The 1,007,292-nt window shown below is 40.7% G+C and overlaps 30 protein-coding genes, 3 long non-coding RNA genes and 2 pseudogenes across 49 annotated transcripts; 17 read left to right on the top strand and 18 right to left on the bottom strand.

The window, feature by feature from the left end:
- Positions 1–2,266: 2,266 nt before the first annotated feature.
- On the bottom strand, positions 2,267–26,135 carry kcnq2b (potassium voltage-gated channel, KQT-like subfamily, member 2b). Its single transcript, XM_088337490.1, has 19 exons — positions 25,851–26,135; positions 24,807–24,954; positions 23,971–24,061; positions 21,616–21,742; positions 20,551–20,726; positions 18,737–18,862; positions 18,543–18,653; positions 16,554–16,649; positions 16,351–16,445; positions 15,095–15,163; positions 14,950–14,979; positions 12,061–12,140; positions 11,803–11,982; positions 8,760–8,807; positions 8,568–8,676; positions 7,050–7,181; positions 6,846–6,966; positions 6,591–6,766; positions 2,267–4,939 (listed from the first exon to the last, which is right to left on the bottom strand). The coding sequence occupies exons 1-19, from the start codon at positions 25,981–25,983 to the stop codon at positions 4,300–4,302; spliced, it is 2,688 nt and encodes an 895-aa protein (XP_088193616.1). The 5' UTR covers positions 25,984–26,135; the 3' UTR covers positions 2,267–4,299.
- Positions 26,136–34,821: 8,686 nt separating this feature from the next.
- Positions 34,822–97,428, bottom strand: LOC148363561 (recombining binding protein suppressor of hairless-like protein). 3 transcript variants are annotated; one of them, XM_088337494.1, is made up of 12 exons: positions 97,308–97,428; positions 92,216–92,282; positions 83,938–84,075; positions 74,783–74,853; positions 74,584–74,696; positions 72,641–72,851; positions 70,150–70,287; positions 51,105–51,220; positions 47,984–48,124; positions 39,135–39,293; positions 37,056–37,159; positions 34,822–35,326 (listed from the first exon to the last, which is right to left on the bottom strand). In XM_088337494.1, exons 1-12 carry the CDS (start codon positions 97,363–97,365, stop codon positions 34,975–34,977), a joined length of 1,668 nt encoding a protein of 555 aa, XP_088193620.1. In that variant the 5' UTR covers positions 97,366–97,428; the 3' UTR covers positions 34,822–34,974. The 3 variants fall into 3 exon arrangements, with proteins under 3 accessions (XP_088193620.1, XP_088193621.1, XP_088193622.1); XM_088337495.1 differs by lacking the exon at positions 47,984–48,124; XM_088337496.1 differs by lacking the exons at positions 83,938–84,075; positions 92,216–92,282; positions 97,308–97,428 and adding an exon at positions 77,129–77,227.
- Positions 92,104–125,203, top strand: matn4 (matrilin 4). 2 transcript variants are annotated; one of them, XM_088337492.1, is made up of 16 exons: positions 92,104–92,181; positions 103,495–103,584; positions 105,222–105,397; positions 106,976–107,134; positions 107,202–107,433; positions 109,762–109,884; positions 113,668–113,790; positions 113,864–113,986; positions 114,064–114,186; positions 117,303–117,425; positions 118,470–118,567; positions 119,226–119,357; positions 120,952–121,135; positions 122,727–122,879; positions 123,783–123,886; positions 124,656–125,203. In XM_088337492.1, exons 2-16 carry the CDS (start codon positions 103,515–103,517, stop codon positions 124,713–124,715), a joined length of 1,983 nt encoding a protein of 660 aa, XP_088193618.1. In that variant the 5' UTR covers positions 92,104–92,181; positions 103,495–103,514; the 3' UTR covers positions 124,716–125,203. The 2 variants fall into 2 exon arrangements, with proteins under 2 accessions (XP_088193618.1, XP_088193617.1); XM_088337491.1 differs by having other exon boundaries at positions 92,165–92,244.
- An 8,960-nt stretch (positions 125,204–134,163) lies between these two features.
- On the bottom strand, positions 134,164–138,802 carry LOC148363563 (odorant receptor 131-2-like). The gene is made up of 3 exons (XM_088337318.1): positions 138,767–138,802; positions 136,447–136,563; positions 134,164–135,015 (listed from the first exon to the last, which is right to left on the bottom strand). Exons 1-3 carry the CDS (start codon positions 138,800–138,802, stop codon positions 134,164–134,166), a joined length of 1,005 nt encoding a protein of 334 aa, XP_088193444.1.
- An 11,746-nt stretch (positions 138,803–150,548) lies between these two features.
- Positions 150,549–151,961, bottom strand: LOC148363564 (odorant receptor 131-2-like; annotated as a pseudogene).
- A 16,574-nt stretch (positions 151,962–168,535) lies between these two features.
- Positions 168,536–174,360, top strand: LOC148363565 (odorant receptor 131-2-like). Its single transcript, XM_088337319.1, has 2 exons — positions 168,536–168,892; positions 173,581–174,360. The coding sequence occupies exons 1-2, from the start codon at positions 168,740–168,742 to the stop codon at positions 174,358–174,360; spliced, it is 933 nt and encodes a 310-aa protein (XP_088193445.1). The 5' UTR covers positions 168,536–168,739.
- A 2,813-nt stretch (positions 174,361–177,173) lies between these two features.
- ddx27 (DEAD (Asp-Glu-Ala-Asp) box polypeptide 27) lies at positions 177,174–221,515 on the top strand. The gene is made up of 21 exons (XM_088337497.1): positions 177,174–177,377; positions 178,976–179,131; positions 181,857–181,916; positions 181,994–182,159; positions 182,219–182,271; positions 183,135–183,218; positions 193,594–193,699; positions 193,843–194,016; positions 195,627–195,777; positions 197,955–198,054; positions 203,301–203,442; positions 204,787–204,940; positions 206,218–206,299; positions 206,379–206,556; positions 206,635–206,741; positions 212,478–212,571; positions 214,405–214,496; positions 215,903–216,032; positions 219,877–219,961; positions 221,235–221,294; positions 221,416–221,515. Exons 1-21 carry the CDS (start codon positions 177,294–177,296, stop codon positions 221,429–221,431), a joined length of 2,274 nt encoding a protein of 757 aa, XP_088193623.1. The 5' UTR covers positions 177,174–177,293; the 3' UTR covers positions 221,432–221,515.
- A 2,726-nt stretch (positions 221,516–224,241) lies between these two features.
- On the top strand, positions 224,242–239,022 carry pltp (phospholipid transfer protein). The gene is made up of 15 exons (XM_088337498.1): positions 224,242–224,437; positions 226,913–227,055; positions 227,128–227,227; positions 227,294–227,422; positions 230,357–230,512; positions 230,575–230,638; positions 231,095–231,250; positions 231,313–231,489; positions 231,555–231,614; positions 232,992–233,156; positions 234,479–234,546; positions 234,621–234,663; positions 234,807–234,870; positions 238,556–238,632; positions 238,704–239,022. Exons 1-15 carry the CDS (start codon positions 224,400–224,402, stop codon positions 238,776–238,778), a joined length of 1,515 nt encoding a protein of 504 aa, XP_088193624.1. The 5' UTR covers positions 224,242–224,399; the 3' UTR covers positions 238,779–239,022.
- Positions 239,023–240,801: 1,779 nt separating this feature from the next.
- Positions 240,802–258,123, bottom strand: khk (ketohexokinase). Of its 6 annotated transcripts, none has more exons than XM_088337500.1 (9): positions 257,865–258,123; positions 256,589–256,705; positions 251,747–251,857; positions 251,445–251,579; positions 245,215–245,287; positions 245,007–245,153; positions 244,482–244,570; positions 241,067–241,224; positions 240,802–240,996 (listed from the first exon to the last, which is right to left on the bottom strand). In XM_088337500.1, exons 1-9 carry the CDS (start codon positions 257,975–257,977, stop codon positions 240,893–240,895), a joined length of 1,047 nt encoding a protein of 348 aa, XP_088193626.1. In that variant the 5' UTR covers positions 257,978–258,123; the 3' UTR covers positions 240,802–240,892. The 6 variants fall into 6 exon arrangements, with proteins under 6 accessions (XP_088193626.1, XP_088193625.1, XP_088193630.1 ...); XM_088337499.1 differs by having other exon boundaries at positions 251,747–251,881; XM_088337504.1 differs by lacking the exon at positions 251,445–251,579.
- A 5,904-nt stretch (positions 258,124–264,027) lies between these two features.
- ctsa (cathepsin A) lies at positions 264,028–282,396 on the bottom strand. Its single transcript, XM_088337506.1, has 14 exons — positions 282,259–282,396; positions 281,093–281,244; positions 279,805–279,916; positions 277,294–277,344; positions 274,319–274,405; positions 274,087–274,242; positions 273,244–273,420; positions 273,088–273,179; positions 272,138–272,216; positions 271,325–271,473; positions 267,733–267,808; positions 267,561–267,650; positions 265,820–265,921; positions 264,028–264,240 (listed from the first exon to the last, which is right to left on the bottom strand). The coding sequence occupies exons 1-14, from the start codon at positions 282,283–282,285 to the stop codon at positions 264,157–264,159; spliced, it is 1,434 nt and encodes a 477-aa protein (XP_088193632.1). The 5' UTR covers positions 282,286–282,396; the 3' UTR covers positions 264,028–264,156.
- A 3,608-nt stretch (positions 282,397–286,004) lies between these two features.
- On the bottom strand, positions 286,005–291,305 carry snrpb (small nuclear ribonucleoprotein polypeptides B and B1). The gene is made up of 7 exons (XM_088337508.1): positions 291,160–291,305; positions 288,861–289,012; positions 288,112–288,223; positions 287,424–287,576; positions 287,233–287,362; positions 286,213–286,338; positions 286,005–286,152 (listed from the first exon to the last, which is right to left on the bottom strand). The coding sequence occupies exons 1-7, from the start codon at positions 291,160–291,162 to the stop codon at positions 286,112–286,114; spliced, it is 717 nt and encodes a 238-aa protein (XP_088193634.1). The 5' UTR covers positions 291,163–291,305; the 3' UTR covers positions 286,005–286,111.
- Positions 291,306–295,219: 3,914 nt separating this feature from the next.
- On the top strand, positions 295,220–304,365 carry LOC148363571 (E3 ubiquitin-protein ligase RNF182). 2 transcript variants are annotated; one of them, XM_088337510.1, is made up of 6 exons: positions 295,220–295,608; positions 295,679–295,832; positions 296,650–296,717; positions 297,870–297,996; positions 300,909–301,132; positions 302,142–304,365. In XM_088337510.1, exons 1-6 carry the CDS (start codon positions 295,408–295,410, stop codon positions 302,352–302,354), a joined length of 987 nt encoding a protein of 328 aa, XP_088193636.1. In that variant the 5' UTR covers positions 295,220–295,407; the 3' UTR covers positions 302,355–304,365. The 2 variants fall into 2 exon arrangements, with proteins under 2 accessions (XP_088193636.1, XP_088193635.1); XM_088337509.1 differs by having other exon boundaries at positions 295,223–295,608; positions 295,670–295,832.
- Positions 304,366–322,225: 17,860 nt separating this feature from the next.
- On the top strand, positions 322,226–324,902 carry LOC148363572 (regulator of G protein signaling 9-binding protein). The gene is made up of 4 exons (XM_088337321.1): positions 322,226–322,421; positions 323,535–323,747; positions 324,068–324,219; positions 324,738–324,902. The coding sequence occupies exons 1-4, from the start codon at positions 322,226–322,228 to the stop codon at positions 324,900–324,902; spliced, it is 726 nt and encodes a 241-aa protein (XP_088193447.1).
- A 4,596-nt stretch (positions 324,903–329,498) lies between these two features.
- On the top strand, positions 329,499–349,247 carry LOC148363573 (RNA-binding protein 39-like). The gene is made up of 15 exons (XM_088337511.1): positions 329,499–329,645; positions 331,007–331,061; positions 335,806–335,852; positions 340,698–340,865; positions 341,959–342,054; positions 342,153–342,270; positions 342,350–342,502; positions 342,999–343,145; positions 344,144–344,209; positions 344,284–344,488; positions 345,603–345,689; positions 345,776–345,887; positions 345,978–346,083; positions 347,950–348,028; positions 348,931–349,247. Exons 2-15 carry the CDS (start codon positions 331,011–331,013, stop codon positions 349,032–349,034), a joined length of 1,539 nt encoding a protein of 512 aa, XP_088193637.1. The 5' UTR covers positions 329,499–329,645; positions 331,007–331,010; the 3' UTR covers positions 349,035–349,247.
- Positions 349,248–357,058: 7,811 nt separating this feature from the next.
- Positions 357,059–371,206, top strand: isy1 (ISY1 spliceosome associated protein). The gene is made up of 11 exons (XM_088337513.1): positions 357,059–357,205; positions 358,882–358,904; positions 359,284–359,335; positions 359,413–359,478; positions 359,560–359,602; positions 359,694–359,806; positions 359,892–360,009; positions 362,462–362,584; positions 365,819–365,934; positions 367,180–367,272; positions 369,918–371,206. Exons 1-11 carry the CDS (start codon positions 357,203–357,205, stop codon positions 370,023–370,025), a joined length of 858 nt encoding a protein of 285 aa, XP_088193639.1. The 5' UTR covers positions 357,059–357,202; the 3' UTR covers positions 370,026–371,206.
- Positions 371,207–380,179: 8,973 nt separating this feature from the next.
- Positions 380,180–400,208, top strand: LOC148363575 (haloacid dehalogenase-like hydrolase domain-containing 5). The gene is made up of 9 exons (XM_088337076.1): positions 380,180–380,248; positions 380,804–381,010; positions 386,065–386,177; positions 386,274–386,367; positions 390,753–390,786; positions 390,912–391,083; positions 391,352–391,528; positions 394,903–395,080; positions 397,853–400,208. Exons 1-9 carry the CDS (start codon positions 380,186–380,188, stop codon positions 398,012–398,014), a joined length of 1,200 nt encoding a protein of 399 aa, XP_088193202.1. The 5' UTR covers positions 380,180–380,185; the 3' UTR covers positions 398,015–400,208.
- A 4,438-nt stretch (positions 400,209–404,646) lies between these two features.
- Positions 404,647–461,222, top strand: pcif1 (phosphorylated CTD interacting factor 1). Of its 2 annotated transcripts, XM_088337514.1 has the most exons (17): positions 404,647–404,748; positions 416,108–416,227; positions 416,342–416,503; positions 418,479–418,603; positions 424,107–424,232; positions 424,301–424,443; positions 425,812–425,966; positions 426,381–426,528; positions 426,604–426,687; positions 427,637–427,736; positions 442,036–442,195; positions 450,115–450,299; positions 450,668–450,754; positions 450,828–451,012; positions 451,086–451,179; positions 455,004–455,179; positions 456,428–461,222. In XM_088337514.1, the coding sequence occupies exons 3-17, from the start codon at positions 416,380–416,382 to the stop codon at positions 456,750–456,752; spliced, it is 2,217 nt and encodes a 738-aa protein (XP_088193640.1). In that variant the 5' UTR covers positions 404,647–404,748; positions 416,108–416,227; positions 416,342–416,379; the 3' UTR covers positions 456,753–461,222. The 2 variants fall into 2 exon arrangements, with proteins under 2 accessions (XP_088193640.1, XP_088193641.1); XM_088337515.1 differs by lacking the exon at positions 416,108–416,227 and having other exon boundaries at positions 404,653–404,748.
- Positions 461,223–467,297: 6,075 nt separating this feature from the next.
- On the top strand, positions 467,298–495,186 carry dnttip1 (deoxynucleotidyltransferase terminal interacting protein 1). The gene is made up of 13 exons (XM_088337516.1): positions 467,298–467,574; positions 477,531–477,601; positions 479,847–479,943; positions 480,007–480,105; positions 482,127–482,186; positions 482,252–482,308; positions 486,969–487,027; positions 487,096–487,138; positions 487,223–487,281; positions 488,288–488,348; positions 488,437–488,508; positions 488,577–488,632; positions 494,607–495,186. Exons 1-13 carry the CDS (start codon positions 467,524–467,526, stop codon positions 494,713–494,715), a joined length of 894 nt encoding a protein of 297 aa, XP_088193642.1. The 5' UTR covers positions 467,298–467,523; the 3' UTR covers positions 494,716–495,186.
- Positions 495,187–502,149: 6,963 nt separating this feature from the next.
- Positions 502,150–515,258, bottom strand: tacc3 (transforming, acidic coiled-coil containing protein 3). The gene is made up of 17 exons (XM_088337517.1): positions 515,155–515,258; positions 512,417–512,579; positions 512,193–512,320; positions 512,068–512,114; positions 510,068–511,010; positions 509,941–509,983; positions 509,603–509,717; positions 509,462–509,520; positions 509,193–509,323; positions 507,334–507,376; positions 507,038–507,163; positions 504,486–504,532; positions 504,372–504,415; positions 503,744–503,904; positions 503,558–503,664; positions 503,366–503,486; positions 502,150–502,337 (listed from the first exon to the last, which is right to left on the bottom strand). Exons 2-17 carry the CDS (start codon positions 512,576–512,578, stop codon positions 502,275–502,277), a joined length of 2,340 nt encoding a protein of 779 aa, XP_088193643.1. The 5' UTR covers position 512,579; positions 515,155–515,258; the 3' UTR covers positions 502,150–502,274.
- A 758-nt stretch (positions 515,259–516,016) lies between these two features.
- On the top strand, positions 516,017–516,966 carry LOC148363579 (uncharacterized). Its single transcript, XR_015850607.1, has 2 exons — positions 516,017–516,058; positions 516,189–516,966. It is a non-coding gene; the product is annotated as an uncharacterized LOC148363579 (long non-coding RNA).
- A 1,813-nt stretch (positions 516,967–518,779) lies between these two features.
- Positions 518,780–526,210, bottom strand: polr2j (RNA polymerase II subunit J). The gene is made up of 3 exons (XM_088337077.1): positions 525,967–526,210; positions 521,624–521,732; positions 518,780–518,980 (listed from the first exon to the last, which is right to left on the bottom strand). Exons 1-3 carry the CDS (start codon positions 526,107–526,109, stop codon positions 518,879–518,881), a joined length of 354 nt encoding a protein of 117 aa, XP_088193203.1. The 5' UTR covers positions 526,110–526,210; the 3' UTR covers positions 518,780–518,878.
- LOC148363581 (uncharacterized) lies at positions 526,069–539,240 on the top strand. The gene is made up of 4 exons (XR_015850608.1): positions 526,069–526,246; positions 528,653–528,866; positions 537,091–537,306; positions 539,136–539,240. It is a non-coding gene; the product is annotated as an uncharacterized LOC148363581 (long non-coding RNA).
- Positions 539,241–543,473: 4,233 nt separating this feature from the next.
- ube2c (ubiquitin-conjugating enzyme E2C) lies at positions 543,474–551,260 on the top strand. The gene is made up of 7 exons (XM_088337522.1): positions 543,474–543,630; positions 546,761–546,881; positions 547,001–547,028; positions 548,479–548,565; positions 550,251–550,455; positions 550,536–550,595; positions 550,969–551,260. Exons 2-7 carry the CDS (start codon positions 546,781–546,783, stop codon positions 551,004–551,006), a joined length of 519 nt encoding a protein of 172 aa, XP_088193648.1. The 5' UTR covers positions 543,474–543,630; positions 546,761–546,780; the 3' UTR covers positions 551,007–551,260.
- Positions 551,261–552,236: 976 nt separating this feature from the next.
- tsen2 (TSEN2 tRNA splicing endonuclease subunit) lies at positions 552,237–571,482 on the bottom strand. The gene is made up of 11 exons (XM_088337518.1): positions 571,209–571,482; positions 564,499–564,565; positions 564,378–564,417; positions 562,251–562,602; positions 562,080–562,154; positions 561,922–561,972; positions 557,916–558,060; positions 556,566–556,602; positions 556,385–556,496; positions 556,215–556,304; positions 552,237–552,536 (listed from the first exon to the last, which is right to left on the bottom strand). The coding sequence occupies exons 1-11, from the start codon at positions 571,419–571,421 to the stop codon at positions 552,477–552,479; spliced, it is 1,242 nt and encodes a 413-aa protein (XP_088193644.1). The 5' UTR covers positions 571,422–571,482; the 3' UTR covers positions 552,237–552,476.
- Positions 571,483–578,734: 7,252 nt separating this feature from the next.
- On the bottom strand, positions 578,735–584,756 carry LOC148363584 (uncharacterized). 3 transcript variants are annotated; one of them, XR_015850665.1, is made up of 5 exons: positions 584,642–584,751; positions 584,095–584,150; positions 583,376–583,496; positions 582,006–582,428; positions 578,735–579,089 (listed from the first exon to the last, which is right to left on the bottom strand). It is a non-coding gene; the product is annotated as an uncharacterized LOC148363584 (long non-coding RNA). The 3 variants fall into 3 exon arrangements; XR_015850664.1 differs by lacking the exon at positions 578,735–579,089 and having other exon boundaries at positions 579,685–582,428; XR_015850666.1 differs by lacking the exons at positions 578,735–579,089; positions 584,095–584,150 and having other exon boundaries at positions 579,685–582,428; positions 584,642–584,756.
- tomm34 (translocase of outer mitochondrial membrane 34) lies at positions 584,524–603,605 on the top strand. Of its 2 annotated transcripts, none has more exons than XM_088337519.1 (7): positions 584,524–584,692; positions 585,130–585,263; positions 587,290–587,389; positions 588,854–589,006; positions 592,800–593,099; positions 593,160–593,286; positions 601,936–603,605. In XM_088337519.1, exons 2-7 carry the CDS (start codon positions 585,140–585,142, stop codon positions 602,089–602,091), a joined length of 960 nt encoding a protein of 319 aa, XP_088193645.1. In that variant the 5' UTR covers positions 584,524–584,692; positions 585,130–585,139; the 3' UTR covers positions 602,092–603,605. The 2 variants fall into 2 exon arrangements, with proteins under 2 accessions (XP_088193645.1, XP_088193647.1); XM_088337521.1 differs by lacking the exon at positions 601,936–603,605 and adding an exon at positions 598,111–598,473.
- Positions 603,606–613,525: 9,920 nt separating this feature from the next.
- Positions 613,526–637,694, bottom strand: LOC148363586 (14-3-3 protein beta/alpha-1-like). 2 transcript variants are annotated; one of them, XM_088337523.1, is made up of 7 exons: positions 637,526–637,694; positions 624,328–624,487; positions 620,601–620,741; positions 619,109–619,232; positions 616,115–616,278; positions 615,953–616,048; positions 613,526–613,962 (listed from the first exon to the last, which is right to left on the bottom strand). In XM_088337523.1, exons 2-7 carry the CDS (start codon positions 624,478–624,480, stop codon positions 613,906–613,908), a joined length of 735 nt encoding a protein of 244 aa, XP_088193649.1. In that variant the 5' UTR covers positions 624,481–624,487; positions 637,526–637,694; the 3' UTR covers positions 613,526–613,905. The 2 variants fall into 2 exon arrangements, with proteins under 2 accessions (XP_088193649.1, XP_088193650.1); XM_088337524.1 differs by lacking the exon at positions 637,526–637,694 and adding an exon at positions 636,262–636,419.
- Positions 637,695–643,524: 5,830 nt separating this feature from the next.
- fer1l4 (fer-1 like family member 4) lies at positions 643,525–744,522 on the top strand. Its single transcript, XM_088337525.1, has 49 exons — positions 643,525–643,603; positions 644,943–644,998; positions 653,160–653,248; positions 657,064–657,163; positions 657,279–657,373; positions 657,958–658,008; positions 658,097–658,270; positions 660,253–660,313; positions 666,996–667,127; positions 667,557–667,619; positions 667,692–667,776; positions 667,837–668,002; positions 677,348–677,528; positions 678,395–678,581; positions 678,646–678,725; positions 678,845–678,964; positions 681,100–681,169; positions 684,920–685,014; positions 687,459–687,567; positions 689,335–689,563; positions 700,188–700,320; positions 700,398–700,498; positions 700,584–700,671; positions 704,203–704,319; positions 704,400–704,552; positions 706,645–706,846; positions 708,662–708,786; positions 712,423–712,557; positions 712,627–712,800; positions 716,420–716,530; positions 717,663–717,824; positions 717,887–718,058; positions 719,187–719,320; positions 719,397–719,516; positions 721,971–722,025; positions 722,089–722,186; positions 723,092–723,226; positions 723,300–723,419; positions 725,872–725,999; positions 728,280–728,450; positions 730,248–730,402; positions 730,479–730,660; positions 730,719–730,804; positions 733,445–733,543; positions 733,624–733,741; positions 733,883–734,006; positions 735,984–736,252; positions 739,685–739,785; positions 743,632–744,522. The coding sequence occupies exons 1-49, from the start codon at positions 643,525–643,527 to the stop codon at positions 743,810–743,812; spliced, it is 6,171 nt and encodes a 2,056-aa protein (XP_088193651.1). The 3' UTR covers positions 743,813–744,522.
- A 2,971-nt stretch (positions 744,523–747,493) lies between these two features.
- unm_sa1614 (un-named sa1614) lies at positions 747,494–799,515 on the top strand. Its single transcript, XM_088337526.1, has 28 exons — positions 747,494–747,939; positions 751,259–751,331; positions 751,404–751,549; positions 752,141–752,215; positions 752,303–752,352; positions 753,733–753,862; positions 753,942–754,027; positions 756,916–756,991; positions 757,480–757,560; positions 757,841–757,938; positions 759,232–759,301; positions 760,873–760,960; positions 765,001–765,049; positions 768,573–768,739; positions 773,525–773,658; positions 773,736–773,827; positions 774,785–774,968; positions 779,301–779,386; positions 779,457–779,572; positions 781,834–781,901; positions 783,418–783,525; positions 783,590–783,839; positions 785,487–785,627; positions 785,689–785,752; positions 794,047–794,084; positions 794,153–794,304; positions 796,050–796,181; positions 798,252–799,515. Exons 1-28 carry the CDS (start codon positions 747,811–747,813, stop codon positions 798,324–798,326), a joined length of 2,958 nt encoding a protein of 985 aa, XP_088193652.1. The 5' UTR covers positions 747,494–747,810; the 3' UTR covers positions 798,327–799,515.
- Positions 798,531–835,796, bottom strand: st3gal8 (ST3 beta-galactoside alpha-2,3-sialyltransferase 8). Of its 2 annotated transcripts, none has more exons than XM_088337527.1 (9): positions 835,661–835,796; positions 816,326–816,631; positions 813,317–813,410; positions 813,117–813,255; positions 809,575–809,768; positions 808,743–808,922; positions 803,081–803,126; positions 802,904–803,023; positions 798,531–800,844 (listed from the first exon to the last, which is right to left on the bottom strand). In XM_088337527.1, exons 2-9 carry the CDS (start codon positions 816,468–816,470, stop codon positions 800,677–800,679), a joined length of 1,086 nt encoding a protein of 361 aa, XP_088193653.1. In that variant the 5' UTR covers positions 816,471–816,631; positions 835,661–835,796; the 3' UTR covers positions 798,531–800,676. The 2 variants fall into 2 exon arrangements, with proteins under 2 accessions (XP_088193653.1, XP_088193654.1); XM_088337528.1 differs by lacking the exon at positions 835,661–835,796 and adding an exon at positions 820,591–820,640.
- Positions 835,797–847,339: 11,543 nt separating this feature from the next.
- On the bottom strand, positions 847,340–848,629 carry LOC148363590 (uncharacterized; annotated as a pseudogene).
- Positions 848,630–855,789: 7,160 nt separating this feature from the next.
- Positions 855,790–886,967, bottom strand: LOC148363591 (protein SSUH2 homolog). The gene is made up of 12 exons (XM_088337078.1): positions 886,819–886,967; positions 874,101–874,178; positions 873,952–874,024; positions 871,761–871,890; positions 870,966–871,026; positions 870,771–870,892; positions 865,258–865,320; positions 863,974–864,053; positions 863,334–863,426; positions 859,953–860,058; positions 858,660–858,767; positions 855,790–856,157 (listed from the first exon to the last, which is right to left on the bottom strand). The coding sequence occupies exons 1-12, from the start codon at positions 886,829–886,831 to the stop codon at positions 856,020–856,022; spliced, it is 1,065 nt and encodes a 354-aa protein (XP_088193204.1). The 5' UTR covers positions 886,832–886,967; the 3' UTR covers positions 855,790–856,019.
- A 12,790-nt stretch (positions 886,968–899,757) lies between these two features.
- LOC148363592 (GTP-binding protein REM 1-like) lies at positions 899,758–921,546 on the bottom strand. Its single transcript, XM_088337530.1, has 5 exons — positions 921,390–921,546; positions 915,536–915,873; positions 912,802–912,884; positions 906,819–907,026; positions 899,758–901,457 (listed from the first exon to the last, which is right to left on the bottom strand). Exons 2-5 carry the CDS (start codon positions 915,837–915,839, stop codon positions 901,168–901,170), a joined length of 885 nt encoding a protein of 294 aa, XP_088193656.1. The 5' UTR covers positions 915,840–915,873; positions 921,390–921,546; the 3' UTR covers positions 899,758–901,167.
- A 5,591-nt stretch (positions 921,547–927,137) lies between these two features.
- Positions 927,138–959,852, bottom strand: LOC148363593 (choline/ethanolaminephosphotransferase 1-like). The gene is made up of 10 exons (XM_088337531.1): positions 959,622–959,852; positions 950,828–951,058; positions 947,155–947,329; positions 946,920–947,067; positions 945,137–945,278; positions 944,958–945,042; positions 941,282–941,413; positions 938,795–938,953; positions 930,099–930,224; positions 927,138–927,797 (listed from the first exon to the last, which is right to left on the bottom strand). Exons 2-10 carry the CDS (start codon positions 951,016–951,018, stop codon positions 927,690–927,692), a joined length of 1,266 nt encoding a protein of 421 aa, XP_088193657.1. The 5' UTR covers positions 951,019–951,058; positions 959,622–959,852; the 3' UTR covers positions 927,138–927,689.
- An 8,967-nt stretch (positions 959,853–968,819) lies between these two features.
- On the bottom strand, positions 968,820–978,728 carry pth4 (parathyroid hormone 4). Of its 2 annotated transcripts, XM_088337533.1 has the most exons (4): positions 975,234–975,320; positions 974,985–975,085; positions 974,646–974,737; positions 968,820–969,999 (listed from the first exon to the last, which is right to left on the bottom strand). In XM_088337533.1, exons 3-4 carry the CDS (start codon positions 974,732–974,734, stop codon positions 969,762–969,764), a joined length of 327 nt encoding a protein of 108 aa, XP_088193659.1. In that variant the 5' UTR covers positions 974,735–974,737; positions 974,985–975,085; positions 975,234–975,320; the 3' UTR covers positions 968,820–969,761. The 2 variants fall into 2 exon arrangements, with proteins under 2 accessions (XP_088193659.1, XP_088193658.1); XM_088337532.1 differs by lacking the exons at positions 974,985–975,085; positions 975,234–975,320 and adding an exon at positions 978,490–978,728.
- Positions 978,729–1,007,292: the final 28,564 nt, after the last annotated feature.

The following is a 1,007,292-nucleotide window of genomic DNA, read 5'->3' on the forward strand; positions in this document are numbered from 1 at the left end:
GACGAACTGGCTGTGCTGGTGAAAAACATCAAAGAGTACAGGGAATGCAGTTTGCTGTGTTTTACGGAAATGTGGCTCACGTCTAGCATCCCGGACGCTAACGTGGAGCTACCTGGCTTCAGCCCTGTTAGGGCAGACAGAGACACAAAACCTTGCGGGAAGCGGAGAGGAGGCGGACTCGCTATCTACGTGAACACAAGGTGGTGTAACCCTGGGTATGCAGACACAAAGATTTCCATCTGCTGCAGGGACGTCGAACTTTTGGCCTGGCGTGTGACGTCATCCACTCTGCAGTTGCTAAACTACAAACACAGCACACGGAGGCCATCCTGTTAATCTCTAGGGACTTCAATCACGTGACTCTGGATACAACACCGCCTGCTTTCTTTATTATTTTATTTTTCAACACACTGGAAGTGTGAATTTCCCTACAGCGATGAATAAAGTATCTATCTATCTATCTATCTATCTATCTATCTATCTATCTATCTATCTATCTATCTATCTATCTATCTATCTATCTATCTATCTATCTATCTATCTATCTATCTATCTATCTATCTATCTATCTATCTATCTATCTATCTATCTATCTATCTGATTCAAAAATGTTACTAGCTTTTCTTGTTTTAGATCTTATTTGACGATCAGCTACCTCTGCTATAAATACCCCAGGCTCCCACGTAACTTTACTTAACTGTTTTGATTTCTGAAGACTTTCACTCACCAAAACGACAAGTTACGCCTCCTACAACCTCCTTTTTAAAATTCTCTCCACGTTTCAGTTTCGCCACTCCAAGACCCGCCATACTGATATTCTGCTCCGGTTTATTTATTGTCCAACCAAGCCACCTTCCCCTTAAGATTTGTCTTCACCCCAAGACCTTTTTTCTAGTTTCCCTCGGAGGTTTCCCTTTCAAGATCTCCTTCTCTGTAATCCCGGTCCCACAACCCCTTCTTTCCAGAAAATACTTTTTGTTGCTGTTTAGATAAACGTCCCCCCTTGTGGGTTTGACCAGATCCCTTGTGCCCCGTGTTTGGGTCTGTCCAACACCTCGTGACAGGTGCAGCTTATGGTCAGGTTCGGGTTATGAACAACCCCTTTGCTATAAGTTTGAAATGACCTGTCTTGGGCAAGCCCTCGCTCAGACATTTTATTCTGTAGAAAAAACTCAGATCACAAACATGAAACAATCGTAAGGTCATTTCAAAGTGCAACATATTCGCATTCAGAAACACTAAAATAAAATAATCAAAAACATTGCAATGGTCAGTAAATGCTACCTTTTTAGAGCAAGAGCAGGGAAATAAATATTGAATCACTCAATTCTGAGGAAAATAATGAATCAGTTCATTTTGAGTAGAAAATAAAGGACATATCCAGTCAATTTCCATTCCCTAATTGGGCACCTGTCTTAGATTAAGTCTGCTCGTTAGTCAGCACTTAAAAACAGTGCAGTTATCACACATTGGAGGGCTCCTGGACTAAGTGAGTTCGCAAGAATTTTGGCTCCAACGAGAGGGATGCCTCTAGAGACCAAAGACGGAATCGTCAAACTTCTTATAGAAAGTAATTCTATTCGTATGGTTGCAAAAGATGTGGGCCGTTCACGGTCAGCTGTATCGAAGATTTGGACCAAGTACTGCAAGCTGTTGTAAAAAGCCAAAGGTGGTGCAACTATATACTACTGATATGTTTTGATTGTCATTTCTTTGTCTGTTTTTCATGATTCAATATTTTTTTCCCTCAAAATGGAGTGATTCATGTTTGTGATCTGAGTTGTTGATACAGAATAAAATGTCTGAGTGAGGGCTTGCTCAAGACTACCTTTTGCTAGGGGTTGTGGGTACAAGATGTTATTTCTTTTTAGAATGGATTGGGTGCAGGCTCAAAGTCTAGTGCGTGCTATTGTCAAGAAATTACAGTGTATGAATCTTCTGGGAGTGGAAAAAACGGCCAAACATCTATGAAGATATAAACTGAAGAGCACGAGTGCACTCATACACATGAAAAGGGCCTATGATACATTAATAAACAATCACAGGTCATAAAAACAGAGCTCCCTTACAATGAAAACAAATGTAAATGTAAATGATTGTCCTCATAATAAATTCTATACAAACGTCTGTGTGTGTGGTGGGAGAGTGAAATAGTGAATTAGAGTAAGTCCAGTCCGGGATTTGAACCTTGATCGCCTGTATTGAAAACAAGCCATCACCGAGATACAGAAATAAAATCCTACATCCTTTTACTCATTACCTCAAACGAGGCACTTTCTTTTTATTCAATCAGGGCATACATTAGTTAGGTTACTCTTCTTGATCAATAATACCACAAGAATAGATGACTCAACAAGAGCTTTTTGTCTTTATCACCCATGTGTACATGGAGTCCAGTAAACTATTAAGTTGGAAACAGGTTCTTTCATTGTCCTATTGAACAAGTCAGGCGTGCGGCAACAAACATAACACGATTGATTGTGTCCTTTCAGTAACATATCAGATGTTTTTCTTCCCAGATTTTCAGTGAACCATTCAAGAGTGTCCCAGCAGTGATCATTCCTGAGCGAGCATCTACTTGCAGTGAACCAATCAGGTGAAGCGTGTCTTCAGTAGTGCAGTGGTCAAAATAGGGCAGTGGTCCACAACCTTTTCCTGTACCACGGACCAGTTTAATGTCTGTCTATATCCTCACGGCCTTGTAATGACAATAAAATTAATAAATATAACAAAACTAAGCCTAATTCAAAACTAAGCCTAATTCCATGGTGTAATCACTAGACCATGAGGGATATTGACCCTTTGCACGTGACGTCACGTTTCCTTACTTGGCAGTGTAAGAGCAATGAAGGATAGCAAGAAGCACCCTAGCGGACAGCACTTGAAAAAGCATTTGAGTTGAAACAAGTATTTCAGGATTTGCAGTTAGTTTCCTACTGTTGCCATTTCTCACTGCAAAAACAAGCTTCTTTTATTACAATTAACCAGGGATCAAAGACAGAAATGTTCCGAATATTGCATGCATTCAAAACTGTTATTTGCTCTACCATAAAGCCGAAATGAACAGTCAAATTATCTATGGATAGTACGGGAGATGAATAAAACGTTATTTTGCTAAAGTAATTATTTTTAACATGCTCAAAACTTGTTTATATTCGGGGTGCAAAAAGCACCATGCTTTACTGTTTTACATTCCCCTCTAAATTTAGATGCAAAGACGTTTTAGTAACGTTTGCGCAAGGGGGAAATTTCCTCCCGAAAGTGCGTTTTTCAGCACAACGAAGCACAGCAATGTGTACCAGCTACAAAGAACTAGTAAGCATCCAGACCTTTACAAGCTTTAAGATCAATACAGTATAGTGGCCCAGATGGTGTTGACTGAAGACAGGCAGGATTTGGTAAGATCTGTGAATATGTCAGGAGGAAGAATGTTTGGGTCGGTAGCTTGCCCTGCTATCTTAAGTTTCTCTAAATAGCGCTATTTATGCTTTCCGACAAGATGAGCCACCTCATCGGACAGCTGCACAATATTTGTTTTACTAGTCATCGCCAAAGATGGTGAATAGTATAGCTTTTTGTTGTTGTTGTCTTTATTTTCTGCCCTCACCCATTGTTTACTGCCGTCCGTCATGGTGTCGTCACGTGGGTAGGTCACATGAGCGAAAAGAGTGAAGTGATGTCATAAAAAAGGCTTTAGATTTTATTTCATTATCAGAATGTTTTACTGACAGTAGCAAGATGTACAACGTTGTTTTGGATGATCTCTTTTCCATGGTGCTCCATTACAACATTCTACAATGTGGCACTGCGAGTAAAAAATACAATGAGATAAAATGTAACCCATTTCCATTTGTCATGTATAACCCTAGAGGGCTAGTGGTTAGGACTCAACGCATGATCCAGGATTAATTTCTTCTTCTTTAGCGATATCTGCGACTGATCAATAGCTGCTCAATTACGGTGATACACTACCGAAAAAAATCCGTTATAGCACGCAACCAATTTTTGAGTCGATTTGGGGTAAAAAATAATGCATGTATGTTTGCATGAAACAACAATGTATAAGGAAAAAGTTATCATTTTTTCCTTTCTGCACGGCCACCGGGTATCAAATCACTCACGGTGCAATACCAGTCCGCCCGGTGGTTGCCAACCACTGGAATAGACATCTCTTAAGTTGCATATTTCCTTTAATTCCCATGCTCCTGCACTGTATTCCAGCTGGTGTTTTATTCACATTTCTGTTGTTACTACTTATCTGTGTGTTTGTTTAAGAATTCTGCTGGTTCTACCTGGTTTTCACTCTGCTTGGTTCCGGTCCAGGCACGGTCCGAGTGAGGGTGCACGTAGCTCTGAGTCAGAGTCTGACTCACCCTCTGCAATAAAAGGTCTCATTGTGGTACAGCAAGAGGGCCCTGTGGCTCCCTCAAACGCCAAACTGGACGCCAGTTTGGCGTTTGAGTAGAAACCATTGTTGAGGAAGTCCAGGTTCTCCCTGGACTGTGAAATAGAGAACCCACTGAAGGACTTCTCCAATTCATCATGGTCTACAGACGGGATGGACAGGGAGCGGTCAATTTCAGGCTTCACCTCCTCTTCCCCACCAGTCGATCCAACTTCTTCACCTCCTTTCTCGGCCTTCTCAACACCTCCTCTCTCCCCAGTACTATGGCGGTTAGCCCGATTCCCACCATGCCTTTCTCCAGCTGGCGGAGGTGGGAGTCGAACCAAGGACCCATCTCCTGCCGGACTTGGGGTGTTGCCGTGGCTACGGTGTCGGGGAGGCAGGGCCTGCTGATGGTATTGGGAACTGATTGGCTGCCAGGAAGTGGAAGGGGGACAAGTGGCTGCATTGTAGTTCCGGGGGCCAGTTGAACTGCTGGACCTGATCATCTTGGTGCCAAAAGGATTCTTTTCGACATTGTCACCTGGCAGTACTCTGAAATAACATAAAGAGAAATGAAATGATCTGCATTTATATAGCGCTTTTCAAGTCAATGACTTCCCAAAGCGCTTTACATTGTGCTTCACATTTCCCAATAGCGGCCGTGATCTGTGCAGCCATGTAAGGCGCTAACCTGCTTATTGGGGGTATTGGGGGTTCAGTGTCTTACCCAAGGACACTTCGGCATGTAACACGTACAAGCCGGGATTCGAACTGGGATCCCTTAATCCTAAAACGATCGCTCTACCTCCTGAGCTACTGCCGCCCCGAGCAATATTTATCTGGGCTTGTACACCTTTTTCATGCCCAAATTCAATTACTTTTTAAGGACTTTTAAAGCCGTATTATTTTCTTCTTTTTGTATAATAATTATCTGTTTATGAAGTAGTACAGTGAAATATTTGACAAAACTTCATTTGAAACATTTTCGACGGACGGTGTGCCTCGGAACTTTTTATAAATAAAAGTGTACCGTGGTTCAAAAAGGGTTGAAAAACACTGCCATAGAGGATGATGACGCTTTGAAGAACAACGCCCCCAAAAAATGGCAATTTTTTAAAAGATCCGAACTTCTGAAGGCATTTTTTTGCAAAGATAAACAAGGACATTTTTCCATTTTTTTCAGGTTTGGCTAAATATTTGCCAGACAAATTGCACAGGACACCAGTTCATGATTTTAACTAATATACCTGACTGTTGTTTGTTGTTTTGACTATTAAGCATCATTTTTATCATTGTCACTATTGGCCAATCATGTTGCTGTTCTCTGATTACCACACCCTTTGGGATGGAACTGCTTAAGTAAACCTAGGAGCTCAGGTTGGAAATTCTTATTGAGGTTCGGCTTCTCTGCCTATTCTTCTTGAAAGTTCAAAATCAGTTGATGTCTTAATTCCTTATTTTGAGTGTCTACTAAACTTTGAACGTATCAGTCAAACAATTCTTGAATATAACCACACCTTGTACAGACATTCAAAAGATTTTTGTTGTTTTGTGGTACATTAATAAACAATTAGAATTATCATATATTGTAACTTGTTTAGCCAATCAGTGTAAAATAAGTATTTAGATTTTTCTTTTCTTTTTTTTCGGTGTTTCATTTTTGTTTTTCAAACTTGGCAGCCCCCATTTTGTTAATCAGACCAGGTTAGTCCCCCAAGGGCGGCTTCGTGTATTCATTTTGCAGGTTTTCCCCTTTTTGGCTGCTCACCCATTGTTTTACCATTAATGCATGCACCTGCAAAACGACGCCCAGGCATTCTCTACAAACTACTAAAACCTTGCCTGAAACACTAGAAACCTCTCAACTAATATGGCAACTGGCTTGCTAAGGTGCTTGTGCTCTTTTAATGACGTTACTACTCATGATGACAAACACAAGACCTGCTGTCTTCAAAATACATTATCTCTGAAAACAGAAATTTATATATATATATATATATATATATATATATATATATATATATATATATATATATATATATATATTTATATATTTACATATGTATGGAAAAAAGTACTATATTCTAACATTTTGCATCTTTATGACAATGCTATTAATTCACATCTTAAATAGACCGTACCACACAATTCGAGACGCATGTTAAAGACTGATGGATTCATATGACCAGAATTAAATACTAACTGAGAAATCTTGTGAATAGACTGGCTCTTCTCGACTTGGTCCACTGGACTATGGTATGGTGGCGCTGGGTCTGGTTCCTTTGATCCAAAGTAGGCGTCCGTTTCCGTCTGTGGGATTCCCATTCGCTGGATGTATATATTGACTAAGAAGTCCAACTTTCTCTCCATAGACACAACCTAAGGGACAAAGACCGGGAGCATAAAAACACAAAAATAACCAAACAAATCATGCCAGTCTTCTATAGATGTGGTTTACCTGCTTTTCGACCTTTCCTAAACGTCCCATCATACTAGGATCATCAGGGAGTTCTTCCCCAGCAGCTTTGGGTCGGTCCTTGTCTGCAATTGGTGTTCCTCTGCCCACAATCTGGTCAACCCTAGAATAAGAAGGACAAACTAAAGACTGGTGCATTTTCATAATTAACTACTACCAGGATCAAGGCAAGGGCAGACAAAATACCTTGACTGAAGATTCTTAATGCGTGCAAGCATGTCCAAGTGTCCTGCTGAATATTGTTCAATCACATCCATGACATCATAGGGGCGAAGACTCTCCTTGAACTTCCTCTTAGACACCATGAAGCGCATTATACTGGGAGACAGGAAGTAGCAAGTCAACACCATCTAATATCATCCATTGGCTGGCCTTTTAGACAAATCAATTACCCCAAACTTCGGACTACATAGCGCACCTGATTAAAAGCTGCATGGGCAAGTTTAAGGAAGAAACTCAATTATGTTTTTGTAAAAGTCACACTCAGTTTTAAGCCACAGCCCTAAACTGTGATAAAAATGAAGTCATTCACTTCCACAAAAATCAGGGTTTGAAAGGTCCAGTACAGCAAAGTAATACATTTTGCCGCAATTAAGACACTGTGCCCGGAGCTGTCAATCGCAATCAACTAGCGCAGCCATTAGTATTAATTCGATTGGCATTAACATATACGTGGAAGTACGCATTCTCCAAACAAAACGTTATGCACTGTACTGACTAAAACTCAGAAGCCCCTACAAACACCACAGCCTCTAGACTAGGGGTCTCCGATGGGATGCCCCCAAAAGACACCTGAGGAGCCAGCAGACCTCTTTTGAATCGAAAGTACCTCACCAGTGCTGGGTCATTGTAAAATTATTTTTTAAGTGGTTGACCGAGTCTATTCAACCTTGCTTCGAATAAATAACCTAGTAATAACATAGTATCAAAGTTATGCCCGAACACATCAAATTTACTTGATTTGAGGGACCTGGCCCAAAGCAAATGAATCCTTTACGAAAAAAAGGGACATAGAACAAATGACGAGTAGATAATTAAAAATAAAAGTCATCAAAGGAGAAATCCACCCAGCCCGAACCAGAACTAATGATTGACATTTTTGGCCAAGTTCATGCTTAAGCCCAAAATATTACCTCTAAGCCACAACGTATTCTAAGCTACAGTGTATAAACGCAGTAAAAAAATAGCGGCTTGTAGTCCCGAATTTACGGTAACTGTATTCACTTCTTTAATGGACAAAATAATACAGTTCGTTACAAGAGTCCTGTTTAAATCATGAAATTATATAATAGCTCAAGTCTTTAGTCACATTTGAAAGATGTAGTCACTTGATTAAGTATGTTTGTTGGGGGGGGGGGATCTCCCGAGATGTTGGCGGATTTTCAAATAAGGAATCAGTCAGTGACATGTGAAGTGCAAAGGATCAAATACACCACTAATGATGACAACAAAACAGTACGAACACAGTGGAATGAGACAGAACAAAACAGAAAAGAACACAAGAAGAGAACATGGAAGCTAATCTGTGTCTGTCTGTCTCTTACCCTACAGCTGATGGTGACTTTGGTCCTGGAGTAAGCAAATAAACCAAAATGTGAACCTAAATATAAATCAAACAGCAAAAAAAAAATGGCGAGCAAAGCAATGAGTGAATTCGACAAAATGATGTAAATGGCCACTATTCTAGAAGGATAATCTTTGTACCAGATGGCCCGGATGGTGACCTTGATGCCGGGTGTCAAATCCTGCGGAACAAATTCGCAGTGGCAGCTCTTGTTGTCATCAGCTATGTCTTCTCCTGGCAGGCTAGCATCTACAGTGGTCAACGACATGGAGGTGTTACGGAAGCTAAGAAAGTCAGTGGTCACGTGTAATGTGTTGGATGTGTGAGCTTACCTGGTGAGCTCTTCTGTCTGAACTCTTCATCCTGCATCTCAATGAGCACTATACAAGAAGAACATCAAATGTTTCAAAGTCTGTATTAGACACCAAAGAAGAAACACCGGAAGAGCATGCACACAACAGTGCCCAAACCCTGATTTGCATCGTACATTCCAATTGATTAAATAGTCTCTCCAATTCTTCACCAGTGCGTCAATAACCTCTCAGTTAAGTATGTATGCCGACTTAGAAGAGTGAGCATTAAATTTTGTTGTAAGACTTTCTGTTTTCTCCATTCTTTAACATAGATTAAACAGTCCACTTCCTCACCAATGAATGTTAGAGAATACGTATGGATATATACTAAAACCAAGAGGTTTTTGACGCGCAGTTGAAAAAGTGGAGGGACTGTAAAGCCAATCAGAATGCACTGTACAAAGGGTTGTGGCACCGTGAGTAAAAATAGTGTGTAATGAGATAAGGTCTAATGCCTTTTCAGATGTTATCTGCACTATAGTTGCACGATTTTTGAAAAAGAAATGCGATTTTTCAGACCAGAGTTGCAATTTTGATGCAATTTTCGATTTTAAAAGAAAAATGCATTTTTGTGCTGGGTTTTGTGTGTGTGTATGTGATTACGTAATCATAGTGACCATAACATTTTTGTGAGACCCCAGTGGGTGGACAGTACTGGGCATGGGTCACAAACATGCAGCCCAAAGGGGCAATTGCGGGTGATTGTTTGACGCTGTAATATGAAAGTTTAAAGGGACAATTGTAATATTTAGTGCCTCCTAGTCGTAAAATAAAGTCATTCATTAAAAAGATAAATATTGAGTTAAAAAATAATCCAAAATACACAATCTATGAAATACCGTAAACGCGCATTTTTAAAAATACTCGTTGCGTGAGAAATTTGCATTTATTTTACCTAACATGTGCTAATTGTCAGCCATCTTGCTGCTTCGGGTCACAAAAACCTCACAAAGGATAGGCAACAACATAGGAAGTAAAATTGTGCATTTTGGTCAATTGAGTCTCCATAGTTTGGATTGTTCCTTGTACTCGTTTTTGGTTGCACTACACAATACAGTAGTATCTAGTGGTCAAAGGATAAACATTGTCCTTTTAATGTGAGTAAAGCCCATGCAAATTATGGATTCATTCAGACTTTTTCACTTTTTTCATTTGTAGTTTTATATTAACCCCCTAATGTGTTTTATTAGATCTTATTTTGTGTGGCAAAACATATTTGAGAACAGTGGAAAGTTTTTATTCAGAGCTTTTCTTGTGGGAAACCTGATTTGGCCCAGTTTCACCTGGACCCTAGCTCCATAGCAGTGCTAGGAATCAAATGAACTGAATAAGGCAGTGGAATATTTCTGACACGGTGTTGTTGTTGTTGTTTTTCCTTTTTTATTTTATTTTATCATTATATTTAAATCAAGTCAAGTCATGTTTATTCGTATAGCCCTTAATCACAGACCATAGATCATTGCAAATTACATATTATTATTACATCATCCCCTGATCTAAAACCTACATGAGGGCAAGGAAAAATGCAAAACCCTCAACATAAGGAAAATGAAGAAACCTTGAGATGTGACCGCACATGAGGTCATCCCCTTCCAGGATGACCAGGCTGCAATGGATGTTGTAATAACAATAATACACAATAATTTAAGCCTATTGTTTCCCTTTTTAAGGAAAATAGAGTTTTTAAAATGCTATAATTTTTGGGGTTTCTTGGGTTGAATTTAGGGGTGCTTGAGCACACTCAATAAAGGGCTGGCTACACCCATGGGTCAAAGTTAAAGATAATGTGATTGGATTGCATCATTCAACAAACCAAAACACACCCTTCCAGGGCACCAAGGAGTGAAACGGAAGGAAGAAAACATGTTTATCATCCAATCAACCAGTTGACAGAAAAAAAACTTGCGAAAGCACAAAAAGAAGCACATTGTGATTATTTGTTCATTTTTGGGGTTTCTTGGGTTGAATTTAGGGGTGCTTGAGCACACTCAATAAAGGGCTGGCTACACCCATGGGTCAAAGTTAAAGATAATGTGATTGGATTGCATCATTCAACAAACCAAAACACACCCTTCCAGGGCACCAAGGAGTGAAACGGAAGGAAGAAAACATGTTTATCATCCAATCAACCAGTTGACAGAAAAAAAACTTGCGAAAGCACAAAAAGAAGCACATTGTGATTATTTGTATGATGACAGTTCAAGAAATGTTTCTTGTAATGCTTGGATTTTCTGACTTAGTTGGGAAAATCAAATTTTTCTTGTCAAATCACGATCCTTTCCCTTCAAATCAATGGCTGGCAATTTTGTCGGCGCTTGTTCTGTAAGGGATTTTTAGTTTTTTTGTCTTTTTTTGTTAAATTCCAATAAAATTCCTCAACAAAATTGCTCACAGGTGTTGATTTGCGCACACGACGGGACACAAAGCTTCTATCGCCTACAGGACTCAAGATTGTAAGTATGCCTGTATTAAAAATCTTTAACCTTTACTTGTCTGAATATTGTTATGAAACCAATGGATTTTAACGAGGAGAACAGGGGAGCCTAAACCTCCAATAAGAATTGCCAACCGGTTCTAAAGGCCTTTTCCTGAGCTCTAAATTTTTTTGTCTAGTGTCTCCCTAAATCTCTGTAGTTAATTTATCGCGTTTTGAAAAGATTCTAATTGAAATGAAAGGAGAAAGAAAAATGAAATGTCAAAACACAAACAAACCACAACAAACATGATTGACAATTGGCTTTAACCATAAGATGACACGAGGTAAGCAGTGAAAGCTCATTAGGTCTTTTCCTGCATCAATTCCTTGTCAGCCTTTATGGATTCCTAGCCGCTTTGATGCTGAATTACAAAAAACAAAATACGCTTAGTTTATGGATCTTACTTTAGGACATACCTAATATTGTTACTGATGTGCATAGAATTAATTGTGAGAGAATTTTGGTATTTGATCTTTATGCATGTACTTTACAATGTGACTGGACACATGAGTGGACTTGAAAGAGACAAGCATATGATGTTCTACCTTCAGAGTTCTGACGGGATGCAGCTCCTCGGATCCTGAAGGCTTGCCTAGTTCTACTGCGTTCACCAAAACTCCAGCTCTTAGGAACCTTGCTAGGACTGTCTTCTAGATTGGGATCTATGCTGGGAGAGCGGCGCAGGGCCTGAACACCACTAGCCACCCCAGGAACTACACCAACCACTAGAGATAGGAAGTAATTAGTTGAAGCTTATTGGTGACTTGTCAGTGAGTAAAGGTGAACTTCTGGACTGGACTCACCATGCTGAGGAGAACCCTTTCCTTTGATTCCTGAACTGCGTGGAGATGAAAAGACTCTCTCCTTTAAACTCACCTTCTGACTGTTGAGACAGGGTAAAGTCAAAAGGCCGCAATCTCGAAAAGTGAATTGGTACAATATAAAGATCCTCCTGGGTTCACCTTCCCCCCTTCTTCCCGTGCGCCCAGAGCAGGAGACACTGCAAAGACTCCAAACCCGCCTCATGTCTCCTAAAGTTCTGGTCACTCAACTTTGACTCCTCTTAACCTTAATGCAGTGGTCGGCAACCTTTTGTTTTCGGACCGGTTTCATACCTGACTATATTCCCACGGCCCGGCCCAATATTAACATTAGTAATAACAATAATGATAATAATACAAAGATAATAATCATGACAATTATTATTATCATTATTATTATTTTATCAGTAATGATTTTATTAATAATGATCTCACATCCACTATGTAAACACTAGACAACTAGAAGTCTAGATAAGTGGCTCTCAATTGGTCTGACTTGATCCACGTATGTAAACAAATGACCCTCAAATTTTTCTTTTTATTATTTTGCCTGGGCAGCACGGCGGCTCAGTGGTTAGCGCATGTGCGGCACAGTTCATGTCTTGGGAACCTCTTGCGTGGGTTCAAATCCAGCTCCAGACTTCCTGTGCGGAGTTTGTATGTTCTCCCCGTGCTTGCATGGGTTTCCTCCGGGCACTCCGGTTTCCTCCCACATTCCAAAAACATGCATTTCAGGTGAATTGGCCGGTCCAAATTGTCCCTAGGTGTGAATGAGCGAGTGAGTTGTCTGTCCCTGTGTGCCCTGCGATTGGCTGGCAACCAGTTCAGGGTGTCCCCTGATGATTGCTGGGATGGGCTCCAGCACCCCCGCGACCCTACTGAGGATAAGCGGTGTAGCTAATGAGATGAGATGAGATTATTTTGCCAATGCAACGGCCAGTGACACACTTTTGGGTCTGACCCATCTGCCAAGAACCACTGATCTGGATGACTAAGGAAAAGGCATTCAATTTTATTTCATCATCACACCAATCTTATTCACCGTACCAGTATGTACAACGCTGTTTTGGCTAAACTGTTTCCTTAATGCTTCATTACAACGTTGTAAAACATGGCATATTGAGTAAAAATAGTGTAATAATGAGATAAAGTCTAATACGTTTTCCTTTTGAAATCTAAAGTCCCAGTTGCTTAGTGGTTACAGGGTTTGTACACTTTTTTTCATAACCAAATTTAAGTACTTTTTAAACACCGCAAAGACAATTTTTACTCTACTATTAATTGAAGAAATCTGGTGTGAAAATTTTGCAGAGTGCCTAAAATATCTGAGATTTACATATGTGATTTTTAATATGCGTTTGCGTTTATCAAGACTTCGAGTTTTTAAATCTGTAAATCATGAATATATTTGTGGATCTGAACAATACCTGAGTAAATATTTTTTAGACAAATCTTTCCTCATATACATGTTGGGTAAAAATGTATAAAAGTTACATTTTCAGTTGCAGAAAGTTATTTCTATTACAATTCATAACTAGGATTTTTACGATATATTATATTTGCACTAATACACATTTCGTAGTGCCCAATTAGGTGTAGCATGCACCTGTTCTCTTGGGTGCGACCAGAAGGGGACGATGACACCTTCAAACTAAATTTAAGCACATTTCTAACCTTTAAAACATCCATCCATCCATCCATCCATTTCTGCAGCCATTATACTCACTAGGGCATCTTTGGGCAGTGGGCAGGAGACACCCTGAACTGGTTTCCAGCCCGTTGCAGGGCACACTGAGACATACAAAGTGTCGCTAATTTACACCCAGGGACAATTCGGACTGGCCAATTACCCGACATGCATGTTTTTGGAATGTGGGAGGAAACTGGAGTGCCCGGAGGAAAGCCCCTCAGGCAGGGGTTGAATATGCAAACTCCACAAGGGTAGGCTGCAGTAGCCAGAATTGAACCCTGAACCTCCGCAGCCTACCCAGCCTCCCCCTTGAAAAAACATGAATATTTATGTTTTTTCAAGGTGTTCAAGGAATTCAAGCACTTGTACAAACTGTTGTTAAGATTTTGAGCTCTCACTACTGTGAAGAGGGTGTTCAATTCCTTTTGCTGCGCAGATGAGATCTGCCACATTTGTCAACAGATCATTTGCTTGATAAAGGACTTGTACGACCGTTCAAACTCGGTATCACGCACACCCAACGTTTAAGTCTTTTTCAAGTAAAAGAAATGTGCGTATACACAAATAAATGCAGTATAAGCAAACACGAAGTTCTTTTTTTATTCTTTCTGTGCGGCCTGATATGAAACAACCCACAGTCCCATTCAGGTCCGCGCGCCTGTGCAGTGGCTGCTGACCACTGCTTTAGAGCGTCAGAGTACTACAGGGTGTGTTTAGATTCTCTTTGCCGTCCCGGCCGAGACAAGACCCCTTCTGGGTGGATAACCTGGCTGGCCTACAGGCCGTACAACGACAGGTCACAATAGCAGACAGTAGGTTGGAGCCCAAACCAGCTCAGCCCTAAAGTTAACTGTGAATTAACAGCTTCCCCTGCTGGATCATTTCGAAGATGCACCTAGTTTGTCCTGCATGCATAATTAGGGATTTGATCTTTGTTAATGTTAAATATTGTTTCTGATGAAACTCCAATTAATGAGAATCAATTTTATACAATAAAGTTTTGAAATATTGTATTATTTGAAAAATACCCCAAAGTATTTGGATGCCGTGTAGTTTCTGGATTTACTTTGCAATTCTACAGTTCACCAATTTTGTTGATGCACAACATAAGTAAATAAGGACCATATTGTTTCAATGAGTTCGATTCTCAAACTTCAGAAGGTCAAACCGTGGGCTCTGACCTTGGAGAAGGTTCTGGTTGGGCATCCTTTCTGCAGAGGCAAGAGAAGTGGGCATGTTAGTTTTAATTATAACGCAAGTTAAGCTAAACATAATCATACATCCCAAAATAGAGCACTGAAAGAAAGCCTCGATAAAGGTTTTGACCTGAATGAGAGTCCTGATTTGTTCTTGAGATTCCTCAGCAGGTCCAACTGGTTGAGGGGCGGAATTAACCTGAAAACACACCACAATGTAGCAGCCTATGTTTGTCTCAGTGGTTCTTTCCATACGTGATGATGTCCTATCATCTGTCAAGATGTTTATATTAATACTCAAAACGTAATTAATAACCCACACATTGAATGTAAAAAACCTTTTGTCCAGGCATATTCTGGTCTGTTCTTTTGCAATTCTCTCCTACCCCATACTTCGTCTGTCTTGTGACAATGTGAAAATGTTGCTGTCCAGATTTCGCTATGGTGGGCCGTCAGGGCTTGCATGGCCTTTTTGCTGGCCTAAAAATATCTGTATCAAGTTATGTAAATTATATTTTGTTCATCGATACTTCCAAATTTGTCAGGTTCCTTTTACTGCTTCTGTGCTACTTCCAGATGTGTACTTTCATTTTTAAGCATTTAACCAATCACATTTCAGCCATTTGTTGTTGTAGACTCAGAAATCTACCCGCGGCCTTTGCAAAAAATCCCGAAGGCTGGGTCCCTTAACATCAGTCTTTGAGAAAACTGTTGGTTTAGCAAATCATATTCCAAAATGGCGTCTAAGCGCCTTCTAGCAGGCGTTGACAAATGTCACTGGTTTTACAAACAATGATTGTCTAGGGGGCGAAAATCCACCAAAACCATTGCGCCAACAGCCGTTACTCTTTAAGAGAAAGAGCTGCACAAGGAAATATATTTGTGTGTTGATTCAACAGCAGAGTCATGGCGGGGGCTGGGGTCGACCCAAATCACTGATGCTCCACCTGATTCCTAAAATAGGAAATCTCACTTCCAAGAGTCCAATAATTCAGACTGCAGCTGAGGGCCCAAGTGTAAAATGCACAGCCCTCTGCTGGGATTTCGTACTAACCAAAGGAGATGTGATCTGAAGCAGTCCACTTTTCGGAGGCGCTGATGTGGGTGATTCAGCAGCAATCGACAGGGATAACTCTTTCTATCCGTATCTCAAGTTGACCAACTACACTGGTGTTCATCCTGATAAACTTTGCCTCGAAGATATCGCAATTTTGTCATCATGGAAGGGGAGAACTTAGTTTGTGGTCCTCTGTCTTTTTTTCCCCTCATTGATCATATAATTTTCCACATCTTTGTTAACCGTGCCTTTAAAGCACTTTGAGAGCCTCCACTTAGAAATTCGTCTAGAAATGTAATCATATGTTTACCTGAACGCTTTGGACTGACCTATACATTGGAACGGATACGGTTCTCTCGTAGTAGTCCCAGGTTGATGTCAGGTCAGATCGACTCAGATTGGTGGCATAAACCCTCCATGCAGCCTGTACACACGGCAGGAGAATAACCTAATCTACTATCTTGTTTTACTCTACTACATTCTGATTTATTCTGGTCTACTCCAGCCCTGTCCATAGCCAACTTTGTGCTACCTGAATGAGTCCAGCGGCTGGATTCCGTCTTTTTTCAAAATGTTTTTGCCTGTGCTGTTCTTGGACCTTGAGAGCAAAACCAGAACCCAAAATACCCTGAAAAGCAGAAAAAAGAGACAGTATCATTAGATATTAGTATGGTCAAATACACAAGCATAGTTTTGGGACTGACAGATTACAAAGGAACGCATTGATTTTTCCATATAACGAGTATTGTAACGTGTTATTAATGACATTTTGTAACCCTACTGTTTTTACTACATTTTTACGTTTTTCTTCCTAACCCCTTACCGTTCCTGTGAAATCCGACTAAAATCCAAGGCATACCCAAAGTAAATTAAATAATGTTCTGTTTGGAGAATATGGACAGTTTTGGTCTCTTTTCAAAGGTAACACTGATGTTTTGTCCCAACTTGAAATAATCACTGCAAGTGCTACTAACATTGAATAATCTGAGTTGGAACACACATAAATAGAAGGTTTTTATCCTTGAATTATTATCTTTTTTTACAATCAAAATCCTGCAAATAGTGTAGCATGGGCATCTTAACTGGAAAAAGGGTAGGAAAATAGCATGAAACCTTACCTAGTACCTTGTCAAATTTGATCCAAATCTGAAAAACTAAACATTGTATTTTACACATTTTTCTAATGGTAGGTCTAGGCGTTTCCATTTGGAGACGTTCAGTTTACAACCTTAAAAACTTTGCAACCGTGAATTTTACTTTGGGCAATTTGTAGACATTGTGAAATGTTTTAAATGTTTGATTTATTTTTTTGAGAAGTCAAACCATGATGCACTTGCGCGTGATAATTGCAGGTAAAAATGGATGCTGATTTGCATTCACGCACGTTTATTTTTGACTCTGATTTCAATACAGCACATAAAATTGCGTAAAATTAGGTTGGAAATGTTATTGGCTGACCATTGAGTCAATCCACATTTGAAAAGGTCGCTTTTGGCTTAAGATCTTTAAGGTCATGATGTTGTTTTCAAAACAGACCCTTACAGGTTGTCGCAAGCTAAGGACCGTGAAAAAAAGTTTGCAATTGACTGGGAGGTGTCAATCAAAAGGACATAGGCTAACAAATCATCCAACAAGACTAGTTTATTTTTTTTATTTTTGAAGGGGGAGGAGCAAAACAGACGGATTACAACAAGGATCGCCAAACAATGCAGGAATGACCTTAGGTGTATTTTTTTTTAATCTGTTAACATTATTATGTGTTTTGGAGTAAATTCTATACATGGATATATTGACTGGACTCTCCTGAATGCAACCACACCATATTTGCAGGGAATCGTGTCATTAATAGAATTTCACTGCACTTTTGGGTGAGTCATACCAGCTTTATAATTTTTGGGTATCTTGTTTCAGATTGATAGCCATGTTTCTGTGACGAATATATTTTAAAACTGTCATCATATCTTGAATCCCAAGAGTTTAAGTTTTATGCACATTTTTTGTTGTGTGTCACCAGTAGCGAATAGTAGGCGGCGTGGTTTATACTGGAACAACAAAAAATAGGAAATTCATGGTGCAATCATTAGCACAAAATTTATAGTATAGGTGTGCTGAATGGTGGCATTTCTATTTGTTGAAGTATTTTTGCATCACACCATGCCAGGAGATGAAAAAAAACATCTTGGCAAAAAATGGCAAAGGAGATCTTCGAGTGGTTTAAAGCCCACGGACAAAATGGTCATGGGGTGTTGGCTTCGTGTTTGTTTGCAAGCTCTTAGGATTGCACAAACCATGAAATGTGAAGGCTTCACTGCTTTGACAGGTGGGAGTACACGTTTTATTTCTTCTTCAATGTGGCTATTTAAAAGCAGTTGAGTATGTACAGTAATTTGTAACTAGATAGTTGGAACAAGCTACTTTTTGGTGTCAGTAATTGAATTACTTTTAAAATCAAGTAACTAGTAACTGTAACTGATTACTATTTTTCAGTAACACGTCCAACGCTGCGAATGCATGCACTTACAGCTGGCAGAGCGAAGAAAGACACGCCAATTAGGGTGAATGTGGCTGCTAGCAGGCGACCATTCCAGGTGATGGGAAACTTATCTCCATAGCCAATAGTGGTCAGTGTTATCTGAAAGAACACAAGGAAGTGGCAAATCGGACGGCATTCAACACTTCATGGGTTGGTTGCTAGAGAATTTAAACAGCTCTTACCAGTCCCCACCAGAGGGCGTCAGCGTAGGTCTCAAACTGTTCATTGTCCTCTTTCTCAGCAAGATAAACCAGGAAACTGGCCAGTATCAGACACAGGAAGCCAATGTACCAGGCTGTGATCAGTTCCTGGACACACACACAAAGTCCGTGAAGCTAAGATTCACTCTGCAAAGCAGATCTTGAAGGTAGGAATAAATAGGTTGTATCAATCATGTCCACAAGCAATAACATAGATAACATGATACCACTTGCTGTGTCACCACTGCAAACGAAAATACTCACACAAAGCTACATACATCTACAATAAGCTGCAAGAAAGCAAGGAGACCCTGAGGACCAAAAATTGAATAGTGAGATAAGTCAAGTCAAGTCATCTTTATTTGTATAGCCCTAAATCACGAAGAGTCTCAAAGGGCATAAAAGAATGGATGTCACTCAACTTCTTGCGCCTTAACTCTGAAAATACAGAAATGTTAGATATTGGTCCATCTAAATGCTGTTCTCAAAAACAGCTCTAAACATTGACAAATATCATATCACCCAGAGTGACTCAGTCAAAAATGTAGTTCCTTTCAAACATACGTTAAGAATATTACTAGAACAGCTTTTTTCCATCTTCGCAAACTTGCTAAAATTCGCCCTATGCTGTCTCAGTCGGATGCTGAGATTATAATTCATGAGTTTGTTACCTCCCGTCTCGATTACTGTAATGCGCTACTCTCCGGTCTCCCGAAGACCAAAAGAGCCTTCAGCTGGTACAAAATGCTGCAGCGAGGCTTTTAACTAAGATAAGAAAGTTTGATCACATTACCCCGATTTTAGCTAACCTGCATTGGCTCCCTGTAAACTTAAGAAGTGATTTTAAGGTTCTGTTGGTATTATACAAAATCATGCATGGACTTGCTCCCTTATATCTTTCAGATTTAATTTCCCCCTATGTTCCAGTCCGGAGCCTTCACTCTGAAAATGCTGGTCTACTAGTGATCCCAAGAGCCAAGAAGAGATCCGCAGGTTTGAGATCGTTCTCCATTCGTAAAATGCTCTTCCCCCTGAGATTCGATCTGCAACCTCAGTGGAAATGTTTAAATATAAGCTTAAAACACACTTCTATTCTATAGCATATGAATAACTTATATTTTCTGTTGACACTATCTGTGTATTATTTGCCTTCTATGTAGGTTTTCGATCAGGGGATGGTGTCATATAAGTCTGTGGTTTGCAATAATCTGTGGTCTGTGCAGCCCCTTGAGACTCTTTGTGATTAAGGGCTATACAAATAAACATGCCCTTGCTTTATGCTTATACTGTATTTATTTGTGTATTCACGCAATTGTTTTTTTTTTACCAAATAAAACCTCAAAGATTGTGAGTTTCTTTGGTGGTAAATGATCTGAGGACAAATACCACCGACACCATTTACATAACATTGAATGCAACAGGACTCGACCCAGAATTACGGCAGTGAGAGCACCGTAAATTACAGAGGAAAAGGCATTCAATTTTATTTCATCATCACACTATTTTACCCATGGTGCCAAATTGTCTCACCTTTCTTATCTTGAAGGTGCACATTATTGGTCAATCATTGCACAACATTGTTTTGTCTGAAGTCATTCCCATAATGTTCCATTTCAACTTTGTACGACGTGGCATCCTAAGTGAGCCCCCTCAAATAATGACCAGTCACAAATAGCGTTGAGCCATAATTTGGACACAGCTGTGATGGACAAAGACTAGTCTATTTTTCCTATTTCCCCTAAGATCACCTAACTGTTCCATTGTTCGTACATATGCGCTTGGAAATTGGCTGTCACCTTGCTGTGGGCATAGACGACTGATCCCAGGAGCTTCCAGGTTCCTCCACGTCGGTCCATTCGGATCATTCGTAGAATCTGGAGGAAGCGCAGCGAGCGGATTGCCGAAGTAGCAAACACGTTGCCCTGAGTCCCTGCCGCCAGTACCGAAATCGATGCAATCAGCACCATAATGTCTGTAGAAAATACATGTGCGCATAGAGGTTGAAAAGTGAACTTCTGGAAACTAGAAAGCATATGTTAGCCTTTAACAGTCAAACAAAACTTAATTGCATTAGGAACAATATTAAGGTTTCCATAAAACAGGCCACATACCAGCCGAAATTTACTACAGTATTTTTTGGTAGAAAAGCGAAAGTGACGATAAGTCTGACATAAGCAATGTAGAACTGAAAGATGGAAGTGACAGATTAATTACTGTGACAGTGACACCGAGGATGAAAATTTCATTGGAATCAGTGATTTGGAGTGAAGCTGATAGTTTGGTGAGCATGTTCTTTATTCTAGAGTTATCTGAATAACCCTTTATATGGTATGTTGTTCCTGAAATTAAAAAGCATGTCAATCATGTAACGTTTGTATACTGTACTAACTAACTCAGCTCGTAGCTCTTTTTTATTTTAAATTGCCTTTTGAGATGACATGTATGTTTTTAGTGTTGGGTTTTATCAAATACATTTCCCCCCAAAATGAGATTTCTACTTCGGGTGTAACTTATATACGTTTTTTCCTTCTTAATCATGCATTGTTTTGCTAGTGCGATTTATACTCCAGTGGGCCTTATAGTCCGAAAAATACTGTAAATAGATATTCTTTGCAATGACACTGAACATAATAAAAATGTTTCAAATTCAGGACAGCACATTTATGGATTAAATAACTGCTTGTTTTCCTTAAAAAATAGTTAATTTTCAGTATTTGCAAAGAATATATTAAGATTCATGTTATTGCATGCCCTGGCCAAATTGACTACCTGAAAGATGAAAAACTGGTCAAAAGGCTTTGAAAGGTCAAGGACAATTGCAAAGTAAAAAAAAGGCGTATGTCCTGTCACGTTTCACTCACCAATGACACAGAAAGGCTTCCTAGCAAACTTGAGTCTTCCTCGCCATCCCCGATATCGGCAGCAGCAGCCTGCCGCCCAGATGCGGACCATGTACTCTACACCGAACACGACGATGGTGACCACTTCCTGTCCGCACAAATGCAAACACATCAACCAGGCTTATTTTTTCTAGGGTTTTACTTGGTTTTCAAAATGGCAAGGAAACTTATTTTGTCTTGCCGTCCAGCAAGATGAGAGATATGAGCGCTTTTCCCACTTTAAGATTAAATATTGAAAACATTAAATATTTGACATTTTTTGAGTGATGGTTACCATGCTAAAATGGAACAAAATAGTAAGAATTACCCACAAATGAGAGTTGGGCAAAAGCACTGACCGGTAATCGTAAAACTTTGTAAAAACATTCAGAGAGAGAGAGCGCCTGTGGAGAACTTAGCACTTTGTAAGTAAAATCTTAAATGTGCAATATTTCATCCATTTGGGTAAATAGTTTAACCATAGAGTAATCATTGTTTTTTTGTGGGGGTTGCATTCCAAAAACTTTCCGCGACAGTCAAAACCCTATCTATTGATTAGAATCCAAGAAGCAGGGGAGTAGAAGACAGCGCTTAAGACCCTTTTGCCATTTGGTCTTACGAACGCCCCCTGCGGTATTTAAATGCCATATCAATGATGTGCTTAAAGACAAGTTCAATGTTTTTTGATTTGTGTATCTTGATGATATTCTAATTTTTCACAAAATTTGCAATACCATCTTAAACATGTATGCATGGTGCTTCAGAGCCTTCTGGAGAACAGATTGTATGTTAAAGCAAATTTTTTTTTTTGTTCTTGTTGACTTTGATGACTAAAATAAAACTGCTATCTTGCTGCTAGCACATACTTTGTGCTATTTTGAGCTGTTCCTATCTATCATCGATGATCTTTTAGTGGCAATGGGCTGCTATAAACTGACATGAATTCTGCCATTCTTCTTCAACATTGCATGCGCAGCTGGGCTACGTCACAATTGTTTACAAACACGGAGGCTCCATCAGGGGTGGGTTCGGGAATGTTTGACTTTAGGGAACTTTCTTTTTTAACTTTCCCAGAATAAAGTGCAATTGGACCTCCACAACACTAGAGCGCAGTGGCATTCTCATTGACAGAGTGTTATTGACATTTAGCCTCCACGAAATACATTAAGCACGGTGTACGAACAATTAGTATGAAGTGTAGACACAAAGCATAGCCGACCCTCAAGTAACCACAATGACAAAAATATTCAACATGCATACAGAGACAAGTGAAGAGAGGTGGGTTAAAGAGAGAAACAAAAGTCTCCTCTTGAAAGATAAGACGAGGAAGTTTGATGAAGTGTACGTAGCACCTCACTGCGGCCACAGAGGGAGACGAGCAAAGATCGGTGTGCTTGCCATGTTAAAAATGTTGGCAGTGGACAGCACAGAACCAAATAAATTAAGCTGTCACTCAAAGACATTAAAATCCAATCACGCTGATAAAACACTTGAGTTGAGTTGAAATGTGCAAAAAAGTGTGGATTGGGTATGGACAGAGGGTAAGTGTAACCACCAATATTGAGAAATCGTTGTTTTGTCCCCACCACTATTATGTGATCAATTAAAAAAAAGATGGGGGGTGCAAGCGGATTTCTTCCGAAGGGGGGCATGACAGAAAACAATTGAGAAGCACTGGGTTGGAGAGCGAAGGAGAGATTCAAAGTATTCACTGATCACATGAATTTGGCATACATACTAAGCGACTGAACCCTCGACAGACACGTTGGGCACTACTATTCCCCAGATATGTCAAGACTACACATCTACCATAAAGGTAACTAAACCTATCCTGCTGGAACATTGTACCGTAGGAACTCTACAATGGGAGGTTCAAAGAAAAGTGGCAAAAGAGACGTTGGATAGAATTTATCTATTTATATAATACTCCATAATACATTGAAAGAATATGCGTATGTGTAACCTTTTAAACATAATTTAATTCATGTCTTCACAAAAATTATATTAAAACATTTTCTTCAGCATCCATAAAAGATGATAGGCGACACTTTCCTATTTTCTGATTTGTGATTCTGAGATCAATCGCATGGTGTGTTTGAGGATACCATGAACGCGCAGTTATCTATAGCTGGTGTGAGATAGACGCTCATTTTCATCCTGGCCTGGCAAATGTGAAATTGATTAAGACAAAAAGTGCAAGCCAGACAAGATCAGGTTGTGCTTATTCAGTCAGGTAGCCTTGATTTCTTTATTCCACTTCCTGCAATACACCCTAGTTTTCACTTGCATCAGGGGCTGTTGTTAGTATTTACTGTTGACCAGGCCCATATGTCTTACCAAGATATAGAGCGCATCCTCGGAGCTCTTCTCGTACTCTCGAATGGTGGAGAAGACAGAAAGAACCAGGCAAGAGAAAACCAGCAAAAACCTGAGAAGAGAAACCCCCATAAACAGACACATAAAAGTATGAACAGGAAACAGCGGCACAAGTGTTTTTTAGGGGCTTTATCAGCAGTCTACGCCAGTGCTTCTCAATTATTTGCGGTCAGAACGTCCAACCCCCAGCCCCACTCCGTTGGAAGGAGCAATTGTTTTAGTGCTCAATATTAATGGTAACACGTCACCTCTGCCAAGCCAAATCTATGCCTTATCAGTGTGATTGGGTTGTAATGTCTTGAAGTGATAGTTTAATTTATTTGCCTTTGTGCTGTCCACTGCCAACATTTTTAACAAAGCATGCACACCACTCTTTGCTCGTCTCCCTCTGCGGTCGCAGTGAAGTTCTATGTACGCTTAATTAAAACTAACTTTGTTTGTCTCTTTATTATGTCTCTCTTCACCTGTTTCCTCATCTGTGTTAAATATTTTTGTATTGGGTCACCAGAGGGTCTGCTCGACTTTGCATCTGCACTTCATACTCAATGCTTAAACTCTGTGCCATATGAAATGTGTGGAGGCTAAATGTAAACAAAACACTGCGCCAATGAGAACGCCACTGCACCCTAGTGTAGTGGAAAAACAATTGCACGTTATTCTGAGAAAGTTAAGAAAAAAATTCCCCCCTTGACAGAGCCCATGGGAGGCAACCGCATCGTTGAGAGCCCCTGGTCTACACAAAGGTGATCTGTTATTGATCAGTTACTGTATGTGTATGTGTAGGTGTATGTTCTTACACGTAAGCATGGTATATAAAGGCCCATCCCCGGGGCCTTTCGAGGACGTTGTAAAGGAAGTTCTGCAACCGCCTGTAGACGGCGTTCCTCTTGGGAGCTTTCTTGCCTCCAGACACACTGCTGCGCTGACACCGTGGACCTTCGTCCGCTGTAAGAGAAAACAAAGACACCCGGTTGGTTTGTGCCACACAGCAAAAAAAAAAAAAGATAATTAAAAGAGTTGTCAATGTTCACTGTGGCCCCTGAAATGGCTGCTTTCGCTCAAAATGGACAACTTTCTGTGGGATTTCAGGCGCACTGTGAGACTAAAAACCGCTATCCCTGCAGGAGGCTTTATGTACCTCTATACGAGATGCTGCTAAGCCTAATTCTACTTCCTACACTGTTAGTTTTTGGTTGAAATAATGGTTGGCCATGTTAGTTGTGTTGAAATTCTGATTTATTTACTGTAAATGGTTTCAGAGAGCTATCAAAGTTTTAGCTGAATTTGGATGGCACAGCAACTCCCCCCTTGTTGTGCTGTTGGCTTAATGTTTGGTGTCAGGTTGGGAACCGCGAAGGGGAATGAATGTTTGGTAAATGTGTGTTTTTGACTCTAGCCACCTCCCACTAAGGGGATATGGTTTCAGTATATTATTGATTGATTGATAAGAAATATTCTTTGTTTCTTTTTGCAATATCAAAAATTCTTCATTGAACTCTAATAATCGGTATCGGCCCTAAAACCCATATTGGTTTATCTTTAATACGCATGGATCGGTACTTGTCCGCACCCGCTAGTTGCTGACTACTGCATTATAGGACGGGGTCATAAAAAAACAAACATTAAAATGAAACACAAATTTGAATACATCAAGAGACAAGATATGAAAAGCTAAATTGTTAAAATAAATATTTTCTTTGTGTATTTTCATCTGATATAGTGAGTTTTTTTTAAGTATTTAATTAACATTTCTTAAAAAAAACCTCAAACCGACCATTTTAGATCAGAACACCTTAAAACAAAGCTGACTCTTGTCACTTAAGTGTTATTGAAGATTCTACCTGCAATAAGCAGCGCTCCGTCCCTGCTGGAGTCCGTCCCGCCGGCCTCCAAACCAACGAAGCCGACTTTCAGCTTCTTCTGGTCGGCTTGCGCTCCGGGGAACACGCCACCGTTGCGAGACTTCTGCACCATAATAGATGTAAGACAGACGAGCGCTAGTTGTCAGCGCGACGGGCGGTGAAAAGAGCAGCTGAGGCGGCCTGGTCCGTGCGAAGCATCGCTGGCGGGATGGGGGTCGCTGAGAGGAAAGGGGAGGATGCTGACAAAAACAAGCAGCTTCTGATCTGAAAATTGCTTGGCTTCCTCCGAGGTGACTTCCTGTACAGACCGGAAGCGCAAATTTGTCACTGGCAGCTATTACATATAACAAAGGGGGTGAACGCAGGTGAAATGAAAACTATCCAGAACGCAATATGCGCGCGCATTATTGGGATTTATGTCAAACCCTCCGTTGCCATAGCAACCTCATGTTACTTATGTGGACGGGATGCGCGGTAGTGGGAGAGACATGAGATAAATAAAAGCAGATAAAGCAGGGGTCTCAACAGGCCCTGATATACGTTTACTCACCTGGGTGGGCATTGGAAAATCTTAAAGGGTCTATCTGTTTGCCTATCTATCTGTCATTTTGTTTATCATGTTCATTTCTTTCTGTCTCTCTGGTAATATGAATGAATGAACGAATGAAAACTTTATTCGAAAATTAAAATCAAAACAGAACAAAAACAATAACTCAACAACAAAAAAATATTCCATATGTTCAAAAAGGGGTAGTCAGAAGCAAATGCTTATATTCCCTACCCCTTCATCTTCCCTGCTAAACACAGCAATTATATCATTTATATAACAACAATTGTAATACTATTAATAATAACAGTTATGGTGTAACAACAGCAACAATAACACAAAGTTGATCATAGTTCTAGACATACTCGTATCACTCATACGCGATTTTCTTCATCCCTGTATTCCGCCAGGAATGTTTTTTTGTATTTAAATTTAAACAAGTGAATAGATGGACATCGTTTGATCTTGTCTTGCAAACCGTTCCAGAGCTTGACTCCACACACAGACACACATATATTTCTCCTGGTGGTTCTCACCTTTGGGATCATAAATTCACTTCAGCCCCTTAAGTTATAATTTCCTTCTTTTCGAATGGAAAATCTATGGATGTTTTCTGGCACTATGTTTTTGTTGACCTTAAATAGCAGTATATATGATATACCTATGTCTGTGTGTCTGTCTATGCCTGTCTATTTCACACCTGTAACATGTCAATCACATTCTTTCACCATCTATCTATCACATTATGTCAATCACTGTCTATTAAGTACACTTTTATGGCCTCATCAGGGACGACAACGACCTGGCCTACAGAGAGGAGGTGGAGCAGTTGGTGGGATGGTGCAGGGACAACAGCCTGGTCCTGAATGTTGACAAAACTAAAGAGATCATTATCGACTTCAGGAAAAACCAGCCCAACCATGCCCCACTTCTCATCAACAACAAGGCTGTGGAGGTTGTCAGCAGCATCAAGTTCCTAGGGGTGCACATCACAAACAAACTCACCTGGTCCGTGAACACTGCATCACTGGTGAAGAGGGCACAGCAGCGCCTGTACTTCCTGCGGAAGATGAAGAGAGCCCACCTGCCCCCACCCTCCCCCATCACATTCTACAGGGGCACCATAGAGAGTATCCTGACCAGCTGTATCTCTGTGTGGTGTGGAGGCTGCAGCGCTTCCGACTGGGGTAGTGTAAGGAGGGTGACGAGGACAGCAGAGAAAATCATCGGGACTTCTCTTCCCTCCATTCAGGACATTGGCCAGAAGCGCTGCCTATCCCAAGCCAAGAACATTATCAGGGACCCCTCTCACCCCCATCATGGACTGTTCACTCTGCTAGCCTCTGGGAACAGGTACTGCAGTGTGCGGTGCAGGACCACCAGGTTCCACAATAGTCTTGTCCTCTTGGCCATTAGACTGTTAAATGGTCAATCAAACACATAGTAAGTCTACACTGCTGCTAATCTGTACATCTGTTGGTTTTGTTTGACTTTTTTGCACTACTGGCAGTTCTTTATAGCTAGCCACTCCTTGCACATCTGTTCTCCTCTGCACTATTGTATTACAGTGTTATTGTTACTGTTTACCTGACCTGTTTACCTGACTGCCCATTTTGCACATCTGGTTAGCTGCTCCTCTTGCACTCTTTGCACTACTGTAAAATACTATACATAGCCATAATTATTTAGTATATTATTAGTACTTCAATACTCCATCTAAATACAACATTTTATTTATATCTGTACATTCACGGAAACTGCGGGTCAGATGTATCGACATTTCGTTCTGTATACACGTGTACTAGAATGACAATAAAGTATATCTAAATCTGAATCATCTGTCAGTCACTTTCTGTCAAGCACACATCTATATTCTCCAACATCAGCCTTTTGCTCACCATCTATAGCATGAGTCTTCTATTTGACTTGGCAAGAAATTGAAAAAAATCCATCCATGTCTAATTCATTTGTTAATGATTTATTATGAAGGGCGGCACGGCGGCTGAGATGTCAGCGCGTCCGCGGCAGAGTTCTGAGGTCATGGGATTAAACCTTCCTGTGTGGAGTTTTCATGTTCTCCATGTGCTCGCGTGGATTTCCTCTGGGCACTCCAGTTTCCTCCCACATTCCATAAACATGCATTTCAGGTTTATTGGCCGGTTCAAATGGTCCTTATGTGTGAATGAGTGATTGAGTTGTCTGTCTCTGTGTGCCCTGCGACGGGCCGGCACCCAGTACAGAGTGTCTCCTACCTACTGCTCGAGGACAACTGAGATGGGCTCCAGCACCCCAGCGACCCTACTGAGGATAAGCGGTGCAGACAATGGATAGATGGATGATTTGTTTATGAGCCAAAGTTATATTTTGCAACCAGGACACTTTTCAATGTTCCATTGGGTGTGAAAAGGCTGCCCTGATAATATGGTAATGGTACAGATATTGTGGTAATTGCTTTTTATGTGAATTAATTATTAAAATGTACCGTTTACCAAATTGTTAGAATTAGTTATCTGACTCCATTAACCAAACAAAACCTACATTCACCTAACAATGCGCGCTCGTTTCTTGATGGAAAATTGAACAAGTGACTAGCATTTCCACACGGGGGTAGATTTAATTTCTTAAACAATTTAACTAAGTGAACTCCATCGAATATATGGCCGAATTAGCCGAATTACTGTCGCTTGAGTCTCTGTCAAGCCTCCTCTCCCGATCTTCTGCTTCCTTCTCTCGGCCCACGTTTTTTCCGCAAGCTGGTGTGCTGGCTCCTCCCATGGGCGTGCCAGGAAAGCCCCCACGTGAGGTCCACCCCCTCGCCTTGATGTCTGGGAAAACTCAAAACAGTAGAGCGTTTATATAAACAATGCCTGCTGTCCTTCGTCAGATTCCTGTTATCAAAATTCCCCAGCCAAAACATTCCGCATTTGGAACAGCGTGACCTGAAGCCCACTCAGTGAAAATCTTCATTGCACTCAATAAATGTAACTTGTATTCAATCGTATAAAATCCCTTATAGTCAAATGTATAAAATCCTTCACTTCCTACCCCTCAAGTCGTACTACCAATGACCAGTGCGCACGCACAATGCTGATAGCCATTTATGCCTTTGAAAAATGTACTTACAATTTTCATTTAAATTTAGTTTTATTTGACTCTTTCACTGCTTCAAAATATTGTTTTCTAATGTAGTTTTAAGCCTGGCCTGTTTTTTCTGTGGTAGCTTTTTAGCATGGTATTTTTTAGCTACAGTTATCACGCAGTTTACATGCATGCATGCCAATCTTTGTTTTTTATAATCAACAAAAGTTTTGTTTGAAATCATTCTGAGTTTCAGTGTTGCTGGTTTTACAAAATTGCTGCCTTCAGGTTAACCTTTGGTAGGACGTCCTGACTAGGTAGGCAGGAATTTCAGAACACCGTCACTGAACGCCTTGGGTAGGAGCTGGGGCGAGCATGAGTATGAGTGTGGAGGATGCGCATCGCGGATAACAAGAGGTTGGAAACACTGCCTGTGTTGGTGATGGCTCAATTGGAGTGATTGCAGGCAACAGTAACTGTTCAACTTGCAATGAAAAAGTAGGTGAGACCAATTCTCCGTCGACGGTTTTCTTTATACAGTTCCAAAGTACAAAATATCTCCGATATTTTGAATGGTTGGGCATGACTTACATCTTTAAAGGGACAGCATATATTATTTAGCGCCTCCTATTGTTAAAAACAACTTTCATTAAAAAAAAAAACAACAACAAAAATGCATGGACTATCATTTAAACGTGCATTTTTTTGAATATTCTCGTAATAATGCGGCTCACATAGGGAGCTTACATAATTGTCAACCATCTTGCCAGGTCGGGCTGGATTTACTGGGCACAATCTCATTTCTATCCTGGGGCAGTGTTGGCCACATTAATAAAAAACAGTAACAATTACAGTTACTAGTTACTTATTTTTAAAAGCAATTCAGTTTGAGACTCCTTTTGATAAAGGGCTATACAAATAAACATGACCTAACTTGACTTGACTTCAGTTACACCCCAGATTCAAGCTTCATGGATCCCTTAACCACCTATGTCTTCAGGTCAGCATATACTGCGGTGTGTCTTGGGCAAGTACAGCCTAGTGGCATCCATCCTTCTCCAGGCCGCTTTTTGGGGTGGGGTTTGCTAACTCGCGCGAAAAAGAGATGACTGGTTTCCATGGTTACCAGTAACAGGAAAAGCCTTCGGATGTGGTTTAGCTACAGCACCTTCATTATCTGGTTGCTGTTCTTGTCGGTAAAGCGTCCTTCTTGCACGCTAAAGACAATACTGATACCAAAACCAAAATCACGGGGAAAACTCTTTTTTGTGTGTTTTTGGGACCATCTTGAAGAGAAAAAAGTTTAATTCTGTTTTCGAAAATTTGATTCAGTCTGTTTTGTTTATATTCACATCGTACAATACTGTTGAGACCAGAAGGTAGTGTATTACTCTGAAAGTACCTATCTAGTCGCAAACTACCCAATATCTTTGCATAGAGGCCGGTCCCTGAAAGTGCTTTACTGTATAATAGCCACATAAGAAAATGTGTACAGAACACCAACCTGTGGAATCGATCAACCCTTCATTATTATTTGCTTGTGCAATCTTGAGAGCTTGTAAGCCAACACTTATCCGAGACACTCCATATCCATTTTGTCTCTAAGATTTCCTACAAGATGAAGATTTTCTTCTCCGTTTCCGGGTACTGTTCAAGACATTTTATTTTTTTCTCCAGGGACGACCCCTTCCCACCTTCAATCTCAGTATTTTAGTTAATAGTTGTAAATTCGGCTTGGATGCAAGTATATACGGTAGGAGGAATATCTGCAGAAGGAGAAATTATGCATGCTTGTACTTTTTGCTTCAAATGGGGGCTCCATAACTTTATTCAGCTGTACTTTGAGGTAAATTTTAAAACATCTGTCCATCTATCTATCTACCGTGGTCACATCCCTCGAGAGAGGTGACCGACAGCAAGACAAACACATACACAAAAACAAAGAAAAGAGAATAGGAAAAAAGTAGCCAAAAACACACAAAACCATTGACCGTTGACCACGGCCAACCCAAATGCCCAAACACCCAAGTTAAGCACCTCGGCACCCAGGTTGGTCATGCTTTCGGCCCTCCAGATGAAATGGAACACACAAATTTAAACATACCCACCCTTTAATGAATGTTGCTGGCGGAGCGAGGCCTGTATGAGAGAACGTGGAAGATTCAGGAGTACTGTATTCAGCAATCAGAAGAATATGTGTTCAGCATTTAACTAGTAGCGGAATAACGCAGTAATAAAAACGTAATTGCATTCCAAAAACATATTTCTTTTCAACGCATTCAACGCACACTGTCTGGGGCCGACTCCAGTAGTCATTCTAATCATGCATTTCCATCAGCTTTTAAACAGAATATAACACACAAGTAATTATTTAACAAAACACAATAAAAAATAGTCAATACAATAGTCAATAATATCCAGTGATAGAAAATACTGATACAATCTACCGGTAAATAATACACATACTCCATTTTGTTTATGATTATTTTAAATTTTCCAATTTGTGTTCTGGCCATGAAACACATTAGGATCAAGAAAAAGGGACAGGTGGGGGGTTGGAGAGTGATTTAATGCTTGTGCTTGCGGTTTTTGTTTGTGTAGGCAGAAAGTGGTGATATTAAGAAAAAGACTGATTCAAATACAGTTCAAACACCAACTCAAACCTTAAAACAATAATAAAAGAAGTGTTTATCTGTGCGCGTCTAAGATATGTACGTATTTGCACGCGCCACACAAGCAGCCTGACAATCCACTTTTCTGACCACCACCTCTTTGACCTGCTGCCTGGGGTGCCACAACCAATTTCGTTGTCACAATATGTTCAACCCATTTTGTAACAATGACAATAAAGGTATATTCTATTCTCATCTCATCTCATCTCATCTCATCTCATCTCATCTCATCTCATCTCATGTCATGTCATGTCATGTCATGTCATGTCATGTCATGTCATGTCATCTCATCTCATCTCATCTCATTAGCTGCACCGCTTATCCTCAGTAGGGTCGCGGGGGTGCTGGAGCCCATCTTAGTAATCATCGGGCAGTGGGCAGGGGACACCCTGAACTGGTTGCCAGCCTATCGCAGGGCACACAGGGACAGACACCTTTCTCGCACATTCACACCTAGGGACAATTTGGACCGGCCAATCCACCTGAAATGCATATCTTTGGAATGTGGGAGGAAACTGGAGTGCCCGGGGGAAACCCACGCAAGCACGGGGAGAACATACAAACTCCGCACAAGAAGTCCGGTAGCTGGATTTAAACCCACACAGGAGGTTCCCAAGACCTTAGAACTGTGCCTGCACACGCGCTAACCACTGCGCCGCCGTGCCGCGTAGTATGTGACATGACAGTAGTAATTTAGCAGATGTGATGTGGTAGATGATGCGGTAGATGTGGTATAAGTCGATATGGCTTATTAAAAATAAACATGAGACTGATTCAAGATGTGTAAACCCAAAGATGAGCTTGCAAAATCTAAAATTCAGTGTCATTCTCACTAGCTCACTTGTGAATCTTTGCTCTGGCATTACTTGAAAATCTATGACCACAAACTGAGCAGGAAAAAGGTTTCTTAACCGTGTGGCCTCTTGTGTTCCCTTCATGCAAATCTTTGACCACAGACAGTGCAAGCAAATGGTTTCCTACCATTGTGGCTTCCAGTGTGTGCTTTTAAGCTGCTGCTCTCAGTACATTTTTTTTTACCACAAACTGAGCAGGCAGAAGGTGCAGCACCTGCGTAAGTATAATATAGACTTTTTAAGAATAAATGTCTTACTTTTATATTTGACAAATGCCGCACATGTTATCAACGATAATACATTTAAATATAAAATCTAAATTTGATTGTGAAATAGTTTAAGTCTTCTTTGAATACCTGATGAAGTTAGCCAATAATGCACCCGATTATTCAAATATTTCATTCAATTATACAAATGCAAATATTCAAACTAATAAAATCATGCTTTCATACAATGACACTCTTGCATTTCTCCCAGGAGAGTCTTTAAGGAGCTGTACGGAATTTGGAAATTTTCTTGGGGCCGCCATATCCTGGTCTGTGTCATCATTGTGTCATCAGCCTCTGTCAATCTCCTTATGTTGTACATGCTTTGACTGTACTTGAAACAGGCCTTTTCCTATTTTCACCATATTCATGTTACACTAACAACTATAAACAAAAAAGCACGATGTTACTTTAAAATGCCATCCCCAGGCCCGCACCCCTAAAATTTTCCTCCTAATGTGTTCCATCCCGATCAGCTTTGCTAAAAGTAAGATGATAGCAGATACATGTCTTGGAAAAATATTAGGGCTCTTTGAACTCAGTTGGACATTGATAACACATACTTAAAAGAAAATATTCTACTTTCAACTTTTTAAAGCCATTATGTGTAATATTTGACCACTAGATGAAAATGTGTTGTCTGGTAACAACGAGGGCCAGTGATACATGGCACACCCTGGCAGCAGGATGCCAGACGACCATGTCAAGTCAAGTCAAATTTATTTATATATCCCTTAATCACAAAAATGTCTCAAAGGACTGCACAGGATTACAGTTACAAAATTACACAATTACCTGATCTTAAACCATGTGGGGATTCCACGGTGAGAAAGAAATACACATTTCCTGACCTAGGATTTTTTTTTTAACATTGGTATGATGAATTTGTGCCTAGTACTCAAATCAATGTTTCAGATAATTTGGTTTTAATGACAAATTACCAAAAATAATGAAACATTATGCAACAATTTAATCAATTTTGAAAATGTATAATGCTGTTATGTCACAATATTCTTTATTGTTTCAACATACACTGCATTTTTCCCCAACTTAAACTTTAAAAGTTGTTTATAAGAAGCAAACAACACAGAGATGATGCCACTCATATTGACAAATCACAGGTATCTTAGAGAGAGAGAAAAAGAGAGAAACAGAGAAACAGAGAGAGACAGAGAGAGAAGAAAGACGGAAAATGAGTGTAACAGAGGGATAGAAATATAGCTATAGAAAGAGAAAGTGCGAAAGAGAGTAAGAGAGAAAGAATGTAAGAGAAAGAGAAGGAGCAAAATATAGAGATTTTCAATATTTAATTGAAAGAAAGACAGAAAAGAGTGAGAGATAAACAAAGAAAAAGAGAGACGGAGAGATAGAAAGAGACAAAGAAGAGAGAGGGACAAAGAAGAGAGGGAGAGAAAGAGAGAAGAAGACAGATATGGAGAGAGAGAGAGAGAGAGAGAGAGAGAGAGAGAGAGAGAGAGAGAGAGAGAGAGAGAGAGAGAGAGAGAGAGAGAGAGAGAGAGAGAGAGAGAGAGAGAGAGAGAGAGAGAGAGAGAGAGAGAGAGAGAGAGAGGTTCTCAAAGAGTGTTGGCTCCTTGTTAGTGAGGAGCCCCGTTTATTCAGGTCAAACAAGGGTTGGATTGTAAAATGCTGCAGTATTAACATATCAAAACTTCACATGGGAAGCTTTCAAGGCTGCATGAAGAGGTGGAAGTTGGTCCTAGTGAATTCGTGATGGATGCTATCGAGCAGGGTGTCGTTGTGGCGTGCGTTTGCGGCCGAAGTGCCGCTGGAATGAGAGTAGTGGTGGAAGAAGGCGGCCCCTGCAGGCGGTGACAGGTGATGCACACGCGCTAGCTCCGGTGTGTATGTAAGACTGAAGGCCGTACAATAGACGACGCCGTCGTCCTGCCGCCGCAGGGAAATCGGAACTGTCAGTGCGCCGCCGCGTCCACTCCTGCAGTGACAACCGTCATTGCTGTGGTGACCGCACTGCAACATGCAGACGTCCGGGACCACGCACACCAAGCACTTGTTGGACCTATGCACCGGATTGAGAAAATGACAGTTTCAAATGAGGATTTCAAGCGAGTAAATTCTTTAAAATGGGTGGGAAATCCTGCATTATTGGCCCCTCTCTATCAATCTCTCTCCTATCTATCTCAACCTTACTTTATTTGGTGACTGACTTCCTGGTTTCATTTTTTTCCTCACACCTGCGGTCGCTTGTCTTGATTTCCCTCCTACCACCACTCTCTCTTGTCACAATTTAAATACTCTGTCTCCTTAAAAGGATTGCAAAATACCATTTTCTTCAATTAGCCAACAATCATGCAAATATGTTTCAAAATATTCCATGTGCCAGGGATCTTGAGAAATCATTTTTCAAAGTAGAGTTTGACCTCTTATACCCTAGAGCTGTGACGACACCGGATGTCAACAATAACTCAAAACAATGGTGCACCTCTTTGAAAAACGGGCAGCGATTGCAGCAATCAGCGAATGCATGGCGCTCATTTCCTCTTGGGGTAATTGGAACTTTGGTTACCGAGTCACTGGGGGACTTCTTACTGTTTTGTCTGAGTTGTGTGCTTTGGTCATCTAAAGCTGTGTGGGGTCAGTTTACATGCCGCCGAGTACAGCGTGCGTTCCTTTTTTGTGTGATATTTTCCAGATAGCTCCCTGTTAGGGTACGGGCTCCCGAAGACTTCCAATTTAGCAGTCAGCTGGCCGGCTTGTCTGACGTGCTCATTGTTTTTTTCTCCCGGCTGGCTTTGTGTTCGTTGCCGAGGTAGTTTTGTTGTCGGCTCGCGGTTTTCCTGCCTGCTTACTGCATATTTTCCGTCAGTTGGCCTCCCATTTTTTCTGCCGATCAGTCCTGCTTTGTACTCTATAGAATCCGCCTAGCCTACCGTGATCATTTGTGATGTTTAGGGCTAGGTTTCTTGTCATGGACTTCCTCTTTTCCCTCACAAGATTTCTATTCCTTTTTTTTCCCTGGTATCTTTTGTCGCATAATACTAACATTTTTGGGGGCTTATTTAGTCGGTTGCACGATACAGAACTGTATTTAATCACATTTTTTTGAGGAAATACAATGTTGGCAACAAGATTGACACAAACGTTTTCTTCTTTTTCCCTGTTTTTTCTATTTTTTTAAATTCCTTTATGTTTCCCTAGATGTTCCTTTTTTCCTTTTGATCTCGATTTACTTTTTTTCCTTCGTTTCTTTCTTTTCTTTTTTCTGGCTTTTTCTGATTTTTTTCCTTCTTTTTACTTTTCCTTTTGTTTCATTTTTTTCTCAGCTTTTCACTACTTTTTCATTTTGGTATTTTTTTTCTTTTTTGTTCTATCCGCCTCTTTTGTACTCAGCATGTTTCGATTGGCATGGCCTCTTGATATTGCTTTAGAAACAGCCACATTCTCTGTTTCAGATTTCGGTTAAAAAATACTTAAATTTCACTTAATTATCCTGGAAGTGGTGGTCCTCACAGTAAACTTTCCCTTTTTTATTTACAGTCATCATGTCAGAATTGGGTTGGGATAAAATTCCCACGGAAAGCCAAGTGGCCCCCTGGCCAGACTTTGGACATGGCTGCTTTAGAACAAAGGCAACATTTTCATTATCGCACAAAAAGAATCTGGTGCTAGACCTGCACATCGATATTGATACTCACGCAAGGCTATAATGCTGATTTCCTAAAAATTGGTCTTTTTTTGACAATCACACAATCACATGCGCAAAACTGTGCACATATCCTTTAACCTACTTGAAGATGATGTCAGCTTCACTGTTGCCAAAACAGACCCGAAGGTGAGGCCCTAGGTTTTCTCCACGCAGTTCCAATGTGGCCGCTTGACCACCACCGCTGACCTTTTACAAAATAAAGGGTATTGAGAATGAATGGGTGGTAGGATGGGCAGATGGAAAGATAGATGGAAGGAAGAAAGGTGTAAAGGTAGGTAGATGGATAGATGGATAGATTCGAAGAATTATGGATCGATAGATGGATGCATAGAGTAATAGCTGGATAGAATGTTGGATAGCTGGATAGGATGGATGCATTCGTATATGAGTACTCCTCATTAGTATATTGGAAAGTATTTCCACCTGTCTACGATGGGGATACATTGGATTTCGGTTAACCAATCAATTTTTGTTAACGCAGAAGAGCGGCCTTTGGTGGCCAGCAGGTGCTAGACAAGTCTGTGTTGTCCATTAGTACGTATAGTGAATAGTATCCCCGCCTATGGCACAGGAAGACCAGGTTTTGATTTCCTAACAAAGGTAAACAGAATTTTGGTTAAATAATTGGAAAACTTCTTTGTCTATTCACTTTCCGTTAACGCAAAAGAGCGCCCTTCGATGGTATACGCCCAAGTGTGTCTTGTTAATATAGTGGAGAGTATTTCTGCCTGTCATGTGGAAGACCAGGGATTGATATCTTGATGGGGCAAAGATCGTTCTCAGTTTAGTCTTAGGAAAACTTCTCTGTCTATTTACATACCGTTAATGCAGAAAAGCAGCCTTCGCTTGCCAGCAGGGGAAAGCATTTAGTAGTACTCCTTGTTAGTACAATGGACATTTCCTGTCACGTGAAAAAACGGGGTTTGATTTTACGATTAGAAGATACTTCTATTCAGAAACCAACTTTATTCGTTTTCTGTGAACACATAGAGCAGCCTTAAGTTTCCAACAGCGGGAGTCATCGCAAGTTCTCCACGTTAGTTTAATGGGCAGTATTACTACCTGTTAAACAGATGTCTGGGGTTCGCTTCCCCAATGGGGAGGAGCAGAATTTTGGGTAACTAATCGAATAACGACTTTGTCTATTCTCCCGTTAACACAGGAGAGCGCCTTTCGCTTGCCAGCAGAGACAAACTTTGAGAAGTACCGGTACTCTTTGTTAGTATAGTGGACTGAATCTCTTCCTATTACGCCAACAGCTGAGGTTCGATTCCCCGATGGGGGGAAGCAGAATATTGGTTACCTGATCAGAAAAGTACATTTTCAGTTAATGCAGAGGAGTGGCCTTCGGTTGTCAGCAAGGGGAAAATTCTACAAGTTTTCCTTGATAGTTTAGTGGACAGTATCTCCACCTTACATGTGGAGGACGAGTGTTCGATTTTCCAACGGGAAGTAACAGAGCCTTGGTTAACTAATTGGAAAACTACTTTGTCTATTCTCCTTCCGTTAACCCAGAAGAGTGGCCTTTGCTTGCCAGCTAGGGGAAACATTGATAAGTATAGCAAGTGTTCTATGTCATTGGGGATTGATACCGCAGCGGTGGGACTGTGACTCTTTGGGACAGTGTCTGTGACTCCAAAAATAAAGAAGCAAACCTTTCAATAGAGTTTTTAGCAAAGCTGATCTGGTCAGAAACAGACGACCAAGATTTTGACGGTTGTGTTATGGATTACCGGTAAAAAATATGAGTGCCAAACATTGTTTTGCACCAGCTCTTTTTTAAAAGTGTTGTTTAATCTGTGTGTTTTACTTTGTTATAACTAAATAAACCACAACTAAGTTTTACCTCCGTTGTATTTTCAGACACGCACACTTGTATGCTTGTCTGTGTTGTTAGCACGCGGCCGAAAGCAGAGAGCTAGCGCGCCCTATCATGTGTACAGAAATAGAACCAGCTATGGAGACTGCAACTTTTCACACGGTGCGCTCTTTGGTCGGGAAAATACGGTCTTATGCATTTCCAATCTTATCTGCCGTATTTCAGATTTGTGGGAGGATTGGGGTTTTTAGGTGTGCCTTATAGTCCAGAGATTACGCTATTCAAATCTTGTTATTCAATATTTCAGTGTAAATATTGAATGAGGGAATGAGCTTGACTGACCTCCAGGCCACTGACATTGGGAAAAGGTGTGACAGGCATCTGGAGGCGGGCACCGTCAGCCACCCAGAAGCCAAAATCCACAACCTCCACGCCGATAACAGTCCAGCACGAACCGTCATTCAGGAGCACTCGGCCGGCTTCCGTTGAGCTGGCCGTGGCCTGGATGCAACGGCAAAAGAAGGACCATCTTAAGAATTATTCTCTCCTTTCTTATTCCCAATTTTAACAACCGACCGTATAGGACTGATTCAAACTCTTAGATGATGCTTAAAGGTATTCCCAAATTCTTAAAAATGAAAAACGTGAGTGAGTAGTACATAGTTTTAAAATAAAATGTGTACATTTTCCATGTGTATATTCCAATTTTATTTTGAGATAATGCATTTTGAAGACAGCATGTCTTGTCTTGTCATCCCGAGCTGTGACGTCATCGGAGGAACACGAGAACCCTAGCAAGCCAGTTGCTTTATTGTTTAACGTGTTTATTAGTCTAATAGGTTAAGAGTGCTTTAAGTGAAGTTTTGGTCGTTTTTGTGGACAATGCCTAGGCCGTGTGTCGCAGGTGAATGTAGTAATACATAGGTGTCAAACATGCGGACAGGCAGGATCAGGATAGCCAAGGGTTTTAATCTGGCCAACGATGCAACAACTTTCTACTTCTCTTCTCTCTCTCTTTTGTTCACAAAAGAGAGCTGTCAATGGGGGACTAAATGGGACTGCCTGATCCACGAAAGACGGCCACAACGTCAGAGGAAAAAAGAGGCTAGCCGACCAAAAACACGCAGTGAGCAGCCAGCCTAACCGGGGACCAACAACGAAAAGCGGCTACAGCGATAAATACGAAATCTAGATTGGAATAAACCAAGAGTCTCGGAAAAACGGCACTAATGTTAGGCTAGCTGATAAAAACACACACAGTGAGCAGCCAAGCTTACAAGGGATCAACATCGTAAAGCAACTTTGCCGATAAATGCGGGATTCGGCTGGGAATAAAACAAAGGGAAATGGCAAAACTGGCACTAACGCTAGGTTAGCAGATCAAATAACATGCAGCCAACAAGCGCCAACCGCAAGCAAATACAACAAGAAAGACCTTGGCAGCCCTGAGGCCAACAGGGAGAGAGTCAGATAAAATTATATCACCCGGGACACACACGGCAAAAAACACAAACCAAAAGCAACAATCGCCAACCTTCAAGCAGAAATGAGCGGTATGCAAACGCTGTTTACTACAATCGATGTCTGTTTTGGAGCGTTTGGGATTCACCATTTTGAAAGTCTAAGTTCCTTCAATGACGTCTCAGTGAGTTTAAATTTCTCAAGTCCCCCGGGAAGTGGAACATATTTGCATACTTGTAGGGAGGAACACTACACGTTAAATTCCTAATTGAAAAAAAAAAAGAACTGTTATGGGATACCTTTGATGGACCCCTGATATTAAGAAAGCGACTAGGCCAGGCTGAAAAATTACTCTATGATGTAACATTATTTGGTATGAATGATCACACTACTAAAAGACTGAACAATTCATCATCAAAGGGCACAATACAGAGTTAATGCTCATTTCTAATAGGGGTGGGGGATACTGGAAATTTCAGAATGGATCGAATCTTTATGTTAGCATCGATTGATACCGATGTGATAAAGATACTTTTTGGTTGGAAATAATTGAAAAATTTAGTTTAGCTGATAATTACCATAAACACAGCACTAACATTTTAGGCATTGAATAATTTCAATGCAAACTAAAGCAGTATAAAAAAATAAATATAAACATTTCAAGTGCAGGGCAGCACAGCAGCGCAGCGGTTAGCGTGTGTGCGGCACAGTTCTGAGGTCGTGAGATTGAACCTTCCTGTGTGGAGTTTGCATGTTCTCCCTGTGCTTCCGTAGGTTTTCTTCCACATTCCCAAAACATGCATGTCAGGTTAATTGACCGGTTCAAATTGTCCCTAGGTGTGAAAGAGCGAGTGAGTTGTCTGACTTTGTGTGCCATGCGACTGGCTGGCAACCAGTTCAGGGTGTCTCTTGCCCACTGCCCAAAGGTAGCTGGGATGGGCTCCAGCACCCCCGTGACCCTACTGAGGATAAGTGGTACAGATAATGGACGGATGGATGGATTTCTAGTGACAAAGATAGCTGGGATGGGCTCCAGCACCCCCGTGACCCTACTGAGGATAAGTGGTGCAGATAATGGACGGATGGATGGATTTCTAGTAAAATTATTTCAGAGCAAAAGTCAATAAAGTCCAATGTAACTAAAATATAATAAAGTCAACTAGCCAAACTAAATAACTTCCATTGCACAATATTTAGTCAGATTGTGCAAATAGTGTAAACACAATTTTATGTATGTATGTATGTATGTATGTATGTATGTATGTATGTATGTATGTATGTATGTATGTATGTATGTATGTATGTATGTATGTATGTATGTATGTATGTATGTATGTATGTATGTATGTATGTATGTATGTATGTATGTGCCCCGACGGATCACCACCTTATCGTGGTGGGGCACTTTGTGCGTCTCAATGACCCCTAGAGCTATGTCGGCGGGAGTCTCGTACTCCTGGCAGGGTTACCCAAGCCGAACAGGTCGAAGGGTAGAGTCCAGACTAAGAGTGATCCCAAAAGCTGGTGGCGGCACGCTTTGAGGCGGTTTCCCACAGACCTGGATCCCGGCAGCCGCCTGCAGTTGTGGGAAGATGCCGGTCGTCTAGGGTCTCCCTTGCCACTGGAACCATCTTCTCTACAATCAAGATAGTGGCGTTGGGGAAAGCGCACCCCTTACGCCACTTTAAAAACCATCATTGCGCAGGTATCTTCTTTTACCTGAGTCCCCGACCACAAAAGTCTGGCGGCGATGGAGTAACCAGTGACGGGAGCAGGTTTGAATGAGCTGGAAGCTCTTAGCTGGACCTCTGCACGTCATCGGCACAGGGCAAGGGTCGTTAGCAGCTGGGATTGAGTGGCAGCTGTTTCCGGCAGACCCCTGTGCGTCTGAGCAGCACTATTTAGTGGCCGCACTGCTCACCCCAATTGGGGAAAGGCCTAGAAAAGGTGGCCTAAAGATTGCCCACTCAGCACAGTACCCGGACAGGAAACCGCGCCTGTCGGGGCATTCCACTATGCGGTCGAAAAACAATAGCATTTAGAATTGCAGCATGGAACATAAGGACACTCCTGGATACCAGTCTGGACAGACCACAGCGCAGAACAGCACTCATTGCCAACGAGCTGAAGCGATATAATGTGGATGTGGCAGCGCTCAGCGAGACCAGACTCCTTGAGGAAGGCTCACTCAATGAAGAGGGGGAGGGTTATACATTCTTTTGGAAGGGATACCCCATGGGCGGACACCATCTTCACGGAGTTGGTTTTGCAATTAAGAACACCCTACTGCTGAAGCTCACAGAGTCACCAGTGGGTGTCAGTGAAAGACTAATGACTCTTCGCATCCCACTTGCAAAATGCAGACATGTCACATTAGTTAGTGCCTATGCACCAACACTGCCATCGAATGATGAAGAGAAGGATCGCTTCTACCAGGCACTCGATGACATCCTCAGTCACATCCCGAGGAATGACAAAATCTTGCTGCTTGGTGATTTCAATGCAAGAGTCGGAAAAAACTTGCAAAACTGGGATGGTGTGATTGGTGGAAAAGTTAATTCCAATGGCATGAGACTTCTTAGTCTGTGCGCGGAACATAACCTTACCATCACAAACACCATCTTCCAACAAAAGAATAAATATAAGGCATCCTGGATGCATCCCAGGTCCAAACACTGGCATCTGATCGACTACGCGATCGTGAGGAGGGCTGACCTGAAGGACGTGCTCATTACAAGAGCTATGCGTGGGGCAGACTGTTGGACCGACCACCGCATGATTCTGACAAAGGTCAGAATGCATGTCCGGCCCCTAGCACGTCAGGGTGGTTCAAAGAGGAAGACACTCAACTGTGCCAAACTCTCCAGTAGCGACACCCTTGACAACTTCCGTTGCTCTTTAGCTGAGAGGCTGGCAAACATTGAGCAGCTGGTCATGTCAGAGGCTGGGATGGATGAGAAGTGGACCTATATATCTACCACCCTCTTTGACACTGCAGCCCAAACCGTTGGTTTTAAAACTAAAAAACACCAGGACTGGTTTGACCAGAATGCCGGAGAGATCTCAACCCTCCTGGACAGAATGCACAAGGCACACAGAGCCACCCTGAACAACCCACAATCTCAATTCCATAAAAAGCTATGGCAAGCCCTTCGTTCCGAGGCCCAGAGAACTCTGAGAAAACTGCAAAATGAGTGGTGGATCTCAAAAGCCAATGAAATCCAGTCTCACGCTGATAGAAGCGATATGCACAGTTTCTATGATGCAGTAAAAAACATCTATGGCCCCAGACACTGCTCACTGGCACCTGTTAGATCTGCTAATGGAACATCTTTAATCAAGGATCAGGCTATGATAGTGGAGCGGTGGGCTGAGCATTTCAACACCCTGCTCAACCAGCCCACCCCAGTGGACCCAACTGTCCTTTCAGAGCTCCCTGAACATCCTACATTGCCAGACCTCGACCTCCCGCCAACTTTCAATGAAATCCTGCATGCAGTCAAAACCCTGAAAAACAATAAATCCCCTGGACCTGACAACATCCCAGCTGAACTTCTCAAGGTAGGAGGCTACCTCTGTACACGGACACTGTTTCAATATATTTCAGAGGTGTGGAGACGAGAGTGTGTCCCGCAACTGTGGAAAGATGCGAACATTGTGACCATCTTTAAGAATAAAGGAAATAAATACCAATCTAAATAAATCCATCTGCTCCAACAGTAGGGGTCTCTTTGTTGGCCACTGCTGTAAAGGTCCTTGCCAAGGTCATGCTCCGCAGACTCATCTCCAAAATATCGGAACGCGTCATCCCAGAGTCACAGTGTGGTTTTCGAAAGGACAGGGGAACAGTCGACATGATCTTTGTGACACGTCAGCTCCAAGAGAAATGCCGGGAGCAGCACAAGGACTTGTTCATCGCCTTTGTCGATCTTTCAAAGGCATTTGACACAGTGAACAGGGACCTACTGTGGCAAGTCCTGAAGAGATTTGGGTGTCCACCCAAGTTTCTCACCATTCTTGCACAGTTCCATTCAGGGATGACGGCCAGAGTGGTAGTTGGAAGACACAGCTCAGAGCCCTTTGGCGTCGAAACTGGAGTGAGGCAAGGCTGTGTGCTGGCTCCAGTTCTCTTCAACATCTTCCTCGTCTGTGTTACAACACTGCTACGTAGAAGGATGGAGGAGCAGGCTGGAGTTACCATCAACTTCAGGGCTGATGGTAACCTGTTTAACATCAGGAGGCTACAGGCAACTACCAAACTGACTTCAGAGACCATCATTGAGCTACAGTATGCTGATGACTGTGCCCTGGTTGCCCATACACCGGAGGCTCTGCAAAACATTCTCTCGGCAGCTGTAACTGCATACACCAGAATGGGACTGACGATCAACACCCAGAAGACAGAGGTACTCTGTCAGTCCAGTGCTGACCTCTTACCAAACCCAATAACCCTCACAGCAGCAGGGCAACACCTGCTCATGGTGCCCACCTTCAAATATCTGGGGAGCATAGTGTCTGACACCTGCTCATTGGATGATGAGATCCAGAGCCGTCTCAAGCAAGCATCAGCATCTTTCGGTCGACTAAGGATAAGGGTCTTTCAAAACAACAACCTTAGACTCCACACCAAAATGCTGGTCTACAGAGCTGTATGCATCACGACATTACTGTATGGATGTGAGGCATGGACTATCTACAGCCGCCATCTGAAGAGCCTCGAGACCTTCCATGTACGATGTCTTCAGAAGATCCTTGGCATCACATGGAGGGACAGAGTGCCGCACACAGAGGTGTTGGAGAGGGCAGGCAGCTGCAGCATGGAATCCATTATGGCCCAACGCCAACTTAGGTGGCTGGGGCATGTTGTTCGAATGCCCAGCCACAGACTGCCACGCCGTATCCTCTATGGTCAGTTACATCTAGGCCAACGCAGTGCTGGTGGGCAGAAGAAGCGGTTCAAAGACCAAATGAAGAACATCCTGAAGAGATGTCGGATAAACCCCTCCTCACTGGAGGAACTTGCTTCCTGCCGAGACCTCTGGCGCTCCCACTGCTCACATGGAGTGGATTACATGGAGGAACAGCGCATGCAACACCGTGCAGCAAAGCGTGCAAAGAGACATGCTCGCCAGGCCACCCCTGCTCCCCCCAGCACCCCCTTCACATGCTCTGTCTGTAACCGCATCTGTGGATCCAGGATCGGACTCTTCAAACATCAGCAGACTCACAATTAAAAGAAGATGGTCATCATCGTATCGATGGACAACCCCAAGCATGTATGTATGTATGTATGTATGTATGTATGTATGTATGTATGTATGTATGTATGTATGTATGTATGTATGTAATGTATGTTTGTATAATCTTACAATCCATTAAAGGGACCATGTGGATTATTTAGCTCCTTCTAGTTGTAAAAATAACCTTCATTTTAAAAAACAGAAACAATATTGATTTAATTTATAAACAAAATAACCTGTGTTTGTATTCTTCATTTTGCTTTTTAGCACTGGTTTTTGGTTGCACTACACAATACAACAACATCTAGTGGATAAATGATACACACTGTTCCTTTAGCACAATTATTGTAGTGCTTGTTCAAATAAGAAGATATTATCGATGCCAGGACAATAGTATTGCTCTGATCCAAGTATATGCTAAGTATCGATTAAATTAATATGGATCGATCCGCCCACCCTTAATTTCTCAAACGGCAGTTAAATGTATTGATTGTGCCACAGCGAAATTGCCAGTGTTAGGTCTTTTAACTATTAAAGAGTTCATACATGACCAAGCTCATGAGTGGTAGTCTTACACTTTTCAAGCAGTCACTTTTTTCAGCACTGAAACATCTAAAACAAGAAAAGCTAGCAACATTTTTGAATCAGACAGACAGACCGACCGACCGACCGACCGACCGACCGACCGACCGACCGACCGACCGACCGACCGACCGACCGACCGACAGACAGACAGACAGACAGACAGACAGACAGACAGACAGACAGACAGACAGACAGACAGACAGACAGACAGACAGACAGACAGACAGACAGATAGATAGATAGATAGATAGATAGATAGATAGATAGATAGATAGATAGATAGATAGATAGATAGATAGATAGATAGATAGATAGATAGATAGATAGATAGATAGATTGAAACATCAGAATGGGCTAGGGGTGGGTGGATATTATCATTCCTGAGCAAGTACTTGGATCAGATAGATTATATTGGCCGGAGATCTATACTTCACTTCGCCTCGAGCAATTTCCTCAAAGCGCCACTTCTCTATGTGTTGTAGATAGTTCATCTCTCTATAACCCAGTGCCCTCGGCCCCTTTTTAAGTTTATGCTTGAGTGTGTGGTACTGACAGGCATTCTTTTAGCACCTCCCCTTATCTGGCCTGCTACTGGGCCAAATCCACGGATCTACTCTTAGTGCAGTGTGGTGTGGACTAAAGTGGTACACTACTGAGAAAAAACAAATGACAAAAGTTCTCCTTACAGAGCCAACAAGCTGCTACCTAAAATGTAAATGTAAACCTGTAAATCTGTTGTCACTTTGGCAGTGTTTAAATAGTGGCCCCCCACTTATCCAGAATAAAGCACAAATGCACCTCCACTACACTAGAGGGCAGTGGCACTCTCAGTGGTAGAGTGTTTTGTTTACATTGAGTCTCCACGCAGTGCATTAAGGAGAGTATAAGCATTGAGTATGAAGTGTAGACACGAACTGTAGCAGGCCCTTAAGTGACCCCATGAAAAAAATATTTTACACGGATCCGGAGACAGGCAAAGAGCGACAGGGTAGAGAGACAAACAAAAGTTTCCTCCCTATGTCTAAGACGTTTTTATGCATATGTAGCACTTCACTGTGACCACGGAGGGAGACAGGTAAAGATTGGTGTGCTTGCTATGTTAAACATGTTGGCAGCAGACAGCCAAATAAATTAAATTGTCAAATAAAATAAACTGTCGCTTAAAGACATTACAACACAATCACGCTGATAAGACCCATGAGTTTTTCTTCAGCGAAAATTTGCCAAAAGGCATAGCTTGGGTATGGACAGAGTAGACAAATTACTATCAATATCGAGCAATCTTTGTTTTGTCCCCTTCAATAGTATGTGATAACTTAAAAAAAATGAAGATTTATCTTGGGGGCATGGGGGGTGCAAGAGGATTTCTTCTTCCGAGGGGGGAGTGACAGAAAATAATTGAGAAGTACTGTACTATGCCAACAGAGCCAAAACAGCTTGTTTATTACATTGCTTATTTTTTCAGTGTGACTCTCTTGACTTTTGCTCTGTAAGAGTGGTTGTTCTATTTTTTTATACTGTTAAACATTTTCAGATTGTATTGTTCACACTTTTTGCCCTTTCTGACTTTTTTTTTTTAAATATCGTACCATAAAAAGCTATATCTGTATTTTCGTTACATGGCTGCTTTTTATTTACATCTATTTTTCAATATTGTTAAACTATAATATTTGTGCTGTGTTTATCGTAAATACAAACTAACTCAAGGGAAGAGGGTTCAATTCTTCAATGATCATGATATTTCCAAGGAAAAAGTATTGGTATCAGATCGGGATCGATACTACGATTTATTTAATTCGATCGGATGGATACTGAAATATCGTGTACCACCCACCCATAGTATCGGCTTGGTTAGCCTTCAATCAAAGTAGTATCTTGCCAAAAAATGAAAAGTATCGGGCGAACCTGGTGTAGCACGACTGCATCACTGGCGACGGTCAAAAATGCTTGCGGCACATCTCGCATTTCGAGGGCGCATTTGTGCAGCTGCGATACAGGTTCATCCACTGAAAAGACGGCGTGCTGCTTGTTAACCTTGCGCAATACCTTAAAGGGACAGTGTGTAATATTTAGTGCATCACAGTGGTACAAAAAATCAGATTCAGATTCAGATTCAGATTCAGATCTACTTTATTGTCATTCTAGTACACGTGTATACAGAACGAAATGTCGATGCATCTGACCCCCACAGTTTCCTTGAATGTACAGATATAAATAATGTTGTATTGTATTTTGGCTACGTGTAGTATTTTACCATAGTGCCGTTCATTCATTGAAAAAAACATTGATTTGAATAGACATACTGTCAGGACCAGAACGGAGACAGGACCCACTTGCATTACGTTTTTGTCAGTCTTATTGGAAGAAAGGAAAGGGTTGCCCTTACGATCCGTTAATCGCTGGGCGCGGGAAGCCGGTCGCTCTGAACGCTGAAGTAAGACTTCCGTGGCGAGCGATGGCGATGTCGGGAACGGAAAAACGGGTCAGTAGTCGGGACAGGAGAGCAAAAACGTGGTCGTAAGCGAGTCGTAAGCCAGGGAAGGAGAGTAGACGTGGTCGGGGACAAAAAGGTCGAAAGCCGGGACGTGAGAATAGACGTGGTCAGGATCAAAAACGGGTTGAAGCCGGGGGACGGATAGAAGCAAAAAACAGGTTGGAGTCAGGGTCGAAAAAAAAGCTTGCCTAGTGTAATAAAAGGTTCACAGACGGACTGACAACCGGAGACAGATAGGAGTGGGTTTAAATACTGACAGGGAGCCAATCAGAGTCCGAGGCAGTTGGCGCCAAAGAAGCGGGCACAGGTGAAGCATATCGGTAATAATGACACATACATGAACTATCATACCAATGTTAATTTTTTTATAAAAAAAATCATAGGTCGAGAATTTTTTATTTCTTTTACACCGTGGAAACCACACTTAAGTTGGGGCCATGTTCGTCTGGCATGCTGTGGCGTTTTCTACCACTCTACTACTACTCAAAGTAAGATCTAAAAATTAGACAAAACATCAAGTATTAAAATGAAAATCAATGAATCCATAATGAATGAATCCCTAATTTGTGTCGGATGCACTAATATGAAAGGGACGATGTGGGATGTATGTCGTTGTTGTAGCGCAATTGTAAACGAGTGCTAAAAAACACGAGGAAGAAAATCAGCTATGGAGACTCAATGTGACCAAAAAGCACCATTTTGCTTCTCTTCAAAAAGTACAATAGTATGAAAAATTACCACACAGTATGAAAATATAAAACAAGTAGTTAAAAGTTCAACAACAAGTGAAATTAAAAAAAAAAAGAAAGAAAAAAAAAACTGGCGTGACAGTGAAAATGCAAATGACCTCACCCCAGTGTACTGTCCGAGCAGTCAATATGAAAGCACAATCAGTTGTTCTTGTTTAGATCAGGGCTGTGGTTCTTAACACTTTTGAATCTATTAAACCCCACTAATTTTCATATTATTTGAACAGTACTCCGGTGTTAAGTAAAATATTAATATATTTTTAGAATTGATTACATTTCTTTACTGGTGCAAAAAATGAATCGTGCAGAACAAAACCAACATACTGCATGAACTCAAAATAGCCAACAGAACTGCAAATTGGTGTGACTTCTGCTGTTGCCTTTGAGAGAACAGTTCAGGTATGCATGGCTTCACTTTGGTAAGTGCCACTCTAATGTAATTTTCTAAGCAAAGTCTGTTCCTTTTTGTTGTTTCTATGTTGATCATTGTCGAAAAAGATTGCACGCAAATTTCAGTTGAAATTTTTTTTTTTAAATACTTCAATAGCTGGATACTTTTCTATTTGTTGACACCGAAACGTTGAGAGCGTTGTTATTAACAACTGCTTTTTTACCAGTCTCTTTTGAATTTAAATGATTTCATCAAAGAATTCAACTTTGACTTATGCTGCCTCATCATCAAACGTGAAAGGCCGTCTCACCCATGCTGGATATAAATCAAAGTATCCATCAAAATACTTATCTTATACAAGTGTGTGCCAATTACTTGTTTCAATTCCATGGGTACAGAAATCTACTTTTGCGGATTCACCGAATCCTTGAGACTGACTCACCGTACCCAAAGAGCAGGGATTGGGAATACATGGCCATATATGGCTCTTTTCATGAGTACAAATGTTTGCTCATGCATATTCCATCTATTTTGCTCTGATCCTGAGTTGCCCTAGAATAGGACACATGATAGAGAAGTTGGTTTGTTTCAGTCTATAAAGGGCACAGTTTCTACTAAAGTTTACAGTCAAGGTGTCACACCAACAGACCCTGTTTTGGATGTATGTCGCTGAGGAATCTTTTAAATAGAATCTCATTTAATAATGTATTTACGCTTTTGAGACACTTTATGATTGGAAAACCCACAGAACAAACTGTAAACTCACAAAAAAGCAAGACAAGTACACAGTGCAATTTGATTGGGTGAGCGGTAGGAGTGGACGGATTTGACTGGGTGAGCGATAGGGGTGGGCAGATCTCTGCACACACAGCTTGCTTTCTTCTCTCTTGCGCACACGCACTGCGCTAAAGGGAAATACTGTAAAGCCGCCAACTTTTCGTTTGCAGTATTTTGCGACATTTTCGCAAAAAAACACTTGCACCTTGTTCTGAAACCATTATTTACAAAAAATAAAGTTCAAAATGAGCTTCAACAATCTTTAATAACTGCGGGAGGGAGACAAGTTTAAAGTGGTATATTTTTGGATACGGGACACAGGGTCTGGCTTTATTATTACGTATTTCATACATTTTATCAAATCATCTAATGTCTCACACACAGTGAAATAAAATCCATGGCGGTTTTAATTAATTTTGTCTTAAAATGTATGCTGTGACTTTCTCTCTCAAAAAAATCCAAATATTTTGATATTATGGCTCCATTGGTAAAAAAAAGTTCCTGGCCCCTGCCCTAGGGATTGATCAAACCCAGGTTAAGAACCAATGGGATAGGGAAAGAGGGTACAAATGTCTAAAGTAAAACGAAATGCGTGTGCATGTGTATGTATGTTACCATAGGGGGCAGAGCAAGTCCAGACTCTGTGCACACAAGTTGGACGACAGAACCGTAACAGACGAATCCTTCACCAAGCACAAAGTCACCTTGATGCTCAGCACGTTGGTCCTCCACTAGTCACGCACAAAAACACACAGACACAAAAATACACACACACCTTTGTAAACTGAATATGCACAGTCAGCTGGCTCATGTATGATCCCAAGTTAGCAGAGCGTGCTGCCAATGGAAGCGACGGATAAGCTGAGTATGGAGGTTTGGTGGTGCCGGGTGGTCTAATGTTTGAGTTAAACAAATATACACATGCAGACACATGGAGGCCGGGTGGTCATCCTTCCCTTATACACCATAATTCCCTTCATTTTCTTTCTTCTATTTCACCCACACTTCTTCTCAAAAAAAGAGAACCCCTGATACACACTATAACAAGTGAGTGTATTTAAAAGTGCTCCTAAAGTGAATAGACTAAGTAGTTTTTTCGACTAATTACCGAAAGTCATTTTCTTCCCGTCAGGATTTTGGAATACCGCCTTGTGCATAACACATGGAGATACTCTGCACTATACTAAATACATGTACCTGTGAAATTTCCCCTGCAGGCAACCGAAAATCACCTGGCTGCTTTAAAAAAGTAGATAAAGTAGCTTTCAGATAAATTCTTCCCCCTGCAAGAGACTAGAGACGGCTCATGTGCGTTAACAGAAAAGAAATAGTCAATGCAGTTTTTCGATTAGTTAACCAAAATTCTGTTTCTGTTTCTCACCGATGGGTAGAATTACCCGATCTTTGAGGCAACAGCAGAGATACTACCCACTTTACTCATTTAAAGTACTTCTGAATTTCCTTCTGTTGGCAACCGAAGGCCGCACATCTGCGTTAACGGAAAGTGAAAGGACAAAGCAGTTTTTCAATTAATTAACAAAAATTCAGTTACTCTCGTTAGGGAATCTCCTACGTGACAGGCAGAGATACTGTCCAATATACTAACCAAAGTTACATGTACATTTTTCACCTGCTGGCAGCTGAACCCTATCTTTAACCCTAACCCTAACTCTAACCCTAAACTTAACCCTAACCCTAACCCTTTCAATTAGCTAACAACAAACAGATAGTTATTAAACCAGCGGACAAGGGTAGTGCAATAGTTATCCTAGACAGAACACAATATATATATGAAGCACACAGACAATTAAACAATACGTCACATTATAAGAAATTAACAAAACCAATATACCCAGAAACAGCCCAGAAAATAGAAGATATCCTACAAACACTTCTAGAAAATGAATATATAACTAAAAAACAAAAACGCTACCTAATAGGGGAAGAGGAAGCCAGACCCCGTAGATTTTACCTGCTACCTAAAATACACAAATCACCACTAACGTGGACTATTCCGTATGAAGTGCCGACAGGAAGACCTATCGTCTCAGACTGTGGCAGCGAATCCTACAGGATCGCCGAATACATAGACCACTTTCTCACTCCACTATCCACAAAACATAATAGCTACATTAAAGATACATATGATTTCGTAAACAAAATAAAACAGATTAAAATAACGCAGGAAACAATCTTATTTACCATAGACATAGATAGCCTCTACACAAACATAAACACGGTCGCAGGGTTAACAGCAGTAAAGCGCTGGATGGAAAAATACCCGGACGACAAACGCCCAGACACAGTACTAATACAACTCCTAGAAATTAACCTCACTAGGAACGACTTTGAATTCAACAAGGAATTCTACTTACAGATCAGTGGCACAGCCATGGGTAAAAAGTTTGCACCTGCCTATGCTGACATTTACATGGCGCATTGGGAGGAAACAGCTTTTGAAAAATGCGACAAACTACCCACCAATTATTTTAGGTACTTAGATGACATTTGGGGAACGTGGACACATAGCAAAAAAGAATTTCAAAAATTCATAGAAATGCTCAACACACACCATAGTACAATTACGGTCAAACACTCCACAAATGACCACCAGATAGATTTTCTAGACACAACTACTTATAAGGGACCCTCATTCACTCAAACACAAACTTTAGACACAAAGGTCTTCTTTAAAGACACAGACACACATGCACTCTTACACAAAAACAGCCTTCATCCAAAGCACACCTACAGAGGCTTAATAAAATCACAGTTGCTCAGATTCCACAGAATCTGCTCGCAACGTACGGACTTTGAAAAGGCCACCCAAACCCTTTTCAAGGCACTGCGACCAAGAGGATACTCAAGGTCCTTCCTCAGACAAGTCCGTAAAACATTTTTAACCACAGGGCTACGAGACACGCAGAAAATCATTCCGCTAATTACCACGTACTCAGAATTTAGCCAAATTGCTAATAGAAAAATTAGACAAAATATCAATCAGACACTACAGAACACAGGCATAATTCAAGATTACAAAATCATCCCAGCCTTTAAAAGGAACAAAAACCTCAAAGATTACTTAGTAAAAAGCAAACTACCTGAAATTAACACAATACAAACACAGGCGCCCACATTTTACAAACAAGCCACCACAGTTAGGAACACCATTACAAAAACAAACTACCTGATTAAACAAAGAATCACTCCTACCACAGAAAACTGTATTTATGTCATAAAATGTAAACACTGTGACATTAAATATATAGGAGAGACAGGAAATTCTATCAGATGTAGACTAGCACAACACATTTACAACATTAGGAACCTTAGACAAATTAATACACATCTTGTTGCACACTTCATTCATCATGGGATACAAGCTTTAGAAATATCGGGCCTTCAAACAAATAGCAATTGGACACAAAAAGAAAGACGCTTAGCAGAAAAAGACTGGATAAAAAAACTAAACACTCTCTTTCCTAATGGACTAAACGAACGCAGGTAAGACACACAAAAAAACACTATATTTTCCTGTATGGCGAGTGCCAAAAAATTGGTTTCCCAGGGACCCCCAGAAAAATTTTTTTTTGGGGGACCTTGAGAAAGCAATATTGTTTCAAAAACCTAACCCTAACCCTCTAACCCTAACCCTCTAACTCTAACCCTAACCCTCTAACCCTAACCCTAACCCTCTAACTCTAACCCTAACCCTCTAACCCTAACCCTCTAACCCTAACCCTCTAACCCTAACCCTCTAACCCTAACCCTCTAACCCTAACCCTAATGGACTAAACGAACGCAGGTAAGACACACAAAAAAACGCTATATTCTCCTGTATGGCGAGTGCTAAAAAATTGGTTTCCCAAGGACCCCCAGAAAAATTTTTTTTGGGGGACCTTGGGAAAGCAATATTGTTTCAAAAACCTAACCCCTAATACTAACCCACTAACCCAAATTAACTAGTTGCACATTTCAAAATCTTTGGAAAACTAAACATTTGAACTTTTTTTTAACAAATCTCTGCTTAAAATACACAATTAAGATGATTTCCAGCAACCGAATTCCACTTTTCAGCGTTAACAAAGTCAAAGTGGCATTCTTCCCCCTGAAGGTGACTGGAAACCACTCCTATGCGCTAACAGAAAGTGACAACGTAGTTTTCCTAATAGTGAACTAAAATACTGTTTCTTCCCGTTGGGGAATAAAAACCCAGTCTTTTTGTGATAGGCGGAGATACTGTCCGTTATACTAACAAGTAGGGCTTGTGGATTCCTCCGAAACCGAAGGCCGTTCCTCTGCATAAACAAAAGGTAAGTAAAAAAAGTAGTTTTTTGATTAGTTAGTGATTAGTTAAAAATCAGTTACTCCCCGTCAGTGAATAAAACCCCGGTCTTTTGCATGACAGACGGAAATACTGTCAACTATACTAACGAGGAGTACTTGTGAAATGTTCCCTCTGCTGGGAACGGAAGGCCTAACCTCTGACGCTTAACCCTAACCCCTAACCCGAATTCACCTGTTTTGACAGCCAGTCACATATTTTCAGATGATTTCCAGTCCTTGTGATTAAGGGTTGTACAAATAAACATGACTTGACTTAAAAGCTGCCTGTCAACATTAACAAAGACAAAGTATCATTCCGATAAATTCTTTCCCCTGCAGGCGACTGGAAGGCGCTCATCTGTAACAATGGATAGTGACGACGTAGTTTTTGATTAGTCAAGCAAGATTCAGTTTCCCCCCTTCGAGGAATCACACCCTCGTCTTCTTCGTAATGGACAGAGATACTGTCCGCTATACTAATAAGAGACGATTATGATATTGTCCCTCTGCTGGAAACCAAAGGCTGTTTCTCTGCATTAAGGGAAAGTGAATAAACAAAGCAGCTCCCCGATAAATGCTTCCCTCTGCAGGCAACTGGAGGCCCGCTCCTATGCATTAACAAAAAGTGACAAGGTAGTTTTCGAAATAGTAAATCTCAATTTTATTACACCCCATCAGGGAATCAGATCACGATTTGTCCCATTAAAGGCAGGTCCACTGTCCACTATTCAATCTATCTAACCGTCTATCCTGGTCATATCCCTCGAGAGGGGTGACCGACAGCAAGATAAACATATACACAAAAACGAAGAAAATAAAAAAGGAAAAAAGTAGCAAAAAACACACATACATTTTTTTCTCACCATGGCCAACCCTAGTGCCCAAACATCCAAACAAGTTAAGCACCTCGGCACCCAAGTTGGTCATGCTTTGATCCCTCCAGATGAAACGAGACAAAAGAAAGCGGCCGTATCACTAGGGTCAGGCTGACACAACACACTCTTCTGTTCAACAGCAAGGCCCGACAGCTTTCACTGGTTTACCGCTGCCGTATCATATAGGTGCCCTGCCCATCCATTAGAACGCGTCCAAACATCCCACTATCCTTTCACAACACCTCTCCACTCATTCCTTTCACCAACAAGAGCTCTAGCTTCCACTACATTTAGACCTCTTTCCTTCAGTGCACTCATAACGCCATCCAATTACGTCAAACGCGGCCTTCATCTTGGTCTCCTGTCATTTACTTCTGCTCTGTAGGTCCTCTTCAACATTCGCTCCTCATCCATCCTTTCCATGTGTTCAAACCAACCGAGCACTCTCTTATCCACAGGCTTGCTCAGTTCCACTACTACTCCAGTTCTGTCTCTCGCAATTTCATTTCTCAATCTATACAATCTTTTCACTCCTAACATACTTCTGAAACACTTCATCTCAAAAACATTTAATTTCTGGGTGAGCGATAGGGGTGGGCAGATCTCTGCACAATACAACACAGTCGGCACAGTCAAACTCTCATACAGTTCCCTCTTAACATCCACACTCATACTCTTGTTGCTCATCACTTCCTTGATTCACTCTGTGCAATACCTCGCACTCCATTTCAGCAACTGCAGCCACATCAAAACAAAGTACCTAAAGCTTTCAACTTCTTCCATCACCTGTCCATGCAACCTTATTTCCAACGCCATGCCCACTCCATCACTGTTCTATCAATACAAATATTCCTTGTTGATATAGTGGACAGTGTATGCAGGGAATCAAAGGCCGTTCCTATGAGTAAGGGAAAAGTAACAAAGTTGTTTTTCAATTAATTAACCAAAATAAAATTACTCAGCATCAATAAATTGAACCCTGTTCTTTCACTTGACAGGCAGAGATATTGTCCATTATACTAACAAGACATAACAGTGAACTTTTCCATCTGCTGGAAACCAAACACTAAGCCTAAACCTCTAACCCCAGTCGCACATTTTTAAATCTTTGCATAACTAAAAAATGTGAACTTTTTTCAACAAATATCTGCTTGATATACAAAATTCAGATTAATTCCACCAATTAAACGCCGATCGTGTGCGTTAACAAAGACAAAGTGGATTTCCGATAAAAGCTTCCACCTGCGGGCTACTGGAGGCCCCTCCAATGCTGTAACAGAAAGTAAAAATTAAGTTTTGCAATTAATTAATTGAAATTCGGTTTCTCCCCGTTGCGGAATCGAACTCTGGTCATCCTTGTGATGGGCAGGGATACTCTCCAGTATACTAACAAGTAGATTTTCTATGAGTTAACCAAACCGTCAGGTAATCAAACGCTAGTCACCCGCATGACAGACGGAGATACTGCCAAAAAACTTACAAGGAATACTTGTACGCTGTTCCTAATGCTGGCAACCAAACGCAAACCCTACCCTACTGCTACATTACCCATCACCTAACCCTAAAACTAACCCTAACACTTACCTTACCCTACCCAAACACTACACTACTCTACTCCTAAGCATAATCCCCTGTTCCATAACCCTACCCTATCCTCCAAACCCTAACGTGAGTTCCTATGAAGTACCTATGAAATGTTCCCCCTGCTGGCAACCAAAGACCGCTCCACTGCGTTAACAAAAGGTTAATAGAAAAAGTAATTTTCTGATTAGTTAACCAAAATTCAGATGCTCCCCATCATGGAATTGGATTCCAATCTTCTGTGTGACTGGTAGACGTACTGGCGATTACACTAACAAGGAATACTTGAGAATATTACCATCTGCTGGAGACTATACCCTAACCTTACTTCCTAATCCGTAACTCCTAACCCAAACCCCCTAAACCCCGAAGCCCCAATCCCCAATCCTAACCCTAACCCCCGAACATTAACACTAACACTAACCCTCATCCTACTCTACTCTAACTCTAACCCTACCCTAAGCGTTCTTTACCCCAACCCCTAACCCTACCGTACCCTTACTTCTTTCCTTACTACTAACCTCTAACCTATAACCCGAACCCCTAACCCCCATGTAATCTTCAAGACTAACATAAAAAATGTAGTTTTGATTAGTTAACAAAAAAAAACTATCTTCCGGATATACTGTCCACCATAGTAACAAGTTGTTTGCATTAACAAAAGGTAAGACAAAGAAGTATTTCCACTAATTAACGAAAAAGAATCTTTTACCAGTAGGGGAATCAAACCCCAGTCACCCGCATGATAAACAGCAATAATGTTCAATATACTAACAAGATATACTTGCAAATGTTTCCATCTGCTAGCAACCGAACCCAAATACCTAAGGCCTACCACCAACCCTAACAAAAACTTAACCCAAACCCCTGACCCTAATTTTAACCCCTAAACCTAACACTAACCTCAAACCCTTACCCTTACCCAAACCCAAACCCTACCCTAGCCTTCTCTACCCTACCCTACCCTAACCCCAAACCAAACCCCTACCAGAAACCTAACACCAGCCCTAACCGTTACCCTAACACTAACCCCAAACCCTAACTATAAACTCTAACCCTAACAAAAAGAGTAGCTTCAACACTAGCCCTAATCCCTAACCCTAGCACCAACCTCTAGCCCTAACGCCTAACCCTACCCCTAAAAAGTATTTTTTTGATAAGTCAACCAAGTTTCAGTGACTCCCCATTGAAGAATTGAATCCCAGGCTTCCCTGTGAGAGGCGGAGATTCTGTCCACTATACTAACAAGGAGTACCTCTGCTGGGAAACTAACGCTGCTCCTTTGCTATACCAAATTGAAAAAGTAGTATTTTAATTAATTAATTAAAATAAAAGATTACCTGTGGAGTTATCAAACACAAGTCACCCATATGACAGACAGAGATACTGCCCAATATACTAAAAAATGAATACTTGCAAACAAACCTTAACCCCCTAAGCCCCTCAACCACAACCCTACAAGCGCTACAGGTCACACAAAGCAAAAACAAACAGACTCAGAGACAGTTTCTTCCCCACAGCCATTACCACCCTCAACAGACACCGCACAAAAAAAACTGAAAACTCTTGCAAAAAACTACCTCACACGAATGTAAAAAAGTACTCACGTACATGCTGACTGCACTGTTTGTTCACTGTAAACAGACACCGCACAAAAAAACTGAAAACCCTTGCCAACACTACCTCATATGAATATAATGGTACTCATGTCTATGTTCTTGCACATGTCGACTGCACTATGTTTACTGCTCACCTTGCACAATGTCTGACCATTACTTTTGTCTGCGCTATGATGACTATGTTTGCACCAATGCATATGCTGACTATTTTTTTGCACTATGATGACTTCTGCACCAAATGCAATATTGCACACCCTTTACGATACCAACGGTATCACGATAACAACTGTATGTAACATCCCACATGCCGACATTTCTTGTGTAAATACCATGTAAATTTATAACTACAGCCATATCCCCCTTGTTTTATAATCTTATCTTCTCTGTTCCTTTATCTTCTTGGCTCATACCTCACTGTTAATGTGTAAAACTGGAGTGTCATGCCCAATTTCGTTGTCACAATATGTTAACCCATTTTGTAACAATGACAATAAAGGTATATTCTATTCTATTCTATTCTATTCTATTCTATTCTATTCTATTCTAATCCTAACCCCTAACATTGACCTAACTTTATCCCTGCCCCTTACTGCTAACTCTTAACCCTTGACCCTAACTCTTAATCATAACTCTAACCCTAAACCTAACCCTCACCTTCACCCTAACCCAACCCTAACCACAGGGCAACTGGACACACAGAAAACCATCCCCTAATAAGCACCTACTCAGCATTTAGCCAAACTGCTAATGGAAAAATTAAACAAAATATAAACCAGACACTACAGAACACAGACATAATCCAAGATTACAAAATCATCTCAGCCTTTAAAAGAAACAAAAACCTCAAAGATTACTTAGTAAAAAGTAAATTACCGGAAATCAACATAACACGAACACAGGGCCCCACATTCTACAAACAAGCCACCACAGTTAGGAACACCGTCACCAACACAAACTACCTAATTAAACAAACACTCACACCTAATACGGAAAACAGTATATATGTCATAAAGTGTAAACACTGTGACATTAAATATATAGGAGAGACAGGAAATTCAATCAGATGTAGATTAGCACAACACATTTACAACATCAGAAACAGCAGGGAAACTAACACACACTTAGTAGCCCACTTCATACAACATGGGCTACAGGCACTAGAAATATGGGGCCTACAAACAAACAGCAATTGGACGCAAGAAGAAAGACACAAGGCAGAAAAACACTGGATAATAAAACTCAACACTCTCTTTCCAGATGGACTAAACAAACACAGGTAAAACAAGAAAAGCTCCAGTTTCCTGAATGGCCAGTGCAAAAACTTACTTTCCCAAGGGCCTCAGATTTAGGGGACCTTGGGAAAGAAAGATTGCTTCCTAACCTAACCGGACTCTTCCCTAACCCTTACACTAGCACTAACCCCTAACCCTAAAAAATTGTGTTTTTATTAGAAAACTGGGAATTAATTACTCCCCATTGGGGACTCGAGCCCTGATCTTGCGCCGGAGGGGCGGAGATACTGTCCAGTATATTGACAAGGAGCACCTAACAGTACTTTAAACCCCTATATCTAAAACAAAAAAAGAGTAGTTTAAACGCTAATTCCCTAACCGTAACACTAGCATTAACCCCTTATCCCAAGCCAAATGCCTAATGCCTAGCCCTAACCAATCACTTCTATCCCTAACTCCCTAACCCTAACCTCCTGAAACTGATCCTAGCTTTAACCCCTAACACTGACCATAACCCTTGCCTGAAAAGTAGTTTTTGATTAGTTAATAACATTTAAGTGGCTCCTCATCAGGAAATTGAACCCTGATATTAAAAACAAAGAGTACTTATAAGAAGTTCCTTCTGTTGGGAACTAAAGTCACCCCTCTGTGTTACAAGACAAAAGTTTTCGATTTGTTGAACAAAACACAGGCAAGACCTGTTGAGGAATGAAGCCCCAGTCACTCACATGACAGACAGAGAGAGTGCCCAACATGCAAACAAGGAACACTTGCAAATAGTTTCACCTGCTGGTAACCAAACGCCTAACTTAAACCTAGCCCTAACCCTACCATACCCCAGCCCTAATCCAAATTCTGACCTGTATCATAAACCTAACCCTAATCTTACCCTAACCTTAACGGCAACCCTAACCCTTATCCTAACCCACTTTACCCTAACCCCAAGATTAACCTGACCGTAACCCCTAACCCATCCATCCATACATCCATCCATTGTCTTCCGCTTATCCGAGGTTGGGTTGCGGGGGCAGCAGCCTTAAGAGGGAAGCCCAGCAGTCCTTATCCCCAGCCACCTCCTCCAGCTCATCCGACGGGACCCCGAGGCATTCCCAAGCCAGCCGAGAGACATAGTCTCTCCAACGTGTCCTGGGTCGCCCCCGGGGCCTCCTGCCGGTGGGACATGCCCGGAACACCTCCCGAGGGAGGCGTCCAGGAAGCATCCTTTTCAGATCCCCGAGCCACCTCATCTGGCTCTTCTCAAGCGGAGGAGCAGTGGCTCTCCCGGATGACTGAGCTTCTCACCTTATCTCTAAGGGAGAACCCAGCCACCCTGCGGAGGAAACTCATTTCGGCCACTTGTATCCGGGATCGTGTTCTTTCGGTCATGACCTAAAGTTCATGATCATAGGTGAGGGTAGTAACGTAGATCGACCGGTAGATCGAGAGCTTTGCCTTTCGGCATAGCTCCCTCTTCACCACGACGGACCGGTACAGGTTCCGAATGACGGCAGACGCTGCACCGACCCGTCTGTCGATCTCCCGTTCCACCCTTCCCTCACTCGTGAACAAGACCCCAAGATATTTGAACTCCTCCAAATGGGGCAAGACCTCCTCGCCGACCCGGAGGGAGCATATCACCCTCTTCCAACTGAGTATCATGGCCTCGGACTTGGAGGTGATGATCCTCATCCCGTCCACTTCACACTCGGCTGCGAATCGCTCCAGCGAGCGCTAAAGATCACGGCCTGAGGAAGCCAACTGCAAAAAGCAGTGACGCAATGCTGAGGCCCCCAAACCGGACTCCATCCCCACCAAGGCTGCGCCTAGAAATTCTGTCCATAAAAGTTATGAACAGAATTGGTGACAAAGCGCAACCCTGGCAGAGCCCAACCCTCACCGGGAACGAATCCGACTTACTGCCGGCAATGCGGACCAGACTCTGGCACCGGGCATACGGATAAGACTGTGCGGTACCCCATACTCCCTAAGCACCCCCCACAGGGCCTCCCAAGGAACACGGTCAAATGCCTTCTCCAAGTCCACAAAACACATGTAGACCGGACAGGAACTCCTATGCACCCTCAAAGACCCTGCAGAGTGTATAGAGCTGGTACAGAGTTCCACGGCCAGGGCGAAAACCACACTGTTCTTCCTGAATCCGAGATTCGACTTCCTGGCGGACCCTCCTCTCCAGTACCAGAATAGGCCTTACCAGGGAGGCTGAGAAGTGTGATTCCCCTGTAGTCGGAACACACTCTCCGGTCCCCCTTCTTAAAGACGGGAACCACCACCCCAGTCTGCTAGTCCAGAGGCACTGTCCCCGATGTCCACGCGATGTTGCAGAGGCTAGTCAACCATGACACGCCCACTACATCCAGAGCCTTAATGAATTCTGGGCGGATCTCATCGACCCCCGGGGACCTGCCACCGAGGAGTTTTTTGACCACCTCAGTGACTTCAACCCCAGAGATACGAGAGCCCAACCCAGAGTCCCCAGGCTCTGCTTCCCCAGAGGAAGATGTGTCGGTCGGATTGAGGAGGTCTTCGAAGTACTCTGCCCACCAATTCACAACGTCCCGGGTCGAGGTCTGCAGCGCCCCATCGGCACTATGCACAGTGTCGATGGCACACCGCTTCCCACCCCTAAGACGCTGGATGGTGGACCAGAATTTCCTCTAAGCCGTTTGGAAGACGGCTACCATGGCCTCGCCAAACTCCTCCCATGCCCGAGTTTTTGCCTCGGCAACCGCCGAAGCCGCATTCTGCTTGGCCGGCTGATAACTGCCAGCTGCTTCCAGAGTCCCACAGGCCAGGAAGGCCCGATAAGACTCCTTCTTCAGCTTGACGGCATCCCTCACCGCCGGTGACCACCAACGGGTCTGAGGGTTGCCGTCGCGGCAGGCACCGACTACCTTACAGCCACAGGTCCGATCAGCCGCTTCGACAATGGAGGCGCGGAACATGGTCCACTCGGACTCAATGTCCCCCCCCTCCCTCGGGACATGGGCAAAGTTCTGCCGGAGGTGTGAATTGAAACTTCTTCTGACAGGAGATCCTGCCAGCCGTTCCCAACAGACCCGCACAACACGCTTGGGTCTCCCGGGTCGGGCCGGAATCTTCCCCCACCATCGAAGCCATCTCACCACCAGGAGGTGATCAGTTGACAGCTCCGCCCCTCTCTTCACCCGAGTGTCCAGAACATGTGGCCGCAGGTTCGACAAAATGACGACAAAGTCGATCATCGAAGTGCGGCCTAGGGTGTGCTGGTGCCAAGTGCACATATGGACACCCTTATGTCTGAACATAGTGTTCATTATGGACAAACCATGACGGGCACAGAAGTCCAATAACGAAACACCACTCGGGTTCAGGTCAGGGGTGCCGTTCTTCCCAATCACGCCCCTTCAGGTCTCACTGTCATTGCCCACGTGAGCGTTGAAGTCTCCCAGCAGTACGAGGGAGTCCCCAGGGGGCGCGCTCTCAAGCACACCCTCTAAGAACTCCAAGAAGGGTGGGTACTCCGAACTGCTATTTGGTGCATAAGCACAAACAACAGTCAGGACTCGTCCCCCCACCCAAAGACTGAGGGAGGCTACCCTCTCGTCTACTGGGGTGAACCCCAATGTACAGGCGCCGAGCCGTGGAGCAACTAATGCCCACACCGGCTCTGCGCCTCTCACCACGGGCAACTCCAGAGTGGAAGAGAGTCCAACCCCTCTCGAGAGGACTGGTACCAGAGCCCAAGCCGTGCGTGGAGGTGAGTCCGACTATATCTAGTCGGAATTTCTCAACCTCACGCACCAACTCGGGCTCCTTCCCTGCCAGAAAGGTAACGTTCCATGTCCCAAAAGCCAGTTTTTGTAGCCGGGGATCGTCGCGCCAAGAACCCCTCCCTTGGCCGCTACCCAGCTCTCTGCGCACCCGACCCCTTTGGCCCCTCCTACAGGTGGTGAGCCCATGGGAAGAGGGTCCCACGTCGTCCCTTCAGGCTGTGCCCGGCCGGCCCCCGTGGGTAAGGGTCCGGCCACTAGGCACTCGCCAGCGGACTCCACCTCCAGGCCTGGCTCCGGACGCGGGTTACCGGGGCGGTAACCCGCGTCCGGGCAAGGGAAATTGAAGACCATTGTTTTTGCTCATCATAAGGGGTCATCTGATCTGCATTTTGTCTGGCCACTCACCTAGAACCTGTTTGCCATGGGTGACCCTACCAGGGGCTTAAAGCTCCCGACAACATAGCTCCGGATCATTGGGACACACAAACTCCTCCACCACAATAAGGTAGCAGATCAAGGAGGAGTTATGTGTAACCCCTAACCACTTACACTTACCCCAAACTTCAACCCCTGACCTAAACCCCTAACCCTGACCCGAACCCTAAAACGTATTTTTGGATGAATTAACCAAACTGCACCACCTTCCCATAAGGTTAATGAACCTAAGTCATCCACGTGACAGGCAGAGATACACCCACTATAGTATCGAGGTGTATTCATAAAATTGTCCTTTTGTTGGGGACTTAAGGCCCGTCCTCTGCGTTAAGACAAAATAGGTTTTCGATTAGTTAACTAAAACCGGGTATAGCCTGTCGGGGAACCAAACCCCCTGTCAACCATATGACTGGAGGAGAAACTGCCTAACACAAAAATGAGGACTACTTGCAAATAGTTCCATGTACTGGTAACCAAACCCTTACGCCTAACGTATACGTAACTCTAACCCTACTCTTCCCTAACCCTTACCCCACCCAAACCTTAACCTTAACGACCCGCACCTTAACCTTAACCTTAACAACCCACACCTTAACCTTAACCTTAGTCTTAGCTTTAGCTTTAGCCTTAGCCTTAGCCTTAGCCTTAGCCGTAACCATAACTGTAACCTTAACCTTAACCTTAACAACCCACACCTTAACCTTAACCTTAACCTTAAGCTTAGCTTAACCTTAACTCTACCCTAACAATAACACCCTAATCCTAACCCCAACTGAAGTCCTAACCCTAACCTTAACCTTATTATTAATCATAATCATGAGGGCGGCAGTGGCTCAGGAAGTAGAGCGCTCGTCTTGGGATCAAGAGATTGCAGTTCGAATCCCGGCTCTTCTGTGTTACATGTCGAAGTGTCCTTGGGTAAGACACTGAACCCCTAATGCCCCAATAAGCAGGTTAGTGCCTTACATGGCTGCACGGCTGCTATTGGGAAATGTGAAGCACACTGCTTTGGGAAGTCTTGACTTAAAAAGCGCTATATAAATGCAGATCATTTCATTTCATTTCATAACCCATAAGCACATACAGATTAAAAAGTATTGTGCCTTGTGGAACCCCACTCGTAAGTTCTTGGGTTCTGGAGGCGCATGCATCCATCCTACAAAGAAATGTCGGTCTGTGTGATACCGACAATGTAGGATGTTTGTGATACGATCCAAACCAGTTTAAAAAAGTACCAGTTATGCCCACCAGGTTTCTAAATCTGTTAAAAAAAATCTGGTTTTCATCTGTTTCACTAAGATCCAATAGCACCAGAACTGTGTGTTTATTTAAATCCATATCATACCTGATATAATTATTATTATTATTTTTATTTTTATTTTTCAAAAGAGCAGTCTCTGTAATGTGGTTGCTCCTAAAACCAGACTGAAATTTCTCTAAAATGCTGTTTTCTTCTAAAAAAGAATTCAGCTGAATGAAAAACAATTTTCTAAAAACTTTGCTTAAGAACGGTAGATTGGTCACTGGACAGTAATTATCAAAAAGGCTTGAGTCTAAATTGCTCTTCCTTAGATGGGGCCTCACTACCGCCATTTTAAAGGCTTCAGGGAAAACAGCCGTCTGGAGAGAAAAGTTGACTATGTTTAAAATGTGTTCCTCGAAGAATCCATAGAATGTCATTAAAAGAGATGTGGCAATTGGATCTAAAAGGAAGGTTGTGGGGTTGACTTGGGAGAAAACTCGAACAAAGAGTCCTTACATCTACCAAGGCAAAACTTTCCAGTATTTCCTCAGGTAAAATTAATTGTCCAGCTATTGTAGACCTTAGAGTCTGATGGGCTTGAAGGCTGGACCTGATTTTAGTAATTTCAATTCTGAAATATTCTGGAAAGTCCTCACAAAGAGCATTTGTCAGCTTCCATGGGAACTTTTTAAAATCAGCTTTCGTTAAAAGTTCGAAGTAGGAGAAAATAAATTAGGCATTATTTTTATTTTCCAAGATAAGATTTTAGAAGTACGTTATTCTAGCCTGTTTATGTGTTTTATTGTAGGTTTTGATTTGTTGAGAGAATATTTCTCTGTGCACTGGATCATAATATTTTTCTCCACCCTCTTTCAGCAATCCTGCATTTTCTTTTGGGTTTTGATCGTATTGCTTCCCCATGGAGGTTTGGATTTCCTAGTTGATGTTTTAATAACCAGTGGAGCTACGTGATCAAGCCCTGATTTTAGATTTTTATTAAAATGATCAAAATCACAGCGTGCAGGTAAGATGTGGGCGGGAGTGCCCTTTAAAAACCCGATAAAATTTGCAGCAACTTCAGTTAGGAATCGTTTCCTCACCGTTCTTACTGAGGCCACCTGGTGATCTGATGTTAAAAAAGACACAGTAATGATCGGACACAGCCAACAACAGAGGACACACTCGCGCTCAAGCCATACCTAACCACGAGATCAAGAGTGTGTCCTCTGTTCTGAGTTGGCTGTGTGGCATGCTGTTTAAAACCTAGGTCAAATAAATCTCTGGAAAGTGTCTCTGAGATGTTGTGTACATGTACATTAAAATAACCAGTATTTAAAATTCGATCATAGGAAGAGTATAAAATTGTCAAGAACTCAGCGAATTAATTGATGAAAGAAGTAGATGTGTGAGGGGGTCTGTAAAGATTTACGTAGAGAATGGCAGGACTGCTAAACAAAAATTAGTGGTGCTCGACATGGGAGGAGTTTGGCAAGGCCATGAAAGGCGACTTCCGAATGGCTTCGATTTGCAGATTGGGGTGGTGGTTCCCCCTTTCAAGAAGGTGGGCCGAAGAGTGTTTTCCAAATACAGTGGAATCACACTTCTCAGCCTCCCCGGTAAGGTTTATTCGGTGGCACTGGAGAGGAGGGTCCGTCAGGAAATCGAATCTCAGATTCAAGAGGAGCAGTGTGGTCTTCATCCCGGCCGTGGGAAAGTGGACCAGCTATACACACTCTGCAGGGTCCTTGAGGGTGCATGGGAGTTTGCCCATCCTGTCTACATGTGTTTTGTGGACTTGGAGAAGGCATTCGACCGTGATCCTCGGGAAGCCCTGTGGGGGGTGCTTCGGGAGTATGGAGTACTGCATAGTCTTATCCGGGCTGTGCTGTCCCTGTATGCCTGGTGCCAGAGTCCACATTGCCAGCAGTGGGTCAGATTTGTTTCCGGTGAGAGTTGCACTCCGCCAATGCTGCCCTTTGTCACCAATTCTGTTCATAACTTTTATGGACAGAATTTCTAGGCGCGGCCTTGGTGGGGAAGGGGTCCGGTTTGGGGGCCTCAGCATTGCATCTCTGCTTTTTGCAGATTATGTGGTGCTGTTTTCTTCCTCAGGCCATGATCTTCAGCTCTAACTGTGAGTGTGAAGCGGCCGGAATGAAGATCAGCACCTCCAAGTCCAAGACCATGGTACTCAGCCGGAAAAGGGTGGCAAGCTCCTTCAGGGTTGGGGATGACATCGTGCTCCAAGTTAGGTATCTCGGGGTCTTTTTCACGGGTCAGGGTAGGATGGAACGGGGGATCGACAGACAAGTTGTTGCAACGTCCACCCTCATGCGGACCCTGTGCCGACCCGTCGTAGTGAAAAGGGAGCTGAGCCGAAAGGCAAAGCTCTCGATTTACCGGTCGATCTACATTCCTACACTCACTTATGGTCATGAACTGTGGGTCATGACCGAAAGAACACAATCCGGGATACAAGTGGCTGAAATTAGTTTCCTCCACTGGGTGGTCAGGCTCTCCCTTAGTGTTAAGGTGAGAAGCTCAGTCATCCAGGAAGGACTCTATGTAGAGCCACTGCTCCTCCGCATGGAGAAGAGCCAGTTGAAGTGGCTCGGGCATCTGATAAGGATGCCTCCTGGACGTCTCTCTAGGGTGTTCCTGGCATGTCCCACCGGCATGAGGGCCCGGGGACGACTTAGGACACGCTGGAGAGACTATGATCCAGACTGGCCTGGGAATGCCTCGGAATCCATTTGGATGAGCTGGAAGAAGTGGCTGGAGATAGGGAGGTCTGTGCATCCCTGTTGAGGCTGCTGACCCTGCGATCCGACCCCGGAAAGAGAAAGATAATAGATGGGTGGATGGATGGATGACAAAAAGTCTGTATTTCCCCGTCAGAGAATCAAGCCCCAGTTTTCCGCGTGACACCAGCGTCTCCCAGACAGCAGCAAAGATACATGATAGACTGAGACTTTTGTATGGGGAAAACATAGTAGCCAAAATTCTGTTTCTCTTCGTCAGGGAATCAAAACCCCAGTGTTCCATGTGATAGGCAGAGATACTATTCATTATACTATACTTAACGAGCAATTGTAACATTACTCCCCTGCTGGTAACAGAATGACTCTCCTCTGCGTTATTGTTAAGTACGTAGACAAAAGAATTTTCCGATTAATTTACCAAAAATCAGCCGCTCCCGTCATTCAAATTAAATCCTGCCAACTGCGCAACAAGCAGAGATACTGTCCACTATACTGACAATGAGTATTTGTAATTGCTACCCCCTGCAGGCAACCGGAGGCCTCTCCTCTGCATTTACTGAATGTATATAGAAAAGTAGTTTTCTAATTAATTAACCAGAAATCAGTCTCGACCCGTTAGGGAACAGGATCCCAGTCTTCCAATTGACAAATGCACATGCTGTCCACTACACGAACAAGGAGTGCTTTTTAAAACTTTTTTAAACTTTTTAAAACAGAGGACCAGAGGCTGCTCCTCTGCGTTAATAGTGTCAATAGAAAACATAGTTTTCTGATTAGTTAAGCAAAATTAAGTTGACGGAGTAACCCAGGAATTTATAACGATTGGCAAGTTATCAAGAATGTGTAACCCTACTCGTTACAGAGAAAAGTAATTGAGTAAATGTGGAGTGGCCCACCCATTTATAACGACCGACGGGTTACAATATTTTCTTGATAAAGCATTACAGTACAGTACTTGGTACGGAAAAAATAATTGTGTTACATGAATGCGTTCATTTGAAACTTGTTACTCCTAATACTGCTAATGACAACAATAAACTGGCAGATTTAACAATGAGTATAGCAATATTACCATTATAAATGATTCTGCCTTTTGATAAAAATATAGAGTGATGTTGAGCACCCTCAACTGTTCAACCTAGTAAATTGTTTAAAGGGCAAGCTAAGCAGGCAGAAACATGGTAAATGAAATGAAATTAAATGATCTGCATTTATATAGCGCTTTTCAAGTCAATGACTTCCCAAAGCGCTTTACAATGTGCTCCACATTTCCCAATAGCGGCCTTGCAGCCATGTAAGGCGCTAACCTGCTTATTGGGGGTATCAGGGGTTCAGTGTCTTACCCAAGGACACTTCGACATGTAACACGGACCAGCCGGGATTCGAACTGGGATCCCTTGATCCCAAGACGAGCTCTCTACCTCCTGAGCTATTGCCGCCCTGTAATGCAACACTGCACCCGCTTGTGAAAATCCTCATTCGTTGTTCCATTAGGCAATTATTGTCCTTAAGTATGGAATGCTTTTTCATGACTTTCGGAGATATTTTTTTAGTAGTAATTTTTTTTTCACTATGACTTACTTTCGTGTGAATGTTATTGGCATGTGTTAGCCTAGCTCAGAATGTTTGTGTATCATCAGCAAACTCAAGGCACTTGTACTTTATTTTATTTTTCCGACCAACTTATAAGGGTAGTGTTCGAGGCCATTGCCCGAATAAACAGCTGTATTGTTATTCAGGATGTCGTCTACTCGCTGTCTAGTTTAAAATCGGCGAAACTTTGGAGCGGGGACAGCAGTTGGTGGCTAACTCACCAAGCGTGATTGTGAATGCAGTCCATTGTCTGGCGCTCGCTACGAAGGCTCCGCTTTCCACGGCAAGGTAGCGCGTGCTGACTGTCTGAGAACGGAGGCGGTTGAACAATGCAATACGCGAACACGCTGAAATACACACTGAAAAACACATCAACACGCAAAACATTTTGCACACTGACATGGCATTTGTACAATGACTTGAAAATAAGCTAACACATACACCTACACATCCCAGTCTTACATTGCTTTGCTAGGAGCTAAGTTCTCGTGACTGAGGTTCAAGTGTTGTTCTTATGTCTTCAGTTCATCATCTTATTTCTACTTTTCTCATAGCTTTCTTTTACTTATCAGCCTTTGCTAGTTATTAGTGTCATACAGAAACACCTCGCTACTTCGTGCTTCGGTTATTGCTGATTCACTGCTTCGTGGATTTTGTATTGAAATGTCATTGATGTCAACGCATCGTGCATTGCGTTCTGCAGCAGACAGCATACAGCAAATGCTATCACAGGGGAAGGTTGTATGTGTGTGTGTTGGGTGGGCGTGACTGTGTTTGTGCGTGCCTGTGATAGACTAAAGTATGCGGTCAAACAGCAGGGCAGGCGCAAGAGTCAATGTGTCCACCAAAACAAACTGCGAAGCATGGCTACAGCTATAGCTATTTCAGCAACTCGTATCATAAAAAACAAATTCATCAGTTAAAATGGACTTAGAGGAATGTCAGAAGAGCGCAAAGAAATGGTGATCGTCAGCGGGTGCTACGTGGATTGTTATCGGGTCCAGTAAGAGACTGAGGCAGCGTTGGCTTACGGCCTACTGAGGTTAGGCTATGTAACAACTGTCACAAGCTACCCCTGCCGGGCCTGTATATTGTGTATACCATAAACACTAGATGCATTACCCAATAAACTAATGACCTGGAACTACAACTCGTGGGAAACTGCTACATTCGGTAAGGTTGTATTTTGATCATCACAGACACCTGGCTCAATCAGGGTTTACCCAATACTAGAATGCAGAAAGCCAGCCGGTCTCTAAATCGCTTTCTTACTCTGAAAGGACAAGCTTTCCAGTTTTGTTCTATTTTTGTATAATGGCGATAAAGAGCATTTATTTAACTGCAGTTCTGTGTTCTATTTACCATATTTTACGGACTATAATTCTTTTTTTTTTCAAAGTTTGGCCGGGGGTGTTCTCATACTTCGTGAGACTTATAAGTAAAATTATATCCTGATATTATATTATTGAGTTTTCAAATGTTACCGCTACTGTATATCACTTCACATATTATTTTCACAATAAACAGCAAGAGGGCGTTCTAGGCCTGTGTTGATCATTTCAAACCCGACCGTGACATAAAAGTGGAAGGAGGTAGCATCATCAACCTCAAGAAGTTGTTAACCCGTAAAAGTCACATCGAGGATAAATATTTGATTTGATTTAGTTATTTGGAGTGAAGATAATAGTTTGTTCCAACTTATAGTCTGTAACATAACATTGATATTCTGTTACAGTCGTATACTCTCAGTCGGTAAGGACATCATCTCGATTTAAGTTTGACCTTTAGGGGTCTTTATGAAGGTGCATCTCTACTTTGCGGATTTTCATGTTTTGCGGAAGTTTACTATTGGAATAACCAATCTGCAATAACCAAATTGACCACAAAATTTTCTATGTACAAATGCACTCCAGCTCGGTGGCCTTGGGGTATGGCGCCCGCCCCGAGACTGGGAGGTTGTGGTTCAAGCCTCGGCCGAGTCATACCTAAGACTTAAACATTGGTACCCATTGCCTCCCTGCTTGGCGTTCAGCATTAGGGGTTGGGGGGTTTGGTCACCTAATGACTCCCAACACCTCAGTTGGGTTGAGCGAGGAGGATGGGAATCCCTTCCTCTGTATCAATCTCCCAAAAAGAGTCAGAAATGACTCTAGCCACCTCCCACTAGGGGGATATGGCTGTGGTATATATATATATATATATATATATATATATATATATATATATATATATATATATATATATATATATATATATGTATACAAATGCACTCACGGATACATCTGTAATACTCAGTTGTCTGATAACACACCACACAAACAAGCATGTAAATGCGGACAGACACAAATACAGAAAATGCAATGACACATTTTTAGAGGAAGATGGACCCTTGTGGGTGAGGCAGGAACAGGAGGCTGCAACAATGGGAGTTGAAGGTTCTTTGCTACTTTGCTCCTTGTATTTTCAATTCCAGTTTTATACTTTGTTTCTGGTTTAGGCATTATCCTGTTCTTGAAAACCCATGTTTGTTTGCTACTTGTTAACTTATTTTGGCATTAAATACAATCTCCTGTTTTGAGCACATCTGACTGCAGTTTCTGTCAACAACCGACCCCCCCCCCATCTGGGTCCATCACTTCAGAGTAACATTTGATTTAGAACATCCACAAAAAGGTAACAGTTGACAATAAATGGAGTGTTATTTGTTCTTACAGTCAGCATTCTTTATAGTTTGTCTCTTCTGTGATGGTTTTGAAATGACTTTGATGAAGCTGCTGTGAAAGGAGCCTACTTCTTGTCTGATGGAGACCATTTCTTGTCTACCAGCGCCCACTTCCAGGAAGAGCCTCAGTAGCAAGCGGAAGTGTTTCCTTTTGTCCTGGTCTGAGATGAACAAAGACTTTGCACACGCCAACATTCCCGTCTGGCACATGACACATACAACCACAACAACACTCAGTAAATTTACATGAAGGGAAACAATTCGATTAAGTTAAGAATAAAGCCACGAAAACGCGTGCAGTAATCTGATTATGGTCTTGTTCCTATTGCTAGTACTGTAATAGACTTAGAGCGTTGAGTTAGTTCATTCATAGTCTGATTACTCTTTAATAAAAACTTGGTTGGTTCATCCGATAATCTGTGTGCATTCAAAAAACGTTGGGTTTGTAGTAGAGAAACAAACTACATGTTAGGATCTGGCACGCCACCTTCCTTCACAGGGCGCCCGCCGGGTGTGGAGCAGGACAGACCTGAGCCAAGTAGCCACACACTTGTCCCCAATTATCCTGACCTTTCATAATGATTGTTTGGACAGCACACAGGGTAGGGTTATTGCATTTCCAACATTTATCATGTTTTCTGTCACCATGTTAGGTTTGGTTTTGGTTTCTAATTCGGATTGTTTTGTTGAGTTTTTGACTATTTGTACAAACAAATGACTTTGTTCCATGCATTTTCACTTCAGGTTTGGTCTTTGTTTCTGGTTCAGAAATGTTTAGGTTGGATTTTGTTTGGACATGATGTTATTTGTTTTGTACTCCCTTGTTGTTAGTTTGTCCATCGTCCTTATTATGAGCACCCTTGCCTCCGTTCCTGCTTTCCCATACTTGGATCAACACAAAACAATGTAACAGAATGACTTGACCACCAAAGGACCCAGGAGTAAGCTTCTACATCCCCGTTTCGGCAGCGAGGAGAATGCCCCTGTGACACTTTTATTCACGGTCCAGGCAGCAAGGAGAAAGTCCCTCGGCCGCCTCTGTTCCCTGTTTCTGCGACGAGGAGAAAATACCTCGGCCGTCTAGGGTTCCTGTCTCGGCAGCGAGGAGAAACACCTCAGCTGCTTCTGGTTCCTATCTCTGAGGAGAAGAGAAAGCCTCTCAGGCACTTCTGGTTTCTGTCTCAGCAGCGAGGAGAAAGCCCCCCCGGATCTCTTCAAGGGCTACTACAAGTTCATCTGTCGTAAACCAGCGTTTCATCGTTCATCAGGGGGCTCTAGAGAATCACCACACTTGCTGCCTAATATCCACACCTGCTGCTCAAATTAACTGAGTTGACATCTAAAACGTAAGATTGTTCCGCTTCAAGTCATTCCTGCCTGCCAATGTCCCTATTCATTGTCGCCTGTGCCGTGAACTCCAAAGACTGTTATTATTCCTCCAGCCGTGAGTTATTCATACTGTGCTTTTTATGATTTTTCCTACCTCTCTGTGTGGAGCTCCTTTTATTTTGATCCTCTTTCTCCACCAAATAAAACTGTCAATACTGCTCGTGTTTCTGCGATTGGTTTCAACTGCCAAACAACATTGATACTGGATCAAGAGAATGTCGCACAACAAAGTGTGATCTCGAGTCACCTTCTCCTGTATCGAAGTGTTTGTCCCCTCATCAGCCCAGCTACAGTACAAGGTCACAACGAAATTCAATGCATTCTTGTTTGCATTGAATTGATGTTCTGAGTGACGCATACATCGTGCGTCACAACCAATTGATGATGAAATTTATTGCCAACGCTTTTGATAATCAATTTTTGATTTGTTGTTGCAGCCCTACATTGATCAACACAACCCTTGATTTACTTGGATCGATACCAAAATTCCCAGTATCGCCCACCCCTAGCCATTGCACACAACAATGTACGAGAAGTGTTCAACCATGTCAGGAAGTGTTTCAAAGTTGAGCTTGTGCGCGTCAGTGCGTGTCAGCACGGCACTATCCACGCACAAGTAACCACGGACGCCGTCCCCGCCGCCAGCACACACGTCCACTGAATATGACACAGGAAACCAGACAGAAAGTCAAACCACAGCCATGACTGAGTATGATAAGAAAACAAACTGACTACACATTCACCTTGGAGGAGATCCTGCATGAGCTTCCAGATGTTGCCCCCAATGTAAACGCACGGAGGGGGACAGAAGAACCTGAAATTGCAGAAGCATGAATGCACTTATAGAAACGAGCACATGAGTAGATGTAGACCAGTGGTTTTGAACTGGTCTGACTTAAGAACCCACAATCCCACTTCTCAAATTTATACTACGAAATGAATGTGCAGAGATAGGAGAATATATTCATGGGTTCTGAAAACTAAATCACTAGCTAAACCATAATGACTTCAATCAATATATTCCCTTAAAGCTGTGCTTCTCAGTTGTTTTCAGTCATGTGCCCCCTAAGAAGAGAAAAACCTCTCACGTGAAGGTGCAATTGTACTTTATTCCAGGATAGTTCAAATATTAAAAAAAAACTTCTTCCCCATTGACTGAGCCTCGCACCCCCACAGGGGGGGGCAGGAAAACTATTTAAAAACCACTGCCTTAAAGGGACAGTGTGTATAAATGTCTCAAATGATGAAGCACTGTTTTCTAATTGGTTTTAGGCATTTTTTCCATACAAATTCAAGTCAAGTCAAGTCATGTTTATTTGTATAGCCCTTAATCACAAAGAGTCTCATATGTCAACTCATATTGTCAACATAAAATATAGATCATTCATATGCTATAGAATAGAAGTGTGTTTAAGCTTAGATTTAAACATTTCCACTGAGGTTGCAGATCGAATCTCGGGGGGGAGAGCATTCCACAGCACCGGGTCCAAATGGAGAACTCTCTCGAACCTGCTGATCACTTCTTGGCTCTTGGGATCACTAGTAGACCGGCATTTTCAGAGCGAAGGCTCCGGCCCAGAACATAGGGGGGAATAATATCTGAAAGACATGAGGGAGCAAGTCCATGCATTTTTTTGTGTACTGCCGCAAAACCTTAAAATCACGCAGGGAGCCAATGCAGGTTAGCAAAAATCGGGGTAATGTGATCAAACTTTTTTGTCTTAATTTTGTACCAGCTGAAGGCTCTTGATTTTGGACTACAGGAGACCGGAGAGGAGTGCATTACAGTAATCGAGACGGAAGGTAACAAACGTATGAATTATAATCCCCGCATCCAACTGAGGCAGCATAGGGCGAATTTTAGTAATGCTGCGAAGATGGAAAAAAGCTGTTCTAGTAATATTCTTAACGTGTGTTTGAAAGGACAGATCAGGGTCAAATATGACACCTAATTTTTTGACTGAGTCACTCTGGGTGATGTTACATTTGTCAATGTTTAGAGCAGTTTTTGAGAACAAGTCACGGCATTTAGATGGACTAATAACCAGCATTTCGTTTTTTTTGAGAGTTAGGGCGCCAAGAAGTTGAGTGACATCCATTCTTTATTTCAGTGAGGCAGGCCTCCAAATTTCCACAGTTTTGTGGGGCAGATTCCTCCATCGGAAGACATAGTTGAGTGTCATCTGCGTAGCAATGAAAACTGATATTATATTTGCGAATAATATCACCTAATGGAAGCATGTAAATGCTGAAAAGAAGGGGGCCAAGTACTGAACCCTGCGGAAAACCACAGGTAACACTAAAGGGCTGAGATGTCATCTCATCTCATCAGCTACACCGCTTATCCTCATTGGGGTCGCGGGGGGGCTGGAGCCCATCCCAGCCATCTCCGGGCAGTGGGCAGAGGACACCCTGAACTGGTTGCCAGCCAATCGCAGGGCACACAGGGACAGACAACTCATTCGCTCATTCACACCTAGGGACAATTTGGACCGGCCAATTCACCTGAAATGCATGTTTTTGGAACGTGGGAGGAAACCGGAGTGCCCCGAGGAAACCCATGCAAGCATGGGGAGAACATACAAACTCCGCACAGTAAGTCTGGAGCTGGATTTGAACCCACGACAGGTTCCCATGACATGAACTGTGCCGCACAAGCGCTAACCACTGCGCCGCCGTGCTGCCCGGCTGAGATGTCATTTCACCATATTTAACACCATATTTAACACCATATTTAACGGTAGTATCTGAGCCATAAAAGGACAGTTCCTGAGAGACCAATCCATTTTTCCAACCGTTCTAGTAAGATATTATGGTCCACAGTGTCAAAGGCAGCACTAAGGTCCAGCAGCAGCAAGAGTGATGAAGCGCCGGAGTCCATTGCCAGTAGAAGATCATTGATTACCTTAATCAGTGTTGTCTCAGTAGAGTGTTTAGCCCTGAATCCTGATTGCATAGATTCGAAAAGATTGTTCTCGGTTTAATAAAACATGTATTTTTCATCGTACCCAGTCTTCTTGTGTTGTTTTATCATTTTCCGCATAACCAAATCAACTTCATGTTGGTTTAAGAATTTTTTTTATAATTACCTAGTTATTTGATTGACCTCCTCCCGCGTTCGTAAACTCGTGTGATGTGGCCGAGAAGCGAATTACTGTCAGCTAAGACAGGCCAATTGACAAAAAAAATATTGTTGATCGTAGATAGTAACATCTAAAATAAGAACAAAGTATGTGCAAGCTGTATGATAGTGACTTTATTTTAGTGATCAAAGTTCAAAAGAAAAAGAAAACCCTATGGTCCTTCTATAAAGGCCTTTTTCCTCTGAGGATTGCAAAAACATTTTGTTCCTCAAAATTGTACAGCCGTACACATAACGGCTGGGCATGTTGTTTATGTAAATTGTGACTCTAAAATGCAACTCAACATACATCACTCTATTCAAACTTATATTGCTACCAGCACTGGTCTGGGTAAACAACGCGCATGCGATGATGACGTAGGAAGGAAAGGAGGAAAGTCTATAGTCCGTAACTTTTGAATTAGTCGTTACTTGCGGCGTTATTATTAATGTTTGATCTATATAATATGCCATATCTGTATAGTTAACAAACTAAGAGGTCTTTGTTGTACTTTTTTTTTAGATTTACAAGGGTAATGGTTGAAGCTATTGCCTGAATATACACCAACAAAAGAAAATAAGTCTAGTTATTCGATATGTCATTCGCAAGGTGTCTAGCTGGCAAAAAAGGAGATACTTTGGAGTGAGGAAAACACCTTTTATGAATGAATGAATTAATATTAGTGGTGAAACCAGATGGCATAATGTTCATTTGTGTTCTATGAAATACAATAAATTATCTTAATTCAAATACATTGGGTATTTATGTATTATATTCCTTTCCTTTATTATTGTTTTATTTTCAACACAAGGATACTGCTGGAAGTGTGGATTTCCCTACGGGGATGAATAAAGTATCTATCTATTTATCTATCTATTTATTAAGAGTGGTACCTCTACATACACACTTAATTTGTTCAAGGATCCTGGTTGTAACTTGTGTAATGAGTGAATTTTCCTGATATGAAATATTTAAAAACATAATGGCCCATTGCCGGCAGCCCAAAAATATCCCATGAAAAATACAGTAATAATACAAATAAGATTCTAATAACGAAAAAAAAGCGAGTTTATCATGAGCACTTACCATGGGGGAACTTGAGTTGCTGTAATGAAGTGGTACGGAGCGGGTGAAGTGACGGTGCACGACATTTGATGATACATTAGCACTTACTGTAGACTCAAAATTAAAGTTAGTGTAATTTTAAAGGAACGTGACCCCAGATTTTTTTTTGCCTGTTTAAGTTTTCATTCATCACTTTCTTTTGCCCTTTCTTGTCTGGACTCGCAACACTGTCACTTTCTACAGGTCGTATGACAAATAAATATATCAAAGGAGAATTGTTCCTGGCCCCCCGTAATAATGTTACGGAAATGTATAAGGCAAGTGTCAATAAAGAGAGCTTTCGCACAACCAGTTGCCACTTTTTTGGGATGTTTTTCTTTTTTCAACAGAGGAAGCAACATACTCCCATTTAACCCAGCTCTTCTCTATTTTCCTGTGTAGATTTCAAATTCTCTATGACATCTTGTTCACAGTTTTATTTCAATTTTTGCAACAAAAATGTAACCTCCCTCAAAAATTATTGCAGCGAAGCGCTGCTTGAATTATTTGCCTTTGTGATTGGCACTCGCTGCTTCCCGATTATACTCCTAGTCCTGGTCACCCACCCGAACAGCATGTTTGTGTTTTTCTTAATTTTTTTTAATTTGTTGCTTCTTTTTAATTGTCATCATTGTCCTTCTCTTTTTAGAGACCTTAATGATTCTCTTTCTGGAACTCAAGGCAAAAAGTCCCAAACAGGGGATGTTATAAAATGTGATTAAAAAGATGCGATCAAAACGACCTTTCTGTGAAATACAGGTACTCTACAGCAGTGTTTTTCAACCTTTTTTGAGCAAGGGCACAATTTTTACCATGGAAAAATTTTGCGGCACACCACTTACCAAAAATGTTATAAAATGACACTGAACAGTGTCATGATTACCCAAGTGGAGCCACCTGGGGTAATCATCTGACGCGCGGGAATGCGCTCCCTGATTGGTTTATGTTCCCTTTTTAAGCTCGCTACGCCGAGACCTGTTGGTCTGAGGATTACTTCTGTACCCCGTAAGACTCTCCCGATTACATGTGCCTTCTTGTTTACCTGATTCTGCCTGCCTGCCTCCGATCCGACCTGCCTCCGATTCGACCTGCTTTCGTCCCACGCTACGATCTTCTCTTCAGTCCTGGTAAACTCGACCTGCCTTCGTCCCACGTTACGATTGATCACGTCTCCCGCTAGCCCTTACGCTTCCCCAAATAAAGAACTGTACGAACGCTCTGGGGTCTCCTGCTCTGTTCTGGTCTTCCCTGACAGAATCCTCAGACCAGAATGGACCCCGCGTCCGTACATGTGCCCCCTGACGACTATGAAAGCCAGAACCAGCAGCCCAATCCCCCTTTAGAAGGTGCAGTTCGGCAAGTAATTTCCGACGTGGCGGAATTGGCTAAGCAAGTGAGTCAGTTACGGCTCGAGTGGGATCTGTTAGGTCGGGACTGGTCCTATCTCTCCAAAGTAATGACCCATCAAGCCACTTCATCGGCGCCCAACACTGACAGGCCACCTTCGGCCTTTCCCAGTTCATTCAGCGCAGGATTCGCTGAGCCGCGAGTGGGCTCGCCAGAAAAGTTTGGGGGAGATCCCGCTCAGATCCGCCCATTCATAGTAAATTGTAGATTAATATTTGATCTCCAGCCCCGCAATTTTGCTACGGAGGCAGCTAAGGTAGCGTTTGCCATTAATCACCTCACGGGAAGAGCGCGTCTTTGGGGAACGGCCGCCTACGAGAGAGGTGCTACGGCGTGCAAATCATTCAACCTCTTGGCTCAAGAGCTGATTAAGGTCTTTGACTCTGGTTCCTCATCGGTCGACGCGGCCCGCTCGATCATGAACATCCGCCAGGGGAGACGTTCCATTGCCGACTATGCTGTCGACTTTCGTACGCTAGCAGCACAAAGTGATTGGAATGAAGAGGTGCTGGTCGACGCCTACCTCCACAGTTTGTCCGGTTATCTCAAGGATGAATTAGTCTCCCACGCTCCGCCGGCAACACTTGACGAAGCTATTGACTTGACCTCCCGGATCGACCGTAGGGTTCAGGCGAGACGCCGAGAGAGGGAGGGTCCCAGCCAATCCGTCACTAGGCAAGTTCAAGAAGCTAATAATGTACCAAACCCCCGGGTTCCGTTCAGCCCCATCGTAGAAAGGATGGAGGTGGACCAGGTCCCGGTCATCCCCAACGAAGAAAGGATGGAGGTGGACCGGGTCTCTCTTTCCCCCGAGGAACGCTGGCGAAGATTTGTCAATCAATTATGTTTATACTGCGGTGGTAAGGGACATCGCGTCGCCACCTGTCCGGTAAAAGGCCAACGCTCGTCGGACGTAAGGGGCGTCCGATTGAACTCAGTCCTTGTATCTGCTCCCAAAGACGCTAGACCCGTTATCCAGGCTTCTCTCTTCCTCCCCGATTCTACGCAGACATTCCCAGCCCTGATTGACTCTGGCGCTGAGGTAAATATCCTTGATCTGTCCCTCGCACGCAGAATGGGGATACCTGTTAAACCCCTTCCTAATCCGATATCTGCTCGGGCTTTAGATGGTCACCTGTTAGGCACCGTGTCTCAAATAACTGAACCCATAGAATTACAGTTGTCTGGGAATCACCAAGAGAGGATCCGATTCCATTTGCTTCACTCCCCGAGCCAACCCCTCGTTCTGGGTCATCCATGGTTGGTCCAACACAACCCCCATTTCGACTGGCGCACTGGGTCAATACTAGAATGGGGCATGGACTGTCACCAAACCTGTCTGCGAGCCGCTCCTGACCCGGGTCACTCTACTTCCACAAGAGCTTCACCCAATCTGTCCAAGGTCCCATTTCGTTACAACCACCTACGGGAAGTCTTCAGTAAAGCTAAGGCCTCTTCCCTGCCACCCAATCGGCCTTATGACTCCCATGCCTGCCTGTTAGACTCCCTTGCCTGCCTGTCCGACTCCGCGGCCTGCCAGTCCCACTCCGACTCCGACTCTCCGGCCTGCCTGTCCGACTCCGCTGCCTGCCAGTCCGACTTCGACTCTCCGGCCTGCCACTCCGACTCCGCTGCCGGCCCTGATTCTGCCTGTTCTGATTCTGTCCTTTGTGCCTGCTCTGTTCGCCGGTTCTGACTCTGCCTGTCCTGTCTCCGCCTCTGTCTTGCCTGATCTGATTCTGCCTGTCCTGTCTGAATCGCCGGTCCTGATTCTTCCTGTTTGCCCTCCGGACCCACCCTCTGCCGCCCCTTCGGATGCTGTTGAGGGGGCTTCCCTCCATTCAGAGAGATTCTGAGTGGTACTGTGCTGTTACATAGTTTCCCTGTGACGTGTCTTGGATTAATTTTTTTTTTTTCCTGGGGGACTTCTGGAGCCGTCCCTTGCGGGGGGGGTTCTGTCATGATTACCCAAGTGGAGCCACCTGGGGTAATCATCTGACGCGCGGGAATGCGCTCCCTGATTGGTTTATGTTCCCTTTTTAAGCTCGCTACGCCGAGACCTGTTGGTCTGAGGATTACTTCTGTACCCCGTAAGACTCTCCCGATTACATGTGCCTTCTTGTTTACCTGATTCTGCCTGCCTGCCTCCGATCCGACCTGCCTCCGATTCGACCTGCTTTCGTCCCACGCTACGATCTTCTCTTCAGTCCTGGTAAACGCGACCTGCCTTCGTCCCACGCTACGATTGATCACGTCTCCCGCTAACCCTTACGCTTCCCCAAATAAAGAACTGTACGAACGCTCTGGGGTCTCCTGCTATGTTCTGGTCTTCCCTGACAGAACAGTATGTTTAATTACAATATAATTTATTATACCCCCAGTTTTTACAGCACAGACACTTGACAATGACATAATATTTGCAGAAAATGATTCATAAATGTTTTCTAAAACTTAAAATTTTAAAAATTTACATTGGATAATTTCTCACGGCACATCTGACGATCTCTCACTAGTGTGCCGTGGCACAGTGGTTGAAAATCACTGCTCTACAGGTATAACCATGGGTGCGGAGTCAGGTGCCTGAATGCAGGAGGCGAATTCGCAAACTAGACTGATGGCTGTTAGCGGTTACGAGCGGTAATCGGTTTAGAGCAGTATCTGGTGGTAGCCTCTGGGATTGCTTGTGAACTATATTTTCCATATTTTTTTCATTAAAAAAGAAACCTTGTGTATCTCGTCTTGATTACTGTAATGTTTTGCTTTCTGGTGTCCTGATGTCTAGCATCAAAAGTTTGCAACGGGTTCAAAATGTGGCAGCGAGACTTTTGACGAATACAAAAAAGTTTAACCAATTTTAGCTAATTTGCATTGGCTCCAGTCGGTTTAAGATGTGACTCTAATATTCTGTTTCGAACATACAAATCATTGCAGGGACTTGCCTCTTCTTCGTCCTTTAAATTTAATTTTCCCCTATTCTATTGCACCGAGCCTCCGCTTGGAAAATGGTGGTTTACTTGTAACTCCAAGAACCAAGAAGAAATTGGCATGCTTGAGAGCATTCTCCACCCAGGCACCGGTGCTGTGGAATGCTCTGCCTCCTGAAATAAGATTTGCAACATCAGAGGGTGTAATCAAATCTAGACTGATACCGACCTCATACTGTTATTTTCCTGTCCTTTCCGTCTGCCTGGTAAATGGGGAAATAAGGCAGAAGGACGAACCAGGTTGACTTTGCGGATTAGCAGCTGGACCTGAAGCATGTCATCATTTGCATCGACCAGCCGGCTGAGAAGAGAAGCTGTTTTGTCGCTGTCGCTTCTTGAACAATTTTACATATTACCCATGCAGTATCGATAGATAGATAGATTCATAGATAGATTTTTTGTATTTGAATGGTTAATTGATGTTGACTACGTCATGTGCATTGTTATCCAATGCAACATCTATTGTAGCCTGATGACCTAGTGTATGTCCCTTTCTAAAGAATTCTTATTTTCCTCATCCTAAGGTTTTTGAGTTTTTCTTTGCCCGCATGCTGGTTTCAGATCAGTGGATGGTGTCATTGTAGCCTGTGCAGTCCTTTGAGACATTTTGTGATTAAGGGGTATTCAAATAAATGTGAGTTGACCAGTGACTTCATGTGTATTAAAATTATCATGTGTAGAGATGCCCGTTTATTTTATTTATTTTCTGTACAATTGTAGCTCTTACTGTAGTTTTACAATAATCCCTCGGTTATCGCGATTAATGGGGACCAAAACCACCCGCGATAAGTGAAAATCCGCGAAGTAGCGACGCCCCTTCAAAAATGCTTAAAAAAAATATATATTTTTTTAAATTTGATTTTATTATTATTTTTTAGACCCGGTTAATGGGGACCAAAACCATCCGCGAAAAGTGAAAATCTGCGAAGTAGCGATGCCCCTTCAAAAATGCTTATATATATATATATATTTTTTTTTTATTTTATTTTATGAATTTTATTTTTGGGACCCGCAAAGCTCTGAACCCGCGAAGTAGCGAGGTCCCACTGTAATTCCATGCACCTTATAGTCCAGTGCACCTTATATATGAAAAATCTATCACAAAAGACATATATGGCATATATCTTATAATGCAGACAATGCGGTACATTAACTTGCCATAAATGGACCGATGAATTAAAATGGTAAACACATGACTGAAACAAACACGGAAAATACATGAAAAATGAACACATTGAGCACTTGAATGGACAGGACAGGAACTGATACGTGTGGGCTCACCTCTTCTCATTGCCATAAGACTTCTGAGCGACTTTTGCATGCAATATTACGACGCTCTGGTCGTTAAGCGCACCATATCCAAATGATTGGCATACTGTTTCAGGTCGTCCGATTGGATAGAAAGAGTTATCTTTCACACTAAAAAAAGGGGGGAGAGTATCAGGAATTGTTGAAGACATGAATGCATCCATTTGTTTGTTTGCATGTCGCCTGTCATCCATCCCTCCATCTACGCCTGAAAAACTCTGCCTTGGCTGGCGTGTGAGGTAAAATTAACCCATAGTGGTGTATTTCTCCATGCCAAACTCATCCAAGCGTAAATTTTTTGAATCGCTCCGTACCCAAACGCTGGAAGCAGGAAACATGGAAAGATGCTCAAAAATATGGTATTTAATTAAAAGGTCATCAACAATGTCACAAAAAAGACAATAAAACTGTCTCAACTAAATAACTAAAAACAAACCTCAGAAAGTAGGATGGACTGGAATAAGTTGATGGTGGAAAACAAGGTGGAAATGGAAAACTGACCAAACAAAGGGCTCTGTCCAAAGTGTACCCATGAACGGTCAGGCTAATCAGGGACAGGTTTAGGGCGATTCGACACACCTGTCCCAATGACAAACCCATTCGGCGCCCTCTTGTTGACAAAAGAACGCCAGACCCTTACAGTGAATTTATGACTAGTCCTATGCAGTGTTGGGAGTAACATGTTACAAAGGAACACATTCCTGGAACACAATTACTTTTCTCTGTAATGAATTGCGTTAATCATAGCATTTTTTCACTTAACCGTCGTTTTAACATGTTGAGTAACTCCACTAATTTTGAAAATCAAATGATAAATTACTATGTCTTCTGTTATTTGACGATACCTACTTTGCTCACAAAGTAATGTACAACCCTCAACATGCCAGCAACAGAACGCAGAGCTAAACATACGCGAGGGGTGGGAATGTTTATATCCACTTACAAAATACAACTGAATACTGAAAAGGAGTACAAAGGGGCATAAATCCTCCCCAATAATAATCTGATATTTTTCTTACCGTATATCCTCACATCCAAGCCATATTTCACATTAGGTTCACCGAGCCGTAGTGCCATCACTTCCTGTTGTGTGTCTTGGGCAATTACCCTTCCCAGGCCATTTCTTTGGGGCAGAGGTTTGCTCCCCCAGATGAAACAGAACACTACGTGTTTCCACAGTTACCCGTAGCAGGAAAAGCCTCCTGATCCGACTTAGATACAGCACCTCCATCATCTGGTCACGGTTGTTTTTATTGTATAAAGCGTCACTCTGAGATGAGCTAAATTTGGGCATTGACGAGCAGCAGCGAATGCGTGACAATACAGCGACAATACCGATACTAGATTCTAAATCACCAAGGAGAAAATATTTTGTTCCAAAATTTACAGTAGGTCTGTTTTGTTCCTATTCACATTGTACAATACGCATTGCATCACTTGTCGCTTTCATATTTTCTTGAAAAAAATCAACTGTGTGAGCAACAAAATCCATGACGCAATCATCATGGACTTCGTGTCAAATAATTTTTTCAATGCACCATGCCTGGATTAAAAAAGAAAATGTATTGGACATTATCCAGAGATGGAGAAGGAAATCTTCCAGTGGTTTGAAGACAGAATACAAATCCGATATGGAGTGTCTCTGCTGTGTTTGTTTGCAACCTTTCAAGATTGCACAAATCAAGAAATATGAAGGGTTCACTGCTTCCACAGGTTGGTGTTCACCTTTGCTTCTATTTTTTTTTTTTCAATCATGTGGCTATTTTTAAACTGTTTTAGGGGTCGGTTTCAGTGTGAGTATATACGGTAATTTGTGACTAGCAGAGTTGGGAATGCTACTTTAAAAAAGTGATTAGTTATTTTAGTTACTCACTACGTCTTCCGAAAAGTAATTGAGTTAGTAACTGGAATACTCTAGAGTAAATATAACTAGTTACCAGGGAAAGTAACTATTTCCGTTGCTTTATTTCATACAATTATTTGTATGTCAAATAATTTGAAATTTTATGAGCAGTGTTCGAGTTAGTTGAATAGAGAATAACAGACAGGTAGTCATGAAATGAAATGAAACGATCTGCATTTATATAGCGCTTTTCAAGTCAATGAAGACTTCCCAAAGCGCTTTACAATGTGCTTCACATTTTACCCATTCACACACAGACTCACACACCAATAGCGGCCGTGCAGCCGTGCAAGGCACCAACCTGCTTATTGGGGGCATTAGTCATTTAGTGTCTTGCCCAAGGACACTTCGACATGTAACACGGAGGAGCCGGGATTCGAACTGCGATCTCCTGATCCCTTGACAAGCGTTCTACCTCCTGAGCTACTCAGGTTGTGTTATAGAACCTTTTAATTTTGTCTGCACCTTGCCAACAACAGATTTATTCTACATTTGAAGTGCAACAAATATAACCAGTACACAATATAATAAAATAACGATCAGCATGTACACAAATGCCAAAAAACATACAAAAACATGTACAAAAACATACATAAACATATAAAACGCTTGTAAACTGTCAAGAAACGGGCCAGGAAGCAGGAAGTGTGAACTCAAAAGCGTAGACAATCTGTCACTTTAATTGGAAAATAAAAGTCGTTCAACACACAGGGACCACAGGCACAACAAAACAGGCTTAAAGGCAATCAAAATTACAAACAAGGCATTTACTCAAAACAAACAGGCATGAACAGGTTTTCCTCAAAGTTAAGCAATGGTCTGGCAACGGGCAGTCCCAAAAGGAGCGTTTTAGTACTCCACAAGCAATCAATTCAATTCGTCTCAGCCGGTGTCAAGGGGCGGGGCCAGTGGGTGCCATGACGACCGTGCAGGACATGACAGAACTCCCCCTTCAAGGGACAGCTCCTGAGGTCCCAAAAGGTAACAAATACCTCACCCCCCAGAATGGGTCGACGCTCCCGATGAGGGCAACCCCACTCCCTCTTCCGAAAATGCAGGAACGGGGAGAGGCTGGGGCGGGAGGCGGACAAGTCGGGCTGGCAAGCAGGGGAGTCGGACTGGCAAGCAGGGGAGTCGGGCTGGCAAACAGGGGAGTCGGGCTGGCAAGCAGGGGAGTCGGGCTGGCGAACAGGGGAGTCGGACTGGCGAGCAGGGGAGTCGGACTGGCAAGCAGGGGAGTCGGACTGGCAAGCAGGGGAGTCGGACTGGCAAGCAGGGGAGTCGGACTGGCGAACAGGGGAGTCGGACTGGCAAACCTGGGAGTCGGACTGGCAAACCGGGGAGTTGGACTGGCAACCAGGGGAGTCGGACTGGCAACCAGGGGAGTCGGACTGGCAAACAGGTCAGTCGGACAGGCAAGCAGGGGAGTCAGACCGATAGTTAAGCACGGAACGTTGGCCGACAGGCGAGGCGTTGAGGCCGACAGGCGAGGCGTTGAGGCCGACAGGCGCCTCGGACAGCTCATTCAGATGACGCGACAGGAACTCAGCCCGCTGAGCTAATTACTCCATCCGGCGATGTATGCGTTGAGCTTGCTCGACCTGCAGCTGAAGGGCGGTGACTTCACTGGGCGTTAGCCAAGCGGCGTACTTCAGTATTACCAGAAGAAACGGGCCAGGAAGCAGGAAGTGTGAACTCAAAAGCGTAGACGATCTGTCACTTTAATTGGAAAATAAAAGTTGTCCAACACACAGGGACCAAAGACAAAACAAAACAGGCTTAAAGGCAATCAAAATTACAAACAAGGCATTTACTCAGAACAAACAGGCATGAAAAGGTTTTCCTCAAAGTTAAGCAATGGTCTGGTAACGGGCAGTCCCAAAAGGAGCGTTTTAATACTCCACAAGCAATCAATTTAATTCGTCTCAGCCGGTGTCAAGGGGCGGGGCCAGCTGGGTGCATTGACGACCGTGCAGGACATGACAGAGGTCAGAGTGTTCTATCAGGAGACCAGAACAGACCAGGAAACCCCAGAGCATTCGTTTCAGTGCTTAATTTAAGGAAGCGTACAGGGCTTGCGGGAGACGTGATAGCCATCAGACGTCAGCAGTGGAGCCGGAGAGATAGCTTCGGATCAAGTGGCCAATCGAAGTGCGGAAGTCAGGCAGGTCGAGTTTACCGGGGCTGGGGAGGAGATCGAAGCGTGGGACGGAAAACAGATCGGGTCGGAGGCAGGCAGAAACAGGTAAGCAGAGTTTTAAATACACGGGACATCAGGAGAGTCACACAGAGTTACAGATTGTACACTCTGACGAGGAGGTCTGGGTGCAGCGTGCTTAAGAGCGAAGTGCCAGCCAATCAGAAGGCGCCCACATGATTGCTCCAGGTGATCAGAGTTAGTAATCATGACAGTAAACAAACGCACCAAACCATCCGCTTAAAACGCACGTAAAACACAGAAAATAAAACCAACCATGCAAAAGAGTGTAAGTTAACACATACAACGTATATAAACATATAAAAGGTATGTTTCATTGATGTTGAAAATGTCAGGAAAAAATGTTAAAACGTCATATCGTCACGTCATATTGTCAAATATAAAAAAATGTGAATATGCTTGATGGCTGTGTTTTGCTGCTGTTGGTGTCAGTGGATTTGTTCAGACCGAGGACAATCGACTTTGGCCTGGACGGATCTATTGACACTAACAAAGATGTTATATAATGAAATTGTGAATATGTTTGATTTTCGAGAAGGTTTGTTCAAACCTCACTTTGTGTTTGCTGTTTAAAGCGTAATATTGGAATATAATATTGTGAATGTGCTTAATTGCTGTTGAGATTGTCATGATTGTTTTCTGTTTTTAGTGTCAATAAATTTGTTCAAACCAAAAAAAATGTAAAACACAGAAAAACAAAAGTAAACCTACACAAAAACATACGTTAACACAAAAAAACGTATGTAAATACATACAAAAAAAAATCAACTGTGTGGCAATGATGAGCAACAAAATCCATGACGCAATCATCAAGGACTTTGTGTAATCCTATGGAGTCCTTTGAGACTTTTTTGTGATTAAGGACTATATAAATAAATTTGACTTGATTTGCCAAATACATACAGCAACACGAAAAAAAAATGTACGTGAACCTGCACAAAAAAGCACATAACGCACCACCCCACCGTAACAAGCAGTAACGGTATTGTAACGGTGGAAAAAATGATCTATTAGTTTCCCCCGTTACTAAAATAATAACGGTGTTATTCCCAACACTGGCAACTAGAAAGTTACTTTTAGAGTAACATGCTACTTTTGGAGGTCAGTAATCTGGGGGGTAAGGCAATTACATTTTCAACGAAGTAACTAGTAGCCTTAACTAATGACTTCTATTCAGTACCGCGCCCGACTTTGGTACCTAATCTCCAAACATGAACATTTTGTCACTTGAGTAGACAGGCTTTAGTCGGTGTCCACTTGGGACCCTGAGAACATTCCCATACTCCCGCAGGTTTCCGAGTGACCTTTGCATTCTTAACAGGAGCAAAACACACTGGGATGGAGGAGATTATTTCTGTTTAGGCGTGTACAGTGTCTTGTGTGTGTTGCGTTGTGTGTGTGCGCAGTCAATCACCAGGGTGCCAGAACTTGCCCAAATTAGGGTTAAAGGTTAACTATTTCACGGTAGGACACTCAACAAAGAAAGGGGACAGGTGCGAATGGCAAGAATCCAAGCAAAGTTTGCTAGTGTAGCCAATGTTTCGACTCACGCAATACAAAAGAATGTTCCTGGAAAGCAATTACCGTATTTTCTTAACTATGATTTGCACAGGATAATAAAACACACACCCCAAAAAATTGTCCTATGTCATATTTTCTGACATTAGGCGCACCGGACTATGACATTGAGACTGAGACCTAAGTGTTCATGCATGTATAACCAGCATATAATAGTGAAGTGTTTTTATACTGATTTATACTGCCTTTTAATAAAACATTATGGGTGCGCCTTATAAGCGAGTGCGTTATGGATAATTAACAATGTAATTACGTAGTTTATATGTTCGATTTTTTATATGGCATATATCTATAGGTGTTTATTTATTTATACATTTATTTGTACATATGGCAGGATTTCTCCTCCATACAAAACAACCTAAAGAGAAGTATAAAATTGACTCGATTTGGTGATTTTTTTTCACCAATTCGGGTTATTTTTGACCGAAGCGTTATCAAGAGCAGGGGTCTCCAACATGGTCCCCCCTGAGGACAGTTGGGGTGCCTGCGCAACTGAAAATCGCTCCCCCGTGATGGGTCGTTGTAATTTTCGTGTAAAAAATGTTTGGGTGGTTGACTGAATCTATTTATATCCCTACTTCCGATAACTAACCTGGTTATAACAACATAATAAAACATCGAAATAACATGATAGGTTGTTATTTTGGAATTTCATTTCAAAACGAATGCATTTTATTTTCACTATCATTGCTATATCAGATTCATTTTTTGTTTTCTGTTTTGGACAGTCTAGTTCCCACTTGTTTGTTAGTGTCACGGTTGCCATGGCGCCCAATTGGCCCCCGCCGTGTGGCACCAGCTTCTGTCACGGTTGTCATGGCGCCCATTTGGCCCTGGCGTGGGCGCTAGCTGGAACTTGTTGACAGACAGTATTTAAACTCTGTCATGTGAGCCACCTTTTGTTGGTCCGTCTGCGAATCTCGTATTTTGATCTTGACCACGTCTGCTCTGCAGTCCTGGTTTTTTACTTTTTCCGCCCCTGACACCGCCATCACTCTCCACGGAAGTCCCACTTCCGCGTCTGAGCAACCTACTCCCCGCGACCATCGATTTCCGGATCGTGTGTGCGCTCCTTTCCCTTCTCCCCAATAAAACTGTGAGTAAAGTTACGCAAGTGGGTCCTGTTTTCTGTTCTGATCCTGACAGTACGGACCGACCACAAAATGGACCAAGTGAACGCTCACACAAGTGGGGATTAGGGAGAGCCTGAAACTCCCTACGCTCTGCAGCATTTGCTCCGGACAGAGGGGAGGTCTGGCGATTGTCCAGTGACGTCACCGCCCTTCAACTGCTGTTCCATCCAAATCTACAGAGCATGCCGCGTCAGCAGGAGCAAGTAGCTCAGCTCACTGAGCTCCTGAGGTGTCAGCTGTCGGCAATGGCCCTGCCTCCCAGGGGCTCTCCTCCTGCCGTGCTGTCGCGGTTCCCGCCCATTTGGCCCCTGGACTCGCCCGCCATGGGAATTACTGTGCCTCGAATGGGTTTTCCGGGAAAATTTGGCACCGCTCTGTCCAGGGTCCCCGTCGGCTTTTCTGCCGCGCACGTCGGCCCCACTGCCGCGCACGTCGGCCTCCCCGCCACGCAGGTCGAACCCCCTGCTGCGCACGTCGGCCTCTCTGTCACGTCTGGTGGCCGGCCTGATTCGCCTGTCTGCCTGCCTAACTCGTCCGTTTGACTGCCTGACTCTTTCGTTCGCCTGCCTGACTCGTCCGTTCAGCTGCCTGACTCGTCCGTTCGCCTGCCTGACCCGTTCATTTGCCTGCCTGACTCTTCCGTCCGCTTGCCCGACTCTTCCTTCTGCCTGCCCAACTCGTCCATCTGCCTACCAAAATCGTCCATCCGCCTGCCTGCCAGACCCAGGGTGCTTTCTGTCACGGATGCCATGGCGTCCAATTTTTTTTTGTTTATTTGTTATTTTGTTCCCAGTTGTTATTAAGTACCACCCTTTTTTTGACCACGCTTTCCTCAGTTCCTGCTTCCACCGGATTTTGGTCCTTTCCCTGCAAAAATAGTTTAGCTATACCCACTTGTTTATGACTTTGTTCCTTGCATCCACGGTTCAGCCGTTGTTTCTGGTTTGAATCATGTCGGGCTTTGTTTTGTTTTTAACATTTTGTTGTTTGGTGACCCCTTGTTTGTTTGTTACTTTGTTCCTGATATTAATGATCATCCCTTTTTCGAGCACTACTGCTTTAGTTCCTGCTTCCTCCGCATTTGGATCGTTTCCCCGCCATACCTTAACTGTTTAGCTTTACAGAATAATACCTGGATTATTTGATTTACCTCAAAACGGTGAAAACAAAACCTCAGTTATTTTGAAAGGTGGGGCAAGCATATGAGTGCAGAGGAGGGGGCTGCTCTTATAAGCGAATGTCTGCCCCATTCTTGGGCCACATTCCAGCACGCGCGCTGCTGCAGCACACTCGGATACATTATCAGCACCCTATTTTTCAAAGGCGGGGATACATCATCAGCGCCTTATTTCTCAAAGACGGACCTCGTGTACGTCCACAAACACGTGAGTGAAATAGGACAATCTACGTACATCCCACCTGTCACAACCCACCCGTCCATCCATCAGGTGAGTGAGGGGCTCTCCTTGGAGTTGCAGGGAAACTGCTGCAACACAGTGGGAAGACAAAACTTTGTTTGTGGCTAAACAAGCACACCAAAAAACATTAACCACTAATTAACAAAAGGAAACAACAAAATATTTGCACAAAATAAGAGCTGTTCGAGTATTAGTGTAATCATGTAAAAAATAAACCTTTTCCCTCATACCTACAATTAGAAATAGCTGTGGAGTTAGCGGCTGCAGCACTAATCATTTCCATTGATTCTTAATTAATGTAGTTTCGCTTGGATTCCACAAATACTAAAATAGTGTATTACAATTTACTTCTAAAGAAGATGTGCTTTGTTCTCAATTTTGAATTGACATTTCCTATTATGACGATTTGCCGTTTATCTGAATAGTTGCTGGTGGATTCTTCTATTTGTTTTTTTATGAGACAAAGCAAGTTTTTATATTTGGCCGAAAAAGTCATGAATATGTACAGTATGTCGAACTTAACACTAAAAAAACAAGTTTTTGTAAGACCCTTTTTGTTAACTCTGATTAGAAGTTATGGAAATTTATAGAAAGAGGTCAACCCTTATACCTGTTTGAAAAGTTTATAATGTATTTCAAAACTGGTTTGAACCAATTGACATCCACCAAGTACAGGGGTCGGCAACAAGTGGCTCTGAAGCCTCTTTGGCGCTCCCTGGTGGATCCCTGGGTACTTAAAAAAAATTGATAATGGAAATTTCTAAGGTTTAGGTAGGAGGACAAACATGACACAGATATTACTAAAAATGTTGCAATGAATATATGTATATATATATATATATATATATATATATATATATATATATATACCCATCATGGCTGTTTGAGTGACAGCTTACAACAGCCTATCACAGTCGCGTATGCAAACAGTCAAACATACCGAAATTAACCACGTGACGACACCATGACGGACGGTAGTAACCCGTAGTAAACCACGAGGCCACAAAACAGTACACAACAACAACAGAAACAGCAATACTAGTCAACAACATTGACAATGACTCGTCAACCCAATATTGTGCAGCTGTCGGATGAGGTGGGTCACCTTCTCAGAAAGCATAATTTAGAGAAAATTAAGGATAGCATTAGCAATACTAGCTACCAAGCCATACAGTCGTCCTCCTGACTAATCACACATCTATACAAAATGTACAGTACAGTATGCCTGACTTCAGTCCACACAATCTGTACCACTAAATTGTAAATGTAGTATCCCCATACACCGTTGCTGATCTTAAAGCTTATAAAAGTCTGAATGCTTACCAGCTCTTTTCGGTGTTGTGCCGAAAAATGCACTTCCGGCAGGAAATGTCGCCCATTTCGCAAACGTTACCAAAATTACTGTTTGTCTAATTATTGGGGGGATTGTAATACAACATTAAAGCACGGGGCATTTGCACTTTGTATAGAAACCCCTCTTAAGCATGTTGAAAATATTTATTTTGGCAAAATGACGTTGTTTTTTCTGAACGTTTGTCAGTCACTTTATCTGTTGGTAATCTAGCCATTCATTCCGGAGTGAACTGCTTTATGCTAGACCACATAACAGTTTTCGATACACGTGATACGAGAAAAATTTATCAGGTTAATCACAATAAAAGCAGTTTGTTTACATAGTAAGAAAAAGCAACGGTAAGACACTAATGTAGCTAGTTAGCACTGACTAAATCATTAAATTGAGAGTCTTTGACTAGATTTGTACATCCTTAACATAGAATTACTCGGGAGTACATCAAACGTACTTTGGAAATAATGTTCACTGCAAATGCTGGAATACTTGAGGACTACCAGCCTCCCAGTATTGTGCCTTGGCTCAACACCTGTCCCTGAGTTTTACTGCAGATGAACATTGCTGTCCTCTGTCTTTATCAAAAGGTATAAAATTCAAAATCGGGCTTAGAAGCTTTCCCACCGCACAGGAACTATTCTCCATGGTACAAAGTGGTGGTTATAGTCTTCTGTCGTGGTTATTGGTATTTGTTTCAACTCAACTGCCTATTCAACTGCCATGCACTAATCTGTGCTCTCTATGAGAACAATAAACGATACATTGATATAAAGACAATTCAATTGAAAATCCTTAATGAGTAACCCAGCGATAACCAAATCGCGAAGTAGCGAGGGTTCTATACACTTTATTAAATCCGATGACTGAAAAAAACACAGGGAAATCATTTTTTGCTATTTTGAAAGATATGACATTTGAAAACACTTTCTGCGAATTTTATATTTCACATAAATGGGGAAAGTAAGTAAAACAGCAATTAAAGTTCAATATTTCCGATTTTAACAAACAAAGTTAAAGTTCTTTTAATGTGTATTAAATAAATGTGTGTTAATATGTCTTTCAGTCTAGTTGAATTATTTTTTTCGTCTGTATTCAAATGCCTTTGTTACAATTAAACTTTAAACTTGGATTATCCCTTCAAGCATTAAAAAAATTGAAAAAAAACTAACTGTGATTTTTCTTGGTTTTTTTGATTAGAAAAAGGTGGATGGAAGGCCGTAATTTAAATGCCATATTTTGAAAATGATGGATAACAGTGGAACAGTGTGGCAGGTAAGTTAGTTGTTGTTTGCAGATGTGGCTGATTCTGAGGAAACATTGAGAAGATTGGTAATGGAGTTTGGAAGAGTGTGTGACAGGCGTAAGTTACAGTAAGTGTGAATGTTGGGAAGAGTAAGGTGATGAAGTGTTCACGTGATGGAGTGGGCATGGCGTTTGAAATCAGGTTGCATGGACAGTTGAAAGCTTTAGGTACTGGGGTTGTGATGTGGCTCCAGTTTGTGGAATGGAGTGCGATGTATTGCACAGAGTGAATTAAGGAAGCAAGGTTTTGGGTGCTCTGAGGAGAGTGATGAGCAACAAGAGTATGGATGTTAAAAGGGGACTGTTATGAGCGTCTGATTGTGCCGACTGTGTTGTATGGTGTAGAGGCCGAACGCAGATTTGAGAAGGAAATTAAATGTTTTTGAGATGAAGTTTTTGAGGAGTATGTTCAGAGTGACAAGTTTGGATAGATTGAGAAATGAAATTGTGAGAGCCAGAACTGGAGTACTAGTGGAACTGAGCAAGCGTGTGCATAAGAGAGTACTCAGTTGGTTTGGACACATGGAGAGGATGGATGAGGAGCGAATGTTGAAGAGGATCTACAGTGCAGAAGTAAATGGAAAGAGACCAAGAGGAAGGCCGCGATTGATGTGGAATGATGGCGTTATGAGTGCACTGCAGGAAAGACGTCTAAGTATAGTGCAAGCTAGAGCTCTTGTTGGTGATAGGAATGAGTGGAGAGGTGTTGTAAAAGGATATTGGGATGTTTAGAGGCGTTCTAAGGGATGGGAAGGGCACCTGTATGATGCGGCAGGGGTAAACCAGTGAAAGCTGTCGGGCCCTGCTGTTGAACAAAAGACTGTTGTGTCACCCTCACGAGAATGACATGGCTGCTTTTTTGTGTCCCGTTTCTTCTGGAGGGACGAAAGCATGACCAACTTGGGTGCCAAGGTGCTTAACTTGTTCGGGCATTTGGGTTGGCCATGGTCCAAAACATTTTGTGTGTGTTTTTGCTACTTTTCCTCTTTTTTGTTTTCTTTGTTTTTGTATGTGTTTGTCTTGCTGTCCGTCACCCCTCTTAAGGGATATGACCAGGGTTGTTTGATAGATATATTCAAAGTAGTTCTTCATAAGGCATGTTTTATATTTCTTTCGATCTGTCGGCATTATCGTGTGTTTTGGAGTAAATATTTTACACGGTTGGATTTACTCGACTGTTGTGAATGTAACAAGACCATGTTTGCGGGGAATCGTTTAATCAGCTGGCAACAAGAGCATGTTATTGGTGAGATACACCGGCTTTATAGTTTTTTGGTATGTTGTTTGTGAGGTTTCTGTGATGAGTGCATTACAAATGAATACAACTATAGCACACCATATTTAAAAAAATGTGTTTGTTGCGTACATTTTCAAATGATTTGGAATCAGAATTGCTATAAAGTCATGTTGAACGGGTTTGCTTGTCAGGCAGTTCTATGGCGCTACTCGGTGTCAAAAGGGTAACACTTAGTTCATCACGGATTTAGAAATTATTTTCTTTTTTGGGTCATTTCTCATTCTATTGTGTGATTATAGTAGGCATCATAAATTGTATACTTTCTCAAATATTGTTGCCTGCATTTTGAACTTTTTTTATTCGCTGTCGCCATCTCCTGGCTTCATCGTCATCTTTGCGGCCTCTGTCAGCTTGTCCATCTTCAGCGTCCAAGTACCTGCATCTCTTAGACTTGCACTGTTAAACTTTTTTTTATCTATCTTGAGGTTTGGGTTCCAGTTTGGACTCTCCTTGATGCAGGCCATTTTTACTTTCACCATTTGAATGCTACACTAACAAATAGAAACTAAAATTATGCGGAAACAAACATGACGTCACTCTCCAGCACCTGCACCCCCCCCCCATTCCGCATACCTCATGTGTTACGCCTCAAACAGCTTTGCTAAAAGTAAGATAAAAGCAGATAAGCGCAGTGGAAAATGAAGCTCTTTGAATGATCCACATAAAGTGAGTTTCATGCCTATATCCTGGGATTTAAGTCAACAGTCGTTCAAATAACTCCAAACAATCAAAAGTGACATGCACTTATGAATATCTAGGTGGTGTTACAGCTCCTATTCATCTGCCCTCTCTCTGAAATTAATGACACATGGTCTCTAAGAAATTTCTATAACAACACGTCAACATTCTAAAACTGTTTATTTATTTGTGAATCGTACGCTTTTATGAGGAACTGTGCATCTATGCATTTACAGTGGACTAGCAGAAATATACATTTCAACCATTTCAAATAGAGGTCTCTGAATGAATTATCGATTCTCGAAAACATTTATCGATCATCAAGGTAATCGATTAGTTGTAAATACTTCACCGCTTAGCAGTAAGATTTGTCTTAAGACAAAGCTAGAGGGAGGCAAGCTTTACAGCCAAGAAAACCTTTTGGCAAGCCAGCTCATAAATAATCATGAATATGAGTTTATTTCCGACCTTGGGGTCCGTCCTCCATGGCGTCCACCAGATGATCCATCATGGTTGCTTTGTCCATTTGAGGTGTATCGTGTCACTTGACTACAAGCAACCCGAACTTTACGAAGGTGGTGCTTCCTACTTCTCCTTTCACTTCGTCATCTTCTTTGCTTGCTCCATCGTTGATCATTTACTTACATGTGTGTGTGTATGTGTGTATGTATGTTTATTCAAACTCTTGGAAACTTATATTTGATAGTCAGCTGGCAATATCCCACACAGATCCCTCTGGTCAAACAAAATCTATATATGTACCAAGCATGGGATAGGTCTTTACATAAATGTAATGGAAGTTAGGTTTAACACTTTACTAAGCAACACTTGAAAAGATTGCAATTGAAAGTTGGTACTGAGTAGTGAATAATAAATCAAATCACATAACATAATTTTTACGGATTTATTCTTTTCAATTAGGCACAGAACGTGAAGTGTTTCTCCCCACAATTAAGCAAATATGTTGCATAACATTACACTCACCAGGGGACTCAAGAAATTTAGTCCCAAAATTGACCCACATGGCTTGTTTGCTATAAAGCTGTGAGGTCATTGAAGTAACACAAAGATTTTAGCAGACATGGGACCAAGTCACACATGTGCAAGTCTCAAGTAAGTCTCAAGTCTTCACCTTCAAGTCCCAAGTAAGTCCCAAGTATTTTTTTCTTGGGCAAGTCAAGTCACAAGTCAAGTCCCGAGTCTTAGATTGCCAAGTCCAAGTCAAGTCACAAGTCATAAAAACAGCGACTCGAGTCGACTCGAGTCCAAGTCACTAAGTCTCAAGTCCCCATGTCTGGATTTTAGTATGGCAAATCCCATTAAAACATCATATGAGGCGACCTCCGAAACAGACAGCGATTTCAGTGAACAGTAATTGCACACTGCTCATTTCTGCATGGAGGTAGGAAATTGGTATAATTTTGTCAAGTTAGCTCCCCGCATCAGGGAACTGAGGGCTTTCCTGTTTTGTTTGCTCCCGGTTGGTGCTTGTCGGCTGCCCAATGTGTGCTGTTTCGGTTGCAAGACTGGTGTTAGCGGCTGTTTTGCGGTGTCCCTTGGCTTATTCTTTGCCGGCTTTGTGTTTACTGTTGTAGACCAAAAACATAACATTAGAAAAAGCTGAAAAGCGGTTTCATCATCTATAAAAGGGTGCCCCTTAAATTATCAATAAATTGGATGACCATCTGCCATGGCCACTGCTGGCTGCTCTGGAGGCCCCCAGGCCCCTGTTGTCAAGGAACAGGTTTGGGTATCCATGGCAACCATGTCCAGGCTTCAATGGGAGAATGCAAAAGGTTGTTGTTAGCGCGCGGATGTCAGGCAGACGCTTGTGCCTAAGTCAACAAACGGTGCTAACCTTTGACCCCGCTGAGAACACATTGTCCCATCCTTCTCCTGGTCTTGCTACTTTAACGTTGATGATGTTATTAGCAACCAAGTAAGTATTTTAGAAATACTCCCACATATGTAAAATGTGTAATTCCATTAACCCTTAAATAACAGACACCCAAAAGTAGAATGTTAAGGTGAAATACATATATACTCAACTTTAAGCCAATCCCCAGACAAAATAAATAGAAGAGAATGTATAGACCAGGAGTGGCTAACCCGGTCCTGGAGAGCCGCACGTCCTGCATGTTTTGGAGGTTTCTCTGCTCCAACATAGGTGATGTCAATTTTTAGCTTGATAGCAGGCTTTGTGAGAGCTTGATAACAATCCAGGTGATTGGAATCACCTGTATTGGAACAGAGAAACCTCCAAAATATGCAGGACGTGCGGCTCTCCAGGACTGGGTTAACCAACCCTGCTATATACCAACCTGTGGAAGCAGTGAACACTTCATATTTATCGTCTTGTGTAATATTAGGCTCTTGCAAACAAACACCTAACTGAGAAACGCCATATCCATGTACACATACCTTTTGGTTCAAGATCTGTATGTTACAACGTCAGTGATTCGGGTGTATTCAGCAATTAGGAGCCACTGTAATTACCAACCTGCATGTATTAAGTTGCTAAAATAACACCGCAACACGCAATGAAGTAACGACAGATAAGGCACAAATATTTGGTAATAACGCGTAACAGTACTTGTTACGGAGAAAAGCCATTTATTTGTGAGGATTCGGGAGGAAGAGAAGCAATTTGGGCCGGTCATTGCTGTGCGACTCAAAAAACACACACTCACAAACAAAAACGGGACTTAATAAAGTAGTTTGGATTAAATAGATTAGGATTAGATATCTAATTTTTTGTTTTGGGGGTGTTCTTTTTCCTAAATAAAGGACAGGATTGGCCCAAATATGATGAAAAATGCTATATATTTTTTTTTAAATGGTCCAGTCCATTGGACTCCTGGCACTGCTGTCACCTCCTCCCCTCCTCTTTCGGATATTGTCACTTGCGGAGTGGCGAAGTCTGTGGAGGCTCCGATGTATTACGGTCAAAGTATGTTAGAAAGTGGTTGTTGTAGAGGCCAAAATCTATGTATGCCATTGAATGTTATTTTAGTTAATTTGTTTTAATTAACTTGCAGACGGTTCCCAGCGTCATTACTTCAGATCACTTTAAATCAACTATAGCCCCAGTCACTATAGGTAAAATTTAACATGTGAGCCTAGCTCCACCAGGCGCACGGATATCTTAGTAGTTCTGTATAAGGCAGAACTCCTTTCACAGTTAGGTTGAACAACTATTTTACCACGCAATACTAGACCAAGGGTAATTTAGTCCTCATTTTAGCTGCATTAAATTGAATGTCTCATTGTTTAATAAATGTCATGCTTCTTCTCCTGAATGTGTACAAGTGTGTGTGTGTGTGTGTGTGTGTGTGTGTGTGTGTGTGTGTGTGTGTGTGTGTGTGTGTGTGTGTGTGTGTGTGTGTGTGTGTGTGTGTGTGTGTGTGTGTGTGTGTGTGTGTGTGTACTCTGTTATAAATGAAGTAGTAAAAATCGAGCATGGCGTAGGAATGATTTCTGCCAACCACAAGTTGTAGTGATGTTCACATGACACTCCTGAACAATGTGGAATGATCCTGAGTCACTCGCAGTGAAATGACATTTTTTTATAACCAGCCAGCCACTCTTGGTGCTCAGCACCCTCAAAGCTCTGAACCTAAAATCGCCCCTAACTCAAGGGCTGAAATGCTGAGTTGTATACTATGATATTGTACCTCCCATCAAACATTCCAAGGCTAACAAACTTCAGGCAGGGTGAGCAATTCCCACCACAGCTCCCCAATTTTTATTTTTTTCTCCCAAACTGAAAGATTGTCTTTGATAATAAATGAATGTGCGAGTGTACTCTGCACGTTGGCGTGTGGTATGGTGGTGGGGGCTGGAGGAGCAGACAGGAAGGGTTTACCAAGAGGGGTTCTTTCTAAGGCTTCTTTGTGCTCCCCACACACACACACGTGTGGCCTTTTATGATGAATGAAAGGAGCTAAGACAAGTTTTGTTGTCACACGTGGATATGTTGATGCTAGCCAAAATGTTCTTTTTTTGACACATTTGTCGTTCAAATGTGACAGGGCTGGCAATACTGTGAATTTTGGTAACGATTTGATCCAAATAAATACAAGCTAGTATCAATTAATGTATGATATATGATTCGATATGATACTTTTTGCTTAGAAATGCCATGATCAATGTTCCCTCTAAGCTTCCACGGATCTGAGCAATCACACAATGCCAGTAAGCATCGTTTGTAACAACGATGAGCAACATCAATCCAAATTAGGGCAACCAAATCACTGTCAAATATGTCCAAAACCTGAGATGAAATCAAGTAACATTTTGTTGAGTTTCCCGCAATGGTAACATTTAACATTAAACAACACAACAGTAGCAAAAAATAGTCAAGGTGTTTTATAACCATTGTCAAGCAGAAATAAACATGTTTAACACTCTGCACAAAGGCAGAAACTTGTTGAAAGTTACATACAAGGTACATCCAACATCTTAACAGTGGGGACGATCTCCCATACTCAGGCCTCTCCAGTACAGCCACCTTGACCCCCCTTAATTGGCGCCAACAGCCCGGACAGCTGATTGGCTGATGTACTCTTTTTAAACCCCCGGCTTCCAAGAGGAAGCCGTCTGATCATTATGCGAACCGTTGCCCCCAACTCGGTAAGCCCTTACGTCAGACTCTGTTCCTGCCCTGCTTTTCTCTGCCTGATCCTCGTTGCCAACCTGTTTCCGGACCTGACCCTGCCCCGTTCTGCCTGCCTGTTATCCGATCTGTTTTGCCCCGTTACCTGCCTGCCTCCTGTTGCCGACCTCGTTTCCGAACTTGACACTGCCCTTGCTCTCCAGTCCCGGCTAGCGACTTGTAATTTCCGCCTGTCTTCGACCCTCCTCGCTAGACACGGAAGTGCTAATTCCGCATCTCCTGCTCCTCTTGTCCGTCAACCATCGGATCGTGGAAGCAAGCCCTGCTCTCCCTCTTTACAAATAAAAACTGAGAAAACGAGCGCTATTGGGTCCTGTGTCTGCTTCTGGTCCGTGACGCGTTTACTTTTGTCAAACTACTGCGGTTAAAACACACAGAAGGAACTTGTGTTGTTTTTACCCACATGCACTGTAATTCTGGCCGAATTTGCAAGGGAATTCATTTTGCAATTTTGAGCCCTGATTTTTATGAGCTGGATAGATTTTCTTGTACGCTGAGAAGGTCTGGGCAGTGCGCATCTAGAACAGTGGTTCCCAAAGTGGGGTCTCCGGACCATCAAGGGGTAAAAAACGTCCTTCCAGGGGTCCGCAACACGATGTCTGAGACAGAGTAATAATAACATATTTTTTAAAAGAAAAGAAAAAATTGTTTTCTTCTGTCTAACGATGCCTCACATCTTATCAACCCTATTTTGAGCCCATCCCCGATGAGCCATTCAGGCAGCGCCAGGGCCCAGCCCTGCATTGCCGGTAGCTTAGCGGATATAGGGAGAGAATGGAGAGAATGGAAAGAATGGAGAGAGAAGATGTGAGAGAAGAAGGTGTGGCATAGGAGGCAGGAGTGGACTCAACTTTGAATTGTTTGAATTATCAAATAAGCTCAACCTTTCGCTGCAAGCCTCAAGAGTTTTAATACTTTATTTTTTGCGGTGAATTATGTTTAATAGTTTTCAATGTTTTTAATTTAGAAGATTGATTGATGCTAGAAGCCACCTCGGCGACGTTAACCGCTATTATTCTGGCGCAATCTGTAGCCTATACTTTCTCTTTTAGCACATGTGGGCTAAATTGGACGCCAAGAAAAATATTATAATAGCACTCAACAAAAATACTTTTAAAAATATACAGTATTCTTTGCACTATGAAGCTCACCAGATTATAGGGCTGTTCAGACACATTTGTTACCATAAACAAAAAATTTCATTCAAGTAATCACAATACATTTCGTACATACTGACAATTATTGTCCAAAGCAACAGCAAAAGAGCATTTGCAATGGGCCCGTTAACCACAACAGGGCACTCGAAGACAACTCCATATGTTTCTCCAAGGCACTAAACTCATCGTATGCAATATAGTTTAATTGTTAGTAAGTATTTCCTATTTTTAACTCCGTATTTCCGGTATGTAAGGCGCACTGGATCATTAAGAACGTTTTCAATTTCCTGCCAATTTGGGGTTTTTAGGTGCGCCTCAATACGATCCCAAAACTGTATGTAAACACCCAATGTAAATATCTTATGTATCTCTATATGCCCACACTTTCTTGTGTAAATATTGTGTAAATTATCTTTTATCTTTTTTTTTTTTTTTCTCAGTAAAATGTGACACTGGAGTGCCACGTCCAATTTCGTTGTCACAATATGTTCAACCCATTTTGTAACAATGATAATAAAGATATATTTTATTCTATTCTATTCTAAATGGATTGAAATACAATAAAACAAAGGACAAACATATTTTAGAATAGAACAACACTTTCTTCAAAGAGAAATTGCATACAGTGAAAAAATATAATTTCTTGTTTATGATACAATAACAGATCATCTCATGGCCGAAGAAAGCCTTTGCAGGGGCTGGATGCGGCACGCGGGACATGAATATGACAGAAGTGCTCTAAAAAGAGCTGGAATTCCCATCACTGATACAGATGTCCCAATACTCTTTCACATATATTTTCCAATGACGCTTTGTGTTCCAGTTACCTCTGTCTGCCCGACAATGAGACGAGCAGCTGTCGCCTTGGTGGTGCTCAACATGGCCGCCATTGCCATTGGCAGGCCAAAAGCTGGTAAACATTCAAGTTATCTAATTAAAATGAGTGAACCAAACAAACAAAAACATACAACAAAATAAAACACAAAAACCAGTTTATCATCAATGTTAGGTTGAATGCCTCAACCTTTATCAGAGTATAGAAAAGCCAAAAAATATGTGTGTGTGTGTGTGTGTGTGTGTGTGTGTGTGTGTGTGTGTGTGTGTGTGTGTGTGTGTGTGTGTGTGTGTGTGTGTGTGTGTGTGTGTGTGTGTGTTTGAGGATACAGTACAGTTAAAAAATATGTTCCTAACCCTGCTCACAAGTGTCACCTAAATTAAAAAAAACTGACTCACTTGTGAGGGCCAGGTGAGAATCTTGCGTGAGAGGATTTAAGTAATGGATTCAATGTAACCGGATCAAAAATTTGACTACCAACCAGGGCCAAACTGATAGAAAGTTGTCTAATGCCGCATATTGTATAGGGAAGCTGATTAAAGCTACTAAAGAAAACACAGATACAGATAAATAAAGCAATATTTCAAATTTTCAACAAGCACGAAAAGACAAATTTCCTTGATTTCAAAATCCACATAAAATTAACACCAATTGAAAGAAGCACCTAATGCTAGCAGCTAACGACCCCTAAGGCTAGTAAGAGTGTCTGAGATGACACCTGTTTAAAGCAACGCTAGTTGCTAATGTTGTCCTTGTCAACCCCCTGAGTGAGGGGTCACCAAACTACAGCCTGTGGGCTGTATTAGGCCCGCAACAGATTTAATCTGCCTCCGAGACGCTTCTGAGAGAAGCATATGGAAAAAAACAATCTGCTTTTACTCAAACCTTCTTGACTTTGACATATGTGACTTATATAATCAATAACTCAAGAATACTGATATTATATGATACTGTAAGTGTTTCATAATTTCTGTATAATACACGGTTTTTAATGCCTTCCAAAAATCTAACCACCTTACTCCCCCAAAGCACTTGTCAGAATATTGGCCTTTTATGAGAACTGATTTCTTGTTTTACTAAAATTTTAACTGTTTTTTAATAAGACAATAACCAAATAGGCAAACGTATTTAATAATTAATAATTGCTTGTATAAATGCTTATTTTAAATATTTGTATTGTTATCTCAAAATGAGTTTGAAATTATTTCTGCCCCAAATTACATTTTGGCCAGAATCTTACCCTGTGTGGAGTAGTTGTAAGATTGGGCCTTGAAAATCCAACCCGACTCAGGTCCGCTGGAATTAAAGCCCAACCTAACCCGAGCCCAACCAATTGGCTTTATTTGAGGGACTGAGCCGGAAAATACCCAAATTTTCATATTTTGAGGACACCGGATCAGGAGGGTGAGGTCCGGCTCTAAATTCCCGGTTGGGCTCAGGCTTAAGATCTTACCTCTAAAATGTGAAGGCAGCCTGTTTAAATCGAGGTGCAGCCAATGTGAAAATCAATCAATCAATTAAAAACCAAAACAGAAAAATAGAAAGTTTATATCAAATCACTTTGTCATTGATAGTCTTATTAATAAAATGAAATGAGGCTCTGCTACACCAAAGTCACTAATACTGACCCATTCATTTCATGAGTCGTGTATCATCACAAGGGTCTCAATCCCAGGTTTCAAAAATGCATCATTTGGTCATCACTTCTTGTGCAGGTTCTGAACAAAGGTGCCAACCCGGCCCGGTGGACCTGGTATTTTTGATTGACAGTTCTCGCAGTGTCAGACCTCATGAGTTTGAGACGATGCGCAAATTCATGATTGACATCCTGGACACGCTGAATGTTGCACTTGATGCCACCCGAGTGGGCGTGGTCCAGTATTCCAGTCAGGTAGGCATTCCTAAAAATGTTAATTCTTTTTACTGTTCTCAAAGGGCCCGATATAACTTACTGTGAAAATGTAAAGTAAATCTGAATTCATTCATTATTCAATCGCAAAATTACTGTTCCTAAAAAAATGTCACTACACATACATAATGTGTCTGAAATTAAATGCAGTAATACATATACAAACTAGCTACGAGAAATTTGAGATATGAAATGTCTTTTGGGCAAAAATGTTGCCTGACATGTGAGAGAAAAGCACGGCGGCGCAGTGGTTAGCGCGTGTGCGGCACAGTTCTAAGGTCTTGGGAACCTCCTGTGTGGGTTCAAATCCAGCTACCGGAGTAGCGGAGTTTGTATGTTCTCCCCGAGCTTGTGTGGGTTTCCTCCGGGCACTCTGGTTTTCCTCCCACATTCCATAGACCTGCATTTCAGGTGGATTGGCCAAAATTGTCCCTAGGTGTGAATGAGCGAGCGAGTTATCTGTCCCAGTGTGCCCTGCGATTGGCTGGCAACCAGTTCAGAGTGTCCCCTGCCCACTGCCCGATGATTGCTGGGATGGGCTCTAGCACCCCCTCGATCCTACTGAGGATAAGAGGTGCAGCTAATGAGATGAGATGTATTTTAAAGTTCAATTACTATTTGAAGGTGTTTTAAGTGATAAAGGAGGTGTTTTGTCGCTATTGTGAGGAGTATTTTAGTTTATTAACTTTTGTGGACCTCTGGGCTGGCAACTTGCTGGTTTTGCAGGGAACGCCAGAGGTCTACCACAAGTAAATCGGTCCCAAATCTTAAATCTTGCTGAAGGGTGACACCCGATGCATGAGTTTAATTTTACTTTCAAGTTATCAATTTTGCAGTTCATTCATTTTTATATGAACCGGGCAATGGTTGCTGCATGAAAAAGAAAATAAAGTTTTTTTTTTTTGCTTGTACCATATTTACATGTGTACACACACACACACACACACACACACACACTTTTTTTTACCCCCAATCCCCAAAATTTAAAGTGTCGGTATGCGATATACGCGATTGTATATTACCGTATTCAAGCAATGATTGATCAGTGAACGTATGCCGCTGACAGAACATGATCAGTATTGGAGGCAACAGAAATCGATCCCAGATCACGGCAATGACAGCGCAGAGTCCTAATCTTTAAACCTTTAGGATTGGAGATAACATAAGAAATGGCATACAATATTATCTCATTGTTACACTATTTTTACTCACGATGCAACGTTGTTCAACATTGTAATGAGAAAAAATGGAATGCCTTTTATCATGTTATCTAGATCCCTAGTGCTCTAATGATTACACATTGGTTTTAGGCTGTTATTGTTATCGTTATTATTACCAATGTTATTATTACCAATGTTATTATTTTCAGATACTATACCAGTCCACGGCACAGAAAAGGTTGCGAACCACTGGCCTAAAAAGTCTAATTGACTCAACGACGGATGTCACATGACAAGCTTATTTCCTGCCATGCCACCATTGTGCAGACTACAAATGACTTTTAGATAAATAACCATGCCCCATTCAGATAGCACAAAATAAATCTTCCTGGTCTTCCAGGTCCGCAGTGAGTTCTCGTTGAACTCTTATGGCAACATGTCCACCATGGTAGATGCGATCAATCGCATTGTCCCGCTGGCACAGGGCACCATGACGGGTATGGCTATCCGCTACATCATCAATAGTGCCTTCAGTCAAGACCAAGGTGACAGGCCCGAGGTAATATATCTTGGAATAAACACACGCTGCCCGCCGCCTTTTTGATACCGATTTTATCCCCTGGCAGGTGCCTAACGTAGCAGTGATTGTGACAGACGGCCGCCCTCAGGACCGTGTGGCAGAGGTGGCGGCCGAAGCTCGCCAGAAAGGCATTGAAATCTTTGCAGTGGGTGTGGCCAGAGCTGACATGGCATCTCTTAGGGCCATGGCATCTCCACCCTTTGAGGACCATGTCTTCCTGGTAGAGACCTTTGACCTCATCCACCAGTTTGGACGTCAATTTCAGGATAAACTCTGCGGTGAGACATTGGCACACACACACACACACACACACACACACACACACACACACACACACACACACACACATATTTTTTGGCTTCTCTATACTCTGATAAAGGTTGAGGCATTCAACCTAACATTGATGATAAACTGGTTTTTGTGTTTTATTTTGTTGTATGTTTTTGTTTGTTTGGTTCACTCATTTTAGTATTTTAATTAGATAACTTGAATGTTTACCAGCTGCGGCGCCGATGGGGCACTGACAATCTTGACAGTGTTTGCAGTCATGCTCATTTGAGATTTTTCTTACCAAATGTTGTACTATTGTCTCTGAATGGTATCCATGTACTAGGGAATACCTGTCAATCCTGAGGGACAAAAATGTATACAGGTCGAGCAAAACAATAGGAATTTTCCTGAAAAGAAATCAGATAATTTTTTAGAGGATCTAAAATGGTAATAATATTGTAAGTGTAAAAAGACTATAGAACCGAGAGTGTTGAGAAGTCCTTCACTTGTTGACGATCCTTGATTTGGTCCCATTATTTGTGTTAAAGGTTTTACCAGGCCTGCAAGGCATTTGTTACACTTTGTCATTTAAATGACTTAATTACCCCTTTGTAATTGTTAATCCATTTCTCAGGATACTTCTGTTTTTGTAAGACGTAGATGTAATTGTTTTCTTTCTCATTTTAGATGCTAATTATTTAAACTTTACACTCATAATTTTTTGTACCACAAGGTTCAAATTCAGCGTTAGCAGGATTTTGTAAACAATGGGCAAATAAAATGCCATTTTAATTAAATATTTTTCCCTTTAGGCAAAAATGTGTGTTGAATAAAATGTTTTAATCTGAAGATCATTGTTTTCAAATATTTCTGCCAAAATTTGTAAAATTTTGAATATGAAATGCAATAGAATTCTATAATTTGACATGTATGCTATTATTTCAGGCCTCACAATTAGGAACCTGGTCTAGGAAAATGGTTTGTCTAATGTTTTGTCATGGAAAAGAAGACAGGAGTCACTTTCTCTGCTTACAACTGCAGATATTAATTGTTGTGTTATCTAACAGAATATCACATAAACAACTGACTAAAACGTGTCAAAGTACTCATAAAACTCAGCATTTGTCATAAACTGTCAGAACCAGAACAAACAGGAGACTCAAACGCGTAACGTTTCACACCAAGCTTTATTGCTAAAGCGGAGAGGTCGGGCGCGGGAATACAAACGCTTGTGATTCGGTGATTGCTGGGCAGGAGAAGCAGGAAGCCCACGAGGTCGGAGGGCGGAAACGAGTCGAGCAGCCGGGGTGGGAGATCGGAGCGTGGTCGGTGAACAGAAACAAGTCAAAAAACCAGGACGGTAGATCCGAGCGTGGTCGGTCGACAGAAACAAGTCGGGCAGCCGGGACGGGATATCGGAGCATGGTCGGAGGAAGGAATCAAGTCGGGTAGCGGGAACTGGAGATCGGAGGGTTGTCGGAGGAAGGAATCAAGTCCTCAACAAATATTTAGCAGTCCTAATGACTGAATTGTGGTCGGGTAAAGACACTTTACTAGGCTGCTTTGTCATTGGAAAGAGGGGACAGTAGTTTTGCCTCCGTTCACAGGAGCAGCTGGCAAGTGTTTGAGAACCTCATCCCACGTGGCAGGCGACGTGCTTCTACTAGCAGTCAGATTTTCAACCTGCACCCTCAAACACATCAAATTGGCCTGTCTCATACACCCATACATTATCTGCACCGCTCATCTTCAGTAGTGTCGTGGGAAGCCCATCTCAGCTGTCCTCGGGCATTGGGCAGGGGACACCCTGGACTGGTTGCCAGCCAGTTGCAGGGCACACAGAGACAGACAACGCACTTGCTCATTCACACCTGGGGACAATTTGGACCTGCCAATCAACCTGCCAGGTATGTCTTTGGAATGTGGGGGGAAACCGTAGTGCCCGGAGAAAACTCACGCAGCCACGGGGAAAATGTGCAAACTCCAAACGGGGAGGCTGCGGGTAGCTGGACTTGAACCCTGAACCTCAAAAATGTGCTGCGGACGTGCTAACCATTCAGCTGCCATGTATCCCGTGTCTCGTAAAGACAACAGAAAAAATAGTACATTTAAACTTGTGACCATAAATATCAAGCATTTTTAGGCGTCACTTCTGACTTCTGAAATAGGCACTCCATTATGTGTTTTTTACAGTGGCTGTGCACTTACTTGGGTGACACTTCTCTAAGTTGATCCAAATAATTGAAATATGCTATCCTGAAAATGGAAAAACAGTTTCTTATTTCAGGGTTGAGGTTGTTGTTGATATTCTTGATTAATGGTTGTTGTTGCTGCAGGCATGAATCTGTGTTTGGAGTCTAAGCATGGCTGTGAGCACATTTGTGAAAATACTCCAGGTTCTTTCCACTGCCTCTGCCTGCCTGGATACAAACTCAACAGTGATGGCAAGACTTGTACAGGTAAGCATTACATACCTGTCAACCTCCACGGCTCCATGCCCTTACAAACTGTCATATTTTCCCTTACAAAATGCAAAATAATCTTACACCATATTTTTTTTCAAACAACGTGTTTATTTATGTAGTTTAACATGTTATATTGTACATGGGGCAGCAGTGGCTCAGGAGGTAGAGCGCTCGTCTTGGGATCAAGAGATCGCAGTTCGAATCCCGGCTCCTTCGTGTTACATGTCGAAGTGTCCTTGGGTAAGACACTGAACCTCTAATGCCCCCGGATGGTACCCATAATTGAAAAATTTGCGTTTTTCCGTACAGATTTTCTTGTACGTCGTACACGTCTTAAAATGCATAATAAATGTACTTTGTACGCCAAAACCGTACAGGTTGACAGGTATGGCATTATGATCAAGATAGGAAGAAAAAAGTAATAATACTGATGTTAATGGTGTACACAATACCATAACCATGATTCTTAGGTACCGTATAATATTTTTGTTTTCAATCATGTTGTGTTTGTATGTATGGTAATCCAGGTTGTCTAAAACAGAAACAAAAACTGGGAGGTCGCTGGTTCAAGCCTCGGCCGAGTCATACCTAAGACTTACAACATTGGTACCCATTGCCTCCCTGCTTGGCGCTCGGCATTAAGGGTTGGAATTGGGGGGTTTGGTCACCAAATGTGAATTTCCCTTCGGGGATGAATAAAGTATCTATCTATCTATCTATCGATCTATCTATCTAATGACTCCCAACACAGCAGTTGGGTCTAAAAACCCGGCGCCGATCGAAGGCAACGAGTCACTTCGCGTGACAAAATGATTTCTGGTAGATATCATGTTGATGGTTGATACTGGCTGAATAATAATAAAAATACAAAAAAAAATTATATTGAATGGGTATTTTGTTGCTCCTAAATATTATTGCAATAATGTTTACTGCACTATTTGTATAATGCTGTCAAGGACCCACTCGGGCTGGTGCAGAAGAACAGTGGAGAAACACAGATCAGTGTAGTAACAGAGGTCTTTATTTGAACATGGTTCGGAACACAGGAACTCTGGTAGCAAGGTAATAATCATGGTCCAGGGTGCAGGCGATGGGGGTCGCTGGTCCAGTGAGGGGGACAGACCAAGAGTTCGTCAGGTAGTACAGTACTTGTGATTCGTAAGGGCAGGGAAGATTTCGGTACACCGAATATACAAAACGGCTGAAACAAAAGGGCTTGGGACATGACAAAGAAGGCAACAAACTAGCCGAGAGCCAAGGGAACAGTGTGTAATGTATAATAGTGAAGAGATAGAGCCTTGATAGGAGGGAAATTAGGACAAGTGACCACAGCTGTGAGAATGGAGGAGGTAACCAAATAAGGTAAGGTCACGAGATATTAAGAGGAAAAAGAGCAAGAAAGGAAGAGATGGTGTAAAAATAGTCTATTACAGTATGTATTTTGATAATGATAATAATAATAATATTAATGATCATATACTACTTTCATAGAATCTAAGTTGCTCTTTTGGGGTGAATTAATGCAAAAGAAAATGGTAAAATGTGGATATTGTAAGTTATTTAGATGTTAAATCTGTTTTATTGGTTAACAAGCAAATGGCCCGGCGGCCGATAGAAGATTGGAGTCGATCTAAGGTTAGGAGCTGCATTATCAAATTTGGCCGCCAAAGGGCGCTAGAGATCCTAGGAAGGCAGAATACAGTAAAGCAGATGATTTTGATGGTATTTATTTGGGAGGCATTGACACGTAACTTAGATAAAGACAGTCCAGGAGGCCTTAAGTACGAGTGTAAAAAAATTTCAGCCGTCTGCGCGCACACGCACACACGCACAGATTAAAGTTTTTGTTCTTTTTATACACTCTTTAACTGCTCATGTGATAGTACAGGGAAATATATTTAATAACATATTCAGTTTGTTAATTCTGTTCATGACTGTGCTCCAAAAACAATAAAACAAATCAAATAAAGTAAATATATTTTCGAAATTCTAGTTATTTTCTAATTTTACCAAAATTAACTAAATGTTTTTTGGCAGATCACTTTGAGTATTATGTTTTTTGTATTTTTCAAGTTAAAAAAAAGATAGTTCTATCTATCTACCTTGGTCATATCCCTTAAGAGGGGTGACCGACAGCAAGACAAACACATACAATAACAAAGAAAATAAAAGGGGGAAAAATTGCAAAAAAAAAAAAAAACCACACAAACATTTTTGGACCATTACCAACCCAATTGCCCAAACACCCAAACAAGTTAGGCACCTCGGCACCTAAGTTGGTCATGCTTTTGTCCCTCCAAATGAAATGGGACACCAGAAAGCGGCCATGTCACTCGGGTCAGGGTGACACAACACACTCTTTTGTTCAACAGCAGGGCCCGACAGCTTTCACTGGTTTACCCTTGCCGCATCATACAGGTGCCCAGCCCATACTTAAGAACGCGTCCACAATCCCACTATCCTTTCACAACACCTCTCCACTCCTTCTTATCACCAACAAAAATTCCCTGTGGTGAGGGGCCTTTCCTCGTGAGAGGTAAGAGAATTCTCCCACCGTGGTCCGCTATGTGTCGTAAGAGGCGAATAAAGTGGAGAGAGCGAGGGGACTGGGGATCCTCTCCTCTCTATCTCTACTCCCTAAGAGACAGCAAGGCAAAGAAAGGGGGGCGGGAGACCGAAAGGCCTCGCAAACCCTAGTTATAGGGTTATAGGGTAAAAAAGATAGTAAACCTTAAAAACTGTTTTAAATCATGGTAAAATCTTAATTACAGCAAAATTATTCAACTACATTACCTCCCGAGTCTCAGTGACCAAATGACTGACCAAAATAAAATAAAAAAAATTAAAAAAATTAATACTGTTGGTTTTGACAACATAATAATATCAAAGGTGGGGTTAGTTATTTGAGCTTGTCCTTAAAAATTTGAAAGTAAGGAAAGTATCCTGGATTCTCACAAAGAAAAGATTTCCATCTGCCGCAGGAATGTCGAACTTTTGGACTGGCGTGACGTCATCCACTCCGCTACAAGCACCCTCGGGCATCATGTTAATCTGTTAATAAACAACGGGGTAGACTGCTGGAAGTGTGAATTTCCCTACGGGGATGAATAAAGTATATATCTATCTATCTATCTATCTAACAATGCCCAACGGGGTTCAAAGAGCCTTTATAATTGTTATTCCACTACACCTATGTGCTTTTATATTACAATAAACAACGCAATTCCGGTACACACAACACATGAGTTTGAAGTAAAGAAGGCGAGGTTGGAGAGTGACTTTCTGCTTGTCATTGCAGTTTTTTGTTAGTGTACCATGAAAATGATAACAGTAAGAAAAGGCGTGTTTCAAGGACAGAAGATAAGCCAACCCAGACCCCCAAAAAGATGAAAAATAAGACAACATGAGCTTTCTTCCAGTGATCAGTCGAACAACTAAGATTGACAGAAGCTGCAATGATCACACAAACCATAAGATGGCGTTAGCAAGTAGAAAAGTTCCAAATGCTGCCTTTAAGCTTAAAAAAATAGAAAACATAAACTGAAAAATTTAATAAATGAAAGTGGCTTCTGGATTAATTTTCAAACATTTGACGGCCCATGCATCTTGATATTTTTTAATAAAAAAAAGTGTGCCTTGGCTCAGGAAAGGTTGGGAAACACTGGTTTCGTTTAAATTAGATTAGATGAATTGGTTACTTTTCAAATAATAGAAAATTTGAATGTAAAATGTTCCTTCAAACCAAAGTGCGTTTGTGTGTTCATGTGTGCGTGGCAGCCATCGACCTGTGCGCAGAAGGCAGACATGACTGTGAGCAGATCTGCGTGAGTTCGCCCGGCGCTTTTACGTGCGACTGCAAGGCAGGCTTCGCCCTCAACCAGAACAAGAGGACTTGCTCAAGTATGTCCCTTTTTCCCATATGCAGAGTTGCATCAACCAGGTGATTTATAAGGTTTTTGTTTGTGTCACTCAGTTTTGGACTACTGTTCCTTTGGTAATCACACTTGCGAACACAAGTGTGTAAGTGTGCTCGACGGATTCCAGTGTCATTGCATGGAAGGATACTGGCTGATGGAAGATGGCTTTTCCTGCCGGGGTGAGGACACCACACACATGCATGCATGCAAAATTTTGACAGGACTTTTTGAGAAAGGGATTTTCCCTGGTTTTCAGCCATCGACTTGTGCGCCGAAGGCAAACACGATTGTGCTCAGATCTGCATAAGCTCTCCTGGAATCTACACGTGCGACTGCAATGAAGGCTTTATGCTCAATCAGGACAAGAGGACGTGCACATGTACGCAAACACACACAATAGCATACCTTATACATTCACAATAAACCAGTTTCATGTTTCCTAATAATTGTGACTTTATAACATAGCTACCCAATGGTTAGGAAATGTCATAAGATGTCAGACAGACTCTAATGCAGGACACAAGGATATGTAAAAAAGGAGTTGTGATGAAACCCCAACAGGGGCCATTCATTCGACAACAAACTATTTCACTAGATTGAAGGGAGTGTGGAACCAGGACGGCTGAGGAAGGAAAACTTAAAAAGGTGATTTTGAGTATGTTCAGGAAGATGGAGGGAATGTGGAACCAAGACTGCTGAGGAGGGAAAAACCTGGGAGGGAGACTTGAAAGGGAAGCTTGAAAATGGGTTTTGGGGTGGAGAAAATTTTAAAAAGTAGATTACAGACTACCTTTAGGGATGGTCAGAGTGGAAGATCCTGGGGACAAGGAGGGCATTGAAGAAGATATATGAATGAAAGGTGGGAGCCCAGAGTATTTATGGCAGAGGTCGGCTTATTGGTTGATGGGATGCACCTGGATAGGATAGTTGAGAGGGAGATTTGAAAATGGGGTGATGCTGTTATCTCTTGAAGAAGGGGTAGGGCTGCAAGTGCTGAATTTTGAGGTTTTTACTACTTAAAATAATTATTTTTGTAGTGTATTACGTGTAATTTTTTTAATTGTTCACTTTTCTAAATTGAAAAGATCGATTAATGGTAGAAGGTTCTGCAGGCGCTGGTGTTGCTAGCTCAAGCATGAACAGGCTGCCAAACAATTTATGGTAAAAGTGTGCCAAGTTTTGCTAATTTTATTTGAAAAATTATTTTTGCAATACACAATGCCTTGAAAAAAAAGAAAACCTATGGTCTATACTGCTGACTAAAATCAAGCAACCAGGAATAAGCCAGAAAGTTTTGTGTAGATGAAAACCGATGTGAGGCGATTGAAAAAGAACACATTACTGAAAATTGCACCTCAGGCCAAACGTGCGAACAAGGGATGTACACATTGATAGTACCCAGCATTGGAGAAGACTTTCCAGTGATTTGAAGCCCAGAGACAAAACAGTGTTTTTTGCTAGATTACACAAGCAAATTAGGTTCCACTGTTCCATGGACACGTATTCTTTTATTTCTTGTAGTATGTGTCTTTTTAAAGAAGTTTCAGGGGGTCGGCTTACATGCGATTTTATACGGTATATAAATAGTGGCAGCTGTGTAGACCAGTGCTTTTTAACCAATGTGCCCTTGACTAGACCTTGTCTAGTGTTCTGCAGGAAATTGCCCAATGTTATCTTTGCAAAATCATGATATTGGTCAATATCTCTCCTAAATAACATTCATCCATATCGGTCAGTGGCAGAAGACTACTGTTATATGATTTTATATATATATATATATATATATATATATATAAGTACAGTATATTTAATAACTGATTTTGTTTAATGTAGCTGTTTAAGGTAGCAGTGCAAAAAATAATAAAATATATCAAATAAAGTAAAGATCTTGCACATATTTTGCACAATAAGTTAGAAAAAGTTAGAACGTGGTAGAGGAAATATTAATTTGTGGATCATTTGTGCTCATTTTAAGTGTTAAAAAATATGTAATAAAACTTCAAAAACAAGGTAAAAATATAGTCAAATCCAAAATTACAGCAAAAAATGAACCAAAATGAATAACCTGTATTACCTCCGGAGCCATGGTAACCACAAATTGGATATTAAAAAACCTGTATCAATTTAGCAACAGGATAATTTAAGTTAAAGAAGAATATGAATAAATTGATTCATTTTTAAACATTTTCGAAGGATGGGTTGTCTCAAGATTTTTGAATGAAGAAAGGATGCCTTGGCTCCAAAAAGGTAGGGAAACACTGGTGTAGACGAAAGGTTATGCTGTGATTTTCTCGCCACCAATGTCAAGACCAAACCTATGTTCTTGTATTCATATGTTCAGTTGCATATATACGGACTATAGAGCGCACCTGATTATAAGCCGCACCCACCACATTTCGGGAGGAAAACCGATTTTGTACATACACAAGCCGCACCCGTATATTAGCCGCATGCGCCCACATTGAAGAAGCGCAATACAAACACAAAATCAACCCATACCCGATACAGTCCAAAAAACACATCCGGCAAAATGAACGGAAAATTATATCGGTACTTAAGATTTAATGAAGACCTGCAGAGTCCGGGTGCCCGTTGAAAGTAATCCAAGGAAAAAAGTGTATATTTCCAAAGGTAAGGGTGGGAAAAATATATATCCACTATTGTCGGCCGCGTCCACAAACACGTCTCACCTTTACTCCACTTCCCGTCAGCCCGCGTTTGCCCCGCCCCTTCTTTCTCATTTGCTCATACAAAACATATCAGAATAAGTTTCTAAAATAAATACATTACAAAAATATACAGTTGCAAATACATATTATACATGGTTACACATATTTACAAAAAAAGACGGTACACCGAGAGAGTTTTCAATGCTTTAATAATAATATTGTAACTTTCATCTCAAACCGTGCCTGTGAAGGGTAGCAAAATGCTACTAGCAACACGCTCGCAATACGGTAAACAGCTCTGTTAAAAAAACACCGTTTGTAGTGAGCACGTTTAATCCGTCCTCATGTTTCTCCCTTTAATTGACGTCATCAAAGTCGTCTTCCTTCAGTATGGGAAAGAGGCTTTGTCATGTAGATGTCGTCCCACGCTCCCTTATTCAAAAACACGCTAGCATCACGCTGGCAAAGTAAAGATTACGTGCGGTAGCTCTGTTTCCTTCTATATCAGACTGCTCAATTGCTGCTGCGTCATGTGCCTTTCTGTTTGCAATTTGCATGATGAGGATATGTCTACGCTAATTTAATTTGAGCACAAGCTAAGCAGTTGCAGTCTAAATCTTACCTTTTGTACTCGAACACCGCTGGCGGCCGTTAGAAAAATTACATAAATTGGCCGCATCACTGAATAAGCCGCAGGGTTGAAAGTTTGGGAAAAAAGTAGCGGCATATAGTCCGGAATTTACGGTAATTTTTTTTAAAACAACTAATGTTGACTGACACAGAATTTGCTTTGTGTGTATCTATATTTGGTTATCTGCACATATAGTGTTGGACATGTGTAGTTCGCTGGATCACGGATGCGGGCATCTTTGCATTAGCACGCCGGGCTCGTATTTCTGTACATGTCCTGATGGACAACTCCTGCAAGAAGATGGCAAGAGCTGTGGAAGTAAGTGCAAGTACACACATGCATTGAGGCAAGGAAACACAGTTAACGAACATACAGTGCATGCACAAAACCCATGGGTCCCTAAGCAAAATTAAATTTTGGGTCCCCCTATTATTTGATCATTTGCATACCCACTACTGAATATCTCGGTCCATGTTCTGCTCCAAGGGGTCAGGAACCTTTTTGACTCAAAGAGCCATAATAGCAAAATATTTTGATTACTTTTTTAAAGAGAGCCGTAACATATATTTTGAGACCAATTACTGCAAAACCGCCAAACCCACTGTAGCCATCTAGTGTATTTTATCACTCAACATCACTGCTGTTAACAACAGCAAAGGTATCTTCTAGTGGTAGTTAGCAATATTTACATTCAAATCACACCACACAGACAACATTCAATGGGTGGAAAGTGAGCTTACATTTAATTAATATTTTGGGGGGGACATCTCTCCGCTGTCAACATCCATGAGTATTTCCGCAAACACTGAGTGCACTGCGTGTGACGTCACATGTCCTCTTCTGTAAATGCTGACTAGTTGTGGCGTTCACACAGGAGGATCAAATCGCATACATGTTGCATTTAGTTGGAAATTTGAACAATCTCGAAAAAACATTGGATTTTACCAAAAAATCTGAATAAGCATCAAGCTATGAAGTGTGAACCTAGCCTTAGTCAGCTTCAATTTAATGACCATGACCCTGACCCAAAAATAAAATAAAAAATCATAACGTCTGAGGAAGTTTTCCCAATTTTTTCTAGAGTTTTTGACCCATCAGCAAAGAGGGTCAAATGTTGGGTCAAACATGCCCTGGGTTCGAATTCATTGCAGACAAGGGAAATACATTGTTCTGGTTAGCTCTGATGAAAGAAAAACTATGACGCCACATTTTACTCTGTACAAGATTTTAGATGCTGTAGAATGCTCAGCTTCTGAAACTGCCTGATACTCATTAGGTTTCATAACACAACACTTGACTCAATGCTTACGTTTGTTTTGTTTTATTGTACTTTCATATGGTGTATTGAATTTTTAATTTTAGCTTGTAAGACGGCTATTATCGACCTGGTCCTGTTGATTGACGGTTCCAAGAGTGTACGTCCCCACAACTTTGAGCTGGTCAAGAAGTTTGTCAATGAGGTTAGTCTTCATGGTTGTGTGCTCATAAACTTTATTCTTTGATCGTAAAGATGGCTAAAGTTATATTCTGAATTCCCTTGATATCCTGAATTATGACCCAAGTACAGTGGGACCTCGCTACTTCGTGCTTGGACGTTCGTGGATTCAGAGCATTTTTGAAGGGGCGTCGCTGCTTCGTGGTTCCATGATCGCGGGTTCAGAGCTTCGCAGGTCTAAAAAATAATAATAATAATAAAATAAAATAATAATAAAAAATAATAATATATATATATATATCTTTATTTTATTTTTTTTAAGCATTCTTGAAGGAGCGTCGCTACTTCGTGGTTCCACTGCCGCGGGTTTAGAGCTTCGCAGGTCTAAAAAATAACAGAATAAAATAATTAAAAAAAAAAAAAAAAAAATTAAATTTTAAGCATTTTTGGAGGGGATTTCCGCAGATTTTTACTTTTCGCGGGTGGTTTTGGTCCCCATTATCCGGGTCTAAAAAATAATAATAATGAAAAAAAAAATGTCTTTTTTTTTTTTTTTTTTTTAAAGGTGCGCCGCTACTTCGCGGATTTTCACTTATCGCGGGTGGTTTTGGTCCCCATTAACCGCGATAACCGAGGTCCCACTGTATAGTGATATTGAAACAGTCCATCGATCCTTCTGACAGGTGGTGGACACGCTAGACGTGTCTGAGCACGGCACTCGGGTGGGTCTGGTCCAGTATTCCAGTCGCGTCAGGACAGAGTTCACACTGAACCAGTTCCACAGCGCCAAGGAGATCCAAGCTGCTGTCATGAAGGTCGTCTTTAACTCCCTAACTACGGCGGGCTCTTAGACTGTTGATGAACAAAGTCGGGTTTTCACTATGTAACGAGTCACTGAAATATGTCATGCCACATATCATTGGAAAGCTTAAACTCTTGGGATTCAAGATATTTTATGTATTCATAGCAGAAACATCACAATCAGTCTGAAGAAAGATACCTGAAAACTATAACGCAGTTACAACTCACCCAAAAGTGCTGTGAAATTCCACTAATGAAGTCTCTGACCTTTTGATTGTCACCACTTTGGGCCGATTGCAAGCTTGTTTTCATGGTCCTAAGCCTGTGACTACCTATGAGCGCCTGTATTGAAAATAAAACAACATCACCTAATACAGTGTCATAAAAAGTGAGTACACCCCTCACATTTCTGAGTTTATTAGAACATCACTGAAGATACATCGCTTTGACACAATGAAAATAAGTATGTAATAAAGGTCTTGGGTTACTGGAAAGATATCCTGTGGTCTAATGAGACAAATATTAATTTATTTGGCTCGGATGGTGTGAAGCATGTGTGGCATCGATCAAGTGAGGAGTACAAACATGTTTGCGTTTTGCCTAAAGGTAAGCATGGTGTTGGGAATATCATGGTTTGGGGATGCACGAGTGCAACTGGAATTGGGGAGTTGCATTTTATAAAAGGAAACACAAACTCAAGAATTAACTTGACGTCAAATACACTTCTAAAATAAATTAGGCTTTTCTAAAGGGACATAGGGTAAAGGGGATGGGCTGGCCAAGCATGTCTCTGGATCTAAATCCAATAGAATATCTTAGGGGCATCCTCAAAAGGAAGGTGAAAAGCACAAGATCTTGAATATCCCCCAACTCGGTGATGTTGTCATAGAGGAGTGAAAGAGAATCCTAGTGGCAATTTGTGAGTCTCTGGTAAAATCCATGGCCAGGAGGATTAAAGTGGTTCTGCAAAATCATGGTGGCCATCCAAAGTATTGAACTTTAGGAACTGTTACCTAAGGGCGATCTCACTTTTTTTTTAGCAGGGGATTCACTACTAATGGCTAATGGAGCTTTTTGAGAGGAAACATAAATTTACTCTGCTATATAAGCTTTACACAGACTACCTTTCATTTTGTCAACACAATGTTTCCTCAGTGTTCTCCAAATCTCTGCAGAAATGTGAGGGAAGTCAAGTATCAAAGTACTTGGTGAAAAAACTACTCATTTACCGAGTAACTGTAGCAATCTATTATTTATTGATTATATTTTATTCAAACAACCATTCAATCAGTTTATTAAATCATCCAAATCATACAAAGTCCATCCAATTAACAATGCATTCAATTTTATTTAAACTTAGATTAAAATAATCAAGGTAAACTCAAGTATTTTAATAAACAATAAAATTATAATAGTATGAATCAAAAATATGAATTAAGCAGAAGTAGCACATTTAAAATCCCAGTACTTTTTAACAGGCTCTGTGTGTTATGTAATGGAGTAACAGATTAAATATAGCTGGTTACTACCCACTTCTGGTTGCATGTACTCCAGAGTGTCTACAAACTCATGACATGTATTGTTTTGTTGCATTTTTCCCGGGCACAGATGGCGTACATGCAGAAGGGTACAATGACAGGTTTGGCCCTGCAACACATGTTGGAGAAAAGCTTCTCAGAGGCGGAAGGTGCAAGACCGCAAGCCCGTGGAATTCCCCGAATCGGCCTTGTGTTCACAGATGGACGCTCTCAGGACGACATCAGCGAGTTCGCCAAGGCAGCCAAACAAGCTGGTCAGAGCTGAATAGTCAATTATTGTCATTATTTGTCATTACTTTCCTGCTATGTAAAATTTTCCTTGATTGCCCTGAGTACACTTCTTGTTTCTCTCTGTTTTTTTCACAAAAGCAAACTGGTAATGGGAACATGGGAATTTCAAAATAGAACGCAGTAATTCTTCAGTTTTTGTTGTTGCGGGGTTTGTGTTCCAGGAAGGATCCACGATAGTCAAAATCTGCTAAGTAGAAACCTTTATTTATTGATGACAAACATTATTAACAGGCTCAAGCATGTGTTTAACAGATAAAATTACTGTACGATATTTTTTACAAATAACTTCACTCCTGTCAAATTACAATTTTAAAATAAACTTGATGTCCGGTCACTACTTTTTTAATACATACAATATTTTGTCGCCGTCATTTAGAAATCATTGGGGGAAAAAAATGTGGCATAAAACTGTTAACGTAATTATAACATTCCAAACTACAAATTAAGGCACTATCCTCTTTCAATTTACTTCTTTACAGTCAATTTATAATTTTAAGAATAATCTATTTGCTATACTCCACTATTGAGTGGCAATGATTCCAGCACACTACTTTTTTTACATTAGATGATATTTTGTCGCCATTATGTGGACGTTTTTGTGAAACAATATGTGGCGTAAAATGCTTTTACCTTCCTTTAACGTGGCGAGAAGTCCAAATTTTGTTGGCAATAGAACCGACAAAAGGCAAAGAAAAGTTCCTTTGTCTTTTGTCGGTTCAGAGTGTCTTGTTGTCACGATGACTTTCAGAGAAACTCGAAATTGAAAAACCTTTGCACATTGTCATCTTGTCTCAGCCAGATACAAATGCAGGACACAAGGAAACGTAACGCAAGGGATGTGATCAAACGCCGAGAAGGGCCGTTTATTCAAGAGAAGACTTCACTAATGATAAGGGGGAGTAGGCCTTAACCTGCTGAGAAGGGAGACTTAAGAGGGAAACTTGAGGGGTTCTTGGCGTTGGGAAATTCTTAAAAGGGAGATTTGGGAGAACCTTTAAAAAGATAGCAGGAGTGGAAGATCTTTGAACAAAGAGGAAACTGAAGAGTAAAGTGTGAGAGGAGAATATTTAAATCTTGTAGGGGATATTTGGGAGGACCTTTAAGAAGAAGGTTGAGGTAGCAGGTCTTGGAGTCGATGAACTTGGAATGAGGAGGGGACTGGAGAAGAAAGTCGTGTCAGGAGAATCACCTGGCAAGATGAAAAGGTGACTGGAGGTGCCAAACCAGGACACACGTATGCGTCAAGCTGTTTTACCGACGACCTAGAATGCAACTTTATTGATGCACAGGCAGACACAGGCAGAAAGGGTGTGCGGCGACTGTTTTGCTAATCAGAATGCAGAACACAATGCACAACGAAAATCTGTTAAACCTCAAAAAGTAAACTGTGATAGAGCCAGTGATCATTTATTACTGTACTCTCAAATATTGCAAGATTTTGCTCTTTCCTATAATTGGTTGGGACGTTAAAAATGACATTTTTCGCAAGGTTTATGTTACACTTTTTTTCATCCCCAAGTGGACGCTCACTTCACGATGTTGGCTTTTATCCAGGCATTACCATGTACGCGGTCGGCGTAGGCAAAGCATTGGAGGAGGAGCTTCGTGAGATCGCTTCAGAGCCTTTGGAGAAACATTTCTACTACGCGTCGGACTTCAGTGCCATCAGCACCATCGCAAGCAACCTCAAGCTAGACGTGTGTCCTGGTAAGCAGTGTTCGTCGCATTACTGAAAAAGAGTGACAAGGTACAGTTCAGATTCAGATTCAGATTCAGATCTACTTTATTGTCATTCTAGTACACGTGTATACAGAACGAAATGTCGATGCATCTGACCCCCACAGTTTCCTTGAATGTACAGATATAAATAATGTTGTATTGTATTTTGGCTACGTATAGTATTTTACCATAGTGCCGATAGTGCAAGAAGAGTAGCTAACCAGATGTGCAAAATGGGCAGTCAGGTTAACAAGTCAGGTACACAGTAACATTAACACTGTAACAATAACGCTGTAATTACAATAGTGCAGAGAGCAATGTGCAAGGAGTGGCAAGCTATAAAAACAGTTATTAATTACTTTATTTAAAAAGTAATTCACTTACCTCCTAGATTACCTTACAACAAAAAGTAGTGCGTTACTCTGAAAATAACGATCTAGTTAGAAATTACTGTATAATAATTGCATAGAAGCCTACCTGTACAACTGCTTTAAATTAGCCACATAATGAAACAAATGACCGAGTAGGGAGAATATCTCCTTGAGGAGATATTCAGCCTCCTTGTAATTTGTGCTTGATACTCCTGAGATTGGTAATGCGGATCAATGGTGGTATGTGACAATGTGAGTGATGTTGGACTTTGCAACAATTAATGATGATCTGCATTTAATGAGTAACACAGTGTAAGCCCCATGTAATATGTACACTGGGGTCAAAAAATTTTGTTGATACGTTATAGTACTCGTTACCGGAAAAAGTAACGCGTTAGTCCCAATACTGCTGTAAAGCGAGGGGGATGCAAACATGAACACACTTTAAATTCTATTTATTATTTATTTATTGTTTGGTAAAAACCCCGTTTTTTTTCCTTTGGCTGATATGCGTTCACAGAGGAAAGTCAAGGGGAGATTGAGATTAAAGACCCTTGTGCGTGTGAGAATCTAGTGGAGTTCCAGCAGGCAACCATGAGCAATCTGGACCGCATAACGCAGTCGCATATCCTTTTCTGGCTGCTTTTAGGTGGAGTGGTCCCTCTGGTACTCACAGGGTTGAGGAGGGCAGATTTTGATTTGAAAAAAAACCCAGAATGTTTTTGTTGAGAGTGAACTTACAACTTCAATCTCAAATTTTGGCTGCATTGAAACTGGAGTTCAGGCACCTGGACTCAAGTCAAATCAAGACACATTTATTTATACAGCCCTTAATCACAAAAAAAAATTCTCAAAAGACTGCACAGGATTCTAATTACAAAGAGTCATTTTTAAGATTTTCCTTTATAAATCATCAGTTATTAGGATCGAGTTTTTAGGATTCACGGAAAGTGTGCAATAATACTTAAACAAATGTAGGCATTTAAGCACTCCAACGAAAAAATTACATCAATATTTAGTCGATTTAGCAGAAATAACAGGATCTAAACACTTCCTATAGCTTCCAGTGAGGGTCTCGATTCTGGTTGAAGGTTGTTTAGGCCATTCTTAACAAAACATCTCCAGGTCTGAGATGTTCTGACTGAGATGGAGTTTGACACCCCTGGTCTATATGATATATTTACCTGAAAATGCTGACATGAACAACCAATGATTTTAAAGAAAAGTCTTGAAAATGCTCTTTTCAAATGACTGTTACAGTTGGCTGAATTTTGATGGAGGCTGTAAAAGAGGTGTCGGTGTTCTCCTATCACTTGAATATGTGTTACATCAAGGCCTCATTCGGGCTCTCCAATTGTCCTAAGTTTTTCTCCTTAATGTCTTCTTGTGTCCACTGACGACCATGAGCGCTCGTTTGGAGAAGCTTGAGCAGCACCTGCTTAACAGGAAGTAATGCATGGAAAGCGAAGACATGTCCCACCACCTTACACCTACGGAAACATCAAAGGATAATCAACGTAACAACAGTGACACAAAGGACAACAGTGACCAGAAAAATAGCGGCAAAAATAGCAACAGACCTGGACTACAACAAGAATAAGATGAAGCAGAAAGACATCGACAATGACAAGGACAAAAAGATAAACCGAAAGATAAGGCAATATTGACAACAAAGAACAACACTCAATGAAAAACAATAAGCTATAAGAGCTTCCCTGCTTGCATATTTACTTTTGGGAAAAGATGAACGCACCAAAATCTTTAGATTTTTTTTTTTTGCAACACTTTGGCGTTTGAAAGTTGTTATGGCGATGACCACTCAATGTTTGACTCCTCGAAATATGACCGAGGTGGATATAAAACCGAGGCTCTATGATAAAAAGTGATCTGAATTGACCTTTTAATTTGAGTTTGTTTTTTGAATATTTGTATTTGCTGGACCCCAATAAATGGCTTACAAATACTTAGGTCTATTGCCAGACGACACTGAAAAGCAGTGCTATGAAGTGTCATATTTTTGGAATTTGACGTTTGTCTGCAACAAAAGGTTGTTGACTCTACAAGTCAATTAGTCTGTTTCCGTTCCCACTGCAATACAACATTTGCACTTCTTTCCGACTTTGCCAAGCCTCTCTTTGTCCTTAAATAAACAAATATATATAGTTGTTTTTTTTTTTCGGAATGATGCATGATGGGAAATCGCCAGGCGGCAGAAGCATGGGCAAAGTAGCATCAAACCGCTCGCTTCGTTTGCAACGAAAAAAACGATAGAGATAGAGGCTTCCGCGGCGAACTCCTCTGACTTGATTGATTTGCCGTTTTGTGATAGTCGGTGTTTACCGGATGGTACCCACAATTGACAAATTTGCGTTTTTCCGTACAGATTTTCTTGTACAACGTACACGTCTTAAAATGCATAGTAAACATGCTTTGTACGGCAAAAACGTACAGGTTGACAGGTATGCAATAACCTCTTTCTCTGTAAAGCTTGTATTAAGTGACACTTAGATCAACGTTAGAGGGATACTTTGCCTGAATAACGTCTGTGTGTGAAGTAATAATCACCACACCAAAGAATTTGATTTCTATTTTATCAATATTTTATTTTTGTACCATTGATCAGTACCACACTGTTGGCATTGGCGTACAGCTATTCAACGGTCTGAACTACTTTCATGCTGTACTTGCGCATGCTGGCCCACAGAAAGAGATCTGGTCAATTGCCTGGACAAAAGATCAACCCAGTATGGGATAGTTATCAGCATTAAAAAGAAAGTCGTGATCAACAACCCCCAAGGTATCACCACAAATATCATCATCAACCACCAGGAGCTGAGACCTGTCACCAAATTTAAGTATATTAGAGCTGTCATGTCATGTCATATTTATTTGTATAGCCCTTTATCACAAGGTGTCTCAAAGGGCTGCACAGATTATTGCAAACTACTGACTATTATTACACCATCCCCTTATCTAAAATTTACATGAGGGCAAGGAAAAACTCAAAAACCTAACATTTTAAAGTCATGTTTATTTGTGTAGCCCTTAATCACAATGAGTCCCAAGAAGGGTCAAAACCAGAAATCAGGGCCAGGATAGCTCGACTAGGGCTGCACTTGCCAGAGTTAAACCCATTATGAGGGACAAGAAAATCGCAGTCAAGTCAAAGATCAGACTCATGCAAGCGATGGTTACAGGAATGCTACAGGAAACTTGTAAGCATCAGCTACTGTTCAAGGCGAATGTGACAAACAAAAGAGTGTGCAACACCATAAGAGGACGCATTGGACCCTACAAAAAACTGTTGTCAACTGCGCAGTCGTAAACTGCAGTGGTATAGTCATGTCACAAGATTTTCAAGTCTGGCCAAGATCGTTCTCCAGGGCACAATCCAAGAAGAGGATGACAGAAAAAGAACTGGGCCAACAACATCAAGGAATGGACAGGTGCAAAGTTTGCCACAACCCAAACCCAGGCCAGGAACAGACAGCATCGGAGAGAGTTGTTCAGAGTTGCACCCTCAGGGGTGCCCCAATACTTTGCCTGAGTAATGTCTGTGTGTGATGTGTTAATGTTGCGGTGACACACCAAAGAATGTTTAAATGTATTCATATTGTATTTCAAAAATCTCAGTATGATTTCAGGATGATGGTTTGCGTCCCATGCCTTAATGTAAAAGTTAAAGGGACAGTGTGTATTATTTTACCACTACCGTAAATTCCGGACTATAAGCCGCTACTTTTTTCCCAAACGTTCAACCCTGCGGCTTATTCAGTGATGCGGCCAATTTATGTAATTTTTCTAACGGCCGCCAGCGGCGCTCGAGTACAAAAGGTAAGTTTTAGACCGGTGGAATATATGCGCCGAGGAAGACTGCAACTTCTTGGCTTGACTAGCGGCGAGAAATCTTTCACCAAAACTTGCCGCATGCTAAAAGCAACTTTTTCGCAAATCTGCCAGTGGATCCTGACAGCGTGGGGCAGCATCAAGAAAATCCACCATCACCAACGGTTTCCGAAAAGCCGGTTTGCTGCGTGACGGAGAGGAGCGCACAGAATCAGGAGTGGATTAGAGTTCAAGCAAAAGTGACAGCACGAGTCCGGTTGCCAGAGCGTGGGACAACGTCTATATGACAAAGTTTCTTTCCGACACTGAGGAAGATGACTTTGATGGCTTCACTTCTAATGAGGAAGATGAGGAAGGTTTACCGTGATTTTTACAAGTATGGTATGTTTTTTTAACAGACCCGTTTACTGTGTTGCGAGCGTGTTGCTAGCGTGTTGCTACCTGTCACAGGCACCGTTTGGGATGATTATTATTATTAAAGCTTTGAAAACTCTCTCGGTGTACCGTCTTTCTTTGTAAATATGTGTGACCATGTATAATATGTATTTGCAACTGTATATTTCTGTAATGTATGGACTTATTCTGATATGTTTTGCACGGGCGAATCAAAAAGAAGGGGCGAAAACAACGGGGGGCTGACGGAAGTCGGAGTAAAGGTGAGATGCGTTTGTGGACGCGGTTGACAATAGTGGATATATACTTTTCCCACCCTTACCTATGGAAATATACACTTTTTTCCTTGGATTACTTTCAACGGGACCCGGAATCTGCAGGTCTGCATCAAACCTTAAGTACCGGTGTCATTTTCCTTTCATTTTGCCGGCTGTGAATTTTTGGACTGTGCACTTTAATGATGGACATTCAGTTTCGATCGCGGGACTTAAAGTCGAGTTTGGGTTAATTTTGTGTTTGTGTTACATGTTATAATGTGGGCGCATGCAGCTTATATACAGGTGCGGCTTGTGTAAGTACAAAATCGGTTTTCCTCTTAAAATGTGGTGGTTGCGGCTTATATTCAGGTGCGCTCTATAGTCCGGAATTTATGGGCAGATGTATTCGGTTGTGCAACCAAAACAAGTGCTAAAAATCAATTAAAAATTTTTTTTTTTATATGAATGACATTTTTTAGAAGGCACTGAACATCACACTCTGTCCCTTTAAGTCAGACCTGGGCACTCCGGTCCTGGAGGGCCATACGTCCTGCCAGATTTTGAAGTTTGCTCTTCTTTAACTCAGGTGATACAAATTATAACCTCGTTAGCAAGCTAGCAAGTGCTCGTTAACGATACTGGTGATTGGAATCACCTGTATTGGATCAGAGAAACCTCAAAAATCATGCAGAACTTACGGCCCTCCAGGACCGGAGCGCCCAGGTCTGCTTTAAGTGCAGCTCTAGCGAATCATGGACACATTTATTACCGCTAGATTTGTTTTTATGCGAATTCTTCTTATTTTTTTATTTTTGGATCTTATTTTGTGTAAGGAATTTCCCCCAAAAAGTTTTTTGTGAAAAAGTGGAATGTTATTTTGTTTTTTGGGGTGAAAAACCTCACCCAGACCCTAGTTCTTGCGCCCCCCAAATAAATCGAGTTTGAGACCACTGACATAAGAAAAACTTTATTTGTCACATTGACTTTCAAATAAGAATAAATGTAAATAAATTAAATTGATGTTGCCCAAATGGTAAATGACATTTTAAAACACCATTAAAAATATGCATGTTGAAAATGGTTCAAGAGAAAACAGATACAGATAAAAACATGATTTTTATGTATAGAATTTGGTGCACTCAAAAAACAAAACATATAAATGGACAAAATATACTCATTGAAAAGTAATAAAAATGTTGCATTTTTAATAATCAGCAAAAGAGGTCAAAGGGGTGTGTAGTTTGGGGTGTTCTTTAAAAGTTTCTCTATTAGGTATGTGGTTACAAGGCCCAACTAATTTCTAAGAGCCTTTACAGTATTTCTGCGCATGCGCCAATTTGCTTTACTCTTACTTAAAGCCATGGTTTTTCAGAACGCGCAAAACAGTAGGTAGAAGAAAAGTGGGCAGAGATAGGGAGAATGGAGAATGACTTTATGCTCGTCATCGTCGTTTTGTTACTGTAGCATTAAAATGCATTACCACTTTCCACCCTTCATTTGCACTTGCCACACATTCGGACAAATCCTTCCAGAACTCCTCTCTCCTCAGCCAGAACCAGGTCCATATGCACTTATAAACATCCATATTTCTACACCCCACTTTAACCTCACCCACATCAATCTGGAAGATATCTATTTCCACTCCACCAGTTTTTCCTTTGCTTTCTCGCTCACAAGCACAGCCACTCCTTATCTAACATGTCCACCCTTAACTACAGACTTTCTACCATACATACCTCCAAGCTGTAATTCACCCTTTCCTTTCATCTTTGTTTCACTCAAGGCTAACACATCAACCTTCATTTGAGTCATCATCCTTCCGATCTCGTCTTTCTTCCACTCAGTCGCTTTACTTCCATATCCTCACACATTAAGTGACCCTATAAATAGGGTTTGCGAGGCATTTCGGCCTTCCTCAAAAGTCCCTCCATAAAATTCAGCTGGTTCAAAACGCCTCTGCTCGCATCATCACAAAAACATCTTCCCAGCAGCACATCACCCCCGTTCTCCAACAGCTACACTGGCTTCCTGTTCAACATCGCATCAGCTACAAACTGATCCTATATACCAGTACATATATGGCCATTCACAACCTGGCCCCGCCTTACCTGTCCGACCTTCTCCACGTGCACGTCCCCACTCGCTCCCTCAGATCCTCGTCCTCCCTCCGACTGTCAGTGCCCCCTGCCCACCTGAGCACCATGGTAAACAGAGCCTTCAGTCGCGCTGCTCCAAAGCTTTGGAACAATCTACCTCCGGACCTCCAAAACTGCACACCTCTCTCCACTTTTAAGTCCCGTCTAAAAACACACCTGTTCAGGACTGCCTACAACACATAGCTTCTCCATTTCCTATGTTTTTATGATTTTATGTCTTGTTTTTATTTATTATCTCGCTTACAACGTTTTTAAATTGTATTTTTTTCATTGTCTGTACAGTGTCCTTGGGTGGCCTGAAAGGCGCTTTTTAAATAAAATGCATTATTATTATTATTATTATTATTATTATTATTACATTTCGGTCCCTCACCCTCCTTTCTTTGCCTTGCTGTCTCTTAGGAAGTAGAGATAGAGAGGAGAGGATCCCCAGTCCCTTCGCTCCCTCCACTTTAGTCGCCTCTTACGACACGTAGTGGACCACAGTGGGAGAATTCTCACACCTCCAAAGGGACAGGGTACCTCACCACAGGATCATATGTGATTGGTAGATATGGAGTACCAGTAAGAAATGAGAGTAGGAAGAAATTGAGTTGTGTGTGGAAAATGAGTTGGTGATTGCAAATACGTTGTTTGAAAAGAGGAACGTAAATAAGTATACCTTTGTCAGAGTGGATGGCGGTGAGATGGTGGACAGAGCACTGATGGATTATGTAGTGGTTACGAAAGGGATGTTAAGTAGATTGTTGGATGTGCATGTTTACAGAGGTAAAATGAGTGGTATGTATGATCATTATTATGTGGAAGGAAAACTGAGAATAGATGGATCGTGGAGCGCTAGTTATAAGAAGAGTGTGAGGGAAGAGGTGAAAATGTCAGAGTTGAATAAGGCAGAAAAGGAAAGACAGTTTAAAGAGAGAATAGGGTAAGAGTATGAACGGATTAGTAGAAGAGAAGTGGAGAGTGTGGAATTGAAATGAAAGTGGTTTAAAGAGGCAGCGTTGAGGACTGCGAAAGAAGTGTGTGGCATGAAAAAAGTTGGTCTGTCATGATTACCTAAATTGAGCCACCTGTGGTAATCATCTGACGCGCTGGAATGCGATCCATGATTGGTTTATGTTCCCTTTTTAAGCACGCTACGCGGAGACCTCTTCGTCTGAGGATACTTCTGTACCCCGTATGACTCTCCCGATTACCTGTGCCTTCTTGTTTACCTGATTCTGCCTGCCTGCCTCCGATCCGACCTGCTTCCGTCCCACGCTACGATCTTCTCTCCAGTCCCGGTAAACTCGACCTGCTTCCGTCCCACGCTACGAATGGCTACGTGTTCCGAAGTTGTCTTCACGGCGTTGCTGCTGACGTTCGACGGTCATCGCGTCTCCCGCTAACCCTGTACGCTTCCCCAAATAAAAGAATTGTACGAACGCTCCGGGGTCTCCTGCTCTGTTCTGGTCCGCCTGACATGGTCGAGGTATTAGGAAAGGAAGTGAATGGTGGAATGATGAGGCTGTGACAGAAAAGAGACGTGCCTTTGAGGAGTGGCTGCAAGATAAGAGTGGTGATGCCTATGAAAGGTATAAAGTGAAGAAAAGGTTGTTAAAAGCAGTCGTGGAAGCAGTGAAAAGGAAAGCAATCGATGATTGTTGTCGAAAGATAGGAGTGAACTTTGAGGAAAGGAGAAAAATGTTCTGGAGAAGTGAAAAGAGTAAGACAGAGCGAGACTGGAAAGGAAGAGAAAGTGAAAGATAAGGACGGACGGTAGACTGCTTGTTAGCGGTAATGCAGTCAGGACGAGATGGGCAGAGTATTTTGAGTAGTTGCTTAATGTGGAGGAAAGTGAGAGTTGAGGCGATCAGTAGTATGGGAAGAATGCCCGTTTTGGGTGATTTAAATGTGAAGCCTGTCGAAACATGGGAGGTACAAGAGGCAGTGAAAGAAATGAAAGGGGGGAAGGCGCCTAGTTTGAATGGTTGTACTGCTGAATGCTTGAAAAAAGGTGGCAAGGCTATGATTGACTGGTTAGTACCCTTGTTGAATGTATGCTTTTTAAGTGGTGTGGTTCCTTTTGATTGGTGTAGTGCATGTGTGGTGCCATTGTATCAGGGTTAAGGTGATAAGTATGAATGTAGCAATTTGAGAGGTATCAGTTTGTTGTTTTATTAAGAGAGTGAGAGGAAGAATGGATGAGTTGGTGATGGAGGAGCAGAGTGGTGTAAGGAAAGGAAGAGGATGTGTGGATCAGGTGTTTACAGTACGACAGGTGTGTGAGAAATATTTTGCAAAAGATAAGGATGTTTATTTGGCTTTTGCAGACTTGGAAAAGTCGTAAGACAGAGTTGATAGAGAAGCATTGTGACAGGTGATGGTAATGTATGGAGTGGGTGAAAAGTTGTTGGAACCATTGAAGAGTTTATGTGAACAGCAGAGCATGTGTAAGAGTAGGGAGTGAGACAAGTGAGTGGTTCCCTGTGTTGACTGGTGTGAGACAGGGGTGTGTGATGTCACCATGGCTGTTTATGTGTCCATGGATGGTGTGGTGAGAGAGGTGAATTCAAGAGTGTTTGGAAGAGATGTAGAGATGATGGATAACAGTGGAACAGCGTGGCAGGTAAGTCAGTTGTTGTTTGCAGATGGCAGCGCTTGTGGCTGATTCTGAGGAAACATTGAGAAGGTTGGTAATGGAGTTTGGAAGAGTGTGTGATAGGCGTAAGTTATGTGTGAATGTTGGAAGAGTAAGGTGATGAAGTGTTGACGTGATGGAGTGGGCATGGTTTTAGAAATAAGGTTGCATGGACAGTTGCTGGAAGAAGTTGAAAGGTACTTGGGTTGTGATGCGGCTGCAGTTGGGGGAATGGAGTGTGAGGTATTGCATAGAGTGAATCAAGGAAGCAAGGTTTTAAGTGATGAGCAACAAGAGTATGAGTATGGATGTTAAAAGGGGACTGTATGAGTGTCTGATTGTGCCAACTGTGTTGTATGGTGCAGAGACTTGGAACCTGAAGGCAGATTTGAGAAGGAAATTAAATGTTGTTGAGATGAAATGTTTGAGGAGTATGTTAGGAGTGACAAGATTAGATAGATTGAGAAATGAAATTGTCAGAGATAAAACTGGAGTAGTAGTGGGACTGAGCAAACCTGTGGATAAGAGAGTACTCGGTTGGTTTGGACACATGGAGAGGAGGGATGAGAAGAGAATGTTGAAGAGGATCTACAGAGCAGAAGTAAAGGTAAAGAAACCAAGAGGAAGACCGCGATTGACGTCGATGGATGGTGTTATGAGTGCACTGCAGGAAAGAGGTCTAAATATAATGGAAGCTAGATCCCTTGTTGGTCATAGGAATGAGTGGGGAGGGGTTGTGAAAGGATAGTGGGATGTTTGGACGTGTTCTAAGGGATGGGCAGGGTACCTATATGATGCGGCAGGGGTAAACCAATGAAAGCTGTCGGGCCCTGCTGCTGAACATATCAGGTTAAAAGGTTCAATTGTGTCAAGACAGGTTTAATAAATGCATGTCCAGTTTTCTCTGTAAACTTTATATAATGATTTCAATTTCACAATCACCAACACTACCGTTTTATGGATTGGACTACCGCTTTTCTCCCCTTAAAGACCCATACTATTTAAAAATAATAATCTACTGCTTTTTCTAATACAAACAACAAAAATCTGAATTCAAGACGAGTATTTTAGTCTACGGCTGCTTTATTTTGAAGTGAGACAAAGTCCTTGTTCATTAATAAACCGCTCCAGTGTCAGGCCCTGCTGTTGAACAGAAGAGTGTGTTGTGTCACCCTGACCCGACTGACATGGCCGCTTTCTTGGGTACCGTTTCATCTGGAGTGACAAAAGCATGACCAACTTGGGTGCACAGGTGCTTAACTTGTTTGGGTGTTTTAGCATTTGGGTTGGCCATGGTCCAAAAAGTTTTGTGTGTGATTTTTGCTACTTTTTGCCTTTTTTTTTTTTTTTTTTTTATGTGTTTGTCTTGCTCTCGGTCACCCCTTTCGAGGGATATGGCCAGGGTAGATAGATAGAAAGATAGCATTAAAATGGTAGAGGTAATAAAAAGCCTGTTTCAAATACAGTCCAAATGCAAACCTAAACACACAAAAAAAGAAAAAAAATGTTTGTGTGTGTCTAAGAAATGCAGATACTTTGCAATAAGCTTACTGAAGCTGTGATCATGACTTTATGCCAGGAGATGGCAGCAGAAAGTAGAAGTTTCAAACACCGTACAGCGCATTTAAATTATTGATTTGGATGAAAGCAGGTCATATCATAACAACTTAAAGTGTTTTTGAGGCCTCTTTTTGGAGGCCTGTTTTTGTGTAACTGGAAGCAGGACCTCTGTGTCTGGTCGAGGTACCTGCGGAACTTGTCATCGCGCAGGCCATATACAACGGGGCTAAGAAAGCGAGGTAAAATGCGGACCAGCAGATAGCACACATAACGAATTTGCCTAGTGTGGCCTGGGAACACCAGAAGAAACAGCAACTCCATGCCAGGTGACACATAAGCCAGCAGGCACATGGCCAGCTGGACGCCATGCAGCAGTACGGTGGTGCGGGCTCTCTCAGCTAGTCCCTTTTGGGCTGAGGCAGAGCGTGCCGCTTTTAGGATCTTGACGTAAGTGAACACTAGAGTGAATAGGACGCAGAGGAAATAGAAGCAATCGACAGCGGTGCGCTTGTGCGTCATGACGGGATCCGGAAAGACGTTGGCTCGCAGGCAGAAGACATACCTCAGGAAGTAGCCTGGGGGTTGGGCAGCCAGTATGACAAAGAGGTCGGCGATTTCGGGGGCCACGGTTAAGAACCAGATTAGCAGAACGGTCTGGTACGTCTTTCGGGTTGTGCACAACTGATGATGCCTCAGAGGCCTGCAGATGGCCACGTAGCGTTCCACTGCCATGGCGGCCAGGTTGAGCGGCGTGTTCCTTGTGCTGAAGACTGTCAGAAGGAGGAATACGCAGCACAGGTACACACGAATGCGAAACACGATGTAGCTGAGCAGGAACATAGTGACGCTGAAGCTCAGCTGAACACTGTCGTTGATCACCATGTGGATGAACAGGATATAGCGGGGTTCATCGTGGAATGTCTGCACCGCCAACAATCAGGGGATAATCACACATACAACAAAATTAATAGCAACATCACCAATGTCAGGAATGACATGAGCACCAGAACTGGAACGGAAATACAGTAATCCCTTGGTACTTCACACTTTGGTTTTTGTTGGTTCACGGCCTTGCAGATTTTGGATTGAATCAAATCGGCTCCATTGGCATTTATATCACCCGCGATAACCCAGGGATTTCTGTATTGCTTATAAACATAGGAACATAAGAATGGTCAACAAAGTGATCTTACCTGAGAACAAACCATGAACACATAAGAAAAGACGGGCAACGGTCTATTTGTAATCTGTGTCCTACAGAAAGACTCTGCAGCGCATTGTAAGAACAGTAGAAAAGGTCGTTGGTGTCCCCCTCACGTCCCTCTGGGACATCCACAACTCCACACCCACCCAGCTCACAGCCTCTTCAACCAGCTGCCATCAGCAAAAAGACTGCAGAGTCCCAGAGCCAAAACTAGCAAGTTTAAGGACAGCTTCTTCCATCAAGCTGTCAGGACTCTGAACTCTCACCCTGCCTTACTCCCTCCTACCCCCTCAGCTTTTTGCTCTATTTAGTTTCCGGCTATATTTTGCTTTTTGCTTTTTTATTCTAACCATATATATTTTCATACGCCTACTTTTTCTTTTTTTATTTTGTCATTATCTGTTATTTTTATTGTGTCTTAAGAAGTAATTTCATCTGTGCTGTATGTTGTGGATATAGCATATTTGACAATAAAGTTGAAGGTTAAGTTGATCGATGCTAACAATCAAACAAAGTTGCACGTGTATGTTTTTTGTTGATTCAACCATGTTTTAACCTCTTCCTGCTTTTCCTGTGTTTAGGAGCCTTGGGGTTTGAGAGTTTTTGAACTCTACATTGCGAGATAGATGGTTTGGACAGTCTGTACAGAATTATCTTAATCTTATGTCCTGGCCACCCATATCTCCAGATCTCACACCATGCAATTTTTGTAGCGATTTATGAAAGGAATGATCTATGTTCCCCATATTACAAGAAACGTTGATGTGCGGAAGGCAAAAATATCAGACACTGTAACAACCATTGACAATGCAATGCTGGGACGCGTTTGGCAAGAATTTGACTATCAGCTTGATGTGTCATGTGACCAATGGTGCTCACATTGAGAAAAAACCCGATAACAAGCTTTATAAATTTACCAGATGTGTTTTAGTTTCAGAGATATTCAATGTCAAAATGTGCCTAAGACTTTTGGAACACCCTGTATTATAAGACTTGAACGTATTTAAATAAGGCAACGGATTCAGTTTGTAAAAGATGACCCCTCAGTATTCCCACCCCCTAAACTTTCTTTGAGCTTTTGTGTGTTTAGATTGAGTTTGAGCAAAATAATACCTGAGTTTTGGGTAAGTAAATAAATGTGTCAATACCTGGTGTTTGAAGAAAGTCGTGAGCAAGACAGCATTAATGTAGGTGAGCAATAACCAGAGAAAAACCACCAGGAAGTTTTTCACCACTGCAGAAACAAAGCTGTCTCTCAGGAGCACCTACACACATAATTAGAGTAACATAATTAAATAAAATAATAAACTACTAACTATTTTACTTACTTTGCTTGTCAATATCTAAGAAGACTATATTACAGTAATTTGTATAATACAGTAATATTCGTACTACAAGCCGCTACTTTATTTCTACACTTGAAACTGCGACCAACAATACACAATGCGGCTTATTCTTTACCTATCTATTTCATTGTGAGGCGAAAAGCAAAACTCAATGTACTCTACTGACTAAAATCCAGACGCCCATACTATCACAACAGCCTGCACATATGCTGAACCATGCGACTGATCTTAAGCTCTTACATCCCTTGCGCACATGACAAAGTGATATAGAGGAGACCAAGTATTGCCACTACTACTTTTTCATGCTTATGTTATTTTTTTTTCTCGTGTATCGCATGCAACAAGATGGCAGACAAACAGCGGCAACTAAGCAAGGATTCCACTATGTAAAAGAATTCCAAATATCTCGACCTAGATTTTTTTTCAATAAAAATCAATATTGGTATGATAGATAGATAGATAGATAGATAGATAGATAGATACTTTGTTCATCCCCGAAGGGAAATTCACATTTCCAGCAGCATCCCTGAGCTGAGAACAATCGAGAACAATCGAAAATAACACGGGAGCTGCTGGAGTGGCTGCCATTCGTGATAGTTCATGTATTTGGGTCCAGCATTTAAATAATTGTTTTTTTACTGAATGAACGTTCTTTTGTACCACTAGGAGGGACTAAATATCACACACTGTCCCTTTAAATAAAGTTTAGTTGACAGCAACAATAATCAACAACTCAGCATGTAAACTATTCCTTCAAATCAGAAAGGCTGTTGCAAACACTTGTTAATTCCCAATTTCCCAACATTAAATATATTCTATGAGAAGTATAATTCTTTCACAAAAAGTGTTTTTTCTGTACCAAAATATTAGTCTTGAATTCAGATGTTTATTCTTTGGATTTGAAAAAGCAGTAGATTATTTTTTTAAACAGTATGGGTCTTTAAGGGGAGAAAAGCGGTAGTCCAACCCATAACACGGTAGTGATGTGAGTATGAAATTGTTAATCATTATGTAGAGTTTACAGAGAAAACAGGACATGCATTTATTTAACCTAAAATGTCTTGACACGATTGAACCTTTTTAACCTGATATGATGAATGTTGAACATACTAAACCAGAATAATTTGGCCTGGCTGAATGTGTCAGTTCCACTTTTTTGGAACAACCGCTAAAAAGAGAACATGGAGAAAAATAGAAACAAAACAAAAACAAAATAATCCTGACCAGGGGTCTCGAACATGGTACCCCGGGGAACGAGGTAGCCACCTAAAACCACCTGAGTAGCCTGCAGACTACAGTACTTCTAAAAATATATCATGGGTCATTGTGATTTTCTTGGAAGTTTGTTTTATAACTGGCACGACTGAGCCTATTTTATCCTCTACTAATTACAACCTGGTAATTACATAGTAATAATAACATTTACACAAAATAGTATTAACATGTTAATTTAGAAATGCATATCAAAATGGAAGCTCTTTAAACTAATTAGTTTTAAAAAGTAGCTCTTAGCTTCAAAAAGGTTTGCAACAGTGATCTATACAATACAATTAAAGTCCTACCCTTCACACACAGAGAAGAGTTAAAAGCTAAACAAAAATGAATGAGCAAATCAACTAACTAAGTAAATTTCTAACCCAAAATAAATCAAACGGCAACAAAGAAGCAAAAACAGGGGGGAAACAGACAGGCGAGGCGAGACGAGACGAGACGAGACGAGAAGAATTTGTATTGTCATTTATATCAACATTTTGAAACCAAGTAAGCAACGAGATGAGACATGGCAATCCAGGGTAAAACATGTAATAAAGATTTAAAGGAAAAAATATAGGACTATCAGGATATATAAATAGGTAAAAAAATAATTGCAACTTATTGTTTAGGGACTGGCCTAGTGCAATGAAAAAGAATAGTGCATTGTAACAACAGTGCAATGAAAATAAGTGCAATAACATTTAGCAGCAGTAATTTAACAAAAAACTATCCAACTCCCGAGGTATATACATATAAATACAATTTCACAGTTTCGTGCAAAAGTATTTTTTTCAAAGGTTTATAGAGCAACAACAAAGGGGCAAAAAACTAATTGTCGCAAGATATGAATGTTTGAGCATGAGTGTACCTGTTGTGGTAAAGTTACGTTGTCTGAAGAGTTCATATTGCTGGAAAAGAAAAAAGTGGAATTATTATTTCAGAGGTGAGATTTATAAAGAGTTATGATCATCATCATCAAAAAATGCAGGCAGGTCGGCTAAGAAACAATTGTGGCGCACGTTTATAAACTGGAGGGAGAAACGAGTAAACATGAGCTTGTGTGATGTCACATGTTGGGCAGTTCTTAGCAAGAGTATATGCTTCCATTCACAGGAACATGTGATGAAATATTTGCTGTAAATGTGCAATAAGCTGTGTATTTATACGTTTCTTTCACTACTATACTATGAGCATATAAACCAAATTATCAAAATAAAATAATTGTGCTGAAAGAGAAAAACAGGACATGTGACAGTCAAAAAATGAAAAATCACTAATTCGGGTTTTTTATTTTTTGTTCCTAAATGTTATTGCACTTTTTTTCGTTGGAGTATTGTTACGATGCGCTATAATTTTAAGTCAAGTCATGTTTATTTGTATATCCCTTAAGCATTATTATTATGACTTAGGCCAGTTTTCTAAGCACTACGTTGTCATTGTTTTTTGGGCTATTTATCCTGATAGTCCTTTATCTTTTTTCTCTCCAGCATCTTTATATCTCTTACATATTTAACTGTGGAGTGCCATGTCTAACCTCGTTTCATACAATGTTGATATCAATTTGTGAATTTATATATATATATATATATATATATATATATATATATATATATATATATATATATATATATATATATATATATATATATATATATATACAGGACTGTCTCAGAAAATTAGAATATTGTGATAAAGTTCTTTATTTTCTGTAATGCAATTAAAAAAACAAAAATGTCATACATTCTGGATTCATTACACATCAACTGAACTATTTCAAGCCTTTTATTATTTTAATATTGCTGAATTTGGCTTACAGCTTAAGAAAACTCAAAAATCCTATCTCAAAATATTAGAATATCATGAAAAAGTATACAAGTAGGCTATTCAACTAATCACCTGAATCATCTAATTAACTCGAAACACCTTGCGAGGTTTCCTGAGCCTTAAAAACACTCAGCTTGGTTCAGTAAACTAAATCACAAGTATGGGGAAGACTGCTGATCTGACTGCTGTCCAGAGGACCATCATTGATACCCTCCTGATGGAGGGTAAGACACAAAAAGAAATTTCTCAAAGAGCAGGCTGTTCACAGAGTGCAGTTTCAAAGCATATCCACAAAAAGTCTGTTGGAAGGGAAAAATGTGGCCGGAAACGCTGCACAACCAAGAGAGATGACCGCAGCCTTAACAAAATTGTGAAGAAGAGCCGCTTCCAGAATTTGGGGGAGCTTCAAAGACAGTGGGCTGAAGCTGGAGTCCAGGTATCAAAAGCCACAGTTCACAGACGTGTCCGGGAAATGGGCTACAATAGCCGTATTCCCATGGTCAAGCCACTTCTGAACTCAAGACAACGGAAGAAGCGTCTGACTTGGGCTATGGAGAAGAAGCACTGGACAGTTGCAGAGTGGTCCAAAGTCCTCTTTTCAGACAAAAGCAAGTTTTGCATTTCATTTGGAAGTCAAGGCGCCAGAGTCTGGAGAAAGGCTGGAGAGGAGCAAAATCCAAGTTGCTTGAAATCCATTGTGAAGTTCCCACAGTCAGCAATGGTTTGGGGAGCCATGTCAGCTGCTGGTGTTGGTCCACTGTGTTTCACCAAGTCCAGAGTAAATGCAACTGTGTACCAAAAGATTTTAGAGCACTACATGCTTCCATCTGCTGAAAAGCTCTATGGAGATGAGGATTTCATTTTCCAGCATGATCTGGCACCTGCCCACAATGCCAAAACCACCAGTAACTGGTGCACTGACCATGGCATCACTGTCCTTGATTGGCCTGTTAATTCCCCTGACCTGAACCCCATCGAGAATTTGTGGGGTATAGTTAAGAAGAAGACGAAAGACACCAGACCTGCAAATGCAAATGAGCTGAAGGCCACTATCGAAGCATCCTGGGCATCAATAACACTTCAGCAATGCCACAGGCTGATTGCCTCCATGCCACGCCGGATTGATGCAGTAATCCGTGCAAAAGGATTCCCAACCAAGTACTGAGTGCATCAATGGACATTTTCAAATGTTTGATTTAGTTTTGCTGTTATAAAATTATTTTTTTTACTTGGTCTGGAGAAGTATTCTAATATTTTGAGATAGGATTTTTGAGTTTTTTTCAGCTGTAAGCCAAAACCAGCAATATTAAAATAATAAAAGGCTTGAAATAGTTCAGTTGATGTGTAATGAATCCAGAATGTATGACATTTTTGTTTTTTTAATTGCATTACAGAAAATAAAGAACTTTATCACATATATATATATATATATATATATATATATATATATATATATATATATATATATATATATATATATATATATATATATATATATATATATACTGGACTGTCTCAGAAAATTAGAATATTGTGATAAAGTTCTTTATTTTCTGTAATGCAATTAAAAAAACAAAAATGTCATACATTCTGGATTCATTACACATCAACTGAACTATTTCAAGCCTTTTATTATTTGAATATTGCTGATTTTGGCTTACAGCTGAAAAAAACTCAAAAATCCTATCTCAAAATATTAGAATACTTCCTCAGACCAAGTAAAAAAAATAATTTTATAACAGCAAAACTAAATCAAACATTTGAAAATGTCCATTGATGCACTCAGTACTTGGTTGGGAATCCTTTTGCACGGATTACTGCATCAATCCGGCGTGGCATGGAGGCAATCAGCCTGTGGCATTGCTGAAGTGTTATTGATGCCCAGGATGCTTCGATAGCGGCCTTCAGCTCATTTGCATTTGCAGGTCTGGTGTCTTTCATCTTCTTCTTAACTATACCCCACAAATTCTCGATGGGGTTCAGGTCAGGGGAATTAACAGGCCAATCAAGGACAGTGATGCCATGGTCAGTGCACCAGTTACTGGTGGTTTTGGCATTGTGGGCAGGTGCCAGATCATGCTGGAAAATGAAATCCTCATCTCCATAGAGCTTTTCAGCAGATGGAAGCATGTAGTGCTCTAAAATCTTTTGGTACACAGTTGCATTTACTCTGGACTTGGTGAAACACAGTGGACCAACACCAGCAGCTGACATGGCTCCCCAAACCATTGCTGACTGTGGGAACTTCACAATGGATTTCAAGCAACTTGGATTTTGCTCCTCTCCAGCCTTTCTCCAGACTCTGGCGCCTTGACTTCCAAATGAAATGCAAAACTTGCTTTTGTCTGAAAAGAGGACTTTGGACCACTCTGCAACTGTCCAGTGCTTCTTCTCCATAGCCCAAGTCAGACGCTTCTTCCGTTGTCTTGAGTTCAGAAGTGGCTTGACCATGGGAATACGGCTATTGTAGCCCATTTCCCGGACACGTCTGTGAACTGTGGCTTTTGATACCTGGACTCCAGCTTCAGCCCACTGTCTTTGAAGCTCCCCCAAATTCTGGAAGCGGCTCTTCTTCACAATTTTGTTAAGGCTGCGGTCATCTCTCTTGGTTGTGCAGCGTTTCCGGCCACATTTTTCCCTTCCAACAGACTTTTTGTGGATATGCTTTGAAACTGCACTCTGTGAACAGCCTGCTCTTTGAGAAATTTCTTTTTGTGTCTTACCCTCCATCAGGAGGGTATCAATGATGGTCCTCTGGACAGCAGTCAGATCAGCAGTCTTCCCCATACTTGTGATTTAGTTTACTGAACCAAGCTGAGTGTTTTTAAGGCTCAGGAAACCTCGCAAGGTGTTTCGAGTTAATTAGATGATTCAGGTGATTAGTTGAATAGCCTACTTGTATACTTTTTCATGATATTCTAATATTTTGAGATAGGATTTTTGAGTTTTCTTAAGCTGTAAGCCAAATTCAGCAATATTAAAATAATAAAAGGCTTGAAATAGTTCAGTTGATGTGTAATGAATCCAGAATGTAGGACATTTTTGTTTTTTTTAATTGCATTACAGAAAATAAAGAACTTTATCACAATATTCTAATTTTCTGAGACAGTCCTGTATATATATGTGATAAAGTTCTTTATTTTCTGTAATGCAATTAAAAAAACAAAAATGTCATACATTCTGGATTCATTACACATCAACTGAACTATTTCAAGCCTTTTATTATTTTAATATTGCTGGTTTTGGCTTACAGCTGAAAAAAACTCAAAAATCCTATCTCAAAATATTAGAATACTTCTCCAGACCAAGTAAAAAAAATAATTTTATAACAGCAAAACTAAATCAAACATTTGAAAATGTCCATTGATGCACTCAGTACTTGGTTGGGAATCCTTTTGCACGGATTACTGCATCAATCCGGCGTGGCATGGAGGCAATCAGCCTGTGGCATTGCTGAGGTGTTATTGATGCCCAGGATGCTTCGATAGCGGCCTTCAGCTCATTTGCATTTGTAGGTCTGGTGTCTTTCATCTTCTTCTTAACTATACCCCACAAATTCTCGATGGGGTTCAGGTCAGGGGAATTAGCAGGCCAATCAAGGACAGTGATGCCATGGTCAGTGCACCAGTTACTGGTGGTTTTGGCACTGTGGGCAGGTGCCAGATCATGCTGGAAAATGAAATCCTCATCTCCATAGAGCTTTTCAGCAGATGGAAGCATGTAGTGCTCTAAAATCTTTTGGTACACAGTTGCATTTACTCTGGACTTGGTGAAACACAGTGGACCAACACCAGCAGCTGACATGGCTCCCCAAACCATTGCTGACTGTGGGAACTTCACACTGGATTTCAAGCAACTTGGATTTTGCTCCTCTCCAGCCTTTTTCCAGACTCTGGCGCCTTGACTTCCAAATGAAATGCAAAACTTGCTTTCGTCTGAAAAGAGGACTTTGGACCACTCTGCAACTGTCCAGTGCTTCTTCTCCATAGCCCAAGTCAGACGCTTCTTCCGTTGTCTTGAGTTCAGAAGTGGCTTGACCATGGGAATACGGCTATTGTAGCCCATTTCCCGGACACGTCTGTGAACTGTGGCTTTTGATACCTGGACTCCAGCTTCAGCCCACTGTCTTTGAAGCTCCCTCAAATTCTGGAAGCGGCTCTTCTTCACAATTTTGTTAAGGCTGCGGTCATCTCTCTTGGTTGTGCAGCGTTTCCGGCCACATTTTTCCCTTCCAACAGACTTTTTGTGCATATGCTTTGAAACTGCACTCTGTGAACAGCCTGCTCTTTGAGAAATTTCTTTTTGTGTCTTACCCTCCTGATGGAGGGTATCAATGATGGTCCTCTGGACAGCAGTCAGATCAGCAGTGATTTAGTTTACTGAACCAAGCTGAGTGTTTTTAAGGCTCAGGAAACCCTCGCAAGGTGTTTCAAGTTAATTAGATGATTCAGGTGATTAGTTGAATAGCCTACTTGTATACTTTTTCATGATATTCTAATATTTTGAAATAGGATTTTTGAGTTTTCTTAAGCTGTAAGCCAAATTCAGCAATATTAAAATAATAAAAGGCTTGAAATAGTTCAGTTGATGTGTAATGAATCCAGAATGTATGACATTTTTGTTTTTTTAATTGCATTACAGAAAATAAAGAACTTTATCACAATATTCTAATTTTCTGAGACAGTCCAGTATATATATATATATATATATATATATATATATATATATATATATATATATATATATATATATATATATACTGTCAGCCTGTGGCATTGCTGAGGTGTTATTGATGCCCAGGATGCTTCGATAGCGGCCTTCAGCTCATTTGCATTTGTAGGTCTGGTGTCTTTCATCTTCTTCTTAACTATACCCCACAAATTCTCGATGGGGTTCAGGTCAGGGGAATTAGCAGGCCAATCAAGGACAGTGATGCCATGGTCAGTGCACCAGTTACTGGTGGTTTTGGCACTGTGGGCAGGTGCCAGATCATGCTGGAAAATGAAATTCTCATCTCCATAGAGCTTTTCAGCAGATGGAACATGTAGTGCTCTAAAATCTCTTGGTACACAGTTGCATTTACTCTGGACTTGATGAAACACAGTGGACCAACAACAGCAGCTGACATGGCTCCCCAAACCATTGCTGACTGTGGGAACTTCACACTGGATTTCAAGCAACTTGGATTTTGCTCCTCTCCAGCCTTTCTCCAGACTCTGGCGCCTTGACTTCCAAATGAAATGCAAAACTTGCTTTCGTCTGAAAAGAGGACTTTGGACCACTCTGCAACTTTCCAGTGCTTCTTCTCCATAGCCCAAGTCAGACGCTTCTTCCGTTGTCTTGAGTTCAGAAGTGGCTTGACCATGGGAATACGGCTATTGTAGCCCATTTCCCGGACACGTCTGTGAACTGTGGCTTTTGATACCTGGACTCCAGCTTCAGCCCACTGTCTTTGAAGCTCCCCCAAACTCTGGAAGCGGCTCTTCTTCACAATTTTGTTAAGGCTGCGGTCATCTCTCTTGGTTGTGCAGCGTTTCCGGCCACATTTTTCCCTTCCAACAGACTTTATGTGGATATGCTTTGAAACTGCACTCTGTGAACAGCCTGCTCTTTGAGAAATTTCTTTTTGTGTCTTACCCTCCTGATGGAGGGTATCAATGATGGTCCTCTGGACAGCAGTCAGATCAGCAGTCTTCCCCATACTTGTGATTTAGTTTACTGAACCAAGCTGAGTGTTTTTAAGGCTCAGGAAACCTCGCAAGGTGTTTCGAGTTAATTAGATGATTCAGGTGATTAGTTGAATAGCCTACTTGTATACTTTTTCATGATATTCTAATATTTTGAGATAGGATTTTTGAGTTTTCTTAAGCTGTAGGCCAAATTCAGCAATATTAAAATAATAAAAGGCTTGAAATAGTTCAGTTGATGTGTAATGAATTCAGAATGTATGACATTTTTGTTTTTTTAATTGCATTACAGAAAATAAAGAACTTTATCACAATATTCTAATTTTCTGAGACAGTCCAGTATATCTCATCTCATCTCATCTCATCTCATTAGCTGCACCGCTTATCCTCAGTAGGGTCGCGGGGGTGCTGGAGCCCATCCCAGCAATCATCGCTCCTGTCCCGTTTTTGCACCTGTTTTTCCACCTGTACGTTCCTGATCTCCTGGCTCCAACCTCTTTTTGATCCAGACCACGTTTTTGCTCTCCTGTCCCGGCTATCGACCTGTATTTTCCATCCTTGACACCGCCATCTCCCGCCACGGAAGATCCACTTTCGTATTCGGATCAAAATCTGATTGCATGAGCGGCTTGCTTCCCACGCCCAGCGAGCACCGGATCACGGGCGCTGCCGTTCCTCTTTGTAGTCAAGTCAAGTCATTTTTATTTGTATAGCCCTTAATCACAAAGAGTCTCAAAGGGCTGCACAGGTTATTGCAAACCTCATCTCATCTCATTAGCTGCACCGCTTATCCTAAGTAGGGTCGCGGGGGTGCTGGAGCCCATCCCAGCAATCATCGGGCAGTGGGTAGGGGACACGCTTTGGTCCTGACATATCTATCTATCTTTCTATCGATCTACCCTGGTCATATCCCTCGAGAGGGGTGACCGAAAGCAAGACAAACACATACACAATAAACAAAGGAAATGAAAAAGGGAAAAAGTAGCAAAACACACACACAAATTTTGGGGGACAATTGCACCCAAACAAGTTAAGCACCTCGGCACCCATGTTGTTCATGCTTTCATCCCTCCTGATGAAACGGTACACAAGAAAGCCGCCATCTCACTCGGGTCAGAGTGACACAACACACTCTTCTGTTCAACAGCAGGGCCCGACATTGGGGCGGTTTATTAATGAACGAGGACTTTGTCTCACTTCAAAATAAAGCAGCCGTAGACTAAAATACTCGTCTTGAATTCATCTTTTTGTTGTTTGTATTAGAAAAAGCAGTAGATTATTCTTTTTAAATAGTATGGGCCTTTAAGGGGAGAAAAGCGGTAGTCCAATCCATAAAATAGTGTTGGTGAGTGTGAAATTGAAATCATTATATAAAGTTTACAGAGAAAACAGGACATGCATTTATTAAACCTGTCTTGACACAATTTAACCTTTTAACCTGATATGTTGAAAGTTGAATATACTAAACCAGAATAATTTAATATAATTTAATAATTATCAATTATAATAAAGACAATTCCCCCTGAGATTTGATCAGCAAACTCAGTGGAAATGTTTAAATCCAAGCTTAAAACACACTTCTATTCTATAGCACATGAATAACCTATATTTTATGTTGACAATATCTGTGTATTATTTGTTATTGCAACATCCATTGCAGCCTGGTCATCCTTGGAAGGGGGATTACCTCATGTTCTAGATGGGGTATTTTGAAGTCAATGTCGAAGTAGAACGAAGTTGAGTAAAGTCAGTAGAGTTTTTCGAGAACCGGCTTCTTCGGCTCGGTCCCAAACGGCTCTTCAGGTTGTTTTTGCTTCTTTAATCCTTACACGACCAAATATTATGTAAAATTGTGCACAAAATGATTCGAAGGAAGGGGGGAATAGAACAAAAAAGAAAAAAATACCAAATTAAAAAAGTAGTGAAAAGCTGAGAAAAAAGAAACAAAAGGAAGAGAAAAAATTCAGAAAAAATTCAGAAAAAAGCCAGAAAAAAAGAAAAAAGAAACAAAGGGAAAAAGCAAATAGAGAACAAAAATAAAAAATAAAAGCTAGGAAAAAATAAACACACTGAGATTTTTTAAAGGAATTTAAAAAATAGAAAAGAAAAACAGAGAAAAAGAAGAAAACGTTTGTGTTGCATTCAAATAATTTCCAATTGTACTAAGTCAATCTTGTTGCCAACATTGTACTTTCACGAAAAAATGTGATTAAATACAGTTCTGTATCATGCAACCGACTAAATAAGCCTCCAGCAAAATGTAACTTGATGTCAAGTTTTGGACATGTTTGATAATGACTTAGTTGCCACACTTGGGATTGCTGTTGCTCACTGTTGTTTCAAGCGTTGCTCACGGATTTTGTGTGAATGCTCAGACCCCTGGAAAATTAGAGGGAACATTGCTCGCAGGCAGCGGAACACTTCTTGGCTCTTGGGATCACCAGAAGACCGGCGCTCTCAGAACGAAGGCTTTGGACCAGAACATAGGGGGAAATCAGATCTGAAAAATATCAGTGAGCAAGTCTCCATTCTCTTCCTTTTGTTTCTTTTTTTCTCAGCTTTTCACTACTTTTTCATTTTGATATTTTTTTCTTTTTTGTTCTATTCCCCCCTTCCTTTAAGTCATGTTGTGCATAATTTTACATAATATTTGGTCATGTTGGGATTAAAGAAGCAAAAACAACCTGAAGAGCCGGTTCCTTTTAGTGAGCCGAGCCGAAGAAGCCGGTTTCCCAAAAACTTTACTCAACTTCGTTCTACTTCGACTCGACTTCAATATACCCCATTTAGGACACAACGTCAGGGGAACCCGTGTATTTTTACCTTCATGCACTGTAACTTTGACTTAAGTCGCTTCTTAATTACCGGTAGTAATTTTGAGCCCTCATTTTTGTGCGCTGGCTAGATTTTCTTGTGCGCTAAAAATGTGTGAGCAGTGCGCAATTGCGCACGCTCGGAGCTTAGAGGGAGCACTGCCTGCGAGTCGTATTTTTTGGCATCCCTGTTTAAAAATGTATTGCGCAGAATGCAGGCAGCACGTCTTGCAAACCATTTTCTGTCAGGACCAGAACGGAAACAGGACCCACTTGCGTAACGTTTACCACAAGTTTTATTGAATAAACGAGGAAGGGCTGCGCCCACGATCCGATGTTCGCTGGACGCGGGAACCGGGTCGCTCTTGTACTCGGCTTGTGATCCGAACACGGAAGTGGATCTTCTGTAGCGAGTGTCAGGGACAGGAAAACTGGTCGGTAGCCGGGACTGGAGAGCAAAAACGTGGTCAGGGTCGGAAACGAGTCGTAAGCCAGAACTGGAGAGTAGACGTTGTCCAGATTAAAAAATGAGTCATAAGCCAGACCGGGAGAGCAGACGTGGTCGAGATCAAAACGGGTCATAGCCGGAGACAAACGGGAGCAAAAACAGGCGGGAGTCAGGGGTCGAAAAAAGGCTTGCCTTGAAAAACAGAGGTTCGCAGACGGACTGACCACAGGGGCTTGACAGGACAGGGTTTAAATCGTGGGGAAGCCAATCTGTCAACAGGCTGAAGCTGGCGCCAAACGGGCGGGGCCAATTGGACGTCATGGCAACCGTGACATTTTCTAATATCGAGGACAACACGTGCATATCAGTTTCAAACTTTATTTGTTCCAAGTACAATAAATGACCCTCATATTAGCTCACTACCATATCTCATGCCACAAAATGAGGGCAGAACACAAAGGGAGGTAGATTTATTTATTCAGTGCAAGAAGCTGAAGGGTGTTGGGACGTATCAGCGATGTATGAGTAGATGTAGTCCAAAGACAAATATATGGTAGGTACACAAAAAAACACTAAATGGCAAAGCCACGAACGGTTGCGCCAGACCTCAGACTTTTGTTATAATGGTAATGTATTCCTACCTTCCCTGGGAGATCAAAAGTACTTATATTATGTTATATATATATATATATATATATATATATATATATATATATATATATATATATATATATATATATATATATATATAATATATGGTTGGATGGATGGGGTGAAATGTGTTCTGGATTTGAGGTAGGTTAATTAAATGGATGCAAGAGCGTGTGCGAGGGATAGGTGTGAATGGGAAAGGATAGTTAAGAATGGCTGATGTCAAAACATATGTTGCGCAGGGGGGTAAATCAGTGTATGCTGTCTGGGCTCTCTGCTGATGAAGGGTTGCCTGGTAGAGCAACTCAACCCTTGTTGTGCTGTGGGCTTGAAGTGAAGTGGAATGATTTTTTTGGTGAATGCGTGTGTGTTCTCGACTCTAGCAATGTGGCGTACTTATCAAAGTGTTGTGAATTGTTACAGCGTTATTGTTACAGTGTTAATGTTACTGTGTACCTCACTTGTTAACCTGACTGCCCATTTTGCACATCTGGTTAGCTACTCTTCTTGCACTATCGGCACTATGGTAAAATACTATACGTAGCCATAATACAATACAACTTTATTTATATCTGTACATTCAAGGAAACTGTGGGGGTCAGATGCATCGACATTTCGTTCTGTATACACGTGTACTAGAATGACAATAAAGTAGATCTGAATCTGAATCTGAATCTGAATCTGAATTACAATTAACTGTGTTAAATGTATTTGCAACAAAAATCAAGTCTTCATGTTAAAGTGACCGAAAGACAGTAAACCTTTTCAAAGGCAAGTGAACTGAAACTGACAGCAAAGTTCCCTTGGACTCTGATCAATTCATTCTGTTTTTTATATTGACACCTGTAAGGAAAAATGTATTGGATGCCGCCTGGAAATGTTGACTATTGTTGCACTCTGTTCTATATTTTAACTATTATGAACAGTTTACATCATTGTAAGCCAATCATGTTCCCTGTGCAACCTAAGAGATTTAATAAAATGAAAGGGCTCAGGGGAGGACCTTTAGAACAGGTTGTAATTTTTCATATGAAGTTTGAGCTCTTTCCTTTTCTCCTTGCCAGTCCAAAATCCATTGACATCTTCTCACCTTAATTTGAGCGGCTACTAAATTTAAAGCAGATTAGGTTTACTTTATGACTCCTGTACTGTAGAGTTCTCCCCTGAAAGTTTTTACCCCTGAGTTTTACAGCATCGTTGTCTCCTCTGTGAGCCGAAAGCGGGGCTTTACGGTAGTCGCTGTTGGCCACTTTTCATGTGGTTAGCGAGTTTGTTGCTACTACTCTTTCTTATATTTTTTTCTTTGGGGCCACCCTTGCACAGTAGATACTCTTTAAGGTACTTCCTGAAACACTTGTCCATCACTCCATATAAAATGGGGCTCAATGCACGAGGGATGATCTGAAAGAGGATGTAACAGGCAAAAAGCGTGTCCAAGTATTTCTCTGGGAACAAGCGGAGCAAGGCTTCCTTGAGCATTGGAATCACATAGGTTGCCATACAGAGCAGAACCTGAAAGCCATGCAGAACCACCGTCCTTCTAGCCTTCTTGGCGTCCTAGCTGGCGGCCTGGGCCGCAAATAGGATTTTGAAGTATGTGAAGAAAATGACTGACCAGGCAAGCAACTGGAAAATGATGTACAAGATCTTCCTTTTTCAGTCAGCAACTGGTTAGGGAAGACAGTTGTCGTCGTCGTCGTCGTCGTTGAGTCACTCAAGGCGCCTAAGGTAATCCATAGTAGCGCCAGACTCGCTCATAGGAGGCTCCGTAGTTCTCCGAAGGAGAGGGGGCTGCGACTGTCCTGTGTCGCCAGGCCTGACGGGGTGCGACCCAAGCAAACCAAGCAGACGAAGCCTCTAAAGTCCTTAGTACGTTCGGACAGGCCGGTGCATGATTTATGGAAGCCCCGTGGGCAGGTAGTACAGGTGATTGGGGTGTGGTCGCAGCGAATGGTTCGAAAGCACCACTGGCATTTGGACTGAGGGCCAGGGTTGCTCTCGAAGTCGCCCTCCCTAAGAAGAACAGAGAGAGGAGAGTAGAAGAGAGAGAAAGAGAGGGACAGATAGAAAGAGAGAAAGACAGACAGACAGAGTAAAATGCAAAAAGGGGGGAAAGAGAGTGAGAGAGGTGGGGAGAGAGTAGGAAAGAGAGGGATAGAGAAAATGAGAGACAAGAGTGTAAAGGGGAAAGAGAGAAAAGGAGAGACAAAGAAGAAGAGAGGACCAAGAAAGAAAGAAAGAGCGAGTCTGAGTGGACTGAGTTGGATTCGTAAGGCTCCCTTCGCAGGACACCACGGGAAGGTTCCTAGTCTTTGTCCTGCGAAGACAGTTGTTCTGAGGCAAAAGATTGGAGTGGAGAAGAACTCTGATGGCTCTGTGGCCAGTGTGAGAAAGAGGTCAGGGAGGATGGAGACTAAACTTGTAGTCCAGATTAAGGCAATGACGACCTTAGTCGTCCTTACAGTGCAAATGCGAGCATGGTGAAACGGAAGAGTTGGGAGGCGTGTTCTCAGTGGTGATCAGGGCCATCATGATGATGGAGGCAAATATGGAAACGCTGATTTTGTAGAGAGTGTAACTGACCACAAAAAGAATGATGGTTGAACTCATCTGGATCATGTCGGATAGAAAGTCGGAATAGGTTCACAATTATGGGTCTCACGATTGTTTTCAGTCTTGTTTTCTCATTTATTTTCACTCCAACGGGGGTGCAAGGGGCTAGCAATGAAGAATGGAATTGTTAGAAGATATCTGCGAATCAATCCTTTGACCCGCTCTTTTTAAATGCATGATTCTGAATTTTTTGTAACATAAAAAACATTTTTAAACAAAACCATACCACAAGTATTTTGCTGTTATACTGCAGTCTACTCATTTGTTTGTCCTGGAAAACGTAATTCATACAATACATGAAACATGATCAGAATTTTCGTCTTATTTGTAAAATTACTCTGCAAAATACTGTGCCTGGAGAAAGAAAAAGTCAAGCCAAGTCAAGTCATTTTTATTTGTATAGCCCTAAATCACGAAGAGTCTCAAAGGGCTTCACAGATTATTACACTATATTACACAGACTATTTTTCAGCCGACGAGAAGAGTAGGTTATTCATATGCTATGGAGTAGAAGTGAGTTTTAAGCTTAGATTTAAACATTTCCACTGAGGTTGCAGATCGGATAAAACCAAATGCATCAATTAGAGACCTAAACGCAATAGTAAGTGAACTGAGTGGGGAGTTCATATGAATGTTAAAGTCCCCCATAATTATAATTTTAATTTTAATTAAGGAAACTACCCAGAAATAGAGGAAAAGATCTTTGACTGGTTAGAAAGCCAGACACAAAATTGATGTGGAGTGTCTTGGCTAAATGTTTGTTTGCAATATTAAGATTGTTTGAGCCACTAGTATTAAGATTTCCCTGCTTCCCTTTTGTTTCATCCACCACTCACCCCACTACACCCCAACACTGTTACTTTAGCAACTGCTTACCTTATCCATGGTATTTGCGCATATTAAACTCACATTTTAGTTTGTTAATATCATCTTATTACTGTTTGAACGTAATGCCAAGAATTATAGAAGCAAACAAATGTGCACCAAGAGTATGTAAACAATGGGAAAGGAAATGATGATTAATGATGTTTAATTAATCTTTTTTTAAAAGTCACTGAAGGTAGACAAAAAATGTTTTTTTAAATGAAAATCATATTTTGTATTGAAACATTTAGCAAAAAAACATAAAATTAAATATGTTGAGAGGTATGATAAATTTACAGATGATTGAATTTAGTGCATTTTATGGGGGGTGTTTTCTTAAATATAGAAAACACCAAATTGAGACATTTGACTTTTTTTTTTATTATCTATATTTCAGTTTAGTTGAAACAACTTGGAGGGCGGCACGGTAAATGAGTGGTTAGTGCGTTCGCAGCACAGTTCTGAGGTCATGTGTTCAAATCCAGCTACCAGCCTTCTGCAGAGTTTGCATGTTCTCCCTAATAATTGGTCACCCCGAAATTGTCCCTAAGTATGAGTGTTAAATGAATGGTTGTCTGTCTCTGTGTGCCCTGTGACTGGCTAGCAGTCAGTTAAGGGTGTCCCCTGCCCACTTCAAGAATGATGGCTGGGATAAGCGGTGCAGATGATGGATGGATGGACGGATGAAACTTGTGGTTCATCCAATAGTTAATTTTACACAGAAGGACCACATGGTTTGCTGCATAATCCTGTATTATATGTATTTGGGCCAAATCTACAAGTACCAGTAATGGGTTCAAGGACTGATCTTTGAGGATTTCAAAATTTCCAAAGGTTACAAAGAAATTCCAAAGTATATTCTGGACTTTCGTGGACGTAGCGGTCAGGAAATTCTTCAAGAAAATTGTCTGACAATTAAACTGCCAGATGTTGCTCTACAAATCTACTGAAAAAGATTTTAAACCAGGGGTCTCAAACTCAATTGACTTGGAGCTCAGGTCTGTGTAAGATTTGGCCAAATCAGGTTTTCCACAAAAAAGTTCAGACATTCCGCAGTTCTCAATCTTGTTTTCTTTTAAATTCCTTTCAGAAAACAAGAGCTTTTTTTAAAAAAAACAATAGTTACGGGAATAAATCACTCAATCAGTAAAAAAGAAAATCCATAAATCACTAGGGCTGCACTTAAATGCCTCCTGGTGGTAAAAAAAAATATTGTGTTTATATAAAAAAGGATATTCATTGTAATCTCATCTCATCTCATCTCATTGGCTGCACCGCTTATCCTCAGTAGGGTCGCGGGGTATTAATTGTAATAATTAACAAAAATACATGAACTATCATATAAATGTGCATTTTTTTCAAATACTGGAAGGTCAAGAATTTTATATTTATTTGACATAACATGAAGCTCCCCTTGACGAAAATGACATAATTGTCCTTCATCTTGCTGCTGCGGGAACCCAAAAATTCCCAAAACCTTGCAAAAGGCTGGGGAATAAAACCTAGTGTTCAAATAATAAACTGTCCCTATAACAACATTCTTGATCATATTTATGGAAAAAAATCATTAAAAGAGTGTTACGGCCACTTCTCGTTATCAAAATAATACATACTGTCCCTTTACCTTTCATATTAAGACAGGGGCCTCAAACTATCATCCTAAGGAGCGTTGGCCGCCTTTTGAATCCCAGGTTCAAAAGTATACCTATCTAATCAGCAGGTTAGTGTCTTACTAGTCCCATTGACGACTTAGTGTATCAATTCATTAAAACTTTTTTTGGGAGTTTATTGAAAATTAAATCTCATTTCATTTTCAATCGTCATGCTGAATTAGGTCGTGCAGATGTCAATCCCCAAAGGAAATCAAATCGCTTGCATCATCCTGATCATCAACATTTATCGTTTCAAGTTTGCAAAGCGATGTAAACAGAAATAGTCCTCAGGTGCCGCTTGACATTTCTGGTGGTTTTTCCTTTGAGGATTGTCAAATGCATGTTCAAATTCTCAGAGGAATGTCAATTAAATGATAATGATGAATCCGTAGAGGATAAAAAAAGGTCAAGATCCTCTTACACTAATTAGAGAAGAGAAAACACAAGATGTTTCCACAAACTATTTTGTTCAGTTCAGTGGAGTTTTGTTATTTATTCATATCTATGTGTATTTTATTTATATTTTGTTATTATTTTGTTTTGTGTTCCAATGGATATGTATGCATTGTTACTTTGTTTTTTTGTTTTTTTCATTTGTCGAAGGAGGTTTAGTGAAAACACAGAGTGGTCTGTTTCTCAAAGTAGAAGTACCCCAAACCAAAGAATAATGCATAACTGTACAGGATTTACAAAGATCAGTTATTTATTATTTCCAAAGAGTTTGGTCTGGTGAACTTGATACTGTTACTTCGATTTCTGACGATCAATGTACCGAACCCTGTTCGAATAAAGACATCAATTGCTGCACAAATTTATGTTTCTTCACTGTGCATCCACGCCACCCCGAGCGGGTGTCCCAGTACATCAAAAACTCCCTGCCACTCACACTGGACCCCCACCAGTTTGCCTACAGGGCAAACCGCTCCACTGACGACGCCATAAACACAGCACTTCACACCGTGCTGAAACACGCTACGTCAGAATGCTCTTTCTGGACTTCAGCTCAGCCTTCAACCCCATTATCCCGGAGATCCTGGTGGAGAAACTCTCACACCTAGGACTCTCTCCCTCCATCTGCCACTGGATAATGGACACCGCCCACAGTCCGTGAAATTCGGTAACCACGTCTCTCCCACCCTAACACTGAGCACTGGCGCCCCCCAAGGTTGTGCACTGAGCCCCCTGCGTTTCACCCTCTACACCTCCGACTGCTCACCGACCCACCTCACAAACACTCATTAAGTTCGCCCAACGATACCACCTTGATCGGCCTCATCTCTGAAGGGGACGAGGCGACGTACAGGGATGAGGTGGAGTCACTGTTAACGTGGTGTTCGAAAAACCACCTCATACTGAACACCACAAAAACAAAAGACCTGATACTGGACTTCAGAAGGGATGGCAGGAATCCAGCACCACTCATCATAAAAGGAGACTGTGTAGAGAGAGTCCACTCTTTCAAATTCCTGGGTGTGCACATCTCCGACGACCTCTCCTGGTCTGCAAACACCCGAGCGGTGGTAGGGAAGGCCCAGCAGCGAATACATTTCCTGAGAGTGCTCAGGAAAAATCATCTTATACAGCAGCTGCAGGTGTCCTTTTACAAAACCACAGTGGAGAGCATTCTAACATACTGCATTACGGTGTGGTATGCTGAGGGCACAGCAGCAGACTGGAAAACGCTCCAGAGGGTCATCAAATCAGCCCAGAAAATCGTCGGTTGCTCTCTGCCCAGTATGGAGGACATTGCCTGCTCTCGCTACCTTAACAGAGCAGAAAACATCATCAATGATTTTTCTCACCCCGGCCACCACCTCTTTGACCTGCTGCCTTTCGGCCTTCCCCAGAGCCATTACCACGCTAAACACACACCGCACAAAAAACTGAAAACTCCCATTACCTGATACGAAAGTAAAATGGTACTCATGCCTATGTTTCTTGCACAATGTTGACTGCACTATGTTTACTGCTCACCTTACACAATGTGACTATTTTTTGCACTATGTTGACTATTTTAGCACCAAATGCATATTGCACAACCCTTTCGATACCAAACTGTATTACGATACCAACTGTATGTAACAGCCTACATGCCGACATTTCTTTGTGTAAATATTGTGTAAATTATAACTATAACCTTATCCTCCTTGTTTTATAACCTTATCTTCTCTGTTCCTTTATCTTCTTGGTTTCTTTTATCCTCACTGTGTATATGTGAACTGGAGTGCCATGCCCAATATGTTAACCCATTTTGTAACAATGACAATAAAGGTATATTCTATACTATTCTATATTCTATTCCTTGAAAGTATCGATGTCTTTATTCAGAATCTAAAAAATAACTAAGATTTGAATTAACTGGGACAGGAAAACTGCCTCTATCAAATATATAATCATAAAGGGTTTAGTTTCCTGAAATATTTTTAGATGCTGATGTGATGGATGGGCCAAGCATTAGGTTGAGGGGCTTTCCACCAAGGCCCGATTGTACCTAACCCACCCCACTGACTTAATCCTGGGGACAAACTGCACCCAGGAATCGAGTCCATTCGCTAGGCTGCCTCCCTGCGGAGGCACCCAAGCCACCCCCATGTCTAACCCTGTGGAGTTGAAATTCCGATGGAGGGATAATAAGAAAGCGCAGCACCCCCAAACCTTCAGGCCCAGCCAGAAGATCCTATTTGGATCCGCCACAACAACATTAAAGTAAATGAAAACAACAATGACTCATTAATATCATCAGTCAACCCAGTTAGGAAATGTAATCCTCTCCAGAGTTTTTTCCTCTAACAAGCCACTTGACCTTTGACTTATTCACTGAGGATCTGTTCTTAGGGGATCCCTTAGGTCGGTCTTCTTTTCAGAATGAATGTGTGCTACAGGGCAAACATGTGACTGGAAAGTATAGTTCAAAGTAAACTTTGCCCGTCCTTCCAAGATCTTAGCCCCGTGCCCAAGCCCTACCTGATAGGAATTTTGAGCCGATTGTGCTTAAAATGTGAATCATTACTGTTCGATCGGGGTGAGCTTCTCTCTCGCTGACTTTTTAAAAAAATATTATCCACCCGTCACAATTGTTCTGTTCATAGGGTATTGTTAAACTTAGATTTCAGCACAAAAGAAAAGCTCTACTTGTCACTCGTAGGTGCCGTGTGGGGCCCTTCGCATCACCAAAGAACTGTTTGAATGGCTGGGGGAGGGGTTGGTCCAAATTTGTTCTCCAGGGTACTTAGAAGAGTTACAGTATCTTTAGAGCAGGGGTCGGGAACCTATGGCTTGCGAGCCATATATGGCTCTTTCTATGAGTACCTGTGGCTCAGAGACAAATTTGATTGCATGCAAATTTTCTCCATCTCGTCCAAAACATAAGCTACAAATCCTGTTCAGATACACGCAGAGCCAAACCAAAGCTAATAACGGAGCAGTACTTCGCAGTATATATAGGGCACGTTTTTCACTAAAATTTAAAGTCAAGGTGTCACCAAAAAAGAAAAAAAACTCGTTCTGGCTGTACAACGCTAAATAATCCGGTATATAAAACATCACTATATTATCTGTCTTCAGTGTTCAGATACCTTATGATGAATCCACAGAACAAACTGTAAATACGCCAAAACACCGGAAGAGAACTTAAAGTTTTTTGATTGGGTGAGTGGGAGGGATGGGTGGAGCTATGCAAAAAGTGCAAGCACTCCCTCCCATCTCTTGCCCTACGCCGTCTGCGCCATAGATAAGCACATTAGGCTCCCTGTTTGCAGAATGTTGTGACGTTTTTACAAAATAACTGCTTACATCTGGTTTTGAAACCAATATGTATGAAAAAAAGGGTCAAAATGAGTTTAACCGATCTTGAGTAATTGCAAGAAAGAGACAAGTTTAAAGTGGTATGATTGTTGATTTTGTGACACGGGCTCTGGCATTATTCTCTTTTCATAATTTTTATCAAATCATCAAAAATAAATGTGCTGAAGACTAAGCTTTTGTCTGGGGCGCGGGTTTAGCAATTTAGTAAATTTGCCTCATAATATATGGTGTGGCTCTTTCCCAAAATAAAATTGATATATTTTGCTTTTATGGCTCTTTGAGTCAAAAAGGTTCCCGACCCCTGCTTTAGAGTATAACGTGCACTTGTGTATAATTTGAACCCCTAATTATTTATCAAAAATTGGCACAAAACCTACTTTTACTTTTTCTAAGCTATTTAAGCATTGTGACAAATATGTTGAATACGTTCAGCCATTATTCATATCATTTATTTACAACGTAAACTGTGAAAACAATACAAACATGATCTTTACAATGTATTTTTATGTCCTTCAAAGTCCGGTTCAATATCACAGACACCGAAGAGTTGTTTCCCTTGTTGTGCTTTTTTTCGTTTATATCTTTCAGGACGACTTTCTGTTTTTTTTTTTGTCTCTGGTACCGTTAGTAAAAATAGTCTAATGATGAAAATCTAATACTTTTCCATAAGTCATCAATATTGTTAGGGGTCTAGGGATTACACTCTCACGACTTGGGTTTGATTCTTGTTGCATTCAATGTCTTGCAAATGTGGTTAGCAATATTTTTCGACTGATTTCATTGCTCATATGCGGTAATGTACTACCGTAGTACCTTTTGTATAATGCGTACCCAAACTATGACTACCTTTTAGGTTAAAAAAATGGCTGTTAAACACAAATACAAATTTGTGTTCATGTGAAATGTTTCTCATTATCATCAACTTTATTATAACCGAAGTCATAGAGAAAGAAAATTACATTTGATACTATTTGTTTGCTTTTTGCCCTTGGAGGCCTGCGGTTTTTATTTTGTGAGGCAGCACAAGCATCTTTCCAAACGCTCCAGGCACTGTGCAACTACATCAAAAATGAGAGGCCGTTTGAGAAGTAAATCATACTTTCTCTCACATTTAACATTGTACTCTTACAACAATACCCTCATACCCATGCACAAACACTACTATACTCTTTAAAACAAACTACTATACTCTCATAAACACTACTATAATCACTCACACATACTACTTTACTCTTTCATATATACTACCATACTTTAGACACTACAGTGGGACCTCGCTACTTCGTGGTTCGACGTTCGCGGCTTCAGAGCTTCGCGGTCTGTAATGGTTAAATTTTTATTTTTTTTATTTTTTTTAAGGAGCGTCGCTACTTTGCAGTTTTTCACTTTTTGCGGCCGCCGACCCTAGCACTGCGCGCCGTTCTCGTGTCCCGGCGTGCGGTTTCGGTGCGGCTTCCGCTTCACCCCCCTCCCCTAACCTCACAGGTCCCCCCAGCTACCCCTTTCCCCATCGAGGGCCATGTAGTGCCATGTAGAGTCATCGTGGCCCGGGCTGGAGCCTCCGTGCCGAGCGCCCGACCCAGATCGGATTGTCGCGGTGTCGTGCGTATCGCGCCCGAAAGTACCCGCGCCGCGGGTTAGGGGCTCTTTCGCGGTGCGGCATAAGTAAAAACCCTGTCGTGAATTTGTCTTCGATCGTCCCGGGCGGACGTAAAATCGCCGAGCTGTACGACTCTTAGCGGTGGATCACTCAGCTCGTGCGTCGATGTAGAACGCAGCTAGCTGCGAGAACTAATGTGATTTGCAGCTGCGATTGGCTGGCAACCAGTTCAGGGTGTCCCCTGCCCACTGCCCGGAGATGGCTGGGATGGGCTCCAGCCCCCCCGCGACCCTAATAAGGATAAGCGGTGCAGATAATGAGATGAGATGAGATTTTTTTTTTTTTTATTGTTTTCTTTGAAGGGGCGTCGCTACTTCGCAGATTCGCACTTTTTGTGGGCGGTTTTTCTCCCCATTAACCGGGTCTAAAAAATAATAATAATAATAAAAAAACTTTTTGTTTTACTTTCTTTTCTTCTTGAAGGGGCGTCGCTACTTCGCAGATTTTCACTTTTTGCGGGTGATTTTGCTCCCCATTAACCGTGTCTAAAAAAAATGATAATTAAAAATTAAAAAATAATAAAAATAAAAACAATGTTTTTTTTTTGAAGGTGCGCCGCTACTTCGCGGATTTTCACTTATCGCGGGTTGTTTTGGTCCCCATTAACCGCGATAACCGAGGTCTTACTGTTCTATACTCCCTCACTACCACCATTCTCTCATACACACAATACTGTACTCTCACACATACTACTATACTACTATACTCTCATACACACACACTACTGCACTCTCTTGCACATAGTACTATACACACACTACTGTTCTCTCTCATAGGTACCACTTGCCTGCTTGGGGTTGTCCATCGATTCGATGATGACCATCTTCTTTTATTTGTGAGTCTGCTGATGTTTGAACAGTCCGATCCTGGATCCACAGATCCGGTTACAGACAGAGCATGTGAAGGGGGTGCTGGGGGGAGCAGGGGTGGCCTGGCGTGCATGTCTCTTTGCACGCTTTGCTGCATGGTGTTGCATGCGCTGTTCCTCCATATAATCCACTCCCTGTGAGCAGTGGGAGCGCCATAGGTCTCGGCAGGAAGCAAGTTCCTCCAGTGAGGAGGGGTTTATCCGACACCTCTTCAGGATGTTCTTCATTTGGTCTTTGAACCGCTTCTTCTGCCCACCAGCACTGCGTTGGCCTAGATGTAACTGACCATAGAGGATACGGCGTGGCAGTCTGTGGCTGGCCATTCGAACAACATGCCCCAGCCACCTGAGTTGGCGTTGGGCCGTAATGGACTCCATGCTGCAGCTGCCTGCCCTCTCAAACACCTCTGTGTGCGGCACTCTGTCCCTCCATGTGATGCCAAGGATCCTCTGAAGACATCTTACATGGAAGGTCTCCAGGCTCTTCAGATGTCGGCTGTAGATAGTCCATGCCTCACATCCATACAGTAATGTAGTGATGCATACAGCTCTGTAGACCAGCATTTTGGTGTGGAGTCTAAGGTTGTTGTTTTGAAAGACCCTTCTCCTTAGTAGACCGAAAGATGCTGATGCTTGCTTGAGACGGCTCTGGATCTCATCATCCAATGAGCAGGTGTCACTATGCTCCCCAAATAGGTGGTGTTGCCCTGCTGCTGTGAGGATTATTGGGTTTGGTGGGAGGTCAGCACTGGACTGACAGAGTACCTCTGTCTTCTGGGTGTTGATCGTCGGTCCCATTCTGGTGTATGCAGTTACAGCTGCCGAAAGAATGTTTTGTAGAGCCTCTGGTGTATGGGCAACCAGGGCACAGTCATCAGCATACTGTAGCTCAATGATGGTCTCTGAGGTCAGCTTGGTAGTTGTCTGCAGCCTCCTGATGTTAAACAGGTTACTATCAACCCTGAAGTTGATGGTAAATCCAGCCTGCTTCTCCATCCTTCTACGTAGCAGTGTTGTAACACAGACAAGGAAGATGTTGAAGAGAACTGGAGCCAGCACACAGCCTTGCCTCATTCCAGTTTCCACACCACAGGGTTCTGAGCTGTGTCTTCCAACTACCACTCTGGCCGTCATCCCTGAATGGAACTGTGCAAGAATGGAGAGAACTTGGGTGGACACCCAAATCTCTTCAGGACTTGGCACAGTAGGTCCCTGTTCACTGTCTCAAATGCCTTTGAAAGATCGACAAAGGCGATGAACAAGTCCTTGTGCTGCTCCCAGCATTTCTCTTGGAGCTGACGTGTCACAAAGATCATGTCGACTGTTCCCCTGTCCTTTCGAAAACCACACTGTGACTCTGGGATGACGCGTTCCGATATTGTCTCTCTCATAGGTACCACTATACACTCGCACACACACAACTATATTCTCTCAGACGTAGTACTGTACTCTCAGACACACCCTACTATGCTACTACTACTATACTCTCACATGTACTAATTTACTATCTCACACGTACGACTATAATGGGTGAAACTCCAGTTTGACGTCAAACTGTGTAACATATACACACAAATCAGTGTGCATTGCTTTCATACACACACTACAATGCTGTCACATCCATATTACTAGACTCTTTCACATATCCTACTATACTTTCTCACATACTACGATACTGGAAGTAACGACAGTACGACGTCAAACTACCCAACACATATACACAGATCAGTGTGCATCTCCATGGTTACCAAAATTATTCAAAGTAAAACGAGACTTAGAGGTGAGGTTATCATTGCAGTATGTGTGAGAACTACCTATAGTAATTGCAGTTTTAATGGTATGTGAAAAAGAAAAGTAGTGTGTAAAGGAGAACATACTAGTGTTTGTACATGGGTATGACTGTGTTTGTATGAGAGTAAAGTTGTACATGTGTGAGAGTCTGATGTTATATCTAAGACCAAGCATGATTTACTTCTGAAATGGCCTCTCATAGTCGTACATTTATTCACTACGATCAAATTTGTTGCAATGTCAATCACGCCAAAAGAGGCACAAACAAGGTGGCGGATGACCAAACAAAACAACCGGCCTATAAATCTCACTGGAGAACACATCATTCTTTTTGTCGGCACGGAGACGACAACATGCATGCGCATGCGCCACTTTTGTTTATAAAAAGTGGCTGGCTGGCGGGCGTGGGGTCAGAGGTGCGTCCGGCTACACCCGGTGAGTATAAGCTCTTGGCCAACTTTCAAACACACATTCACACCTCTATATATTAAACATCCATGCATAACGTATAGCACATAATGTTGATTTGCTGCATAAACATCCACAGTAGAAATTTACTGGTAAGGTTCCATTTGATTATTACTTGTTTGTAGTTTTAACACACAGTGATCGTGTGAGTTCCTGGAAATAGACAATTTTGTTGATTGTTTTTCACACTAAAGGATTATTATCTGCTCTTTCTTGTGTTTGAAACATGCTGGGGTCCAAATATTCATGCTGTTTTAACAATATCTTAAATTTAAAATATCATAATTATAATAGTAACAAGTAATACTTGTTGTGTGAAAGCATGGTTGAGAATAGTGTTGTTCACTATAAACTAAGGATGGGCTGATAGATTCAAATATCTGTATTATCCATTTTTATTTTGTTTTTTTTTTTACTTATTGCTTCTCTGTTATTACTGCAGAGAGTTACCGAAGTACACCGAAAGGATAGTTGTAAAGGGCTGTATAAATAAAGTACATTTCATCTGGAGGGACAAAAGCATGACCAACTTAGGTGCCGAGGTGCCTAACTTGTTTGGGTGTCTGGGCAATTGGGTTGGCCATGGTCCCAAAAATTTTGTGTGTGTTTTTTTGCTATTTTTTTCCCCCTTTTATTTTCTTTGTTATTGTATGTGATTGTCTTGCTGTCGGTCACCCCTCTTGAGGGATATGACCAAGGTAGATAGAACTTGGATCCGATCAGTACTATTGTCTTGGGTTCGATAAGGGGTTGTTAGATTGTAGAAACAATATAACTTTCAAAAACATTGATCCATTTATGTTAACACTTTATTTGCACTGCTTACTTTATTTTCAAAATGTTGTGCAAATAGTTATTTTATTGACATTTTTATACAGTGTTACAGTGTTACATTACCAATTTTTGGTTTGACTTTCTTGACCCATGTTGTGAATCAGTTGTTTTATTTTTCAAACTATTAAAGGTTTTTTTATATTGTATTGCTGACACTATTTGCACTTTATCACTTTATGTTAAAAACATCGTGCCATGGAAGGTATTTTAGTTTTTTGTTGGTATTGTTATGCAATGTTTGTATTTTGTTACATTAATGCTTTCTGTAGTTTGACTCTCTTGACTCATGTGCTGAATCAGTTGTTTTATAAAAAGTAATGCATTTCTCAAATTAGGAAATGTTTTTTACATTGTAATGTTCCCACTATTTTCACTTTCTGACTTGATTTTAAAAATCACATGCAATAGAAGGTGTCATAGTTGTCATGTTGACATTATTATATTTGTATTTTATTTATGCTGCTGCTTTTTTGTTTTTTTGTTCTGAAACTGTTGTAATGGAAATATTTTCATTATTTTTTTATACAACTAAAGCTTTAGTCATTGAATAAAAGTTCCAGTGTTTATCATAATTATAAGATAACACAAATGATAAGATGACATATCCAAGCAAAAAGTACGGGATCCGGATTGATATTGATTGATACTGCCCTGTATTTTGGAACAGAATTCCCAGTATCTCCAACCCCCACTACACACAGACATAAAGTGTAGTTAACATTTGGCAGGTTAGTTGCTTTCCTATTTGTTGGCAATATTTATTTTCTTGACAATATTTAGGAATGGCTTTTTCCTAGTCGTGTTTGTCGGTCCCGGATACTAAATGTGGGTGGATCGATCCAAATATTATCGATATTATCTATAATGAACGGGCACTTGTTTCGGATCAAAACTATTGCAATAGGATCGATACTGTTTGACCTTTTAACTATCACTACAATAATGTTGTTAGTGGGTCGTATTATTATACATACAATTGTGTTTACAGTTTATTTGAACTACTTTATTTTTAAAATACTGTTCAATAGAAGGTGTTGGGGTTTTTTTGACATTTTTAGACAGTGTGCCTGTTTTATTTACATTACTGCTTTTTTCTGGTTTACTCTTTTGACTTTTGTTTTGAAACAATTGTAATAAAAAGATTTGCATTCATTTATTATACTGTTGAAGTTTTCATCGTAATTATTTGATAGAAAAAATTGAGACATTTGGGTGCCAAAGACTTTTGTGATGTGTAAAATTATAAAGTAACTCATAGGGGATCGGGAAGTTATTCAATGATCATGATTTATAAGCAAAAGGTATCGTACCGGATGAGAATTGATTAATTACTCTTCTGCATTTACTTGGATTGGATCGATACCAGAATTCTCAGTATCGTCTACCACTACTGGATACCGAGAAGCCAGGTTTCCAATTAGAGGCTAAAAACAGATGAGCAGTTGCTTCGAAGGTTTTATTTACAGAATATATTCTAGACATAGGCAGCACGGCGGCGCAGTGGTTAGCGCGTGTGCAGCACAGTTCTAAGGTCATGGGAACCTCCTGTGTGGGTTCAAATCGAGCTACTGGACTTCCTGTGCGGAGTTTGTATGTTCTCCCCGTGCTTGCGTGGGTTTCCTCCGGGCACTCCGGTTTCCTTTCACATTCCAAATACATGCATTTCAGGTGGATTGCCCGGTCCAAATTGTCCCTAGGTGTGAATGTGCGAGCGAGTTGTCTGTCCCTGTGTGCAACCAGTTCAGGGTGTCCCCTGCCCACTGCCCCTATGATTGCTGGGATGGGCTCCCTACTGAGGATAAGCGGTGCAGCTAATGAAATGAAATAATGAGATTTTGGACATAAATGAGCTAGTAGACAAAGGCTCTAGCGATTAATGTATGCAAATACTGACTTTTTTAACCCTCATTCTTATACAAAAAGGGCAGTATATAAGTTGTTTTAAAATTTATTATATAAGTTAAACATACAGTTGAAATAATGACTTCTTCTGATGACCACCTCATCATTTTCGGGGAAATTTCACTGAAGCCCCTTAACCTTTAATGAGGAAATCTTTTTTTTTTAAAACAGACAAAAGCTGAACTTGATTTAGAGTGATCTCCTAGGGAATATGTATGTTTAGACATCTCATGAACTAAAATAGCTGTTTCCTGTCTGTCATTGTGTATTCCACTTAAATTATTAAGTTGATCTAATAGAATAAAACACAACTGAAGTTACATAATGACGACTAAATAAATGAAGGGGTTACCAGTGAACAAATTATATAATTATGACTAACGAAGGCCTGTGATATACTTCAATATCACAACATGCTTTGCAGCTTATTTTATTTCATCTTTTGTTTTCCCTTGATAATCTCAAAACTGATTTGATTGTTGTGAATTTTATTGAATATTTCTGTCAACATAATCTTTAACAATATGTTTATAAATATGAGTTTATTTGGGAATTTTTGTTGCTGCTAAAGTTATTGGACTACTCTGAGATCATTGCACTATTGTTACAGTGCATTATTTTTTTCCATTGCACTATTAATATGACTTGGGCCAGTGGGCCTTCAACGAGATGCCCCCGAAGAGGATCTTACTAGCCCACAGACTGGTTCTGAAAATAGTTCACCAGTGACCAGGTATTTTCTAAGAAATTTGATTTGTTATTGGCAGAGAAATCAATGACACTATCATTGTATTTAAAAAAAACAATGTTGTAGTGGTCGACTGTGCTTATTTAAACCCTACTTCTAATATTGATAACATTGTAACTACATAGTAATAACATAAGTTGCTATTCTATAAATACATTTCAAACTGGTAATCACTAACAAAAAAGTTGCTTTCAGGTTCAAAGAGGTTGGCAACCCCTGTAAGTACTACATTGAAAATATTTTTTGCCTTTTTAATTGGACTTTTTACCCTTCAAAGTCTTAATTACATTTGTACCCACGAGTGCTATATCTAATCATGTTGCATACAATGTATTACCACATTGATATCAATGACAATAAAGACCATTCTTTTTTGTCCAATTTTGTTATCAAGTTTTTGTTATCTTCCCCAACACAAACAGGCAACATTTTCAATGCACGGAGATGTTCAAGAACAGGGGTCACCAACCTTTTTGAAGATGTAAGCCACTATTTTTAACTAATTGGTGTGAAAGGATACCATTTTGATATCCTTTTCCACAAGAAAACAACTTATATTATTAATATGTTATTACCAGAGGTGGGTGGAGTAGAAAATTGTCATCGTAGGTGCATGTCCACTGTAAGAGAGATAAACTAAAAAGAAAAATCAAGAAATCACAATGCATGATTTTTTAACGATTTATTTGTGTGATATAGCTGCAAAAAAGTATTTGAACACCTGAGAAAATGAATGTTATATTTGAATAATTAATATTTGGTACAGTAGCCTTTGTTTGCGATTACAGAGGTCAAACGTTTCCTGTAGTCTTTCACAAGGTTTGCACACACTGCAGAAGGGATCTTGGCCCACTCATTCACACAGATTTTCTCTAGATCAGTCAGGTATCTGGGCTGTTGCTGAGAAACACTAAGTATGAGTTCCCTCCAATGATTTTCGATTGGGTTCAGGTCTGGAGACTTGCTGGGCCATGCTAGAACCTTGATATGCTTTTTACAGAGCCACTGCTTGGTTTTCCTGGCTGTGTGATTCGGGTCATTGTCGTGTTGGAAGACCCAGCCACGACCCATCTTCAATGCTCTGACTGAGGGAAGGAGGTTGTTCCCCAAAATTTCACATCACACGGCCCCTGTCATCCTCTCTTTAATGCAGTGCACTTGTCCTGTCCCATGTGCAGAAAAACACCCCCTTTCTTCACGGTAGGGATGGTGTTCTTCTGATTATACTCTTCATTCCTCCTTTATTCCTCCAAACATGCTTCGTGGAATTATGACCAAGTAGTTATATTTTGGTCTCATCTGATCACAAAACTTTCTCCCAAGACTCATCTGTATCATCCTAATGGTCATATGCAAACTTAAGAGGGGGTTTGAAATGTGCAGGTTTAAGCAGGGGAACCTTTCGTCCCATGCATGATTTGAAACCATGACGTCTTAGTGTGTTACCTATAGTTACCTTGGAAGAGATGGTCCCAACTCTTTTCAGGTCATTGACCAACTCCTTCATGTAGTTCCGGGCTGATTCCTCATGTTTTTTAGAATCATTGAGACCCCACAAGGTGATATCTTGTATGGTGCTCCACTCCGATTGAGATTGACCATGTTTAGCTTCTTCCATTTTCTAATGATTGCTCCAACAGTGGACCTTTTTCACCAAGCTGCTTGGCAATTGCTCCGTAGCCCTTCCCAGCTTTGTGTAGGTGTACACTTTTGTCTCTGGTGTCTTTGGACAGCTCTTTGGTATTTGCCTTGTTACAAGTTAAAGTCTTACTGATTGTATGTGGTGGAGAGGTGTCTTTATGCAGATAATGACCTCAAACAGGTGCATCTGATTCAGGATGATACATGGAGTACAGGTGGACTTCTAATGCGCGCACTAACAGGTCTTTCAGGGTCAGAATTGTAGATGATACACAGGTGTTAAAATACTTATTTGCAGCTGTATCAGATAAATAAATTGTTAAAAAAGCATGCGTATGTTGGAGACCGCTGGTTTAGCAATTCCAGCAACATTCATGAAACGCTTCATTTATCAGATTTTTGTCATGAATATGTGATATTATGTTTCACAATAGTAGCCATTGGCTTAATATAAATATATAATCATCTAAGTCAAGGTTTTAACTGCAGTTCATTAAACTTGTGTCAGGCTGACTTGAAAATCAACTCTGTTGTTTTTTTTTTGTTTGTTTATTGTTGTTAGTGTGCGGCAAGATGGGTGACGCCGCCGTGGCCAACGCAAGCATAGTCATCAACTACCGAGACTCGCTCAGCAAAGCAGTGGTAAAAAATGTGTTGGTGCTCGCTATCGGCCTGACAATCAACTACATCAACGCCAGCCTCCTGTACACCTTCTGCAGGCACCAGGTAGGAAAAATCGCCAAATCGATACCAAAACCTGTGGATAATCATATTATATTGTTTGTAATTTTTTTTTATATTTATTTCCAAAAACTCTTACATACTACACCCAACTACAACTTGTTGCAGAAATTCATAGTAAAACAAGGGGTTTTGCTCAAGCTGCCTGAGAGGATCAATTGTATTGTAGAGTTCGAGTTTTGCTTTATGTGATCTTCAATTCAAAGAAGTAAGATGATAGGCCTACAAATGGCGTTCAAGGCCAATTCTGGCTACAAACTAAATTAATTAGGAAGTTATAAAAAAAGAAATTATATAATCGCGACTAAATAAAGACAGTAAAATCTTTGAATATTAAACAATGAGCTTATGTTTGTTACCCGCATGTAATGTAATTATGGCATTTGCAGGTGAATCCGTCTCAATTTCAAACCCTGCCAAACTAATTAGCACAGAGATAGCATCCTTATCAAACTAGTGTGGGTTGCTGTAACAATAAACTTTGATTCTATGTCAGGGGCCTCGAAGCATCACAGGGAGTTTGACACCCCTCAGCACCCACTGAATTTTAGTGTTTTTTTTTATCTCTTTTGAATGTCAAAATCTGTTTTATGGAGCTTAGTTCTTTTAGACAGACAGACAGACAGACAGACAGACAGACAGACAGACAGACAGACAGACAGACAGACAGACAGACAGACAGACAGACAGACAGACAGACAGATAGATAGATAGATAGATAGATAGATAGATAGATAGATAGATAGATAGATAGATAGATAGATAGATAGATAGATAGATAGATAGATAGATAGATAGATAGATAGATAGATAGATAGATAGATAGATAGATAGATACTTTATTCATCCCCAGAGGGAAATTCACATTTCCAGCAGCATCCCTGAGCTGAGAACAATACAATAATAAAGCAAAAAGAATACAACATACAAATACCCAGTGTGACGTGCAAATGCCCACTGTAGCGTGTTATATAGAATATCTAAATAGTGCTACACAGAATAAATATTGCAATAAAATTCGGTAATATGCAATGTAGGTGGTGTGGTATAAATGTGAGGTTTCTTACTGTGCATTCAGAAAGAAAATTATTGGAGGGAGCTGAGGTCCTCAATAGGGTTAAACCAACAACAGTTTTTCTTTTCTCATTAAGAAAAAAAGGACAAGACTGAGAACACAGCAATGAGGAACACCTGTTGGGCCACCTGTGTCGAACTCATGGCCCGTGGGCCAAATATGGCCTATTACTTCACTTTTTGTGTCCCGTAGTACAATGCACGGAAAAGTACAAGAGAAAAAATGTCAAAATGAAACAAAGAATGGCGTGTGGTTTTAAATATGGCTGTTTACTTTGAGACATACAAGGTTTATAAAATAGCACCTAAGTGTCTGTGCAGAAGTTTAGAGAAGCCTTAGCTTTTTTATGACAGATCTGAATCCAACAGAAAAGTTCCTGGTATTCAGGTAAACATTTTCATTAACGAAATAAAAATAAAAAGCAAAAGACTTTTAAATCATTAAATCAACAATTTAATTAAAATGTGTGTAGTGTTTTTATGCATTTTTATTACTTACCAGTCAGCATGAATTAACCTAAATTAATTAAACTGTAGTTGAAATGAAATGTTGTTTATTTTATTTTTTAAAGAAACACTAAACGCTAAAAGAAAAGAAAATCTTAGTGAAGGAAAAAATTAAAGAAAACAACCTGCCCTTTAAATATCATCTTACATCACTGAATCATAATTTATTCATGAGCAATGTTCCCTCTAATTTTCCACAGGTCTGAGCGTTCACACAAGTCGGTGAGCAACGCTTGAAACAACAGTGAGCAACAACAATTCCAAGTGTGGCAACTAAGTCATTATCAAACATGTCCAAAACTTGACATCCAGTTACATTTTGCTGAGTTTCCGGCAATGCAAAAAAAAATTCACTTTTGATTGAATTGATTAATGTATTTTTGCATAGGTTGTACGGCCTACAAACGTCATTTGTTTTTACAACAATTCTTTCACAAGATTTCCATTTCTTTTTTTTCCTGGTATCTCTTGTCGCATAATACTAACATTTTTGGGGGCTTATTTAGTAGGTTTCACGATACAGAACTGTATTTAATCACATTTTTAGTGGAAGTACAATGTTGGCAACAAGATTGACTTGGTATTATTGGAAAATATTTGAATGCAACACAAACCTTTTCTTCTTTTTCCCTGTTTTTTTTTTTTTTTTTTAATTCCTTTAAATAAATCTCATTGTGTTTATTTTTCCTAGCTGTTACTTTTACTGATTTTTCCTTCTTTTTTCTCTTCCTCTTATTTCTTTTTCATTTTGGTATTTTTTTCCTTTTTTTGTCTATTTTTCACTTTTCCTTTAAGTCATTTTGTGCACAACTTTACATAATATTTGGTTGTGTAGGGATTAAAGAAGCAAAAACAATCTGAAGAGCCGCTTGGGACCCGAAAGAGCCGGTTCTTTATTAGTGAGCCGAGCCGAAGAAGCCGGTTCTCGAAAAACTCTACTGACATTACTCAACTTCGTTCTCCTCAACCCATGAATTTTTACCTTCATGCACTGTAACTTTGACTTAATTTGCTTCTTAATTAGCAATTTCGAGCCCTGATTTTTGCGAGCTTGGCTAGATTTTCTTGTGCGCGGAAAAGCTCTGGGTAGTGCGCAATTGCTCACACACGCAGTTTAAAGGGAACACTGCGCTGGATAGATTTTCTTGTGCGCTGAGAATGTGCGGGCAGTGCGCTATGCACACCCGCGCAGCTTAGAGGGAACATTGTTCACGAGCCTTTCGAAAGGACCCCCAGACATCAAGCTGTGTCATTAATTGACTAGTCTGGCCTCTGTGAAAATGTTTTGTTGACCATGCGGACCCAAGCTAAAATGAGTTTGACACACCTGTGTTAAGCCAGTGCTTCTCAATTATTTTCTGCCACGCCCGCCTCGGAAGAAAAAATCCTCTTGCGCCCAACCTACTTACAGCCCCCCTTACACAAGTATAATTAAGATAAAATATATAAAATGTTTTAATTTACATCTCTGCACACTATATCCTCATTAAAGTATAAGATAATAAAAAATGAATATTGACCAATTTACTTTATTAACTGTAACAAAGAAGAATTAAAGTTCGTCTGAAATTCAAAAATAAAAATCCTTAAACTATAAACATCTTGATTGACCTTGTCCAACCATTTGATGCTGAAAAATAAAATTAAATGAAATTGCAAAATAATCATGCATTCAAACTGATTGCCAATATTAACTCAAGAGCACAATCCAAAAAACTGCAAAACAAAAAAATATTAGTGCTGATCATTTTTAATCAAAGATGATATGAATATTTTTTGAAGCAGGAGCAAGCAACTCTATGGCTTTTGCTCAGTTGTTATGATGCCAACAACGCTCGCTGGTTTACTGATGGAGGAGTCTCAAAAGTGGATGATTCTTGGCACCAAGGTTGAGGTTTGGCATTAGTGAGGACCAAATCATAAGAAAAGTCTCACGTGAAATAAGGCAAAGGAACCGCCAATACATTTGTCTTTTGCGTCTGTGTTTCAGGAGAGAATGTGATTTCAGCCTTTCTGCACTGTTCTAAACCATCGCCCTTTTTCTTCGGCACACTAAAAATACATGTCATCCATCCATTATCTTTACCGCTTATCTTTTGTAGGGTTGCGGGGGTGCTGGATCCCATCCCAGTTATCTTGGGGCAGTGGGCAGGGGATACCCTGAATTGGTTGCCAGCCAGTCGCAGGGCACCCAGGGACAGACAACTCACTCGCTCATTCACACCTAGGGACAACTTGGACCGGCCAATTAACCTGACATGCATGTTTTTGGAATGTTTGGAGGAAACCGAAGTGCCGGGAGAAAACCCATGAAAGCACAGGGAGAACATGCAAACTCCGCACAAAAAGGCTGGTAGCTGGATTTGAACCCATGACCTAAGAACTTCGCCGCAGACGCGCTAACTACTCAGCCGCCGTGCCGCCCCCAAAAACCTTATCACTGAAAGCTTTATTTATTTAGCTTCATGCAGTTCCCTGACCAAAAATGTATTGTGGCAACCCAACGGTCTTTGCTCATCTCCCACCGTGGAGCCACCGTGGTTGCAGGGAAGCTTAGCACTACATCTGCTTTGTCAAACTTCCTCAAACTAGTTTTTGGGAGGAGACATTCTGTCTCTTGAGCCCATCCTGTCTTCACCTGTTCCCTCATCTGTGGTAAATATTTTTTCACCGTGTCACATGAGGGTCTGTTCGACTTCGTGTTTACACTATGCACTACGTAGAGACGGAATGCAAAATGCGCCACTGCTCCCCTAGTATAGTGGAGATGGAGTTTAACATATCAAGGGGACACCATTGTAAAACAAGGAACATAAAAAAAACGAAGTAAAACAAACATGACAACGCAGCTGTCACATGCCCAAAAGGGTGACACAAGCAAGGGGGAAAAAAAACTCAACTGTAAGGGTCTCTGTGATGCTCAATATTTGTAGTAATGCATTATGAATTCACAATAATCCTATCAGGAAGTTAAAAAACAAAAAAGGTTCCCGAGTTTGAACACGCCTATGTATATCTATTTTGACTAAGTAGAAATGTAAAAAGCCTAAAAAGCGTTGAGTGTGATCTGGTTTTTACTCAATCTCTTCCAGATTTTCTACTCCAACCCCCGCTACATTCTTTTTTTCACTCTGGTTGTGAATGACATGATCCAGATGAGCGTGGGCATCACCCTGTTTGTCATCAGCTATGCCCTATACAGGATCACCGCATTGTCGTGCGCCCCCTTCATCCTGATGGCCATCATCACAACCGAAAACACACCCCTCATTCTGGCATGCATGGCGGGCGAGTGCTACGTGGCCGTGCGTCTTCCACTTCATCATGCTCGAATCTGCACAGTCAAGAGAACTTTGCTCCTCATCGCTTTGATTTTTACCATCAGTGTCATCTCCGCCTTCCCAGACCTCTTTGTCACCCTGGCCGTTGAACGTCAGGACTTCTTTTGGACCAAAATTTTCTGCCTTCGAGAGACAGCCTTCCCCAGCCGAATGTTGATCCAAAAGCGGGACATTACTTATATCCTGTATCTGGTCCTGGTTTGGTCAGTCATTTTCTTCACGTACTTCAAAATCCTGTTTGCGGCACAAACGGCCAGCAAGGATTCAAAGAAAGCTCGCAAGACCATTGTCCTGCACGGTGTTCAGGTTCTGCTCTGCATGACCACGTACGCCGTGCCTCTGGTCAAGGATGCATTATTGCTCGCCTTTCCCGAAAACTACTCTGACTCATTGTTTGCCTGTTACATCATCGTGCAGGTGTGGCCCCGATCCATCAGCCCCATCATTTACGGTGTGAGGGACAAGTGCTTCAGGAAGTATCTCAAGCATTATCTCATCTGTAGGACACCACCACATGGGATATCCTCTTGATCAGGCAAATAAACGGACAAACAAAAAGTATATTTGTGGTGATCAAAATAAATATATATGGATGGTTTCATCAAGAAAATCTGAAAACCTGTTTAATTCATTGAATTAAAGTAAGAACACAATACTTATACAGCATATTGAATTTATTTGCCAATCCTGTGAAAAGAACAATTTCAGGCTGTGCATTTCCCACCTCGGCCTTCAGCAGAGAAGATCTTTAGCCCAAGCCCGACCCGACTTAAATTTCAGCTCGGGTCGGGCCTAAAAATGTCAAACATTACGTTCAGGTCTAGGCGGGCTTTTCTCTCACTGACTTTTTTTTCAAAGTATCCAACCATTTTTGTTCTTCTTTGTCCCTCCGCCTCTCTCTCTCTGTTGTGCATCTTAAACATGTACTGCTGCTGTAATTCAGAGTTCAGTTTCCAAAACGTCAACTCTGGGGAAAGAAAAATGGTAAATGGTGGAGAATTGCTGGTTGATATAACCTTTGCAGACTCCGAAATATAAAATATGAAGATGTTAATGAAGTCTTGTTTAACTAAGATTTCGTTAAAAAAAGACAGGATTTACATGCCACCCATCCGCGCGCAGCAGCATCCTTAACGTCTCCGCACCCCTCACACAGTCCGTTTTGTTGGGTCTTTGCGTGGACCGTGCTCAGCGGACCCAGAGAACCGGGCGTGCAGAAGGGTCCTGGGTTGGCTCAATTCACCTATCTTCCTCCTGAGTCCTCACAAATAAAGTATGACATTTTGGGTTTGCTTCAGACTCCATCCTGCAAATCAAGTTAATTTTGTTGGCCTTCGGAGTAGTCCGACTTTTCTAAATAATGCCCATCTTTTCTTAATAATCAGAGACCAAATACATTTCTTCTCTTATTTTAGCCATTGTGGGTTCACCAGAACCCTATTAAATAACACAACAAAATATTTGCTTGTGCAGCTCAACTTCCAGTTAAATTTGGTTGGCGCGATTACTTTGGTACATTAGAGCCCCCTATCTGACATTGCCTTATGCCTTGTAGCAGGCATTTTTGTCCGATTGGTTAAACCCAGAGTCACCGTCACTTATGTTATGCCTAAGGGCAGGGGTCTCCAATGTGGTGCCCCCTGGCACCAGGGTGCCCCTAAGGACAGCTGAGGTGCCCGCAGACCTGTTCTGAAAATAGCTCACCAGTGATGGGTCATTGGGATTTTTTTTTTTACCCTACTTCTAACAATTAACCTGGTAATAAAATAGTATTAACATAAGTTGTAATTTTAGAAATGTATTAAAACTGGTACCCTTTATGCTAAGTAGTAACAACAAGTAGTTCTTAGCTTGAAAAAGCTTAAAGACATCTTGGGGCCTTCAGATCTGCTTGTGAAGCCCTCTGGGCAGATTTCTGACCCTGGCAACAAGCAATGGGTGCAATTTTATTGCTTACCCAGGAAAAAAACGATGAAAGGAAGCAGACAGACAATGTGTTATTATTTAACAAGTATTTATGAACTAAATATAACTAACATCAAGTGATTCAAATATGATTGAAGTGGCTTGATGGTTTTGATTGTGTGAAGGCTGTCAGGAGATAGGATTAGTTGCGCATCAGCAGAATAGAGCACTAAAGTGCAGGAGGTATGACATTTATGAAATTGTATACAATGGTAAATAAAAGGTATAACATGCAGAGGGTGAAGATGAGGAAGCATCTGGTAAAAAAAGGGAATTTCACAAAAATGATTGTTAGACAGACATAAGTCACAGGCCGCAACAAAGATACTTTTACAATGTTTAAGGATTATGCAGCTTTTTAAAATTAAATCAAATCATTTTTTTGTAAAGCCCTTTTTAGACAATGAATTGCCACTCAACAAGAGTTGGTCTTGAACCAAGAGTTGGTCTCCTCTTAATAATATCAAGAGTCCCCACAGAACTCCTCTGACAGACTGTTCCATGGGTAAGGACCAAAGTGGCTGAATGCTGCTTCTCCATAGGTTTTGGTACGCACCCTAGGAATGGTCAACAAACCCTGCCAGATGACCTGAGGGACCGTGAGGGCTGATATAATAAAACCAAATCAGACAGATAGGATGGCCCAAGGGCATTTTGAAAATAGAGCACCTTAAAATCGATCCTAAAACGCAACCAATGCCGCAATTTTAAAACTAGTGTGATATGATGCCTCCCCAGCCCCAGGAAACACGCGTACTGCCTTTTTTTGTAGCAGCTGCGAGCTGGCAATATTTTTTAGGGGGGAAAGACCGGAAAGCAGGGCATTACAATAATCTAAATGAGAAGTTATAAAAGCATGCATCAGCCCCTACATTTCAATGTTTTGGGGGGATAAGACCACAGAGCAAGGCATCACAATTATCTAAACGAGAAGATATAAAAGCATTCATCAGCACCTCCGTGTATTTTCTGAGAGAGAAATAGGCCGACTCTGGCTACTTTCTTAAGATTATAACACCTATGTTTTTGTAAAAGCTGCAAGCTGACAACGTTTTTTTGGGGGGGAAGACCGGAGGGCAGGGCATTACAATAATCTAAATGAGAAGATTAAAAAAGCATACACCAGCACCTATTGCCTAAGAAATAGGCTGACTCTGGTTATTTTCATGAGACGATAACACTCAACATTTGTATAATTTGAGCATTTTGAGAAGTCGGGTGGAGGAGGATGAGTCATTTGGTGCAAATTAGTGGAATATGGGTGCATGCGTTTCTATGAGTAGAACAGAAACTAAAATATCCGTAATGATAGAGGGCGGTAATGCACCACAGTGATAAATGAAAACCGCCCTTCACTTCAAGAAGGAGAAAGGCCCGGAACTACATTAGGTTAAAACTTCCTGTTTCCTCTACACACGTGTGTTTGTGGCGACTATTTTTTTCTAACTAACACATCCAAAATAAGCGCCACTTGCGACAAATTTATTGTTGAATTCATCATGTTTGAACAACTGGGGCTTATAGGAACTATCCTTGACGACGAGCAGAGTCCGGTTGAAAATGACAGCGAGTCTGAGCAGGAGGTAAGAGAGACCGCCTCTGAGCAAAGTTCTGCCTCGGGAAGTTGCACTTCCGGGCGGATCAAGGCAGAGCGGACCTCGGGCACATTGGTGTTAGAATAGTGTCCCAAAGAAATTTAGAATTTATTTAAACGGAGACGTAGCTTGCCCATAGAATTACGGATACAATTGATTGAAACGAATGTAGAACCCTCCTGTTGTCTTCGGATCAAAATGACCTGCCACTGTGTGTTCTTCTGATAAAATATTTACCTAAGAGAAACTTGCAAATTAATTTGTTACATGACATTACTGCACAAACTGAGGAAAATTGTATCAATTTTATTAAAAGCAGCAGAAGCCAATCCAGTCAGTTCATGCTTTTTTAAAGAAGAAATGTCATGTTGTTTTGTAGTTTCTCGTTGAATATTAGCACAAGGCTGAAACTAATCGAAAGTTTTGTCCACAATGCATCCTCTGTCCTTTTTTCTCTCCATTTGAGGAACGATGACTATCTACTTCTCTGCTGCCCTCTTATCACGTTTAAATGACTGTTTAAATCAAACATTTTGCGATTGTGTTGGAAAAGAATAAGTGGTTCATTAATCTCTTACAATTGCTTTCATTCAAAAATAATTAACCAATAAGAACAAAGTGATCATAATAAAATAAGTCCAACCATTAGATTTGTTACAAAAGTTAAATGTGCACAACTGAACTTCAGTGCCAACAAAATTTGATAATGCATAAACCATAAGCAGGCGTTTAAGTAAAACTCGGGCGTAGAGAAAAAAAATCCTTTTGAATTCTTAGTTATTAAATGATCTTAAAAATATTTCATTTGAATTAAGAAAAGATCAAGAAACTCTTTTTGTATCTTTTTGGAACATATCTGATTCCTTATTTGTATGCCTTTAGGCCAAGTGAGTTAAATGTTTTATCTGGTTGACTTTGGTTATAAAACGACTTAACCATTTAACTTCTGTCGTATATGCATAAGTCACAGGCATCTGACTTGCGTGATGGCTGTTTTTTGCTGCTATGAAGTCACTTAAGATTCGTTAAACCAAATAAAATTGGTTACCTTTTTTCTTGACATTGAAGGTTGCAGAGGAATTTGTTAGAATTAAATAATTTGAAAATATACCATGTAACAATTGATCTTTTATCATTCAAAGCTCTATCATACAGTTATGCTGTACCTAGAAGCCAAAAGTAAATCGATAAAATACCATTTTAAAAGCGCACCCAAGTCCTGTGCCATGTGACCACTAAAAAAGATGCTTGCACCAGTGACACTACTGGAACAGTTGGTGTAGATCCCTGCTATGGCAGTGCTGCATAGAAATCACATAATATTCTTCTGATTACTTATTAGTACTATATTAGTGTTATTGATAATGGAACAGAATGTGTCAGGACAATAATGCAGTCCCCAACTTTTATCAATCTCAATGATGGGTCTTTCTTGAGCCGACACTGTATTACATTTTTTGCAATTGTGCGCATTAACAATGACTGAGATATGGTCTCCTCCATGAAAAGATTGCTTATAGCTGTTTATGAATTATTTTTCTAAACACACCAGAAATAGTAATTATAATTGTTGTTGTACTTCGCAGGAAGAGCCCATCATTCTCAACCGGAAGAAAAAGTTCGGGAGCCAAGGTAGCAGGTCAGCAGACTTCAATAGTAATTTCTTGTTCGGAGAACAAGATTCGTTGGACCTCGGAGATGAATGGGTCATGGATGACGTCATGAAGCAGCTAAAGAAAAAGGTACAACTTGGGAATGTGGCTACATTGGTCTAGGTCTTTTTGTAAAAGCCGTTCATCAGGAGCGGAAAAACAAAATGATATTCACACATAATCCTAAATGCGTTGACAAAAAACAAACTGGTAAACCGCACAAAATATCAGTTCAACCTAGAGTACTTTTTTTAGTACTTTAGTAGAGCGGATGGATGAGGAGCGAATGTTGAAGAGGATCTACAAAGCGGAAGTATAAATGTTATTATATGTGTCTGTCTTGCTGTCGGTCACCCCTCTTGAGGGATATTTTTGTGACATTTTTGTGATTAAGGGCTATATAAATAAATTTGACTTGACTTGACTTGGATATGACCAAGATAGATAGATAGTATATGTTTGTACTGTATATGATTTTGGGGGTTGGGCAATAAATCCAAAAAATTTGAATGATTCATCATTGAAAAAATCGAGAATTAAAAAAAATTGCAAAATTGGCAATAATTGAAAGTGCATTCACACTGGGGCCCTCGTACTTTGCTCTTGCATGCTTACTGCTCAAGTCCGAATATAGTAGTGTGAGCGCATTTGTTCCAAACCTAGGCACAAAACGTTCCTCCAGTTGGTCATGCTTGGTAAAGCTAGAAAGCGTGATTACTGTGGTTCGCAGACACTTAAAATTGTATGAATCAGCTATGCTTGTGCACTGACACAAAATAGAAGGAAGAAATACAGTCAGTGAAGCAGTTTGCCCCCATCCTTTGAGCTTGTCTTTTAAACCTTGTGAACTGTGGTTGCTAGTTACCAATGATCAACCCGAGAACCTTTGGGCACCGCATAAAAACCTCTATGCTTCATTAGAAAGCAGGATCCTAGATAGATTCCAACCTGACAATATTTTACTTAAAAGTCCCGGATGTGCTTTTGTTGACAAAAAGCTTTTGCAAATGGTCGCCCAGGTAAGGTGGCTCACGTCTGAAGGCTTCCCAGGACACCAACTTTCTCATCCTCTGTGCTGGCATTTCATCTGATTTGCCTTCAAGGGGCTGCCATGGCTAATCCAGATGCCTGCTTTCAGCTTTTTGCTTAGCCCTCTGTTGTTCAACTTTTTGACGTAAGATGCAGTCCGTGGACGGAAAGGCGTTGCCACACTTTGACAAGTGGCTTGTCTGCACGCAGTCTCGATTAGGTGGTCCAGGACATCTCAGATCTCCTCTTTCACCAACTCGCTTTGGAATTTGGGTCACTCTGTCTGAGTTTTGGCTCATCGTCTTTTATGCGACCAATTTTATTGGGGTTGCATCGGACGCAGTGCCATTGACAGACTGGCCATCTGCTCACAAGTTGGTCGGCATTCTATGCCTTGTCGCTCTATTTCAAGGCATTAAGATGTTATGCCTTTTCGTGGCTTTTAGGCACCCTGACCTTGCTAGCAGTTGTGAGCAGCTAACAGCAGTCTTAGGCCTACAGCACTTTTTATAATTTGAAGCTCGGTCGCCAAATTCTTCAAATAGGAATACGGCAAGATGCCCTTTTCCACAACGCATGCGCTCTCAATACAAAACACCGCGAGATGTCTGAAAACATTTGTGCAACCCTTCTAGAGGAGAAATGAGTCTTTTTGTCTACATTATTCATCTAATACATAACACTAGGTTTGGCTACTTTTTTCAATGTTTACTACATACTCACTATATTTAAACTTTTTCTCACACAAATCAAGTGCTCAATTCATACATCCACTATGAACAGTCGTGGAAGTTATCTATCAAAAACGCTATACTTATCTTTTGGTATCATCTAAATCATTGTCGGAGTTTCCTTTTAATCTTGAAGAACAATGACAAATTAATGCAATTTGGTCCGCTACCATAGCAGTGTTCTCGTTTGCCCGCGTCCCTGCGTCCTAGACGCATAATTTTTGCTGGGGACGCATCGTCTCTAATCAACGTGCCCCTGGGACCTTTTTTGGCTCAACTCATTAAAAGAGCTCTCAAACGGCTCACTTGCTTTGATGATTGATATTACGAATTATGTTGTATAAAGAAGTTAAGAACAAAAGGAAGTATAAAAGGAGAAAATGAAAAAAGACAGGTTTTTGGTTATCCCTTTAATCGGTATATTACCAACAATAATTTGATGCAGAAAATGAATTAAGAATTTGATGATTAAAACTGAATGACTATAAAGATTTATATTATATATTTGTCGCCGATTTACGATTTCAACCTCGATAACACTAAATTTTGGGGACCCATAGATCTATGTTGGGACTCATAATTTTTTGAGCATGCGAGTCCCCGGGACACATCACTTTTCAGAGGTACAATGAACACTGCCATAGTCACCACCACTTACAACAACACAAAAAGCTGACGTTAGGTCTGTGTTACAATCTGGCACCATTGATCACTTTATGGTTGCCCTGGTGTTTCAGTCTAGAAATATTGGGCTCACATTTTACACATCACAGCTATCATTCGCATTTCCTTTTTGTGTAATGGTAAATATTTGCTTGTCTTCGTAATTGCTATCTGTGTTTATGGTAGTCGCTATTTTGAATATTCTGGTGATCCAAGAACATGTGATGTAAGCAAGTTGAAAACCGCACAGCTAAAAATTGCTTCACTTGTGCGCGGGTTTGGCGCCATTGACATTGATATATTTAATTCCCCACAGTTTGATCCTATATATATATATATATAACTTTACATTGTTTAGCAACTTAATTTTCCCACTGGACTGTTGTTTGCAGAGAAGTCTTACTACTCTCGACCAGAAGATTGACAAGGTCCGAAAGAAGAGGAAAGCAGAGGTGCGTTTCCAAATTCTTTGCCCGCTGCTGGGCTTCTGTAGTACTCGCTGAGTGAGTACTCCCTGTCCAATGTGCAGGAGAAAGCATCTGCTGGTGAAGATGATTCTGCAGTAAAGACAAAAACGGACGAGGATCACATGACAACTGAAGACACTGACAATGAGGAGGAGGCTGAAGATGATGAGGATGATGAGGACGTGGATGAATTCAACTCTGACGACGAGCAGGTTCTCACCAAAGCAGGTAAGGATTTTATTTTTAAAGACCCTTTTTGTGGCTGAATTCCTGTGCTCTTTTGGCAGACACGTTAAGAGAGAAGCAGCGTCGTGGGAAGAAGAGGAAATCAGAACAAGAGGTAAGGAAAACAAACGGGCTCAAAGCAAAACTTTTAATGGAGTAATATATATAATGAGAAAGGATTTTAAAGCACTGTATGTAATTTATGTAGTATATGTATTGATATTAACTGTTGCAATATATTGTAGACCAGTGTTCCTCAGGAGGTTAGACCCGTTTTCAGTGGGTCACTGGCATTTGCGTTTACAAAATAATGCAAAGAAAACAAAAAATGTACTTGAAGGTCTATAGATTACGATAATTCCCTGCAAATGCAAATTGTCACATGCCTTTACACACTACAGAAAGAGACTGATTAAATTTGTTTACACATATTGAGCAACAGATAAAGCAAAGAATATACGAGACATGGATTTTATTATCTTAAGAACGAAACCACAGAAGCAAATTATTTGGGATTTTATTTTAAAAAAATGCACCTAATTGAACTTTAAAGGGAATTTGTTACTTGAAGTTGTTTTTGTATTGCTGGTCTTTTTATGTGAATACATCAAACTAGCTCTGGTTTGAACTGCCTAATCGTTCTATTCAATAAATTCAATACTTGGAATTATTTTATTGATTTGGGTCGCGGCTTGTAAATAGTAAAGAATGATGGGTCCTTAAATCAGACCAGTTAAGAATCACTATTCTCGACTACATTCTCTCTGCAGTATAAATTTCACTTGGGCAACAATGCATAAATTGTTTAGGAGCGTCAATTCCATGTAGACTGGAGTGGCTGTTTAACAATAAGCTTGGCCGATAATTGATCTATTGTAATTGGAATTTATCTTTTGCAAATTTATTTTTGTATTTGTAATGTTTCATTTGTACAAGTGTGTATGAAACCTCTGCCCTAACGTACTGGTGTGTGCTCAGGAACCGTCGTTCCAAGAGGACGCGTCAGAATTTGATGACACTCTTACCTTTGATGACATGAACCTGTCCAGACCCATCCTTAAGGTAAGCAGACCCACCGGCAACCCCACTCAAAATAGTCTTTTGTCTTTGTTAGGTTCACGTTTCCAACATTTATAATAAAACGCTCTGCAATATAGGACAAAGAGAATCGGTTCTTTATAATTAGTTACTTTATTAATCATCATATTGAGAGCCGCCGAGATTCTGCTGTTAGACATCTTTTCGCTCGCTCTGCCCTGCTTGCTGCGCTCTGGCTCGGCTCTGGCTCTGAGGATCTCCTCGAAAAACCTCCCTTCTAATATTCAGTTTTTGCCTTTGCTACGTAGAGTTGATTAGTCTTCTTTCGAAGGCCTGCTTTCCATCCAATGATGACAGGTGACCTTGGTCCTGGGAAACTCCTTTTTCCCAGGCTCTTTGGTGAAGAACAATCTTGAGTTATGGGATGCCAGGTCAGGATGTATTTCGTTGGTATGTGAGAACAAAAACACAGTCTGTACATAAAAAAACAACTCATGGCCTTGGAGTTTAGTTTACGGGCTGAGAACTCTTCAAAATGGCTGAGAACACATATAACATATTAAATGTCAACTGTAGGATAAATACAACCCCATCATTCCCTCCTCTTTATCCTATTGGTGATTTAATACTTCATTCAACTGTCACTTCGCAATACGATTTTCAACAGAGAAATCATGAATACAACACAGTTGTTACACATAGAGGTTGTCGTCATAATGACCAGGATCTGAGTAAATATAAGGAAAATGCAGAGACAGGCAATCATCATCAACATTTGTGTCATTACAATTTTCACCATCGTCATTTTTATGGTAATTGCCAGAGTCATCGTCAGCATTGGTGTCCGAGGGCAACAGAGCATACAAAGGTACCATCTTTGCCTGCATTGGGGCAAGAGCTGTTGTAATTAGTCTCGTTAGCAATGTTCTTATGCACGGAATACAACAACATCCACACAATGTGAGAATTGCCGCAAAAACGGCTATCGCCATCATAGCTGATATATTATTTTTTATATTTTCCAAACGTATCTCCAAAACCATCCCACATTGATGTGTCAACTCCTGAGTGGTCTTTCATCTTGTTGTTAAGTGACCTGAGGCCTTCCAGGGCCTTTGTCAGACTTCCGTCTGCTGCCGTGTTGTTCGGTATGAACGTGCAACATTGGTCACCAAAGATAGAACAGACCCCTCCCTTTTCAGCCAGTAGCATATCAACAGCAATCCGGTTCTGGAAAGCCATGAGGGAGGTAGCAGAGAGTTGCTCGTGTATGGCGGAGAAACCTTGTTCTGTTTTGTTTCCTAACTTCTGCACATTGAAATGGATATAGTTTATTCTGTCAACATTTTTATTAATTGTACACCAATAACAAATCAAAGATTCAAAACCCGCTGCTACTTGATCTGCTAATTTGTATTCATCTGGTACGCCTCTTGGAACACCGATGCTGTCGATGTATGTAGGATCATTGTCACTCCAGGCATAGGTAGACCTTTACTTTTCCATGCATGTGGTAACAAGCTCTTCACAGATGTTAGCAATTCAGGGATTGTGGTGGCGGTTATAGACACAGGTAAAATAAGAGACACAGATGCACACAATCCTGTGGTATTGTACGGTAGTCTATCATACAACTTGTCTCCTCCACACCACCACCAGATGTCACTCCGGGAGAGTGGTTTAAATGTTATATTGACTGTCAACATTTGGTGACATTGTATACCCTTCAGACTACACACAACACAATCAGTCATGACAGCATGTGCCGCCTGCTCAGCCATTAGCAACCAGTTGTTATCTATCCTTGAAATTCCTGTGGTAACTTTGAACCACCCATCAATGTCTTCGACTGACATGCTTACTGATGTGATATTTGTCGTTACAGAGTAGTTACTTAATTTTGGCTGATCAGTCGATTTCATGCTGTCATTTACACACACTACGACCGGGAAAAAGGGGTCCATGCCCGAGGACCAGGCCCATAACGTGAAACCCCAGCACGTGCTGTTAAACAAAAATCTGATCCCGGAGGTCGAATTGTCTGGTTTGTAACGGTTATAGTCAGTTGTAAATTGCTTCCTTGATGCTGCAATTTAACCCGATTTTTTGAAATACTGGGCCTCAGAGCTGTCCCCTGGGGTCCAGTACTCCCCTGCTTCCGTTATAACCAAATACTCCCACCCTTGGAACGCTCCGTGTCCAAACACGTACCACCAGTACTCCTCCCACCCTTGCCCAGTAATATGTGTTGGCTGTCCCCCTAGACTGCCTCACTGGAACCCTTTTAAAGAGGTTGGTGGCATTTGGTGGCACAGTCACTGTCACAGAGTTGTTATAGGTCCACGATATTAACCAATGAGTGCATGTTGTGGCGTGTTTACTGGAGAGTCGGCACATTCCACTAACACCCCTGCTTTTATTAAATTTTCAATCACTGGTTGTATCCCAGCCATAGCATCTGGCTTGAGTGGATATTGTTTTATTCTAGGGCGATGCTCTGTTTTTGGTCTGACTACTACAGGGGATGCCCCTTTTACAAGGCCCACGTCTGTAGGCCCCTGAGACCATAATTTCTCGGGAATCTGCGTCAACAATTCCTCGTCCTCTCCGGTTAAAAAGATTTGTCATTCTTGTTCTTCTATTAAGTGTACTTCTGACTGCACTGTCACCGACCAGAAAAGAGCCTTTCTCCTTTGTACACTAATTTTTCCAAGTCTTGCCATTTGATGCTCTTCTTTTTGCACAACGAGATATGCGGTACGCATCTATCCATAAGCCAGTTATGCTGTTTAAACAGTGACTTGAGTGGGTCAGGTAAGAATACTGCTGCTATGGCGTTTGACTTTATGTCTGAATACTATCTTGGCCTAGTCACGCTGTTTGGTGTTGCTCAGCAGAGCTTTCTTCTTCACATTCAAAGGACATGTGACCTTTTGACCGCAGGCCCAACACTTTACGTCTCGCCGTGTGTGTTACCCCCACACTCCCTTGAGCTCGTTGTTTATGAGCGTAGCTGGGATGTGCTCCATATCACTCCCTTGGCCTCGCTGTTGATAAGCGGCGCAGACAATGGATGACTGATGTCTTTGGCTCTTTCAGCAGATTAGTCCATGGCCTCTTTTTGACAGATTTATATGTCCTTTGGAGACTTAGAAAGAGTCTTTTTGCGGAATTCACTGGCACTTGAGAGTCTCGTTAATTCCACTGTGCTTACGTAGTGGGATTTTTTTTAGTAAATTGGCCGGATTACTCTATGTCTTAAATTTTTCTCTAAATTTAAGTACTAGTAGACATTATCTTAGTTTAATCAATTTCTACCCATTTATTTCCCATGCAATTATTTTTAAATTAGCATGATATGTCTCAAAATCAATTAATCCGTTATTTTCATTTCTTATGAACCTCTTCAAGATTGTTCAATCTATTTCTCATTGTCTTCTAAAAATTCTCTTCCATAGAAACCGTTCCCTTTTTAACTTAACCAAACCATAAGTCAGTATTTGTTACACATTTGCTTATCACTTGTCAATCGTAACATTCATTCTAAAAAAAAAATTTCAGTGTGTAATCATTGTCCTCCCAATTGTCCTTTGGGCTAAACTTGTCAAAATTCCAAACCCACACACTATCTAAACATCTAAATTCTGAAAAGATCAACAAAAAATTCTCAAAAAATGCCAAATCGAACTCATGTCATAACTTTTCTTATGTATTTTCTTATCTCTGTAATCATAATCAATCTTTTGTTATTGATTCAATATAGAACAATACATACTTGTCACTTATGAATTATCTTGTTGAGTGTATCTATTTTGTTTATTCATTATCTTTTATTCTGCGCAACAATCTTTGCTTCTACGCACCAGTCTTTGTTCTATGCAGCCCTTCGAGATCCCTTGTGATCAAGGCTATACAGATCAACATGATCTGGTCCGACTATTAATACTTTTCTCTTTTTTTTTTCCTTTGTTTAAAGGAAACATTTCATTCATTGACTGAAATAGCTTCAGCTACGTTATTAATGATTTCTAATCTCGAATTTTCTTTTCTGTGTTAGCTTGTCATCATTTTCAAACTTCTTTCAAAATTTTGATTATTTGAAATAGTTCATTTTATTGAGAGTAATGTATTATTGAATACGAGAACAACTAAGGAAACAATCTTTTTACGTATTACGCCTCTTTTGAATTTGTCCATTTACGAACGAGAAGATTGACACTAAAATTATGGACCGTTTTTAGTCATCTTCATTGCCTTAATCGTCCTTGCTTTATTAGGAGCAAATCTACACGTCTTAAAGTTATTACCCTTTGCTATTCGCATTTTCAACGAAAAATGATTAGTTGTTTACTCAATATTCTTTCTTTTTAAACTATTCTGTATAATTATCTTGTATTATACTCTCAGTGTTTTCATTTTTTCACTTACCTGTCTTAAACGCATCATTTATGCTGGGTACGCAACCTTTTTTTTCCTTTAAATTTTCATTATCATTTAGTTTACTCTTTAACAAAGATTTTTATTTTCCTGCACGCCGATCTTAGCTAATGAGATCTCGTCGCTTCGAGATTACGTCATTGTTGTTGGTAATTCTTGTCGAGCGAAGGTCAGTCTTTTTATTAGACAAACGGCTTTTTTCCTTGTTCAATTCATCAAAGAGAGCTTGCTTTCAAACGGCTCATTTGCTTTGATGATTGATATCACGAATTATGTTGTACTAAGATGTTAAAGAAAAGTACAGTAAGTAGAAAAATGGAAAAAGACAAGCCTGTTATTCGCAATTACCATCAACAAATGCAGAAAATAAATTAATAATTCGATGATCAAAACTGAATGAATACGCAGATATCTACTATATTTGTCACCGATTTATAAGTTCGATCTTTGTATCACTAAATTTCAGGGGTTCTGCCAAGATCTATAGATCTTTTAGCAAGCTAGTACACGGAATTCAAAATTCCTATCATATTATCATTATTGATAGTTCAGTTTAAAAAAAATCATATATATCAGGGTGTCCCCTGCCCACTGCCTGATGATTGCTGGGATGGGCTCCAGCACCCCCGCGACCCTACTGAGGATAAGCGGTGCAGCTGCTGAGATGAGATGAGATATATATTATATATGTGTGTGCAGCACGGTGGCGCAGTGGCCAGCACGTGTGCGGCATTACTAAGGACCTGGGAACAGGTGTGTGTGTTCCAAGCCAGCCTGCATGCTCTCATTGTTACGGTTTACTTACCTCTTTCAAAAAAAACCATGCATTTCAAGTGGACTGACTGGTCCAAATTGTCCCTATGTGTGAATGAGCTAGTGAATTGTCTATCTTTGTGTGCCCTGCAATTGGCTTGCAACCAGTTCAGGGTGTCCTCCAATCGCTGCTCGATGATCGCTGTGATGGATTCCAACAAGATGAGATCTACTTATCATAGTTATGGTTCATACCGGCCGAATATGAACACAAAACTTTTCTGGTTCTCACCTGTAACGCCTTTATTGTTGACATATTCCTTTAATATCATAAAAATTGGTTTTTCACTTACCATCGTTCATCCCATTCAAATATCTTCATCATCGTTAGTAATGCTACTTTTTTCCCTCACCGTTCTTCCATTTTCTCCTCAGCGGATTGTTGAGTCCAAATGAGACAAGAACCAAAATTCTGAAACTCAAAAACATCGTTAGAGCAACACTTTTGCTTAAAATCAAACTTTTCCTTCCTTTATATATATATATATATATATATATATATTTTTTTTTTTTTTTTTAGTCTATAATATTTCTCATTATGGCAACAAAATAGTGTAGTTTTTGTATCACTACAGTATTTTTGTAGTCGAATTTATTATTGTAATACTTTGCAATTCTCTCATTTCTTGTTCTAAAGCAAAACAATATGTTATGTCTATGTTCATTTGCCTTAAAATAGATTTTCATCCTTTATATAGTTCTCTTTTATTTTTATAGCTTATCTATAAAATTACTGTCACATGTTTTGCACAATGCTGACAACCCTTTTTTTTTTTTTTTTTTTTTTTGAAGATCTTCAAAAGCACTCTATAATGTGCTCCACTCTACCCATTTACTTACTCTAGATTTAAAACAGTTCAATGTTGAAAAAGTAAGGGTTTTTTTTCCAATCTATTGTATTAAGGTTAGTCTCACTTAATTTTCACCAAATTATCTCTCTTAATATTTAATTAACTTTCCCCTTTGTTTCTCTCTCTTTTTTTTTTTTTTCTTTAAACCAATTAAATCTACTATTTTAGCTTCACCTATTTAATGTGAAAATGGCATCTATTTATTTATGAGTTATCTTACTCATTTGAATTTCACTCAATCCATTTTTTCCATTTTAATTGAAAGAGAAAAAAAAAAGTATTTATAAACAATTTTTTCAATATTTTTTGGTATAAAAATGCCCTTATCTCAAATTAGTGTATTTCAATTCACTCAATTAGATTTTTCCTATTCTTCCCAGTCCTTTTTTACCAATTTTTTGAACTGAAAACAGGAATATTTTATCTTTTTCGGTATTATTCTGGCATTATTTTGATTTAACGCATCTAAATAGCTCATTTATATTTTTCCCAAATTTCTCACTTTTATCCAGTAACACAGAGGCTCGATTGCGGTCGGGTCTTCCCTATAAATGACTCTTCACCTATGGGTTCATCGAGTATTTATTATTATTATTATTATTTTTTTTTTTTATAAAATACAATTGCCCAGGGGCAACTTTATATTTCATTCGCTCTTTCTCAATCACACAGACGTCTTGTTTTTTATCGTGATCACGTTCTTACATCGCTTGTTCTTTTTCCACTTATTTTCAGTTGACAGAGGACTCCGCACATCCTTGTGAAATTTAACTAACTTTAAAGCGCTGGGTTAGGGGAGTCCACGCCTCCCGCGGAATTTTAACTGTCTGAAAACTATTTACCTGATAGAGTCTAGAATTGTCAGGGTTTTTCTGTTAAGAATGTGCCCACCGTAATTTTTCCTTTTCTACAGAGAATTCTTAATCTTTTCGACGGAGGATCCTTAAACCTTAAGAATCTACCCCCCGCGCTCGCGAGTCAATTTACTTTTATCGGTTATCTACATGCACACAATGTTACGAATAAATTTTACTCACGATTCTCTAAGTCCTTGGCTTTCCGTCAACCGTCAGATCCCAGCCCGCGAGGGAAGGTCCAGTCCCGGAAAAAGGGTCTTTATGCTGTGGCCACAGTCTTTCCTGGATTTTCCTCTCGCGTCCTGGAATCATCTGGTATCTTGGAATCCGGTTTCGAAGGACCAATTAAATGTTAGGTTCACGTTTCCAACATTTATAATAAAACGCTCTGCAATATAGGACAAAGAGAATCGGTTCTTTATAATTAGTTACTTTATTAATCATCATATTGAGAGCCGCCGAGATTCTGCTGTTAGACATCTTTTCGCTCGCTCTGCCCTGCTTGCTGCGCTCTGGCTCGGCTCGGCTCTGGCTCTGAGGATCTCCTCGAAAAACCTCCCTTCTAATATTCAGTTTTTGCCTTTGCTACGTAGAGTTGATTAGTCTTCTTTCGAAGGCCTGCTTTCCATCCAATGATGACAGGTGACCTTGGTCCTGGGAAACTCCTTTTTCCCAGGCTCTTTGGTGAAGAACAATCTTGAGTTATGGGATGCCAGGTCAGGATGTATTTCGTTGGTATGTGAGAACAAAAACACAGTCTGTACATAAAAAAACAACTCATGGCCTTGGAGTTTAGTTTACGGGCTGAGAACTCTTCAAAATGGCTGAGAACACATATAACATATTAAATGTCAACTGTAGGATAAATACAACCCCATCAGTCTTTAAAAAGTATCTCTGATAAGCGGGTGTGAAAAATCCAACATGACCTGGCACGGGTTCCCACCAAAAACGATGAAAAGTCTCCGTAATTAACATGTTAAAGCTCTTTTGTGGAATACGTCTTAAAGTGTCTTACATTGTTAACGAATGGAAATAGCACGCTGCTAAAAGTGCCCTGTTGAGCGTTTGTTGGTGTTTGGGCTCAACACTCAATGGCCCGGTGCTGGGCCCGCTATTACTTGTTTAGGGTTGAATTGGTTTTAATTCAGTATATTCTAGCATCTTTTTTGCTCATTTTAAATGTGTTAGTGTTATTTCCGTTTCATTCTGAGGCATGTTATCGCCATTCCGGCAAAACGATTAACTGGTCCCCATTCTTCGTCTATTGGGATGTATCAGAAGTGGGCAGGAGGAGGAGTACAGGAAATTTTGTCCAATGGAGCGACGCTAACCACCTGCACCTGAACACCCCCAAGACCAGGGAGATGGTGGTGGACTTCAGGAGAACTAGAACTCACCCGGTTCCTGTAACTATCAAAGGAGAATGTGTAGAATTTGTCCACACCTACAAATACCTGGGTGTGCAGCTGGACAATTAACCAGACTGGACTGCCAACACAGAAGCTCTATGCAGGAAAGGTCAAAGCCGACTGTAATTCCTCAGAAGGCTGGCGTCCTTCAACATCTGCAAAAAGCTCCTGCAAATGTTCTATGAGACTGTTGTGGCAAGCGCCCTCTTCTATGCGGTAGTGTGTTGGGGAGGCAGCGCTAAGAAGAAGGATGCCTCTCGTCTTGATAAACTGGTGAGAAAAGCGGGCTCTGTTGTGGGCACAGAGCTGGACAGCCTGACAACAGTAGTTGCGAGAAGGGCACTGAAAAAGCTGAAGTCAATCATGGACAATTCATCACATCCACTACACAGCATCATCTCCAAACGGAAGAGCAGCTTCAGCGACAGACTGCTGTCAGTCTTGTCTACGGACAGACTGAGGAGATCATTTCTTCCCCATGCCATGAGGCTCTTTAACTCCACCCGGGGGGGTAAAAGCCCACATTAAACCCCACCCCCACATTTGCATATTACCCTATTTTTATTACAGTGTGTATTTTCCATAGCACTATTTAAATACTCTGTAGCAAAACATTATATTGGCTTTTTTTGTATTCTATATCTATTTTATCATTTTATTTTTCAACACAAGGATACTGCTGGAAGTGTGAATTTCCCTACGGGGATGAATAAAGTATCTATCTATTAAATGTTGGTCTGGAATTTGGGTGGTGTAATTACAATTCAAATATATCAACTTTTATTGAATATTAGATCATCATCGGTTGTTTCAGCGCCCAGGTTTAACCACAAATCAAGGCCTTGAAATTGTTTAAAATTTTGTTTACAAGTCTTACATTTATCTCTCAAATGTCTTTGTCTTTCCCTGTCCTGCCTATGTGATGGAGGTAATACCTGTATAAAAAGTAAACTAGTATGGGATGTCATAAAAAAAAAAAATTTTTCTTCGACTTTTTCGACCTCTGACTCTATAAATGTAATGTGTCAGTCAAAAAAAAAAACAGACTTCCGCGTTTTTCGAAAATGTAGCTTTAGGTTGGAGCTTAACGTATAGTCGGTCCCTAACCCGCTGTCGTCGTCAGAATAACTTTGAGATGGGATAGTGTAGCTTTGCGGTCTTGCTCATGGCCGTTCTGTCCCAGGCTTTGCTGCGGCCGGGTCAGTGCCAGTGCCGGCGCAGCCGGGTGGCGTCAGGAGCAGGGATCCGTCATGACTTGGTGCCCACCTCCTAGGTCTGTATGCCACAATAGATGTGAGATGGGTTCTAAATTTAATTGGACGTGGTCTAGAAAAAGTCTTAAGAAGTCTTAAATTTGAATTTTAAAACATCCTGGGGAAAACCTGTATTAAAGCCCGACCCAGCTTGACCATGACCAATTAACTTGATTTGCAGGACTGGGCCAAAAGCAAACCTATACTTTTTTTGTGGGTTTTTGGGAGGTAAGTGATTTATTATTAAAAAAAATAGTCTTTTGTAACAAAATTTAAGTTAAACAAGACTGTATAAACGTTAACAGCTTCATATTTTTCTGTCGGCAGAGCCTACATTTACGGACACTTTAGCATCATTTATGGAAGAGTCAGCGGGAAGATTGTAAGGCCGTTTGATGGATTGAAAATTGAGCCATAAACCACAGCGGAAGTAGTCTTTAAGAAACTAGCATGGCACTTGGAGAGAGGGAGAGGCAGAGAGACAAAGAAATTTAACGATGAGTAGATGATAAACAGAAACATTTAAAAGAGTTTAGTGCAGTAAGTGTTGTGGTTAGGCGACTTCAGTTTTTTTGCGGACCACAGTCACTCGTGACCAAAACTACTCACGCCCTCAAACGGCTCAGTGAAGGAGAAGCCTGGCTCAAACCATACGTAATAATTGACATTTTAGGCATGACCCAGGCTGAAATTCGGGTTGGGCTTGGGTTTAAGATCTTAATTTTGCTGGGGTATCAGTTGGCATTGATACTTTGTGGTTGTGGTTCCTTCCGCAGGCCATCACAGCGTTGGGGTTCAAGCAGCCCACTCCCATCCAAAAGGCGTGCGTTCCTGTGGGGCTCCTTGGCCGAGATCTCTGTGCCTGCGCCGCTACAGGCACTGGTAGGCACTCTCCAAAATACTTTTCTTCCATATTCATATTTATTTGTATAGGCCTTAATCACAATACGTCTCAAAAGGGTTGCACTTTGTATTTGAAAAAACAAATCCCATCTCTAACTTTTGGGGGGGTTTGTCACTTACAGGAAAGACTGCCGCCTTCATGTTACCTGTATTGGAGCGCTTGGTTTATAAGCCTAGGACAGGCCAGGTGACACGAGTGCTGGTTTTGGTCCCAACTAGAGAGCTCGGCATCCAAGTTCACTCCGTGGCGCGACAACTGGCCCAGTTCACCTCAATCACAACATGCTTAGCTGTTGGTATGAACGTCGTTATGTCACACCTTAACGTATCTGACTTCTTGGGTTTTGTATGTTGTTAAGCAAGAGCAGATTATTGCTGAAGCAGTTAATAGTTTTGCTGTTTGCTTCATAATTGAACTTGCTGTTTCAAGTTTCAATTATGAGGCATGGCGAACAAAACCAATTACTGTAATGACTATCTGTAAAGAGGCGAAGATATGAATGTTATGCACCTTTTATGAATGATTTAATTTAATTAACCATTAGCATGTAATTCTTCTCACAGTCATATGTTGCATTTCAATAGAGACAATAATTTGGAAACCAATGGTACAAATCATTAGTTTCCCCACTATGGGGATAGTTAGGTGTTATCGTAAGATGGCTGTTTGCTTCACTTCTCACCACACGGAAAGTTAGTTGGATGTCGTTCCTACAAACGACATCTCTGTGCTATTCCTCTATTGTTTACTTGCGTTAAATGTGAAACGTAGATGAACTGCTAGCCGAACTTTCTCCATGAGCCAGGGAACAAGCTTGCTTGCCCCCTAAATGATTCCTTTAAAGTATCATTTCATAATAAATGACAGAGTGAAAAGCCATTGCTTTCTGAAGGATTCAAAAGAGGATCGTTATAGATTGTATAAAGGCACGCTTTTTACATATTTTCTGTAACTGAGAATGATCTACTTTTTTGTTATCTTTGTCCTAAATAATGGTTTCAAAAAAAAATTGTGAGCAAAGTTATTTTGTAAAAAGAAGGAAGAGTGCACGCGCCCTGTCTATAGTTATGCCCATTCCTACCGCTCACCCTATTAAATTGCTCTAGTCTAGGTGTTTTGCTAGAGTTTCTGGGTGTTTAAAGTTTGTGGCTTTTCATCTTAAATTGTCTTAACAAGTAACATTGGTTGTTTAAGTAGCTTCCATGAAAGGATGATCTTGCAATTTACAGCCAAAGCAGGGTCTGTTGGTGCGACACATTGACTGTAGCTGTAGTCAAAATTGTGTCCTGTATATACTGTACTGAACCCCCAGTATGGTTTTAGTACGTGCAACAAACTGCCAAGTATGTAACGATACAGTAAATAAATTCTGTATTGTCTCTGAGCCATATGTAATCATGAAAAGGACTGTATCTTCCCTACCACTGGGTTGGGAAAATAGTAACTTTAAAAAAAAAAATGTGGAATTTGGACAATTTCTCCTTTGCTTGTGATGCCTCAGCACTAAAAAGTGAACTAAACTTATTCAATTGATCTACCACAAACCGCTTTTGTGAAAGCTCAACTCAGGGCCTACTTAGATTTTTTTCAGCTTAAATTGTTGGCAGTGTTTGTCTTGTTTTTCCAAGTGCTGTTGGTCAACTTGTGTTTTTTTAAAAGGTCTGGCGACTGTTTAATAGAAAGTACAATTGCTGCAGCGGTTAAATTAATCAATTACACCTTGTGGGTATATTGCACTGAATCACAAAATCTGACGATGTAAAAATTTCATTTGCAAAACCTTATTTTTGAAAATAAATTTTAAAAACTCGCAAAGATTCACTTTTATCAGTGCAAATAACAACAACATTGTTTACTTTAAGATGTTTGCACAAACCTGAACTTCCATTCGGGCTTCTCCTTTAGGTGGCCTGGACCTAAAGTCTCAGGAAGCAGCATTAAGGGCGTGTCCGGACGTCCTCATCGCCACCCCAGGTCGACTCATTGACCATCTTCATAACACACCCAGCTTTGAGCTCACACAAGTCGAGATTCTAATCCTGGATGAAGCAGACAGGTACCATGCGCATACCCAAAATTAGGTGGTCCTAATTTTGAGTTTTATTTTCCTGTTTTGTCACGTTTATTTCGGACATTTACTAAGTATATCGTATTGTACGCACAATAACGTGCACCCCCAAATTAGTCTTTTGTGTGTGTCCTTTTTCATATAGAGTGCATGGAATTAAAACTCCTGTAAGGCGCATCTTCACATTTCTGGGCACTATGAAATGAGTATTAGTGCATGGATTTTGTATAAATTTTGGACATTTATTATGACGCATGCAAAAATTAAGGTAGCGTTTCTTAGTGGTAACAACAACTATATGTGGAGAGATTTGTCTCTAAAACGAGTACAATATATTCGTGATTTTATCACAATCTGCAAAATGTCTCTTGCTAAATGCCCATGCAAGATTAAAAATTGGATAGGTAATTTGCAGATATACAGTGGTTTGCGAAACTATTTGGCCCCCCTTGAACTCTGTGACCTGTTGCCACATTTCAGACTTCAAACATAAAAAGATAAAACTGTAATTTCTTGTAAAGCATCAACAATAAAGTGAGACACAATCGTGAAGTGGAACACACTTTATTGGATATTTTAAACTTTTTTAACAAATAAATTATTCAGCCCCTCTACTTTCAGTGTAGCAAACTCTGTCCAGAAGTTCAGTGAGGATCTCTGAATGATTCAATGTTGATCTAAATGACTAATTATGATTAATGGAATCCACCTGTGTGTAAACAAGTCTCTATAAATGCACTTCCACTGTGATAGTCTCAAAGGTCTGTTTAAAGCACAGAGAGCATCATGAAGAACGAGGAACACAGCAGGCAGGTCTGAGATACTGTTGTGGAGAAGTTTAAAGCTGGATTTGTATACAAAAAGATGTCCCAAGCTTTAAACATCCCAAGGAGCACTCTGCAAGCAATAATATTTAAATCAAAGTAGTATCAGACCTCTGCAAATCTACCATGATCGGGTCGTTCCCCTAAACTTTCAGCTCATACAAGGAGGAAACTGATCAGAGATGCAGCCAAGAGGCCAATGATCACTCTGGATGAACTGCAGAGGTCTACAGCTGAGGTGGGAGAATCTGTCCATAGGACAACAATCAGTCGTATACTGCACAAATCTGGCCTTTATGGAACAGTGGCAACAAGGAAGCCATTTCTTAAAGATATGCATAAAAAGTGTTGTTTAAAATTTGCCACAAGCCACCTAGGAGACGCACCAAACATGTGGAAGAAGGTGCTCTGGTCAGATGAGACCAAAATCGAACTTTTTGGCAACAATGCAAGACGTTATGTTTGGCGTACAAGCGGCAAAGCTCATCACCCTCAACACACCATCCCTACAGTCAAATCTACAATGGAATAGTTCACCAAAAAGCATATCAAGGTGTTAGAATGGCCAAATCAAAGTCCAGACCTCAGTCCAATTGAGAATCTCTGGAAAGAACTGAAAACTGCTGTTCAAAAACGCTTTCCATCCAACCTTACTGAGCTCAAAGAGGAATGGGCAAAAATATCAGTTTCTCGATGTGCAAAACTGATACATACCCCAAGCGACTTGCTGCTGTAATCGCTGCAAAAGGTGGCACTACAAAGTATAACTCAACGGGGCTGAATAATTTTGCACACCCACTTTTTCGTTTTTTATTTGTTAAAAAAGATTAAAATATCCAATAGTGTGTTCCACTTCATGATTGTGTCCCACCCTTTTTTTTTTTTTTCACAAGAAATTAGTTTAATATATTTACGTTTTGAAGTTTTAAATGTGGCAAAAGGTCAAGTTCAAGGGGGCCAAATAGTTTCGCAAGCTAATGTATTTGTGACGCCGCAAAATACATGATTCACATGAGATGTTTTCTATTAATGGTGCTAGAGAAATTGGAAAATTTGGCTTTGAAAGTCCTTAAGGTGACAGTATGTCATATTTAGTGCCTCATCGTTCGCGTTAGACAATACAGTTCCATTTAGTGGTCAGTTACTCAATATACATCTAAAAAGTTCTTGAATCTGGCCATGAAAAAGTTGTACAAACCAAAAGTATTTCTTTGCCCACTTGGTTGGACAATGGCTGAATCAATAAGTACATTTTTTATTAAAAAAAAAAACCTTTTTGGGTAGGACTCAATGTGTATTTATATTACATCGAGAGGCTCAAAGGTTTTGTTTGGTCCCCAGGATGCTGGATGAATACTTTGAGGAGCAGATGAAGGAGATCATCAGGCTGTGTTCTCATAACAGACAAACCATGTTATTCTCTGCCACCATGACCGAGGAGGTACCAAACACTCATCACCACTGGAGCCTCCGCATACAACTTAAACCACTTAGAAGTCTTTCAGGCCAGTTTTGGGTTAAGATCAGGCATGTAAATTTTCGTTTGGCCCGGGGGCCAGATCAGTAGATGTCAACGCCAAATACCAAGCTTTGTTTTTTCAGTACTGTTTTATTATTGAGCCTACATTTGTTAGCTTGGCATTCAAATTATAATCACAGATGAGCCATCTTCTAGATAGATCAATAGATACTTTATTCATCCCCGTAGAGAAATTCAGACTTCCAGCAGTATCCTTGTGTTGAAAATAAAATCATAAAAAAATAAAAGAAATAGAATGTGTCATAATAGTCTGTAATAATAGTTTGCAATAGTCTTTGATCTGCGCTGCCCTTTGAGACTCTTGTGATTAAGAGCTATACAAATAAGCATGACTTGACTGACTTGAATACATAAATACCCAATATAACGTGTTGATATGGAGTATTTAAATAGTGCTGCATAAAATACACGCAGTAATAAAAATCGGGTAATATGCAAATGTGGGGGTGGGGTTTAATGTGGTCTTTTACTCCCCTGGGTGGAGTTAAAGAGTCTCGTGTCATGAGGAAGAAATCATCATTTGTTCCGAAACAGTGTGGGGGGGGGTCTATTTTCTTGTTTGGCATTGAATGTGTTAACAATTATTTTTTTTTTAACCATTGAGTAAATGCAGATTTAAATCTAGATCAACTGAGTGGGCGATATTATTGAAACATAATTAATTCAATTGTAATAATGCTTTGAAAAATAAAAAAGAAATACAAAATAAGAGTTTTGGCAGTGAACAGGTATTAACATTAAATCAAACTAGGCTGGGCCTACTGAAGCTGAGAAAATACTGCACAATATTGTCTTGAACATAAACCATACTGGACATCAGCTCTTTTAAACCATTGCTGCCCTCTAGCAGTGGGTAGAAGCATTTGGTTTGTATTCATAAATTGAAAAAAATCACAACTTTTGATAAAAATGTTGGGGTTTTTTTACGGCAGGCCAAATTATATTGTCCAATGGACTGGATTTCTGCTCACCGGATATTTGACGTGCATTGGATAGATTTTCTGGGGATGAGTATTAGAAACAAATGAAGCAGGCAACTGTTTATTCTGTAGAAGACAAATAATTTCCTTCACTGCCTAAACTACAAATTGTTTAATTTTGAAATGGTTTTAATGGGGCAATCTGCATATCGTAATAAATCGTAATAAAAAAATTAAACAATATTAATTTGAATAATAATCAAATCTTTTATAAAAAAACTTTTTTTATAGAAAAAGGTCAAAGGTCTAGAAAAAAAAATATTTTGCATAACATGAGGTTCTGCTAAAAGAAGCTTACTTGATTATAGGCCAGTGGTCTGGAACCTTTTTGACTCAAAGAGCCATAAAAGCAAAATATATTAATTTTGTTTTGGGAAAGAGCCACACCATGTATTATGAGACAAATTTACTAAATTGCTAAACCCGCGCCCCAGAAGGTTAGTCTTCAGCACATTTATTTTTGATGATTTGATAAAAAAATATGAAAAGAGAATGTCAGAGCCCATGTCCCAAAATCAACAAACATACCACTTTAAACTTGTCTCTTTCTTGCAATTACTCAAGATCGGTTAAACTCATTTTGACCCTTTTTTTCATGCATATTGGTTTCAAAACCAGATGCAAGCAGTTATTTTGTAAAAATCTCACAACATTCAGCAAACAGGGAGCCTGATGTGCTTGCCTTTGGCGCGGCGTAGGGCGAGAGATGGGAGGGAGTGCTTGCACGTTTTGCATAGCTCCACCCATCCTTCCCACTCACCCAATCAAATAACATTAAGTTTGTTTCCGTTGTTTTGGCGTTTTTACATTTTTTTCCGTGGATTCATCATAAGGTATCTAAACACTGAACACAGATTATATAGTGAGCTTTTACTGTATATAAAGGATTCTTTAGTGTTGTACAGCCAAAACGAGGTTTTGTTTTGTTTTTTGTTTTTGTGACACCTTGACTGTAAATTGTAGTGAAAAACGTGCCCTATATATTTTGCGAAGTACTGCCTAGCAATTCAGCTTTGGTTGGCTTTGCGTGTATCTGAACAGGATTAATGGCTCAAGCATTCAACAAGATGGAGAAAATTTGCATGCAATCAAATTTGTCTCTGAGCCACAGGTACTCATAGAAAGAGCCATATATACATTGTTACAAAGAATGACAATACAAAGGAAATTATTATTATTATATGGCTCGCGAGCCATAGGTTCCCGACCTCTGTTATAGGCCATCTTGCTGCTACTGGTACCCCCAAAAGCCTTGTCAAAGGCTGATCAAAAATGCTGCAGTTGGGTCACATAGTTAATGTACGTAGTTTGTATTCTCTCTTGTGGTTATTTAGCACCCATTTTATCTTCCACTGCACATTATAGTGCCATCTAGTGGTCAGATATTACACAGTGCCACTTTTAAAATTCACTACTGCAATTGGGCACTCATTGCAAACTTTTACAATGAGCCATTGCAATGTCATTGCAACTGTCTGAATATGATAAATCAATTCCTTTTTAGATAAGTCTGACTAAACACAAGTGACATTGCTGTAAGAATATTACATTCGGTAATATTTACAGATTAAAAAAAATATCTAAATGTATTCACTTGGTCATTCAAAGGATTTAGTGGTAATATTTAACGTATTGGGAATGCCAATTCTTTTTGCGGTGGGGTCCCGCTATTGTGGCTGAATATTAAGTTCAGAGTCCCAAAACCACAGCCGGTAAATAAACGGAAAATGATACCGGTACTTAATGTTTGATGCAGACCTGCAGAGTCCGGGTCCCATTCAAAGTAATCCAAGGAAAAAAAGTCTATATTTCCAAAGGTAAGGGTGGGAAAAATATATATCCACTATTGTCCGCTGCGTCCAAAAATACGTCTCACCTGTACTCCACTTCCCGTTGTTTTTTCCTCCTTCTTTTTGATTCCCCCGTGGAAAACATATCAGAATAAGTCTCTAAAATAAATACATTACAAAAAAATACAGTTGCAAATATATACTATACATGGTTACACATATTTACAAAGAAATACGTTACACTGAGAGAGTTTTCAAAGCTTTAATATTAATAATATAACTTTCATCCCAAACCGTGACTGTGACAGGTAGCAACACGCAGCTCGCAATACCATAAACAGGTCTGTTAAGAAAATATACCATACTTTATTTTTAAAAATCTCCGCAAACCATCCTCATCTTCCTCAGTATAAATGACGCCATCAAAATCGTCTTCCTCTGTATCGGAAAGAAACTTTGTCACGTAGACGTCGTCCCACGCCCCCGTATTCCAAGACCCGCTAGCAACACGCTCGCAAAGTAAAGTTTACGTGCAATAGCTCTCTTTCCTTCTTTATCGGATTGCTCGATTGCTTTAGGCCTGAAAGCTGCGTCATGTGCCTTTCTCGTTGCAATTGGCATGATGAGGGTAAGTTCACGCTAATTTAATTTGTGCACAAGCTAAGAAGTTGCAGTCTTCCTTAATTTTTAATTTTGGTTTCACTACTCAATACGGCGACGTCTAATGGTCGAATTAACCAAAATTAAATCTTACCTCTTATACTCGAGCGCCGCTGGCGGCCGTTAGAAAGATTACATAAATTGGCCGCATCACTGAATAAGCCGCAAGGTTGAAAGTTTGGGGGAAAAGTGGCGGCTTATAGTCCGGAATTTACGGTAGTTACTCGGCTAGTAAGGTACCAAGTAGGAACAGATGGTTAGATGGTTATGCTGGCATGACAATTGAATTTTATTTTACATAGGTCTCTCTCTTTTTCGCTTCTATGTGGGGATGCAAATGCATTTTAGGTATACAGGTACTGTGGCTTTAAAAGTAAAATACAGAGACAGCATTAATCTCTTTACAGCCCGCCGGCGGACTGTTTTAAAGCAAATACATGTCTGTAAAATGTCACCACTCATTGAAATATGTCATGCCACATATCATTAGAAAGCTTAAACTCTGGGAATTCAAGATATTTCAAAATGTTCTCATCGCAAAAACATCACAGTTTAAAACAAGATATCCGAAAACTATAAAGCCGGGATACCTCACAAATAACGTCCCCTGGTAGTTGGCTCATGAGATAATTTTCTGCAAACATGGACTCGTTACATACACCCTCTGTGAATCCAACCGTGTAAAATATTTTCTCCAAAACACCCGATAATGCCGACAGAAAAAAAAAAAATCAGCCTAAAAGCCTTTCTGCATCAGTCTGTTTCGCCCCATTCTTCCCTTTTACAAATGAACAGACTCTTAAAATTATTTCCAATATGACCGACTTTTGGTTGTCTTGACAGGCTATTTTAACAGGTCCACAGTCCGCATAATCCTTGCGAGGCCTGTATTGATAAAACCAACACTGTCTCCTTTTAGCTTCCAAATATGTAAATAGTAGTAACTGAATCAGATGATGTTTGACACATTGGTTTTCAAATGAACTGCTGAAAAATGATACGCAGTTGTACATAGTGTATTCAAATAAGACCCCAAAATAAACATGCGTAATGTCTTACCTGATTCCTTTTTTACGTACCATTATTATGCGAAAGTATGTACAATTGTGATAATCGCTGAAAGGGTAGTCAAAACATTTACATCTCTTTCTAAATGTCTGAAAAATTGCCCAAAGTTAAATACAGTCGTCTCCAAATGGCCCCTTTTGAAAAGCCTAGACCTACCCTCAGAAAAGTGTGTAAAAGACGATGTTAAGTTTTTCAGATTTTGATAAAATATGGCAATGTCCCATGTAAGCCTTCAAGCTATTGTCTCACCTGTTTTCCAGCTAAAATGCTTATGCTCCACTCATCTGCAGGCATTTGATTGCAAAAAAAATTCAGGCGAGAACAAAACCTTTTATTTCTGTGTGTTCCAACTTAGATTACTCAATGTTAGTAGCACTTGCAGTGATTATTTTTAGTTTGAGACAAAACCTCAATGTGATACCTTTAAAAGAGACCAAAACCATCTACATTCTCCAAGCGGTTAAGACCAGCATTTAATTTATTTTGGGTACGTCTTGCATTGGGATTTTACAGGAATGTTAAGGGGTTAAAATGCACTCCATTTATTGGTCGTTATGTGCCAAATCTCAAAATTTGTAAAATTCATAGTACTGTTTTTTTAAATGGCATATATGCTCTGCCATGCTAATGTAATGTTGGCATCCCTCAGGTCAAGGACCTTGCAGCAGTATCTCTGAAGGAGCCTGTCAGGATTTTTGTAAACAGCAACACGGATGTGGCTCCATACCTGCGCCAGGAATTTGTGCGTATTCGGCCCAATCGTGAGGGAGACCGCGAGGCGGTGGTAGCGGGTGAGCATTCGCCAATGTCACATATGAAGATGCAAAATTGTTTTTATTATTACCATAAAATGCTAATGAAATTTTGTTTGATACCTCGGTGTACAGTACAGTAAGTTTCAAGCTGTATACAATCAAATCAAATATGTATATACAAAAAGGAAAAGACTATGAACGTATATTCTGTGTTGTATATGTACATCAAGGCATACTATCAAAATGTCTAGGTGTAATGCAGCGCATCCTCTGGATAATGATGCTACTCTACACTACTCAATTTTAGGATACCTCCTCGTGTTTAAGGTCATTACACTATTATTGAATTACAGTATGTTTAATTTGTTTGATACAATTAAAGAAATTCAATAAAGAAATTAAATTTTTGATGTCATTTTCGTTTTAAGGATTTTAAATAAAACAATCGTGCTCAACGTGCCCCTTAAATGGGCAACAAAAAGAGTTCAATACATGGTAGCATACATGGAGAGGAAAAAAAAATAATTAGGTAAATAAAATCACTAATGCAGTTTAAGTTTGATTTTTGTGCCAATGTCAAACAAGTCAGTGCATGGGTAAATCGCAGCACCATTCTCTACTCTCTCTTTTTTTGCTAAAAGCAGCCATCCTTGAGCCTGAGCAACAAAACAAAACTCCTAACTGTCATTCAAAATATATACAGACAAAAATCAGAAATCACTCAATAAAAACAGCTACTTTGTTACAAAAAGGTGTTTATGACAGCATTGTGCTCTTACCTGTTTAATGTGACTTCTGTGTTGCAATTAAGAAAGCAGCATTAAATTGTGATGTCACTTTAAAACCAGCGGCGTCGCTCGGCAAGCTCCAAGAAGACCAGAGAGGAAAACAAGTGAAGGAGCTGATTTCCCTCTTGTCTTATAGTTGCGTAGTGACACCCGTAGTTGAAATGTAATATTTATTCTACACATTTTTACAGCGTTGTTAGTTTGTGTCACGTTACTTCTCCTACAGAAACCAGATTAAAAGAACAATATTTCCCTTTTTATCAATTGGTAAACATTTTTGAAAAAGTGCTAGGCCGCCACTCTGCAGCGTTAATAGGCCGCATGAGCTTTGGGTTTACTCCGGGCTAAGTCCCTCAAATCTAGCTAATTGGCCGGTTTCGGGCTTATATATTTGCGGGTCGGGCTGGGATTTTTTGGCCAGATCTTACCTCTATTTCAGTGCAATATTTCATTTACATATACCTGAGAGTTCAAAAAAATGTTTTGTGATACTTGTGCCACGCGCACTCAATACTTGATTGAGCCTTTGCTTCGAAAGCAACATTACAGCATCTGACGGGTCCATGCCCTGACTGTCGCATTTGTGTTATAGCTCTGCTCACCAGAACCTTCCAGGACCATGTGATAGTCTTCACGCAAACCAGGAAACAAGCACATCGACTGCACATCCTGTTGGGCCTAATGGGCCTCAAGGTTGGAGAGCTGCACGGAGAACTCAGCCAGAACCAGCGACTTGAAAATCTCAGGTACCTTGCATATGGCACAGGGGGGAACAGTGCAGGGTATTCTCAAGCATGATTACAGACACTGTTGTAATCTATATCAAATTTTAGAATAGGGTTTTAAACTCAATTTACTTGGACAGACGGATTTAGGGTTTGGTTGAGGTTGGGCTTTACTGGGTGTTCCACAAGAAAAGCCCTGACAATCATTCCATTTAGATCAAGTCATGATTATTCGACTAGCCCTTAATCACAAGTGTCAAAGGGCTGTACAGACTATTATTACAGCGACCCCTGTTCTAAAACCTACAAGAAAAACTCAAAACCTCAGCGTGAGGAAATTAAGAAACCTTGATAAGGAGCCTCACAAAAGGTAGTCCCCCTTTCAGGATAACCAGGCTGCAATGGATGTTGCAAGGGCATCAACAAACAATACACAGACATCATCAACACCAAATAAGGGCCATTCACAAGCTATACTGTAGACTGTTTTAAGCCTAAATTTAAGCAAATCCACGGAGGTTGCTGATCAAATTTCAGAGGACATAGCATTCCACAGCACCAGGGCCCAAATGGAGAACGCCGTAAATCCTGCGGATCATCAACCAATCGTAAATATAAAAACAGTAGTTAAAGGGATTATAAAAGACCCTTTTCTTTTCAATTAGGAACAGAACGTGGAATGTTCCTACTCACAATCATGCAGATATGTTACAAAAGATTTCAAGTCCTGTGGATCTCGAGAAATTAATTTTCAAAGTAGACAGTTTCCCCTCATATACCCGACAGCTATGACATCATGGGATGGACTATGAGAACCAAAACAAACTGCACTTACCATTGAGAAACATGATTGTAGAGATCAGGGAATGCACAGTGCACGTTTCAGCTTGGTGTAATTGAAACTTTGCTTACCGTATTGCTGGGGGACTTTTTAAAAAAGATACTGTTAGAAAAACGGTTTTAAGGCATCTTCTGCCGGACCAACGAGGTACTACAACTCGACAAATTCCCAACAAGATCCCATGCACTTATTTGCATTGATTTAACGTGCTTAGTGACTCATACATTGCGCAACATGACGATTCGACGAGGTGATTATTTGCTGGCGCTTTTATTAATCAACTTTATCTATTCTTACTTGCAACCCCAATCTGCTCTTAACCTCTTTCAATAGACAAACCTCATGTACCACGAGAAATGTGCATACTCCCATTTGTAAATAACTGGACAAAACAAAAGACTGTCGACGAATGACTATTGAACTTTTAAGGAAAGATGACAAAGCAAACTTATCACAGGCGTTTCAAGGATGACCAGGTCGATATCCTAGTGGCAACAGATGTGGCAGCCAGAGGGTTGGACATAGAAGGCGTCAAAACGGTAATAGGCTGCACTAGGGTCTTCGGGCTGGATATGTTAATGGTCAGTTACTAAACACACATTCCACTATCCTCTTCAGGTCATCAATTTCACAATGCCATCCACAATCAAACATTACGTCCACCGTGTGGGACGCACAGCCAGGGCGGGTCGCTCAGGACGATCAGTGTCGCTAGTCGGTGAATCGGAGAGGAAAACACTAAAAGAAGTCGTCAAGTCAGCCAAGAAAACCGTGAAAGCCCGAGTTCTTCCCCCAGGTAATGGCACAGGCAGATGTGCACCACTTTGATTCATATATTCCGTTAACAACTTGGGTGGCGATGCATATGTTCTAGATGTCATCCTCAAATTCAGAGACCTCATTTCCAAACTGGAGAAAGATGTAGAGGCTGTGGTGAAGCTCGAGCGGGAAGAAAAAGAGATGGCTGCAACAGAGGCCAAGGTTTGCATGCATGCTCAATTGCACATGTGCCACCCTTTAGTAAATATAGGTGGACAGACTTGAGTGTTTGATTCCATTGATGGGAAGTGACTTACAGCTACAGCCCTTGTTGCAAATGAAAAAAAAAGCTTTTGAGGTAACCTGCTAAAAGATGTTTCAAGAAATTGTTTCAATTGTTATGGTCCCATGTCTCGTATTCCTGCAAATGAATATCAGCCTCAAGTATAAGTCACCAACCACTTTGATCAATAATTATCCTTACCAGCCAATGTCCGGTGCATCACTATAAAACAGGTATTAGTTTCAGTTCCTAGTTACTTCATTTAAAATGTAGTTCACTTGCCCCCTTTAGATTACTCACACCATAAAGTAGTGCGTTATTCTGGAAGTAACTAGTTAAAAGTTGCTGTTTAAACTTACTTTGAAGCCGACCCCCACTTCTGCATTAAAATGACCACATAAAGAAGTAGATAGAATAAAATGTGTACACCAACCCAAGGAAGAAGTGAAGCCTTCATATTCATCGACTTGTGCAATCTTGAGAGCTTGCAAACCAATACTTGTCTAAGACACTCCATTTTGTCTATTTTTAGGATAGTTTTTATACGGGGGTGCCAAAAAATGAAAGTCATATCAAATTACCGCATTTTTTTTGTGTGTAATGTCTTTTTTTTTTTTCCCGAAAAAAAAAAGACCTCAAAGGTAGGGTTCGGTAATACACAAGGTATTTGTGCAGTGCATTATCACTGATTTGGGTTTGGGTTTTTCGGGACTGATACAGATTATTAGTATTAAGAGCAACAGATATTTTCAGCCGATATTCATTTGCTGTAAAAGCTCAAAGATTGGCACAATACATTTTTAGTAACGCAAAAAGACACAAAGAATTTTTGTTATTAATTCAAATAATAGCGCTCTGAAACTTTACTGTTAATTGAATAGAATTTCAACACAACTAACAGCTGTATTCCATAATCACACAACTCAATATAGAATAGAATAGAATATACCTTTATTGTCATTGTTACAAAATGGGTTAACATATTGTGACAACGAAATTGGGCATGACACTCCAGTTTTACACATTCACAGTGAGGTATGAGCCAAGAAGATAAGGTTATGAAACAAGGGGGATAAGGCTATAGTTATAATTTACATGGTATTTACACAAGAAATGTCGGCATGTGGGATGTTACATACAAAGTTATCGTAATACCGTTGGTATCGTAAGGGTTGTGTAATATTGCATTTGGTGCAAAGTCATCATAGTGCAAAAAAAAAGTCAGCATATGTTTGAAGTGTGTCTTACTTTGCAAACGGTCGTCCGATTTGAAATTAAATTCAAACATTTGTTTAGACTGCGAAATCCAATAAAACCAGGGTCTCATTCACAATGATTCTCTGGTTATAGCAATAAGTGAACAACTATGTACAATAAGGCAACTATAGCGCGCTTTATAAAGCCTACCTGTGTACAACTAGTCGTGGTCATAAATATTATAGCGTTTAGCTACATTGGGTAACCTCCAGTGTTAGTGATGCTATAAACTCATTATTTTGACAACAATATTTTTTTGTTTTAATCACGTTAATCAACATTGTATAGACCACAATTGTGACACTCGTTCTATTTGAAGCGAAGCGCTAAGAAGCATATCAAAATATAATATAAAATAGTTTGCAGTCACACGAAGAGGAGTCTGCTTTCGTGTGTGCGTTGTTGCATCGTGACAACTTTTTCTCAACATTTCATGCAAGTGTAGTCTCAAAGGGTTTTCGGTAGAAAAGGACAGTGAATTCAAATGTAAAAATTTGACAAAAATATGACAACCCTAACTCTCGCTGCGGCCTGTGACTGCGCACAGTGTGGAGTGGGCTTCCTGCTGCCTGCTTTAGTTGCTCTGCCCCCAGTCACTTATCGGGTGGGTAGTGTCCGAGACAGAAGGCAGGAGAGGAAAGGTTTGTCTTGGCATTAGCTCAGGAGGTAGAGCGTTCGATTCCTGGTTCCTCCGTGTTATATGTCAAAGTGTCCTTGGGCAAGACACTGAATCCTTCAAGGACACTGACATGTACATTAATGCCCCCCAATAGCAAATACCGTAAATTTCGGACTATAGAGCGCACCTGATTATAAGCCGCACCCACCACTTTTTAAGAGGATAACCGCTTTTGTACTTACACAAGCCGCACCTGTATATAAGCCGCATGCGCCCACACTAAAACATGTATCACAATCACAAAATTAACCTAAACCCCACTTTGTGTCCCGCGATTTTAACTGATTTTTGGTTTGAACAAATTTATTTAAGGGTTATTGTTCTATTTTCTTTATTAATTATCCATTATCCGTCAGTTCATAATACGCTACAAAGCCAAGGAGCTGGGACTCTTACTCTCAGCCAAAAGGCCAAGCTAAGGTCCTAGCCTAAAAGCATTGCTGCGATTAAGTATGCACCGGGGGTTTTGGGGTTTTTAAGGGTTATTGTTCTATCTTTGTTATTCATTATCCATTATCCGTTATCAGCCAGTTCATAATACGCTACAAAGTCTAGGAGCCGGGCCACTTACTCTCAGCCAAAAGGCCAAGCTAAGGTCCTAGCCCTAAAGCCTTGCTGCGATCATTGCGAATGCACCGTTCCCGGAGGTACTGCAATACCGGGCCAATGCGTGGAGTGGACAGAGCAAGCTCCGACACATATTGACACAGTTCAAAAACCACAGCCGACAAAACAACGAAAAATTTTTCGGTACTTAATATTTGATGCAGACCTGCAGAGTCCTGGTCTCGTTAAAGGAATCCAAGGAAAAAAAGTGTATATTTCCAAAGGTAAGGGTGGGAAAAATATATATCCACTATTGTCTGCCGTGTCCACAAACACTCACCTTTACCGGTCCCCACTTCCCATCATCCCCCGCATCTGTTACGCCCCTTCTTTTTAATTGGTCAGTGCAAGACTCAGAATAAGTGTCCAAAATAAATACAAATAAATACATTACAAAAATATACAGTTGCAAATACATATTATACATGGTTACACATATTCACAAAGAAAGACGGTACACCGTTAGAGTTTTCAAAGCTTTAATAATAATATAACTTTCATCCCAAACCGTGCCTGTGAAGGGTAGCAAAACGCTACTAACAACACGCTCCCAATACTGTTAACGGGTCTGTTAAGAAAAACATATCGTACATGTAAAAATCACGGTAAACCATTCTTATTTTCCTCCCTATAACTGACGTCATCAAAGTTGTCCTCCTTATGTATGGGAAAGAGACTTTGACATGTAGACTTCGTCCCACGCTCCCTTATCCAAAAACACGCTAGCAACACGCTCGCTAGGTAAAGTTTGCGTGCAGTAGCTCTGTTTCCTTTATCGGACTGCTCGATTGCATGTAGCTTGTAAGCTGCGTCATGTGCCTTGGACTCGAGCGCCGCTGGCGGCTGTTAGACAAATTACATAAATTGGCCGCATCACTGAATAAGCCGCAGGGTTGAACGTTTGGGGAAAAAAGTAGAGGCTTATAGTCCGGAATTTACGGTAGTTGCCTTGCATGGTTAACGCTGCTACCGGTTAGTTGGTGTGTAAAAGGATGAAGGTTGAAGCATATTGTAAAGCACTTTGGGAGGTCTTCATTGACTTGAAAAGCACTATATAAATGCAGGCCATTTACAGTAAACTTTTAATCAGCTTTATCGGTCTAATATGCCGATACCAACATTAGGCAAATTCCCAAATACCAGTGCTGAAAATTGGCTCACCCAATAATCAGTTGACCTCTAGTCACAGGGGTGGGAGTGCTGAATCCAGACCACTAGACCAGTGTTTTTTAACCTTTTTTAGGCCAGGGCTTGTTTTATACCACACACCACTAACCAAAAATGTTATAAAATGACACTGAACAATATGTTTAATTATAATATAATGTATAATACCCCCAGTTTTTACTGCATAGACACTTGACAATGACATAATATTTGCAGAAAATGATTCATAAATGTTTTATAAAATTTAAAAATTTTAAAAAGTGGCATTGGATCATTTCTTACGACACACCTGACGATCTCTCACTGCACACTAGTGTGCCGCGGCACAGTGGTTGAAAATCACTGCACTAGACCACCAGTGATATAGATGACACATGAAAAGGCACTGATTAAATTTTTTATCACACATTATTTACTGTATCTGAGATAAATGAGAGAATGGAGAATACAAAATCATCCTGAAAGATAAATAAATGCAAAAAACACATGGGAAACAAACTCATTGATGTGCTGTACCTGATGATGAATCTGACTTACACAGAATGTTAGACCAATTTTTAAAATTTCTTTTATTAAAATGTAGGGGTGCGTGTTATAGACTTGTGCATGTTTTACCGTAAGTAATAGTCATTTTGAGTTTTGCAAAAATATCTCATTGTGGGTTCGCAGAGCACCATTTTTAGGTGGCTATGTGGTTCTAAAAAATGTTCTTCGATTTGTGCTATTGATTTATTCCCATAGATTAGGTTTCAAGGAACACTTTGACCCAAAAAGCAATGAAAAACTTTTTTTTTTTTTTTTTTGGTGTCAGGGAGAGAGGCACACCATAAATTTTATGACAAAATTCAACAAAACCTCCATACATGCACCACAGACAAAAAAGCCAATATTTCAGCACAATTTATTTCACTGTTTAATGATTTGATCAATTTTATAAAATACTAATGCTAAAGCTTGTGTCCCATATCTATATAGATATACCTCTTAAAATGTCTTTCTCCCCCTGTTACTTAAGAGTTTTAAGCCTCATTTTGACTGTCTATTTTGTCCTAAATAATGGTTTCAGAAAAAGGTGCAAGTAAAGGTTTTTGTAAAAATGTCAAAAATACAGCAAATTATAAGGATTTTGTCATCTTTAACTTCGGTGCAGACCGCACTGAGCAAGTGTTGTGTGCAGAGATAGCTTACCCAATCAAACTGCTCCGAGTCGTTTGCTGGTGTTCTGGGGTGTTTACAAATAGTTTCGTTTTCATCATAAAGTATATCTACAGTAAATATTCCTTATATAATGCGTTTTCATTTAAAGGGTTTCTTAGTGACCTACTGTCAAAACTGGGTATGTCTGTGTTACACGGATTGTATACGGTAGTTGAAAATATGCCCTATATATACTAGACTGAACTTAGTATTATCTCAATGATTCTTCGGCTTTGCATGTACCAAAATCAGGATCTGATCACTTAACTTTGAAACGTTGCAGAGAGTTGTGCAACTATCGTCTTTTAGCTCCTTGCCAGATTTACTCATGAAAAGAGCTATTTATGGCTCGCAAGCCTTAGGTTCCTGACCCATGCTCTAGTTGGCAGTCTTTGTTCAAAAAGGCTCTCAAAATTTATTGATCTAGCCTTTGTATTTAAACCAAGAGCACCATCTAGAAGAGTAAAGTTAACATTGCTTTCTTTTCCTCATTTTTGTAGTTTTCATAATTTCTTAATTTGTTATAAACTGCCGTCGTAAACTACAGAACATTCATAGTTTTTTGTAGTCCTGTTTGTATCTTAGTTAATACGGCGCGCAACTCTGAGTCTCTTACACCATTGCTTCTTCATCCAATAAGATAGGCAAAACTGTCTTCATAAAATACTGATACGGATTGACTTCATGGTCTGAGAATTGACAAGTTAAACTTAACTGTGTCTTTTACCACATGGCTTTCTGGGAATTTTTTTTTTTTTTTTTTGCGTAGTTGAGCGTGGCCCAGAAACGTCTCGAAGGCTCTGCTTCTGACGACACTCGCCGAGGTTGGTTCCAGACGCAGCAGGAAAGAAAGCAGAGTCGCAGTGAGTACTAATCCAAACAATGCAGCAGAGAAATATATTTGAATGGAAAGCTGATTCCTATATGAGTCTCTAGTAGAAATGTGGGAATAAATGTATGAAGGACTGTAAATATATGCCAAGTAATACCTATATATATATATATATACACACACACACACAAATGCATTTTTTTCACATTTAGTAATTAATGTTAGCTTTTTTTATCTTTTTGTTTTTTTTGTCACAACAAAATGTTATTCAATTGAGTTGCCAGAGCTTTTTCCTCTTGTTGGTCAATTAGTGACGAACTAATCAGCTTCCATCCCAATCAACCAATAGGTGAAAAACTCAGTTATGCCGCTTTTCCACAAAACGGTTCTTGTCTTCCTCATCTTAACCAGTCTTGCGGGATCCCTTTTCCATAACAGGTCTTGCTGTGTCTTAGGGTTATTTTATCGTCATTTTAGCATCATATTTGGCGCAAATCTTCGTCGCCAACGAGAAGCACACTCACACTCAGACAAGACGAAAGATGAATGGGCAGCGGAGCTGTTAATGTACCTGGTAGTCTGTGTGTGTCTGGTTTTTGTAAAGAGACATAAGAGGCGTACTCATTTGAAAGCAGCAGGGGAAAAACAAACTTTCTTTTCTCTAATACCCTCTCTACTGTAAACAATCAGTGGTCAGCAGCGCGCTAACATAGCGCACCAATCAGTGGTCGGCAGTGACGTTTTGAGTCTCAGGTCCGGGGTATAGAACCTGAACAGAAGGGTACATAAGGCCAGGTCCCAGGGACTAAGAACCGGTTACTTTTTCATCATGGAAAACCAAAAAAGGCTGGGCGAGGTAGGCAGAACCGTGAATTGGAAAAGGGGCTTTAGTTTGACTCGGCTATCATTGGTTAATGTTAACATGCTCACGGCTAGCAAAAACACAAGATAGTGACACAAGAACTTGGAGGAAAATGTCCATTTTGACAGCGTCCTCCCTGTAGGTGGAAAAATAAGCAGCCTCGTCGTGCACAAACTTCCCTGAGTTAAAGATGGCTTTTTCTTGCACGAAAATGTCCGGTGCTGAACATTTGGTGCATCCCTAGAAAAAACTTTAGGGGTGATACCATGGCACATTCCCACATTCTTTGGCACTAATTACAATCATAAATCCCCAAACTTCTGAAATTGATCATAATAAGTTTAAAGGTTAGTAGACACTCAAAACAAAGACAGAATACATCAATGGATTTTAAAATTGCAAAGAGGATAAGGAGAGATGGCAAGAGAGTTGCTTATAATCTGCCCGCCCGATAATATCTCGACCTCTACTAAAAGCCCTTCCCTCAGCCCTTTTTTTAATCAAATCTATTTTACAAAAGCAGATCCGCCCTAATGGACGTGATTATCAAACAACAATAATGAAAATAATGCATTGTTAACAGTTCAAAATGATCAAAACAATGAACAACAATGGGCAATAGTCAAAATAACAAACTGACATCCAATGCAACCTTTTCAGGTGTCCAATGTTAAAAACAGAATAAACTTATCAGATAGGACAGTCATATTCGTGTTTGGAATTTATAAAAGCTCAGGCTCTTAAAATAATTTCAAATATTCATTTTCAATAATCCTGCAGTTTGACAGCACCCTGAAACGGCAATGTGGTTTCTATGTAACAGGTGTTGTGTATCTAACGTGTGTGTGTGTGTGTGTGTGTGTGTGTGTGTGTGTGTGTGTGTGTGTGTGTGTGTGTGTGTGTGTGTGTGTGTGTGTGTGTGTGTGTGTGTGTGTGTGTGTGTGTGTGTGTGTGTGTGTGTGTGTGTGTGTGTGTGTGTGTGTGTGTGTGTGATCCATGCAGTGAACAAAGCACTGCAGGACTTTGACTTGGCTCTGCGAGGGAAGAAGAAACGGGAGAAATTTTTGAAGGACAGCAAGAAGAAAACCATGACGGTCGTAGCATTTTAATTTACCAATGCTTTGTTATTATTTGCCTTTATTGACCAACATTTACAAATGAACACTAAAAGAATGGTAAATATTTTTTATTGAGTGCAAATTAAATAATGTGTCATATTTTGGGGTAGAATATAACAAGTGGTATCAGTCACAATTTATGAGTTGAGTACTGTTTAGGGGTGAGGGAAATTTCCCATTCTTGGCTGCATCGCCACTCCTGACCTAAACACATCTTGTTCAACTCCAACTTTCGATTACAGTGATACCTTTACATACGAGCTTAAATTGGTCCATGATTGTAGTCATATCTTGAATTCCTCGCAGAACGAGCACATTTTCCTGATATAAAACAATTCAAAACTAATTGATCTGCTCCCAACCTCCTGAACGCATCCAAGTGAACCCTCATTGGCTATTGTTCTTCCTGATTATCTAAAACTCAATTCAAATTGCAATTGAACATAAAAATACAGTATCAGGATATTAATGAAATAAAATGGGAGTTTATTATGAGCACTTAACATGGAGGAAGTTGGGTGTTACTGATGTAATGGAAGATAATGCGTGTGATTACAAAGATAAGCACATATTTAGAAGAAAACGCTTATGAGGGAGGGCTGCGTCGTGTAAATTGTGAGCCCTATATTTATAGACCACAGCTTTAGCGCAACAGTACTTTGAAGAATAGTGCTAGACTGCAACACAGACGTCTTTTTGTGGTGTCATTAGTGGTTGTTGCTTTTATGGAAAAAATACATACCCTTGTCATCGTTCCTCTAGGATTAAAGGAAACTTCAGCGCTCTGACATTGACGCTATTAATACAATAAGAGAAGTTAGGCGTTTTTGATAACTTACACTGGTGTTCAATTCAGTTATATAAATTAAGGTCTGGATCTGTGGGTGAAAAATTAGAATTATTCTGGGTTTGTTGTAAATATTAAATACTGTCAAACCTCCCGTTTTGCTCCTATATGTATGTATTATTAGGATTAATGGTGGCTAAGGCATCATAAATGTTTTTAGACCTTATTGCGGTGTTTTGTATTTAAAGCACCTCGCTGTTTTTCTCGGTGCTACCACAAACGCAAAAGGATAAGCCCATCGCATTAAAAGCTGCTGTGTTTAAAATGTAGGGAAAAAGTAGCGAATAGTAGTCCAGAATTTACAGTATGTAGTAACTTGTATAAAGGTCAAACGTACGTATGTGTATGTTAGAGGTAAGATCTTGGGCCTGGGTCCGAAATTTGGGCTGTATTTCTTTAGACACAATCTAGTGTATGTGCCATTTGTCTGTTTCCTCTGTTTTGGCCGGGTTCATAAACATGTGCCTGGCGTGTATGAGTGTTTGCCAATGAGTCAATGTTTGTGTAAACACTGACTGATGTTTGCCCTCAACAGCCGGAGGAGCGCAGTCAGTTTGAGATCCTGAAGGCTCAAATGTATGCTGAGCGAGCCGCCAAGCGCGGCCGCCGGCCCCAGAGAGCCCGAGCCATGGCCGTGGAGGACGAGGTTCTGACGCCTGCTAAAGGTCAGAAAACAAAAACAGTCATCACCAGTATAGGCGCGTTAGTGAAAAAAAGTAATTTATAATTAATAACAGCTGCTAGTTTCTACATTTAAAAAGTCATTCCTGCATCGTTTGATGATCCTTGTAATCCGTCTGGCCAATTGCACGATTTTTTCAAGGTCCCTAGCCTGTATTGAAAAAAAAAGTCATGATGTACATTGACTTCAAAAATCTTCAGCCAATAGTGAAATTTGGATTTACATATCTGTCAGCTAATGAAAATCCCAACGTGATTCTACGCAAGTTTACAAGCTGTATTAAAATCTGAGCCGTAAATAAACGTGAAACCCGGGATACATTTTTATGTGCGATTATAACTCCGTGTTCATTTTACCTCTGAAAAGTGATGAGTCCCGGGGACTCGCATGCTCAAAAATCTATGGGTCCCAACAGAGGTCTATGGGTCCCCAAAATTTAGTTCTATCGAGGTTGAAATTGTAAATCGGTGAAAAATATATAATAAAAATCTATATATTCATTCAGTTTTAATCATCAAATTATTAATTCATTTTCTGCATCAAGTTATAGTTGGTAATATAGCGATTAAAGGGATAACCACAAACCTGTCTTTTTTTTCATTATCTCCTTTTATACTTCCTTTTTTTCTTAACTTCTTTATACGACATAATAATTTGTAATATAATGCATTAAAGCAAGTGAGCCGTTTGAATGAGTTGAGCCAAAAAAGCCGATTCTCTAAAAAGAGACGGACTTTTCATCAACAACTCGAGATCGGCATGCAGACGAAAACTCGAACCGCGAGACCAAAACAACATCTGCCGGATCTGCCTGACGAAAAGTTTGGAGTGCGGTAAATCTTTGTTTAAAAAAAATGTAATCGGGTAATAATGACAACTTTTTGGCAGAAAAGTTGTGTCCCGGGAACGCACGTTGATTTGAGACTGCGTCCCCAGCAAAAATGATGCGTCTAGGATGCAGGGACGCGGGCAAACGAGACCACTGCACTCACAAGTGTGTACTATCATGGATTGATTTCTGGAAAGAGAAGTCAAACATCTAAAACTCTTTCACAATGTATACAAATTGGGCCATGGTAAATGGTCCGCATTTATATAGCGCTTTTCAAGTCAATGAAGACCTCCCAATGCACTTTACAATGTGCTTCACACTTACCCATTCACACACACCAATAGCGGCCATGCAGCCATGCAAGGCGCAGACCTGCTTACTGGGGGCATTAGGGATTCAGTGTCTTTGCCCAAGGACACTTCGACATATAACAGGGAGGAGCCGGGATTCGAACCTGCAATCTCTTGATCCCAAGACAGTAAATTACACGACTGCAAAGTTTTAGGAATGTAAAAAGGCCATCTCAAAATGGCCACTTAAGGAAACTCCTAAACTTACAATTTAAAAAAATGTGTAAAATACAATGTTTAGTCTTTCAGATTGAAAATTTGACAAGGTACCAGAGAAGGCTTCAAGTATTGTTTCACCAGTTTTCCAGCCAAGATGCTGAATGCTACTTATCTCCAGGCATTTGACTGCAAAAAGGTTTTAGGCGAGAATAAAAATCTTAAATATATGTGTGCACCAACTTGGATTACTCGATGTTAGTAGCACCTGCAGTGATTATTTCAGTCTAAGACAAAAAAAATCAGATTGATACCTTTCAAGAGAGACCAAAGCTGTCCATATTCTCCAAACTGCTCAAGAACAGCATTCAATTTACTTTGGGTGCGTCTTGGATTATCATTTTAGGTGAATTTTACAAGAACGTAAGGGATTAAAATAGCCACATAATAATAGAAATGAAAAGTAACGTGTACACCAACCTGCGGAAGAAGTAAATCTCTAATATTTATTTGGCTGGCTTGTGCGGTATCACTTAGCCGAGACACTCAATATCCATATCGCTCTTGGCTTGAGACCACTTGAAGATTTCCCGCCCAAAATGTTTCCTTTTTTTTCCTTCAAGCATGGTGTGTTGCAAAAATAATTGACCAATAAAAATAAAAAATCATCACACTTTTACTGTATATTCAGTGGTCGTGTTTGCCTCATTGAGTTGATTTGATTTGTTGTTCCTGTATAAGTCACGCTCTCCTCCTGAGGCTCCTTTATGATTGGCTACTGGCGCCACAACCAAATAATGCTCATATAATTTGACCCCTGATTTCAGTACTTTAATAGTTGTAAATACTGCTTGCATGCCCGTATGCAGGTTTAAAATGCTATCTACATGAAGAACAATTCAGTGTCCTAATATTCTTTGCTTTAGACAGAGCCACTGTAACTGTTATCATGTGTACTTTGGAGATATAGTTTAACTTCTTGGTGATGTGTTCTTAAATTGTGTGCTAAGGAGTGACTGCAAAATAGGACATAGTCACTAAGGATTGACTGATAAGGATTTTTCACGGCCGATACCATTATTGTTATTAAGAAAAGGCTAGTAACCAGTATTTGTAGCCCATGATTATTTTCTTTAAAAGCTTGAAAATTGGTGAAATTATTTGTTATAGTTTTATAATATGTCTCTGAAACCTTTTTACGGTAAATGCATTTGAATTTAAACATAATTAGCATGATCTTTTACTTAAACCAATACATTGTACATTACAAAGTACAAACTGAGTTAAGCAGATTTTCAGGGAGGGTATTTACGTTAGACTTTCAGTACTCCTCAATAATTTATGACAGCCAATGAAAAATGTGCATTTCCTCTATGCATCTTTGTGAAGTGGAAGATGACTTATTTAATCATTTTGATCAATATCAAATATTTCAGTCGGACTTCTGTCTATATTCTTGTGTATGGAGTACCAATCCTGCCATTTGTAGAAATAAATACCTACAAATATATACCATGAAAATAAATGAACACATAAATTTGACCTAACATTATACATGATATATATCTAATTTTTATATTTAAGCATTTTGTCATGTATTTTGTAATTTGTCGTTTGGTTGTTTTTTTGTTGTTTTTTTTTTACATATTTTAGTGTTGATTATGTGAATTTGTCAATGTATTTCAAAATCAAAATTAATACAAATTTCAACATGACATAAAATAACTTAAAAAAATGTACATTGAAAAGTTTGAGCGCTCCTGTTTTAGAGGAGGAGTGACAAACTAATGTTATAATAACAGCTAATCACTTATACTTAAGCATACTTTTTATGCTCTCTCAATCACCCAACACACATGATTGATGAACTAATGTGATAAGAGCTAATATATCAGTCTCCGTGAACATGCCTCCTTAAAAATTGGTAACTACACTTTTTACGCTATCTATTTATCATACATAGACGTTTTTAACACAGGCTCAATATACTCAAAAATCTAAATATTTTCAGCAGTCTTTATTTACAGGCATCTTGGGACTCGGAAATTAAGAGATGCCGTTGTTACTCTGCTCTAATTCTATTCTTTCTGCTTCAGTGGCTCCTCCACTAGTCGCTCATTCAATCGGAAGGTGCATGGTGGGTAGTTTCCGAGATGGAGGGAGGAAAAGGCTTGGCTGCATCTAAACCTAAATAAAAATGCCCATAATCGTAGAATTCCAAGGTATTGGTGCCGATCACTGGCCTGTACCAATAATATGTCAACCTCTAGTTGTCACTAATGAGCTCACTTTGTAAGTAAGGGTAACACACCATAAAGTAACGGTTTTGGAGTTATATTTTACTGGTAACTTATTACAGTATTGGTTACCAAGAAAAGTAATTGCATTCCAGGGTGGCGTCCTTTAGTTTAGTTTGTCCCAACACTGGGCGTCACCAACTAGCCAGGTGCTCGCATCTTAAGTGTGTGTGTGTGTGTGTGTGTTTGCAGGCACTAAGAAGGCAGAAAAACAGTCTGCCTTCGACAAAGAACTCACCAACGTCAGCAAGAAAGCCATCAAACAGTACAGAGCAGGGTGAGGATTACCTCAATTTTGGATCCGAGCAATTTCTTTTCATGTGGAACTTTTCATTTTTAAGTGGTTTCAATTACCATAATTTCTCACTCATTAGGCGCGCACTGTCTTATGGGAGCACTCTTCTTGGTTCGAATTATTTTTTGACGGTTCATTTGGCGCACTGGCCTATTCATCTCCGTGACCGCCTTTAATACCACAAGTGTGTGCATCGAACAAAAGCACCAAGAACAAAACTGAGTTTGATTGAAACGCCAGCGCACTCGTCCACAATCCATTCCCAATTTGTGGCGTAACCCGCCCGGCTTTGCCTCCTACTTTTTGTGAAATTGTGCACAGCTTCAGTCACCCATTGCTCCCACGCCGCACCTTGAACGGCCGGTTGACACGGATGTTTCGCGCTTCAAGTTCCTTCGTCATTTCTTCAGTCTTGACTCAACATACCCCGCATTAAACAAAGAACATTTTCAAATAATGAAGTAGACACGACACGGCAGCTTCGATTGCATGGAGTGGTCATGTGAAGCGTCATCGCTCCTTGCAATTGTATTAGGAGAAATGTGTCTCTTCAAATTGGGAGAGGCAGCGCTTTCCCGTCATATGAACGTTAACTCATGGAGTTAGCTTGACTATTTTTGCTAATGGTTTGCTACATGTTACACCTAAACAGGCCACTATGAAATGTGTAGTGGTGTAAGGATTATTTATCAAGGGCCATGCAAATTATTTGGATTGTATTTCCCATTGATAAATTGTTATGGGAAGGACTTCCTGCAACTGAAAATGTACGCTACATATGACTTAAGGTCAGAAAAAAATTGAGTTGCGGGCCACATTGAGTTAAAATCTTTCTCTAATGCCTTTTCGTATATTATCTATACAGCTGGTGGACTAGTGGTAATATGTATGCGCTCTCAACCACCTGGTTCAATTCCCATTGCATGCCATGTGTTGCGAATTGGGTTAGCGATACATATTAATGCAATGCATTTTGGCGCATACAAATGTAATGCATTATTATGTACCTGTATGCATGCAAGCTCTTACTGTAGGCTCAATCTCACGTGCCTTGTAGTCTGTGCACAATATCTATATTAAATATATGACACATTTCATTTTCATTTTTACAAGACGATTTTTGAGGGGTAAGCTCTATAGTGTGTAAAATACAGGACACGTGATATGCGGTTAAGTTGAAGTTATTATTTTGGTATCTTTACCTTAATGGGATTTTAGAGTCACGATGCTTTAATGAAGAGAATTTGTCTTTCAGGCCGTCTTTCGCAGATCGTAAACGTCTTGGTATGGACAAGAAGCGCTCTGGAGGCTCCCGGTACTTCCTTCTTCTCTTTTGCATTATTGTCTGCTTTTCCTGTCCTGTTTCACTTTTTGATAACGGTTTCTCATTGTTTTTCTCATTGTTTTTGTCTGTGTCGATAATGTGTGTCATTCAGGTTCAAAAGGAAATGAGAAGCGCTTTCTGGCACCTGTCTTTTCTGTTCTAGTGTTTAAACGCTCGTTTAGTTTTAAAATAAAAAACAAATCCATTTTTGCCTTTTGTTTCCATTTTTGTTATTTGTGGTAATAGTAGTACACGTTGAGGAGGGGAAGGTGTAGGAAATTTATCAAAAGCTGCAGGAAATGTGTCTCAATTCCAGTGAAAAGTGTATCCCAAGTCTCAATTTGGGAATAAATAACATTGAGGTTCTGAAATGCCATTAGGCAAAAAAAAAAAAAACTTAAGTTAACCAGAAAGCAGCGCAACACACTATTAGGGTTAAGTTTAAAAAATGGATACCGTAAATAACTTTTTTTGGAAACACTTTTTTTTATAGTTGGGAAATTCCTAGATAGACTCTGGGATACAAATAAAGATAGATAGACATTTTCCAGGGTGATTATTGGCATTAATATTAACTGGATACCCCATATAAATAGTACACAATCCAACTTACTTAAGGCCATTGCAGTGATGTGTGAATGCAGACGTATATTTGACCAAGACCCTTTCATATTATATATAGTATAGTATATTTAAGCTTATATATAGAGAGATTTAGGGAACTTCATTAGGAAGCAATATAGAAATGCTTATTCGACTACAGCAGAAAGCTTTTGGGATTGTGCATAATGCTGGGTATAAAGAACTGGTTTTAAAATCCAGCATGTTAAAACTAAAAGTTATTATCAAACTTAAATTGCTCTTATCGGTAAACAAAGCAAGTACAGATCCTGCCCTACTTACGAACGAGATAGGAGCGTCTGTAAGCGTCAACTCTCAACAAAAATTCAACAGGAGTTTCTCTACAGAGCACACACTCATCATCTATGGGGAATCGGTAGCCTCAGGGTCCAATATTCTCGTACAACATTGAAAAGACATTTTGCCACCCGAAAGAGTATTCATTTATGTAATGAATTAGATGATGACCCTAAAAATGTCGCTAATTTATATCGATTTCAATAATTATACACCATCCTTGGTTCATTTTCAGCTCCCGCAGCCTCCCGTACAGACATTGCATGTTCTTTTTGTGCCTGTGTGGGTTTCCTCCGGGCACTCCTGTTTCTTCCCAAGTTCCAAAAACATGCATGTCAGGTTAATTGCCCGGTCCAAATTGTCCCTAGGTGTGAATGAGCGAGCGAGCGAGTGAGTTGTCTGTCAGTGTTCTCTGCGACTGGCTGGCAACCAGTTTAGGGTGTCCACTAGCCCAAATATGCCTGGGACAGGCTCCATCACCTCTGCGATCTTTGTGAGGATAAGCGGTGCAGAAAATGGATGAATTGATGGATACTGCAAGTATTTTAGATAACTATGTTGAGATAACTGCCAAAGTTTATTTTGGTGTTTTATGTTTCTAGGGGTGGGCGGCAAGGCGGCTGAGTGGTTGGCGTGTTTGCGGCACAGTTCTGAGGTCATGGGCTCAAATACAGCTACCAGCCTTCCTTTCTGGAGTTTGGATAGTCTCCCCCTTGCCTAACCTGGGTCTCCACCCACATTCCAAAAACATGCGTGGCAGGTTAATTGGTCACTCCAAATTGTCCTTCCGTATGAGTGAGCATATGAATGGTTGTCCGTGTTATTGTGCCCTGCGACTGGCTGGCAACCAATTCAGGGTGTCCCCCGCCTACTGTCTGATGATAGCTAAGATGGGCTCTAGAACCCCCGCGACCTTAGTGAGGATAAGCGGTGCAGAAAACTGATTGATGGGTATGTCAGGTCAGGCATTTCAGGTTAATTGGCCAGTCCATCTTGTCCCTAAGTATGAATGAGCAAGTGAGTTGTCCGTCTGTGTGTGCCCTGCGATTTGCTGGCAACCAGTTCAAGATGCCCACTTCCCGAAGACGGCTGGGCTCCAGAACCCCCGTGACCCTACTGAAGCTAAGCGGTGCAGAAAATAGATGAATGGATGTTGACATAACTACCAGAGAGGATAAATAAATGAAGAGTTTATATTGGTACTATATGATATAGGATTGGGTGGCTGAGTGGTTGCCGTGTCTCTGGCACTGTTCTGAGGTAATGAGCTCAAATCCAGCTACCAGCCTTCCTGTGTGTAGTTTGCATATTCTCCGTGTCTAGGTGGGTCTCTTCCCACATTCCCCTAAAAAAATGCGTAGCTGGTAAATTGGTGACCGCAAAATGTCCCTAGGTCAGAGCGACTGAGCGTATGAATGGTTGTGTCTCTGGTTGTGCCCTGTGACTAGCTGGCAACCAATCAAGGTGTCTCCTGCCCAAATATAGCTAAGCTGGGCTCGAGCAAACCCACGATCCAAGTTTGGAAAAGCGGTGCAAATGATTGATGGATGGATGTTTGGAGTCACTAGCAGCAAAATTGTTGGGTTGAATTGTCATTTCCTTGACTCCTAATTTCCCTTTTGTGGGGTCAGATTCTGTTTTGTTGATTTGATTTTAAAATGTCTTTCCTGCAATGAAAAAAAAAGTAAGGTTAGGCAGTAAAAGCTTCAGCCTACTCCTTGGAACATGTTTATGTATTACTGTATTGCCTTGCACAGCTGATCTTGTATAAATATGTTGTTTCCTTTAGTTACTAGTGGTTAAATATTTTTGTGCTGTGCCAAGTAAAAAGCTACAAACAAACATTACCCAAACTGCTGAAAAGTGGGTTGTAGGACTTTTTAATTGTCCCTGGGCTGTAGTTTGGAAGCCCCTTGCTGACTAAGTCACACACATAAACAAGACAGGCATGATCACACGCAGAGTTTGAGATCAGAAATTCTTGGAAGGTTTTTACTGTTCTAGGAGATAAACCCCCCCTTAAAACGTTCCTTAGTCAGGGTTGTAAATTGTCCTCATTAAGGAGCGCGCACACACATACACCTCCTTATCTCCCCTCCCTCTCCCTGCCCCAACGGAGGAGGGTCACAAGTTATCCCCTCTGGATAAAAGTGAACGAGCGGGCAGTAGTCAAGACTTATGGAAGAATCTGAAGCTGTTTGGTGTGTTTCTCGACTGTAAGTACTTGCAAAATTTCTGCCCATCAGCACACATTACACACAAATGATTGACTGCTCTTCACACATGATGCTCCCTCAGGTGGGTGTGTTGAAGCTAATGCTAAGTGTTTTTATTTAAGCCTTGGTGTTAGGAATACCTACACTCAAGGTTTTTTGATTGTCAAATGTCCACACCTTAGCATTGTCATAACTTGTCATTTCTAGAAAAAAAAAATCAAAATTCCAACCGCTTAACATGTTCAGGGGGACCTTACCTATACATACATGTATTGGTCATTCTTACTATTCAATACCATTTCAGCATAATAACCTTTATTCAAACTATTTAAACTATTCAATGTTTTCAACATTTCATCTGAAAGAGGGACTTTCAAACTATAGAAATGTTTTGGTCCAGCTCAGGATATAAATCTGTAACAGTTTATTTACAAATTACTTAACCCATGATGTGCCAGATGTGTCCCGTTACCGTGTAAAAGCAGTAACGGGGGAACAATTTTATGCTTAAGTTAGCAATTACTACTAATGTAATGAGAATGTTTAATTAACCGTATTACCAAAATTACCGCAAATAAATAAGTGTAACCGGGTAGACATGTTTTGCTTTTATTAAACATATGTATGATCCAAATGACCTAGTGGTTAAAAATCAGCGCCGTGATCCGGGTCTGATTCCTTCTGCACCCAAAGCTGAGCAAATAAAGTCAGCAATGTTTGTTGACTGATCGATCACTGCTCTTTTACGTTTATATCTTGCTCAGTTTAAGGCTCACCCAAGGCTTTGTTTTTTATTTAGGTTGGAAAAAATGCGTTTTTACACAAATGAATACAGTAAAAGCAAAAAAATAAGCAACCTTTCACTCACGTCAAAGTTACAGTGCATGAAGGTAAAATTCACGGGTTCCCCTGACGTGTCCTAAATGCGGTATTTTGAAGTCGAGTCGAAGGAGAACGAAGTTGAGTAAAGTTTGTAGAGTTTGTCGGGGAACCTGCTTCTTCGGCTCGGCTCACCAAAAGGAACCGGCTCCTTCGGTCTTAAACGGCTCTTCGGGTTGTTTTTGCTTCTTTAATCCCAACATGACCAAATATTATGTAAAATTATGCACAAAATGACTTAAAAGAAGGGGGAATAGAAAACAGAATAAAATACCAAAATGAAAAAGTAGTGAAAAGCTGAGAAAAAAAGGAAGAGAAAAAAGAAGGAAAAATTTAGAAAAAAGCCAGAAAAAAAGAAATGTAAGAAAAAAGTAAGTAGAGAACAAAAAGAAAAAAGTAACAGCTCGGAAAAAATAAACACAATGAGATTTTTTTAAAGGAATTTATAAAAAAAAGTAGAAAAAATAAAACAGAAAAAAGAAGAAAAAGTTTGTGTTGCATTCAAATAATTTCCAATTATATCAAGTGAATCTTGTTGCCAACATTGTACTTCCACTAAAAAATGTGATTAAGTACAGTTCTGTATCTTACAACCGACTAAATAAGCCCCCAAAAATGTAAATATTATGCAACAAAATATATCAGGAAATAAAAAGAAATGATATCTTGTGAAATAATTGTAAGAACAAACGACGTAGGCCGTACAACCTTTGCAATAGTACATGAGTCAATTCATTCAAAAGTGAAAAATAATTTTGCCGGAAACTCAGCAAAATGTAACTTGATGTCAAGTTTTGGACATGTTTGATAATTAATTATCTTGCCACACTTGGGATTATGGTTGCTCACTGTTGTTTCAAGTGCTGCTCACCGACTTTGTGTGAACGCTCAGACCCGTGGAAAATTAAAGGGAACATTGCTTGAGAACCGCACATGAGGAAATCCCCCCTTCCAGGATGACCAGGATGCAATGGATGTTGCAATAACAAACGATACACAGATATTGTCAACATGAAATCTAGGTCATTCATAAGCAATAGAATATACTGTAAGTGTGTTTTAAGCCGAGATTTAAACAGTTAATAGTTTATAGCCCACTTGTTTGTATGTTACTTTGTTCTTTGCGTTTCCTGTTTGTTCGTTGTTTCTGGTTTGAATATCGTCAGGTTTCGTTTCTGTCCAAAAGAACATTGCATTGTTGTGTGACCAATTGTTTTTTTTTTTTGGTACTTTGTACCCATTTATGTTAATAAATACCATCCTTTTTGAGAACCCCTGCCTCTAGTTCCTTATTCCCCACTTGGGTCCATAAACCTAAAAAACTTAAGTCTCAACTTAAAAGTGTGAAAAAACTAATAGGGTTTTGAAAGGCTTCTCGGATGGTACCAAGCACAGCAAATAGAAACAGATGGAGAGTGAAGAAAAGAAAACGGGACAAATGTTTGGAAAGGCTTTACGACACCTCCAACTGAGCATTTGCGTGATTGGAGAAGGAATGTATTGAAAGCAAGGTTACTCAAGTTCAACATCAACACCCTCAGTATTTGTGTTGCTGCTTGAACGCTCTCAAGCAGAGTGGAATGTTCTGCACTCTAGGTTTGCTCTGGCTTTTGGCATGGCGCTGACTTCCCGAATCTGGCATTGTCCTTTTATTGTTGCGTGCGCGCTTACCTGGTCCATGGTGGGCGCCGAGCTGGCCGGATGCAAAATCCGCATTACGGACAAAGGCCTGGACATGCGTAAGGTCTTGTGGCATCAAATTTTCCTTTAGAAGTCGTTTGCGCTGCCAATGAGCTCTATTCTGTGTTCAGTCAAGTGGGAGACGCAGAAGTTTGTGGAGCAGGAGCTGAGTAACATCAGCATGCCCGAGATGAGCGGCAAGGAGGGAAACTTCCAATACACCATCACGGAGTGGGTAATGCATAGCAAGGGCGCTGTGTTACAGCCAGCTAATGTATACTATGTTGTGCGGTCTAGCGTGAAGATCGAGGAGCTGAACCTAACCTATACCGACTTGAGCTTCCTGCCCGAGGTGGGCTTGATGTTCCATGTTCAGAACTCGTCCATCACACTGAGTTTCTACCGCAAGCTCCTTTACTGGTTCTTGTAAGTAGTGCCGCCCCACCCGCCAGCTGAAAGACTGAATAGTAGGGATGGGGGATACTTGGCCTTTTGGTATTGATCCCACCCAAGTAAATACAGGGTAGTATTGATTGATGCAGTGCTGTTCAAAATGATAGCAGTTCAATGTGACTAACTAGATTATCCCTGGTTTTTAGTATAGTTTTTTTATTGTTACATGCCAGACAAGTTACCAGTAGGTGCAGTAGGTTCTCAGAAAACAAACAAGACCCAGCATTCATAATAGGCACACTCCAAAGGCTGTGCAATTGGGCAAGTAGTTCAAAGGGGTGTGTTAAAAAGAGCATTCTCTGCTGTTCCATTCCACAATTCATTTAAATTTTTTGGTTTTGCTTCAAGTCAAGTCATTTTTATTTGTATAGCCCTCAATCACAAAGAGTCTCAAAGGGCTGCACAGGTTATTGCACAGATTATTATTACACCATCCCCTGATCTGAAATCAACATGAGGGCAAGGAAAAACTCAAACCTCAACATGAGGAAAATTAAGAAACCTTGAGAAGGGACAGCATATGTGGTAATCCCCCTTTCAGGATGACCAGGCTGCGATAGATGTTGCAATTACAAATACTAGAGATATTGTCAACAAAAATATAGGTTTTTCATATGCTATAGAGTAGAAGTGTGTTTGAAGCTTAGATTTTAACATTTCCACTGAGGTTGCAGATAGGATCTCAGGGGTAAGAGCATTCCACAGCACCGGTGCCCGGATGGAGAACACTCTCGAACTTGCGGAACACTTCTTGGCTCTTGGAATCACCTTTAGACCAGCGCTTTTAGAACAAAGGCTTCGGACCAGAACATAGGGGGAAATCAAATCTGAAAGATATGAGGGAGCAAGTCCACAAACAGCATTTTTGATATCACCCTTCAAGTTCTCGGTTAGATTGAGATCTGGGGCTTGGGCTGGCTACTCCATCACATTAATTTTATTGGTTTGGAACCAAGACTTTGCTCATCTGCTGGTGTGTTTGGGGTCATAGTTTTGTTGAAACACCCATTTCAAGGGCATGTCCTCTTTAATGTAAGGCAACATAACCTCTTCAAGTATATTGACATACACAAACTGATCCATGATCACTTATCCATGATAAATGGGCCCAACATCAAAGTAGGAGAAAGATGCCCAGACCATGCTACTTGCACCACCATGCTTCACTGCCTTCAATGCATACTTAGTTTTTTATTCGGAGTTTGGTGGGTCGTCGCACGCAAAGTCTGTGGCCCCTGAACCCTAAAAGGACAATTTTACTTTCATCAGTCCACAGTATTTTCCTCCATTTTTCTTTAGGCCTGTTGATTTGTTTTTTGGCAAACTAACCTCTTCTGCACATGCCTATTTTTCTTAATAGAGAAACTTTGTGTTGGGTTCTTGAAAATAAATTTGCTTCACAGAGACAGACGTCTTCTGTCACTGCACATACAGGTTAAAGCAGATCCTGTTTGATCGTCCTGGGGATGACCATTGGCTGGGCATTTGTCATTCTTGTTATTCTCCGGTCCATTTTTATAGTTGTCTTCCGTTTTCTTCAACATGTCCCTGTATTTTCTACCCACTTAAAGCATTCAAGATCATTTTAGATGAATAGCCAACATTTTTTTGCTCCTCTTTATTGGTTCTTCCCTCTCCTTTTAACTTTTTAATCGAAGAACGCCATTCCGGAGCAGTGTCTTGAACGACCTGTTTCCCTTAAATGCATGTACAACCTGTGCTGGCTTCATCATCCTGATTCATACCCGTTTTTTGTCTTTTTCTTTCCCAAAATTGATGAACTCAGAGATTGGTGGCCACACTATTTTTTTTTTACCAGACCCCTTTGAACTATTTGCCCAATTGTACAGCCTTCAGAGTGTGCCTATAGTAAATGCCGGGTCTTTTTTGTGTACTGAGAATGTACTGCACCCACTTGTGACTTGTCTGGCATGTAACCAATATAAATATACTTAAAACGGGAATATTCTGGTTAGTCACATTACACTGCTAGCATTTTGAACATCAATGTACCTACCGGTTTACTTGTTTGAAAATGTCATTGTCTGAATAATTTGCTCCCACTTTTGTTAGTTTATGATTATTACAAGGCACAAAGATAATAAGCACTAAAATGGGTAATCCTTTATTAAATTACTACAATGCAAACTTAAACAGTATGAAAATATTTTCTTTTTAGTTTTTTTAAACGTTTTAGAGCAAATGTCGAGAGTTAAAATGAAATACAAATACTACATGCTAAGGTCAACAACACAACTGAACTGCTTGTTAGTACACAACATTTTGAAAGTAGTGTCAGTAGTGCAAATAAAATGTCATTTGACTCTCATTCCTTTAGCTCTTTGTTCCAATGAAGAAGCCCTCTGTTGCTACAGTGACAATGGATTTGCAGGTTTTTGTTCAGGAGCAGTAACATCATGTTGGTAACATGGTTACATCTTTTGTACCTTTGTAAGATAAGCTTTTGTGTTATTGTCAATTTGTGGTGCCACAGTAGCACAACACTTTACGACCATTTGATACCTGTTATTGTCCTTTTCCTGTTGTTAAAAAAATCAAACCGTGCTTCCTGTTTGCCACAAACATTTTAAGTTTCTGGTAACGGGGGGGAGGATTGCTGCTCTCTCATTGCTCTTCCATTGCCCTCTCCTCTTCCTGGCAGGCAGGATCTAGCATGCCACTTAGATACCAGTTAGAGAGAGTTGCTAAAAGTTTGCCTGTCAGTCACTCACTCTGGCATTGACTCAGAGCAAGAGAGAAGGATGCGCTATCTGCAGTGTTTTTTGAATTACTGGATTGAGCACAGGACAATTCTATCAATCCATTCCAATTATGTGTTTAGTATCGATTACATCGATATTTGGATCGATTCGCCCACCCCCACTGAATAGGTCGCATGGGCATCAGTTACGACACAGGACGAATTGAAGCGTCAGCGGATGGAGTTCGCATTACTACAGCGCTTGGCCTGGGCAGGGATGCGCTGGGACGTTTGCAAATCAACAATGTTTCCTGCGAAGCCAAAATCCGGACGATGAAGGCAAAGTTCAGCGGGACACTTGGGTAACGTGGTTGTCCGTTTTATAATGTCAGTTCGATCGTCATCAGCCTTTTTCCAATTGCAGGAGAGTTTACGACTTCTTGGGCAAGTTCCTCACCACTGGCATGCGCTTTGTCCTCAACAAGCAGGTCTGTCTTTCCCTCAGCTGTATTTGTCTGCCTGTCCATCTTTTTTTTTTTTTTTTTTTAAACCAAGGAGCCCAGTGTTTCTGATCCGAGCCTGTTCATAATCGTATCATTGCTCCTTTTTTATTGATTTTTTTTGGGGGGGGTTGTTCATGTCTGTGTAGGAGTTTGTGTAAGTAAGTATATTCTTGTTCCTCAGTTTAAATCTTTATAAGACTTTGTCCCTTCCTGCGTTTTTTTCGACTCGTACAGCAACACCTGGCCACGTCCGGCAACCTAGCCAACCACATCTCCAGCCCCCCTTTTCACTATTCATCCGTCCCCCTTTCACCACACGGTCTTCAGTGTGTCTGTTTGACAGAAGCTTGTATCGCAGCTCTCGTTCTACGACCAGCGCATGTTGACGATCCGTGTCTGTCTCAAGTTTACCTTGTCTTCCTGCCACCTGTCTCTGTGTAGATCTGCCCAGCACTGCAGCATGCATCTCTGGTGCATGTCAACTCCATGCTGGAGAGCATCCCGGTGAGGACGGAGGTGGACAGTTATATTGGAATTGACTACTCACTGACCGACCACCCAGTGGTGTCGTCTCGGAGCCTAGACATGAACTTCAGAGTAAGATGCTAGCATTTGTGTTGAATGGCATTATGCAGTTGACTCCTGACTCCGATTGGCAGGGGATGTTCTTCTACTTGCGCGACGAGCGTGACACACTGGTCAACTACGCAGCGGAGCCTGTGATTCGAGAGCATAACAGGATGGTCTACTTGGCATTGTCAGAGTTCTTCTTTGACAGCGGCCTCTTCTCCTACTACAAGGCGGAAATCTTCCAGTTCAACGTCACCAACGTCAACGTTAGCTGTCATGTCTGTGACACTGGTGAAATGGAATAATCTTTGATGCTTTTTGCCTTCCACAGATGCCCAAAGATTTGGAAATGCTGCTAAGGACTACCTTCTTTGGAACCATCATGATGCTGGCAAGTGGTGTCATGTATTTCTTGTCTTTATGTTTAAAAGTTAGCAACTCCTTGTTTAGCCACGTCTTTGGTCTAGGTTTGTTTCTTGCAAAAGGAAACAACCAAATATTTGCACTTAAACAGTTGTATAATATAATACAAAAGCATGTGCCCTAAAGGGTGTAGGCTAACGCTTTTAACCACCTACATCATTCCATCTATTTCCCTGCAAGGGAAGGCATATTCAAAATCCATCTTTCTATCTTCTGATCCGCTTATTCTCACTAAGGGTCGCGGGGATATTCAAAATGAAAACAAGAAAATCAACCTCACCTCAGAAAAGGGAAACACAAACAAGGAACAGAGAAATGACATTTCAAACCTACAAACATACCACTAACGACTCCTATAACATATAATACGTATGTTGTACCTGCTCTATAGCATAATTACAATCGGTATAATGTATGATTGTTTTAATTGGTCTAAATTTGGAAAACTAGCTTTGTGGCATTAGGGTAGGGTGCCTGCCCCGTGACTGGGAGGTTGCTGGTTTAAGCCTTGGCAGAGTCATCTATAAGACTTGCAACATAGGTACTAATTGCCTCCTTGCATGGTGCTCAACATTAGGGGTTGGAATTGAGGGGGTTTTGATGTTGCAACATATCGGTTGGGTAAAACTATTGTCTCATCATTTACCGTGCACAGTCGTACAAATGTGTATGGGAGTCGACCCCTGGTAAGCTGGGATAAGAAGAGGAAGATCTAAATCTGGGAAAATGTCCACATTATCCACTTTTTTTTAAATTCAGATGCTATTTCTCTCGATGTATAAATGACTATATCTTGTAAAAGTTTGGACAGATTTAAAGCTTTACACTTTATTTTTGCAAACAAATTGGGACAAGGTCTCAAGCATTGTATTGTATTGTTGTAGTTTTCACCATCCGTAGAAGGAAATTAAAGCTTCAATAACACATTCCCTATGGTCATGGTCCTTCTTTGGTGGTTTAGCTCAGTGTCATATCAATGACACTACAGTTGGCAATAAAACATGTCATAGATTTACCGTTTTCAGACGTCATTGCGGTGTTTTGTACTTGGAGCACCTGCATTGTGGAAATATCCAGCACGTCGTTTTCCTCTGTAACCCGCATACTTTAAAAAATTGCGACCGAATGCCAAAATTATTAAACATGTTTGATACTCGATGTCAATGACGCCGTATTCCTCCAGAAAGTGTCACCTGACGCCTAAAACAAAATGCAAATCGCCAGTGCTGTTGCACGCGGTTGATGCCAGGTGTGCACGGGGATTTAGTGTGAGTTGTGTCACTAATGTCTGTCATTGACTTGAGTTCAACCAGCATAGTCGCCTTACTTTGCCATTGGTTGCCAGGATCCAGCGCTGATGGACTCGCCTGTATCAATGGAAATAGCAGTCAACGCACCACCAAAATCCACGATTAAGACATCTGGCGCCACTGTTGTCATGACGGCTATCGTCAAGGTGATGATGGAGCCCGCAGGACGGCCGCGGGTGCAGCTCAGTAGCATGACCATGGTATGTTCACATGTGCGCGCACACACACACACACACACACACACATGTACAGCGGTACCTCTTCTTACAAGCTTAACTCGTTTCAGGATAGTGATCCTTCAGCTCACCTCTAAAATGCCTAGGTCACATGTTTCGGAATCATCTAAACATTCAAAATAGCGACTATCACGATTACGAATATTTATACATATCGACTACTGCGCCAAAAGAAAACGTGAATGAGGGCTGTGTCGAGTAAAATGTGAGCCCTATATTTCTAGAAGACGCCGCCTGTGTTGTTTTCATTGGCTGATGCTGTGGTAACGGACCAAATTGCATTTGCTTGTCATTGGTCCTGGAGGTTTAAATGAAACTCCAGCAAACTGACAATGATTCTGATTATACAGAAAGAGAACTGTAGTGTTTTTAAAAGTACTTCCTCAGCTGTTTAATTCGGGTGTATGAACTGAAAACTTGATTTGTGGGTGAGAAAGTTGAAGTATTGTGAGTATGTAGTAAATGGAAGTGGTACCTCTTCATGGGAGCTTAATTAGTTCCAGGATCATGCTCGAAGCTCCAATTGCCCGTGTAACAAGCTTATTTTTTGAAATAATTGAACAAATTGGTCCTCTCCTGTCCTTCCAAAAGCATACAAGTGAACCCTAAACATCTATAAAACACATTTTTTTGATCACTAAAAACACATACAAATAGTTTTTAAAAATAAAAAGTACAATCATAAGATAAATAAGATAGTGATGAAATTTCAGGTTATGAGCGCTGTAACAAATGTATATGCTTACTGCAGAGGAAGAGAAGGGTGGTGTTGCGAGAACGAGTCACGGATATTGCACGCCTGTCAACTACGCTTTCCCCTTTTTTTACACATGTTTTGGATCTTTTCAAATTGTGTACGCCGTGTAACAATTTTTATCAGGGAAAATAAAAAAAAGACCGATATACTCTTGCCCCTTTCGGCTCTAATCCTGACGTCTTTATCACTGGTAGCAGGCGACAACTTCATCGTAAATTGCTGGTATTGTCGCAGTATTTCACATCTTGCTGTCAGTAGGTACCCTGTTGTGTTGTTTTTCTAAGGTGTATTTTTGCTTAATATGGAGGTTTTGCACAATATTTGATTTTTTTTATGCCTGTAGTGGTTTGCATGTGCAAGGGGTCTCTAGTGGTAGCCTCTGGGACTGCTTGTGAACTGGATTTTCCTTCGTATAGCGAGGTGGATTTGTCAAAATAAAAACTTGTGTACAAGAATTCTGTTTAGAGGTGCCACTGTATTGCCTTGAGTCCTCAAGATGTCAGGATATTGTGTTATGCGTGTTGTCCAGGAATGCTTATTTAACACGAAGGTTTTCATCCGAGGAAAACGTCTGGCTGTGGAAGCCGACTTGCGCAAGTAAGTGCACATTGACATAAACACACAAGCACACCGGCGTGGATCTGTTCCTAACATGTCATTGACACTTGCAGGTTCAAAATTTTCTCCAACAAATCAGCATTGGAATCTTTGGCAGTAAGAAAGTCTATTTTCTGTTTTATGACATGACATTGACGTGTTGGGTTTATCTGTGCAATCCTTGGAGTGTTTAACACACATCTGACTTATTTATCTGTTGTACAAAGATCTCAATTTTAACTGTTTTTGATGTCCTTCAGCTAATTCCTCTGCAGGCTCCCCTGAAGACGACGTTGCAGATGTCAGTGGTGCCTCTTATCAACAGTAAGATGACTATTTTCTTCCAACAGGCGGGGTTTAAAGCTGAAGTTTTTTATGGAAAGATAGTTAAAATGTGCGCCGATTCTAATAGTTTTGGATTGTGCAAAACAGAGAATCTATTATTCACTGGCCCCACCGATTTTTAGTTATGGAAGCAGACACGAATGCTAGAGAAAACAAAGCCATTCTGAAAGCGCAAAAAAAAGCACGACAAGGGAAACAAGTCTTTAGTGTATTATAATGTTTATTTTGGTATTGTGTTCATAGCTTCATATCATATCAATAAATGGTTTTAATCATGGCCCCACGTACTCAATGTGGTACCGATAGTAAAAATAGTGTGATGATGAGATCAAATCTAGAGGCTTTTCTCATGTCATCATTGCCCAATGTCTAGTGGTTTGGCGCTCTCACTGGATTCGATATCCGTTACATCCAATGTTGTGTGTATGTGGTCAGTGATAATTTTGACTGTTTAATCATTGTTCAAATACGGTAATACAGTAATGCCTGTTTTTAGTGGGTGTTTGCGGTTAAAACCCCCTAAGTTGAAACATTTATTCATTAGATATCACAATAACATATAATATAGATGACTGTAGCAAAATAACGGCTATAGTTTAAAAAAAATAAATACAAAACACACAATTGCAGTTGAATGAATGTTCTTTGTTGTCATACAATAGTACAACGAAATTGGAGGGCTTCTCCTTTCAATGTAAGGAAGCAAAGTAGAGAGCAGGCTACCAGCTGCAAAATACATAAGTCATCAATGTAGCGGTTTTACAAAAGTTGTAGTTCCAGGTCATGCATTTCATGGGTAATCGATCTGCTGTTAGTGAGATATAGGCTTGGCAGGGGTGCCTTTTTACGCAGCCAAAGCAGTAGGTTGGACTTGTAGCCCCCTATTGCCTTCTCCCCCAGTGCCAGCTCAGTCTCTTCCTTGACTCGATAACAATACACGGAGCACCCGCTTGTGACCAACATTTATTTTCACTCTTCTGACTTTCCTAAGAGTCTGATTTAATTAATAAATTTATTTTAAATTCAAAGAACCACTATAATTCTTCCTGAAGCCGTGCTTAAAGACTGGGTGGATGCATTGATTTGTGCGTCTGGATAGCTGTTTGGTTGTTGTATGCTCTCACTCAATCACTGTTGCGCACACAGATGGTCACGCCCACACAACACACACTAAGCCCTTACCCATCTTGCCCTGTGAAAGCATTGTCTGTCTTCTGCAGAACACAATTCACAATGAAAATCAGCGGTAAGTATCGAAACCGCAAAAAGTAAACCTCGATACAGCGAGGGATTACTGTATTCAACCGTAAAACCTCGTGTGTAACACACACCCAAATGTTGAGTTATTTTGTGGGTAAAAAAATGCCCATTCCATACGGTATAAACAAAAAATAAGGCAACTTTTATTCTTTCTGTGCGGCCCGGTACTACTCCCCCGGCCCGGTGGTTGGACCACTGTCTTAGTCCCTGCATATGACTATAGATGGGTAGAGTATTTAAACATTTTATTTAAGTAAAATCACTGTTATTTCAGGATAAAGACTCGAGTAGAAGAAAATGTAATGATCAAAATAATTACTCCAGTAAATGTAAAAAAGTACTTGTTGAAAAAAACTATTTAAATACTGAGTAATTGCAGCAAGAGCTCTAAATCTAAGCTCAGTCCATCCAATCAACAATAAATTACAAGTATATATAATGTTGTAAGTCTGTGTGTGGTAGTTTATATACACTGCGCATACAGTTCACAAATCGCTTAACCACCAGGGCATGTGAAAATACTGATGTGGGTGGGGTGGATCCAAGATACGAGACAACTACAGTAATATTGCAAAAATACTAAATAAATATGACAAAATGTTACAAATATTCGACAAAAGTACTACTAAAATACTGCTTTGGAAGTACATCAATTATACTTCGACTGAAAAAATACCATTACATTAAAACATTAAAACTATAACATAATAAAACTACTACAGAAATTTTACTACAGAAACACTACTACAAGAGGATTACAACAGAAATTGCAAATTACCCCTTCAGTGATACTACAAAAATTCTAAGGAAATATCATCAAAGTACTTCAAAATATAACTACAGTAACACTGTACTACAAATATACTCCAGATATACAACAAACGTTCTAATACCGAAATACTATAAAATACAACAGAGATAGTACAAAAATACTAAAAATAATACTAAAGTAATAATACGAAAATCCTACCTACTAATTATTGGGAAAAACTAGTTCCAAAATGTTAAGTATCACATAATACAATTTGCATTGCATCACTTTCTTTCAAACGTTTGTTGAAATATAAACTTTGTGGCGATGGCGTTACGTCCTTATGTTTTTGTGACACATTAAAGGCTCTTTGTATTGTATATTTTGTATTTCAAATATATATTCAAATGATTCATGTACAGTATTTCAATTAATAAATTCCGAGATGGAAAAATAGAATGATTTCATCAAAAGACAACGGAATATATTTTTTAAAATGAGTTCCATATAATTAAATAAGTAAGGGGGGCAGCACGGTGGTGCAGTGGTTAGCGCTTGTGCGGTCATGGGAACCTGTCGTGGGTTCAAATCCAGCTCCAGACTTCCTGTGTGGAGTTTGTATGTTCTCCCTGTGCTTGCGTGGGTTTCCTCCGGGCACTCCGGTTTCCTCCCACATTCCAAAAACATGCATTTCAGGTGAATTGGCCGGTCCAAATTGTCCATAGGTGTGAATGTGCGAATGAGTTGTCTGTCCCTGTGTGCCCTGCAATTGGCTGGCAACCAGTTCAGGGTGTCCCCTGCCCACTGCCCGGAGATGGCTGGGATGGGCTCCAGCCCCCCCGCGACCCTAATGAGGATAAGCGGTACGGCTAATGAGATGAGATTTTGTAAGGTTTATTGTTCTATCTTCTTTATCAATTATCCATTATCTGTTAACGGTCAAATCATAATGCGCTACAAAGCCAAGGGGCCGAGACACTTGCTCTCAGCCAAGAGGCCGAGTCAAGGTCCTAGCCACAGAGCCATGCAGCGATCAGTGCGAATGCACCGTTCCCGGAACCACAGTAAACAGTGAACAACCCCAGCGTACATTTTTAAATAAAATGGCTCAACTAAAAATACATTAATAAATATCTAGATAAATAGACGTGAAAAGAAAATGTAAACCAGGGGTGGCGAACAAGTTTGACACAAAGAGCCGAAATTTAACTGTGAGAGTCAAGGAGCCACACCACGCACTGACTTGCCATGACAGACACACACAATTAAAAACATTATTTCCCATAACACCCTCCTCTCCTTAAATTACAACAAGTATTGTGGGGAAACAAAAATGTACTAAACCTACCCACAAGTGCCACCTGGTGGTCATTTGGGTCATTGGTCAAATCTAAAATGAAACGACGCCTCTGACAAAATGAATGCACCTTTGCAGAGACAAATGAGTATGTGGCAGGATTTAAATAACGGGTTCAAAGTAGCCTAATGTGGCAGTACAGTTTTACACTTTCTTCTACTCAAGTAAAAGTAAAAAGTATAGTGATTTGAAAACACTCATAGAAGTTCAAACTGTCCCAAAACTTACTCAAGTCAATGTAAATCATTATCAGAAACCTCTGCAAATTGAGTACCCTAATTGAAGCTCGTTTTCAGATTGGATCAAGCAAGGCGTTCGGATTCCTCTGGCTGAAGGAATGGACCTCATCGAGGAAGTGGTTGAGTATCACAATGTAAGTGTGATCGTGCAAGCGACAATTTTTGCCTTTGAGACACGTCGACGCTAACTGGCAACCTCCAGCAGGGTTTCATCATGATCGGAGCAAACCTTCACTTCAGCAAAGGCCTGAGGGAGATGGTGGCTGCCGCCGCCAATTAAACGTGACCACACGTGCAGACTCTCGCATGCACTTTTCTCTCTCAATCAAAGACACAGGAGGATGCTGTGTGTAAACTGATGTGTTGCAGTCTAATTATTGACAATAACTAAACATGTGCATTATTTTGGTAACTGTTGAATCATTTAATTAAAATGTTCAAACATTTTCAACAGTCATTCTGATTTATGTAGTTGTCACTGGATGAAAATGGTTTTTGAGAATAAAATCAAATCACAATATGTATATTTTTTAACTTTTTCTTCACCTTCGGGTTTATCAGGGTACGGGCCTTTCGTTGTGGGTTTCCGGTTAGCCTGGCCGCTTGCTGCTGGTTTTTGGTCTGCCAGCATCACATTTTCAGGGTTCATACACCTTTTTCATGGCCAAATTCAAGCACTTAAGTACTTTAAAAGCCAATTTTCCAATTACATCAGTACCCGACATCTTGGTCTCTACCTGTCCTTGTGGGCACGACCCATAAGGGGAAAAGACGCTTCACAGGACAACGGCATACAAACTAATGTCAGTTGTCGTAAGTTATGAGGGAAAAATAAATGCAATGGCAAATAGAAGCCACCAAAACAGGTGTGTCATTGTAATTGTCAAGCAGACCTCCATCCATCTATCTATTATCTGCACCGCTTATCCTCAGTAGGGTCGCTGGAGCCCATCCCAGCTATCTTCGGGCAGTGGCCAGGGGACACCCTGAAGTGATTGCCAGACAGTCAGAGCACACAGGGACAGACAGTTTGCTCGCTCATTCACACCTAGGGACAATTTGGACCGGCCAATTAACCTGACATGCATGTTTTGGGAAAGTGGGAGGAAACCGGAGTGCCCGGAGGAAACCCACGCAAGCACGGGGAGAACATGCAAACTCCACACAAGAGGTTCGGTCTCACGACCTCAGAACTGTGCCGAACACGCGCTAACCACTACGCTGCCGTGCTGCCCTCAAGCAGACATAATTTTCTTAATCTAATGCAAGGGTGATCAACCCGGTCCTTGAGACCTGCACATCCTGCATGTTTTGGAGGTTTCACTGCTTCATTACAGGTGATACCAATCACCAGGATTGTTATCGAGCTCCCACACAACTAAATAACGTGCTGATAATTTTCATCAGCTGAGTCTGAGAAGAGAAATCTCAAACAGGCAGGATATGCGGCTCTCGGGTACCGGGTTGGCCACCCTGATCTTATGCGTGGTTGATCGAGTCAGGCTCCTGAAAAACATGACAATAATTTCAAGCATTTACATGCACTACACCCATAATTCAAGCACTTTTCAGACCTTGCAACCACAATATTAGAATACAAGAAATTTTAAGTATTTCAAGCACCCGAACGAACCCTGATTTTTTTCACCAAAGCTGCGGCCACTTTTCTTTGAACGTTCCTTGTTAGCCCCATGTTGGTTCCCCCGTATCTTTTTTGCTAGTTGGCCCCTTTTTGTCTGCTCGCCCTTTGTTGTACCATTACTGCATCAACTTACAAAACAACACCGAGGCATTCTCCACAAAAACATCGCTTTAAACACTCATAACCTCTTTGACTAATTATCACGGCGACTCGCTTACATGCGTACTGGTGGTCCTCACGTGACGTCACTGCTCAAGAAGTCAGGCTGTCGAGTCATGGTTATTTGTATTGCCCTTAAACTCATATTGGGGAGGGGCTCTAGCACCAACCAGTGTCTATTTGTACATCCCACTTAGAGTAACATTTGTTTGTGGTAACAAATGCATGGAACAGCTGTATTTGTATATCAGAGGGGCTGATCACACTGGGCTGTGAGAAAATAGAAACACAAAATTCAGAAAAAGTAAATCAGAACTTCAAACAATGTATAGATGGCATAACTACAAAATCGATCTTGGAAAATAATCTAAATATACAGATGAAATATATCTAGATTTTATGCAAAAATAATTCCTCACATTTTGCACGTTTCAGCATTTGGGAATACTGTACCTTTAAACCAAAACCTAGGCATATCAAAGAATACAAAAGAGAAAGAAAGGCAAGGAAGCATCACATCAATTTATTGAACATGATATCAGTTGTTCCTCGTCATCAATTGATCTTGTTAGCCGCTTAATAAAGATGGTTTGTCACTTTTGCTTCAGTATGTCCGCAATGGCGTCATAACCGTGGAAACCACATTTGGCCCCTGCCACCTTGCAGCCAAATACCAGTGCATCTTGCAATTGGCAACCTGCCACAATGTTTTGTTTCATTTTAATTGAATTGAATGCTCTTTGATCATGTTTGATAACATTTGTTACCGTTAGCCAGTTTGTGTATGACAGCGGCGTTAAATGTGTCTCCAGCTCCGAGCGTGTCGAGCAGGCGTGGGGGTGGGAAGGCGTCGGAATGCAACAGTTTTCCGTCGGCGTCCACAGCGTCCGCTCCTTCCTCAGCCCAAGCACAGATCATAATGGCACTGAAAAACACATGACAAACACAGTGAGGGGCCGTCAAGGCCTGCAGTGCCCCTTCAGCTGGCCTAAAAAATATCTCAACCATGTGATGTTATTTGTATTTTGTCCATCAATTCATATCAAAGAATAACAAACTGATTATCAGCTTACTTTCATTACTTCTGCATGGTTGCGCTGCTTTCATAACAGCATTTAACTAATCAAATTTCAGTTGTAGCCCAGGTCAGTAATCTGCCCGGAGGACTTCACAACTATTTCTGATGTCCCTAACTCCTAAAATAAGTAAATATGTGGTTTAGCCAGCAGGGCCCAGGCCTTCTAGCTGGCCTAAGGAAATGTCAGCGGTTTCACAAACTATTATTGGCTAGGGGAACGAAAGTATTACAACGAAAAAGTACAGAAACATTTTTCACTGTGTCCACAGCTTCTGTCAAACTGACACTTCTTTTAGCCCTAGATACAATAAAAACGAATGTCAGAAATAGGACAGGATAGGCTCGGCCTTTCAGCATTAGCTTTGGTGGAGATAAAGAATTTCTTGATGGAACTGAAACACGAATATTTCGTACGGCAGAGTGATTGAAATCTTCTTGAGGATGGTTTTTGTGAGCAAATGAAAAATGTTGGTCAATAAAATGTGACTATATTCCTAAATAATGGTGCAATTGGTTGAGGTTATTATTGATGTTTATATCCGCCACAGCAGTAAATGCTGCAGTTAATTTTTTAAAGCCATAAGATAGTTATTGAGGTTTGGATTTAAACGTAGCACTAATAAAGGCCTCTGTGTGAAATGCACAGCCTGCCACTGAACAAACCACATTGAGATCAAAGCATTCCTTTCCCCTTGAAGGATGTCCTTCACATATTATCAATATCAGGATTATATGTACACTACAGTCATTTAAACACTTAGTGGAGGAAATTTGATTTGCTTATGTGTTGTATTCTATTTTTGACCCTCCTATCTTGCCATAGCCATATTAGGTTGTGTCTTTCGTATAGCAAGAAACTGTATAAAAGCACATGGCAAAAAACAATTCACAATAAGGGCTGTCTATACTGAGATTTTTCTGTAGTTAACACAAGTAAATACAGGGTAGTATCAATGGATACCGATCCGATACATTGTGCTTGTGCTTTTTGACTACTTTAGTGGGGTACCTTGTTTATTGTTGAATATATAGATATATTCTGAATACAAACTGTGTTTCCAGTTTTACAAAGAATGCTAAGTTATTATTCACTAAAAAGCGAAAAACCACACTAAAGTTTCTTCAGTCTTTTTTCAGCAAGTATTAAATCATGTTCGTTATCTGCTAAAGCTAACCGTAATTGAGCACAACCAGGATAACTAATGTTCGAAAGTTAGGGATCGCTTAGCAATATTCTTATTTTAGAAGGAAAAGCACTGCTGTTTTTCTTTTTCTTTAAATAAAGATAACATAAAAAAATGAGAAATAAAACCCATAAATTGTTAACATGATAAATTATTATTTTAGCGGCAAATTTCAGTTTTAATGTAATATCTACACAGGTGCCCATTTCCAGCATCAGGCACTCATGGATTTTAGTAGAACATTGTTTTTGCTAATCGTGTTAGAAGGCCAGTGTTGGGCACGTTACTTTAAAAAAGTAAATAGTTACTCACTACTTCTTCCAAAAAGTAACTGAGTTATTAAATGAATTACCCTATGGTCAAAGTAACCAGGGAAAGGACCTATCTCTGTTACTTTTAAAAGGAGTTGGATGTCAAAGAATTTTCTGACTAGTATTTGCGACCGTTGAAAAAAGGACAGGTAGCTGTGTTATAGAACTTTGTAATATTTATTGTACCTCGGGTACAACAGATTTATCCTACACTTGAAGTGCAACAAAAATATACAGAAAGCAATTCCATAAAATAACAATTAGCAGTAAACAATATAAAGTGAGTTTAGTAAATTAAATCTAACTCCCTCTCAACCTAAGACAACTCGTCAAGTAGACACATGCTAATGTATTTCAAGTATTTTGTTTACAACAGAAGTCAATTGTAAAATTATATGAAGTGAGTTTCCTTCTATAGAATAAATCACAATCTCTAGTCAAGACAACTGCTCTAAGTAGACATATGCTACTGTACTTCAAGTATTTTCAGACAACAAAAGTAAACAGTTTAACAATATAAAGTGTGTTTAATACTGCAGAGTAAAAATAAATCAAATTTTCTTAACCTGAAACACTGGTCAAGTAGAAATAAGGATCTGCACTTTAAATATTTGTTCAAAAGTCAACAGTAAAACAATATGAAGTTACTATCAATAAAATAAGGACTACATTAACCACAATGCAACATTGTTACTGAGAATGCAGTGTGTCCCCTAGAGTTTACAGTTGTATGCTATCGTTTACTCAATTTATTCAAAATAACACCGCTTTAATTTGTCAGTAATGGTTACAAAATTGTAATGGTGGAAAAAAATGATCATTTATATTACCACCTTGCTTGAAAATAACGCTGTTACTAGTGCGGCAGTAGGCAGGAGGTAAAGCGCTCATCTTGGGATCAAGATGTCACAGGTTCGTTTCCCGGCCCTTTCGAGTTATATGTAGAAGTGTCTTTGGGCAAGCCACTGAATTCCTAATGCCCCCGATAGCAGGTAGTTGCCTTGCATGGCTGACGCTACTATTGGTTAGTTAGTGTGTAAAAGGGAAAGTGTAAAGCACGTTGTAAAGCGCTTTGAGAGCTCTTCATTAACTTAAAGTGTTATAAAAATGCAGAACATTTTACTTGACAACGTTATTTAAAACTGTTATTACCACCATTATAGATGGCTAATGATTAGAAAACCCTTTTGCAACGATGATAGCACATCAAAAATCAATAAAAGCTGGTTAGCAAAGCTATAAAACTGACCTTCCTTTGAGCTGAAAGAGTATCTGGAGCATCTAATTTGTGGGTGAGATTAAACTTTCAGAATGGAAATTTAGCAGTCTATTCTTGTTCTAAGAAATGGAAGCGATACTGTGCCAGAAATGGCCAAGAATCACATTTTACTGGGTCAGCTTGATACTATATTCCCAGTATTGCCCACCCTTACTGACCACAGAATGGTGCAATTGGAGCTGATGATGATGTACTCAAAAAAATTATCATCTGACGTAACTACCTTTGAAATTGAAAATAAGGGGGACCAATCAAAATATACATTTCGCTCTCTATTTTGACAGCAAAAAGGCAAGAGTTATTTATGTTGCATTTGGGAAAAGAACCCACCCTTCTCTGAGACGACCTTGAAGTCCTTTGAGAGCACTTTGAGCCGTGTGGAAGCCGAGTTGGCGGGCCACGTCTTTGCTCACAAATACCTGAGAGACACACCGACACAAACAAACTCATCAGCACGGAGATAGCATCCATACCAAAATCGTGATGTCCGCAATAACATTAAGGGACCTGTACAGAATTTAGAAATGTTTTACCCGTGGCCGCCACCTATGGTTTGTGTCAGTATTGCAGTCTCAGTAAACTTGTTCATGACGTGCAATTACTGTGGTACTTCCTAATACGAGCGCATCTGAACACAATAATTTTGGTATAAGTTTTATTTGCAACAAAAATCTTGCTAGCTATATGAAGGAAAATCCAGTTCACGAGCGGTCCCAGAGGCTACCACTAAGGCCCCTTCTTGACCAGGGCAAACTACTATATGCAAAAAAAAAAAGTCATTTTTTGTGTGCAGATACCGCAGGCCGAGGTGTAAAATGCAAGGTCCGCCATTGGTGTATTGTAAAGATAACTGACCACGTCAGCATGCGGGAAGAGCTGATATAGCTTCTCTCTGGGCTTTTCGATTTCCACAGACGTGATGATCTTGTCTTGCTGTTCTTCCTTAACATTGTATTGCGCCACTGCGGTCATCATCTTCAACTGCTCGTCCGCATTGCGCCCCTGACGGATGCATTAGGAAAGTCCTATCAATTGCTTTCGGTTACTGCCCCTTATTGCTCACCTCCCAGTGGATCCACTTAAAGGCGCTAAGGTCCAAGTTATTGAAATCTTCCCATCTCACATCTGGAATGTTGCTGTGGGAATTACATCAGAAAAATTGACACCATCATTGAAGACACAAAAGTGAGTGGACGCCTGCAGATTTGCCCATTCGCCGATATCAATTGTTGGTGTTTTGAAAGGTCCTGGTGAACTATTTTCAGAACCTGTCTGCAGGCTACTCTGGTGTTCTTAAGGTTCTATGGGCACCATATTGAAGACCCAATTTGTGATTTTTAGTCACTTTGAGTCTGCATAGTTAGTATTCTTCCTTGTACTTTTTAGTAAACATTTTCGGTTGCACTACACTATACAGCAATATCTAGTTATTAAATAACACACATTGTCCCTTTAAGAAAAAAAGCTAAAAAAATATACAAATACAATTTTGAACTGGCCGCAGCCTGGGCAAATAGCACATGTCCACGATTCAATTATGTTCAGTTATTGGCATGCAATTAAGCAGGAGACAACACATCTAAAATTGTTCGATACTTTCATTTAAATCAATTACACCAATACACACACACAATTAAACTGACCCACAGTCAATTAAAATGTTTGCACACCACTTAGCTATAATTTTGCAAAACAAAGAGCTAAACCTCAAACGAGACATAGTAACAAATACAAAGAACGAAAATAATTGAATCATTTGTTAAGGTCAAAAGTTCTCTCATTATTAATTTGGGGGTGATGGGTGGGTTTGGGGATTCTACAAAATGTATATGTCACATGGGGCAGCACGGCGGCGCACTGGTTAGTGCGTGTGCGGCACAGTTCTATGGTCTTGGGAACCTCCTTTGTGGGTTCAAATCCAGCTACCAGACTTCCTGTGCGGAGTTTGTATGTTCTCCCTGTGCTTGCGTGGTGCAGTTCTTCATTTCTACTTGGGCACTCCGGTTTCCTCCCACATTCCAAAGACATGCATTTCAGGTGGATTGGCCGGTCTAAATTGTCCCTAGGTGTGAGCGAGCGAGTTGTCTGTCCCTGTGTGCCCTGCGATTGGCTGGCAACCAGTTTAGGGTGTCCCCTGCACACTGCCCGATGATTGTTGGGATGGGCTGCAGCACCCCAGCGACCCTACTGAGGATAAGCGGTGCAGCTAATAAGATGAGATATGTCACATGTTTGTGAGCTCATAAGACAACAAGCTAGTGCAATGCTAAGCTAACCACTGCGCCTGCAGTGGGGGTTGACACTTTTAGCCGGTGGTGTTAGCCCCCGCCATTTTTCTTATAAGTGGTGTCTGCTAAATTAAGGGGGGGGGGGACTAGGGATGTCGTATATTTATTTCTATCGGGTCCTGATTCAGCTCTGCTGAGTATTAGAGATAGAAGTTTTTGCCAGTGTGCTATGGGGGTCATGTAAAATGTATATTTTTTAGTATATGGAGGAAGATGCCCAAACAAACAACAAGATTGAAAAGGTTGCTTCTCTGACTAGTTTTCTTCTTGTTTGGGCCGAACGTTTACAGGGACGGCCTGGTCTTAGTGCGTTAGCAATGGTTTTATGTTATTTCCATTCTGATATGATAGCTCGCACGGTGCTCCGGGAGATGTATAAATGCTGCAAAATATTATTATAACCCATTTCTGCTTTAAACTTTTCCATAACTTTATCCCGCACCTGCCCGGTGTGTTCTTTGGTCTTCAAAATTGCTGTCTGTTCTCCAAGGTCTCTTTTCACAGACCATTGATCCCATCGCAGAGCAGGTGCATTTAAATTGAGGCCTGGGCGATAAAACAATAACGATAAATATTTTCATATATTTTTCGGCAAATTAAATGATAAAAACGTTCAATTAAAGTCGCTCATTTAAATTGTAATTGCACCACCTGAACACTGGATAAAATGGGGGCGCAAATGCAATGAAAATGCAAATTTCAGACCAATATTAAGGAGGTGGAGGTGGCAAAGACCAGCCAATCTTTTCACAGGTATTGGTGGAGCGGCTCACACTGAGTAAAAGGCTAAGGACTACAAGACGGTCAAAATGAACGATTAAGAGACTAAGGATAATAGCCAGCATACCCACTCAAAGCATGCTAAAAGAGTTGTAGACAGGAGAGGACCCCCATATTTAGTTGTTTGGATGTACTTTGGCTACTTACAGGTTTCATAATAAAAAAAGAAAAAAAACAGGGCGCAACGTGCACTGCAAACTTTGCCGAAGTATGCCAACCAAGACAAGACAAACTTATTTCGCCATTTAAAACAGCATTGCCCGCTGTTTACGGCCATACCACTCTGAAAACGCCCAATCTCAGGAAGCTAAGTAGGGTCAGGCCTGGTTAGTACTCTGATACCAAGTTCCGTAAATAGATCATTTGGTGCACGCTCTGCTGCGACAGCACTGACTGTGCCTTCCCCCAATGGTAAATAAAATGAATTTCCCTAGGGGGACCAAATAAATGGAATTATAGAAAACACTGAAGAAAAACAATTCAGTCCCAAACAAGTGCTACCGGACATTCAGCAAGCATAAGGCCAGAGAGTGTTGAACCCAAGCAGAAACAAATGGCTAGCTAGCATGAAGTTACCCGTGCATCCCTTCGAGCAGCTTCCCCTGAAACATGGGTCTGTTATCTAAGATTGGTAAAAGCAGGCATCTGGTTTTGTCAACTTTCTGTGTCTTAAAATGTGAAAGAAAAAAAGAATGTAATATTTGTTGTGCTAATGATCAATAATAAGTAATGTTCTATCGTGATGAATTTTCGTCATATCGCCTAGGCCTATTCAAAAGTCACCAGAGAACCTCTGTAGTCATATGACTGAACTGGTAGAGCAGGGGTGCAATATTTTTAAAATACTTTCCTATAATATAAAACTATAAAATTAAATGTTGATATGGTTCAACTTCACAATTGTGTCATACATGTTGTTGATTCTTAGAAAAATTATTATATATATATATATATATATATATATATATATAATATTTATTTATTTTTTGTCTTATGTGACAAAATGACAAAAGGTTTTTGGGGGACGATACTTTCGTTAGCCACTATGATCTTTGTGAATCCAAGGCATTAATTCCCTTTCCCAAAAAGATAAGAGATGATGACACAAAACAATCCTTTTAATCATCATATAATCCTTTCAATTTTGGGGGGAACAAACAAAAAAGGGATCCGATATATATCAAAAGGAGCACACCTTGAAAAAAAAAAGATCAGAAGCAAAAACTTTGATTTTATAAGTAGAGAACCGGAAAAAAAAGGTCAGCGGTGTATCGAACTATCCAAAACCAGCAGAATTAATAAAGATTAATAAAATTGAAAATGAAACCTGATGGAATGTTTAGATTGCTACGCTTTCAGATTGCAGTAAAAATATTTAAGATGGATAATGAGAATGAATTAAGCATTTCAATTACGAAAAATTTATTAAAATTGTTCAAGTGAAAACAATGACGATTTATGGAAAGCCGTTTTCAATCATCAGTTGATACGGAATGATCGATAGGAAGTGAATAGTTTCCCTCATTTATTGCGAGGTTAAATATGAAAAACTACCCACAACAGCTGAAAGCTGCCCAAGTTTATTTTTTGTCCTTTTTAGTTGTTTAGATGGTAAATAACAATAAACTTTACATAATAGTAGTTATGTTTGCATGCATGGAAAAGCCTGATTGAGATCAGAATATTACAAAGCCATGTAAATGCGGACAGTTGATTGCTTTTTAAGATCTTCTGTTCAGTCTGATGGCTAACTCATGTGAACTTGTCTTGTTGACCTTAAATAACAGTTGTGAAGTGAAACATTTTATTAAATCATCCAATTTTAATAATTTGGACTGCATGAATAAAATATTGGTATGATCCAGATATCCTGCCCTGTGTATGGTTCTTATTGCACGTTTTTGAAGGATAAAATGGGGCTGTAGTGAACTTTTGTAACTATTGCCCCAGACTTCTGCACAATATGTTAAATATGGCAGAACTAGAGAACAATATAATAAATACAATGCATTATAATTAAAAAAAAAATTGGCTTTATTAATTATTTAAATGCTTTTAGATACCTTAGTTTGTATGTGTCTGATGTGTTTTCCAACTTAATTTATTGTCTATTATGACCCCTAAAAACGTAATTTCTGATACAATGTCTATTGCAACATTATCCATTTTTACTTCTAAATCTTGATTTGCCTTCCCGTTACCAAAGAATATTACTTTGGTTTTATTTAAATTTAAAGATAATTTATTTATATCCATCTATACTTTTAGGTTAATTATTTTCTCTATAGTGAAAATACCACAGTTGTTCCTTAACCACCGAGGTTATTGGGCACTCCTGAGGACGCAACTCTGGACAGCTTTCTCAACTACTGACGGTTCCTGGCAAAGTTTCCACCAGTCCATTCCTTTAAATTGTTGCCAAGTTCTTATTCTGTCTACCTCTCCTTCTGCCCCTTTTGATTGTGCCCTGGAAATAATCTTGGTCAGTCCTTTTGGTCATGTGATGTGACTAATGTGCCCTCTGATGACTGTTTCATTTGTCACATTGGCTTTATAGCTTATGCCTAGACGTTTCATGTAGCATCGCATCTCCATGCAACTGGTTTCAGCTATCCTGGCCATGATTTCTGGTTCTAATCCCTCTTTGAATGACAGTTCCAGGATACTAACATTTGGTGACGGTTTCAATCCTTTGTTGGTTGAAGCTTATGTTTGTGGTGATACCTTTGGGGTTGATGGTCATTACTTTATTTTTTCTGTGCTGATTTCCTTCCCATACTAGGTTGATGCTTTGTCCAGGCGATTGACCAGATCGCGTTGTTGTTGTTCTCCTGCCAGTCCGACAATATAATCAGTGAAACAGAGGTTAGTCACGGTTGTGGAACAGAATCTCCTCAAAGCCGTTCGAAGTCACCTTCCATGTCCTCGCCAAAACCTCCCATGCCTGAGTTTTTTCCTCGAGCTGCATTACTCTTGGCAAGCCAATACCTCCCAAGTGCTTGTAGAGTCCGACAGGCCAGGACGGCCCGATAGGACTCCTTCAGATTGACGGCATCCCTCACCGCCGTTGACCACCAACGGGTCTGAGGGTTGCCAACACAGTAGGCACCAACTACCTTACAGCCACAGCTCCGATCAGCCGCCTTGACAATGGGGGCACGGAACATGGTCCACTCGAACTCAATGTCCCCCGCCCCACTCGAGACATGGGCAAAGTTCTGACGGAGGTGTGAATTGAAATTATTTTTGACAGGAGATTCTGCTAGCCGTTCGCAACAGACCCTCACAACACGCTTGGTTCTGCCAGATCGGACAGGCATTTTCCTCCACCATGGGAACCAACACACCACCAGATGGTGATCAGTTGACAGCCCTGCCCCTCTCCTCACCCGAGTGTCCAAAGTATCGGGCCACGGGTCCGATGAAACGACTACAAAGTCGATTATCGAACTACGGCCTGGGCACATATGGACAGCCTTATGTCTGAACATGGTGTTTGTTATGGACAAACCATGACGGGCAGAGAAGTCCATTCACGATATACCACTCGGGTTTGGATCAGGGGGGCCGTTCTTCCTAACCACGTCCCTCCAGTTCTTACTTTCATTGCCCACGTGAGCGTTGAAGTCCCCCAGCAGTACAAGGGAGTCCCCAGGGGGCGCGCTCTTAAGCACACCATCCAAGGACCCCAAGAAGGGTGGGTACTCTGACCTGATATTTGGTGTATAAGCACAAACAAGAGTCAGGACTTCTCCCCCCACCAAAAGGCGGAGAGAGGCTACCCTCTCGTCTTCTGGGGTGAACCCCTACGTACATGCGCTAAGCCGTGGCGCAACTAATATGCCAACACGGGCAACTGTAGAGTGGAGGAGAGTCCAACCCCAAATAAACAAAAAAATGGGACTTGACTTAAATATATTGGTAAAGTCATTGGTTAAATGAAAATAGATCTATTCGCTTCATAACATTACTCATGCTTGGCCATCCCAATTGGGATAAATTTAAAAAAAAAGCATCAATACTAATGATATAAAATGGATTATTCTGATTGCTCTAAATCTGACTATCCCATGCATGTTAACTATACCAAGTAAAAACAACTATTTATTGTCCAAATATGTAAACCACAAAAAGCGAGGGAATTGTAATTATAAGTGAGAATTATTGCGAAGGCCCAGCTAATAAAGCCAGGGCCTCTGGAGGACCGGTCGAGGACTAGTCTTACGTGTCGGCCAGTAAGACAGTACGAGAACCGTTGGACGGACAAACCACGCAACACGCACTGGGAGTTTGGCCCGTTGCCTGCCAAACCAGCGGCGAGGTGTCGATGGCCAGACGTGCAAAGTCATCAATGATGAAACTGACACACACACGCACACACAGAAAATCTGATCCATATGCATAACCAAAATAAGAGCACTGGGAACCTGGACACTGATGACTCTCCGGCCTATGAAGAGCGCATTGGTCTCTGCGACGAGGTCCTGAAACAAAACATGAGATCCGCATGCGCCCACATGCACAAACCTGTTCATATGCAGGATGGTGCGACTTCCTGTAGTGGCGTTGCTGATGACCAGCGAGGTCGGTGTGACGCAGGCCACGCGCTGATGTGACAAAGTCACGTCCACCTGGAACCTTGCAAAATCTTCCAAAATATAACTACAAACAGGAGACAAACTTCTTCAAGCCTCATCTGCCTTACAAAGTACAAAGTACCTGCACAGGACACCTTTGCAGTTTGTTTGATGCATGTGCACGCATGCGTGCGTGGGTGTGTTTGTGTGTGTGTAGCTAGTACCAAATCAGGAGGGTATTGCATGAGACCAAGATAAGGGATTAAGTCGGGATATGTATATTATCTTGGCTGAATGTAGTCTCAAGTCGGTTGCATGACAGGAGGTTAAATTTGGCGCAGCTCAGTTTATGTAAGGACATATTATGATATACAGTGGAACCTCGGTTCTCGACCATAATCCGTTCCAGAACCCGGTTCGAAAACCGATTTGTTCAATCACCAAAATCGTTTTTCCTATTAAAATTTATGTAAATAGTTGTAATCCGTTCCAACACCCTGAATGTTTATCATGAATGTTTAACGTAAACATGAAGCTAACCCAGGCGAACGTACGATTAGCTAACATGAAAAAAATCAGGTCGTTTACAAGTCATTTAGCACCCGGGTCTCCACAACAAGTTGTGAGCGGTTCATTGGAAAAGGGGCTCAGTTACAACACCCTGAATTTTGGGGTCCGTTCAAACACCCTGAATGGTTAACCTGAATGATTAACGTAAACAAAGCTAACCCAGGCTAATCGTACGTTCGCGTTATCGTAATCTTCCATACGAAAGATTACGCTAACATGAACGTGTGAAAAAAAAAAAAAAGGATAAACAAAATAATTATGAATAGGATTTCTTACCTTTGTGGTGGTCAGCAGAAGGCGCAGGTTGACGGTGGGGAGAGGGATGGAGGAGGAAGGAAAATTATTGTTTGGAAGGATGTTCTTTTCTCTTAAAATACCGATCTAATGACACTTGCTTCTGCCTTCTTTTTAGCACTTTTCTAAAGTGACTCATGACATTGTCATTAAAGTCATCGTACTATCGTACTGATCGTAGATTTAGCCATGCTGTATTCCCTAGCAAGATCGGAAACTCGCACACCTCTTTCATATTTAGCTATTATGTCTTTCTTAAAGGCAATAGTTGTACAAACAACTTTTCCTTTTTCACCCGTAGCAACTTTGCTGCTTGCACCGACCTTCTTCGGAGGCATAATTAGGGGCTAAAACACTTCGTTCACCGATATTAAAAGCGAAAGCAAAAAGAAGCAAGTGCGAGCGTGATAACAGTTGGTCACGAGGGGTGGGGGCGATCTACACCCGTACGCCGCTCAGTATCGCATCCTAGCGTACGCACTCACGCATTACCGACGTTCGAGCTCCGATTTTTTGACCCAACAGCGAAGCAAGAATTTCTCTAAATTTTTGGTCGAACCCAGATTTGTTTGAACGGAGAGGCGTTCGAAAACCGAGGTTCCACTGTAGTCATCATAGCCGCCGTCGCGAGTGGCAGCCTTTCCAGCAGCTCCCGTGTTATTATCGCTGTTTTTATGATTTATTGGTTTAATGTTGCTTCTATCCTCAGTTTGTTTGCTTCCCGTTTGACAACTACACTTTGGATTACTTTCTATCGTTATGGGTATTATCAAAGGAGAATGTGTAGAATTTGTCCTGACCTACAAATACCTGGGTGTGGAGCTGGACAATAAACTGGACTGGACTGCCAACACAGAAGTTCTAAGCAGGAAAGGTCAAAGCTGACTCTACTTCCTCAGAAGGCTGGCATCCTTCAACATCTGTCAAAAGCTCCTACAAATGTTCTATGAGACTGTTGTGGCAAACGCCCTCTTCTATGCGGCAGCGAGTTGGGGGGCCAACGCCAAGAAGAAGGATGCCTCTCGTCTTAATAAACTGGTGAGGAAAGCGGGCTCTGTTGTGGGCACAGAGCTGGACAGCCTGGCAACTGTAGCTGAGAGACGGGCACTGAAAAAGCTGCGGTCAATCATGGACAATTCATCACATCCACTACACAGCATCATCTCCAAACGGAAGAGCAGTTTCAGCGACAGACTTCTGTCACAGTCTTGTTCCACGGACAGACTGAGATCATTTCTTCCACATGCCACGAGACTCTTTAACTCCACCCGAGGGAGTAAAATCCCACATTAAACCACATTCCCACCTTGCATATTACCCCGTTTTTATTACTGTGTGTATTTCATGTAGCACTATTTAAATACAGTATATCAACACGTTACATTGGGTATTTATGTATTATGATCCTTTTACTTATTATTGTTTTATTTTCAACACAAGGATATTGCTGGAAGTGTAAATTTCCCTACGGGGATGAATAAAGTATCCATCTATTCTGTACAGTAGGGGTCGCCAACCTTTTTGAAGTTGAGATGCTGGCTAGGGCTACTAGTATGACGTGCATTTCTAAAATGAAACGTTATTACTATTGTTACAATGTTATTACCAGGTTTTTAATCATTGGAGGTTAATTTAGGCTGAGTCAACTTCGATACATCATGCCAGTTAGAAATCAAAATTCCTGGAAAATGACAATGACTCATGATATATTTTCAGAACACGTCCAGGGCAACTCAGGTGGTCTTCATGTTGAAAATGAATGGGTTTTATACCATTTCCGTGGACTTTTTTCATATGATGCAATACATTAATCATCCTGCAGTTTGTTTATGGACGTGTGTTGCAGTGTTCTTGTTTGCCCGCATCCCTGCGTCTTAGACGCATCATTTTTACTGGGGACGATAAGTGTCAAATCAACGTGCGTCCCTGGGACGCAACTTTTTTGACCCAAAATTGTCATTACTACCCGATAATTTTTTTTAACAAAGATTTACCGCACTCAACTTTTCGTCAAGCAGATATGCCATTGTTGTTTTGGTCTCGCGGTTCGAGATTTCGTCTGCACGCCGATCTCGGCAAACGAGATCTCGTTGCTTCGAGAAATCATTCACATCATTGTTGTGGTGGTTGTTGTCGAGTGAAAGAGAAGTAAGCCTCCGAAAAAACAGTTAGCATTAGGTGAAAATCAACACAAAATTGATAATTTCTTCAGTGTCAATAATAAGTCGAAACGTAATACAGAAAGTGATAAAAACGGCCTATAATTCCGGCACGAAAAAACGGCGGAGAAATTCTTTGGTTTGAACAATTTTATTGACACTTTTAACAGCAAATAAACAATGTGAGGTTTGAACAATTTTTCTCGACACTTTTAACAGCAATTAAGCATATTCACAATTTTATTACTGTATATCATTTTCTAACAATATGACATTTGAACAATTTTTGTAGACATTTTTAACAGCAATTAAACACATTCACAATTTCATTATATCATCTTCTAACAATATGAGGTTTTATCGACACTTTTAACAGCAATTAAATACACTCACAATTTCATCATATCATATTCTAAAAATATGAGGTTTGAACATTTTTTATCGACACTTTTAACAGCAGTTAACCAATGTGTAAAGGGGAATACTATTGTGTAAGGGCATAGTTCTGTCTTCTCAAGTGGCATTTCTTCCCACCCTCACAAGCAAGATCCTCCAGTCCTCTGCCCGGGATGCTCAGATGGGTCCTCTCCCTTCTGGCTTCTAGTTTCCACAACCACCCGAATAGCCAGGCCGTTGCTGCCGGGCCCCCACAGTGGAATTCCGGTTCCCTCCTCCGGGTGGGTGCAGACGATTCTTTTTTATGGCTGCGTCCTAAGCTTGCCGCTCGCAGATTGTATTGTATCTGCCGCCACGGGGGGGATCTGCCTGTACCTCCTTACCAGCAGGTTTCTGGAGGTCCAGATGGCGTCTTTGATGGCAGCGAAAGTGAGCCAGTCCTTGGGCAAGGTGTTCTGTGACCTTTTCGACCGACTCACCCCGTAAAGCACGTACTGTGCGTCAGGGACCTCCCCTGCTGGCATGTCCGGGAATTTTCCTAGGTGTATTGCCCACAGGTCCTCGGCAGCGCTGCACTCCCAAAAAAGGTGCCTCACCGACTTCTGGGCGCCACAGCCAGGTCGAGGGCAGGTCGAAATCGCTGACATTCCTCTGTGGTGCATGACGGCTCTGCCTTAGAGAACCTCATGAGCCACCATCCATGACAGGTCCCGTAGTCTATTTGGGAGGGCAGGATGATTTACGTTGCTCCAGACCGTCGTAGGCTCGCCAAACGCAAAGCGAACGATTCGACAAGAGAAAAACAAAAGAATACTCCTGGCAAAAAAAGGACTAAATTATGTTCCTGGCTACGCTATGAGGAGGATGATAATGGATTGGACCTTGAGAAGGCATTACAACTGTGGCAGGACAGCAAACAACGAAAAATATACGGAGTGAAAAATCTGAAGTGATAACTGCTTTGTATTACCAATTAACTGTGATAATTAACACTGCATGAATATACAGACAAATATTTCAGCAATTTTATTTTGTATAATGTACAATATTGTTGTGAATTGAAAAATCTTGAAGTGATAACTGATTTGTATTACCAATAAACTGTGATGATTAAAACTTAATAAACATATAGATTTATATTAAATATTTGTCGCCGATTTACAATTTCAACCTCGACAACACTAAATTTTGGGGACCCATAGATCTCTGTTGGGACCCATAGATTTTTGAGCATGCGAGTCACCGGGACCCATCACTTTTCAGAGGTAAAATGAACACTGGTGTTAGTTAGTAGCTAATCAGCTGAAGTCGATGTGTGTTTTGTATGTGTGCATGTTTACAGAAATTTTTGTATATGTGTGTCACAGTGTTACCTTGCCACAGGCCCAGCACAAAGCGATCCCATGAACGTGCACGGCGATCCCAGCAATGACAAAACTGTACACGAATTTGAAGCGTTTCCACCTCGTTGCCATCGCTGTGACACAACCCTGCCACACAAACACATAGAATAGGCAAAGATTAAAGTAGCGATTTAAAAAAAAAATTGAATTTCTTTGAGTTAATTTGGATTCTTGTTTAATACATACAGAATTTGTTAGTTTTAGTGGGACAAAATGAGTTTACTTTGGGGAAAATGTTTCATTTCGAAAGACAGACCAACAATAGAAGAATAAAAAAAATTAAAAATCGTAACATTCTGTATATGGCACAACGCCACAGAGGGGTACCTCTTTATTGAAATTCTAAATATCAAAGATGAACATCTTGCCTTTTCTGATCATTTATGGTCACCGTAGTCTGGAGGTAATACAGGTTATTATGTTAAATAATTTTGGATTTTATTGTATTTTTAACCTGTTTACTATATTTAAATTTTGTTTTTGTAGAACAAAAATAATACTTAAAATGAGTTGAAATAATTGGATTTATTTTATTATTTTGTAGTTCAATCTTAACTTTTTCAATGCCATAACGTACATTTACATTTTCAGAAGCATTGTTCCAGAGCGCCAAAAAGTAAAAATAAGGTTTGCCAAAAGCCGGCAAAAGCATAAATCATTTGACCAGTTTTTAAAGAAACACGAGGCAAAAGGTTAATGAATATTTTTTATTATTTCCTTTATTATTTGTTTTTTTACATTATGTGTCTTTCGTTTTATGTTTATTGTGCGGTAATCTAATTAAAACGTGAATTTGTTTCGTGTTCTAATGCACATTGATGATCTATTAAAAATATATCATACTTGTACTTTTGCAGAGCTTGTAACGTATTAGAGCATTTTCATTCAAAATGCGTCTCCCTTTTCAGGTGACGAAGCTACTCCCTACCTTGATTGGGCAATAGAGGTACCACTGGATTATATATTCAAATGTGACTTGACAGATAAGACGTTATATAAAAAAAAAATCCTACCGGATATAAATTGGTAAAGTACTCTTATCCGTTAAACTAACTCTTGAGCCTGTCAATTGGGATTGCTATTTGGTTTCTATGCGCAAAAAATAAATGTTTCTACTTCACGGGTTTTTACAATTCCATGACTTTAATAAAACACAACACCCGCGGAAAACAAGGGATTACTCTAAAGTAAAAAACGGATGTGGCCGTTTTGATGGAAGTTAGCTTTAGCATCCCAATCAGCTCACCTGCTGTCCGAATCTTCTTCCGGGAATTTGTCCACCACGCTGATGATGTCCAGACAAACAAGACCGATACACAGAATCTTCTTTGGGTACTTATGCTCTTTTTGTCCCTCCATCTTGCTCGTCAACCTTCGTTTTGTTTGCTCAACTTGGGTTTGTGCACTTTGTCCTCACTAACTCATTGACGTAAAGCTTTTGCGCTCGCCGCTCGATCTGCGTGCGCATGCGCAAAACGGCCGTACAGATTCCTCTCCAGCTTTACGTTTTGTGGGTTGAATTGCGTTTATAAAGTCTCAATTTACAAAAAAAACACAACATGCCCAACTGTTGCATTCACAGTCAAGTCAAGACATTTATTTGTATAGCCCTGCACAAATCAAAATTTTAAGGAATACCGTGTTGTTTTTTGCAATTCCCAGAGCAAACAGGCCTATTTAAAAGCACCATAGGATCCTCTAGCTGCAAACCATTAAAATAACTGACTGGACTGAGGACATTATTAGGAAGGCCCCTGTTTGCGATGCCCATTTCATATCTGGTAAGTTATCGTTGTGATCTGATTTGAATTCACTTCAATGCCAAATCCTGAAACTTTCATCGTAGGTACACGTCCACTGTGAGAGAGATAAACTAAAAAATCCAGAGATCACAATGCATGATTTCTTAACAGTCTATATGTGTGATTCATATCAACCAAAACTGCCAATGAAAAGCTAACATAGAAATCTGAAGTGTAGCTAGGTTATAGTGAGAGAGAGATACAACAAAAAAATCATGACAGCAAAATTAGTTATACTAATGTCAAAAAGCAAAATGTATCAATGATGGATTTAAACTGTAAATAATTTATTCTACCGTTGCTTATCTTCTTTGCATACTGTGTGCCATTCTTGCTTGTGTTTGTAGAAGGAAGAAACAGTATGTTCACTTAACAGCTGACACCTAGCTGCAGCCAGATAAGGGACACTCAGCCCCTCTCTGACCGCAGGCACGCCTAGTTCCCTTTACTATAGAATATGCTTACGATAACATGTTGTTGTGTAAACAGGTCTCAATGAAACATGAATATTTTGTTTGTTTGTTTGTTTGTACATGATTCAATTGTTTGTTTGTTTGTACATGATTCAAATTGAATCTTTTCTTCCGGCGCCGTCACGAATGGCAGCCACTCCAGCAGCTCCCGTGTTATTTTCGATTGTTCTCAGCTCAGGGATGCTGCTGGAAATGTGAATTTCCCTTCGGGGATGAACAAAGTATCTATCTATCTATCTATCTATCTATCTATTTTGTCACTCCCCCTCCCTTTAGCAGAAGAGACCTTATGTAAACTAGGGCATTCAGAACACAATAAAAAAGTCTCCTTCGTTCTTGGCTTTTTAGAGTTTCTAGTATACTGTAAAAGGCAGCCTATGGTCATCTCTCCTTGCAAGTAAGAAAGTCATATTCACATCTCTGTGTCTTCTTTAAGTGCAGGTTTTTATTACAAGAGCTGGGGTTAACCTAACAATCAGGTCAAGAGTGTTACTTAAGGGTTTTCACCTATAAAAAAGCGTTCACAAGCAGGTATGGACACAGTGTCAAGTCAGAGTTAAAGTAAGCTTTATTGTCAATTATGCAGCATAAACAGAGAATCAAAATTACGTTATTTTCAACCCTCAGTGTCTAGAACATTAAAAAAAAAACAATATGCTCGGAGACGGAAACACAAGTAGACAGTGCGACAATCAGTGTGAAAAGAAAAGAACCCACAGAGGAGCAGAAAGAAACCAGCATACTGTATCTGCAGGGCCTTGAAACTGAGCATACATGGGACAGACTAGATACTGTATAGATTCTTGTTATAGAGCAATATGTGACCTTCCTCATTCTTACCAAGATGCCACATCATCTACCAAGTCAATGCAGTGGAAAAGGCCATGGACGAGGAGGTACAATCATTGGAAGGAAATACCTTCAGCCTCACCAAATTACAACCAGGCAAACAGACATTGGGGGGCAGATGGTTTTACGCACTAAAATGTGAGACCGATGGATCAAAGGAATATAAAGCGAGATTTGTTGCTTAAGGCCCAACTGAGGATAACCGGTGCAAATAATGGATGGATGGATTTAGTTTTTGGCCCCAGGCGGTTTCTTTTTTTGTCAGATAATTTCACATGCTTTTGAAAAACACTCTTTCACAAGGTACAGATGAAGCAGGGGTGCATACATGCGTGATAGCACGGTAATAGAAATATTTTGCTTTAACACAAGTAAAAAGTAATGAGGAAAATCCAAAAACAATGTCCGAGATGTCCAGTTTATACTTACAGTAGCTTAGGTCACATATAAGATTGATTTTAGAAGAATAGACTTTCCTTGGCTTTCAGCCACCTTAAATACATTGTTTGTTTGGGTGGGTTTAATAATAATAATCATCTCAACGACAATCAATCAATAATTAGTTTTAACAATATAATAATGTATTATGTCTTCTTTGAATGGTTTAGGAGAAATTGGACAATTGGCTTAAACCTCTTTTGAAAAGTGCTTGAATTTGGCAATAAAAAAGGTGCTTGAACCCTGTGGGATATCGCACTCAAAACTGTGGTTTATTGTAACGTTAGCTTTGGGGAAAAACTATCCCTCAGTCTGTTTATTAGGGCCTTGTGAGGTCTGAACTGTTGGCCTGACAATAAAAGTTTAAAAAAGTGGAGGCTGGGGTATAAGGGGTTTTTCAGGATAAATTTAGCTTTGCTGAGGGAGTGAACGCTGACCATTTCCTCCAGGCTGGGCTGGAGCCAGCTGCTGATCTTTTGGGCCGTGTTTTAAATTTTATAATAGGGCTTTTCTGTCCATTGCAGAGCATCCAGCGTACCATGCTTTGACGCAGTATCCTAGGATGCTCTCTATGGTGGCACGATAGAAGTTCACCTGCAGTTTTTCCTTCAGGTTGTTCCTCTTGAGCATTATCAGGAAGTGGAGTCGCTGCTGGGGCTTCCTTATCACCCCCGCGGCGATGGCCCACTAAGAAAGGGCCTTGAAGATCTGCACCACCAGGAATCAGATGAAGTGGAAATTTTCCACGTTGTCCACGTTGATGTGAAACAGGACTGTTCTGCTCTGCCATTCCTAAAGTCCAGGAAGGAAAACCTACAAAATAATGCAAGAGATGTGTCCCTCGAAGACCGGAGTGCCCAGTTCTGTATTAAACATTACTAGGTTACTCGCCCATGCAGACACCTAGCCCATGCCCCCGCCCTCCGTTGAATTAATAATAATATTAATAATACATTGCACTTTTAAGGACACCCTAGGTCGTTGTACATATACAGTAGTAGGACACAACAATGAAGGGAGAGTAAAACAAGAGTATAACAAGCAAGTCATAAATAGCAAATAAAACACGAGTTAAAAGGGGTGGTATGTGAGGCAGTATCCACCCAGCTGCGAGAGCCACAATACACGCGGGCGACCACTCGGCAGTCCAGCCTCTCGGATCCGTAACAGAAAGGATTCGATGAGCTGGGTCCTCCGGCAGTAATCGCGCCACATGACCATAAAAACGCAGCTGGCGCACCCGAATCTGGCATGTTACACGTCCTATCAGAGTTACATGTCTTGTTCAGCAAGGTTCATCACTCCGTGTGCGATACCAAGTCATTGGGCGACCTCTGCCTCGAACAAAGTGGAAAGGTGGACTACGCTGCCGAGGTAGGTGAATTTTTCCACGCTCTCCATGCCCTCACCCGCCACAGACAAAGAATCGAGAGCAGCGTCCAACAAGTCGCCGAAGACCCTGACTTTAGTCTTCCTCCTGGAGACACACAATCCCAGCGGCTCTGCTTCCTCACTCAGCGAGGAGTGCCCCGACCAAGAACGCTTGGGTTTCTACGAAGATCCCTGTGTCATCAGCAAAGTCCAGATCTGTGATCCATTCCTCACCAAACAACACTCTGCAGTCCCCCCGCCCCACCAATTAGGTTCAAGCAAGCGCTGAAGAGGGACGGTGCTAGCACGCAGCCCTGTCTCACCCCGGAGTCAACCGGCAAGTAACAGGAAAGCGTACCCCCAACCCTCACAACACTCTGTGTACCCGAATACAGGGCGGAGATGAGTCGGAGGAGCTGCAGGGGAATCCCACAAAGCTGACCCCTCTGAGAGATCTAACTTACAGCAATATCCGGATATTTTTGACATCCCGAAAAAAAATGTCCGTATTTATTCGTTTTACATAATGGTTGAAAGTATGGGTGCGTCTTTACCCATATCAAATTCACGGAAGCGCTCTGTGAGGATGCGAAGGGCTAGGATTCGGTCCGCCATCAACCGTTTCAGCATGAAACCAGACTGTACATGGCGCTGGTGCGCAAGCGGCTAGCCGCAAACCAAGCCCAGCAGGAACCTGGCGAGAACCTTGCCCGGCACAGAGAGGAGTGTAATACCTCAATAGTTGTTGCACTCACGGGTATCACACGTTCCCTTCCAGATCGGGTCAATGATGCCCTTTCACCAGTCGTAGATATGACCGAGTTCCAAATGGAACAAATGAGTGCATGCAACCGCTCGAGGGCGGTGTCACCAGCAGCTTTCTGTCCTTTAGTTGTTCAACCGCCTTTCTGTTTTTCTCCAGGGAAGGTGGATTACAATCTACAGGGGGATCAGCGACCAGGATCTCACCATCGTGCCCAGAGGTCTCGGCTAGGCAGATCCACAGCATACAGCCCCTCAAAGTACTCGGCCCAGCGGGCCCCAACCCGAGTCTGATCAGATAGGATTTTGCCGCCCGCTGAGAGGACCAGAGGGCTCAGTGCAGGCGACCCTGGAGAACAGAGGGCCTTTATAGCTCTGTAGGAGAGTCTCAAGTTGCCAGTTTGAAGGCCGCTCTTGAGCCGCCCACTGAGGTCACTAACCCTCCTCTCGTAATCGCTGCGCATAGCCCGAATGGCCCTCAGCCTCAGCTCGGTCTTACCATAAAGTCTTGCTCTGCGACACTCCTCGATGATTTCAACAGTTTCCCCGGAGATGCAATTCCGATATTTCCTAGGGGGCTCCGAATGCACTCATCAGCAGCATCCAAAATGCAGGTTTTGAGGGAGTTCCACTCCTGTTCCGGGTCACCAGGGTGAAAATCTCCCGCCAATGTTTCCGAAAGCTTGCTGGCATACGCATGAGCAACGTCAGGATCGCTCAGGCGGGAGCGGTCCGGCCGCAGACGACCGACCAGCCCCCACCTAGGGGTACTGAATCGCAGTCTGTGTTGCAATCAGTGGTCAGTTGTAGAACTGCGCACTTCTGAGGACCCTACAGTTTTGGGTCCATCTCTATTGGCCTTCTATAAGAATGTGATCAATCTTTCCTTGCGATGCCGTCATTGGAATACCAAGACCAGCGTCTAGAATCCAGCAAGCTTCGACCCATGGCTCAACGCAAATTCGAGCAGCATTGAGGAGCTCTGGTCATGCTTTCCGGAACCGTGAGGACCAACACAAGACTCGTATCCAGCTCTGGAAGTGCCAGTGGTTGCATTGAAGTCTGCCAGGACAATAAGGGAATCGCCTCTAGGAACTGCATCCACCACCAATTGGAGTTTGGTGTAGAATGCTTTTTTCACGGAGTCATCGCTCACCCCAGTCGGAGCGTACACTGCAACGAGACATTCCCCACTGAGTGGGCAAGTTCCATTCATTATACGCTCACAGACTGGTAAGACCTCCTGAACCTGGGGGACCAGACCTCGGGCAACCGCCACCCTCTCGTTATGACAACCATCTCCTAGGCCAGACCAGTAATAGGTGTAGCCACAATCCCCGATCTCACTAGAGTACGACCTCCTAACCTCGGAGAGGGCAGCAACACCCAGCCGGGCTAGCTCCCGAGGTAAGAGAGGTACGCGGGAGGCCTCATGAGAGAGGTCCCATTCCAGGCGCCCACCCGGATCGACCGCCTCAGATTCAACCGAGGGGGTGGAGAGCCAGGGGGCGACACCTCAGCACCGCCGCTACGCAGTAGGTCGGAACCCGGCCCGACCCGGTTGCTCAGAGGTTTCCTTCCTTTCAGGTAATGGCGGTCATGCGACACCTTTAACAGGCTTCGGGAGTGCTCCCTCGGAGCGGGTTTCGACTAGGTTTTTGGATATTGGCTGCAGTGAAATTTCAGGAGGGGGATTGAAAAATATATTCTCACATTCATAGTCAACAACAAACTTTTATTCGTTCCCTTTTAAAAAATACAGACAGCAGCAGCAACATAAAACAGGTGGTCAGGGCAGGTATAGTCATCGTGACAGCTGGGTGAAAATCACAAGGTCTGACATTCAAAAGGGTTGCTTGTTGATGAATCTGGAAAAGACTGCAAATGCCGCCACTGGTTTGTCCGTTGGCACCATGTGACCAGAGCCCTGGAGGAGATAGAAGGTGGGGTGGTGGTTATTTGGAATACAAAAGTGACAGAAGCAGAAGGCAACAAGCACTACCTTTACATGCAGGGAATAGTCTGATGGGGATCATAATTTGGATTTTTGGAGCAATGGATATGAATCATGTACATAAATAGTGACAAAGTAACATATTACGATTACAAGAGCAAAAGCGGGAGTGCAAAAAAGCAGTGTTTCCCGCTACATTTTTCCATAGGGGTTCAATGTATCTGAGGGCTTGTATGGGCTTGAGTGTGCTTGACGCCACCGCTACTGTGTCTATCGAAAGTTGTGGGTTATTAAAATGACTGTTTTTAAAATTGCAATTTGAGAGACTTTTGTTATTTTGGATAAGCAACAAGAAGCTAGCGGATAACAGCGACACGGAAAGCAGAAGTCATTGTCTACTTAACAAACTCCTTACAACTTGAGGCAGCGTCGGGTAAAACTGGAATGGATCTCAATGTCTGCCAGGGCTGGTTTGAGAAATTCTAGAACACGACTGGCTCTGTGACTATGGTTTGGCATGAGGAAGCAGCAAGGGTAGGTAACAAAGCCGCAAAAGAGTTTTTGCAGCACTTCAATTCCTTAAAATAAAATTAATTTAAAAAGTGTGCTGTAAAAATGTTTCTGTGCACGTTTATTTAAAGCTACAGTTACTTTAATTTTATATGCTTTGAGTACATAATGTGTTTTTGTATCATCAAAAGTCGTGTGCAGTTACTGCTTTTGCACTTTCCTTCCTTCAATTCTTGCACCTTCCATTCACACATCTTTGTTACGGCGACTCCCTCATATTAACCTCAAATTTTATTTTGTTGATTTCCTTTATCTTATTACTGTATTTTTTATGTTTAATTACTATTTGAATGTGTTTTGGGGGGGATTATAGCTGTTTATGGTTAACATGGATGCTTTAGGGAGGTTGGGAACATGCTTTTTTGTTTTTAACGATTTCATATTGGAAAGAAATTACATGCATACATGAGGAAGTCGAGCTACGAGCATACGAAATAAGCTCGTGTGAAGATGTACCACTGTAATCGTACGTCTTTCTCAGTGTGGTCTGTGGTTTCAAATTAAGGTTTGGTTTGGGCATGTACGAATGGCAAAATTTTATTTTTTAACATATTTGGTTACGGCAAATTAGTAATATGGAAAATATTATATAATGTGAAAAAGAAATGCAGAAAAGCAGGGCTTATTGTGAAAACATGGCTGGTGACAAGATCAGGCAGGGAAGAAAAAAAATGATGACGGTTATAGTATGATTTTGTATTGTCTTAGCAAGGGAGTGGATAGTGTTGTAATTTTGAAATATGTCCCTGCCCATCAGGTGTAATAATAGCCTGCAGTCTGTGCAGCCCTTTGAGACTCTTTGTGATTAAGGGCTATACAAATAAACATGACTTGACTTGACATTCTTTCACAGATCCAGCCTGTACTAAAACCATTATTTGATTTCTGTGTTCATTCAAATGACGTCACAACAGTAAAATTTCAATCAAATGATTGCCTGCAAGTAAACATACCCAATTTCTGTAGTAATGGATGCGGTTACCTTGACGGTGAGAAAGGCCAAGTTGTTAAATTCTTTGACAAAGCCACCCACTTGACGCCCATCCGCATCCTCGTACAGCCACGGACGTCGGTTCACTTGCACCTGGCATGCAGTCAAAGAGGATTCACAATGAGCTTTACAGCCAGGCTTAGTTTACTTCGCTTAACTTAGAGTATTACATTTGTTAGCATTTTCTAAGGTTTGGGCTTGTTTTAAACTTTGCCTTGAAATTCAAATGTTCTTGCTAGAGTCATATTTGCCTGGTGACCATTTGCAGTTTTTTTTACTGAGGGTATGACACAAAAAATCAAAGAAATCCATACCAAGTGAACAAGCGCAGCTTCATTCAGTCTGGCCGGCCCAGTTGGTCTTATTTGGTTGCACATTTGCCTAGTTCGGATGAAAATGCGCGGCCATGTCAAGCCAACTTTAGAAATTTGAGATAAATGCATGTTCCTCAAACATACTCCCAAGATTAAGTTTGGAATCACAGATCAAAGAATTCACATATTGCCTATGACAACTGAACAAAAGATTATAATAATAATAATAATTTCCTTGTATTGTCATTCTGTGTAACAATGTACACAGAACGAAATGTCGATTGCACCTGACCCGTTGTAGCGAGCCGATGCAGCCGCAGCCAACAGAGGGCGCCGCCGACCACTTTTTAAGTCTTAGGAATGACTCGGCCGGGGCGCGAACCACCGACCTCCCAGTCTCAAAGCGGGCGCCTTACCATCTAGGCTACTGAGCTGGTATATATGGAGTTTTATAAAGATGTGAAAGAATTCTAAGAAAAAAAAGGTTCCACAAGCACTGTTATTGTTGAAAGAGAGAACGCCTAGAAGACAACTGCGCAATGGAAATGTAGGGTCTTTATATAGTATTATGAATGCAATTAGTCCTTTAGAGGTTCCTTCAAAGTAGGAAGCGGGGTCAATTTCCCAAGCCAATAAAACAAAGTCATTTTTTTTATCTTGTCTTTCTCATTTAAGTATTTTATTTAAGTTTTATCCTGGAGTGCCACGTCTGATCTCATTGTACACAATGTTTACAATGTTGTGATCAAAGACAATAAAGACAGGTCTAACTTTAATTGTTATCAATTGAATGTTGTTGGGTTTTTTTGGCGGGGGGACTATTTCATTGAACCTTCATAAAGAACAGATAAGGGAACTGATGAATGGGAGTTGAACCTATATATAATATATTAGACTTGACAAAGACTTCATTGTTACCACCTGAGCAAGCTTTTGCATCACTTTTTAACATCTCAAAAACAGAAATTAGATACATATTTATCAAAGCTATGATGGCAATTTGACAAGCATTCTTAATCGGCATGCAAATAAAATACATGGCCTGACAGCAATACATTTTCTAAATTAACGACTGCTGCAATTATAGAGTGACCCAAGTTTAATGACAATATAGCCTATATGTAAAATTCTATTGCAGGATGATTAAAATGGTGCAACATATCAAGGTAGCTCATGGAAATGCTATAAAACCCATTATTTATTCTAATGGTTGACAGTAGAAGCGACAGGTGTATCACAAAAGGATGATTTTAGCATGGTCTGGAGCAGGGTAGCTGTTGAAAATAATTCAAAAACTGAGCAGGGCTAAATTTAAACTGCTTTCATTCAACCGACTTGAGGCTAAAATCAGCCAGGATAATAAAAATATCCCGGTTCCATATCCTTAGTTTTGTACTATACGCCAAAGTTCTACTAACCTCCTGGTTCAAGGACTCCACAAACCACTCATCTCCCATGAAGTTACAAGCCATGTCCACGTCGCCATTATACACTAGCACGCGGTACTTCTGCATTGAAAAACACAAAAAGATAATGTTAACGTGTCAAATTAAAGGTAGGCAGAATGGAACGTGCATGGTGTGGTCATACCAGTGCAGACAGAAGCTTGAGGTACTGCTTTCTGACATCCATATACAGCCGGCCGTAGTTGAGGTGCACTTCAGAACTAACAAAACCCAAAACAATTGTTGTAGAAGTCAGTCGTTATGGCAGTGTGTAGGGGTAGGTATGATTAACTACCTTACGACTCCATTACGATTTAGAAAGCCCGGTTACAATTATGAAACAATTATTGAAGCTTTTTTCTCCCAAAATTGTTCCCCCTCAACAATGTATAAACATTTGAAGTTTATATATATATATATACAGGGAGTGCAGAATTATTAGGCAAGTTGTATTTTTGAGGATTAATTTTATTATTGAACAACAACAATGTTCTTAATGAACCCAAAAGTCTCATTAATATCAAAGCTGAATATTTTGGAAGTTGGAGTGGGGCTTTTTTAGTTTTAGCTATTTTAGGAGGATATCTGTGTGTGCAGGTGACTATTACTGTGCATAATTATTAGGCAACTTAACAAAAAACAAATGTATACCCATTTCAATTATTTATTTTCATCAGGGAAACCAATATAACAGCTCAACATTCACAAATATACATTTCTGACATTCAAAAACAAAACAAAAACAAATCAGTGACCAATATAGCCACATTTCTTTGCAAGGACACTCAAAAGCCTGCCATCCATGGATTCTGTCAGTGCTTTGATCCGTTCATGATCAACATTGCGTGCAGCAGCAACCACAGCCTCCCAGACACTGTTCAGAGAGGTGTACTGTTTTCCCTCCTTGTAAATCTCACATTTGATGAGGGACCACAGGTTCTCTATGGGGTTCAGATCAGGTGAACAAGGAGGCCATGTCATTAGTTTTTCTTCTTTTAGACCCTTTCTTGCCAGCCACGCTGTGGAGTACTTGGATGCGTGTGATGGAGCGTTGTCCTGCATGAAAATCATGTTTTTCTTGAAGGATGCGGACTTCTTCCTGTACCACTGCTTGAAGAAGGTGTCTTCCAGAAACTGGCAGTAGGACTGGGAGTTGCGCTTGAGTCCATTCTCAACCCGAAAAGGCCCCACAAGCTCATCTTTGATGATACCAGCCCATACCAGTACCCCACCTCCACCTTGCTGGCGTCTGAGGCGGACTGGAGCTCTCTGCCCTTTACCGATCCAGCCACGGGCCCATCCATCTGGCCCATCAAGACTCACTCTCATTTCATCAGTCCATAAAACCTTAGAAAAATCCGTCTTGAGATTTTTCTTGGCCCAGTCTTGACGTTTCAGCTTGTGTGTCTTGTTCAGTGGTGGTCGTTTTTCAGCCTTTCTTACCTTGGCCATGTCTCTGAGTATTGCACACCTTGTGCTTTTGGGCACTCCAGTGATGTTGCAGCTCTGAAATATGGCAAAACTGGTGGCAAGTGGCATCTTGGCAGCTGTACGCTTGACTTTTCTCAGTTAACGGGCAGTTATTTTGCGCCTTGGTTTTTCTACACGCTTCTTGCGACCCTGTTGACTATTTTGAATGTAACGCTTGATTGTTCGATGATCACGCTTCAGAAGCTTGGCAATTTTAAGAGTGCTGCATCCCTCTGCAAGATATCTCACTATTTTTGACTTTTCAGAGCCTGTCAGGTCCCTCTTCTGACCCATTTTGCCAAAGGAAAGGAAGTTGCCTAATAATTATGCACACCTGATATAGGGTGTTGATGTCATTAGACCACACCCCTTCTCATTACAGAGATGCACATCACCTGATATGCTTAATTGGTAGTAGGCTTTCGAGCCTATACAGCTTGGAGTAAGACAACATGCATAAAGAGGATGATGTGGTCAAAATACTCATTTGCCTAATAATTCTGCACTCCCTGTATATATATAAACTGTATTCGTAACAAAACAAGAATTGAATTCATTTTTACGATGGTTAATACCAGGGTTGGGGAACCTGTGGTGCAATTTTTTACTGTATTTTTACTTACATACATATATACATACATATATATACATACATATATATACATACATATATACATACATACATATATATACATACATACATATATATACATACATATATATACATACATACATATATACATACATATATACATATATATATATATATATATATACATACACACACACATATATACATACACAGAATTTCCACTACAGTTTACAGTCAAGGTGTCAAGCCAACAGACCCTGTTTTGACTGTAAATAATCCTTTGTATGGAAGCTAGTTAAACAATCTACGTTCATTGTTCAGACACTTTATTATGAAAAGCCGCTGACCAGTATTTTGAAACACCAAAGGCTTAAGCAAAGTTCCTAGAGCAATTTGATTGGGTGAGTGGTAGGAATGGGCGGAGCTATACACTTCCCCTCGCCCCCACCGCAGTCTGCATTGAAGATAAATTAGTTGGTATCCTAGTTGGCAGCATTTGGTGACATTCTTACAAAAGAACTTTGTTTGCACCATGTTTTGAAACCATTATTTAGTATAGAAATGAGTCAAAATGAGCCTTAACACTTTTAGGGAACTAAGGGAATGAGACAAATTGGTATGTTTATATTGATATGGGACACAGGCTCTGGCATTATTAATATTTCATAGATTTGATCAAATCAGTGAAATAAAATTATGCTGAAGAATTAGCTTTTGTCTGGAGAGAAGGTTTGGTGGTTTTGTTGAATTTTTTCTTAAAATATATTCTTTAAAAAATCCAAATGTTTTGGGCTCTTGGCTTCCTGACGCATGGTTTATACAAACTGCTAAGTTAGAAAATAGCATAAAACAATTATTTAAATTGAAATGACAATTTCAGTATTCAGAGACAATGCCCCCAGCCGACTCCACCCACAGAACAATCCATTTACGGGAAGTGACCAGACTTTTCAAATGAACAATAAAGATTTGAAACCCCAGTGTTCATATGTAATCAAAAGATTAATGATCTGCAACTGTGTTCTATGTTCATGCCAGGAATAAGTTTATTGCATGTCAAAATGAAATTTTGCCTATTTTCAAAAATTATAATTATTTCAAAAGCCACAGCTCGTCTCCCCAGCCAGGAAACCTGGCAAAAGCAAGCCATGTTTGTTGAAAAAAGGAACGATGGATGGGACATAAGACTTTTGTGAGGAAAGGGGGGTTTTTGCCTTGCGACCACCCTAACCCTCTGCAAAAGCACATGTTTTATGGGTTTTTGTTTTGCTTTTAATCCCGGTGCAAACCTTTAGTTTTTAATCTCTGAAGATACAGTAATAAAAAAAGACAAAACAAGAAAGATTAAGACCTCATTATAGGCGCCCTTTTTTGTTGTCTCATTATCCCTTTGGAGACAAATTTGATAACACAGTAGCATATTAAGTGTGGGGAGTCATCCAAAATCACACCTCTTTCCTCCTCATGAGTTCTCACAAATAATATATGAACATGCAGGTTTGCTTCAGGCTTTGTCCCTTATATTAAGTTCATAGGTAGGGCTCAAGCTGGTTCAGGCTTTTATACACGTGGGCCGGGTTGGGTTGGACTGGATTTATAAGGCCCCATCTTACGTCTACTGTACGCATAATGAATCTGATTAAGGAAATAAACATTTGTTCTGTTTTATGATCACCTGCAGATGGTCCAGTCGAGTGCCTTTTGGCTAATATGCAAGGCGCGCCGTACGTGCGGGTCATTGAGGAAGCGGGTGGTGGGCCTGGAATTAGTACAGGGGGGCTCCAGGCGCACATGGGGCTTTGCAGACGCCATGCTTCGCAGCTTCTAAACCATAAAAGGAGAAAATGTGCTTGTCATTACGTCAGTGATGCATATCAGACGTTTTTGTTTACTTGATACTTAAAATTCGGCCTTTCCAACTAATAAAACAAAATCTAGGAATGATGACAGATGTCCAGTCTTGTGTTTTCACAAGTTCCAGACGTTGTAAAAGTTATCTTGATGCATCAAAATCTGTATTTACATCCTGGAATTGGGCACCCATTTTTTTCCCATTCGAGGAAATGCAATCGCCATAGTGCCCGAGATCGTGTAAAAGTTAGGAATTCACTGGGGAGCCAAAGGGGGCCAACCTGCAAAGGTTTGGGAACCATTGGTTTAGAGTTAAGATAGGCCATGTCTGTTATTGTGATGAGGCCCAAAATATCAATCATTAGTTCAGGTTCTCGCTGCCTTTTCAAAATTAGTATTATTACCCAATCATCATTTGTTATGCGTTTCCTTTTATTTTTGTGGAGAATTCACGCAGTGCAGCATGCACGCTTGGGGGCCGTGTTGGCCAAAATTACCCTTGCTTCCTCCTCCTGAGTCCTCACAAATAAAATAGGAAAATTCAGGTCTGCTAATCTACACACAGAATATTTCCTCAGGTCTACTTATTACATATGATTGATTTGCCTCTTCAGATAATTGGATAATTGGGAGTTACCTTGTTCCACATCTGAGTCACTTCATGATGGATGAAGAAGTTCCCCAAGTTCCGTATTACAAGTTCGCCCTGCTCCACACTGAAATAGATGAAATGTATTTTTGATGAAGTCCTCACATAGTAGTATGAACAGGTAAACACCATGTGGTGCTATAGCTCGTACCCTTTTTTGCAGATACCTTTTCCTATAACTTTTTTTGTCACAAAGGAATCTCGCCTGGTTCCTAAAAAACACGCATCTAAGAACCCGTGTTCTGGGATGTGTCCGCAGATCGTTAAATTACCACGTATAGATTCAAGTTTCAGATATACAAAGAACACCTGTGTAGTCAGATTTCCCCTTCCTGATTGTGCTCTAGATGTCTGACAATTGAGCCCTTTTAAAATGAGGTTTCTGGACTAAGAATCACTTGTTAAATGCTAATTGTGTTACTATTGTAAAACAAACGGCTTGTCTAGCTTGGAAAATATTCGAAGCAGTAATACTTTTGACATTTTGAGTAAAGGATCTTGTTTAACTTTTTTCCTGTTCAAATAGTCAATAAAGTCAATAAAGATGTTTCAGGTTAAATCTGAGCCTCAGAGCCCAGTATGTGGAGCGTCCCAAAACTCTGTTCTGGGACTTCCTTTGCCATTATTGTACTGTATATATTGTATTTGAATGGTTACATGATACTTTCATTTTTTTTGTATTTCAGTTAAAGAAGTGTAGGCCAGTTTGTCAATAAATCAAAGAAAAACAGTAAATTCGCATTTCCTGCAATATTTTCAGATCCGATAGATATGCTGTGGTCCACAGGGTGGTTTACAGTGCATTTATAGTCCAGGAGGTTAAATTGCCCTATTTATTACCATATTGATTTGAAGTCATTTTGCCCAGCCTTACATAAAATAGAGCACATTCACGCACAAAAAACGCGTCGAGTGAGTCCGGAAAAGTGCCATCTCACCTGAATTTCGGGAGGGCGCCCCCTGGGCACGGTGCATAAAGGTTGTACATGTTGAGTCCGGAGCTGTAGATGATGTCCTGAACCTCGGCCAGCTGCAAAGCAAAGCAAATGAGGATTCATACAAAAGGGTGAGTTGGAAAGCAAAGGAAGACTCACAGCGTCTGAGCAGTTGATGTTTGAGTTTTGATGAAAGTCACATTTGCTTTGGCGACAGCAAAACGACTGCAGGCGGTTCCAAAGGCGGCTTCCCAGCAAGCCGTGGTAGTACGCAAAGTACACCAGTGAGTTGTCATTGAGTTTATAACTGGACATCCCATTGCCCACTGCCACGCCCTAAACAAAAAAACACTAAATTTTTATAATGATTCATATAATAATATACATAATGCTACTATTGAATATACATATATACACAGTGCTGTGAAAAAGTATTTCCCCCTTCATGATTTCTGTATTTTTGGAATATTTATTACTTACAAACCCCGTATCTCAATTGGATTTAAATTCAGAATTTGACTTGGCCACTCCAGAACCTTCACTTGCTTTGTTTTTGTTTTTTTTACCCAAAGGGATGCGGACTTGCTTGTGTGGTTTGGATCGTTATTCTGCTACATGATCCAAGAGTGCTTGAGTTTGAGGGCATGGACAGTTGGCCGGACGTTTTCCTTCAGGATCTTCTGGTAAACGCCAAAATTCACAATTGTGACAACTACAGCAAATTGTCCAGGTCATGAGGCAGCAAAGAAGCCCCAATTACCCCTAGTTCAGGCTATAAAGTGTAAATACGAAGTGGAACAGAACCTCAAGGGACCCAATGAAAAAATAATTAACCCAGATGAGGAGACATCCCTCTTGGGGGGACGCGAGAGGATTTCTTCTTCTGAGGGGAGGGCGTGACAGAAAATAATCAAGAAGTACAGCATTTTGATCAGAGGAAGCTATTTTAAAAATTAACAACTGCAGCGCCTAATGGAGAAAGCAAACGCGGATGAGGGTCACCTGAAGGTTGAGGGTGTTATCCTCCATGACTCTCTCGGCCAAAGTGGGCACGTAGATGCCAGCGTAGCTTTCTCCTGTCAGGAATAGCGGGTTGGCACTGAACTCAGGAAAAAGCCGGAAGAACTCCTTCAGTGCCAAGTAATTGACCATGGATACCTGAAACGGTGCAGCAGAAAAATGACGACAGACGTCAACATGACAGTGGGACATAAACTGGTCTGAACTCGCTTACCTCTGTGTCGTTGGTGGCGTAGTTGCTGTCGTCTGAGTAAGAGAAGCCCACCCCTGCAGGAGACTCCAGGTACAACATGTTGGCGATCTGGAAGCACCGCAATGCACATCAAAAACATGCCAATTCAAATAATCCCTTCATTGGCTGATTCATTTTTAATTGACCGGATCGAGTGCATCTTTTCAAGAAAAATATTTTTTCTCTTGAGTTGAGTTTGAATGTTGTGACACAATTAACGGATGACTTCTGCGTGTATGTGATATGACGATAACATTTAATTCTGACTTTAAGGCTGTAGTCCCAAAAATATGACCAGTGGGTAAGATATAGCCAGCCTCCATATTTTGGCCTCCTGAACTATATCATAAAGACTTTTGACTGTTTTTCCATATATGTGTATTTGTATTTGATAATAAAGTTGGACTTTCACATCAAAAGGTTCCTTAGTTATGAACTATTTTCATTTTTAACTATTCGTCATAACTATTTTATACACACATGTAACATGAACAATATAGAGAGTGGTATTTGGTTATCATTTATTTCATAAAGAATGTCAGAAATATTTTTAGTTTGACAATCATATTTCTAAAAAGAATCGTGACTATCAAGACTGTGATTTTAAAAATCATGTTGATACTTTTCCGATATACCCAAGCTCAACGACGACTAAATAGTCAACCCAAGCAATTTTGAGAGGAAGAATGAGAGACCTTTATTGATTTAATTTCTTCTGAATATGTCAGAATTTCAGCCTTCTAAACGTTTATGAAAATAAGCGCAACAATATTCATTTACCAATTTCCTAGTACGTTACAAACTAAATAGGGGACAGAATCCCAATAAATCATTCTTTTACGTTTCATCATAGTCTAAAATTAGCGCTTATTTGGAATAAATCCATAAAAATATCAAACGTGTTTTTGTTTAATACTATTCAATAAAAATTGACTGAGTTTGCAACAAGGAAAATTGCTGGGGAGACGAGCTGTGGCTTTTGAAATAATTATAATTTTTGAAAATAGGCAAAATTTCATTTTGACATGCAATAAACTTATTCCTGGCATGAACATAGAACACAGTTGCAGATCATTAATCTTTTGATTACATATGAACACTGGGGTTTCAAATCTTTATTGTTCATTTGAAAAGTCTGGTCACTTCCCGTAAATGGATTGTTCTGTGGGTGGAGTCGGCTGGGGGCATTGTCTCTGAATACTGAAATTGTCATTTCAATTTAAATAATTGTTTTATGCTATTTTCTAACTTAGCAGTTTGTATAAACCATGCGTCAGGAAGCCAAGAGCCCAAAATTGTAGCCGTATTTAAATGTAATTAAGTCCGTACTGAAGTGTACTGTGTTCAGGAGAATCAACAAACATGGGTAAATTGAATATGTCCAGTAGTAATACGTCAAATTAAAAGAAAAAAAGTCAAAGTCGTCTTAAACAAGCATGTCAATCATATGGTGCATGGGCCGGATCCGGTCCGTAGGTTGATTTTATATAAATTTCTGAGTATGTCAAAATAAGATTGAGTCAGTAAAGGATATACGCTCAACTTTATATGGTCCAGCCAACTAGTTTGGTGTGATAAAGACTAATCTTATTGCTCCTGCACTGCAAAAACTTTTCTCTTGTATTTCTTTATTATTAATTTCAAACTAATATGATAATTAAGGCAAAAATGATATTTTTCATAGCTTTCACTTAAGTTTGTATAACATGGGGAGTTAGTTTGGGAATAAAACAACATTCACTCAACTGTTAAAATTAACCAAGTAACGCATTCAATGCCAAACAAGAAAATATTTTCTTTCATTGTTTGTGAATAAATGTGTTTGCCCATGGCAGGGGTCGGGAACCTATGGCTCGCGAGCCATATATGGCTCTTTCTATGAGTACCTGTGGCTCAGAAACAAATTTGATTGCATGCAAATTTTCTCCATCTTGTCCAAAACATGAGCTACTAATCCTGTTCAGATACACGCAGAGCCAAACCAAAGCTAGCAGTGTGGCAGTACTTTGCAGTATATATAGGGCACGTTTTTCACTACAATTTACAGTCAAGGTGTCACAAAAAAAAAAAAAAAAACTCGTTCTGGCTGAACAACGCTAAATAATCCGTTATATAAAACATCACTATATTATCTGTCTTCAGTGTTCAGATACCTTATGATGAATCCACAGAACAAACTGTAAATCCGCCAAAACACCAGAAGAGAACTTAAAGTTTTTTGATTGGGTGAGTGGGAGGGATGGGTGGAGCTATGCAAAAAGTGCAAGCACTCCCTCCCATCTCTCGCCCTACGCCGTCTGCGCCATAGATAAGAACATCAGGCTCCCTGTTTGCAGAATGTTGTGACGTTTTTACAAAATAACTGCTTACATCTGGTTTTGAAACCAATATGTATGAAAAAAAGGGTCAAAATGAGTTTAAACGATCTTGAGTAATTGCAAGAAAGAGACAAGTTTAAAGTGGTATGTTTGTTGATTTTGGGACACGGGCTCTGGCATTATTCTCTTTTCATAATTTTTATCAAATCATCAAAAATAAATGTGCTGAAGACTAAGCTTTTGTCTGGGGCGCGGGTTTAGCAATTTAGTAAATTTGTCTCATAATATATGGTGTGGCTCTTTCCCAAAATAAAATTGATATATTTTGCTTTTATGGCTCTTTGAGTCAAAAAGGTTCCCGACCCCTGGCCTATGGTATGCCTAAAAAAGATCCCTTGTTATCTATGACTATAATATGTAAGGTAAGCTACTAAAGGAAGCTGAATAATAACGCATACTACAGAAGAACTACACTAAGCTAAAAACTTTGGGTTGAAATCCTTTTGGTGATCCAGCCTGCCTGAAAACAGAAAGTCTGGATCTGGCACCAGAGCCAAAATGAGCTTGACACCCCTGGTCTAAAATGACAAGTGGAGACTCAAATCAAGCACACCACCAAGTGAATTGAAGCGTTTTGACCTTGTTCCAAGAGTTTGGGTTTTCTCTCAGCTGGATGCCATCGTCTTCCACCTGCAAAACAAACCACATTATTACGTCAATGAGGGCGCTGCACAGAGACAGACAGTTCAAACTTTGCACAGCCACTGCTGGTGGCCTAGCAAATCCCTGGGGGCCCCAAGCAAAAAAGGACTATGGGCCAGGGTAATTGGGATATGGCTGGGAGTTTGTATAGGGCACGGCAGACAATGATGCAATTGTCAGATGCATGTGGTTGTATTTTGAAATTTAGTGTTTCAACAATAAAGAATGAACAGCATTGGTACAAAACAAAATAGCCTATTCGTATTACTGTGCTTGAGGCGAAGCCACCATAACTGTATTTCATTGTACTTTGTAGGGAATTATGAACATGCCCACCGTTAATAGGGCATTGCTGTCAGCTCGAGAGTTGTATGTAACAATGTGAGTGATACAGGAACATTCATCATCATTCATCAGGTGACACTATACATCAAAATCTGCATTCAACAAGTAGCGGAATAATGCAGTAATCTACCATGTAGTAAGGACAGTGATGCAATGCCTAATGTACATTCTGATACTAACAGTATTGTCACAACCCACTACGCTGCCCGTCAATGCCAAGTAATCTCTGAAGAGCGGGATGATGCTTCACATCAAAAAAAAAAAACGACATCCAGATAATGAAAGTGCTGTATGAGTCGGATCAGGAGGCTTCTCCTGCTACTGTTAACTATGGAAACCAGTACTATTAGTTTCATGTGAGGGAGCGTACACTCACAAAAGAACGGGTACCCGTACGACCAAGGTGACAAAAAGATCTGTAAACCGAGAAGTAAGGACAGTAGAGTTACAAAACTTTATTAATAACGCATAACAGTACACATTACAGAGAGTAGTAATTGCATAATTCCAGGAATTCATACCTGTCAACCTGTATGTTTTTGCTGTACAAAGTACGTTTATTATGCATTTTAACATGTGTACGACGTACAAGAAAATCTGTACGGAAAAACGCAAAGTTGTCAATTATGGGTACCATCCGGTATACACCGACTATCACAAAACGGCAAATCAATCAAGTCAAACGAGTTCACCGCTATCTCAGTATCGTTTTTTTTTCGTTGCAAACGAAGCGAGCGGTTTGATGCTAATGTGCGCATGCGTCTGCAGCCGCGGATTTCGTGTGGTAGTTATGTAGTGAAAGAAAGTCCGTCTATTTTTAGAGAACCGGCTTTTTCAGCTCAACTCATTAAAGACAGCCGGCTCTCCAACGCCTCACTTGCTTTAATGCATTATATTACGAATTATTATGTTGTATAAAGAAGTTAACAAAAAAAAAGGTATAAAAGGAGAAAATGAAAAAAGACAGGTTTGTGGTTATCCGTTTAATTAGTATATTATTATTATTATTATTATTATTATTATATACCATTTTTTAACCTTTTTTATAATTAACCTCATTCATGTCGAGCAACTAAGTATCTCACAACAAAATGTTAATTAACAATATATATGATATAACGAAACCCATGTACATAATACATGTTAAACTACATAAATAAACACGTTTGAAAAAAAATATGGTGTAAGATTATTTTGTATTTTGTAAGGGAAAGTACAGAATTTTGTAAGGGCATGGAGCCGTGAAGGTTGACAGGTATGGGAATGCATTCCTTTATAATGCAATAGTCCCAACACTGGTAATAAAATGTGCTAAATTATGTATTCGTAGTCGGTATCTAATTTTAAATCACATGATCTGATAACAAGTGATTTCCCCCAAATTCGTCCCCCTATTGGTGTGAAGTGTGGGCAGCGCTTTTAAGGGGCTTGTAGACAGTCAATTATAACAACACCTTTGCAGTACAGATCCATCCATCCATTATCTGCATCGCTTATCCTCATTAGGGTCGCGGGAGTGCTGGAACCCATCCCAGCTATCTTCGGGCAGTGGACACCCTGAACTGGTTGCCAGCCAGTCGCAGGGCACACAGAGACAGACAACTCACTTGCACAGTCACACTTAGGGACAATTTGGACCGGCCAATTAACATTAATAGCATGTTTTTGGAAAGTGGGAGGAAACCGGAGTGCCCGGAGGAAACCCACACAAGCACGGGGAGAACATGCAAACTCCACAGAGGAATTTTTGATGTTATGACCTCAGAACTGTGCCGCTGTCGCGCTCACCACTGCGCCACCGTGCTGCCCCCTACAGTACAATTGTGAATGGTCTGCATTTATATAGCGATTTTCAAATCAATGAAGACCTCCCAAGGTGCTTTACAATGTGCTTCACACACACCCATTATCTCACCCACCCCCCCACCCCCCCGCGCACACGCACGCCTATCAGAGGTTCTAGGGGTTCAGTGGCTCGCCCAAGGACACTTCAAGAATTGACGTATTAAACATTAAAGAATGCCCTTTGCTGTCAGCCCCTGATGGGGACCCCAAGCAATTGGCTAATAATCTAAGGCGATGTTTTTGGTTACTGCCAACTACCAGGTAGGGTCCATGCTCCGTCAGCAGTCCATCCAGGGAGCTGCAGCCAGGACCGCCGTTAAGCCACAGCACGACTGGGTCAGATGCTGGAACTTTCTGAGACTCCACAAACCTGCCGGGAGGAAATCAACAGAACGATGCACGCAGTTGTACAGTGCATACTAGAGGTCGGACGTTTATCAGGCCGGCTGATTATCAAGCCGACCGATTATCAGGACCGATATTTGGGAAGTTAATGTATATCGGTATCAGTATTTTTATTTATTCGATGGGCCGATTATTTAGGCTCGGATGCAGCCGGGCCTATCTTTCTCTTCCCTCCCTCTGACTTGGACACTACTCCTTCTGATTAGATAAGCAACCTGGTGGTGAAGCCACTAAAGCAGGAAGAAAAACGTTAGAGCAGACCAAACAGCAGCAGCTCTACTCACTCCTGAGTCCTGATATGTCTGTGAATCAAGGCCGCTGATAATATTGAGATTTTTAAAAATCTGTGATAGGAAAGCATGTGTGTGACTAAAAGATAGGGTAAAAAGTGTAGTTAACTTGTTTAAGGTAAGCACATACAGGTGCAGAATATTATATTAGGTATTAGTTATCAAATGAATTTGTCAATCAAGCGTGTGTGTTTGTGATTGAGTGAAAAAAAGCACACAAAACTGCACATTAGTCCGTCAGCCTGGCTCTAGGAGTGCCCACACTTTTCAATTTGCAAGCTCTGTTAAAATTTTGATGCACTTTTTGTCTTAAGTTAATTTAGGTCATGTTGATTGTATTGACATTTTTGTTTATTAATTGTTTTTGTTTTTTTAAAGGAAACTATTTAGGTTTTTATGTACGATATTTTTATACGAATTGCTGTTAAGCCTAATTTATTTCCTGCACTGTAAATTTTTTGTTTAAGTGAAAGTCTTGATATATAGAGTTGAAATTCTATTTTATTTCCTGTAAAAAGTTTCAGGGAGCTTTTTAAGTTTGTATGTGCGTTTATACGAGTTGTTTCTATGCCTTGGTTTAAGTGAAAGATTAGTCATTTAAGTTGTGTTGAAAGTGTAATGTATTTGCTGTATAAGGTTTCAAAGAGCTATTAGTTGTATTTGAATTTAGAACAAATATTCTCTTTTTGCACTATTAAAAATGTTTTGCGACGATTTTTAAGCTTTTACAGTAAATTAATATTGTCTCCAAATATCGGTTATCGGCCTCCTCTTAATACTGAAAATCGGTATCGGCCGTAAAAACCCATTTCGGTCGATCCTTACTGCATACGCATTGTGCACAATCTCACCAGTAGTGCAGATGCTTCCCGTCAGCAACAGTCAAATATCCAGAATAGTGCCTGAAGCTGGGCTGCTTGGGAAGCCCGGGAATCTCAACCACTTCATCATCGGCTGGCGCTGCTGCCGTACTCGCCAAAAGGAAGTACAACAGCCCCACCATCTGACACATAGTTACATCATTAAAAATAAGACTTGCCTGCTTGCCCTCAACCATTAATGTTGATTCATTTAATAAGAGTAGATTTTCAACAATTAGTAGATATTATCAACGAAAGTCAATAAGAGTAACTGTCGACAATAACATCATTTCCCAACAGAGTGAGGTATCACTCCTTGAATATAATCTCTGCTGAGAGTTGCTTGTGCGCAATAACGTCTCTTGTCTTGAGCAGTAACATAAATATAGTAGTTTGGAGGTGTCAAAATCAAGTATGCATACTAAAACTTCTAAAGTTTGGGGGCATTTTAGCCTGGATAAAAAGACTACTTGCAAAGTTTGCATAGCAAACCTTGTGTATCATGGCAGTAGCAATGTGACGCTTGAACATATAAAGATCAGGTCGGACAGTTCAACAAAACATAGTCTGACTGCCCTCAGTAAGATTCAAGTAACATCAAGCCAATACAAATTGGATGCATTGATTTTACATTTTCTACGCATATATTTCACTATAAAAGAGATATTGAGCATTATGCTAAAAAATACGGTGTCCGACAAATCTAGTGAGTAATAATTAGAAACGATACAAAAAACTTTTTGTGGCACTTGTATTAATCTGTTAAACTTCTCGACCATAAACTGGAAGACGAAAGCAACAAATATAACAGACTGAGGCATATAGTAATGAATAACAATTGGTTGATAACAAGAGCCCTAATTTTCAAATTGAGAGAAAGAAATGTTTTGAAATGGCAGGTTCTTATGACGTCAAGACAAAAAAATGGCTTTTGACACATTAACATTTAGCTCACGTTTGGCTTTGAGTTACGAAATGTTATGCAGCGTCTTTTGAAAGCTTAAGAGTGACTAACTATAACACGCAATAGGTATTCGACCAATTTAGCAGAAAGACTTTACAGTCAACTAGTGACTGTCTCCTGGGAAAAACATTCGAGAGATCGGGTTAAAGGACGAAAAATGAACAAATTTAGATAACTAAATAACACGTCTTGCCTTAGTCGTCTGCATCTGATGTTGCATCCGGATCACATGATTGCCTAACGATCCGCGTGACTGGACTTCTGAGAAGGTCACGTGATTAAGCCAACGCAGTTGTTGGGGCCTAAATTCGACTTCCCCTGCAAAATCAGATTCCCTTACGAATGGACGTCCGCGCACTATGCTTCTCAGCACTGCACCCCCGACCCCATTTGTAGCGAACATAGTCTCCATAATGTGTTTATAAAGGCATATTGATTGGCAAGATTAAAACAAGCAAAAAACTATCGTAGTCTATATAATGAGTTAATAAGACGTACAAACGTCAGCAAAACCGGGGGCGACCCAATGTAGCCAAACGCTATAATATTCACGATCACGGCTGATTGTACACAAGCAGGCTTTATTTGGAGTACTACAATGGCCTTGCTGTAATGTATGTTTATTGTATGCAGTTGTTCACAGATAGTTGTAATGAGAGGACCATTGTGAATGAGACACCTGCCAACATGTTTTGGCGCATGGCAGAGTTGGCACAAGACCATTCCTTAATGTTGTCGACCTAGTTTCGGACTTACCCTCCTCCTTCACCCTTGGACTGTGCCCTGGAAAATTATCCTGGCCAGTCCTGAGGATCTTGTGACGTGACCATTCCTCTGAAGTTTCGGTTCGCGCAAAATTGACAACAGTTCTTAGTTGGGCCGGAATTCTCTGTCTCATTCTCTCCCTATGTTGGGTAATGGGTGTAAAGGATTTTATACATTTGACTATAAAGGATTTTATACGATTGACTCAGTTTAATGCAATAGAGATTCACTGACTGGGCTTTAGTTCAATGCCAGGGCAGGCTGTTCGAAATGCATAATATTTTGTCTAGGAAATTTTGAAAAAAGGACGACAGGCGCTGTTTTGGGAAAACGAGACATCAAGGCGCTGTGTTGTGAGATCGTTGGGCACAAACAACGCCTTGGCACGCCCATGGGAGGAGCCGAGACGCCATCTTGCGGGGAGACGTGGGCCAATAAGAGAAGCTAAAAGGTACATTTTGATAATTAATTCCCAACAGGTGGTTGTAGTGTTTGGAACAGTCTGTCTAATTATGTTTTTTTTTTCTTCAGTTGGCTATTTCCTGCCTCATCGGGAATGCTGCTGATTTTTGTCTGTTTTGTTTGTATGAGGTATTTTACAATCTGAAGGGGTTTCTTTGAATTGTTCTTGGCTTCAATTAATTTCTCCTTTGCTTTCCCAAACTTTTTCCAATTTTCTTGTTTGGTCTATCGATACTTGGCTGCTCCTCCGGGACTGTTTCTTTTCTTATTTAGTTCTCGCCTCGTGTCGCACTGTGGGAGAATTTAATTTGTAACCAATGCCGGAGTGGATAACCGGGAAGGACGGGAGATTGTCGAGGTCGATGTTGGGTTGGCTGGTGAGAAAAATATTTGCTGAGGTTTTTAAGTTTTTCCTTGCCCTCATAGGTTTGGGATCAGGGAATGCTGTAATGGAACTCTGCATAGCTCTTTTAGACTTTTTGTGATGAAAGGCTAAACAAATAAACATTACTTGTTCTTAAAAAATGTTTTTTCCAAACTCCCTAAACAAAATAATAATGTTTTAAAAATCAAATGGACTAAACCATTTACAGGCGGCCAAGTATTGTGTTTCTGATGCTACGGTGTTCACATTTTTGTTTTGTTTTACTTTTTTATATTTCATATTCTAGCTTGCTAGTTTAAGAAGCCGTTGTCTATCAGCTCGGCTCACCAAAAAGAGTCGTCTCTTACGGCTTTCAAATGGCTCTTGAGATTAACATCGCCACATTGTAGCTCGCCTTTGTAGCATTTGCAATTGGCTCGCAGGGTCTCATGAAAAAAAAACGCTGCTGTGCCGTTAAAACAGCTTCCAGTTTCTTCACCTTTTCATAGTGTTCGTTTCCAGTTAGCTTTTTCTAGCCAGCATATTTCGAGTGGCGGTCCTTCTTGAAATCATATTGTTTGAAAACAGACAAGAGTCTCTAAGCAAATTAGGCAGACGCAGTTGTTTCGGATTTCGGGTTTAAAAATACTGCAATTTCCACTCCAATTTCCTCTATTCCTACTATTTTTGTTCAAAATAAAACATTCCTGTACATCTAGTGTTTGGGGCTGTGATGTCATGTTTTATTATTATAATATTTTACCCATTTTTTGTGTGTGAGTGTGTGTATTTGACGATCCATTATGTTAGTTTGGGAGTGATTTTGTTGTATATTTGATGTTTTTATACACAGCACTTTTGTGAAATACAAATGAATTTAGATATCTTTCTTTGTCCAATGGTATTGTCAACATATTTGGGCTTTAAAAATATGCATACCCCCCAAAACGGGAGGGATAGGCTCCAGCTCAAATTAATTGGTCGAAATTAGCAGCCCAAAAATGGATAACTTTGTCATATGACAAATCAATCAATAAACAGCAGATTGTGTCATTTTTTTAAAGGTAAATTGTCATATTTGACCACTAGATGGCACTCTATTGTCCATACCTGTCAACCTCCACGGTTTCATGCCCGTACAAACTGTCATATTTTCCCGTACAAAATAATCTTTCACCATATTTTTTTTTCTGAATGGTGCATGATGGGAAATCCCCATGCGGCAGACGCATGCGCACAGTAGCATCAAACCGCTCGCTTCGAAAAAAAAACGATACCGAGATAGAGGCTTCCGCAGCGAACTCGTTTGACTTGATTGATTTGCCGTTTCGTGATAGTCGATGTATACCGGATGGTACCCATAATTGACAAATTTGCGTTTTTCTGTAGATTTTCTTGAACGCCGTACATGTCTTAAAATGCATAATAAACGTACTTTGTACGGCAAAAACGTACAGGTTGACAGGTATGATTATCTAACGTGAACCAAAACCAGTGCCACAGCCCAACAGCAGGATTAAAGACAAACATGTCAGCAATTCTTATGGATTCCGCTATGTTAAAGATATAATAGTTCAAGTTATGAATATTTAGAAAAATTGACATTGGTATGTATTTCTGCCCATAATTCAATGTTTTTTACTGAAAAAGCTTTGTACCACTAGGAGCCACTAAATATTAGTCCCTATTACAATAACCCAAAATACCTATGTATGTTCTATACCTCCCAATATCTAAGATATTCTTTTCCCCAGTTTTTAATAGAGTTTAAAAATTTTCTGAGGCTGCAACTTAAGAAAATTAAAATTTGTTTGATTAAACTGATATTTTAAAAACATTTTTAGTTTCCACCTCTGTTCAAATTTTTATTTTGACAGATAATGCACAAAACTTAATATCGTATAATACAAAAGTTTTTAAAAATACATGCGTTTTTTAAATAACCTAAAGGTATATTGTGTAATATTTGACCACTAACTGGCACAGTATTGTCTTATGCAAATGAAACCAGTGCTATATGGGCACCAAATAGCAGCAAGATGTCTGACAAACATGACCACTACATATGGATTCCACTATGTAAAAGAACACATTTTTAAAACATATGAATACTTAATAAAACCAACATTGGAATGAGAGTTCATGTATTTTTGTCTATCATAAAAATCAATCTTTTCTCTTTTACTGAAAATATTTTGTACCACTAAGAAGCACTAAATATCACGCACTTTACCTTCAAGTGCTTATCACAATTAAATATATGTTTAAAGACTTTACTAGTCAAGTCTTATTGAAGTTTTTTTAAGATTTAATTGAAATTTAGATCCAAAATCTACAGGCACAAATGGTCACATGGCAAGAGACAAATGTCCACCTTTATTTAAAAATAAATCATTCAGACTCCGCAAGGAAACAAGGGAAAAAAAACTGTACAAAATGTTTCTTGTATTCCATTTCAAGGTCGTGGGGGAGGTCTCAGGCCAGGAGGGGGAGGTCCTGCATGGAAACAATTTAAAGTTGACATCGAGAAATTCAAGTCAACAATGAAAAACTTACCTCTCATGCCGGGGGGAGGAGGCCTCATGCCAGGGGGGGGCATGCCCATAGGGGCTCCTCTGCCCGGGGGCATGCCCATGGGGGGACCCATTGGGGGCCGCATACCAGGAGGCGGACCCATCATACCTGTACGGAGGGAACAATCTACATTTAATGCCACTAATCCCCATAATGTATAGCCCTTAATCACAGAGTCTCAAAGGGCTGCACAAGTTATTGCACAGACTATTATTACATTTACCTTTCAATTCTGAGTTTTCTAAAACCCATTTGGTTAAATTGTGTATTTAAGGAGAACTACAATAAATTAGATTTACACGTTTTTTTAAATATTTATTAATTGAGGGTGCGGCACTGCTTTTATCTTACTTTAAGCAATGTTGTTTGGGACACGCAACGCAACACATTAGGTGCGAGGAGAGGGTTGGGGGTGGGGGGTGCTAGGTTAATAACTTTTCGTGTTGTCGCAGTTTGTTAGTTTAGCAGGAAAACTGTAAAACACCAACCCAAGCCCCCCAAAAGGGTGAAAAGAGCTGATTGGAGCACATCTAAGAAATGCACGTAATTAGAGTTTGACAGAGGATGATAATTTAAGCCAGAAGATGGGGTCCGCAAGTAGAAAAGTTCCAAATTCCTGATAGGACCTTTGATGTTTATTGTCGCTGCTATTCCAAAAAGACTGCTTTCGGGATTTAAAAAAAAAAAAAAAAAAAAAAAAAAAAGTATTTCTTAATGGTTACACTGAAAATTATGCAAAAAAAAAATGGAAACATATCTTTTTGAAAGGGCAGCAAGGATGTAAGGAAAAAGATATAATCTTTTTTCATCATTCATTGCTGAGGTGTCCAATTTGAGACTGGGAAAATAAAAACAAAATTTTCTCCTCCCTACCCCTTGGCCAAATTTAGTCCAATAAAGCTCGCCACTGAAATAGTTTTTGTTATATACAAGTTTGATAGAATGACGGATATACTAAGGCGAATGACCTCCGAAAAGGCTGAAAACAAAAATATTGCGTACCAGGAGGTGGGCCACCGCGGCCCATCGGAGGAGGGGCTCCACGTCCTGGTGGATACTGCGTGGGCGCCCCAGCAATGCTAGCGCCAGCCGCTGCAGCAGCGACAGTGCCTCTTCCTTGTGGTGTCATTACCTTCCCAGAAAGACCAAAATTAGCACATAGGGGAAAATCTGCATGGACGGACATCTTGTACCTGCTGAGAAGGACCGCCAACACCCCTCACAGGCCCAGTCAGCCCTGCGGGGGCTTGTGGCATCGGAGTTCCGGCAGGGACCCCGCGACCTGCTGCCCGTCCAACACCAGGGCCACCAGCCACGCCAGCAAGAGGGACACGAGCTATGCCAGTCTGACGGGACAAAGGAAGCAGACAGTCAAGCTCAAGTATTGTATATTCATAGATTTTGGAAAAGCCTTTGAAACAAATCACAATATACTACTGCAAAAGCAATCCAGCATAAAAGTAATCATCATTGGGTAAACTCTTACCTCTTAAATATTTCTCAATACATACAGATTGGAGACAGCAATTCAAGACTTGTTGCATTAGCTATAGAGTCCCTCAAGGGTCCGTTTTAGGACCCCTTATTATTTTTATTCTACAAAAAATGACTTGTGTAATGCATCATCAAAATAGAATCTAAATTTTAACTACTTTACAAATCCCAATTCAAGACTGTGTTTGTAAGGGACTTTATAGGCCCCAAAACAACCAGACGAATTTTCAGAAAATTACCACTTGTGCTTTAGTACTCTGCGAGTGTCTTTAGCTAGGAACCAGGAAACAAATCGAAATATACAGTATTCAAGCCAAGTACAGGTAGATAGCACTTCCATTGCGTGCCACTGGAGGAAGCTTCCACTGAATTATTTTGCATACTTACGTCCTTGGGAGGTGGGCCCTCTACTGTCATGGAGACCAGGTTTTCCCCCCTCAGCAGGACTAAGCCGAGGACCCTCTTTTCCTCCCGCTCAGGCTGCTTCGAGTTCTTGGGCCTGAATGGGCGTGAAAATATTATTAGACACTTTGCTGCAAAAGTTAGAACAGAGAGGGCAAACTACGGTTTTTAGTTAGTCTTGCTAAATGTTAAAAATCTAAGAAAACTGGTAGAAAAAGAACAATAAAAACTGGATGATTTGGTGACAATTTGGTCCGCAGTGTCCATCATTAAAATAGCTGACTACATTTTCTTAACTTGCTTCTTACAAATCATTACATTTATCATATTACAGGGGGGGAAACATTTGAGCATGCCATATTGGATTTGATCAAATTTATTGCCAAGAAAGGGGACACAATAGATTATTTGACTTTTAAAAAAAACACTCAAACATAAAGCACTTTGGCAAAATGGTCTTTATAGAAAAAAAAAACATGTTCTTTTTAACATATAAAGACTTTAAAGTTTTGGGTTTGTGGCATGAATTGTATGTTTAAGGAAAAGGCCAAATGGAGATACGTCCCTTTGAAATAAGAGCGACAATATGAAAAATTGGATAGGCTTGCATCACCTTTTCCGAGACCATCAGTAGTTACAAAAAAAAAAATTCTCTTTTGCCAATATTTATAACGAAAAGCGGCTTGCGGATCAAAAAGTTTGCCAACCCAGAGTTAGAACATGGTGGCGCTTACTTGATCTTGCGAAATTCATCGCAGTCGCATAAGATGAGGTTCATGTGCTTGTCAAAAGCTTTGAAAGTTCCGATAAAGATGCGACCATCCTGCAGGATGCATCTCATGCGGAAGTCGATGTGCTGCAGCATCTTGCTGCTCTTGCCAACGGTCTGAAAATAAAACACGACACGTAAGGCAAACCACAATATGATTGACGCTAACCATAAAGTACTAAAATTATGGCACCCCTTATCATTTATGATTTTTCTTAAAGGTGCTGTCTGGAATTTTGAAATTCTCTACTTGCAGATGCCATTGTTTGGCTTAAGTCATAAATGCAGCCTCTGTAAAGCTTCTCGTTTGGGGCTTTCAAGTGAGTGCATTTCTTAGACACCCTCTGATAATGTTTCATCCGTCCTTTTGGGGGTTTAGGTTGGTATTAGGACCGTTTTTAAAACCGGCCTTTTCTTACCATCACCATTTTTATGCTACATGAGGGCTGCAGGATTTAAGAGGGAAAAAAAAAGCCAATTGCTACTTTTCCCACTAGTATTGCAATTTTGATGCGTTTATCAATTCTAAAAGATAAGTTGATATTCTGTGCTGGTTTTGTTTTAGTGTGTATACTTAACCCTCCTGTTGTCCTCTGGTCTATACGACCTGACACTTTTTTGTTAAAACACCCAGCAAAAATATCCCCTTGAATTATTTTATCTAACCTTAAATGTTATGACTCTTGCTAGATGTCAAAAAAATGAAATGTTTTTATTTACATTTCCATGTAAGCTTTACAGAGATCAATAAAAACATGGTTCTTAACATTAAAACGACAGGATTAATCATAAACATCCTTTGAAATTAGGATAACAGCACCTTTTTAATTTGTTACCATTGTCGTCTGCTCACACAAGGCTCAATCCGCGGTCTCTTGCAATTACACAAGAGCATTACATCTCGTCACAAATAGATTAGACTTGTTAAATGTGCAGACATTAAAAACAACATTAACAAAACAAATGAAGGGATGAGCACGAAATAACTCCCCACCACCCCTCCCCTGCAACCTAGTCTGTTACGTGTCCCCATTGCTAAAAGATAACAGCAGTTGGGAGCAGTGGGGGAAATTCTTTAAAGGTTCTTTTAACTCAGTTGGGCATTTCTAACTCACACTTAATGAGAAAAGATTCTACATTCAACTTTTTAAGAACACCTCAAATGACAAAAGCCACCTTAAATTAGTTACTTCTTAATTATCCCTTTTTAATTTGAGGAAATTTGTTCCACTGTAGGTTTCCTCCTGGACCATTGTGTCAATTGCAAAACATAAAAAAAAAATACGCTGCTCAATTCATAGTCAATAAAAGGTGTCCAGAAACTACATACACACTTTGAGAATACAGACCAAAAAAAAGCCTTTGTCCATGTCAGATTTGGGAGTAATAATTGCGACTACTGGTCTGAAATTCATTTAAGCTTCGAAAACAATCTGGAAATGTTAAGATAAAGCTCAAGTGATGATACTTCAGCGTTCTATTCACAGAATGTTTTGAAAAAACGTTTTTTTCCATTAGTGTAAGCCCATCATCAACCATTTCTACATGAAATCTGAAATAACATTTTATTGGCTACTCAAAGTCGAAGTTTGAATACATCTTTTTGGGACACCCTGTGCTTAATCTTGATGCCATAGGTTGATTGATGGAGAAGCTTATCGGATAATTCAGTATAAATAACGAGAGTGCAATCACTAGTGGAAACTGTACAGCAAATTAACGGGGAAAGGGTAAGGGAACTGCACATAAATCCTCAGGGAAATGACCATAATGCAACCCATTTATAAATGGGAGAATACGAACGGAGAAAAACATTTGTACGAGATGTCTTCTATAACCACACGTTTGGATTATTGCTTCGGTGTAGCTTTCCTATTGGAATGCTCAGATTTATAACTTAAAAATGAAACGTTGTTGTGTGGCTTATTTTATCGTTTCGACAAAATAACAAGCACTTTGGAAAGCAACGTTTACCTAACGTCGACCGGCTTAGCCGCCATGCTAGCAAGGCACGCTACCTAGCAGCACAAAATTCAAACTAAGTTTATTGAAACACTGACACAAGTATTCCACTGAAAACATTAGGAGTGGCAAATGTTTTAATTCAAACCCCATTCGACTAGTTTCGTTTCGCCTATCTTCGCTTCCCGTGATCAGTCGGCATACATCAATATCCATTCAACGGTAAATTGAGGACAAAATAAAGTAAATCGTAGTTGCGTTGAGACACTCGTTGGGCAACCTAAATGTGCAACAACACTCACCATGTTTGCACCTCTGATGGCTTTGATAGACCACAGATTCGGAGACAAGTTCCAAAGAATGGTCCACGGATGTCCCGCAGAAATTTTCCTTAAGAGACACTTAAACGGAAATGACGTTCCCAAATATCGGCACCGCTGCCCAACCAGTCCCCACTCACACAAGAGCCATCAGCTCATGTTCCGCGGAGGAAAGGTCACACTTTTTTCGGAACAATACATATATCTCATCTTATCTCATCTCATTAGCTGCACCGCATATTTTCAGTAGGGTCGCGGGGTGCTGGAGCCCATCCCAGCAATCATCGGGCAGTGGACAGGGGACACCCTGAACTGGTTGCAATCGCAGGGCACACAGGGACAGACAACTTGCTCGCTCATTCATACCTAGGGACAATTTGGACCGGCCAATCCACCTGAAATGCATGTCTTTGGAACGTGGGAGGAAACCAGAGTGCCCGGAGGAAACCCACGCAAGCACGGGGAGAACATACAAACTCTGCACAGGAAGTCCGGTAGCTGGATTTGAGCCCACACAGGAGGTTCCCAAGACCTTGGATCTGTGCCACACACGCGCTAACCACTGCGCCGCCGTGCTGCCATATATATATATATATATATATATATATATATATATATATATATATATATATAGATATATATAGATATAGATATATATATAGATATATATAGATATAGATATATATATAAATATATATAGATAGATAGATATAGATAGATAGATGGATAGATATATATAGATAGATAGATATATATAGACATATATATATATACTGGACTGTCTCAGAAAATTAGAATATTGTGATAAAGTTCTTTATTTTCTGTAATGCAATTAAAAAAACAAAAATGTCATACATTCTGGATTCATTACACATCAACTGAACTATTTCAAGCCTTTTATTATTTGAATATTGCTGATTTTGGCTTACAGCTGAAAAAAACTCAAAAATCCTATCTCAAAATATTAGAATACTTCCTCAGACCAAGTAAAAAAATAATTTTATAACAGCAAAACTAAATCAAACATTTGAAAATGTCCATTGATGCACTCAGTACTTGGTTGGGAATCCTTTTGCACGGATTACTGCATCAATCCGGCGTGGCATGGAGGCAATCAGCCTGTGGCATTGCTGAGGTGTTATTGATGCCCAGGATGCTTCGATAGCGGCCTTCAGCTCATTTGCATTTGTAGGTCTGGTGTCTTTCATCTTCTTCTTAACTATACCCCACAAATTCTCGATGGGGTTCAGGTCAGGGGAATTAGCAGGCCAATCAAGGACAGTGATGCCATGGTCATTGCACCAGTAACTGGTGGTTTTGACACTGTGGGCAGGTGCCAGATCATGCTGGAAAATGCAATCCTCATCTCCATAGAGCTTTTCAGCAGATGGAAGCATGTAGTGCTCTAAAATCTCTTGGTACACAGTTGCATTTACTCTGGACTTGATGAAACACAGTGGACCAACACCAGCAGCTGACATGGCTCCCCAAACCATTGCTGACTGTGGGAACTTCACACTGGATTTCAAGCAACTTGGATTTTGCTCCTCTCCCGCCTTTCTCCAGACTCTGGCGCCTTGACTTCCAAATGAAATGCAAAACTTGCTTTCGTCTGAAAAGAGGACTTTGGACCACTCTGCAACTGTCCAGTGCTTCTTCTCCATAGCCCAAGTCAGACGCTTCTTCCGTTGTCTTGAGTTCAGAAGTGGCTTGACCATGGGAATACGGCTATTGTAGCCCATTTCCCGGACACGTCTGTGAACTGTGGCTTTTGATACCTGGACTCCAGCTTCAGCCCACTGTCTTTGAAGCTCCCCCAAATTCTGGAAGCGGCTCTTCTTCACAATTTTGTTAAGGCTGCGGTCATCTCTCTTGGTTGTGCAGCGTTTCCGGTCACATTTTTCCCTTCCAACAGACTTTTTGTGGCTATGCTTTGTGAACAGCCTGCTCCTTGAGAAATTTATTTTTGTGTCTTACCCTCCTGATGGAGGGTATCAATGATGGTCCTCTGGACAGCAGTCAGATCAGCAGTCTTCCCCATACTTGTGATTTATTTTACTGAACCAAGCTGAGTGTTTTTAAGGCTCAGGAAACCCTCGCAAGGTGTTTCGAGTTAATTAGATGATTCAGATGATTAGTTGAATAGCCTACTTGTATACTTTTTCATGATATTCTAATATTTTGAGATAGGATTTTTGAGTTTTCTTAAGCTGTAAGCCAAATTCAGCAATATTAAAATAATAAAAGGCTTGAAATAGTTCAGTTGATGTGTAATGAATCCAGAATGTATGACATTTTTGTTTTTTTAATTGCATTACAGAAAATAAAGAACTTTATCACAATATTCTAATTTTCTGAGACAGTCCAGTATATATATATATATATATATATATATATATATATATATATATATATATATATATATATATATATTTATATATTGTTGTAAAAGGATAGTAGGATGTTTGGGCGCGTTCTAAGGGATGGGCAGGGCACCTGTATGATGCGGCAGGGGTAAGCCAGTGAAAGCTGTCGGGCCCTGCTGTTGAACAAAAGAGTGTGTTGTGTCACCCTGACCCGAGTGACATGGCCGCTTTCTTTTGTCCCGTTTCCCGTTTCATCTGGAGGGACAAAAGCATAACCGACTTAGGTGCCGAGGTGCCTAACTTGTTTGGGTGTTGGGCATTTGAGTTGGCCATGGACCCCAAAGATTTTTGTGTGTTTTTTGCTACTTTTTCCCTTTTTTATTTTCTTTGTTTTTGTATGTGTTTGTCTTGCTGTCTGTCAACCCTCTCGAGGGATATGACCAGGGTAGATAGATAGATAGATAGATAGATAGATAGATAGATAGATAGATAGATAGATAGATAGATAGATAGATAGATAGATAGATAGATAGATAGATAGACAGATTACTTAAAAAAGGGGGGGAGGCGGGGCAAAGCAAAATCAACACATAAAGGATAACACCAAAAAACATAAATGAAAATATTTATAAACCTACAAAGAAAAATATAAAATATAAAACAAGTTTAACTTTTTTATCCTCAAATTCTAAATCAACAGTACAGAATCCCTGAAAGTTTTTCATTTTGACCGATCAAAAGAGAAAAATAGTGTCTCTGAGAGAACCGGCTCTCGATTTGTGGGTAGCTGGTTCCCGGTTCCAAGTTCTTTTTCATAAAGCCGTTTCATTCGCAAACTACATGAGTCAGGTGCTCTCAAAATTCAGCCTTCATTTGCCTTTTCTTTCAGCGCATTAGTAAATACTATATTCGTAATCGCTATCCAACTAAATGGTGGCCGATATTTTGAATGGTTAGATGATCCGAAAAGACATTACCAAAGCAACTCGCAGGAAAGCGGAATACCGCTTCATTCAAAGTAACGCACATCTTTTGACCGTAACAATAACGGAGTAGTAAATGCAGAAAAAGTAATTCGTTAGATTACCCCGTCACTGAAAATATAACGCTGTTCTGTAAAGGCATTATTAATACACTGGTTATTTAGCACCTCTTAGTGGTAAAAACAACACAACAAAAAAAACTATATTGATTTGAATAATAAATACAGAAAACTTTCATATAATTGTGTATTTTTGAAAAACTCATAGGTCAAGAAATTTCTATTTGTTTTACTTAGCATGAGACTCACTTAGAAAGAGCCTATATGGTTGTCTGCCATCTTTCTCCTAAGGGTATCCGCCCCCCACCCCACCCCCCCACCCCAAAAAAAGCTTGTGGAAATTGGGCAAAAATGAGAAAAACATTGGTGACATTTGGTCACATTGAGTTTGTATTTTTCCTAGTGCTTTTTACCACTCATTTTCAGTTGCACTACACCTTACAGCGACATCCAGTGGTCAAATAATAAACATTATCCCTTTAAGTTAAACAATGACCTTTTAATATTTGAATTACCATAAATAGTTGGCTGATTGGGGAGTTATTAATGACACATTGGTGATTTTACTGTCTTTTCAGAGGTTAGCATGTATTATATCCCCTCTTCGAGTAATTATGTAGAGGTGCTAGTGGGAATGATTGATAACCAGCTGACACCAAATTGGACTTGTCCTATTGGCTGATCAAGTGAAACTGTTGCTGTGGCAACGTCCCTCATTCCCTTTTAGAGGTGCTTACATAACAACTGCATGCTGCCACTATAAATATTCGTCACTGCCTGGGTGTGTGTGACCAGACGACATTTGCGTGAAAAGAGAGCAAAATGTCCTTGTGTGGATTTGCCCGTCAGGCAATGCTCACAAGGAAGGCTGATTATGTGCGGGCAAATCACCATGATGCCCAAGCATTACTGCATCCGATTGCATCACCAGCAAGTGAAATCGCATGTTTTCTTCCTCAGACAAACCCTGGGATGACCCAACGGCCCGAAGAATCGGAGACTAAAAGGGAACCACCAGGCAAGGTGAGACTGGCCGTCAGAGAAGAAAGTGACGTTCCCTTAGTTATGCGCAGTAATGGGTCAGCATGAGCAGATGGCGACGTCGGCTGAGTCGTTGGCGATGATGCTGGACGAGCTGGAGTGTAAAATCTGCTACAATCGCTTCGACGCTCACGGCCACAAGCTCAAAGTTCTGGCTTGTCTACATCGACTGTGCGCCAAATGTCTCAAGAAGATGTTGGATGTGGGTGAGTCTTCCCCGGACATGGGTCATTGGGATTGGGCATGTTACTTAAAAAAAGGAATCACCGGTAGCTAAGGCAAACAGGCTCTGCATAGGGGGGAAGGTATGAACTGGGCAAAATAAACACAGTCCGAAACTCACGGCTGGATGAATATGAGAAGTCTTTCTGGGGCATGGCGTGGGTGTCAAGAAGTTAGGATATGGGCAGGCAGGAAAGCATGGAAATCAACAATCTGTCAGAGTAGGCAGCCAGTCTAGTCATTTTATACAAGGTCCTTAATAAGTGGAAGGGGGTGGATGATAGGACGCAGGTGTAGGATCCCCCCAGGGCCGCATGTACTGCATATTTTTGGAGGTTTGTTTTCTTGAACTCAAGTGATATAAATTCTCACCTTTTCTGGGGCGGCAGTGGCTCAGGAGGTAGAGTCTTGGGATCAAGAGGTCGCAGTTTGAATCCCGGCTCATGTCGGAGTGTCCCTGGGTAAGACACTGAACCCCTTAAACCCCCAATAAGCAGGTTAGCGCCTCACATGGCTGCATGGCCGCTATTGGGAAATGTGAAGCACCATGTAAAGCGCTTTGGGAAGTCTTGACTTGAAAAGCGCTATATAAATGCAGATCATTTCATTTCATTTCATTTACCAATCCTAAAGATTCGAATCACTGGAGTTGAATAAAATAAAACTTAAAAAACATGCAGGACTTGAGGCCCAGGTTGACACCTCTGAGCAAACACATTGCAACATGAGGAAGGAAAGTAAACAAAGGTTTTTTTGGACAACTGTGCTTTTCATATCAAAATGTTTGCTGTTTTCGTCCAGGCGAGGCATCACAGAACGTCCTCACATGTCCCTTTTGTCGTCACCAGACTCGACTCCCACAAGAGGAGGTGACCAGCACTCTTCTGCTCCCCATTTTAGTTGTCTCTTCTCATGTTTTCCTTGCTTTTTTTTTCTCTTATTTGCTTCTCTTATCTATCTCCATCCTTTTCACTTCCATTCCCATAAACTTAGCGCTTATTCCTTTCCTCTTGCCTCTGTTCTCACCCATCTCATTTTTATCCTTCTGCCTATCTCATTCATTTTTCCTTTACAATTATTCACCTTAAAGGTAATCCCAAAATCTTAAACATACATAATGTTAGGAAATCGCACATGTTTTAACATAAAATCTATTTAAATTTTATTGGTATATTCCAATTATTATACTTTTTGAAGACAGCAAGTCTTGTTTTTGGCATCCCGAGCAGAGACGTTGACGGAGGAACGCCAGCACCCTAGCAGGCCTTTCGTTTTATATATTAATTAGTCGAAAAGGTTACAAGTGTTAGAGCAAAATCTTGATTTTTTATTTTTGTTGTGAAAAATGCCTAAGTGTTGCGTCTCAGGTGGATGTAGTAATGGTACAACACCGGGCGATTGAAAAAAAAAAGGGACTAACTGGCAGAAAACACACAGAGAGCTGCCAACGAGCGGATAACCATGACCAGTCAACAAAACCCAGCAACAGCCTTTTCGGCAAAGTGGCCGACCATATATCATGCAGTTAGCAGCCAGGCTAACCGGGACCCAACAACGAAAAGCGGCACTGTCGACAAATGCAAAGCAGGCTGGGAATAAACTATGGTACATGCCAAAACATGGAGCTGGCCTCACATGTTGTGTTAATTTGGTTCACCGTTTTGGAATTGTGTTCCTCCAATAATGTCACAGCTCCAGAGCAAACAAGCCAGATGCGTCAATTTTGGGACTAAATTTCTCGAGTCCCCCAGCAGGTGGAATATTTTAAAACATTTTTGCATGGTTGGTGAGTGGAACAATGCTCCCTGTGCCTAAATTAAAAAAAAAATCTGTTTGGGAATATCTTTAAATGATGATTAATACAAGTTAAATTCCGATAGCTACATAACACTTTCATTTTCTATGTTCTAAACCTCAGCACATAATAACATGCAAGGCATCACAAGAGAAGTGTCTAACATGCAGACCTTTCTTATTCAGGAAATCCTTGACTCCTATCTGTTCTCCTTGTCCTTATGAAGGTATGGATGATAAAGGACGATCGCCACATCCTCGCAGTTCTTTCAAGTGATGAGCGGACCTGGCAAGGTACAGGAGGAATAGCTGTCCAGCCTGGAGAGCTTGTGCTCAGGCCCAACTCACTGACAGGTGAAATCCTTTGCTTTTAGGACTGGCGTTCCCCCTTAGACAAGGGCGTAGTTTTCGTGTCGACGGAGGGGACGACGTGTCCACACACATATCGAGCAATCATTGGTTTGTCCCTCCTAATATTATGTGATGACTTACAAATATGCAATGTCTCCATCAATGCATAGATAAAACCTACGTCCTTGCCTTCAGATACGAGTTTTGAAATCTTACACCTCAAATATTCCAACTTAAGTGAATTACCATTAACTGTTTAAATTGAATTATGTCTCATCTGCCCTTGCTTCTCTCTGGTTTGTTTAGCAGCTATCAAAAAGGGTATAATCCTTGATGACAAAATACTTCAGAGACCAGAGGTAGTGTATGCCTTTTTAGTGAACAATTAATTGTAATTTGTAAAACTGTGAACACAAACACAAAGTTTGACATTCTGCATAAAGTGGTGGTTCTCTAATAGTTGGGCGGGCCACCCTGGCGAGCCACAAAGCACCGTAAAGGGTGGGGAGGCGCCTTTTTAAAAAATAAATTTACCAGAATAAAGTGCAGTTGCACCTCCACTACACTAGGGGGATGTGGCCTTCTCGTTGGAAGAGTGTTTTGTTTACATTTAGCCTCCACACAGTGCATTTAATATGAAGTTTGGACACAAAGTGTAGCAAGCCCTTAAGTTAGCCCATGGAAAAAATATTTAGAGAGCTGGGGTAAAGAAGCAAAAAAAGGTCTCCTCCCGTAGCACTTCACTCTGACCTTGGAGGGAGACGAGCAAAGACAGGTGTAATTCATATGTTAAAAATGGTGGCAGCAGACAGCACGTCGCCTAATAAATTAAGCTGTCATTTAGAGACATTACAACCCAATCACGCTGACAAGACGCTTGAGTTTGTTTTTTGGTGAAAACATGCCAAAAGGCGTAGATTTGGCATGGATGGAGGTGACATGTTATAATCAATATCGACCAACCTTTGTTTTTTCCTCACCAATATTATGTGATCCCCTTAAAAAAAAGGTTGACCTTGGGAGAATGTGACAGAAAACAATTAAAAAGCCCTGGCATATATTTACATATAACATAAACATGTAACTAGCTATATAAACACAGTAAATATAGAAGTCTATTTTGTGACCAATTTAGCATCCAAATGAACTTAGTGCTGTCAGTAATTTGCAAACAACGAGGGGGTCAAATTGTCAGGAGGTAACACAGGTGATTCATTTTGGTTATTAATTATGCTGTAATTTTAACCTTTTCTATGTTTTAAATTATTTTAAAATATATATTCCATTTTTAAGTTTTAGTTCATTTTCTCTTTTGTTTTGCTACAAAAAAAAGTTAAGATGAGCAAAGGTGCATCATTTTTGTTCTGACTTTTTTCAGATTGTTTTCTATAATGTATGAAAATAATCAAAATTTAAAAAAAAACTTCAGCAAAACAAATTAATTATTTGATATATTTCCCTGTACCACCTCCCAAACAACTAGTAAAAAAGCAATATGCTGACACCTACAAATATGAATGAATGTGAGTTACTCGGTTGATTACTGGAAGAAAGCAAAGATTCTGAACGATGGCATGTGTTAGCAAAGACAATAGTCGGAGATATCCTGAAGCACACTAGACAAGGTCGGCAGCACACCGGTTGAAAAACACTGAAATAGAGTAATGGATGAAATATTCTGGCTGTTAACACCAGTGATCACAAAGCCCTGCTTTAAGCATGGTGCAGCAACATGTTCCTTGATAGAACTACCTGTGTTTATTTAGCATATTTTTTGTCTTTTGTGTAAACAAGAAATACTGTAAAGTGGTACCCCATTTATAAGAGCTTAATTCAATCCAGGATCGTGCTTGTAGCTCAAATATCCCCTGCAAGAATGAATCACAGAGATCGCGTACTTGTAAACTTATGCGTGTTCCCCGTATTTAAATGCTATTTGCTAATTTTAAATTGTGAATTTTCCTTTGTATAGCGAGCACAATTTTTGTAGGAATTAATACCTGTATTCCGAAATTCTCGGGTTCATTTCTTGTGTTTGGAGGTGTCATGGTTTGGTGCCTGCAGTCCTGCTGCTTCTCTAAGAGATGGCAGTAGTACCCTATTTTTCATTCCCTTCACAATTCCTCTCCTTATGTGCTTCCGATCAGACAATTAGCCACCTCTACCATAAATGCTCTCACCGCATGTTGCTGATACGTTTTGATTCTTGAAGACATTCATTAGCCAAGAGGACAAGCTTCTCCTCCCATGACTTTCTTTTCAGTTCCTTCCTCGTTCCAAGTACATCCAAGTTCTTACACTTCGGCCATCTTTTTAAAGGTACCCATATGTCCCCTTCAAGATTTTACCACCCCGAAGCCCCCTCTCAAGTTTCCCTGTCAAGTCTTCCTCCCAATTTTCTATACCAAGTCTTCTCTCCTCGGTAGTCCCCTCCTCATCCCAACACCTTTCCCAACAGCCAACTCCTTAAAGGTACTACCAAATCTCCTTTTTCAGACTTTTGCCACCCCAAGACTCTCAACTTTCCCTCCCTCAGCAATCGCAGTTCTACCCTCCCTGATCCATAGTGAATTATTATTTCTTTTGCTTATTGAATAAGCGCCCCCTATTGAGGTTTGATCACATCCCTGTTTTACGTCTACTTGTATCTTGCATTTGGGTCTGTCTGACATCCTGTGACAAGAGGTCCCTGTATATAAAGGTACAACCTCATTGGAAAAATGCTAGGTGAGGCTTTTGAATTCCACTTGAGTCAGTAAAAAAGATGGTTTGCTCTCACAACCAAGCTGCAAACTTCATGCAATGGCAAAACAATATGTTACAAAAATATATTTTGCAACTGAACCAATATCCATTTAAGTTGGCTAACCATCTTACGTTGTTGTGCTCTCAACATCCGCATGTCATATATTCAGGTGCGGAGCACATCCAGAGTTCTTCAGACTGCCTAGTGATCACTATAATGGAGCTGGCGACTGAGTCCCCATCTTTGAACTCCTTGAGGACCCTGAACGCAACTGCAGTCGCTTTGTACAGGCACTCAAGCCAAGACTCATTGGGTTGCGATCTTTCCAATCGCAAGTGCAGCTCATGGATAGCTCATCCTTTGCCACGCTGCCTGCTGGGTGCGCTGTGTCTGGTTAGTTTGAATTGTATACCGATACCTTCAGTGAGACGTCCATCTGGAGCTAAGACATTTCATTTCTTCCAGGCCAGTGCCAATTTTGATTTTGGCAGGTACCGTATTTTATTAAAAAGTGTATTAGGAAGGAAATACTGGTTTATACAACAATTCCCTTTTATAACATTTTACTCTTCTATAATAAATCCGTCCATCCATTATCCGTGCCGCTTATCCTCAGTAGGGTCGCGGAGGTGCTGGAGCCCATCCCAGCTATCTACGGGCAGTGGGCAGGGGACACCCTGAACTGGTTGCCAGCCAATCGCAGGGCACACAGGAACAGACAACTCGCTCGCTCACTCACACCTAGGGACAATTCTATAATACATTACTCCCTTAATTTATTTGTAGTTAACACGTTCCATAACCACCCAATTAAGTGAATTTCCATAAAGAAAGAACAATATACAGTGTATGTATGTATAATATATATATATAAATATATATATATATATATATATATATATATATATATATATATATATATATATGTATATTTCATCTCATCTCTCATCTCATTAGCCGTACCGCTTATCCTCATTAGAGTCGCGGGGGGGCTGGAGCCCATCCCAGCCATCTCCGGGCAGTGGGCAGGGGACACCCTGAACTGGTTGCCAGCCAATCGCAGGGCACACAGGGACAGACAACTCATTCGCTCATTCACACCTAGGGACAATTTGAACCGGCCAATCCACCTGAAATGCATGTTTTTGGAACGTGGGAGGAAACCGGAGTGCCAATGATACCTCTTTATACCATACACATGAAAATTTTGATGTACGAGTTTTATTTGCAACAACAATTTGCTCGCTATACCAAACAAAATTAAAGTCACGGGCAGTCTAGAAGCTACCACGAGAGACCGACCAAGATAGTTCACAGCATGCAACAAATTACAATGTTGTAAAATAGTCGCAAGATATGTTTTCACAGATAGACCTGCATATGTGTTTGTTTCTGAATGCAGGTATACTTCAGCTCTCTTCCCGTGGGCATCTATCTCCTAATGATGGCTCACAAGTGGGCTGGCGTGCTTCTTGTCAGCCTGGTTCCGTCCACATTGCTTCTCTTGGTCCTGTACGGTTTTTGCCAATGCTTGTGCCATGAACTCCTGGGGGCGCTCACCACACGTTTCCGCCAGGACACTGCCGTTGATATCGCGCCCTTGGAAGATGACTAACACGTTGCAGGACAACACATGGGGTGATTGCAAATCTTCTAATTGCTGCTGCAACATACAGTAGACGCACTATGCTAATAAATAACTCATTGTAGCTATGAATTCAGGAGGGCATTTGCAGAAGTAAAATATTTTAAAATGCTCTTTATTTTTTGGTCACATATTTTGTCTCTTCCAAACTTCCAATGTTTCTTTTTAAAAGTAATCCCAAAATCCTAAACATGGAAAAGGTCAGAAAATAGTACATAGTTTTTGTATAAACTAAGTCTATTTCTATTTCACCAGTATATTCCAATTATTTTCTGAGATAATGCATTTTGTAGACAACATGTCTTGTCTTTGTCAACCTGAACTGTGACGTCGTCAAAAGAACAGCAGCACCCGAGCAAACCAGTCGCCCTATTGTTTTACGTGTTCATTCGTCAAATAGTTTACGAGTGTTTTAAGAAAAATCTTGATCGATTTGTGGAGAATGGGTAGGCGTTGTGTCTCAGGTATGGATACAGTAATGGTAGCACAGAGGGCAAGCGGCAAAAACAACCTCAGAACTGTGCCACATATAAATGCATGCCACTGTTTTAGATGACACAGCAAAGAAAAGGACAGTTTACCAGTTAAACCATAGCTACAGTAGGTCATTAAGTCTATCTTGAATCATGAACTTTTCTGTTCCCTGCAGTTTCGTATCAGGAAAAAGAGGAATCGTTCCATCCTTAGCATTTCATAATATACTGAATTATACGATAAGTAATCCCCCCTTTAAAAAAAATCTAAAAAAAAAATCTTATGCTATGATAGCAAGCCCTAACAAAGTAAAACAAAACGAAAAATGGAGACTACATGACAAATATTTTGTGCCAACGTATTGACTTAAGGGGAGGCTAACCGGGACCGATCAACAAAGGGCGCCCGCAGCCCTGGCAGAAAAACGAGCAGTGAACAGCCAGGCTAACTGGGAACCAACAACGAAAAACGGCAAAGGCTTTGGTGATAAACGCAAAGCCGGCCGGGAACGAACCGAAGGACACGGGAAAAAAGGCGCTATTGCCAGGTTACCCAAAAACATGCAACGAGGCTAACCAGGAACCAACAACCAAAAGCGCCAATGGATATGATCAAGTCAAGTCACATTTATTTGTATAGCCCTTAATCGCGAAATGTCTCAATAGATTGCACGGGGCACTGAAGTGCATTTTCTCGTTTGTAGACGGAAGAATAGTTAGACTCCTTCCTCATAGTAACTAAACGTGTTGGTGAGATGATAAAGGACTCTAAGTTTGTCTTGTTGGAATAAAGGTTTATTGAGTGGTTATCACGCAGGTCAAAAAACGTGACATTGTTCAATGCAGCTGGTGACAAGCACAAAGCCGTCCGGGGATAAACAAACCAAGGAACACGGTAAAACCGGCACTAACACCAGGCTGTTGGGTTCGGAATTAACAGCCAGCCTAACCCAACAAAGAAAAGCGACAGGCGGTAAACGCCAAGCCGGCCCGTAATAAACTAAGGGACACGGCAAAACTGCCATTAATGCCAAGCGAGCCTGCCAAAAAAACATGGTGGGCGGCCAACAATTGCCAACCAGTAATAAAAAAAGCAAAAAACGGAAAAGCCTCAACAGCCCCGACGCGAACAAAGCACTAGCCCGACAAAATTATACCAACATGCGGCAAAAAAAACCCACAATTGCCTATCTCAAGGCAGAAATGAGCGGTATGCAATCGCTGTCTGTTTTGAAGCTGCCGTCAGATGTTGTGTTAATGGTAACAGCCATTTTGAAAATGTATTGTTCCTTCGATGTCGTCACTGTTTTAAAGCAAACGAGCCATATGGGTCAAGTTTGAGACAAAACTTTTCGAGTCCCCCGGCACGTGGAATATTTTTCAAAAGAAATGCATAATTGTGGGGGAGGAACAGTACAAAATATCTGAGCCTTTAAGAAAAATGTGCATCGGGATGATGAATGAAAAATCCACCTATCCATTATCCAATAAATTCTTCTTACAAAGTTTGCAGTCTGTTGCTGCCTGTCCCAGCTGTTTTTTGGCAACAGGTGAGGTTCACAATGAACTAATTCATTTGCAGACAATAAATAATATGATTAAACCAGGGTTGATTTTAGGCTCAGACATTTGGGTGTTTTTTCATTTCAGTTGAACTGACATAACATTTACATTTCAATTATGATAACATTTAAATTAAAATATTTAGCCAAAGGTTTTTTTGGTTAAAAAGTTTTTTTTTAAACAATTGAATGTTCGTTTTAAGGCTGTTTTTATTAATTGAATGTTTGTTTTAAGGCCGTTTTTGTGAATTGAATGTTCCTTAAAAAAAAAAAAAATTGAATTCTCACACTCTTGGCATACTCTCATCGAATTACACCAGGGGCTCCACAGACTCCAACGCTCTGCCGCATGTGACACTGGCCAAACGAAAGGGAGTGGGGAGTGGGGCAAGAGTGGTGCTATGAATGAAATGGGCTGAACTATTTTATACCTTGTGGAGTATTTCAAACGTTGCGTTGTTCACGTTTTTGTTTTTTTGTTTTCCTTTTTTATATTTTAGCTAACTGTTTTCATTATATTTAAGCGTATCCTGCTGTTAAGGAAAAGAGAGTTTTAAAAATGCTACAATTTTTGGGGGTGCTTAGGTTGAATTTGGGGATGCTTGAGGCCCACATACTAAATGGAGTAGAACTTCTGCAGTTCAAGCCAAAGGCATGCTTCACTTGGTTACCATGTTTTTGGGATGTTCACTGAAACAACATGAGAGCACAAAATGTGTTACATATTGATTGTTTTGTCAGGTTTGGGGTTGATAGAAATAATACTGTCCTTTTTTGTTATTTGTGTTTAATGCATGTTAACCCAATATTAAAAGCATATTGCTAGCCTGCTATCTTAACTCGTTATCACAAAACCAGAACAGACCAGTGGACCCCAGAGCATTCGTTTTAGTTCTTTTATTAAGGAAGCGTTCAGGGATTGCTGGAGACATGGTGGCCGTCAGACGTCAGCAGCGGCGCCGGGGAGATAGCTTCGGATCGAGTGGGCAATCGGAGTGCAGAAATCAGGCAGGTCGTGTTTACCAAGGCTGGAGAGGAGATCAAAGCGTGAGACGGAAACAGGTTGGATTGGAGGCAGGCAGAAACGGGTAAGCAGAGTTCTTAAATGAACGGGATATCAGGAGAAACACACAGAGTTACAAATGTACACTCTGACACTGTTCTCTGGACGCAGCGCGCTTAAGAGAGAAGTGCCAGCCAATCAGAAGGCGCCCACCCAGGCGCCACATGATTGCTTCAGGTGATCTGAGTTAGTAATCATGACACACCTATAGGACCAGGACTCCAAATCAAATGGAAAACACCACAATTAATTGCTGCTGTACATCATTAGAAAATAAGGAATGTTTCCATTAATAAGCGTTTGGGATTTGGAAAAAAACTGCATTCATATATACGTATATTCCAGGGTATGGGGTATCTTACACACTGATTTGAGTTTTTCAGTCCCTGTATGACAGGTTGCCATTCCCGTCAAGAAAGTCGGAATTAACCCTCAGACCCCTTTGTGGTCACCGGCGGTGAGGGATGCCGTCAAGCTGACGAAAGAGTCTTATTGGGCCTTCCTGGCCTGTGGGACTCTTTAAGCAGGTGGCAGGTATCGGCAGGCCAAGCGCTTCGGCGGTTGCCGAGGCAAAAACTCAGACATTTGAAGAGTTTGGCGAGGCCATGGAAGGCGACTTGCAAACGGCTTAAAAAAATTTCTGGTCCACCATTCGGCGTCTTAAGTGGGGAAAGCGGTGTGCCATGGCGATGGGGCGCTGCTGAGTACTTCGAAGACCTGCTCAATCCCACAGACACGTCTTCCTCTGGGGAAGCACAGCATATCTCTGGGGTTGAAGTCACTGAGGTAGTCAAAGAGCTCCTCAGTGGCAAGGCCCCAGGGGTCAATGAGATCCACCCGGACTTCATTAAGGCTCTGGATGTTGTGGGCGTGTCATGTTTACTCGCTTATGCAACATCGCGTGGACATCGGGGACAGTGCCTCTGGACTGGCAGACTGGTGTGGTGGTTCCCCTATTTAAGAAGAGGGAACATAGAGTGAGTTCCAACTACAGGGAAATCACACTTCTCAGCCTCCCCGGTAAGGTCTATTCAGGGGTACTGGAGAGGAGGGTCCGTCAGGAAGTCGAATCTCGGATTCAAGAAGAGCAGTGTGGTTTTCGTCCCGGCCGTGCAACAGTGGACCAGCTTTACACGCTCTGCAGGGTCCTTGAGGGTGCATGGGAGTTTGCCTATCCAGTCTATATGTGTTTTGTGGACTTGAAGAAGGCATTCGACGATGTTCCTCGGGAGTACGGGGCTTATCCGGGCTGTGCGGTCTCTGTATGCCCGGTGCCAAAGTCTGGTCCGCATTGCTGGCATTAAGTTGTATTCGTTTCCGGTGAGAGTTGGACTCCGCCAGGACTGCCCTTTGTCATATATTCTGTTCATAACTTTTATGGACCGAATTTCTCGGCGCTGCTTTGGTGCGGAAGTCTTGTTTGGGGGGCCTCAGCATTGCATCACTGCTTTTTGCAGATGATGTGGTGCTGTTGGCCGTGACCTTCACCTTTCACTGGAGCAATTCGCAGCTGATTGTAAACCGGCCAAGATGAGGATCAGCACCTCTATGTCCGAGACCATGGTACTCAGCCGGAAAAGGGTGGCATGCTCCCTCTAGGTTGGGAATGAGATCTTGCCCCAAGTGGAGGAGTTCAAATATCTCGGGGTCTTGTTCACGATTGATGATATGATGGAACGAGATCGACAGACGGGTCGGTGCAGCGTCTACCATCATTCGGACCTTGTACTGGTCCGTCGTTGTGAAGAGGGAGCTGAGCCAAAAGGCAAAGCTCTTGATCTACCAGTCGATCTACGTTCCTAGCCTCACCTATGGTCATGAACTGTGGTTTATGACCGAAAGAACACGATCCCGGATATATTTGGCTGAAAGGAGTTTCCTCCGCAGGGTGGCTGGGCTCTCCCTTAAAGATAAGGTGAGAAGCTCAGTCGTCCGGGAGGGACTCTATGTAGAGCTACTGCTCCCCTGCATTGAGAGGAGCCAGTTGAGGAGGCTCGGGCATCTGATAAGGATGCCGCTGTAAACTCAGACCGTTCCAGAATTTTACACCTCGTACTGACAAACAAAGCTTCATTAAATAAGATTATATTAGACAATGTCCTGAAATTTGAACAACTTAGACTGCAGAAACAGATACCCAGCCTTGTAAATAAAACGCAGTGCTCATTTTTGTACAGTAACCAATGTTCCACGGTATTTTGATAGGTGTAGCCTGTCAATTCACCAAATTATAACAAATATGGAAGGACCAAGGTTCAGTACAAAGTACAGAGTGTGCCCTTTTCAAGGAATGTTTCACTTTGCTCAAAACTGCAAGGCTTTTGGAGATTTAAGATTTTTATTTGGCGGGATAACATACATACATATACAGTGTACATATTGGGGCCCTATCGTGGATGGAGAGCTAGAGCTAGCTATGCGGCCAGCGGCGTTATAAGTCTTCGGTACCGTCCGTAATCATGGTAAATGTGAACTCTCCACCAAATAAGACCGCTGAACTGTGCTGGTGAAAAACATCAAAGCGCTCAAGGAGTGCAGTTGCATCCCGGACGCTAATGTGGAGCCACCCGGAGCTATCCGGAGGTAACCGGCTTCAGTGCTGTAATACAGAGACACGAAAGCCTGCGGGAAGCGGAGAGGAGGTGGACTCGCTAACACGAGGTGGTGTATCCCTGGGCACAAATATTTCCATCTGCTGCAGGGACGTCGAAGTTTTGGACTAGCGTGTGAAGTCATCCACTCCGCTAAACTACAACAAGCACCCCAAGGGCATAATGTTAATATGTGAATAAACAACAAAGGAGACTGCTGGAAGTGTGAAAAGAGTATCTACCTATCTCTCTCTCTCTCCCCCTCTCTCTCTCGCTCTCTCTCTCGCTCTCTCTCTCTCTCTCTCTCTCTCTCTCTCTCTCTCTCTCTCTCTCTCTCTCTCTATATATATATATATATATATATATATATATATATATATATATATATATATATATATATATATATATATATATATATATATATATATGCCATGGTGCCCAATTGGCCACGCCCGTGTGTGTCACCGTTGCTATGGCGCCCAATTGGCCCCGTCGTGTGGTGCCAGCTGCAGCTTGTTGGCAGATTGGCCCCTTCTCAGTATTTAAACTCTGTCCTGTCAGTCCCCTTCGGTCGGTCTGTCTGCGAATCTCTATTTTTACACGACAAGCCCTTTTTCGCCTGTCCTGTTTTTTTGCTCCTGTTGGTCTCCCGTTACGATCTGTTTTGAGCTAGACCACATCTGCTCTCCTGTCCCGAATTACGACCTTTTTTGGTCTCGACCACGTCTGGTTTCCCGTTCCGAATAACGATCCCATTTTTTATCTCGACCACATCTACTCTCCTCCCCTGGCTTTCGATTTGATTCCGATCCCGATCACGTTTTTGCTCTTCTACTGACACCTTTTTTCCGTTACCGACACCGCCATCGCTCGCAATGGAACTTCAGCGTCTGAGCAACCGCGACCAGTGATCTCCGGATCATGTGTGCACTCCTTTCCCTTCTTCCCGATAAAACAGTAAGAAACATTACTGTCGGAGTTTATAAAGATATAAATCCATTGCTGACCAATGTATTCAGGTAAAGGCATAAAAATTAGAGTTTAACTACTGCGCATGTAGGAGATCGGCCCGCCAGCCATCTTGTTTGGCTGCCCAGGCCTTTCTGACCACATCCGGTTCAGTAGGCGTATTTATTGAAAGGTCACGCATGCGCAATAATATAAAATGGAGTTGCGCATGCGTATTACATTACAATGGAAATAGACTGAAAACGTAGATCTTTGAAAATGTGACTGTGTGGGTGTGTGATGATTACTTGTATATTAAAAATAGAAAAACAGGTTAGGTGCAGGTGGTTTGCGTCGCTCCATTGGACAAGACCTCGCCAATGGAGCGACGCAAACCACCTGCACCTGAACCCTGTTCAAAAAACGATTTGTTCGATCACCGAAAATCGTTTTTCCCGTTAAAAGTACCCGCTGGTTTGGCCATGTCCTTCGTCTACCACCAGACCATCCGACACGAGCCATTCTCCAGTTTGACTCAAAGGCCGCAGGCTGGAGACGACCACGAGGGAAACCCCGCACTCGATGGCTCGACGTCGTTGCGGGCGACCTCCAACAACACGGAGTTGCTGTAGAGGATGCAGAACAGCTGGCACAAGACAGCCAGCATTGGAAAAACCTGGTTCATCTGGTCGGCTCAACGCACAGGGACGGGACCCCCCGACCTTCGCTGGAGCAATAATCAATCATTAAAAGTAATGTAAAATCGTTTTAATCCGTTTCAACACCCTGAATGTTTACCATGAACATAAACATGAAGCTAACCCAGGCAAATCGTACGTTCGCGTTCGAGTAATCTTCCGTACGAAAGATTAAGCTAACGTACGAAAGATTACGCTAACATGAACGTGTACAACTAAAAAAATCAGGTCGTTTACACGTCATTTAGCACCCGGGTCTCCACAAGAAGTGGTAAGCGGTTAAAGGATAAAGAAAAGAATTATGAATAGGATTTCTTACCTTTGTGAAGGTCTGCAAAAGCCATGCTTTATTCCCTCGAAAGAAGGGAAACTCGCACACCTTCTTCATATTTTGCTATTATTTCTTTCTTAAATGCAATAGTTGTACGCACTACCCTTCTTTTTTCACCTGTAGCAACTTAGCTGCTTGCACTGACCTTCTTCCGAGACTAAAACACTCCGTTCACCGATATCTAAAGCGAAAGCGAAAAGAAGTGCGCGTGCACGTCATAACAGTTCTTCACGAGGGGTGGGGGCAATCTACACCTGTACGCCGCTCAGCATCGCACCCTAGAGTACCGGCGTTCGAACTCCGATTTTTTGAACGAAAAGCGAAGCAAGAATTTCTCGAAATTTTTGGTCGAGAACAGTTTTGTTCGAACTGAGAGGCGTTCAAAAACCGAGGTTCCACTGTATATATATATATATATATATATATATATATATATATATATATATATATATATATATATATATATAAATCAGGTACTGGTGATGCAATGAGATTGGAGGTGAAATAAATAAATCTATGACCTTTTCTCCAACACACTGCTGTTTTAAGTTTTAAATTATTTTAAAAGCAGAAGAAATCTGTTTCATGGTTTCCCCAAGGTGTAGCAAAGGCAATGCATCAGCATTAAACATGCCGAGGCTTGCCAAACTCAGCTGCCTTCCATCGTCAATGTTGACCCCAGAGACCGGGAAGAAGGATAATGGAACATGTAGAATGTTTTCTACGAGAAGAAGGGGAAGGAAGCTGGACAGGGACGCCCGCGGCACCGCAAACAACAGGTAGCATCTATCTTTTTTCATAAATTTTCTCAACAATTAAGTGCAGGGATCATAATGACCACTCTCGAGGAAAGCCTCCTCAAACATTCAAAAGACAAATCTTTTTCACACAGCTGCTGCAATAGAACAATATTTGTTACTTGGAATATTTTGTCAAATGTTCCCTCTTTTGATAAATGGGAGCAGACTTCTTTCTTACTCTTTGGCAACAGTTGATCGACTGTTCAAATGGGTTTAAGTGACGTCAGATACAGTACTTCAGAAAAATGCATTGTACAGTTTTGGATGTTTAATCAAGTCAAGTCAAATCACATTTTGTTTGTATAGCCCTTAATAATATGAATTCCCAAAGAGCTCTACAGACTACAGCAGACCTGGGCACTCCGGTCCTGGAGGGCCGTATGTTCTGCATGATTTTTGAGGTTTCTCTGATCCAATACAGGTGATTCCAATCACCAGTATCGTTAACGAGCACTTGCTAGCTTGCTAACGAGGTTATAATTTGTATCACCTGAGTTAAAGAAGAGCAAACTTCAAAATCTGGCAGGACGTATGGCCCTCCAGGACCGGAGTGCCCAGGTCTGGACTACAGACTACTATTATACCACCCCCTGATTTAAAACCTACACGAGGAAAAACTCACAAGGAAAAACTCTAATAACACAGGATAGGGAAAATGAAGAGGCCTTCAAAAGCGGCTGCACATGAGGTAACCCCCCTTCGTGGATGACCAGGCTGCAATGGATATTGCAAGGGCATCACAGACATCAACATGAATTATAATTAATAACAGAATGTCCATTTGACAGCTTCCTGAGGGTAACATAATTGATAAGCTGGGAGGATTACAGAAGTTTGCTTTTTAAAAAAAGTATTATTATTGTATTATTTTTTCATCAATGAGACATTATAATATAGAGAGATAAGTGTAGTTTTCTTTGATTATCGCCTGCGCATTTAGACTACGTGTCAGAACCCCACACGCGTAACGCTTTCACACAAGCTTTATTTTACGGGAATGGGGCAGTCATTTGCGTGAACACAAACGCCAGTGATTTGGCGAACGCTGGGCGGAAGAAGTGAAGAAAACAGGAAGCCAGAGGCAGAGGAGATCGAAACCGGACAAGATAGACCCGATCGATACCAGATACAGGATACATGAGCTCATACCGGACAGGACGGAACAGACGGGATCGATAGCTGATACTGGATACGCAAGCAAGTACCGGACAGGACGGGACAGAAGGGATCCATTCCGGATACTGGCGCAAGATACCGGACAGGAAAGGACAGCCGGGATCGATACCGGATACTGGATACACGAGCAAGATACCGGACAGGACGGGACACACAGGATTGGTACCGGATACTGGATACAACAGTAAAATACCGGACCGGAAGGGACAGACGGGATTGATACTGGATACTGGATATGCGAGCAAGGTACTGGGCAGGGCAGGACAGACAGAATCGATACCGGATACTGGATACACGAGCAAGATACTGGACAGAGCAGGACAGATGGAATCGATAACGGATACTGGATACACAAGCAGGAGACTGGGCAAAGTCAAAATACACGTCTTGCAAATGCAGAGGTTCGTTGACGGACTGACAAGGAATGAATGAGAGCACTGAGTTTAAATAGGCGGTGAGCCAATCAGGCAATGAGCACCAGCTGGCGCCAAACGAGCAGGCCCAAGTGAGGGCAAGGGGCAACCGTGACACCACGTAGCTATGCGACCTTTCGTACCCACTTGACTGCGTCAATGTTGTTGTGGGCCGTGCAACTTTTCCAATATTACATTAGCCAATTCATTTAAGTTTGAAAAACTAACTAGTGTTGCCGGAAAGCCAGCAGGATGTAACTTGATTTGTTTTCAGTTTTGGACATGGTTGATAATGATTTGTGGCAACATGCAGGTTTGATGTTGCTCTCCCTTTTTCAAGCGGCGCTCACAGACTTTGTGTGATTGTTCAGACCTGTGGAAGCCAACTGGGAACATTGATCACAGGTAGACATGAATTTTACGAACGAAGGCTCCGAACATTAACATAAGGGGATATTAAATTTTGCATGAAGAAAAAATGTCTAAGGAGGGTCGCTCTTTAATACTCTGTGTCCTCTAACTCAGTGTTCCCCAATGTATCTGAGGGACAATGACACTCCTCAAGAGCTATAATGCCCTTCAATTGTGAGTTGACCCCCGCCATTTCACGCCACTGAAAAAGACTGGTAAAGTTTGTTAATATATGTCATTCATTGCCAAAAGCAGATAAAGCAGAGATATCCATATCTCATGGATTTTATTATATTGAAGACAAAACCACTGAAGTTTGGGTTTCATTAAAGGGACAAAGTGTATTATTTAGCACCTCCTAGTAGTGAAGGAAGATCATCGCCAGAAAACATTGGGTCTCCGGAGACCCTTGATAATTTTAAGAGGCTCATGACCCATTTTTAGTCTGGCTTTTAATTGTACATTTTTGTTGAGTTTTTATCTACAGTAAGACCTCGGTTATCGCGGTTAATGGGGACCAAAACCACTCGCAATAAGTGAAAATCCGCAAAGTAGCGGCGCACCTTCAAAAAAAAAAAACAACAAAAATTTCTTTTTTTTTTTTTTTTTTTAATTTATTTTTTTTAGACCCGTTTAATGGGGAGCAAAACCACCCGCAAAAAGTGAGAATCTGCGAAGTAGTGACGCCCCTTCAAAAAGAAAAAGAAAAATCTCATCTCATCTCATTATCTGCACCGCTTATCCTTATTATTCGCGAGCGAGCCCCTAACCCGCGGCGCGGGTACTTTCGGGCGCGATACGCACGACACCGCGACAAGCAGAGCCTGTCGGAAGCGCAGCAGAATGCGCGTTCACGCGAGGGGGGGGAGGATTCTGTACGGGAGTCGGATTTGGGCACAACACCGGAAAACGAGAACGGCGCGCCGTGCTAGGGGTCGTCGGCCGAGGGGGATTCCCGCAAAAAGTGAAAATCTGCAAAATAGCGACGCCCCTTGAAAAAAAAGAAAAAAAAAGTTTTTATTTCAGTGTTTTCTCATTTGGGAGGCCCACACCGGTAGGGTGCGGTTCAATGACTGAATATCCTAAGGCCATCTGCTGCTATCCCTATCAGTGTGGATAAACCTCGCTCAGGTCTTCTTCCTCACATGGTTAGTCTTTGCCTTTCCATTATTTCTATGACTATTTATTGTACCAATAATGTAATATGTAATGATGTAAAATGTAATACCAGCTCGGTGGCCTTGGGGGTATGGTCCCCGCCCCGAGACTGGGAGGTTGTGGTTCAAGCCTCGGCCAAGTCATACCTAAGGGCCCGGTCACACAGCCGTTTGCGGCTGAATCACGGCCAGAAATTTCTGCCTGTGAGGCGGACGCTATTGGACGCTTTGAGGTCGCCATACAGACGAGATACAGCAGTGCTTAACACGCGGTCGGAAATTCGCGCGCGGTTGGCAACGCAAAACGCTAAAAAGTTTTGCGCTGCTCAATACTTTAGAGCTCGGGTACACAGCCTTTCACGGGCGTATCGAGGCTGAATCACGGCCAGAAATTTCTGGACGTGAGGCAGACGCTGTTGGGCGCTGTTGAACGCTTTGAGACCGCCATGTAGACGAGATACAGCAGTGCTTTACTCGCGGTTGGAAATTCACACGCGGTTGGCCGCGCGAAAAAGTTTTGCGCTGCTCAATACTTTAGAGCTCGGGTACACAGCCTTTCACGGGCGTATCGAGGCTGAATCACGACCAGAAATTTCTGGACGTGAGGCAGACGCTGTTGGGCGCTGTTGAACGCTTTGAGACCGCCATATAGACGAGATACAGCAGTGCTTTACTCGCGGTCGGAAATTCACACGCGGTTGGCCGCGCGAAAAAGTTTTGGGCTGCTCAAAACTATGAGCACGTGTTAACCGCGGGCGGCACACGAGGTAATGACGCGGAAATGACGCGGAACGGCGTGCTCTGGCCGCGGCCAGGGCGTGGTTGGGTAGGACGGGAAATTTCAGCGGGTAATCGTGGGTGGAGCATGGTAATAGCATGTTCTGCGCCTGTATCGCGGTGTTGTTACGTGAAATTAGCGTGTTACGCGTGTGACGGTCAAACGCCTTTCTCCGCGTATATACAGCGCGATTTGCCGAGCTCACGTCAGTTGTGCTCGAGACGTCAAGGGGTGGACATGGATCCCCGTCACCGTGGTGACCTCGTCTTAATCCATTTTTATTTCTTGACATTTATTTTCATTTCATAACAAGATAATAAAATCAAAATGAAAAACTATTACAATAATAACATATTGGCTTCTTCGGTGCCATAGCTTGAAATCTTGATCTTCACAGGACTGTGTCTTGAGCGGTTATGATTTCTACAGCCCGGTGTTATGCCGAGAAATGCATTCCTGCCGAGATTTGCATCCCCTCGCTACTACAACCACTTTTACGTCGTTTTATCTCACTATTATATCACTTTTAGGGAATGTAATGGCGAACATATAACCAAAACCACTTCGTCTTGCATTTGTCGGGAATGTAATACAACTTAAACCATTCTGTCTTTGTTTTTGTTGTGAACGTAATCGAACAGTAATGCACACCGTATATAAAATCCTTCCCCCCTCGCGTGAACGCGCATTCTGCTGCGCTTCCAACAAAAGCGATCACATTCTATATAAAACGCTTATTAAAACAATAAAGCGGGCTAATTATAACAATTGGGAGATCCTAGTCTATATAACGCGTTTATTTAAAGAATAAAGTGCGATCGTATTCTACAAAATGCGTTTGTTAACGCAGATGAAAAAGTCACCAACGTCAATGCACTCTTCCAACAAAAGCGATCGCGGCAGAATGCGCGTTCACGCGAGGGGGTGGAGGGGGGGATGGGTTTGCGTAGGAGTCGGATTTGGGCACAACACCGGCTCGGGAGCTTTTATACCCGTGGTCCACACAAGAAAATGACGCGGAAATGACGCGATGAGGAAGCGGAACAGTCGCCGGCGTCTGTTTTGCGGGCATACCACCGATGAACAGCGGGTTGGCCAATTTTGCGCATTTTCCATCGCGGGCAACCACGGGCAAAAAAAAAACGCAAAATTTTGCCCGCGATACAGATGCAAACGGCTGTGTGACCGGGCCCTAAGACTTAAACATTGGTACCCGTTGCCTCCCTGCTTGGCGTTCAGCATTAGGGGTTGGAATTGGGGGGTTTGGTCACCTAATGACTCCCAACACCTCAGTTGGGTTGAGCGAGGGGGCTGGGAATCCCCTCCTCAATCTCCCAAAAAGAAATTAGCCACCTACCACTAGGGGGGTATGGCTGCGATATATATATACTGGACTGTCTCAGAAAATTAGAATAATGTGATAAAGTTCTTTATTTTCTGTAATGCAATTAAAAAAACAAAAATGTCATACATTCTGGATTCATTACAAATCAACTGAACTATTTCAAGCCTTTCATTATTTTAATATTGCTGAATTTGGCTTACAGCTTAAGAAAACTCAAAAATCCTATCTCAAAATATTAGAATGTCATGAAAAAGTATACAAGTAGGCTATTCAACTAATCACCTGAATCATCTAATTAACTCGAAACACCTTGCGAGGGTTTCCTGAGCCTTGAAAACACTCAGCTTGGTTCAGTAAACTAAATCACAAGTATGGGGAAGACTGCTGATCTGACTGCTGTCCAGAGGACCATCATTGATACCCTCCATCAGGAGGGTAAGACACAAAAAGAAATTTCTCAAAGAGCAGGCTGTTCACAGAGTGCAGTTTCAAAGCATATCCACAAAAAGTCTGTTGGAAGGGAAAAATGTGGCCGGAAACGCTGCACAACCAAGAGAGATGACCGCAGCCTTAACAAAATTGTGAAGAAGAGCCGCTTCCAGAATTTGAGGGAGCTTCAAAGACAGTGGGCTGAAGCTGGAGTCCAGGTATCAAAAGCCACAGTTCACAGACGTGTCCGGGAAATGGGCTACAATAGCCGTATTCCCATGGTCAAGCCACTTCTGAACTCAAGACAACGGAAGAAGCGTCTGACTTGGGCTATGGAGAAGAAGCACTGGACAGTTGCAGAGTGGTCCAAAGTCCTCTTTTCAGACGAAAGCAAGTTTTGCATTTCATTTGGAAGTCAAGGCGCCAGAGTCTGGAGAAAGGCTGGAGAAGAGAAAAAATCCAAGTTGCTTGAAATCCAGTGTGAAGTTCCCACAGTCAGCAATGGTTTGGGGAGCCATGTCAGCTGCTGGTGTTGGTCCACTGTGTTTCATCAAGTCCAGAGTAAATGCAACTGTGTACCAAGAGATTTTAGAGCACTACATGCTTCCATCTGCTGAAAAGCTCTATGGAGATGAGTATTTCATTTTCCAGCATGATCTGGCACCTGCCCACAGTGCCAAAACCACCAGTAACTGGTGCACTGACCATGGCATCACTGTCCTTGATTGGCCTGCTAATTCCCCTGACCTGAACCCCATCGAGAATTTGTGGGGTATAGTTAAGAAGAAGATGAAAGACACCAGACCTACAAATGCAAATGAGCTGAAGGCCGCTATCGAAGCATCCTGGGCATCAATAACACCTCAGCAATGCCACAGGCTGATTGCCTCCATGCCACGCCGGATTGATGCAGTAATCCGTGCAAAAGGATTCCCAACCAAGTACTGAGTGCATCAATGGACATTTTCAATTGTTTGATTTAGTTTTGCTTTTATAAAATTATTTTTCTTACTTGGTCTGAGAAGGTATTCTAATATTTTGAGATAGGATTTTTGAGTTTTTTTCAGCTGTAAGCCAAAATCAGCAATATTCAAATAATAAAAGGCTTGAAATAGTTCAGTTGATGTGTAATGAATCCAGAATGTATGACATTTTTTTTTTTTAATTGCATTACAGAAAATAAAGAACTTTATCACAATATTCTAATTTTCTGAGACAGTCCAGTATATATATATATATATATATATATATATATATATATATATATATGTATATATATATAGGATATATAATGATTTATTGTGCTTTTATTGCATTTTAATCATTGTGTGTGTTTATGTATTCAGTGTTTTAGGTTGTTGGGTGGTAAGGTTAGAGGGGATTTTTATTGTTTTGTTGTACGCTGAACGCTTTTCTACAGTGGGTTTTTATCGCCTGAAAAGTGCTTTATAAATAGATTTGACTTGTTTTGGTTTAAAAACAAAACAATATTGATTGAAGTAATAAGTCAAACGACACAAGCTACGGGTATCTCGAAAAAATGTACTCATTCTTAGAATGACGAGAAAACCTTTATTTAGGAACATAGAGTGAGGTAAAATAGCATCGAATACATGAGACAAATATAATTGAAGAATCATGTTCGCAACTGTTCAAAGTGATGACCATTATTGTCCAGACAACGCTGATAACGCGCACCAAGAGATTCGCAAATGTCGCGAAACATGTCATTAGGAATATCACGACATTGTCTTTCAATTTCCAATTTCAATGCATCAATTATCCTTGGTTTGTTGCCATAAACGTGGTCTTTTATCAACACAAAAAGGTCCATGGGTGTCAGGTCTGGGGAACGCGCAGGGTATTCAGTGGGGCCCCTTCATCCAATCCATCTGTTAGGTAACACTGCATCGAAGTAGGCTCAGACAGCGCGATGGTAGTGGGGAGGTGCTCCATCTTGCTGAAAGTAAATCTCGCCGTCATCACCAAACATCTCTGTAATCTGTGGACCAACAAATTCCTGAAGCATGTTGAGGTAGCTCTCACCATTGACCGTTTTGTTGAAAAAGGAAGGTCCTAAGATGCGCAATGCGGAGATCCCACACCACACTGTTACCCCTGGTAAGTTTACATGGCGTTCAATTGTTACGTGAGGATTTGCAGGACACCAGTACGTGCATTTATGGTTGGTTAATGGTACCGTTTAATTTGAAGGTTGCTTCGTCGCTCCACACAATTTTGTGTGCAAACTCGACATCTTCTGCACATTTTGCCAGGTACCATTCACAAAATTCGACTCTCCTGTCAGGATCATCTTCATTGAAAGTATGACACCGCCTTGGAATGTAGCATTTCCAATGCAGACGCTTCATGATGCGGTTGACGCTATCTTTTGAGATGTGGGTTTCCCGAGCAGTCTGGCGAAGTGATTTCTGTGGTGATCGAAGGAGTGTTTCCTGCACCTGCAGTTCTTTTCCAGGGGACGTAGATGTCCGTGGTCGTCCTGAACGTTTATTGTTGGTATTCTGTACGGTTCCATCTGCTTCAAATTTGTCTCTGATGCGCGCATTGGTCCGGCGCGAGGGTGGCGGTTTTGCGAATTCACTTGTGAACCGGCGTTACACTTGGGTGGCATTTTCGGTCTTCCAATAGCCTTTCAGGACAAACTTTCTCTCTACGAAACTATGTTGATTTCCTGCCATGGCTTCAGTAATTCAGGATATCTGCAACACATAAAAATATTGAGTACATTTTTTTGAGACACCCTGTATGATAAAAACGTGCATTTTTTTTGGAGAAATTTGTTCCTCTTAACGTAACATGAGGCTCACCTAGAGGGTGCTGGCATGATTGTCAGTCATCTTGCTGCTGCGGGTATCCCCAAAATCCTTATTTTATTTTTTTCTGGCTTTTTTCTTGTTAAAATGTCTTAATATTCTTTTTAATGTTTTTCCCTTTCTTTTCTGGTTTCTTCTGTTTCCATGCATTTTTTCTCTTTTTCTTTTCCCTTTTCTTCCTTCCTTTTTTGATTGTCCACCATCTTGCTGCTAAGTGTACTCACAAAATCTTGTTATCTATCTTGTTTCCCTTATTTCTTTTTCATGTTTCCTCACCCTTTCCTCTTTTTTTGCTATTTACCGGTACTCTTTTATTTTGGATTTTCTTTCTTCTTTTCTTTCTTTTGGGTTGTTTTCCAAAGGTTCCTTTAGGTCCCTGTGAAAGGCTAAAAAATGAGTAGCAGAATATTACTGTTTGGTCACTTTGAGGTTCTGTATCCTTCCTTGTGTTCTGTAGCACTTGTTTTCGGTTGCACTACACAATACAGCGAAATCTAGAGATCAAATCTTACAAACTGTCCTTTTAAAAATGCAGCTAATTGAGTGTTAAAGGGTATATTATTACTTGAAGTTGTTTTGGTTATCTTGACCATTTTGAGTTGTTGTTTTTATTGTTGAAGAAACCTGAATGTAGAACACTAACCCTGGTTTGAAATGCACAATCTTTTTATTCAATAAATTTGAGAAGTGGGTCTTTTTTTTTTTGTGTCACGGCTTGCAATTACAGTGGTAGACTGGGCCATCAAGTCAGACCAGTTAAGAACCATTGCTCTAAATTAACCCTGAAGCTTGTGAGGGCTCATATAAAAGCTCACTGGCTTATCTGGGCTCACAAACTGCGAAAAATCAGACGCAGTGATCCAATGGACATGCTTTTCTTTCACATGCCAAAAGTTATATACTTATCAAAAGGACTATTGACACAATTTCATAACACAGCAACAGTGATAAGTTGTTTTAAGTGCTAATATCTATTTTACATACTGTAGGTTGGTCAAATGATTCAAATAGCAGTCTTTTTGAAAACCTTTTGTTCCAATAAAAAAGTCCCAATCAATTGCGTCCCACAACCCCAGCCTATCCAAAATTGTCAAAGCAATTAAAAGCTTTTCTTTTTATTTTGGTTTTATCACTTGTTATATTTTACATTGTTGCAAATATATTATTACCTAATTTTATCATAACCAATGTTCCATATAAGCTTTCACAGGTCTTCAGACACAAAATCGCTTGGAACAACAACGAGCAACATCAAACCTGCGTGTGGGAACCAAATGATTGTCAAACACATCCAAAACCTAAGATCAAATCAAGGTACATTTTGCTGAGTTTCTGGCAATGCAAAAATTGTTTTTCACATTTTAATCCATCGATTAATTTACTACTGAAAATGTTGCATGGCCCACTAACCTGAGTTGTTTTTACAACAACTTTTACATGAGATTTTTACTTTTTAAAAGGTATCTTTTGTTACATACTCTCATCTCATCTCATTAGCTGCACCGCTTATCCTCAGTAGGGTCGTGGGGGTGCTGGAGCCCATCCCAGCAATTAGCGGGCAGGGGACACCCTGAACTGGTTGCCAGCCAATCGCAGGGCACACAAGGACAGACAACTCGCTCGCTCATTCACACCTAGGGACAATTTAGACCGGCCAATCCACCTGAAATGCATGTCTTTGGAATGTGGAGGAAACCGAAGTGTCCGGAGGAAACCCACGAAAGAACAGGGGGAACATACAAACTCCGCACAGTAAGTCCGGTAGCTGAATTTGAACCCACACAGGAGGTTCCCAAGACCTTAGAACTGTGCCGCACACGTGCTAACCCATGCGCCGCCGTGCTGCCCGTTACATACACTGTAATGGATTTATTTAGTTGGTTGCACAATGCATACCTTTATTCAATCACAGTTTTTAGTTGAAGTACAATGTTGGCAGACAGATTGACTTGATATATCTGCAAATTATTTGAATGTAAAACGAGACCAATCAAAGAGACCACAAAAAAGAGTGTTTTGATTTTTTCTTGTTGTTTTTGTTTTGTTCTTTTCTTCCTAATATTTTACTTCTTTTTTCCCGCTTTAACCTTCTTTTGTTTTCTATTTTCCTCTTTTTATTTCTTTTTTTTTCTTTTTCTCGATTTTCACTTCTTTTTTTCTTCTTTTTTTTCTTTTGTCTTCCAGCCTGCATTGCTCACTGTTTTTTCTCTCGGCTGGATTCGTGTTTGTTGTTGTGGTAGTGCTTTGTTGTTGGCTCGCAGTTATTCTGGCTGCTAACTGCATGTTTTCGGTCAGCCAGTCTCCTGTTTTTTTCCGCAGATCTGTCCCAGTTCGTCCTTTTTGGCAACCGGCTACCGTCATGTCCCAGTCTGGTTTGTTAGCTCTATGTGTGTCATTTTTGCCAGTTCGCCCCATTTTGGCTGCTCGCCATTTGTTGTACCATTGCGACACAAGGCCTAGCCATTCTCCACAAAAACTACCAAAACTTGGCCTAAAACACCCAAAACCTTTTCGACTAGATAACATGTAAACAATTAGGGTGACTACCTTCCTAGGGTGCTGGTGTACTCCACATGACATTTCAGATCTCAGGATGTCAAAGACGAGACAGACTGTCTTCGAAATGCATTATCTCGAGAAATAATTGGAATATACCAATCACATAAATATTATGCCAAAAACATGTACTATTACTCACATTTGACATGTTTTGGAATTTGGGAATCCCTTTAAACTTTATTTTGCTTGACAAAGTACAAAGATATTTCACCTTCTACTAAGCCAGACTTTATTCATCTTGATGCTTATTGGGCACAGGGGTCAGAGGTCATGGGCGAGAACTCGGGCGCTGGTGGAGAGCATGGCCAGGAGACACGTGTGCAGGTCACTTCCGGTTTCCAGACGCTTGTGCGAGTCACTTCCTGTTTTCAGCAGTTAGCTGTCTCCCTGGGAAGCTCGGCCGACTGTGGCTTCTTGCGGCAGGAGATCCAACACTCCAGGGAACTCGCAACAAACATTGCCAATGGTGAAACCCAAATACCCGCACTCGTTCACTGTGTTTCGTTTAATACTTTTTCAAAAACTAGCTCATTCGCTTAATCATACATACCACTTTCTCACATTAAATGCCTCAGTAATCTTTTTTATACATCTCTCACTCTCATATAGTATTTTAAAATAAAATTTAACTTTGGCAAACACAGCTTGTCAAAATATTAAAATAGCATATAACATCTACAGTATATTTTATCATCTAAACTACTTAAAAAAAAACCTTATAAAGACAGAAAGACAAAAAGAAAGAGAAAAAAGCGACGACATTTTGTGTTAATTTCACACCTTGTCCCTTTTCCGTCAATCTTGGATTATCTGAAACTCTTATAGAGAACATTTCCAATCTAAAGTAAGAATTCTGCAAACACTCTCCAAAGGAGACATTTGAAAGGACATTTCAACCACTATTGCTTGCTTACCAATTGAACACCGTGAGAAAGACTGGCTTAGAACTTCAATTTTCTGTTGAGTATTAGCAATTTTTTGTTCCACTTGGTTCCTTCTTTAGGGCCATTCCAGTTTCAAAAGGAATAAAGCCAACATTTTATTGCGTGGCATAATAAACTATAAACTTTGGAACTCCCTCTGCGCAACTTTCAAACTATTTCCATTTTGCTTAAACCTTTGTACGGGTTTGTAGTTCATGCTACTGATCCATGGTAAATAAAATGGCAACGTGTTTACTTGTTCAAGGCCGTTCAAAACCGTCATGCAGTTTTGCTTCTTGCTCAAATCTAGCAATATGCTCTTACATTTTTTTTTACTTTTGGTCAGCCTGTAAAGTAACACAACAAGTGCCAATAGACAATATAACCCACATGCTGTACCACACTCTTACAAACTAGCTGAGTAACTCGCTTTGCACCATTCCCTACACAAACATATTGTTTCACTCTTACTCTTTTCTGAAAATAAATTTGTTTACAGATTCACATATACAACTCTCACACGTAAACTCATGTAACCATATTAATCAAATCATTCACAAGTCAACTAATACACACTCCCTTGCCAACAAGCACACAAACATAACTACGTATTTTAGACCAGTAGTAGCTAATTTAATTTTCTGGTACGTGTGGAGGTTTGTCCCAGCATCTCATGCATCTCCTCTCCGACTCCAACTCCGGTCCCACGGGTACTGGCGGTTCGGCCGAGCGCCGAGCGCTGGAGCGCGTTTGGGTCCACTTCCTGACTGCTGCAGAGAACTTCTTGCGGGACCTGGACAAGGCCGTAGACCTGATTGGACGCTTTCCGTTGTGCCAGCAAAGAGATCGCCGCTTGTTGGTTAACACAGGTCAACCGCAGTCGCCTATCCGCCCTTTGTGATCGGTTCAAGTCAAGTTTATTTGTATAGCCCTTAATCACAAAGAGTCTCAAAGGGCTGTACAGACCACAGATTATTGCAAACGACAGACAATTATGACACCATCCCCTGATCTTAAACCTACATGAGAGAAAATACTACACAGATATTGTCAACATAAAATATAGATTATTCATATGCTATAGAATATAAGTGTGTTTAAGCTTAGATTTAAACATTTCTACTGAGGTTGCAGATCGAATCTCAGGGGCAAGTTCACTAAAGACAATGTCGCCCATTGCCACTTTCAGGGTGTCTGGATGGGGTTGTGGGTGTGGCTACAAGGACCACCTCAGTTCAAACGCCCCGGTCGGCAGTCAACAAGGATAATCCAGACCACGATGCGGAACTTCAGCAGTACATCAATGTACTAGAGGCGATGCTACAAGACATGCAGCTCAGGGTGAACACACACACACACAGGAAATCACACTTATACACACACACACCACAGGGGGACCTTTTGTTTGGAAAAACACCAACTTTAATAGACAAAAACGTACATGTAGCAAAACGTACGTGTAGCAAAACGTACCGTATTTTCCCACTATAAGGCACACCCCCAAAAATAGTCTTTTTTCACATATTTTTCATACATAATGCGCACTAGGGTATAAGGCGCATTAAATTGAGAGATGTACTGTGTATATCGCACCTATTAATGCAATGATTTGTTTTGTTGACCTAAATCACAAAATATTGGATCCAATGTGAGTGGAACCAGAGTAGTGGCGGTAAGAACTCTAATATATAACCTACCAGACCACCAGTGGTACAAATGACGCACTTGGTGTGTCTGTAGCATTAGGCTTTAGACCTGTTTGGAAGTAATTGGCCCGAGTGTGAATCCATCTTCTGTTACCTTTGTCAAACTTACACATGGACACACATTCTCTTTCTAAAATGATGTGTTTCCAACAGGTTCCAGTGGCATTTTGGTCAGTTGAAGCCACACAACAGTCATGCATTGAAGTCCAGGAAGAGCCCCAAGACGATCGAGAGGAGGCTCTGGCGACTCCCGCCGCCGAGCCCTCTGCATGCTGCCGGCCAACGACACGCTGTGGCATCGGGTGCATCTGGTTGTAGTTGCTGGTCTGTTTTCGTTTAAAGCACCGTTTTGTTCATCAAATATATATGCCATATGACGGCATCATATCATGAATATAAACACAGCTGATTCCATTTTACAAGGCCCATTGTGGTCGATTAATGCTTTGCCACTCCCCACTTTCACAACCTTAATCCTGGTGACACATCGTCTCTAGGATAAACTATTCTCAATGCGGTCTGAACCCAGCCCACGTCCCCTTTTATTTTTGAGGAATTTTGATTAAATGAAATTAAATGATCTGCATTTATATAGTGCTTTTCAAGTCAAGACTTCCCAAAGCGCTTTACAATGTGCTTCACATTTCCCAATAGCAGCCGTGCAGCCATGTAAGGCGCTAACCTGCTTAATGGTGGCATTAGGGGTTCAGTGTCCTACCCAAGGACACTTCGACATGTAACACGGAGGAGCCAGGATTCGAGCTGCGATCTCTTGATCCCAAGACGAGTGCGCTACCTCCTGAGCCACTGCTTATTAATGATAGGCTTTACCTGTCAGACAGATTTCAGACTACGACAAATCCTGTGCGCCCTTTATGCCATGTTGCTCGGCCTGGTGACTGTGGATTTTGATAGATTATCAAAGGAGGCTGATCTGATTATCCTGGCAACATGTCAACTGTGCAGCAGCAGCCCCTCTAATGGTTCGGCCATTAAAAGTTTTGGTTCCGTGTTAGTGACTGTGTGGTTCCGTAGACGGTACTACCAGTGGGACTTTACTGTGGACTAAGTCAAGGTGCCTATCAACGGCAATGTTTTTTTTGCTCGTTGATAATGCCAACCGGACTTTGATCGCTATATAACTTTCGCTACATTCCTATGTGAAGCTTTGCTACAGTACATTTCTGTGTGAAGCTTGCGGTCTTGGTCTGTCAATGCACGGAATTCTTTCTCTATCCTACGATGCTTATCATCAGTAAAATGCAGGTTTTTGTTGTTACCGACTTCTACTTTTTCCACTTCTGATTCTAAGCATTGGGTAGAGCATTTTTATCTTACTGTTGGACCGGGAGTTTTTGCCAGTGTGCGATGCCTCAACGTGGTAAAATTGGTGAGTGCGAAGGAGGAGTTAGTGATCATGGAGTAGCTTACAAGTGAGAGGCATTGCCGACCTCATACTTTTGTTTTCCTGTCCTTTTCTGCTGCCTGGATGGTGGCTGAGTGAGGGAGAAGGACGAACCCAGATGAGTCAGCGGACCAGCACTTGGACCTGAGACATCATCATCTTCATTGACCGACTATCTTAAATGGGAAGCTACATCATTGTTGTCTTGGACTTTTTGAATAATTTTCAGTTATTACCTATGTTTATTGTTGATGTTGTCTCTGTTTATCTGTTGGTGCCCAAAAAACATCCATCGCAGGATTGTCATCCTGGAAGGGGGATTATATCACATATAGCCCCTTCTCAAGGTTTTGGATTTTCCTCATGTTGGGGTTTTTGAGTGTTTCATATCAGAGGATTTTGTAATTGTGGCCTGCGCAGCTCTTTGAGATTCTCCGTGATTAAGGGCTGTACAAATAAATGTGGTTCGTAATAGCCCATTGGCATGACACTCCTAAATCGGATGGTAGACGGTGACCTTGTGATGATTTTTGTCGGCCTCTAAAAACTCTTCACGATCTTTACCCCATTGTATACATCAAATATAGTTTTGCACGTTTGGAAGGTACGATGGTATTTTTTGTAGGTCAACTTGGTCGATTACAATTGGCAACATCAATTATTAATGCTTTGGCATACGCTCTCTGTGAATGGCTATCAGTTTTGGACAATTTATCAAGCGCCAGCAAAGCTAGAAAAAATGCAGGAAATTTGTTGCAACTAAACATGCAGTTGCTGCTCACGAGTTTGCACTGTTGACATTCTTTATTCATGCTGTCTTCCGCAATTATTAGAATGATTAATTATTGGTTCATACATCAGAATCATATTTTATTTTACTGTACATTTCTTCTCCTTGAAAAAAGTTTTATTTTTGGTTAGTAAACATTTACGCTTAATTTTATTGTATTTCTCTCCAATTCTATTTATAAAATATTTCCGTCGAGCGAATGATACAAAAATGCTTCTATCATTTTTTCTTTGGAGTCAATTCGCCTCATTTTTTGTTCAAAATAGTGCTACTGATGGTGTCTGAGTGATAGCTGTTTTCTTTCTTTTCATGATCCTGTTATATCATGGAAATTAAGCTTTTGCGCCGCTTGAAAACTCAAGATAACCAATAAAGACATAAGAAAATATTGCTTTACTTATCTGATCATTCGCAGAGATGTTAACTTGGCCAAACGCCTCACTGAACAGACAACCATATACTTGAGTGGTCAGGAACCCGTTTAACCCAAAGAGCAATAAAAGCAAAAATATTTGGATTTGTTTTTTTAAGAGAGCCACACCACCAATTTTATGAAAAAAAAAAACAAAAAAAAAAACACCAAACCAGACAAAAGCTTATTCTTTAGCACATTTTATTTCAATGTGTGATATTTGATAAATTGATAAAATCTATTAAATATAATGCCAGAGCCTGTGTCCCATACCAATATAAATGTCACAGTTCACGGATCCCTTGACCGCATGAGTCGTCGGGGCACCAATGAGGACGCAACTCTGGACAGCCTTTTCCACTGTTGATGGTTCCTGGCCTGTTCTTGAGTCGTGGCAAAGTTGGCACCAGTCTACAGTATTCCACAATGTTGTCGGCTCAGTTCTTTGTCGGTCTTACTCTCCTCCTGCACCCTTGGACCACTTAAAATGTGTCTCCCTCCCACCGTTACTTAAGTGTTGAAGCTCATTTTTGTCCTTAATAATGGTTTCAAAACAAGGTGTGAGATTATTTTGTAAAAATGTCACAAAATACTGAAAACTAGGCTTCCAACCTATTTGCTTTCAGTGCACATGGCGCTAGGCGAGGAGGATAAGGAGTGTGTGCACCCTGTGAATAGCCCCACCCATTCCTAACGCTTACCCAATCAAATTGCTCTAGGTGCTTTGCGAGAGCCTCTGGGCGATTAAAGTTTGTTATTCCAAAGACATGCATTTCAGGTGGATTTTGTTGGGATTGTATAATTATATTTATCCTACAGTTGACATTTAATATGTTATATGTGTTCTCAGCCATTTTGAAGAGTTCTCAGCCTGTAAGCTGCTCTTCAAGGCCATGAGTTGTTTTTGATGTACAGCCCGTCTTTTGTCTCACATACCAGTGGGTGCACCCTGACATGTTCATGCCATAACTCAAGTTGTTTTTCTCCAAGAACCTGAATATTAGAAGGGAGGTTTCGGAGACGTCTTCAGAGCCAGAGAGCCAGCGAGCGAGCGAGCGAGGAGGAGATTCTAACAGCTTGGTTTTCGCGGCTCTCATAATGATGATTATTAAAGTAACTAATTCTAAATAACCGATTCTCTATGTCTTCTTTTATTTCAGAGCGTTTTATTAAAAATGTTGGGGACTTGAACCTAACAGATTTGCCGGTCCAAATTGTCCCTAGGTGTGAATGAGCGAGCGAGTTGTCTGTCCCTGCGTGCCCTGCGATTGGCTGGCAACCAGTTCAGAGTGTCCCCTGCCCACTGCCCGATGATTGCTGGGATGGGCTCTAGCACCCCCGCGACCCTACTGAGGATAAGTGGTGCAGTTAATGAGATGAGATGAGATGTTGCTTTTCATAGATAGATAGATAGATAGATAGATAGATAGATAGATAGATAGATAGATAGATAGATAGATAGATAGATAGATAGATAGATAGATAGATAGATAGATAGATAGATAGATAGATAGATAGATAGATAGATAGATAGATACTTTATTCATCCCCGAAGGGAAATTCACATTTCCAGCAGCATCCCTTCGCTGAGAACAATACAATAATAAAACAAAAAGAATACAATATACAAATACCCAGTGTGACGTGCAAATGCCCACTGTAGCGTGTTATATAGAATAACATCACAGATTGTTTCAACAATGAACATAGATTGTTTAGTGAGCTCACATGTAGGGGATTATTTAGCGATTTATAGCCAAAACGGGATCTGTTGTTGTGAAACCTTGACTGCAAACTTTTGTTATAATTGTGTTCAATATATACCAATGTAGACCAAACCCAATGAGCAGTCAGTAATAGCTCAGCCTCGCACCTGCGACAGTTTATTAAGTAAATGCGCAATTTTCATTTCACCTCTGACTCCGAGACAAATTTACTTGTGAAAAAAGCCATATATGGCTCCGGAGCCATAGGTTTCCGACCCCTAAGCTTGAAGCTGACATAACAAGATCAAAGTCAAGAAAGGTAAAAATAGAAAACAATGACTGACAGTCCAGCTCGTCAAGTTTATTGGAGGCAGATTGACTATTTTTCTATTCATTTTTTTTCTCTGGCAGCAAATTTGAGACAAAATTGAGACAGCATCTAAAATGAGGAAAAAATGAAAAAGCAATAAGTAATTGAGAGTGATTGAAAAAAATAAGAATTAAAAATATATCGAAAAAATGAGAATAAACAAATTAACAAAAGAACAGTTTTGTCTTTACTAAATTCATCTGTCAAGACGAATTACGTCATGATCCCGAGCACGTAATCTCGTATCGCGAGATGTCCTCGCGCCATTTCAGCACGAAGTTACCATCTGCGGATGACGGAGGAGCTGACAAAGTCAAGCTTGGAAACGCTTTACACATTTTTGGTGCTGAATCCACCGACGGGAAGCTGAGAGACGAGGTAAAAGCTAGTCGCCTGCTCAACGATTCCAGGAATACGCTCTTAATGCTTGCAGGATACTAGTTAGGGTCTGTGGCTAACGGCTAGGTGCGTGGAAGCCTCGCATACGTTGAAGCGCGCAGAAGGCCAACCAAAATGGGACTCACTCACCTGAATGGACGCCGGGCCGCCATTCCTCAACGGAACGCAACTGTCTTTGTTTCGCTGTTCTTTATTATTGTATCTTTTAACCGTGTTTTAGCAAGCTAACCAACAGCACGTTTGCTGTCGCGCATACTGAAATGTATTGTAAATGGTGACATGTTCTAAACATGTTCCAACTAGTTAAGCGCAATCCTAAGACAAACATTCACTTGAAATGGCGTTTTAACAACACCGACTTCGGTCATGAGCTACATTTGTCCACGCGATGCCGTTTACTCTTGTGTCGCATTAATTTTACCGATCGGGGGTTTTCACTGCGCGTCAGTGTCATCAAACAGGAAGCCACCATCATGGTGGTATTCTGCGCCGCACAACAGTTAAAACGAACTTATAACCATGTTTGGCACGTTCCTTAAAAATAATCGTAGTTATTCATTAATTCATTCAAAAAAAATTAACTGAGTTGTTAACCGATTTCATCTAAGGCAAAAAATTTTGTTATCAGGGAACGTAACCATTTCCGTTTCCTTAAAAAGTTAGATGTCAACGAATGTGAAATTTCCTGAGCCGTATTCGAGCCTGTTAAGTGGAGGAAAGGTAGTTGTCATATAGTATGTCATCGAACCTTGCAATACTGTATTCTATACACTTCACGAGCAACAGATTTATCCTACACTTGTACATAAACGCGTACTAAAACATGGGTAAACGCGCAAAAACGCACGTAAACAGTCGCGAAAACGTATGTAAACTTGTACGATAACTAGGAGCAGGACAAGATAACTGACTCGTGTATGTATCGTGAGTTTATTTTTGGCAAATTTTAAAATCTGCATTTCTCCCCTGAATCGCTTATGTCGCTTCCTTAGTTAAGCACCATGGCCCAAGCGACAGCCCCGCTTTTGTTTGCGAGCCCTACGCCGTCGCCACCGTTTTGTAAGTGGGTTGACCACCCACTGAGATCCCGCAACCCTTTGTATTTGTATTTCTTGCGGGACATCAAAGGTGGCATAAAAAGTGTCCCAAAAAAATTAGACTCTGACCCAGATTTTTAAGTTCCTGGCCACTATAGGTATTATTGGCCAAGCATGTGTCCAGGAAAGAAAGCAAAATAGACAGAATGGACATAAGTAGAAAAATGATCTTTTATTGAACATACCACATTCATGTCAACCAAAGCCCAAAAATGACTTGAAGTCATTTCTTTGTTTGTCTAGCAACATGGCAGACGACCTGGACATCGAGGCGATGCTGGAGGCTCCTTACCGGAAGGTGAGTGTTCTTTTTTTGCATTGATTTTCACAAACACTAATGCCGATCGCTCACTCAGGAAGTGATGGTGCATTAAGATGGTTTTTAGTTTGTTACTTAAAAGGTTTGGTTTCTGTATGTTTGGTCTAAAAATACTGGTTATACTGCAGTTAAAATTCAATAATTAATTCAATTGAATTTACCCAATTTTGTGACTTAATGTTGTCTTATTTCATTATTATGGCTTACATCCTGAGATAAATAAGAATTTTGACAGAGAATGATATCAGTTCCCTCTAGACGACGCGCATGTTTTATAAAATAAATACAAATTTCTCAATTTACAAGAATAAAAAATAAATGTTTAAAAGATAGTTTGTGTAATTTGGCTTTTTTAATCAGTATAGATTTTTTGATAACCACAAGGAAGCACTAAATAATACATAATTCACCCAGACCCTAAATGATTTGTTCAAAACACACAAATAGATTGAGTGGATACAATGGAAAGTGTTTATTAAACCTACTAAAACAACACTTCACTGTTAGGTCTATCCTAAGAGTTATAGAGTTAAATGTAACTAGATGGTTGGAAATTCGAAAGAAGGAAAGAACATTTAATTCTCCAGTGGTTGGAGTAGATACAATTCTTTTTCCCCTGCCACAAATTGCAGCAACCGACAGATTGACTTCACAAATGGTGCCTTGTTCAGAAAGAGATGGGATGACACGGGATGTTTAGGTTTGAAGTTGACGTGTGTTCTAGTCACAAAAGGAAAAAACCTGAGTTTCCTTGGCTTTGTTCAGACGTGGCAAAAAAGTCCTCATTGCTTTCGACTTTTGGTAATGCTGTTAGCCCTTCTGTGACTATAGCCCTCTTAGGAAACGGTTTCTTTTAATGCGGTGAACTTGGAAGGCTAGCTACCAAATGGTTTCCTCCAGAGGTTGCTTGTTGTCTAGTACGCTACAAATGAATAGTAAGACTCAGTAGATAGATAGATAGATTCAGTAGATAGATAGATAGATAGATAGATAGATACTTTATTCATCCCCGAAGGGAAATTCACTTTTCCAGCAGCATCCCTAAGCTGAGAACAATCGAAAATAACTGAGAACAATCGAAAATAACACGGGAGCTGCTGGAGTGGCTGCCAAGCGCAGAGTAATGAAAGCTAACAAAAAATAACAAATTTCTATGAGATGCAAACAAAAATCGTTCGACCATAGATAGGGTGAATAGACGGATCTTGTCCCTGACCTCTAGTGGGCATTCCACCCTTTTCCGGCAGAAGACCATAGTCTTGGAATTTGAGTTGGTGTTCTTCACCGCGGCTGTTCACACTCTGCTGCGACTTGCTTAACAGAGAGTGAAAGATCCTGGCTTGAGGTTGACGACAGCACCACATCATCTGAAAAAAGGACCCCTTCTATGCCTCTGTGGCACCTAGAAAATCTTTCCATAAACCAGACCAGAATATCTCCAAAACAACCAGAAGTTGTCTTCATTTGCCTCACTAATGTTTGTTGCTTTTTGACCATCAATGATGCAAAACCTATAGTCACAAGTCCTAAGAAACTATTACATAAACTGAACTGTGGCCCAGCTGGTCTTGGTTCTGTGTGCACATATAAACATCCTTATGTCTAAACAATGAGTTTACGTACGAGCTGTGACGAGCATCCAGTGGGAGAGAGTCAAACCCATTCCAAAGGGACTGATACCACAGCCCAAGCTTGGCTGGAGTTGAGTTTGACTGCACTACAACCCAAAATCACCAGTCTTGGGCAAGCCCTCACGCTAACATTTTATTCTGTAGAACAAACTCAGATAAAAATCATTAAAAAATAAAGTTTTTCAGTAGAGAAACCTGGAATTCAGAAACACTAAAAGAAATGGATAAAAAATGTTTGGTGGTCAGTAAATGCTACTTTTATAGACCAAGCACAGGGAAAAAATATGGAATCACTTGATTTGGAGGAAAAAAATAGGGAATCATGAAAAACAGACAAAGAAATAAATCAAAACATATCACTAGTATTTGGTTGCACCACCTTTGGCTTTTATGACAGATTCCAGTCTTTGAGGCATGGACTTAATGAGTGTCAAACAGTATTCTTCATCAATCTGGTCCCAACTATTTTTGTTTGCAGTTGCCAGATCATCTATGCAGGTCGGAGCCTTGCTGTGGACATTTTTTTTTCCCAATTTCCACCACAGGTTTTCAATTGGGTTGAAAGCTAGTCTAGTTGCAGGCTATAACATTGACTGGATGTGTCTTTCTCCAAGGAATGCTTTCACAGATTTTGCTCACTGGCATGCTTCATTTTCATCTTGTAAAATGAGTTCATCATCCCCAAACATTTTTTCAATTGAAGGAACAAAAAACCTGTCCAAAATATCAATATCAACTTGTGCATTTATTGCAGATTTGACCACAAGCCATCTCCCCAGTGCCTTAGCCTGACATGCAGACCCATATCATAAAATTCTGTGGGAATTTCGATGTTTTCTTTAGCTGTCCTCTTGGTAAATTTTACCGAAACTGCACCAAAACAAAGTTCCAGCACTTCACTTTGTCCAATGCAAATTTGTGACACATCACTGAAGATAACCTTTATCCAGTCATCCACTGTCCATGATTGCCTCTCCTTAGCCCATTGGAGTCTTGTTCTTTTCTGTTTAAACATCAACAATGGTTTCCTTTTAGCTTTTTATATGAAAATTTTCACTGCGATTTTGCACAATTGTCACATACATTGACTCCAACCTCCTCCCATTTCCTCTTCGTCTTGTTGTGCATTTTCTGTTTTCAACATAGATGGCCTCTAGTTGTTTGTCTTGATGCCTATTATGTTTTCCTTGGCCTACCTGTACGCTTGACTTTAACAACCTTACCGTGCTGTTTGTACTTGGTCAAAATTTTAGATGCAGCTGACTGAACAGCCCACATCTTTGGTAACCATTCGTGTAGAGTTACCTTCTTTAAGAAGTTTGCCGATCCTATCTTTGGTCTCGAGACATCTTTCTTGTTGGAGCCATGATTCATGCCAATCCAGTTAGTCGAGGAGCCCTCCAAGGTGTGATAACTGCAGTTTTTAACTGCTGACAACTACCAGACTTCGTTTAATCCAGGTGCCCAATTAATGAAAGGAAATTGACTGGGTGTATCCTTATGTTCTACTCAAATTTTTATTCCTCAGAATTGAGTGATTCCATATTTATTTCCATGCACCTGCTAAATAAAAGTAACCTTTACTGACCATTGCAATGTTTTTTTCTTAATTTATTTTTGTGTTTCTGAATTTCAATATGTTGCACTTTGGAATGACCTTGCGATTGTTTTCGGTTTGTTATGAGTTTTTTAAAGGATAACATTTCTAGGTAAGGGCTTTCCCAAGAATGGTGATACCATACTTTTTGCTAGGGGTTGGAGCCTCTCAAGTTCACACACCAGCTCGGGCGTTCAACCCCCCCAGAGTTGACTTTGCATGTCCCAAGAGCAAGTTTCTGTAACCAGGGGTAGGTTAGCCAATGTCCTTTTTATTTGGCTTCCACCCAGCTCTTTACAAACCTGACCACTTTGGACCCTCCCACTGGTGGTGAGGCAACGTGAAGGAAGGACCCATGAGGTCCCTTGAAGCTAAACCTGGCTGCAACCTGAGGGCGTAGGCCCGTCCACCAGGTGTTGGTCAGCCTGGCTCTGGAAAGGGGCCTGGGTGACTAGGGTTTAGGTGAGGGAACTTGCGCCAGCATATTATTAAACACCAGAAGGTGTTTAGGAGTTTTATCTGCCGTCTCACCTAGTTATTGTTGACGTGCAACAAGCATATATGAGCATTTGATAGAGACTTATAGATTGCCCACAAAACCTAAATTTTAACTTCAGAACAAAGCATTGTTAGTTCTTTTCTTGAAATATTTGTATTCCTTTGTGTAGTATGTTAGGTTGTCTGTATTTATTAATGAACTTGTGATCCATAAGAAATAAGTCATTGTTTTTTGAAAAATTGCCCTTAAAAATGGTCACAATTATATCAATTGATTTAAGCAAGATTGTCTTCGAGCAAAATCTGTTCTCAAGGGCAGGCCTAGTCGCGATAATTTTCCATTCATTGCTATATCGTGCGCCTCATGAAGTCTATTGTTCCAAGGAATAATATCAGGAAAAATTGCAACATTGAAGTGCCATCAAACAGGTTTTGCTCCCTAAACTGTCATTCAAATTAAGGTGATTACGTATGTCATCATGGAATAAATTATTTTTTCTTCCCTTTTCTTGTGTAAATATTACATATTTGAAACTTTTAGTTGCATTCAAAAATATATAGTTGATTTTGTCCAAATATGATATGGAACGCCCCGACTACAGTTCGTGGCTTTTGGCTGCCTGGACAGTGTGGTGACTCTGGCTGGACTCCTAGAGCCTGTGAGTACAGGTAGACATGACTGAAGGCAGCTGAAGTGCGGCGAATCTACGACTGTAGTGTGCAAGGAAGAAGGACGTTGCCCACGTGAGAGTTGACATGACAAAAGACTCCTGTGTACTGCAGGGCCTTTGAGGCGTCCAGCGCAACACTCTCTGAAGAAGATGAGCTCCTACTGCCAGATTCAGCCGCCTGCCTCAGCTCTGACCCCTACCCGAGCACACAAAAAGTCTGTTTGAATGTCACTCACTCTCCATATTCTCTTTTCCCCCACCCTTCCCCGTCAACTCCCCAATGTTGCGTCTGCCTCCTCACGCTCTTCTCTGTCGACTCCCGCTAGGACAACAAGACGGCCAGCCCCAATGGCGGGGATGAACAAGCCAAAAGGTACCTTTCGCCAAGATTCATCACATCTGTTGTGTGCCTACCGTCTTGTACAGTCTTGTTGTCTCGCCTGTGGCAGCGGTAATGAGGCAGAAATGAGGTTTCTGCAGCAACAACGTATGTCTATGCTGCAATATGCACTAGCTCTTATAGTCAGAACGACCAAATTACTTCCCACAAGGCCCTTATCATAATTCAGTTCAGAGTCTCGTGTGCTTCATAATGATATAGCTAGTCGTTTGTTAATCGAACTAGTTTAATGTCTGACAGTACTATTGTGACCTGGCCCAAAAATATCAAAAATTTGGTACTTGGCTAAAAATAGTGTGTTAATGAGAATACTTCATTCCTTTTCATATAGTTTGTATCCCGACTAGTCTAGTGGATAAAATATGGCACATTCCACGATCTTGGTTGCATTCCCCACGATCTTGGTTGAATTCCCATTGCATCCAATGTTAAGCAGTTGTATGCAATTTCGACGAGTGATATATTCCAGATGACCAATCGATGCGTGAATAAGGCACTGTTTTCATTTTTGTGCAACCCGAGCCCTTGCAGTACTTTTTATAGTGCGGAAATCAAATTTTTTAAAAGTATTCAAGTGCTTTATTTTAATTTTGATAAAATTGTTATAAAAATGATAGTTGAGTATAAAATAGTGATTTTGTAAATTAATTACCCATTACTATTTATTCATTTAAGTCTTATTTTGTAGATGACCTGAAGAGTTTAGAAAATAATGTACGTGGAATGTCCAATTTAACTATATAAATTTGTTTCAAGGCAATGAAATATTGTGTCCATTTCACAAAACAGGTTAATGAGAACCTTGAGTGTGTTAAAATGAGGAAAGCCAAGTTGTCACGTCACAAACTAGATGTGACCAAAAAGGTGTAATGGCTTTTAAAAAGAGAGAACTTGAGATCTCGACCAATAACTTTAGTAACCCTGCCTAAGAAATTTACTTTCTCGGGAGCAAGTATTTCTCAATTATCTCGATCTTTTATCTGTGGGCCACCTTTCATCCCTACACAAGATTGGATTCCATCATTAATTCTGTCAGTTGGCTTGATGGGGTTGATAAGGGGTGAGCGATATGGCAAACATGTATCATTATTTTTAAGAAAAGTAAGTTTTGATTTTTTTGAAAATACCTTTTTCTTACTAACGAGCAATTTTACGTTGAACTGAAAGAAAAAAAAACACTGATCAAGCCGGCATGCCAATTTGCATCAAACGTCTGTCCGAATAGAATGAAAGCATTAATAAACCTTTTTACTCACTTTAGCACACACTGCCTTCAATCTACCAAAAGGTCTTCTATAGGCTTATTTACTTTCTGCAAGTATCACAATTGATAATTCTAATGATTAGGAATGCACCAGAAATTTCGATGAAACCTTTTCTGCCAAAAATTGTTGAAATTGCATTTTATAGTTTAGTCCAAGGACAAAAATAAGATTACCGAAAGAACATTGTTGTAATAAATGTCACCTCATATGCAAAGTTCACTTGGTGGCGAGTCAGTCACAGCTGCTTTTGTTAAGCACACGAGAAGGAAGGAGATTGAGGCCTTTGTCAAACGAGAGTGCCACCAAGTTCTTACAAGACTTATTCTCAAAAGTTTGTTTTCTGCTGCTTTAAAGTTTTTGTTTGCCACTAGCCAGACTGGTTAATGTTCACATGCCTTCACTAGAAGGCTTACTTCATACCATTGAGCTTTTTACATTTGTAAGTACTTTGTGAGTGACATTTAGTCAGTATGTCCCCGAAGTTGATTGGTGTTATGTTAATTTAATTTACTATTATTTGGGGCGGTGTACACATGCGAGTGTGATTCCGATTTTGAATTGCGCTACCACACCGTGATCATCCATTTACCCTTACACCCTGGTTTTTTGTGACGGTTTGTCCTCCTGTCTATTACAGACTAAAAGCCCCCCAAATAGTTTTTATAAAAAGGGGAATCAGAATTCAATCAGAGTGCAATGTTATCAGTATGTGCTATCAACATGTGCATCTGTACAAGAATATGTTGATTGTGTCTCACGTATTATTGCGGAATATAGTTAGTTCACACCATAATTTATGCTTTGCCATCAGGTTGTGGCTATTTGCGCACCCATTCCAAGCATTGCAGGCAACTGATGCATTTTTTATGCCTCTCTTTCTGTTGACGTTTTACATATGAGGTCGTCTTACCCTCTCGAGACGCCCTACCGTAGCCTTACCTGACAGCAGCAATTTTGTTTTCTTTATAATTAAGTAAAGCCAGCAACACTTAAATTCTGAATTATGGCAAACTGAACTTTTCCTGATTATACATAATGAGGGTTGCATGCACACATACATTGCGTATCGTAGTCAACAAACACCATGCTGGAAATTTACCACAGAATTTTACGCTAGGCTGAAAAAAGTTTTTTTTTTGAAGCAGGAAAATATTTGATACAACTAAATAACAACGAGTTCAGGGTGTCCCCTGCCCACTGCCCGAAGATGGCTAGGATGGGCTCCAGCACCCCCGCGACCCTACTGAAGATAAGTGGTGCAGATAATGGATGGACAACTAATTAAAAACAAAAATTGTTTTTACCTCTTTCGAAGGCACAAATCGCTATCAGCGTTGTTTGTACATGCGCTCTTGGCATCGGTAGGATGTTTCGAGGATTATGAAGGAATTTCAGAATACTGGTGTTGCCATCGCGACAATACTTTAGCATCGTATATTTCGCATCAGCATGCTGTCTTTTTATTTCTCACGTACATATCTGCAGAAAGGTTGAAATGATGCCGTGAGATCACAATAATATAACTAACTGATCAATGTCGCCATCTTATATGGTAGCGTGGACCATACACGTTATCAACACAACTTGAAGCATCTCTGAAAATGGCGTGTGGTGTGCGCGGGGCAGTGCCATCTGACTATTGCGCTGATGGCAAACGGCCTCTGGCTAATGGCGTTTCATCTGTGTGAGTCTTCACAGCCAAGTTAAAAAAAACACAATTGAGGCAAATTAACTCTGAGCTTGCTGACATTCCGCAAAGCCTGACAAAGAAACGTAAACTACTGGGCATGTGTGTGAATTGTCAATTTATAGAGTGGCATGGTTGTGGTGTATGATCAATTGAGACAACAGTTTCACCAGACTTTAAGGCAGGGAAGTGGGAAGTAACGCCACAATTTGTGAGTGGATTTGAATTGGTAAAGTTCATATGTCCGCTAGTGCTGTAATCAGAGTATTTGCAAAATCTGGCATCGTTACCAAGACTGACAGAGAAGAAACAGAACCTGGGACGTTTGACAGGAGCAGCAAACCCTCAGAGGAGGTAGACTCTGTAGTTATAACAATAAGAATTCGTGTAAACTGCTAGGATAATCTAAATTCAAAGCTTACAGGAAATTGAGGTATTGGCAGTAATCTTGAGACCCTTCTCTCTCGCTAGGGAGTTTATTGCCTATCATTACTGCTATGAACATGCCACCCAGTGCTAATGCAAAGGGAGTAATATATTTTCTTTAAATGTGAGTAAATGCAGGGTGTTTTCAATGCTGAAAAAAGCATTTTCCTCCTTTCTGAATTCAGTGTTTAATATGTAACATTCAAAAAGGTTTTGGTTTATCAAACCAATTTTAATGTCACACAAAATTGGCAAGCAACATCATTGAACAGCAATTCAAGGACAGTCAGCACCAGAATACTCAAATGCTTGTAATGAGTCGTGTGACTTTTCTTTTGTGGCATTTCTGTAATTTGTCAAAGCAATGAAATCTACCGTTATAAACAATATTGTAATTAAGTGAAACTTGAGGTGGTATCCTACAGCAGAGTAGTCACGTGGTGAATCATTATCCAGAGGATGTCCTGCATTCTACATAGTCACTTTAATAGTAGCCTAATAAAGGTAATATAGATACATACAGCATGTGTTGCATCATTATAAGGCTTATAAAATGCTCTTAATCTTTTGCAGCTCCGGACATGTTTTTAAGTTTATTTTTGTCCATTATGGCTCTTGTAATATTTTGACTTGCCTACCACTTTGATAAAGAAGTAGTATACAACATTTCAAGAACACAATTGACATGCCATGATCCGAAGATATTCCAGAAGAAATAAGAAAAAGTGACTTGAAATCTATCAGTTCACAAAAGGTCACACAGTCCTTTCCAAGGCTGTAGACCCTCAGCCAACCACTGACCGACCCGCTATCCACATTTGGGAACAGTGGCAAACCTTTACAGGAATGGTTGGCCAAACCAAGATTCCTCCAAGAGTGCAATGACGGCTCATTAGCGAGGTTACAAAAGAACCTTGAAACACATCCAAGAAACTGCAGACCTCGCTGGCCTCAGTTAAGGTCAGTGTTCGTGACTCCACCATAAGAAAGAAACTGGTCATGGTAAAGTTCCCAGTGGAAAAAAACACGGCTGTCACAATAGAACAGTCTTTTCACATTTGCCTAAAAATCATTTTGATTAGCCTCAAGAAACATTGGAGAAACATTCTGTGAACTGATGAGTCAAAAATCGAATGTTTTGGAAGCCTGTTACATCCGGCATACAAATGGCACAGCATTTGACAAAAAGAACATAATGCCAACATTAAAGCACCATGGTCGTAGGGTGATTGTATAAAGCTGGTTTGCCTTCTAACAGCGCTAGGTTTTGCTGTCTTTCAACTTTTTGTGGTTTTTGTGATTTTTGTTACCATGTTTTATTTATATTATTTGTATTGTTGTCTTCACTATTTGTTCTGCTGTCTGGCATGGACAACGTCCTGGCCATTTTGCCAGGAAAAGAAATCCTTATTGCCATGTTGTGATTGGCCGCCACTCTAGCAGGAAGAAGCGCAGCCGCAGTCGCGACAGGAAGCGGAGCAAAAGCCGGGAGAGGAAGAAGAGCCGCAGCCGGGAGCGGAAGCGCAGCCGAGAAAAGCGGCGAAGTCGCAGCCGAGAACGGCGGCGTAGTCGTGAGAGAGGAGGTCGATACAGAGACTACCACAAGGGGTGAGTAGCTGTATTGAGTGTGTATGTGTTATAGCTGCAACTGACAATTATTTTAACAGTTGACCGGTCACTGACTATTGAAATGATTAACCAAATGATTGGATTATTTTTTTCTTCAATTAAGTATGAAGTTGATTTAATTATGTTTAAATTCTTAAACACAAGAAGGGGAAAAATATATTGAACATATTGTAGATTCATACAAAACTTGAATAAAAGAGCAGTGAATAGTCAGTGGAGATATAACTCCATATATCTCTGATCATTTTTAGAGACAGGCAAATAGATAATAGTTTAATATCAAGTAAACATTTTTTACCCGTGTAAACCAGCTTAAAGTTCCAGAACAGACTCATTCGCAGCAATAGAACAGTAAATAAAACAAACTATGTGCATTCAGTGGTCAACTGCAGTCTGTTATAAAAGAATAATGATTCTCAACAGTTTGAAATCAATCAATTTTAACAACTGATGTTTGTTTTTCAGACAGCATTCATTTAATTTCAAATACATAGTAGCATAAACCAATTTTCCAGAGAAAGGCTAGGGCACAAAGCAGATTTACCTCCTATCTTCAGGGGTCATAACACCCCATCTCCCAGTGGTATGTTCGATTATGCCTCATTTGCAATTTGGTAAACACCTGTGCGAACATGGCCTCGAAACAGCAACAAGAGTCTGGAGCGGAGGAAAAAAAAAAAGAAGAAATGTTTGCCTGTTGTCAATGTTGAAAATAAAAAAGCTCATTATTGTACCGTATTTTCACAATCATTTGGCGTACAGTGTTTACAGTGGCGCACTCTCCTTCGTTAAAATTATTTTTTTGTTTTCTCATATGGCGCACTGGCCTATTAGATGCGAGTCTCACGCCTTTAATACCAAAACATGTGTGCGTATTAGAGCAACAATAAGTTTGTGGTTTAATCAAGTATTTATCATGATGATAAAACACCAGAATACAACAAAATTGTTAAAAAAAAAAAAAAAAGCATTTGTGCTTAGGGCAATGGCCATGTGCATGCATGTCCAAAAAGAAAGAAGCAGTGCAAATTCTATATTGCCATGTGGTGTGAATGTGTGTGCTTGTGCGCAGGCGCAAGCGTTCAAGAAGCAGGAGTCCTATAAGGAGAGAGAAAAGTCCAATCAGAAGAGAGAAGAGTCCAATCAGGCGGGAAAAGAGTCCCAACAAGTAAGTCCTTCTATTCACAAATGAGAACGCCTGAAACTTATCAGCATGTTGGATTTCAAAAACTCGCGTGAATATTTGGTCGTTTTTGTCCTGTTAAGACCTCCGATTGACAACTTAACTCCAGAGGAGCGGGATGCCAGGACCGTCTTCTGTATGCAGTTGGCTGCCCGCATTCGCCCTCGAGACCTTGAGGACTTTTTCTCTGCCGTGGGGAAGGTACTCGTACTAAAGAGATATTAACTATGAGTTTCTTTTCACCCTGTTTTGTCCACTGATTTGAGGTGTCTTTGTGTAGGTGCGTGACGTAAGAATGATCTCTGACCGGAACTCGCGTCGCTCAAAGGGTATCGCTTACATTGAATTTGTGGAGGCGAGCTCCGTTCCTCTTGCCATTGGGCTGACGGGGCAAAGGTTGCTAGGCGTTCCTATCATTGTCCAAGCGTCACAGGTAAAATTTAACCAACAATTTACCTACCATGTGTGCTGTTAACTGCACAAATGAAGTCAGCATGAGTAAAGTAGGCTGTAAGTTAAAATTATTGAAATAATGGTTTTAGTTTTCTATTCAACAAATTTAAATGTTTATAAAAATCAGTCACAGATTGGATTATAACATTGAACAATACCTTTTTTGTGTTTTAGTGCTGTAAATCTCTGAACAACAGGGTTCAGTACATTGCATAATATTGATAATGATTATTTCCACAATTATTGAACCGCACTTAAAGCTTTCCACGCCATTTCCCTAGAATTGGATTCCAAAGTTTTTAGGTAAAACCTGTTCTTACAGGATGCAATCAATTTATATAATTTGCATTTTTGTAGCCACTTGGCATTAATCATACATTTATAGGTAAGACTTCTTGTAAAGTAGGTTAACAGGACAAACTTTAAAGCAGTGGTGGCCAATCACAGCATTATTTATGTTAGGATTTGCTTTGCAGGCTGAGAAAAACCGAGCAGCCGCTGCAGCCGCTGCTGCCAACAACCTGCAGAAAGGCTCTTCAGGACCTATGAGGCTTTATATCGGCTCGCTTCACTTCAACATCACAGAGGAAATGCTGAGAGGAATATTTGAGCCTTTTGGAAGGGTGAGACACTGTCTAATTGTACAGACAAGAGAATTCTTAGCAGGAATACTTTTGCATTTCTGTTAATGTGGTTTATATTTGACTATATTTCAACTGAAGTTTTCCCATTATACAAAAATAACAAGGAAGTATGTGGAGCACAAATCTAGAAATTAATTAAAGATAACAATCCATGCTGAATGCATTGTTGCTATGCCCAATAGTGCTGTACATTCACATTTCTCGAGTAACTGAACATTCAGAGCAGCCTGCATTTGCATAGTTTCGACAACACTATTCAGAATTTGATAAGTGTCATCTACTGTAGTGTTAAAACGATTCAACCCCGTCAATAGGTAAGTGTTTTTCTGAGTTTGTCGTCACCACATCAAATTATGATGTATCAACTAGATAAATACTGCTGAAATCATTACAAACATGTATATGATGTATAATAAATACCCTCATCACTCCAAGATCTTCAAAGTTTATCCATTGTTTTTTTTCTACTACTACTACTGGACTATTGGAGTCGACTCCTGTGCTTTGTTGTCAACAAGGCGTTTAGGCTGGAAATACCTTCATGGAAGCCATTATTTTGCTCTGTGTCCTATTGTCTTGGCTGAAATCTGAATACCTTCCCCAGGAATGTCCTTAGCTGTCAATTTGCAATTTTCCAAACCTTTCACCTTAGGTATCGCACAGCAGTTGCAGACCTTATCCCCTTTCTACAATGTAATCATTCTTTATTTTAAATAGATTCACAAAAATCTACCAAAACTTCATTGTCAATATGGGTTGTGAGTACAATGTTGAGGTTGAAAAAAATCATTAAATTCTGGAAAAGGCTGTAACACTACACAATGTTGAAATAGAAAAACACTGTGAATGCTTTCCAAGTCTGTTTAAATTTGTGAACTAAGAGACCACCTCATAACATGGTTGACATTTTATATCTGTTCCACAATGTGTTTGTGTGTGTTCAGATCTGCTAAAAAGCATTCTTGTATTGTTGTCAGATTGAAGGCATCCAGCTGATGATGGACAGTGAGACAGGTCGTTCCAAAGGATATGGTTTCATCACAGTGAGACAAATGTCTAATTTAATTTTTCCAGCTTTGGTTTCTGTGTGTAACCTGTTTTTATCGAATGTTACCAGTTTGCAGATGCAGAGTGCGCCAAGAAAGCCCTGGAGCAGCTCAACGGCTTTGAGCTTGCAGGTCGGCCTATGAAAGTGGGTCATGTGACTGAGCGAAGCGATGGGTCCGCTGCGGCCTCATTGCTGGACAGCGACGAGTTAGAACGCACCGGCATCGACTTGGGCACCACTGGGCGGTTGCAGTTGATGGCCCGACTCGCCGAAGGTGAGTCAGAAATTACTTCTCTTTTAAACCAAATTGGCAACTTTACTAATGGGAATACTTTGGTGCATTTTTGCCTTTAACACTTTTAATGCATTTGGCGGGACACAGTCAACTAGCGATGCCAGAACATTGAGTGGCATCATCTGCTATGTGCTGACGAGTAGCTTTTACGATTGGCACAATTGGTTCTTTTAAAGTCGCTTTTTTTATTTATTTATTTATTTATTTATTTTTTTGAGGCATGTTTCACAAGGACCTGCAGCCCAGTGTCCGTCAATGTGTTTTGACCCTGGGTGCATTATTTTGCTTATTTGTTGTGTTTTTGCAAGCTTTTAACAAATTTTCAATTCAGATAGTGTTTCACTGTTTATAAAAAGGTTTACCTGAAGTTTTTTTTAACATTGCTGTGCAAATGCATTAAAACAATCCAGGATAATATGAAATGTGTAAAATCAAATCTATCTGGTTCTTTTTCACCTATCCTGGATTATTAGGAGCGCTGGTCATGCCCTCTCGTGGTAATTTTAATTAGCATAGTTTTAATTACGCTCATGGTGGGGTGGTGTGGCTTAAAAAGTTAAATAGATATTTTCTCTTAATTATGTGTTAACTATGACCATCTGAGCTCAAAGAGCCCTTTTAGTTTTCCACTGAGGCATTGTTTTAATCAGAGCTGTTCTGGACGTAATGGGGGTTGGAGGAGGAGTGCTGAAGAGTGACGTCATGCTCGTCCCCTCAGGTTTTTATTTGATTTCTGTCAATGTAGCATTAAAATAGTGAAAGTAAGAAGAGCCCTTGTTTAAGTAGTCCAAACGCCAACTCAACTCAAAGATGAAAAAAGAAGTCTATTCGAGCACGTCCAAGCAATGCACTCTCATGCATCTGCGTCATGAACGAGCTGACTGAGGCTGCAGAGATGGTGGCAGCGTAACAATGTTCCAAATTCCTTACAGCTCTTTCGTATCTGATTTGTATTATCTACAAAAAGTGATGTAGCAGTTTGCCTTTTATTGGCAAACATTGTATTTGTAAATAAGAAACCTTGATATTACGCCTACCTACTATTGCCAAATTTCAGTACCCAACTCTGGGCTTAATCTTGGTTTGCATTCAGGCACGGGCCTGCAGATTCCACCTGCTGCCCAGCAAGCGCTTCAGATGAGTGGTGCCATCGCTATCGGCGCCATGGCTGCTGTCTCTGGTAAGACCGTCCTGTTTCAATGCTTGCCCCGGCCTCAATTTGACAGCTGGCCTCGCTTAACTGATGTGTGTTTGCTCCATTAAAAGCTGCTATGAATCCATCAATGAACTTAAACATGAACCCACCGGCACTCAACCTTCCTTCTCAGCCTTTAGCTACGCACTGCTTCCAGCTCTCCAATATGTTCAACCCCAGCAGGTGCGTGTAACATAAACACACACTCACACACACTTTACTTTCCAGCGTGTGGCATCAATGGCAATATGTGCATATATGCCTATTTGTCAGTGAGGAGAATCCTGGGTGGGAAGTGGACATCCAGCATGATGTTATTGAGGAGTGCAACAAACATGGCGGTGTTGTTCACATCTATGTTGACAAGAATTCAACAGAGGTAAAAGTGTCAAACTGATTCAGGGATGGTTTCAAATTATCGATGCATTAATATTTATCAAATACAGTAATCCCTTGTTTTTCATGGGGGTTTCGTTCCAAAATGATCCCGCGATAGTCAAAACCTGCAAAGTAGAAACAGTTTTTTTCTTTTTTTATTAAATTTTCTATTGTACATTGAAACCATAGGAACAAACCCAATTTTCAGGCTCAAGCATCTGGTAAACAAATAAAATAAATTGACTTTATGAACTTTTTTTTACCAATAACATTTGAACTTAACATTTTTATTTTTAAAATAATCCTTTGATTTGAGGACGCTGTTTTTACTTAACATGATGATTTGTTTCCATCTTGATGTGATGATAAAAAAACTTGCATTTATATTTCTTAGGCAGGGGCTGCCAAATCCCCAAAAAAGGTCTGGAGCCGCAAGAACATTAAAAGCCTTTAATAGGCCTTAGGCCTTGACTCCAGAGGTAGTTTAGCGCGTCAGAAGTCCAAATTCTTTGGCGTTATAAGGCATCTTTCTCTGCTTTTTTGTATTTTGGTCCAGTACATTTTGTTGACATGATGGCTTTTAGAAAAATTTGAAATTGAAAAATACGCGCATACGCAATGTGGGTTCATCAAGCTATTGGACTATGTGTACTACTATGATTGCAATGTATTTGATGCACAGGTGTACACAGGCAAAAAAGTAGCGGTGCGACTGTTTAACCAATCAAAATGCAGAAGCACAACGTACGATGAAAATCTACGGGGTAGCGAAACCGTGACAAGTAAACTGCAATACAGCAAGGGACTACTAAATTACTAAACGGTGTTGCATCAATATTCTTATGAGAAATCAATGCGAATAAACAAGCTACGCTAGCTAGTTGCCGCCGCTGTGCCATCGAGTTGCATCTAAAGGAAACTGAGCCACTTTCCTTTTTGTTAGCACCATATGGCGTAGCATATCGGATGTTTAAGAAACCTAAGCAATCACTAATATTGCGGCATTACTAAACGTAGCGGAGCTGGCAACAGGAGAGCAAGCCAACGAATAGACGCGCTTTATTTTCCTCGTTTGACGAAAAGCCCGCCAGAAGTTCACGTTCATAGTTTACGCGGAGCTTAATTCAAGCAGATATCTTTTTGTGAGAAGGGACAAGCTTGTATGTTTGGTAGTGGATAATAATCAGTTTAATTATTCGTTTGAAGTCAAACAAATGCAAAGGAATTCGGAACAAATGAATGCTCTCAGCTTGTTTACCTATAACTTTCCTATTTTGAAACCATTATTTTTAAGTAAAACTTTTTTTGTTTTTTTTTTTTGGTAATGAAGAGGTTGTCTTTTTAGGAGATGGTGGGTTTCTTGTGAGATGTGAAAACAATATAGTAATTTGACTCTTATTTTAACCTACCCCGGTCAGTTAGATTGTACCATTGTAGAAATTATTTTGGTGTCAAAACTCTTGATGCAACTCAATGATTACAAAATTTAAAGTAACAAGCGAACATTATTTTATAAATGTTTTATATATATATATATATATAAATGTTCAAACTAACGTTATAAAAAGTAACATTAGTTAAAACGAAGCAAAATAATAACATAATGGTGAGTTTTGAATGTTAATTATTCCTAAATCTGTATGTGGCCTTAGAGTAAACAGCATGGGGGCGTCTTAAGATGTTGCAATCTTAAGGCAAACCGTGTACCTTTTTCTTTATGTATATTTAGGATATAAGCACATTTGTATTTTGTTGAATATTGAATGTTTTTAACAGAAACTAACAAGCACTGGAACCCTACTGTATATTTTTGTACTGTATTGCATTGTGTAAAATTTTGTTTTGTGTCTTCACTTGTGGGTTTCAGGGCAACGTTTACGTCAAGTGTCCATCCATCCCTGCTGCTATGGCAGCCGTCAGTGCTCTTCACGGGCGATACTTTGGTGGTAAGGTTTGTCAGCATGTGACAATGATTACCAATACCAACATCTAGTGGTCAAATATTACCAGGGTTCGTACATGGGCTTGAATTAAAATATTCACAGATCTTCAAAAAAATGTTAACTACAAAACGGTTTTGGAAACTGAACAGACTGTTGGACAACAACACAAAATCCCTGATAATGCAAAACAATAAAATATAAACTAATAATATTGATTCCAATGTGCTATAAATAAATGTGAAAATGCAAAATAATTAACTATTCACAATCCTACTGTAACCACTTTAGACACAAATCCTCAAAAAACGCAAAAAATATAAATTAGAATAAGTAAAACCTAAAGCAAAAGATCAACAGTCTAAGATAGAACAATTGAATGCACTCTGCTTCAGAGCTATCACTGTCATTAAAATAAGTCAAAATTTGGCTCATTTTTCTGCTGTACATATTTACAGTACTTTCTTTTCTTTCTGTCTTCTGTATTTAATTCCATTGTTACCAACACCTATTGAGCCTGTTCCGTGTTTGTCAACAGGTGTGACGTATTGAAGCTGCGCGTGCATTTTTAATATAGCGGCCCATTGACACAAAAAGTTTGTTGATCATAGATAGGAACAGTACAAAATAGCACAACCAATGTGCTAGCTGCATGGTATCGACTTTTTTTCAGTCATCAGAGCCAACAAAAAAAGGTTCTTTTGACGGTTGCTGAAATTCTTTCTTTGAAGGTACTGGAAACATTGACCTTGAAAGTGCTTGAAAAAAGCTTTAATCTGGACATGGAAAAGCCGTACGAACCCTGTAAGACAAACTGATCCTTCAAAGTTATCCCTGTTAGTCTTACCTTGCTACTTCTAAGTAGGACGGATGGTTTTGTAAGTTGCTAACCCTGTGCATGTTTGCAGGTAAGATGATCAAGGCCGCCTACGTGCCACTTCCAGCCTATCACAACCTGTTCCCGGACGCAGCCACCGCCACGCAGCTGCTAGCACCGCCTCCTCGCCGATGATTGCAAATGCTGGATGTTTTGATAACTCGGTTTTTGGATCTTTCACTAAGCGACATTCTGTTGACTTCCTTTCGTGTTCAAAAGTTCAAGTTCGTGGCCTCCATCCAGCATGGGCCTGTGCTGTTCAATGAGTGAGCTCTGTGAGCTGCGAGGAGGCCTGGGCCACTGAAGTCAAACATTTATCTTGATTTTCTAATAAAACCCTTGATTAAATGTTTTTGTTCATTCATAAATTGTTTTGTTTTAATGTGAACTGATACATGCAACAGAGGTAGTCCAAACATGGTCCCTTGATTGTTTTCCGATTTGATGAACCAACTGGTGTTCGTTGAGATGTAGCACTGTTATTATAATGTCGTTGTGGTACCTTCATGGTAGACTACACTTCTTGTAGAGGTGTGATGCAGCCACACATGTTTACCCCATTACATTTAATTGAATAGGTTTTGGGACATTTTGTACTTCAAGGAGTATTTTCACTACTTTCACTAATCACTACTGCTTACTTCAGATTTGTGAAGAACTGTACTGCATTAGGCTACATTGAACGGTGACTTACATCCCTTCCAGTTAAGTACGCATCTGTCTCTGCGAAGGTGGATTTATTTTGTCAGACCTCCACCTTCATCACGTTTCTTTTATTTAGATTTGACCAGTGACCCAAACAACAACCGGAGAGTTCCTGCGGATCATCTAAAAGTCCATAAAGGCATTGATTTTTGATCATTCTAAAAATAAGGCCTTAATTGGCATTAAAATGGAATAAATCCAATTTTTAAAAGTCTTAAAAATGTCAACATATTAATAGGATTTATATTTGTTTAAACTTAATAGAGTAACATTTATTGATTGTCTTTTGTAACAATTCACCGATTTAATTTTGTGGCATCATGCGTGACCACAATTGTGATCAATGTGTACGAAGCACGATTGTGTGCAAGAAATATTTGCTTTTTTTTTGTTTTTCCCAGTTGTGGTTTTCTTCTCTACTTTGTCCTAAATTTGATTTCAAAAGGCATTAAAAAGTCTTGGAATTTAACTTGACTGAAGCTGTCGGGAGTTGAAACTGTATGCGCAGTGTGTATAGCTGTAGCCTCATACATATAGTAGAGAATATTTTTTTAATCCAGAGTTCACTCAAACTTGTCTGACAAGAGTCTCACAGAAAGTGCAAGTCCTCTTCAATTGATAGTCCTGTTAAAAATGCCCAGCTCACAGCTGTTGCTGACCCAGGGCAAGCAACACTTGACAAGCTGATGCTGAATTCTGTTAGTCCAACCAACCTTTTTCTGTGATTGAGGCACCATATTTCAAGGCTTTGAATTAAAGCTTGCAACCTCATCCAGTAATGATGAGAAAATCATTGTGCACAAGCATACAGTACTTAAATGTATGCTGATTATTTAAGCTATCTTTTAAATTTAATATATTGTTGATCGGAAGGACTTCGCTTAAACAAGACTACAGGAAATCTGAAAGAAAATGGCGCGCTGCCAAGCTTGAGGTTTTCAGTCAAACCTGGTGTGACAACTTGTTAAAGCATAAAGCAGCCCTTGCCTCTGCAAAATCAGCCTATTTTCGAAGGTGATTGCGGCACAAAAGAATAGCCCCCAAATCCTTTTCGACACTATAGCATCGTTAACGGGGCACCAGATTTTTCCAGATTGTTCTACTCATTCAGCCCATGACTTTATGGTGTTCTTTAATAAGATTCAATGCATACGGAAAGAAATTTCTAAAGACAATTTTAATCCATCACATATCAAAGGTCTGAAATCTATAGATGCGCGACACGGTGACTGTCCAGGCATTGTTTCCCAATTTAGTGATCTGACACTTGATAATCTAAAACAGGTGGTGAATACGGCCAAACCGACTACTTGCCTGTTTGAGCCGCTTCCGGGTTCGCTGATTAAAGGTCTTTTGGGGTCCTTGGACCTTCAGTTCTAAATATTATAAACATATCATTCTCCTCAGGTGTAGTTCCAGTGGCTTTAAAGTCCGCTGTTATTAAACCTACACTGAAACGACCCAACCTTGATCCAAAAAGCTTATGTAATTATAGACCTGTGTCAAACCTACTGTTTCTAAAGTACTTGAAAAAGTTGTGGCACAGCGGCTGAATGATTTTATATCCCAAAACAATCTTTTTGAATCCATGCAATCAGGATTCAGGGCTAATCACTCTACTGAGACAGCCCTGGTTAAGGTAACCAATGATCTTTTACTGGCAATGGACTCCGGCGCTTCATCACTCTTGCTGCTGCTGGACCTTAGTGCTGCCTTTGACACTGTGGACCATAATATCTTACTAGACCGGTTGGAAAAATGGATTGGTCTCTCAGGAACCATCCTCTTATGGTTCAGATCCTACCTCTCAGATAGGACGCACTGTGGTAAATATAGTGAAATGACATCTAAGCCCTTTAGTGTTACCTGTGGTGTTCCGCAGGGTTCAGTACTTGGCCGCCTTCTTTTTGGCATTTACATGCTTCCATTGGGTGATATTATTCGCAAGTATAATATCAGTTTCCATTGCTACACAGATGACCCTCAACTATATCTTCCGATGGAGGAAGCTGCCATACTAAACTGGAAATTTGGAAGCTTAAAACACACTTCTATTCTATAGCATATGAATAACCTATATTTTATGTTGACAATATCTATTATTTGCCCTCGTGTAAGTTTCAGATCAGGGGCTGGTGTCATAATAGTCTGTGGTTTGCAATAATCTGGTCTGTGCAGCCATTTGAGACTCTTTGTGATTAAGGGCTATACAAATAAATTTGACTTGACTTTGACGATGTGAATGGTTAATTTAAAACACACAAAAAAGTTGCCACAGTTACTCGGTGCTTGAGAAGTTTTCTTCAAGTACTTTTTTACTCAAGTAATTTTTTGGGGATGACTGCATTGTACTTCTACATGAGTTGCATTGTTCTGAAGTACCAGTACTTCAGTAAAATTTTAGTCTACCCACATTTGGGCCTATTGCAGTCCGCAGATGATAACTTGAGACCCTTTGCTATCTATGTGTTTGTATATATATATACAGGACTGTCTCAGAAAATTAGAATATTGTGATAAAGTTCTTTATTTTCTGTAATGCAATTAAAAAAACAAAAATGTCATACATTCTGGATGCATTACACATCAACTGAACTATTTCAAGCCTTTTATTATTTGAATATTGCTGATTTTGGCTTACAGCTGAAAAAAACTCAAAAATCCTATCTCAAAATATTAGAATACTTCCTCAGACCAAGTAAAAAAATAATTTTATAACAGCAAAACTAAATCAAACATTTGAAAATGTCCATTGATGCACTCAGTACTTGGTTGGGAATCCTTTTGCACGGATTACTGCATCAATCCAGCGTGGCATGGAGGCAATCAGCCTGTGGCATTGCTGAGGTGTTATTGATGCCCAGGATGCTTCGATAGCGGCCTTCAGCTCATTTGCATTTGTAGGTCTGGTGTCTTTCATCTTCTTCTTAACTATACCCCACAAATTCTCGATGGGGTTCAGGTCAGGGGAATTAGCAGGCCAATCAAGGACAGTGATGCCATGGTCAGTGCACCAGTTACTGGTGGTTTTGGCACTGTGGGCAGGTGCCAGATCATGCTGGAAAATGAAATCCTCATCTCCATAGAGCTTTTCAGCAGATGGAAGCATGTAGTGCTCTAAAATCTCTTGGTACACAGTTGCATTGACTCTGGACTTGATGAAACACAGTGGACCAACACCAGCAGCTGACATGGCTCCCCAAACCATTGCTGACTGTGGGAACTTCACACTGGATTTCAAGCAACTTGGATTTTGCTCCTCTCCAGCCTTTCTCCAGACTCTGGCGCCTTGACTTCCAAATGAAATGCAAAACTTGCTTTCGTCTGAAAGGAGGACTTTGGACCACTCTGCAACTGTCCAGTACTTCTTCTCCATAGCCCAAGTCAGACGCTTCTTCCGTTGTCTTGAGTTCAGAAGTGGCTTGACCATGGGAATACGGCTATTGTAGCCCATTTCCCGGACACGTCTGTGAACTGTGGCTTTTGATACCTGGAGTCCAGCTTCAGCCCACTGTCTTTGAAGCTCCCCCAAATTCTGGAAGCGGCTGTTCTTCACAATTTTGTTAAGGCTGCGGTCATCTCTCTTGGTTGTGCAGCGTTTCCGGCCACATTTTTCCCTTCCAACAGACTTTTTGTGGATATGCTTTGAAACTGCACTCTGTGAACAGCCTGCTCTTTGAGAAATTTATTTTTGTGTCTTACCCTCCTGATGGAGGGTATCAATGATGGTCCTCTGGACAGCAGTCAGATCAGCAGTCTTCCCCACACTTGTGATTTAGTTTACTGAACCAAGCTGAGTGTTTTTAAGGCTCAGGAAACCCTCGCAAGGTGTTTCGAGTTAATTAGATGATTCAGGTGATTAGTTGAATAGCCTACTTGTATACTTTTTCATGATATTCTAATATTTTGAGATAGGATTTTTGAGTTTTCTTAAGCTGCAAGCCAAATTCAGCAATATTCAAATAATAAAAGGCTTGAAATAGTTCAGTTGATGTGTAATGAATCCAGAATGTATGACATTTTTGTTTTTTTAATTGCATTACAGAAAATAAAGAACTTTATCACAATATTCTAATTTTCTGAGACAGTCCTGTATATATATATATATATATATATATATATATATATATATATATATATATATATATATATGTGTGTGTATATATGTAACGCTTCATCTGCCGGTTCACTGTCATCGTCTGACACTGAACGCCGCCAACTGCACACAGGACCAAAACGGCGCCGTCGAGCACATGCAACTCTCGTTCCACTTCAATGGTGAAGTCCACGTTACACGGTGTGTCAATAATGTTGATGTTGTGATTCTTCCACATAGTGTAGGTGGCTGCAGACTGAATGGTGATGCCCCTCTGCCTCTCCAGCTCCGTGGAATCCATTGTAGCCCCAACGCCATCCTTCCCCTTCACCTCGTGGATCTCAGCTATTCTTCCCGTGTAAAACAGTACGCGTTCGGTCAGGATGGTCTTCCCTGAATCGATGTGCGCAGAGATGCCAATGTTACGGATCCTCTCGTTGGGGGCCACCCCAGAGGAAGACGAACGGCAACTATCGATGAGTATCTTCTTGAGAGTGACGCCCCCCGGGGCAAAAGAGCGACTTTTTGTCAAACATAGGGACGTTTGAATAAGCCTCATTTTGGTGAAGTTCAGGTGGTTGTTCTCTTGCCTTTGCTGATGCAATGTAATCGCGGTGTACCTTTCCCACCAAAGATCCACATTCACGCTGGACTGGATGATGAGGTTTTATTACAGTTTCTGCAGATGAAATGAGTCACAACATTAGCTTCTCTGCTGGCTTTGATCTCTTAGATCTCGTTGGCAGCTCTCTCTGTAGACTGCCCAAAGCATATCAAAGAGCTTTCTTTTCAATTTACATAAAATACATTTTAGAATATCACAAGACATTTTTACATCCATTTTAACAAGATACTTTTAACAAGAGATCGTAGTGTTTTTTTTTTAACGTTTACAATGTATTCCACATATTTTTCTTTAGTCTGAATTTTAACCAACATCATCCTTTTTATATATATGAGAAAATAGAAATAATAACAATAATGAGTATAAAAATGGATACAATTTACCTGCAAATGAAATGAATCACAACATTAGCCTCTATGCTGGCTTTGATCTCTTTGATCTCTACAAGGGGAATTAACATTTTAGTACAACAGAAACAAAACGAAAATAAATCCAAACAGCTTGACAACATCAATCACATTACTGTGCATGTTGATTTGTCAGCTGTGGTTATAATGTTTAAAATTAACTTCTTTTGTGGAGCACCAAAAGATGTGTCTTACCGTTGGCAGCTCTCTCTGTAGACTGCCAACAAACCCTGCCTCCGGGTCACATGTCAGAAGCCAAAACCAAACCCTGCCCCATACCAGCAGGTGGTACTGTTGTACTCATCATTGCAGGACACTTACCAAAAACTATACACATATTTCAGCATAAATTTCAATAAAACAAAAGTTATTATTGCACCCGTTACATATATGTTATATAAAATTGGTGTGTCCACTCAAGTAAAGAGGAAGAAGTTTAAAAATGACCACTATCTTTTGCATGCATTCAAGTAAGTTAACCTCATCTCATCTCATCTCATTAGCTGCACCGCTTATCCTCAGTAGGGTCGCGGGGGTGCTGGAGCCCATCCCAGCAATCATCGGGCAGTGGGCAGGGGACACCCTGAACTGGTTGCCAGCCAATCGCAGGGCACACAGGGACAGACAACTCGCTCGCTCATTCACACCTAGGGACAATTTAGACCGGCCAATCCACCTGAAATGCATGCCTTTGGAATCTGGGAGGAGTAAGTTAACCTAGATGTGGAAAATACAAAAAAGCTGACTCTTAACTTAAAAGTTTTTTTTTGACTCCTCATTTTTTTCAGCAAAATTGAACAAGGAGATACCTTAACTACTTCTTTTCAAGTACCAGTCTCTAGTTTTGTTTTCTTCTTGTATTGTTCGCATTTTGAGATTAATCTTTTCCAAAAGATATATATGTAGACAATTACATATTTGGGCTGTCAATACCCTTATTTCCTGATTCCTGAAATAGTTAGTGCCTTCTAGTGGCACAAAAAACTTCCATCCATCAATTATTTGCACCGCTTATCCTCAGTAGGGTCGCGGGGGTGCTGGGGCCTATCCCAGCTGTCTTCAGGCAGTGAGCAGGGGACATCCTGACCTGGTTGCCAGTTGCTGGGCACACAGAGACAGACAACTCACTCGCTCATTCACACCTGGAGAATTTGCACTGGCCATGTGGGAGGAAACTGGAGTTCCCATAGGAAACATATGCAAGCATGGGGAAAACATGCAAACTCTGCCCACAAATGCTGGTAACAAAAAATACTTGCATTTAGTCAACAAACAAAAAACATTGATTTGAAAATTAAGCAAAATAAACATATCAATGTTGATCCCCCCCAAAAAATCATCTCATCTCATTAGCTGCACCGCTTATCCTCAGTAGGGTCGCGGGGGTGCTGGAGCCCATCCCAGCAATCATCGGGTAGTGGGCAGGGGAAACCCTGAACTGGTTGCCAGCCAATCGCAGGGCACACAGGGACAGACAACTTGCCCGCTCATTCACACCTAGCGACAGTTTGGACCGGCTAATCCACCTGAAATGCATGTCTTTGGAATGTGGGAGGAAACCGGAGTGCCCGGAGGAAACCCACGCAAGCACGGGGAGAACATACAAACTCCGCACAGTAAGTCCGGTAGCTGGATTTGAACCCACACAGGAGGTTCCCAAGACCTTAGAACTGTGCCGCCGTGCGGCCCCTAAAAAATCATAGGTCATAACAATCTGTATTTCTTTTAGATAGTCGGAGCTCTACCCTTGAAGTCGCCACCATGTTTGTCTGCCATCTTGCTGCATTTGTCTTTTGTTCATATAACATAATACAGTGTAGTGGTTAAATATTACACACTCTGCCTTTAAATTAATGATAAACTATTTTTTTGCATAATATTATTGGTATTATACCAATTAAAGCAACTACATGGGCATTCAGAACCTTGCCTCTCCTCATCCTAAGATCATCTTCCTCCCTCCATCTCACCATACCCCCTGCCCGCTTCAGCTCAATGGGGAGCAGAGCTTTCAGCCACTCTGCTCCCGAACGCAAACCAGACTTGCATATTCTTGACCATATGCCTCAGACACCGCCCCTTTTAACTCTAATGTGTTGTATTGGCTGTTTTTTACTATCTTGTTTTACTCTTCGTTTGTTGTTGTGTCCTACTCATATGTACAGCGACCTCGGGTGACCTGAAAGGTGCTTCTTAATCTAATGTATTATTATTATTGTTATTAGTAGTAGAAGTATTAATAGAAAACCGGACCCGTAATTCACATGTAGCGACATTGGGGACGGTAATGCACCAACGTGATAGATACCAACCGCTATTGAACTCGAAGAAGAAGATAAAGTATGGCGACATTGACCCGGAAGTCGTATGCTCAGTCCTTGTTTTTTCGTCGCGCTCGACGTTTAGGCTCATTTTAGAATATCCATTTACAAATTAAACTCATTGGTATCACCAAAAGTCTTCAGCGAATATGGTAAGATTTTCTTAAAGTTTTCTCTTACTTTACACAAACTCAAATGGCTGAATAGCACAAACTTAAATTAGTGTTTTTGACATTTTACTTTTTTTCTGTTCATCCAAATACAATGCGTATCAAACACACTACTTAACATTACAATTTAAATGGAAACAAAGAAAAAAGGACTAAAAGTTAAAAATAAGAGTTAATCTATGTTTAAGTCTCAAACCAAACTAATGCTAATAACTAATGAGTCGAAGCTGGTGTTTTTCGTACTTCTCTTGAAGCATTTGGAACGGAAGTTTCCATTAAGTTGAATCTATGCATAGAATGTAATTGTTCAGTTAGGACGCAGCCTTTTCATAACTAGCTCATAATGTCTACGTTTGAAGCGACAGTGTGTAATATTTAGTGCCTCTTAGTGGGAAAAAAAACCATAGTCAAGTCATGTTTATTTGTATAGCCATCGATATGACTTGTATATAAATACTAAGCAAAAATATATTATTGATAAGGAAATCTTACGTTTCGAAATTTGTATTTCTTTTAAAATGACCTACAGGTCCCCGCCATGTTTGAGTCTTGTTATCGAAACCCAGTGCCACAAAGCTCAGTGGAGCAGCATTCGACAACAGTGCCATTTAGTTGTCAACTATCACACACTGGGGCTTTAACTATTTCAACCAAATAAAACAATTATGGTTATGTGAACACTTATTAACCAATCTACACAATCAAACAATATTATTAAAGTCTTGAATTAACACTGGCAAGTAAACTCATTTATACAAGTTAACAAAGTAAAGCTATTAACATAATTAACCAGTTTGTATGTTATTTGAGTGTTAAAATATCACTGGTTATGTTCGCAAATAACTTAAGTTAACTCACCCAACCAGTATTAGTGTACTCTTTAAAGCCCCAATGTGTAATATTTGACCATTTAATGGCACTGTTGTCTGTTGCGAGCGATGGCCAGTGCTGCCCCCTGTCAGACTTGGTGTGGACTACACTTTGTAAAAAAAAAAAGAAAATTCAAATTTCCCGACCTATAATTAAAAAAAAAATAACATTGTTGTGATGGTTCGGGTTTTTTTTGCCTTATATTCGAATCAAGGATATATTTTTTTCTGAATGTTTTTAGCGTTAGAGGCGCTAAATGTTATAGATATTATATGTCCCTTTTAAGTCTTAGACTTTGTGAGATGAGTTAGTTATGGTTAGGTTGCCGTGAACCTCAACGTTCCTGTCAGCGTTATTTTGCCATCAGTTGCCAGGATTGGTGCTTGACCATTGATCTGCTATTCATCCTTCTCTGTTGAATGTTACGTTTTCATATTTTTTGAGCCAAATAATAAGGGAGGGCAATACCAGGAATTTAGGTATCCAATCCAAATAATTATGATTGATACCAAGCCGATACTGTTACGTTTTGCTTCAAAATGTTATGATGGATAAATTATTGATACCCTCCCGCCCTTAAGTTAGTTTGTAATAACAATAACGATGAACAAAGAACAAATATTTTAGCTACTAAAAGTGTTCCATTTGTATTAAATAACTACAATGCAAACTAAAACAATACAAAATTAAATATCAATCATTTTACTACAAGTGTTTCAAAACAAAAGTCAAGTTGGTTACAGTGATGCTTCTGTGACACATTAAATAATGATGGTATATTTCCACAGGCTCGAAATGCAGAGAAAGCCATGTGAGTATGCACACACATACATGCACATAAACAATGTGTGGTTGTAATCACAATAGCCCTTGCCCCATTTCACCAGATAACAATGCACACTGGATTACAAGATACTTTTTGAATTTTGGGGAATTTTGGTTTGTAGGTGCCCCTTATAGTCCGGTAAATAGGGTACTTTTAGCTAGTGTTCAGTTTTTCCAAAACAAAACTAATTACATTGTATTTTCCGGACTGTAAGGCGTACTTTTGAATTTCTGGAAACTTTGGGGTTTTTAGGTGTGCCTTATATTCTGGACAATTCTGGAGTTAGTAACTTTGTTATTGACATACAAATTAGCAACTAACGTCTATGACAGGCTAATGTCAAATCCTCCCGCTGCTATTACAGGACAGCTCTGGCTCGCTTTAGACAAGCTCAGCTAGAAGAAGGAAAAGTCAAGGTATGGATTCCTATCTTTCATAGATTTTAGGACGTGTCACAGCTCCATTATTTTATTCATTCATTTATTCTCTGCAGGAACGTCGACCATTCCTGGCATCGGAGTGTAATGAGCTTCCTAAAGCTGAGAAATGGAGAAGACAGGTTTTTTTTTTCGTCTTTTCTATCGGCGCATGACACATGGCTTGATGTTGCTCACTTAGAATGTATGTGGGTTTCTTTCAGATAATCAGTGAGGTTTCCAAAAAAGTGGCTCAGATCCAAAATGGTGAGTAGAAACTGACGCAGTCCAAAGGCCATCCGACCCATGCCTGACCTGTCCCTCTCCTTGTTTGGGTGCGGTTGCATCTGCAATGCAGCGGGTCTAGGGGAGTTTAAAATTCGAGATTTAAACGACGAGATCAACAAACTACTCAGGGAAAAACGGCACTGGGAGTTTCGCATACGGGAGCTGGGAGGATGGGACTACAAGGTCAGCTAAAACTACATTTGTACCGTGTCACGTTGAAGCTATCAATCATGTATCAAACCCTCTTGTGTGTGTGCGTGTGTTTCAGCGTTTTGGGCCCAGAATGCTGAACCATGAGGGACGGGCAGTTCCTGGTAACCGTGGCTACAAATACTTTGGGGCGGCGAGAGATCTGCCTGGAGTACGAGAACTATTTGAGAAAGAACGTAAGTTTGCTATGGTCATATTTAAAAGATTTATGAAAAGGTCATGTAATGTACTAGAGGACGACCGATTATCGAGTGGGGAATTATCTGCACAGATATTTGGTAGTTTGACTGGTATTGGTATATTTATTCATTCGACAGGCCCATTATTAAGCGCAACACTGAGCACCCTCTACTGCCTTCTGTCTTCGATGCTATCCACCCAATGCTTTTTGGTTAGATAAGCAACTGGGGCGGAGTGAGTGATGCAGAAAGCTGTCCCCTCAGACTGAAGACTGGGGCGAGTGTTAAAGCCGTCGTCAAAAAGAGATCTTCGTTTAATTGCGAATATTTTTCCCAATTGCAACTAGTCTTTTTTTTTTCCCTCTCATCTTTGTGACAACCCTTGACTGAAATGTCGAGGAAATTACATCAACGTGCCGCAGCGCGCACACACACGTAAAAGCAAACAACACCTGTGTTGTGCCTATTACAACTCCCCCTACAGAATCATACTCCCCTTCACTTGAATGCAGATCATGCTTACATATTGGGATGAACCGGTAAATCAGCGTGGCTATTCAATAGCTCAGATCTTTTCACTAAGTTAAATGACACACTACGTAGAAATTCTTTCAGCGTAATCATTTTTATCCATATTATTTTCCGTGTAGTTATGTCAAATTCTCATGATCAAAATCGATTCATGTGCTAATTTTAAATTCATACGATCTTTTTTAGGATCAATTAATCTGTTCCCCATTGTCTTTTGAAAACACTCTTTCCTTAGGATGGGCAACTGAGTTTTATATTCAACCAAAATACATTTATCAATATTTGTTATGTATTTGTTAAGATTTGTCAACTGTACTGCCCTCCTACTCGAAAAAATTATGGTATGAGTCGTCACGCACATACACTGGCTACTTCCCTCACGCCCGAGGAGAAGGATGAATTTATCACTCTCCCCCTCCTACGCACAATAAGGCAGACTTTTTTTTTCTCTCGAATGTGTAATCCCACGCAGGCACGGGTTGAACATACAAACTCCACACAGGAAGGCTGGTAGCCAGTCATGAACCCATGACCTCAGAACTGTGCCATGAACACTCTAGCCACTTAACCACCGTGCAAATGTTCAAGTGAAATCCAACCCTGCACACTGTCCACCAAAAATCAACAATGCCAAAGCTGAGAGTGTAAAATTGCTTATCAAAATAAAAAATGCCAAAGTTGAACTCAACTTGATTTTTAAATTCCCCCTTTTTTTCAAAATTGTATTTTACTCCTAATACAAGTAGAATCATCTATCTTCTTTCATCGACTCAATATAGAATGACGCATGTCACTAATGAATTGCTTTATCGACTTTTATTATTGTTACTCTTATCCTGTTTTTGAAAAATAAAGCAAATCTCATTCAGTGATTGCAACAGAACAGCCATGTTATTAACGACTTTCAATCTCTTTTTGTGTTAATTGATCATTATTTTAATTTTTGTACTCAAAATTCACTTATATAGTCCTTGTAGTCCTTCCATGTCTCCCTAATCCTTCGTTTATTGATTCACAACTAAAGGGGAAAAAAAATCCGGCCGCTAAAAAAAATAATAAAAAAACAACATGTACCATACTGGGCCCACAAACACATTGAACGAGAATAATCACTTTTTTTAGGAAACACACTTATTTGTTTTATTTTCTCGTTCACTTTCAAGTAATTTTATTTCATATTGCCACTGTAATTTGACTCATCAAAGCAATATCTATTGGGTTAAAAATAATGACCTTTAAAATCTTATAAATCTTGCTCCTCTAATTGCTAATTTATTTTGTTATCGGAATTATTCTCAATCTCATTTGAACGTATAGGTTTTTTTGAAAGTATGGACTAAATTCTATCGCTAGCCCTTTTGTGTGCATTGTTCTTTAGTTTTCCACATTTAAACACCTTTAGGTATCGTCATACCCATTTAATATGATCATAATTTTCCTTTATCATCTGCAAATGAATCTGGCCAATAAATGCTTATTTTGTAATTCAATTTTTCTAAATATTTTGATTAATCTCTGTTTTGCACTCACGGATTTCCAGTCGTTCTAAGAGTAAATTTCTTCTCTTATTTTCCTGTTTTAATTTCTTTTTCACTCTGTCTTTTTTTATGAATTTCCCATCGACCACCCAAACTGCAGAGAAAAACCCCACTTATTAGTCATGTTAGTTGTGTTGAATTTCTAATTTATTTACTGCAAAAGGTTTTTGGCCCTATTAAAGTTCTATTTCAACTTATAACAAATGTTCCTCTTTTCTTTTGGCATCATTAAAATTTCTTACACCAATTTTTAGGCTTTTACAGCAAATGAATACGGCTTCAAATATCTTATTTGGGTATCAGCCAGGATAACCAATACTGGTTGATCTTCACAACGTACCTGCAAATGCTAATTTTGAGGTGTTGTGTGCAACGGCCAGCTGCCCCCGATCAGCGCAAGACTCGTGGCGAGCTGATGAAGGACGTGGACGCCGAATATTACGGCTACCGAGACGAAGATGACGGCGTCCTTATTCCTCTTGAGATGCAACACGAAAAGCAAGGTAGGCAGCAGACAGTGAGGACACTGCACACACCCATTACAGCTCAGCACGTCCAAAGAGCCCCGGGCAGACTTGGCACCATCCGCTTGCAATTACACTGGTGATCTGCATTTTGCTTTTGACTTCAGGTGCATGAGGGAACTTTTTGGAGGAAAGGCACCAGTGCCGTAGAGTATGTAGCATGTTTTATCATCCTGGCGCTTGGTTGCTAAATTCCTCAAGTGTGCGGGGAACAGAGGAAACGGCAAGCTGCCCCTTATGCAACAAATGCGCTCTAATGACGTCTGAAAACATTAATGATGACCTTGTAGAGGAGATATTGGTCGGTTTTCACCATCATATAATAGATAACAGGAGCAAGACGGGCGGTTTAACAGTACTTGATTCTACATTTTCTAAATACGATATTAAAACTTCAACAAATGAAGTCCTCAATTCATACATTTTAATTGAATAGCAGTGGAAGTTATGGGTGGGCGATAGTGAGAATTTTGGTATTGATCCAATCCAGATAATTAAATGCTAGTATTGAATCATACTGATCCGATACCGATACTTTTTGGTTGGCAATGTCATGATCATTGAATAATTGGACCCTCCTCACTTGAGTTAGTTTATAATAACAACATACACAGCACAAAGACTTTTAGCACTAAATTTTTATTTTTATTTTTCATTAGATAACTACATTGCAAACGTTAACAGTATAAGAAAAAAAATAGATTTATTTTTACAATTATTTCACAAAAAAATCCAAAAGAGTCAAACCAGAAAAGTAGCAATGTAACAAAAATAGAAATACTTTTATAACAATGTCAAATACCTTCCATTGCACAACATTTTTAAGTAAAGTCAGTATTGCAGGCCAGGTATGGAGAGGTGCTTAAAGTGTGCCTATCACTAAAGCAAACAGACAAAACTTAGAGAGGCTAAGGCCGCTGGGTGAGAGAGAAAGGCGAAACTATTTACATAGAGCTGTCTACAATACATGCTGTCTTCAAACATGAACACCCAATCTCTCTATGCAGAGTTGGGCCTTGTTAGTACTCTGACTGCAGTCTGGGAATACCAGGTGCTGTAAATAGGTCCTTTGGCACACTGCTGCGTCACCACTGACTGTACTCCCCCGGTACACTCTGTGAAAATGAGTTTTCCTAAGTGGACCAAATAAATTCAATTATTATTTCTATAAAGAAGTGGCGCTTTGAGGAAGTTGGTGAAGGCGTGAAATATCGATTCTCTACATTATCGATATTCTCTACAAGCAGCAGTCAGCAACCTTTTCGGTGCGGCGTGCCACTTTCAAATTTCCTTGTAAATCCGTGTGCCACACCAAGATTAATGACTCGTACAAGATTTTTTTAATAACCAACAGAGCTGTCATTTTACACCAGTCCAAATATACAACATGGATAGACACTTTAATCGTATAACTCAGTGTTTTTTAACCCTTTTTGAACCAAGGTACACTTTTATTTATAAGAAAGTTCCGTGGCACACCGTCCGTCGAAAATGTTTGAAATTTAAGTTATGTCAAAGATTTCACTGTACTACCTCATTAGCAGATAATTAGTATACAAAAAGAAGAAAATAATACTTAATATAAAAAAGAATTATGTGCTTTTGTTTTTTTGTTTTTACAGTACAATCTTAAACCGCCTTGTTAAACAAATTACATTATTAAATGTACTGTGTTACCTCGAGCAATAAAGATAATATTTAAAATCTACTGATATGGATGACTATTACAGTTCCTCGTCTGAAGAGTGCAAAAAATACTGAATACATTTTTGGAAAGATAAAATTCCAGCGGCACACTGGTATAACTGACCTATTTATCTTCCACTATTCTTGTTCATCAATTAACTAAAATATAAATGTGAACAACATGTGGAAAGGCCTGTAGCCATTCTGACTTCAACTTTTTACCACAAGAATTGACCAGAATCAACCATTCTTCATCAACTATAAACTACAATCTTAAAACAAGTAATATGGTCAGCTACTATACCATTCATCAATGATATCTTGTTGCAGAAAATATCAAAACTTGAAATAACTGCAGCAATGCAGAAGGCACGCACACACACGCTTCTTTAAAATATTCGCCATCAGTAAATGGTTTTCCGTGCTTTGCTGTTCAGTGAGCAATTTGTTAGATAGCTTCAGTGATGGTGTTTTTAGCAGTGACAAAGGTTTTTAGGGTCTGTGTTTGTTTGCTACCTGGACACAGCGCGTTTTAATGTCTCCGCCTTGAATTAATGTTCAATTTTTTGTTCATAATGATGTTTAACACTTGATGCGCGAGGTACAACGCTCTCTGGGCATAATCCACAAAGAGCACGGCCATTTTTTGCACAAAGCCCCAGTCATCTGTCCACGCTGGCTGGAGAGAGCGCGATCTTTTCGTTCGAGGAGCCGACATGATTCGTTCATTTATTGCGTGCGTGTGTTTCGTTGGCTGTGTCTCTCTCTCTACACTGAAAAACCTGCGTAAAGCCTAACGTAAATCCTTTACATAACATGGCGCGCAACTGAAGATGTCTAGATTTCAGTTAAATGTGCTTTAAAAAAACATAATTATTATTTGGCCGTGCGCTCGCGTGCCACTGGTTAACCCCTGCTCTACAGTATTGTTGCCTGGCCCTTGTCGTCTAGAAATAAAGGGCTTACAATCCTCTCGACGCAGCCTTCATTCTCGTTGTCTTCCTGCGCGGTAACAAATATGTGCTTGTCTTGGTTATCGCTATCTGACTCTGCGGTAGTCACCATCTTGAATGGTAAAAAGATTCAAAAAAATAACATGTCCATAACTCGGAAGAGAGCTGAAAACGGATGCAGCTGAAAAGGGCGTTGGGTGTGCTGGGGCACGGCACTATTCGTGTTCTGCAGCTAAATTTCCCAAGCTGTTTGCAGCAAATGTGCGCCTGGCTTAAAGATGAGACATTATTGTTCCCAAATAAGCAAGCCTGATGTGTTTTTTTTTTTTTAATGGACGTAACATTGTGGATCTTTGCGTCTGGGTTTAAAACAGACATATTTTGCAGATAACATTTCATTCCTCAAAACAGCTATTATTTTGGCATCTTTTGAAAAACTGGGACATTACAGGCTCGACGTCCCCTTAATTGGCTGATTACTTGGTAAATCTTTTCAGCCAAATATTGTAATCACAATCCGTATTCCCCGGGCTCTACTTTTAATCATGTGTTTGTGCATATGTGTGTATTATAGCAATATTTGAGGCGGTGCAGAAATGGAGAACAGATCGCGAATGTCTTGTTTCCGGAGGCAAGATGATCCCACAAGATGAAGAAGAGCCCAGCATCTACTCTGTCAGCAACCAGCAGGTAAGTTTGCCTTGATACAATTCATGTATTTTATCATGGAAGATACTAAGCAAGTCGAGTTGTTGATTCATGGGTACACCGGGATGTTCATTGTGACGATCGTTTGTGTCTGTTGCTGAATAATATTTTCTTTTTTTCTAGCTGGGTTGTCCCTGCTTGTGTTTTTCATTGCGGTAATATTACTGTGTTAGTTGATGAATCTTTTGAAGTTCTCCACGTTGATCTTGCAGGTTTAGGAAGCCTTTTTGTATTACAATTAGTTTAGAACATTGATTTGACACAGATTAACTTGTCTAATTGGCAATCAAAAACCAGGCCAGGTAGGCTGGATTCCCGTCATGTAAGGTTCTCTCAAATGTCATTGCTAGTCTCGCTGGAATCACAGCATGATGCAACATCCCTCCTCTCTGCACGTTGGACTAAATACATCACTTCAATTGGAAATTGGACAATTTGAAGCCATTTGGGAAGATTGACAGGCAATATATATACTGGGGGTTGCAACAATTAGTCAACGTCAACAAAAAATTATCATCGAAATAGTCAACAATGATTGTTGACATGTTTTTCCAACAGAGTGAGTGATCTTTAGATATAAATATAATATTTGCTTGTGCGCGATAGTGTCTGTTTGACCGGTAAAATACAGATAGATGCCATCACCATGAAATACGTGTACCAAAACGTCTCAACTGTATCTTAGCCTGTTGGTCCTTGTTTTACAGAACCTTTTTGGCACCTACCAAAGAGAAAGAGGTCAAATAAGTGGTGGCCAGGGTGATGGGGGTCCTCTATAACAGGGTTTTCAAACCTTTTTTGAGTTAAACCACATTTTTTTTCGAAAAAAATCTCACGGCGCACCACCAATCGGTCGCCTTGCATCTCTGGTAAAAGTAAATCCAAATTAAATATTTGTTAGACCACAAAGGCACACGTATTGCATAATTCCCCAAGGCATAGTCTGACAATTAATTACTGTGCCACACCAGTGTGCCGCAGCACAGTGGTTGAAAAACACTTCTTTATAATATTGTTGGCTCTAATATGGTATCTATCGCAAGCGGGCAATGTTCTCCAAACTGAGCAGAGAAGAAAGTGTGCAGTTTTATCATTCAGACACAAGTGGCAGTCGTGAGTCAAAATTCAATATCTTGCATTGTAAAGTTCCCAAATCTTTATCACTAAAAGCACAGCTTTATTGTGTCAAGAATGTCTAATGCAGTGTGCTTTTCTTTGCATCTGCAGGCCGATGAGGATGAGCATGATCCAGACATTGACGAGGAGGAGGAGGGGGCCGTGTCCTTCTTTGCCCACGTGCCTGTTCCATCACAAAAAGAGGTGAAATGGAAACTCCCAAAGACATTTAGGCTCTCACCGGCTACCATTATTGCACAACGACCCATTTCCGTGTTTGTTAAAAAGTGTGACGTAGCCATGCTGTGTGCGCAGTTTTGGGCCAGAACGTAGGAATTCGTCTCAGTTTATACCAGCCGACTGACAGAAAAAGATCGGAGATAGTAACATCTCAAGTAAGCACAAAGTATGTGTGAGCAGAAAAATAGCAACTTTGTTATAGTGATCGGCGCTACACATAGATTGTGTGAGCCTCTCTGTGGAGCTTTTGGATGTGACTCTTTGCCTCGTATACAAGGCAGGTTCAAATCAGGTAAGTAACACATAAATTACCTTTTTTGCCAGCAAGGTGGAAAAGGTGGCTCATGCCCAACTTATATTTAGATTAGTTCACATATAAGCTAAACTTCTGAAGAATTGTCTTTCCCTGGCCTTCCACGGCTCAGAAATGTAGAACGTAAAATATTTGCTAGGTCACGTTTTTTTTTCTTGCATAGCCCTTGATCATAAGAAGCCTCAAAGGGCTGTACAGACTGCAGAATACTATTAGAAAATACAAAACCTCAAAGAGGACAAGGTAAAACTAAAAAAACTCTGAAATATAGGCATCAACAGATCGTCCGTTGACAGCTACCTGAGGCCAACATCATTCATAAACTATTGAATACAAGTGTGTTTTAAGTCTAGATTTAAACACTTTCACTGAGGTTACAGATTAAGTCTCATAGGGCAGAGCATTCCATGGCACCAGGGCCCGAATGGAGAGCGCTCTCGAACTTGGGGGTTTCTTCTTGGCTCTTGGAGTACTTGTAGACCAGGGTATTCCCACCGAGGGCTCAAAGCAGGAACATCTCATTTCATTAGCTACACCGCTTATCCTCAGTAGGGTCGCGGGGGTGCTGGAGCCCATCCCAGCAATCAGTGGGCAGGGGACACCCTGAACTGGTTGCTAGCCAATTGCACGGCGCACGGGGCCAGACAACTCACTCGATCTTTCACACATAGGGACAATTTGGACCGGCCAATTCACCTGAAATGCATGTTTTTGGAATGTGGGAGGAAACCAAAGTGCCCGGAGGAAACCCACACAAGCACGGGGAGAACATACAAACTGCGCACAGGAAGTCTGGAGCTGGATTTGAACCCACGCAGGAGGTTCCCAAGACATGAACTGTGCCGCACATGCGCTAACCACTGCGCCGCCGTGCTGCCCAAAGCAGGAACATGTGGGGAAATTAAATCTTGAATATATGAGTCGGCAAGTCTATGCAAAATTTTGTAGAATACCTTAAAATCAAGTAATAAACTGACAGGGAGCCAGTGTTGGTCAGCCAAAAGAGGGTAATGTGATCAAACTTTCTTGTCTGCAGCATTTATTTTTTACCAGCTGCAGGCTTTTAGTGCGAGACTCCGGGAGACGAGAGAGTAGTACATTACAGTTATCTAGACGGGAGGTAACATACGCATGAAATTATAATGTCAACATTGGGCTGGCACAGCATAGAGTGCCAAGTATGTGTTAACGATGCCCAACTGAAAAAAAGGCCTTGTGCTTTTCCCCCGCTGCGCCTGTTTTTCTTTCTTTTAGCAAAGCTGTTCGGAACAGATTAAGTAGGGGGAAATGAAATGATCTGCATTTATATAGCGCTTTTCAAGTCAGGACTTCCCAAAGCGCTTTAGAGTGTGCTTCACATTTCCCAATAGCAGCCGTGCAGCCATGTAAGGCGCTAACCTGCTTATTGGGGGTGTAAGGGGTTCAGTGTCTTACACAGGGACACTCCGACATGTAACACGGAGGAGCCTGGAATCGAACCTGCGATCTCTTGATCCCAAGACGAGCTTTCTACCTCCTGAGCACCGCTGAGGGGTGGAGAGTGATGTCATTTTTAAATTTCTATTATTCAATGTAGCATGAAAATGGTAAAAGTAATAAAAGTCCTGCTTGTAGTTGAATCCAAAAGTCAACCCAACCCCCCAAAATGATAAAAGTTTATTCGAGCATGTCTAAAAAATACACGTACTTTCACGTGCATCTTGAACTAGCTGACAGAGGGCTGCAATGATCACACAGGGCAGCAGATGACAACAGCGAGGAAAAGTTTGGAATTCCATACAGCTCTTTTAAATGTATTGTATAAAATATACATTAATCATGTCAGCATTATTGTTGTAATTATTATTATAAAAGCTCTAGTGATAACAAGTAGTAGAAAAGTTACAGTCTACAGTAGGCATTGGTAGCAAAGGCTTTTGCTGACACTTATTCTACTTCCACTAACTAAGGCATTTTGCATTCGAGTAATCTAAACCAGATAGCCACGATAACTTACCAGTATGAAATGGGCACTGCAAAAGCGGGCATTCCTAATGATGTCCTTGGCCCAGTCAATTCTATTACCTTCTTGCAGCCACAGGATCCTACAGTGCTATTGAAAAGGCCTGTCTCCTCTGAGAATTGCAAAAAAATAGTGTTCCTTGATATTGAGGTCTGCGCACCTGTACACACAACTGGGTTCATAAATGCAACACAAGAAATCTCCCCTTGTTCTATTCAACTCATAGTCCTATGTCTGACTCAGAAAAACGCTCTACTTATGTGTCCTAGTATTGATTACGTAATTCTGTATCAGGTGGAGGAGGCTCTGGTCCGCCGGAAGAAGATGGAGCTATTGCAACGCTACGCCAGTGAAACTCTGCAGCAACAAAGTCAGGAAGCAAGAACGCTGCTGGGAATTTGACATGTGCACATAGATGCACCTGCATGTGGCCAACACCTGCAGCGACTGCCTTCTTTTGTAGAACATTTTCCACATAGTTTTTTTGTTTGTTTTTAACTTTGTGATGGCCTGGCACTGATTATGGAGTTAACGGAACAGAAAAACACAGATTTTGGTGTTTCTTGGTGTTGCTCTCAAAGCAAATTGCTAAATGAAAAAAGACGAATGAATGCAGAGGACTGGACAGTGATAACCTGCTTGTTACAGATTTCCTGAAGTGGGCTGATATTCAAGGAAACCCAAAGCAACATCAAAAACATTCTGCAGACCACCCAGTAGTCTAATGTTAACTGTTTGATAATGTACTATTCCATCCATTTTAAATATGTGAATGATTGAAATAACCCTGACGGATATGTTCTCTGAATAATGCTCATTTCAGTGTGATAAAAATGAAAAAAAAAAGTATATTACTTTTAAAATACTTAAAAAATCATTGAAAACATTTTTGCTTTTATGATCATTTTCAGTTCTTGTTTAAGAGTGTGAAAAGCTTATCAAGTTGTATTCGAGGGGTCTCAAACTCCCTTTACTTGAAGGCTGCTGGACCTAGGGTCTGGGTTGGGCTAAATCCGGATTTCCACAAAATGTTCTGATAAAAGCATTGCAATGATTTCAAATATTGTTTTTTTTTTTTAATTTCCCTACACAAAATAAGATATATGAATGAATACTTTATTTTGAACATTAGAATAAAAAACGGACAAAAACAACTCAACAAAATAATGTTAACATTTTTGAAAAGGGGTAGTAAGAAGCAGATGCTTATTTTCCCTACCCCTTCATCTTCCTTATTAAATACATTTTGCAGATAGCTCCTCTTGTGTCTAATATAACAAAGTCTCACGGAAATACACATTACATAGGTCAGATATCAATAATTATAATAACAATGGTAGGACCCATCTATTAACGTTATCATCCTACTAGTCATTAAATATTGTGACACCAATGATAATAACAATAGCAATAATAACAGTTATGATGTAATAATATTAACAATAACAATGTTAACTATAGTTGTAAACACAGTATTTCCAATCTCTAGTGTCACTCATACCCCACTTTCTTCATCTCTGTATTCTGCCAGTAATGTTTTTTTGATTTTAAATTTGAACACATTAAAGTTGGACATTGTTTGATCTCGTCTTGTAAATTGTTCCAAAGTTTGACTCCACAGACACACACATAGTTTTCCTGGTAGTTCTCACCTTTGGGATTTTGAATTTGCTTCAGCCCCTTAAGTTATAATTTCCCTCTTTCCGAATGAATAATTTTTGGATGTTTTCTGGCTCCATGTTTTTGTTAACCTCAAATTGGAGTTGTGAAGTGAAAAATTTTACTAAATCATCCAATTTTAATATTTTGGACGGCAGGGATAAGATATTAGTATGATCAGGATATCCTACCCTATGTATGGTTCTAATTGCACTTAAAAGGATAAAAAGGGTCTGTAGTGAACTTTTGTAATTATTGCCCCAGACTTTTGCACAGTATGTTAAGTATGGCAGAACTAGAGAAAAATATAATAAATACAATGCATTATAGTTTAAAATGAATTTTGCTTTATCAATTACTGAAATGTTTTTAAATACCTTAGTTTGTATGTGTCTGATGTGTGTTTTCCAGCTTAATTTATTGTAAATGGTAAAAGGTCTGCATTTATGACCCCTAAAAACGTAATTTCTGATACAGTGTCTATTGCAGCACCATGCATTTTTACTTCTAAATCTTGATTTGCCTTGCGATTACCAAATAATATTACTTTGGTTTTATTTAAATTTAAAGATAATTTATTTATATCCATCCATACTTTTAGAAAATTATCTCATGATCAATGCAGGTTATTAAATCCATGTAGATATCATTTGAATAGAAAATGTCAGTGTCGTCTGCAAATATGACATATTTTAATAGTTGTGAAACATTAAAAATATCGTTAATATATAAATTAAATTAAATAACTTTGGTAAAACATATCAGTAATAAATTAATCGACAATCCTTTAAGGCCAGGGACTGTATGAATTATTGCCTCCTGGTAAAACAAGAATATTGATTTGAGTAATTTGCAAATGTACTTTTTTTTTGAATACTCGCAAGTCGGGAAATTTCTATTTTGCTTTCTTTTTTTCCCGTGTTTTGACATTTTTTCTTCATTTATTATTCCTTTTCCTCTTTTGCTCAATTACTTCTTTCTTTCTTCATTCTTTTCTTTCTTTTCTTCCGCTTTTTTCCTTTTTCCATCTTTAACCCTTTTTTCTTTTTGTTTTTTCCTTTGTCTGTTCTTCATTTCTTATTTCTTTACCTCCTTTTCTGCCTTTTATTCTAGCGTTTCTCTCCTTTTTTATTTTTATTTGTGAAAAGCTGGGAAAAAATGTTAGTCGACAAATGTTGCTTTACAGCAGTGCTTCTCATTTTCTGTCAAAGCACAATATCTCCACATCTGTTGACTCCCCCCCTCTATCGCAACACGTCTTATTTTAAAGACCACAACAATAAAAGTAATAGACATAACAATAATTTCCTTTGTATTGTCATTCTTTGTAAGAACGAAATGTCGATACACCTGACCCGTTGTAGCGAGCCGATGCAGCCGCAGCCAACAGAGGGCGCCGCCATTTTACCAATGTTATAAGTCTTAGGTATGACTCGGCCGAGGCACGAACCAGCGACCTCCCAGTCTCAAAGCGGGCGCCCTACCATCTAGGCTACTGAGCTGGTACAACGGGCTGCAATTTCAACACACTCGCTGTAAGGTCTTTTCATCAACCATCAATCCATTATTTGCACCGCTTATCTATCCTCAGTAGGGTCGCGGGATGCTGGGGCCCCATTCCAGCTGTCTTTGGGCAGGGGTGGGCAAACTACAGCCGGCAGGTAACGTGCAGCTTGTCAGACTTGAATCCGGCCCTCTAAACAAAAATGGTCAAAATATCATGACAACAGTTAATAAAGTGCCACGGACAAAAACGTGTATTTTTCTTGCCAAACTTTTTCTCGCTGTCCACAGGAATTGTTGCCCCTATACAACCCTAATGGTTAAGGGATACACGCGCCCACACAAACACACACACGCACACACACACACTATACTGCAGAAATACTACAGAAAAATTAAAACTACTGTAATTACAAAAATACTGATACCCCCAAAAAATCTACTACGGAATGAAGAAAACACTACTATGTAAGAACTATAAAATACGACAAAAATAAAACTACAGTAATTCTACATAAATCCTACTGATATCCAACAAAAATCCACTATGGAATTAAGAAAATACTACTACATGTGTATTACAACAGAAATTATGAAAAAATACAACTACAGTAATACTACAAACAGCTCCTATGTAAATACTACCTAACAAACCTATAGTAAAACTACAAAGATGCAACATAAATACTCCTGAGTAAATACTTCAAATGACTGCAGAAATGCTACGAAAATACTACAGAAATAGAATTACAGTAATACTACTCAACTACATCAATATGCTGACTGGAGAAATACTAAAAAAAATACTAAAAAAAGATACTACCACTATCACAAAACTAAATATCAAAATAAATGCTAAAAACAAGGAAAATACATATATATATATATATATATATATATATATATATATATACTGGACTGTCTCAGAAAATTAGAATATTGTGATAAAGTTCTTTATTTTCTGTAATGCAATTAAAAAAACAAAAATGTCATACATTCTGGATTCATTACACATCAACTGAACTATTTCAAGCCTTTTATTATTTTAATATTGCTGAATTTGGCTTACAGCTTAAGAAAACTCAAAAATCCTATCTCAAAATATTAGAATATCATGAAAAAGTATACAAGTAGGCTATTCAACTAATCACCTGAATTATCTAATTAACTCGAAACACCTTGCAAGGTTTCCTGAGCCTTAAAAACACTCAGCTTGGTTCAGTAAACTAAATCACAAGTATGGGGAAGACTACTGATCTGACTGCTGTCCAGAGGACCATCATTGATACCCTCCATCAGGAGGGTAAGACACAAAAAGAAATTTCTCAAAGAGCAGGCTGTTCACAGAGTGCAGTTTCAAAGCATATCCACAAAAAGTCTGTTGGAAGGGAAAAATGTGGCCGGAAACGCTGCACAACCAAGAGAGATGACCGCAGCCTTAACAAAATTGTGAAGAAGAGCCGCTTCCAGAATTTGGGGGAGCTTCAAAGACAGTGGGCTGAAGCTGGAGTCCAGGTATCAAAAGCCACAGTTCACAGACGTGTCCGGGAAATGGGCTACAATAGCCGTATTCCCATGGTCAAGCCACTTCTGAACTCAAGACAACGGAAGAAGCGTCTGACTTGGGCTATCGAGAAGAAGCACTGGACAGTTGCAGAGTGGTCCAAAATCCTCTTTTCAGACGAAAGCAAGTTTTGCATTTCATTTGGAAGTCAAGGCGCCAGAGTCTGGAGAAAGGCTGGAGAGGAGCAAAATCCAAGTTGCTTGAAATCCAGTGTGAAGTTCCCACAGTCAGCAATGGTTTGGGGAGCCATGTCAGCTGCTGGTGTTGGTCCACTGTGTTTCATCAAGTCCAGAGTAAATGCAACTGTGTACCAAGAGATTTTAGAGCACTACATGCTTCCATCTGCTGAAAAGCTCTATGGAGATGAGGATTTCATTTTCCAGCATGATCTGGCACCTGCCCACAGTGCCAAAACCACCAGTAACTGGTGCACTGACCATGGCATCACTGTCCTTGATTGGCCTGCTAATTCCCCTGACCTGAACCCCATCGAGAATTTGTGGGGTATAGTTAAGAAGAAGATGAAAGACACCAGACCTACAAATGCAAATGAGCTGAAGGCCGCTATCAAAGCATCCTGGGCATCAATAACACCTCAGCAATGCCACAGGCTGATTGCCTCCATGCCACGCCGGATTGATGCAGTAATCCGTGCAAAAGGATTCCCAACCAAGTACTGAGTGCATCAATGGACATTTTCAAATGTTTGATTTAGTTTTGCTGTTATAAAATTATTTTTTACTTGGTCTGAGGAAGTATTATAATATTTTGAGATAGGATTTTTGAGTTTTTTTCAGCTGTAAGCCAAAATCAGCAATATTCAAATAATAAAAGGCTTGAAATAGTTCAGTTGATGTGTAATGAATCCAGAATGTATGACATTTTTGTTTTTTTAATTGCATTACAGAAAATAAAGAACTTTATCACAATATTCTAATTTTCTGAGACAGTCCAGTATATATATATATATATATATATATATATATATATATATATATATATATATATATATATATATATATATATATATATACACACACAGTGGCTTGTGAAACGATTTGTCCCCCTTAAACTTTGTGACCTTTTGCCACATTTCAGACTTCAAACATCAAGATATAAAACTGTAATTTCTTGTGAAGAATCAACAATAAGTGGGACACAATCATGAAGTGGAACACACTTTATTGGATATTTTAAACTTTTTAAACAAATAAAAAATGAAAAAGTGGGTGTGCAAAATGATTCAGCCCCATTGATTTAATACTTTGTATCGCCGCCTTTTGCGGCGATTACAGCTGCAAGTCGCTCGGGGTATGTCTCTATCAGTTTTGCACATCGAGAAACTGATGTTTTTGCCCATATGTCCTTGCAAAACAGCTTGAGCACAGTGCGGTTGGATCGAAAGCGTTTGTGAACAGCAGTTTTCAGTTCTTTCCACAGATTCTCAATTGAAATGAGCTCTGGACTTTGACTTGTCCATTCTAACACCTTGATGTGTTTTTTGGTGAACCATTCCATTGTAGCTTTTGCTTTATGTTTTGGATCGTTGTCTTTTTGGAAGACAAATCTCCGTCCCAGTCTCAGGGCTTTTGCGGACTCCATCAGGTTTTCTTCAGAATGGTCCTGTATTTGGCTCCATCCATCTTCCCATCATTTTTAACCATCTTTCCTGTCCCTGCTGAAAAAAGCAGGCCCGAACCATGATGCTGCCACCACCATGTTTGACTGTGGGGATGGTGTGTTGAGGGTGATGAGCTTTGCCGCTTTTACGCCAAACATAACGTCTTGCATTGTTGCCAAAAAGCTCGATTTTTGGTCTCATCTGACCAAAGCACCTTCTTCCACATGTTTGGTGTGTCTCCCAGGTGGCTTGAGCAAACTTTAAACAACACTTTATATAGACATCTTTAAGAAATGGCTTCCTTCTCGCCACTCTTCCATAAAGGCCAGATTTGTGCAGTACTGTATACGACTGATTGTTGTCCTATAGACAGATTCTCCCATCTCAGCTGTAGACCTCTGCAGTTCATCCAGAGTGATCATGGGCCTCTTGCCTGTATCTCTGATCAGTTTTCTCCTTGTATGATCTGAAAGTTTAGGGGGACCGCCCAATCTTGGTAGATTTGCAGTGGTCTGATACTCCTTCCATTTCAATATTATTGCTTGCACAGTGTTCCTCGGGATGTTTAAAGCTTGGGAAATCTTTTTGTATCCAAATCCAGCTTTAAACTTCTCCACAACAGTATCTTGGACCTGCCTGGTGTGTTCCTCGTTCCTCATGACGTGCTTTAAACAGACCTCTGAGACTATCATTGTGCAGGTGCATTCATGCAGGGACTTGATTACACACAGGTGGATTCCATTTATTATCGTTAGTCATTTAGATCAACATTGAATCATTCAGATATCCTCACTGAATTTCTGGACAGAGTTTGCTGGACTGAAAGCAAAAGGGCTGAATAATTTTCCACACCCACTTTTTCGTTTTTTATTTGTTAAAAAAGTTCAAAATATCCAATGAAGTATGTTCTACTTCATGAATGTGTTGCACTTATTATTGACGCTTCACAAGAAATGACAGTTTTATATTTTGATGTTTGAAGTCTGAAATGTGGCAAAAGGTCACAAAGTTCAAGGGGGCCAAATAGTTTCGCAAGCCACTGTATATATGTGAATCGGCGCCACGGCATCTGAGTGGTTAACGCATGCGCGGCACAGTTCTGAGGTCTTGGGTTCAAATCCAGCTACCAGCCTTTCTGTGCGGGGGTTGCATGTTCTCCCCGTGCTTGCGTTGGTTTCCTTCGGCCATTACGGTTTCCTTCCACATTCCAAAAATGTGAATTTCAGGTTGAACTGTCCCTAGGTGTAAATAAGTGAGAGTTGTCTGTCTATATGGAGAGATTTTTTTAATGCCAGTCCATGTAATTATGAATATGAATAAATGTAATGCAGACATCTACATGTTAGATTTCTTTTCTATATATATATATGGTTAGCGCTTGTGCGGCACAGTTCATGTCATGGGAACCTGTCGTGGGTTCAAATCCAGCTCCAGACTTCCTGTGCGGAGTTTGTATGTTCTCCCCGTGCTTGCGTGGGTTTCCTCCGGACACTCCGGTTTCCTCCCACGTTCCAAAAACATGCATTTCAGGTGAATTGGTCGGTCCAAATTGTCCCTATGTGTGAATGAGCGAATGCGTTGTCTGTCCCTGTGTGCCCTGCGATTGGCTGGCAACCAGTTCAGGGTGTCCCCTGCCCACTGCCCGGAGATGGCTGGGATGGGCTCCAGCCCCCCCGCGACCCTAATGAGGATAAGCGGTACGGCTGATGAGATGAGATGAGATATATATATATATATATATATATATATATATATATATATATATATATATATATATATATATATATATATATATATATATATATATATATTTAACTGTGATCATTTCAAAATAAGTTTGATTAAATGAATTTATTTCAAAAGAAATCTAACATGTAGATGTCTGCATTACATTTATTCATATTCATAATTACATGGACTGGCATTAAAAAAAATCTCTCCAGACCATTTCGACCGCTCAGTCGGCTGGTCCAGACAATTATTGCGTGTCTCATTGTGGTTAAACTGAAAAAAAAAAACATCAAGCCCAAAAGATTTGGCTTGTGCCCATGTGGCTAATTGCCAGTCACGCATTTTGAATCTGCGGCCCCTCGATTGGTCGCAGCGTGCCACGGCATGTGATGGGTCATGCATGTGACGGCACCTAACACAAGTCAGCAGTGTCCAATCACTCACAAGCGGCCCTTTGTTTGCTAAATTTTGACAAACGCTGCTCTTAGCTTTTAGCTTGTAGGCGATTGTCCCTTAAACCAGGCACGTCGAACAAATCCGGTCTGAAAAAGAAGGAAATCTCTAGCTCATTTATGATTTTTTTTTTAATAAATCCAAGCCAAATGTTCCTTTTTACCACTAGAGGGCAGTAAAGGTGTAAAAGAGCTGATGGCCAGCGAGTGAACAACCGGAGCTGGCTCCCCACCAATAAAGAGACAGCTCCATTTGCATTGGAGATGCTTTGTTTTTCTTGTGATTGGTCGATATGCAGTTTTTCTAATAATGTGTCGTTCGCGAACATAACTTCTCTATGAGCTGTCTCTTTTAAGTGAATGGCGGGAGCCTGCTCCCCACAAATCAAAAGACGGTTTCTTTCTGGGATGCTATTTTTTTCTTGTTACTGTCCAATATTCATTGTTTTTCTCATAATTTGTCGTTCATGAACGTAACGGCTCTATGAGCCGGCTGTTTCGAAGTGATTGACAGGATCCGGCTAACCAGTAATCAAGAGATGACTCCCTTCTGGACGTTTTTATTCTTGTTATTGTCCAATATGCATTTTTTTTCTAGTGCTGTGTAGTCCGCAAACATAACGGCTCTATGAGCCAGCTTTTCAAAGTGAGCGATTGGATCCGGCTCCACACCAATCAAGAGACAACTCCCTTCCAGACGTCTTTTTTTTATTGGTACCGGTGGTTGGTCATTTTGCATTTTTTTCTGGTTGATGTGTTGTTCGCAATCATAGCAGCTCTATGAGCTGACTCCACCAGTCAAAAGGCGGCTCCATTTAACAAAAACTAAAGAAAGAACAAAAAAGGAACAAGAAACAAACTAAAAGACAAGCTGTAAAAACAAAATCACTTGTATCTATTAATTTTTTTTAAGAATTTGTAATTTTTTCATATTTAGTAAGACCGGGGCCACACACTGTAAATCGATCAATTGGGGTGGCTATTTCTCACGAGGTAGTGGTTGCAGGTTCAATTCCCTGCTCCTCTGAGTTAAATGTAGAAGTGTTCTTAGGTAGTACACTGAGCCCCAAATGGTCCCGATATGCAGGTAGTCGCCTTGCATGGCTGACTCTCCTTTGGGTGTGTGAGACTGTGTGTGAAGGGATAAGGCGCTTTTTGAGGCCGTCCATGTCACGGTTGCCATGGCGCCCAATTGGCCCGCTCTCGTGGCGCCAGCTGCGCTCGTTGACAGATTGGCTTCCCTTCTACTTAAGCTCAGTGCTCTCACGCATTGTTTGTCAGTCCGTCAACGAACATCTGCCCCGCAGGACGTGGGTTCTGACTCAGTCTTCTTCCCTGTTGGTATTTCCTGTACGGTATTGTTTCCGTTTTGTCCTGTTTAATATCGGTTTTCAGTTTAGTTCTGGTCTATTTTCGTCCTGTTTATTATTCCCTCCAGTTTTCGTTCCTGTCCAGTTTATCCTGTTTATTTTCGATATCCTGTTTCTTTATCTATCCTGTCTGTCCCGTCCTGTCCGGTATCGACCCCATCCGTCCGATATCTGCTCGGTCAATTGCTGTCGATCTCATCGGTCCCTGGCTTCCTGTCTTTCCACGCCAGACCGCTGCCTAACGTGCATCACTCCCCAGTTCCCGTGAAATAGAGGGCTTGTGTGGGAACATCACACGTTTGGGTCCTGATCCTGTTCTGGTTCATGAAAGTCCATGACTGGTTAAAGCGTTATAGAAATGCAGTTTATTTACCATTTACAATTCCACAAACTGCAGTTTTATCGGCCCACGGGCCGTGTCTTTGATGCTCCTGGTTTAAAAGGAACAAAAAAAGTCATTTTGGTCTTTTTAGTGATAGTGAGCCAAGGTCAAAGAGCCAGTTCTGCAAAAACAGCAGGAATTCCTATCATTGATGAATTTGCTGTGTCCTAAATGGCTGGTGAGCATCCTCCTCACCCGCCCAATGCTGATGTCACAACGCAGCACGACTTTAAAAAGTGGAGACAAACGAAAGACAGCTGTGGGTTTTTTTCGTTTCATCATGTGGAGTTTGTGCTTGCAGCATGCACTCAGGAGGACATCTCTCTACACCAAAGCTTGGCAGGTCAGTGCATGTGCGTCACAACAAGAATGGGGGGAAAGAAAAAGTTAAGACTTAACCGATGATAACTAGATTGGATTGGAGTGAGGGTTAGAGTTTATGGTTAGAGGGTTAACTTGTTAGGGTTGTAGGATTAGGTTTAAACGGTTAAGGTTAAAATGTTTATCATTCACGGTGAGGGTTTAAGATTAGGGTTTATGGTTTAGGGTTAACGGTTAGTTTTAAGGTTGGTGGTTATTGGGGAGTACTGGAATAAAGCAACAAGCATTCTATTTTTGTAATGATAAATTTGGGTAATTTCCAACGGCACATGAGAGATGTTGTCATGGTACAGTGATTGAAAAACACTGCTCTAGCATCTCCGGGGTCCTCCTCTAAATCTTTTGATGCTGAATCATGCCCAGAACACCTCCCCCAGGAGGCAGCCACCAGGCATCTTTACCAAATGCAGCGACTCTAGGCTAAACTACTACTTGCTCACGGATCCCTGAAGCACTTCATAGAAATGTTCAATAAGGCAGAAGTCACTCAGACCGGTGTGTCACCCTATGATGGCAGCGGCCGCACTGTGAGGCGGGCATCCTGCTAGACGTGGACGGCGTGCTGGTGCGTGGCGGTTCCGTTATCCCGGCAGCACGGCGAGCATTCCAGAAACTACATGACCACCGTGGCGACTTCTTGCTGCCTGTCGTGTTTGTCACCAACGCCGCTAGCTGTCGTGCCGAACTCAAAGCACAACAGCTCTCTGCGCTGCTCGACGTGCAGGTACGATCAGGCCAGGTTGGGGGTTTGCACATGCCTATACAGCAGGGGTGGGCAACTATTTGGAGTGGGGGGCCACATTGGTTTTTAAAATGTGGCTGAAAGGGCCCAACCTGGAGATCTACCTCACAATTTCATCTATACGTAAATAAACATGGAGACATGTAATATTAAGTTGAATTCAGTTTTAAAAAGATTACTTTCATCAAATTGGCTTTCAAATGCTCGCAATTAAAGCAAAATAATGTAATTGTAATTTTGTAGTCTTTTTTTAGTATTTCTGCAGTCAGATTTTTGGAGTATTTTGTCGTATTACTATAGTTTTGTTTTTTTAGTATTCGTTATAGTATTTCTGCGGTTTCAATAATAGAAAAGAAAGGAAAAAAGAAGGACTTTATTGTCGTTACACAGTGTCATGAAATTCAAAGCTGAACCGTATAGTGCTCATATGCAAATAGAATTTAAAGCAGGGTTCTTCAACTTGCCGTCCACGGGCACCAGGGTGCCCCTTAATGATAGTTGCCCACTGACCTGTTCTGAAATTTGCTCACCAGTGCTGGGTAATTGTGTTTTTCTAGTAAAATATTTTTTTTATTGGTTTACTGAGTTTATTTAACCCTATTTTTAATAAATAAACTGGTAATAACACAGTAACAACATAGTAATAACATAAGGAGTTGTTATTTTAGATATTCAAATAAATAAATTCCAGTTCATTTGCTTCATGGACAAAAAAAAGTTATAAGTTTTGATAACTGTCAGGCAATTAATTTTGAGTGCAGAATAAGAATATACATTTGTGTATTAAACAAATGTATTTAATCATATTTTTATTTATACATTTTACAGGAAATACGACGAGCTAAATTCCAAATTATGGGTTTTTTAAAGCGAATGACCAAAAAAATGTGTTTTTTTTTTAACCAGCAATCCAGCCATATTTTTAGCTTTGTAGCTAGCTAGCTATCTTCCTACCTGTTTAGCTACTTATCAAGCTATCTATCGAGCTTTTTAAAAATATATTTTTTTGTACCTTTTTGGATGCTATCTTGCAAACATTTTGCCTTTTTGCTAGTTATCAAGCAAAATGCTGGCTTCCTTTCTGGCTATCTAGCTTACTGTATTGCGATTTAAAATAGCTTATTTCTCTTTTAGCCAGCTAGCAAACTCCCTTTTAGTTTTTATGCCTGTTTACCTTTCTAGCTAACTAGCAAGCTACCGTTTTAGCTATTTAGCTATTTAGCTATTTAGTTATTTTGGAAATTTATATCAAACTGGGTGCCCTTTGTGCTAATTGGTAACTTAAAAGTAGCTCTGAGCTTGAATTCGGTTTAAAGTAGTGTAAATCTGAAAAGTAACATAGACTTTAAAACTAGTGCAATTACCAATATGCTAAAAATATATCTACATTTACACAATACGGCACAGAACACGACAGGGAAAATCCAGTAGGCAGCAACTGAGATAGCAGCTATGAATGATAATTATTGGTTATTTACAGATTATTGGTTATTTACTGAGCAAATATGGATTACCTGATATGAGAAAGACGTGGCATTGTTGAGGTATATCTGTCACGAGACGGGCGTGGTGGCGTGGAAGGTGACCGGACCAGAACGTAGGCAGGAGGCATGAAGGGAGAACTCAAATGCGTTGACGATCCATAGGTTTTATTTAATAAAATAAAAGTCGCCCGATACTCCGGGGCAAAACAGAACACTACAGAGTTCCTCCGGCACGAACTCAACAGGACAAGGCATAACAGACTAAAACAGGACAAGGCATAACAGACCGGGATTGTGTATAAGAGTAGTAAAGAGTAATGAACCAGCACCCGCCAAACCCAAAATCCAGCCTTAAATAGCAGAACAGCAATATGCTGATCTGCTTCAGCTTGAGTTCGGGGGCGTGGCATACTGGTCGTCATGGCGACCGTGACAGAGCCCCCCTCTTAAGGGACAGCTCCCGAGGTCCCAAAAAAGAAAAAATTACTACCTCGCGCCCCGGAATGTTGACGATCGCGATTGGGGCAACCCTGCTCCCTCCTCCGAACACGCAGGAACGGGGAGAGGCAGGCGCCATCTGCGTCGGGCGGATCGGAATCGGCGCTCGGCAGGGGGGGGGTCTGGTGGCCAACTGGACAGGGGATGACAGACAGGCAGAACCGACGAGAACAGGACGGATAAACAGGACAGGCCGATGCAGAAGAGTCGCACTCAGGACAGGCCGATGCAGAAGAGTCGCACTCAGGACAGGCCGATGCAGAAGAGTCGCACTCAGGACAGGCCGATGCAGAAGAGTCGCACTCAGGACAGGCCGATGCAGAAGAGTCGCACTCAGGACAGGCCGATGCAGAAGAGTCGCACTCAGGTCAGGCCGATGCAGAAGAGTCGCACTCAGGTCAGGCCGATGCAGAAGAGTCGCACTCAGGTCAGGCCGATGCAGAAGAGTCGCACTCAGGTCAGGCCGATGCAGAAGAGTCGCACTCAGGTCAGGCCGATGCAGAAGAGTCGCACTCAGGTCAGGCCGATGCAGAAGAGTCGCACTCAGGTCAGGCCGATGCAGAAGAGTCGCACTCAGGTCAGGCCGATGCAGAAGAGTCGCACTCAGGACGGTCAGATGCAGAAGAGTCGCACTCAGGGGGGTCAGATTCAGAAGAGTCCAGACTCAGGGGGGTCAGATTCAGAAGAGTCGGACTCAGGGGGGTCAGATTCAGAAGAGTCGGACTCAGGGGTTCAGGTTCAGAAGAGTCGGACTCAGGGGTTCAGGTTCAGAAGTGGCGATTCAGACAGGACAGGCGGAATCAGAACAGGCAAGACATGAGAGGGTCAAAATCAAAACAGACAAGACATGAGAGAGTCAAAATCAGAACAGACAAGACATGAGAGAGTCAAAATCAGAACAGACAAGACATGAGAGAGTCAAAATCAGAACAGACAAGACATGAGAGAGTCAAAATCAGAACAGACAAGACATGAGAGAGTCAAAATCAGAACAGACAAAACAGGAGGAGCGGAGTCGGACTGGCAGGCAGCGGAGTCGGAGTCGGCCCGACGGGCAGCGGAGTCGGAGTCGGCCCGACGGGCAGCAGAGTCGGAGTCGGCCCGACGGGCAGCAGAGTCGGAGTCGGGCTGGCACGCAGGGGAGACGGAATAGCAGGCAATCGGCACGGGAGTCGGGCAGGCAGGCATGAGAGTTGAACAGGCAGGCGTCAATTCTTCCCGGGACCCCATTCGAGGCACAGCAAGGGCCACGACGGGCGGGGCCGTGGTTCGAACGGGCAGGGAAGGCCAACTCAGTAGGCGCCTGCCGAACTGCGCTCTCCAGCTCTCCCCAAGTCGCGCTGGGATCGTTCGCTGAGTTCTATTTGTTGGCTGGTTCATTCTGTCACGAGACGGGCGTGGTGGCGTGGAAGGTGACCGGACCAGAACGTAGGCAGGAGGCATGAAGGGAGAACTCAAATGCGTTGACGATCCATAGGTTTTAAAATAAAAGTCGCCCGATACTCCGGGGCAAAACAGAACACTACAGAGTTCCTCCGGCACGAACTCAACAGGACAAGGCATAACAGACTAAAACAGGACAAGGCATAACAGACCGGGATTGTGTATAAGAGTAGTAAAGAGTAATGAACCAGCACCCGCCAAACCCAAAATCCAGCCTTAAATAGCAGAACAGCAATCAGCTGATCTGCTTCAGCTTGAGTTCGGGGGCGTGGCATACTGGTCGTCATGGCGACCGTGACAATATCGGTAGTATCTTTGGAAATCCACGAGACGGACGGTATTTCTGGTTGCACAATTGAGTAATTCTTTCTTTATTGTTTTGTAATAGTGTTATACTAATGAACATGATTTTGCTTGACTTGATTTGCTTATTAATATCTCTGTCATAATATTGTTTGGATATGTTTTTGAAGTATTTCCGTAATAGTATTCTTTTTATATGTCTGTAGAATATTTGTAGTATTTCTTTTGTATTTTTTATAATATTTCTGTAGTTTTATCTTTGCAGTATTTCTGTTCTGACATTTCTGCGCTAGTATTTTGTATTCTAGTATGACTCGTCGTATTTTTGTAGTATGTAGTTCTATGTTTTTTTCCTGAACTAAAAGCAAAATATAATATTAGGTCCCTGTTTTCCAGCATTGAATTTGATAATTAGTTTGGTCGTATTTTTGTTGTAAACACACAAAGGGAAAATGGGGACAAATGTGTCAGCCCCAAAATATTTTTTTATTAGTCGTACTTTATTTAGTGTTATATATATGTATATATATGTATATATGTATATATATATATATATATATATATATATATATATATATATATATATATATATATATATATACACGATAGGGCAAACCTTCCTGTGTGGAGTTTGCATGTTCTCCCCGTGCTTGCGTGGGTTCCCTCCAAGCACTTCGGTTTCCTCCAACATTCCAAAAACATGCATTTCAGGTCAATTGGCCGGTCAGAATTGTCCCTAAGTGTGACTTAGCGAGTGAGTTGTCTGTCTTTGTGTGCCCTGCGACTGACTGGAAACCAGTTTTGGGTGTCCCTTGCCCAATGCCTGAATATAGCTGCGATGGGCTCCAGCACCTCCGCTACCCTACTGAGGATAAGTGGTGAAAATAATTGATGGATGGATATATTGTGTATAGATTTTGACCATTTTTGTTAGGTGGGCCGGAAAAAAAAAAGCCTAAAAGGCTGCATGTGGCCCGCGGGCTGTAGTTTGCCTACACCTGCTATACAGTAACCCCTCGTTGCATCGCGGTTTACTTTTCGTTTCTCTACCTCACCGAATTTCATTGTGCATTGTTTTGCATTGTGATTGGCTAAACAGTTGCGCTGCCCCTAACGTAGCAGTCTAAGCTCTACACGTACATAAAAACAATATCAATATCAATGAATAAAACAATAAAAAGTACAGTTTTTTGACTATCACATGACCTTTTTGGAACGCAAAATGTGAAAAAAGATGGATTACGGTGTACAATTTTATTTGATATGGAAAATGTGTCCTGTTGACTCCTGTCCGTCACGTACAATCAGATCAATCCAGATCAGGTGGTTTTGTCGTACAGTCCTCTGCAAACTTTAACTACTTTCCACGAAAAATGTGTGCTGGTTTCTGGCCAAGGACCAATCATGGACATCGCACGCGCGTATCCTTTCTTGGGTTTGTTTGGTATGCATACCATCACTTCTGCAGCACATTCTCATGTTTAGACTTGAATTGTGCCTTGACCTGCACGAGTCAGCCTCGGTTTTAAGAAGGTGGTGAGCATAGAACAACTCCAGGAGAGGCACCCACTGCTGGACATGGTTGACCATAGTAGGACGCCCCGAAAACAAGTATGTCTTCTGCGCAACATGATCTCTTGTTTCCACTGTTTAGTGCAGTTATTTAAAAGCTAATATCATGTCACCCAATGTGAGTGTTTGTAAAAATTCAAGTCAAGTCACGTTTATTTGTATAGCCCCTAATCACAAAAAGTCTCGAAGGGCTGCGCAGATTACCATTACAACATTCCCTGATGTGAAACATAAAACCTAAAAGTCCACTACACATTCTTTGCAAGAAGTCAGCACTTGCACTTTCTGTCACGCTCCCTCTCAGAAGAAGAAATCCTCTCTATAGATCATTTTTTTAAGTGATCAAGTAACTTTATTGGGTAGTGTGGGGGACAAAAACAGAGATCTCTCTATACGGATGGAAACACGTCACCTAAATCCATGCCAAAACTTTTTCATTTAATACATTTTCGCTGAAGACAAACTCAAGCGTCTTAACAGCATGATTGTGTTGTAATGTTTTTAAGTGACAGCTTACAGTGGCTTGCGAAACTATTTGGCCCCTTTGAACTTTGTGACCTTTTGCCACATTTCACACTCCAAACATCAAGATATAAAAACTGTAATTTCTTGTGAAGCATCAACAATAAGTGGGACACAATCATGAAGTGAAACACACTTTATTGGATATTTTGAACTTTTTTAACAAATAAAAAACAAAAAAGTAGGTGTGTAAAATTATTCACCCCCTTTACTTTCAGTGCAGCAAACTCTGCCCAGAAGTTCAGTGAGGATCTCTGAATGATTCAATGATGATCTAAATGACTATTGATAATAAATGGAATCCACCTGTATGTAATCAAGTCTCTGGATAAATACACCTGCACTGTGATAGACTCAGATATCTGTTTAAAGAGCAGAGAGCATTATGAAGAACGAGGAACACACAAGGCAGGTCCGAGATACTGTTGTGGAGAAGTTTAAAGCTGGATTTGGAAAAAAAAAGATTTCCCAAGCTTTAAACATCCCGAGGAGCACTGTGCAAGCAATGATATTGAAATGGAAGGACTATCAGACCACTGCAAATCTACCAAGATCGGGCCCTCCCCCTAAACTTGCAGCTAATACAAGGAGAAAACTGATCAGAGATGCAGCCAAGAAGCCCATGATCACTCTGGATGAACTGCAGAGGTCTACAGCTGAGGTGGGAGAATCTGTCCATAGGACAACAATCAGTTGTATACTGCACAAATCTGGCCTTTATGGAAGAGTGGCAAGAAGGAAGGCATTTATTAAACATATCCATAAAACGTGTCATTTAAAGTTTGCCACAAGTCGCCTGGGAGACACACCAAACATGTTGAAGAAGGTGCTCTGGTCAGATGAGACCAAAATAGAACTTTTTGGCAACAATGCAAGACGTTATGTTTGGCGCAAAAGCAGCACAGCTCATCACCCTCAACACACCATCCCTACAGTCAAAAATCGTGGTGGCAGCATCATGGTTCGGGCCTGCTTTTCTTCAGCAGTGACAGGGAAGATGGTTAAAATTGATGGGAAGATGGATGGAGCCAAATACAGGACCATTCTGAAAGAGACCCTGATGGAGTCCGCAAAAGACCTGAGACTGCGACAGAGATTTGTCTTCCAACAAGACAATGATGCAAAACATAAAGAAAAAGCTACAATGGAATGGTTTACCAAAAACATATTGAGGTGTTAGAATGGTCAAATCAAAGTCCAGACCTCAATCCAATTGAGAATCTGTGGAAAGAACTGAAAACTGCTCTTCACAAACGCTTTCCATCCAACTTCACGGAGCTCGAGCTCTTTTGCAAGGAGGAATGGGCAAAAATATCAGTTTCTGGATGTGCAAAAGTGATAGAGACATACCCCGAGCGACATGCAGCTGTATTCGCAGCAAAAGGTGGCGCTACAAAGTATTATCTCAATGGGGCAATAGAATTTTGTACTCCACTTTTGTTTTTTTATTTGTTAAAAGAGTTTAAAATATCTAATAAAGTGTGTTCCACTTCATGATTGTGTCCCAATTATTGTTGATTCTTCACAAGAAATTACAGTTTTATATCTTTATGTTTGAAGTCTGAAATGTGTCGAAAAGGCCACAAAATTCAAGTGGGCCAAATAGTTTCGCAAGCCACTGTATTTTATTTGGCTTTGAGCGGTCTGTTGCCAACATTATTAACTTAGCAAGCACACCGGTCTTTGCCCATGTCCCTCCATGATCGCAGTGAATCGCTACTTGCACTTCGGCAAACTTCCTCATCTAAGCTTTTGGGAGGAGACTTTTTTTTGACTCTCTAGCCATCTCTCTTCGCCTGTCTCAGGATCCGTGTTAAATATTTTTTAAGGGCGGCGCTTTAGGGAATGCTACCATTCGTTTCTACACTGCATACTCAATGCTTTTAGTAAGTGATTAATGCAATAAATTAATTGAGCTTTTGGCAACACCACGCCGTAGTGTAGTCGTGGTGCAATCTACTCTATTCTAGGAAAGATTTTTAAAAAGTTCCCTGAAGTCAAACGCGTCTGCACCCCCATTAACGGAGCCTCGCACCTCAACAGGGGGGCCCGCCCCACGATTTGAGAACCACTGCACTACAGTAACAGATAAGGTAGGACAGAATAAAAATGTTGAAATATATTTAGTAGCCTACTAGTTTATAGCTGGTGTAATAATGTTGCCAAAAGACCTTTACAAGGCAATTTGTAGCTGACCATTGATGACTGAATTAGCTTTGTGATTGCCAGAATAACCCTAAAGATTTTATTACTGTACCAGGTCTAGCTACGCCCTGGCCCTTGTTTTAAGATTGTTTTTTCTTATTTTGCAGTAAAAATTCAAAATGTAATAGTGAACGCGGAGAAGCTTCAAAGGAAAACAATTAAAAACACAATAATTGGGAGGCTACTTGTCTGGTACCTGACGGTAATAAGTACCTTCAAGGTATGAAGTAATGTTACAATCATGCAAAATCTGCAGTATTCACTCACAAACAAAATACAAACTATTGTACATTATAAAATTATTTATTTCGGTAGCAAAATTATCCAAAACCCTTCGGAAGTTTCAAAAGTTCATGCATTACGTTAACTGAGCAGGGATGGAGATACTTTATTTTCTGCAATTTTACATTAAAGTTGCACTGTGTAATACATGACCATTAGATGTCACTGTATTGTGCCGTGCAACCTAAAAGGAGTGCTATAAAGCACAAGGTTGAACACAAGCTGAGGAAACTCAAATTGACCATAAAGCACCATCTTTTTTTCCCCTTTTTTCCCCCCATCTTTTCCCAAAGTTTTTGGTTTACGGGACGACAGTAGCTGAGAGTGCTCGTCTTGAGACCGAGAGGTCGCAGGTTTGATTCCAGGCTCCTCCAAGATAATTGTCGAACTATCCTTGGACAAGACACAAAACCCCTAACGCCCCCAATTAGCAGGTAGGTGCATTGCAAAGATAACACCGCTATCAGTGTGTGAGAATGTGTGAATGGGTAAGTGTAAAACACATTATTAAGTGTTTTGAGAGGTCTTCAGTGACTTGAAAAGTGCTATATAAATGCAGTCCATTTACAATTTACGGGGGTACCAGTAGCAGCAAGATGGCGGACATTTATGTCAGCTCCCTCTATTTGAGCCTCATGTTGTGCAAAATAAAAACAAATGTCTTGGCCTGCACTTTTATATCATAGTTTGTATGTATATTTACTTATTATTCAAATGAATTACCCAAAAAAACAAATAACAGGAGATGGTCCCAAGCAGGAAAAATCCCTGGGTTTGTCAGCAAGACCAACCTGAAGGCAACAAATGCATGGAATATTTTTTTTCCTGACTTCTGGTAGCACATAGGAGAGTTTTTATGCTAAACTTTGGCCAAAGGGAACTATGTAAACAGTATGCAGACAGGAAAACTATTAATAGTTAATGTATTATTGCTTATTATTCAAGTGAATATTGTTTTTCTAATGAATGGTAAATGTACTTTATTCATATAGCGCTTAGACCAGTCACTGAAGACCTCTGAAGCACTTTACAATGCACTTCATACTTTTACCCATTCAAACACTCACTCACACACGGATAGGGCAGTCAGCCATGCAAGGCGCTTACCTGCTTATTGGGGGGATTAGGGGCTCAGTGTTGAAAGACACTTCGACATCTATCTTGGAGGAGCCGGGAATCAAACCTGCAACCACCACCTCTCTACTTCCTGAGCGAATGTATGATGGTCTTTAACCACTTGGAGGTGTTGAATAATACTCAATGTCCTCAGCCCATCTCAACAGTTTACCTGTACACAAAATTGTTACAAATATGGGCTTGAATGTCACAAATATGACTTTTGATAAAGGGGGGGGCAGTTGCATTGTCACTAATTTTGAGTTTCACAAAAAGATTTCCCACTTCTTGTATTGCAGTTGAATGACAACCAGCAGTTCCCCCAAATCGAAGGTATGTAATTGATGCCTGAATCTCATTAGCAACTTAACTCGACACGTGTATGCAATGCATGACACGCTGAGTTATGCACTAACTCTACATGATTTTTATGTGTTGTGTGTTGGGCTTGACGGCAGCTGTGTTGCTGTTTGGCGAGCCGGTGCGCTGGGAGACCAATCTCCAGCTAATTGTGGATGTTTTGCTTACCAACGGACGCCCGTCAGAAAGTTATGATTGGTCACCAGCTCAGCTGCCTGTGTTGGCCTGCAATACAGACCTGCTGTGGATGGCCGAAGCGCCATCTCCCCGGTAAGTCAAAAGACCAAAATTGACCACACTTTTACCGTAAATTCTGTGCGGACGTTTGCCCGATTGGTTTGTTGTCCCTGTCTTGTCCCCTAATGAATTAGACCCAACACTGTATCATCAGTAATTCAAAATAACTGACAGATAAATTCAATGGTAAAAAACAGGTCTGCTGCAGCTGTAGCTAGAAGTTTGATTGATTTTGTACACAACCAGCCGCCACTGTATTTGATAAATATGATTCTGTTTGAAATGGGATGTTTGTGAGCAGTTTCGGCCACGGCATGTTCCTGCTTTGCTTGGAATCGGCCTACAAGAAATTGACAGGACAAGATCTGAGCTACCAGGCACTGCTGGGGAAGCCCAGCCTGCTCACCTACCACTTTGCTGAGCACATTCTCACGTGTCAAAACCGTCATCAGAAAGTCCAAACCATCTATGCCATTGGGTAAGCCAGGCAATCAGCTTCTGCCGCACACATTGTCAATTAGGCTCTTTACGTGACGCATGAATGTTAGTGTGCTGTCAACAAAATCTTAAGATTGCCTACCCTTTGAACACACGTGACCAAACCACGACGCAATGACAGACAGCAGTTAACCGCAGTACACAGTACTCCCCGTGGGTGAGACTAGTAAACAGTAGACAACCACAAGAACAAAAAGCTATACTATTTAACACCATTGGCAATGACTAGTCTAACAAATATTGTACAGCTGTCGGATGAGGTGACTCACCTTGTTGGAAAGCACGAAGAGCGGTATTTAAAGAAACTGAGATAAGCAGAGCTAGCTACCGACCCATGCCTTTTTATTCCTGACATTTTCACAGATCTAACCAAATAGTCCAGTTGGCCTGATTTCAGTTCACATGATCTGTACCACTTTATTATAATTGGGGTATTTCAATTCACCAGTGCTGATCTAAAAGCTTATAAAAGTCTGGAAGCTTCCCATTTCTTACCGGTACGTGTTGCTGCGCTGACATGGGGGAATCTTATAATGTCAAAGGTAAGACACCTACGTTAGCTTTGTGTGCTAATATGTTTTATCCAGGATGTCATCAAATCTCAAATTGAGTGTTGATCAAACTGGCTATCGCTTAGAATCTGCCTGGCAACCCAGTGCACATACGTGCTCCCAGCATGCTTTTTGTGTCACGGTCACAGTTTAAAGTTCAGTTTTCCGAGACGACAAGGAGGAGGGGTCCTGGCAAGATAGCGCCATCATTCAATCTGACCAAATTAAAGACATTTTAGCTAAATTCTATTAAGTCTTGGAATTTGTGGATAAGAATCACCCAGAAAAAGTGTTGACAAGTCGGTCTGTCACTCATTATGATGACGTCTGTCTCGTGGATTTCCAACGGATTGTCAAAAGCCGCCAAAGGTAGACATCTTTGGATCAGTTTTTTAAGAATCACGAAACAAAAAGTTGCATGAATATCTTTATTACCACCTTTGATTTTTTTTTTTTACATTTTGTGCTTCTCGTTTAATATTTACTGTGTGGTAATACAATTTTAACATGAATTTGTTTCATGTTCTGATGCTCTTTTATGATTTATTACAAATACACTATACTGAACTTTTGCGAGGCTTGGAGCAGATTAGCACATTTACATTTGAAATGCGTCACTACTTACGAGGCTACTCCCAGGACGAATTCAATTCACAAGTAGAGGTACCGCTGTATTTTTCAGGTCAGTGGTTTAAGAACTTCCACTCCCCATTTTTTTTAAATGCAGCATCAATGCCGCGTCGCTTTTAGCCGGGAGAAGGAGCCATCGCCGAATCCTCAGGAACTCTATTGTGTTTGTTTTTTTCAACACATTAGTGAGGAAAAAACGGTTAGGATTAGGGTGGATTTGGCCAATATATATGTATATTCTATTATATACACTTCTAATCAGTGGAACTTTTGCAGTCACTCAAAAAGTGACTGTAGCCTTCAACCAGGAGAAGATTTCGTCAGGTGGTGTCCAACCGTCACTGGGCGTTTTGACCCTTAACCACAACGTATGTATGTATATACATGTATGTGTATTTACATATATATATATATATATATATATATATATATATATATATATATATATATATATATATATATATATATATATATATATAGTCCATAAATTATAGCATTTTAAAAACTCTTTTCCTTAATAAAAGCCGGATAGGCTTAAGTGTGCTGAAAAATGCCGGATGAAAAAAATAAGTAAGACGGACCTAAACGTGAACAGTGCAACGTTGGAATTTCTCCACTTCCTTGAAATGGTTCAGTCCATTTGATATGAAGCCCATCCAATTAATTGGAGATTGCTTCTGGGAAATTGCTACCTCAACAAAATAATAGCTAGAATGACAAAAATCTGCAATGCTGTAATTGTTGCAAATGAAGCATTCTTTGATGAAAGTGAAGTTTGAAAGATACAATTATTTCTTCAAAAGAAATATCCTATTTCCAACCTTCTCAATGTTGTCGATGATAATTCTTATTTGTTTTGCAACCCATTTAATCCACATAAATGTGACTTATGTATAGCAGTGTAAATTTATTTCCCACCAAAAAAAACTCAAAATATAGCCATTAGTAGCTAAACCCCTGGTAACAAAAGTGAGTACATACTAAAGTAAAAGTTCCTAAAGTTCAGTATTTTGTGTTACCAATATGATTTCACAGAACTATCTTAAGCTTATTGGCCATGGATTTCACCAGAGCCTCACAAACTGCCACTGGAATGCTCTTCCACTCCTCCATTACATGACTGAGCTCGGGGATTTGCAAGACCTTGCTTCTCCACCTTCCGCTTGAAGATGCCCCAAAGATGTTCTTTTGGGTTTAGATCTAGGGACATGCGTAGCCAGTCCATCCATTTTACCCTTAGCTGGTTTTAGAAAAGCCTTGGTTATCTTATCGGGATATTTGGGTTCATTGTCAGGCTGCGAGCCAGTTTCTGGAGGGGTGGGATCATTCTCTGTTCCAGTATTTCACAGTACATAACTGAGTTCATGTTTACCTCAATGAAATGCAACTCCCCAACTCCAGTTACACTCATGCAGCCCCAAACCATGATATTACCAACACCATGCTTGACTTAAGGCACAAAACAAACATGTTTGTTCCCTTCACCTGTTTGCTGCCACACATGCTTCACACATTCTGTGCCAAATACATTATTCTGTGTCTCATCAGACCAGAGGATATCTTTCCAGTAAGCCATGTTTTTTTTTTGACAGACTTCTCTTCGTTTTGTCCAAGCACTGTTTCTTCAGTGATGTTCAATTAAACATAAGAATGAAATACAAAATCTGTAATCAGAAATGTGAGTGGTGTACTCACTTTCGTGAAATACTGTCCTCGGGCCCGGTCTCTCAAATCATGTGTGCACTTCGGCACCGGAGTACGCGCAGCCCTGAAGTGCAGCACTGAAGTGCACACTTCCACCCCAAATTGCGCCTTTGGCGCCGAAGTATGCATGGCGCTGAGGTGGAGCGCCGAACTGTGTGACTTATGAAAAGGTACAGTTATTTCAAAATAATATCACTTAAGTCGAAGGAAAATGTAGCAATCAAAATAATGACTTGGATAAAAGTAAGTGCATGCTGTGCAGATCCTCCACAAAGATTAAATTGATAAAAAAAAACAGTGTGAGAGAGAAACCCGGCTCGGCCCGACTTGAAAATTGACATTTCATGGATTCTGGTCTGGGCCCAGTATCTTACCTCTACTCCTAACCTGAAATCGCCCTGTCAAACAATGAGAACACAAGCATCCAAATGTTAGACATTAAGTGGTTTTCTTTACTGCTGTATTTCAGTGACAACCTGATGACAGATATTTACGGGGCCAACCTTTATGACCGTTACCTAGCTCAACTGGAACATACGCTGCCCACACCTACCAGGATGCTGGCTCAGGGAATAGAAAGTCAGCCTCTGGCGGCTCAGCCTAGTGAGGAACCTGTGTCAACTACCATGCGCTGTCAATCCGTCCTGGTAAGTGGCAATGCAAAGTAAGGAGGCCTTCTTTCGCGTGAAGCAGGGGTGGCCAAAGTTTTTGAGTCGCCGGCCGCAGACCCAAAGAACATTTTACCAAGTGGCGGATCCTGCTGACCTAGCCTACTTTTCTCATTTATGAATACATATACATGCAGACATTTACATCTTATAATTATTTCTACCTCTGGTTTAAACCCTTTTATTCCCATTGGGGCGCTGACACCCCTGTTTTACAAGTGCTATTTAAATTACCTAACTCTGCATCCATTTGACTGATTAGAAAAATTCTTTGCTGTCTCTGGACTTTTGAAACTTCCGAAGGGTTTTGGATACTTTTACTCCCGAAATAAATAATTTTAAAATGTACAATGGATGGTGTTATGAGTGCACTGCAGGAAAGAGGTCTAAATATAATGGTAGCTAGAGCTCTTGTTGGTGATAGAAAGGAGTGGAGAGGTGTTGTGAAAGGATAGTGGGATTGTGGACGCGTTCTTAAAGATGGGCTGGGAACCCATATGATGCGGCGGGGGTAAACCAGTGAAAGCTGTCGGGCCCTGCTGTTGAACAAAAGAGTGTGTTGTGTCACCCTGACCCGAGTGACATGGCCGCTTTCTGGTGTCCCGTTTCATCTGGAGGGACGAAAGCATGACCAACTTGGGTGCCGAGGTGCCTAACTTGTTTGCGTGTTTGGGCAATTGGGTTGGTCATGGTCCAAAACATTTTGTGTGTTTTTTTTTTGTTTTGTTATTTATTTCCCTTTTATTTTCTTTGTTATTGTATGTGTGTGTCTTGCTGTCGGTCACCCCTCTTGAGGGATATGACCAAGGTAGATAGATAGCTAGATAGAAAAATTCTTACGGTTCCTGGAAGATGAGAAGATGGGTTTTGCGGCAATGTAAAAGAAAAAATCAAATTCAATCAAAGTATTTCCTCAAAACACCCACAAAGTGACAGCAACTTCCCACAATGAGATCTCACAGGCGTCCACATGTAGCAACAGACCAATCACGGGAAAGGAATGACAGAGACAGGCTTAGGTAATGCATTTTCTAAAGCATTTATAGTTATCTGTAATAAATAAAAACAACGACATTCAATCATTTTAACATTACTTTATTAGTTTTGACTATAAAGAGGCAATGAATTGGGTTACTGATTGGTCATGTATAATGTGCGTCTCTGTCTCCAGGAATTGCTTCACCATCTACTATGCAGGCCCACAAAACGCCCGGTCATGGTGAAAAATAGTTGACAATATACGGACAAATGAGAGAGCAAGACTCAAAAACTTTTTGGTGTATATTTATAACAGTTCATATTTCCAGTTCATGTTGTCTCTAAATGTGTTCATTTTCAGTTCCAGTCTATACGTCATTACAATCCTGAAAATCCAAGTCAGTTTTTTTGTTTTGCTTTTCGTTTTGAACTGTTATTACATTGTCTTAACACTTAGTTATGCTAAATATTGCCTGATATTGAAAGTTGGAGTTGGTCTGAAAAAAAGGCCCCAAGTAATCACTCATAAAAGGATTTCTGACTCTTTCAAGTCAAATAACAAAAAAATTCCAGGAGGGCTGTATGATACTTAGTCAATAGAGGGTTAATATGATTTACGGTTCACAGACCCCTTTACGGCCTGGGTCGTCGGGGCAACACATTCTGTGGTGTGTCTTAGGCAAGTACAGCCTGGTGGCGCCCATCACTCTTCAAGCTGTTTACTTTTGTGTGGGGTTTATCTTCCTCATATGTAACGGGTGTTTGGGCAATTGGGTTGGCCATAGTCCAAAAAATTTTGTGTGTATTTCTTGCTATTTTTTTTCCCTTTATTTTCTGTGTTATTGTATGTGTTTGTCTTGCTGTCGGTCACCCCTCTTGAGGGATATGACCAAGGTAGATAGATAGATAGATAGATAGATAGATAGATAGATAGATAGATAGATAGATAGATAGATAGATAGATAGATAGATAGATAGATAGATAGATAGATAGATAGATAGATAGATAGATAGATAGATAGATAGATAGATAGATAGATAGATAGATAGATAGATAGATAGATAGATAGATAGATATGTAACGGATAATATTAGTTTCCATGGTTGCCCGTAGCAGAAGAAGCCTCCTCTTCTGACTCAGATACAGCACCTACATCATTTGGTCACTCTTGTTTTTCGGTGAGAGATGAGCCCGAACTCAGCATTGACGGGCAGCAGACTGTGACAATACCAATACGAATACCAGATCCTAACTCACTGGTTAAAAAGTATTTAGTTCCAAAATTTTGAGAATTACATTGTACAATATGCATTGCATCACTTGTGGCTTTTATCTTTCAGTTGAAAACCAAACTTTTTGGCATTGACGTTAGGTACTTTGCTTTTGTGACGGATTAAAGCAGGGGTCAAGAACCTTTTTTGACCCAAAATACAAAAATACATGGACAAATTTCAACCAAACCGCCTAACCTTGTCTTCATTTCACTGGCTAATGTTAAATGATTTGATAAAACTTATGAAATAAGAATAATGCCAGAGCATGTCTCCCAAATCAACAGATACAGTACTTCATACCACTTTAAACTTGTCTTCCTTATGCAGTTATTAAAGAACGTTGAGGCTCATTTTGACCTTTTGGCAAGGTGCGAGCAGAGTTGTTTTGTATGAATGTCACATAAAACTGCAAACAAAAATGCTGTCGAATCCTGGATTTCCACTCTTGGCAGTTTCAACCAGGAAGCCAGAAGCCTTTCCTTCCTTTTTTGTGGTCAGGTATGCACAGGCGTCTACAAACCGGCATCGGTGCCCACCTGGGAGAACTTCTTCCTGCACGGCCATCGGGACATGACTGCTGAGCCCGGCCTGCTGAAGCCTGCCTTTGTGCTGGACGACGTGGAGGCCGCCATCGACCTTGTGCTCCACAAACATCTCTGATGCTGATTACAAGCTATTGCCACAAAGTCACGCAGAGCACAATATGCACTGTAAACCCTTGTCCAAAAACACAATTTTATTTTACGTTCAAACTTTGGTACACACTCAAAATCAGGCGAGAAGACATCAATGCATTTTGAACATGAGAATACGGCCTGGAGGGGAGCTTTCAGATAAAAAAATTTCATCACTTCCTAAAGCCCTCCTCCAAGCACTTTTTTTTAAATTAAATATTCAAGGTACCAAAAAAACAGATTAGCCCTTAAGAATGTGGCAATCACCAAACAATAATACGATTGGCCGATAACGACGATAAGGCAATCGTCAAAACAACAAACAACAGTGAGTCAGACTAAAGAACTGATATTCTATGAAATCTCCTTTGTGATTGTCAAATAGTAACAAGAGAAGAAACTCAATGTTAAACCTGCAACGCAAAGCAGTAGTCAAACAACTATCGTTACAATACAGTAAAATGTGACTACATATGTAGTCATAAGTACGGTATTTTCCGCACTATAAGGCGCACCGGATTATAAGGCCAACCCTCCCAAACAATAGTCATTTATCAGTTGTTTGTCATACATAAGGCGCACAAGACTGTAAAGCACTTGAAATTGAGACAACAATAAGGGCTACTGTACATATTTGTGTAAAATTTTTGGTAATGCAATGATTCATTAGTCAATCAAATGGGTGTCGCTTAACCAAGATTGCACAACATTGCATGAACTGGGAATTTAATCCTAGTGATGGCAGAGGAAATACAAATACTTTACTCCTACGGAATTAGAGCCAATCTCATTACCACACTCCTTTACTCACAGCGCTATAAACATTGATTTGCATAGTTCATTTTGTTCTCCCTCTGAAAAGTTAAACAGTCTCTCCACTTCTTCACAAACTAGTTCTGCCATACTTAACATTTTGTGCAAAAGTCTGGGGCAATAATTACAAAAGTTCACTACAGCCACTTTTTATCCTCCAAAAACTTGCAATTAGAACCATACACAGGGTAGGATATTGAGATCATACTAATATTTTATTCCTGCAGTCCAAATTATTAAAATGAGATAATTTAGTAAAATTTTTCACTGCACAACTTCTATTTAAGGTCAACAAAAACATAGTTCCAGAAAACATCCGGAAATTATTCATTCGGAAAGAGGGAAATTATAATTTAAGGGGCTGTAGTGAATTCACAATCCCAAAGGTGAGTGTTCTGTTTCTATTTTGATGTCCGAATAAAGTTTTCATTCATTCAACTAATGTTAAGGAATTGGGAAAACAGAAAGTCTTTATATATGTATAGTGTTATGTATAGTATAAAAGTGAAGAGACTGTCTAACCTATTGGAATGCAGAACAAAATGCACTATTCAAATCAGTGCACTTCTTCACGTGTGCATCAATATTGTTGTGGTTTAATATGTATATGTATGTAAAAGAGCTTGTTTAGTATTTTGTTGAACGACTATCTGTTTTCTCCATTCTCTAACATTTTTTGGTGAAGAAATAGAGATGTTTGACATATCGGAATGCACTATGCTAATCAGTAATTCTGGCACTGGGTAAAAATGGTGTGATAATAAGATGAGCTTGATTCCCCTTTGTATGTCATTTGTGCCACCGATGGTCTAGTGAAAAAGTGTCGGTGCTCTTGCTGCCACTATTCGGGTTCGATTTCCATTGCGAACAATGTTTTATGATTTAACTCTTATTACCCCACAAAAATCTTTGCACAGCATTTCTGCACCTCAAACATAAGCAACAGTGCATCCAGCAAGAGCTTACAACAGGCTATAGTATATTATTTCAAACAATTGACAGCCGGCTCCATTCCAGAAGCTTTATTTCCTCTTGTGATTGGTCAATATGCTTTTTTTTCCATGGATTCTGTGTTGTTGAATTTACATTTAAAGAGTATTTAACCCAGGAATGTTAGTAAACAAAGATGTGTCTTCACAATGTCACCAGTCACTGAAATGCGTCATGCCACACATCATTGGAAATCTTAAACTATTGGGATTCAAGAAATGATGACCATTTTGAAATATACTCATTACAGAAACATGACAATCATTCTGGAACAAGATACCTGAAATGTATAAAGCCAGCATACAGTAACTCACACAAAAACATTTACTCATGACAGGATTACCCATCCAGTGAATCCAACTGTGTAAAATATTTACTCCAAAATACACGATATTGCCGAAAGATAAATAAAAGAAATCCGCCTGAAAGCATTCCTGCACTGTTTGACGATCTTTTTTGTATCCGGCTGTTTGGCTCGATTTCTCACCCACCCAGAAAAAGACTTGTCAGTTTATTTTTAATGCTTCCGTTAGCCTCTGACCCTTTTGATTGACACCACTCTTGGCCAATTGCAAGTCCTTTGCCTGTGACAACCTATGAGGGCCATTTTGAAAAAACAAAACAAAAACATCAGGACCAATTCGGCTTAAAGAAATCCAAGGCCTATAATGACCGATTCAAATGTGGATTCACACATTTGTAAGCCAATGAAATTCCCAAAGTAATTTTATGCAATTTTACGATCTGTATTGAAATAAGAGCCGAAAATAAACATGCGCATATGCAACCTGGGATCCATTCTTATGCATTGGTTTTATGTGCAAGTGTGCACAAAAATGGATTTATTCTAGGAAAAAAAGTCAAACATTTACAACTCTATCACAATGTCTAAAAATTGGCCAAAGTAAAATACACAGATGCAAGGTCTTAGGGCTGTGAACTGGTCATCTCCAAATGGCCAATTTTAGAAGCACCTAGACCTACCATTAGAAAAATTTTAACAATACAATGTTTAGATTTTCAGATTGTGATCAAATTTGACAAGGTAAGAAGTAAGGATTCAAGCTATTGTTTCACGTGTTTTCCAACCAAGATGCCCATGCTACACCTTTTTGCTGGCATTTGATTGCAAAAACAAAAACAAAACAAAAATTCAGGCGAGAATAAAAACCTTCTATTTCTGTGTGTTCCAACTCAGATTACTCAATGTTAGTAGCACTTGCAGTAATTATTTCAGGTTGCGACAAAACTTCAGAGTATTGCCTTTTGTCATGATGACTGATTTGGATCACCTGTGCCCACTCAGTTGGCGCCAGCCACTGCGGGCTACCTGATTGGTTCCCCGTCCTTTTTAAGCCCAGTTCTTTCACTCGCCTGTTGTCAGTCCGTCAGCGAACCTCTGTTTCGACAAGGCAAGCATTTTGACTCAGACTCCCGTTGGTTCCGCTTTTTGCACCCGTTTCTCCACCCGTCCATTCCTGATTTCCCCGTTTGTCTCCGGCTACGACCTGTTTTTGACCCCGACCACGTTTGCTCCCCCATCCCAGCTTTTGAGCCATTTTTGATACCGACCACGTTTTTGCTCTCGTGTCCTGGCTATCGACCTGTTTTTTTTTTATCCTTGACACCGCCATATCCCGCTCCAGAAGATCCACTTCCGTATTCGGATCACAATTCGATTGTGTGAGTGGCTTGCTTCTTGCGTCCAGCGAGCACCGGATCGCGGGCGCTGCCCTTCCTCTTTCTATCAATGAACTTAACGCTACGTGTTTGGGGCCTGATTACGTTCTGGTCGTGACACCTTTCAAGAGAGACTAAAACTGTCCATATTCTCCAAACGGTTCAAGAACAGCATTAAATTTACTTTGGGTACGTCTTGGATTGGCAAATTTTACAGTAACGGTACGGGGTTAAAAGGTTAATTTGTTTTGGTATTTTATCTCGTTTCTTTTTGTAAAAATTTTAATGTATTTTTCCAGCGTTTTTCAGCTTTTGAAAAAAAATGGTATAGTTTATTATTGTATTTCATAGTTTACTTGTTTTTGTACTTAAGTCAATATTTTTAGTTGACATTTTATTGTGTCATGCCAGGATTCTAGTCGTTAACTTTAAAGTTGCTTTGTATAAAAAAGGCTCAAAGTTTGAATAAGAGTTCACTGTATTGATAAAAATAGATTCTACTATAAACTAGTAGAATAATAGATTTTTTTAAAAATCACATTTTATTTTATGCATAATTTTACATTATTTTTGGCAATATATTGATCCAAAGGATCCCCCCAAATGTCATTTTTTTCTTGTTTATTTCCTGTTCTCTTCCTGTTATTTATTTTTTCTCTTCTTTTTTATTCTTTTGTTTCTTGTTTTCCTAGCTATTTACTTCCCTTTTGCTCACTTTTTACTTCTTTTGTTTTCCTTTTTTTTAGTTTTTTTTCTCCCCCCTCAGCTTTTTACTCATGTTTTCTTGCTTTTTTTGCTATTTCCTTCTCTATTTCCACCTTTTACTATTTGCTTTTTTTGTTTAATTTTTTTCCTAGCTTTTTTTTTATTATTTTCTTATGATTTTCTTTTGTTGATCTTTTTTCTCCTTTTTTAAGACCAAAAAGACGGCTATTTCTAGTCAGCCAAGCCAAAAGATTTGCTTCTCTAACAAGAGACAGAATTTCCATCACTATTACAAAGGAAAATACAGGAAGGGGTTGCTCCATGTGGCCTGACACACGCAAGGTGCTGTAGGGGCCAGGAGAGTCCACACTAGTGTTCGCTGACATCCACAAAATTGTATGAATGAGATAACATATGTACTGCCCAGACTGCCGTCAGTACTACATCCACTTTTCTTCGGGTGGCAGAGCGTATGCACTGGTGGGCTCAAGAACCCTAAACTCTACTCAAGCATCCCCAAACATTTTAAAACTCTCTATTCCTTAAAGCCCCAACTTGTAATATTAGCCCACTAGACAGCACTGAGTTGTCTGGTACGAGTGGGGGCCAGTGATACACAGCACAGCATGGCGGCAGGATGCCGGACAAACATGGCACTGATCTAAGAGGGGATTCTACAGTGTAAAATCAATACCTTTCTTGACTTGTGATTCTCTTTAAATAAAAATTAACATAGGTCCGATAGTTCATTTTTTTCCTAGTCCTCAAATTTATTCATTTTTTGAATGAAACCTTTTGTACCATTAGGAGGCACTAAATATTACACAATGACCCTTTAATAAAGGACAGGGTAGTCTTAAAGATAATGAAAAACGCTAGCTAAAATAAAAAAAAAGAAAACATAACAGACATGACTTGACTTGACTAGATGTGAACAACACCGAGTCGGAAGTACTCTACTGCCTTGAAATGGTTCAGTCTATTTGATTCCTGCTCCCCTTACTGCTCCTCTTTTCCTTGGCTAGTGACCCTTGTGGCATAGCGGCGGAGTGTGTGGAGGCTCAGGTGTATTACGCTGCGATTGTTATTATGGGAGCGCAAGAGTGGCAAAAATCTATTTTAAAAGAGGAACATCGCAAAATGTTCATATTGTATTACCAGTTGATTCTTATCTGTTTATTTATGCTGCATGAGTGCCATCTTCTGGACAATTTAAGTGAACAAAAAAAGCGTCAACTCCCAACAAATATCCATCAGATGTTTCTTTACAGTGCAGAGTGCAAACATTGGCACAAAATTAGAGAGTCATTGTGCCACACGGAGAGCTATTTAAAAATACCAATATATTTCGACGATGACCTTAAAGGTGTCCCCAATACATATAAATTAAGACAAAATGATAAACAATGAGTGTTTTTTATAAATGTGCAAATTAGAATATGTCAAGAGTTTCTTTAAAGACCCCAGTGTGTAATATTTGACCGCTAGATGACACTGTTGTCTAATGGGAACAGCAGCCAGTGCCACAGCAAGCAAGAAATCGGCAGACAAACATGGCGACAAGCTAAGTAGCGATTCCGTTACGCATCTCAACCCATTTTTTAAAATATAAAAATCAACACTGGTATGATAGTTCAAATGTTTTGGCTAGTATTGCAATCAATGTTTTTTGTGTTTTTACTGAATGAAAGTTCCTTGTACCACTAGGAGGCACTGTATTAGATGTAATGAAATGTCTTTTTTGGGATAGGGTTGTGTTTATCTTGTTTTGATTTTGAGTATGTCCACGTGTAATTAAATAGTAAATAAGGGTAGGTACCTAAAAGCTTCCGTTTTGGGCTCACGGTTGTGTATTGTATCATTGTTTTGTACAGCTGATTGTGTGCAAATGCATAAAGATTTTTTTTATTATCTGTTGATGTTATTACTTTGTTGTATGTTTGTATTATTATCACGGCAAGTGTATTTTTGTAGTATTTCTGTAGTGTTTTTTTTAGTATTTCTGCAAATGTATTTCTCTATTAGTATTTTCGTATAATAGTGTTACTGTAGTAATAAGTTCTGCAGTTTTTGTTTTGTTCATTTCAGAAAGAATATATCAGCTACCTGTTATAAGCACTAAATGTGATATTAGGTTTGTAGTAATTGTGTACTAATTCAGTTGTATTTTTGTGTTGGACACACAAAAGGATAATGAGCACAAAGATGGCACAAGAAAAACATTTTTTATTACTCTATTCACAGTAATTTATATTGTCATGATATGTTAACCGTTTTCATTTGGCGGGTCGGACAAAAAGCCTGATGGGCCGCATGTGGCCCGCGGGCTGACATTTGCGCACAGTTGTTTTGACCTGCTCAATGTGGCGGTCACAGCATGACGGGCAGGGACCGGAAACGCGTCACTCTGTACGCATGCGCAGCCGTTTTTTCTTCTCTGTAAAGATGTCTGAGCAGGCGGGGAGGGAGCGGAGCGGAGGACCCCGGACCGACAGGCAGAGCCCGCGTTTCCCAGCTCTTCTAACTATCCAGGTAAGGCAAAACGCATAGTTAGAGCCCATATGAAGCCAAATACACGCGTGGGAAGGTTCCGATATTCAATTGAAACGCACAAAACGGCTGGCTTTGCGGCCGTTGTGACAAGAAAGGATCAAAACGCTGCGCAGGACCTGCTCTGTGTTTTAGGGGCGTGTCCGCCATCTTGTCTGAGCAAAAGTGGCGCCCAAACAGCAGCGGCTTCCGAATGACAAGCTGGCACTCGGTCTCAAATATGCATTTTAGTCTCAATCCCTTATCCAAACACTTCGACTGCAGAATTGGTTCCAGGCGGCTAAACAAGACTATTTGTTTCTCGACCCATTTCCCCGTTTCCCTCTTTGGCCTCCCCCTCTTTAGTTGTTCTTCGTTGACGAAGTGCGCCGTAATACGCATGCGTGTAACCATGGCGCTCATTGCTGCGGCTGTGGAAGGAAAGCAACGTTTGCTTTTCACGTCCGCGCATTTTAACCACTTCGAAAAATGATATTTACCCACCCGATTCATACAATTTAAGTTTAAAGTAATTAATTACGTATCATTAACAGTCAATCTCATACCTGTCAACGTCAGTTAAACTGCTCCCCTTATTTATCTTTGCAATTTCCCTTATTAAGAGATAATAAACTTAACAAATACAACGAGGCATTGATTTACTCACGGCAAGACAATGTAGAGTCAAAACAAATATAACTAATGTAAACAAGTATATTTTATTTCCCAAGCAAATAATATAAACGAAGAGGAGTCCTTTATGACAGTTTTTCTAAACTGGTGGGGCACGACCCATTTTTGCCTTGGAAAATTAATGCTAAGAAGAAGAAAAAATAAGAGTGTCAATTACACGCCTTAACGGTAGATGGCAATGATCCCTGCTTAATCTCCTCTGAGGCTACTACTGACAATTATTACAACCTTTTGGGTTTAGAAATGGCTTCATCTATACTCAAAGTCAAGTCAAAGTCAGCTTTATTGTCAATTCTGCAGCATAAACAGAGAATTGAAATTTTGTTACTTTCAACCCTCAGTGTCTAGACAACCTGGTCCTCAAGAGACTCGTGTCCTGCATGTTTTGGATGTTTCTCTTCCCCAACTCGGGTGATGCAAATTTAAAGCTTGTTAGCAAGCTGTGTGGGAGCTTGATAATGACCCTGGTGATTGGACTTACCTGTAATTGAGCAGAGAAACTCCAAAAACATGCTGGACATGCGGCTCTTGAGGTGTTGGCCATCCCTGCTTTAGGAGATAAAAAACACTATGCTAGGACACACTACACCAAGACACTCAGTAGACGGGTATTTTGACCATGGAATGCCCACGTCAATTCCAATTTTTTTTTTTCACTTCTCACCACTCAAAACATTCAGGGGGACCTGAGCTACACTATGCTTTTTTTATGCCTGCCGTCAAGTGTTTCATTTTTTTGTTTGTTTTTTTTTCTCCTTCAATCTTTGATAACTCCTCAAAACCTTCAAAAATACCAAATATTAAGATTAACTATTTGATTGTTATACATTATAATATATACATTATTATATGTGTTTTGGACAGATGAAAACAAGAACTGCACAAAATAACACAATATTCTATAATTTAAAACAACAAAGAATCCAAGAGTTTGTCAAATGCTTAACAATAAATAGAAATACATACAAATGTATGCCATACACCTGCAAATATGGAATATATAAGTGCAAAAAAAGTGCCAACATCGGAGGGAAAATGCGAGTACTTCCTCTGATGTCATCTTATTGTTCATTGAAGGTTTTTGTACATGACTTTGAGTTAAATGTCAATGTCTGAATATAAATATATAAATGTATATTTAAATATTTAAATATATAAATATTTGAATATTTAATATTTAAATATCTAAATATATAATATATCGATGATGACTCATTTTTATGGTAAGAAAGAGAAAGAGAACAAACAAAATCACAATAAAATGTGATAACTTTAGGACTCACTATCCCACCCTAACTGTAACCCAATCAATAAAAAAAATAAATCAACTTCTATAATTTAAGGAGGATAGGATAGTACTGATTTGTTTAAACATATGTAGTATAATTCATATATATATATATATATATATATATATATATATATATTCCCCAAAACTAAATGAAAAGCAAAACTAAGACCACTTAAAGTAATTAAATAATGTAATGCTCAAAAGCTGCATTTTGAATGAAATCTAAAACGCTTAATAAAATCCTTATCTCATATTTTGAGTTGTGCCTACATTCGGCCATGCTCACCATGCGTAAACAAATTTCAGCTGTCTTTTTGTGGTCAAGTCGTGTTTAATTTTATAGCCCTTAATCACAATGATTATCAAAGGGCTGCACAGACCACAGACATTTGTCAAAGATACCCACAACTTGTAGATAAAGTTTGGGTTTTTTTGTTTGGGGAAAATACAGTACAGACGCTGCCCTACTTACGAACGAGATCGTACAGACGATCGTTCGTAAGTTGCTTCAGTGCTATATTTTGTATGTTTAAGGTTTATATAAGTAACCTATATTGTTTTTTGTACTAGACAAATTCATATTCACATTTCATCAAATAATGCTCTATAAAGATAAATAAAGTTAGGTTTAACTTACTTTTGGAAGATGGGCTTCAAGAGGTCCTCCTCCGTGGTAAAAAGTGGCAGAAAAAAAGCGATCCAACCATTTTCTCAGCAGCATCAAGCTTCCATAATTCACTTTTATTTCAAATGAAACGGCTCGCCTCTTCTGGACACTTTACACCAACCACATTGAATGGATGCACAAGATATTAAACAATAAAAACGTCATAGTTCTTAGCGCACTGGAGACAGTGTAGGCGTAGAATGTGAGATGCGCATAAAGTATGTCAGTAGGGCAACGAATGTCGCAAGATTTGGTACGAGAGTGTAGGGTAGTGCGAGAGTTTAGATTTGGAGAGAGTTCGATGTGTTTACAATAGACGGGTGCTGATTGTTTTCGCTCTTCAAAGAGACCATAAGTGTTTCTGAGTATTTTTTTTCATGTATTAGGAGCAATCTATTACCTACACAAAACGGCACGCTACATTGGTGGATTACGAGCAGGTGAAGGAGAGATGTTTACACACGAACTAGGAAGAGGATGCAGATTTTTATACTTCCGGGTGGATGCTGGGTGACCTCTCACAGCGCTACACGCCGGTAGCAGCGGAAAGAAGCACTACAGTAATGTCCTGTACTCTGAAAAAGGTGGACACTATACAAAATCTAACTTTCATCAATGTCCGGAAATGTTTCGACACCCTGAAAAAAATGTTCGTATGTACCATTTTTCGTAAGTCGAATGGTCATAAGTAGGGCAGCGCCTGTACATGATGATTGAGCAATGCCACAACAATGATGAAAATAACGCAAGTCTAGCTTAATTTACTGACATTATCATAAGATACATAAAAACTTGATTTCATACCGTTCCAAGTTCTTTTGGCCTCATTTGATAACTCGCCTAAATTGAAAAGTAAGAAGCTCGTCTACTTGTAGGTTCTGTGGCATTTCTGATGAGTTAACACGTCTCGTGCTTTGGTGTGAAATGGTTGGGTTCAACTCGCATCTACAGAGTATTATCGCCATCTACTGTTAGAGTATAATCGACCCTCAACTTTTTGTTGTTGTTTTCTTAGAATTATTTTGCTTAGGCAAAGGCCCACGACCCACTTTTGTGTCCTAACCAACTAGTTTAGAAACACTGGTCTACAGGTCACGTAACGCAGAGATCCCCAAACACCAGGCCACAGTCTGGTACCAGGCTGTGGGTCATTTGGTTCCAGGCTGCACAAAAAAAGAAAACATAATTACCATTATGTAGTTCTCATTATTTTATTGACACGGTTAGGTTTACGCAGAACAAAGCTTTAAATTTGAATTAAAGTCTGCAGGGTTTGCACAGGTTTGGGTATAGTTGCCCGTAGTGTGGTGCTACTTTCAAGTTGGAAGCAAGGATCCTTGCCTGTGGAAGATACAGCATGGAATTGATCAAACCTATTTTTTGCGCTTTGGCTTCACCTACAGCCAATCTGTGTGGAGAATGGTCAACTGCAGCCCACTACACCACGTTCCAAAGATTATGCTGGTCGTGTCCTCAATACAGTACACAAGTAAACAAACAAGTGGCCATGAAAAAACTTTATACAGTGGAAGAAAATAAATAATTGAAGGATACATGGAATCCCTAAGTCGATGACACGAAAAGCAGTGAACACAGACCACACAGCACCAGCAAAATTCTCGCAAGGGTATCTTTTTTACAGTTTGTATATTTGGATTGGCCAGTCCAAATTGTCCCTAGGTGTGAATGAGCGAGCGAGTTGTCTGTCCCTGTGTGCCCTGTGTGGCTGGCAACCAGTTCAGGGTGTCCCCTGCCCACTGCCCGATGATTGCTGGGATGGGCTCCAGCACCCCAGCGACCCTACTGAGGATAAGCGGTGCAGCCGATGAGATGAGATGAGATTATTTAGGAATGCAAATAACTATTTTCATAATCGATGAATCGGTCGATCATTTTTTGGATTCATCAATAAATTGGATATTTAAAAATAAATAAAAAATTTCATCTTCATTCAAAATTTGAGATTTTGATGGGTATACAAATAGTGCACTAAACAGAATATTCTATAATAGAAAATAAAAAAAAGTGTTTGTCAAATAATTTACATTAAAATACATTAAAAACAATTTCATACATGTATATGATATACACCTGCAAATATGTACGATACTTTTTCTTAGCCCCTAATTCAAAGATAGCGGTACATTTGGAGCAATACATTTCACTCTATGTGTAGCGAAAAAATATCAAAAATGTAAACCCACTTAAAATGTTGTCAACAATTTTGTTTTTTGGGGTTAAATCTTTGAATATGGTAAACATTCCCAATATATATATGTTTAAAAAGCTCCCCCATGTGTAGCGTTAGGCATGTCATCATCATTTATTTTTTCTTTATTTGTTCATTTTGTTATATATTTTTGCTGTATATTCCTGCAACACTTTCTGTTCCCTGGAAAATTGTTAACTTTGTAGTGTTTGACAGTTCATGTCGATTTGTTTGTAATAATGTTCAATAAAAAGGATTTTGAAAAATGTAAGATGCTTTTTCATAAAAACAGTCTTAAGGCACCCTCTGCCGGACCAAAGTATTACTACAACTCTTAGCGTCACAATGGGGAAGTTGTGTGGACAATCGTGTGAACTCATTTACATTGCATTCACATACTTGGTGGCTCATAAATCATGTGATCCTACGAATCGATCATCTAATTAGTTGGTTCCGCTTTTATTAAGTAATTTTAATCAAATTTATCAATTAGTTTTTGCAGCCCTGGTATTATTATAGAAAAAGTACAAGCATGTTTCGTGCTGACCCCAGGCCGGGTCTAGTAAATATTGTCAGACGGTGACTGGTCCGTGGTACAGATAAGGTTGAGGATCCCTAACGAATAGGACTGCAAATGAACAACCAAATGAGGGCTTACATCAGTATACCGTAAATGACGGACTACAGGAAGCTAGATTTTAAATATTGCGCCTTTAACTACGGTTTCGGTTGTTCTTTTTTTATTTTTTTCCACGTCAGGAAAAAAAAACATTTTGCCCAGCAAATGTCGACCAATGAAATCAATGAATAGTTTACAGGGGTTCAATTAGATTGTATGGTTAATTACAACTTTGTGATTGTAAACCAATCAGATGTGCAGGGGCACGTTTTGGAGGAAGACTGTGCATCTCAAGCATGTTTGATCAGTTTGGAGCTTACAGGGAGTGCAGAATTATTAGGCAAGTTGTATTTTTGAGGATTAATTTTATTATTGAACAACAACCATGTTCTTAATGAACCCAAAAGTCTCATTAATATCAAAGCTGAATATTTTGGAAGTTGGAGTGGGGCTTTTTTAGTTTTAGCTATTTTAGGAGGATATCTGTGTGTGCAGGTGACTATTACCGTGCATAATTATTAGGCAACTTAACAAAAAACAAATGTATACCCATTTCAATTATTTATTTTCATCAGGGAAACCAATATAACAGCTCAACATTCACAAATATACATTTCTGACATTCAAAAACAAAACAAAAACAAATCAGTGACCAATAAAGCCACCTTTCTTTGCAAGGACACTCAAAAGCCTGCCATCCATGGATTCTGTCAGTGCTTTGATCTGTTCACGATCAACATTGCGTGCAGCAGCAACCACAGCCTCCCAGACACTGTTCAGAGAGGTGTACTGTTTTCCGTCCTTGTAAATCTCACATTTGATGAGGGACCACAGGTTCTCTATGGGGTTCAGATCAGGTGAACAAGGAGGCCATGTCATTAGTTTTTCTTCTTTTAGACCCTTTCTTGCCAGCCACGCTGTGGAGTACTTGGATGCGTGTGATGGAGCGTTGTCCTGCATGAAAATCATGTTTTTCTTGAAGGATGCGGACTTCTTCCTGTACCACTGCTTGAAGAAGGTGTCTTCCAGAAACTGGCAGTAGGACTGGGAGTTGAGCTTGAGTCCATCCTCAACCCGAAAAGGCCCCACAAGCTCATCTTTGATGATACCAGTACCCCACCTCCACCTTGCTGGCGTCTGAGGCGGACTGGAGCTCTCTGCCCTTTACCGATCCAGCCACGGGCCCATCCATCTGGCCCATCAAGACTCACTCTCATTTCATCAGTCCATAAAACCTTAGAAAAATCCGTCTTGAGATTTTTCTTGGCCCAGTCTTGACGTTTCAGCTTGTGTGTCTTGTTCAGTGGTGGTCGTTTTTCAGCCTTTCTTACCTTGGCCATGTCTCTGAGTATTGCACACCTTGTGCTTTTGGGCACTCCAGTGATGTTGCAGCTGTGAAATATGGCAAAACTGGTGGCAAGTGGCATCTTGGCAGTTGTACGCTTGACTTTTCTCAGTTCATGGGCAGTTATTTTACGCCTTGGTTTTTCTACACGCTTCTTGCGACCCTGTTGACTATTTTGAATGTAACGCTTAATTGTTCGATGATCACGCTTCAGAAGCTTGGCAATTTTAAGAGTGCTGCATCCCTCTGCAAGATATCTCACTATTTTTGACTTTTCAGAGCCTGTCAAGTCCCTCTTCCGACCCATTTTGCCAAAGGAAAGGAAGTTGCCTAATAATTATGCACACCTGATATAGGGTGTTGATGTCATTAGACCACACCCCTTCTCATTACAGAGATGCACATCACCTGATATGCTTAATTGGTAGTAGGCTTTCGAGCCTATACAGCTTGGAGTAAGACAACATGCATAAAGAGGATGATGTGGTCAAAATACTCATTTGCCTAATAATTCTGCACTCCCTGTAGTTGCCCAATTCCTCAAGTGAGCATGGGACAGTGAAAAACAGTGAGCTGCTATTTTCCACAACGCATGCCCTTACTTAACACAGCGCCAAAATGTGAAAACATTTATGACGCCCTTTTAGAAGAGAAATTAGTTCATGTTTTTGCCAACACTATTCATATAATACATAACAGGAGTAAAATTGGGGGTTTGACACTGTATTCAATATTGTCAGGGTTCCCACAGATCCTTCAAGTCTTAAAAGGCATGGAATTCATTATTCTAAAAATAATCCATTAATTGGCATTCTATTTTCTTAAAATTATTTTTTTAAAGTCTTAGAAATGTGAACTGTTAGGTCTATCGCCTTTCATTTCTGAATAAAACACACAATAAGAGACAAGAGGCATTAATTTGGCTCATGAGGAGATGTAGTCAGTTGTAGGCCTGATTCTTATCCGCCCAAAACTTCCACAACTCCTCTGTTTATTCACAGAAATATTGGGGGAAGGGGCATAGGAACACTCAATTAGTATACAGGGCCACATCAAACAGAAGAATGCAGCTTAACTGCACAGGCAAATGGTCAATATGTCTGCTAACCTCCCCAAAGGGTGATAAAACTCTTTGAAGCAAGGAAAATACTACTCAATTGTAAGGGTCTTCGTAATGCTCAATATTTGGAGTTAATGCATTATAAATCTACAATAATCCTATCAGAGCACATTAATATAATTTATATTTGTTTGAACTAAAAAGGTTTAGCACATTTCTCAATTGTCTTTTTAATAATTTACCGATTTACTTGGCAACACCACGTGACCACAGTAATGGAACTATCCAAACAGTTATGTGGGTTCATGCCTTAGGTCTACCCACACTACACACAGCAACTCTAGACAGACATTTATTTTGGACCATGGGAAAGTTTTAATTTAATGAGAAGTGGCTGTCAGACGAACATTTTTTTGCCATGTCTAAAAGCTGTGCCAGGTAATGTGTGCAATGCACGATTTATTGTGTTCAAGAAATAATTATTTTATTTTTTTGTCAAAGTGGTCTAAAATTTGATTTCAAAAGTCATTAAAAAGTCTTTTAAAGTCTTGAATATAACTTTCTTTAAGCTGTAGGAACCCTGATTTACTACGTACTCACAATATTTCCACCTTTTCACAAATTAAGTCTAAAAAGTTTGTCTACATTTTGGATATTTTTGGGCGGTTAGAAAATAATTGCAATATTTTTTTAAATTATTATTTAATTATTATTATTATTATTATTATTATTTTGATGATAAGTCCAAATGTACTATCATCTGAATATAAGGTGGTAGGATTTTTTTTCTATGTATTTTGGTTTGTCAAGTTGTTTTATTACAGAATATTCTGTTGTTTTGTGCACTATTTTTATATCCGTCCAAAACTTCAATATTTGAATAAAGAAGAGGAAGTTAAAAATTTCTTTGTGAAGTTCCATTCATTGATTAATCATAAAAATAATCGACCGATTCATTGTTTAAGAAAATAATCGTTAATTGCAGCCCCACTATCAATCAAAATTGCTTCTGTTCTCCTTCCATGTCATTGCAGTCATTGTCAGGCCAATTGAGTTTCCTTTAATCCTCGAGGAACAATGACAAGCTAATATAATTTGGTCAGTTGCCGCAGAAACCACCAATGACAACAGCACTAAATTAACGTCCGTGTTGCAATGTGGCACTAATCTCGACAGTATGATTGCCCTGGCGCTGTCATTTAGAAGTATACGGCTTTCATTTTACGTGGCGCAGGTCTCATACGTGTTTTCTTTCAGCATAGTTGTAAATATGTGCTTGTTTTCCTCCTCTATCTGTTAGTCTCCATCCTGAATGGTCAGGTGACGCTAACAGTAGATCGCAGTAGATCTGAAAATGGCGCTTTGTAGCCAAATTCCCGACGCGGTTGGCGCCAGGTGTGCGCCCGGCTTAAGCCTGCGGTTCAAAATATGGTACTGCTTGTACAAAGACAAAATTAAGTTATTACATTTGACAATGCAGCTTTTTATCAGGTGAGCTCTGTAGCCCGAAATGTATGGTATTTTGTGCCGTTGACAAATATGAGAATATCATGACAAGGTATACTTGTAGCCACATAAGCCAGTAGAAAGCCTATATTTCAATTGAATTGAAATGCATCCAGAACCTAAGAGATATGTTTTTAATTGAATAACAGAAAAGAAAAAAAATATCGTAACGTTCCAATATTTCGGGACGATCCTATATTTTCATTTGAATCTTAGAGTATACTGTACTTAAAAACAATTGCATTGTATGCAAGTCATTTATTTGTATAGCCCTTTAGAGCCTCACAGAGTCACAAAGGGCTGCCAAGGCTCACAATTTTTGTAGTTACAGCATCCCCTGATCTCAAACCTATATAAGGGCAAGGAAAACCTCAACTGTTTCATGCGTAATGCATTTGGCATTAGTGAGATACAGGCTCGGCAGGGGTGGCTTGTCAGAGTTGTTAAGTAGCTTAGCTGCAGTAGGCATAATTGCGACCGCACTGTTGCTTTTCCGGCTCAGTCTCTCTCTGGACCAGATAACAATCCATGGAGCGCCGGGTGGTGATTAGCATTGCTTTTTTCTCTTCTGACATTTTTCCGAGTCCGATTAAATTGGTAAATTTATTTTCAATGTAACGTGCTGCCAAAAATAGTAGCTGTCACCGTGTTTCGCAGTTTATTTTGTGGACACATTGACTTGTGCACCCGCCCCGCTGTTTTACTGACACCATACACCACCCTGTCACAAGTCGCGCACACAGTCATGCCAAACACGAACCTGTGCGCGGGCACACACACACACAAAGTACTCCACGACCGGCACCCTTGATTAGCATTTGCTTTGTATTTGGTGCAGAACACCGTGCACGCATGAGGAAAGTCCAAAACTGTGAAAAATAAACCGCAAGGGATAACTGTAGTGGTTCGTTGTGTATGAATACAATATACCCTGAAATACAGTACAAAGAAAAAAAGTAACCGCAGGAACAGCCTCTACAGGTAATAAGAACAAACAATGCCCACTCCCCTTTTCAAATTGTATGTGCTCGTAGTGTTTTGAGTTAATTATCTGTGTTTTGATAGACTGTTTAGGTCGACATTGATTAACACGGTAATAAAAAACAAAAATCCACCTATTATTTGAATTGTTGTTAATGTGTCTTTGGTCACATTCCTTCATATTTTCCCCAGTTTAGATCAGTTGAGTACAGTGGTACCTAATCATACAAGCTTAATTTGTTCCGGCATCATGCTCGTGGCTTAAACTGCCCGTGTAATGAGCAAATGATTAAAAATAATTGCCCCGTTCCCAACCCCCCAAAAGCATTAAAGTGAACCCAAAATACCTATAAAACGCATACATCTGATCACTTAAACACATTCAAACTGATATTGAACATTACAAATAAAGATAAAAAAGTTGATATTAACATGATATTACAATTACAACATCCCCTGATCTTAAACCAGCATGCGGGCAAGGAAAAACTCAAAACCTCAGCCTGAGGAAAATAAGAAACCTTGGGAAGGGGCCTCACAAGTGGTAATCCCCCTTCCAGGAGGACCAGGGTGCAATAGAAGACTGACCGACATCCCATATATGTCAACTTATACGCGTTCCTCTTATTCCATACATTCTGGGGATAATTTCAAATTGTGTTATATGGGAAAATACAAAAAGATCTCTTGCCCATTTCAGTTCTTATCCAGATCTTCTCAGCCACTGGTAGCAGACGACGTTATTGTAAATTGGTAATATTGTCGCAGTAATTTACGTAGGCTATTTTACATTTACATTTTTGTTTGTAAAGTTCACTTCATATGGCGGATTTGCAATCATTATTGAGGGGAGCAAGTATTAGATCGAGAAACTGTTGATGATACCTAAGTATTTACTGTAGACTTAAAATCAAAGTTACTGCAACTTTAAATGAACGTTCACACATAAAAAGTTTCCAGCACAATTTTTGTTTTATTTCTTTGCCTGTAGTCTTTTGCATGCGCAAACTGGACGAGCTAATGCTGGTGGTAAGCCGTCACAAGCCCTGAGCAGTCTCTAGTGGTGTCCTCTGGGACTGCTCGTGAACTGGATTTTTCTTCGTATAGTGAGGTAGATTTTTTTTGTTTAAAGAAAACTCTTATACCGAAATTCTCAAAAGTTGCTCGTATAAGAGGTACCCCTGTAGTTGCTTTGTGTATTTTGATGGTGGTGTCCTTGTTTCAGCATCAGTTTGATCGATGCGCTTCTGACAAGCAGCAGAAATGTCAAATGAGAGCCAGGCACCGCTGAAGGCGGAGGCGGCCGTAGTGCATTCTCCCAGTGCTTCAGCCGCCATGCACGGCCCACCTCTCTCGCCTTCCACCGCTAAACCACCTGAACTGCCAGGTACAACACACAGCCTTCTCACTCACTGTCCTGTTTTTCTGTCAATTTCACATTCCTTCATCAATCTGTCTGTCTTAGCAATGTGTCTCTCTCTTGTGCTCTCTCTTGCTCTCTCTCGCTTTCTCTGTCTTTCTGTCTCTCTCTATCCGTGTGTGTGTGTGTTCGAATTGTTTTCAATGTTAATGCATTTTGAAGACAGCACTTGCCTCTGTCATCATCGAAGGAACACCAGCGCCCTTGCAAGCCAATCGACTTATTAAGTTTTGGTTAGTCACAGAGGTTATGAGTGTATTATGCAAAGTTTTTGCAGTTTTTGTGGAGGATGCAAAGGTGTGGCTGGTGGGTGCGGTAATGGTACAACAAAGGTAAAGCAGCGAAAAAGAGGTAGACCAGCCCTCGATTAGCAGCTCTCCGTGTGTAACGGGACGATCAAAGTTGTCCGCAGCCAGCCGAAAACATGCATTAAGCAGCCAGGCTATCTGGGAACCAACATAGAAAAGCAGCAACGCACTGGGTATCTGTATATTGTATTCTTTTGGCTTTATTATTGTATTGTTCTCAGCTCAGGGATGCTGCTGGAAATGTGAATTTCCCTTAGGGGATGAATAAAGTATCTATCTATCTATCTATCTTATCTATGGAAACAAATGGAGAGACCGCAAGTAATAAACAGACCAAGAAACACTGCAAAACTAGTGCTTACGCCTGTCTAGCTGATCAAAAAACACGCAGTGAGCTGCCAGGCTGACCGGGAACCAACAACGAAAAACTGGCGGGCGATAAACGCGAAGCTAGCTGGGAATAAACCAAGGAACCCAGTACAAGTGGTGCTAACGGCAGGATAGCCAGCCAAACACGCGGTGGGTGGCCAACAAGCGCCAAATGCCAGCAAACAGAACAGGAAAGCCTTCGGCAGTCCCTACGCTAACGGGAAGCTAGCTGGACAAAATTATACCAAGCAAGACACAAACAAAAAGCCACAATCGCCTACCTAAAAGGGGGCGCAGGCAAACGAGGAACACACTATTTGACGACAGGTAAACCTAGCCCACACAGCTTGTGGAGGTCAAAAGGGACCGGGTAACTGTCTGGTTCAACCCAACACTTGTAACAAAAACCTGTATACAAAAAGGACACAGAAAATTGTGTATAGTATACTTGCAAGGGAAGCGAACGGAAAACTGCTTTTGGTTACAGTTCCTCTAACTCACTCCAAAGCAGCCTTCCCTCACCTTGCCTTTTATTCAGAAAAGGAACACCCTAGTTACAAGGTGGTTTCGACTGCTAGACAGAAGAATGCATTTGAAGGTTAAATTTCCAGTTGAAACCAGTTTTTGTACAAACACTTCTTATTTGAATTGTGACTGATTAACTCTCTTTAGCAATACTCAAGAAAAGATCCTTAGCTTTTCGGGTCAAATCTGTAACTTATTCACACCATTGGTTCTCTCTAGAGTGCAGTGGAAAACTTTAGCTTGTGAGAACATCCTATTTCGTAAGCACAATATTTCAAGCAAACATATAACACAAATGAATGATAGTAAAATTGAATAACTTATGTACATTATTCCAACAGTAACCAAAGTCTCAATTTGTCAAAGGAGAAATGAGTGGTATGCAATCGCTGTTCACTACAATAGCTGTCTGTTTCGGAGGTCGCCTCACCTGTTGTGTTAATGGGATTTGCCATTCTGAAAGGGTTGTGTTCCCTAAAATATGTCCCACTGCTCTACAGCAAACAAACCAGATGGGTCAACTCTGAGAGTACATTTCCTTAATCCCCGGATGCGTGCAATTTTTTTCAACAGATTTTGCCTAATCGAAAAAAAATCTGTTAGCGCCTTTAACATCAATCTGTCTTTCAGTTGCTATCTGTTGCACTCGGCTATGCTTCTTTCAGCTGTCACATTCACACCTGTCTGCCCCTTGTCACTGTCAAAGTGTCACCCTTCTAACACCAGTTTACCATCTGCAGATGAGCTGATCCAGGCTGGATGGTCTAAGTGCTGGTCTCGGCGGGAGAACCGTCCGTATTACTTCAACAGGTTTACCAATCAAAGCCTGTGGGAGGTGCCTGTGTTGGGCCAGCATGACGTTATTGTAAGTGGCCATGGTGCTGCCTGTTTATAAGAGCTATTGTCAAAATCTTTGACAATCCTACCTAAGTATTTAGACTATTGCCTATCATAGGTTGACCGTTTATCGGGCGGTCCGATTATCTGCACCAGTGTTTAGGAATTTGACGTTTATCAGCATCAGCTTTTCTTTGCCGTTTATTAAATCACAGATACAGTCGCCCGAGACTTTTTCTCTTGCTCCTACAAACCCTCTCCCTTCCTTCCCTCCTCGCCACCCATCCCGCACCTTTTGATTGGATAAGCCTCTAAGGCCAGAGCCCTTAAAGTCGGAACATTAGAGCAATAGCTCTGCTACCTCGCCCTGACATGCCTGTGTTGGGGATATAAAAGTATGATTGCGATTAAGAGATAACTAACTTGTTGGCTAACTTGTTCCAGAAAGGAACGTTCGTGGAGACTGATATATACCGTATTTTCCGTACTATAAGGCGCACCTTAAAGTCTTAATTTTTTTCAAAAGCTGACCATGCGCCTTATAATACAGTGCGCCTTATTTATGGCTCAACATTAAATCGCAAGGTCTTGCAACTTACGCAACAGCCGCCGTCTCGATTTCCCCCCGAACGTGGAGTAGTCCGCGGTGTATGCTGGGATTTAAATACCGGCGTTTCATTGGCTAACCAATGTGTCAATCATCATTTGAATCGATCACTATTGGCTAAAGTTATTCGGAGCCTCGGATAGGCTAGAGGGCCAAAACAAACCCTGCAATTGGCCAAAAAAGATGTGTCAATCATCCGTTAAATCGATCGCTATTGGCTGAAGTTATACGGAGCCTCGGATTGGCTAGAGGGCCAAAACAAACACTGCAATTGGCCAAAAAAGATGTGTCAATCATCCGTTAAATCGATCGCTATTGGCTGAAGTTATACGGAGCCTCGGATTGGCTAGAGGGCCAAAACAAACACTGCAATTGGCCGAGTTTAGCAATGGCGTAGCAAGCTTAGCAAGCTTGCTAAAGTACGCCATAAAGAAACATGTTTCATTAGTCTGTATTTGAAAATATTTTCCTCTCCTGGATTTACTACACTCACGGTTGTAAGAAGACCATGATTGCGTATCATTATTGAACGTGAGAACTTAGGTGAGCTATGCGGCTTTATATTTTCCCGGTATCTTGTTTTAGAACGATCTTGATGTTGCTGTGATGAGTTGAGTGAGTTAAACTCAATTCCAAGTGTTTATTGTCATATGCACAGTAAAGTTGTGAGCGAAAAAGAAAATAGAAACATAGAAATGTTTGGCATTTCTTGAATCCCAAGACTTCAACCTTCCGAATGATATTTGAAATGACGCATTTAAGTGACATCGTACGGACACCGCATCTGCACGTGTCTACGACACGTATTTGCTTCTTTGCAAGCTTTGGGAATGTTAAGGGGGTAATCAGTTTGACTGAATCATCTGACTGTTTTGTCGACGTTCCCATTGTAGCGCCTTATAATCCGGTGCGCCTTATCTATGGAAGATATAGGACCAAAAACTATTTTTTGGGGGTGCGCCCTATAACCCGGTGCGCCCTATAGTGCGGAAAATACGGTAAGCTTTTATTTTAGAATTAGCTCGTCAATCCGGTGTGTTTGTGACTAAGAGCAGAAGAAGCACACTAAAGTATAAGGGATTAGCTCTCTTACCTTAATATTAGTTTGTCAACCTGACTCTAAAACAGGGGTGCCCACTAGAGGTAAGATCGGGCCAAAAAAAAGAACCCGAGCCCGACGCAGGCCCGAGGGGTATTAAACCCGACCCGGACCGAGCCCGACTAATTAACTGGATTTGCTGGCCCGGCCCGAAAGGGGCCCGAAATTACATATTTTATTTATAAGGAGGGGTGATTTATGATAACAAATTAAACTCTGCCTTTTGTTACAACATCTAGGCCTAAGTTAAATAAAACTGTATAAACATTTACATCTTTTATATTTCTGTGTCTGCACTGCAGATGTTACATTAAGCGACAATCTGTCATTGACGTTTTTTTTTTTTGAGGTAGCGAAAACATTTAAGGGCGTCCGTCATTTTGACGACTTGATCATTGGGCCATAATCCACAGCAGCAGTAGTAGTACGTCCTTAAGATTTTAGCGCAGCACTTTCATTGAGGGGGTGTTGACGTGTTGTGCCCTTTTCCGACTCCTATGCAAATTCCCCCCCCCTGATCGTATTCTATATAAAACGCTTATTAAAACAATAAAGCGAGCTAATTATAATAATTGGGAGATCCTAGTCTATATAACGCGTTTATTTAAACAATAAAGCGTGATTTTATTCTGCAAATTGCGTTTTTTAACGCGGATGAAAATGTCACCAACGTCAATGTACGCTTCCGACAAAAGCGATCGTATTCTATATAAAACGCTTATTAAAACAATAAAGCGAGCTAATTATAACAATTGGGAGATCCTAGTCTATATAACGCGTTTATTTAAACAATAAAGCGCGATCGTATTCTACAAATTGCGTTTTTTAACGCGGATGAAAATGTCACCATGCCAGCATGCTCTGGCTCCGTTAAAAGCAATTACAGCTCCTTCTCCGTTTTATCCAAATTATTTATTTTATAACAAGTATTCCTTGGTCTAGTATCCATACATAGTTTAAGTATATATTTTTAATGAACATATATTTATAATTATTAATTAATTAAAAAAAAAAAAAAAAAAAGCAGGACCGGACCCGACCCGACCCGACCGTATGACTGACATTTCAGGCCCGACCCGGCCCGAAATTGCCTCGGGCTCGGGCCATAAATCTTAGGTCTAGTGCCCACACGTTTTCATTCGACAGCTTCATAAAATTTCCTTGCACTTTTTGTTTTGAGTTAATTTAAGTCATGTTGGTTGTTGACATTTTTGGGGGTTGGTTATTGTACCACCTAACCACTATGGGGCACCATTTACTGTGGTGTGTTATGGGCAAATACAGCCTGTTGGCGCCCATCTATCTCCAGACCAGCAAAATTGTATTTATTGAAAAATAAATAAATCTGAGAGATATTTATTCAAATTGCTGCTAACCCTAATTTTATTTCCTGCATGGTTAATTTTCTATTTCAGTGAAAGATTTGTCATCTAAATGAGTTACTGTAAAAGGTTTCAGGGACTTATTAAAGTATTATTGAAGTTTGTCACAATTACTCTTTATTTCTTTTTCATTATTCAAAATTTCTTGCGCCATTTTAACAGGGTTTTACAGCAGACAAATATCTGCTCCAAAAATCCGTTATCGGCCTCCTCTAATAATCTGTATCTGTATCGGCCCTAAAAAACTCATATCCCTATGTCTGTTGGATGTAGGGGCATTTAATATACCGTCAATTCCGGACGACAAGCGGCTACTATTTTTCTTTATTTATTTTTATTTTATTTTTTTAACGCTTCAGTTTTAACAACAGTGCATCTTATTTATTTTTTTTTTCCATAGTGGCAAAACATTTTGCCCAGTTACAGTAAACTAATAAAACGAGTAAGTAGTTCACCGAAATACAATTTAAATTTCATGATTAATTTCAACTTCAGTCCTTGTAAATCAGTCACTTTACTGACCCTCAGCAACATGGAAAATGCTAAAAAAAAAAAAAAAGTGTATAATGCAGTGTTTAAGTGAAAACCGACAGGGTTGGGTAGGGTTACTTTGACTGGATTACTTTCCATTACTTTTGGATTACTCAAATACCAAATATGCTAATAAAAGACAAAAGAAACTAAATACAGTGGGACCTCGCTACTTCGCGGTTCCACGTTCTCGGGTTCAGAGCTTCGCAGGTCTGAAAAATAATAGTAATAAAATGAAATCATTTTTTTTTTTTAAATAATTCAAAAATGCTTATTTTATTTTATTTTTTTTTTATTTTTTTTTTAGCATTTTTGATGGGGAGTCACTACTTCGTGGTTCCACTTTCGCGGGTTCAGAGCTTCGCAGGTCTAAAAAAATAACAATAATAAAATAAAATAATTTTTAAAAAATGTTTTTTTTTAAGCATTTTTGAAGGAGCGTCGCTACTTCGTGGTTCCTCGTTTGCGGGTTCAGAGCTTCGCAGGTTAAAAAAATAACAATAATAAAATAAAATAGTCCCCCCAAATTTTTTTTCTTTTTTTAAGCATTTTTGAAGGGGCGTCGCTACTTCGTGGTTCCATGTTCGCGGGTTCAGAGCTTTGCAGGTCTAAAAAATAACAATAATAAAATAAAATATGTATATTTTTTTTATTCTTTTTTTTAAGCATTTTTGAAGGGGCGTCACTACTTCTTGGTTCCACGTTCGCGGGTTCAGAGCTTCGCAGGTCTAAAAATTAACAATAATAAAATAAAATTATCCCCCAAAAAGTTTCTTTTTTTAAGCATTTTTGAAGGGGCGTCGCTACTTCGCGGATTTTCACTTTTCGCGGGGGATTTTAGTCCCCATTAACCGCGATAACCGAGGGATTACTGTATGAATAAAATTATGACTCACAACACGTGGTAAGCTTTCTCTCCTGGCTTTGATCACTTTGTCAAAACTAACGTAAAATGCGACAGAAACAAAATGAAAATAAATCCAAACAGCCAGCTTTCCAACATCATTTTTGCCGTTCCATGTAATCCGTTACTCCCCAAGCCTGCAACAAAATTTAGTAATTTTATTCATATTTAGTTTCTTTTGTCTTTTATTAGCATATTTGGTATTGGACTAATCCAAAAGTAATTAAAAGTAATCCAGATAAAGTAACCCTACCCAACCTTGAAAATCGATCACCCTGGCCGTCAAAGAAGGAGCAAAACAGGGTACTTTTTTCAATCTTGACTACGTACTCACAATATTTTAACTGGCAAGTTTCCTTTAATCCTCAAGGAACTATAACCAGCAAATACAACTTGGTCCAGTGCTGTGGCAACCACATATGACAACACAATAATACAACTTTTACGTCTGGGTTGCAGTCGGGTACTATTCTCAGTGGGGTATATTACTCAGGTTTTACAGGATGCAGATCTTATTCGCATTTCCTTCCGGTGCAGTAGTAAAAATATGCTTGTCTTTGTAATCATCATCTGGAATGGTCACATGATTAGAAAACGTATGAACAACTCTGAGCACAACTGAAAATGACGCAGCTCAAAATGGCTTCAAGTGTGCAGGCTCATGGCGCCATTGGTGTTTTGCAGCCAAAAATGTCACCAAATTTCCCACACTGTTGGCTCTGGGCGCGTGCTAGGCTTACAGTGTAAGAAATTGTCTTAAATTAGTTCCTTTTTATTACTGTTCAAGCCTGCAGCCATAAATCAGGTGCTGCTTGTACAAGGACAAAATTGAGTTATGTTTCTAAATTTGAGCATGCATCCTTTAATCATGTCCACTCTGTAGTCCGGAATTTATGATAATTACAAATGATGCACAAGTTTTTTTTATTCATCAATGATTTTTTTGTGTGTGTGCGCATGTGTGGTGTGCCCGTGCGTGATATGCCCGCGTCTGTGATATGCGTGCAGTCAGATCCTTTAGGCCTTAATGCCACTCCAGCAGGGGGTTCTGATGGAAACCTAGGTAACGGACCAAGAAAAAGGCAGAGCTCTGAGGAGCAGGCAGCCGGAACCAACAGCCTTAAAAGGGCCAAGGTTTGTGTAATGCTTTTGTCTTTCGTAGGCAGCAAACCGAGTAAACTGCAACATGTATGTCTCATTAGGCCGAGCCAACCACGCCCATTTCGCCCAACACGCCTGCCACCAAATCTTGGAGCACTACGTCAGACGACAAACAAGGTGCGGCGCCGCCGCCAACCACGCCAGTCACACCAAGCCCTGTGCCTGCTCCCTATAAACCGGCCATGTAAGTCTAATATTCCTTATTATTTTTTTGTTTGTTTGTGGCTTTTTATTTAACAAAAGGAAACAATGAACCATTTGTACAAAAACAGCTGTTCAATACAATATTAAAACACGTGCCCAAGGGGTTGTAAGCTAAAGCCTAAACTTTGAAATTTCCTGTCGTTTTTCCATTCTTTTCCCCGCAGGGAAGACGTATTCAAAGTCAAAACAAGAAAATAACCTTACCCCACAAAGGAAAATTGGAAACATAGAAATGACATTTTGAACGTATAATAGAATTGCTTGTGACTCCTAAGGCATACAATACCCAAATACACTCTTCATATTTTAAACTTATTTGGTATCTAAAATAACGTATTGTTTATTATTATTCTGAAAATATATGTCAATAAGGGACATACTTAAGGCCATAGTCTAAATTGTTCCCAAAATGGTTTCCTTTTTGGCTGGCACAATGGCTTTTCAAAGTTGTGCAATAATATATGACCTTGATTCCATTGACATGATGATTGTCTGCTCTGTAATGAAATAACTTTAGAATATTTTGGGGGAAGTTGGTGCTTACTTGCTTTGTATACTAATAATGGGGATTTAGGTTATATCTTCAAAATTTTCCCTAGGATTTTATAAACGGTTTGTTTTTATGTTCTCTATAGCCAGTGTTATGCATAATCCCAAAAGCTTTCTTCTGTTATGAAATCAGTGATTCTATGTCGCTCCTATATGTATTTCCCCAATTATCTATAAAATAACTTGAATAAAAATAAATTGTTCATTATATCAAGGTTTTTCTGGTCAAATAGGTCTGAGTTTTATTATAACTGTGATGGTCTTTGACAATTTGGAGTGTATTCTATTATCATTGGGTCTTCAGCTAATGACGATCTAATGTTGTCAGATTACCAACCCCTAGTCTAAAGATCTACTCCTAAATCTAATATCCATAAGACTGTGCAATATTGTTATCAAAGGGACTCCCTTCGCTTACTGACACGGACTTCCTGTTTGCTTTGTGTCTTTTATTCAGTTTCATGATAATCCGAAATGTGGGGAAAAACTTGTTTGCACTGCACCAAATCACACACTGCAGGCGTTCTTTGACACAAGTAATAATGTAAATTATTTTTGATTTATTTCGGCAGCGGCTCTAACGATCACTTTAAACTAATCATTGTCATAAATAAAATCCCAGCCATGACTAATGTTATGTTAAGTTTTGAAGGTCACTCACAACCATTTATTGCTATTAGCCGCCTCATAATCACTACGTGGGTAACTGTTATTTTTTGGATTGTCGAATGTGTACATGAGTGTTTATTCTATGATTCACATGTGGGGTTTAATCATTTTTTTTGTTGCAATTCTGCAGCATCTACTGGGATTTGGACATCCAGACTAACGCAGTCATCAGAGAACACCCCCCCTCCAAACACTTGCCCCCTCACCCTGAGATTGAGCTGCAGAGAGCTCAGCATGTCACCAAACTCCGGCAACACTACCACGAGCTTTGTCACCAGAGAGAAGGTACACCAAAACACATGCACAGACGAAAATGGTATTTCCAAATTCTTAACCTCCGTATACCTGGCGTCCACAGTCAGACTAAATTATACTTACCACAACACATGCAGGGAAAAACAAACAAAAAGCTGCAGGCATAAGCAAGCAAGGAACGCAGGCTGTAAATATGCAGCAGGTAAACTTACTCCACACAGCTTGTGGAGGTCGAAGCATGCAACTCTGACTAAACAGTCACAGGGCCCTCAGTGATTGGGTAGGCAAAGTTCTAAGTCCTCCAAGGAGAATGCACTAAAGTAGGGTTCAGTGAATGCGCATATGTAACTTGTTGGGTTCCTGTAGCTCCCACTGGGTTACGAACCACTGTTCTATATGCTGGCGTGAGTTGATGTCTGTATTCATATATGACTGTGTCGCCAGGCATTGACCCGCCTCGGGAGTCATTTAACCGCTGGTTGCTGGAGAGAAAAGTGATGGACAAAGGTTTGGACCCTATGTTGCCAAGCGACTGTGAGCCTGTCATCTCGCCGTCCATGTTCAGAGAAGTCATGAATGACATCCCCATCAGGTTAGTTTGTGTCGGCCTAACAAAAACCATGATAACAATCTAATGTGATGACACTGTGGCTGTGATTTGCTTTAGGCTGTCTCGCATTAAATACAAGGAGGAAGCCCGCAAGCTTCTCTTCAAATATGCTGAAGCAGCAAAGAAAATGATCGACTCTAGGCAAGTGCTGCTTCCTCCTCCCAGCTGCTTTGTTGTTCTATTGTTTTGTTTAACAGGTTAAACGTGCAATAAGGATCGACCATTGTGGGGTTTTCACGGCCAATTCCGATTATTAGTATTAAGTTGAGGCCGATAACCTATATTCTGAGCCGATATTCAATTGTTGTAAAAGTTTAAAAAGTGTCGCAAGAAATGTTTGATATTGTAAAAGAAACAAAGGATATGTTATATATTCTAATATAACCTTAATTGCTTCTTGAAAGTCTTTACAGTAAATTAGTATTTCAACACAACTTACTTGAATAATCTTTCACTTAAAAAAACTAATTATAAATAAATTTAGGCTTAGCAGCAACTCGTACTAACGTAAATAAAAACTTAAATAGCTCTCAGATTTTTTTTGCAATAGATGAAACGTCAGTACAACCAAAATGACTTAAATTAAATTAAAACTAAAAGTGCATCGAAATTTCAAAAGAGCTCGCCAATTGACAAGTGTGGGCACTCCTGTTTTAGAGCCAGATTGATGAACTAATGTGGTAACGGCTTATCACTTGGATTTCCACTTTAGCATGCTTTTTATTCTCTCACTCAATCTCAGACATGCTTGTTTGACGAACTATATCAGTCTCCACCTCAATATGCTTACCTAAAATAAGTAAGCTACACTTTTTACGCTATCTTAATGACACACACGCTTTTCTATCACAGACTTTATCTCAACATTATCAGCGTTCTTGATTCACAGGCATGTCTCAGGAGTTAGCAGAGCTTCTATTGTTTACCCAGCTCTGACAATATTCTTCTTGCTTTAGTGGCCCTGCCCCTGGTCGCTTATACAATCAGAAGGGATGGCGTGGGTAGTGCCCGAGACAGAGGGAGAGCCTCAGCTGCCTCTGAGCTCAAGTAATCGGCTGGCCCAGTAATCTGTCAACATTTTCCTTTGTAGGAACGCCAGCCCTGAGAGCAGGAAAGTGGTCAAGTGGAATGCCGAAGACACCATGAACTGGTTACGGAGGGACCACTCGGCCAGCAAAGAAGACTACATGGTACGTACAAGTGCACACCAGACGCGCTTCTTTTTTTGCTCTTTCTGTCCTTTCTCAACTCTCTTCTCTACCTATCTTGCTCTCACTTACCCTCACCCTTAATAACCCTCTGGCTTGAATTCTCTTTTGAGTTTACTTGCTCCAAATTCTTTATCAATGTTTGTCATGTCATCTCTTTTTCAAGCCTGGTGGCATCTCTCTATGATGAGTATGGCTCCTTTTAGAGCGCCCCCTACAAGGACTTATACTTTTTTAAACTGTTTACGATACAGTGGTACCTCATTATACAAACACCTCTAAACTAGAATATCAGTATGAGTTTTATTTGCAACAAAAACCTTTTCGCTATACAAAGGAAAACTCTGTTCACGAGCAGTCTAAGAGGCTACCACTAGAGACTGCTCGGAATCCCTTGCCTCTCATGAATGCTTACTGCCAGCATCAGCTCGTCCAGTTTGTGCATGTAAACTACTACAGGCAACTAAACAAAAAATAATTGTAGTAAGTGCTTACATATCATCAACAGTCTTGATCTCATTCCTGTCAGCCTCCCCCTAATTGCTCTCTCTATTAATGATTGCAAATGCTCCGTGTTATGAGATAACAAACCTAACAAACACAACGTGGCAACTATTTACTCACACCAAGACACTTAAGTTGAATACTTGGACAATATTTGTAATCTACGATGACGTTGTCGTCTGCTACCAGTAACAAAGACAATCCGGTTTAGAGGCGAAATGGGCAAGATGAGATTGGTCTTTTATGAATTTTAATATTGTTATATGGCGTACACAATTTGAAATGATCGCAAAATGTATCAAATTTAAGAAACTGGGTATATGTTGACAAGTATAAAATCACAGTCACACTTTCTTGCAAAAGTACAACAAAAAACAATCCGGGGTATGTTAACATTCATGATCTAAAGCTATCGATATGATGATACTTGGTAAAACATTAACATCCACCTTGCGGTATTTCTACATCGTGATTCTGTGCACCAAGTCGTACGCTAAAATAAACAGGAAATCCTACATGACTTGGAAAACTTGCATTTTGAGAACTGAATTCACATTTTTGGCCCAGATTCTGACTTCCCATTGCTTGGAGACATCAGAATTTTACCACACTGTTTCGCCATACACACCGATGAAGCACGACGATTCTTCCAATATGCTTCTGATAAATTCTATTATTCAAAGAAGAACTACAGTCAATAATTCACAGAGCTGCTTTTTACTTGACCTTTATTTTGTTTGCATATTTCAGTCCAGATTTTGGTCATGTTGATAAAAAAGATATCTTGTCAGACAAAACATTGAGTGAAAAATCCTTTGAACACAGGTGAATTTCGTTGCCAAAGGATTAAAGTACATTTTGACTAATTATTGACTAAACAATTCCATTAATTTGAATTGATCCCGTAAACTACAAAGTTTTTGATCCGTGTCTGGAATGTTGATTGTAATTGTTCATCAGTATGGGTAAAAAAAAACCTGAAAAATCCAAGTCTCGTACTGTGCGTGTTTTTTTTTTTTTTTTTGTCCTTATGATATTTTGTTGTTTTTGTTATGCCGTGTCATCATTTGTGAAGAATAGGGAAATAATCTGAGGTTTGTGCTGAGGTTTTTGATGATAAACATGATAGGTCCTATCCTTGAACCAAAAAAAAACATGAAAAAAGGAACTACCGTATTTTCCGCACTATAGGGCGCACCGGGTTATAGGGCGCACCCCCAAAAAATAGTTTTTGGTCCTATATCTTCCATAGATAAGGAGCACCGGATTATAAGGCGCTACAATGGGAACGTCGACAAAACAGTCAGATGATTCAGTCAAACTGATTACCCCCTTAACATTCCCAAAGCTTGCAAAGAAGCAAATACGTGTCGTAGACACGTGCAGATGCGGTGTCCGTACGATGTCACTTAAATGCGTCATTTCAAATATCATTCGGAAGGTTGAAGTCTTGGGATTCAAGAAATGCCAAACATTTCTATGTTTCTATTTTCTTTTTCGCTCACAACTTTACTGTGCATATGACAATAAACACTTGGAATTGAGTTTAATTCACTCAACTCATCACAGCAACATCAAGATCGTTCTAAAACAAGATACCGGGAAAATATAAAGCCGCATGACTCACCTAAGTTCTCACGTTCAATAATGATACGCAATCATGGTCTTCTTACAATCGTGAGTGAAGTAAATCCAGGAGAGTAGAATATTTACAAATACAGACTAATGAAACATGTTTCTTTATGGCGTACTTTAGCAAGCTTGCTACGCCATTGCTAAACTCGGCCGATTGCAGGGTTTGTTTTGGCCATCTAGCCAATCCGAGGCTCCGAATAACTTCAGCCAATAGCGATCGATTTAACGGATGATTGACACATTGGTTAGCCAATGAAACGCCGGTATATAAATCCCAGCATACACCGCGGACTTGCTACGCCATTGCTAAACTCGGCCGATTGCAGGGTTTGTTTTGGCCATCTAGCCAATCCGAGGCTCCGAATAACTTCAGCCAATAGTGATCGATTCAAATGATGATTGACACATTGGTTAGCCAATGAAACCCCGGTATATAAATCCCAGCATAAACCGCGGACTACTCCACGTTCGGGGTAAAATCGAGTCGGCGGCTGTTGAGTAAGTTGCGAGACCTTGCGAATTCAATATTGAGCCACATATAAGGCGCACTGTGTTATAAGGCGCATGGTCAGCTTTTGAAAAAAATTCAGACTTTTAGGTGCGCCTTATAGTGCGGAAAATACGGTAATCCAACATGAGAGCAATGTTCAATTGTTTACATTTGCTCAGGTCCTTGATTCTCTGGTGTTTTTACTTGTCAGGTAGAGGTAAATATCTTGAAATTTGCCATCCAGATGCTCTTGGTTCAATTTTTTTATCCCCCCTTTTGTAGTGACTTTTGGGAGGATTTCAGGATTTCCTTTGGTAAGATTCTCTTTAATTTAATTTCTGGAAACCTACCTGGTTAAATTTCATTCAGGCCCTGTCGTCTGCTTTCCTTGCTTGGTACATTTTCGGTTATTAGTTGATATTATAAAGGGAGTGAAGAAAGTAGTTAAATTCAGATCAAGTGTGAGAATTGTCTTTTCTTATGAGCAAAGTTTGTACAGGAGCTTGAAATTCTTGAAAATGCTTGAATTTTAATGTTGCGTTTTCAAGGTTTGAAAAGTGCCTGAATTTTATGCAAAGTTCTTGTAAATGCTTGAAATCGTTGACATGTTTCCAGGCAGTTTGACTTCATAGACCACGTATAAAATGAGGAAAAAAAGAAATCAGGTCTGCTAAGAAAATGACTTTGACACGCCTGCTATGGTGGCTTTGCTTTGCCATTGCATTTCTTCTTCCCTTGTGACTAACGGCAGCTCATATTAGTTTATAGGGCGTTGTCATCTAAAAATTCATTGCCCCCTACGCGTTGCGCCAAAAAGGGCAGGTAAAGGGACTAGATCCCTGAACTGGAAGATTGACTTTGAAAGTGCTTGAATAGTGCTTGAATTTGGCCATGAAAAAGATGCACGAGACTCCAGAAGTAAAATCATTCGCTTTTATTTTAATTCTTGTTCTTTCTCTGTCTCTTACTCCACTGTTTGTCTTGTTTTTATAGTCTCTCATTTTTCTCACTCTCGCTCGCTCTTTACTCTCTCCTCTGCCTGTGTCTTATTCTCTTCTGCATAATGACTGGCTCCTCCCACAGTCTGATAGGTTTGTCATTTTCCAAAAAATCAACAATTTTGGAAGTACATGGATTTTTCTTGTCTCTTTTTCGCTTTGTTTTCTTCTTGTGCATTGTCTTAATCTGCCATCCTCATTAGAGGTTCTGTAAAATTTTGTTGAGAAACTCCAGCTCATCTCTGTAAAAAAATGTTACTTTATACCTACCCATGCAGAAAAAAGAATTGGTAAGTCAATAGACTGTTTCTTTGTGCCCCTGAACCAATAGCAAGGTAGGGAGGGAATCAGATAACCTAATGTCATGGAATTACAAGACACTTGGACTCTAAATGCTCCCCCAACTTTTAAATCCTGTGTGGTATAATTTTCTTTTGCCATTTCTACAAAGGGGAGAAAGTAATATTCCGACGATTCACCAAATGCCAAAACTGATATGCTCAAAATTGGAACATATTACAATACTATTTATATTACATTATAAGGTAATAGTGAGGTCATTTGACAGTTCATCATCTAAAAAAGTATTAGGAACCCAGTAATAATGTCCAATTTGAACAAAAATCTCCACAGCAGGCATATCTGCCAATGCCTCACAACACAGCATGAGGACTCAAGACTCACAAGGGATGGTTAAGTCTCATGAGTGATAGAATAGAGCCTTGTGGTCACCCGGCCTACTTCCCGGTTGACGGAATGCCTAAACTATGTTAATTTACAGTTAGTGAACCTTGAATATTGGCAATATTATTATTTTTTCTAAAATAATGTAGCCCCCATAACTTTCTGTGCTCTTATTCAGGTTTTTAAAAATCAGAATAAGAACCTGGACGGAGGCATTCAACCAAGTACTGTATGTGCATAGTCTTGGGTTGCACCCACTGGAAATGCACAAGCACCAATAAACAAACATGACTCCAAGAAAACGACTACTTTATTAGTGTGGTGAGTGACATTAAAATAAAGTATTTGCTAAGCAAATGGAAGTCAGAGGTGTACTTTGCGTGTTTTTGCGTCATGATGCTGTTCTAGCATTTCTGTTTAGACTGGGATCGGTCACAAGAGCTAGGCTCAATCTCATTACTCCCACTTGCCCTCAATTTTACTACTTACTCTGCAAACAAAGTGGGGTGGAAGAGTGTTAAATACAAACTGTCTTACTTAGTGAGGTTGGGAGCACTATAGCTTCCCCTTAGCCACTCCCCTTTACTGACCAGCTGGAATTAAGCGTGAGAGAAAGTGAACCAATTATGTAGTATTTGCTTTGTGTTATGGAACATAAAATACTACAAAGAGGGCTGCAAGATGAGGAAATGAACAGGATAAATGAGTGAAGTGCAGTACTCGTCTAGCGCCATGCTAATATCTTTTGCAAGTAACACTACTGTTTATGGTTGTAACCAGATCTAATGGTATCTTTTGAGGTGAGTGAAATAAAAAAGAAAAATAAATGAACAATCGCTAAGTTGCATCACAAAAAGATGTGATGCCCGTGGGCACCAGGTACCCTCCTATGAACACCTGAGTAGTAAATTTGATTTTTAACTGACAGGTTTTAGTGGTTGACCGAACCCACCTGCTAAAAACATAGTTACAACATAATAATAACATAGGTTATTTTAGAATATAAAAGATAAAATGGTAGCCATTTGTGCCAATCAGTGACAGAGTAGCTCCTAGCTTCAAAAAGGACGGTGACCCTTTTTTATAGAGAAATTGTCCCCTTGCCCTCACCAAAGAAATTAAAGGTTGAGGAGATAGGTAAACAAGAAGAAAAGTTTTGATATTTGTGTTTCTTTCCTCCACTGCCCATTTGCTTTTATTTTGTGCAAAATGAAGATGAATTGTAACACACCATATGACACGAAATTGAAACAGGAAATGGTAATTTCGTCGCAAGGTCTGCAAATCGAACTAAGGTTTCCTGCTCTGATGAACTACCTTAGTTGCTTGTGCAGCCCCGTAACCAAGTGACTTTATTAACTTGGAAACTAATTTTAACCACAGTTATAATGTTGACAGTTTGTAAATTGGGTAATTTACACACACACACATCCAACATGGCGGCGCGCATGGATGCTGCGGCTAGTTGCTCTCCAGCTGATCTTCTATTTATTACTGTTTTCTTGTCATTTTTGCTCTCTTTTCTGGACACATGCGTGGCCAATAATACTTATAGTCGGAAGGAACTTATTCAATTGGGTGGGCGTCTAAATTTCGAGTTTTCGGGCACTTTTTATACCACCTTTGATATCCCGAACGAGGTACAAAGAGATCCGGGATCTCCGTGGTCGGCAACCCCACTTACGAAGCGACAGACGGCGTAGAGACTGATAACAGAAGCGGGGTAGTCGCGCTGGGAAGTGTGTAAAGCTAAAGGAGCTACATCGGTGAAACGGCAAAGAAGGCACAAAGATGTGCCTAAGTCCACCATTATTCCTTCATCAATCTTGCCGGTCAACCGACGCCTGAGACTCAACCGACGCCTGAGACTCAACACGCCCAATCGGCGACATCTTGTGACGAGCCCTACAAAGACTTTAGCTAAGTTAAACGATTCAGCAAAGCTAAAATTTGGTCTTTTAAATATTAGATCGCTTGCTCCTAAAGCTTTATTTGTTGATGATATTATTCGTGATTACAAACTTAACTTGATTGGTCTATGTGAAAATTGGTTGAGACCGGATGAGTTTTTACTGTTAAATGATACTTCTCCTCAAGACTACGTGAGCAGTCATGTAGCACGCTCTTTGAATAAGGGTGGCGGTGTCGCGCTAATTTCTGAAAAAATACTCAAACTTACTCCTCGTACCTCTAATAATTATAAGGCGTTTGAGGCTCTTGTTATGCGGTCCTCCCTATTGTCAATTTATGTAGTAACTTTATCGCGCACCAGGACCCTACTCGGTTTTCTTGGATGAATTCTCTGAACTGTTGTCTGACCTAGTTACCTACGCAGACAACATAATAATTATGGGGGACTTAAACATTCATATGAACTCCCACTCAGTTCACTTACTGTTGCATTTCGGTCTCTAATTGATAGATTTGGTTTTACTCAACTGGTTGATTTGCCAACTCATAAAGATGGAAACACGCTAGACTTGGTTCTGACTCGAGGAGTTTCAACCTCAAACATGACAGTGTTACCGTGTACTACCGTTATTTCTGATCATTATTTAGTTACATTTGAGGCGCTAGCTAAATGTAGTATTAAAAAAGCTGAAGGATTTAGCGGACGCAATATAAGCACTGGCACTGTTTCTGAGCTCTCTGATCTTTCAGGAGCAGTTGTGTCGTTTCCTTTATATAGTCAAGTCAAGTCAAGTCAAATTTATTTATATAGCCCTTAATCACAAAAATGTCTCAAAGGACTGCACAGGATTACAGTTACAAAATTACCTGATCTTAAACTAGCAAACCAGCATGCGGGCAAGGAAAAACTCAAAAACCTCAGTGTGAGGAGAAAAGAGAAACCTTGAGAAAGGACCTCACATGTGGTAATCCCCCTTCCAGGATTGAACAGGGTGAATTACAATTAGCATTACTGTACACAGAATAGTAAACACTAGGTAAGAAGTTGAAAATGTCCGGAAAGAGCATGACATCAACGACGACGCCAGCTGGTAAATGCAGGGGTTGACATGCTGCAGGTCAGACCCCGGTCCGCTGACCCATCCCAAATCATCCTTCTCCTACGTATCAGCCAGGCAGGCCTCAGAAAAAGACAGGACAAAACAGAATACGAGGTGGGCATCAATCATATGCTTTGGAATAGAAGTGTGTCTTAAGCCTCAATTTAAAAACTTCCGTTGAGGTTGCAGATCTTATCTCCAGAGGCAGGGCATTCCACAACACCGGGGCCCGGATGGAGAACGCTCTCGAGCCCGCAGACTTCTTGGCTCTCGGAATCACAAGTAGACCGGCATTTTCCGAGCGCAGACTCCGTGCAGGAACATAGGGGGAAATCAAATCAGAGAGATAAGAGGGTGCAAGCCCATGCAAACATTTATATGTTAATAAGAGAACCTTAAAGTCACATCTTAAGTGGACTGGGAGCCAGTGCAAGTTGGCCAATACAGGTGTAATATGCTCAAACTTTTTAGTCTTAGTCAAAAGTCTAGCTGCCGCATTCTGAACCAGCTGCAAACTTTTAATGCTAGACATCGGGAGACCAGAAAGCAATACATTACAGTAATCAAGCCGAGAAGTAATAAACGCATGAATTAAAATCTCTGCATCTGATTGGGACAGCATTGAACGAATCTTCGCAATATTACGGAGGTGGTAGAAAGCTATTCTAGTAATATTTTTCACATGTAACTGAAACGACAGATTAGGATCAAATATAACACCTAGATTTTTGACCGAGTCACTATGGGTGATATTACATTTGTCTAGGTTCAGGGTAAATTTTGAAAACAAATGACGACAGTGAGCTGGACCAATAATCAACATTTCAGTTTTTTCTGGGTTAAGGCGTAAAAAATTATTTGACATCCATCTTTGAATCTCAGTAAGGCAATCCTCCAGATTTCTAAAACTTAAATGTCCAGTTTTTTCCAGTGGCACATACAGTTGAGTGTCATCTGCATAGCAATGGAAACTAATATTATACTTGCGGATAATGTCACCAAGCGGGATCATATAAATACTAAAAAGAAGGGGGCCAAGTACAGAGCCTTGAGGAACACCACAAGGGACATTAGATTGTTTAGAGGTCATATTGCCATAGTTAACACATTGCATCCTGTCTGACAGGTAGGACCTAAACCACGAGAGTACAGTTCCTGAGATACCAATGCGTTCTAGACGAATCAATAATATGTTGTGGTCGACCGTATCAAAAGCAGCGCTGAGATCCAGCAGCAGTAACATTGATGAGGCACCAGAATCTATTGTTAAAAGGAGATCATTGGTTACTTTTGCAAGGGCTGTCTCAGTAGAATGATTTGCTCTAAATGCTGACTGGACAGTTTCAAAAAGGTTATTTTCTGACATGAAGTCATTTAGCTGCTGTGCAACGACCTTTTCAAGTAATTTCGCAAGAAATGGCAGATTTGACACTGGCCTATAATTACCTAGGCTTTCTGGGTCAAGGTTAGGTCGCTTAAGCGTGGGTTTAATGACGGCAGACTTGAAGGCTACAGGAACAATACCCGAGGATAGCGATATATTAATAATATTTAAAACTGATGGTCCTAAGATCTCAAACAGATCCTTCACCAGTGAAGCTGGAAACGGATCAAGCAGGCACATAGTTTGTTTGGCCCTACTGACCATCTGTGTTAGATTATCAAGGGACAATTCATTGAAACTGGAGAATGTTTCTAAACAACCGCTGACACAGTCCATACCTAGCACCTCCACATCTTTGATATAGGAGGAGGAAACAGAGCGTTCTTTTAAAATTTCATTCCTGATTAGTTGAATCTTTTTATTAAAAAATTCCATAATGTCATTAGCAGAATGAGTGCAACCATTTGGGTTAAGTTGTTGTCTGGTAAGTTTCGCCACTGTGACAAATAAAAATTTTGGATTATTCTTATGTTCAACAATAATCTTAGAGAAATACGAAGCTTTAGCTGAGGCAAGAGCTACTTTATATTTCAGCAAACTGTCACACCACGCCAGTCGAAAAACCTCCAGCTTAGTAGTGCGCCATTTTCGTTCAATTTTTCTGCAACTTTGTTTGAGTAACCTAGTTTCTTCAGTAAACCAAGGTGTATTCTTCTTGGGTCGGAATTTATACTTTAGGGGCGCCACAGAATCAAGAACATTTACCAAAGCAGTATTGAAGTTGTTTGTAAGTGAGTCAACAGACCCAGTGTACGAAGGGAAGGCTGCAGTTACCGTAGGTAATAATTCTTTTAAGGCTAACACCGTTTTAGGGCGGATATTGCGACTGCTAAAGCCTATATTTTCCTTATCACAGTAAACATTAAACAACACCTCACATTTAACAAAATAGTGATCAGAGATGGCATTAGGATACGGTAACACTGTAACATTTGAGGCTACTACGCCACGGGTCAGGACAAGATCTAGAGTGTTCCCATCTTTATGAGTTGGCACATCAACTATTTGATTGAAACCAAATGTATCCATCAGTGACTTAAATGCAATTGCAAGTGAATTTGATGGGGAGTTTATGTGAACATTAAAATCACCAATAATTACAACATTATCCGCATACGTAACTAAGTCTGTTAACAAATCAGAAAATTCTTCCAAAAAATTTGAGTATGGTCCAGGTGGGCGATACACAACAACTACATAAATTGGTGTTGACATTAAGGACCTCATAACAAGTGCTTCAAACGTTTTAAAACTAGTAAGGGTATTAGAAGTAAATTTCAACCTATTTTCCGATATAAGAGCAACACCTCCACCTTTTTTGCATGGTCGTGCCAAGTGCGCACTCACAAAGTTAGGGGGAGAAGCCTCATTTAACACTACAAACTCATTTGGTTTCAACCAGGTCTCACAAAGGCCAATAAGGTTAAGATTGTGTTCATTAATAAGGTCATTAACAAGTAAAGCTTTGGAGGCTAGTGATCTAATATTAAGAAGGCCAAGCTTCAGCACTGTGGACTGAGCTGAAACCTTTCGCGAGTTTTGCACCTTAGTGGTAACCACCACAGGATTCGACTGCCGGTCCCGGGTCTTGTGCCTTGCATGACGGCAGATGCGGCCCGAATTCCATACCACAGGAATATTGTTGACCGGTGGAGTAGCAGGATGACTATTGGTAGAAAATAATGTTATTTCTTCTCCCTCCTCACCTAACAAGGGAGAAACAGAGGTAAGAGGCACAGAAGAAGATGCTATAGAATAGTATAAATCAGGGTGTATGGTGCAGTCAGTAGAACACTCTAAACTACAAAAACTATGTGAATTGCATGAATCTAGCATAGCGCTAGTTAGCTCTAGCGTTACAGACTCCACACCCATGGTAACAGGTTCACTAATCACCTGTGACCTGGCCTGCACTAGTGTATCCTGTCATGGAAGGCTTAAACAGTAATCTATATTTTTAGAAAGAGTGAGAGCACCTTCCCAGTTAGGGTGAAGGCCGTCTCTCCTTAGCAGGTCAGGTCGGCCCCAGAAAGCAGGCCAGTTATCCACAAACCTAAATCCCTTCTGATTGCAAAAACTTGCCAGCCATCGGTTTAGCGAGACTAGTCTGCTAAACCTCTCATCATTGCCTCTCGCAGGCAAGGGGCCAGAGACAATTACTCGATGCCGACTCATCTTTCTGGCGAGATTACAGGTCCTAGCAATATTTTTCTTTGTAATCTCAGATTGTCTCATTCTAGTATCATTGGAGCCAACGTGAATGACTATATCGGTGTAGCTAGCCCTGTCCTGGTGTCTAGGTTTGCTCGTCAGCTCCCTCAAATTAGCCTCAATGTCGGGTGCTCTGGCCCCAGAAAAACACATAACCGTGGCTGGGGTGCTAAGCTTTATGTTACGGGTGATGGAGTCACCTATAACTTGGGTGCGGGAGCCAGTAGACCGGGGTGGAGTGGGACTAGCTAGGGGGCTGAACTTGTTATGCGTCTGAATTGGCTCACCGCGATTAGCATGCCGTTTAGGGCTAATGCTAACCGGACTAGCAGGTTCGCTACAACCCACGCTAGCAGTGGTGTCCGAGGCACCTAACATTTTCCGTTTAAACTGCTCTAGCTCACGGACACGTCCCTCTAGAAGGGCAACCTGCCTACGGACACGGGAGCAACCTTTACAGCAACCCATACTTACTTGTAAGCGTCGGATACCAAGAGCGTCCTAGCAGCCGTGGGAGGGGATATCCTTCAACAACGATCGGCAGCAGCTTCCGACTGTAAAAACAATTGTGCGCGGCACTTACCTTGCGCCAATCGTCCGAGATACTTACCTGAAACTTTTCAAGATAAAAAGTCTCAATCCAGAATTCTGCTAAAGTAGGAATCTGAAACAATCTCGTAGACGCAACGACGTGAGCAACACAAAATTCCCGCCACTCGATAACCCGGAACCGGAAGTTACAACTATATAAAGGCTATATCAACTCACTCATGAATGAGTTTAACCCTGACTAGTGTCCTGGATTCAGTCGCACCCATACGGCTTTAATCACTACCTAAAAGACGCACGCCTTGGTTTACTGATGAAACTAGATCCCTTAAACAAGAATGCAGGAAATCTGAAAGAAAATGGCGCGCTACTAAGCTTGAGGTTTTTCGTCAAACCTGGAATGACAGCTTGTTAAAGTATAAAGCAGCCCTTGCCTCTGCAAAGTCAGCCAACCTTTCGAAGGTGATTGCATCACAAAAGAATAACCCAAAAATCCTTTTCAACACTGTAGCATCGCTTACAAGGCAACAGATTATCCCAGATAGTTCTACCTATTCAGCCCATGACTTTATGGTCTTCTTTAATAAGAAGATTCAATGCATACAGGAAGAAATTTCTAAAGACAGTGTTAATACAACACATATTAAAGGTCTGAAATCTATAGATGCACGGCATGGTGGCTGTCCAGGGAATTTGTCCCGATTTAGTGATCTGTCACTCGATAATCTTAAACAGGTGGTGAATACGGCCAAACCGACGACTTGCCTGTTCGACCCGCTTCCGGGTTCGCTTATTAAAGGTCTTTTTGGGGTCCTTGGGTTCTAAATATTTTACACATATCACTCTCCTCAGGTGTAGTTCCAGTGGCTTTTAAGTCCGCTGTTATTAAACCTACACTGAAACGACCCAACCTTGATCCAGAAAGCTTATGTAATTATAGACCTGTGTCAAACCTACCGTTTATTTCTAAAGTACTTGAAAAAGTAGTGGCACAGCAGCTGAATGATTTTATATCCGAGAACAATCTTTTTGAATCAATGCAATCAAGATTCAGGCCTAACCACTCTACTGAGACAGCTCTGATTAAGGTAACCAATGATCTTCTACTGGCAATGGACTCTGGCGCTTCATCACTTTTGCTGCTGCTGGACCTTAAGTGCTGCTTTTGACACAGTGGACCATAATATCTTACTAGAACGGATTCTATATCTTTACTAATAAATGGATTGGTCTCTCAGGAACCGTCCTCTCATGATTCAGAACCTACCTCTCAGATAGGACGCACTGTGTTAAATAGGGCGAAATGACATCTGAGCCCTTTAGTGTTACCTGTGGTGTTCCGCAGGGTTCAGTAATTGGCCCCCTTCTTTTCAGCATTTATATGCTTCCATTAGGTGATATTATTCGCATGTATAATATCAGTTTCCATTGCTATGCAGATGACATTCAACTATAACCTCCATTGGAGGAATCTGCCACACTAAATTGTGGAAATTTGGAGGCTTGCCTCACTGAGATAAAAGAGGGGGTGTCACTCAATTTCTTGCGTCTTAACTCTGAAAAGACCGAAATGTTAGTTATTGGTCCATCTAAATGCCGTGACTTATTCTCAAAAACTCCTGTGAACATTGACAAATGTCACATTACACAGAGTGACTCGGTTAAAAATATAGGTGTCATATTTGACTCTGATCTGTCCTTTTAAACACACGTGAAGAAAATCACTAGAACCGCTTTCTTCCATCTTCGCAACATTGCTAAAATTCGTCCTATGCTGTCTCAGTCGGATGCGGAGATTATATTCACGCATTTGCTACTTCCCTTCTCGCTTACTGTAATGCACTACTCTCCGGTCTCCCGAAATCCAGAATCAAGAGTCTTCAGCTGGTACAAAATGCTGCAGCGAGGCTTTTAACTAGCACAAGAAAGTCCGATCACATTACGCCGATTTTAGCTAACCTACATTGGCTCCCTGTTGATGTGATTTCAAGGTTCTCTTGGTATTATACAAAATCATACATGGACTTGCTCCCCCATATCTTTCAAATTTGATTTCCCCCTATGTTCAGGTCCGAAGCCTTCGTTCTGAAAGCGCTGGTCTACTGGTGATCCCAAGAGCCAAGAAGTGTTCCGCTGGTTCGAAAACGTTCTCCATCCGGGCACCGGTGCCGTGGAATGCTCTTCCCCCTGAGATCCGATCTCCAACCTCCGTGGAAATGTTTAAATCTAAGCTTAAAACACACTTCTACTCTATAGCATATGAATAACATATATATTTTTTTGTTGACAATATCTCTGTACTATTTGTATTAGCAACATCCATTGCAGCCTGGTCATCCTGAAAGGGGGATTACCACATGTGCGGTCCCTTCATTTTCCCTCGTGTTGAGGTTTTTCAGTTGTTCCTTGCCCTCATGTTGGTTTCAAATCAGGGGATGGTGTAATAATAGTCTGAAATAATAGTCTGTGCAATAACCTGTGCAGCCCTTTGAGACTCTTTGTGATTAAAGGCTATACAAATAAAAATGACTTGACACACACAAACACATTTTTATCACAGAGGCTACTTGAATTAGTGAGCTGAGCTACCCAAAAAACTGAGTTCAATGCACATTCACCCTCGTGTTTAATATCAAAACATAAAACGGTTGACTTGATATGTTGTAGGTCAAGAATGGTCTTACTACTAACTGCTTCTTCCTAAACTTGCTTGCACACAGACTTTTTTAAGATTCTCATGCCCTTTTTCTTGCAGGACCGTCTGGAGCATCTCCGTCAGCAGTGCGGTCCCCATGTGACAGCTGTGGCCAAAGACTCAGTGGAGGGAATCTGCTCCAAGATCTACCAGCTCTCATCAGAGTATAGCAGGCGACTTCGACACACGCACCTCAGCCTCCTACAAGACCCACTCACAGGTCAGTGCACGCATGTGCCCACAATAAATTTAATCACACATTTGCCAAAATTGACAGTCTCGTTTTTGAAAGAAGTAGATAGATAGATAGATAGATTGATACTTTATTCATCCCCGAAGGGAAATTCACATTTCCAGCAGCATCCCTGAGCTGAGAACAGTACAATAATAAAGCCAAAAGAATGCAATATACAAATACCCAGTGTGACGTGCAAATGCCCACTGTAGCGTGTTATATAGAGTAACTAAATAGTGCTACACAGAATACATATTGCAGTAAGATTCGGTAATATCCAACGTAGGTGGTGTGGTTTACCGTGGGCTTTTACTCTGCCGGGTAGAGTCAAAGAGCCTCATGGCATGAGGAAGAAAAGATCTCTTCAGTCTGTCCGTAGTACAAGACAGTGACAGCAGTCTGTCGCTGAAACTGCTCTTCTGTCTGGAGATAATGCTGTGTAGTGGATGCGATTGATTGTCCATGATTGACCTCAGCTTTTTCAGTGCTCGTCTCTCAGCTACTGTTGTTAGGCTGTCCAGCTCTTTGCCCACAACAGAGATCGCTTTCCTAGCCAGTTTATTGAGACGAGAGGCATCCTTCTTCTTGACGCTGCCTCCCCAACATGCTGCCGCATAGAAGAGGGCGCTTGCCACTACTGTCTCATAGAATATTTTCAGGAGCTTTTTGCAGATGTTGAAGGAGGCCAGCCTTCTGAGGAAGTAAAGTCGGCTTTGCCCTTTCCTACATAGAGCTTCTGTGTTGGCAGTCCAGTCCAGTTTGTTGTCCAGCTGCACACCCAGGTATTTGTAGGTCTGGACAAATTCTACACATTCTCCCTTGATGGTTACAGGAACCGGGTGAGTTCTTGTTCTCCTGAAGTCCACCACCATCTCTCTGGTCTTGGTGGTGTTTAGGTGCAGGTGGTTTGCGTCGCTCCATCGGACAAAGTCCTGAATCAATTTCCTGTACTCCTCCTCCTGCCCGTTTCTGATACATCCCACGATCGCAGTGTCGTCGGCAAACTTTTGCACATGGCAGGACTCAGAGTTGTACTTAAAGTCCTTAAAGTAATACTATCGCTAATTCTGGAGATTAGTAATTTATCCTTAAATGTAGATCTTAATAAATTATCTAACCCAGGAGGTGATGATATGTATGGAACGTTGGAATGATGAAGCTTAAGGAAGTGGCGGTCTTGGAAATGACGAACTAGGCTCGACCAAGGAAGCCCGAGTGTCTGCGATAAGTCATTAAAGCTTGCAAAAGTAGAATCTATGTACATATCCTTAATGTCATGAATGCCTCGTTTCTGCCACAGATTAAATTCCAAATTTTGACTGGCTGGAAGGAAGATGTGAATATTTTGTATGGGTCTTAGAAAAAGGTTTATAAACCCAAAGGTCTGTCTGAGTTGTGCCCATATTTTAAGAGTATTCAGGACAACAGGGTTATTAGTGCATTGTAAAACAGAGAAGGGCAGGCTGGAGGAGACCATGGTTCTTAAAGAAGAGAAGAGGCAAGATGAAGCTTCAAAGCGGCACCAGTCTGCATCAGGGGAACGACGCCAATACACAATTTTTGGGATATTCGAGGCCCAATAATAATGACAAACTTTTGGGATAGCTAAGCCACCCTGAATTTTAGGCCTCTGTATCAGCTTTAACCATATTCCAGACTTTTTCCCATCCCATAGGAAAGCAATTAGAGCCCTGTCAATAGATTTTATAAAATATTAGCGGAGAGAGAGCGGGATACATTTAAACAGGTAAAGAAACTTTAGAATCACATCCATTTTTTTACAATTTACTTTCCCTGCTAAGGATAAATGGAGCCTTCTCCACATCTATAAGTCCAGTTTTACTTTATCAAGTATTGGATAGAACCTTTCTTGTTAGAGATTTTGCATAACCCTTGTAATGTTAATGCGAAATTATTTAAAGCCACTTTTAGAGAAATTTGAAAGGGAGACGATCATCTTGTATTTGAGAGCTTAGTTGTTGATGGGGTAACATTCACTTTTGTTGAAGTTTCGTTTGTACCCACAGATCGCACCAAAGAAACTGGGTCGGATACGTACAATAATAAATCATCAGCAGAAGGGTGATCAATGCCTCAGTCAACGTCTGTGGGAGTAGTCCACGAGACGGAGAATCATTAAACATACCGAGTAGAATTGGCGTAAGTTTACCAGAGAATTTTTTATAAAATTAGATTAGGTATCCATCGGGACCCAGCGTCTGAACATTCAGCATCACCTTTATCGCAGCGACGAGTTCTAACTGACCAAGTGGAAGTTCATTCTTGGTCCTATTAGCCATTGTAACGGAGGGAGTTTGGAGATACAGTGGAACCTCGGTTCTCAACCATAATCCGTTCCAGTACCCTGTTCGAAAACCAATTTGTTCGATCACAGAAATCATTTTTCCCATTAAAAATAATGTATATCGTTTGAATCCGTTCCAACACCCTGAATGTTTACCTTGAATGTTTAACGTAAACATAAAGCTAACCCAGGCTAATCGTACGTTTGCGTTATCGTAATCTTCCGTACGAAAGATTACGCTAACATGAACGTGTAAAAATATTTTTTTTTGTCTGAGGGGCAAATAGGGAATACAAGGTCCAGCAGTAACGGGGCATGAGCTGAGTCATTGTTGAGTATTCAACTTTTTGACAAAGTAAAGAAGGTTCTGGTCTATTCTGCTATATGAGTGAAAAAATAAGAAAAATACTTTCTCTGTGGGAACAAAAAAACAACAGGGGTAGTACTTTCTATTTGTTCCTCAAAAAAACGGATATTATCTTGGCTTTTTTGGGGAGATTATTTGATTTAGTATTTGAACAATCAAGTGTGATCACGCCATTCAAGTCTCCACCAAAAATCAGTTGTTGTGAATTCAAATCTGGAATTAACGACAAAACTTGACCAATAAACTTATCCCAATTTGGGGCATACATATTTACCAAAACCACAGGCTTATTGAATGAGAAGCCCTGAAACCAGCACTAAATGCCCTTTTTGTCTAAAGTAACAGTAGTTGCATAAATTGTATTTTGTGTATTTGTATGGCCACTCAACAAGTTTTATAATTAGATAGATAGATAGATACTTTGTTCATCCCCGCAGGGAAATTCACATTTCCAGCAGCATCCCTTTGCTGAGAACAATACAATAATAAAGCAAAAGGAATACAATATACAAATACCCAATATGACGTGCTAATACCCACTGTAGCGTGTTGTATAGAGTATTTAAATAGTGCTACATAAAATACACATTGCAATAAAAGTACGGTAATATGCAATGTAGACTAGAGTAGATCATGTTCTTCACCTACCGTCTTTAAAGTCTGATTTGTTCCTTCGCTAACAAGTCAGTTTCATGGAGAAATGCAATATCATTTCAAATATTTGAAAATAACAAAGTTAAAAAAAAAAAAGAAATTTTATATATATATATATATATATATATATATATATGTATATATCAAAGCATCCTACTTGTAACATACCTGTACATAAGAAAAAGGAGCAAATATTGTCAAGCATTTGAGTAGTATACAAGATAACAACCTCTGTATTTAAAGCAATCAGTGGTTATATGCAGTATAGATGGATAATTTATTCATCCTCGTCGGGAAATTCACACTTCCAACAGTATCCTTGTGTTGAAAAATAAAATAATAAAATAAAGATATAGAACACAAAAATACACAATATAACAGTTTGCTATAGAGTATTTAAATAGTGCTACGGAAAATACACACTGTAATAAAAATAGGGTAATATGCAATTGTGGGGATGGGGTTTAATGTGGGCTTTTACTCCCCGGGTGGAGTTGAAGAGCCTCATGGCATGAGGAAGAAATGATCTCCTCAGTCTGTCGGTGGAACAAGACTGTGATAGCAGTCTGTCGCTGAAGCTTCTCTTCTCTTTGCAGATGATGCTGTGTAGTAGATGTAATGAATTGTCCATGATTGACCACACGCTTGTTCAGTGCCAGTCCTGCAGCTACAGTATAGGGAGATTCCAAGATACAGAAAAGTTATAATATTGATCGGTCTAGAAATAGTATCAATGTCCATACCCCCAATCCAGTAACGCATGTTGAAGTGGTGAGCTTACACATCGTCTGTTAGGGATGAATCATCATCATGTTGAAAGTTCATTTCACGCTACATCCAAGTCCTTGCAGGACCTCTGGTCAAGAAACTTTTGAGCTAATCAGGCAAGTCAAAAGTAAACACCTTGTCTCCGTGCGGCACTCTCAGCCGGGCCAGGTAAAGCAGGCGGAATCTAATGTTCTTCTAATACAGGGCTTGCTTGATGCCATTAAAAGCAGCTCTCTTTTTGGTGAGCGCTGCGCTTACATCCTGGAAGATCCTAACTGTGGTACCTTGGAACTTAATCTTGTGATTCCTTGCCCAGCACAGTGCAGCCTCCTTTTGTTGAAATCTGGAGAAGCGGACCAAAAACGTGCGGGGCGGAAGATCCCCGGCTGGTCGTGGAAGTTAAGAAACGGTGCACACTCTCCAGCTCAGGCGGTGTAAAAAAAAAAAACTTCGGGCCCCAGCATTTCCATCAAAACCTCTGACATGACCTTTACGGGGTCCTTGTCGACCTAACTGCTCTCAGCAATGTTCAGTATACGGGGATTAGACCCGGAGAGCGATTCTCAAGGTCGTTACAGCGGTCCAGCAGTGATAGATTCTGGCTCTGGAGCTTCTTGATGGCGTCAACTGTTATTTTAGTCGGTCAAAGTTGTCCCCCGCTAAATATCCCACGTAGGTGAGACTTTGTTGGAACAAGGACACTGTTGACTGCATCGAGTCCAGTGAATCCCGCACCGGTCTAATGGCCGCTCGAATTAGGCTGGAGACATCTTCCTTGATTGAGGCTCTCAGCTTGGCATATTCAGCCGACAGTCTATCCATCGCCACCACTACAGCCGCATGTTTTACGGGTGAATCAGTGGCTCCTGCTGCAGTCGGAGGGTTGCTAGCATCGTTATCCTTAAAAGTTGCTAGCTAGTTTGCAGTGCGTGTGGCCGGTGTTTGTAGATTATCTGATTTCGCTGGTTTAGACATGCTAATCGTCACAGAGGCAGTAAACCAAGATAAACAAGCAAATCTGTGTCTCATTTCGAATCAAAATCTTGGTATTAAAGTAGGTAGACAAAAGGTAAACCAGGAGCCCTCATGCGCGCGTCCTCTCTCTACATGTCGTAACCGTCATTGACTACATTTTTACATCATTAGAAAACCTGGTTTGTGTCATATTGGTCCTCCTAAAGAAATCATAGTAAACCAAAATATATTTTCCTTCCCCGTCTTTTTTAATTTGTAAACACTTTAAAAAAAGCGCCATGGCCTCAGTGGGCAGTGCTAAAAAGCCGCATGTGACCTCTCAGCCGCAGCTTGCCGTCCCACATTATACTAATAACCTGTCTTGTCTAACCAGCTCCAATATTCATAAATTGTTGGATATAAGCATCTGCCTTTTTGACTGCTAATAGAATAGAATATACCTTTATAGTCATTGTTACAAAATGGGTTGAACATATTGTGACAATGAAATTGAACGTGGCACTCCAGTTCACATTTAACAGCGAGGATAAAAGAAAACAAAGAAGATAAAGGAGCAAAGAAGATAAGGTTATAATTTACACATTATAAAGTAACAAAGAACATAAAGGTTATAATTTACACAATATTTACACAAGAAATGTGGGCATGTAGGATGTTACATACAGTTTTGGGGTCGTATTAGTGCAATATGCGGTAGTGCAAAAATAGGCATCATTGTGCATATTAAGCATAGGCATGAATACAATTTTACATCTGAGCATCTATAAGAAATTGTGTCATCTGCGTTGAAGCAACAGTAAAGCAGTGCATGTGTCGGTCCGTTTTGGAGGCTAACTCCATCCCTGGGTATGTTTACATGCAGGCAATGCTATATTAGAATATTGCAGATATTTGTGTTGTATTAAGTCATGTAAAACCACACAGAAATCTGATAATGGTCTTAGTCTTGTCATTGAATAGTCCAAAATTGTTGCGTGAGTTCTTTTCGGGTCACTCGTGCAGGTATAGTCCTTTGACTGGGTGAAGAGTTAGAGAGGTGACCCGACCATGGTGCTAACATTCATATAGAAAATCAACAACCCCCCAACCTTTTTTTATTTAGAATCTCCTGGGTGAGTAGATCAGGGGTCAGCAACCTTTTCTGTGTGGAGTGCCATTTTCAAATTTTCTTGTAAATCAGTGTGCCACACCAAGATAATTGACTCGCACAACATTTTTTATATCCAACAGAGCTGTAATTTAACACCAGTCCGGATATACAACATGGATATACATTGAAATCGTATAACTGACCAATTTTTCTTCCACTATTCTTGTTCATCAATAAACTAAAAAATGGATGTGAGCAACACGTGGAAAGGTCTGTAGCCATCCATTACTTCAACTTTTTACCATAAGAATTAACCAGAATCAACCATTCTTTAGCAACAATAAACTAAAATCAAAAACAAGTGACATGGACAGCTACCATACCATTCCTCAATGAAATCTTAGTTCAGAAAATATCAACTTGAAATAACAGCAGCAAAGCAGAATGCTATTCGAAAATAAGTGCAACAGAAATAACAGCTGATTTGGTCCTAGATATTAAATGGTTTTCCGTGCTTTGCTATGCAGTGAGGATTGTGATAACTTGCTTCAGTGGTGGTGATTTTGACAGTGACAAAGGTTTTTAGAGTCTGTTTGTTGGTCGTACCTGGACACAGCATGTTTTAATGTATGCGCCATGTCGGACTTATCCTTGAATTCATGTTCATGTTTTGTCTCGTAATGACGTTTAACACTTGATGTGCGAGGTACATCGCTCCCGAGGCATAATGCACAAACGACACGGTCATTTTTTTGCACAAAGCCCCAGTGATCTGTCCACGCTGGCTGAAAAGAATGAGATTTTTTTCCGCTGAAGCAGCCGTCATGATTCAGTCATTTATTGCGCGCTGGTGTTTCTGTGGCTGCGTTAAAACACAGATCTTTCCTCCTCTGCGAGGCGTGGCGTAGACACGCACTCACGAAGCAGAGGAGGAGGAAGAGGGGCGCTACCGTAAACACGGTGCGCAACTCAAAATGTCTAAATTTCATGTAAAAATGGGCTTTTAAAAAAAAAAAATCATTATTTGTATTATTTTGCCGTCCGGTCGCGTGCCACTGGTTAACCCCTCGCGTGCCACTGCTGGCACATGTGTCATAGGTTGACGACCCCCGGAGTAGATGAACCCTAAAGGGCGTGGAATACCAAAGAACACAGGCTCAGCAAACAAAGACAATGATTACAAATTAAACAATTAGATGTAACATTTGTGGCTTTATAAGCATTCTTCTATGCAAGTGTTTAATAATCAAAATAGACATACTTTGCAATTTTTCAATGATCAACAACCCTGGAATTCTAAGCATTGTTCATTGCATTAAAAAAATGAAACAATAATACTGATTTTGAAAAATCTATAACACACAATTATCATTAGTCAAAACTCTGTAATCACACAGAGGCTATTACAGCCCCCTCCCTTCCCCGATTTGGTTTCAGGTGTTTGACGTTTTCGGCCCTTCAGAACTTTATAAATCAGCTCGTGATATACACTGATTGTGTCAGTACTGTGAGCAAGGTCCATTTTATATTAAAATAAGAAAAAAAAAACATGAAACTTGCTTTTAGGGTCAAAACACTCATGCGTTTGTATTTAAAATTTTTAGACCATCTTGGACTTGAACTCTTTTTAGTGTTCAAGCCCCAGTATAAGGAATGTTTTCTCTTTATTACGTTATAAACTTTGTTCACTACGTTATCACTAACAATAAAGACAATTCTAATTCATATCTGTGTTCTTTGTTAAGATGCGTCCACTTTGTCGTCGTCCTCCCCCTCGTCATCATCCCGCCTGGTGTATTGCTACCCATTGCGTTTGGCACAGCCGTCGCCGCCACTCCCACGTGTGGAACTTCACTTTGAGAACGATGTGGCCTGTCTGAGGTTTCGGGGGGAGATGGTCAAAGTCAACAGGGGACACTTCAGCAAGCTGGTCAGTACTCAAGCCTGATAATATCATGTAGATTCCAAAAGTATTAGTTTAATTGTACTTATACTCTCCTAAAGCAACTGTTAAGTATAGACTTCACACATTAGCCCATTTAGGAGGGGAGTGCATTCTCTTTCCCACCTTCAAGGATGCAAACGTGTTCATTTTACTTGTATGCAGCAAAAAAGTTGCGGCTTGTACTCCGAAATTTTCTTTGATCAAATAACTTGAAAACATTGTTTCCATATTGAAATGTTTGGAGATATAGTCAAGTGAGAATTAATCTATCATAATACAACAATCAGATTTTGACCCTTGTCTTCTTGGGTTGTATGTCTATTTTATTTGTGTGTGAAATTGTGTGTGTATAGGAGCTGCTTTACAGGTACAGCTGCATTGATGACTCGCGCTTTGAGAAGTTTCTGTCCAGAGTTTGGTGCCTGCTGAAACGATACCAGGTCATCTAACATATAACAAGTCACACTTGCTAGCAACCCTGATTTGATTCTTGACTGGATGATGCTTGTTTAGGTGATGTTTGGCAGCAGCTCCAACGAAGGCACAGGCCTGCAGGGGGCGCTGCCGGTGACTGTATTTGAGGCTTTAAATCGTCAGTTTGGAGTTACCTTCGAGTGCTTCGCATCGCCACTAAACTGCTACTACAAGCAGTTCTGCTCCGCCTTCCCTGACACCGACTGCTACTTTGGATCCAGAGGGTGAGAGGCGCTTTGGTGGCCAAGCTGCCTGCAGCCGACGCGGAATGCATTGTAACTATGTGTTTGTTTGTAGGCCCTTTTTGTCCTTCTCTCCTGTCAGCGGCTCTTTTGAAGCTAACCCACCGTTCTGCGAGGAGCTGATGGATGCGATGGTAACACACATAGAGGTAGGGGTGACACGAAAAAAATATATGACGGAGTTTCTTTTCAAATAAATTCACAAATTCAATTTTATTACGATTGTTTTTCATAGGTTTTTAATGCCTTACATTTTGTTTTCATATTTAAAAATAAAAAACAAAAATTCAAAATTGAATGTCATGCACACTATCTATACTAACTGCTACAGGGTTATCGTGGATCATCAAATTCTTAAAAAGCATTGAATTCATTATTTCAAAAATAAGGGCTTAATTGGCATTCAGATAGATAGATACTTTATTCAGTCCCGTAGGGAAATTCACACTTCCAGCAGTCTCCCTTGTTGTTTATTAACATGATTATTATTATTATTATTAACATGATGCCCTCGGGGTGCTTGTTGTAGTCTAACGGAGTGGATGACGTCACACGCTAGTCCAAAAGTTCGACGTCCCTGCGGCAGATGGAAATCTTTGTGCCCAGGGATACACCACCTCGTGTTAGCGAGTCCACCTCCTCTCCACTTCCCGCAGGCTTTCGCGTCTCTGTCTAGCAGCGCTGAAGCCGGTTAGCTCAGGATAGCTTCGGGTGGCTCCACATTAGCGTCCGAGATGCCAGACGTGAGCCAACGTTTCCGTAAAACACAGCAACGGTACTCCCAACACCCAAACAAGTTAGGCACCTCGGCACCTAAGTTGGGTCATGCTTTCGTCCCTCCAGATGATGTCTCAGCAAGACATTAGTAATAACAAGAATAATGATCCACTGCTTAAACCCTAGACCACTGGTGACCACTAAATGGTGTAGGAAAAGCCATCATCACATTATTTTATTAAACATACCATGTTCTACAACATTGTTTTGGCTGAACTCTATTTTTATATTTTTATATTACAACGTTGTACATCATGAAACTGTGGATAAAAGTAGTGTGATAATGAGAAAAGGTCTAATATGTTTTCCCTTGTCATCTACAATCTTAGTGGTCTGATGGTAAGGATTTGGCGCTCTCATTGCCGCAATCCGGGTTCTATTGCCATTGTATCTAATGCTGAGCAAATGCGGTCAGTGAGAGCTGACCAATCATCAAGGTACTACCATCATAAGCAAGTTCTGTTTTGCAAACTTTGCAAGTAGTCTTTCTATCTGCTGTTTTCAGGCTAAAATGCTCCTAAACATGAGCTTTGGGATAAGTACTTGATTTGGGTGCTGTCATTTCTGTATGTTTATGAAATAAATGAAATGAAATGTTTATTGAAGGTATTGTTGGATACATTAATCAAAACATGACACAAAAAAAAACTAATGCTGAGAGTGAGCATGGCCAAATATGGTCACCTTACGCCCCCTCCCCTAAAAAATTTGACAAATTTATTTCTGCCAACCTTTGCTTAAAGGTTTGCACCATATTTGCACTAATAACCCGGTCAGGCAAAAAATTCCAAATTTTTGGTATCCTGAAAGAAATAAAGTTTCCATGCAAGTTGCTGGTAGGTCTAGGCACCCGTAACTTATATCTGTGACCACGTAAACCATCAACACGACAGAACTCAAAAAATTGATCAAAAGGCACATCGATCATTCCATGCAGTACTTTGAACACAAAAATTAAATCAAATCGAATTCTGCGGAGCTCCAAAAAGTCCAAGTTCAGTCTTTGTAGTCTTTTCGGATATGACAAGTTGTGCATCCCAGGTATCCGCTTCGTATACCGACGTTGAACTCCTTCCAGTAGGTTAATGTCCTTGAGTAAGTAAGGGTTCCACACAACGCTATTATATTCTAACCCGGGTCTAACATAAACGCAAAACATTCGAACTAAGAATGCTGGGTTCTTGTTGTAAAAGTGTCTGTAAATGTTTGATGCTATGTTATTGGCTTTGTTGGTAATTTTGGCGATATGCGTGATAAACTTTAGGTTTGAAGTAAGAGTGACACCCAGATCCTTATGTTCAGTAACAACATGCAAATCATGATCATTAATGTTATACAGCGGAACAGAACCATGAAAAAACGACTGTGCTAAGCATTTTTGAGATGACAGTTGCAGTTGCCACTGTTCGGACCAAAGAAAAACTAATTTAATGTCATTTTGGAGAGAATCAATTGTTCCTGCAACCTGGGTTTTTGGTAAGAAAGCCGTCAGTTTAGCATCATCGGCTAAAATTGAGATGTCACTACTTTGAATGGCCTCAGGTAGGTCATTCACAAAAAACAGAAATAATAATGGTCCTAGTACTGAGCCCTGCGGTACCCCACTACAAACTTCCGACCACGCTGAAAGAACATCATCAATTTTTACGCATTGTTTACGATTTGACAAATATGCAGTTATCCATTCAAGCAGTTTTCCACTAATACCATAGCATTTCAGTTTTTGTAAAAGCTTGTCATGAGACACTTTATCAAAAGCCTTGCAAAAGTCTAAGTAAACAACATGACCAGCCATATTGTGAACAAAAAACATACTGGTAATATTATTCAAATGACCTATCAAGTTAGTCATGGTAGAATGTCCGGACCTAAACGTAAAAAGATTGTGCTCCTGTATAAATTTCCATATGGCATCTGAGATAATTTTCTCAAACACTTTACAGACGCAGCTAGTCAAGCTAACTGGTCTATAGTTGGCTGCACTTGTTGTGCTCCCCCCTTTAAAAATGGGTATGACAATAGCACTGAGCCAGTCCTCAGGCAGCTGTGAATCCTCAAAAGATCTAGAAAACAGGTAAAATAATGGTTTTAATGTTACTGCTCGAGACAGCGGCGCTTAAGCGCATGAGTGAATTTCTGCAGAGATTATACTCATATAGAGATGCCTTGCTCTTATAAAATATACGTGTCTAGCGACAATGGTCAGCAATGAACTCCAATGTCGACTATTTGTACTAGCGATTTTTTTCGACAATGTCGCCTAAGTGTTGCCGCTCTAGACTCCGCCGACATTAAGCTTTTGTATAATGGCGGGGGCACGAACTATCATCAAAAGGCCTGGAGGTTGCAAGTTTGTGACCCCTTCTCTAACTCCTAAAAGTACTTAAAAAACTGGGTCATGAACCTTCGAATCCTTTTGAACTAGTCAATTCATGTTAATTTGTATAGCCCTTAATCACAAGGAGTCTTAAAGGGCTGCACGGACCAGATTATTGCAAACTACAGACTATTATTACACCATCCACTGATCTAAAACCTTAACATGAGGAAAATGATAAAATAATATGATTAAACTTTCGTGTCATAGTTAAAAGCCTCGTTGCAGCCTTTTGTACCAGCTCCAGGCTCTTGTTTTTGGACTTTGGGAGACCGGAGAGTAGGGCTTTACAGTTATCAAGACGGGAGGTAACAAACTCATGAATTATAATCTCCGCATCAAACGGGGAGTGCATAGGGCGGATTTTAGCAATTTTCCAAAGATGGAAAAAAGCTGTTTTAATAATGTTCTTAATGTGTGTTTGGAAGGACGGATTGGGGTCAAATATGACGCCTAAATTTTTGACTTCGTCACTCAGGGTGATATTGCATTTGTCAATGTTCAGACCAATGTTTGAGAACAAGTCATGGCATTTAGATGGACCAATAATTCACATTTCGGTGTTTTCAGAGTTGACTCTGAAACCCAACGGAAGATACAGTTGAGTGTCAACTGACAACTAGGGATGTCTCGATCACGTGATTGGAAATGGGGCTCGATCACATGACTTTCAGCTAATTGGCCAAAAATATTTGGGCAAACAAATTTGAATGGTCACAAAGTTGTATAAGAAAAATGTGTAATATTTGATTGTTGAACAGGACAGTATTCCTTTAACTTGCCCGGACACACAGACAAAATTGTGTATCGCCCACCCAGGATCTTCTGGAACAGTCAAGTGAGCCGCTCTCCTTTATCGTCTTTGTGCCCGAGTGGCGAGACCCTGTGACGCCGGCCCTCGGTCGTATGGAGGGAAGTCGCTTCCTCCGTCACCAGATGAGCGTTCCTGCCTACGAACACGAATACCGATCTGGAAGCCAACACATCTGCAAGAGGTTTCAGTCACTAGCAAACATTTTTTTTTACTATTAACCAAAATCTTTTGGGGTGTATTTGCTTTCAGTGCCGCTTTTTCATTATTGCACTTTTGTAATTTTAGTATTCCCTCATTTTTCACAGGGGGTGCATTCCAGAAGGTCCCAGAAATATTCAAAACCCGCAAAGTTTTGTTTATTAAATCTCTTATTACACATTGAACCAAAGAACAAACCCAATTTCAGGCTCAAGTATTCCTTGACGAAACAAAAAGTACTTCATAAACGTTTTATTTTTTTTTCAAATAACATCTCCATTGTCAAATTATAGTTTTAAAAATAATATTTTCGCTTTATTGCTTAACTGTGTTGAGTAAAAACACAATCCACTTTACTTCACATGACACTTTCTCGCCAACATGTGAACGTCGTTGAAAACAGTGATTGCTTTCCGATCTGCAACCCAAAATGTTGAGCCTTATTAGACCCTTGCAAGCTATATTTGGAGAAAAAATAAAAGGCCAAATCCAATTATTTGTATGTGTGCCTTTATTTTTGTTAACCATTACAAGATTACAAAGCTTCAGTAAAACTTATTTTGTCGATAATGACTATAGTAACCAGATGTTTTTATGAGCTCAGATGTACTGACATATCGCAGAAAATGCCTACAGATGTGTTCATTTTTTTGATGATTCATAGTTCACAGCTCACTTAATTGCAGAGGTCTTCGAAGCACCACTTCCTGTGGTGTGTCTTGGGCAACTGCAACCTGCTGGTGTGTGTCTGTCATATGGTGCACACTAAGATTTGGCATCTTTTGACTGGAAGGCAAGATGTGGCAGCAGGCCATTTAGGGAGAGGTACAAAAACTGTACATGTCAGTCATACACACAGGCTTAAACTTAGAAATTGGCCAAGGGTGCTGGATGAGTGAGAGAAGGACTGGCTACATTCGGATGTGGCTCTTTGAGGAAATTTGTGGAGTGGTGAAGTATTGATCTGAGGACAATAGTATTGATCCGATCGAAGTACTTGCTTAGTATCGATATAAAAATATTCTGATTGATCTCCCCTCCCCTGGTTTTTGTCCTCCCAGTCTGAGAAATATGGTAGCTTTCATATCATGGCAGGGGCCACAAGCTTTCATCTTGCAAAATGCCCAGGGTACACGAGAGACCCCAGGTTTAAATGAAAAGTGTACTAAGTCTTCTTCTGCAGAAGGGGTCATTTGAATGAAGTCTGTGTGTGTTTGTGCTCTGTGTGTAGGGAGGAGATGTACTACCGGGCGGTCCATGGAACGGCGGTGCTTTTCCTCCAGAATTCAGCCGGCTTCGCCAAGTGGGCTCCCACACCAGAGCGTCTCACTGAGCTGACAGCGTCCTACCGCCCCTCCCGCTCAATCCCAGCCCCCAGCGGGCCCCCGTTGTTGTCCCCGGGTCCCGCCCAGCCCTCTCCTACTGACCGAGACCCCTCATCTCTTAACAAGACTGCCAATAGGACAGCAAGTGCGCTCATCCCACCCAGTAACCATGACAAGAATAACAACGGTAGTGGTGGCGGCAGTCCGCAGGACAAGCTAGCTGCAGTCTAAACGAACATGCGGATCCCGTGCCGTCCCTGATCCGTGGCTTGGCTATCAGCAATAATGACTTGTGTCGCACAACAAAGGGGATTTGGTTGACAAGGCAGCTATCTTAGACCATCTTGAACTTTGAGTCTGCTGGGCAATTTGATTTTGCAACTAACTGAGACTCAGACCCATGTCGCCCTGTCCTGCTTATAAGGATGAATTCCTACTCTGTTTTAATGCCACTTATGTGCTATGAACTTAACACCCGACAATGGTCCTTTTTTTCCGAACTTAGTCAGCGAAGGCCTGAATATGGTTTGAAACCATGAGGAAACAGTTCCTGTGAAGTTTTACATCGATCAGACATATTTAACCATCATGTTGTGTTAGGAATTGGCACCACTAACTGTTGTTAGCGGGTCAATTTTGGCGCAGGGTCTAACTCAGTCCGTACTACCTAAAAGCAAGGAATACCGCTCAATATAGGTAGTACTACATCCTAACAAACATATGCATCCAAAACCATATATTCCGATTACAATTTGTTTTTTGGGCCCCTGAAATAAATCAGTTACATTTCATAACCTTGAGACCCTAACACATAAGGGTTAAAAGGTGACCCAAAGCCATCTTTTGTACAGTAGTCTGATAGGGTGGTCATTATGTATGGAGAGGTTTCCCAAAATGAATATTTTGACGAGCAAGGGCATAAGTATGGTGTGAAACCATGAGAAAACACATCTAGTTTCAGATTCAAGAGGTGCCCTAAGGGCAATATGGCCCAGGAATATACAATAAGCAATGACAGCTGTGCTTTTCAAGTCTAATCATACTTATTTGTACAGCCCTTTATCACCAAATGTCTCAAAGAACAGCACAGGCCACAATTACAACATCCCCCAATGTGAAACCTGCATGAAGGCTAGTAAAAACTTGAAAACCTCAGTAGCAGAAAGTACATGTTTAGGGCAAATGAAATTATGGCAGGCCTGGCTATTCGCAGTGGAGGTCAGGTGCAGGTGGTTCCCAGCACAGTCTGTAAAGGACGCATTGACAGCACTGGGAACGGGAGAAGGGGAGAAAAAGGCTCGTATTTGGGGGACGCTGCGGAGAGAGCCTCTAGCTGGCTTTGGAATAGGAAGGAGGGGCTTAGTTGATCCATAAGTTTCCGATCCCTATTCTATATCAATAATTTAATTTAGCTCATTCATGTACTTTCTGTGATATTTCCATCCCAATGGATATCTCATATTTGGGAACGTCCTGTATAAGGACCACCCTACCCAACATGCACATCTCTCAAGGTTTGTGGGTAACATCTGAAAACAACAACCCGCAACGGCTGTTTGCGACATTGCGTTTTGGTAGATAACCTTACTTGTTATGCAATATTGCAGTCGGTGCCACATTCAAGGGAGAGTGTAATATCTATTGCCTGCTAGTGGTTGGAAAAAAAACCTAAATTGATTTGAGTACTAGGCAGAAATACATTAACTATCACACCAGCGTTAATTTTAATTTAAAAAAAATCAAAAGTCGAGAAATTTTTATTTTACACTGTGGAATCTCTACTTGGGTCGCCCCCATGTTTGGCTGTCATCCTGTCGGCCACGCTGTGCTCTGTGGCACTGCCTCTTGCCCGCACCAGTTAACATAGTGCCATCTACTGGTCAAATAATACACTTGGGCCCCAAAGGACCATTGTTCCCTACACAAGCAATTTTTCTCATGCTTTCTAGTAGCTTTTATAAATGGACTTCAAATTCATTTATCCATGTAAGGTATTTTCTGCACTACAAGGTGCACCGGATTATAAGGAACACTCCCAAAAATAGTATTTTTGTCATATATTTTTTTATACATAAGGCGCAAAGTATTAAGACGACAGTTAGAGCTACTCTGTTAAATAGTGTGTAACCGTTGGGTTCTTTGTACACTTGCAGCATATTATAGTGCAATGATCAATGATTAGTCAGCCGCTAAGTACCGTTCATTAAAATCGCAAAGGGACTCGCACCTGGATTGCACTGGTCAGGGTACCAACACTTTACCACTTGATCACCGTTAGCATACAATTGGACGGTATCTCATTATCACACTTTTTTTTCAAGAAATACTGGTCTGCATAGTGTATTCTAATTAAACAGTCTCCACTTCACCCGTGCATCAATAAATTCTTGTTTATATATATATATATATATATATATATATAAAGTAAGAGTAAATTAAGTAGTAGTCACCATTATCCCTATGCGTGTCTACGACACTTCTGTAATACTACAAAATTACTACAAAACTAAATATCAAATTTAGTGCTTAAAAGCAGGGGCTTGAACTATTTTTTTTTTTTTTTTGCTTTCATTCTGAAAATAATAAAATACTCCCAAAAAATCTACAGCAATACAATAATAGAGAAATATTACTACATAACTATTACAACAGAAATATTGCAAAAATACTACTATAAAAATACTTTAAAATACTTTTACACAGATACTTCACAAAAATACTATTACATCAATACTATATTACAAGAATACTACTAGATATATATGACTACAGAAATCCTACAAAAATTCAACTATAATATTACAAAACATACTTAAGAAATATTACTATGGAAACACCTCGAAAATACTACTATGGAAATACCTCAGAAATACTCATGAAAAATTACAATGGAAATACTTCAAAAATACCACTACAGAAATAATATGATAAATACTACAGAACTACTACAGATATAGTACAAAAACTCTGCAATGGAAATACAATAAAAATACTACTGCTTAAAAAAAGTACTACAAAACTAAAAATACTGTAATAACTACAGAAATACTTTAAAAATCTGAATGCAGATGTTCTACAGAAATATAAAAAAAAATACAACTACAGTACTACTAAAAATCTAATTTAGTTCTTGGTTAAAAAAATTGTTTGCTTTAATTGTGAGCGTTTTAAATTCAATTTGATAAAAGTAACCTATTTAAAAACCAACATAAAGAAATATAACTTGTAGTTTTCTGCTTCTATATTCATTTCATAAATTAAAAAATTGGATAGGTCTCCTGATCGGCCCTTGGAACACGTTGCCCATCAGAATGCGCTATATAAATCAGTGTAGCTGGCACCCTGACTATAATAGTGTGATAATGAGATATAATCAAATACATTTTGGCTGTCATCTTTACCACTAGACCAGTGGTAAAGTGTGCGCCCTCACCGCCACGGCGCAGGTTTGAATCCTGTTGCATACAATATCTTGCGATTTGGGCCAATGATGATTATCGATTGATTATTCATTGCTCATATGGCGGAAGTACTGTATATTAGAATGAATTTTCAAATTGCGCACCCCACCTTTAAATTAACTTAAAACAAAAATTGCATAGACATTTCAAAGGAGGGGGCGAATTAAAAATAGGGGCACTCCTGTTTTAAGGCCAGATTGACAAACTTATAGTAATAGCAGATCACTCAACCTCCCACTTTTGCGTGCTTTTTATGCTCTTATTCACAAACACACATGCTTGATCAACTTATGTTAACAGCTAAGGTATCCATCTCCACCTGAACGTGCTTCTCTAAAACAAGTCAACTACACTTTTTATGCTATCCTTTATTCACACACACCCTTTTTCTACCACAGACTCGATATACTCAAAAATCTTTCATCAGCATTCTTGATTCGTATGCATGTAGGCACTCGGGAGTTAGCTGAGCTGCCGTAGTTTACTGGACTCTAACGTCAGTCATTCTGCTTCAGGGGCCAAGCCCGCGGTCGCTTATCTAATCACAAATTGCGGGATGGGTAACATCTGAGACTGAGGGAGAGAGTTTGGCTGCACCTGAGCCTAAATAATCATCCTTTCTAATACATGAAAAAAATGCTGATACAGATATACGGCCCTTCCCAAAATCAGTCCACATTATCGTCCCACCCAAATCGGTCAACCTCTCGTCTTCTGCATCATAAGGTTTACACTAATTAGCTCAAAACTAAACCCAAAGTGTACCTAAAAAGAAAAAAAGGTTATTTTGAAATTGTAAAAAGGTTGTGTGATTGTGTGTATTTGTTAATACAGCAAGTTTTTATTTAGTTTTTGATGATTTCTGACTCCGCAGCTTTTCTTGTTAGAAATGTTTTTACATATCAGGACATGAATTGATGGGACTTTGTACAAATCAGATTTCTGTTGATTTGCTCTTTTTACTGCCCCGTTCTTGCTTTTCGTGTGTTTTCTTTCACTATTTGTGTAATGTACTTTGATTTGTGTATTTGTCTATTTTTTTCAGCGTTTCCTCCTAAAATAGAGACTGACTTTTCCCTCGCTTGTAAAAAGGAAAATGAATAATATGTTCAATGAAGGCTAAAAATAATTTTTGCTGCGTTTTCACAAGAAACACAGATGTGACCACGTGGCTATTTGTCTTGTGATCTTTTCGTTATTGTGATGTTTAAATCACATAAACGCCGTTATTTCCAGCTGATTACTTGTGTTTCTTTTCATTTGCTGGTTTGAGCGCACAGAGAAGTTGCTCGCAGGTAAATCGCACTCTTGGGACCGCAGAATGCCATAAGCGTGCTATTGACAGAATCATTTGGCACTTCAGTAAAGATATATTCCCTCATCAACCACTAGTTTTCAGTATATTGATTCAAAGCCACTAAATTAAAATGGTTATCACGGCCCCTAAACCTGGAACGTGCCTGGGGAAAGTACAGCCTGGCTGTGCCCATCCCTCTCCAGGCAGTTTTTTTGATAGGGGTGTGCTCTCCCTCATGAATTTGTACTGGTTTCCATGTTTACCAGAATCTGATTCGTATACAGCACATTCATTATCTGGTCATCATTTTTAGGGTGTGAAGAGTCATCCCACTCTTGAGAGATGAGCTGGACCTCTGCATTGACAGGCAGTGTCATGTGACAATACCAGTTGTAAATCCTAAATCACTGATGAAAAACTTTTGAGTATCATATCATACAATATGCATTGCATGGGTTCTGGATTTCATATTTTTGCTTAAAAACAAAACTTTGTGGTGATGGCGTTTCGTCTTTTTGCTTTTGTGACATAGTAAAAGTGTATTTAACCCCAACATGATATAATTGTAAAGTCAGGATTCAACTCTGGAATAGCATTATCATGACTTTACTTGGCTTACTGTAACTGTCAAGTGATACATATCTCAGCACTGGCAGATAACCTCTAACAAGTAACTGGTAACTAAGGGAGTAGCTCAGCTGAAGAAAATACATCCATATATTACACTCCTTCCCTTTTTGATTAATACTACTTATAAACAAGTCGTAAACTTAAGTATAGCCAGCGCATTGAAAACATAAATTATTCCGTGGACATCTGAAAAATCATTATACATAACTTTCAATACAAAGTCCATAAAGAAACTCAAAAGTTCAGTCCATCTGGTGGTGCCCTAAGTTGTTCATGGTCACGCCTAGGAACTAAAGGAGTGTTCCCTTGAGGGGAAGCCTCTGTAACTGATGGTGTCACTGAAAAAGGGTCAGCGCTGGTTAACGGATCAGAAGGGCGGCCTGGTTGATCTAAGGCCTGTGGTTGAGCATTCACCAGCTGATCGACATGATGTCTCCAGGTGTGTTCAACAGTGTCCATTTCGTACATCAGAGGATAGCTCCTGGGGACAATTTTTCCAGGTATCCACTTGTCCCCCACAATAGACACATCAAAGTTTCTTGCTGTTTCATTTGAAAAGCTGCTGAACTGTTTATTCTGCAATTCTCGGGTTTGGTTTCAGAAGGTCAATGCACGATCTGAGCTGTCTGTTCATAAACAGCATTGCAGGTGTCTGTTGCATGGACAGATTTTGTGGTACACTAGTAGAAAATTGTCAATTTTTTTTTAATGAGAGATATCTTCTTTTGTCATTGTATTGATAGGGCATGACCACACGTGATCCACACATCAAGGTTCCTTGACAAACTGAAAGCTTCTCACGCCTTGCACTGAACTCTGGAAAACAGAAATTTCCATGGGTAGGCCAACATGGCATCAATATGTCATACACCTAGGAAAGTGTTGGGTCATTCCGTGTTTCCTTTCGTATCACCGCATTTGTAACTGGTAACTGATCCACCAATGTCATGTAGAACATTTCACCTGGGTCACCTTTTGATGGTGTTTCTTTTTCAGATGTTGACAGTGGGAGGTGTGACAATCAGTCAGCATTGTAGTGACGCTTAGTCCCTTTAAACTCAATGTCATGAGTGTGCTCCAAAGAACAGGGCCCATCGCTGTAGTCGCGCTGCTGACATCACTGGAACTGCTTCCCGTGGATTGAATATGGACACGAGAGGCTGATGATCTGTTACTAAGATGAATCTTCTGCCATAGAAGTAATGGTGCAACTTTTTGATACCCCATACGAGGTTAAGGGCCTCCCTGTCAACCTGTGCATAATTTCGTAAGGCACTGGTGAGGGACCTTGAAGCAAATGCAATTGGGCTTTCAAGTCCATCTACCATGTGTGTTATAAGACTGCATCGATGCCGTAAGGGGACGCGTCGCACGTTAGCCTGATCGGTTTGTCTGGATCATAATGGGTAAGGACATCGTCAGATGTTATTCGTGGATTTGCCCCTTGAATGCCTTTTTGCATTTATCTGTCCTCAGCCATTCCACCCCTGTCTACAGTAGCACATTCAGTGGATGTAGCACTGATGTCAGGTTAGGTAGAAATTTTTGGTAATAGTTAACGAGACTCAAGTATGACCTCATTTGAGACACATTTTCACGCACTGGAAGTGGACTCTGTGTCTCCTCTGGGAAGCGAAATTTAAGTGAATACTGATAGATTATTATAAAAGACACTTTTATGCCAATTATTTTAAGTTTTAACATTTGCCTTAATTCAACACTAGGTGCCTTAATTTTCTCTTGTGATTTATGTAAGCTACAATCTGAGACACATTTTGCCTTTTTGCAGGTAGGCCATACCCATTCAGCCTGATAAGTACCTTGCTCAAATTCTGGAAGAGTTCTTCGTCATATTTCCCTGTTATGTGTATGTCATCCAGGTAGCATTGTGTTCCAGGTATGCTCAGGAGCACCTTATCCATGGCTCTTTGCCAGATGGCGGTGGCCGAAGCAACACCAAAGACAAGGCAATTTTGTTGGTAAAGTCCTCTATGCGTGTTGACAGTTCCGAACTTTTTGCTTGACAATGCTGAGAGAGTTTGCGCAGTTCGGCCATATACTCGGATATGCTTTCATCTTTTGTTTGATTCTGCTTATGAAATCTGAAACATTCTGCTATTACTAGTGGTGCGAGGTTTAAGCGCTTCTTCAACGTGTCCACAATGTCTTTGTATGTCATACTAGACGGTTTAGCAGGACTCGGGAGATTACGGAAAATATTTTAAGTTTTTGCTCCCATTAGACTGAGGAGCACGGCACTTTTCTTTTCGTTCACAATATCATTAGCTTTGCAGTACAATTCCACTCACTCTATATGTGATTTCCCATGAACTATCAAACTCCTACCTTTCTGATGTAAGCCATTTCGGTTATAAAATCCAGTCACTTTATCCGTTAGCCTTTTTCACTGCTTGTTACTCACGGATCCTTTGCCAGTTTCTTTTCCTGCTTTAGTTTGTCCTTTCTCCTCTCCTCCAGTTTAAGTTTTCATTTCCACTTGGTGGTAGAGGTCCAGATTACGCGTCGCCATTTCTTTTGTGTCTTTAACTCCAACAGGATATAATTATAAAATCAGGATTCAACTCAGAGGTAACATTAACATGACTTTATTTTTCACGCAGATGACCTCTAAAAGGTAACCTAAGGGAGTGGCTCTGCTGAAGAAAATACATCTATATATTACTGTACATTGTATATTTTTATACTTAATATGTATTTAAATGAATAGATAACTATCTAGATAAATATATAAAATGAAAAAAGAAATACATGTTTTAAAGTCCTATAATACTATTTAATGTTCCATACTGTTGAGTCAACCCATACCTATATTGAGCCTGGCATTCTTTGAACAGTTTTTAACAAATTCACCCTCCGTAAAAGGTTTGCAGTGCTTAGCAATAGGCATCGCAAACCCGTAGTTCCCCTTTGTAGCATTTTTATTTCACTTGCAGGGTCTCGTGAAAATGCCCTGATGTGCCATTAAAACAGCTTTTAGTTGCTTCCCCTTTTTACAGTGTTTGTTTCCAGTTAGCTTTTTGTAGTCATCGCAATCCGCTTATATTCTTTGAAAACAGCCTCAGTCTCTTGGCAAATAATGCAGATTCAGTTATTTTGTTCAGTAAAAAAAAATACTCCAATCTCCACTTGTGCTGGAAGTTGAGTGAGTTGAGTGAGTTGAGTTGAGTGAATTGAGTGAATTGAGTGAATTGAGTTGTCACAGTCAAATTTTATTTTTTATTTACGGTAGCCATGTCGGAAACTGGTTGGGCTAAAATGATCACTGAAGGGCAAGGTGGGCAAAGGGCTACTGCCATCATCTGGTGAAATCATTTTTTTCTTTTTTCGTACACATTCGCCTAACACATGAAAAGACCCCGGTTCGAGACCGGGGAGGCATTTGTTGGCCTGGAGAGGGATGGGTTCAATTAGGCTGTACAAGCCTTTCGTCTGTTTCTTTTCCCTTGGTGTCTTTCTTATTTTTTTTTTGGCCTTTTTTTGTTTTCCTTTGTTTTTGCCCTCATCTGTTTCTTTTATTTTAGCTTTTTATTTTTACTTGCGGGCAGCACGGCGGTGCAGTGGTTAGCGCATGTGCGGCACAGTTCATGTCTTCGAAACCTTCTGCGTGGGTTCAAATCCAGCTCCAGACTTCCTGTGCGGAGTTTGTATGTTCTCCCCGTGCTTGCGTGGGTTTCCTCCGGGCACTCTGGTTTCCTCCCACATTCCAAAAACATGCATTTCAGGTGAATTGGCCGGTCCAAATTGTCCCTAGGTGTGAATGAGCGAGTGAGTTGTCTGTCCCCGTGTGGCCTGCGATTGGCTGGCAACCAGTTCAGGGTGTCCCCTGCCCACTGCCAGATGATTGCTGGGATGGGCTCCAGCACCCCCGCAACCCTACTGAGGATAAGCGGTGTAGCTAATGAGATGAGATGAGATTTTTACTTGCTTTTTTTCCCTCTTTAAAAAAAGTTTCCTTTTTCAGTTTATCCTTTTATAGTTTGATTTGTCCTCTTTTAAGACATTCTGTAAATACTTTCAATTATAATTGGTAAAATGTGGATTGTGGCTTAAAGTCAAAAGATTTAGATAGATAGATAGATAGATACTTTATTCATCCCCGAAGGGAAATTCACATTTCCAGCAGCATCCCTGAGCTGAGAACAATACAATAATAAAGCAAAAAGAATACAATATACAAATACCCAGTGTGACGTGCAAATGCCCATTGTAGCGTGTTATATAGAATAACTAAATAGTGCTACACAGAATACATATTGCAATAAGATTCGGTAATATGCAATGTAGGTGTTGTGGTTTACCGTGGGCTTTTACTCTGCCGGGTAGAGTCAAAGAGCCTCATGGCATGAGGAAGAAAAGATCTCTTTAGTCTGTCCGTAGTACAAGACAGTGACAGCAGTCTGTCGCTGAAACTGCTCTTCTGTCTGGAGATAATGCTGTGTAGTGGATGCGATGGATTGTCCATGATTGACCGCAGCTTTTCCAGTGCCCGTCTCTCAGCTACTGTTGTTAGGCTGTCCAGCTCTTTGCCCACAACAGAGCTCGCTTTCCTAGCCAGTTTATTGAGACGAGAGGCATCCTTCTTCTTGACGCTGCCTCCCGAACACGCTGTCGCATAGGAGAGGGCGCTTGCCACTACTGTCTCATAGAATATTTTCAGGAGCTTTTTGCAGATTTTGAAGGAGGCCAGCCTTCTGAGGAAGTAAAGTCGGCTTTGCCCTTTCCTACATAGAGCTTCTGTGTTGGCAGTCCAGTCCAGTTTGTTGTCCAGCTGCACACCCAGGTATTTGTAGGTCTGGACAAATTCTACACATTCTCCTTTGATGGTTACAGGAACCGAGTGAGTTCTGGTTCTCCTGAAGTCCACCACCATCTCCCTGGTCTTGGTGGTGTTCAGGTGCAGGTGGTTTGCGTCGCTCCATCGGACAAAGTCCTGAATCAATTTCCTGTACTCCTCCTCCTGCCCATTTCTGATACATCCCACGATCGCAGTGTCGTCGGCAAACTTTTGCACATGGCAGGACTCAGAGTTGTACTTAAAGTCCGATGTATACAGAGTGAATAGGAACGGAGAGAGCACGGTCCCCTGCGGAGATCCTGTGCTGCTAACCACAGTGTCCGATGTACAGCCCCCCTGTTTCACATACTGGGGTCTGCCTGTCAGGTAGTCAGTAATTTGATGGATTATAAATAGATTTGTTCTTTTTAGTAAGCATGGCCGAAACAGACGTATTTTGAAAAAGCCGGAATATTCACACATCAAACTCAATTCACTCAATTCACTCAACTCACTCAACTCACTCAACTCACTCAACTCACTCAACTCACTCAACTCACTCTATGATAGGAATTTGCAGCACGGAAGTGACGTATGTCTTGCGCAAAGCCGGAAGCGGACTCTGTGTCGCCTCCGGGAAGCAAAATTTAAGTGAATACTGATAGATTATTATAAAATACACTTTTATGCCAATTATTTTAAGTTTTAACATTCGCATTAATTCAACACTAGGTGCAAGTGGAAACTATTTAGTGCATTTATTGTTATTGCTGTTGGTAGCTTAGCATCAAGTTAGCTTCTTGGCGAAGCATTTTGACAATGGAAGACCAGGCGTCAATGCGTACGTTCACGGACGGGAGCCAGCAGACCGTAAGATTTTTCGATTAACTTCAATATCCAACATTTTGCCAAATCTAACTTATTCTTTAGCTTTAAAAAAGTGGCTAACTAGTGAAAACGTCACATCTCAAAACATGAATTTGTGTTGAGGAAGAACACACCACTGATTCCATTGCGTGTGTGAAGGAGATTAAAGGGTCTGCGTGTGTAATATTTAGCACCTCCCAGTAGCATAAAAACCTGATTTATTAAAAAAACAACAAACAAAAAAAACGTTATTTTAAAGCTTCGGTCAAGTGTGTGAATGATAAGATATACGTGTTTTTTTAAATACCAAAAGGTTGATAATTATGCATTTACAGTGTTACCCACACCAAATAAAGCTTCTGGCAGGCTGCCAGGGTTTAATGGTCTCCTACAGTCATAAACTACATAAACTTACATTACCTAAAAATATAATAATAATTTTGAATATACAGAGACCCCTCGCTACTGGTTCACTCCTTTGCGGGGAAAAAAAAAAGAATAATGCCTCCCGCTCACCGGAGGGACGTTTCGGATAGCCAAGATTCCCACCAATTGGCCAGAACCTCTTGACTTGAGATCTTATAGCCGATTGGCCAATTCATATCATAGCGTCTTTCATACAGTACTGTGACCCACACCTGCTCTGCGTTCTTCTACATCTCACTAAGAAGAGTTTGCTCCCCACTCCTTTCGTCATGCCGCCTAAGTGATGCATCCCCTTTCTCTCTCTAGCTCGCTCGCTGTAGGTCAGCAAGGCTTTAAAAACACTCTTGCTCTTTCTCTCTCGCTCTTGATCTCTATCGCTTCCTCCATCGCTCATTTTCTTACTTATTCTCACTTTCTTGCTCTGTCACTTTCTCTCACTTTCTCTCATGTTCCCTCTTGCGCTCTCTCTTGCTCTAAGTCGACAAAGCTTTTAATCAAGGTGCGCCCTAAAAAACAAAAAAACAACTTTAGCCCGCTCTCTTGCATTCTCTCTTTGTCTCTCTCTCCATCTCAGTCTTTCTGTCTGTTTCACACTCACTTTCTTGCTCTCTATTGCTCTATCTATCTCTTACTCTCTCTCACTAACTTTTGCGTTCTCTTGCACTCTTTCTCTCTCTCGCTCTCTCTCAGTTGACAAGGCTTTCAATAAGGGTGCGCCTGAAAAAAAGCCCTCTCTTGCTCTCACTTGCTTTCTTTCTGTCTCTGGCTTTCTCTCTAGCTCTCTCACACTCTTTCTTTCTCTGTCTGTCTGTTTTATTCGCTCTCTTCCTCGCCTGCTCTCTCTCTCTCTCTCTCTCTCTCTTTCTCTCCCTCACTCTTTCTCGCCTGCTTTTTCTCTCTCTCTCTTTCTCGATCGCTCTCGATTTTCCCTCTCTCTTTCTTGGTGCATAAAAGACAACTGTTCTGACAGAAGTTTGGAGTGGCCGGGAGCTGCAATACTCAATCTAGCCGCCAGACCACATTAGAGCAGATGTTGATCGTTTTTGTTGGTATTTATTGGGGGTGACTTGACTCAAAACCAAGTTTAAGGTACCCGCGGAGACTTAAAATACAATTGGGTGGATTTTCACGAAAATTGGTTAAGCTGTTTCCGGTTTTATACGTTACACACACAAACACACACACACACACACACACACACACACACATCGGGATTCATAAAGAAGTTTAGATTTAGACTAAAAAGCTTTGGCTAGATTAGATAACATGAGCCTCACCGAAGGGGAGCTGACGTGATAGTTTTCTATCTTGCTGCTTCTTGCAAGATAGTCAACCCTTATGTCACCTCCCACTAGATGAGGCTTATGTTTTGTAAAATGCAAATTTCTCTACCTAAAACGCAAGTTTGTATAATAATTCATGTATTTTGGGTTGCGTTTTGATTTCATTGATATAAATGTTTTTATGAAGTGTTTTCCTACAACTGGTTCTGGGAGGCCCTAATACACACTATCCCTTTGATGATTTCTTATAGTAATTTGCAAACTGATATTTATATCAGTTTGTAACATTTTCAAATAAATCTGTAGCGCAACAGAGATTGCTCATATGGTCCCTTTTGTAAAAGCACATTAGTGACAACTGAAATAAAGTTTGCGTTGGTCTGAATTGGGGATCGGCCAATATTTCCAGGGCCAATATAGATTATAGGTAACAAGATATTTGGAGACCATATTTATTTACTGTTAAAGCTTAAAACTTGCCGTAAGAAATTTTCAATTATGTAAAAGGTAACAAATACTTGTTATAAATCCAAATAAAACTTAAATAGCTGTCTGAAAACTTTTACAGTAAACAAATTGTAATTTCAACATCACTTATCTTTTCATCTCAACAAAAACTTACCTACCTTATCTACCCTGGTTTTCAATTATGTAAAAGGTGACAAATACTTGTTATAAATCCAAATAAAACTTGAATAGCTGTCTGAAAACTTTTACAGTAAACAAATTGTAATCTCAACATCACTTATCTTTTCATCTCAACAAAAACTTACCTACCTTATCTACTCTGGTCATATCCCTCAAGAGGGGTGACCGACAGCAAGACAAACACATACAAAAATAAAGAAACTTAAAAAAGGAAATATGTAGCAAAAACACACACAAAATGTTTGGACCGTGACCAACCCAAATGCCCAAACAAATTAAGCACCTCAGCACCCAAGTTGGTCATGCTTTCGTCCCTCTAGATGAAACCGGACACCAGAAAGCGGCCATGTCACTCGGGTCAGGGTGACACACCACACTCTTCTGTTCAACAGCAGGGCCCGACAGCTTTCATTGGTTTACCCCTGCTGAATCAAACGTCCCTGTGAATGTGTCCAACATCCCACTATCCTTTCACAACACCTCTCCACTCTTTCCTATCATCAACAATAGCTCTAGCTTCCACTACATTCAGACCTCTTTAATGCAGTGCACTCATAACACTATGCATCCACGTCAATCGCGGCCTTCCTCTTGGTCTCCTTCCATTAAGTTCTGCCCTATAGATCCTCTTCAACATTCGCTCCTCATCCATCCTCTCCATGTGTCCAAACCAACCGAGTACTCTCTTATCCTCACGCTTGCTCAGTTCCACTACATTTCGTTCTGTATACACGTGTACTAGAATGACAATAAAGTAGATCTGAATCTGTCAATCTATCCAATCTTGTCACCCCTAACATACTCCTCAAACACTTCATCTCAAAAACATTGAATTTCCTTCTCAAATCTACATTCAGGCTCCAAGTTTCTGCACCATACAACACAGTCGGCACAATCACACTCTCATACAGTCCCCTCTTAACATCCATACTCATACTCTTGTTGCTCATCACTCTCCTCAGAGCACCCAAAACCTTGCTTCCTTGATTCACTCTGTGCAGTACCTCGCACTCCATTACACCAACTGCAGCTACATCACAACCCAAGTACCTAAAGTTTTCAACTTCTTCCAGCACCTGTCCATGCTACCTTATTTTTAACGCCATGCCCACTCCATCACGTGAACACTTCATCACCTTACTCTTCCCAACATTGACACATAACTTACGCCTATCTCACACTCTTCCAAACTCCATTACCAACCTTCTCAATGTTTCCTCAGAATCAGCCACAAGCGCTGTCATCTGCAAACAACAACTGACTTACCTGCCACACTGTTCCACTGTTATCCATCATCTCTACACCTCTGCCAAATACTCTTGCATTCACCCCTCTCACCACACCATCCATGTACCCATTAAACAGCCATGGTGACATCACTCACCCCTGTCTCACACCAGTCAACACAGGGAACCACTCACATGTCTCACTCCCTACTCTTACACATGCTCTGGTGTTCTCATAGAAACTCTTAAATGCTTCCAACAACTTTCCACCCACTCCAGACATTACCATCACCTGCCACAACGCCTCTCTATCTACTCTGTCATCGCCTTTTCCAAGTCCATGAAAGCCAAATAAACCTTACCTTTTGCAACATATTTCTCACACACCGTTGTACTGCGAACACCTGATCCACACATCCTCTTCCTTTTCTGAAACCACTCTGCTCCTCCACCACCACCTCATTCGTTCTTTTTCCCACTCTCTTAATCAAGCCTCTTCCATACAGCTCACTCGGCACAGACAACAAACTGATACCTCTCGAATTGCTACATTCATGCTCAGCACCTTTACCCTTGTACAATGGCACCACACATGCACTACACCAATCAACAGGAACCACACCACTTAAAAAGCATACATTCAACAAGCGTACTAACCAGTCAATCATAGCCGTGTCACCTTTTTTCAAGCATTCAGCAGTACAACCATCCAACCCAGGCACCTTCCCCCCTTTCACTTCTTTCACTGCCTCTTGCACATCCCATGTTTCCACAGGCTTCACATTTAAATCACCCAACACAGGCATTCTCCCCATACTACCGATCGTCTCGACTCTCACTTCTCTCCCATCCTTTACATTTAGCACTTCCTCAAAATACTCTGCCCATCTCGTCCTGACTGCACGACTGCTAACAAGCAATCTACCGTCCTTTTTTCACTTAGCTCTTTTTTACTCTTTTCACTTCTTTCCAGAACACTTTTCCCCTTTCCTCAAAGATAACTCCTATCTTTTGACACCATTCATCATTTACTTTCCTTTTTGCTGCTTTCACTACCGCTTTTACCAACCTTTTCTTCACTTCATACCTTTCATGCGCATCACCACTCTTATCTTGCAGCCACTCCTCAAAGGCACGTCTCTTCTCAGTCACAGCCTCGGAGACCTCATCATTCCACCATTCAATTCCTTTCTTAATACCTCGACCAACTTTTCTCATTCCAGACACTTTTTTCGCACTCCTCAACACTGCACCTTTAAACCGCTTCCATTCTATTTCCACACTCTCCATTTCTCTTATACTAATCTGTTCATACTCTTCCCCTATCCTCTATTTAAACTCTCTTTCATTTTCTGCCTTATTCAACTCTGACATTTTCACCTCTTCCCTCACATTCTTCTTCTGACTAGCCCTCCACGATTCATCTATTCTCAGTTTTCCTTCCACATAGAAATGATTAGACATGCCACTTATTTCATCTCTGTAAACATGCACATCCAACAATCTACTTAACATCCCTTTCCTAACCACCACATAATCCATCAGTGCTCTGTCCACCATCCCACCGCCATCCACTCTGACAATGGTATACTTATTCACGTTCCTCTTTTTAAACAATGTATCTGCTATCGCCACCTCATTTTCCACACTTAACTCAACCATTTTCTTCTCACTCTCATTTCTTCCTGGTACTCCATATCTACCAATCATATTTTCAACCGGTCCATCACCCCCCTAGCATTCAGGTCACCTAGTATCTAACTCCTTTCTCTCCTCTTCAGCACTTCTTTCTGAACCAGGTCCATATGCACTTATAAACATCCTTACATACTTCTACACCCCACTTTAACCTCACCCACATCAATCTGGAAGATATCTCTTTTCTCTCCCACCAGTTTTTCCTTTGCTTTCTCACAAGCACAGCCACTTCTTCTCTAGCATGTCCACCGGTAACTGCAGACCTTCTACCATACATACCTCCAAGCTGTAATTCACCCCTTGTTTCACTCAAGGCTAACACATCAAACCTTCCTTTTAGTCATCATCCTTTCAATCTCCTCTTTCTTCCACTCAGTCGCTTTACTTCCACATCCTCCCGCAAAACTTACAGGAAAGGAAATAAAATTAGTCTTAGCAGGAACTCGTATAAAGGTATGTAAAAACTTAAATAGCTCCCTGAAACCTTTTACAGTAAATTAGAATTTCAACACAACTAACATGACTTATTTTCACCTCAACAAAAAACTAACAGTTTAGGAAATATGATGGGGCTTAGTAGCAACGCATATAAAGGTACAAATACATTTAAATAGCTCCCTAAAATATTTTACAATAAATACATTAAAATGTCAATACAACTAGACCAGTGGGAAAGTGTCTAGGCCCTCACCACCACGGCACGGGTTTGAATTCTGTTGCATACATCCATCCATTATCTGCACCGCTTATCCTCGGTAGGGTCGCGGGAGTGCTGGAGCCCATCCCAGCCATTCACAGCCAGGGCACACATCCCTGGAGCCCATCCCAGCCAGTCGCAGGGCACACAGAGATAGACAATTCACTCGCACATTCACACCAATTTGGACCGGACAATTAACCTAAAATGCATGTTTTTGGAATGTGGGAGGAAACCGGAATGCCCGGAGGAAACCAACGTAAGCACAGGGAGAACATGCAAACCCCGCACAGGAGTTTTGATCCCATGACCTCAGAACTGTGCCGCACACACGCTAACCACTGCCTCACCGTGCTGCCTGAAAATTCACATAAGAATTAAAAAAAACATCATCCCCACCCGCAGCAACATTGAAATTTTGCTACATGCAATATCTTGCAATTTGGGTCAGCGATGATTATCGATTGATATCTCATTGCTCAAATACGGAAGTACTTTATCCTCACTGTGAAATGTGGAACTGGAGTCGTCCAATTTCGTTGTTACAATATATCCCATGTTGTAACAATGACAATAAAGGCATATTCTATTCTATTCTAAATCAAATTAAATTTTCAAATTGCGCACCACACCTTTCATTTAACTTAAAACAAAAAATGCATAAAAATTTCAACAAAGCGGCTGGATTGAAAGGTGGTGACACGTCTATTTTTGAGCGAGGTTGTCAAATCACTCAGCCTTTCACTTAAGCTTGCTTTTTTATGCTCACTCTCAATCAGAAACAAACACCCTTCACTAACCAACTAATGTTAATATACAGTATCAGTCTATGCCTGAAGGTGCTTCCCTAAAACAAGTACCGTATTTTCCGCACTATAAGGCGCACCAGGTTATAGGGCGCACCCCGAAGAAATAGTTTTTGGTCCTATATTTTCCATACATAAGGCGCACCGGATTATAAGGCGCTACAATGGGAACGTCGACAAAACAGTCAGGTAGTTCAGTCAAACTTATTACTCCCTTAACATTCCGAAAGCTTGCAAAGAAGCAAACACGTGTCTCAGACATGTACGGAAACAGTGTCTGTACGATGTCACCAATCACTCAAATGCATCGTTCCAAATATCATTCGGAAGGTTAAAGTCTTAAGATTCAAGAAATGCCAACCATTCCCTAGTTTCTATTTTCTTTTTCGCTAGCAACTTTACTGTGCATATGACAATAAACACTTGGAATTGAGTTTAATTTTAAAATAGATATCACAGAAACATCGACATCAGTCTGAAACAAGATACTGGGAAAATACTGGACTGTCTCAGAAAATTAGAATATTGTGATAAAGTTCTTTATTTTCTGTAATGCAATTAAAAAAACAAAAATGTCATACATTCTGGATTCATTACACATCAACTGAACTATTTCAAGCCTTTTATTATTTGAATATTGCTGATTTTGGCTTACAGCTGAAAAAAACTCAAAAATCCTATCTCAAAATATTAGAATACTTCCTCAGACCAAGTAAAAAAATAATTTTATAACAGCAAAACTAAATCAAACATTTGAAAATGTCCATTGATGCACTCAGTACTTGGTTGGGAATCCTTTTGCACGGATTACTGCATCAATCCGGCGTGGCATGGAGGCAATCAGCCTGTGGCATTGCTGAGGTGTTATTGATGCCCAGGATGCTTCGATAGCGGCCTTCAGCTCATTTGCATTTGTAGGTCTGGTGTCTTTCATCTTAACTATACCCCACAAATTCTCGATGGGGTTCAGGTCAGGGGAATTAGCAGGCCAATCAAGGACAGTGATTCCATGGTCAGTGCACCAGTTACTGGTGGTTTTGGCACTGTGGGCAGGTGCCAGATCATGCTGGAAAATGAAATACTCATCTCCATAGAGCTTTTCAGCAGATGGAAGCATGTAGTGCTCTAAAATCTCTTGGTACACAGTTGCATTTACTCTGGACTTGATGAAACACAGTGGACCAACGCCAGCAGCTGACATGGCTCCCCAAACCATTGCTGACTATGGGAACTTCACACTGGATTTCAAGCAACTTGGATTTTGCTCTTCTCCAGCCTTTCTCCAGACTTTGGCGCCTTGACTTCCAAATGAAATGCAAAACTTGCTTTCGTCTGAAAAGAGGACTTTGGACCACTCTGCAACTGTCCAGTGCTTCTTCTCCAAAGCCCAAGTCAGACGCTTCTTCCGTTGTCTTGAGTTCAGAAGTGGCTTGACCATGGGAATACGGCTATTGTAGCCCATTTCCCGGACACGTCTGTGAACTGTGGCTTTTGATACCTGGACTCCAGCTTCAGCCCACTGTCTTTGAAGCTCCCTCAAATTCTGGAAGCGGCTCTTCTTCACAATTTTGTTAAGGCTGCGGTCATCTCTCTTGGTTGTGCAGCGTTTCCGGCCACATTTTTCCCTTCCAACAGACTTTTTGTGGATATGCTTTGAAACTGCACTCTGTGAACAGCCTGCTCTTTGAGAAATTTCTTTTTGTGTCTTACCCTCTCTTGATGGAGGGTATCAATGATGGTCCTCTGGACAGCAGTCAGATCAGCAGTCTTCCCCATACTTGTGATTTAGTTTACTGAACCAAGCTGAGTGTTTTTAAGGCTCAGGAAACCCTCGCAAGGTGTTTCGAGTTAATTAGATGATTCAGGTGATTAGTTGAATAGCCTACTTGTATACTTTTTCATGATATTCTAATGTTTTGAGATAGGATTTTTGAGTTTTCTTAAGCTGTAAGCCAAATTCAACAATATTAAAATAATAAAAGGCTTGAAATAGTTCAGTTGATGTGTAATGAATCCAGAATGTATGACATTTTTGTTTTTTTAATTGCATTACAGAAAATAAAGAACTTTATTACAATATTCTAATTTTCTGAGACAGTCCAGTATATAGCCGGAGTAGCTCGCCGAAGTCGTTGTGTTCAATAATAATGTGCAACCATAGTCCTCTTGTATCCGTGAGTAAAATATTTACAAATACAGTACAGAATAGTAAAATACTGTTTTCTCTATGCCGTCAACCCAACATCCAACATGCTATTCACATTCATCTTTTTCGGCCAATTGCAGGCTTTGTTTTGCCCCTTTAGCCTATGCAAGCCTGTAAATGATAAAAAGGATCTGCCCTCTTTACCTCCAAATAACTTTAGCCAATAGTGATCGATTCAACTGATGATTGACACATCTTTTTTGGCCAATTGCAGGCTTTGTTTTGCCCCTTTAGCCTATGCGAGCCAGTAAATAATAAAAAGGATCCGCCCCCTTTACCTCCGAATAAATGCTTTTAATCAGCGATTTTAATCAGCGATTTTAATCAGCGATTTTAATTGATTTTAGCGATTCGTTTTTGCAGCTCTACTCTTAATCACATACACACGCTTTTTAGGAAGGCACATAGACTTTTTAAAATCTCAATATTATCAGCGGCTTCATTACAGTCTGCAGCGTGTGGAGTCTGGAAAGCTTTGGTTTCAGCGGTTTCGCCCCTGGTCGCTTTTTCATTGAAGAGGTGCGGGTGTTGGGGCTAGGAGGAAGGGCGAGGCAGAGAAAATAAGAGAATAACTCCACTTTCAAAGCATAGTTCTTGCCTGCTCCTCCTGTCCCGTTTTAAATGTATTGAATCGGCCGAATTAATTAAACAGCCGATACAGATAACCGTCAAATACCCAGATATCGGTGCCGATAATCTGTTGCCCCTAGTGTGAACCAAATATGACTATAATTGGTGAGTAATCATATTAAAATGTATTTGCACATTACCCTTCAAACAACACAATGCAATTCAAAGTGCTGTACAAAATATTCAATGTACGTTAAGAAAATAAAATCTCCCCATTGGACCTGGAACGCCAGAAACACACACACACACACACACAAGCACACTTTCACAGTGGATAAAGTAATATCAAAAATTAAATAAAAATGTCTGTATGAAATGTTCTTCTGATTTGCTTTTTAGAATCCATGGAACTTTATGATCAAACATCGACACGTTCACAGGAGAGGACGACGCTCGCACATGGCAGTAAGGTAAAAATATTTTAAATTCTGGGCAGTTCTGTGTACATCTGGATATTTTAAATAAACTTTAAAGAAGGATTGGCTAATGGCTACCGTAAAGTGTCATTTAGGTGGCCGGAAGAAGGAACATGCTTCCTTTATCAAGAAAATTTGCATCCAGATTTCTCTTTGAGGACCAGGGTTCCCACACGTGCTTGAAATCCTCAAAAATGCTTGACTTTTAATGTTGTGTTTTCAAGGATTGAAAAGGCGCTTGAATTTTGGGTGAAGTGCTTGAAATATACATGACAACTTTAAAGCTGTTTTATTTTAATACTTGATACAATGCTTACGGAAGGTCCCTAAATCCTTGACTGGTGATGCCCGTGTGTTGATGAATTAAATTTAGGAGAAAGGGGACCTGTAGAGTGTATTTTAGCCAAAATCCGGGTCAGTTTATATCCTTTCGGCTCTCTATGATGGCAAATACTAGAGTCTGAATAAATAGCACACATCAGAACTATATTTTTCATTTCGCTAATGGCCAACCTTCAAATTGATTTTTCTGTAAATGTTTTTTTTCCTCAATACAATTCTATTTATCAAGATTTTACATTTAATGCAATAAAGCCCTTCTTTAGTTGCCCTATTGTAGTATTTCCTTAGTATTTCCAACATATATTTTTGTTGTATTACTGTAGTTGTTTTTTTGCAGTATTTATAGTGTAATACTTCTATTGTAGTTTTTTGTAGTATTTTTTTGTATTATTTATCTAGTAGTGTTTTTCTATTATAGTATTACTGTCGTGGTATTTTTAAAATGTTTTCAAAGTTGGATTTAAGTAATATGACTGTAGAACTTTTGGAGTATTTCCATTGTTTTCCAGTATTTTTGTCATATTTCTATAGTATTTGGTAATGTTACTTTAGTTGTATTTTTGTAGTAGTACTTTTGTATTATAGTATTACTGGAGTGGTATTTTTATAGTATTTCTATAGTATTTGTTTTCTTTTTAGATTGAACGCAAATAAATAAATATGAGGTTCATGTTTTTAAACACTAAATTTGATATTAAGTTGTGTCGTAATTTTAATAATAATAATAATAATAAAAATAATAATAATACAATGTATTTCTGAACGCCTTTTAGGACACCCAATGTCACTGTACATATGAGACACAACAATAAACAAAGAGTAAAACAAAATTAAAACAAGCAAATAATAAATAGTCAATAAAACACATTAGAGTTAAAAGGGGCGGTGTGTGAGGCCTATGTTCAAGAATTGGCAAGTCTGAAGAGGTGAGTTTTGAGTCCAAATTTGAAGTTGGAAAGTCAAGTCAGTCAAGTCACGTTTATTTGTATAGCCCTTAATCACATATTATCAATATAAAGTATAGGTTATTCATATGCTATAGAAGAGAATTATGTTTTAAGCTTAGATTTAAACATTTCCACTGAGGTTGAAGATCAAATCTCAGGAAGAAGAGCATTCCACAGCACCGGGGCCCAGATGGAGAACGCTCTCGAACCTGCGGATCTCTTTTTGGCTCACTAGTAGACCTGTGTTTTCAGAGCAAAGGCTCCAGACCGGAATATAGGGGGAAATTAGGAACACAGAATGTTGGAGGTCAGGCAGCAATGAGTTCCAGAGCTCGAGGGCAGAGCGGCTGAAAGCTCTGCTCCCCATGGAGCTGAGGCGGGCATGGGGTATAGTGAGATGGAGGGAGGAAGATTATCTGAGGGTGCGGGATGGTGTGGCAATGTGATGGAGGTCGGAGAAGTAGGGCGGGGCAAGGTTATGAATGGCCATTTAGATGTAGAGAAGGATTTTGTAGTTGATTCTATAGTAGATTGGGAGCCAGTGGAGTTGCTGAAGGACATGGGTAATGTGACGGCGAAAGGGGGTTTTGGTGATGATGCGTGCATATATTTATTGTATATCTGTAGTACTATTTTGTGGCAGACACACAAACGGTCAACAGGGAAAAGGTTGGCACACAAAAAAAACGTTTTTATTGGTAGCAATTTTATTTACTGTCGTCATGATATTTGGACCAGCTTTGTTTGTAGGTGCAAATTCAGAAGCCTGACCGTCCCAACCCTCTTCCTTCGGCATAAAACAAAAAACAAAAACTTAAACACATCAATCAGCTTTTTTTATGCAACCTGGGCCCTTGGCAAATTTTTTCAAATAAATGCCGCTCGCAATTCATAAAGTTTTGAGACCCCTGCAGTAAGATATTGACAGTGTTACGCCCACATGCTTGTAGTTATACAGATCCGCAGGTGTCCATGGACCTCCTGAGGGCAGTTCTTCAGCCCAGCTTCAATGACGAAATCATAGCGGTGTTCAGGAAATATCACATGGTACGAGCGAGTTTGTGTGCTCACAGGCAAGCCGTGTGTGATTGGATATTTTTTTTGACACAGTTCTTTGAGAAGGCGGCACACAACGTAAAGGAGAACGTCGGAGATGAGGTCCAAACGGATCAGCTTATCAAGGAAGCTTGCAGGAATGTTCTGGAACATGTAAGAAAGCCACAGGTGTATTTTTGTTTGTATGTCGGAGTGTTTACGTCATCTTTTAAATCTCATTAAATTGCAGATGTATTGAATGAGGACATTTCTGGGAGCAATGACCACTAAATGTCGACAGATTATCGGGCAGGCCAATCATCGGCACCAATTTTTGGGAATTTGACTGCATTTTTATTAATTTGACAGGCTGATTAAAGATATTTGAAACTGGGTTATTTATGGCTCAGATGCAGCCGAGCTCTCTTTCTCCTGCCTTCTGGCTCGGTAGCCCCACCCCGTGCCTTCTGATTAGATAAGCAATCGGGGGCAGAGCACTAAAGCAGAAAGAATAATGTTAGAGCCAAAAAAAAAGCAGCAACTAACTCCTGAGTCCCGACAAGCGTTTGAATCAGGTCTGTAGAGTGTAGTTAACCTATTTTAGGGAGGCTCGTTCAGATGGAGACTGAAATATTAGCTTTTACCATAACATTCGTTTGTCAATCGGGCTCTAAAACGAGGGGCCTACACTTTACAATTCGCAAGCTCTTTGATTTTTTTTGTTGTGTTGTTATTCTAATTTACTGGAAAAGGTTTTAGGGACCTATTTAAGTTTCTATGTACCTTTTGATTTTATTTCCTAAACTTTTTGGTTTAAGTGAAAGATTACCGTAAATTCTGGAATATAAAGCGCACCTGATTATAAGTCGCACCCAACACATTTCAGGAGGAAAACCGATTTTGTACATACACAAGCCGCACCTGTATATTAGCTGCATGCACCCACATTGATATGACGCAATACAAACACGAAATTAACCCATACCCGACACGGTCCAAAAAACACAGCTGGCATAATGAACGGAAAATGATACCCGTACTTAACATTTAATGCAGACCTGCAGAGTCCAGGTGCCCGTTGAAAGTAATCCAAGGAAAAAAGTGTATATTTCCAAAGGTAAGGGTGGGAAAAATATATATCCACTATTGTCGGCCGCATCTACAAACACGTCTCACCTTTACTCCACTTCCCGTCAGCCCGCGTTTCCGCCCCTTCTTTCTCATTTGCTCGTACAAAACATATCAGAATAAGTTTCTAAAATAAATATATTACAAAAATATACAGTTGCAAATACATATTATACATGGTTACACATACTTACAAAGAAAGATGTTACACCGAGAGAGTTTTCAAAGCTTTAGTAATAATATTATAACTTTCATCCCAAACCGTGCCTGTGAAGGGTAGCAAAACATTACTAGCAACACGCTCGCAACACAGTAAACAGCTCTGTTAAGAAAACTTATCGTACTTGTAAGAAGCACGGTTAACCGTCCTCATCTTCCTCCTTATGACTGACGTCATCAAAGTTGTCTTCCTTCAGCATGGGAAAGAGACTTTGTCATATAGACTTCGTCCCATGCTACCTTATTAAAAAACACGCTAGCATCACGCTCGCTAAGTAAAGTTTACGTGCGCTAGCCCTGTTTCCTTCTATATCGGACTGCTCGATTGCGTTTAGCTTGAAAGTTGCATCATGTGCCTTTCTTTTTGCAATTTGCATGATGAGGATATGTCTACGCCAATATAATTTGTGCACAAACTAAGAAGTTGCAGTCTAAATCTTACCTTTTGTACTCGAGCGCTGCTGGCGGCCGTTAGAAAAATTACATAAATTGCCCGCATCACTGAATAAGCCGCAGGGTTGAAAGTTTGGGGAAAAAAGTAGCGGCTTATAGTCCGGAATTTACGGTAATCATGTTATAAGTATTTACTGTAAAATGTTTCAGAGAGCTATTAAAGTTTTATTTGAATTCAAAAAAAGTATCCTTTGTTTCTTTTGGCATTATTAAAAAATTCTTATGCCAATTTTTAAGCTTTTACAGCAAATGAATATCGGTTCAAAATATCAGATATCAGCTTCCTCTTAATACTAATGGCCCTGAAAAACCCATGACGGTCGATCCTTAATGACTACAGTTAGTTTTGTTTTGTGTGTGTGTCTTTGTGTCTACGGCTATCATGTCTACCACAGGCCAAAGTTCTGTTTCCACAAAGCGAGGTGAAGAAAACTATCTGCGAGGTCAGCATCAAGGTATGGAACAATTTTAACCACATATGAACCAAGTCGTCTTGAACATTTTTTTGCTATGTCTGCAGCGCCCTCGAGGTATTGAGGAAAGCTGCAGCCTCAGAGGAAGTCCAGTCCTCAAAAAGGTGCGTTCCACAAAAGTCTGACAATAGTCAAAAATCGCAAAGTAGAAACATTTATTCATTAGAAATAATAATATATATGACTGTAACAAAAGAAAAAACTATAGATTTTTTAAATAAAAACACAAAAAAAACGAATTGTGGTTGAATTAATGCTCTTTATAGCCAATTTACAATATAACAACAAAATTAGAGGTGTTCTCCTTTCAGTGCAAGAAGGGGATGTAAAGAGCGGCCATCTAGCTGCACACTAGCATCGGCCATCCTCGAAATGAGCCAGGTCCTCATGACGATTAAAATACTGAAGTCACGAATGCAGCTGTTGTAACTTCAGGTGATCCGTTTTATGGATAATGGATCTGGCATTGGGAGGGCTTGTTACCTAGGCCCGACCTACGGCCTCTTTATTGCTTTCTCGCCCTACTCTGCCTCGTTCGCTCCCTCCCCGGATAACAATCCACAGAGCACGCAGGGGTGATCAGCATTGCTTTGTTCTCATCAGACTACTCTCAGTCAGATTTAATTGATTCATTTGTTTTCAATGTAACGAGCCACTAAAATACTAGCTGTCGCCAATGCTTCGCTTTTTGTTTTTGACTTGTGTGCCTGCCCAGATGTTTGATTAAGGGCAGAGAGAATTACTTTGTTCTTTGTATATATGTGGTTCCATTTTACGCCAAAATGGGACCTTTGTCTGTCCGCAACACAGTTCTGTTTGCAGAAGCAGTAGCCAACTGTGTACAAAAATTAATGTGTGGGTTTTTTTTGCACTTCTGTAATGTTATCAAAGCAATGAAACATACTGACATTTGTTAGTATTGTAAGTTAAACTTGAGGTTGTATCTACAACAGTGTAGTCAAGTGGTGTATGATTCTCCAAAGGATGCGCTGCATCCAACTTAGTTGTTTGCTAGCAGGGTAATATAGACACATACGACATGTGTTGCATTAATTATAGGGCTTATATAAGACTTTTGATTATTTTGCAGCTCCAGACAAAATGTTTTGGGTTTTTTTTTTTTCTCCAATGCGGCTCTTTCAACATTTTGGGTTACCGATCCCTGGACTAGCCTAAATTGAGGAAAAAATTACACAAAATCATGAGCTGCATATTAACGCAATTATTGTTATGAGAGTGCAGCGTTATGTCAGAAACAGTGCACTGCCTTTGCAGGTCAGACACTAGGAACCAAAAGCCAGGTCTCAAACCACAGAGCAAACAGAGCAAAAGGATCCAGTGCTGCTGAAGAAAGGCAGAAGGAGGAAAGGCAGGTTGTGGAGGGGGGCTCCGAGGAGATTGGAACCAGGAACACACCCGGAACATCAACTAGCAAGCAGCCAAAAGCAAGGAGAAAAAAGAACCGGGACGAAGGCAAGCCATCAAGTGGCCAAGAGCCAATGAGTCTATAGTCTGGGAGAAGTTGGACATTGATATAACCGTACTTTTGGAGCATTCTCTCCGTGGCCAGGTAGAGACAAAGCTTAACACCTTAGAAGACATCCTGTACGAGGAATGCAGTAGCCGTTTTGGGGTGGTGGAAGAGAAGCGACGAGAAGCGCCCAAGCAGAAAGGGAGGAGAGAACGAGAGATTGAGCAATTGATGTGGAGGTGGCGCCAACTCCGAAAGCAGTGGAGGAAGGCAAGACGCGAAGAGAAAGAGGGCTTGAAGTCACTGTGAGAGAAGGTGAGGGGCAGCCTTACCAACTTGAGAAGAGCAGAACGGATTTTCCGTAGCAGAAAGGGGAAGGAGAAGGAGAGAATCAACTTTTTCAAGAACCCCTTTAAGCATGCAAAACAACTGCTGACAGACAAAAGGAGTGGAAAGCTGGAGATCTCAAAGACAGAGCTTGAGGAGCATATAAGGGAACAAGTCAGCGACCTAGCAAAAGCCACCCCGCTGGGATCCCCGGGGTATGTTCCCCAGCCAGCTCCCCTAGTCGTCCCCTTCAACACTGCTTCCCCCAAACTGAGCGAGGTTAGGGAGGTGGTTCGGAAATCAAGAGCAGCCTCAGCCGCTGGCCCGAACGGCATATCATACAAGCTGTACAAGTACTTCCCGGGCGTCCTGAAAATCCTGTGGAAACTCCTGCAGGTGAAATGGAAGAAGAACATCATTCCTTCAGAGTGGCAGATAGCAGTTACGATCTTCATCCCAAAAGAACAGAACTCTAACACAATCGGCCAATTCAGGAGCATTGCACTTTTGAATGTGGAAGGAAAGATCTTTTTTTCCATCATGGCCAGGAGGTTGACCAGCTACCTCACAAGTAACGGCTATATTGACACCAGCTGCCAGAAGACTGGTGTCCCAGGATTTTCAGGGGGTGTGGAGCACCTGGCAATAATTTGGGAGCAAATATAAATGGCAAGGATAGAGAAGTGCGGACCTCCATGTTGTGTGGCTGGATCTTGCCAATGTGTACGGGTCCGTCCCGCACCAGCTGAACAGCTCCGCCTTGGACTTCTTCCACACGCCAGACTGCATTAAAGGCATGGTGGCCAAGTACTTTGCAGACTTGCAGATGTGCTGTGCTCACCAGGACTTCACTACAGGATGGCAGCAGCTTAAAGTGGGGATAGCAATGGGATGTTCGATCTCTCCCATACTGTTCATCGCGGCCTTTGAAATCATCCTCATCGGGGCTAGGAAGATGGTCGGCGGAATGAAACTGCCATCTGGCCAAAGGCTACCACCGTTGCGAGGCTCCAGGGATGATGTCATCACCATTCTCCGGACAGCAGCATGCAAATCAAGACTGCTGAAGAGGAATGATGAGTTTTAGGCTGGGCAAGAAAGAAGATCAAGCCATCTAAGTCCCGAAGCCTGTCCCTAAGGGAAGGTATCAGGGACGACCATACCATCTTCACTGCAGGAGGAGAGCAGATCCCGCTACTGTTAAAGCAACCCATCCGTAGCCTAGGGCGCTCCTACACAGCAGACCTTTCAGACAAGCAGATGGCAGAGGCTGTGAAGAAACAGCTTGCGGAAGGCCTAGCCAGGATCAATCACAGCCAGCTCCCAGGCAAATACAAAGTATGGTATTACCAGCACATACTATACCGTCAGGTGATGTGGCCTTTGAAGGTGAGTGAGGTCCCTTCCTCACTGGCAAGCAAGCTGGACAGGCTGGCAAACTCTTATATTAGGAAGTGGCTGGGGCTGCCAAGATGCCTCTCAGACGTTGGCCTCTTTGGTCGGAACATGCTCCAACTGCCGCTGCATTCCATCAGCCTAGGATATAAGAAGGAGAAGGCCCGGATGGTTTTGGAGTTGAGAGAGTCCTCTGATCATCTTGTTGGATCAGCGGGCACCAAAGTTCAAACAGGAAGAAGGTGGAAGGCAGAACAAGAGGTTGCCTAGGCAATCGGCAGGTTAAACATTGCGAAGTGGTCGGCAGGGTCCAAGTAGGGCGAGCAGGTCTTGGTTGGAGCGACATGCCCCTCTTTTGGTCAAAGGCTTCCAGGCGCTAGAGGAAAGAGATGGTGGTGACGGAAGTGATGAGGACTGAGTAGGAACGCCATACCATCAAAGCGGTTTCCCAGAGCAGACAGGGCATCTGGACAACTTGGGAAGGGGTCATGGACAGGCCTTTGTTGTGGCGCGACCTGTGGAAGATCCCTCAAGCCAGGCTCAGCTTTCTGATCCGGGCAACGTACAACATACTACCCTGCCCCCAAAATCTACATCTGTGGTTCGGCACTGATGCGATCTGCCCCCTCTGTACTACCATCAATGCGAGCCTTCAGCATATTCTCTCAAGCTGCAAGATGGCACTTTCCCAAGGCCGCTACAGGTGGCAGCACGATGCCGTCTCAAAGAAGCTGGCAGAGGTAGTCGAAGGTTGCAGACAGAAGGCAAACAGTCAGCCAGCTCCTCCATCAAATCACCTCATCCAGTTTGCAAGGGCTGGCGACAACGTTTGCAAAAACACCAATGCCCCTCGCCCGCTACACTCTGGAAGGCTCCTCTCGCCCGCCAGCGAATGGAGAATGAAAGTTGACCTCAATAGGCAGTTGCAGTCCCCCAGGGAGATCGCAGAAACATCATTGCGGCAAGTCATTGTCCTGTGGTCTGTAGCCAGCAAGGCGGTCCTCCTGGTTGAGATCATTGTCCCTTGGGAGGAGGGAATAGAGGCAGCATACGAGAGGAAACGGGCGAAGTATGAAGACCTGGCAGCCGAGTGCAGGGAGGCGGGCTGGAAAACAACAGTATGCCCAGTGGAAGTGGGGTGCAGGGGCTTTGTGGGCTCCTCAACCTCAAGCTTGCTCAGAGACCTTGAATGCACAGGAGCGGGCAACCGGAGAGCAACTAAAGAGCTGTCAGAAGAGGCGGAAAAGGGCAGCTTCTGGCTGTGGCTGCGGAGGAATGACAGGAACTGGGGGCATTCAAGTAACACCTAGGGCATCAGTGGGGTTGGCAGGGAGATTTCTCAGCCATCGCTCCGCCACGGGGAGATGTCCTGGGGTTAAAGGAGCGAAACATCAATGACCAATGGTCCCCAGCTGATGACCCAGTCAGGCCCGAGTGTTCAGGGCACACAAGCATTCCAAAGGCGCCGGAGAGGCGCGTCAGGCAGAAATACCCAACAGGAAGACTACCATCCTGTATTTCCATCTGTTTATTTGAAGCAAGCACATATTGATGTTCGATTTCGTCCTCAGAGGAAGAGCCGCGGAGGCGGCGCCTTAGCATCCGATCGATCCTTCAACTCCTCCAATCAGTAAGTTTGCCAGCTCGTAATGAAGAAGAGCTCAATTTGACGGAAGCTTGTTGTATGTGTATTTTCAGCGTGAAGGCCAAGTGTGAAGCCATCAAGAAAGAAGGACCTAAGGTGATGTAGTGGTGCACTTTCCCTTCTGACTTTTCTGATCGGCGTCCGTAATCATCATGAAGAATTCTCGTTTGTGCCATTTAGTGGGAGCCGTCCAGACTGAATGAAAGCAGCACTTTTGTTTTGGGATCTAGAGCTAACAAGTAAGTTAATCACCATAAACACTCGCATACTGTATTTTCCGGACTATAAGTCACTCTGGAGTAAGGACGCTGCCCTACTTACGAACGCGATAGGTTCCGGCGATCGTTTATAAGTTGAATTTGTTTGAAAGTTGCTTCAGTGCTATATTTTGTAGGTTTAAGGTTTATAGAAGTATGTTTAAGGCTTGTATAAGAAACCTGTATTATCCATCCATCCAACCATCCATTCATTATCTTCAGCTTATCCGGGGTTGGTCACGGGGGATGCAAGCCTTGACCTGTATTGTTTTGTACAAAAAAAAATAAAACATTTAATAAAATAATATGCTCTATAAAGATAAATAAAGTTAAGTGTAAATTACTTTTGGGAGATAAGCTATTCTAATTCTAATCTGGTGATTCTAATCACCTGGATCATTATCAAGCTCTCACAAAGCGTGCTAACAAGCTGAAAATTGGCATCACCTGTATTGGAGCAGAGAAACCTCCAAAACATGCAGGACATGCGGCTCTTGAGAACCGGGTTGGCCACCCCTGTAATAATGTGTCAATAATTTTACAGATAAGTCTCACCGGAGTATAAATCGGACCCCTGGCCAAACTATGACAAAATACTGCAACCTATAGTCCTCAAAATACGGTAATTGGATTGACTGTTATGAACTGTTAACGTCATTGTCAATTTCAGGCAATCATGTTGCGGTTCTTTGATACCACACCCTTCAGGGCAGATCTGCTTTTGTAACCTAGTAGATTTAATAAAGATAAACTTTTAAAGAGAGGGCTTTTACAACAGGTTGGAATTTATTATCTGAGGTTTTGGCACTTCCCTGTTCTCATTGAAAGTTTAAGATCCATTAATGTCTTCGCTCCTTATTTTGAGTGTCAACTAAACTATAAACTTATCACTTTGGTAAGGTGATAGATGTTTGTGGAAAAGCACGTGATGGGCACCTGTCAATTATTTTCAAAACATACCCTTATAAGTCTTCATTTTATGTCGCAGGGCATTGGGAATGGGCGGGACCAGAGGACGGATCTATATCAAACACTCTGACCTCTTTAAGGTATATACACACTCGTAGAGCCCGGATGTGCCAGTGCATGCATGCCAAACCAGTCGTCTTGGTAACATGATGTATATGCACGTTTCAGTATGCAGCAGATACAAAAGACAAGCAGTGGCTGGCCGAGCGTCACCACATGAGGGCGACGGGTGGCAAGATGGTAAGCCTGAGCTGTTGTGGCGGTCAAGGAACACAAATTGACTATTTCTCATGTGCTTGATGTCTCAGGCTTACCTGCTGATTGAGGAGGATGTCCAAGACCTGGCACGAGGCGACGAATACAAGTAAGGGTGGGATTTTTTGGGTAAATCATGGTGTCATTTTCATTTGGTCCGAGTTTCTGGCGAGGAACCTATGGTAATGACGTCACGAGTTTCATAAATGTTACATACAGGATCACAAATTCCATATCATTTTTATCCCATAATTTATAAATTTTACTTAAATTACGAAACGCCACTTTCGCTTGTATTTGCTATTGCTAACAAGGTCTATCTATCTATCTATCTATCTATCTTGGTCATATCCCTCAAGAGGGGGTGACCGACAGCAAGACACACACATACAATAACAAAGAAAATAAAAGGGAAATAAATAGCAACAAAAAAAAACACACACAAAAAAATTTGGACCATGGCCAACCCCTTTCCCCCATTACCCAAACAAGTTATGCACCTCGGCACACAAGTTGGTCATGCTTTCGTCCCTCCAGATGAAATGGGACACCAGAAAGCGGCCATGTCACTCGAGTCAGGGTGACACAACACACTCTTGTTCAACAGCAGGGCCCGACAGCTTTCACTGGTTTACCCCTGCCGCATCATACGGGTGCCCAGCCCATCCTTAAGAACGCGTCCACAATCCCACTATCCTTTCACAACACTTCTCCACTCCTTTCTATTACCAACAAGAGCTCTAGCTTCCATTATATTTAAACCTCTTTCCTGCAGTGCACTCATAACACCATACATCCACGTCAATCGCGGGCTTACTTTTGGTCTCCTTCCTTTTACTTCTGCTCTGTAGATCCTTTTCAACATTCGCTACTCATCCATCCTTTCCATGTGTCCAAACCAACTGAGTACTCTCTTATCAACATGCTTGCTCAGTTCCACGACTACTCCAGTTCTGTCTCTCACAATTTCATTTCTCAGTCTATCCAATCTTGTCACTCCTAACATAGTCCTCAAACACTTCATCTCAAAAACATTTAACTTCCTTCTTAAATCTGCGTTCAGGCTCCAAGTCTCTGCACCGTACAACACAGTCGGCACAATCACACTCTCATACAGTCCCCTCTTAACATCCATACTCATACTCTTGTTGTTCATCACTCTCCTCAGAGCACCCAAAACCTTGCTTCCTTAATTCACTCTGTGCAATACCTCACACTCCATTCCACCAACTGCAGCCACATCACAACCCAAGTACCGGGGCGGCAGTAGCTCAGGAGGTAGAGCGCTCGTCTTGGGATCAGTTCGAATCCCGGCTCATCCGTGTTACATGTCGAAGTGTCCTTGGGTAAGACACTGAACCCCTAATACCCCCAATAAGCAGGTTAGCGCCTTTCATGGCTGCAAGGCCGCTATTGGGAAATGTGGAGCACATTGTAAAGCGCTTTGGGAAGTCATTGACTTGAAAAGCGCTATATAAATGCAGATCATTTCATTTTATTTTTACCTAAAGCTGGTGGCTTTGGCTCAAAAGGGTAGATCCATGGGCTGATTCTGGGACCAAAGTTGAGGCGTGATCAACCTCGGCTGGGTCACCTGGGCGAGAGTGTCTGATGTTGCGAGACCCGAAACACTCAATGAACCCCCAAGATACATCCCTGGTTGCATCCAGGAGATGTTTCTTTCAAATTTTGTAGATTATTCATTAGGCAATGTGTTTTGAAATATATTTACATGTTCATTTAAATAAGTTTATTAATATGGAGAAAATGCAATATCTGTTGTAGTGTTCTGTTTATTTTGGCCAAGATATACCGTCTGACTGAATCTATCAGTTCTGTCCCTCACAATTTCATTTCTCAATCCATCCAATCTTGTTACTCCTAACATACACCTCAAACACATCATCTCAAAAACATTTAATTTCTTTCTCAAATCTACATTCAGGTTCCAAGTCTCTGCACCATACAAGACAGTCGGCACAACCACACTCTCTTACAGTCCGCTCTTAACATCCATACTCATACTCTTGTTGCTCATCACTCTCCTCAGAGCACCCAAAACCTTGCTTCCTTGATTCACTCTGTGTAATACCTTACACTCCATTCCACCAACTGCAGCCACATCACAACCCAAGTACCTAAAGCTTTCAACTTCTTCCAGCACCTGTCCATGCAACCTGATTTCTAACGCCATGCCCACTCCATCACGTGAACACTTCATCACCTTACTCTTCCCAACATTGACACATAACATACGCCTATCACATACTCTTCCAAACTCTGTTACCAACCTTCTCAATGTTTCCTCAGAATCAGCCACAAGCGCTGTCATCTGCAAACAACAACTGACTTACCTGCCACACTGTTCCACTGTTGTCCATCATGTCTACACCTCTGCCAAATACTCTTGAATTCACCTCTCTCACCACACCATCCATGTACACATTAAGCAGGCATGGTGACATCACACACCCCTGTCTCACACCAGTCAACACAGGGAACCACTCACTTGTCTCACTCCCTACTCTTACACATGCTCTGCTGTTCATATAAAAACTCTTCAATGCTTCCAACAACTTTCCACCCACTCCATACACCACCATCACTTGCCACAACGCCTCTCTATCAACTCTGTCATACGCCTTTTCCAAGTCCATGAAAGCCAAATAAACATCCTTACCTTTTGCAAAATATTTCTCACACACCTGTCGTACTGCAAACACCTGATCCACACATCCTCTTCCTTTCCTGAAACCAGTCTGCTCCTCCATTACCACCTCATTCGTTCTTTTTCCCACTCTCTTAATCAAGACTCTTCCATACAGCAACAAACTGATACCTCTCGAATTGCTACAATCATACTTATCACCTTTACCCTTATACAATGGCACCACACATGCACTACACCAATCAACAGGATCCAGACCACTTAAAAAGCATACATTCAACAAGCGTACTAACCAGTCAATCATAGCTGTGCCACCTTTTTTCAGGCATTCAGCAGTACAACCATCCAACCCAGGTGCCTTCCCCCCTTTCACTTCTTTCACTGCCTCTTGCACCTCCCATGTTTCCACAGGCTTCACATTTAAATCACCCAACATTCTCTCCATACCATCAATCGCCTCGACTCTCACTTCTCTCCCATCCGCCACATTTAGCAACTCCTCAAAGTACTCTGCCCATCTCGTCCTGACTGCACTACCGCTAACCAGCAATCTACCATCCTTATCTTTCACTTTCTCTTCCTTTCCAGACTCACTGTTTCTTACTCTTTTCTTTTCTTTCCAGAACACTTTTCTCCTTTCCTCAAAGTTCACTCCTATCTTTCGACACCATTCATCATTTGCTTTCCTTTTCGCTGCTTCCACTTCCACTTTTATCAACCTTTTCTTCACTTTATATCTTTCATACGCATCGCCACTCTTATCTTGCAGCCACTCCTATATTCAAAGAACGTGCAAGTAAAGCAACCACAGTAACTAACAAACCTCTCTCACTGACAAATAACCTATCCAATAGCAGTGTAATACAAATAAAACACTAACTGTAGAACAAATAACTTTGTTTCGGTTCCCATCGATCTTCTGCAAGTTTATTTGATGGTGAAACCGCTAGCATGCCACTATGTGTGATACAAAAGGGGCCGGGCTGTTTTCTGCCACGCGTTCTGATTGGCTAAAAACGAGGTGTCTCGGATCTATGAATTGGGTGCATCACGATTCAATTGCGATGATTACCTTACTTTCTGCACTACAAGCCATACCCTCAAAAATGACGTTTCTTCCGGCGCCGTCACGAATGGCAGCCACTCCAGCAGCTCCCGTGTTATTTTCGATTGTTCTCGATTGTTCTCAGCTCAGGGATGCTGCTGGAAATGTGAATTTCCCTTCGGGGATGAACAAAGTATCTATCTATCTATCTATCTATCTATCTTTCTGCACTATAAGATGCAGATGACACATGAAAAGGCATTGGGACTTTCTAGTCACAGTGACAAATTGTTGATGTCATTAATGGGGTTTTTGTCAGACATTAAATAGCCCGGTGGTGCAGCGGACTTGCAAAGTCCTTGTGGAGCGCACGTGATTCTGAACTGAAGGACGAGAAGTGCTTTGTTGAGAGTAATTCAGTGTTTCTGAACTGAATGATGAAAATGGCATTTTGGCAAGTAACGTGGTTGTCCTGAAAAATAAGAAATATAAATAAACAGATGGCTGCATGTAATCAAAACATTTGTCACTTACAATGCTTCGTTTGAGTTTAGAAAAAGTGCTCCCTATAATCGGGAAATGACTGTATTCTGTTGTCATATATTTTTCATACATAAAGTCATCAGACTAAAAGGCACATGAAACTGAGACCAACGTATCACGCGAATAATGTTGTCAAAAACCTCATTTAATTTCTCCTCTGAAAGTGTGTCATATATGTTTCCAGACTTCTATGACGTGTTTTGTATTTAAGTCATTCAGTGACAGATGTGTCTCTCAAGTAGGAAGCGCCGGTGCGAGCTAACTTTAGCCATTTTGACTTAGTTCTGAAGGCTTAAGGAAATTGAATAGACAAAGGACACATTGAGAAAAAGCTGGAACCCTCATCTTCATCGGAAAAAAAGTGAACAACAGTTGAACAATGCATTTCTGGGAAATACTCGTTTGCATGAAAACTTCTGACTCTTTATGAAAGACTACATTTTAAGCAGAACAGTCACTTCGGTGCTTTTTTGTTATATATATTAGAAGCATGTGGATAAGAGAGTACTCAGTTGGTTTGGACACATGGATAGGATGGATGAGGAGCGAATGTTGAAGAGGATCTACAGAGCAAAAGTAAATGGAAGGAGTCCAAGAGGAAGGTCGTGATTGATGTGGATGGATGGTGTTATGAGTGCACTGTAGAAAAGAGGTCTGAATGTAGTGGAAGCTAGAGCTCTTGTTGGTGAAAGGAATGAGTGGAGAGGTGTTGTAAAAGGTTAGTGGGATGTTTAGTCGTGTTCTAAGGGGTGTGCAGGGCACCTGTATGATGCGGCAGGGGTAAACCAGTGAAAGCTGTTGGGCCCTGCTGTTGAACAAAAGAGTGTGTTGTGTCACCCTTACCACAGTGACATGGCCGCTTTCTTGTGTCCCGTTTCTTCTGGAGGGACGAAAGCATGACCAACTTGGGTGCCAGGTGCTTAACTCGTTTGGGCAGTTGGGTTGGCCATGGTCCAAAAAAGTTTGTTTGTGTTTTTTTCTACTTTTCCCTTTTTTTATTTTCTTTGTTTTTGTATGTGTTTGTCTTGCTGTCGGTCACCCCTCTCGAGGGATATGACCAGGGTAGATAGATGAATATCTAAACATTGCTTTCCATAAACACTAGGACACTTTGCTTGCAAAATAAAATTGTATTTCAAGAATGCTGACTTTCTGCATGAACCTTACAAGAACTTTTCAGCAACTTGTCAGCCCCCGATGTTTCTGGTGACGTGATCACGATTTGGGTCGTCATAGCAAGTGCAGCAGTGCACTCAACGTCACCCCTTTCCGTTCTGATTGCATAGGCACATCCTTTTTTTGAAAGGATAAAGCTTTGAAGCATTTTTGGCACAACACCGGCGCCTACACACTGCCATACAGGAACGAAACTAGGCACTGTTGACAAAGCTCTGATCAAAGCCACTGCTGCTATCTAGTGGAGATTTATCATACTGCACGTATTTCCAGAGGCTGGATATTGACGGAAGGGCTGCATCAAAGAGTTGTTAAAAAAAGGATAACGCTTCTGAAAACGTATGTTTTTGAAAACATTAGCTCGCCGTTTTTCTCTGCACACTTGAGGAATTATGGTGACCGAGCACTAAAATTATTAAACCTGTTTGATTCGCCGTTGGCGCCATGCTGTTTCCCTCCAAAAATTGCCCCCGCACACATGACGCCAAAAGCAAAATGTTGATTGCCAGTAGCAATGCATGATTCGCAGATGCGGGGTTGAAATTGTGTGACAAAAGTTGTGGCTTATTGCCTGGAAATTATGGTAAATAAGTCAGTGGCTGTTTCTGCAGTCATGCTGACATACTGGATGTTATGTGTGCACTTGTGCAGGGACTGTCCGGACGTCAAGTTGGACGAGATGAAGCCGTTTTCGGTTCCTCCTTGGATGGTGGAGAAGATGCAGAAGGCCATGGAGACGCAAAGAGATGCGGAAGTTTGAAGCAAAAGTTTCAAAGGACTCAAAATGTCAAAGGAAATATTTCAGCTTTGACTCTGAAAGTTTCCATCTTTATGACTTCTATCAAGTGATACAGAGGACTAAACCAAGTCACATTATGTGCAAGTGAAAATTTTTACCGATGATGCTTTAAGGAATTCAAGGCTATTATGTGCGATAGTGCTGGCTTAGGAAGCCACACCCTAACAGAAATGCGTTCCATTTGCTTTTATGGTAGAGTTTAGGGCAGGCAAACATTTTGAGTTGGCAGGAGGAAAAAAAATTGATTGGCAGATACAGAAAATCAGTCTGGTTCTGATACCTGGGCAATTATTCATTTAAATGCTTTGTTTTTTTTTCATCTGTAGATCTTATTTGTTGGGAAAAACGTTAGAGAGTGGAATTTTTTTTAATCAACATTTTTTGGTGGAATATCTAATTTTGCCAATAAAGTGGTTTTGGTACCAAACATTATTTTTTCAGTCTGATTTTTGGGGACATCTGTCCAACACCTTGTCTGCCAACAAGAAACCCTCTTTTACCACACCTGCTTCAGAACATCCAAGCTGGAATAGAGTTGAATGCCCTAGGACAAAGGTCTTTTTCAAGTGCTGAGCCACTTTTTGTTGTCAATTAGCACAAAGGGCACAAAGTTGATATGCATTTCTAAAATAGCCACTTAGCTAAGTGGCTTGCTAAAAATATACCTTGATAGTTAGAAAGTTACACGGGTAATAAATCTGAAAGGGAGCTAGATAGCAAGCTTAAGTAAAATGCCAATTAGATAACCAGATGTCTAGAAAGGCCGAAATTTAGCTACATAAAATGCAAAAAAATGTAAAAAGCTAGATAGCTTGCTAAAAAGGGTAGGAAGGTAGCTAGCTAAAAAAGCTGCACATTTTTGCTCAATTGCTTTATGAATCCCATTAATTGGAATTTAGTTGTATTTCTTGTGAAAAAAATAAATAAAAGCAGACTAAATGTAATACATGAACAGATTCTCATTCTGTTGTCTTAATTGTTTTTGTCCATAAAGCCTATAAACTGAAATGTATTTGAATTTCTAAATTAACATATTATATTGGGGCGGCAGCAGCTCAGGAGGTAAAGCGCTCGTCTTGGGAGAAAGAAGTCGCATGTTCGACACCTGGCCACGAGATGTGTCAAAGTGTCCTTGGGCAAGACACTGAATCCATAATGCCCCCAATGAGCAGGTTGTTGCATGGCTGATGCTGCTATTGGTTAGTTACTGTGTAAAAGGGAAAAGTATAAAGCGCTTTGGGAGGTCTTCATTGACTGTAAAAGTGCTATATAAAGAACATTTACATTATTTAAGTCAGTCATCATATGAAAAAATACATTTTACCAAAAAATAATAATGCCACAGCACCGGTGAGCTATTTCAAAACGGGTCCACAGGCACCTCAACTGACCTTAGAAAGCACACTGGTGTCCGTGGGCACCATGTTGGAGACCCCTGCCCTAGGATCCAAAAAGCAGACCTCACCCAAGGCTCTACAAAACTTTGGTCAACTTAGCCTCATGTTAAGCAAACACCACAGCAATCTTTTTTTGACTTCTGCAACGTGAAAGTGACTATTCACAAGGTAAAAAAAAGTTGTCATAAATGAGTGGCCGTCAAGATCATTCGATGCCTTCCTGTTTGTCTTTGATGGCCACCCTGAAGCGTTCCTCAAGCAAGGAGAGCTCGCTGATCAGGTCAGTGATGGCGTTGTTGAAGGCTTCCTGATAAGAAAAAAAGACAGAAATCATCAATAAAAGACCACCACCCACTGCCAACTCATTGCATGTTTCCACCACAGTTGGGAATAACTCGCCACAAATAAAACTGTCATGCAATTTAAAGCTGGATTCAAATGAATGGTTCCTGGAAGCAATTACTTTTCTCAGTTATTAATAGATTATCAGGACCAATACAATTTGAAAAATGCTGTGATTGTGATTGAGAGAGAGCATAATCCACCTCGAAGAAATCCAGCTTCTACTTCCGAGTTCATGTGTAAACATTCTTTACTGTAGTGTATCTAAAGCGCACTAAAAACGTTTTTTTTTTAGTTTTTTTTTTTTTTTGCTTTATTTTTTTCTTCTTTTTCTCTCCTTTTTTGTCTCTTTTTTTCCCGTAGCTTTTTTATCCTTTCTACCTGCTTTTTCTTCTTTCATTATTTCATTGTCTTTTTTCCAAGCGTTTTACTTATTTTTTTATTCCTTTACTCTTTTTTTTTTTATTTTAGACTTCCCTCACCACTATACCTCGCAGGTTTGCGAACGTACCCAAAGTAAATTACCGTATTTTCCGCACTATAAGGCGCACCTAAAAGTCTTAATTTTTTTCAAAAGCTGACCATGCGCCTTATAACACAGCGCGCCTTATATATGGCTCAATATTAAATTCGCAAGGTCTCGCAACTTACTCAACAGCCGCCGACTCGATTTTACCCCGAACGTGGAGTAGTCCGCGGTGTATGCTGGGATTTATATACCGGCGTTTCATTGGCTAACCAATGTGTCAATCATCATTTGAATCGATCACTATTGGCTGAAGTTATTCGGAGCCTCGGATTGGCTAGATGGCCAAAACAAACCCTGCAATCGGCCGAGTTTAGCAATGGCATAGCAAGCTTGCTAAAGTACACCATAAAGAAACATGTTTCATTAGTCTGTATTTGTAAATATTCTACTCTCCTGGATTTACTTCACTCACGGTTGTAAGAAGACCATGATTGCGTATCATTATTGAACGTGAGAACTTGGGTGAGTTATGCGGCTTTATATTTTCCCGGTATCTTGTTTTAGAAATATCTTGATGTTGCTGTGATGAGTTGAGTGAGTTAAACTCAATTCCAAGTGTTTATTGTCATATGCACAGTAAAGTTGTGAGCGAAAAAGAAAATAGAAACATAGAAATGTTTGGCATTTCTTGAATCCCAAGACTTCAACCTTCCGAATGATATTTGAAATGACGCATTTAAGTGACATCGTACGGACACCGCATCCGCACATGTCTACGACACGTATTTGCTTCTTTGCAAGCTTTGGGAATGTTAAGGGGGTAATCAGTTTGACTGAATCATCTGACTGTTTTGTCGACGTTCCCATTGTAGCGCCTTATAATCCGGTGCGCCTTATCTATGGAAGATATAGGACCAAAATCTATTTTTTGGGGGTGCGCCCTATAACCCGGTGCGCCCTATAGTGCGGAAAATACGGTAAATGTTTTCTTGAACTGTTTGGAGAATATGGATGGTTTTGGTCTCTTTTGAAAGGTAAAACTAAAGTTTTTTTTCTAACCTAAAAAAACAAGACTGCAAGTGCTACCAACATTGAGTAATCGGAGTTGGAACACACAGAAATCGAAGGTTTTTTCTCTCTCCTGATTTTTTTTTAAATTCTTTGCAATTAAATGAATGCAAGTGAGTGTAGCATGGACATCTTAAGCTGGGAAACAGGTGGGTCAATAGCTTGAAGCTTTACCTGGTACCTTGCTGTATCTTAGTCATGTCAGGAGGCTCCTCTTGCGACTTGTAACTAAAGAAACCAGTACTATTAGTTATATGTTGGTAGCAAACCCATACGCAACAAAAACGACCTGAAGAGGGACAGATGCAGCCAGGCTGTATTTGCCCAAGACACACCACAAGAGTTGGTGCTTCGACAACCCAGGCAGTTAAAGGATCCCAGAACCGCAAATACTATACAACCTTACTTTTGACTCGCACTGTGTATCAGAAAGAGGGCCCACACAAACACTTCAAAGCTATTGTACATAAACAAGATATGTCATTAAGCCGGATACGTTTGTTATTTTAGCTGAATTGAGCCTTAAGTCAGTTACATGAAAGCAGGTTTCATTTAGTTTGGACCAGTAACTATAATAACAATAATAATAATAATAATACAATGTAAGCGCTAATCAGGACACCCAATGTAGCTGTACATATGAGTAGGACACAACAATAAAGGAAGAGTAAAACAAGCAAGTAATAAATAGCATATAAAACATTAGATTTAAAAGGTGTGGCGTGTGAGACATATGGTCAAAAATATGCAAGTCTGAAGAGGCGAGTTTTGAGGGATTTGAAGGTGGACAGGGTCGCAGAATTTTTTCGGTCTGGGTAATGAGTTCCAGAGCTGTGGGGCAGACAGCTGAAAGCTCTGCTCCCCATGGGGCTGAGGCAGGCAGGGTGTATAGTGAGATGGTGTGATGAAGATGATCTATGGTGATTTCAATCAATTTGAATAAGCAAAAATGCATGATCATATAAACATGCGTGTTTATTTTATTTACTGCAAGTGGGGAAACAAAAACGAAGATGAATGCTGAACGAATTGTTTTCTTTAGTTAATAAAATACTTTTTTGTGCAGAAATTATCTTTGTCATTATTCGTCCTATTCAGTCTTGCCGTGTTGTGTTTGTAAGGTTTATTATCACTTAATGGGGAAATTGCAATCATTAATGAAGGGAGCCATAAAGTTAGAACTGCTTTGTCTAAAAGACAGCACCTTCAAGTTGAAAAACACTTCATAAAACGTGTTAGGGTTAGACTGAAAGAAATAGAAATAACAACATTGATTTGAATACTAAGCAAACACACATGTACTATTCCTAAGACTTAAAAAGTGGTCGGCGGCGCCCTCTGTTGGCTGCGGCTGCATCGGCTCGCTACAACGGGTCAGGTGCAATCGACATTTCGTTCTGTGTACATTGTTACACAGAATGACAATACAAGGAAATTATTATTATTATTATTATTATAAGAATGTTATTTTCCCCCAAAATCATAGGTTGAGAAATTTTTATATCTTTTACATAGAGGTGGCCGCCATGTTTGTCTGGCGTCTTGCCATTGAAAACCTGTGCCACAGAGCTCACCGTAGCAGTATTAGACAACAGTGCCATCTAGTTGTCAAATATTACAAACCGGGGCTTTAACTGTGTTAACCATTTTACACAATTTAAGTTATATTGACACAATCAATAGTATACTATTGAAGCGTTGAATTAACACCGGTAAACTAAGTAAACCCATCAACACAATCAACCAGTACCAGTGTACCATTTAAGTGTTCAATTAACACTGGTTAACAAATTAGCACGATCAACCAAAACCATTGTACAGTATACCCTTATAGCCAGAAAAGTGTTATATTTGACCACTGGATGGCACTATATTGTTTACTGCGAGTGAAGGCCAATGCACAACGTAGTGGCTGAATGCCAGACAAACATGGCGGCGAACAAAGTGTGGATTCAACACGATAAAAAAATACATATTTCTCATCTCATCGGCTGCGCCGCTTATCCTCAGTAGGGTCGCGGGGGTGCTGGAGCCCATCCCAGCAATCATCGGGCAGTGGGCATGGGACACCCTTGAACTGGTTCTCGATTTGTGAAAATTAACATTTGTATAACATTGTATTGTTGCCAAGTATTCAGTGTTTTTTTTCTACTACCTACTGTTTATTTCTAAAGTACTTGAAAATGTTGTGGCACAACAGCTGAATGATTTTATATCTGAGAACAATCTTTTTGAATCCATGCAATCATGTTTCAGGGCTAACTACTCTACTGAGACAGCCCTGCTTAAAGTGACCAATGATCTTCTACTGGCAATGGACTCCGGCGCTTCATCACTCTTGCTGCTGCTGGACTTCAGTGCTGCCTTTGACCCTGTGGACCATAATATCTTACTAGAACGGGTGGAAAAATGGATTGGTCTCTCAGGAACCGTCCTCTTATGGTTCAGATCCTACCTCTCAGATAGGACGCACAGTGTTAAATATGGTGAAATGACATCTGAGCCCTTTAGTGTTACATGTGGTGTTCTGCAAGGTTCAGTACTTGCCCCCCTTCTTTTCAGCATTTCATCTCATCTCATCTTATTAGCTGCACCGCTTATCCTCAGTAGGGTTGCGAGGGTGCTGGAGCCCATTCCAGCAATCATCTGGCAGTGGGCAGGGGACACCCTGAACTGGTTGCCAGCCAATCACAGGGCACACAGGGACAGACAACTCACTCGCTCGTTCACACCTAGGGACAATTTGGACCGGCCAATTCACCTGAAATGCATGTTTTTGGAATGTGGGAGGAAACCCACGCAAGCACGGGGAGAACATACAAACTCCGCACAGGAAGTCTGGAGCTGGATTTGAACCCACGCAGGAGGTTCCCATGACTTGAACTGTGCCGCACATGCGCTAACCATGCCCCTTTCAGCATTTACATGCGTCCATTAGGTGATATTATTCACAAGTATAATATCAGTTCCCATTGCTACGCAGATGACACTCAACTATATCTTCCGATAGAGGAATCTGCCACACTCAACTGTGGAAATTGGGAGGCCTGCCTCACTGATAAAAGAATGGATGTCTCTCAACTTCTTGCGCCTTACCTCCGAAAAGACCGAAATGTTAGTTATTGGTCCATCTAAATGCTGTGACTTGTTCTCAAAAATGGCTTTGAACATTGACAAATGTAATATCACCTAGTGTGACTCAGTGAAAAATGTGTCATATATGACCCCAATCTGTCCTTTCAAACACCCTAGAACAGCTTTTTTCCATCTTCGGAACATTGCTAAAATTCACCCTATGCTGTCCCAGTCCGACGCGGAGATTATAATTCATGCGTTTGTTACCTTCCATCTCGATTACTGTAATGCACTACTCGCCGTGCTCCCAAAGTCCAAAATCAAGAGCCTTCAGCTGGTACAAAATGCTGCAGCGAGGCTTTTAAATAAGACAAGAAAGTTTGATCACATTACACTGATTTTAGCTAACCTGCATTGGCTCCCTGTTAGCTTAAGATGTGATTTTAAGGTTCTGTTGGTAGTATACAAAATCATGCATGGACTTGTTCGCTCTTTTCTCTCAGATTTAATTTCCCCCTATGTTCCGGTCTGGAGCCTTTGCTCTGAAAATGCTGGTCTACTAGTGATCCCAAGAGCCAAGAAGAGATTTGAGGTTCGAGAGTGTTCTCCATTCTGGCCCCGGTGCTATGCAATGCTCGGTGTGCGAGTGTAAATGCGAAGCACACTGTAAAGCGCTTTGGGAGGTCTTTAGATATGTAGCAAAGATAACATGTCACAAATGCGGTACCTCTTGCTAAATTAGTGGGTCTGAAGCACTTAGCCACGGGCCTCGTACTTATGCTCTTATGATGTTTCCCAGCGTGTGGTCTTCCTTATTGAGCGTAAAGAGACACGAGTTGGGCACTTTTAAAATAAATTGTGCAGTTTTGTCGGACTCAAGAGTCTCGCTTTGTAGCACCGTTTCAGGTGCACTAAGAAATATATAGAGACATTTCATTGTCAAACAGTGTCCCTTTGATGTTAAACCGAGTGGAAGAAATCTCCATCTTCTTGAAGGGAGGTGTTTGCAGAATTTTCCAGGATTTCCAAAATTCAGACACTTGGTAAAATGTAATCCTTTTATTAGTTACCATTTTTACAGTATTGTCAAAACATCAAAAGCAGATCATAACAGACAAACGGTGAAAAGAGACTATAACAAGTGAATATGTACAAGAAGTCAAAGGAATTTAGCCTTTTTGCACGGTGATGAGCTCGTCACAGAGTTTGGTCAGCTCGTCATTCTCCTTCACCTGAAAAATCCAATAAAGTCTGAGTCGGCAAGATGGAAAAACTGTCTTTTGTAAAAGTGTGACAGGCCTGTAGGTTGCGGACGTGAATGCTTTAAGATTTATAACAATGCAATCGCTGTGTAGTCGAAACTATTGTCTTTGCAAAATTAGACAAAAACATGCAATGAAACTGCTTCTTTACATTTTAGACTCAAAGATTCACTGCCATTGACAAATTTAACATTGCAAAAAAAGTTTTTATGCCATCAGCAATTTAAGTATTCTTACTTCATCATATTTGGAATGCAAATACTCAGGAGCAAAATTTATCATTTTAGGAAATGTTTTTACATAAGTCACATCAACCATGTTGCTAAAATCAGAAACATATGCTATGCCATATCAGTCCATTCTGCTTATTCTAATGATTAACTTATTTTTCAAAAAAAAAAAAAAAAAAAAAAAAAAAAAAACAACAACAACTTACCTCCGGTGGGGTAAAAAGTTTGTTCATTGTGGCAGGTCAAAGTTTAACATAAAAATAGGTTAACAATTTTTAATTTATTAAGGAAAAAAGTCTTGTAAAATACATTTGTGCTCATTTTTAGTACGTTTTTCTTTGCGGTACAATTTATTTGAGAAAAAGGGTTCTAATTATATTATAAACTACAGATATCAAACACCCGACATTTTTATAATAATATTTTACATCTCTGAATTATAATGGTAAGCTTCCAAAAGACTCCCAGCTCTAAAGCTCAGGCACACTTATAAAGGCAATTCATTCACTAGTACGGCCCCTGTGAGAATGTTCTTTTTCAACTATGTGGCTCCTGAGCTAAAATGAGCCCGACACTCTGGTTGTTAACCGATTTAAAGCCGTTAGGGTTTTATTCAAAAACACGATGTCTGCAAACAATCTTAACCCATTTCTCTCCAAACGTGTGAGCATCGTCCGAGAAAGGTTGCAAAGGACATTTAAAATCATAATAATTTTAATACTTCTATTGATTTTAACTTTGGATTTAAAACCATCTCACAACATTTACCTTCTGTTCCAAGCTGGTTTCCAGCGACCTGACCTTAAGCTGTTCACGCCGCAGCTGAACTTGCAGCGCAGCAACCTCCGCCTTGTTCTTCGAGTAAACGTCAGCAATTTCTTTGTTGGCCCTAGCAGAGATGAAAGCATTTATTAGAAAGGGTGATGCACGTTTATTCAGAGAGTCATTTTTTTCTATTACCGGCTGAGTTTCTCCTCAGCGTGAGCTTTGAGGGTCTGGTAGCGCTGCTCTTCCTCTTTGATCCTCACCAGGTAGTTCTGAGCACAAGATTTCAGGGTCTCTTCATTCTGTGGGGGAGACGCAAACTATCAAACACTATATCAGATCATCCTCGTTTTTAACGTTGATCCAGGGAGCGCTTTGGACCTTTTTGTAACCCTCCAAGATTTCTTTGTATTTTTCAAGTCTTCTCAGAAGATTTGCCATCGACTGTTCCATAGAGTTGAGGTCGGTGGCAAGCTGTTCCTTCTCCAGAAAAGCCGCATCCAATTTGGCCTTGGAAACGGCACTCTCCTTCTCTTGGTCCGCTAAGGAAACACCAAACAGATGCATCTTAAGCGCTGTGCACAAAGTGCAGTTTTCAGCTGCACTCCAAGGTGTCTAGGTCAGTGTACCGCAAGACCTTATCTAGTTTGCCTCAGGAAATTGTTCACTTGGATCTTGCCATTGTTTAGCATCTGCTTCCTTCCAGTGATCAGCAGAGTAACTAGCATTCATCCACGTCAGTAGGTGGCAGCAATTGAACATGTTTTTAATCCTGTTCCTCAAAACCAGGATGTGAGATCAAGCTGGGATGTTTAATATCTATAATTTTGCCCATTTTAATATTTAGTAAGCACATTAGTATATATCATTTTTAACACTTATCAGGCCCTAACCCCCAAAAACCCTAAAGTGCCCTGTGCTGATGTTGCAAGTGGGGGGCGCCAGGTGTACACTGGGCTTTAGCTACAACAGTTGAGGAGGATATGTAATAGATTTTTTTTTTACTCACCCATTATTTTTTCTGTGATTAGCTCGAATTCTGCAATTATTTTCCTGAAACAAGTTCGGTTAATGAATATTTAATAAAAAATAAACTGATGTCACAAGAATATGTTTCTCCTACCTCATCTCTTGATCGTCTTTTTTTAACTGGTTTTCCCTTTCCTTGGCCTATAGAGAAAAAAAAAAAAAGATTTACAATTTAATACACTAACTACTTTATTGTTGCTACATAATACACAAAAAGCTTTCCTTTCGCTTCCCCATTTCGTCATCTTAAGGAACCTCAAATAGTAGAAAAATCTTTAATCACTTTTGGGCGAATAAATTTTACTCGTTCAGTGCCAAAGCCCCATTTTCACATCATCCATCCATCTATCTACCCTGGTCATATCCCCCAAGAGGGGTGACCGACAAAGACAAACACATACAAAAACAAAGAAAATAAAAACAGCTGGGCCCGACAGCTTTCACTGGTTTACCCCTGACACATCATGCAGGTGCCCTGCTCATCCGTTACAACACGTCTAAACATCCCACTAACCTTTTACCACATCCTAGTTTTTTTAATCTAACCGATGCAGATTTCTGATTATTTTCCTGGTAAAACTGGAGCATATTTGTTTTACATCTTGGAAAATTGGTTCAAAATATGTACCTGTGCGGTTAAAAATATTTTCTGCAAGGAATGACTTAACAGGATGCCAATTTAGAGAAAAGGCACCCCTGGCTATTTCACGAGGCAGTCATTGCCGTTTCACTCAGCAGACTGAATTTCACATTTTTTCTCACTGATAAACACATGCATCGTGTAATAAAGACAGCACGCCCCACACGCCATCACAGGGAATGGTTAGGGAGGACGTGACTGGGTCCACGCGCAACTGTGATAGACTGGTGTATGCTGTCAGTCAAACAGCGGGGCAAGGGCACAAAGCAATGAGTTCACCAAAAACAAACTGGGAAGCACGGTGAAAGCTAGTAGAGTCAGCGGCTCGTAACATTAAAATTAATATCTGACTGAATAGTGCAAAGTAATTGCAATCACCCACAGGTGCTCCGTGGATTGTTATCGGGTCCAGGAAGTGAGAGCCAGCGTCGGGAGAGGCAATAGCGAGGCTGCAGGTCTGGCCTACCACTACAGCTGGGATAACAACTTTAAGTTACCCCTGAAGAGGTTGTATCTCACCGCCAGATTCATTAACCATTAAACGGAGGAACTGGAGCTACGATTCGTGTGAAACCACTACAGGTTGGGATAGTTGTATTGAATCATTGCAGAGACCTGACTGAAGGAGAGGGTACCCAAAACTAGCATGCAGCTATCCAGACGCTTTCTAAACAACTTTTATTCTGAAAAGAAGCCCTCCAAATTTTTAGATAATGCCAATAAAACAATTATTCAACTGCAAATATGTGTTCTGCTTTTTAGGTCAGTCATATACTTTCAGTTCAGAAAGGAAGTCATCTTGAGGCAAGTTTGACCCTCGGAAACTCGTATGAACTTGTGATGCTACTTCTTTGATTTTCACTTTTCGCGGAGGGTTCTGGCCACCATTGACCGAGAGATTACTGTATACACAAGTCAAAAATATTGCTCAGACTTTGATGGTTGAACTGGAAAGTAATTTGCGACAGCCCAACAGGTTTGTATATAAAAATTATACCATTTTTAAAATTAAAGGCTTTTGGTATAGAATTTCAGCACAATTTGAGTTCTATTAATATAATGACATTCAAACGGCCATTTTTAAGTGGCATTCACCTCATTAATAGTGTGTTCAGCCAGTTATGCCAAACCAGTGTTTTCGGTTTCCATAAAAACGGTCAAAAAATGTAAAACTTAGAAATTTTGAACTTCAAGACAAAATGGAGACTCTCCACTCCACACTTGAATACTATTTATTATTTGGCCCCATTTTGAAAAAAATAAATTAAAAAAAATACGATAATTAATTTGTTATTAATGAGCCATTTCCCTTCAGGTAGACAATTTAGGAGCACCAATCTAGAACTAACATTCAAAACCAGATCCAACCCTAAAACAATCATCACCCTCAAACACTTATGCTTTGATATATGCAATAATGACAAGGGATGATTCAGTTCCTTATGCATTTAAAAAAATAATAATTAAAATTACCCTCAACTTATTTTAAACCATGTATTTTATCTTGTGCCATCTGAATGGTTTTTATTAATTTTGTTGTGTTGTCATTGTGACATTCACATATTAACAAAGTTGAAGCCCATCTATGTCGAGTTGAAGCACCCTCTGGCGCTCAAGTCATCAGTTCACAGTTAACTTAACTGGCTAGTTTGTCAGAGCATTATTTCGTGTGGTGCGTCTTGACAAGTACATTAGTATCACTCCCGATAGCTATAGACATCTTCTAGCACACTTTTCCCCTTCCCTCATGTAAGTTTTAGATCAGGGGATGGTGTAATAATAGTCTGCAATAATCCGGTCTGTGCAGCCCTTTGAGGCTTGAGAGTAAGGGCTATACAAATAAACAAGACTACGTCATAAAGACCCATACTAGTAAATCATCCCATTTTACATTTCACTATAAATTATTGTGTGTGTCCTACAGCGTATTGCTCAAAATTGTAGTTCATAGATTCCTCTAGGTCAATGTTACTTTTCCACTAAAAAAGGGGCCAAGCAGGTTTCACCTCAGCCTGGATTTTGTCAATGGCTGCATCCATATCTTTCTGACTGTACTTGAGCACGTCGACGATATCCTCTGTGCTTGCAGGCTGCGAGAAAGCTGGGACGGGCCTCTCGAGTATTTGGGGAGGCTGAAAAAAAATAAAAAATAATAAGTATGCTGTATGTTTAAACGTCGGTTCGTTTGTATTTAAATCAACAGAAAGGGGGAGTGCAGTGTAACTCTGTCAACTGTCAGCGTTACACCAGCTTTGAAATTCATTGTTTACTGTTGTGTTGCACATTGCTTGCAGTCACTTACAGGAGCGGTGGTCGAAATTTCAGGCGCTTGTCGAGTTTCAAACCTGGGACAGAAAAAGGTGAAAATTCTCATACCAAACAAAAAATGATATACCGTATTTTCTGCACCCGTTATACACTTTTTTTTATATATGAAGACACTGGACTGTAAGAGAATCAAAACTACAGGTGGAGCTACTGGAAGTATACATTAGTGCAATGATTGATCAGTCGCTGACCAAAACAGCCAAACCAGGCCATAAAACGATCAGGGCCACTAGTGCTACAGCTGGCATACAAAAAGCAATTAGTTTTATCTCATTATCACATCAGGATTTGCCTTTATATTTTTTAAGACAGCTTTGTTTTCTACATTAACTGGAACTGTGATTAAAAATGGTGTGATAATGAGATAAAATCTCATGCTTCATATACAAGGTGCACTATAAGGCACATGGAACTAAACTTACAGCGATTGCTAGAGTCCACTCAATGTATTAGTGCAATGATGGATCAGGCAAAAAAAACCAAAAACATAGGAAAAGCCGTTTCCCTCGTCATGCTTTTTGGTATTTACAACTTTGAGGACAGCGTTCTGTTGTCTCCATGCTCTAAAATTTGTTACTGGGACTGCGAGTAAACAATGCAGGGATCAGAATGGAGATTTTCATTTTCAGCTGAAATAACCAGGGTCCAGGGGCCGCAGGCCCCGGCCAGGTCCAGGGCGGAGCCCGGTGGGGGGCGAAGCCCCCTGAAGCCAACAGCAATTATCTTATTTGCTATGTGAAAATTGCACTAGAATGAATTAAAGCCAACAAAACAGAAACCATGTGTTTTTTTCAGTTTTAAGATGTTTAAAACAATTGGGGGATTACAATGTTACAACCATCACCATTGTTGTTGTGTTTTGATGATGAAGATGGACCTTGTATTTAGCTACTAATCAACAATATATATGAAAATATATACATTAATAACCATTCATCATTAATTTGAAAATAGAATGCACAAACTGAACATGCTTAAAGAAAATACATGTCAGTCTGTGACAGTCTTCTCCAGCCATGACCACTTAAATTTATTCTTGATTCCTTTATCAATCTCGGAGACAAAAGCCTCGTCTTCTTTTCTTAGTATTTTCATATTTACTTTTTCAAACACTCATTTCACCGTTTGAAAAGACCGGAAGGAGCGCCATGTTTGAGAAAGCCAATGCTCTGAACAAAAGCTCCGCTGATTGGTTATCAGCGAACCTATCGACCAATGGTAGGAGTCGATCGATCCGTTGTGTGTTATAGATCTAATGCGTTGCGCTTCTTTTTGCCGATTTTTCTCGCGATCTCTAACTGCTAACTTGGGGTGATGAAACAGTCACGTATCATACCTCACCCCCCCCCCAAAATATTTTCTCATCGAATTTAGATGATTTACGGGAATGACCTTTGGGGTTCAAAAACAGCGGAAAATTCTGATCCCTGACAATGTGATGATGAGATAACAATGAAAGCCTTTTCGTATGACATCTGTACCACTGGTGATCAAGTGGGCAGGATTTGGCACTCTCACTGTGCCAAAGTGGCTTTGATTTCCTTTTGCAGACAATGTTTTGAGCTTTTCATTAGCTATGTTTTTCAATTGATTAATCATTGCACGAATACTGTAAGAATAAAAACAGTATTCATTTCCAATTTTATCCACCGTCTTCTCTGGTTTATAAAAAGGCACACTTTCAAATTCATGGCCAATTTGTGGTTTTTAGATGCACTTTAGTTTGAAAAATAAAGTGCATCAACTCATTCATACCGTTTATTTACAATTATTACAATTATTTTGTAAAAAAAAAAAAAAAAAAAAAAAAAAAAAAAAAAAAAAATTTCATACCGTGAAGCGATGGCAGTAGGGCGAGGGGCTGGCAGTGAAACTCCAGGACCTCCGTGCTTTTTCGGGCTTTCCCTCAGGAGGGGGTCAAATTTCAGGTACAAAGATTGTTTGCGCAGTGCAGACTCCTTGAACTTGTTTTGCAAGAAAAGTAAATACTGTGAATAACTAAATAAACTTAAAAAAAAAATTTGAAAATAAAAAGATTATGCAGGATTGTTGGACTGTTAGAGGAGAGGAAAAAAAAAAAAAAAAAAAAAAAAAAGACTTACATTGCCTGAGCCAAACTGTTCGAGGTAATCGAATTGTCCGTCAAAGTGATTGGCAATGACTGGGAGAGGCAAAATAAAAGAATGAACATTCCTGAAACAAAAACGTCCGACTTGACTCGAGTGACTGAAGGTTGAACTTACATTCTGCTCCAGACACAAACACTTCAGGTGACAAAGAGCTCTGTGCCTCTTTTTCAGGTTTCTCAGTTTTGGGCTGAGCGTCTTGAAGGTCGCTACAAGCAGTCTCCTCAGTTTCCTGTCAAGTTAAAGAAGAAAAAAAAAAAAAAAAAAAAAAAAAGTATAATTACATTTTTCAAAAGTTCCTTGTTGTTATTAGCATTCAGAAAGAGTTATCATTTTAACACGTTTACAAGATTATAACACACATTTTATAAAAAAAAGTGACCAATGTAATTATTTTTGATTTGGAGTGACTTGGCGAACACTGCTAGCAAAACACAACAATGTTTTTATTTTACCTGCTTTTGTGGTACTTCAGTGTTAACTTCAACCTCATCGGCTCTATAAACATGAAAAAAAAAATTAGTATAATTAAGTCAACTACAAAAAAAAAAAAAAAAAAAAAAAAGTCTGAGTTTTGTGTACTGAATTGGTGTCTCTTGTGTAGCGCTGGGTGGAGGACTGCTCTTTGGAGAGTTGATTTTAGACTTTGTGCAAAAGGGGTCATCCAACTTGTCAAAGTCAAAAACGTCTTTTTTAGGGGCAATCACATCTTTGGCGTCACAGGCCGCCAACTCGTCCACTGGCGCTTTGACATCAGGTGAAAATGGCCCCTTTTTGGATTCGGGTACGGGAGGACTGCTGATCAACTTTTTGGGCGGTGATTTCTGAATAACCTCGTCATTTTCAAAGTTGAACTTGTTCAGACTTTTGTTGTCAGGCGAGGCTTCAGAAGGGGGCTTTGAATCGGCCCCTTGAAAACAAAATGAAGTAGGTGTCCCGAGGTCAGGGAGCGGCACGTCAGTCTCAACAGACGCTCCTTGGTGCGCACTCTCTTCCGCGGGTTCCTCTGTGGGTGCCTTTCGATCTGGCGCCTCCCTTGACATGACCGGGGAATTTGGGATTTCTGATCCTCCGGTTTTGAAAGGATCCACTGAGTCAAGGTTATCAAAATCAAATTTGTAGAACCCTTTTCCAGGAAAAGGTGCATCTTCATCAAAACCATCAGAAGGTTTGTGGTCATCATCTATAGGGGGTGCTTCCCCAGGTGTGGCTTCCTCTGCAGCTGGAACATTCACCACGGTGACCCCGCTACTGTTTGCTGAGCAGACTTCCGCAGAGACGTTAATGAGGGAGCTCTCGGTGGAGCGGGTGAAGGGAAGAGTCTCGTCCAGTGCCGAATCAGACTGATCCTGGCACTTGGTGTCAGGCTCTTTGGGAGAAGGGATGTCAACAGGAAGACTTGTGGGGGACAGAATCATTTTGTTGGAGATTTGGAAAGGGTTCATGCTTTCCAGGTTGTCAAAGTCCATCTGATAATCTCCTTTGCTTTGGATTGGCATGTCATCGTCGGGATAAGATGCTACATCTGTGGCCATAAAAAAAAAAAAAAAAAGCAGATATGATATGAGTCAACAAAATAAAAAGCCTTCAAATGTCACAATCATGCACATCACAAATACAAATATCAAATCAAGAAATCAGTTTTCAATCTAAAAGTGGGGTGCATCGTTTGAGCCCTTATGCTTTATTTTCCACCGCGCCCATCTGCTTTTAGCAAAACTGTTCGGGGCGGAATACATTAGGTAAGAGGAGTTGGGGCGGGAGAGTGCTGGGGAGATATAATCTCATCTATCTGGTGAATTGGGGCAGGGCAATGAAATTGATTCATTTGAACCCTTTAAATTGAGGCTTGTTTTTTTTTTTTTTTAATAAAATTATTAAAAAAAGTTATATTTCCTAATGTCCGAAAAAGTAAAAACATAGCCATACCTTGTTTAATTAAAAAAAAAAAAAACTGTTTATATTGCACTTGTTTTTTATAAAAACTGTAGAAAGTGAAAATGCAAAGTAATGCTGGAACTAGAGGCAAGATCTTGAGCCTAGCCCGAACCAAGCCCAAATTTCTGGCATAAAATGTTAATCATTAAGTCAGGCCGGGCTTCTACTTTTAAAAATCTAATTGCCCCATTAAGAAATACGCAAATTCACTGGTGGCACAGGTAGGTACATTTTTTAGGAGCAAAATAAAAACATTTGCTACCACTGGAGAGTTTTGTATAATATTCCCAACATGTGAAATCAGCAGACAATTCCTATCCTGGTTTAGAGGTCAAGAATCTGAACAAAACCACTCATTGTTGGATTTGTTGACAAGTCGTTTTATATATTACGAGAGAAAATAGGGCCACTTGCACGTTATGCGGGTCGTCCAGGCAGTTTGTAAACTACAGCCTGTTGATAAACATTTGTATGATTGTTCCCATTAAAACCAGTACAACAGTTTGCTAAAAAAATAGGAATATACGTAGCTGTGTCACACTTGAAATAAAAGAAATGAATTGAAAGAGGTAAAATGCAAGTTCCTACAAGGAGTAGTAAAAAAGATTGACTAAACAGTGGGGGTGTGGGGCACGGAAGACTACCTTGTGTAGGACCATCGGGTCGTTTAGGTGTATCTTGCAACAAGAGGCTGAAAAAAGAAAGAAAAGATTCATGTTTAAAACGAATCTACACTTCAGACGTTTTGTACCGAAGTGCCTGTACATACTTTTTCAAGTCCAGACTCAAAGACTCCAACGCTTTTGTGCACTCATCCACACTTGTCATTTTCTCCAACTTGGAGGGAGAAACAATCCGTTTGGTCACTGGGTCTCTTCGAGGAGTCTGGAAACAAACCTAAATACAAAACAAGGTTCAGTGACAGGTAGTAACCAAAGCAAGCCAAAAATGGTAGGGAGGGGAAAAAATAAAAATAATATTACAATAAAGTACCTTAATGCCCTTTGTCACAGTCTTGATCGGGAGATTCTCAGTCTGACGCAGGATGGACGGCCTTCCAGTCAGCTGCTGTATCTCGAGAATGTCATCGTTGCTGTGAGTTTTTCCTCTGGGGCAGACGCCTCGATTTTCATCGTTCACCTCAGCAGAGCTCATACTGTGGACATAGCAGAAACACTTATCCATAACTCACTCAAAAACACAGCAAGGGGAGGGTCATTGATCAAGCTGCTGCAGATTGATAACATGACCAAAAAAAGAAGTGTTCACTGGTAACACACTGCAGGTTTTACAAAAAGGACACAAGTAGGGCAGACTTATCTTGATAGCTGATTTAGCTGTTCACTATGTTATCAACTAAGCACTATTCCAGATCAACTTTATTAATTTTGAAATGAACAATGTAATTTGACCACTAGATGTCACTGTCGTGTAGTGCAACTGAAACCAAGTGGTACAAAGCACAATGAACACAAACTACGGAGGATTCCGTGACAAAAGTGCACACATTTTCTTACCCAGCCTTTCACAGGGTTTTTGGAGTATCCTTAGCGGCAACATGGCAGACAATCATGACTTGTAAAATAAATACTCGTAGGTTGAGACATTTGTATATATATTTTTTTTCAATGTGCAGTTCTGGTTTAAAGTATAGAGGGCTCCGCACTATGTGCTAAAAATAGTAACACGGCTTCGTGCCGCCATCTTGGAAGTCTGTCGATTACAAGCGGTGATAGCAAGAGGAGCAAATATTTACTCAGTTTGTCTATTTATTTACTCAACTAGCTTCGTTTGTGTACGGATTTTGTCCATCAACACTATGGAAAACTACGAGCGGTACGCTGCGAAGTTGCATTTTATTGGAAAATTGGATCCCTACAAAATTAAAAACAAGGACTGGAAGTCTGATCCCGATTTGTTGCTGTGTGTGACTTACATAGAACTTGTTAACTATCCAGGGATCAGAATGGAGATTTTCATTTTCAGCTGAAATAGCCAGGGTCCAGGAATAAAGCAGGGCGGAGCCCCTCCCGACATGTTTGTTTGATACATGTGTATGGTGAAGTAGTTATTTAATAATGTTATCCACTGAGAGAGAAGAAATATCTCATCAAAGTAGATGAAATGCACATTTACTATGTATTCTTGGTATATACTTGTTCAACATCTAGATCTTTTAAGAATATTTTTTCAGAAATGTTACTCAAGAAGCAACACCTACAGTATTTAACCTAGCCATACTTGAATGGTGTCGACAGATGTACATGAAGTACACATGTCCCATAACCTTTTTAAAATTTATTTCTACATCATAAATAATTCAATTTACCTGTCAGAAAGTGGTCAGAACAAACAAGAACACAGTCAAGCTTTGGCAAATTCGACCGGTTGATAGCTGCCAGCCACATTCGCCGTTCCCTTTTCTCCTGAGCTTCAATCCCCTGATCGGAATAAAAAATTCGGAATTCTAAAGAAGCCCTTCCCACCCTTTTCCCCTCGGCTACAACAGCCAACAATAACGCACGTATTCGGCATTACAATGTAGAATCTAACTGGTTCGCTGAACAATAACAATGAAGTGAAAAGCTTTGTGGACTTCCAAAATGGCCGCCAGCAATGCATTGTGGGTAATCTTAGGACCTCGAAGCACTCTATACAGTGGGACCTCGCTACTTCGCAGTTCCACGTTCGCGGGTTCAGAGATTCGCGGGTCTAAAAATAATAATTAAATTAAAAAAAATTAAAAATTAAAGCATTTTTGAGGGGGCGTCGTATCACTTTTCGCGGGTGGTTTTGGTCCTCATTGACTGCAATAACTGAGGGATTACTGTAGTTGCTTATTCAATCAATACACATTTTTTCAAAAATTTAAGAAAGCACTAGAAATCGTTAATACACAACACCCCTTTAAATAATTTAAAAATGACAAAATACCTTAAATAACAAGAAATGTATTTAAAATGAGAAACATTATCTGACAACAAAACCCCATTTACCGGTATTCACTTCGAATACTTTCTCTTTTTACCACTAGAAGGTGCTAAATCTTACACGATATCCATTTGAGTCCTTTAATCTCAGTTTTTATTTCAATTTGACTTTGGAGAATACAAATTAGTTTTATGTTTGACCACAAAAAAGGGAAAACAATGTAATTTGTCTACAGGAATTAGATTACCGGTGTATGCTTAACACGAAATAAATCAATATAATTATTTAAAAAAAAATCACCAATTCAAGTGGGATAACAAACAAATTGAATTTTTTGGACACATATTAAATAGACCAATTTATGGCCACGTATTTTATTTCAAGTCAACATTAAATATTTAAACGGGAAGGGGTAAGTAACGTTCCGTGTTGCCGGTTGAGAAGTTTGAGTTAGGAGAAGATTAAGAAGGCTTAATCGATTTTTAGACATAGCACGTGACTCCGTAGAGGTTAACTGCATTCACATAATCACAAATATTAATCTCATCTCATTAGCTACACCGCTTATCCTAACAAATATTAATACATTCTATAAAAACTTCAGGTGATCATCAGTTAAGAACAAAGCATGTATCCATTTCGTTGTAGTTAAACCAAGTTACGTATACAGGCTAAGGGAAACAAGCGTACAGTTGCATTCATGTGGAACATCCGTGTTTCATTAAATCAACAAATCCCATTATAATGTTTAACGATGACGAAATGGTTGCAAAAACCGCTAAAAATGTCCCTTCACACACCTTAAGACGTCCGATAAAAGCAAGCGCCGAAATGTAAAATAAATTGGTACAACTTGACAGGCTCGCCTTCAGATGAAAACAGTTGAGAATTAGCAAAATGATTTGGATTTATATCTCTTTAAACAGACCAATAGGATCCTCGGAAACTTTTGAATAAGCCAATCACGTAAAACCCGGAAATGACACAGGGATTACTTTGATAAATTAGCAACAATGTATTTTTTCCGAAATCACAGTACGGGTAAATAATTTCAAACAAACTTCTACATGAAATAGGTCACAGTTAATATTTTGGTTGTCTTTTTTTTCGTTTGTTTGAATTAAAAAAAAAACAAGTCATAACCAACCGTAAAATATAAAATGTCGTTTTAAAATTGGTTTTATAATCAATATATATTTTACAAAATACACAAACAAATGTTTTTTCAAGACATTTTCCCAACAAATTTGAATATTTAGACAAGTACACGTATGTAAAAAAAAGAAAAGAAAAATAAACTTCCGCTGAATTACCAACGAAGAAGAACAACTCGGAACAAGCAAGCTGCCCACCAAATTTGCAACAAAAATAAGATTTCGCCATCCTATCGGTCCGACAAATAATCGAAACATTTGAATTATCCACATAACTGCGATTTAACCAGCTCAGTAGCCTAGATGGTAAGGCGCCCGCTTTGAGACTGGGAGGTCGGTGGTTCGCGCCCCGGCCGAGTCATTCCTAAGACTTAAAAAGTGGTCGGCGGCGCCCTCTGTTGGCTGCGGCTGCATCGGCTCTCTACAACGGGTCAGGTGCAATCGACATTTCGTTCTGTGTACATTGTTACACAGAATGACAATACAAGGAAATTATTATTATTATTATTATTTGCTTTACCCACTTCAACCATGAATTCTGTTGCAAAAGGTTATAACCACACTATTGCGTGTAACATTATTTGCATTTAAAGTCCTTTACCCTTGTTGCCGCGTCTGTTGTAGTGGTAAACAAACGTTCATCGTAGTAAAAACAGTGATTTTTTTTTTCGGATGGGGAGGATTTTGCATGGAAGTCAGATTTGTTCACAACAGCGGACGTCAAGTTGGACGAGATGAAGCCGTTTTCGGTTCCTCCTTGGATGGTGGAGAAGATGCAGAAGGCCATGGAGACGCAGAAGTTTAAAGCAAATGTTTCAGAGGACTCAAAATGTCAAAGGAAATATTTCAGCTTTGATTCTGAAAGTTTCCATCTTTATGACTTCCAACGATTGATACAGAGGACTAAACCAAGTCATATTATGTGCAAGTGAATTTTTTTTTTACCGATGATGCTTTAAGGAATTCAAGGTTATTATGTGCGATAGTGCTGGCTTAGGAAGCCACACTCTAACAGAAATGCGTTCCATTTGCTTTTATGGTAGAGTTTAGAGCAGGCAAACATTTTGAGTTGGCAGGAGTAAAATCGATTGGCAGATACAGAAAATCAGTCTGGTTCTGATACCTGGGCACCCCCCACCCCAATATTAGTTTTCTCTTTCTTGAATAAATATAAATGCAGACGTCGCCATATTGATTTATCTTTATAGACCATTTCAACAAATGAAAGATGATAAAAGCTACGTTGTAGTCAAATAATACATACTGTCTCCTTAAAATAATGTGTCTTATCTAGCAATGGTTAAACTTTTGCTTTTTTAAAGTTATGACAAAATATATAATTGCACAGGGACGGTGTATTTTTTGACCACTAGATGGTGCTGTATGGTGTAGTGCAACCAAAAATGAATGTATACTTTTTTTTAACAAACTTTTGGGAATAAAAATGAGCAAAATGAACCTCTTCATTTTTATGCCTAGCCTATTTAAGGTTTCAAGGTATCTGTAGCAGCAAGATAATTATGTCATCACCCTCTTGGTGAGGCTCTTATGTAAAATAAATGTTTATTTCTTAACCTTACCTGTATTAAACATTTACATGATACATCTCATCTCATTAGCTGCACCGCTTATCCTCAGTAGGGTCACGGGGTGCTGGAGCCCATCCCAGCAATCATCGGGCAGTGGGCAGGGGATACCCTGAACTGATTGCCAGCCAATCGCAGGGCACACAGAGACAGACAACTCGCTCGCTCATTCATACCTAGGGACAATTTGGACCAGCCAATCCACCTGAAATGCATGTCTCTGGAATGTGGGAGGAAACCGGAGTGCCCGGAGGAAACCCACGCAAGCACGGGGAGAACATACAAACTCCGCACAGCAAGTCCGGTAGCTGGATTTGAACCCACACAGGAGGTTCCCAAGACCTTAGAACTGTGCCGAACACCTGCTAACCACTGCGCCGCTGTGCTGCCCTGATACATGTATTTTGTTATCAAAAGCAATTTCTTTTTAACCCCTCGGAGCCACTAATTAATAAACACTCTCCCTTTGTGTGCAGCGATTTACCGATCTATTTTCATTTAAATGCTTTTGTTTTTTTTCATCTGTAGATCTTATTTGTTAGGAAAAAAACGTTCAAGAGTGGAATTTTTTTATCCTTTTTTTTTGGTGGAAAATCAAATTTTGCCAATTAAGTGGTTTCGGTACCAAACATTTTTTCAGTCTGATTTTTGGGGACATCTGTCCAACATTCTGTCTGCCTACAAGAAACCCTCTTTTACCACACCTGCTTCAGATGAACATCAATGCTGGAATAGAGTTGGATGCCCTCGGACTCACAGCATTTTTCAAGCGCCGAGCTACTTTTTGTTGCCAATTAGCACAAAGTTGATATGCATTTCTAAAATAGCCACTTAGCTAAGTGACTTGCTAAAAATATACCTTGATAGTTAGAAAGTTACACAGGTAATAAAACTGAAAGGGAGCTAGATAGCAAGCTTAAGTAAAATGTCAATTAGATAACCAGATGTCTAGAAAGGCCGAAATTTAGCTACATAGAATGCAAAAAAATGTAAAAAGCTAGCTAGCTTGCTAAAAAGGGTAGGAAGGTAGCTAGCTAAAAAACTGCACATTTTTGCTCAATTGCTTTATGAATCCCATTAATTGGAATTTAGTTGTATTTCTTGTAAAAAAATAAATAAAAGCAGACTAAATGTAATACATGAACAGATTCTCATTCTGTTTTAATTGTTTTTGTCCATAAAGCCCATAAACTGAAATGTATTTGAATTTCTAAATTAACATATTATATTGGGGCGGCAGCAGCTCAATAGGTAAAGCGCTCGTCTTGGGAGAAAGAAGTCGCATGTTCGACACCTGGCCACGAAATATGTCAAAGTGTCCTTGGGCAAGACACTGAATCCATAATGCCCCCAATGAGCAGGTTGTTGCATGGCTGATGCTGCTATTAGTTAGTGTGTAAAAGGGAAAAGTATAAAGCGCTTTGGGAGGTCTTCATTGACTGTAAAAGTGCTATATAAAGAACATTTACATTATTTAAGTCAGTCATATGAAAAAATACATTTTACCAGAAAATAATAATGCCACAGCACTGGTGAGCTATTTCAAAACGGGTCCACAGGCACCTCAACTGACCTTAGAAGGAACACTGGTGTCCATGGGCACCATGTTGGAGACCCCTGCCCTAGGATCCAAAAAGCAGACCTCACCCAAGGCTCTACAAAACTTTGATCAACTTTGCTTCATGTTAAGCAAACACCACAGCAATCTTTATTTGACTTCTGCAACGTGAAAGTGACTATTCACAAGGTAAAAAAAAGATGTCATTAATTAGTGGCCGTCAAGATCATTCGATGCCTTCCTGTTTGTCTTTGATGGCCACCCTGAAGCGTTCCTCAAGCAAGGAGAGCTCGCTGATCAGGTCAGTGATGGCGTTGGTGAAGGCTTCCTGAAAAAAAAAAAAAGACAGATCATCAATAAAAGACCACCACCCACTGCCAACTCATTGCATGTTTCCACCAAAGTTGGGAATAACTCACCACAAATAAAACAGTGTCATGCAATTTAATAGAATAGAATATACCTTTATTGTCATTGTTACAAAATGGGTTAACATATTGTGACAACGAAATTGGGCATGACACTCCAGTTTTACACATTCACAGTGAGGTAAAAAAGCCAAGAAGATAAAGGAACAGAGAAGATAAGGTTATAAAACAAGGATGATAAGGTTATAGTTATAATTTCCACAATATTTACACAAGAAATGTCGGCATGTAGGATGTTACATACAGTTTGGTATTGTAATACAGTTTGGTATCAAAAGGGTTTGTGCAATTATACATTTGGTGCAAAAATAGTCATTATAGTGCAAAAAAATAGTTAAACATTGTGCAAGGTAAGCAGTAAACATAGTGCAGTCAACATGTGCAAGAAACAGATATGAGTACCATTTCACGTTCGTATGAGGTAGTGTTTTAGCAAAAAAATTTCATTTTTTTGTGCGGTGTCTGTTTAGGGTGGTAATGGCTCTGGGGAAGAAACTGTCTCTGAGTCTGTTTGCTTTTGTTTTGTGTGACCTGTAGCGCTTGCCGGAAGGCAGCAGGTCGAAGAAGTGGTGGTCGGGGTGAGAAAAGTCCTTGATGATGTTTTCTGCTCTGCTGAGGTAGCGAGAGCAGGCAATATCCTCAAGACTGGGCAGAGAGCAACAGACGATTTTTTGGGCTGTTTTGATGACCCTCTGGAGCGTTTTCCTGTCTGCTGCTGTGCACCCAGCATACCACACCGTAATGCAGTACGTTAGAATGCTCTCCACTGTGGTTTTGTAAAAGGACACCTGCAGCTGCTGTTATAGATGATTTTTCCTGAGCACTCTCAGGAAATGCAGTTGCTGCTGGGCCTTCCCTACCACCGCTCAGGTGTTTGCAGACCAGGAGAAGTCGTTGAAGATGTGCTCACCCAGAAATTTGAAGGAGTGGACCCTCTCTAAACAGTCTCCTTTTATGATGAGTGGTGCTGGATTCCTGCCATTCCTTCTGAAGTCCAGTATCAGTTCTTTTGTTTTTGTGGTGTTCAGTATGAGGTGGTTTTCCGAAACCCACGTTGACAGTGACTCCACCTCATCCATGTACGCCGCCTCGTCCCCTTCAGAGATGAGGCCGATCAAGGTGGTATCGTCGGCGAACTTAATGATTGTGTTTGTGGGGTGGGTCGGTGAGCAGTCGGAGGTGTAGAGAGGGTAAAAAGCAGGGAGCTCAGTGCACAACCTTGAGGGGAGCCAGTGTTCAGTGTTAGGGTGGGAGAGACGTGGTTACCGAGTTTCACGGACTGTGGGCTGGATTCAAAGGAATGGTTCCTGGAAGCAATTACTTTTTTCAGTTATTAATAGATTATCAGGATCAATACAACTTGAAAAATTCTGTGATTGTGATTGAGAGAGAGCATAATCCACCCCGAAGAAATCCAGCTTCTACTTCAGAGTTCGTGTGTAAACATTCTTTACTGTAGTGTATCTAAACCGCACTAAAAACGTTGCCATTTTTATTGTTTAATATATTGTGCATCCATTCAATATGGTTGGTGTAAAGAAGAGGCAAGCCATTTCTTTTGAAATGCAAGTGAAATAAGAAAGCATGATGCAGTTGAGAAAATGGTTGGAAAGCTTTTTTTCAGCTACTTTTTACCACGGAGGAGGACATCTTGATGCACATCTTCCACAAGTAAGTTAAACTCAACTTTATTTATCTTTATAGAGCATCTTATTTTATTAAAATGTTTATTTTTTAGTACAAAACAATAAAGGTTACTTACACAAGCCTTCAATATACTTACATAAACCTTAAACATACAAAATATAGCACTGAAGCCACTTATGAAAAGATTCAACGAATGATCGTCCAGAACGTTGTTCGTAAGTGGGGCAGCGTCTGTATGTTGACAGGTATGTTGTTGTAACGCGGAAACTACTAGTAATGGAAATTCCAGCTCTTTTAGTTGGCTCACTACAAAGAGCATGCTCTTTCAGTTCCCAAAAGGCTTTAGATTTTTGTTTGTGTTTAAACCAATTTATTACTCAACAAAATCAAAATATTAACTCCCCTAAATCTGTCATTTTCCTGTTTTTTTGTTACTTTTTTTACTTCAATTTTTTTGTTCTATGTGTCCTTTCTCTTAACTTTTTAGTTATTCCTGCTTCTTCCTTTTTCCTCAGTTTTCCCTTTCTTTTATCTTTTTATCTTCTTTTCCTAGCTTTTTACTTTCTTTTTTTTCTTTATATTTTGTTTCTTTTTTTCCGTAGCTTTTTATCCTTTCTACCAGCTTTTTCTTCTTTCATTATTACATTGTCTTTCTTCCAAGCGTTTACTTATTTTTTTATTCCTTTACTCTTTTTTTTAGACTTCCCTTACCACTATACCCAATTTTCTGTGGTTGGGCAGAGCATGTCCAGTAGATCGATAGTGTATTCCCATTTTTATGTTATAACACTATAATGATATGTTTAACGGATTGTAACAGTACGTACATTACATTAACTTTTAAATTGGATTCCGTGGTCTACACTCTGCTGACTCGCACCGATTTCCTGCTTTACCTGAGGACTGTAGTCCGGTGTGGTCTGCACCCTGATGACAATCTTGTGCTCGAGGGGATGCGGAACTTTGTACCCAGCAAAAAGCACCTGCGGATCTTTCAGCAGTTGTCTGAGCATCGAAATGGCAAAATCAGACTTACTTCATCCTGAAGTCATGGCATTAAAAACAACATACAAGATAAGCCAGAAATTTAGTTTGGACCAGTAACTATATTAACAACAACAATATTAATAATAATACAATGTATTTCAAAGCGCCAATCAGGACACCCAAGGTTACTGTACATATGAGTAGGACACAACAATAAAGGAAGAGTAAAACAAGCAAGTAATAAATAGCAAATAAGTCACATTAGAGTTAAAAGGTGTGGTGTGTGAGACATATGGTCAAGAATAGGCAAGTCTGAAGAGGCGAGTTTTGAGGGATTTGAAGGTGGACAGGGTCGCAGAATTTCGTCGGTCAGGCGGCTGAGAGCTCTGCTCCCCATGGGGCTGAGGCAGGCAGGGTGTATAGTGAGATGGTGTGAGGAAGATGATCTATGGTGATTTCAATCAATTTGAATAAGCAAAAATACATGATTATATAAACATGCATTTTTATTTTATTTACTGCAAGTGGGGAAAGAAAAACGAAGATAAATGCTTTAAGAATTGTTTTATTTTTGTTAATAAAATACTTATTTGTGCAGAAATTATCTTTGTTATTATTCGTCACATTCAGTCTTGCTGCGTTGTGTTTGTAAGGTTTATTATTGCTTAATGGGGAAATTGCAATCATTAATGAAGGGAGCCATAAAGTTAGAACTGCTTTGTCTCAAAAACAGCACCTTCGAGTTGAAAAACACTTCAGAAAACGTGATAGGGTTATAGTGAAAGAAAGTTGGCAATCTGTCCGATTTACCTTCTGGGTAATCAATGCAATCCAGTGGTTTTACTTTGTTAAAACGGACAGTGTTAAAATTTGGTGCCACCTAGTGGTACAAATACGTTTTTGTAACAAAGAAATAAAATAACAACATTGATTTGAATACTAAGCAAACACACATGTACTAATATACCAATGTTATTTTCCCCCAAAATCATAGGTTGAGAAATTTGTATTTCTATGACATAGTAGAATCCATAACTAGAGGTTGCCGCCATGTTTGTCTGACATCTTGCCATTGAAAACCAGTGCCACAGAGCTCACTGTAGCAGCATGAGACAACAGTGCCATCTAGTTGTCAAATATTACACACCGGGGCTTTAACTATGTTAACCATTTAACACAATTAAAGTTATAGACACAATCAACAGTTTACTATTGAAGAGTTGAATTAACACAGGTAAACTAAGTAAACCCATCAACACAATCAACCAGTACCAGTGTACCATTTAAGTGTTCAATTAACACTGGTTAACAAATTAACACAATCAACCAAAACCAGTGTACAGAACAGTATACCCTTATAGCCAGAAAAGTGTTATATTTGACCACTAGATGGCACTATACTGTCTGCTGCGAGTGAGGGCCAGGGCACAGCGTAGTGGCTGAATGCCAGACAAACATGGCGGCGAACAAAGTGTGGATTTAACACGATAAAAAAATCATATTTCTCGGCGTATGATTGTAAAAATTAACATTTGTGTAATATTGTATTTTTGCCAAGTATTCAGTGTTTTTTTTCTACTACCTACCGTTTCTTTCTAAAGTACTTGAAAAAGTTGTGGCACAGCAGCTGAATGATTTTATATCCGAGAACAATCTTTCTGAATCTATGCAATCACGATTCAGGGCTAACTACTCTACTGAGACAGCCCTGATTAAAGTAATCAATAATCTTCTACTTGCAATGGACCACGGCGCTTCATCACTCTTGCTGCTGCTGGACTATATAGTGCTCCTTTTGACATTGTGGACCATAATATCTTACTAGAACGGGTGGAAAAATGGATTGGTCTCTCAGGAACCGTCGTCTTATGGTTCAGGTCCTACCTCTCAGATAGGGCGCACAGTGTTAAAGATGGTGAAATGACATCTGAGCCCTTTAGTGTTACATGTGGTGTTCCGCAGGGTTCAGTATTTGGCCCCCTTCTTTTCAGCATTTACATGCTTCCATTAGGTCATATTCTTCGCAAGTATAATATCAGTTTCCATTGCTACGCAGATGACACTCAACTATATCTTCCGATGGAGGAATCTGCCACACTAAATTGTGGAAATTTGGAGGCCTGCCTCACTGAGGCAAAAGAGTGGATGTCACTCAACTTTTTGCGCCTTAACTCTGAAAAGACCGAAATGTTAGTTATTGGTGCATCTAAATGCCGTGACTTGTTCTAAAAACGGCTCTGAACATTGACAAATGTAATATCACCTAGAGCAGGGGTGGCGAGCAGGGGTGGCGAGCAGGGGTGGCGAACATGTGGCTCTGGAGCCGCATGCGGCTCTTGGCCAATAAGAATGCGGCTCTTTGCCTCATCATATTTTCTATATACTCGTCGCCTTGTTTCATGTTTAGTTTTTTTTGTGTGTATTGAGAGTAGACACTTTCCTTGAAATCAACACAAAAACAATACTTGTTGTATAGTAAGGAGAGGAGTGTGTTATGGAAAATAATATGTTTTTAATTGTGTGTGTTTGTCTGTCATGGCAGGTCAGTGCTTGGTGTGGCCCTTTGACTCTCAGTTAAAAATTTCGGCTCTTTGTGTCAAACTTGTTTGCCACCCCTGACCTATAGTGACTCAGTCAAAAATGTAGGTGACACATTTGACCACAATCTGTCCTTTCAAACACACTAGAACAGCTTTTTTCCATTTTTGGAACATTGCTAAAATTCGCCCTATGCTTTCCCAGTCCGATGCGGAGATTATAATTCATGCGTTTGTTACCTCCCGTCTCGATTACTGTAATGCACTACTCTCCGTGCCTCTAAAGTCCAAAATCAAGAGCCTTCAGCTGGTACAAAATGCTGCAGAGAGGTTTTTAAATAAGACAAGAAAGTTTAATCACATTACCCAGATTTTAGCTAACCTGCATTGGCTCCCTGTTAGTTTAAGATGTGATTTTAAGGTTCTGTTGGCAGTATACAAAAATCATGCATGGACTTACTCCCTCATATCTTTCAGATTTAATTTCCCCCTATGTTCCGGTCTGGAGCCTTCGCTCTGAAAATGCTGGTCTACTAGTGATCCCAAGAGCCAAGAAGAGATCCGGAGGTTCGAGAGCGTTCTCCATTAGGGCACCGGTGCTGTGGAATGCTCTTCCCCCTGAGATTCGATCTGCAACCTCAGTGAAAATGTTTAAATCTAAACTTAAAACACACTTCTATTTGATGATTTTTTTTACATTTGACTTTAAAGGATATTTTAAAATTAACTACAAAGTAAGTACATATACTCAGTTTGATGCAGTAGAGAGATTCACTGACTGTTTTTCTTAGAAGGTTAGGTTGTCTGGAATGAAACAGACGTATGTTGATAACAGAATTCCTGTGAGTGCTGACAGGAGAACGCCAGACGCACAAGGACAAACATCCGCGATGCGACCATGGGAGGAGGAGTTGGCACGCCATTGTGCGGGGAGAAGATGGCCAATGAAAAAAAGCTAAAGCTAGTTGCAGACACATAGCAAATTGGGAAAGGGTGTGATGTTTTTTGAGATGTTTGTTGAAATGTATAAATGATCATGGAAAAATCGGGGTGAGAGAGTAGTCTCCGGAAGGCACACTTACATCTGCTGTTGTGAATAAACCCGTCCCCGTGCGGAATTGAAGGCTGTTTGATTATTCTCTTTTATACTGTCTCAAAAAAACGAACAAATATAATTGTTGGGTAAATGTAAATTGTGTTTGGTTAATGGAGTCAGATAACTAATTCAAACGATTTGGTAAAAGTTTGGTACATTTTTATAGTTAGAAACCTAACATATTCTATGGCATATGAATAACCTATATTTTATGTTGAAAATATCTGTATAATATTTGCCCTCATGTAGGTTTTATAGCAGCGGAGGGTGTAATAATAGTCTGGTTTGCAATTAACTGTGGTCTGTGCAGCCCTTGGAGACTCTTGTGATAAAGGGCTATACATATAAACATGACTTGACTACTGAATATTACTTTGTAACAGTAGGAGGCACTAATTATTACACACTGTCCCTTTACATAAAAATTCCGGTACTGTACTCTATGGAGCAGGTGGGCGCCTTGCACTGCTATCGGTGTGTGAGTGTAAATGCGAAGCACACTGTAAAGCGCTTTGGGAGGTCGTCAGATATGACGCAAAGATGACAAACATGTAGTGAATGCATTCCATTTTGCTAAATTAGTGGTTCTGAAGCACTTAGCCACGGGCATCGTACTTACGCTCTTATGATGTTTCCCAGCGTGTGGTCTTCCTTATTGAGCGTAAAGAGACACGAGTTGGGTACTTTTGTGTCCTTTGTAATTGTGATTTTCTTCTCTCCTTCGAATAACAAAAACGACTCGAAAGCAGGAGGTGCGTTCATCCTGACGACTGAAATAAACCAGAGTATGTTTAGGGGGAAGAAGCCCTGTTAGCCAGCGGAAGTACTACTTTTCGCTGGCGACCACTTCTGGTTGTGTGAAGCTACGTGACGCTAGCGCCACTGTGCGGAACCCGGGGGTAATTATAAAACAGCGAGGAAAATGGGAAGCGCAAAATATAATTCTGACAAAGTGAGCAATAAAATATCAAAACACCTGACAAGAGCCGGTCCAAGGCATAAGCGAGCTAAGCAGCTGCTTAGGGCCCTGCGACCACCAGAAATGAAAATACTACACAAAAAATACAAAACTAAATATTAAATACAGTGCTTAAAAACAGGGACCACACATATTATTTTACTTTCATCCATCCTCCATTATCTGCACCGCTTATCCTCAGTAGGGTCGCAGGGGTGCTGTAGCCTATCCCATCTATCTGGCTCGCTTGCTCACTCACACGTAGGGACAATTTGAATCAGCCAATTCACCTGACATGCATGTTTTTGGAATGTGGGAGGAAACCGGAGTGCCCGGAGGAAACGCACGCAATCACGGGGAGAACATGCAAACTCCACACAGGCAGGCTGCGATAGATGGACTTGAACCCTGAGCTTCTGCACCATGGGGCTGCGCTCTCACCACCCAGCTACCGTGCCGCCCAGTTTGCTTTCATTCTGAAAATAAAAAAATTTATAGAAACTCTTTTTTCCTTTTTTCTTTCTTTTATTTATTTATTTTTTATTCTTTTTTTCTTCTTCTGTTTCTCTTCCTGCCAGCTTTTTACTTTTTTTTCTCCCACTTTTTCTCTAATTTTGTTCTCCCTTTTCCTTTACTATTTTGTTTTTGTCTTCATTCTTCTTTTTCCAGCTTTTTTTCAATTTTTCAATTTTGTTTCTTCCCCTTTTTCTCATTTTTTCCTGCTTGTTTTGTTTTCATTTTTCTCTTTTTCATTATTTACAGTGGCTTGTGAAACAATTTGGCCCCCTTGAACTTTGGGACCTTTTGCCACATTTCAGACTTACAGCTGCAAGTCGCTTGGGGTATGTCTGTATCAGTTTTGCACATCAAGAAATAGATATTTTTGCGCATCCCTCCTTGCAAAACAGCTCGAGCTCAGTGAGGTTGGATGGAAAGCGTTTGTGAACAGCAGTTTTCAGTTCTTTCCACAGATTCTCAATTAAAATGAGCTCTGGACTTTGACTTGTCCATTCTAACACCTTGATGCGTTTTTTGGTGAACCATTCCATTGTAGCTTTTGCTTTATGTTTTGGATTGCTGTCTTGTTGGAAGACAAATCTCCGTCCCAGTCTCAGGGCTTTTGCGGAGTCCATCAGGTTTTCTTCAGAATGGTCCTGTATTTGGCTCCATCCATCTTCCCATCATTTTTAACCATCTTTCCTGTCCCTGCTGAAAAAAAGCAGGCCCGAACCATGATGCTGCCACCACCATGTTTGACTGTGGGGATGGTGTATTGAGGGTGATGAGCTTTGCCGCTTTTACGCCAAACATAACGTCTTGCATTGTTGCCAAAAAGTTCGATTTTTGGTCTCATCTGACCAGAGCACCTTCTTCAACATGTTTGGTGTGTCTCCCAGGTGGCTTGTGGCAAACTTTAAACGACACTTTATGTAGATATCTTTAAGAAATGGCTTCCTTCTCGCCACTCTTCCATTAAGGCCAGATTTGTGCAGTACTGTATACGACTGATTGTTGTCCTATAGACAGATTCTCCCACCTCAGCTGTAGACCTCTGCAGTTCATCCAGAGTGATCATGGGCCTCTTGGCTGTATCTCTGATCAGTTTTCTCCTTGTATGATCTGAAAGTTTAGGGGGACGGCCCGATCTTGGTAGATTTGCAGTGGTCTGATATTCCTTCCATTTCAATATTATTGCTTGCACAGTGCTCCTTGGGATGTTTAAAGCTTGGGAAATCTTTTTGTATCCAAATCCAGCTTTAAACTTCTCCACAACAGTACCTCGGATGCTTTCTGTGTTTTAAACAGATCTCTGAGACTATCACAGTGCAAGTGCATTTATATAGAGTCTTGATTACACACAGGTGGATTCCATTTATCATCGTTGGTCATTTAGATCAACATTGAATCATTCAGACATCCTCACTGCACTTCTGGATAGAGTTTGCTGCACTGAAAGTAAAGGGGCTGAATAATTTTGCACACCCACTTTTTTGTTTTTTTCTTTGTTAAAAAAGTTTAAAATATCCAATAAAGTGTGTTCCACTTTATGATTGTGTCCCACTTTTTATATCTTAATGTTTGAAGTCTGAAATGTGGCAAAAAGTCAGAAAGTGCAAGGGGACAAAATAGTTTCGCAAGCCACTGTATTTAGTCGTTTGTTTCTTTTTTCATAGTTCTTTACTTCTTTTTCCTTGCTTTATTTTGTTCTGCCTTTTTTTACTCCCTTTTACCTTTGTTTACCTGTCCACGGACACGCTCTGCCTACACGAAGAAAATTGAATGTAGTAATAAGGGCAATCCCGCAAGTGCATATGCTATCCAACTCATATCATATTGTGTATGTTAGAGGACACTAGCATGAGTCCTACAGCACACAATGTCAGCCCAGTCCCACACCACCTCATGTACCAACTTAACTACGTAAATGTTGCCCAGTTGGGAAAGTGCCTTTCGGAATAACATCAATGAGAGCATGATCTGAAAGACCCTTTCCGGGACTGGTCCCTCCCTCGCGGGCTGATGTCCGAAGGTTGTTGGAAAGTCCAAGGACTCAAAGAAACGTGAGTAAACCTTTATCTGAAAAAAAAAGGGTATGAGTGTGAAGAATTCAAAACAGAGTTAAGAAAAGAAATACTGACAATCCTAGGCACTATTAGGTAAAAGAGAAACGTGGCCAGTGAGCCTTAAGACACCGTGAAGACTTAAGTAAGAGGACAAGCGTTCCTCTCTGTTTAAAAAAGAACTCAAGGGAAGTTCTTTACATGGTGAAGCGTTAAAAGATAAGACAGTGAAGCCTTAAATAAAAGGACAAGGGTTCCTCTCTGTTTAAAAAATAACTCAAGGGAAGTTCTTAGTTCTTCAAAAGAGTGAAAGTGAGTGTGAAAGAAAATACTATTACCACTAAGTAATTGTATTTTATACCAGAACAACAGGGAATAAATGGTGAGCCTTTGTGGATGCATGTAGGTGAGAAAACTCCACCTGAAAAGGTAGAAGTGAGTTTTACCACAAAAGGTTATTTATAACCATCCTGTTGAAAGAGAAACTCAGTGTTAGAATACAGTAGGTGTTGAAAATCACTGAGTCCAAATTTAGTTCTAAAAATGGGTAAGGGGCAAAGTGAAGTAAAACAGAAGCTTTTAGATGAGCTAACGTGCAAAGATTGGAAAGTCGTTCAAAAGGAAGACGCCTCAGCGATAGAACCCCTATGTTACTGGATAAAACAATATGACTTTAATGGGAAGTTGTCTACTGCAGGCATTAGAGAACTACAACACAAAACAAGAAACCTAAATAACCAAATTTTGTTAAATTAATTAGAAGTTTGTTTGTCTGGGCCCTGTGTATGTCTTATTTCTTATGTGTTTGTCTGTCTTACTCGTCAAGAAGAAAGAAAAAAACAACTCAGAAAATTGTGTTTTCAAACGCCAAAAAGTATGCTTTCAAAAGAGCTGAGATTGTTTAAAACGTGATATTTAAGAAGAATTGATAGAACAGATGAAAAGAAGTGGAAAAAAGTGGATTTTTTGCAAAATTGGTTTTCACCATAGGGGTGTTCAACACGGGGGCCACTGGTGGTTCCGGAGATTTTTTGCGGTCCGAATTTTTTTTTAGTTGAGAATCAATAAATTAAGGAGTGAGAAGTTTAGAAAAAATATGAGTAAATGATTTGAGATGCGTTGAATCAAGATAATGCCAGAACAATACCAAAAAAGATAAAATATTCCTGTTTTCAGTTCAAAATTGGTAAATTAAGGACTGGGAAGACTGGGAAAAATAGTAAATTGGAATAGATTAATTTGAGATAAAGGCATTTGTATACAACAATATTGAAAAATTGTTAATAAATACTTTTTTTTCAATCAAAATAGAAGAAAATGTATTGATTGGAATACAAATGAGTTGCGGATCAATATACGTCATTTTCACATTAAATAGGTGAAGCTAAAATAGTAGATTTAATTGGTTTGAAAGAAAAATTAAATGACTTTAAGTTTAATAGCGTCAACTGGGATAAATAATTGCATTTTTCGACATTGAATTGTGTTAAATCTAGATGAATAAAATGTAGGGTGAGTTTGATGAGAATTTCAGAAGGCTAGCGGTTAAGAGGAAGAAAATAAAAAGCTAGTGTGAGAGAGTGCGTATGAGGAAGGAATGTTATTTTGAGAACGGATTGTTGCAGAGCAGGTAGGGAAATTAAAAAACAAAAAACAAAGATAAGAGTAACTAAAAAACAGATGATGTCCTTTTTGGGACTCACGAATTACTGCAGGAGCACATCTTATGGATGAAGGAAAGGGAGCAGTGAGACAGGTACAAGATCAAATGTCACCAGATGAGTTGCATGTCACCATGTGGTATACCAAAAGTCCTGACCCTAAGTACGAAGCAAGCCTAGACAGAGTTACGCCCGCCAAAATAACAGTATCCTATGTGTACTCTGACAGCGCTACCAACGCCGTAGCAGCAGCCATTTTACCAGACTCGATCATGCCGTGGTTCAGAATGTATTGTAAACCTCACATTTCATTATATAGGGGTAGAGACACTGAATGGAAAGGGCTTGGGAAGCTGGTGGACAGAAGAGAAAATGTACGGGACTGGGTGGCAACAGGTGTTAACACACGGTTTAGCGATTCTACTGGACTATCCAGAAAGTCATTATTCTGGACTATAACAGTAAACTTAGGAGTACATCTGGACAAAAATAAGAAATGACAAATTTACTTTACTAAGGAACAGGAGGAGCTATTAAAACAAATTCCTGATAAACTATGGTCCCAGGGACCCACAGATGTAGGACTAGTAAAAGGAGCACCACCTGTAATAATAAGACCCAAAACAGAACACCGGCCCAGAATAAAACAATATCCTTTAAAACCAGATGCAATGGAAGGAATAGAACCAGTAATAGATAGATAGATAGATAGATAGATAGATAAATAGATACTTTATTCATCCCCGAAGGGAAATTCACATTTCCAGCAGCATCCCTGAGCTGAGAACAGTACAATAATAAAGCCAAAAGAATGCAATATACAAATACCCAGTGTGACGTGCAAATGCCCACTGTAGCGTGTTATATAGAGTAACTAAATAGTGCTACACAGAATACATATTGCAGTAAGATTCGGTAATATCCAATGTAGGTGGTGTGGTTTAATGTGGGCCTTTACTCTGCCGGGTGGAGTTAAAGAGCCTCATGGCATGAGGAAAAAAAGATCTCTTCAGTCTGTCCGTAGTACAAGACAGTGACAGCAGTCTGTCGCTGAAACTGCTCTTCTGTCTGGAGATAATGCTGTGTAGTGGATGCGATGGATTGTCCATGATTGACCTCAGCTTTTTCAGTGCTCGTCTCTCAGCTACTGTTGTTAGGCTGTCCAGCTCTTTGCCCACAACAGAGCTCGCTTTCCTAGCCAGTTTATTGAGACGAGAGGCATCCTTCTTCTTGACGCTGCCTCCCCAACACGCTGCCGCATAGAAGAGGGCGCTTGCCACTACTGTCTCATAGAATATTTTCAGGAGCTTTTTGCAGATGTTGAAGGAGGCCAGCCTTCTGAGGAAGTAAAGTCGGCTTTGCCCTTTCCTACATAGAGCTTCTGTGTTGGCAGTCCAGTCCAGTTTGTTGTCCAGCTGCACACCCAGGTATTTGTAGGTCTGGACAAATTCTACACATTCTCCCTTGATGGTTACAGGAACCGGGTGAGTTCTGGTTCTCCTGAAGTCCACCACCATCTCTCTGGTCTTGGTGGTGTTTAGGTGCAGGTGGTTTGCGTCGCTCCATCGGACAAAGTCCTGAATCAATTTCCTGTACTCCTCCTCCTGCCCGTTTCTGATACATCCCACGATCGCAGTGTCGTCGGCAAACTTTTGCACATGGCAGGACTCAGAGTTGTACTTAAAGTCCGATGTATATAGAGTGAATAGGAACGGAGAGAGAACGGTCCCCTGCGGAGATCCTGTGCTGCTAACCACAGTGTCCGATGTACAGCCCCCCTGTTTCACATACTGGGGTCTGCCTGTCAGGTAGTCAGTAATCCATTCTACAAGGTGTGAGCTAACTCCCATCTCTGTCAGTTTCCTACTCAGTAGCAGAGGCTGTATGGTATTGAAGGCACTGGAGAAGTCCAAAAATGTAATCCTCACAGCCCCCTTCGCCCTATCCAGGTGAGAGAGGGATCGGTGTAACATGTATACTATAGCATCCTCCACTCCCACCTTCTCCTGGTAAGCAAATTGCAGTGGGTCGATGGCGTGACGGACCTGTAGCCTCAGGTGGTGCAGCAGCAGCAGCTCCATGGTCTTCATCACATGTGATGTCAGGGCGACCGGCCTGAAGTCGTTGAGTTCCTCAGGTCTTGATTTCTTTGGGACTGGGATGATGCAGGATGTTTTCCACAGCTGAGGGACCCTCCCCTGTTCAAGGCTCAGGTTGAAGATGCGCTGTAGAGGGTCTCCTAGCTCAGACGCACAGGATTTCAGCAGTCGGGGGGATACTCCATCCGGACCAGCTGCCTTGCAGGTTCATAGCCTTCTCAGCTCTCCACACACCTGGGCTGAAGTTATTTTTAGTGGGGGGATGTCTTCCATGCTAGTGTTCAGAGGGGGAGGGGGAAGGACAGCTGCATTACTCAGGGGTGAGGATGAGGCGGAGTGGTCAAACCTGTTGAAAAAGTTGTTCAACTGGTTGACTCGCCCCACATCTATATCCATAGCCACACCCTGCTTGGTGCTGCAGCCAGTAATTGTTTTCATCCCTTCCCACACCTCCTTCATGTTGTTGTTCTGCAGCTTTTTCTCCAACTTCCTCCTGTACTGCTCCTTCCCTTTCCGGAGCTGGACTTTGAGCTCCTTCTGTACTCGTTTTAGCTCCTGATGATCACCATTTTTAAAGGCCCTCTTCTTTTGGTTCAGAAGGCACTTGATGTCGCTCGTGATCCAGGGCTTGTTGTTGGCATAGGAGCGTACAGTCTTTATAGGAACAACATTGTCCATGCAGAACTTAATGTAGTCACTAGTGCAGTTTGGCATCTCCTCAATGTCCCCACTGCTGGACCCTAGCAGGACATCCCAGTCCGTACATCCAAAGCAGTCTCTCAGAGCCTGCTCTGCCTCGGTAAAGAAGGCGGGAGTACTAGTTGAATGCGCTGAGTCACCTGTAAACACACCGATATTTCCTGTAACAGTATGGAGAATAGTTCAGGATTTGATAGCGGTAAATAATGCAGTGATCCAAAGGTCCCGTGTGTGGCGGATCCACACACGCATTTGAACTCTCTGAACCCAAAAGCCAAGCATTTCACAGTGGTAGATATAAGCAACACATTCTTCTCAGTACCAGTGCATAAAGACAGTCAATTCTGGTTTGCATTTACTTTTAAAGGGAAAAGATATACCTACACCAGATTACCTCAAGGGTATTGTGAAAGTCCAACAATTTACTCTCAAGTATTTGCATCAAGTCTGTCTACCTTCGAGCCTCCAAATAAGAGCCAACTACTCACTTATGTAGATGACATATTAGTAGCATCAGAAAAATAAAAAGAATATTGCACACAAAAGAGCAGGTGATCTGAATCATTTAAAATAATCAAAATTTTGAAATGTGTTTGAAAATAACAACGTATTAACACAGAAAAAGAAATAATAAGATTGGAAATTAAATTTTCTGTTTTAATCACAAAATAAAATGTGCTTTCTTTTTTAAAAAAAGAGGAAAAAAGTATTAATCTTCAAGCCAAGTCATGTTTATTTGTATAGCTCTTAATCACAAAGGATCTCGAGTGATCTCAAGATCTCGAGGATCTAAGGTCTTGGGAACTTCCAGCTATCGGACTTCCTGTGCGGAGTTTGTATGTTTGTATGATAACGATGATACACTTTCTATGTCTCCACAGGAAAGCCAGTTAGTTGAACCAGGAGATTGGGTCCTGATAAAAATCATAAAGAAGAAACACATGGGTTCATTTGACACATTGTAAGAAAGTGATTAATTATGACTAGAATAACTATTTCTAGCTTAGCATACACCGTAACTGTCCTCATTTGCGTCATTGTAATAGTATTGTGGTACCTTCTGTAGAGCTGTAGTTCCTCAACAAAACTTTCAGAGGAAGTCTGGCTACAAAGGGGGCTGCAATTATGGTTTGCAGTCGTCTCAAACCAGTGAAAATTGTCCACAACTCTGGAAGTACTAGGAGGACTTGCAGATCTGCAGTTAGAATGCTCACTCCAACGCATAGGAAAATGCTAGCAGTAGGCGAATTGGTAGTAGCAATAATAGCAACATTTTTATTGTTATTTGAAGAAAACCTTAATATGCAAAAGCCCTTACTACAGGTTGTACACTCGGGTAAACATGCAAAATGTCTCTTGGATGAAATGAACAAAACCTTACCAACCACTAACTGTTCTTTTTGGGACAAAGTATATCCTATCACATCCTCAGAAAAACAAAAACCTATGTTCTCTAACAAAGTAGCTGCAGGAAACCTTTCTTCCATAAATAGAACCTCTATAGTTAAACAAGTGGGTAAATTTAATTATACACAATGTCACTCAGTGCAAGCTGTAGGTCTCAACTTCAAACTTCAGTCTTGAAGTGACATCTGGTGGTGGTTTGGAGATGATAAGCTATTTGATAGAGTACCGTATGACACCACAGCGCATCAGTATCACTGATTCTATCTGTATCACTGATTCTATCTGTATCTATTACTCCATTTTCTGTAACTGAACTATTAGCTTCAGAAAATAGTGTACTTCCACACACCTGGAAAGACGAGAGAAAGAAAAGATCATCATCGGGTTGGAGTGAAAATGACCCTACCTACATTGATAGCATTGGAGTACCCAGAGAAGTACCTGATGAGTATAAGTTAGCAGACCAAATAGCAGCAGGATTTGAATCACTTCTCTGTTGGTAGTGAACTATTATAAAAAATGTTGATAGAATCAACTACATCCACTAAAACGTGCAAAGACCAACAGGGCTTTTCTGCCATCCATGAACAGCTGTCAGCTACCTCTCTTATGGCTTTCAGAATAGGATTGCTTTTGACATGCTCTTAGCAGAAAAAGGAGGTGTTTGTGCCATATCTGGTGATCAATGTTGCACATTTATCCCTAACAACACCGCAGCTGATGGAAGCCTCACTAAGGCTCTAGAAGGCTTTAGGTCCCTCAACAGCAAGATGAAAGACCATTCAGGAGTTGACACATCAATGTGGGATAGCTTTGGACAGATGTTTGGCCGTTACAAACAGTTGGTAATGTCAGTCCTAATGTCCGTTGCTGTTTTCACAGCAATTCTCACCTTGTGTGGATGCTGTTGTATTCCTTGTATCAGAGTATTATGCACCAAACTGATTACCACTGCTATACAGCCTGTTAAAACAGAGGTACCAGAAATGTATGCACTACTCACCCCAAATGGTGAAGCTCAGAAAGACAGTGATGATGATGATGCTTCCTTATATTTTCCAGATCTTTTTCCAGATCTTTTTTACTACGGTGAACCAGACGACAACAACACCAACGTTTAACCTCTGAGTGTAACATGAGTACCATAACATGATTCTGTAACTGAAAATCGAGAGAAAAAGTGATTGCATGACAATGAGAAATAGTGCAAAGGGAATAAACAGGAGGGAAATGATGGATTTAAACTGTAAATATGTTATTCTACTGTTGCTCATCTTCTTTGCATACTGTGTGCCATTCTTGCTTGTGTTTTCAGAAGGAGAAAACAGGATGTTCACTCGACAGCAGATACCTAGCTGCGGTCAGATAAGGGAGCTGAGTGTGACACTCATCTCCTCTCTGACCGCAGGCACGCCTGTTTCCCTTTCCTATAGAATATGCTTACGATAACATGTAGCTGTGAGAAAAAACAGGTCTCAACTGTTTTTTCCTACCTCCCCCGCCTTCCTTTAGCAGAAGAGACCTTATGTAAACTAGGGTGTTCCTTATACAATAAAAAGGCAAGGACAAGGTAGACTGCTTCAGAGTGTCTGGTAGACTGTAACTGGCAGTCTCTGGTCATTTCTCCTTGCAAGTAAGTTATACTCACGTCTCTGTGTCTTGTTTGAGTGCAGGTTTTATTACAAGTGTTGGGGTTAACCTAACATTTAGGGTTAGGGTTAGGGTTAGGATTAAGGGTAGGGATTGAGATAGGGTTAGGGTTAGGGTTAGGGTTAGGGATAAGGTTAGGATTAGGGTTAGGGTTAAGATTAGGGTTAGGATTAGGTTTAGGTTTACGGTTAGGGTTAGGATCATGGATAAGGTTAGGATTAGGGTTAGGGTTAGGGTTAGTGCTAGGGTAAGGGTAAGGGTAAGGGTAAGGGTAAGGGTAAGGGTAAGGGTAAGGGTAAGGGTTAGGTCTATAGTTAGGTTTAGGGTTAGGGTTAAGGTTATATATGGTTTTCTGATGCAATACTTCTGAATGCTTGTGGCACACAAACGCATTCCGAGGATTGCTTTTTTAGCTTCTTCTTCCAGAGGCACACTGAATTCAGCGTCGTATGTTTATCCCTTTCCAGTTACTGCTGTGCTTCGTCGAACACCTCTAAAAAGTACATTAAAAAAAAAACAATAGATGAGGAGTTTCGGTTTTAATGAGTCAGGCACCACAAACTGGAAGATCTTCTTGGCCATGCGAGGATCTTTCCTTATTTTGTAGAGCACACTAGGTGACTCGACAGCTCTCTCACGCTTGGCAGGTCTCTTGTGTCTATGCACAAAGTATATGGTTCTGCTTATTGTGTTGTCGTGTTCTTGTAGACCAACAAGCTGACTCTGTGGGAGTGCCGTTGACTGATCTTCCTTCTGCAGAAGATTGAATTTAGCATCCGTTCCCATCACTTGACCCACACCGCCAGTGGACTGAGCACTGAGGACAGCAGCAACTTCTTCTGATGTCACAGAACCATTCGTGCCAGGTGGAAGTGCCCTTTTCACTGACTCATCTGATGTCTCAGCACTCTCGTCTACAACAGCGTGAGAATTGTTGGATACTCTGAACACCTCTTGCACAGTACTGTTATTCACCCCGTTGACCTGGTCCAACAGCGAGGTATAGGGCTCGGTAACAAGGCGATGACCCACACATGACCGTACAAATGGCTCACGGCTGAGAGCGTCGGCTATGATGTTCTTTGCTAGGAATGTACTTCAGGTCAAAATTGTATGCAGCTAGCTTCGCTACCCACCACTGTTCACACGCATCAAGTCTTGGTTTGGTCAAAATGTATGTCAGCGGGTTATTGTCGGTCCATGTAGTGAAGTGTCTTTCTTTCAACCAATGGCTGAATTTATCACATACCGCCCATTTCAAGGCAAGAAATTCGAGCCGGTGTGCAGGGTAGTGGTAGAGAGCGTTTTACTTGCAAAGGCAACTGGTCTGGCTACTTTTCCACCAGGTGGCAGCTGTGACAGGACTGCTCCAATCCCATCGAAGGATGCGTCGACAGCCAGAATAAACGGCGCATCAAAATCTGGGTGGGCCAGAGTGACACCTGTCACGAGGTCGAGTTTATGTTGTTTCATACGCGTTCTGGCATGCATCGGACCAATCAGCAGGCGTCAGCTTAACTTCACCTTTCCTCACTAGTTTGCGGCCTCTCTTGCGCTTATGCTGGGCACCAGATTCAGATGTGAGCCTGAACAGAGGTCTTGCCTCCGCAGAACATGCTTCAATGAAGCTTTGGTAATACATCACCATGCCTAGAAAAGATCTGATTTTACTAGGGCACGGCGTCTTACCGTCAGACTCCATTAGGTCAGCGACTTGTAGGTCATTTATCGCTCTCACCTTCTCGGGGTGAGTCTGAATTCCATCCTCACTGATGACATGCCCAAGAAATTTCACAGTCCGTCTGAGGAAAAAACACTTTTTGGGTGCGAGCTTAAGGTTGTGTTCTTTGAGGCGAGTAAAAACCATCTCCAGGCGTTGGAGTGCAACTTCCTCCGTAGAGGCAAACACCATCAGATCGTCGAGGGTACATAATAGGCTCATGAAATTCTGATCATCGAATATCGACATTATCATCCTCATAAATGTTGCTGGGCTGTTGCAAAGTCCCTGAGGGAGCCGGTTGTACTCGTGAAGCCCAAAGGGTGATGAGAATGCCGTGTACTTTTTGTCATCAGGGTGCAAGGGGACATTGTAGTAGCCTGACATCAGGTCCATCGTGGAGAAGAAGGCATTTCCCCCAAGTGCGGCCAAAGCATCAGCTTGATGCGGTAGTGGGTAGGCATCCTTTATTTTATTTTATGGTTCTCGCATTAAGCCTTCTGAAATCAGTACATACCGCTTCCATATGAGAACAAGCGCAGATGCATAGTCGCTAGCCGACTTCTGAATAATTCCTTTCTCTTCCATCTCGTTCAGAGTTGTCCTCAGTTTTTCATAATGAATTGGTGGTATGCGTCTGTAGGGTAGACGGAACGGCTTATCATCAACAAGGTGGATACGATGTACAAACTCTTTGGCCTCTCCACAGTCCATCTTATGACGAGAAAAGATTGGCTCGAATTGTTCGATGATATGAAGGAGCTTGTCTTTACACTACAGCGAAACCTCGCATGACATTAGGTCAATGTCTTGCAGTCCTAGAGCTTCCAATGTACGCATCATGTCCTCTTCTGACCTGGGTTGGACCTCTTTGCTCTGTACACTCTGCATGTTGCACTTGACCTCCTCTGCACTGGGCAGGTCTTCCGCTGCGATACAAGGAGACACATCTGCAAATTTTCTGTTTCTTCTCAGCACCACAACTCTGTCCATAGGATTAAAGATTTTAACAGGCACCCATCCATCTCCCCAGATTGGTGTAACAACTCGTCCGACATGGACTTGACTGGGCCCAGCCTTAGATTGGGTTGGCTCAACGACCACTGTGCTGCCCGCTGACATCCCGGCTGACTCAGGTAACTTGCCCCAAATAAGGTACACGGTAAGTGGATTCAGTGTCACGCAACTCTTGATTTTCACTGTCCCTACCTTATCTGGAATGCAATCACCTCTCCATCTCCCTGTGTTAGAAAGCATTGACAGGAATTGACTGTGGTTTTCAGACAGACCATTGTCAGGAGTGGAAACTAATCTCCAATAGCCATCAGTGCTCTTCAATTGAGTCAAAATACGTTTGATGGCATTGCTGCCAAGGATCATCTGTTCTGTCTGGCCTGGCACAACCATTACTGGTATTATCATTTTGCATCTGTAAACGGTGACGTGAATGTCGTACATGTCTCTGGGAGAAACTTGGTGTCCACCGCAGCCTACAATGACATAGTTATCGGCCGTGTATTTCATCATGTCAGGGAATTGCTCCAGCAGGGACTTGGCAGTTGCCTCACTTGCTGTATAAGCCATTGACCCGCTGTCTAACAGCACTCTGAAAGTGGGGCCATCTTGCACAAGTACAGGTGTGTAAAACAATTCGTCAGTCTCTGCTATTCTCTGAAACCCTGAAAGATCATCTTCTTCGATTGAGGTATCGTGCTGCTGTATAACTCATAGATGGATTGATTATCTTGCATGTCAGGCATAACATTAGTGGTGGGAGGCATACTCAGTTGATCTGCACTGTTCTCCCCTATGCGCAGATCAGTCAGTTTCCCTGAGGCAGTGGGACAACTTTCTTCACTGGACGATCACGTCGAGAATGCCCTGGGGCATGGCAGTGAAAGCAGAGCTTTTTTTCTCGGCAATGAGAGAGAGCACTGTGTTCGTCATCTTTGCAAATAATACATGGCTTGTCAGTAAAACCATTAATTCTGTCTCCAGGTCGCCTGGTTGGAGTTCTCCTTCTCTTTTGAAACTGGTTAGAGGCACCACGTAGCAGAACATTCTCCAACATACTAATAACGTCCGTTAGAGGGACATACTGTGGGCTCGAAGTCTGAGGTAGCTCGTGCATGAGGGTTGGACCATGGTTCACCTCAGCTTTGTGTACGGCAATTTCCGCCCTATTCACAGGTTGTTGTGGGGAAGCTGCTTTGTAGCTCTTCTCAGCGTGGTATTCATTCAGCACCTCTAGTACTTCACATGCTGACCACTTATCGTTGGTTTTGGATCTGAAAGTGAGTGCCAGTTCTTTGCAGGAGCAGTTCCTAATAAACATGCGACTTACCTCAATTTCAGGGTTGTCCAATATTTTTTTCCTGCTCTCTCAAGCAGTCAGAGGCAAAGTCAGCTGTTCTGTTTAGTCTCAGCCAGTAGTCATTGGGGTCCTTATGGTCTTTAGGCAAGGTTGAGTAAAAGTCAGCTAAAGGGACAGCAGAGTACTTAGTACAGATAAAGTGTTTCCTGAGAAGACTATAAATCATGTCAGGGCGGGTATAGACGTCTACATTACTGTTTCTAATACCAAACCTAACTACATCTTTAGCTTTTCCTCTCAAATGCATTATGATTTCCTCGGCCTGCTCTTCAAGCCTCACATTACTCTTCTTAATAGATGTCCTTATTAGATCTTCCCACTCATGTACTTTTATTGAGTCTGAGCCCTCCCCAATAAATGATGGTGGTTCCTTAACGCCTTTCTGTGTAACCACCTGAACCTGTGATACATCTGACACATGACTAGGCTGACTCAATATGTTTGCTACATCTTGTGTGGCAGCAGCGCTAGGAGCTACTATATTGTGTGACTGTATACGTGAGAAAATGCTATCAGCCAATTTATGTCTTATCTCCTGAATAATATTTGTCATCTGATCAGCTGCATCCTCAGAAATGTCACCCGTACTCTGATTAAACATGTTTCAAACATGTTTCATCAACAGAAAAAAATGTAAATAAGTCAAAATCACAAATCAGCAGCCTGCGTAACACGTCGCTGTATAGCACACTTAGTTATTCGCATCACTGTGACACTGCACGGTAATGAGCTTAACGATAACGTTCATGTAACTAAAATTTCTGTGAGCTGATGGCTCCATGAAACGATGTGGCAGGTAGGACAGTCCTCGGTTCGGAGAGCTTGATAGAAGTCACGGGTCACGGCACCAATGTAACCGCGGTGTACCTGTCCCACCAAAGATCCACATTCACGCTGGACTGGATGATGAGTTTTATTTATTACAGTTTCTGCAGATGAAATGAGTCACAACATTAGCTTCTCTGCTGGCTTTGATCTCTTTGATCTCGTTGGCAGCTCGCTCTGTAGTCTCCCCAAAGCATATCAAAGAACTTTCTTTTCAATTTCAATCAATCATCAATCACATTACTGTGCATGTTGAGAGATTTGTCAGCTGTGGTTATAATGTTTGAAATTAACTTCTTTTGTGGAGTACCAAAAGATGTGTCTTACCGTTGACTCGCTCTGTAGACTGCCAACAAAACCCCGCTTTCCGGTCACATGTCAAAAGCCAAAACAAACCCCACCCCATACCAGCAGGTGGCACTGTTGGACTCATCATTGCAAGACACTTACCAAAAACTACACACATATTTCAGCAGGAATTTCAATAAAACAAAAGTTATTATTACACCCGTTACACACACACACATATATATATATATATATATATATATATATATATATATATATATATATATATATATATATATAAATCTCATCTCATCTCATCTCATTAGTTGCACCGCTTATCCTCAGTAGGATCGCGGGGGTGCTGGAGCCCATCCCAGCAATCATCGGGCAATGGGCAGGGGACACCCTGAACTGGTTGCCAGCCAATCGCAGGGCACACAGGGACAGACAACTTGCCCGCTCATTCACACCTAGGGACAATTTGGACCGGCCAATCCACCTGAAATGCATGTCTTTGGAATGTGGGAGGAAACCGGAATGCCCGGAGGAAACCCACGCAAGCACGGGGAGAACATACAAACTCTGCACAGGAAGTCCGGTAGCTGGATTTGAACCCACACAGGAGGTTCCCAAGACCTTAGAACTGTGCCTGCACACGCGCTAATCAAACCATATATAAATATATATATATATATATATATATATATATATATATATATATATATATATATATATATATATATATATATGGTTTCCTCCCACATTCCAAAGACATGCATTTCAGGCGGATTGGCCGGTCCAAATTGTCCCTAGGTGTGAATGAGCGAGCGAGTTGTCTGTCCCTGTGTGCCCTGCGACTGGCTGGCAACCAGTTCAGGGTGTCCCCTGCCCACTGCCCGATGATTGATATATATATATATATATATATATATATATATATATATATATATATATATATATATATATATACCTCTGCCCTAGATTGAAATATAGCAGTAGAATAAGGATTTATGAGTTAGTACAGGGGTCAGGAACATTTTTGACCCGAAGAGCCATAAAAGCAAAACATGTTTTAAAAAGAAATTGAGAGAGCCGTATCATATATTTTCAGAAAAAAATTAAAAAACTGCCAAACACGCTCTCTAGACAAAAGCTAATTCTTCAGCACATTTTATTTCACTGTGTGTCATTTGATTATTCAATCAAATGTATGAAATGATAATAATGCCAAATCCTGTGTCCCAAATCAATGTAAATATGCCATTTACAATTTTTCTTCCACCTTAAGTTAAGAGTGTGTAGGCAATTTTTTTCAATGAAACTTGTCCTTAATAACGGTTTAAAAACAATGTACATGCAAAGTTCTTTTGTAAAAAAGTCACAAATTACTGCAAACGATAAGCATATCGTCATATTCACTTTCGGTGTAGACTGCACTGTCCGAGAGAGAGAGAGAAGGAAGTGCCCTGCGCTGTGTGCAGGGATCCGCCCACCCGTACTGCTCACCCAATCAAAGTCGTTTGCCAGAGTTTTTATTTATCAGTTTAAATTGTTTCTTATCGAACCTCTGCATTAAGTTGCTTCGGCTTTATGTGGACCAAAATTGGGACGAAATCACTTGACTTTGGAACGCCACAGAGAGATGAGCAAGAGTTACATTTTATTTCGGAGCCATATGCACTCATGATAAGAGCCATATATGGCTCCCGAGCCATAGGTTCCCACTCCTGAGTTAGTATGAGCGGAACAGTGAAAATATATGTTGAGATGAGAGGCGGTAATGCACCAAAGTGATGGATGCCAACTTCCCTTAAACTTAGAACAGAAGAAGAAGATTTGTCCAATTGAAACGACCAGCCTTTAAAGCAGCTACTTCTATTGGCTAGCAAGAAAAAAATTTGAAAGTCGACTCCCCATTGGCTAAGTGCGTTTGCCTTATGTTTGATTTGGGAGCGCCAGTAAGTGTGCTCAATTTTCCAGGTTGTCAGTTTTTCCTCTTGATCAAACTTGGGCGTCGAACGCTACCGTGAGTTTTAACAAGGTAATCGGTGATCTTAAACGGTCCCTTTTATACTCTCTTTTATTTGCCGATTGAAGGAAGGGAAGTTTTAAAATCGACCGTACCGAACAACACTAGTACTCTAATCCCATATTTAAAATTTGCGTTTAGTCTGGCCCGTATGACCAATAGGTTCGTTCTTTTATTTCGTCTTTTGTTTTGGCTCTTGATATTTTAAATGAATGAATTGCCTTTATTGTCATTATACAACCGTACAACGAAATGAATGGGTTCTCGCTTATGACAGCGTATACAAGGATTTAAACGTAACAAAATATAGATTAATGATATTCAATACATATTCACAAAGGCAGTTGTACAGTAAGTGCGTTGTGCTCATGGACCCTGTAGTTTTAAAGGTGGAGTGAGATGTTCTTTTAAAATATTGAAAGTTAAATCATTTTCTCTATTAAATATAAAAAAGCAATGTGTAAAGGGGCCTTGAGCATGGGCCGCTGATTTGATTTTTAGCAAAGCTGTTCAAGGCGAAACAGAGTGTGAAGCATATTGTAAAGCGCATTGGGAAGTCTTCATTGACTTCAAAAGCGCTATATGAATACTGACCATTTATCATTTACGGCAGGGGTCTCAAACTTAATTGAGTTAGGGGCCGCTGAAGCTAGGATCCAGGTGAGGCTAAGTAAAATGGGGTCTTCCACAAAAACCGTGCTGATGAAAACATTTCGCTGTTCTTAAAGGGACAGTGTTTTATAATTGTTCACTCAATGCTGTAATGTGTAGTGCAACCAAAAAGGAGTCCAAGAAGACTACAAAGACTGAAAGTGAACAAAAAGCAACTTTTTGCTTCCTACCTTTCTCTAAGAAAGACAAAAAGAAGGGAAAACTATTTTTTAAAGGAATAATAGCATAGGGAAGAAGAAATAAGAAAAACGGGCAAGAAATGGAATACAAATAAAAGCAGGACAAAACATGAAAACGGGAAAAATAAATGTAATGAAAAAGACAAACGGGAACAAATGCAATTTTCCTTTTTTCTATTTTTTTTTTTTTTTTTTTTTTTTTTTTTTTCTCATTTTTTGAGTTTCACTTTTTGTCTTATTTCATTTAATTTTACGTGACCTTTTTAGTTTCTATTTTAAATTTCTTTTTGTTTTCTCTTTTTGTTACCTCCAAAAGTAAGAAAATGCGTTTTGGTCACTTTGACTCTCTCTATTTTTGTCTCCTTCTGTTGTACTGTCAAAACTGGTTTTCAGTGGCATGATCGAATACAGCGACATCTGGTGAGGAAATAATACACACTGTCCCTTAAAATTTCTTATCAAGGCGAAAGTCTCAATCTATCATCATGAGGGTCACAATTGGCCCCCGGCCTGCAAGTTTGAGACAGTATAGGATTCGTACGGGTGCTTGAAATCCTGAAAAATAATTGAATTGTAATGTTTTGTTTTAAATAATTGAAAATTGCTTGAATTTGGGGTAAATTCTTGTAATTGTTGCCATGTTTCTTAACACGTCTGCTTACAAATGGTCCAGACACAGCTCTGTCAGCCTCGCTTTGCCATTGCATTTCCTTTTCTCCGTGAATAACTATGGCTGGCATTATTTCTACGGCATTGTCCTATGAAGCATTATTGCTCCAGACGGGTGGCACCCAAATGGACAGGTGCATGCCACACATAAACAGGTCATTAGGAAATGTGTATTAGTGCGCATTAACTACGACATTCGTTCTAGGCCGCGCAAAAATTTAAGCTAGCATTTCACAGTCCTAAATTGTCATGGGAAGAACTTCCTGCAACTAAAAATGAAAGCTACATATGTGTGTCATTTTTACCCAACACCTAAATGAGGAATGATTTGTCTCAAACAAATATATTCTGGATTTCCTCATGATCTAGAACTCACATGTCTGGATCAATGCACATGCAAGATTAAAAACTGCATATGTAAATTGCAGATACTGTACATGGGTGACATGATTAGATTGACTGAAGTTCTTATTTTTATGGTACTGGGGAAATTGGAAAATTGGCTTTGCAAGTCCTTATAAAGTGCTTGAATTTGCCCATAAAAAGATGTACGAACCTTGTAGGAGTAGGATAAATGAGGGGCAGGGGGAAGACCTGTAGGGTTTTTTTTCTATTGGTGTATAATGAAAACGATGAAAGGCATGTCCAAACGTTAACCAAAACCACGAAAAAAGCTGAAAAATAAGTGGTTTATTCGAGTGCATCTAATAAAATGCAAACATGAACAAGCTGACTGAGGCTGCATTAATGACTTCAGCCAGGAGATGGTGGCAGTGAGTAAAAAAAATCCAGGTTTTGTACAGCTCCTTTTAGTTTGTCAGAAACTGTTGGTCGCTTTTTTTTTTTTGCCATGTCAAGCAACTGTTGTGCCAACGGTGTTTTGCTAGAATCGATCCGATTTATTTGTTAAGCCGTCTTTATCCCTGGCCTGGCCTTAGTACTGGCTTTTTTGCTTGATTAAAGGGACATTCTACATTATATAGCGCCTCCCATTGGTTTAAAAATGTAAATAATTGGAAAAATATATCTTTACATATTAAGCAAAAGTCCATGAACTACAATACAAACGTGAATTTATATACTTGTAGTTGCGGCCTCTCTTGCGCTTATGCTGGGCACCAGATTCAGATGTGAGCCTGAACAGAGGTTTTGCCTTCGCAGAACATGCTTCAATGAAGCTTTGGTAATACATCACCATGCCTAGAAAAGATCTGATTTTACTAGGGCACGGCGTCTTACTGTCAGACTCCATTAGGTTGTAGTTTGTATTTATTATACAAAACGTGAGGCTCACTAAAGGGAGCTGACATGATTGTCCGACATCTTTCTGTTAAGGGTAATGGGCAAAAAACATGAGAAGGGAAAATGGTGCAGTCTGGTAATTTTAGTCTCCGTAGTTTGTATTCTCACAAAAACAATACAGCGTCATATACTAGTCAATATTACAGTGTCATTTTAAGATCGTTTGGCCGTGAGTGGGTTACTTTTGCATGCCGTGTATTTGGAGTACAGCTGACAATTTGAATATTTGCTTAGAGACTGTACTATTTGACCACTAAATGTCGCTGTATTGTGTAGTGCAACAAAAAACGACTGCTAAAAAGCCCTTTGTATATATTTAGGTTTAGTGTAAAGCAGAGCAATGGCCTCGCAGAACTTGGACCCTGCTACCTCAGCCGATGCTGTCGCCATGAAGGGCAGTGAGGCAGGTGGAAACCCTGCCAAAGGATCAGTTACCAAACGGTAAGTATTTAAAGTTTTTGGTTACGGGTCATTAACGCGTGACTTTCAAAGCAATGCTCCAATTTTTCACTGTAAAGCTAAGCACGACGTTGTTGTTGTTTTATTTTATTTTTTCACAGGCTCCAGCAGGAGTTAATGGGACTGATGGTGAGTTCTCATCTTGTGGTTTTATGGTTTTTCTCAAATCTTTTTCTCTAATAATACAATATGTAAAACCTGAGACAGATAGGCATTTTCTTGTGTAAATTTTGAAATGATATTGGTCGTGATTCAACCAAGAGTATCATTAATATTATTACAAATGCTAATAATGTATTCTTGAAAGGTGCAAGTCAAGAATTTTTTTCTTTTATGTGTGAACCAAGCCAGTGTTTTTTTCAAGCACTGTGCACAGTAATTGTCATACTGTGCCGTGGGAAATTATCCAATTAGTGTACAGACTAGCAAAAGCTTTCTTTTATCTGACTTTACTTTTGCTATGCAATGGCACTGACTCGTGGTTAACCGCGTTTTTTTTTTTTTTCAATAAATGTCTTTGTTCAAAAGGTTGAAAAACACGAAACTAATTTAAATATTAACTGGTCATCGGCGCTGCTGTTAATTTAGTTTAGTTGCATAAAAGCTGCTCACGTTTCCATCTTGGACCAGCATGGTAATTGAGTTGTTGCAGGCAAGTCTCGCCTGTTGCTCCACAAAGTGGCTTGCACAATCATCGTGGAGGGCAAATGTTTTTGTTTCCACTTTTGATCCCCAAAAGTTGTTGGCTTGATGCTTGCACACAATTGGCGTGTGACGTCATCCACTCCGCAACAAGCACCCCTAGGGCATCATGTTAATCTGTTAATAAACAATGGGGTAGACTGCTGGAAGTGTGAATTTCCCTACGAGGATGAATAAAGTATCTATCTATCTAAAGGGTTCCCCTGAAATTTGAAAATTTGAAAAGGTCTTAAATTTGATAACTGCAAATCAAGGTATTCAAAAAGTCTTAAATTTTGTCTACATTTCTTAAATTTAAGTCTCAAATGTCTTAATTTTCCCCCGGCTTATCTGCGTGATAAAACTGTATAATTAGTAAACCAACAAAGTATGCTGTCGTAATATTTTTCTTTTTCACCAAGTTTATCGATAAATGCAATGTGGTGGTCAGATAATCCAGATTTCCGTATTTACGAAAACGCAGCATTATGTTGGAGCTTAACCTACAGTCAGTGTAACTTGGTGGTTCTCAATTTGCTTTGGTGCCTGGGTCAGACCATACCGGTCCCTGAGCCTCGCACGGTCTTGCTCAAGGCCAGCTCAGTCCCACCCTCAGCCTGGCCTGGCCGCGGCCGGTTCGGGTGCCAGTCTCCCCTCGGGAGCAGCGCGATCTGACCACCCTTGCAAAACTAACTTCAGCCGCAATGTACGCAAGATCTTCACCGCTCTTTCAGCGCGTTGCGGCCGGGTGTCGTTGGGTACTTAGGTCCGTCAGAACTCTGTGCCCGCCTCCCGTGTCTTTTTCAGAATTGGTGCGAGATTGTAGTTGAATTTCATTGGATGTAAATTTGAAAATGTCTTAAATTTAAATGGCTTATTATTTATGTGTTTGTGGTAGATGGCAGGCGACAAGGGAATCTCGGCCTTCCCCGAGTCCGACAACCTCTTCAAGTGGATCGGTACCATCGACGGGCCACGCGACACGGTAGGTCACAGTGACCAACCGTAGAGACCTTGCCTGGGGCAATGCTGACAGATGCCGTCAGGCATGAAAAATCAACACCTTTTGGCAAAATTTGCCGTTTTGAAGTCAAAGGGTTAACTACATGAATTGTGTAGATCCGAGGAGAAAATGTTTTCAGAAGGGTATTGTGACATTTTGCAGGGAGTACTGGGCATTTGAGATGAGTTAAAATTAAAATGACTATAGTTTGTGCGGGCTGGACTAATTGCCGGTTGGGCTGCGCAACTATTACTTTGAAAGTGAGGAGCACCGCCCCTGGAAGATACAGCAATAGATGAATCAAACCAAACGTCTTTCGCTTGTAGCCAATAAAGGGAGAATGATTAACTGCGGCCCATAACCTATATGTGCAGTAGATTTTAAAGGTAAACGAGGGATGCTAGTTGCCCAGATGGATTCTTGAAATTTATAGAAACTATATCAAGAACACACTTGATTTATTTGGCAAGTTTGTATATTTAATTCCATGGCACTCAAATCGACGTGAGGACTTGACAATAGAAACCACGAGTTGGTTCTGCGGTGTTGCCCAGTAAGGTATTACCCGGAAGGAATAAAGAAATCCAGGCTAACTGAATAAGCATAGCTTGAACTAGTCTGGCCAGCGTTGTGCCCAAAAAAATCGATAAAGACGAGAGTTCAGAAGATAGGACGTAATTTCCCTATGGGCCATTTGACAAGCATTCTTAATTGGAGAAGCAATAAAACACATGGTCTGATATCAAATTTACTACGTGCATGGCTTCAAAAGGACCCTCGTAATTATAGTCATCAGACATTAATGAAATGACAATACAGCCTACATGTGAAATTTTAATGCTGGTTAATAAAATGCTACAAATCAAGAAATTCCATGGAATTGCTATAAAGCCCATTGATTTTTCACACTATAGACCGTAGAAGTCCTAAGAATATCCCCAGATATACATCATCTCTTGGCGCCTGGGTCAGACCATACCAGTCCCTGAGCCTCGCACGGTCTTGCTCAAGGCCAGCTCAGTCCCACCCTCAGACTGGCCCGCCTGGGGATATTCTTAGCCTGGTCTGGAGCAGGCTAGCTATTGAGAATAAATCACCACAGTAGCCAAGCTAAATTTAACCTGCTTTCATGCAACTGACTTAAGGCTAGATTCAGCCAAAATATCAAACATATCCAAGCTTACTCCCTTATTTTTTGTGCAACACCCTATAGGGAGGGGCGTGAACTTTTTTGCCCCTATGAGCCACTGTAAGGCGTATATTTTTGGACAAAATTTAACAAAACCGACAAACCCGCTCTCAAGACGATGTAATATTTCAGTGCATTTTGTTTCACAGTGGGAAGTCAGATGGTTTGATAATTTATGATTGAATAATAGTGCATGTGTCCCATATAAACTAAATATACAACTTTAAACTTGTATCACGCTTAAGATTGTTGGTGCTCATTTTTACCATAAATATATAATTGCTCAATAGAGTGGTTCCCGACCCCTGCCCTAAGGTGTATGTTTGTACAATGCGTCCTGCAGATCACTGGAACTTGGTGTTGGTCGACAGACCTTAAATATTTTTCTGCGCTGTACACTGTTCTGAAACGTATTTCTTCCACACTTCTCACTCTTTTAACCCGCGACTTATTTTCATGTCTGGGCGTCGTGTTCCAGGTGTATGAAGGTCTGCGATACAAGCTGTCGCTGGAATTCCCGGCCGGTTACCCGTACCAACCTCCACGTATCCGATTCGTGTCGCAGTGTTTCCATCCCAATGTTGACGAGCAAGGTTTCATCTGTTTGGACATCCTCAAAGACAAATGGTCGGCGCTACTGGACGTGCGTGCTGTCTTGCTGTCCATTCAAAGCCTGCTTGGAGGTAAGACTCATCTGGTGCAGCCTTATATCCAAATGTTCGTCAGTATGTTTTCATCCACCTCCTTTGTTGGACTGTCTTAGAACCCAACAATGAAAGTCCACTTAACACCAGAGCTGCTGAACTTTGGTCCAATCAAGCAGGTGGGTCTTCTTTTTCTTGTCTGTAAATATGAGATTGTGATGACTTTCTGGATATACTGTTATTGATTGTAGGATGATTTACACATTTACGTACTTTTGTATGACTCCGTATAAGCCTGTGTTAGCTTAGCACGAAATGTTTCTCTATATCTAGCAAGCTAACAGCACTTTTTTGTACTTTTGTTCCAGTTGTTTGGCAGATCGTTATATTTAAAGGGAGAGCTTATATTTCAGTTGTTTGAGAATTTAAAACCATCCCAAATAACTGAATTTTTTTAAAAAAAAATGCATTTTACTAGGTTAATTGCAGCACATTAGACTTAACCTGATTGGTCTGACTGCTCTTCTCTCCTTCCCCACCCCCCGTTTTCAGCATACAGATCACATTTACACTCGACGTACCAAAAGTGAACCTGCTTTGCTTTTTTAAAATGAAATTATCCTGTGGTCTTTGACTTTGTACAATATTTTTATGTTTGTTTGGCTAATGTTGATCTAATAAAGCACGCATTGTATGACACGTTGATTTTTTTTTTTGGGAGTGCTTTTATGCCAGTTTGAGATGACATGTCCAACTCAATCAGCTCCTGAGTTTATTCTGGTGTAATGTGGTACCCTGTATTTAGATTTTAGAAATGAGGATGAATAAAACCTGTGAGATTTGAGACTGTTTAATTGGAAACTCATTGGTATTTTTGCTTTGGCAATGTTTGTTTTTGGTAATTCAGAACCTTTAGGACACAATTAAACTGATTAATGTGTACTGTTACTGTACTTCTCTGCCATTTTTAATTTATTTTCATATTGCACTTATACTGTACCAATGCGAGCGCTAGCTCAAGATTGAAATGTGGGACTCACCAGAGAACAACCAAAGACAAAAGTTCTGAATGCACGCTCAATGAAATCAGTTTATGCAACACAAGTGTTTTCAAAAATGTTTTTAAGGTGGATTTTTAGTATTGTAAAATCAAGTTTGTGTACAGTAGCTTAAGTTTAGTAGACACTTAAATTGAGAAGACATTGGGTTTTAAACTCGCAAGGAGAAAAGTTCAGATAAGAATTTTTTTTAACCGGTTCTTCCCCCTTTGAAACTCCATTACAAAAAGCAAATCAATTCTAAAGGGTGAGAATATCGAAGAAAAGCAACATGATTGGCTATTATGACTCCCATGAACTGTTTTCTTAACAGTGTGCAATAAGTCAAAATAAAGAACTGGGATCCTATGCAATCTCTCTTGCATGTGTCTAATATTAAAAACAAAACTAAAATAAAAATACAGCAACCGTCTCAAACATAAGTGCATGCCAGCAAAAAGGTGAGGAGGTGTTGGGGGACTCAGCCTCACCCATGTGCCAAAGTGCAACACAATGATCCGATCTGGTCCAAATTGGATAATATGTGCAACAGTGCTTGTAGATAAGAATGCACCAAGCAAGGAGTCATAGCAACCGAGCAGTTTAGCTCAAATCTTCCGTTGAACATCTGAGGCCTAACTCAACAATTTCTCTGGTTTGAGTGGCCATTAAGGAGGAGTCTGCAATCTTTTTCAATTTAAGCGCTATTTTTTGTTTTCATGAAAAAAGCACCCATTTGATATGAATTTCCCAAAATAAGTTATTACCAGATTGATTATTGGATTAGTGCTAAATATATACATTTTGTTAAAAAATAAAATCAATGATCCGGCACTTGTGTGCCTTTTTCAGAACAGGGTCACTTAACCTTTTGATTAAAATATAATAAACCCCCCTGTTGAGCAGGTCTAAAAGGCTAAATAATGTCAAATTAATATTGATATTTGGCAGACATGTTGCAGAAATGTTTCCGTGATCATTTACTACAAAGAGTAAAAGAAAACACAAAATGTAGCTATAAAATCAGATGTCTTCTTGTTCAGAACGTTCTTTGGAGGAAACCCAGCGGTTCATCAGGACACTCTGCACAGACAGACCCAAGAAAAAACATTAAATGGTCATCCCTAGAAAACGTGTAGGCATGCTTGTAAACAGAGGTTAAGGATATCACAAATACAGTATTCCTTCGCCATTCAGTAGTTTGCGTCTTGGGTGCATCACAGATTTTCTTGTAATGGGTCCCACAGATAAATACAAGGGATGTGTGATACAGAGTTATTTGGATAATTCCAAGTAAATACAGGGTCGTACCGAGTGATACGGATGCTTTTTGCTTAGACTTGAGCAAAGAGTTGCAGAGGGCTCTAGGTAAGCAAGCGAGAGGTTACACTATCTCCACTGAGAAGCGGCGCTTTGAGTAAATTGGTGGAGAAGCAAAGTATCAATCCTAGGACAATAGTATCGATCCGATCCAAGTACTTGCTTAGTATTGAGAAAAATCATTATTCGGATATACCCAGTCCACTCACCCGTAATGAATATGCACGTTGTGGAATTACAAGGTCACTTTACAAGCGCCACTACACTAAAAAAATTGAACTACATTTAAAACACTGACTCCTTCATATCTTTCAGATTTTATTCGCTCTGAAAATGCTGGTCTATTAGTGATCCCAAGAGCCAAGAAGAGATACGCAGGTTCGAGAGTGTTCTCCATTCAGTTCCCCGGTGCTGAGGAATGCTCTTCCCCCTGAGATTCGATCTGCAACCTCAGTGGAACTGTTTAAATCTAGGCTTAGAACACACTTCTATTCTATAGCATTATAAATTGGATCTAATACAGTATGTACTAGATTAACATTATGACATCTGTTTTCACCACTAAAATGATTAATGAATGGTCACGGCGCTGTCCTCACTCCGACGTATCCCCTTTACGCCAGCTATACAGTGAATGACGTCCTAAATAACCAGACTTTTTTGTTGTTGTTGCTGTTTATTCGGACAATGGCTTAAACCACTACCCTTACAAGGTCGCCATAAAACTATAAACAAAACTAAAAACAAAGTACAAAAATTCCTGTTAGCTTGCTAACTAGGTTAAAAGCTCTCCCAGCTAGTGTGTACAGGGCACGATGTATTGTCTGCAAGAAATATATACAATCCAGGGTGTCGCCATATGCAGGCAATACACAAAGAGGTAAGTATTAGTTTCAGGAGCGGGCTGCAGCAAGTCAACTGCAGGAGAGAGAGTGGGAAAGGTGAGATGGCACAACATTCATTTGGACAGGTAACTTAAAATTAGTTTTACCTGGTTATTTCAGTATGAGATTATTGAAACATAAATATTTTGTTTGTTTGTTTGTACATGATTCAAATTGAATCGTTTCTTCCGGCGCCGTCACGAATGGCAGCCACTCCAGCAGCTCCCGTGTTATTTTCGATTGTCCTCGATTGTTTGTTCTCAGCTCAGGGATGCTGCTGGAAATGTGAATTTCCCTTCGGGGATGAACAAAGTATCTATCTATCTATCTATCTATCTATCATATGAATAACCTATATTTTATGTCGACAATATCTTTGTATTATTTGTTATTGCAACATGCATTACAGCCAGGTTACCCTGGAAGGGGAATGATGTCATGTGCAGTCCCTTCTCAAGGTTTCCTCATTTTCCTCGTGTTGATGTTTTTGCGTTTTTCCTTGCTGACGTGTAGGTTTTAGATCAGGGGATGGTGTCAAAATGGTCTGTAGTTTGCAATAATATGTGGTCTGTGCGCTCCTTTGAGACTCCCTTTGATTAAGCGCTATACAAATAATCATGACTGCTTGAATATTGAATATAAGTGTGTTGGTCTGATTTTCAAGTCAAGTCACATTTATTTGTATAACCCTTAATCACAAAAAAGTCTCAAAGTACTGCACCGGATTACAATTACACCATCGTCTGATCTTAAAACAACATGCGGGCAAGGACTAACTCAAAACCTCAGCGTGGGGAAAAAGGAAACCTTGAGAAGGGGCCTCACATTGCCATTTCTGTTAGTAATATTGGATTGGGAAACTGCTACGAGGTTAGAGAAATAACCCACTATTCAAAAATAAATAAATACAAATTCACACAATATGTGCCTTGTGCACATTACCTGGCACAGCTTTTAGCCTTAACGAAAAATGTCGGACAGCCACTTTATTAAATGTACCCTTTCCCATGGTCCAAAGTGAAGGTTTCTGACCGAAGTTGCTATGTGTATTGTAGGTAGACCTGGGACTTGAATTTAACTGAAACAACATCAGCGTTTTGATCATTTCGTTTTTTGTGGTCACGCGATGTTACTACCAAAGTAAATCCGTGAATTATTGAAAAGACAGTTGGTAAAGTTACTTAATCTTTTTAGTTCAAATGAATAAATGTGTTCACGTTTTTAAGACTTTCAAAATTTGGATATAAAACAATGCCAATTAAGGCCTTATTTTTTGAATAATGAATAGAATGCCTTTTAGGACTTTCCGCAGGAACCCTGTAACAGTGCAGGAATTTAAGCTTAGCAGCAACTCGTATAAAGGTACATGTTCTCCTTGTGGTAAAAAATACAGAGTGGTCTTAAGCGTCCTCCACAGTTCAACATGTTGATTGTTTTGGGAAGAGAAAGTGAAAGCAGCAGAAACACAGAGACTGAAGCACTTCAAAAGCACTATGCTACGCTCTGAGAATTCCTCAAGTGTGTTGTTGGGTTGGACAATTATTGTCTGAGTACGAAACATTGTGATGACTTTCTGAATGTTTATGTTTATTGCAGGATTTTGTGTGACTCGGTATCAGCCTGTGTTAGCTTGGCACGAAATGTTTCTGAATAGTTAGCAAGTTCACTTTTTTTGTACTTCTGTTCCAGTTTACGGTGACCTTATAAGGGTAGGGGTCAAGGCCATTACCTGAATAAACCACAGTTAAACGCAAAGAAGTATGATTATTCAGGACGTCGTTCGCCGTCTAGTTGGCCAAATCGGTGAAGGTAGGTACCCGAAAACCGTAGCAGCATAATACATAAAAACTTAAAATAGATCTGATTTTTTATTTTATTTTTTTACAACAACAAAAATGTCAATACAACCAACATGACAAACTACTGTAAAAAAATGCTAAAAAAAATAAGGGGCATAGTATTTTTAACAAAGCTCACAATTTGAAAAGTGTGGACACCCTTAGAAGACAGATTTATGAACTTATATTATGGTAAGAGCTAATATATCGTCTCCACCTGAACATGCTCCCGTAAAGAAATTAGCCATCTCACAAACACACTACACTACAAACTTTATCAAAATCTCAATATCAGAGGTCTTGACTCACATCAGACTTGTCGAGACTCAGGAGTTATTGTTTTCTCGGCTCTAACATTATTCTTCCTGCTTCAGTGACCCGGTCAATCAGAAGGTGTGTGAGACAGAAGGCAGGAGAGGGAGAGAAAGGATCGACTGTATCTGAGCCTATATAATCAGCCCATCGAATAAATAAAGATAATACCCGTCAAGTTCCTAAACAACAGTGCCAGTATCTGTCAACCTCTAATCCATTAGCCTTGAAATGGATGACCTGGAGCTACAACTCATGGCTACATTCGTGGCTCTTGAATTTTAATCAGCGTGGAGACCTGGCTGAAGTCAAAGTTACACAATGCTAGCTCTCTGATTTCGTTGTTCAGTACTATTCTATAATGGCAAAGACCTTTAATCTATTCAAAAAAAGGTGCAAAGCATTACCTGAATTTTCAGCTTGCTCAGGCAGGCAGGTGAGTCTCGCTCAGCTTCTGAGAGGTCAGCTGGATGGATGACGTAACAAAGCAGCAGCTCCTGCATGTGGCGGAGCAAAAACTCATTTTATTTTTGCCTGACGTAGTTAAAAGGTAACCAATGGAAAGCGGTGAGGACACCTTTGATACGTTAGCAGTGATTCTACCCAAAGTTGCTAGAGAACGCCAGGAAAACAGTCGCATTGTAGAACTCTGAAAATGATGGTCCGCTTTTTGCACCACCACCGAATAACTGCAAGGCAAATCAATTTCACATTTTTACATTTGGGATTCTCAGATATTTTGTGATCAGCCGGAATACCTGGCGTGGTAAAAGGGAGGGCCTTTCCTGTACAGCACTGAAAAAAAATAACAGAAAAAGTATACATCATGTTCTATTGATCATCACAGTCTTATACAGCAGTGGTAAGGAACCATTTTTGTACCATGGACCGGTTTAATGTCTGAAAATATTCTCACAGCTTGGCCCAATAATAGCACTAGAAATAACAATGATAGCAATATTAATAATAAGTGGTAGGTGTAGAGTCATAGGGGCATCATTTCCTGTGGTGTGTCTCGGGCAAGTACAGCCTGGTGGCACCCCTCCTTCTCCAGGCCAACAAATACTAAGCCCAAATCAGATTTGTTATATCTAGACAACACGGGATCTGGATGACATGGGAAAATGCATTTAATTTTATCTCATCATCACATTATAAGCCACAAAGAAAAAAAAAAGAAATCCACAAGTCATGCAATGCTCTAAAATTTCGGAATGGAATAGTACCCCCACCCAGTGTGATTTAGAGTCTCGTATCAGTATTGTCAAGCACACACCGCTGCCTGTCAATGCCAAGATCAGGCTCATGTCTTAAGAGTGTTATGACGCATTCACACCAAAAAACCCACAGCAACCGGATGATGAAGGTGCTGTATCTGAGTCAGATTAGGAGGCCAATCCTGCAGCTGGTAACAATGGAAACCAGTACTATCCATTAAATGTGAGAGAGGGCACCCCTACCTAAAAAAATGAAAGAAATGGCGGCCGCCAGGCTGTACTTGCCCAAGTCACATCACAGGAAGTAGTAACCTGACGACCCATGTGGGTTACGGGATCCGTGAAACCATGTTGTTTTCTCGCCTTTGATATCTTGAAGCACGTGATTGGTCAATTCTTGTACAGCCTTGTTTTGGCTGAACTCATTCCCATAATGCTTCCTTTACGGTGCCGCATTACACAACGTTGTAAAGGAGCATCACAGGAATAAGTTCAGTCAAAACGTTGTACAATGATTGACCAATCACGTGCGCCTTCAAGATAAAAAAAAAAAGACTAGACAACAAGGTACTATGAATAAAAATTGAATGCCTTTTCCAATGTCATCAACAGCGCTCTAACTGGGGCAAACCGGGTTTGATACCCATTGCACCCAATATTAAGCAAAGTGGTCGACAGAATTTCTCGACTAAGCAACCATTGTTCATAGCTCAAGTACAGAAATGTACTACCGTAAAACCTGAAATTTTGGGGGAATATTAGGTTAAAGAAAATTGCGTGTATTAACGAATAAATCCGGTAAGCAAAGGAAACTTTTCTGAGGCCTGGTACCAGTCCGCGGCACAGTGGTTGCAAACCGCTGTCATATTGAACTTTTACCGTTTTACTTACACATATCCACGCCGTACTTTGTGCCGCCTCCCAATTTCGGGACCCACCCCCTGCTGCGGAAGTGATGGTAGGCGGCGTATGAGCTGACAAAATTGGGCCGCAGCGCCACAAAATGCCTCCACAGCTGTGTGACTGACAGGGGCTCCTGTCCATTGGGAGAAAAGGACATGGTCATCCCAGTTAGGCGACAAAATGGGAAAGATCTGGTAAGGTGAAGAGCCTAATCCGCAAAATAGCTCTGTGCATTTGTGTGTGGGGAAAGTTAATTGTGCTGCCCCTCAAGGAAGACCCCAGATATAGGGATAATAAATGGATAAACTTATCAAAGATGAGCCTGTAAATGTCAGTTGTCTGTTTTGAGCAATCTGAAAACTTAATGGTTTGAGGCAGGCAAATTTGATCAGAGTCCAAGTTCAACCAATCCATTATGCGGGAGCTGATGGCACAAAACTAAGATAAAACATTAGGTTGGTATGTTTATTAACTCAGGTAAATTTGGCCTAAAGTCTGTTTCATGAAAGCAGACTAAATTTAGCTCGGCTCTGTTATTGTGGTGATTTATTCTCTACAGCTAACCTACTTCACAAGCAAACAACCAGGCTAAGATTATCCCCAGAGATAGAGCGAAGACAATAAGTATTTGAACACTCTACTATTTTGCTATTTCTCCCACTTGGAGGGTTCAGAAATTTTTACCGTAGGTGAACGTTTACTGTGAGAGAGATAAATTAAAAAGAAAAATCCAGAAATCACAATGCACGATTTTTTAACAATTTATTTTATGTTACAGCTGCAAATAAGTATTTGAACACCTGAGAAAATTAATGTTGATACTTGGTACAGTAGTCTTCGTTTGTTATTAGAGGTCAAACGTTTCCTGAGGTCTTTCTCCAGGTTTGCACACTGCAGGAGGGATCTTGGCCCACTCCTCCACACAGATCTTCTCTAGATCAGTCAGGTTTCTAGGCTGTCGCTGGGAAACATAGTTTGAGCTCCCTCCAAACATTTCATTTAGGGCTGGAAACTGGATGGGCCATGCATGACCTTGATATTCTTCTTACGGTTTTCCTGGCTGTGTGCTTCGGGTCCTTGTTGTGTTGGAAGACCCAGCCACAACCCATATTTTCTGCTCGGAGGGAAGGAGGTGGTTTCCCAAAATCTCACAATACATGGCCCCAGTCATCCTGTCTTCAATGCAGTGCACTTGTCCTGTCCCGTGTGCAGATAAACACCCCCATAGCATGATGCTACCACCCCATGCTTCACCTTAGGGATGGTGTTCTTTGGATTGTACTCTTCATTCTTCTTCCTCCAAACAGGCTGAGTGAAATTATGACTAAAACGTTTTATTTTGGTCTCATCTGACCACAAACCTTTCTTCCATGACTCCTCTATATCATCTAAATGGTCATATGCAAACTCAAGACGGGCCTTGACATTTGCTGGTGTTGGAGAAAATGCAGGTTCGATAATCGTTTAGGTCTTCTCTTACGTGATTCAATCAAGTGCACGGAGGCTTGCCATGAGGGGGAGCTCTTTATTGTGTCATCCCAAAGAACTCAGAGAACTCCAGACATAACAACGCTTTTATAGCTTCAATTTGAGTACAACCCAAGAGGCGGCCGAGATCTCGCGTAACAACAAGGAAGATGCTGTCGTACTCTTATTAGGACATGTTGTTCGCCTCAGTTTGCTCAGAGAGTCCTTGCAGGTCCTCCCATGCCCTTTTAAGGCTGCCAAGGACCTTCCCGAAATGATGTCAACATTCTCTCACAACTGTAAGCAAGTCTTTCTACATTTTTTTCTAAATGTATGCAAATACAAATGCAAGTCTATTTTCCACAACACTGGTTTAAGCAGGGGAACCTTTCGTGCCATGATTTGAAATCATACAGTATCCTTGGAAACAGTGGTCCCAGCTCTTTTTAGGCCATTGACCAACTCTTGTTGTTTAGTTCTGGGCTAAATCGTCACCTATCTTGGAATCATTGAGACCCCACGAGGTGATATCTAGCATGGGGCTCCACTCCGATTGAGATTGACTGTCATGTTCAGCTTCTTCCATTTTCTAATGATTGCTCCAACAGTGGACCTTTTTTCACCAAACTGCTTGGCAATTGCTCCGTAGCCCTTTCCAGCCATGTGGAGGTGTACAATTTTGTCTCTAGTGTGTTTGGACAGGTCTTTGGTGTTGGCTATGTTTGAAGTTAAAGTCTTACTGATTGCATGGGGTGGACAGGTGTCGTTTTGCAGCTAACAACCTCAAACAGGTGCATCTAATGCAGGATAATACATGGAGTGCAGGCTGACTTCTAATGGGCAGACTAACTGGTCTTCCAGGGTCAAATATTTATTTGCAGCTGTATTACACAAATAAATTGTCAAAAAAATCATGCATTGTGATTTTAAGGTTTTTCTTTTTGGTTTATCCCTCTCACAGTGAACATGCACTTACGATGAAAAGTTCAGACCCCTCCATGATTTCTAAGTGGGAGATATACCAAAATAGCAGGGTGTTCAAATACTTATTTTCTTCACTGTACATCTGATGTTCTTTAAATGTGTTTTATAGCATACGATATATATGGACTTTCCTAATGTGATGCAATATTTTATTTTTCCTGCATTCAAAGTTTACAGGGCTCTGGAACATTTTTGACCCAATGAGCCATAATGGTAAAATATTTAGATGTTTTTTTTTCCATTGGCTTATATAAGACAAAATTTAGCAAAACCACAAAACCTGCTCTCAAGACAAAAGCAAATTTTTCAGCGCATTTTATTTTGCTGTGTGACGTTAAATGATTTGATGAAATTTGACTTTTTGTTGAAGTTCCCACTCTAGCTCCTTTTAGTCCGGTGCGCCTTATGTATGGAAAATATAAGACAAAAAACTATTTTTGGGGGTGCGCCGTATAGTCGTGAAAATACAGTAGTCTTCCTTCAAATGTTACTTAAGCTTGTTGAGGCTCATTTTGACCTCATTTTACCCCCGCGAAAATAATGGTTTCCAAACGAAAAATGTCACAAAAAAATGAAAATGAAAGGTTTATGTTTATGTGTATTTCCTTTCAGCGTCGTGGGATCGTGTGAGAGGGAAGAGTGTGCTAAGTGCATAGATCCTCCCACCCCTACCACTCACCCAATCCAATTTTTCTCTGTGCTTGCTACGGTTTTGAGGTACCTACAGTTTTTTCTGTGGGTTTATATCATACAGTGAACGTACATTATTTAAAATACCATGTAAAGGATTCTTTAGCGTTGAACAGCAAAAATGGGGTCTGTTGGTGTGTGACCTTGATTGTAATCTGTAGGTAGAACTGTGCACTTTATATACTGGACATAACAATGGACGAGTAGCTTCAGCTATGCTTGACCCAAACTCAACTTGGAATTTATCAGGATAAGAACACTACAAACGCAAATTGCACAAGTCGCTTTTTATCCCAGAGTAATATGTACTCATGAAAAGAACCAAATTGGGCTCGCCAACCACAGGTTTCGGACCTCTAGGCTATATTACCAATTTATTCAACTCTGTTGAGTGTAAAATTTTAACACTTTATAGTCAAGTCAACCTACAGCATGTAGCCTTTCATATAATAATGTATTGCATATTCTAATAAATAAAGCTCGTCAAACTATCAGAGGTTTGATAATTATGTATTATACCACTGTTATTGAGATTCTAAAAAGGCAAGCAAAAACTAACTCTTTGACAAGGGGAATATATGATATATGTCTAACTCCTAATATTCCCTTATCAAAGTAAAACGTTTGTTCTTAATTAATGATCAATGTTACAAAACAGAACCAAATCGTTATATAGATGAAAATTAGAACAACATTTTTTTTTGTCATTGATAACAATGCAGTCAACATATTTTACAATGAGATAAGACGTGGCGGTCTAGGATGAATATGTAATGAGAGTTAAGAGAAAAACAGGAACAAAAAAGCTGAGACTGAACGTTACTTCTTATTATCGGGAACAACTGAATATTACCTGCTGAAGGTAGACAGACAGGCAGCCAGAACTGTAGACAAGGAAGAAGGCCTGCACAGACAGAAAGCATGAGGATTACTGGAAAGGAACATGCATAGACGTGCCATTAAAACATTGACAGAAAACATCTAAAAATATAAAAGGGACAAGACATGCACCTCCTCCAGGTCGAGTTGAAGGTATTCTGTCATCCTTAGAGGATTCGGTCTAAGATGCAACTGCTCCCCGGCCTCCTGAAACATTACCAACATCTTTCCCACTTAAACACAAATCATTTGACAAATGAAATGGGAATGAAAGAAAACATCCAAACATAACTCAAGACTTACATGGCCAGTGTCAGGGATCACAGGGATAAAACCAGGTCCTAGACCTGCAGGAGCTTGATCCTGCTCAGCATCAAACTTAAAGTCAGAGGCATAGCCTTGGTCTGAACTGAACTCTGACCTAGCACTTTGACTGAGCTCAGAGACCGTGCTCGTATTCCGTTTTGGGTCACTAATGTCTGCACATGAGTGCACTAGAGAATTAGGTTGGTGTTGGTTCCTTTTTTCTGCCTCGGACCTTAGAACATCTGCCTGGACAGGCTGACACCGTCGTAGCAGCATTTGATTGACAGAGTTACCGTCCAACCCCTGAGCTTGGAGAGCTGAGCCTGCCATTCTAACAAGCTCCTCATACCTGTTAGAGGAAACAAGGTATTTTTTTCTAAGAATTGCCTTACCTCTAAAGGACGAGAAGAGAAATTCTTAAACTTGAGCCATCAAAACTTATCCATAAAAAGTGAAATGGTTTAATTACTGTAATTAGAATAGGAAAAAACTCAAAGCCTCCTTTGTTATATTTGAAATTATTCAGTGTCCACAGCACAATTCTGAGGTCATGGGTTCTAATTCAGTTACCAGCCTTACTTTGCGGGGTTTGCATGTTCTCCCCATGCCTGCGTGGGTTCCCAACGGGCACTCCCACATGCATGACAGGTTAATTGGTGACTCCAAATTGTGCCTTGGTATGAATGTGCAAGTTAATGGTTGTCCGTCTCCTGCACCCCGTGACTTTAGTAAGGATAAGCAGTGCAGACAATGGATGATATCAGTGCCTCTTTTTGGTGAAAATTCTTGATGGTTAGAACCTGAGGGTCCATCAAGGGGGGAGTGTTTGACCTCCATCGAGGAGGATTTTTTGACTTTGGGGATTTTTATCTTTTGTTACGGTCCTAGCAAAAAGTGCAATTGCGCCTCTACTAGACTAGGGGGCAGTGGCACTTTTATTGGCAGTGTTTTGATCTCATTTAGCAGCTACGCTTAGCACATAGCAGAGAGTACCGGTCTGAAATGTAACCACAAAGTGTGGCAGACTCTCAATAACACTGGTCGGCAACCATCGGGCCACGGACTGGTACCAGACCTTGGGTCTTTTGTTGCCGGGGCCGCACAGAAATGAATTTTGATAAGTAACCACATTTGTTCTGTTACGTACATCCTGCATGTCCTGCTTCGAAAAGCTGTCTACTGAAAGCATGCTTATTGTATTTATTAACATTGTATTTGATTTTAAAATCTACAACTATACATTTACTATATTTTTGGACTGCATTATCATCATTATGCTGTTAATGTTGGTGATCATTTTGAATGCCATCCATCCACTTTCTGCACCACTCATCTCTCACCAGGGTCGCGGGAATGCTCGAGCCCAACCCAGCTGTCTTCGGGCGGTGGGCAGCGGACACCCTGAACAGGAGACCACACAGACACAGACAACCCACTCGCTCATTCACACCTAGGGAGAATTTGGACCGGCCAATTAACCGGACATGCATATTTTGGGAATACGGAAGGAAACCAGAGGCATGCGGAGAACGTGTAAACTCCACTCGGGGTGGCTGCCATAGGTGGAATTGAACCCTGCATCGTGCTCCGTGCTCACCACCCAACCGCCGTCCATGCCTTTTGAATGATTAAATGAATTAATGATATTGTATTTTTCAATTTCATAGTTTGACATGATCAGACAAAATGTTTATAGGTAAGAATTTTTATTCTATTTTTGAATTTCAGATGCACTTTAAATCTTTTGTGGTACAGTTAATAAAGCTATTCTTTATTGTAAATTAGTCCATACTTATTACCAATTTTTTCACTCATGCATTAGAACGAGTGTTATGCTGAGATTAACTTAAAACAATTTCATTGACAATTTATTCTTTTTATAGTTGGGGGGTAGCGGACGGGGGTGTATGTTGGAGGGTGAGGGCTTGGACGGGCGTGAGGTTCTATTCTTGCATGGTGGGGAATGAATAATTAAGCACTGTGATAGGACATGAGATTGGGCCTTGAAGCTTTTTAATATGACATCAAAATTTAAAAAAAGATTCAAAAGAGAAAACGTTACCACAAGTTAAAATTCATGGGTATATAAATATTAAGGGCAGGAGAGGAACCGTTGTCTCTTACCTGTCCTGTGTAATAACAGGAAGTAGAAAGCCTTCATATTCTGCATATAGAAAAATGCAAAAAAGAAAGAAATCAACTGAGTCAAACTGTAATAACATTACAAATTACAATTTTAACTCACGTCGACATTGGTCTGAGATGCCGTGTTCCGGTCGAGACCTTGACAGGATGCCTTTACCGAAATATCCCTGAAAGACCAGAATGCAAGCAATGGTCCTCTTAATATTAGCAAAAAACAAGGAGACCTATAAATGTCTTTTTAATTGTTTGGTATTTTGTTTATTCCATTGTCAATGTCAGTTAGCCTTATTTAGTACTGTTGTAAAACAGTCAGGCAAGGTCCGTAACCTTTGTTATCACGGCCAAATTCAAGGACCTTTCATGGGCTTTTAAAAGCCAATTTTCTATTTCTCCAGTACACATTAAATGAAAAATCAGGTGTGATTTATGTTCTTTACAGAGCCACAAATATATCTGCCATTAATGTACCGGTATGTGATTCTTAATCTTGCTTGTGCATTTATCGAGACATGTAATTATTAAATTTTAAGTGAATGGTTGATATATTTGTTTTTGTGACAAAACTCTCCCCATATACAGTGAAGAAAATAAGTATGCATTTCTCCCACTTAGAAATCATGGAGGGGTCTGAAATTTCCATGACCACCGTGAGAGAGGTAAACTAAAAAGACAAATCCAGAAATCACAATGCATGATCTTTTAACAATGAATTTGTGTCATACAGCTACAAATAAGTATTTGAACACCTCTGCATCATCTAGAATTCTGACCCTGAAAGACCGGTTAGTCTGCCCATTAGAGGTCCACCTGCACGCCATGTATCATCCTGAATCAGATGCACCTGTTTGAGGTCGTTAGCTGCATAAAGCCACCTGTCCACCCCATACAATCATCTCATCTCATCTCATCAGCCGTACCGCTTATCCTCATTAGGGTCGCGGGGGGCTGGAGCCCATCCCAGCCATCTCCGGCCAGTGGGCAGGGGACACCCTGAACTGGTTGCCAGCCAATCGCAGGGCACACAGGGACAGACAACTCATTCGCTCATTCACACCTAGGGACAATTTGGACTGGCCAATTCACCTGACATGCATGTTTTTGGAACGTGGGAGGAAACCGGAGTGCCCGGAGGAAACCCACGCAAGCACGGGGAGAACATACAAACTCCGCACAGGAAGTCTGGAGCTGGATTTGAACCCACGACAGGTTCCCATGACATGAACTGTGCCGCACAAGCGCTAACCACTGCGCCGCCGTGCTGCCCCCCATACAATCAGTAAGACTTTAACTTCAAACATAGCCAAGACCAAAGAGCTGTCCAAACACACTAGAGGCAAAATTGTACACCTCCACATGGCTGGAAAGGGCTACGGACCAATTGCCAAGCAGTTTGGTGAAAAAAGGTCCACTGTTGGAGCAATCATTAGAAAATGGAAGAAGCTAAACATGACTGTCAATATCAATCGGAGTGGAGCCCCATTCAAGACATCAACATCACCTAGTGGGGTCTCAAAGATTCTAAGAAAGGTGAAGAATCAGCCCGGAACTACATGACAGGAGTTGGTCAATGAGCTGAAAAGAGCTGGTACCACCGTTTTCAACGTTACTGTAGGTGATACACTAAGATGTCATGATTTGAAATCCTGCATGGCACGAAAGGTTCCCCTGCTTAAACCAGCAAATGTCAAGGCCCGTCTTAAGTTTGCATAAGACCATTTGGATGATAAAGAGGAGTCATGGGAAAAAGTTGTGTGGTCAGATGAGACCAAACCAGGACTTTTTCGTCATAATTCCACTAAGCGTGTTTAGACGAAGAAGAATGAAGAGTACAATCTGAAGAACACCATCCCTACTTTGAAGCATCATGCTTTGGGGGTGTTTTTCTGCACATGGGACAGGAAGAGTGCACTGCATTAAAGAGAGGATGACTGGGGCCGTGTATTGTGAGATTTTGGGAAACAACCTCTTTCCCTCAGAGCAGAAAAGATGGGTTGTGGCTGGGTCTTCCAACACGACAACGACCCGAAGCACACAGCAAGCAAAACCATGGAGTCAGAAGAATATCAAGGTTCGAGCATTGCCCAGCCACTCTCCAGACCTGAACCCAATCGAAAATCTTTAGAGGGAGCTCAACTTCCTGTTGCTCAGCGATAGCCCAGAAACCTGTCTGAATTGAGAAGGAGGAGTGGACCAAGATCCCTCCTGGACTGTGTGCAAACCTGGTGAAAGACAACAGGAACCGTTTGACCTCCAATAGCAAAGGAAGACTACTGTATCAAATATTAACATTCATTTGCTCAGATGTACAAATACCTATTCGCATCTATGTCACACAAATTAATTGCTAAAAAATCATGCATTGTGATTTCAGGATTTTTCTTTTTAGTTTATCTCCTTCACAGTGGACATGCACCTACAATGAAAATTTCAGACCCCTCCATGATTTCTAAGTGGGAGAAATAGCAAAATAGCAGGGTGTTCAAATACGTATTTTCTTCACAAGTGTTGGGTATAAATGAAAAAATCTAGCTTACATTTTCAGTTTCAGGGTGTTCTTTTTATTACAAATGACCACCGGAAAATTATGCCTTAAATTTTTGTATGGCCCATAATTGATACATAATCCTTCCTCGCACACATTTCATAATGCCCTACTTTGGTGTAGCATGCAACTGTCCTCTTGGGTGTAACCCATAGGGAGCGCTTTATAAGACAATGCCGTACAAACAAATGCCAGCTGCAGTTAATCACGAGGGAAGAAGAAACGCAATGGCAAAGCGAAGCCACAATAAAGCAGTGTATCATTTTTGAGCAGACTTTTTGAAACATGGCAGCAATTTCAAGCATTTACAAGCGCTACTGCCGAAAATCAAGCATTTTTCAGTACTATAAAACACAACTCTCAAATTCACTCTACAGCACTGCCCTCAGCACCCATTCCTCAAACAGCTCTGATAAAACTATAAAAGATAAAAGTGGATAGGCGCAAAGGAAAATAAAGCATAAGGGCTCTTTGAACCCAGTTGTAAATTAACACATACTTCAGAGACAAAATTTAACCTTCAACTTTTTAGGAAACCTCAAACGTAGCAAAAATATTCCTAAAGCAAAAATCATATATTATTTACTTAAAGCTAGGGTATGCAACTCTAAAAGATTTTACTTTCTGACATCATCTTCTGGCTGAAATCTGTATTGCAGCCCACTTTGTTGCGCATGCAAGTTGGTGTAATTCTTATATACGCTCGAATTAACGCTCTTTTTATATATTTTTGGAGGTTTGGGTCGGCATTTAGACTATTTAAAAAAGTATTTCTCTTACCTTCAACATTTTCATGTGGAATAAAATCAAATCACCTGTGTGATATTGGTCTATACTCCAAGCCCCCCGCCACCCCTTCAGCTCAATGCGCTTTGTGGGTGGATGATAAAACCAATGATTAAAATAAGAAAAAACAACTATTATTACGCCCCAAAATCTTTTGCACAGCTCTATACCCAGTGTTTTTTTTAGGAATTAATTTCATGATAAACTTTATTTATTTATTTATTGTTTATTCTTTTAGTTTGTAGTTCGTCTGTTGTTGCACTGAAAAGTCAGTATTTTTAATAGACATTATGTTCTCTCATGCAGTTTAAAGTTGCTTAATATAAAAATGTTGAAATGAGTTAAAAGTTCAAGACAGTGAAAAAATAAAGGTTATTATGATCTATTAGAAGATTTTTATAAACGTATTTATTTATTTTGTGCAGAATATTACATTATTATTACGTAGTAATATTTTGTATAAAGGGAACCCCCCCAAAGCCGCCTTTTTCCTGCTTTTCTTTACCTCTATTAAATTTTCTTTTGTTTTTCTGAACTCAAGTCATATTTATTTGTATAGCCCTCAATTACAAGGAGTATCAAAGGGCTGCACAGACCGCAGACTATTGCAAACTACAGACCATGATTATAAACCTTAATGAACTTCTTGCTTTTTACCTCTTTTTCCCCTGCTATTTCATGTTTTGTTCTCCATTTTGGTATTTCATTTTTCATCTTTTTCCCTAGCTTTTAGCTTTTTCTTTCTTTTGCCTCTATCTTATTTTTTTCATGCTTGTATTTTGTCTCTCTACCTTTTTTATTTTCTTTGTTTTTTCCCCATAGCTTTTTACTTTTTTTCTTGCTTTATTTTCTTTTACTTTTGTTTCTGTTTTTTTTTTTTTTTTTTTTTTTTTTACATTTTTCCTTTGATTCTTTATCATAGTCCTCGTTTTTTCTTTAAATTAATTGTCTTTTTTTCAGACTGCCTCACCAGTAGTTGGGTAGGCACTTATATTTTAGCTAGCGTCATGCATTAAATTTTAGCATATCCTGTCCTTTATTGAGTAAGAGCTTTAAAACGCAAGAATTTGGTTTTTTGTTTGCTCGGGTTGAATTAGGGAGTGCTTGAGCACCCCCAAAAACGGGCTGGTTACACGAAATAGAGGAGCAGATTGCTTCGATTGATATCAATGACTTTGCATCAAGGAAAGCCAGAGGTCAGGTTTTAGTTTGTAATTTCTTTTTCCACTATGTAACTAGTATGCAAAGGTTCCTTAGTCATGTCATGTTTATTTGTGTAGCCCTTAATCACAAGAAGTTTCAAAGGGCTGCACAGACCAATGATTCTTACAGACTACTATTACACCATCACCTGATCTAAAACCTGCATAAGGGCAAGGAAAAACTCAAAATCTCAGCATGAGGAAATTGAAAAAAAAAAACACAAAAGAAAAAGAACAGGCATGAAAATGGGTCAGGGCTTAAAAAGATGAGAATGGCGTGGGTGTGGTACTGTATTTGTGTATAAGACACACCACTGATTTAAGATTACAATCAGGATAAAATTTTGTTTGACTTTTTCTTAACTCAAACTAAAATATGAAAATGACAAACGTTGAGTACATGTGGCCATGATTCAAGTATGTTATGAGCACAATGCTGACATAAAATTTACAATGCACTTATTTCATGTCCTTCAATGTCCGATTCATCCTCTGATACACTAAAGGAGTCGTTTCCCTCGTCGTGCTATTTTTGCCTTTATGTATAGGTTTCTGTAGCATGGATAAAAAGTGTGATAACTAGATAAAAGTGGATTTTCAAATGTGTGTTATTGTGCGATTTGCTAAATATGAAAGAATACAAGTCTATTCTATTATTCTATATTATTGTTCTCTACACATTTTTGATAAATATTTGACATTTTCATGTACAATGTATTTGTATTTAATATTAAAACATGTTTTGATAATTGCTTGTATTTCATGTATACAGTGTATTTATATTTATTAAAGCAAGTTTTAGTAAATATTTGCCTTTTTATTTATATAGTGTATTTGCATTTATCATTTGCCTTGAATGAGGATGTGAAGGAGAGAGTGGTTTCGAAAAGGAAGAGGGTGTGGATCAGGTGTTTGCAGTACGACAGGTGTGTGGGAAATATTTTGCAAAAGATAATGAGCTTTATTTGGCTTTCGTGGACTTGAAAAAGGCGTATGACAGAATTGATAGAGAGGCGTTGTGGCAGGTGATGGTAATGTATGGAGTGGGTGGAAAGTTGTTGGAAGCATTGGAGAGTTTTTATGTGAACAGCAGAGCATGTGTAGGAGTAGGGAGTGAGACAAGTGAGTGGTTCCCTGTGTTGACTGGTGTGAGACAGGGGTGTGTGATGTCACCTTGGCTGTTTAATGTGTACATGGATGGTGTGGTGAGAGAGGTGAATGCAAGAGTATTTGGCAGAGGTGTAGAGATGATGGATAACAGTGGAACGGTGTGGCAGGTATGTCAGTTTTTTTTATGTAGATGACACCAGTGCTTGTGGCTGATTCTGAGGAAACATTGAGAAGGTTGGTAATGGAGTTTGAAGAGTGTGTGATAGGCAAAAGTTATGTGTGAATGTTGGGAAGAGTAAGGTGATTAAGTGTTCACGTGATGGAGTGGCCATGGCGTTAGAAATAAGGTTACATGGACAGGTGCTGGAAGAAGTTGAAAGCGTTAGGTACTTGGGTTGTGATGTAGCTGCAGTTGGTGTAATGGAGTGCGAGGTATTGCACAGAGTGAATCAAGGTTTTGGGTGCTCTGTGGAGAGTGATGAGCAACAAGATTATGAGTATGGATGTTAAGAGGGGACTGTATGAGAGTGCGATTGTGCCGACTGTGTTGTATGGTGCAGAGACTTAGAGCCTGAACGCAGATTTGAGAAGGAAATTATATGTTTTTGAGATGAAGTGTTTGAGGAGTATGTTAGGAATGACAAGTTTGGGTTGGCCATGGTCCAAAATGCTTGTGTGTGTGTTTTGCTATTTTTTTCCTTTTTTATTTTTTTTTGTTATCGTATTTGTTTGTCTTGCTGTAGGTCACCCCTCGAGGGATATGACCAAGGTAGATAAATAATACACTAATATCCATCTATCTAAGTATAAGAACAGTTGAGAAATATATCTAACTATTTAATTCGTATTAAATATGTGTCTGGGCAAAAAATTGGGTGGTGGGGTGGGGTGGGGTTGCTTGGAGGGTGTGTTGCCCAGGGAGTAATTTAATGTCAAGCCACCACTGGTGACATAGCGCAGTTTGATCACATAATATTGGTGGGGACAAAACAACAATTACTCTTTATAAGCAGGACCAAGTCTCCTCCTCCCAAAGAAATACAGTACTAATGCCCTGGATAGAAAAAAAAGCGTTAAAAAAACATGCGTACAGGATTGGGGAACAAATGTTTTAACAAAAAAAAAAAAGGGAAAAAAAAGAACGTAATGGCTGGCGAATGACATTAGCACCTGATTGTAAATATCGCGGATGTGTTCGGGCTCCGTGACCACGATATGTTGATTGATGATATCGGCCCGGAAGCAAATCCCCGTTTCTCCTGTCCCTCGCGTGGAGCTTCCGCACACGGGGAATGGTGCCGTGTACTCCTCTTTCACTCGGCAACGGCGCCGAGGCGGCCGAAATTCAGCTTGCATCCCACTGACTGGCCTGGACACTTTCATCTAATTGTTTGACTGCCATGTATTAGGAGCCCTTCTTCATCCATTTATGTGTAGGCGGCTAGCGAAATTCGAGGGCATACCCCCCCTACTGTTCAACGGTGGGAAGCACAATTGCTCTTTCCCCGTCTCTCACGGACTGGAATAAATATCACAAGACAGCTCAAAACTAAAAGAAATGTGCACATTTTCATCAGATTTCTACGGGAGCTAGATTTAGGGCGTGAAATGCAACTCAGGCCAGCAAGTATTTTAATAAAAGCTCTTTCGTTTCGTAGGGCCTACGGCGTGGGTGGTTAGGGAATCTGTGAACAGTGATAACCATTTCAAAAAGAGATGTATTTTTTAGTCAAAGAAAAAACTTCAAATGTAAACAAATGAACTCAAAATAGATGTATTTTCAACTAAGAAAAATACTTAAAGTAAGCCAAACAAAAGATATATCTGCCAAGAAAAATACGTAAAACGCGTAAAATAATCTAATAATTGTCATATTTATATTAAAAAAATTAAACTGAGCAGTTTTTCCTAAAATAAAGGACAATTTTCTGGAACTAAAAATAAATACTTTTTAAATATGGAAAAAAAAACTATGAAAAACAATCTAAGAACGTATCATTTTTTTTAAACCAGGGAAAATACCTACAATTAGCAAAAGAGATTAAAAGAAAAGGCAACGGTATCATTTTTCACCAATAAAAAAGAGTAGAGTACACCATGACCCATTTTACAATAAAAATGCAAAGTGTATCCTTGTATTTAGTAGTTGACAGTATTTGTTGTTGCACTGAAAAGTGTCCCGCGGGAAATAGATAAAAGTACATATTTTTCAATTTACATTTTGTTGTGTCGTTTTTTTTTTTGTTACCAAAAATGAATGAATAAATACAAATCAGTAACGACGTTATCACACGGTGTAAACAAGTTGTTTGTTATTTATTTGATAACGAAAATAAACTTGTTACACAAATTATATTTGTTTTTATTCTACATCGTCTGTCTTGCTGTTAGTAAATGGGTTCCGTGTTGTGTTTGTCAGGATTGGGTCTTTGCCGTAATAACTATGGTCGTAGGGGCACAATTTCCCGAGGTGTGTGTAACGACGCTCAATCATGCGCGACACAAGGGTTGACAGTCACTCGAATTATTGCCTGCATTCAATAAACAATACAAAAAAGTCAGGGCGTCTGTGTCGGACTGCATAGATCTTCAGCACGAGGTGATATAGCTGAAGGTATACCAAGCAAACAACATGCGAGCACATTGATAGTGAAACCTTAATAACATACCTGTCAACCTCAACAGCTCCAAGCCCTTACAAATTATCGTATTTTCCCTTACAAAATAATGTTACACCATATTTTTTTTTCAAACATGTTTATATTTGTAGTTTAAGATGTTATGTTGTACATGTGTTTCGTTATATCATATATATTGTTAATTAACATTTTGTTGTGAGATCCTGAGTTGCTCGACATGAATGAGGTTTATTATAAATAAAAGTTAAAAAATGAAGTTGCTTGGACGTTCACTGTGGAAGGAAAAAATACATGCAAATACAATTAAGTAGAATAATACATTTTCTTATTCAAATTATGAATTCATTTTCTGCATTGAATTATTGTTGGTAATATACTGATTAAAGGGATAACCACAAACCTGTCTTTTCTTGTTTTCTCCTTTTATACTTCCTTTTTTTCTTAACATCTTTATACAACATAATAATTTGTAATATAATGCATCAAGTCAAGTCACATTTATTTGTATAGCCCTTAATCACAAAAATGCCTCAAAGGACTGCACAGTATTACAATTTGACAGATTAATTTGGGATATTAATCTTTGGCTGATATGAGAGTCAAGGAAGATGCAGGTTTGATATCAACAGGAGGCCTCCAGTAACCGCGGGGAGAAAAACGGACCCACTCCATTGAATGACTCCCTTTTTCTCACCGTGGCCCAGTGACCTGAATGTTTTTATTTGGAAGAAGTCAAGCAGTTGTAAAAACATACCAAGATGACTTTCCTGTATCCTTCAAAATAAAGACTGAAAGTGTGCATATATTTTAAACAGAATCATATAAAAGAGTAGAAAAATAGAGAATAAGTAATAAAAATAGTATGAACTCAAGTACATTCCATCAGAGCCATTTGTGACGTGAATAATAGAGATAATAGAGAAAATTACAAATAACTAGATTTAATATACCTTACATTTCCCCCCTGTTGTAAATTTCGAAGAACATCCGTGAAAACAATACCAGAGGTTTCAAGTTTACACATCATTAAGAAATCCATCAGGTAGGTAGCTTTGTGGAGGGCCGAAAAACCTCCGTAAAGGAAAAAATTCCCCTCCTCCCACCTCGTTTTTATGAGGTCGAGAGTGTTTCTTATAAAACATAGAAAACATAGTAGTAATAAGTGATGGTTAACTATAAGAATCATAGCTAAAACAAACAAAAACCAAAACACACAAAAAACAAAAAAAAACGAAATCCTGCCTGCGCGTTGGTCCCCACAGGGCCTAACCCGAGCCTGTGTGACATCGTAGGTCGCCTGCCGACGACGGTGTAAGCAGGGGCCCGACCGGCCTTACCCACTCGGATCTTCGTGTGTCAGTGGTGTATACAGTGAGGGGGTTTTCCCTTTTAGTTGGTAGGGATAAGTCCATTAGACAACGCTGTCTGGGTCAGTATCATCATCATCAGAGTATTGTGGGACAGAAATCAATTTGTAATGGTACATATGAGCAATAAACATTCTTGACACCATCTTCTTTGTCATGGGCACGATGCAGCAAGAACATACGCCACACAGGAGAATAAAGATCACTAGGATTCCGACAAATGGTGCCAGGATCTTCACCAGAATCTGGGACCAGCTGCCAGAGTACAGCCAATCGAGCCATCCCGGCTGAACGTCCTTCTCCTGGGTCAATGTGTTTTCATCCGGGATGTAGGTGCAGAAGTGTTCTCCTATCAGTGCACATACACCACCTTGACCAGGTGTATTCCCCTTCTATTGGCTTTATGACAGGACATGTCGTTTGTTGGCTTTCTGGACCCCAAATTTTCGTGCGGATGTTGGCTTGCATCGATTGGGCTGGCAAGAGGAGCAGGGTGAGGATGAGTCCCCACCCTAGGATGGTGACAAGCATGTTTATTTGAGTTCGGTGATTTTTTTGCAGTGACTCTGGTGAATCCAGGTGTCTCTTTCAGCTATCTTGATAGCTGTCGGCGTGGTGAGCAGGACTGTATATGGCCCGTCCCAACGTGGACTGGACCAGCTCTTTCTTTTCACCACTTTTATGAGCACCAGGTCACCAGGAGTCACTGTCTCCTGAAACAAAGGAATAGAACCAGGCGGCAGATCATTTGCAGACACAACTTGTTTCTCTCTAAATAGTTTACATAACCACTCTGTCATTGGATCTGCTTGGTTTTTTTCTTCTGAGAATGGCTGACCTTCCCACATTGGAAGGTGGAAAGGTCTGCCATGCACAGCCTCAAATGGTGTGATGCCTGTGTTTATTGGTGTAATTCTCATATATGTTTTAACTAGACTTAGACATTCAGGCCATGGTTTGCCTGTTTCTTCCATTGTCTTTTTGAGTCTTAGTTTAACTGTCCCATTAGTTCTTTCAACAAGCCCTGCACTCTGTGGATGATAGGAACAGTGGTATCTGAGTGTTATACCCAGATGGGTAGCCATGTTGTCAATAATGTCATTGACAAAATGGCTGCCATTATCACTCCAGAGCACTCTTGGAATGCCATGCTCTGGGATGATGTGTTTACAAATGGCTTTGGCAACTGAAAGTGCATTGTTATATTTTGACGGTACAATTTCTACCCATTTTGAAAACGAATCAACAAGCACAAGACAGTATTTATATGGACCACTTTTAGACAGTTCAATGTAATCCATATGTACGATTTCAAAAGGGTAAGTCCCAGCTGGGGTCTTCCCTCGTTTTGGCCTAATGTTACCTTGGACGTTGTGTCGGCAACAAACCAAACAAGATCTACAAACATTTTTAAAATAGGTTTGTAATCCTAACGGTACTATACACTGAGATCCAGAATGGGAGTTGGTAGCAGATCTTTAGTCTCATCAAAGTTCTCCTCATCTTCCTCCTTGTCTATCTCTCTGTCGGTTAGTCAATCTTCGGATGATTGAGGATTATTATTTTTATGATAATGTCTTGGTTTCGGCTTGGAATTGCACTCATCTGCGAAGTGTCCATATTTTCCACAATTGTAGCAGTTGTTGTTGTTCTTTGGACGTCTTTTCCTTCTTCCGGTTAACCGGCCGTACTCTCTTCCACGACCTCTTCTTCCTTCTTCATAATACATCGGCGCAGATGGGGTGTTTCCAGCGGCGGAAAGACCTTCAAGTAGTGTTGTTATGGTGAAAACAGCTGTCTGGCTTTGCTTCTTCCTCTTCAGATCTTCAGCGTGGATGGCGTGTGTCACTAGATCACTCATTGTGGCTGTTCTCCAGGTGATCAGATGTTTTCTTATATTATTGACGATGCTGTCTTCCAGACCATCTAGGAAAGCCGACCTTAGCATGATTTGGAAAGGTGTATCCGGGGCTTCAGCTTCTTGGACTCCACTGCAGTTTCTCATTTTCTCCGTCAGCCTTTCGACATATTGCCTGACTGATTCTCCTGCTTCCTGGCGGCATTGGGTGACGGAGCTAAAATCAGGTGGCTTGGTGAAAGCTTCTCTTGTTCGGTCCATAATTTGGGTGAAATCCGCAGTCAAATCATCTCCATATGGACGTGCGACTTGGTTGGCATCGAGGGGGTTGAAGTTCCCCATAACCCGTCCTACCCTGTATCCTAAAAGGTATCTGAGGACCGTCACAATTTCTGGGCCATTTAATCTGTAGCTGTTGACAAGCTCCCTAACTGCTTCAGTCCATCTTCCCACGTTCTGCTCTAAAGGAGGGATGGAAGCACAGGCTTCTTTCATCTCAGTTTGGGTCCAAGGGCGATAAACGTGAATTTGTCTTTCTTGGCCCAAAACTCCGAAAGCTGGATTTGCAACAGCTATCATTGGATATATAGGATTTGTTGGTATGGACGAATCAGGCAGTTGGGGGTACAAGTTGGCTGGTTTTGTGGTGGTTATGTTGATCCTCGCCGTTTGTTTTGGAGCGGATGTACTCATCTCTTCATTCTTTGCTTGAAAAGTCTTGCCTCTGGTGCGGCCTCCCATTGGAGAGTGGTGCTTTTCAATTTCTCTTTCTTCACCCCCAACTTTTCCTCCTTTTGCTCGCTCATCCCTCTTATGCCTGTCGCTGACAGCCGTACGTTGATACTCCTCTTCTCTAACCCTCGCTTCGTTCTGCTCCTGTTCTCTCCTCACTCTGTTCCTGACTATCTCTCCATTCACCCCAGTTTCTTCTTCTGCTTCAATCTTCATGCGTAACATTTTTCTCTCTTCCTTGCTAGCAATATCCATCCTTCTTTTCTTACTCTGATCAATCCACAGATGTAATATTCCTATCTGTGAGTCTAACTGACTTGTGTCTCTTCCCTTCCTAGCCCTTTCCTTTCTCCTGTGAATTAACTCAGTTTTCAATTCGAGCTTTGTCTCTATTTCCTTCAGTTTTTGATCAAAACCTTTCTTTAGCCATTTCTCCAAATATTTTGAACTATCAGGGTGTATTCTATTCATAAATTTCACATCTGGGTCCTCTGCTAGCATCTTTCTTTGGGCCTGGCCCATTTTTTCTTAAACAAATGTCACCCACAAAGAAAAGTATCTCTCAATAGCTTATTCCTGATCTTATTAAACTTTGACTTGCTAATTTTAAACTAAAAATGGCCTTTTTTTTTTTTCTTTCTATTAATTTTATTTCCTGGTATTGCTTTTAATTTATCCGTGTAAAATTACCAAATTGTATTTTACCTAACTTCTTCTTTCTTAAATTATCAATTTTCAAGTGAAAAAGGAGAGGAGAGTGTAAAGGAATCCTTTGTTCTGCCTCTCTTTCTCCCCCCCTCCAAAACGCAGGAATAATTCCGTGGGCCGGCGAGCGCATGCGCAGTACACAACACATAAGACAAAGGACACCAGAGGAATGTGGGAGGGGTTAGGGACATGCAAAAAGTAACTAACAGCTCAGATACATAAATCACGTACACAGACAGACATAGGGCCCACAGACAGACTCCTACAATACTCCCCACTTTAATGAAGCCACGTATTTATTCTGGGTTATTTTATTTTGGCCTGCTCATTTTAAGACGATTTCAAACAGAGGACTCTGCCGACTGCAGAGATTATATATATTCTCAAAAGCGAACCACTTTATGCCTGTCTTCTCTCTCTGATTTACGAGGCAAATTCCTCTAGTAATATCATAAAAGTGCCGTCTAACTTTCCGTTAACAGCAACTGAAACGAGGCCTATTCCTCTAGTTTCATTCGATTGAGACTAGTAATCAATCGTACAGGCTACCGACACCGTTAGCGATGAGGCGAATCCTCGAATCCGATAATCGGCTCGTCAATATATGAATCACACACACACACACATATATATATGTATCATACATATATATGGACATACACAATCATATTTGACTCGGTGAGGCACAACCCTCGAACCAATTTAATAATTCGCTAATGAATCCCCAATTGTCAACCTCTTATTTCATTTTATGGCTTTCCTTAATTATTTTTAATCTTAATATCAAAAATGCATCCCACCTGATTGATCAGATCAGCCTCCCCTTGTTCGAAGAACGGTTTTCCCAGGTCGTTGACTGAAACTCGATGGGAGAGAGAAAAAGAAGAACCAGTCAGGTGGTCCTTTGTTTGAAAAAAAAACTGTTGAAAAGTTCTCCCTCCTCAGTCAGACGACTGCTGGGGCACGTCCCGGGTTTCGGCACCAAAATGACAGATTAATTTGGGATATTAATCTTTGGCTGATATGAGAGTCAAGGAAGATGCAGGTTTGATATCAACAGGAGGCCTCCAGTAACCGCGGGGAGAAAAACGGACCCACTCCATTGAATGACTCCCTTTTTCTCACCGTGGCCCAGTGACCTGAATGTTTTTATTTGGAAGAAGTCAAGCAGTTGTAAAAACATACCAAGATGACTTTCCTGTATCCTTCAAAATAAAGACTGAAAGTGTGCATATATTTTAAACAGAATCATATAAAAGAGTAGAAAAATAGAGAATAAGTAATAAAAATAGTATGAACTCAAGTACATTCCATCAGAGCCATTTGTGACGTGAATAATAGAGATAATAGAGAAAATTACAAATAACTAGATTTAATATACCTTACACAATTACACAATTACCTGATATTAAACCAACATGCGGGCAAGGAACAACTCAAAGCCTCAGCGTGAGGAAAAAGAGAAACCTTGAGAAAGGACCTCACAAGTGGTAATCCCCCTTACAGGATGACCAGGGTGAATCACAATTAGCATTACTATACACAGGCATAGTAAACACTAGGTAACATGTTGAAAATTTGTCCGGAAAGTGCATGACACCAGCGACGCCCCCAGTCTGTAAACTAGTCCAGAAAGTCTATGATGGCCACGACGCAATTTCCCATCTCTGCCAGCTGGTCCATGCAGACGTTCACATTCTTCAGGTCAAACGCTGGTCCGCTGACTCATCTCCAAATTGTCCTTCTCCTTCGTATCACCACCAGGCAGGCAGTCGGAAAAAGACAGGACAATACAGAATATGAGGTCGGCATCAATCATATGCTTTGGAATAGAAGTGTGTCTTAAGCCTCAATTTAAAAACTTCCATTGAGGTTGCAGATCTTCTCTCCGGAGGCAGGGCATTCCATAACACCAAGGCCCGGATGGAGAACGCAGACTTCTTGGCTCTCGGAGTCACAAGGAGACCGGCATTTTCCGAGCGCAGACTCCATGCAGGAACATAGGGGGGAATCAAATCAGAGAGATTAGAATGTGCAAGTTTATGCAAACATTTATATGTTAATAAGAGAACCTTAAAGTCACATCTTAAGTGGACTGGGAGCCAGTGCAAGTTGGCCAATACAGGAGTAATATGCTAAAACTTTTTGGTCTTAGTCAAAAGTCTAGCTGCCGCATTCTGAACCAGCTGCAAACTTTTAATGTAGACATCGGGGGACCAGAAAGCAATACATTACAGTTATCAAGCCAAAGAGTAATAAACGCATGAATTAAAACCTCTGCATATGATTGGGACAGCATCGAACGAATCTTCGTAATATTACGGAGGTGGTAGAAAGCTACTCTAGTAATATTTTCCACGTGTGACTGAAACGACATATTAGGATCAAATAGAACACCTAGGTTTTTGACCGAGTCACTATGGGTGATATTACATTTGTCTAGGTTCAGGGTAGTGTTTGAAAAGAACTCACGACAGTGAGCTGGATCAATAATCAACATTTCAGTTTTTTCTGGGTTAAGGCGTAAAAAAATAAGTGACATCCATCTTTGAATCTCAGTAAGGCAAGCCTCCAGATTTCTACAACCTAAATGTCCAGTTGTCTTCAGTGGCACATACAGTTGAGTGTCATCTGCATAGCAATGGAAACTAATATTATACTTGCGGATAATATCACCAAGCGGGATCATATAAATACTAAAAATAAGGGGGCCAAGTACAGAGCCTTGTGGAACACCACAGGGGACATTAGATTGTTTAGAGGTCAGATTGCCATAGTTAACACATTGCATCCTGTCTGACAGGTAGGACCTAAACCACGAGAGTACAGTTCCTGAGATACCAATGCATTCCAGACGAACCAGTAATATGTTGTGGTCGACAGTATCAAAAGCAGCACTGAGATCCAGCAGCAGTAACATTGATGAGGCACCGGAATCTATCGCTAAAAGGAGATAATTGGTTACTTTAGCCAGGGCTGTCTCAGTAGGGTGATTTGCCCTAAATGCTGACTGGACAGTTTCAAAGAGGTTATTTTCTGACATGAAGTCATTTAGCTGCTGTGCAACAACCTTTTCAAGTACTTTCGCAAAAAATGGCAGATTTGACACTGGCTTATAATTACCTAGGCTTTCTGGGTCAAGGTTAGGTCGCTTAAGCGTGGGTTTGATGACGGCAGACTTGAAGGCTACAGTAATAGTACCCGAGGATGGCGATATATTAATAATATTTAAAACTGATGGTCCTAAGATCCCAAACAGATCCTTTACCAGTGAAGCTGGAAACTGATCAAGCAGGCAAGTAGTTTGTTTGGCCCTACTGACTATCTGTGCTAGACTATCAAGGGACAAATCATTGAAACTGGAGAATGTTTCTGAACAACCGCCGACACGGTCCTTACCTAACACCTCCAGATCTTTGAGATAGGAGGTTACAGAGCGTTCTTTTTAAATTTCATTCCTGATTAGTTGAATCTTTTTATTAAACAATTCCATAATTTCGTTACCAGAATAAGTAAAACTATTTGGGTTAAGTTGATGTCTGGTAAGTTTCGCCACTGTGTCAAACAAAATTTTTTGATTATTCTTATGTTTAACAATAATGTTAGAGAAAAACGATGCTTTAGCTGAGGCAAGAGCTACTTTATATTTTAGCAAGCTGTCACACCAGGCCAGTCGGAAAACCTCCAGCTTAGTAGTGCGCCATTTTCTTTCAAGTTTTCTGCAACCTTGTTTGAGTGACCTGGTTTCTTCAGTAAACCAAGGTGTATGCTTCTTAGGTCGAAATTTATGCCTTAGGGGCGCCACAGAATCAAGAACCATTACCAAAGCAGTATTGAAGTTGTTTGTAAGTGAGTCCACAGACTCAGTGTACGAAGGGAAGGCTGCAGTTACCGTAGGTAATAGTTCTTTTAAAGCTAATACCGTTGTAGGGCGGATATTGCGACTGCTGAAGCCTAAATTTTCCTTATCACAGTAATTATCAAACAGCACCTCACACTTAACAAGATAGTGATCAGAGATGGCATTAGGATACGTAACACTAACATTTGAGACTACTACGCCACGGGTCAGAACGAGATCTAGAGTGGGGCGGCAGTAGCTCAGGAGGTAGAGTGCTCGTCTTGGGATCAAGGGAGCCCAGTTCGAATCCCGGCTCGTCCGTGTTACATGTCGAAGTGTCCTTGGGTAAGACACTGAACCCCTAATACCCCCAATAAGCAGGTTAGCGCCTTACATGGCTGCAAGGCCGCTATTGGGAAATGTGGAGCACATTGTAAAGCGCTTTGGGAAGTCATTGACTTGAAAAGCGCTATATAAATGCAGATCATTTCATTTCATTTCATTTCATGTTTCCATCTTTTTGAGTGGGCACATCAACTATTTGATTGAAACCAAATGTATCAATCAGTGACTTAAAAGCAATTGCAAGTGCATTTGATGGGGAGTTTGTGTGAACATTAAAATCACCAATAATTACAACATTGTCCGCATAAGTTACTAAGTCTGTTAACAGTTCCGAAAATTCATCCCAAAAATATGAGTATGGTCCAGGTGGGCGATACACAACAACTACATAAATTGGTGTTGACATTAAGGACCTCATAACAAGTGCTTCAAACGTTTTAAAAACAGTGGGGGTACCAGCAGTAAATTTCAACTTACCTTCCAATATAAGACCAACGCCTCCACCTTTTTTGTATGGTCGTGCCAAGTGCGAACTCACAGTTAGGGGGAGAAGCCTCATTTCACACTACAAACTCATTTGGTTTTAACCAGGTCTCACAAAGGCCAATAAGGTTAAGATTGTGTTCATTAATAAGGTCATTGACAAGTAAAGCTTTGGAGGCTAGTGATCTAATATTCAGAAGGCCAAGCTTCAGCACTGTGGACTGAGCTGAAATCTTTCCAGAGTTTTGAACCTTAATGGCAACCTTAGTGGTAACCTCCACAGGATTATACTGTCGGTCTTGTGCCTTGCATGACGGCAGATGCGGCCCAAATTCCATGCCATGGGAATATTGTCGACAGGTGGTGTAGCAGGAGGACTATTGGTAGAAAATAATGTTATTTCTTCTCCCTCCTCACCTAACAAGGGAGAAACAGAGGTAAGAAGCACAGAAGAAGATGCTATAGAAGAGTACAGATCAGGGTGTGTGGTGCAGTCAATGGAACGCTCTAAACTACAAAAACTATGTGAATTGCATGAATCTAGCATAGCGCTAGTTAGCTCTAGCAATACAGACTCCACACCCGTGGTTACAGGTTCACTAATCACCTGTGACCTGGCCTGCACTAGTGTACCCTGTCATGGAAGGCTTAAACAGTAATCTATATTTTAGAAAGAGTGAGAGCACCTTCCCAGTTAGGGTGAAGGCTGTCTCTCCTCAGCAGGCCAGTTATCCACAAACCTAAATCCCTGCTGACTACAAAAACTTGCCAGCCACCGGTTTAGCGAGACTAGTCTGCTAAACCGCTCATCATTGCCTCTCGCAGGCAAGGGGCCAGAGACAATTACTCAATGCCGACACATCTTGCTGGCGAGATTACAGGTCCAAGCAAAATTTTTCTTTGTTATCTCAGATTGCCTCTTTTTAGTATCGTTAGAGCCGACGTGAATTACTATATCGTTGTAGCTAGCCCTGTCCTGGTGTCTAGATTTGCATGTCAGCTCCCTCAAATTAGCCTCAATGTCGGGTGCTCTGGCCCCAGAAATACACATAACCGTGGCTGGGGTGCTAAGCTTTATGTTATGGGTGATGGAGTCACCTAAAACTAGGGTGCGGGAGCCAGTAGACTGGGGTGGAGTGGGACTAGCTAGGGGGCTGAACTTGTTATGTGTCTGAATTGGCTAACCGCGATTAGCATGCCGTTTAGGGCTAGTGCTAACCGGACTAGCAGGTTCGCTACAACCCACGCTAGCAGTGGTGTCCGAACACTTTCCTTTTAAACTGCTCTAGCTCACAGACACGTCCCTTTAGAAGGGCTACTTGCCTACGGAAGTGGGAGCAACCTTTACAATAACCCATACTCACTTGTGAGCAGTCGGATGCCGAAACAGCGTCTTAGCAGCCATGGGAGAAGTTGCCCTTCACTAGCCGTCAGCCGTTTGAGAGCCGGCTCTCTTTAATGAGTTGAGCCGAAAAAGCCAGTTGTCTGAAAAGAGACGGACTTCCTTTCACTACATCAAACCGCTCGCTTCGTTTACAACGGAAAAAAACTATACCGAGATAGAGGCTTCCACGGCGAAGTCGTTTGACTTGATTGATTTGCAGTTTCGTGATAGTCGGTGTATACCGGATGGTACCCATAATTGACAAATTTGCGTTTTTCCGTACAGATTCTCTTGTATGTCGTACACGTCTTAAAATGCATAATAAACGTACTTTGTACAGCAAAACCGTACAGGTTGACAGGTATGTAATAATAACAGCTTTCCCACATACCTCCATTCAATAAACAATACAAATAAGTCAGGGCGTCCGTGTCGGACTGCATACATCTAAAACATTAACAAAAATACAAAAACGGGACATCACTCAACTTGCCACACATAGTGGCGTGGTTGCATTGAAACATGTTGCATCACAGTAATCATTGTTTCAAGCTACATTACTTCACTATTAATTAGTGCTTTTTATGCATCATTTAGCACAACTTATATACATTTATATACAAAAATAGTTCTTGAAAGCAGCTCCTATATTTAGCAAAATATGAACGTTTACTCAAACTGATATTGGGCACAGCTTACCTTCAGCACGAGGTGATATAGCTGAAGGAACGGCAAGCGTAGAAGCCCATAAAGTGCTAAACGAAAAAGACAGTCACACGACCATGGCGTCACAAATGAATGCGGTACCAGAGTTTTAACAGTAATGCAACAAAAACAGTGATTGTGAGAATTATTTTTTTTAAAAAACAATCAAATTTCAACTCTATTACATGTGTCTTGGGCAAGTACAGCCTGATGGCGCCCATCCCTCTCCAGGCCAACAAATGTTTCCACCCGGTCTCGAAACGTATCACTTAATAAAGGGATACATTATCTCAGGTTCACAGGTATGAAGTATTTAAGGCCAGTAGTTTCTTGTATGCTCAATAATGAATCAAAATTATGTGTTATACAAACCGGCATCCCCACCCCCATTTGCATTCTTGGAACCATCAAAATAAATTGCAGTGCGCATGCCGGTGTACTGCCGAAACCCGACACGCTGCATTCAGCACTCCTAGCTCCAGAAAGACCACAAGACCTTTGACTAAGGAGAGGAAAGTGAGAATTTAAAAAGCTAACACACCGCCTGATTGCCTTTGTTCCGCCGAATCTGCCACTGAGTAGCCGAGAGCCGGTAAGTCAGCCTTCCACTCTTTTCCTAAACATAACTAACACGCCGGTGTTAGCTTCCATCTTAACTCGGCAACCGGAAGCGTGCCATTTAGCTTAGCTTCCCGCGTCCATTTAGGTGGGTTTGCTAGCTTAGCTTTAATCAGGAAAAAAGGTCGGCGTTTGCTAGCATGACAGTTATAAGTCATTTTTTAAATTTCAAGTATTGGTTTAAACATGGCACTAATATGTCCTATAATCGATTTTTCACCCCGTCGATACAGTTTAAGACACTGTCATTTTTTTATACGGTGACTTTTATTTTCATTTTAACCTACATACTGTACAGTATGTAAATTTAGAGAATATAAATACCAGTGTTGGACAGTGTTCAGCTTTTACGTTTTTATTTTTGAGTGCGTTGTTTCTGTGTATGCTGAGTTTTAATTTCCCTTAAAACAGGCGTGTAAGCATGACGCAGAAAGCGAGGCCGTGGGCCGAGCTGAAGCAAGCCGGCAATGAGTTCTTCAAGGCAGGCCAATACGGAGAGGCCACCCGTTTGTACAGCCTAGCTATCGATGAACTATACAAGACCAGTAAGCTACTTTCACACTCATTGTATGTTTACTTTCAGCAATTGACCCAAGTAACACTTTTCAACTTGTATATTGGGGTTGGTTGCGTGTGTTTATGTGAAGAGCTCTCTCAAACTACCTGAATATCTTGACATTGGAAAAAAATCCCAATAAGACAATACACTGGTTCTAACACAGAATTCTTGCACTGTTTTAGATCAGTGTTTCTCACCCGGTGGATTGTAACCCCTAAGTGGGTCGCAACCCAAGATTGAGTCGCAGTACCATTTTCAGTGGGTCACAGACCTTTAGCTGATCCATTAAGCACTTGGCTCATTCTGGCTCATCTTTGCAAACCGGGATGATGCTTCGCACCGAAAAACAACGTCGACCGGATAATGAACGTGTTTTATTTGAGTCAGATCAGGAAGTTTCTCCTGCTATTGGTAACCACTTCAGTAATTATGATATTTTTCATGTAACATTGGAGAAAATGATGCCAAGAAAAATAACTAAGTGTCTTTTACATTCCTTAACAGTAGATGGCGATAATGCTCTTTTAATTTGAGTTGACACTCACATTAAAATAACAGTAAAATTTAGTAAGAGTGTCAAAGTCATTTTTATCTGTCAATTTCTTCAGACGTACATAGTAATTTAATTCTACGTTTCACCCTTCCAATAACAATAAAGTGCAGGGGTACAAGAACAGTCCTAACCCTATGATTATACTAAATACAAGTGCAAGTGAGTCTACAGCTAATACTTGGGTAATACAACTGACATATAGGACATAAGACACAACATACAGTAAAGTATTCCAAGTGTGTGCCCTCGGAAGTAGTCTACTAGTCTACTTAAGGTAAACCCAGGTATTAACCTATTGATAAGTGAATTCATGTTTATTTGTATAGCCCTTAATTACAGAGTCTCAAAGGGCTGCACAGATTATTGCAAACCACCGACTATTATTACACCATCCCCTGATCTAAAACCTACATGAGGGCAAGGAAACACTCAAAAACTTCAACATGAGGAAAATGAAGGAACCTTGAGAAGGGACCGCACATTAGGTAATCCTCTTCCAGGATGACCAGGCTGCAACGGATGTCGCAATAAGCGAACCAGAAGAACATTTTGTGTACTTTAATATTTTTAATTGCTACTTTTGGTTCAATATGCATTTGTGGATAAAAAATGCTACTTGGGCAACACCCCCCCATTATGTAGTTTTGATTCTTTGGGTCGAGTGAATGAGGTCTCTGTGCTAAAAGTAGTATATATCCTGTACCATAGGGTACACTCAAAAACAAAGGTGCCAAAAATTGAAAAGTGCACCTTGGACTGGAAATATGGTAAATCAGAAATGCATAATTATAATGAAATTCTTTAATATACGGGAACCATTAATAAAGGAATCAAGTTTTTATCATTGTGAAACAAGATTTCATAACGTTTAACTTCTATGAAGTAACTTTTATTTTATTTTTATTTTTTAATATATCTTACACTCGTATTGTAGTTTTAATTTCATGCACCCCGTGTGGAAAGAATATCCAATTGAGTATTTTGAGGTTGCACATTATAATCAAGTCCACCTTATAGTCCAGAAACGTAATTTGAGATGTTTTCAAATATACATATTTCAGTAGTTGCGGCTTTTCATTTCATGGTCTTTTAAAAACTGCCAAAGCTACTGAAGTAAGTTTTGCGGGATTTTATTGAAAGTATAGCTAATTGAGTATTAAAGGGAAACTTTTTGTCTTTGCTGTTCATTTCTGTCTTAAAAGAATGGAAAATATTTTTTCTCTCTGATTTAATCTGCACAATCCTTTACTTTAGGGAAGTGGATTTCTTTTCTTAAGGCAGACCAATTGAGAACCACCGCATCAGATGATAAATGCTTGCATATCGTTGCCTACTTGACTGTTTTGTACCAATTATCTGACTTTATTTAGTATTTTAACAGCGATCACCATCTAAGATTATTAACATGCATTATGATATTTGTCCTGAGTGATTGATATAAATGTATCGGTGCTCATAGATCCAAAGAACGTGGAAGATTTAAGTTTGTTGCACTCCAACCGTGCCGCAAGCTACCTCAAAGAAGGAAACTGTGCTGAATGTTTGAAGAACTGCAACATGTGAGTATATTACTCAATTTCACTGGTAGGTTCTGGTTCTATGGCCGAAAATCCTAAAGCCATCTGTTGCCATCCCTAGCAGTGTGGATAAACCTCCTCAGGTCCCTTTGCTCACATGGTTAGTTTGTGCCTTGGCATAAATGATATTTTATTTATATTACTATTTATTTTGTTTTTATTGTACTTTAACCATTGTGCGTGTTCCGTGTTATAGGTGTTTTGGGTTGTTAGGTGGGGATAAAAGGGGGATTTTATTGTCTTTATTGTACCGACGCTGCCCTACTTCTGAACGAGATGGGTTCCGGACAATCGTTTGTAAGTTGAATTTGTCCGTAAGTCGCTCCAGTGCTATATTTTTTATGGAATGTAAGTATAAGGTTTATATGAGTATGTTTAAGGCTTGTATAATTAACCTGTATTATTCTGAAACTGGAAAAAAAAATTAATAAAAAATATGCTCTATAACGTTACAAAGCAGGCTGAATGATAAAGCATAGTACTGAAAAACAAAGCTACACATTAGGCGTTGACACTCTGTGGTCTGTGATGGCCTTTGATTCTCCTTGTGATTAAGGGTGTCACAAACAAACATGACTTGACTTTACTATAAAGTTAAGTTTAACTTTCTTTTGGATGATTTAGGCCTCCTCCGTGGTAAAAGTAGACAAAAAAAAGCCATCCAACCATTTTCTCAACCGCATCAAGCTTTCTTGTTCCACTTTTATTTCAAAAGAAACTGCTCGCCTCTTCTTTACACTTCACACCAACCATATCGAATGGATGCATGAATTATTAAACAATAAAACCATTAAAGTTCTCGGCGTCCTAGAGATGCAGTTCAGTGTGTATACACAAATCAGGAAGTAGAAGCCGGATTTCTTTTCCGGGGTGGATGCTGGGTGACCTCTCACAGCGCCACGTGGCAGAAAAAGCACCACAGTGCTGTACTCAGAAAAAGGTGCACAAAATCAAACTTACAGCAATGTCCGTTATTTTTCGACATCCCCAAAAAATGCTCGTATGTACCGTTCTTTGTAACTCGAATTTTCGTAAGTAGGGGAGCGTCCGTAGTCTGAATGTTTTTATACAGCACTTTTAGTGGCAATTTATTGTCTGAAAGTGCTCTACAAATAAATTTGATTTGAAAATTTTAAAGTTTAGTAGGCACTCAAAACAAAGAACAGCAGTTGATTGCAGGATCTATTTTTTTTAATATATATATTTTTTAAATAAAGACTACTATAGCATTTGTAACCTAGGAAATTCAATAAAAATACATGGCTCGTGAGGGCTTTTAGATCAGATTGAAATTTCCTACCTGAGGTTTGGGCACTCCCCCGTTTTCCTTGAATTATCAAAATCCATTTATTGTCTTCTCTCCGTGTTTTGATTTTTTTACTGAACTATAGACTCATTAAAGTACAAGGACCTGAATATAGAGACAACATATGTTTCTCCTTTCAGTTCCCTGGAGTTGGTTCCGTTCAATGTGAAGTCTTTGTTGCGCCGGGCCGCTGCCTCGGAAGCTCAAGAGCGTTACCGTCAGGCTTATGTGGACTACAAGACCGTACTGCAGCTGGACGCACACATAGTGGCCGCGCACGATGGCGCAAACAGGTACACGCCTTTTACTCGATGCATACTTTACTGTAGTTGTGTGCAAGCCGATGCTCTTGTGAGGAGAGAAATATCTGCACTACATTGACTGATATGGGCTTTTCAGGGCTTTTTAAAGTAAAAATAATTAGAATTTCAAAATGAATAACATGACAAATCTTTAATTTTAACCAAATTCCAATAGTGCAGCAAATAAAAATAGGCATAGCAGCAACTTTTATAAAGATACTCCAATAGCTCCCTGATTTTTTTTTTTTACAGGAAACGAATAAAACTGTCAGTACAACCAACATGACTTAAATTAATTTAAAACAAAAGTGCAAAAAGCAATAGAAATTTCAACAAAACTCGCAAATTAAAAAGTGTGGGGACTCGTATTTCAGAGCCAGATTGACAAACTAATGTTATGGTCACAGCTAATTACCCAACCTTCCACTTTAGCGAGCTTTTAATGCTCTCTCTCAATCACAAACACATGCTTGATTGACCAACTAATGATATGATAAGAGCAAATTCATCAGTGTCCACCTGATCGTGCTTCTCCTAAACCAGTTAACTACACTTTTCACGCTTTCAATTACACACACGCTTTTCTACCACGGACTTTTAAAATATATTCCCATCAGTGGCTTTATTCTTGTCTGGAGTGTTTGAAGTCGGAATAGCTATTGCCTTAGTGCCTCCGCCTGGTCGCTTATCCAATCAGAACGCGCAGTGTGGGTAGTAAAGAGAGCGGGGAAGGCAAGAAGTAGGAGCGAGAGGGACAGCGGGGCCCGAATGCATCTGAACCAATTTAACCCAGTTTTGAATATATTTAATCGGCCTGTCAAAAAAATAAAGATAATACCAATAATCGGCTGATCTCTTGTATTAAAGATGTTTTTATAATTTTAACGGTATTCCCAGAGGATGTGACGTCACAATCAATGCGAAAGTACTCATGGATGCGAACGCTGTAGCGTATTTACCAATTTAAAAGTCATTAAGCTGTCGATGGCTTAACGGAGTTGAACCCTAAATATTAATTACCGTATTTTCCGCACTATAAGGCGCACCTAAAAGCCTTTATTTTTTTTCAAAAGCTGACCATGCGCCTTATAATACAATGCGCCTTATTTATGGATCAACATTAAGTTTTCCAACTAACTTGCAGCCGCCGACTCGATTTTCGCCCGAACGCCAAGTAGTACGCGGTGGATGGTGGGATTTATTTACCGGCGTTTCATTGGCTAACCAATGTGTCAATCATCAGTTGAATCGATCACTATTGGCTAAAGTTATTCGGAGGTCAAGAGGCGGATCCTTCTTATCATTTACAGACTGCCATTGGCTCAAACGGCAAACAACGCCTGCAATTGGCCGAAAAAGATGTGTCAATCATCAGTTGAATTGATCACTATTGGCTAAAGTTATTCGGAGGTCAAGAGGCGGATCCTTTTTATCATTTACAGACTGCCATTGGCTCAAACGGCAAACAAAGCCTGCAATTGGCCGAAAAAAGATGTGTCAATCATCAGTTGAATCGATCACTATTGGCTAAAGTTATTCGGAGGTCAAGAGGCGGATCCTTTTTATAATGTACAGGCTGCCATTGGCTTAAACAGCGAAACAAAGCCTGCAATTGGCCGAAAAAGATGAATGCGTATAGCATGTGGCCGATGGCATAGAGAAAGCATTTTTTTCTATTCTGTATTTGTAAATATTGTATTCTCCTGGATTTACTACCCTCACGGATATAAGAGGACATTGCCTGCACATTATTATGAACACAACGACTTCGGTGAGCTATTCCCGGTTTTATATTGTCTTGTTTCAGACTGAACTCGATGTTTCTGTGATAAGCGGTGCAGATAATGGATGGAATGGAGCGTCTATTTTTAAATTAAACTCAATTCCAAGTGTTTATTGTCATATGCACAGTAAAGTTGCGAGCGAAAAAGAAAATAGAAACTAAGGAATGTGTAGCATTTCTTGAATCCCAAGACTTTAACCTTCCGAATGATGGAACGATGCATTTGAGTGACATCTTACGGACACCGCATTCGCACGTGTTCTCGACACGTATTTGCGTCTTTGCAAGCTTTCGGAATGTTAAGGGGGTAATAAGTTGGACTGAACTATCTGACTGTTTTGTCCACGTTCCCATTGTAGCGCCTTATAATCCGGTGCGTCTTATATATGTCAAAAATAGGACCAAAAACTATTTTTTCGGGGTGCGCCCTATAACCCGGTGCGCCTTATAGTGCGGAAAATACGGTACATTCAAAACTTTCCCTCATCAAATACTTTACATGTTTTTGCCCGCCATGGTGTGTTGATTTCTACGCTACGCTGAAAAACATGGAAACCGAGCAGCCACAAGAGAAATGATGATTAATGAATCGATGGGTCGCAAGTGGAGGAAGCTGATATACAAACTCTGACAAGTTTTTATCAATGTGTTTTACTTTGTAACCAATACTTAAATAAACCACAAACTAATTTTTGCTCCCTCTATATTCTTAAATACGCACACTTGATGCTTGTCTGTGTTGTTGTAAGGTGGCTGCAGCCGAGTGCACTCACACCAGAAAAAATTAGGTGCGCCCCTATGTATGTGTTATATACACAAATAGGACCAGCTACGGATACTAAACCTTTCAAAACTGTGCACTCTATGGTTGTGAAAATACCGTATATCTCTTTAGAATGGGAGAGGCAGTGCTTTCCCATCATATGAAAGGTAACCTACGGAGATAGATGGATACATTATTCAGTATTGAAGGCACTGGAGAAGTCCAAAAATGTAATCCTCACAGCCCCCTTAGCCCTATCCAGGTGAGAGAGGGATCGGTGTAGCATGTAGACTATAGCATCCTCCACTCCCACCTTCTCCTGGTAAGCAAATTGCAGAGGGTCGATGGCATGACGGACCTGTAGCCTCAGGTGGTGCAGCAGCAACCGCTCCATGGTTTTCATCACATGTGATGTCAGGGCGACCGGCCTGAAGTCGTTGAGTTCCTCAGGTCTTGATTTCTTTGGGACTGGGATGATGCAGGATGTTTTCCACAGCTGAGGGACCTTCCCCTGTTCAAGGCTCAGGTTGAAGATGCGCTGTAGAGGGTCTCCCAGCTCCAACGCACAGGCCTTCAGTAGTCTGTGACTAGCTTAACTATGATTATATTTCTGTTTGCTACACCTAGACAGGGTACTATGAAAAGTGTATTGGTGCAAATATTATTTGCCAATTATGGACAGTAAACGCAATATGAAAAATGGAGGTAGTATTTCTCATTGGTAATTCATAATGGGAAGAACTTGACCCAACTGAAAATGTAAGCTACATACTACCGTCATTTTTACCTGACAACTTATATGGGGAGAGATTTGTCTCAAAATAATATTGACACATGAATTGTTAATATCCACAATTATATATTTGCGTTTTAGTCAAGATCTAAAAATCATGTGTCTTGATAAATGCACATGCAAGATTAAAAATTGCATATGTAAACCAGATTTTTTTGTGGATCTGCAAAATACATGATTCACACTGGATTTCCTCGTTTAATGGTACTGGAAAAAAATGAAAATTAGCTTTGAAATTGTTTAAAAGGTTCTTGAATTTGGCCATGATAAAAGCGAACGAAACCTGTCTGATGACATAAGGTTAGGGTGTCAAAGACTAAACAGGCTGTCTTCAAAATGCATCATTTTGGAAAATAATGAATGAACAAATTAAATGTGTATAGATTTCATGCAAAAAAAAACGTGTACCTTTTGTATGTTTACAAATTTGGGATTACTTTTTAAGGATGTCAAAAGCCTTGATGGAGGTTGATGGGCCGTCGTGGCGGGAGAAGCTGCCTAGCATCCCTGTTGTACCTCTGGCGGTACGTGAGAAGCTCAGCCGAAGGCCAGCCACCACACCGCCTCAACAGAACGGCGTTACACAAAACCACAATTTCCGTGCTGAAACGGATGTGCAGCGGGCTAATATTCTAAAAGAGGAAGGAAATGCACTGGTCAAGAAAGGGTTGCACGCACCGGCTGCTGAAAAATACACGCAGAGCATACTCCTCTATGCCAAAGAGGCTGCCCCTTTCACCAACCGGTTGGTAAACCCGTTGCCTGTTTTATCGTAGTCAATGCTAACCTTTGTACGTATGTTCAGGGCTTTGTGCTACCTAGCGCTGAAGCGCTACAACGATGCCATCAGAGACTGCAGTTCAGCACTCTCCATCGACAGGAACAACGTCAAGGCACTGTACAGACGAGCGCAGGGATACAAGGAACTAAAGGTGAGTGCAGACCTGCCCGTCTACTTGTACGGGGGTCAGCAACAAGCGGATTTGGAGCCGCATAAAACTCTTGTCGTCCTCCAGTGGCTCCCTGTCTATTGTTCGAAAATGTTTGATAATTAAAAATGATATGGTTTCTGCGGCGGACAAACATGACACATTCTTAACTAAGTGCCAGATGTTTCTCTCAAATGGGAAGTGCCATTTTTGCCATTTTGACCCGTTTATTTAATGGCCCGCAGATAATTTAGCTCTGTAGCTACATAGGCATAGGGCATATCAAAAGAAAGCTTGAATACTCATCTTTTATTAGAATAAAAGTATGCTTCTAGCTTTTACCATTGTGTAGTAAACAACAGTTGAACATTAAGTTTCTTGAAAATACTTGTTACCAAAAAAAACCTTTTGAGGAAAAACAGCTTTTTGTAAACTGATGCATTTCAAGCAGAATTATATATATATATATATATATATATATATATATATATATATATATATATATATATATATACACACAGTAATCCCTCGGTTTTCGCGGTTAATGGGGACCAAGACCAGCCGCGAAAACTGGCGCCCCTTCAAAAATGCTTAAATAACGTATACAGTATACCCCCCCTTTATACAGTACACCATATAGAATACGGGTAGAGAGAAAGTGAAATTTATGTTAAAAAAAAACAAAAAACATGGAATAGGACTGCGGCGAAACCACTACGAACCATTCAGTATGATTGTATGCAGCAATCGCAGCTTATTTCGCTTCTTAACACTACCGGTTACATATTGAAAATGAAAACAGTGAAAATGTGATATGATGAGTGTTTGTGAAGTGTTTGGGGAAACAACAGTTAAAAAAAAATGATCTGTGTTCATTTTAATGAAAGTGAAAGAGTTACCTTCTGACAATAACAACATACTTTAGCTAGCGGCATCGAACAGCTTTTACAACAAATGCACGAAACCACACACAATTAGCCGTGTTTAGGTAGTACAAACAACCGCTCGCTTTTGGTATAATAAAGTCAAACTTGAGATGAAATGTGACTGAAGAGAATATACCGTATTTTCCGCACTATATGGCGCACCATGTTATAAGGCGCACCTTCAATGAATGATATATTTTAAAACTTATGCCATACATAAGACGCACCCCATTATAAGGCGCTATAAGTGCATGCTGGTTTAAGATCAGGTAATTGTGCAATTTTGTAATTGTAATCCTGTGCAGTCCTTCGAGACATTTTTGGGATTAAGGGCTATTTACGGTAAATAAATGTGACGACTTGACTACAGTAGAGAATGTAGTTACGTTATGCAACCTCTAGATGTTGCCACGCTCAAGGGAATGTCAACAAAACATTCAAACTTTATTAACAATCAAGCTTTCCACAACTCCATTCACTCCCAAAATAAATAAACAGCCGTTTTATTATTTTCTCTGAGGTAAAGCATTTTCGTGACACATCTTTGAACAACATCGACATATCATTTTATTTTTTGTCCATTTAGTCAACACGCAAAGAAAAAAACGTCTGATACTGTTATTTTAAATGAAACGTTAGTGCAATCGCAATAAAGTGACACTCGTAATGTGCAAAAACAACGAGTGCAAAGCAATAACATAATAACTGTAAAATGTAAAACGTAAACACACAAAAGAAAAACAAAGATCACTCTATAAGCTCCTCATCGACGAATCCCTCGAATTCTTCTTCTGCTGTGTTCGAATTGACCATATCTCAGTGAATGGGCCATCCAACACGTCCGGTGTTTTTGTGCCAGCGCTGTTGCCTTCATACGTATAGTTATCGTACTGACACTTCTGCTTGCCGCTCTTTGTTGAACAACCCACTGTTCAAGTGTCTCCTCTAACTCTGGCCATCTTGCTTTATTGCCACGGAAACTTTGTTGAGTTTTCCTTACTTGGCGGAGCTTATCTTCATCCTTTCTCCACTTCCGTACCATCGATTCATTTAAGTTTAACTCTCTCGCTGCCGCTCTATTGCCGTGTTGTGCTGCGTGACTGATCGCTTTGAGTTTAAACTCGGCGTTGTACGCGTGTCTCTTAACAGGAGCCATTTTTTATACAAATGCACGTATGAAAGAGAATCTCTCTGTCTGTCTCTGTCTCTGTCTCTGTCTCTGTCTCTGTCTCTCTGTGTGTGTGTGTGTCTCTGTCTCTGTCTCTCTGTGTGTGTGTGTGTCTCTGTCTCTGTCTCTCTGTGTGTGTGTGTGTGTGTCTCTGTCTCTGTCTCTCTGTGTGTGTGTGTGTGTGTCTCTGTCTCTGTCTCTCTGTGTGTGTGTGTGTGTGTGTCTCTGTCTCTGTCTCTGTCTCTCTGTGTGTGTGTGTCTCTCTCTCTCTCTCTCTGTGTCTCTCTGTGTGTGTGTGTGTGTGTGTCAAACGTGACATTCTGAATAATTCTGCGTTTGTTTAAGGTAAATTGTGACTTTTAGGTGCGCCTTATAGTGCGGAAAATACGGTACTTACGTCGCATCGCCGAGTTCCCTCATTGATAAACTGAGCGCCACATAAGAAAGGGGTGAGGTGGGAGGAGTTGAAGGAGGGGGGGGGTGAGCGAAGCGGCAATGACTAAGCATTGTGTCAGGGCCTCCCCCTTCACAATAAGAGTCCACACCGTGTCCTCAGTTGACATAAGCTCGCGCTCAATGGCGTCAAGTCAATAAATGCTTTTATTGAGAAGGTAAGGTATATTTATTAGACCCGCGAAGCTCTGAACCCGCAAAGGTGAAACCGCAAACTAGCGAGGTTCCACTGTGTATATATAATATATATATATATATATATATATATATATATATATATATATATATATATATAATGATGCCTACAATGTTTTCCATAAACACAAGGGCTCTTGGCTTGTAAAATAACATTTTATTTCAATAACTTATCCTTGAATTTTGCAGCCCCTGATTTTTTTGGGGTGTAGTGATCATGTGATTTTTCAGCCGCCATGACGATTGCAGACATGTACTAAATGTCATCCCTCTCTGTCCCTATGTTTTTGAAGCGTTAACCGTCTGTACTTATATTTTTGCTTTTATCAACGCACTGCACATACTCAGCATATTGGCCTGCGACTACACACGGTGTCATACAGAGGATACAGGAATGAAACTAGGCACCAAGTTTACAAAGATCTGATCAAAGCCACTCCTGCCATCTAGTTGTTATTTATCATATTGATAATATATCAGACGCTTGATACTTGATGTGTTGCCTGTCTTTTATAGAGGTAAAATTTTGTCCTAAAAATTACAGTCCGACCCGGCCAGCAGGTGTAAAAGCTTGAACCTGACAAGTTAAGTTGATTTGAGGGAGCAAACCCGAATTCTCACATTTTATTTGTGAGGACTTGAGAGGGAAAGGGTGATTTTGGCCGACTCTGGCCCCTCGCCACGACACGCCCCGCCCCGCTTCCCTGTGTCTTGACGGTGCTGCAGCCGCGTGGATCCTCTGCAGATAAAAATAAACATAGAACAGTGGTGGTTTGATAATTAAAAACAAAGTCTCGGGCCTATGATCTTACCTTGACTTCCTTTATAAGGCTTAGAAAAATAAATTTGTGCAACTCTAAACATTTTTTTTTTTTTCGGGTCCAATATGGCTCCTTCAACATTTTGTGTTGCCAACCCCTAACTAGCATATTGTACATACAGGAGCCCGAATCAATAATCTTTGGGGCCAGTGTGACCCCTTTTTCAAATCATCATGAGCTGACCAGTTTTTCTGCAGTATGAAACCGTGAATGTTCCTCAGTGTTAGGAGTTACTTGAGATTATGTTACAGCAACCTTTCAACCTTCAAAAGGGGCACTGTGTAATAATTGACTTCTAGATGTTGCTGTATTGTGTAGTGCTACAAAGCAGAAAGAAGTCAACAAACTAAGGAGACTCAGAGTGGCCAAAACCACCAACCATATTCCCATAATTTCCGGACAATGAGGCACACTTAAAAACCCCAAGTTTACCAGAAATTTTAAGTGCGCCTTTTAACCTGGTGCGCCTTTATATACCACAGAATACGGTGGATAAGATTGGAAATCTATAGGTGTGTGTTACTACACGAAGTTTAATTGTGAAAGACAGGAACAGAAAACCGTCTTTCAACACAATACTAGTCATTTTTAAATGTATTAAACCGATAAGTAATTGACGCAAAGGTGAAGGCTGTTTTAGCCAGGGGTGGCTAACCCGGTCCTGGAGAGCTGCATGTTTTGGAGGTTTCTCTGCTCCAATACAGGTAATTACGATTACCTGTATCGTTCTCAAGCTCTCACAAAGCCTGCTAACAAGTTTAAAATTGGCGTTACCTGTGTTGGAGCAGAGAAATCTCCAAAACATGCAGGATGTGCAGCTCTCCAGGACCGGGTTAGCCACCCCTGGTTTAACCTATTAGAATACACTATATCACGTATTGCTCTCACTGTATTTTCCTGCAAAGCGTGTAAAAATAGTGTGATTAATGAGATGCATTGTAATTCCTTTTTGTATGTTATCTGTACAACTAGTGGGCAAATATCGGTGCCTTCACTATCGCTATCTGGGTTCAGTTTCCGTTGCAAATTATGTCTTGCAATTTTACCTATCCACTGATAAATCTTTGTGATAAGAGATCCTTCAGTTTTCGCGGTTAGTCGGGACTAGAGCCACCCGTGCAAAAGTGAATATCTGCAAAGTGGCCTCACACCTTCAAGGGGCAAACTTACCTCAAGATTATGTCATTACCATCTGAGAGTTCACATATGCAACAAAACAATGACTATAGATCTACAAATAATGACACACAACATATATTTGCAGGTGAATAAATGGTTTTATTGTCATTATACAAAAGTCAAATGAAATTGGATGACATTCGTCAAAAGAACGCTTGGACCCTTGCCAACACCATGGACGTTGAAGCCCCTCCTCCTGTGTTGCACCTAGCGGCTGGCTAGTTGTGCGCTAGCATCAAGTGTTATCCTAGCCGAGCAGTAGGCCGGACCTGCAGCCAGGCTATTGCTTTCCCTTCCGACACCGCCTCATGTGATTCAAGGAAAGCAAGAACAATCCGCAGAGCACCTACTGGTGATCAGCATTTTTTTTGCACTCCTTTGACTTTCCTTAGTTAAATTAAATGTAACAAGCCGCTAAAAGCTAGTGGCCCTATGCGTCCCAGTTTGTTTTGATTATTCACGTTGTGACTGCACATGCCCAAACCATCTGTTTGCCTAGCGGCATACACCAGCCTATCGAAGTCGGGCGCACAGCACATAGTGCCCTCCCTTATCTCTCCCTCGCTGTCTGCTATCTATTAGAAACACAATAAACGATATGTTGATATCAATGACAATTCAATTAAAAATTCAAGAAGGAGTAAACCAGCAAGAACGGAAGTGTGAAGTAGCTAGGAGTTTCTGTACAATTAGAGCTGTGAGTATGGCTGTCATGATTAGGAATTTTGATGGTTGAAACGATTGACAGATATATTGTAAAAAAAAAAAAATATATCCCCTCTGCATTATACGATATTATAATATAAGCATAATATTTCCTATACTGTACACCTTAATAAATAAGAGCTACGGAATGGTCTAGAAATAATCTAAGAAGTCATTACTAACATTACATTCCGTTCCTTTTGTTAAAACAAATAAAACACTGCAGGATTTTATCCTGTTGGGTTAAAACCTTTTGAGGAACAATGCACTCATGAGGTAACGGGTTGTCTTCGACTCCACTTCTCAGTATTAATTTGCAAAATTCAGCAAAGTGCATAAATGAGATGCACAGAAGAAAAAAAATCACACTCAAAGCGAACAGAGCAAGCAGAGCAGATACCGTAAATTCCGGACTATAAGCTGCTAATTTTTTCCCAAACATTCAACCCTGCGGCTTATTCAGTGATGCGGCCAATTTATGTAATTTTTCTAACAGTCGCCAGCGGCGCTCGAGTTCAAGGCACATGACGCAGCTTACAAGCTAAACGCAATCGAGCAGTCCGATAAAGAAGGAAACAGAGCTACTGCGCGTACTTTAACTTGCGAGCGTGTTGCTAGCGTGTTTTTGAATAAGGGAGTGTGGGATGACGTCTACATGACAAAGCCTCTTTCCCATACTGGGGAAGACGACTTTGATGACGTCAGTTATTAGGAGGAAGATGAGGACAGTTTGCCGTGATCTCTACAGATGCCGTATATTTTATTTTAGGGGGCGGTCACACAGCCGTTTGCGGCTGAATCACGGCTAAAATTTTGCGTTTTTTTTTTTTTGCCCGTGGTTGCCTGCGATGGAAAATGCGCAAAATTGGCCAACCCGCTGTTCATCGGTGGTATGCCCGCAAAACAGACGCCGGCGACTGTTCCGCTTCCTCATCGCGTCATTTCTGCGTCATTTTCTCGTGTGGACCCCCTCGCGTGAATGCGCATTCTGCTGCGATCGCTTTTGTTGGAAGCGTGCATTGACGTTGGTGACTTTTTCATCCGTGTTAACAAACGCATTTTGTAGAATACGATCGCACTTTATTGTTTAAATAAACGCGTTATATAGACTAGGATCTCCCAATTGTTATAATTAGCTTGCTTTATTGTTTTAATAAGCGTTTTATATAGAATACGATCGCTTTTGTTGGAAGCGCAGCAGAATGCGCGTTCACGCGAGGGGGGAAGGATTTTATATGCGGTGTGCATTACTGTTCGATTACGTTCACAACAAAAACAAAGACGGTGGTTTAAGTTGTATTACATTCCCATCAAATGCAAGACGAAGTGGTTTTGGTTATATGTTCGCCATTACATTCCCTAAAAGTGAGATAAAACGAGGTAAAAGTGGTTGTAGTAGCGAGGGGATGCAAATCTCGGCAGGGATGTATTTCTCGGCATAACACCGGGCTGTAGAAATCATAACCGCTCAAGACACAGTCCTGTGAAGATCAAGATTTCAAGCTATGGCGTCATTTTTATTTTATTATCTTGAAAAGAAATGTCAAAAAATAAAAATGGATTAAGACGAGGTCACTACGCTGACGGAGATCCATGTTCACCCCCTTGACGTCTCGAGCACAACTGGCGTGTGCTCGGCAAATCGCGCTGTATATACGCGGAGAAAGGCGTTTGACTGTCACACGCGTAACACGCTAATTTCACATAATAACACCGCGATACAGGCGCAGAACATGCTATTACCATGCTCCACCCACGATTACCCGCTGAAGTTTCCCGTCCTACCCATGTGTAACCACGCCCTGGCTGCGGCCATAGCACGTCATTTCCGCGTCATTACCTCGTGTTGACCACGTGTGCGGCGCGCGGTTTAACACGTGCTCAAACTTTTGAGCAGCTCAAAACTTTTTCGCGCGGCCAACCGCGTGTGAATTTCCGACCGCGAGTAAAGCACTGCTGTATCTCGTCTATATGGCGGTCTCAAAACGTCCAACAGCGCCCAACAGCGTCTGCTTCACGGCCAGAAATTTCTGGCCGTGGTTCAGCCTCGATACGCTCGTGAAAGGTTGTGTACCCGCGCTCTGAAGAATTGAGCAGCGCAAAACTTTTTCGCGCTGCCACCCGCGCGCGAATTTCCGACCGCGTGTTAAGCACTGCTGTATCTCGTCTGAATGGCGATCTCAAAGCGTCCAATAGCGTCCGCCTCAAAGGCAGAAATTTCTGGCCGTGATTCAGCCGCAAATGTCTGTGTGACCGGCCCCTTAACAAAGTCTTTTGCTGTGTTGCGAGCGTGTTTCATATATTAACGAAAACAAATGTGGAATAAAGGAAAAATACAATAACAAAAGGAAAACAGAAGAAGGAAATAAAAGAAGAACAAAGAATAAACTTTAATTGCAACATCCGTTGCAGCATGGTCATCCTGGAAGGGGGAATACTTCATGTGCGGTCCCTTCTCAAGGTTTCTTCATTTACCTCATGTTGAGGTTTTGAGTTTAGCCTTGCTCTCATGTAGGTTTTAGATAAGGGGATGGTGTCATAGTAGTCTGTGTTTTGCAATAATCTGTGGTCTGTGCAGCGCTTTGAGACTCCTTGTGATAAAGGGCTATACAAATAACCATGTTTTGACATTTAAATAAACACATCATTGATGAAAACCACAGGAAAAATAAGTAAAATATGTATAAATCTATATATTAAAAAAAAAAACAGCTTAACCTTTTTATGCTCACCAAATTGAAAGTCAACAACCCAGAATCCCCGCAAAAATGCACATTGACCAATCGCTAGAGAAAAAAAGTCGTCTCTGACGGAACCAGCTGTTGATTGGTGGGAACCCTTGGTTCACTTACAAGAGACGTCTTTGAGACGTTTCGTTCACGAACAACACGAGTCGGTTGCTCTCAAAACTCAGCCCTCATTCACATTTTCTTTCAGCGCTTAGTAAATATCATACTCGTTCTAATGACTCATTTATAACGCCGTTAGTACCTAGCTATAAGTGCATAATGATCCCAATGGCGATACATGAATGAACACGGTAGCTCTCACTGTACTCTTAATCTCATGCGCCTTATTTTCCAGTGCCACTCATGTATGTATGAAAAGCTTATTTTTTGGGGCGTGCGTCTTAAAATTCTGTAATTCATTTTATAGTGTGGAAAATCTTATCTTAATCTCTAGTCGCAATTTTTTTTTTTTTCAGGACTTGAAAAGTTGCGTTCGAGACCTGAACAAACTCCTGGAGCTTGAGCCAAACAACACTGCTGCCATTAAGCTGCTACAAGTCGTGCAGCAGCAGCAGCCGCTGCCGCAGCCGCAGCAAGAGAAGAAAAAGAAAAGCAAGAATAGAAAAAAATAACCGCCAGACACCTGCTTATTCAGAAACAAGAAGACAAAATTGGGTGGACGCTTGGTCCACAAAGCTGACATGGCTTCCAATGCCACTTTATTTTGGGGGAGTTAAACCACCACCGTTGTTGCGGGCGTCTTTAAGTTTGAAATGTCTAAGCTGTGCCGACTAGGCTTCATTTTTCCTTTGATCTTTCACCTTTTGTTGTTTTGCATCCTCAAAGTCCTTGTGGCGACGGTGTATTTTTGCTTCAGCAACTACAATTTTTTTCCTCAGATTTTTTCAACAAGTCATGTTTATTTGTATTGCCCATAATCACAAAGAGTCTCAAAAGTAAAATGGTTAAAATGACTGAAATTACCTCGTATGGCAGATGGCACCAAATTTTACACATTTTAAATATAAGCATGGCATGGCGGATTCTGTTATCGCTGTGTGATTGTGTTTGTGAATGGGTAAGTGTCAAATACATTGCCAAGCACTTTGAGAAGTCTCCAGTGACAGGTTAAAGCACTATAGAAATGCCATTATGGTCACTTCTAACTCATCGGCAGCCATTTCCAGCTAGAGACATCAGCATTGAATCAATCTTTGCTGGCACAAATGCAACATACTTGTTTTTGATAATCAATTACTTTGTGTTTTCAATATGGTTATTGGACTGGATTTTTATGGCGCTTGTAACCAGTCACTGAAGCCATCCCCAAACGCTTTACAATGTACTCACACATGCACACACACTCACACACTGATAGTGGAGTAAGTCATACAAGGGGTCTACCTGCTTTAAGGGGGCATTAGGGGATCAGGGTTTTGCCCAAAGACCATTTGATGTTCAACTCTAAGCAGCCAGGAATCAAGCTTGCGACAAGCCCTCGACCGCCCCATGTATTCTTAAACAGTGATAGTGTGCCACAGACCATCCATCCATCCTCTACCTGCACCGCTTATCCTCAGTAGGGTCGCGGGGTTACTGGAGCCCATCCCAGCCATCTTCTGGCAGGCTACACCCTGAAATGGTTGCCAGCCAGTCACCGGGACAGACAATTCGCTCACTCATTCACACCTAGGGCCAATTTGAACTGGCCAGTTAACCTAACATGCATGTTTTTGGAATGTGGGAGTGGAATGGGGCCTCAAAAAATCATCCGAAGGGTTCACGAGTTTGGGACCCTTCTGAAAAAAAGGTTCAAATTGGTGAGTGGCTAAAATAATGCAGATTATAAGCATTTCCATTACAAAAATTTATGAAAAATCGCTGATTAATCATCTAGTCAATTATCCAGTGGATCAATTGTTGATGCATCTTTAGATAACTTAGTTTGTGACTGACCTGCTATCGTGAATCTTCCATCAAACTGTATATCTTAATCTCATATAGTGATATGTGCTGTTCATCTTGACACGCCTTGGATAGTTTAGCTTTTCTAGCGTTGTGAGTGCTTCTGTTTGACTATCACCCCGTTTTTTGTTTCTCTTCAGAATCGGTGTCATTTCAGCTTTGATTAAATGCATCAATCCTTTATGGTCTTATTTCTCCAAGCAATCTCATTTGATCCTGGTCAAGTCAAGTCATTTTTATTTGCATAGCCCTTAATCACAATTAGTCTCTAAGGGCTTCACAAGTTATTACATATAAGATTAGGTTACTCGTATGCTATAGAGTAGAAGTGAGTTTTAAGCCTAGATTTAAACATTTCCACCGAGGTTGCAGATCGGATCTCAGGGGGAAGAGCATTCCACAACACCGGTGCCCGGATGGAGAACGCTCTCGAACCAGCGGAACACTTCTTGGCTCTTGGGATCACCAGGAGACCGGCGCTCTCGGAACGAAGGCTTCGGGCCGGGACATAGGGGGAGATCAGATCTGAAAGATATGAGGGGGAAAGTCCATGTATGATTTTGTATAGTAGTAGGAGAACCTTAAAATCGCATCTTAGGCTAACAGGGAGCCAATGCAGGTTAGCCAAAATTGGGGTGATGTGATCGTACTTTTTTGTCCTTGTTAAAAGCCTCGCTGCAGGTCTCCTCATTTGACTTTTAAATCAAAAATGAACTGTATTTGGTCTCATGTCAATTTGGAGGACGCAATTCTGATGCCTGCTTAAGCCCAAGTGTATTTTTCCTTCCCCTGTCTAATTGTAACTTGGCTGAAAAAATTAACTCCAGAAACTAATTTTAAATACATATGTGCTAATGTATTGTAAAGGGAAATTTTCTCCAGCGTTATTTGACATTACATGTTATTCTATATTTATTCACTTAAATACTCAAACTCATCAGAACTACCATTATCAGTTGGTAGGCAATCTTCTTTGACTGTTTAGTAGCCTTATTTAAAGCAGAAATTGGCAACTATTTCAGACCTGTCAACCTGTACATTTTTGCCGTACAAAGTACGCTTATCATGCATTTTAAGACGTGTACGGAAAAACGCAAATTATGGGTACCATCCGGTATACTCTGACTATCACGAAACGGCAAATCAAAGTCAAACGAGTTCGCCGCGGTAGCCTTTATCTTGGTATCGTTTGTTTCGGTGCAAACGAAGCGAGCGGTTTGATGCTACTGTGCACATGCATCTGCCGCCTGGGGATTTTCCATCATACATCATTCCGAAAAAAAAAATATGGTGTACGATTATTTTGTACGGGAAAATACGATGGTTTGTACGGGCATGGGGCCGTGGAGGTTGACAGGTATGCTATTTGGAGTTACAGTAACGCTAAAATGTTAAAGGGACGACTAGCTTCTAGTTAATACATGCAGCTTTTAACATGTCCACTGGATGTCGCCAAAACCCAGCGTTACTCCACCCATTGTAGCTGTATGTGCCGAGTATGCTGAGTACCATTTATCAAACTCAAAGTCAGATGACATTTGATTTAAAATAGAAGTCCAGGTGAGTACAATCGTATTGCCTTAAAGCCGCAGTGTGTAATATTTGATCACTAGAGGGCACAGTGATGCCAGGTGTGAGCGAGGGGCAGTGCCACAGAACAACGCGGCACAGAGTAAAATAAATATACATTTCTCGACATATATTTTTTAATTTAAAAACTAACTAGCTAGTTCGTGTATTTTTGCATAGTATTCATTTTTTTAACTGAATATTCTTTACCATTAGGATGCCCTAAATATTTCACTGTCCCTTTAAAGATTTCCAAGCCTGTGTCCCTGGGTACGCCCGAAAATGAGATTTCATTGCGCTAATGGCCAACCTTCAAATTACCAGCTACATTTTTCTGCGTATGCGTTTTAAAAAATATTTTAACAAGATATCACATTTAATGCAATAAAACACTCCTGAAGTAGCCCTATTGCATTGACTCATTCAATGTAAATCATCGAAAAAGTGAACGATGACTTGTCTGTTACTCAGTTTTTATTTGTAAATGTATATTTTTTGTGTTTCAAAGCAAATACGATAAGATCGTCCCTTTATAGAGAAAGAAACGTGTGCAGGTGGCATGTGTTTAGGTTATCTATTTTCCTCTTGAGTGTTTAACGGAGCACTGGTGAGTACATTCACCGATTATGCAAAAGATCCCCGATTCGAGTTAGGGTGTAAACATATGATGGCCTGGAGCAAGATGGGCTCCACCAGGATGAACTTGCCCAAAACACACCACGAGAAATGCGGATCAAATCAACCATCACTGAGGAATCGGATTTAAGACTATCAGCATGTACAAAAAAATTTAAATACATGAAGTGTAACTTTGGAAGTTTTTGTTTTGTTTTACTCAATAATTGAACTGAGTTTTTGATTTATTTGATATGGCGCCTAGAAAGGCAGTTTCTAAACCATGTTTTTGCGGTGCCGTGGACCATGGAGCAATGATCCAGTGCAGTCACTGCAAGCACTATATACATTACGAGTGCTCTGGATTGTCAGTTCAGGACCTAAGCCTCGCGATACAAGATAAGCAAGCTACTTACATCTGCAAGTCCTGCGTCCCCGGCTTATCCGCTGATGATAAGGATTGTTACGCCTCTCTGAGTAGCTCTGGAACGGTGTTCACCTACGTGGATAGCACTCCAGTGCCTTTATCCGGGTCGTCTGGGCCGTGCGGTGCCCTGAACTCTGCTGATTTGGTCTCCACTGTTCGTGAAACCGTGAAGGCCATGGTACCAACTTTGGTCCGAGAGATTATGACGCAGATGATGCCAGAAGTTGCCAGAATGTCGACCAGCCTAATGGAGGAAATGCTAGCAAAGGAGGCTAGGAAGCATAATCTCGTGGTGGTTGGAGCAAAGACACATCGAGAAAATGGTGAAGCTGTCCAGGATACCCAGCTCTTTTAGGAAGTCGCTGAAGCAGTCCCGGGAGTAGAGAAACAGGACATTCTGGAAGTTTTTCGTGATGGAAGGCTGAGGAATGATGGTAAACCCAGGATTGTGAAGATCCGATTCCGGAATACAAGATCAAGGCTGGCGTTTCTCCGTGGATTCAATCGGGTGAAAAGTACCTTTCCGACGTTGTCTTCTGGATTTGTTCGTCCAGATATGACACCAAAAGAAAGGGAACGCGACAGGGAACTACAGGACGAACTTAAGCGCCGTCGGGACAAAGGTGAAGTAAACATTATTATACGGGACGGGAAAATTATTGTCAAGCCGGGAAATGCCTAAGGTCGCCTTCGCCTTTATTGAACAGCCCCTTGATTCATCTCATTAATGCCCAATGTTTGACTTCTAAGGCAGATGACTTGGTCTCGTACATCAATTTCTACACCCCTGATATTTTGGCAATTACAGAAACTTGGTACTTTGCTGGTGACACAGGGCCAACTATAGAGAAATATCATACCATTAGAACTGACCGTAAAAATGCCCAACATGGAGGAGTTTTGCTCATGGTATAACTGTGTTTTCTGTCGCTAATTATCAATTCGATAGAATTGAGTTATTGAGATGTGATATTCTTATTTCTGGGGTGAAGCTGAGAATAGTGCTTGTATATCGCTCTGGTCTGAGCTCTTTCGCTATGTTCGAACATCTGAATTCTATTTTTGATACTAAATTGCAAATTCTACTTATGGGTGATTTTAACTTTCCTGACCTTCACCACAGTTTTCTTCAAAATTCTGATACTAATCTAACTTCAATGTTCAAAAACTTGGTTTCAAATGCATGTTTCTTTCAGCATGTCGATAAACCAACCAGGGGGTCCAACGTATTAGACCTTGTGTTTTCCACTGACAGATATCTGATTAAAAACATTGACGTTGGGCCGAGTTTCTCTACCAGTGATCCCGATTCTGTTACTTTCCAACTTAACCTGGCTCTTAAAAAAGACACCGCTGCTCAGAATTACATGAATTTTAAAGACTGTGATCTACATGGCATGAGATACTTTCTGTCTAGTGTCAACTGGTATGTCTTATTTGATAATTGTGGGAATATTGAAGAAATGTGGGCAATATTTAAATCTGTTGTTTATACTTTGATATCTGTATACATACCCTCAGTTGCTGTTACACCTCACGTCAACCGTGATATAGCTGAATTGCATAGGCGAAAGCAGTTTATTCACAAGCTTTATAAACGTGATCAGTTGGCATACTTGGAAAGTTATCAAGATGCTTCAGGGGAACTGCGGAGGGCCATTAGGCGGGAAAGGGTGGCTGAGGAAAATAAAGTTTTAGAGGCTAATAATACTCGTAAATTCTTTTCATACATCAACCGTAAACTAATTTCTAGAGCATCTATTCCCAACCTGAAGGCATCTGACGGTACCGTTGCTACAGATAATGCTGACAATGTCCGTATATTAAATGATCAGTATGCCAGTGTTTTTGGTCGTGACAATGGTGTTTCACCCGACTTTCCCAGCAGAACTTCAGCTGTTCTAAATTCTGTGGAACTTTCAAAGGAGTTAATTCATAGATACTTGATAAAACTTCCCAGCAAATTTTCAGCCGGCCCTGACAAAATTCCAAATTTCTTGCTTAAAAAGCTAGCTGACTTTTTATGTGAACCATTATTTTACCTGTTCTCTAGATCTTTTGAGGATTCACAGCTGCCTGAGGACTGGCTTAGTGCTATTGTCATACCGATTTTTAAAGGGGAGAGCACAACAAGTGCAGCCAACTATAGACCAGTTAGCTTGACTAGCTGTGTCTGAGAAAATTATCTCAGATGCCATATGGAAATTTATACAGGAGCACAATCTTTTTACGTTTAAACAACATGGGTTTAGGTCCGGATATTCTACCATGACTAACTTAATAGCTCATTTGAATAATATTACCAGTATGTTTTTTGTTTACAATATGGCTGGTCCTGTTGTTTACTTAGACTTTTGCAAGGCTTTTGATAAAGTGTCTCATAACAAGCTTTTACAAAAACTGAAATGCTATGGTATTAGTGGAAAACTGCTTGAATGGATAACAGCATATTTGTCAAATCGTAAACAATGCGTAAAAATTGATGTTCTTTCAGCGTGGTCGGAAGTTTGTAGTGGGGTACCGCAGGGCTCAGTACTAGGACCATTATTATTTCTGTTTTTTGTGAACGACCTACCTGAGGCCATTCAAAGTAGTGACATCTCAATTTTTGCCAATGATGCTAAACTGTCGGCTTTCTTACCAAAAACCCAGGTTACAGGAACAATTGATTCTCTCCAAAATGACATTAAATCAGTTTTTCCTTGGTCCGAAAAGTGGCAACTGCAATTGTCATCTCATAAATGCTTAGCACAGTCGTTTTTACATGGTTCTGTTCCGCTGTATAACATTAATGATCATGATTTGCATGTTGTTACTGAACATAAGGATCTGGGTGTCACTCTTACTTCAAACTTAAAGTTTATCACACATATCGCCAAAATTACCAACAAAGCCAATAACATAGCATCAAACATTTACAGACACTTTTACAACAAGAACCCAGCATTCTTAGTTCGAATGTTTTGCGTTTATGTTAGACCCGGGTTAGAATATAACAGCGTTGTGTGGAACCCTTACTTACTCAAGAACATTAACCTACTGGAAGGAGTTCAACGTCGGTATACGAAGCGGATACCTGGGATGCACAGCTTGTCATATCCGGAAAGACTACAAAGACTGAACTTGGACTTTATGGAGCTCCGTAGAATTCGATTTGATTTAATTTTTGTGTTCAAAGTACTGCATGGAATGATCGATGTGCCTTTTGATCAATTTTTTGAGTTCTGTCGTGTTGATGGTTTACGTGGTCATAGATATAAGTTACGGGTGCCTAGACCTACCAGCAACTTGCATGGAAACTTTATTTCTTTCAGGATACTAAAAATTTGGAATTTTTTGCCTGACCGGGTTATTAGTGCAAATACGGTGCAAACCTTTAAGCAAAGGTTGGCAGAAACAGATCTGTCAAATTTCCTTAGGGGAGGGGGCGTAAGGTGACCATATTTGGCCATGCTCACTCTCAGCATTAGTTTTTTTTTCTTTGTGTCATGTTTTGATTAATGTATCCATCAATACCTTCAATAAACATTTCATTTCATTCATTTCATGAGCTATTTTTTCCCACTGATCTATGCAAATCGTTTGAAACAGATGCAGCCCGCGACTCAAAAAGTTTGGAAACCCAGGATTGGGGACAGTATTATTAGACCAATAAATGTCACTGTATAGGGTAGTGCAACTAAAAACATGTGCTATAAAAACCACAAGCAAGAAAAACTTATGGAGACCGAAAGTGACACGAGAAAAAAAAAGCTTGGCAAAGGAAAGAAAAATGGTGCTTTATAGTCACTGAGCCTCTGGAGCTTGTATTCTTGCAATTTATAACACTTATTTTTGGTTGCACTACAGAATATAGTAACATCTAGAGAACAAATAGACAAGTCAAGTCATGTTTATTTGTATAGCCCAGGGGTCAGGAACCTTTTTGACCCAAAGAGCCATAAAAGCAAAACATGTTTTAAAAAGAAATTGAGAGAGCCACATCGTATATTTTCAGACAAAATTGAAAAAACTGCCAAACACACTCTCCAGACAAAAGCTAATTCGTCAGCACATTCAATTTCACTGTGTGTCATTTGATGATTTAATCAAATGTGTGAAATGATAATAATGCCAAATCCTTTGTCCCAAATCAATGTAAATATGCCATTTACAATTTGTCTTCCACCTTCAGTTAAGAGTGTTTAGGCATTTTTTCCCCCATGAAATTTGTCCTTAATAGCGGTTTCAAAACAATGTGCATGCAAAGTTGTTTTGTAAAAATGTCACAAATTACTGCAAACGATAAGCATATCGTCATATTCACTTTCGGTGTAGACTGCACTGCGCGCGAGAGAGCGAGAAGGAAGTGGTTTGCGCTGTGCACAGGGATACGCCCACCTGTACTGCTCACCCAATCAGTCGTTTGCCAGCATTCTTATCTATCAGTTGAAATGGTTTCTTATCGAACTTATGCATTAAGTTGCTTCGGCTTTATATGGACCAAAATCAAGATGAAATCACTTGACTTTGGAACGCCACAGAGAGATGAGCAATAGTTACATTTTATTTCGGAGCCATATGTACTCATCAAAAGAGCCATAGGTTACCTACCCTTGGCATTAGCCCTTAATCACAAAGTCTCTAAGGGCTGGAGATATCAAAGACCATTGTAAACTACAGACTATTATGACACCATCCTCTCATCTAAAACCAACATCAGGGCAAATAATACACATATTATCAACATTAAATATAGATTATTCATATGCTAGAAGAAAGAAAGAAAAGAAGAAAAAAATAGAGTAGAAGTGTTTTAAGCTTGGATTTAAACATTTCCACTGAGGTTGCAGATCGAATCTCAGGGGGAAGAGCATTCCTCAGCACCGGGGCCCGAATGGAGGATGCTCTAGAACCTGCGGATCTCTTCTTGGCTCTTGGGATCACTAGTAGACCAGCGTTTTTAGAGTAAAGGCTAACATAGGGGGAAATTAAATCTGAAAGATATGAGGGAGCAAATCCATCATGATTTTGTGTAATACCAACAAAACCATAAAATCGCATCTTAAGCTAACAGGGAGCCAATGCATGATAGCCAAAATCGGGGTAATGTGATCAAACTTTCTTGCCTTAGTTAAAAGGCTCGCTGCAGCATTTTGTACAAGCTGAAGGCTTTTGATTTTGGACTTCGGGAGACCAAAGAGTAGTGCATTACAGTAATCGAGCCGGAAAGTAACAAACGTGTGAATTATTATCTCTGCATCCGACTGAGACAGCATAGGACGTAATTTAGCAATGTTGCGAAGATGGAAGAAAGCTGTTCTAGTAATATTCTTCACGTGTGTTTGAAGGGACAGATCAGGGTCAAATATGACACCTAAATTTTTGACTGAGTCACTCTGAGTGATATTATATTTGTCAATGTTCAGAGCAGTTTTTGAGAACAAGTCACGGCATTTAAATGGACCAATAACTGACATTTCGGTCTTTTCAGAGTTAAGGCTCAAGAAGTTGAGTGACATCCATTCTTTTATCTCAGTGAGGCAGGCCTCCCAATTTCCACAGTTGAGTGTGGCAGATTCCTCCATCGGAAGATATAGTTGAGTGTCATCTGCGTAGCAATGGAAACTGATATTATACTTGCGAATAATATCACCTAATGGAAGCATGTAAATGCTGAAAAGAAGGGGGCCAAGTACTTAACACCACAGGTAACACTAAAAGGCTCAGATGTCATTTCACCATATTTAACACAGTGCGTCCTTTCTGAGAGGTAGGATCTAAACCATAGGATGACAGCTTCTGAGAGAACAATCAATTTTTCCAACCGTTGTAGTAAGATATTATGGTCCAGTATCAAAGGCAGCACTTAAGGTCCAGCAGCAGCAAGAGTGATGAAGGGCCGGAGTCCATTGCCAGTAGAAGATCATCACCTTAATCAGGGCCGTCTCAATAGAGTGGTTTAGCCCTGAATCCTGATTGCATAAATTTAAAAAGATTGTTCTCAAATATAAAATCATTCAGCTACTGTGCCACAACTTTTTCAAGTACTTTAGAAAAAAACGGTAGGTTTGACACAGGTCTATAATTACATAAGCTTTCTGGATCAAGGTTGGGTCGTTTCAGTGTAGGTTTAATAACAGCGGACTTAAAAGCCGCTGCAACTACACCTGAGGAGAGTGATATGTTTATAATATTTAGAACAGAAGGTCCAAGGACCCCAAAAAGACCTTTAATCTGCGAACCCGGAAGCAGGTCAAACAGGCAAGTAGTCAGTTTGGCCGTATTCACCACCTGTTTAAGGTTATCGAGTGACAGATCACTAAAAATCGGGAAAAATTCCCTAGACAGCCACCATGTCACACATCTATAGATTTTAGCCCTTTAATATGTGATGTATTAACAGTGTAGAAATTTCTTCCCGTATGCGTTGAATCTTCTAATCAAAGAAGACCATAAAGTCATGGGCGGAATGGGTAGAACTATCTGGGATAATCTGTTGCCTCGTTAGCGATGCAACAGTGTCAAAAATGATTTTGGGGTTATTCTTTTGTGCCGCAATCCCCATCAAAAAATAGGCTGATTTTAAAGAGGCAAGGGCTGCTTTATACTTTTAACAAGCTGTCACACCAGGTTTGTCGGAAAACTTCAGGCTTGGTAGCGTGCCAATTTCTTTCAGATTTCCTGCATTCTTGTTTAAACGATCTAATTTCATCAGTAAACCAAGGCGTGCATCTTTTAGGTCGTGATTTAAGCCGTATGGGCACTACTGAATTCAGGACACTTTTCAAACCTGGAAAGAGCAACATTAAAATTCAAGCATTTTCTAGAATTTAAAGCACCTCTACGAACCCAGTATAGTTTTTTTTTGCAATCCTATTCACATTTGAAGGCCTTATGGGCCTGAACTTTTTCTATCTATCCGTCAAGATGCTTTTGTTTTTTAAATTTTAACTCCTTACCGTCCCTGTAAAATTTGCCTAAAATCCCTTACCGAGACGTATCCCCAAAGTAATTTGAATACGTCTAAACCGTTTGGGGAAGCTGGACAATTTGTTATTCATACTTTATTGCAGGCTAAGGACTAAAAAAGTTTGCAAAAGGTCGAAAGTGATGTCAGTCAAAAGGGCAGAGGCTAACGGCCATATTGGAAATCATAATTTTTACAGTGTTAAAATATGGGGCGCAACAGATGCGTATGTAGTTTCATGAGTGGAAAAACAGCACTTTTGGGTGAGTTACGCCAGCTGTATAGTTTTTGGGTATCTTGTTTCAGACTGATCATGATGAGAATATTTTGAAATGCTCATCATGTCTTCCCAAGAGTTTAAGATTTCCAATGATACGTGGCATGAAATATTTCAGTGACTGGTGACCTCGCGAAGAAACGTGTTTGTTTCTCTAGTCTTACAATCCTCTGTTGGGAGGTTCAGGGATTAAAACCTTTGATGAATTGTACCTTGAGTTTCCATATTACCAAAAACAACTAGAGAGAAAATGAGTCAAGAGAATTGTTGAAAATAAACACACCGTTTAATAACCTTTTTTCGTATTCTTGTTTGAATGGATTTAAGTGGAATAAAAGCAGCCAGTGGGCAGGACTAACAAGCCGACGAGAAGTTAAGAGAAGGAAGGAGGAAGATAATGGTGAAAGATTGAAAAGGAAAAGAAACCTCCTAGTGAGACAGGACGGGCCAGAAGGAGCTTGTGGAGTGCCAGGTTCATCAGAGCGTGAAAGGGTGTCATGCTGCTGCTTCTTATGTGAAAGAAGAGGAAGAAGGAATGAACGATTGTGTGCATGAAGATGGGAAGAGCGCGGGGGGGGGGGGGGGGGGGGTTGTTATGTGGCAAAAGTGACGGGTTGGTTGAGGGGTTTTCGGGGTACGTTGAACTAATTCTCGCCCTCGCCGGCCTCCACCTCATCACCCTGGTTTTCTGATGTCCACAGCTGAAAGACACAAAACGATGGTTGTCGGTCACTTCTTACCCAAAGTGCGAGATTAGAAAGACATTGGTATAGATTCACAGCCAACACACATTGAGGATTCTTTGATTTATATACTGTATATTTCGGACAATAAGATGCACTGAAAAACTCAAAAATTGTGCCTTATAACCTGTATATACCGCAGGGTAAGGTGGATAAGAATCGAAGTACATACAGTATTTATCATTAGGTGTGCATTATTACACAGGGGGGCAGCACGGCGGAGCAGTGGTTAACGGGTGTGCGGCACAGTTCTGAGGTCATGGGTTCAAATCCAGCTACCAACCTTCCTGTGCAGAGTTTGCATGTTCTCCCCGTGCTTGCGTGGGATTCCTCCGGGCACTCCGGTTTCCTCCCACATTCCAAAAAACATGCATGTCATGTTAATTGGCCAGTCCAAATTGTCCCTAGGTGTGAATGAGCGAGCCAATTGTCTGTCCCTGTGTGCCCTGCGGCTGGCTGGCAACCAGTTCAGGGTGTCCCCTGCCTGGAGATGGCTGGGATGGGCTCCAGCACCCCCGCGAGCCTACTGAGGATAAGCGGTAAAGATAATGGACGGATGGATATTACACTGGGCTTCACAGTAAATTTCTGTGTTTGAACAATAATTGATCAACTGATAACCATTGCTGAACCAAACGCAACACATTGTATGCTGCAGTATCTAAACACGGGTCATGGCGGTGAGGGTGCAGACACTATACAACGAGTGCTAGAGATGACATACAAAAACGCATAATATGTTATCTCATTATAACCTATCATTTTTAGGGGGCCATAAACACTAATTCTATATAGTGCAGTCTGATAGGTAAAAGTCTCTCAAACATCTACATCTTCATTTTTGTGTTAATGTCACATTATTTTTGGTAGTAAAGAGACCTATCGCTACTTAGCTCTTCAGTTATTGCTGGTTCACCACTTCGCAGATTTTAAATTGAATTGATCGTGTCTTTATTGTCATTGATATTGTATCGTGGATTGTGTTCTGTTAGACAGCAGACTGTGGGGACACATTAGGGAGGGAGCACTGTGTTGGGTGAGTGTGACTGTAATAGACTTGGGTATGCTGTAATGCGCATTCAATGTCTCTGAATTAAAGAAATGGGAAGTACCGCGACAGCTAGATATTTGTGGCTCATTACATTGAAAAGACATTCAACAATTAAATCAGACTATGAGGAAAGTCAAAAGAGCGCAACGAAATTGTGATCATCAGAGGGTACTTCCTAGACTAATATTGAGTTTCAGAAGTAACTAAGTCTAGGACAAGGCAAGAGCTGCTGGTACGCTCCACTGCTAGCGGCTAGGCTAACAACTATGCGAAGCAACCTCTGCAGACTCTCTATCTCACCAAAGCCAGGTCCATTAACCATGAAACGGATGACCTGAATCAAAACTCGTCGGAAACCGCTGCATTAAGGACGGTTTTATCTTAATCATCAGTGAGATCTGTCTCCAGTCTAGGACACCGGATGCCAGGGTGCGGCTAGCCGGCCGCCGTCCAAGTTTGTTTTACTTTTGTATAATGACAAGAAAACCACTCTTATTATTTGTAGCTCTCTATAATTGTTATTTTGTGGCAGTCATTAATTCACAGTCTGTTAGGACGTCGTCTTGAGGAAAGTTCAACTCTTTGGGGGCTTTTATGAAAGGTGCAACGCTAGTTTGCGGGTTTTCACTTTTCGCGTGAGATTCTGGGTCCCATTAACCACTAAAATAGAGCGATCTATGTCTATCTGTTGCAGCAACAAAAAATTCTGAAGAGCGGTTCCGGAGGTCAACTGAAAAAGCAGTTTCTCTAAAAAGGAACAAGAATTCCGATTTGGTGGGCAGCAGGAGAGCACGCCCTGACCCCACCAGAGTGTCCACCCACCAGTCTCACAAAATTGTACGGGAAACAATCTTTCAACCTTGAATTGCTTGTTATGAGAATTGCTGAATGACTCACAGTCAGGTTGTCCCTTAGTAACTGCATGATCAGTGTGCTGTCTTTGTACGATTCTTCGTTCAAGCTATCGAGCTCGGCGATGGCCTCGTCGAAAGCCTGGCAGGAAAGAGTCGGTCAACGGCGGCTGAATCGGTTCGTTTGCCGAGTTTCTGGCGCCAGTACCTGCTTGGCCAGAGAACAGGCCTTTTCTGGCGAGTTGAGGATCTCGTAATAGAAGACCGAGAAGTTGAGAGCCAGGCCGAGTCGAATGGGATGTGTGGATTGCATTTCCGTCTTGCTGATATCAAACGCGTCCTGGTACGCCTGTTGGGAGTTGCTCACTGTATCTTTAAAAAGGACAGAAGACAGAATTCAGATTTACTATTGGATATCTTGTGACAAGAAGCCTTCTTCCTACAGAAAAGTGACTTATGATGATGCAAAATCCCAACTGTGCTGGAAAATGGCTTTTGACAGTGGGCCGCAACCTTTTTTGTACCACTATAATGTCAGACTAGATTAAGGCTCCCAGCCCCAATAATAACCTTAATAATAAAAATAACAAGCCTAAATCCACTGTATAATCTCTAGACCAGTGGTTCGCAACTGGTCTGTCTTGAGGACCCACTATTCCAACCTAATATTGAGCAACGACACAAATCAAGGAAATCAACTGAATCAAAGGACAAGCAAAGCCAAAACGACTTTAACCGACTGAGAAGCAAAGTTTTCCACAAAGTTGTCACCAGTCACTAAAATTCCTCATGCCACATATCGCTGGAAAGCTTAAACCCCTGGGATTCAAGATGTGATTACCAAAATGTACTCATCACAGAAATATCACATAGTCTGAAACAAGATACCTGAAAACTTAAAAGCCCGGAAAGCTCACCAATAAGTCCAAGGGGATGAATAAAGTATCTGTTTACGCGCAAGTGTGCACAATCATTGATGTACAACTCTTTCAAAATGTCTAAAAAAAAATAGGCCTAAGTAAAATACACAAATGCAGAGGTTTTGTAGCTGTAAACTTGTCTCCAAATGGCCACTTTATATGGTCACAACCTTTGTCTACCAGCTCAGTAGCCTAGATGGTAAGGCGCCCGCTTTGAGACTGGGAGGTCGGTGGTTCGCGCCCCGGCCGAGTCATTCCTAAGACTTAAAAAGTGGTCGGCGGCGCCCTCTGTTGGCTGCGGCTGCATCGGCTCGCTACAACGGGTCAGGTGCAATCGACATTTCGTTCTGTGTACATTGTTACACAGAATGACAATACAAGGAAATTATTATATTATTGTGTTGAAATTGTTTACTGGTAAAAAAAAGACACCAAAGGGGTGATGAATTAATTGGATTTGGTAATTTAGAGTAAATTGATTGTTTGGTAAGCATGTTATCTTAATAACTTAATCCGTTATGTCGTTACTGAAATGAAAAGTTATGTCAATGACGTAACATTTGTATCGTGCAAACATATTCAGCTTATTGTTTCCTTTTATATTGGATTGTCTTTCAAGATGACATGTTTTTAGCAAAAATGCAACTTATCCTCCCCTAGCGAGACTTACAGTGAAGAAAATAAGTTTTTGAACACCCTGATATTTTGCTATTTCTCCCACTTAGAAATCATGGACGGGTCTGACATTTTCATCATAGGTGCATGTCCACTGTGAAAATCTAAAAAGAAAAATCCAGAAATCACAATACATGATTTTTTTAACGATTTATTTGGGTGATATAACTCCAAATAAGTAGTTGAACACCCGAGAAAATGAATGTTAATATTTGGTATAGTAGCCCTTGTTTGCTATTACAGAGGTCAAATGTTCCCTGTAATTTTTCACCAGGGTTGCACACACTGCAGGAGTGATCTTGGCCCACTCCACCACACAAATCTTCTCTAGATCAGTCAGGTTTTTGGGCTGTTGCTGAGAAACACGGTGTTTGAGCTCCCTCCTTTTCGATTAGATTCAGGTCTGGAGACTGGCTGGACCATGCCAGAACATTGATATGCTTCTTACGGAGCCACTCTTTTGTTTTCCTGGCAGTGTGCTTCGGGTCGTTGTCATGTTCGGAAGACCCAACCATGACCCATCTTTAATGCTCTGACTGAGGGAAGGAGGTTGTTCCCCAAAATCTCAATTCACAGCCCCAGTCATCCTCTCTTTAATGCAGTGCACTCGTCCTGTCCCAGCCCTTTGGAGATGTACAATTTTGTCTCTGGTGTCTTTGGACAGCTCTTTGGTCTTTGCCATGTTACAAGTTAAAGTCTTACCGATTGTCTGGGGTGGACAGGTGTCTTTATGCAGCTAACCACCTCAAACATGTGCATCTGATTCATGATAGTACACTGAGTGCAGGTGGACTTCTAATAGGCGGACTAAAAGGTCTTTCAGGATCAGAATTCTAGAAGATACACACGTGTTCAAAAACTCATTTGCAGCTGTATCACACAAATTGTTAAAAAAAATCATTCATTGTGATTTTTGGATTTTTTTTTTTAGTTTATCTCTCATAGGGGACATGAAAATTTCACACCCCTCCATGATTTCTAAGGGGGGAGAAATAGCAAAATAGCAGGGTGTTCAAATATTTATCTTCATCACTGTATGTTTTTCCTAATTTATTTTGGCTGGTGCGACTCATACTCCTGAGCGACTTTTAGTCCGGAAACTACTGTACGTTTTTTTGTATTTTACTGATTATTGTTATTACAAAATGCAGTATATGATTCATGTAATGTTATGTTATGACAATGTATCATTTTACGTTCATGATTGTTGTAAATGGAGAAAACCACCTGCATTAGCGCGTGGTGGATTGGTTGGACGGCAACTTGGCCACCACTGCACGTATGTTGCAGTTAAAAATAAAACGGCAAACATCTGCATTACACCTGGCTTCTGTCATCAAGTTATCAAAACCAACAGTATTGTGGTGCTGCAGTTGCCACTGATGGAGGCTCACCCTGTCAAACTACGATAAAACCTCGATATAGCCAAACCTTTGGGTTTTAGTTTGGGAAAAAAAAAAAACGACCCGTTGTTTGCAGACTACTGGCTACGGCAAAGCGCCATTAATCAGGCACACTGTTATTATATACATTTCAGGTGGATTATGTACAGCCCTTTGAGAATCATTGTGATTAAAGGCTAATAAACATGACTTGAAAACACTCACTTTTTTTATCGTCGCCGGCTGCCACCTCTGACAAGTATCTAAAGTAGTCTCCTTTCATTTTGAGGTAGAACACCCTGCTCTCTGCAGGCTTCGCGTTGGCAATGAGGAAATTGTCCAGAAGATTCTGTAATAAAAAGCACAGCAGATTGGCTAAACAGTAGCCCCGACCCTTTACTGCCTGTGCGTCAGTTACCTAGCAGTCCAAGTGGTACAATTACGTTGAACAGCTTGACAAAACCTTCATTAAGATCTCGCAAATCTTTTACAATTTTGAGTTTTTCAAAAAGCCACCATGTCAACAAAATGCTTTGGACCCACAAAAGTACCAAAAGGCAGACAAAGACATTTTCTAACGCAAACAAAGTTGGAATTTAAAATTCTAATAGGGAGGTAAAAGCATTTTTACGCCACATTTCTCTTTCCCCAATAATATCTAAATGATGGCAACAAAATATCATCTAAAGTAAAAAAAAGTGAATGTCCTGGATCAATTGGGCAATACAGCAGCAAAATTATTTTCAATTATAATTTGACAGAACAAAGGTTTTGTGGAATTAAAAAAAAAATGTTTAAGAAACACAGAACTTTAATTTTTTTAACAAATACTTTGTAATTCGGGTTCGTTCTCTAGTTTCAATGTCACGAGTTTTGACCATCATGGGACCTTTTTGATACACAGCCCCTGAGAAAAACGAGGGATTACTGTAATCTGCACCTGACATTTTAGCGTTAATCAAAACAAACTAGGAAGGATAGCAGCCGCTAGATTCTAGCGGCTCATTACATTAAAAAAAAATTCATCAACTACTTTGGACTAACGAAAGTCAGAAGAGCGCAAAGAAATGCTGATCTCACCAGCGGGTACTGCATGGATTTGTATCGCATTTGGGAGTCGACTGAGGCGCCATTGGAAACGGAAGCAATAAATTAGCTGAGGGTCCAGCCTATTGCTTGGCTAAGATAACACACGATACTAGCATGCAACTAGACAGCTGCTCATTGCCACACAGGCAGAGGGGCTTCCATGTTGATTACAGTGAAGCAAGAATCCAAGCGTTTCCATTTCTGCGTGGGGGTCAGGGACTAATAAAGCCCGGACCACACAAGGGTGGACGGGGCGTGCGTGTTGAAGTGGGGGCTCTTTGCTCATACCTGAAACCTTGCGTACTTTTGACGAATGTCCTCCAATTTTGTATAACAACAATAAAACCAGTCATTCAACTGCAATTCTGTGTTATTAATTGTTGACCGGTAGTTGTTTTGTACAGTCGTATACTCTCAGTCTGTCATAATGTCATGTTGAGGTAAGTTTTACGCCAATGGGCTTTTATGAAGTTGTGACGGTCCTTCGCGCATTTTCTTTTTGTGCGTGGTTCTGGTTCCCATTAACCGAGAAAACCAAGGATCCCAGTATTGTGAAACACTGAAACATGACCAAAAAGCAAAATATCCAGACATTTATGTGAGGACTGCAGCTCATGATGACACATACCAACACGTCGTTGCAGATCTCCTGGAGCTCTTTCTCGATCTTGAGGCGATAATCGCGAGCCATCTGCTGCTTCTTCTCGCTGCCCTCAGTCTTCTGCTCGATGCTGGAGATGACGCGCCAGGACGAGCGGCGAGCTCCCACCTGCCGGCAACAAGATTATCGGAATTTCCACACTATAAGGCACACCTCCTAAAATGACTTTAGTGATTTGTTTTTACATACCGTAATTCCGGACTATAAGCCGCTACTTTTTTCCCAAATGTTGGAGTATCAAAAGGTAAGATTAAGACCAGTAGAATATGTGCGCCAAGAAAGACTGCAACCTCTAAGTTTATGCATACATTGTCTGTAAAGTAAAGGTACGTTCCGATAATGAAGAAGACGCCCTTGATGGCAATAGTTATGAGGAGGAAGTTGAGGACGATCTACCGTTAACTTCACAATTACGGGATGCTTTCTTTTGACAGACACGTTTGATGCATTGCGAGCGTGATCCTACTAGCATGTTGGTACCTTTCAAAGGCAGAGTTTGGGACGAAAGTTATATTATTATTAAAGCTTTGAAAACTCTGTGTACTGTCTTTCTTCGTAAATATGTGTAACAATGTATAATATGTATTTGCAACTATATATTTTTGTAATGTATCTTATCTTTCAGATCTGATTTCCCCCTATGTCCCGGTCCGAAGCCTACGTTCTGAGAGTGCCGGTCTTCTGGTGATCCCAAGGGCAAAGAAGTGTTCTGCTGGTTCGAGAGCGTTCTCCATCCGGGCACCGGTGCTGTGGAATGCTCTTCCCCCTGAGATCCGATCTGCAACCTCAGTGGAAATGTTTAAATCGAAGCTTAAAACTCACTTCTACTCTATAGCATATGAATAACCTACTCTTTTCGTCGGCTCCAGAGCAGGGCAATGTATGATAATATTCTGAAAATAGTCTGTGTAATATAATGTAATGATCTGTGAAGCCCTTTGAGACTCTTCGTGATTTATGGCTATACAAATAAAAATGACTTGACTTGGCTAATGTATTTATTTTAGAGATTTATTCTGTTATGTGTTCTATGAGAGAATCAAAAAGAAGGGGCGGAGCAAACGCGGGGTGATGGGAAGTGGGGTAAAGCTGAGTTACCGGTAGATCTGTCTTATCGCAGCGGACAATAGTGGATATAGATTTTTCCCACCCTTAACTCTGGAAATATACATTTTGTTTCCTTGGATTACTTTCAAGGGGGCCCGGACTTTAGAAGTCTGCATCATACGTTAATTACGGGTATCATTTTCCATTGATGATGCTGATTGTGGCTCTAAGATTGTGTACTATTTATTTAGTTACAATCGTGGAACTTACAGCCTGGTCTGGGTTAAACTTGTGATTGTGTCACAAGTTATAATGTGTGCGCACGCAGCTTGTACAGAGGTGCGGCTTGTGTAAGTACAAAAGTGGCAAATCACTTAAATAGTGGTGGGTGCGGCTTATAATCAGGTGCGCTCTATAGTCCGGACTTTACGGTATAAGGCCCACCGGACTATAGCCCCCTTGCACGTGACGTCACATATTTCCTAGAGGTAAGAGAGCCATGACGGGCGGCAAAAGCACCTGATTGGATGGCAGTGGAGCTGAAGCAAAAATCACCAAGGCAGAAGAACATAACCACCACTTTTGACAAAGATGGTTTCTTGCCAACCGGCAATGTTCTGAGCCCAATTTGGCATTTTATTGTTTCCTTTAGATCAAGACTGAAGATAGCGATGAATACCTGAAATCAGTCAGCAGCCCTAAAAGTAACCCAGGATTTGCAGCAAGCATTTTTAACAAGATATGTTTAATGTATCTCTGAGCAAGTTGATGTTAAGTAGGTATGAGCCACGTCAAAGACACTTAATGAAGCTACCAATAAGTTAGCTGATACTAATGTAGCTGTGGATTAACACATTGGCCTATTCAAAATGAACACAAATGATAAAAAATTCGAGCAGCATACGGTTACAGTCAATTAGAGATTTGATGGCACCCTGGATAATACATATTAGCATATACATCTAATGTTAGTGTCTTGCCTTAGCCATTGTAAGGAGGCGACTTGTGCCAAAAAAGAGCAAGGTGAAAATATAACATTTGGCAAAATGACATCACGTTTTCCTACCAATCGATGGACACGTAATCAAGCTGCTTATGTTGCAATTAACCAGCAATTCAGAACTATTGGCACAAATCCTCATCAGCAACGTGTACCAGCTAAAAATAACTGCTAAGCATCCAGACTTTTATTAACTTTTAGATCAGTGCTGGCGTATTTACAATAAAATGGTACATAACGTGTGGACTAAGACGGAAAGACTGGAGGATTTGGTTAGATTTGTAAATATGTCGGGAGAAAGATGGTATGGGTCGGTAGAAAGCCACGATAGTGGGGGATCGGCGCACTTGCATACCGTATTGTATCGCAGAGTCTTAGTCTGTACAAAACGCACAAGATTTTCAACGGAATGAAAAGTAAGTTATTTGGGGAAGTAATAAAGACATGGCCACATGTATCCAAAATGTTGTCACTTTAAATGCTTAGTTTGAGCAAAAAAATAGAAACAACATTTTTATACCGATTTTTAATAACTCTGTTTTCTCATTTCCTTCAACATATCTGGTACCATGACTAATAATAGTGTGACAATGAAGTAAAACCAAATGCCTTTCATGTGTCGTCTGTATTCCTAGTGGTCTAGTGGCAGTATAAGGACACAAAAGTGGGTTGCGGACCGGTTTTCAGTGGGTCGCGGGCCTTTACCCCGGCAAAATAATGCTAACAAAAACAAAGGGACAGTTACACAGTAGAAGGCGATAATGCCCTGTTCTTTCTGTTCAGTCAGAGGGACCACATCTCATTCTATTGTGATTAAGGCAAGAAGCAGAAGACAGTGACAACAAGAAGGAAATGATTGCGAAATACATAAATATTATTCGAAGGACTACCATTGAAAAACTGCTTAAAGGTGCAGTAAATGTTCTAAAAATGTAAAAATAAACTGATCTTTATGATAAACAGTTAAGTAATGATTGTTGAGGTACACGATTTTCTAATATTTTGGGTATTTACTTCTTATGTTGTTTTAAAAGCAAGTTTAGGAGGTTGCCAATTTTACAGTTCCTACAGCTTAAGGTAAGTTAAATTCAAGACTTTTTATGCCTTTTGAAATCAAACGCAAGACCTAGTAAAAACAAAAAACACAACATGAATTTCAGACAATTTTAAACAAATGCTTATTTTATATAACCTTTAAAATTAAATTTGGGGCCATTTGAAAACTTTCCACCTGAAAAACATGGCACTCTCAGGTCAAACCAGTTGAGAAACACCATTTTAGTGGATAGGATCCAGCGCTCTCCCTGCCACAATCCTGTACGATTCCCATTGCATTCAATGCAAAGCAATTGTGAATAACCATCTATGTCCCTTAGTGGACTGGCGATTAGGATTTAGTGCTCTTAACATTGCTACTCGGTTAGATCACCGGGCCACTATTGTTATTCAATTGTGGTCAGCGATAAAATTAATTGACTAAACAATAATTGCATAAATACAACGCACTTCCAATTTTGTCCGGATATAAGGCGCAAGTTCAAATTTCTGGCCAAGATGGGGTTTTGGGGTGAGCCTTTTATTCTGGAAATTACGGTAGCCGAACGCCACCAAAGTGAAAGTTGAAGTGACTATGTTCCCGGAACATACCACGTTCTTGTAGGCCACAGACAGCAGGTTGCGCTCTTCGTTGGTCAGATCTTTGTTCTGCTCCGTCACCTGCTTCATGGCAGCCGCCATGTCGTCGTAGCGCTCGGTCTGCTCGGCCAGCTTGGCTTGCTGCACCAGGTCGTTCCTGTCCATCTCGCTGCTGCGGGACCACAAGATGAGCGTCAATGCAACGATTAGTTGGCAAAAATCGATAATAGAAATAGTCGACAATACTGTAAAATCCAATGTTGCCAGACACATTTCTTCCAACAGAGTGAGGCGTCTCTACATAAATATTATCTCTGGTGAGTCGCTCATGCGCAATACCGGAGGGGTACTTATTATAAATTGCTATGTACCTGTTCATGTCAGTTCAGGTATCTCACGGAGATTGTGTTCAGTGCATTCTATTTTTGGGCAAAACCTGCCATCCAGAGGTCAAATGCAGCATATCAGCACGAATGTCAATATAACTCATGCTGCAGAACTCAAGATTTTGTCGATAAAACGTGTAATTCATTAGAATTTACTATGTTCCTTGAATTAGATATTTTGTTTATCTATGAGGCAATACATTTTAAGGATTAATGGTTCAAATGAAATGTAATATTTTGATATGCACTAACAGTTATACATCATTTAAAAAAAATTACAGAGTTGCGCAAAATGCCTTACAAATAAAGAAAAAAGTTGGTTTGTTGGTTGAATCCCTTCACCACTAGGGTTGCAGGGGGACCATTTCCTGTGGTCTGTCGTGGGCAAGTACAACCTGTTGGAGCTCATCCCTTATTGCCAACTAAATAACTATAGGTGTGTTTCGATTTTTTTTAGCAATAAGCAAAAATATAAGTATTTGCATACTTTGAGTACAGGTTATTAATTTTTCGATCAATCAAACTGGCACTAAAGCAGTACGGTGTTTCTTAATTCATTATTGGACAAGAACATAATCAATGAGAAATGGCTAACTTTAATCGAGTCAGGGCAGCACAGCGGCTGAGTGGTTAGTGCGTCCGCAGAACAGTTTTGAGGTTATGGGTTTAAATCCAGCTACCAGCCCTGTGCGGAGTTTCCTCCCACGTTCCAAAAACATGCATGTCGGGTTAATTGGCCGGTCCAAATTGTCCTTATGTGTGAATGAGCGAGTGAGTTGTCTGTCTGTGGGCCCTGCGACTGGCTGGCAACCAGTTTAGGGAGTCCCCTACCCACTGCCCGAGGATAGCGGGGATGTGCTCTAGCACCCCCGCGACCCTACTGAGAATAGGCAATACGGAAAATGGATGGGACGGATGAATTGAGTCATGGTGTTAATCCAATACACTTGACTATTTTTTGCATACTTTTATCTATATTAGAGATATTTCATTTGTGCAAGCGAGTAGGGTTTTCTTAACGCTTTACTGTACCTAAACCTCCACTTTGGTGGTGGTTAGATCATTTTGACATGGTCATTTTCTAAGTGGCTCACATGCTCAAAAAGTGCGAGTGACTCTGCAAAAGCATCTCTGTCTTGAGTGCTACCATACAGATTTGATGGCGTCAACATCAAGTACGCCTAGCAAAACTATGGGAGCATTTTAGCCTAGATACGGCCATATAAAGTCTACTTGCAAAGTTTGCAAGGCAGACCTTGTGTCAGTAGCTCGCTGAACGTTTGACACTCCTGATATATGCCATTTAGGAGACTGCCTCCTTCACCTCATTTCAGCCCGCCACTGGCATTCAATTTGGGTCAACCTGGAATTTTTAGATGTGGCTAGTAGCTACCTTTTATCACACTTTAAAAATATTTCTACCCAGCTCAGAGCAGCCTTTGGGTGTTATATTTGGGGCAAAATCAGGTTCTGGTCAATTATAATCTTTACTTTGTATTAGGGCTGCACGACTAACCGAAACCTAATCGATATTGCGATGTGATGTAGTGCGATTTTTTAAAAAGTATTTATAGTTCCAGTTTGTTATTTGAGTGATGGGGTGGTTTGGCCTACAGGAATGATCAAATATCAGTTTAACAGCGCTGGCCAATCAGAAGCAGGTTGTAATGGCACCAGCTAATAAAGGCGGGGCAAAGTTTGCAAGACGTGTGTGCACGACTCCGATAGGCCGATGTAGGCGCCAAGTCAAGCAGCCGGACACACAACTGGCCACCAAAACAAACAGACCAACTTGTAACTTTAGTTGCTCGTTACATTGAATACGATTTGATCAATTACATCGGACTGAGGAAAGTCAGGAGAGCGCAAAGAACAGCTGTTCACCAGCGGGTGCTCCCTGGATTTTTATCACGTCCGGGAATTGACTGAGGAAGCTTCAGAAGGGAAAGCTAACAGCTAGGCTAATAACTCATAAGCCACCACTGCCGGACGTGGCTAGTCCCAAATGCCAAATCCTTTACCCATGAAATGGAGCTACGACTTGTGGAAACCCACTAAATTTGTGACTCTTGCATTTTGATCATTAGAGACCTTGCATAAGTTGCGGCTACCCGTCACTAGTGTGTAGTTCTCTAAATCGCTTTCTTACACTGAAAGGAGTAACCCACCAGTTTTGTTGAACTTTAGTATAATGATAATAAAACATTTATTCAACTGAAATTCTGTTTTTATTTGTAGATGTATAGTCGTTAACTTGTTGTTGTATACTCTCGGTCTCTAAGGACGTCATCTCGAGGTAACTTTGTACAACAAAGACCTCTAAAATTAGTTTGCTCCAGGTTAGAATTAGATGGGCACATTTAGTTCAAAAATATTATTCATTGTTTTGTTGATTTAGTTCAGTAATTCCAAAGTAGTGGGGCACGGGCGATTTTGACTTCAGGGAACGTTTTTTGCAAACTTTCCCAGAAGGGGTGAAATTGCAAATCCACTAAAATAGGGGGCAGTGGCATGCTCAGCGGCAGAATATAATTGAGAATCACTGACCTAATGTAATGTGGTCCAAATTTAGCCCACGGAAAGTCATATTTAAAACTTCAACAATCACATTTTAATCAAATAAAACTTTTGGAAGTAACATTTATTTTAACTATTTTATTGTGGGTCAGTTTTCTCCCCTGATGAGTGGAGCTGATTTAATGTGCAGTGAGATACACATGGTAGAGGTAAGATCGGGCCAAAAAAAAGCACCCGAGCCCGACGCAGGCCCGAGGGGTATTAAACCCGACCCGGACCGAGCCCGACTAATTAACTGGATTTGCTGGCCCGGCCCGAGGGGGTCCGAAATTACATATTTTATTTATAAGGAGGGGTGGTTTATGATAACAAATTAAACTCTGCCTTTTGTTACAACATCTAGGCCTAAGTTAAATAAAACTGTATAAACATTTACATCTTTTATATTTCTGTGTCTGCACTGCAGATGTTACATTAAGCGACAATCTGTCATTGACGTTTTTTTTTTGAGGTAGCGAAAACATTTAAGGGCGTCCGTCATTTTGACGACTTGATCATTGAGCCATAATCCACAGCAGCAGTAGTAGTACGTCCTTAAGATTTTAGTGCAGCACTTTCATTAAGCGGGTGTTGACGTGTTGTGCCCTTTTCCGACTCCTATGCAAATTCCCCCCCCCCCCCCCCCCCCGATCGTATTCTATATAAAACGCTTATTAAAACAATAAAGCGAGCTAATTATAACAATTGGGAGATCCTAGTCTATATAACGCGTTTATTTAAACAATAAAGCGCGATCGTATTCTACAAATTGCGTTTTTTAACGCGGATGAAAATGTCACCAACGTCAATGTACGCTTCCGACAAAAGCGATCGTATTCTATATAATACGCTTTAAAACAAAATAAAGCGAGCTAATTATAATAATTGGGAGATTCTAGTCTATATAACGCGTTTATTTAAACAATAAAGCGCGATCGTATTTTACAAAATGCGTTTGTTAATGCGGATGGAAAAGTCACCAACGTCACTGTACGCTATGATTTCCGCAATCACAACTAATTGTACACAAATAATATTTATTTGATTTACTATATTCCTTGGTCTAGTATCCATACATAGTTTAAGTATATATTTTTAATGAACATATATTTATAATTATTAATTAATTAAAAAAAAAAAAAAAAAAAAAAAAAAAAGCAGGACCGAACCCGACCCGACCCGACCGTATGACTGACATTTCAGGCCCGACCCGGCCCGAAATTGCCTCGGGTTCGGGCCATAAATCTTAGGTCTAACACATGGTACCATAAGGAGGGTGTTTGACACCCAGCCACGTAGAGCAGTGGTTTAATTGGGGGTAAAAGGAGGATTTTTTAGGACACAGTTGTGTTTATAGGAAACTAAAATAGCAGCAAAAATATTTGATTAAATCCTTTAAATAAAAAAACAACTGTTAAATTGTTGCAAAACCACTGTAAAAATGATTCATTCCAACTTCTATGCTACTTAACTTTGACCGGTCAATAACTTCAAAACTATGTAAAACAATTAAGTGTAATGGTCATACACTAACGTGCATAGAAAGGAAGAATTGGGATACATTACTTTACAAGTCTTGATAATGTCATTCTTTTTTTTACATACATTTAATTATAAAAGGGTTGGATGGAAAATGTGCACAATTTTTGGTAAAGCAATGACGGCTTAGTCAAAGTATTTTGTTTTCTAGACTAAAAAATGTTAAGCACGTTACTGATACAAGTATTACTAACCAGCCCCAAAAAAAATTAAATTGCGGGTACGTCAGAAAACAAAAGTTGACAACCGCTGCTATACATAACCTTCTTGTTAACAATGAAAGAAGTTAATACACCTTCTTTAGTGTATTAAAAATGGCTCAAAAATGAAGAATGAAAAGGTTTTATGTTACTAATTTTGCCCAGATCATAAACTAGCAAACATCTTTTGAACAGAACAAAAAAAAGTTTGCGAATATGAAAAATGGTATAAATTATGATGTGAGAAAAGCATTGGTATCTTAAACATACCATGACGAGATCAAACGGTTTGGAGGAACGCGTTAATAGCAGTTAAGGAAAATGTAAAGCTCCTAAATCCCGGCTTCAAATTACCAAACATTTTAGAAATAGCCAAACCCCCCAAAAAGATGAAAAAAAATAAGTTTATCCGAGCGTGTCTAAGAACATGCAGGTACTTGCATGTACCTCACAAGCAGCTTGAGAAAGGCGGCAAAGATGATTTGAGACAGAGGATAGCATAAACAAGACAATTTTCAAAGCTGAATAATTACTCTAAATAAACATTTCTGTTTTTGACTTGTGAGTAGAAAATCGGAAAAAATATGGCTAATTGGTAGCCAACTGCTACCAAGTGCTGTCAATGTTATAAGTGGCACTTGGCAGGAAAAACAAATGCCGGCTTGACAGGTTACATTACATGAAGTTACCTGGTTACCCAAGAGGCGGTCAACAAGAAATACAACCAAGTCTCCCTATTAATTACTTATTCTAAAAACGACTGTGTTCCTGGTCACATACAAAAAGTTCAGAACAGCCTCCAGAATAATTAGGGATAGGATTTGGCCGGACTAAGGTTCGATAACCATGTTCGTCGCCTCATCGTCGACAATCCCTTACTTGTTGATGTGTTTGCGACCAATTTTATGTTAAGTAGGTTTGTGTCACGTCAAAGACACTCAATATAATAATAATAAGTTAGCTAGTGTTAACTAGCTACGTTAGTGTCTTACTGTTGCTATTTCTTACTATGTATATGAGCCTCTTTTATTGCGATTAACCAGGGATTCAAAACAGAAATGTTCCGAATATCACGTGTATAGAAAACTGTTAAGTGATCTACCATAAAGCAGTTACAGTGAAATGGAACTGCCAAATCACCAAAGGATAAAATGAGAGACTAGCTTTCAGAAGACGAAACGTCATTTTTCCAAAATATTTTCAACATGGTCAAAAGTTATTTCAATGCAAGATGCAAATGTCCTGTGCTTTACTGTTCCATTACATTGTCCAACAAATAACATGAAATGTAAGTTGAGTTGCATTTGCTCGTGGGGGAGGAAATTTGATGCCGGTAGTGCATTTTTGAACACAGATAACAACTGGTGCGCATCAAGACTTTTATAAGCGCTTAAATCAACACCGGTGTATGGGGATACTCCATTTACAATATAGTGGTACAGTTTGTGAAGACTGAAGTCAGGCAAACTGGAGGATTCGGTTAGGTCTGAGAATATGTCAGGAGGATGGCTGTATGGCTTGTAAGCTAGAAATGCTAATGCTATCAGAACCCTTGTGCTTTTCGACAAGGTGAGCCACCTCATCAGACAGCTGCAGTTTGACTTGTCGTTATAATTCACTGAAAATGTGAATGAAAACGTTTCTGGGACACATTTCATCAGAGTTTGTTGCCATCTGTGTTTAGTCTATGTTTTATCAAATGTTCTTGTTTTTCTTACTGACAGCACTTGATGACGTCAAACTGAAAAGAGGGGAAAGGAAATTCTAGCACTGCGTGACATGGTTAAAACCTAAGCGGGGCAAAAAAATTTGGGCAGGGGTATTCAAAATAAAATAAGCTATTAACTACACCCTAAAAACATATGGTAAAAGGGGTTTCTAAAGTGGACCAATCAAATGCTAGGATCAATGCGATCAAACTTTCCGGGTTGATTAGAAAAACGATATTTGTTGGGTGGTTACATTAAAAAAAGTTGAAGGAGGCACTACACAATAATTTATATTTTATTAAACACAATATTCTGAGTTTATACAAACTGTCAGATTTCTTTTTGTTGATCACAAAGAACTCTTTTTGGGGGGCTATTTTGTACAATTCAATCCTGACATGTTTGTTAAGGGATGTTTAATAACCAAAATATATATTAAACCCAAAAAATTGACCCAAGTATTTAGGGGTCACTAACCCATTTAAAGCAGAGAGAAACGTTTTTGTTACAGATTAGTACGAATGTCGAATAGTTTGAAAGGCAATTTAAAAATAACTGTTATTACTATCTTTCTAATAAGTTATATTATTACCAGGTTGTAATTACTTTTAGTATGGTTAAAATAAGCACAGTCAACCAGTAAAACATTGTTTTTAAAGACATTGATCATTTCAATGATTTCCAATGTCAGTTAGAAACCTCGTTTCCTAAAAATCACTACTACCAATCACATGTGAGCTATTGTTTTTAAACATGGTTGGTTAAGATGCTCTCTGCGGGCACCACAGAGACCCCTGCTAAAAGGAAAGGGCACATATACTGAACCAAATAGGATCAGTTTTGGCTCAGCTGTTTTTAAAGTGTGGGGTTCTTAAAGAGATAGCCTCCTTGTGGTTGAAAAAAAAACTCAAAATAAAACTACCCCCCCCAAAAAAAAAAAAAAAAAAAACCAACACAATTATTTCAAAAATAAAGGTGATTTTTTTTAAAATTCTCCTAATTTTGAGAAATTTGCATTTATTTCATATTATCTTGCTGCGACTGGTCCACTCCAAAACCATGTGAAAAGCTGGGTCAAAAATGCAGTGTTTCCCATATAATCCTGTGCGACTGGTGAGTGGAAATTCTAGGAGAGTACAGGGGCAAAAGGAAATTTTGTGCATTTTAATTCCAAATGGTTCTGGTGCATATTTAACTCAAAATCAAAAAGGTAGATCTATGATTAATGTGTGCCCTTATTAACTTGAATCATAAAAAAACACTAGTTATGTTCCAATCCCAAACTAGTTTAAGGTATGTTAGGGGAAAAAACTATATTTACAATTGTAGTGTTTACCAAATTGTTCAAATTAGTTAATTGACTCCATTAACCAAACACAAACTTTATTCTCCTAACACTGCATGCTTTGTTCTTGATTTTTGGGAAACATATTGACAAGAGACAGGCCATTTCACACGGGGCAGATTTATTTTCTTAAATTATTTCTTAAGTATATTCCATCGAATTTTGACGAATTATTTTCTAATTAGTCTTGTCAAGCCTTGCTCCAGTCTGTCATCAGCGAGTTAACAGACCAAATCATCGATACGAGTTTCATATGTATATGTAAATAAATTTAAAATAGGGTTTTGATTTGCCCTTTAGGTCTACTCTACTAAGCCTCGATAACCATGTAATACTCATACGGGTGATATGGTAAATTACAGTATTAAATATCAGTATCGCTGCCTTTGTTATTGCTGCTACGACAGGATGCCGGTTCTTCTTTGATGGTTTGCAGGAGGTTATTGCAACGCACAACTTATGAGCTACAGTTGCCCAACTGTGTCCACCAAAGGGTTTTCTTACTCTGAATTTTTAAAAGGTTATTTTAATAAACTTGGCATTTACATACATTTTGAATGAATTTATTTTTTAAATACTGCAAGTTTATGAGACTCAACAATTAAATCCTGGTGTCCTGCCAGAACCCTTTTATGCATGGGAAAAACTGAAATTAGAAAAATTGTGCTTTTTGGTCGGATTAAGTCTCCGTAGTTTTTAATTCTTTCTTGAGCTTTTAAGCTCTCCTCTTCGGTTGAACTACATAATACGGCGAAATCTAGCAGTCAAATAATGTCCTTTTAAAGTACGATTTTTTTTCTAATAATGACTCTTTTTGATCATTTTAATAAGGATTGTTGTAGGTATATTTTAAAATCTCTGACTCCCTGGAATGAGTGAAATGGGTCAGGGCTTAAAAAGGGTGACAAGGCTGTGGAGAAAATACCGCGTTTGTTCAGAACTCGTACCTTTCACATTTAATTAAAAAAAAAAAGTTACTAACATTGTTGAATGCGTGCATCCGCGACTCAAATCAATTATTATTAACTATGAAATAAACACAATGGGTGGTTGGTTGGATTCCAAAACCACTAGGGGAACCATTTTCTGCGGCATATTTTGGAAAAGTACAGCCCGGTGGCACCAATCTCGCTCAAAGCCAACGTATGGTTACCAACATAAAATTTACAATGCATTTATTTATTGTCCTTTAAGTATGATTAATTATGACATACATGAAAGAACCATTTCCCGTGTCGTGCTTTTTGGCGGCCATTTTTATCTTAAAGGAGAGACTTCTCAATTCTAAACATTTGTCTCTGATACCGTGAATAATAACAAATCTAATGCACGTTGCACAAAAATAAATGCTGTACTCCTGCCTGGAACAACTACACAGATATTAATTCAAACGCACCACCTCGAACGCCTGAGTCTCTCTGGGAAATCTCACAGATACCCTCTCACCACCTCAAAATATTTTTCCTCGGATCTATACAAGTCACGTAGGTCACCCTTTTTGACGTCCATAATGATTAATGTCTCATAAAAGGTTAGATTTTCATTCCTACTCAATTCAGCGTCAACTAGTGGTCAAATAACACACAATGCCCCTTTAAAGAAAGTTCTCTAAAAATAAAAAAACAAAATCCTGCAATGATGACATAATTCGCACATTTTAATAAGGATGCTTGTAGGCAATCTCTCATCTCATTAGCTACACCGCTTATCCTCAGTAGGGTCGCGGGGGTGCTGGAGCCCATCCCAGCAATCATCGGGCAGGGGACACCCTGAACTGGTTGCCAGCCAATCGCAGGGTACACGGGGACAGACAACTCACTCGCTCAATCACACCTAGGGACAATTTGGACCGGCCAATTCACCTGACATGCATGTTTCTTGAAATGTGGGAGGAAACCGGAGTGCCCGGAGGAAACCCACGCAAGCACGGGGAGAACATACAAACTCCGCACAGGAAGTCTGGAGCTGGATTTGAACCCACACAAAGTCGGTGAGCAACGCTTGAAACAACAGTGAGCAACAGCAATCCCAAGTGTGGCAGCTAAGTCATTATCAAACATGTCCAAAACTTGACATCACGATACATTTTGCCGAGTTTCCGGAAATGCAAAATTATTTTTCACTTTTGAATGATTTAACTAATGTATTATTGCAAAGGTTGTATGGCCTACAAACGTCGTTTTTTTTTTTTTTTTACAATTTTTTCACAAGATTTCCATTTCTTTTTTTTCCTGGTATCTTTTGTCGCATAATACTAACATTTTTGGGGGCTTATTTAGTCGGTTGCACAATACACCACTGAATTTAATCATGATTTTTAGTGGAAGTACAATGTTGGCAACAAGATTGACTTGGTATAATTGGAAATTATTTGAATGCAACACAAACGTTTTCTTCTTTTTCCTGTTTTTTTCTATTTTTTTTTAAATCCCTTTTAAAAATATCTCATCGTGTTTATTTTTTTCCTAGCGGTTATTTTTTTGTTTTTGTTCTCTAATTACTTTTTTCCTTTGTTTCTTTTCTTTTTTTCTGGCTTTTTTCTGAAATGTTCCTTCTTTTTTTCTTCCGTTTGTTTCTTTTTTTCTCAGCAGAGCCGTTTAAGACCCAAAAGAGCTGGTTCCTTTTAGTGAGCCGAGCCGAAGAAGCAAGCCGGTTCTCGAAAAACTCACACACGCAGTTTAGAGGGAACATTGCGCTGGATAGATTTTCTTGTGCGCTGAGAAAGTGCAGGCAGTACGCGATTGCGCACGCGCGCAGCTTAGAGGGAACACTGCTTGTAGGTATATATTTTAGCAATCTCAGAGACACCTTGGAATGAGTATAGGTATCCCCTACTAATGCAGGCATGAAAATGGGTCAAGGCTTAATAGGTGATTAAGGTTTGGAGGAAGTATCATATTTGTTTGTGTATTGCTCGCAACGCTAATTTCAAATTAAAAATCAGTATAAGATATTGTACGTTTTCTCAACTCAAACTAAGCATTGAAAATGAGAAATGTTGAATACATGCTGCCACGGCTCATATAATGTATTGACAACTATAAACACAATACCAACATAAAATGTATCTAATATCCTTCAAAGTCTGAGTCATCAGAGACAACAGAGAGTTGCTTCCCCAGTCGTACTTTAAGGCGTTTATATTTTAAAGGACGACTTTCGGTTTTCACCATTTTTTTAACATTTGTCTCTGTTAGAGTGAATAGATATAATGTGATTAACTAAATCTAATACACATTACATACTAATAAATACAGTACTCCTGTCCAAAACGGTAAATTACACCTGTAGAGACTTTCATCCCCAATAAAAAAAAAGTGTGGTGCGTAGTTTGAGGTGTCCTTAAAAATAAATCGTATTAAATATCTTCGTCATAAATGTATTTGTTAACAATGCTCAACAAAATTCAAAGAGCTTTTTAATATTATTCACATCGCCCATCTGCATTTTACCGGTATTCTCGGATGAAAAAGTTCAAGAAAAGGACAGTTTCAATTACAGTCAAAATGCTATCCCAAATTTCCAAAAAGATGAAAAGGACTGTTTATTCTATCGCGTCTAAGAGATACGTACGTGCACGCTGCACACTGCTTTACAGGGACTGCAATAATAATTTCAGCCTGAAGAGGGCGTCAGCAAGTAGAATATTTTGAATTTCCAGACACCACTTTTAAAGACGGATTTTTGGGGGGTAAAATGATTACAGTAATCATATTTGATCATTTTAAAAGGGATACATCAAAATCTCCGGGAATGCCTTCAAGAATCCCCCAATTATATAAATCATGAATACGTTTCCCGATCGTTTTTAGTTCACCTCTAAAAATAATTGGCATTTTGCAAAAAATAAAATAGATTTATTTGGCACACTGGTTCAAAATGACTGATCTGCGATCACGTCACCCCCCTCCCTTTCTTTTCCTCTGCATTAGCTGTGGCGCTTGCTAGCAAGCGAGAGCGACGCTCAGGCACTGCTAAAACGGGTTTGTTCTCGTGGAATGTGTCACAGTAGACGCTTAACTGATCGCCTAATTCTGTCGGCGAAACGACAGGTTATTGTAGCCAAAGGGTGTGACTTTCGTAGCGGGGCCTGCTAGCAGTTCCGCCCTCGACGTCGTTGAGCTCTCCTATGGAATTTTAAGATGGAGACTAGCCTAAGCGCGCTAGTCGTGTTGCTGCCCGATTCCAATTGAACACATCGGAAGGCTTACCTAGTGAAGCGTCGAAAATTTAGCCCGAAGCACGTTCAATTCTAGCCCGGATCAAAATCAACGCTTGCAGTTGCGGGGGAAGCGACGGTGAGGGAAATGACGGGAAGGAGGAAGAAGGGGGGTGGGGGAGGCTCCCTGGGAGAGATGGGAATTCCGGCTCTTTTTAGAGAAGCGGCTTCTTCGGCTCGACTCACCGGAAATGAGCCCGATCTTAAAACTTCCAAATGGCTCATCAGATGCTTTTTGTTTTAATCGATATATCAACAACAAACGTCATGCACCGAATCAATTGATTATAAAAATGTATTATGCAGTTTTATAAAATTGGCGTTCCAATATACATTGAACATTTACCTCAACTTAAGCTTTCTAATCATTATGCTCAGAATAGAATACAATGATGACGGCACTCATATTGACCAGTCGCAAGCACCTTCAAGAGAGGGAGCAAGAAAAAGAAAGGAGAAAGCGCGAGAGAAAGAACAAGAGCGAATTAAAGCAAGAGAAAGCGAGACATAGAGGGGGAGCAACACAGAGATGACGCCTATGAAATGGACCAGTTACAATCACCTTCAAAAGAGAGCTAGAGAAAGAGCAATAGCTTGAGCTACATATATAGGGCGAGAGAGATGGCTAAAGGGATGAGGGAGAGAGAAACAGTGAGATCATAAAAAATAAATTAACTTTTTAGGGCGTTTGAAGGGAGCCGTCTCCTATTTGATGGAGACGGCTCTCGTCGTTCACTTCTCATAGAGCCGTTTCGTTCTCGAACGAGTCATCACAACTCCCGGGAAAGGAGGGTGTGTTAACCCACGACATGGTGGACGGGGGATACGTGAGCATGGGCTGGACAATTGGCCTCAACATGACAGTCGCATGCTTGATCACACGCTTAGCAAAGCACAAAATTGCAAAAGGAAAATCTTTATGAGCGATATATTGACAAGCGTGATAAACTATTAAAAAAAATAAACCTAAGCATACGCGAATCATTTTCTGGGCAATGCATCGAAAACCGTTACATTGAACTCAACACTTAGTAGAGAAGGCGGGGGAAGGACAGATCCATTGGGCGAAATTGTAACATGGCGCAGTTGAGTGATTTAAAAATCCGCATCCTCCCCATCTCGGCCTAAATGCTCGCACTCAGCCCAGAACCACAACGAGGACTTTCCGCTGCGGAGAAGGCGAAAGCAGCTGCAGATTAGGGGTCGCTTTCGCCTCCACCAGACAGCAGGAAAATAGCAAAGCAGCGTCTACTCACATTTGTCAGGTAGTAGTTGCTAGTAGTTCCTGATTTTGCTGCTGTGACCGATGAGGCTTTATCGAGCCGTCCTCGTCTCAGTGGTCAGCGGATTCAGGGCAGTACCACTTCCGCCTGCTTTGACACTTCCGCTTCCTCTAAGACCTTCCCCTCCCCCTGCCGGTATCCATGGCGACTCAACAGTGGGGTTTCCAAGCATCCTGACACGGGCTTTGACGTCACCGTTACCGTGACAACCACTGTCGAATCCACCATGACGTGTGCGTTTAGTCGTTTTTTATTTGTATCTTCCTACTTTGTCGTTCATATCGTTTCAGTTTATTCAATATGACGCTCTATACGTTGTATTTCTTTGGAGGGGAAGGGGGTGTACTGTAATGCCAAGCCAATGTTAAACACTAACCTTGTGTCTTATATTAATGATAATAAATACCTGTCAACCTCAGTCAATCGCTCCCCTTATTAATGATTACAATTCCCGTTATTAAGCAATACAAAACCTTACAAATACATCGTGGTACCTATCTACTCACAGCGAGACAGATTATGCAGAATTAAAACAGATAATTTGTGTAAACAAGTTTATTTACAGAGTAAACAACACAAACAATTCTCTCAGCATCTTTATGAGTTCTTGACCACAAAAGAAGACAACAGAAATGCTAAAAAAACGACAACACAAACACTTCAAAAAAGTATTGCAGAAATACTACAAGGATACTACAAAAATACTACTGCATAAATAGGACAAGACTACTACAAAAATACTACAGACATCCTACTACAAAAATACTACTATACTAATACTACAAAAATATTACAGAAATCCATCCATCCATCCATCCATCCATCCATCCATCCATCCATCCATCCATCCATCCATCCATCCATCCATCCATCCATCCATCCATCCATCCATCCATCCATCCATCCATCCATCCATCCATCCATCCATCCATCCATCCATCCATCTATCCATCCATCCATCCATCCATCCATTATCTGCACCGCTTATCCTCAATAGGGTCGCGGGGGTGCTGGAGCCCATCCCAGCCATCCTCGGGCAGTGGGCAGGGGACACCCTGAACTGGTTGCCAGCCAATCACAGGGAACACAGGGAGAGATAATTCGCTCGCTCATTCTCACCTAGGGACAATTTGGACCGTCCAATTAACCTGACATGCATGTTTTTGGAATGTGGGAGGAAACCGGAGTGCCCGGAGGAAACCCACGCAAGCACGGGGAGAACATGCAAACTCCACAGAAATAGTACTACAAAAATCCTACTACAAAAATACCACTCCAGTACTTGACTTGATTCTCTCTGAAAAGCGCTATATAAATGCAGACCATTTACCATTTATACACATGTGACAGCAAACAGGTTGAAAATGTTTGGTAGATAAAGTTGCAACCCTTGAGCAAACGTTATCAGCCTTTCTTTTCTTTAAATAAATGTAAGATGCAAGTGCATATATACATTTCAAATATTGATTTTAACATTAACTACTGAGCACTAAGGCCCTAATGCAACTTTTTGGAGTAAGGGGCCGCATTGGGTTAAAAATTTGGCCATGTGGCAGATCCTGGAGACAGATCTATTTTTTTTGCATTTATACATGCAGACTGCTGTTGTTGTTTGTTATTTCTTCACATTTGCTTTTAAATAAATTTGTTTCATGAAATCGGTTTTAAAACACAATTAATGCAAAATAATATATTAGGACACTATGTTTGGCACTAGATTTGACATTTAATATTGTAATATTACTCTTGATGTGTTCTTTTAAGTATTTCTGCAGTCATGCTTATGTATTTTTTCTGTAGTAGTATTTTAGTAGTAACTATTTTGTATTTGTGTAGTTTTTGTTGAGTTTCCTTAGTAGATTTTCATTTTTAAATGGGCAGCATTTGTTTTATTTTTGTTGTGTTTCCGTAGTGCAGTGGTTAGCACATTTACTTGACACACAAAGGAATCCTGGTTTGAGACAGAGTGGAAACATATGTTGGCCGGGAGAGCGATGGCCGCCGCCAGGCTGTACTTGCCCAAGACACACCACAGATGACCTTAGTGATTTAGGGAACTAACCATCTAGATTTTCTGTGGTAGTATTTCAGTGGTAGTATTTTTGTAGTTTATCCAGTCGTAATATTTATGTATTTGCATTTTTGTACTATATTATTACTGTAGTAGTATCCTTGTAGTCTTTCTTCAGTATTTTTATTTTCAGATCAAAAGCAAAATCATATATTAGGTCTCTGATTTTAAGCACTAAAATTGAAATTTAGTTTTATAGTATTTTTGTAGTATATCTGTTGTAGTATTTTTGTCGTAGACATAGAAAGGGACCACAGAAACAATGTTGGCACCGATATTTTTTTATCAGCAATACTTTCTTCACTTTTATATTTTGTCATTATAATTTGACCCGGCGGATCGCATGTGACCCGCAGTTTGTAGTTAGCGCGCCCTTACCCTAATGTGTATCGTAGTACTGTACCCCATCATCTAAAATAACGTCAAAATACAATTGTGCAGTGTCCTGTGTTATAGAGTAGTATAATATCAGCAGGTTCATAGAGACCATGACAATATTAGCGATGATGTTGTCGTCTGCTACCAGTGACCGAGACGATCCGGAAACGGGCAAGACGAGATCTGTCTAACAAAATGAAGATTTTTTTCCCATGTAGAAGTATTGTTGCATGGCGTACTTACCTTGAATTGAGAAAAAAATGAGCAAAATATTGTGAAACGTATAAGGGGTGCTCATTATGTAGATTGCGATCCACTTATGGATCACTGAGGTAGCGCTGGTAGTTCACCATAATGTATTCAGTGCATTGTTTTTGTGGGGACACGCTGCAAGTCAAATGCAGCATTTCAGCATAGACATCAAAGTTGCTTCGCAGGAGTAGCATAATGGTGAACGCCAAATGTTTTCGATGTAAGGTGAAGTTTGTTACATTGATTTGTTTGAATTTTTTTTTTGCTTATGATATAATATGTATTTAATGATTAAGAGTCTAAATTGAATTTAATATTTGCATTTTTATTAATCCCCGCGACCCTACTGAGGATAAGCGGTACGGCTAATGGGATGAGATGAGATTTTTATTAATATGTCATGAAATGTATGATGTTGGAGTTTATCAATATGCCTTACAAATAAATAAAGAAAAAATACTGTTAATTAAATAATTATGTATTTATATGTTGTAATTTTGATTATTAACCACAATGTGAGTGATTTGAGATTGAGCAGAGGGTATTTGATCTTTTTCTTAATTGAACTGCACTACAGCAGTACAGTGATACTTTTTTTTGCAAAAGAAAAAACATTGGCAATTAAACAAGGACTGACTTGAAATGAGTCATGGTGTTTACCATTGTATTAGATATTTATAGTTTGATATAGTAACTTAGTTAAAAGTATTTGATTTCTACAAGCGTGCATTGGGAAATATTGTTAACATTCAATTCCTCAAATTAAGACCAGTTTTTTGAATTCTAGACTGCTCCTGGATGTCCATTCTTGCGGTGATTGAGTCATTTTGCAAGTAGCTCACATGCTGAAAAAGTGTGAGCACCCCTGGTATAAATTGGCAGGAACTGAATGCAGAGGTGGGTACTAAAGTGTTACATTTACTATTTCACATTTACTTGAGTAAGTTTTGGGACATTTTGTACTTCTGGGATTGTTTTTAAATGACTATACTTTTTACTTTTGAGTGGATTTGTGAAGAAGAAACGGTACTCTTAATCCGCTACATCAGGCTACATTGAACCTGTTACTTAAATCCCCTTTTTTTTGTTTTCTTCTCTGAGTCCCGCGTCCCCTTGTGAGTGCCGAGCTGTGCGGTTCAAACCCCACCATTTTAAATGGGCGGCATTACAGGCCAGGTAGGTAGGAAAAACGCGGTGTGAGTGTGTGATCCGTCATCGATCCCAAAGGTAAAAAGAGAAAAATAGATGCAATCAAACTTGAAGTGCACTAATGTGATTTTATTTACTTTGGCTGGTTGGTTGGTCGTTTGGATGGATCCCCTAACCACTATGGTCTTAAGGACACTATTTCCTGTGTGTCTTGGGCAAGTACATCCTGGTGGCTCCCATCCCTCCCCAGACCAAAATAGGTTTACTCTCGAACCGGGGACCTTTTGCGTGTTAGGCAAACGTGTTAACCACTTTTCAAAAGGTTGCTTTTTTATTTTTATAAATGCATGCTGTGTTTTATTGCAATCTTCTTGTTGCCCACATAAGGGGCAGATTATTCACCTTTGTTGTTGTTTTTTTCCAATCCTTCCAAAATAAAAATGACATCAAAAATTTGATTTCCTATCTGCGTTTCTTTAAAGCCCTAATGTGTAATATTTGACCACTAGATGCCACTGTGTTGTCTGGTGCGAGTGTGGGCCAGTGCCACAGAGAACAGCATGGCGGCATTCTGCCGAACATACATGGCGGCGACCTAAATGGGCATTCCACTATGTAAAAAAAAATACAAATTTCTTGACCTATGATTTTTTTTTAAATAAAAATTTATATTTGTATGATCGTTAATGTATTTTTGTCTTATGTTCAAATCAATGTGTTTTATTTTTATGGAATGAAAATATTTGTACCACTAATAGGCACACAATTTTACACACTGGCCCTTTAATTTTATCAAATCAAATAAAAAATCTGTATTTCATTCAGATCGTAAAGAAGTTAAACTTGAGGCGGTATGCAACAACAGAGTAGTCATATGATGCATCATTCTCCACAGCATGTGCTGCATCCATCTTAGCCATTTTGATAGTAGGTTAATATACCAGTAGACACATACAGCATGTGTTGCGTTCATTATAAGGCTTATATAAGGCTTTTTTTGTAGCATACGAGAAATTTCTTTTTATTTTTTTGGTCCAATGTGCCTCTTTCAATATTACAGGTTGTAGACCCGAGCTAGCTTGTTGTTCTGTCTGCAGAGCCCGTTAAAAAAATACTGGAGTTAAAATGTGCTACTTGTGCTTAATTTATTTATTTCATTTACACTATTATTATATTACTGTTAATCAAAGTACTTGAATTTACCTTGGCTATTTTAATCTTTTTTTTCAAAATTAAATAACATTTTTTGTTGATTGGATGGACTTTCGATGATCTGATTGAATACCATCCATCCATCCATTATCTGCACCGCTTATCCTCAGTAGGGTCGCGGGAGTGCTGGAGCCCATCTCAGCTGTCCTCGGGCAGTGGGCAGGGGACACCCTGAACTGGTTGCCAGCCAGTCGCAGGGCACACAGAGAGAGACAATTCACTTGCTCATTCACACCTAGGGACAATTTGGACCGGCCAATGAACCTAAATGCATTTTTTTGGAATGTGGGAGGAAACCAAAGTGCCCGGCAGAAACCCACGGAAGCATGAGGAGAACATAAAAACTCCGCACAGAAAGGTTTGATCTCATGACCTCAGAACTGTGCCGCAGACATGCTAACCACTTATCCGCCGTGCTGCTCTGAATGTATGGTTGTTTTGAAATAAAATCAATAAATGAGATGTTGCTACTGTTACTCAGTACTTGAGTATTTTTTCACCAAGTACTTTAGTACTTTAATCCAGTAATTATTTGAATGACTACTTTTTACTTCCACTTGAGACATATTCTGAAGTTACAATACTTTTACTTGAGTAACACATTGGCTACTCTACCCAACTCTGACTCTATGTAACATCCAGTAGTCACAAAAGCAATTGTGTTCCACATTAAAGGTTCCAATGGTATACTGTATGTCATGTTTATAGAGAGCGTGTGTGTGCGTAGTCAAAGAAGGAAACTAGTCAAGCAAGTCAAGCATCTTTCCTTGGTCAAATATGACATTGAACAAGAACAACCCTATCCGACACGGAAACTTCATTTCGTACCAGTCAATTGCTGAAAGATGATGTTGATACCCAGAGACATTTAGACGAAGGCCATTATCTCTGTCCTTTGCTGGCCTTCACCATGTCCATCAACATCAATGTGAGGAAAGTATCCAACCTGCCAGGAAAAGGCAAGCGAAGAGTGGCGCTCTCCTTCAGAGGTAAGTTGTTTGATTGAGAAAAAACAGTTGAGAGAGACTGCAGAAAATATCCAGAAAATGCCTGGATGCATGAGGCACCGATCCACATGGATATCACGTGTCAGGATCCATATTCCCCGAGAGATAGAGCTCTGCATGTTTTTGAAGTTTTGCTCATTGAACACAGTTTAATTACTTCAAGTTTTTTGAACAGGTTTCTGCAGAATTTCCCATTGAATCAGTTGTGTGTGGGAAGGGAAATCTCTATAACAGGGGTGTCAAACTAATATTCACCAAGGGCCACATAAGCATTATGGCTGTCCTCAAAGGGATTGATGTGACCTAAAATGTAACTAAATGTAATTGGTATCCATCCATATAAATCAGTGGTTTCCAAAGTGGAATCCACAGACCACCCAGGGGGTAAAACATATCTTTCCAACGGATCGTAGACATGATGTCGGAGACAGAGTAATAATACTATATTTTTCGGGAGACCCACAGTGCATTGCGGAGAGAGAAAGAAAGGAGAGATGAGACGCGTGACGCAAGAGTAGACTTGACTTTTATTGTTGTTTGCGCTGCATGTATTGCTTTGAAGTATCAACACTAACGTGATTGAAGAGGCGACGTAGGAAGGAAGACTGGTCATTGAACCTATTGGTGCGAGGGTTTGGAACTGATCCCAAAACTCGCCAAATCAGGCGTGGAATACTATGTTCCCTTTGTTACTATGTACAAGTGTGAGGTGGGGGTTTCAACCCCAAAAAAACCAAATTGTATTGAAGCTAACCATGTTATGAGAATTGCCCTTTTCAGTTTTGAACCTTTTTTTATTTTATTGTGCCAGAATAAAAAGCACGAGCATGCGAGCCACTAAAAGGGAGTATGTCCTTGTACCAGAATGGCATAGCCGTGTCAGTTATTATGTATGGGGAAAAGAATTGCTCGAGATACAAGCAATTCTAGACACGAGCACTATTTGGGACCAAATTAATCTCATACCAAGAGATATTACTGTCCAACAAAATAATGAAATCTTGGACATTTTTAGTATCATTTATTTCTTAATTCCACTCCTTGTGATCAATGAGTAAATATTGGCATTTATACCGTATTGGCTAAAGCCCTCACTTAAGAGTTATCGTAGTCGACAGTAATTGTGGGAAATATAGTTTTTGATGGAGGCACTTTTTACCTGTTTAATTTTTGGAGGCTCGGACATTTTAAGCTCTCACAGGCTACCCAAAATGATGTATTTTACACATGTGCTCTATCTAAAACATGCAGTACTGTTATTAGTAGAGTATTCACATCGTGTTTTTTTGAATGTTAATATATTTTGTTGTCTGTCCACCAGGTTTCACTCAGAAGACCAAAGTGGTGCACAGTGACACTGTGGCCGTTTTTAATGAGGTCAGCTTATTAAAAATCTCAGACGAGTGACAATCTTATGAAAAGTGTGCGGTTGTTACTGCCTTTTTGTTGACTTTTTATTGAAACATTTAACTGATACAAAACTAACATCCTTAAAACTCAAACAAAACTGCACGTACCATACTCACACTCATGCTCGAATGCAGCTAGTCCTTCAACACACATAAGGTCTTGGTCTTTTTCTGTTTCTTGGCTCATACCACACAGCCCCTTTCACAAAGAGATCCCTTTATTGACCCAATGCACATGACGTCACGTTGTTTCCTCTGGCAGAATGAGAGCCATGACGGACGGTAAGAGCACTTGAGCGCTCGGCAGTGGAATAGGCAGTCGAGTTGAAACAAATACGGAGAAACACGACAGAAGAATATAACCACCATGTTTTACCATGGTGATTATTCTAAGCCTCCCATGGAATTTTATCCCTTTTGATGGAGACAGAATACGGCAATGTTTATCTGCATTCAAATGGAGGGACTGGTGTTTTGACGAGGATGGTACTTTTGATATATTTCTGAGCAATTCACGTTAATTACGTACGACACCCATTAAAAACACTCGATATAATAACTTAGCTAGCGCTAACTAGCTAAATTAGTGCCTTACCGGTGCGATTTCTTACTATATAGATGAGCTTCTTTTATTGTGATTTACCTGGGATTCAAAACAGATATTCCGAATATCTTATATACGTATCATATAAACCTTATTGCACCCAAATGAACTGCCAAATTATCAATGGATAAAATGAGACCAATGTTCAGAAGAGAAAACGTCAACGGAAAAACGGCATAGTAAATATTTTCAACATGCTCTAAAGTGATTTCTATACAAGGTGCAAGTGACCCGTGCTTTACTGCACTATTACAAATCCCCCAAAATTTAAATACACCGTCATTTTAGTAACGTTGCGAGGAGAACACCAGTGGTGCATTTGTCGGGAAAAAGGAACCAAAGTAACGCGCACCGGCTACGAAGAACTGGTAAGCATCCAGACTTTTATAAGCTTTTAGATCAGCAACGATAAATGGGGATACTCCATTCACGATATAATGGTACAGATCGGAGGACTGAAGTCAGGCTGACTGCAAGATTTGTTTAGATGGGTTAATATATGAGGAGGAAAACTATGGCTCTTCAGCTAAAATTGCTAATGCTATCCTTAGTTTCTTTAAATAGGGCTTTTTGTGCTTTCCGACAAAGTTGGCCACCTCATCTGACAGGTGCAACATATTCCTTTGACTACATGTTACTACTGACCATCATGGAGTTGTCAAGTTGTTAGGTCATGTATGTGAAAAGGGTCAATAGCATGGGTCGCTAACCCAAAATGTTGAAAGATCCCTTTTGGACCAAAAAAAATGTCTGGATGCGCAAAATATTAAAAGCCTACTAAGTCTTAGAATGAATGCAGCAAAAAATCCTCTCGTGCCCCCCCAAGACTGATACTCAACACCCCGAAACCTGACCAAGTCAAACATCTATCCATTATCTGCACCGCTTATCCTCATCAGGGTGGCGGAGGTGCTGGTGCCCATCCCAGCTAACTTCAGGCAGTGGGCAGGGCACACCCCGAACTGGTTGCCAGACAGTCCCAGGGCACACAGAGACGGACAACTCACTCGCTCATTCACACCTACGGAAAATTTGGATCGGCCAATTGACCTGAAATGGAAGTTTTCGGAATGTGGGAGGAAACCCACGCAAGAACGGGGAGAACATGCAGACTCCACACAGGAAGGCCGGTATCTAGATTCGATCCCATGACCTCAGAACTGTGCCGCAGAAGTGCTGACTACTCAGCCACTGTGCTGACCCACGTCAAAAAATATACTGAAAAATGAAATTACTTAAAATCAATACAAAGCAACACATTAAAACAGATAAACAACATTAACCCAAGTGCACAATATTAAAAAGAACTGCAAAACAAATATAAAATAATTGGTGCTGGTGTAATGGGTTTTACATAATTCACTCATGGAACCATTGTTCAGTTAGCGAGTTCCTAGGGGGACTCTTAATTCGGCCGGCTTGAGCCACTTCCGTGTTTGTTTTGTTATTGCAAGTTTAAATGTCATTAAAGCAGCTTTCGTTGGCACCATTGTTTGACACTCCGCCTACGACCCCCGTCTCTGCTCGCTACATTGGTGACCCCGACATTAGTCTCGTGGAAGTTTCCGAGGCCGTGCATAATACTGAGCATACCGACATGGCATACGCGCCCGCTCTCAAGCTCCCCGAGTTCTGGGAGTCATCGGCGTTAACACATGGACCTCCATTAACTTCTGCCAATGACACCCCCATCCGCACATACGGGACACGGACAGTGGACGTGTGTTTTGGGGGTCAGCAGTTTACATGGGACTTTGTCACTATATATTGCTTTTCCTCTTCTTGGTGCAGATTTTCTGTGTGCCAAGGGACTACTCGTAGATGTGAAAAATGGCCGCCTCGTTGACGCATTGAATTTCTCCTCTCTCGCGTGTGTCCTCGACGAAGGGATTTTTGAGGGTCTGTCCAGCTCTCTCTTGGACGGTGATATTTACCACCGGCTCCTCGCCAAGTTCCCCAGTCTGGCGAAGCCTACCTTCTCAGCCTCCACGACCAGGCATGGGGTTGCGCACCACATTGAAACCAATGGGCCCCCGGTTCATGCCAGGGCCCGATGACTCAATCCAGACAGACTGGCAGCAGCTAAATCTGAATTTGCCAACATGGAACGTCTCGGCATCATTCGCCGATCATACAGCCCCTGGGCCTCACCACTACACCTGGTCCCGAAACCAGGTGGTGGCTGGCGCCCATGCGGGTACTATCGCCGCCTTAACGAGGCTACCACGCCCGACCGTTACCCAGTCCCGCACATTCAAGACTTCTCTTCACACCTGGCGGGTAAACTTCTCTTTTCCAAGGTGGACCTAGTGCGGGGATACCACCGACTGCCAGTGCATCCCTCAGATATACCGAAGACGGCCGTGATAACTCCATTTGGGTTGTTCGAATTTCTCAGGATGCCGTTCGGACTGAAAAATGCCGCTCAGTCCTTCCAAAAGCTGATGGATTCAGTGCTCAGGGACATGCCTTTTGTGTTCGTCCTGGACGACGTCTTTGTTGCCAGCTCCTCAGAAGAGGAACACTTCAGGGACCTCTTCACCAAGCTCAGTCAGCATGGCCTGATTATAAATCCCGCAAAATGTGTTTTTGGCGTACCCTCCATCCACTTCCTTGGGCATCTCATCACCAAGGATGGGGCTTCCCCCCTACCGTCTAAGGTAGAGGCCGTCTCCACCTTTCCTCAGCCGCCAACAGCACGGGGCCTCAGGGAGTTTTTCGGCATGGTGACATTCTACCATAGGTTTATTCGTCGAGCCGCTTATGTCATGCGCCCACTCTACGAGGCCCTCAAGGGTAGGTCACCCAATCAAGCTGTTGAATGGACCGCTGAGAGGACCAAGGCATTCGAGGACACAAAAACCGCACTGTGCCAGGCAGCCATGCTGGCTCACCCAGCCCCCGGAGCCCCAGTCGCACTCACTACAGACGCATAAGACCTTGCAGTGGGTGCCGTGTTCGAGCAGTGGCTTGACAATGCTTTGCAGCCACTCGCCTTTTTTAGTCGCCAGCTGGTCCCCAGAGAACGTAAATACAGTGCATTCGACAGAGAACTACTTGCCATCTGGTTGGCGATTCGCCACTTCCGTTTCATCTTGGAGGGCCGTGAGTTCATGTTCTTTGTTGATAATAAGCCTCTTACGTTCTCCATGTCCAAGGCGTCCGAACCATAGTCCGCCCGCCAGCAGCGCCAGCTGTCATTCATATCGGAATACACGACTGACATCAGGCACATTGCTGGGAAGTCCATCGTGGTTGCGGATTGCCTGTCAAGAGCAACCATCAGCGCTGTGCAATTGGGGCTTGATTATTCCAGTATGAGTGTGGACCAGGCTTCTGATAATGGCGTCCAAACGCTCAAGAGCTCAGATACTGGTTTGCAGCTGGAGGAGGTTGCGGTCGGAGACTCAGGGGCCAAGCTGTGTTGTGACCTCTCCATGGGTTGGCCTAGGCCGCTTGTCACTGCTGGCTGGCGTCGGGCTGTTTTTGAGGCAATACACGGCCTGTCTCATCCTGGCAGGAAAGCATCCATTAAGCTAGTGGCCCAGAAGTTTGTGTGGAAAGGGATGAGAAAGGACGTCCGGGACTGGGTCGACTCATGCGTGGCATGTCAACCCGCCAAAGTGCACCGTCACATCAAGGCCCCATTGGAATCATTCGCCATCCCTGAACGGAAGTTTGACCACGTTAACATTGACCTGGTGGGCCCACTGCCCCCTTCACACGGTTTCACTTACCTCCTGACGATGGTGGACAGGACGACCCGTTGGCCTGAAGCAGTTCCGCTGACTTCCACCTCAGCTGTCGATGTGGCCCGGGCGTTCATCGGCACATGGGTCGCCCGTTTTGGACCCCTTGCAGACCTCTCATCTGACAGGGGCGCACAGCTCACCTCCGAGGTGTGGAATACGGTTGCCGAGGGCCTGGGAGTCAAACTTCACCGCACCACTGCCTACCACCCCCAGGCTAATGGGATGTGCGACGTGTGACCGATGGGGACTGGGTTGATAAGCTACCCTGGGTCATGCTGGGACTGAGGACCGCTCCCAAAGAGGACCTTCAGTGCTCTTCAGCTGAGTTGGTTTACGGTCAAGTGCTGTGGGTGCCAGGTGATTTCATCCCAGACCCAACGACACCCTGGGCCGCATCCAGGGAGAAGTCCATCTTGCAGGGCACTGCGGGAGCGTTTGTGCCTATCCCCACATCGCGACACGGCAGGCCAGTTTCACGGGTTCCCTCCAACCTGCGCTCGGCTGGTTTTGTTTTCATTCGCCACGATGCCCACCGCGGACCATTGCGCCCTCCTTATGATGGACCGTTTAAGGTCCTGCAGCATGGTGACAAGACCATGGTCGCGGACATTGGTGGTAGGCCAGAGACTGTCTCCGCGGACAGGGTTAAGCCTGCCCACATGGATATGTCCAAGCCATTGGAACTGGCCCAAGCACCACGGCGCGGCCGTCCTCCTGCGGCACGACCCTTCGGCCCCGTGGGTACCCACTCTGACCCTCCGTCCCCAGCACCTGTGGGCTCTCCAACTGAGTCCACAAGCTCTCACCCCCCCCCGCTGTTCCAGCTCCTTGTACCTGCAGTGGCCGGGTCAGCATCCCAACCAGGCACAGAGACTTTGACTATGGGTGAATTCTGGGGGGGCTTGTGTAGTGGGTTTTACATAATTCACCCATGGAACCATTGTTCAGTTAGCGAGTTCCTAGGGGGACTCTTAATTCGGCCGGCTTGAGCCACTATCGTGTTTGTTTTGTTATTGCAAGTTTAAATGTCATTAAAGCAGCTTTCGTTGGCACCATTGTTTGACACTCCGCCTACGACTCCCGTCTCTGCTCGCTACACTGGTTCTTTTTAAAAGACAATATGATTTAGCACGTTTTGCAATACACAGCTTTCCACTGCTTCCTAGTGTAGTAAGGGTGGAATTGCACTTGACTGAAAAAAAAAAAAGCTCCCTGACGTCAGCCCCGCGCCCTCCAGGGAGAACGCCCCACTAATTGAAAACCACTGATGCATATACCGGTATATTAGCGATATTAGCCTATTATTAAAACGACTCAGTTGGATGCAGCGCATGTGGAGAATAATTACCATGTGACTACTCTGTTGTGTTATACCGCCTCAAGTTTTATTTTTGACCATATTAATGAATTATGGCATGTTGAATAACTTATATAAATTTAAAGAAAATGCATTTTTTCGACGATTTAAAAAAAATGTAACATCCATAACGTGTCTGTTATCTGGGCAACAAAAATAGAGCAATAAAACTTATTATGCATTTAAACAAATTAAAACAACAACCATTTGAAAAGAGAAATAAAATCAAATCAATACAGTTTAAGTTTGATTTCTGTGCAAATGTTCAGCAAGTCAGTGGGGTAAAACATGGGTAAAATGCAGGAGCATCCTCTTCTAACTCTCTTTTAATACCAAATCAACGCATCCATCCTCAGTCCTGAGCAGCAAATCACAATAATATCTCATCTCATCTCATCTCATCTCATTAGCTAGACCGCTTATCCTCAGTAGGGTCACGGGAGCCCATCCCAGCAATCATCGGGCAGTGGGCAGGGGACGCCCTGAACTGGTTGCCAGCCAATCGCAGATTTCAAATATAAACTGACAAAAATCATAAATTACTTAAAGATCAGCTACTTTGTTGCTAAATAAGTTCCTATGACAGGATTGTCTTCCTAACCATTGGCCCAGCTCTCACACAGGTGATAGGGTAGAGATAGGAAAACATTGCAGCTAAGTTCTCCAGGCAGGAGTTTAAGCCTGAGACCAACCACTTCACCTCACAATATATGACTTTGTTGTGTTCGAGAAGACAACCTGTCTTTTTACAACCAGATACTTGTGAGAGAGCAGCTGTCAAACCTGTCACTTCCCACCAGCGAACTCGTACCAGCTGATTGCCTCTCTCGTCTCATAGTAACATCGTTACACATTTAGTCGAAATATAATATTTATTCTAAACCTTTTTACAGCATTGGAAAATGTTAAGTGTTTTTGTCATGTTTGTTCCACTATAGAAACTGGGGCTGCAACAGTGAATCGATAAAATCGCTTAAAATCGATTAAAATCGATTAATGAAAACATTGCCAACTAATTATCTCAGCAATTCATTGTGTTGCGCGAATTATGAACCACTTAGCATGTTGCATCAATGCAAATAAGTCCATTAGGTCTTGTTGTGAAGTTTTAGGGTTGGAGTACCACATGAGTCCGTCAGCAAGCGCTTTGGGACCTTTTTCATAGAAGTATGGGTATCTTACATTTAGAGAAAAATCATTTTTAGAACATTGCATCATTTCACACTGAATTGGCCTGAAGGAGTCAAACACTACAAAGTTAACAATTTCCATCCATCCATTGTTAGGTTCCAAAAACATGCATGTTAGGTTAATTGGCCGGTTTAAATTGTCCCTAGGTGCGAATGAGCGTGTAAACGGTTGTCTGTCTCTGTGTGCCCTGCGACTGGCTGGCAACCAGTTTAGGGTGTCTGTCCCCTGCCCAATGCCCGAAGATAGCTGGGATGGGCTCCAGCACCCCCGCGTCCCTACTGATGATAAGTGGCACAGATAATGGTTCGATGGATGGATAGTAAAAAGAATGATAATAATGGAAATTTTTGTCTCAACACAAGAGGCAGATTCTTAAGCATATTAACTATAATTTGCACTTTCGGAATGTTTATCATATTCAAATATTCAATCCCCCAAAAAACATATTTGTTTACATTTTTTGGCGGATTAAATTTTGATACACATGAAATTTCATTCATTGCTACGGTATTTTCCATTTTTATTTTGGATGATAATTCTGAATGTAGTATGATCTTTGAACACGGTGGTAGGAAAAGAGTATCTTACACATTTGCAGGTATGTATTTTTGTTTATTGTTATTTGACAAAAACATTTTTGATTGTTTAGTATAATAAAATATTTTGTTGTTTTGTGCATCTACCTGTCCAAAACTTGAATATTTGAAATGAAAATTGTGTTTTCTAAAAATCCGATTCATTCATTAATCAAAAGATAATCGACCAGTTAATCGATCATTGAAACAATCGTCCCCACGACCCTACTGAGGATAAGTGTTGCAGATAATGAATAAATGAATGAATGAAAGAAACAATCGGTATTTGCAGCCCTAATAGAAATCATGTTAAAATAAAAATATGTAACCCTTCCCCATCTTTTTGAAAAGCCAATCGGTTGCGCTAAAGTGCCACATGACGCTCATGAGCCGTGGGTTGCCTACCCACGCTCTATAGTAAAGATAAACATCGAAACTGTTAGAGATTATCTGGAATTTTTGGGGGAATGAAACTGGCACATAATGTGTCAGGAATGCTTTTTATACAAAACAGGGGCACTGAATCTCATATTCAGGTGTTCACACAGTTTCAATTCTCATGTTCTTTTGTGGTCAAGGATGTCCATTTTTCTGCATATTTTGTGTCGTGTGGCCTGTAAATGTGTGCATGTGTGTGTTTTCGTATCTAGTGTTTCCGCTGGCCTCACTATGGGAAAATCATCCGAAATGAAGTTTTGTCCATCAGAGTTTATAACTTCAGTAAAGTCTTCTCCAACAGGTACTGCAAAAAAACACATAATAACATAATTACTTAGTCCATCAGTTGGTTTATTACAGAGCCCGGTAAAAGCTTTCATGGGGCCCTAAGCAAAATTAAATTTGGGGTCCCCCTATTACTTGATCATTTGCATACTTTCTATAATTCATTCCATGATCCACTCTGTTATTACAAATACACCTAGAATACTAAATGTGAGATGTTTCTGTTGAAGTTAGATTGTAATCCACTTTCAATATGGCCACCGAAGCAAAAGATTTGCAAATTTGCTGAAAAACCCTTTAAAATTTATATTTGGCAATTCCCCTACTGGTCATTCAGCAAATATAGAAAACCTCAAAGGGAAGCTAGGCGTGTTTTACTTATGGTTTATAATCTGAAATGGTTCAAAATTCAACTTCAAGAGCCGCCTGGGGTTGATCTACACTAAATATTCAAAGTAATACAGTATAGTAAAAAATCTTTTATGACATAATTGTAAGAAATCTGATGGCCAACTGTTGCTTGTATTTGATATAATATAAAATCAATAATCATCACTGAAACGTGAATTAAAAAATATTTATTTATTTTTTCTTTATATATATATATATATATATATATATATATATATATATATATATATATATATATATATATATATATATATATATATATATATATATATATACATACATATATATAATAGGTGGGAGTCAGAGTCGAAAAAGCTTGCCTAGAGTACACTGAGGTTTCCAGACAGACTGACAACAGGTGACAGATAGATGTGGGTTTAAATAGTGACAGGGAGCCCGAGGCAGTTGGCGCCCAAGGAGCGGGCACAGGTGCATCACATCTGTAATCATGACAAGTTGTGTAACCAGGTAAGTTATATTAAAAGCACACGCATATATACAGGTGTGCCTCCATGTTTCCATGTGCATCATGTGATAATATGTTGGACTTCAACAAAATTAGAGTTTACATATTTTACAATCACATTCTCAGCATAACGTTGCTCACCTTTATACATTGCAGTCTGGTTTCCCGAGAAGCGTGATAGCACAAGTGTGGTCCCTTGTCAATGTTTTTCATTTTGTCTTGTTTTTTCGGTTCTCCCTTGCGCTCATGTGGGTTTAGATTTGTAGATCTTGTTCATATTTTCAACTATGGGCATGTATGGCACTCTTTTTTGTATGAAGACATATAAACAAATACATTTGACTCAGTGGCGTCAGAGCCTCGAAGGCATTTTCAAAATCTGAATCATGTGATTTAATTATATTTTGTCGATGAAAACGTATCATGTAATACAAAATTGTCAGCTTCCTTTTTGTGCTTTACCCCTCGTTGCGCTGCTTACAGATGTGTGCTTTAATATTTTAGCATTTAACCAATCACATTCCAGCCATTACTTGTTGCCAGGATCAGAAATCTGCCAGGGGGCCTTCACATGCAGATTTGCTTGCCCTGAGACATAAAGAAAGATAAAACTGTTGTTTTAAGCCCTGCGCACACCTAGCATGTTTGATACTTTCGGCACTTGGTTGCCAAATTAGCCAATGTTCCCTCTACTGCCCGCACATTCGCAGCGCACAAGAAAATCTAGCCAGCTCACAAAAATCAGGGCTCGAAATTGCCAATTAAGAAGCGAATTAAGTCAAAGTTACGGTGCATGAAAGTAAAAATACACGGGTTCACCTGACGCTGTTTTCTAAATGCGGTATTTTGAAGTCAATGTCGAAGTAGAACAAAGTTGAGTAAAGTCAGTAGAGTTTTTCGAGAACCGGCTTCTTCGGCTCGGCTCACTAAAAAGAACCGGCTCTTTCGGATCCCAAACGGCTCTTCAGGTCGTTTTTGCTTCTCTAATCCCTACACGACCAAATATTATGTAAAATTGTGCACAAAATTACTTAAAGGAAGGGGGGTAAATAGAACAAAAAAGAAAAAAAATACCAAAATGAAAAAGTAGTGAAAAGCTGGGAAAAAAGAAACAAAAGGAAGAGAAAAAAGAAGGAAAAATTCAGAAAAAGCCAGAAAAAAAAGAAAAGAAAGAAACAAAGGAAAAAAAGGAAATAGAAAACAAAAAGTAACAGCTAGGAAAAAAGAAACACAATGAGATTTTTTGAAGGAATTAAAAAAAAAGAAAAAAAACGGAAAAAGAAAAAAAGGTTTGTGTTGCATTCAAATAATTTCCAATTATACCAAGTCAATCTTGTTGCCAACATTGTACTTCCACTAAAAATATGATTAAATACAGTTCTGTATCGTGCAACCGACTAAATAAGCCCCCAAAAATGTCAGTATTATGCAACAAAAGATACCAGGAAAAAAAAAATGGAAATCTTGTGATAAAATTGTTGTAAATGGCGTTTTTAGGCCGTACAACCTTTGCAATAATACATTAGGGCCTGGTCACACAGCCGTTTGCGTCTGTATCAAGGCTGAATCACGGCCAGAAATTTCTGCCTGTGAAGCGGACGCTATTGAACGCTTTGAGATCGCCATACAGACGAGATACAGCAGTGCTTTACACGCGGTCGGAAATTCACACGCGGTTGGCAGCGCGAAAAAGTTTTGCGCTGTTTAAAACTTTAGGGCCCGGTCACACAGCCTTTCACGGGCGTATCGAGGCTGAATTACGGCCAGAAATTTCTGCCCGTGAAGCAGACGCTGTTGGACGCTTTGAGATCGCCATATAGACGAGATACAGCAGTGCTTTACTCGCGGTCGGAAATTCACACGCGGTTGGCCGCGCGAAAAAGATTTGCGCTGCTCAAAACTTTAGACCACGTGTTAACCGCGGGCGGCACACGTGGTACACACAAGGTAATGACGCGGAAATGACGCGGAACGACGCGGCCAGGGCGTGGTTACACGTGGGTAGGAGGCGAAATTTCAGCGGGTAATCGTGGGTGGAGCACGGTCATAGCATGTTCTGCGCCTGTATCGTGGTGTTATTACGTGAAATTAGCGTGTTACGCATGTGACGGTCAAACGCCTTTCTCCGCGTATATACAGCGCGATTTGCCGAGCACACGTCAGTTGTGCTCGAGACGTCAAGGGGTAAACATGGATCCCCGTCACCGTAGTGACCTTGTCTTAATCCATTTTTATTTCTTCACATTTATTTTCATTTCATAACAAGATAATAAAATAAAAATGAAAAACTATTACAATAACATATTGGCTTCTTCGGTGCCATAGCTTGAAATCTTGATCTTCACGGGACTGTGTCTTGAGCGGTTATGATTTCTACTGCCCGGTGTTATGCCGAGATTTGCATCCCCTCGCTACTACAACCACTTTTACCTCGTTTTATCTCACTTTTAGGGAATGAAATGGCGAACATATAACCAAATCTACTTCGTCTTGCATTTGTTGGGAATGTAATACAACATAAACCATTCCGTCTTTGTTTTTGTTGTGAACGTAATCGAACAGTAATGCACACCGTATATAAAATCCTTCCCCCCTCGCGTGAACGCGCATTCTGCTGCGCTTCCAACAAAAGCGATCGTATTCTATATAAAACGCTTATTAAAACAATAAAGCGAGCTAATTATAACAATTGGGATACGTAATCAAACGGTAATGCACACCGTATATAAATCACTTTTGAGAACTGTTATGCACTCTACCGTAAAGCTTATTATGCAGAAATAAGCTTTATGGTAGAGTGCATAACAGTTTCAATACGAGCGATTTGAATAGAAAAAGGCAAAATAAACATGTTACCTGCTCAAAAGTGATTTGTATACGGCGTGCATTACCGTTCGATTACATTCACAACACATTAACCGCGATAACCGAGGGATTCCTGTATTTGTGTTCAGACTGCTCGGCAAGCTGGTTGTGGGTCTTCACCACATTGTTACTTCAGGGAGGCTGTTGCTACGGGAACCACTCACGGATAGCAACCATCTTCTGACTGATGTGAGTACGCATTTGTGAGAGTTTGTGGATTTGTGTACGTGTGTGGGTGTGCGTGGACGTGGACGTGTGTCCACTTGTGCACATACAAGTTGTAATCATGCTGTTTGTTGAATAGATCTACGTGGAGTTGGATGTGCGCTACAATCCATTGGAGGGCGCTGCAGGAGGCTGGGAGGGGACAGACTTTATCAGAAAAGATAACGAAAATGAGTAAGAAGGCCCAAAGAAATACTTTTTAGATGTAGAAAGGCTCTGTTTGGATAAACATGTGAAAAGTTGCTTGTGAATAGGCATAATTTGAGCTAATTTTGTATCGATCCGATCATTACATTTCCTTAGTCAGTTCATTTTGCTTGATAATTGTTTCATATTTTAAAATTTGTTTTAAAAGTAAAGAGAGACTTAATAAGATTGCAAGCAATTACATTAGTTGTTTCATTAGATACTTAGTTTTCTACTTATCTTTAGTTAGTTTGATGGACAGATGGATGGATGGACAGATTTATGAAACACTTAAAGTCATTCCTATTGTTTAGACCAGTAGTCCCCAAACTGCGGCCCGTGGGAGCGTCGAACTCTTACCACTGCAATACCAGTAATATGGACGACATATAAAACGCATTGGGTTTTACCTTATTATTACACTATTTGTGGTCTCTGTACCAGAGATGAATTTCAATTAAGTTGTGAATTTCACTTGTTACAATTATAATAAATTTGACACTTGCAATTCTTAAAATGTAATAGAATACTAGAATGTAATGTTATTGTAATATGTGTTGTTGTTTGCTCAGATCTTCAGGGGGCATTAGGAACGAAGCCTTCGAAGATGATGAGGTTGAAAGGTGAGAGCGACTTGGCTTTTTACTCACATAACATTAAGCGCATCACATGACCACTTGAACAAAAACATTTTGGTCTATCTCATCCAAGCCCTCAGACGTTGAGTCGTCTGGAGAGGGAACTGGAGCGGGAGGCTCGCCATCTGGGTCGCAGTCTGCTTCGCGTCCAAGGTGATTATGACGACGAGGATGACAACTACGACTATGACGAAGATGATCTGCTGGACCTGGAGGCATCCGACATCATCTTCACTCCTTTGATGAGGTCAGCGTGGGAGTTCTCATTTAGCAATAGTGTGAAAATGTTTTTACATTTTCAGTTCAATTGGATTTACAGCTATCAAGTGAAAGTAAATTCAATTTTGAGTGGTCATTACAGGCATTAAGTTTATGAACAGTGGTATACAGCAGGAGTCGGGAACCCAAAGACCTACAAACGCAAAAATATAAAACTTTTTTTTTAAAGCCGTATCATATATTTTAGAACAAAATTCAACAACACCGTCGACCACGCTCTCCAGACAAAAGCTAATTCTTCATCACATTTCATTTCACTGTGTGACGTTTGATCATTTGATAAAATCCATGAAATAATGTTAATGCCAGAGCCTGTGTCCCATGTCAATATAAGTGTACAGTGGGACCTCGCTACTTTGCGGTTCCACGTTCGCGGGTTCAGAGCTTCGCAGGTCTAAATAATAGTAATAATAAAATAAAATAATTAAAAAAAAAACATTAAGCATTTTTGAAGGGGCGTCGCTACTTCGTGGATTTTCACTTTTCGCGGGTGGTTTTGGTCCCCATTAACCGCGATAACCGAGGAATACTGTACCAGTTAAAATTGGTCTCCCTCCCTTAGTTACTAAAGAGTGTTGAGGCTCGTTTTGACTGTAAATCTTGTCCTAAATAATGGTTCCAAAAGAAGGTGCAAGCAAAGTGTCGCAAAATAATGCAAACTATAAGGATATCGTTGTATTTACCTTCGGCGCAGACCGCACTGGTCAAGAGAGAGAAGGGCGTGCCTTGCACTGGGTGCAGATAACTGCCCACCTCTACCACCCACCCAATCAAATTGCTCTGAGTTGTTTTTATTTATTTACAGTAATTTTGGGGGGTTTTCATTATAAAGTATTTCAACAGTGAACATAAAGATTAATGAGCTTCCATTTAAAAGGTTTCTTATTGACCTATTATGAATGAATAAAAAATGAAACAAACAACAAGTCAAAAAATCAAAAACAATGTAACGTAGCATGTCCGAAAAGGAGTAGGAAGAAGCATATGCCTATTTACAGTAATCCAACCCCCTTCGACTAATAATTGTGTCTTACAGTTAGCTCTTCTGTGTTTTTACATATAACAAACACCTTAGGAATTTACATATTTACATGGATTATAATACAAGACACTAGGGAAATAATGATAATACTAAATAAAAGAAATTCATTTATATTACTCTTTTTTTATATTCAAAAAGTAGACAAAAATTTGCATTAAGGAAGGTAACAAAAGATAGCACGAGAGGGGAGTGGTTAGCAGCTATGGTTATTTGGTCCCCCCTATGAATCCTTTATCTTCAGTTGATACACTTCATTTCATCATTATAATCATCACTATGACCATCACAATTTTCATCGTCATCATCTTCACCGTTGCTGTCTTGATATCTTTTCAGCATACTATATAAAAAGAACATCCAATGAAATAACAATAACTCTCATTGGCGCTCATGCCAGACAAAGGCTGCAGGAGCACCCATTGCTATTATCAAAACGGAGTATGTTGGGGTGACACCCTGACTGTAAACTGTAATTGAGAATGGGCCCTATATGTACTGGACTGAACCATGAATCTTTTGATCCTTCAGCCTAGCATGTACCAAAATCGGTATGCAATCACCCGAGTTTGGAAAGCAACAGAGAAATGTGCGTTAGTTAAATTTCATCTCCGAGCCTTATTTACTCATAAAAAGGGCCATATATGGCTCGTGAGCTTATCACAGTTGCCCACCCAACACACACAGACACCCTCACACGCACACAGCCCTCTGAAACCTGCCCCAGTGATACCATTTGCTGTGGGTTGTTTGCTGCGGAACACAATGCATGACGATAATCTGCAAAGTATTAAAACCGCAAAAAGTAAGCTGAGATACAGAGAGGGATTATTGTATTTTTACTATTTTGAAAAAGCATCTGTGTGTGGTTGTGTGCTTGCATGCATTTACACGTGTGTGTGTTTATGTAGTCGTTCTAGGCCACTGTCCAGACGTGCTGCTGCAACCGCACCCAAAGCTCGAACTTTTCAGGTAAGAAGTCAGCAAACAGCTGGTGCGTTTTCAGATTCAGCTATTTTGAATTTGCATTGAACATGATCTCTTTTGGTATATAACTGGGAACATTTGAATGTGTCTATACAAAATTGTCATTTCTGACACAAAACCAATATTTCAACCTAAATTATTTTCCATAACTAGTGTAAGATGATCAGATATGAGCAGAAATTAAACATGCCGTTATTTTTTTTAATTGAGTGGGGTAGACACAGGATGAATTTGAATGATTCTGCTTCCTCAAGTCTAATCACGTTAGCATTTTCAACTTTTATTTTAGTCCTGGTTTTCTGTGATTCGGGTATCCTTTGCCAACGCAAAAAGCCAACTGCTTCAGACAAACAGTTTTGATGATGTATTCACTGAATCTACCTCCAGACTACGCAGGATAAAAGAGCAGTAGCTAAAACTGGACTGTCCATCAATATGATTTCTAATATCAAACCTAATATCAGATATCTTGGAAGGAATATGATCGGCTGATATCAAGACACTCGCCAATATTAATTTGAGAAGAACCCCTCTAAAAATATCTACTCCAAAGAGTGCCTGCATGAATAACCAGGGACTTATTTATTCGTTAATAGATTTTTCATGCTAAGTGAACTCCCAGTAAATAGAGGTCTAAATTTCCACCCCTGAGTTAGGGATAAACACATGTACGAGCTAACATGCCATTCACATTAACAAACATGCTTCAATCTGCTATGTGAAACGCTGATGACCAGGATGGACCCAAAATCAGATTTTTTCCCACGGTTATGCATTATTTCCGAGGTTTCCATTTGACATCTGTAGAGCTTACCAAAAAATTAGGTGTGTTTGTGCGAAAGGAAAACCTCTAAAACTAGCAGTTTGTTGTACCTGTGTGGTCTAGAGAAAGGTATCTTAAATTTTGATTTACTTTTACTGGAGATGCAACTGCATCGACTGATGGTGTGCGTTGGAATTTTTTCAATATAAGGGTTGTGCCTTGGTTGAAAAAAAGGTTGGAAAACACTGCCTATAGTATGATGAAAATAAAGCTTATAAGTCTCTCTCTCTCACACACACACACACACACACACACACACACACACACACACACACACACACACACACACACACACACACACACACACACACACACACACACACACACACACACACACACACACACACACACAAACACACGCACACAAACACACGCACACAAACACACACCAGTGTTCTCGTTTGCCGCGTCCCTGCGTCCTAGACGCATCATTTTTGCTGGGGACGCATAGTGTCAAATCAACGTGCGTCCCCTGGACGCAACTTTTTTGACACAAAATTGTCATTACTACCCGATACTTTTTTTTTAACAAAGATTTACCGCTATCAACTTTTCGTTAAGCAGATACGCCATTGTTGTTTTGGTCTCGTGGTTCGAAATTTCGTCTGCACGCCGATCTCTGCCAACGAGATCTAGTTGCTTCGAGATTACGTCATTGTTGTGGTGGTTGTTGTCGAGTGAAAGAGAAGTATGCCTCCGAAAAAACAGTTAGTATTAGATGAAAATCAACACAAAATTGGTAATTTCTTCAGTGTCAATAATAAGTCGTAACATAATACAGAAAGTGACAACAATGGCCTATAATTCCGGCACAAGAAATTCTTCGGAAGATCGCGGAGTGAAGGAAAACACGTGGGTTGAAGCGAACGATTCAACGAAAGAAAAACAAAAGAATACTCCTAGCAAGAAAAGAACTTTTCAGCTAAAATGGACTAAATTATATTCCTGGTTACGCTATGAGGAGGATGATAATAGATTGGACCTTGAGAAGGCATTACAACTGTGGCGGGACAGCAAACCACGAAGAATATACAAAGGAAAAAATCTGAAGTGATAACTGCTTTGTATTACCAATTAAATGTGATAATTAAAACTGCATGAATATATAGACAAATATTTCAGCAATATTATTTTGTTTAATGTACAATATTGTTGTGAACTGAAAAATCTTGAAGTGATAACTGATTTGTATTACCAATAAACTGTGAAGAATAAAACGTAAAAAATATATAGATTTGTAGTGGGTTGTACATAATTCACCCACGGAACTATTGTTTAGTTAGCGAGTTCCTAGGGGGACTCTTAATTCGACCGGTTCTAGCCACTCTCGTGTGTTTGTTTTGATTATCGCAAGTTTACATGTTATTAAAGCAGCGTCCCTTGGCACCTTTGTTTGACACTCCGCCTACGACTCCCGTCTCTGCTCGCTACATTGGTGACCCCGACATTAGTCTCGTGGAAGTTTCCGAGGCTGTGCATACTACTGAGCATACCGTCATGGCATACGCGCCCATTCTCAAGCTCCCCGAGTTCTGGGAGTCATCAGCGCTAACGTGGTTCGCACAAGCAGAAGCTCGATTCGCCCTGCACGGAATCACTAACGATGACTCTCGCTATTACCACGTGGTGTCTGCTCTGGGGAGCTCAACTGCAGCCAGAGCGGTGAGTTTCATCACATCCCCTCCTGAACTGGATAAATATAAGGGACTGAAGGCATATCTCCTCAGAATCTTTGAACTGTCGCGTTCTGAGCGTGCTCGACGCCTCCTTGCTATTCAGGGCTTAGGAGACAGTAAGCCATCGGATCACATGGAAATGATGTTAAACTTGCTTGGCACCGAAGAGCCAAATTTTCTTTTCATTGAACTTTTTCTGCGTCACATGCCGCCGCATGTCCAGACGGCGCTTGCAAATACAACCATTACAGATCCTCGAGCACTGGCAGAGGAAGCGGACCGGTTTTTCCTGGCCACGCATAGATACACACATGAGGTGCTGGCCCCTACACGCGCGGCCACCGACGATCAGAATGTGTCAGGTCTGTGTTACTACCATGCACGTTTTGGGCCCAGGGCCAAGAAGTGCCGTCCCCCTTGCACCTCCAACGCGACGGGAAACTTCGAGGCCTGCACTCTGTAGCGGCCGTGAGTGCAGGCGCAAGAAACCGGCTACTGTTCATCCGGGACGCCATCTCCGGCCAAAAGTTCTTGTGTGACACCGGCGCCCAGAGGAGCGTCCTCCCTGCCACTGTGGACGATGTGGGGGGGGGAACACATGGACCTCCATTAACTTCTGCCAATGACACCCCCATCCGCACATACGGGACACGGACAGTGGACGTGTGTTTTGGGGGTCAGCAGTTTACATGGGACTTTGTCACTGCGGATATTGCTTTTCCTCTTCTTGGTGCAGATTTTCTGTGTGCCAATGGATTACTCGTCGATGTGAAAAATGGCCGCCTCGTTGACGCATTGAATTTCTCCTCTCTCGCGTGTGTCCGCGACAAAGGGAATTTTGAGGGTCTGTCCAGCTCTCTCTTGGACGGTGATATTTACCACCGGCTCCTCGCTGAATTCCCCAGTCTGGCGAAGCCCACCTTCTCAGCCTCCACGACCAGACATGGGGTTGAGCACCACATTGAGACCAAGGGGCCCCCTGTTCATGCCAGGGCCCGACGACTCAATCCAGACAGACTAGCAGCTGCTAAATCTGAATTTGCGAACATGGAACGTCTCGGCATCATTCGCCGATCAGACAGCCCCTGGGCCTCTCCACTACACATGGTCCCGAAACCAGGCGGTGGCTGGCGCCCATGCGGGGACTATCGCCGCCTTAACGAGGCTACCACGCCCGACCGTTACCCAGTCCCGCACATTCAAGACTTCTCTGCACACCTGGCGGGCAAACTTCTCTTTTCCAAGGTGGACCTAGTGCGGGGATACCACCAACTGCCAGTGCATCCCTCAGATATACCGAAGACGGCCGTGATAACTCCATTTGGGTTGTTCGAATTTCTCAGGATGCCGTTCGGACTGAAAAATGCCGCTCAGTCCTTCCAAAGGCTGATGGATTCAGTGCTCAGGGACATGCCTTTTGTGTTCGTCTACCTGGACGACGTCCTTGTTGCCAGCTCCTCAGAAGAGGAACACTTGGAGCACCTCAGAGACCTCTTCACCAAGCTCAGTCAGCATGGCCTGATTATAAATCCCGCGAAATGTGTTTTTGGCGTACCCTCCATCCACTTCCTTGGGCATCTCATCACCAAGGATGGGGCTTCCCCCCTACCGTCTAAGGTAGAGGCTGTCTCTACCTTTCCTCTGCCGCCAACAGCACGGGGCCTCAGGGAGTTTCTCGGCATGGTGACATTCTACCATAGGTTCATTCGCCGAGCCGCTGATGTCATGCGCCCACTCTACGAGGCCCTCAAGGGTAGGTCACCCAATCAAGCTGTTGAATGGACCGCTGAGAGGACCAAGGCATTCGAGGAAACAAAAACCGCGCTGTGCCAGGCAGCCATGCTGGCTCACCCAGCTCCCGGAGCCCCAGTCGCACTGACTACAGACGCATCAGACCTAGCAGTGGGTGCCGTGTTCGAGCAGTGGGTTGACAATGCTTGGCAGCCACTCGCCTTTTTTAGTCGCCAGCTGGTCCCCAGAGAACGTAAATACAGTGCATTCGACAGAGAACTACTTGCCATCTGGTTGGCGATCCGCCACTTCCGTTTCATCTTGGAGGGCCGTGAGTTCATCGTCTTTGTTGATCATAAGCCTCTTACGTTCTCCATGTCCAAGATGTCCGAACCGTGGTCCGCCCGCCAGCAGCGCCAGCTGTCATTCATATCGGAATACACGACTGACATCAGGCACATTGCTGGGAAGTCCAACGTGGTTGCGGATTGCCTGTCCAGAGCAACCATCAGCGCTGTGCAATTGGGGCTTGATTATTCCAGTATGAGTGTGGACCAGGCTTCTGATAACGGCATCCAAACGCTCAAGAGCTCAGACACTGGTTTGCGGGTGGAGGAGGTTGCGGTCGGAGACTCAGGGGCCAAGCTTTGTTGTGACCTCTCCATGGGTTGGCCTAGGCCGCTTGTCCCTGCTGGCTGGCGTCGGGCTGTTTTTGAGGCAATACACGGCCTGTCTCATCCTGGCAGGAAAGCATCCATTAAGCTAGTGGCCCAGAAGTTTGTGTGGAAAGGGATGAGAAAGGACGTCCGGGACTGGGTCGACTCATGCGTGGCATGTCAACGCGCCAAAGTGCACCGTCACATCAAGGCCCCATTGGTACCATTCGCCATCCCCGAACGGAAGTTTGACCACGTTAACATTGACCTGGTGGGCCCACTGCCCCCTTCACACGGTTTCACTTACCTCCTGACGATGGTGGACAGGACGACCCGTTGGCCTGAAGCAGTTCCGCTGACTTCCACCTCAGCTGTCGATGTGGCCCGGGCGTTCATCGGCACATGGGTCGCCCGTTTTGGACCCCCTGCAGATCTCTCATCTGACAGGGGCGCACAGTTCACCTCCGAGATGTGGAACACGGTTGCCGAGAGCCTGGGAGTCAAACTTCACCGCACCACTGCCTACCACCCCCAGGCTAATGGGTTGTGCGAGCGGTTCCACCGCTCGATGAAAGCGGCCCTGCGCGCCAGCCTGACCGATGGGGACTGGGTCGATAAGCTACCCTGGGTCATGCTGGGACTGAGGACCGCTCCCAAAGAGGACCTTCAGTGCTCTTCAGCTGAGTTGGTTTACGGTCAAGTGCTGCGGGTGCCAGGTGATTTCATCCCAGACCCAACGACACCCTGGGCTGCATCCAGGGAGAAGTCCATCTTGCAGGGCACTGCAGGAGCGTTTGTGCCTATCCCCACATCGCGACACGGCAGGCCAGTTTCACGGGTTCCCTCCAACCTGCGCTCGACTGGTTTTGTTTTCATTCGCCACGATGCCCACCGCGGACCATTGCGCCCTCCTTATGATGGACCGTTTAAGGTCCTGCAGCATGGTGACAAGACCATGGTCGTGGACATTGGTGGTAGGCCAGAGACTGTCTCCGTGGACAGGGTTAAGCCTGCCCACATGGATATGTCCAAGCCATTGGAACTGGCCCAAGCCCCACGGCGCGGCCGTCCTCCTGTGACATGACCCTCCGGCCCCGTGGGTACCCACTCTGACCCTCCGCCCCCAGCACCTGTGGGCTCTCCAACTGAGTCCACAAGCTCTCACCCCCCCGCTGTTCCAGCTCCTTGTACCCGCCGTGGCCGGGTCAGCGTCCCAACCAGGCACAGAGACTTTGACTATGGGTGAATTCTGGGGGGGCTTGTGTAGTGGGTTGTACATAATTCACCCACGGAACTATTGTTTAGTTAGCGAGTTCCTAGGGGGACTCTTAATTCGACCGGTTCTAGACACTCTCGTGTGTTTGTTTTGATTATCGCAAGTTTACATGTTATTAAAGCAGCGTCCCTTGGCACCTTTGTTTGACACTCCGCCTACGACTCCCGTCTCTGCTCGCTACAGATTTATATTAATTATTTGTCGACGATTTATAATTTCAACCTCGATAACACAACATTTTTGGGACCCATAGATCTCTGTGGGACCCATAGATTTTTGAATACGCGAGTCCCCGGGACCCATCACTTTTCATAGGTAAAATGAACACTGACATTCACACAAATAGTAGTTTAGATGGATTAGATTTCGGTTACATTTAGATGAGAGTTGGATCAGATTTAGTTTTGATGGATTGGAAAGATGACAAAAATAAAAGTAAAAAGTTGCAAGAAATTTGTGGGTAGACGTGAGTTAACGCACACTTATTTTGAATGGGTGATTCCAGGTGAACGTCAACATCCTGGAGGCTCAGAAACTTGCTGGTGTCAACATCAACCCAATTGTTTTCATCCGAGTAGGAGGGCAGAAGAAACACACAGCCACACAAAAGTCCACCAACTGTCCCTTTTACAACGAAGTATGCAAAGGCAACCGCACACCATGACAGTGAAACTCAATAAAAGACAATAAAAGACCCTTCCCTGCCGACAGGTTGGATTGCAGCCACTGGCCACTTGCAGTTATTACTCATATTGAAAAACAGGTTTATTTGAATGTTGTTTGGAGATCTATTGGCTTCAAATGTCTTTTGTAGTGGTGGTCCATGCAGCCCTTTGAGACTTCTTGTGATTAAGGGCTATACAAATAAGTATGACGAATTGTTAAAACTATATAATCTGCCAATAGAACAGAACATTTTTTTAAAAATAGCCAAAAACAGTACGACAATTAACACTCAATTTGAACTTCTTTTTTTTACAACACTAAAACCACACAGCCACAAAGTAAACATTCAAAGAGGTTCTTATGCAATTAAATGATAAAAGACAATGCATTCTCTTTGCAGAATTTCCAGTTTGAGTTTCACGAGACTCCTGATGTTCTCCTTGACAAAGTTATTGAGATCAAGGTCTGTTTCGCTGTTACATTCTTGCCTGGGTCCATGACCACCACAACTTTGCAGATCTGTCCACCATTTAAGGTGTGCCACCGTCGTACCCTGGCCTTCTTCATGAGCCATGTGGGAACCTTCAAGATCGACATTGCCACAGTCTTCCGCGAGCAAGGTATTGTCAAACGAACAATGCGGGCCCTACTACCCGGGATGACTGCTGTATTCATTGCAGACCACCGCTTCTTTCAAAAGTGGGCCCCACTCACAGACCCTGCTGACACCCGATCAGGGATCAAAGGGTACGTGAAGGCCACCCTAAGTGTGCTGATGAAGGGAGAAGCCCTCAGTGTACCCATGCAGCCACCCACCTCTGCCAACTTCAATGAGGACATCGACAAGTCAGTTTATGATTATGCACATTATTCAGCAATATCGGGGGTTGGGAATTCAACCCTTTAAAGTAGTTTAGCAACTGGTTGTGAGTGTGCCCACAACAGATTTGCAAGCCAAACTTGAATCATAAATTTGAGGTTGAATTTGTTTTTATTTTTTACAGGACTCTTTCAAAATTATTGGTCTACAATTCAACCCTAAAGTTGAAACAAATGTAGTTAATATCTATCTTGACCAAAGCTTTCCAGTTAGTTAAATTAGGCTCACTAGACTAAATGCTTCATTTTATGTTTGTATTGCTCTTCCATCCATTTGAATTTGACACCACTGGCTAGAGTAAACATACAAAACCAGCAAAAACTAACACCACACAAAATTTTCTCTCTGTGTTCCTGTTCTTCTCCTGCCAGTCCGGCAATATCACCAGCAAAACAGAGGTTAGTGACGTTCTGCCCGCAATGCTGACTGTACCTTCATGTTGGTCCAGAGCTTTGGTCATTAACCTCTTTAGGGAGATGGTGAATAAAGTAGGAGAAAGAATGCAGATTTGTCTCACACAGACTTTGGTTTGAAACTATGCTCCATGGTCCCATATATCAGAACCAGACTGTTGGCATTGGCGTACAGCTGTTCAATATTCTGAACAAGTTCCTGGCCCAAGTTGTACTTACGCATGATGGCCCTCAAAGAGGCTTGCTATACTCTATCAAATGTTTCCTTGAAATCCACTCCGGACGTGATAGCGCTTTCTCTGGTGTTGTTGAAACTTCTAACACAGGAAGCGCAGATTAAAAATCTGCTCTCTGGTGCTCCATTCCTCCCTGAAACCTGGCTGTTCTTCGGCTTGGATGTTTTCAGCCTGTGGTTTCAGTCTGTTTAGTAGGAACTTTAGCGTAATTTTACTTAAATGGCTGATGACGCTGATAGTTGTGTAGTTAAAGCATTTTGAGGTAGATAAAACCTGAAAATAAACACAAACTAATACTGTACCACACAAATGTTCTCTATACATAAAAGAAAATCTTAGCGTTAGCTTAAAGTTAGCTTAGTGTTAGGCGCACACTTTTGCGCACATTAAACATACAAAAGTAAAACACACTAAAACCAAACATTCTCCATACTTACAAGAACTAATATTTTCTAAAGAAAGTATACTATAAAGGATAAAGCCATTACAGTTGATTACTCTGTCAAACTGTCTCTTTAATACGAGATCATGTCAGAGGAAATTTGTGTAGTTAAATGTGAAAAAAAATTCAGTACCCAAGGCCAAATTCTTTTGCAACATGAGATTTGGTTGACAGATCCAACAAAAGTTGTTCTAGACCTGTACTCTAAAACTATGGCCCTGGGCCATATTTTGAGCATAATATTAATATCAATGATGATAATATTTTAATATTAATCTTAAGTATACTAATAACATTATAACCATATGTCTACTGTGTAATCCTGTGCAACTTTATTTGGGTGTCATTGTAACACCGCACCAACATAACATAACATGACATGGCAACAAGCTTTTTGCAACAAAACATTGCAAAACACTATGGTTGCTATTGAAACGTAAAATCTCACATTGAGCTGCATGCTAAGCAAACAAGGACACAAACTTGTCTCTTGTCACAAACTCTCGCGAAGCGTGTTTTAGTGGTTTGGGGACCCAGTCAAGTCAAGTCATTTTTATTTGTATAGCCCTAAATCACGAAGAGTCTCAAAGGGCTTCACAGATTATTACACTATATTACACAGACTATTTTTCAGCCGACGAGAAGAGTAGGTTATTCATATGCTATGGAGTAGAAGTGAGTTTTAAGTTTAGATTTAAACATTTCCACTGAGGTTGCAGATCGGATCTCAGGGGGAAGAGCATTCCACAGCACCGGTGCCCGGATGGAGAACGCTCTCGAACCAGCAGAACACTTCTTTGCTCTTGGGATCACCAGAAGACCGGCACTCTCAGATCGTAGGCTTCGGACCGGGACGTAGGGGCAAATCAGATCTGAAAGATAAGAGGGAGCAAGTCCATGTATGATTTTGTACAATACTAAGAGAACCTTGAAATCACATCTATGGCTAACTTGGAGCCAATGCAGGTTAGCCAAAATCGGTGTTATGTGATCGTACTTTTTTGTCCTAGTTAAAAGCCTCGCTGCGGCATTTTGTACCAGCTGAAGTGACTTGATTCTAGACTTCGGGAGACCAGAGAGTAGTGCATTACAGTAATCGAGACGGGAGGTGACAAACGCATGAATTATAATTTCCGCATCAGACTGAGACAGTATTGAACGGATTTTAGCAATGTTACGAAGATGGAAGAAAGCGGTTCTAGTAGTTTTCTTTACATGCATTTCAAAGGATAGATCAGGGTCAAATATGACACCTAAATTTTTAACTGAGTCACTCTGTGTGATGTGACATTTGTCAATGTTCACAGCAGTTTTTGAGAATATATCACGGCATTTAGAAGGACCAATGACTAACATTTCGGTCTTTTCAGAGTTAAGACGCAAGAAATTGAGTGACATCCACTCTTTTATCTCAATGAGGCAGGCCTCCAAATTTCCACAGTTTAGTGTGTGAGATTCCTCCAACGGAAGATATAGTTGAGTGTCGTCTGCGTAGCAGTGGAATCTGATATTGTACTTGCGAATAATATCACCTAATGGAAGCATGTAAATACTGAAAAGAAGGGGGCCAAGCACTGAACCCTGCGGAACACCGCAGGTAACATTAAAGGGCTCAGATGTCATTTCACCATATTTAACACAGTGTGTCCTATCTGAGAGGTAGGATCTGAACCACGAGAGGACGGTTCCTGAGAGACCAATCCATTTTTCCAACCGTTCTAGTAGGATATTGTGGCGCACTGTGTCAAAAGCAGCACTAAGATCCAGCAGCAGCAAAAGTGATGAAGCGCCAGAATCCATTGCCAGTAGGAGATCATTTGTTACCTTGATCAGAGCTGTCTCAGTAGAGTGGTTAGCCCTGAATCCTGATTGCATGGATTCAAAAAGGTTATTCTCGGATATGAAAACATTTAGCTGCTGTGCCACTACTTTTTCAAGTACTTTAGAGAGGAAAGGTAGGTTTGACACAGGTCTATAATTACTTAAGATTTCTGGATCAAGGTTGGGTCTTTTCAGTGTGGGTTTAATAACGGCGGACTTAAAAGCTGCTGGAACTACACCTGAGGAGAGTGATATGTTTATAATATTTAGAACTGAAGGTCCAAGGACGCCAAAAAGACTTTTAATAAGTAAACCTGGGAGCGGGTCGAACTGGCAAGTTGTCGGTTTGGCCGCATTCACCACCTGTTTGAGATCATCAAGTGACAATTCACTAAAACAGGACAATTTCCCAGGACAGCCACCCTGTCGTGCATCTGTAGATTTCAGCCCTTTAGTATGTGTGGTATTAATAATTTCTTTAGCAATTTCTTCCTGTATGCATTGAATCTTCTTAGTAAAGAAGACCATTAAGTCATGAGCAGAGTGCGTCGAACTATCTGCAGTAGTCTGTTGCCTTGTAAGCGATGCTACAGTTTCAAAAAGTGCTTTGGGATTGTTCTTTTGAGACGCAATTACCTTCGAAAGATAGGCCGATTTTGCAGAGGCAAGGGCTGCTTTATACTTTAACAAGCTGTCACACCATGTTTGATGGAAAACCTCAAGCTTGGTCGTGCGCCATTTTCTTTCCAATTTCCTGCATTCTTGTTTAAGGGTTCTAGTTTCATCAGTAAACCAAGGCGTGCGTCTTTTAGGACGTGATTTTAGCTTCATGGGCGCTATTGAATCCAGGACACTAGTCAGGGTGGTATTGAAATCATTTATGAGTGAGTCTATCGGGCCATTGTATGAAGGAAAGGATGCAACTGCTCCAGGAAGTAGTTCAAAGAGCTCAGAAACTGTGCCAGTGCTTATATTGCGTCCGCTAAATCCTTCAGCTTTTTTAACACTACTTTTAGCTAGCACCTCAAATGTAACTAAATAATGATCCGAGATAACGGTAGTACACGGTAACACCATGATGTTTGAGGTTAAAACTCCTCGAGTCAGAATCAAGTCTAGCGTGCTCCCATCTTTATGGGTTGGCAAATCAACCAGTTGATTAAAACCAAATGCATCAATTAGAGAATTAAACGCAATAGTAAGTGAACTGAGTGGGGAGTTCATATGAATGTTAAAGTCCCCCATAATTATAATTTTGTCTGCATAGGTTACTAGTTCAGACAATAGTTCAGCAAATTCGTCTAAGAAAGTTGTGTACGGCCCAGGTGCGCGATAGATAGTTATTACATAAATTGACAATAGAGAGGACCGCATCAAAAGAGCCTCAAACGCCTTGTAATTATTAGAGGTACGAGGATTAAATTTGAGCGTTTTTTCAGAAATGAGCGCGACACCGCCACCCTCTTTTGACGTGCGTGCTACATGGCTACTCTCGTAGTCTGGGGGAGAAGCATAATTTAGCGCTAAATACTCATCCGGGCGTAACCAGGTTTCACAAAGACCCATACAGTTAAGTTTATAATCACGAATAATGTTATCAACAAGTAAAGCTTTTGGAGCAAGCGATCTAATATTTAACAGACCAAATTTTAGCTTTGCTGAATCATTTGACTTAGCTGAGCTCTTTGTAGTCTTTGTCGAGATCTTCAAAAGATGCCGCGGTTGTTGCTTTTCGTGCGCGCTGAGTGTAAAGCTTCGGTTGTCCGGCGAGGAATGAATGGTGGAATTAGTTACATCCTCGCGTCCATCTTGCTGCTTAGACTTCGCACGCTTCACACATCTACCTGCACGGCAACCACGCTTCTGTTTTCTGTCCTTACGGCGCCGCTGTCGTCGTTTATTAAGAGGAATAGCGGTCCACAAGGATGCCGGATCTCTTTGAAGTTCGCTCGGTATATCATAGGCGGTATAAAAAGTGCCCGAAAAGTCGAAATTTAGACGCCCACCCAACCGAATAAGTTCGTCCCTAATGTAAGTGTTTTTGGCCACACATGTGTCCAAAAGTGAAAGCAAAAAAGACAAGAGAACGGCAATAAATAGAAGATTAGCTGGAGAGCAACTAGCCGCAAGCATGCATCCATGCGCCGCCATGTTGCTCTAAAAGATCGAGATTCAGTCATTTTAGTTTCAAACATTAATTTAGGCTCATTTTGTTTAAGTTTTCCAGATGTCTTCAAAAGACAGACTTCAAGAATATTTTTTTTTTGAAAAGTTAAAGATCCCTTAGGCACTACAATTGGAAACATTGTCACTTTAAGGACCCTTGCTTTAAAAGACACAGGGATTGTGTGATTTTAGTTACAAACCACCATTTAGTTTCATTTTTATTAACAGAAATGTTTATAAGACAAAAGTTGTCCAATATGAATATTTACAAAAATGTGGAGCAAGTGTAGTACAAAAAGAAACACTGGATCTAGTTAGCTTGTGTATCATTACCAGTGATGGGAATACTGCCGTTATAAATAATGCCGTTACGTATTGTCATTATTTTTTGGAATAACGGGGTAATCAAACGAATCATTTTCTCCGGCGTTACAATGCTGTTACCGGTACTGACGGTCAAAAGCGGTGCGTTATTTTGAATAAAATCCTTTCTTTGCGCTCGCCTTCGAGTTGTTTAAGTCACGTCGTTTCAGAACATGTCACCATTCAAAATAACAACTACCATATGGATACATATCGATTATGAATATAGTGTTTACTATTGTGCCAAAAGAAAAGGCAAATAAGGGCTGAGTCGCAAAAAATGTTGCTGTTGTCATTAGTGCGGCAACTCATGTCGTTCGCAAACAAAACAGCTTTATGCGCAGACTCTTGAAGTGAACGAAGGGAGCCGGCTAACCATAAATAAACAGCTGGTTCCCTCCAAAACGCCTTTTTTCTTGTTATTGATTTATAAGAAATTTTATTTCAGGGATTCTGTTTTGTTGGATTTAAAAAAAGGGTTAAATTGTCTTCTTTTGGAGTTTTTTCCATCCATCCATTATCTGCACCGCTTATCCTCAGTAGGGTTGCGGGGGTGCTGGAGCCCATCCCAGCCATCTCCGGGCAGTGGGCCAGGGACATCCTGAACTGGTGGCCAGCGAGTCGCAGGGCACACAGAGACGGACAACTCACTCGCTCATTTACACCTAGGGACAATTTAAACCGCCCAATTAGGTAGATAGATAGATAGATAGATAGATAGATAGATAGATAGATAGATAGATACTTTGTTCATCCCCGAAGGGAAATTCACATTTCCAGCAGCATCCCTGAGCTAAGAACAATCGAGAACAATCGAACAATCGAGAACAATCAAAAATAACACGGGAGCTGCTGGAGTGGCTGCCATTCGTGACGGCGCCGGAAGAAAAGATTCAATTTGAATCATGTACAAACAAACAAACAATTGAATCATGTACAAACAAACAAACAAACAAAATATTCATGTTTCAATAAGTGGAGTGTTAATAAAATGGGGGGAAAATAATTTCTGATACTGATATAACCAGGTAAAACTAATTTTAAGTTACCTGTCCAAATGAATGTTGTGCCATCTCACCTTTCCACTTTGGAAAGTGAGAGGAAACCGGAGTGCCCGGAGTAAACCCACACAGGCAAGGGGAGAACATGCAAACTCCATCCAGGAATGTTTGACCCCATGAACTCAGAACTGTGCAACAAAAACAGTCTAAAGAGCCGTTTGGGAGCCGAGCCGAAAAAGCCGGTTCTCTAAAATTGGTCGGAATTCCCATCTTACATTAGTATTTGCGAGGAAATTTCTTGAGCTCTTGGTCCCAAGACACTACTTTCTGAGCTACTCCTATATGTGAGAGAAAGTGTGTGTATGAGAGAGAGGGGTGGTTGACAGAAAGAGTATGTGAAATTGTGTGAAAAAGTGTTCATGTTTGTGTGTGTATGTGTGAGATAGAGAGAGAGAAAGAGAGAGAGAGAGAGAGAGAGAGAGAGAGAGAGAGACAGAGAGACAGAGAGACAGATATAGATAGATAGATAGAGAGAGAGAGGGCGAGAGAGGGAGACAGAGACAGAGAGAGAGAGAGAGAGAGAGAATGTGCATGTGGGAGCATTTGAGGGATATAATGCGTGCGCTCTTAAGTGTAAATCTTCATGGAGGGAAACTTGAGAGGTAATCTTGGGATGGTGGCTGTCTTAAAAGGAGATTTGGGAGAGCCTTTAAGAGAATGGCTGGTGATGAAGGTCTTGGGACAAGGGGGGGACTGTCAAGAGGGGCAGACTTGAGAGAAACTTGAGAAGGTGGTCTTGGGATGGCACAGATATTGAAAATAATATTTGGGAGTACCTTAAAGAAGATGGCTGGCGAGGAAGGTCTTGGGACTGCTGAGGAGGGGAGACCTGGGATAGAAACTCGGGAGGGAGACTTGAAAGGGAAACTTGAGAGGGGGTCTTGGGGTGGCAAAAATTGTGAAATTTAAGATGGCTGGAGTGCAAGATCTCAGAGTCGATGAGCTTGGAACGAGTAGGGAACCGAAGAAAAAGTTATGGGAGCTGAGCAATGTTCCTTCGAATTTTCCACGGGTCTGAACGTTCACACAAAGTCGGTGAGCAACGCTTGAAACAACAGTGAGCAACAGCCATCCCAAGTGTGGCAACTAAGTCATTATCAAACATGTCCAAACGTGTCATCAAGTTACATTTTGCTGAGTTTCCGGCAATGCAAAAAAAAAAAAATTCACTTTTGAATGAATTGATTGATGTAGTATTGCAAAGGTTGTTCGGCCTAAAAACGTCATTTGTTTTTACAACAATTATTTCACAAGATTTCCATTCCTTTTTTTCCTGGTATCTTTTGTCGAATAATACTGACATTTTTGGGGGCTTATTTAGTCGGTTGCACGATACAGAACTGTATTTAATCATATTTTTAGTGGAAGTACAATGTTGGCAACAAGATTGGCTTGGTATAATTGGAAATTATTTGAATGCAACACAAACCTTTTCTTCTTTTTCCCTGTTTTTTTTCTATTTTTTTGTAATTCCTTTAAAAAATCTCATTGTGTTTATTTTTTTCCTAGCTGTTAATTTTTGTTCTCTATTTCCTTTTTTTCCTTTGTTTCTTTCTTTTCTTTTTTTTCTGGCTTTTTTTCTGAAATTTTCCTTCTTTCTTCTCTTCCTTTTGTTTCTTTTTTTCTCAGCTTTTCACTACTTTTTCATTTTGGTATTTTTTTTCTTTTTTGTTCTATTTACCCCCCTTCCTTTAAGTCATTTTGTGCACAATTTTGTTGTGTAGGGATTAGAGAAGCAAAAACAACCTGAAGAGCTGTTTGGGAACCGAAAGAGCCGGTTCTTTTTAGTGAGCCGAGCCGAAGAAGCCGGTTCTCGAAAAACTCTACTGACTTTACTCAACTTCGTTCTACTTTGACATTGACTTCAAAATACCGCATTTGGAAAACAGCGTCAGGGGAACCCGTGTATTTTTACCTTCATGCACCTTAACTTAATTCGCTTCTTAATTGGCAATTTCGAGCCCTGATTTTTGTGAGTTAGCTAGATTTTCTTGTGCGCTGAGAATGTGCGGGCATTGCACGATTGCGCACGCGCGCAGTTTAGAGGGCACATTGGAGCTGAGGCTTGTCTTCTTGGCAAGGTTTTAGATCAGGGGATGGTGTAATAATAGTCTGTGGTTTGCAATGATCTGTGGTCTGTGCAGCTCTTTGAGACTCCCTGTGATTAAGCGCTACACAAATAACCATGACTTAACTTGACTTGACTTGGCAAATCAATGTCTTCAGGAAACAAAACAAATCAGCAACGAAAGTGGAAGTTTGGAGTATTTATGATAGAAGTGGGTAATTGTCACCCGGGGAGAGAAATTTTGAAAGGGACTGGAAAACGGGGTAATGCCGTCATCTTTGGAAGGACTAAAGGCGCCCAAAAAATAAAACATTATTTAATATTGCTCAGAAAATTTCCAATTCTTTGATATACAACTTCTTTTTAAAGTTACAGAAGTAGTCACTTTCTCTGGTAACTATTTAAATTTACTATGGAGTATTTTAGTTACTAACTCAGTTACTTTTTAGAAGAAGTAGTGAGTAACTACACCTAGTTAATTTTTAAAAGTAACTTGCCCAACCCAGATTACGAGTAAGCCACCCAAAACCCTGCTGAAGAAGTCATGTCTGACTGGACCAGGGAGAACTATTGTAGGGTTTATTCATAGCTGTTAGTTTCTGTTAGACTCATATAATCATCCATCTGAAACAGACTGTTTGATTACCACCAAATTTCAAGTAGGTTTGTCACTTGGAATATGGGGTTACATTTTAAATCAATTCAACACTTGACACTTTAAATCAATTTTGTTCCCAACAGAAACCTTATGCTTCCTCGCGGTATGCCTACCGAGCGCCCTTGGGCTAGATTTCGAGTGCGGGTCTACAAGGCAGAAGGCCTGCCCACTATGGATGCGGGATTGATGGGCAAAATGTCCAAAGTCACGGACAGAATGGTCTTCATTGATCCTTATGTCCAAGTCACTTTTGCTGGACAACAGGTACCCTTCAATCTGCACTATGTGAAAGGTTCTGTATGTTCGGGATTATATGGCACACCTAAATACCCATAATTGTTCAGAAATGTGAAAGTGTGCCTTATAACCCCATGTGTCATTTATGTATGATACAATTTGAAATGCACTAAGTATTTCTTCTCGTGCGATACTACAAAGTTTGACCGAATTTGTGCAATTATTGATCGATAGAAAAACATCGTTGACCAAAATCGTAACACGTTTTTTGCCACAAGAATTTAACACGGAAAGCTGCAGTGAGAGTACTGAAACCTAAGCACTAGACCACCAGTAATACAGGCAACATATGAAAAAGCATTCGATTTTATCTCATTATTATACTATTTTTACTTGGTACCAAAAACGAATGTTAGAGAATGGAGAGAATAAAAAGTCGTTCCGAAATATATAAATAAATGCAAAGTGCGATTCGTCATCAGATACACCAAAGAGATGTTTCCCTTGTCGTCCTTTTTTGCATTTTAATATCTTCAGGAGGACTATGTTTTTTCATTCTCTAACATTCGTTTCTAGCACCGTGGGTTAAAATAGCATGATAATGGGATGAAATCTAATCCCTTGTAGTGGGATATCTGTACAACTGATGTTCTAGTGGTTGGGTTTTGGTGTTCTCGACGCCGCCAGCCGAGTTTTGATTTCCGTTGCATGCATTGTTTTGCGATCTTGGTCAGCGACATTAATCAACCGATCAATCATTGCACTAATATATACTGTAAGTACATAAAATGCACAATGATTGATCAAAACTAATGTAGCTCTTTTTTGGGGGGGAGATCCGCAAAGGATACAGTACTGTATAAATACAATTTGATTGAATTTATACCTCTCAGGGTGAGACATCTGTCGCCAATGCCACCAGTTACCCCGTTTGGAATGAGGAGATCTCCTTCATTGAACAGTTTCCACCTCTAGCCCAGAGGATTAGAGTCCAGGTCCTTGACGATACCAAGATGGGAGACACTGCTCTGGCCACCCACTTTCTAGACCTACGGCAGATTTCAGACCCCACGAGAAATGGTACAAGCTAACATCATTATATTTACAGATTTGAGCTCTTCAACGTGGAAGTTTCCATCCACAGGTTTTAACCCCTCCTTTGGACCATGCTGGGTCAATCTGTATGGTTCTCCTCAGAACTCTACCCTCGGAGACGTCCACCAGGTAACTGCTAATGGCATCTCCTTCTTTTGGTGTCACTCTTGGCTTTGAAATTCCAGAAAATATAAACACTAGAAAGTAGAATGAGGATAATGCTGACTCGCCATTATTGTCTTTTCCAGGCTTTGAATGAGGGCCTCGCTGAGGGAATCTTTTACCGTGGTCGTATCCTCCTGTCGCTCTCGGTGGAGATTTACGCCTCATCATCCGCTATCACCACCGACAGCTCTGTCCCGCTCGCAGTGGTATTAGGATCCATTACAATCATTTGAGATCCACGAGGAGGCTAAATGTCTGCTAAAGCCGTTTTCGGCAATCTTTTCTGTATCATGGACCGGTTCGTTTTCGGCCAGGCCCAAGTGTGGCATTTAACATGTTTGTACTTTTTCTAAAATAACGATAACACTAATAATAATAACTATTACAACATTTATAATAATAATAAGAATCATAATAATGATATAATGAGCATAAATGAACTGTTTAGTCATGTGGAACATTTAGATGTCTTCGTGATAATAATAATAGTAATAATAATGACAATAATAAAAATAATAATACATTCTACTTCAAAGCGCCTTTTAGGACACCCAAGGTCCCTGTACATAGAGCACCAAACACCAATAAAGCAAGAACAAAACAAAAATAAAACAACTAAGTAATAAATAGCAAATAAAAACACAGTAGATTTAAAAGGGGGCCGTATGTGAGGCAGATGACTATGAAAAGGCAAGTCTGAAGAGATGGGTTTTGAGTCCGGATTTGAAGGTGGACAGGGTGGCAGAATTCTGGAGGTCAGGCGGCAATGAGTTGTAGAGCTTGGGGGCAGAGCGGCTGAAAGCTCTGCTCTCCATGGAGCTGAGACGGGCAGCGGGGAGAGTGAGATGGAGGGAGGAGAATAATCTGAGGATGTGGGATGGCGTGGCAATGTGAAGGAGGTTTGAAAGGTAGAGAGAGGTAAGGTTGTAAATGGCCATTTTGGTGTAGAGGAGGACTTTGTGGTTGATTCTATGGTTGATTGGGAGCTTGTGGATTTGCTGAAGGGCAGGGGTAATGTGATGGCGAGAGGAGGTTTTGGTGATGATGCGTGCAGCAGAGTTATGGACCAGCTAAAGTTTATCGAGGGACTTTTGAGGTAAACCGTAGAGGAGGGAATTGCAGTAATAGAGGTGTGAGGTGACAAGGCTATGGACGAGGATGGCAGTGGTTTGGGGGGTGAGGAAGGGACGTAGACAATTAATGGAGCGCGGGTGAAAGTAAGCCGACCGGATAATGTTATTTATCTGAGAGTTAAAGGAGTGTGCTGTCGAGGATGACACCCAGACTCTTGAACAGAGGGGAGGGAAAAACTGAGGAATTGTCACTGGAAGGCGAGAAGGAGTCAACTTTAGAAAGGGTGGATTTAATGCAGATGAGAAGTAGTTCAGTTTTGATATTGTTTAGTTTTTGGAAGTTAAAGGTGAACCATTATTTTATTTCAGAAAGGCAGGAGTTGAGATCGGGTGGTAACATCAAACCGAAATCACATTTATTCATTTTCTGAACTGATTACCCTAACGTGGGTTGCTGAGGTGCTGGGTCTATCCCAGCTATGTTTTTGGAATGTGGTAGGAAACTGGAGTGGCCAAAGGTCCAGGGAGAACATGCAAACTCCACTCAAGGGGGCAGATAACTGGAATTGACCCCGGTAACTCTGAACTTTGCGGCATATGTGCTCATAACAACACACTCTGGTCCAAGATTTCAAAGTACAAACTCACCAAATTTTAACGTTATGTGGTCTTTGTGTCGTGTTCTTGACTTAGGGATTCATGCATACTCCAACTTTGTTGCCAAAAGTTTTTATATAATGGCAAGCTTGTTTACAGTGGTTTTAGCACAGGGGTTTCCAACGTGGGGCCCCTCTAAGGACAACTGAGGTGTCCGCTGACCGGTGCCTGGTCATTGTGATCTTCTAATAAAATTAATTTGGCTATTTGATGCTACTTCAAATAAATAACCTGTTATTAACATAGTAAAAACGTATCAAGTACTTGGGCGTCTGATTGCGCTAATCAGTAAATAAAAAAAGTATCTCTCAGCTTGAAAAAAAGTTGAAGACATCTGTTCTAGCATGACGTAGTTGACCATTCCCCACCCTGATTGACCTAGCGCCGTGGTTCTCAAATAGTGGGGTGGGCTCCCCTGGCGAGGCTCCATAATGGGGGGAACGGGCGCGTTTTGACTTCAATCTAAATAAATATTAATATATATATATATATATATATATATATAATTTCTGTGTGGTCTTTCTGTGTGAGCCGGTCAGCATTGGTCCACGACCCAGTGGTTGCCGACCACTGTGCTAAAGTATTGTTCTTGTATTATTCTGTTGAAGGTAAAAGGCACAATGGGCAGGTTGGGACTGAGAAAGAAGCGAGGCAAAAAGAAAGAAAAGAAAAATGAAGGTAAGAAAAACAATTGTTTAAACACCAAAGTTGAATCTCTTAAACATAATTTTGAAAGATATCTCACTGTGCTTCAACCTTTGAGTGGACATAGGTGACCTGATATACCAAAATGAGTCACAGAGACGCAAATGTCAAATTGGGTTTTTATTATTAATTGAAAATACAAGAAATTAGCTTAAAAATGATACCACAGTGGGCAGCATGGCGGCGCAGTGGTTACCCTGTGTGCGGCACAGTTCTGGGGTCATGAATCAAACCTCCTGTGTGGAGTTTGCATGTTCTCCCCGTGCTTGCATGGGTTTCCTCCGGGCACTCCGGTTTCCTCCGACATTCCAGAAAACATGCATGTTAGGTTAATTGGCCGGTCCAAATTGTCCCTAGGTGTGAATGAGCGATTGAGTGGTCTGACTTTGTGTGCCCTGCCCACTGCCTGAAGATAGCTGGGATGGCCTCCAGCACTCCCGCAACCCTGCTGAGGATAAGCGGTGCAGATAATGGATGGATGATACCACAGTCAATGCTTTACGATGAACTATTTTGAAGATATGACCATTTGAATAACAGCCTTCTGTCCACCTTATTTTAGTTAAAATGACAAAAAAAATCACATTTAAAGTCTTTACTTTTCTTGGTGTGATGTGATTAAAATGTTTTACAGTTTAAGGGATAGTATAATTTTAAAGATTAATTTTATACATAAAAAAACATACAAATATTTAGAAAAAAATAGAAAAAGAAAAAGAATTAGACCAACAGAGTGAAAGACATTTTTAGCACATATTTGAATTTTTTTTTTTTAAACGGAAATATTTGACTTTAATCGCTGCTTTTGTTATGTTCCCTATTCATAAAACTCAGGGATTGTGTTTACGAATGTCATATCCTTCGAATTAGCGAAAAATTTAAAAAATGAATTTTTTTTTTCACGATTTTGTCTTGTTTTTCTGTTATTAACCTGTAGCTAAAAAAAGAACGTTGTAACTTGTGACTCATTTTGGCAGTTTAGGTCACATTAAAGGGAGTTTTGTAGAACACAGGACACTGTACCGTCACCACAAAGGTTTTATAAAGTCAGTAGTTGAAATATTTGAAAGAATTGTTGGTTTCTACGTCTTTTTTTGCCCTACAAAAACAAACATTGGTATAATTTAGTTTTTGTTTTTTCTCAAGGAATGCTTTGTATTACATAACCTCTACATGTTGATGTATTGTGTAGTGCAACCGAAAACGAGTGCTAGAAAGCACTCGGAAGATTACAAACTGTAAAGTGACCAAAACGCACCATTTTGCTTTTCATTTTCTTTCACAAGGTTTTTTGTTTTCTGTCAGCCGATCATGATAGCTCCCTCTAAGTCAGTGTTTTTCAACCCTTTTCGAACCAAGGTACACTTTTATTCATAAAAAAGTTACGAGGCACACTGTCCGTCGAAAATGTTTCAAAATGAAGTTATGTCAAATATTTCACTGTACTACGTCATAAGCAGATAATTAGTATATTAAAAAAAAATGAAAATAATTTTTAAAATGAAAAAGAATGATGTGCTTTATTTACGTTTTTATTTTTTACAGTGCAATCTTAAACTACTTTGTTAAACAAATTAAGTTATTAAATGTACTGTGCTTCCTTATGAGCAGATAATTAGTGCATAAAAAGTATATAAAAATCTACTGCCACCTACTGATATGGATGTCTATTACAGTTCTTCGTCTGAAGATGGCAAAAATACTAAATAATGGCCTGATTTTTTGGAAAGAGAAAATTGGTCAAATTTCAGCGGCACACTAGCAATGTTCCATCTAAGCTGCGCGCGTGCGCAATCGCGCACTGCTCGCACTTTCTCTGCGCACAAGAAAATCTATCTAGCGCAGTTTTTCGAGAACCGGCTTCTTCGGCTCGGCTCACTAATAGGAACCAACTCTTTCGGGTCTTAAACGGCTCTTCTGGTTGTTTTTGCTTCTTTCATCCCTATTTGACCAAATATTATGTAAAATTATGCACAAAATGACTTAAAGGAAGGGAGAATTGAACAAAAAAGAAAAAAATACCAAAATGAAAAAGTAGTGAAAAGTTAAGAAAAAAAGAAACAAAAGGAAGAAAAAAAAGACGGAAAAAGTCAGAAAAAAGCCAGAAAAAAAGAAAAGAAAGAAACAAAGGAAAAAATGTAAATAGGGAACAAAAATAAAAAAGTAACAGCTAGGAAAAAATAAACACAATGAGATTTATTTTTAAAGGTATTAAAAAAATTTGAAAAAACAGGGAAAAAGAAGAAAAAGTTTGTGTTGCAATGAAATCATTTCCAATTATACCAAGTCAATTTTGTTGCCAACATTGTACTTCCACTAAAAAGTGTGATTAAATACAGTTGTGTATCGTGGAACAGACTAGATAAGCCCCCAAAAATGTCAGTACTCAGCAAAATATAACTTGATGTCAAGTTTTGGACATGTTTGATAATGACTTAGTTGCCTCACTTGGGATTGCTGTTGCTCACTGTTGTTTCAAGCGTTGCTCACCGACTTTGTGTGAATGCTCAGACCCATGGAAAATTAGAGGGAACATTGCACACTAGTGTGCCCCGGCACACTGGTTGAAAAACACTGCTCTAAGTGAGCCTCATGTTATGTAAAGTAAATTCCTACTAGTATTTAAAAAATGATTGATAGTTCATGTATTTTTCCAAATTTTTATAATCAATTATCTTGATGAAGTTTTTTACCATTAGGAGGCGCTAAATTATACGCAATATTCCTTTAAGTCAAAAGTATTTGTTGGCATATTCGTTCTTGTAAAATTATGCATTTCTTTAAAAAGTACGGAGGATGAAAACATACTTGGAATTTTGATAGCAATCTGGTCCAAGTAAATCTATACCGATACCTATACTATTTGCTTGGAATTGTCATGATTATTGAATATTTGAACCACCCCGCTTGAATTAGATTATGATTAAGATAAAACAGCACAACGATGTTCGGAACTAAAAATGTTCTATTTTTTATATGAAATACCTATAATGCAAAGATTAACAGTATGAAAAAGAAACTTTCTTTTTTTTAATTACAACTGTTTCAGAACAAAAGTCAAGAGAGTCAAACAAAAAAATAGCAGCAATGTAATGAAAATACAAATATGTCTAAGTCAACATGACAACTATACCTTAAATTGCACAATATTTTTTAAAATGAACTCAAAGTTCAAACAGTGTACACAATCCAATGTAAAAATAAAAAAATAAAATAGTGCTAGTACTACAACTTTTTCAGAACAAAAATCAAGACTAAAACAACTATAATACCTCTCATTTCACAATATCTTGATAAAAAAGCCAGTAGTACAAATAAAGTGTAAATACAATTAAATTGAATTTGAAAGGTATAATCTTATGATACACTCACAACATTATCATAGTAATAGTTGAAATGGTAATACAGTATCGATTCTAAGACAAAAGTATAGATAAGTTCCAAGTACTCGCTCAGTATGTATAATATTGATTTTCGGATCAATCCGTCCACCCTTAATAAAAATCTGTTTTGTTTAGATTTTGTGAATGATTTTTTTTTCCTGTGCACACATAGAAGTCATCTGTCGCCACTGGACAAAGAAAATAATTCTCCTATATTGGGATATTTAAAGATATTCACATTTTTCCTTTAAACAATTAAAGCTTCTTTCTTCTAAGATTTAAAAATCCGATGATTCAGACTGAAAGGACGCTCAAAAATGTCGCTTTCGCTTCACATTAGTTTTTGATCAATTAGGAGATGAATCCGGGGAAGGAGCAGTGGAAGTGCCAGAGGCCGTGACCGTGGACGTGCAGGAGGTTCACCCACTGTCGGAGGTCAGTGCTGACAAAAAAGTCAAAAAGATGTTCAAGGTTCACGGATCCCTTTGGGCAGGGGTTTGCTCCCCCATATGCACCGTGTTAGGGTTTACGGGACAGGATTCCAGTGCAGACACATGGGGAAGGAGAAAATAAAGCATAAGGCACTTCGAAGAGGAAGGAAGAACGAAGCCAACAACAAAAAACACAATCCATTTAAAAACAAGGCTGGTAATGATGCAAAGTCTCAATTACAACTCAAGGCGTAACTGGAATTTCTTGGACGGGTATTACATCAGACGACTCGACACGGACAGAGTCTCAATGAGGACAAGGTCTGCCCAATTAGCTAATCAGTACCATGGGGCCTTCAGGCTGGCGTTGCCCCGCAGGAACCTCACACAACAGATACTGGTTTCCATTGTTACCAGTAGCAGGAAAAGCCTCCTGATCTGACTCAGATACAGCACTTTCATCATGTGGTCGCCTTTGTTTTTAGATGTAAAGCGCCATCCCACTCCAAGTCAAGTCATGTTTATTTGTATAGCCCTTAATCACAAAGAGTCTCAAAGGGGCCTCACAGACCACAGACTATTATGACACCATCCCCTGATCTAAAACCTACATGAGGGCAAATAATACACAGATATGGTCAACATAACATATAGGTTATTCATATGCTATGAAATGGAAGTGTTTTCAGTTTAGATTTAAACATCTCCACTGAGGTTGCAGATCGAATCTCAGGGGGAAGAGCATTCCACAGCACCAGGGCCTGAATGGAGAACGCTCTTGGACCTGCGGATCGTTGGCTCTTCTCTTCTTGGCTCTTGGGATCACTAGTAGACCAGCAGATCAGGAAATCAGCCGCACCTTGGCATAGATAGGCAGGGGCTTGTGACCATACTGATATTATATCGTAAATCACAACGATTTTGTTTTCTAAATTTGAGGATCACATCGTACAATACGCGTTGAATCACTTGTGGCTTTTAAAAACAAACTTTGTGGCGATGGCGTTACGTCCTTTGCTTGTGACATATTAAAGGCTCAAAAGTACATTACAGGACCTAGCGTTCTGTATATTTTTGTATCTATATTCAATTTATTTATCTATTCAAATCAAATTTCCTAGAAAATCACATAGACCCATGGTGTATTATCGGAAGCAGTTTTGGACTACTCAGGTAGCACCCACCTGGTGCCCGTGAGCACCCCGTTGGAGACCCTTGTTTTACATGAATATTTTATCTCCTTTAACACAGCTACGGGTTCCTGTCAAACTTAATGAAGGAGCTATTGATTTAAATCTTGTTCACCCCTGTTGTTGTGCATGGGACTATTTTCTTCAACGTGATAGTGTCTACCTTGCTTTAATGCAGATCTAATCGATCAAATTGGAATCCAAACAGATTTTTCTTACCCTGCACGACTTGACTCGGTGTTCAGGCAATTTTTGTATCATTGAATATTGTTGGAGAGAGGATGCAGCCTTGTCTCACACCGACAGTGCTTTAAAACTACGCTCCAATGGTACCATTGAAAAGTACCGCACTGTTGGCATTGGCATATAGTTGTTCAATGGTCTAAACTGGTTACTGGCCCATGTTGTACTTCCGTAGGGTGACCTATAAAGCGCCTTGCCGTGCCTTGATAAAATCAACAAAAACGTTTTTCTTGTTTTGTTGAAACTTCTAATATAGGATGGCGGATTAAAAATCTGTTCTCTGGTGGCCTAGTGCCAACTTTGCCACGTCCAAAGAACAGGTCAGGGGCCCTCAACAGTGGAGAAGGCTGTCCATAGTTGCATCTTCATTGGTGCTGTGACAATGTGGTTGTTGGGATACGTGAACGATGATCTGTGAACCTGCGCTATATTTTTTAAGTATTAGCTAGAGGTGGGTAGAGTATCCATAAATTTTACTCAAGTAAAAATACTGTTACTTTTGTATAACATGACTCAACTAGAAGTAAAAAGTAGTCATCCAGCTAATTACTTGAGTAAAAGTAGAAAGGCAAAAAGCGGAGGAGGGATGCCCGTACTTACGTGGGGATCTAACTAACGGGTTTAATGTAGATCAATGTTGCAGCGTAAGAGTACAGTTTGTTCTTCACAAATCTACTTAAGTAAAAATAAAAAAGTATAGTGATTTAAAAATACTCCCAGAAGTACAAAGTGTCCCAAAGCTTACCCAAGTAAATGTAACTCGTTACAACCCACCTCTGGTACAAGCATATATGGTTCCATAATTACAAAAAAATAGAAGTACATGTCCATCATGTGCGAAAGGGGAACAAACTCTGTTAATAAGACATTCTACGGAAGTGGCTTGGTTATGCTGATAGATGTACAAGAATGTAAATCGAAATTCCTAAAATACTCATGTTGCTCAAATAGGGTTTTAGGGTACACAGAGGCACAAATTAACTATGAATTAATCTGCAGATTTGTGTTCATGCAGGGTTTCCTGGGAGAGAGACAAGACTTTCTGCTCTTTGTGTCCTTGTTTGAGGTCACCATGATTGATCCATCTGTTGGCACCAGGCCCATGACCTTTGAACTCTCCATAGGTACAAATAATAACTTAATAATGACAGAACAGTCTTCAATATGCAAAAAATAAATAAATCACATACTCAAGTGGCAGATGTTAAAAGATTTATTTGATTGACATTTCGGCAAAGCCTTTTTTAGACAAGTTTTTTTCCTGTACAAACTGTGTGTTTCGAGTAGATCAGCAAAGCTGGCCATATATATATATATATATATATATATATATATATATATATACCTGTATATATATATATATATATATATATATATATATATATATATATATATATATATATACCTGTATATATATATATATATATATATATATATATATATATATATATATATATATATATATATATATATATATATACCAGTATATATATATATATATATACACAGGGTTGGTTAGGGTTACTTTAACTGGATTACTTTCAATTACTTTTGGATTACTCCAATACCAAATATGCTAATAAAAGACAAAAGAAACTAAATATGAATACAAATATGACTCACAACACGTGGTGAGCTTTCTCTCCTGGCTTTGATCTCTTTGATCAAAATGAAAATAAATCCAAACAGCTTACCAACATCATTTTTGCCGTTCCATGTATTCCGTTACTCCCCAAGCCTGCACAAAATTTAGTAGTTTTATTGATATTTAGTTTCTTTGGTCTTTTATTAGCATATTTGGTATTGGAGTAATCCAAAAGTAATTGAAAGTAATCCAGTTAAAGTAACCCTACCCAATATATATATATATATATATATATATATATATATACACATACACATATACATATACATACATACATACATACACATACATACATATGTATATACAGTATATACAGTATATATATATATATATATATATATATATATATATATATATATATATATATATATATATATATATATATCACGTCTCGCTCTGTCACTGATGATTTGCATTATGCATTGTGTTCTGCAGTCTGTTTGAACAGTCTCTCTGCTTCTCCATCTCTGTGTCTATAGACCCCTTGCCGTGTTATGTAAACAAGTGTGACAAAGTCAAGCTGTGTGCGTTTTGCCTTAACAGAGGCAGAATGGCGGAATTCATGTCAGTTTATACCAGCCGGTTGACAGGAAAATATCGTAGTGTCACGGGATGTCGGACAGACCCAAATCCAGGGCTCAAGGAGACATAAAACGGGGATATGGTCAAACCCCAATCAGTTATTCAAAACAAAAAAGGAATTCACTCTAGATCAGGGAGATTGGAACAGGGACTGCCGAGAAGGGGAAACTTGGGAAGGAATCTTGGGTTTGCGAAAGTCTGGAAAAGGAGTTTTTGGAGTAACTTTAAAAAGATGGCTGGTAAGGAAGGTCTTGGAAGGTAGACGTGGTTAATTGTCTGATTGAAGGCACCTGGGAAGGGGAATGGTGAAGGGAACTGGAAAATTAAATAATGCTGCCATCTCTTGAAGAAGGAGAGGGACTTTAGGCCCCAAACCTGGTTATTTGGCGCACTTTCAAATATCCGGTCAAATTGGGGTTTTTAGGTGCGTTCAGAAAATACAGTAGGTCTTTGCCACTGGCTGTCGCCCCTTGATTGAATGGTACCACAACTTTGGAGATGATTGTCTTCTGACCACTGCCACCTGAGTGTGCGATGCCCTTTATTACGTATTGAAGATCTTTTTCTTAGCATCCGCACCTTTTATTGTTTTAGGGTACCACTAACCCTTTTTTCCCCTTAAGAACAATCAGCCTCAAATTGTAAATTGCACTGTTTCCATCAGGAAACTATGGTAAGGCAGTCAAAGCCAGGGTGTCCAAGAAGAGGCAAACCAAGGAAGAGTTACGACGAAGCCGAGAAGAGCTGAGACAAAGCCAGGAAGATCTTAGTGAGGAGTCGCAAGGGCTTCTGGAGTCGGAGGAGGAGCTTGACAGGGAGATGGTGCTGAGCCCAGGACTGGAGTACAGATCCGTGTCCGAGCCTATGAGACCTCAGCCTACAGAGTACGACAGGTGAGTATTCACACCTTTTCTGTCTCTATAAGTTGCCAATTTCATGAGGAGTGTTTTTGTTTAAAATAGATATATATTTTATCAGTATATTACAATTCTTTTCCGAGATAATGTCACGTCCAGAACAAAGGGTGGACCCAATCGTGTAACGTTAACAACAAGTTTATTGATAGAAAGAGGAAGGGCAGTGCCTGCCATCCGCTGGACGCGGAAGGCAGGTCGCTTTCGCAATCGGATCTTGCTCCAAATACGGAAGTGGATCTTCCGTAGCGGGAGATGGCCAGGCAAGGGACAGAAAAACAGGAGAGCAAAAATGTGTTCGGGATAAAAAATGGGTCGTAAGCCGGGACGGGAGAGCAGACGTGGTCGGGATCAAAATTGGGTTGTAAGCCGGGACGGGAGAGCAGACGTGGTCGCGATCGAAAACAGGTTGTAGCCGGAGACAAATGGGGAGATCAGGAACGCACAGGTGGAAAAACGGGTGCAAAAATGGGACAGGTGGGAGTCAGGGTCAAAAATGCTTGCCTTGTAACAACAGAGGTTCGCTGACAGATTGACAACCTGAGAGTGATAGGACTGGGCTTAAAAAAGGACAGGGAACCAATCAGGTAGCCCGCAGAAGCTGGCGCCAAATGAGCGGGCACAGGTGATCTAAATCACTAATCATGACAGATAATGCATTTTGAAGAAACCATGTCTTGCCTTTGTCATCACCAAAGGGCAAGCAGCTAAAACAGGGCTAACTTGCAAAAAAAATAAAAAATAAACACACGAGGATCCCCCACGGAGGGCAGATCCGCAAAAGGCGGCCGCTGCAGTAATGGAACTATGCGAGGCTGGCTGACCAAAAACCCAAACGCTAATGGGGAGGTAGCCAGATAAAATTATGACAACCGCAACAAATGTGGCGAAAAACACAAATAGCCATAATCACCTCCCTCCAAGCAGAACAACAAAAAGTGACATTGGCTACAGCAACAAATGCAAACCAGCCGAAAATAAACGAACCTAAGAAAACGGCAAAACCAGCGCTAATGGGATGCAAGCTGGTGTTAGGTTCACGTTTCCAACATTTATAATAAAACGCTCTGCAATATAGGACAAAGAGAATCGGTTCTTTATAATTAGTTACTTTATTAATCATCATATTGAGAACCGCCGACATTCCGTTGTTAGACATCTTTTCGCTCGCTCTGCCCTGCTTGCTGCGCTCTGGCTCGGCTCGGCTCTGGCTCTGAGAGTCTCCTCGAAAAACCTCCCTTCTAATATTCAGTTTTTGCCTTTGCTACGTAGAGTTGATTAGTCTTCTTTCGAAGGTCTGCTTTCCATCCAATGATGACAGGTGACCTTGGTCCTGGGAAACTCCTTTTTCCCAGGCTCTTTGGTGAAAAACAATCTTGAGTTATGGCATGAAGAGGTCATAGGTCAGCATACATCCGTTGGTATGTGAGAACAAAACACAGTCTGTACATAACACAACTCATGGCCCTGGAGTTTAGTTTACGGGCTGAGAACTCTTCAAAAATGGCTGAGAACACATATAACATATTAAATGTCAACTGTAGGATAAATATAATTATACAATCCTAACATTTCCCTCCTCTTTATCCTACAGTTGATATAATACTTCATTCAACTGTCATTTCGCAATACGATTTTCAACAGAGAAATCATGAATACAACACAGTTGTTACACTTAGAGGTTGTCGTCATAATGACCAGGATCTGAGTAAAAATCATGAAAATGCAGAGACAGGCAATCATCATCAACATTTGTGTCATTACAATTTTCACCATCGTCATTTTTATGGTAATTGCCAGAGTCATCGTCAGCATCGGTGTCCGAGGGCAACAGAGCATACAAAGGTACCATCTTTGCCTGCATTGGGGCAAGAGCTGTTGTAATTAGTCTCATTAGCAATGTTCTTATGCACGGAATACAACAACATCCACACAATGTGAGAATTGCCGCAAAAACGGCTATAGCCATATATTAATATTTTTTATATTTCCCAAACGTATCTCCAAAACCATCCCACATTGATGTGTCAACTCCTGAGTGGTCTTTCATCTTGTTGTTAAGTGACCTGAGGCCTTCCAGGGCCTTTGTCAGACTTCCGTCTGCTGCCGTGTTGTTCGGTATGAACGTGCAACATTGGTCACCAAAGATAGAACAGACCCCTCCCTTTTCAGCCAGTAGCATATCAACAGCAATCCGGTTCTGGAAAGCCATGAGGGAGGTAGCAGAGAGTTGCTCGTGTATGGCGGAGAAACCTTGTTCTGTTTTGTTTCCTAACTTCTGCACATTGAAATGGATATAGTTTATTCTGTCAACATTTTTATTAATTGTACACCAATAACAAATCAAAGATTCAAAACCCGCTGCTACTTGATCTGCTAATTTGTATTCATCTGGTACGCCTCTTGGAACACCGATACTGTCGATGTATGTAGGATCATTGTCACTCCAGGCATAGGTAGACCTTTACTTTTCCATGCATGTGGTAACAAGCTCTTCACAGATGTTAGCAATTCAGGGATTGTGGTGGCGGTTATAGACACAGGTAAAATAAGAGACACAGATGCACACAATCCCGTGGTATTGTACGGTAGTCTATCATACAACTTGTCTTCTCCACACCACCACCAGATGTCACTCCGGGAGAGTGGTTTAAATGTTATATTGACTGTCAACATTCGGTGACATTGTATATCATTCAGACTACACACAACACAATCATTCATGACAGCATGTGCCGCCTGCTCAGCCATTAGCAACCAGTTGTTATCTATCCTTGAAATTCCTGTGGTAACTTTGAACCACACATCAATGTCTTCGACTGACATGCTTACTGATGTGATATTTGTCGTTACAGAGTAGTTACTTAATTTTGGCTGATCAGTCGATTTCATACTGTCATTTACACACACTACGACCGGGAAAAAGGGGTCCATGCCCGAGGACCAGGCCCATAACGTGAAACCCCAGCACGTGCTGTTAAAAAAAATCTGATCCCGGAGGTCGAATTGTCTGGTTTGTAACGGTTATAGTCAGTTGTAAATTGCTTCCTTGATGCTGCAATTTAACCCGATTTTTTGAAATACTGGGCCTCAGAGCTGTCCCCTGGGGTCCAGTACTCCCCTGCTTCCGTTATAACCAAATACTCCCACCCTTGGAACGCTCCGTGTCCAAACACGTACCACCAGTACTCCTCCCACCCTTGCCCAGTAATATGTGTTGGCTGTCTCCCTAGACTGCCTCACTGGAACCCTTTTAAAGAGGTTATCGGTATGGACATCACAATGGTGGCATTTGGTGGCACAGTCACTGTCACAGAGTTGTTATAGGTCCACGATATTAACCAAGAGTGCATGTTGTGGCGTGTTTACTGGGGAGTCGGCACATTCCACTAACACCTCTGCTTTTATTAAATTTTCAATCACTGGTTGTATCCCAGCCATAGCATCTGGCTTGAGTGGATATTGTTTTATTCTAGGGCGATGCTCTGTTTTTGGTCTGACTACTACAGGAGATGCCCCTTTTACAAGGCCCACGTCAGTAGGCCCCTGAGACCATAATTTCTCGGGAATTCCTCGTCCTCTCCGGTTAAAAAGATTTGTCATTCTTGTTCTTCTATTAAGTGTACTTCTGACTGCACTGTCACCGACCAGAAAAGAGCCTTTCTCCTTTGTACACTAATTTTTCCAAGTCTTGCCATTTGATGCTCTTCTTTTTGCACAACGAGATATGCGGTACGCATCTATCCATAAGCCAGTTATGCTGTTTAAACAGTGACTTGAGTGGGTCAGGTAAGAATACTGCTGCTATGGCATACATTATTTTGTACACACAGTTACCATAAACACAAATCATTATTCAAGTAAGCACAATCAGTTTCATACTTATGAACAATTATTTTCCAAAGCAAAAACGCAACAGGATTTGCAATGAGCGTTCAAAAATTGGCATCTGAGCGTCCATTGAAGTTCCATGATTTTCATTTGTTTCCAAAAGGGCACTCGAAAACCACTCTATATTTTGCTCGATAAAAGAACTGCTACCATATGCAATAATATTTTGTTTGTTTGTTTGTACATGATTCAAATTGAATCGTTTCTTCCGGCGCCGTCACGAATGGCAGCCACTCCAGCAGCTCCCGTGTTATTTTCGATTGTTCTCGATTGTTTGTTCTCAGCTCAGGGATGCTGCTGGAAATGTGAATTTCCCTTCGGGGATGAACAAAGTATCTATCTATCTATCTATTTGACTTTATGTCTGAATACTATCTTGGCCTAGTCACGCTGTTTGGTGTTGCTCAGCAGAGCTTTCTTCTTCACATTCAAAGGACATGTGACCTTTCGACCGCAGGCCCAACACTTTACGTCTCGCCGTGTGTGTTACCCCCACACTCCCGTGAGCTCGTTGTTTATGAGCGTAGCTGGGATGTGCTCCATATCACTCCCTTGGCCTCGCTGTTGATAAGCGGCGCAGACAATGGATGACTGATGTCTTTGGCTCTTTCAGCAAATTAGTCCATGGCCTCTTTTTGACAGATTTATATGTCCTTTGGAGACTTAGAAAGAGTCTTTTTGCGGAATTCACTGGCACTTGAGAGTCTCGTTAATTCCACTGTGCTTACGTAGTGGGATTTTTTTAGTAAATGGGCCGGATTATTCTATGTCTTAAATTTTTCTCTAAATTTAAGTACTAGTAGACATTATCTTAGTTTAATCAATTTCTACCCATTTATTTCCCATGCAATTATTCTTAAATTAGCCCGATATGTCTCGAAATCAACTAATCCGTTACTTTTATTTCCTATGACTCTCTTCAAGATTGATCAATTTCTTATTGTCTTCTACTGTAAAAATGCTCTTCCATAGAAACCGTTCCCTTTTTAACTTAACCAAACCATAAGTCAGTATTTGTTACACATTTGCTTATCACTTTGTCAATCGTAACACTCATTCAAAAAAAAAAAAATCAGTGTGTAATCATTGTCCTTTGGGCTAAATTTGTCAAAATTCCAAACCCACACACTATCTAAACATCAAAAATCTCAAAAGATCTAAAAAATCTCTAAAAATGCCAAATCGAACTTAATGTCATAACTTTTCTAATTGTATTTTCTTCTCTCTGTAATCATAATCAATCTTTTGTTATTGATTCAATATAGAGCAATACATACCCGTCACTCATGAACCATTTTGTTGAGTGTATTTATTTTGTTCATTCATATCTTTTATTCTGCGCAACAATCTTTGCTTCTACGCATTAGTCTATGTTCTATGCAGCCCTTCGAGATCCCTTGTGATCAAGGCTATACAGATCAACATGATCTGGTCCGACTATTAATACTTTTCTTTTTTTCCTTTGTTTAAAAGAATCATTTCATTCATTGACTGAAATAGCTTCAGCTACGTTATTAATTATTTCTAGTCTCGAATTTTCTTTTCTGTAATACGAGAACAACTAAGGAAATAATCTTTTTACGTCTTACGCCTCTTTTGAATTTGTCCATTTACGAACAAGAAGATTGACACTAAAATTATGGACCATTTTTAGTCAGCTTCATTGCTTTAATCGTCCTTTCTTTATTAAGAGCAAAACTACACGTCTTAAAGTTATTACCCTTTGCTATTCGCATTTTTAACGAAAAATGATTAGTTGTTCACTCAAATATTCTTTCTTTTTATACTATTCTGTATAATTATCTTGTATTATACACTCAGTGTTTTCATTTTCCCGCTTACCTGTCCAAGACGCATCATTTATGCTGGGTACGCAACTTTTTTTTTTTCCTTTAAATTTTCATTATCATTTAGTTTACTCTTTAACAAAGATTTAACACATTACAATCCTAATCGTTAATTTGGTTTTGTTATATACGAGTTTTATTTTCCTGCACGCCGATCTTAGCTAACGAGATCTCGTCGCTTCGAGATTACGTCATTGTTGTTGGTAATTCTTGTCGAGTGAAGGTCAGTCTTTTTATTAGACAAACGGCTTTTTTCCTTGTTCAATTCATCAAAGAGAGCTTGCTTTCAAACGGCTCATTTGCTTTGATGATTGATATCACGAATTATGTTGTACTAAGATGTTAAAGAAAGAAGTACAGAAAGTAGAAAAATGGAAAAAGACAAGCCCGTTATTCGCAATCACCATCAACAAATGCAGAAAATAAATTAATAATTCGATGATCAAAACTGAATGAATACGCAGATATCTACTATTTTGTTACCGATTTATAAGTTCGATCTTTGTATCACTAAATTTCAGGGGTTCTGCCAAGATCTATAAATCTTTTAGCAAGCTAGTACACGGAATTCAAAATTCCTATCATATTATCATTATTGATAGTTCAGTTAAAAAAAAAAATCATATATATCAGGGTGTCTCTTGCCCACTGCCTGATGATTGCTGGGATGGGCTCCAGCACCCCCGAGACCCTACTGAGGATAAGCGGTGCAGCTGCTGAGATGAGATGAGATATATATTATATATGTGTGTGCAGCACGGTGGCGCAGTGGCCAACACGTGTGCGGCATTACTAAGGACCTGGGAACAGGTGTGTGTGTTCCAAGCCAGCCTGCATGCTCTCATTGTTACGGTTTACTTTCCTCTTTCAAAAAACATGCATTTCAAGTGGACTGACTGGTCCAAATTGTCCCTATGTGTGAATGAGCTAGTGAATTGTCTATCTTTGTGTGCCCTGCAATTGGCTTGCAACCAGTTCAGGGTGTCCTCCAATCGCTGCTCGATGATCGCTGTGATGGATTCCAACAAGATGAGATCTACTTATCATAGTTATGGTTCATACCGGCCGAATATGAACACAAAACTTTTCTGGTTCTCACCTGTAACGCCTTTATTGTTGACATATTCCTTTAATATCATAAAAATTCCATCGTTCATCCCATTCAAATATCTTCATCATCGTTAGTAATGCTACTTTTTTTTCCTCACCGTTCCTCCATTTTCTCCTCAGCGGATTGTTGAGTCCAAATGAGACAAGAACCAAAATTCTGAAACTCAAAAACATCGTTAGAGCAACACTTTTGCTGTAAAATCAAACGTTTCCTTCCTTTGCAGTGTTTTCACGATAGTTCACTAATATATATATATATATTTTTTTTTTTTTAGTCTATAATATTTCTCATTATGGCAACAAAATAGTGTAGTTTTTGTATCACTACAGTATTTTTGTAGTCGAATTTATTATTGTAATACTTTGCAATTCTCTCATTTCTTGTTCTAAAGCAAAACAATATGTTATGTCTATGTTCATTTGCCTTCAAATAGATTTTCATCCTTTATATAATTTTCTTTTATTTTTATAGCTTATCTATAAAATTACTGTCACATGTTTTGACTATTTTTCACCAAATGCATATTACACAAATCTCAACTGTATGTAACATCTTACATGCAAATATTTCTGTGTAAATATTGTTTCACTATAACTTTATCTTCTCCTTAATTTAGTGTCCACTTAATTCCTGCGTCCTCATATTCACCTCTTTTTTTTTTTTTTTTAATTATTCACAGCTTGCTCGGTGTCACGTGTGAATCTCCCTTCTAGATTTAAAACCATTATTCAACCCAGAAAAATAACTCCCTTTTTAATTAATCACTGCCAAGGCCGTGCTATGACCCATGATCTGACCTACTCAGGATTAATCAGTTTCTCGTTGTCTATATCTATTTTTACTCTGTCAATAAGGGGGTCCACTTGGCCTTTTAGCCATTGAGAATCGGGCGGTAAAACCCTACCCTCTTCACGGCTTCTCCTCGGAAGTGGGTAAATGGCCTGGGGGGTGTTAGCGCATGTGAATGATTTGGCATATTGTGGGGGCGGCGTGGAGCGAGGCATATTACTGTGTGCCTGCTCTTCCTCCCTTTAATCGACGCGGTTCACTATATGGCCCTGTATATTCGTTATCCTCCTTTTTAGGATACATTACGGTATTTCCACAAAGGTAATGCCATAAATCGCAAATGGTTTGCATCTAAACAACGCATTTCAAGTCAATGAAGATCTTCAAAAGCACTCTATAATGTGCTCCACTCTACCCATTTACTTACTCTAGATTTAAAACAGTTCAATGTTGAAAAAGTAAGGTTTTTTTTTTCCAATCTATTGTATTAAGGTTAGTCTCACTTAATTTTCACCAAATTATCTCTCTTAATATTTAATTAACTTTCCCCTTTATGTTTCTCTCTCCCTTTTTTTTTTTTTTTTTTTCTTTAAACCAATTAAATCTACTATTTTAGCTTCACCTATTTAATGTGAAAATGGCATCTATTTATTTATGAGTTATCTTACTCATTTGAATTTCACTCAATCAATTTTTTCCATTTTCATTGAAAGAGAAAAAAAGTATTTATAAACAATTTTTTCAATATTTTTTGGTATAAAAATGCCCTTATCTCAAATTAGTGTATTTCAATTCACTCAATTAGATTTTTCCTATTCTTCCCAGTCCTTTTTTACCAATTTTTTGAACTGAAAACAGGAATATTTTATCTTTTTCGGTATTATTCTGGCATTCTTTTGATTTAACGCATCTAAATAGCTCATTTTTTTTTTTTTTTTATAAAATACAATTGCCCAGGGGCAACTTTATATTTCATTCGCTCTTTCTCAATCACACAGACGTCTTGTTTTTTATCGTGATCACGTTCTTACATCGCTTGTTCTTATTTTTTTTTTTTTCCACTTATTTTCAGTTGACAGAGGACTCCGCACATCCTTGTGAAATTTAACTAACTTTAAAGCGCTGGGTTAGGGGAGTCCACACCTCCCGCGGAATTTTAACTGTCTGAAAACTATTTACCTGATAGAGTCTAGAATTGTCAGGGTTTTTCTGTTAAGAATCTGCCCACCGTAATTTTCGTTTTCAACGGAGGATTCTTTAATCTTTGTCTCTGTTAAGATTTTATTCTTAATCTTTTCGACGGAGGATTCTTAAACCTTAAGAATCTACCCCCCCCCCGCTCGCGAGTCAATTTCTTTTACCGGTTATCTACATGCACACAATGTTACGAATAAATTTTACTCACGATTCTCTAAGTCCTTGGCTTTCCGTCAACCGTCAGATCCCAGCCCGCGAGGGAAGGTCCAGTCCCGGAAAAAGGGTCTTTATGCTGTGGCCACAGTCTTTGCTGGATTTTCCTCTCGCGTCCTGGAATCGTCTGGTATCTTGGAATCCGGTTTCGAAGGACCAATTAAATGTTAGGTTCACGTTTCCAACATTTATAATAAAACGCTCTGCAATATAGGACAAAGAGAATCGGTTCTTTATAATTAGTTACTTTATTAATCATCATATTGAGAACCGCCGACATTCCGTTGTTAGACATCTTTTCGCTCGCTCTGCCCTGCTTGCTGCGCTCTGGCTCGGCTCGGCTCTGGCTCTGAGAGTCTCCTCGAAAAACCTCCCTTCTAATATTCAGTTTTTGCCTTTGCTACGTAGAGTTGATTAGTCTTCTTTCGAAGGTCTGCTTTCCATCCAATGATGACAGGTGACCTTGGTCCTGGGAAACTCCTTTTTCCCAGGCTCTTTGGTGAAAAACAATCTTGAGTTATGGCATGAAGAGGTCATAGGTCAGCATACATCCGTTGGTATGTGAGAACAAAACACAGTCTGTACATAACACAACTCATGGCCCTGGAGTTTAGTTTACGGGCTGAGAACTCTTCAAAAATGGCTGAGAACACATATAACATATTAAATGTCAACTGTAGGATAAATATAATTATACAATCCTAACAGCTGGCAAAACAACATGCGGTGGGCAGCCAACAAAAGCCAACCAGGAGCAAACAAAACAGCTAGCCGGACAGCGATGTGCAACAAAAAACACAAACAAAAACACACAACAAACTGAAATTATCGTTTTGCAATTGCTGTTCATTATCACCGCTGTCTGTTTTAGAGCTGGCCTCACATGTTGTGTTAATGGGATTTGCTATTTTGAAAGTTTTGTGTTCTTTCAATGACATCACAGCTTTACAGTAAACAAACCTGATGGGTTAACTCTGACAGTAAATTTCTCGATTCCCCGGCACGTGGAATATTTTGCAACATATTTGCATAATTGTGGGGATGAAAATGACACGTTGTCTGCCCAATTGAAAAAAAAAAATCAGTTTTGGAATAAGAATGTATATGAACATTTATCTGGGTTAGGAACAATGTCTAATTACGGTGTCATATTTGTAATATCCAGGTTATGTACAGTGTTAATTCTAAAACAGTTATGCAGTATTTTATTGCAAAGGAATTCTTTACTTAATTTATTTTTGTACTGTTAAAGGTTTTACATCATACTGTACATATTTACACTTTTCCGTTTTCACTTTGACTGTTACAGTTTTAAGTGCAATTTCACCCGGTTCAAGTAAAATATTTCGGTTGTCTATAGTTCTTATTCTGTACGTAAATACTTTGTACAAGAAGTGAACTCACGTTTTTTCTGTTCATTAGTCTTTATATTGTAATTTTTTTTGCCGACTGGAGTGCAACTGTAATCGCGTTGTAGAAATACAACGAAAATAAACGTTAATTCTGATTTTGGCCTAATCTATTGTGTATTACCTGTATTCCACACCTATGTTAGATCGTTCCAGTGCATCCCGCTGCAGGCCCCCTATGAGAAACGCAAGCCGTGCTTGTTTGTCTGGAGCCAATTTGAAGACCACAGCTTTCGTTTATATCAGGCCAACTGGCTCAGCAAGATGGCCGACAGACTGGTGAGGTGACATGCTGACTAGCGGTTTAAAACGTATATTATTTGAGTCATACAGGGTGTCTATCTTGAACTATTAAGGAGATAGGTTTGGACGATGTGGAGCGGCTCGCGCGCAGGCCTCGCAGCAACGTGAAGGAACGTCTGGTGCATGTTCTTATGGAACTGGTCACTTCTTGCAAGTCAGCGGCCGCCTGTAGTGGAATCTGATATTTCCTTTCACAAATCAAGTCTCACCATTATTGTTTTTCAATCCATTTAACAAAGACAGTTTGGGTTGTTCTCAGACCGTCGTGCTCAATTTCGTCCCAACAATTTGGACGCTCGCAGGAAAGAATTTATCAAGAAGAATTTGGTAAGGCACTGTAAAATTTTTGAAAATGCTTTTAAAATACATTAAAAGGAAATCTCTGAAAGGGTAGTTTAGATCCTGATTAAGTCAAGTCATGTTTATTTGCATTGCCCTTGATCACAACATTTTTAAAAGGGCTGCACAGACCTCCATTACAACATCCCCAGATCTAAACCTTGCACCAAAGGAAAAACTTTTAAGATTTTTTTCAATGCTATAGTTTAGCCCTAAAAAGCTGACTCAGTACTTATGTTCTTGTTGACTCAGCATTTTTCCCCGGATGGACATTCCACTCTCCCAGGCCAGAAAAGTTTGAATATAAACAACATTTGAATTTCTTTGGAGTAAGTTTGTGTTTTCCATTCTCAGTGTTCATTTTACCTCTGAAAAGTGATGGGTCCCAGGGACTCGCATGCTCAAAAATCTATGTGTCCCAACCAATGTTCCCTCTAATTTTCCACGGGTCTGAGCGTTCACACAAAGTCGGTGAGCAACGCTTGAAACAACAGTGAGCCACCATAGTCCCAAATGTGGCAAGATAATTAATTATCAAACATGTCCAAAACTTGACATCAAGTTACATTTTGCTGAGTTTTCCGGCAATGCAAAATTATTTTTCTCTTTTGAATGAATTGACTCATGTACTATTGCAAAGGTTGTATGGCCTACAAACGTCGTTTGTTCTTACAATTCTTTCACAAAATATCCATTTCTTTTTATTTCCTGATATATTTTGTCGCATAATATTAACATTTTGGGGGGCTTATTTAGTCGGTTGCAAGATACAGAACTGTACTTAATCACATTTTTTTAGTGGAAGTATAATGTTGGCAACAAGATTCACTTGATATAATTGGAAATTATTTGAATGCAACACAAACTTGTTCTTCTTATTTCCATGCTTATTTCTACTTTTTAAAATTCGTTTAAAAAAAAACCTCATTGTGTTTATTTTTTCCGAGCTGTTACTAGCTGTTCTCTGTTTACTTTTTCCTACATTTCTTTCTTTTCATTTTTTCTGGCTTTTTTCTAAATTTTTCCTTCTTTTATTTTCTTCCTTTTGTTTCTTTTTTTCTGAGCTTTTCAACTACTTTTTCATTTTGGTATTTTTTTCTTTTTGGTTCTATTCCCCCCTTCTTTTAAGTCATTTTGTGCATCGTTTTACATGTTGGGATTAAACAAGCAAAAACAACCTGAAGAGCCGTTTAGGACCCGAAAGAGCCGGTTCCTTTTAGTGAGCCGAGCCGAAGAAGCCGGTGTTGTGCCGAGAAATGCATCCCTGCCAAGATTTGCATCCCCTCGTTACTATAACCACTTTTACCTCGTTTTATTTCCCTTTTATATCACTTTATGGGAATGTAAAGGCGAACATATAACAAAAACCACTTCGTCTTGCATTTGTTGGGAATGTAATACAACTTAAACCATTCCGTCTTTGTATTTGTTGTGAATGTAATCGAACGGTAATGCACACGCAGCACACAGTATATAAATCACTTTTGAGAACTGTTATGCACTCTACCGTAAAGCTTATTATGCTGAAATAAGTTTTATGGTAGAATGCATAACAGTTTCAATACGATTTGAATAGAAAAAGGCAAAATAAACATGTTACCTGCTCAAAAGTGATTCGTATACGGTGTGCATTGCCGTTCGATATATTCATATATTCTTTGTGGTTTGCTGTCCCGCCATAGTTGTGATGCCTTCTTAAGGTCCAATCCATTATCAACCTCCTCATAGCGTCACCAGGAATATAATTTAGTCCATTTTGGCAGAAAAGTCCTTTTCTTGCTCGGAGTATTCTTTTGTTTATTTTCTTTCGTCGAATCGTTCGCTTCAAAACACATGTTTTCCTTGCCTTCGCGGTCTTCTGAAGAATTTATCCGCTGTTTTTTCGTGCCGGAATTATTGCCGTTGTTACCACTTTCTGTGTTATGTTTCCACTTATTACCGACACTGAAGAAATTACCAATTTTTTGTTAATTTGCACCCAATACCAACTGTTTTCTCGGAGGCATACTTCTCTTTTACTCGACAACCGCCACAACAATGACGTCATCTCGAAGCAACGAGATCTCGTTTGCCGAGATCGGCGCAAGATCAAAACAACAATGGCAGATGGTGGATCTGCCTGACGAAAAGTTTGGAGTGCGGTAAATCTTTGTAAAAAAAAAAAAAAAAAAAAAAAAAGTAATCGGGTAATAATGACAATTTGGTGTAAAAACGTTGATTTGACCCATGCGTCCCCAGCAAAAATGATGCGTCTAGGACGCAGGGACGCGGGCAAACGAGAACACTGCATTCTAATATGCCAATGACCCAACTAGAAAAGAGAAATGCCAGCCAAAAATGGTTTCTCCTGCAAACACAGGTGATGCTCTAATGGTGCACAACCATTCTTGTTGTTCTTATAATCTTCTCTAAGGATGTAATGACAAGTAAAATAACATGTTTGGGGTCACGATTGATTGGTTTAATTAATTTGAATTTTAAAATTGAAAAATGACAGATCATGGAGGCCTTTTTAGGAATCGGTTACTCTTTTGTGATTATGTAATTCCAAAAGAAATGGTCATTTTATTGTAAGGTTCGACTTATAAAAGGACCTATTTTGATTTGAAGGTAAGTGTTTTGACTAATACCTTGAACTTAACATCTGTCAAAAACGCCTTTGGGGTGATGCGGGAGTACATTGCAGGAACACAGGTTAATACAGTAAATGGTGGTCTTTTATCCAAGCGATATTTAGTACATGGCAAGTAAGGTAGCGAGGCAACAGTATCCAGAACACACTCGTGATCCAAGATGCAGGCGAGGGGTCGGTGACCCAGGAAGGCAACAATCCAAGAGTTCAGAAGGGCTGGCAGGGATTTGGGGCACCGGAAGAACAAGGAGCGAAGAAAAGGGTGCTTGGAATGTAATGATTAGGACAATGAACTAGGAAGAAACCAAGGGAACCGAGTACCTAAAAAGGGAAGAGGATGAGTTGCGATAGGAGGAAAAAGTGGGGAAATCGAGATCATTGACCAAATGTGTGAGAAAAAACCCTGAACCCATACGTGAGTGGCCCTAATAGCCAAATCAGCTCACATTTATCCATATAGACCTTAATCAAGCAATGTCTCAAGGAAAAACTCAAAAACCTCAGCATGAGGGAAATAAGAATCCTTGAGAAGGGGCCACGCAAGAGGTAAACCCCTTCAAGGATGACCAGACTGCAATAAATGCTGCATTGGATGACAATAGACAAAACAGTCAATTTTCTGTCCTTTGATGAAAATAATGGTTTGTGGTGTGTCACTTGTAGAAGGACCAGAACTGTTTGAGGAAAAGAAATATGTTTTAAAGCATAAAAGTGAGCTCAGTATAAGAACTATCCAGGTCCTTAGCTTATTTTGTGTACTCTCACAGCATAACACAAAAACTAAAAGTCTATTCACTTCAATCATTGTGTAAATCAGACAACATTCTGCAGGTGACCAATTGATCGAAGAGATAATTTTTTCTCAATGTGGCCCTCATGATGTCCAGGTTATGGTTGCCAGACGGGCCGTGAGGTTAAGGCAGAAAATAACCAGGCGAACGCTCAAACAGCACCTTGTGGACGTTCAAGACCTCCTTAGCAAACTTAGACACCTGGCCAAAGAGGTACAATGCGCAAGTCACGTCACCCAACTTTGGAGTTGTACATTGAATTTTAACGAAGATGTTCTTGTTCTTGCAACTAGCCGCAGAACACCATCCCTGACGTTTTCCTTTGGTTGCTGAGTGGAAGCAAACGATTGGCTTATGTCCGTATCCCTGCCCACTCTGTCATTTTCTCCTTTGTGGAGGATCAGAAGGGGCGGGATTGTGGTCGGGTCACCACGCTCTACATGAAGGTATGGGCCGTTGCTGTTCTTTAATTACACAGTTATTACCTACTGTACTAAGCGATGAGTAGAATAGCCAAAATGTTTACTCAAGTAAAAGTACTGTTAATGAAGAATAAAATGACTCAAGAACAAGGCCATTCCCAGGGTGGGGCCTATCAAATGAACACAGGGGGCACAACTGTTATTACTCCCAAAGGTTTTTTGCACAGCTCTGTTTCCAGTGTTTTTAGGGATGTGTTTCACAAGTAGGTTTTTTTCAAATGCATTTCTTAAAAAAAATACTCTCCATTTTTTTCTTTATTTCATTTTTTTTCACCTTTTGTTTTTTTTTCTCGTAGATTTGATTTTTTTCTCTTTTTGACATTTTTTCTTGCTTTATCTTCTTCTTTTTCTCTTTTTCCTTTTAATTATTTAATTTATTTCCCCCCCAACTATTTACTTTTTTCTTTCTTTACATTTTTTTACTTCTTTTTTTTTACTTTTTAGTTGATTTTTTTCTTCCTTTGTCCATCTTTTTTATTTTTTTCTCAGACTGCCCTCACTGTTGCATCCAGTTTTCTTTGAGAGGGCTGCACATGTCCGTGGGTGGGTACTGCCCCCCTCCCCCCTTGATTTGTGCCTCAAGTTTATATTTGTTACAATATTACTAAATTAGGGAATGTTTAATTCTATCCATCCATCAGAATGTTTATTGGTTTGATAAAATCAAACGAATGCAATTGTGAAATCCAATTTTGGATGTCAATTCTATTTTGTGGATTAGAAAAAAAAACAAAAGTGCATAATGTGTTGTTGTTTTGTGATTTTGATCAGTGATGCTTGTGAGATAAATGAATCATCACACTATTTTATAACGGTTATTCACGTTAGCTCTTACTGTTGTCTCAATTCATTAGTCAGGTGTGCCTTATGGATGAAAAATATATAACAAAACACTATTTTGGGGAGGTGCGCCTTATAGTGCAGAAAATACAGTAATTTTTGTTTGGAAGTTGCCAAAGCAAGGTCCTGTGGTGGCCCTGCTCATTCAAACGTGGCCCCCTTGGTGAGCTCAGACAGAGCAAGACTGGCAGAGGGTAGGCTGGGGAAGGGTGGGGAATGTTTATTACTCCAAAGGCTCCTCTGTGCTTTAGAAAAGGTTTTATATAAAATCCAAGTTTAAAAAGCTGAATGAAGACAAGAACTATGATGGATCGATCATTAAAAAAAAAAAAAATAGACAGAAGCTCAGCCAGACTGACCATGTTTGACATTTTAGCCCCGACTGGCTGAAATTTGGAATTGGGTTTGGGCATAAGATCTTACATCTAGGCTAAACATTGTGACAAAACCTTATTCTGCTTGTGCAATCAATAGCAATAAAATGAGTCAAAACTAATTTTTCCGTTTTTTTATACATACAGTTCTTTCTCTCTTTTTTTGTCTTCCGTACTGAAGTCCATTATTACCCGACACCTAAAGAGCCCTTTCCATGTTCGTAAACAAGTGTGAAGTACTGAAGCTTCACAGGCATTGTTGGAGCAGAATGGCAGAATTAATGTCAGTTTAAAGTAGCCCGTTGACACAAAAAGATTGTAGATCGTAGAAAGGAACAACTCAAAATAGCACAAAGTATGTGCTAGCAGCAGGATAATGACCTCATTTTAGTCATCAAAGTCAACAACAAAAAACATCCTTTTATTCACCGCTGGATTTTTTCCTTTGAAGGTACTGGAACAATTGAAAAATTGGCCCTGAAAGTGCTTAAGAGTGCCTGAATTGGGCCGTAAAAAGGATGTATGAACCCTGCACACTGTATGGGCCAGAGCCAGCAAATTTAATCCTGAAGGCGCCCAGGTAGTCTAGCAACAAGTAATGGTGGAAATGTTATTGGTCAAATGCTTAAACGCGAAAGTAGACATCTGGAAGCAGAACAACCAGGGAGAACCAATGAAAGGAAACTGACTGGAATTATTTGATTGGTGACTTGAATTACTTTGATTTGGAAGTATTTATGAACAAAATTCAATTAACATCACGATTCAGATATTTTTGGGCCGTCAGAGAACGCCTTGTAGACCCTCATGTGATCATGTGATTGAAATTTTGTGGCTTTTAGTCACCGGGGGGTTCCAGCAGTGAGATCTTTGCCAAGCTAGAAGCATACTTGTGGCTGGGTCAGGCCAAGTACAGAAGGGAAGCCATCAGCTCACTCCCGGACGAGTTCCTGCCTGTCTATGAGGAAACGGAGAAGGATGAGGAAGAAGCGCCACCTGTCCCAGTGGCATCCAAGAAGATGCCCATCTGCTTGTGCTGCCAGGGTGAGTCTAAGTTCAGTAATACTCCAATTGGGTGAGTTTTTTTGTTTGGTTTATATGTGTTTTATTTTTTGTGTGCAACTATGCATGTGTTCGACTATGCATGTGTGAAAGGGAGAGGGGTGCGTGAGGGATTGGGGTAACTGGTAAATGGACTTCATTTCTATAGCGCTTTAACCTGAAGACCTCCCAAAGAGCTTTACAATGTACTTAGTAAGCTCTTACCCACTTACACACACACACACACACACACTCACACACAGTTAGCTGGGTCAGCCAGAGTCAAAAAGTGCTTGCCTTGCATGTGCGGAGGTTTGCCGATGGACTGACCAGGAGTGAATTAGGTGTTTAAATAGTTTAAATAGGAGGGGAACCAGGAACCAATCAAGAAACGAACAGCTTCTGGGGCCAAACGAGCGGGAACAGGGGAGGGCAATGGGCAAATTATGACAGTCCTGGGGTGGCGAAAATCATGAAAGGAAGATTTCGAAATACCTTTATAAAGATGGCTGGAGTGAAATATATTGGAGTCGATGAACTTGGAATTAGTTGGGAATTAAAAAACGTTGTGGGAGGAGAAGCTTGTCTTCTTGGCAAGTGAATGTCTTCAGGAAACAAAAGATTTCAGCAACGTAAGGTGGGAGATTGGAGTATTTACGTTGGAGGTGGATAATAGTCACCTAGAGGGAAGAATTGTGAAGGGGGCTGGCTAACAGGATAATGCCGCCATCTGTTTGAGAGGGAAAAGGACTGCAGACGCCAAACAACAACACATTATTTGATACCGGCATCTGGCTCAAGCTCTCGTACCTTGTCTTTTCAATACACAGATCAGTACACCCAAAAACGGTGGTCCTGCTGGCCAGGGGTGGACCCCCAAAGATAGCAGGTCCAAAGATTCTTGTGTGACGGACAACACACACCACATAGCAGTCAGTCCACCATGAGCACCCTAGAGAACTATCGTTATCATGAAAGACACTCTAAATATATAATATGCTGAAAATGTATGTATATAGCAATAATGATAATGCTGATGGTAATAAAAGTGATGAAGGTAGTGATGTGGATGGTGATGATAACGATAATGAAGAGAATGTGTATCCACAGAGGCAATGTAAATATGTATATTAATAAGTTATTTTTTATGTGTAAATACCAGGGGATCTAGATGTGGGAGGCAATTTTTGAGGAAGTCTGGGGGTAGGATTTAATAGGCAAATGCTTCTTCCTACTCCCTTTCGAACTTGTAGGTGAACATTGTTTGTGTTTTTTCCCCCAATTTGTTGTTTTGTTTTTGCTTTTGTCATGTTTGAAATAGAAGTTTTATTCATTCATTCTGTTCAGAAAAAGTCAAATTCTTTTACATACAACTTCTTTTTAAAGTAACGGAAATAGTTACTTTCTCTAGTAACTAGTTATTTTTATAAGTAATTCATTTACTTATTAAGGGGCGGCAATAGCTCAGGAGGTAGAGCGCTCGTCTTGGGATCAAGGGATCCCAGTTCGAATCCCGGCTCGTCCGTGTTACATGTCGAAGTGTCCTTGGGTAAGACACTGAACCCCTAATACCCCCAATAAGCAGGTTAGCGCCTTACATGGCTGCAAGGCCGCTATTGGGAAATGTGGAGCACATTGTAAAGCGCTTTGGGAAGTCATTGACTTGAAAAGCGCTATATAAAATGCAGATCATTTCATTTCATTTCATTCAGAAAGTTTTTGGAAGAAGTGGTAACTTTAACCAAATACTTTTTAAAAGTAACGTGCCCAGCACTGGATATAATTAACTTGTTGAGCGGAAAAATGTTGTTTTTACAGACAGTCGCTACTTCCAGCTGAGATGTCATCTTTACCAAGCTCGTGGCTTAATTGCTGGCGATGACAACGGCCTGTCAGATCCTTTTGCCAAGGTGCTCTTCTCCACGCAGTGCCAGGTGACCAAGGTAAAAAACAACACAGTTTTCGGCAGTAGCAAACATTAAGGGCACATACATAAACAATTACAAAAAGAGTGCAAACTCAACTTAAATTTCATTTATGGGTTTATTTGTCACGGGACATAACATTCAAATTAGCATCCTGAGGCTGAGAAAAAAATGTCCACGTAATACCAACAATGTGAGATTATTTAGTATATTGTGAGGAAAAAATAGTGAATTGGTGATCTTGTAAACACAGAATGGCCTGGACTATTACTGTGGTGGCAAACAGAACTCAAAACATTTAGAGTGAGTCACTGACTACGTTTACATGCATGAAATAATCTAAACCGGATCAGTAGTAAGATTTTTGCATTTCACCAATCAAGTGGTTATCAAACAGTAGGGCGGGTCCCCCTGAGGGAGCTGAGACTCTATCTAAGGGTGTGCAGGCGCTTTTGACTTTGGGAACTTTTTTTTTCAACTTTTCCGGAATAACATGCAATTGCATCTCCACTACACTAGGGGGAGGTGGTGTTCTCAGTGGCAGTGTTTTAGCTACTTTTAGCCTCCACGGAGTGCATTAAGCATACAGTATAAGCACTGAGTGTCGACATTAAGTGTAGCAAGTCCTCAAGTGACCCCATCAAAACAATATTTAGCATGGATGCGAAGACAGGCAAAGAGAGACGGGGTAAAGAGGCAAACAAAAGTCTGCTCACACAGCTCTTCACTGCGACCTTGAAGGGAGACAAGCAATGACCGGTGTGCTTATGTCAAAAATGTTGGCAGGAGACAACACTAAGCCAAATAAATTAAGCTTCCACTGAAAGACATTATAATCAAATCATGCTGATAGGATGCTTGAGTTTTTCTTCATCAAAAATGTGCCAAAAGGCGTAGATTTTTCATGGACAGAGGGGACGTGTTACCATCAATGTCAACCGATCTTTTTTTTGTCACCACCAATATTATGTGATCATTTAAAAAAAAGGGGGGGGGGGGCTGCAAGAGGATTTCTTCTTCCAATGCGTGACGAAAAATAATTGAGAAGGACTGCACGAAACCAATTACTAGTAGTATACTTGTAGTACAGAGACTAATGATGCAAGCAAACTCTAGCTTACTTGCAAAAACCCTCATGTTTATAGGTTGATTCCTCTGAGACATTTCCAGTTTATTTTTGTCCCCCATGGTAAAAATACCACAGGTCATGTCATGTCAAGTCATGTTTATTTGTATTGCCCTTAATCATAGGAAGTCTCACAGGGCTGCACAGACCACAGATTATTGCAAACCACAGACTGTTATTCACTCATCTCCTGATCTAAAACCTACATGGGGGTTGGTGTATCCCTTTAAAAATTGTGGATGTCATAGTTGTATCCATCAATTTACAATGTAAGTCTATGCTTTTGGCTAGCCACATACAAGCACATCTTGCAAATACAGAAGACGCAGAAATGAAGCTCGCTTTGGGAGCAGGAAGTAAACAAGAAAGGTACTTTTTTGATTGTCGTGAGTGACATGAATTAGATCATCCATCCATCCATTACCTTCCGCTTATCCTGGGTAAGGTTGCAAGTGAAGCATCCTCAAAAGCAAAGCTTAGACGTCCCGAACTACAGCAACTTTGTCCAGCTCTTCCGACATGATCCCAAAGGGTTCCCGGGCCATCCTAGAGACCAAGTCTTTCCTGCGTTTCTTGGGTTGTCCCCGGGGTTTCCTTCCAGTGAGAAATGCCCAGAACACCTCTGAAAGGGAGTCATCCAGAAAGCACCCGTATCAGATGTCCGGGCCACCTCACCTGGGTCCTCTAAACGCGGAGTTGCAGAGGCTCTAAACTGACTCCCTCCCAGATGACTAAGCTTCTCACCCTGTCTCTAACGGACAGCTCAGCCACCCTTTAGAGCAGGGGTGTCGAACTCATTTTAACTCGGGTGCCACATGATAGTACAAACATTCTGTCGGGGGCTGGACTAGTAGATTAAAGAGAAAGAAAAAGAGAGATAAAGAAATAAGAGAAAGAGGGAGGAAAAAGGAGAGAGGGCGGGACAAAGAAAGAAAAAGAGAGAGGGAGAGAACGTGAGAAACAAAAGAGATAAAAAAAAGTCGTGGGAGAGGGGAGAAAGAATGGGAGAGGAAGAAAGAAAACCAAAGAGAAATAGAAAGACAGATGGAGAGAAAAGAGAAAAGAAAGCGCAAAGGGTAGGAAGAGAAATAAGGAAGTTAGAGCAAAAGAAGTTAAAAAGACACCGAGAGAGAAAGAGACAAAGAGCAACAAAGGAAGAGAAAAAGACACACAAAGAGTGAAAGAGACAGAGACAGAGAGTGGGGGAAAAGGGGTGGAAAAGAGAGAGAGAGAGAAAGAGAGAGAGAGAGAGATACAAGAACAGTGTCTTTGTTCGAGGCACCTGGCTTTGGCAACATCAAGTTGACATATTTCAACCTGCAGCTTGTTTTTCTCTTGCGCTTCTCAGAGCGTTGTGTTGTCTCGCGGGCCGGATTCAATCCCTTAGCGGGCCGGATCTGGCCCGCGGGCCGCCTGTTTGACACCTGTGCTTTAGAGGAAGCTCGGTTCAGCTGATGGTATCCGGGATCTTGTTTTTTCTGTCATCAACCACAGTTTGTGATCATAGTTGAGAATGGAACCATAGATGGACTGGTAAATCAAGAGCTTTACCTTTCGCCTTAGCTCCTTCATTACGACTGACCTGTGAAGAGTCAGGATTGAGACAGATCCTGCACCAATACCTCTATTTGTTCCATCCTACCCTTGCTTGTGAACAAGACCCCAAGATACTCGGAAAGGGTACGCCACCCTTTTACAGCTGAGAACCTTAGCCTCAAACTTGGACATGCTGATCTTCATCCCAGCAGCTTTACACTTTGCTGCAAACCGCTCTCCGCCAACCCAGTCTGCCAATCCAGAGGTACTGTCCCTTATGTCCACGCGATGTTGCAGAGGTGTATCAACCATGGCCATTCATTTATTTTCAAAATTTGAAAGTAGAAACGACGTCTATGTGTGTAATGACCTCAGTGGAACTGTTTAAATCTTGGCTTAAAACACATTTCTATTCTCTAGCTTATGAATGACCTATATTTTAAGTTGACAATATCTGTGTATTATTTGTTATTGCAACATCATAGATCAGGGGATGGTGTAATATTAGTCTGTAGTTTGCAATGATATGTGGCTTGTGCAGCCCTTTGAGACTCCTTGTGATTATGGGCTACACAAATAAACATGACTTGACATGACTTCGCTCCCGTTTTGCTTTTGTAATCAGAATACTTCGAAATACCATGCATACAAAGTTATTTGTCTCTAGGCATAAATATAAAGATTCATTCAAAATTAGCCAGAAATCATACTCTGTTTTCAATCTGATTATTGCTTGCATGTAAATATACTTAATGTCTGACCATGAGGTCAAAAATATAGAGTACAATTTTGACTCCTCCATTCTATATCCAAGAATGTGTCCAAAAATACAAAATGAGTTAGTCTACGTACTACTAGAGTCAGTGTGTATATATTAGAATGATCAAAACTACTGTATTTTCTCAAAGCTGCTAGCAACCTGTACCTTGTATTATCCTGTAAAACCCCAAATGGTAAAAAAAAAAAGTTTAAAAAGCATGGGTGTGCATCAGGTGTCCCCAGACACGCTGTCCCCAGCATGGTCCGAGTGTTTGCTGTTTGACCGTGTCCTGTTGGAAGGAACAATGGAGGACCTTTCTCATGACCCACCTCTGGTCATTATCCACATATTCGACTATGACACTGTGGTAATGCTCATCGCCGTTTGCACAAGATGAAAAACTTTCAGAATGTGAGACTTTGCAAAATGTGCCCAGGGTAGCCCACAGCCTCTGGGTCGAGCATATGCCGAGCCCGAGTTGAAACCTGTGGACACCCTTTACCAAAAGCCCCGACTGCAATTTTACGACATCAGCGTAGGGGGGATGCCGGCAGGAGAGCTGCTTGCCGCCTTTGAGCTGATCGAGTTGGACTACTCGTCATTTGGAGAGGTGATACTTCTGACGCTTTCCCCACTGTTATGATTGTAATACAGGGTTGTCAAACCCCAGCTTGGCTCTGGGGCTGGATCCAGACCTTCTTTTATGAAGCCGTCTGGATCAATAAAAGAATTTACAGTAAAACTTTGTTTTTTAGTATTACTCTTTATTATTCAGCCTACATAAGTAACCTACACTACATATTATAATCACGGTTTGTAAGGTATCTTTTCTAAACACAACACATTTATTCACCAACAATCGGGAAAAAAAGGTTTTCATGTTTGGCATTGAATGTGTTAAGGAGTTTATTTTTGCAGTTGAGTTAAAACAGTTTTACAACTGAACCTACTCACCATGCTATACAAACTCAACATTGCCCTGTAGCGGCCAAAAAGAGCATGTTTGGCTCAAATGCTGCAACTAGCCAATTGAGCCATACACCCAAGGTACAGATTCACAGACCACAGTGTGACAAGAAATATTGAAATCAAGGGTACGTGTAGGTGTGACCAAAATCCGACAAGTCTTTTTGATTCCGACGAAGGGAGTGGCAATCGTGGGGCGAACTGATGCTGGAGACAGGCTTCTTGCACGAAGGAGCCTAGGAGAAAATTGAGAGGCAAGGAAAAAGCAGTAGACTCAGGCATACTATAGGAGATGGAATCAAAAATACTAATTCAACAGTTCAAATGCGGATTGGCTTCGACTGACCACAGATGGTCAATGTTCCAGCACCGCTTGCTTGGCTCCAGCAGCTTTTGATTGAAGTCGGCTGCGTCTGGGCTGATTGGTATCCTGCCCACCAGTGCTGGTCGAGGTAGAAGGTTGGCCTAGGAGTAAGAAGAAGTGACAGGATCTTGGCGGGGGCGTGGCATAACAGAGACTTTGGTTTGCATGTAGTCAAAAAATGATGACATTTGATTGAAATTACCTCAAGACTTCTATTTTGACATACAGTGGAACCTCGGTTCTCGACCATAATCCGTTCCAGAACCCTGTTCGAGAACCGATTTGTTCAATCAACGAAATCAATTTTCCCATTAAAATAATGTAAATCGTTTTAATCCGTTCCAACACCTTGAATGTTTACAATGAATGTTTAACGTAAACATGAAGCTAACCCAGGCTAAACGTACGTTCGCGTTATCGTAATCTTCCGTACAAAACATTACGCTAACATGAACGTGTAAAAATAAAATAATCAGGTCGTTTACAAGTCATTTAGCACACGGGTCTCTACATCAATTGTCTAGCGCTTCATTGGAAAGGGGGCTCCATTCCAACACCCTGAATTTTGGGCTCAGTTCCAACACCCTGAATGTTTACCTCGAATCATAAAGCTAACCCAGGCTAATCGTACGTTTGCGTTATCGTAATCTTCCGTACGAAAGATTACGCTAACATGAACGTGTAAAAATAAAGAAAAAGGATAAAGAAAATAATTATGAATAGGATTTCTTACCTTTGTGGTGGTCAGCAGAAGGCGCAGGCAAGATCAGACTCTCTCACACCTCCTTCATATTTTGCTATCATTTCTTTCTCATATGCAATAGTTTTACTCACTACTTTTCTTTTTTCACCTGTAGCAACTTTGCTGCTTGCACTGACTTTCTTGGGAGGCATAATTAGGGGCTAAAACACTTCCTACACCTATATTAAAAGCGAAAGCAAAACGAAGCACGTCAGCACGCGATAACAGTTGTTCACGACGCTCAGCATCGCACCCTAGCGTACGCACTCACGCATTACCGGCGTTCGAACTCCGAATTTTTGACCGAACAGCGAAGCAAGAATTTCTCGAAATTTTTGGTCGAACTCCGATTTGTTCGAACTGAGAGGCTTTCGAAAACCGAGGTTCCACTGTACTCTGAAATGTATCGCTAGCACGATTTAATCATCAACTGGGCTGGATCTGGCCTGTTTGACATGGCTGTTCTAAAACCTGGTCATTATGGTGTGCTGAGGCGTGTTCAGGAGAGTGAGTGATTGCTATCGCGAGCTATCGCTAGCTTCTGAACGGCCAGTGATTATTGAGCGCTCGCGTGCCCGAGTAATCACGGGAGAAAGACCGCTTACTTTGATTTCCAACATGGCGTCGACAGTGCAGAAGATGGAGGATCTCACCCTGACGAGTGCTGTTGGCGATGTAATATATCGTCTTACATTGCCTGGTAATGTTTGTGAACAATGCAAGACAGGTATGACCCTTCCACTGCGTTTAGGATAACCTTAACTGTGTCAATATGCGAACTGTCGCTCATATCAGCCAACTCGCTCAAAGCAAGCTGTAGAACGAAATCCATTGTACTGTCGTCGGCCATTTTGGATCAGTAAGGCAATCACAGTGAGCGATTACAAAACGTTCAGCAGTGCGCGGCAAGCGATTATCAAGAGACTACATGTCTGATCACTCTCCTGAACACGCCTCTGGTTTCCAATTTCCCAACAATTAACTCAAACCACAAAGTATTTGTTGTATTTTCAGGTTTCACACATTAACCTTTTCACATTCAACAGTGCAGCTTCTTTAAAATAAATACAAATGAAGATATAAATGAAGTTTTTATTATTTATATATTGGGGACTGAATAGCCTACTAGAATACCTTTTATTTTTTTGTGATTAAATATTTGATTTTATGCCATAATCAGCAAGCACTGTTAACAATTCGCTCAACCACTTGGTTATGATACATTTTGTTGTATCTTGGGCAAGTACAGCCAGGCAGCCTACATACCTCTCCAGGCCAGTTTTTAGGTTGGGGTTTGGTCCCCCACATCTTCTTTCTTCTTTTTTCTCGCTCACATACACATTCGAACAACTGTGCACAGTAAAAGATGCGACAATACTTCTACCATACCAATGTGTCGCAACAGAGTTGCCTTGCGTTGCTGACGTCGGGAGTTAGGTGACCAAAACCCCCAATACCCCATCTGAAGCCTGAGCCAGCGATCTCCCTGTCTCTGGGCGGGTGCTCTCCAGCTGCAATGTGGAAAATGGGTAATCACCCATTGATATCCTCTGTGGTGACCTGTCCTCTCTTGCATTTGTGTGCTGTGGACTACCAGCCTTTTTGGGCGTCTTGAATGAGTTTGTAGTTTTGAAAAGATTCAATATTCCTGAAATCACAAATTTGTAACGATCAACAATCATAGAAATTAGCACCATGTGCTAGATTAGCACCATTAAGTGGAAGACACCTGAAAGTGTTGTCTGATTTTGTATTTTTGCCAAAATACAGTTTTTGATGTTTAAATGTCTTATCCATTTCTTGAAAAGTGTTGTAGTAACAGGGTATAGACACAACAAGGTGTCCTGAAAATGTTTTGCAGTGAAGATGGTATTTATTCAAAATTACTAAATTTTTAAGTTGTTCTCTAATTTTGATCTCCAGTGTATGTTTTTATCTTGTGTATGTTTTATCTAATTAAAAATAATTCTTAAAATGTGAATAATTATCTTCTAGTGAAACAATTGTTGAATATGAAATGAAATATGATTCTTCCTTAGCTTAAAAATTTAAAGAATAGATATTCAAAATAAATTGGGACTAGAATAATCTGTAGTGAACTTTGTTTGTACCAAGAACTGATGGGTAATGGGTAATTCTTGCCATCTCGTTGGGCAGCCATCCCTCCCTGGCAGCGTGGAGCCACAGGAACTCACCTATCTGCATGATCAACGCTGCTATGAGATCCCGGAAGGGGTCCGACCCGTCCTAAGAAAATTCCGGATAGAGGTACTTAAAATATAATCCCATAATAAACGTGCTATGTTGGTAAGAATGAAGCACACATGCTGCAAACTGCAAACAAGTATTAATTCCTCCCTTGTCAACACATAATAATCACATAATCCCAAACATTCAATTGAACACATCCCTCACGAAACTTCTCAGCTGAACGTGTAGGTTCTAATGTCCACCAATAAGCCTTGGCAACCAAACTTTAACCAAAGTCGTGAAGGTCAACGGAACAGCCTCTAGCCACCTAGTGGTTTGGTCCACCATATTGAGCAGGAAGGGGGAATACAACATCGACGTGGTGTCACAATCACCCGGATCGGGAACACCTGTGCTCAGGATTTGACGCCAACAGCCAGGACAGCTGATTGGCGCACCATGTCCATTTAAATCCTGAGCTTCCAGAAACAAGCTGTCTGATTGTACTATGCTACCTGTTGCCATCTGCTCAGAAAGCCCGTACCTCCGACTCTTCGCCTGCCTCCTGTTTTCTTCTACTTGATCTCCGTTGCCGACCCGTTTCCGAAATTGCCCTACGACCTGCCCTGCCCGTCTGACTCCTGATCACTCTTCCGAACACGACGACGCCCTTCTTCTCCAGCCCCGACCAACAACACGACGATTACGCCTGTCCATGACCATTCCCGCCAAGTCTTCACACGCCTGTCAAGCTTCGCCTTGTCATTCCTTCTTTCCAATAAAAACCAAGAAACGAGTGCAAGTGATCTCAGTCTTTCTTCCGCCTGACACGTGGACATGGTCGAAATGCCTGGCGGGAATAGGGAAGGGTTCTAGCTCAGCTTTTGTGTCTTGGTGAACCATAGTATGACGCTCAACTGGCTGCCTGCCTGCTGACAATCTTGTGCAGTCCAGGCCACATGATGCTGCATGTTGCAAACATCTCTTTGTTCTTCTCTTCAACACTGAGTCATCACATTGCACCAGCACATTCTAATGAACACGTCCCTGAACGACAAGCCTTCCGGGTGAGCACATAGGTCCTGTGGTCCACATATTTTTGTGTACTATCCACCCTACTGAACTCCTAAATATAATGCATTAAATATCGTTTAATAATGTTGATAAATTATTGGTACACACTTTTAAGAGGTCATTAATGTGGTTACAGGTCCTTTTCTGGGGCTTGCGCCAGCTGAAGCGTGTACAGCTGTTCGAGGTGGAGCGCCCCCTGGTGAAGGTAGAATGTGCCGGACAGCAGCTGGAGTCTGAGGAACTGGAGAACTATAAGAGCCATGCTAACTTCAAGGAGACTGTTCGCTTTCTCCACGTGGTTAGTTGACGCATTTTGCCGCTCCTCTGAAACTGTCTGACATTTTGGGGTTCCCGCATTAGAAGCTACCGGTGCAGACATACCTCCACCCTCCTTTAATGCTCTTCGTGGCTGAGCGAAGAGCATTTGGACGGCAGGTGTTGGTTGGGACACACGTGGTACAAAGCCTTATGGACTTTGCTGCACCTGACCTCTTGGAAGAACCAGATGAAGGAGAAGAGGCCAAACCTAAAGGTAAAGCGACGAGAATATTAGCAGATTACTGGCTTGAGAGTGATCTCAAATAAAATGCCACCATTGAGCATTGGAATTCATTTATTACAAATGATTGCCAAATTGACTAAATAGTAAAAGTCTTACTCTTTTGGGGGTCATATTTGACATAAAAGGAATAAAATATATATATATATACTGTCTGACAAAATAGATGGACAATTACCTCAAATCAAAGTTGCCATCGACTGCAGTGTACTTTTTCGATTATATGCAAATTTCAGAGGTGTCCATGTCAAGATATTTTGAGTGTTTATCGGCAATTGTTACCCAATAAACAGGCCGTTTTTTAGGGCTGTGGTTTGCTCCCCCCACATCAGACCCATTACTGGTTTCCGAGGTTACCAGTGGAAGGAGAAGCCTCCTGATCTGACTAAGATACAGCACCTTCATGATCCATTCGCGGTTGTTGTCAGTGTAAAGCATTCTCCTGCTCTTCAGAGATTAGCCGGACCGTGGCATTGATTGGCATCGGCCTATGACTGTGAACTTTGCACCCTAAGCCTTCTAGTACGTGTGTTATAATAATAATGATACCAGATACTAAATCCTTGGAAAAAAAAAAACTTCATTCCAAATTTAAATAGGCCTGTTTCGTTCCAGTAAAAGGGACAGTCTGTCTTTTTCTTAAGTTACATATGTTGTGATCCGCATTGTTTTGGGGTTTTTTGTGGGTATATATCGAGTCCAATACATGAAATTCTGTAATGGAAACTTTGCACATTGGCACAATAAAGGTTGGCAAACATTATTTGAAGAAATCTAAAGATATTCAAGCCTTTTAGTAAAATCATGGCTGCTATAAGCGTTCATTAGTAATTAAAAGGTGAGTTTCCAAAGAACTACTTTCTCTTGCTGGCTTTCCTGAATTTCATGTCCCAATATCTGGCATGCAGGATAAGTTGTCATAAAATTCGATGTTTGAGTGAAAATTATTGCATGTTTTAGTTAAAAGGAAGCACAGAATGAATTTCTTTCAAAAGTTTCACACAAAGATTTGAAAACACAGGAGTGCACACATTTTAAGAAGCAAAGCAAATACACTAGCACCAATATGAACATATATTTTTCTGTTTTCTTTGTGTCTAGGGAAAAAGATGAACACCAGTCAAATTAACACCCCACTAAAGACCAGCCCGCTGAAGTCTCTAAGGAAAATGAAACTTGGGAGCCTGTCATTGAAAGAGTCAAAGATTACCACTGGCACCTTCAAACACATCAGTGTAATTACCATGGTGTGGTGCAACCTGCTCAAATTTATTTTGCACTTTGACCTGTGCCATGTCTGTTCCCACGCAGACTCCTTTCAAGAAACTGCTGAAGCAAAATGATGATGAGCTTGAAGAGGACGTGCCAGAAATTGAGGAACTGGATTGGTGGTCTAAGTACTACGCTTCCATGGAAGAGTTGGAAAAACAGGCCAGATATTTGGATCATTATTGTTTTCCGACAGACATTTTTATTTACTTTTTTATGTACGTACAGTACATTTTATTTGTTCTTCATTGTGACAAACTCTGGTAAATATTGTCATAAACAATATTTACAATACCTATATAGAGATTTTGAGTTTGTTGACAAGTTCTGGTTTATTTTATGTGGCAAATCAAAGTCATTTGGAGTGGCCTCTTTCACTATCCCTTTGGCTATGCATCAAAAAGATGCAGCTCACTAAAATAAAAATGTCATTATATCTCAGTCTTTGAAAATAGCTGGTCGATTAAGTTGTGGATACAATTGCCTCATCTGTAATGGAAAAACATCAAACAGCATTTGAACTGACCTTCTGTTTTCAAGTAATTTCTGAGACATTTAATTCCCAAGAAAATTTTTGGCTCTAATTGTATATTTTGTGAAATTGGTTAAATTGACTCTCAATTAACCGAATAAAATAAGTTTTCACAAAAGAATAGAATTAACTAAAAAAATAATAACTAATAACTAAATTCCCCATAAATATTTTAGAAAGCTGTTTTGCCAATGCAATCATGTTGAAGCTGGCAGTTTCCTGCAGCTTTACTCTGAAACTGTCCTAAGTACCATAACAATTCTTTCAGTAAGAGTATCAGTAAGAGATTAGTTATGACTCGGAACGGATTGTTCAAATATAGATTTCTGTGCATGGATGCAAAGCGAGGATTGTATGAAGGTGTGGTGGTACCAACAGTGATATATGGTTCAGATGTGTGGAGTTTGAGAGTAAATAAGCCCATTATTTTAAATGTCTTTGAAATAAGATGTTTGCATCGTACATGGGTGGCCAACCCGTTTCTCGAGAGCTGTATGTCCTGCATGTTTTGGAGGTTTCTCTTCTCTAACTCAGGTGATGTTGTTTGGATTTACAGCAAGAATGGATGAAGGCTGTTTGATCAATGGATTATGTAGTTCAGAAGTGGTGGAAAATAGAATGAGAAGAAGGCCTAATTATGGTTGAATGGATGGGGTGAAACATGCCCTGGATGCGAGGTTGTTTTTTTTAATGGATATAAAAGTGTGTGCTAGGGATAGATGTGAATGGCGAAAGATAGTTTGAATAACTTATATAGATGCATGCACAGGGGGTAAACTAGTGTATGGTGTCGGACCTCTTTGCTGATGAAGAGTTGCATGGCACAGAAACTCATGCTTTGTTGTGCTTTGGGCTTAATGTTTAGTGTATGTGAGTGTGTTCTTGACTCTAGCCACATCCCACCAGGGGATATGGCTTTGGTATATAGATAGATAGTGATTGGTTATCGCAGGCAGCACTGGCCACCAATCACACAAAATTACACCACTGTGTCTTTAATAAATGAAAAGATAAGATAAAACACCCAAATAATCCTATTTACGGTTTATGGAACAAGTCTGGACAGCTCTCTCCACTGCTGACAGTTCCTGCTTTCTCTTGAATCTTCTTTCGCTTGATTTCAGGCAAGTTTAGATCTTCCATCCTTTCTTTGCCAGATATCTCCAACAGTTTGGTGTGGGTTCCTTGATTGTTTTTGGCCAGTTATTTTTCTGTCTTCCTCTCCTTCAGCTTCCTTAGACCCTGCCCTGGAGAATAATCTTGGCCAGTCCTGATGATCTTGTGATGTTACCATACCAATGTAGTTTTTGTTTACGCAGAGGTTGCCCAGAGGTTTCCTGAAGTATTACATCCCCATCACCTGGACTTTTCTTTTCCAGCCTTTCTGGGAGAATCCATGCCTTGCAAGCATAGAAGAAGATGGAAGTAACCAGCGCTTGTATAAGTCTGATCTTTGATTTCGCTGCAATGTCTCTCTAGATTGGTTTAAGTCTGGCAAATGTGGCTGTGTTTTGAGTTCTGCTGGCCATGATTTCATGTTCTTTTAAATTTGGTAATAGGTTTACTTGCCTTGGACGTCTAAATCAATGATGTCAAAATTCTTACCATGAAATTCTTAGACAATGGCTCAAGCAGCAAAAGAAGTTGTGGGAAAACACAGTAGGAAGATAACGCTGTGGGTAACAAAATTCTCCAATACTACGACACAAGGCGAGACCTCAAAAAGAAATCAACCAGCTGTGAAGGAGCAGTATAGAGAAGCTAACAACAAAATTACAAAGAGCTTGAGAGAAGCAAAGGAGAAATTAATGGAAGACCACTGTACAGAGTAAAAAGAGTGCCTCAATAACAACAATTCGAAAAAAGCCTTCCAGATTATAAAAGTCAAACAAAACAGACAAAAGTTTGCAGCATTCAGGATGCCAAATTATGCTTTGATCAAATAAAATAATTTTGATAATAAAAAAGAAAATCACTTTAAAGAACAGTACCGTAAATTGTGGAGAAAAGAGAACCTGCGACCAGCCCACAGCATTGAATATGGCTCTTCAATTCATGGTTACTCTCCTTGTTTTTCTCCGCAGGCTGCTGAAGAGCTGAAAAATAAAGAAGAGGATGAGGAACGAGATCAAGATCGAGGTGTGTCACAGAGAGTATCGTTTAATGATATTCAATCGTCAGCTCCGCAATTGTATCCGTCAGAAGACGGCAACGCGACAAACAGCATCAACGAGGTTGGTGTGGACGCCGTGGTTGTGCAAATGGAGACTCCCAAGCGAAAGAAGATCGCCACACTCAAGGTTTGACTGCAAGACCGTTAACAACAAATGAAATTCCTTAATCCCTTGGTTGTTGCGGACGATGGGGACAAATGGGGAAAATCTCTGAAGTAACGACACACCTTCATAAAAACCCTCAAAGGTCAAACTTACCTAGAGATGACGTCGTTATCAACTGAGAGTGTAGGACTGTAACCAAATAACAACTATAAATCTACAAATAAAAACACAGAACACATAATTGCAGTTGAATGAAGGAATGAAAAGCAAACAAAATTGGAGGGCTTTACCATTCATTTTTCAATAAAGCGCCTGGCTAGCTGCACGCAAACATTGGTTATCGGAGAATTGCGCCAGGTCTTTGCCATGATTAAAATACAACCATCCTAAATATAGTAGTTTCCCATGCGTTGTAGCTCCAGGTCATCGATTTAATGGGTAATTCATCTGGCGTTTGTGAAATACATGCTCGGTAGGGGTAGCTTGCGAGAATTGTTACGTAGCCAATCCGCAGTAGGTCTGACCTACAGCCTTCTTTCCCGACTCCACCTCAGTCGCTTCCTGAACCTGATAATAATCCGTAGAGTACCCGCTGGTGATCACCATTTATTTGACTGGACTGTGCAAATTAATTGATGAATTTCTTTTTAATGTTACAAGCCGCTAAAAACTTCACTGTTTGTTTTCGTGGCTCTTTGATTGACGTCATACACCAGCCTATCACAGTCGCACGCACAGGGTGTCACACCCATCACACACATACAACCTTTCCCATGATACCATTTTCTGTCTGCTGTCTTCTACAGAACACAATATACAATGGGTTCATATCAATGACAAAGACAATTCAATTCAAAATCCACGAAGCAGTGAACCAGCGATGAGCAGTGGGCTCATTGTCGGTTTTGCCTTGTGTGTGCGTTTAGTTGTACTCCGATGAATTAGAGTCAGAATTCAGTCAGTTCCAGGATTGGTTGCAGAGCTTCCCGCTGTTCAAAGGCCAAGCAATCTCTGATGATGCTGAAGAGGATGATTGCGGGCGTCTTATGGGAAAGTACAAGGTTGTCCTGTCTGTTATGTTTTTCTGTTTGTAGTTTTTTTTTTTCGTTGTGACCTGCTATGTGTTCTCCTTAGGGTTCGTTCCTGGTTTACCCAATTGATTCGGATGACGAAGACAACGTCAAGTGTCAAATAACCAAAGGCGTCCCCCAGAACTTGCCAGTCAAGGTTTTGGTCCGTGTCTACATTGTCAAGGTGACAAATGCTTTTTTTGGTTGACACCCTGTAGATCAGGGGTGTCAAATTTATTTTATCTCAGGGGCCACATGTTAGCAAAAACAATCTCACAGGAGCCGGACTAGTAAATTAATGGCATAAATAGTGTGCCTTGGCTGTAGGCATGGGGATCTTTTAGATGCTTACGATTATGATTCGGGGGTGTAAGATTCGATTTTAAAATAATTATCAAAGGTAATCCCCAATTCTTAAACATGCAACATGTGAGGAAATATTAAATGTTTTTAGCATAAAATCAGCATAAAATCATTTTCTAATTATTTTCTGAAATAATGCATAAAAGACAGCATGTCTTGTCTTTGTCATCTTGGGCTGTGACGTTATCCGAGATGCAACAGCACCCGAGCCTGCCAATGGCCATTTTGTTTTACGTGTTAATCAGTTACAGACCTGGGCACTCCGGTCCTGGAGGGCCGCATGTTCTGCATGATTTTTGATTTTTCTCTGATCCAATACAGGTGATTCCAATCACCAGTATCGTTAACGAGCACTTGCTAGCTTGCTAACGAGGTTATAATTTGTATCACCTGAGTTAAAAAAGAGCAAACTTCAAAATCTGGCGGGAATTGCGGCCCTCCAGGACCGGAGGGCCCAGGTCTGAGTTACACCATCTAAAAATGTGACATAAACAGAGCTGTAAAACGCGCAGCTGAAAATTGCGTCAGATGTGAGGAAGCAGGTCACCCTTGGCATCCTGCAAAGTTGCGGCGCAAAATTCCACATTCAGTTGATGGCAGGTGTGTGCCAGGCTTAGAGGTATTCCCAAATTCCCAAAAATGCAAAATGTGGCAAAATGGTACATGGTCTCTTCATAATCACTTTATCCTTATAATTGTCTGAGATAATGTATTTTGAAGACACCCTATCTCGTCCTGAGCTCTTATCACGTCATATGAGGAACACCGACACCCTAGCATGCCAGTTGCCATATTGGTTTGTATGTTTAACAGTCGAAGAGGTTAGGAGTGTTTCAGGCGAAGTTTTGGGAGTTTCTGTGTTGCAGGTGGATTCATTAATAGTACAACAAAGGTCAGCCAAAAAGGGGCTGACTGTCAATAAAAAAAACAGAGAGCCGCCGTCGGGTGGGTGTAACCAGTGCCAATGAACAAAAGGTGGCCACAGCCTTTTGCATAAATCTGCGAGGCCAGCTGACCAAAAAACACGATGTGAGCAGCCAGGTTAAGCAAGGAACCAACAACAGAAAGTGGCAATAGCTTCGGCAATAAACTCAATTCCCGCCGGGAATAAACAAACCAAGCAACATAGTAAAACTGACACTAACGCCAGGCTAGCCATTAGAAAAACACACGATAAGCAGGCAGTCAAACCGGAAACCAACAACTAAAAGCGGCAACTGCGGTAAACGCAAAGCCGGTTAGGAATAAACCAAGAAATACGGCAAAACTGGCACGAACGCCAACCTGGCTGGCCAAACAACAGACGACATGCAGCAACAAAACAGCAAAGCTCTTGGCAGTATGCAATCGTTCACTACAATCGCTGTCTGTTTGGGTGGTTTCCACACATGTTGTGTTAATCAGATTCAACATTTTGAAAGTGTTGTGTTCCATCAATGACGTCACAGCTCTAAAGCAAACAAGCCCGATGGGTCCACTTTGAGACAACATTTCCTGGCGCATGGAATATTTTGCAACTTATTTGCATAATTGTGGGGAGGAACACTACACGTTCTATGGCTAAAACATAAGGAAAAATCTGTTTGGGAATACTTTGAAGGTTTTCTTTTGGCCATTTTTTTTCCTTCACAAAGATTAAATCTCTTGAAGTGTTTAATAACTGTGCATTTGTAGAAAAAAGAGGTTACTGGAAAGTGACAAGAAGAGCACCCAAACACTATTTTCTGTGCAAAATATTTAATGATTAAAAAGTATTTTCCTGGTTTTTGCTTTTTAATGTTTTTGCAAATGTTTTTGTAAAAATGTTAGATTTCATATCTATTATAGAAAGGAAAAAAAGCTCCATTAAACCCCTGCAAAGAAACCCACATGCTATTTGTTTATTTTGTATTTTTTAATCCAGATGCTGATTGATAATTTCCAATCATAGGGGATAATAAGTGTAGTTAAGTAGCAAATGTTGCGGGTAAAAAAGACCAATATGCACCACACGAGTGCAGTCGAATTGCCTTAAACAGAGCGTACATGATTTTCTTTCTTCCGGTGATTGGTGACATTGAGTGTACATATTTAAAACTGCTGTTCATTGTTTGATGTGATACAGCTCTTTTTGAGTTTCTCTCAGTGTCATCTCATGGGTCCGATTTAATCCGTTGGCAGGGCTGGTCTTGCCTGCAGGCTGTATGTTTGACACCAATGCTGTAGACAGATGCAAAACAACCAATTCAAGTGTTTTGGGGACAGAAATGACTGTTCTTTTCTTGTTCTTGCAGGCCAGCAATCTTGCGCCAACTGATCCCAATGGCAAATCAGACCCATACCTACTGGTCCGCATAGGGCAGCAGAGTCAAGACACCAAGGACCGCTACTTGCCAAAACAACTTAACCCTGTCTTTGGGGAGTGAGTAGCTTGACTTTTGTCACTGAAATCCAGCACACATAAGTGTTTCGTCTTTTACCGGACATATTCCACTAAAAAGAGGTATCTTGTCATTTTGGGACAGGGCCTGCATAATGTTAGGTTTAAGTCCCCAACATTTATGATAAAACGCTCTGAAATGAAAAGACTATAGAGAATCGATCAGTTTAGATATCTTGCAAGGAAAGCGATCGAAGAGATTGTATACCGCCAATCTCCCAAATCACTCTGAAGAAATCTTCGATCTCTTTCCTCTTTTTATTAGGGTTCGCCCTATCGTACATAAGTCTCAACTTCTCCAAAGGGAGGGGTTCTATCTAACTGGTTGAGACCGCATTCTAACTGTTGCTACGCAGAGTTAATCTTCTTTCGCACGCCTTGCTTGCCGCCCGGTGATCACAGCTGGTTTCTGTTTGGACGCCTCCTTTCTTCTTTCAAGGCTTTCGGTGAAAAACAACTTGAGTTATTGCATGCATAAAAGGGGAATTATTACACAGATTATTCCAGGGCAACTTGCACTCATTGGTATGTGAGATAAAGGGACAGACAGTACAAAAAGCAACTCATGGCGTTGAAGAACAGCTTACGGGCTGAAAACTCTTCAAAAAGGGCTGAGAACACTTATAACGTATTAATGTCAACTGTAGGATAAATACATGTATACAATTCCAACACATAATCACTTCCTTCAGCACTGTGTTGTTTTTTCATACAACAATCTGGTGATCCGAAGCTGTTTTTTTTTTTCCAGTTCTTTATCATTCTTTTCTAAATCCAGAAGTCTATGAATGTTTTTTTTCTAATGCACGTTTGGGCACTCCATTTTTTTATAGATCCTTTTACATTTTTACTTCCAGTCCTCTAAAGTAAGATTTTTTTTTACCAACTATTTACAGCTTGTTCTTTTTCTAGCCCCAGCACGCTGCCATTTTTCATTGAGATCTGGCCCTGACACTTCTTTTAGACAACGAGTAATGCAGCCCTTTTTTAAAAATCTGATTCACTATGACTTTTTTTCCTCGCTTCTGCTCTCGACTGCTTTTGGATATTTTTCAATGACACCACTTTTTTCTACAGCCAGCACTGAAGCAGATCCCACACACCACCAATGTTTTTTCTCACGCTATTTTACTATTTGCACTTTTTATTGCACTATTTTTATGATCGACTTTTCTTTCTCATTCACAAATACTGCACTATTATTACAAACTAGGCCAGTCTCAATGCTAGTTGTAAATATTTGTTTCCCTCTTCTTTTCTTCTTGTCCTTTTGTTTCTTGAAATCTTTATTACTTGTTTACCTTGAAGTGCCCGCCCAATCTCGTTGCCTACGATGTTTCACAACGTAGAAATCAATTACAATAAAGACAATTCAATTGAATCACTTGGCATTAACCCTGTATGGGATGGAAATAATCACACACAAAAAAGCAAAGTAATGACCAGCCAACTCTAAGGTATCCGCACAAACATCACAATCAACCCCCTTGAGTTTGAATCTTTCACCAAATTTTATATATCTTGGATCAGAAGAGGGGTAAAAACCAGAAATCATGGCCAGGGTAGCTTAAACCACAGACACATTTGCCAAACTTTAACTTATCTGGAGAGACAAGGACATTGCAGTGAAATCAAAGATCAGACTTATGCAAGGGCTAGTTACTTCCATCTTCCTCTACGCTTTTGATACATGGACTCTCACATGGAAAGGAAATTTAAAGCCATGGAGATCCAATGCTACTGGAAATGTCCAGGCATCAGCAACATAGCCTATGTGACAAACAAACAGTGTGCAACACTTTCATGGGGCACATTGGACCCTATGAAAAACTGTGCAAAGACAAAAACTGCAGTTGAATAGTCATATCACAAGATCATTATTACTGGCAAAGATTATTCTCCAGGGCACAGTGCAAAGGGGCAGAAGGAGAGAAAGACAGAAAAGGAAGTAGGCCGACTTTGCCACAACCCAAACTCAGGCCAGGATCTGTCTGCATTGGAGAGTGCTGTCCAGATCTCATCAGTGGTGCCCTGACAACCCAGAGCGTTAAAGGATCTGTAAACCGTGAAACGTTTACTCTATTTTATTATTTACTACTACCCTTTCTATGTTTGTATGATATCCGACATAGTAACACTTTTTCCACATCTAACACTGCGCTATACCTTGCCACAATTTGCCCCCGCTTTTCATACATTTAACTACATTTCATTGACCTGACTAAATGAAGTTATGGTTTTGTTTTGTTTTTTTGCTGCCAGGGTGTTTGAACTGACAGTGTCGTTCCCTTTGGAGACAGAGCTGCTGATCAGGGTTATGGATCACGACATGGTGGGCACGAACGACTTGATCGGGGAGACACGTGTGGACCTGGAAAACCGATTCTACAGCCGGCACAGGGCCACATGCGGCCTGGCCCTTTACTATGACACGTTAGTTTAGCACATCGAGATTTTTCATTTTTTATAACCGTGATTTGACTGGATGGATAAATATTATACATAGATTTTGTTAATTTATTTCCGTGGATTTTCTTGATATGTTATATTATTTTAGTTATTTAAATTTTACATATAGACAATGCTGACATTTAATTAAACTGTTGACTGTATAATCTCAACAGTCACTTTATAGTGGTAAATGTATTGCTGATGCTGTGTGCTTCATTGCTATTCCAATTAAGAATGCTTGTTAAATTGCCATCATAGCTTTGATTAATATTCATATTATTTATTTTTCGAGATTCTAAAAAGTGATACAAAAATTTTCAAAGATGGAACCAATGAAGTAGTTAACAAGGGTGATATGAGATATATAGCTTCCAACTCGGTGCAGCACGGCGGCGCAGTGGTTAGCGCGTGTGCGGCACAGTTCTGAGGTCATGAGATCGAACCTCCTGTGTGGAGTTTGCATGTTCTCCCCGTGCTTGCATGGGTTTCCTCCGGGCACTCCGGTTTCCTCCCACATTCCCCCCAAAAAACATGCTTGTCAGGTGAATTGGCCGGTCCAAATTGTCCCTAGGTGTGAATGAGCGAGCGAATTGTCTGTCCCTGTGTGCCCTGCGACTGGCTGGCAACCAGTTCAGGGTGTCCCCTGCCCACCGCCCGAAGACAGCTGGAATGGGCTCCAGCACCCCCACGACCCTACTGAGGATAAGCGGTGCAGATAATGGATGGATGGATGGATGGAGGTTCCAACTCGGGCGGCGCGGCAGCAGAGTGGTTTGCGCGTCCGTAGCACAGTTCTCAGGTCATGGGATTCAATCCAGCTATCAGCCTTCTTGTGCAGAGTAGGCATGTTCTCCTCGTGCTTGTGTGGGTTTCCTCCTGGCACTCAATGCATGTCAAGATAAATGACCGGTCCAAATTGTTCCTAGGTGTGAATGAGCGAGTGAGTTGTCTGTCTCTGTGTGCCCTGCGACTGGCTGGCAACCAGTTCAGGGTGTCCCCTGCCCACCGCCTGAAGACAGCTGGGATGGGCTCCAGCATCCCCACGACCCTACTGAGGATAAGCGGTGCAGATAATGGATGGATGGATGGATGGAGGTTCCAACTCGGGCGGCGCGGCAGCAGAGTGGTTTGCGCGTCCGTAGCACAGTTCTCAGGTCATGGGATTCAATCCAGCTATCAGCCTTCTTGTGCAGAGTATGCATGTTCTCCTCGTGCTTGTGTGGGTTTCCTCCTGGCACTCAATGCATATCAAGATAAATGACCGGTCCAAATTGAGCGAGTGAGTTGTCTGTCTCTGTGTGCCCTGCAACTGGCTAGCAACCAGTTCAGGGTGTCTTCTGCCCACTGTCCGAGGACGGCTGGAATGGGCTGGATAGGTTCCAACTCCCATTCATTTGTTCCCTTGCCATAAGTTTGTTCTTTATGAAGGATCAATCAAATAAAATAAAAACCTCAGACAGACTAGTTCAGTGATTCTCAATTATTTTCTCTCACCACCCTGCCCTCCCATTCTTGCAAATGTCTTGCATCAAATCCCCTGCTTAATGCACACAAAACCCTGCCAATGAGAACGCCTCTGCGCCCTTTTGTAGTGGAGGTGCAATTCCACTTTATGCTGGTAAAGAGAAAAAAAAGTTCCCCACTATCAAACGCGTCTGCACCCTTCTTGACGCCCCACTATTTGAGAACCACTGCACTAGTTCAAGCTGTGCTTATTCAGTTAGTATATTTTCGTGCAAAAAAACACCCAGAAGTGAAATTTCTGTAATATCCATGCAGCGATGGTTACAACGCATGGCGGGACGCCAAAAAACCAACCATCATTCTGTCTGAGCTCTGCAAAAAAATGGGCATTCCGCCCCCAGAATATCGAGGAACAGAGGTCAAAGTCTTCAACAAGATCTTTAAGATCCCAACTGATGCTGTCCCAGAAAGTAAGACCGCATAAGAGGAAGTTTAATACTCCCAAATGAAAAGCTGATCCATTTATGTGGAATTTACAATTTTCAGATTTGCTGACCAAGTCAGAGTGTTCGGCCGAGGAGCAGGCGACAATGGAGGAGCACGCGGCTATAAGCGTGCTGCACCGTTGGGCCCAGATGAGCGAGTTTGTTCCTGGAGCGGTTACTCTGGTTCCGGAGCATGTGGAAATCCGCTCGCTTATCAACACTGACAAGCCCGGGCTCCCTCAGGTAGCCCATGTGACCCCTCATCTTAGCAACATAGCGTCATTTGTTCGTGTGTGTGCAGGGATACCTCCACATGTGGGTCGACATGTTCCCGACAGACATTCCAGCACCGCCGCCTGTTGACATAAAGCCTCGATTACCCGTACAGTACGTCAGCACATGTTTTGTTTTCTTCAATTATAACAGTGTGTCTTAATTGTTTACTGTAACAAAATTCTCTCTCGCCCCATATCTCTTTTATTTTAAAGTGATAATATTGGTGGGGACAAAAGAATAATTGCTCGATATTGATACTTTTTAGCACATTTTCACTAAAGAGAAACTCAAGCGTCTTAACAGCGTGATTGCGTTGTAATGTCTTAAAATGACACCCTAATTTATCTGGCTTCATGCTGTCCTCTAACAACAATTTTAACATAACACTGTGTTCATTTTACCTCTGATAAGTGATGGATCCCGGAGACTCGCATGCTCAAAAATCTATGGGTCCCAACAGAGATCTATGGGTCCCCAAAATGTAGTGTTATCGAGGTTGAAATTGTAAATCGATGACCAATATATAATATTAATCTATATATTCATTAAGTTTTAATCATCACAGTTTATTGGTAATACAAAGCAGTTATCACTTCAGATTTTTCAGTTCACAATATTGTAAATTATAAAATGAAATATTGCTGAAATATTAGTTTATATATTCATGCTGTTTTAATCATCACAGTTAATTGGTAATACAAAGCAGTTATCACTTCAGATTTTTCTGTTCATATATTCTTTGCTGTCACGCCACAGTTGTAAAGCCTTCTCAAGGTCCAATCCATTATCATCCTCCTCATAGCGTAACCAGGAATAAAATTAAGTCAATTTTGGCAGAAAAGTCCTTATCTTGCTCAGGAGTATTATTTTGTTTATTTTCTTTCGTCTAGTCGTTCGCTTCAACACACGTGTTTTCCTAGCCTCTCGTGTTTTCCTAGCGATCTTCCGAAGAATTTCTCCGCCGTTTTTTCGTGCCGGAATCATTGCTGTTGGTATCACTTTCGGCATTATGTTTCGACTTATTACTGACACTGAAGAAATTAGCAATTTTGTGTTGATTTTTACCTTCCCTCGACGACAACCACCACAACAATGACGTAATCTCGAAGCAACGAGATCTTGTTTGCCGAGATTAAAACTCAAACCGCGAGACCAAAACAACAATGGCCGATCTGCCTGACGAAATGTTTGGAGTGTGGTAAATCTTTGTTAAAAATAAAAGTAATCGGGTAATAATGACAATTTTGTGTCAAAAAAGTTGCGTTCCGGGGTCGCGCGTTGATTTGAGACTATGCGTCCCCAGCAAAAATGATACGTCTAGGACGCAGGGACGCGGGCAAACGAGAACACTGATAACAAGCACGCCTGTCTTTGTTCATCTACCTCCAAGGTCGCAGTGAAGTGATACAGGATTACACTTTTGTTTGTCTCTTTACTTCGTCTCTTTTCGCCTGTCACCACATTCGTGTTAAATATTTATTTTTCATGGGGTCACGTGAGGGGCTGTTACACTTTGTGTCTACACTTCATACTTAAAACGTATACACTATGCTTAATGCACTGCTTGGAGTCTAAAAGTAAATGAAACACTACCACTGAGAAAGCCACTACCTTTCAGTGTAGTGGAGGTGCAATTGCACTATTCTAGGAAAGATTAAAAAAAAATTCAGAAGTCAAACGCGCCCATGCCCCATTGAAGTAATATGTAAAATTCCCGATAAAATTTGTCTCTAGTACCCTTCTTCAACCAGTATGCTGAGGCCCACTAGTGTACTGTGAGATCTTGTGTAGCGTTCCGCAAGAAATTATCCAATTGTTTTTTTTTTTTTTTTTTTTTAAACTCATGCCACTGTTTAATATACTTTGTTTCTTCCAGATTAGCTGAGTAACCAAAGCATTCGTTTATAGCAGTGGGTGGCAGCAGATTATTTTTCTGTTAACTTTTTATCGACTAACTTTCCTGTTGCATAGGTGAATATTTAATTACATTTTGATTAAGCTGTTTAAGAATACAGTGCAAAAATCAAATTAAAACATTTTTTGCTCATAATTATCCTCATTTTAATTAACATTTTCTCATCTTAGACACAAAAACACAGAAAAACGTTCGGATAAAGAAAAATAAAAGTTCTACTGGCAAACCTTTTTGCTCATTTTAAGTATTGTTTCTTTGTTTAAAAAAACAACTCTAAAAAAACAAATACAAATATAGTAAAATTCAAAATCACAGTAAAACTCTTAACCAAAACAAATAACACAGTGACCACAAATGATAATTATAACTTTAAAGGTGCTTTCTGAATTGGCCGGTCAAAATTGTCCCTATGTGTGACTGAGCGAATGAGTTGTCTGTCCCCGTGTGCCCTTTGATTGGCTGGCTGGGAAACCTTAAATGACGCAACCCACTTTAAAACTGTAGGTGACATGATCATTTTAGCCTAAATTCAACGTAGGAAACTTTTGCCGGGAATTATTTGGGAATTTTTTGGGGGACGGACAGTGTGCGGCAATCCTTTGATGAAAATAAGAGTGCATTGGCTCAAAAAAGGTTGAAGAACATTGTGATAATGAGATAAAAGCCAATTCCTTTTTGTATGTCTTCTACATCACTGGTAGTCCAGTGGTAAGAGTTCGGCGCACTCACCGCTGCAACACGGATTCAGATCACATTACCAAAAAATCAGAGGGTTCTTTTTAAGGTAAAAAAAAATGCGCGCCCACTCCCCTGAGTTGCTAATTTCACTGTAACAGGTATGAACTGCGTGTGATCATCTGGAACACAGATGATGTATTCCTGGACGACGTCAACCCCTTCACCGGCGACGCTTCTTCCGACATCTACGTGAAGGGGTAAAGATTGTGATCTTTTGCCAAACAATTGATAATACTTACTGCTTACTGGCCATTTTATGTCTTTTCACAACATCCAGCTGGATTCGGGGCTTAGAAGGTGACAAACAGGAGACAGACGTCCACTTCAACTCACTGACGGGGGAGGGAAACTTCAACTGGAGATTTGTATTTCGCTTTGATTACCTGCCTACCGAGGTCATTGCTTTACCAAGTTTTATATTGGGGTAGTTTTTTGGGACAGGCCAGCGTTATTTGTGCGCATTGTATTTGTCACTCTTCATTTTTTGACCCAAAGTGAAAAGCGTTTGACCTGTGTTTTTCTTGTGTGGGCCCAAGAAAGAGGTGGTGTTTAAGCGCAATGAGTCATTCTTCTCCCTGGAGGAGTCTGAGTTTCGACAGCCAGCGGTTCTTACGCTGCAAATTTGGGACTACGACCGCATCTCAGCCAATGATTTCCTTGGTGAGAATCTTTGTGTCATTGAAACATTTTTTGCTTAATTTAAGGGGGAAATTGTAAACATTTTAGAGGGGGTATTCATTTTTTTCTAACAAAAAGTGATATATTTTATAAAATATTTTATATCTTGGGTAGCTGCTGGGTAGTTAGAGCGCAGGGCTCCAGGGTTAAATTCGAGCAACCGCGGCCTCTCCGTGCTTAATTTGAATGTTCTCCCTGTGCCTGCATGGATTTCCTTCCACATTCCAAAAACATGCATGTTAGTTTAATGGGCCAATCATAATTGTCCCTAGGTGTGAATGAGCCAGCGAGTGAGTTGTCTGTCTCTGTGTGCCCTGTGATTGGCTGATAACCAGTTCAGGGTGCTCCCTAACCCACTGCCGGAAGATTCCTGGGATGGGCTCTGGCACCACCGTGCCCCTTGTGAGGAAAAGCAGTGCAGAAAATGGATGGATGGTTTTATATTTGATAAGTTTAAAGTTGAGTCGACACTCAAAATAATTTGAGAAGTGTTAAGCCTTTCGGGTAGTAAGTAAAGGGGAAGTAGGAGCTGAGGCATGAACACTAAAAATATTTATGGTGTTTATTAGTAAAACCAGGAACAAAGTAGACCAAAACCCGGAAATTGTATATGCAAAGAAGAAAGTAAAAAACTAACAAGTGGCCACAAAACTACAAACTTATTTTTAAAACAAGAAACTAGAAACAAAAGAAAACCAACATTATGTAGCAGTGGAAGTGCAAGGAATAAAGTAACAAACAAAAGTAAGCAAGTGGGAATAAAGCAACAAAATGTCCAAACCATAACAGGAAACAAAAAAACGAATCAGCGGTAACAATGACAGAGGAAACGAAAATGACCCGACAACATGTGCTGTCCAAAATTCACTATAAATGGTCAGGATAATCCGGGTCAGATGTGTTGTGACTGGACACACCTATGCCCAGTTCCAAGTCCTGTTGATGGCCTCCGGTGTAAGGTGGTACACCAGATCCCAACCAGAAGTCATCTATGGATTTTAAACTTGCAAGGAGAACAGGGGTTTGAACCCAAACTTAAGATAATAAATTCCAACCTGTTCTAAAAGCCCTCCCCTGATCCCTTTCTTTTTGTAAAATCTCCTACATTACAAAAGCAGATCCGCCCGGGGTGTGGATATCAAAACAACAGCAACATGATTGTGAATGAGAATGATGCATTGTAAACATTTCATAATGGTCAAACAATAAACAACAGTCACAATAACAGTCAAAATAACGAATTGGCATTCCATGCATTTTTTTTTTGCATTATTATTTTTATTATTAAAAAAACACAATAAATATATATCGATATCTAATCTAGAACTATTAAAAAGAAAACGATCAAAAAATGTGAACTGGAAATTGTTTGTTTGATTTTCTAAAATTACTTATGTTATTACTATGTTATTGCTGTGTTATTATCAAGTTCATTTAAAAAAAAAAAATAGGGTTAAGTAGACTCAGTGACAAAACCACTGAAAATCATTTTACTAGAAAACCACAATGACCCAGCACTGGTGAGCTATTTTTAAAACATGTCCGCGTGATCCTCAACTGTCCCCGGGGGGCACTCTTTGCCCGTGGGCACCACTTTCATTGTCACCTTTGGCCAATTAATCTTTGATATCCACCCCTTTTAGGGCGGATCTGCTTTTGTGACCATGGAGATTTAATAGAAAGAAAATGCTTGGGTGAGGGCCTTCCGAATACGTTTAAATTTCTTATTAGAGGTTATGGTCCTCTCCTTGCAAGTTTAAAATCCATTGAAGTCTTCTCTCTTTATTTTGAGTGTCTACTAAACTATACGTTTGTAGCACCTTTAAAAGATAAGGTAGGTTTGAAACACAGCACGATGTGTGTTTTTAGCTGTAAATTATATTGATGTTTTTGGAAACAAAAGTCATACGGTGCACACTGTATATTTGATAATGACATTAAAATGTTCTTTGTTTGCAGGCTCATTGGAGTTGCGTCTGAGCAACATGGTACGTGGCGCCAAGTCCCCCGACAAGTGCTCGGTGCAGATGGTAAAGAATTACGCCGGGCCGCGGGTATCTATCTTCCGCAGCAAGAAGTTAAAGGGCTGGTGGCCGCTCACCCGCCTCCAGACGCCCGAGGAGGCAGAGCAGGAGGAAACCCCCCAAAAGAGCAAAAAGAAGAGAAACAATATGAAAAAGGAAGACGTCCAGTTCACAGACAGTGAAGGAAACGTTCAGTTGCTCACGGTCAGTGTTGGGCACGTTACTTTAAAAAAAGTAATTAGTTATAGGGAATCAATACTTCTTCCAAAAAGTAACTGAGTTTTTAACTGAACTAGTAACTAGGAAAAATATCTATTTATGTTACTTTTTAAATAATTTGAAATTTTCTGAGCAAATACGAAGCACAGAGTTCACTTGTAAAAATGGGAATTCCGACTATATTAAGGGAACCTGCTTTTTCGGCTCGGCTCACTAAAAGGAGACCGCTCTTTCGGGTCCAAAACGGCTCTTGTTGTCACGAGGTGGAGCGACCCAAATGCGAGACACAAGGGATGTGGTCTAACACCACTAGGGGTACGTTTAGTTAAACCCTAACCCAGCGGAAAAAGTAATTCTATAGATTTCCCAGATACTGAAGAAATAATAGCGTTATTTACAACAGCTTTTTTTCCCTAAACTTATTATGTAGAATGAATATCTGCATTTTCACGGTGGTAGTTCAGTACATTGTTCGCATGAACGCTGTAGATGGGAGTTGAGGGTGGTAATGGCTTTTGGAAAAAGGACGCCCCTTATTCTAAATCTATTGCACCCTGGTCACTCTGGAAGGGGGATTGCCAATTGTGAGGCCCCTTCTCAAGATTTCTTTTTTCTTCTTACTGAGGTTTTAAGTTTTGACTTGCCCGCATGTTGGTTTAAGATCAGGCGATGGTGTAATTGTAATCCTGTGCAGTCCTTTGAGACATCTTGTGATTAAGGGCTATACAAATATAAGTGACTTGACTTCACTATTCTGTTAGTTCTTGCTCTAATGCACCTGTAACGCCTTCGAGAGGGTAGCAGGTTAAAGCTGGATGTAACCTGATGTTTTGGGCTCTGCTGAGGCACCGAATGGAGTAGATGTCAATCAGGGAAGGGAGAGGACAGGTAATGATGAGCTGTGCAGCTTTGACTGTCCTCTGCAACCTCCCTCTGTCAGCCTTAGTGCAGCTGCAAATGAACGGAAGAGTTCTGACCTAAAATAATAGTTAAAAGAGCAATTCACAATTCATTGACATTTTCTCTTCTTGTTTTGAGTGTTTACTAAACTAAAAACCCAAGAGGTGGCCAAATTTATGCACCTGTCTGCTTTTGTTTGTGTTAGGGTCTCCAGTGATCCGTTTCAAGGTTATAAAATGTAATAATTGATGAGTCCCAGGGGCCATGAAATCAAGTTACAACAGGAATATATGGTTATGGATGCACATAATGTTTGTTAGAATGTTGTATTAACCCTATCGAGTAATACCCATTTATTTTTGATGGCCAGGACCGAGTTTAACCCAGGTCAAAATTAACTGTCTAAAAACGGTTAGTGGTGCCAATTCCTAACACAACATTAGGGTTAAGTTATTATTCCACACTTTATGTAAATCCTCTACTCTGTATTTCACTTCTCAAATATCACTGTTGTTGTGTGTGATATGGTACAGTAGGGTCATATGGGCACCATTTTCCTGTGGTGTGTATTGGGCAAGCAGATCCTGGTATCACCTATCCCTCTCCCAATGTTTCCTTTCCGGAAAGTATTCACAGCGCTTCACCTTTTCCACATATTGTTATGTTACAGCCTCATTCAAAATCGAATTAATTTAATCTCTTATCTCAAAATTCTACACAAAATACTCTATTATGACAATGTGAAAAAGGTTTTGTTTTTCTTTACTTTTTTTGAATTTATTAAAAATAGAAAACTAAGAAATCACATTTACATAAGTATTCACAGCCTTTGTTTAATACTTTGTTGATCCACCTTTGGCAGCAAATACAGCCTCAAGTCTTTTTGAATATGATCCCACAAGTTTAGCACACCTATCTTTAGGCAGTTTTGCCCATTCTTCTTTGCAATAAGTCTCAAGCTCAATCAGGTTGGATGGGAGACGGTTGTGCACAGCCATTTTCAGATATCTCCAGAGATGTTGGATCAGATTCAAGTCTGGACGCTGACTGGGCCACTCCAGGACATTCAGGGAGTGGTTCTGAAGCCAATCTTTTGAGATCTTGGCTGTGTGCTTTGGGTCGTTGTCCTGCTGAAAAATGAACCTTCGCCCCAGCCTGAGGTCAAGAGCGCTCTGGAGAAGGTTTTCATCCAGGATATCTCTATATATTGCTGCATTCATTTTTCCTTCTATCCTAACTAGTCTGCCAGTTCCTGCTGCTGAAAAACATCCCCACAGCATGATGCTGCCACCACCATGCTTCACTGTAGGGATGGTATTGGCCTGGTGATGAGCGGTGCCTGGTTTCCTCCAAACATGGCGCCTGGCATTCACACTAAAGAGTTCAATCTTCTCATCAGACCAGAGAATTTTGTTTTTCATGGTCTGAGAGTCATTCAGGTGCTTTTTGGCAAATTCTGGCTTCCAAATTCGGGCTTCCATGTTCCTTTTACTAAGGAGTGGCTTTTGTCTGGCCACTCTACCGTAAAGGCCTGATTGGTGGATTGCTGCAGAGATGGTTGTCCTTCTGGAAGGCTCTCCTCTCTCCACAGAGGAAACGCTGGAGCTCTGACAGAGTGACCATTGGGTTCTTGGTCACCTCTCTGACTAAGGCCCTTCTTCCCCGATTGCTCAGTTTAGAAGGCCGGCCAGCTCTAGGAAGAGTCCTGGTGGTTTCAAATGTCTTCCATTTACGAATAATGGAGGCCACTGTGCTCATTGGGACCTTCAAAGCAGCAGAAATTTTTCTGTATCCTTCCCCAGATTTGTGCCACAAGACAATCCTGTCTCGCAGGTCTACAGACAGTTCTTTTGACTTCATGCTTGGTGTTTGTGCTCTGACATGCACACTCAACTGTGAGACCTTATATAGACAGGTGTGTGCCTTTCCAAATCATGTCCAATCAACTGAATTTACTGCAGGTGGACTCCAATTAAGCTGTAGAAAAATCTCAAGGATGATCAGTGGAAAAAAAGATGCACCTGAGCTCAATTTTGAGCTTCATGGCAAAGGCTGTGAATACTTATGTAAATGTGATTTCTTAGTTTTCTATTTTTAATAAATTTTAAAAAAAGTACAAAAAAACCCTTTTTCACATTGTCATAATGGAGTATTTTGTGTATAATTTTGAGATAAGAGATTAAATTAATACAATTTGGAATGAGGCTGTAACATAACAAAATGTGGAAAAAGTGAAGCGCTGTGAATACTTTCCGGATGTACTGTAAATGTGTCTCTATAGAACCTTGAAAGTAAGAATGAAATTGAAATATTGTTTAAAAAAAAAAACAATGTTTGTTTTTAAAGCGGAAAAAAAGGTGAAATGTTGGTACCCTCAAATCTGTAGTTGCTGAGGCATTGGTATAACTGTGTCTTGGGTGCATCCCAGTTTTGGTATAGGCTCCAACCTGATACACCAAACATGGTGAGAGTCCTGCGTGGTCAATCCTTTCTTCAAAATGTTTGCATATTTTTCAGGGTAAGGTTGAAGCGGAACTTCAGTTGCTGCCATTGGAGCATGCCGAGGCCAATCCGGTTGGACGAGGCCGCAAGGAACCAGAACCTCTAGAAAAACCCAAGTCAGTGAGACCACATGTACACACTAACTCATATGCAAAGTCAAATGGAGTGGTCCTGAAAAACAGTTATTGTTGACAGTTACTAGTACCTAATTTAAAATCCGAAAGTAACTATCTAGTAACAAATTACTGTACATATTTGCATAGAAGATAACCCTCTAAAAATGCTTTACATACACCACATAATTAAAGAAATAGAAAAAAAAGTGTACACCAGTTGCAGGCCATGTATTTCACACCTAGGCCTTCAGCTCCAGTCTGAATTAGTGATGTGTCATTCGCGAAGGAATCAGCTCTGTGAGCTTGCTCTTGAAAGAGAAATTACCCTTTTTATTTGTGAGGACCCGGTGGAGGAGAGGTGATTTGGGCCTGACAGTGCAAGAGGAAAAATGGGGGGTGCGAAAGGCACAATTTACGCAGCCTGTCTTTTGTCGTGAATTCTAAGTTAAACAAGACTGTATGAACGGAGACAAAGAAGAAAAATAGTGGGTAGATGATTTTATTTAAAAACGAATAAGAACGTTAAATCAATGCAAAAGAGTGCATTGAATCTAATTGTTAAGTTGTAGGGTTGTAGCACCACTTAAATCCTACAGAGAGCCCTAGGAGACTTTTTATTTTATAAAAGTATCTTACATTTAAAAATTTTTTAAAAAGTAGAACATTGCATCATTTTGAACAAAAATGGCATAAAACAGTCAAACACTACAAAGTCAACCATTTTGAAGGGACAGAAAGGGCTGCAAAAATACATAGGAAAAAATATAAAAAAAAATAATGAATACAGGAAGTAAAAAGAAAAATAATAATGATGACGTTTTTATCTCAACACAAGGGGCAGATTCATAAGAATATCATTCTAATTTCCACATTGGAAATGTTTGTTGTATTCAAATATTTAACAAAACAAACAGATTTGTTGATACCATTTTGAAAAGTGGGTTTTAAGGTATTGCTCTTTCTTCGTTTTTGTTTTGTATGTTCAGTCTAAATATGATTTGATTTTTGGATAAGGTGGTAGGAAAAGTGAATCTTGTATAGCATACATTTGTTTGTATTTTTGTTTATTGTTATAAGTTATTTGCCAAACGCTTGGATTTTTCATTTTATTCTGTTGTTTTGTAGACTATTTTTCTATTAGTCCAAAACTTCAGTGGTTGTATATAGGAGGAAATGAAAAAAAATAGTTTTTTAAAAACCCGATAAATCGGTTAATCTAAAGAATAATTGACCGATTCATCTATTATTAATTATGCATCCCTAATATATATATATATATATATATATATATATATATATATATATATATATATATATATATATATATATATATATATATATATGGGCAGCACGGCGGCATAGTGGTTAGCGCGTGTGCGGCACAGTTCTAAGGTCTTGGGAACCTCCTGTATGGGTTCAAATCCAGTTAACGGACTTACTGTGGGGAGTTTGTATGTTCTCCCGTGCTTGCGTGGGTTTCCTCCGGGCACTCCGGTTTCCTCCCACATTCCAAAGACATGCATTTAAGGTGGATTGGCCGGTCCAAATTGTCCCTAGGTGTGAATGAGCGAGCGAGTTGTCTGTCCCTGTGTGCCCTGCGATTGGCTGGCAACCAGTTCAGGGTGTCCCCTGCCCACTGCCCGATGATTGCTGGGATGGGCTCCAGCACCCCCGCGACCCTACTGAGGATAAGCGGTGCAGCTAATTAGATGATACATATATATATATATATATATATATCTCATCTCATATATATATATATATATATATATATATATATATATATATATCTCATCTCATCTCATTAGCTGCACCGCTTATCCTCAGTAGGGTCGCGGGGATATATATATATATATATGTATTATATATATATATATATATATATAGACAGAGAGAGAGAGAGAGAGAGAGAGGCAGATATACAGCTAGATATACAGTGGCTTGCGAAACTATTTGGCCCCCTTGAACTTTGTGACCTTTTGCCACATTTAAGACTTCAAACATCAAGATATAAAACTGTAATTGCTTGTGAAGCATCAACAAAAAGTGGGACACAATCATGAAGTGGGACACGCTTCATTGGATATTTTAAACTTTATTAATAAATAAAAAAAGAAAAATTGGGTTTGTAAAATTATTCAGCCCCTTTACTTTCAGTGCAGCAAACTCTGTCCAGAAGTTCAGTGAGGATCTCTGAATGATTCAATGTTGATCTAAATGACTAATGTAGATAAATGGAATCCGCCTGTGTGTAATCAAGTCTCTGTATGAATGCACCTGCGCTGTGATAGTCTCAGAGGGCTGTTTGAAGCCCAGCGAGCATCATGAAGAACGCGGAAGACAGCAGGCAGGTCCGAGATACTGTTGTGGAGAAGTTTAAAGCTGGATTTGAATACGAAAAGACTTCCGAAGATTTAAACATCCCAAGGAGCACTGTGCAAGCAATAATATAGAAAAGGAAGGCGTATCAGACCACTGCAAATCTACCAAGATCGGGCCGTCCCCCTAAACTTTCAGCTCATCCAAACAGAAAACTGATCAGAGATGCATCCAGGAGGCCCATGATCACTCTGGATGAACTACAGATGTCTACAATTGAGGTGGGAGAATCTGTCCATAGGACAACAATCAGTGAGTCGTACACTGCACAAATCTGACCTTTATGGAAGAGTGGCAAGAAGGAAGCCGTTTCTTAAAGATATCCATAGAAAGTGTCGTTTCAAGTTTGCCACAAGCCACCTGGAAGACACACCAAATACGTGGAAGAAGGTGCTCTGGGTAGATGAGACCAAAATTGAACTTTTTGGCAAAAATGCAAGACGTTATGTTTGGCGTAAAAGCAGCACAGATCATCACCCTCAATACACCATCCCCACAGTCAAACATGGTGTTGGCAGCATCATGGTTTGGGCCTGCCTTTCTTCAGCAGAGACAGGGAAGATGGTTAAAATTGATGGGAAGATGGATGGAGCCAAATCCAGGACCATTCTGGAAGAAATCCTGATGGAGTCCGCAAAAGACCTGAGACTGGGACGGAGATTTGTCTTTCAACAAGACAATGATCCAAATCATAAAGCAAAAGCTACAATGGAATGGTTCACCAAAAATTCACCACATAACAAGGTGTTGGAATGGCCAAATCAAAGTCCAGACCTCAGTCCAATTGAGAATTTGTGGAAAAAAATGAAAACTGCTGTTCACTAACGCTTTCCATCCAACCTCACTGAGCTCGAGCTGTTTTGCAAGGAGGAATGGGCGAAAATATCAGTTTCTCGATGTGCAAAACTGATAGAGACATACCCCCAAGCGACTTGCAGCTGTAATCACAGCAAAAGGTGGCACTACAAAATATCAACTCAATGGGGCTGAATAATTTTTTCACACCAACTTTTTTGTTTTTTATTTGTTAAAAAAGTTTAAAATATCCAATGAAGTGTGTTCAACTTCATGATTGTGTCCAACTTATTGTTGCTTCTTCAAAATAAATTATAGTTTTATATCTTGATGTTTTAAGTCTGAAATGTGGCAAAAGGTCACAAAGTTTAAGGGGGCAAATAGCTTCCTAAGCCACTGCACATGCACAACCTTAAACCCCGAGTGCTAGCAGACCGAGGGTTGTGTGTGACAACATGAATGATGCAGAATTAATCAATAGTTGGGTACCATTTCAATTCATTATCTGCATTTAATTACGCTGTAGCGCTCCATATGGTAAGGGCGGTTGAGTTACCGCATTTTAATAATAATGCGTAACAGTAACGCATTAGTCCCAACACTGCTCAAATGACACTTGAGTATTGAACAGAAAACCTCTGTGTGACGTTGTGTTTTTGGCCAATCTTGCAGCCGTCCGCATACCAGCTTCTCTTGGTTCGTCAACCCCATGAAGACGTTCATCTTCCTCATTTGGAAAAAGTTTAAGAAGTTCATCGTGGCTTTGTTGCTTCTGGTCGTAGTGGCGCTCTTCCTCGCGTTGCTGGTCTACTCATTGCCGCAACAAATCTCCGGACTCATCGTCAATGGATAAACTACGACAACAATATCTTTTTAAAGTTTTGGAGAAGCCTTACAGAGAGGCAAATAAACTTTTTTTCATAATTTCTGAGTCATTTTTACTTGTAATAAAATTGTTATTAATTGTTTCATTCACTGTATTTCTTATACAACACAGTGTCTGCCATCTTGCTGCCACGTGTACCCAAAAAGCACAAAATGGCTGGACAAAAAAATGAGAAGTATGATGGTGCCTTTTGGTCACTTTGTGTCAATGTAGTAGGTATTTTTCCTTGTGCTCATTTTTGGTAGCACTACACCAGTAGCACAAAGGGCTAGCAGTTTGATCAGGTTGTAATCATTAAAGGTTAAGTCATCCATCAAAACATCATGCTAGGTTGCAGAGGTGGTTAGTAATTCCTTTACATATGCTTGAGTAAGTTTTGGGACATTTTATACTTCTAGGACTATTTTTTTAATCACTATACTTTTACTTTTACTTGAGTATATTTGTGAAGAAGAAATTGTACTCTTACCACATGAGTAACTGAGGCTACATTGATCCAGTTACTTGGAAAAAAATAAAAATATATTTATTTTTATTCTTTTTTTTTTTCCACAGAAGGTTACCTAAACAGTCTGAGTACACAGACTTAAGAGTCCCACCGGAAGTGCAAGTCCTTCTCTTCAACTGATACTTCTAGAAAAATGCCCCAAAAGTACTGGGGCTTTAAATGTGCTACTTATGCCTAATTTATTTCTATAATTTATACTATTATTATTGAATCTTTTATTAAAGTACTTTAATTTACCTTTATTATTTTTATCTATTTTTGAATGAATGTAATGAATTATTTATTGGATGGACTTTAATGATGTGATGATCTGACTGAGTGGTTGTTTTTGAAGAAAAATCAATAAATCAGACGTTGCTACAGTTCCTCAGTAGTTGAGTAGTTTTTTAACCAAGTAATTTTACTCAAGTAAATATTTTGATGATTATTGTTTTGTTCTACTTGAGTCATTTTATTCTGTAGTAACGGAACTTTTACTTGAGTAGAATTGTTGGTTACTCTATCCACCTCTGCCAAGTACTAATCAAATTTACTGGACAATCACAATGACCCATTTCCAGAACCTGTCTGCAGGCTACTCAGTTGTTCTTAGGGGGCACAAAACACACAGCGACATCTAGTGGTCCAATAAAACACATTGCCAAAATACAAAATACATATATAGTAAGATTTGAAAAACAAGTTTAAAAAAGAGTAAAATCCAACATCTATTAATAGCCTGTATTGCCTTCAGAGCCCCAAAAAAACCTTGATCCTGTCAATTTCGGCAACATGATAATTTAAACTTAAAAAAATACACCTAACTGGGGCTGGGAATTCATTTTTATACTTTTTAAACGGACGATGTGCCTTGGGATTTCTTAAAACCCCAATGTGTAATATTTGACCATTAGATGGCACTGTGTTGTCTGGTATGAGCCAGGCCCAGTGATACACCGCACAGACAAAGATGGCACTGACTTAAGCGGAGATTCCACGGTATAAATAAATACAAATTTCTCAACCTATGATTTGTTTTATAAAGATTATAACGCTCATGATAGTTTATGTTTTTCTGCCTAGGGTTCAAATCAATGTTTTTTTCAATGTACATTTTTTGTACCACAAGGAGGCACTAAATATTACACACTGGACTTACTGTAGACTTACTGGACTTACTACACATAAAATGATTAGTTGGTGGCTCATATCTTCAAGATAACGCACATTATTCATTACTTTGAAGCTACTGTAAAGGCCAACTGCTGCGTGTTTTTCTGAATTTTGCTAAATGGATCTGATATGTGATACAACATTTATTATGAGGTCACTCGGGTGAATTGGTTTAGCCTGGACTGCTTGTCATGAGTGATAGTTTGGGAAATGGCATCTATTTTACTTTTGTGTGTATGGTGTCTCATCTCATCTCATCTCATCTCATTAGCTGTACCGCTTATCCTTATTAGGGTCGCGGGGTGTGTATGGTGTATTTGTATTAATTATTAAGCATTTTTTTCATTTATCAGCCCTTTTTATGGCTCGCGAGCCAGATATTTCAATTTATTTGAGAACATATGGTACATGTCAAACCGAAGCATCAATGAGATACATAGTATGTGATTCAGTCCATAATATATAGGACACAGTCTTAACTACAATTTACAGTCAAGGTTTCACACAAACAGACCCCATTTTGGCTGTGCGTGGCTAAGAAATCCTGTGTGTGGGAGCTCATTAAACAATGTATGTTCACTGTTGAGACACTTTATGATAAAAAACAAACAAACCCAAAGAAAATCTGTAAACACCCGAAAACGGCAACCAAGCACCCGGAGCAATTTGATTTGGTGAGCGTTTTATGTGGGCGGATCTCCGCACACACAACATGTCCGCCGTCTCTTGCACGCACCCACTGCGCTGAAGGGAAATAAATCTGTAAACTTTTCGTTTGCAGAATTTTGTGACATTTTTACAAAGTGCAAACTCTGCTCGCACTTTGTTTTGAACGATTGTTCAGAAAAAAGTCACAGTCATAATGAGCCTTAATGCACTTGAGTAACTGCGGAAGAGAGACACATTTTTAAGTGATATACAGTGTTACTTTTGTTATGGGACACAGCCCCTGACATTATATTTATTAAGATTTCATAAAATCACCAGACGTCACACATTAAAATAAAATGCGTAGAGGAATTAGTTTTGCCCAAAGAACAGTGTCGTTGAATTTTGTCCTAAAATATGTGGTTCAAAACATTTTGCTTTCATGGCTCTTTGGGTAAAAAAAAACACCTGATATAGTGTAGTCTTCAAGCATGTTTTGACATTTGGCATTTTTGAGTGTATAGTGTATTTGTATTGATTATTTAAACACTTTCTGATACAGATTTTACAGCGTTACTGTTACAGTGTTAATGTTACTGTTTACCTGACTTGTTAACCTGAATGCCCATTTTGCACATCTGGTTAGCTACTCCTCTTGCACTATCGGCACTATGGTATGGTAAAATACTATACGTAGCCATAATACAATACAACTTTTACTTATATCTGTACATTCGAGGAAACTGTGCGGGTCAGATGTATCGACATTTCGTTCTGTATACACGTGTACTAGAATGACAATAAGGTAGATCTGAATCTGAATCTGAATCTGAATTTTTTAATGTATATATAGTGTGTTTGTATGTTTTATTTAAGCACGCGTCCATCCATCCATCCGTCCATTATCTGTACTGTTTATCCTCAGTAGGGTTGCGGTTGTGCTGGAGCCCATCCCAGAGCATATGTCCAATTGACAGATATATCTACCTTTTTTATTCGTGTTAAATTCGAGTAATGTTTTTGGGTGGGGAAGGGGTGCTGCGTGAGGGCGTAGAGGGTGCTCTTGGAGGGGGTCCTCTGCCAGGCAGTAATTTAGTGTAGAACTGCCACTGCTTAGTGGATACAGGGTCCTTCTTCATTTTAGTTTAATTGTTATTACCATTATTATCATCACTGTTACTGTTATTGTGACCCGTTCTTATTGTTGTGCTGGGCCGCGAGAATATCAGACATTAAACCTGCCTTTGGTACAGAAAAGGTTGGGGACCTCTGCTGTGTAGAATTTCGGTTTTGTGAGGGTTTCAATGGTTAGAGGGGCGTGGCTGTAAACTGCGCCTCCACAGAGCTTGCAGCTGCCTCTGTTGCGCATGCGCATCAACATGCAGCTCGCGTAAAACAGGGAAAGGTAGACCCTCGTTGAAAACCAAAGCCCCCAAAAAGACCACCACCAAAAAAAAGACAAAGACTACAAATAGAACACGATGACGTGAAGGTACCACTGAGTCCAAACAGCCTCAGCGTCTGGCTCGTCACCGGCCGGTTGGCCTGCCTCCAAGCCGCTTCAGGCGTGTCGGAGTCGTGCTCGCCTACTCGGGGGTTTTCGACTCTTTGTGAGCCGGTTTGTCTCGTCGCCTAATTACGTGGACCAAGACTAACTATGCCGGAACCACGCGTGACTGTTTCTGAGTTCGTGGGGGAAGTCCTGGAAGATTGGAGCTCGCCCACTACGTCGTCCTTCTCCTCCAAGATGAGTGAATGCCGAAGCACCGTCCACCTGCTGGAGGAGGTCAGGTGTTAGTAGCTTCAAACTCGCCCATCCGACCGACCACTCCACTAGCTTAAAACTCAAGACATCATATAATACCCACGCTCTCTCTTTTTTTCGTGCACACTATCATTCTAAATTTTGCCTCCTACCGTTGCTATGTAACAACATCATTGCCATCGTCTGACGTCATTCGGGAGTTCGCTATTGTTTAGAATGAGAGTCACATATGCATATCTGTCAACAGGGCCGGCCCAAGCCTTCATGGGGCCATAAGCAAAATTAGATTTGGAGGCCCCTATTACTTGATAATTTGCAAACCTACCTAAACTCATTCCATGTTCTAGTCTGCAGGGGTGGGCAACTATTTGAAGTTGGAGCGCTGCATTGGGTTTCAAAATTTGGCCAGGCAGATCCTTTTTTTTCATTTATGGATAAATATACAGTACATGCAGACATTTACATGTTATATTTCTTTTTATATTGATTAGTCTAATCTAATTTGTTTTGAAACAATTGCAATAAAACAAAATATATACATTACATTTAAGGGCACTGTTTTAAGCACTTAATTTGATTAAAATAAATACATCATTTTACTAGAAAATCAAAATGACCCACCACTGGTGAGCTATATTAAAAATGGGTCCGCGGGCACCTCAGGGGTTCCCAACGTGGACAACGTTGGGAACCCCTGATCTACAGTGTTGGGGTTGGTTTCGACCCATAGAAGTTTAATTCAAGAACAAGGCTAAAATCCTTTTCTATCAGTAATATAAATTTTATTATTGCTTCTTCTGTTGTTGCTTTTTTTCTTTTTGGTTTTAACTGTATTTGTGCCCAAAAAATAATCGTGTGAATAATGTTACACGATATTGTTGAATATATGAATAAAAGAAACAAAAACAATCTGAAGAGGCTTTTGGGAGCCGAGCTGAAAGAACCGCTTCTCGAAAAAGACACGGAATTCCCATCACTACAAGCTTATTTGAGTGAAAAGAGCTACCCAACTGCTAAATTCTGCTAACATGTAGGACAGCACACCCTCGGGGACCCACAAATGTGCTGGTGAAAGACTAATGAAATAAATACCAGTCCTTCTTTTAACGCGTTTCTTTTTCTTTTCCTGTTTTTTTTTTACCTGACTCATACAATTCCCACTGTTCTGTTTTCATTTTACCGCTAAAGTAAAGAAGAATGCTGGCAAGCCAGACCAAATTGAAATTTGGGAGGGGAAAACTCCCTCAGACTCTAAAACTCACATAACGTGTCCAAATGGCTGAATAGAGAATTAATACCTGAGCAAGTTTAGATGTGCAAGTGACAGATACATTTTCAAATTATTCACTTAGCCAGCCCAACATCATCCTTGATGATTTCAGCCCGAAGCCCGAACATGGCATCAGCAAGTAAAATATTTCTGGAGTTACATACACCAACTATGAAGCCCCAATGAGTAATATTTGACCACTAGATGGCACTGTGTGCGCATGTATGAGCGAGGACCAGTAATACACCGCACAAATATGGCAGGGACCTAAGTGGGATTGCACGTTTTAAAATAAATATTTATTTGTAGTCAAGTCATGTTTATTTGTATAGCCCTTTATCACAAGGAGTCTCAAAGGGCTGCACAGACCACATTTATCACAAGGAGTCTCAAAGGGCTGCACAGAAATAAATTTCTCAGCCTATGATTCATCCATTCATCCATTATCTGCACCGCTTATCCTCAGTAGGGTCGCAGGGGTGCTGGAGCCCATCCCAGCTGTCTTCGGGCAGTGGGCAGAGGACACCCTGAACTGGTTGCCAGCCAATCGCAGGCCACATAGGGACAGACGACCATTCACTCGCTCATTCACACCTCGGGACAATTTCTATCCATCTATCTATCTACCTTGGTCTTATCCTTCAAGAGGGGTGACAGACAGCAAGACAACACATACAATAACAAAGAAAATAAAAGGGAAAAAAATAGCAAAAAAACACACACAGAATTTTTTGGACCATGGCCAACCCTATTGCCTAAACAAGTTAGGCACCTCAGCACCTAAGTTGGTCATGCTTTCGTCCCTCCAGATGAAACGGGACACCAAAAAGGGGCCATGTCACTCGGGTCAGGGTGACAAAACACTCTTTTGTTCAACAGCAGGGCCTGACAGCTTTCCCTGGTTTACCCCTGCCGCATCATACGGCCCATCGTTAAGAACGCGTCCACAATCCCACTATCCTTTCACAACACCTCTCCACTCCTTTCCATCACCAACAAATTTAAACCGGCCAATTATACTGAAATGCTTGTTTTTGGAATGTGGGAGGAAACCGGAGTGCCCGGAAGAAACCCACGGAAGTACGGAGAGAACCTGCAAACTCCGCACAGGAAGGTTGGTAGCTGAATTTGAACCGATGACCTCAGAACTGTGCCGCACACCCGCTAACCACTGCTCCGCCGTGCTGCCTCCCTGTGTAATAAGATAGATAGATAGATAGATAGATACTTTGTTCATCCCCGAAGGGAAATTCACATTTCCAGCAGCATCCCTGAGCTGAGAACAATCGAGAACAATCGAAAATAACACGGGAGCTGCTGGAGTGGCTGCCATTCGTGACGGCGCCGGAAGAAAAGATTCAATTTGAATCATTTACAAACAAACAAACAATTGAATCATGTACAAACAAACAAACAAAATATTCATGTTTCAATAAGTGGAGTGTTAATAAAATATTTCTGATACTGATATAACCAGATAAAACTAATTTTAAGTTACCTGTCCAAATGAATGTTGTGCCATCTCACCTTTCCCACTCTCTCTCCTGCAGTTGACTTGCTGCTGCTCGCTCCTGAAACTATGCACACCTAATAATAAATATTGTATGCACTTCGATTCTTATCCACCTTACCCTGCGGTATATACAGGTTATAGGCACAATTTTCGAGTTTTTCGAGTTTTTCAGTGCACCTTATTGTCCGAAATATACAGTATATAAATCAAAGAATAGTCAATGTGTGTTGAGGAGGGAAGACTTGACCGCAAAACTTGAGGGTGGGTCTCGGGGTGGCGATAATCATGAAAGGGTGATTTGGAAGTATCTTTAAAATGATGTACCTTTAAAATAAAAATAAGATTAAGAATAATTCTGGGATAAATAGGTAATATTTACAAGGTAGTGCCTGTAGAACGGCCTAAGTAAGGGGAGCGTAAAATAGTGCATTAAAATCGCTCAACATTGTGCAAAAATGATAACTAAAAAAAATTAGGAATTTAATTTACTGAGGTATATATTTTAACATGCAAGTCTAACAATCAGATTGTTCCAATTGTTTTGTTTTGTATTTTAGGCTCTAGATAGTGACCGTGTGTTGTTGCAGAAGATGAAAAAAGCAGCTAAAGCCAAATATACATCAGGGCAAGGTACACAAACACACGACAAAACACACATATACACACACACAGAATTTCTGTAAGATTTTGTGTGTCAAGCAGAGCACGTGTCACATCTGGAGCAGTACATCCTTTCCATGGAGAAGCTGTCCATCAACTGTCAATCCAGTGGCGAGACGGAGGTTGGCTCTGCCTTTTTTCGCATAGCAGACTTCTCAAAGGAGTTGTTGACACCTATGAAGAACCTGGTGGGTTGCACAAATACTCTTTCGTCATGACATAGTGCAGGGGTGTCTAAAATTTTCGGAAAGCGGGACAGATTTGGTAAACTGAATATGTATGAGAGGCGACTATTCAGCCTGGCATTCTTTGAACAGTCTTTCACCCACTGTGAAAAAATTGCAGTGCTTGAAAATAAGCTTTGTGACTTCATAGCTCGCCTTCGTAGCATTTTCATTTGACTTGCGGGGTCTTGTGAAAAAGTGCTGCTGTGCCGTTAAAACAGCTTTAGTTGCTTCACCTTTTCACAGTGTTGGTTTCCAGTTAACTTTTTGTAGTCAGCATGTTTAGTCCGGCAGTGCCTCTTGATAATATATTATTTGAAAACAGCCACATCCATTGGAAGGCTGGTAGCTGCATTTGATCCCATGACCTCAGAATCGTGTCACAGACGCGCTCACCGCTCAGCTGTTCGACCGCCCCCTTTTATATGTGTATTTATAAATTGCTTTTTAACAGGGGTTACATTACATCAACTTTAAGGTTGAAGTCCGCTCTCGTTGCAATATATAGTTTGCTTTTTTTAACAGCAAATTATTTTGTGTTTGTGTGTGTCAAAGTTGAAGAGCATGCTGCACAACATCAACTTTTTCCTAGACTCTATAGTGAAAGGTGACCTTCGTGAGGTGAAGGGGGTAAGGAAATCATATTTCTGATTAATATCTTGATGTGGCCAATTCAGGGCGCCATTTTCAATCTGCCATGTTTTATTCTTTCCACAGGATCTAAAGAAGCCTTTTGACAAAGCTTGGCGGGATTACGAGAGCAGATTGTAAGAAATTTCAAAACTCACAAACTCAGAATCAAAGGGCTCAGGTGATAACAGTATTGTCACGAACCCACTAAGGGGGGTACCAAAGGAAACACTGCTTTACATCAATGACAGTGCGCACTGCACGATAGGGCGCACAGCACAATTTGAAGAAAACCTGAGATTTAGGATTATGAAAATATGGTACATTACAAAAAGCACAGAAGTGAAATTTTAGCTTGAAATGTATCCTTTCACAAAAAGCCAAGAAGTTTTTTTTTTTTTTTGGAAACAAGTATTTTCAATAAATTTAGCAATGTTCAACTGATGTTTACTACGGAATGGTAAGGGCTAGAAGCACATTTTTTTTCTAACAAAAGACGAGGATTAACGCTTTCTTTGATATGTCCTGTGCCTATATAGCTTCAGAGCTAATATTTCTGTAGGACTTCAAAAATGAGTCAAAATGGCCAAAATTGTCTGACACTGACACTATTTGAGAGAAATGTCTGGCACTAAATGAGTTGATCAATGTTGTTTTTACTTACCCATACCGCCTTGCACTGTTGACATTTGGCTTTGCAGAAAACATGCGAAAAATGTTAAAAGCGAAGCGGCAATTTTTAAGCTGGTTAGTTTTTCCGACCTAAGTGAGAGAATTACAAACACAGGGAAAAAATGAACAAGAATGGCGCATTATGCAGTGCTTGTTAATTAGAGAACTTGAAAGACAACGGGGGAAAAGATCAAATTTCTACCAAGAGACTGTAGTGAAGTTTTCGAAGACTAGCTGTACAGTACATAACCAGATATTGTCAACGATCTCAAAAACCCTTGGGTCCTACACTCCCGACTAATTGAGGCTTAGACGTTTATAAAAATCTTAACAGTAAAGGTCATGTGGCACACAGCTGATATTGAAGCCCAGGCCCAAACCCAGCTTATAATGTTAATCATTGAATCCAGGGCTTCTCTATTGTGTGTGTGTTTTTTTTTTTACTCAATTGATTACTTAGATGACTGCTTTTTACTCTACTTGAGTAAATTTTCTGAAATAACCGTACTTTTACCTGAGTAGCACTTCAGCGCTGCAGTTCAGTGCATTTGGGCACCAATGTGCACACCTGATTCGAGGGACTGAGCCCAAAGTAAACTGAAGCTGCGTACTTCAGCCGAAGAATGCACTTCAGCGCTGAGATACGCACAGCTCCTTAATGAAACTTCGGGCATACTTTGAGCTGGGTCCCTAAAATCAAGTGAATTGGTCGGGTTCCGGCAGGTTCCTGCCTATATAACCGCGGGCTGGGTCAGGTCGGGCCATATTTTTTAGGCCCGATCTTACCTCTAGCTTACATGTTGGCTAAGTTGTCATAAATATTTGTGGTTTGTTTTTGTGCATAGCAAGCAAGTGGAGAAGGAGAAGCGCGAGCTGGCGCGTCAGTACGGGATGGTGAGGAACGAAGTGAGCGGCGGCGAGATTGCTGAGGAACTCGAGAAGGAGAGGCGGGCCTTTCAACTTAGCATGTGCGAGGTGCGCCCACTTCCTCTTTAGTTCACGTCCTAGCCTTCCTCATACTTTTCACATGTGTGCAATGTGTGTGTTTTAACAGTATTTAATCAAGGTGAATGAGATCAAGACCAAGAGGGGTGTGGACCTGCTTCAGAACCTCATCAAATATTTTCACAGCCACAACAAGTACGCATATCCAAAAACAAAACACGCAACCCACACTACATAGTATGGGGGTTCCATCAATGCAGTGGTTCTCAATAGTGGTGCTGCGGCCCCAGGGGAGGAGTGTGACCCCATCAAGGGGGGCACGGGCGTGTTTGACCTTTTTAACTTCAAATTGCAGTTGTACTTCTCCTTCACTAGGTAGCAATGGCATTCTCATTGGCAGAGTGTTATGTTTACATTTAAACTCCACGCAGTGCATTAGGCACAGATTACAAGCATGAAAAATACTAAACACGGATGCAAAGACAGGCAAAGAGAGATCGTGTGAAGAGACAAACAAAAGTTTCCTCCCAAAGCTAAGATGAAGAAGTTTGACGAACCGTAGGTGGCACTTCGCTGTGACCATGGTGGGAGACGAGCAAAGAAGGTGTGTTTGCTATGTTAAAAATGTTGGCAGCATGGACAGCACGAAGCCAAATAAATTAAGTTTTCTCTTAAAGACATACAACTCAATCATGCTGATAAGACCCTTGAGAGTATTTATTTTTCTGAGGGCGAAAATAATTGAGATGCACTGCATTAATGCCAAATTTATGTCGATGAGCCCACTGAGATGTTGTCTGTTTAAGCGATTGTCATTTGGAGCTGTTGCAGGAATCTGGAACGTCCTTTGGCGTCGTTTAATGTTATATTTTTATGTTGACATTTGTTGTATATGTACACAAGTAGAGTTCAAGTCCATGTTAAGTGTCATTTCAATGTAAATCTGTCTACTATTGTTGTTCATGTCAATGTTGAGGGCAATTTTAAATAGATTACTTATTGTGATATTTTACACAAGACTTGCCAGTCAATATCAAATATGTTAAACATCAAGCCAGCTTTTTTTTCGCGAACAATTGTTTAACATACACACGTTATGTGTGCAAATATACAATAACAGTTTAAATTAACATAAATAATGAGTCATAACATATACACACATCAACAACAACGTTAACATTGCACGAACAATGACATGCATCCAGCTACGGCACTTCACTTAGACAAGTCACGTGTGCACATGCAGTCCCATGAAAGACTATTTGCCCCCTTCCTATACTTTCTGTGTTTTTTGCATATCTATCCCTCACAAAGGTTTGTAATCCTCACACCAATTTTAATATCACACAGAGACAACCCAAGGAAACCCACTGTGAAATGTTGATTCAATTTATTAAGGCACCAAAAAATCAAAACCTATGTGACCCCATGTGAAGATGTCATTGCCCTCTGAACCTAATAGTAAGTTTGGACACCTTTGGCAGCGATAACAACAAATTTCAAATCTGCCATATTGGAGGTTTTTCTACCATGAACTATTTTAAGGCCACACCACTGCATCCCGATTGGATTTAAATACGGACTTTGACTATGCCACTCTAGAACGTTCAGTTGTTTTTTCAGCCATTACAAGGTGAACATGCTGCTTTGTTTCGGATTGTTGTCCTACTACATGATCCAAAAGCGCTTGCGTTTGAGGAACCGAACTGATGGACCGTGTTCTCCTTCAGGATCTTCTGGTAAACACCAGAATTCATTACTCCATCAACCACAGCAACTTGTCCTGGTCCAGAGGCAGCAAAGCAGCCCCAGACCATCACACTGGCACCACCATGCTTTACTGTTGGCATCATGTTCTTTATCTCAAATTCTGTGCCATTTTAACGCCAGATATGAGGTGCTGCACATCTTCTAAAGCTTCGAATTTTGACTCATAGGTCCACAGAATGTTTCCCCAAAAGTCTTTAGGATAATCAAAATGCTTTTTGGAAAATATGAGATGACTATTTGGGTTCTTTGTGACAGCTGTGGTTTTTGCAAGGGAACTCTCCCATGGATGCCATTTTGGCCAGTTTCTTTTTTCTAGCGGAATCATGAACACTGACCTTAACTGAGGCCAGTGAGGCCTGCAGTTCCTTGGATGTTTTTAAAGGTTTTTTTGTAACTTCCTAGATGAGCTATGTCACACTCTTGGAGTAATCCTAATTGGTTGACCACTCCCGGGAAGGTTAGCAAATGTTCCCAGTTTTTGTGGATAATGGTTCTACCAGTGGTTCGCTGGAGCCCAGTTAACAACGCAAGAACAATAACAGGCAACATATGCAAAGGGAAACAACACTTCACATACACAGGTTACATGTGCACATAGCGACAGTTGACATCTACACGTGCACAAATACAACGGCAGTTAACAATGCAAGGACAATGACACGCAACAAATGCACACATTAAAGACACCTCACATACGTGTAGACATGTTACATTGGCACATAAACAATGGCAGTTGGCATCACTTGAACAAAGACAGGCAACATATGTAGAAAGCAACGACACTTCAAATAGACACGATACATGTGCACATATACAACAACAGTTGAGATCTACATGTGCCAATATACAGTTAAAGTCGCCTGAACAATGTCAAGCAAAGTTTGCACACGGCAACGACAGTTCACATAGAAACACTACATGTACACATATACAACGTCATTTGACACCTACATTTGCAAAAATATATCAGTTGAGATGTACAGTTAACACCGCATGAACACGCAACATATGACATTTCACATAGACACGTTACATGTTCACACATAAAAGAGCAACATTGACACAAGCAATGACACTTAACTTGTGCAAAAAAAATAACTGCACGTAACACTAACGTACGCCACATTACATCGTCAAACTAAACATCCGGACAAGATTCAATAAACACCATCAAATGGCAATGAGCCCATCGACCAACAGTAATTTTGGCACTAATAGGACCTCATGTAATACAGTAGGGTGTGTGGTGTCACAATTTTTATATGTGTATGTTTGTGACGTGTATCTGTGCATGTTTACGTGTGCGTGTGTAGTTTCCTACAGGAGTGTGCGTCAACTACGCAGAGGCTGAAGCAGTACATGGATGAGCTAAATGGCGTCCTCACCTCGGTATAAACGACACAACAACACTCACTTTGGTTCTACTAAACTGTTTATTTTTCTCTTCTTTCATTTAAGGTGATGCATTTTTAATGGTGTTTTATTTTATACCATGAAGTCCATTTACTTTTTTATCGCGTGTTTTGAGAATTAAGTCCAGTGATTGAGGTAATATATTTAAGGTATATTCAACATTGGGAAATAAAACAAATAATACTCAATCTGATATACCTCATTTATTAAAAAAAGCATACTGTGAAAATTAGGTAAAATTCATTAACTATCATATCAAGAAAACAAAAACCTCGTAAAAGGCTGAGCAAAAAAAAAAGAAGAAAGACTGGTCTCCAAAGGTTGTATTCTTCCTTGTGCTTTTAAGCACTCTTTTTCACTAAGGCAAAAAAAGGATAGAAAAATAGTGATTGTAGACTCGCCTAAGTTGCATGTGCATCGTAAAATAGTGCTACCAAAATAGTAAATTCTTTTTGTGCGCGTAGGTGAAGCTCCGTCAGGAAGAGGAGAAACGTCAACTAGTGTCGCTCAGAGATCAACTCAGGCCTGTTGTGCAGACTGAGCAGGTAAGAGGCACAGATACACATTTGCATGCACAAGGACTCTCTTTCTCTCTCTCTCTCTCTCTCTCTCTCTCTCTCTCTCTCTCTCTCTCTCTCTCTCTCTCTCTCTCTCTCTCTCTCTCTCTCTCTCTCTCTCTCTCTCTCTCTCTCTCTCTCTCTCTCTCTCTCTCTCTCTCTCTCTCTCTCTCTCTCTCTCTCTCTCTCTCTCTCTCTCTCTCTCTCTCTCTCTCTCACACACACACAAAATATTTTCATGGTAACACGCATGTGTATGTTCCCTTAGGATAGTTTACCTAAGCCTGTGTACAGCATGTATCAGCTGTTAGGAGATAAACAATATGGGACTGAGAGAACTGGATTTCTTTACAAGAAGAGTGACGGGTAATGCACACACACTCATGCACAGACTTAACTCAACAACCCTACGAATGAGAAATGACAGCATTAAGCTATGGCTAAGCCCCTCACCGTTTGCTCACTCGGACAAACATTCAAAATTCTGTGAAGAGCGCTATGGTAAGTGTCACAGTAGGAGACATTTGGCAGGAGGCGATTGATGCTTTTTTTGGGACCAGAAAAATCAAATATAATTTCAAAAGTCGCCAATAGGGCCCGAACGATGCATAGAGGGTTATATTAATGTTTTCATTTTTGAGGTCAGGAAAAAATATACACGTCACAATACAAACCTGTGATGAACCGCATCTCGTTATCATCGCCATCTTAAACAACAAGATAGAGGATTTACTTACTAAGCTAACTTTACGTGACTTGTTAAATAGGCTATGTTTTTGCTACTAGTTTTTATATATCTAAACCTAGCATAAAAATCCATGTTACCCTAAGTACATTTTTTCGGTTGAAGCAGAGTTTAATGATATACAGGGCTTTTGTAAATATCTGTTTATAAACTCCAACAAGCTCGATGTCGTTAATCCGACACATTGGAATTAAATCCATAAAAGAACCGGGTTACTGCTCCGCTCCATTATGAAGAACAACTTCAAGGGAAGCGAATCTAAGCTCAAAAAGTTCCTATGACTAGAGACCTTTTGACAGCAGCTAACAATCAGGTATGATTACCAACATACAAAAACTAGCACATAAAAGGGCACTGAAATTCCAGTAAACAAAGTGATGTGATTTACAATGCAGCCAAAAGTTTACATTAGCTAACGTCAGCCTAACGTTAGAGATGTTAACGTTATATATAACTTTTTTCCTCCCCAGCAAAGTTACAATATGTTGCCTCGAATACTATGATGACTTACCTAGGAACAGATGTAAACATCCTTATTAATGTTATCCACGTTGAGTATGTGCTGTGTTTGACCGCCTAACTTTATCCAAAGCAGATACTTTAGATGTGCCTTGGAAAGGGTAAAAAAACACACCCCATGACCCAGCCTCTCAGGATACCTCGTATCAGATTTGCATGCACACTGTTTCAAGTTTGAAATATAGGGAAAAAACCCAAAATAGGAACGAAAACTGCCGAACTTGGAATACATTTCAAAGGACGTGGAAGCAGAGAATATTTGACTGTATTAGGTTGGCTACGCCCACTGTGATTGGCTCTTTGCGTTTGAGGGTGGGGCTTAGCCATAGGTCAATTGTGTAGGACACAACCAAATGTGTGTTTGATTTCAAGGTGTTTGTGTCTCATGATTATAGCTTGAGGAAAATGTGGCAGAAAAGGAAATGTTGGGTTCACAACAACTACCTGACCATCGCACACGCTACGGTCAGCTTGTTTTTGTGTTTGTACGAGTGAAGGTGTAAAATCAGAGGTGGGTAGAGTTAATAAACTGGTGAGGAAAGCGAGCTCTGTTGTGGGCACAGAGCTGGACAGCCTGACAACAGTAGCTGAGAGACGGGCAATGGAAAAACTGTGGTCAATCATGGATAATTCATCACATCCACTACACGGCATTATCCCCAGACAGAAGAGCAGCTTCAGCGACAGACTGCTGTCACAGTCTTGTACCACGGACAGACTGAGGAGATCTTTTCTTCCTCATCCCATGAGGCTCTTTAATGCCACCTGGCGGAGTAAAGGCCCACATTAAACCACACCCCCCCACAATGCATATAACCGTATTTTTATTGCAGTGTGTATTCTGTGTAGTACTATCTAGATACTCTATATAATATATCTATCTATCTATCTATCTATCTATCTATCTATCTATCTATCTATCTATCTATCTATCTATCTATCTATCTATCTATCTATCTATCTATCTATCTATCTATCTATCTATCTATCTATCTATCTATCTATCTATCTATCCATCTATCTATCTGTCTGCCAAAGATTTTACTCACGTAAAAGAAAAATATGACTCAGGTAGAAGTACAAAGTAGTCTTTCAAAAAATTGCTGGATTCAAATAAAAAAGGACTTGGAAAAAAAGGACTGGGTAATTGTAGTTTACTGTTTTTTGTTTTGAATAACAATCCAATCAACAATAAATTAAATTACATTCAAATAATCAAGGTAAATTCAAGTACTGTATACTTGTGAACAGTGTTTTCGCATCCTTACTGGATTTTATATATATATATATATATATATATATATATATATATATATATACATATACATATACATAGATACAGCAACTGTCTGTCCCGGTGTGCCCTGCGACTGGCTGGCAACCAGTTCAGGGTGTCCCCAGGCCATTGCTCAAAGACAGCTGAGATGGGATCCAGCACCCCCGCGACCCTACTGAGGATAAGAGGTGCAAATAATGGCTGGATAATGGAAGGAGATATATGTATATATATATACATATATATATATATATATATATATATATATATATATATATATATATATATATATATATATATATATATATATATATATATATATATATATATATATATATATATATATATATATATATATAGATAGATATATAGATAGATAGATAGATATACACGCATATGACATAGTACATAGTACAGTAAAATGAAAAAAAAGACGTTACTCTTGTCACAAGTGCCACCTGGTGGTTGTATGGGTCAAACAACATCTCTGACAAAATAAACGTGCCCTAGCAGAGACAGACATATGCTCACTTGCGTGTAGAGGATTTAAGTAATGGCTTCAATGTAGCCAAATGTAGCAGAGTAAGAGTCCAGTTTCTTATTTACAAATCTACTCAAGTAAAAGTAAAAATGTATAGTAATTTAAAAATACACAAGTCAATGTTACAAAGTAAATATAACCAGTTACTACCCACCTCTGTATATAATGATGTCATGCTACACTTGAAATACTATTAAGTTGTGTTTTGTTTGTGCATAGCCCAACAAAGCTCCTACCAGGCTCAACCTATTAACCTGCCAGGTTAAACCCAGCGTGGAGGACAAGAAGTGCTTTGACCTCATCTCTCGTAAGACACACTAACATTCTCTGCTATCTTTTGGCACTGCTTGCATTGCCCACCTTTTTTGAGCACAGACACACTTTTTATTAAAAAAAAAAACTTAGGGCACAGTTAAAAATATAATTCCCAGCACTGGGTTCATGTTTTGTTTTAAACCTTTTCAAAGTCAGATATTTTTCTCAAATTAGGAAGTTGGTCCAGCCTATTTTTGCCATTTGACACTTTTTTTGAAGCCCTTCAGAAAATGTAGTTCTATAGCTATATAGGCATAGGACAAGAACGCTTGAACCCTCATCTTTCAATAGGCAAAATAAGATGCTTCTATCTTTTACCATCGTTTAGTAAACAACAGATGAACAAGTTTTTTTTGAAAATACTCGTTTCCTAGAAAACGTCTGAGAAAAACAGCTTTTTGTGAAAGGATGCATTTCAAGCAGAACTTTGACTTTGGTGCTTTTTTGTTCTATAAACTATTTGTGATACCTCCAATATCTAAATAATGATTTCCATAATCACAAGGGGGACTTTGCTTGCAAAATAACACTGAACTGATGCATGAACTTTGCAAGAACTTTCACACAATTTCGGTTACCATGGAGATCGCAGTCCTTTGGATGATCTCGTTCCTGCAGAAGTGCTGTCAGGTTAAAAACGATGTCTGGGTGAAATGAGAAACTTTTAAGTTAAGATCAAACTCGTTAAATAGAGAAAAGCAAACACATTGAAAAGCAAACTTGCGTTCTTGAATTGAAATGAAATACTCTCGCAGACTGAAGTGTGAGCCTCCTTTTTATCCGGTCTTGTGGATTCTGATAGGAGGACACAATAAACCTCGTGCATGTCAAAGGTTTCTGATTGGTTCAGACAGGAATCACATATTTAAATGCAGTGTATAATGTTGGTCGCTAGATAACGGGCGAATATCATAAATGAGTAATTGGGATATTGAACTTTGTAAAAACAATGCGTTTCTGTGAGAACAGCAAGCTCTTGGCTTGGAATTTGTGAGTCAAACTCTCCCAAAAGCTGATAAGATGAATGGAATGTGGGAGGAAAAGCCATCCTTTGACCTTGGAGGTGCTTGTCTCTGATCACCGAGAGAAATCGTAAAACCAAACATATATTGAGCACTACAGAAACATAAACACACAATGCCTTGCAACCAATGTTCCCTCTAAGCTGCGCGTGTGCGCAATCGCGCACTGCCCGCACATTCTCAGCGCACAAGAAAATCTATCCAGCGCAAAGTTCCCTCTAAGATGCGTGTGTGCGCAATTGCACACTACCCAGAGCTTTTCCGCGCACAAAAAAATCTAGCCAGCTCACAAAAATCAGGGCTTGAAATTGCTATTTAAGAAGCGAATTAAGTCAAAGTTACAGTGCATGAAGGTAAAAATACAGGGGTTCCCCTGACGTTGTGTTCTAAATGCCGTATTTTGAAGGTCGAAGTAGAACGAAGTTGAGTAAAGTCAGTAGAGTTTTTCGAGAACCAGCTTCTTCGGCTCGGCTCACTAAAAGGAACCGGCTCAATAGGGTCCTAAACGGCTCTTCGGGTTGTTTTTGCTTCTTTCATCCCTGTATGACCAAATATTATGTAAAATTATGCAAAAAATGACTTAAAGGAGTGGGGGGAGGGGGAAATAGAGCAAAGAAGAAAAAAAAATACCAAAATGAAAAAGTAGTGAAAAGCTGAGAAAAAAAGAAACAAAAGGAAGAGAAAAAAGAAGGAAAATTTCAGAAAAAAGCCAGAAAAAACGAAAGAAACAAAGGAAAAAAGTAAATAGAGAACAAAAAGACAAAAGTAACAGGTAGGAAAAATAAACACAATGAGATTTTGAAAGGAATTAAAAAAAAAGTTTGTGTTGCATTCAAATAATTTCCAATTAAAGTGGGACCTCGGTCCTTCGCGCTTCGACGTTCACGGATTCAGAGCTTTGCGGGCCTAAAAAATAATAATGACATAATGAAATAATTAAAAAAAAAAAAAATAATAATACATTTTTGAAGGGGCGTCGCTACTTCATGGTTCCATGTTCGCAGGTTCAGAGCTTCGCAGGTCTAAAAAAATAATAAAGGTTTTTTTTTTTGTTTTTTTTTTAAGTTGCGCCGCTACTTTGCGAATTTTCACTTATCGCGGGTGGTTTTGGTCCCCATTAACCTTGATAACCGAGGTCTCACTGTATACCAAGTCAATCTTTTTACTTCCACTAAAAAATGTTATTAAATACAGTTGTGTATGGTGCAACCGACTAAATAAGCCCCCAAAAATGTTAGTATTATGCGACAAAAGATACCAGGGAAAAAAAAGAAATGGAAATCTTGTGAAAGAATTGTTGTAAAAACAAATGACGTTTGTAGCCGTACAACCTTTGCAATAGTACATGAGTCAATTCATTCAAAAGAGAAAAGTTATTTTGCATTGCCGGAAACTCTTCAAAATGTAACGTGATGTCAAGTTTTGGACATTTTTGATAATAACTTAGTTGCCACGCTTGGGATTGCTGTTGCTCACTGTTGTTTCAAGCGTTGGTCACCGACTTTGTGTGAACGCTCAGACCCGTGGAAAATTAGAGGGAACATTAGTCTCAACAGAGATCTATGGGTCCCCAAAATTTAGTGTTATCGTGGTTGAAATTGTAAATCGGCGACAAATATATAATATAAATCTATACATTCATTCATTGCTTGCAACTATCACCACACTGCTTCACTATGCCTACTTGCCATATGGGTCTACAGATACTCCGTCTCTGGATACAGGATGTAACACGAAGCAAGTGTTGGCTTCCTTGATATGTGGACAAAAAACTGATCAAAGCCAATCCTACCATCTTATGGTGATTTATCATACTGAAATCATTCCCTAAGGCTTGATACTTACTGATTGGCAGCACCAAACCATATATAATAGCATTTTCCCTGAGTGCCAAAACGTATTTCTACATTTTGGCACTCAGGGAAAATGCTTCTCAAAAGGTATTTATACTTTATGGCATTGAATGAGTCAAGCCCAGCACACCCCTAGAGGCAACCACGTGTGGAATTTGGCATTGACACCTTTGGCTGCAGAACACCAACGGCACTCTGCGGACCCACACCTGACGCCGTTTTTGGCTGTGTCATTTTCTGTGGTTCTCCGAGGTATTTATGCCACGTGTTTTAGAAATATGTGACCATGGAATATTACATGCAATTACAAAGACAAACACATGTTTACTACTGCGCTAAAGGTAATGCGAATGAGGGTTGCCTTGCGAAAATGTGAGCTCTGTAGTTCACGATCACTGCGCCAGGTCAACTATACTGTGAAGAATAGTGCCAGATCGCAAAATGGATGTGTCTTTTTGTATTATTGTCATTGGTGGTTGCCGTGGTAATGGACCAAATTGCCTTGGAATGCATTGACCCCTTCTCGCACAAGCCACAACGACTTCAATTCCACCAGGCTCCCTCAAATGCACTTTTATTGCTTTGGTTGTGGATGATGGACCCATGTGGGGGAGGCTGAAACTTTATTCAAGGGTGCTTAAAACAAGGACAGTATTTATTTTCAACACTAAGACCAAAGTAGCAAACAAAAGAGTGGGCACAAAGGAACTAACAAAATGTTCAAATAAAAAACCTGGAACAAAAATCGAACTTGACAAAGTTCAAACTGGAAACAACGGCCAAAACTGGGCATGGAAACTGCAATGAACAAATTAACAAAGACACACCGTAAACAAACACAAAAAAAAAAACCTAGCGTGGTGGTGGAATGAAATGACAATGACCCAATCACGTGTGATGTTGAAAAATATTTCCTTTTAAATGGTTCGGTATAATTGGGCACGGTTGCGTGATAATTGGACACATCCGTGCCCAGTTCAAACCCCGGTTGGGGCGTCTGTTGGTAAGAGGTATGTCCGACGCTAACTGTGTCTGTAGCATCAAGGTTTTTTTTTTTTAAGGATTTTAAAATGTTTAAATCTGAATGGTACCAGCATTTTTCGTGTGGATTTATTTTCATATGGTTGTAATTACCCCCCTCTTGTTTTGCCCGGCAGATAATCGCACTTACCACTTCCTAGCTGAGGATGAATTGGAGTGTGTTGCGTGAGTATAAATTGGTAAAAAGTAATCTTCCTTTAAAGGGACAGTGTGTAATATTTGAGAAGTAGATGTCGCTTTATTATGTAGTACAACCAAAAACGAGTGCAATTAAGAACAAGAAAAATACGTAGACTTAAAGGGACCAAACTGCACCATGTAACCTCTCATTTTTTTGCCCAGCCTTTCACAAGGTTTTAGTTTTCTGCGGATACCCTTAGCAAGATGGTGGACAATCAAGTCACGACAAACAAATAAATACAAACGAGTATTTGAAAACAATCTACATTTTTATGATATTCCATGTATTTTTTTGCTGATTTTTCAACTCAATATGTTTTTTAATGAATTCAGTTTGTTCCCCTTAAGCACCAATGTGTAATATTTGACCACAAGATGACACTGTGTTTGCTGGTATGAGCCAGGGCCAGTGATAAACGGCTCATTGTGGTGGCAGGATGCCAGGCAAACACAATGCAGACCTAATTTGGGATTCCACGGGAAAAAAAATACAAATCACATTTTTAAAAAGAATTCTACCACAAGGAGGCACTAAATATTACATACTGTCCCTCTCAGAGGCCATTTATAAAAACCTTTTGAGAAGGAACTTTCCAACGACTTTCCAAGTTGTTTGTTTACCAAAGGACAATCATTTTTTTAAACATTTTTTTTTATTTTTAGTGACTACAAACCAATTTATGGGTGTGTAAATTCATACAAAAGCACTTTTTGCTGAGTTCCTTTTGCAAAAAAAGGTTTTTAAGAGACCTTTTAAAAAAAATTGTTATCTTACCTAAAATGGCCCATTATTTGGGATTGTTGGTTCAATATTTCACATTTTGGCAGTGGGTTCTTTTAACAGTTTTCTGAGATTGCTTTCAATCAAAACAAAGACTATGGTTTATTTGAGAGAAATTGCTATTTTTGTATTTAGATTTTAAAACAAATTAACATATTTTAAAAACAACCAAATTATGATAGTGAGTTGTTTGTATCTACAAAACTAAATATGGTAGCTGTTAACTTTTGAGCAAATTATAGTTATTTTACACTTTATTGTTTTTCAAGTATACCCGAAAGCGATGACAATTGAATTAAATTTTTTTCGAAATACAAAGCTACAGTGATGTAAAAATCCACAACTTTGTTTGACATAACAAAAAACAGAGAGAAAAAAAAGGGCTGAAGAGAAGAGGCTGGAGCTTGTCATCACAAATAATTGCGAAAATCAAGATTTACCGTAATTTCCGGACTATAACGCGTACTTAAAACTCCAAATTGGTCAGAAATGTAAAAGGGCACCTTATAACCTGGTTTGCCTTATATACTGTACTGCAGAATATGGCAAATACCATCGGAAAAGCATTCAATAATTAAAGGACTACGGTACTTTACAAGGTTGTACTGTAATACCTTAATTGTGTCACGACCAGAATGGAAGTAGGACCCAGATGCGTAACGTTAATCACAAGTTTATTGAGGTATAGAGGCAAAGCAGCGCCCGTGATCCGGTGCTCGCTGGACGCGGGAAGCAATCCGCTCACGAATCGGAACATGTTCCGAATGCGGAAGTGGATCTTCCGGAGTGGGAGATCGTAGTGCGGAAAAACAGGTCGTTAGCCGAGACGGGAGAGCAGAACATGTTCGGGGTCAAAATCGAGTTGTTAGCCAGGACGGGAGCTCAAAACGTGATCGGGGTCAAAAACGGGTCGTAGCCGGAGACAAACGGGGAAACGGGTGAAAAAACGAGACCGACGGGAGTCAGAGTCAAAAAACAGAAGTTCGCTGACGGACTGACAACAGGCAAGTGAAATAACTGAACTTAAGTAGGACGGGGAACCAATCAGGAAGCCAGCAGCGGCTGGCGCCAAACAGGCTGTCACAGGTGAAATTAATCATTCATCATGACAATTTGAGCAATGATTGTGCAATTATTGGCACACATCTCTGAGATAAATTGCAAATTTGGGTGAGAATGCTGACACTTTATTAAGGGTTGTATACGTGCTTGAAATCATTGAAAATGCTTAAATTTCATTGTTCTGTTTTCAAGGTTTGAACAATGCTTATATTTTGGTTGAAGTGCTTGTCAATGCAAGAAATTGTTGCCATGTTTTACAACAAGACTGCTTGAAAATCACGCCGACACTGCTCCCTGGTTGGCTTTGCTTTGACATTGCATTATTTATTCTCTCTTGATTAACGGCAGCTGACGTTAGTTTGTATGGCATTGTCACATAAAGCGTCATCACCTCCTACGGGTTGCGCCCTAGAGGACAGGTGCAAGCTACACCTGAACAGGCAGTGTATTGGTGTGTTTTAGTGCCAGGATTATGCATTAATTGTGGACATTTGTCATGGGAAATGCACAAAATCGAGGTGGCTTTAATATTTGCTTTAAATGTCCTTAAGAATGCTTGAGTCTGGCCTTAAATAGGTGTACAAACACTGTTTACAACAATAACATAAGTAGTACAAATTACGTATGCCAAGGAATTCGAACTTATCCTATTATAATACTATTTTTACTCATGATGCCAGGGTGACTGATTTTCATAGATTTATGGGTTAAACCGTCTCTTTACTTATTCACCAATAAATGTTATCGAATGGGGAAAAACAGAAAGTCTTCCAGCATATTACTATACGAGCTCTTTTCCGTACGGATATAATTTAAACCAAGAGGTTATAGACGCACAGTTGAAGAAGTGGGGAGATTGTTGAACCTATCAGAATTCACTCTGCAAATCTATGCAAAGTGTTTTGGAACTGGGGTAAAATTAGTGTGATAATGTGAAAAGCCTTAATGCCATTTTATGTGTCATCTGTACCATTGATGGTCTCGTGGTAATGTGTCAGCACACTCACAACTTCTACTCAGGTTTGAATCCCATACAATGTTTTGCGATTTTGGTCAGCGGCACATATTAATGCATTCTACTAATATGTGTCCGAACACATTGAAAATCTTACTGCAGTCCTCAATATCATGCAGCTTATAGTATGGTGCACCATATGTGGTAAACACCCCCTGAAACGAGCCGACGCTTCAGATCCCACAATGCCCGACCAAACAGATTGAGTGATAGCTTCCCCCATAAACCTATCAACACAACCGCAGTCAAGAAACAAGGTTTTAAAGTACATGACCCTGTTCTATGTGCAATACCCTGGTTTTAAGTGCAATATCCTGGTAAAGTGCAATAATCCGGTTATGTAGTTTTTTAGATGTTCTTGACTTGATTCTAAAACCATTGTGCAGAAGAAGTATTTTGTTTGCAGAGGAAGTATTTTACTGCAGAAGAAGTATTTTACTTACTTACTCTGATTCTGATTCTGACCTTATGTATGAAAAATAGATGTCAAAAGACTATGTTTGAGGGGCTTATGATCCGGTGTGCCTTATTGTGCAGAAAATATGATATTTTCTGGTGTTATTGCTCGGTCCTATTAGTATTTCCTTGCATTTCGATATTGTCCCAAGTGAACTCACTGAACATGATTTGGTTCTCATATGTGTCGGTAGCTGGATCTCAGTGCTGAGCAACAGCAAACAGGAAGCCCTGACAGCAGCGTTGGACGGCGTCCGCAAAGGAGGCGGCCACAGTAGCCTAGATGAGCTCACCCGATCCATCACAGACGACATCCGACGCATGCGAGGAAATGACAGCTGCTGCGACTGCGGTGCTCCCGGTAGGTAAAGGAAAAATAAACTAGTTCGGTGCTCAACATTACAGTGAGCCCTGGCTTTTCGCTGGGGTTGCGAAGTACTTACTTACTTACTTATTGCTCCAGCGAAGGTCGGGGGGTCCCGTCCCTGTGCGTTGAGCCGACCAGATGAACCAGGTTTTTCCAATGCTGGCGGTCTTGTGCCAGCTGTTCTGCATCCTCTACGGCAACTCCGTGTTGTTGGAGGTCGCCCGCAACGACGTCGAGCCATCGAGTGCGGGGTTTCCCTCGTGGTCGTCTCCAGCCTGCGGCCTTTGGGTCAAACTGGAGAATGGCTCGTGTCGGATGGTCTGGTGGTAGACGAAGGACATGGCCAAACCAGCGGGTGCGGCGTTGTGCGACCAAGGAAGATGCTTGGGGCTGGCACGTGCGGGCTCTGAGCTCTTTATTGGAGACTCGCTGGGGCCACCTGATGTTCTCGATGGTTCTGAGAGCCCTGCTATCAAAACCATCGATTCTTGTGGCCAGGGTGTCGTTCAGGGGCCATGTTTCTGAGCCATAAAGCAGGATAGGGAGTACGGCGAGGTTGTAAATGCGGAGCTTCGTCTTGCGTGCGATGGTCTGGTGCCGCCAGAGTGGTTTCCAGAGAGACTGCAGAGCAGATGCTGCCAGGGCTCTTCTGCGGAGAATCTCTGGTTTTAGGTCCCCATTGTCTGTCACCATGGACCCCAGATATACAAAGCTCTTGACAGGCTCTACGATGTCGCTACCAATTTGGATGGGAGGTGGATCTGGTCCATCACCGACATACATGAACTTGGTTTTCGTCCAACTCACTTGCAGGCCAAGCCGCGCTGCCTCTTCGCTGTAAATGCCCAGAGCGTCTCTCAGCTGGCTGTAGGAAGTGCTGAGAATGATGGTGTCGTCAGCATACTCCAGGTCAGTCAGGTGGTAGTTGCCGAAAGACACTCCGGGGATGCGCTCACTAACCCTGAACATCAGATGGTCGATGATGCAATTAAAAAGGTCGGGAGCAGCCACACAGCCTTGGCGAACGCCGCTGGAGATAGCAAACCAGTCGGAGTCAATGCCGTTGATACGGACACAGCTCTCTGTGTTGCTGTAGAGCAGCTTGAACAGGGCTATGATCTTGGGTGGTGCTCTGAGAGCTTGGAGGATGTTCCACAGTGAAGAGTGGCAGACGGTGTCAAAGGCGGCCTTCAGATCAATGAATCCGATATATAGATGGCGATCTTTACGGAATTCACGGGTCTTTTCTATCAGCAAACGGACGGCAGAGATGTGGTCCGTTGTGGAGCGGTTGGGCATAAAGCCAGCCTGCTGGGGACGGCGGCAGCTTCTGATTGCTGGAAGGGCACGGCTGAGCAAGATCCTGGTAAAGACCTTGCCCGGGATGGAGAGTAAGGTTATGCCTCTGTGGTTTCCACAGACAAGCCTGTCGCCCTTGCATTTCCAGAAGGGCAAGATGACTCCTCTGGTCCAGTCGGTGGGCAGCTGCTCCGATTCCCACACCTGGTTGAATAGGCGGGTTAGCCACTCCACCATGCCATCACCGCCGGCCTTGAGCATCTCGCCGGTAATGGCACAGATGCCGGGGGCTTTCTTGGTGTTCAGCTTCTTCAGAGCAGCTCTCACTTCCTCGGGTGTTACGGGGTCTGTGCAGCAGGTGTCGTTAGGAGGTGCTGTGCTCGCAGCCCGTAGGAGGGTGGGATCAGCCGGGATGGTGCTGTGCTGCAAGAGGAGGCTAAAGTGCTCCTTCCAGCGCTCGAGGCAGTTGGCTTCTGTCATGATGAGGTTGCCGTCTGAGTCCTTTACCAGGGCTGTCTTTATGTGTGGGCCGCTACGGGCTTGGCGTAGTAGACTGAATACGCGGCTCATGTTGTTGTTGTTGGCCGCGGACTCAAGCTGTTGGGCTTCTGCCTGCCAAAACCTCTCCCTATCTTCAGCAATGGCCACATTGCGCAGGCGATTCAGTCTCCGATACTCTGTGAGGTCGCCTCGGAGTCGGGCCTCACGCCGCTGGTCTATGATGTTTAGTGTCCTCTCTGATATCCAGGGCTTTCTCGGGGAGGATCGCGGGCGTCCGAGGACATTGTGAGCAGACTGGAGGACACTTTCCTTGAAGGCCGCCCAGTCTGTCACCTTGTCAGGAGCCAGGGTATCAAGAGAGCGGCGGATGGAGCAACTGAAGTCTCTGGCGATGTTGGGGTCGCTGAGTCGGGAGGAGTCGGGGCGAGGCAGAGTCTTGTGCTGGTTGGCTCGGAGCTTTAGCTTGAGCTGGGCCACCAGCAGACGATGGTCTGTGTTGCCAAGCTGTGCTCCTCTGAACACCCGGCAGTTGGTTACAAACGACTTCCAGCGTCGTGATATCAGGATGTGGTCCAATCCCTTCCTGGTTCTGCCATCTGGGCTGTACCACGTCCAGTGATGGATGCATTTCCGGGGAAACCAGGTGTCAGCAACACAAAGGTTGTTTTGGTGGCAGAGGAGGAGGAGGCGGTTGCCATTGTCGTTTGTTGTGCTGTCAACGAAGGTGGTGCCGACAGGTGAGCCGGGGGACCGATCAATGCTGGATAGAGTGGCGTTGGCATCAGTGAGGATGATGGTGACGTCGTGTGGTGGGGCTTGGTTGACAGCCTGGTGGAGTTGGTCAAAGAACGCGTCCTTCGCATCCTCATCAGCGACATCGGTGGGGGCGTAGGCGACGATCACTGTCATCTTGCCGTGATGGTGGAGGAATCGAGCAGACAGTAGTCTGTCACTTATTGGTGTCCAGCTGATGAGGGACCTCCGGAGGGCTTTTGGAATGGCAAGAGCCACACCGTAAAGGCCGGTCCGACTCTCGGGGCCACTCCAGATGTAGCAATGGTTGCCAGCTGTTGTTTCACCATTGCCTTGCCATCGTACTTCACAGAGCCCTGCCATGGTGATGTTATAGCGACAGAGCTCTCGGGACAGCAGGGTGGCAGCTCCGGGGCGAAGGAGTGTCTGGACATTCCAGGTGGCGACACGGGTCTTATGACGAAGATCGATCCGTACTCGTTGGTCGGGGGCAGGCTGGGGTCCGTTACCGTGTTGGTCAGTCCGGCTTCTTTCTCTGGTCAGTTTCGTAACAAAGTGTGTTTCTCCTGGGTGAGTTGTTAGCCCTCCGCAGGATAGTCGGTTGGTGGGGCTGCCACCTCACAGCGTACCGACACGCTGGGGTCTTTGTTTGTCTGGAACCTACCCCGGAGACCGGCCCGCCATGGGTGACCCTACCAGGAGCAAGCTCCCGACGGTATCGCTCTCCAGGGTCACTGGAACACGCAAGCCCCCTCGCCGCATCAAGGCCAGACCCATCCGAGGGGGGGTTGCGAAGTAGAAACATTTATTTATAAAATACTATATTATTCATTGAAATCAAAGAACAAACCCTATTTACAGGCTCAAGCGTTTGTTTAACACATAAAAGTACTGTACTTTGTACACGTTTTTTGTGTTACTAAAAACGTCTTGTAATGTTAAATTCAAATTTTAACAATGATCTTGCTGCTAATTTGCACAATGAATTTAGGACACTGTCAACTTTTTACATCTTTTGGTATTTTGTTGTCATTATGTGGACTTTACCAGAAAACAAAAATGTGGCGTGAAAATGTCAACGGTAGTGTCAGAATTTATATCTTTTTATGTCATCATCATTGCATCCTCTGTCAAGCTCTCTATGTTGCACTTGCAAGTAGGTGCATTTTCATCTTTTGGGGGGTTTGGGTTGACTATATTTGAAATAGGTATTTTCTTACATTTTCCATTTTAATGTTACACAAACAAAATAACTGCAACGACGAACATAAAGTCACTCTTCAACTTGTTTTCAACCCCTATTTTCCCTTATTAGGCTGGGTAAAAAAATGAGAGGGTAAATGGTGTAGTCACTTTGAGTCCTTGGAGGTTGTATTCCTTCTTGTGCGATGTATTATTCAATTTACACAACACAATACAGCAACGCCTAATGGTCAAATATTACAAAGTGTCCCTTTACAAAAATTGTTGGAAAACCAGATTGTTTTTTTTGTTTTCATGTGAATGAAATACACAAACAAACAAATAAACAAACTAAAAGCCATTAAAGCAGAAATAACTGGTCCACAATTGCTTGATTGATTTGATTTTGTTTGATCGTTTTTTACATTGTACATAATGGGAATCAAACTCCGATTGTGGCGGTAAGAGCACCAACACTTAAACAGTAGACTAACAGTGAGACAGAAGACATATGAAAAAATATATATTTGATCTCATTATCACACATTTTTTTACTCACACTGACAAAAACAAATGTTCTAGATTGGAGAAAACCAAAATCTCGTTCTAATAGATACAAATAAAAGCAAAGTCTGATTCATAATCAGATACACCAAAGAGTCGTTTCCCTCGTCGTGCTTTTTTGCTTATTTATATGTTTCAGGTTGATTTTCTATTTCTCCGCTCTCTAATATTCGTTTCTGGCACAGTGAGTAAAAAGAGTTTGATAATGAGATAAGGTTGAATGCCTTTTCATGTATCATCTCTTCTCCCAGTGGTCTAGTGGTAAGAAGAAGAAGAAGAATTTACTTTTATTGTCATTATTGTGCCCATGCACACAGCTTTTGGGGCTCTCATCCACGCGACCCATGTTCGATTTTGTTTTTTTACATTTTTGTTTGGAGGGTCGCTTGTGGTCCCTGGAATGTAGTTTGGACACCCCTGGGGTTAAAGTTCAGGTTGTGCTAAAGGGTGAAGTATCCCCCTCTTCTGGTTGTGTTACAGAACCAGGCTGGGTGTCCACCAACTTGGGCATCCTGACCTGCATCGAGTGTTCGGGCGTGCACCGTGAGATGGGCGTGCACGTGTCTCGGATTCACTCGCTCAGCTTGGACAGCCTGGGAACATCTGACCTTCTGGTACTCAAATGGGAACCTGCGACATCACTTCCTGCTAGACGGACCGTTACAAATCTTGACTGCGTTCTTCTTGTCAGTTGGCCAAGAACGTTGGCAACGGCGCCTTCAACGAGATTCTAGAGGCAAACCTTCCGAGTCTTTCCGTGAAGCCGTCGCAGCACAGCCTCATGTCAGTATAGGCATATTCAAGCATTATTTAAACCTGTTTTAGAAATGAAAAATGAAGGCATGTGGGAATGGAAAGATGATGAAATAATGTAAAGAAAGGAAATTAAAAAGTTCATAGTTTGTTGGGAAACTATAACAGCGTTATACTAAGGGTGGAAAATAGGGGTGGGCAATACAATTTTGCTATGGATCCAATCCAATTTAATACATGGTAGTATGGATGAATACCGATCCGATACCTTTTATCTTGGAAATGTGTTTCTGTTTATTGAATGACTGAGCACCCGACCCCCTCTTGAAAAAAGAGAGTGGCGGTCCCTTGTTGTTCTTGTTTCACAAGCTGCTTTCTGGCACCATGTGTTAGCATGTTTAAGCTTAACAACAGCCTAAAAAAACCACACAAGCAGTAGGCAGACTGGAAAACTTTGAAAAAAAAGGGGGGGGGACTTAAAAGGATGACTAACTTTGTTAGCACGTGCCCAAAACAAACTCTTGTTTTTCTACGGCCCAAACAGAACTCAGAAATTGTTAGTCCTTGAAATCACTCCTTTGCACGCAGTCTGGACATTGCTCGTTTTGGCTGCTATTTCACTCTCAGGCACAATGCAGCTGGCCAAGCCAGGTAGGGGAAGTGAGCCTGTCAGTCACTTACCCAAGAATAGACTCAGAGTAGCAGAGGGACGCTGGGTGAGAGCGAAGGGGTGTCCTCCATTTACAAAGAGAAGCAACGTATTGAGAAAATTGCTGGAGGAGCGGATATCGATCCCAGGACACTTATATCAATCTGATCCAAGTACTCGCTTAGTAACAATAGTATTGATATTTGGATCGATCAGCCCACCTCTAGTGGAAAATTAGAAAGAAGCGTCTTGGAGGTTTTATTTTTAGCCAACTTTTGGATACAAAACAGCTGTAAATCATCTCAATGTTTGTCTATGTATCTGTATGTGCGTGATAGGGCTCAGCGCAAGGAGTTCATCCAGTGCAAATATCAGGCAATGAAATTTGCACGCCGCAGTGCCGGCTCAACATCAGCCGTTCGCCTCCTACAGGAAGCCACTAGCAACTGCGACGTCTTCGTCCTCCTTCAGTTGCATGCGCAACGTGTGCCGTTCGGTCACGCGCTGCACACGCATGTGCAGGTATTGCACCCAAACACAAGAATACATTTTCAAACAGGTTTGATGACAGCAGGGGTGTCCAAACATTTTGCCAGGAGGATCAGATTTGCCGAAGTAAATTTTTGGGTGGGCAAATCATTCAGTTAATCTTGTCATTAGTTTTTTTACTTTGGAACATTAGTACAGTGTTTTTCAACCTTCTTGAGGTAAGACACTCTTTTTTTCATAAAATTCATAAAATATAAATTCCAGGCACCAGTTTCATTCCATTTGTTTGTCTTATTGCGCGCTGCTTGTCATATTGCCCAAATTGACTGTACAGTAATCCCTTGATGTATTGGGATCACCCATTGCGCTGAAGAAAAACGGCAACCAGATGATGAAGGTGTCACGAGACGTGGTGGCGTGGAAGGTGACCGGACCAGAACGGAGGCAGGAGGCATGAAGGGAGAACTCAAATGCGTTGACGATCCATAGGTTTTATTTAATAAAATAAAAGTCGCCCAATACTCCGAGGCAAAACAGAACAATACAGAGTTCCTCCGGCACGAACTCAACAGGACAAGGCATAACAGACTAAAACAGGACAAGGCATAACAGACCGGGATTGTGAATAATGAGTAATGAACCAGCACCCGCCAAACCCAAAATCCAGCCTTAAATAGCAGAACAGCAATCAGCTGATCTGCTTCAGCTTGAGTTCGGGGGCGTGGCATACTGGTCGTCATGGCGACCGTGACAGAGCCCCCCTCTTAAGGGACAGCTCCCGAGGTCCCAAAAAAGAAAAAATTACTACCTCGCGCCCCGGAATGTTGACGATCGCGATTGGGGCAACCCTGCTCCCTCCTCCGAACACGCAGGAACGGGGAGAGGCAGGCGCCATCTGCGTCGGGCGGATCGGAATCGGCGCTCGGCAGGGGGGGTCTGGTGGCCAACTGGACAGGGGATGACAGACAGGCAGAACCGACGAGAACAGGACAGATAAACAGGACAGGCAAGAACAGGACAGATAAACAGGACAGGCAAAATCAGGACAGATAAACAGGACAGGCCGATGCAGAAGAGTCACACTCAGGACAGGCCGATGCAGAAGAGTCGCACTCAGGACAGGCCGATGCAGAAGAGTCGCACTCAGGACAGGCCGATGCAGAAGAGTCGCACTCAGGACAGGCCGATGCAGAAGAGTCGCACTCAGGACAGGCCGATGCAGAAGAGTCGCACTCAGGTCAGGCCGATGCAGAAGAGTCGCACTCAGGTCAGGCCGATGCAGAAGAGTCGCACTCAGGTCAGGCCGATGCAGAAGAGTCGCACTCAGGTCAGGCCGATGCAGAAGAGTCGCACTCAGGTCAGGCCGATGCAGAAGAGTCGCACTCAGGTCAGGCCGATGCAGAAGAGTCGCACTCAGGTCAGGCCGATGCAGAAGAGTCGCACTCAGGACAGGCCGATGCAGAAGAGTCGCACTCAGGGGGGTCAGGTTCAGAAGAGTCGCACTCAGGGGGGTCAGATTCAGAAGAGTCGCACTCAGGGGGGTCAGATTCAGAAGAGTCAGGCTCAGGGGTTCAGGTTCAGAAGTGGCGATTCAGACAGGACAGGCGGAATCAGAACAGGCAAGACATGAGAGGGTCAAAATCAAAACAGGCAAGACATAAGAGAGTCAAAATCAGAACAGGCAAGACATGAGAGAGTCAAAATCAGAACAGGCAAGACATGAGAGAGTCAAAATCAGAACAGACAAGACATGAGAGAGTCAAAATCAGAACAGACAAGACATGAGAGAGTCAAAATCAGAACCGGCAAAACAGGAGGAGCGGAGTCGGGCTGGCAGGCAGCGGAGTCGGAGTCGGCCCGACGGGCAGCGGAGTCGGCCCGACGGGCAGCAGAGTCGGAGTCGGGCTGGCACGCAGGGGAGACGGAATAGCAGGCAATCGGCACGGGAGTCGGGCAGGCAGGCATGAGAGTCGAACAGGCAGGCGTCAATTCTTCCCGGGACCCCATTCGAGGCACAGCAAGGGCCACGACGGGCGGGGCCGTGGTTCGAACGGGCAGGGAAGGCCAACTCAGTAGGCGCCTGCCGAACTGCGCTCTCCAGCTCTCCCAAGTCGCGCTGGGATCGTTCGCTGAGTTCTATTTGTTGGCTGGTTCATTCTGTCACGAGACGTGGTGGCGTGGAAGGTGACCGGACCAGAACGGAGGCAGGAGGCATGAAGGGAGAACTCAAATGCGTTGACGATCCATAGGTTTTATTTAATAAAATAAAAGTCGCCCAATACTCCGAGGCAAAACAGAACAATACAGAGTTCCTCCGGCACGAACTCAACAGGACAAGGCATAACAGACTAAAACAGGACAAGGCATAACAGACCGGGATTGTGAATAATGAGTAATGAACCAGCACCCGCCAAACCCAAAATCCAGCCTTAAATAGCAGAACAGCAATCAGCTGATCTGCTTCAGCTTGAGTTCGGGGGCGTGGCATACTGGTCGTCATGGCGACCGTGACAGAAGGTGCTGTATCTGATTCAGATCAGGATTCACCATTTTATGGATTTTCATCGTGCATTGTGTTCTGCATTCTGATTGGCTGACCATTTTCCCCGCCCTTTTTTTGCTTTTCTGCCTGTTGCAGTCTGAATTGTACGAATACGTGAAACAGGTTGACCAACCTTAATTGTGTTTGCACAAATCTTTTTTCATTTTCAAGTTTCTCTAAAAGCCATAATGTCAATAAAACACTCTAGACCTACAAAAGCACTCAAAGGTAGTGAAAGATGCTTGTTGACGAAACAAATCTGGACTTCTCCACCTGCTAAACTTGATTAATTTTAATTTGAGATGTTTTTATTTCTTATTTATTTATTTGTCTGTCTTTTACATTCAACTATGTTTTTATCTTGTTTTTCTACAAAATATCTTCTTCTTTTTTTTGCAAAAAAGGAAAATAATCATTACAATCTTAAACTGCTTCATCAAACAACTAATTGAATATATTTTCCTAATTGAATTTACAACAACAACAAAAAATGTGACAATATTTTTTTGGGGGGGGGATATTCAAGGAGAAGAAGAGTAAGTATCCCATTTAATCAACCTTTTTTCAATGTTTTATTAAGGCTTACTGATGAGGAAAAGCATACCACCTCCACCTTGTTGCGCTTATTTATTCATTTATTCATTCATTCATTCATTGTCTGCACGGCTTATCCTCAGTAGGGTCACTAGGGTGCTGGAGCCCATCCTAGCTATCCTCGGCAGTGGGCACGGGACACCCTGGACTGGTTAACAGACAGTCGCAGGGCACACGGAGACAGACAACTCACGTGCACATTCCTACCTAGAGACAATTTCGAACGGCCAATTAACCTGACATGTATGTTTTTGGGATGTGGGAGGAAACCAGAATACTTTTTCAAAAACATGTTAAAAATGTTTCACAGTTGTCATCATATACTAGCTTCTTTTTCATCACATTAGACGTAATAGCTAAATTAAACATAACATATCCCCCCAATATATGTTCTCCCTGTTACTGCGATGCATTGTAACTGGGGACACATTTTGCCTGTCATGTATGAAGTCATCGCTACAAAAAATGTTACAGAATTATATCCTGAACTTGATATTACATTCCTCTTATAGTTTAAAAGTGTGATGATTAGTAACTCTGATCACCTAGAGCAATCATGTGGGTGCCTTCTGATTGGCTGGCACTTCGCTCTTAAGCAGGCTGCGCCCAGACCTCCTCATCAGAGTGTACTTTGGTAACTCTGTGTGACTCTCCTGATTTCCTGTTCGTCAAAGAACTCTGCTTACCTGTCTCTGCCTGCCTCCGATCCGACCTGTTTCTGTCCCACGCTTCGCTCTCCTCTCCAGCCCCGGTAAACTCGACCTGCCTGAGTTCCGCACTTCGATTGGCCCCTTGATCCGAAGCTATCTCTCCGGCTCCGCTGCTGACGTCTGACGGCCCTCACGTCTCCCGCAAGCCCTGAACGCTTCCTTAAATGAATAACTGAAACGAATGCTCTGGGGTTTCCTGGTCTGTTCTGGTCTCCTGATAAAAAGTCCCTCTTTCAGATGAAATGTTAAAATTTTACACTTTTTGAGTGAAGGTCACCATGCTGAAATGGCACCAAATAGTAAGAATGACCGACATAATCATGACAACATGAGATAGGTATCTGATGGCCTCAACCCTCCCAAACTCTAACCAAGGACATCAACACGAAATGTGACCCTCGAGCAAAATAAGTTTGACCCCATGACTAACTTTTTCTTATTCGAAATTTTCAAAAGATCGTTCTGCATTCACCGATGTCGAAGGTTACTGAATGTTTCCACCTGTTTCCCTGGCAACAGGAGAAAGGGGAGACGGCCCTCCATCTGGCTGTCCTGCTGGCTGACACCAGCACACTCCACATCCTGCACTTCCTCGCTCAGAACTCGTAGGTGGCCGCTCGTGAAGTGTGGAAGCAACTTGAGTGTTTGTCTAAATGAGTTTCTGCATGTGCTCAGGCCCAGCGTGGACATGCAGACATCGTGCGGCAACACAGCGTTGCACTACAGCTGTCTGCATAACAAGAGCGACTGTGTCAAACTTCTGCTGAAGGCGCGAGCCAACACAGAATTAAGTAAAACATACGCACATGTACAGACACAGTATCTCAGGCGTCGGCAACCTATGGCATAGGAGCCAGATGGCTCCATTCATGAGTACATATGGCTCAATAAACACACAGAGCAATTTCATTGGAAATTGCAAAGGTGGGCAGAGCTATGCACACAGCGCACTTCTCTCTGCCTAGCGCTGTCTGCACCAAAAAACACAGAAAATACACCGAACAACATCAGTATTGTCTTTTGCAGTATTTTACAAAAGAACTCTGCTTTCACCTTTTTTTAAAAAAATGAAAAACAAAATGAGCCTCAACAATCTTAAGCAACTGCGAAAGGGAAACAAGTTTAAAGTGGTATATTTGTTGATATGGGACAAAGGCTCTGGTATTATTATTATTTCATAAATTTAAACAAATCATCCAACGTCACGCAGTGAAAAAATATGCACTCAAGTTTTGTGTGAGGAGCCAGTTCGGCGTTTTTGCTAAAAAATGGTAAAATATATAGTATGGCTCTCATTAAAAAAAATAAAAATATATTTTGCTATTACAGATCTTTGGGTCAAGAAGGTTCCCAACCCCTGCAGTATTTCATAACCTACATTAGTAAAAATACCAAAGCATCATGATCGTTTGCGTTTCACAAGCACATTTTTAAAGCGTTTATCATTTTTTCATTATAGACAAAGTCAGTATTTTGTTACACAAGAGAAGAGAGATGGGGGGTAATTTATCCATGAAATGCATGATTGAATAATGTTAGTAAATTTTTATCACCAGTGCTCTCAAATCAAGTTCAAACTGAAGTTGCTTGTAACAAGTGAATACATATCTCCGTGGCTCACAGTTACATTCTAATCACAATGAAGGTGAGCAAACAATGCTTGTGCGCGCACGCATTAGTATGCGTGTTTGTATTTGCTACAGTGTGGGGATCACAGTGTGTGAGAATCTGTCTTTGCTACATTGTGGGAAATATCCATCCATTCATCATCTGCACCGCTTATACTCAGTAGGGTCGCAGGGGTGCTGGAGCCCATCCCAGCTATCTTCAGGCAGTGGGCAGGGGACACCCTGAACCGGTTGCCAGCCAGGGCACACAAAGACGGACAACTCACTCGCTCATTCACGCTTTGGGACAATTTGGACCGGCCAATTAACCTGATATGCATGTTTTCTTATATGCAGGCCCGAGGAGAACATGCAAACTCCACACGGGGAGGTTGCAATAGCTGTACTTGAATTCTGAACTTCTGCACCGTGGGCCTGTGCGCTAACCACCCATCCGCCGTGGCGCCCCGTGGGAAACATCCTTTCGCTTATCCTCAGTAGGGTCGCGGGGGAGCCCTAGCCCATCCAGGCTGCCTCAATGCGTTGGGGGCACTTTGGAATGGTTGCCAGGTGCAGGGCACAAAGATAGAGACTCACTCACTTACTCACCATCAACATGCAAACCCTGCACAGGGTTGGGAGGATTACTTTAAAAATCTGATACAGTTACTAGTTGCCTGATGAAAATTGTTATCAGTAACATAATCCAAATACATAGGCAACTGGATTACTCTCCATTACTTTAAAATTACTCCAATACAAAATGTGCAAATAAAAGACAAAAACATATACAGGTAAATAAAGTTGCTAAATTGTGCTTAGCATAAATGAACAAAGCAAGGTTAGGTCGTTGCTTGTAGTCCTAAAAGCGAGTGCTCAAATTTTAACCATGTAGTATATAAGCAAAAAATAAAGTTTTCTCTTTCACATGGCAAGCAAGATATTGTTTTTACTTAAATTGAGAGGACATTAAGAACCCAGTATTGTTTTAAACACATTAACTGTTTCCACCAACCGTTTTACTTTAAATTGGCATGACAAACCTCTTGAAAGTATTCAGATTTACTAGGCAATGTTAATTAATCATAACAACATAACAACACAGTGATGGAATAGTGGATTTTGAACAACTAATAACTGCAAAATGCCACCGTTGTGGGAAACAGTGTTTGTGAATCTCCAAGTGTGTATGACCATTTTTGGCCCAAAGTGCCAGCATCGAGCTCACACACTCATACACAAAAATGGTGGTTTCGGGCCATTGTGGGACACCTCTTAGCTCATTTTAGGATCGTAACAATGATAACAATTGTGGGGACCAGGTTTTGGGTCCCCAAAATCTTTAGGGGTCCCCACACTGCGACTGTGCTGTCAGGTGCTTCATCCTACAATGTAACAAAGACACACAGAATTATAACAACTATTAACCTCGCACTATCACACAGAGAACGAGTTGGGCGAGACGGCGTTGGACGTCAGCCGCAGGTTGAAACACGGCCGCTGTGAAGCGCTGGTAAGTTTGTCAGCTTTTTGTGGTCTTGTGCAGTGTTGGGTGCGTTACTGAAAACCGATTATTAGTTACAGTTACTAGTCACTTCATTTAAAAAGTAATTCAGTTACCCACCAGGATACTGACATCGAAAAGTAAAACATTACTCGGAACGTATGTAGATTCAAATCACCGTATATAATCAAAACTGCTTTGAAATAACCACATAATAAAATAACTTCAAGAAAACGTACACTCCACCCTGCGTGAGCAGTGATCTTTAATATTTCTTGGCTCTTGCAATCTTGAAAGCTTGAAATGAACACTTAGCTTCCATCCACATCCATTTAATCTCTGGGCCGTAAACCCCTCAAAGATATTCTTCTCCATTTCTGGGTAATGTTGGCGTGTACAACTTCCAGGATTCAGAGTAATTTGGATGAATAAAAATCAAGCTGTAGATAGTATTTCAGTTGAGGACTTTTAAAACAATGTTACAAAATAAAATAAAACAAAGTACAATTGATCAGGAGACAGTTCACCCTCCCAAAAATAGAATAATGTCTGACCATAGTTTTTATAGGAAAGGGGTGTGGATTTGGAAAATGAAACATGAAACAAACAGGCAGAAAAATAACTCACATCACAAGGCATTGAAAGAAACTGTCATCTCAAGAGCCCTTTATTAAAACTGGACGTAGATGGAGTTTGAAGATTGTATGATAAAACAAGGGGTGACTCATCGGAAGACCATTGGTGGGAAATTACTGATATGAAAGGATGTATTGAAACATCATTTGAATACAGCAAGTAAATACTTAAAATATGTTGATGAATATAGCACATTTATAAGTACTGAATGAATTATGTAATTATTAAAGTAATAATGTTATGAAAAATGAATAATACTGTCATGATAACTGATTCCGGGCACCTGCGGCTGCCCCGTTGGCACCAAAAGCCCTGGTCGCTGATTGGCTCCTTGCCACTTTTTAAACCCCCGGCTCCCTGTTACCGGCGTCAGACCGTCTGCGAACCTTCAGCTCCCGCTAAGCAGCCTTCCGACCCTGACTCCTGTTTTTGGCTCTCGTGCGTTTCTAATAGATATCTTATCCGAGTTACTTAGTTCACAATGGGAAACAAAATATTTAAGAGATTTTAAACCTGAAAAATGCACTATTACAAAAGGTGAAGAATGTTATCATTAAGGCAATACAGAAATGATGAAAAATCATGAATTTATTACATTTTTCTCACTTGTATTTCCAACAGAAGACTGGGGACATTTTAGTGAGCTTGTTCTGCAATCAGAATGATGTATTTAATGTAAATTTATCCTATACACATATCAGTGTGCCCTATGGTATAGGGCAGTTAAGCATACAAAAGAATCGTTTAAAAATAGGTCTAAGCCCATTTTTACACAAAATAAACAATTTTATGTCATTTGGACTCAAATGTGACCGGATAAAATGGGACCCAAACGTGTTAATCCCAACACTGTTCGTGGGACCGCTAACTGACTTGTGTGCCTGCACAGCTGCAGCAGGCCCATTCAGATCTTGTGGACCATCATGTTCACGTGGAATACGAGTGGCGCCTTCGCCAAGACGACGTCTACGACAGCGATGATGACTTTGATGACAAGGTAACTGGAGTTACAGATCAACAGGAAGGAGATTTTGTATTTCGTTGTCCCCTTTTCCTCTCAGAACGGTCCCGTAAAGAAGGAACGGGCCTCCTCCTCATTCTCCTTCCCCTCTCGACCTTTCCACTTCGGCCTGTCTTCCTCTGCCTCGGTCATGTGCCCGACGCCCTCCTCGGGGGGAAGTGGGCTACTCAGTGTGGGAAGGCGGCTAGCGATGGCTATGGAGCACCACACTCGGCCGCCCGCCCGGGTGCAGAGCCCCCCGCCACCGCCCCCTTCTTCGCCTGCCCCGCCACTGCCTCCCAGGATTAAAGGTGAGGTGCTGGGAATTTTGGATTAAGATAATAAATCAGATTAGAAGTAAAATCTTAAACCCGACCCCGAGCTGGGTTGAGCCGAAAAAATGTAATCATTACATTCAGGGCAGACAGGGCTTCTCTATCGCTGCCTTTTTTCAAAGTAAATATATGTTTACAAAAGGAAACGAAAGCATGTGTGCATGCTAAACCTACAAAAAAATCCTGTATCCGTCTATTATCCACTGTTATTGTACTTCTTTGTCTTTCTTGCTTTCTCTTTCTTAAAGTGCAGCGCTAGATTCTTAAAAATATTCCCCAAACAGAATTTTTTTTAACCAAGCACAGAACGATAAGTGTGTCTCCTCACAATTATGCAAATATGTGGCAAAATATTCCACAAGAAAGGTAAGTCAAAAAAATGTAGTCTTCAAATTTACTGATTTAGCTTGTTTCCTTCCAAGCTGCGTCATTTAAGGAACACAACACTTTCAAAATGGCGGACCCTGTTAACACAACATGTGAGCCATTTCTGAAACTGACAGAAATGGTTGCGAACAGTGTTTGCATACTGCTTTTTCTGCTTGGAAAAATTGGACTGTTGCTTACCCTGTCACTGGGTGCCCTGTGACTGTTAGTCGGAGTATATTTTGACCTCCAAAAGCTGCGTGAGGCAAGGTTACCTTCCGCGTTTCAGCGTGAGCTCTTTTAGGTAGGCGATAGTGGCTTTTCATTCGTGTTTTTGGCTGCATGTGTTGTGTTTATTATAATTTTTGTCCAGCTAGCTCCCCGTTAGCGTTGGGGCTGCTGAGAGCTTTACTGTTCTGTTTGCTCCCGGTTGGCGCTCAATGAATCCCCGCGGTGTGTCGATTGCTGTGTCCCTTGGTTTTTATCTTGGACGGGTTAGCGTATGGTGCTGTAACAGTTTTCATTGTTGGTTACCGGTTAACTTGGCTGCTCACTGTGTGTTTTGGTCAGCCAGCTTCACGTTTTTCCGCTGAGGCTGCGGTTGCCTTTCATTAACTAACATAACTTTCCTTAAAACACTTTGACTAATTAACATGATTAACAATATGGCGACTGGCTTGCTAGGGTGCTGGTGTTCTTCTGATGAGGTCAAAGATCAGGTTGCTAAAGACAGGACATGCTTCTTCAAAATGCATTATCTCGGAAAAAAATTGGAATATATCGATAAAATATATATCGATTTTTATGCAAAAAAACATTTACTATTTCCTCACATTTCGCATGTTTGAGAATTGGGAATACCTTTAGGAACGTACTGCGTCTGTGGTTTATGGCCCAATTTTTAACCCTTTAAAATGACGGACGGCCTTAAAGTGATTCAGTCAACTCCTAAGAATATTCGTCAAATGATGGAAACTTGTCAGTCAATGGAACCTCTGCAAACACTGAATTATAAATCATGTAAATGTTTATACAGTCGTGTTCAACAAAAGACAAAATGCTTTCATTTATCATCATAAATCCCCTCTCCTCTTCCCGAGTTCTCACAAATTAAATTCCATATTTCAGGTTTGTTTCAGGCTCTGTCCTGCAAATCAAGTTAACTGGTCAAGCTTGGGCCCGGTCTTACTTCTAAGTCAGATGCACCGTAAGCAAGGAGAAACACAAACATTCTGAGTTGCATCTTGTTCTTTTTAGCTCCCAATGTCCCTCCTCCCCCTCCCCCGGGTGAGGAGGCGGACCAAGAGGAAGAAGAGGTTTTCTTCTCCCTGACAGGGAAGTGGACGCCTCCTGACGCAGCATCGCACAAAAGGAGCTGCTCTGAGTCTAGTAACCATGGTAATTGATGTTATCAATATGGAAGTCATGGAAAAGGATGCTATCATGTGTGCGTCTGTAGATTATAGGGTTCCAGCCAATCATGTGAGAATCTACAGTGGCGCCGACTCATCCTTCAATTGTGTGTGAGTACAACACAACAGGATTATGATTGGCTGGATAAACTGGAGAGTTAACACATCTGCGTTTCAATTATCTACTCAGGCTAGCAGGGGTGTCTTACTCAAATTCACAGTGGGCCAAATTTTTGAATTGAACAAAGTCCAGGGGCAAGGTTGAACAAAGGAACACTTTAATATGGAACCAGACAAGTTTTAATTTAACAATGGATATGGAACAAGCAAGGTTTATGTTACTTAAAAGTACAGGCGTGCAAATTTGAGTTGCTAATGATAATAATATTATCTATTTGATCCTCTTATGGGAATTAATTTTCTCCAACTGTAAAATTCAGTGTTGTCGCAGCGGAGCGTGCGCTCAATGACATATTTCAAGCACCTGCTGTTTCCAGGCGGTCTCCCATCTAAGTACTAACCAGGCCCAACCCTGCTTAGTTAGCTTCCTGAGATTGGGCATTCTCAGGATGGTATGATTGTGAACAGGTAATACTATTAACTGTCGTGATTACCTAACTGGAGCCACCTGAGGTAATCAGCTGGCGTGCTGGAACGCGATTTCCTGATTGGTGGAAGCTTTCTACATAAGCTGTCAGCGTCCAGAGATGGACGTTCGAGTGTACTCCTCGTTTCCATGAGTGAGCCTCCAACATTCAAGGTACCACGATCCCTTTGTGTATTCCAAGCCTGATTCTCGTTGCCTGACCCTTGTCTGTTAAAAGTTTACGATCTACTCTTCCGTCCCGGCCACCGACTTACCTGCTACGTTACTCGTCACGCGTTTCACCACGGAGTTGCCATTTCGTCCAAAGAGGCTTTCTGCTACCAAGAGCCGACGTCCCAAGCCTGCTCCACCGAACCTTGTCCAAATAAATCCTTTAACTGACGCTATTGGATCCGAGTGCTTGTTCTGGTCTCTGACAGAACACTCGAACCAAAAAATGGATCCAGCGTCATTTTTTCCCACCTCCGAGAAATGCGGAAATGCCGAGCAGGAATCCGCGCTACAGCGCCTATTACACACCGAAGGCGCGGTACAACAGATCGCCCATGACGTATCCACACTGGTCCGGCAAGTACAACGTCACCAACAATTTTTCGAGCAGCAGTGCGATACTTCCCTGACCGCCCGATCACAAGATTCGGCTCCGCCTCCTTCCGATCAGGCCGGCAGTGTTGAACCACGAGTAGGTTCGCCAGAGAGATTCAGTGGAGAGCCCGCCCAGATCCGCCCCTTTCTCATAAATTGACGACTAAATTTTGATCTACAGCCGCGAGCCTTTGTGAACGAAAAGACGAAGGTGGCTTATGTAATAAATCATTTGACTGGAAGAGCCCGCCTTTGGGGAACGGCAGAATACGAACGAGGGGCGACAGCATGTACCTCTTTTAGTTTGCTAAGCCAGGAAATGATTAAAGTATTTGATTCTGGTTCCTCATCAGTCGATGCTGCCCGTTCAATCTTGAACATCCGCCAGGGGAGACGCTCCATTGCCGACTATGCCATTGACTTCCGCACACTAGCAGCCCAGAGTCACTGGAACGAAGAGGCGCTGGTCGACGCCTACCTCCATAGCTTGTCCGGTTATCTCAAAGACGAATTGGTATCCCACGCTCCTCCGGTAACTCTTGACAACGCTATCGAATTGACCGCCCGGATCGACCGTAGGGTCCAGGCAAGACGCCGAGAGAGAGAAGATCCCAGCCAATCCATCACCAGGCAAAGTCAAGACATGAGTAAGATACCGAAACCCCCAACCACTTCTACCGCACCTCATGAGATGATGGAGGTGGACCGCACCTTTCTCTCCGTCGAAGAGCGCCAGCGAAGGCGTTCCGAACGGCTATGTTTTTACTGCGGCGGCCAGGGACATAAGGTGGTCAATTGCCCGTTAAAAGCCAACGCTCGTCGGATATAGGGGACGTCCGATTGAGCTCGGCTTTAGTATCGTCCCCCAAGACTGATAGACCTGTTCTCCGGGCAAATTTCATTATTTCCGGTTCATCTCAGCCCTTCCATGCCCTGATCGATTCTGGCGCCGAAACAAATATCCTGGATTTGTCACTCGCACAGAAGATGGGGATACCTGTTAAAACCCTTCCTAATCCGGTATCAGCTCGGGCTTTGGATGGTCACCTATCAGGCACCGTATCCCAAATAACTGAACCCATAGAACTACAGTTGTCTGGAAATCACAGAGAGAAGATCCAATTTCATTTGCTTCACTCCCCTAACCAACCCCTTGTTCTGGGTCATCCTTGGTTGGTGCAACACAACCCCCATTTCGACTGGCGCACTGGGTCGATACTTGAATGGGGCATGGACTGTCACCAAACCTGTCTGCGAGCCGCTCCTTACCCAAATCATCCTGTTTCCACGAGGGCCCCACCCAATCTGTCCAAGGTCCCAGCCTGTTACCACCACCTACGGGAGGTCTTCAGTAAAGCTAAGGCCTCTTCCTTGCCCCCTCATAGACCTTATGACTGCGCGATTGATCTCCTGCCAGGGTCCGCTCCTCCTCGGGGCCGCCTCTACTCCCTGTCCATTCCCGAGAGGAAGGCCATGGAGGAGTACATTTCCGATGCCTTGGCGGCTGGTATCATTCGACCCTCCTCTTCTCCTGCGGGGGCGGGCTTCTTCTTTGTGGGAAAGAAGGACGGGTCACTCCGGCCCTGTATTGATTATCGGGGCCTTAATGAAATCACGGTTAAAAATCGCTATCCCTTGCCTCTGCTTGTCTCTGCATTTGAGCTTCTACAGGGGGCCACGATCTTCACTAAACTTGATCTGCGCAACGCCTACCACTTAGTCTGTATCCGGGAGGGTGATGAGTGGAAGACAGCATTCAACACACCCACCGGTCACTACGAGTACCTGGTAATGCCATTCGGATTAACCAATGCTCCAGCCATTTTCCAATCCTTGATAAATGACATTTTACGAGATGTGCTTAATCGTTTTGTTTTTGTGTATCTGGACGATATCTTAATTTTCTCAAAGTCCCTCGATGAACACCGAAAACATGTTCAGCTGGTCCTCCGTCGTCTCCTAGAGAACTCTTTATTTGTTAAAGCAGAGAAGTGCGAGTTTCACGCCAAGACAGTTTCGTTCCTGGGCTACATCGTGGCGGAGGGGACCCTTCAGATGGATCCTGCCAAGGTATCAGCAGTCACCTCTTGGCCTGTCCCTGAGTCTCGGAAAAAACTCCAACAATTCCTTGGTTTTGCCAATTTCTACCGGAGGTTCATCAGGAACTACAGTTCGGTGGCAGCTCCCCTCACGCTTCTTACCAGCCCTAGAGAGCCATTCCGGTGGTCTTCCGAGGCTAATGCAGCTTTCAACTGTTTAAAGACTCATTTCTCTACGGCCCCCATACTCCAGGTACCTGACCCTGCACGCCAACTGGTTGTGGAGGTGGACGCCTCAGATGTGGGAGTGGGTGCTGTCCTGTCCCAGCGGTCTGACAAGGACCAGAAGATGCACCCGTGCGCCTTCTTTTCCCGGCGGTTGTCCCCAGCCGAACGCAACTACGACGTGGGGGATCGTGAGTTGTTGGCCGTCAAGCTAGCCCTGGAAGAATGGCGGCATTGGTTGGAGGGGGTAACGGTGCCGTTCATAGTTTGGACTGACCACAAGAATTTAGAATATATTAGATCGGCCAAGCGGCTCAACCCTCGCCAGTCACGTTGGGCCCTGTTTTTCACCCGCTTTAACTTTACTCTGTCCTACAGACCCGGATCTCGTAATGTGAAGCCCGACGCGCTCTCCCGGCAATTCCAGAATTCCAATGAAACACCTCAGGATCCCGCAACGGTCCTTCCAGCTTCCCGTATGGTGGCGGCTGTTTCCTGGGATATCGAGTCCCGAGTCAGAGAGGCGTTACCCGATCAAGCGGGTCCTGGCTCCTGTCCCGAGGGTCGACTATTCGTCTCCGAACCCTTACGGTCCGAGGTCCTCCAATGGGGGCACAATTCTCACTTTTCTTGCCATCCGGGGTCGGCTCGGACTCATAGTTTCTTGTCCCGACGCTTCTGGTGGCCTACCATGGCCAAGGACATTAGGGAATATGTCTCCGCCTGTCAAGTGTGCGCCCAGAACAAAGCATCCCACCAACGTCCGGCCGGTCTGTTACATCCACTTCCGGTTCCCCGCCGCCCATGGTCCCACATCTCCTTGGACTTTGTGACGGGGTTGCCAGTATCCGAGGGGATGACGACTGTACTAACTATCGTGGACCGGTTCAGTAAGATGGTCCATTTCGTGGCACTACCGAAGCTCCCCTCCGCCAAGGAAACTGCATTGATAGTCCAGCAACATGTGTTCCGCCTCCATGGCATCCCTCTGGACATTGTTTCTGACCGGGGCCCCCAATTCTCATCCGCATTTTGGAAGGAGTTCTGTCGTCTGTTGGGTGCCTCAGTCAGCCTCTCATCGGGGTTCCACCCTCAATCCAACGGTCAGTCTGAGCGAGTGAACCAAGATCTGGAAACGGCACTTCGCTGTATAATCTCTAGTGAGCCGTTGTCTTGGGCTCGGCAATTGGCATGGGTGGAGTATGCTCACAATTCCTTGGTTAGCTCCTCCACTGGAATGTCCCCCTTCCAGTGCGTATATGGGTACCAACCCCCTATGTTCCCTAGTCAAGAAGAGGAAGTAAACTGCCCGTCAGCTACGGCGAACGCACGCCGCTGTCGGCGAACTTGGGCTCGTGCTCGGGCCACACTCCTTCGGGCAAGCAAGGCTCATTCCGTCGGGGCTAATCGACGGAGGAGTCCTGCTCCGAATTACCAGGTGGGCCAGAAGGTGTGGCTTGCATCAGCTGATCTACCACTGAAGGTTGAGTCGAGGAAACTGGCTCCTCGGTATCTTGGCCCGTTTCCTATAGTAAGAATTATCAACTCCTCAGCAGTCCGTCTCCGTCTACCAAGATCTATGAGAGTGCACCCCACGTTTCATGTCTCCCGAATCAAGCCCGTCAGCCAGAGCCCGTTGGCACCCATTCCACCTCCTCCCCCGGCTCCACGCTCCTTGGACGGGGAGCCTATCTATACAGTGCGCCGCCTGCTCCGCTCCCGACGCAGGGGTCGGGGCTTCCAGTACCTGGTCGATTGGGAGGGATATGGTCCGGAGGAGAGATCATGGATTCCCAGCAGGCAGATCCTGGACCGATCTCTTGTGGCAGAGTTCCATCGACTGCATCCAGACCAACCAGCGCCACGCCATGGTCGTCGTCGTGGATCCGGCGCTGCTACTCTTCCACCGGCGGACCCACCCGCTACCGCCCCTTCAGATGCGGATGAAGGGGTGTCTATCCACTCGGAAGAATTCTGAGGGGATCGCTGGTGTGATGGTGACCTTCTGGGGTTCATCGGACGACCTCTGGGCCCTCCATTTTGGATTATTGGTGATGTATTTTGGGTTTTGGGGGATTATTCGTAACTGGCCTGTGACTTTTGTTCCCTTGGATTACCGGTGTTTCCATGTGACGTGTTTGGATTATTTTTTTTTTTTCCCCTGGGGGACTTCTGGAGCCGTCCCTTGAGGGGGGGTTCTGTCGTGATTACCTAACTGGAGCCACCTGAGGTAATCAGCTGGCGTGCTGGAACGCGATTTCCTGATTGGTGGAAGCTTTCTACATAAGCTGTCAGCGTCCAGAGATGGACGTTCGAGTGTACTCCTCGTTTCCATGAGTGAGCCTCCAACATTCAAGGTACCACGATCCCTTTGTGTATTCCAAGCCTGATTCTCGTTGCCTGACCCTTGTCTGTTAAAAGTTTACGATCTACTCTTCCGTCCCGGCCACCGACTTACCTGCTACGTTACTCGTCACGCGTTTCACCACGGAGTTGCCATTTCGTCCAAAGAGGCTTTCTGCTACCAAGAGCCGACGTCCCAAGCCTGCTCCACCGAACCTTGTCCAAATAAATCCTTTAACTGACGCTATTGGATCCGAGTGCTTGTTCTGGTCTCTGACAATTAACACCCCAAAAATTGTTTTTTTGGGATACATTTTTCATGTATAAGGCATACAAGAATTAAAACTTACAAAAAGGGCCAAGGTTGCATTAAAAAAATACATTTACATTAAAATAATTTATTTCATAGAACACAAATCCACACAATGACATCTGATTTCACAACTAATATTAAAAATAAAAAAACAATGCACATGTTAACTGTAAGAGGACCCTTGAAAACATACGAACGGGAGATCGACAGACGGGTCGGTGCAGCGTCTGCCGTCATTCGGACCCTGTACCGGTCCGTCGTGGTGAAGAGGGAGCTGAGCCGAAAGGCAAAGCTCTCCATCTACCGGTCGATCTACGTTCCTACCCTCACCTATGGTTATGAACTTTGGGTCATGACCGAAAGAACACGATCCCGGATACGAGTGGCCGAAATGAGTTTCCTCCGCAGGGTGGCTGGGTTCTCTCTTAGAGATAAGGTGAGAAGCTCAGTTATCCGGGAGGGACTCGGTGTAGAGCCACTGCTCCTCCGCGTTGAGAGGAGCCAGTTGAGGTGGCTGGGGCATGTCCCAACGGCAGGAGTCCCCGGTGTTACTATGTCTCTCGGCTGGCTTGGGAACGCCTCGGGGTCCCGTCGGATGAGCTGGAGGAGGCGGCTAGGGATAGGGACGTCTGGGCTTCTCTTTTAACGCTGCTGCCCCCGCGACCCGACCTCGGATAAGCGGAAGACAATGGATGGATGGATAGATGGATGGACCCTTGAAAACCACTCTTTATGTTTGTCAAAGGCAGAACAGTTATTGTATCAATTAACTACCATTCAAACTAGAGCAATTTATTACAAAACATCACCATAAAAAAATTATCATTCAAATAATCACAATATGTTTCATACCTACGGACAATTGTTGTCCAAATCAACAACAAACGAGGATTTGCAATGAGTGTTCAAAAGTTGCCGCCTGTGCTGCAGTGCAAGTACCGTGCTCATCTTTTTTTTCCTATAAGCAACAAACAATTGACATTTCAACCACAAGAGGGCAATCCAAAATCACTCCATATATTTCTCAAAGGCAGAACAGCTACCGTATGCAGTTTCGTTTATTTGTAATGATGCATTTCCAGTTTTAGCCACACTATTTTCCTGTATATAAGGCACACCGGAATACAGTGGAACCTCGGTTCTCGACCAAAATCCGTTCCAGAACCCTGTTCGAAAAGCGACTTGTTCGAACACCGAAATCATTTTTCCCATTACAAATAATGTAAATCGTTTTAATCCGTTCCAACACCCTGAATGTTTACCTTTGTTTACCTTTAAGACACAAATAACATAAACATAAATGTAACCCAGGCTAATCGTACGTTCGCGTTATCGTAATCTTCCGTACAAAAGATTACGCTAACATGAAGGTGTAAAAGTTAAAAAAAAAGTATAAAGAAAAGAATTATGAATAGGATTTTTTTACCTTTGCGGTGGTCAGCAGAAGGCGCAGGTGGACGGTGGAGGGGATGGAGGAGGAAGGAAAATTATTGTTTTCCATAAAAACTTTGGGGTGCTCTCCTGTCTGAGGGGTGCTCACACGTTCAAATCTCTTTTCTACGGATGACTCAGCAACAGGAAGTTCTTTTTTTCACCATTTCTTGCTAGGGTAACACAATGACAGCTGTAGTTTGAAGTTGCATTGTGTTCTGGGGGAGGGGAACAAGGATACAACTTCTATACACCATGACTGCTACCATAGACGGTACTGACACAGAGGAAGTAACGTTCTTTCCGCTGTCATGTTGTTTGACACGTCAAAATAACAGCAAAGCATCATGGGATTTGTAGTATAATCTGCCGCTGTGCATTAAAAATACTATTGTATGAAATATACATTAATAATACTGTTTTTAATATTATAATTTTTGTAATCATTACAGTGTTATTATTATGAAAGATCTACTGGCAAGCACCAGTAGTAGCAAACTTACAGTCTATAGTAGGCATTGTTAGAAAACTCAATTACCCGACACTTATCCTACATACACTAACTAGGGCATTCTGCATTCAACAAAATCTAAAAGAGATAGCCATGATGGCTTATCGTACTTTTTTGTGAATTGCGATGCTAGGAAATGCAACTCAACATATAAATCTTCCATGGCTCTATTCAAACTTGTACTTCTGCTGTTTTGGGTCAACAATGCGCACGTATCCCGTGGTCATTCAGTAATAACGTAGGCTGGAAAGGGGTCCTTTGATGATCCTTAAACCAGTTATATAAAGCAATCATCAGGGGGTGATAGAAAAAGTTCTGTGACATCCAATGTGTTTATCCTTGTGCACACAGTCCTCTTCTCGACCCGTTGAGCGAGCCTCCAAACAGAGGTACTTCCCGTCCATCCCTGCACAAATTAGAAACTCTGACAAGTTTGTGACACATTTGCATCGCTCAGCCTATCGCAGGACGGACAGCGACTCAAGCGCCTCCCAATGGCATCACACGAGAATACCCTCCCCGAACGGCTCATCTGCAAATCAGCGCTCGCAAAGCTTTGAGAGCTCCAGCCGAGGCCCCGCCCCCCAGCCACTCCCTCGGAGGTCACTTGTAAGTGCTGAATTCTGGCAGTACATTTTAAGCACTATTTTAGAAGAGCAATTGCAAACCAAAATCTAACATTTTTGTCTCTGTGATAAGTTTATAGTTTAGACATCTCGGGTGTAACCAGCACCCCCCAAAAGTACTGCATTTTAAAAAATCTCTTTTCCTCAATAAAGGACAAGATAGACTTTAAAGTAATGAAAAACGCTCGCTAAGATAAAGTAAAAAAACAAAAACAAAAATTTGTTGATAACGCAGCGTCCGAAAAATTCCACTGCCTTGAAATGGTTGAGCCAATTTGAATCCGAGCACTGCTCTTGCCCCCCTCCCTTCTCCCCTTTTTCTTGGTTAGTGTCCCTTGAAGCATAGCAGAGAGTCTGTGGAGGATCTGGTGCATTATGGTGAGAGTATGTTTTTATGGAAGCCCAAAAGTTCTACAATACAATTCAAAAAAAGGAACATTCAATTAATAAAAACTGCCTCAAAACAAACATTCACTTGATAATAAATGCATTTTAAAATAAAAAGCTTTTAAAAATATATTTTAATTAAAATGGTATTGTAAGTGGGTGGCACAGCGGCTTGAGGTCATCGGATCAAATCCAGCCTTCCTGTGCGGTGATTCTCATGTTCTTCCCGTGCTTGCGTCGGTTCCCTCTGGGCACTCCGGTTTTCCTCCCACATTCCAAAAACATGCATGTCAGGTTAATTGGCCGGTCCAAATTGTCCCTACGTGTGAATGAGCAAGTAAGTTGTCTGTCCTTGTGGGCCCTGCGACTGGCAGGTAACCAGTTCAGTGTGTCCCCTGCCCACTCCCCGAAGACAGCTGGGAATTGCTCCAGCACCCTCGTGACCCTACTGAGGATAAGCAGTGCATGGATGGGTTATCATAAGTGAATGTTACATATTATATCACTTGAAGTGGAATTAAATTAAAAAGAAATTAACCATCTTAGCACTCTTGGTGCGCAACACCCCCAAAGGTCTGAACCTAAAATCACCCTCGGTAGACAATGAAACTGAGGAAAGAAGACATCAGTGATTTTTGAAATCGCAGGGAGAACAGGAGAGGACTGCACAAAATACCCTCGAAATGCCGAATTCCAAATACATTCTAAAAGCCTCTTCTTATCATTAAATCTCCTAGGTTCCAAAAATCAAACATCAGCAACATTATTGTCCAACTGAGACAATGATGTAAACAGGGCATAATAGTCCAAATAACAAACAACAGTGAAGCAGTCAAAACGAACTGGCGTCCTATGTAATCTCCTTTGAGGTGTTAACACCAAAATAAACTTCTCGCACTGCGTTACAGTTTTTAAATAATTGATTTACTGTGTTGCACTACACAATACAGCGACATGTTGTGGTCAAACATTACACATTGTCGCTTTAACTTGTTAAAATTAGCTCTGAAATATGCAGGCAGATTCACATCACATCAGTAAAAACACTCACTTTTATCTGATCACGATTTTAACAATGTGGTTATAGTGTCATTTCTAAATGCACTATCAAATGATTGTTATAATGAGAGAAGATATAATAATTTCTTTAAATTCTTGATAGAAGAAGCGGACAAGTCTCTTATAAGCTTTTGGGGTAAACCTGTCATCCCTTTTTTTCTTTTCAGGTGGTTTGTTCTTTTAGTGATTTGATGTTTTTTGCAACATGATTGAAAACATTAACCAGAAAATACCAAAAAATGTACGTGACGAATTTTAACTGCATAACATTTATCTCGGCAGCCGAGGGGACGTCGGGCGTCCGTCTATCGCGTCCGGGCTCTTTACGACTGCGAGGCTGACCATCACGACGAACTCAGCTTCAGCGAGGGCCAGATCATCATTGTCCTGAGACAGGATGACATCGACTGGTGGGTACGTATCCAAACCACGAAATAATTGATACCTCCGCTTTAGAAGACGAGCAGTACAAGAAATATTGTTAGGAAATCTACAAAGGGAGTGTGTTTGAGTATGTTAGTGGTGGGAATTCTGACTCTTTCAGCTCAGTCATAGGGGCTTTTGGCTCCAAAATGGCTCTTCACATTTGGGTGTACAGTTCTTAGGTGGTTGTACTTTGGTCCATTCGTATATGAAGTCATCAATATCATTAGAAAGAGTCCAAATTGGGCTCCATTTCCTGGTTTCACTCATTTCTTTTTTGTTTCTTTATTTTTGTCCTTCATATGGTCCCTACTCTTTTAAACCATTCCTGTGCTGAGTGTGCATGTGTGTACATGCTACCACACCCCTGTTATATGGTAGCCCAAGGGTGCTGTCATTTAAATAATAAAATGACCATTCACAGACGCAGACAGTCAGAGATGACACCACACAAAATAACCAATCATGTGTGCCTTCTCTAGTAAAAAAAAAAAACGAGCGAGACAAAGAGTGTAACAGGGATGTGATTTGACCAAAGTGAAATTATCTGAAAATTAGGCGGGGGTCTGGGGGGCCGCGGGCACCCAGCTAGGTCCAGGGCAGTGCCCTGGTGGGGGGACAAGTGGGGCGAAGCCCCCCGGAGCTCATGGGTTTTCCGTGTTTTTACGTACTTTCAATGCACTCAGATGACAAAGAAATAGACAAAACAACAGCATACATTTTCAATGTATTTTGAACTATCCCATATAAAATGACAGTTTAAGTCAACTCAAAATCAGTCACATTAAAAAACATTGGACTGCCTTTGCTTTTAAAAACTATCACTGAGAATATCATCATATCTAACTCATGTGATTACTAAGTTAACACATAAATCATGTTGAAGAGTTCAAATTTCATGAACAAATAATCGTATCATGACCAAATGAAAAGTAACTCATATTAGAACATACCACAAATGTCTTTGTTATAGCAGAAGATGTTATCTATAAATTAAAGTACTGTAGTGGGTTGTACATAATTCACCCACGGAACCATTGTTTAGTTAGCGAGTTCCTAGGGGGACTCTTAATTCGGCCGGTTCTAGCCACTCTCGTGTTTGTTTTGTTATTGCCAGTTTAAATGTCATTAAAGCAGCTTTCGTTGGCACCTTTGTTTGACACTCCGCCTACGACTCCCGTCTCTGCTCGCTACATTGGATCAAGTCGGGGTCACCAACATTTGTAGATAATTCCTTCTCTAACTAGTCCGATCGAAACTTGTTTTTTACGATCTTAGCAATTTCTTTTAACTTGCGGAGCATCTTTGCGTTCGATCTCGGACATCTTTCTTTAAACACTCGGCAAAAACGTGTGAGAAATGAACAATGGCATACTCTTACGCCTTTATAACAAGCGCGTTTATTGGTCAACACGGAGACTTCAACCAACCGCAAGTACGTTTCATTTCAGTTGCGGAAACACTAAAATGGAATGCTGTCGAGACGAAATCGTTTTTTTACCAATTAAAAAATCGGAAATTTTTAAATTTTATTTTGGGAGATAAAAAAGCGGAATTCCGCGAATTAGCGGAAAAATCACATCCCTGGTGTAAAAAAAGTGTCTAGGAGTGAGCCGACTCATGATTAGTGTAGAGCAGGGGTCGGGAACCTTTTTGACTCAGAGCCATAAGAGCAAAATAAATTAATTTTATTTTGGGAAAGAGCCACACCATATATTATGAGACAAATTTACTAAATTGCTAAACCCGCGCCCCAGACAAAATCTTAGTCTTCAGCACATTTATTTTTGATTCAAATGATTGTCATAATGAGAGAAGATATGATAATTTGTTTAAATTCTTGATAGAAGAAGCGGCCAAAGTTTTTGGGAGGAAGGGATTAAGTTGCCCGTTTTTGAGCACCTGTTGTAACATATGAAATTATTGGATATTTTTGGCAGTAAATGAAGAGTGGGAAATTGTTTGGACATCTTGATCAGTACACAACATTTAGCGAAGTGAAAACAAAAGATTTAGGGTGAGATCTTTGATTAATTGTGTATTGCTTTCTTCGCCCATCAGCATGGCTACCTCGAAGATGAGCCGGAACAGAGGGGATTGTTTCCATCTTCCTTCGTGCAGCCGATGTCAAACTGAAATGTAGCCTCGAAGCTCTCCAAATTTTGGAAGAATGTTTTCTACTGCCTTCAAAGACACCTCAGTGGCAACGTAGCATGTGACTTCCTGCCTTCAGCCACACAAACTAGACCACGCATTGTGAAGATTCAAATGTACAAACACCAAATAAAAGAATTGCAAATAATAGCACAAAATTAGCAATACAATAGAACCATGACAAGATTTTAACCTTTTTTTCTTCTTTAAATTTTATTTTCTCATTGTTCAGTCCAACAGGCAGCAACACCTTCATAAATTCAAAGGATTTTATGTAAAGCAAGCCAGTCTTGGGACAAGTACAATGTTAACAAACATTGGTGCGCTGAAAAAAAATGTGCCAAATATTTTAATGTAAATTTTTTCACCATTAAGTGAAATATCTGAACAGCAATCAGGAAAAAACACCACATTTGAACTAAAAGAAACATATCATTATCAATATAAGGCATATTATGAGCACATCGTTTAAAACGAGAAATTCTAGTGGTTCATTACTTAACAGGTTTAAACATTATTCATTCATATAAATACACCATTTTAGGCGTTCCATTTGCATTTTCTCCCAAAAGACGTTAAACAAACCACAAGAACAAACTGAAAGTAACAGTCAAGGCAGCAGGCTATATTTGAGAAAAAAAATACTGCATGGTCCTCATTTTACTTCATTGTCATTTGCAAAGAAAAAGCAGCAGACGCAATTCCCATCGGCCAACTTTTACATTCACAGTTCACGTAAACGTGGGCACTGACTTTTGGTACAACTTTTTTTTGTTGGCAATATTTTTATGTTACTTGAATATGTCTGAGCAAGTGATGAAAACACATATTTGATGTCTTAACACCAAAATGCATTAAAATCTTTGAGGAATTAACAAAACTATTAATAACACGGAAAAATTGGACAATATTAACATGTGAGACAAATATCTTAAACGGGAAAACTGCGTTTTTGTTCGGGTGTTACTTTTCCAACTACTAAAAGGCCATGTTGTTCCAGTAAAGCATTGATGTCGGCGTGTAAGCTACTTACAAAATGGCCGCGTCAAAATTAGCTAAATACAAAGCATATAACTTTTCTAATGTGTAAATAACCACAATGCTATTTCTTATTACTATAATTTTCTTTCTTTGAGTAATTTGAACTGAAAATTGTCCTTTCAGTCTTTCGTGAACGCTTTTAAGTTCTCAGAGCTTACTTCCAGTTTATCGTAGTTTTAAGTAAGGTAACTTGATACAGCAAGACAGAAGAACGTTTACTACATTTCAAAGATGCAAAAAGCTATATTTTGGGTAATTCCTTGTTTTCGGTTTTAAAATGGAACATTTTTAATTTTTTTACAATGTTCCATTGTTTTAACTTTTATACGGACTAGCACAGCGCTTTAGTGTTGTTTCAGCATGAACAGTGATCAAGCAATTAACAGAGTTCCTGATTGGCTGACATCGTAAGATTATTGTTGTGCAAGGATGTCAAATTTAATTGCTATCAAACTGGCTGGATGAAGGGATGAAAACGATAAGTTGTAATTTTTACAACGGTCTTTGCAGGGATCCACCAGTAATACCTCTGATCTACTTATATATTGCCATCTATGCAACGAGCACCCCAGTGCTTGTTGTCATACATATTCAATATAAAAAAAAAACCTTGGAAACAAGATGCTGCATCTCAAGGGGTTTGGGCAATAGACAAACCAGTGATCACATTTTTATGTCTTATAGACTCTTTGATAGCCTACGTCACGCCTGATATCACATTCGCAGCTGGAGGCAAAATTATACTTGCGCTAGTTAGAAGACAGAGGAAAAGAACGCTGTTGTAGCTGCTAGTTGTCATCATGTTGTATGTTTTTATACCAGAAGGGAGAACAAATGTTTGTCAAAGTAAATTGAAGTTTTACAGGATCCCATCAGACAATCCTGATCAAAGAAATAAGAGATTTGTGTATTAAAGCAAAAAGATTGGACCGAGGCACTCACAAAAGGCCACAAATGGGAAACTGAGGACACAAGTTGCAGCGAGACAATATTTCGACTGGATGGACATTTGATGCATCTGTGGAGCCACAAAAAGGCTGTCATTTTTAAGGCAAAGTGCTCGGACAAAAAACAAAAAATTTCCTCCATAAGTCTTACTCTTACAATAACATACAAAAATATGTGGTTGTTCCTAACCTCAGCGCATACTTGCTTTCCCCCCCACTCGATATGTTTTGAGGGGTTTTGCAGGATACTCCTCAGTCTTGTGAAAAGGCACAAAATGGACAGGTCTTTTTCGGCCCGTTTGGCCTTTGTTTTACGTCTGGGGCCAAACGGGGTCCTCCGGGGTTCACGTGTGGAGTTGGATCTTTCCCTCCTTGGCCAGACGACCAATGACGCTGGTCTCAAAATCGGCGCTGTGCACACCAGTCTTGCGGAAGGCGCCGGCATAGCGGTTCTCCTCCCAGTAGTGGTGCCAGTTTCCCTGCTGGTCGGCCCCGTAACCAAACACTGACACCTGTAAGAAGGGAAGGAATTGAGAAGGGCAGGCTCCAAATGTTGAAAGGCAACAAATGATAGAAGGAGTAAATCCACAAATGGTAAAATGTAAACAGACTCCATTTATATAGTGCTTTGCCAGTCACTAAGGACCTCCAAAGCGCATTTTATATTACTTTAATAACGCACAACTTATAGGCTACAGTTAGGGCCTGTCTTTAACAAAGCAATTTTATTAATCTATCTTTCTTCAATGGCAGCGCCACATTTTTAACCTTTTGCAGAAAATTAATATCGGCTCCAAATATCGGTTATAGGCCTCTTCTTAATACTAATCCAGGGGTCGGGAACCTTTTTGACTCAAAGAGCCATAAAAGCAAAAAGTATTTTATTTTGGGAAAGAGCCACACCATATATTATGAGACAAATTGACTAAATTGCTAAACCCGCGCCCCAGACAAAAGCTTAATCTTCAGCACATTTATTTTTGATGATTTGATAAAAATTATGAAAAGAGAATCATGCCAGAGCCCCTGTCCCAAAATCAACAAACCACTTTAAACTTGTCTCTTTCTTGCAATTACTCAAGATCGGTTAAACTCCTTTTGACCCTTTCTTTTCATACATATTGGTTTCAAAACCAGATGTAAGCAGTTATTGTGTAAAAACGTCACAACATTCTGCAAATAGGGAGCCTGATGAGATCACTTTTGGCGCAGACGGCGTAGGGCGAGAGATGGGAGGGAGTGCTTGCCCTTTTTGCATAGATCCACCCATCCCTCCCACTCAGCCAATCAAATGTTCTCTTCCAGTGTTTTGGCGTATTTTCAGTTCTGTGGATTCATCATAAGGTATCTGAACACTGAACACAGATTATATAGTGAACTTTTATATAAAGGATTCTTTAGCGTTGTACAGCCAAAACAAGTTTTTTTCCCCCTTTTTTGTGTGACACCTTGACTGTAAATTGTAGTGAAAAACGTGCCCTATATATACTGCGAAGTAATACCATTGTATTTAGCTTTGAGTTTACCTGGATAGGAGAGACGACTCAAGTTTTGAACAAGATGGAGAAATTTTGCATGCAATCAAATTTGTCTCTGAGCCACAGATACTCAGAAAGAGCTATATATGGCTCGCGAGCCATAGGTTCCCGACCCCTGTACTAATCCATCGGTATCGGCCTTGAAAAATCCATATTTGTCGATTCTTCAAAATCTCTTTCCACCTCACTGATTAAATCACGCACAAGTGTGCACATTAAGTATCATGAGCGGTGTTACTATTATATTGGGTTCTGATTTGAATACACTTCGTAGATCTGCTTATTGTCATTTTCAGAGTTGATTTGGATAAGCAATGTGTCTATCATCTTCTGAATCCATCATTACTGACTGAAGTAATGTGGAGCTCAACTAAGGCTTGTCCTTTGTTTCAATAGAGGTCCTCATTGGCTGTTGCAGGCTCCGGGACGTACACAGAAGATTGCAATTGGTTGAGAGTGGTGTCGAACGGTCAGAGGCCAGGGCAAAATTGGGAAACGATTTCTTTACTTGTAAGAATGAATCATGAGGCAAAACGGAATGTCAAGCAAAACAGAAACGCTTTAAGGCGAACCTTTTTTTAAAAAAATCTCTTGGCATTAAAGTGTGTGTATAGTGTGTAAATATGTTACACAGTTGGATTCACTGGACTGTTGCAGATGTAACGAGGACATTTTTATGGAGAATTGTTCCATTAGCGGACTACCAGGGCATTTTATTGGTAACTGAGACTGGCTTTATAGCTTTCAGATACATTTTAAAATAGTCATCATATCCTGAAACCCAAGAGTTTAAACTTTTCAATGACATGTGGCATGACGTAGTTCGGTGACTGGTGACATCAAACGGGCACGTCTATGCTTCTCAACAGTCGGAACATTAAGGAGTTAAAGGAACACAACTGCTAAGGAGAGTAAAGCCACAAGACAGAAAAAAAAGATAGGGGAGGGAACAAATACAAAAGAGGACGAGTGGAAAAAGCACAAAGGTAGGTTGTGGTGAGGAAGTATAATGTTGCGTGGTTGTCGTGGCGACCTGGTCACATGTATGCAGCGCGTAGACAATGGCAAGCATGCCGGTGGATGGATAGCGACCATGATGCTCCGTCCAGTGCTCGTGCACATACTTGAAGAACGCCGGACTGACCACCAAAACCTGCAAAGCACAAATACGTTTGCACACGTCCCGCACGCCAACGGGGGGAGCGCTTACCTTGTCTTTATCGGCCTCCACTCGTTCTTTTACACGCATGTATGTCCTGAGCAGGAAAAAAAAACAAACAAGACACTTAAAAAGTTAAAAAAATAAATAAATAAAACAATAAATAAATCAACACTTTAATACGCAGCCCATTGACTGACAGGGTTTGTGCACATTTCTATTGCCAAATGTAGGTACTTTTTGAGCACTTTAAAGCCATTTTCCAATTTCTCTTCTCTTGTCCTCAACCCGTGAGGGAGATGACCCTTCATAGGACAATGCAAACTAATGCCTACTGCTGTTAATCACAAGGGAAGAAGAAATGCAATGAAAAAGCAAAGCCACAAGAGTAGGCGTGTGGGTGTCATTTCTAAGTAGACTTGATTTATTTATCTTATTCAATGCGTGGTCTAGTTGATTCACACTAATGGGAAATGTGACAATATTTACAAGCATATACAAGCACTTCACTCAATATCCAAGCACTTTTCAAATCTTGAAACCCAACATTAAAACTCAAGCATTCTCAAGGAATTCAAGCACCCGTACAAAACTTGAGTAAAACAAAACTGACAAGTCTAATCATTAACGTCAGTGAATGAATTAAACTCATTAGGATAAATAAGGAATATCTAACATACGCGGGACTGATCAGGCCATCCATAAGATTTAATTCGAGACTGTCCCGAGAAGCACAGGTAAAAAACAAGCTGCTTCACGTCAAATAATGGATGACCTGCAGTTTTACATATGTCCACTGGATGTCACTATAGCCAGGCACCACTCTCCAAGCAAACCACCCACTGTATCTGTATTTGCTGACTCCCATTTATCGATGGCAGAATACATAAGGTAACAATTATCCCGATGTTATTTTACGTAAAAGAGAAGTCACAGCAACAATATTTGTGGCAATACGATTGCACTCACGTGTGGTGCGTTGATGTTGTCCTTAAACGCAATATTTGCTACTAAACTACACTTTTTATCCCGAGTGATTGGGAATTATCAGTAGCACCAAAACCACCAAATTAAAAAATAGCAACTGGGTACCTGCAGAAGTTAAAATAAGTATAAATGTATTTTATGATAGATATGAAATGAAATGATCTGCATTTATATAGCGCTTTTCAAGTCAATGACTTCCCAAAGCGCTTTACAGTGTGCTTCACATTTCCCAATAGTGGCCTTGTATTCTAGCCATGTAAGACGCCAACCTGCTTATTGGGGGTATTAGGGGTTCAGTGTCTTACCCAAGGACATTTTGACATGTAATACGGACATGGTGGCTTTGCCATTGCATTTCTTTTTCCATTGTGATTAACAGCAGTAGGCATTAGTTTGCATGGCATTGTCCCATTGTCGAACTGGGATCCCTTGATCCCAAGACGAGCGCTCTACCTCCTGAGCTACTGCCACCCCAAATGAGATGATACAGCAATATTTCCAAATTCAGGTAAACAGCTCAGTAAACCCTTCAGTTTTACACACACACCACAACACACCGCACACACACTTGTTGATAAAAGAAGCCTGCTATACACACCAGCTAAACTACATTTCATACATTTAGTAAAAGTTTGGAACATTTCAATAGTGATATGAAAGAGGAAAGCAACATGGTCTGAATACAAGGATTCCCAAGTTCCAACAGCCTATAATAAACAAGATATCATTGCAGTAATTATGAAATAAGTTTAAAATAAACTTAAGTGAATGAATATACCGTAAATTCCGGACTATAAGCCGCTACTTTTTCCCCCAAACGTTCAACCCTGCGGCTTATACAGTGATGCGGCCAATTTATGTAATTTTTCTAACAGCTGCCAGCGGCGCTCGAGTTCAAGGCACATGACGCAGCTTACAAGCTAATCGCAATCGAGCAGTCCGATATAGAAGGAAACAGCTACTGCACGCAAAATGCGAGCGTGTTGCGTGTTTTTAAATATGGGAGGGTGGGACTACGTCTGTATGACAAATTCTCTTGGACAATATGGATGATGACAGTTATAGGGAGGAAAATGAGAATGGTTCACCGTGAGAGCGTTTAAACAAATATAATGACATTAACAACAACAAACAATCGAAGTGGGGTTTGAACAACCCCTCTCGATTATCTTTTTTTTGGTTTGAACAAATTTATTGACACTAATAACAGAAAACAATCATGACAATCTCAATAGCAATTAAGCACATTCACGATATTATATTCCAATATGACGTTTTTAACAGCAAACACAATGTGAGGTTTGAACAACCCTTCTCGAAAATCTTATTAGCAATCAAGCATATTCACAATTTCATTATATAACATCTTTGTTAGTGTCTTTTTTTATTTTTTGGTTTGAACAAATTTATTGACACTAAAAACAGAAAACAATCATGACAATCTCAACAGCAATTAAGCACATTCACAATATTATATTCCAATATTACGTTTTTAACAGCAAACACAAAGTGAGGTTTGAACAAACCTTCTCGAAAATCAAACATATTCACAATTTCATTATATAACATCTTTGTTAGTGTCCATAGATCCGTCCAGGCCAAAGTCGATTGTCCTCGGTCTGAACAAATCCACCGACACCAACAGCAGCAAAACACAGCCATCAAGCATATTCACAATTTTTTTATATTTGACAATATGACGTGACGATATGACGTTTTAACATTTTTTCATGACATTTTCAACATCAATTAAACAATTTCAGAGTTATTTTCTTTTAACAGTAGTTAACCAGCGTGTAAAAGGCAATACTATTGTGCAAGGGCATAGCTCTGCCATCCCACCCTCCCAAGCAGCATTCTTCCAGTCCTCTGTGTGGGTCCTTTCCCTTCTGCGTGGGTCCTCTCCCTTCTGGGTTCCACAACCCAGGTCGTTGCTGCCGGGACTCCAACAGTGTAGCTCCGGCTCCCCCCTCCGGGTGGGTGCAGACGAGTCTTCTTTATGGCTGCGTCCTAGGCCCGCCGCTCGCAGATTGTATGGTATCTGCAGCCATTTGGAGCACAGCCACGGGGGGGATCTGCCTGCACCTCCATACCAGCAGGTTTCTGGAGGTCCAGATGGCGTCCTTGATGGCGGCGAGAGTGAGCCAGTCCCTGGCAAAGTCGTTCCGAGGCCTCCTCGACCGACTCACCCCGTAAAGCACGTACTGTGCATCAGGGACCTCTCCTGCTGGCAAGTCCGGGAACTTTCCTAGTTGTTCGGCCATTGTCCACAAGACCTGGGCAGCGCTGCACTCACAAAAAAGGTGCCTCACCGACTCCTGGGCGCCACAGCCAGGTCGAGGGCACGTCGAAGTCGCTGACATTCCTCGGTGGTGCATTACAGCTCTGACTGGGAGAACTTCATGAGCCACCATCCATGACAAGTCTCGTAGTCTGTTTGGGAGGGCAGGATGATTGACGTTGCTCCAAACCGTTGTGGATTCGCCAAACGCAAGCCCCTGCACAGGGCTTACTGTAGCTCGCTCTTGCACAATAGCAATAAGGGCCCTGTGGTTTTGTAAAGTGTGACATTCTTGTGTTTCCAAATCAAACTTCTTCAAAAAATCCAGAATAAAGAGATGTGTTGGTGGCAAGTTAAACGAAACTGGAATCAAACGATTGTCTGGTACAAGCTTTAGCTTCCGCAAATATGAGCCCATCCAAAAACGGGTCATTGCTTGACTTTTCGGGTTGTTGGGTGGGCCCACAGCGTTTTGGAAGTGGAGAGAGACATATTTGCTTCCCAGGAAAAGCTGGAGGTCAGGCACTCCTTTCCCCCCTTTTTCCTTTTTCTTTTTCATTGTATCTCTTTTTATCCTTTCCCACTTTGAGCCCCAGACAAAGCGAAAGATGGCTCGGTCCAGTTGTAACAGCACGTTTCTTTTAGGCATAAAAATTTAACTGATTGACAAAAGCATTGGGAGGATGATCGCTTTGATGATTAGGACCTTCCCCTCTATTGTCAGTTTTCTTAGTGACCAAAAAACAAGTTTTTGTCAATACAGCATGAGAGCCATGTTTAATTTTAACAGGCTCACTTACTGAAATGCGAGCGTATTGTTAGTAGCGTTTTGCTACCCTTCACAGAAACGGTTTGGGATGAATGTTATAATATTATTATTATTAAAGCTTTGAAAACTCTCGGTGTACCGTCTGTCTTTTTAAATATGTGTAACCATGTATAATATGTATTTGCAACTGTATATTTTTGTAATGTATTTATTTGTATTTATTTTGGGCACTTGTTCTGATAAGTCTTGCACTGACCAATTAAAAAGAAGGGGCGTAAACGACGCGGGGAATGACGGGAAGTGGGGATCGGTAAAGGTGATTGTTTGTGGACACGGCAGACAAAAGTGGATATATATTTTTCCCACCCATACTTTTGGAAATATACACTTTTTTTCCTTGGATTACTTTTAGCGGGACCTGGACTCTGCAGGTCTGCATCATATCTTAACTACTGGTATCATTTTCCGTTCGTTTTGCCGGCTGTGATTGTTGAACTGAATAGCTTATGCTCAGTTAAAATCGCAGGACTCAAAGTAGGGTTTGGGTTAATTGTGTAGCAAGTTTTAACGTAGGCGCACGCGGCTTATATACAGGTGCGGCTTATGTAAGTACAAATGCGGTTAGGTAACCATTTACCACAGCATTTTTTCTTTATTTTCGACATGTCTTTAATACTATTTTGCCACATGTACAGAGTTTAGTCTTAACTCAGTGTTTTGAAGTGCAGTTGCAAGAATTGAGGAACAAATACAGCAATCCCATCACAGATTTTCATTTTGCAATGTGTTCCAAGGCAGAATACACAGCAAAAGCTATCGCCAGGGTAGGTTACGAAGGGCTGTGTGTGTGACTGTGTGTGTTATGTCTGTGTGCCCAACTGTAAAAGGTTTGTAAATGGCATTAGTCAAACCGCCAGGCAGGCGTACAAATTAATGTGTCCAAAACGGCGACAGTTTTGTAGCGGCTCCCACATTAAAACAAATTTATTAATGGAATCAAACTGTGAGGAAAGCCAGAAGAGTGCAAAGAAATGCTGATCACCAGTTGGTGCTCCACGGTTTGTTATTGGGTCCAGAAGAGGAAGCAATAGGTCCAGCCTACTGGTGCGGATACCTAACACCTCTCACAAGCCACCCCTGACGAACCTGTATCACACCAATGCCATATCCATTACTCATGAAGCAGATGACCTGGAGCTAAAACTCGCGGGAAACCGCTACATGTGTTTTGTATTTTAATCATCACGGACACCCAGCTGACCCCAAGGATTCCCGATGTTAGCATGCAGCTAGCCAACCGCTCTCTTACACTGAAAAGAGAATCCCTCCAATTTTGTTGCTTGACATTAAGGACCCTTCTTACATTAATCTACAGTTATATGTTTTTACCTGTAGATGTAGAGTTGTTATTTTGTCAGTCTTGTATATAAATTATGTCAAAAAAATAAATGAATGTTTCTACTTCGCGTGTTTTGACCATTGCGGGACTTTTTTGAAACGCAACCCCTGGAAAAAACAAGGGATTACTGTATCAGCAATGGGAATTTGACCTTATTCTCATAGCAAAATGCGTGGCGCTTTTGACACACTTGCAATGTGAAAAATTAAACAACCAAAACAAAAACCTTCTCTTTGGATCGATGGTTCAGTTTGCAATTGTATTCATTTGTACGTACATTTTGACGTCCCCGGTAGACAATGCGCTGGTGAGCCATTCCATGTCTCGCAGCTTGAAGGGCAGCAAGACGAGACTAACGCCGTGCGGCACATCCACGGCGCTCTCCGGATACAGGAAATGATGCGTGGTGCGGTTTCCCACATCATTTTCGAACCCCCGTGTCAATGCCTTGTTCATCCTGAGCACAGAAGTGAAGACTTAGTCAAGTGTGTGCACGCGGGTGTGAATTGTGAATTTGATTGTGTGTGTGCATTTACGGAACCTTGACTTACAAAAGACGATAAATTCAAGATTTCAAAAGCAATTTTTAGGACTGATGACAAGAAACTAAAGAGGCCAATTAAGAAAATCCTAGGTCTTGTCGCCAAAGTCTTACAACACCAAAGAAGAAATCCCAGTTTAAACTCATGGTTCATCTCCCTAGTTATTTAAACCAAATTGTTTTGCCCTGACAATTGTTTTTGCAATCAAATTATATATATATATATATATATATATATATATATATATATATATATATATATAAATAAAACATATATAAAATAAATCTATGAATCTAAATCTATAGATATATAGATATACACACAGGGGTACCTCTTCAATAACTCTAAGCACGAGAATTCCAGTATACTAGTTTTTTGTATTTTAGACCTAGGAATATCCAGTTCACAAGCAGTCCCTGGGGCTACCACTAGAAAACACTTGAGACCGTTTGTGACTGCTTACTGCAGCATGCGTATTCTAACTATTACAGGCAAACAAAAAAAAATGTGCTGTAAAATTTTTCGTGTGTACTTGCATTTTAAAGTTAGAGTAATAGGAAAATGTACCGGATGACAAACGTGTGAGAGTCGATGAGTTTCCCGTGTCCCGACTTGTGCAGGTTGCCCGAGTTTCCCACCACGGCGCAAGTGCGGCAATGTGATGGCCGTGGAGTGAAGTCAAGGGAAGAAGGTGAGATTATCCGAAACATCTTTGACAGCACTTCCTGTAACGTGCGCTCATTGTTTGAACGCTGGAGACTCTGCAGGGGGTCAAAACAAGGCGCTATTATTTTTCATTTTTTGTAGGATCGTCACAAAATGATCAAAGTGCCTGACCACAACGATTTTTCAAACAATAGTAAATGAAGGATGGCATGTAATTGTACTTGAAATGAAATGATTTGCATTTTATATAGCGCTTTTCAAGTCAATGACTTCCCAAAGCGCTTTACAATGTGCTCCACATTTCCCAATAGCGGCCTTGCAGCCATGTAAGGCGCTAACCTGCTTATTGGGGGTATTAGGGGTTCAGTGTCTTACCCAAGGACACTTCGACATGTAACACGGACGAACTGGGATCCTTTGATCCCAAGACGAGCGCTCTACCTCCTGAGCTACTGCCGCCCCCTTTCCATTCGTTTTTTTTTTCTTCATCACTAGTAGACAAATTGCACTCACACTACCTCTAAAATCCAGACTTTAGTAGAAAGCATGCTTGGTATACAGTAGGATTGCCTTAGGGCAGTGGTTTCCAAAGTGGCGTCCACAGTCCCCCAGGGAATGAAAACGTCTATCTAGGGGTCTGTGACACAATTTCTGAGACAGTAATACAATTATATTACGGAAGAACAAAACCTTTTATTTTTCCTTCTGTCTTACTATGGCTCACATCTTATATATCTTATTTTGAGCCCAGCTCAGATTAGTGATTCAGGGAGCGCCACGCCCCAACCCCACAGCACTAGTAGCTTAGCAGGGAGATAAGACCTGTGGTACAAGAGGCAGGAGTGGACTTGACTTTGATTGTAGTTTGCGATGGAGGTATCGTTTTAAAGTGTCAACTAAAACGTGATTGAAGAGTTGAAGTAGAAGCGAAGACTAGTCATTGAAGGTAAGAAAATAAGAGTCGTTAACAATACGACACTACGCTGTCCTCAACAATTTGAGAACAAGTCAAACAGCACTCTTTGCTGAGGGCCCAGGTTGACTTTGGGAACAACTCTTAGAGTGAGTATACCCTTAGAATGAGCAGAAATATCAAAAAACCTTTAAAGTTTTATTTTTCACAGTGTAATTAGAGGGGAAGCTACTGCAGCAATTTAGCATTGGTATGGATCTATCCCGAAGAAGTTTGTTCAAGTACTGTCATGTGAGAACAACGGACTTGTTTTATTTTTGGGTTGTGTTTTATTATTTGATGTGTTTCTTTCTTTTGCATATATTATATATATTACACACACACAGGAAATATATTTTTAGATACTTGTTTCAATAGGGAACGAGAGTAGAAAACATGAATGCTTGGAGTTACAAAGGTGGTCCTGGCACCAGTTAGGCTGATAAGTGTAAGGCCCTGGAGCACCTCCTTAGCGCAGTGGCGACGCCGTGACTCAGCGAGATGAAATCATTGTCTGCCTCCTTCTCTTTTAATCTCCTAATGGCCTCTGTGTGTTAATGTAGTGCAGCCAATACTGTATTCCAGGACAACTACAGATAAACTGGGTTTGGAGGGTAATTTCAAAAGTGCGATCCGATACAGTTGTTAGTTACCTGTTGGCTGAAGGGGGAGAGGGTGTTATGGGGTTCATGTTTGGATTTTTGTCTTTCTCCTTTTACAAATGACCTATTGTAACATATTGTTTATAACTTGCATTATACAACCAATGAAACTATTTTTAAACACACAAAAACCTCAAACCTTTTGGAATAGTTAACTTGTACACAAAACATGTGACTGGCTTGCTTCACATGACAACAGAGCTCAAGAAGTCAAAGACGATGACACACACACACAGAGAGAGAGAGTAAAGCGCTTTGGGAGCTCTTCATTGACTTGAAAAGCACTGTATAAATGCAGACCATTTACACAGAGATATTATGCAAAAAATGTACTGTTTTCTCACAATTTGTATGTTTTAGAATTTGGGTATCCTTTTAAGCACTCATCCACTCGTGTCACCGGCTTTTCCTTTACATGACATCTTTCCCTTTGTTGTGATCCTGTCCACTAGCACCAATGGAAGCTGCTTTCTGCCTTCACAAACAACTTTCGATATCATAGCAGCTCATTACCAAGAAGATCTTCGGTCACACTAGGTTTTTTAGTTTCTCAACTTGGCTCTCAAAAGATTCATTGATGATGGCATGTATTTAATGCACATGGAGAAGAAAGAAGAAGCTTAATTAAAGGCTCTAAATCAAATGTCAACAAGGTGGTACAAGTAAACCTCAAGAGCCGTATAATAGAACAGAGAAATTTCTATTGCTTGGGGAAAGAGAACAGTGTCGCAAGTAAGGCAAAGTATAGATGATCCGTGTGGGAAGTTTGCAAGCAGAGTGGATACAATTTCTGATACGGGTAGTTTGGAAACATTTTGTGAAGCTAATCCTGACTCCATTTACAAATTCGGTATATCCCTTGGGAATAATTAGAAAGCAGCATTCTGTTAAGACAAAAAGAGGAACCAATGTCACAAGCTGTCTTTTATCAGGTATGTATTGTTAAAACATTAAAATGTTCGTCCTCAGATTGCAGTTCAATTTTTCATCAGGCCCTTTATCCATTCGACTTTGAAGGGTGTAGGCGACCACAACCTCCATTTTAACCAAATTTTTGTATAACTGCTTTACTGATTTCTAAACATTTTCATTTGCTATAAAAGGCTTATTTAGGGAAATTCACCTTTTTGAAAGGGTTTTTCATTTGAATAGTGTTGAGCAGAAACTCATTGCAAATTATCTGAACAATGCATCTCCTAATCTCAGCCCACCTGACATTTTCTCTTCCTCCTACCTCCTGTCTGTTGGACAAAGCCAGCTGAGTTTAAGGCCACTTCCATGTTAGGTACAGATGGATTTTAATACACCAAAAAACTGCCTCAGCACTTTTGCTTTTGTTGGTTCTAGCAATTTTTCCCAGAAAGACATTCCTCCCTATCCCTTGCCAGAACAACATTGAAAATCAGCACCGTTTCACAATTATAGTTTTTATCTGGACTCAGTCTTACTCTTTGGATTTTCCATTCTCATGTGCCAATGACCCTGGAAAATAAGGAATTGCTACCTTAAAATGGTTTTGCGTCTCAACGCAGGTGAGGCTCTAAAAGGTACACAAACATTCTTGTCAACCTAAACTACGTTACAAAAGACTAGCTTTAATTAGTCAGCATAAATGCTTCTCCTCCTGAGTCCTCACAAATAAAATGTAAAATTTCAGGTTTGTTTCGGGCTTGGTCATGAAAAACAAGTTAATCTCAGGCTGGTTCAGGCTTTCATACCCAAGGGCCTGAATCCTACCTCTAATGAGGAAGCATTTGCAGATCAATTGTTCGTAAGTTTGGGATTTAATTTATGAAAAGATGCAGGTTATATCAGCATTCAGTTCTCACCAGCCACCAGTTGAGCGCGTCTGAGTCCAAATGGTCATTGGCATCACAGAGGATAGGTCGTTGTCCAGGATCGAAGCGCAGACGGAACCAGTCAGAGGTACTTGCGTCCGAAACACACGACTGGGGACAACCGCAGGGTCTGACAGGAGTGTCATGGTAAGATCACCCTGAAGTACTAGGAACAAACCCCCCAGGGATACCTTACGCCTTGTCCTGTGTTGTCCTTTGCCGTCTGCTTCTCAAGTGCTACGGTAGTAATCAGTGTGTATGTGCTGCTGACACCAGTGTTAGGCACTACAAAAAAACACAAAAACATGTCACATGACCAATTGTCAAAACTGAAAAAATTCTGTCCAAAAACACAAATCCTTTTTGACCCATTTAGGACGTGAGCAATTGGTGCTTTTCTGAGACTAGTACCAGGTAGTGTACAATGTGGTGCAATTATACTTATGAGGGAAGAAACTTTCCCACGTCATTTGTTTTTTGGATTTCCATTTTATGGCATTCTTAGCATATGAGATGCATCAGAATAAACACTTGAGGGGGTCTAAATTCTTAATTTCCTGGAATGGTTGGAGCCAATCTGAAAAATTTACTGTCTACCTAGCTATATACCAAAGCCATATTCCCCGAGTGGGAGGTGGCTAGAGTCAAGAACACACTCACATTCACCAAACATTCATTCATTCCCCTTCGCTCTTCCCAACCTGACACAAAACATTAAGCCAGCAGCACAACAAGGGCCGAGTTGCTGTACCATGCAACGCTTCATTAGCAGAGAGACCCGACAGCATACACCGGTTTAACACCACTGCATCATTTGTGTCTATATCAGTTATTCTGAACTAACCTTGGCAAGTTACACACACAGAAAAAATGTTTTTGTTAAGTATTTGTACACAACAAACACGTTTAAGTTTTAAAAGCATTGGAATTCTTTGTAGGACGAAAAACAACCACTTGATTTCCAAAGATAAAATACTCAAACCAGATCAAAAGGAGGAGACAAGTTTAAAGTAGTATACACAGTTTTACAAAATATAAATGGCTGTATCTTCTTTTTAAACCACGATTGACACTCTAATGCAAAACAAAAGCCAGATGCTATGCAATACTGTAGTTGAACCATTTATTGATAGAGGGCCAGGTGCGCACATCTACTAAAACATTACGACATTACAATATAAATAAAATTTTAACCTTACAGTACTTTATTTAGTTTCCTTGTGTACAGTTTGTAGAATTGAAAAAAATTATATGGTAGGTTAACAATATATTCATTTATTTGTCTTTTTATTGTGCTGTTGGGCCATAGATGACAATAATTAAGCATTAATTAAGTGTTGTAATAGTATAGGCAGTTTAATCCAAAGCCCCAGTTTTTGTAGCCAAAAACTTTAAGGCCTTTGCGACATGTTGCACGCTGCAGTCTTTAAAGCAGGGCTAGCAAAACTACGGCCCATGGCCCATCAAAGAAATTAATCCAACTAGGAGAAGATGCTGAGCAAAACATAAGGGGGAAAAATGAGCCATTTCTCAACAAAGCATGACCTACAGTTTCAAATACCGTATTTTCCGCACTATAAGGCGCACCGGGTTATAGGGCGCACCCCCCAAAAATAGTTTTTGGTCCTATATCTTCCATAGATAAGGCGCACTGGATTATAAGGCGCTACAATGGGAACGTCGACAAAACAGTCAGACGATTCAGTCCAACTGATTACCCCCTTAACATTCCCAAAGCTTGCAAAGAAGCAAATACGTGTCGTAGGCACGTGCGGATGCGGTGTCCGTACGATGTCACTCAAATGCATCATTTCAAATATCATTCGGAAGTCTTGGGATTCAAGAAATGCCAAACATTTTCTTAGTTTCTATTTTCTTTTTCGCTCGCAACTTTACTGTGCATATGACAATAAACATTTGGAATTGAGTTTAATTCACTCAACTCATCACAGCAACATCAAGATCGTTCCAAAACGAGATACCGGGAAAATATAAAGCCGCATAACTCACCTAAGTTTTCACGTTCAATAATGATATGCAATCATGGTCTTCTTAAAACCGTGAGTGAAGTAAATCCAGGAGAGTAAATTATTTGCAAATACAGACTAATAAAACATGTTTTTTTATGGTGTACTTTAGCAAGCTTGCTAAGCTTGCTACGCCATTGCTAAACTCGGCCAATTGCAGGGTTTGTTTTGGCCATCTAGCCAATCCGAGGCTCTGAATAACTTCAGCCAATAGTGATCGATTCAAATGATGATTGACACATTGGTTAGCCAATGAAACGCCGGTATATAAATCCCAGCATACATTGCGGACTACTCCACGTTCGGGGGAAAATCGAGTCGGCGGCTGTTGCGTAAGTTGCGAGACCTTGTGATTTAATGTTGATCCATAAATAAGACGCACTGTATTATAAGGCGCATGGTCAGCTTTTGAAAAAAATTAAGACTTTTAGGTGCGCCTTATAGTGCGGAAAATACGGTATGTCCTGTGGCTGTCGCAAAAGCCACGTGCTACTCTTAACCACCCACTGTATCTGTATATGATGACTACCATTAATCAAACAGAGAACATTTGTGGAAGTGCCCATCCGGATATTATTTTATTCTAAAAAGTCTTTGTTTAAAGGCAATACGATTGCACACACTAAAAATTTTTAGCCTGTGTCTGTTTAGCGCCCCCATAAAAACTATATTTTTCATTGCGCTCAGGGCCAACATTCAAACATCTGGCTACAATTTTCTATATATGCATTTTTTTTTGTAAATCAATTTTATTTATCAAGATATTAATTTTCATTTTATAAAACAATTATAAAGTAGCCCTATTGTATTGTCTTTTTCATAGCTAATATTTATTTTAATGCTTAAAAAAAGTTAGATATTGCTTTGGTATCATTTCTAACCAACATTTGTAAATGTATACATGTGTATATTTATAAACACATTGGAATAAATATTACCTTTATAAACAAATAGACAATGAAACAACTTGAAAAAAAGAAAAATAATTAAAGCATTAGAAAAATGTTATCAATTTTGTTCATGTATTGCCAAGGTATCAGATTTAAGAATATCAGCATATTCAGATAAATAATCAGCCTGACCTCAGTGCAATTTTTTTCAAACCAATGCGGCCTCGTGACTCAAAAGGTTTGCCCACAACTGGTTTAAACTTATAAATGTCAAAACCTTTACCTGTCTCCTGAGTGATATTGTCTTGTGTGGGTGTGGCTAAGGACAGATACAGGAAGTTTTTCCTTTGGCTGCTCTGGCTGGCTAGCATTAGAAGAAGAACGGCAGCAATGCCAAGCACCACGCACAGCTTCCTCTTCAACCACATGGCTGGAAGTGTCGGGGATGTGGCCTTAGATGCACTTCCGCTAACTTCATCTGAACATTTGTCGGGTTTGTACAAGCGCTGCTCGCCTCATCTTTATCCTCAAAGAGGCTAAGCGACGGCGTCAGCTCCCTGTCCCACGTACCCAATACAAGGCTGCGTTCCTGAAAGGGCAAAGAGGAAAAATATTCAGAATTTTAAAAACACGTTCTTCTTAGTCTGGATTACAGAAAAATCCATTGACAAAGTACATTGGGGTGCAATTTGTAAAATAGTAACGTCATCTGATAATCAAATACAAGTCCAAAGTGCGGGGCAAAAAATCAATGCTCTCAATGTATTCTACTGTATATTCCAAAAGAGGAAGAAGGGAAAAGCGTGGGTGTATGCACCATCACGGTACCATTTTGCTTAGTATTAAACCTGCAGCAGAAATCCATATGGGGGAATACACAATAAGTTAAAAAAGATAAAAGATTCTGTGTCAAAACATAACCATTTGCAAATTGACCAAAGTAAAGAAATAGGTGCAAAATCTCGATTTTGGGATGTCTCCCGCAAAATATACACTCCTTAAAAAAAGGTGCTGTATGGCATTTGAAACCTTTTTACCTGTTGACGCCATATTTTGACTTCTGTCATGATTTCAGCCTCTAAAAGCTTCTTGTGTTGTACTCGAATAAACCTTTTTTGGGGAGGGTTTGGGAAGGTGTTTGCACCTTTAATTAGTTTCACCATTTTCAAGCTACACTAACAAAAAACTACAGTGACGAGCATAAAGTCAAGGCAAGCCACCTCGCTCTCCCCCTTCTCTGCTTTCCTAATGTGTTCTGCGGCCGGAACAGCTAAAAGTAAGATAAAAACAGAAAGCCGGGCTCCTTGAACTTAGTTAGGCATTGTTAACACATACTTAAGAGAAAATATTCTACTCTCAACTGTTTAAGGACACCTAAAACGAAACACCACACATTTTGACATCACCCATCTAGTAAATTGGTCTAACTGAATTAAAATAAAAAATGAATGAAGAATAAGTTGTTGGCCTTCTTTGTGTTCCAAAAACAAGGTAAAAAGTATTAAAATTCCTTCAACTCTGTCAAGATACTCTCACCCATGAATTTACCTAAAAAAATGATGATGACACATCAAATAAAATGTGCTTATCTTCCCCCTATGTGTTAGGTAGAATAGATGTCAAAAAGATTTTTAATTGAGTACTCTATTTATTGTAGGTGATACCTATGAGTTCCATGTTTACTTTTTAAGTATTCAGATTTCCAAGTGTGCTAAACAAACAAAGTTGGGTTTACCCCTATAAAACCCTAAATATTATTACAACTCACTGCGGTTATAAGCAACCTAGTAAACAGAATTTTCGAACTTGGACGGCCTCCAAGGATGTAGAAATCAGTACTCTGAAGTGTTGACCCTTTTTAAGTTAGTAATTGTGGAGTACGTTATTTGTGCATATTTGGTTATGTGTCACTAGTAGCGGATGGTAGGCAGCAAGTGGGGCTTACACAGGAACAAAGAAATCCATGGGGCAAACATGAGCACAGAATCTATGGTACGAGTGCGAAATTTGTCTTTTTATTCCTTGAAATATTTTTGCAATAAAAGATGCCTGAAAAAAAATGTCATGATATAAAACCGAAATAGAGGAGGAAATCTTTGAGTGATTTGAAGACAAAAGGGATATGGAGTAGCTCGGCTGTGTTAGTTTGCAAGCTCTTAAGATTGCTTAAGCCAAGAAATATAAAAGGTTTACCACTTCCACAAGCAAGTGTAAATTGTTTTTAATTGTTTTTTAATATGTAACCATTTAAGCAGTTTTAGGGGGCTGGCTTCAACGGGAGGACATACGGTAATTTGTAACTACTTTGTTACTATTACTATTTTCAATAACGTGCCCACACTGTTCACTGGGAGCCCATCCCAGCCGACTATGGGCAGTTGGCATAGAACAGTCTGGACTGACAGCCAACCAATGACAGGGCACACAAAGACACACAACCATTCACTCACACACTCATTCTTAAAGACAATTTTGACACGCCATTTGACCTGTCAAGCACGTTTTCGTATGTGGGAGAAAAACGGAATGCCTGGAGAAAACCTACTCAGGCAATGGGAAAACAGACACACATAACCAAGTGAATTATTTTTGTTCCTAAAAAATGCATGGACTTAATAGCGTCTCTAGTCCTATGAATGTTTCACTTCCAGTTTCTAATCATAACGAACTGCATGAGGGTGGCATCAACGAGTACTCATTTAAGGATGGTATTGATACTGGTACAGACACTTGTATCAGTGTTCGGATCACAACCCCACTCGCAGCCCCTAAAACAGGGCCCCAATATGTCGAACGTGATTGACCAGACGATCGCAACCGCTGTGTGGGTAGATCTGATGCAATGAAGGATTGGTTGTAATAAAAGTTCATTGGGTGATTATCAAAACACAACACATAGTTTTCCGCCTGAAAACAATATGGCTGCAGGTACAAAGCACACGAACGCTCGCGCGATGCAAAAGCAAAATGCAGCCTGGCAACAGCCCTGTCTACCGCTGTCAGAGACAAAAGTGCACGACCTCCTGGGGGCGAATAGCATTATCAAAATAAACATCAGCCTCTCATCTCCTTTCTATAATATATGACCCTTGATTGACATAAAAGGCAGCCAGTTGACATCTGATCATTTCTGATACATAGGTCCCAACACATGCACCGAGTTGCCAATTTATTACTTCGAAATTAAAAAAAGGATATCAAAGTGAGTGAGGGAGCAGGACCAAGTAAGAAGCCAAAATCCTACCATTTCCATACAAAGTGGAAGGAAAACTCTTCCCACGATTTCATATTTAGAATGTGTTTGCCTAATCTGCCAGCCTAGCATTACGATTCCATGAAAGGGAAATGTGGAGCGACATTTCTGGAGTGGGAAATTAGATTTTGAGTAGGGATTGACCAGGTATCGGGTGGGCTGATTATCGGCACCGGCATATTTATTTATTTATTCGAAGCGCCGATTATTAAGCACAACACCGAGCAAAAGCCGAGCCAAGACTTTCTCTTCCTCTCCCAATGCTACCCTCCCGGACCTTCTGATTGGATACGGGACCGGGGACGGAAACACTGAGGCAGGAAGACATCCCGACTAAGCACTGTCCGCAGTCACAGACTGCAGTCTGGAGGGAGTTAGGGCTGTCGCGAATAATTCTCACATTCACAATTACGGTCTTTTTTCTCTCTCCAACCCCTATTGTGACCACCCTAGACTTTAATGTCGAGGAAATGTGCAGCGACACACACGCAGAAGCAGCCAACACTAATCCCAACTCCCTGGCAGAATCAGACTCACCCTTCATGACCACATTTTTTGGCTGCACTTATTTTTCTCTCACATTAAGATTTTTAAAACCAAATACCATTCCACCATGACTGAAAGTCATTTGAGAGGGTGCTTGAGGATGGCTATAAGTAGCTACTGTCCAGACTATGCATTCTTGGCTGATGCCATTCAGTGAAAGTTATCAGAGTAAGGTAATGACAGAAAAAATGTACTGGGTTATATTGCAAAATATGGGCTTATGCAGTAATGAAAAGATTCATTTACGTACTTGCGACCAGTCGACTTACGATAAACGGTAGATACAAAAAAAAATTTCGGGTTGTCGAAAAATATCCAGACATTGTTGTAAGTTAGATTTCGTATAGTGTGCACCTTTTTCCGAGAACAGGACATTACTGTAGGGCTTCTTTCTGCCGCTACTGGCGTGTGGCGCTGTGAGAGGTCACCCAGCATCTACCCGGAAGAAAAAAAAATCAGCTTCCTCTTCCTAGTTTGTGCGTGAACATTCTATACCGTCTATACTAGAGTAAAAAAGAGGCGGGCTATTTCTTTTGAAACGAAAGTGGAATAAGAAAGCTTGATGCAGTTGAGAAAATGGTTGGATCACTTTTTTTCGGCCACTTTCTAACCTCTTGAAGCTTATCTTCCAAAAGTAAGTTACAGTTAACTTTATTCATCTTTATAAAACATGTTATTTTATGAAAGGTTTATTTTTCAAGGACAAAACAAGTCTTAAAAATACAAAATATAGCTCTGAAGCAACTTACGAACAAATTCAACTTCCGAAGGATCGTCTTGTTGGCAAGTAGGGCAGCGTCTGTATATGATACAAAATAACAATACTCAAAAGGCTAAATTTGTAAATATGTTTTGCATTTTTATAGTAGGTAGATCAATTTGACATGGCAATTTTATGAGTAGCTCACAAGTGTGGGCAACCCCTGCCTCAAAACATTTTGCTGGTATTCCGATGAAAAAATATATGATCTTATTTTTCCCCCACTTGACAAAAATGCACCTTGAGTTCCGGTATATATGCCATGTTTCCCACCAATAAACGAGACTGTGGTGGCCCGCCAGTCTCGCGATTGTATTCTACAAAATGAGTTTGTTAAAGCGGATGCAAAAGTCACCAACACCGGGGATGAATCAATGTGCGCTATAAAATCCACGATCACAACTAATTGTACACAAATAGCCTTTATTTGATGTACTAGTATAGCCTTATTGTAATGTATTTTTTTTTTTTTTTTGTGAATGAAACCCTGGTTGCATTGGATCCCGCGATGTAAACAAATGTTTTGCTTTTTTTATTTAAAAAATGGACTTCCCTGCCTATACTGTTTGCAAAGAAAGACACACTTTAAACTTATTATGTTTTTTGGCTTTGGGATCCGACTACAAAAGAATACCTCCACTTTGTGATGTGTTACTGAATAGGAGTTCGACAAATCTAGCTCGTTTTTATGACTACGATTATTAATAATAGTAATTTTATGAGAAACGTCTGATACGCTTCAAAATCACCGTGCTGACATATTGATGTCACAGAAAGTTAGGCTTGAAGAAAGTCTGTATCTTAAACTCTATAAATATCTTTATTTTTTCAGTTGGATCCTCTGCAGTTCCAATACATCTTTGGCTGAGAATGACACTTAGAAATCATGGAGGGGTCTGAAACTTTTATCGTAGGTACATGTCCACTGCGAGAGGGGTAAAATAAAAAGAAAAATCCAGAAATCACAATGCATTGTTTTTTAACGATTTATTTGTGTGATATAGCTGCAAATAAATAGTTGAACACCTGTTTATCATCTAGAATTCTGACCCTGAAAGACCTGTTAGTCCACCCATTAGAAGTCCACATGTACCCCGTGTATCATCCTGAATCAGATGCATCATGCTTATGATGTGTGGACCTTAGCCACCAGTGGGAAGTATTGTAGAGACACACAAAATAACAAAGATGAGTTTCACAGATACCGTTTTCAGAGTTAGTATGTGATAACTGGTATTTGTGTTAAAAGGTGCTAGTGTAAGTGGTGGTGAAAGAGATACTTGCTTCACTTTTAAAGCGAGACGGGGTTGGTTTGAAAGATCCGAAACATAGAACAGGTATCCATCGGGATTTCTAGGCATGGGTTAGGGCCTTTAATGTTTTTTTAGATGCACGTTTTCTTAATACTTTAAGTATCTTTATATGGGTGAATATGCATAATATTTGGTGTAAATATAAGGTGCATAATTGTCAAGTAAAGGAGAGTACAAATGTGTGCTCCAAAGACACCTCCCACTTTGATTTCTTTTGACTGTAGTTATCTTATAGATCAAATCAGACCGCAGGAACAGACTGCAAGGAGAACACCTTGCTGCCTGCCTGAGAGTCTCCATAAATGGACCAAGCCCTGAAGTGTTTAATTATGGACAATTTCTGTACAAATCCAAGAAAAATTAAATGTTCATCGGCAGGGTGCAAAGTGTGTCAGTGGTGAGTGAATGAACAATGGACTGAATGAGTGTGTGAATGAATTAATGACTGTGTCATGGCTTTTTGACTTAAGATTATATTTGAAATATTCCTTATATGCCTTTGTGTGCTCTTAAGGATGATACCAACCTGTTATGTTCATAAACAGCAATTTATATTACATTCAGTGGTCTTAAAATGCCCTAAAGAGATGCACCAGGCTTGAAAATGTATACACACACGTCAAGTCAAGTCAATTGTATTTGTATAGCCCTTAATCACAGAGTCTCAAAGGGCTGCACAGGTTATTGCAAACCACAGACTATTATTACAGACTATTATTACACCATCCCCTGGTCTAAAACCTACATGAGGGCAAGGAAAACTAAAGAAAAAAAAAAAACTCAGCATGAGGTAAACGAAGAAACCTTGAGAAGGGACCACACATGTGGTAATCCCCCTTCCAGGATGACCAGGCTGCAATGGATGTTGCAATAACAAATAATACACATATATTGTCAACAAAAAAAATATAGGTGATTCATATGCTATAGAGTAGAAGTGTGTTTTAAGCCTAGATTTAAACATTTCCACTGAGGTTGCAGATCGGATCTCAGGGTCAGAGACCTTCCCACCACAGTATCTTAAAATCCTAAGGAAAACACTGATATGGTATGAGGTCAGGGGAAGACAGTGTGCCACAAACTATATTGACAACCTTTAAAATGGGTGGGAATCCATACTATAAGCAATCACAGTGGGACTGTGGGTTTAGGCGATGGAAATGCAACAGAGTGAGAACAATTGATAAATTGTCTGACGGAAATAAATGAAATCCTTTTCTCAGTTTTAGTAACAGCTCTCACGGCCACTAAGAGATTTGTTTCCTGTAAATTACACATGCTATTCACCTCACCTACACAAGAACCACCCTAACGAAGGTAACAGCACATAAAAAGGTACCTACCAAGAACCATTTCCTCACACACATAGGACGACCTAATTGCTGATATGTCTGATAATACATTTCCAGCAAAAGGGAATTGGAATAAAGTCATTATAATTGAGGACAGAACATATTGAAAGATGGAAGCCTATCACACAATTTTTACTTGATGTCTAAACACCTCTTTTTTATTTTATTATCCTTTTGTTGTTTCTTTTGTTATTTGTGGGAATGTCAATTGTATATATTTTTGTTCATGTTGCTGTATGGTGGGTGACCCAAGCCTCTGCCAAATTGGGTGTGAGAAGTAAAAAGTTATAAAACAAAAAGAGGGCTTTGGGGAGAGGAAAATATAGACATCTTTAGTTGGAGATAGCTGATGGCTCGCATATCTTTTGGATTACCTTACATGGGGCGGCAGTGGCTCAGGAGGTAGAGCGCTCGTCTTGAGATCAAGAGATCGCAGTTCGAATCTCGGCTCCTCCGTGTTACATGTCGAAGTGTCCTTGGGTAAGACACTGAACCCCTAAGGCCCCCAATAAGCAGGTTAGCGCCTTACATGGCTGCACGGCCGCTATTGGGAAATGTGAAGCACACTGTAAAGCACTTTGGGAAGTCTTGACTTGAAAAGCGCTATATAAATGCAGATCATTTCATTTCATTTCAAACATTGCACACATTTTGGAATTAAGTAATTGGGGGTTTTAGTACGCATAGGTCTTATAATATGGCAAATTAGCACTACACCCAGAAAAATGATACACAAAACATTCATTAAATGACCAATTACTATATGCACCCGTGCCAATCAGAAGCCCTGGATGACTGCTGAGATACGCAAACAACTAAAAGTACGGAACCTTGTCTTTAAATCTGGTGACATGGAGGCGCTGAGATCAGCGAGGGCTAACCTGAACCGTGCTATCAGACTAGCAAAGCGAACGTACAGTCAAAAAATCCAGGAACGTTTCCTCAACAAAACCAACACCAGGGATATGTGGAAAGGCATTCAGGCCATTACCAAATACAAGCCAACCACCGCCCCAGTGCAGGACACTAGCATGGACTTTCTGAATGACCTCAACAAATTCTTTGGAAGGTTCGAGGCACAAAACGGCACCACTGCAGCGAAAGCGGTTCCAAATCAGGACGAAAGAGCACTCCACCTGGACTCATCTGACGTGAGGAAGACCCTGAGAAGGGTCAACACAAGGAAGGCTCCAGGCCCGGACAACATTCCGGGGCGGGTACTTAGGGAGTGCGCCGATCAGCTGGCTTGTGTACTAACAGACATTTTCAACACCTCGCTAGACCAAGCCAAAGTACCATCATGCTTCAAATTTGCCAACATCATCCCAGTGCCAAAGAAACCCCAGATCTTATCATTCAACGATTACCGGCCCGTTGCACTGACTCCTATCATAATGAAGTGCTTTGAGAGACTGGTTAAAGAGCACATCACCTCCAGTCTCCCCTCCTCATTCGACCCCTTTCAGTTTGCCTACAGGACAAACCGCTCCACCAGGGATGCCATCTCCTCTGCGCTTCACCTGAGCCTGACACATCTAGAGGAGAAGAACACCCATGTGCGGATGCTGTTCCTGGACTTCAGTTCAGCATTCAACACCATCATCCCACAACATCTGGTAGACAAAATGAGACTCCTGGGTTTCAACACCCCCCTGCGGAACTGGCTGCTGGACTTCCTCTGTGACAGACCCCAATCAGTGCGGATAGGTCAGAACAGTTCAGATGTCATCTACCTCAGCACGGGCTCCCCCCAAGGCTGCGTCCTAAGCCCCTTGCTGTTCACCTTGATGACACACGACTGCGTCCCTAGGTCCGCCACAAACCACATCGTGAAGTATGCTGACGACACAACAGTGGTGGGCCTCATCAGGGATGACAACGACCTAGCCTACAGAGAGGAGGTGGAGCAGTTGGTGGGCTGGTGCAGGGACAACAGCCTGGTCCTGAATGTTGACAAAACTAAAGAGATCATTGTCGACTTTAGGAAAAACCAGCCCAACCATGCCCCACTTTGCATCAACAACAAGGCTGTGGAGGTTGTCAGCAGTATCAAGTTCCTAGGGGTGCACATTACAAACAAACTCACCTGGTCCGTGAACACTGCATCACTGGTTAAGAGGGCACAGCAGCGCCTGTACTTCCTGCGGAGGATGAGGAGAGCCCACCTGCCCCCACCCTCCCTCATCACATTCTACAGGGGCACCATAGAGAGTATCCTGACCAGCTGTATCTCTGTGTGGTGTGGAGGCTGCAGCGCTACCGACTGGGGTAGTGTGAGGAGGGTAACGAGGACAGCAGAGAAAATAATCGGGACTACACTTCCCTCCATTCAGGACATTGGCCAGAAGCGCTGCCTATCCCATGCTAAGAACATTACCGGGGACCCCTCTCACCCCCATCATGGACTGTTCACTCTGCTAGCCTCTGGGAAGAGGTTCTGCAGTGTGCGGTGCAGGACCACCAGGCTCCGCAATAGTCTAGTCCCCCTGGCCATTAGACTGTTAAATGGTCAATCTAACATATAGTTAACTTAAATCTAAACGGCTGCTAATCTGACTTTTTGCACTACTGGCAGTTTTTTATAGCTTGCCACTCATTGCACATTGCTCTCTGCACTATGGTAATTACAGCGTTATTGTTACAGTGTTAATGTTACTATGTACCTGACTTGTTAACCTGACTGCCCATTTTGCACATCTGGTTAGCTACTCTTCTTGCACTATCGGCACTATGGTAAAATACTATAAGTAGCCAATTACAATACAACTTTATTTATATCTGTACATTCAAGGAAACTGTGGGGGTCAGATGCATCGACATTTCGTTCTGTATACACGTGTACTAGAATGACAATAAAGTAGATCTGAATCTGAATCTGAATCTGAATCAATTGTATCAGTTGCCAGAAAGCTGATTACAGCAAAATGAAAAAACGTTTACTTAAAACGACATTTACATTGTGTGTAATTGTGAGGGTCAAAATTGTGTGTTCAATACAATCTCCTAAGAAATATTTCCTATGTATGGAGTGGAAAACGATTCCCAAAACAGCCATTGGCTTTAAATCTTTGCCAGCTGAGCCTTTTGAACTTTAAAGGGGAATAAGAGATTATGGATTAGAATAGAATAGAATATACCTTTATTGTCATTGTTACAAAATGGGATATATTGTGACAACGAAATTGGACGACTCCAGTTCCACATTTTACAGTGAGGATAAGGAAAACAAAGAGATAAAGGAACAAAGAAGATGTTTTAACTGTCTTTGTTGTATAGGCTTTGTTTCCTCAGGAGGGGGAGATGTATGAGGGGGTGAGGGACAGACAGAGCTGGGGGATCCAACTAGAGGTAAGATCGGGCCAAAAAAAAGCACCCGAGCCCGACGCAGGCCCGAGGGGTATTAAACCCGACCCGGACCGAGCCCGACTAATTAACTGGATTTGCTGGCCCGGCCCGAGGAGGCCCGAAATTACATATTTTATTTATAAGGAGGGGTGATTTATGATAACAAATTAAACTCTGCCTTTTGTTACAACATCTAGGCCTAAGTTAAATAAAACTGTATAAACATTTACATCTTTTATATTTCTGTGTCTGCACTGCAGATGTTACATTAAGCGACAGTGTCATTGACGGTTTTTTTTTTTTGAGGTAGTGAAAACATTTAAGGGCGTCCGTCATTTTGACGACTTGATCATTGGGCCATTATCCACAGCAGCAGTAGTAGTACGTCCTTAAGATTTTAGCGCAGGGGGTGTTGACGTGTTGTGCCCTTTTCCGACTCCTATGCAAATCCCCCCCCCCCCCCTGATCGTATTCTATATAAAACGCTTATTAAAACAATAAAGCGAGCTAATTATAATAATTGGGAGATCCTAGTCTATATAACGCGTTTATTTAAACAATAAAGCGCGATCGTATTCTACAAATTGCGTTTTTTAACGCGGATGAAAATGTCACCAACGTCAATGTACGCTTCCGACAAAAGCGATCGTATTCTATATAATACGCTTTAAAACAAAATAAAGCGAGCTCATTATAATAATTGGGAGATTCTAGTCTATATAACGCGTTTATTTAAACAATAAAGCGCGATCGTATTTTACAAAATGCGTTTGTTAATGCGGATGGAAAAGTCACCAACGTCACTGTACGCTATGATTTCCGCAATCACAACTAATTGTACACAAATAATATTTATTTGATTTACTATATTCCTTGGTCTAGTATCCATACATAGTTTAAGTATATATTTTTAATGAACATATATTTATAATTATTAATTAATTTAAAAAAAAAAAAAAAAAAAAAAAAAAAAAAAAAAAAAAGCAGGACCGAACCCGACCCGACCCGACCGTATGACTGACATTTCAGGCCCGACCCGGCCCGAAATTGCCTCGGGTTCGGGTTCGGGCCATAAATCTTAGGTCTAGATCCAACTGGATATTTGATCTTACAGTACACATGGTCCAGTGTTTTTTCCCCAATTGCTCAGTCCACGTATTGAATGGATTTGGGAAGTACAGTCCATAAACATGCCCGATTAACGTCGCCGGCGACGATAAAAGCATATTAGCAGATTAGCATAGTTTATCAGCACAAACTTGCAGAAAAAGGTTAAAATGACAAGAGGACAAAATAAGGTCAGCTATGAGTGTAAAAGAGCAAAAGAAACCACCTCTGGAATACACAAAACCCTCACTGATTTTGCTCTTTTGGGCTTGGCCACTCTTGAAAGACATTCCAAAGTTTCAAGTTGTAACATGAAAATAGTTCCCTGGGGCTGATTTAAATATAAAAATGCTAACAATATGAATATTGATTGAATAAAATAAATTAGAGATGTATAACAATTACCGGGCCGTTAGTTATCAGACTAATAATGGTAAAATATGATGTCAGTGTTTGGCCTAATAGAAAAAAGAAGACCCGATACTTCGTCACTTGGAGCCGTGCTAGAATATTGAATCGGTCAACGCTACTTGTTTGAAAGGGTTTAGGATTTTATGATCGTCCTCAGAGGATATATTGATATTAGAAGTAGTAAACAAACTTGGTGGTGCATCCTCTCTAAATCTCCGTAATGTGCTCAAAGCACCATAAAGCTTTCTGACCACCAGTCGCTTAGTTAAATACGCCTTTGTGATCGACGAGCTTCTCAACTTATTGAGTTTTATATTGTTTATAGATTTTTTTTGTCTCACTACAGTGTCTGTTTTGTGCATGATGTAACTAAGATTGAAAGCTTGGCTGTGGTCATTGATCGAGATTGACAGCTGCCATGTAAAGTAAGCGTGCAAGTGTCTTAATCATGACACAATGTGCTGCGTTAACTAGACATCCATTTAAAGCGTAGTGTACATAGTTATGTGTTTTTACTAATTTGGCAAGTCTGGGCCAAATAAAATGCATCAATGCAGAAAATTTTGTATTATTATCATTATCATCAAATGTAACATGAGATGACCAGAATGAGGGCTACACATATAAAACTAGGCTCTCCCACCTTTGTTCAATTGCATGTAGCACGTGCTAAGGTGCCAATACTAGCTGTGATTAGAAGTGATGTAATTTCATTGAATTTAGTGGTAACTATTAAAGTCCATCCATATTTGAAACAATTATGCACTATTCACATTTAAATCTGTTCAGAAGGCATGCTATAGTTGTCTTATTGTTTTTTTATTTTAGTTGACCATGAAATAATAACAGTCGTAAATCAGCATATTTGTCTTAAAGATGTTTTTTTTTTAAAAGTCATGATTTAATTGAGATGGTGATTTTATTTAATAATTATGATGCATTATTTTGCTCCTTAATACTAAGGAATATATGGGTGTTGGCTTCCCCTTTGAAAATGTACTGTCATTTTAAGCATCTTAAAACACCTTTTATCAAGTGTTCTTAAATTATTATTTTTTTAAATAAAAATGAAAAAGAAAAGAAAAGAAGAGGGGGGGCTGCCAATTTCTTGACCCTTCAAAAAAGAAGGGGGGGGGCTTTTCCAAGAAAAAGGGAGGAGATGTTGGAAAGTTTGTGTAAAGGAAAGGGCTGTTGTGTGTTTACAGTTTAGGATATACTGATTCATGACTTCAAAAAGTGTTCAACTGTCTTACTTTTATGTCAGTTTTGTAAAAAATAAATGTTTTTTTTTCATGTCTTCCAGTCTTAGTCATGAATCACTTTATAAATAGGAAGCTTTCAAGTTTTTCTGTGCATTTGTGGGATTTTGTTTTGTTTCCCTGTTAGTCAGTTAAGCCTGGTTAACACAGAAGAATTTCTTTGGAGCTTTAGAAAGTTATGTTTGGCTGAATTACTTACACTAGGGATTGACCAATAAGAGCCATACACGGCAAAATACCAACATTAGCAGGAATGTTTCTGTCAGTGTGAAAGCACCAATGCTACTTGTATATTTTACATGTGTTGTCATTGTGCCATTTCATCATTTGTGAGTAAAAATCCCAAGGGCCAGGTTTACAGTTTTGACAATCTATATGAAAGATCCAATCTTCAAACATAAAAACAACAAAAAATAATCCAACATAAGATCTGCGTTTAGTTGTTTAAAAATGTGTCCAAGTCTTAAATCCTCTTGTTCAGCGGTGTTTTCATTTAATCTGGTGAACTTCATTTAAAAAAAAAAAAAAAAAAAAAAAAAAAAAAAAAAAAAAACTTTACCATTTAGATGCTGTCCATCAGTCAATTTTTTTTCATTTGACATGTCTTTGGATGCAATTTTAGGATTCCTTTTCAGTTAAATAATCGTTCATAAAGACTTTTACCCTTAATTTAGGGCCTTATTTCAAAATAGCTTCTCCAATTTGGTTTAAAACTAGCAAAACAGATACAGGTCTCTTACCTCCAGGAGAGGGTTGAAAATAGAACACAACAAAAGCTTTATTCACATTTATGTTTAAATTTCTGAATGGAGAAATCAACTGTTGAGCCGCTGTCTGTTTTTTCAATCGTAGATTCTTACGGCTTTTGTGAGTGTGTACGGCTGAATTTTATTCCTGTAATAAGTAAATCATTGAGATGAGCATATTGGTCGAAATTATTTACACTATGCTGTAGGATTCTAATATTCTCCCCCATTTCTTTACATTGCTGTTTATTTTCTATGATGATTTATAGGCCGGGCTCATTGATTTTCTCAAATTGTTTCCCCATTCTCACTGTGTCATTTTTAAGTGCCACCAAAGCTTTCTTGATTATTGTTTTTTCTTTCCGCACAGCTTTGAGCTCCATTTTATGTTTCTGTCATTTGTTTCAACATTTTCTCTTCCATCCTTTGGAATCGTTCTTTTATCTTATCAATCACTTCTTTCAAAGCTTATTTTATCAAGTGCATGTCGTGGGCTTTCCTTGTTTTGGACATTTTCTGTTATCAGTTGATTTTAAGTTTGTTGGGGGGAGTGATAGCCCAAGGCGAGAAGAAGGGCAGATTAACATAGCAAGTATTTAGAGGGGACTCCGGGAATAAAATTGAAATAGTAACAATATTCACACCCCGAATTTTACTGATGTATTGTTTTTCATGTGCTGTCTTTTAAAGACATATTGTGCAGGATATGGACGTAAAAACTATGGTAATGTGGTCTCAAAGTCAAAAAAACTTTAGCACAGTGTTCTTCAACCAGTGTGCAAAGGCACATTAATGTGCTGCGAGATCTGGTGTGCTGCAGGAAATTGCACAATTATGTTTTTGCAAAAAAAAAAAAAAAAAAGCATGCCATTGTTCAGCATATTTGCTTTCGAGCATTGATAATCCAAATCACGAACATTCATCAATTGGTGGTAGAAGTTTCGATTTTCTCATTTCAATATACTAATCATCTGCTATTCACTTATTAATAGATTCGCTTAAACTCTTTAAAATATAACCTTTTTTTTCTTATTTTACAAAAAAAAGTATAACAGTGACAAAAAGTTTAGTTCCATTGGCAGAAAATTTTTGGCACATTAAAAAATGTTTTATTATTTTTCAAAGACATTTAAAAAAAACAAGATGCAAATAAAGTAAAATTCAAAATTTCAGAAAAAATATTAAGCCCTATCTCTATTATCCATTAAGCCACAGTGACCAAAATCAGAAAAAAACTGTCCCTATAGACATAATAATTTATGCTTCAAAAAAAGGGACATTGTGTATTATTTAGCACATTCTTGTGAAATGTATTTACAAAAACACTATTGATTTGAATAATAAGAAAAAGTAAATGAACCATCATAAATGTGTTTTTTTTTAATACTCATAGGTCGAGCTTTTTTCATAACAGGGAGCAAACATAATTCATAGATCCGACAGCACTTGTTTTCAAGCAATCATAACGCTGCCAGACGACAGCCTGGCCTCTTTCATAATCACAGAAAATGCATGGCATACTAGCGACTCCATTATCAACTCAACGTGCATAGGATCGATTTGAACCGTAACAAAGTTATTTGTTCTACAGACAGTGTTTTTTTTTGTATTATACTGCTGTTGGATCGGTCTTTTTGTCAGTGAGAAATTTATAAGTTACTTCGGCCGCTTTACTTGTACTTTCTTTGAGTATATCACTGCACCCTTGTTACTCTATATGACAAATACAAGCTAAGGTGGTGTTTTGCAAAAGTAAAGCCTGTAAATTATGGGATAAATAGGATATGCTATTGATGATCCAGTATGTCAAATTTATGAAACTCGTGATGTAATTTCCATAGGTTCCTCGCCAGATACTCGGAACAAATGGAAATGACACCACTCGTTTAATGCATTTGATATACTGGATCGCTCATTGTATATCCTCTATATACCATTAGGCCCTCACAAATCTTTATTTATATGTGTAGTTGGTACAGGGCTTCTGACTTCCTCATTAGATCGCCAAAATTTTGCAAGATTATTAGCGTCTTTGGACACCTTGATGCCATGAATAACTGCGTAATATAATTGAGAACCTTTTCTCCTGACCTTTGAGATCAAATTAAATAATCAGGAAAAAAATCATGCGGCAATGCTATCAGGAATATCGACTAAAAAGTCGCTAGAGTCTGTTGTTGTTGTTTCGGACGCCGTATTTACTCAGTTTATAATAAAGTACATGTGTAGAGTAACTAGGGTGGGCGTGGCTTAGCGCTCTGTCAGCTCTATGAATTGTTGGCCATCTTGCTACTATGGGCACCCCCAAAAACTTTGTGAAAGGCTGGGCCAAAATTTGAAGAAAAATATTGCAGTTTGGGCCTCTGTAGTTTGTATTCCTTTTTGTGCTTTGAAAAACTCGTTTTGGTTGCACTGCCAAATACAGCAACATCCAGTGGTCAAATACTACACAGCTTCCCTTTAAAATCGAAGACAAAAATTTGATGTTCTTTAAAGATAATAATGTAATAAATGGCAACCTATTCTTAACAAAATGTATTGGGCTGATATAATCATTTTGATTAATTTTAACAGGACTGGGGCTTTGAATGTGCTACATCTATGTCTTTGATTCATACTATTATTATTTTATAGATTATTTAAGTACTTGAATTCACCTTGATTATTTAAAACCTATTTTTAAATGAAATGTAATTTTTTTTTTGATTGGATGGACTTTGATGGTCTGATTGAATCTTTGTTGAAAAAAAAAAATCAATAAATAAGACGTTGATACAGTTACTCATTACTTAAATAGTTTTTGCCCCACCAAGTACTTTGTTATTTTTCCTTTTACTCATGTAATTATTTGGATGACTAATTTTTACTTTTACATGAGTCATATTATTTTAATACAACAATACTTTTACTTGACTAAAACTTTTGGCTATTCTACCCACCTCTACAAAAGACTATTTTTGGGGTGCGCCTTACAACACAGAAAGAGTATACTGGACTGTCTCAGAAAATTAGAATATTGTGATAAAGTTCTTTATTTTCTGTAATGCAATTAAAAAAACAAAAATGTCATACATTCTGGATTCATTACACATCAACTGAACTATTTCAAGCCTTTTATTATTTGAATATTGCTGAATTTGGCTTACAGCTTAAGAAAACTCAAAAAACCTATCTCAAAATATTAGAATATCATGAAAAAGTATACAAGTAGGCTATTCAACTAATCACCTGAATCATCTAATTAACTCGAAACACCTTGCGAGGGTTTCCTGAGCCTTAAAAACACTCAGCTTGGTTCAGTAAACTAAATCACAAGTATGGGGAAGACTGCTGATCTGTCTGCTGTCCAGAGGACCATCATTGATACCCTCCATCAGGAGGGTAAGACACAAAAAGAAATTTCTCAAAGAGCAGGCTGTTCACAGAGTGCAGTTTCAAAGCATATCCACAAAAAGTCTGTTGGAAGGGAAAAATGTGGCCGGAAACGCTGCACAACTAAGAGAGATGACCGCAGCCTTAACAAAATTGTGAAGAAGAGCCGCTTCCAGAATTTGGGGGAGCTTCAAAGACAGTGGGCTGAAGCTGGAGTCCAGGTATCAAAAGCCACAGTTCACAGACGTGTCCGGGAAATGGGCTACAATAGCCGTATTCCCATGGTCAAGCCACTTCTGAACTCAAGACAACGGAAGAAGCGTCTGACTAGGGCTATGGAGAAGAAGCACTGGACAGTTGCAGAGTGGTCCAAAGTCCTCTTTTCAGACGAAAGCAAGTTTTGCATTTCATTTGGAAGTCAAGGCGCCAGAATCTGGAGAAAGGCTGGAGAGGAGCAAAATCCAAGTTGCTTGAAATCCAGTGTGAAGTTCCCACAGTCAGCAATGGTTTGGGGAGCCATGTCAGCTGCTGGTGTTGGTCCACTGTGTTTCATCAAGTCCAGAGTAAATGCAACTGTGTACCAAGAGATTTTAGAGCACTACATGCTTCCATCTGCTGAAAAGCTCTATGGAGATGAGGATTTCATTTTCCAGCATGATCTGGCACCTGCCCACAGTGCCAAAACCACCAGTAACTGGTGCACTGACCATGGCATCACTGTCCTTGATTGGCCTGCTAATTCCCCTGACCTGAACCCCATCGAGAATTTGGGGGGTATAGTTAAGAAGAAGATGAAAGACACCAGACCTACAAATGCAAATGAGCTGAAGGCCGCTATCGAAGCATCCTGGGCATCAATAACACCTCAGCAATGCCACAGGCTGATTGCCTCCATGCCACGCCGGATTGATGCAGTAATCCGTGCAAAAGGATTCCCAACCAAGTACTGAGTGCATCAATGGACATTTTCAAATGTTTGATTTAGTTTTGCTGTTATAAAATTATTTTTTGACTTGGTCTGAGGAAGTATTCTAATATTTTGAGATAGGATTTTTGAGTTTTTTTCAGCTGTAAGCCAAAATCAGCAATATTAAAATAATAAAAGGCTTGAAATAGTTCAGTTGATGTGTAATGAATCCAGAATGTATGACATTTGTTTTTTTAATTGCATTACAGAAAATAAAGAACTTTATCACAATATTCTAATTTTCTGAGACAGTCCAGTATATATATATATTTATTATTACAAACCGTAAATAACAATAATGATAATTAATCCTATTTCAAAGTAACATGGATTTGTTTGTGTGTGAATTGGGGGGAAAAGTGGAAGAATTTTAAGTATTCTTACAAACAAATCGTGTTTTCACCTAGCCAAAAAATATGAATGTGTCTTATAGTCCGGTGAATCTTAGGCATGAAACATATATGACAAAGGACAATTCTGAGGGTTGCGCCTTAGAGAGCCGAAAATACTCTCCAGGTCATGATTTACTGCATTTACATTTGTTATTCCACACCATAAATGATGATGATGATGATGATAATTATAAAATCCCAAGTAATATGGGTTTGTGGCCAAGCCAGGCAATACATGAAAAAAAAAAACATCGCAAGAATTTGATGTATTCTTACAAACAAATCATGTTTTCAACCAAACAAATAACATTTAAACAGTTAAGGAAAATATAAAAGAGGCATTTAAGCCCATATTGGGCTTAAGTAGTTTAAAAAAACCGGGTGCCGAACTGCGACTATGCAGGGGGGCTTTTTGTCTAGTTAGTCGGGTTCACCAGTGAAGCAAGAGATGCCATCGCACTTTTGGTCAACAGCCAAAAAAAGCAAGAAACAAGAACAACAAAGGACACTATTTAAACCATTTCCAATCCGTCAATACTTGGCACGCTCACCCTATTTCTTCTTACCGTGCGAAGAAAACAAAGACATAAAGCTAGATCCGCAAAACAAACAAATTAAAAAAAAGTTGCCCAAAGTTTCGAAGGGACCCCTAGTCAAGTTTGGTCGACGCGACACACTCTTAGCAGAACACTAAAACGCACAATAGCGGTCCAAATACAAACCGAACCGCATGGACATAGGGAGAAATCCAATCTTCGAAATAAGTCGTAACATGGAATTGGAAGACAAACTTACATGAAGCTTCACCGCCGGAGGTCTTCGTCTAAGCTGTTAAGGGATGAGGAGGAGGAAGACAAGACTCGGGCGGAGGGAGAAGTGGAGGGGCGAAGGGAGTAATCTTGAAGGGGGAGAGCCAGAGGGGAGGGGTAGCAGGGGGGCAGGCCAACGTGATTGCGTCATCCAAATCTAACGGATGGTATCACAACTGCTGTTTGAGGTCGGACTTCGAATGATTCTCTGTAAGGAGCAACATGTCATGTCGGCATCTTTCTCTTAACATAATTTCTTTCTAAAATCAGCAAAATGTTTATTTAAAGGTACTTTAATTCTTCACTTAGATTTTTGCAATCGTTTAACCTCCAATAAAATGCACTTACAATATTATTTTGTATTTTCTAAAACTTTTTGGGGACAAGCATGCTCAATTTTATTGTGTTGGCCATCAAATTATAAAAAAAACATTTTTCTGTTTGATAATTTAATAAACTTCGCGAACCTATTGAATGTTATGAATTATTGTTTTACTTGATATTTTTTTCAAATTCTACATGTCCAAGAAGTAATTATCCACGCTGTTAGAATGTGCTCAATTGCCCCCTAAAAAGACTACAATTCCATAAAAGCAATTTACAGGGAGTGACATCATTTTATTTTGGTGGGAGTTCAACTGTGGAAGAAAAGGCAAGCTTCAACTTTTAATCTCCTTACTTTTAATTTTATTTTAACTGTGTTATACGTTTATGAGGCACTCTTAAAGTTTTACCCTGTTGTGGCAAATTATGGAAAATTTTTGTTGAGTACAATTAAAAAAAACATACTAGGTTATTAAAATGTTGTTAATCTGTTGAAAGTTAGCTAACTAAAAGTTGTTTAACTAAAGAGCTACAGCTACATTAGCTGAAAAAAAATTCCACACTGTTAGGTTCCACCCCGATACGTGTATTAACCTTATCGGTTGGAGTGGAGACCCAACAGGACATCACGAAAGCCAAAGTATTTGAAGTATTTCCAAAGAAGTAATTTTAAACTATTGCTGTAGTATTTTTGTAGTATTTCCATAGGAGAATTTTCTTAGTATTACCATATTTGTATTTTTGCAGTATTTCTGTTGTAATATATCTGTAGTAGTACTTCTGTTGTTAAGTATTACCGTGGTGGTATGTTTTGTAGTATTTCTGTAGTATTTCCATTGTAACATTTTCTTAGTATTATCATGGTTGTATCTTTGCAGTATTTCTGTCGTAATATTTCCAAAGTACTATTTTGTAGTGTACCTGTCGTAGTATACCTATTGTAGTATTTCTGTATTAGAGTATTACCATAAGTTTGTTTTTCTAGTATTTTTGTAGAAGTATTTTTGAAGTATTTCCAAAGTTGAATTTCTGTAATATTTTGTACAATTTTCAGTGTATTATTTTTTGTAGTATTTCCATGGTAGTATTTTTTTCTAATTCCTGTGAAGAATTACTATTGTTGCATTTTTGTTGTATTTCTGGTGTAATATTTCTGTAGTTGATTATTACTGTAGTAACATTTTTGTAGTATTTATATAGTCAAGTCAAGTCAAGTCAAGTCAAGTCATTTTTATTTGTATAGCCCTAAATCACGAAGAGTCTCAAAGGGCTTCACAGATTGTTACACTATATTACACAAACTATTTTCAACCGACAAGAGGAGTAGGTTATTCGTATGCAATGGAGTAGAAGTGAGTTTTAAGTTTAGATTTAAACATTTCCACTGAGGTTGCAGATCGAATCTCAGGGGGAAGAGCATTCCACAGCACCGGTGCCCGGATGGAGAACGCTCTCGAACCAGCAGAAGACTTCTTTGCTCTCGGGATCATCATAAGACCAGCACTCTCAGATCGTAGGCTTCGGACCGGGACATAGTGGCAGATCAGATCTGAAAGATAAGAGGGAGCAAGTCCATGTATGATTTTGTACAATACTAAGAGAACTTTGAAGTCACATCTTTGGCTAACTGGGAGCCAATGCAGGTTAGCCAAAATCGGTGTTATGTGATCGTACTTTTTTGTCCTGGTTAAGAGCCTCGCTGCGGCATTTTGTACTAGCTGAAGAGACTTGATTCTGGACTTCGGGAGACCGGAGAGTAGTGCATTGCAGTAATCGAGACGGGAGGTAACAAATGCATGAATTATTGTTTCCGCATCAGACTGAGACAGTATTGAATGGATTTTAGCAATGTTGCGAAGATGGAAGAAGGCAGTTCTAGTAATTTGCTTTACATGCATCTCAAAGGATAGATCAGGGTCAAATATGACACCTAAATTTTTAACTGAGTCACTCTGTGTGATGTGACATTTGTCAATGTTCACAGCAGTTTTTGAGAATAAGTCCCGGCATTTAGAAGGACCAATGACTAACATTTCAGTCTTTTCAGAGTTAAGACGCAAGAAATTGAGTGACATCCACTCTTTTATCTCAGTGAGACAGGCCTCCAAATTTCCACAGTTTAGTGTGGAAGATTCCTCCAACGGAAGATATAGTTGAGTGTCGTCTGCATAGCAATGGAAGCTGATATTGTACTTGCGAATAATATCACCTAATGGAAGCATGTAAATGTTGAAAAGTAGGGGGCCGAGCACTGAACCCTGCGGAACACCGCAGGTAACATTAAAGGGCTCAGATGTCGTTTCACCATATTTAACACAGTGCGTCCTATCTGAGAGGTAGGATTTGAACCACGAGAGGACAGCTCCTGAAAGACCAATCCATTTTTCCAACCGTTCTAGTAGGATATTGTGGCGCACTGTGTCAAAAGCAGCACTAAGATCCAGCAGCAGCAAAAGTGATGAAGCGCCAGAATCCATTGACATTAGGAGATCATTTGTTACCTTGATCAGAGCTGTCTCAGTAGAGTGGTTAGCCCTGAATCCTGATTGCATGGATTCAAAAAGGTTATTCTCCGATATGAAAGCATTCAGCTGCTGTGCCACTACTCTTTCGAGTACTTTAGAGAGGAAAGGTAGGTTTGACACAGGTCTGTAATTACTTAATATTTCTGGATCAAGGTTGGGTCGTTTCAGTGTGGGTTTAATAACGGCGGACTTAAAAGCTGCTGGAACTACACCTGAGGAGAGTGATGTATTTATAATATTTAGAACTGAAGGCCCAAGGACGCTAAAAAGACTTTTAATAAGTGAACCTGGGAGCGGGTCGAACTGGCAAGTTGTCGGTTTGGCCGCATTCACCACTTGTTTGAGATCATCAAGTGACAGTTCACTAAAACCGGCCATTTTCCCAGGGCAGCCACCCTGTCGTGCATCTGTAAATTTCAGTCCTTTAATACGTGTGGTACTAACAATATCTTTTGCAATTTCTTCCTGTATGCATTGAATCTTCTTAGTGAAGAAGACCATTAACTCCTGAGCAGAGTGTGTCGAACTGTCTGCGATAGGCTGTTGCCTTGTAAGCGATGCTACAGTGTCAAAAAGGGCTTTGGGGTTGTTCTTTTGAGACGCAATCACCTTCGAAAGGTAGGCCGATTTTGCAGAGGCAAGGGCCGCTTTATACTTTAACAAGCTGTCACACCAGGTTTGATGGAAAACCTCAAGCTTGGTAGCGCGCCATTTTCTCTCCCATTTCCTGCATTCTTTTTTAAGGGCTCTAGTTTCATCAGTAAACCAAGGTGTGCGTCTTTTAGGACGTGATTTTAGTTTTATGGGCGCTATTGAATCCAGCACACTAGTCAGGGTGGTATTGAACTCATTCATGAGTGAGTCAATCGAGCCATTGTATTTAGGAAAGGACGCAACTGCTCCAGGAAGGAGTTCAAAGAGCTCAGAAACTGTGCCAGTGCTTATATTGCGTCCGCTAAATCCCTCAGCTTTATTAACTCTACATTTAGTTAGCACCTCAAATGTCACTAAATAATGATCAGAGATAACAGTAGTACACGGTAGCACCATAATGTTTGAGGTTAAAACTCCTCGAGTCAGAATCAAGTCTAGCGTGTTCCCATTTTTATGGGTTGGCAAGTCAACCAGTTGAGTAAAACCAAATGCATCAATTAGAGAACTAAACGCAATAGTAAGTGAACTGTGTGGGGAGTTCATATGAATGTTAAAGTCTCCCATAATTATAATTTTGTCTGCATAGGTTACTAGTTCAGACAAAAGTTCAGCAAATTCGTCTAAGAAAGTTGTGTATGGCCCAGGTGCACGATAGATAGTTATTACATCAATTGACAATTGAGGGGACCGCATCACAAGAGCCTCAAACGTTTTGTAATTATTAGAGGTACGTGTATTAAATTTGAGCGATTTTTCAGAGATTAGCGCAACACCACCACCCCTTTTCAGCGTGCGTGCTATATGACTACTCTCGTAGTCTGGGGGAGAGGCATAATTTAGCGCTAAGTGCTCATCCGGGCGTAACCACGATTCACAAAGACCCATACAGTTAAGTTTATAATCACGAATAATGTTATCAACAAGTAAAGCTTTTGGAGCAAGCGATCTAATATTTAACAGACCAAATTTCAGCTTTGCTGAATCATTTGACTTAGCTGAACTCTTTGTAGTCTTTGTCGAGATCTTCAAAAGCTCCCGGCGTTGTGGCCGTTCGTGAGCGCTGAGTTTAAAGCGTCGGTTGTCCGGCGAGGAATGAATGGTGGAATTAGTTACATCCTCGCGTCCATCTTGCTGCTTGGACTTCACACGCTTCACACATCTACCTGCACGGCAACCACGCTTCTGTTTCCTTTCTTTACGGGGCCGCCGCCGTCGTTTATTAAGAGGAATAGCTGTCCACAAGGATGCCGGGTCTCTTTGAAGTTCGCTCGGTATATCATAGGCGTTATAAAAAGTGCCCGAAAAGTCGAAATTTAGACGCCCACCCAACCGAATAAGTTCGTCCCTACTGTAAGTGTTTTTGGCCACACATGTGTCCAAAAGTGAAAGCAAAAAAGACAAGAGAACGGCAATAAATAGAAGATTAGCTGGACAACGAGCCGCAAGCATGTATCCATGCGCCGCCATGTTGGTGCAAATCCTTTTTTTAATGATTTTGCAGTGTAAGATTTTTTGGGGGGAGATGCAAATTTTACCACTACACCTTCTGCCACCATCTGTGACAGTAATATGATTGTTGACACCAGTCTTTAGGTGTTTTCCTTTTTAACAATATAAAATACACACAAAAGGATTATGGACCTACTGAAGGGAGGAACCCTTTAATGTGAGAATATGCTTATAGGAGCAGTTGTTTTACAGTCGTGGTCCTGGTGGATGTTCTCGCTTTGTTTGCCTGAGTCTTCTCATTCCTAAAACATAAAAGTTAAGGTGACCGCAGAATGTGAGAATAGGAGTGGACAAGTGCTATGGAAAAAGGAAGGAACTTACACTTTTTTCCCCCCAGACTGTTACGTTACATTTCTGCATTTTTATCAAATACCCTTGAAGAGTCTTCCCCTATAATTTTTCCCATATAGTGTCACCATCATACCTCTTCACCTGAGCATAGTAATTTCTGACCTCAATCCACAAGGAGGCACTGTGTCTGTTTATTGCAAAACTATATGCGAGTAGAAAAAAAGGGTATGTTCAGTTCTTGATGTATTTCTGCTAAAATTAGATAAATGATTTGATCTAATGCTACCAGAGGTTTTCTGTAAAATAGAATATGGAAATGATTGCGATTACACAGCATTACAGATGACTGTTTCGACTGAAATGGAATCAAAATAGTTTGTATTTAACTTAAGAGGGACAAATTTGGATGAAAATGTGTAAGGGGCCGACTTTCACTCTCGCACTCTTTGAACAGAGTTTGATCAATTCAACCTCTGTGAAAGTTTTGCAGTGCACGGCGATCAGCCTTGCAACCTCATCGCTCGCCTTGGAAGCATTTTCATTTGACTCGCAAGGTCTCCTGAAAAATCGCTGCTGTGCCGCTAAAACAGCTTCCGGTTGCTTCACTTTACCACAGCGTTTGTTTAGCATTTTTTTCTTTCAATAATGAAAGTAAAATCAAACATTAGTCCCCTGTTTTTGTGCCCTAAATTTTATTTTATGTTTTGTAGTCATTCTGCAGTATTTTTGTTGTTTTTCTGTAGTGGTAATTTTGTCGTAAACACACAGAGACAATGGTGACTTTTTTATTATTAGTACCTTATTTAGTATGATATACTGTACATTGTTATATTCTGATCATTTTGGCTTAGAGGGCTGGATGTAACAGCCTGCTGAGCCCCACGTGACCCATGGACCGTACTTTGCCACCCTCTGCTCTACATTCATACCGTTATTCTGTACATTTTCATATTGAACCACTTATAAATACACCGTGCATGCTAAAATTGCAGTTACTTATTGTGACAGGTGCTTAAAAAAGGCTGTAACTTGCAAATTATCATTAAAATGAGAACATACTGAAATTGTGCTAAATACGCATAGGCAGTGTTTGGCGCTTCACTGAAAAACAGCATTTAATTACCGTTACAGTTTACTTCATTTAAAAAGTAATTGTGTTACCCCCAGATTACTGGCACCCAAATTTTGTGTGGTACTCTAAAATTAACTATGTTTTTACCAATTACCATAAATCCTCACTTTGAAGCAGACCTCCTCAAACCGCTTAAAAATGGCCACATAGTAAAAGAAATAGAGGAAAAACGTGCACCAATCTGTGGAAGCCTTTCATATTTTTTGGCTTGTGCAACCTTGAGAGCTGCAAACGACCACTTGGCCAAGACACTCCATATGCACTTTTTCTATAAGCGTCAAAACACAAGATTTCCTTATCCATTGCTGTATACTGTATATATATATATATATATATATATATATATATATATCATCTCATTCGCTGCACCGCTTATCCTCAGTAGGGTCGCGGGGGTGCTGGAGCCCATCCCAGCAATCATCGGGCAGTGGGCAGGGGACACCCTGAACTGGGCAATCGCAGGGCACGCGGGGACAGACAACTCACTCGCTCATTCACACCTAGGGACAAATTGGACCGGCCAATTCACCTGAAATGCATGTTTTTGGAATGTGTACTCATATACAGTATGTATATACATATATATATATATATATATATATATATATATATATATATATGTATATATATACACAAATGGAAATACAGGATGGTAGTGTTCCTGCTGGGCATTTCTGCCTGACGAGCCTCCTCCGGTGCCTTTGGAATACTCGTGTACCCTGAACACTCAGGCCCGATGGGTCATCAGCTGGGTACCAACGGCAGTGTTCATTTTACCTCTGAAAAGTGATGGGCCCCGGGGACTCGCATGCTCAAAAATCAACATCAAACATCATGGCGGCGCCCCTGTTCGGCTGCGGCTGCATCGGCTCGCAACAGTTTTTTACACGTCAGCCATAAGACCCAGTCTTCGACTCAGTTTTGACGGCGCACAAAGTTGGCTCGAACTGCAGATTAAGATACGATCACAGTTTTTTTTTGCTGGATATGCGATCATCCAGACATCAAGCGCTCGGTGCTACGACCACTCGGGAGTGTTTATTAGCCACGGACTGCTATGTCAACAATACCCAGCGGCCTACAAAGCAGCAAAGCAGAGTGGCAAGACAGTGGCGTGACCGCCGGACGAGGAAGCGAGGTTGTCGGGCCGGGCTAACAGCTAGGCTAAAGGCTAAACGCCTCTCCCATCCATTCTCCAACATTCGCTCTCTGGACAATAAACTGGACCATTTAACAACTGGAAGTGGCATCGGACCGCGAGATGACGAACTGCTGCGCTAAAATTCTGACGAAGACATGGTTAATCTTATCTATCCCAGCTGACGTTCAAAGAAACTGTGAGGGTCAGATGTATCGACATTTCGTTGTGTATACGAATGACAATAAAGTAAATCTGATCTAAATCTGATCTGATCTATGGATCCCAACCAATGTTCCCTCTAATTTTCCACGGGTCTGAGCATTCACACAAAGTTGGTGAGCAACGCTTGAAACAACAGTGAGCCACCATAATCCCAAGTGTGGCAAGATAATTAATTTTCAAACATGTCCAAAACTTGAATCAAGTTACATTTTGCTGAGTTTCCGGCAATGAATTTTTTTTTTCCCTTTTGAATGAATTGACTCATGTACTGTTGCAAAGATAGATAGATAGATAGATAGATAGATAGATAGATACTTTGTTCATCCCCGAAGGGAAATTCACATTTCCAGCAGCATCCCTGAGCTGAGAACAATCAAGAACAATCGAAAATAACACGGGAGCTGCTGGAGTGGCTGCCATTCGTGACGGCGCCGGAAGAAAAGATTCAATTTGAATCATGTACAAACAAACAAACAATTGAATCATGTACAAACAAACAAACAAACAAAATATTCATGTTTCAATAAGTGGAGTGTTAATAAAATGGGGGGAAAATAATTTCTGATACTGATATAACCAGGTAAAACTAATTTTAAGTTACCTTGTCCAAATGAATGTTGTGCCATCTCACCATTCCCACTCTCTCTCCTCTCACCTTTCCCACTCTCTCTCCTGCAGTTGACTTGCTGCTGCTCGCTCCTGAAACTAATACTTACCTCTTTGTGTATTGTGCAGTCCCTTCTCAAATCTCCACTGTAGCATCTTAAATGTATCTTCAACAAGGCATTATGTACATATTTTGTGGGGGCGGCATAGTTATTATTTTTCCGTAGTGCTTCTCGTCATCGTCACAGCCACATATGACAGGGACAAACAATACCGTTTTGTGATTGATCCAAAATCAACAGTTTGGCGTAATTAATATCAGCAGGATCAGGGGATTCTGTCCTCGCAAATGACAAGAGTCCAGCATTATGCAGACAAAGGCTGGAGCAATTCACTTGTGTGAAGGTTGACGTGTATGTAGAATAACGCAGCAACTAAAACAATCCGGATTAGAGACGAAATAAAGGTTGTACGGCCTACAAACGTCGTTTGTTCTTACAATTCTTTCACAAGATATCCATTTCTTTTTATTTCCTGATATATTTTGTCGCATAATATCAACATTTTTGGGGGCTTATTTTGTCGGTTGCACGATACAGAACTGTATTTAATCACATTTTTTAGTGGAAGTACAATGTTGATTTACTTGATATAGTTGGAAATTATTTGAATGCAACACACGTTTTATTCTTTTTTCTGTGTTTTTTTTCTACTTTTTAAAAAAAATCCTTTAAAAAAATCTCATTGGGTTTATTTTTTCCGAGCTGTTACTTTTTTCTTTTTGTTCTCTATTTACTTTTTTCCTACATTTTTTTCTGGCTTTTTTCTAAATTTTTCCTTCTTTTTTCTCTTCCTTTTGTGTCTTTTTTTCTCAGCTTTTCACTACTTTTTCATTTTGGTATTTTTTTCTTTTTTGTTCTATTACCCCCTTCCTTTAAGTCGTTCTGTGCATAATTTTACTTAATATTTGGTCATGTAGGGCAGCACGGTGTCGCAGCGGTTAGCGCATGTGCGGCACAGTTCATGTCATGGGAACCTCCTCCGTGGGTTCAAATCCAGCTCCAGACTTCCTGTGCGGAGTTTGTATGTTCTCCCCGTGCTTGCGTGGGTTTCCTCCCACATTCCAAAAACATGCATTTCAGGTGAATTGGCCGGTCCAAATTGTCCCTAGGTGTGAATGAGTGAGCGAGTTGTCTGTCCCTCTGTGCCCTGCGATTGGCTGGCAACCAGTTCAGGGTGTCCCCTGCCCACTGCCCGATGATTGCTGGGATGGGCTCCAGCGACCCTACTGAGGATAAGCGGTGCAGCTGATGAGATGAGATGAGATTTGGTCATGTTAGGATTAAAGAAGCAAAAACAACCTGAAGAGCCGTTTAGGACCCGAAAGAACCGGTTCCTTTTAGTGAGCCGAGCCGAAGAAGCCGGTTCTCGATATACTCTACTAACTTTACTTTCGTTCGACTTCAAAATACCGGATTTAGGACACAACGTCAGGGGAACCCGTGTATTTTTACCTTCATGCACTGTAACTTTGACTTAAGTCACTTCTTAATAAGTAATTTTGAGCCCTCATTTTTGTGCACTGGCTAGATTTTCTTGTGCGCTGAGAATATGCGGGCAGTGCGCAATTGCCCACGCGCGCAGCTTAGAGGGAACACTGGTCCCAACAGAGATCTATGGGTCCCCAAAATTTAGTGTCATCGAGGTTGAAATTGTAAATCGGCGACAAGTATATACTATAAATCTTTATATTATTTCAGTTTTAATCATCACAGTTTATTGATAATGCAAATCAGTTATCGCTTCAAGATTTTTCAGTTCACAACAGTATTGTACATAATACAAAATAATATTGCTGAAATTATTACATTAATCTATATTTTCATTCCGTTTTAATCATCACAGTTAATTAGTAATACAAAGCAAGCTATCACTTCACATTTTTCAGTTCATATATTCTTCGTGGTTTGCTGTCCCGCCACAGTTGTAATGCCTTTACAAGGTCCAATCCATTATCATCCTCCTCATAGCGTAACCAGGAATATAATTTATTCCATTTTGGCAGAAAAGTCCTTTTCTTGCTAGGAGTGTTCTTATGTTTGTTTTCTTTCATCGAGTCGTTCGCTTCAACACACGTGTTTTCTTAGCCTCCGCGATCTTCCGAAGAATTTCTCCGCCGCTTTTTCGTGCCGGAATTATTACCGTTGTTATCACTTTTTGCATTATGTTTCGACTTATTACTGAGACCGAAGAAATTACCAATTTTGTGTTGATTTTCACCTTCCCTCGATGACAACCACCGCGAAGCAACGAGATCTCGTTACCCGAGATCGGCGTGCAGACAAAAACTCGAACCGCGAGACCAAAACAACAATGGCGGATCTGCTTGATGAAAAGTTTGGAGTTAGGTAAATCTTTGTTTGGAAAAAAAGTAATCGGTTAATAATGACAATTTTGTGTCAAAAAAGTTGCGTCCCGGGGACGCACGTTGATTTGACACTATGCGTCCCCAGCAAAAATTATGCATCTAGGACACAGGGACGCGGGCACACGAGAACACTGCAACTGTCATTGATGTTTCGTTCCTTTAACCCCAGGACATCTCCTGGTGGCAGAGAGATGGCTGGGAAGTTTCCCTGCCAACCCCACTGAAGCCCTAGGTGTTGCTTGAAGGCCCCCAGCTCCTATCATTCCTCCGCGGCCACAGAAGGAAGCTGTCCTTTTCCGCCTCTACTGACAGCTCTTTTGTTGCTCTCCGGTTGCCAGCTCCTGTGCATCCAAGGTCTCTGAGCAGGCGGGAGATTGACGAGCCCACAAAACCCCTGAACCCCACCTCCCCTGGGATCATGTGGTTTTCCAGCCCGCCTCCCTGCACTCGGCTGCCAGGTCTTCGTACTTCGCCCGTTTCCTCTCATATGCTGCCTCTATTCCCTCCTCCCAAGGGACAGTGAGCTCAAACAGGAAGACCGCTTTGCTGGCTACAGACCATAGCACAATGTCTGGCTGCAATGATGTTTCAACAATCTCCCTGGGGAACTGCAACTGTCTTTTGAGGTGGACTTTCATTCTCCATTTGCTGGCGGGCAAGAAGAGCCTTCCAGAGTGTGACAGGCGAGGGGCATTGGTATTTTTGCGAACGTTATCGCCAGGCCTTGCAAACTGGATGATGTGATTTGATGGAGGAGCTGGCCAACTGTTTGTTTCCTGTTTGCAACCTTCAACTATCTCTGGCAGCTTCTTTAGGACAATATCATGCCGCCATTAGTAGCGGCCTTGGTACAGTGCCGTCTTGCAACCTGTGAGGATATGCTGAAAGCTAGCGTTGATGGTACTACAGAGGGGGCACATTGCATCAGTGCCAAACCAAAGATGTACATTTTGAGGGCAGGGTAGTGTTTTGTAGGTTGCCCAGATCAGAAAGCTGAGCCTGGCTAGAGGGATCTTCCACAGGTCAGGTCAAGACAGAGGCCTGTCCATGACCCCTTCCCATGTAGTCTATATGCCCTGTCTGCTCTGGGAAACTGCTTTGATGGTATGGCCTTCCTGCTCAGACCTTATCACTTCCGTCACAACCATCGCTTTCCTCCCCTGCCTGGAAGCCTTTGACCAGAAGAGGGGGGCGTCACTCCAACCGAGACCTGCTCCCCCTACTTGGACCCTGCCGACCACTTCGCAATGCTTTAACCTGCCCATTGCCCGGTCAACCTCTTCTTCTGCCTTCCACCTTCTTCCTGTTTAAACTTTTGTGCCCGCTGATCTAACCAGATGGTCGGAGGACTCTCTCAAATCCCTAACTATCTGGGCCTTCTCATTCTTGTATCCAAAGCTGATGGGATGCAGCAGCTGTTGGAGTGTGTTCCAACCGAATAGGCCCACGTCAGAGAGGCATCTTGGCAGCCCCAGCCACTTCCTAATAAAAGAGTTTGCCAGCCTGCCCAGCTTGCTTTGCAGTGAGGAAGGGACCTCACTCACCTTCATCAACTGATGGTATAGTATGCGCTTCTAACACCATACTTTGTATTTACCTGGGAGCTGGCTCTGATGGATCCTAGCTAGGCCATCCGCAAGCTGCTTCTTCACAGCCTCTGCCGCCTGCTTGTCTAAGAGGTCTTCTGTGTAGGAGCACCCCTGGCTACGGATGGGTTGTTTTGATAGTAGCGGGATCTTCTCTCCCCCTGCAGTGAAGATGTTATGGTCGGCCCTGACACCTTTCCTTAGGGACAGGCTTCGGGACTTGGATGCCTTGATCTTCATTCTTGCCCAGCCTACAAGCTCATCAATCCTCTTCAGCAGTCTTGATGTGAATGCTGCTGTCTGGAGAATGGTGTGACATCATCCATGAAGCAACAGTGGTAGTCTTTGGCCAGAGGGCAGTTTTACTCCGCCAACTATCTTCCTAGCCCCGATGAAGATGATTCCGAAGGCCGCGATGAACAGTATGGGAGACCTCGAACATCCCTTTGCTATGCTCATTTCAAGCTGCTGCCATACTTTTGTGAAGTCTTGGTGAGCACTGCACACCTGCAAGTCGGCAAAGTACTTGGCCACCATGCCTCTAATGCAATCTGGCGTGTGGAGAAGTCCAAGGCGAAGCTAATCAGCTGGTGTGGGACAGACACGTACGCGTTGACAAGATCCAACCACACAACATGGAGGTCGCTCATCTCTCTCCTTGCCCTTTGTATTTGCTGCCAAAAGATGGCCGAGTGCTCCACTCATCCTGAAAATCCTGGGACACCAGCCTTGTGGCAGCAGGTCAATAACTATTACTTGTGAGGTAGCTGGTCAACCTCTTGGCCATGATGATTATAATATAATATAATATAATATATATATATATATATATATATATATATATATATATATATATATATATATATGTAGGCAGTGTCTGAAACTCGTGACAAAATAAAGTTTATTATAACTCTACTTATAACATTCATTGCATGTGTATGACATCGCTGTTTTCCATCTGCCATCAGTATGTACCTGTATCTACTCATCTTCATTCATGCAATGTTTGCTTTGCGTCGTCTGCTACAAGGTACGTGAACTCCTCTTTCCACGATGCTTTTAATGTACGTTTACGTTTTGTAGCGTCATAAATTTTGCTTCTTTTGAATCTTTCTTCTGGGGCTGAGGTTTTGACTTCTCCATTTTTCTTGTGTTCTCTGTGCGTCTACTTTTGAAAATTATATGCAAATGCACGACCTTATAACACTCAGTAGTCCTGAAGCACTATGTTATTCGATGCAGTCTTCTGATCGAATGTCAAGTATGCAAATGGGCTATATGCACGACTTACTTCCGAGTTCGAGTAAGGATGGTTAGTCATTTCCGGTCTCTCGTAAACAGCACGAACAAAGCGTGAAATTACGTCATGGGGGAGTTAACTTATACACGCTGTTTGTTGGAGTTGCCGAAGATCACGGTAAATGATGTCCGGAGAATTGTCGAGCGTCCAGCGCAGCACCACAGACCAAACTTGAAAAAGCAAGAGTAACTGCGTCACATTTCATGGAGGTCAGTCATGTTGCTCCAATCAAAGCAAAAAACCTGGCAGAAAGACTCATCCGAGGAACACGACAAATTGAACACATGAAGAGAGGTCTGCAAATAAAATCAAGTGCCTTAAAGGATTATGCAGTTTTAAAAAATGTGAACTTAACCAAGTGTGGGCTAGTGGTTGGGTGCATCACCTGATGGGCTGGTACATGACCCTATCGATTGATCATCATTTGGGCTTGTTGAAATTAAATGCCCAATTATATAAAGTTACACAGATTGCAAGTGCCATAAAATTGATTATGGTGTGCATAAGTTGAAAGAAAGCCGTTGCTATTATTGGCAAGTCCAGGCGCAATTGCTGATTACAGGACTTGAATGGTGTGACTTTGTTATCTTTGCTAATGAAGGCATTCCTGAGCAGCGCATTCACAGAGACAATGCTGTGTTGCATTGTATGAAACAAAAAGTTGATTTGTTTTTCTTGTACACAAATATGTCAACATAACTTTCAATGTGCAAATAAGTTGACATGGAACAAATTTCAATGCAATACTTTTATTAAAGAAAAAGTCAACAAGCTGCAACGAGAGCCATGTGTGTAATTTAAAGAAAGCAAAAACATAACACTAAATTCAACACTAAAGCACATTGCAGGTAAGTTATCAGGAGTCAAATATCTACACATCTGTGGGCATTAGCTATCAGAGGCGTGTTCAGGAGAGTGAGTGATTGCTATCGCGAGCTATCGCTAGCTTCTGAACGGCCAGTGATTATTGAGCGCTCGCGTGCCCGGGTAATCACGGGAGAAAGACCGCTTACTTTGATTTCCAACATGGCGTCGACAGTGCAGAAGATGGAGGATCTCACCCTGACGAGTGCTGTTGGCGATGTAATATATCGTCTTACATTGCCTGGTAATGTTTGTTAACAATGCAAGACAGGTATGACCCCTTTTAGTCTATTTTCACTCATAATAAACACTGATTCATAAGGATACACTCAACACTGATACACATTGACATCTCGCACACAAAATTTGTGTCTTCATTAAATGTCGTCGGCCATTTTGGATCAGTAAGGCAATCACAGTGAGCGATTACAACCGTTCAGCAGTGCGCGGCAAGCGATTAACAAGAGACTACATGTCTGATCACTCTCCTGAACACGCCTCAGGTCTGAGTTTTGAAAATGTCAGCTACACACTCGAGAGCTACTTTTAACAATGAAGTAGTCTCTTCAATTATTGATGACCCGCCATTTTCGTAATTTGGAGTTATGGGGAAATTTAGGACCGAATTACAAGTAACCGATGCTTTACATTGAGGTACACAGCAGTGGTGGCTGGCCGAACTGTCTCCCCGTTTTTGAAAACAAACATTTGTGCGTTTACAAGTCATTCTGACCTTCGGTGGGCATAAGAAGAGTTGAAATAATTGGAAATAAAAAAAATCCGTATTCGGCTTGGTCCGGTTTGTTTCTAGCATAACATTGAGACCAGCGCTGACCGGAAACTTTCAACCATCTTGAGATTTTTCCGGAAATACGTCATCGTCTCTCGTGCATAGAGCATATTCCATGCAGTTTTCTGATCGGCTGCCGAGTATGAAAATTGCTAAACGAACCGAAATTTCCAAACCGAACGAAGATTTGGAAATCAGAATAAAGTAGACGTTTAATTTGAAAAAAAAATCCCCCTTGAAAAAGTTGTCGGCCACCCAGGCAGACATCGTTGTGTAAGTTGTACGCCCGACGCAAGAGATGCACGTCCCGGGCGTCCGGGTAGACGTTATTTCAAACACTGATACAGGACTATAAAAATAAATGACTTGACGTGACAAGCAAATAGAAAAAGTTTTCAAATAGATGAGATTTAAACCTTTGCTATTGAACTTGGTGGTTATTTCTCACTAATGCCTATGTGAAAAAACATAATATCAGAGACCAGTGAGATTACTTTATTTTTCTAAGAACACAGATGTGATAACAAAAAAACTGACTTCACACGTCATCATTGAGTTACACTATTCATGAAATGATCCATCAGGTTAGTAAGTAGCGGCTTGGACAAATTTTTAAAAATCACCACTGGTGCTCACATGCAATGGTAAATATTCCACAGGACACACAATGGATAGCCATATTGCAGCATAACTATATATTTGATCGATGTAAAGCATATCGTTATGGTACATTCAGTATTTGTTATGTTATCAATTTACCAACTGTTTGGCAAAATCACAGTTTAGTGGCACTTGAGGAGGCCAGCTAGGAGCACCAAAGTTTCCTGTAGTAACTGACAATAAAATACACTATCATTTTGTGCAGGCCTTTGCTGTTTCACGGTATTTTCTCTGGGATTTTACTACAAAGAGGAAAATGTCAGCAAAATCTCGCATTCAATTCAATCCAATGAGCCAGGTATGAGGTAAGCATGTCAAAAATGAGAGTACAAGGCAACACAAGTAGTTATAGAAGTTCCACAAACCTAAAACATTGTGTTTTGATCTTTCCAGGGGTCAGAAACCTTTTTGACCCAAAGAGCCATTTCTTTGAGAGAGAGACACACACCATATAGTTTAAGACAAAACTTTCAAACCCAGGCTCTAGACCAGGGGTGTCAAACTCATTTTAACCCGGGGGGGGCACACGATAGAACAAACATTTTCTCGGGGACCGGACTGGTAGATTACAGAGAAAGAAAAAAAAGAGAACGAAATAAGAGAGAATGAGACGAATGTAGAGGGGGTGGGACAAAGAGAGAGAGAGAAAATAGAGAGCCGGAGAAACAAATCAGATAAAAAGAGAAATAGTGAGAGAGAGGGAGAGAAAGAACAAAATCCAAATTGAAATAGAAAGAGGGAAGGGAGGAGGGGAAAGCAAGAGAGGGAGAAAGAGAGAAGAGGAAAAAGGGAAGAGAGAGCAAAATAAGGTTAAAAGACACAGAGAAATAGACAAAGAGGAACACAGAAAGAGAAAAAGAGTGAAAGAGAGAGAGAAATACAAGTACAGCATTTGTGAGAGAGAAGGGGAAAGCAAGAAAGAGAGAAAAGGAAAAAAGGAAGAGAGAGCAGAAGAATGTAAAAAGACACAGAGAGAAAGAGACAAAGAGGAACAAAGAAAGAGAAAATGAGCGAGATAGAGAGTGAGAGAAATACAAGTACAGCATTTGTGAGAGGCACCTGGCTTTGGCAACATCAAGTGGATATATTTCAACCTGCAGCCTGTTTTTCTCTTGCGCTTCTCTGAGCGTTGTCTCGCGGGCCAGATTCAATCCCTTAGTGGGTCTGATCCGGCCCGCGGGCCGCCTGTTTGACACCCCTGATCTAGACAGAAGCTAATTCTTCAGTGCATTTAATTTCACTGTGTGACTTTTGATAATTTGATAGAATTTATTAAATATAAATGCTCGAGCCTCTGTTCTATATCAACATAATTTTACCACTTGTTTCTCTCCCGCAGTAACTCAAAAGTGTTGAGGCAAACAAGAATACTGACATATTTAGAGAGAAGCAACTGTGGCACCATGTGTTCATAGCTCCACCCATCTCTACCTCTCATCCAATCAAATTGCTCTGGGTGCTTTGCTGGCATTCATGGGTTTGGGCGTTTACAGTTTGTACTGTGGGTTTTCATCATAAAGTGTCTTAACACTGAACAAATATTGTTTGACGAGCTTTTATATAAAAGTTTCCTTCGCGATGTAGACCCAAAACATGGTATGTTGTAAATTATAATTAAGATTGTGACCTACACATACTGGACCGAACCCTTCACAATATCAGTGTTGAAATGGCATCGCATGGTTTATGATTGTAGATAAACAGCTCAAATTTGGACTCGGGAAAATAACGATGTCCTCATTTTTTCTCCGAGCCAGATGTACGGTAATCATGAAAAGAGCCATATCTGTCTCACGAGTCATAGGTTCCGGACCCCTGGTCTAAACACAACAATTCATTCAGATTAATCAAAAATCCAAATTGTGATCCTAGTTGGAATATTCCCTGAATGTAATACTACCCAATAATGTCTTGTTTGGACTAGTGGCGCATACAAACTATTTAGTTCATAAAACCTTTCTTTTAGACTTCCCAATTTAAAAAAATCAAAGATTTAGACTTTTTATATTATACACTAAATTTAGCATGTTATTTCTCCCCTTTACAATCCGATTATATTCGTTCTGCTTGTTTCTGTATTCATTATTGGACGCCTGCAAAAGAGATTGCATGTTTGTTGTTTTAAATATTATGCACCGTTTACATCATTGTCACTATTGGCCAATAACGTTGCTGTTGTTTGATATCCACACCCTTTACTTTTTGTAACCTAGGCGATTTAATAAAAAGAAAAGGGACAGTGAAGGAAATCTAAAACAGATTGGAATTTGACATTGAAAGATGTTTTTGTACAATCCTCTCCTATTCTCCTTGCAAGTTCAAAATTTATTGATGGCTTTTCTCCTTATTTTGAGTGTTTACCAAACTATAAACGTATTAGTTTCTATAAAGATAAATTGTTGTTAAAGTTTGCAAAATGGGAGACTGTCAAACATATACAGTATTAGAATTTTATACTTTTAAGATATATACATGTTTTGAATTGATTTCATAAAAAAATGAAATAATAATGCATACTTTTTAGGAAGTTACTTGTTCTTCACTAGAATTTCTTTTTTATTATTACACTTATGACAGTGGTAAAATCTAAAAACAAAGTACTGTACTATATATTTCTCGGTGTTATAACTGAATTAAAGAAGTAAAGAAAATGTTATTTTCATTTAGAGGACATAAATGACATTGTTCAACTCCATGAAAGGTTGTCCATTAAAAGTTGTCCTAATTTAGAGTTTGAAAAAAAAAAAAAATTGTTCTTTTAGTAAGGTTTTTATTAATAAACCCCAAAAAACTAAAAATTTAATTGGAAAAACTGGCCTTCTTTTAAGAACTTAAACCACTTCGAGGTATTAAAAAACTCTGAGACTTTGTAATGCAAAACATCCAAATTATGTAAGTATTTTCTTTCCAGATTTGATTGTTTTACTATACATTTTTTGTGACCCCACATATTTTATATATATATATATATATTTATATATATATATATATACATACATCTCATCAGCTGCACCGCTTATCCTTATTAGGGTCGCGGGGGGGCTGGAACCATCTCCAGGCAGTGGGCAGGGGACACCCTGAACTGGTTGCCAGCCAATCGCAGGGCACACGGGGACAGACAACTCACTCGCTCAGTCACACCTAGGGACAATTTGGACCGGGACAATTCACCTGAAATGCATGTCTTTAGAATGTGGGAGGAAACCGGAGTGCCTGGAGGAAACCCACGCAAGCAAGGGGAGAACATACAAACTCCACACAGTAAGGCCGGTAGCTGGATTTGAACGCACGCAGGAGGTTCCCACTACCTCAGAACTGTGCCGCACACGCGCTAACCACTGCCCCGCCGTGCTGCCTATATATATATACCGGTGTATATACAGTAAACCTCGGATAAGTCGGATCCAGATGGACCGGTCATTTTCATCCGACTTATCCGAGGATCCGACTTATCCGAGGTCGCAAAATGGTTGGATGCGCCGGACAATTATCCACCACCATAACGATCTTCCTCTTTTCGAACGCCATCCTCCTGTCCAACTTTTTCAGCCAAGCTTCAAACAACGACGACAGCATCCAAGCCTTCTTGTTGGCCTCATACAGCACCGGAACTTCTACGTTTTTAAAGGCTCTCGGTTTTTTACTTTTTCCGATAACCAGCAACGGCAACTTATCAGTACCGTCCATATTGGAACCCACAAGTGCTGTGATTGAGAGTGCTATCATTCAACACTGAGGAGGAGTTTGATGAATAGCCTCTGCCAATCACGGAACGCCACGTCACATCAAGAAATCTTCCCGGAAAATCTGGGAGGGGTGAAATTTAGAGCATTTGGGAGATGTCCTAGGCGACCTGATACCGATCCGACTTATCAGAGGCGAAAACCATTAAAAAGGGTCAATTGTACGGAAAAATCCATCCGACTTAGGCGAGGATCCGACTTATAAAATCGACTTATGCGAGGTGTAATACTACAGAAAAGCCTAGAGAACAAACGTTCCACGCAATTTGTCCGACTTATCCGAGAATCCGACTTATGCGAGTCCGACTTATCCGAGGTTTACTGTATATATATATATATATATATATATATATATATATATATATATATATATATAAAATTTAAATTTAATTAATTATTTATTATTTAATTAATTATAATTTAATTATAATTTAATTTAATTGATGTTCTTATTTTGAGCATTAACATTTTGAAATCCCAAAATAGGAAGATTTTTTTCCACTTATCCTTGTCCTGAATACAACTTTTTTTTTAATGCCAGTGTTAAAGAATAGGCGGGTTCTCATGAGTTTAGAGGATAACGCAGCAGCATTTCGCTGGGTAGTCGGCGCTGACTTGCTGCTCGTTGCCAAACACGTAGAACACGTGGGTGTCACCTTTCCACTTGTAGCCCACTTTGGTGATTGGGATTAACTCCACCGTCTGCCTCTGAGCATAAACACATGCACAAACTTGAATTCATACGCATGCAACACAAAATGCTGACACACAAAACAGTTACATGAACAATGTATAAACACAGCAAAGCACAGTTTTCTTTCTTTCAGAACGGAAATGAGTTCCAGCTCGTCTGAATTGGTTCATTTTTACCATATGTGTTAATGGGCCCTTTTTTCCTTCTTTGCACTTGTTCCCCTTAACCCTCCTAATGTCTTCAGGTCAAAATGACCAGCAACTTTGTTAAAAACTCCAAATGTCTCTGTTGCCATGGCGCCCAATTGGCCCCGCCCGTGTGGCGCCAGCTGCGGCTCGTTGACAGATTGGCTTCCCTCCTATTTAAGCTCAGTGCTCTCACTCACCCTTTGTCAGTCCGTCAACAAACCTCTGCACCCCCAAGATGTGGGTTTTGACTCGGTCCAGTTTCCTGTTGGTGCTTCCTGTCCGTTATAGTTTCCGTCTATTTTGTCCTGTTTAATATCGGTCTCCAGTTTCGTTCCCGTCTAGTTTGTCCTGTTTAATTTCGATATCGAGTTTTGATATCAATCCTGTCTGTCCTGCCTTTTCGGTATCGACCCCATCCGTCCGATATCTGCTCGTGCAATTGGTATCGATCTCGTCGGCCTCTGGCTGCTGTGCTCATAGGAAAAGACTGTGCTCTGAGAAACCTTTAACGCACAGCGACATTCTGCACATACAACAAATATGTTTTAAATATTGAGAAAAGTTAACATTCAAATCTGAGCACTAGCAGTATAAATTATAAATATGATAGTTTTAACTACCGGATTTTTCGGACTATAAGGTGCACCTAAAAACTCCAAATTGGCTAAAATTTGAAAGTGCGCCTTATATTCTGGTGCACCTTATATACAGAAGATGAAATTAGAAAATTCATAGTTACAATTATATTATACTGCATATGGTAATTATTCTGCCTTTGACAAACATATAAAGCTGTCTGAGTACCCTCTTGTGGTTGATAATTATTTGTTGCTCAAAGAAAACAAAAGAGAAGCACAGAACTTCGACGGCAGCTCGGACGCCAACTTTTTAATGCTCATTTCAAATTGTCTTATTTGTTGCCTAATAAAATAATTATCAATAAGTATGAAATGTATTAAAATTACGTAAAAGACTTTTGATCATGGCAATCCATCCATCCATCCATCCATTATCTGCACTGCTTATCCTTAGTAGGGTCGCAGGGGTGCTGGAGCCCATCCCAGCTATCCTTGGGCAGTGGGCAGGGGACACCCTGAACTGGTTGCCAGCCAGTCGCAGGGCACACAGAGACAGACAACTCATTCGCTCATTCACACCTAGGGACAATTTGGACTGGCCAGTTAACCTGACATGCATGTTTTCGGAATGTGGGAGGAAACCGTAGTGCCCGGAGGAAACCCACGCAAGCACGGGGAGAACATGGCAAACTCCACACTGGAGGTTCAATCTCATGACCTCAGAACTGTGCCATACATTTGCAAACCACTGCTCCGCCGTGCTGCCCATCATGGTAATGTTTTGAACAAAATTACATACTCTTGTTTGAATTGTTGTTAAATGATACTGTATACAAACCAGATGTCATAGAGTTAATTTAGGTTTTATGAAAATAATTATTTACATTTAAATGTATTTATGTATTCTGCAACCCTAGCTTTAATGATAGATTTAATTCCTTGTTTTTTTATTTGCGGTGTTGGGAATAACGCCATGATAAATAACGCTGCTACATAACAGCGATATCTTTTTCAGTGGCGGGGTAATCGAACACCGTTACTGTAACTGACAGTCAAAAGTGGTGCGTTACATAAGTTTTTGTCCGTGTTTACATAGGTTTTTTTGTTTTGTGAGCGGGCATTTATGTTCGTTTTTGTGTATATTTTACTTACGTTTTATGTGTTCACACGCTTTTGTGTGGTTACGTACGTTTTTGGCATGTTTACGTACGATTTTGTGTGTGTTTACGTACGTTTTGTGCACGTTTATTCACATGTTGATTGCTATTTTATCATATTGTTTACTGTTTATTTTTGTGTAGGATAAATCTGTTGCTGGTAAGGTGCAATAAATATTACAAGGTCCTATAACACAACTACCTGTTTGTTCTTCTCTATTCAGATGAGCCATACAATGCTCAGAACATTTCAAATTATTTGACAAGGTAATGGTAATAGTTACTTTCCCTGGTCACTAGTTACTATTACTATAGAGTAATTCAGTAACTACTTCAGTTACTTTTTGGAATAAGTAGTGAGTAACTATAACCAATTACTTTTTTGAAGTAATGTGCTCATCAATGATTATATGTTGAAAATATATCACAAACAAATATTTTGGGGTATGCACCTTACAGTGTGGAAAATACGGGAGTATTGTTTGTATTTAAAACAAAGACATGAGGAAATTAAACAAACAAAACTGCATTAAGTATCAGATCTTGAGACGATGCGTGAGCATGTGTCTGCTCACCATGCCACCTGTCCATACCTGCTGCAGAATCCTGGAGGTTTGAGCGTACTTGCTCTGGTGCTCTTGGACCATTCGTGCCGACGCCTCGCTGATGGCCGGCTCTGGGAACCCAAGGAGTGGGTACAACTGAGAAGCAGCAGGACAAAACAAATGTGGCAGTCAACAGACACAAAGTTAAATAGATTTTGTGTGCGTGTGTGTGCTTATATTTGTTTATATACGTTTTTTGGGGGTATATTTTTTGTGCAATTGAATGTGTATTAAAAGGATCATAAAAGATTAGGCACAGGTTTATTGGTCCTACCCACAATCATGCAGGTATGTTGCAAAATACTACACGCGCTAGGGTCCTCGAGAAATTTAGTCTCAAAGTTGACCGATTTGCCTCATATCTGCTAGAGCTGTGACGTCACCGGATGAAAAAAAATATAGACTCATCACACTGGCGGGTCGCGTTGAAAAACAGACGGCGACTGTAGTACAAACCGGTTGCATAAAGTTCTGCTTGGTAAAAGTGGAACTTTGCTTACCTTGTTTCTGGAGGACTTCTGACTGTCTTGTCTAAGATGCGCATATTGATCATCAAAAGCTGTGTGAGGTAAATTTACCTGCCGCTGTGTACAGCGTGCGTTCCTTTTTTTTCCTTAGCCTCCTTTTAGGTAGGCAATTGTGTCTTTTCCTTTGTTTTTTGCTGTGAGTCTTACAATTGGTATTATATTGTCCAGATAGAATGGGGTTAACCTAGACCAAACAAAACTGAAAGCCTTAGTCAGTCCCGACGCTAAGGAGCTATTTGGACAATATTATACCAATTGCAAGAACGAGGCGAAAAATACAAAGGAAACGCCACAATTGCCTACCTAAACTGTGGCGAAGGGAAAAAAGGAACGCAGCTTTTGGAGATTGAAGTATGCAACTCAACAAAACAGTCTTTCAGCAACATGGTAAGTGAGGATACGACATCTCCCAATAGAAATGAGCTATATGCAATCGCTGTTCACGACAAGCGCCCTCTGTTTTTTTACAGGTGTCATATGTTATTTCAACACCACCCAGCATTTTTAAGAGTCTTCGTCCAGTGATGTCACAACTGAAGAGGATATATGCCAAATCGGTCAACTGAGAAAACGTTTCTCGAGTCGTCCCGCGCATATTTTTCAACAATGCTGACCAGAACAACCAATGCTTTGTTAAGCATTAAAAACTTAAGGAAATAACTTGAAAATGATCTTTAGTGCTCCAACTTTTTCATATGACTGTGTGTATGGTTTAGTGTGTGCAAAATGTGCATGCATGTTTGTGTGCCTGTACCAGGTACTGGTTGTTCTTGAAAAGCTCCTTTCCGCTCACTGAACGCAGATTATCGATCTGCAATCCGCTGTTCTGCTCTACCACATGGTCCTCAACATGGTTAGTCCTGCACACACAGACATCCACACACACACAGACACGTGTGTTGCATAGTTCTGTATTTAGTTGGTTGAACAGCAGCATAGTTAACTGCGTCGTTTGGGGGATTTTTTTGGAAAAACTAAAAGGGACAATTAGGTAAATGACCGGCATTCATCATGCAAATACAAAACTGTACATGCTAAAATTTCGTAGTGGCATTTGAGCACTGTTTAGGGTTGTTTACTCACCTTTAAAAGACTTTCAAAGCCAATTTTCCAACTTCTCCAGTACCATTAAAAGAAAAAGACTGTTGTGAAGCATCTATTTTGCAGAGCCTCAAATGTATCTGATTTATAAATCCAATGTTTAATCTTTCGTGTGCATTTATCAAGCCATATGATTTTTAGATCTTGAGTAAATTGACAATGTAATGTAAGACATATCCCTCCTCATTTAGGTATAGGTAAAAATAACCGTAATACACACCTTAGTTTTTTGCATTGCCCATAATAAATGTCCATAATCAATACGTAATTCCTGCACTAGTACACATTTTAAGGTGCCCTCATTAGATATAACATGCACCTGTTCCCTTGGGCTCGGCCCGTAGGGGTTGATGACGCTTTATGGGACAATGCCATACAAACTAATGCCAGCTGCGTTTAATAATAAATTTTACTTCAAAGCGCCTTTCATGACACCCAGGTCGCTGAACATACAAAACATCAATAAAACAAGGATAAAGTAAGAATTAAACAAGCAATTAATGAATAGCAAATAAAACAAAGTAGAGTTAAAAAGGGGGCTGATGTGAGGCAGATGATAGAATAGAATAGAATATACCTTTATTGTCATTGTTACAAAATGGGTTAACATATTGTGACAACGAAATTGGGCATGACACTCCGGTCACACATTCACAGTGAGGTAAAAAAAAACAAGAAGATAAAGGAACAGAGAAGGTAAGGTTATAAAACAAGGAGGATAAGGTTATAGTTATAATTTACACAATATTTACACAAGAAATGTCGGCATGTAGGATGTTACATACAGTTTGGTATCGTAAGGGTTTGTGCAAGATCGTAGTGCTGATGAAAAGTAGTTCAGTTTTATTCCCGTTTAGTTTTAGGAAGTTGATGGTGAACCATAATTTGATTTCAGAGAGTCAGGAGTTGAGGTCTGCTCGTGGGAGTCTGGAGTTGCAAGAAAGGTAAAGTTGGGTGTCATCCGCGAAGCAGTGGATGGAAAGATTACATTTCCGAGGTATATGGCCGAGGGGGGGCAGGTAGCTTATGAAGAGGAGGGGCCCCAGTGACTGGAAAGGGGTCCGAGGAGAAGGACCTAGTTAAATGAATTGAGTGCGGCTAGTGAGGTACTAGTGGAACCATTGGAAGGGGGTGTGGGTTAGGCCAAGTGAAGAGAGTCTGCTAAGAAGAATGGAATGGGAAATGATGTCAAAGGCGGCATTTAGGTCAGGGGGGATGAGAATGGAGAGTAAAGCTGGAATGAGGAGGTCGTTTGTAAACTCAATAAGTGCAGTTTTAGTGCTGTGGTGCATACAGAAACTGAACTGAAAGGGTTCAAGTATACTGTGGGTAGTGAGATGAGCATGAAGTTGGGAAAGATAATCACGAGGGAAGAAGAAATTCAATGGCAAAGCAAAGCCACCAGAGAGCAGTGTCTGCGTCATTTTAAAGCAGACTATTTGAAAAACATGGACGCAATTTCAAGCATATTTTTCTTTATTTCTCTTGCCAGAAGTAAAATCAATGATTTTGCACCCTTGGTGCAAAGCTGTCTTGCGCACGTTATTTCCGGTTCTCATTTGAATACACCCCCGTAAAATGGTATAAAATTATGTTTGGATTTTCATTGGCTACCCAATGTGTCAACCATACCTGCAGAAGATATTCGGAACTACAGGAGTCAATCTTCCTTTTATCAAACAAGCCCGTATAGACTAATGCTGGCTGTGGACCATGAAAAAAAAACCGTGCCATTGGCTGAGAGTGTTGTCAATCGAAAGGTCACGATTAATGGAAATACCTAAGGTCATCTGACGAGTCTGGTAATTTGTAAACAGGAATTATGGGGCTAAACAGACATGTAGCAATGTGCAACGTCCATCGATGCTGCTTTTCGGCAGATTTTTTTTTACATCTGTCGACGTTATCATGTGTGGAGTAAATATTTAACACGGTTGGATTCACTAGACTCTCACAGATGTAAGGAGGTCATGGTTTCGTACATAAAAAGGAATATCATGACGGCCAGGGGATAGAAATTGTGAGTTACTCCGGCTGTATAGTTTTCGGATATCTTGTTTCAGAATGATTGCGATGTTTCCGTGATGAGGATATTTTGAAATGGTCAGCATAAATTGAGTTTAAGCTTTTCAATGATATGTGGCATGATATATTTTAGTGACTGGTGACATTGTACAGACACGTAAGGGGTTAACTTAAATAAGAGCTCCAATGCCTGCACTGGCCACACAGCCCCACTTTCATGGTTTGGTGCCTGCAGTCAGTCTTCTACTCCAAAGGTGGCAACATTACCCTGTTTCCCAGTCTCCTTCACTTTACCTCTACCCAGGTGATTCCAATTCGACAATTAGTCACTTCTGCTGCAAACACCCCAGGCTCCCATCTCATGTTCCCGATTCATTTTGTTCCAAGTTCAACCACTCTAAGACCTGCCACTCCAACCACTTTCTTCAGTTCCCTCTGTGTCCCAAGATCATTAACTCAAGTCATCCAGTTAAAGGTACTCCCAAATCTCCCCATCAAGACTTCCATCACGCCATGAACCCGTCTTTAGTTTCCCTCGCAAAATCTCCTCCCCTGCAGTTTTGGTCCCACACCCTCTTCTCTCTAGTGAATCTTTTTTTTGTTGCTGTTAAATAAACTCCCTACTGGTGGGCTTTGATGCCTTGTGATCCGTCCCATTGTGTCCTGCATTGGGTCTGTCTGACACGTCATGACACCAACAGCATGTTGGAACCCCCACCAATTTTGAAAGGGTAGCAAGTGTTTTTCTCGAAATGCTGTGTTTTGTTTCTGACATGCATACCACCCCTTGTTATGTCCAACTACTAACTTAAGTTTTATCAGTGCACAGAGCCCTATTCCAAAATAAATGTAGCTTGTCCAAATGTACTTCAACTGTGTCGTTTTGGAAAATCATCAATGACTGGCATTTATTATGCAAATACTATTAATTAAGGAACATTTTACACATTTAAATTTTGCTAGAAGCTGTGAATAACGTACATGTTTGTAAAGCAGCATACAGACTTACCATTCTACTTTAAGCTGGATGAAGGTCAGAAGTTGTCGCTTTCCCTTGCACGTCTTGCAGTCTTCGTAGCCACGAGCATTACATGATCTGCATCTAAACATATACAAAAGTCAATGGTTGAAACCCCAAAAAAACATTCAGTCACACATTAGGTGCTAAAATGTTCCGTGATTTCAAAGTCTTCCAAAATAACTGACAGGCGTTACTTGTTATACTGTAACCTGTGGCTGTCTTTTTTCCAGTTATGTTCTGAGGTCCAACAATGATTGGGTAGGCCGATAATCAGCACCAATATTTAGGAATTTTACGGATATAGTATCAGCCTTTTTATCAATTCGACCGGCCGATTTAAAATATTTAAAACTTGGTTAAAGAAGTAGGAGAGAGCTTTGCTTTGAAGGCAAGGAATTGTCTCACTCGCTCTTCCCATCCTCCTCTCCTTTCAGATTGGAGGATAAAATTGAGATGTGTTTTTTTTCCTGATTTGGATCGTGGTTCGTCATTAAGGTGGGATGGTGGGTCCTAAATTCAGACAAGTTTTAAACCAGTGCAAACGACCATTTGCGTCATTTTAAAATTCGCAACATCAATCAATCAACTCACATTCTTGCCTCAGAAGATTTACAGAAAAGGTTTGTACCTGTCTCTGCCTGTCGAGTTACAATGGGTGCAGTTTTGATCGTCTTTAGTCCCTACACCGTTACACACCCAGCATTGTTTCTGAAATGGACGCATAAACAAACAAGCAAACACACACACACACAAACAGGTTTAAGACCACGAGCTATAGGGGGTACAACCCAACCAAATCCTTACTGAACTTTACAGTACTATACGGTGGTAGTTGTTGTTAATAAGCAGTGTTGGTAACATTACTTTGAAAAGTAAATAGTTATAGTTACAACTTCTTCTGAAAAGTTAGTTACTGAAATACTTCATAGTAAAAGTAACTAGTTACCAGGTAATGTTACTATTCTTCTTACTTGAAAAAAAAAGTGGTAATGTCGACAGTATTCGAGTCAGTTGTATAGAGAAGAAGAGACAGGTAGTTGTGTTATAGAGCCTGGTAATATTTATTGTACCTCGTCGCAACAGATTTATCCTACAAATGAAGTGCAACAAAATAATAAACAATATAATAAAATACAAATCAGCATGCACATATAAACGCACAAAAATGTACATAACCATGCACAAACTTATGTGAACATGACCAAAAATGTACGTAAATATGCACGGAAATGTATGTAAATATGCTTAAAACTACGCAAACACACACAAAAACATAGCTAAACATGTACGAAAATGTACGTAAACACAAAAAAACGTACCTAAACACACGAAATGTACGAAAAAAACGTATGTAAACATACAAAAGCGTACGCAAACACATGAAACGTATGTTAACACATGAAACGCAAATAAATACACACAAAAACGTATGTAAACATGCACAAAAACATACGTGAATAACAAAACAAACGTAAACACATAAAACGTACATAAACACACAAAACATACGTAAACATATGAAACATACGTAAATATATACAAAAACGTGTATAAACACACAAAACAATCCGTAAACACACACCAAAACGTACATACATGCACAAAACATACGTAAACATATGAAACATAAGTAAATACACAGATAAACAGTACATAAACACACACGAAAACATACTTTAACACACAGAACATAAAATAACACATAAATTGTACATAAATACAAACAAAACTGTACCTGAACACATGCACGAAAATGTACGTAACTGCGCACAAAACGGAGCTGATGCGCTAATTTCGATTATTAGTAACAGTATTGCTACAAAAAATAATTAGTTGGATTACCCCGTTACGTAACTACGTTATTTATAGTGGCATAATTCCCAACAGTGTTTATTAGTGACAGCCAACTTACATGTCCACTTCCATTGCACTCCTTACATGGCTCCTTGCCAGTCCCGCTGCAGTCATGGCAGTCCTGGACACCCACAGCCATGAGGTTCAGAAAAAGTAATGGAAAGGTGTTTTTCGACGAAAAAAAAGAGAATTGTGTTAAATTAAACGAAGCAGGGAATAATAAACAAACACGAGTGTGGTGTTAGTGTAAGGGACCGAGCTAAGCAGTACATTCCATTAACATACCAGTCAACCTCTACGGCTCCATGCCTTTACAAACTGTTGTATTTTCCCTTACTAAATACAAAATAATCTTACACCATATTTTTCTTTTCAAACGTGTTTATTTATGTAGTTTAACTTGTTATATTTTACATGTGTTTCGTTATATCATATATATTGTTAATTAACATTTTGTTGTGAGATACTGAGTTGCTCGACATTAATGAGGTTTATTATAAAAAAGTTCAAAAATTAAGTAGCTTGGATGTTCACTGTAGAACGGAAAAATACATGCAAATATAATTAAGAAGAATTTTCTTATTTAAATTATGAATTCATTTTCTGCATTAAATTATTGTTGGTAATATACTGATTAAAGGGATAACCACAAACCTGTCTTTTTTAATTTTCTCCTATTATACTTCCTTTTTTTCTTAACTTCTTTATACAACATAATAATTCTTAATATAATGCATTAAAGCAAGTCAGCCGTTTGGCTCTCTCTGAGTTGAGCCGAAAAAGCCGGTTCTCTAAAAAGAGACTGACTTCCTTTTACTACGCAACTTTCACGGAATGATGCATGATGGGAAATCCACAGGCAGCAGACGCATGCGCACAGTAGCATCAAACCACTCGCATTGTTTGCAACGGAAAAAAAAACGATACCCAGATAGAGGCTACCGCGGCGAACTCGTTTGACTTGATTGATGTGCCGTTTCGTGATAGTCGGTGTATACCGCATGGTACCCATAATTGACAAATTTGCATTTTTCCATACAGATTTTCTTGTACGTCGTACACGTCTTAAAATAATAAACCTACTTTGTACGGCAAAAACGTACAGGTTGACAGGTATGCATTAAGATCCATTATTAGTACACTTGAAAAAGAAAGATCTCATAAAGGCTATTAAACCGACCAGGAGCTTGACTATTCTTTCAAAATTGCAAAGCGCTATTCATGACTAGATGAAGGCTTGTTTTTGTGGAAACTCAACAAGAATTTTGCGGGAGATACCGTCACTGGGAGCATCATTTCTGAAAACTTGAAAAACCTTCAACAGAAGAATGGATTTCAAGCCCAGCCATTGCTGATTTGAGCAAATCAAGAAGAGGACTGGCATGCATATGTGGTATGGCATGGGGGAAGCAGCGAGTGCCGCAGAAGAACTAACGCAGCGCTTCACCTCATTCAAAGAAAATAAAATAATGATGCTTTAAAAATGTCATTGTGTCTGTTCATTTAAGGTTACAGTAACTTTAATTCTAAGAGTACAGTAAGGGCTTATGTATCATCAACAGTCTCTTGTTACTGCAGCCCTCGTCTTCAACCACTTAATGCACAAACTTGTCACAATACCAACTTCCGACTCCCTCCAATCTAAGTGTTTATCATCAGCCTTGATAATTCATACAGTAATTATATGTATGTGTAACCATACTGCTAATGCATGTAGTAACTATAGGTATGTGTGGCCGTACAAAGTTTTACGTTATTTTTATATTTGAGCAATGATTAATCAATGATTGAGCAAATCAATAAAAATCACTGACATTATTTTGCAAAACTTTATAAGCAACGTAAACAAACCCGAGTAGTGGGGGTAATAGTGTAACCACTTTATCACTAGACAAGTGGTACACATAGAAAAAGGAATTATACCTCATTATCACACTATTTTTAATCACGGTGCAAGGAGCACTGATTGGCATAGTGCATTCTGATATCTTAAACTGTCTCTTCAATTCTTGTTATGTTAGAAAATGGAGAAAACAAAGTCTTTTGACAAAATACTATATAAGCTCTTTGTCACAAACCAGAATGGAATCTCGGACCCAAGTGCGTTCGTCTTAAAGGAATCTTTATTGGATTGAGCTGACAGAGCTTGCTTTGGAAGCCGATGGTTGTCGGTCGCTAGCAGCCTTGGACGGAATGGCAACTCCCTGAAAGGTAGGCAGAATCGATACAGCTTAGCGGGCAGGTCGGTGGCTAGGGCAGGAGAGTAGATCGTAAACGTGGGGCAGAAACAGGTCGAAACAGGAGGCAGGCAGGAATCAAGCAGGGGAAGTCTTTAGACACAAGTACGGTCTGACACTCCCCTCTGGGTGCTGACAGTTTAAGAGGGGAGTGCCAGCCAATCAGAGAGCGCGCTCCTGCGCACCAAACAATTGCCCCAGGTCTCTTCATTTAGGCAATCGTGACAGAACCCCCCCTTCAAGGGGCGGCTCCAGAAGTCCCAAAACAAAACAAAAATAACCCACGGGCTCGTCAAAGGTAATCCTCGGGTACGTCACAGGTAAACTAATAGGTGCGTCACAGGTAATCCTCGGGTACGTCACAGGTAATCCATAGGTGCGTCGCAGACAATCCTCAGAACTCTTCTGAGTGGGCTGGAGACCCTCTTATCAGTATCCAAACGGGCGGCAGGGGGTGGGTCTGAAGGTGGAAGAACCGATGTGCCGGAACCTCGGGACCGACCTCGGCGAGGAACTGGTAGGTCCAGATTCAGGCGGTAGGTAGACTGGCAGGCAGGCTTCATGTGAGACCGGTCTCGAGACACGGCGACGGACGATCCGGGAGTGCTGGCACACAGACGTCAAGACCGGTGGGAAGGCAGGCGGACGGACGTCGGGACGGTCGAGCGGACGGACGTGGGGACAGGCGGGCGGACGGACGTCGAGACCAGTGGGCTGGTATGCAGGCAGGCGAACCGGGCGGACGGATCAGCGGTCCAGGCGCCCCGATGAACGACGGGCAGGCAGGCGGGCAGGCAGACAGACTGACGTTGAAACAGGCGAATGGACGGGCCGGGCTGGCGAGCAGGAGAGCCGCGCTGGCGAGCAGGCGGGCCGGGCTGGCGGGAGGAGAGCCGGACTGGCGAGCCGGCAAGCTGATGGGAGCCTCAGATAGATCAGCACCAGGTCTCCTCCCGCAACGGATAGGATGAGAGGTTGTGTGAAAACAGGTTCGTTGGCATTCAGCCCCCCACTCAAGGACCACCCCTGACCACCAGTCCAAGCGAGGGTTGTGCTTAACCAGCCACGGTTGTCCCAGGACGAGTGGTTGACCCGGGGAAGGAAGCAGGTAGAAACTTATCCACCCACGGTGGTTCCCAGACAGTCTCATCTCCACCGGCTCTGTAATTTGTGTTGCCGTGCCCAATAGAAGCCCATCCAGAGCTTGGGCAGGAACTGGCGTTGGAAGGGCAATGCCTCTCAACCCCATACTCCGGGCGAAGGCCGCGTCCAGGATGTTGACCTTCGCGCCCAAGTCCACAAGGGCGGACAGGGACTGGGTTGACCCGGAACTTTGAAGGTGCACCTGGAGCCTTGGCCTTCCGGTCGGGGAGATCGGGGTGTGGACGGAACCCAACCGGACGACTCCAACCGTCCGGTCAGCTCCCCCTTTTGACGGGCAGGATGATGCCCGGTGTCTTTGCCCTCCACAGTACAGACAGAGGCTGGTAGAGAGTCGACGCTGACGCTCCTCGACGGACAGCGACGTGCGATCCACCTCCATAGCCTCTGGTGGGTTTAGAGGAATCGCGGATGGCTGCTGGAATTTTGAGACGGAGTCGGTCCTCTCGGGCGAGCAGGAAGCTCGGTGGCTCTGGCGGACTCTTTCACGGCGTCGCTCCTGGACCCGACGATCGATCCGGGCTGTCAACGCCATCGCCTCATGGAGCGTGGCCGGGGGAGCGTGGGACACTAACTCCTCCTTCAAATAGTCCGCTAGGCTAAAAAGATAGGCGTTCACAAGCACTTCCGCGTTCCAATTGCTTTGGCTCGCTAGTGTCCGGAAATCGATTAAGTAGTCGGCAATCGTGCGCCTTCCCTGGCGAATGTTCATGAGCGAGCGGGAGGCGTCTGCCCAAGAGGAGCCCGTATCGAACACCTTCAGCATTTCTTGGGCCAGAAGGTCAAACGATGAGCATGTCTCCAAACCCCTTTCAAATTCCGCTGTTCCCCAAAGACGAGCCCTCCTGGACAGGTTAATTGTGAAGGCCACTTTGGCCACGAAGTTACGGGGTTGCAAGTCGAAAATAAGCCGAGAGTTCACCAGGAAAGCCCGAACCTGGGCAGGATCGCCACAAAATTTTTCCGGGGCGCCCACCTGCGGCTCCACCGTTTCGATGGCGGGTAAATTCACAGGCGGGAGGGGAGGGACTTGCGGCGGCACGGCAGACAGAGAGTTACCGGGAGGCGGGACCGATGCGTGCAACTGACGAGCGAGAATCTCTGGAAGGCATCCAACTTTGCTTGCTGGTGCTGAAGCATTTCTTGTTGCTGCCGGTGAAGTCAGGAGAATGGCAGACACGTCACCCGACATCTGTCGGAGCTCCGCCTCAGTCCGATGCGAACGCTGCATGGCTCCTTTCTCCGATCGGCGCTCGTGAAAAACGTTCGCTGGGTCCTTTTCTGCCCAGACCGTTCTGTCACAAACCAGAATGGAATCCCAAGTGCGTTCGTTTAAAAGGAATCTTTATTGGATTGAGCTGACAGAGCTTGCTTTGGAAGCTGATGGTTGTCGGTATATATATACATATATATATATATATATATATATATATATATATAATATACGGAATTGCAACTCCGTGACAGGTAGGCTTAATAGATACAGCTTAGCGGGCAGGTCGGTGGCTAGGGCAGGAGAGTAGATCGTAAACGTGGGGCAGAAACAGGTCGAAACAGGAGGCAGGTAGGAATCAAGCAGGAGAAGTCTTTGGTACTGGTAATCTGGCGAAACACACAGAGAGACACAAGTACGGTCTGACACTCCCCTCTGGGTGCTGACAGCTTAAGAGGGGAGTGCCAGCCAATCAGAGAGCGCGCTCCTGCGCGCCAAACGATTGCCCCAGGTGTCTTCATTTTGGCAATCATGACACTCTTTGATGTACACATACATATTAAACTGCAATGTTAATGTCACACAGGTGAAGAAGTGGAGAGACGGTTTAACCTGTCAGAATGCACTATGCAAATCAGGGTTGTGGTAATATGGGCCCGTACGCACATATGCTCTAACTGTAGTCTGGATTTCATGCACTTTGTAATCGGTGCACTTTATGTATGAAAAATGTATAACAAAAAAGTGCACCTTATAATCTGGTGCACCTTATTAGGCAAAAAACAAGGTACTATTTGAATGTGTTTTTAGGGATTAGGAAGATGTGTTTGATATCTATTTTGGTTCATTTGGATTATTTGGGGATTTTGGGTTTATTTCGTTTTCAATTATTTCATATTGGGAAAATTTTCTCATTAAACGAGAATTTCAAGGTAAGTATCCCTGCTGGGGCAAACGCACCTTGACGGACGATGTGTAAGGCACACGGATGAGCTCCGTGTGATTGGTAAACATGTTGGGTGGCGTGGCCTGGACCTCCCAGGGTCGAGGGGCCGTCTGAGTGTAGAAATCCGGCACCTCGCCTATTGATGCAAACCACATACATTTGCCGGTTATCGAAACACAACTTTTTTGTTTACGTGTGTCTGTGTGTACCTTCATGAGGTTTGCTGCCCCACTCAGTTGACCTTGACTCTGTGTAAGTCTCCAGTCGATACTAATGGAACATACACATCGTGTGCATGATTGTAATACATGACACATACACACTTAAAACACGCAAAAACACACAAACACAACAAGCAACGACAACACAGGTAGAAAGGATGAAAATATGTGAAGCTAAGTATTGTGCGAAAAACAATGAGATAGCTGTAGAACAGGGTGGCAAACTCATTTTAGTTCGGGGGCCATGTTGTAGAGAGAGAGAGAGAGAGAGAGAGAGAGAGAGAGAGAGAGAGAGAGAGAGAGAGAGAGAGAGAGAGAGAGAGAGAGAGAGAGAGAGAGAGAGAGAGAGAGAGAGAGAGAGAGAGAGAGAGAGAGAGAGAGAGAGAGAGAGAGAGAGAGAGAGAGAGAGAGAGAGAGAGAGAGAGAGAGAGAGAGAGAGAGAGAGAGAGAGAGAGAGAGAGAGAGAGAGAGAGAGAGAGAGAGAGAGAGAGAGAGAGAGAGAAGAGAGAGAGAGAGAGAGAGAGAGAGAGAGAGAGAGAGAGAGAGAGAGAGAGAGGAGAGAGAGAGAGAGAGAGAGAGAGAAAGACTGGATAAAGAAAGAAAGAGAATAAGTAAGACAGAGACAAAGTGAGAAAAAGAGAAAGATGAAAAGAGAAAGAGAGAAAGAGAGAAAATGAGACAAAGACAGAAAGGCAAGATGAGAAAACAAAAAAACACAAAGAACATTAGAGCGAGACAAAGCGGGAGAAAGAAGAGCATTTAGCATTGAGCATATATGCTAACCCTGTATGTGTTAAAAGGCTCCATCTGTGTGATGACTCCATCAGTGGCAGGCGCTTTGCTATAGCAACAGTTGGAAGAAGCAAAGCTCTTGAAGGCATCACGGGCAACTTCCTCGGACATGGACGGGATGCTAGAAGACAAACACACGCACAAATCGTTAAACATTGTAAGCCTGAGCGAACAATCCACTGTAATATAGCCTTTTCGTGTTCTTGAATCATTTATTCTCAAAAAAAGACAACCAAAACATATTGAATAACTAACTATTTGATTGATTGATTAATCAGGTAAAATTAATACACAACTTCTGTTTGAATTTCAATTTTTGTATATCAGGCTTGACTGTTGATGATATATATTGTTGAACTACAGTAATTCCTCGCTGTACTGCGGATTACTTTATGCTGTTTTGATACTGTGCGGAAAGTCAGAAGAGCGCAAAGAAACCCTGATCACCGAGTGCTCCGTGGATTGTTATCAGGTCTGAAAAGGTCAGGAGAGACAGCAATTGGGGCCCGTTGGTCCGGCCTACTACTACGTCTATGCTACATAACAATTCTCACAAACCACCCCTGCTGAGCCTGTATCTCACCAACGCCAGATCTACACACATATATATATATATATATATATATATATATATATATATGTATATATCTCATCTCATCTCATTCTCATTAGCCGTAACGCTTATCCTAATTGGGGTTGCGGGTAAAGCTGAGTGACATACTTCAGTGTTTACATTGACAGTTGGTGCCCCCTTCTAACCGCACCGGGTGAAACACATACATTGTAACACACGTGATAAAAGTTGGTCACGAGGGGTGTGGGCCATCTACCCCCTGTGCGCGGCTCAGCATCGCACCGTAGCGTACGCACTCACAGATTACCGGCGTTCGAAAACCGAACAGCGAAGCAAGAATTTCTCGAAATTTTTGGTCGAGCACCGATTTGCGCGAACTGAGAAGCGTTCGAGAATATATATATATATATATATATATATATATATATATGCAAGGACATTATACAATATTCTAACATCACCTCCACTTGTTTACTTGCACGAGCGCAGACTGGCTTCGGCTAATTATTTGTTCTATGCTTTGCGTCAGTCATTGACAGGGCTTTAACGCATATCCATGCTGATGGGTGAGCCTGTCAATATGTTATAGAGGGGGTAGGTAATCCTCAGAGTAAAAAAATATCAAAAATGAATTTCCTTATTGGATTTATTTAATGTTTACAAAATAATTTTTATGAAATGTTTTACAAAATTGTTTTTTTTTCCAAATGATTTACGCTGGGTATCACGTGCTGTACGAGTCACTAGCGACACTATTATCAGTTTAAAATAAAATTTCCTTTTTTTGTAATTTTTCTTTGTAGGGTGGAGTTAAATGGTCTGCATTTATACAGCGCTTTTCAGTTCTTTTTGGGGGGGAGTTTTGTACACTTCTTCCCTGGAAAGAAACAAATTAAAAATGTAACAGCGGTAGGCATTGGAAATCCTCGGCACATGTTTATGTATAATATGATTGTATTGTTCAGCTGTTTCTGCGTTTTTTGTTTTGTGTGAATATTCTGTTGTTCCCTTTTGTTAAATGGTGGTTGATGCTGTTTTTATTCTTTTAAACTGTTCCTGAATAAACGTCTTTCATTCATTCAAAACATGAATTCAAAACACTAATTCATTAAAATTGTAATGGATTTAAACTTGGAGTCCTACAGCATAATTCACAACAGGATGTGGTCGATTGATTAAAAGGCTGACTGTATACTGTATAAGGTTTTTAATGTGTTGTAGCTCCAGACCAATTCGCTTTTTTGGGTCAAATACGGCTCTTTCAACATTTTGAGTTGCTGACCCGGAAACCAAGCTTTAGCAGCATTTCAAAAATGACCAAGAAACAGAGCAATAAAAGTTTGAATCTATTAACAATTAGTAACACTTGTTTTTTGATACTTTATAAAATAAAGTCAAAATTGCTAGTGTCATTTTAACTCTATGTTTTTGAAAAGCAGGGGAGGAGGGTACAGTCAACCTATTTTATTTATTCAATGGTTTTTATTTTGGGGGTAAATTGCCCGACTCTAGCGTGTGTTGTTTTGCAATTAAGTTCATATTCCTTTCAAAGCCACAATGTGAAACTTTATTTAGCGCCCCGAATTGATAGGAGGTGTACTGCCTCACCTCCAGCTCTCTGGCTCAGGGCCCGGTTGGGGTGGGGCCACGGGTTCTATGGGCATGGGCGGTGGCAGGAAGCCTGGACACAAATCCAACATGTGGGAACTTGGATCTGAGTTCAAGTATATCCCTGAGTTGTGGTGGTCAGTGCTTACCCCCTTGGCCCATTCCTTCGTACCCGGGCATGTTGTTGAATGGGTTGTCATTGGGTCCAGCCCCAGGTGGGAAAACGGCTGGAAGATAAAGACGTAGGACAGTAGTAAAGACTTCCAATTAACCTATGGCTAAGCCTTGTCCTCAAACGCGATGAGCCTATCACAGTGTGCATAGCGGACTCTATACACTTGCACAAGCTCTGCTGGCATGTCCATTCAATTGCATTGCTGTTTGTCAGTTTTAGTTTGTACTTTTATGTTTTTTCTAACATCTTACACTTTAAAATGGTCAAACGTTATGCATGGGGTACATGCAAATCTGATACAAGGTATCCTGAGACTCTGGTAGATATGTTTTACTCTTTGCCAAGCAACATCTAAATAGAGACAAGCTGGATAAAGTTGCGGTCGACCACAACACCAACTCAACATGGATAACGTAAATAAGGATGTCTACATCTGTTCCAACTTAAGTCAACATATTATTTGAGGCAACATGTTGTAACTTTCCTGGGTATATAAATAAAGTATATAAAGTTATTTATAACCTTCACTAACTAACTAACCTAACTAGGACTAACATAAGCTAACGTAAGCTCTGGGTGCATACACATCATGTTTGTTTAGAGTTTGGCCTGTTATATGCTACTTTTTGTACGCCGGTAATCAGATGTGATTGTTAGCTGTTGTCCAAAGGGCTCCAGTCAACATCAGGTTTCACTCAAAAATCGGACTTGACGATTGATTTTGGCAGTTTGAACCTAGCCTATATGTTAACTTTTGGAAGTTAGCTTCTTTAACTTACCTGTAAAAAAAAATGATATAATAAATGTTGGCAATGTTATGCTGAATGATTCAACGTAAATACTCTAGCACAAACCTGATGGAGAGGTACTGCTGGTAGCCTACAAATAGTAAAAATCATGTCCTGGGAAAATATGCAGCTTAGACTTGGACTAGCTGAAGCTTTTCATCGACCTTCTCAACCATGATATCATTGTTATAACCCTGCAATGCATAGTTCAGGTTCTTTTGGTGACTTTGAGATGCCATGTGATCTTTCTGGGCCCAAAAAGCATCAATTGCCTCCTGTGAATTGTCTCCTACTGTGACATTTGCCATAGTGCTCTTTAAAAAATGTGGAATGCTTGTCCGAGGGAGTAAACGGGGCAGGGCTTAGCCATCGCTCAATTGGACAGGACAAATGCTCAAACTCAGAAGTACAGTAATCCCTTGCTGTAACACGGTTTAATTATCGCAGTGTTCGCTTCTTCGCAGATTTTCATCGTTCATTGCGTTATGCATTCTGATTGGCTAAACAGTCACCCTGCCCATTTTCTGCTTGTGTCTGCCTGCGGGTCAAAGAAGTTACGGTCTAAGTTGTATACAGGCATAAAACAATTGGTACCAAGGGGGCCCAAAGAGTGCCAAGAAAATATTTCACACACCATTACAACACCACCACCCGCCTGAGCTGTTGATACAAGGCAGGATTGATCCCTTCGTTAATGTTGTTGACGCCAAATTCTGACCCTATCATCCGAATGTCGCAGCAGAAATGGAGCCTCATCAGAACATGCAACATTTTTCCAATCTTCTATTGTCCAATTTTGATGAGGTTGTGCAAATTGTAGCCTCAGTTTCCTGTTCTTGGCTGAAAGGAGTGGCACCTGCCATGGTCTTCTGCTGCTGTAGCCCATCTGCCTCAAAGTTAGACGTATTGTGCATTCAGAGATGCTCTTATGCCTACCCTGGTTGTACCGGGTGGTTATTTGAGTCACTGTTGCCTTTCTATCAGCTTAAACCAGTCCATTCAGCCGACAGAACTGCCGCTCACTGGATATCTATCTTTTTCAGACCATTCTCTGTAAACCCTTGGGATGGTTGTGCGTGAAAATCCAAGTAGATCAGCAGTTACTGAGACACTAAGACAAGCCCTTCTAGCACCAACAACCATGCCATGTTCAAAGTCACTCAAATCACCTTTTTTTAATATACTGATGCCTGATTACTTTTGAACTGCAGGAAATTGTCTTGGGCATGCCTACATGCCTAAATGCACAGAGCTGCCACCATGCAGTTGGCCGTTTAGAAAATAAGTATTAACAAGTAGTTGGACTGGTATGCGTATATGGTAATTGGTAAGTAGCTACTTTTAGAGTCACGTGCAAGTTTTTGTTTTCAGTAAAAAGGGAAGTGGGGGGTGCTGTTAACTGAATTACTTTATAAATGTAACTAAAAAAAAAATCAAAACACTGCTAGTTTATTCAAATAAATGATTTCTGCTTGTGTCTGCCTGCGTGTCAAGGACATTACGGTCTGAGCTGTGCATATGCATAAAACAATTGGTACCGATGGCGCTCAAAAAGTCCCAAGAAAATATTCCCCACACCTTTACACTCTTACAGATTTAAACATCCAAATTAACTTTGCCTCAAATAAATCCTTGAGGGGAAAAAATCCCTACAACAAGAACAGTAAGCTTAGATACGTGCACTGTCCACACGCACATGATTCCATACATGCTGCAGCTGTTACTGACACTCGCAATACACATGACATCAATGACATGTAACGGCTTATTTTAGAAAATATGAGAACATATGGTCGCACGCAAGCAAGGATACTTGATTTATAACATGTTTCATTACAGTAATACAAAACTAATGGAAGACTGCGATGTTCACTTTTAAACATTTTTGACAACACTTTATCACAACTATATTGAGAAAATATTTAAATTTGTTTAGATATTTCAAGAATTCTTGTGATAAACCATTGACCTCAACCATTGACCTTGAATGGTATCTTATGTAATGAGTGGCCTGTATAAGAGGTTGACCGACTTTCAGGCAGGCCAATGATCGGCATCGCTATTTGGGAATTTGACAGATATATTTATCTGCATTTTTATTTATTCGAAGGGCCAATCATTTAAGCTCAGATACAGCTGAGCCGCCATCTTTCTCTCTCTCCTGCCGTAGGTCTCACACGCTAGCCACCTCGCGCCTTCTGATTGGATAAGCGACCAGAGGCGGAGACACTGATGCAGGAAAAACAACGTTAGATTGGAGTTAACAGCGGCAGCTCCGGTAACTCCTGTGTCCTAACATGACTGTGAGTGAAGACCGCTGATAATATTGAGAATTCAAAAGTCCGTGGTGGAAAAGCATGCATGTGATTAAGAAGTAGCGCAAAAAGTGTAGTTAACTTATTTTAGGAAAGCACCTTCAGGTGGAGACTGATATGCTAGCTCTTAAAATAACTTAAGTACATCAATCAAGTGTGTACGTTTATGATTGAGAGAGAGCATAAAAAGCATGGTAAAGTGGAAGGTTGAGTGATTAGCTATTACCATAACATTACTTCATTAATCCGGCTCTAAAACAGGAGCGCCTACTCTTTTAGAATCGCGAGCTCTGTTGAAATTTTCGTTGGTTGGAATAACATTTTAATTAATTCATTGTAAGAAAAAATCAGGGAGCTATTTAAAATTTTGGATACCTTTTTACAAGTTGCTTATTAGCCTTATTTCATTTTCTACACTGTTTTTTGAATAAATAAAAGTAAAAATTCTAATGTAAGTACCGTAAAGGCTTTCAGAGAGCTATTTAAGTTTTAGTTGAATTTATTACAAATATTCTTTGTTTCTTTTTTGCTATTAAACATTTCTTATGCCAATTTTGAAGCTTCTACAGCAAATGAAAATGGACCGCAAATTTGGTTATCTGCCTCCTCTTGATACTGATAACTAGTATCGATATTGGCCCTAAAAAACCCATATCGGTCGATCCTGCATTGCTTAATCTTGCAATAAGAAACTTTGTGGAGGGTGGTAAAGCCAAAAACCCTCCCATACAAATAGAAATAGGCAAACTGTTTTACAGCATACAGGCTGCGACTATTAGTTGATGTCAACAAAATTCGATAATAGAAATAGCAGACACCGAATTGAATTGTCAACTATTGTCGCCAGACACATTTTTCCAACAGACAGAGGCATCTCTACATGAATACGATCTCTGCTTAGGTGCGCATTCGCATTAGTGTCTCCGTTTCTAGGGATAAAAACATACAGAAATTACGTGTCAACATCAACTACATGTATCAAAACTTCAAGAGTTGGGGAGTTTATCAGCCTGGATACGGCAAACAGGAAGACATCTTGCAAAGTATACCTTGCTTATTGTGGTAGTCTCTCAGTGATACACGAACATTTAAAGAGAACGTACTACATCACGGCGTGGTACGCAGGATGCCCTGCAACGGACAGGAAAGCCCTGCAGAGAATTATAAACACGGCCCAAGAGATCACTGGCTGCACCCTGCCCAGTCTGGGACACTGCCAGCTCTCGCTAACTCAGCCGAGCTAAACACATCCTGAACCGCTCATGACACCCCGGCAACCATCTTTTCAAGCAGCCTACCATAGGGCCAAGTTCAGTTCCCACAAGCCCCGAACAAACAAACTGAGTGATAACTTCTTCCACAAAGCTATCAACACACTAAACCGCAGTCGTGAAACACACTTTGAAATTGCAATGTCCTGGTTTTAAGTGCAATATACCAGTTAAGTGCAATATTCCAGTGATGTAGATGTTTTCTAAAACAGTTGTGCAGAGGAAATGTTTCATTTGTAGAAGAATTTTATTACAGAAGAAGTACTTTTTTTTATTTTTGTACCGTTAAGATTTTTACATTGTACTGTTTACCTTTTTACACCAAAATGTTTATAATTTTTCAGTTGTCATATTGAATTGTTACAGTTTTAAGTGCAATATCTTGGGTCAAGTGCAATATCCTGGTTAGGTTTACTTTTTTATATCAGATGTGAATACTTTGTATTTTTGTATTTATGAGTATTTCTATTGCATATTTTTGCCAACTGGGGTGCAACCGTAATATTCTTGTATCAATATAATAATAATAAAGGGGATTCTGATTCTCAACAGTCATACAGATGGACGAAACATAGTGTGACTCGCCTCAATAAGATTTAAGTAACATTCAAACCAATACGGTTTTGATAGATAGATAGATAGATAGATAGATAGATACTTTGTTCATCCCCGAAGGGAAATTCACATTTTGACATGCATTGTGCATTTAAAACGCGTGTACTTCGCTATAAAATAAGGCTTGAGCGTTATGCCAGACTGTGTTTCTGAAAAACAAGTTCCAAATTAATTGCATGCAGTCCGAAGAATAAACATCAGTTGTTAAAGCCGTTTGATTACGAACTGCTGAAGATCGTTTAATTCTTTTGTTACAGCCTTTGCAGTTCACCACTGAATTTACCTCAAAGAATGCAGATAATATTGGTTTTATTTGTTTAAACATTTCTTATGCCAATTTGAAAATGTGAAGGTGAAAGGGGAATGTGAAATTGCACTTAAAACAGTTCTACTGCTACTTATGAGCCTGTTCTTTGTTTACAGGGATGATTTTTTTTTTTACTTTATTTTAATATGTATTGTTTTTTTTTTGCCTGTCCCTAAAAAATGGACAGATGTTTATGTCTCCATGCACTGCGCCTCATTGGTTTTAGATACAGCATTTTTATTTATTATTTGTACAAATCTGCAGTATGTTTAGTAATAGATTTTTTACTCGACCCATTTTTCTTGTGATTGTTATTATTTTCCAAACAGTTCCATAAAATTTATGCTAAATTTAAGATTTTTTTTTTTTTTTACGATTATACGACTAATCACCTTAATATTTGGTGACTAGTCAACCATTTAAAGGGTAGTTGGTAGGGCTGCAACAACAAATCGATAAGATTATTAAAAGCGTTAGCAACTAATTGGATCATCAATTTGTTGTGTCACACGATTTTTGAGCTAATAAGTATGTTAAATCAACGCAAAAAAAGAGTGCACACAATTCCTTTGTAAAGGTTCTAATACCACTTTGGTCTGGCAGAGGGGCACCTAGAGACAGTTTTTATAAAAAAATGCATCTTACTTTCTTTAATATTGCATCACTGCAACAAAATTGTCATGAAACAGTCAAACACTACGAATTAAACAATTTTCAAGGGAACAGAAAGCGCTGCAGAAATAAATAAATTAATGAAATAGTTAAAAAAAAATGATAACATGTTTAGCACTTCACAAGGGGCAGATTCTTAATAATGTTATATATAATTTTCATATTGGGAACGTTGATCATATACAAAAATTTTAACCATCATGCCTATTTGCAGGTGTATAGCATACATTCTTGTATATTGTCCATTTATTGTTAAGTTATTTGACGAACACTTTTTTATTGTTCAGTGTATTCTGTTTTTTTGTGCACTACTTTTTCTATGTGTCCAAAACTTAAATATTTGAATAAAGATTGAATAAAGAGGAGTGAATTACAAATTTGTGTTTTAAAAATTCGGTTCATCGATTGATTGAAAAAATAAATCGACCGATTCATCGATTATGAAAGCAATCGTGAGTTGTAGCCTTAATGCTGAAGCTGCAAAACTTCCATTGGGTTTTGACTAAAGAGATAACAAAAGTAAACAGTAGAGTACCTGGATCAAAGTTCAGCCAATTATGAACATCGATCAAGCACAAACATTTTAAAACAGTTGCTCCAGAGGCTATATACAGTAATCCCTCGGTTATCGCGGATAATGGGGACCGAGACCACCCGCGAAAAATGAAAATCCGCAAAGTAGCGGCGACCCTTCAAAAATGCTTAAAAAAACGTATACAGGTATACAGTATACCCCCCCCGCCATTAAACCGAAGTGATCACTGGCATGATGGCAAGGAGTTATTGGGTGACTCATCCAGAACTCTTCACACTTGAACTGAATGTACCAAAAGTGTAGCCATGTCTTACATAATCAATTTACACGGAATAGGACTGGGGCGAAACCACTACGAACCATTCAGTATGATTGTATTAACCGCTCTCAACCACATGCAGCCATCGCAGTTTATTTCGCTGGTTAACACTACCGGTTACATATTGAAAATAAGAACAGTGAAAATGTGATATTTGATGAGTGTTTATGAAGCATTTTGGGAAACAACAGTTAAAAAAATGGTCTGTCTTCATTTTAATGAAAGTGAAAGAGCTACCTTCTGACAATAACAACATACTTTATCTAGCGGCATCGAACGGCTTTTACAACAAATACACGAAACCACACACAATTGGCCGTGTTTAGGTAGTACAAACAACCGCTCGCTTTTGGTATAATAAAGTCAAACTTGAGATGAAATGTGACAGAAGAGAATATACTTACGTCGCGTCGCCGAGTTCCTCCTCTATAAACTGAGCGCCACATAAGAAGGGGGTGAGGTGGGAGGAGTTAAAGGAGGGGGGTGAGCGAAGCGGTAACTCACAATGACTAAGCATTGTGTCAGGGCCTCCCCCTCCCCTTCACAATATGAGTGTCTACACCGTGTCCTCAGTTGACATAAGCTCGCGCTCAATGGCGTCAAGTCAATACAGTAAATGCTTTTATTGAGAAGTTAAGGTATATTTTTTAGACCAGCGAAGCTCTGAACACACGAAAGTGGAACTGCGAACTAGTGAGGTACCACTGTAATCAATTGTTTCGATTGATTGAGCCTTTTTTTATTTTGGCACAGCAAAAAATAAATACAATACATATAATATAAAATACAATAACAATATAATATTTACGTAATCATGAGCCCAAGGCAAGGGTGGGAAAACTAGGCCTCACGGGGCCACGTGTGGCCCTTCAAGCTTTTTAATTTGACCCGCCAAACAAAAATGGTAAAACAATATACACTTCAAGAGTTCAGGTCACTCTGATGATTGTGTGTTTTCCATGAAACATCACACTTTTTTTTATTAATCAAACAAGTTGCAAAATAAATGGAAAGTAAAGTTGAGATATTGAGAAGTTTGGAAATTATGATTTTTTTTAAATGTTATCCTTCACACTATGCTTACGTCAAAGAAGTGAAATTTGTAAGCAACCCCAAACTTTTGAACTGTAGTGTGTATAAAATAGTAAACAAAGGTGAAGGTGAAATTGCACTTAAAAAGGTATGAGTCAACATGACAACTGAAAAATCGTCCATCGCACAAAGTTAACGAAATGAAGTCAAGTGTAAATAAGAAAACAAAAAAGGGAGTAGGTTGAAGCCTTTAGGTGCCTACACATATCAGAATTTATCTTGCAGGCAAGAAATATCCAAGAATCAAAACAGGAAAAACAAAATCCAAACGCCTCAAAGATACATTTAAGGCCTGCATTTATACAGTACCACTAATGCCTCCTATATTATGTAATAAAGAATACGTTTATAGTAATTTGATACTTTCCCAACACTGCCTGGGGGAGAGGTTGAACACCAGCAATTCCAAAGGATGTATGAACAGGGGCAGAGGTGGGTAGAGTAAAAGTAAAAGTGCTGTTACTTCCGAATAATATGACTCAAGTAGAAGTAAAAAGTAGCCATCCCAATAATTACTTGATAAAAGTAAAAAAGACACTTGGTGAAAAAACTATTAAAGTACTGATCAACTTAAGCAATGACAAATTTATTGTTTTTCAACTATTTAATCAGATCTTTAAATCATTAAAAATCCACCCAATCAACAATATAGAACATTTAATTAAAAAAAAGATTGAAATGATCAAGGAAAATTCAAGTACTCTAATAAACAATAAAACAACAATAGCATAAATCAAAGAAATAAGCACACGTAGACAAAGTACTTTTTTTCCACAGGCTCTGCGGGCAGATCAAAAAGCTAACTCCGGGTTTGGCAACCCAAAATGTTAAAAAAGACATATAGGACCCCAAAAAAAAACAAAAAACTAATTTGTCAGGTGCCGCAAAATATCAAAAGCCTTATAATGAACGCAACACATGCTGTATGTATCTATATTAATCTATGATCAAAATGACTAAGTTGGTTGCAGCACATACTGTGATGAATTACTTTGTTGTAGAATACGGCTTCAAGTTTTGCTTCATTACTATATCAATGAATTAGAAAATCTTTCTTAGTTTTGATAAAATTAAAGAAATGCATTTAAGAGATCCAATTTGGGGATTTGAGGATTGGAAAAAACCTTAACAAAAATAGTGCAATAAAACAAAGCATGCATTTATAAAAATAAAATAGCAACCTTTTGAAAAGGTAAAATATCACATGAATGCAATTTCAGTCGTATTTCTGTGAAGTCTTTTTAACTTTAGGGTCCATGCTGGATGACATACATGCGCCAGTTTGCTAGTATATATGTAATATTTTTGTAGTAATATACAAATACCATTGTTGTATTTTTTAGTATTTTTGTATAATGGTACCCTAAGGCAGCACGGCGGAAAGTGGTTGACACGTGTGCGGCACAGTTCTGAGTTCATGAGATCGAACCTTCCTGTGTGTAGTTTGCATGTTCTCCCCGTGCTTGCGTGGGTTTCCTCCCACATTCCAAAAACATGCATTTCAGGTTGGCCGGTCCAAATTGTCCCTAGGTGTAAATGGGCGAGTGAGTTGTCTGTCTCTGTGTGCCCTGTGACTGGCTGGCAACCAGTTCAGGGTGTCCCCTGTCCGAGGACATCTGAGATGGGCTCCAGCACTACCGCAACCCTACTGAGGATAAGCAGTGCAGATAATGGCTGGATGGTATTACAGTAGTGGTATTTCTGTAAAAGTATTTCCTTTAACCCATAATAGTATTTTGATAAAGTTTTGTAGTTGTTCCAAAGTAGAATTTTTGCAGTATTTCTTTCATGGTAGGTGGATCCCTTAACCACGAGGGTCGTAAAGGAACCATTTCCTGGGGTGTGTTTTGGGAAAGTACAGCCGATGGCACCCATCCCCCTCTTTTATCCTTTTCTTTCTTCTTTGTTTGTCTTTTGTACCTTTTCTTCCATCTTTCTTGTTTCCCCCCTTTTATTTATTTTTTTGCTTCTTTTATTATGTAAAAGAATGGCCAAAATAAGAAAAATGTTGTGGTTTGGTTACTTTTAAGTCTGTGTAGTTTGTCTTCTTTCTTTTTCGGCCACACGGCACAATAAGGCAACATCTATTTGTCAAATAATATACACCGTACCTTGGATGTAGTCGCAGCCCACGCAAATTATGAATTGGGTTATAACTGGTTTATTTCTTTCACCGTAATTCTTGAAAATTTTGTGTAGCATTTTTCTAAACAGTGTTTTTTTTAATCCAAAGTTTTCTTGTGGAAACCCCGATTGGGCCCCACCTCACCTGGACCCTAGCTCGGGCGGCCGTTGTTATGCCGAAAGATGCATCCCTGCCGAGAATTGTCGTGAGAGCGCGCACACGTCACTCCCGCTACTATAACCAATTTTACCTCGTTTTATCTCACTTTTATATCACTTTTTGGGAATGTAATGGCGAACATATATCCAAGACCACTCCGTCTTGCATTTGTTGGCAATGTAATACAACTTAAACCATTCCGTATTGTATTTGTTGTGAATGTAATCGAACGATAATGCACACTGTAAAATTGTTTTTTTTTAAGCAGTTTTGAAGGGGCGTCGCTACTTAGTGGTTCCACGTTCGCAGGTTCAGAGCTTTGCAGGTCTAAAAAAATAATAATAATAAAATTAAAAAAAAAATTAAAAAAAAAAAAATTTAAGCATTTTTGAAGGGGCGTCGCTACTCCGTGGTTCCACGTTCGCAGGTTCAGAGCTTTGCAGGTCTAAAAATTATAATAATAGAATAAAATAATTAAAAACTAATAATAATAATAAGAATAATAATAATAATGTTTTGTTTTTTTTTAAGCATTTTTGAAGGGGCGCCGCTACTTCGTGGATTTTCACTTTTCGCGGGTTCTGGTCTCCATTAACCGTGATAGCCGAGGGATTACTGTAAACCACTTTTGAGCAGGTAACATGTTTATTTTGCCTTTTTCGACTCAAATCACTCATATTTAAACTGTTATGCACTCTACCAAAAAGCTTATTATGCTGAAACGAACTGTCAAATCATCAACAGATAAACGGGAGACGAACGTGTTTGATTTCTTCTCATCATCAAACGAAGACGTAACACGTCGATAATTGTATTTTGTATTTGACTTGAATAAACAGATCATCGTGTGCCTAATATTGTCACAGCAACGGTGTCATTTTTATTTCTAGTACAAATGATCCTAATAAATGTAAATAATGCTGGTGGGATTGACCAGCCTGGCTGCAACAGCCTGGCAGCCGAGAAATGCACCCCCCATCTATCTCTGGCTATGAAGGTCGCAGGTCCATGAAATTTACCCTGGTTACTAGTGGTGGGCCCATATCTTCACAGTGAAAAGCACACCTCGCTGGATGCAACTGAACCTGTTTTAAGAGGGGTGCATTTTTGTCTGCCAAGAAATGCACCCCCCATCTATCTCTGGCTATGAAGGTCGAAGGTCCATGAAATTTACCCTGGTTACTAGTGGTGGGCCCATATCCTCACAGTGAAAAGCACACCTCGCTGGATGCAACTGAACCGGTTTAAAGAGTTTGATTAGTATTGTATTGCAAAAATGCACCCCCACAAAACATCAATTTCCAATTATATCAAGTGAATCTTGTTGCCAACATTGTACTTCCACTAAAAAATGTGATTAAGTACATTTCTGTATCTTACAACCGACTAAATAAGCCACCAAAAATGTTAATATATTGCGACACAATATATTAGGAAATGAAAAGAAATTGTTATCTTGTGAAAGAATTGTAAGAACAAATGACGTTTGTAGGCCGTACAACCTTTGCAATAGTACATGAGTCAATTCATTCAAAAGAGAAAAGTTATTTTGCATTGCCGGAAACTCAGCAAAATGTAACTTGATGTCAAGTTTTGGACATGTTTGATAATTAATTATCTTGCCACACTTGGGATTATGGTGGCTCACTGTTGTTTCAAGCGCTGCTCACCGACTTTGTGTGAACGCCCAGACCCGTGGAAAATTAGAGGGAACATTGATCACATTACCAACAGATGCAAGACGAAGTGGTCTTGGATATATGTTCGCCATTACATTCACAAAAAGTGACAGGGGCGGCAGTAGCTCAGGAGGTAGAGCGCTCGTCTTGGGATCAAGGGATCCCAGTTCGAATCCTGGCTCGTCCATGTTACATGTCGAAGTGTCCTTGGGTAAGACACTGAACCCCTAACACCCCCAATAAGCAGCTTAGCATCCCTTAGCATTACATGGCTGCAATACAAGGCCGCTATTGGTAAATGTGGAGCACATTGTAAAGTGCATTGGGAAGTCATTGACTTGAAAAGCACTATATAAATGCAGATCATTTCATTTCATATAAAAGTGAGATAAAACAAGGTAAAAGTGCTAATAGTAGCGGGAGTGACGTGTGCGCGCTCCCGCGATCAAGGGATGCAATTCTCGGCATAACAGCGTCAACTCAATTGAGTTTGAGACCCCCTGTCCCTTTGCCTGACGTGTCACGTGATTGATTTAAAACAGTCGTTACGCAAGAGAACAGTACTTAACAGTATTTTATTGCCCGAGGTGTAAAAGCACGTGGAAGCGAGTTCTTCATAACTAAGCGTCTTCCCAATTAATAATCACTGGCAACACACTAAAGGACCCGCACGTTGCATATTGTGAGGAAACGTTTTTCATGTTTCAGGGCGGAGACCGCTAAGGAATCTGCAGCTACTGTACCCGGGAGGGTTCTCACTTTCTTCACTTTGTTTCTTTGTTTTTCTTTTCTTTTTTGGTTTTGCGCCTACTTACCCGTGTTGTTCATCTTTCTTAGAATCCAATTTGCAGCGAAACCACAAAAAACGTAAAGACTCTTTTTGCGTGCAACAAGAAGTGAGAAGAGCGCGTCCTTGATTCAGAAGCTGCCGTTCTCTTATCACGCCGCTTCCGTTATGTACCTTTCAAAACAAACCTCAGAGTGCCACAAATATAGCTGTCCTACTTTCATTATTTTGAAGACCTACAAAATCTCATCTCATCTCATGAGCTGCACCGCTTATCCTCAGTAGAGTCGCGGGGGTGCTGGAGCCCATCTCAGCAATCATCGGGCAGTGGGCAGGGGACACCCTGAACTGGTTGCCAGCCAATCGCAGGGCACACAGGGACAGACAACTCACTCGCTCATTCACACCTAGGGACAATTTGGACCAGCCAATCCACCTGAAATGCATGTCTTTGGAATGTGGGAGGAAACCGGAGAGCCTGGAGGAAACCCACGCAAGCACGGGGAGAACATACAAACTCCGCACCGTAAGTGCGGTAGTTCGATTTGAACCCACACAGGAGGTTCCCAAGACCTTTGAACTGTGCCGCACACGCGCTAACCACTGTGCCGCCGTGTTGCCACCCTACAAAATCCTAGGGTGTTAAAATCTTATTTTTCTTAATCTATATCAAGGGTAGCAAACTATGGCCCGTGGACCGACTGGGTTTTTCATCCAGCCCGCCTGACAAAAATGGTCAAAATATAAGGACAATATATAATAGTAAATAAAGTACTACCAATAAAAATATGTGCCAACTTGGTCCCTTTGTGTGTATACAACAAACATACTACAGGTACTACAGATGTAATGCAAAACTAGTACAAAATTACTGCAAAAATAAAAATCACATTTAGTGACTAAAATCAGGGACCTATATATTAATAATAATAATATATAGGTATATAATAATAAATAATATATTTATTTGCTTTCATTCTGAAAAAGAATAAAATGCGATAGAAATACTACAAAATAGTACTGCTGTAATACTCATCTCATCTCATCTCATTAGCTACACCGCTTATCCTCAGTAGGGTCGCGGGGTTGCTGGAGCCCATCCCAACAATCATCGGGCAGTGGGCAGGGGTCACCCTGAGCTGTTTGCCAGCCAATCGCAGGGCACACGGGGAAAGACAACTCCCTCGCTCATTCACACCTAGGGACAATTTGGACGGGCCAATTCACCTGAAAGGCATGTTTTTGGAATGTGGGAGGAAACCCTCGCAAGCACGGGGAGAACATGCAAACTCCGCACAGGAAGTCTGGAGCTGGATTTGAACCCACGCAGGAGGTTCCCAAGACATGAACTGTGCTGCACATGCACTAACCACTGCGCCGGCGTGCTGCCTGCTGTAATACTATAAGACAAAAATACTACTACAGCAACATTACAAAAATACTAGTACAGGAATGCTACAAAATAAAACTACAGTAATAGCACAAAAATACTACAGAAATACTACAAAAACTCGAATGCAGAAATACTACAGTAAAAAAAGAATACAATTACAGTCATACTCCAAAACTAAATATAAAAAAGTGTGTATTATTTGACCACTACATGTCTCTTTATTGTGTAGTGCAAGGGTTGGCAACCCAAAATGTTTAATGAGCCATATTGGACCAAAACAAAATACTAAAACATTTCTTTGGACCTGCAAAAAAATAAAAGCTTTATATTATTCACCAAGCTGCCTGGCAATGGCTCCGTAGCCTTTTCCTGTCATGATTACTCATTGCCCTCGCCTGTGTCCGCTCGTTTGGTGCCAGCTGTTGCTTGTTGCCTGATTATTTCCCCCCTATTTCTACCCAGTACGCCAGTCTCTCTCTGTCAGTCCGTCAGCAAGCCTCTGCATACGCAAGGCAAGCAATTGGACTCTGGCTCCAGTCGGTCCCGAGTTCACCCGTATGTCACTCATCTGTTCCTGATTCCCCGTTTGGCTCTGGCTGCGACCCGTTTTGACCACCGACCACGTTCTGATCTCCCGCTCCGGCTAACAACCCGTTTTTGACCACCGACCACGCTCTGATCTCCCGCTCCAGCTATCGACACGTTTTGCCTGTTTGACCACGCTACGATCTCCCACTCCGGGAGATCCACTTCCGCATTCTTACCACGCTCTGATCCCGTGAGCGGCTTGCTTGCCCCATCCAGTGAGCACCGGATCGCTGGCATTTGTTTTCCTTTATATCTCAATAAACTTGTGAGTAAATGCTATGCATCTGGGTCCTCCTCCTGTTGTGGTTTCCAGCCTTATGGAGGTGTACAATTTTGTCTCTAGTGTCTTTGGACAGCTCTTTGGTCTTCGCCATGTTACAAGTTAAAGTTTTACTGAGTGTATGGGGTGAACAGGTGTCTTTATGCAGCTAAGGACCACAAACAGGTTCATCTGATTCAGGATGATACATCGAGGGCAGGTGGACTAACAGGTCTTTCATGGTCAGAATTCTCAATGATACACAGGAGTTCAAATAATCTATTGCAACTGTATCACACATTTGTTAAAAAAATCATGCATTGTGATTTTTGTTTTTAGATTATCTCTCTCACAGTGGGCATGTACATTAGATTAAAATTTCAGACCCCTCCATGATTTTATAATTGGGATAAATAGCAAAACAGCTGGGTGTCATGTTAGCACATTTTGTTAACATCAGTACTAAAAAGTATAGGTCACAATTTTATGAATGTTACGTTTTTGTTTCCCCCCCAAATTATTTACCATTGAATTAGTTTTTTAGCCTGTTTTACTCACGCTGGTTAACTACTGTTAAAAGAAAATAACTCTGAAATTGTTTAATTGATGTTGAAAATGTCAGGAAAAAATGTTAAAACGTCATATCGTCACGTCATATTGTCAGATATAAAAAAATTGTGAATATGCTTGATGGCTGTGTTTTGCTGCTGTTGGTGTCAGTGGATTTGTTCAGACCGAGGACAATCGACTTTGGCCTGGACGGATCTATTGACACTAACAAAGATGTTATATAATGAAATTGTGAATATGTTTGATTTTCGAGAAGGTTTGTTCAAACCTCACTTTGTGTTTGCTGTTAAAAACGTAATATTGGAATATAATATTGTGAATGTGCTTAATTGCTGTTGAGATTGTCATGATTGTTTTCTGTTTTTAGTGTCAATAAATTTGTTCAAACCAAAAAAACTCTAAAAGAGTGTTTGTAGGTGTATTTGGCCTAACCTCAGATATTATATTTCCTCTTGCTTATTACTACACAATACAGTACATTTAGTGGTCAACTAATACAATCCATCCCTTTATTTTGTGTAATAGTGTGCACATTTTCTTTTTTACATATAAACCTAAAACGGGAATAGCAGTTTTTATCAACACTTAAGTTCCCAATTGAATGTCACACAGAACCAATTTAAAGGAAAACAAATAACACTACCAACTTCTTACAAAAATGACGACAATCACGAGCATTTTGCTCATTTATCTTCACAAGCCTGCCACGAGAAATCTTTACTCTACTGTCGATTTTGTAGATTTTAATTTGAAGGACTAACGCGTTGTTTCCTGTAAAATTGACGTGAAACTGACACCAAAAAGGAAGGAATGCAGTCGACGCCCATCTGACATTAATTAGTCAAGCATCTTAAACACGACAAACGCTAAACAGGCCAATCATTTGCGGCTTTTGGTGCGCGCGCACGTGCCCGCGTGTGTGCACGTGGGTTTTTTGTTCGTGGAGCTGTTTTATTTGGACACGTCTGTCTTCTCTTCATGTCTGAAGATACATGTCGGGAATTGTCTACCCCTCAAGGCAAATATCTGTAAAGAGGGGAAAAGCCAAGTGACGTCATTTTAGATAAGAGCCATGCAATTAAAAAAAGAGTGTTGTATGCAAATGAGTGTACATTTTCAACTATGGCAAACCAATGTCTTTTTTGGATCAATTTGTATAGGAAAGCAGAGGCTAGGGATATACGTAGTAAGCCTCGGCCAGGGGTCGGCAACACAAAATGCTGAAAGAGCCATATTGGACCAGTGGTAGGCAAACTACGGCCTGCAAACCGCTTTTTTAATCCGGACCACCAAACAAAAATGGTCAAAATATGACAATATATACAATAGTAAATAAAGTACTACTAATAAAATGAAGGGCAGCACGGCGGGCCAGTGGTTAGCGCATGTGCGGCACAGTTCATGTCTTGGGAACCTCCTGCGTGGGTTCAAATCCAGCTCCAGACTTCCTGTGCGGAGTTTGTATGTTCTCCCCGTGCTTGCGTGGGTTTCCTCCGGGAACTCCGGTTTCCTCCCACATTCCAAAAACATGCATTTCAGGTGAATTGGCCGGTCAAAATTGTCCCTAGGTGTGAATGAGCGAGTGAGTTGTCTGTCCCTGTGTGCCCTGCGATTGGCTGGCAACCAGTTTAGGGTGTCCCCTGCCCACTGCCTGATGATTGCTGGGATGGGCTCCAGCACCCCCGCGACCCTACTGAGGATAAGCGGTGTAGCTAATGAGATGAGATGAGATGAGATGAGATAATAAAATGAAGTTTTTTTGTGCCAACTCCATTGTCCCTTTTTGTGTCCACAACAAAATTACTAAAAAACTATACAGTAATCCCTCGGTTAGCGCGGTTAATGGGGACCAAAACCACCTGCGAAAAGTGAAAATCCGCGAAGTAGCGACGCCCCTTTAAAAATGCTTTAAAAAAAAAAAACGTGTTTTTTTTTTATGTTGTTTTTTAAACATTTTTTTATTATTATTATTTTTAAGACCCGGTTAATGGGGACCAAAACCTCCCGCGAAAAGTGAAAATCCGCAAAGTAGCGACGCCCCTTTTTTTATTATTATTTTTTTAGACCCGCGAAGCTCTGAACCCGCAAACGTGGAACCGCGAAGTAGCGAGGTCCCACTGTATATCAAATTTTGTGCTTAAAAACAGGGACCTGATATATTATTTTGCTTTCATTCTGAAAAAAAAGAAGGCAAAAAACACAGCAATGCTACAAAATACTACATCAGTAGTACTATGATACAAACATTCTAAAACATGAATACTACAACAAAAATACTTTAAAAATAAAACTACAGAAACATTACAAAAATACTAAGGAAATCCCACAATACTCTACTATGGAAATACTACAAAGAATAACAGAAATACGACAAAAATACCACTACAGTAATGCTATAATACAAACATACTACTGAAGAAATATTACAGCAGAAATATTAGTAGAAGATACTACATACATACTATAATGATAATATTAAATACACTACAAACATACGACAAACATTACACTATGGAAATATTACAAAAATAATGCAAAAATACTGCTAAAATACTACAAAAATGTCAGAACCCGAACAGACAGAGAACCCAGACGCGCAACGTTTTCAGACAAGCTTTATTTTACGGAAATGGGGCAGTCATGCACGTGAACACAAACGCCAGTGATTTGGTGATTGCTGGGCAGCAGAAGCGAGACAGAGAAGTCAGGCATGGGAAAACAGGAAGCCAAAGGCAGACAAGATCGAAACCGGACGGGAAAGACGGGATCGATACCAGATACCAGTCAGGACGGAACAGACGAGATCGATACCTGTGACTGGATACACGAGCAAGATACCGGACAGGACGGGACAGACGGGATCGATACCGGATACTGGAGACTGGAGCAACATACTGGACAGGACGAGACAGACGGGATCGATACCAGATACTGGAGACTGGAGCAAGATACTGGACAGGACGAGACAAACGGGATCGATACCGGATACTGGAGACTGGAGCAAGATACTGGACAGGACGAGACAGACGGGATCGATACAAAGATACTGTAGACTGGAGCAAGATACTGGACAGGACGAGACAGGTGGGATCGATACTGGATACACGAGCAGGATACTGGACAGAGTGTTGTAAGTGCAGAGGTTCGTTGACGGACTGACAAGGAGTGAATGAGAGCACTGGGTGTAAATAGGAGGGAAGCCTATTAGGCAACGAGCAGCAGCTGGCACCAAACGGGCGGGCCCAAGTGAGGGCAATGGGCAACCATGACACAAAAACACTCAAGAAATAGACTAACGGTAAGACTACAAACCTAAATTTGAAATGTAGTGCTTTAAACCTAATATATTATTTTGCTTTAATTGTGAGCCTTTTGAAACCATCTCATCTCTCATCAGCTGCACCGCTTATCCTCAGTAGGGTCGCGGGGGTGCTGGAGCCCATCCCAGCAATCATCGAGCAGTGGGCACCCTGAACTGGCTGCCAGCCAATCGCAGGGCACACAGGGACAGACATGTCTTTGGAATGTGGGAGGAAACCGCAGTGCCTGAAGGGAAACCCACGCAAGCACGGGGAGAACATACAAACTCCGCACAGGAAGTCCGGTAGCTGAATTTGAACCCACACAGGAGGTTCGCAAGACCTTGGAACTGTGCCGTACACTCGCTAACCACTGCGCCGCCGTGCTTTTGAAACCAATTTGATGAAATTAATCTATTTGAAACAAGTATAAATGAATATAAGATATACATGTCAGCATCAGTGTTGGGAACGATACTTTAAAAAAGTAATTAGTTATAGTTTCTCACTACTTCTTCCAAAATGTAACTGAGTCAGTAACTGAATTACTCTGTTGTAAAAGTAACTACTTACCAGGGAAAGTAAATATTTCCTTTACTTTGAAAATAAGTTGCATGTTAAGGGATCTGAAAATTTCCGAGCTAATTCGAAACACATAGTGTACTTGTAGAGATGTGAATTCCGATTATTTTTAAAGAATCGTCTTTTCCAGGCCGGCTCACTAAAAAGAGTCAGGTTTTTCAGGCCCCAAACGGCTGTTGATCTTGTTTTTGTTGCTTTAATCTCTTTATTACCAATTATTGTGTGATGCTATGCACAGAATGACTACAGAGGGGGAAACAACTTAAAAAATACACAAATGGGAAAAAAAGAAACAAAAAGAAAAATCCAATAACGAAGGAAAAAAGAGAGATAAAAGAAGAAAAAGAATGCACTTTACATTTTATAAAAATACATTTACATTAAAATATGCAGGAAATATGTAGAACATTTATAAATATACAAAGGAAAGGTAACATACAGGGAAGCATGGCGGCGCAGTGGTTTGCGCGTGTGTGGCATAGTTCTGAAGTCATGAGATCGAACCTCCTGTGTGGAGTTTGCATGTTCTCTCCATGTTTGTGTGAGTTTCCTCCGGGCACTCCGTTTTCCTCCTAATTGGCCGGTCCAAATTGTCCCTTGGTGTAAATGAGCGAGCGAATTGTCTGTCCCTGTGTGCCCTGCGACTGGCTGGAAACCAGTTCAGGGTGTCCCCTGCCCACTGCCTGAGGATTGCTGGGAGGGGCTCCAGCACCCCCGTGACCCTAATGAGGATAAGCAGTGCAGATAATGGATGGATGGAAGATAAAAAAACAAAACAATTATAAACTTTTCATCCTCAACAAATTTAAAGTCAACAACACAGAATCCCAGAAAATGCATATTGACCAATCCCAAGAGAAAAAAGGCGTCTTGGAGGGACAGAGCTGTGGATTCCCTTCTTTCTCTTACAAGAGCCGGCTCATAGAGACTTTTCGTTTCGAACGACACAAGTCGGGTTGCTGTCAAAACTCAGCTCTCATTCATTTTCTTTTGGCGCTTTAGTGAATACTGTATTGATAATCGCTATCCAACTATATGAGAGTAGCTATTTGAATGGTGACACGATCCGAATTTAATGTTTTAACTATAGCAATCTGACCTCTGATCATTTCGATGCCCCCTGTGGCGTTACACAGGGCTCTTTACTTGGCCCTCTTCTTTTTAGTATTTATATGCTTCCGCTTGGTGATATTATCCGCAAGTATAATATTCGTTTCCATTGCTATGCAGATGAATCTCGACCGTATCTGCCACTGGAGACAACTGCTCAGTTAAGTTGTAGAAAGGTGGAGGCCTGCCTTACTCAGATACAAAGATGGATGTCACTTAATTTTCTGCGCCTTAAACCATAAAAAAACTAGATGTTTTTTTGTTAGTCCAGCTTATTGTCGTGATTTGTTCTCAAACACTGCTCTAAACCTCCACAAAAGTATTACCACCCAAAGTGACTCGGTCAAAAATCTAGGTGTTAAATAGGATCCTAATCTGTCGTTTCAGTCACACGGGAAAAATATTGCTAGAATAGATTTCTTCCATCTCCGTAATATTACGAAGATTTGTCCGATGCTGTCTCAATCAGATGCAAAGGTTATGATTCATGCGTTTATTACTTCTCGGCTTGATTACTGTAATGAATTACTTTCTGGTCTCCTGATGTGTTGCATCAAATGTTTGGAGCTGGTTCAAAATGAGGCAGCAAGACTTTTGACCAGCCGGCAGGGATATTAAGCCGTTTCTTTGCTGACATGGACTTTTCTGACCAGTTTTATATTACTCATGTTTTTTTAATTGATGTTTACTACATTTTGTGTACTGTTACCCAATGCTAAATCTATTGAACCCTGGTCATCCTGGAAGGGGGATTACCAGTTGTGAGGCCCCTTCTCAATGTTTTTTTTTCTCATGCTGACGTTTTTGAGTTTTTCCTTGCCCGCATGTTGGTTTAAGATCAGGGGATGGTGTAATTGTAACCTGTGCAGTCCTTTGAGATATTTTGTGATTAAGGGCTATACAAATAAATGTGACTATTTCAACAGAAACACTGCAAAAACACAACTACAGCAATACTACAAAAATATACTATTCAAATACAACAAAAGTACTACATAAATAAAACTACAATAATACCGTACAAAAACAGAACTTTATGATGGAAATACTACAAAATACAAGAGAAATACTACAAAAGTACTTAAATAAATACTACTTCAATACTACTGCTAAAATACTTTAAAAATAAAACTACTTTAATACTTAAAAAAAAACTAAACAAATCCTACAGAGATACTAAGAAAATACTGCTATGGATAAACTTCAAAAATACCACAGAAATCCTAAAAAAAATACAAAAATAAAATTACAGTAATACTACAAAAACAACAGAACAAAAATCAGTCGCCAAAAAAATACACCTACAGTATTACTTTAAAACTAAATATCAAATTAAGTGCTTAAAACTGGGGCCTATGGTATTATTTTTCTTTATTTGTGAAACAGTTTGACGAGACTACCCTTTCAAAAGAAATATAACATGTAAATGTATTCTTCCTTCCCCATGGCTGGCTTCTTGGCCAGATTTGCATCCCCCGACTCCAAATAGTTGCCCACCCCTACGCTGAACTCTAAACTTTACACTCCCAAACCGCAGTGCAGTCAGGAAATGAAGGACAATAGGCACTAGTAGATGAAACATCCGCATTTTGTGGACACAACACTGAAATAAGACAGTGCTGTTGTTTTTTTGAGGATGCAAAAATTTGATATTATTATGGGACTATCACAATTCGTATCCCTGATTTGTCAGTTTGGTTAGTTTCAAGGGGCTAAGATATCAGCAAGCAGGTAACATGATTTGGTTTTGTCCTAAACAACAATTGGTATCATAGCAACACTCAGTATCAAATGTCTAAACTGGTTGTATGAAAAGTTCCGCCTGAACCACACCACGGTTTTCTTCATTTTAATGCTCGCTATACTGGCAATAAGGAATAGTCCTTTCGCTTTAATGCATCCACGACTCTCTACTTTTTCTTTGATCAGGAGTGTCCGCTGGGATCCTGTAAAACTTCCATTTACGATCACTAATGTTTTTTTTTTAAATCTAATTCTAGCACACAAACAAATACAGTAACAGGGAGACATTCTAACACTGAACTAGCAGAAATGAATTCTTTGAATCTTCAGTGTTTTGACCAGCACGGAGTATTGTTTTGCCTCCAGCTTCTAATGTGACATTACACGTGACATAGGCTATGAAAGGGTCTATAGTCAGGGTCTCCAACTTCTTTCACGTAGAAACTTTTTGTGACTAATAAGTGCAAAGGGCACCCAGTTTGATATACATTTGTAAAATAGCAACTTAGCTAGAAAGCTTGCTAAATAGCTAAAAAAGGGAGCTTGATAGTTAGCTGGAAAGGCAAACAAGTAAAAAACTAAAAGGGAGCTAGATAGCTAGCTCAAAAAGTAAAAATCCAACTAAATAGCCAGATAGAAAAAAAAAATCTAGCTAGCTAGCTAGAGAGGAGGCCAAAATTTAGTTTGACAACTAGCAAAAAAGATCAAATGTTAGCTAGATAGAATACAAACATTTTTAAAATGATAGCTAGATAGCACGCTAAACAGCCAAAAAGACAAGAAGATAGCAAAGATAAAAAAGGTAGCCAGATAGCTAGCTAAAAAAAAGCTTGCAAATTTTTGCTAATTTGCGTTCGAAAAGCCATAAATTGGAATTTAGATTGTTGTAATTCTTGAAAAAAGTCAATAAAGAATAAATAAAGAAATATGTTGAATACACAAATGGACTCTCATTCTACTCTCAATGAATTGACGAAAAATAATTATCAATCCTTGAAAAAAACAATTTGAAGGCAATGAGCAAGAAAATTATTTATTTTAAGTTCTACAATATGAACTTATGTTAATACAATGGTGTTACTATGTTATTACCAGGTTTATTACTAAAAAATTGTGTTAAATACTCCATCCATCCATCCATCCATCCATTATCTGCACCGCTTATCCTCAGTAAGGTTGCGGGGCTGCTGGAGCCCATCCCAGATATCTGCAGTGGGCAGGGGACACCCTGAACTGGTTGCCAGCCAGTCGCAGGGCAAACGGAGACGGACAACTCACTCGCTCATTCACACCTATGGACAATTTGGCCCGGACAATTAACCTGAGATGCATGTTTTTGGAATGTGGGAGGAAACCAGAGTGCCTGGAGGAAAGCACGGGTAGAACATGCAAACTCCACACAGGAGGTTCGATCTCAGGACGTCAGACTGTGCCGCACACGCGCTAAGCACTGCGCCGCCGTGCTGCCCTGTGTTAAATACTCCAATAAAAAACATTTTATTATCTCTTCTTCGTCTTCTGTATGTGTACTCTATTAGAAAGAAATGAGTAAAAACTGGACATGGCATAGTAATAATATTTCTGCTAACTACAAAGTATAATATGATGTTCGCAAATGGGAAGCGATACTCCTGAACAGTGTTGAATTATCGTAAATCACTTTAAGTGAACTAAAAATAAATAAGTTAACCAGACAGACACTTTTAGGGTGCTCAACACCCCAAAAGCTCTGAACCAAAAATGACACTTTCTTTAATGTTCATAGGTAGAAAAGGAATCACAAATTTTGCGTATCCTTAGCTTTAGGTAATTCAAAATGGCGTAAGTCAATTTAAGATACTTCAAACAGGTCAGTCAAAAGTATTTTCTATATACCTTATAGACTATACTTTTTATATACAATTTTTGGTGTCTTATACCTGACAACTTATACCTTTTCATGGTATTTTATCCAGTTTTGATCATTTAAATTTTTTTTTTACAGGATTTTATCCTTAGAAAAAAAAATGTAAACAGTTTTTTGGGGTTGGACTGACCTCATCCGTCTTGTGTCCGATCCGGATCGTCTCAGTCACCGGAAGCGGACGACACTGATATTTTAGTTTGTTGAAATTGGTGAGGTAAACTAGCAAATGTTATCCTCAATCAAGCATTTATTTGGTAAATGAAACACATTTGTTTTCACAAATGATCGTTTATTTTACATAGTTTTATATTTTACATGAAGAGGTGCTGAGTTTTGTTTGTGCATTATCACTTAATAAGGGAAATTGCAATCATTAAAGGTTGGGTTCGTCGTTTGAGGTGTCCTTAAATGTTGAAAGTTAAATAGTTTTTCTATTAAGTGTGTTTATAATGCCCAACTGATTTACTTATTTTTTTTTCTGCGCCTATCTGCTTTTATCTCACTTTAAGCAAAGCTGTTCGGTGTAAAACACATTAGGTTCGGGGGAATGGTCCTGGGGGAGCGCTGGAGAGTGGCCCTAATTCTTGGCCCTGCATTTTTTTTTTTATTTCTATTTTTCAGTGTGGCATGAAAATGGTGAGAATAAGAAAAGGCCTGCTTTAGGTAGAGTTTAATTGCCAACCCAAACCCCCAAATAGATCAAAAAGAGATGAAAAATGTTTATTTGGGCGCATCTAAGAAATGCATCATGAAATACTAATATGAAAACACTACAAAAGGCTACTGTAGAAATACTGTGAAAATACTACAAAAATTAAAATACTGTAATCCTACAAAAATACTAAAGTAATACTTTAAAAATCTGCCTGCAGAAATACTACGATAATACTGACACAAAACCACTAGAGTAATACTACAAAACAGGGACCTACTACATTATTTTTGCTTCAATTGTGGGCGTTTCAAAACCAATCTGATGAAGCCAATCCTTTAAAAAAGAAATGTAACATGTAGATGTCTGCGTGTATATTTATTCATTAATGTAAAAAAACGGATTTGTCCCCGGGACAAGCCCCTTGGCCACATTATTTGGAGTCAGGGGCAACACAAGGCGGCCCCTGACTCCAAATAGTTGCCCACCTCTGACAAATACATCGTCTCTAATTGCTATGTACTACTGCACCACTGATGTTGTCACAAAAATCCCTCGATCCAGCAGTAACTTTTATAACTACCTAAGAAGTACAAAGTAATGGAGTAATGGCGGCTCCATCTAAAGCACAAATTATGCGCGGAATTTCTCCACATGGAGATATTCTTCCTACCATATATTCTCGCATCCAACCTGAATTTACAACTACAGATTAAAATATTTGAAACAGGGGGGGCAGTTTTATTGTGCATATTTGGCTGTGTGTCACCAGTAGCGAATGGTATGCAGCGTATGGGGAGGGGGCGTGGCTTAAACCGGACAACATTCCAAAGGGAAATCAATTGGGCAAACGTGAGAACAGAACTTACGGTAAAAAGTGCTTCAGTCTTTTTATTGTACAGTCTTTTTGAAATACACCATGCCTGGGAAAAAAAAGAGAAAGTGTCCTGGACAGTCCCCAGAAATGGAGAAAGAGATCTAAAACACCTCTCCGCCAATTTTCCTATGCTTTTTTTGGTGGACGTTGTCGTTTGAACTTTCCCAGATTCTATTTTGTTGTACTTTGTCCTTTTCAGAGGTCCCACTTCTACCGTGGCAAGAAACCCATTGTTGATTAGCATTAGCATGCAAATTCTTGGTCCAAAGCAGGGGTGCCAAACATGTGGCCTACTGGCCAAATAAGGCCCGGTAGACAATGCTAAGATAAGTGCAAGAGAAAATACAAGGCAAACAGCAATATGCAGTTTTGAATATGTCCACTTGATGTCGCCAAAGCCGGGTGGCACTCCCAAAACAACGGTAAGTGCATTTCTTGTTTTTCTCTATCTCTTTTTTTTTCTCTATCTTTCTTTCTTTCTGTCTTTTTTACTTTTTCTATTTTTTCTCTTTCTTTCCCTCTTTTTATCCCTCTCTTTTTTATTTCCCTCTCTATATCTAAGTTTTCTCTTTCCCTTTCTTTCTCTTTATTTCCACCAAAAATTTGGAATTTTTTGCCTGACCGGGTTATTGGTGCAAATACGGTGCAAACCTTTAAGCAAAGGTTGGCAGAAACAGATCTGTCAAATTTCCTTAGGGGAGGGGGCGTAGGTGACCATATTTGGCCATGCTCACTCTCAGCATTAGTTTTTTCTTTGTGTCATGTTTTGATTAATGTATCCAACAATACCTTCAAACATTTCATTTCATTTTATCTTTGTTTTTCTCTTCTCTCTCACTTTCTCTCTTGCTCATTCTTTCTACCTCTCTTTCGGTTTTTAATCTGTTTTTCTTTCTTTAACTCTATTTTTTCTTTCCCTCTCTTTTTTTCTCTTTCCCTCTCAATATCTCATTTTCTCTTTCCCATTCTTATCTCTATCTTTTTCTCTTTTCTCTCTTGCTTGTTCTTGCTTTCTCTCTTTTTATTTTATTTCTCTTTTTCTTTCTTTGTGCCTCTTTTGCTCCTTAACTTTCTCTTTCTCTCCCCCTCACTTCCTTTCTTCCTTCCTTTTTCTCTTTCTTTGTCTCTCTTGTTCTTTCTTTATCTTAAATAATTTCTTTCTTACTCCCTTTATTTCTCTCTCTCATTCCCTATTTATTCATGTCACTTGTTTTTTTCTTTCTTTCTTGCTTTCTCTCTGTTTTTCTCTCTCTCTCTACCCCCCCTCTTTCTCTCTTTATTTTTCTCTATTTGTTTTTCTCTTTCCATTTTATTCCCTCTCTTTCTTTGTCTCGCTTTCTCTCTTTATTTCTTACCTATTAGTCTGGCCCTCGCTTTTTCTATTATGTTGGCCGTGTCTCAAAGAATGGCCAGGTCATGGCAGCTCTTGGACCGGATCCTGACGGCCACGCGCTGGTTATTGCGTGCGACCAAAGTGTCCATGAAGCGCCTCGCTTTCTGGGTAAGGCTCTCCTTGCTTTTGCAGGACGCGGCTCGTCTGTGCTGCGTGGATTTGCCGGCGTCGGCTCCGAGACGGCGCAGGCGAATTTGGCGCACGACGCCCTCAAAGAGTTCGCTCACGTTGTGTTGCAGCGACGCCGACGTCTCGATGAACTTGCAGTCGAAGACCACTGCGCAAGCTCGGCCCTCTGGAGAGGCGGCATACAAATCATATTGAGACATTTGCTGATGCCGAGTCCACAAAAAAAACAATCACCTATATAAAAAACATAAAGAGCAATGTATATACCACTCTATTTTCTACGCCTTAGGTCGCACCAGATTATAGGGCACATCCCTAAAAATAAAACGACTTTTGTGAAAGTGTACACCCCTGCCCGAGGATTTTACTTTAATATTTATTACCATGGCAGCACGGCGGCGCAGTGGTTAGCGCTTCTGCGGCACAGTTCATGTCATGGGAACCTGTCGTGGGTTCAAATCCAGCTCCAGACTTCCTGTGCGGAGTTTGTATGTTCTCCCCGTGCTTGCGTGGGTTTCCTCCCATGTTCCAAAAACATGCATTTCAGGTGGATTGGCCGGTCCAAATTGTCCCTAGGTGTGAATGAGCGAATGAGTTGTCTGTCCCTGTGTGCCCTGCAATTGGCTGGCAACCAGTTCAGGGTGTCCCCTGCCCACTGCCCGGAGATGGCTGGGATGGGCTCTAGCCCTCCCGCGATCCTAATGAGGATAAGCGGAACGGCTAATGAGAGAGAGATGAGAGATGACATATTACCATTGTTGCGCACATTTGCACTTTAGTTTGGTGGCGGGGTGATGCAAGAATGCATTTGCCCTGCTGCTTCCTTGATATTTGTGCTCTTTCTGTTATTAAAGTCCGTTAAACTTTACGTTTGCACCAGCAGACAACCTGGAAAGTGAGCAGTAAACAAACGATGTGCTGGGCTCTCGTGCACTTCCTCGTTTTGGAATGTAGCAGTATGGGAATTGTAGTGTTGAAGGCCATCCTATTCGGTGCGCTATATTTCTTTATACTGGTGCCAAACGAGTGTTTGAATGAATGCATAGCTTCATTTAAATATGAATTTATATTTAAGAAGCAAGGGTCTGGGTCGGGTTGGGGCCAAATCAGGTCTTCCACCGAAGAAATTCTACTAAAAACATTCCACTGTCAATTTATTTTTAATTCTCAAAGATGTAAAAACTAAAATCATTTATAAGCAATCCATTAATCCATAATCTGCTATGGTTTTATCTAAAAGGACAGTGCTTCTTAGTAGTAAAAATGTCATTCATTAAAGAAATAGAACATTGGTCTTATATTTAGCAAAAAAAATAAATAGATAATGCATATAATTGATCTAAAATACTTGTAGGTTGAGATATTTGCAACTTTAACATAACGTGAGCCTCGCTTAGAAGGAGCTTACATTGTCCGCAATCTTGCTGCACGGGGTACTTTAAAAATAAAAAAAACACAAAAGGCTGGGCAAAATAACTAAGAAGGAAAATTGTGATTCATGGTCACTTCGAGTAGCCATAGTTTGTATTCTTCTTTGTGTTTTTTACGCATTTGTTGTTGCATGCACAACAGAATACAGCATTTTCTAGTCGTCAATTGATACGCACGGTCCTTTGAACTTTTCATATTAAAGGGGACTCAAACAATCATCCTCACCGTGAGTCTGAGACCACTTCTCTATAGAGTTGAGGTCTGGACTTTTGCTTGGCCTTCCATCCTTTCACATTGTTCTTTTTAAACCATTCCATTTCCATTTTACATTTTGCCCGATGTTTTTTGTCATTGTCCTGTTAGAAGGAAGGTGAATCTGTGCCTCCTTCTCAGGTCCCTTGCAGACTCCAACAGATATTGTGCCAAAACCGCCATATATTTGGCTTCCATATTCATGCAGAGTACGACTAACAGTTGTTTTATGCACAGATTTTCCCACCTCAGCTGTATATGCCTGCAGTTCATCCAATGTGATCATGGGCTTCTTAGTTGCTTCTCCGACTAATTTTTCCTTTGTTTGGGCTGATGGTTTTGCCAAAAGGTTTGCGGTGGTTTTGTTCTCTCTCCATTTTGATATTGTTGCTCGCACAGTGCTCCTGGACACGTGTACGTGTTGGGAAATCTTCTCGTATCCAATTCTTGCTTTTATTTTTTCTAAAAATTTATCGCAGACCTGCCAGGTGTGTTCTTTGGTCTTCATAATGCGGTCTGTCTCCTTTCATAAACCTCGGAGCCATCACAGAGTTGGTGCATTTAAACTGAGACTTAAAGCTCTCTGTCATCGTTAGTCATTTAGGTTGACACTTTATAATTCAGGAGACACTGGGGAAGTTCTGGAGTCAGTTGGCTGAGCTGAGAAAATGGGGGGCTAATACTTTTGCAACACATACTCATTTTTTTGTTGTTGTAAATATAATATTAAATGGTCAAATGATTCCGTTCAACTTCACAATTGTGTCTCACATGTTTATTTTAAGAAAATATTTTCTTTTTTTTAGCTTTAACTTTGAAGCCTGAGATTTGGTGTTATGGGGCCAATGCTAATGCTAAGCACTGTATAAAGCACACTGGACTTAAAAGTGCATAGAATGTCAACTACAGCACAGGCCATGCTATCACTAAAAATAAATAAGTACCATATTTGTGCAATGATTGAAATATGATCGAACGACTTTGTCAAGGACTGGCTCACTCTCGCCGCCATCAATGCCCTTGCACAATAGTATTGCCCTTTACACATTGGTTAACTGCTGTTCAAACCTCATATTGTTAGAATATGATATAATGAAATTGTGAATGTATTTAATTGCTGTTAAAAGTGTCGGTAAAAACTCATATTGTTGGGATAAAATATAATGAAATTGTGTTTTTAACTGCTGTTAAAAATGTCGAAAAAAATTGTTAAAACGTCATATTGTCAGATATAACAAAATTGTGAATATGCTTAATTGCTGTTAAGATTGTCGAGAAAAATTGTTCAAACCTCACACTGTTTATTTGCTGTAAATATTGTCAATAAAATTGATCAAACCAAAAAAAAATGATCGAATGATCGAAATATCATTGATGGCCTCTGCAAAAACTGGATGCAATGGGAACAGAACCCGGATCGTGGCAGAATGAGCGGCAGATTTTATCCAGTAGACCAGGGGTCAGGAACCTTTTGGACCCAAAGAGCCATAAAAGCAAAAATGTTTTAAAAAGAAATTGAGAGAGCCACATCATATATTTTAAGACAAATTTGAAAAAACTGCCAAACACGCTCTCTAGACAAAAGCTAATTCTTCAGCACATTTTATTTCACGGTGTGTCATTTGATGATTTAATCAAATGTATGAAATGAGAGTAATGCCAAATCCTGTGTCCCAAATCAATGTAAATATGCCATTTACAATTTGTCTTCCACCTTAAGTTAAGAGTGTTGAGGCAATAGTTACATTTTATTTCGGAGCCATATGTACTCATGAAAAGAGCCATATATGACTCCCGAGCCATAGGTTCCCTACCCCTGCAGTAGACTATTGAGGATACAGAAAAATATGAAAGGGCATTAGGTTTGATCTCATAATCACACTATCTTTAGTAATAGTTCCGCGTTTATTATGTTATTATCGCGCCAGGTCCCTAGAATATTGTCAGACATTAAAATGGGCCGTAATACAAAAAAGGTTGGGGACCACTGATATATGAGTATTGTATCGCTGACTCCCAATTTCTTGATGAAGTGCAGGAGATTCTGAACTGAATTAAGAGAAAGGCATTGTGGGAAGAAATTATGTCATGCTGAAAGATATACTGTAAATAAACGCAGGGCGCATGTATTTGACAATGTTGTCACTTACAAGGCTTAGTTTGTTTGAAGAAAAAGTGAAGAAAAAAAAATTATACCGATTTTTAAACACATTCTGGTTTCCCATTTCACTTACATTGGTATCTGGTACCGTGACCAAAAATAGTGCAATAACGAGATAAAAGCTGTTGCCTTTTTCAGTGTTGCTGTGATTTGGTGGATCGACTTAACATTGATATCCAGGTTTGATTCCCATTGCCTCCAATTTCCTGCAGCTGTCGGTGGAAAATATAAACTGATAAATAAAAGCACATTTATGAAAATATATTAATATGCTATTCCATTTCTTTCTTCAGGCACACATTTACATTTTTGGCCAATTTGTGGTTTTGTGGAGTGCCTTATAGTCTGGATAATATGATACTTACAAACAACCTATGTAAGATGAAAAACAATTTGGAGTTGAAAGCCTTCAGTGTTTTGTAAAAGATCAACATTTCGGGGGCTTTCAAACAGGTTGGAATCTCTTATCTGAGGGTTGGCTCCTCTACCTGTTCTTCTTGGGGCGGCAGTAGCTCAGGAGGTAGAGCAATCGTCTTAGGATTAAGGGATCCCAGTTCGAATCCCGGCTTGTCCGTGTTACATGTCGAAGTGTCCTTGGGTAAGACACTGAACCCCCAATACCCCCAATAAGCAGGTTAGCGCCTTACATGGCTGCACAGATCAAGGCCGCTATTGGGAAATGTGAAGCACAATGTAAAGCGCTTTGGGAAGTCATTGACTTGAAAAGCGCTATAGAAATGCAGATCATTTAATTTCATTTCATTCTTGCAGATTTAAACTCCGTTGATGTCTTTCTCCTTATTTTGAGTGTCCACTAAACTCTAAACTTGTCAGTTATTCAACAACAAATTTACGTTCCTGCAAAAAAACATGATTACATCCACAAAGATTGCGTCATGGTTTGGGGCCTTCAATCCCTCTCCTTCTCCAAGAGTTGGCAGCATTACCGCATTTTCCAGTCCCCTTCACAATTGCTCTCCCCAGGTGCTTCCAATCAGACAATTCGCCACCTCTACCATAAATACTCTGGGCTCCCACCTCACAGTGCTTTTTGATTTCTGAAGACATTCACTCGCCAAGACGACATGTGTGTCCTCTCACAACTTTATTCTTCAGTTCCCTCCTCAATCCAAGTTCATCCATTTCAAGATCCCCCCCAGACATCTTTTTAATGGTACTCCCAAGTCTTCCTTTCAAGAGTTTCGCCAATCTAAGATCCCCTCTTAAGTTTCCCTCTCAAGTCTCCCTTCCGAGTTTCTCTGCCAGGTCTCCTGTCCCCTCATAGACAGTCCCCTCCTCGTCCCAAAACCTTCCTCACCAGCTATCTTCTTGAAGATACTCCCAAATCCTTTTCCAGACTCTCGCCACGTCAAGATTCTCTCTCGAGTTTCCCCTCCTCAGCATTCCAGGTTCCCCTTTCCCTTAACGAGAGTGAATTCCTTATTTGTTTCTTGAAAAAACGCCACCTATTTAGGTTGGATCACATTTTCTGTCTCCTTGTGTCCTGCATTTGGTTCTGTCCGAGATTGCGTGACGGATTGTGTTTTAGTATACGTCAAAGACGAAGACTACATATGTTTTTCTGAAATTATTTTCGATTGACTTAGTGGTGAAAAAGGATACTTAGATTGTTTAAATGTCAAAGTGGGTTTCTGAGTTTTTCCAAGTATCAAAAAGGTTCACCTTGCAGTGGCACCTCTCTTGAGCGCACCAGGTCACTTTTATTGCCCACGAGGATGATGGGAACATCGTCAGCTTGTCGCCATCGCCTCAGTGTGATGCGGAGTTCGGCCGCTTCTTCAAAGCTGCGCCGGTCACTGATAGAGTAGACGATGACATATGCGCTGCCGTGCATCAGACTCGTTTCGCTGCTTGCATGACTGTCTTTATCCTATTGTAAAAACATAAAAATGGTGGGCGAGTCGAGCCAAATATCGTTAATATCGATACTGATCACGTTTTACTAATAACAGTATCATTACTTTGTGTATTTTCATTGTGCATTGAATTCTCTATTCTGGTATGTTGATTGTAAAACGGCTTGAGGAACATTACATAGGCTCAAATATTTTACAATTGACAAAGGTTTCTCTCAAAGCCATTATATTAACATAACGTTCTGGACTGACAAAAGCACCAAAAGGCAGAGACAGATGTTTTCTATCGCCAACAAAGTTGAACTTACGACCGGGTAAACGTGCTCAGGAGCCACATGCAGCTCTTTGGTGCACCCAAGTGGCTAGATAATAGAAAATGTTGGGTTTCTGTAGTAACACAAACTTGACACATTCTCAACATTTTCCAATCTAGACTCAGTATTTCCTTCCCTTTAAACCCTATTTAAGGCTTCAAATTTTTAAACCTTGCCAACATATTTTCTTTAACTTTGGTGGCTGGCCCCAGGAAAGTAAATTCAGTTTTTCATTAGGTCCGCATGATGGCGACAAAGTAAAAATGTAGGTAAAACGTAGTTTCCTGAAATCAAGATTATTTAAAAAATTATAATTTCACATTTAAAAAAGCTATTCATAAAGAAAATAAGTTCATAAAGTACAGTAATTTTATTTTTTTAACAACTGTTGACCGTGTAAATTGGTTTTGTTTATTGGTTTCAATCTGTAATATAGTATTTAATTAATGAAAAAATAAAGGTTTCTTTTTTTTGTAGGTTTCGACTCTTGCGGAAAAGCAAACCCCCACAAAAGACGGGGGATTACTGTACTTGGATCTATATTATACTATTGTCTCGGGATCAATACTGTGTTCCTAATACAACTATCACTATGATAATGTTTTTAGTGGGTTGTAAGATTATGCATAGTAAACTTTCAAATGTGATCCAATTGTGCTTACAGTATTTTTGAAGTACAGAATTCATTTTCCCTGTGGTGAGGCCCTCTCCCTGTGAGAGGTAAGAGAATTCTCCCACCATGGTCCGCTGTGTGTCGTAAGAGGCGACTAAAGTGGAGGGAACGAGGGGACTAGGGATCCTCTCCTCTCTATTTCTATTCCCTAAGAGACAGCAAGGCAAAGAAAGGGAGGCGGGAGACCGAAAGGTCTCGCAAACCCTAGTTATAGGGTCACTAAATGTGAGAGGATGTGGAAGTAAAGCGACTGAGTGGAAGAAAGAGGAGATCGGAAGGATGATGACTAAAAGGAAGGTTGATGTGTTAGCCTTGAGTGAAACAAAGATGAAAGGAAAGGGTGAATTACAGCTTGGAGGTATGTATGGTAGAAGGTCTAGAGTTGCGGGTGGACATGCTAGAGAAGGAGTGCCTGTGCTTGTGAGTGAGAAAGCAAAGGAAAAACTGGTGGAATGGAAAGAGATACCTTCCAGATTGATGTGGGTGAGGTTGAAGTGGGGTGTAGAAGTATGGATGTTTATAAGTGCAAATGGACCGGGTTCAGAAAGAAGCGCTGAGGAGAGAGAGGAGTTTTGGAAGGACTTGTCCGAATGTGTGGCAAGTGCGAAAGAAGGGTGGAAAGTGGTAATACTAGGTGACCTGAATGCTAGAGTGGGTGATGAAACGGTTGTAAATGTAATTGGTAGATATGGAGTACCAGGAAGAAATGAGAGTGGGAAGAAATTGATTGAGTTATGTGTGGAAAATGATGTGATTGGAAAGACATTGTTTAAAAAGAGGGACGTGAATAAGTATACCTTTGTCAGAGTGGATAGTGGCAAGATGGTGGACAGAGCACTGATGGATTATGGAGTGGTTAAGAAAGGGATAATAAATAGATTGTTGGATGTGCATGTTTACAGAGGTGAAATGAGTGTTATGTCTGATCATTTTTATGTGGAAGGAAAACTGAGAATAGATGGATCGTGGAGGGCAAGTTATAGGAAGAGTGTGAGGGAAGAGGTGAAAATGTCAGAGTTGAATAAGGCAGAAAAGGAAAAAGAGTTTAAAGAGAGGATAAGGAAAGAGTATGAATGGATTATTAGAAGAGAAATGGAGAGTGTGGAAATTGAATGGAAGTGGTTTAAAGAGGCAGTGTTGAGGAGTGCAAAAGAAGTGTGTGGAATGAGAAAAGTTGGTCGAGATATTAGGAAAGGAAGTGAATGGTGGAATGATGAGGTATCAGAGGCTGTGACAGAAAAGAGACGTTCCTTTGAGGAGTGGCTGCAAGATAAGAGTGGCGATGCGTATGAAAGATATAAAGTGAAGAAAAGGTTGGTAAAAGCGGCAGTGGAAGCAGCGAAAAGGAGAGCAAATGATGAATGGTGTTGGAAGATAGGAGTGAACTTTAAGGAAAGGAGAAAAGTGTTCTGGAAAGAAGTGAAAAGAGTAAGAAACAGTGAGTCTGGAAAGGAAGAGAAGGTGAAAGATAAGGATGGTAGATTGCCGGTTAGCGGTAGTGCAGTCAGGACGAGATGGGCAGAGTATTTTGAGGAGTTGCTAAATGTGGAGGATGGGAGAGAAGTGAGAGTCGAGGCGATCTATGGTATGGAGAGAATGCCCGTGTTGGGTGATTTAAATGTGAAGTTTGTGGAAACATGGGAGGTGCAAGAGGCAGTGAAAGAAATGAAAGGGGGGAAGGCACCTGGGTTGGATGGTTGTACTGCTGAATGCCTGAAAAAAGGTGGCACAGCTATGATTGACTGGTTAGTACACTTGTTGAATGTATGCTTTATAAGTGGTGTGGTTCCTGTTGATTGGTGTAGTGCATGTGTAGTGCCATTGTATAAGGGTAAAGGTGATAAGTATGACTGTAGCAATTCGAGAGGTATCAGTTTGTTGTAAGCTGTATGGAAGAGTCTTGATTAAGAGAGTGAGAGAAAGAACGAATGAGGTGGTGATGGAAGAGCTGAGTGGTTTCAGGAAAGGAAGAGGATGTGTGGATCAGGTGTTTGCAGTACGACAGGTGTGCGAGAAATATTTTGCAAAAGGTAAGGATGTTTATTTGGCTTTCATTGACTTGGAAAAGGCGTATGACAGAGTTGATAGAGAGGCCTTGTGGCAATTGACGGTGATATATGGAGTGGGTGGAAAGTTGTTGGAAGCATTGAAGAGTTTTATATGAACAGCAGAGCATGTGTAAGAGTAGGGAGTGAGACAAGTGAGTGGTTCCCTGTGTTGACTGGTGTGAGACAGGGGTGTGTGATGTCACCATGGCTGTTTAATGTGTACATGGATGGTTTGGTGAGAGAGGTGAATGCAATGGTAATTGGCAAAGGTGTAGAGATGATGGACAACAGTGAAACAGTGTGGCAGGTAAGTCAGTTGTTGTTTGCAGATGACACAGCGCTTGCGGCTTATTCTGAGGAAACATTGAGAAGGTTGGTAACAGAGTTTGGAAGAGTATGTGATAGGCGTAAGTTATGTGTCAATGTTGGGAAGACTAAGGTGATGAAGTGTTCACGTGATGGAGTGGGCATGACGTTAGAAATCAGGTTGCATGGAAAGGTGTTGGAAGAATTTGAAAGCTCTAGGTACTCGGGTTGTGATGTGGCTGCAGTTGGTGGAATGGAACGCGAGGTTTTGCACAGAGTGAATCAAGGAAGCAATGTTTTTGGTGCTCTGAGGAGAGTGATGAACAACAAGAGTATGAGTATGGATGTTAAGAGGGGACTGTATGAGAGTGTGATTGTGCCGACTGTGTTGTATGGTGCAGAGACTTGGAGCCTGAACGCAGATTTAAGAAGGAAATTGAAAGTTTTTGAGATGAAGTGTTTGAGGACTACGTTAGGAGTGACAAGATTGGATAGATTGAGAAATGAAATTGTGAGAGACAGAACTGGAGTAGTCGTGGAACTGAGCAAGCGTGTTGATAAGAGAGAACTCGGTTGGTTTGGACACATGGAAAGGATGGATGAGGAGCGAATGTTGAAGACGATCTACAGAGCAGAAGTCAATGGAAGGAGACCAAGAGGAAGGCCACGATTGACGTGGATGAATGGTGTTATGAGTGCACTGCAGGAAAGAGGTTTAAATATAATGGAAGCTAGAGCTCTTATTGGTGATAGAAAGGAGTGGAGAGGTGTTGTGAAAGAATAGTGGGATTGTGGACGCGCACTTAAGGATGGGCTGGGCACCCGTATGATGCGGCAGGGGTAAACCAGTGAAAGCTGTCGGGCCCTACTGTTGAACAAAAGAGTGTGTTGTGTCACCCTGACCCGAGTGACATGGCCGCTTTCTGGTGTCCCGTTTCATCTGGAGGGACGAAAGCATGACCAACTTAGGTGTCGAGGTGCCTAACTTGTTTGGCTGTTTGGGCAATTGGGTTGGCCATGGTCCCAAAATGTTTGTGTGTGTTTTTTTGCTATTTTTTTCCCTTTTATTTTCTTTGTTATTGTATGTGTTGTCTTGCTGTCGGTCACCCCTCTTGAGGGATATGACCAAGGTAGATAGATAGATAGAATTCATTTTGAAAATATTGCGCAATCGAAGGTATTCTAATTGTCTTGAAACATGCATGGCATGCGGTCCTCGTGGAATGGGTAGCCAACCTCTGTTCAAAATGGTGTTCTGGTTTACTGTAGGAAGGAAAGCCTTGAGTCTTGGATTCAGCTTGGACAAAGGACTGGTGTGAAGCTGGGATTTTGAGAATTTTACATTGATTTATGTTTAGTTTTTGTCATAGCCCACTGTGTTTTGCCCTCTCGTCAGACATTTTGAAAGCGCAATTGTGTAACCAACACAGCCTTGTTCTGCACACACAGTACCAGAGCATTCTGTGTCTTTTGTTTTTAAATGTTTTATTGTAATAAAAACCGCAATGAAACTGCTCAACTCCAGCTCTTGTTTTACCCATTTCCTTGCAAAACCCCAATGTTAAATGAAAACTTAGCGGAAGAAAAAGTTCTCTATCAGTATGCAAATATTTTAGACATAAAAAACACATTTGTTTTTAGAAGTGATTTTGCCTTAAAAACATTCATAATAAGACAATCATTCTTTAAAAACCTTAATGCGTTTGTTACCCCCCGTCTCGATGACTGTAATGCACTACTCTCCGGTCTCCCGAAGTCCAAAATTAAGTGCCTACAGCTGGTACAAAATGCTGCAGCGAGGCTTTTAACTAAGACAAGAAAGTTTGATCACATTACCCCGATTTTAGCTAACCTGAATTGGCTCCCTGTTAGCTTAAGATGTGATTTTAAGGTTCTGTTGGTAGTATACAAAATCATGCATGGACTTGCTCCCTCATATCTTTCAGATTTAATTTCTCCCGATGTTCCGGTCCGGATCCTTTGCTCTGAAAATGCTGGTCTACTAGTGATCCCAGGAGCCGGAGCCGAGAAGAGATCCGCAGGTTCGAGAGCGTTCTCCATTCGGGCCCCGGTGCTGTGGAATGCTCTTGCCCCTGAGATTCGATAAGCAACCTCAGTGGAAATGTTTGAATCTAGGCTTAAAACACACTTCTATTCTATAGCATATGAATAACCTATATTTTATGTTGACAATATCTGTGTATTATTTGCCCTCATGTAGGTTTTAGATCAAGGGATGGTGTCATAATAGTCTGTAGTTTGCAATAAACTGTGGTCTGTGCAGCCCTTTGAGACTCTTTGTGATTAAGGGCTATACAAATAAACATGACTTGAGTTAAACATGACTCAATTGTAAAACATGCACTTGACATTCAATCAGTTGTTTTCAGTGATCAACGAATCCAATAATGTTTTAGAAACATCAAAGACAATTTTGATTCGCTATACCGATTTGTCATTGTTCCACGTATCCATGACAACCAGCGTGGTTTTCTTGCCGTCGACAGTCAGTGTCCTCCTGAACGTTACCTCTGTCAAAGAAAAACAACAAACAATAACTATGAGGTCCTGGACAGGACGGGACAGACAGGATGGATACCAGATACACGAGCAGATGCCGGACAGACGGGGTCGATAACAGACAGGACGGGACAGCCAGATCGATACCCGATACAAGAGCAGATACCGAACAGACGGGATCGATACCGGACAGGACGGGACAGACAGGATCGATACCAGATACTGGTGACTGGAGACAGACATCAAACAGGACGAGATAGACGGGATCAATACCGGACAGCTTCAAAGCACACCTCTTGCGGGTGCAGAGGTTCATTAGCGGACTGACAAAGGGTGAGTGACAGCACTGAGCTAAAATAGGAGGGAAGCCACTCAGGCAATGAGGCGCAGCTGGCGCAGAAATGGGCGGGGCCAAGTGAGGGCAATGGGCAACTGTGACACTAACATGTACTTGCAAATGTACAACTATAAATTAAAATACAAATTATATGGGAGTCGGCTTATATGCGCATGTTTTGTTGTGTTTCACCAACAGCGAATGGTAGGGAGCATAGGGGGAAGAGAGCATGATTTATACAGGAAAAATAAACTAATGAGATCAATAGGGCAAACGTGAGCACAGAATTTATGGTAAAAGTGTGCTGCATGTTGGTCATTTTTTAAAAAAAATATTTTTGCAATACACCTTCCTTGCCAAATGAAAAAAAGAAAACACATAGAGGTGGGCAACCTGGTCCTTGAGGGCTGCATGTCCTGCATGAATTCTGGTGGTTACGCCTCTTCAACTTTGCGACAGAAATCTTTAGGTCATGAGCAAGCTACCAGGAGCTTGTCACTGATCCTGGTCATTAGAATTACCTGAGTTGAAGAAGTTAGACCTCAAAAAACCTGCAGGAAAAGTGGCCCTTGAGGACCTGGTTGCCCTCCTCTGATCTACTGGACTGTCTCAGAAAATTAGAATATTGTGATAAAGTTCTTTATTTTCTGTAATGCAATTAAAAAACAAAAATGTCACACATTCTGGATTCATTACACATCAACTGAACTATTTCAAGCCTTTTATTATTTGAATATTGCTGATTTTGGCTTACAGCTGAAAAAAACTCAAAAATCCTATCTCAAAATATTAGAATACTTCCTCAGACCAAGTAAAAAAATAATTTTATAACAGCAAAACTAAATCAAACATTTGAAAATGTCCATTGATGCACTCAGTACTTGGTTGGGAATCCTTTTGCACGGATTACTGCATCAATCCGGCGTGGCATGGAGGCAATCAGCCTGTGGCATTGCTGAGGTGTTATTGATGCCCAGGATGCTTCGATGGCGGCCTTCAGCTCATTTGCATTTGTAGGTCTGGTATCTTTCATCTTCTTCTTAACTATACCCCACAAATTCTCGATGGGGTTCAGGTCAGGGGAATTAGCAGGCCAATCAAGGACAGTGATGCCATGGTCAGTGCACCAGTTACTGGTGGTTTTGGCACTGTGGGCAGGTGCCAGATCATGCTGGAAAATGAAATCCTCATCTCCATAGAGCTTTTCAGCAGATGGAAGTGCTCTAAAATCTCTTGGTACACAGTTGCATTTAATCTGGACTTGATGAAAGACAGTGGACCAACACCAGCAGCTGACATGGCTCCCCAAACCATTGCTGACTGTGGGAACTTCACACTGGATTTCAAGCAACTTGGATTTTGCTCCTCTCCAGCCTTTCTCCAGACTCTGGCGCCTTGACTTCCAAATGAAATGCAAAACTTGCTTTCGTCTGAAAAGAGGACTTTGGACCACTCTGCAACTGTCCAGTGCTTCTTCTCCATAGCCCAAGTCAGACGCTTCTTCCGTTGTCTTGAGTTCAGTAGTGGCTTGACCATGGGAATACGGCTATTGTAGCCCATTTCCCGGACACGTCTGTGAACTGTGGCTTTTGATACCTGGACTCCAGCTTCAGCCCACTGTCTTTGAAGCTCCCCCAAATTCTGGAAGCGGCTCTTCTTCACAATTTTGTTAAGGCTGCGGTCATCTCTCTTGGTTGTGCAGCGTTTCCGGCCACATTTTTCCCTTCCAACAGACTTTTTGTGGATATGCTTTGAAACTGCACTCTGTGAACAGCCTGCTCTTTGAGAAATTTCTTTTTGTGTCTTACCCTCCTGATGGAGGGTATCAATGATGGTCCTCTGGACAGCAGACAGATCAGCAGTCTTCCCCATACTTGTGATTTAGTTTACTGAACCAAGCTGAGTGTTTTTAAGGCTCAGGAAACCCTCGCAAGGTGTTTCGAGTTAATTAGATGATTCAGGTGATTAGTTGAATAGCCTACTTGTATACTTTTTCATGATATTCTAATATTTTGAGATAGGATTTTTGAGTTTTCTAAGGCTGTAAGCCAAATTCAGCAATATTCAAATAATAAAAGGCTTGAAATAGTTCAGTTGATGTGTAATGAATCCAGAATGTATGACATTTTTGTTTTTTTAATTGCATTACAGAAAATAAAGAACTTTATCACAATATTCTAATTTTCTGAGACAGTCCAGTATTTGCGGCAAGTTAATCAAAGACTGAAAATGGTCTGAAGTTTACAAAGATATAAAAAAAGAATACTCTAAACTGTCATTACTCTGAGGACACTTTTAGGGGCCTGGTTTCAGGGGTTTGTATACCTTCCATTTCTTCATCTTTGTCGGTGATACCCGCAAATATTTCAGCCAGGCTGCTTTTGCCTACGCCGTGGTCGCCGAGCAACACCACCCTGTGGACACATTCCGTGTCATCCTCTGAATCGTCGTTCCAATGCGCCCGCCAGTGGTGGGAGGTGTCACCCGGGTGGTAGGATGCTGACTGCCCCAGAGGAGGGTGCCTGCGCTTGGTGCCTCCTACCCCGTCGGACGGGTCCTGGGGGGGCCGGATGGGAGTGCTGGCACGTCGGCGTATAATGTCCTTCTCTCTCTGGACTTTGATACTCATAATGCTACAGTGACAGAATCAAGACCAGCCAGGCCTGAAGGAACAGATGACAGCGTATTTAAAGTTTATCTGCTCTTATATAAGGTAGGTCAGCGAAAGATGTAATTGTCTGACACTGATAAAACACATTTGAGATGCTAACTGATTACTTTAAAAGTACAGTGGTACCTCTACTTCCGAATGTCTGTACATACAAAAGTTTCATGTTACGAAGTAACCGGCACAGGAAAAAATTGTCTCTTTATACAAAGGTCTCGGTATACAAGGTCAAAAATACAGTACAGTACGTGCTGCTTTTAGCCGTTCCGAATGTAAACAAACTGGTTATTGCTTAAAATCTGCCTGGCAACCCAGTGTGCATGCATGCTCCTAGGATGCGCTTCATGTATCCGTCACAGTTCAGAGACGACGACGACGAGGGGTTCTGGCAAGACAGTGGGGAGGAGGACGCGGCCAACATTCAATCAGACCGAATTTAAGACATTTTAGCCATGAAGTCTCGGAATTTGTGGAAACGAATCATCTGGAAAAGGTGTTGAGGAGTCGGGCTATCGCTACATCTGCCTTGTACATTTCAAACGGATTGTTAAAAGCTGGCAAAAGCAGAAGTCATTGGGTCAGTTTTTTGTTCAACACTTTTCTTTATTCTTTGTCTTTTTACATTTTACATTCTAGTTTTATGTTTATGGTACGGTAATCTAATTACAACCTGTATTTGTTTCATGTTCTTTTATGATTAACTTAAAAAATATATACTGTACTTTTGCAGCGCTTGGAAACAGATTAACGCATTTACATTCAAAATGCATCTCTACATACGAAGTTTACAGGTAGAGAAGCTACTCCCAGAACAAATGAAATTTGGAAGTAGAAGTATCACTGTACTGTAAAAGGTAGAAGTGGGCAAACCCAGTCCTCGAGGGCTGCATATCCTGCAGTATTTGGAGTTGCTCTGCTCAGGTGATTCCAATCACTAAGATTGTTAACAAGCTCCTGCCAGCTAGCCAGCCTGGCACTCATTATGACCTTTTTATAAGGACGGCACAGACAGATTCCTGACATCGGGTCGTTTACGTTTCTGCCCATCTGTCTGTGCCGTTTCTCTGAACCCTTGACACTGCTTTGTACTTACTAAGACTTTTTGAATTTATCCAGCCAAGATTTCTTGGACTGTGTTTTTCTTGCCGTTATCTCCTCTCTTCCCTTTTCAGAGTGCTTTCTGTTATCCCTCTCAACCCCCAAAGTCAACTCAACAATCGTTTCAGCGTTTTGATCCTCTCCACCTAATATAACAACAGTTATGATTATTTTAATCATTGTTTTAAATTAAAAGACAAGTGAAACATAGTAGAATATTTTTTTCCACTGACAGATCATTTTTGGTCATTTTAATGACAGTAATATCTTGCTGTATCATGGTTTTGGTACTTTGTGGATTTTCATCGTGCATTGTTTTCTGCATTCAGTGTTACCAAACAGTCGCCCGACCCGTTTTCTGCCTGTGTCTGCATGTGCAGCCTGAGTTGTGCAAGCACATAGGACAGTCTGACCAACATTTGCGCAAATCTTTTTCATTTCAAGTTTCTCTAAAATCCATCATGTCAACAAAACGCTCTTGACCAAAAAAAGCACCAAAAATCAGAGATGCTTTCTAACGCCAACAAATTAGACTTTTTGTACAGCTAAACTTGCTTTGGAGCCACAGACGGGTCTTTGGCGCTCCATAAAGGCTCCGTGGAACTTTTTCAAACTCAAGGTGAAGGAATCAACTATTTAATGATCATGACATTTCCAATCAAAAAGTATCGGCATTGGATCTGTATCATTTGATACGTTTTTGTATTTACTTAGATCGATACCAAAATTCCCGGTGTTGCGAACCCCTACCACAAACTCTATCATTGTGCCAGGTTTGACGAGCATCTTTACTCACCATCTGTCACGAGACCGGACCAGAACGGAGGCAGGAAGGGAGAACTCATTCGCGTTAACGATCAGATACTTTTATTAAGGAAATAAAAGTCGTCCAACACTCAGGGACAAAACAAAATAAAAACAGGCTTACAGGCAAACAGGAACTCAGACTAAGAATACTCACAAAACAGGCTTTTACTCAGAACGGGCAAACACAGGATTCCTCAAGTCAAACAGAACAGAATAATGCAGAACAGAAAACGCAATGAACCAGCAACCGGCAATACCCAAAACCCCCCTTAAGAAGCACACACGCAAATTAGGCGATCTGCTACAGCCGGTGTGCAGGGGGCGGGGCCAACCGGTCGCCACGGCGACCATGCTGGACATGACACCATCACTGCCAACCAGTGAGGGTTAATGCCATTTTGCATCAAAAGGGTAATCTATTATTCTTTCTGCCATTACAAAAACGTTACCGTTACTGAAAATCAGAAGCAGTGCGTTACATACGTTTTTGTGTGTTCACGTACATTTAGGTTTTTTACGTATGTTTTCGTGCTTGCGTTTCTGTACGTTTTTGTGTGAATTTATGTAGGTTTTATGTGTTTATGTACATTTTGTGTGTTAACGTATGTTTTTTCGTGTGTGTGTGCGTACATTTTCATGCATGTCTAGGTACATTTTTGTGTGTATTTACGTATGTTTTATGTGTTTACATCTGTGTGTTTACGTACGTTATTGTGCGTGCTCACGTATTCATGTACGTTTTTGTGTTAATTTATGTAGGTTTTATGTGTTTATGTACATTTTGTGTGTTGATGTATGTTTTTTGTGTGTGTTTACGTACATTTTCGTTCGTGTTTTTGTACATTTTTTGTGTGTATCTACGTACGTTTTCGTGCATGTTTTTGTACATTTTTGTGTGTATATACATATGCGTATGTGTTTAGGTCTGTGTGTTTATGTACGTTTTTGTGTGTGCTTACATATTCATGTATGTTTTTGTGCGTATTTACGTACGTGTTTTTGTGCGTATTTACGTACATTTTATGTGTTTACGACTGTCTGCTTATGTAAGTTTTTGTGCTTATTTACGTGGGGTTTTTTGCGTGTTTTTACGTACATTTTCGTGTGTGTGTTTACAAACGTTATTGTGTCTATGTACATTTTGTACATTTTTGTGCGTTTTTACATACGCTTTCGTGCGTGTCATTACGTACGTTTTGGTGTGTATTTATGAATGTTTTATCTGCGTGCCCATGTTTTGTGTGTTTACATACGTTTTTTGTGCGCGTTTACGTAAATTTTCCTCCTTGTTTATGTACATACTGATTGTTATTCATTTCCTGTTTCTTGTTGTTCAAGTGAGAAGGATAATATCCGTTGCTGGTGAGTTGCAATACATAGCACAAGGTTCTACAACACAACGAGCTGTCTGTTTCAAATACTTTTAAATACAGCTACTTGTTTTGAAAGTAATGGGAATAGTTACTTTTGTTGGTAACTAGTTACTTTTACTATAGAGTAATTCACTTTCAAACTGTGTTACTTTTTGGAAGAAATAGTGAGTAACTATAACAACTTTTTTAAAGTGACTTGGCCAACACTGCTATCAACACACTACAAGTAATCAATGCACAGTTCATAATCTCTCGTCATACTGGAGTCCAAGCCAATTACACAACCACAAAATCAATCAACGAACTGCAGTTCAGAGCGTCCTAGTTTCATATGCATGTACGGACACCCTAGTGTTTGAACCTCAGGTTTGTTATAAGCAATGTGTGACAAACACAAGTTCTAAGTTTTACATTGTCGCTGTCGTGTAAACAAAACATATCTCCATTTTGCTAAATTTTTTATGTTTTGCCTTTAAATAAACCTAAAAATAGTTTTTTTTTTAAGTATCGATTTTACAGTGTGTATTATTTGACCAGGGCAGCACGGCGGCGCAGTGGTTAGCGCGTGTGCGGCACAGTTCTAAGGTCTTCGGAACCTTGTGTGTGGGTTCAAATACAGCTATCGGACTTAATGTGCGGAGTTTGTATGTTCTCCCTGTGCTTGCGTGGGTTTCCTCCGGGCACTCCGGTTTCCTCCCACATTCCACAGACATGCATTTCAGGTGAATTGGCCGGTCCAAATTGTCCCTAGGTGTGAATGAGCGAGCGAGTTGTCTGTCCCTGTGTACCCTGCGATTGGCTGGCAACCAGTACAGGGTGTCCCCTACCCACTGCCCGATGATTGCTGGGATGGGTTCCAGCACCCCGGCGACCCTACTGAGGATGAGCGGTGCAGCTGATGAGATGAGATTATTTGACCACTAAATGTCACTGTATGGTGCAATTCAACCAAAAACGAGTGCTAAAAAGCACAAGGAGGAATACATACTGCAGAGATGAAAAAATATAAATGCGCAGCATTTTATTCATCTCTGTTTTGGGCATTTTTTTTAAAGCAGAAATGTTAAGGGCGGATTTCAATTTATCTGTTGGCATTACCGTTGGTTTTGGAATATATATTTTATACGGTTGTATTCTTTGGATTGTCTTTGACGTATCGAAGTGATTTTTGCGGACATTAAAAGAGGTTAAAGACAGCCAGGGTACGTACCTGTGATATTGAAAAATTGGCCAGCTTTATAGTTTTCAGGTATCTTGTTTCAGACTGATAGTGATGTTTCTCTAATGAGTATATTTTGAAATTGTTTTGTTCTCGTCGTCATCCAGTGACATCACAGCTCTAGGGGGGTATAAAATCAAACTGTCAAGTTAAGTCAGGTTGTGTTTATTTGTATGGACTGCACAGACTACAGATTATTGCAAACCACAGACTATTATTACAATCCCCTGATCTAAAACCGACAGAAGGGAAATGAAGAAACCTTGAGAGGGGACCACACATAAGGTATTACCCCCTCCGGGATGACCAGGCTGCATCGTATTTCAGTGACTGGTGACATCGTACAGATACGAATTTGTTTATCAAAAGTCTGGAGGCCCAATGGCGGGCCGACGGAAAGATAAAGGGTTATGAAATCGTATATTATCAAAACCCTTTCAGTGTACCGTCTTTATTTGTAAATATCTGATGTTTCACTGAGGGCACACGTGGATCACAGTGAGGTGCGGGTTATGAATGTACAAAATGTTTTTTTTTTTTTTTTAATGTACTGGGTGTGGCTTATAGTTAGGTACGCTCTATTGTCCGAAATTTACAGTGTATATATATATATATATATATATATATATATATATATATATATATAAAGACTTTCGCCAATAAAAATGCAGAACACAATGCACTTTGCAAATCAGTGAAGTAGCAAAACCGTGGAAAGTAAACTGTGTTACAGTGAGGGACTGCATTGGGATTCAGTCCTTGTCATGCAAAACAAACATGCAGACTTCATACACAACTATATTGCAACTTTAGAACAAATCGTTTTTTTTCCCAACCAACACTTTGATCACGACTGCAACACTGCCTTGTACAACACTCACAGTCACAGCCACTTTACAATATTCATTCAGCATGATTGAGAACATGATGAAAAATAAAGATTAATTGCAAAATTCAACTTTTGTGTGCATTTTCGTGTGGATGCCTGCGTGCGATGCGTGATGAAAAACATACCAGACGACCCATGAAGAAAAATCTGTGTCGTCGCCCCACTCGCGTGCGTGTCTTGGAGTTTGTGTCTTTGTAATGCGACCCTTTGCCACACTGACCCTGCAAAGTTCCACAACGGCTTTAAAAATTCAGCAGCGGGATCACACACATCCCTTTTACACGATGTGAGTGCGCTTGTGTGTGCTTTATGTTTGTGTGTGTGTGACAGCAGAGGAGAAGCAGATATGCTAGAGGGGAAGGAATCGTGTGTGTTTACAGAGTTTGCTTTGGAAAAATGTTGCTCATTTCCTGTGAAAAAAAAAGAAGTCAGGCGGGATTTGTTGACATGTTTCGCAATAATTGGAAACAGTTTTTTGTTGCTTTTCTTTTCATGTCAGGCCTAAATTAAAAGCCATGTTTTGTCGAGGGGCATATCCATACTAGAGAAAAATGTGCCGGAGTTCATAAAGCGTTGGGACTGACGTGTTATAAAGGAATGCATTCCTGGAACACAATTACTCTTCTCTGTAACAAGTAAAGTAACACGTTACAGTAATCCCTGGGTTATCCCGGTTAATGGAGACCAGAACCACTCTAATCACTGACTACTTTTGCATCCTTCATATTGTCACAGCCTAGAGACAAACTGGATATAGTGTCTCGGCTAAGTCAAGTTAAGTCAGGTTACATTTATTTGTATAGCCCTTAATCACAAAATGTGTCAAAGGAATGCACAGGATTACAGCATTCCCCGATCTTTAACCAACATGCGGGCGAGGGAAAAACTTAAAACCTCGGCACGAGGAGAATAAGAAACTGAGTAATTGATTGCACAAGCCAATAAATATAAATGCTTAACTGCTTCCACAGGTTGGTGTACGGTACGTTTTTTAAAAATTTATTTGATTATGTGGTTATTTCAAAGCTGTTTTAGGGGGTCGGCTTGTATGCGGGTATATAAACCCTTTTCCAGCCTACGTCATCACCCTATATCAAGAAGATGTGTGCGTGTTGTTGATCCAATTGGCATTAAGAGTGGTAGTTTGAATGGAACAAGAGAGGATTTTTATATTGAGTTTGGATTAGCACTTTACAAAAACAACATGCCCAGCATTTGTGTGTATGGCAGCACAAATCAGGATTTTTAGGAACACATTTCTTTGCATTTCCCAGAGGAAACAGGATTTTTTCAAAAGCACCTTAGGAGCCATTAAAATAAGTGACTGGATCTAGGACATCATTAGGCATGTCTGGATTCACGGTGCCCATTTCTTATCTGGTAAATTATCGTGGATCTGGTTTAGAATTACTTGAATGCTGAATGCCTTAGTATGTGAAGGTAGAATATGTGTCGGGAAGTGTTTGCTACCCAATGCCTACTATTAAGTGCTTCTATTGGCTCTAGTTGGTATATCTTTTATAAAAATACTTATAACACTATCCGTATTGTATATTCTATATAATATATTCTAATTAATAATGATTTAGTTTTTAACAAACACGAATGTTGTACGTGAAAGCCAGTGAAAGTCAATTATTCTAATATTTTAAGGGACAGTGTGTTGTTGAGACACGTCTAAACAGTAGTCATGCAACCTGTCCTGTGGCTCTCCACTCTTATCACAAATAAGGACAAAATCTGAACAACACTTGAGCTTTACTCCAGGGAGTTCTCCACAGTATTGGGTCTGCTCTTTGGACAGAAAAGACAGGAAATGCTCTACAATTATTTGAGCTGGCTGGATGATGAAGTATCGAGTGCAGGATTTCTAGTCAAGTCATGTTTATTTGTATAGCCCTTAATCACAAAGAGTCTCAAAGACACAGACCACAGATTATTGCAATCCACTGACTATTAGTACACCATCCCTTGACCTAGAACCTACATGAGGGCAAGGAGAAACTCAATAGCAATAACAAACAATACACAGATATTGTCAACAGGAAATATAGGTCACTCATAAGCTATGGCAGTGTTTTTCAAACTTTTTTGAGCCAGGGCACGGTTTTTAACATTGGAAAAATATTGCAGCACACCACTAACCAAAAATGTTATAAAATGACACTGAACGGGTTGTTTAATTTTAATATACCGTAATTTGTAATACCCCCAGTTTTCACAGCTCAGACACTTGACAATGACATAATACTTGTAGAAAACGATTTAAAAATGTTTCATAAAATTAAAAATTTTAAAAAGTGACATTGGATAATTTCTCACGGTACACCTGACTATCTCTCACGGCACACTAGTGTGCCGCGGCACAGTGGTTGAAAATCACTGAGCAACAGACTACAAGTGTGTTTAAAGCCTAGATTTAAATAGTTCTACTGAGGTTGCAGATCAAATCTCAGGAGCAGAGCATTCCATAGCACCGGGCCCGAATGGAGAACACTCTCGAACCTGCGCATTTCTTCTTGGCTCCCTGGATCACTGGTAGACCAGCATTTTCAGAGCAAAGGCTCCGGACCGGAACATCAGGGGAAATTAAATCTGAAAGATATGAGGGAGCAAGTGCATGCATGATTTTGTATACTACAAACAGAACCCTAAAATCACATCTTAAACTAACAGGGAGCCAATGCAGGTTAGCTAAAATCGTTGTAATGTGATCAAACTTTCTTTTCTTAGTTAAAAACCTCACTGCAGCATTTTGTACAGCTTCAGGCTCTTGATTTTGGACTTCGGGAGACCATAGAGTAGTACATTACAGTAAATGAGACAGGAGGTAACAAACGCATGAACTTTAATCTCAGACTCTCTCTCAGACTGGGACAGCAAAAGGCGAATTTTAGCAATGTTGCAAAGATGGAAAAGAGCTGTTCTAGTAATATTCTAAACGTTTGTTTGGAAAGACAGATTGGGGTGAAATGTGAAACCCAAATATTTGACTGAGTCTCTCTGAGTGATATTACATTAGTGAATATTCAGAGCAGTTTTTAAAAACAAGTCACAATATTTAGATAGACCAATGATTAACATTTCAGTCTTTTTAGGGATGAGGCACAAGAAGTTAAGTGACATCAATCTTTTTATCTTAGTGAGGCAGGCCTCCAAATTTCCAGTTTAGTGGGACAGATTCCTCCATCGGAAGATATTAGTGTCCTTTGCGTAGCAATGGAAACTGATATTATACTTGCGAATAATATCACCTGATAGAAGCATGTCAATGCTGAAAAGAAGGGGGGGGCAAGTACTGAACCCTGCGTAACACCACAGGTAACACTAAAGGCCTCAGAAGTCATTTCACCATTCTGAAAATATACTTAAATTTAGTCCATGTGGGCAGTTACATTGTTTCCTTTATATAAAGGCTCTATTGATTCACTCATGAATGACTTTAATGCTACTCTGAATTGTGTCCTGGATTCCATGGCGCCCCTACAGCATAAATCACGAACAAAGAGACACGCCCCCTGGTTTACTAAATAAACAAAATCACCTAAACAAGACTGTTGGGAATCTGAGCAAAAACGGGCGCGCCACCAAGCTTGAGGTTTTCCGTCAAACCTGGTGTGACAGCTTGTTAAAGTATAAAGCAGCCCTTGACTCTGCAAAACCAGCCTATCAAAGGTGATATCGGTACAAAAGAATAACCCCAAGTGCCGAAGAGGATTTATCATCGCTAACGAGGCAAGATTGTTCCAGCTGGCTCTACACATTCAGCCCATGACTTTAAGGTCTTTATTTATAATGAGATTCAACGCATAAGGGAAGCGAAATCTAAAGACCATGTAAATACGTCACGTCAAAGATCTGAAAATCATAGATGCACGACATGGTGGCTGTCCACGGATTTATTTCCTGATTAAGTGATCTGTCACTTGATAATTTTACATAGGGGGTGAATACGGCCAAACCGACTACTTGCCTGTTTGACTCGCTTCCAGGTTCGCTGATTAAAGGTCTTTTCGGGGTCCTTGGACCTTCAGTTCTGAATATTTTAAACGTATCACTCTCCTCAGGTTTTGTTCCAGCGGCTTTTAAGTCAGTGTTATACACTTAAACGACCCAACCTTGACCCAGAAAGCTTATGTAATTACAGACCTGTGTCAAGAATACCATTTATATCTAAAGTACTTGAAAAAGTTGTGGCACAACAGCTGAACTATTTTATTTCTAAGAATCTTTTTTTTAATCTAAGCAATCAGGATTTAGGGCTAATCACTACTGAGACAGCCGTGGTTAAGGTAACCAATGAACTTCTACTGGCAATGAACTCTGGCACTTCATCTCTGTTGCTGGTACTGAACTGAAGTGCTGCCTTTGACACTGTGAACCAGAATATCTTACTAGATACTGGAAGAATGGTCTCTCAGGAACCATCCTCTTATGGTTCTGATTCCATTTCAAACTTCTGTTTGGACAAATCATGGCAAAATGTCACTGACATAGTTTAGTTTAAAAAAATCTTACATCATGGCGTGTCTTACATTCTTTCAAATGTATTTTCTTTTTTTGATTGACATGAATACCATTCAGTGACAAATGGTAAATGGACTAGATTTATATAGCGCTTTACCAGTCACTGAGGACCGACAAAGCACTCTACAACATGGAGTCATCCATGCAAGACGTCTACCTGCATATCGGAGGCAGTCGGGGTTGAGTGTCTTGCCCAAGACCTCTTCGACATTCAACTCGGAGGAGCCGGTAATCGAACCTGCGACCTGTGGTCCCAAGAGGACAGCTCTACCTCTTGAGCCCAGACAATGTAATGGTAAGGAAAAATAACATTGTATCTGTCACAAGCACCCATGCCACTCCTCAACACAATTCAGCATTGTGATTTGACTAAACCACTAGTGGGCAGCCACCAGCAAAGGGCAGAAGGCTCGGTAGAAGATGGCTTCTCTGGGCAATTCCATCCATCCATTTCCTGGACTGCTTCTCCTCAGTAGGGTCGCTAGAGCCCATTTCAGCTGTATTCAGGCATGGGGCAGGGGACACCCTGAACTGGTTGCCAGCCAGTCGCAGGGAACACAGAGACCGACAACTGACTCGCTCATTCACACCGAGGGACAATTTAGACTGGTCAATTAACCTGCCGCGCATGTATTTGGATCGTGGGAGAAAACTGGAGTGTCCAGGGTGAATCTACGCAGGCATGAGGAGAACATGAAAACTCCACAAAGGGAGGCAGTTAGCTGGATTTGAACCAGAGATATCTGGACTATGGGGAAGATGTTCTAACGGCTTATCCACCGTTATGGTAATTCACAAATTCAAAAATTAATCTCGCTTCTGTGTTTTCATTTCCCCGTCCCCAATGCTTAAAAGTAGGGAGCATAATTTGAAGGGGGCTTAAAAAGATGAAAGTTAAATATTTCCTCTATTATGTTATCAATGCAGAACAGAGTTCAAAGAGCCCTTATGCTTTACCTTCCACTGCACCTATATGCTTTTATCGTAATTTTATCAGAGATGTTCGGGGCGGAACACATTAGGTTAGAGGAAATGAAAGGCGGGAGGAGTCCTGGCGAGTGACGTCATGCTCGTCCCCGCAAGTTGATTTTTATGTTTGTCGGTGGTGCTTAAAAATGGCAAAAGAGGAGGCCTATTTCAAGTAGAGTCCAAAAGCCAACCCGTTCCCCCCAAAATATGAGAAAAAAAATAAAAAAGTTTGGCGTCTAAGGAAAGTTCATACTTGCATGTGCATCATGAACGAGCCTTACTAGGGCACGACTTTGAACCAAGAGGTGGCGGCAGAGAGTAAGAACGTTCCAAATTCCGCTACTTAAAGAATTCCACGACATAAATGAAGAAAAAGATTATTAAATAAACTATATTTTGTATTTCAGTTATATTTACATTTCCATACACTCATTTTTAGAGATCTATGTAATAGGCCTTATATTTATTTATGATTTGGCACAAACAAACAAACAACTCCATACAAACATGTTGGCAATAAATAACCCAGTTTAACCCTGAAAAAATATACACCTAAATGTTATTGCAACTGTAAAAATGAACTACCAATAAGCTGTGTTAAGTGCGTGTGTAAAACAATACTGAATTGCAGCAATAAGGATGTGAGCTAGTCAAAAGCGATGTATTTACAGTACAATAGCAAAAAAAAGGTAATTAAAAAAAGATGTAACATTTTTTTTCCTTCCGTGTGAGAATGTGTTATTGTAGCAGTCTTCACAAAAACACTCACTGGAAATACCATTAATGTATGATCACATGACTGCGTCTGACAATCGCTGTGCAACTTTTTACACGCCAACTGAGATGGACGGCTTGAAAGTCGGCCGGAGTGTGGCGGGTAAAGTTTTGTGTTAGTTTGTGCCTTTGATGGTGAGTTTTATCATTTCCTCTCAGTGAAGTGAGCAAGGCTTGATCTTGAAGACGAAGATGTGAAGGTGGCTAGCGATCTGGTTGCACACGCTCACGCAGTAACGCACCAAATCCATCAATGAAAGTACCTGCAAAGATGGTAAAGAAGATCACATTATATAATGTGCTTTTCACCTTGCAAAGCCCCCAGATGCTTGAACATGGTAACTATGAGCGTAACCATCCCGTGTTTGGGAGTGCTCAGGCAGATTCAATCAAAGCAGACCCAAAAATAACACGTTTAAAACCCTCTTTTCCTTGATGAAGATGGGCGCAAACATGATAAGAAAGACTTGTAAATAACTTTTAACCTTCCACCATAATATTGATGTAAACATGTTTCTATAATAATATTCCTTAAAGACGGGGCATTATTTTTTTTTTTTCTCGAGAGCAAAGATAAAATATGCTTTTATTCTTAATGCGTCTCAACGGAAGCATGCATTTCAGATACTACACTTGAGATCGAAGTTTGAGAACTTGTAAAAAAAAATTGAATAATTTTGAAATATTACCTTCTTCACTGTTCCAAAGTTAAATTCAATTTTATTGTGTCAATATCGCACTTTTTTAAAAATAAATTGACTCAAGGCCCAATTTTTTTTTCAGAAAACACACCGACCTAAAAGAACACATGGATTAAAGTAAGAGAACAGCAATGACTTTGGCATGGAAACAAAAATCTATAGTTTATAACAGTCGGGAATTAGTAAGAAGTGTACAGGCCTCTGCTGTGAATGACTTCAGCACATCTACGGCCACATGATAGCACTAGTCTCTAACTATTTTGGTGTGACTTTTGGTCCATTCTTCTTCCAGCCTCTTCCACAGTTCAGTGATTGTAGTCAGTTTCTTAACCATAACTGTCAGCAGGGATTTTCCAGATGTTCTCTTTTGGGTTGAGATCGGGACTCTCAGGCAGTCCATGCCATTAATTCCCCTTTAGGGATTTTTTAACCCGTTTTGCTATGTGACATGGAGCATTGTGCTGTATGAACACTGCAGACTGATTGGGCGAAGGCATGTAAGGAACCATGTGCTTTTGAAGAAGTTTCTGATACATGTTTGCATTCACTTGGCGATGTTGGTGTACAAGAGGCCCAACTCCTGCTACAGAAAATATGCCCCAAACCATGACACTTCCTCTTCCACCAACTTTTTTTTTTTTTTTTTTTTTTTTAAAACACTTTGGGTTTAATCTTTCTCCAATGTGTCGCGGAACATAATGCTTCACATCAGACCCAAATCAATTTTAGTTGCTTTTATCACTGAAGTGATATTTGGACCAGATTTCTGTCCAAACAACGTGCCGATCAGCAACGACATGCTGATCAGCAAAGCGCAGTCTAGCTTTTTGATTTTTTTTTTTTGCTGATTAGGGGTTTGGTCACTGCAGTGTGGGCCACTAGTGATTACACGGCAAGACACTGTATGGCAAGACAGATCCTTACCAGCTGCAGTGTGTAAATGACTACACTTTGACATCTTCTGCAATGACCCGTCCTTGCTTATAGTCTGCCATGGACAACCAGCCTTCTCGGGCGACTTATATGAGTTTGTAGTTATTGTAAAGATTAAATATTCTTGAAATCACAATCTTGCTATGGTTGATGGGGTTATCCCTTTTGTTTTTATTTGGACAACCTTCTGCTAGAAGTCCACCATTTTGCAAAGTCAGTGAAACTGGCAGATAGAATGCCAGTTAAATAAGGGCTGACAGATAATCAAGGAAATTAGCAAAATGTGCCAGATAAGTACCATTAGGTGTGAAGGACCTGAAAGTGTCCTAATTTTAATCAGTTATTTTTGGGCAAAATACAGGTATTTTTTTAATGCCTTAGCCATTTTGTGACTGTTGTAGTAGCATGGTATAGACTCAACAAAATACCTTTAAACTGTTGGACAGTGAAAATCGCCTTTTTTCAGAATCATTCAGTTGTTTGTAAATTGTTCTCCAATTTGATCTCCAGTGTATATCGGCAGTTAGAAGAGTCAGTCATCACAACTAAACAAGGATTAGGAAACTTTGTAAAGTAAAAAGTGAGTCTGCTAAGCAAGGACTATAGTGTGTGATGTGTTTATATTATCGCCAGCATAATTGCTTATTTTGATTGGGACCATAATTATATTGCATATTTTGTAACCAATTTATTCAGTTAAAGGGTCATGTGTGATAAAAAGTGAACATATAATATTTTTAACTGTTTCCCAAAAACACAGGGATCACAGTCTTAAAAAAAAGTACATTCCTTGTTATTATAAGTACATAATCTTAACTTCACAACCAACATTTTTCTCTTAAAATATCCAAACATTAGTAGTTGAAGAATGTTTTTTTCTTCTTCATTTAAGAGAAAGTAGTACGAGTATCATAGTGTACACATACTCACCAATGCAATCCATAGCACTAGGTACTCGTCAATAAAACTATTGAAATACTGATTCAGAAAGAGAAGGCCAGGTCCAAGAAAAGCCAAGTCGTGCAGGTGCATCTCGCTTTTTGTCATGTGGGCCACCTGAAGAAAACAAAAACACATGAGCCTTATATTACATTGACTTGAAATGATCTATATTGCCACAAATCTGCGGGAAGGTTGCCCTTTTAACCAATTCAATGTCAGACCTTGCTCTCAAATAGGAAGTGCCGTTGCCAACCAATTTTTGCCATTTTGACTCATTTAAAGTGTACAGAAAACTTAGCTCTGTAGCTATAAAGACAAAGACATGTCAAAAGAAAGCTTAAACCCTCATCTTTTAATTAGAGAGAAATATGCTTCTCTCTTTTAACGATTGAGTAGTAAACAACAGTTAAACATTGCTAAGTTTCTTGAAAAACGCGTTTCGAAAACTGAGAAAACGGCTCTTGCAAAAGGGTGCATTTCAAGCAGAACTTATCTTTACATATATCTGTCATACAAAAAATATCAAATAATGCTTTCAAGTCAAGTCATGTTTATTTGTTTAGCCCTTAATCACAAGGAGTGGCACTTTGCTTCCAAAATAACAATATATTGCAAGAACACTAAACATATGCATGAACAATGCAAGAACTTTGCAGGAACTATTGAGCCAGCGATGTTTCCGGTGACGTGATTACAAGATTCGGGTCATCATGACGCTTGCGGGCATGCACTCTTCCGCATGATGACGAAAATGGACATTGTTTTTTTTTTTTTTTTTTTTTAGATAGAATATAGCGTTAAAGCGTTAACAGTCTAATTAAAGCTCCACTTAGCTCACCACAGAGCATATTGGTTGCCGACACACAGCCATACGGTGTCATACAGTGGACACAGGAAAAAAACATAAAAAATGTGTTGATAAAGACCTGATCTAAGCTACTCCTGCCATCTTAATAGTTACTGATGGGCAGAGGCAAAGCCTTCAGAATAGTTTAAAAGACAAAAACATATTTTTACATTTTGGCACTCAGGGACAATGCTTCTGAAAACATTTATACGTTATGGCACTGAATGAGTTTATCAGTCTTTTTTAAAGCATTGGGAACCCAGAGAATATTGTCAGTAATATCTATAAGTTGTCACAATGTACACTATTGTTCAAAGGTTTTGGGGTCTCTCGGACACTTTTGTGTTTTCAATGAAAAAGTGACACTAATTCATCAAATGAGTCGTCCAATGTCCGTTCTTTTACACTTATGAATCTCTTACTTTTGTTTGCTAGTCTCATATATGGCTTTTTATTTTTCTCCACTCTTCTTTGAACGCCAGCACTTCAATATTTACCACGGATTGCAGAGACATAGAAAGAAAGACTGGGTAAAGAGACGGACAAAAGTCTCCCCTTGTAGCACTTCACTGTGACCTTGGAGAGAGACAGTTAAAGACCGATGTACTATGTTAAAAATGTTGACAGCGGCCAGCATGAAGCTCAAAAAATGAAGCTGTCACTTAGAGACATGAGTTTTTATTTTGCAAAAGTGTGCTTAAACACGTACGTTTGGCATTGATGGGGAGGACATGTTGCCATCAATATTGATATTTGTGCAATAAAGACAGACAATTAAAGCTACAATATTAATTTACATTGTTAAAAATGCATTGGGTGTATTTCTGATTAGTTAAATGTTATTTCCATTAAAAAAAACGTGCTATTCCTTCAAAACTCAATTTCTAAACGACCCTAAACGTTGGAACGACAGTATATCTGGCAAGTCAGGTCCGCTTACAATGCAAGGGGCAAATTAAGAGAGTGGAGGGGAGAGGTTGCAACCACTTTACCAACGAAAGATATGGACAGGGATGGAGGAAACACCTGACACTCTTCCGCCAAAGAAAACATTTCTTTGTCCAATCATGTTGATATTATTATTTTTTTTTTTCAGTAAGTCAAAGTTTCCATCAAACTTTAATGTGATGTGAGATAAACACCACGCAGTAAATTCATTTCAGGGTAAGTCCTTAAATTACTGTTATGTGATGTTAATGAAAAGGGACATTGTGTAATATTTGACCACTGTATTGTGTCATTACATACCCGTCATCGCATACGTTCTCCTCGGATTTCAGAGTTTATGATCATTTCAAATTGTGTTTGTATGGCATTTTTTTTAAAATATAATGCTATGTATAAGAAGCAACACTAAATTCAATGCAAATAGAGAAAAAACATCTTATTTTTACACAAATCATCTTTGTTTTTATTATACATAGCCAAGATTGTGTTTGTATAGTTTAAAATAAATCATCTCAATTTTCAGAGCCCAGTGTTTGATAGTATAGTGATACTCCACCCTCTTTTCATCTTTCTACTTTGCACATGCTCAGTGCAGACGAGGCACTCAAGCTTACATTATGTCACAAACGTGATTCTGCGGAGATTTTATCATATTGTTTAATTAAACAACACTGAAGAAACATTTCTTTGACACAATGAAAGGTAAAAGAGTGACTTGATTTTTTTGCTCAAAAAAACTCAAAATATAGCCAATAGTACCTAAACCCCGGGTAACAAAAGTTAGTACACCCTTAAGTTAAAGTTACTGAAGTTCAATATTTTGTGACTGCCATGATTTTGCAGAACCTCTTTAATCTCCCTGGTCATGGATTTCACCAGAGGCTCACAAATTGCCACTGGAATACTCTTCTGCTCCTTCACGACAACATGACTGAGCTGATCTTGTGCTTCTCCACATTTTGCTCTAGGATGCCCCAAATATGTTCTATTGGATTTAGATATGGAGACATGCTTGGTCAGTCCACCCCCTTTACCCCAAGCCACTTTAGAAAACCCTTGGTCATCTTTAAGTGTATTTGGGGTCATTGTCAGGCTGGAACATTGCCCCGTGTCCCAGTTTCTAGAAGGATGGGATCATTCTCTGCTCCAGTATTCCACAGTACATGCTTGAGTTAATGTTTCTGTTATTGAAATGCAACTTCCAAATTCCAGATAATAATAATAATAATGCATTTAATTTAAAAGCGCCTATCAAGCCACCCAAGGACACTGTACAATGAGAAACACAATGTAAAAAATTGTAAGCGAAATATTAAATAGAAACAAGACATAAAATCATAAAAAACATAGAAAATGGAGAAGCTATGTGTTGTAGGCAGTCCTGAACAGGTGTGTTTTTAGACGGGACTTAAAAGTGGAGAGAGGTGTGCCGTTTTGGAGGTCCGGAGGTAGATTGTCCCAAAGCTTTGGAGCAGCGCGAATGAAGGCTCTGGCTCCTATGGTGCTCAGGTGGGCAGGGGGCACTGACAGTCGGAGGGAGGACGAGGATCTGAGGGAGCGAGTGGGGACGTGCACCTGGAGAAGGTCGGACAGGTAAGGAGGGGCCAGGTTGTGAATGGCCATATAAGTATATTGGATCAGTTTGTAGCTGATGCGATGTTGAACAGGAAGCCAGTGTAGCTGTTGGAGAACGGGGGTGATGTGCAGCTGGGAAGATGTTTTTGTGATGATGCGAGCAGAGGCGTTTTGAACCAGCTGAATTTTATGGAGGGACTTTTTAGGAAGGCCAAAGAGGAGAGCATTGCAGTAGTCAAGGCGGGATGTGACAAGACTGTGGACGAGAATAGCAGTGGTGCAGGGGGTGAGGGAAGGGCGGAGTCTGGTAATATTGCGGAGGTGGAAATAAGCAGTGCGGGTGATGGTGTTGATATGTGGGTGGAAGGTAAGCATGCTATCCAGGATGACACCCAGACTCTTGACCTGGGGGGAGGAGGACACTAAGGAGCTGTCGATGTTAAGAGAGAAATTGTTTACTTTGGATAAAGTGGATTTGGTGCCAAGAAGGGGGATTTCTGTTTTATTGGCATTTAAATTAGGAAAGTTTGTTGTGAACCATGTTTTGAGTTCGGAAAGGCAAGAGGTGAGGGAGGGAGGTGGGAGTATGGAGTTTGGTTTGCAGCAGAGGTAGAGTTGGTTGTCATCAGCAAAGCAGTGAGAGTGGATATTAAATTTGCGGAGGATAAGACCAAGAGGCAAGAGGTAGACGATGAAGAGAAGAGGACCTAAGACAGATCCCTGGGGTACACCTGTGGTGACTAGGGAGGGGTTTGAGGTGAAGTATTTCAGCTGGACAAACTGAGTGCGGCCAGTGAGGTAGGAGTGGAACCAACTGAGGGGAGTGTGGGTGAGACCAATGGAGGAGAGTCTATTGTGGAGGATAGGGTGAGAGATTGTGTCGAAGGCAGCGCTCAAGTCTAGGAGGATGAGGATGGAGACTAAACCGGAGTCAGATGCTATGAGGAGATCATTTACAATACGGATTAGGGCAGTCTCTGTGCTGTGGCGGGGGCGGAAACCAGAATGAAAGGGTTCATAGAGAGAGTGGAGGGACAGGTGGGAGTGGAGTTGAGCAGCAACAGTTTTATCAAGGATTTTCGAAATAAATGGAAGGTTGGAGATGGGGCGGAGGTTGTCAAAGTTGTTGGGGTCAGCACCATGTTTTTTCAGTGTAGGGTTAACAGCAGCGGTTTTGAAAAGTGATGGGACAATACCTGAAGAGAGTGAGGGGTGGATAATGGCAGATATGAGAGGAAGCAGGGAAGGGAGGCAGGATTTAACAAGGGATGAAGGGAGGGGATGGAGCTGGCAAGTGGTGGGCTTGGATTTGAGTATGAGGTTGGATGATTCATCAGTCGTGGGTGGAGCAAAACTGAAGAAGAAGTGACAAGGAGAAGGATATTCAGATGGGGAGAGAGCAGACAGGTTTTGATGGAGTTGGTGATGAATCTTAAGGATTTTGTGATTGAAGTACTCCATTATGGAGTTGCAGGTTGTTGTGGAGTACAGCTGGAGGGGGAGAGAATTTGGTGGATGGACGATTTTGTTCATGACAGAGAATAGAGTTCTTGAATTTCCTTCGTTGGAAAGGATGAGGCCGGAGTAGTAACTGGATTTGGTTTGTGCAATTTAGTCCTTGTATTTAGCAATATGGGTAATGTACATGTCCTTATGGATGGTGTGGCCGGTTTTCTTATAGAGTCGCTCAAGTTGGCGTTTTTTGATTTCATTGACCTAAGAGCGGGTGTGAACCAGGGGGCAGATGTGGAGAATGAGGCAGTCCTGGTCTTCAGGGGGGCAAGATAATTTAGAATATTTGTGAGGCAGGCATTGTAGTGAGCGGTGAGGTCATCCGGGTTTGAAAGAGCATCTGGGGGCGGGGAACGGTCAATAATGGAGCAGAGGGTGTCAATGTTGATATTTTTGGTATTACGAAAAGAAATGAGACGGGAGGTTTTGACAGTAGAGAGACAGAGTACCGTGTTAAAAGTGAGGAGGACATGATCAGATTCAGGAAAAACATCAGCAGTGGGCTTGGAGGGAGAGAGGCCAGAGCAGCAAACCAAGTCCAATGTGTGGCCTTTAATGTGGGTGGGAAGGTCAATAAGACTGTGTATCTCGAGGCTCTCCAGGCAGGATGTGAAGTCTCTGGTGAGTGGCAGGTTGGGGTTGTCCATGTGAATATTGAAATCTCCCAATAAAATTAAATTTGGCGAGAGAGTGGATAAGTGTGTAATTAAGCTGGAGAATTCATTGATAAAATCACTATGTGGCTTCGGGGGGCGATAAATTGTAGCAATGATGGTTGGCGAGGGTCCAGGGAGCTTAAACACCAGGCATTCAAAAGAGCTTGATGCAGGGACGGAGACAGGCAAGATTTTCAAATTCTCGCGGTGGATTACCGCGAGGCCTCCTCCACGGCCACTGCCACGGGGACGGCAGATGTAAACAAAGCCGGGAGGAGTGGAGTCATTCAGAGCAGCGAAGTCGTTTGTTTGTTGCCAGGTTTCTGTTAAAATGAGGAAGTCAAGTTTGCGTTCAGCGAGGACGTCTTGGATGAGGTGGCCCTTGTTCCTGATTGAGCGGATGTTCAGTAATCCAAAGTTGACGGCAGAGGTGTCATGTTTGACGGCGGCAGTGCTGTTAGCCGACCTAGCCAGGCGGGCTAATGCATGACAGTTAGCGTTGCGGCCGCAGTTTCTGGGACGGCGTCGAGATGTGGACCAGGTCGAGTTGATTGAGCCAGGGTTTTTATACTCGACGTGTCTGCGCGACCCGCGGTGAATGTAGCGGCGTCGAGGCAGGCGAGCGATGTCAGGATGATGGTGCAGCTCCGGTGGCGGAGGCTGCAGTGCAATCCACTGGATCCGGAGAAGATCCGCGACAGAATAGTTGAGCAATCCTGTCGCTGGATGATGGCAGAACGTCAGGAGTATCAGGAATAATCCAAAGGCGGCGAGGTTTTGGCACGCCATGACAAGGGAGAGAGGCCGGTGCGGTGACAGCTAGTAAGTTTAAGCTACCGGCGTTAGCCCGTGGACTAAGTTACGAATGGGGTTTGATTGATCAGGTGAGACGATGGTTCAGGTTACATCAACCGCAGTACCCACAGTCCAAAACAGAAGGGCAAAAGAAAGATCAGAAAGAATATCAGAGCTTCGAAAAGTTTGGAAAAGTTTAGAGTGAGAAGCGGCGACATACACGCCAGCGTCCTCTCACCACTCCGCCAGCGTCCTCTCACCACTAAATGCAGAAAATGAATTAATAATTTGTGAGCCGGCTGCTGTTGAGCAGGCGGTGGAGGCTGCTCAACAGAAGGACATGTTTTCCGTCAAGAGAGCTTATGTAATTATAGACCTGTGTCCAACCTACCGTTTCTTTCTAAAGTACCCATGCATCACCAAACCATGACAATCCTAACACCATGCTTGACTTTAGGCACGAAACATGTTTGTACTCCTCACCTGGTTGCCGCCACACATGCTTAACACTAAAGGTGGGTAGTAACTGAGTACATTTACTTGAGTAAGTTTTGGGAAATTTTGTACTCCGAGGAGGATTTTTAAATCCCTAAGCGGACGCTTCCCTACTAACTAGCATTTGACTTACGAAAAACGGTAGATACGAAAAAAATATGGGATGTCGAAAAATATCCAGACATTGCTGTAAGTTAGATTCTGTAGTGTGCACCTTTTTCGAGTACATTACTGTAGTGCTTTCCGTTGCGAGGTGAAGCGGTGAGAGGTCACCCAACAACAGCCACCCTGAAGAAGAAATCCGCTTCCTCTTCCTGGTTCGTGTGTAAACATTCTATACTGTATCTCTAGCATGCTAACAACTTTGACATTTTTATTGTTTAATATGTCGTGCATCCATTCAATATGGTTGGTGTAAAGTAGAGGCAAGTCGTTTAATTTGAAATGAAAGTGGAGTATGGAAACTTGAGGCTGTTGAGAAAATTGTTGGATCGATTTTTTTTTTTGGGCCACTTTTTACCACGGAGGAGGAAGTCGCCTAACTGTTTAAACTCATCTTCCAAAAGTTAAGCTTAACTTTATTTATCTTTATAGAGCACATTATTTTATTAAATGCTTCTTTCTTTAGTAAAAACAATACAAAAATAAATATATTTATTATACATATATTTTTTTTTTTAGTACAAAACAATACAGGTCAAGGCTGCTGCCCCCGCGATTCGACCCCGGATAAGTGGAAGATAATGAATGGATGGATGGATGGATGGACAATACAGGTTTCTTATACAAACCTTAAACATACAAACTATAGCACTGAAGCAACTTGTTTGTAAGTAGGGCAGTGTCTGTCTTTCTACTTGAGTAAATTTGTAAAGAAAAAAAACGGTACTTTTACTCCGCTACGTCAGGCAAAATTGAAGTCATTACTTCGTTACCTAATAAATCCCCTCCACGAAAGTACGCATCTGTCTTTATTAGGACGCTGAACTCAGGCAGGCTCTACCATGTTTTACCAATTAACATGGCAGCCTCGTCACATGACCATTCAATTTCAGCGGGGGAAATTTTGTTTACGGATGAAACCGATCTAAAATGTCGCTTATTAATACAGACTATGTAAACACAGAAGAGGAGGACCACCCCTGGTCTAACATTAAAACCATGTTCCCCCTAAAAAGGGTGCGAAACACCAACTACAATATGCAATGTATTTTTTGTTCGAATTCATGGGCTAGCTTGCTGTTCTGCTTGCAGAGCCTGTTAAGATAAGTATTGGGGCTTTAAATGTGCTACTTGGCGCTACATCAGCTCAATTTATTTATTTAATCCATAACATTTTTATTATATTGTTTGTTAAAGCACTTGAATTTACGTTGATTATTTTAATCTACTTTTAAACTAAATGTGTTTTTTGTTTATTGGATGGACTGGTAATTTGATGATCTTATTGGTTGCTTAAAAAAAAAAAAGACGTTGCTACAGTTACTCAGTATTTGAGTACTTTTTTCACTAAGTACTTTACTTTTACTCAAGTAAGTATTTGTATGACTACTTTTACTTCTACTTGAATAATATCATTCTGAAGTAACAGCACGTTTACTTAAAAAAAATGTTTGGCTACTCTACCCACCTCTGCTTCACACCATCTGAGCCCCCCAAAATAATATTTGTCTCATCAGACTAGATATCTTTCCAGTAAGACACAAGCTTTGTTGACATACTTCTTTTCATTGTGTCAAAGTGATGTCCCATTAAACATTCTAATGAAATTTCTGCAAAAATGTGAGGGGTGTACTCACTTTTATGACGTGCTGTAGTTGGGAAAAGGTTAAGACGAGAAGGTCTGTTTGACTTACGACTAATTTATTGGTGATTTTGGCGGAGACGAAGCCAAAGGCCAGTATGTAAAGACATGGGTGTTTCTCAAAGAGCTGGACGGCAGACTTCTTGTAAATCATCACAGCCAGAATGATGACAGAGCCGATGTGCAGCACTGGAGACAGCACGCTGGTTCCCTGACAACAGGCAAATACAAGCACAAAGGAAACATAACTCACACCAAAGTTATTGCATGTATACATTACTGTCACTGCATCAGGGTGGGACCTTCATCTCATAAGACATTTGCCAAAACCTTGTCTCTGACCTTGGAAACTGTCTGGTGTGCTACACTGCCCGTTGCATAATGTCCAAATTGGCAGTGGAGTTGTAATGCTTAGTCGACGTTGTTGACAAAAATAGACAATAGAAATAGTCAACAATGAATTTTATGGTCCACTATTGTTGCCATGACAAATTTTTCCAACACATACATAATCGTTGCTAACACATACCTGCCAACTTTTGAAAGTGAAAAAGCCTAGTCGCCAGGGTCCAGGTTCGGTCAGGTACAGAACGACCCGGGTGGGTGGGGTGGATATGGTTATTTGTGGTGGGGGTTGCTGTTCATTTTAGAAATTCCCCTTTTCACTTAACTGACTTCAGCACATATTTAAGCAATACAACTAAAGGCTAAATCTCAATATATTATGCAAACAATTTCACTGGCACAATTCTGAGTGTCACTGCTCCATTGAATTAGTCACTTCTCAAAGTTAAGCAAGGCACACTAGTGTCAATTGAACATGCGAGGCCAAAAGATTTTTATTCACTGAAAAGCAGATAATAAGGGACTGAAAAGCCATAAACATGTGTGGGTTGATTCACTTTAGCAAAATTAATGATATCCAAATGTTCTCCATGTTATACAAGCTACAGCCTAATCATTAATTGTTCTACATTGTGCATTGTTTTGATTTTTTTCAACTGCTTTTTCGAATGGGTCACACAGTGGCACTTGTATCCAGATGATGTTATCATAATTTTCCTAGTCATCAGGCTGCCAAGCACTATGGTCGATAGACTTGCCCGGATATGCAGCCAGACGACTGGCAGTGCTGATATAGCCGTTGTTTGAAATGGTACTTTGTCTCCATCTTGCAGTGGGATGTTTTCACGATTAAAAAAAAAAAAAAAAAAAATTCTTTAAGGGGAAAACCGTAGTTTCTGTGATGTCACCGTATCACCGTAGTGAGTTAAAGAAAACCGTACTCATTACGGCAAAACCGTAGTACTTGGCAGGTATGCTAAGACATGAGCGTTAGCATCTGTCTCGAGCGGTAACATAAACATACTGAAATGGTGGCATAAACATCAACTACGCATACCAAAGCTTCTAAGATTTTATAGCATTTTGGCCTGGATACAGCAAATATCAAAGCAACTTGCAAAGTTTGCAAAACAGACCTACATGGCGGTAACATGGAGACACACTAACATTTAAAGAGCACGATGTACAGTTGAACGAAACGGAGTCTGACTTGCTTTGATAAGATTTAAGTAATTTTCAAGCAGCGCTAATTGTCAGCTATGTCAATCAGATAACATTTCTAGAAAATGTTTATCATATAGTTTTAGTTAAATTGATGATAAAATGATTCCATTGAACAAAAATCAGAAACTTCTCATGCCCTTCATTCTTGTTCAAGAAAAATGTTTTTGTCAGTCCCCAGTGACGGATATGTTTACTACATTTAGTATTACCAAAGTGGAGAAGAACTTTGGCCGAATAACCTAGATCAGTGGTCACCAACATGGTGCCCATGGACAAAAAAAAGGGCAAACGTTGGTCCCCGATACTTTGTGAAAAAAAGAGGAAAAAGAAAGCCGGCGCATCGTGTACCTCCGGGACCTACCGCGGGTTGTTTACCGGTAAAAGTGACACAGAGGCAGATCGGATTGGATTTAGTGATTTGGAGTGAAGATGACAGTTTGGTAAGTATCTTCTTTATGCGAGAGTTATCTGAATAACTCCTAATGTGTTACATTGTTACTGACGCGCGTGTCTAAGATATGCACTCGTGCATGTGCAACGCTAGTAGACCGGGTTCTCCATTTGTTATTTTAAATTGCCTTTCAAGATGCATTTTATGTTTTTAGTGTTGGATTTCATCAAATAAATTTCCACCACGCCGAGTGTGACTTATACGTACCTTTTTCTTCTTTTTTGTGCATTTTTTGGTTGGTACAACCTATACTCTGGTGAGACTTATAGAAAATACAGTACTCGGAATAGATTTCATGTGGAAACAAGGAGCGAACTACAGTAGATGATTTATACAGTTTACTTTCAAATCCCTGTAAATCAAATTGAAATTTCCCAAATATAAAATGGCAGCTTAACTTCAAATTGCTGAACTTCCTGTGTCATTTCAAGCATGACCTTTAGAGATTAAACGAACAGAGACTGACAAATTTTCTTTCGCCAAGTGATATCAACCTTTGTAATGCATGCTCAAACTTACAGCTATTGTGGAGCCGTTCTTGCCAACTCCTCCAGTGAAGATGACCCTGAAGTAGTTGGTACAAGAGAAGATTGCTCCAAGAAACGTGAAAACAGCAGGAATCATTTTCACCTGGACGTTAATTATTGGAATCTGAAGAGAATCAGAAGAAAAGTTGATATTTAATGGCATGCTGTTACAAACGTGGCATAGGTGCACAAATAACAATAACACTTTTTTTTATTGGGTGTGACCCAATGGCAGACAATATGAAAATTCTCCATACAGAAATAATGGTACTCAGGCAATACTGTTACATGTAAACAACAGAAAACCAGGACAGGGCAGGAACAGAATACATGTGAGGGCCTTACATAATTAAGATTAAAAAGGAGGACATTTATTCCGTTACTGTTACAGAAAAAAACTTAACAAAATTACAGGTACTTTCAGTTAAAATAAGGATTACAATCTTATTTAAAAGTATATTTACATATAAATAATGCTCAAAATACAACAATTGTAATATTTGACACATAAGAGGGAGAGATGCAGCGCACACGTGTTAGTAATGTCCGTATCTGTTGCGCAAATTGTACAGACGGCCAGACTCATGCACTGTGTTGCAGGTAAAGGCACTTCTCTTTGAGTCTGTATTTTATTCATTCAATGTAGCACCCATTTCGTCAAGTTGGCATGAGCCTGCAGTTTCGTGAGGACAGCGCAGTTTGGCGCTAGTGTTGCGGTCAGGGACATTTGGTAAATATGATGATCTTTTTATGTTTTGTAGTTAATTGGTGTTCAAAATCACGATATGATCACTTTATTGTTAAATTGTAAGAATGTTTTACTTAGCCTAGTATATCGGAATATTGTCAAGATGTTTGGCTTTCGCACTTCAAACAAGTAAAACTTGAACTTGGACATGAGACATCGCAGAGTTCGTCGGAAATTTAGAATGTGAACACTTTGTGTGTTTCAAACAATATTGAGTTCTTAATTTCCTCTCAATGTAAAGTAAAACAGAGCAGAGCTTGTCTGCTACTAAAAATGAATTACACCCCTGCCATAGATGTTGAGGGTCTGCTCTGTTGAAAAACAACTGTTAAAAGTTTGGATGCTTATTTGCTTTATACACTAATGATATTTAGGTTTCACTGTATCCTCAATTTTTGACATTTTCAGCGTTATGCACAATCCTAATAACTTTTTTTGTGGAATAAGCGTTCCTATTGTGCCCTATGGTGTCTCAGTCTGATGCAGAAATTATAATTCATTCGTTTGTTACTTGCTGTCTCGATTACTGTAATGCACTACACTCCGGTCTCCCGAAATCCAAAATTAAGAGCCTTCAGCTGGTACAAAATGCTGCAGCGAGGCTTTTAACTAAAACAAGAAAGTTTGATCACATTACCCCGATTTTAGCTAACCTGCATTGGCTCCCTGTTAGCTTAAGATACGATTTTAAGGTTCCGTTGGTAGTATAGAAAGTCATTCATGGACTTGCTCCCTCATATCTTTCAGATATTATTTCCCCCTATGTTCCGGTCCGTAGCCTTCGCTCTGATAATGCTGGTCTACTAGTGATCGCAAGAGATCTGCAGGTTCGAGAGCGTCCTCAATTCCTGCCCGGTGCTGTGGAATGCTGTTCCCCCTGAGATTCGATCTGCAACCTCAGTGGAAATGTTTAAATCTAAGCTTAGAACACACTTCTATAGCATATGAATAACCTTTATTTTATGTTGACAATATCTGTGTATTATTTGCCCTCATGTAGGTTTTAGATCAGGTGATGGTGTCATAATAGGCTGTGGTTTGCAATAATCTGTGGTCAGTGCAGCCCTTTGAGACTCTTTGTAATTAAGGGCTATACAAATAAACATGACTCGACTTCTATTCGCGTTTCCCAAAATCTCTATACAATAGCAAAAATGAGGCAAGCTTAATGACCTGCACATTATAAGAATGTTCTTTGGTCCAATATATGTCTTCAATTACTCATCACTACAACATTCTTTGCTAATCAGGATGGCTACACGATTAACCGAAATGTAATTGAAATAGCAATGTGAGGCAGCGCATCTGTGTAATCGTAATACACTGAGTTTTTTGGCATGGTTTTACAGTTTGTTGTTTTATTATGTAGTGTTTGGCCAACTACAATGGCGCTATATAATAGAGCAAACACGCTGTTTTTTCGCTTGCTGGCTTTTTTTGTCCACTCACTCGCTATTTGGGTTAATTTGTTTATTGGTTAATTACCATGTTAATGTATAGCTGATTGGATGATGAACCAGATTTTGTCTCGCCACTGCTCTCCAACATTCCCTGGAGGGGTGGGGGTAGTAAATGAATGATGCAATCTCCATGGAGTAATCATTCAATCTACAGTAAACTTTTACCCATGGGCGTAACCCAAACCTCCCCAGATATTATCTAATTTTCAAAACTATTCATCACTAAAATAGAATGGGATACGCTTAAATGTAATGAAAAACACTAAACATTTTTTTTCTCAAAAACAAGAAAAACAAGACAAAAAATGCACCGTCGGAAATACTCCCTGCTTTGAAATATTTACTTCCATTTAATTCCTAGTACTGCTCTAGAGCTAGCATCCAGGTGAAAATGGGCCAAATCAGGTTTTACACAAGAAAATTCAAACCATTCCACTGTTCTCAAATATATATTTTAGTTTGAAACAAAATTTATAAAAAGAAACTTATGAAGAATAAAGATAAAATTATGAATTTATGTGAAAATGTATAAATGAATCCGTAGTTTGCATTAGCCTTACTTGCAACAAAGGGACAATGTGTATTATTTGACCAATAGATCTTGTTGTACTTTGTAGTGCAACCAAAAACAAGTGCAAGGAAGAATACTAACTATGGAGACTCAAAGTGACCAAAATGCAATATTACCTCCCATTTTCTTGCCCAGCCTTTTTTGAGATTTTTAGTTACCCTAAGCAGCAAGATGGCTGACAATTAGTTCATGTTATGTAAAATAAATGCCAATTTCTCAAGCAAGGAGTATTAATAAAATGAACGTTCATATTATAGTTCATGTATTTTGGATTATTTTTACATCAATATTTTTCTTTTTAACCAATTATCATTTTCTACCACTAGGAGGGGCTAACAAACAACTGCCCGTTTAAATTTACATATTACAGTAGGGGCGTCAAACGATGAACCAGCTGGGCACAATTAGAGACCCATGCCGTAGACCGGTGGTTTCAACCATTGTGAAATTATCCAATGTCACTTTTTAAAATTAAACATTTTATAAAACATTTATGAATCATTTTCTGCAAATATTATGTCATTGTCAAGAGTCTGTGCTATAAAAACTAGGGGTATTATAAATTATATTGTAATTAAACATGCTGTTCAGTGTCATTTTATATCATTTCATTTCAGTGGTGTGCCGCAAAATTTTTCCTATGTAAAAAACATGCCCTGGCTCAAAAAAGGTTGAAAAACCCACTGGGGTCTGGTCTCACAAAATTCTGTTGGAAACACTGCTCACTATGATTAAGTACTCTCAAAAAATAACATTGAAAAACACTTCTTTTTTCAAATCAATATCACATGCAAATTGGAATACTGGACTGAGATATTGCAATTGGGTTTGTTTTCCTAGTATCCAGCTATGATGCTATGATAAAGCTGATATGTTTAGTCCGCCTTACCATCGACTGCCAGAAGGAGGAGCCTCCCAGGGCAGCCAGCAGATACATGCTTATGATGAATAGCTGCACTTCAGTCACGTCAATGCTGAAAGGAAACATCTTTGGCATCAGAGAGCCTAATACCCAGGTGTATCAGAAATATTTTTTTCTGTGGGTGCACAGTACATTTTCATACTCACATGCCAAATCTGAGCGTTCCAGACACATAGGTCTGCCAGTGGGCACAGTAAAACATAAACATGCCGGCAAAGCAACAGAAGAACATCCAGTCGGGGTTTGTGCCCAGCTGCACGGCGATGCTGGTTCCCAACACCACAAACACTTCAAGAGACAAATGATCAAAAAGAATTACTGACAGCAAATATTGTGGAAAACCACATATAGTTTTTAACAGTGTATACTCTTAGCTGTGCCTAATTCTCAAATAGGGGATTTTGTAATGCCAATAAATAGATGCATACATTTGTCATCTCCAAATATTTTGCCCTCACACCCACCCAAAGAAATTGCATAGTACAACACAAATAACGTCCCAATTTCCCCACATACATGTACTGAATGTAAATGTAGTTTCACTTTTTACATGAGCCTGAATAAAATATAATGGTCACGATATTTTTACAGTTCACTTGTGTACAAAGGCATTAGCTCAACCAAGCCGTAAACATTTTCATTTCACTGTATTTTTGCACCCATAGGCTGCACATAAAATTTCAGATTTCATTCAAAATGTAGGGTGCAGTAAGCTCTGTCCGTCATGCAAAGTGGCGGACGGAGACCAGTTTGGTGGCCTTAAGGTTGGGCGCTCGCTCCAGAGATTGGGAGGTCAAAGTCCGAGTCAAGACTATTTTGGGTGAAATGTTTTTTTGGGGATTGTCACATTTCCGTCTAAATGAGACTTATTTGCGTCTCCTGTGACTTATAGATGTCTTTTGCAAAATTGCCATCGTATCCAGCTTGCGCGGAAGGTGACGATTGACGTCACACGCAATCCATTGTTAGCGGAGGTACTCATGGATGCAAACAACGAAGCGTACCTAGCAATTTGAAAGTTATTGTGCTACCGGGCGCTGAAGACAGTTGAAATTATGAATTCAAACATGAATTTAATCCAAAACCTAACTTTCCTTCCATTGAATGCTTTCAGTGTTTTCGTCCGCCATGGTGTGTGGATTTCCACGCTACGTAAAAGAACATGGAAACAGAGTAGCCGCGAGACTTGAAAATTAATACATCAAAGGTTTGCAACTTGGAGGAAGCTGAAAAATGAACTCCGACAAGATTTTATCAGTGTTTTACTTTGTAATCAATAATTAAATAAACCCCAACCAAACCCAGTTTTGCTTTTTTTATTCGTAGTTGTATGCTTGTCTATGTGGTTGTAAGGTGGTCGACAGACACTCTCATCCAATGAGCCAGTGTGCCGTATGAGTCGATAAATAAAGAAAAAGAACCAGCTACGGAGAGTGTGCCTTTTAACACCTTCTGCCTTATGGGTGTGTAAAAACGGTAATTTTAAATTAAAAAATTAAATCTAAATTTAATTAAATTTCAATTAAAATATATTAAAATACTGTCATTTTAAGATTAAAGCTGTTCATACCTCAGGAAGGAAGTAATGTGACACAGGGAAATAGGTCCAACGATTTCAAGCGGACAATTGTCAGAAAATAATCAAGATCACGTAAAGCGGGAAATAGATTACCATGCTTGTCACCATTAACCTTTCTTGGATGTTTTCCAATGAAGGTTGGCATCAAAAGGGCAGACTTATAATGAGCCAATTTGGTTCGAGGCCACGTGCAACTAATGTTATGCAATTGTGATCAGTGATATATTTTGACTGATTAATACGCAAATATGAACTTTTCTAATATTTGTGCAACCCTAGCCCTTACAGTAATTCCTTCAAAACATAGATGTTAAGAGTTTTTCAATTGTCTGGCAAGCAAAGAGTTTTACCCGTGGAGAGGGAGTCGCAACCGTGGTCAAAGAGTTCACCCAAAGGTGAACTGCTGTTAGTACGTCTGGCCTGCTTCCCATCGATGGCATCAAGCGACTGGTACACAAACAGGCCTGCAGCGCACATCAGATACGCCCACAGCGGAGCCTGCCGAAGCACCGTCAGTTTGCAAGGCAAAGTCTACTCATCCTTGACCCCTTCCTCCCCCCAGTAATCCCGAGGTAGATTCCTGACCTGCTCAGTGGCAGTAGGGCAGTAGTAAACCAGCACCAGGGTAGTAAAGATGTTGGTGGCCAGGCCGATGATTGTGATAAGGTTTGGTGCGATCCAGGCAGGGACGAGGGCTACCAGCCACTCCCAGTAGCGCTGCATCAAAGGCTCCAACAGTGAGCGACCAGCACTGCTGTACCTGCACACAGATGGAGCAGCAATTAGGGTCCTAAAACAGGGGTCGGGAACATATGGCTTACGAGCTAGGTATGGCTCTTTTCATGAGTGGCTCATGAGATAAGGGCCAAGGTACTCTACTCTGTAACTTTCCAATTTTAGTATATACAATGCCGAAGTGATGCAGTAGAGTTAAGGTTCGGTCCAGATTATATAGGAACATATTAAATACAGTTTACAGAACCAGTGCCTCTCCTTGGTTTAAAGGGATAAACAAAAGGATGTTTACTTCATTTTAGTTTTTTTTTTTTAATTTCCCTGTCGCTAAAAAATAAACAGAGGTTTATTTATATATTTATGTCTGTACTGACCAAGCAGAGTGCCTAATTGGCATTATTATTTATTCTAGTTTTTGTACGAATCTGGAGTATGCTCAAAGATGGATTTTTCATTGTACCCATTTTTCTTATGTCAGGTAATTTAATAAACTTGATGTTAAATTTAAGAAGAAAATGATTATTGGATTATTTGACTAATTACATAAATAATCTGACTTGTACAACCGTTATCTCGGATCATTATTTAGTTACATTTGAGGTGCTAGCTAAATGTGGTGTTAAAAAAGCTGAAGGATTTAGCGGACGCAATATAAGCACTGGCACAGTTTCTGAGCTCTTTGAACTCCTTTCTGGAGCAGTTGCGTCCTTTCCTTCATACAATGGCTCGATTGACTCACTCATGAATGAATTTAATACTACCCTGACTAGTGTCCTGGATTCAATAGCGCCCATAAAGCTAAAATCGCGTCCTAAAAGACGCATGCCTTGGTTTACTGATGAAACTAGAATCCTTAAACAAGAATGCAGGAAATTGGAAAGAAAATGGCACGCTACCAAGCTTGAGGTTTTCCATCAAACGTGGTGTGACAGCTTGTTAAAGTATAAAGCGGCCTTGCCTCTGCAAAATCGGCCTACCTTTCAAAGGTGGTTGCGTCTCAAAAGAACAATCCCAAAGTCCTTTTTGACACTGTAGCATCGCTTACAAGGCAACAGACTATCGCAGAAAGTTCGACGCACTCTGCTCATGACTTAATGGTCTTCTTTACTAAGAAGATTCAATGCATACAGGAAGAAATTGCTAAAGACATTATTAATACCACACATATTAAAGGGCTGAAATCTACAGATGCACGACAGGGTGGCTGTCCAGGGAAATTGTCCAGTTTTAGTGAACTGTCAGTTGATGATCTCAAACAGGTGGTGAATGCGGCCAAACCGACAACTTGCCAGTTCGACCCGCTCCCAGGTTCACTTATTAAAAGTCTTTTTGGCGTCCTTGGACCTTCAGTTCTAAATATTATAAACATATCACTCTCCTCAAGTGTAGTTCCAGCAGCTTTTAAGTCCGCCGTTATTAAACCCACACTGAAACGACCCAACCTTGATCCAGAAATCTTAAGTAATTATAGACCTGTGTCAAACCTACCTTTCCTTTCTAAAGTACTTGAAAAAGTAGTGGCACAGCAGCTGAATGATTTCATATCCGAGAATAACCTTTTTGAATCCATGCAATCAGGATTCAGGGCTAACAACTCTACTGAGACAGCTCTGATCAAGGTAACAAATGATCTCCTACTGGCAATGGATTCTGGCGCTTCATCACTTTTGCTGCTGCTGGATCTTAGTGCTGCTTTTGACACAGTGCACCACAATTTCCTACTAGAACGGTTGGAAAAATGGATTGGTCTCTCAGGAACCGTCCTCTCATGTTCAGATCCTACCTCTCAGATAGGACGCACTGTGTTAAATATGGCGAAATTACATCTGAGCCCTTTAATGATACCTGTGGTGTTCCGCAGGGTTCAGTGCTTGGCCCCCTTCTTTTCAGCATTTACATACTTCCATTAGGTGATATTATTCGCAAGTACAATATCAGCTTCCACTGCTACGCAGACGACACTCAACTATATCTTCCGTTGGAGGAATCTCCCACACTAAACTGTGGAAATTTGGAGGCCTGCCTCATTGAGATAAAAGAGTGGATGTCACTCAATTTCTTGCGTCTTAACTCTGAAAAGACCGAAATGTTAGTCATTGGTCCATCTAAATGCCGTGACTTATTCTCAAAAACTGCTGTGAACATTGACAAATGTCACATCACACAGAGTGACTCAGTTAAAAATGTAGGTGTCATATTTGACCCTGATCTATCCTTTGAAATGCATGTAAAGAAAATTACTAGAACCGCTTTCTTCCATCTTTGTAACATTGCTAAAATCCGTTCAATACTGTCTCAGTCGGATGCGGAAATTATAATTCATGCGTTTGTTACCTCCCGTCTCGATTACTGTAATGCACTACTCTCTGGTCTCCCGAAGTCTAGAATCAAGTCTCTTCAGCTGGTACAAAATGCCGCAGCGAGGCTTTTAACTAGGACAAAAAAGTACGATCACATAACACCGATTTTGGCTAACCTGCATTGGCTCCCAGTTAGCCTTAAATGTGATTTCAAGGTTCTCTTAGTATTATACAAAATCATACATGGACTTGCTCCCTCTTATCTTTCAGATCTGATTTGCCCCTATGTCCAGGTCCGAAGCCTACGATCTGAGAGTGCCGGTCTTCTGGTGATCCCAAGAGCAAAGAAGTGTTCTGCTGGTTCGAGAGCGTTCTCCATCCGGGCACCGGTGCTGTGGAATGCTCTTCCCCCTGAGATCCGATCTGCAACCTCAGTGGAAATGTTTAAATCTAAGCTTAAAACTCACTTCTACTCCATAGCATATGAATAACCTACTCTTCTCGTCGGCTGAAAAATAGTCTGTGTTATATAGTGTAATAATCTGTGAAGCCCTTTGAGACTCTTCGTGATTTAGGGCTATACAAATAAAAATGACTTGACTTGTGAGCTGTTAAAATAGTTGTTAGGTGCAGCCCATACATGGAGGCTCAATAAACAATGTTGAAAATACATTGTTGGAATACAATGCTGAAAACCCACAGCGCAAACGCCAGCCAAGTATCCAGAGCAATTTGATTGGTTGAGCAGTTTGGGTGGGCGCATCTCAGCACACATAAGCCGCTCTCCTAAATACATCTGGCTCCTACTCGTCTGCATTACTTTTTACACAAGAACTGTACTAGGATCTTGTTTTGACACCATTAATTACGACAAAAATGACGGTCAAAATAAGGCTCAACGATGCGAGGGACTTTTAAGTGGTATATTCGTTGAATGGCACAGGGGCTCAGGCATTATTATGATAATTTATACATTCTACCAAGTCATCCAACATCACACATTGAATTCAGATGTTCAGAAAAGTAGCTTTTGTCCAGAATGGGTTTGGTGGTTTTGTTTAATTTTGTCTTAAATTATATTGTGTGGCTCCCCCCCCAAAAAAATTGCTTTCATTGTTCTTTGTATAAAAAAGTTCCCAACCCCTGCTTTATAGCTGTAACATCAATTCAACGACTTTTATGTGCACCCTATAGTCATCTAAATACGGTATATGCCGTTGTACCTGTGTTCCTCCAGCCTCTTGAGCTGGTGCCTGGAGAGCGGGGGTGAGGGCAGCTCAACGATCCTGCGCAACACTCCAGGTGCCAGCCAGCAGCTCGCCTCCACACCAGTGCCTGGGCCAGTATCTCGGTCCCGGATAATGGCCCGGCGAGAACGCAGGCCCACCCCATGCTGCTGCCCTGTCACACTCATGGAGCCCTGGGTGGCCCGCTGGCCCCAAGTTGGACACCACCTAGTTGCCAGGAAAGGAAAACTTTGATTTTGTTTTGCAATGTTTGATACCACATTTTTTATCCTGAAACTTAAAGGTGCTGTCCTAAGTTTTGAAAAAGTCTACTCGTTAACGCCATTTTGTGGCTAAAGTTATCATCGCAGCTGCTGTCAAATTGCCAGTGTGACGTGTGTAAGTACATGCATTTCTTAGATGAGCTTGAATAAACTTTTTTCATCTTTTTGGGGGTTTAAGGTTGGTGATCGGACTGTATTTGACACAGTCCATTTCTTGCTTTCACAATTTTCAAGCAACACTAATAGAAAATCGTGAGAATGAGCATGAAATCACTGATTTAGAATCTGGTATCAGTATTGTCACATTGTCACATACTGGACTGTCTCAGAAAATTAGAATATTGTGATAAAGTTCTTTATTTTCTGTAATGCAATTAAAAAAACAAAAATGTCATACATTCCGGATTCATTACACATCAACTGAACTATTTCAAGCCTTTTATTATTTGACTATTGCTGATTTTGGCTTACAGCTGAAAAAAACTCAAAAATCCTATCTCAAAATATTAGAATACTTCCTCAGACCAAGTAAAAAAAATAATTTTATAACAGCAAAACTAAATCAAACATTTGAAAATGTCCATTGATGCACTCAGTACTTGGTTGGGAATCCTTTTAAACGGATTACTGCATCAATCCGGCGTGGCATGGAGGCAATCAGCCTGTGGCATTGCTGAGGTGTTATTGATGCCCAGGATGCTTCGATAGCGGCCTTCAGCTCATTTGCATTTGTAGGTCTGGTGTCTTTCATCTTCTTTTTAACTATACCCCACAAATTCTCGATGGGGTTCAGGTCAGGGGAATTAGCAGGCCAATCAAGGACAGTGATGCCATGGTCAGTGCACCAGCTACTGGTGGTTTTGGCACTGTGGGCAGGTGCCAGATCATGATGGAAAATGAAATACTCATCTCCATAGAGCTTTTCAGCAGATGGAAGCATGTAGTGCTCTAAAATCTCTTGGTACACAGTTGCATTTACTCTGGACTTGATGAAACACAGTGGACCAACACCAGCAGCTGACATGGCTCCCCAAACCATTGCTGACTGTGGGAACTTCACACTGGATTTCAAGCAACTTGGATTTTGCTCTTCTCCAGCCTTTCTCCAGACTCTGGCGCCTTGACTTCCAAATGAAATGCAAAATTTGCTTTCGTCTGAAAAGAGGACTTTGGACCACTCTGCAAGTGTCCAGTGCTTCTTCTCCATAGCCCAAGTCAGACGCTTCTTCCGTTGTCTTGAGTTCAGAAGTGGCTTGACCATGGGAATACGGCTATTGTAGCCCATTTCCCGGACACGTCTGTGAACTGTGGCTTTTGATACCTGGACTCCAGCTTCAGCCCACTGTCTTTGAAGCTCCCTCAAATTCTGGAAGCGGCTCTTCTTCACAATTTTGTTAAGGCTGCGGTCATCTCTCTTGGTTGTGCAGCGTTTCCGGCCACATTTTTCCCTTCCAACAGACTTTTTGTGGATATGCTTTGAAACTGCACTCTGTGAACAGCCTGCTCTTTGAGAAATTTCTTTTTGTGTCTTACCCTCCTGATGGAGGGTATAAATGATGGTCCTCTGGACAGCAGTCAGATCAGCAGTGATTTAGTTTACTGAACCAAGCTGAGTGTTTTTAAGGCTCAGGAAACCCTCGCAAGGTGTTTCGAGTTAATTAGATGATTCAGGTGATTAGTTGAATAGCCTACTTGTATACTTTTTCATGATATTCTAATATTTTGAGATAAGATTTTTGAGTTTTCTTAAGCTGTAAGCCAAATTCAGCAATATTCAAATAATAAAAGGCTTGAAATAGTTCAGTTGATGTGTAATGAATCCAGAATGTATGACATTTTTGTTTTTTTAATTGCATTACAGAAAATAAAGAACTTTATCACAATATTCTAATTTTCTGAGACAGTCCAGTATATACCAGAAATCTTTGTCGGCAAGCTGGGGCCGCTGCCCATCAATGCCAAGGTCAAGCTCATCGCTGAAGATCTGGATGATGCTTACGTTAAAAAAAACAAAGGGAACGAGATGATGAAGGTTATTTATCTCCTGTGAGATCAGGAGGCTTTTACTGCTACTGGTAACCATAGAAACCAGTGATGTGGGAGTGGGGGTAGGTGCAGACTCGAACCGCCCAAAAAAAAAAAAACGGCTTGAAGAGGGATAGCCATCCCCAGGCCTTACTTGCCCCAGACACACAACAGGAAGTGGTAGGAAATATAGGTGGTTAAGGGAACCATTAAAAAAAATAACGAAAGCAAAAACAAAACAACAAAAAAAACCTATATATATATATATATATATATATATATATATATATATATATATTACTGTATATAACATTGAACCTCCTGTGTGGAGTTCGCATGTTCTCCCCGTGCTTGTGTCGGTTACTCCGGGCACTCCGGTTTCCTCCTACATTCCAAATACCGTATTTTCCGCACTATAAGGCGCACCTAAAAGCCTTTATTTTTTTCAAAAGCTGACCATGTGCCTTATAATACAGTGCGCCTTATTTATGGAACAAACTTAATTTGCAAAGTCTTGCAACTAACTTGCAGCCGCCGACTAGATTTTCCCCCGAACGCCAAGTAGTCCGCGGTATATGCCGGGATTTATTTACCGGCGTTTCATTGGCTAACCAATGTGTCAATCATCATTTGAATGGATCACTATTGGCTAAAGTTATTCGGAGGTCAAGGGGAGGATCCTTTTTATCATTTACAGGCTGGCATTGGCTTGAACGGCAAAACAAAGCCTGCAATTGGCCAAAAAAGACGTGTCAATCATCAGTTGCATCGATCACTATTGGCTAAAGTTATTCAGGGGTCAAGGGGCGGATCCTTTTTATCATTTACAGGCTGGCATTGGCTTAGACGGCAAAACAAAGGCTGCAATTGGCCGAAAAAGATGAATGCGTACAGCACGTGGCTGACGGCATAGAGAAAGCATTTTTTTCTATTCTGTATTTGTAAATATTCTATTCTCCTGGATTTACTAACCTCACGGATATAAGAGGACATTGGCTGCACATTATTATGAACACAACAACTTTGGTGAGCTACTCCGGGTTTTATATTGTCCCTGTATCTTGTTTCATACTGAACTTGATGTTTCTGTGATAAGCGGTGCAGATAATGGATGGAATGGAGTGTCTATTTTTAAATTAAACTCAATTCCAAGTGTTTATTGTCATATGCACAGTAAAGTTGCGAGCGAAAAAGAAAATAGAAACTAAGGAATGTTTGGCATTTCTTGAATCCCAAGACTTTAACCTTCCGAATGATGGAACGATATATTTGAGTGACACCGTACGGACACAGCATCCGCACGTGTCTACGACACGTATTTGCTTCTTTGCAAGCTTCGGGAATGTTAAGGGGGTAATCAGTTTGACTGAATCATCTGACTATTTTGTCGACGTTCCCATTGTAGCGCCTTATAATCCGGTGCGCCTTATCTATGGAAGATATAGGACCAAAAACTATTTTTTGGGGGTGCGCCCTATATCCCGGTGCGCCTTATAGTGCGGAAAATACGGTATATGCATGTCGGGTTAATTGGCCTGTCCAAATTGTCCCTAGGTGTGAATGAGTGAGTGAATTGTCTGTCTCTGTGTGCCCTGCGACTGGCAGGCAACCAGTTCAGGGTGTCCCCAGCCCACTACCCGAAGATAGCTGGGATGGGCTCCAGCACCCCCGCGACCCTACTGAGAATAAGCAGTGCAGATAATGGATGTGTATAACATCGAATCAAAATGTCTAGACTTAAAGAGACAGTGTGTATTATTTGACCACCAGATGTAGCTGAATGCTACAAACTAGGGGGACTTAGTGACCAAAACTCACCATTTTACTTCTCATTTTGTTGCCAAGTCTTTTCGAGGTTTATGGCTAACACAGCACCAAGATGGCAAAAATTTTGTCATCTCCCTTGTAAGGTGAGGCTTGTGTTAACTTTTATACAATAGTTCGCTTATTTTGCTTATATTTTAAAGCAATATATTTTACCAGTATGAAGCACTAATTAATACATTTTACTTTTAAGAAAATCCCCTTTGCGTGTTCTAGTGACTTGGGGTTAACTAAAAAGGTTGTTATGTATGCGAGACAACAAGAGCGAGCGACCTAAAAAAAACTTCAGTATGGTACAGAAGGAATGACCCTAGTGATTCCACCCATATAATCAGTAAAACAGGTCTACTAATATTAAAAAGTGACAACCAGTGTTAGGAGTAAAGCATTGCAAAGAAACGCAATTACCTTTCTCGGTAATGAGTGCTGAAACGTTGTTAATCCAATTTTCTAACTCAGCTGTCGTTACACTTGGTAGCTACTTTTTTAAAGCAGCTCACCAAAATATGTTGCTTTGATCGTTCCTCCATCATTCATGAAATAGCATTCAACGCAGCAACAACACTGTACACAACCTAGTGAGGCGTTTTTAAATCTACCTACAAAATAAATCAGTTATGTGGCGCAGTCTCAAGCACATAGTACAAAGATGCGCCATTTCTCTCTACCATACATACTCAGATCTAAGCCGTATTTACTATCTATCCATCCATCCATTACCCTGCACCGCTTATCCTCAGTAGGGTCGCGGGGGTGCCGGAGCCCATCCCAGCTATCTTCAGGCAGTGGGCAGGGGACACCCTCAACTGGTTGCCAGCCAGTCGCAGGGCACACAGGGACAGACAATTTGCTCGCTCATTCACACCTAGGGACAAATTGGACCAGCCAATTAACCTGAAATGCATGTTTTTGGAATGTGGGAGGAAACCAGAGTGTCCGGAGGAAACCCACATAAGCCCGGGGAGAACATGCAAACTCCACACAGGAGGTTCGATCTCATGACCTCAGATCTGTGCCGCACACGCGCTAACCACTGCGCCGCCGTGCTGCCCCCCGTATTTACTAATGAAAAATAATACTGACATTAGGGAGTTCAATTATATTAGGGGTTGCATGATTTTAAGGGGAAAACCTAATTGCGATTTTTCAAACCATGATTGCAATTTCGATGCAGTTTATTTTAAAACAAAAGTGCATTTTTTGTGCTTGTTTTGTTTTTCTGGGAGTACTTAAACCTTGAATGCATCCAACAGTACATACATTTCTACATAAGTGGGGGCCAAAATTTTGTGTGTAAAAAAAATAAAATCACTAACAGCATCATGTCATGAAAATGTTTTATGAGGAATACCGGGAATATGATTCTTTTTGATTTTAAATAACATATGCGGTCATCTTTGATCTCACTTATGCATCCAAGAGTTTTAACTAGTGACAGGGCCGTCGAACTGTTAAGAAGCAAAGATGTGTCTGTGTGATGTCACTTGTCCTTTTGGAGTCTCCAAAAGGCCACTTTTGGAAATGCCTAGACATACCTTTAGAAGAATATGTAAAATACTAATGTTTAGTTTTTCAGATTGTGATCAACTTAGGCCTGGGACCAGGTAAGGCTTCATGCAATTGTTGCAGCTGTTTCCCAGCTAAGATCTACATGAGCTACGCTCATCTGCAGGGATATGATTGCGAAAAAAAAAACAAACATTTTTTTGGGCGTTTCAACTCAGCTCAATGTTAGTAGCACTTGAAGTGATTATTTCAGATGGGGACAAAAGTTTAGAGCATTACCTTTCAAAAGAAACCAGATTCTCCAAACTGTTTAACAACAGCATTTGTTGTGTCATTTGTAGCCAATAAGAGGCAGCAGAGGGAAGGAGTGCGGCTTATACAGGAACAATACATTCAATAGGCCAAACATTAAGGTAAAAGAGTGCTGAATTGTGTTTTTTCTTTTTTATTCGTAAATTATATTTGCAATATGCCAGGAGGAAAAAAAAACGTCTTTGACATTACCCAGAAACGGAGAAGGAAATCTTCCGAGTGGTTTGAAGCCCTAAAGACAAAATCGAAGGAGTGTCGACCGAGTTAGATTGCAAGCACAAGGCCGGTAATGTGAAATTTTTCTCTTTCCTTTATAATGAGTCTAATTTAAGCAGTTTTAGGGGGTTGGCTTCAATGTGAGGTAACCAGATGGTTACTTTCAGAGTAGTGCGCTACTTTTGGGCAGAGGTGGACTGATCGTCGGACGGGCCTACTATCGGCACCAGTGTTCCCTCTAAGCTGCGCACGTGCGCAATTGCGCACTGCTCGCACATTCTCAGCGCACAAGAAAATCTAGCCAGCGCACAAAAATGAGGGCTCAAAATTACTAATTAAGAAGCGACTCAAGTCAAAGTTACAGTGCATGAAGGTAAAAATACACAGGTTCCCCTGACGTTGTGTCCTAAATGCGGTATTTTGAAGTCGAGTCCAAGGAGAACGAAGTTGAGTAAAGTTAGTTTCGGGGAACCGGCTTCTTTGGCTCGGCTCACTAAAAGGAACCAGCTCTTTCGGGTCCTAAACGGCTCTTCGGGTTGTTTTTGTTTCTTTAATCCCAACATGACCAAATATTATGTAAAATTATGCACAAAATGACCTAAAGGAAGGGGGGAATAGAACAAAAAAGAAAAAAAATACCAAAATGAAAAAGTAGTGAAAAGCTAAGAAAAAAAGAAAAGAAAGAAATGTAGGAAAAAAGTAAATAGAGAACCAAAAGAAAAAAGTAAAAGCTCGGAAAAAATAAACATAATGAGAATTTTTTTAAAGGAATTTAAAAAAAGTATAAAAAAAAACACGGAAAAAAGAAGAAAAAGTTTGTGTTGCATTCAAATAATTTCCAATTATATCAAGTGAATTTTGTTGCCAACATTGTACTTCCACTAAAAAATGTGATTAAGTACAGTTCTGTATCTTACAACCGACTAAATAAGCCTCCAAAAATGTTAATATTATGCGACAAAAAAATATCAGAAAATAAAAAATTGATATCTTGTGAAAGAATTGTAAGAACAAACGACGTATGTAGGCCGTACAACCTTTGCAATAGTACATGAGTTAATTCATTCAATAGAGAAAAATAATTTTGCATTGCCGGAAACTCAGCAAAAAGTAACTTGATGTCAAGTTTTGGACATGTTTGATAATTAATTATCTTGCCACACTTGGGATTATGGTTGCTCACTGTTGTTTCAAGCGCTGCTCAAAGACTTTGTGTGAACGCTCAGACCCCTGGAAAATTAGAGGGAACATTGATCGGCAGCAATACTTGTGAATGAACGGATAGCACTGCCGCAATTTCATTTATTCTACGGGACGATTATTAAGTCTTAAATGCAGCCACCAGAGATTCTTTGTCATGCTCCTCCTGCTCCCCTAACCCTTGCTACCCACCCCGGCCGGGCCTCCTGATTGGATAAGTGACTGGGGGGTGAAGCCATTGAAGCAGGAACAGCAACCCTAAAATGCGAGCTAAGCTAACTTGTTCCGACATGCCTGTATCCGTGACTGAAAAGTGTGTTTGTGATTAAGAGATAACATAAAAAGTGTAGTTAACTTGTTTTAAGTGAGAGGCAGGTGGAGACTGATATATTAGCACATATTATAACCTTAGTTCGTCAATTAAGCGTGTGTTTGGTGATCAATAGAGCATAAAAAGCATGCTAAAGTCGAAATGATTAGCTCTTACCATAAAATAGTTTGTCAATCTGGCTCTAAAACAGGAGTGCCCACACTTTTCAATTCTCCAGTGCAGTTGAAATTTGGATGCACTTAATGTTTTAAATTAATTTAAGTAAAGTTGGTTGTGTTGGAAAAAAATTATGCAGCCGTTTTAGTTTTTATGTACCTTTATACGAGTTTCTGGTAAGCCTAATTTTATTTCCTGCACTGTTAGTTTTTGGTTCAAGTGAAAGATTAGTCATGTTAGTTGTGTTGAAATTCTAATTGTAAAATGTTTTAGAGCTATTAAAGTTTTAATTAATTTCCAACAAATATTATTTGTTTCTTTATCCATTATTCAAAAATTCTTCGCCATTTTTTTTAAAGTTTTACAGCAAATGAATATCGCCTCCAAATATCGGTTATCATCGATATCCTCTTAATGTGTCGATATAGGCCTTGAAAACCTCGTATCAGTCGATCCCTATGCTCTGGTGTGAGTAATCTGGGGGTAACGCAATTGCTTTTTAAATGCCGGCCGGCACTAGTAACTGTAACTAAGTGTTTTCAGTGACGCCCAACGCTGGACTAACAACAAACTTTACGTAATTTCATCAAACTAATATGAGAATGCTCCAAGGGGTCCAGATTTGAAATTTTCAGAAATTATAGCAGTTTATCAGTAAACACCTGCTCAACTCGCGACAAGGTATAGCATTACCCTCGACGCTTTTATTTTGACCATTAGCGTTAGCTTGGCGAGCCACTTCTTAACTAATAATTTCCATTTTAGATTCACGACCTTGTAGTTGTGTCGTAATCGTTTGAAAGCGACGAACACATTCCGGAACGCCATTGTGAATGTCACGTTTATGGGAAGAGACAGCGAGAGTAGAACAAAAAACCGGCTCCGCCTCAGCTAGGGTATGCTAACATTCCGCAGCTGGATAGATGGATTGCTGGACCTGAATTGAGAGCCGCGGAAGATCCGATGGGAGACCCAAGACTCTTCACGCCGAAACACAGGGGCCCCAGCTGGCTATCGCCGGAGCGGTGATCCCCCCTCCTCTGGCCTATTGGAACTGGGAAAGTCAATTTGTGGCGTGCACCGATGTCAGGAAACGAAGTCAACAACAAACTGGTCCCGTATTGCTTCGTGTCACCGTGATTGACACCACGCGAGAATTTTCGTGATCTCGTTAGGGATCTCGCGTAATTACAAACATTTACACATTAATGTGGACTACAAGGCGTAAAGACAAACCACGTCGCTCGCGAAAAAGATACAATGAAAATGGGATTTTATATAATTTTTATGGAGTCACGTTTATGGAGGTAGATGTGTGTCTTTATTATTCAATCAAAAAAGTTGTTTCAATCAAACAACATATTAAAAAAAACCTTCACGTCAATAAAAAATAGTTTCAATCTAAGAAAAAATATTTTGAAACAAAAAAGCTTCACCTCAATCAAAAAAGAACCTGTTTCAACCAAAGAAAAAAAAGTGTTTTAAACAAAAAAAATATTTGACACTCAGATTGCATTTGAACACTTTTTTTTTAATATTGAAAATGTTTTCTTTGATTGAAGTAATATTTTCTGTGTTTGGATCATGTTTTAGGTAGGAAATTTGTGTCTTTATTACTGTATTAAATCCAAATGTAAATGTAAATGTTCTTGCAATCAAAGTACACTATACATTTTCAATCAAAGAAAAAAAGTTTAAATACAAAAACAAAATACAAAAATAAAAATAAAAAGGTCATTTGAAGTGTTGTTTTTTTTAACAAAGTAAAAACATCTGCGGGGATGAATAAAGTATCTCTCTCTCTCTTTCTCTCTCTTTCTCTCTTTCTCTCTTTCTCTCTCTCTCTCTCTCTCTCTCTCTCTCTCTCTCTCTCTCTCTCTCTCTCTCTCTCTCTCTCTCTCTCTCTCTCTCTCTCTCAAGTCGTTTGTTTTCGATTGAATCATTTTGACACGAATATCCAGCAGTGGGCGGGTGCTTCCTCATTGGTTAGACATGTTTGAATGTGTCTGCACCAACGCAACGACGTGTTTCTGACAAGGAAACACGGTTACCACCACGTGGTGGTGGAGTTGTTGATAAGTACTGTACAGTATATACAATCGCATTACAGTAACACGATTGGTGTCATGTTATTATCGTACTCTGATATTTTAATTAAACATACAACGCACCAGACTTTTTCCTTACATTATTTACATGTGACACCGGCTTTGGCATTATCATTTTTTCACAGATTTGATCGAATCATCAAATGACACAGAGTGAAATACGATGAGCTGAAGAATTTGATTTTGTGTGTTCGGCAGGTTTGTTGAATTTTGTCTATCAGTAAAATGTGTAGCTCTTTATAAAAATCGTTTCCATTATATTTGCTTTTGTGGCTCGTTGGGCCCCTGCTCTAGGTCTCATCTCATCAGCTGCACCACTTATCTTCAGTAGGGTCGCGGGGGTGCTGGAGCCCATCCCAGCAATCATCGGGCAGGGGACACCCTGAACTGGTTGCCAGCCAGTCGCAGGGCACATAGAGACAGACAACTCATTCGCTCATTCACATCTAGGGACAATTTGGACCGGCCAGTCAACCTGACATGCATGTTTTTGGAATGTGGGAGGAAACCGGAGTGCCCGGAGGAAACCCACACAAGCACTGGGAGAACATACAAACTCCGCACAGGAAGTCCGGTAGCCGGATTTGAACCCACACAGGAGGTTCCCAAGACCTTAGAACTATGCCGCACACGGGCTAACCACTGCGCCGCCGTGCTCTAGGTTATTTCAGATCAGATCAGATTTACTTTATTGTCATTCGTATACACGTGTATACAGAACGAAATGTCGATACATCTGACCCGCACAGTTTCTTTGAACGTCAGCCGGGATAGATAAGATTAACCATGTCTTCGTCAGAATTTTAGCGCAGCAGTTCGTCATCTCGCGGTTCGATGCCACTTACAGTTGTTAAATGGTCCAGTTTATTGTCCAGAGAGCGAACGTTGGAGAATGGATGGGAGAGGCGTTTAGCCTTTAGCCTAGCTGTTAGCCTGGCCCGACAACCTCGCTTTCTCGTCCGGCGGTCACGCCGCTGTCTTGCCACTCTGCTTCGCTGCTTTGTAGGCCGCTGGGTCTTGTTGACAACCATTTACATTAAAAGTTGTGATTTTTTTTTTCCAAATAAATACAACCCAAATGCATTCTTTGGACGCCTAATGGGAGTGTTGAGTTTATATAGCACTGTGAGTCAGTTCAGATGTAAATGTTAAAATAAACAATTTAATACATTCAATGCCAAACATGAAAATCATTATTCCCATAATTGTGAATGGATGTGTTTAGTAAATATCCCTTGTGATCTGTGATTCTAATTTGTTGGGTTTGTTCCTAATGTAGGCTGAATGATAAAGCATAATACTGAAAACCAAAGCTAAACATTTGGAGTTGACATTATTTTACTGACCAGGTCAGCCTCAGTACAAAAATTCTGGATATGGCCCCAAAACCAAACTCAGTTTTACATCTCTGATTTAAATGATGGCCTTAAAATGTCACAAATTAATAATAATTTAAAAACCATATATGCTTAACATATTTTAGATAGCTATGCTAAAGAAGAGTATTACATCATGTGTTTTTGGTATTCTATGTTTAGAGGTCACTACTGTACTGATACTCTTTTAAGTGTGAAAAGTATTTTCCTTGCTATCTAATTTCTCTTTGGTGGAATAAAATTCTGTTTTCTTGTTTTTGATTTTATGATTTTGAATTGAATATGCATAGGCACATAAAAGCTTCGGCTTAAGCCTACTCCATTTACCCACGTGTTAATCTATTATAATATTGTATTGTTCAGCTGTTTTTTTGGTGCAAATATTTTGTTGTTTCCTTTGGTTAATTAGTTGTTGTTATTGTTTTTGTGAGCTGTGCCCACATACAATCCACAAACCCAAAATACTCTATACGTAAAACTATGAAACTTTAGATAAAATATAGTTTTAATTTGGTAATTAAGGTATTTTAAATTAAAAAAAACAACGTTTTCCCATATTCAGAACATGTTTAATTTTCAGAACACCTTTAAATCTTTTTTTTCCTTTTAGATTTGTTTTTTTAGTTTCACACTTTTGACAACTGCAGCAAAATTCCCCACTGCTGCAGTGCTTTCAGGAAATGCCGGATGAGGGGCAAAACAAATCATGTATGCATTTTTTTAAACAAATCAAATCATGTAGAAAATTCTTTAATGTTTTTCATTAAATGGGATGCGAAAATGCAAGATAATTGTGGCATGGCCGCACGTAACATCATTGATTTGTCGGATTCGAAGATTGCATGAGGGTGAACTGGGGTCGGGAAATGCATGGGGCTGAACTGGGGTCGGGAACCGATGGTTTGCTAGTCTTACACTATATGGCTCTTTTCACGAGTTCCAATGGATCAGAGATGAAATGGAACCTGGACAACTATCTATCCTATTGATAATTAAAGAGCGTCTATCAGCACATGCAAAGCAGAGGCTTAGGTTCTAGTGAAAAGGGTCTCACTCCAGTATTTATAGAACATTAATGTACTGTACTACAGTTTACAGTCAAGATGTCTCACACACACAGTTTCTTCCGTTTTCTTTACTGTTAATAATTAAAATATCATTCATATGGAAGCTCTTTAAACAATTTATGTTCATTGTTTAGACACTTAGTGATGAAAAGCAACTAAACAAACTTTAATCTTTACATACCCAAGTGTCTCGCAAAGCAATTTGATTGGTTGGGCGGTACAAATCGGCGGGGATATACACAGGACGCACACACCCATTCCCCTATTCGCCCAGCGTGGTCTGCACTAAAGGTAAATATGTTTCCTCGTTTACATTATTTTGTGACATTTTTACAAACTAACTTTGCACACACCTTGTTTTGAAACCATTTTCTAGGACCAAAATGACAGCCAAAAGAGCCTCAAGACTCTTAAGCAACTGCTGGAGAGATGAGTTTTAATACTATTGTAAGAATTATGATTAAAGACAGTCATATGCAAAAGTTTGGGCACCCCTGATAATTTTCAAGATTTTCCTTTAGAAATCATTGGTTGTTCGGATCAGAAATTTTAATGAAATATATAATATAGCAGACAAACACAGTGATATCTGAGAAGTGAAATGAAGTTCATAGGATTTACAGAAAGTGTGCAAAAATTACTTGAACAAAAGTAGGCAGGTGCATAAATTTAGGCACCCTTGTTGTTTTATTGATTTGAATAATTTTAGCACTAATTATTGGAACACAAAATTTGTTTGTTAAGCTCATTGACCCTTGAACTACATACACAGGTGAAGCCAATCACGAGAAAGGGTATTTAATGGAGGCAGTTGCAAGTTGTTATCCTCTTTTATCTTCTCTGAAGAATGGCAAAATGTGAGCCTCAGAACAACTGTTAAATGACCTGAAAACAAAGATTGTTTAACATCATGGTTTAGGGCAGGGGTGTCAAACTCATTTTAACACAGGGGCCGCACGATAGAACAAACATTCTGTTGAGGGCCGGACTAGTAGATTAAAGAGAAAGAAAAAGAGATAAAGAAATAAGAGAAAGAGGGAGGGAAAAGGAGAGAGGGCGGGACAAAGAAAGAAAAAAAGAGAGAGGGAGAAAGCGTGAGAAACAAAAGATTAAAAGTCGTGAGAGAGGGGGAAGAGAAAGGGAGAGGAAAAAAGAAATTCAAAGAGAAATAGAAAGACAGAAGGAGAGAAAAGAGAAAAGAAACTGCAAAGGGTATGAAGAGAGGAAGAGAAAAGGGAAAAAGGAAGTTAGAGCAAAAGAGGTTAAAAGACACAGAGAGAGAAAGAGACAAAGAGCAACAAAGAAAGAGAAGAAAACAGACACAGAGAGTGAAAGAGACAGAGTGGGAGAAAAGGGGTGTAAGAGAGAGAGAGAGTGAGAGAGAGAGAAATAAATACAAGTACAGTGTCTTTGTGAGAGGCACCTGGCTTTGGCAACATCAAGTTGACATATTTCAACCTGCAGCTTGTTTTTCTCTTGCGCTCCTCTGAGTGTTTTCTCACGGGCTGGATTCAATCCCCTAGCGGGCCTGATCCGGCCCGCGGGCCGCCTCTTTGACTCCTGTGGTTTAGGGGAAGGATACAAAAAGCTAGCTCAGGGATTTCAGCTGTCATTTTCCACTGTGAGGAACATAGTGTGTAAATGGAAGCTCACAGGCAGAGTTCCAGTTAAGGAAGAGGCGAAGGATGGTGAAACCAGTCAAACTCATCCCACAGACCAGCTCGAAGGACCTACAACATGATCTTGCAGCAGATGGTGTCACTGCGCATCGTTCAACTATTCAGCGCACTTTGCACAAGGAGATGCTGTATGGCAGGGGTCGGGAGCCATATATGGCTCTTTTGATGACGGCATCTGGCTCTCTGAAAATTTCTGAACGAAACAAATCAATCAATAATTTTACTAATAATGTTACTTTAGCAAAATAAATAATAATAATAATAAAGTCAGAAAAAAACAGGTCCAAAAATAAATAAATACACACATTTTAATTCATATATATTTTCACCTGCAACTTTTCGTTCAGGCACGCAGCTAAGAGCCAATCAGAGGCGTGTTCAGGAGAGTAATCAGACATGTAGTCGCTTGTTAATCGCTTGCCGCGCACTGCTGAACGTTTTGTAATCGCTCACTGTGATTGCCTTACTGATCCAAAATGGCCGACGACAGTACAATGGATTTCGTTCTACAGCTTGCTTTGAGCGAGTTGGCTTATATGAGCGACAGTTCGCATATTGACACAGTTAAGGTTATCCTAAACGCAGTGGAAGGGTCATACCTGTCTTGCATTGTTCACAAACATTACCAGGCAATGTAAGACGATATATTACATCGCCAACAGCACTCGTCAGGGTGAGATCCTCCATCTTCTGCACTGTCGACGCCATGTTGGAAATCAAAGTAAGCGGTCTTTCTCCCGTGATTACTCGGGCACGCGAGCGCTCAATAATCATTGGCCGTTCAGAAGCTAGCGATAGCTAGCGATAGCAATCGCTCACTCTCCTGAACACGCCTCTGTTCTCCGGTGAGCGGGAGGGGCGCTACCTGGAAAGTCTAATTTTAATGGATAATTTACAACAATCTGCACAAGTCATTTTGAAACAAAGAAGTAATATTTCCTCGTTTTTGGTTAGCTTTTTTATGCAGAGTGAACCCTTCTAATCAAGAAGATGACGAAAAGGAAAAAAGATGAAGATTACCGTACGTTTCAGCAGGAATGGACAGAGCAATTTGCCTTTATTGAGAGAGCAGGTTGTGCAGTGTGTCTTATATGCAATGATAACATTTCCTCGATGAAACGGTCAAATATAAAGAGACACTTCGACACACGCCATGCCACATTTTCAGCGAAATATCCAGTGGGAGACAACAGAAAGAAGGCCTGTCAAGAACTACTTTCCACAGTCCAGGCTAGTCAGCAGCAGCTCCGTGTATGGGCCAAACAAGGTGATTTTAACTCTGCTAGCTTTGCTGGTTCTTTAGCAATTGTGAGGAGCGGGAGGCTGTTTACAGATGGCGATTATGCCAAATCTTTCATGCTTTATGTGGCCAACGAGCTTTTTGACGACGTTAAGGATAAAGATAAAATAATCAAACGGATAAAAGATATGCCTCTTTCAGCAAGAACTGTGCTGTGATGTCGAATCAAGTGGAGATAAAAACAAGTGAATGACATAAATGCAGCAGTTTTTTTCCCTCGCTTTGGATGAATCAACAGATGTCAGTCATTTATCCCAGTTCAGTATTATTGCACGCTATGTTGACGGTGACTCGCTGCGTGAGGAAAGTCTTGCCGTTTTGCCACTAAAAGGGACAACGAGAGGAGAGGATTTATTCAAGTCTTTCATGGAGTTTGCAAATGAAAGTAATCTACCAATGGATAAAGTTATTTCTGTGTGTACCGATGGTGCTCCGTGCATGGTGGGGAAAAACAGAGGATTTGTAGCGCTGCTTCGTGAGCAGGAGAACAGACCCATCCTCAGCTTCCACTGTATTCTACATCAGGAGGCACTTGCTGTATTGACCATGTTTGGATCTACGTATGCATGCGAACAGTTGTTCTCACACCTAAAACACATCAAAACCAACCTGCGATCACGTTTAAAAGATGGAAGCCTAAACGCCTGCATGAAGCTGAACCTCACCACCTATCAACCGGACTACAAAGCCATCAGCAAAACCATGCAACACCAAAAGTCGCATTAATAGTAAGTCAGAAGTACTTTTCTTATTAATAAATACCTTTAATTTTATTTTGAACTACATGTTATAACAGAGTCTTATTATAATATATATATTGTTGGTCTTCTTCGATTTAGATAAGAAATTGCTGACCCGAGGGCCTCAGACAGCGGTGAACAAGCAGAGCGGGCAAGTAAACATGGACGGATATGAATAAAACCTCAGCCTGCAGACCAGTTGATTGTTATAATTATAAATAATTGTTAGTTTTTGTTATTAACTTACAATGTTGTTCAAAATAAATTCTGTCTTATTATACTATAAACTCGTTGATTTTCCTCTTCCATTTAGCTGTTTTTGGTATTAAAATATACATCTGGCTCTCCTAGGATTAGATTTTAAAATTTGGGTTTTTTTCGGCTCTTTCAGCAAAAAAGGTTCCCGACCCCTGCTGTATGGGATTGTAATGCAACAGAAGCCTTTTCTGCGCACATGCCACAAACATAGTTGCTTGTGGTATGCTAAAGCACATTGGGACCAGCCAGCTTCATTTTGGAATAAGGTGCTGTGGACTGATGAAACTAAAATTGAGTTATTTGGACATAACAAGGGGCAGTGTGCATGGCGGTAGAAGAACACAGCATTCCAAGACAAACACTTGCTACCCACAGTGAAATTTGGTGGTGGTTCCATCTTGCTGTGGAGCTGTGTGGCCAGTGCAGGTACTGGCCATCTTGTTAAAGTTGAAGGTCGCATGGATTCCAGTCAGTATCAGATTCTTGCGAACAATGTTCTAGAATCAGTGACAAAGCTGAAGTTGCGCCGGGGCTGGATTCTTCAACAAGACAACGACCCCAAACACTGCTCAAATTGTACTAAGGCATTCATGCAGAGGAACAAGTACAATGTTCTGAAATGGCCATCTCAGTCTCCAGACCTGAATATTATTGAAAATCTGTGGTGTGATTTAAAGCGGGGTGTCCATGCTCGGAAACCATCGAACCTGAAGTGGAGCTGTTTTGTAAAGAAGATAGGTCAAAAATACCTTCAACCAGAATCCGGACCCTCATTGGAGGCTATAAGAAGCGTTCAGAGGCTATTTTTTTTGCAAAAGGAAGATCTACTAAATATTGATGGAATTTTTCTGTTTTTATGCACCTGTCTACTGTTGTTTAAGCAATTTTTGCACATTTTTTGTAAATCCTATAAACTTCATTTCACTTCTCAGACATCACTGTGTTTGTCTGCTATTTGATATATTTAACTGAAAATGCTGATCCGAACAGCCAATCATTTGTAAAGGAAAGTCTTGAAAATGATCAGGGGTGCCCAAACCTTTGCAAACAACTGAATATGCTATCTTTCAGAAGGGTAAAATAAAAATCCAACCTGAAATTATTTTGTTCTTTTGTTTTTCTTCTTTAGGGTCCTTATTTATTACTTAATTATTTTTTTTGTATGAGTCACTAAGTGTCCAAATTTTCCATGGAAATTCTGTACATTCTGTCTATTATTACTGTATTAATAGTTATCACTATTATTTGTAAATCTGATGTTTTAATTCCTCCAGTATTAAAGGGACGGTGTGTATTATTTAGTTCCCCCTAGTGGTAAAAAAGTGTATATATTATATAATATTGAATTTGAATTTTAAGCAAAAATACATGAACTATCAGAATAGGATTTTTTTCAAATACCCGTCAGTCGAGAATTTAGCATTTATATTGCATAATTTGAGCCTCACTTAAAGAGAGCTGACATAATTTTGTGCTATCTTGCTGCTATGGGTACTCCCAATAAAAAAAAAAAACTTGTGAAAGGCTAGGTATGTATATGCATATACTGTATATGTATATGCATGTTTGTATGATTGTACAGCACATATGACATGACCAGAGAGGAATTTCCGCAAAATAAGTCTTTTTAAAGCATTCACATGCAGCCAAAACATGACAGAAAGCACATTATAAACAGACAAAAACAATTTGAATATAATTCTGAATACACCAACGCACTATGGTTTTACGCTATTTTTTTGTTTATCTGGAACTGTTAAATTAAGACTATACATTATGCAATCATATGGGGGATTGATTGTACAACTGTTTCCCAAGGAAATGTTCAATGGTGGAAAACATAAATACAAGAGATTTAAGTTGGGTTTGGGTTACAATTCTGATACTGTCAAATCTATAAACTTCCCTGTTCTTTGGATTGAACAGAAAGAGAATCCTTCAGCACAAATCAGAAAACAAGATTTGTTGACTCGAATTAAAGGTAAGATCTTAGGCCCCAGCCTTGCCCGAAATCCGAGTTAGGCCTAAAATGTCAATCATTACATTCGAGTTCAGGCCGGATTTCTCTCTTTCTGCCTTTTTTTGTGTACTTATCTACCTATCATTGTTTTTTGTTTCTTTTACTTTGCGGGGGAACCGCAAAATACATTCCTTCCTCTTCTCGTGCAAGACACTGTTTGCCCGTGTGCTCATCAGCGCCCTCAGACGATCACCCCTACTCCTTCTCACAAATAAAATGTGAAAATTCGGGTTTGCTCCCGGCTTGGCCCCTCAAATCAAGTTAATTTGTGGGGCTCGGGTTGGTTCGTGCTTTAATACCCGTGGGCCGGGTCGGTTCGGGCTTGATGTTTGGGCCCAATCTTACCTCTAGTGATAACAAAGTATTTAAGTTAATTGTAAGAGGGTGCGCACATTTTGCGATCGGCTTCAGTTTTGCTTTTGGGTGGAAATATTTGTTTTCGCTATTTTTAATTTCACAAAGAAAACCAAAAAAAACATAGTATGTAGACTTTTTACATTAGTCGTATTGATTCCAGCGTTGATGGTATTCAGGCTTCTGGCAGGCCCTGGCGTGTACCATATGGACTGTTGAAGAAGTTTATGAAGAGGTTGCGCAACAAACCAGCCACATCGTAGTCAGCCTGGGGGGTCTCGGCGGGAACCAAGGAGCGGGTTTGGGCAGTATGCAGCCCCTCAATGGCGCCGGACAGCCAGATGAGCCTCTTAAGGCTCTGAATGTTGCGGCCGCGGTCGTGCATTAGCTGGTGCTCTGCAACCGCTCTACGACTGCAAACACAAAGAGGCATAAGGGACCTCAATGAACATTTACATTTTTTTTTCATTTTTATAAGTGTAGGAGTACAAGCTTTACCTTGAGATAAAACTTCAACTTGGGCCTGCTTAAAGCAACGCAACTTAAACGTGAAAACGCACGACAACGGAAAAACCTCTTGAGCGTATCAAATAACGAATCGGTCTTTGCGTTTATTTAAGACACCTTTCTGTCTTCTACATTCTCTAACGTTCGTTTCTGGCACAGCGAGTAAAATTAGTGTGATGAGCAAATAAATTTGAATGCCTTTTCATATATTATCTGTATGGTGGTGGTCAAGTAGTTACGTTTCGGCGCTCTCGTAGCATACAGATTTTTGGCCAGCGTTGATTTTTGATTGGTCAATCATTGCACAAATACGGTATTATACCGTAAAATCACGTGGAGCAGAGCACCCATATATTACTGTTTGCATTTCCAATTTGATCTAACCTATTCTCCAGTATATAATACGTACCGGGTTATGGGGCACACTTTCAAATTTCTGGCCAATTTGGGGTTTTAGGTGCACCTTATAGTCTGAAAATACGGTATGCTCTGCTCAGTATGGAAATTAATACCACTATACTTCGACATGAATAAAATAAACACAACTTTATCAGTGTTGGAAACAGTGTTCCCTCTAAGCTGCGCGTGTGCACAATCGCACACTGCCTGCACATTCTCAGCGCATAAGAAAATCTATCCAGAGCAATGTTCCCTCTAAGCTGCGTGTGTGAGTTCTTAAAGTTTTTTGAGAACCGGCTTCTTCGGCTCGGCTCACTAAAAGGAACCGGCTCTTTCGAGTCCTAAACGGCTCTTCAGGTTGTTTTTGCTTCTTTCATCCCTATATGACCAAATATTATGTAAAATTATGCACAAAATGACTTAAAGGAAGGGGGAATAGAACAAAAAAGAAAAAATACCAAAATGAAAAAGTAGTGTAAAGCTGAGAAAAAAAACAAAAGAAAGAGAAAAAAGAAGGAAAAATTCAGAAAAAAAGCCAGAAAAAAAGAAACAAAGGAAAAAAGTAATAGAGAACAAAAAGAAAAAGTAACAGCTAGGAAAAAATAAATACAATGACATTTTTTTTAAATGTATTGAAAAAAATTGAAAAAAACAGGGAAAAATAAGAAAAAGTTTGTGTTGCATTCAAATAATTTCCAATTATACCAAGTCAATCTTGTTCCCAACATTGTACTTCCACAAAAAAAATGTGATTAAATACAGTTCTGTATTGTACAACTGACTAAATAAGCCCCCCAAAATGTTAGTAGTATGCGACAAAAGATACCAGGAAAAAAAAAGAAATGAAAATCTTGTGAAAGAATTGTTGTAGAAACAAATGACGTTTGTAGGCCGTACAACCTTTGCAATAATACATTAGTCAATTCATTGAAAAGTGAATTTTTTTTGCATTGCCGGAAACAAAATGTAACTTGACGTCAAGTTTTGGACATGTTTGATAATGACTCAGTTGCCACACTTGGGATTGCCGTTGCTCACTGTTGTTTCAAGCGTTGCTCACCGACTTTGTGTGAACGCTCAGACCCGTGGAGAATTAGAGGGAACATTATAAGAAAGGTTCTGGTATACATTTGAATTCACTCGGCCATGTACAGTGGTTTGCAAAACTATTTGGCCCCCCTTGAACTTTGTGACCTTTTGCCACATTTCAGACTTCAAACATAAATATATAAAACTGTCATTTATTCTGAAGAAAACAATAAGTGGGACACAATCATGAAGTGGAACACATTGGATATTTTAAACTTTTTTAACAAATTAAAAACGAAAAACTGGGTGTGCAAAATTATTCAGCCCCATTGAGTTAATACTTTGTAGCGCCACCTTTTGCTGCGATTACAGCTGCAAGTCGCTTAGGGTATGTCTCTATCAGTTTTGCACATCGAGAAATTGATAATTGATATCAGTGAGGTTGTGTGGAAAGCGTTTGTGAATAGCAGTTTTCAGTTCTTTCCACAGATTCTAATTGAGATTGAGGTCTGGACTTTGACTTGGCCAACACCTTGATATGTTTTTGGTGAACCATTCCATTGTAGCTTTTGCTTTATGTTTTGGATCTTTTTTTTTGGGAAGAAAAATCTCCGTCCCAGTCTCAGGTTTTCTTCCAGAATGGTCCTGTATTTGGCTCCATCCATCTTCCCATCAATTTTAACCATCTTCCCTGTCCCTGCTGAGAAAAGCAGGCCAAAACCATGATGCTGCCACCACCATGTTTGACTATGGGCATGGTGTGTTGAGGGTGATGAGCTGTGTTGCTTTTACACCAAACATAACGTCTTACATTGTTGCCAAAAAGTTGGATTTTGGTCTCATCTGACCGGAGCACCTTCTTCCACATGTATGGTGTGTCTCCCAATTGGCTTGTGGCAAACTTTAAACGACACTTTTTATGAATATCTTTAAGAAATTACTTCCTTCTTGCCACTCTTCCATAAAGGCCAGATTTGTGCAGTATACGACTGATTGTCCTATGGACAGATTCTCCCACCTCAGCTGTAGACCTCTGCAGTTCATCCAAAATGATCATGGGCCTCTTGGCCGCATCTCTTATCAGTTTTCTCCTTGAATGAGCTGAAAGTTTAGGGGGACGGCCCAATCTTGGTAGATTTGCAGTGGTCTGATACTCCTTCCATATTGATATTATTGCTTGCACAGTGCTCCTTTGTATGTTTAAAGCTTGGGACATCTTTTTGTATCCAAATCCAGCTTTAAACTTCTCCACAACGGTATCTCGGACTTGCCTGCTTGCTGTGTTCCTCGTTCTTCACAATGCTCTCTGCGCTTTAAACAGACCTCTGAGACTATCACAGTACAGGTGCATTAATACAGAGACTTGATTACACACAGGTGGATTCCATTTATCATCTTTTATTATTTAGATCAACATTGAATCATTCAGAGATTCTCGCTGAACTTCTGGACAGAGTGTGCTGCACTGAAAGTAAAGGGGCTGAATTATTTTGCACACCCACTTTTTCGTTTTTTATTTGTTAAATAATAAAGTGTGTTCCAGTTCATGATTTTGTCCCACTTATCGTTGATGCTTCACAAGAAATTACAGTTTTAAATCTTTATGTTTGAAGTCTGAAATGTGGCAAAAGGTCACAAAGTTCAAGGGGGCCAAACAACTGCTGCAGAAAACATGCCCCAAACCATGACTCTTCCTCCTCGACGTTTTACTGACTTTTTTACACACTTTGGGCTTGGTATTTCTCCAATGTTTGGCTGAACATAATGCCTCTCATCAGACCCAAATAAATTAAATCTCCTTTCATCACTGAAGTGAACTCTGTACCAACTCTCTTCTGTCCACACAACATTTTCCTCAGCAAAGTTCAGTCTAAGGTTTTTAATTTTATTCTAGCCAACGAAAAGTTTGGTCACTGCATTGTGGGCCTTCAGTCCAAATGTTCTTACATGGCCCAGTAGGGCAAGACAGATCCTTACCACGTTCAGTACTAATCTGGCGAGCAATTCTAGCTTCAGAGTGGAAACGATTGCCCATTGACATTTCCTGCAGTGACCTGTCCTTTCTTGCTATTTTCTTCCGTGGACGACCAGCCTTCTTGGGCGACTTCAATCAGTTTGTAGTTTTGTAAAGATTCAATATTCTTGCAGTCACAGATTTTGAACGATCAAGTTTTCTTGCTACGGCTGATCATCCCTTTTGCTTTCATCTGGACAAGCTGCTGCCGGAGGCTTTCAGTCACTTTAGAACAGCCCACCATCTTGAAAAGTCAGTGAAACTGTCATTTGAAATGCCAGTTAGATAAGGGTTGACGGATAATCATGGAAATAAGCACCATTAAGTGGGAGGCACCTGAAAGTGTACTCAAATTTTTATCAGTGCATTTTTGGCAAAATACAGTTTTTTGTTGAAATGTCATATCCATATTGTGAAAAAGTTTTCTGGTAGCATGGTGTAGACACAACAAAATGTCCTTAAACCGTTGAGCAGTAAAGAACGTATTTTTCAGAATTATTCAATTATTTGAAAATTGTTCTCTTATTTTGATCTTCAGTGCACATGCTGATTGTTATTTTATTATATTGTCTACTGTTTATGTTTGTCACACTTCGAGTAAAGAATAAATCTGTTGCTGGTGAGGTAAAATAAATATAAGTTTCTATAACACAATTACCTGTCTGTTCTTATCTATTCAACTGACCTACAAGAAGATATTTTTAAAGTAACAGAAATTGTTACTCTGCCTGGAACTAGTTACTTTTACTATAGTGTAATTCAGTTACTAAATTGGTTAGTTTTTAAAAGAAGCCTCAAGTAACTATAAATAATAACTTTTTCAAAGTAACATGCCCAACACTGAACTTTATCTTGTTCTAAACACTGCAACGGGGTGCTCTAAATCAGTCCTAGAACCTAGCCCAAATGCTCGCTAATCTCTAACCATTTCTTTCCCCCTCAATCTTCCTCCTCTTTCCTGTGAAGACAATGAGGCACTTAACAGCAAGCGCATCAGCTCTTGATTGTGATATTCATAATAAGAAGATACAATTTGAGGCTGTTTGAAAACAAAAAAATTGACTGAATTAATTAAATTTTGCAGTTGTGATACTTGTATGATGGCTTCACCTTTGGTTCTGTTCACAGATTCCGACTGGAAAACCCACCAGGAACATGAAGAGCACCAGCCGCTGGACAGATGTGTGACAAGCCTGCATCTTCTGGCAACATAGGACAAAATACAGCTCTAAGTTCAAATCCCATCAAATTTATTTGTAGAGCACTTTTGAGGCAATAACTCAAAGTGCTGTATAAAAATACAAAAAGACAATAAAATCCCCCCGTTTATCCCCACCAGAAAACCTAAAACACATAATACACAGACATACACACAATGGTAAAATAGAATTAAAATAAAAAAATTGTAATAGAAAAATAAAATGTGATTATGGCAAGGCACAGACTAACCGTGTAAGGGACCTGAGGGGCGCTTATTTACACTGATATGGATGGCAACGGATGGCCTCAGGATTTTCTGCCATTGAACCACACTCTACCAGTGTGGGCCCCTCCAAATAAGGGAAACATTAAAATACAAATAAGAACAACACAAAATAAAGTCAGAACTTGACAAAATCGATCAAAATCCATTATAAAAGCATTGGCAACGAATATCATCAATTTTTCTTTGTGTTGCGCCATGTATGTGCCACTCACCACTTTAAATTAATGCAAATAAGAGCACAGTTAAGGAGATATGCCTGCAGTAGCACTTTGGTCCAGCTTGGGGCGCCCCGAGACCATCTTTATTTTGAAAAAAAAAAAAAAAAAAAAAAGAATCTCACTTATTTGCAGGCGTTTTGGTAATTGTTATCCTGTTTGACAAACACTTGGATTTTTTTTATATCATAAAATATTCTGTTGTTTTATGCACTATTTTTTTTCCAAAACTTCAAAATTTTGATAAAGAGGATGAAATTATGTGTTTTTCAAAAAATCTGATTCGAATAATCGAAAATAAATAATTTACTGATTTATCAATTATATATTAAAATAATCGTTAGTTGAGCCCTAGTTCAAACTCTTTTTCATTAACTGAGGTCCCCGCGGACCTATTCAGAAACTAACTCACCAGTTTTCTAGTAAAACTACATTTTTTGTGGTTGACTGAGTATTTAACCCTACTCTGAATAATTAACCTGTTAATAATATTGTAAAAACATGGAAAAAGGTTGGAGACCCCTGTGTTAGGGTAAACGGTTAAAGGTACCAAATCAAAATAAAAATGACCAATTAAAAGGCATGGTAGAAACATGATTGTTGAGCCTCCTCTTAAAAGTGATGGGCAGGCAAAACACAAATTAGGGTAACTAAATAAATGCATACCTGTCAACATCAGTGTATTGTTTACCTTTTAAGTATTGCAATTCCCTTTTTTAAAGGTGGTGAATGTAACGTAAAACATATTCGAGTTCTAGCTGAAATTATAATTGCAGCTCCATTTGTTGGGCGTGCAGGTATGTGAAATTTTTTTTAAACGCTCGAATAAACTCTTGATTTTTCATCCTTTTGTGGGTTTGTGTAATCTGGACTGTATTTGAAACAGTCCTCTTCCTACTTTCACCATTTTTATCCTGGAATAAAAGAAAACCACGGACGCGCACATGACAACACTCTTCCCGCCTCCTTCCCTTCATCGTTATGCACTTCTTGGGCAGAACACGGATGATAAAAGTAATATAAAAGCAGGACGGCATGATGGGAAAAATATAGTCTCTTTGAACGCAGTTGGACATTTCCCTGTGACTGGCTGGAAAACCACTTTAGTGTGTCCACTGCCCACTGCACGAAGATGGCTAGGATGGGCTCCAGCTCCCCCGCAACTAGTGAGTATAAGCAGTGCAGAAGATGGATGGAAATTGATTAATTACTTTGATTTATACTATTCATCCTATCCATCCATTATCTGCACCGTTTATCCTCAGTAGGGTTGCGGGGATGCTGGAGCCCAGGGAGAAATGTTGCTATCCAGTAATTGTGCTACGCATTGAGTTTTAGATTGTGTTTTTGTGCAGCACTTTATGATTGTGCTGTATAGCAGTTGAAGGTGGATGCAGTCAGACTCCTTCTTGTTATTGTCAGAATTTGAGTAATTGCCTTCACAACATACTTCTACTGCATTAATGTTGAATGTGTTTACAAGATGGTTATTTACCCGATGTTACCTTCTTTTAGTACCAGGGGAGATGTTAGATAATAATTTTATCCTCGATAATGATAGCTGTGGCCGTAAAGTGGTGTTACATATAACTATCGTAACATTCAGACTATCAAGCTCACCTGATTATAAGACGCACCCAGTAAATGTTTAAGGAAAAAACATTGTGTTCATGCATAAGGCGCACCTAACTATAAGCCGGTTGTGTCCACATTGAAACATGAGATATTTACAAAGAAAGATGGTACACATAAAGCGTTTCAAGAATATACGGTACCCTAAACCCCTTAACGTTCTGATGGCTTGTCAGTGGGCTGCCGGACTTTTCATGAACAAATGGGTGTATACGATTTCACATGTCACCGAAATACTTCATGCCAAATATCATTGGAAAGCTTAAGCTATTGGAATTCAAGATATGATAAGCATTTCAAACTATACATCAGGATCAGTCTGAAACAAGATATGTGGAAAGTAAAAAGCCAGTGTGTAACTTGCCATTATGTCCCCTGGCTGTCTTTAACTTCTTTGATGTCTGCAAAACTAGCTTTATAACATCAAGGACAATCCATAGAATTCAACCATGTAAAATATTTACTCCAGTTTACCCGCGATAATGCCGGCAGATTTAGAAATCCGCTTAAGGCGGTAGTAGCTCAGGATGTAGAGCGCTCGTCTTGGGATCAAGGGATCCTAGTTCGAATCCCGGCTTGTCCGTGTTACATGTTGAAGTGTCCTTGGGTAAGACACTGAACCCCTAATACCCCCAATAAGCAGGTTAGCGCCTTACATGGCTGCAAGGCCGCTATTGGGAAATGTGGAGCACATTGTAAAGCGCTTTGGGAAGTCATTGACTTGAAAAGCGCTATATAAATGCAGATCATTTCATTTCATTTCATCCTAGCCATCTTTGGGCAGTGGGCAGGAGACACCCTGAGCTGGTTGCCAGGCAGTTGCAGGGCACACATGGACGGACAATTCGCTTCCTCATTCACACCTACGGACAATTTGGACTGGCAAATTAACCTAACATGCATGTTTTTGGAATATGAGAGGAAACCGGGGTGCCTGGTGGAAACCCACGCAAGCACAGGGAGAACATGCAAACTCCACATAGAAGGTTCGATCCCATGACCTCAGAACTGCTGCACACGCGCAAGCCACTGCGCTGCTGTGCTGCCCTGATTTATACTATTATTTTATTATCTGTTAAAGTACTTGAATTTACCTTGATTATTATAATCTGTTTTTAAATTAAGTCATTTATTGTTGATTGGATGAACTTTGATGATTTGATTGAATTTTTTCCCAAAATAATAATTAATAATTAAGACGTTGCCGTAGTTATTCAGTAGTTGAGTTTTTTTAACAAAGTCCTTTTTTTCCTTTTACTGAAATAACTACTGTATTTGGGTGACTAGTTTTTACTTCTGCTTGAGTCATCTTATTCTCATGTAACAGTACTCTAATTGTAGTAAATATTTTGGTTACTCATCCACCTCTGGTTAACAGATAAATGATAGAGAACATATCCTACTTTTAACTTTTTAAAGGGTGCACCCCACATTTACACGTAGAAGAATATACACATGTTTTTTCTGTCAAGAAATTGTTATTATGTGTGCACAGTTTGAATTGATGAAAAAAACGTATGAAATATATATTGACACTTGACAGGTATGTAAAAGTAAAGTTTACTCATAAATGAAAAGCCCTTATTTCCGATTGAGTTGTGTGTGTCGAGATTGTACTTACGTGGGGCAGACAGCGGCTCCTGACGAAACATTGGCAAATGTCGACCTGCAGACCTTTTATACAGCAGACCCGACACACACGCACGCGCACGAAAGCGCCACATCAAATCCCTTGTTTGTTGCAAAAGGGGGATGATATTGCCTTCGTGTGTCTATTGTGCCTTTTAATCTGCGAAAACGTGGCGAGGCGGGACGTGACTAAATCCTGGATACGCGAGTGGTGAAACATGTTTGTAGCCAGGAGATGGCGGCGGTTAATGAAGCACAAGCGAGAATAGTCGTCTTGACGATAGGACTCGCAAGGGTATCCCTCCTGATGGAATGTTGGGCTTTGCTGCAACTGCAAATACTACTTTGGGCCGCCGCGCCATTTAGGAAGAGAATGAAAAGAAGCCAACAAAAAAGAGCGCTAACAAACCATCGGTCACACCATTCAAAATCCTTCGCCTTTGGCATGTAAGCTGCAAACGTCAATGGTGCTCGCAGGCGGACGCGCTTAACGCGATCTCCGACGTGCATGGCCTAAGACATCTCCAGATTTACTCCCACCACTGACGTGGCAAGAACAATCGGTTGAGCGCTAGGTACGCCTGGGTGACCCAGCGTGGCCCTTTTGAATTCACCGGGCATAATATTCTAAGCTGGAACCTGTGCCTGGCGTGTGCCCGACCCCAAATTTGGGTCGTGCCTAAAATGTCTATCATTGCATTCGGGTTCGGTCCGAACTTTCCTATTGCAGAATATTTTACCTGGATTATCCAGCCATCATTGTTTTTTGTTACTTTTTTCTCTGTGGGGATCCAGGTGATGAATTCTGGCCCCCTCTTGCGCAGCGCAGGCTTGGACCTTAAAATCAGCGGTTTCAGGCTGGCAGGGTTTTAATACCTGATAGTCGGGTCTGCTTTTTTAGTCCTGAGCTTGCCCCTAATGCAGTGGTTCCTAACCCTCTGTGAAGCTACTAAACCCTACCAGTTTCATATGCTCATTGATAGTTTCTGTATGACGCACTTACCCATGTTTCAAAAGTCTGCCATAATGGATGCTTCCCAGAGACTCAGTTTGATGTTATCGAGGGTTTACTCTACATTTACATACATTTGGACGTGCAAATAAAAGAGGAATGTGTAAGGCGTCGGTTTTTTTTGTGACTTTACCGTTTATTTGTAAGTACTTATTAAAACTGATCCAATATGCTAGCCAGCCGCCTGCCACATTGCTTATTGCACTGTGCTAATGTACAATGGCAATAAAGACCCTTCATTTATTCATTCATGCCTTTACCTGGTGAGTGAAGGCCATAGTGGGAACTTCACTTGCAATGCACTCTTTGGAGATAGTGGGCGCATGTCATAAACCCTAGGTGAAAGGAAAGCCCTGAGTGTCCATGAAAGCCTGGCCAAAGAGAGTGCACCTTTATCCTGGTGATTGGAAGGCAGAGAAAGGTTCAGATTGAAGGCAATGAGACCCCTATGAATGGCCCCGGCACGCAAAAACGCCTTGCCGATGATAGTGCGGTGATGGGCGGCAGAAACAAGTCCATGACATGGCCTTTTTTAAAACTTAATCCCTATTTCTCTAGGGCGTATGGGTCTTGTTTGAACATTTGATGTTGTGACTTAACCCGGATTATTGCCATATTTTGAATGTCATCATAATAATAATGACCTTAATTTACCTTACACCACTGCTTCGCAAAGAATGGGGCGGGCCTCCCTAAAGGGGGGGTTGCACGAGGTTCCATCAATGGGTGCGCTGGCGCTGCGTTTGACCTCGGGGAACTTTTTTTTTTAACTTTCCAAAGAATCAAGTGCAATTGCACCTCCACTACACTAGGGAGCAGTGTCAAATCAAGTCATGTTTATAGCTCTTAATCCCAAGAAGTCTCAAAGGGCTGAACAGACTACGAACTATTATTACACCATCCCCTGATCTAAGACCTACACGAGGGCAAGGAAACCCAAAGCATGTGGAAATTAAGAAACTTTAAGAAGGCGCTACACATTAGGTAATCCCCCTTCCGGGATGACCAGGCTGGAATGGATGTTGAAAGGGCATTAACAAACGATACACAGACATCATCAACATGAAATATAGATCATTCATAAGCTATTGGCGATAAGTCTGTTTTCTTCTTCCGAGGGGGGCATAACAGAATATAGAAGCAATGCCTAACACCCTTCCAGCATGTCTGCCACTGCTTCGGTTGCCTGGATATCGTTTCATAATTGAATGATACTAATACTAATAATAGTCCCTTTAAGTGCAGCACTAGTTAATTATAGGTTAATCTATTTCTGATTGATTAAATTATCTTAATATGAATTCTTAATGTTTATTTTATTTTTGGATCGTATTTTGTGTAGGAAATTAACAAAAGAATATATTTTAAAAACAATGGAATGTTTTTATTAGAACTTTTTTTTTCTTTATAGAAAACCACTCTCTAATGGACTCAGAGATGGACTCATAAACGCAGGTAAAGGAAACTCTTAAAGAAGGGGTCTCAAACTCCGTATAAATGGCTGCGGGTTGAAAGTTCGATCCCTCGCCTTATTATTAGGGTTTAACGTCAGTGCGCCCCACACAAGTTTGATTTGAATGTGACTGTGGTATTCTCATAAATGAGCGGGGTAACTTTGTTTTATTTTGTAAAGGTCAACATTTTACTTTGAAGAGTATTGAATACCAGATTTATTATTTTATTTATCTATCTACAGGGTTGCAAATTGACAGTACTGTACTGTATTGAGGGCAGCACGGCGGCGCAGTGGTTAGCGCGTCCGCGGCACAGTTGTGGGGTCATGAGATCGAACCTTCCTGTGTGGAGTTTGCATGTTCTCCCCGTGCTTGCGTAAATGGACTCCAGACACTCCGGTTTTCTCCCACATTCCAAAATCATGCATGTCAGATTAATTGACCAGTCCAAATTGTCCCTAGGTGTGAATGAGCGAGTGAGTTTTCTGTCTCTGTGTGCCCTGGCTGACAACCAGTTCAGGGTGTCCCCTGCCCACTGCCCGAAGACAGCTGAATGGGCTCAAGCACCCCCGCGACCCTACTGAAGAAAAGCGGTGCAGATAATGGATGGATGTACCCTATTGTCATGAGTGTATGAACCTTAGTAAGGTATCTGTTCACTGGTGTGTGTAACGGCCCGAGTCACTTCCGCCCAAATCATATCAGTGAATGTTTTCAAGCATACTGATTTACACAGCCTAATTCCAGCACACAAGCTCTTAATTTGACAGGTTAAGCCGTTGTTTTAACACTAACTATTTACACCAGAAGTATTAACATGTATGTAGCACTAATCCTAAACGTTTGATGTCGAAAATAAATGCTTTATTTTAGATTCAGATTCAGATTCAGATCTACTTTATTGTCATTCTAGTACACGTGTATATAGAACGAAATGTCGATACATCTGACCCGCACAGTTTCCTTGAATGTACAGATATAAGTAAAAGTTGTATTGTATTATGGCTACGTATAGTATTTTACCATAGTGCCGATAGTGCAAGAGGAGTAGCTAACCAGATGTGCAAAATGGGAGTAGCTAACCAGATGTGCAAAATGGGCAGTCAGGTTAACAAGCAGTAACATTAACACTGTAACAATAACGCTGTAAGTACAATAGTGCAGAGAGCAAATGTGCAAGGAGTGGCAAGCTATAAAGAACTGCCAGTAGTGCAAAAAGTCAGATTAGCAGCCGTTTAGATTTAGGTTAACTATATGTTAGATTGACCATTTAACAGTCTAATGGCCAGGGGGACTAGACTACTGCGGAACCTGGTGGTCCTGCACCGCACACTGCAGTACCTCTTCCCAGAGGCTAGCAGAGTGAACAGTCCATGATGGGGGTGAGAGGGGTCCCCGATAATGTTCTTAGCATGGGATAGGCAGCGCTTCTGGCCAATGTCCTGAATGGAGGGAAGTGTAGCCCCGATTATTTTCTCTGCTGTCCTCGTTACCCTCCTCACACTACCCCAGTCGGTAGCGCTGCAGCCTCCACACCACACAGAGATACAGCTGGTCAGGATACTCTCTATGGTGCCCCTGTAGAATGTGCTGAGGGCAGGTGGGCTCTCCTCATCCTCCGCAGGAAGTACAGGCGCTGCTGTGCCCTCTTAACCAGTGATGCAGTGTTCACGGACCAGGTGAGTTTGTTTGTAATGTGCACCCCTAGGAACTTGATACTGCTGACAACCTCCACAGCCTTGTTGTTGATGCAAAGTGGGGCATGGTTGGGCTGGTTTTTCCTAAAGTCGACAATGATCTCTTTAGTTTTGTCAACATTTAGGACCAGGCTGTTGTCCCTGCACCAGCCCACCAACTGCTCCACCTCCTCTCTGTAGGCCAGGTCGTTGTCGTCCCTGATGAGGCCCACCACTGTTGTGTCGTCAGCATACTTCACGATGTGGTTTGTGGCGGACCTAGGGACGCAGTCGTGTGTCATCAAGGTGAACAGCAAGGGGCTTAAGTTTAAGAAGTTTAAAATACCTTCGATTGGTCTATTAAAAAAGAGAGTTCACAAAGTATCCTCTTTAATTCAGAGTGTGTCCTTTTATCTATTATGTACATGTGTTAGTTTAGTGTTTTTGAAAATTGGTGAGTGTGCACTTTTGGTTATTTTATTGAATACCTGTAATGTAGGAGAGGATTTAGGTTCAAAGCTTTGAGGGGGCACCCAGAGCAAGAATGGAGAAATGCAGCCCGTTATATATGATAAAAATATGACGGTATACAGTATATTGTAGCGAGCAGAGACGGGAGTCGTAGGCAGAGTGTCAAACAAAGGTGCCAACGAAAGCTGCTTTAATGACATTTAAACTTGCAATCACAAAACAAACACGAGAGTGGCTCGAGCCGGGCGAATTAAGAGTCCCCCTAGGAACTCGCTAACTAAACAATGGTTCCGTGGGTGAATTATGTAAAACCCACTACACAAGCCCCCCCAGAATTCACCCATAGTCAAAGTCTCTGTGCCTGGTTGGGACGCTGACCCGGCCACTGCGGGTACAAGGAGCTGGAACAGCGGGGGGGTGAGAGCTTGTGGACTCAGTTGGAGAGCCCACAGGTGCTGGGGGCGGAGGGTCAGAGTGGGTACCCACGGGGCCGGAGGGTCGTGTCGCAGGAGGACGGCCGCGCCGTGGGGCTTGGGCCAGTTCCAATGGCTTGGACATATCCATGTGGGCAGGCTTAACCCTGTCCACGGAGACAGTCTCTGGCCTACCACCAATGTTCACAACCATGGTCTTGTCACCATGCTGCAGGACCTTAAACGGTCCATCATAAGGAGGGCGCAATGGTCCGCGGTGGGCATCGTGGCGAATGAAAACAAAACCAGGCGAGCGCAGGTTGGAGGGAACCCGTGAAACTGGCCTGCCGTGTCGCGATGTGGGGATAGGCACAAACGCTCCTGCAGTGCCCTGCAAGATGGACTTCTCCCTGGATGCAGCCCAGGGTGTCGTTGGGTCTGGGATGAAATCACCTGGCACCCGCAGCACTTGACCGTAAACCAACTCAGCTGAAGAGCACTGAAGGTCCTCTTTGGGAGCGGTCCTCAGTCCCAGCATGACCCAGGGTAGCTTATCGACCCAGTCCCCATCGGTCAGGCTGGCGCGCAGGGCCGCTTTCATCGAGTGGTGGAACCGCTCGCACAACCCGTTAGCCTGGGGGTGGTAGGCAGTGGTGCGGTGAAGTTTGACTCCCAGGCTCTCGGCAACCGTGTTCCACACCTCGGAGGTGAACTGTGCGCCCCTGTCCGATGAGAGATCTGCAGGGGGTCCAAAACGGGCGACCCATGTGCCGATGAACGCCCGGGCCACATCGACAGCTGAGGTGGAAGTCAGCGGAACTGCTTCAGGCCAACGGGTCGTCCTGTCCACCATCGTCAGGAGGTAAGTGAAACCGTGTGAAGGGGGCAGTGGGCCCACCAGGTCAATTTTAACGTGGTCAAACTTCCGTTCGGGGATGGCGAATAGTACTCATAGATGGATTGATTATCTTGCATGTCAGGCATCGCATTAGTGGTGGGAGGTATACTCAGCTGATCTGCACTGTCTTCCCCTATGCGCAGACCAGCCAGTTTCCCTCAAGCAGTGGGACAGCTTTCTTCACTGGACAGTCACTTCGAGAATGCCCTGGGGCATGGCACTGAAAGCAAAGCTTGTTTTCTCGGCAATGAGAGAAAGCACTGTGTTCGTCATCTTTGCAAATAATACACGGCTTGTCAGTGAAACCATTAATTCTGTCTCCAGGTCACCTTGTTGGAGTTCGCCTTCTCTCTTGAAACTGGTTAGAGGCCCCACGCGGCAGAACTTTCTCCAACATACTAATAACGTCCGTTAGAGGGACACACTGTGGGCTGGCTCAAAGTCTGAGGTGGCTCATGCATGAGGGTTGGACTATGGCTCACCTCAGCTTTGTGTACGACAATTTCCGCCCTATTCGCAGGTTGTCGTGTGGAAGCTGCTTTGTAGCTCTTCACAGCGTGGTATTCATTCAGCACCTGTAGTACTTCACATGCTGACCACTTATCGATGGTTTTGGATCTGAAAGTGAGTGCCAGTCATTTTCAGGAGCAGTTCCTAATAAACGCGTATTCCAATTTCAGGGTTGTCCAATGTTTTGCCCTGCTCTCTCAAGCAGTCAGAGGCAAAGTCAGCTGCTTTGTTTATTCTCAGCCAGTAGTCATAGGGGTCTTCCTGGTCTTTGGGCAAGGTTGAGTAAAAGTCAGCTAAAGGGACAACAGAGTACTTGGTACAGCTAAATTGTTTCCAGAGAAGACTATAAATCATGTCTGGGCGGGCATGGACGTCTATATTACTGTTTCCATTGACAAACCTAACTACATCTTTAGCTTTTCCTCTCAAATGCATAATGATTTCCTTGGCCTGCTCTTCAAGCCTCACATTACTCTTCTTAATAAATGTCCTCATTAGATCTTCCCACTCATGTACTTTTATTGAGTCTGAGCCATCCCCAATAAATGACGGTGGTTCCTTAACCTTTCTCTGTGTAACCACCTGAACCTGTGATACATCTGACACATGACTAGGCTGACTCAATATGTTTGCTACATCTTGTGTGGCACAGCGCTAGGAGCTACTATACGGTGTGACTGTATACGCGAGAAAATGCTATCAGCCAACTTATGTCCTATCTCCTGAATAATATTTGTCATCTGATCAGCTACACCCTCAGAAATGTCACTCGTGGGATTTGGCGTAGATGTGGGTATGACCTGAGGTGCAGGTAGGCTGGCATGTTGGTCAGCTGCATTGTGGGTGCCGACACTAGAAACTGCCTCTACTTTATGTGTAGCAACACCTGGGGCAGAACTATCAACAGAGGGGATGGGGTAAACATGCCCCTGCCTATGCCAATGTGAATAGGTTTGTCAAAATGTGGAGCTAACACATTACTCTGATTAAACATGTTTCAAAGATGTCTCATCAACAGAAAAAAATGTAAATAAGTCAAAATCACAAAATATATCAGCAGCCTGCGTAACACGTCACTGTACAGCACACTTAGTTATCTGCGTTACTGTGACACTGTACAGTAATGAGGTTAACGATTATGTTCATGTAACTTAAACCTCAAATACTGTGAGCTGATGGCTTCATGAAGCGATGTGGCAGGTAGGACAGTCCTCGGTTCGGAGAGCTTGATAGGAGTCACGGGTCTCGGCCCCAATGTAACCGCGGTGATGATGAGGTTTTTATTACAGTTGCTGCAAATGAATGAGTCACAACCAACTCTTGGTTAGCTCCTGTGCTGGCTTTCAACATGTTGGCAGCGCGCTGTAGACTGCCTAAACATATCAAATAGCTTTCTTTTCAGTTTACATAAAATTCATTTTAGAATATCAACCATCAAAAGACATTTTTATATCCATTTTAACAAGATACTTTAACAAGAGATTGTATAGTGTTTTTTTTAACGTTTACAATGAATTCAACATATTTTTCTTTAAACTGAATTTTAACCAACATCATCCTTTTTATATATATGAGAAAATAGAAATAATAACAATAATGTGTATGAAAACGGGTACAGTTTACCTGCAAATGAATGAGTCACACACAACACGTGGTTAGCTCCTCTGCTGGCTTTCAACACTATGAGGGGAATTAGCATTTTAGCACAACATGCAATGTCCGGCAAAACTAACATAAATGGCGACAGAACAAAACGAAAATAAATCCAAACAGCTTGACAACAGCAATCACATTACTGTGCATGTTGAGAGATTTGTGAGCTGTGGTTTTAATGTCTTCCTTGATCGGCTACCTTATCGTGGTGGAGGAGTTTGTGTGTCCCAATGATCCTAGGAGCTATGTTGTCGGGGGCTTTAAGCCCCTGGTAGGGTCACCCATGGCAAACAGGTCCTAGGTGAGTGGCCAGACAAAACGCAGATCAGAAGACCCCTTATGATGACACAAAACTTTGGTCCTCGATTTCCCTCGCCCGGACGCGGGTTACCGGGTCCCCCTTCTGGAGCCAGGCCTGGAGGTGGGGTCCGCTGGCGAGCGCCTGGTGGCTGGACCCTTACCCACGGGGGCCGGCCGGGCACAGCCCGAAGGGACGACGTGGGACCCTCTTCCCATGGGCTTACCACCTGTAGGAGGGGCCAAAGGGGTCGGGTGCGCAGAGAGCTGGGTAGCGGCCAAGGGAGGGGTCCTTGGCGCGACGATCCCCGGCTACAGAAACTGGCTTTTGGGACATGGAACGTTACCTCTCTGGCAGGGAAGGAGCCCGAGTTGGTGCGTGAGGTTGAGAAATTCAGACTAGATATAGTCGGACTCACCTCTACGCACGGCTTGGGCTTTTGTACCAGTCCTCTCGAGAGGGGTTGGACTCTCTTCCACTCTAGAGTTGCCCGTGGTGAGAGGCGCAGAGCCGGTGTGGGCATATTAATTGCTCCACGGCTCGGCACCTGTACGTTGTACTAGTAAACGAGAGAGTAGCCTCCCTCCGCCTTCGGGTGGGGGGATGGGTCCTGACTGTTGTTTGTGCTTATGCACCAAATAGCAGTTCGGAGTACCCACCCTTCTTGGAGTCCTTAGAGGGTGTGCTTGAGAGTGCGCCCCCTGGGGACTCCCTTGTACTGCTGGGAGACTTCAATGCTCACGTGGGCAATGACAGTGAGACCTGGAGGGGCGTGATTGGGAAGAACGGCCCACCTGACCTGAACCCGAGTGGTAATTTCGTTATTGGACTTCTGTGCCCGTCATGGTTTGTCCATAATGTAACCATGTTCAGACATAAGGGTTTCCATATTTGCACTCGGCACCAGGACACCCTAGGCTGTAGTTCGATGATCAACTTTGTCGTCGTTTTGTCGGACCTGCGGCCGCCTGTTCTGGACACTCTGGTGAAGAGAGGGGTGGAGCTGTCAATTGATCACCACCTGGTGGTGAGTTGGCTCTGATGGTGGGGGAAGATGCCGGCCCGACCCGGCAGACCCAAGCGTGTTGTGAGGGTCTGTTGGGAATGGCTGGCAGAATCTCCTGTCAGAAGAAGTTTCAATTCACACCTCCGGCAGAACTTTGCCCATGTCCCGAGGGAGGCAGGGGACATTGAGTCCGAGTGGACCATGTTCCGCGCCTCCATTGTCGAAGCGGCTGATCGGAGCTGTAGCCGTAAGGTCGTCGGTGCCTGCCGCGGCGGCAACCCTCAGACCCGTTGGTGGTCACCGGCGGTGAGAGATGCCGTAAAGCTGAAGAAGGAGTCTTATCGGGCCATCCTGGCCTGTGGCACTCTGGAAGCAGCTGGCAGGTATCGGCTGGCCAAGCGGAATGTGGCTTCGGCGGTCGCCGAGGCAAAAACTCGGGCATGGGAGGAGTTTGGCGAGGCCATGGAAGCCGACTTCCGAACGGCTTCGAGGAAATTCTGGTCCACCATCCGGCGTCTTAGGGGGGGAAGCGGTGTATGGGGGCACCGCACTGTCTTATCCGGGCTGTGCGGTCCCTGTATGCCCGGTGCCAGAGTCTGGTCCGCATTGCTGGCAGTAAGTCGGATTCGTTCCCGGTGAGGGTTGGGCTCCGCCAGGGCTGCCCTTTGTCACCGATTCTGTTCATAATTTTTATGGACAGAATTTCTAGGCGTAGCCTTGGCGGGGATGGAGTCCGGTTTGGGGGCCTCAGCATTGCGTCACTGCTTTTTGCAGATGACGTGGTGCTGTTGGCTTCCTCAGGCCGTGATCTTCAGCTCTTGCTGGAGCGATTCGCAGCCGAGTGTGAAGCGGCCGGGATGAGGATCAGCACCTCCAACTCCGAGGCCATGGTTCTTAGTCGGAAAAGGGTGGTATGCTCCCTCCAGGTCGGGGAGGAGGTCTTGCCCTAAGTGGAGGAGTTCAAGTATCTTGGGGTCTTGTTCACGAGTGAGGGTAGGATGGAACGGGAGATCGACAGACGGGTCGGTGCAGCGTCTGCCGTCATTCGGACCCTGTACCGGTCTGTCATGGTGAAGAGGGAGCTGAGCCGAAAGGCAAAGCTCTCGATCTACCGGTCGATCTACGTTCCTACCCTCACCTATGGTCATGAACTGTGGGTCATGACCGAAAGAACACGATCCCGGATACAAGTGGCTGAAATGAGTTTCTTCCGCAGGGTGGCTGGGTTCTCCCTTAGAGATAAGGTGAGAAGCTCAGTCATCCGGGAGGGACTCGGTGTAGAGCCACTGCTCCTCCGTGTTTAGAGGAGCCAATTGAGATGGCTCGGGCATCTAATAAGGATGCCTCCTGGACGCCTCCCTCTGGAGGTGTTCCGGGCATGTCCCACCTGCAGGAGGCCCCGGGGGCGACCCAGGACACTTTGGAGAGACCATGTCTCTCGGCTGGCTTGGGAACGCCTCGGGGTCCCGTCGGATGAGCTGGAGAAGGTGGCTGGGGATAGGGACGTCTGGGCTTCCCTTTTAACGCTGCTGCCCCCGCGACCCGACCTTAGATGAGCAGAAGACAATGGATGGATGGTTTTAATGTTTAAAATGAACTTTTTGCGGAACACCAAAAGATCGCGGTTTACCGTTGGCAGCGCGCTGTAGACTGCCAACAACCCCCGCCTTCCGGTCACAAAGTCAAAAGCCAAACCAAACCTTACCCCATACCAGCAGGTGGCACTGTTGGACTCATCATTGCAGGACACTTACACAAAAACTATACAACATATTTCAGCAGGAATTTCAATAAAACAAAAGTTATTATTACACTCGTTACACTTATACACATTTTAGTACGGTTGTTTACCTATATTGTAAATAAAATAAACAAAGGATATTGTATGTGGAAAAAAAACAAGCAAAGCGTTATTCTTTTTTTAGTATTTTTATAGTGGGGATTGTGAGGTCTGGGCCGGATATCATGCTCACTAAAGGAAAAAGTGAAGTGCAACTCGATCACCTCTCCCTTTCCAGATGTAGTGATTGCCACGTGGTCATTGCATATGGACTTTCTTACATTACTGTGAATGGATGAATGAATGAAAACTTTATTCAAACATTAAAATAAAAACGGAACAAAAACAATAACTCAACAACAAAATAATATTACATAATATGTTCGAATAGGGGTAGTCACTGGTCAGAAGCAAATGCTTAAATTCCCTACCCCTTCATCTTCCTTATTAAACACACCAATTATATAACAACAATTGTAATACTATTAATCATAACAGTTATGATATAACAACAGCAACAATAACACAAATCATAGTTCTAGACGCACTATTCCTAGTCTCTCGTATCACTCATACCCGATTTTCTTCATCTCTGTATTCCGCCAGGATTGTTTTTTTGTATTTAAATTTGAACAAGTGAATAGTTGGACATTGTTTGATCTTGCAAACCGTTCCAGAGCTTGACTCCACACACAGACACACACATACTTCTACTGGTGGTTCTCACCTTTGGGATCATGAATTCGCTACAGCCCCTTAAGTTATAATTTCCTTCTTTCCGAATGAATAATTTATGGATGTTTTCTGGCACTATGTTTTTGTTGACCTTAAATAGCAGTTGTGCAGTGAAAAATTTGACTAAATCTCTAATTTTAATAATCTGGACTGCAGGAATAAAATATTAGTATGATCTCGATATCCTACCCTGTGTATAGTTGTAATTGCACGTTTTTGTAGGATTAAAAAGGGGCTGTAGTGAACTTTTGTAATTATTGCCCCAGACTTCTGCACAATATGTTAAGTATGGCAGAACTAGAGAACAATATAATAAATACAATGCATTATAGTTTAAAATGAATTTGGCTTTATTCATAATTGAAATGCTTTTAGATACTTTAGTTTGTATGTGTTTGATGTGTGTTTTCCAGCTTAATTTATTGTCTATTATGACTCCTAAAAACTTAATTTCTGATACAGCGTCTATTGCAGCACCATCCATTTTTACTTCCAAATCTTTATTTGCCTTTGCGATTACCAAAGAATATTGATTTTATTTAAATTGAAAGATAGTTTATTTATATCCATCCATACTTTTAGGTTAATTAATTCACGATTAATACAGGATACCAAATCAATATAGTTATCATTTGATAGGAAATGTTAGTGTCGTCTGCAAATATTACTATTTTCAATAGTTTTGAAACATTAAAGATATCGTTAACATATAAATTAAATAACTTTGGACCCAGGATAGAACCCTGTGGTACTTCACAACAGATGTCCAAGTATTCAGATGACAACTCTCCCATTTTTACATTTTGCTTTCTCCCTGTCAAATAACTTTGAATCCATTGCAAAGCCAAACCCCCGATGCCATATCTTACCAGTTTTTTTTAATAGTATATTATGATTAATGGTATCAAATTCCAAAAACATTCATTTCAGGTAAATTGTCCGGTCCAAATTGTCCCTAAGTGTGAATGAGCGAGCAAATTGTCTGTCCCTGTGTGCCCTGCGAATGGCTGGCAACCAGTTCAGGGTTTTCCCTGCCCACTGCCCGAAGATAGCTAGGATCGGCTCCAGCACCCCCGCGACCCTACTGAGGATAAGCGGTGCAGATAATGGATGGATGGATGGATGGATGGTATAAAATGCTTTTTTAAGTCAATAAATACCCCGACTGCGTATCTTTTTTTCTATGCTATGGGTGATTTCTTCTACTGCATCAATAATAATTGTTGCTGATCTGTTTGCTCTAAAACCGTATTGACTTTCATTAATCCATTTATGTTTATCTACAAATTGTTCTAGTCTATTATTATAAAGTTTCTCTAATATTTTAGAGAACTGAGGAAGCAGAGATACCGGTCTATAGTTTGTAAAAATGTGCTTGTTTCCATTTTTGTATATTGGTATAACTTTTGCTATTTTCATTTGATTTGGAAATTTACCTGTTGAAAATGATAGATTACATATGCAGGTCAATGGTTTCACAATGCTATTTATAATTTGCTTAACAAGTACCATATCTGTGGTGTCGTGTAATACACTCCCCTTCCTGCGGTGTCGCTGTATACTAATGCGCAGCCTTGTACTTGTGCTTGAGAACTACCGAAGAAGAAGTGAAGTAAACACTCTATGAACGTACCGTCCTTGCCTGTCTCTGAATCCGACTACAACCCTACTACATACACAACATATTGGCGACGAGGATGACTTGGATCGGAATCTCACAACCCCTTGCTTTGCTTGAAACCCCGGGTGAGCCTACGATGTTGTACACCACGTGGATTCAGATGTTCGAAAATTACCTCCTAGCATTGACTGCTAACGAAATGCCGGACAAACGAAAACACGCACTACTGCTGCACTGTTTAGGCACAGAAGGGCAGAGAATTTTTCTTTCCCTTCCCGACACTGGCACTTCTTACAAATCCGCCTGTGATGCGCCAGAAACTTTCTTTGTACCGAAGATTAATGTCGTTGCTCAGCGTACCAAGTTCCATCGGCGTGCTCAGAGACCGGGCGAGACCACTGCTCAGTTCATTGCCGCATTGAGGGAATTAATTACTAACTGTGACTTTGGCACGTTTGCTGATGAGAAAATGTCCTCTTCGAGAATCAGAGAACGCTTGCTGTTGGAAACGGACTTAAAACTTGACAAAGCGATCGCTATTGCTACACAAATCGAATCCGCTATGTCAGAAGCTAATGCTATTGCTCCTGTGCACGTGCCCGACGTTCCTGTGAAGCTTGTGCAACAAAGAGATAAAAGGAATCAGAGCAGTACGCATACACAGCGCTCGAGAGATAAAAGGAATCAACACAAAACCTGCTACCGTTGTGGCTCCAACTCTCATCTAGCAAATGACCCCAAATGCCGTGCTAAAAATGCAAAATGCAACCAATGTGAAAAAATTGGACATTTTAGTAAAGTGTGCCGCAGCGCAATTCCTACTCGATCAGTAAGAGAAGTTACTGTCCCAGAACTTACTGTGTGTCATGTTGCCCCTACAGCTGCAGTCCCAAAGCGCCTTACGTGTACAGTTGCTCTCCATGCGAATGATGAACATCTATTACTACTGACCTGCTTGTGGACACTGGTTCAGCAGTCTCAATTCTGCCAGAGAGAATTTACAGACAATCATTCATGCACTTGCCTCTCTCAAAGCCTACTGTACGTCTGGTGACCTACATGAAGAAGCCATTTCCAGTGTTGGGCTGTCTTCAACTTACTGCTACATACTGCAACCAGAGTGCACATACTGACTTCTACATAGTTCCTGACGGTACTCCATTACTGGGAATGGACCTGTTCACTGCACTTCGCCTCCACATACAAGATGGGCAGATTACAACACCTGCTGCATCGGAGATGAGTCACACTGTCAACATTACAAATGCTTTAGGCGTTGCTACAGGTTTTATACACAAAGTTAAAGTGCGTGCAGACGTCCCTCCAGTCCAGCAAAAGCTACGCAGACTCCCATATGCCGTGCGTGACAAGGTGTCGGAGGAGCTGACGAAACTGGAAAATGATGGCATCATGGAGTTGGTGGCTGCTGTGTTTCCTGACTTTGCTGCAGTCACTGCTGGTGAGCTCTCCAGTGCGTGTGAGGAATGTCCAGTGCTACAGAAGGTGCGACACTACATGCAGAAGGGATGGCCTCGTACTGCAAAAGGCCTTGACACCCTCATCGTGCCATACTTCCGTGTGCAAAATGAGCTTGCCTTGCAGAACAGTGTCATTGTGCGTGGCACTCATCGTGTTGTGATACCACAACAGCTACAGGAAAAAAATGATCTAACTTGCTCATGCTACACACCAAGGGATCGTCTGCACAAAACAAAGACTGAGAGACTTGTACTGGTGGCCTGGAATGGATTCTCACGTTGAGCTCGCCATCAAATCATGCACCACCTGCTTGCAGCATGACAAAACCGCAACCACACGTACTGCCCCATGACAGCCTGTGCCTACCCCAACTGCTGCCTGGGAAAAGGTTGCTGTGGACATTGTTGGTCCTATTCACTCTGCGCCTGCTGATTGCCGCTTCGCCATCACCCTCATTGACTATTACAGCCGATGGCCTGAGATTGCCTTCTGCTCAAATGTTACTTCTGCCTCTGTTATGACTTTTCTTTCCATTGTGTTTAGCAGAGAAGGTAATCCACAGGAAATTGTTACTGACAATGGCCCTCAGTTTGTGTCGACCGAGTTTGAAGCATTCCTTAGTGACAGGAACATCACACACTGTCGCAGCTCTGTGTACTATCCACAGGCCAACGGTGAAATTGAGCGTTTCAACAGAGTCTTCAAGGACTGTCTACAAACAGCCAACATCGAAGGTAAACCACTGAAAACCTTCTTCACTGAGTTTTTACAGATTACAGAGCTACACCACATGCCGTGACTTCAGTATCCCCCGCTGAACTGTTGCATGGTAGACCACTGAATACAAAGCTTCACATCACAGGTCTTCACTCCATGCGTCCCACTGCTGACAAAGGCAACATGCTACAAAACATACAAAACAAACAACGGAAGTCCAAACGATACACAGACAAACGTCACGGTGCAAAATCACTCAGCTTCCAGATTGGCTCTGCGGTTCGCATCCGCAAACCTGGAATCATTGCCAAAGGACACTCAAAGTTCACCAAGCCACTGACAGTGGTAGCCCAAAAGGGTCCAGCCACCTATCTGCTGTCTGATGGAAAGGTGTGGAATGCTTTCCACCTGTGCTGCTGCTTCAGCGCCACAGCCTCCTGATAATGATGCTTGCCTCCTGCCAAGCGACCAAGTTGCTGAGCCACCTGAACCTGAAACTGTAACTGTGCCCTCACCACATCCCTCTCCAAGTGCACCGAGAATACGACATGCTCCTGCATGGCTTCAAGATTATGTCACTTAAAAAAAAAAAAAAAGATACAGAAAAGATGTGGTGATGTTTAAAAAAAAAAAAAAAAGACATGATGAATGTTCATTGTTTAAAAAAATTGTCATGTTTGTTTATGATGTGATCTTCATACAGTCTGCTTAAGTTTACAAGGTTTACACACTTTTGCTTACCGATAATGAACATTGAAATGTATGTTTTCTATAAGCTCATACTTACCGAAGAGTTATTGCGTATTTTAGATTAATGCTACTGTTTGTGTCCTATTCTAACAAAAAGGGAATATGAGTTGTCGTGTAATACACTCCCCTTCCTGCGGTGTCGCTGTATACTAATGCGCAGCCTTGTACTTGTGCTTGAGAACTACCGAAGAAGAAGTGAACACTCTATGAACGCACCGTCCGTGCCTGTCTCTGAATCCGACAACAACCCTACTACATACACAACAATATCGATGTCAAAACAATCCATAGACGTTTCGTTTTTACAGTTGTTAACCACGTCCAAGTTTTCTGACTCCGTAACCCCAGATAAAAACATGGTCTTTGAGTTAATTTTTATCAGTGACTCTTGGCTCCCCGGTGTATTCCTAGAGCCCCCCAAGTGCCACCACACCCCCATTCACAATTTTTTACTTTTCAATCCTTCAATCGATAGAAGTACCTACCCACCTATGAAATGCACTAGATAGCACTTCAAGCTCATTAAAATTGTGGTCTATAGAATTTTTAAAATAAAACATCACAAAACAACATTCCAATTATTTATTTTGACATGTCTTCATAACCAAACAAAGTCAACATCGAACATAAATAACATTTGAAAAGAGGAAATAATGAACTCCTTTAAAAAAATCAGGAAAATTTGCACAGTATAAAAGATAAAATGTACTCACTTAAAACAACCCACACCAAACAAAATAAACTGCAACAAAAATAAATTGTGTACACTATAAAAAGTTAAACATTTCACACTGAAAATAATCCACATTCATGTAAGGCTGTAATGTAAACATGACATGTCTGCAATTAGTGTAATATAAAATTTACCATGTGCTACTGCAGCATGTTCATCAGTGTAAGAATGTATTCAAGTATTAATTCAAACCCACCATTCCTGCTAACTCATTACCACTACTGCGACAACTATTTAATTACTCTTATCATAAACTTTCACTTATTAACTTGCATAAATAAAAAGTGTTACCTCTAATCGATCATGCAGTTTTGGGGTTGGACACTATTAGACATTTTTAGTTAGAGTCACACCATTGGCTATTTCTTTGTGCCTTTGCAAGCTTTTTTCGTATGGCGTGAAGGACGCAAATGCCACTTTGATGGAGGTTTGTTTACCTCCCAGTCCAATTGTAGATGCACCTTCTTTGTCTTTTACTTGTAATCCCTTTTGACATGCTTTGCATTGTAATATGTGATCATTTTTAAGGTGCTGGTACAAATGACTTGCGTTTCCTCTGGACCTAGCTCAGACGGTGGGTGTGGCATAGTGTGGTGCTTGCAAACTTTGAATCCTGTTTATTGGCTTGTGCTATTATTAAAACTTGCATCTGATTGGTCAGCGCTTTTAAAACTCGAACAGGAACAATTGTGGTTTGCCAAAACTCCATCACTCACTACAAGACCTTGAAAAAACCGCAGTGCTTTGCGGTTTCACAACCACACGACGTTTAAACTTCTGTCTTCGACTTCGGTCTACCGCCGCCCCTACCGCCCCCCAGATCTTTCCACCGCCCATTTTGGGAACTACTGATCTAGGACAAGGACAAGTCTGACACAAGTCAAGTCAAGTCATGTTTATTTGTAAAGACGTTAATCACAAAGGACTACACAGACCACAAATTATTGCAAACTATTATTACACCATCCCCTGATTTAAAACCTACATCAGGGCAAGGAAAAACTCAAAAACCTCAACATTAGGAAAATGAAGAAACCTTGAGAAGGGACTGCACATGAGGTAATCACCCTTCCAGGATGACCAGGCAGCATAGGTGCTGCAATAACAAATAATAAACTGATATTGTCAACATAAAATATAGTTTATTCATATGCTATATAATAATAATAATAATAATTTCCTTGTATTGTCATTCTGTGTAACAATGTACACAGAACGAAATGTCGATTGCACCTGACCCGTTGTAGCGAGCCGATGCAGCCGCAGCCAACAGAGGGCGCCGCCGACCACTTTTTAAGTCTTAGGAATGACTCGGCCGGGGCGCGAACCACCGACCTCCCAGTCTCAAAGCGGGCGCCTTACCATCTAGGCTACTAGAATAGAAGTGTGTTTTAATCTTAGATTTAAACATTTCCACTGAGGTTGCAGATCGAATCTCAGGTGGAAGAGCATTCCACAGCACCGGGGCCCGGATGGAGAACGCTCTCAAGCCTGCAGACTTCTTGGCTCTCGGAGTCACAAGTAGACCGGCATTTTCCCAGCGCAGACTCCGTGCAGGAACATAGAAGGAAATCAAATCAGAGAGATAAGAGGGTGTAAGTCCATGCAAACATTTATATGTTAATAAAAGAACCTTAAAGTCACATCTTAAGTGGACTGGGAGCCAGTGCAAGTTGGCCAATACAGGAGTAATATGCTCAAACTTTTTGGTCTTAGTCAAAAGTCTCGCTGCCTCAATCTGAACCAGCTGCAAACTTTTGATGCTAGACACCAGGAGACCAGAAAGCAATACATTACAGTAATCAAGCCGAGAAGTAATAAACTCATGAAGTAAAACCTCTGCATCTGATTGGGACAGCATCGAACGAATCTTCGCAATATTACGGAGGTGGTAGAAAGCTATTCTAGTAATATTTTTCACGTGTGACTGAAACGACAGATTAGAATCAAATATAACACCTAGATTTTTGACTGAGTCACTATGGGTGATATTACATTTGTCTAGGTTCAGGGTAGTGTTTGAAAACAACTCATGACAGTGAGCTGGACCAATAATCAAAATTTCAGTTTGTTCTGGGTTAAGGCGCAAAAAATTAAGTGACATCCATCTTTGAATCTCAGTAAGGCAAGCCTCCAGATTTCTACAACTTAACTGACCAGTTATCTCCAGTGGCACATACAGTTGAGTGTCATCTGCATGCAATGGAAACTAATATACTTGCGGATAATGTCACCAAGCCGAATCATATAAATACTAAAAAGAAGGGGGCCAAGTAAAGAGCCCTGTGGAACACCACAGGGGACATTAGATTGTTTAGAGGTCAGATTGCCCTTGTTAACACATTGCATCCTGTCTGACAGGTAGGACCTAAACCATGAGAGTACAGTTCCTGAGATACCAATTCATTCCAGACGAACAAGTAATATGTTGTGGTCGACAGTATCAAAAGCAGCACTGAGATCCAGCAGCAGTAACATTGATGAGGCACCGGAATCTATTGCTAAAAATAGATTATTGGTTACTTTAGCCAGGGCTGTCTCAGTAGAGTGATTTGCCATAAATGCTGACTGGACAGTTTCAAAGAGGTTATTTTCTGACATGAAGTCATATAACTGCTGTGCAGCGACCTTTTCAAGTAATTTTGCAAAAAACAACAAACGCATGAATTACAATCTCCGCATCCGACTGAAACGGCATAGGGCAAATTTTAACAATGTTGCAAAGATGGAAAAAAGCTGTTCAAGTAATATTCTTAACGTGTGTTTGGGGTCAAATATGACCCTTACATTTTTGACTGAGTCACTCTGGGTGATATTACGGAAGGGGGCCAAGTACTGAACCCTGCAGAACACCACAGGTAACAATAAAGGGCTCAGATGTTATTTCGCCATATTTAACACAGTGCGTCCTATTTAGAGCTAGGATCTGAACCATAAGAGGACGGTTCGTGAGAGACCAATCCATTTTCCAACCGTTCTAGTGAGATTTTATGGTCCACAGTGTTAAAGGCAGCACTAAGGTCCAGCAGCAGCAAGAGTGATGAAGCGCCGGAGTCCATTCCCAGTAGAAGATCATCGGTTAACTTAATCAGGGCTGTCTCAGTAGAGTTGTTAGCCCTGAATCCTGATTGTATAAATTCAAAAAGATTGTTCTCGGATATTAAATATTAAGCTGCTGTGCCACAACCTTTTCAAGTACTTTAGAAAGAAACGGTAGGTTTACACAGGTCTACAAATACATAAGCTTTCTGGATCAAGGTTGGGTCGTTTCAGTGTAGGTTTAATAACAGCGGACTTAAAAGCCTCTGGAACTACACCTGAGGGGAGAGAGATGTTTAAATTTATTTAGAACTGAAGGTCCAAGGACCCCAAAAAGATCTTTAACCAGCGAACCCAAAAGCGGGTCAAACAGGCAAGTTGTCGGTTTGTCCGTTTTCACCACCTGTTTAAGATTATCAAGTGACAGATCACTAAATCGGGAAAAAAATCCCCGGACAGCCACCATCTCGCGCATCTATAATTTTCAGGCCTTTAATATGTGACGTATTTACATGGTCTTCTCTTCCCGTAACCGTTGAATCTTCCTACTAAAGAAGACCATAAAGTCATAGGCTGAATTGGTTATCTGGAATAATCTGTTGCCTTGTTAGCGATGCTACAGTGTTGAAAAGGATTTTGGGCTTATTGTTTGTGCCGCAATCACCTTCGAAAGGGGATCTTCAGAGGCAAGGGCTGCACTATACTTTAACGAGCTGTCACACCAGGTTTGACGGAAAACCTCAAGCTTGGTAGAGCGCCATTTTCTTTCAGATTTCCCACCGTCGTGTTTAAGCGATTTAGTTTCATCAGTAAACCCAGGCGTGCGTCTTTTAGGTCGTAATTTATGCTGTAGCGGCGCTACCGAATCCAGGTCAGGGTAGCATTAAACTAATTTATGAGTGAGTCAATAGAGCCTTTAAATAAGGAAATGGCACAACTACTCCTGAAAGAAGATCAGAAAGCTCAGGAACTATGCCAGTGCAAATATTGCGGCCGCTAAATTCTTTAGTCTCTTTAACACAACATTTAGCCAGCACTTCAATTGTAACTAAATAATGATCAGAAATAACGGTAGTACACAGGAACACTGTCATTTTTGAGGTTGAAACTCCTCGAGTCAGAACTAAGTCTAGTGTGTTTCCACCTTTATGAGTCAGCAAATCAAAAAAAGTTTCCAAAAAGTCAAAATTTAGACGCAGACCCAAATGTAAAAGTTCCTCCCGACTATCGGTATAATTGGCCACGCATGTGTCCAGAAAAGAAAGCAAAATAGACAAGAGAACTGTAATAAATAGAAAATTAGCTGAAGAGCTGTGAGCCGCTGTGTCCATCATCATCAAAATACATAACACCTTCCCTGGCCGTTGGATCATGGCTCCACTGACTTGTGGACTCTTTAGGCGGAGGAAAGGCTATGGGAGTAAACCCAGACAGAAAATCTAGAGAGGGGCCCCTAAGGCAGCTAGAACGACTACATGTCGCCCTTCTGGCAGCTCCTGCCTGTCAACCTGGTGCCAAACGTAATGCCTGCATTCCCTTGAACCACAACAGTAAGGTGAAGAGGGGGATTCTGGAGTCTGGGCAGCTCTGAGTGTCCATACACCTTGCCCAGTTTCTGCGCCCCGAAGAGGTCACTTCGGTGCTGCTGCAAGCATCAAAATCAACACGGGAGGCAAGCAGTTACGAGTGATGAGTCCAATCCAATTGGCGTGAGGTTACGGACACTATGTGTTTGCCTCTGTCGGTTAGAGGACTTTTTAAGTCCCATTGGTCGGCTACCGCCCACCAAATCTCTCCAAGCGGACTGCAATATCGCACCAGGCAAACAGTAAAGATAAAGAGGAAACTATCAGCCCTGCGCTTCGCGAGCTGGAATGTCAGGACCATGTGTCGTGGCCTGTCTGACGATCTGCGTCAGATTGACAATTCAAGAAAGACGGCCATCATCAATGCCGAACTCTCCAAGCTAAAGGTGGACATTGCTGCACTACAAAAGACCAGGCTTGCAGACAATGGCACAATTTATGAAAGTGACGACAACTTCTTCTGGCGCGTCCGGGCGAGGACCAAAGTTTTGTCTCATCATTAGGGGTCTTCTGATCTGCGTTTTGTCTGGCCACTCACCTAGGACCTGTTTGCCATGGGTGACCCTACCAGGGGCTTAAAGCCCCCGACAACATAGCTCCTAGGATCAATGGGACACACAAACTCCTCCACCACTGTAAGGTAATATTTCCACAGTAATATTTTTACATTACTGTATTTTCCGCACTATAAGGCGCACCTAAAAGTCTTAATTTTTTTCAAAAGCAGACCATGCGCCTTATAATACAGTGCGCCTTATATATGGCTCAATATTAAATCGCAAGGTCTCGCAACTTACGCAACAGCCGCCGACTCGATTTACCCCCGAACGTGGATTAGTCCGCGGTGTATGCTGGGATTTATATACCGGCGTTTCATTGGCTAACCAATGTGTCAATCATCAATTGAATCGATCGCTATTGGCTAAAGTTATTCGGAGCCTCGGATAGGCTAGAGGGCCGAAACAAACCCTGCAATTGGCCGAAAAAGATGTGTCAATCATCCGTTAAATCGATCGCTATTGCCTGAAGTTATTCGGAGCCTCTGATAGGCTAGAGCACAGGTGTCAAACAGGCGGCCCGCGGGCCAGATTAGGCCCGCTGAGGGATTGAATCCGGCCCGCGAGACAACACTCAGAGAAGCGCAAGAGAAAAATAAGATGCAGGTTGAAATATGTCAACTTGATGTTGCCAAAGCCAGGTGCCTCTCACGAAGACATTGTACTTGTATTTATTGCTCTCTCTCTCACCCCTTTCTCCCACTCTTTGTCTCTCTTTTTCTCTGCGTCTTTTTAACTTCTTTTGCTTTGACTTTTTTCCTTTTGTCTCTTTTCTCTTTCTCTCTTCCTACCCTTTGCGCTTTCTTTTCTCTTTTCTCTCCCTTTGTCTTTCAATTTCTTTGGATTTCTTTCTTCCTCTCCCTTTCTTTTCCCCCTCTCTCACAACTTTTTATCTTTTGTTTCTCACGCCCTCTCCCTCTCTCTCTTTTTCTTTCTCTTTAATCTACTAGTCCGGCCCCCGACAGAATAATTGTTCTATCGTGTGGCCCCAGAGTTCAAATGAGTTTGACACCCCTGGGCTAGAGGGCCAAAACAAACCCTGCAATTGGCCGAAAAAGATGTGTCAATCATCCGTTGAATCGATCGCTATTGGCTGAAGTTATTCGGAGCCTCGGACAGGCTAGAGGGCCGAAACAAACCCTGCAATTGGCCGAAAAAGATGTGTCAATCATCCGTTAAATCGATCGCTATTGGGTGAAGTTATTCGGAGCCTCGGATAGGCTAGAGGGCCAAAACAAACCCTGCAATTGGCTGAAAAAGATGACTAAATAGCAAGCTTGCTGAAGTACGCCATAAAGAAACATGTTTCATTAGTCTGTATTTGTAAATATTTTACTCTCCTGGATTTACTACACTCACGGTTGTAAGAAGACCATGGTTGCGTATCATTATTGAACGTGAGAACTTAGGTGAGCTATGCGGCTTTATATTTTTCCGGTATCTTGTTTAAGAACGATCTTGATGTTGCTGTGATGAGTTGAGTGAATTAAACTCAATTCCAAGTGTTTATTGTCATATGCACAGTAAAGTTGCGAGCGAAAAAGAAAATAGAAACTAAGGAATGGTTGGCATTTCTTGAATCCCAAGACTTTAACCTTCCAAATGATATTTGAAACGATGCATTAGAGTGACATCGTACGGACACCGCATCTGCACGTGTCTACGACACGTATTTGCTTCTTTGCAAGCTTTGGGAATGTTAAGGGGGTAATCAGTTTGATTGAATCATATGACTGTTTTGTCCACGTTCCCATTGTAGCGCCTTATAATCCGGTGCGCCTTATCTATGGAAGATATAGGACCAAAAATTATTTTTGGGGGGCGCGCCCTATAACCCGGTGCGCCCTATAGTGCGGAAAATACGGTACTGTACTTTATCTTTGTATTATTCCCATTGTATATTTTTGTAGTATTGTCTGTATATTTTATGTTGTAATATTTCAGTAGGATTATATGTAGCAGTATTTTTGTATTATGGTGTATATTGTAGTGCTATTTCTTTAATATTGCTGTCGAAATCTTTTGATGTATTTCCATACTGGTATCTCTGTAATCACTCTTAAGTACTTTTTCTGTACTACTGTAGTATTTTTGTAGTATTTCTGTTACAATATTTCCGTCAAAGTTTTTTTGTATCATAATATAAATGTACTATTTTTAAGGATTCCTATAGTATTATTTTTTAATTATAATGAAGACAAAATATGATAGACCCTCTTTTTTAGAACTAAATTTGTTATTTAGTTTTGTAGTACTTCTATACACACAATTGTACATCGCCTTTGTGGGCCTGCAATTGTTTTACAGTCGCGCTGCTGCCGATCGCTGGTGAAGGGCAACCCCTCCCACGGCTGCTAAGATGCTGTTCAGCTTCCGACTACTCACAAGCTGTGGTTGTTGTAAAGGTTGCTCCCGCATCCGTAGGCAAGTAGCCCTTCTAGAGGGACGTGTCCGTGAGCTAGAGCAGTTTAAAAGGAAAATGTTAGGTGACGCGGACACCACTGCTAGCGTGAGTTGTAGCGAACCTGCTAGTCAGGTTAGCATTAGCCCTAAACGGCATGCTAATCACGGTGAGCCAATCCAGACATATAATAAGTTCAGCCCCCTAGCTAGTCCAACTCAACCCCGGTCTAATGGCTCCCGCACCCTAGTTATGGGTGACTCCATCACCCGTAACATAAAGCTCAGCAAAAAGGTCGTTGCACAGCAGCTAAATGACTTCATGTCAGAAAATAACCTCTTTGAAACTGTCCAGTCAGCTTTTAGGGCAGATCACTTTACTGAGACAGCCCTGGCTAAAGTAACCAATGATCTCCTTTTAGCAATAGATTCCGGTGCCACATCAATGTTACTGCTGCTGGATCTCAGTGCTGCTTTTGATACTGTCGACCACAACATATTACTTGTCCGTCTGGAATCCATTGGTATCTCAGGAACTGCACTCTCGTGGTTTAGGTCCTACCTGTCAGACAGGATGCAATGTGTTAACTATGGCAATCTGACCTCTAATGTCCCCTGTGGTGTTCCACAGAGCTCTGTACTTGGCCCCCTTCTTTTTAGTATTTATATGATTTCGCTTGGTGACATTATCCGCAAGTATAATATTAGTTTCCATTGCCATGCAGATGACACTCAACTGTATGTGCCACTGGAGACAACTGGACAGTTAAGTTGTAGAAATCTGGAGGCTTGCCTTACTGAGATTCAAAGATGGATGTCACTTAATTCTTTGCGCCTTAACCCAGAAAAAACTGAAATGTTGATTATTGGTCCAGCTCACTGTCGTGACTTGTTTTCAAACACTGCCCTTAGACAAATGTAATATCACCCATAGTGACTCGGTCAAAAATCTAGGTGTTATATTTGATCCTAATCTGTCGTTTCAGTCACACGTGAAAAATAGTACTAGAATAGCTTTTTACCTCCTCCGTAATATTGCGAAGATTCGTTCGATGCTGTCTCAATCAGATGCAGAGGTTTTAATTCATGCGTTCATTACTTCTCGGCTTGATTTCTGTAATGTATTGCTTTCTGGTCTCCCGATGTCCAGCATCAAAAGTTTGCATCTGGTTCAAAATGCGGCAGCTACACTTTTGACTAAAACCAAAAAGTTTGAGCACATTACTCCTGTATTGGCCAACTTGCACTGGCTCCCAGTCCACTTAAGATGTGACTTTAAGGTTCTCTTACTAACATACAAATGTTTGCATGGACTTACACCCTCTTATCTCTCTGATGTTGTTGAAATGCTGGTCTACTCGTGACTCCGAGAGCCAAGAAGTCTGCAGGCTTGAGAGCGTTCTCCATCCGGGCCCCGCTGCTATGGAATGCCCTGCCTCCGAAGATAAGATCTGCAACCTCAACGGAAGTTTTTAAATCAAGGCTTAAGACAAACTTCTATTCCAAAGCTTGTGATTGATTCCCACCTCATATTCTGTATTGTCCTGTCTTTTTCCGACTGCCTGCCTGGTGGTGATACGAAGGAGAAGGACGATTTGAGATGAGTCAGCGGACCAGCGTTTGACCTGAAGCATGTGAACGCCTGCATTAACCAGCTGGCAGAAATGGGAAGCTGCGTCGTGGCTGTCATAGACTTTCTGGACTAGTTTGCAGGCTGGGGGCGTCGCTGCTGTCATGCACTTTCCGAACAAATTTTCAACATGTTACTTAGTGTTTATTATGTTTGGTTATTGTAATGCTAAATGTAATTCACCCTGGTCATCCTGAAAGGGGGATTACCACTTGTGAGGTCCCTTCTCAAGGTTTCTCTTTTTCCTCACGCTGAGGTTTTGAGTTGTTCCTTGCCCGCATGTTGGTTTAAGATCAGGTAATTGTGTCATTGCAATCCTGTGCAGTCATTTGAGACATTTTTGTGATTAAGGGCTATATAAATAAATGTGACTTGACTTGATTAGTATTTCTGTTGAAAACACACATTGCTAACATTATATTTACTAATCTATATATATATATATATACATATATATATATATATATATATATATATATATATTAACCATTTTTGTTTGGTGGGCTGTAGTTTGCCCAACAGTGTTGTATGTGTTCAGCACCCCAAAAGCTCTGGTTAAAACAGTGGTAAAATAATTCAGATTAAAATTAAACGTATTTTGTTTCATCCTGTTGTTGTAAACCTGAATAAATGTATTGATTTTTTTTAAACTGTTTAGCGAAATAAATTAATACAGCAAAGCATATCAGCTGCCATTCCGGATGCTCAGAATGACTGCCGTCTTTTTTTTCTCCTGTTATAGGATCAATTATCTTCTGGAACCACCAGACGCATTGTGAGGCATGTAAAATTTGCATATCTGGTATTGGCGCAATCCGAGAGTAATTGAAAGTAATCAAGTTAGATTTACTACAATACTACGGTACTGTACTTTGATTATGTTACCAGTTACATTTTTTCATCATGTAACTAGTAACTGTATCAGATTACATTTTTAGAGTGACCCTGCCAAACCTGGCTGATAGATAGGTGCTGCATTGTGTCTGTAAGTTTTATTTTCTCTTAATGAGGGGAATTGGGATCATTAATGAGTGGAGCAATTTGCTGAGGTCGAGAGCTACGCTAGACAGTGTTTTGCCCCTCTAAATTCTGTTCTGTAGTTTTGACCGCAAGGTGGTAGCATTACCTTTTGTTTAGACCTTCACATTTACACCGGGAAGAAAACAAATCAGAAAGTAATGCTGTCAGAATCATAGATGTATATGGACCTGGGCCAAAACAAAGCCCGGTTCATTGTGCTGCCTATGGATGCACTCAACGCCGAACCGTAAAGTCCCGGAGAAGTGAAATTACCTTTTCATAAGTTAAAAAAATGGCTTGATATGTACTGTATACGTAGATATGTATATCTACGTTTAGAATAGAATAGAATATACTTTTATTGTCATTCTTTGTAACAATGCACACAGAACGAAATGTCGATACACCTGACCCGTACAGTTAAACTGTAGCGAGCCGATGCAGCCGCAGCCAAACAGGGCGCAGCCATTTTAGTCATTAGGTGACCAAACCCCATAATCGTATATATGTACATACGTATATATTTGTATACATACACACATATATATATATATATATATACATTATTATTGTGGTTGGGGCAGCACGGCGGCGCAGTGGTTAGCGCGGGTACGGCACAGTTCTGAGGTTAATGAGATCGAACCTCCTGTGTGGAGTTTGCATGTTCTCCCCGTGCCTGCGTGGCTTTCCTTAGTCACTCCGGTTTCCGCCCATATTAAAAAAACATGCATGTCAAGTTATTTGGCCGGCCCAAATTGTCCCTAGGTGTGAATGAGTGAGTGAGTTGTCCGTCTCTGTGTGCCCTGCGACTGGCTGGCAACCGGTTCAGGGTGTCCCCTGCCCACTGCCTGAAGATAGCTGAGATGGGCTCCAGGACCCCTGTGACCCTACTGAGGATATTTTTTTTGCACTGTTGTACATAAAATCCCTTTTCAATACTCCAACTCAATACTACATATTTATATCTGTATATTTAAGGAAACTGTGCGGGTCAGATGTATCAACATTTCGTTCTGTATACATGTGTTTAAGAATGACAATAAAGTATATCTTAATCTGATAAGCGGTGCAGATAATGGATGGATGAATGGATTATTGTGATTGATCATTATTTCATATATTTTATCAAATGCTCTTACATCGAACCGTGAAATGAAAAAAAAAAACCGCTAAAGAATTAGTTTTTGCCTGGCGAGCGAGTTTGGCAGTTTTGTTGAATTTTGTATTCAAATATATGGTGTCGTTCTCGTTCTCGCGCTGGGTCAAAAGGTTCATGACTACTTATATAAAGTGTTAAAATTTCAATGCAGTTGTGTGTCATTTGTATAGTTGTTCATAAATTGGTTTGATAAATTGT

Source organism: Urocampus carinirostris, chromosome 6, assembly GCF_059441175.1.
Source record: "Urocampus carinirostris isolate Australia breed hairy pipefish chromosome 6, RoL_Ucar_1.0, whole genome shotgun sequence".
Taxonomy (NCBI): domain Eukaryota; kingdom Metazoa; phylum Chordata; class Actinopteri; order Syngnathiformes; family Syngnathidae; genus Urocampus; species Urocampus carinirostris.

Coding starts and splice junctions, on each gene's coding strand:
- polr2j (XM_088337077.1), bottom strand. CDS start 526,109: ATGAACGCACCTCCTGCTTTCGAGTCGTTTTTGTTATTCGAAGGAGAG. Junction 521,733..525,966: donor CTGGGAAACATCATAAGAGC/GTAAGTACGATG, acceptor TTCGATGCTCAG/ACAACTGCTGAAAGATCCGC. Junction 518,981..521,623: donor CACCGGACTACAGTCCTCAG/GTAAAGCAGGAA, acceptor TTTTTTTTTCAG/GAAGCCTTCACCAACGCCAT.
- ube2c (XM_088337522.1), top strand. CDS start 546,781: ATGGCCTCGCAGAACTTGGACCCTGCTACCTCAGCCGATGCTGTCGCC. Junction 546,882..547,000: donor AAAGGATCAGTTACCAAACG/GTAAGTATTTAA, acceptor ATTTTTTCACAG/GCTCCAGCAGGAGTTAATGG. Junction 547,029..548,478: donor AGGAGTTAATGGGACTGATG/GTGAGTTCTCAT, acceptor TGTTTGTGGTAG/ATGGCAGGCGACAAGGGAAT.
- tsen2 (XM_088337518.1), bottom strand. CDS start 571,421: ATGAAAGTGTCCAGGCCAGTCAGTGGGATGCAAGCTGAATTTCGGCCG. Junction 556,603..557,915: donor AAAGTACGGCGTGGATATGT/GTAAGTAAAACG, acceptor ATTTTTTTTCAG/TGCTGTACAGGAAAGGCCCT. Junction 556,305..556,384: donor TCACTGCTAACGTATCAAAG/GTGTCCTCACCG, acceptor CGCCACATGCAG/GAGCTGCTGCTTTGTTACGT.
- LOC148363572 (XM_088337321.1), top strand. CDS start 322,226: ATGGGCGAGAACTCGGGCGCTGGTGGAGAGCATGGCCAGGAGACACGT. Junction 323,748..324,067: donor CCGCTTGTTGGTTAACACAG/GTCAACCGCAGT, acceptor TGCCACTTTCAG/GGTGTCTGGATGGGGTTGTG. Junction 324,220..324,737: donor TACAAGACATGCAGCTCAGG/GTGAACACACAC, acceptor TGTTTCCAACAG/GTTCCAGTGGCATTTTGGTC.
- LOC148363565 (XM_088337319.1), top strand. CDS start 168,740: ATGGGTGACGCCGCCGTGGCCAACGCAAGCATAGTCATCAACTACCGA. Junction 168,893..173,580: donor ACACCTTCTGCAGGCACCAG/GTAGGAAAAATC, acceptor AATCTCTTCCAG/ATTTTCTACTCCAACCCCCG.
- LOC148363573 (XM_088337511.1), top strand. CDS start 331,011: ATGGCAGACGACCTGGACATCGAGGCGATGCTGGAGGCTCCTTACCGG. Junction 340,866..341,958: donor TACAGAGACTACCACAAGGG/GTGAGTAGCTGT, acceptor GCTTGTGCGCAG/GCGCAAGCGTTCAAGAAGCA. Junction 345,888..345,977: donor AATATGTTCAACCCCAGCAG/GTGCGTGTAACA, acceptor CCTATTTGTCAG/TGAGGAGAATCCTGGGTGGG.
- tomm34 (XM_088337519.1), top strand. CDS start 585,140: ATGACGCAGAAAGCGAGGCCGTGGGCCGAGCTGAAGCAAGCCGGCAAT. Junction 587,390..588,853: donor TGTTTGAAGAACTGCAACAT/GTGAGTATATTA, acceptor TTCTCCTTTCAG/TTCCCTGGAGTTGGTTCCGT. Junction 593,287..601,935: donor AGGGATACAAGGAACTAAAG/GTGAGTGCAGAC, acceptor TTTTTTTTTCAG/GACTTGAAAAGTTGCGTTCG.
- LOC148363575 (XM_088337076.1), top strand. CDS start 380,186: ATGTGGAGTTTGTGCTTGCAGCATGCACTCAGGAGGACATCTCTCTAC. Junction 390,787..390,911: donor GCAGTTCCCCCAAATCGAAG/GTATGTAATTGA, acceptor GCTTGACGGCAG/CTGTGTTGCTGTTTGGCGAG. Junction 395,081..397,852: donor TGCGCTGTCAATCCGTCCTG/GTAAGTGGCAAT, acceptor TTTTGTGGTCAG/GTATGCACAGGCGTCTACAA.
- tacc3 (XM_088337517.1), bottom strand. CDS start 512,578: ATGAGCTCTGCTGAGGTGAACGATGAAAATCGAGGCGTCTGCCCCAGA. Junction 511,011..512,067: donor ACCCGATGGTCCTACACAAG/GTAGTCTTCCGT, acceptor TTATGGCCACAG/ATGTAGCATCTTATCCCGAC. Junction 503,905..504,371: donor AATCACAGAAAAAATAATGG/GTGAGTAAAAAA, acceptor GTGTTTCCTTAG/CGGACCAAGAGAAGGAGAGT.
- snrpb (XM_088337508.1), bottom strand. Junction 288,224..288,860: donor GATGAATTTCGCAAGATCAA/GTAAGCGCCACC, acceptor ACGCCCATTCAG/GCCCAAGAACTCGAAGCAGC. Junction 287,577..288,111: donor AGGGCCCACCTCCCAAGGAC/GTAAGTATGCAA, acceptor TTGTCCCGTCAG/ACTGGCATAGCTCGTGTCCC.
- ctsa (XM_088337506.1), bottom strand. CDS start 282,285: ATGCAACATCAGATGCAGACGACTAAG. Junction 272,217..273,087: donor GGCGCCCTCCCGAAATTCAG/GTGAGATGGCAC, acceptor CATCTATTTCAG/TGTGGAGCAGGGCGAACTTG. Junction 264,241..265,819: donor TGGCCTTTCTCACCGTCAAG/GTAACCGCATCC, acceptor TATCTCCTCCAG/GGCTCTGGTCACATGGTGCC.
- khk (XM_088337499.1), bottom strand. CDS start 257,977: ATGGAGGGACAAAAAGAGCATAAGTACCCAAAGAAGATTCTGTGTATC. Junction 244,571..245,006: donor TCTTCCCGCATGCTGACGTG/GTCAGTTATCTT, acceptor TGTGTCTCTCAG/GTATTTGTGAGCAAAGACGT. Junction 240,997..241,066: donor CATACACAAACTGGCTAACG/GTAACAAATGTT, acceptor ACATTGTGGCAG/GTTGCCAATTGCAAGATGCA.
- LOC148363593 (XM_088337531.1), bottom strand. CDS start 951,018: ATGAGTGTGACAGGGCAGCAGCATGGGGTGGGCCTGCGTTCTCGCCGG. Junction 945,043..945,136: donor GGAACGCTCAGATTTGGCAT/GTGAGTATGAAA, acceptor GTTTCCTTTCAG/CATTGACGTGACTGAAGTGC. Junction 938,954..941,281: donor AGAACGGCTCCACAATAGCT/GTAAGTTTGAGC, acceptor GCCTGTTGTCAG/GGAACCAGCGTGCTGTCTCC.
- ddx27 (XM_088337497.1), top strand. CDS start 177,294: ATGTTTGAACAACTGGGGCTTATAGGAACTATCCTTGACGACGAGCAG. Junction 195,778..197,954: donor ATCCTGGATGAAGCAGACAG/GTACCATGCGCA, acceptor TTTGGTCCCCAG/GATGCTGGATGAATACTTTG. Junction 216,033..219,876: donor GGTTCTGACGCCTGCTAAAG/GTCAGAAAACAA, acceptor GTGTGTTTGCAG/GCACTAAGAAGGCAGAAAAA.
- dnttip1 (XM_088337516.1), top strand. CDS start 467,524: ATGGAAGACCAGGCGTCAATGCGTACGTTCACGGACGGGAGCCAGCAG. Junction 487,282..488,287: donor TTGGGATCTAGAGCTAACAA/GTAAGTTAATCA, acceptor TTTATGTCGCAG/GGCATTGGGAATGGGCGGGA. Junction 488,633..494,606: donor GCACGAGGCGACGAATACAA/GTAAGGGTGGGA, acceptor GCACTTGTGCAG/GGACTGTCCGGACGTCAAGT.
- pth4 (XM_088337532.1), bottom strand. CDS start 974,734: ATGCAGGCTTGTCACACATCTGTCCAGCGGCTGGTGCTCTTCATGTTC. Junction 970,000..974,645: donor ATCTGTGAACAGAACCAAAG/GTGAAGCCATCA, acceptor TTGTGTTTGCAG/TCGTAGAGCGGTTGCAGAGC.
- isy1 (XM_088337513.1), top strand. Junction 359,479..359,559: donor CTGAGAAATGGAGAAGACAG/GTTTTTTTTTTC, acceptor GGTTTCTTTCAG/ATAATCAGTGAGGTTTCCAA. Junction 359,807..359,891: donor TGGGAGGATGGGACTACAAG/GTCAGCTAAAAC, acceptor CGTGTGTTTCAG/CGTTTTGGGCCCAGAATGCT.
- unm_sa1614 (XM_088337526.1), top strand. CDS start 747,811: ATGCCGGAACCACGCGTGACTGTTTCTGAGTTCGTGGGGGAAGTCCTG. Junction 757,939..759,231: donor CTTTACAAGAAGAGTGACGG/GTAATGCACACA, acceptor TCATGATTATAG/CTTGAGGAAAATGTGGCAGA. Junction 774,969..779,300: donor CGCTGCACACGCATGTGCAG/GTATTGCACCCA, acceptor CCCTGGCAACAG/GAGAAAGGGGAGACGGCCCT.
- matn4 (XM_088337492.1), top strand. CDS start 103,515: ATGAGACGAGCAGCTGTCGCCTTGGTGGTGCTCAACATGGCCGCCATT. Junction 114,187..117,302: donor GGACAAGAGGACGTGCACAT/GTACGCAAACAC, acceptor CTGCACATATAG/TGTTGGACATGTGTAGTTCG. Junction 118,568..119,225: donor TCAAGAAGTTTGTCAATGAG/GTTAGTCTTCAT, acceptor TCCTTCTGACAG/GTGGTGGACACGCTAGACGT.
- kcnq2b (XM_088337490.1), bottom strand. CDS start 25,983: ATGGTGCAGAAGTCTCGCAACGGTGGCGTGTTCCCCGGAGCGCAAGCC. Junction 24,062..24,806: donor TTTATATACCATGCTTACGT/GTAAGAACATAC, acceptor TTCTCTTCTCAG/GTTTTTGCTGGTTTTCTCTT. Junction 7,182..8,567: donor GTCACCATCCGGGCCATCTG/GTACAAAGATTA, acceptor CCTGTCTCCCAG/TATAATGCGCTTCATGGTGT.
- pcif1 (XM_088337514.1), top strand. CDS start 416,380: ATGTCAAATGAGAGCCAGGCACCGCTGAAGGCGGAGGCGGCCGTAGTG. Junction 450,300..450,667: donor GGGGACACTTCAGCAAGCTG/GTCAGTACTCAA, acceptor GTGTGTGTATAG/GAGCTGCTTTACAGGTACAG. Junction 451,180..455,003: donor CGATGGTAACACACATAGAG/GTAGGGGTGACA, acceptor TCGCCCACCCAG/GATCTTCTGGAACAGTCAAG.
- LOC148363561 (XM_088337494.1), bottom strand. CDS start 97,365: ATGGACAAAGCAACCATGATGGATCATCTGGTGGACGCCATGGAGGAC. Junction 74,697..74,782: donor CATGCAGGATCTCCTCCAAG/GTGAATGTGTAG, acceptor TGTCATATTCAG/TGGACGTGTGTGCTGGCGGC. Junction 48,125..51,104: donor GACTTGCTCTGCCCCCTATG/GTAACATACATA, acceptor TGTCCCTTTAAG/GTATTGCGCAAGGTTAACAA.
- fer1l4 (XM_088337525.1), top strand. CDS start 643,525: ATGTCCATCAACATCAATGTGAGGAAAGTATCCAACCTGCCAGGAAAA. Junction 657,164..657,278: donor GCAACCATCTTCTGACTGAT/GTGAGTACGCAT, acceptor TTTGTTGAATAG/ATCTACGTGGAGTTGGATGT. Junction 667,620..667,691: donor ACAAAGTTATTGAGATCAAG/GTCTGTTTCGCT, acceptor CCACCATTTAAG/GTGTGCCACCGTCGTACCCT.
- LOC148363563 (XM_088337318.1), bottom strand. CDS start 138,802: ATGAACTCTTCAGACAACGTAACTTTACCACAACAG. Junction 136,564..138,766: donor ACGTAACTTTACCACAACAG/GTACACTCATGC, acceptor TTATGTGTGTAG/GTGCTCCTGAGAGACAGCTT. Junction 135,016..136,446: donor CGACTTTCTTCAAACACCAG/GTATTGACACAT, acceptor TTGGCGGTGCAG/ACATTCCACGATGAACCCCG.
- LOC148363591 (XM_088337078.1), bottom strand. Junction 871,027..871,760: donor AGCCTTTTAACACATACAGG/GTTAGCATATAT, acceptor ATGTTCCATTAG/TATCGACTGGAGACTTACAC. Junction 864,054..865,257: donor AGTGCAATGGAAGTGGACAT/GTAAGTTGGCTG, acceptor CGTCCATTTCAG/AAACAATGCTGGGTGTGTAA.
- LOC148363586 (XM_088337523.1), bottom strand. CDS start 624,480: ATGGACAGGAACGACCTGGTGCAGCAAGCCAAGCTGGCCGAGCAGACC. Junction 616,279..619,108: donor AGCCGGCGACGATAAAAAAA/GTGAGTGTTTTC, acceptor TCCTTTTTAAAG/ATACAGTGAGCAACTCCCAA. Junction 613,963..615,952: donor TACTAAGGGACAACCTGACT/GTGAGTCATTCA, acceptor TGTGTCTTTCAG/CTGTGGACATCAGAAAACCA.
- LOC148363592 (XM_088337530.1), bottom strand. CDS start 915,839: ATGAGTATCAAAGTCCAGAGAGAGAAGGACATTATACGCCGACGTGCC. Junction 912,885..915,535: donor CAAAGATGAAGAAATGGAAG/GTATACAAACCC, acceptor TTTCTTTGACAG/AGGTAACGTTCAGGAGGACA. Junction 907,027..912,801: donor CGTGGAACAATGACAAATCG/GTATAGCGAATC, acceptor TTTTTACAATAG/GATAAAGACAGTCATGCAAG.
- LOC148363571 (XM_088337509.1), top strand. CDS start 295,408: ATGTCCTTGTGTGGATTTGCCCGTCAGGCAATGCTCACAAGGAAGGCT. Junction 295,609..295,669: donor AAAGGGAACCACCAGGCAAG/GTGAGACTGGCC, acceptor GTAATGGGTCAG/CATGAGCAGATGGCGACGTC. Junction 296,718..297,869: donor CTCGACTCCCACAAGAGGAG/GTGACCAGCACT, acceptor GTCCTTATGAAG/GTATGGATGATAAAGGACGA.
- st3gal8 (XM_088337527.1), bottom strand. CDS start 816,470: ATGTGGTTGAAGAGGAAGCTGTGCGTGGTGCTTGGCATTGCTGCCGTT. Junction 813,411..816,325: donor CAATATCACTCAGGAGACAG/GTAAAGGTTTTG, acceptor GTTTTTTTGTAG/TGCCTAACACTGGTGTCAGC. Junction 800,845..802,903: donor CGCTGCATACATGTGACCAG/GTCGCCACGACA, acceptor CCCTTCTTACAG/GTGTCAGTGTTTGGTTACGG.
- pltp (XM_088337498.1), top strand. CDS start 224,400: ATGGAAGAATCTGAAGCTGTTTGGTGTGTTTCTCGACT. Junction 234,547..234,620: donor GTGGAAGCCGACTTGCGCAA/GTAAGTGCACAT, acceptor TGACACTTGCAG/GTTCAAAATTTTCTCCAACA. Junction 234,664..234,806: donor CAGCATTGGAATCTTTGGCA/GTAAGAAAGTCT, acceptor GATGTCCTTCAG/CTAATTCCTCTGCAGGCTCC.